Source organism: Halichoerus grypus, chromosome 9, assembly GCF_964656455.1.
Source record: "Halichoerus grypus chromosome 9, mHalGry1.hap1.1, whole genome shotgun sequence".
Lineage (NCBI taxonomy): Eukaryota > Metazoa > Chordata > Mammalia > Carnivora > Phocidae > Halichoerus > Halichoerus grypus.
Genome location: NC_135720.1, coordinates 91,311,268 through 92,464,700, shown reverse-complemented (window position 1 = coordinate 92,464,700; position 1,153,433 = coordinate 91,311,268). Strand labels below are relative to the sequence as shown.

The window sequence follows — 1,153,433 nt, the reverse complement described above, 5'->3', positions numbered from 1 at the left end:
ATTTGAGATCTCTAATTGTGCCAAATATCTTAACAGCAAATCTGCTAACAATAAAAATTGGCCAAAGTGAGTCATATGACCAAGCTGAACATTAGTTAAGTGAAGACACACTTGCCTGAAAGTGGGAGGAAAGACACCGAATATTTCTGAATAATCCAAATTACTACAAATAGAAAAATTCACTTTTGCTTTGATCATAAACAGCATGGTGAAGAGCAGTTCCAGCCATAGTGTTACATGGTGCCTAATGTGATTTTCCAGATGGTGTTGGTTCTGGGGGAAGCCAGCGCACAGCAGCGGCCACTTCCCAGCTGTCTTTGCAACCTCCATTGCACCTGTCTGTGTGACCAGGGAAGGGAAACACCAGTGGTGTCTATGGGGTATAAAGGGAGAAAGTGTCCTGCAATAGAAAGAGCTTGGGCTATGCTATCAGAGAACCATGGGCTAAATTCCAGTTCTTCTTCTTCTTTTTTTTTAAAAGATTTATTTATTTATTTATTTATTTGACAGAGAGAGAGACAGCGAGAGAGGGAACACAAGCAGGGGAGTGGGAGAGGGAGAAGCAGGCTTCCTGCGGAGCAGGGAGCCCAATGCGGGACTCGATCCCAGGACCCTGGGATCATGACCTGAGCCGAAGGCAGACGCTTAACGACTGAGCCACCCAGGCGCCCCTAAATTCCAGTTCTGATACCACCTCTATGACCTTGGAAAGATGATTACTTGTAAGTCTCTTTTCCTAAACACAAGCCGTGAGAACAAAATTATCTCTTGAGTGATATGTCTAGCATGGTATCTAGCCCAGAGTACATGCTCAATAACCATGAGTTCTCTTCTCCCCTAAGGACTAAGGGGGGGGGCTTCAGAAGGAGTAAGTAGAATAAGTAACGTCAACTTCTGTTGAGACAACCATTTGTCTCTGTATTATTACCTTGCTTGGCACTTAACTCTGGTACTATGTTTTAAATTTAATGTGCTTCTGTCTCTGTAATTACATTAAAAGATTTTTTTTTTTTCAGGAAAGGGTCTTATTGAATGCTCTGTGTCTCACACAGTACCTAGCACAGTGTTACCCTTGTGAGGCAGTGCCAGGAGAGGGAGGAAACTTGCCTTTGAAATTAAGAGATGTCAATGCTAGTCTTGGACCTTCCACCTTGCGCTGGCACTTTCTTTCTCTGGCTCTCTGTTTCCCATCTCTAAAAGGGAAATTGGACTCCAGCCTCTAGAACTATGCCTGACAGATGCTCAATGGAAATGGATAAATGAATAATCCCTATTCATTCCAAGAGGTTCTAAAATTCTATAGTAAAGTTGACTTAAGGCAGAGGAATAAGTGGTTGAAATTTTTTAAATAAAATGAATTAAACATTATTTCCAGCGAGACATTATCAGATTTCATATCCTTCCTTCTCAGAAAAATAGTAATTTGAAACAAATGAAATCCTGGGAAAAAAAGCATTTGCTATGTGAAAAGATAGATGTCACTATGTTTTCCTTTTGAAGTAACTTATGATTTCTATTTAGCCATAAAAACAGAATCTATTCAGGCAACGTCTTTCTAAGTTCATCATGCTGACTAAAACCCTAACTGTAGTGTGCAGTTTGGCACATTTGGTCTGCCCTGATGCCTTACAGGTTTTACATGATAACTCGATGGACCTGTTGGATACTGAATAACTTTCATGGGTTCCCTATTGACTCTCAAGGTCAAAAATTCCTGTATCAACCAAAAATGCATTTACCACCTAAATATGTGAATGTTCTTTGATGGTTTTTCCCTCCAAACAAATTGTCTGTAAACCTAGTTTAGCTGTAAAAACTTGAAAGAAATATATCTAAACTTCTTGGTCTAATAAAGGAGCAGGAGGAATGTTTGAAACCAGACCATTGTTGTGCTTCCTTATGGAATTCCTGGAAGATAATTTATGGGGCGTTAGTCAGTGTTGCTGGTTTTATCATTCCCCTGACACCTGCTTACCCTGGGAGACATTTCTTTCACTACCCATAAGAAACCGTGAAGACTTTTGGTGAGATAAAGAAAATGGAGTCCTTGTGCTCTCACTCTCTCTCTCTCTCTGTCTCCTTGCTGTCTGGAGAAAACAGTCCAGCAATTTCTTTGAGACTTACGGGACATTTTTAGTTGTCCTAAGCTGGATGTTTTAGGCAGTTTTACATGATGATAGAGCCTGGGATCTGGAGTCAGAGGTGCTTGTGCTTAAATCCTGACTCCACCATTTGGGCAGCTTATTTAACCTTTTTGTGGCTCAATTTTCTCATCTGTAAAATGGATATTAGAATTACTCTTGTTGTGAAGATTAAATGAGTTATTTTATATAAAGGGTTTACAATGGTGTCTGGCACAAGTAAGCACTATGCAATTAATTGTTATCATTATTATGTCAATAGCATCTTTCCTGGTTTATTGTTCCATCCCGGTTGTTTGAGTCTGGTTATTACTATGGTTACAAGTTTGTCAATGTCTTTCCTTTTGCCTTCTCACCTTCCATTCATTTTTAGAAACAGCCATTCAAAATTGCGGGAAAAAAACCAATAAACTCTTTAATAAAAGCAGTTCATCAGGCAGGGGGAAATTTCTAAGCTATTTAGAACGGTTACTCTCTTTCTCCAGCGTTGGTGTATTTTATGTTTTCCTTTGGGCAGCAAACTCATTTTGAAATTGTAAAGAGTTATAAAGCTCTGGTCTTGCATCAGAATGATTTTTGATGCATCCAATTTGCATGTTGAAAGTCATCTTTCCAGAAACACAAAGCCATCAGTTGGGGAAAATAATCACTTCTCCAATTCAGTGTCAGTAAAGAATTTCCTGCAGCAGGAATGAAAGACAAGCTTAGAGGATGAATCTGATAAGAAACTAAAAATGATCAGATTTTATTTATAATGGAATTCACAACGAATTAGGCACCTTTGGGCATCATCGTGTTCTTTTCATTAGTTTCTCATATGTGTTCTGTTGTCCTTCATTAAGATGTCTCATCTCTTTCTTTCTGGAGAAGCAGAGCAGGAATTTAAGCTTCCAGGGCACAATAAAAGCCACCTATTGTACAGATTCTTTGTATTGTTGCAGTATGAGAACAGATTAGAAAAGAAGAGAGAGATGCAACATTTTAAAAAATTGGAATGTTGTAAATTGGGTCAAATATTTGCCTTTTAAAGTTAATGTCTTCGAGTGCAAATAACTTATTTGACAAGTGTCCTAGATGGCTTTTTAGAGTAGAGTACAGATTACCTGGATATTTTGCCAAAAACAAAACACACAAATGAACACACAAACACACACTTTGGAGACAATTAATGTTCCTAAAATATCTATTAAGAGGCAGCCTGTGACCTTTGGTATTATGTGGTGGAGACGCTTAATGTCTGTAAAAAAAAATTTCGGTTTGGCATCTGTGTTTGAAAACAAAGTCTAAATGGGGGTGGAAGGGGGGCTGTTGGAGATCAAGAGCAGATGGCCTACTTTTTAGGACACTCCAGTGTTTAAAGACTATTAAAATAAAGGAATCCAGTTTGAAAACAAAACAAAACACGAATATTGTCCCCATGAGTCTGATGGAATGCAAAAATGTTCCTGTCTTATATTCACTGATTCCTTTCCTTAAATTTAGAATGGAAACAGAAAAATGAGACACAGTCTTAACTGCTGTTGGGTCCAATTCATGCGACCTTTTCACATCTCTATGAATGTAAATGCAGAAGGTGAGAAGAGCAAGCATCTATTCTTGAGTAACATTTAAAAATATCTGCCTCTTTCCCTTCATTTTCACAGCCAGATCCTAATCAACTTTCCTCGGGGCTCTGGTAAAGCTCTTGTGTCAGCCTTCCTGCATGTCCTTTCTCTTGCAGCAGCAGAAATAATTCTTCTCTCTTAAGGGTCATTTTGACTATGTCATTCCTCTTTGTTTGAGTCCAAATTTGCCTCTCAATTGCTTTTTTTTTTTTTTTTTTTTGTCAGGGGAAAAACTTTCAGCCTTATTTTTAAAAACTTAAAAAATGTAATAAATCAATTGAAAGACAAAACAAGAGCACACTACAAACAAATTCCCCATAATCCCTAAACTGGCCCTAATATTGGTGTGTGTGTCTGTGTGGGTGTTCTACCTATTTCTGTGGAACAACAATAACAAAAACCTAAAACTTAGTGGCTTAACAAACAATTGCTTTGTCATATTTCACCACTTGGTGGGTCAGGAATTTGGGCAGATCTTGGCTGGGTGATTCTTCTGCTCCATGTAGTGTTGACTGAGGTCACTTGCTAGTACTTAACTAGGCTCGTCTGGAGTGTCCAAGACCATTGCACTCACATGGCTGGTGTTTTGACCATGATGGTTCCACTGGACTCTTCTCCCTTGCCAAATAGTCTAAGGCTCTCCGCATGGTCTGTCCAGCAGGTAACTGGAGTACTTACATGGTGGCTCAAGGGTCCAAGAGCAAATTCCCAGAGATAGGAAGTGGAAGCTGCCAGTCTTAGGGGGTGAGGAAACTGACACAATGTCACTTATGCTGTATTCTGTAAGGAGTCATAGAGTCTGCCCAGATTCTCAGGGAAGAGTGTCAAAGAATTTGTAGCCATCTTTAACGTGTTATAGTCTATCCTTTGGTCACAAATTATATATATTTCTCTCATCTGCAAAATACTTCCATCTAAGGTCACAAAATCTCATCCCATTCCATGAGGGCTTAGCAAACTATGGCCCACCACCCAGTTTCATAAATAAAGTTTTATTGGAACACAGCCATGCCCATTAATTTGTATTTTGCCTATGGCTGCTTTCATGTTACAATAGCAGCATTGAGTACTTGTGGCAGAGACATTATCACCTGTAAGCCTAAAATATTTATTATCTGGCCAATCCCTCCTATCAGCTTAAAGTCCAGGATTCTATCTTCTAAATTAGAGCAAGGTACAGATGAGGCTCCTTAAGTGCATTTCCTCAAGTACAGTGACTTCCTATCTGAAGACCCATGATTAACTTAAGAGATATGTTAGCACCCCCGTGGTGTATATTCCCAATACACAATGGTGGCGCAGAGATAGGGTAACCCCAATAGATGGTCCCGCTCAAGAAGGAATGAGAGGTACATAGCAGTCACTGTTCCATCACAATTTTAAAATCCAGCACCACATTTTCCCAGTTCCTAGATTATGGCCCAGTCTTGCTCTCTAGGAAGGCTTTTCCATGGCTCTTGGCTCTACCTGCGGGGTTTTTGGTTCTGCCAAAATTATTCTCCCTGTTCTCTGTAGCCCATGTTTGAAGCTGAGAAATTTTTTACGTGCTTCCTGCCTAAGGAGGTTGGAATCCAAAGGTGTTTTTCCATTTTTAACTGCTTCTGTTCTTTTCAGTCCAAGCTCATAAAATTCTTTTATAAACTTTTTGGATTTCTTAGGTATTAATTTATAATAAACTTCTTTAGACAGAAGCCACACCAATATTTCTTTCTTTTTTTTTTTTTTTTTTTAAAGATTTTATTTATTTATTTGAGAGAGAGAATGAGAGACAGAGAGCATGAGAGGGAGGAGGGTCAGAGGGAGAAGCAGACTCCCTGCCGAGCAGGGAGCCCGATGCGGGACTCGATCCCGGGACTCCAGGATCATGACCTGAGCCGAAGGCAGTCGCTTAACCAACTGAGCCACCCAGGCGCCCCCAATATTTCTTTCTTAGGCCCTTCTCTACCTTCAGCTCCCTGTGAGGTTGCTATGGATAATGCACTTAGGGTTCTAAAAAGCCCCAATCCTTAACTGAAAAGGTTTATGAAGCATACCCTTCAGATTCTTAGAAGTTCTCCTAGGCACACTCTTAAATATTTCTGAGGTCTTAAGAAATGATCTTGCAGCCATGCCTTGATTTACTGATGACACCCTCGGTTTTATCTCTGCCTTGAAGCTATTTCCTTGAGAAGGTTTTGCTGGGAGGGACTGAAACAATTTTTATTTTCAAACCAAGCAAGTTCTGGTTTCCTCATATTTTCTCTAACTTCTGCTTGAAAACATAAGAGTTCTTATAAAAGTTCACCTATCTTTTCTAGTATGTTGTCATAGGCATCTAGAAGCAAGATGGCATTTTCTACATTCTGTCCAGTAATCTCCCTGCCAGATCCATGAGTTCATTAGATACTCTTTCTGTTTCCCAGGTGACCATAGGTTCTAGCATTGCCAAACTTTCTACCATCACATATTGTCTTCCTCACTTCCTTTAAACCCTTACCAACAGTCTTCCTAGACTCTTTGAGCTTCTGTTTTTTGCCTAGTCCCAGAGCCAATGGCCCATATTTTACATTTGTGTTAGGCAGCATTCCATTTCCTGGTACTAAATTCTTATATGTCTTCTATATTTAATGCATAATCACTGACATCATTCCCTTATACTTATTTCCTCCCACAACTTGATAAACTCTCTCTACTGTACACATACACAATTTTAAAATGATTCTTTCTTATTTTCACTCCTTGGTCTTCTGCTACGATGACCATGTCTTTGGAATATTCTGTTGAGTTAAGATTTATGTGTTAAAGAATCCCTAAGTCAAATAAAATTGTTTACACCCAAATTATTTCCTAGGATTGCTTTCTTCAATCTCTTTTAATGCTGCAACTTGACAGGAAAAACTTGAAAGAGGAAAACAAAAGGAAATTAAATATAGTACCAGAGAAAGGTCACAAGCAGCTACTTCTTTATCTCTGGTCTAGTTTATGTAATATTTTAAAAAGTTCTTGGTACTTAAATATATCATTATAAATAAACATCACATGGACTCTCACCTTTTAAAATTTTATTTTTATTTTTTGGTTCTCCAGTCTCTACACATCTTCCAGCCTAATTGATAGACAAGACTGAGAGGTTAGCAGATAAATGTGGATTGTCAGTCCAAACAACCAGTTGTTTCTGGGTTGCAGATACTGTTTTATCTCAACAAGTTTTGTGTTAGCTCAATTCACTGCCACCATTTTTCTCAGGTTTATTAGGGTGGTGTTTCTTGGGGAGGGTTTAGGATAGAAATGGTAGGGAGAAAAGAAGTAGAAGGAATTAGAAGGAGGAGTATATATCAGAAACAATATCACCTAGAAAGGTTTTCCCAAAATATACATACCTAAACATCTTGAAAGGAGTCACTAGATTAGGGAGGTTGTTGTTTTATCAATGGCCCTTTATAGTTTGATAGACAGGGTAGCATCTTCTTCAATAATTAGGCTTTTAATTCTATATTACCAGACAATTCCACCTGCTTCAAAACTTTTTCAGTTCATTGTTGGGCACTGGATTTGTGGTCAGAAGAACTTTGAACAAGTTACTTCCACTTCTTTGGGGGGGCCTCATTTAGTACCCATCCTTCTTACCTTACAGAGCAATTTCAAATACCATAATGGATGTAAAGTACCTGAAAACTCTAAAGAGCCCTCAAAGGGCCTTTGAAAGGTTTTCCTATGGAAGAATTGTCCATGTTGTCTGTGTTCCTACAGGTAGCATAATTTCAAATGAAACTGTATCAATTTTACTGTCAGCTGCAGCCCCAAGTGTGAGTGGCCGGATACTCTTTATTTGAGAGTGAGATATTAAACCATCATGAAAGACTTCTAAGGAGGTGTTCAAAGTCCAGTCAGGCAACTGTTAGCTCCTTTTTCTTGTCAAGGGTATAGAAGGGTTGAGTTGGAGTGTTAAGATGATTTTTTTGGAGAGGACTTTTAGTGTTTAGTGTTGAGTCTCCCCTCCCTTAGTGACATGGGACAGGGGTAAAGAGGGCGCTTTTCTCTCTTCTCAAGTCTAGGAAGAGGCGCTTCAGTGGACCCCTATGAAGAACGAGCCATGCTTCTCTTGTCTGTTTATTCCTGAAAAATATCTACCAGTCTGAAGATTAGGGCCATCTGACTATGACTGTGGAGAGAAGAGAGGTAGCTACAGTGGCAGTAACCTGCTCAGAAATTGGGAATTTTAATGCTGTTTGACCAGACCATTGCACTTGCTCATCCAGTGTTTGTCTAGCTAAGGGCGCAGGAGTCTTTCTTCTGGACTGGCTGAGGTCACATATCAAGGAGTCAGAAGAAGGTTATATTGGGTCTTGCCCAAGAGAGTCATAAGAGAAGGATACTGGGTGTCCTTCAATTGCATACAGGCTGAGAGGACAGTAGAAGTTCACAGCTTTCACTGTGTCAAGGGAACGTCCAGTGATGGTGGAATGCAAAGGGGCTTCAAAGAATCTACAAGATGTGTTATGAGAGAAAAGCCCAGATTTAAACATCTGCCAAGCTCAACAGCACCAAAATTATACTACTATAACTTCGAGGAGGCAGAGGTAGCCTACTGAGTGGCTGGGAGAAGTGCCATGTGGGAAAAAAGAGAACATGATGACCATATCATCCCCCTTTGGCACTGCAGGCTGCCAGCCCAAGGCAGGACAAATTGTAGCAGGGGTTGGAGAGAGAGGAGGAATAAAGCTTTAACTCTAAATGAAGTTGTCAGTTTGTTCTTACTATATGAGTGTACATATACTCATATCAACACCCAACAAGAGGTTGTAAGGATTTACCAGATGTTTATAGAGGCAGGAAAAGGAAAGTAGCAGCCATTCAGAGTAGGCTTAAATGGGCAGTGGGAGGAAAGAATAGTTATTTCCTGTTGCACCTTAGAAGTCTTACTTGTTCAATATAATGACTGCACAGAGGATAGTATTGGGACCTGTGGATGAAAGCTGCAGGCTTATTACTAAGAAGACATCTGTAACGCTGAGAACTGTCCACAAAAGGCTTCTAAAAGAAAAGCTTTCTTTGACAATTATAAAATCTGATGATGACTACAGAATTAGGTCTAAAGAAAATGTTATATAATAAGTGGGTTCGCTATCAGTGCTTATCAGTTCTTTTTCCCCCACCTTATTTTGTAAGTGCCGTTGGCTGAGGCCAATGTAAAGTGCCACATTATTCCACACTATTTTGTGGTCCCACCTCCACAGATGACGTTGGCTTATCTACTAAAGTGTTTTTCTAGCTTTCACATATGTAGGCAAAAGTTGAAAGCTATATCTCATTTCAGAAAACCTACCAGCTCTTTTAGGGAGTGAAATCATCCATGGATAATGAGGGCAGAACCTTCTCCCATGTTATGGACTACATTTCAATTCCCAGCGATCATCTGATTAATCCTCAACTAATGCATGTGGACAGTGAACATGATAGTCTTCTCACATGGCGCAACTTTCCAGAGTAGGTCAAGGTAATGGTCTCACATTCATCAGGACAGAAACTAACGAATTCTGTAGGAAATATCTCTCAGAGACTATGAGAAGTCTCTTATTTTGAAAAGCTCTTCTCTGTTACTGCATACTGCAAAAGGTTTTCTAACTGGACTCAGCTGATTACTTGTTTAAAAAAAAAGTTCAGGAGTTGAAAAAGAGGTGTAGAATTATTTTTGGTTTTTTTTTGGATGATCCTGAGCTTTCTGGAAATGGTCTTGGGGCTTTCCCTTTAATTACATGCCAGCCTTCCTCAAATGAAGGAGAAGTTGTGCTGATGTTAAAAATCAATATGGACACCACACTTTCCTGTAGAGTCTCCTTAGGTTCCATGGCACATCTCGAGGTACTCATATTTTTGTTCTTTTTGCTCACTGGACTAACTGGGTTTCTATTATTTGCAACCAAAAACTGAAAATTTACTGAGATATCCAATTACAAAATAAAATTTTGACAGCTCAACAAATTATTTGGCTTCCATTGCCGGTAGATGGTTATTTAGAGATGTGCTTCAGGTGCCATCTTGGTAATCTCAAAGGATGTACTGTTTATATTCTCCAAATTTCCATTATTGTTTATACCTTTGTCTTCAAACCTCCGTAGAGAACACTCACTTATTCTAGGAAAAATGACCTTCTCAAAAATGTCATTGCCCAGTATTGATGTCTATCACTGGCACCAGGATTCCTCTAGACTGGGTCTTCTCCTGTCATCACCAAGATGTCAGAAAGGGGAAGGTTCAAATCCTACACCTTCTACTTACTACTGGGTGATCTGCGGTAAATTATTTAACCTAAGATTCAATTCCTGCATATGTAAGATAAAAGTGAGATATTAACATTGACTAGATTAATCAAGTTTGAGAAGAAAATCCCTCATCACAGTAAAAACCACTCTGGATTCTCTAGCAGCATGTCACTTGGTTTGTAGAGTGAGGCCAGGATTGCTGCTACCGATGTGCATTTTCCCTTTCCTCCTTTAAAATATAAGATCTTTGTATAAACACAGAGAACGAACTGATGGTTGCCAGGGTGTGGGGGTGGGATGCGCAAAATGGGTGAAATGAAAAGGGAACAGGCTTCCAGTTACGGAATGAATAAGTCATGAGGATAAAAGGTATAGCATAGGGAATACAGTCAATGATACTGTAATGGCGTTGTATGAGGACAGATGTGATGAGGACACTTGTGATGAGTACTGCATAATATATAGAGATTCGAGTCACTATATTGTACACTTGAAACTAACGTAACATTGTATGTCAACCATACTCAGATAAAGACAATTTAAAAAAAATATATAGGGTCTTTGTTGTTAGTGGGCCCATAGTCAGCCAGCTGAATAACACATTTCCCAGCCTCCCTTCTAATAACCACATTGCTCTTATATCGTCCATGCTGTATGCAGGCACCATTTCAAGGAGTTTACATGTATCACCTCAATTAATACTCATAACAACTCTACGAGATGGGTTAATCTTCATAACAATCCTGTGAGATAAGTACCATTGTTATTCTCATTTTACAGATGAAGAAACTCGAGGCCTCAGGCAGTCCAGGGATGAGGCCGAGCCAGCATTCAGAGCCAGGCACTGTGGTTCTAGAACCTGTGTCTTCATCCCTGAGTCATGCTGTCACTGCAGTAAGTTGATTGGGACTTCATAACCTCTGCCTTCCAATTAGACATAGAACAAAATCCAAGCCTGCAGCAGAGAGGAGGAAAAGAATCCCCTAGGTTACTTGAAGATAAGAAATTAAATTTCAAAGTTGTTTTTTTTTTAATTAAAAAAAATAATCCATACAATTAACCTCATTTGGTGGAAACCATTGTTTATTCTTAGGAATCTCCCTTCTGGTCTTTTCTCTACCTTATGTATAATATGTATACAACTATAAATATAAGGCTTTCATGTTTTCTGTGAGATGCAGCTATTCCCGAAAACCTCCCATAATTTAAAACTTGCATAATTCAAGACTGATACTGACAAAGGACTGCACATAGCACAACATGGCACATACATGTGGCAGTAATATAAATACGGTTTAAATTTGCTCTGAAATTATCTACTCCTTAACAAATTTTTAGTTTGAGAGAGTTTAATATTATTTCAAATTATGTGCATAAACTGATACTTTATTAAAAATTTTATGTGACAGTATTCCAAATCCACTTAATTTACCTTGGAGTAAACTTATGATCACATGGACATCTCGGAATACTATTTTTATGTTTTCTACTTCTTTAAGCTTGCATTTACTTTTAATCTTCCCCCTTTATTTTCATTCAATTTAACCATATTCTTCTATTGGTTTGAGTCAAATTCTTAGTATTTTTTTCCTCTTCTTTTCTTTCTTAAAATAATAAAAGCACTTACTACTAGGAGTTGTTCTCTAAACACAACTTTGGTAGTATCCCCAAATTTTGATTTCTAATATTCTGATTGTTTCACTTCATAAAGCATTTTGGCAGGGCACTTGGGTGGCTCAGTAGGTCAAGTGTCCAACTCTTGGTTTTGGCTCAGGTCATGGTCTCAGGATCGTGGGATGCAGCCCTGCATTTGGCTCCACACTCAGCATGGAGTCTGCTTGAGATTCTTTCCTCCTCTGTCTCCCTTCCCCTTTGCTCCTCCCCCTGCTCACATACTCTCTCTCTCTCTAAAATAAATAAATAAAATCTTAAAAAAATAATAAAGTATTTGGGGGGATGGGGGGAAGGTATCATTTTTCCAAAGTATGTTATTGCAGTTTGGGATAACACTATCCCCTAAGCTATTCCTTTGTGGTGTTCGACAGTGTTCAAATAGTTAACATTAACTGTTGGACTCAGGAGACAAGTGTTTAGAGACAAGCTCAGAATTTCCTACCTTTACTACATTTCTGTTTTTGCTATATACATGTTCATCCTTTCTGGTGTTTTAGCAAGCAAAACTGTATCTTCAAGTTAATTTTTTTACTCTGCTAGTCCCACCCTTAAATGTCAATAGTGGCCTCCAATACTGTGAGAAACAAAAACGTACTTCTCAGGGATTGTGCCACAGTTTTGAGAACCAACTGGAGTAGAGTATTATGACTAACTGAGAGTGATGTTCAAGGTGAGGTTGAAGAGATGGTCTGGGCTGGGGAATCCAGGAAGAATACAACCCAGTGGGATGGTCAAAGCGGTGCCAGATCTTTCCTTCAAGATCTGGTAGGTCTTTGCATTAACTTTTTAATCTTTAACTTTTTTGCCTTTTGGCTTTGTTTTGTTTTATGACTATTTCTTATAAATAGCATATTTTTTCTAAATAATTTTTAGACCTAATTTAAGAGACATTACCTACCACTTGGTCTCTTGATTATAAGACACTACTGTAAACCCACAAACCAGAACAGTGACAGCAAAAAGTAGTTGCTCAAAAGAATATCTAATAAGCGAATGACCTATTTCCTTTCCTTTAATCTTCTTTAATATTTTGGAAATTATATATCTTTCTTTTCATTTTATATGTGATTATTTTTAAGTTTTTCTGAAGTATTAACATTTTCCAAAATTGTAAGAATCAAGAATGAAATGGTGTATTTTGAAACCTTTGTGTAAGAAGACTTCTATTCTTCTGGGGTGCCTGGGTGGTTCAGTTGGTTAAGTGGCCAACTCTTGATTTTGGCTCAGGTCACGATCTCAGCTCAGGGTCCTGGGATTGAGCCCTGCCTCTGGCTCCTCATTCAGCGGGGAGTCTGCTTGAGGATTCTCTCTCTCCCTCTCCCTCGGCCCCTTCCCCCACTCTCTAAGATAAAAAAAGTAAATCTCAAAAAAAAGATTTCTAGTCTTTCCTCATTACCTCTCACTCTTTGTTAATAAGATCTTGAATTTATTTTTTAATTTTATTTTTTATTTATTTAAAGTAAGCTTCACTCCCAATGTGGGGTTTGAACTCATGACTCTGAGATCAAGACTCATATACTCTACTGACTGAGACAACAAGGTGTCCCTAAAATCTTGAATTTAGGTCTATATTATTACTAAGACTTTTTTCCACTAAGAAACCTTCTCTTTTTGACATTTGCCTCCAGTTTTGTAACCACATTTACAATTATTTAAATATCTCATTTTAATTGGTCTCTATGGTCACTGCCTGTTTGTTTATGTCGACTTTCCTGTTCTTGAGATGTTAGTTTCATTTTTTCTCCCTGTTGTCTTCAAATAATTTTTTCAAGAGGATACAAGTGTAGTATCTTTCTAGAGACTTTGTATTTGATCACCTTTAGTGAAAGACCATTCAGACAAGAAATCTGGGTTACAACACCTGAATAATTAGCTCCTGAATTACTGAGCATTGATTAAACACTATTCTGAGTATGTCTGTGAGGGTGTTTCTGGATAAGATGAACATTTACATTGATAGATTGAGTAGAACACATAGATTTCTCCAATGTGGATAAGCTTCATCCAATTTGTTGAAGTCCTGAACAGAACAAAAGGCAGAGTAGGATAGAATTTGCTCTCTCTGCCTGTCTTGTAGCTAGGACATTGGTGTTTTCCTGCCTTCAGACTTGAACTTTGTCTGGAACCATTGGCTCTCCTGATTCTTGGGCCTTGGGACTTGGACTGGAATTAAACCATTGGCTTTTCTAGGTCTCCAGCTTGTTCACTGCAAATCTTGGGACTCATCGTCTGCTATAATCATGCAGGACAATTCTTTATTATCTAACTATCTATCTATCTATCTATTTAGAAAAAGATGAGTTCAAGGATTTGAATTTGATAAAGATTAATGTCCCAGAAGCTGAGCAGTGGATTGTAATAATCTCATAACCTAGTACAAGAAGGAGTGTTTGTACTAGGTGTCAATGGGTCTGGTGAATAATTCGCAGGAAGTGTTTCAATGATGGGAAAAACAAAAACATGGGACCATATTGGAGTCTTTAAGGGTATGGACAAACTTAATTTATCTTTGAAAATCTCACAGGCCCTGGGCTTGGTACCTTTTTACTGGTGTGTACTCAATAAAGGCTAGTTCCATTGAGCCATATCCTTGATGGGGCATTTCTCTTCCTGCGAAGGTTTTTCAATAGCAATGGAATTGTCTAATAGATGATGAATGAGTGGTAAAGTGCAGTATTCTGGCAAACTAATAAGGTAAGTTTATTTATATCAATCTCCTTATCCCAGGATAAACACTTCCTTGAGTGGCAGTGTTTTTATTTTATAACTGGCTTGACTACTAGTAAGAAAGTCACAGCACATAAGTTGTACCTTGATGTTAACTTTAGGGAAGTACATGGCATCTTTGCTTCTATTTTTTTCTTCCTTCAGTTAAGTAGTATAATCATATTAACTAAAATCATCAGGCTGTTATGAAAAATATTTTAATAAAAATGTCCCCACACCAATGCAGCCCTTTGTATATTAAAAACTTGGCACAATGAGGTGGTAATCTTCAGCTCAGCAGGAGGGAGAGAACTGTAACAGGAAGTTCTGGGGTTCCTCAACCTCACCTGGGAACAATTAAAATAATAATTGTAATAACAAAATAGCAAAAAACCCAGTAATACTTAGCATTTATATGATACCAGAGCCAGACATTCTAGCTAGAAGGAGGGTGGCAATCTAGTTGAAAAGTGGTGAGGAAGCTAGGAGATTTGTCTTGAGTTTGCACTGGTATACCACTTCATCTAAGATTGAGAGAATGACAACTATCAAAAATCGGAATTGGGGGGCCTGGGTGGCTCAGTCGTTAAGCATCTGCCTTCGGCTCAGGTCATGGTCCCAGGGTCCTGGGATCGAGCCCCACATTGGGCTCCCTGCTCGGCAGGAAGCCTGCTTCTCCCTCTCCCACTCCCCCTGCTTGTGTTCCCTCTCTCACTGTGTCTCTCTCTGTCAAATAAATAAAGGAAATCTTAAAAAAAAAAAAATTGAGGGGTGCCTGGGTGGTTCAGTTGGTTAAGTGCCTGCCTTCAGCTTAGGTCATGATCTCAGGGTCGTGGGATCGAGCTCCACATTGGGCTCTCTGCTCAGCAGGGAGTCTGCTTCTCCCTCTCCTTCTGTGCTTTCTCTCTCAAATAAATAAATAAAATCTTTAAAAAAAATAGTTAAAAAAAACCCTCAAAATCAGAATTGGGTTGGGGCAGGTGCAGGCAGGAGGGATCGTGGGGGTGGGATGGTGTTGAGCTGTCTCACCCCCTCTATTCACTCCCGACAAGCTACTTCTTGCTGCTGGCTGATGGACCGAACTTTGCCTTTTCAAAACTCAAAGCAATTTATTCATATCAATATACATACAGTAAACAATCCCTGTGTAGTCTTTTTTCAAAGGAAGTGTTATTTGTTCTGTAATTTCTGTTTCATGTAATTCTCTCACAAGATGATGCTAACCTGTTTAAAACTGAAATGCCAAAGGAAGGTCTCCATGGAAGTTAATGAGATGCTTTCATGAGGTGCCCTTCACATATATGAAATTGTCTAGTATCAAGTAACAAATGTTTGGGTGACGAGGAGTTAATACTCTTCCATCTATATAAATGTTCAAAGCTTGAGTATTATACATTGGTAATCAGGGCAGGATGAAGAGGATCTTGATCTGGTCAAGATAAATGTGTTCTCCCTGCCCTAACCATTATGTCAACGATGGCTTTACTCTAGAACCTCCTAAGCTGGTTTAGAACATTCCCAGTCATCATTCCTAAAAATGAAATATTATCTACTATGTGCATGAGCTCTTGAGAGCTTTCATAGCTGTAATTAAACATGCATAAAAGTAACAATGCTTTCAACTCAAGTTGCATGCTGGTTTGTTCTATCAAGCATTCGAAAAGGTTCTGATTAGTGATTAAAAGTGGATTAACAATTTGAGTCTCTTTCTTCAGGACTACCACTCTTATTTCTTTAGCAGAGTCTCTGAGCCATGCCCTGGGGCACATGCTCCAAGTTGCTAGATCCAGTTTAAAACTCCAGATTGAGCATTACATATTAAATGTGCATGTTTGTTTTTGGATTCTTGAGCTTTGCCTGGGGCACCCTCTCTAATTAATGATCCCACAGGTTTCGAAAACCTCTGCCCAATCCTTTCTGATTTGTCAAAGGAAATAGAGAAGGTCTTACTCTGAAAAGGCATTTTGTGATAAGTGTCATATCGTGTGTAGATTTTAAGATTTAAATACATTTTCTTTTTTAATGTGGTAGCTTTACCACACTAGAAGGTTGGGATGTTTGCATATACCCACCATTCCTTCACATTTGGCAGACAGAAACCTTGCTAGAGTAAAGGGAACGATGGCTATTTAAGAATTCTTCTATTTTCCATTCAGATCACACACACTTTTACTGAAAGAGGCCTTACAGCACGGAGTCTGATATTACGGCAGTGTTTTCAGGAAGCAATAATTGAATACTCCTCATTAAACTGGTTCATAAAAGAATCCTATTAAAACCAATACAAATAATAAACCCTGAAAATGCTGCTTTAAATTCCAAGAGGGTGGTGAAGATATGCTACAGTAACAGTTTTCCTGTTCATAGAGTGATTTTGAGAATCTTGTGTGAGTTTTTCTGAGCCAAGCAGGCACCTCACTACCGAATAAAGGACGCAGGGAACATTTTAAATGTATTTAATCCCAGCCTGTGCCTTTTACAGTCAGTCTTCTCCAAGATTTTATCACTAATCCTAACAGGATACCCAAAGGAAAGGCTAATTATCTTTAACCACTTAATTAATAGGTAATTCTTACAAAGAGGCTAAACACCTGAACCCACCAAGTCCTCTTTGCATGGCAAATCCAGCTGGTTGGAGGTACTAATTCCGTTCCATGTGAATGTGGCCAAATTGTATACTGTTGCAAATAATGGTAAATGTATCCAATTCAAAAATAATAATGAAAAAGTTATTTTTTGCTCCCATTTTAATCAGAGTCAGCTGTGGAAAGCCCCAGAAGCTCAGGGCATATGGCTCACCTCACCACTGCAGATGGTGCTGCTGGCCCGGACTCCCCAGTGTCCACTCTGGTAGCCTTCACTCCTCCACTTGGCCGCCACCCCTTCTCCTTAGGCTTCTAGCTGCGCTGTTGCTTTGTGCTGGTCTCTCTCAACAGTCCACCCTAGTCTGTGTTTTCTCTTCTTGGGGTTTTTCTCAACTTTTTCACTCCATTCCCAGACCAATTTATAGTCTGACCTCTGAAGGAGATAAAAATTCATAAGGACAGGCATTTGGGTCTTAGCAAAGGGTTAATAAATGCATTTCTCAGGTGCAGATCTCAGAGAGCTGGGATGATACCTCTTAGATGTTTATCCGCTGTAGTTCAATGGCTTTTCAGGGTTTCTGATCTGAAAAGCATATGAGACCTATTTAGCTAAACCCTTTTTGTTTTACTTTTTATCCTCTGAGCCATGTCGAGATTGTTGTTATCACCAACACTATAGTCATTTAATAGAAAAACTGAAAAGTCTGCAGTATTTCTTGCTCCTTTCAATGAGTGTTGTTCTTTTCGGTCCCCCTGCCCCCTATGCTGGCCCCTGCCACAGTATTTTTTGTTATTTCTCATTACACCTTGTAACTAATTATTGTTATATAATATCTCTTTTTATTACTCTCAGTCTTTATTTTATTTTATTTTTTAGATTTTATTTATTTATCTGACAGAGAGAACGAGAGAGCACAAGCAGAGGAAACAGTAGAGGCAGAAGGAGAAGCAGGCTCCCCACCGAGCAGGGAGCCCGATGTGGGGCTTGATCCCAGGACACTGGGATCATGACCTGAGCCGAAGGCAGACACTTAACTATCTGAGCCACCCAGGCGCCCCTACTCTCAGTCCTTAGATTCTAGATCAGTGGTTCCCAAACTCCCTGCTTCAGAATAACTGGAGGGCTTTTATAGCTCAGATCGCTAGACGTCATCCCCCAAATTTCTGATTTAGTAGATCTGGGGTGGGGCCAGGGAATTTCCATTTCTAACAAGTTCCCAGGCATTCTGAGGCTGCTGGTCCAGGAAAGGCACTTTGGGAACCACTGCTTTAGAGATAAGAGAAACTAAAGGGGTGAAGTGTTCTAGTTTGAGAGTCAGTGATAATGCCTCATTCACCACCTTTCCAGTTGGAAGCCTCTCCCCTAAACTTCAGTTTCTTCTCTGTTAAAAATGAGTTTAACAAAACATTCCTAGCGGTGCTGTTAAAAGGAAGAAATGAGATCATGTTTATTAAGCATTTGAAAGAAAAGTGATTGTGATGGGTGCTTTTGTTGTTATTACTTTTGATTTCTTCCCTAGAACTCAATTTTCAGGACTTCTAGTTGAATCATAAAGGATCCTTTAAGCACTCAATTTGGTTAAGGAAAGTGTGTATCCATATAGAATATGAGAAAATAAAATCCCTTTGGGAAGACCTTGACAAGATAATGATTCCAAAAATCATCTGGACATGCACAGTAATAGCTAAGGGAGTTTTGAAAGGAGACTCCTCTTTTGATTGGGGTTTTACCCCACCAGATATGAAAACATATTGTAAAGTCACAATAGTCAACACAGCATGGTATTGGCCTAAGAAAAAGTGAATAGATTAAAGGGATAGAGTAAAACATTCTATCATACACAGACACACACATTTATGTATATATGATTTCAACAATTAAATGATGTTGGAACAATGAGCGATTGTTTTTTAAAAACTGGTATTTGCCTCAGACCACACAAAAATAATTTCTGAATGGGTTTCTAAAACCTAAAGACTACTGAAATTTCAGTGTGATATTTCTATAATCTTGGAAGAGTGAAAAAAATAAAGGTAAAAATGTCATCTTTGAATTGACATAAATTTGAAACTTCTGTTTGAAAAACGTATTTATTATGAATGAAGCTAAAGGGAAAAAACAGACTGGAAGAAAATATTTGAATCATATTACAGAAAAGGATTAATACTGAATGATAAAACCACATTTTCAAAGTAATAGGAAACAAAGCACATACAATGTAATGGAAAAAACAAAGTATATCAATAGCCAATTCAGAAGAGGAAAAAGAAATATAAATGCCTGATAAAGATTGATAAGATTTAATATTTTTAAGGCTATGGAAACCTAGTCATTGTCACCTAATGCTCATGGAAATGTAAATTTATGGGAATTTTTGGTGAGCAAACTGAAAATGCACATACCCATTGAAGCAGTGAGTCTACTTCTAGAAATTCACACTTTATACAACAGAAATACTTTCATATAGGCACAATAATATGTTCACAGGAATGTCTACTGAGGCATTGCTGTTAATATATACTGAAAAATTAAGAATTTGCTAGAAATCTCCATCTGATAGCAATGAGAGGTAAAAAAGATACTTGTTTGTCTCAAACTGGAATCTCGGAGAAAAAAAGAATTCCTTCACATTTATGTTAATCAGAAAAGGTCAAAACATTCCAACAGAAAAATGGGAAATAGACATGAGATTTGTGGAAGCGGAATCATAAATAGCTAATAAATATATGAAAAAATGCTAACTTCACTAGTGATTTGGAAATTACAATGTAAAATCAAAATGAAATATCTGTCAGATAGGCAAAAATTACAAGTCAAAAGATACCTATTGTCTTAGTCCATTTGGGCTGCTATCACAAAATACCACAGACTGGGTAGCTTATAAACACCCAAATTTATTGCTTACAGTTCTCAAGGCTGGGAAGTCCAAGATCAGGGTGCCAGCATGGTCAGGTGAGTGCCTTCTTCTAGGTGGAGGACTTATTGTGTCCTCACACAGTAGATGGGAGTAGGGATTCTTGGGAGCCTCTTTTATAAGGCGCTAATTTCATTCATGTGGACTCCACCCTCATGATTTAAGCACTTACCAAAGGCCCCACCTACTAATACCATCACATTTCAACATAAGAATTTTGGGGGAATACAAACATTCAGATCATACCACCTGTTATTAGAATACCAGGACCTATAATGGGAGAATAAAATGGAAATACGTTGGACAGTAATATGGCAATAACTAGACAACTTTAAGATACAATATTCTATGGATCAGTAATCCATTGATTGCTACATTCATATCTTAGAGTAGATGTATTTGCAAGAATGATAATATTTGATAATATTTGTAATAGTAAAAATTAGAAACAATTTAAATATCCAATAAGAGAAGAATGTATAAATAAATTATGGTGTAATCAAAGAGTAGAATGCTATATTGCAGTGAAAATTAAGGAACTAGAACAATATATATCCACCCAGGTAATTCTTACAACATAATTGTGAATGAAAAGTATAAGTTGTAAAGGAATACATACGATATGATACTGTTCCTATAAAGTTTAAAAACATGCAAAACAATACTGAATACTGCTTTAACAACACAGACATTTCTATACTTGTACTGAAAGAAGAAAGAGAAGAAAGAAAGAAAGAAAGAAAGAAAGAAAGAAAGAAAGAAAGAAAGAAATGGGGATGATAGACATAGATTTAGAATAATAACTACCTTTGCTGGGGGTGTGAGGAGGTAATGTTGTGAGGTACACAACATGGAGCTAAACTTGTCCAGTGGTAATGTAATAAATGTTGACACAATTCAAAATATTTTTTCAATCTTCCAAAATGACAATTAGGTAGATGACACATAAACCTGGAGAAAGATTTTGATATGGTTAATGAAAAACAACTCAAGTTCGAGTTTATAGGAGCATGTGGGCAAAAATTGAAGGGTAATGTGCAAAAATGGAAATAATTTTTCTGTTTAAGTCATCTGACTATAATTAAAAATTAGATGTCTTTGATATTGATATATCAAATTCTCAATTTTAATCATTTTTTAGATTCACCTAAAAATTGAAGCAAAAACTCCAAGGGCTATGATATTGATCTGATAACTTAATCCGAATCTGAATAAGCTGTCACTTAGAAGAACCCTTACAGCTCGGAGCCACTGAAGTATGCTAAAGTTTGAAACATCTACCTTGAGATACACATAATTTTTGTTACAGCTGTAGTATATGTGGGACATTGTATTATTTCAGCAACTTTTGTATAAATTTGAAATTATTTAAAAATAACATAAAAATATCCACGTGGAAAAAGTAAATATGCACCAAAAATCCTACAAAATAAGAGCAGCGAGGAGAGAATTAATGAATTGTATATTACAACATATTTAAAGCTTCTATATTAAAAGAATATGATACCAAGACTCACACCTGTCAGGATGGTTAGTATCAAAAAACAACGAGTATTGGTGAGCATGTGGAAAAATTGGAACGCTTATATGTTGTTAGTGGGAATGCAAACGGTGCAATTGCTGTGGAAAACAGCATGGAGTTTACTCAAAAATTAAAAATAGAACTACCCTATGATCCAACAATCTTACCTCTGTGTATTTATCCAAAAGAATTGAAATCCAGATCTTGAAGAGATATTAGTACTCTTATGTTCATTGCAGCACTATTCACAATAGCCAAGATGTGGAAATTACCTAAATGTCCATGACAGATGAATGGATAAAGAAGGTGTAGTATGCACATACGATGGAATATTGTTCAGCTTTTAAAAAAGACAGAAATTCTGCAATATGCAACAATATGGATGAACCCGAAGGACATTATTCTAAGTGAAATCTGCAGTCACAGAAAGACAAGTACTGCATGATTCTCCAGATATGAGGTATCAAAAATAATCAAATTCATAGGCTTGAAGACCAGAATGGTGGTTGCCTGGGGCCTGAAGGAGGAGGCAATGAGCGGTTACTAATCAGCAGGCATAAATTTCTAGTTAAGCAAGATGAATAAGTTCTAGAGATCTAATTGGCAACATTGTACCTACAGTCAACAACAATTCATTACACACTTAAACATTTAAGAGATTAGATTTCATGTTAAGTGTTCTTATCACAATAAAATAAAGAATACGGATACTGGCACATGATTAGATAGACCACTGGAAAAGAATAGAAAGTTCAAAAACAGATCCAAGTATGTACAGAAATTAGACTCAAGTAAATACAGAAAGTAAGTATATGGTAAGGTTGTATATTAAATGACTGTGGAAAAGATGGACTTTTAAGTAAATGGTGTCGGAACAATAGGATAATCTTGAAAACAGTGAAAATAGAGTTCGTATTCAAAACATGCATCACCATAAACTACAAACAGATCATCTATTTTGGTGGACTTATGCTTGTATTTATTTATTTTTATTTTATTTAAATTCAGCTAATTGACATGTAGTGTATTATTAGTTTCAGAGGTATCATCTATTTTGGTGGACTTATGCTTGTATTTATTTATTTTTATTTTATTTAAATTCAGCTAATTGACATGTAGTGTATTATTAGTTTCAGAGGTAGAGGTGAGTGATTCATCACATAACACCGAGGGCTCATTCCATCTGAACTCATGATTTTAATCAATTCTCTTTCCTAGTTCTGTCCACGGAAAGGGCCAAGATGCAGGTAGCACGTTACATGCACCGAGATGCTGGTTTCTAAATACCACTCCCACTAAAGAGAACCAAGACTTTCCGGAGTCTTGGGGGATTCTAGCTCTTGCACTGAGAGAGAGCATGGGACATCTTGTGTCAGAGAGCAAGGAAGTGCTGAAAAAGTGATGGGAGCATGGCAAAGAACACAGGAACAACCACCTCACTGGCTAAATCTAAAACAGTATGAACATCAAAAAAAAAAAAAAAATGGTGCTAGTTATGGGTTACCTGGGTGGTGCAGTTGGTTAAGCCTCTAACTCTTGGTTTTTGTTCACGTCATGATCTCAGGGTCCTAGGATGGAGCCCCACCTCCAGCTCAATGCTCAGCTTGGAGTCTGCTTGAAATTCTCTCTCCTTCCTGCTTGTGCTCTCTCTCCCTCTAAAATAAATAAATCTTAAAAAGTAGTGATAGTAATGGATTATAGCATATTGAATATCAAATATATTTGATATGACAAGGAAACAATCAGACAAATCCAGATTACGGGACACTTCCTAAGATTTATTGTCCTGGACTCTTCCAAAAAAAAAAAAAATGTCAGTGTTGTGAAAAACAAACAAAAAGGCAGGATACTGTCTAAGTGAAAGGAAAGTAAAAAGATATGACAACTAAATGAAATGCACAATTCTTGATTGGATCTTGGATTTAAAAAACACATTTGGAAAAGACATCTTTGTGACAATCAGAGAAGTTTGAGTAGAGACTATATATTAAACAATATTGTGTCAATGTTAAATTTCTTGGGTATGATAATGGTGTGTTTATGTAAGAGAATGTTCTTGTTCTTAAGAGACAACATTTTTTTCTGTAAAGTCATTTTACATTTAATTGGCTTTTCCAACGTATTTAAGGATTTGGAGTTAACATGGACATTTGGCAATGGCAATTTAGGGTTCAACAGGAATCATATAGACCTAACTCATCTTAGACTCCTTAGCTCTTCTCAGCTCTTAACTCCATGTAAGATCAAACTGCACTTTGGCTCATGTGTTCATTCTTCTATAAGTATTTATCAAGGGCCTGCTATACTCAGTGCTAAGGGAAAAATATAAGAAATAGTACCTGTTCTCTAGGAAGAACCAATATAATTAGAAATATAAATCATACACATAAGAATGGGTGGTAACATACAAATGGCCAAAATGAGTTCTGTAGGTAGGTGAGGGTTAATAAAGCCAGGATTGGGTAGAAAAACTCCCTTGTTTATGTTGAAAGAGTTGCTTTTTAAAAGATGGACAGGAATTGGCTAGAAAGGAGGGTAAAGCCATTCTACATGAAAGGAACTGCAGGAGTAAAATCTAAAATGGACACTAAGCTTGATATGTTGTCAAAAGAATGAAATCGTAAGTAATCTGGAATGGAGTACAGGTCTTGGGGGAGAAGTCAGAAGTCGGTACTGTGGAGATAGATGATAGAGCATCTTAGCTAGAAATACCATATATTTTACCCAGAAGGCAACAGGAATCTTTAGAGGATGCTCAGCAGTGAGATAACTTGATGAAAGAATATTTTATGGAAATTGAGGATGTACTGGGATAACTGAAAGGATGAGGAAAAAGAAACTGGAAGCAGAAACACCAGATAAAAATATTGTCTGCATTTAGTTTCTCTGAGGAAGATGATTTTGGACCTGTTGTATTTAGCGTAATAGTAGAACACACACACGGAAATTCTTAGTTACTGACTGTGGTCTTCAGATGGTTCTTGATTCTCATCCCGTTTGAGACCCTAGCCGGGCATGTGAGCAGATCAGCTCCTCGCCAGCCTTTGCATTCCTACCTTCTCATCTGTGAGCTCTGAAAGCCTCCTCTCCGCTTCGGCAGCCGTGTTAGGTTGCCCTTGGGAGATGGCTGAAGGACCTTATTTTTCAGTAGATCTGTTTAGGCGTTGGTGCACACTGTCCGCTAGGCTTATCTTACATGTGACACTCTGCTCAGTTCTTTTTTTTTTTTTAAAAAGATTTTATTTATTTTTGACAGAGAGAGAGAGAGAGTGTACAAGCAGGGGAAGCAGGAGACAGAGGGAGAGGGAGAAGCAGACTCCTCGCCGAGCAGGGAGCCCAATGTGGGGCTCGATCCCAGGACTCTGGGATCATGACCTGAGCCAAAGGCAGACGCTCAACCGTCTGAGCCACCCAGGCGCCCCTGCTCAGTTCTTTATATGTTTCATAACTGGTAGGGAATTACAATGTGAAACCCCTGTTAATTTCAACAAGAGTCTTTTTTTTTTTTTTTAAGTAAGCTCCATACCCAGCGTAGAGCCCAATGTGGGGCTTGAATTCACGACCCTGAGATCAAGATCTGAGCAGAAATCAAGAGTCAGACGCTCTACCGACTGAGCCACCCAGGAGGTCCTCAACAAGAGTCTTGATGGCCAGTAGGGAGGTGGCCGACAGTTGGGGAACAAACATTTATAGTGGTCTAGGGAAAGAACAACATTTGAGAAATCTAGCGATAGCTAGGTATTTTTCTTTGCCTTAAGCTACTCAAAATCAAATGGCTTATGTGTCAAGTTCCCTTGGAGGTGCCAAACAGATGAAAATAACCTCCAAGGCACGATTTTCTAATGAATATTAAATCTTGCCATAAGCAGCCTAGCTCAATGGGAATACCAGCCTTGTGGAGAGGAGAACTTATATCTTGGTGTGAAAGTCAGGATTTTTCCTTTGGTAGTTTGTTTCCTGGTCTGAGAAAATATTTGTGTATAAATGTGTAAGGGGAATTACAGAAGCAGAACTAAAATTTATTTTCTCTGAGCATGTGTTAATATATTACTACTAAAATCCAAAGGTCTACCTGAATACATTAATTAAGTATTCCTAGAAATCTCTATCTCAAAATTGGTCAATACTTACTAAAATATATCTTTACAACAGAGGAAAGATGAGACAGATACCACTGGAATGGTCTCACTGGTCTTAAGTGTGTACGTGTGTGTGTTCTCTGGATACTCTTCCCTCTTAAGAAGAAATATTATATTTATTCCTCAGAGGTTTATTCTAAGGGAATGATGGAAGCAAATGGGAATGTTCACGTGTGATTTGAATTGTTTATTTTGTTAGATATTTATGTCTCTGCCTATGGGTTCCACAAGAAAACAGAAATGGGCATTTTAAAAGAAAAAGATTAATTAGAATCACTGGATTTAGATGACTTAATTTTATTAAAAATTCAGAAATACAGGATAAATTGTAAGCAAAACACGGATAATTTCATTTTTGTTGTCTACAATGACAGAATATTTCATTCCCTACTCTTGCTGTCTTAGAAGGGTATTAACTGCAGCATGCAGCTTTTGGAAAGCAGCTGTGAGCCTGGATATCCCACTTACTTGCCAATATTTTATGACCAAACAGATGTGTATGCAAATCACACCTGTTCTAATTCCAGAAGCTCTGCTTCAGTCAATCACTTTAAAATAACTTCTGTCTCTAAGACATAAAATGTACTAAAGAATCTTGAAGGCTGGACAATGAAGGTGTCAGCAGCTCCACGACCAAGGGCATGGCTGAAACATATGGTCACATTTTCCATGCTTTCATGGGACTCTAGGGAGCACTCAATGACAAATCAATGAAAACTTCTCACGGACGGGAAAGTGAGAAGCCCAGAGAATGTGGTGGGGGCGGGGGGACAATAAGGCTCATCTTGCTCTACAAATGCTTTTCTTTTGCTCCTCTACTCAGAAAAATCTTGAAGTTGTAATGGCCTTCTGTGAGATAGAGCAGGTAAATCTTATTTTGAAAATCAAACTTAGCCTCTGAGAAAGTGAAAGGTAAAGTACTTGCCATTTAATTTTTGATTACTATTAAAGTATTTTTGTGTTTTTCTGGCATAAACCAGGTGTCATAACCCAGAAGAGCAGACTGACACTTTTCCTATAACAATATACTAATAAGGTAAGATTCTCCTGGTTCTATCATCCACATCCCCAGATACCACTGTTTAATTGGAATCCAGAGTGTTAAAAAAAATTCTGAAGAGCTTTTTTTTTTCCCCACAGAGAAATAAATTGATTTTAAATGATGATGGGCATGTGTAAACTGGGCTCCGACCCAGGTCCCTGTACTTTTCTTTTTCTGTACCTGGTCTCATGTTGTTTCTGCTTGGTAAAGGCAGGCTGGTGCATATATGGTCAAAATTTCCTGTGCTCTATTTGGAAACAGTAAACTTATTTTCCATTGCATTCCTTGCACACACTTAACAGTTAATTGTGAGAGCCACTGTGTCTGTTGTATCTGGTGTTTTCATCCAGAGCAGTCGCATTCATGGTAGACCCTTCAGTTACTCAGCTGATTATCTCACCAGTAGGCACAGTCACTGTCATTATGAGTTTCACATCCTTTTTCTTCAGTTGTCCTTTCCCGTATCGTCACTACAAATTCTTTGATATAAACAGAGAGCATGCTTAGATCTTACCACAAATACATTCCAATTTTATCCAATGAACTTTTATTGATAAATATCCTACATCATTTTTTAGGACTTCAAAATTTGCACCCAAGATGAGATCTCCATCAATAAGCTTCTACTGCGTGTTCTTGAGTTTTAAAATATAAAACTCCAATTGCCTTGGAAACAGATTTGTGCAGAATGCAGTCTGAAAAAAAAGCTACAACTTCAGTTTTACCGTGCAGGGATTATTGTTATTCACCATGTATACCTACATCTGTGCAGGAAACAAAAACGCCCAGAACAGCACAGGCTTCCAAACCCTGAAACAGTCTGTGGGACTCTGTAGGCGCAACGATGCTCCTACCGTCTAGCTAGATCTGTTCTCTGTGGTGTCATTTCCAGGAGCGATGAGCAAGACTAGGGCTCCCCTTGTCTTTGGGCCCTCGTGTGCAGATGTGGTGGCTCTGCAGTACAGACTGGGAAGGAATTTGGAGGGTGAGAGTATTCAACATAATGGTGATATCATCACTGAAACTGTCAGGATGGCAAAGGGATGTTTTTAGAGCATTTTTAATCTTCATCTGTTTGCTTCTAAGCAACCCTCCCCACCATCACTGTCAGTTTCTTTGTCTCTTACCCCTTTCTCTTTTCACATGCAAATCCTGTGTTGCTATATGCTTATGTAGTAATACACCAAAATAAAACTATGATAGCAGTTTCAGTTAATGTTATTATGAAGCAATGCTTATTAAATATACAAGTCGACGGCCATACATGCCATTCATGATTCCTTGATTTCTCTGACATCTGAAAAGGATTTGGGATTTGATCTGAACTAGAACACATCATTCACTTGGCTATATTCTGTGGTTACCAGGCTAGAGAAAATAGTATCAGGCAGCTATACTTCGAGCTGTGAAAAACAGATAGGAAGGACACGATTTTGAAATATCTCAGACTGATTTTGGTGGTTTATTTCAACCCGGCTTGAGGTAACTGAAGGAAGAAGAGAAAGCTGTGAGAAAAGGAGCAGAGGGATACAATGGACACTCTTGTCAATTACGGGGAATGCCACATGAAAGTTACTATGTATGTCTCCTATTGATTTGAAGATACAGTTTTGCTTGCTAAAACACCAGAAAGGGGGCGCCTGGGTGGGTCAGTTAAGTGTATGCCTTCGGCTAGGGTCATGATCCTTGGGTCTTGGGATCGAAGCCCCCGCATCGGGCTCCCTGCTCAGCTGGGAGCGTGCTTCTCCCTCTCCCACTCCCCCTGCTTGTGTTCCCTCTCTCTCTCTGTCAAAACAAACAAACAAACAAACAAGCAAACAAAAAACACCAGAAAGGATGAACACGTATATAACAAAAATAGAAATGTAGTAAAGGCAGAAAATTCTGAGCTTGTCCCTAAACACTTGTCTTCTGAGTCCAAACTTAATTAACTGTTGAGCACGGTTGAACACCACAAAGGAATAGCTTAGGAGAGTGTGCTATCCCAAACTGCAATAACATACTTTGGGGAAATGATACCTCCCCACCGCCCCCCCCAAAACCACAACCACCCTAGCCTCATAATCATCTGTACTTTTTATAATTATTTACTTCAGACTTGAAAATAATTAAGTAAAATGAGTAGAATCCCAGAAATTCTGCTTACCACAGCTGTTAAATACAGAATCTTTTCAAGCTGGAAGTTATTTGCAGTGGGGGAAGGAGGCAGCAAGGTACTGGTGAGGGGCACTGGGGAATGGACCGTCCAGATCCATTGGTGTGTGGCCGCCATCATGGTCCATTTACTGTACCTGCTGACGCCTCTCCCAGCACAGCCTCTGCTCATATTGCCATCCTAACACCTGAGTGGTTGATGACGTCAACTGTGGACAGTGACTACAGCCATCAGGATGTGGTGTGCCTGGTCAGTAAAAGTCAACACGAGCAAGCTTTGCCAGTTAAATATTGAAATTTTTCCTATAATTAAAGCTATCTCCTGTTCTATAACTTATCCGTCTATAGCAAATTTATGGCTTCCCAATAAATTCGTATTCCTCCAAAAAATCAAGGAAAAGACAGGGACATTGAATGTATTGAGTTTATTTTAGCATTGGTTTTCGTGAGGACCCTGAGTTCAGTGCTAGTGTATTTGTTCTGATTTGTTGTCCTAGTTTTTTGGCTTCGATTTGTTTTCAGTTTTAGGCCTTTGCTTTATGACGATTTTTCACTCAAATGTGGAGCGGGCAAAATATACAGAATGTTTTTCATGCAAGAGAGTGGTAATATGAATTCTTAAAAAATTTGACAAGATACTTGGATCTGTGAGATTCAGTCCTGTTTAGTGACATAGATGATGATGTGTGGTTTGAATTGCTCTTTCCGAAGGTACAATTTTTTTCCCTTTGCTGGAGGCCTGTCTTTATCAGAAAGTCCAGAAATATTCTGAGTGTAAAACATGTGACATATATTTGTGTATAAATTTTTCCAGGTATTTTACGTTATAGAATATTATCATTTGGGATTCCCGCAACTCCCAGAAACATTTTAAGCAGGATAAATATTTTTATCCATGATAAATGTCAGATTTAGACATTTAACATAAACCCTGTCATATGATGTTTTATGTATGAAACTGAGTATGTGCATGTGGCATAAAATTTGAAAGGTATAAAACAGAGATTCAATGAAAAATAAGTCAGTATCCCAGCCACTCAGTACTCTTCCATAATCTCTCAATCATTTTTTTCTCTACGTTTATATATAGATATATATAAAGCATATATTATATACTACATATCTAACTTATTTAATCAAGCCCCTATTGATGATATTTAGGTTGTTTTCCTTTTTTTTTTGCAAATGATGCTGTGATGATGATGTGCATTTATTTAAAGATTTATTTATTTAGTTGAGAGAGAGAGAGGGCGAACATGCACGTGCGCTTGTGTGCATGTGGGGAGGGAAGAAGTAGAGGGAGAGAGAGAATCTTAAGCAGACTCCCAGCTGAGTACGGGACTTGCCATAGGGCTTGCCATGGGGCTCAATCTCACAACCCTGAGATTATAACCTGAGCCAAAATCAGGAGTTGGAGGCTCACCCAACTGAGCCACCCAGGTGCCCCAAGTGATGATGTATGTGTATTTAGAACACTCTTCCCATATGTATCTATACCACTCACTTCCTCATTTCATTTAGATCTCTATTTAAATGTCACCTTGCTTACCTTATATAAAATAGCATCCTTTCCTCATTATTTCCTACCCTTCTTACCCAATTTTTTCTTCATGCCACTGCTTGACATATTCTGTATATTTATTTACAGCCTATCTCCCCAACCAACATTAGCTTCATGAGACTCTCCTATAGCCGCTCTCTTCCCAGTGCCTAGAATGGAAGTTTACATGCAGCTGGTGCTCACCCACTACTTATTAAATGAATAGGTCATTTTGCACACTTGTGAGTATATTTATAGGAAAAATTACTAGAAGTGGAATTGCCGTGTCAAAGGGTATGGGCACTTGTAATTTTGACACGTATTGCCAAATTGCTTTCCCCAGAAGTTGCAGAAATTTATACGTCTATCAGCAATGTACTAAAAACATCAAACTTCATTTTTTCCAAGTTGAAATAATATGGTGTCATAGGGTCTCATGTTAGTTATAATTTGTGTTTCTCTGTTATGAATGATGTGCAAATTGTCAAAAGTTTTTAACTGTTCATGATGACTGAATATGTATGAAGTGTTTTCATCTGAGCTTTCTCAAAGACCTGAAGATCTTCCTGACATTCCTGTTATGATACTAGAAATTGCTTAATCTCTGCCCTCCTGGGCTCCAGGTACATAGTAGCTCCTGGCTGCCTCCATTGTCTTTTTTCACTTACTCTGAAGTTATAACTTCTGCATATTAAACACTGGCTGGAAAATCAGGCATTAAAATTATTTCCTTAATTGCAGTCCCGAAATTTTCTTTTTATGAAGATGTCCATTTCCCAGCTATTTCCTGCTGTAGCCTTTAACTCTCAGGGATCACAGAGTTTCCAGCATCCAGAGAAAGCCTCTTCTCCCCAAAGCCCTTAGTATCCTTTCCCTATAAAGTTCCTACACATCACTGTCAGTTGAACAGCCTGATAAGCAAATCTATAGCTAAATTTTGGCAGTGACTTTTGACATTTAGAGTTCTTATGCAGTAAAATTATCTAATTTCCCTTTTACCTTATGCCATTTGATAGTCTCCTACTCTCAGGCCATATTTGGGAACCCAGTTTTTACCACCAGGGATACCAACATCAAGCAGTGTATCCTAGTATAATGCTTAAAGACACCAAGGATTTGCTATATAATTGGGTATGAATAAAAGAGTGGTATCAATTCATTGTGCTGCTTCTTAATTAACCTTAGCCCAGAATTCTTTAGACTCCCCTTTTAAAAATATTTAGATGTGTTAAGCCCACATATTTGGGAAACAATAAAGAGTTTTATTGGCACGCAAAATAGGAGTTTCTTGTGGAAATCCATTCTTTTGGCTTGTTGGATGAAATCTAAATGCATAAAATACAGAATCCTCATAGCAAGCAAGAATAAAACAATGTCACTAAGATGACCTTCAGCACTGGATCTTCTTGCTACTGCAACTCTAATCGTACCAATATTTGTAAAGACTCCTCCTCCCCCCGCAAAAGAATAGAAAACATGTATTATTTACCTTTTGTGACTTATACCAAAACTTTGAAAAATGGTTCCATTACAAGAACACTGAGACAAGGACATCAAAACAATTTTCAGTTTTCCTGAAAACTTGTGTTGTCTTATTTCTAACCAGAAATCAAATGCATCATGTAACATGTGATTTTCTATTTTTGAGTGTTAGCCTAGGATCCTCTGATTTTACTGTGGTTTGTGCTTATAAATCTGCTGTGTGATATTTGTTAGATTATACCTTCATTTCCTGTCTTAGGTGGAGGGATATGAAGAATCATTGTTTAAAACATATAAATAGCATGATAAAATCTAATATTTAAACCAATTTAGTAATATATTGATCAAAATACAACCAAAAGATCAGAGGAACATTTTTTTCTCTAAAATTTTTTTCCTGAAATTTTCATATCAGTAAACATGATATTTAAAAAATTATACAAGCCATAAAACACATCATGTGTATACATCCAACCAGTCAAGGAAAAACGAGGTAATAAAGGATTTTTATTTTATAATGGCACAGGAAGATTTGCACTTATATTCATGTTGGACATAACCTTGATATGAAAAATCCCTTAAAATACTGTTTTTATAAGCAGTAGTCATAATGTTAGGGCCCAGTGATTATGAAAAACTATAGTGGCTAAGAGAAGATAACCTTGACACCATTATATAAAATCCCTGAAGTGTTATGGATGACTATGTTGTGTAAATGTAACTTAGAAACGTCTTCATGCTGAGATTTAATACTTGGGGGTCAGTGCGGTGGTAAAGTTTGAAAAAAAAACCATATCAACTAAACAACCTTCATTATTGTGTCCACCAGGGAGTCTCAGTATGAAATCTTTCGCATCAAGAATGAGTCAAAAAGCCTAAAGCATGCAGGAGATCAACCAAGCAAAGACAGAATTCTTAAAAAGAAACATGAACTCCTGAACTCTTGCAATAAAGTTTTACATAAATGTTCTTAATCATATATCATTTAAAGATGAATTTCCAGGTGTACCAAGATATATATTTTTCGATCACTCACTCATTTTCCAAAAGGCAGTTGAGTTAATGAAAAAGATAAAAATGCTGGTTTATAACATTATGACATAAGATACACATAAAAATTAAAGTGTTAAAAGCAGTTAAATAAAAACCTCATTTTCAAGGTAGATTTTTTGGGCAGTAAAGCTATTCTGTGTGATCCTATAATGATGGATGCTTATCATTATACATTTGTCTAAACCCATAGGATGTACAATGCCAATCATGAACAGTAATGTAAACTATCGAGTTGGATGATAATAATGAGTGGGTGTAGGTTCATTGACTGTAACGAATGTACCACTCTGGTGGGGGATGTTAATAATGAGGGAGGCTGTGCATGTGCTGGGGCAAGGATTATATGAGAAATCTCTGTGCTTTTTGCTTCATATTGCTATGAACCCAAAACTGCTCGAAAAAGAAAATCTATTTTTAAAATCTCATTTTCTTTTATTTATGTTTATATTTAAATGTCAACAGCTTTTTGGAGGTAGTTATAAGGGGTATACCATAAACTGCACATATCTGTAGTGTGTATTTTGGCAAGTTTTGACATTTCATGCACCAGTGGAAGTATCAATGCAATCAAGGTAGTGAACATTTCCAATACCTCTGAAAGTTTCCTTATGCCCCTTTGAAATCCTCCCTCCTTCTCCTGCCAGACCTCAGTTCCCAGATAACCACTATGCTCTGTTCTGTCACTATAGATAAATTAGCATTTTCTAAAGCTTATATAAATATAATCTATTTGTCTTCTTTCACCCAGAATAACTATTTGAAAACAATCTATGTTGTTGCATTTATCGATATTCCTTTTTTACTCCTGAGTAGTATTCCATTGTATGGGTGTACCAAAGTTTGTTTACCTATTCACCTGTTGATGGAAATTTGGTTGTATCTGGCTTCTGCAATTACAAACAAAGCTGCTATGAACATTTGTGTATGAGTCTTTGTATGGACATATGCTTTCTTTTCTCTTGGGAAAATACCTAGGCATAAAATGGCTGAGTTATGTGGTGTATGTATACTTAACTTTTTAATAAAGTACCAGACTGTTTCCAAAGTGACTGTACCATTTCATATTACCACTAGTAGCATGGTAATAGAGTGTTCCAGTTCCTTTACATGCTTGCCAACAAAGACTTGGTATGGCTAGTCTTCTTAATTTATTTAATTTATTTTTTTAAAGATTTTATTTACTTATTTGACAGAGAGGGAGAGAGAGCACAAGCAGGGGGAGCAGCAGAGGGAGAGGGAGAAGCAGGTTCTCCCTGAGCAGGGAGCCCAATGTGGGGCTCCATCCCAGGACCCTGGGATCATGACCTGAGCCAAAGGCAGAACTTAACTGACTGAGCCACCCAGGTGCCCCCAGTCTTCTTAATTTTAGACATTCTCATAGGTGGGTGGTGGTATACAATTGTAGTTTTAATTTGCATTTCCCTGTGACTAATGATGTTGAACATTGTTGCATGTATTTACTTGCCATCTATGTGTCTTCTTTGGTGAAGTGTCTATTAAAGTCCATTGACAGACGAATGGATAAAGAAGATGTGGTATATATATACAATAGAATATTATGCAGCCATCAAAAGGAATGAAATCTTGCCATTTGCAACGACGTGGATCGAACTGGAAAGTGTTATGCTGAGCAAAATAAGTCAATCAGAGAAAGACATGTATCATATGATCTCACTGATACGAGGAATTCTTAATCTCAGGAAACAAACTGAGGGTTGCTGGAGTGGTGGGAGGTGGGAGGGATGGGGTAGCTGGGTGATAGACATTGGGGAGGGTATGTGCTATGGTGAGCACTGTGAAGTGTGCAAGACTGTTGAATCACAGATCTGTACCTCTGAAACAAATAATACATTATATGTTAAAAAAAAGAAGAAGAAGAAGAAAATAGCAGGAGGGGAAGAATGAAGGGGGGGAAATCGGAGGTGGAGATGAACCACGAGAGACGATGGACTCTGAAAAACAAACTGAGGGTTCTAGAGGGGAGGGGGATGGGAGGATGGGTTAGCCTGGTGATGGGTATTAAAGAGGGCACGTTCTGCATGGAGCACTGGGTGTTATACACAAACAATGAATCATGGAACACTACATCAAAAACTAATGATGTAATGTATGGTGATTAACATAACATAATAATAAAAAAAATCTTTTACCATTTAAAAATTGAGTTGTTTGTTTTCTTATTATTGAGTTTTGAGAGTTATTTTTTTCAGTGTAATGTAAATACAGGTTCTATATCAGAGCTCGGCTTTGCAGTTAAATACTCCTAGTTTGTGGTTTGTACTTTAATTTCTTTGTGCCTTTCAAAGAAGAAAAATGTGCTGTTCTCCTTATTTTTGTTCCCCTATAAGTAATGTGTATTTTTCTTTCAGCTGCTTTTAAGATTCCCTCTTTATCATTGGTTTTGAGCAATTTGATTATGCTATAACTTACTGTAGTTTTTTTTTTCCCCAAGTTTTTTATGCTTAAAGTTTGTTGAGGTTCTGAATCTGTGGGTTTAGTTTTCATCAAATTTGGAGAATTCCAGCCATTATTTCTTCAAATATATTTTCTGCTTTCCCCTTACTATTCTATTGTTTGGGGACTCCAATTACACATATATTAGGTCATTTGAAGTTGTCCGAGATCATTGATTCACTTTTCATTAAAATTTTTTTTTTCCTCTCTGTATTTCATTTTGTATAATATCTTTAAGTTCACTGGTCTTTTCTTCTGCAATGTAAATCTGCTTTTAATCCCATCCAGTGTATTTTTCAACTCCAGCATTGTAGTTTTCACCTCTGGAAGTTTGATGTGGATTTTTTTTTTTTAAGATTTTTAAAATTTATTTATTTAGAGAGTGTGTGCAAGTGAGGGGAGGAACAGAGAGAGAAGGAGAAAGAAAATCTCAAGCAGACTTTGTGCTGAGCACAGAGCCCGATGTGGGGCTCGATCTTATGATCATGAGATCATGACCTGTGCTGAAATCAAGAGCTGGACACTTAACAGACTGAGCCACCCAGGCACCCTGACAAGGATCTTATTTTAGATTTTCAATGTCTCCATTTAAATTTTGGAACATATGGAATAGTTACAATAACTGTTCCAATGTTGCTGTCTAATAATTTTAACATCTGTGTCAATTCTGACTCAATTGATTCTCTTCATTATGGGTTGTACTTTCCTGCTTCTTTGCATGACTGATAATCTTGGATTGGATGCCAGCCATTGTGAATTTTATCTTGTTAAGTGTTGGATATATTTTGTGTTTCTGTAAATCTTCTTGAGCTTTGTTCTGGGTTGCAGTTAATTTGCTTAGAATCGATTTGATCCTTTCATCTTATTTTTATGATTTGTTAGGTGGATCTGGGGTAATGATCAATCTAGGACTAATTATTCCCACTACTGAGGTAAGACCCTCCTGAATATTCTGTCCAATGCCTCATGCATTATGACGTTTTGAAGTCTGGCTGCTGAGAATAGGCCCTCCTCCCAGTTCTGGGCAAACACCTGGCATTGTTCCCTTTAATTATTTCAGATGGTTCTTTCCCTGGATTTGGGTAGTTTCCTCACATACAAGTGCTGATCAGTATTCAGCTAAATATTCAAGAGGGACTTGAGTTTTCTGGATTTCTCTCTTCGTGTAGCTCTGTCCTATCTGATATTCTCTTATGAGCTCTAGCCTCTTTAGTCACCCTGGAATCACAAAACCATGTGTCCTCAACTCAGAGAGATTATCAGGCTCAGCATAGGTTCCTCCGTCCTGTACCTAGGCTTGGAAACCCTTTCAAGTAGTAAGCTGGGCAACTGTAGGGCTTTCTTCATTTGTTTCCTGTCTCTTAGGAGCCACAGTTCTTCATTCCTCATGCCGTGTCTTAAAAGCTTGCTTCCTTTATTTTATCTGTTTTTGTTTTTGATTGTTTCAGGCAGGGCATTGCTCCATCTTGGCTAGAAGTGGAGGGCTCCAAAAACTAATTTTCTAAGCTTTTGATTTTTGGAGAAGAATAAAGTAATATTTTAAAGATACACATAAGGAGATAGGTAAGTGCAATATTTCTGTTTATGTAGAGAATTTATCCTAAGGTACAATGTAAATAGTTTGGGCTTTCCTTTAATTTGTTCTGGTATTGAAATGATTATTATTTAATATATGTTAAGCCTTCTAGATATAGGCACCATAGCTATATTTTAATTAATCAAAGTCCTGCCTTGAGGAACTTGAAATCTAATGGCACAAAAGATATATAATATTGGAACTCAAATACAGAATTAAAATGTAAGTGGGAAAGGATAGCTAATGTGGAAATGTACAAGGCTGAAACTTTAATCTTCGCTTTTTAAAACTTCAAGTGGAAGAGTCAAGCTACGACATAATAATGAAAGGAATGATTATTGAGATTTATGAGAGGAGATAAATTATGTAAATTCCATAATTGGAATATTGTAGGAAGATCTTATAGAAATAGAAAAGATGAGATGACCCATAGAACAACCTCCGGAGGTATTTGTGTGGTTATTATTACCTCAGTTTTAAAGAAGACACTGAAGTCTTGTTAGAAAAATAATGGATTCTTTAAAGACATACCTCCCTGGGTGCTGGAATGGAGCTGACTACATCTTCCCTGAGTCCCCCTAATTGTTTCTTTCTTGTACATCTATGAGATCACACCAAACCTAAACCCATACTTCACATGATTTTATCCCTTACTACAATGTATATAGATTGATCACATGGAAAAAATACCTGTTTGGGGGATACACTGTGACCTGGAGGTGGTAGATACTTCCACGAAGTGGTACTTAAGAGTTTATGTGTGCTTCTGCTTTTGAGCTGTATAACAATTTTGTGGTTTTGACACTGTCGCTGAACTGTACTGTATCTTATCCATCTTTGAATCTCTATTATGTAACATGGCACTATGTGTATAGTAAGTAAGTAAGTGATCAGTAAATAATCATGAAATAAATAGGGGCGCCTAGTTGGCTCAGTTGGTTCAGTGTCTGCCTTTGGCTCAGGTCATGATCCCAGGGTCCTGGGATTGAGTTCCAAATCAGGCTCCTTGCTGGGCGGGGAGCCTACTTCCCTCTCTGCCTGCCGCTCCCCCTGCTTGTGCACGCTCTCTCTCTCCCCCTCCCTCTGACAAATAAATAAATAAATCTTAAAAAAATTATGAAATAAATGAAAAAATGAATACTCTGAATTTTAGAAGAATGGAGCTAAAGTATACTAACTTTAAAGTTAAAATAGCACAATTCTTCTTTATTTTTTCTTAATATTTCTTTAAGAAGAGGCAAATATTGTAAAGAAATGCAAGAGTCACATATCTTCAATGTTTGAAAGAGTAACAAAGGATTTATTTTATACACTTTACTCTTTTTCATATCTACTGTCCCTTTTCTTCCCAACGACATACAGATTACAAACTCAATCTAACCACTTCCCACCATCTCCATCTCCATCACTGCCCCCTACTGGAAGCCACCATGACCTTACCTGCCTTCTAGCAAATAGTTTCTCTGTTTCTACTCTTGCCTTTCCATGATCTGTTCTTTACATAGCAGCCACAGCGAATTTTTAAATGTATCTTATCACTCCCTTGGTTAAGATTGATGTCTTTCCATCAGACTGAAGCTAAGTTCTAAACTCTATTTTATGACCTATCAAGCCCAGTGGGGTATATTGCGGCCACTGCTGCCACTCTGCCTGCTTCTCCTAGCAAATATCCCCTGCCTCGCTCTGCTTCTATTGGCCTGGGTGCTCTCTAAACACTAAGTGTGGGGTTAAGCATATGCCTTTGGCTCAGGTCATGATCCCAGGTTCCTGGGATCAAGTCCCGCATCAGCCTCCTTGCTCAGCGGGGAGCCTGCTTCTCCCTCTGCATGCAGCTCCCCCTGTTTGTTTTCTCTCTCTCTCTCTCTCAAACAAATAAATAAATAAAATCTAAAAAAAAAACAACAACCAAAAAACAAAAAACACTAAGTGTGTCCCACTTGCTGTCACCTCTACTTGGAATGCTTTGCCCCATTTTATCCTGAAGTGATTTGGATAATGATATCTCCAATAGAACAAACATATAAAGCTTACAATGGTCTCTGTTGAAAAACGACACACATTTGGACATATATGTTATATGTTAAAGAACCAGTCACAGTCACTTCTAGTTGCAAAGCTTTTGGAAGTAAAGATGGCTTCCTCTCATTGTATAACAAGGATGGTTTGTTGTCAAGGGGAATCCATTCCATGGCTCATGACTACCTGGGGAAGCTGGCATTACCATTTGAACCGTGAATTCCCCAGCACCTATATTGGTAAAACAAAGAACTGTCATTCCTTCTGTCTCCCTCAGTGTGTTGTCACCTCCGCAGTCAGCATTTTTTCAGCTTGAAAGAGTGTCCTTAGGGATGTAACACCTAACCTTCCCTCCAAGGTCAATTGCAGTTCAGTTGACAGGGACAGAACTATTACAGCTATGTTACACAATTTGTTTTTTTACTCAGATCCATTTTACACCATTAATATGGGCATTGCTGTTTTGCTAGAGAAAGGAGGCTATGTTCGGGGAGAAGAACATGAAAAATGACCTGGGGAGAAATAGGATTTTTCTAACAAAGAGATATATCAATGTAAGAACTTATTAAAAACATACCATTTATAATGCACAAATTGTAGTCATTGCAACGGCCATTATTGTTATTCTGAACTGCTTCTCCAGACTTTCAAAGGAGACCAGTGTCCTCAGACAGTCTCTTTTGTCAATGATGGATTTTTCTTTTTATGTTGCAGAACTATAGGATTTGTTCCTCTGCTTAGTTCAAGGGGCTGCACTTCTGTTCATTCCTGTTTTCACCAATTTTCCTTCCATTTTTGTCTCTTCTAAGCTGGTTACAGAAGTTAATACATTTTTTTCCCTTTCTGGAAATAAACTGAACAAAAATTACCTTTCTGCTTTAGGGAATTTAAAATTTCCATTAAAATATTAATAAAAATGTGATCCCTATAGTAACAAGCAATTTTGTTTCATGTCAGAATGTTTTGACACCTTGTGTTTTAATGGCTGTGGGTACTACGCATTTGAATGACACCTGTCTACTTCAGTGGACTTTTTATATATCTGCATGAAGAGTTTTTGCAAATATTTGGCTTCTCCTTTCCAGGGTAGAAATCACCACTGAGACATCATTTGAACTAGTTAAACCAACATGCTGGTAATCATGAACAAATAGCAGTAGACAGACTATGCTGGTGACTAGAAATCAGGAGTGGTATTGTTTAATTTGAAGGAAACATCTGTGCTGGTGTTAGTATGACAAGTTCAACAAGCAATAGTAAATGGAAGGAAGACAATGTAAGATAAAAAAGAACTGTGGATAATGTCAACCTTTTATTATATAACTGTAAACTGAGGAGTAGTACAACTAGTGGGAATACTTTCCAGTATGTATCCATACTGGATATGGATATCCATACTGGATATCCATACTGGATATGTATTCCAAGAATACATGATGCCTAGAGCTCAAGTCATGCAAGGTATTAAATGCTATTTATTTTGTAGATTTGGGGCTGTGATGGACTGAATATTTGTGTTCAGTCCTATTTGAAGCCCTAAACCTCAGTGTGACGGTTATTTAGAGAGGGTGCCTTGGGAGGTAATTGGGGTTAGATGAGGTCAATAGGGTGGGACCCTCATGATGGGAGTAATGCCCTGGTAAGAAGAGACACCAGAAGGATAACTGTCTCTCTCTTTCTTTCTCTCTCTCTGTGCGCGCAAAAAAGAGGTCATGTAAGTACATTATGAGATGGCAACTGCCTGTAAGGTAAGAAGAGAGGCTGCAGAAAGGACCTACCTCATCAGCACCTTGATTGTGGACTTCCCAGCTTCCAGAGCTGTGAGAACTGTGGTGCTTAAACCACCCAGTCTATGGTGTTTGGTTATGGCAACTTGAATGGACTAAGATGGGCTATGAGAATGTGTGTGTGTGAGAGAGAGAGAGAGAGAGAAAGAGAGAGAATCTGGCATAGCAAGAAGAGAATCTAGTGCAATGTTTTTATATTAAAACTCTCTCATGTTACTGAGGTTGACCTATCTCAGTCTCCTACCATGTAATGAGTTATAACTTGAAAAGGAGCAAATTGTAAATCCTGCTCTCCCATCAATCAAGAGTTGAACTTGGAGCTTGAATAACAAAAGTCTACCAAATAGGATTGGGCAATAAGAGCCTTCCAAGGCAGGTAGATATGAAAAGATTTGCTGTGTTCAGAAGGCTGACAGTCTGGCTGTAAGGACAATTAAGTGGGTTTATGGAACAGAAGGGGCAGGAGATGAGCTTGGAAAGTTGGGTAGTATCTGGATTGAAAAAGGCCTTGTAAGACAGGGTTGGGAGGTTCTCCTATCCCAATCTTGGTAACAGGAAACCACCAAGAGTTTTTAGTAAGAAGGTATTATGAGAGCTTGTTTTCTAGAAAACCCATCTAGGCTGCATGTGAAGGGTGGATTGAGAGGGTTTAGGGAGATAAGATTGGAGCTTATGGTGATGTTTGGAGTGATGAGGATGCCACAGTTAAGGCAATGGGAATGGAGAGAAGGAGCCAGAGAGTTGCCAGAGATAGAATTGACAGGGCTTGGTGGATTGAGAAAGGGAGAACAGTTGGTTGGGTTTGCCAATCTGCAAGAATTTATACCTAGAGACGTTAGAACTGGCAAAAAAAAAAAAAAAAAAGGAAATACATGCCTTCCATTGGGCATGATGAAAACAAACTGATAAAATCATTTGTACTTAAATATATGAATATATACAAATATTTATATGACATAAAACATATACAAATTTGTGTCATATGTCATAAAAAATCATTTGTATCAAAAAATTCTTAGTGCAGTTGTGGAGAAAGAAGACTCATTTCCTTCTGTATCCAAATATTTTTAATGGGTTTACCCTACCTTCAAGAACTACACAGAAGAATAATCTATGCTGTATTGAAATTCATAAAGCAAGTTAATGCCAAAGTTAAATCTCATTTAAATTCAGCTTTTTTATGGAACTGTTTATTCAAAAATAAGTTTGAATTGGTCATTAACCAAGGTATCATTTCAATAAATAGTAACCAAAAATTATACTTTGGAGCGTCCCCTCTCCATCCCTTTCCTATCATAAATCTATTGTAATTCATCTTACATACTTTTTAAAGAAAGAACTGTAAGTTGGTAAACATGCTTTCCAAGGAATCATGGGAATGAAACATACTTTCCAAGTTCCACTTAAATAAACAAAACATCTCTCTTTTAATTTTGAGAACTCATTACTCATGAGTTCCCAAGGTTTTCATAAATTTTTGAGCTTGTAGATTCTCTTTGAGACACAAAAGAAAAGCTTTATGACATCTTTTTCCTCAGTCTTAATTAAAACAACATAAAATTTTATTTTGTAAGTGTTTTAAGACAATTCCTTCTGGAATACCATTTAATTCCTTGCCAAGTGTTTTCTTTCATAGGTCTTTATAAAAACAAAACATGAAAAATAAAATAGTTTAACATTTGTCTGGTAATACTATAAAAAGTCATGCATTTTATTGGTTTATAAAATTCTCACAATAAATACTCAGCTACCTAGCCTTTTACCTCAACCCATTCTTTTCTTATTTCTTTTTTTTAATTCATTTATTTTTCACGCATTAAATATTTATTATTTACTATGGGCCAGACACTGCTGCATGTTATCTTCCTGTGTTTCTGCTGTTTTCCCTCCTTTCCTGCATTTTCCTTACTTCTAATCTCCCATCCATTTTGTCAGGCAAGGTACTAGGACTGAGGATAAAAATGGTGAACAAAGTACGATTTTTGTTTTTGAGGAGTTCATGGACAATACATTTACATACATGTATATCCAAGTCATTCACACTTGTGATTTCTTTGTGGTCATGTAAAATGTATTGATTTTTAAGACCAAAAGTAATTACTACATGCAATCACAAAAAGAGATCTTGGGTATTAGAGTATGTGAAATCATGTCTTGTTTAAATTGGCAAAAATCACATTCTCTGTTTGCTTAGTACTTCTCAAATAAAGAAAATTAATCTTCTTAATTATAAGTGAATTTTGAAATTACAAGACTTTTAAGTTAAAAGTTTTCTCTAAATGTATATTTTTGTAGTGAAAATAATGCCAAAAGTTTAGTCTTAAATTTAGTCTCTTAAAATACTTGAGAGAAGGGATTATTTTATCAAAGCTCTTTGTATTTAGTAGGGCATAGTGAAATAATGAATAAATGCTACTTGTATTTGTGATCTCCATGTTTTTTTCCATTCATTCATTTAGTTTTGATCCTCTGTGCTTATGATCTGGACACCTTTCTAGGCATTGGGACTCCTTGACATTAAGATGCTTATAGTTTAGAAAGCAAGACCTGAAAAAGTCGATGTTATGTAGAGATGTATAGTAGATCTCACTGTGGAACTTGTATTACTAGTGTTTAATTATAAAAATACTGGTTGGAAAGATACACTTTTCACTTTAAAGCAAAAATCAGGGTGTTTATCCTTCTGCAAAATATTTTATAATATTCTTTGCATTACAAAAAGGTAATTCTGAAAAAGTATTATTTTAAATGTTATTTTTATTTATTTTTAATTATTAAATTCCCGCTCCAAATATATTTATTGTAGACTGGTTATATAACTTTGGCAACTTTGGACCAGACTAATACGGCATGACCAAAATTCTAATTCTTCTGTCTTTGGTGATCACAGTAGCAAGAAACTATTTTACGTTTAGTTAAACTGATCAATTTTAAATCAGATTAAATAGACAAAATGTTGGGGATTTTTTTTCTGAAGCTAGTCAATTACCACATGTACATTGCTGTGCTAAGAAATATAAAATCTATAGGAAATGGAATATTTTCTAACAAAATATGCTACCCAACTGAATTTATAGGAGCTGATAACTCTTATTAAAAATGTTTCTTGATAGAAATATTGATAAGGTAGTCAGAAATTTATCCATATAAAAAGTACCTGGCCAGAAGAATTTAAGAGCAATTTCTATTTAAAATAAGGAAACAGTTATTTTATATGAGAAGATGGAGGGCTTGCCAATACTGCAAGATTTGTATATCAGCAATAGGAAAACTGAACGAGGATACTACAAAAAGAGGGAATTACAGATCTGTTTTATTTCTAAACATAAGCACAAATAGCCTTAATAATATATTAAAAAGTCAAGTCCATCAAATATACTTAAATTTGAAATATCATGAGCATTGCCATTAAAATCAGAAATTATCACTGTTAATATTGTTCAGCCAATAAATAGAGCAAGAAATAATCGATAAATAGATCAGAGACACACACACACACAAATGTGAGGAAGAAATGGGTAATTTCAGACATTAAGTTTTTTTTTTTTTAAAGAGAGAGAGATAGAACGTGTGTGTACAAGCAGGGGAGTGGGGGACAGGAGTGGAGGGAGAGGGAGAGAGAATCTTAAGCAGGCTCCACACCCAGTGCAGACTATGAACCTGAGATCATGACCTGAGCTGAAATCAAGAGATGGATGCTTAACCAACTAAGCCACCCAGGAACCCTGACATTAAGATTTCCTATTAAAATTTTTAACCAAAATTATTAGGGTTTTTAAAAGAATTAAGGAAGATGGCTTGTCATCCAGTCAATATACAAAAATCAATACACTTCAAAGATGTCATCATTTAGAAATGGAATTTTCATCAATGTAATTGATGAAAGGATGTCCCTTAAAATAGCCAGAAAGTGGAGCCCCTGGGTGGCACAGTTGGTTGGGTGTCTGACTCTTGCTTTTGGCTCAGGTGGTGATCTATAGGTCGTGACATTGAGCCCTGTGGCTGGCTCCACACTCAGTGGGAAATCTGCTTGGGATTCCCTCTCTCTCTGCCCCTCCCCCTGCTTCAACATGTGCATGCGCTCTCTCTCTTAAATAAATAAATAAATAAATAAATAAATAAATAAATAAATAAAATCTTTACAAATAAAATAGCCAAAAAGCTTAGAACATCCAGGAATAACTCTAACCAAAATATGCAAGATCTACATATTAGTTTCCTATTATTGCTGCAACAAATTACCACAGAATAAGCATTTTAAGGCAACACAAATTTACTGTCTTATAGTTTTGGAATTCAGAAGTCCAAAATGAGTTCATACAGCTTCATTCTTTTTGGAGGCTCTAGAGGACAATATATTTCATTGTCCCTTCTAGCTTGTAGAAGCTGCTTGTATTCCTTGGCTTATGACTATTTCCTCTATCTTCAAAACCAGCAATACATGACTTGGATCTCTGCTTCTTCTTAGACCCTTCTTCCTCCCTCTTTCATCTTTTAAGGACGGTGATTACATTGGACTCACCTGGATAATCCAGGATAATCTCCCTATTTCAAGATCCTTAACTTAATCACATCTATAAAGTCCCTTTGGCCATGAAATGTAACACATTCAAAGATTGGGGGCATTAGGATATGGAAATCTTTGGGGGTTCATTATTCAGCCTATTGTATTCTATCTGAAGAAAATAAGAGTATTATAATGTCATTAAAATTGTTAATTCTAAAGTCAGACTACTTGAGTGGGCATCCCAATTCTATCACTTATATTTGCTTCTTTTATGATCTGAAAAAGATGATCTTTTATGATTAATGTAATTTTGCTAAGCTTCTTTTCCTTATCTGTAAAGTAATAATATTTCTTCTTTATTCCACAGAGAATGATTTTGGGAAATAATAAGATAGTCCATATAAAGAGTTTGGCACAACTTGATGGTTAAGAAAATATATCCATACTTACAGACAATAAAGAATTCTTGGTAAATACAATTATGCTTACAAATATAAAATTTCAATAGAAGAATTGGAAGAAAAAATTAAGGAAACATTGTAGTATAAAATAAGATGATAAAGGGAAAATAGGAGTTAAAGTTCAGAGACATACAGAATAATTCCAGAAATTTCAACATATAATAGGACTTCCAGAAAGAGAGAGCAGAAAGATTCAACAGAGAAAGTTATAAATGGAATAAAAGCATGTAGTTTCTCACAACTAAAGAATGACATGACTCTTCAAATGAAAGAGAATTATTAAATGCTAAATTAAATGAATATATGGCTTCTCAAGGGAAATACTGGATTCTCGAAAGCAGCGGAGTATGTTAAAAAATGCACAAAAATGAGGGGCGCCTGGGTGGCTCAGTTGGTTAGGCGACTGCCTTCGGCTCAGGTCATGATCCTGGAGTCCCAGGATCGAGTCCCACATCGGGCTCCCTGCTCAGCAGGGAGTCTGCTTCTCCCTCTGACCCTCCCCCCTCTCATGTGCTCTCTCTCTCTCTCTCATTCTCTCTCTCAAATAAATAAATAAAATCTTTAAAAAAAAAAATGCACAAAAATGAATTTCAACCTCAACTTCTATACCTAGTTAAACTATCACGCAACACGAAGAGAAAACCATTTTGAGACCTGTAGGGACATAGAGAGTTTGCCTTTCATGTATTTTTCCTTAATGAAACAAAATGAGGGAATGAAATAAGAGAAGAATGTGACATTTGGGAACAAAAAGAATCACCTACGGGGAGAAATGCAGGTAGTCTCAGAATGAAAGCTGTGGATCAGGCATAGAGTATAATTAGTTTAAGTTGGAGCAGGAGGAGCGAGGTCTTGTTAATTCACAATCTCGAGTGTGTTGCCCTAATCTGTATGGTTCAAAATGGCTCACTACCATGTCTCCATTTCACCTAGCAGCAGAAAGGAGAGGGAAAGGAGAAGACCTCTCCTTAAGTACATGATCCAAATGCCCCTCACATTATTTCTGCTCACTATTGGCCAGAATTAAGTCATACCTAGCTGAACCTAATCACACTTGCTGGAAGGGAAGCTTGGGCTCTCAACCCTGTGTTTTAAACTATTTGATTATTCTATCTGCTCTTGAATACTATTTATTAAATGCTCACCATGTGGCAGACACTGTGACAAGTTCTTAAATTAACTCATTTTTTCTTCAGAAACAATCATAGAGGTATTGTCCTCTTTTTACAAATAAAGAAACGGACCCAGGAAGCTGAAGTTATTTTCCCAAGGTCACATAGCTAGTAAGCAGAAGAGTCAGGACTAGAACTCACATCTATCTGACTCTAGTGTTAATAATCTTCACTGCTAAACTATACTGCCTTCATCATAATTGTCAACCGTTGCAGTGAATTATGATTCTTAACCACCAGAGCTGTACTCCTGGTGTCACAGCTGAGGAAGTGCTGTGCCCCTGCCCTGTACTATTTTACTGGGAGCTGTGGTCTCCTGAATGGATATAAAGAGACACTGATATTAAAGTTCCTTTGGGGTGGACCTGGGTGGCTCAGTCGTTAAGCGTCTGCCTTCAGCTCAGGTCATGATCCCAGGGTCCTGGGATCGAGCCCCACGTCGGGCTCCCTGCTCGGCGGGAAGCCTGCTTTCTCCCTCTCCCACTCCCCCTGCTTGTGTTTCCTCTCTTACTGTGTCTCTCTCTGTCAAATGAATAAATAAAATCTTTAAAAAAAAAAAAACTTCCTTTGGGTAAAGAGCTTCTTTGTATAATGGCAGTGGTGGGGAGTGACTCTCAGCTACCTGGGCTATAGTTACAGTTTCAAATGTATAAATTAGGTGTAATGGAAGTCTTTTTTCACCTCTTATCTCCACATATGGAAATGCTTTAGACATGACTTGTGTGCTAATCATTTCTCAAATCCATTCATTTGCTTTGTATTTAGAGATAACTTATTTCCCAAATTGGGTAATTCCTTCATTGATATTGTTTATTTAAATTCTCTTACAACTTTGAGTCTTTTTCTGCTTTCAGAAGTCTTTTAACTGGAAGGCAGGAGAAGGTGAATCAGGCCCAGCTGTCTTGCTGCCTCCAAACTTGGAAATTTACCCAATGCCAGTCATTGTGCTATTAAGGGAGCAGCTATTAAGAGAAGGATAGCTGAGCCATGGCTATTTTATATTCTCAGCAGGCCTGAGCAGACATAATTTGACATCAGGGCGGGGAAATTCCAAAGAAAAAAGGAAAGACTTTTACAAAATGACAACACTGTTTAGCGTTGTACTTTCTCAGAGAACTAATGCTTACCTTATGAAGAGGTCTGTATGATTGTGATGGTGTATGTATTTGTGTGTGTAGGTTAGCAAATATTTCAATGGCTGGGAAAATAAAAAGATGTGATCAAAAGTCACCTGGTGGAGAAATTTTGAAGGGCACGAGACTTGAAGTGTCCTCTGTCCTGGAGGTCTTTGGAGTATCAATGTTATGTTATACCTCATTCTTCGGGCCTATTCTTCAAATGCAGAATGCCAAATACCACCACTGATCACACGGCTGAAGCCCTCCAAGACTTTATTCTAGGCCAAGTTAATCTGATTTGGAGATGTGCACTGCATGGAAAAAAAGAGATGAATCTGGTTTGAAAACAGTACCTGTGGGCATACAGTGGGATTTGCCATGAGGTGGGTCTCCAGCCACATGCAGGGTTGGGAGTGGAATGCAAGGGAGGCAGAAGCATGCAGACCTCAGAAGAGCAGAGAAAGGTTACGAGTGGGAAGTGACCAAGCAAGGAGTCCCAGGAAGGTTTATTTTTCAGGACATTTTTCCTTTGGACTATCAGAAAAGCCATGTTTACTATATAGTTTCAGTTTTCTCCCATGTATAATTTTCTTAGATTTCTTCACCCCTTGAGTGAAGCTGACTACTCCTGTATAGCTGGGTGTGGGGGAGTTGCTAAGGAGAAAGTGAGAGTAAAGGGAAACGGGACTTGCCCCATATAAGCTCTCCAGAGATATAACAAAGGGACAACCTCCATCCCAGGGGCCTGGGAGGTGCCAGGCAGGTCCACTCTGCTGTTCTAGGTGAGAGCGACTGCAGAACAGGCAGTTCGGGAAGGACTCACAGAAAACCCACCTATTCTCCCCTCATGTAACAGAGGGAAGTGATGCTTGCAAGGGGGGAGGGGAACAAGGGGGGGGTATACTTTGACAAAAAGTGCTTGTTTACTTGTCTGTTTTTTGCATTGTCACAATTGATGACCAGTCTCCTCGTAAGACTAAAAAATAATAGCTAGATAATTGTGGTGATCATTTCACAATCTATACAAATAGCAGATCATTATGTTGTACACCTGAAACTAATATAATGTATGTGTATCATACTCAATAAAAAAGATTAAAAGATAATAAATGGTTTCTTCTGAGAATAACTACCATAAAAACTTGCCTAGGTAAAATAATACTTTTCCCTATATGTGTTCTGCACAAAGAAATAAATTTTAAAGAGATTTCTCATGAGGACATTGGTACCCAGAATGAATGTTTATGTGTCCTTTCACAATTACAATTCTGGTTAAAAACCAATATGCTTAGATTAACACTTACACCACAGTTCGAAGGTAATGATATGTAGCTAGCTTGCCATGCGTGCTGAAAAACAGGCTTGGGGAGATTTTGTCAATAATTTAATAGTCTTTGGTAGTGTAGGCTGTGGAGCATCTGGAATCTCTTCCTCCTTTTTTGGATTGCATAATTTTAGATTTGTTTTGCTATCTTTCCTGTTGTTTTGCCTTTTTTTTTTTTTCTTTATCCAAAACCACCCAATAAGGGTCAACTTAAAATCTGAAATGTGCTTATGCTCCTGACTGCTTTGTTTCACCCTTCTGACTTCCCTGGCACTGGCTTGTAGAAAGAAGTTTATTCTCATCATCAAGACACACTCTGGTCCTAGTGAGAACTCATTCTCAAGGCTAACCTCTTATCGATGCCCCACTGTCAGAAGAGTTACTTGGCTCCATTGAAAGCGATCTTGTGTTTTTTCCAGCTACAGATGCTGCACAGAAATGAGATAATGAAGGTCTTAGAGTCATTTTATGGTCTACTTTTCCATGTTCTCTGAGTCAGGAAATCTCTGGGTCTTGATTAAGATGCTCTCTCTTCTACCCTTAGTATCTAAATTGTAGTTATCAAGTGCACATCAGATGATGTGACTAAGAATCTTGGAAATTCCTGCCATGTTGAAAAAAGAACAGGTGTTGTTTTGGCTAGGGAAATCCATATGTAACATTTGCAAAGGGCTTGTCCTCGTCTATCACAACTGAGTCTCGTGTGGGAGACACTGGGTAGCAGTGATCAACATCTTTCCCATGTGTGGCCTTCCAGGTAAACTGCCCTCTGGTAAATGTATTGAGAAGTGCTCCTGTTGGGAGCTATGCCCTTCCACAGTCTTGTTCAATGTGTGGGGACTAGGAATCCACACTGATACCTAGAGAGTTTGAGAGTCACCTGCCCTCTTAATTTTATCCTAAACCAGCAAAATTTTTACTTTTGCAGACTGAGAACACAGAGATCTTTTCTAAAATCATCTGCTAGTTTGGATCCCGTGCAGTTAAAAGTTAGGTGAGTCTGTGTAATGTCACAGGAATTGATAAGGAAGGTATTTTGAGTGATTCCTTTATAAAGTGACATACTTCCAGTTTGCATGTCAATGATTAACCAAAAGCACACAGGTATAATCATGATGGCCTTTGGGTTTCCAGGGAAAGTGATGCTAGTGGTTGCAAGAGATAATCCTAAAATCTCTGTGGCATTGCACAATAAAAACTTATTTTTCATTCACATAAAGCCCAGCGGGGTAGGATGAGCTTTGTTACATGCTGTAATTCAAGAATTCAGACTTCTTTTATATTGTGGGACCAACATCTTCAAACATAGCCTCTACAGTTACTGCATAGCGGGAAGAGAGAGGGACCAGAGCAGGGTTTGCAGACTTTTTCTGTAAAGGGCTGGATAGTTAATACTTTGCATTTTGTGAGCCCCATGGTTTTGTTGCAATTATTCAAATTTGCCGTGATAACAGAAAAGCAGCTATAACTATAGCTTTGTTCCAATAAAACTTTATTTACAAAAACATATGGTGGGCTGGGTTTAGCCACCAGGCTATAGTTTGCTGACCGCTGGATTAGTCTTGTGTGGGTTATATTTATGACTCAGACACAGAATAGCATATATTTCTCTCACTCATACTGTTGGCCAAAAGTGAGTTACATGGTCTTAGCCAAACTGCAAGAGAGTTGAAAATGTAGTTTAGCTGGATGCCCAGAAGAGAAGAAAAGGATATTATGGGCCCCAGGAGTCTCCGTTACACTCTTCACCAGCTTAATGTGAATTAGCTCTTCCAGGCAAACCAGAAGCTTCTAATGATTCAGTTTTATGGCTAGGATGTTAGATTATTTAAAGTTATATATTTTCTACTGTAGTTTTTGTTTGAAAAGCCACTACAATGACAAAGCTCCAGAAAAGAGTCATTCTACAAGGTACACTGAGAATTACATTGCTTTCATGATCTTGGTCTTGATGTTTCACAGAACTGGAGAAAATCTGCCTTAATTAAAAGAAAGTGGATGAGTGCTGTGTCATCCCCTCTGGTTGGATGTGGAGCAGAGGAACTTCTATAGTCAGAGCTTTTCTCAGAGACTCAACCCGAGGAGGTCATCTTAGTCTTTTGAGATGCTATAATGTAATATCATAGACTGGCTGGCTTACAAACAACAGAAATTTATTTTTCAGTGCTCTGAGGGCTGGGAAGTCTAAGACTGAGGCACTGGCAGATTTAGTGTCTGGTGAGGGCCCACTTCTGGTTCATGGACAGCTACCTTTTCACCGTGTCCTCACATGGCAGAAGTGGGTAGAGAGCTCTCTGGGGTCTCTTTTATAAGGGCACTAAATCCAATTTGTGAGGGCTCCACCTCATGAGCTAATCACCTCCTAAAGGCACTACCTTCTAACACCATCATATTAGGGGTTAGGATTTTAATGTATGAATTTTGGGGAGGACACAGTCAGTCTATAGCAGAGGGCTAGGAGAAGCAGGGTAGTTTCTAATTGGCCATCTCTCTTGTGGCTCTTTGCATAGGGTTGGAAGACCCCTGTTGATACTATTTTTACTTCATATAATAGTTAAGTCCCCAAAGATGAAGAGTACATTTCTCTGGAAAACTTTTCTTTCTTTTAATCTTTCTTTTAGATACATCATTCTCCACCAAGTGGCTGGTTCTAAATGTGTTTTAAATTTAATAAGCTAATAGTAATCACTTAAGATAGCAGAGATGTAGAGGATAGCCCACTAATTTCCGAATGCAATCTAAGTTTGCCTTGAGCAATTAATGGGATTTTTTTTTTTTTTTACATTTTAATAATATCCTTTTTTTTGTTTAATTGAGGACTAGATCTTCTCCCAAGTTCTGAAGACTGGGTCTTCCCCCAAGGTCAAGTTGCCTATATGAGAAATGTAGTGTTCGTTACAAGTAATGCAGAGAAAGAATAAGATAATGGCCAATTTTTAATATGCAAATTGGGATTTTCAAGTAAATTTTGAGATCCGGGGAAAATCATTTTTATAAAATTTATCACTTGCTATAAAATATCTAACAAACAACTATGAAAGACCCCTGTGCATAGAATTCTGTCATACTTTAACATTTCCATCAATGATAGAAAAAATACAAGTCTTGTTGCTTGGTGGTAGGAGGGCAAGGGCTAGGGGAAATGTTTTTAAAGCAAAACTTAAGGGGATTTATGGAAGAGGAAGAGGTGAGAAAAATGGGAATTGATTGGGTATGTGTTCCAATTTCCCTTCCCTGGGTTTTTCTGTTTGGATTCTGGAGATTTCAATCTCTCAAGTTTTAATTTCCCAATTTGCTCTTGGTTTCAGTATGGCATAGTTGGATATAGAAGTGGCTGAGAAGTGGGCCAGGGCAAGGGGGGCTAGAGAGTGGACCATCTGAGCTGAGGCCAAATGGGAGGTCCAGTTTATTTATTTTAATTTTCTTAATCCTTTATCGAGGTTTAACTGATATGCAAAAAAATTATATTTATTTAATGTATACAATTTGATGAGTTTGGACATATGTGTACATCCCTGAAACCATTACCATAATTAAGATAATAAACATAACCGTTAACTCCAAAAGTTTCCTTGTGTCTCTTTGTGTGTGTGTGTGTGTGTGATGAACACTTAACATGAGATCTGCCTTCTTAATAAATTTTAAGCGTACAATACAGTATTGTTTACTATAGGTACCATGTTGTATAGCAGATCTCTAGAACTTATTCATCTTGCAACTGCATCTTTATATCCACTGACTAACAACTCCTCATTTTCCCTAACCCTCTACTGCTGTATTCTATGCTTCTATGTGTTTGACTATTTTAGACATCTCATACAAGTGGATTCATGCAGTATTTGTCTTTCTGTGACTGGCTTATTTCACTTTGTACAACGTCTGGGAAGTCCAGTGTAGACCTCAAAGGAGTCTAACCACTACTGCAAAACTGAGCTGAGGCTGAATTACCCTAGGAACACTACCAGGCCCTGACCTAGAAGAAAATAAACTACAACTTATACCAGACAGAGTCATCTTTAAATGACAGAAGGTCCAAAGATCTCCAGTCAGTGAAGGGATATCCTGGTCCTTGACACCAAAGGGCCCAAAGTATGATGTGATACAAAGACTCATTATGGCTCTAAGAACCACAACTAGCCCTAAAGCCAAGAGATCCCAAGTCTTACTTCACCCCCAAACTTGAGAGGCAAACTCAATGAGAGAAGCAGAAGGAGGGAAAGCCTCTGAGAAGCACTTTTATCCAAAAGAAACTGAGTGATACTAAAAGGTACTATTTAAACTACAGGATCAGACATGAGATAAACAGATTGGACATGTAGGTTATTTTTTTCCTTGCCAACCAGCTTGAGAGGAAGGCTGATTAATTACAGACAAATCAAGAAATTACATTTTCTCTGCACATCTGATTTAACTTGTGAGTTAAATATTTGCTATCCTGCTACACTGGCTAATGAATTAAAATTAAAAGAAAATCTAAAAAGAAAACCATGTAAAAATTTTATTGCATTTCAAATTTAGTTAATTGGAAAATATTTGTATTATCCAAACATGCATATATATATTTACATCCACTTATCCTGAAAGAATCAATTATGATAAGTAAAAAGCACTTTATCTTGGCAGTTGGCAGAGATATGAATTGGATATTCTCTAAGCTTTATAATAATATACTTCATAGGCTGAATAACACATTATACATATAATAGTTTAATTTACCTCAAAGATCTAAATATATCTTTAAAAAATGTATCATTATCGGAAAGTTGCCTTCCTTTTTATGAAACTGATGGCATCACAGAAGGCGGCAAATCACTACATATTTTTAACAGTGACAGAAGTCACATGCCATTTTCCACACTTAAGCTTCCTGCCTCTTCTGCATGTTATTACTTTGTGCCCAAGATGGAAGTTTATTGGAAAAAAAAATTCAATAAATATTAAAGAAGGGACGTCTTCTCACGTAAGGGGGGAGGGGAGCGACTTTTGTAACCGCTTGTGTATAAGGGAGTATTTTATTCATTTCTTACTGTCCCTCTCCAGGGTGGCGCGCAGCGTCATTTCACAATTTCTTGCAGCCCTCCTCTGTCCCTCTGCCTGCATGCATATGTTTGACTGAGATGCGCCTCTCTGGGCTTTGGGGAACACGTGGAGCAGCTAAGCCTCCCTGATGAGGGAGGGTTGCCGTTTCTGAGAGGAGCCTCGGCTGGTGGGTTGCTGTTGCGGCTGCTAAAAGCCGGAGAGCGGCTGGGAAGCGGTGCAGAGGCTCAGCGCAGGGGTGCTATGGGGCCAACAGCCCGGTGCTCCCTCCCTCGCTGCCGCTGCCGCTGACTCTGACCACAGTAGATTGTAATTCAATAGAATTCAAAATCTTCAGCGGCCTGGAGCAGCCAGGCAGCGGGCCCAGAGGCCCTTTCAAATCAGGGTTTTTACAGTTATTTTAATCCACGGGAGATGCCAGCATTTCTCCGCCTCACAAAGACAAGTAAAACCGTACAGAGGCTGGTTAAGATACAAAGTCTCGAGGAGGACGTTGAGCCAGATTCTCTTGGGGGAAAAAAGTGAGAGTAAATCCAAGTGTATTGTTCACTGTGCTAATCTGCCGTCTCTTTTCAATTCGCAGGGACAGATTCAGGTAGGAATGACACAATAAATAAATGATGGGAGAAAGTATATGCAAACACACACCATTTTGTGCAACAAGCCTGCGGCGCGCACGCTGCAGATCATATGACTCTTACTCAACTGAGTGAATATTATTAAAGTCACTTGCTCTTCCTGTTGGAATAAGTTGGGCACTAAAGTGATGGTTACGATGATTTGGTTCTGGCAGGGCATCCCGACTCAGCTCGGCACTAGCTCTACTCAGGGATGCTGAGGAGTGGTAAGTGCTACATGGCCCAAGAAGAGGCTTTGTTCTGACACCGGCCTCTGATTATCCTGGCCTTTTGGTGGCCAGTGAACGATGCTCCCGTGAGCCTGTGTCCCGTATTAGCCTCAACCTGCATCCCGACCTTGAATGTTTACTTTGTATCCGGATCCTGATATTTTTGACTCCACCAGCTTATTTAACCCCAAGTCTCCGTCAGCACCTTTGCTTGTCAGCTTTATTGGATGTCTTAAATTATAGACTGCATCCTGATGCCTTTGCAGTTCAGCTGGAAGGGTTTATGCCTAATCGCCCTCCCTGAACAAAACACGAAAAACATTAGGAACATATTTAAAAAGTTGGAATTATTTAACACTCCCCTCCTAGGCCCACACTGTACAGAAATATTTTGGTTTTTATAGTTGGCTCCAAGAGGCAATTTTCTAACAGATTTTTATAGCGGAGAAGAGAACCCAGCCTTTAAAGAATGCAAAGGTCAACAAAGCAAAATTTGCTCTATTTATGGTATGGGTGTGACATTTGGACCTCTTAGCAGCCAATATTCTTTTGGCTTTAGGAAAGAGTTCATTGCCACACCTGCTTGCTTTATTCTACATCAAATGGTGTTTAGTAAAGAGTTTTGGAAACAGAGACCTTCCATAGGCATTCATGCCAAGCTTATCACAATTCCGTGACGCTTGGCCAATAGTGTAATGAGAATGGATGACACCAGGATGCCAGGGCCCTTGATGTGTGGTGAACTGAAGGGCTATAATTGTATGTGAAATGGACAGAAGAAGTGCTTCAAGGGCACATTGGCACCTAACTTACAGTGGCAAAGCGGCCCTGTAGAGAGGTGGGAGTTCACAGCAATAAGCTTTGTATCCTGCTATGGATCAAACTGGAAAAGAGGAGAGGTTAGTGATTTGTAGACTGTGAGATTAATGTGACTCACAAACCATTTCAACTGTGGATGTCAGAGCTTCTTGGGAGGACCACTTGGGCATCCACAATCATTAGTTGCTTCCTCTGTGAATGGCACTAAGAAAGCACCAAGAGACACAAAGGAGAAATATAATACTTCTTCCCTCTAAAAAGCTTGCAGTCACATATGTATATGAAGTGGGAATAAACTTTAGCAAGGAATAAGTTGAGGACTCCAAATGGGTATCAGAGGAAAAGTTACTTCTGTCCAGTCTAGAGGCTCAGGACAGCCTTAAGAAGGTGTGGTTGGAGATATAACCTTGGAGGATCAATTTATATTGCAACACATACATTCTCGTAAACACAGAGAAAGTTGTGACCCAGGTAAAGCCTAGATGGAAAAAGAAGGTGGATTTTAGGGGCCCAACAAGTAAACCTTTTTTTTTCTTGCCCTCCCAAACTCAAATATATTGAGAGAAAAACATAGAAGTTAGACACTTGGGGAGATTATCATCTTTTTTTTTTTTTTTTTTTTAACCAACAGAAGCTCAATTCGAGGACCTGAGTGATGTGTGGCTGCACACATTTTAATAATTTACTGCTGACATAGGCAGACTTAGCGGCCCAACCACAGGCCACACTCCACAGAGACAGAGTCTTATCATATGGCAGAGAGCAGACAAGATGCACCTTGGCTGCAGGTAGGCAGCTATGAAAGAGAACCCAGAAGTACCATGCCACAGTGGCTTAGCACTTTCTACAAAGTTCATGAGTCAGAAAATCCATTTCTCCTCCCTTGGAAATATATTCTCTTCCCTATCCACCTGCCCAATATCATCTCCCAGAGTTTATTCTATTTTTTTTATTAAAGATTTTATTTATTTGAGAGAGAGAGAAAGAAAGAGCATGAGCAGGGGGAGGGGCAGAGGGAGAGGGAGAAGCAGGCTCCCCCTGAGCAGGGAGCTCAACTCAACCCCAGGACCCTGGGATCATGACCTGAGCTGAAGGCAGATGCTTAACCTACCGAGCCATCCAGGCACCCCGAATTTATTCTTTTTTTAATGGACTCCGTAAGTTGATTTCACTACAACTAACCAAATTAACAAACAATAACATTTATCTTTCTTTAAATCTGTGCATTTCTGTGATGCACTTTGAAGCTCTTTAGGCTCTGATGCAAGTGGGTTAGGAAAAAACTGAGAAGCACTGATATATAAATAATTCCCCAGGTGATTCCAATAAGCAGTAAAGCTTGGGATCTTTTGGTCTAGATGATTTCTAAAGATTTTGGAAACTATTGGTTTCTATGATTCTTGGAGCTAAAATTCCCTGTGGATGCCTGCTGAGTGTTTTTTTTTTTTTTCTCTTTCTCTGGATACTTATTTGATTAAGTTTCGTTTCTGGCCAGAGATTCTACATTTTGGAGAAGTATTTCCAACAAATGTAATGGCCCTTTGAAGATCAGAAACAGATGTGAGAAGAAAATATCTCAATCCCCAGAGGAGAGGGTGTTGGGAAATTATCAGTTTAGAGGGTACTTAACGTTAAGAGGGAGTGGGGGTGGGACTGTCTCTCTGATAGGCTTTTACAAATAGTTTAGGACGAAAGACTCTTGTCATTGAAAAACAATGTAATGAAGGGATGTGTAACAAATTGTTGAACAATGCAGTTTTCAGTTTTGTGGGATTTCTGTTTTGTGGGAACTCTAGCATGTTACATGTCTCTCTAGGTCCCACTTGTCTTACTAACTAAACGGATTAAATGAAACCATCTTTGCATGATTATAGTGCTAAATATAAAGCATATTTTTGACAAAATGTTAACTAAGTACCAGATTACACTTGATCTTAGCCAAAAGGCCGAGAAGCGATAATTAATTACCAGATTAAAATGTTGCAGTCCCTAAAACTAGTTTATAGCAGATGATCTGCCCGCATAGGTTAAATATGTTCTAGAAATAAATTAATTTGCATTTTAGTGTCAGCTTTCTTCTTTGTTTGCTACCAGCCTGTACACTAGATCTCTCTTGTTTTGTCCCCTACGCATTATTGTGTGCTCTCTTGGCTTCTAAGATGTGTCTCTTTCCTGGGTCTCTTCCTTTCCTCTAATATTTTCTTGTTCTTGTTTTTGGAACCGCTACTTTTGCCTGTCTTTACATATAATCGTGCCCCAAGTATATTTATAAGGTTCTCTTTTTAATGCCTTGTCTTTCCCTTTTATGCTCATTCCTTCAGAAATAGAATTACATAATAAAAGTTTATTGAGTCCTACGATATATGCCAGATAATGTGCAAGGCACTAGGAACAAGGTGGTCAAAGGCAAAGGCTCCAGCCTCTAAGACTTTAGCCTCTCACAAATTTGACAATCATTTATACTCAGTTCCCCTCCTCTGCAGTCCCAGCCCCAAATCATACCCTGAGCATCTCTGTTTGGAAGTCCTGTAGGCACTGCACACCGGATGTGGAAGAAACCAGAACTCATTATTTTTCCCTGTAACCCTACCCCTCTGTGTTCCCTTTCTCTATTAAATAGCATTATCTCAAACTTTCATATTAGCAAGTTTATCATCCTCTCCCTATCTACTCAGCTGCCACTTCTTGTTTATTTTTCCTCTGATATGTCTCTCAGATCCATTTTCTTCTCTCTCTTTCCACTGTCCTGGTAAAAGTCTCCGTTGGCTCTCACCAGCACAAGTAGAGTAGTCTCTTGTGTCCCTGCTTCCAGGTTATCACATGGCTCCTGAGTTGTCATTCTACTCACACTTTCCTGCATCTCATTCTCCTGCTTACTTTCAGTGCAGCCCATAATCGTTCCCCACATGTCCTAACTATTCTCCCGCCATTTTTACCCATGTGCTTGTGCCCTAGCAGCACCAGACTAGATGAATTCCCCCCACACTCCAATGTCTTGCATGCCTTGGTGCCTTGGTTGACTCCTGGGCCCAGGATTTCCTTCCTCTCCATCTTTGCTTGGTGAACTTCAACGTTTAAGGCTTAGATTCTTCTTTTGTGAAGACTCTTTATCTGTGAAGCTGTCTCCACATTCTTTGTTCATAATTCTCTTATAACACTTTTCACATGGTATTTTATATTCCTGGGTACTTCCATGTTTGGCACAGAGTAGATGATTTTCTTTTTCTTTTTTGGGTGGCTGGTCCCAAATAAGTAAAATGAAATTTGTCACACTTTTATATCTAAAGCTCTGTCTCTATGTGATCCATAATAATGTATTTTAGCAAAAGACTGGACTATTGAACAGTTGATATATTTAATTGTTGTAAATGCAATTGTGAAATGCAAGTTTTGACTTGTTGAGTTTACATTTAACTTGAAATTACATCTTACTACAAAGAGAGGATTCTTTTTTTTTTTTTTTTTGTACCTTTAGGCTTTTCTTTCTTAAAATACATTCTGTTAGAAGAGTTGCACCGGAAAAATTAAGATAGTCCAGTTTGCCTCACATAATTTCAGCAGATGGTTTGAAGAAACTGAAAGTACGCTGAGATCTTGCAAAGCATGGTTGCTTTAGATTCTAGGCCTACATTGTTCTCAGTATTGTACTTTGCACTTTAATGAAGAAAATACTGACTAGGGATATGATTTCCTTTTCTTCTCTCATTGGTTATTGGGAATATAAATGATAGGAAGGCATACAGTTAATTCCACTTATTCTATTAATATATTCATTCATAAGCTAGTTTTATAACCCATTATCACCATTTTTCATGGTAGGATTATTGAGTCCAGTTATTATGTGAAGTTTTGAGTTTTCTTTTACATTCCAGGTATTGTAGGGCGATGAGTGGGTTAGTTTATTATTGCGGCAGTCTGCTCTAGGAATACCTTCCTAGTAATCTGATTGTCTCCACAGGGTGGATTCTGCAGATACTCTCAACTCATTTACAGCTCAGGATGACATGAGAGCTGGGGGACAACAAAGATTTAGTAATGCTATTGGTGTGTTAGGCTGCATGTGGGTATTTTCCCAGATTCTTCTTGGATTTAATATTATTTCCAAGGGATTTTCTTTGGCAGTGTTTAATCTAAGAAAGAAGCATAGCAAAAGAAGACTTAGGATTCTCTTTTTCTAAACATTTAAATATAAAACCATTTAGTACAGTAGAAAGCAGCAATGAAAATTGGGGAAAGTGTTAAACTAACTCCAAACATTAACTGTTTTTAGTGGATTGGATGGTATACAGAGGGAACTATCAAAAATAGTACTATTAAAACAAAAATTAGTTTTAAATATCTTTTTCCCCAACCAAGTGCATACTATGTTATGGCACTTTAGGTATTACTCACATCAAACTTAGATCTGTAGCTATCAGAGAAACAAACCACCTTCTAACAACTTGCTAAATAAAAGGTTTTATTCTCTTTTAGTCTTTACTGACCCAATCTCATTTGCTGGCGCCTACATAATTCATGCTCAGAGTAAGTGTCCCTGATTCTAGGATGTTTCCCTGTTACCACTAGGCTGGGTTAGGTGCCTGTGTATTGCATATTTCTATCACTGTATTTTTTCATCCCATCTTTATTATGATCTGTTCATGTGTCAATCTCCACCATTAGCCTATGAAGTCCTTGAGATAAGAGGCTGTTCTTTACTCATCTGTGCTGAACACTGTGTCTTTAATGTAGTAGTGAATACTGTATGAATGTTTGTATAATTAATAGTGAAGCCAACTCTCAGGGACTGGAATTTTCATTGAAGTGCAGCACCATTGAAAGCTCTTATTTGAAAAACTGGATTAAATATAATATCACCTAAATTTTATAGACACGTCTGAATCACTGCATTAAACTACTGTGTTTAATTTAGTTCTAAAATAAAGGCAGTATCTCTTGTCCTCCAGTTATTTAAAGGTATATTTTTATAACAGAAAGTGGAGGTGAATTAAAAAGTGTATAGAAAGTCATAAGTGTAAATTGCTTCCCAATATAATCTCTTAAGTTCATGTTTAATAAAGATAAGTTACTCAATCAACAATTACTTCATATGTATTTGTACATAAATCACTTAGTTTGGCTTGGATCTAACATTGATAGGACATAATTGATCTTTAAAAGTTTTATGAAGAATCACAGATTGTGAAATTAAAGGTGACTGTATTGTCTAACTTTGCCTTTCCATCAAACAGACACCTGTTTTCTTGGTACTGGAAACCTTATTTTATATGTATTATTGACCAGTCCATCAATTAACTCAGTCTCACAATAATTAACATCATGTTACCTTCTAGTTTTTATCAAGAAAGCCTACCAGAGTTTTCTAACCTGATAAACTTCCAACTAGTGGTTTTTTTTTTCCACCCCCTCAAAAAATGTTTAAAGCAAGCATTAGAACCTATATATTATGTTTTCTAGATCATGCTTTGGCAAACCAGTTTGTCATTTAACCTTATCTATTGCACAGTGTTGTTAGGTGTGACAAGAGTTTAAAATGTCCCGTAGGACAGTTTTATTTTACTTTTCTTAATCTATAACAGGCTGTCCCTTGAAATCTTCCCTTCCTTCCTTTCCTCCTTTCTTTCTTTCCTCCTTTCTTTCTTTCTTTCTTTTTCTTTCCTTCTTTCTTTCTCTTTCTTTCTTTCTTTCTTTCTTTCTTTCTTTCTTTCTTTCCTCTCTTTATTTAGAAATGTTACTTTCTGTCAATCTTATTTCTGTTTTCTATTTAAGAGTCTGTAGAAGAACAGCTTAGGGCCACCCGGTGGTTATTGCTACCCATTCAGTGGCCTGCGCCATGGGAGTTGCGGACCAGTGTTCAGTGGCAGGCTGAGTGCTCCAGTCTTCAGTGGGGAACTGCTGAATAGTCACAGAGGGCACCTGCACCCCTTCAGACCAGTCTGCAACCTCGGGTTGAGTAGCAGTAAATCTGGGACCTGCAGTAGTCCATTCACCCTGAAATTCCTCCTTGGTCACCGCTTTTTCAACAGTGGCCTACTCTTCCTTTTCAATCTCCTCAGGATTTCTGTAGAAGGAGAGATCAGGCATGACCTTCAGTGGGTGCTCACAGGAGAATGTGCCATGCATTGCAGAACTTCCTGGGCCAGCATCCGCCTCATCCGACCCACTGAGTGAGCTCCTTGTTATCATATGGGCTGGCAGCATCCACACAGCACAGAGAAGTCCGTGTTACACAGAGCAACATAGGCAGGTTAACACAAGATGCCTCTGTGAGAGGCTGGTGGTCAGCCCGGGAATCAGTAATCACCAGAAGTCTCAGCTCCTAGAGGGCTTCCAGGATCTGGTTAGTGAATGTCCCAGGTGTGAAGTGGCCAGCAATACGAGTGGCTCCAGTGACAGTCACAAACTTCAGCACAGCCAGCTGGCCAGTATTCCTGGAGCCTATGACACTTACATCAACTGGGCTTCCAATAGCCTGAGATGCTGGCAGAAGCTTCTCTCCCAGGTTCTCTTCAGATTTATGATGTAGATGCCATTGCTTTTCCTTTTGTAGATCGAAGTCAAGTTTGGTGCCACCTAAGTGGGTTCCTGCTGCAAGGAATTTGAGGACATCCTCTTCTTTCTTTTGCAGGACATCAAGGACTCTGGACATTGTGAAAGTTTCCCTTTAAGTTAGGATGGAAACTCAGAGCAACACAACACGGACCCCTCTCCAGGTAGCTTGGAAAGGCTCTACTTTCTGATAATTCATAAATACTGTCATTATTCTTGGAAAAGAGACCACCCTCAGGTTTGACACTTTGCTAAGAGGACTCAAAGAACTCAGCATGTAATAATATTCACCGCTACGTTTTATTACAGCACAAACAACAATCACAACAACGACAAAAGAAGCCAAGTCAACCAAGGGAAAAGGCACATGGGGCAAATTCTGGGGGAAAACAGGTGCAAGCTTTCAAGGGTCCTCTCCCAGTGGAATCACATAAGATGTGCTTCATTCCCTCGGCAGTGAGTTGTGACAGCATGTGTAAAACATTGCTAACCAGAGAAGTTCATTAAAGACTCAGTGCCCAGTGTTTTTGTTGGAGCTGGTTATGTGGGCATACTTTGTCTGCTGTGTACCAGAATTCCAGATTCCTAGGAGGAATGCAGATGTTCAACACAAAACATATTGCTTGCACAAACATTTTAGGCACAGTGAACCATTCTTACCAGTTAATGGTAGGAACCCTCCAAAATCTAAATTCTCAGAGGCTAGCCAAGGGCTAATCTTACAAGGAAGTCTTTTCAAGGATAGACATTTAGAATTGCTATGTTAACTCTTTTCTTCACACTGTGTAAGGTAACATATTGCAGGTTTCAGGGATAAGGATGTGGACATATTTGGAGGGATCATTATCTGTCTACAGTATATGTATTTTACTTAGTTTTATAGTCACAGCTCTAGCCCCAGTGCCTTGCATGTAATGAATACATGGGAAATGCTCCTTCTTTGTGCATTGACCTGTGGATCATGATTTGTCATATTCCGTGTCTCCATCTTTGTAAATGGCATTACCGTCCACCGAGAACCTGAATAGAAAATCTACTTGACTCCTTCCTGTTTCTTGCCCTCCACTTGCAATCAATCACCAAGTCCTACTGAGTCTACTCTCTAAGTGTTTCTTGATTCCGTTCCATTTCCTGCAGGTCGACTGCCACCACTGTAGTCTGGGCTACCATAACTTCCGGGCACTCTTTCTCTATACACTCTGGACTGGTTTCAAGCTTCTAGTTTGCTTTCCTTCAATCCATTCTCCAGATAGAAACAAGAGTGTTCTTTTAAGAGCATAAATCTAATTGTATTACTGCTCTATTAAAAACCCTTCAGTGGTCTCTGTCTATTCCTCTAGACTCAATTTTTACTCTTTCATCTTGCACATTATATACTTTGCAGTCACATTGAATTTCTCTTGGTTTCTCAAGCAAAACATACTCCTGCCTTACCTCCAGGGTTTTACATGAGTTTGTTCCTTTGTACCAAACACTTTCCTCCTTCTTTGCCAAGTTAATTCCAATTATCCCTTCATTTGAGTCTCAGCAAAAACATTTCTTCCTCAGGGTGATCTTACCAGGCATCTAATAGGTTAGGTCCCTCTATTATCTGGCCATTTATATCCTGTACTTTCCCTATCATTATGTTTGTCCCGAAAGTTATGGTTTTGTCTATCTTCTCTGCTAGGTTATAATCTCCATTATGGCAGACACTCTGTACTGGTTGCCATTCTATCTCTAATATATAGAACATGGAACTGGACATGGTTAGTTTTCAGTAAATATTTCCTAAATGAGTGAATGAATTAGTGCTGAAAGATTTTAAGAAGGATTGCCTGGCTGCTTTGGAAAATAGTCTGGCAGTTCCTCAAAAGTTAAACATAGAGTTATCATATAAGCCAGCAGTTATACTCCTACATATCCACCCAAGAGAAATGAAAATGTAACCCCCACAAAAAATTGTATATAAAATTTTATAGCAGCATATTGTCAGCATATAATAGCCAAAATGTGGAAAGAACTCAAATCTCCATCAACTGATGAAAGGTTAAATACAATGTGGTATATCCATGCAATGGAATATTATTTGGCAATGAAAAGAAATGAAGTGCTGATACATATATCACTACAACATATATGGACCTCAAAAACATGCTAAGTAAAAGAGGCCAGTCACAAAAGACCGCATACTGTATGATTTATGAAATGTCCAGAATAGACAAATCTATAAAGACAAAAGCTAGATTAGTGATTGCCTAGAACTGGGGATATTGGGAAAAAATGGGGAAAGACTGCTGAGGATTGCCAAGGTTTCTTCTTGAGGTGATAAAAACGTTCTAAAACTGATTATGGTGATGGTTGCACAATTCTGTGGATATCTTAAAAACCATTGAATTGTATATTTAAAATTTATGAATTGTACAAAATGTGAATTATATATCAATATTATTAAGAAAATATTGGACACTTGCCAATGTATAATTCAACTTTGAAAGAGAGCTAATGGCAATTATGCTTAATTCACACTAAGAACATTGAACTGAAGAAGTATTAATTGAATGAGTGAATGGCTTATCATTGTCTATTGACTGAAATGCCTGGCCAGCTAGTTCACCTCACAACTCAATCACATAAGTGGTTTCCCTTGAGACAACCATCGCACTTTGGTATAGAGCAAAAGGGATTTACGTACATTTTGTCACATGAAATGTGTAAAAAGAAGTGAAGTTAGGAATTGAGAGTTAATTTTAAAAATTAATACTTTTCACAGGCTCATCAAGGACACTCAAGTGAAACAACCCTTCCACCCCAGTCTTAGGTACAGAAGGATGCAATGACCGACTCAAGCCAATCGTTTTACTCACTAACGCACTATTGCTTTTGCACTGCAATGTCAACCCAGTAGAAAAGGCAAATAGCTGCTTCTTATTATTATGAAAATAGTTTTGACCTGATATTTCCTCTGAAAAGATCTTGAGGACTCCTAATGGGTCTGTAGACCACACTTCGAGAGCTGCTGTCCTAAGTGATATAAAATCACAGATGCCTTAGCAACAAAGGTCCAGCATGTATTTACAGATCTCCTTAAGTTGTGCCCCAGTGGTCCTTCTAGGGTAGATAATCATCTCAGTCAAGTTGGAAAGTATTTGGCTGAGTTTCTCCTTAATGCGGTACACTTCTAATTAAGGGAACAACGTTGCTAATTGTTAAGTGATTAGCATTTCCTTGCTTTTCACTGTCAGAGGATGCATTTACAGCAATCACCTCAACCTTATTTTATCTGAACTCTTAATTTTTTTGTCTCTTCTCTGCTCCCTTATCTAGAATAGCCAAAGAAGGTACAAAAGAAGTAGAGACAGAGTCAGAGACTTTGTGATAAGTAGCCTTCCAGAAGTTCACAAAACTCTTCTCTGAGTATCTTTTTTGGGAAGCTTTCTGGATGTGTTATGGTAATAGATTGGAGATGGATTGAAACATATTCTGGCTGCCCTACATCTGTGAACTGAGAGGCCAGCCACCAAATTCTTGATTTGAGTTTAAAAGATGACATTCAGAGTTCAGTTGTGGGCATAGTTAGCTTCAGCACATGAATAATTCTTACAGCAATGATAGAAGGGAGAAAGTGCCAAATCATTCTATAATTTGCAGTTAGGTTTTCAGATTAAGCTACCATGATCTGTGACAACACTGAAGGTTAGAGAATGTACCAGTGGCAGGTTAGAGTTTTGCATTGTGTTAACATTGTCTTTGTTTAGTTTTTTGCCCTACCTTTCTTTGGGGAGCACTGACATTCTTCTTTGTGTTGCAGATTTCTCAGCATGGCCAGGTGGCATTTAAACAGCCTAATGAGAAAGACGACTTGGCTCCAAGTGGCAATGTCAAAAGACACTTCTCAGCTGCCCTGTCGCAGAGGTCGGGAATGAGACCGACATTCTCAATTACTGCCCAGTGTCATGCTGTCACTACCCCTCCTCAGCATCCACCTTCTTCAAGCAGCGTTCATGCCCTCTCTTCTTCTGTTCAAGTGGGCGCTTTGGCATGGAGGAAGCCGTGCTTTATCTCCCTAGTGCATCTTGCTGTCTTTGGCACATTTGTTGTTTGTTGTTGGTAGTGCCAGGGCTCAGCTGTTACATGACAAGCTTTGATAGAGTGAATCAATTGCTGTTGTTTTTTCTTCTTGAAATACCCATCAGACTTTGTACTTCCCCTTTAAAAACGAAGGCTGCTTCATAATAGTTACTGTCGGGAATAAGAAAAACATAACACAAGAAATTTATATCATTTTCACATTTGATCATGGCAGATGAATTGTCAGGAGAAAAATAAGTCTTGATTTTTCACAGTGTTCATTTAGGTGGGAACAAATGTCAGATGTCCCAGAAATCTCACTTTCTGGAAATACAGTATTAAGAGTATACTGATTTAGCTTTAACTTTTAAAACTCCTTAGAAAGACAGAGAGAGAGAGAGAGAGAGATATCATTATTTTCAGCTTTCCTCTATCCCAGAAGGGCAGGAGCTCTCAAAAGAGTACTTTCTGGGGGTCCAGGAGATTGCTTTTCACTTGAGTGTTATTTGAAATTTCCTGTGGATGGTGAATCTGAAGAACCTTGGGGTCAGGGTTGAGGATTTGTGATCTAAACATTCTTGACCCTGCTTCCTATAAAACGACAAATTGATATTGCTGGGACTCATCGCCACAGGATAGCTATCCACTGTCCAACATCCAGATAAAATTGAGTAATAAATTCAGAAAGTCGAATGTTCCTTGTTTTTTAGCAATTGAGTTAAAACTTTTAAGCCCTAATATTATTCAAATCTGACCCTACTCTAAGTTTAAAAAACTATCATAAGAAAACAACTCTGTGAAGTTTTTTGACTGGTGTTTAAAATACGGCTGATGCTGACTTATGGTTTAAAAAAGGCAAGGGGGGGACTAGAACATATTCATGTCCTATCTTTGTCTGTGGTTCGTATTCTATGAGGAAGCTTCCACAGCACTGTGCAAACAGGTGTATATTGAAAAACAGAAGCTTCTTGAGGTCAGTGGCTCTTCTTAACTGTACTAAAGGTCAAAACTAGCGATCAGCCAGTTTTACCAGTTATATGACCTTGGACAAAGTCACCTCTATATACCTTGGTTTTCTCAACTGTGAGATGGTGATAACTATAGTGCTACAGAAGTTTATGTGAAGATTAAATGAGTAAATATAATAAATATAATAAAGCACTAGAACAGTGCCTGGCACATAACAAACACCATCTAATTGTTAGTTTTGTTGTAGTGTATAATAATTGTATAAGTGTCATAGTTGAGGTAATGCTAAGTGTTAAAGAAAAAGATAAGTATAGAGGAGGGAAGGAAAGAGGGAAGTCAAGAGAGAGAGGGTCTTCCCTGTGATGAGGAAGGGGAGAGAGGTTGGAGGGTCAAGGCCAATGTGTTCCCTGGCACTCTTCCATGGAAACAAACTCTCTGAGTGAGTGGAGAGTTTTCTTGAAGACTGCATGGTTCACACAGAGAGCCTTCACTTTTAGCACAGGGCCTTCCAGCCTTGCCTAAGACTCTCATGTCCCAATGAATGGATGCTCTCAGCCAGATCTCAGCAGTGATTGGTGAAGATGGATGAACCAGGACTGGGTGGGGAGCCGGGGGTGAGAGGGAGTTCCCTCCTACCCTTGGTGCTTTAACACATACAACTTTTGTGCGTTCTGAAGGGAAGGGAAACTCAGTAGGCTGGGTATTTGGACTTGGATTTAGTTTATTTAATGTTTTCTGTGCACCTGGATTGTGAACTGAGCATTATACCCACTGCATTGATTGGCTCTTATAATGTTCTTTGAATATTTCACACATGTCCTGTTTTCCAAAGTACATTATATCTGACAACAGGGATCATTTAAAAATATCTGTCATCATGCTCCATTGTGCCCGGAACATCACGCTCTGCACACAGTGAGTGTTTAGTAAACATTGATTCGCTGTCCAGGGCCCCCAGGACAGTGGTTCTCATCTGGAGTGCTAGGCAGACATATACCATATTCCTTCACCAAATTACATGACACAACATTTTATCAATGTATAACATTTTTGTCCTTGCTACAACTGAATACTGTCACTCAGAACTCTGTGAGATGGAGCGAATGGGTTGCATGATGCAGTTTAGTCTATATAAAATTGTCAGTGAAGAAAGAACATATGTTTATTGGAACATGTGAGATCTTTTGCATCTTCAGGATATAAGAGGTCAGGGGACAAGACAGCTGTATTCAAACAGCCATACAGAAAGCCTTATAGGAAGACTACAAGGAGATGAACGAAGCCATAACTAGGGAAGCTTTTATGGAAACTATGAGATGTTATGATATTGCAATAGTGATTTCCATGTTATTTTTAGTAACTTTGATGATGATGATTTTGGTATTTAATCCCTTCACGTATGCTGCCAAAATTCTAAAATTCAAGAGTGTGACAAATTCCAATGTGATTGAGAACTACTTCTTTGGGATAATTATATCATAAAGAAAATAGTATGAAGCACTTGAATGCAAAGTTCTTAATTCTTTCAACATCATTCTGTAGGGCCAAAAAGAGGTATCGCAACTGGAATACCTAAATATCTCCTGTGTACTGGCAAGTGGTCAAGCCGACCCTAAGCCACAATAACCACTGCAGTTGCTACTTCGAACTGCCACATTCCCATAGATTCCTTTGGTAAAGAGACAACGAGCCCAAATGTGTTTGACGGTTTTTGCATCAGCTTAATGCTTATATCAGTTTCCCTTGACCCCCGAATTCCATGGGTGGTATAGACAAGGGCCGGGGGGGAATACTGTGCACACAGGGCTATTGGTCACAGATGAGGAACCCTGAGATTTTTTAAAAACCCATAAGCTTACAAGATGCTGCTGGCAAACCTGCCCAATCTTTGCCCTTAAGGAAGACATTATTTTTATTACCTTGGAATACAAACAAATCTCCTCTGAGGAAAACGGGAAAACTTTTTATCTTGGAGCGAGGAAATCAATCTGTTCTCTGACCAGGAGAGTGACATTCTCTCTAGCTTCTGTGGCTGTTGGTTATGCAAACATCTTTGAACAAAACTGTTATTGGGCAACCATCTACGTACCATGCACTGGGTTTAGCATCGTGCAAGAAGCAATAGAGACCATTAGATGTGGATTTGAGTTTGAGTTCTGCTACTTACTAGCTGGGTCATCTTGGGTGAGTTAGTTAAAATCCCTGTAAAATGGGTGATAATAGTTTCCTCTTTGGAGAGCTCTTGAAAAAATTAAATTAGTGTGTTTATAGCATTTAGCACTGTACTTTGATAATCATAATAACATGTTCTAAAAGTTAGGGCTGTCTTAGGCTGAGATTAACAGAACACTTGATCAGCAATAGCTTAAAAAACAAAGGAATTTTCTTTTCTCACGTAACAACAAGGCCAGAGAGAGACGGCCTGGAACTGGCTCAGCTCCTCACTAATGCTGCCTGTCCCAGGTTTGCTCTGCTTTCATGCTGCTCTGAGTAGGCGGCTCCTGTCTTTACGGTGGCAAATGGTTGCTGTTCCTCCAGACCTCTAAATCTGCAGTCCTGAAAAAAGAAAGTGGAGGACCAAAGTCTTCTGCTTGCGAGCTTTGCATTTTTATTCTGGAGGGAATACCCTTCGTAGGGGCTTCATCCACATACTCATTGGCAGGTTCTGGGTTACATGGCCAGTCTTCGCTGGGAGATTGGATACTTTTAATTGGGTACACAGTGGCCCCAAGCAAAACGGAAATTCTGTTTGACAGGAAGAAGTGGAATGGATACTAGTAGTCAACAGGCAAAGTCTGCCCCAGACATGATCCCTGCGTGCAAGCTGTTCTAATATGGTGCTTCAGTGAGCAATAAAAGCTTTCCTTCCTGGCAGTCACAGACTATGGTTGGTGGATGCTTTTTATTAGACATTTATATTTAAATTTGAAAAGGTTAATTTTATTTGATCCAGTGGTCAAAGGACAGATATATTCCCAGCTTCCAGAGTTCAGGCACTGTGAAGAGCCTCTTTAGTGAAGCCTGAAATGGAACAGAATGAACATATTACAGTTAATTAGGCCTACTAGAAAGCCTTATTGCCCCTAACATAGGTAGCCTAATTACTTTATATTTTAATTTCCTCTTCTTCATTAACAGGTACTAAGGGGCATCTTCAATGAATTGGCTTTCAGCATTTTGGCTTTAAGCTTCTGTTTTCATCTTTATATTATGAAGAATTGGTCAACTGGGTATCAAGTCATTCTGTGTAGCCTAGTTTTTTGGATGTGAATTAAACTATTAAGTTCAGGATTATTTATTTCAGCGATTTTTCTCTGCTATAAATGTTACTAAAATGTATTTCAGAGTCCTTAATGAAAGGATACTGTCAATAATCTATCCTAATTTTGATGGTTCAGAATCACCTTTGAACATCAGTCATTATGAAATTTTATAGTCATATACATTGATATAAAACTCTTTACTTACTTGCTTTTTTCTCATAAAATGAAGACTGTTTCATTGTCAGACTCTTTGGAATGGTGTAATACACCTCCTTCAAGAGACTTCATCATCTTCAGAGAAGTCATCAGCCTTCACTGTTGCTCCCTTTGCTTTTGATTTTCCATCTCTGTTCAAATAATTGTTGTTAATAATTATATATTTAATAATTCTATAGCTGGGCCACAAGCATCAGTCTGTGAACTTACATCCACCCTCCCTTCTCATTTGTACTAATTTCATTAATGAATTGAGAAGGGAAATCTCTCTTACCCTTTCAAAGAATTTTAGAGGTGTTTCAAGTGGGCATTTTCTATAAAGGGCAATCAGTACATATTTTAGTCTTTGTGGGCCATATAATGTCCTTGTCACATATTTTCCCCTTCTCCTTCTGTCAGAAACAGACCATGGATCAGACTTGGCCTGCAGCTAAATGTTGCTGAACCTTGCTCCAAAACATAGTTCTTTACCATTAAAACAGTGGTTTCCAAAATATTTTGAAAGTGGGCCTTTTTTATTAAAAAAGCTTTGAGAATGTTCTCAGAGTATAGGTATTTATTTTTATTTATAAAATGTTTGCATGTTTTTATCCAAACTGATATTACATACCTTATAAAACATGCACAAAAATAGAAATTAAAAAGCATCAGATAAAATGTGGATATAAATAGAAGTTCTAGAAATTCTTTCTGTGCCTCAGGAGATCATTTTGCCCACTTCCTGGAGAATCTGCATTTCATCTTGGAGTTCTCTCTTTTAGAGGAAAAAGATGACACTTCTCACATGACACCAGCCCTGCAATTTTCTAGAAGCTCTTAATATCAGCTTTTACCTTGAGTCTACTTAAACCCAAGGGAACTTGATTCATTGGAACCTGCCAACATAAAGGTTGAAAAACATTACAAGAATAGACTTGAAAAAAAATCAGTTTTTTTCTAAAACTATTCAGAGAATAGACTATGATCAAAAAGAAGCTCCTTGAGACCGTGAAATTCTCCTCCAGGATCATGATTTATTAACTATTTTTCACTGGTGAATATACAGTCCTCTAATATGATATCTCACTTGAAATGCCAAGGCCACCTTTCGGGAAACAGCACACAACACAGGTACACGCTTTTATTTATAAAACTGTTTGGACTTTCTAGTGAATGGTAGCCTGGAACCCAAGGAACTTTCAAATTGTTTTCTAAGCACCATTATTGAATATGTCCTGCATCGGACTCTGAGATTCTTAATCTTGGCTTCATGGATTCCATAAGTGGCTGTAAATGAATTTTAGTGTATTAATGAACATGTTAAAATTTTTATGCAAAATGGAGAGAATGGATGTAATATGAGCTTATTTCTGGGAATATGGCCATAACTATCTATTTAGGAGACAGAAATCACACCAGCTATTTTATTAGAGAGAATTTAATACAAAGAACTGCTAACTAAGTGTAAAATTATTAACAAGGTAATTGAAAAGGCAAAAAGAGAATTCTGAGTTATCAGAGAAGTCGCAATTGCAGGAAGCTGCTGCTCCTCCTAGAGTTGGAGAAAAAGAGGACGAGGGCTGGAGGAGCCACTGTTCATGTGGTGCTGGGACCCTGTCCTGTTAGGAGGAACAGCCGACAGCTGGTGTGGGCTCTCGGAGGAGGCACAAGGGGCTGGTTCTGAGAGTGTTGGAATCTCTTCGCTAGACTCAACCGCAGTTTCCTAAACAAACTGGCCCTGCTGGGGTGAGAAAGCATTGCTCGGTGTGCTGCTCCCAGGAACCATAAGCTGACTGGAAGCCAACAGAAGAGCCCTCTTCCTCCTCCCGTCTTGCAGTCTCCCTGAAGCGCCCCCTACTGGTGGACTCCAGCAGGCATCAGTTGGCAAAGCAGAAACGTGCTTTGCCGCATTGCGAAGCTGGGTGGATTTAAAGCTCAGATATAATAGCTTCATCGCAGGACCAGTGGCCCATAGATTTAATGAAAATCTTAAAGGGGACTGGAACTCCAAAGGTTAAAACTTCTGCTGTTTATTTCTTAATACTTGGGGAAGAGGATTGTTTTATGTATGGAGGTGTTGCTTCCCAGGTGAAGATATATGAGAATCTGAATATTCTGAAGTATTTCATTTTCTGGGTTCTGGTAACACATAATGCAGACAAGCCAGTAATTAATCTATCATGAATGTTCTGGAACTGAACTTCCGAAATTATGTGGTGAAGTCCCATTTCTTTTCCTTTCATGTGTTGTATCTTCTCTTTGTCTGGAAAGTTACTTCATTTCTGAGGACAGTGTAGTGCACATGATCTGTGGTGGTCCCTGGCACCAGGATCCCCCAGATCTGTGTGTGCTGTTCCCATGCCCTGCTGGCCATGATTAACGCAGAGGTTAGAGAAACCAGGAGAGTTAAGCTAGTCAGGGCAGCCCACCCCCGGCTAGTTAAGTAAGTGGTCCATGTTTAGCAAGAGGGCATCTCTCTCAGGTGGCAAAGTTGGGAGACATGAGCTGGAAGCTGCCCAGCAGCCCTGTTCCTCATCGTGAGGAGGAAGCCCCTTTGAAGAATGAGACAATTGAGCCAACCCGGTAAGAAAAACAGGAGTGGAAGAGTCCTGTAACTTTCCAGTCCCAGTACCAGTGTCCCTGAAACAGCTACACGCTTGTGAACACATTTGGCTTGCAAGAATCAAGCCTACTTTCTTTGTCCTCTTAAGTTTGTTCAAATTGGTTTTCTATCACTGGTACCCAGTAGCAGACTGCCTAAAGCAGCTCTGCTGTGCTGTTTTTGTGTATACCGATAAGACCCTTTATGTCTCAGGGACTCTGCTGCCATAGTGGTAAAGGGGTGATGGAATTTATCTCCAAGATTGTTTGAGGCGGACATGAGAAAATGTATGTAAAGCACGTAGCATGGTGCCTATCATAAAGGGCATGTTAGAAAAAAATTGTTGTGGACTCAGTATTGTACCATCAATAGCCTAGCTTATCACCAGACTGTGCTGAGTATAGCAATTTCACCCTGTGCCTCCGGTGCTAGTCTACTACACCCTTTGGTTTATCCTTTTCATAGTGCCCTGACACTGTCAAGGACCAATATGGTTCAGGGAGATAATTATTAACCCACAACAGCAATGCTTCTGTTCTTCAAAGACGTTCACCTAAGTTTAGCGTAGGTGTCTATGAGGGCAGGCGTCCCTTTAGGCTTTAAAGTTATTTGATTTTCTCTTTTTTTTCTCCTGTGCTTCACTGCTATCCTTCTTTCTTCTCTACCATTACTGTCAGCTCTTGAATCCCCATTGTTCTTTCTAATGGGTGAGGTCGCTGGCTGTCCGTTTGAGTCTGTTTCCACTCCAGCTTTTCCTTTTGTTATGTTTCTTCCAAATCTTATTACATCTCTTTTGCTTCTTGGCTTCTCATGTGAAAAGTTTCATTATGTATGTATGTATGTATTGTATTGTATTTCTGAAGATCAATGCAATCATTTCTATGAGAATTATAACTTGTACAGACTAGCATATTCTTACTGGCATAAGATAGGAAGCTGAATTATCATCAGAAGGTTGCTTGGTGATCTAGGAATCATTGTTAGAGACATTAGATGACCCCCTCCCCCTGACACAGCTGTTTGATTCAGCCATTATTGCTGCAGGCTTGAGAGGATAAAAGTACTTTGTTATTCAGAAATTATTTTTGAATTAATATCAAACCATGCAGCTAAAGATTTTACAATTTGCTGCTACTTAAAATGAATAATTTAAAAATAAAAATAGAACAAAATTGTTTTATGTGTCTGAACAACTATCTTTGCCTCATAAATACAAAGAATGAGGACGTGCTCAATTCCCAAACAGAACAAAACAAAAACAAAAAATTCCAAACTAACAAAGCAAGTGGGAGTGAGTGGTGCCTGGGAAAATATCTTATAATAATCATTAAGCTAGTTATTATTAAGAAGGCAAATGGCTTCCTTTGTATAAGCTCTACCCAGCTCGGTCAAGTGTAGCATTATCAGTTTAATACTTTCAGGCACATAGTCAACTAATTTAAATGAGTTGATCCACATTGACCTTCTTAGATGACTGAAATAACTGCTGATTGTTCAGCTATTTGAATTATATAGGCATGGTTCAAGACAAATTTCAAGATGCATTTGTGTACTGAGACAGTGGGGTGTAGTAATACATCTACATTTCTATCCTATGCCCCAACTCCCCCACGCGTTCTAAGCTCATACATTCAGTTGCCCACTGGATAGTCCACATAAATGACCAACAGATACAACAATCATAACATATGCAAAACTAGACTTCTTCCTGCAAAACCTACTCCTCCCCTCCTCTTTCCTATTGCACCAAAATCCTGAGATATTCTTGACTTCTCTATTTTGCTCACATCCTACATCAACCCCATCAACTGAATGTTCAAAATATACCCCAGTTCCAGAAATCACATAAGCCTAAGTATTATTCCCATACTCAAAATGCTCAAGACATATTCAATACATACAAAATTGCACCCAGGTGATTTTTTTATTTTCTTATTTACATTTTCAATATTATCTGTAATTATCATATGTAATTTTTATAACCTGAAAAACCATTCAGTTTTACATTTCTGCTTTTATAAGAAATACAACATTTTATATACAAATTAAAGAAAACATTTCTTAGTACAGCTTTGCTTTCTTTAATCATTTAGTTTGATACACACACCCTGATGCTAATTTCAGAGGCTTCCTTTTGTTTTGACTATTTCTATTACCAGTTAGATAAAAGATAATAAATACTCAGTGACACTAGGAGACAGCATAGTATAGTAGGAAAGATGTGGATTTTAAACCACAAGACCTAGGATCTAGTTTATCTGACAGTGGATCAACCAAGTAGTTTTAGCTAGTTGACTCAAATTTTCCGTCCCTCAGCTTAAAAAAAGAACGGAACTAATAATATCTGGCTTACCTACCACGTAGAATTTTTTTAAAAAAGATTTTATTTATTTATTTGACAGAGAGAGACAGTGAGAGAGGGAATGCAAGCAGGGGGAGTGGGAGAGGGAGAAGCAGGCTTCCCGCTGAGCAGGGAGCCAGATGTGGGACTCTATCCCAGGACCCTGGGATCATGATCTGAGCCGAAGGCAGACGCTTAACGACTGAACCGCCCAGGAGCCCCTACCACATAGAATTTTAGTGAAGTTCAAATAGCTATTTAAAAATGTTTGAAGTGTAAAACACTCAATGAATGTTAGTTAAAAATATTAGAATTATTCGATAGTCAAATGGTGAGTTGTAAAATCTACAGATGGAGTGATGAATTATCTTAAAACACAGAAGTAAATTAGGGTTCAATTGAGTATTGTACTTGTCATATGCTATCTTAACCCAATATCCATATGTGTAGAGGATGGTTAGATTAGTGGATGTCAGATGCTAACTGACTAAAAATTAAAATGACAGATGTTGAGTTGGAGCAGCCCTGCTCATCAGAGAAGACAGCTGTATACAGCTCAGAGAAAAACTCTGCCTTAAGTGGATGGGCTTTCTTATAAACCTTGAGAGAGCAGCTAAGAGCTTAGATGTGTGGGTGGACATAGTGCCCAGATCTGGGTGGGGAGAGAGGTTGCACCTGGTGGCCCTGTCAGGGCAGCCACGAGCTGACCTTGAGAAAGGGGGCCCTTCCTGGCTGGAGGATCTAGGAGAAACTTTGTTTTGCCAGTCCTGGAGCAGGTAATGGTGATGAGGCTTATGGGAAAAGAGCTCTTGGCCCACTAGGAAAATTTAGAGTTGGCCTCAGAAGAAAGAACGACAGAAGTTTTGAAATCTTTATTCAGTTTAAAGCAACCCAAAACTTACTGAGTACCAGACACATTTTCCATAGTTCCTGTATTTAAATGTTATATTTGATCTTAAGCATGCACTTTTGGATAGGTATTTTTTTTTAAGATTTTATTTACTTATTTGACACAGAGAGAGAGAGAGCACAAGCAGGGGGAGTGTGGCAGGCAGAGAAACAGACTCCCTGCCGAGCAGAGAGCCTGACGTGGGGCTTGATCCCAGGACCCTGGGATCATGACCTGAGCGAAAGGCAGACACTTAACTGACTGAGCCACCCAGGTGCCCCTGGATAGGTATTATTATCAGTTTACAGATGGGAAAACTCGAGACTCAGAGGGGTTAGAGAAGTTGCTCAAGATCACCCTATTAGTAAGTGACCAATATGAAACTGAAATCCACTTCGGTTGGCCTCTTTACACTATATCCTCTTGAATGCTGGTGAACTTCTACGTAGTAAAGGCCTCGACTCTGTTCATATTAATGATTTTCAGAGAGACACCTGTGAATTTTTTCACGGGTGTTGGCAGTCTTTGATACCAGGGAATAATGCTATTGGAAGCAATGAATCCTGGTGATATGTGGAGCTCCTTTCTTTAAGGAAGGACACTAAGATTTGTGGCTTTGCATCTCTGAAAGATTATCATGATTTTTTTCAAGACAGGTATTTTCTTGATAAAGAAATAATTTCCTATTTTTTTTAAGGGCTTAAACTCACTACCCTGAGATCAAGACCTGAGCTGAGATCAAGAGTCGGACACTTCACCGACTGAACCACCCAGGCACCCATAAACATTTTCCTATTTTAAAGATGGCCTTTACAACATCCCCCCAAACCTCACCAAATCAGTGTATATTAATGTAAGAAACAGATTTTTAGCTACACTAAGAGCTCCAGATGGTTTCATTCAGGTGTAGGGAAATGGCATAGCTGCCTATAATTCATGACCTGCTTCATGGAGTCAGGGACATTATTTTACAAGGACACTGCTTCATTATCATTTTTCTGCTCCAAGTCACAAAACAGAACACATGGCTTCAGTGAGATCTTTTCAGTCAGGTGTAGCTTCTTTTCAAGTGCTTCAAGACAAGATTTTTGTGTTGGGGCAAATCCAAGAGTTAGTAAAATCCCAGCCTTTTCAAATCCAGTCTTTTCATGAAGATTCACATTGTCTAATGTATCATGGGCAGACATAAGATACTCTTTGAATTTTGTTGGCTTCACGTTTTTATTAGAAAAGATCTTTTAACACCTAAAGCACTGAGACTTTTGTTTTTAATTTATGTTCAATTATAGAAGTAAAATCTAAAAATATAGAAAATTTATCACACTTTATTTTCTTTGGTATTTTACATCTAAGTTCTATAAAATAATTTCTAAAAATCATATGTCTATAAAAATAATGACAGTTTAAGATCTCTTTTATTCTTTCCAAAGGAAAATTATTCTATATATCTTAGCAAGAAAACAATAATGGATATAAATTAAGTGACCGTGTACAGTACAGATGGTGTACTGCTATGCTATATTATCTGGAGTCAACCATGCTTTAATAACTTAGCTTGTTATAAATAGAATATATATTACAAAGTCTTGTTTGACTTTTATCACAAATGTATCTAGAAAAAATTAAAGACAAAAAATTTAGCGTCTGTTTCATGTGGCCCCTAAAGTCAATCCATGGACCCCATGTCACAGTTTAAGAAATGATGTTTGGGGTGCCTGGGTGGCTCAGTCAGTTAAGCATCTGCTTTCGGCTCAGGTCATGATCTCAGGGTCCTGGGGTCGAGTCCCGTATCAGGCTCCCTGCTCAGTGGGGAGCCTGTTTCTCCCTCTCCCTCTGCCCCTCCCCACCCCCCGGCTTGTGCATGCACTTTCTCTCTCTCTCAAATAAATAAAATCTTTAAGAAAAAAAAGGAAATGCTGTTTTAGGGAAAAACCAAACATTAGACTTAGTATAAGAATAGCTAATTACTGTGATCTGTAAGATGTACCCTTTCTATTGTAAGAAATCTTAATTGTGTGATTCAGTTGTATAAGTCAATTGCCTTATCTGGTTGAAATCAAGGATAGAAGATTCCCTATTGTATGGCAGAATTAAAAATCCCTTTATTTAGAAAATAGTTTATAGTTTGCAATGTGTTTTCTGGTAAATTACTTTGTGCTAAGGTTGTGTTTCAGTTATCTGTTCTGTGTAACAAAATACTTCCAAATTTGATGGCTTGAAACAACATTGGTTCTCTCTTGTGGTTCTGTGTTGATTCTTTTGCTGCACGTAGTGTTGGCTGGGATCACTCATGCAGCTGCAGTCAACTAGAAACTTCGCTGGGACAATTTGGTTCCTCACATGGCCTCTCTCTCCAGCAGGATCACTGGGACTTCCTTATAGAATGGCAGCTAGGCTCTTAAAAGGAAGTGAGCCAAGAAGATGAGACTCAGTGTGTAAGCCTCTGCTTGCATCATGCTTGTTAATATGACATTGGCCAATGTGAGTCACATGACTAGGTCCACACGGGAGGAAACTTTATATGGGTGTGAATTCTGAGAGGTGTCTTTGTCATGCACTTACTGCCAAATGATGGATTACCCTCAACGCTTAGCAACTGAAAGCAACAAACATTTATTTTCTTGCACAGATTCTGAGAGTCAGTATTTGGGAGCAGCTAATCTGGATGACTTCGATTCAGAGTCTCTCATGTGGTCGAGAAGGGCTACCATCATCTGGAAGTTGACAGGCTGGACGATCACTTCCATGATGGCTCACTCATATGGTGTTGACCAGAAGCCTCAGTTCCTCACTGGCTCTTGGCGGGAGGCCTCAGTTTCTCATGATGTACACCTTTCCACAGGACTGCTTGAGAGGCAGGTGGTCTAGCCTCATGTCATGGAAGTTCGCTTCCCCCAGAGTGAGAGGAAATGGGAGAGAGGGAAAGGAAGATAGAGGAACAAAAATATTTTTTATGACCTAGCTTTGTAAGTCACATATTATAACTTCTGTATTCAGTTGGTCACACAGATCAACCATGAGTGTGGAGGGAACTACATAAGAGTGTGAACACTGGGAGGCAGGAATCTTTGGATCACCCTGGAGTCTGCCTACCACAGTGTCATTAAAGGTAAGGTGTATGTGTTTTTTCTTATTCTGAGCTTCTAGTATTTGTTAATACTCTAAGCAGTTATTTAAGACAAAGCTGAGCAAACCAAATTCTATACAAAAGGTTCTCCACAGTGTAGCTAAGCTCCAATTTATTTGTATTCTTCATTCTCATTAGGGGAAACAAAAAAACAAAAGAAATCATTTCTTAAAACTAGAAACACTTATGACAATATTTACTGAGAATTCTGTTCTCTCACCTGCTAGGAGTGTTTTTGGATTGTCTGAGAACAATTTAGAGAACATGGCCTGAAACAGAAACATTGCTGTCTTATTCATATTCATTGCAAAAATAATTACAGATTATTGTTGGCAAACTGGTCTTTTTTTTTTTTTTCAAACAAACTATAAATGGGGCAGTGTAAACTGTGTGGTATAAAATGAATTTTCATATTGACCAGTTCTGCTATTGCTTTCCAGCTGTACTCATGATGGAGCTGTTGGTTAAATCCTATCTTTAACGTGTCCAAGAAGATACTGATGCTGTTTACATAACTATGAAAGAGAAAGTCACATCCCTTATGCTGTTTTTCCTAATGTAAATTTTGATGATTTGATTCTAGCAGTGGATGAAAACATTGACTTTAGGTTAGGCGTTCATGGTTTCAGGTCCCAGTCTGGCCCCTTCCTGCCTATGTGTCTTTACATGCTCTAACAGTTCCCTCATCTATAAAGTGGGAATAATAATACATACATCATAGTAAGAGAAGCTACATAAGGCTTATAGTGAACATGCAATAAATAGAACTATAATTGGCTAAATATTCTTTATTATTTTTAAAGATTTTTTATTTATTTCTTTGACAGAGAGAGAGCACAAGCAGGTAGAGGGAGAGGGAGAAGCAGGCTCTCTGTCGAGTAAGGAGCCCGATGAGGGGCTCGGTCCCAGGACCCTGGGATTGATAAGGGAAATCTGTGTTCTAAGATGGCCGACAGAGCCAGCGAGAGAGTCCCAGTCCTTGCCCCGGTGCTCTTCTGGGCTCTTCTTCCTGCCCTGCTTCGCGCACGCGCCAAAAGTGCCCAGTATGCGGAAGTAGAAGTATATAAATTGCCCCCTTTGTTTGTGCTCAGGGCTCAGACCTTTGGAGATCACTCTCCTCCGAGCCCACTGGTGTTAAATAAACCTCCTAACCTCCAAGATCTCTGAGTGCCACTTGGTTCTTCCGTCGGGCGATCCAGTCCAGGTTCCGTAACAGGATCACGACCTGAGCTGAAGGCATTTGCTTAACCAACTGAGCCACCCAGGAGCCCCTGTTCTTTAAATAATTATTATATTTAGTGAATATATTTGGCTTTGGTGAATGTTTAGCATATTTCCGATAACAAGACCTTCCTTTAAGGCAATTTCTTGTGTGTGTATGTGTGCATGCATGTGAAAGTGTTTAAAAAGAAGATACAAAGGTACTAGGTGAGCTAGGATTAAGACAACATGTCTCTTCTATTGGAAAAATTCTTTTAGCAATTTGAGTTGTGTTAATATAGGCAAATAACTAGAAACCATCCATCTATCCGTTTATCCATCCAGCCAATCATTTAACCAACATTTATAAGGTATCCATCATGTGGTGAGCACTAAAAATGTGGAGTAAGATATTTTCCCTGCCTTCCAGGATTTCCCAAACTAGTAAATATTTATATGAAAGAGATGTAAACAAATAATCGAAGCAATGTGTCAGCTGCTGTATTTGTACCATCTCTGCTGCAAGCTCTATGTAACACTAGTTGCTTGCACAGGAAGAAGCACTTAACTGTCCGGGAGAAGCTTCATCTGGATCTTGAAGGATAACAAATAGTTCCCCAGGTGGCTAAGGTAAGGACTAGGGGTGCTGGGAGGAGAGACGGAACGTCCTGGGCAGAGGCTATAGCCAGTGAGAAGACTAGAAGGAATGGACGGACATGGTATCTTCTGAGGAACCTCCGTAGTTTACAATGTCCGAACTGCAGAGTGCCTCCAGGGCGGCAGGCAGGGCAAAGCTGGAGAAGTAGAAGAGGCCAGCTCATGAATGAGTTCACATCCCACGAGAAGGAACGTGAACTCTACCTTGTAGGTACTGGTGAACACGAGCACGTTAGCACTTCCGTCCTGGTGGCTGTGTAGGACGTGCACTGTAGGGACCTGGCAGGAGGCTGCTACAGGGATCCAGAGAGTCATGGCAAGGGGCTGAACTAAGAGGTGGTGGATGTAGCGGAAAGAAAATATGCCTGACTGGCCTGTGGCGGGGGAGGGGAATGGTGGTAAGGAGAATGGAAGGAGAACTGGGTTTTGGTGTAGGGCGCAGGGGGGATGGCAGTGTCAGTCCCTGAGAAGGACACAGAGAAAAAGGAGTAGGTATATGGGGGAAGAGGGGATGATGTATCCCATTTTGGACGTGACAAATCTGATGTGCCCGGGGTAATCCAGGTGGAGATATCCTGTACTAGTTGGATACCTGAATGTAGCCCAGGGATGGAGAGAACTTCCAGCAAGCAGCAGCATATGCACAGTGTTGGACCTGGCTTTTTGAAAGGGGCCTGGTCTAGGCAGAACTCTGAAACAGGTAAGGTCTGTCTTGGATCTCCCGACCTCTTCATGCACATTATTGGCTGCTATTTTAATCTGGTCCATGGCTACCTTTTTAGCCCCACTTTCTACTATTTTTTCACATTCATCTTTTGTGCCAGCTACATCAAACAACATGCAGTGTTACCATTTCATGAATACATTGGGCTTTTCTGACTTTAGTGTGTTCACATCTGTCTTTACTGAATTTTCTTCTTTTTACATTCTACTCAATGATTACTTCCTCTAGGAAGCCTGCCTGGATTCCCTGTCCTTTTTAGATAACGTCTTATGCCCAGCTCTTAAGTTGGAGGGCGTGACCAACCTTATATCATTCCAGGACAATATAAGTTCCCCCTGCTATCCAAAAGTTGAGCATCCTTATGAAACCTTTCGAAAGCCTAAATGGTGTAAAGAGAAGAAGCAATTACTGTTAATTTATGGGGAAAAATTCTTGAGTGTTCCCAGACCCCAAATATAACCTCTCTTCGGCTTTTCTGATACCTTAGGACACATCTTGCTAGGATGCACAAAGAAGATCAAGGTAAAGCACAGATGCTCCCTGACACAGTTCACAGCTAAGGGGGCTTGATGCTGAGATGCTGTGTGTCGTTCCTGGGGGAGGAGCTTGGCGGTGCCACTCTGCCATTTGGGGTGCAGGCAAATAAACACTGAACGCTGTTTTGGCTTTTTGCATTTTTTCGTAAAAGTGAAAATCTTCTTAAGATTTGTTTCGGTTAGTGAAAACAGGTACTAATGTAGGGCTTTCCTAAAAAGTGAAGTGGTGTAATACGAACTTTTGGAAAGTGGGAGATAACTGTATATATAAATATCATATATTATTAATTTAATGTTTTCTATAAATAAATTTACTTGTTGACAACTGATAATATACCATATAAATGATTTAGCTGCGGATATTAATGGGAGTGGACTATGGTTACATTTCAGACCCACTTTCTTCAATAAACAATGTATCAGAAACATTTTTCATGTTAGTAAATACATGGCTCCCCACTCCCGTAAAGCTACATGGTATTTTGTTTATTGTATGCATTTATTGTATCCAGTGGTTTTCAGAATAGTACCTATTTCCCTCTCCTTCAATATTTAAATTTACTTCTCTGTCTTTTCGTACAGTTTGTAAGGTCCTTGCTAGTAGGGGATAACTTTTGTGGGGAGCCAGTTCTGCATGGATTGCTTATTTCCTGTACACATTGAGAACGATGGCACTGACAGCCTTGGTCCTGGCTTAACTTTTAGGGATGTTTGTACAGCAGACTGCCTCGGAAGATAGAATGTCTCCCTCTGGAGTGGAGGGCAGGCCTGAAGACTGATTATAGAAAGGATAATATTCCCCCTCCAAAGCGAAAGTCGGGAAGGTTTGCTTGCAGCCCATTATAAGAGATTTGGCTTTCCTAGGCTCAGAGTTTCTGGACGATGACCCAGAGCTCATGGAAGTTTGAGGAGTGAGTGGAAACGATGTAAACAGAATGCGCAGGCTTCTTGCTGCGCTGTGAGTAGTGAAGTCCTTTGTCCCTGACGCAGCAGTGTAGTGTCCTCTCGTAGCAGCCATGGAACTGGCAGGATCGGTTGTCAGAGTGCAATTAGGGTTAAATCTCAGACCATCCACAGTTTATCTCTCAGCGCTTACTGTTATTATTGCTAACAAAGCTAACGCTTACTAAGCGCTTACTATGGGCTAAATATTCCATGTATTTTTTCTTTCAGTTGTCATACGATCATAACTAGAATGTTATTTCCCCCTTTAGTAGGAGAACAAACCACTGGAGATATAAATAACTTGCCAAGATTGCATCATCAGGAGTGACTGAGTTAGGAGTCAAACTCAGGTCTTGGGAGTCCCAAGGATTACTTACCTTTGCGTGTCATTATGGAATAGCGTAATGTATAAATCATCCTAGGAACCTCAGAATGAGGAATGAATACTTTGGCTTAAAGAAAATCAACACAGGAGAGGGGACATATTTTTGAGTAAGGAGGTCTTCCTCATACTCCTCAAATTAGATGATAGAAGACGAACCCTCAGTATGGATGTCCAGCTTGGCCAAGGGAATAGAATATATGTGTTGGACATAACACTGCTTTTGAAGATCTTGTAGTTTTGTTTGGGAAGTGACATTTACCCAGAGGAAGCAATTAGAAGGCGAGACAGTATTTAATTAAGCTCTGCATTGAATGGCTCAAGCAATAAGCAAATTACGAGTTGAGGAAGAAGAGGGATCAATGAAAGATTCATTCAGGAGAGATTTAGGAAGGAGGCAGGGCTTGAGCAGAGCCTGGAGGAAGGAAAGTCAGTTCCAGGTGGGGTCAGAAAAGCTGAAGAAAAAATTCAGGAGAAAGTAATGCACCTGATAGGGGCTCCAGGAAAGAGTACTTTCTGTTTCCGCTTTTCTCCATACATGAAAAGAACTATTTGCAGTTTTGTATCTTTTAAAAAATCACAACATACAACCACCGGGAAAAAAAAAATCCAAAATATACTCACACAAAGAAACAAAACCCACCATGATATTTTCTCATTCGCACTTAACTCAGAGTCGGGGGGCCTTTTTTCCTGGTGTGGGTGTTAGCACAGGCCCCTGACATTCTTAACTTGATCGGATCCCTGCCCTGCAGTCTACTTCAGACTACCTTTTTTAGACCACTTGAGAATTTTTCGATTTATTCAGCAGAATGTATCAGCCTGTCAGCTTTGGAGAGCTGGTGCCTGCGGAAGATACATCTTTCCTCTGCAGGTGGCACTGGCTGCCAATTTTTCTTTGGGGTGAGCTCTTGTTCCCAAGAAGCCCTCTGTGGTTCGAGCACCAGTTACATTTGAGGGGAGCTCCTTTTCTGTCTACCGCTTTATCTGGATAATGGCTACACCTGCTGTGTGTGAGTGGAGAGACGAGCCTATTGTGTTATTTCTTTACCTCGTGATTAGCAAATTACTTTTTGCTTAAACTGGGTCATCCTATCTCTTTTCTTCTTGCCGGAGCAATTTGTCTGCCTCTATCATTTCCTAGATGTTGATATCAATGTCACTTTGCTTCAGATGGTGTCCCTTGAGTCCTTGAAGTTTCTGCTATCTGTCTTCTCTCTGATTATTCGCCATCCACTGTGCAGAATCGCTTCGCTCTCCTCCTGCTGTCCATCCTCATCACATAAGCAATCTGATTCAGCTGAACTGCCATGAGCCTTCCCCTCTGGGCTTCGGGGAGGAAGCAGAAAGATTTCCTCTGGGATTGTCAGAGACCTCTAGAAGGTGCCTCCATTTACTCTTGATAGCACACGACTGAGCCTGAAAGTAAAACATACCCACTGCTGTCAGTTTGACTAACTGGACTTTATAAGGTGACACTGACATCAAAAGTAATAATGGATGAAGGAAAGGGCCTCTCTTTTGTTTCTGGGTTTTCCTCTTCCAATCTTTTTCTGTCCTTTCTGAATGTCAATTTCCTTTTTTTTTTTTCCCTTCTGCACAGCAAGTTACCAGGAGATTAGTTCATTTAAAAAAAATTTTTTTTTTTTTGTCCATATGAATTATAACTCTAAACCCAGTTTTGAGGCTTACTAAGTTCTAGTAATGGAAAAGTCCTGAAGAGACCATTGAGCCCTTTTCCCCTGTTCCTAGGAGAGAGGGCCCTCAAGAATCCTAGATAGATGGGTCTTGAGGCTATTTATTACAGGTATTTTGTAAAACAGGGAGCAGGAGGAGAATCCGGCTTATAGCGGATGGCTCTGTATTTAACAAGTAACAGTTAGTAGTAATGAGGATTGTACACTATTAATAAAACAGCTAAGAAAAGGACTAGAGAATTACAGTAGCTAATGGTCTGAAGAACATTTACTATAAACCTGATTTTATGATACATTTTAGAAGAGCAGTTTGATCATAAATATTCACTCTCTCGTGACATGTTGCACATAAAGTCTGATCTCAGGAACATTTTTAAAATACCTTTTAAAATTATAGGAGACAAGAAAAGGCAGCTTTCATATGCAAGGGAAAGCTAGGTTTTTGCCACCCTTGGAGTAGGAACCCTCAATCAAATTATTTCTACTAAAGATTTACCCTTAGGGAAACTCATAGTAAAGTGAAAAGGTCAACTCACTGAAAATATTTTAACTTCTATAAAAGGATGAGACATTTGATTGGGTGGTAAGTGGCTCAGAGGTGTCTTGTTTTGGATTTTATTATAATCACAAGGAGTTTTTGCTATTTCTAGAGTTAAAGTGCTTGATCTTCTAGTTCTCCCATCTTTTTTCTTCTGCTGCGCTCAGGTGATGGCAATCATTATCTCAACCTTCCTTGGAAGTGCTAATGTTAGTGAAAACTCCTTCACTCTACCCCAGGCATTGTGGGCTGGGCCCTAATTCAAGCATAGCCAGTAAAATTAGTACAGAGATAGTTTCCTGCTAATACTCCCATAGTTCCTCAGGGCATATTTTAATCTGGGATTAAGTAAGTGTGGCTTTCCTAATTGTATTACAGCTCAAATTGCTGTTTTTTTTTTTTTTTTTTAACATCTCAGAGTAATTCCTTATTTAGTTTGAATTGGGCAATGAACAAATGTGCTGAAGAAAGGAAGATAAAAGGGATATTTAGAACTTTTAAGCTCTCTCTAAGTCAAATCTTCAGTGTGGGACTTATTATTTTTAGCTTGTCGTGTATTCCCAAAACATAAAGCACACTTGTATTCAGAATAAGTATGAAAACAGTAAAACATATCCCAACAGTGTATATATATATATATATATATATATATACCTTATTTATGGGTTACTTGATATTTTCTATTGTATCTCTTCTTTCTGCCCTTTTGTAGGTCAATGATCTGTAAACTATTTTAGTAATACATTTGTGGGTAAAATATTTTTAGAATACATTCCCCAAACATCTTTATATATATTTACTTGCTTATATATTAAATACATTCACCATTTTACTACTATATTATGTGCATTAAAAACATACACAGAAATAAAAAGTAAGCTAAGCATAAATAAATAAATAAATTTAAATATCTTGCCAATCAATGATGGTATCATTTGTTGATAGTTTATGGCACTACAAAGAGTTAAAATGGGGCAATTGCTAATCATAGTAAATGTAAATCCATATTTCAAATACCATTTTTGATAAATTCAATTTCTTTTTGGTAGCCAGATTATTATTTTTTTTGCATTCTATAATGAAAATCTCATGTAAGGAATAGTATCCACTCTGCCATTTATTGTTCACCCATGTTTATGTTGTTAGTATTGTATTCAAGCTGTGGTCTTTGCAGGAGTATTTTTATTTTTATTTATTTTTTTAAATTTATTTATTTGAGAGAGAAAGAGCACACGAGAGCACAAGCAGGGGGAGCAGCAGAGGGGGAGGGAGAAGCAGGCTCCCCGCCAAGCAGAGAGCCCAATGTGGGGCTCAATCCCAGGACCCTGGGATCATGACCCAAGCCGAAGACAGCCGCTCAACTGACTGAGCCACCCAGGTGCCCCTGCAGGAGTATTTTTAAACTACTGTCTAGTTTATGAGTTCTTTTGATAAAACAAGAGAAAAAATCCATAAATCTACATAGCTAGTCGGACTTCAAGTCTGCGCTCTCCACTACACTATAGGCAAGCATACGGGTGTGACACTATTTTTAACCCCTCCACATTGAGGAACAACTCTTTTCCCTCAAGGTACCTCATCTCCTATTTGTGACAGACTATCTAATACGTGGATGGATGAGAATGTGAGTGTTTTTCTGAATATTAAGTGCTAGAAAATTGATAAAGCTTAATTTTTTTATGAAAAAAATAAATAGAAATTTTAATATTTTCTTCTCAACTCATATGGACTGCCTTTGTATCCCCTGGTAGGAGTGGGAAACACCATCTTGGAGACCACTTTTGAGAATATGAGGGAATTGATAACCTAAAAAAGGCTATCTGTCTATTTAAGGTAAGTTTTACTTTATTTTATGGTAATGGATGTAGAGTAAAGACAAATGTCATAGTCAAGAAATCCCAGTAGGTCCTCAATAAGGTAGCTACAACTCCTGACAACTATTTAGAATCACCTCATTTAACTCCACTACTGTATGAATTCCATTAAGGACAACTTTTTGGGGAAGAGAAGTCCAGCAATTAAGTTCCAATTAAGCTGTTTAAAGTACAGGTTAACTCAAATATGCATTTGCAGAGGTACAGTGTTAAACCCATTAAGTAACATCTATGAGAAATGCTATCAGTCTCTTAGAGATCTAATGTGTCCAGATAAAATAAAATACCCCGGAACTGAGCTTGTGAGCTACAAGATGGTTCTAATGAAGATACAGCTACAAATGCTCTGAGACTGTTGGAGAGCTGAAACATTTACTAATGTAACTGATTTTAAAAGACTGCAAGAAAAATGGGCATAAAAGAGATTAAAAGTGTTATTTTGGAGAGAACACCTAAAACAAAACTTCTGATTACTTTCCCTTGATTTTAGATTGCTAAAGGGACTTGTTTCTCACATAAGTTTGGAAATCACTATTCTACATAACTATAGAATGAGAATTAATTTCTTTGTAAGTAGTTTCTTAAAACCTCAGGGTATAATATATTTAACTCTGGGAAAGATAGCTATAGCTTCCCTTAATCCAGGGGTAAACATGATACAGTCTGTTTTCTCTATTTTTTTCCTCTAAATATTTTATACTTGCCTTCTAAATTTTGAAGCATAAGCCATAGCAGAAGCAGTGACTGTATATTATAGAGACAACAAAAGGTCCCCCTAATGTTATTCGCAGGAACAATTGATGTTAAAACCATCTTCAGATTATGATTTAGGAATTTTAGAGATGTATCTGAACTATTCAAGTTTATTTGTTCAAAAGAGGCTAGCACGAGGAGGTATAACTTCTTAAGATAGAAGTCTTTTAAATTTTTATCCTAAGTCTCTTTTTGTGTCATTGTGTAAAATCAGCAAGTGTATTTTGGAATAGGTACAATGAAGACTCTTTCTCATCCTCAAAAGCTTCTTGATAATAACATCCTCTTCTTTCTGACTTATGTTGTGAGGCTTAGGCAATAAAAACGTTAGGTGTATTCCATTCACACAGTATACATCCCTTGGACATCAAGAGGATTTTGAATTCTCTTACCGTGTGAGAATCACATATATATATATATTTTTTGTCAAAACGCTATTCAGCTTTTGTTCCTTTAGCATTTTAGAAAATGTATATAAAAATCTATTAATGCTTTCTATGACCTTCCTACAGATGAAGGTAAGGCAATAAAAAAATTTCACCCCAAAATCAATTCTAATTATTGTTATGAAAGTACTGTGTAAACTTCTATACAGTAGTATGTGTTTGACTTTCCAAAGATTAAGACTTAATTCATAGGCTTATATTGATTATTGATCAGTAGCAAAACTTTAGAAATGTCCATGAATCCTCATATTCTGGAAATTGCTGGAAATGTGGAGGAGATTAAAACTGAAAGTCTTATGGAGGATTCTCTTTGTCTATACCTAATATTTCTTCTCTGCAGAGTAGTTTATAACTTCTATAGAGACTTCAGTTTTAATGATAGAAAATAGTAGTTGCCAAGCATGGCTGACCATCAGAATCATGGCGGGTGGGGAATAAGATCCCCAGCCCCAGCCTCAGAAATTCTGTCTCAGTGATCTGTTGGTGAGAGTTGGGATTTAACTATAGAGGTGGTCATATTTCCTACTTTAGCAATTAGAAAGGGAAGGAAAAAAAACAGCTTCATGATTTTATAAGGGCAAAATTTCAGGCAATCATAGTGTCAATACATGTAATAGAGAACATTTGCTTCAATAGGTCAGCTGCTTATTATAATATTCTTGGCAGAAATACTATGGCTTTGTTCCCAGGTAAAAATGCCTGGCAGTCTTAATGAAAGAGTATGAGAAGACAGCCACAGCCCCTCAGAAAGAGAACTGAAGGAAAGCCCCCCGCCCCCGCCCTTTCTGATCCTGGTGGATTATGGGCAAGAAGACAGAAGGAGATAGGAAAGTCAGTCAACAGGATGTCTGATTCCCTCCTTCCCCTCCTTTAAATTTTGATGTGGAGGAGTTTTACTTCGGTACCACCAAATAGTATGGGAAGCAGCCCAGGGATACTGAAGTGTATGGCCAGCTTCTCTGAACTTATTAGGAAGACTACAAGAACTTAGGAGAAAATCAGCCTTCAGTCAATGCTACAGCATAGCATAACACATGGGGGATGGCATAAGTCAAAGAGAATAGTTAGATGTGTAAAAGGAAGCACAATTCAGGTATTGGGACTCACACAAATAGAAATTATGTAAAATTCTAAAATGAGATTCTAGATTACAATATACTGAATTTACAAAAGAAATGGAAAATACCAAATTTTACATCTCATGGGCCTCTCATCTAGAGGTCCTCATCTACAGCAAGACTAGGAAAAGGTAGAGAAAGTGTATATAAAGAGATAATGTTGAGGGGGAAAGGGATGTGTATATGTGTGTATGTGTCTGTGCATGTGTCTGTGAAGGGGGAAGTGTTTTTATCTCTTTCACTTAAGGCTCAGTTTGAGAGGGGCTTTAATGGGACCACTTAGAGTTTGAAATGCATTCCCAGCACTTGGGTTTTGTAAAGAACTGTGCCTGTCTATGACAGCAGGGTAGAGGTGACAGTGTGAGAACTGGCTAGCACTCCTAGAGCTTGTTGGGACAAAGCATGTATGTTTCCTCAGGTAGCCCATGTGGAACAAGATCTTGCCCAGAGTTGGAGGATTAAGGGTCTTTTAGTAGTGAGAGTCCAAATTGAATGAGACACTGTGAAAGTTAGGGGCCCAGGAAGAGCATTGATCAAAGGGACAGAAGTGGAGGTTCTCAGTGAAGGCAATCTCCAAGGAGTTCATGAGCTCCCCTGTAAAGAAGAGTCAGTGTTGGGGCGCCTGGGTGGCTCAGTTGGTTAAGCGACTGCCTTCGGCTCAGGTCATAATCCTGGAGTCCCTGGATCGAGTCCCGCATCGGGCTCCCTGCTCGGCGAGGAGCCTGCTTCTCCCTCTAACCCTCCCCCCTCTCATGTACTCTCTCTCTCTCTCATTCTCGCTCTCTCAAATAAATAAATCTTTAAAAAAAAAAAAAAAAAAAGAAGAGTCAGTGTTAAATACCTTTCCCAGAAGACCTTCTCACCAGACGACAATGGGACCTACCAATGCCCTTAATCATTTCTTCCTCTGGGCCCAACCTTGGAGAGTTCTAAATTTTCCTTACTAAGCTCGTGGAAGAAAAGGAGTAGGATTAAGCACAGAAAGAGGAGGACCCTGACCCTCCACTGCAAGCAGGCACCTCAGGCCCCAGCAAGAGGGAGGAGAGGAGATGCTAGTTAAAGTCATGTTTTGAGTTTTGATTATCATTAGAATAGCTTAATTTGTCAAATTAGAAAGTTTTGTGAGTTGTAATGACTAAAGAATTGTTTCTAAGTGTTGAAGAGTCTTAAGGGCGGGGGGAAGAAGATTTTTTAATCTAAAAAATGTTTACAGAAAGAAGAATTTTTAAAAAGCTGTGTTTTGATCACATTGGGTTTGTTCAATATCCCAGTTTCAGATAGCTGGTTACTAAGGGGATCTGGAAACATCTCTGTGCTCTGGGGAGAGCAGTGGAGGTTCAGAGAGGTGGAGTCTAGAGGCGGTAGCATTCTGATACTATATGACTGGAGGCAAATGGTTGAGTTCAAGGACTTCAGCAATTAGAGCCAGCAAAAAATAAAAAATCATCCCTCACACCAAAAAATAAAAATAAATGTGATTAAATATTTACCTGAATAGTGCAGTTTTGGGTCTCTTTCCCCACCTAAAGCCTTGTATGTCACACCCTTCCCCATTCACCTGATGCCATCTTGAAGAGGAGGAGAGGAGGGATGAATGGAGCATGGAAGGTTTGTTGGAGTCATACAAACAGAGACTGAATTACATAAAGAGAGAGCTTAGATTATTAGGGGAAACTAAGGTTAATTGCATTGTACTAAATTTTAGTTTTTCCATGCTAAATAATTCCAGTGGTGGTGTTAGTAACAATGGTAGTGAAGAGTTGGTGTTATGAAAAAGATCAGAACAAGATAGATGGGAAAAAATTGGCAGAGTGTGAGTGAATTTTTTACTTTTCTGTTTCTGGTTAATAAAAGAAAAATATTCTTGTATTGTTTTATTTGAGGAATAAGGTAAATCAGGCAGCTGCTGTGGTAGAAACTCAATGCTTATTACTTCACTGATTTTAAGACAGTAATCCTACATTACTATGTTTCTTGGGGCAGAGGAGAAAGAATTTATGTGGAAGAGAAGAAAGACTGTACTAGACAAGAATGGAGGAGAAGTCATAAAGTGGTTGGTTTTTTTATATTAAGCAGTCAAAAATAATCAGTGGTTCCTTTGAATTAGCTCTGTTTTGACTGGGTCAAGGGCCAAGTGTATTTAATTTTCATTACATGTTTTTTTTCAGAGAGAGAAATAGAAATAGATTATTATAAGGAAAATAGTTTTCCTTGATTTTACCTCAAGAATGGAGGCAAGATATTGATTTGCAAAAATACATAGTATTGTTAAATCATTCTTATTTAACACTTCCATTTTCATAGCTTTTCTTTTTTTTTTTTTCCTTGGGGGGGGGGGAAGAACTGAAAAGCCTCACTCCACAAAAAACGTGAGACTACTGAACTTCTTGGATTTCCTGAGAGAACCACAGGGATTCAAGCAGTCTGAATGACCTTAGAAGTGTAAGCCACCTTGTAGATGGCTGTAGGATGGCAGGATGTCTGTAAGAGTCACAGATATGGATTCTTTTAAGAGATCAATCACTTTGGGTGATCAGACAGACAAGGCATGACCTTTCTCCTGGTTAACCTATTTATTTTTCCCTCCTGTGTTTATTAAAGAGTCTATTTTCAAGGCGGGGAGGGTGATAGAGACATATAATTTAGACTGACAAATGGGTAATAATGTGGCTCTTTTTCTAGAACACTTTGATGGAATTTTTTTGGCTTTAACTTTGAGACTTATTATTAAAAAAAAAAGAAGAAAGAGAGGAAAAAGAAAAGGGGGAAAATTACTATACGAGCTTATTGGGACATCATGATCTTGCATCCACATGTATTTAAAAAGCCATTAAGCATCCTGATTAGTTTGGGAGATGGTGTAAAGTTTGTTACATTTCCAGTTGCTGTAACTGAACACCAGATATAGTATTTGTCTTGGTGAAATGCACCTATCAGAAAATATGGGAAAATTATTATACACTGCAATGCTTGATTTGGCCTAGGTATTGGATATGAGATTTCTTTTAAAGGAAAATATTTGAAAAGATAGATACTATAGAAGGGATGGCAGCTCAGTGGTGGATATGACCACAAAGGAAAGCACGGAATTTCCTAGGCCACACATCATTTTCTTTACTGAATGGTCACACTTTGCATATGTTAATGACTTTTCCTCTCATCTATAAATTGAGAAACAACCCTTAATGAGTTTAAAAAAATAAAAACAAACCAAAAAAACTTTTCCTCAGTATGCTAATTGACATGGTATGTATTTTTGGAGGTTACTTTAGCTGTAAGGTTTATATTAACATTTAATGACTATAATTCATTATGCTCTGAAATAAGAATAAGATGATGTCACTTGAGTCAGGAATGCACATGGGTATCATCAGATCTTACTAAAAGAGCCAGAGTGGGCTTTCATTGCAAACTGACTTTTTTGGAGATGGATCCTATGTGATACACTCTGTTATGCAACAACTGCTTATTTCAACCTTATTTTTCTACTTGCTTACCTTACTCCATGGCATCTTTGGGAAGCTATTGGGAGGATTTTTGACAAAAAAAGTGGCCCAGAAATCCAGCTATCAAAACAACATGTGTGATCTAACCATGCACTGGGATTAGCAGAGGCCCTTGGGAGGCAGGATTTGAGGAGACAAAGATGGGCCCTGGAAGGCTCTCATAGGCTCTGTCCAGGCTCCCTGGAGCCTTGGTTTTTGAACTGAGTAGGATTAAGGAGCTTCATAGAAAGATAGAGGCTAGTACTATTCTGGGAGTGATAGCATGCCCCAGCTAGTCTGTTACCCAAATGAATGTAAGGGATGTTGTAGTTTTATATTTGAGTTTTTGTTTCATACATTTTGGGGGCAGAAGGAGGCTAGAATTATTGTCTTGAGTTCTACATAGTTGAATAAAGAACCGTGTGTTAGGAGATCTTTAAATTTAAAACGGGGATCTTCTTAAAGTTTTGTGTGAGCAAAGGGCAGGTAGGCGTCAATCTTCCCAGATGTTAATAACATACAGTGGCACATATTTGTTTTTGAATATATTTAAGCATCAGATATTTTAATAATATTTTAAAAATAACATATATGACATTACTTATAAAGAATATATATGACATACTTATAAAGAAGATTCTAAATTCTCACCTCAACTTATAATTTATAAGAAGCATACCAAGTATATTAGGATGAGCGCACACAGTGATCTTAATGTTTTTTTTTTTTTTTTAAAGATTTTATTTATTTATTTATTTGAGAGAGAGAGAATGAGAGAGAGAGCACATGAGAGGGGGGAGGGTCAGAGGGAGGAGCAGACTCCCCGCAGAGCAGGGAGCCCGATGCGGGACTCGATCCCGGGACTCCAGGATCATGACCTGAGCCGAAGGCAGTCGCTTAACCAACTGAGCCACCCAGGCGCCCAGTGATCTTAATGTTTGAATTGTGGTGTGATTCCAGAAGAGTGGCCTAACCCTGCAAGATGTCTTGGTGGAATTTCAGTCATTTTGTTGGGAAACGTAAGCCTGGAAGTGGAGTGAGATGTTCTCTGGGCATGGAGATTAGGGAGCATAAATGTAGCCAATGGGCCCAAGGAAAAATTTGTCCATTTAATCAATATTTGTTTCATGTTTCAAAGAAAGTATGGCTTCCTTAAAATAGTTTTTTTAATTGGCTCAAAAAAATTTTTTTTAACTATGTAAAAAGTTACATATTTCTTCCATCTTCCTCTTATTCCATCTCATGCACTGTGTTCACCCACTCCCTCTGGTAACCATTGTTATATGTTTTTTACATATTTTTCCTGTGGCAGATTGTGTTTCAAAAGATGGTCACAACACCTCCCACCTTGCCTGCTCTTTTGCAATGTGACACTGTCACTCTCCCATTAAGAGACAGAATCTATGTCTCCTCTCCTTGAATCCGGGCTGCCCACTGTTCTAAGCTTTTTATAGGAATTAACTCATTTGAGTTTTACGAGAGCCATATGAGGAGGTACAATTATCATCCCCATTTTAGAAATGAGACAATTATGGTTAAAAGCCAAAAGGTTACTTAGGAGTAGCATTCATAAAGTTGAAATTACAGTATACACAGAAAGAAATAGAAATTTTAATTTATGCCACAGTCCATGATCAAGAGGAACACTAATAAATTGAAAGCACTTGAGAAATGTTGGTTATTATTAGATTTCAAATGTTTTATTTCTGTTCTCTTAATTGTGTATTTTAATTTTTTTGTATTATATTTTTTCTAATTCTCAAATATAGTATTTTCATTGTTTCAAAATATATTTCCCATTCTACTTTTATAGTTTTACTATTATTTATTTTTCTCTTTTAGTGCTTAATTCTGTTTCTAAACCTGAATCCTACATATTTTTAATTTTCTATTTTTACATTAACATTTAAAAAATCCATTATCTCTTTTAGACTCCTTTTCTTTTTTTTTTCTATTGGCATAGACTTTACATCTCAAATCTCATGTCTTATCTCAGTATTTTTAACTCTTACTATTTAATCCTAATTGAGAATTTAGTCATTTCTCACTTTTTAAAAAAGTTCTTCTACCTATTTTCTTATTGCATCTTATTATTAAATAATATATTTTTAATCAATTACCCTTTATTTCTAGTTTTCGTGGTGAGAGTTCTTGACAAAGTTCCTAATTTCTCTCTCTCATTAACATCATCATCTAGTACACAAGAATTATTCCCAGAAGCCTGTAAACTTCTACCTTGAACTGGATGGGTTTCGCTTTTAAGATCTGGGACAAAATTCTGTACCTGGGGCAATGAATTTGACAAATTTTAAGCTACCTGGTTATACATTATAAGATCCATCATCTGTCCTATATTATGGAATGTGGCCAGTTGGGGTCATGAAAGAAATGACACTAATGTACTAATATTACTTGAGTTTTTATATCGTACAACTGTAAGAGAAGTTTGAACATTTAGTTCTCCATATTCACTGTTTTGGATTTCTTACTCTTTGTGCAGACAGGTGGGAAGGTTGGCTGAGAATAGGATTGGGTTTGCTGTTGAGATGCTTGGTTCATATGACATATGACATTTACCACTACAATCAAAGTGCATTCTGTATTCTTGGCACATGCTGATTGTCTTCTTGATGATAATTTATTTATTTTACACACCTCTCTGAATTCATCATTACTGGTCACTGATTACCAAGACCAAAGGCATTTCCTGGAGTGATTGCAGTGGGTCCTATCTCTATGGGCCTTCCCCTTTACAGGAAGATGCAGGAACATAAATGGAGACTTTAGCCACATTTCCTCCCTGAGAACCAGCAATATAGATAATTTAATGTTAAGCCATCTCTGCTTATATCCTCTTAAGATGAATGCTTTGGACTAAATATTAAAAGACAATATCCTTTATTTTCATCTTAGGAAAAAAAACAAACAAACCAGAACCAATATTACCCATGGTTAGATTAATGAGATTAGAGGGCAGGGAAAACTAAGATGAACAAAGGGGCTTTAACATATATTGGTTACCTGCTGTTATCACAGTCCATGAGTGTAGCTTAAGGAGAAATTTCCTATATCCTGTCAATATATAACTTAAAATATGTTTGATAACTTAAAAATGTTTTGATACATGTGGTATCCTAGAAAATATGGAAATCACCTTTTTGCTTTGACAAAGACTTTTAGGTAGCAAATAAAACAAAAGCACAAAACAAAATAAAACCACAAAAAGAAACGAGTTAGTGATTGACATATGAAACAAAAATCAGAAGCATCCACTTGTGATTTTATCAAATTCAAATCCTAAAACTCTGTAAAAAATCTGGTAAAATAAAACTATGTGGAAAGCTCCATCAAACTGAGCAATAAGAATGATTTTGAAATATAGTTAATTGAGGTAGAATTTTGGGAAGTGAGGCAGAGGATTGGTGGATTTGTGACATGTTTATATTTGCCAGCTCTATAAAGGAAGATTATCTGCCTTGTATTTTGTACTGAACTGTTTCCCTATGCCTCCTCATATTCAATAGCTGATTTAAGGATTTAAGTTATTTATGGAAGGTTTTATGTCTTTTGAATTATTCAAAGACTTCAGGTGGTGTGTTCCAATCCTTGTCAATTTCTTTGTTTATTAACGCCAGATTTTACCTAAATATAATCCATCCTTTTGTTTTTTAGAGGAAAAATTACAGACCCATTTGTGTGTAATAAATTCCTTTGACGGGGTGCCTGGGTGGCTCCGTCGTTAAGCGTCTGCCTTCGGCTCGGGTCATGATCCCTGGGATCGAGCCCCGCATAGGGCTCCCTGATCCCCGGGAGGCCTGCTTCTCCCTCTCCCACTCCCCCTGCTTGTGTTCCCTCTCTCGCTGTGTCTCTCTCTGTCAAATGAATAAATAAAATCTTAAAAGAAAAATAAATTCCTTTGACAATATAGGCCATATCCTTCTTGGTGAATTGCAAATTTGATTTCTTATGTTAATGTCCCTCCTAAGAAAACAGGCAAGATTTAAGCATAGCTATTCTGTTATTGACTTATACTCTCTACCTTGTAGAAACATGTCTTTATGATAATATAAGATAATATAAGATTGTTTGAAGTTTTGACATTGTAGACAAAAATTAATTGACCTTCAATTTGTGGGCAAGACTTGATTATGGACAAAACAAAATTGATTATTTCTCCGTTATTCATGCTAATGTTTAGTTGTGCTTTAAATGTTATCAGGGTGAATGGAGTGTTCCAGCTCCTGAGTTCACTGCTACTCAACCTGAAGTCACAGACTGGTCTGAAGGCATGCAGGTGCCCTCTTTGACTATTCAGCAGTTCCCCACTGAAGACTGGAGCGCTCAGCCTGCCACTGAACACTGGTCCGCAGCTTCCATGGCTCAGGCCACTGAATGGGTAGGAACAACCACCGAGTGGTCTTAAGTTGCTCTTCTAGAAAGGCCAAGAAAATGGGAATAAGGTTGATGGAAACTAAACAGTTTCTAAAAAAGATAAAAAATAAAAAACTATAATGTAAGAGCTGGGGTTATTAGTAATGATCTTTTGATTAATCAGATAACAATTGCTTTTGTGCAGAGAAGAGGGACAGAGTTTTGATTCTCAGTAATTTGTAACACAATATATTGATAGCTGTTTTGGATTAGAGAAAACCATACCCTCACATAAAATAAAAAACATGTGATGATGATAGTAATGGTGGCAATTTTTGTGGGGGGTACTTAGAATATTTATTGAAGCAAATGAATGAAATCATACTTTTGTACTTGCTCAACAAATTATTACCTGATGTAAAGTAGTAACAATTTTTTTAAAAAAGGATTAAAACACTGTAACACTAACATGATAGGCTAGCATTTACTGAACACTTCATATATAGGAGGCACTATTCCTAGGGCCTGACATATATTATCTCATTTAATTCTCACAACAACTCTTTTATAGAGATATTATTATTTTTAAAGATTTTATTTATTCATTTCTCAGAGAGAGAGAGAGAGAGACAAAGAGCGAGCAGCACGAGCAGGGGGAGGGGCAGGCAGAGGGAGAAACAGGCTCCCCGCTGAGGAAGGAGTCTGACGCGGGACTCTGATGCGGGACTCTGATCCCAGGACCCTGGGATCATGACCTGAGCTGAAGGCAGATGCTTAACCGATTGAGCCACCAGGTGTCCCTATAGAGATATTATTAATCCCATTTTAAAAATGAGGAAACACAGGGAGAGACAGATTAACTATTCTCAATGTCACACAACAAGTGACAGTGTTAGAATTCAAAACCAGGACAGTTTGACACCAGAAAGTAAATACATAGAATATGATAGAAAGCTAAAGACTTGCTAAGTTTAGTGGACAATTAACGTACTTCAAATAAAAATCTGTGACAATTTCATTAAGAGATTCTCACACTTAAAAAAAATTTTTTTTAATGATGCGTTAGTGTAGGTCCTCATTAGTAACAGCATCCTTTAGTTGGAGGTGCTTAATATACTGTTTTTTTGTTTTTTTTTTTTTTTTTTTTAGGTTCAGTGGAAATGATGTAGCTCTGTCTAATTTCTTCCTCATCAAAACACTGGAACTCTGGTTTATTTCAAAGTTGTATTTTAGGTTGAAAGAACACATTTAAAATTTTGTTTTCTTTTTGTACATACCTTCCTTTGATGTTCCCTCCACAGGCAATACATCTGCTCTTAGCTTCTTGAAAGGAAATTTTCACAGAAAAATTAGAAACATTATTTGGTATATCAATGTTAGTAATAATAATTTCAAATATCATATTTTTAGAGGATCAAGGCCAGCTTGAAAAATTAAAATAATATATTGTTCTTCCAGAATTGTTAACTTATTCCTTTGCAATTATTCCAAACTCTATCCTTATTATTTGCAGGCTTATTCTTAGCCTTTGATAAACTGCTGTAGCATCTGTAGAAACACTATCCTAGCTTTCAGACATTACACCATTCACAGTTAGGCCAGAGGTATTTTTTTTTTTTTTTAAGATTTTATTTATTTGAGAGAAAGAAGGAGAGAGATAGTGAGAGAGAGCACTACCAGGGAGGAGAGGGAGAAGCAGGCTCCCTGTGAGCAGGGAGCCCTAGGGGGGGCTTGATCCCAGTGGACTGAGCCACCCAGGCACCTCCAGCCAGAGGTATTTAAAGCAATATCTAAGGGATCATTTTCCAGTTCTTCTAGTTATATCTTGATTAGATCTCAACAAAAAATTACAGGCTCTATTTACAACCAGAAGAGTGTTCCTATTGGTATGCTTACACAATTTAAAATGATGCCTTCAAAGGAACTTCCAGCTTAAAGATATAAGGTCAACTAAAATTTCCTGAGATATCACTTAAGACAATTTAAAGGTGCTTTGGCAATAAAATTGTCAAACTGGTAATTTTATTCTTGCTTTTCTTGGTCATGTAACTGTTTAACTCTGAATCTGCTGCAACGAATGCTTCTTACTTCATGCTCTACTCCGTAGGGTTTTTTTTTTTTTTTAAAGATTCTATTTATTTATTTGACAGAGAGACAGTGAGAGAAGGAACACAAGCAGGGGGAGTGGGAGAGGGAGAAGCAGGCCTCCCGAGGAGCAGGGAGCCCCATGCGGGGCTCCATGCGGGGCTCGATCCCAGGACGCTGGGATCATGACCTGAGCCCAAGGCAGATGCTTAACGACTGAGCCACCCAGGCGCCCCTACTCTGTAGGTATTTTTATTTAGTGCTGCTTCTACTTTTCCAGAGGATGGTGTTTTGGGGAAGAACACACTGAATCATCTAGTTCATGAGATACGTTTTCTCTTACGTTAGTCCTGTTATTGTCATCAGCATCTCTGGATAAAATGATTGAATCGTCTAAGTCCAACAGATTTTTGGATCGGAGACAGAGGAGGTTGGTAGGTACCACAATGACATTTCTATTCTACTTTCCTCTTAGTTTCAATCTTCAGTCACGATTCAGACTTGTGTTTTGTTCATTATACGAACATTATATACAACGCCTTGAGGCCAACTTAGTCTTACAGGACTAATTTTGTTAGACACAGAGTGGGTATCCTTGAGCTGCTGATTTTAATACTTGTATCTATACATTAGCATGAGGGGAACGTCTTCCATGAACGTTCCAGAACGTAATGATGCATTTTGTGTATTTTCATTTAATTTCTAGTTACCGCTCTATTACGTTAAGCAATTAGGTAGCCTTCCAAAGTTTTAAAACTTCCCGTCTTGTCTCACACGTGTCTTCAAGATGAAATCACCCGAAATGGTAACAATTTTGGATGGACAAGGTGACTTCCAGAGAGGTAACCTCCCTGCGGTGTCCCGGCTCTTGCGGGCCGCCATATTCCTCCTCCCACACACCGCCTCCCTCTCATCCGAGGCCCACACAGCGGCCAGGCTCGACTGGACTAGGTGGGACCCCGTGCTCCCGCCCCTCCCCCCCTCCCCTCCCCTCCCCCACCCCGGCGGTGCTCACCGGGAGGAGGGGCCGTGCGGCACGAGGGGAGCCGCAGCAGCGTTCCGGCCTTGCGCTGGGCCTTCAGGACCACGGGCTCCTGCGTCAGACGGACCTACACGAAAGCAGGCCCGGTGCTCCCGGCGGCGACGCCAGGGCTTCTCTTCAGGTCCCTCTGGACAAGGCGCGGCGACGAAGGCGACGGCGCTTCCCGGGCCTGGTTCCTCGCGGCCCACGTCGACCGCTTGGGAAGCCTTCCCCGGCCACGGGCTCCTGGAAGGGAGGTTGAAGGTGAGTACACAAACACGCCTTTCTCCGTGTGCGCGGTAAAATGGCCACACCGGCGTCTGGCTGTGTTTGCAGCGGCCGCCGCCGAGGCGTGGCCCCCACCCCTCCCAGGCTTGACGGCAGCCGTGGGGACCTTTGCGACTGTCCACGTGGACGGGGGTGGGTCTCTGCTGCCAGCGCCTTGTTGATCGCCCCACTAGTATCCTTGGTATAAAACTGAATTTGCCGTGTAATAACAGAAGGGCTACAGGTCTACTCAAAAATTAAAGCTGTCCTTTGTGATGGTTGTTCCTCAACATTTAACCGGCTTGTATTTAACAGTGCTGTACTTACTAGCAGCTTAGTCCCTTCAGCTACTTAGGCGTGCGCTTCGTGAGGGGCGTTGATGAAAGAAGTTGTGTTGCTCAGCAAGGCCACTCTTAAACGCTCAGGGCTGACAGGCCCCTGGCAGGAGCCCTGGGCAAGAGCGGACCCACATCACAAACTCGCGAAAATTAACTTATAAAAACACCTTTTCAGCTCTGACACGGTGCGACCTGTAGCTCAAGACATCCACTTTTGTGACTCATACTTCAGGCCCCAGGGAAATGCTTCTCTGTGATTCTTGTCCACTTATCTTGGGTTGAAAGGCAATTGAATCCCAATGCTGTAAAGGTCTGTAGACTGTGCTGTTGCCAGGATAGGAGGTACACACTACTTGGAGTGCAGGAGGATTTGTGTGGCAGAAACAGTTAGGAAAGAGAAAGAAATTAATTAGGTTTGTCTACACCGCCATCATTTCTTGCCTATTCTTCAATAATCACTTCTACACCTTCTGCTTTTGCCTCTCTCTAATCCATTTTCCAAATCTTTGTAAGTATAAATCAAATCCTATCGCTTACCTAATTAAAACTCTGTAATGGCTTCAGGTTCTTCCTAACACTCCTGACCCATATCACCTTGTCCCATGGTGTGTCTGCATCTTCATGAACATGATGTTCCTGCAGATGGGCCTTCTCTCTGTTCCTGGAGAAATGCAAACTCCTTCTTGACTTAGGGCCTTGCATATACTCATACACTGTTCCTTTTTCCTTCATATCTTAGTATAAAGCTCAGCTCCATGAGGAAGACCACGCTGATATCCAGGTCCAGATTAGGTTTCTGTAATACACTTTCACATTCTCTTAAAAACTCTTAAGTCTGTTTCCTTTGTAGGACTTAATAGAATTTTAATTGTGTAATGTTTTTTCCCATTAGTTGTTTATTATATTTCTTCCCTATAGATTAAGAGCTCCATGAGATCAGGGTTCTTTCAGGCATATCACCAGTCCTGAGATTGATGTCTGGCACAAAGAAAGCACTTGGTTTTTCTTGGATGGAACGATTAATTGTATTGCTGCTCAGCAATGCCACTCTTAGATCCAGGCCAGATAGCTTAGAGAAATGAATGAACGAAGAATGCCAGTAACCAATTGTATGATCTCTGGCATGTCTGGGTCTCAGTTACTTTATATTTTAATTGAAGATGGTAATTCCTGTAAAATAGCTACTTTATAGAATTCTTAGAACATTTAAAATTACACACACATACCTGGAAAAGATTATTTTGATTACTGATAAATGTTTATGTCTGTGCTGTCAAATATGTAGGTATAGCTGTGGTTTGGAATGAGTATATAAATCAGTTAGGATGAAGTATTATTGAACTGAAGTGGGTTTAAAAAATAACTGGGATCATTACTTCTTTTAACAAGAAGTCCCTTGGTAGCGAAAGCTCCAGGTACAGGTTGTTAGGACTCTGGCTCTGCCTCTTTGTCATTTATTCTGTTTCACTCTCCTTTGTGGGTTAGCCTTGTTTTCAGACCTACAGCATGATGTCTATAGCAGTTCTGGCGCAATATCTAGACACAACCATATCCAGAGAAAGAATATCTATTTCTGTGAGTCTTGAAAAGGAGAGAAGGCTTTCCCAGATGCCTCCAGCCCAGGAGACTTCCTCTCATCAGAATTGCATCACATTCCTGGCTTAAACCAACCCTGCACAGGGGAATTGGATTGTCATGATTGGCTTCATTCAAACTGACTTCAACTCTTTGGTTGGTAGTGGCATCAGCATTCCTTTAATCATGGGGACCTGTGGAGAAGGGTGGATAATAGAACATTATAATTGTTTCTGGAAGGAGGAAGGAAGGATGAAGGAGACGGATTTTGGGTAGGCAACCAACAGTCCTATTGTCTGCTGTACAATATGTTAAATATATATCTTTAAATTTGTTTTTCTTATTAATGGAGGTCAGAAGATCTAAGACACTAGATAGTGTGGAAAGATGAAATATTGTAGTATCACACAGTATTTTCAAGTACAGAATATTAGGATTATTAGCAAATGATATCACTAGCAAGTCAGCCTACACTGGTATGCAGCAATGAAGAAAGTTTCTCTACTGTGTAGTTAAAAGTCATGTCTGATTATAAGGTAGACAGAAGTATCAAATAACAAAGGGTTCTATAAGCAGTGACAGCTGTCAGGGATAACATGCCTACTCTCTACCCACTTCCATGCTCATTGCAGACTTAGCTCATTGATCACAACATACTCCTTACTGAGGGTGGACATGATCTGGAGTCCTTTTCAGACAGCTCCTGACTACCACTGGAGTTGATCCTCTAAAGAAAGCCTATCCACTATCTATGACATAGATATGTTACAGAACTATGTTTTTATACTAGGATGAGAAACCAATATATATGAAACAGAATGAAAAAAATTTCAAAGTAATTTCAAGTGAAAATCAATAAATATATGGACCAAAAGCAGAAGAAATAGAAATATGACTAGTAATTTTATGCAATCTTGGCTTTTGGTATAAGTGGCTTTTCAATTAGACCCTGCAGGATGCAGAGGTTTTATGGATCGGTGGATGAAAAAAGGAAGAAAAAGAGGAAACAGGTCAGGGCATTAGCAAAGACAGGTAGGCAATAGGATCAATGACACCAAAATATTGAGATGAAAATTTGCATGTCCCTAACTTTCTTCTCTATGTGCCTTCTTCCTTCATCCCTTAGCACTTTATCATTCTGTTTGCCCTCACCCAAATCCCTCTGTCAGCAGAAGATCTGACAAACTCATTCACACTAAGCAGAACATGATTGATAAGGCTCAATGAGAAATCTTTCCCTGATCTATTGTGAATATTTGTTAGAAGCAAAGCTTTAAGCTGAAGTTGTGAAGTTAGTAAGGTATAAGTTCACAAGGTAGTGAAGTAGGAGTAGGGCAAGGGCAAGAGATATTTCAGGGACAGAGAGCCTTCCCCCAAGTCTGTGCAATCATATGACAGAGTGAAATACTGAGTAACAACAAAAAAGTATTTTGGGCAAAGGCAGTTTATTCTGCCTACAGTGTCCAGTGCTTTAAAAAATGGCTTTATTGAGATATAATTTATATACCATACAGCTCAACCATTTGTGTAATGTCAGTGGTTTTCAGTGTATTCACAGAGTTCTGCAACCACACTCCTTTCTAATTTTAGAACATTTTTTTCACCTCAAAAAGAAATGCTGTACCCATTAGCAGTCATTCCCCATTCTTCCTCCCTCCAGCTCCTGGCAACCAGTTATCTACTTTGTCTGTATGGATTTTCCTATTCTGACCATTTCATATAAATGGAGTCACACAATGTGTGATCTTTTTGAACTGGCTTATTTCACTTAGCATAATGCTTTTAAGGTTCATCCATGTTATGGCAGCTATCCCTATTTCATTCCTTTCCATTGTTAAGTAATATTCCATTGTATGGATGTTCTACATTTTGTTTATCCATTCATCAGTTGATGGACATGTGGGTGGTTTCCACTGTTTGGCTATTATGAATCATGTTGCTATGAACATTCACGTACAAATTTTTGTGTGGACATAGGGTTTTATTTCTCTTAGGTATATACCTAGGAGTGAAATTATTAGGTCCTATAGTAACTCTAAGTTTATTAACCTTTTGATGGCACACCATTTTCCAAAGAAGCTGCACCAGTTTAAATTTCCACCAGCAATGTGTGAGGCTTCCAGTTACTCCACATTCTTACCAACACTGGTTTTTATCTTGTCTTTTGAGTATAGCCATGTTGGTGGTTGTGAAGTAGTATCTCATTATGGTTTTGCTTTGTATTTTCCTGATGGCTTGCCCAACACTTTTTTGTACCCTCCTTCAGCCCCTGATAGACATGGTTCCATTGTTTTTATCAAGTGAAATTTCTTTTTTTTCCCTTTTATAGCTAATGACCAATAGAGATTAACACAATGGATGGCTTCCCTTTAAATGATACTGATCCTGTTTATGATTTGGATGATTGATACTCAAGATTTATTCAGGGGGTACCTGGCTGGCTTAGTCAGTAGACCATACAACTCTTGGTCTCGGGGTTATAAGTTTGAGCCCCACGTTGGGTGTAGAGATTACTGAAAAATAAAATATAAAAAACCAAAACCATATTATTAAAAAATATATATACATGGGCGCCTGGGTGGCTCAGATGGTTAAGCCTCTGCCTTCGGCTCAGGTCATGATCTCAGGGTCCTGGGATCGAGTCCCGCATCGGGTTCCCTGCTCAGTGCAGAGCCTGCTTCTCCCTCTCCCTCTGCCACTCCCTCTGTTTGTGCTCTTCTGTCTATCTCTCTGTCAAATAAATAAATAAAATCTTTAAAAAAAAAAATATATATATATACATATATTTAAAAAAATATGTATTCAGGTCAAGAACAGGAATACTGTCCAAAAATGAAAATCTAACTTGTGTGTGAGAAGGGCAGATACCAGTGAATAGAAACTGAAAATCACAGTTTTGCTCCACATGTCACTTCAATCTTAGTATATTGCTAAATGGCCCTTTCGCTGTAATTTGAAATTGTGGGAGAGCAGTGACTATCCTAAAAATCTTGTAGGAACTGAGAAAGATGAATAGTCTACTCTATTTCCTTAGATCTTCAGAACATTAGTAGCATTTTGGCATTGCAGGAAATCTTCATATTGCTTTCATTTTCATTTATCTCCAGTCAGAAGGAACTCAACTGTGAAATGATATCAGAACCCCTAGTGCAAGAGAGTCTCTGTTTCCTGAAGTTTGCTTGGCTGACTTCACTGGGCCATTATCCCTGAAGTGTTTGCAGAGGCCAACAGCTCTTAAGGACTTTAGGCAAGTTTTTATCATATCAGTTAACTTTGAGGAATTTCATTTTATTTTGATTATTGTGTATGTATTATGTTTATTAATTGTATTATAATCTTAATAGCAATTTATGATGTATTAAGCTACAAGAAGGAATCTTTTTTTTTGGTCATAGATATCCTAACGTTTAGAACAGCGCCTGGTACGTTGTAAGTACTCACAAATATTCGTTGAATGGGTAAATAGATGAATCGAGTGCTTTTTATACTTGGCACATAATAAATGCTCAGTAAATGTTAGCTGTTATTTTAAAGTGCAAGTTTTTGGTTAAGCACTTTACAGTGGATACTCACTTAATTCTCCTACCAACCAAGAAAGAGAAATATTGTTATTATAATATTAATTTTACAGATGAGGAAAGGAAGAGCTCAGAGAGTTAACTAATTTGTTCAAGGTCACACACTGGACTGGTAGGTGGCAGAGCTGCGGGTGGAACCCAGCAATGCTTGTCTACTAAGCATGTGCCCTTATTCACAGTGCTCCTCTGCCTTTGCTATTGAAGTATAAACAATCAAAGCCCTTTGCCCTTTTATCATTGCCTGGCAGCTCCTCAACTGCCGGATGTTACGATTTAAACAGAAGACAAGTGCCGTTGTGTCTGAACCACCTCTCCTTGCTCGGCAGCAGACGGTCCTTTGAAGTGGAGAGAACAGATATTCAGGGAATAGAAAAAGGAAACTTCAGACTGCTTGAATTTCATATGAAAAGTTGTCAGTTAGTGTTATTGATCCACCCCACATTAGCAGCTGGTAAAGGGTTTGTTTTAACTTGCTTTTCTCCTGATGTTTAGAAGTTTTGCTGGGAGTTACAGAATTGAGAGTCTGCTTAAACTCAGCCTAATCCTTCTGATGTGTTACTTTAAGAATTTATACTAATGCTCCCTTCTAATAATAATAGCTATTCCCAAAGGGTGAAAGAGGAAACTTAATGTGGTGGCTTATTCCAGGAGGAAAAAACAAACACCTCTTCTGAGAGTCAAGAAAAACATGAAAACAAAAATCAGTGCTGACTTGTATTTTAGAGTTTCTTGGAGCTACTCCTATGCTAATAAGTCTTAGTGACTAATTATAGCCAAGAAGAATAGGTGATATGTGCAGATTTGAAGAAATTAGGCCAGTCATTTAAAAAATATATGAGGCTATTGGCAAATGAGATTTTTTAATAAAAATTGAGAACAGTTTCTGTCACAAATAATGATCTGTCTAGAAGGATGATTGGAAATTTGTGGTTAGTAGAAGAATTTTTTAAAAGTTGAAAGTTTTAAGGACATTCAGCAAGGCCAGATCTAGCCAGTATTCCTTGAGTAATAGTACATTTTCTGGGACATGTGTTCCCCAACTTCATAGACAACTGGGGTGAAGTTATAGTGAGAGCTGCATGGCTGAAGAAAAACAGTGTTTAGCAGTTACCAAGATAAAAAAAAGCTAAGCTGGGGGATGTTTCCCTATGTTCATTTCTTTATCTCAGTTCATTTCCCAGTAGTGAACATTATTGTAAGTCTAGCAGGCCTCCATTCCTTTAATTTTTATTATTTTTGTTGTTATTGTTATTTTAATTTTTAAAGCTGTCTGGATGTGGCTGTTTGGCATGCAGCCTGAGCTAATCAGTATAGCTTATATCCTCCAGGCCACAGGCATCGATTTAGGAATAGGTACATGACCCAGGTTGAGCCAGTGGAATCAGGGTCTAGGACTTTTGTCTAATTTCTTGGGTGAGAGAAGCTCTTCTTTTCTGCTTTGGTCGAGAAGAAAAGAATGTGTAAATCTGAGGCTGCTGGCAGCCATTTTGTCCTCTCTGTTGTCACCATGATAGGAGTGGATTCCTGGAGGTGGAAACAACACAGAAGGAAGCAGAACCAGGACTGGGAAGAGACTGGGTCCTGGTGACATGGTTTCAGCCCTTAGATCTAGCTGTGTTCAAAATCATCCTTGTCCTTTGACTCTTAAGTCCCACAAGCCAATAAATGCCCCCACACCACTTTTTTAAAAACCTATTTGACTTGGTCTCTTCCTTGCAACCAAAGCATACTAACTGATTTGTTGAGATATCTTAATTTAATTGACCTTTACCAGCTCCCCAACTAAAGATTCATACACATACTTACACACTAAGGCTACTTGCAATGGACTTTATAGCACAATCCTGATCATATGTAAATCTTTTACTGCTAGGTTTCCAATTAGATATATTATTTCATCTGAATATTTGAGGGTAGGTTTTATTTGTTTAGAGAGGGAGAACGGTGGGGTAGGGGCAGAGGGAGAGAGAGAGAATCTTAAGCAGGCTCCACACCCAGTGTAGAGCCCGACGGGGAGGGGGCGGGTGGGGGGGGCTCGATCTCACAACCTCGAGATCATTGATCTGAGCTGAAATCAAGAGAACTTAACTGACTGAACCACCCAGGCACCCCAGGGGTAGGTGTTTTGTTTGGAAAAATGACATGGTGCCTTGGTAATAGTGTCCTGATGTAACTTGTACTCTTACTTAATACAGTCTTTATTTTTGGGTCTCAGACAAAACTAGGGTGTTCTTTTTTTAAATTTTTTATTACTTTTTAAAAATATTTCTATTTGTTTATTAGAGAGAGAGAGAGAGATAGAACAAGCAGTGGGGAGGAGCAGAGGGGGGGAGAGAGAGAGAGAGAGAGAAGCAGACTCCCTGCTGAGCAGCAAACCCAATGTGGGGCTCAATCCCAGGACCCAGAGATCATGACCTGAGCCGAAGGCAGCTGCTTAACCAACTGAGCCACCCAGGTGCCCCGAATGTCGGATGTTCTTATGTCCTATCCTCGGGCCTATCATACCTTTGTAGATAGTAAGTGTTATGGACTAAATGTGTGCCCCCCAAATTCATATATTGGAATCCTAACCTGCAGTATGATGGTATTAGAAGGTATGGCCTTTGGGAGGTGATTAAATAATGAGGGTGGAGCCCTCATGAATGGGATTAAAGCACTTATAACAGAGACAGCAGACATCTCTCTTATCCCTTCTGCCATGTGAGGACACAGTAAGAAGACAGTCTTCTGTTAACCAGGAAGTGCAGACACTGAACCTGCCTGCTGGCACCTTGATCTTGGACTTCCCAGCCCCCAGAACTGTGAGAAATAAATGATTGTTGTTGAAGCCACATAATATATGGCATTTTTGTTATAGCAACCCAAATGGACTAAGACAGTAAGAAATCCATAAATACATGAATAATTGTTCATTTGTTCCTGTTAATTAAAATATGACTTAGTTTCTTCTCTCTGGGAAGAAACATATTAGTGAAACAAAATTCAATGTCAGCACTGTCAGAATATTTTTTCTGTTTGTGCTTTGATGTAAATAAAAGATAGGAAACTTAGCATTTTCTTATTCCTTAGTCAAAGATTGTTTATTAGGATTTATACCCTGCATACTTTATTTTGTCTTTGAAAATATATTTAATTTAAAATATTTTAATAAGTTTATATTTAAAAAGTTATACTTTTTTTTTTTTATTAGTTAGGCTTCAATGATAGAAGCAGAACCATTATGGGATATGAGAGAAGGGATTTATTAGAGGAGTTAGAACTTACAGAATTGTGGGAGGAGCTAGAAAAGAGAAGGTCCGAAAAGGAAATTGAAGGATCAGGAAAAAAAAAAAAATCATCAGCCAGTTAATATGAAAATCCAAAGATGTCCAGCTGCCAAAGTAAGACTGTGAAGGGATGGTTCATGGAAGAACCTATGGGTTGCTAAAACTCTGGGTAGCTAATGCCTCTGTGCATCCGCTGCCAAACGTCTGTGGGTGGGCCTGGGGCTGCTGTCAAGAGGAAGTGTATGTGGGACTGAGGACAGCCAGGGCAAACTGGAACCTCCTGCCAACTCTGCAGCAATATATTCTTGCATTTCACCACAGTGGCCTTCAGAGAATCATGGCTAAACCTCACTTCCACTTTCTGCTTGCAAATGTTCCTCTTTAAGCCAGCTCCAATCTGGAAACATATAGGGAAGGGAATTTAGGGAAGCGTAATTTCTAGCTTTATCACCGTATTTGCTCTTCACACTTTAATTTATGATTGATTTGGATTTGAGTTAATTGAAGTGTTGTACAAAAGGTGGTTATAGTAAGGAAACACTGATACAAAGAAATCGCATAACGGTTAAGGCAGGGGCTTAGAGCTAGATGGACCTAAGTTTAAAGTCCTAGCTTCACCATTTTCTAGTTGGACAACTAAAAAAAATTTTCTCTAAGCTTTAGTTGCCTCATCTGTGAAAGGGAAATGCTAATCAGATCTACCACATAGAGTTGATGAAAGAATTAAACAGATGTGTTGGACTTAACATAGTGAATGGCGAATTGCAAGCATGCATGAGTTTTTGTTATTTCAAAACAAAATTTCAAATTTCATAGAGGAGCTGCTGAAGGCAAGAGTTTTAAATGACAGTAGTCAATTTGGATGTGGATTCTTCTCAGTACAATCCTACTCTCCCACAGTCTTAATTTACTGATTATTCTTGTTCATTTTGGATTTCACAGAAACAGCATATGTGTGCTTACCTCATGATAAGCCTCATAGGTTTTGTGTTTTCCAAGTAAGCCTTTATTCATTTTTGTCTTGTACTAATAATTCTTCTCTGAGGTATGATAGTTTAATACTTTAATCAGTTTCAGCCAGTTTGGGTAGCTTTTTTCCCCCCCTCATATACATACAAATGTCATATAGTTCTTCCTTTTTGTGTTTCTGATTGGCCTGTTGCATAAATTTTAATTGTCCTGGCCACAATTGGTAACAGTCCCTTGTATGATAGAAACAAGTCTGTAACACCATGGTGGTATTTTGGCTTTATTAGATTTTCTGCTAAACTGCCATTTCTTTCTTCTTCATAACAGCTAATAGGTTTTCTCAAGTCAATTCCTACTTAGATATACTAAACTATACCATCAACATTGCCACAGTTGGGGAGAACATCCATTTAGTTCATATAGTTGCTATTTTAAGTTATTAAAGTAAAATTTAAGATAAGGGGCTAGAAAATGGCCATATCTCATATTGTGATGGTTGAGATTTTATTCATCTGAGACTTTCCCTACATGTTTTATTTTAAAACACATTTTCTTGATAGTGAAATAGAAGTAAGTTATAGAAGAAAATTGGAAACTACAGAAAAATACAAAGAACAAAGTAAAATCACTTATAATCTTACAACTTGGAGAAAACTGTTGTTGATATTTTGCTGCTTTTGTTTCGTTTTCAGACTTCTGTTTTCATATATAAAAGTTGATCATGCTGTTTGTATGTATACATACAGGTACACAAAAACTCACATTACTGTTATTTAGTTTGGCATCCTACTTCATAATATATCGTGATTGCTCCATGTTAGTAAAAATTCTTCATTCCCTGTTTTTACTATTTATGTCAGTGTTGCGTATAAACATATGTAAAACTCCCTTCATAAGGCCTGGGACATAGTTAGCACTCGCATGGTAACTGTTATGCATATCTCTGTATCTAGAATTGCCTTTATTTGTGTAAATTCTTTGGACTTAGAATTACAAACATTTTAGTATTCTTAACACAAGTTGTCAACTTTTTAAAAAAAAAAAGTCTTTCTTTTTACACTATAACCAGGAATTGATGAATATTTTTAGAAAGTTTATTCTCTTTTTACAAGGAACAAATGTTCTCTTTCCCTCTATGTATTATTTAAAATGTCTGTTTTTTTTTATGTTAACGGTAATATGGTCTGCCAGAACATGATGTTATGAGCTTCACAAATGATTGTGTGCCTATACTTTTCTCCTGGTACTTCTTAGTTTTTATTTCACATATCACATCAAATGACATTAAAAAGGAGAGAGGGAAATGAGCCATAAGTGACTCTTAATGACAGAGAACAAACTGAGGGTTGATGGAGGGAGGTGGGTAGGAGATGGGCTAGATGGGTGATGGATATTAAGGAGCACACCTGTTGTTATGAGCACTGGGTGTTTGTATGTAAGTGACAAATCACTAAATTCTATTCCTGAAACCAATATTGCACTATATGTTAACTAACAAAATTTAAATTGAAAAAAAGTAAACGCTAAAGAGCTGCTACCAAATGTCATATCCACAAACAGTTAAAAAAAAAAAAGTATATATCCCTTCCTTGTGGATTAGATTTTTAAATGACCATTTTTCCTACTTAATTTGAATCTTAAATGTGACTTTATCTAAGATTAATATGCTGCTCTTGGTGTTTTTTGTTTCTGTTTCTGTTTTTTTTTTTTTTTTTGGTTTGAGTTTCTTTCCCATAAGGCTTTACTTCTAACCCATTTTAATCGTTCTAATTTTATTGTTTCTTTTGTAAGCAATATGTAGTGCCTTTATTATTTAATTGAGAAATTTATAGTTTTCACATTTGTGATCTGAAGTGTTTGATCTGTTTTCATTTTATGATTTACCTTTCCTTACTATGACTAGTATTTTCTTACTTTTTTGACTTTTTCTATAGACGGCCTATGTTTTATTTGCTTTCTTTTCCCTCTTTCAATGATTAGGAGACATACAAGATGCTCACTGTGTTTTTAAAGACAACTTTCCAGCTACATTTCAAATCTTTATTTTAGTAAGAATTACAAAGCATTTTTTTAATGTCTCTATGTCACTGCCTTTGGAGGTTTAGGAGAGCCTAACCTTCCATCCCTTTTTCTCTCCCAAGTTCTAGAGAATTGCTAACAGACACAAGGAGCCAAGTGGGTCAGTAATGCCTAAAGTACATAGCTCTTTGACTATATTGTGTAAGAGTTTAGTTCCAGGGAATTCAGTGGTAGAAAAATGAATCTATTCCTGCTTGTTTCATCAGGGAAAAATTTGTAATGTATTAAATAGTTTATGAAATTATCAGAAAGACTGAAGAAACAGACTCCAGATTGAACTTAAGAGAGCAACTCCTAGGCTCTAGTCCAGAATCAGGCCACCTAGGAAGCTTCTATCTCTTTTATAATCACGAAGCATGCAGCTCCAGAGTGATCCTCTCATAGCCATGATCAGGAAACTGCTTCTATTGCTGCTGACTATACAACTATGTCTCACTTTTCACAAAATGGGCCAGCAAAATGGATGGCTCATGAAGCTAGGGACTGGACTGCAAATGTTGTCCCAGAAACACCAAGGGCCTCCATGATTTTGCTTGTTAGCAGAAATAGCAGCAGCAGCTGGAGAAGATGGCTTCTGCAACACTAGTGCTTTTTCACATCTCTGGTGAATGTATTTGATAGTCCAAACCTAAATCATACCTGGAAACTCGAGCTGCAGAGGAGCGTACGAATTATTTAGTTTTGTAGTCTCAACTTTACAGGAGTATTCTGTGCAAGGAGGACAGAATCGATGCCCAAAGTCAAATCTCTTATCTACAACAGGATTATAGCTGAAAAAAACTGAGACTATCTCCCAGAAATGAATTTATCCATTCAGTCACAAGCACAGATGTACTGCATACATCCTTTTCCCAAGCCTCAAGGTTCGTACTGGCGGTCTACCAGTTGAGTCCAGGAGGAAGAGGAGAGCATGATCCACATGATCAGGCAGTTAAAGCAGAGTCAGAGAGGAGGATCAGAGAGAATGGGTGGATCCATTTATTGCTTTGAGGCACAATGAATTGTCCCACAGCCTTCCCTGGAAAGATGATATTGAGCCGAAGCAGGAATATGGTTTTTGTAGTTTGAGATGGGAATGTGAAAGTGAAGGAAAAGTGTTCTACCAAAGTAACTGCCCTTGGTCTTTTAAAAAATAATGGTAAAATAGTGGTACGTTTTCTGAACATATAAATCCCCTCTGTAGTTGAAAATGTCTTTTTACTATCTTCACATGTGAATGACAACTTGGCAGAGTTACACTCTTGGGTTATAGCCTTTTCTCCCTAAAAATGACATTGTTTGGTTGCTAAGTGTTTTAAAGGAAAAAACCTCAGGCCAGACTAATATTCCTTGGTAGAGAAGCCATTTTGTTTGTTTTTTCTGCCTAGAGCTTTATGGACTTTGTTTTAGCCTGTTAATTGGGCACATTAACAGAATATGTGGATATTTGTTCTGTTGGTTGAGATTTACTTGGAAAATTATTGGGCTTTTATACTACGTTATAAGATCTTTTATCAGATTACACAAGTTTTCTTCAATTCTGTCTCTGACCGCTTCTGTTATATGTTTTCTGGTTACAACTTGGGTAAAAACTAATTCTTAATTTGTTTGTTCTCCATTGATTGGGCTCCACATCTATCGTATTTTCATTGCTTTCTCTTTCTTGTCATTTTTATGAGTTTCAGATCATCTCCTTTTTGATCAAGTCTGTGGTCAATACAGTTTTCTGTATTTCTAATTCATTTTCCATTTGATGCCAGGAACCCTCATCTGAAGCGAGTGGGTAGATATTCCCTGTCTGATGATGATGCAATGACATTGAGTGTGTCTGTTACATAAAAATTCCTTTTCCCACATCACCTGAAGCTGAATTGGGCAAGACCATCCATCATGAATCACCAGAGCTTTCCTGGCTTCTGCCTCCTGGAGATAGCACTTCTTGGGGTCAGTGTCACCTACAGGGTTTTCATTTGTGGCCAAATATCTTGTTGAAAATTTGGCTCCTCAGCATGCAAAGAAAGACAAGTACTCACTGGAGCTGCCTTAGTAAGTACTGCTTTGAGGTAGAGGAATAGTTCTCCAGTTTTCAGGTAAATAATGTTTCGTGTTTCATGAAGTGGGAGGTAATGCCTGGAGAACAAATAAATAGCCTTTTGTCCCTGTTTCAGGCAGATATAAATTGTCCATTTCTAATGGCTAAGTTGACATAAGACAACCTGTATTTCCCAGTCTAGTTCCATTGACCTGATGACTAATGAAGATTCTTCTATGAAGTTGGTCCTAGCTTTCAGTGCTGCTATGTATAGGTTTTGTCTCTGCCTTCAGAGAGATAATTTAGTGGGAATTTGGATTACCCTATTTCAGGAACTTCTGACCAAGAGATTCTGTTTTAACTGAAAGCTATGATACAGGCTTTAAAGATGTGATAATACTCAAAATCCATTCTGCAGTCAAACAGTTTAGTTCATAGACAGTTCTTGAGATGAAAGTTGGTCTTAGAGAGTATCTCGGAAAATAGAAGTTTATAATTTGGGAAAAATGAGGTGTTTCTAAAATTGAGATTAATCTTATTTTTTGCTCTTTGGATATTATACTTGCAAAATTATACTTACATAGATAGGCTGGTAGAGACTGACAAAAAGCTTTTTGAAATGTATAATGTCATTGAATTCTAACTATGGAAATCTTAGAACTTATAAAATATGAGAAAACTGATGCTAGAACTGGATAGGAGAGTGAGTTGCTTATCTAAATGAAGAGTTGCATTTGACTTGTATAGGAGACTTATGATTATGTGGTAGTCCCTAGGCACATGTGTCCATGTAAGTTTAAAATTCAATTAATTATTGAAAAAATTAAAAATTTAGTTTCTCAGTCACATTAGCTACATTTCAGGTGCTCAATAGCCACATGTGGTTAGTGGCTACTATATTGGACTGCATAGATACGGAACATTTTTGTCATTACAGGAAGTTTTATTGGACAGTGCTATACTGTACAACAATGTCTTTAAATCTGCATTTGCTGATGAACTCAAATGCTATTGGTTTTGAATGCAATGTATTTTGGGAGGAGTATTTAAAAGTATCTAAGATTATGGACTCTTGGTTTTAGCTGGGTGTGTTTTTTAAATAATCTTCTAATTTTTGAATAAATAGAATATTTATTTTAAAATATTTAAAAATTTACAGAAAAGTTGCAAAGTTGTTATAAAGACTTGCCATATAACCCTTTTTAAAAATTTTTCAGTGAAGTCAGTAGGTAAGAGAATATTTATCTAATCAGACTATTCACATTTAAACTGATTATTAATATAGTTGGATTAATATCTATCATGTTTGTAACTATTTTCTTGCATTTTTCTCTGTTTCCTCTCCCTCCCTCTTTTTCCTGCATTTTCTGGTTTTAATTGAACATTTTATACAATTTCATTTTATCTCCTCTTTTGGCATATCAATAATTTCTTTTAAAAAACTTTAGTGCTTGTCTTATTGTTTATGGTACATGTTTTTAAACTAATCTAAGTCTGTCTTCAAATAACACTATATCATTTCATATGGAGTACAGTTACCTTAGAATATTCCTAATTCCTTCTGTTTGTTGTGGCATTGCTGTCATTCATTTCATTTATTCCTATGTTATAATCAGTAATCACTCAGTACACTATTATTGCTGTAAAGAAAGAGATCTTTAAGGTCAATTAAGTATAAGAAAAAATAAAAGATTTTATTTTACTTTAATTCATTTCTTCTCTAAAATGCTTCCTTTCTTTTTTTTTTTTTTTTTAAAGATTTTATTTATTCATTTGACGAGAGAGACAGCAAGAGAGGGAACACAAGCAGGGGAGTGGGAGAGGGAGAAGCAGGCTTCCCGCCGAACAGGGAGCCCGATGTGGGGCTTGATCCCAGGACCCCGGGACCATGACCTGAGCCGAAGGCAGATGCTTAACGACTGAGCCACCCAGGCGCCCCTAAAATGCTTCCTTTCTTTGTGTAGATCTTGACATGTCATTTCTTTCTGCCTGAATAACTTCTTTTAGCATTTCTTTTAGGGCTAGTCTGCTTGTGATGAATTCCCTCACATTTTGCTTGTCTGAGAAGGTCTTTATGTCTTTTTTGAAGGATAATTTTGCTGGATATAGAATTCTATGTTGGTGGTTTCTTTCAACACTTTAATTCATTCTACTTTCCTCTTACTTGCTGGTTTCTGACAGAAGCCTGTTGTAATTCTTATCCTTTATTACTCCATAGGTTAAGACACCCCTCCCCCCATTCCTTCTGGTTTCCTTCAAGATTTTCTCTTTGTCTTTGGTTTTCTGTAGTTGGAATATAATATGCTGAGGTGTCCTTTTTTTGTGGCATTTATCCTGCTTGGTGTTCTCTCAGCCTCCTGTATCTGTGTTTTGGTGTCTGTCATTAAATTTTTTTTTAACGATTTTATTTATTTATTTGAGAGAGAGAATGAGAGACAGAGAGCATGAGAGGGAGGAGGGTCAGAGGGAGAAGCAGACTCCCCGCTGAGCAGGGAGCCTGATGCGGGACTCGATCCTGGGACTCCAGGATCATGACCTGAGCCGAAGGCAGTCGCTTAACTGACTGAGCCACCCAGGCACCTGTGTCATTAAATTTTTGAAAGTTCTCAGCCACTATTACCTCAAATATTTTTCTGCTTTGTTCTCTTTTTTCTCTTTCTGGTATTTTAATTATGCATATATTATACCTTTGATATTGTTCCCTAATTCTTTCATGTCTTGTTGTTTTCTTCTTTTCTCTTTGTATTTCAGTTTGGGAAGTTTCTGTTAACCTATCTTCAAGTTTTGTGATGGTGGTAAGGTCTGGGGAAAGGGAGCATTCCATAATCTCAGTCTTTTTGAAGGTGAGTGTCTTGGGGCCTTCCAGTGTTTTTCTAGTATAAGGGAGAACTTGTCCACTACCCCCTTCTCTGGATGAGATGTTTCTAGTCTATATCCTTGAAGTCCTGACCCCTATTAACTATGGCTTGTTTCCCTACCTTAAGTGAAACAGGAAGGGTCGAGCTGGCTGGAAGGCCTGGGCTGAAGAGGCTTTTGCTTTGCCTCACTGGAATAAGGTTTTAGAAATGAGTTATGAAAAGCCCCTTTCCTTGGAGAGCAGGTCTATTTTATAAAGAAGGCTTTGTGGTTGGTTACTCTTCCTCTCTCACTGCCCAAGCCAGGAGGGGATCTTTCATGAATCCTTACTGTGAGGGTCTGGTGGTATTCCTGGAGAGAAAGCCTATGAAAGTGTGGGGAATTTCTTACTCTCCCACTAGTTCCCACTCAGTCTCCAGCAATTCTTCAAAATTACCATGTAAATATTCCTACCAGTTTGTAGCTTCAGTGGCTTCTGATCTAGGACCAGATCTCAGTTGCTTTATATCTTTGGATGTGCCTGTCACTCTGGGTTTTGGGGTGGTTTGCTCTGTAACTTTAGTCCTCCGAAGGGTCCAAGAAAAGTTACTGGTTTTCAGTTTGTTCAGTTTTTTATTGTTGTAAGGATGAGAGTGACCACTTTCAAGCTTTTTGCATGTCAGAAGTGAAAACAGAAGTCCTCTGCTGAATTCCTCTGAAATCTTATCTCGCCAACTTTTCTAGAATATTTAAAAATTTTTTGTTGTCTTTGTCAAGTCAATAGATAGGAGAACCAATCTTTACCCAGTTATGGTGTGGTCAGTATTTTTGTATCCTGTATATAACATCTTTAGGTATAATTAGAGGATGAAATCACTAAGAGTATATGAATAGTGCTTTAAGTTTTTTAGCACTCATTAATTTTGGATATCTGGAAGCCATCGTCTCTAGATTAATTATAGATTCTGGAAACACTCATCCTTCTACTTTATGATTCTGTTTATTCATGTGTGTAGTGAGCACATTATGTGATATTTCCTCAGTTTATCAGCTGCTTATCAAAGGAGAACTTTCTCCTCCCTACCCCTTACACACAGGGAAGGGCCCTATCGGTCAGGTATGAATCTTGTGATGTTGTCTTCTGGGTCATAGTTACTTTAGATGAAAAAAGCTGAGCCAGTTGGGTACTTTCTACTACTAATTAAGAACTGGGATTGAGAGATACCTAAACTCCATAGGTTGGTCAATTGACTTAAAGTTAAGTAGACAGTTGTCAGGCAGACGTCATCTGCTGTGTACATGCAGAATCAGAGAAATGTATTCAGTGAAGACATTCTGAGAGAAGCAGATGTGTGAAATCATATAGCCTGAGATAGAGATATAGAGGGTAAGAGCCTTGGGTATCAATAACACTCTATGTCTGTCTTGGGCTCTATGTAATATTCCTATTTTTTTATAATAAATTTGCCACTATTGCCTAAACTAGCTTGAAAGCATATTTTTTACTTATTTCCAGGGGTTATTGAAGAGACAGTGATAAGGAGAATCAGAATGAATTTCAGAGAAGGAAGGAAACTTTCATATTTGTTTGAAAATTACCCTTTAGAAGTGCAAAGGCACCCAGTCATGTCTGAATGTTTGTATTAATTATTAAATAACACTGGTCCTTTGGAATAAAGGTATAAGTAAAAGTTTTATATTATTCCATGTGGCCCGTTCAGTATTTTAAGATTAAGATGGCAATCCTCCAAGAGGCGGGGCTTCAGTGTGGTGGCAGGTGTTGGACACCTCTCCCATGCCCCTGAGCTTTGGGGTTGAGATGGAGGGAAGGCAGCAGACACCAGAAAACCACTGATGTGGCCCCTGCAGCTGGAGCTGGACAGGAGGAAGCACTGCAAAGATATTTTTTCACTATCTTTCAACCTCCCTGATATTTGATAAGAGGAAATAAAGAAGTAATACATTGAGCCAAAGCTCCTTAATAGCATGTCATACAGAGGAGGAAAAGATGGCGGAGGAGTAGGGTACCCTATTCCAACTGGTCCCCTGAATTGAGCTGGATATCTACCAGACCGCTCTGAACACCCACGAAATCAGCCTGAGATGTAAGAAGATATATCTGGATCTCTACAAACAGAATATCACAGGCGGTTGGTTTTGAGGCATGAAGCGGGGAGCCGTGATTCTGCGAGCAGGTATTGGAAGATAAACGGAAAGGGGAGGGAACCTTTGGGATCCTGCACCGCCAGTGAGTGAAAGCCTCCGTGCTGGGGACAGGGCACAGACTTGCAGAACTGTAGCGGTGGGGAAAGGACTTTAGGGCAGCCCCCTGGACTGAAACCTGGAGCGGTGGGGCCTTGTGTGTGAACTGGGGGCGGCTGGCGGTTTTAGAAGCGCAAAGGGCAGAGATGTGTCCCGACCTGGAGGCAAGGACTGGGAGTGCTGCTGAGGGGTGCACAACCCAGGAGGCTGCAGTTTTTAGCAGCCCAGACAAAAATGGAGATAGTGTGGCCTGGAGAGCTCACTGAAGAACAGACTGTGATCTCTCTGTTCTGAGGCAGAGGGTTGGAAATGGTCTCTTCTGCTCTGACTCTTGGAAAAGACGTGGAAAGCCGCCAGGGAAAGCCACCAGAGAAGAAAAGCCCCCCAAAACCAGTTTTCACTGAGCCCATCCCCCCCAGAGGGGACAGGGCAACTCTGAGCAAACAGGGTTGCCTGAGTAACAGCGTGGCAGGCCCCTCCCCCAGAAGACAGGCTGGGAGAACAAGAGGCCAACAACCAACAAAACAGGTGCATCTTGCTTGGGTTGTGGTCAATAATTTGGACTCTGTACACTCCCTCAACCACCCCTTAACAGAATGACTAGGAGGAACCCCCAAAATAGGAAAGACTCAGAGACTGTGACTTCTGCCACAGATTTACAAATGGATACAGATATAACCAAGATGTTGGAAATGGGCTTCAGGGTAACAGTTATGAAGACGATAGCTAGAATGGAGGAATCAATTAATGGCAACATAGAGTCTCTAAGGGCAGAAATGAAAGCTGAACTTGCAGAACTTAAAAATGCTATCAATGAGATCCAATCTAATCTAGATACTCTAACAGCTAGGGTAAACGAGGCAGAAGAACAAATTAGTGATCTAGAAGATGAATTGATAGAAAAGAAGGAAAAAGAGGAGGCCTGGGAGAAATAGCTCAAAATCCATGAAAACAGAATTAGAGAAATAAGTGACGCCATGAAACGTTCCAATGTCAGAATTATTGGGATCCCTCAGGGGGTGGAGAGAGAGGACTAGAAGATATATTTGAGCAAATCGTAGCTGAGAACTTCCCTAATCTGGGGAATGAAACAAACATTCGTGTCCTAGAAGCAGAGAGGACCCCTCCCAAGATCAAGGAAAACAGACCAACGCCCCGGCATGTAATAGTAAAACTCGCAAATCTTAGAACCAAGGAAACCATCTTAAGGGCAGTTAGGAAGAGATTTTTATATACAGAGGGAGGAACATCAAAATAATGTCAGACCTATCCACAGAGATCTGGCAAGCCAGAAAAGGCTGACAAGACATATTCAGGGTACTAAATGAGAACATGCAGCCAAGAATACTTTATCTGGCATGGCTGTCATTTAGAATGGATGGAGAGATGCAGAGCTTCCAAGACCAGCAGAAACAGAAGGAATATGTGCCCACTAAGCTGGCCTTGCAAGAAATATTAAGGGGGGTTCTATAAAAGGCGAAAGACCGCAAGAGTGATATACAACAGAAATTTACAGAGACAATCTGTAGAAACAAGGACTTCACAAGCAACATGATGACAATAAATTCATATCTTTCAGTAATCACTCTCAACGTGGACAGCCTGAATGCTCCCATAAAATGGCACAGGGTTGCATATTGGATAAAAAGACAGGACCCATCCATATGCTGTCTACAAGAGACTCATTTTGAACCTAAAGATACATCCAGACTGAAAGTGAAGGGATGGAGATCCATCTTCCATGCCAACGGACCTCAAAAGAAAGCTGGGGTAGCAATTCTTATATCAGACAAATAAGATTTTAAGCTAAAGACTGTAGTCAGAGACACAGAAGGACATTATATCATTCTTAAAGGGTCTATCCAACAAGAAGATCTAACAATTGTAAATATCTACGCCCCCAACATGGGAGCAGCCAACTACATAAGCCAACTGTTAACCAAAATAGTCATATTGATAATAATACTTTAATTGTTGGAGGCCTCATACTCTGCTCTCAGCAATAGACAGATCATCTAAGCAGAAAATCAACAAAGAAACAAGAGCTTTGAATGACACACTGGACCAGATGGACCTCATAGATATATACAGGACATTCCACCCTAAAACAACCGAATACTCATTCTTCTCGAGCGCACATGGAACTTTCTCCAGAATAGACCACATACTGGGTCGCAAATCAGGTCTCAACCGATACCAAAAGATTGAGATTATTCCGTGCATATTCTTAGACCACAATGCTTTAAAACTGGAACTCAATCACAAGAAAAAATTTGGAAGAAACTCAAACACTTGGAAGCTAAAGACCACTCTGCTCAAGAATGTTTGGGTCAACCAGGAAATCAAAGAAGAACTTAAACAATTCATGGAAGCCAATGAGAATGAAAACACATAGGTCCAAAACCTATGGGATACTGCAAAGGCGGTCTTAAGGGGGAAATACATAGCCATCCAAGCCTCACTCAAAAAAATAGAAAAATTCCGAATTCACCAACTAACTTGACACCTTATTAAAGAACTGGAGAAAAAACAACAAACGACGCCTAAGCCACGCATTAGAAGAGAAATAATTAAGATTAGAGCAGAGATCAATGAATTAGAAACCAGAAACACAGTAGATCAGATCAATGAAACTAGAAGCTGGTTCTTTAAAAGAATTTATAAGATTGATAAACCACTGGCTAGACTCATCCAAAAGAAAAGAGAAAGGACCCAAATTAATAAAATTATGAATGAAAGGGGAGAGATCACGACTAACACCGAGGAAATAGAAACAGTTATTAGAAATTATTATCAACAACTATATGCCAATAAATTAAGCAACCTGGAAGAAATGGATGCCTTCCTGGAAACCTATAAACTCCCAGGACTGAAACAGGAAGAAATTGACAACCTGAATAGGCCAATAACCAGTAATGAGATTGAAGCAGTGATCAAAAACCTCCCAAAAAATGAGTCCAGGGCCTGATGGATTCCCTGGGGAATTCTGCCAAACATTCAAAGAAGAAATAATACCTATTATCCTGAAGCTGTTTCAAAAAATAGAAACAGAAGGAAAGCTTCCAGACTCATTCTATGAGGCCAGCATTACCTTAATCCCCAAACCAGGCAAAGACCCCATGAAAAAGGAGAATTTCAGACCGATAATCCTTGATGAATATGGATTCCAAAATGCTCAACAAAATCCTAGCTAATAGGATCCAACAATACATTAAAAGGATCATCCACCACGATCAAGTGGGATTTATCCCCGGGATGCAAGGGTGGTTGAACATTCGCAAATCAATCAATGTGATAGAACACATTAATAAGAGGAGAGAGAAGAACCATATGGTCCTCTCAATTGATGCAGAAAAAGCATTTGACAAAATACAGCATCCTTTCCTGATTAGAACTCTTCAGAGTATAGGCATAGAGGGAACATTTCTCAATTTGATAAAATCCATCTATGAAAAACCCACAGCGAATATCATCCTCAATGGGGAAAAGCTGAGAGCCTTTCCCTTATGATCAGGAACATGACAAGGGTGCCCATTCTCGCCACTGTTGTTCAACATAGTACTAGAAGTCCTAGCAACAGCAATCAGACAACAGAAAGAAATAAAAATAAAATTCAAATTGGCAAAGAAGAAGTCAAATTCTCTCTTCACAGATGGCATGATACTTTATGTGGAAAATCCAAAAGACTCCACCCCCAAATTACTAGAACTCATACAGCAGTTCAGTAATGTGGCAGGATACAAAATCAATGTACAGAAATCAATTGGTTTCTTATACACTAACAATGCAACTATAGAAAGAGAAATTAGAGAATCGATTCCACTTACAATAGCACCAAAAAACATAAGATACCTCGGAAGAAACCTAACCAAAGAGCTAAAGGATCTATACTCTAGGAACTACAGAACACTCATGAAAGAAATTGAAGAAGACACAAAAAGATGGAAAAACATTCCATGCTCATGGATCGGAAGAATAAACATTGTTAAAATGTCTATGCTACCCAGAGCAATCTATACCTTCAACGCCATCCCGATCAAAATTCCAATGACATTTTTCAAAGTGCTGGAACAGATAATCCTAAAATTTGTATGGAATCAGAAAAGACCCTGAATTGCCAAGGAAATGTTGAAAAAGAAAAACAAAGCTGGGGGCATCATGTTGCCTGATTTCAAGCTATATTACAAAGCCGTGATCATCAAGACAAGCATGGTACTGGCACAGAAACAGACATATAGAACAATGGAACAGAATAGAGAGCCCAGATATGGACCCTCAACTCTATGGTCAAATAATCTTCGACAAAGCAGGAAAAAATATGAAATGGAAAAAAGTCTTTTCAATAAATGGTGCTGGGAAAATTAGACAGCTATATACAGAAGAATGAAACTCGACCATTTTCTAACACTATACACAAAGATAAACTCAAAGTGGATGAAAGACCTCAATGTGAGACAGGAATCCATCAAAATCCTAGAGGAGAACATAGGCAGTAACCTCTTCGTCATTGGCCACAGCAAATTCTTTCAAGATATATCTCCAAAGGCAAGTGAAACAAAAGCAAAAATGAACTTTTGGGACTTCATCAAGATAAAAAGCTTCTGCACAGCAAAGGAAACAGTCAACAAAACAAAGAGGCAACCCACAGAACGGGAGAAGATATTTGCAAATGACACTACAGACAAAGGGCTGATATCCAAGATCTGTAAAGAACTTCTCAAACTCAACACCCAAAAAACAAATATTCAACTCAAAAAATGGGCAGAAGACATGAACAGAGACACTTCTCAAAAGAAGGTGTACAAATGGCTAATAGACACATGAAAAAATGTTCATCATCATTAGCCATCAGGGAAATTCAAGTTAAAACCACAATGAGATGCCACCTTACATAAGTTAGAATGGCTAAAATCGACAAGGCAAGAAACAACAAATGTTGGAGAGGTTGTGGAAAAAGGGGACCCCCCCTCCTTATACTGTTGGTAGGAATGCAAGTTGGTACAGCCACTTTGGAAAACAGTGTGGAGGTTCCTCAAAAAATTAAAAATAGAGCTACCGTATGACCCAGCATTTGCCCTACTGGGTATTTACCCCAAAGACACAGATACAGTGAAAAGAAGGGCCATATGCACCCCAATGTTCATAGCAGCAATGTCAGCAATAGCCAAACTGTGGAAAGAGCCAAGATGCCCTTCAACAGACGAATGGATAAAGAAGATGTGGGCCATATATACAATGGAATATCACTCATTCATCAGAAAGGGTGAATACCCAACTTTTACATCAACATGGATGGGACTGGAGGAGATTATGCTAAGTGAAATAAGTCAAGCAGAGAAAGTCAATTATTACATGGTTTCATTTATTTGTGGAATATAAAGAATAGCATGGAGGACATTAGGAGAAGGGAGGGAAAAATGAAGGGGGGGAAATCGGAGGGGGAGATGAACCATGAGAGACTATGGACTCTGAGAAATAAACTGAGGGTTTTAGAGGGGAGAGGGGTGTGGGGAGGGGTTAGCCTGGTGATGGGTATTAAAGAGGGCACGTATTGCATGGAGCACTGGGTGTTATATGAAAACAATGAATCATGGAACACTACATCAAAAACTAATTATGTACTGTATGGTGACTAACATAATATAATAAAATAAAATTTAAAAAGAAGATTAAGATGGCAAATTGATTTGCTTCTTTTGGATTCAATGGTTGACTCTACTTCCTATTTGTAAAGATTTGTTAGTTAATGGATTGCATATTTCTGACTTTTTGACTAAAATTGTTGAATTATGCATTTCTCTACCCCAAGGAACTTCTTTGCAGTTTGAGTCTATGGACTTTCTAGTTCTGCTGTCCTGAGTAAGGAAGTCATTTAATAGTAAGGTAGATATATAGAATTATGATAGTCTTTGGAAAAGAAGAACAAATTTGGGTAAAAGATGGGCTGATGGAAGAGGCTTTACTGAAGGAAAATTTTTATTGAGGACACTGATTTCTGTTAGCCCAGTTCCTAGGCTTTGTGTATGTATGAAGTTGTCACCCTCCTTTCAGAGTACAGTCATTTAGGCCAATAAGACCATCAGGGATAGGGAGTTTAAGGATAGAGATTCTGTAGCACTAATTCGAGATAGGGTTTGGATAGTTAAGGTCTTCCCCCTGTTTTGGTATATCTTATTTATTTAAATTTCTAAAATAAGATATTAATTATGCATAAGAGAAAATAGAAAATATTACCAACCTTGGGTTTAGCAAAGATTTCTTAACTATAACACAAAAAGCACAGAAGAAAAAAATCAATACATTGGATTTATCAATGTTAAGACATTTGCTCTTTAAAAGAGAGTGTTAAAATGAAAAGTTGAGCTACAGACTGGTAGAAAATATTTGTAAAACTAGTCTGACAATATATGACATATGTCCATTGTATGATATATGTCATATAGCCATAAAAATCACGTATTATTCTTACAACTTAATGATAAGAAGAAAAACAACCTTTCCAAACAATGCACAAAAGATTTCAACAGATACTTCCCTGAAGAAGATTTGCAGATGGAAAATGAGCACATGAAAAGATCCTCAGGATCATTAGTCCCAGGGAAATGCAAATTAAGCCACAGTGAGATAGTATAATACTCACACTAGGATGGCTAAAATTTAAAAGACTGACCATACCAAGTGCTGACAATAATGTGAAGGAACTGAGAGTCTTGTATATTGCTGGTGTAATGTAAAATGCTAGTAATGTATACCACTTTGAGAAATAGTTTGACAGTTTTTTTTTTTTTGAAGTTTAACATACACTTATTATGGCCCACCCATTCCATCTCTATATTTTTACCTCAGAAACATGAAAGCATATGTCCATTTGAAGACTGGTATGTTGGGGCACCTGGATGGCTTAGTTGGTTAAGTGTCTGTCTTCAGCTCAGGTCATGATCTCAGGGTCCTGGGATCGAGCCCCGAATTGGGCTCCCTGCTCGCAGGAACCTGCTTCTCCCTCTTCTCCCTGCTCGTGCTCTCTCTTGCTATCTCTCTCTTTCCCTCTCTCAAATAAATAAAACTTTTTTTAAAAAGAAAATACTTTAAAAGAGACTGGTATGTGATTATTCATAAAAGGTTTATTGGAAATAGCCCCAGACTGGAAACCATTGAACTGTCCATCAGCAGGTAAATTGATAAACAATATGTAGTGGAATACTGCTCAGCAATAAAGAGGAATGAACTATTGCTACATGCAACAACATGGATGAACCTTAAAATAATTATGTGGAATGAAGAGAGACAGATAAAGTATTATATAATCTATGATTCCATTTATATAAATTCTAGAATATGCCAACTAATCTGTAGTGATGGAAAACAGATCAGTGCTTGCCTGGGGATAAAATAAGGACCAAGGTGTGAAAGGGAGGTATAATAAAGGGACATGAAGAAACTTTGGGGAGTGATGGAATATTGTGAAAATAAAGGAAACCTCATTTAAAATGGAATAGGGCACCTTTGAAGGGGGTAGTTCTCATGTACTACTACTCACTATAAGAAGCATACCTCAAATTCCCCAACAGGAACACACTTCTTTATGTACCCCAGCAGGAGAAAGGATTTCTTCTTGCTCAACAATAGCCCAGCCAGTGAGAACTCCGTGAAACAGCCTCTTCCCAGCTTCTTCCTTTACCCTATAAAAGCAGGCCCCTCTCTTTTGCTCTCCAGACTTGCCTATGGTTTGCCATAATTTGCTTGTCCTAAATTGTAATTCCTCTGCTATTCCTGAATAAACTAATTTTGCTGATAATGTAACTGGATCTTTTATTTTATTAAGGTCAACAGTATGTTTATTGTCTTTGTGTGTGGTGATAGTTTCAAAGGTATATACCTGTGTCAAAACTTTAGCATATTGTATACTTCTACTGTGTGCATTTTATTGCATGCCAATTATACTTCAGTAAAGCTTTAAAAAGAAAAAAATATTAGGTAAGTTCAGCTAAAAGTAAGTGAATAAGATAGGCATAAATTTGATATATAAGATGCTCAACATTAGTCATTAGAGAAATGCAAATCAAAACCACACTGAAATAGGACTTCACATCCATTAGGATACCTTTTATAAAAAAAAAGCTAAAACTCAACAACCCAGAAGATAAGAAGTATTTAGTGAGGATGTGGAGAAAATGGAACTCTTGTATATTTGTTGTTAGGAATATAAAATGGTGCAGATACTATGGAAAATAGTATTGAGGTTCCTGAGTAAATTACACAATTATCATATGCTCTAACAATTCCACTTATGGGTGGATACACAAAAGAATTGAAAGTAAGGACTTGAAGGGATGCCTGGCTGGCTCAGTTGGAATAGCATGCAACTCTTGATCTCAGGGTTGTGAGTTTGAGCACATTTGAGTTCTACCCCTATGGTAGAGATTACTAAAATAAATAAATAAACCTTAAAAAATAAATATTAAAAAAGAAAGTAAGGAGTTGAACAGATATTTGTATACCAGTGTTTATGGCAAAATTATTCATAATAGCCAAAAGGTAGAAACAATCCAAATGTCAATTAAAGGATGAATGGATAAGCATAATGTGTTACATATACATATACCAGTTTTCTGGAGCATTTTGCTAGTTTTTGATGAAGGATAAAAAATGTGATTGTAATTGTGGTTAATATAAGTGTAGGAAAGGAAAGAAAGTTTTCTGATCCCATCTTAAGTTCAGTAAATGAGGCTTGTGAATTAAACCAACAAATGAAAATTTCATGGGAGAAAAAAGGTTGTTATGCATGCGTATAGGAGTGTCATAGAAAAGAAGTAAAAACTCTCAAAACATGATTAGGCCCAGGACTTATATACCATTTTAATACAGGGAGATGAATTGTGGAAAAGTGACAAGACAAAGGAAAAGGGATTTGGGATTCTAGGGACAGTAAATTGTGGGAAGGCAAACATATGGAGGAAACTAATGAAAGGTAAGAGTTATTTTAATAAGGTTTGTTTATGCAGACTCAAGGCAGTGCTATCACCAGAATGAGTCATGTCTTCCTTCTTGTAAGGGAAAGGCAGGGGGAGGACACCTTTACAAAGGGAAGTTTATGCCCTGTTTTTAGGCAGAAAGGGGGAGGCAGAGAGTTCTTGTATCTGCTCTTTCTTAATTGCCTTCAGCTCAAAATAATCATGCCAAAGTGGCATATTTGGGGGGGCATATTCTGATCCCCTTCATAATAAAGAGAATGTGTTCTCTTCTTTCTAGGTTATTTTTTTCTTATATTTTTAACAGAAACTAACTTTGGATTATCCATAATTTAAGGACTATTTCAGATAGCTGTATGTAATTTGCTTGGATATTGGTCTCCTGATGTGTGACTTAAATCCTTCTTTGTCATCATTTACTTGAGCGTTTTCAAATTTTTCCATTTGAGTGTGTTAGAGACTGTGAATTTATCCTTTATCACCCCTTGGGTGGCAGGCAGCTCTGCTACCTCATGTGGCTAGGTGGTTTCACAGTGGTGGCAGGGATACATCTCAGGGAAGTAAACATGAAGCATGGTAAAGTCAGAGTTTAGAAAGGTTACTCCTACAGGTGGTCTTCTGGGAAGGCTGCATTTTTCTTCTTTCCAAAAGCTAGGGTTTCTGGAGAGAGAATCTCTTCCATCCTGCAGAAAATGAGAAATCAGAGAGATGTGCTCAGTCAAATCAGTGGTTGGCTGGGGTGAATCCACAACCTGAAATTCCTTACTGGGAAGATGGCCTTGGAATATGTGAACTTGATTCAGGAGGCATTCAACAGTCAGGGACAGTGAAGTAGCATGGCAACTGAGTTGAACAGCATGGGAATAGCTTAGAAGGAAAGAGCAGTGGCAGCAAGGAAAGCAGCAGCCAGATCGCAGATCCATGAGTGCATATGCAAGCAATAAGGGAGAGGTGTTGCTGATTAGAACAGGATATTTATAGGGGAAAAGGAAAGCAAGTCACAGGACTTATGGTTGAAAAAGCAAAGACTCTGTATTGTAAAAAAATGTTACATTTCTCTGAAGGCGCTTGTAAACCTTCTTTAATCATAGAAAAGAAGGAATGGAAGACGAAGAGTTATCTGATAAAGAGGGGGGATTGAACCCATGACTTTGTAGTATCCAATTTATAACATTTCGGGGCTTGGAGGTCAAAGGTAAATTCAAATTGTATAATATATTTGCTACTAGGTTAAAGTATCTTGAACCTTCTAATAATGTCATTCAGTCATCCATGAAAATTTTATTTTCACACAAAGGATTATATTCATGTTACAAGTTGGTGTTCAAGGGTCCTAACAAAGCAACGATTGTACAAAGTTATTCTTTATCCTGTAGCCCTTGTTATCTGTTTAGCCCAGGCTCTCATGGTCTGTCTCTATTTGAGTTACCGGATTAGTGGTCCATAGAAGTGTAGAGGGATGTGCATTTATCTTGTTTTTATAAGGAAAATAACCATGATAAATAATCTATTACAAACTTTTTTTGATACTTTGTACCAAATTAGCAACTTTGAAAGTTGTCTTACCTGGATATTTGTTAGTGAAGGGGACACAGGTACTGGAATCGAGATTCCTGATGAGTATAAGTTTGCCTGTCCTTGAAGAGCTTGTGGATCTACTTTATACCATATGGTCTCTGAAAATACAATGATATCCAGTGTATGTGAAGGATATTTCCAAAATGATTTGGCTCGTAAAACTGTCAGTTGATTTCATACATCTAATTGAAGCGTTTTCCATCTAAAGTGGGACAATTTACAGAAGTGTCTCTCTGGTTTATTTACATTGCATATTCCCATAAAGCAGCAGGTTTGCAATAAAGCATTTGACACCCCCATGGTATTTTGGAAAAACAATATACAATCTGGCACGAGTTAGCACCAGTGTGAAATGGCAGGCTGGGGGGATATCTTAAACGGCAGCAACTTTCAAGACTAAATTAAGTGTCATCTTAAGGAGTCTGCTGTTAATGCAATTTAAATTACTCACCTGAAATTAATATTCTGCTGAGGGAAATAAAGCAATTTAAGGGATCACATAATTTCCGATTACTTTAATGACATTATGTGGTCATGGACTGCTCCCTTATCTAATATAGTAACATTCTAGTTTCTTTTTAACACTAAACACATTTTTCCATTTTAATTACTTGCCTTCTGGAAAAAAAAAAAAAAGATCCACTCATTCCCTGCAGTTGGTTAACAATTTGAGATTTATGCTTTGCTTCATTAGAATTAGGTAAACATGACCTTGACGTACTTACTATTGTACCTAATACTCATTCCTATAGAGGAAAGTGGAAATCAAAGAACTGTGGCCTATTGTGTGAATTTTCCAAGCCTTTTAAGCCTGTACAAGGCCAATTTTACTTTTTTTTCCCTTTGTAGCAAGAAGCAGTTTGAAACATGCACCATCTTACTTCTTCCCATTTTGGCATATGGAAATGCTAAAGGAAGAAAGCAGTTTTTATAATTAACTGTGTAGCTCTTTTGTGGAAAGAAGAAATGTGAGATTCTTTCTAGATGAGGGAGAGATTTGAAGTTTCTAGGTTTTTAGGATGTTGGATTGATTGGATGAGATAATGAAAGGACAAATGTGTTGACTGTTTATACATGCTGGAATTGGTATTGTATCTGAGGATTAAAACAAAAAGAGCAGCTCTTATTTTAGAGTTCAACTCTAAATTTGAAAAACAAAGGGTGAAACATAGCTAAATACATTATATCTAGTGAATATTCTCATTTGTTATTTTTTCTTTAACATTCTTTGCATTTAGCCCCATGATTATGGAAGGCTATGCCCTCAGGCAGGATAAAAAGGCTACTAGGCTATTGAATCCTGGTGGTGGTTTTCAGCCTTGGCATGTGGGAACTTCTTTCTTACCCCAGTGCCCATGTTGCACCTAAGAACAATTAAATCAGAAGCTCTGAGGGTGTGATCCAGACTTTTTATATGTTTTTTAGTGCTCCACAGTGATTACAGGGTGCAGCCAATGTTGAGAACTACTGTGGTATAGACACTCTTCTGAGGGCAAAGATATTTGTGTTGATGTCATTATTTTATGAACAATTCAATTACCTATTTAATCTAACTATTGACTTCTAGTATGAAGAGCAAAAAGGAAATTCCATTAATTTAGATTTGGTGAAAATGACAGTGAAGTTCTCTAGGGAAAGGATTGTCTTCAATTTTTTTTTAGTCAGTTTCTAACAGTGACTAGCATATAGTGGGTGACTGGTGAATATTTCCCAAATAAAAGCTTAGTCTGTCCATTTAAGTTTATCTTGATGGAAATTATTATTGTCATCCAAAGGCCTTATTAATGGAGCATATAAAAATGTTTAGGAAGAGTATCCTTTTCATTTAGTATACTACCACCTGAGGAGAGTAAATAAACTTCTTCAGTAAAACAATATAGAAATATTTTTCCCAAAATAGCATCACTATTGGGTAGAATAAATCTTCATTAAATCACTTGAATAAAATTAACTTTTGCATTTGGAAGCTGTGTTCAAACTAATCAGTGACTAAGCTTTTAGTAGGCAATGGTCATGTGACTAAATGAAAGCAGGAATGAATGACTTGACAATACTACAGAGAATTAATATTTTTCTAGATACAATGATTTTATTATATACAGGCTTTATACATTGAGCCATTTAATAAATGATGTCAGCCTATTTATCTCAGGTGAAAATAATTTCTAAGCATCTGAAATATACCTTTATAATAGAATGTGGCTTTTTCCTTAAATTTGTTCTGTCCATTCATCCATCTGTTCATCCATCTATCCATCCATCCATCCATCCATCCATCCATCCATCCATCTATCCACACACTTACCCAAATACCTACCTATTTATTGTTAACAGAGATTTTTCCTTCACCTTTTTATCTACATATTCTGCTTCATTCTATCTTATTCATTAGACTGAGATCTTGGAATCATGTAGCCAAAGATATCCCAGGTTCCTACCACACAGAGATTGCTGTGAAAACCAAACACATAAGAAATAAATACAGTACATGTTTTGATAATTTTTATGATGCCATTGTCAGTATATATTGGATAAAATCAGTGGAAACTATTAAATATTACCACTGTACATGAATAGATCAAGTCAATAAAGATTTTTTCTCCTAAAATTTAACAGAGGGATTAAAGTTATTTTTACATTAAAATTAAAACTTTAAAGAGCAATGTTCAAATCATAATAAAAAATAGAGAAAATATTACAGACACTTATGTATACACCACTGAAATTAAACATATATTAACAATTTGCCCCTCTTTGTTTCCTCATTTTCCCTCCCTTCTTCTTTCTTCCTCTCCTATCTCCATCTCTCCCCTCTGTTCTTCTCTCTCTGCTTTTACTCTCTTTTTCTCTCCCTTTCCTTTTCCTCTTCTTTATCATCATCACACCACTCTTAATAAAAACACTGCAACCATAGCTAAAGCTTCATACATGCTCTCTTGCTCCTTCCTTTTTCTGTAGGGGGTCACGACACTTCTGAAGTTGATGTATATCATCCCCATGCATATTTTCTACTGTTTACAAATGCATGTGTATGTGAATGAAGTAGATACTATTGTTTGGGTATTTAAAAATACATAGAAATAAATTTGTTTCGCTTTACTCTTTTTTTTTTTTTAAGATTTTATTTATTTATTTGACAGAGAGAGACAGTGAGAGAGGGAACACAAGCAGGGGGAGTGGTAGAGGGAGAAGCAGGCTTCCCGCTGAGCAGAGAGCCCGACATGGGGCTCGATCCCAGCATCCTGGAACCATAACCTGAGCCTAAGGCAGACACATAAGGACTGAGCCACCCAGGCACCCCTGCTTAACTCTTGACATTGGGTTTTGAAATTTATTCAGGATATACGTAAAGCTATTCACTTAAACAGTTGGGTAATATACCATTCTTTCTATAATTTACAATTTATTTTACTCATTCCCTAATGGGGAGCTCTTAGGATAAGAAATAAACATGGGGCGCCTGGGTGGCTCAGTTGGTTAAGCGACTGCCTTCGGCTCAGGTCATGATCCTGGAGTCCCTGGATCGAGTCCCGCATCGGGCTCCCTGCTCGGCAGGGAGCCTGCTTCTCCCTCTGACCCTCCCCCATCTCATGTGCTCTCTCTCTCTGTCTCAAATAAATAAATAAAATCTTTCAAAAAAAAAAGAAATAAACATGGAAAGTTTACATGGAGGTGATGTTTGTATTAAATCCTGAAAGAGGTAAGTAGGGATTTTCCAGAGGGATACATACATTCCAGGAAGAAGGACAAACCAAGGCTTAGAGCTGAGTCCTGGTAAGCTATAAATAGCACATGACATATGTGGATGAAACTTATCATCACAGGCTCCTATAAAGAAAATGACTAGTAACATTGACATGTAGTTTCAAAGTAATATTAAAAATATTTGAAGAATATCTTAATTGAAATATTCTTGGAATTGTATTTCAATAATCTCAATCTTGGTATGAGTGACAGTGAAGCCATTATACTGTAGATACCAAGATACCAGACTTATGTTTTGTTTCTCCTCACTTCTAATGAGAAAAATAAATTTGACCTCTTTGTCATAACTTTGTACAGTATGTTTTTATTGAAGTATAATTGGCATATATCCTATTAGTTTCAGGTGTACACCATAATGATTTGATGTTTTTATACATTACAAAATGATCCCCACAATAGGTCTAGTTATCTATCACCATACAAATTTATTATTACAACATTATTGACTGTGTTCCTTATGCTCTATTTTATATCCCTATGACTTATTTATTTTTTAACTAGAAGTATGTACCTCTTAATCCTTTTCACCTATTTTGCCTGCCCACCTCTGCCCCCTAACCCATTCCAACCCCCCCGTAACCAAATTTGTTTCCTATATCTATGAGTCTATTTCTGTTTTGATTGTTTTGTTTTTTAGATTCCACATATAGGTGAAATCATACAGTATTTGACTTCTTTCACTCAGCATAATACCTTCTAGATCCATCCACATTACTGCAGATGGCAAGATTTCATTCCTTTTTATGGGTGAGTAATATTTGATTATATATACACACACACACACACACACACGCACACCCACCCACCCACCACATTTTATCTATCGAGGAACACTTGGGCTACTTCCATAATTTGGCTGTTGTAAATAATGCTGCAATGAGAATAGGGGTACATATATCCCTTCAAATTAGTGTTTTTGTATTCTTTGGGTAAATAATTAGTAGTGGAATTGCTGGATCATATGGTAGTTCTATTTTTAATTTTTCGAGGAACCTCCGTATTGTTTTCCATAGTGGCTACACCAATTTATATTCCCACAACAGTGTATGAAGGTTCCCTTTCCTTCATATTCTTGCCAACACTTGTTATTTTTTGTCTTTTTGGCAATAGCCAATTATAACACCTGACAGGTGTGCGGTGGTATTTCATTGTGGTTTTGGTTTGCATTTTCCTGATGATTAGTGATGCTGAGCATCTTTTCATGTGTCTGTTGGTCATCTATGTTTTCAGAAAAATGTCTATTCAAGTTGTCTGCCCATTTTTTTAAATCAGGTTGTTTGGTTTTTTTGATATTAAGTTGTGTAAGTTCTTTATGTATTTTTGATATCATCCCCTTATCAAATGTATGATTTGCAAATATCTTCTCCCATTCAGTAGGTTGACCTTTTGTTTTGTTGATAGTTTTCTTTGCTGTGCAAAAGTTTTTTAGTTTGATGTAATCCCTTTTCTTTATTTTAGCTTTTGTTGCTCTTGCCTGAGGAGACTGGTTCCAAAAAAATATTGCTAAGACTGATGTCAAAGAGCTTACTGCTTTTTTTTTTCTAGGAGTTTTATGGTTTCAGGTCTTCATGTCTTTAAACCATTTTGAATTTATTTTTGTATATGGTGTAAGATAGTGGTCCAGTTTCATTCTTTTGCATGTAGCTGTCCAGTTTTCCCAGCACCATTTATTGAAGAGACTATTACCAACTTTGGATTTTGTTTGTTCTTCTTTTTCTAGTTCCTTTAGGTGTACAGTTAGATTCTTTATTTGGGATTTTTTTTGTTTCTTAAAGTAGACCTATATTGCTATGAACTTCTCTCTTAGAATACTTTTGCTGTGTTCCACAGATATTGGGAAGCTGTGTTTCCATTTTCATTTGTCTTAAGGTATTTTTTATTTCCTCTTTGATTTCTTCATTGATGCATTGACTGTTTGGTAAAATGTTTAGTCCCCCTGTGTTTGTGTTTTTTTCCTGATTTTCCTCTTGTAATTAATTTCTAGTTTCATATCTTTGTGGTTGCAAAAGATGCTTGATATGATTTCAGTCTTCTTAAATTTATCAAGACGTTTTGTGGCCTAACTTATAATCTATCCTATAGAATGTTCCATGTGTACTTGAAAGAATGTGTATTCTTCAGTTTTTGGATGGAATATATGTGTATATGTATGTGTATATATATACATACAAGACATATATATATACACACCCACACACAAAAGTGAGTCTCTTGTAGGCAGCAAATAGATAAGCCTTGTTTTTTTTTTTTTTTTTTTTTTTTTAATCCATTCAGCCACCTAGTGTCTCTTGATGGGAGCATTTAGTACATTTACATTTAAAGTAGTTATTGATAGGTACACACTGCCATTTTGTTAATTGTTTTCTGGTTGTTTTTGTAGTTCTTCTCTTCCTTTCTTCTACTCTTGGTCTCTTCTCTTATGGTTTGATAATTTTCCTTAGTGTTATGTTTGGGTTCTTTTCCTTATTTTTTGTGTATCTATTGTAGGTTTGGTTTGTGGTTACCATTAGTTTCACGTTTATCAACCTGTTTTAAGCTGATAGTCACTTAAGTTTGGCTGCATTCTAAAAGCACTAGATTTTTACTCTCCTCCTCCACATTTTATGTTTGTTATGCCATATTTTTTTTTTAAAGATTTTATTTATTTATTTGTCAGAGAGAGAGAGAGCACAAGGAGGGGCAGCGGCAGGCAGAGCAGTAGAGGGAGAAGCAGGCTCCCTGGCGAGCAAGGAGCCCGATGTGGGACTTGATCCCAGGACGCTGGGATCATGACCTGAGCCGAAGGCAGACGCTTAACGACTGAGCCACCCAGATGTCCCTGTCATGTTATATTGTACATCTTTTTATTTTGGGTATCCCTAACTACTTATTGTAGTTATAATTGATTTTAGATTGTCTTTTAATTTTCATTCTAGCTTTTTAATTGGCTGATCCACTGCCTTTACTATACCAGTGAGATTTTACCAGTGAGATTTTCTTTTTCACACATTTCCTTATTTTCAGTTATGGCCTTTTCTTTATGCTTAAAGAAGACCCTTTAACATTTCTTGTAAGGCCAGTTTAGTGGTGGTGAACTCCTTTAGTTTTTGCATATTTGGGAAACTCTTTATTTCTCCTTCAATTCTGAATGATAACCTTTGCCAGTAGAGTATTCTTGGTTGTCAGTTTTTACCTCTTAGCACTTTAAATATATCCTGCCACTCCTTTTTGGTCTGAAAAATTTTTGCTGAAAAATCAACTCATAGGCTTATGGGATATCCATTGGGCCTGACTGTTTGTCTCTTACTGCCTTTAAGATTCTCTTTATCTTTCATTTTCATTCTTTATCTTTCATTATAATTATAATATTTTTGTATGGTTCTCTTTAGGTTCATCTTGTTTAGGACTCTGTACTTCTTGGACCTGGATATTTGTTTCCTTCCCTAGATTAGGAATGTTGGTATGCTTGATGTTGTCCTAGAGGTCCCTTAACCTGTCCTCATTTTTAAAAATTCTTTTTTTCTGGGTGCCTGGGTGGCTCAGTCGGTTAAGCATCTGCCTTCGGCTCAGGTCATGATCCCAGGGTCCTGGGATCGAGTCCCACATCAGGCTCCCTGCTCTGCGGGGAACCTGCTTCTCCCTCTCCCACTCCCCCTGCTTGTGTTCCCTCTCTTGCTGTATCTCTCTCTGTCAAATAAATAAATAAAATCTTAAAAAAAAAAAAAATTCTTTTTTTCTGTTCTTTTTTTAAAGATTTATTTATTTATTTTGGAGAGAGAGCGAGCATGCATGAATGGGGGAGGGACAGAGGGAGAGGGAAAGAATCTCAAGCAGACTACCCACTGAGCATGGAGCCTGATGCAGGGCTTGATCCCACGACCCTGAGACCATGACCCAAGCCGAAATCAAGAGTTGGATGCCCAACTGACTGAGCCACCGAGGCTCTAACATCGATCTGGTGTTGATTCCTTCTAGTGTGTTTTTCATTTCAGTTATTGTATTCTTCAGCTCTGATTGTTCTTTTTTTCTTATTTGTTAAACTCTTGCTGAAGTTCTTACTATGTTTATCCATTTTGTTCCCAAGTTCAGTGAGCATCTTTTATGATTTACTTTGAACTCTTTATCAGGTAAATTACTTATCTTTTCTCATTAGGGTTTTTTTTTTTAAATTTTATTTTCTAGGGTTATGTCTTTTTCTTTCATTTGGAACATATTCCTCTGTCTCCTAATTTTGTTTTACATTTTTGTGTTTGTTTCTATGAGTTAAGTGGAACAGCTCCCTCTTCTAGTATTGAAACAGTGACCTTGTGTAGGAGCATCCCCTGTGTAGACTGCGTGTGCCTGGTAAGTTTGGCAGAATGGCTGGAACTGGAGCAGGTGATGGCCAGGAGGTCTTAGAGTAAAACCATGCCATTTCCTCCTTGGAGGGATGGTTAGAGCTGGAGCACGTGTAGGTTGGGCTGAAGTAGTGGGTCCCAGGTATGCAACCCTGGGTCTGCCTTGGCAGGGTGACTAAATCATGTGCAGCCAGCTGGGGTTCTGGGGCACTCTACACCATGGCCATTTTGGCAGGCCAGGGTATTTCCAGGCACATGGCACCTAGGCTGCCATTGTAGGATGGCTGGATTGGGCACAGGCTGGCGGTAGTGGTGGGGGGAGGTGTTTTGGAACATAACCAATTTCACTGAAATGTGCTATATATTTTTTTTTGTATTGTAATGAATTTTAACTTGTATGAATTAATTTACTGTAAAGAATGAGATTGCCATTTGCAATTTTTTATTTGAAAACAGTAGAGTTTCTTTCCTGCCATTCAGTAGACGAGAGCAAAAATAAGACTAAACTGATAACATTTGAACTCTGTCATTATACATATTATAAGCATATGTAATTATACATTTTAAAACCCATTAAGCTGATAATGGGTAGTCCCTAATCTTGAAAGATTAGTCCAAAGAAATGAGTTCAATTCATTGAAATGTTATCATAGCATGGGTTAATGATGTGCATGTTTTTATATACTACTAAAAAGGAATGTTACTGTTCAGTGTGTTGTAATAGTCATTTCCTATTTCTGAATTTTATTTTCTTCCCTTCTTCCACAGTAGTAATTATCCCTTGCTCAACCTCATTACTGGATGGAATAAAATAAATCATAGACTTGATATCCAAAGGAAAAGCTTGGTTAACCTTCCTCGAGGTTCATGTGGTTACATATATATATATATTGTCTCATGAGGTTGTTTAAGATTGCATAAGAGCACAACACATGCTTAATGCATTATTAGAAATTTTGAAGAGCATTTAAGACAGGCACGTATCAGACAAAGGCTAATTGTTTGCTAAATTTTTATTCCACTATATTTAATTTAGGAATTTAAAAATGCTGAAATATTGTTCTAAACATTGACTTTTTAGGAATGAGCATTGGAAAATGAATGCAAATAGTTCTAGATTTTCACTCCGTGAAAGATGTAGATATTCATTCATTGTTTCTAGTTAGATTTTTATCCTGCTTTAATTAAAAAAATATTATTTTGAATTGTCCTACATTGTGATGTTATTACAAACTCCTCATCAGGTTCACTAAGAAATATCTGCAGACATTTCTGTATTAATTTCCCAGGGCTGATGCAACAGAGTACCACAATCTGGGTAGCTTAAAACAACAGAAATTTATTGTCTTAGTTCTAGGGGCTAGAAGTTCTAAGTCCTAAAGTATTGGCAGACCATGTTCTCTCTGCAATCTGTAGGGGAATCCTTTCTTTCCTGTTACTAGCTTCTGGTGGTTTTCTGGCAATCTTTGGTGTTCCTTGGCTTGTAGATGCATCATTCTAGTTCTCCATCTTCCCATGGTATCCTTTCCACATCTCTGTCTTTTCACATGGTCTTCTTTCTTTATTTAAGAACTCTAGTCATATGGAATTGGGCCCACCCTACTCCAGTATGACCTCATCTTAACTCAACTTATTATATCTGTAAGGATCCTGTTTTAAAAAAGGTCATAACATTGTGAGGGGGGTTAGGATTTCAGCATATGACTTTTGAGGGGGACACAGTTCAACCCATAACAATCTTCTGTTCAGGTAAAAACCTGAGTGTGTGTCTTATTTCCAGATGAACTTATTCCAGGATGGTAGTGACAGCTGGCAATGATTAGTGCAGAAACCCTGCTTCTCTGGTGAGAAATGGCAGTCACCACAAATATATCAAACCTTGAGCTGTTTCTTCCTGCTTTCAGGAAGCAGACATCATTGTGTGTCTAACATTGTTATTCTGTATGTGGACAATTCATCATTCAGTTGTCCATCCAAAAGTGGTCAACATCAGAGTCTGGACTGGCTGACAGGACATTTGCTTCTCGCTAAACATAACTTGTAATTACTTAAAAACTTGGTTTTTTTTCTAGATATAAAATTTTAGCATTTATTAGAGAAGCTAATATACAGGTCTTTATCTTTAGAATCTCATCTAATTGTATTGTAGAAGAACGTTTTAGTTTTTGGGAACATCTGTTAGATTTAGATGATAATAAACATTGGTTTTCTTATGTAGCCTACAATCACCAAAATAGGTTCAATCAGTGTCTAGAAGACCAAGTTTATTTGGCTCATGGTTTGACTTTCCTGTTCATTATTAGTAATGAGACATTTTGTAATTTTTCTGCTTTATGTTATCTCTGGACTGGCTGTAGTGCAGTAATATCGATCTAAGATAAAAATTACAGAATTTTTGCACATGAGATAAAACATATTCTTTTCAAGTATACATTTAGCATATGTTGGCTCACAAGTAGTCTCAGTGGATTTCAAAAAATGTGTATCATATGGTTCATTTTCTGTTATCCTAAAACAATCTGATTAGAAATTAGCAATAAAAGGAAAATGGCATAAAACAATACATGTGTTTGGAAACTAAAAAAATATATATTCCCAACTAGCTCCTTGGTTACAAACTCTTTAGAATGGAACAGTAGTAAAAGTAGATATAAAAACTTGTGGGATACAGATAATTTGGTATTCAGAGAAAGAATTTATGATACTAAATAAGTTTATTAAGAAATACTATTTTATAGGTTTCATGTTGGCTGTTTTTCTACTTCTTAACCTTTTGAAAGAGGTGTTATTTATCTAAGCTATATTTTTCAATAGACAAGATGTTGGATTGTCTTTTTTAGTGTTTGTTCATTTGAATCATGACTGAGTCCACTTCTCAGATTTATACTTGGAGGTCAATTTGAGAAAAAAACATACTCAGTCTTCCATTTGAAGGCAAACTGATTAATCTCTCCTGTGCTTTCTGGAGATTCTTTCCAGATGTTTGCTTTAAGTTGTCTGTCAGTCCTAACTTTTAGGTGGTGGTGTGTTTTCATCTTTTCCTATGTGTTTATAATTACTTTAGTGAAAAATTAGGAGAGGCAGCATTAGGGGATGTTAACAGATGCCATTTTAATTAAGAAATCCTGGTTGTTCCTAAGCTTTTGAAGAGATGAAGTTATGAGCAAGGTAAATTAGGAATTTACCTGTGCTATACTTTGATCAAATTCAGACAGAATTCTGGCAGATGTCAAGTTAGTTGATAATCACTGCTTTACTTGCCTCTGTGCTGGCTTTGTAATTTGCTCATAGAAGGAGCGCTCCTTAGTCTTTGTGTGCCTGAGTGACATGTACTCCAGCAATATAATCCTTTATTTGCTTCCATTCTTAGGTTTGCAGATTTCTTAACAGGTTTATTCGCTAGAAGTTCCAGTAGGCTCTAAGACAATTTCAAATAACATACTAAATAAGAGCTCAAAGTTTAACCCAGGGGCTTCTGTGTTAAAAATGAATATAGATACAGATTAATAAACTGTGTCTCAGACTTTTGAATCAGAGTGCTGGGATTGGAATTTTGGCTTCTGTAGTTTTAAAAAGTAGTTTTAATCCATGCCCTGGTTGAAAAAAAAATCACTAATTTGTTATGTACAGATTAACTAATTAATATGGTGGGTAAGTTCTAACTTATATTACATCTGGCTTGATTTCTCAAACATGTATCATTGCAGTATAATTAAAAAAAGTTAGGGGTTGGACAGGACTTGGAACAAATCTCACTCTGCCTCTTTGCACCTTGGACAAGGCACTTAGTCTTTCTGAGCCTCAGTTTTCTCATTTGGAAAATGAGGATGATACCATTTATGACAAAGGATTTGTTTAATGGGTTACAATCTTGTTGTTTAAGAGTCTTGGATGGATCATCAATGCTAAAGATAATAGGTGACAAGATCCCAAATATTCTAAAGAGAATGACTTGCTAAGTAGTGGCCAGAGCCATCTTGAGACACAAGGACCACATATAAAGAGAAAATCTGCAGGCTAGACTGATCAGAATAAAAGATTTATTTGAAGGGGTTTGTTACCTTAGAAGGCATGATCCTGACTTCCTGTTTCAGTACATCCCATGTAGGTTCTCCCTAATGCTGTGGCCTCATCCTGACAGGCGGTTTTAAATGGTTCTGTCTTACCTCCTGCATGTCAGCCCTGGTTATTAGGAGACTGTTTGTAAAATAGGAGCTTGTCTCCACTGTAACCCACCAACAGGGATGAGAGATACAAAGAACAGATTGAAAAGACAACAGTAAGGAGGGAAAAAAGACTATTTTTAGGTTGTACCTTACTGAATAAGCTTATTTAACACTAGTTATATATATTTAACTCATATGAGTCACTCTCTCAGATCTGGGTACATCTATTATAATATCTCATTTGAGCACCCTTCTGTCCTATCAGCCAAAATCTAGCATTTTCTTCTTGAGGCTTCCAAAGAATCTGGGATCTTTGGGATCTTATTTAGTTCAGAGTGGGAAATGGGAGGAGTCTATCTTCTACGAGCTGAACAGAGAGAGATTTGGAATCTGGCATCCCCTGCTATCTTTGTTTCTGAAAGTTGGTGTGCTGCTGCCTGGCACCAAGATTATAGATCTTTTTTAAACTTTGTACTCTGTGCTTAGCCATTATTCTTCAAAGCCCAGTGACTTCTCCTAATGTGTGCAAATGACCTAGTATAATGTCTGATACATGATAGTCAGTAACTAGTAACTTCTTGAGCCACATTCATTGGGCGATGGTGCATTTAGAGCTGTAATTGTATCTGTTGATAGTATGGGACATGTAACTGAAGGGTTTAGAGTTTGTCCTACAGTAGGGGCTCTCAGTCTTCTCATCTGGTTGATGTAGTTGGCATTGCTCACTGATGTAAATTCTTTGGGACTAGTTATATAGAAGTGGCTATTTGTTCACAGACTTCTGATGTTGGAGTTACCAAGGCTCCATCTCAGCCTTAATTACTTATGTAATCTATCTTTTTCTTTCTTTCTTTCTTTCTTTCTTTCTTTCTTTCTTTCTTTCTTTCTTTCTTTCTTTCTTTCTTTTTCTTTCTTTCTTTCTTTCTTTCTTTCGTTCACTGCGCACTCTTTGGTCATCTCTTGTGTTTTTATGGCTTTCAGTACCACTTCTAGGCAAATGACTCAAATTCTTATTTCCAACTCAGTTCATAGTTCCCTGCTTCTGATGCTTATATTACACTGCCTGCATTTTTCATATTTTACACAAGCATCTCACATATAATGTTTACAAGACTGAACCCCTGAGTGCCATCTCTCAAACATGTTCTACTTCCATTTAGTAATTGGTACTATCTCCCTTCCCAGCTTTTCACACAAGAAAATACCCTTATAAAAAGCACCATCAAAAACAAACAAACAGACAAACAAACCATCATCTCTTGCCTAGAATGCTCATCTAATTTCCTTCCTTGGCTACCTCCATCCATTTTCCACATAGCAACTGGAGTGATCTTTAAAAAAGAAAAAAGATTAACCACTCTGGCTAATGACTTCCAATGGTACATAAAATAAAACCAAGTAGCTTGACAGTGGCCTTAAGGCCATGCATAATTTGATCTCTGAGTATTTAATCAACGTTCTCTCTCTTCATTCTTCCCCTTGCACATTTTTCTCCAACTGCTCTGTCCGCCATGCAGACACTAAGGCACTAAGCTTACTTCCACCTCAAGGCCTTTGCACTTGCTTCACTTTCTGCCTGCATCACTCTTCCCTAACACCTGGAGCCCCTGCCTCCACATTCCCTACCTAGTTCACCAGTCTAACAACTAGGTTTAAATTTCACTTCTTCCTGGAGGCCTTCTCTTGTTCCTTCCCATTATTCTCTTTTATCATATCTCCTCCTTTCCTTTTAGAAGTTATTGCACTTTTTAAATTATGTGTGTTTGCTTGTTTAGTGCTGATGTCCCCTATTAGATAAGTGAGTTCCATAGTGATAGTGTTTTGTTCACTGTTGAAGAAGCGGAATGTGAAACAGCACCTGGCATAACCTGCTAAGTGGATGAGTTAATGAAAAGAGTGTTCATGGAGGTGGGAGTAGGAGATGCATTTTTTTTTCTTTGCTTGCAAGAGTGAAGGGAATGATCCAGAAGATGTTAGTGTGCCTCTACAGTTTCTGGATACATCTTCTCTCCTTTCAACTTGTTGCTAACTTTCCTTTTTTGTATGAAAAGGAATCTCTACAAGTTGCTGTTTCTCTTTCTGATAGTTATATCCATCACCACTGCTGTCATTTCTGTTTGCCTTTCTATTCTATCCTCTTCTTTCAAGTTGAATAAGATGTTCTTGCTGAAGCCACAGAAAGTATAATGGAAATTATGTAGTATTGTTTTATGCTGATGAAATGGGAAAGAGATAAAGGTAAAGTAATTAAAACCCAGAGGGGTGATTCTCAAACCTTAATATCTAAATTCCACAGGGAGTTTGTTAACAGATGTCTATTCCTGGACTTTATCTTTAAGGTGTTTGATTCAGTAGATTGAGGTCGGGGTCCAGGAATTTGAAATTGTGACACGGTTCCCTGGAATGGTATGTTAATGGTGGGATTTAGTGGGAGATGGGAATGGAAGTCCTCCCAGAGATGAAATTTGCATGTTTTATTTTCTTCAGTGAGAAAAGTTGCTTCTGTGTCACAGTAAAGTTGGGAACTTAAAATCCTGCTGGATTCATGGAGCACTGTCTACTTTAAGAGGATAGGTGGAGGACATTTTGCAGTTACATAAAGGGAGATGCCCTTACTTTTCTGGGAGAAAGGAGTTTCTAGACCTGGAATGAAGTGCAGCTCACCTGGGAAATTAGGGAAAGTGAGGTTTTGGAACTCTGAGGTGGAAGGTGCCAGAGGGTGTCTGGATCCAGGGCTTTGGGAGTGGGCTTGCACCCCCAAATATGTCTGGGAAGTAAACTGAAAGGCTAACACTGGTAGTGTAGCACCTTGTGCTTCAGTCTGGTAGGATGAGAGGGCTCACTTTCTGAGATGACATTGGGTATGTGCCTTTGCCTCAAGTGCTGCTGGTGAGCTCTGTATCAGCACCCACATTGACTCCAGAGCAAGCACAGCCTCTGCCATTTTGTGCTGGGCTCAATCTTCAGGAACAGTTTTATGGTATGGTAGGATCTCACCTTCATGGAGCTTGTGTCTTTCACTGCGGTCGCTATTGCTGCTGGCTCATACCTGTTAGATGACAGAACTGAATGAACTGTAACAGAAGGGGCTTGGCACTACCCTCAAAGATGCTCCACTGTGAGGATGGCCAGCATCTTAGCACCTGCACCTGCCCCATGAGCTGAAGACTTGCCAGTTCTATGCTTCAGACGGGGTTTGTTTAGGCTCCTTCCTAACACTTAGAATATTCAGTCATGAAGGAGCTGGATTAAACTTGGGAGGCTTGACTCCTACCCTCCCAAGATATTTATGAGCATTAAGGGACCCCTGGGGTATAATAGAGAAGTGATGGGAGCTATGAAGGGGATAGACTAGGCTTCTGGACCTCCTGCTGTTACTAGGTGGGTACCCTCTGGGGATGTGTAGGTTGCGTTTTGTGTTATGTTGGGGCACCCGAGTTACAGGCAGGCAGACTCAGCATGTATGTACAGGCAGGCAGACTCAGCATGTATATACTTATTATGACTCAGGGTAAACTATGAAATTCTAACTACAAAATAATATATATTTCAGAGATATTTGATGTATCATTGTTAATGCATGGAGGCACAGAATATAACATTGAAGGAAACTAGAAATGACGTAGAACAGCTTATGGCCCAGTGAGAAGATTCTCTTTATTATACTGTTTCTATCTCTTAGTTGACTACTTCCAGTGATAGGAAATTGAGAACCTTTTAGGATATTTCACTAATTTGCTTTGAATTTTATTAGAATTTGATAATATGCTTTAATATCTGATAGTTTACATTTCCCCTAATTATTTTTGTGTTCAAATTAGTCTTGGCTGTTTTTTTTCTGGGTCATTTAATCTCTCAGCTAAGCTTTAAAAAAATTTGGTGAAGTTCTACGTTTGTACATTAATTTAGGGAGATTTGAAATCTTTGTAATATTCTTTTTCATTTAAGAACATGGTTGTCTGTCCATTTGTTTAAGTCTTATCTACCTCTCCCAATAAAGTTTTGTTGTTTTCTTTATATAAGTTCTGGGAATTTCTTGTTAGTTTTATATATCATTCTGTTACTGGGATCTTTATCTTGTTTTCTAATTATTTCATAAGAATATATGAAAGCTATTGGAATTCAAGTATTTGTATTAAATAATTTATTTTACGAGTTCCAATAATTTTCCAGTTCATTTTCATATGCTATCTGGATAGAACAACAAAACATTTAAAATTAGTGATCACTTTGTCTTTTTTAAAAGTGAAGATTTTCCAGCTTTGTTACATTGGCTGGAACTTCTGAAATAATTAAAATAAGGAGTTATCTTTCTAATAAATATACCACTTACTTCTATTTTCTATGTTGTTGCATTGCTTAAAATATTCTCAGACCACATTGCATCAAATTTTATCTTCCTTGTTTTGAAGTAAATGAATTTCAGGACTCTTTTCAACTGTCTTACTGAGGCCTCTACCTATTTTATCTCTCCTTATAAATTGTTCAAAATTACTCGAATTATTATTATTGTCATTCTTATTGCTACTCACAAAACAGTAAGATGACAGCAAATTAACTTTGGAAAAGAGAACAAACCAACTATAATTCCATTACTCATATAGTAACAGTTAGAGTTGGAGGGATAGTTCTTTTCTGTTTTTTATTGAATGCGTACTTATTTTATTTTTATATGTTGAAATTCAGATTTCTTTAACATTTAGTGATTGATTTAGTTTTTATAATTGCAAAAAAATTCCTTACAAATACAAAACCTCTTGTGTTATCCAAAGGTATCTAATTTGGAAAATTGTAGCTCATTTAGGGTACACAGAAAAGGGATAATATATTACAGTGATATTACATTTTTATCTAGAAATTGAGGGATGATTATAGATAGTAACACCTACCTCATGCTTGATAAAATCACATTGCTTAGAGTAAATATTATATAAGTACTTTAAGGTATCCTGAATTTATTTTAAAATATGCTTTTTGTAAACTTTATGTTTTCATAAAATGATCATAGATCATAATTTACAGTAGAAAAATAAGTGTAAATATTCTCAAGTTTATGTGAAATGCCTATACAGATTGACATTTTGATTGTTACTTTAAAAATTTTGTGTTTCGGGGCACCTGGTTGGTTCAGATAGTTAAGTATCTGCCTTCGGCTCAGGTCATGATCTCCAGGTCCTGGTATAGAGCCCCATGTCAGGCTCCCAGCTCAGCGGGGAGTCTGCATCTCCCCTCCCTCTACCTCTCCCCCTGCTTGTGCTTTCTCTGTCTCTGTCTTTCTCTCTCTCAAATGAATAAATAAAATATAAAAAAAAAAAAACCCTTTGTGTTTGTATGTCATTGTCTTAGGTCGCAGGTTGTATGCTGGTTTAAGTGTTTATTTGTAAATATACACATTATAGGATAATGCAGTATGTACAGTAATGATGTCTCAAGCACAGTCACATGAAGAAATCTACTTTAAAGCTCAAGATATGGGGAGAAACTGGGATTTTTCTTTCTTTCTTGACAGACACATTCATCCAGTCTGATACTCCCCCAGTTCCTGAAATGTCTCCAGGCTAACAGTACAGTGTATACAGACTTCAACCTTGGATGGGAGAACACAGGTTATATCAGTTTTGATGTAATGGTATGAGTTCAAGAATAAGGAAGATAAGGGATGTTTTTATGGTAGTGAAAGATCATTATCTGTTTATTTTAACCACATATATCTATTTCCAGATATTTTTCTGTGATGGATATTCAGTTTGCACTTATAATTTTTCCTTACTCTTCCTTTTCATTTGTCTTATCTGTGAAGTTTAGATAAATCTGTCAAGGTGGCGCTGACTTTCTGTTTTATGTTGGGTCTAATGTATGCTTGCTTTTGTGATCACTGTGATTACTCTTATTGCCACCATATAATTTTAGTACTAGATCCTCCTTGCTCTGTAAAACTATTCTTATACCAGTTCTGCCTAGGAAGCTGGATTATAACCCTCAGAACACACTTGAATAGTACAATTGCAGGTCTACCCTGAAAATAAATAGAGTCTGTATAGGGAGGAAATGGTCGTAGTACACAGAAAGTATGAATTTTAAGAGTGTTCAGCTGTTCATGGAAAGCAAGGAAGTTCTCTTCACTCTCTCCTCATCTCTAGTTGATAGCTTAAAAATTTTTTTATAATAAAGGCTTCATTTCTTTTGGTTTAAGGTGATAATTTATATAAAAATCAATTCCTGTGCCATCATATGACTGTGATAAATTTATTAGTTCTTTTTAAATAATATTTATTAATCACCCCTATGTATTATGAACCAGAGGTATTGTACTATGCCCTGCAACTATCCCAGTAAATGAACTGGCATCCAAGCTCTTGAGAAACTCTGTAATGGTGGTTTTAAACACTAGGCACTATCTCATATATAATGTGAAAATTCTATACCAGAGGGAAAGGACTCTAAAATAGTATTATAAGGTTTAATATAAAGTAGGTTCTCAGTAAATATTTTTTATAATATTAGTTGTCTTTGTCTTTAGATTTGATGAGCTGCTTTTCATTAAAGAGAGAAATCACTATTTAATGCTTAAAAATACCTACAAATTATTAATTTCTTACTTTGTGCTCAGTACTTTAAATACAATTTTTGTACTTTTCTCTATATCAGTTAATGCATACTTATTATAATAATTATGGAAATTTTTGTGAAAGTGTAATGGAGATTACAAAATCACTGATAACTCCATCATTCAAAGATAGTCTTGATAAATATTTTGGCATGGATCTTTCAATTACTTTTTCAATGTATATTCTATACACATATCGATAATTTAAATGAAATTAGTAACATGATGTACTGTATTCTGTTTTTCACTGAATCAATTAGTCGTTTGCTCATTAATTTACTAAATATTTATTGAACATCATCATGGGTTTAGATATTCTTCTACTACTTCTTTAGTAGCTGCATGTTATTCCATTTTCTGGAAGCATGGTGAAACAATCAAGTACTGTTGGTCATTTTTGGTGATTACACTTTGGGCCACAATAAATATTGCTGGGTGATTTTCTGAAATTGGAATTGCCCTGTTAAGTTGTGCACAAATTTTAAAGGTAATAGCATATGTTGCCAGAAAGCTCTCTAGGAAAGTTAAGTTATATTACATAAAATAGTGCATGAAGTGTCCATTTCCCACTACTCTAGTCAACATTGTAAGTAAAAAAAATAATTGCCCTTGTGTGTGTGTGTGTGTGTGTGTGTGTGTAAAAGCATGGTTGATCATTTTTATTTTTCATGTTTAGTGCATTTAAAATTTTCTTTTAGTGATTTACTTGATCATATTTTATACCTATTTTTTTATTGAATTATTCTTCACACAACTGTGTGAAATTTCCTGTTATATTAAGAATGATAGCCCTCTAAGCTGTCTTACACCTGGGTTTAATTTTTTCAGTATATATGATTTTGGCTTTTGATATTTATGTGCACAAGTTAATTTTTGCAAGCAGAATCTATTATCCTCTTTAATTATGTTTTCTGCCTTTGTATTTATGTTTAAAAAGTCTTTCTTATCATGAGATGAGAATAATAGTAACTAATATTTTCTTCTAGTACTTTTTTATTTCATTGTTGTACATTTTATTTTTTAATATACTGGAAATTGATTTTGGTGTATGTAGTAAAATGTTTTTTGAGTCCATGGTATGACAAGAATACATTTCTGTTGACTTCATGAATGAATGCTAGCAGGATTAAGTATAGACTTCTGGGTTCAACTTTTTTCACCCAAAATTCTGTAGACATTGCTCCATTGTGTCTCACTCTTTAATGAAGATGGCTTGATTCTCCTTTTTTTGAAACTTTGTGCATGAAATCTATTTTTTTTCCTCATTGGGTATATATGAATCATTATTTATTCTTAAAAGTGAAAAATTTACCAAGTTATGTTCAGATGTTGGCCTGTATTCATTGTTTTTGCTTTAATTATGATGAGTTCTTTTAAATATATAGATTTATATGTGTTTTCTATAAGTTTAGGAAAGTTTTCTTATATTACAACTTTTTATACTATTTTGCTTCCATTTGTTCTTTTCCCCCTTTAGTAGTTCTGATTATATGTACTGATGAGTCACTTTCCTAAATATCTACTATTTTTTCTTATGATTTTTTAATCTCTTAATTATTCTTTCTGCATTGTAGGTAAAATTCTAAAGCTTTTTCCAGTTAGATTTTCTGCATTGTTGATTCTGATCTTTAGTGCTTCTAAGACATTTAGTTTAAATTCAGTGACTGTGATTTTGTGTTTTTAAAATCTTTATCTCATCCAGCTCTTCTGCCTTTCAGCAAAATAGCCTTTCAGTTTAGACTGTTTTTTCCCCCTAATCAATTAATCTTTAGTCTCCTCTCTTTTTGCAGTCATTTACATTTTTAAAAAATCGAGGTTATAAAGAAGGCACACACTTCTGTTTTCTGTGACATGCTCATCTTTTTATTTTATATTACCAAATATGTGTCCCACCATTTCCCCCTGTCTTTAAAAGGAGAGGTATATCCAGGGCCAACATATGCTCCAAATAGTCAATAATAATACAATGTGTATAACAGTAATATCTCACTTTCATACCAAGGAAGAGATGCACTTAATCTAAGTCTCAGAGAATATAGAGAAACTGAGGTTTGTCTTTTTTTTTAAAGATTTTATTTATTTGAGAGAGAGAGATAGTGAGAGAGAGAGCAAGAGCAGAGGGGAGAGGGAGAAGCAGGCTCCCCGCTGAGCTGGGAGCCTGACACAAGGCTCGATCCCAGGACTCTGGGATCATGATTCTGGGATCATGACCCAAGCCGAAGGCCGGTGCCTAACTGACTGAGCTACCCAGGTGCCCTTGATGTTTGTCTTTCTTTCATTGACTATCCATTTTAGCATGTCCTGGAATGAAATTAATACCTTCAGATTTTCTAAAGGCTCTTGGTTCAGAGTGTACAGATCCCAACACTGGATGAAGGATAACATTATACCAGTATTATAATAAGTCCATGATTGTGGTGTAAACTCAGCACCACCCTGCCATGTATTTTAGAAAAGGATATACTTGCATATGTGAGACCTAACTCTTAAGTTTTAATGAGATTACCTGGCACTTTTAGTGGCTTACTATTATTTGTCTTTCACTGTAATTATTATAGTGTTATGTATGTATGTACGTAATTATATTTTTATATAATATATTTATATATGTTCTCCCACTCCCACTATTGTTTCCTCTGCTTTTCATCTTCTACTATCTTGAAGTATCTGTTCTGATTTGGGTGTTTTACTTTGTATTGTAGGTGTCAGGTACTCTCTGCCTAGGTTTTAAGATTTTTTCCTTCATTTTTGAAAATTTGAATCATTCATAAAAAAAAATTGATAACTGTACCCGGATGTGGTTAAGTATATGTGAAACATTTATGAGATTTGGTGAGCTCTTTTAATTAGGAGACTCAGGTTTTTCTTCAGCTCAGAGAAACTCCATTTTTCCTTCTTCTGAAACCACCTATCCTTTGTGATCTGCACTTGAAGACCCTTAACTTTTCCCTGAAGATATTTGTTTTTAGATATTTGTCCTTCTGGGAGCTGAATTAGTGGCCCAGGAGATTAAAAAAGGGGGGGGGGGTTCCATCTTTTTCTTAAATTCATGTACTGAATTTTTAATTTGAAGGTCATGTTGTTTATTTCTTTCATCATACTGAATTTCAGTCTTCTTGTTCTTTTTTCCTCTGGCAGTGCTATTTCACAAGGTGGCACATGTCTGTCTGGTCTCTTCTCTGGCTGCTGGTATGTGTTATGGGCAGTGGGTGGATAGTGGGGAGGAAGGCAGCAGCTGTTCTGCTAGGGTTTGGAATTAGTAGTTGAACTGGCCTCAAGAAGAGAGGGAAGCAGGAACTTCTACCTTCCTAGAATTTTACACAGTCCTAGCATTGGCCATTTCTGTTTGTTATTGGTAGTATAAGTATTGTAGATTTTATTGTGGGAATCACGGACCACTTCTTAATCAGAAAAATTCTGTATTTTTTATTGAACAAGAACAAACAAATAGATCAGTTAATGTTTTTCTTCTCTTTACTAGGACTGTTTTGCAGTATTTTGTCACCTAAAATTTATTTGGAATAATGTTAGAACCTAGTGACTTTATAAACACTGTCAGGTACTATTTTTGGTAGTCAAAGTTTATAGCATAATTCCACATAACCTGCTGTTGGTCAAATATTAACGATTTATAAAAACTAATGGGGCATGAAGAAAAATACATACTTAAGATTACTTTTTATCATCTTAATTTCTGTAGTTTGCTGTCTGTGCTCTATGGCTGAGTGTCAGAAGAATCACTATTCCTTGAAAAAGGAGGCAGGCTTCTTCCAGAGGCATTTTCATGGCACCTTAAAAAGTCAGCAAGGAAAGGCACCTAAGAGAGCAGTAAATCAGCACCCTGGGTGCTGTCTTCCTTTCATTGTACATTCCTTCTGGAGGATGATGAGGCTATATTTTTACCTAAAACAGGCCTCCCATATGAATATTTGAACAAATGTGTATTTTTGGCTTGTTGGAAACTTTAGGAACAGGTTTCAACTTCTTATACCTAAAAATATATTTCTGTATGTGTATTTTGACTACTTGGGAGATGAGTATATACAGCTGGCCAACATAGGTCTCTTTTTCTCCTCTCATTCTTTCTCTTCCTTCTACTAGCTTATAAGAGTTTAATATCAATTCAGTTTATATTCATTGAGTAACTTCATATTTCATAAACATCGTAGGTTTTGGGGATACAGAAATAAATAGAGCATTGTCCTACCATGCATATGTAATTTGTTTGTAAACACACAGCATATAATTCTGATTAAAATATTTGGTATACTTATCAGGGCACATTATTTTTAGATGAAAAAACCAGATAAAATTCTAATTTTCATTGAGCCTTTATAGAGGTAACATGATTTTATAGTTGGGCCATGTTTAGGTAAATTATATAGAACTCTGTATAGGTGGGGAAATAGGAATTCTTTTATCATTTTATCATTTTATCTTGACCCAGCCACAAAATCAGTTGTCTCTTTCCCTGGCAAGTTAAAAAATATCTTAAGGCTCAAAAGGATCATTCACCATGATCAAGTGGGATTTATTGTGGGGATGCAAGGATGGTTCAATATTTGCAAATCAATGTGATACACCCATTAACAAAGGAAAGATAAAATCATATGATCATCTCAGTAGATGCAGAAAAAGCATTTGACAAAATTTAACACCTGTTCATGACAAAAAGTCTCAACAAAGTGGGTTTAGAGGGAACCTGCCTCAATGTTATAAAGGCCCTATATGAAAAACCCACAGCTAATATCATAATGGTGAAAAATTGAGACTTTTTCCTCTAAGATTAGGAATAAGACAAGGATGTTCACTCTTACCACTTTTATTCAACATAGTACTAGAAGTCCTAGTCACAGAAATTAGACAAGAAAAAGAAATAATAGGAATCCATATTCACAAGGCAGAAATTAAACTGTCTCTACTTGCAGATGGCATGATACTATACATAGAAACCCCTAAAGACTGCCCCATAAAAACTATTAGAAGTAATTGATGACTGCAGTAAAGTTAGCAGGATACAAAATTAATACCCAGAAATTGGTAGTGTTTCTATACAGTAATAGCAAAGTAGCAGAAAGAGAAACTAAGAAAACAATTCCATTTACGTTTGGACCAAGTAGAATAAAATATCTAGGAATAAACTTAACCAAAGAGATCAAAGACCTGTACTCTGAAAACTGTAAAACATTGATGAGAGGAATTGAGGATGACTCAAAGAAATGGAAAGATATTTTATGCTCATGGATTGGAAGAATTAATATTGTTAAGATGTCCATACTACCCAAATCAATCTACAGATTCAGTGCAATCCCTTTCAAAATACCAGCAGCATTTTTCACAGACTTAGAACACATAATACTATAATTTATATGGAACCACAGAAGATCCCAAATAGCCAAAGCAGTCCTGAAAAAGAAGAACAAAGCTGGAGGTATCACAGTTCTGGATTTCAAGACGTATTACAAGCTTGTAGTAATCAAAATAGTATAGTAATGGTACAAAAATAGACACATAGATCAATGGAACAGAATAGTGATCCCAGAAATAAACACACATTTATGTGGTCAGTTAATCTATGGCAGAGGAGGCAGAATATACAATTGGGAAAAGACAGTCTCTTTAACAAATGGTGTTGGGAAAACTGGATAGCTATCTGCAAAAGAATGAAACTGGACCACTTTCTCACACCATACACAAAAATAAACTTAAAATGGTTTAAAGACCTAAATGTGAGACCTGAAATTATAAAACTCCTAGTACATAGGCAGTAACTTCTATAACATTGGCTGTAGCAACATTTCTAGATATGTCTACTGAGGCAAGGGAAGCAAAAGTAAAAGTAAACCATTGGGGCTATATAAAAATAAAAAACTTTTGCACAGTAAAGGAAACCATCAACAAAGCAAAAAGGTATCCTACTGAATGGGAGAAGATATTTGTAAATGGTATATTCAGTAAGGAGTTTTACATATATATAAAACATATGTTTATATAAAATACATAATATATGTAAAGTATATATTATATAAATATCTCCAAAATAAATAAAGAACTACAACTCAACACCAGAAACCCAAATAATCTAATTAAAAATGGGCAGAAGACATGAACAGACATTTCTCCAAAGAAGACATACAGATGACCAATAGACACATGAAAAGATGTTCATCATCACTAATCATCAGGAAAATGCAAATCAAAACCACAGTGTGATATCATCTTACACCTGTCAGAATTGCTAAAATAAAAAAGACAAGAAATAACAAACGTGTTGGTGAGGATGTGGATTAAAAGGAACACCCATGCACGACTGGTAAGAATGTAAATTGGTCTAGCCACTATGGAAAACAGTGTGGAGGGTCCTCAAAAAATTAAAAATAGAACTACCATATGATCCAATAATTCCATTATTGGGTGTTTACCCAGTGAAAATACTAATTCAAAAAAATATACACACCTTTACATTAATGTTGCCCAAATACTTATAATAGCCAAGCTATGGAAGCAACCTGCATGTCCATCAATAGATGAATGGATGAAGTAGATGTGATACACACACACACACACACACACACACACACACACACATACACACACACAATGGAATGTTATGCAGCCATAAAAAAGATGAAATCTTGCCATTTGTGACAACATGGATGGACCTAGAGGGTATTTTTCTAAGTGAACTAAGAGAAAGACAAAATACCATATGATTTCACTTTTATGTGGAACCTAAAAAAATAAAATGAATAAACAAAAAGAATTAGACCTATAAATACAGAGAACAAACTGATGGTTCCTAGAGGGGAGGTGGTGGGGGGATGGGCAAAATGGGTGAAGGGGAGTGATCAATACAGACTTCCAATTATGGAATGAATAAATCTCGGAATAAAAGGTACAGTATAGGGAATATAGTCTTTGGTATTGCAATAGTATTGTATGGTGACAGTTGGTAGCCACACTTGTGGTGATCATAGTATAGAGTTGTGGAATCACTTTGTTTTACACCTGAAACTAATGTAACATTGTGTGTCAACTATACTTAAAGAAAAGAGTTAAAGAATTATTAAACAATAATCTCCAGCCATGACTGCAGGACCATTGATGATCTTTCCATGTTGAGAAAATCCTTAGTTGTAATACACTTTGGCATGAACAACTGTTTTAAAGTATGCATTTGCAATTCCTAATTGGGAATAAGGTCCCAGATATTCCAGGTAAAACAGTCTTCTATAGCATGGGTGGGCAGACTACAGTTCATGGCCAAATCCAGCTCAGCACCTGATTTTGTAAATAAAATTTTTTTTGGAACACAAAAAAGCTAGCCAAAATATCCCAAGGCCTTAAAAATAGTCATTAACCCTTTTTCTGTTTCATATAATTATATCTAACTTTAAAAAACATTTGTAGCCTAATGGACAGCATATTATAGTGGGAAAAAATACACTAATTTAGGAATTTGGCCACTTGAATCCACTAAAAGCTCAAAATTTATTTATTTCAATTATTTTATGTAGAATACATCCCAAACTTTAATTCAATGGAATGGAAAATCTGTTTTTATAAATTATTTAAATCACATGAAAACTTTCAAGAAATTTATTCTCTTTATAAGCTAGTTTTTAAGAAATCAGTGCAGAGAAAGACAATTATCATATGGTTTCACTCATATGTGGAACATAAGGAATAGCATGGAGGACCATAGGGGAAGGGAGGGAAAACTGAATGGGAAGAAATCAGAGAGGGAGATAAACCATGAGAGACTCTGGACTCCAGGAACCAAACTGAGGGTTACAGAAGGGAGGGTGGGGGGATGAGGTAACTGGGTAATGGGTATTAAGGAGGACACATGTGGTGATGAGCACTGGGTGTTATATGCAACTAATGAATTGTTGGACACTACATCAAAAACTAATGATGTACTATATGCTGGCTAATTGAACATAATAAATAAATAAATAAGGTAAAAAAACTAAAAAAAAGAAATCAATGCATAACCTATAATTCAGTTGCAGTTACCTAAAATGAGTCAGAGACAGTATTTTGAGTTTATTGTATATGTTTATAGCAAAAACTAAGTTTTAGAATCATTACTATGCATAACAGATTTTCTAGGCATATATTAATTTAGAAGGATGCACCCATAATCTAAAATAATAATTAATTGAAGTTATGACCTTATTAAATAATTTTAGGAACAGAGTAATATGGGTAATCTTGTTAAATAGTGATATTATTCAGCCTTGGTGAATCAAAGTAGATAAATGACCCAGAGTAGAGCAATATTTAGGGATAAAATACCTTTCAAGAGAATAGTTTATAAGCTAAAGTAAATACTTGAAAGATTCTTATATTATAAAAATGATGAAAGCTAGAGGCCTTTGTCTTCCAATCTTCACAATACAATAGGTGTGTCTATGAACCTTTCAACGTGTAAGTATCTGTTTAGACAAAAACCTGTCAGGGAGCCTATTTTGAGGTAGATCTGTGCTGATAGGGGATAGTGAGGCAGGGCCAGACTCATCAGGGAGACCCTGGCCTTTTGGGGGCTTGTATCTAATGAAAGGTATCTTGTCATAACACCCCAAATTCTTCATTCTAATAGGAAAAACTTATACCAGGAGAGGCAGGAAGTGTACTTGAGCCATTTGCAGGGACAGAACAACATAGATCTTTGTGTGTGTGTGTGCGTGTGTTTGGAGGAAGATGTCTTAGATTAAGGATTGTTATAATATGAGGTATCTTGTATGGATGCTTCCTCTGGTCCCATGTGTAGTCGTAGCATGAAGATGGGAAATGGGAATGTCATTTTCCAGCACTGTGAGCCATCAGCCAAGAAGGAGCCCAGAGTAGATGAAGCCTTGAATCCCCTGGGAGATAACTGGTTTCTAATTGTGGTTGAGGCCAATGATTTAACAGTGTGCTTGTTCAGTCCATTGGAGGGAAAGACAACTGATTAGACTGGAAATGGATTTGCAAAATATTTTACTTTCAGTATTTATCTTAGAAATTTATTTTAAATTTAATTAGTATGATTTTGCCAGGCTTTGTATATAACTGCATAATCACAGCCAAAATCACTTTAGATTTGTAAAAAAGACTTCAAGTTTGTAAAATGGGAAAAAAGAATGTGCAGTAATATATTTTGTTAGAGTTCTTTAAAAGAAACCTCACAAACGATCCATAATAAAATATTTTCCAGGATTTGGTTATTAAGTTACTCATTTGAAATCTTTCTTCATAAATATATTGTATTTTAGCTTAAAGAATAAGATGATTTTTCTCATTTTAAGGCCAAATAACCGGGCTATGTGTGACTTAAGCTAATTATATATTGTTCATGTTATCTAAAAATCAAGAGTGATTAAAATATTTGAATCAGAAAAGCATAGTTTTTTGTGTATTAGTTTGATGAGTGGCAGCCAAGTACTCATCTGTATTTACCTTTCCCCCACTTTTTTCACTCCCTTGGCTCTTTGTGTAACGGACCAAATCATACCTCCCTATTATAGATCCAGAGTGTTGTTGGTCTCTGAACAAGAACATTCAGAAAAGATATCAGGCATTTCCTTTCTCAAATTTTAAAATAAAGAGCCTGGATATTTCCAGAGTGAATTTTAAGGTTTATGACTCTGAAAATTGCAAGTTAAGAAGCACATTGGCAATTATTTCTGAATTGCACCAAAAATTATGGACCAGTTCAAAACAGATTGTTGATGTTCTAATGTCACCATTGGTGCAACGAAAGTCCTTTTCAATAGAGATTTTTGTTTATGACTATATCTGTGCCCTGTACCCCTTTTCTGCAACTTTATTGCTTTTTTCCTTTTTAACAATTTTATTAAAAATAATTCTCTAGGGTATAATGTGGCCTGCTGCTTAGAACAGGTTAACAAAAAGTGGAACATTTTATTTTCTATTTCTGATCTTTGCCCATAGCAATTTAGTAGCAAGTTCATATCTGGGTCTCACCATTACAAAAAAAAATAGAAGTTTAATTATTATTTATCCTTGAAGATACTTAATTATCAGTAGAAAAGACTTGATACTATTCAGCGATCTTCAGATCAAAGCAGTATAAACAAGCATCATTTTAATAGCATGCAAGTATAAAAGCTAAGAAATTATCTTTAGTGTGAGGTTAGTCTCCCCACTCTCCATGATTTTGCTCAAATTGCATGGGTAACCTAGATACTGAAGCTGAGATATACATCCCTTTGAGGAAAAGGAAATTATTTCCTTTGCCTTTTGTTTTGTTTTCTGCATAAAAGGAGTTGCAGATATTTTGTAGATGAAAGGTTTTATTTATCCAAGGATTCCTTTGAACTCAAACTATTTTTTGCTGAAGTTATTCAGAAGGTTGTGTATGGGGAAAAAAAAAAAACAAGTCACACCGTAACTGGAAAAGTAGTCATTGTCAGTAGCACTTAGAGGACAGTAAAATGGACAAGACATAAACCTTAAAGTGGAAATAAAGTGCTTGCTTTGATGAATAGTTATCAGTGGCTTAATTGGGTATTTCACCATGCTGTGATGGGCTGTAGGTTATTTATCATGTTTGTGTGTTCTCTTATTTGAGTCTTCACACAAATGAAAGACTTCTGAGTAAGTGTCTTTTAAAGGGGAATTCAAGTTGGACTTTGAACACTGTAATCAATTGTTTAGGCCATAAATATGTGAAAATACAGGTATTGTAAATAATAGTTTGCCTCTTGTTTTTTTTTTTTTTTTTAAAGATTTATTTATTTGACAGAGACAGACACAGAGAGAGGGGGAACACAAGCAGGGGGAGTGGGAGAGGGAGAAGCAGGCTTCCCGCGGAGCAGGGAGCCCGATGTGGGGCTCGATCCCAGGACCCTGGGATCATGACCTGAGCCGAAGGCAGACGCTTAACGGCTGAGCCACCCAGGCGCCCCTTTCCTCTTCTTTTTGATCTCCCATTTTCTTTCATCTGTTAGCCCTTTGGTGCTGGAACACCCGTGTGATTGCTTCTGCCCCAGCCTCTCACAATCATTCTGCTCTACCTACTTCTGTTAGTGATTATATTAGCTCAACAGCATTTAACTACAGTTTTCATGGTCGATTATTAATGAAAGTTTCATTTTATCTGTAGTATTACTTTGCCAACAAAACTGCTGTGAAGTTAATTACCTGGCAGTTTTTTAAAGGATAAAATTGAAAGAAATGGCTTTTGCTGTTAAATTGTCATGCAGACCTACTTTTGTCATTACAGGATAACAGCAGATCCCTTTGATAACTAACCCAGGTAGGTCAGCTGCTCTCTCTTGTTCAAATGGTTGATGAAATATTCACAAAACTGAAATCTAGCGGGGTTGGGAACCTATGGCTTTGCAATTTCGATGACATTTGATTATATCCTTTGTAGATTGTTCATGTTCTTTGAACTTGGTTGAAAAAAATGTTTATATTTCAACCTGCTGAGCTCCTCACATTTAAAAGAGAATAAGTGGCTTCTACAAATCAAGGCACCCCAGACAGCAAAGACTTGCCTCACAAACAATGGCTGAGAGAGACACCTGGCTGCAGGCACATCAAGAAACTGCATTGTTAAGCCAGCTGAATTGTGGAGAAGGGGTGTTCAGCAAATCACAGTTCCTAAAAAGTTAGTGTACTTATAGGCTAAAGATTCCTATCTGCCTTGACTCATTTAAAAAATTACCCTCCATGAAAATATTGAGGGAGTAGTTTTAAGATTTTTTAAAAAAGTTTTTATTTTAATCACCTGATGCTCATCACAAGTGCACTCCTTAATCCCCACCACCTATTTCACCCTTTCCCCCACCCACCTCCCCTCTGGTAACCATCCGTTTGTTCACTGTAGTTAAGAGTCTGTTTCTTGGTTTGTCTCTCTCTCTTTTTCCCCTTTGCTCGTTTGTTTTGTTTCTTAAATTCCACATATGAGTGAAATCATACAGTATTTGTCTCTCTCTGACTAACTTATTTTGCTTAGCATTATACTCTCTAGCTCCATCCATGCCCTTGCAAATGGCAAGATTTCATTCTTTTTTATGGCTGAATAATATTTCATACATGTTATACATGTTCATATACATGTTCTGTATCCACTCATCAATTGATGGACATGGGCTGCTTCCATATGTTGGCTATTGTAAATAATGCTGCTATAAACATAGGGTGCATATATCCCTTTGAATTAGTGTTCTTGTATTCTTTGGGTAAATACCAGGTAGTGTGATTGCTGGATGATAGGGTAGTTCTATTTTTACCTTTTTGAGGAACCTCCATACTGTTTTCCAGAGTGGCTGCACCAGTTTGCATTCCTACCAGTGCACAAGGGTTCCTTTTTCTCCACATCCTTGCCAATGCTTGTGTTTCTTGTGTTGTTGATTTTAGTCATTCTGACAGGTGTGAGGTGATATCTCATTGTAGTTTTCATTTGCATTTTCCTGATAAGTGATGATGAACATCTTTTCATGTGTCTTTTGGTCAAAAGTATGTCTTATTTGGAGAAATGTCTGTTCATATCATCAGCTCATTTTTTAATTGGATTAATTGGGTTTTTAGGTGTTGAGTTTGATAAGTTATTTATGTATTTTGGATACTAACCCTTTATTATTGTTATTATTTATTATTATTATCAGATATGTCATTTGCAGATATCTTCTCCCATCCCATAGTTTAGTTTTGTTGGTTGTTTCCTTCACTGTACGGAAGCTTTTTATTTTCATGTAGTCCCAGTGGTTTATTTTTGCTTTTGTTTCCCTTGTCTCAGGGGACCTATGTAAAAAAAAGTTGCTACAGCCAATGTCAGAGAAATTACTGCCTATGCTTTCTTCTAGGGTTTTTTATGATTTCAGGTCTCATATTTAGGTTTACACCATTTTGCATTTATTTTTGTGTAGGGTGTAAGAAAGTGGTCCAATTTCTTTCTTTTGCATGTAGCTGTCCAGTTTTCCCATCATTTGTTGAAGAGACTTTTTCCCATTGGATATTCTTTCCTGCTTTGTCAGAGATTAATTAACCATATAGTTGTGGGTTTATTTCTGTATATTCTATTTTGTTCTGTTGATCTATGTATCTATTTTTGTGCCAGTACCATACTGTTTTGATTATTACAGCCTTGTAATGTAACTTGAAGTGTGGAATTGTGATGCCTCCAGCTTTGCTTTTCTTTATCAAGATTGCTTTGGCTATTCAGGGTCTTTTATGGTTCCATACAAATTTTAGAATTCTTTGTTCTAGTTCTGTGAAAAATGTTGGTATTTTGATAGGGATTGCATTAAATGTGTAGATTGCTTTGAGTAGTATAGACATTCTAAAATTTTTAAAGATTTTATTTATTAATTTGTCAGAGAGAGAGAGAGGGAGAAAGCAAAAGCAGGGGGAGCGGCAGGCAGAGGAAGAAGTAGGCTCCCTGAGAGCAAGGAGCCTGATGCGGAACTCAATCCCAGGACCCTAGGATCATGACCTGAGCTGAAGGCAGATGCTTAACCTACTGAGCCACCAGGCGTCCCTAGTATAGATGTTTTGACACTATTTGTTCTTCCAATCTGTGAGCATGAAATATTTTTCCATTTCTTTGTGTTGTCTTCAATTTCTTACATCAGTGTTTTATAGTTTTCAGAGTATAGGTATTTCACTTCTTTGGGTAGATTATCTTATTATTTTTGGTGCAATTGTAAATGGGGTTGTTTTCTTAATTTCTCTTTCTGCTACTTCATTATTGGTGTATAGAAATGCAGCAGATTTCTAAACATTGATTTTGTATCCTGTGTCTTTACTGAATTTATTCATCAGTTCTAACAGATTATTGGTGGAGTCTTTTGGGTTTTTTATATACAGTACCATATCATCTGCAAATAGTGAAAGTTTTACTTCTTTCCTACCAATTTGGATGGCTTTTATTTATTTTTCTTATCTGATTGCTGTGACTAGGACTTCTAGGACTGTGTTGAATTAAAGCATCCTTGTATTATTCCTGACCTTAGGGGAAAGGCTCTCGGTTTTTTCCCATTGAGGATGATGTTAGCTGTGGGTTTTTCATATATGGCCTTATATTATGTTGAGGTATATTCTCTCTAAACCTACTTTATAGAGGGTTTTTATCATGAATTGTTGTTGTACTTTGTCAGATGCTTTTTCTGCATCTATTGAAATGATCATATGGTTCTTATCCTTTCTCTTACTAGTTTTAAGATTTTTAATTAGGAACTTTCTGTGTGCTGTTAGGGTGAGTGTGGGCATGATATCCATCACAGGGTGGCCAGAGTTAGCAAATAAAATTACATGACCCTCAGTTAAATTTGAATTTCAGAAAACAAGGATGTGCCATGTACCCTGTATTGTATCTGGAAACCATACATTTAAGTTTTATTTTTTTAAATCTTACATAGAAATTACATTTATTTTTCTTGTCACAAAAACTAATAATTCATGAACATGGCACAAGTGAAATTCAAATTGATATGGTAATGTTATTTTGCCAAAATTTCACGTAATTTAGCTTGGGGCAGTTTTGAGATTTTTAAAAAATATTTTAAAGCATTGATTTCCAAATTTGAGTACCTATTAGATTCTTATTTGGAGAACTGATAAAATTCATTAAAATATGATCAAGGTGGCCCTAACATTTCCCCCTCAACTTGACTAAACTTTAGAAGGGCTTCTTCTTGACTATGGGTACCTGATCTCCCTTTTCTTAGAATATTTACTTTGATAAACTTGCAATTGGAAATTTTTTCTTTGCCCCTTTGAGATGTAAAACTTCCCCCAGCCTCTTGTCATTTTTACAAACCATTAATGTCTTTCTCAGGAACCTGAGAGCCATTCCTTTGAAATGTAATAAGGGAAGATAGAGTCCTGTCTCCCAGTCTCTGTGTTAGGGTAGGAGCCTACCTTCAATAATAAACAACAAACACAGGTGCTCTAATCGCATTGACCAGTTTTCTCCCTAACATTTTTCAGTACTTTTCCACTAGCCCACCGCAGTGCTTAAAAATCCTCCCACCTTTTGTTTCAGCAGAGTTGAGCTTAGTTCTATATTAAAATCCCTCTCCCCTACTTGCAATAGACCTAATAAAATTATCTTGCTGTTTTTGACAAGTGTCCAGTCCATTTTTTACTTTGACAGGTGGGACAAGTCCTAGGACTTTTTTGTTAAGTTCCCCAGGTGATTCTAATACTGACCTAAGTTTGAGAACCATTTTATTTTTAGTGAATTTACAAAACACAACAAACAAATATTATTAGGTTCCTATACATTATGGTTTAGATAGGAAGACAAAAAAGAAAACAAACCAATGCAATAGTATTTGATAAATACTTTGCCCAAGATATGACCAAATGTTTCTTTCTACTCTACTTCTAATGACTGTTCATCCTCAGAGACTTTATAATAATATTGCTTTTAAAAAACAAATGTCACTTGGGCACCTGGGTGGCTCAGTCAGTTAAGTGTCTGCCTTAGGCTCAGGTCATGATCCCAGGGTCCTGGGATCAAGCCCCATGTTGGGCTCTCTGCTCAGCGGGGAGCTGCTTCTCCCTTTCCCACTTCCCGCCCACCCCCGGCTTGTGCTCTTTCTTTCTCTCTGTCAAATAAATAAATAAAATCTTTTTTTAAAATGTCAATATTTATAATTGTCAAAACTTGGAAGCAACCTGACCAAGATGTCCTTTAGTATGTGAATGGATAAATACACTGTGGTACCTCTAGAAAATTGAATATTATTTAGCACTAAAAAGAAATGAGCTATCAAGCCATGAAAAGACAAGGTGGAAACTTAAATGCTTATTACTAACAGAAGCCATTCTGAAAGGCTATATACTATATGAGTTTCTGGAAAAGGCAAAATACACAGAGCACAGAGCATTTTTAGGACAGTGAAAATACTCTGTCTGATACTATAAAGTGGATATATGTCATTAAAATTTTGTTGAAACCCATAGAGAGTACAGCACTAAGAGTGAATCCAAATGTAAGCTTTGGACTCTGGGTGATAATCATGTGTAGATTCATCAGTTGTAACAAATGTACCACTCTGGTGAGGTATGTTGATAACGGGAAAAGCTATTCATTTGTAGGGGCAGAAGGCATATGGGAAATCTCTGTAGCTTCCTCTCAATTTTTTTGTTAACCTAAAACTGCTATGAAAATAAGTCCATTAAAAAATTCTTAATAAAGACTTTTGCTTTTGGTTGACTACTCCAACTCAGTGGTCCACAAAGAACTTCATGATTTCTTGAGTATGAACTTCCTGGCAAGTTGTGTCTGGCCTCTTGGCAGCTCATGGTTTCTGTAGATGCTTTTTGCATAGATTTACCCTGACACTCATGTGGCCTGAAGTAGGTGACCAGGAATATGAAAACCAGCAATGCTTCCTTTGTATGGTATTATGGGACCACAGAAATGACCAGGCAACATTAAATAGTACAAAGCATCCATGTTAAATGATGTAGATGATGTAGACTGTAAGATTCTGAATGAAGACTTCTGAATGGATTTGGAGTAGGAGATGGAGAAATGGGGAGGTAAAAGGGAAAGAATATTCACAAATTAGCATACATTCTCCATTGTATTAGAGAAGGTTTCTTTAACTCAATACTATTGACATTTTGGGCCAGATAATTCTTTGTTGTGGGGGGCTTTCCTGTGCATTGCAGTATGTTTAGCAACATCCCTGGCCTCTGCATGCTAATAGCATCCTCCAAGTTTGACAAAATGTGCCCAGACAGGGTCAAATATTCTTTGTGGGGCAAAATTGCTCCATATTGACAACCATTGTACTAGAAGAAATGTTTACATGGACTTCACTGGAGGTGAAGTCACAAAGAATCATTATGTTTAAAGCATGATTTAGGTTTTATTGGAATATTTTACATGTAAAGGACTATGCTTTTTACATGACCAATAAATGTTTTTATACAAGGAAAAAAAAAGCAAGTGTGCTGACAGTTTTGAAGAATATCTCTGCTCACTGAACAATTCAGATGGGTGCATCTGTGTTCATTTAGTTACCACAAAATTTATGGAAGGCTTATGTGACAACAATTTGTCTCTCACTCCCAATTTGTTATTTTACCTTCATCAGGTTCTATACATAATCTCTACACTCATTCCCGAGTTTCAGGCTTATAGAGTTTAAGACTTGATTAAAAACAGTGTGTAGATGTGTTTGTGTGTATGTGTTTGTAAATATGGTGATATTTCCACAAATTCTTTTTAAAACAGGCCTTTTTATAGCAAAGTGTTTAAAACTAGTAAAAACAAATCTTCAAAAATCATTCAGATGGAGTTGTATGCATCTCTAGCTGAATATAACAGGAAGCATCTTTTTTTCTTAAATTTTATTTTATTATGTTATGTTAATCACCATACATTACATCATTAGTTTTTGATGTAGTGTTCCATGATTCATTGGTTGCGTATAACCCCCAGTGCTCCATTCAATACGTGCCCTCTTTAATACCCATCACCAGGCTAACCCATCACCCCACCCCCCTTGCCTCTAGAACCCTCAGTTTGTTTCTCAGAGTCCATCTTGACACAGCCTCTTTTTCTCTAGGGACTTTTCAGGTAACATGTAGTTTCTTTCCTGCTCTCTAGTAGCCCATTTTATGAATCCATTTCTACTTTAGTAGAGACTTTTTCCTTTAGGCTTTCTTGTGTCATACCTTCCTCCACACCCTACCTGTAGAAGATACCTGTCCTAGATGCTAGTTGCCCACCTGACTTTGAATCAACTTCCCAAGCACAGGCACGTTAATTTTAATTATCAAAAGAAAGACCCCTCCCCCATCCTGATTTCAGACATCATCAAGCATATATGAAAATGGAGGAGAGAAGGGTTCCTTGCAACCAAACGTTGGTGCTTTCTTTTGAGCACTTCTTTTTAATTTAGTACAGAAGTCTGATTCTGAGATGAGAAATGCCCACAAATTTAATCTGCCATGTGTTTTTCATGAGACTTTCTCACAAGGAAGGCAGTTAAAAGAACACCTTTCCCTCTTGGGCTTCTCTGTGTGATTCTTTCCACATGCAGCAAAGGATGATAAGAGGAGGGAAAGAGATGTCTAGTTTTCCCTGGTAGTTCTGACTCAGTGGATTCCAATGGAAATCCCTGTGGTCATGTCTGGGAAGGAGATGGTGTAGTATGGTGTAAAGATGGAGGGGATGAATGGGAGAGGATGTTGGAGGGTTGGAAGCTCAGGGTGGGAAAAGGAAAGTTTCAGAAAGTGAAGGCTGTCCATTGGAAGAGTAAGGATGGGGGCAGTGATGGTGAGAGAATTAATATAGACGTCTTGCTGTTCATTAGGAAAAAACTGTTATCCTTTGGCCTTTTCTCAGGAGACTGCATAGGGATTGGCATACTTTTAATTAACTTTTATTTGTTGGACATACCTTAATTAGTTTTTCCAAGTGGAATATGAATAATTATTTGTGCCCGTTTCTAGAAGTTATGGGCGATAGTGGGGCCTATACATATTTCTCAATTCTGCCCTGGCGTAGCCCTACAATGGATTATCGCTCTATTCCACCTATCCAAAGGACAGGTGGAATATCTCTGTTACTTGCCCTAAACATTTCTCTTTGTTTTTTGGTTTAGGATTTTTAGGGCAATGTGTGTTTTTAAATCACATTTAAAATTTCTTTAATGTTTAATACTTTCTTCACTATAGACTTTGTTATCTTATCTGGTATTTATTCCGATGCCTCAGACTGTATTGACTTCTACTTCTAATAATAAATTCCCTGATAAGTGGTTTGTTGAAATACTGTCATTTTATTTTTAGATACAGCATTTTAGTCAGTTTTGATGGAAGCATGACCACAAGCTCCATTTCTTTTTGGTTCTAGAATTTTGGACTTTACAAGTCATATTGTTTTTTTCCAGTTCCTTGAAACTCATCTTAAATAAAATAGGCCCACAGTCTGTATTTTGTTATATTATGAATATCTTGAATCTTACTAATTTTTTTTGTTTAAAAATAACCTTTTCTATTTTCTCCCAGAAAAATATTTAGCTACTTTCTGAGATAACTGTCTTTTGCAACTGTTTTCATTTGGAGGATAGAATATTAAACTTTTGTAGCAAATGCATATTTAGATACTTGAATGGACCCAGTTAGTGAGAAGTGTTGTATTTTGAATTTATTAAAGTTGAGTCCATTAATCCAAATGAGAAAAAAAGTTACTGTCTTTAATTTTGCAATTATATGTAGACTCTACTGTTGAAGAAGACACACTGAAGCAAACCTTCCCTTATGCCTGGTGAGTTTGAATATATATGTAAATACATTATACTACATAAGAGAGGTAAGAAGAGGTTTTATTCAGTGTGTGTTATATACACATATACACACATACACACACACACACACACAAAACTACCAAAATTTTTTGAGAAGTTTATATTATAGGCATTTGTTTGGTTGTTTCTATACATGCATATATGCATGTTTACAGTGCAATGCACTTTAATAATTTCATAATTTGCCTCCTGGTAAAATACTTCTTTCTGTTTTAAATAAATTACCTTGGTCTTTTAAAAAAGAACTTAAGGAAAATAATGATTTTTTTTTGTATTTTAGCCCCAAAGCTCATCCAAAAGCTTTAGGATTCTCACACAAAGTAGCGAGCATTTACTCAGAAAGTAAATTCAAAGAAAAGAGGATTTATATGAGACCAACAAACCAAGCAGGCAGTGAATTCCAAATTCAGAGAATAAAAAGGTTTATTAAAATGTGTCAGCTCATCACTTCTAGACTATGCTTTTGAAATAGCCAATAACCGCCCCTCCCCCCCCCCCCCCCCCCCCGCTTTAGGTGATTTCAGACAGTGGTTCATTTTCTTTCAGTTAATAGGAATGAATAAATAGAAGAAAAGTACTTCTGGCTAATATTTAATCCCTTGATGCCGGCATGTACCATCATGTTATATAACTCCTGTGTATGGTTCAAGTATTTGTTTTGTTACATTGAAATTATAAAAATAATTTCAGTCCATAACCGTTTAAAGTGGATCCTAGCCGAGCTCAAGTCACAGTAAACATCTTACTGTTTGCTGAGCCAGTATCCTGGTGACCCATGAAGATATCTGTTAGTTTACATTGATATGCCTAAGAGATTTAGTTGTAGGTTAAAGCAGAAATAATTTTCAAAATTTTAAAAAAATTTTTAAAAGATTTATTTATTTGAGAGAGGGAGAGAGAGTGTGTGAGCATGAGTCAGGGGGAGGGACAGAGGAAGAGGGAGAAGCAGGCACCCCACTGAGAAGGGAGCCTGACTCAGGGCTTGATCCCGGAACCCTGGGATCATGACCTGAGCCAAAGGCAGATGTTTAACCGACTGAGCCACCCAGCTGCCCTGAAAGGATTTTTTTTTTTAATTGCAGGAGCACTTCAGGCTGAGGTGGGAGAAATATCAACCATGGAGGGAGCTGAATGGCTACAGCCCATTTGGAGTTTTAAGCCCTGATAGAGTGAGGTAGAGGAAAAAGCTGAAGGAGCTGCTTTGATGAGAAATGCTGTGATATTTTGCATGATACTTGTGAGAGGAGCTAGGCTTCTCCAAGCACAATGATAGATCACTGGACAGAGCATGTGGGAGGGACTTCTTTCCATCTTCAGCAATGGGCAAAGCTCTGAGTTTTCAGAGGCTGGGATTACTTTGGGAACACAAGAAGGTGGCACCTTGACTTGGGAACAGACATTCACAGGGTACATGGAACAATTGCAGTGACTTGTGATTTTCATGCTGGAAGTCCCCCAGAAGGAAAGTTGGGAGCAGATAATAGCATATTTATTCTTTGCCTTACAGGGACTCCCAAAAATACCTGGGCAGGGGATCCTTCCAGGGACTGGAGTCCTTCCTTCACGAGTCAGTAGGAATATTGACCCAGTGAATTTTGGATATCTATTGTTAATGTACTAATGTCGGCTGGAGACATCTGCATTGTCTTTATTTATGGTGTTTCAAAATTATCGTGATTATCCTTTTTAATAGAAGGTCTGTCTAATTACAAACAAACAAATAAAAAACTCCACAACACGTGACTGATATTTTCTAATATAGTTTTGCTTCTACAGTCTGGGTTCATTATAAAACATCTGAATTGTCTTTGTGCATATTAATGAGTTTACTAATTAGATGAGGAATGAGGGAGAACATGTAGTTCAGAAGCAATTAGTCAACATTATTAAAACACATCCTATAAACTGTATCTATATTTATTAAGAAAGATTGCATTCTCAGTTTGAGAATTTAAGAATTACATATTAAATTATCAGATAACTTATTTGATAGTAAAATGAGGATTATAATTCTATTTTTATTTATTCAGTGCTAGGGAACATAGCATTAAACTAAAGTACATTTTATTTGAATATGCTGTGCTGCAAAATGGAGATGTGTTAGCTAGACAGTGACTGGTTTTCAACATACCCGATGCTATGTTATTCTACTTTATAACTTCAAAAAACTTCAGATTGGGGAATACTGTTGCTGTACTATGGGATGTTGTGATTCAATATTAATATATTTAATTTAAGTTTCATGCTTCTCTATTTTGTAGTGATTGGGGCTGTGTAGCTGAGAAAAATTTCCATTCTTGTCCAAAAATATATACTGAAGAGCTATTTATTTCATTTGCATTCTTTGACTGCTGAAGCAACAGTATGCTCTTCCACTTATTGATTGAAAGATATTAAACAAGTTATTTGTTCTCTTTTAGTTTCAGTTTTGTTTTACCCTGTAAAGGGTGGATAAAAGAAGCCCTAATAATGATGTGTTAAGGAACTGAGATATGGTGGCTTCCAGCATCTGGTTGTTGGGCAGATTCTCCTTCCTTCTTGCAATGCGCTTTTTTTTTTTAATTTCTTTTTCTTAAATTTTATTTTATGTTATGTTAATCACCATACATTACATCATTAGTTTTTGATGTAGTGTTCCATGATTCATTGTTTGCATATAACACCCAGTGCTCCATTCCATATGTGCCCTCTTTAATACCCATCACCAGGCTAACCCATCCCCCCACCCCCTCCCCTCTAGAACCCTCAGTTTGTTTCTCAGAGTCCATAGTCTCTTATGGTTCGTCTTCCCTTCCGATTTCCCCCCCTTCATTTTGCCCTTCCTACTATCTTCTTTTTCTTCTTTTTTTTTTAACATATAATGTATTATTTGTTTCAGAGGTACAGGTCTGTGATTCATCAGTCTTACACAGCGCTCACCATAGCACATACCCTCCCCAATGTCTATCACCCAGCCACCCCCTCCCTCCTACCCCCCACCACTCCAGCAACCCTCAGTTTGTTTCCTGAGATTAAGAATTCCTCACATCAATGAGATCATATGATACATGTCTTTCTCTGATTGACTTATTTCGCTTAGCATAATACCCTCTAGTTCCATCCACGTTGTTGCAAATGGCAAGATTTCATTTTTTTGATGGCTGCATAATATTCCATTGTATATATATACCACATCTTCTTTATCCATTCATCTGTTGATGGACATCTTGGCTCTTTCCATAGCTTGGCTATTGTGGACATTGCTGCTATAAACATTGGGTGCACGTACCCCTTCGGATTGCTACATTTGTATATTTGGGGTAAATACCCAGGAGTGCAATTGCTGGGTTGTAGGGTAGCTCTATTTTCAACTTTTTGAGGAACCTCCATACTGTTTTCCAAAGTGGCTGCACCAGCTTGCATTCCCACCAACAGTGTAGGAGGGTTCCCCTTTCTGTGCATCCTCACCAATATCTGTCATTTCCTGACTTGTTATTTTTAGCCATTCTGACTGGTGTGAGGTGGTATCTCATTGAGGTTTTGATTTGGATTTCCCTGATGCCGAGTGATGTTGAGCACTTTTTCATGTGTCTGTTGGCCATTTGGGTGTCTTCTTTGGAAAAATGGCTGTTCATGTCTCCTGCCCATTTCTTGATTGGATTATTTGTTCTTTGGGTGTTGAGTTTGGTAAGTTCTTTGTAGATTTTTGGATACTAGCCCTTTATCTGATATGTCATTTGCAAATATCTTCTCCTGCAGTGCACTTCTTATAAACGGCAAAGTCTTGCCCTTAAATTCCAGCCTGTGGTCTTTTTTCTACCCAGTGTTCTAGGCTTACAATTATATTGTCTTCGTATCATAATTCTATATACTTAGACTTGCCACTGTTAATGAAGTGGGAAAAATATATTTATTTTTAATTCTAGTAAATCTCCAATTCCATTATTTTCCTTTGAAATGTCTTTTACATTTTTCATTTCTCTTACCTTTCTAATAGCATAATTCTAGTTTGGGTCCTAATCACCTCATGCAAGGATTACTGAGCAACACCTAGCAGACATCTCTAACAGCAGATTTCCCCCCTTCCATTTGATGTGCATTATATTGCTAGAATTATTTTTCTTAAAAATCGTATCATTCCCTGCATGAACAAAATAAAATTTTAGCAGATTGATAAACATTTATATTATATCATGTCCTAATTTCTTTGCTAGCTTTGATGGCTTTTTATAACAAGAGCATCCTACCACTCTCATCCCCACTAGCCCTCTTTCCATCTTCTCTTCATTCCGAGAAGGAGGATTTTTTTTCTTGTGGTTGTTTATTCCAGCCTCTCTGCCTTTGTATACACTGTTCTCCTTATTCCATATCCTTCTCACCTTCACCCATCCTTCAGGGATCATTCAGGTTTTCCTTTGCTATTGAAGCTCAATCCAAGTTATATGAAAACTTGCCAAATACTTATGTCTCTAGGAGTTCTTTGCCAGTGATTTTTATATATACAACTAACAGACCCCTGACCTTTTTTTGTATTGTGGTAAAATAGACATAAGATAAAATTTACCATTTATCATTTTTGAGTGTACATTTCAGTGGCATTAGGTATGTTCACATTGTTATGCAACCATTACCAATGTCCATTTGCAAAAAGTTTTCATCATCCCAAACTGAAACTGTACCTACCAAATAATAACTCTCTGTTCCTCTTTCCCTCAGCATGTGGTGTCTACCATTCTACTTTCTTTCTTTATGAATTTGACTATCCTAGGTACCACATTTAAGTGGAGTCATACAATATTTGTATTTTGGGGTGTGGCTTATTTTTCTTAGCATAAGGTTTTCAGAGTTTGTCCATGTTGTAGCATGTATCAGAATTTCATTCCTTTTTAAGGCTGAATAATATCTCATTGTATGCATAGTCCACATTTTGTTTGTCCATTCATCTGGTGATGGACAGTTGGGTTGCTTCCGCATCTTGGCTATTTGAATAATACAGCATAAACATTGGTGTTCAGATATCTGTTTGAGTCCTTGCTTTCAGTTCTTTTTTGTAACTATCCAAAAGTGGAATTGCAGGTCATTCTATCCTTAGTTTATTAAGTAATTGTTATTCTGTCTTTTATGGTAGTTGTACCATTTTGTACTCTCAGCAGCGGTGTACAAGGGTTCCAGGTTCTCCATATCCTTGCCAACACTTGCTATTATCTGCTTTTTGGATAACAGACAGCCTGATGGGTGTGAAGTGGTATCTTATTGTGGTTTTGATTTGTATTTCCCTAATGATTTTGAAGTCAATTATCTTTTATTGTGCTTATTGGCCATTTTTATATTTTCTTTGGAGAAATGTCTATTCAAGTCCTGTTTTTAAATTGGATTATTTGTTTTTTTTTCTTTTTTTAAAATTTTTTAAAACTAACATATAATGTATTATTTGTTTCAGGGGTACAGGGCTGTGATTCATCAGTGTTACACAATTCACAGCAGTCACCATAGTACATACCCTCCCCAGTGTCCATCACCCAGCCACCCCATCCCTCCCACCCCTCCTCACTCCAGCAACCCTCAGTTTGTTTCCTTAGATTAAGAGTCTCTTATGGTTTGTCTCCCTCTCTGGTTTCATCTTGTTAAATAGCATATGTTCAAAAAACCCTCAGTTTGTTTCCTTAGATTAAGAGTCTCTTATGGTTTGTCTCCCTCTCTGGTTTCATCTTGTTAAACAGCATATGTTCAAAAAAGTTTAACAACAGGTTTATGAAGACTTAAATCATCACAGGGAACATGAACTAATGCTCTGTGTGTATGATGCACTGTGAACCACTGAGGAGGATAGAGCTTTCCAATGGCCTAAGATGCCTTGTTTATTAAGTTGTTGGCTATGTTATTTATGTTTTCTATCCATTCCTTTGTTTATAGCAGTTGTTCTCTTTGGTGTCAGCATGCCTGTCTATAAGCAATTTTCTTTTTAACTTGATGTCTTAATCTGATTTTTTTCTTGGAAACTAGATGATCCAAATTGTTACAGTTATGCATAAATTTAGACTAAATAATTTCTCATGAAGGCCTAAGAGACTCACCTATGGGTAAAGAGAAGAAGCTTTATTGTATGAAATTCACAATGTCAAACATATAGCCTATTTTTGTTTCTTATTGATGGAACTAGGTAAGACTTCTTGATTTTTTTTTTTTTTCTGTAGAAGTGAGATTTTGCAGTGTAAGCTTCTCAAGTGTAGCAGCTGTATTTGGTTCTTTACTTATTCTCTGTAACTGTATTTATCATGTGGAATATTCAGTGGTTATCTAATGAATGTATTTTAGTTGCTTTGTGGTGGGTTCATTCAAGTTGTATCATAGGGCAGTTTCCATGGCGATTTTAACCAAGTTTTTCATTGATTAATTGATTCTAAAATTATGGTCATTATTGAGGAGAGGCCTTGAAATTTATGATGCTTTAAAAAATCTCAATTTATCAATAGGCTTTGCTGTGTTACAGATAATCCTAAAACTTAGAGGTTTAAAAAGACATCATTAGCTCATTCACTAATGATTCTATGGGTTGATAATTTGGGCTAGGCTCAGGTGGGCAGTTTTTCTGAGTTCACTCCTGTGGGTACAGTCAACTGGCAAGTAGGCTGGGATATGGTTGGTTCTAGATGGCTTTAGTCTCAAGTGAGGCACTTGGGTTGGGTGCCTCAAGTTACTGATTCACTTATCTACCCTCTAGTAGGCTAGTCCAGATTTCTTTTCAGGGTTCCAAAGGCAACGGGAAAGAGTATGGAGCATGCATGCAGGGTTCCAAAAGCAACAGGAAAGAGCATGCTGCAGTGTGCAGGCTTTCTTCATGTCTCTGTCTCATGTTTGCTAAGGGTTTTTGGCCAAAGAAACCACATGGCTAAGCCCAGATTCAGGAGATAGAGAAATAGATTCTGCTTCTACAGGAGCTGCAACTTACTATGATAATATTTTTTTCAGTCTACCACGACGTCAGTATCAACACATGGCCTTGTTTTGTTCATGTGGTATAACCCCTATGTGAAAACTGTATTTTCAAAATATAACATCATATGTTTTAAAATAGATTGAAGCCATACATACAGGATCTGAAATGGCATGAGGCTTGGATTATCTTCTTTGTTTGAATTTATAGTTTAAAATGTTTTTCAACAGGCTTTTTTTTTTTTTTTTTAATCAATTGCTTGCCTTTCTGTCAGACTTTTCAGGGTCAAAAATCACTAAAATACCAAAATCACTGTGCATTAATCACATAAGGCAATTGGATGACAAAAATTTTAACATCAAATCACTCCCCAAAGTAGCATTGTCCTTTTAAATTTTAATTTCTATACAATATTGAAAAAAGGAAGAAGAAGAGAGTAAAAAAGCACTATAGAGTAAAATTGTAGTCATAAATCTATTGAAGTTACCTAAGTTATTTGGAAGCTAATTATGACTGTGTGCAAAGCAAATGATGTGAGAACTGAATTAATGAAGACTAGCTACCTCCCACAAGCTAATGAGGCATACTTTATACCAATAGTGCCACAAATTGAAAAATTAAACCTCTTGGTGGAGAGAAAAAAGGAGCAGCCCAAGTTAAGAATAACATGCAAGGCCAAAGAAGTTCCCAAAGGCCCTTTCTGCCATTAACAGTCTTCGCTTGCTTTTGTATGATACAGAATATAGAATGTAACATCCTTGAAATTCCCTTGTATTTTGTCCCCCCCCACCCATAAGAAATCATAGACACTGTAGTTTGCCTTAGCCCACAGAGTCAGTGTAGTGCTAGTGTTCAAATGCATCTCCATTTCTCAGGTGTTGGCACTTACCTTCATATATACATATATGAACTATATATATGAACTTATTATATATAAATTCAAAAGGAGGGGCGCCTGGGTGGCTCAGTTGGTTAAGCGGATGCCTGAGGCTCAGGTCGTGATCCCAGGGTCCTGGGATCGAGCTCCGTGTCGGGCTCCCTGCTCAACGGAGAGCCTGCTTCTCCCTCTCCCTCTGCCTATTGCTCGGCCTACTTGTGCTCTCTCTCTCTGTCTGTCAAATAAATAAAAACCTTAAAATATAAAAAAATTAAAAAAAAAGGAATATACATTGGTATATTTCTACATATTTATGTATATTTACATTTACATATAATGCAACTTGCTCTGAAAACAATCTAAAAGATTGGCAGAGTAGATCTTCCACAGTTTTAAATATAAAAAGAAGGCCACATCAAGAAGGATAGAAGGGTCAGAGATCCTGTTGGGAACCAAACCTCTAATGTGGTAACCCATAGGTGGCAGGGTTATCATAGGCACAAAGATCCTCCCTGGGTAAGGGGATCCAGCTCCATATCAGGCACCCCTGACCTGGGGTATCTACACTGGAAAAACGAACCCCCATAATGTCTGGCTTTGAAAATCAGAAGGGTTAACTCTGGGAGAGCGGGAGCACTATGGGAAACTAGGACTCTATAAAAAGGCCAATATGCTATATCACTGGGTCTGAGATAGCAATGAAGCAGCAGTTTGAAAAGCACCTGGGTTAAACATGAAGGAGAATATTGACTAATTTTAGGGCATGTGCCAGAGGATCAGGGACCTGTAGGAACCTGTAGGAATGGAAGTGCTGGCAAATGCCATTTTTTCTTCCCCCTTCAGCCTAGCTGACACTAGTTCTGACACTCTTCATCTACTTGCTAACACCATTCACCCTGCCCTGGCATTCCCCTGCATATCTGTCCGCCCTGGCAGGTGCCTCTCTAAAGTGACTCCCACCCCCACACCTGGTAGGCAGCCTTAGTTGGGACGGGCATCTCTTCAAAACAGCTACCATCCACCATACCTGGTGGGCAGCTCTGGCCAGGAATGATGCTCCTCCAAAGTGACTCCAGCCTTGAAGTGGAGAGGAACCTGTTCCACCCAACAGCACACCTGCAGCAGTTGTGGCTAGACCTCTCAGCTAGTTGTGCTGGGGGCTAACCCCATCCACTGGCATGCTGGTAGCAGCTAAAACCTGGTCTCCCAGCCAGTTGCACCAGGAGCAAACCCCACCTGCCAGCAAGCTGGCAGCAACTACAGCTGGGCCTCTCAGCCAGCTGTACTGGGGGCCAGTCCTGCTTACCAGGGTTCCTGTATTAGTCATCACCAGTCATTACTAACAGCTGGGCTAAGGGCCAGTGCCACCCACCAGCTTACCTCTGCATTTGCAGCCCAGTCACAACAGAAGGGTGCATGTAACCCATAAGGGGACACCCTTGGAGACCCTGGTTCTGGTGGCCTGGGGGCCAGGGGCTATTGTACTACTGAGCCCCACAGGATGCCTTCTCCATAAGACAGTTACTTTCAAAAGCAGGAGATGTTGCTGATCTACCTAATATATAGAAAAAAACATGGAGGATCAGACAAAATGAGGAGACAGAGGAATATGTTCCAAATGATAAAAACAAAACCTGAGAGAAAAAATTAAATGAAACCAAGATAAGAAATCTACCAATAAAGAGTTCAAAGTAACGGTCATAAAGATATTCATCAGACTTCAGAGAAGAGTTCTCTGTGAGAACTTCAACAAAGAGAAAGTATAAAAAAGAATCAATCAGATGAAAAATATAATAACTGAAATGAAAAATACACTATAGGGAATCAACAGCAAATTAGAGGATGTGGAAGGGATCAGCAGTCTGGAAGACAGTGTTGTGGAAAGCAATCAAGCTGAACAGCAAAAAGAAAAAAAAATGAGAATAGGTTAAGGGAACTCTGTGACATCATCAAGCATAAAAACATTCACATCATAGGGATTTCAGAGGGAGAAGAGTAAGAGAAGGGGGCAGAAAACTTATTTGAAGAAATAGTAGCTGAAAATTTCCCTAATCTAGAAGGAAACAGACATCAAGATTCAGGAATCACAGAGAGCCCCTAACAAGATGAACCAAAAGAAGCCCACACCAAGATACATAATAATTAAAAAAGGCAAAAAGTAATGATAAGGAGAAAATTTAAAAAGCAGCAAGAGAAAAGAAACCATTACATACAAGGGAAATCTCTTAAGGCTATCAGCTGATTTTTCAGCAGAAATTTTGTAGACCAGAAGGGAGTGACATGATATATTCAGAGTGCTGAAAGAAAAAAACCTGCAACCAAAAATACTCTACCCAGTAAGGTTATCATTCAGAAAAGGAGAGACAAAGACTTTTCCAGACAAACAAAAGCTAAAGGTGTTTATTACCATTAAAGTGGCCTTACAAGGAATGTTAAAGAGATTTCTTTAAGTGGAAAGAAAAGGCCATAACTGAAAGTAAAAATGTTATGAAAGGAAAAAATTTCACAGGTAAAAGCAAATATATAGTAAAGATAGTAGATTAATCACTTATAAAGCAGTACGGAGGTTAAAACACAAAAGTAGTAAAATCAGTTATATCTACAGATATATCAAGGGATACACAAAATAAAATATGTAAAAATATGTATGTATATACATATAAGGTGGAGGGGGAAGTAAAAATTTAGTGCTTTTAGTATGTATGAGAATTTAAGTGACCATCAACTTAATATAGACTGCTATACAAACAAAATGTTACATATGAACCCAGTGGTAATCACAAATCAAAAACCTATTAGAGGTAAACAAAATATAAAGAGAAAGTAATTCACACATAACACCAAAAGTCATCAGATCACAAGGGTGAGAGCAAGAGAAGAAGAAAGGAACAGAGAACTACAAAACCAGGAAACAATTAACAAGATGGCAGCTGTACATATCTATCCACATTTACTTTAAATGTAAATGGACTAAATGCTCCAATCCAAAGATATAGGAGGAGTGAATGGATAAAAAAACAAGACCCATCTCTCTGCTGCCTACAAGAGACTCATTTCAGACTTAAAGACACATGCAGACTTAAAGTGAAGGATGGAAAAAGATGTATCATCAAATGGAGGCAACCCCCCCCAAAACCCAAAACACAAACCACTGGGGTGGCAATACTTAGGCAAAATAAACTTTGAAACAAAGACTGTAACAAGAGGAAAAAAAAGGCATTACATAATGATAAAGGGATCAATCCAGTAAGAGGATATAAGAATTTTATTTTCGAATATTGAAAATGAAATATAATTAATGGGAATGTTCTTCCATATAAATGTGCCATACAATAGTTAAAGCCCTTTTTTTTCTCTTTAATACCCATCACCAAACTAACCCATCCCCCTACCCCCCTCCCCTCTAGAACCCTCAGTTTGTTTCTCAGAGTCCATAGTCTCTCATGGTTTGTCTCCCCCTCCGATTTCCCCCCCTTCATTTTTCCCTTCCTACTATCTTCTTCTTCTTCTTTTTTTTTTTTTTAACATATAATGTATTATTTGTTTCAGAAGTACAGGTCTATGATTCAACAGTCTTAGAAAATTCACAGCACTCACCATAGCACATACCCTCCCCAATGTCTATCCCCCAGCCACCCCATCCCTCCCACCCCCCACCACTCCAGTAACCCTCAGTTTGTTTCCTGAGATTAAGAATTCCTCATATCAGTGAGATCATATGACACGTCTTTCTCAGCATAATACCCTCCAGTTCCATCCACGTCATTGCAAATGGCAAGAACTCATTCCTTTTGATGGCTGCATGATATTCCAGTGTGTGTGTGTGTGTGTGTGTGTGTGTGTGTGTGTGTGTGTGTGTGTATACCACATCTTCTTTAGAGGATATAAGAATTTCAAATATCTATGCACCCAACATAGGACTACCTAAATATATAAAACAAATATTAACAAACATAAAGGAAGAAATTGACAGTAATACAATAATGGTAGGGGAATTTAATACCCCACTTACATCAGTGGGTAGATCATCCTGACAGAAATCTATAAGGAAACAGTGGCTTTGAATGACACATTAGGCCAGATGTACTTAGCTGATATATATAAATGCAATGTTTTATTTTTTATAATAATATTGTAATTAATTGTACAATTATTATAATTATATAATATAATAATATAAAATATCTTTATAATAATATATAAATATATAAATATAAATAAATATAAAATAGAAATATAAATATACATAAATATACATGAATATATAAATATATATATATAACATCATGCAAAAACAGCAGAATACATATTTTTCTTTAAGTGCACATAGGACATTTCCAGGATAAAACAAATGTTAGGCCATAAAACCAGTCTCAATAAATTTAAGAAGATTAAAAATATATTAAGCATCTGTTCTGACCACAAAAGTAGGAAACTGGAAACTAAATACAAGGAAAAAACACAAACACATGGAGGCTAAACACCATGCTACTAAAAACCAATGGGTAAATTTGATTTTAATCAAAGAGGAAATCAAAAAATACCTTGAGACAAATGAAAATGGAAACACAGTTTAAAGTCTTCAGGATACAGGAAAAGCAGCTCTAAAATGAAGCTCATGGTGATACAGCTTAACTCAAGAAACAAGAAAAATCTCAAATAAACAATCTAATTTTACACTTAAAGGAACTAGAAAAAGAACAAACAAAGCCCAAAGTTGGTAGAAGGAAGGGAATAATAAAGATCAGAGTGGAAATAAATGAAATAGAGACTAAAAAAACAATAGGAAAGATCAATGAAATTAAAAGGTGATTCTTGGAAAAGATCAACAAAATAAATAAACCTATACTCATCAAGAAAAAGAGAGAGAGGACTCAAAACCAGAAATTTAAGAAGTTATAATTGACACCACAGAAATACAAATAATTTTAAGAGACTACTACAAAAAATTATACAATGATGAGTTGGACAACCTAGAAGAAATGGATAAATTCCTAGAAACATGCAATCTTTTGAGATGGAATCAAAAAGAAATGGAAAATTCCAGCAGACTGATAACTAGTAATGAAATGGAATTGGTAGTCAAAAAACTCCAAGCAAACAAAAATCCAGGACCAAATGGCTTCACAGGTGAATTCTACCAAAAATTAAAAAAAAAAACAACAACACATCCTTTTCAACTATTCTGAAAAACGGAAGAGGAAAGAAAGCTTCCAAATCAATTCTATAAGACCAGCATTACCCTGATAGCAAAACCAGACATAGACACTACAAAGAAAGGAAATTGTAGATCAATATCCCTGATGAATATAGGTGCAAAAACCTCAACAAAATACTGAATTCAACAATACATCAAAAAGATCATTCACCACAATCAAGTGGTATTTATTTCAGTGAGCAAGGATGGTTCAATATTTGTAAATCAATCTGTGGGATACACTACATTGATAAAGTGAAGGATAACAATTATATTATCTCAATGGATGAAGAAAAAACATTTGACAAAATTCAGCCTCCATTTATAATAAAACCAGTTAACAAAGTGGATATAAAGTGAACATACCTTAACATAATAAAGGCCATAGATGACAAACACGCAGCAAACATACTCAGTGGTGAAAGGCTGAAAGTTTTTCTCTAAAATCAGGAACACGACAAGGCTGTCTATTCTCACCACTTTTATTCAACACAGTACTGGAAATTCTACCACAGCAATCAGGGAAAAGAAATACAAGGAAGAAGTAAAATTGTCACTGTTTACAGATGACATAATACTATATGTAGAAAACTCTAAAGACTCCATCAAAAAACTATTAGAACTAATAAATGAATTCAGTAGAGTAATAGGATAAAAAAATCAATATACAGAAATTTGTTGCAATTTACAAACTATCAGAAAGTGAAATAAGGAAACAATCCCATTTACAGTTGCATCAAAAAGAATAAAATACCTAGGAATAAATTTCACCGAGGTGAAATACCTGTACTCTAAAAACTATGACATTGATGAAAGTAATTAAAGATGACACAAATAACAGAGTGATGTACCATCTTTAGAGATTGGAAGAGTTAATATTGTTAAAGTTTCCATACCTACAGATTCCATGCAATGCCTATCAAAATAGTAATAGTATTTATCACAGAACTAGTACACACAATCCTAAAATTGTATGGTACCACAAAAGACCCTGAATAGTCAAAGCAATCTTGAGAAAGAACAAAACCGGAGAGATATCATAATCCTAGATTTCAAACTACACTACAGTATTACAGTAATCAAAGCAGTATGGTACTGGCACAAAAATAGGCACATAGATCAGTGGAACAGAATAGAGAACCCAGAAATGAATTCATGCTTATGTGGTGAATCTCCAGCAAAGGAGGCAAGAATATACCATGGCAAAAGACAGTCCCTCAGATAAATTTTGTTGGAAAATTGGATAGCTACATGCAAAAGAATGAAACTAGACTACTTTCATACATAATAAACAAAAATAAACTGAAAATAGATTAAAGATCTAAATGTAAGATCTGAAAACATACAACTCCTGAAAGAAAACACAGGCAGTAATCTCTTGGACATTGGCCTTGTCAGTGTTTTTCTGGATCTCTCCCGCAGGCAAGGGAAACAAAAGCAAAAATAAACAATTGGGACTACATCAAAATAAAAAACTTTTGCACAGCAAAGGAAGCCATCAACAGAATGAATAGGCAACCTACTGAATGGGAGAAGATTTTTGCAACTACTATATCTGACAAAGGGTCAATATCCAAAATCTATAAAGAACTCCTACAACTCAACACCAAAAAAAAAAAAAAATCTGATTTAAAAAATGGGCAGTGGGGGGGCAGGGTGGGGTGGTTCAGTTAGTTAAGTGTCTAACTCTTGATTTTGACTTACGTCATGATCTCAGGGTTGTGAGATTGAGCCCCACATTGGGCTCCTTGCTGGGCCTGGAGTCTGCTTAAGAGTTGTGCACTCTTTCCTCTCTCTCTACCTCTGCCCCTCCCCACCTTGTGTGTACACGCTCTCTCTCAATAAATAAATAAATAAATAAATAAATAAATAAATAAATAAATAAAATTTAAAAATGGGCAAAGGATCCAAATAAATGTTTTTTGCAAAGAAGATATACAAATGGCCAGAGATAAGGAAAAGATGTTCAACATCACTCATCATCAAGGAATTGCTTATCAAAACCACAAAAACATACCACCCCACACCAGTCAGAATGGCTAGTATCAAAAAAACCAGTAACAAGTGTTGGTGGGGATATGGAGAAAGGGAACCCTTGTGCACTGTTGTTGCAAATGTTAATTGGTGCATCCACTGTGGAAAACAGTATGGATGTTCCTCAAAAAATTGAAAATAGAAATACCATATGATTCAGTAATTTTACTTCTAGGTATTTACTCAAAGAAAATGAAAACACTAATTTGAAAAGATAGGCACTCCTATGTTTATTGCAGAATTATTTACAATACAAGATATGGAAGCAACCTAAGTGTCCATCAATAGATGAATGGATAAAGAAGATATGGTATATATACACAATGGACTACTACTCAACCACAAAAAAGAATGAGATCTTGCCATCTGTGACAACAGGGATGGACCTGGAGGGTATTATGCTAAGTGAAATAAATCAGATAGAGAAAGCCAAATACCACATGATCCCACTTAGATGGAATTTAAAAAATAAAACCAATGAACAAATAATAAAAAAAACAGAAGCAGCCTCATAAATGCAGAGAAGAGACTGGTGGTTGCCAGAGGGGAGGGATGTGGGGGGATAGACATAATGGGTGAAGGGGATTAAAAGGTACAAACTTCCAGTTATAAAATAAGTCGTGTGGATGAAAAGTATGGCATGGGGAATATAGTCAATAATATTGTAATAACTTTGTATGGTTACAGATGGTAACTACTTACCATGGTGAGCATTGTGTAATGTATATAATTGTTGAATCTCTGTTGTACACATGAAACTAATATATGTCAACTATACTTCAATTAAAAATAAATTTAAAAAATATTCATTAAATGTACTCTAAAACCATTATAGTAATGTTAATGTTCCATTTTATGGGCTTACTATAATTTAAGTCACTAGACTATCTGTATTTCAAATGAGTAGATATAATCAATTAATAGCTAAATATTAAATATACTGGTAGTAGAAAATAAAATACAGGGTCTTATATTTTCTTTCTCCTATCTCCCCCCCCACTTCCCTGTCTCTTTTTCTCTTATTCCTTTCCTTTCCTTTCTTCTCTCTGTCTCTCTTTCTTTTCTTTCATTCTTTCTCTTTCTTCTACAACAACAAATTCAGTTCTGATAGAAATACTCTAGGGGTGCCTGGGTGGCACAGTCGGTTAAGCATCCTGCTCTTGGTTTCGGCTCAGGTCATGATCTCAGGGTCCTGGGATCGAGCCCTACCTCAGGCTCCATGCTCAGCATGGAATCTTCTAAGTACCTATCATTTCTTTTTTACCATTTAATCGTATACAGGCTGTTCTGTTACACCCTGATAATAATAATAATTATTATTTTTTGAGTGTAGTTGACACACAGTGTTACATTAGTTTCAGGTATACAGCATAGTGATTCAACTTCTCTGTACATTTTGCTGTGTTCACCACAAGTGTAGCTACCATCTGTCACTATACAGCACTATTACAATATCATTGACAGTATTCCTTATGCTGTTCCTTTCATTCCCATGATTCACTCATTCTGTGACTGGAAGCCTGTATCTTCCACTCTCCTTCACCCATTTTCCCAACCCCTTATTCCCCTCCCCTCTGGCAGCCATCAGTTTGCACTCTATTTATAAGTCTGATTCTGGTTTTTGTTTGTTTGTTTATTTATTTGTTTTTTTAAGATTCCACACGTAAGTGAAATCATATGGTATTTGACTTTCTTAGTCTGATTTATTTCACTTTGCTTAATACCTTCTGAGTCTATCCATGTTATCACAAATGGCTAGACCTCATCCTTTTTATGGCTGCGTATTATTCCTGTGTGTGTGTGTGTGTGTGTGTGTGTGTATACCATATCTTTCTTATCCATCCATCTATAAATGGACACTTACGCTTAGGTTGCTTCCATATCTTGGCTATTATAAATAATGTTACAGTAAATATGGGGTGCATATATCTTTTTGAATTACTGTTTTTGTTTTCTTTGTGTAAATATCCAGTTGGATCATATGGTATTTTTATTTTTAACCCTTTGAGGAATCTTCATACTGTGTTCCACAGTGGCTGTACCAACTTACATTCCCACCAGCAGTGTACAAGTGTTCCTTTTTCTCCACATTCTTGCCAACTTTTGTTATTTCTTTTCTTTCTGATCATTACGTTATTAGGAAAACTTGTGAAATAAAAAACTGACATAATTAAATTAATAGAGGCAAGTGTGTAGAGGTTGCATTTATGAACTACAGTTTCAGTTTCAGATTTCTAGTAGTACATTACAGTAACAAAGATATAGCTGTAACTGCACATATGCAACCTAAACACTACTCAGTCAATCCAGTATTTGATTACATCCATCCTTTGCTGTTATTAACTTAGTGTTTCTTAAACATTCGTATCTCCTGTATCTCCTGTGGTTAAGAGAAACCACTCAAATGAATGGTTTAGGTTTTTAGTGTTTGATGCCAGTTCTGAATTTTGATCATCCTTGACATCTGGCAGAATGCAAGTTTTTTACCCTAATTAATGCTTCACCAATATCTCTATGGTGAGTTATCAAAATTCTTGCTCTGATTCAGGAGTAGATACAGTATACTTCTAAATCGTGTACATTCTACTAGTTACTAAGAATATAGTTTATCTTCAGGGAATGTTGGGAATCTTCTCTAAAAACTGAGCTACTCATGATTTCATTAAATATCAAGAAAGGGAGAAGTGAACTGCTTCTTGAGGGCAATCTATAGCTATCTCTCATCTACCACCGTACCTGATATGGGTAGGTATGTCATAAGCAATGGGTGTATGTGGCATTCATTGTTATTCCCTCCTAGTATTTACCCACAAACAACTGGTTTGATGTAACTAATTTATCAAGAACTTTATATATGCCAGAAGCTATTCTTAGCAATTTATTTATATTAACAAAATATGAGGTAGGTAGTAAAATCATCCCCACCTGTAGATGAGAAAACCAAGGTACAAATAAGTTAAATTATTAAACCAGGGATACATAGCTAATAAGGGATGCCATCTGGTTCTAGTGCCCACATTTTTAACTACTATGCAGTATTCTATCCTTATTTGTAAAATAGTCTGATTCATTTGGAAGAGATAGATTTAATAAGTACAAAAGAGAAACAGTAGTATATTGGGCCTAATTCACCCATGGAGATAAAATACTTTCTGGAATAATTGAATATTAGTTTTAAAATGAGAAGATACCAACTTAGATCTCATCCACTTAATCGTTGTGTGAACTTGTTTAAGACACTTGAGATAAACATTTCAACTAATGCTGTAAGAATTGTATATAGTTAATTGCATGATAACCCATAGAGAAATACTAAGTTTTTATTACCATTTATAAAATAGAGCACTGCACTATAAATTAGAAGCAAAATCCAACTCTTATCTTGCACTAGTTAGTTATGATTGGATAAATCACTTAAAATTCTATCTTATTTCTCATTTATAAAATAACAATTTAACCTTATCCTCTAAAATTATCACAGGGGGGCGCCTGGGTGGCTCAGTTGGTTGAGCGACTGCCTTCGGCTCAGGTCATGGTCCCGGAGTCCTGGGATCGAGTCCCACATCGGGCTCCCGGCTCGGCGGGGAGCCTGCTTCTCCCTCTGACCCTCTCCCCTCTCATGCTGTTTCTCTCTCTCTCTCTCTCTCTCTCAAATAAATAAATAAATAAAATCTTTAAAAAAAAAAAAAAAAAAAAAAAAAAAAAAAAAAAAAAAAATAAAATTATCACAGGAATGTTGGAAAGAAAAATGAGAAAGTAAATGAAAGTGCTTCGAAAAGGCAGCCTACAAATCCTACCTGGTGGCATTGCTACAAATAGAGCTTAAAAATATTAAGTTCTATATGATATTTAGATCCTTCTTGGAGTCTCTTTTGTTTTCAATTAGGTGATGGTATGGAGAAAAGTTGGTGGTTATTGAAATAATAGAATTCCTGTTTTAGGTGGGTGGCTATATGATCTGTTTTATGTATTTTTTTCTTTATCATTAACATTAACTTTTCTGAAGTTTCATAATAGGGATCCAGCCATAGTAATGTTTTAAAACATTTTAATATATATGACTTATGTATGTATACACATTACACATGTATGTATATGTATACACATATGCACACAGATATTTTCACTTTTAGAAAAGGCACTTTTGGAAGTTTGATTTGATTCAAACCCTCTATTTTGTGATTGACGATAATATAACTTGTCATTTAACCACTATTCCCAAGGTGGGAGTAGAACCAAGTCTTCTCAAATAGAATCCAGGGCATTTCCCATAGTCCATGGTAGTATTTACCTCTTCTACCAATGTTCTGACATACTATTTTCTTTCTTTGATTTTTATCCTTTCTTTTCACTTCTTTCCATTTAGTTCACTTCTTTTTTTAATCTTTAAATTTCCCCTCTCCCTTATTGTCATAATAACTTCCAGGTCAGAAATTTAAAAATGCAGTCAAAATAAATCCAAGATTGTTAAATCCAATCCAAGATGAAATTTCCATCTCATTCAAATTTTAGGTAAAAAGATACTTTACATTTTAATGTATTCACTTAAATATATAGCTACCACAAAGAACTAGGTTAGGCTTCTTATGTACTTGGGAACATCTATGACTGTGAGCCAAGTAGTGCTTTCCCCATAACAGACATTGAAAATGCTCTAGTTTAGATTTTTATTAAGAAGTGCATAGAATCCACATGCCAGCTTCCAAGTAGGTGGATCGTTTATGGACATAGATTTCCCAGGAAATCATGGTCTTCCCAAAACCCATATGCTTTCCCCATGACGAGGAACAATGAACCATTTCCTTGAGTCCATATTTCTAACTATGGCTAGAGAGGTTACTTTGTTTAACCCTACATAGCTTTCAGCTTTCTTTGAACCCAAATGGATGATTAGATTTGCTATGCTCTAATGTCTAGACTACTGATAGAGATAGTGAAAATACTGTATTTCTTTCAGGTTTTAAAAGAAGCTTGTATAGGGATTATATGAGGACAGAGTATACACCTTTGGATTATTTTCCTTATACTTTAAAAGTTTAAATTAGAGTTCTAGAGGGGAGGGGGTGTGCGAATGGGTTAGCCTGGTGATGGGTATTAAAGAGGGCACGTACTGAATGGAGCACTGGGTGTTATACGCAAACAATGAATCATGGAACACTACATCATAAACTAATGATGTAGTGTATGGTGATTAACATAACATAATAAAAAAAGTTTAAATTAGTATAGTGGCTTATTAGATAAGTAATAATTAATTTAATCAATAGTTTATTTCTATATTATAATTCACTTTAAAATATAACCATGATAGGCAGGGTTGGATAGAGAGTATGATTAAGGAATTGGATGGGTGAATATAGACTCATGTGCCAAATTACATGTTAGTACTACAGGCAGTCCTTGAAATTGTAATAAGGAAGGTACAGGGCCAATAAAATGAAATTAAAAATTTACCTAGTGAATAATTTATTGAGCTCATGTCTCTGGTGAGCATTGTTAGAACAGCTAGGCCAGGCCTTTCTGAATTACTTATTATTGGCTCCATTATCAGTGACTGAATATTAAATAGGATGGACCATGGTTCTTACCTGGTAGGATAAATCTTCTGTTACTTTTACAATTAGGTTCATAAACAGGCCTGGCTTCTGTGATGGACACTGATCGAAAATCTTCTTTTGAGTAAGACTTCTTAAGAAGAAAACTACTTGTGGCTTAGGTACACTTTTGAAAGGGAAGTGACATTAGCAGTGCTTATCAGTTTGTTATGAAAATTTAATGGAACTTATGATATAAAATGAAATATTGGATGAACTTCTGACAGGTTGTCTTTAATGACAGTTCAGGATACAAATAGCTCATTTCAGAGACCATTTACCTAAGGCTTTTAAATTAAATTTTCTAAGTGCCTTGCATGTTCAACTGTACATTTAAAGCAAGTGGCATTCTACTTCAGGGAAATGAAACCACTTATAGTCATAAAATAATAGATTCAGATTGGCCTTTCAATAAAGGGGTGAATGTGCCAAAAATTTGAAGGTTATTACTGTAAATAAAAATCTTTATTTAGAACTAAAGAGTGCAAATTGATTTTAAAGGTTGTCGTCCTTGCTGGCACATGCTAAAATACAATAATGATAATATGAAAATACTCTGTAGGAAGGAGGATATCCTGAAACAATATAGAACTCTAGTCCTGCAGACAAGGAAACATGGTTCTATGCCTTTCATGAGGATGGTCAAGTACATTAAAGTGATGGGTTACTTCAGTTTTAGGGCTGTGTGAATGAGGTCCAGACATGAAGGCCAAGTGTCAGCAGTTCACCATTAGGCTTATTCTTTCAGAAACATTGTTCTTAACTCTAGAAAGGACTTTCTGTTCATAAAATGTTTGTACCTAAGTCAGTTGGTTAGTGTTTATTGCCCACAGAGTGTTTTGGCAAATAGGGCTGGATCCAAGGAAAATTGCTTATTAGTAATAGATGAAATTAGTATTCCTCACTCAATTGTTTTCTGTATCTTTTTCCTCCCTTTTAATTCACCCTTCTTCCCCCATACCCATACACACTAGTACTCCAGTTTTCTCTGTTCTCTCCTATAATGGGATTAATAGAAGACTAAAGCAGACCTACGAAGTTTGTGACTCTAAGTGACATCCATTTCTCCTCATCCATCAGGAATACTGGCCTTTTAAAAGAGCAGGCAGTGCTTTCCCTGGAAGAGACAAACAACAACTAATAGTAGTATACCCATTTTCTGTATTAGGGAATTGAGCTTGACAGAGAATAAACCACTTAGTCAAGATCACACAGAAAGTTGCAGAACCAGAATTTGTACCCACATCCAATTAACTCCCAGGCTCTTGAGCACCGAGCTCTGTTATTTCCCAATCTCTGGCAGCTAGATTTCAGGAAATTCCTTGTGGAGGAAGGTGAGGAAGAGTTTCTTTTCTTTCTTTCTTTTTTCCTTCCTTCCTTCCTTCCTTTCTTTTTTTTTTTTTTTTTTAAAGATTTTGTTTTTTTATTTGACAGAGAGAGCACAAATAGGCAGAGCAGCAGACAGGGAGAGGGAGAAGCAGGTTCCCCGCTGAGTAGGGAGCCTAACGTGGGTCTTGATCCCAGGATCCTGAAATCATGACTGAGCCAAAGGCAGATGCATAACCGAGTGAGCCACCCAACCGCTCCTGAGGAAGAGTTTCTAGTCTCCCACAAACTTATACTCTATACCCACCAAATTTGCCTGCACATGAGAGCCATTCTTCTAGCCCAGGCCTCCTTAAGGAGCTGCCCTGCATGCTAACTCATGGCTATTCATGCTTTACCTCAGCCATGGCCTTCCTTTAACTTTGCAGCAAGCCTTCATTGTTGTGAATTTGACTCCTCTACATTCCCTTATTCTTCTCATTCTCTTAGGTTATTACTCTCCTGGGGTGACCCATGCCCTAGTTCTGCCCCTCTGGTTTAATTACCCTCCTCTCACCTGCCTTCTGAGACTTGAGAAATTCTGAAGGTGCAGCAAGGACAGAAACAGAGGGTGTAGAAGATGCTTTTGCATTAGTTGTTTGTTCTTATTGATGAAATTAGACACTTCAGTATCCAAGGAGAAAGTATGATATATAAGATTTTATAACTTGGGAATCTGTCTTTTTCTGTTTTTGTCTATGTCTAAGTCAGCATGCTAGAAGCCCAGGAGAGCTGATGGTTTAGTTCCAATCTGAGTCTGAAAGCCCGTGAATCAGGAGAGCCAATGTAAGTTCCAGTCCAAAGGCTGGCAGACTTGAGACCCGGGAAGAGCTAGAGTCTCAGAGTCCAGAGACTGGAAAAGACTCATGTCCCACTCGAGGTACCCAGGCAGTAGGATTTCCCTTCTACTGTTGGGAGGGTAACCCTTTTAATTCTATGCAGGTCTTCAACCAGTTGAATGAAAACCACCTACATTAGGGAAGGCAATCTGCTTTACTCAGTCAACTAATTTAATTGTTAATCTCACCCAATAACACCCTCACAGAAACACTCAAGATGTTTGAACAAATATCTGGGCACCCTGTGGCCCAGTCAAGTTGACCATCACATGTAATGTTTCTATATATGAGTAATGTTTCTTCATTTCTTTGTTCAGCCATTTCTCATAGCTATATGTAGAATGAACATTTGTTTTAGTTAATAGATTCAGTAATGCTTGTTGTCCTATTAATAGTGTCTTATTTTTCTTGCAAAAGTCTAGGTGATAGGAACACCCTACCTATACAGGAGTTTGCCAGGGTTTAAGCTATTTTTTACAATATGTAGCTTAAAATAATTTTCTCATTTTCCTCTCCAAGTGAATCTACCAGTATTTCTCTTGTCACATTTGCAGTTTTGTCTCCATTCTTCTCTGAGATTATTGCTCCTGTCTCCACTTCTGTTTATGATTGTGGACTTTCTTTCCTTCTCCTTTCTCATCCTGCATATACCTACCCATTTAATCAATGTCTATGAACTTTAATCAGCTGCCAGGGGATTGGTTTCCTCCATGTCTATTAATTAATGCCAGTTATAATTTGTCATATTCAGTCAATGCTAGAAAAGTTTGAGAAGGTGAGATTAGCAGGCACATGACTCTTAACCAGATATTTTAAAAGTATAGTGCTAATTTTACAGCTTTACTTATTACAGGAAACCATCCACATTTGTCTTTTGTGGTAGTAGCTAAGCTGATTAGTGCATAGAACTAATGAAACCAATAACATTTTCTTCCTTCTTAAGGCTGTCCATTGTCCTGGCCTTATCTCTAGTCAAGGGCCTGCATCTGTAGTTCTCTCTCTCATCAGCCAGTGAGGGTGCTGTTGTTGGTCACAGGGTTTTGGGTGAAAAAAGAGAGGATCAACTTCTTTTCTGCTACTGACTAAACAACTTGTGACCATGCACTGGGGGAGGCGGATAGGGCTCAGCAGGACAATCTTCTTATGTTAAGGTCAGCAAGTTATTAAATATTCTCCATAGGGAGGTGACTGGATTAAATAATTAGTGGATGTAAAGTGCTTTAAACTGCTAATTATTATGCTTTGTGGGTCTACTTTGCAGATGATCTGTAGTCAGTGAATCTATCATGAGACAAGGGGTTCAGGATGATGTTCTCTCTCATTTATCTCCACTCCCCCATGAGATTTTATAATTATATCATGGATGGGTTTTGGTACTTTACAGCATTTACAAATGTAATCTACCATTGTGACTTCTTAAACTTTGGTACCTAGAAAAACAGGGCAAGATAGCTAAGGAAACCTTTTCAGGAGAAAAGGGAGATTAGAAACACCAGATAGCAGATTGCTCACATTATTAATCATGTGTCACCATACCAACGTAAGAACTATGAGCTTGTGCTATATAGGAGAAAAACCTAGAAATAGGGCTCAACCACTGATAGGTCTGTTATGGGCTACTTTTTTCAAAAGTTCAATTCATCTCCTGTTGTAGCATAGAGATTTGAAAGGTAGAAAAGCAATTACTCCTGTCCCTGGAAGATCAGGCTCTTCTGCATTAAGGAATTATAGCCAGCTCTAGAGATGATTTAAGGAGCTGTCTGACATATACAGTATGTAAAATTGAATAATGCACAGTCAATCATGTCAGTATGGTTTTCAGTAGATTTTAAATAATATGTCTTTGTTAATAAGCTTGCTATGTTTAGTAGCCCCACCCTTAGTATGCAAACCAAAAAGGAGCATGATAAAATTTAAATATATAGCACTCACTCCAAAGTTGGTATGGAATTAAGAAAAAGCACTTGACGGTATTACTTTTAAGTAAAGATCTTTTGAATATTGGTAGGAGGGAGGATGATGAAATTAAAAGCATGATGTAGAGAATAGAAACCTCACTATATTCCTTTAGTCCTTCATTACTCTACTTCTTTTCCATGTACAATTAGAAAAGGAAAAAAAAAGTGGGTAAGCCAGTGATGGGCAAGCCAGTGAGAATTCACTTTGTATTTCTGTGCTGGCTCAAGTCTGAGGAAAGCTCTGATTGTGTGTGCAGCATTAGAAGAGAGGGACTCTGGGGGTACCTGGGTGGCTCAAAGTGTCCAACTCTTGATTTCAGCTAAGGTCTCAATCTCAGGGTCATAAGTTCAAGCCCCGTGTTGGACTCCATGCTGGGCGTGAGCCTATTTTTTTTTTTTTTAAGATTTTATTTATTTATTTGAGAGAGAGAATGGGACAGAGAGCATGAGAGAGGGGAGGGTCAGAGGGAGAAGCAGACTCCCTGCTGAGCAGGGAGCCCGATGCGGGACTCGATCCCGGGACTCCAGGGTCACGACCTGAGCCGAAGGCAGCCGCTTAACCAACTGAGCCACTCAGGCGCCCCTGGGCGTGAGCCTATTTAAAAAAAAAAAGAAATTAAAAAAACCCAGAAGGAATGGACTCTTGAGAGGGGGAGGGGTGGGAAAGGAGGGAATGGGAATGGAAGGTGGTGGGAGGGGAAGAGAGAAAGACTAACTTTCTGCATTTTAGCTAGAGGCTAAAGAGAGCCACATCACAACCTCCTTAGGCTATTAGAAAAAAGGTAGGAGGGGCTAGATTAGAGCTGGAGGTAATGAGGGTGTGTGTGGCTCTGAAAGGCAGTAAATGCAGTGGTTGAAAGCATGGAGTCTGAATCCAGACTGCCTCAGGTCATGAACCCAACTCTCTCAGGTACTAGCTGTATGTCCTTAGGTAGAGTATTTAATCTCCTTGGGCCTCAGTTTATTGATGTAAAATGGGGATAATATTAGATTGCTATGAAAATTAAAGTACCTAGAACAATATATGGGACACTAGAAGCCTGTATAAATGTTTGTTCTTATATAAAAGTAATATTAAGATTATTCTTGTTAGTAAAATGAAATTATTGTTACTAAATAAAAATATAAAAGTTACTATTATCAAAGACCATGAAAAATATGGAAGATCTAATTTCTAAGAGAACTAGAGGACAAATTAGTTGTGGTTAACTATTAGGCAATGAATTATTTCCTAATTAACTTTTAGGAAGACAGTGTGATACAGAGGAAAGAGAATTTGAGCTTTAGAGACCAAACACCTGAGTTCAGATAGGGACTCTGCTATGGGTATATTCCAGATTGGAGTCCTCCTCTTCTCCCACAGACCCACTTTTTCTCTCATAGACCTTCTTTCCTTTTTTCTTTCCTAGCTTTCCCAATCTTCACCACTCAATTATATATTGGCTTTTCTGAAGTTTTTTCTCCTGTTTCTGATTTTTCCATAGCTGTAAGCCTCTTTAAGATACTGTGTACATTCTAGTTGATCTTACAATACAGCAATTATTATTATTATTTTTAAAAGATTTTTATTTATTTATTTTAGAGAGAGTGTGTGAGTGAGCAGGGAGAGGAACAGAGGGGGAGGGAAAGGGAAAGAATCTAAAGCAGACTCCGTGCTGAGCATGAAGACTGATCCGGGGCTCAGTCTCACAACCCTGAGATCATGTCCTGAGCCAAAATCAGAAGTCGGATGCTTAACCGACTGAGACACCCAGGCACCCCAATATAGTGATTGTTATTATAGTTATGTGGGCAAATGTCTTATCTCTGCTTCTTGTATCTAAGTCTTACAGGGTTGGGCTGTGTTTTTATCATCTTGGTATTCTCTGAATTCTTTGTGGTAGTGCCTTAAACTTAGTAGGCCATCAGATATGTGATGAACAAGTACATTAATGAATAAATGCCATTAATCATGTGACCCAGAAAAATCTCATTTTTGGCTTAAGTTTTGTTATTTACAAAATAATAAGATTGAAGGAAAATCTCCAGCTCATTTCTATGTTTCCTTCCAGCTTATAAAGTTTATGATTCTAAATCATTCCATGTCATCATATAAAGAGAAACTGCAGTATATTGGAAATAAACACCAAAAAACTCTTTGAATATAATTACCATGTCAGTTTCCCTAGCTTCACACTTCTATTATTTTTAATTTTCTTCTAATGTTAGCGTATTAAGCACAAATTCCATTATTTTTCAAAATGTAATTAATTAAAAAAGCTTTTCTCAAATAAACAAATGCATAATGGGATTTTAGTGGCTGATAGAATCTGTTTGTACCAAGGTTTTCATGCTCTGACAGATTTTCCCAAAGTTTTGGGCTGTTGCTGTATGTTAAGAAGTTTGGAGCTTATGTATTTATTTTTACTTCAGTTTTAGATTAGTTGATTATTGTTAGTGGCTCTTTTCCTTTTTAAATATATTTACTTGTTTCATTCCATATTTTCACTGTTTTATTACCAGCTACATCTGGTCTCCTACAGAGGTGCTCTAGTTCAGTGTTGCTGCTGTGGTCCAGGACTAGTGATGATACCTCACAGAGTTTTCCATGTTTATAGCGACTGTGATGCGCTCTGTATCCTTGAGCACATAAGGGATGTGATGAGATCTGGAGAATAACTGAATCTGTGGAATAGAAGTTACTTTCTAATGGCATTTTACTGTATTTTTAAAGAATGTTATGATGGGATGTCACTTTGAGTCATCATTCAGTTAAACAGATACATGCATTTGAATTCTTGACTTAGTGTGAAAGTACGTTTCACTTGGCATTTCACTGAGTGTTTGAATTTAAAAGTTCTATTACCTAATGTACAAGCAAAATCATTCCAGTGCTTATCTTGCATCCTACTTAAGAGAGACGGTGTAGTGTGTTTGTGGCAAGACTAGTATTTTGAGGTCATTTTATCACAGGAGTATGATGTTTATGTATCTGTGATTCTCCATGTATAGGAAATGATTATGTTTTATCATGAAAAGATTGTCATTGACAATTCTAATTCCTTCAGAGTTTGGAATAATTCAGCATTCACCTTATAATTGCTTTTTTGCATTATAAGAATTATTCTCATATAATTTTAAGGCTGTTTTGCTGTTCTGGTAATTTCTGAACACTCTTAAGCATATATAAACATCTTACATATTTTTTAATATACAGGGGAGAAAATAAATATTTAACCAATTCTAAACTTTAATTCTTAGAATATTATATTTATCTTATATCAATTATTTAAAAAAATTATTTGTATTGGAGCTCCTGGCTGACTCAGTCAGAGGAGTGTGTGACTCTTGATTTCACGGTTGTGAGTTTGAGCCCCATGCTGGGTATAGAGATTACTTAAATGAATACACTTTAAAAAAGTATTTAAAAATTATTTGTATAGTCAAGATCCTTTCAATTCCCAAGCTCAATGACCCTTTCTCATATATTGAATAACATGAGGAATTCTGACTTTTCTAACATTTGTCACTCTTCAGAATAATTAGGCAAATTCTAACTGGTGTGTTGGGGCTCTACTCAGTAGCATGCATTGGGGAAATAACTTTATTTTCCCTATCACTGTCTTTAGATCCACATGGTTGAGTCTCCCTTTCAAAGCTCTAAATGATACTGTGGCAAATTTCCTAGCTTTTTAGTCACTTTGAAATAAAGAATAATCTCTTTAAAAAATCATTTTATATACAGTTTAAAGCTTTTCCTCTTGTGTTTACCGTGGTACCTAGCAACCCCAGTTCAGGTATAACCCAGGTTCCATAGCCTGTAGGAGTGGGGGAAGTGGGTGAGGCATAGCCTGCTTCATCACTGAGTTTGTCCTACTTTTCCATCCACTTGTTAACTGTTGCTTCTGGTTCTATGCGTGGGCAGGGAGGAGGAACTAGAAGATAAGAGCAAGATCTTCCTTGGTTGTTGCCATTAGAATCTGACATTGAGGCCCTTACTGTGACATATATTTAAATGCTGACTCTTTTTCTCAAAGGATGCTTTTTTGGTGATCTTTATAGAATCCTTCCCTCCATCCTTCCCCAACTTCTCCTGGGACCTCTATCCCTATAGTTTTCTCTACTTTCTGGCTGTCCTGAGTGGACATCCACTCCTCAATTCTTAATCCTAAGAGTATACTCTGTACATCCTTGTCCTGGTAGGCGGTTTTCGTGAGCCTAGTACTGTTCAAATGTCTGAAGCCCAGATACTTCTTTTCAGCCGCTGCCCAAGAAAACTCAGCATCTTTGTCCTTGTATCCTAACCTTGGACATCGAACAAGCATGTGCCACTACAGCTCTTTCTCTAATATTTGCTATCACAAACAATTAGAGTTGCCCTGCTTTTTTCAGGTGAGAAAATGCAGGTGAAGTTCTCAAGAGAATTCTCTTTAATATTCTGATTCAATATTAACATTAAATGAACCTCTGAATTTTTATATCTGAAAAAGCATGGGAACTGGGGGCAGAAAGTGTGGAAGGAGGGGGTTTAAGATGTCATCTCCTTTTGAACTTGTAGCAGGTGAGAGACAACTACGCCAGAATATAAAAGTGTGTTTAGATACTAGCACCTGTTTATAGTGGAGGACTTTGGATTTAAGGGAAGAAAAATTTTCTTTCTATTTAACATTTTGAAATAAACACTAAGTATATATACACATACAGAATCATCACAAATACACTAATAGTAATGCAGACTGATGCAAAAATGTTTTGTCTTGGTGACTCCAGTACTACTGATGTCATCGATAATGTGATTTTCTATTTTAATACATTTCTGAACAAGACAAAGTGTGGTGATCCTTCATTTACATAAGAGTTGCATTCCTAAAAACATATGATGCATTTCAAAACCATGCTGGATTTTCATTTCCAGCTATGACTGACTAAACTGTGGCAGTTGAAATTTCCTACCAAAAGCCAGGTGATGAGAAAAATCTGTTCAAAAGTATCTCAGAAGTCACCAAGGGAGCCAGGACTGAAGGGGACAAGATCCTGGAGAGAAGGGAACACACTCTATCACCTTCCCCCTCAAGATATTGATTAACTCATGAACAGTGAATAGTGAGACTCTAAAGAGCCGAGCACAAACTGGCTGCCAACAGGCTGAGAAACTAAGCAGGACTTTGGGAAGTCTCCTGGTAATTGGGGGACAAAAATTAGAGTTACTCAGGCTCTCAGTTGGGATCCTGAAAGACTGTTGTCTAGAAATAAATAAATTCTCTCTGGAGAAAAGTAATATTCTGAGTTTCTCTAGACTTTCAACCTAATGTCCAAAATTCAATAAAAAATTATCTGGCATACTGACAAAAAGAAAAAATAAACAAAGAAGCAGACTTACAAGTAATACAGATATTAGACATACATTTTATTTATTTATTTATTTATTTATTTATTTTAAAGATTTTATTTATTTGAGAGAGTGCGCATGCATACAAGTGTGGCAGAGGGGTAGAGGGAGAAGCAGACTCCCTGCTGAGCAGGGAGCCTGACCCTGGGGCTCCATCCCAGGACACTGAGATCATGACCTGAGCCTAAGGCAGATGCTTAACCAACTGAGCCACCCAGGTGCCACTAGACATACATTTTAAAATAATGTAATCAAGAAAATAGAAGAAAAGATGTAGAATTTTATCAGAGAACTATGCCCAACACACACACATACACAGACATAGGCACTTACAGACAAACACACAGGCACCTATGTATGTATGTATTATTAGTATTATATAAAACAGAATTTCTGGTATTCGATAAACATAACCACAAGCAAACAGGTTTTACACCTATGTGAATGTCTGGTGGGCACTTGAAAATCCTGTAGGATGTGGAAATATTGCTCATGATGTAGAACTGTTTTACATATTATAGACTAGTATCCCTGCTTGTCCTAATTCAAATTCACCTGACATCATGGTGTCAACTGAAACACTCCCACAAGTTTTCCAGATGCACTTTGGGGGAAGTAATGCCTCTGTTTGAGAACCATGGCTCAGTTGCTCAGTCCTTTTTATGGGGAGGGGTACAACCCAGAGAGGTGTGATTGCTATACAAATTTATACAGATTCTGCTGCTGGTTATTTGAAGAGATGAGGTTTGAACCTTGACCTCCTAACTCTTAATCCAGTGCTCTTCTACAAATCTTCTGTTTCAGGTAAGTATTAAAGTTCTTGGGAGAACTGGCTTTGATTTCTGTGTCAATCAGCAACTTGAAGGTACACACATACACACAACACATACAGATGAATGATACAGGATACTTAAAAACCATTAATAGCTGAAAACTATTGTTATAATAATGCAAATCCCTTTCCAAAATTTTGAAGTATGCTGGGACTTCTTGCTGAGAGTTTAAAGGCCTCAAAACACCTCACCCTCCTTCAGCTTAGGAGAATCAAAGGAATACTTCAAAGATCTCAAGTTGGAAAAATATCAGAAAGTCCTACTTGTAGAATAGTTCAAAGCAATCATAGGTGAATCATGAGGGATTTGTGTGAAAAGTTAGTATCCAAATATATTTTGCCTCTGAAATTCACACTGGCTTCTAAATTCAGTTGTATTAGCATTTTTATAAATTCTCTCACAACTCTGCAGTTCTTCAGCATCCCCTGAAATCATAGCCTCTACTCCAGCTTTAATGTTCAGATAGCTGTCATGTCTCACAGACTTCTGAGATACCTGCTTTCCATCCATTTGCTCTTTGCTTCTCTTACATGTGGAAAATAGAGCTTGTCTGAAGGATTTTATTTTTCTCTACCTCTGTTTTTTATTTATTTATTTATTTATTTGACAGAGACAGAGATAGCGAGAGCAGGAACACAAGCAGGGGGAGTGGGAGAGGGAGAAGCAGGCTTCCCGCTGAGCAGGGAGCCGGATGTGGGACTCGATCCCAGGACCCTGGGATCATGACCTGAGCCGAAGGCAGACGCTTAACGACTGAGCCACCCAGGCGCCCCTCTCTACCTCTGTTTTTATAGGCAACTTCAGATTTGCATTTTTATCATTCCTCTCTCAAAACATGTTGGCATTGTTGTTGAGTTCTAATGGCTCTTTATTGGTAGTTCTCAAAATTAGTGCATCATTATTTATTGCTCTGAGTAGGTTTGTATGCAAGCTTCACTTTATTTCTTGTTATTTTTTTTCCTGGCAAAGTAGATTCCTAGTATCTACGAGTGAGATATATGTATGTGTGTGTATATGTGTGTGGGGGGGTGATGGGAGTGGGTGTGTCACTAGTGCAAGAGCCCAGTAATGAGCACCCATACCTACAGAAGGTAGTTACAGAGCCATTAATTCTGTTTATAAATGTACACAAAGTGAAATGGTTCCATATCTTTCAGAGCTTCAGTGAATTCCACTCGATGAGTCCTTGCCAGGGAGGCACTGTACCCTACAGAGGGGTCAGTTCTTATTTGCTGCAACTCTGGGTGTGTCAGGAAGGCTTGGGAAATTGTGAACACCAGATATTCCTCTTCAGCTCCTTGCAGTTTAGCGATGTCCTCAGCAGTATTATATCTCTGAGATTTAATTTGTCTTCATTCTTCTACTCAACAGATAATGCTTGAACACTTGTCTAAATATAAGGCTCTTCTACTGGCATATATATGACCAATATTGAATATTTTATTCAAATATTTCAGTTGTTAGCTTTTTATATGATTTTCAGAAGTCTGTACAAGTCTTACTTCAGTCCTGATTCTTTGCCTAAGCCCTTTTATGTAGCTGTACCACTGGAGTGAACCACATGTTCAAAGTAATTGTGAAGATAGATTTTAGGAATATTGTAAAGGTCTCTGACTTCCTTTCTGCCCTACCTTCATTTTCCCCTTCTCTAGCAGTCTCCAAATGCTTCTCTCACCAGCTCATGAGTGTGATTATTTTGTTACCTTGGAATCATTTATTTGGCTCAAGTTTTTTTTTTACTAAAAATTTAAGCCTATTATTTTATTGCCTGGTAGTATGACTTGGTCTGTACTTTTAGGAGAGCAAGTTTTAATGAGAAGGTGTAGGAAGCTTGAAGATTCTGGCCCCTTTGAGGAAGAATACCTCTTGGGTAGGGAAGGAAGCACTGCTATGGGAAGAAGCCAGGGGTACCCAGGCCATCTAGAATAGATTATACTGATCATAGCATAACCTATTGTTGGTTTAGGGAGCTGTTATTAGAACTGTGGTTCTCACTTTGTGTTGGAAGTTATCTCAGGGAAGAGAGAAATATGTGGTCTGACTTCTTTGGTAGGTTGGCTAGACTTCCAGTGTGTGCTAGTTCAGGCTATAGGAAAAGACTTAGAATATCAGATTCAACAAGGTTTTATTCTTTTCAGAATATAGGGTGAAGGGTGGACACAGTCTGTGGATAGAGAAGAATGATGCATTTTTGCTCACTTTACTGTATCCTTATATTTTTCATTAATCATACTCCTCTATAGGATAGTGTTGAAAGTATAGACACTAGAATCAGGCAGCCTGGTTTCAATTCCTGGCTGTGTCCCTTACTCACAGTGTGACCTTGAACAGACTAGCCCCATTGTACTCTAAAGCACCTCTAAATACTGCTTCTAAAATGGGGAATAATAACAGCATCAACCTCATAAAGTAATTTTGAGAATTAAGTAAGAAAGTATATGGCCAGCATTTTGCACAGTTTGTGGAATAATGATAGGTGTTAATTATATTCAAGTTTAATTTTTCTTTATGATTTCATTTAACTTCAAACTGTGGTTGTTTAACATCCCCCTAGGTATTATTCCAAACATTTCCAATGGCTATTTACTGCAATATTTTCATAATCTTTTCACAATCCAGTGTATGGTAGCTATTTTCTGGATTTATTGGTTCCAGTGAATTACTTGCCCTTTCAGAGAACTTACTACCAACAGCATCTTAATTTGACAACATTGTACAGATGTGCTTTGCATTTCAGTTGTTTTGTTTTACCAACTGTTAATCTTATGTTCTTTAATTTAAAAGAGATGAAAATGGTGACAAAAGCACAGGCTGAGTTTAGTTGTCCAGCAAATCTTTTCTTTTGACTTTCAGATATAAGATGTCCTAAAACTCTTACAAGTGCGCTCATCTTTTTATTTCACCGAAGTAGCTTTACAAAAGACATCCTCCACCAACTCTTTCTTGGACTACTTTGAATTATTTATTTTTTAAAAGTTAATCACACTTGCTCTTCTTCCAAATACATCCAAATTTATTTACTGAGACCTGGTCTCTGAACCCTCATTAGCATATCTGGTATGCATTTCTAAAATAAAGCTATTATTAAATGTGTTTGTGGTAGACCCAACTTAGTTTGGTTGCCTTGCTCATGGTAACTTCCCAGGTGGTCATGAATATGCTGCTCTCCTTGTTCAGGTTTTGGACTCCACTCCTGGCCACAGGTGATCAAGCTGGGCCAGCCATAGTGTCTCCTTCTGGTTCTCAAGTAATTATAGTATCCAAGAGGTAGTAATAACATCCAAATCAGGTCATTCTTGCCTGGGAACTTTGCAACACGAGAAATAACTCTTATTTTTATTTTGAAATTTCCCTTGTCAACAATAGCAGTAGGGTGTTAGCTTAGACCTGCCTTCAGTCATACTTCTCAGTCCCATGGTGACAGCTGGCCCCAAGAGAAACAGAGATGAAACTTATAGAGGATGAGAGAGCATCTGGATGGCGTTTGGGTCCTTGGATGAAGCCAGATCCACTCCTTGTCTTTTCACCCTGCAAATGTTCTCTTTAGGCTTAAGCTTAATTGAGTAAAATTTGAAATTTCTCATGTAAAATTTAAAAATTCTCACCAATACAATTCCTTTAAACTTCAGCCTCACAGTCAATAAAAGGGTCTTGATATTTTAAATTTAAACCTTACTAGCAATTTAAGTGTAAGGAATCCTATGCCAGCATTCAGCTATCCTAGGACAAAGAGAATTTACAGCTTTTGTGAAACCCTTTTCTCATTAACTGTGTAAATGAACTGTGCCAGTAATGAAAGTATGGTGAGCTGAAATGTAGCATGTGTCCTTGCTGAGGAGTTGCACCCAGTAGCCTGGACCTGGGTTCAGGTCCTGATAGCAGATCATTACCTAGGTGATCCTGAGCCCATCATTTATGGTTTTACTTTGTAAAATGAGGATTAAAATGATCCCATAGTGTGGTCATGAAAAGTAAAAGATGATGAATAAAGCAGAGCTTTTGATAGGCTTTTTTTCTAATACAAACATATCTTGTGTCTTTGTTCCCTTTTGTTGGTATTTGAGCCTCCGTTCTGGCTTCTTGTTCTGCTGCAAAAAATGTATGTATGGGTGGGGGGTGGGGTGCGGTGAAGCTGATCTTGGCAGCAGGACAAAAGAGCTTTTATACACCTGCTCTTTTGGTTTATGGAGATCTCTTGTGTTATTTAAGCTGTAACTATCTGAACCAAAATAGTTGTCCTGATTCTTCCATTCTTGCATATGCCCCAAGACCTGCTTTCCATAGCATTGTACAACTGCTTCTTACACAAGTAGTGTTTGACACAGAGACAGAACTGCTGAAAATGGGTTTTCCCTTAGCTGGAAACTTCTTTCAGGCAGTTTAATTCTTTTTTTTTTTAAGATTTTATTTATTTATTTGACAGAGAGAGACACAGCGAGAGAGGGAACACCAGCAGGGGGAGTGGGAGAGGGAGAAGCAGGCTTCCTGCTGAGCAGGGAGCTGGATGTGGGGCTCGAACCCAGGACCATGGGATCATGACCTGAGCTGAAGGCAGACGCTTAACAACTCAGCCACACAGGCGCCCCCAGTTTAATTCTTAATCATCACCTTAGTTCATTTTGTAGTTTTCTTTTGTTATTATTTGTCTTCTAATACCAGCTCTAAGTAAGGAGTTTCAATTTTCCTTGCCTTTTTCATAGCTAGAACTCTTCAGTAAATAGGAAGATCCACTTTCCTTCATTGTCTGTCATCAGTTGCCCCAGACTTCCATTATTAGTAGATTATATTCAAAGGTGTTTTTCTCTTTGATGCTTTGGATCCACTAGGCCCTGACACATTTTAAACACTAAGTAAATGGTAACCACAATTATCATTGTAATGGTAATGCTCACCATATTTAAAAGTGCTAAGATGCTAGAACAACTGACATATAGCACCTCATTGGGCACCAGATTCTATTCTTTCTACTAACCTGATTGTTGGAGTAGGTTCTTCATACCAGTTGTGTCTTACTTGAAACAGTTCACTCAAAGAAGGATTCACTAAGGAAGGATTATCTTCCTTCATAGAGGAGGACCTTCTTTGGACAAGAGTATATGAGTGAAGCCTTTTTCCTACTGAAACAGCCAAACAAGATTTTGCAGTTCCACAGCTAAACTTAAATTTTCTTGTTAGGCCACTAAACCTGAATATAGACTGAATATAGACTGTAACACAGAGATGCTAGTAATAAGTGTATAAATAAATTCTTATGTGTTTTATGTTCTTGATAAGAAAGATTAACAGTCAGCTATGATATTTCTCCTTGAAAACATTTCTCATGTTCAAGAATGGTTTTATTATTGCCTTTTGAAACAAGTTGAATATTTGGATGAATAGGCAACTGGTAAAATGTCCTTGCCCTTGTGCTAATAAACTTTGAAGAAGAGTTTTCAGCTGCATTGAAGGATATTTGTTTTTCCTGCTCATACCTTGTAAGTAATTCAAGTTGTAATTTTCACTGGTGCTATGGCGAAATTACCACTTTAGCATAACGGAGAAAAAAAATGAAACAATTGATGAGTCATCTATCAGAATAACTAGATGCAACTGTTCAAAGGGGAAGCAGGAGAGACCAAGAAGAAGTGATTTTGCTGTCAATTATACTGTGTTTGATCTGAAGTAATTATATATAAAAAAGAAATGTGTTGGATGTTAGGGTCTCTACTGTCCTAGACATACATTGCTCCTGCCTTTCTAAGCTTTTCTTTGAACTTAACCCCACTGGTGAAAAGTAGGTACTGGATATGAATTACCTTAATAGTTACCACCTTGTCTATTGAGTTGAGGAATATATTAGCTATGGTAGGAATTTAGGAAAAATGCTTCATGGTAAGCATCACTTTGAGCAATAGTAAAAGTAAAAATAAAATAAAGTAAAAATAATAAGGAGAAGGATGTGATATTGCAGTCAGTCCTGGAGACAACGAGGTGGTGAGATATTTTGGTGTCATAAATTGGTTTCTGGACCAACTTAGCATACCATTACTTTGAAATTAAATTGAACAAGTTTTATATCAGGCAATTTAAAGAAGATTAAGCCTATTTGTCTTGTAAAAATCAGTGAATGAGATGATACCAATTTTTGCTTTTCGGTGTAAGTTTTATTTCCTCTGATGGATCTAGTTTTCAGTGAATATGATTTTCAAAACTCTGTAGATCATTTACATCCTGAGAATAGGAATAGGATTGAATTCCAAGTTATCATCAGTACAAGATATATGTAATGCAACACCAGCAGCATCATTCTGTGGAGAGGGCTCAAGCTCTTCATTATGTCTCCCCTCAGCTGCCATTTACCTCAGTAGGGCTAGTGTCTCAGAGGTCTGTTGTTTCCCAATTCACTTCCATTCAAGTGTGGGCAGGGGGCTTATCCTTAATTGGCTTATTTCATCTTAATACCTGTTGATGAAATGTTTGTGAAAGACTTAAAGTCATTTTGTATCCTTTGTAATCATGTTTTTCAGGTGCTCTGATGAACATGCTGTATTACAGTCAACTATTAGACAATTTGAATAATAGTTTTCTTTGCTTTAAATCATAGTGTATAAATACTTTCTTGAACTATAGTTTGAACTCTCAAATAATTGTGATGTCTAATGAAACTTAATACGAAAGAATGAACAAATATACAAAGAGTCCTTGGGTGTCCTGACTTAGGTTTCTGAGGAAGCTGACTCATTAACTAAAAGAGAAGACAGTTTGCTTTCTGGTTAGCAAAATGGTGGCCTAAGTGCAACTGGTTGAGTCTTACCTCATGGGAAATTATAGCATAACTTCAATAAGTTGTAATAGCTTCTTGTGGCTGCTATAAAAAATACCACAAATTTGTGGTTTAAAACAACAGAAATTTATTCCCTCATATTACTGGAGGCCGAAGTCTGAAATCGGTTTCATATGGTCAAATCAAGATGCACTTCCTCCTGAGGCTCCAGGGGAAAGTGTCTGTCTTGTCTTTTCCAATTTCTGGTAGCTGCTGGCATTCCTTGGTTTGTGGCTGCATCATTCCAGTCCCTGCTCTGTAGTCCTACTGCTTTCTCTTCTGTCTGTGGTAAAATCTTCCTCTGCTTCTCCCTCATAAGAATTCATGTGATTGCATTTATGGCCCACCCTCATAATCCAAGATAATTTCCCCATCTCAGGGTCTTTAACTTGTTCACATCTGCAGACCCCCTTTTTTTTTTGCCACGTAAGATAACACTCACAAGTTATAGTGATTAAAAATGTAGATATCTTTTAGGAATCCATTATTCAGCCTGACACTCAAGTTTTACCAGGATATGTAATTTTTAATAGATAAATAGCATGATCTAAATTACTAATAACAGTGCTTTTCAGGAATTAGCAATATTTTTCTCTAAGAATTTAGAGAATCTAAAGTGGCAAATTGGAGACAGTTTGGCTTTTGAACCAGAGCGTTACAAAACACAATTAAAAATGAAATTTGCAGACTTTGTGTAGATTCAGGGTTTTGTGAAATTGCATATTAGAGTTTGTCTAAGCTTTAGATTCGGTGTTTGTTACCATTGCTTGTCCACACCTTTGGATGTTTTCTAAAATCTAGAGCTTGTCTGCTATGTCAGTATTTTCTGGTCTCCAGGAATTATTGCGATGAGAATTTTAAAATGGAGTTTCTTTCTTATCAATACATAGTAATTGATAAATATTTGCATATTTTGGAAGCTATGAAAGAAGTGCACAAGGCTTTTTTCCCCCCTCCATATTAAGGGTCTTATCTTTCATCATCATATAAGACTTTGATAACATGGAACTGATCCCTTAGATCTTATATTGATCCCAGGCTCTCCTTTTCAGATCATCATACCCAGGATCTGATACACAGTGGTAATCATTGGGCTCTCATGTAAAATCAAACCTTTCTCCCGGGCCCCACCTGTTCTTTATTACATCTCTTCTCCAATACATACTCCCCAATTCTGACACTTTGTCTTATGATTTGGTTCTTGTAGTCCTCAATTGCTCTCAGCGTTGCTTTGATGCTGACCAGAAGCATAGAGACGGACTTCTTATGGTCTTTCCACAGATATTCCTGGGCAGTGATTGCTTTCTACCCTCTAACCACCCTGCTTGCCCCAGGTGTCTTGTGATATGATTATGCTTCCCCTTGACACCAGAGCACAATTATGGCATAGTAAAATATAGTAATGTGAAGAAATCCAAATACTATGGCCAGTAGCTTGAAAAGGCTTATTTTCCTTAGCTGAATTATGAGAATGAATTGTTCAGGCTGCAGTGTTCTAGGTTATTGGTACACTAAAGGTAGAATACAAGAAACTATGATCTTACTGATCTGTGTTTTGGAAAAGACTGGCTCACAAACATTGTTTGATTCATTCAGTCAACAAGAATATTTTTATTTGCCAAGACCTTTGCTAGTTAACAGGGATAAAATGATAAAAACAGATTTGCTTTATGTCTTCTTGGGGCTTTCATGATAGTGGAGGGAGTTACTAAATTAAATGGTCGTAAAGAATTGCACATTACAATTATGAATGATAAAAGACTTATTCTTGGAAAAGTCAGAGCATGTAACTTAGGTGAAGGGAGGCATTCAAAGAAGGTTTCCATAAACAAGCAATACCTTTATGGATATTTGAGGAATGAATGGGAAATTAGCAGAATGGGGTGGTGGGGGTGAGGAGAGAACATTCTATGCAAAAGCACATGTGCAAATGTCCTGTGGTAGTAGGGAGCGTGGCATGTAGAAGGGATTAAATAAAACCAATGAGGTTGAAACAGGAAGTCATTTTCAGTACAGTAACATTGGTAGGGTGTGTAAGAATCAGATTATCTGTTTTTAGGCATTTTAGAGATTTAGCCTTGCCAGAAAATTCATAAGGAACTATTGGATACTCTAAGCAAAAGTATATGTGATCAGGTTTTGTTTTTAAAAAGATACTTTACTGTGTGGAGATGAGTTTGTAGGAAAGGAAGAATGAATATAAGAAGTCTAATTAGAAGACTACTGTAAAAATAGAGATGAAAATGGGTCATTCTGTTTTTCCATATTCTTTGATTTTGTCCTTTCTGGCTTTCAGCATTGTGCTTGGATCACTATATATTTGTTTAAAGAACAGTAAAAGATCTATGAATGAATAAATCCAGCTACGGTTTGTTGTAGGAGAAGAACTTGAACCAACTACGCTGTGTTTGTTGTTTAATGTTTGTTGTTTGTCACCAATACTCATGTTCAACTTGAAAAACTCAAAAGTTCTATAGCATCATGAAAATACAGAGATCAAAATGTTCTAAATAGGGGCGCCTGGGTGGCTCAGTTCATTAAGTGTCTGCCTTTGGCTCAGGTCATGATCCCAGGGTCCTGGATTAAGCTCCACTTCAGGCTCTCTGCTCAGCAGGGAGCCTGCTTCTCCCTCTCCCTCTGCCTCTCCCCTGCTTGCGTTCCCTCTCTCTGTCAAATAAATAAATAAACAAACAAACAAACAAATAAATAAATAAGATCTTTAAAAAAATTTTAAAAATGTTCTAAATATAGCCAATCACTCATTTGTGCATTAGGGAAAGAAGTTAGAAGAGTTCTAGGGATATAGGGCAGACATCCCATATTTCAATCCTTGTGGACCAGGAAGTTATTAAGCAAAATTAAAGGTCTGATTAAGACTGCAAAGGGTATAAAGATTCCTGAGGTTCTTGGTAATTATGCAATAGAAATTTAATCCAAATTGGCAGGAAATTAGTCTTTGAAGGATAAGAAGATGATAACTAGGTCACTTGACAATATGGTGTGAATATTTTGTCAGAGCTTAAGAAGAGGTCATTCTAACTGCTTCATTAAGACTCAAATATTCTATTAAAATGAAGATATTCTAAATATGTCAGGCTTTAGAAAAAGGAACCCAGGAATTACAAAGAGACATTCTAAATTGCAAGTGCTTAATGTCCATCCAAGAGTTGAATTAATTGCCACAAAAATATGAAGTAAATATTTCTGCTGTAAATTCTCTCAAATGTACACCAAAAGCATTTAAAATATTATGAATTAAAATAAAGTTGAGGCTTTGAAAATGTTCTCAGTTGGTTTTATGAGTTGGGCTCAATGCGGTCTGGGTGCCTCAGTCAAAGCCCTAGTGTGTCCTACTCAGTGAAAGGCAGAGTTGCTGCAGCAGCACAGCAAGGACCTGCCTTAATTGGCTTATCTAGGGAGACTGGTGTTTTCCTTTCTTAAATTTTTTTTATTTTTTATTTTTAGAGATCAGGTCCAGAGCCTGACAAGTTTATTTACCTGGAGAAATAGATTTTAGGCTCTAGAAGAAAAGATTAAAAACACAATTTGAAGTGAAAGGGTAATCTGATGACACAAATTATCATTGATTAAAGAGCCACTTTACCTCAGACCCAGTACAAATTCTGTGCTTCACAGTAGAATTCGTCTAACCTTGTTGAGAGAGGAGACAGCCTGGCAAGTAATACCCAGGGCATTATTTCTGGGCTCCAGTTAACCAAGGATAATTATTCATTTTACTAAAACCCATTTGTAGGACCCACAAAATTATAATGTAGTAGATCAGTACAAGGCTTTAGAGTCTTACACATGTGGGTCAGATCCTGTCTCTACCAGTTATTTGCCATGAGACCTTGGTCACAGTACTTAACTTTTTTTTTTTTTAAAGATTTTATTTATTTATTTGACAGAGAGAGACACAGTGAGAGAGGGAACACAAGCAGGGGGAGTGGGGGAGGGAGAAGCAGGCTTCCCGCCGAGCAGGGAGCCCGATGCAGAGCTCCATCCCAGGACCCTGAGATCAAGACCTGAGCCAAAGGCAGATGCTTAACGACTAAGCCACCACCCAGGCGCCCCAGTACTTAACTTTTCTAGGCCTTATTTTCTTATCTCTAAAAAGGGGATAATAATACTATTTACTTCATACAATTATTGGGAAAATGAAATTACTTCATAAGTACAGTGAATGGCAAATAATAAACTAAAAAATTATAGCAACTACTCTTATTGGGAGGCTTTCAGATTGTTTATGATCTTTATCTAGTTGTCATCACAGACAGAAAGAATGAAAATTTTTTGTAGTGTATAATGCCAGTTATGCAAATATAATGAATATTCTACAAAACACAGATTCTCAATTTTAGGGAAACCATTATTTTCAAATTTACCACTGAAGCATTATTATAAACTTGCATAAAAAATTGTTTACCCTATTGAAATATTTACAATATTCTCCCCTCTATGAGAGCCATGGATAGAGAAGTGTTAATGTCATTTTGTATGAGTTTTTCTTATATTCAGGTATAGTTTATTCTTGGGAAAATATTAACTGTTTAGGCAAATTCAGCAAAAGTTAGTGACTAGAGGGAATTGAACTAATGCATACACTGAATAGAATATCCTAGTATTTTCTTGATTTGTTCAAATGGGAGAAATCATGTAATTTTTTTGAAAAGTGCAATTTATATGAAAATGTAATTTCTAGACATTCAGCAGCCCATTTACAGGGTAAAAAACTGTTGTCATAAATCCAAAAAAATGCAACTTTACATTTTCATGACTATTTATCAAAATGAAATATTTTTCTGCAGGCACGATAGATAGCTTATTATTATACATTTGGGGTTTTTAAAGATTCATATTTTGTTTTAGAAACAGACTATTATTTCTGACTGACTGCTTTGGGTTTTAAAACCAATGTTGTCATTAGCAGAGAAGCATACCAAGTTACATAAGCAAAAACAAAATCAAGCTATACTTGAACAGCACCTCTGAGGAAGTTTCTCAAGAAGTCATTTAGGCAATTTAAAATGTATTTTTTTCCTCTGATGTTCTGATATGCTACATATAGATAAAGTTTAATTGCCCTTGGGTGATTATTTTAAAAGGAATCTCAAAGCTAAATCTTAATCCCTTAATTTCTAAGTACCTCACAGTGTTTCCCTTGTGATCATCTGGTTTACCACTTCTTTGCTAATTAATCCTAGAGAAATTCCTCTAAGAATTCCTATTTACTCTGTATATAAATATACAAGTATCTGCTGTTGATGGTATTTTGAAAGAACCATTTTATAGATTATGGGGGGCATCTGCCTCATTCACAATCTTTTTTTTGAAAAATCTTTCTCCTCTATGTGATTGAACACTTACAGCCATTTTTTATCACATGATCCCCACTCTCTGAATCAAGGCTCAGCTATTAAGATTCTCTTTCCTATTACTTGAATTTCTGAGCCAGTAGCCAGTTGTAGTCTTCATTGGCTTGAGGTTTTCATTTTAGGGAAGCACTGATCTATAATATCCTCAAAAAGATGGAAATGTAGTTTTCAGAGAGGGAGAAAGAGTGGACAGATTATGCAGAGAGAAGCATTTTCAAGTTCATGAAGTCCCTACAAGTCAAAGAGAGTAATTTTTGTTTCCTAACACTTTCCAGTTGCTGGTTCCAGACCCTCACGAGAACCACTTATCCATGATTTTCATAAGCTATTCCTGTGTCCCTATAACAAATTTTACTTTGTTGAAGTAGCTCGTGTGAGTTTCTGCTATTTGCAACCAAAGAACCTCTACTAAGGAGGTAATTCAAATCTATGGCCTTGTTTAGGGAAAAAAATGATGGTCCTGGTCATGGAATCTTTTCCTATGAAATTATGCAAGACTGAATTTATATACCCTGTAAAAGCATTGGAAGTCATTAGTAACAAAAGATGAAAAGCATGTGTAATTTTAGGAATTCCTATTCATTGACAAAAAAATAAAACATGATTACTTCATAGGCCAGGAAAGCTTTTTCAGCATCTTTGAGGAAGAACTTAAGGAAATAATTTATAAAGCACAAATAGAAAACTACACAGGGATTTCCAAGAGTAGTTTTTACAATAAGGAATTTTTGCCTCTGATTTAGACTCTTTATCCACTGTACATATTATCAGAGAGAATTTAAGTAATTCTCCTAAAGTCATGGTAGATATATGCCAGAACAGAGATCAGTTCCAAGACACATGTTCTCAGCTACTCTGCTGTTCTGCCTCCTGAGGTGGTCCTAAAATTTGGAGGTTGCCAAGCTTAAAACCCCTCTAAGTACATTTTGCAACTAGTGATATGTACAAAGGAAGGATATGAAGAAAGGAAGCTTCTGATATTCCTTATCTACATCCCTTACTCCTTCTAGGTATTCATCTCTACCTAATTCTGTCCATTCCCAGGCCCAGGCCCACAAGAGAGTATAAAATGCTTGAATATTACCATTATTTAGTAACAAGCAGCTACAAATCACCCATCTTTACTGCCCCTGTCTGGACTTCTCTTGTGATTTTGTAGGATTAGGAGTCATATTTGAGATCTTAGAAAGCAGGATATTGGCACTGAGAATCTTCCAAAGAAAAGAGGCTTCTACTCTAAGGTATTTGCTTCTTTATATACTATTTAAGTAATGGCTTTAAGTATTGCTGTGGGTGAATGACCATCTTTGTCAGCTATCACGATTTAAAATTGGGCCCTAAAGACCTAATAGTTCTTACTACTTTAAATAAAGCTGATAGCATCAGACGATTCCAGTATAATTTTATTTTAAGTGTATTTAGGTGGCTATCTATAGCTGACAGTGACAAATGAGTATAGCTTAAGGCTCTTTTCATATGCATTGATCCATGCTAAAAAGACCAATATAGCTCTTATTGCAATATGTTGTGAGTCTAGAAACAATGGACAAATTTATGATGAGGCAGTTACCTAACTATAGCAAAATACGTTAGCCTTTTTTTTTTTGATGAATGTAAAAATAAACACTATGGCTACTATAAAAATGACTAAAAACATCTCCGATAGAATTACTGTAATTTTCTTCACTTAGAGAAATTCCATGCCATATGTTGGGGGGGGGAGTCATACTTATAGTGCCAGAGATTGGTTTAGATGGAGAGAGATAACAAGCAAGTTGCTTAAGTTATTATTGCTTCCACGAGTCTAGCAGGAAAAAGGAACAACATTAGGAATAATTGATAATGAAGGGATGAGGGAGATAAAAAGAGATGGACTGGGAAGAATTTAATGGCTCTTTGTGGCTTTACATCTGTCACAGTTTTTGTGCTACATTAAAGTTTCATTATTTTCACATTTCATGTTTTCATATTTTGCAATCCTCTTCTTTCTGCTAAATTTACCAAGTAATACAATGTAGATAATGGAGAACTATTTCTATAAATGCCATCGAATGTGTTACTGAAAATAAATAGAGTGTTTCACTGATGCATTTCCTTCAAAATACATTTTCAATTAGCAGCAGAGGATTGGTGTACAAAACATAGTCCTTTAAAAATTACGTAAAAAATAGACCATCGTATGACAAAAATGAAAGCCTAAAATCATGAATATTTGTATCTATGTTCAATTTTAGTGGGTCAAATTGTTGTGTCAGTCTGCTTTTACAAACTTCATTTTCTTATGGTATTTGGTGTTTACGTAGAAATGCACTCTACCTCTCAGTTCCTTGACCTTTACTTTACCACAGGATACATTTTAATAGTAATTTCTGTTAATTTCACCAATGAGTTAAGTATATTTTATGTGTAAATATCTGAGAGCAATGATTGAAATGATTTTCATAATCTTGTATTAGCATAATTTTTTTTAAAGTAATTCTTCTTTCAGAGTTAAGACAGAAACCATGATTGTATTCTCTCTCCATGACTGAATCATCATGCAACTTCTTGCAAGAACTTGTATTTTTGGTGCTTTAACTGAGTAGAAGCGAAAAAATTTTAACACTTGCCCTAAGCATATGCCTTCCATGGATGTGTGGAGGAGGGCTATAACTCAAAATGCCACTATTTCAACCAAACACTGAATTTCCGGATCAGTGCTGCAGAAAGACACAGTGAGGGCAAGGATCACATCATTCACCATACATTTCTTTCACTCCCTATTTTGCCATGTACACAACCATGCTTAGCTTTGGAAATCATATAGGATTGAGTGTCTTCAGGTGAATATAGTCTGTCTTCAGGCATCTTCATTCTCCCCTCCTGTCTGGCATAGGGAATATGCTTGTCAATGCTTGTTAAATGTGTTTTTAAATACCACATTTTTAAAAATTTTATTTTATTATGTTAGTCACCATACATTATTAGTTTTTGATGTAGTGTTCCATGATTCATTGTTTGCGTATAACACCCAATGCTCCATGCAATATGTGCCCTCTTTAATACCCATCACCAGGCTAACCCATCCCCCACCCCCTCCCCTCTAAAACCCTCAGTTTGTTTCTTGGAGTTCATAGTCTCTCGTGGTTCATATCCCCCTCCGATTTCCCCCCCTTCATTTTTCTCTTCTCCTAATGTCCTCCATGCTATTCCTTATGTTCCACAAATAAGTGAAACCATATGATAATTGACTTTCTCTGCTTGACTTATTTCACTTAGCATAATCTCCTCCACATGTTTTTTTAAAAGATTTTATTTATTTATTTGAGAGAGTGCATGTGTGAACACGAGTTGGGGGAGGGGCAGAGGAGAGGGAGAAATAGCCTTCCCACTGAGACATGGGGCTCCACAAGGGGAGGGGTGGGTCCATGCGGGGGATGGGGGTAAGGGGTGGGTGTCCATGTGGGGCTGCATCCCAGGACCCTGAGATCATGACCTAAGCTAAAGTCAGATGCTTAACCACCCAGGTGCCCCTGAACACCACATGTTTTAAATTCAACTCTGTTTGCTTGTCTTCATGTAAGAAATACCTAAAACAGCACTAGTCATACAGTGTGAGTGTTGTTGTTGCTAGTAAAAGTGTAAGAATTTCCTGATTCCACTGCCATTTGTTTCTCTGAACTAAATCAACATCTCTTCGTTACTTATCCATGTGTTGTAGAATGACAGATGAGATACAGTCTTATGGAACTAAATGTTGGAAAAAGCAATGATATTCTTTTTTTTTTTAACATTTTATTTATTTGTTGGAGAGAGAGAGAGCACAAGCAGGGAAAGTGGCAGGCAGAGGGAGAAGCAGGCTCCCTGCTGAGCCAGGAGCCTGATGTGGGACTTGATCCCAGGACCCCAGTATCATGATCTGAGCCCAAGGCAGACGCTTAACTGACTGAGCCACCCATGTGTCCCAAAAAACTATAAAACTTTGGGAATTAAATTTGTCCTCATCAGGAAATACTGCTGAATTAACATCATCACTTGTAGTATATTATACCCTTTTGGAGTGGCTTTTCATTTAGAGATAATTCTCTCATTTTTTGGACTGCCATAATGTTTTGTAATAAGCAATATTAATTGTTAGGACCCAATCTGCCTCCTTTAGAAAATCTAAGTTGTACATGATGCATTTATGTTTATAGGTGGGCAAGTTAAAGAACACTTAAGAATAGAAATGCTTTCATTGACATCTGTTTCATTGACATCTATTCATTGACAGCTATATGATGTGAAAAAGAGTATTATATAATATCAAGACAGTTTGCTGTGTTCATATACTTTAGCTTATTCAGTTAAAATTTATTGTAACATTTCTTTGTGCCACTTAAGTTGTGTATAAAATGATAAAACTATGGCTAGAGCTGCCAAAGTTGAAGTGTGCCCTGTGGCTGCCATCTTCATGTACAATGGTCACAGTCATGTGTACCTGTGCTTGAACTTTCTTGGCAGCTCTTGTGAATGAGGAAGAGATGCAGGCTTAAAGCTGGAAAACCGGAGTTCAAATCCAGGCTTTGACTCTTTGTGGCTTTCTGGTTTTGATTAATCCCATTTTCTTTCTTGAGCCTCAACTCTTCCTTATGTCAAAAACAGATGAGATAATGCGTGAAAGCATTTGTAAACTCTAGAGAGGTTCCTAAATTTAAAATGTTGGAATTATTATAAAATGTGTAGGCAGGTATTATTATGGAGCAAATGAAAAGCACTTTCAATGAAAATGTCATGCCAGCAGGGACTTTGCCAGAATATCTTACCCAGGGCTCCTTTGAAAGCTGGACTCAGATCCTTGATTGGCAGTAGCATGCTTGGAGCACTACATGGCCCTGCTTCAGTGCTCCCACTGTGTTTTCACAAAGCTCGCTCATTGTTAATTAAACTGAGCCAAGAGTGTCAGCATTTATTAGGCTAGACTCTGGATAAGCAAGAAACTGTGAAAGCAAAGAATTTAAAATTTGAGAAAGGTTATTGAAAATATATAGGCTTTGAGGTTTACATACATTGTCTTCTTTGTATAATTTAAAAATAGGGATCTGTATCCAAACAAGGAAAATGCAAAAGAAATGTCTGGCTTTGCTAATGCTGGTGGACATGTGGGTCTTTTAGTGCCATTGAAGCATTTAGATTTTTATCCCCAAGAGGTCTGCAGTCTTCACTCAGCTGGAACAAGTGGAAAAGGATCTCACAGATAACAATGTTATAGCTAGAATGTCTAGAGTCATTTTCATCTGGATGATGCATTTTACTTTCTACATCTTTAAAATAGAAAAAAAGAGCCTCGTTCTTTTTTTTTCCTGAGTAGCATAACTCACATCTTGAAAAGCTATTGACAGACTCCAATTTCTCTGATATATTTAACCAGAAGGAGCTCTTGATGATGAGTGATCATTTACAGGTACTTTTAAAGGCAGGAGTTAATGGAAGTGAGAATAAAGGGAGAAATTATTCCTATTCTTTACTGTGTCTTCCAGTTAAAAGATTTTTAGCCTTGTCTGAAGGAAACCTGCCTCATTCACTGCCTGGTGATAATTGATGAATACTGACTTATATCTATACCATGCCAGCTTTAAAGTTTCCTGTTTTTTTATCTTTGAGAATACTTCCTTCTGTGAGTCAGTAAAGTCGGATCTAAAAGGGTTTTCTCCCACTCTACTTTAAATAAGAGCATAGTCAATTTTAAGGAGTATGTGTAGAAATAAATTGTACTTTGGTGCTTCTCTAAAAACCAAAAGAAAAAAAAATGGGACAATGTTCTTGGAATTAAAGAGGGACGTGCTCACATTTACCAGTATTTATATGGAACCAAATGATTCTTAAACAGATTAATATTAGTCAGTGACACATAAGCATATCCCAGTGTATCTGAAATTATGGCCAGGTACTCCTGTCTGTTTTACTCTATGAAAGTATTACTATCAGCTACACATTTTTTTTTTCGGATATAAGGAATTTTTTAAAATTAATTTATTTTTTATTATTATGTTAATCACCATACATTACATCATTAGTTTTTGATGTAGTGTTCCATGATTCATTGTTTGCCTGTCAGCAGCTCCAATTTGTACAAATTTCCATGCTTATTTTTCAGAAGATTTGTTGAGTATATAAAGGGTATTTTTAAAAATATTAGATTGCAGTTTACTGTAAGTAAAAAATTATAATGAATGAATTGGTACACATTAAATGACATTAAAATAATCTCCTTTAAAAATAGAAACAGACACTACATAATTGTTTTACAATTTTTACTTAGTTTTATCATAAATTAAATTGAGATAATTCTCTTACATTTGGTTTCCTGCCTTACATGGATCAGACAAGAGATCTGTTCTTTTCAATGTTTCTAATTTTCAAAGTGGTTAAGATTTCATGTTTCATTGTAATAATTTTTAACTACTCAAGTCTATTTATAAAAACAACCAATGAGAGAAATCAAATGGATCTTATGAAGAAACATCCATTAATGAGCAAATAAATGGGGATTAGAAAAGTCTGTCTGAATCACAAGGCAGAGATGGCATTTAGTATCCAAGTCCACTTCCAGACAAAATTAGCAAAGGCTGCAGTGAAGTTAAAGCCTGCTGGTTACAAAATTGGAAATTGGTTTCCTGGGGCTCTCTATAAACTCTTCATTACTTTACTCAATCATGGTTCATTAGCAAGTTAACAGACAGAAGACCAGTGCACGTTGGGATGTATGTAGAGCCAATCCTTCCATCTCCTTGATCATCACTTAAAACCTGAGTGTCACAGCAGATTAGACATTGCATCAAGCTGCATTTTCATACAATGCTGTACATGGTCAGCCCACAGATCATATCCACTTAAACTAAATATTGTTAAGTGTTTTTGGTTTATCACACATTTCATAGGGCAGCAAAGGTTTTAATTCAAAGTGACTCTGATGGAACAAAAAAAAAATCTCAAAAGGCATCTGAAAAAGAAACAACTTGAAGAAACTCAGTTAAGAGATTGGACTAAAGTAAATTTAATAGTTCCCATTAACTTGGATCTAATTCACTGGAGGGGAAAAAAATCCATAGGGACATTAGGGCATTTAAATGTGCTTCTGAAAGTGGTTAGACAAACTGTCTCTTGGCTCATGAAATAGTTTTGTTCAACCTAAGCAAATGGCTTTGACTCTTAGACCAAAACAATTCATTTTATGCAGTTCATATTGCAAGAATGTATTTTTGTAGTGTTGTGACTCTTGAAAAACACTAACTAGGGAATGTACATAACTCCCTAGGACCCATTAGAAGTTATGGTATATTTCTATTTTGGACTCATAGGTATTTGTGTTACTCAGAGGATCTGTTATTAGTTGCTGTCTAGAGTATCCATTACTCAGATATTATGTGTATTTCATATTCTGAGAGTATTTCATATTCAGGGAGTAGGCCTAATTATCAGATGAAATAAAGTGGGATGACTATTCAGTTTAAGAAGAATTGGATTTACAAGACAAGGATGCCCACTCTCACCACTGTTATTCAACATAGTACTGGAAGTCCTAACCAGAGCAATTAGGCAAGAAAAAAAAAAAAACATCCAAATTGGAAAGTAAGAAGTGAAAATTTCTTTATATGCACATGACATATTATATATGAAAAACCCTAAAGACTCCACCAAAACACTGTTTGAACGAATAAATTCAGTAAAGTTGCAGGATACAAAATTAACATACCAAAGCCAGTTGCATTTCTATACACTAATAATGAAGCAGCAAAAAGAGAAATTAAGAAAAAAATCCCATTTATAAATAAATCAAAAGGAATAAAATATTAAGGAACAAATTTAACCAAGGTGATAAATGACCTATACACTGAAAATTGTAAGACATTGCCAAAAGAAATTGGAGAAGACTCAAATAACTGGAAACATATTTCATACTCATGTATTGGAAGAATTAATGTTAAAATGTCCAAAGCAATTTGCAGATTCAGTACAGTCCCCTTCAAAATTCCAATGGCATTTTTCATAGAAATAGAACAAACAATTCTAAAGTTTGTATGGAACCACAAAAGACCCCAAGTAACCAAAGCAGTCTTGAGAAAAAACAAAGCTGGAGGCATCATGCTTCCTGATTTCAAACTATACTACAAAGCTATAGTAATCAAAACAGTAGTATTGGCATAAAAACAGACCTATAGATCAATAGAACAGAATAGAGTGCCCATAAGTAAACCTAAGCATATATGGTCAATTAATTTCAAAGAGCCATGCATATACAATGGGGAAGGGATAGACTCTTCAATAAAGAATGTTGGGAAAACTGGACAACCACATGCAAAAGAAAGAAACTGGACCACTATCTAACACCATACATAAAATACAACTCTGAATGGATTAAAGACTTGAGCATAAGACCTGAAACCTTAAAACTCCTAGAAGAAAACATAAGTAGTAAGCCACTTGACATTGATCTTGGTGATGATTTTTTAGAATGACATTAAAAGCAAAGGTGACAAAAGCAAAAATAAAGAAATGGGACTACATCAAACTAAAATCCTTCTGCACAGCAAAGGAAACCATTGACAAAATGAAAGGGCAACCTAACTGAATAGGAGAAGATATTTACAAATCATACATCTGATAAGGAGTTTATATTCAAAATATATAAAGAACTCCTACAACTCAGTAGGAAAAAAAAATCCAATTAAAAAATGACAGAGGAGGGTGCCTGGGTGGCTCAGTTGGTTAAGTGACTGCCTTCAGCTCAGGTCATGATCCTGGAGTCCCAGGATCGAGTCCCGCATCGGGCTCCCTGCTCAGCAGGGGTCTGCTTCTCCCTCTGACCCTCCCCCTCTCATGCTCTCTCTCTCATTCTCTCTCTCAAATAAATAAATAAAATCTTTAAAAAATGACAGAGGATCTGAATAGACATTTTTCCAAAGAAGTCATACAAATGGCCCACGGGTACATTAAAAGGTATACAGTCTTACTAATCATCAGAGAAATGCAAATCAAAACCACAATGAGATATCACCTCACACCTGTTAGAATGGCTGTCATCAAAAAGACTAGTGTTGGTGAGGATATGGAGAGGAGGAAAGCCTTGTGTACTGTCAGTGGGAATGTAAATTGGTGTGTCACTATGGAAAAGAGTATGGAGGTTCCTCAAAAAATTAAAAATAGAACTACCATATTATCAGCAGTTCGAACTGGATATATACTTTGATATATACCTTCTGGGGATATATCTAAAGGAAATGAAAATAGGATATTGAAGAAATTCTGCACTCCCGTGTTCACTGCAGCATTATTCCTAGTAGCCAAACTATAAAAACAACCTAAGTGTCCATCAGGGGATAAATGGATAAAGATGTGCTGTGTGTGCGTGTGTGTGTGTGTGTGTGTGTGTGTGTAATGGAATATTATTTAGCCATGACAAAAAAGGAAATCCTGCCATTTGCAACAACATGAATGGACCTGGAGGGCAGTATGCTAAGTGCATACTTATGCACTTATACTGCATGGCATCACTTATATGTGAAATCTAAAAAAAAAGTTCAGGTCGTAGAAATGGAGAGAAAAATAGTCACCAGAGGCTGGTGGTGAGTGGGTAAAAGAGAGGTTGGTAAAGGGGTACAAATATTCAGCTATAAAATGAATAAGGCCTGAAAGTTTAATGTAAAACATGGTTACTATAGTTGATAACACTGTATTGTATAATTGAAATTTGCTAAAAGAATACAACAAATTCTGTTTTCACACACAAAAAGATAAATATGTGAGGTGTAGGATATTAATCAAGTAGGTGGTGGGAATTCTTTTACATGTATATATGTATCAGATCACCACGATATATACTTGAAATACAATTTTATTTGTAAAAAGAAAAAAAAAAGGATTGGAGTTGCTAGAAAGGAAATAGAAAACGTAAGGATGACTTGTTACATTTTTTAAAAAAGATTCTTCAACCATAAGTAACAAAGCAAAAATGGTATTTTATTTAACACTTACTTTATATAGGAGGAAAAAAGAGGACACTGATTTATTCTGGCTTAAATTTTAACTTTTTTGATAGAGAGGTTTCCATTTTTTCCACTTTTTTTTTTCAGTTCTAGGTTTCTTGCATTTATTTAACAATTTCTAGGTCAGCCTTCCCTACATTATTTTCTTATTTGTTTTCATAGAAAGGTAGACTTTTATGAAATGCAGCCTGTATACCAACAGGTGAGGACACAGTTACCTGAATATCATACTTTACTGCTGCCTGATGGATCCAGACGTATTGATTGGAATGAGAAGTTCACCATGATTTTAAAAATCCTAGTAAGTTTGATTTAATAATAGGCAATTGAACTATATGTTTATTTATATTCAGGCTACAGAATTTCATTGTCTTTTATTCTTTCTTGACACTAAACCTTGTCATAAGGTAAAAATTGCTCTATCCTTGGCCTCCGGAAAATTAGGCTGATTTTGGTTTAAATTACAGAGAACAGATCTGGCCCAGAAGGAGTCCATATTTGTGAGATAATTGGGAGTCTGAGAGTCTGTAGACCGGTTTGGGCTGTCAGGTCTCTTCCGGTTTATGCCTAGTGGGACACATGGGTATTTTATACTGGCCTCACATTAGCCTCAGTTCTGAGATAATGGTATCATTATCAGGAGGTTCAGGAGGGACAGAGATTTGAACTGGCCTCAAAACTTGCATTATTAGATTTATTTGCTTTATTTTGTTAGACCTTAACTCTAAGAAAGATGCAACATCATGCATTGACTTTCTGTCCTTTTCTTTTCTTGCAATTTTATTGGTGTATAACTTGTTATTCCCAACTGTCCTCTATTTTCCTTTACACTCTTTTACCCCTAAGGGAATTCAAGAGCACTGTGTTATGACTTGAAAGTATTCCCAAATAGTAAAATAAACAAAACTATTACAAAAAATCTCTCTTGTATAAATCAGACTGACTTTTTAAAGTTTATGTCTTTGGCACTATTATTTTAGATCATAAACTCTTAGCAAGCAAGAACAATGTAAGGCTTGGCTAACTTTTGTCCAATGCCATGTAATTAAACTTTAATATACATTGACTGTTTTTACCCATTAACATAATTTTGTTTACTCAAATGCATTATTTTCTTTTTTATATCCTTAATATATCATATTATGTACAATAGGAAGCAAGTAGGAGTCAATAGGAAAACATTTTTTCCTGCACTTATTTTTTGGAGAATTCTGATTATATCAATATTTACCCTCTCTTTTTTCATTCTTAGGCAGAGACAAATATTTTCTCCAGTAGCGAAGGTGTTACTTCATTATTTGCAGCAGGATTCTCTCTTAGGTTGCCTTTTAGTTATTAACTGCTTTGTTTACAATCATCTCAAGAATACCATTCCTCTCATTCAGAAGTGCACAGTCCTTACCTTACAACTCAGTGCCTGAGAGAATTGAAGAATGTGAATGCTATTGCTCTGAAGTTTCTTAACATAATAAATTTATCAGTGTATATATATATATCCCTTTTGTGGGGCTGTGCCACAGTTTGATGGAGTCTGACCTGATTTCTTCAGTGACAGCCAATTTGCAGAGAAATATTTTTGTCTTTTTCCCCTAGAACAGTTACCTAATGCAACAATTAATCACCTTCTAAATCAAATGCAAAACTTTCAATTAACACGGCTGAAGAAATGGAAATTATAGGTGCTATATCCTGAGTAGGAAAGTGAGTGAGGTATAGAACTAGTCAAACTCATTGCGTAGGTACTGGTGATGATAATCTGTTTCAAAGAGAAGAATCAAGTTGGCATTCAGAGTAAATAAAGGCTGGACTTGAATCATTAGGGTGGAATGCAAAATAGAGTGAGAAATTCATCATATACAGCCTTCCCAGGGTGGGATGCAGAATGGGATGAGAAATTCTATATATATAGCGTCCTTTTTTTGTTTTAAGAAGATGCATATGGTCTAAAACACTAAATTTTATTATAATTCCTGAACTTTCTGGGTCCTGTAAGTGTTTTTTTCCTCATTATTAGTAGATGGGCATCTATTAATTGTTTCAGCTCCCAAATAACAGGGGAACACTCTCCAGTGTGTCTGTAGAGTTGTCTTAGAATTGGGTAGGAGGACCGAAGGCTTAACAGGCAGAACCAGAATAGAGGGAAAGCAAGACCTGATAAAGGAAGTGGCTTGAGGAGGTAGTGGATTGAAGGTGGGAGTGGGTCACACACAAAAGGTCAGTTTCAGACACAAGAGTAGAACCAAGAATCATGGACGATGGACTTGGACTAGGGTGAGCACTGAAGGATTGCAGAAAGTGCACCGGACTGGGACTTATGGACTTAGTTCTGGGCTTGGTTTTGTGACAGATTATTTATATGACTTTAGGTATATCCTTTAAAATTACTGGTTCTCAGTTTCATCATCTGTAAAATGAATGGAAAGACCATATAGTTTCTAAGTTCCATCACAGTTTTAAAATCTGTGATTACATGGTATGTCTTACTCGGAGGCATCAGACTGTCAGAAGGAATGAGGCTGCTTAGGGAACATTAGAATGAAGTTGAAAATGAGCACTCTAGATCAATTCTTTTGACACTGGTGGTTAGTTAGCAGTTTAACAACCACAGTTAGCAAATGAATTCATGAAAAAGATAAAGAGAACATTCACCAAATACACTCTATTAAGAAACACTTTCTGTTTTATGTGATGACAGTAACAGTAGATTAGAAAAGTTACTTAAAGAAGTAACTTCTGTATTTAAAAAAGTTGTTTAACAGAGGAATGTACTGATTTTAGATTTCATTTACTTGCTATTAATAAAAAGCTATACTTGCACATAAATGAAAAAATGCTTATAACAAAAACACTAAAGACTTTAAATTTTTACTTTTACCTGCAAAAGAAATTATGTTGGAATCACATTGAAATTCTATTGAATGTGAATATGGTACACGCCATACTGTCTCTGAAGGTATGTGTAGAATGCAGACTTTATCTAGACACAAATCTCCTAGGTATTTTAACAAAATATGAATAGAGAGAAAACAGAATTACTCCGAGGAAAAATTGAGAGCCAACTTGTGCTCTGCAGGCACTGAGATAGCAGAAACAGCTGCACAGCAGCTTAATCCGTGTGACAAGCCCAGAACTCTACAATAACGGCTGGCATTGTCTGATGAAGTTGCCAAGGAGCCAGATGCCACAGCTGGGAACATTATCCTTGTGTTTCTGATGAAACTGATACAGCAAGTGGTACTCCATTGTTAACTCCTTGCTATCCATATAAGGTTTCTCAAGGAATTGAGATCTCTTATAAAGGGTAAGTTCCAAAGGATAATGGCAAGGACAATAATTTTTTTTTTTTTTTGCCAGTTTCTTTCTTTCTTTTCATTTATTTTTATTTATTTATTTATTTTTAATTTTTTTATTGTTATGTTAATCCCCATACATTACATCATTAGTTTTAGATATAGTGATCCATGATTCATTGTTTGTGCATAACACCCAGTGCTCCATGCAGAACGTGCCCTCCTCAATACCCATCACCAGGCTAACCCATCCTCCCACCCCCCTCCCCTCTAGAACCCTCAGTTTGTTTTTCAGAGTCCATCATCTCTCATGGTTCTTCTCCCCCTCCGATTTCCCCCCCCTTCGTTCTTCCCCTCCTGCTACATTCTTCTTCTTCTTTTTTTCTTTCTTAACATATATTGCATTATTTGTTTCAGAGGTACAGATCTGAGATTCAACAGTCTTGCACAATTCACAGCGCTTACCAGAGCACATACCCTCCCCAGTGTCCATCACCCAGTCACCCCATCCCTCCCACCCCACCCCCCACTCCAACAACCCTCAGTTTGTTTCCTGAGATTAAGAATTCCTCATATCAGTGAGGTCATATGATACATGAAGGACAATAATTTTATTAGAGAAAGAAACTGAAGAAGAAACTGTAAATATTGCTCAAAGAAGAAAAAATAGAAAATAGTGATTTTTAAATGACAAGTTATAGAGGATTAGAGGAGTTGTGACAGTATCAGGTTGACACATGCTCTAAAAATTACAGCACTATTTATTTCTCTAACGTAGGTAGTAGTATTTTTTGCCAAAGACAATGAGAAAAACAACAAGGGGAATATTTGACCTAAAAAGATGATAAAGAATTTTTTCATGATAACATGCTAAATAATACATAAATGTTAATATTTATAATGTGTTTGACCCTGTGCATGGACTTCAAGGAGTCTGTAGTATAGAGTAGTATAGTCTGTGTACAGTGTGTTATATTTTATGGTTTATGTGCAAAGTACAAGACCCTGTGAATTACCAGATGGTTTGAGTCTATGGTGTATTCACATCTATAAATATAGTATGTTTTATGTGATGGACTAACAACTCCCATCTCCTCACTATATTCGAATTCTGATTCCTGGAACATATGATGAATATATTACCTTACATTGCAAAAGGGACTTTGCAGATGTGTATGGAATTTGAGATGAGGAGTTATCCTGAATTGCGTGGGTGAGCCATTCTAATTACATCAGTACTTAAAAGCAGACAACTTCTGTGGTTGGATCAGAGAGATGATACAGAAGGAGAGTTTGAAGCATGAGAGAGATTCAACTCAGCAGGGCTGGTTTGAAGTTGAAGTAAGGAGTCCATGAGTCAAGGAATATAGGTGACTTCTAGAAGCAGAGAGGATGGGCTTCAGCTGAAAGATAGCAAGGATCTCAGTGCCACAACCATAAGGAAATGAATTCTGTCAACCAAGTGAATGAACAAGGAAATGGGTTCTTCTCTATACCCTCCAGAAGGAAATGCAGCCCTGGCAACACTTTAATTTTTGCCTTAATGAGACCTGTGTAATGAGGACTGTAAAATAATAAATTTGTGTTGTTTTAAGCTGTAAAGTTTATAATAACTTGTTATTGGAGCAATAAAAAACAAATGTAATCCATAAGTAATTAAATGCATAATAAGTTAAAAATACAAGGGGAAAGTAGCTATATAAATAGCGATACATTGAAATGATCAAGTCTTATTATCTACTGAGTTAGTGATTAAAAAGAGGGTAACTTTTTTGAGAGCATGTAGGACTCAGTTGGACTGAGAAGTTTTTATAAGAAACAGATTAAATCAAAAACTAATGATGTAATATATGGTGATTAACATAATAAAATTAAAAAAAACAGACTAGGAAGGATATGTAGACTTTGCTGAAAAGAAAATGAAGTCTCTGAACATTATGTGTGGGAGACTGACGAGAAAACTTTTATTTGTAGGAAAAGTTATGAGATGTTTTTTTTGGAAGAAATGGGTGAGAGCCTTGGTTATTTATATATACAAATCATAGAACAGTAGGGAAAACTGGGTTTGGGAAAGATTGTAGAAATTGCTTGGGATTTCATGTAATGCCAAGAAGTCTGCTTATGTATGTATATATGTATATGTATATATTTATTTTCCAGTATAATTAATATACAGTGTTATATTAGTTTCAGGTGTACAGTATAGCAATTCAACAATTTTATACATTATTCAGTGCTCATCATGATAAGTGTATTCTTATAAATAGGTCCTCTGACCTATTTCACCCAGCCCCCTACCCACCTCCTCTCTGGCAACCACCAATTTGTTCTCCATAGTTAAGAGCCTGTTTTTTTGTTTGTCCCTTTTTTTCTTTGTTCATTAGTTTTGTTTCTTAAATTTCCCTTATGGGTGAAATCATATGGTATTTGTCTTTCTCTGACTGACTTATTTCACTTAGCATTATGGCTCCTAGGTCCTTTCATGTCATTGCAAATGGCAAGATTTCATTCTTTTTTATGGCTGAGTAATATTCCATTACACACACACACACACACACACACACACACACACACACCCCATATCTTCTTTTCCATTCATCTATTGATGGATACTTGGATGGCTTTCATATTTTGGCTATTGTAAATAATGCTTCAATAAACACTTTTCCAATTATTGTTTTCATATTCTTTGTGTAAATACCCAGTAGTGGAATTGCTGGATCATATGGTGATTCTATTCTTAATTTTTTGAGGAACCTCCATACTGTTTTCCATAGTGGCTGCCCCAATTTATATTCCCACAAAAGTGCACGAGGGTTCCTTTTTCTCCACATCCTCACCAACACCTGTTGTTTCTTGTGTTGTTGATTTTAGCCATCCTGACAGATGTGAGGTGATATCTCATTGTAGTTATGGTTTGCATATCCCTAACGATTAGTGATGATGAACATCTTTTCATGTCTGTTGGCCATCTGTATGTCTTCTTAGGAGAAATTTCTGTTCATGTCTTCTGCCCATTTTTAATTGGATTATTTGGGGTTTTGGGGTGTTGGGTTGTGTAAGTTCTTTAAAAATTTTGAATACTAACCCCTTATTGTATATATCATTTGCAAGTATTTTCTCTCATTCAGTAGGTTGTCTTTTTATTTTTTTGATTATTTCCTTTGCTGTGCAGAAGATTTTTATTTTGATGTAGTCCCAATAGTTCATTTTTGCTTTTGTTTCCTTGCCTCTGGGGACCTACCTAGAAAAGAGTTGCTACAGACAATGTCAGACAAATTACTGCCTGTGCTCTCTTCTAAGATTTTTATGGTTTCAGGTCTCACATTTAGGTGTTTAATCTATTTTGAATTTATTTTTGTGTATGGTGTAAGAAAGTGGTCTGGTTTCATTCTTTTGCATGTAGCTGTCCAGTTTTCCTAACACCATTTGTTGAAGAGACTGCTTTTTTCTCATTGCATATTCTTGCCTAATTTTTGAATATTAATTGACCATAAATCATGGGTTTATTTCTGGGCTCTTTATTATGGTCTCTTGGTCTGTGTGTCTGTTTTTATGTCAGTACCGTACTGTTTTGATTACTATAGCTTTGTAGTATATCTTGAAATCTGGGACTGTGCTACCTCCAGTTTTGTTCTTCTTTTTCAAGATTGCGTTGGCTATTCGGGGCCTTAGGTGGTTCCATGTGAATCATTTATTCTAGAGGAAGATACAAAGATTTTCCATATATAGTCTGTGCCCTCACATGTATAGTCTCCCCCTTAATCAACATGCTCCACCAGAGTGGTACATTTGTTACAATTGGTGAACCTATTTTGACACATTGTAATCTCCCAAAGTCCATAGTTTACCTTAGGGTTCACTCTTGGTGTTGTACATTTTATGGATTTGGACAAATGTATAATGACCTGTAACCATCATTATAATAATATACAGAGATTTTCACAGGCCCTAAAAATTCACTGTACTGTGAGTGAATATAATGTTTAGCCTTTTCAGCAATTGCACTCCCTAATATTTATCCAAAGGTGTTGAAAACTTATTTCCACATTAAAAACCTGCACATGGACGTTTATAGCAGTTTTATTCATAATTACTAAAACTTGGAGGCAACCAAGATGTCCTTCAGTAGGTGAATGGATAAATAAACTGTGGAACATCAAGGTAATGGGATATTATTTAGTGCTAAAAAGAAATGAGCTATCAAGCCATGAGAATACATGGACGGATCTTAAATTCATATTACTAAGTGAAAGAATCAAGCGAAGTTTTCAATTTTTCATTCTTTCTTATATCAAAGTAACAATGGATACTGTAGAGATAATTTTGAATCCAGTGTAAGTTATACTGAAATGTGATGGTCCTTCAACCTGCATACCTGCCCACAATTCTATGCTCAGAAGGTGCCTTTGAAACTATTTCTGCTTTTAGGTCCTTAGATTGTTGCCTCCATATAGCTTAATAATATGCCTTTAAGTCCGTGTATCAATGAGTCAACCTTAGACTGTATTTACTAGTCATATACTATGAAAGATGCAAATTGTTAACTTCCCAATATTAAATCATTTGCTTATATTTCTGTTTTCTGTTCCAATATATGTAGCCAAAAGTTCCATATCCTTGTAGAACTAGAGATGAGAATATGAGTGACCCACTACCCTTCCCTCTACCTTCTCTCTCCACTTTCACCTTCCAGCTTGTTAGCTACACTTTTACTTTGTCAGTGAGCTCTCCTCTTTCTTTTAGAAATTGAAAAAATGTAATTGAGTAGAAAACAATTCAGTTGAAGGGCTGGAAAATGAAGTTGGAAGAAGTCTCCCAGGGAGGTAGCGCAAAAAGACAGAGACAGGTAAAAGTGAAACAAAACAGATCACACAGTGGCTAATCCAGGCAGTCTTTTATCTAACCAATAGGATTATAGAAAGAGATAATGTTAAAAATAAGTCTACTGCACTTTATTCATAGATTTATTTCTAAAAGCTGAAAACCGATAAATAGTAACTACATTATGTAGACAGTAAATAATTGTTTACTGGAGAACCTTTTTTTTTTTTTCCCTTAAAATGACTGAGTGTCCTAGCTCTTGAAGTTATTGCTAGTATGGAGGTGAAATGAACTTTCATCATATTCTCAAGGACTTTCATTTTATTTATTTAGATTTTAGTGCATAATAATTGACATAGTTTTATGTATTTAAAGTGTACAGTGTGATGATTTGATATACATTTATATTGTAGAATGATTACCAAGATCAAGATAATTAATACATCTATCACCTCACATACTTAACATAGTTAGCTCTTTGTGTGTATGTGTGTGTATGTATGTGTGGTGAGAATGCTTAAGATCTACTCAGCAACTTTCAAGTATACGGTGATATGTTATTAACCCTAGTTCTTTTATTTTTTAACCATTTCAGTCATACTGGTGGTTTAAAGGGTTCCCCTTTTGATTTCTGCAGACAGACCACCAGGTCCTTTTAATCTCTTGCTCCAGTCGATGTGGTTACTCAGCTCCTCTTGGCTCTGGTCATTCAGAACTTCCCCTTGTTGAGTTCACTCTTTTCTGAATTCTGCTTCTTACTGTTTTTTTGATTTACTCCTTTCTTGGCTTCTAATGACTTCCAAGTAATTTCCTAAAAAAGGATAAGAATGGGAGATTAGAGTAGAAGGTTAACATTGTGGAGTTCATGCACACTTGAAATGTTTTTATTTTTCATCTAATTTCATGGATATACCTGTGTATTGAATTTTAGGCCCCATAAATTTTCTCTCAGAACTTGAAAACGATTGCTCCATTGTTTTCTGAGATGCAGCTTACTGAGATATATTATGTTAAAATGATGCCCATTTCTTTGTAATGCCCTTTTTTTTTTTTCCCCCTTCCTGAAAGTATTTAGGACTTTATCTTTGAAGTTCTAAATTGTTATAAGGACTAGATGTGGGTCTTTAGTCATTCATTGCTCTGGAGATTTTTGAGTCTAAAACTTGTATCTAGCATTTCTTTAACTCTTTTTTTTTTTAATCATTTCTTCCTTTAGTCTTTTCCTTTTTTCCTTTTATTCTCTCTGTTTACTGTTTCTGGATACCTATTGGTGAAAAGTTGAATGATCCCTAGAGAAGAACTCAAAACAGTAAAAAAAAATTGTAAGATTAAAAATAAAGACAGGCAAAGATTTTTTAGGAAATCAAACAAAAATAAAGCAATTGTGACATTAATTTCAAACAAAATAGAGTTAAAATATATTTAGGAAGAGCATAATGTATAATAAAGTTATGGATCATATATTTATATGTAAAGAAAAAAGATGCATATGTCTAAAAATTCAAACTGTTATATGTAAAACAAGAAATAACACAGTTATTATGGAAGACAACGTGTAGTTTTCGGAGCATATGTAACTATAGTCCAGGCTGAAAGTTTTATATGCATTAATATTTAATCCTGTAACAATGCTGAGGCAGATACTATTTTTCTCATTTTATATGGAAGGAAACAGTGTTAGATATTTTAAGTAATGTGCCAAGGGTTAAATAACTAGGAAGTATATAGTAAAATTGGATTTCAAACACAGGTTTATCTGATTCTGGAATCTGGGGTTCTAATACTCTGCATTTTGCCTTCTTTCACTCCTTTCCATAGAGGAAGCAAACAAAACTCAATAACGTAGGGGGCTGTGAATGATGTTTGTTTGGTTTGAAAGATATATGTGTCAAACTTCCAGCTCAGAGAGTGCTAATAGATTCTTTTGTCACAATTATTCTTTGTGCTGTAAAGTTCTAGATTTGACTGATGCACAATGTCATGTATCCACCACTATAGTACCATACCGAAAGTTTCCAAGCCCTAAAAAGTCCCCTGTGCTTCACCCTGTTAACTTTCCACCAACTCAAGCCCATGACAACCACTGATATGTTTTCTGTCTTCATACTTTTGTCTGTCAGAATTTCATGGAAATGGTATCATATAGTATATATCATTTTGAAACTTCCTGCTTTCTTTTAGGCAATATCCATTTAAGCAATAGCATATAACATTTATCCATGTTGTTGCTTAGATTAGCGACTTATTCTTTTTTTCACTGAATAATATTCAATAGTATAAATGTGCTATAGTATGTTTATTCATTTGCCCATTAAAGACCATCTTGGTTGCTTTCAGTTTTGGGTGAATCCTGATTTTTAAAGGTTAATAGTGAATATTCACATTTATGGGTGCTAAGTGGAAGATATGACAGGACTTGTCATAACATACTATCTATCACTGGTGTATTTAATTTTTTAAATTATAAATGAAAAATGACTCAGGTCATTCAGTATGCATTTTAAAGATGCAATAAATCATGCTTTGTTACTAAACAAGGAAGTATGAAAATAAATGAGCTGAGCATTCAGGTAGAGAAATTAGAAATAGAGACACACACAAGCCAATAGAAAGATGAAAAAATGGATGATAAAAATAAACACAGATATTAATAAATTGGGAAATACAAAATAGTAGAAATAATAAGTAATTTAAAGAGATTTTTTACTTGGAGCTAATCCTATAACATACATACAACTTTAATATGTTTGATCAAGAAAAAGGACAAAATTTTCAATGATATTATAGGAAAATTTATGTAATATTAGAATGAAAAAGATATATGCCATGTAAATGGTTTCAGAGTAAAAAAAGTCTGTAATTTACCCAGATTCATTTTATAAAGACAAAAGAATGCTAATACCAATATCTGTTTTAGACCTTCCCCCAACTATAGAATAATCTATTTTTGCAAAGAAAACAAAAGCTTACTAGCAAGTTAACTTCAACTAGTTATTAAAAGAAATGGACACAACTTAGTATGTTTTGTCCCAGGAATGCAAGGGCAATACTAAAAAAACATATTTCAATATGTTAAAGGAGAGAAAAATTATAATTTTAAAAGGTTTCCTGAAGGTATTAATTAATAATAATTACTAGCCTTATTAAGTTATAATAATTTCCAAGTTCTCCATACACATTAGCTCACTGAATTCTCAAACCCACAAAAAAATAAGTACTGTTATCCTCATTTTACCAGTTTGACAGAAAAGGAAATTAAGGCACAGATAGTTTAAATAACTTACCTAGTGCTGTACAACAAAGAAATAGCAGAGCCAGAACATGAACCCAGGACATAGGACTCTAGAACTATGCTCTTATCCACTGGCATACAGATTTGTAGAACTTATTTCTGATTAAGAACAACTATGAAAACCATAAAACAACAACCATTACCAATGAATCTACCACCACTCACTACATACCACAACATAAAATTTGGAATAGAAATATAACATAATAAAGAGGATCTATTTTAACCTAAAAGTGAACATTATAGTAAGCAATGAAACACCAAAAAGAGGAGGGCAAGTATACCCTCTACTCATATTATTTTACACATTTCCAGAAATTCTAGGCAATTGAATAAGAAATGAAACAATTACAAAGAAGTGTATCTTTTGGAAAAGAAAACATTTAATTATCATAATTTTCATATGATTTAATAATCTATCTAGGAAACCCAAGAGAATTACTGGAAAACCTATTTGAACTAATAAGTGAGATCAGTACATTATCCAGATGGCAAAAAAAATGCAAAAAGGTCATTGGAAAATGGAAACGGAAATGGAATGGAAAAAAAGCCATTCCCAATAGCTAATAAATTATACACTGTCTAAGAATAATATATAAGGCAAAAATAAATCCAGCTACAAAATTCTGCTGAAATCTCAAAAAAAGAAAATATGAAATACATAATATTGGATGGAATGACTAAATTTAAATTATTCCAGTGGTACACTGGTAAATTGGCTTTCTGTGAGGTTAGAGTGGGGAAGCCATGATTTGTAGCTTTTGCTGAATTCTATGGTGTAAAAACTCCCACCATGGCTGATTTCAAGATATTAAGGGTTTAAAACTATGCGGCAAAATTCCTAAATTATTTAATAATTAGCTTTTCCCAAGTTGTTAAGAGCTGGTTCTAGAACACAACTGAATTACTACTAATTTAATTTGTATGTTTAATGTAATTACATTCTAAGCCTCATTATTACGTTTTTTGAAGCTAGACAAAAGTAATGAGCAGGACTGCAGTATTACAGAGGAAAGTGTGTTATAAACTACAATAAGAAATAATGTGTTGTAGGCACAAATGTCAACAGATTCATGGCTCACAATAGGCAAGGAATAGATTCTAGCATATGCAAACAGTCATTGTGTGATAATATCTAGCTACTTTTAGTTGTAGAACTGCAAACTCATACAATGAGGTAGCACTTTTATAACTTAAAAGAGCAGTCTTAAATATTGATATTCAGTGTTAAGAGAAGATGTGGTAAAATGATTATAAATTTTTTGCAACTTTCCTGGAAATCAACTTATTAATAGATATCAAGAACTTTAAAGAATATATACCATTTAATATACAGTCCATCATCTTTTAAATATATGTTTTATATATATTTTCAGGTTAGTGAAAAATTAGAAACAATTTAAATATCTCTTCTCATTTTGGGGCATTTTGCTTCATGCATCTGAAATCCACTGTAGCTAGCTGAAGAAATGGGGGAAGGTGATTCTTACAAGCATTCACAGATATTTCATGGAACCTAAGAGTAGGAAGTACAACTGGTTCCTTGACAGCGCAAACAGAAAACTAAAAAAAAAAAAAGCCACCAGTATCCAGGACAGCTGTGTCCTTTATATTGGTGTTTGATGCTCCATGATCTCTTGTCTATGCTTGGTTTTTGTGGGGCTGTAGAGAAAATATTTTTTGTGTTTCTGCAGTTAGGGATTTTTCTGAGCAAATTTTACTGAAACCTGGGATCTCGTTGAAAAAGTGGAAGGTAATTTAAAACTGAGAACTTCAGAGAGATTTACTAATTCCAGAGGTATATATTTGGATTTCAGGATACAAGGTGAGATCTGGAATGTGGAGACATCCTTAGGTTGTTAAGCTAAAAACAATGGTTTTACCTTCTCTCTGAATAAATTCAATTGTATTCCAGAACGTTTGAATGGGAACCCAGGATCTTTCCCAAGAAGCAAGGCTTTTTTCCTATCTGGAAGGAAAGGGGACAATGTGTATTTTAGCACTTGGATTCACTATTTTGGCTTTCTTTCCTATGATATATCCCTTATGTTTGTGTTGGATAATATAGAGCTTCCATCACATTGACCTAAGAAATTGAGGCACAGAGGAATCATGAGGTTATTTGTTGTAAAGTAAATAATAATTAAACTGCTCTGCTCCAGACACCTGTGTGTGCATTTAGGATAATTTTAATTAATATGGATATTAAAACTTAACACCTTTTTGATCCATTCTCCAGGTTCTCCCTGTACCTTTGCTCATCAGTACATAGAGCTCTAAAATGGCTGCTCCATAGGCCCCTAAAGGGCCTAGCACCCAAGGTAAGTAATCCTGTTTTTCTTAGTCTCTCAATTATGGATTCCCTGCAGAGAGAACCAGTCAGGCTCTGCCTTACTACACAAGGAATTAGTGCATAGACTTCTGAGTAGAAAAGAAGAAGAAATGAGTTCTTTAGGACAACCTCCAGTAGTAGAAAAAAGGATTAAGGTATACCTAATATCATGGATTATTATGCAGTTACTAAAACTGAATTTTTGAAGAATATTTAATGATGCTGGAATATGTTCATGATACATGTTTATGCTCTTGAGGGATAGTTGTCTATTTTTTTTATCTTCTTATAATGTGTCTTGTTTTGGTATTAGAGCAATCCTGGCCTCAGAAAATGAGTGTTTCCTCTACTTCTAGTTTTCTGAAAAAGAATGTGTAGAATTGAAACCATTTCTTCCTTAAATATTTGGTATAATTCACCAGTGAAACCATCTGGGCCTAGAGTTTTACTTGATGGAAGATTTTTTTTTTTTTTTAAGTGGTGGCAGGGAGAGGGAGAGAGATAATCTTAAGGAGGCTCTATGCTCAATGTGGAGCTGACGTGGGGCTTGATCTCACCACCCTGAGATCATGACCTGAGCTGAAATAGTCAGACGCTTAATTGACTGAGCTACCTCAGCACCTTGTTGATGGAAGATTTTTTTAAACATATTTAATTTTTTTTAATGGTTATATGACTATTCATGTTATCTATATCTTCTTAAGTGAGTTTTAATAGTTTTGTCTTTCAAGGTACTTTATGGACGTTTTTAAAGGGAAGCAACTTTAGAATACAATTAAGTGTCATTCTCACAAATCCTTAACTTTTTCTTTAAAAGTTTAATACTCGAGTCAATAAAACATTTTAGTAGAATTTTTTTTTGTAAATTCCTTCTAGACTTCCAAGATTCATTGTCAAAGCAGTTGATATTTTCTTATCTCTCAACTGTGGCAGTGGGATTTTCAGCTAAGGAATTGTTCTTGCAGTCACCTCTTCCTTAACTTATAAAAGTATTGTCTATTTCACTTCTGTTCAACCAGATGGGCCTCTAATGTCTTCTGCATGAGAAAGAAAGAAAAGTGAATGGGGAGCGCGTGTTGCTTCTTTGAGAGTAAAAAAACCAACAGACGTCACCACTACCACCAACAAAGCTATGTCTTTCTCTTGATTGTGACACAATTTTTTCACTTTATTTTTGGATAGAAAATCTCTTCTCTTGCTTTTCAGTCTAGGAGCTTGTTTAAATCAATTGTTACACAGTTAGTTAACTAATAGGTCACAGTGACCAAGTTTGCCTTAGTAACAATTGACATTTATAACCTAGTTAAACTTTAGCTTGACAGGGTAATCCAAAATAGAACATTTTGGTTAGAAATTTTGAATTTCAAAATCAAGGTTTAAAATATTTCATTACGCTTGCTATGACTTGAACTTTAATCTTAGTCATTTCAACAACTGGAATTTTAAGGAATTTGACAAATTCTTAATCAAATTTTTCTTGGATGATTTACTTTGATTTTGTAAGCTAGGGTTTATTGAAGTATAATTTATGCACTATAAAATTTACCCGTTTTAGTATACAATTCTGTGGGTTTTGACAAAAATAACTGGCTTGTGGAGTTGTATTATTCCCAAACTTTCATCCTCCTATTTCCCCTCCTATTACCATTCTCCTATTACCCTTCCCTACCCCACCCAACATTCTTGAGAATATTTGAAATAAATGGATAGGTGTTCTTACAAATTTCATGGCATTATACTCAATATGAAAAGAAAGTGTTCTCTGGTAGATATACAAAATGCTAGCTGCTTCCTTAAAACTTGATTATTCGTCATGAATATGTGGGAGCCTTTTCTTTTGGATTTGTTGGAAACAGTAGCATTTCTCCTTAATGTTTATACTGTAATCCCTGAAGCTGCTGTATTTTATGTAACTTAGTGACCTGTGGGCTTCAGTGCAGACATAGCTACCTCAGATGTATGTGATTCTTATATACTGTGAATCCTATAGTTCGTCTGTCAGTGGAGGATAAGGGGGAGAATTTTTTTTCTGTTTTCTTATGATAGTGATATTTTCCTCTTTTCTTCTGTGACCTTTTCCTTTTCTTTACAAGACTTTCAGAATTTTCCCCAGTAATTCTCTGAAGGCCTCTTAAATAGTCCTCTAAACTTCTCTGTCCCTTAGTAAATTTATTTTACAGCGATGTCATGTACATGACCCCAAAGTGAAGACAGTAGCAAAAGGAAAAAATATATTGACATGTGCACTTACAGGGGGAATTAAAAATGTGTCATATAGTGAATAGTTTGTGCATGCAGTCCCCTTCTTATTAAGTGAAACTTAAGCTTATCAGCTAAACTCATGGAATTGCTGGATCAAAGAGTATTAAGGTTTTTAATACATAACCTCAAATTTGTACTCCTGAGAGACTTTGCTGTAAAATTCCCATCAGTATGTATGAGAAAAATATTTCTCAACTTTCTTGCATTTCTTTGCTTCATGTTTGAAACTTCCATGCTTATATATCTCTGATTTGCAGTAGTTAAGGATAAATGTTTGCTAAACCAAGTTGAACTAAAAATATCTTTGAAACTTCCATGCTTATATATCTCTGATTTGCAGTAGTTAGGTATAAATGTTTGCTAAACCAAGTTGAACTAAAAATATCTTTATCAAGGACAATGTTATGTAATTTAATGTAGGGATGCTTCTGTTATTAAGTTAAAAGAATAGACAACCTCAAAATGAAATGGAGATTATCTCCCAACTGGTTACTGTACCATACTATACAATAAAGAAAAATTGTTTAAAATGAAAATTTAGAATCTTGTACTATGTTGATAAAGAGAATATAATTTTGAATAAAATGATATCTATAAAATATTGAAATGATGATTCCTACATAAGAATAAGAGTCTGGCACCATTTTACAAAAATAATTGCTCAGAGTCTGGCAGTCTACTTTTCTATTTATTATCTCAGGTGTCAGTTCGCATTCATTTCTGTATTATATGTATTTTGGGAGATTTTTCTAACAATTGATATTATCGTATCATTCATTGCATTAGTATTTCTCATAAATACACAGTCACTGTGTATTTATGAGAAATAGCCCTATCCTATAAAGAAAAGAAAAATCATAAGGACTGTTGAACATACTGAGGGTTTGCAGATTTTATGAGAAGTTGACTAAAGACATATATATTTGGCCTCACTTTGACAAGTTACTCATCTTTGGTGTAGGTAGAAGGAAGTAGCCTCTCCAGCCTGCTTAACCTTACCTGCAAATTATACCAACTGAATGGGTAGATCCTTATTTAATGATATTTCTATTAAGAAAGACTGGGAAGCAAATCCATAACCATATAGATGGCTGAATTATCTCTGATGAAATGAGATAATTTTGTCCAATGAGGAAAACCATTATAGATTTTAAAATTCAGCTATGATTCTGATTTAGTTGCATAATTGCATACACCATTAATGTGAAAAGTTGATCCAAATATCCTGAAAATTGAGATCCCCAAATGCTTTGTTTAGATTACTGAGGTAAATTCATGTGAATACTGGTGTTTAGTGCCAGTTTATTGGAAACTTGCTTCAGTGCATATATATGTGTATATATGTGTATATATATGTATATATATACACACACAGAAAACACAGTATATATATATATATATATATATATATGTAGAAAAATAGAGTATTATAAAGTATAATGGCTTTATCTAAAGAATGGTTTAATATGGAAAGAAATGACAAGGGGCTTTTATGGAAAGTCCAGTGTTTCAAAGAAAATCTGTGTGAAGTAACTAAGTGAAACAGATTTTAAGCTTCTTAGGTCTGTTTGCTTCAGTAGCTTTAGCCAAAAAGAATAAAAACCTGAGGTAAAAAACAGTAAAACTCCATCTCTAATGCTCAACCAATCTAAGTATGATTCTGTGTTCAGCTTGATAACGGAAATCATCTTTGTTTTTGCCTATGCCAGACACCTAGCAGGAATTTCCTTTTGGAATCCCCTAATCTAACTTTTGTGCATTCTCTTTGGGTACACTGCTTGTTCGGAACAGTTATCTTTCTTCTTTGTAACCAGGTAACTTCCCCTAGGTGCTTTTATAAGCATAGTTTTCTGCGAGTCTGTTGCAGTGACAACCTATCAGAAAAAAGGCTGATGTTAAGCCAACGCAGAACAGTTAAAAAAAAAAAAAATCAAGAAACCATGGACCCCTTGAGACATAACCTCTTTACCTCAACTATGACTATTAAATCCATTTTATATTTTATTCAGATTCAGACTTCTAGGGGAGAAACAGCCACACTTGAAGAATGCTTTAAAAAATAATTTGGAAATACACAAAAATTGGCTTGTGTGTTTGTTGCTATTTTCAATAATATAAACAATTTTATATATCATTTCACGTTTGTTACTAAGAAACATTGACTCTACATAGCACATTTCACTGTCTTCATTATTTATATTAATTATTTTATCTAAATGAAGCACATGAATGGAAAATAAAATAGAACAAAAGGGTTGGTTCTGAATATAGATAATTCCCACCCATTCCCATGTAGGCCTGCTCTCAGGGGTCAAAGACTCTGGTTTCCTCCTTTCCCCATATAGTTTATTTGTGCCATTCTTTCTTTTCTTTTCTTATCAGCTATAGACATTATTGTCAACTTCCTGCAATAATACATCAGATTTAGCTCACTTTCCAATCCCTCCAACTTTATTTATCTACCTTGCTTAATGTTGTTATATAAGTTCCTCAGTTCCTCAGTTGCTACCCTTGCAAACAATAATACACATAATAAATACTTAACTTTAGTCTCTTTTCCATTAACTATTGGCTCCTCAGTTTGTTGGATGAAAAAATTAGTGCCCCTACCTGTGCTTCTGCCTCTGTTTTCCACCTCGTACTTCTTACTCCTGTTAATCTAGTTTTACTTTTAAATTGGCAAGTTTGAAAACATTTGCTGTTTTGTAACCACAATTAGTATTTCCATATTTTGTTACTGGTTGATCATCAAAGTTGAAACCTGGTAGTTGACATTTATATTATTGTGACTGTGGGAATATTCCCCACTGCAAAGCTAAGTGGTGTGCTAGGATTCCTTTTCTTTCTTTATGGTTCCAGTATCGTGACTTCTGTTTCACTCGAAGATGATTGTTCAGATGGGTTCTTTCCCACATTTCATCAATCATTCCACATTAGAGTTTGCCCCATATTTGGACTGTGTCTACTTTTCCAGTGCCTTTTGCCCTGGAACCCCATGCTGTTTTATCCTACTCTTTTCTTATTAGGAAAAGAATCACAAGTCCTTTTCCAGTGCCTTCAGTTTTTTGCTCATTCTGGCTCTTGCTTAAAATCCATTGCATTTTTATTCTTTTTTAAAAAAGATTTTATTTATTTATTTGATAGAAAGAGAGAGAGAGCACGTGCACAAGTAGGCAGAGAGGCAGGCCGAGTGAGAGGGAGAAGCAGGCTCCCCACTGAGCAGAGAGCCTGATGTGGGGCTGGATCCCAGAAACCTGAGATCATGACCTGAGCAGAAGGGAGACGCTTAACCGACTGCCACCCAGGCGCCCTGCATTTTTATTCTTGAAACTCATTGATCTTCTCTTAGAATTTGGATTAACTGCTGTTTCATATTTCAGATATAATTTTATTTTAGTGTTTGGTTTTCTCATAATTGAGTTTTTCCCCCTAGCATTTTGTGCTTTTTAAAATATTCTTCAGTTTCCAGGTTATCATTCATACTGTATAATGTAGGTTGTCGCCTTTTTGCATCTCTTCGTCCAGAGTCTGTTGTTTTCATGCTCTTGTCTGGACCTGGTGCTGCCAGCTCTCATCTTGGTTCTGTCCTTTGCTATTCTAGTTTGCCCCCTCTGTCTTCTGAATCCCATAAATTTTCCTCTTATGCTTCACTTTCTTGTTTTGCTGGAGAGTATTTTCAAGTAACTTCATCAAGAGGAATTCTGAAGTCTTGTGTATTTGAAAGTGTCTTTAGTTTAAGCTTGCACTAAATTGATTCAGCAACTAAAGTTCTAAGGTCAGCAGCATCCTCCCTAAAAATGTGGATAGCATTTCTCCATTGCTCACCCTGTCCCACTCCCACCCCACCACTTACCTTCTATCATTTCTTTCCTCTGAATCTAGATCCTCTGTAAGGATCTCGAGGTTAAGCTGGCTCTACCCAACCCACAACCTCATCCTTTTCTCTGTGTGTTATAAATAGCCCATGGTTTCCTTTCCTCAGCTTCTTCTGTCAGTCTTCTTCCACTTGCTTTCCATATTTAGAAACTTCAAATCTGCTGATGATTCCCCTCTCGTTTTATTTGCTATTGGGGGTTTTAGCCTTAAAAAAATCATTACTATCATTTATGGGAGGAAAAGGGGAAATAAACGTATATACTGAGTCATCCGTCTTGAACCCAAAATCTGTATCAAGATTCTTAAACATTTAAATTTTAAGATTTTAATATTAATAATTAATGATTGATATATTGGTTTATATTTTTACCTTTAAACCTCACAACAACTCTGAGGTATTTTCCTCAGATAACAGATGTGGAAACTGGGGAATTGATAGGTTATTTAATTGCTCAGGCTTTTCTCTGTCCTAGTGGTGGGTGATATTTACAATCTAGATGTATCTGATTCTAAATACCATGCTCATTCACTCTGCCTAGCAGGTTCTTATGCTATTCTTATGTTGGTAACTAAATTTGCCTCTGGGAACCCTTTAAGAAATATATGTTGTATCAGCACAGATTTCAAAAAGTAGAAAAGAGAAAGAAAAGCAAAAAAAAAAAAAAAATCTCCATTCCTCAGGTGGATTAAAGTATAGTTAGAATCTAGTTGGATGCATTGTTGCATATGTTATGTAAAATAATTTAGGATTATTTTAGATTTGGTGATGACTGCCCAGATCCCCTCAAAATGTAAATATTGGTAGAGATATTCTAATAAATCAGTATATATCGAATACCTCATATGGATAGAACATTATGCTAGGTGCTATACTAAGTACAGAGATGAGCAAGATACAATCTTTGTCATCTTTTAAAAGAAAGATAAATACAAAAATAGTTATAATGGAAAGCAAGATATAAGCACTGTAAGAAAAGCATAATATGCTATGGAAATTAAGGAAGGAGAGGTAAGCAAGGGTTGCCAGAGTATAGGATGGAGAATGGAAGAATATTTATATAAGGCTTCATGGAGAAGATTAAAATGAGCTTTGTTAGAGGGATAGGTTTTTAACAGAAGGCAGTGTGTTCCAGTCTGAGGGAAAAATAAAAACAGTAGTAAACCATGAACATATTCAGGAAAGAGGAATATCCAGGTTTCTTGATCGTTTAGATAATGAGTAACAGAAAAACCAGTGCCTTGCTCAGAGTACACAATTATTCAGTAAGAAATTATTGAGCCCCTACTGTGTACAAGAATTGATGGATGTAACAGTGAACCAAGATGACATGGTCACTGCTCTTACTGAAATCACCATCACATGAAGTAGACCAAATAAAGGAGTAAACACACAAAATGAGTGTACTTTGTAGCAGGTGCCATGAAGGAACATGCTAATCCCATAGAGTTGTGTGGATTACATTTACTAATATATGTGAAGTGCTGGATGCCGTACCATTACTACTTTCATGATCACTTAAAAAATATTATTAAGAAGTAATTATCGTATGATCTCAGTGATATGTGGAATCTGAGAAACAAGGCAGAGGATCATAGGGGAAGAGAGGAAAAAACGAAACAAGACGAAACCAGAGAGGGAGACAAACCATAAGAGACTCTTAATCTCAGGAAACAAACTGAGGGTTGCTGGAGTGGTGGGGGGTGGGAGGGATGGGGTGGCTGGGTGATGGACATCAGGGAGGGTGTGTGCTATGGTGAGCGCTGTGAATTGTGTAAAACTGATGAATCACACTTGTACCCCTGAAACAAATAATACATTAAATGTTAATTAAAAAAAGAAGTAAGTAAACAAAGTTTGTTATAAAAAATAACAAGGACTATCAACTTTAAATACAGGGGTTAAGAAAAGTTTTTCTGTTAAAATGGTATTTATGAACTTGATACAAAATAAGAAGTCAAACCGTGCAAATAATGGGGGAAAAGAGTGATTCAGTAGAAAGAACGGAGGAGTAAATGCCACAAGGCAGAACATTTTAAGGAAGGTTATAGGAAATGAAGATTGGCTTGTTTGGCTGAAGCTGATAGGGGAGAGACTTAAGAGATACAGTTGGAGAGGCAGGCAGAAGTATACTCTGCATATCTATGTAGGGCATCATAATATTTTATTTATTTATTTATTTATATTTTTATTTTTTAAAAATTTTATTGTTACGTTAGTCACCATACAGTACATCATTGGTTTTTGATGTGGTGATCCATGATCCATTGTTTTCGTATAACACCCAGCGCTCCATGCAGTACGTGCCCTCCTTAATACCCATCACTGGGCTAACCAATCCCCCCTTCCCCCTCCCCTCTAAAACCCTGTTTGTTTCTCAGAGTCCATAGTCTCTCATGGCTCATCTCTCCCTCCAATTCCCACCCCCCATTTTTCCCTTCCTTCTCCTAATGTCCTCCATGTTATTCCTTATGTTCCACAAATAAGTGAAACCATATGATAATTGACTTTCTCTGCTTGACTTATTTCACTTAGCATAATCTCCTCCAGTCCCATCCATGTTGATGTAAAAGTTGGGTATTCATCTTTTCTGATGGCTGAGTAATATTCCATCGTATATATGGACCACATCTTCTTTATCCATTCATCTGTTGAAGGGCATCTTGGGTCTTTCCACAGTTTGGCTATTGCAGACATTGCTGCTATGAACATTGGGGTGCATATGGCCCTTCTTTTCACTACATCTGTGTCTTTGGGGTAAATACCCAGGAGTGCAATTGCTGCATCATAGGGTAGCTCTATTTTTAATTTTGAGGCACCTCCACATTGTTTTCCAAAGTGGCTGTACCAACTTGCATTCCCACCAACAATGTAAGAGGGTTCCCCTTTCTCCACAACCTCTCCAACATTTGTTGTTTCTTTCCCTGTCCATTTTTGCCATTCTAACTGGTGTAAGGTGGTATCTCAGTGTGGTTTTGATTTGAATTTCCCTGATGGCTAATGATGATGAACATTTTTTCATGTGTCTGTTAGCCATTTGTATGTCTTCTTCAGAGAAGTGTCTTTTCATATCTTCTGCCCACTTTTTGACTTGAGTATTTGTTTTTTGGGTGTTGACTTTGAGAAGTTCTTTATAGATCTTGGATACCAGCCCTTTATCTGTAGTGTCATTTACAAATATATTCTCTCATTCTGTGGGTTGCCTTTTTGTTTTGTTGACTGTTTCCTTTGCTGTGCCAGAAGCTTTTTATCTTGATGAAGTCCCAAAAGTTCATTTTTGCTTTTGTTTCACTAGCTTTTGGAGATGTATCTTGAAAGAAGTTGCTGTGGGTGATGTCAAAGGGGTTACTGCCTATGTTCTCCTCTAGGATTTTGATGGATTCCTGTCTCACATTGAGGTCTTTCATCCACTTTGAGTTTATCTTTGTGAATGGTGTTAAAGAATGGTCGAGTTTCATTCTTCTGCATGTGGCTATCTAATTTTCCCAGCACCATTTATTGAAGAGACTGTCTTTTTTCCATTGCATGTTTTTTTCCTGCTTTGTCAAAGATTATTTGACCATAGAGTTGAGGGTCCATATCTGGGTTCTCTGTTCTGCTCCATTGGTCTATATGCCTGTTTTTGTGCCAGTACCATGCTGTCTTGGTGATCACAGCTTTGTAATATAGCTTGAAATCAGGCAATGTGATGCCCCCAGCTTTGTTTTTCTTTTTCAACATTTCCTTGGCGATTCGGGGTCTTTTCTGATTCCATACAAATTTTAGGATTGTTTGTTCCAGCACTTTGAAAAATGTCATTGGAATTTTGATCAGGATGGCACTGAAGGTATAGATTGCTCTGGGTAGCATAGACATTTTAACAATGTTTATTCTTTTATCCATGAGCATGGAATATTTTTCCATCTTTTTGTGTCTTCTTCAGTTTCTTTCATGAGTGTTTTGTAGTTCCTAGAGTATAGATCCTTTACCTCTTTGGTTAGGTTTATTCCGAGGAATCTTATGGTTTTTGGTGCTATTGTAAATGGAATCGTTTCTCTAATTTCTCTTTCTACAGTTGCGTTGTTAGTGTATAAGAAAGCAACTGATTTCTGTACATTGATTTTGTATCCTGCCACGTTACTGAATTGCTGGATGAGTTCTAGTAATTTGGGGGTGGAGTCTTTTGGGTTTTCCATATAAAGTATCATGTCGTTTCAAAAGAGAGAGTTTGACTTCTTCTTTGCCAATTTGAATACCTTTTATTTCTTTTTGTTGTCTGATTGCTGTTGCTAGGACTTCTAGTACTATGTTGAACAATAGTGGTGAGAGTGGGCATCCTTCATGTGTTCCTGATCTTAAGGGAAAGGATCTCAGCTTTTCCCCATTGAGGATGATATTCGTTGTGGGTTTTTCATAGATGGATTTTATGAACTTGAGGAATGTTCCCTCTATCCCTATGCTCTGGAGAGTTTTAATCAGGGAAGGATGTTGTATTTTGTCAGATGCTTTTTCTGCATCAATTGAGAGGACCATATGGTTCTTCTCCCTCCTCTTATTAATGTGTTCTATCACATTGATTGATTTGCGAATGTTGAACCACCCTTGCATCCCGGGGATAAATCCCACTTGGTCGTGGTGGATGATCCTTTTAATGTATTGTTGGATCCTATTAGCTAGGATTTTGTTGAGGATTTTGGAATCCATATTCATCAGGGATATTGGTCTGAAATTCTCCTTTTTGTTTGTTTGTTTTTTTTTTAAAGATTTTTTTATTTATTTTTTTTGACAGAGAGAGACATAGCGAGAGCAGGAACACAAGCAGGGGGAGTGGGAGAGGGAGAAGCAGGCTTCCCGCAGAGCAGGGAGCCCGATGTGGGACTCGATTCCAGGACCCTGGGATCATGACCTGGCCAAAGGCAGACGCTTAACGACTGAGCCACCCTTTTTGATGGGGTCTTTGCCTGGTTTGGGGATTAAGGTAATGCTGGCCTCATAGAATGAGTTTGGAAGTTTTCCTTCTGTTTCTATTTTTTGAAACAGCTTCAGTAGAATAGGTATTATTTCTTCTTTGAATGTTTGGTAGAATTCCCCAGGGAATCCATCAGGCCCTGGACTCTTGTTTTTTGGGAGGTTTTTGATCACTGCTTCAATCTCGTTACTGGTTATTGGTCTATTCAGGTTGTCAATTTCTTCCTGTTTCAGTCTTGGCAGCTTATAGGTTTCCAGGAAGGCCTCCATTTCATCCAGATTGTTCAGTTTATTGGCATATAGTTGTTGATAATATTTTCTAATAATTGTTTCTATTTCCTTGGTGTTAGTCGTGATCTCTCCCCTTTCATTCATAATTTTATTAATTTGGGTCCTTTCTCTTTTCTTTTGGATAAGTCTGGCCAGTGGTTTATCGATGTTATTAATTCTTTCAAAGAACCAACTTCTAGTTTTGTTGATCTGATCTACTGTGTTTCTGGTTTCTAATTCATTGATTTCTGCTCTAATTTTAATTATTTCTCTTCTAATGCGTGGCTTAGGCGTCATTTGTTGATTTTTCTCTAGTTCTTTAAGGTGTAGAGTTAGTTGGTGAATTTGGGATTTTTCTATTTTTTTGAGTGAGGCTTGGATGGCTATGTATTTCCCCCTTAGGACCGCCTTTGCAGTATCCCATAGGTTTTGGACCGATGTGTTTTCATTCTCATTGATTTCCATGAATTGTTTAAGTTCTTTGATTTCTTGGTTGACCCAAACATTCTTGAGCAGAGTGGTCTTTAGCTTCCAAGTGTTTGAATTTCTGCCCAATTTTTTCTTGTGATTCAGTTCCAGTTTTAGAGCATTGTGGTCTGAGAGTATGCAGGGAATAATCTCAATCTTTTGGTATCGGTTGAGACCTGATTTGTGACCCAGTATGTGGTCTATTCTGGAGAAAGTTCCATGTGCGCTCGAGAAGAATGAGTATTCTGTTGTTTTAGAGTGGAATGTTCTGTAAATATCTATGAGGTCCATCTGGTCCAATGCATCCTTCAAAGCTCTTGGTTCCTTGTTGATTTTCTGCTTAGATGATCTGTCCATTGCTGAGAGTGGAGTATTGAGGTCTCCTACAATTAACGTATTGTTATCAATATGACTATTTTGGTTAACAGTTGGCTTATATAGATGGCTGCTCCCATCTTGTGGGCATAGATATTTACAGTTGTTAGATCTTCTTGTTGGATAGACCCTTTAAGAATAATATAGTGTCCTTCTGTGTCTCTTATTACAGACTTTAGTTTAAAATCTAATTTGTCTGATATAAGAATTGCTACCCTAGCTTTCTTTTGAGGTCCGCTGGCATGGAAGATGGATCTCCATCCCTTCACTTTCAGTCTGGATGTATCTTTAGGTTCAAAATGAGCCTCTTGTAGACAGCATATGGATGGGTCCTGTCTCTTTATCCAGTCTGCAACCCTGTGCCGTTTTATGGGAGCGTTTAGGCCATTCACGTTGAGAGTGATTATTGAAAGATATGAATTGATTGTCATCATGTTGCCTGTGAAGACGTTGTTTTTATAGATTGTCCCTGTAAATTTCTGTTGTATATCACTCTTGGGGTCTTTCTCCTTTTATAGAACCCCCCTTAATATTTCTTGCAGGGCTGGCTTAGTGGTCACATATTCTTTCAGTTTCTGCCGGTCATTGAAGCTCTGCATCTCTCCATCCATTCTAAATGAAAGCCTTGCCGGATAAAGTATTCTTGGCTGCATGTTCTTCTCATTTAGTACCCTGAATATGTCTTGCCAGGCCTTTCTGGCTTGCCAGGTCTCTGTGGATAGGTCTGACGTTATTCTCATGTTCCTCCCTCTGTACGTAAGGAATCTCTTCCCCCTAACTGCCCTTAAGATGGTTTCCTTGGTTCTAAGATTTGCAAGTTTTACTATTACATGCCAGGGTGTTGGCCTGTTTTCCTTGATCTTAGGAGGGGTCCTCTCTGCCTCTAGGACTCGAATGTTTGTTTCATTCCCCAGATTAGGGAAGTTCTCAGCTACGATTTGCTCAAATACATCTTCTAGTCCTCTCTCTTTCTCCACTCCCTCCGGGATTCCAGTTATTCTGACATTGGAACGCTTCATGGTGTCACTTATTTCTCTGATTCTATATTTCTGGATTATGAGTTGTTTTTCCCTGGCCTCCTCTTTTCCCTTTTTATCTATTATATTGTCTTCCAGGTCGCTTATTCTCTCTTCTACCTCAGTTACCCTAGCCGTTAGATTATCTAGGTTGGATTGGATCTCATTGATAGCATTTTTAAGTTCTGCCAATTCACCTTTTATTTCTGCCCTTAGAGACTCTATGTTGCCATTAATTGATTTCTCCATTCTAGCCATTGTCTTCACAATTGCTAGCCTGAATTCCATCTCTGACATCTTGGTTATGTCTGCATCCGTTTGTAAATCTGCAGCATAAGTCATAATCTCTGAGTCTTTTCTATTTTGGGGGCTCCTCCTAGTCATTCTGTTGATGGGTGTTTGAGGGAATGTATAGAGTCCAAATTATTGACCAGAACCCAAGCAAGATGCACCTGTTTTCTTGGGACCTTAGGGTTGATGGTCTCTTGTTTTCCTAGCCTGTCTTCTGTGGAAGGGGCCTGCCGTGCTGTTACTCAGGCAACCCTGTTCGGGCAGAGTTGCCCTGCGCCCCTGTGGCAGGGTAGGGCTCAGTGGGAATCACAACACATTTGTGACAGTTGTAATTATTATGATTTTAAAGATAAAGCCAGTTTAAAGAGTCTCAATAAGTTTTCTCAGGTATTTGTACCTGTATTTCAGATTTAAGTCTGATTCTACAGCTTGTGCTCCTTTCACTGTATTACATGCCCTCCTTTCAGCAAGAACATAAACTGTAGTATTCCTGGTTTGAGATAGAGCAATGTAAGTGGTTATTCCCTGGATCTGATTTCATTATCTTTCATTTATTCAGCATATATTTCATGAGTGCCAACTGTATGCCCAAGCTCCATGCTTGGTGTTGGTATTAAAAAGATGAAAGAGATTATTTTCACAATTCTTAGATAATGAGGAACTCAATAGTGGTGTCCCTCAAAAATGTAATTCATTCTAAAATGTCTTCTCTTTAGTAGGATTCATTTCTGGACCATACTGATGGTAGATATATACCACTGATTTGAATTACTAATCCTAATATATTTTATTACTATATATATATATATATGTATACTATATATATATAACAGATACATATATATATATATATAGTGGCAGCATAGTATAATAGTTACCATTATATAGCCAAACTCTATCACTTACTAGCTACAAATTGACTGAACTTTCCATACTTCAGTTTCCCCCAAAATGGGGATAATAAAGGTGCCTACCTTGAAGGACTGTTAAGAGGACTAGTGATTAAAAATATACATTACCTTGAACAGTGCCTAGCACACAATTAGTAATCAATAAAGATTAACTCCTGCCATTACCTGTGGCACACAATCTTATTTTAGATATGTCCTAGATTTCAAGTCAGTAACTTTTATGGCCAATATAAAGAAAAGAGTAGATGGAAAGTCACAAGAGAACACAAGTTTGTGATTTTTTTTTTTTTTTTATCCATTACTGGAACTAATATAATGCAAGAAATTTTCAATGGAGGTATGGTAAGAAAAAGTAAGTTGTTATTTTTAGACCAGTAAATCCTAAATAACCAATGTCTAGTTTGTTAGTAATTTTTTCAGTAGGCATTAGCATGCTATTATCAGTCAAATAATATTAAACATATATCTTGTATGTACTCATGCCTGTACACATACATATAATTGCAGGGGTATATTGGTTACTAAGTCAGCAGTGTAGTAGGTGATGATAATGATTATGTACTAATCTTAAGAGTTTTTCACATAAAATAAAATTTGAGAAATACTAGTAATTAAGCCATAAATCTGTGCTTGAAACTTTATTAGAGTCATATAATATGAACTTGGTAGTTTTATATTTCTTCTGTGTTATATTTTTTCTTATCTGTCTAGTCAAAATGAGACTATTTGAGTAAGAACAAGTTAGCAGTAGCATTATATGGCTCCTAAAAGTAGTACAATAGTGTTTTCCTTTTTAGGTCCCTTAAGCTGAAAAAGAATAGTTCATTTGCATTATGAATTTGTTTCACTGATTTTATCACAAAGAATAAAAATAATTGATTACATTTTTTAACAGTATTGCTAGTGAGTCATTTAAAAAAAAAGAATATTCAGGTTCTGTGGACTATTTCTTGGCTAATTTTATTTTAGCTCTAATACTTTATGTTTTGATCTCCAGTATTAATTCATGAACAAAGCTACCATACCGAGCTTCCTCCCCCCATTTTCCTCTTACAGAATTCCCTTTTCCTGGCATGTCTTGTCCTTCCATCTCTGTAACTTTAAACATTTCCTTAATTACTTTATCCTGAAATGATTTCTTCTTTTTCTGTATTTCTCAAATACTTTCTTTGTATTTCTCTTGTAGCACTTATCATTTTATATCCTGTATACATTTTTGGTGGTAAAGGCCAAACTCTGTGTTTATGTACTAGATACTATCAACTTTGCCTAATTGAGGGTCTACTCTGAGGCTCATGGAAATTCTTCGCAGCCTATAAAGCAAATCTAAGGCATGAATTGTTAATATAAGTGTCAGAGGATTTTTTCTAACTTCTGTACTTTGGGGGATGAATAAAGGATAACAAAATGTCCCACAAATAAGTGAAACCATATGATAACTGACTTTCTCTGCTTGACTTATTTCACTTATCATAATGGAGGACATTAGGAAAAGGAAGGGAAAAATGAAGGGGAGGCAATTGGAGGGGGAGACGAACCATGAGAGACTGTGGACTCTGAGAAACAAACTGAGGGTTTTAGAGGGGAGGGGGTGGGTGGATGGGTTAGCCCGGTGATGGGTATTAAGGAGGGTATGTATTGCATGGAGCACTGGGTGTTATACGAAAACGATGAATCATGGAACACACATCAAAAACTAATGATGTACTGTATGGTGACTAATATAACATAATAAAATAAAATTAAATTAAAAAAAAGGATAACAAAATGTCAAATTTGTTTTCATATGGCAAGTACTAAAACAAAGCAACCCCCCAAACAACCTAGTTTCAATACAGCAACTATGGATTCCCAGAATGCTCTCTTCCTATTATTAAAAGATGATCTCCCTTGGCAAGATGCAGATTGATCTAATAAAAATTAGTGACCCACTTGAAATGAGAAATTAAATAAGCTAGTGGGAAGTTAAGTATCCAATTCTGGTGTTATCATCTTGGTGAGCCTTCAGCAATGAGGAGTAGGTGAAGTGTGCTTGAGATTGCAGTGGTGGGCAAGTGTAACAATGCATGCAAGAGGAATGGGCCCTGACTATGGGACTTTGAATGTGTCAACACCCAGCTCTACCTCCTTGCTTCTGCCTTTTAAGCAAGCTCCTAGAAGGTAGGGCCCAAGAGTAGACAAATTCTGTGTCAAGGGGAGTCAGTATGAGCATACACATCATCAGCTCAAATGACAGAACACCCAGCTGTGGAGTTTAAGCCTGAAGTTTAGGGGAGGAACAATTAGGATTATTTTCCCTTTTGTTTATTGCTCTCAGTTGAATAGAGGTCGCTTTATTCTCTGTTGAGAGCATGATGTACAAAGAGGGTTTATTAAGAGTAACTTTAATCCTCATGGATTAGTTAAATAACTAAATAACCTGTTTACCCATTCTTTAAATCTTCTAACTCAGGGGACAAATTGAACAAGTAGGAGAAGAAGGGACAGAGGGTTATCGGGTAGGAAACATCTCTAGAAACTGAGGCAGAAAAGAAATAGCTGAAGAAACTGGTTATTTAATCTGAAAAAGAGAGGATTTAGGGGGTGTTCTGATAACTTTTCAAATTATAAACCCTTCATTATAGGACATCTATATATTTGTATGTGTGTGTCAACAGAGCAAGCAGACCTAAGCCTAATGAAAATCCTAAATGAGGAGGTAGATTTTAGCCCAGTGGAAGGGAATACCAGTCAATCAGCAGCCAGCCAACAAACAAACACAAAGTTTTACCATGAGAAAAAAATTGCTTTTTCATGAAGTAATGAGTTCTGGGTCATTGGAGGTGTTCAAGCAGAGGTTGAACGACCACTTTTAGGGAGTAGTGCAGAAAAGAGCCCAACATCTGATAATGGTTGGGTTAAATGACCTGTAAGGTTCCTCTGAAATCTAACATTTTATGTTTCTAAGAATGTACCAGATTTTATGCCTTAGATATAAGGTTCAGGAAGTCATATTATTTCTAGGTAATTTCTCATGTCCCATTTAGTAAAAAATAAAGAAATAAACTAGTTCCTGAATGAGGAGGGAGTAGAACTGGGGCTTTATGTTTTTCTGGTTAAAAGTGGCCTTCAATATCTTTTGTTCTATGGAGTCTAAGAAAATAATGCTCTAAATTTTAACATTTTCTCTCTTTAATATTTACTTTTGTGGAAGCTAGTTTCATTTCTCACCTTGCAAAGAAGGAGTCAGCTCTGAGGTTTACCATCTTTTATGATTCCCTTTACCTCAGAGAGCAAGGCACCACTTAATTCAGACTAACCTGTGGTACTTGTTTAAAATTTGGATTCCTAGTCCCACTCTGGCATGATGAATCAGAATCTTTAGGATGTACCCTTTGAATCCTTATATTTAACAAATACCTTTATGTGATTCTTATGCACATTAAAGTTCAAGAATGTATTCAGTAGATCTTCATGATTGGTTTTAGTATATGAGTATGGTTTATTTTCATGCTATCAAATATCAAAAAAACCTCTCCATCTTGTGCAATACCTGGGACAAATACCTTGACAAGAATAAATAGTTGTCTTCAAAAAATCTTTTTCTTTTCAAAATTTTATTTTTGAAAAAAAAATTTTAGGTACAGTTGACATAGAATGTTACATTAGTTTCAGGTGTACAACATAGTGAATCAAATTCTCTATATGTTATGCTATGCTTACCACAAGTGTAAGCTACCGTTTGTCACCATAGAATGCTATTACAATATCAATGCCTATATTCCCAATGCTTTGCCTTTTATTCCCATGACGTCTTCATTCCATAACTGGAAGCCTGTGTCTCCCCTGACTCTTTACCCATTTTGCCCATCCCCCCTTCCCCTCCCCTCTGGAAACCATCAGTTTATTCTCTGTATTTATAGGTCTAATTCTGCTTTTTGTTTATTCATTTGTTTTTTAGATTCCACATATGACTGAAATCTTATGGTATTTTTCTTTCTCTGTCTGACATATTTCACTTAGCATAACACCCTCTAGGTCTACCCATGTTGTTGTAAATAGCACGATCTCATACTTTTTTATAGCTGCATAATACTCGTGTGTGTGTGTGTGTGTGTGTGTGTGTGTATACCACATCTTCCTTTTTTTTTTTTTTGAAGATTTTATTTATTTATTTGATAGATAGAGAGCACAAGTAGGCAAAGAGGCAGGCTGAGAGGGAGGGAGAAGCAGGCTCTCCACTGAGCAGGGACCCTGGGATCATGACCTGAGCCGAAGGCAGCCGCTTAACTGACTGAGCCACCCAGGCTCCCCCACATCTTCCTTTTCAAAAAAATTTTTATTTATTTATTAACAATTTATTTATTTGACAGACAGAGAGAGAGGGAACACAAGCAGGGGAGTGGGAGAGGGAGAAGCAAGCTTCCCACCGAGCAGGGAGCCCGATGTGGGGCTCAATCCCAGGACCCTGGGATCATGACCTGAGCTGAAGGCAGACGCTTAATGACTGAGCCACCTAGGTGCCCCATACCACATCTTCCTTAATCCATCCGTCTGTTGATGGACAGTTATGTTGTTTCCTTATCTTGGCTATTGTAAATAATGTTGCAGTTAACATAGGGGTACATATATCTCTTTAAATTAGTGTTTTTGTTTTCTTTGGGTAAATACCCAGTAGTAAAATTACTGGATCATATGGTGATTCTATTTTTGAGTTACGTCCATACTGTCTTCCACAGTGGCTATACCAGTTGACATTCCTACCAACAGCACACAAGGATTTCTTTTTCTCCACATCTTTGCCAATACTTGTAATAAAAATACTTTTCTTGATGTAGTCTTTTCATTTGCTTACTTTAATTCATAAACTTAACAGTAAGAAAAATCATAACATTCGTTTTTGCATACAAGCTTATAATTTTAATCTAATAGGAGAACTGTGCCAGAGGATGTCAAAACGAAGGAAATTTTTTTTAAATTTTATTTTATTATGTTAATCACCATACGTTACATCATTTGTTTTTGATGTAGTGTTCCATGATTCATTGTTTGTGTATAACACCCAGTGCTCCATTCAATATGTGCCCTCTTTAATACCCATCACCAGGCTAACCCATCCCCCCACCCCCTTCCCCTCTAGAACCCTCAGTTTGTTTCTCAGAGTCCATAGTCTCTCATGGTTCGTCTCCCCCTCCGATTTCCCCCCCTTCATTTTTCCCTTCCTACTATCTTCTCTCTCTTTTTTTTTTTTTTTAACATATAATGTATTATTTGTTCGAAGGAAAAATTTTTTATCCTTTATTTGTTCTTGTAAAAAAGTCCGTGGTGGATTAGCTTATTATTTACAACATCATGTTGCTGAATTCAAGGATATAAGTTGGATACTTACATGGTCAATAACAGTGTTGTTCTGTTCCATGGTTTAAAAAATTCATGCCCTTGTGTGAAGAAGTAACTGTGTTTTCCCAGGACTTTTATATGTATATATACACACATGCATATAATTGCCAGCGACAGAAATGACACTCAAACTACCTTAAGAAAACAAAGCTTCATGTAACTGGAAAGCATAGGAATGAACTCTAGGCATGTCTGGACTTGAGGCACAAATGCTGTCAGCAGAAGTTTGTCTTGAGCTACCACTTAGCTCTGATTTTTTTTCTGGATTAACTTCATTCTGGTGTTTCCTATGTGGTGGCAAAGATGGCCGTTATCAGCTCTAAGTTTATATCATTCTTACATCTGGTGGTCTAAGAGAAAAGAAAGTGTATTTCTCTAAATTCTCCATGCAAAAAGTCTAAGGGATGACCCTCCTTGGCCCAGACTGAGTCACACATCTATTCTTTTTTTTACATCTATTCTTGACTTAATCACAGTGGCCAATGGGATGAAGTACTTGGAGTTTTCTGATTGTCTGTTCCTGGGCCATGCATCTATCTTTGGAACCAAGGTTTGTGTCACCCCCTGGGTGTCTTAAAATATGTGTGAATCTGGGCATGGTTCCCCCAAAGGAGGAGATGCTGAGCAGAAGAAATTAGCTGATGTCCTCCAATGGAACTACTTATTAAGTCCTTCTGTCAGCAGATATTTATTGATCATAAAATATCAGAGATATAGAGTGGACCCCCATGCTGACTTCCACTCCTTAGGCTCAGTCCAGGGGATGGAATGAATCTTTAACATTTGCTATATATGGTGGTAAGGACTATGGTGAGGTAACAGTGAAGTTCTGAGGGATCTAAGAGGAGTGTGCAACTAATTGGGACTTAGTACTTTAAAGAGTGGCTGCTGGATCTAGAGAATGAGTTGGGGCCATAAGGTAGATGCAGTGGGAAGAGCAGTCCAGGAAGAGGGAACTGCAGGTAAAAGGTACATACTTTGAAATGGAAAGTAAGAGTATCATGTTACTTATATAATAGCTAGCATTTATATTATAATCAAAATAGACTTTCCAAACAAGCAGGTTGAAAAAAAAAATCCTGACTCAGGGTGATATTTGAGTTGTTTGTCCATTTTGGCTGGGAGCCAGTGCAACTTATCCTAGATAACTCAATTTCTGTTAAACTGAACTGTGTTTCCACTTGTAAGAAAACCCTATAGTGGAAATAAAGAATTTTTTTAGGTCAAGTTGTTAAGATTAAATGTTAGAAAGCTCTTAAAGGCAATTGCAGTGAAGTTTAACAGTTTTACTTCTTACTGAAGGAAAAAAACAATATGGCAGCAATTTAGAAAAGGCATGCTTAAAATGCAGTGAAATGTAGAAGCAATAGAAGTTAAAATTGAAACTTTTTTTTAAAAATAGATTTCAGTTGTTTTTAAGGATGAAAAGGTTACCTATTGATTCTCTTTGCCGTCAGTGATGATTCAAGTGTGGAATATTCTACATACAATATTGGTCCAAAAGATAAAGCTAAAAGTGATTTTAAATATTTTGAGATGGGATGGAGAAAAGAGGAGCTAGTGAAGAGAATGTATGATAAGATGGCACAATAAAAAATTAATATTTATATCCAGTTTTTCACAGTGACTCTGTTAAGGCATTAGGTTCAACTATATAGTCTGCTTTAGAGAAACCAATTATATAATGATCATGCAGGTGATGATAATAAGAGCATTGTTTTAAACCCTATATCTATATTGTTGAATTTAATCCTTGAATGACCCTTTAATGTAGGCTCAGTATCATCTCCATTTTAGAGATGAGGGAACATGGCACAGAGAGGTTGAATAGCATGGCCAAGGTTCTGGAGCTGGTGTTAGACCTAGGATCCTGACTCATATAGAGTGATACTGGAGTCCAACTGTGGACAGTAACCACTAATGTTAATTTAGCATTTATGATGAGCACAGAATTATACTTGCTTCATCTATTCTTAGATGTCCTATGAATAGATATTATTTTAAGCCCATTTTACAGGTGAAGGAGAGCTTGAGACACTGAGAAAATTGTCCAAGTTAATAAATGCCCAAACCTGGACTTAAAAATAGGTCTTCTGGACTTCATAGACTGTATTCCAGTCACTGCTCTATATGATCTCTTTCTTGGGCTGGATACAGTGATCATCATGAACAAGGGAAATCCAGGTCTTTATTTTTTTTCATTAATCTATAGCAAGTGCCCATTTAATGACAAGGTGCTACTCTGTGGAGACCTTAATAATAAAGAATCACTAAAGGACTTAAATGTGGTCACAAAAATAAATAATTTTAAAATAAACTGAATCTGTGCCATAAAAACTATGTACTGTAGTTTAGGATTTAAATCTGTTTCTGAAAAATTGCATTAAAATATGTTCCATATACTGATTCTTAATACTTTGAATTTTTTTCTTATTTTTAAAATACCTCTTTGAATTTTGATACTGATTTCAGTTACATTTCTAGTTAAGTATACCTGGTATATTTAAGAGGTTAGAAATTTAGCCCAGGATTATGTTTTAATATGATAGGTTGAGTATATGCTGGTATCTACTACTTTGCTCCAAAACTCATTGTAATAAGAATAAAAATGTAGAAATAGGAAGTGGAAGGAGAATCAATGGTGTGTGAAAGTTTTATCAAATCTAATGAGACGTAGAGAATGGGTAAAAGTAGATACTGGCTCAGAAGGGTAGAGGAAACTATAGCTTAGAAAATGCCCAAAGAGGGGTACCTTACAAACCCAGGGGGTTGTGTGCAACTTATAATCTACAGATAAAATAGTCAAAAATGAGTGCAACCTTGAAAACAAGGGGGTAAATGGTAAAAGTCACTTAAATAAAAAAAGGTAAAAAGCCTGTAGCTGGATAATACTTCTCACACATCTTCCTTTCCTTTGGACACAAACCTCAAAGCCAAAAATTGCCTTCAAACAAAAAGTAAAAATTAAATAAAAATGGACACAGGAAATAGAACAGTGGTTAACAGGGGCTTGAGAGATGGGGGATGGGAACTTATTGTTAATGGGTACAGAGTTTTAGTATGGGATGATGAAAAATTTTTGTAGATGGGTAGTGGTGATGGTTGCACAACAGGGTGAATGTACTTAATACCACTGAACTATACAGTTAGAAATGGTTAAAAAAGTAAATTTTACTTTTTTTTTTTTTTTTACTACATAAGGCTTTTACTACAATAAGAAAAAAGAAAGGCGACTTCTTATCTACAGGAATGAAAAAGACTGGTAAAATTAGGATAGTTTCTGTGGGAATTGGCATCTTAGAGTGAAGTCTTCAATGTTTCAGCCATTCATCGTGGCTGACTTGCTACTGCCTCCACATAAGATGAAACCTGCAAGTTGGCAAACTTGCTCATCAGCACAAAGGGCTCAGCTAGATTTTCTATTGTCTTAGCCTTAAATTCAAACAGACAATTAAGGATGACCAGACAAATGAGGAATGTCAAAGAGAAAGAGCCAGGTTAATAATTTGCCACAATGGCCAGAGAAGGAGTAGCTAATCCAGGAAACAGAAGAGAACTTTAAAATTGTCTCTGTCCCTAGTATTTTAGAGATATTTTAGAGAGATATTACATTTATCAAGTAATAATAGTATGCTGTAAAAGAAGGAACACATAATGTAACTGATGGAAAAATCAGAAGAGTAAAGAAAAAAAATCATGCAAATCTCCCGGAAATAGAATAAAAAGAACAGAAAACAGGAAAGGGAAATAATGAGAATAAAAATTAAAGGCATAAGGATCAATGCAAGATTTACTACCTAAATAGTGGAAGTTCCTGAAAGAGAAAACAGGGGACAGTATATGATCAAAGAAATAATAAAAGAGGCAATCCTGTGCTAAAGTATAAGTCTTCATGTTGGAGGGTTTTCCATGTATCAAGCAAAATGAAGAAAAGACATTTTCTAGACATGTTCTTGTGAAAATTCAGAATACCAAAGATAAAGAGAAGTGGCTAAAATTTCCAAAATGAAGACAACAAAGCTAAAAAACAGGTCACCTTACAATTCAACAATAAAAAGACAACCCAAATAAAAAATGGACAAAGGATTTTAACAAACCTCTCAAAAAGATAAATGACCAACAAGCACATGAAAAGATGTTCAGCATCATTAGCCATCAGGGAAGTCCAAATCAAAACCACAATGGAATAATACTGCTTAACACCCATGTATGTCTGTGATTAAAGAGACAGATAATAACAAGTATTGGTTAGAATATGGATGAATTGAAACCCTCATATATTCCTGATGGGAATGTAGAATGGTATACCATTTTGGAAAACAGTCTGATAGTTTCTGAAAAGGTCAAACAGAGTTACCAATATATGACCCAACATTTCCACTCCTAGGTATATAGTCAAGAGAAAGAAAAATAAATATCTAAATAAAAAGTTTTGTATGGAATGTTCATAATGATATTGTTCATAATAAGGCCAAAGTGGAAACAACCCAACTGATGAATGGATAAAATGTAGTATTCTCATGAATACTGGAATGAAAAGGAATGAAGTACTGCTACTTGTCAGTTCATCCAATGGATGAACCTTGGAAATAGTATGCTGAGTGGAAGAAATCAGTCACAAAAGATCACATATTTAACATTCCTTTTAAATGATATGACCAGGCGTGACTAGAATAGACAAATCTATAGAGATAGAAAGTAGATTAGTGGTTACCTAGGGATGTGGGGTTGGAGGAAAATGAGGAGTGACTGTTTAATAGGTACAGGATATGAAAATACAATTTTGTGAGGATGGTTGCCCAGCTCTATGACTATGCTTAAAGCCATTGAATTGTACACTTTAAGTGGGTGAATTGTATGTTATGTGTAAATTATATCCCAAAAAAGCTATTATTTTTTTTTTTTTGAAGTCACATGTCATCAGGCCTCTTAGCACCCTTGGATTCTAGAAGTCTATATAATGTGGAAATAAACAAAGACCACCCAGATGAGAATAAGCAAAGGGTATTTATACAGAACTTTTTATAATAAGGGAGTCAGCCACTATCACCTGGTTTTGGCAGAAACTCAAAGGTGAGCAAAGGAGTGAGAAAGCTCTATAGTGGAAAAAAGGAAAGGCTTCAGGTATGCCCTGATTGGTGACTGTTGGCGTGGGGAAGGTGTAGGTAGGCTAAGTAGAAGCCAGGCATCCTATGTGAATGGTTGGGAGTGCATATTTGGCTTTTCTGGTTGGTACTAAACTGAAAGTGGGAATAAAAATTAGAGAAGCTGTCAGTTACTAATCAAGTTCTGGCCATTCTGGGCCATTTTTCAGGATTCATTGTTTGTTGGAGATCACGATCTGACTTCCTATAAGCAGATTGGCTTCTTGGACCTATTACTGTAGACAGTAGGTTGGTTTCCTAGGCTGGTTGCTGCAGATTGTTGGTCAGAGTTCTCATTTTATGTATGATGTGGCCATTGTCCATTTGTATAATTCAGTCTCTTAGTAAAAATGCTTTCAAAATTATGAAGGAATGAAAAAAATACATACCCAAAGAATAAATAAACTCTGAGAGCTGAATGACTATATATATCATACATTCAGGGATTCATTAACTTTACTTCCTAAGCACCTTTTCTTAGGAAGTTAATTGAAGACATATTCCAAAAAATAAGGAAGAAAGGGAAAGATAGGCCATCCAGAAAGAGGTTATATAATCCAGGAGAGCAGAGACCTGAAGTTCCAGGAAGAGCATGGTTTGGCACACCTTGAGAAGAGCTGCTCAGAGTGGAGTCAAGGATTGAAGATGCCAGCAGGGAATTGAATTCTGTGTGGGCAGGGGTGGGAGGGAATTTCTAAAACAGCTGATAGAAAGGACTTTTCACAGGAAACTAAGGATGTGGTAAGGGCATAGGGGAAAAAAAAAGGCAATTTTAAAGGCATTAGTTACTCCAGGAAAAACAGTAATATAATACTTGCAGTTTTATCATTTTGAATTATTGTTCACAGCAGAGCCTGTAATTACAAAGCATAATAATACAAGCACTATTGTTTTTCAGTAAACACCAGAATGTAAAATCATTGATTGTAGTTATAAAACAGCACATAAATACTGTCATCCTTGATAAAGTAAAAGTATAGGTGACAGAAGTGGTGAGGTAGAAAGTGGGGGAAAGGTGAAACAAAGGCAGCACGTACCATCGTTATAAGATAGGAAGCCAAGAGATACTGTCTGTAGTTGATGGAACAAGAAATAAATGTGTCAGTTTATTACTGAGAGAAATAATGGTATTCACGTGCATTCACACACCAGCATAGGAATACAAATTATAACCTGAATTCTTCCTTAATAATATAGATAATTCTCTGTGGTGATAAATAAATGATTTATGTTATCATTTGTAACTGCTCTGTGGTATAAGATTTGTTATACCATACATATATTGGTAGGTTTTTGCATTGTTTCTAATTATTCACTATTGTAATGAGTATTACAAAAATGTCCTTATTTGGGCATATTTATGCAATTTACCTATTATTTATTTATAATAATTTTCTAAAAATGCAACTCTACATCTAAAGTTATCTGTATTTGAAATTTTTAATCTGTGTCCAGATTGGTCTCCAGAAATGTTTGAGTTATACTCTCAACTCAATAATATGTGATATTTCTTGTGTTCTTATATCCTTACCAACACCCACAACTATCAAACTTTTTGATATTTGTCATCTGACTTCAGTGGTACTTAAATTAACATTGTTGGATTACTAGTGGAGTTGTACATATTTTTAGGTCTACTGCTATTTGTATTTTAGTCTTTTCTTGCCCTTGCACACATGGTGATTTTTTTTTAATTCATAATTAGGATTTATATATAAGAAATTTTGAAAATTTTTTAAAGAATTGGTTACAAATTTTTTTAATCATTTTGTTTGGATTTTAACCTTGTTCATGCTGCTAAAAATTTTGAAGTAGGCAACTCTTATAAACATTTTTACTTAGAGTGTTTGAATTTAGGTTCATACATCGCAAGTCCTTTCTACTTCAGGATTATAAAAATATGCACCTAAATATTATTATACTGTTGTTTTTCTTTTGTCACATTTAATTATTTTGTTCATTTGATATTTATTTTGATGTCAAATGAGACAATGTGTTCCAGCCAACTTTTCTCCTAAATGGCTAGTCAGTCCTTCCAGCACTGCTTCTATTTTTTTCACTGGTTGAACATCACTGAATTCTGCTACATAAATGTATTTTCCTAGTATTTGTTTTATCTTCTTTGATCTATATCCACTAGTACAATGGTGTTTTAATTCCTCATATTTTGTTTTCCCATTCTCTATCTATTGGGGAAATATCCTTTATTGGTTCTCTTTTTCATATGGTTTAATTTTTTTTTTTTTTTAAGATTTTATTTATTTATTTGACAGAGAGAGACATAGTGAGAGAGAGAGCACAAGCAGGGGGAGTGGGAGAGGGAGAAGCAGGCTTCCCGCTGAGCAGGGAGCCCGATGCGGGGATCGATCCCAGGACCCTGGGATCATGACCTGAGCCGAAGGCAGACGCTTAATGACTGAGCCACCCAGGTGCCCCACTTTTTCATATGGTTTGTGCCTGTTATTTCATAATTATCCTTCTAGATAAAATGGAAAATTCTTCAGTCAAATTTTAAAACAACTTATTAGAGTTTTGATTAAAATTGCAAAAAAATTTAAGGAGACATGGGATGGGTCTGCTGCCATCAGGGGAACACTGCTTCAGAAAATTTATACAACTCTGCTGAATTTTTTTCACCTTACATTCATACACACAAACCTTAAATGGATACTCCACAATGCCCAGCAGCCCTACCAGGTTGTCTTTATGAGTTTCTGAAGAGCTAGTAATTTTATCAAGATATATTATGTGTTGATAAATTTTCAGAAATTCTGCTCATCATGAATTCTATTCTCTGCATGTAACTTCTACTATGTACAGCTTATAATGTTAAAGTTTATTTCTGTCACTCTGTACACTTCTCAGTATGTTGTCTTTACAGTGCATCTTGTGTGTTTTCTTAATTTAACTAAGAATGTAAAAGAATTGTCTAAAATGTTCTTTTATAATAGAGGTAAATTTTCAAATGTATATTCTTCATTTTTCTTTTGTGTTTTTTTTTTTTTTGTTGGTGTTTTTGTATTGTTTTGTTTTCCTTTGATTTTTAAAAATTTATCAGTCTCTGTGGAGTTGTTTTCATTTAATTTTGGGGAGAATTTGCCCCAAAATGAAACAGAAGGGTTTTCCCTGCGTTATCTTATCTCAGCACTATTCAGAGTATTTCTTGGAACTAAAGAATGGAGCTTTATATTTTCAGTTAGGCAGGACCACTGCATATGGTTGAACAGCTTGTGCTTTGCACAAGAATACCCACCTGAGGGTATGAGTGGTGATGGACATTCTGCTCAATAGGCTCTGTGCCTGAGTTCTGAGTTGCGTCTTGCTAGAGGATGAGGCTCCTTCTTGTTCTCACAAAGACATAGTTCACCCACCATAGCCATGAGTCCACAGAGCAGTCTGCCTCCTGGGAAATACAAATAACCAGGAGAGAACTTCCTAATCTCACAAACACCAACCCCTACCTTGTCTTCATCTCTGTGTCTGTATCTGCCTTCCCTCTGAGCCACCTGTGTGCTGAGCTCCTCAGGCCAGTTATTCCAGTGTGTGCTGAAGGGTACTGCCAGATGGGGTTGAAATGAAGAAAAAAGGATGAAGAGGACATTATTCTCTTTACCGCCCTTCAGGAAATCCTTCTCTGTACTTTAAAAGTTCTTGTCCTTTTTTTAGGAGTCCAGTGTGCTGATTGTTGCTAACAGGGTACAATTAAGGGGCTGGAGTTGGTATGAAGGATTTAATTAAATTGTACTTGATCCTGCTGAAATAAATCTGCAGCTGACAATGAGAGAAGACAGAAACTGTTATGTAATGTTTCTCCTCAAACTCATTATGGGTTTTGGATTGTTTTGAGTATTTTTCTTTTCCTTTTTTTTCCCCCTTTATGATCTTTGGGACTTCGGGAATATCCAGTGAACTCTCCGCCATCAATATAACTCTACAGACATTGCTGGTGGTGGTGTGGTTATTTAATTTTTGTGATAGGGAAACAAATTCTTTTGAATAAAAATAAATAACAAAAAATAATAAATTTTACTGAGCCAAAAAATTATGACGATTTTTGGACCTTCAAACTTGTTTGAAGCAGTGACAGTGAGATCCAGCCATTTCCCCCGACTTCTGTATCATAAATGTACCCTCAACTAAAAGAACAATCCCATTAGTATAATTTCTTACACCTAAATAAAGGCTCTCTTGTCTCTTTATGCTGCTCAATCTATTGTCCCATTCAGAGCAAAAATCCTCACTCAGCAGGGCAAAATATTGTTCTTCCCTAACTCAGCTTGGAGGGCTCCCTCCTGTTCTTCAGATTTCTGTTCCAATTCACTTTCTCACCTTCTTTTAAATTGCTGTCTCCTCCTTGACATTCTATCTCCCTTCCCTAAATTAATTTTCTTAATAGCACTACAGCCATCTGATATATTATAAATATTGCTTAGTTCCAACTCTTCTAAGGTGTAAACCTAGATCAAACTCTGTATATTGGCATTTTCTAAAACATTCCCCCCAACCATTATTTTAACCAGATTTAAGAGGGTTATTGTGATATTATGATTTATAATAAATATATATTTGGTCTTCCACCTGTTCCTGGCAGAGAGCTTCTAAAACCCTTAAAATTTCCTGTGATAAGAGCAACAAAGGTGTCTTTTGTTATGCTAGTGAGGTGACCTTTGAAAAGCCCTTAGGTAAGGGGGCTAGTTGCCAGGGGAACCAACCTTGTGATTAGAGGGTTGAAACTTTATTTTTATGTATGTATGTATGTATGTATGTATGTATGTATGTATGTAGGCTTGATACCCAGTGTAGAACCCAACGTGGGGCTTGAACTCAGACCCTGAGATCACAACCTGAGCTGAGATCAAGAGTTGGGCACTCAACCGAGCGCCTGGGTGTTTCAGTTGGTTAAGTGTCTGCCTTCAGCTCAGGTCATGATCCCAGAGTCCTGGGATGGAGTGCCGCATCGGGCTCCCTGAGTTGGGCATTCACCCAGCTGAGCCACCCTGGTGCACCGAGGGTTGGAACCACCTCCCGCAAGGCAGAGGGGCTGGAGGTTGAATCAATGCGAGTGGCTAATGATTTAATCAATCATGACTGTCTAATGAAGCCTCCGACGAACCCCAAAAGGTCAGGGTTTGGAGAGCTCCAGGTTGGTGAACACATGGAGGTTCTGGAAGAGTGGCACAACTGGAGAGAACATGGATGCTCTGGGCCTCTTCCCTATGTCTTCCCCTATGCATTTCTTCCTGAGTTACATCCTTTTATAATAAACCAGAAATCTGGTAAGTTGACAAATTTCCTGAGTTCTGTGAGCCACTTGAACTTGGACTTATGACTGGCATCCTCAACTGGAGGAGGTCTTTGGACCTCCAGTCTGTATCCAGTTGGTCAAAAGCAACAGCCTGCTTTGGCATCTGAAGTTGGGGTGGGAGAAGGCAGTCCTATAGGACTAAGCTCTCAGTCTGTGGAATCTGATGCTATCTCCTGATAGTGTCAGAATTGAGTTGACTCCTCCGACATCCTGCTGGTATCTGAGAACTGAGTGGTGTTACATGGGAAGCACCGTGCCCCCACTTCCCTCCCAACACACACATTGGTGTTGGGTCCAGGAACCTAATTTTGTTACCTTGTCATAGAGTTGAATTTACTATTAAGGTAATGAAGCTTAAGCTTCAGGCCCCTTACTTGTACAGACCAATGAGAATATAGGAAGTTGCTGAGAGTTATAAGTGTTCTAGTTGGGAAGAGGAAAAAGGTTGCCACAGGGGCCTTTCCTAAGGAAGCATTTCTGGTATATTGCCTGCAGAGAGATCAGAAGAAAAGAGATATAAATCTCCAAGAACTTTAAAGAGATTTCTGAATAAATATATACTATGTCATTAACTTTACATTTTTATTGTTTTCATAAAGATGGCTCCCAAATTGTAAAAATTTCAGGCTCCACAGAACCTATAATCAGCATTGCTTAAATTAAGTTTGCTAAAAAAAAAAAATAGGAAGAAGATAGCAGGAAGGGAAGAATGAAGGGGGGGGAAATCGGAGGGGGAGACGAACCATGAGAGACTATGGACTCTGAGAAACAAACAGGGTTCTAGAGGGGAGGGGGGTGGGGGGATGGGTTAGCCTGGTGATAGGTATTAAAGAGGGCATGTACTGCATGGAGCATTGGGTGTTATATGCAAACAATGAATCATGGAACACTACATCAAAAACTAATGATGTAATATATGGTGATTAACATAATAATAAAAAATAAATAAATAAAGTTTGCTAAACATAGAACTAAGAAAATGAAGCAGTTTTCCCTGATGCAGAATTTTGGAGGTACTTGCCATGCAAATCTGCAATGTAAATCTCTTAAAGAAAGTTGAGATATGCAGTATTTCTAAAATGTGCACATCCACTTTTTCATAAAACGTCTTAAGCAATCAGTATCCTGTGGAAAATACTTTGGAAAGCTCTGCTCTGGAAACTTGCCCACTCTCTCTGCTTCCAATTTCATTTCCATCAGAAAGGGTGAGCACTTCTTTAACAACTTCACTAACCCACTTTAAGTAGCTGGAATGTCACTTAATGAATTTTATATTTGAAGGAAATATAAAGTAGATTCTGAGATTGATTGAACCCTCTATGTTTAGCATGACTCTGGATGAAATAAGAAGAAAAATAAAAACCTTGAACACAATCTAACCTGCCCAAGATAGTCACCATTTTAACCCTTATCAATCTCCAATTGATGAAGGAGATTGTAGTTCCTTTCTTGAAAAGAAGATTACCTGTGCCATGATCATATTTTCAGATTTAATATGCATTTTCAAATTCCACTGCCCTTCTGGAGACTGGCAGTAACCTAAAATAGTAATCTGAATAATACCTAAAAGGCATTTCAATGCACTTGCCAAGTGAAAGCTATTGCAACCCTCCAAGAATAGTTTTTAAATAGTTTCAAAATGTTTTAAGTTGCTAAATATAAAGTAGAACCATGACTTCTCATAATTGAATTAAACTAGATGAAACTCACTCTGAACTTTACATGATAGATTAAACAGTTCAAAAATTGTGTTAGAAGAGAAAGTGTCTCAGATGGTGGAAGTAAAATTGTACCATATCCACACCAGATGGCATTTTAAATAATATTTTCCATGGGAAACAGTGATAAATGTGAGTGTGTTTTGTGTACGTGTGTGTGTGTGTGTCAATTTATTAGAATCATATGTCTTCGTATTTGGCTTTCTTCTGATGTACCATCCATTTTTCTGACTTTTCTTTTGAGTTCGATCACATTTACAGCATCTGCATTCACAAGATTACTCACTTCCGTAGCTCAGATTTCATGGCATTTAACAACTATAATTATACTTTTCAAGTGCTGTACCAATCTTCAGTATTACATTCACTGGCAGGGATATTAGCTTTCAAAAATGCTGAAAAGATCGTAGACATTTCATTTGTAAAGATGGGCTGTACTTAATTTTGATGACAGTTATCTTGTTCATAACCACACTAAAAAGATCAATCTCATTAAAAGTATATTATAATTGGCAAATCTAAATGTGATGGGCTAAATTCTATCATCAAATTTATAGAAATGGGCTTAGATGTGAGTTACCTGGAGTTTTAAGAGGAGAGGTGATAAAAAGAAAATTTTCTTACTTTCTGGGTAAATATTGTTCAATTTTCAAAGATAGGGTGAAAATATCTCCTGGCATAACCCCAGTTTATGCCTGTTGTTCTAGCTTAATTAATTACTATCTCCCCTTTCACTCTCAAAAATGTCTCGGTATAGATGATAAATTATATAGTCACCCTATTTATAGATTGTTTACTAAATCTGGGACAATTTGATCTAATTCATTCAGTTCTTTTTCCCACCTTCCTCTGATGCCTACTGTGTTGTAAAGCTTGGATAGATTTATAATGATAGTTTTTTTTGTATGTATACAGTAAGATATAAAAAGTCAATTTTCAGTTATACTTAAGTGTACATGTCCTTAAAGTAGAATAAAGTATATCGAGTCACAAGACAGATGACTGCATGTTATTTTTACACACTGCCTTACCTTCATATATCAGATAGAATGTGTATATATTACATCTTGCTTATTATACCACCGTGGATTTTAGGGCATCAGTAAAGACAAATAAAATCTCCTGCTGTCTAAATTAAGAAGAACCTGTAGAAAAAAACTGTAATAAAACTTGCTATAACTTTGGTTGCTGAGAATAGTAAGATTGTTCAGTAGGACAATTGAAATTTAAATCATACAGCTATCTTGTGTTTTTGTTTTGTTTTGTTGTAAATTTGATGTAATAAGGTATCAGCACTAATAGAAATAGTATGACTAAAGACTAGTAAGTGGTTTATAATCTTTCTCCTTGCAAAATAACTTCCTTGATTATTGGTGATAGAATTCTTGGGACTGTGTGTCATAGTTTATTTTTCCATTTTTTTTTAAAGATTTTATTTATTTATTAGAGAGAGAGAGAGAGAGATAGTGAGAGCAGGAACACAAGCAGGGGGAGTGGGAGAGGGAGAAGCAGGCTTCCAGTGGAGCAGGGAGCCCGATGCGGGACTGGATCCCAGGACCCTGGGATCATGACCTGAGCTGAAGGCAGATGCTTAACGACTGAGCCACCCAGTCGCCCTATTTTTCCATTTTTTATCACATAGAAATGTAAAACATAATATTTAAATGGTTCATATTCCCACCAACCAGATAACTAATACTAATACATGTTAATATTTAAATACTCTCCCCCCACATTAAAATTACATTTTTATACATGATGTATTTGTTGTTATTGTAATATAACAAATTATTGCATAATATGTTAGCAGCTTAAAACACAGACTTTTATGATTTCCCAGTTCTGGGGGTCAGGAATTCAGAAGTGGCTTAGCTGGGTTGTTCTGGGCTCAGGGTCTCTCATAAGGTTGCAGACAGGCTTAGGCCAGAGCTATAGTCATCTAAAGGCTTGACTAGGGCTGTAAGATCCATTTTCAACATGGCTTACTCACATGGCTGTTGGCCAGAGGTCTGAATTACTTGCTGTTTGCTGGCAATAGGCCTTTGTTCCTTGCCATGGGATCTCTTCATAGAACTGCTAGGATGTCTTTAAGATGTATAAGTGGGCTTCCCCAGAGCACGTGATCCAAGAGCTCCAAGAAGAAAACTGCAAAATGCCTGTGTTACCTAGTCTTAGAAGTTATATACCATCACTTCTGTTATATTCTATTTATTAGAAAGAACTCACCAAATCCAGCCTATACTCATTGGGAGAGGACTTAATCTCACCGTCTTGAAGTGAGGAGTATCAAAGGATTTGTGGACATATTTTAAAACCACTACATATGGTAAAAATGTAGGAAGCTACTACGAAGTGGAAACACTGGGAACCTTGAAACATTGCTGAGAGAAATTAAAGATCTAAACAAATGGGAAAATATACTATATTCAGAGATTGGAGACTCAATACTATTATGATATTAATTTATTTCAAATTGGTTTATATATTCAGTGTTATCACAATAAAAACCCAGTAGTCATTCTTGTAGAAACTGACAAGATGACTCCTAAATTATGATGGAAATGCAAAGGGCCTAGCACATCAAAATGATCCTGAAGAAAATTGGAAGACATATACTAATAATACATTTCAAGATTTAATATGAAGTTACAGTAACTAGGGCAAGAGTGTTTTCAGTATAAAGAGACATAATTCAATGAAACAATAAAAAGTCTAAAAAGAGACACATACAATGTCACTTGATTTTTAGCAAAAGTGCCAAGTAATTTAATTTTTGTTTCCTGGATCTTTAATAGTATACGTATTTTCCATGGTATTACTAATTATTTGAACATATTTTTATTGATGGTATAATTTCATGTGGATGTTCTAAAATTTGTCAAATTCTTTTCTACCTGAAAATGTAGGTGGTTTCCAGTCATCTGCTATTATGGGTAATACTGTGCAAGCCGCTTGGTTTATAAAGGTGTGTGTATATACATGTGCATATGTGTGTATTCTTTCCCCTTTTTATTATTTTGCCTTATGATAATTTCGATAAATAACTGTTGGGTTAAAGGGATTTAGTTTTGTGATACCTAAAACACAGTGACAAATTGGTTTATAGACTTTTCTGATTTTCACTGCTATGGGCAGTGTAAGAGAATGAGTTTCTCTCGTAACTCCTCTTAGTTTTCATCATTCATATTTGTATGGCTTAATAACGCATGCTTGAACATTTCTCCATATGTCAGTAATCAGGCTAATTTTAAAATTATGTATTCATGACTTTAAAAAATATGCAATACAATATCATTGATTATAGTCACCATGCTGAACATTGCATTATCCATGACCCATTCATTTTACAACTGGAAGTTTGTACCTCTTGATACCCCTCCTCTGACCCATGTTGCTTACCCCTCATCACCTTCCCCTTTGGCAATCACCAGTCTGCTCTTTGTATCTACAGATTTGGTGTTGTTTGCTTAGTTTTTTTTTTAGATTCTACAATATATTTAGATACAGTATTTATCTTTGTCTTATTTCACTTAGCATAATACCTTCAAGATCCATCTGTGTTGTCTCAAATGGCAAGATTTCATTCTTTTTACGGCTGAATGTAGACCACATCTTTATCCATTCATCCATTTATGGATTTAGATTGCTTCCATATCTTAATTGTTGTAAATAGTGCTCCAGTGAACATAAGGGTACATAATTCTTTTTGAATTAGTGTTTTTGTTTTCCTTGGATAGGTACCTGAAAGTAGAATTGCTGGATGATACGGTATTTCTACCTCTAATTTTTTAAAGAGATTTTTATTTATTTGACAGAGAGAAAACGAGCACAAGTGGGGTCGGGGATGAGGGGCAGAGGGAGAGGGAGAGGAAGAATTCTTGCTGAGCAGGAAGCCCAATGCAGGGCTCGATACCAGGGCCCTGGGATCATGACCTGAGCCAAAGATAGAAACTTAACTGACTGACCCACCCAGGGGCCCCTCTACCTTTATTTTTTAGGAACCTCCATACTGTTATCCAGAGTGGCTGCAATAGTTTACATTTTGGCCAACAGTGCATGAGGGTTCATTTTTCTCCACATGCTTGTCACTACTTGTTATTTCTTGTCTTAACTGATAATAGCCATTCTGATAGGTGTGGGGGTGATATCTCGTTATGGTTTTGATTTGCATTTCCTTGATTATTAGTGATGTTGAGCATCTTTTCATGTGCCTTTTGCCCATCTGTATGTCTTCTTTGGAAAAATGTCTATTCCAATCTTTTGTCATTTTTCAATTGGATTGTTTGGTTTTTTTTGCTCTAGAGTTGTATGAGTTCTTTATATATTTTGGATATTAACACCTTATTGGATATATGATTGGTAAATATCTTCTGTTATTTAGTAGGTTGCCTTTTTATTTTGTCTGTTGTTTCCTTTGCTGTGCAGAAGCTTTTTAGTTTGATGTAGTCCCATTTGTTTATTTTTGTTTTTATTGTCCTTGCCTTTGGAGTCATATCCAAAAATCAGTGCAAAGATCAATGTCAAGGAGCTTACCACCTATGTTTTCTTCTAAGAGTTTAATGGTTTTAGATAGTACATTCAAGTATTTAATCCCCTTTAAATAAGTTTTGTGTACGGTTGTCAGATAGTGTTCCAGTTTCATTCTTTTGCATGTAGCTGTTCAGTTTTTCCATTAGCATTTATTGAAGAGACTGTCCTTATGCCATTTGGTAGTCTTGATTTCTTTGTCATAAATTAATACCATATATCTGTGGGTATATTTCTGGGCTTTCTATTCTGTTCCATTGATCTATGTGTTTGTTTTTATGCAATATGATAGTTTTGATTACTATAGCTTTGTAATATAGTTTAAAACCAGGAAGCATGATGCTGCCAGCTTTGTTCTTTTTCAAGATTGCTTTGGCTATTCAGGATCTCGTGTGGTTTTCTGCAAGTTTTAGGATTATTTGTTCTCTTTCTGTGAAAAATGCCATTGGGATTTTGTTAGGTATTGTATTGAATCTGTAGATTGGTTTGGGTAATAAGGACATTTTAACAATATTAATTCTTCCAATCAATTAGCACGGAATGTCTTTCTTTTTCCCTTGTTCAGTTTCTTTCATCAGTGTCCTATAGTTTTCCATGTATAGGTCTTTCAACTCCTTTGCTAAGTTTATTCCTAAGTATTTTATTCTTTTTGATGCAATTGTAATGGGATTATTTTCTTTTTTTCTCTTTCTGATATTTAATTGTTGTATAGAAAGGTAGCTGATTTTTGTATATTGATTTTGTACACTGCAACATTACTGAATTTATTAGTTCTAAAGGCTTTTTGGTGGAGTCTAGGATTTTCTTTATATAAAATCATGTCCACACAAGGTTGACAATTTTACATCTTCTTTTCAAATTTGAATATCTTTTATCTCTTTTTTTTTGCCTAATTGCTATGGCTAGGACTTCCAATGTTGTGTTTAATAAAAATTACAGGAGTGGGCATCCTTATTTTGTTTCTGATCTTTTTAAAAAATATTTTATTTTATTTATTTGAGAGAGAGAGAAAGGACATGAGCAGGTGGAGGGGGCGGAGGGAGAGGGAGAAGCAGACTCCCCGCTGAGCAGGATGCCCAACTCGGGGCTTGATCCCAGGACCCTGGGATCATGACCTGGGCTGAAGGCAGATGCTTAACTAACTGAGCCACCCAGGGGCCTTCTTGTTTCTGATCTTAAAGGACAATCTTACAGCTTTTCGCTGTTGAGTATGATGTTAGCTGTGGGTTTTTCATATATGGCCTTTAATATGTTGAGGTATGTTTTGTCCATACCCACTTTTTTTTGAGAGTTTTTATCATTAATGGAGGTTGAATTTGTCAAATGCTTTTTCTGCATCTTTTGAGACGATCATATGGTTTTTAACCTTCATTTTGTTAATGTGGATGTTGAACCATCTTTGCATCCATAGAATACATCCCACTTGATCATGGTGAATGATCCTTTTAAGGTATGGTTGAATTCAGTTTGGTAATATTTTGTTGAGGATTTTTGCATTTATGTTCATCAGGTATATTGGCCTGTAATTTTATTTCTTTTCTTTCCTTCCTTCCTTCCTTCCTTCCTTCCTTCCTTCCTTCCTTCCTTCCTTCCTTCCTTCCTTCCTTTTTATAGTATCCCTGTCTGGTTTTGGTATCAGGGTAATGATGGCCTTATAAAATGAGTTTGGAAGTGTTCCCTCCTCTTCAGTATTTTGGGAGAGTTTGAGGATAGGTATTAAATCTCTTTTGAATGTTTGGTTGAATTCACCAGTGAAGTTGTCTGGTCCCAGACTTTCGTTTGTTGGGCAGTACCAATTCAGTCTTCTTACTAGGAATCAGTCTATTCAGATTTTTCTGTTTTTCATGATTCAGTCTTGGAAGATTGTATGTTTCTAGGAGTTTATCCATAACTTCATGGTTGTCCAATTTGCGTTTAATTATTCATAGTAGTCTCTTATGATCCTTTGTATTTCTTTGGTGTAAGTTGTAACATCTCTTTAGATCTGATTTTATTTATTAGAACCCTCTTTTTTTATACTTAATGAAGCTAAACGTTTGTCAGTTTTTTTTATGTTTTCAAAGAGCTAGCTCTTAGTTTCATTGGTCTTTTAAATTGTCTTTTTAGTCTTTATTTCATTTATTTCTTCTCGGATCTTTATTATTTCCTTACTTTTATTAACTTTAGGCTTCAAATGTTTTCTTTTTCTAGTGCCTTTAGGTGTAAAGCTAGATTTTTTATTTGAGATTTTTCTTGTTTCATGAGGTAGGCCTACATCTCTGTGATCTTCCCTCTTACTACTGCTTTTGCTCTGAACTTTATGGATCTGGATGTCTGTTTCCTTCTCAGGTCATGGAAGTTTTTAACCATTATTTCTTGAGATAAGTTTGCTAACCCTTTTCTCTCTCTTCCTTCTGGGATCCCTATAATGTAAATGTTATTCTGCTGGATGTTACCTATTGGTCTCTTAAGCTATCTTTACTTTTTAAAAATTTTTTTCTTTTTGCTGCTGTTTTAGTGAGTTCCAATATTCTGTCTTCCAGCTCACTGATTCTTTCTTCTTCATCTGGTCTGCTATTGAACCCTTTTAGTGTATTTTTCAGTTTAGTTATTGTATTCTTCAGCTCTGTGACTTCTATTTGGTACTTTCTTATATTTTCTGTATCTTTGTTGAAGTTCTCACTGTGTTCATCCATTCTTCCTCTGAGTTCAATGAGCATCCATATAAACATTACTTTGAACTGTTTATCTGGTAAATTACTCATCTCTGTTTCATTAAGGTGTGTTATTGTTGCTGTTATTTTATTTGGAAATACTTCTCTGCTTTCTCATTTTGATTTACTCTCTCTGTTTCTATTTATTAGGCAAAGTGGCTATCTCCCCCAAGACCTGCGAGTGTTCCAAAGGGAGGGATCTCAGTGAGCACCTAGTTGCAGGCTGATTGAAAACTAGGCCCTCAGGCAGATAAGTTTTAAGGTATGCAAATTTATATAGTCATGTGCAGTTGCTGTTGTAAACCCTGTTGTTTCCAGACCAGGTGAACTGGAGGTGTATCCTTGGTGACACTTGCAAAAGTTGGGGCTCCATATGAGTGTATGAGCTTTTTTTGGGGAGGTATTGGAGAAAGTACAGTTAGGATTCCTAGCCTGTATTCACCGAGTGCACCTTCATAGCCCCTAGATGTGTGGTAAGCCTGTAGCCTATCCTTTAGGCTGAAGCTCCAGAGCAAGTATATAGGCTTTTTTTCACAGGATGGGTGGGAGTGTGTATGGTCCGCTATGTGTGTAGTGCCCTGTGATTGGTAGTTTGCCAAGAACTGTTTCTTACTGTTTCAGACCCATGGTGCTCAGAAACAATCCTTCCTGGCTACCAGAGCCGGGTGCTCAAGTGCCGTCTCCTGTGTGGAATGCATGTATGGCTTTGGCGGGGGCTGTGGGAGCAGTGTGGGGGTTGGGAATTCAGCCCCAGGCTTTGATAGGGCTACAAGAGTGGTTGTAGAGGTGGGCTGTGCTCCCTGGCACTAGCAGGTTAGAGGTAGAGTACAAAAATGGTGCGTAGCATTACCTTAGTCCCTGCAGAGAGTTCTGACAGACTGATGCCCCTTTAGCAGAGCCTTCAAGAGTAGCAAATGAATCTCCTTCTCACATGGTCTAGGCACTTTTCAAACTGCTGCTTTTGCACTGGGTCCCAGGGCAAGTGAGTCTACATGGGAGCCCTTTAAGAGTGGAATCTCTATTCCCTATAGCCCATATAGATATGAGCCCCATTGGTTTTCAAAGCTAGATGTTTTGTGGGCTCATCTCTGTGCTGCAGGTTTCATGGGTTGGTGTGCCAGATTTGGGGTGCAAACCCTTTGTTGCTCAGGGAGGAGCTCTTGCTTTGTGAGATCCCTCCTGATTGTGGGTTGTCATGCTAGGGGATAGGACTTTTGGTAAGAATGTGTCTCTCCCTCTCCTACCCATCTAAATGTGGCCTTTTTATTCTTTTTTGTGGATTAGCTGTTTAACTAGTTTTCAGGTCTCTTTCAGAGGGAATTGTTGCAAATTTAGCTGTAGTTTTGTTGCATCCTTGGGAAGAAGTGAGTTTAGGATCTTCCTGTGCTGCCATCTTGAACTGCCTCCTGAATTCATGACTTTTGATCATTTATTTGAGGCCTTAGGGTTTCAAAAATATTTCTCATAAAGACCAGGTTCTCACGGATGCAGTCCATGGACCTTTAGCAGATTCACATCCTCTATGGTATTTTCATGATATGATGTGCCATTTTTTAATATAAGCATTTTGCTTTGTTTTGTTTTTTTTTAGTTGAGTTGTAATAGCTTTCAATCAACTCTCAAAGTAGCTCATGAAAATGAAGGTTAAGATCCCACTCCCCCTGCTTGTGTTCCCTCTCTCGCTGTCTCTGTCAAATAAATAAATAAAATCTTTAAAAAAAAAAAAAAAAAAAAAAAAAAAAAAAAAAAAGAAAATGAAGGTTAAGAACCACTTATAAAAAAATATAGTACCCATTTGTATTATTTTCTGTAAATGTATTCTAAAAATACTTAACCTAATTTTCTGTTTTAAATTTCAACTTTGCTTATTTGGTTGGATTGTTTAAATGTAGTCATATCTTTCTATCTTTCAATGAGTTTTCATTGATTTTAAAATAAGAATGTCCTTGCTTGTCCAGATAGTTAATAAGTATTTACTTTTATGTTTTTCTAACTTAAAAATTCACTCTGACATGTAAGTTATTTGAAGACACATGGAAATTGCATCAGTAAGTTATGGTGATTTGTTTTCTATTCCACTTTTGTGGAATAATTCATTAAATGACTTATCTTCTTAAAGTACTTCATTTGTATTTAGGATGTATTGGGAGGATCTTGCATACTTTTTTTTCCCAATTAAAATATTAAGTGACTTTATTACCTAATAATCCTGTTGTATCAGTTGATACTTAAGTTATCAATGTCACTATTCATTTTATTCAATTTTTTTGTCAGTCAACATGAGTAATACAATTTGATATTCTCAATTTAAGTAATGATATTTGTAAAATTATTATTATGAACCTAAAGAAAATATGATTCCTTTCCTTGAATTTTTTTTCATAATTCCTGTTGAAGGTGTATGGTGGTTAAGGAAATACAATGCACTCAAGTAAGTAATGTGTAGTTATTATTTTTGGAGAATTTTTAATATTATGATTTAGTATATAATGAATATCCCTGAGAAGGAGGTTTATTGGGTTTATATAAAAACATTGTTCTTAGAATGTACACTGTGGGTGAATGTGTATCATACAAGTATAGTCATATGTTTAGCATCACTTATAGATTATGAGGCCATGATTGGAAAATTAACTGTAGGGTAGCTCAGGATGGCAAAAACAAACATTTTGAAACAAATGGTAGACACAATAAGTGATAACCAGTTTTGTACTTCAACTATCAGCCATATTTTCATACCTGCTCAAATATTTTATTCAAATTGCTGATGTGTAACTTCTTGTTCTGACCTAGAGCAAAGTCATCATCTCCTTTGTTAGTTTCTGAACTCCTAGAAAGCCGGGAAATGGCTTTTCGATATTACTTGCATCACACCTACACCACCATTCAGTGGCATTTAAATGTTTGATTTCCTCAGGAAGGTGATAGCCCAGAGGGAGGGAGCAGAACTGTAAGGAAAACTGCAGATCCCCTTATATAACTGAACACAGAGACTCAGATTAGCAATGAAAAGAGAATATCCACATGGCAATGGATAGCTAGGCTAATTGCCCTGACTCTTAGCATGGAGTTTCTTGCTAAATCCTCCACCATCCTGGCCTCTGGGGACAAGAGTCAGAATTTGTTGGCCAGCTGTGCTTTTCCAGAGGGATATTCTCATTTTGTCAACTTTAGCAGACTGGGGTTAGTTTATTGAGCAGTGGGTTTTCTTTTCATTAGTCTATTGTTTCTTTCCCATTATAGCACCGGATTCACCCTTGTTAAGGTTTTCCAACTTTGACCTTTAGAGTCTCTGCCTTCAAATTACAATTTTGTATCTTAACCTCACTTAACAGAGAAGGGAAAACTGAAACTCAGAGATTAAATGACTTGGCTGAGGTTAAAAAATGGGTCATCTTGAATGTGAGATAGAAACCAATACTTTTGATCATATTTCTTGGGTTTCTCTCCATGTGACTATGTCATCTGTTCTCAGCTGATTCAGTCCTGCTTTTTTTCTTCATATTGTCTAGCAGATTGTTCATTCAGTCAGTTTTCAGTGACAAGAATGCCATTTGTTCTTACCTGTAATGCTGTCTTTTACTTCAATAGATCTTTAGATGTTTGCTATTTTTTTGGCCACTGACTCCCATTTTGTTTTTTTGCACTGCATTCTTAATTTTACATAAGTAGTTTACTCCTAGTAGTATTTCTATTTTTAAAAATTTATTTGGCTGTATAATTGACTTGTCTTTTGCTCTTATTTACTTTTATTATGAAATTTGAGTCTTCTTTCAAAATGTCTTATTTGTCTTGCCCTTTTTTTAATCTCCATTAGTGCCTGTGTCACCATAGACCTCACCAATTCCAGTCCATCCTTTGTACCACCAGGTTAGTCTTTTGACACAAAATTTTATTATTTTACTCTTTTTTTCAAAAGCCTACAATTCAGCATGATACATGCTAAAGGATGAGATGTAAAATATTTTCAAACCTAGTTCTGCCAATGTTTATGGGAGAAACAGTAGATAATAAAAAAGCTAAGGAGCCCCTCCCCCCCCCCCCGAGAATTTAAAACCTCTGGCATGGAATATGGTCCAGGTAGATTAGAGAGGGGAGGACATGACTAGGATACAGAGGTTTACTATATTAACTATATATCTGAAAAAGCGAATAGGAAAAAATACGGTGTTTCAGGAGATATCAATTAAAGGAGAAACATACTGAGAAGATCTTGGCAAATTTTCTGAGATGCCAGAAATGTTCTTACTAACATCCAGCAAATTACCTGAAAAGGCATAAATATCAGATTTCTCCTCTGTGCTACTGTCAAAAGATAATGAAATAACTCCTACAGAATTTACCAAAGATATTATTGAGTACTTACAAGTGATAGACATTGTTCAGAATTTGCAAACATTATTTAATTTCCTCCTTATGACTATGAATATCCTCTAAGAGAGGATGATACCTTACTAAGGCACACAGCTCAAGGTGGCACAGTTGTTCACATGTGAAGTTATATGTCGAATGTTCTTGGCATTGTCCTTGACTCCCTCCTTCTCTAGAACCCCACATCCAATCTCTCAGGAAATCCTTTGCTTCTGCCTTCAAAATGTATCTAGAATCCCTCTCCTTCTCACCATCTCCACTGCTACTAGTCTGGTCCAAACTATTATTACTTTTGCTTAGTTTACTTTGACCAAGATGACCTTAATGTTCCTCTCAGCTTGACTAAACTTTAGATGAGATCCTTTTTTACTTTGGTGTTAATGAAATTCCCAACCTCTTGTTTCTTAGAGCACTTACTTTAGAAAACTTGTAGTTATTCCCACCAACAGCGTAGGAGGGTTCCCCTTTCTCTGCATCCTCGCCAACATCTGTTGTTTCCTGACTTGTTAATTTTAGTCATTCTGACTGGTATGAGGTAGTATCTCATTGTGGTTTTGATTTGTATTTCCCTGAAGCAGAGTGATATTGAGCACTTTTTCATGTGTCTGTTGGCCATTTGGATGTCTTCTTTGCAGAAATGTCTGTTCATGTCTTCTGTCCATTTCTTGATTGAATTATTTGTTCTTTGGGTGTTGAGTTTGATAAGTTCTTTATAGATTTTGGATACTAGCCCTTTATCTGATATGTCGTTTGCCAGTATCTTCTCCCATTCTGTCGGTTGTCTTTTGGTTTTTTTGACTATTTCCTTTGCTGTGCAAAGTCTTTATATCTTGATGAAGTCCCAATAGTTCATTTTTGCCTTTGTTTTCCTTGCCTTGGTGATGTGTCTAGCAAGAAGTTGCTGTGGCTGAGGTCAAAGAAGTTGCTGCCTGTGTTCTCGTCAAGGATTTTGATGGATTCCTGTCTCACATTTAGGTCTTTCATCAATTTTGAGTCTATTTTTGTCTATGGTGTAAGAAAATGGTCCAGTTTCATTCTTCTCCATGTGGCTGTCCAGTTTTCCCAACACCATTTGTTGAAGAGATTGTCTTTTTTTCCACTGGACATTCTTTCCTGCTTTGTCGAAGATTAGTTGACCTTAGAGTTGAGGGTTCATTTCTGGGCTCTCTATTCTGTTCCGTTGATCTATGTGTCTGTTTTTGTGCCTGTACCATACTGTCTTGATGATTTCAGCTTTGTAATAGAGCTGGAAGTCTGGAATTGTGATGCCACCGGCTTTGCTTTTCTTTTTCAACATTCCTCTGGCTATTCCTGGTCTGGTGCCATACATTATTTTAGGATTATTTGTTCCATTTCTTTGAAAAAAGTTGATGCTATTTTGATAGGGATTGCACTGAATGTGTAGATTGCTCTAGGTAGCGTAGACTATTGGCGGGAATGCAAGCTGGTGCAGTCACTCTGGAAAACAGTATGGAGGTTCCTCAAGAAGTTGAAAATAGAGCTACTATATGACCCAACAATTGCACAACTGGGTATATACCCTAAAGATACAAATGTAGTGATCTGAAGGGGCACCTGCACCCCAATGTTTATAGCAGCAATGTCCACAATAGCCAAACTGTGGAAAGAGCCCAGATGTCCATCAGCAGATGAATGGATAAAGAAGCTGTGGTATATATATACAATGGAATATTATGCAGCCATCAAAAAATGAAATCTTGGCATTTGCAATAACGTGGATGGAACTAGTGGGTATTATGCTAAATGAAATAAGTCAATCAGAGAAAGACAATTATCATATGATCCCACTGATATGTGGAATTTAAGAAGCAAGGCAGAGGATCATAGGGGAAGAGAGGAAAAAATGAAACAAGACGAAACCAGAGAGGGAGATAAACCATAAGAGATTCTTTTTTTTTTTAGTAGTGAATTTTTTTTATTTTATTTTATTTTTTTTATTATGTTATGTTAATCACCATACATTACATCATTAGTTTTTGATGTAGTGTTCCATGATTCATTGTTTGCATATAACACCCAGTGCTCCATGCAGAACGTGCCCTCTTTAATACCGATCACCAGGCTAACACATCCTCCCACCCCCCTCCCCTCTAGAACCCTCAGTTTGTTTTTCAGAGTCCATAGTCTCTCATGGTTCGTCTCCCCCTCCAATTTCCCCCCCCTTCATTCTTCCCTTCCTGCTATCTTCTTTCTTTCTTTTTTTTTAACATATAATGTATTATATGCTTCAGAGGTACAACCATAAGAGATTCTTAATCTCAGGAAACAAACTGAGGGTTGCTGGAGGAGAGGTGGGTGGGAGAATGTGGTGCCTGGGTGATGGACATTGGGGAGGGTATATGTTGTGGTGAGCACTGTGTATTCTGTAAGACTGATGAATCACAGACCTGTACCCCTGAAACAAATAATACATTATATGTTAATATAATAACATAAAATAACAAAAATAATAATAATAATAATAAAAAAAGAAAACTTGTAGTTACAAATCCTCTCTCTGCCCCTTTAAAATGTAAATCTTTTAAAAAGCCTTTTGCTAGTTTTACCATTCAGGAATGTTTTTCTCAAGGACTTGGGAGCTGTCTCTGAGATGTAACCATCAAGGAGATAGCACCTCTAACTTCTACTCTTTGTGGTCAGGTATGAACCTACCTTCTTAGTAGGCATCTTGCTCCAAGTTGTAAAACTACCTCTTGTCATGAAGATAATGGAAAGTTTACTATTCCTTTGGATGAAGTTAATTGGCAAACACAGATGGCCTTATAGAACTCTTAAAAAGCTCTTAAAAATCCCCTTTGCCTCATTGCATTCTATTCTCAATTCAGCAGCCAGAGTGATAAGATCTACCACTCCTCTAATCAAAACTTTCCAATGGCTACATTTCAAGGAGAGAAAAACTAAAGTCCTTATAAAAGTTACAAGACATGGCTCAAAATAACCCTTTATTACTTTTCTGACGTCGTGTCCTATTTCTCTCAAACTCACTTCACTTAAATCACATGGGCCTCTGTGCATTTCTTGAATATGTAGATGTGCTTCTACTGCAGAACCTTTACTACAGCTGCCCCTCTGCCTAAATATCCACTTGACCAACCCCATCTCCTCCTTTAAATTGTGGTGTGATTATTACTTCCTCAATGGTGCTTACTATGACCTCTTTACTTAATGGATGTGGTAGGCTGAATAATGGCCCCCCAAAGATGTCTATACTATAATTCTTGGAACCTGTGAGTATGTTACCTTACATGGCAAAAGAGACTTTGCAGGTGTGATTAAATTATAGATTTTGAGATGGAGTGATAGTCCTAGATTAATTGAGGGGGTCCAATATCATTACAAAGGTCCTTATAAGAGGGGAATACGAGGGTCAGAGTGAGAGACGTGACAGCAGAGATAGAGGTAGTATGAGTGATGCAGCCATGAGTCGAAGAATGCGGGCAGCTTCTAAAACCTGGAAGAGGAAATAGATTTTCCCCCTAGAGCCCCTAGAAGGAACATATCCCTGCTCACACCTGGATTTTAGACTAGTGAGAATCATTTGAACTTCTGATCTCTGAACTGTAAGATAATAAGTTTGTGTCGTTTTAAGATACTAAGTTTGTGGTAATTTATCATAACAGCAGTAGGAAACTAAACAGCCTGTAACCACAGCCCTAACACTCTCTGATTTTATTCTGCTGTGCTTTTTCCCCATGTAGTAGTTGTCACCTTTAACATTTTGAATTATTGAATCATTTATTCTATCATCTATCTATCATCTATCTATATCTTCTATCTATCTATCTATCTATCTATCTATCTATCTATCTATCTATCATCTATCATCTGTCTATTTATTTTGCTTCTTCCTCAAGAATATGTCTCTTGAGTTTAGAGATCTTTTTGTTCTACTCACTTTGCACTTAGAACATTGCATGACCTAATATAAGCACTTAAAAGTATTTGTTGAATTAATTAAGAGAAAAATCAATCTTATATATTTAAGGACCCATACAGTGAATTACCTTTGATCCATATTGCATAATTTTATTTAGGCACACTGAAGCTGACAAAAGAATGACTCAGAATAGTGAAGAATACTGTCAAAGACCTTTTGGCTCATCGCTTCCTTGGTTTAGTTCCTGTGGTAGATACAGTAAGTGTGCAGTGAGTTATCCATGAGCTCCTCTGCTTCATTTCCCTTCCTCTCTTGCAGTTAGTTTTCATCAGTGGATTGTGAGTTGCAGTGACATGTGTCACTTGAGCCAGTGTGCTCCCTCTTTTTCTTCTGCTCTGTTATGATCATGAGGCCACATGTTCCAGATGGCAGAGCTAAAGATGGAGGAGGACTGCCTGAACTGCGCCAAGCTTTACAGTAATGAGATGTAAACCTTAATTGTGTTAAGCAACTAAAATTCTGACGGCTTTCTAAAGTTGCAGCAGTTAGCCTTAATTAGGGAAGCAAATTCTGGAATGCAGTTGGATTATAAGGTTTTTAGCTTCTGCAAAATGGAAATGAAAATTGTGCTTTGCATACTTCTTTTAGCTATTATGCATTTGTTTCTGTTTCTTTTTCAGCACCGGAAAAGGTGTTTCTTGAGACCTGTCTTTCAGTGCACAGTTCAGATCAATCTTGTATCTCCATTGTTGACCATTTAAAACAATAGTACTATTGTTCTTTTACTGCACTTACCTATGGCTAAGCAGTTGACCCACGTGGGAAATTTCTAGAGTCTTTTTATTCTCCTTTGTTCTTTCTGCAAAATTTGAACTGCATAGAGCAACATAATGGCCATTTCCATTGCCAAAGAACTTAAGTAATGATTTTCTGTATCTTTGAAAATAATAAAAGTAACACTGAATCAACTATTTTTATAATTGAAAGATTAATAAAGCATCTGATGACAAATATATTTGTTATTGAATTCAGTGCATACCCACATTTGTCAGCCTTTTTATGTGCTCTAATATTATATTGTAGAGTCAGCACATTTTTTTTTTTTTATAAAGGGTGAAGTAGTAAATATTTTCAGCTTTTGGTGTCACATAGTCACTTTTACAACTGCTCAATTCTGCCATTGCAGCATGAAAGCAACTTTAGATAATACATAAAAGAATGTTCCAATAAAACTTTATTTATAAAAACAAATGGTAGCTGCAGTTTGTCAACCCTTGTTCTAGAGGAATACAGGATACTCTTTGTTGTTATAGTACTTTATTCTTGCCTGTAATTTTCAACGAAGGGCCATAGTTATGTTCAATAGAGTCTCTACAGACACTGAATCAGTGAATAATGAACCATTACTCCATTACTCCCAGGGGAAATACAGGGTGATTTCTGCAGGCCTCTGGTTACAACATTTTTGTCAACCAACCAATCCTTGTTTTATGTATGTTTCTGTTAAAGACATCTTTTTAAATATATATTATATATGCATTAACATGAAATCATGGTCAACAGCCTCATGCCTGATAACCTCATGCCTGAACAAAGCTTATCTAAAACATATTTTCTCTGTAAGGCACAAGCCTGCTTGTGCTTAGGAATACTAGAAAGCGCTTCAGCACTACACTTGGAGGCCATTTTAAATGGTAAAATCACCAACTGCTTGCACCAAAATGGAAAACAAAACAAAACAAACCTAAAACAGAAACATGGCACTTAATAGATTTTGGAAAGGATGCTTGTTTATGGTAGGAGAGCTAAAACAAGAACGTGGAACATTGCCTTGTTTGATCTCAACTGAGAACTTCTGTGTCTGGTGACTCAAATTTTTTTGCCATTCTCTGCATATCCAGGAATGACATGAAAGTGCCATGAATGTTGATTTTGAGGTTACAAATGAATTTTAGCAGGTGTGAATTCACAAATACAGAATTTGTGAACAGTAAGGACCTGGCTCTACACACATGCGCGCGCCCGCACACACACGCACACACACACACAGAGTTCAGGGATTTGGCTTACATGATTGTGGGGTCTGGCAAGTCTCAAATTTGTAGAGCAGACTGGAAACTAGGGCAGAAGCTGCTGTTAATATCTTGAGGCAGAATTTCTTCTTCCTCAGAGAAACCTCAGTTTTGCTCTTAAGGCCTTTCAACTGATTGGATGAAATCCACCCATTTTATCAAAGTTAATCTCCTTTATTTGAATTTAATTGATTGTAGATATTAACCACATCTACAAAATACTTTCACAGCAACACCTAGATCAATGTTTGAATAACTGGGAAATATAGCCTAGCCAAAGTGATGGTATAAAACTAATCATCACAGTGAATATAGTTTGGAAAAGCACAGAGACCACAGTGGGATAATGGTATTACGGTTATTATTTTTTTAAAGATGATATCTTTTGAAGATACATGGTTAAGTATTTATCAATGAAAAGGTAAAGACTAATGAACCAAACAAAATATCAAGTGTGATTATCTGGGTCCAATTGCCTTCTCAGTGTTTCCTACACTTTTCTATATTTCAAATTTACTACATTTCTTTTGTGTTTATTATACAATTGATTATGGTACTTTTATATATAATAGAAAAGCATATATGTTTTATATATAATAGAAAAGTATATATTATATATAAGATAAAAATATGTATAAATTTTATCTTGCTACATAACAAATTACCACAAATTCAGCAATTTAAAACAACAAATTTATTATCTCATAGTTTCCATAGAAGTCCAGGCACAGATTATTAGTCCTCTACTCATGGTCTCACCAGACTAAAATCAAGTTGTTGGCTAGGATTTGGGGTATCTTCCAAGCTCACTGGTTGGTGGCTGAATTCAATTCCTTGTGGTTCTAGTTTATATACCTATTTTCTTGTAGGCTGTTGACTGTGAGTTACTCTAAACTTCAAGGGGGAACTCTGAGATCCTAGCCTTGTGGTTATCTTATAACGTGGTGCTTACTTTTTCAAGGCCGATAGGAGAATTTCTCTCGTCTGCTAAGATTGAGTCTTATATAGCATTACCTAATCACTGGAGCAGCTATCCTGTCATATTTATAGTTCTGCCCAAACTCAAGAGTAGGGAATTATAAAGTATGTGAATATTGGAGGAGCAAGAATTTTGGAGAGCATCCTGGATTCTTCTGCTTCCCATACCATGTGATCATTACTAATAAAAACATGCATGGCCAAAACCTGGAATGAAGCAAAAAATGTTAACTGCTATTATTCTTTTGAGTTGGCATTATGAGGAAAGGTGTATTTACCAGTACAAATGTGTAGTTTAAAAATTGTTTTGTAATAAACATGTGTTAATTTTATGTATTTATTAAATTTTAAGAAATTTCTTTTATAGAAATAATACTGGTTTGTTGTTGAGGGGCTCAGGCAGTAATGAAGAGCTTAAAGATAAAAGTATAATTAAGCTCTATTCCTCCCTCTGAACTTCTCCCTGGATCCTCTCTATAGGGAAATAATTCTTAAAATTTTTGAGGCATCCTTTTATAAGTGTTCTCAACTCTCCCTTTCTACTAAATGCTATATTGGACATCTTGTATATATCTTAATTTTGGTAATTATATTTTTCAGTTCTAGGAATTCCAGGATTTTTCTTCTCGTGATTTTGATTCCTTGGCAAATATTTTCATCTCATTGTACATTTAAAGAAATCATAGTATATGAGTTGATCACATTTAACAACAAAGTCCATGTTTGATAACTTCAATATGTGAATTAGCTATAAATTTTTTACTTTTTTTCTCTTGGGTTTGGCTATTTGATCTTGTCTCCTGGCATGCCTCATAATTTTTAACTAAATGCCATGTATTTTGTGTGAAAAATGGCAGAAGCTCTGGATGATTTCATTATACTCCAGAGGAAACTGACTTTTTTTGGCAGTCAGCATATGGGTAAAGCAATTGACTTCAAACAGAGATTAGAGGATTTGAGTTGATGATGAGTTTTAATCTTTGAAAGACTTCTAATTCTGGCTTCTAAAGTGTAGCCCATCAGGGATTAGAGTTGAAGGCTCCGTAAACCAGGGCTTTTTCTCCTTGGTGAGCCGTACAGTCTAATTTTTTGTCTCTCCAGTATGATGAGTCTGACAAACCCTCTGCTTGATTATTAGCTACTTGGCTGTCACTTTCTGCTTGGCTATCGCATCCTCTTGTCCTATGCAAAGCAGGAGTCGAAAAATGTCTCTAGGAAAAGTTAGTTGGAAAGTTAGGCTTATTATTCTCATTTGACTTTCCTCTGGGACCATAGCCCCTCATTTTCTAGATGCCTTGGTATCATTGATCTTCGGTTTTTGTCTCCCCAACCTGCTGAGATTGCTGACACTTGAGTCACTACTTTTGCTTGGTCTGCTAGCCCCAAGCCACTTAGGAATTGGCAGATGTCTGCAGGGGAAAAATAGTAGGGATATATCAAGTCTACCTTAAGGTAGCCAACCCCTCAACTCCATTACTCTCCAAGTAGCTGTTTTGTGTTTTTCCCTCCAGATTTTCTTGTTATTCTTTCTTTCTTTTTTCAAATTGAGATATATTTAATGAGAGGCCTGTTCTTTAATTTTCAGAAGCAGAAATCCTCTACCTTTATTTTTATCCCCTAATTTAAGCAATATTAACAGTAGTCCTCCCTTATCTATGGTTAGCTTTCCACGGTTATAGTTACCTGCGGTTGAATGCAGTCTGGAATAGGATGATCTCTGACAGGGCAAAAGGTCAGTAGTAGGCTAACACTGTGTCACAATGCCTATACCATTCACCTCACTTTTTCTCATCATGCAGGCATTTTATTCACATCATCACAAAGAAGGATGAGTACAATACCATAAAATATTTTGAGAGAGAGAGAACATTCACATGATTTATATTACAGTATATTCTCTTTTATTAGTAGTTATTGTTAATCTCTTACTGTGTCTAATTTATAAATGAAACTTTATCATAGGCATGTATGCTTAGGAAACATAGTGTATATAGAGTTTGGTACTCTGCACAGTTTCAGGCATCCCCTAGGGGTCTTGGAATGTATCTTCTGCAGGTAAGGGGGAGCTACTGTACTTTTTTTTTTTTTAAATGGTCACTGCTTAATTTTATCCACATGCTTTCTTTGCTCACCTTTCTTCTGAGATTGCTTTATTTCTTAATGAAGTACATTGTTTAACATTGTTTAAATTTCATTAGTGAGAGTTTGTTGGTTTTCCATTTTCCATTTTGTCCTGTCTGAAAATGTCATTATAAAAAACATAGCACTGTAATAAAAATTTAGTTAGTTGCAAAGTTCTTGGCTGACCATTATTTTGTCCCAACAATTTGAAGATATTGTTAGACCACGTTTGGCTTTCAGTATTGCTGTGGAGAAATTAGCCCAGCCTAATCATTGCTCATTTTAAGTATCAGTCCTTTTTCTCTTGGTGCTTTTAGGAGCCTTTTTGTGACTTTTAAACAATATGTTTCCAAATGTTTACTTTTTATTTCATTAGTGAAATGATTCAAATGCAAAATACAATAAAAGAGAAGTCTATAATAAGCCTAGCCTTATTCCCAATCCTCTCTCTAGCTTAACAATTAGCCTTTTGTCATTCTCATTGTCTCTTTATTTGTATATATGCAATATGAGATTTTTGGTACTTTCTGAGTCTGTAGATTTATTTCTTTTTATCTGTTCTATACAAATCTCAGCTGTTATTTCTTTAAATAGTGTTTTTCTTCCACTTTCTTTATTCTCTCCATCTAAGATATCTACTAGACAATTAAATCTTATTTCTTCCATGTTTCTTAAACTTTGGTTTACATTTTTTAATTTTTCTCTAATGCAGTCTGATTAATGACTTTAGCTTTATCTTACAGGTCTAATTCTCTCTTTGGCTGTGTCTAATCTGTAGTTTAACTGACCACTGAGTTTTACCTTTTGATTATTATATTTTCAGCTTACTAGTCCTATTTTTTTTTTCATTTAAAAAGTAGGCCAGTCAGTTATTGATTATTTTTAATCCTCGCTTACAACATAATTATTAGCACAGATTCTGCAGCCAGATTCCTTGGATTTGGATTCTAGCACCACAACTTATGCTATGTAAATTTAGACAAGTTTCTTAACTTCTCTAAGCTCTGATTTCCTCATCCATAAAATTAGTAGCACCAACTTTAGAGTTGTTGAGGATTAAATGAGTAAATATATATAAAGCATTTACAACAATGCATGCCACAAAATAAAGATTATAAAAGTATTTGTTAAATATTTTGTTTCCTCTTTGATTTCTTTAAATATTTTTAAAAGTTATTTTTGCATTTTGATTTGATCATTTCAATATCTGAAATCTTTGTGGTGATAATTCTACTGATTTTATTTCTGCTAACTTTCATTGATGTCTTCTTGTCCTTGTATTTTGGAAACTTCCTTTTTGTACTTGTTTCTGACTAATCTTTAAGAAATTTTTTTAAAGATTTTATTTATTTGACAGAGAGAGAATGAGAGAGAGAGAGAGAGAGAGCACAAGATGAGGGGGAGGGTCAGAGGGAGAAGCAGACTCCCTGCTCAGCAGGGAGCCCGATGCAGGACTCTGATCCTGGGACTCCAAGATTATGACCTGAGTCAAAGGCAGTTGCTTAACCAACTGAGCCACCCAGGCACCCTGTTTCTGACTAATCTTAATGTCTAAGAGTACTAAAAGTCTGATTTGAAGGTCTACTCCTACATTTGTTTTGTATCTATGTGATTCCCACAGTACTGTAGTCCCTGTGTCACTTTAAGTTATGGTTTTTGTTTGGGGATGCTAAACCAATTTGAAGGCAGAGCTATGGTTATGAATTCTCTCTGGCTGTTATTACCCAAATCTATGAGGCTGAAGCAGACACATTTACTCTTATATTCCCTTTGCTAGCAAGTTAAATTCTAGCTTATCCTTTTACTGAAAGAGCAGGCTTTGAGGGCCCTAGCTCTCAGTAAAGGGGTCTAGGAGCCTAGTATCCTACCTTGCAAGGGCCCAAGGCCCCATCTTCTGCCCCTGACATGAATGTTAGAACTCAGGTCCTAGGTTTCTTGTATTTAGAAATATCTAGGGTAGTCATGGCTCTGGAGCATTTTTAACTCTGTGGTTTTGGCTTCTTTTTGGGTTGGGGAGGCGGACACTGAGATGGTCTTTTACTTTTGTATGAACTTAGTTACGATTTAGAGTAAAACTTGTCAATTATTTTTGGCATCTATGAACATTTTATTGATTTTTTTTCCAGAATGTCTATGCCACTTTATTTTTGTAAGTGGAAATTTCTCTTCTTTGTTTCTATTAAATATCTTTTGCTATGTAGTCAGTATTTTCTTTGGTGTTACGTGTGTGCATGTATCTGTATTTTCCCTTATTATACTTGGAATGTTTATAAGCTATTCTTATTCTTTAATAATGTAATAAAACTTTAACATTATCACTGGATTCCCTCTTATGAAATTTAATAAAATCATAAGTTTGTATTTTTTTATCTCTGCCTATCTTTCTCCACTTCTGAATTTTTGTCATACTATTTTTTCATTGTCAGGGTTATAACATTTTTATTATATTTAGCTGCTGTAATTCTCATAGTTTATCTTTCTTAGTTCTGTATTTAAATATATTTAGTGTTCATTCTCAGTTCCTTATAACATAGCTCTTCAGTATCTGAATTCTTTGATTCTTTATTTGATCTTTTGATTAATTAGATTTTTGTCATTGAGTGGACTTCTTTTTCTAAAAAAGAATTCATAACTACTGTAATTCCTAAACTTTTGCTTGTTTGAAAACATCTGCTGCCTTGATAAGTGAATGAAGAATTGGGTGTTAAAGGTAGGTATTACAGTTGCTTTTCCTCAGACTCTGTAAATACTGATTTACCCTTTCCCCATCTGTAAAATAAAATTCTCTGCAGAAATTTTAAGGCAGACTAATTTTTGCTCATTACTGGTGACTGGTTTTTATTTCCTATATATTCGTAAGATATATTTTTCCCCTAAAGTTTAGTAACTTCATCAGGTTATCTTGACATTGCTCATTCTTAGAGATTCTTTTATTGAAATATAATTGACATATAACATTATATTAGTTTCAGGTATACAACATAATGATTCAACATTTGTATACATTGTGAAGTGATTATCATAATAAGTCTAGTTATCTACCATCAGTCCTCACACAAAGTTACCAAAAAACCTTTTTCTTGTGATGAGAAATTTCAAGATCTACCCTCTTAGCTGCTTTCAAATATGCAATACAGTATTATTGACTATAGTCTCATGGTGTACATTATATCTCCATGACTTATCTATTTTATAACCGGTAGTTTGTACCTCTTAATCTCCTTTACCCATTTCATTCAATCTACAACCCTCTCTACTCTGGCAAGTACCATTCTATTCTCTGTATCTGTGGGTTTTGTTTATTTGTTTTGTTTTTTAGATTTAACACATAGGTGAAATCATATGGTATTTGTCTTTGTCTGACTCATTTCACTTAGCATAATACACTCTAGGTCCATCCATGTCACAAATGGCAACATTTCATTCTCTTTTATGGCTGAGTATTATTTCATTATATATATACATATATACACATACACACACCATATTTTCTTTATCCGTTCATCCACTGATAAGCATTTAGGTGGTTTCAATATCTTACCTATTGTAAATAATGCCACAGTGAACATAGGAGTGCATAATTTAGATTTAATGTTTTTATTTTCATTGATACCCAGACGTGAAATTGCTGGATCATATGGCATTTCTATTTTTAAAGTTTTGAGGAATCTCCATAATGTTTTCCACAGAAGATGCACCAAGTTACATTTCAAACAACAGTGTAGGTAGGGGGATTCCCTTTTCTTCACATCTTTACCAACACTTGTTATTTCTTGTATTTTGATAATAGTCATTGTGACTGGTGTCAGATGGTATTATCTCATTATGGTTTTGATTTGTATTTCCCTGATGATGAGTGATGTTGAGCATCTTTTCATGTGCTGGTTGCAATCTGTATGTCTTTTTTTTTGAAAAATGTCTATTTAGGGACTCTGCCCATTTTTTAATCAGATCGTTTGTTTTATTGTTATTGAGTTATAGGCATTCTTTATGTGTTTTGGATATTAACCTGTGATTGAATACAAGATTTGCAAATAATCATCTCCTATTCAACAAGTTATCTTTATTTTTTTGGTTTACTTTGGTGTATAAAAGCTTTTTAGTTTGATGTTCTCCTGTTATTTATTTTTGCTTCTGTTACCATTGTCTGTGGAGTCAGATTCAAAAATTTGTCACCGAGAATGATGTTAAGGAGCTTACCACTTTTTTTTCTCTGGTTTCTGGTCTTGCATTCAGGTATTTAATCCATTTTGAGTTAATTTTTGTGTATAGTGTAAGATAGTGGTCCAGTTTCATTTTGCTTGCCTGTGGCTGTTGAGTGTTCCCAGCACCATTTATTAAAAAGATTGTCCTCCACATTGTGTATTCTTGCCTCCTTAGTCATAGATAACTGACCATATAAGCGTGGGTTTATTTATTCTATTCCATTGATTTGTATGTATGTATGTTTTTATGCCCAAACCATATTGTTTTGATTACTATAACTTTGTAATGTAGTCTGAGATCCAGGAGCCTGATTCCTCCAGCTTTGTTCTTCTTTCTCAAGTTTGCTTTGGCTATTTGGGATCTTGTGTGGGACCATACAAATTTTAGGATTTTTTATTCTATTTCTGTGAAAAATGCCATCTGAATTTTGATAGGGTTACATTGAGTGTGTAGATTGCTTTGGGTATTGGACATTTTAACAAATATTGATTCTTCTAATCCATGAGCACAGAATATTTTTCCATTTATTTGTGTTTTCTTCAATTTCATTCATCACTCTCTTTTTTCTTTTTAATCTGCACCTTTATTTATTTATTTATTTATATTTATTTAATTTAAAAAATTTTAATTAACATATAACGTATTATTTGTTTCAGGGGTACAGGTCTGTGATTCATCAGTCTTACAGAATACATAGCGCTCACCCTAACACATACCCTCCCCAGTGTCCATCATTCAGCCACCCTTACCCTCCCATCCCCCCTCCACTCCAGCAACCTCCGTTTGTTTCCAGAGATTAAGAATCTCTTATGGTTTGTCTCCCTCTCTGGTTTTGTTTTGTTTCATTTTTTCCTCTCTTCCCCTATGATCCTCTGCCTTGTTTCTCAAATTTCACATATCAGTAAGATCATATGATATTTGTCTTTCTCTGACTGACTTATTTCACTTAACATAATACCCTCTAGTTCCATCCATGTCGTTGCAAATGGCAAGATTTCATTTTTTTGATGGCTGCATAATATTCCATTGTATACATATACCACATCTTCTTTATCCATTCATCTGTCGATGGACAGCTGGGCTCTTTCCATAGTTTGGCTATTGTGGACATTGCTGCTATAAACATTGGGGTGCACATGCCCCTTTGGATCACTACATTTGTATCTTTGGGGTAAATACCCAGTAGTGCAATTGCTGGGTTGTAGGGTAGCTCTGTTTTCAACTTTTTGATGAACCTCCATACTGTTCATTCATCACTCTTGTATTTTCAGTGTATAGGTCTTTCACCTCCTTGGCTACCTTATTCTTAGGTATTTTTTTTCTTTTTGATATACTTATAAATGTGATTATTTTTATAATTTCTTTCTGATAGTTTGTTGTTAATGTATTAAAATGCAATAGGTTTTTATATATTGGCTTTCTATCATGCAGCTTTACTGAATTTGTTTATTACTTCAAACAGTTTTATGGTGGAGTCTTTTTTTTTATGTAAAATCATGTCATCTGCAAATAGTTTTACTTTTTCCTTTATAATTTGGATGCCTTTTATTTATTTTTTCCTAACTGCTCTGGCTAAGACTTCTAATATTGTGCTAAATGAAAGTGGTGAGAGTTGGGGCGCCTGGGTGGCTCAGTTGTTAAGCGTCTGCCTTCGGCTCAGGTCATGATCTCAGGGTCCTGGGATCGAGCCCCGCATTGGGCTCCCTGCTCCGTGGGAAGCCTGCTTCTCCCTCTCCCGCTCCCCCTGCTTGTGTTCCCTCTCTCACTGGGTCTCTCTCTGTCAAATAAATAAGTAAAATCTTTAAAAAAAAAAAAAGTGGTGAGAGTTTTCATCCTTTTCTTCATGATCTTAAAGGAAAATTTTCAGCTTTTCACCATGGAGATACTGATAGCTGTGGGTTTGTTATATATTGCCTTTATTTTGTTGAGGTACATTTTGTTTATACCTACTTTTTTGAGAGCTTTTATTATAAATGGATGTTGGATTCTGTCAAATGATTTTTTCTGCATCTATTGAGATGATCATATGATTTTTATCCTTCATTTTGTTAATGTGGTATATCACGTTGATTGGTTTGCAGATGTTGAAAACATCCTTGTATCCCTGGAATAGATCCCACTTAATCATGGTGAAGAATTCTTTTAATGTATTGTTGAATTTCATTTGCTAATATTTTGCATCTGTGTTCATCAGGGATATTAGCTTATAATTTTTTTTAATTTTTATTTTTTGTAATGGCCTTGTCTGGTTTTGGTATCAGGATAAGTCCAGCTATGTAAAAAGAGTCTGAAAGCATTCCCACCTTTTAAATATTTTGGAAGCATTTGAGTATTGGTATTAAATGTTCTTTGAGTGTTTGGTAGATAGAATTCACCGGTATTAAGCTGTCTTGTCCTGGACTTTTGTTTGTTGGGAGGTTTTTGATTACTGATTCAATCTCCTTACTGGTAGGCTATTAAGACTTTCTATTTCTTTATGATTAAGTTTTGGAAGATTGTATGTTTACAGGAATTTATCCATTTTTCTGGGGTGTCTACTTTGTTGCCATATAATTCTTTATAGTAGTCTCTTAAGAGCCTTTGTATTTCTTTAGTTTCAGTTGTAACTCCTCTATAGATCTGATTTTATGTGAGCCTTCTCTCTTTTTTTCTTCCTGAGTCAAGCCAGAGGTTTCTCAATTTTGTTTATATTTTCAAAGAACCATCTCTTAGTTTCATTGATCTTTATTTTTGTCTTTTTAATGTCTTTTTCATTTATTTTTGCTTTGATCTTTAGTATTTCCTTCCTTCTGCTAACTTTGGGCTTCATTTGTTCTTTTTCTTAGTGCCTTTTAGGTGTAAAGTTAGATTGTTCTTTGAGATTTTTCTTGATTCTTGAGGTCAGCTTGTGTTGGTATAATCTTCCTTCTTAGAACTGCTTTTGTTACATCTCATAGATTTTGGTATGTTGTATTTCCATTTTCATTTGTCTCAAAGTATTTTATGATTTCTCATTTGATTTCTTTGTTGACTTTGCTTGCTTAGTAGCATGTTGCTGATTTCCCTGTATTTGCAATTTTTCCGATTTTTTTCTTGTAATTGATTTCTGTTTTCTTACCATTGTGTTTAGGATAGAAACCTGACATGATTTCAGTCTTCTTGAATTATTTTAAGACTTGTTTGTGTCTTAACATATGATTTATCCTGGAGAATATTCCATGTGTACTTGAGAAGAATATGTATGCTGCTGCTTTTGAATGGATTGTTTTCTGTCTGTTTGGTCTAATGTGTCATTTAAGGACAGTGTTTTCATATAGAAAATCTGTATTCATATAGATAAGCTATCCAGTGGTACATAGGTTATTAAATTTCCTATTATTCTCCCTTTAGGTCTATTAATATTTGCTTTGCATATTTATATATTTCTCTGTTGGGTGCACATACATTTACAAATGTTATATCTTCTTGGTAGATTGACCCCTTTATCATTATGCAGTGCCCATCTTTGTCTTTTATTAGTCTTTGTTTTAAAATTTATGTTATTTGATATAAGTGTAGCTACCCTAGCTTTCTTTTTGTTTCCATCTTCATGAAACATCTTTTTCCATCCCCTCACTTTTAGTCCGTGTGTGTCCTTACATCTGAAGTGACTTTTTTTGTAGGCAGCATACAGATGGATCTTTTTTTCCCTATTCATTTAGCTACTATGTTTTTTGATTAGAGTAGTCTATTTACATTTAAAATAATTATTGATAGGTATGTACTTATTGCCATTTTTTAAATTGTTTTCTGTGTGTTTTATAGTTTCTCTCTATTCCTTTTTTCTTCTTTTGCTTTCTTCCTTGTTGTTTGATGACTTTCTATAGTGTAGTACTTAAATTCCTTATTCATTATCTTTGTGTATTTACTATAGGTTTTGTTTGTGGCTACCATGAAGCTCAAATATAGAAGCATATATATACAAATAGTCTTAGATTGATAGCAAGTTAAGTTTGAATATATTCTTTTTTTTTTTTAAGATTTTATTTATTTATTTGACAGAGAGAGACACAGTGAGAGAGAGAGCACAAGCAGGGGGAGTGGGAGAGAGAGAAGCAGGCTCCCCGCTGAGCAGGGAGCCCAATGTGGGGCTTGATCCCAGGACCCTGGGACCATGACCTGAGCCGAAGGCAGACGCTTAACGACTGAGTCACCCAGGTGCCCCAGTTTGAATATATTCTTAAACTGAATTTTTAGCAACCCCCACGTTTTGTTTTTTGATGTCATATTATATATCTTTTTATTTTGTGTATCCTTTAACTAATTACTGTGGTTATAGTTATTGTTACTACTTTTATTTTTTAGCCTCCCTACTAGCTTTGTTAGTAATTAATGCACTACTTTTATCGTATGTTTACCAATGAGATTTTTGCTTTTGTATATTTACTTTACTAATTAGTACCTTTTCTTTTCGTCTTGACGAGGTCCCTTTAATATCTCTTGTAAGATTGGTTTAGTGGTGAATAACTTATTTAGCTTTTTGCTTGTCTCAAAAGCTCTTCATTTCTCCTTCAGTTCTGAATGATAACTTTATCATGTAGAATATGCTTGACTAGAAATTTTTTCCATTCAGTACCTCAAATATATCATGCCACTTTCTTCTTGCCTGCAAATTTACTGCTGAAAAATTTACTGGTGGTTTTGTGTGGGTTCCCTTTTTGTAATAAGCTGTTTTTCTCTTGCTTAAGATTTTCTCTTTAACTTTTGACATTGTAATTATACAGCTGACCCTTGAACAACATGGTTTTGAACTGTGTATGTCCACTTACATGCAGATACATACAGTACAGTACTATACATGTATTTTTCCATACTTAAGATTTTCTTAATAACATTTCTTTCTTCTAGCTTACTTTATTATAAGACTACAATATATAGTATGTATAGCATACAAATATGTGTTAATTGACTTTTTATGTTATTGGTAAGGCTTCTGGTCAACAGTAAGCTATTAAGAATTAAGTTATGTGTGGATTTTTGACTGTGTTGGGGTTCCTAACCTTTGTATTGTTCAGGGGTCCAGTGTAATTTGTATTGGTTTTGGTCTCTTTGGGTTCATCTCATTTGGATCTCTGGGTTTCCTGGATCTGGATGTCTGATTCCTTCCCCTGGTTAGGAAGTTTTCAGCCATTATTTCTTCATGTAAGTTTTCTGAACCTTTCTCTGTCCCTTCTCCTTATGGGACCCCTGTAATGCACATGTTAGCATGCTTGACGGTGTTCCATAGGTTCCTTAAGTTAACTTCACTTTTAATTTTTTTTTTTTTCTGCCCTGTTTGGGTGAGTTCCACTTCTTTATTTTCCAGCCCACTGACTCTTCTTCTTCATCCAGTGTGCTATTGAACACTGCTAGTGTATTTTTCAGTTCAGTTTTTGTATTCTTCAACTTCTATTTGGTACTTTATTATATTTATATATTATATTTATTATATTTCTATCTCTATGTTGAGGTTCTCACTGTGTTCATCCATGTCTTTTTTTCATAGTTCAGTGAGTAACTATATAAACATTACTTAGAACTTTTTATCAGATAAATTACTTATCTTTGTTTCATTAAGATTTTCTTTTTCCCTGTGGTTTTACTTGTTCTTTCATTTGTACCATACTTCTCTGTTTCCTCACATTGCTTGACTCTGAATGTATGCCTATGTATGAGGTGAAGTAGCTATCTCTCCCAGTCTTAAAGGAGTGGGTATGTAGGAAATGAACCTTATTTATTTTTAAAAAAGTTTTCTTGGTTGTCTCTCATACTGTCTCTTTGATTGTTTCAGACCCATGGGTCCCAGAAACATAATGCCCCCTGGCCACCAGATCTAGGCACTCAAAGGGCATTCCCTGTGTGAGCTCTACATGCTCACTAATCTGGCATTGGTTGTGGAAGAAGTTCAGAGGGGTGAGGTGCTGACAGGTCTGGTGGTAGTCATGGGAGCATACAGATTGGTGGGGCACTTACCCACCTGGTTAGATGGCAGCATGGCGGGGCAGTATGTTTTCTCACTGGTGCTAGCAGGTTAGAATGCAAAAATTGCATCCATCTGTGCTGGCACCAACCATGGAGAGGGAGAGAGCACTTTGGCCAGTACCAGCAAGGTAGAGGAAAAATGCGAAAGATGACACACTCTAGCATCTCTATCCTTGGAGAGAGTCACTTTAGGCTTTTGCCCTCCAGCAGAGGCCTTAATGTTAGCAAATGAATCTCCTTTATGTGTGATCTACTGGCTTTTCAATCTGATGCTTTTATATTATTCCAGAGAAAATGATTCTATGCATGAGCCCTGTAAGTATGGGATCTCCATTCCCTAGAATTGTATGTTTCTCCTTCATAAGCCCCATTGGTTTTCTTTTCTTTTCTTTTTTGATTGATTTAATTAATTTTTTTAGTTCTCCCATCCCCTATTCCTTTTTAAATTTATTTAAATTCGATTAGCCAACATATAGTACATCATTAGTTTCAGATGTAGAATTCAATAATTCATCAGTTGCATTTAACACTCAGTGCTCATCACATGACGTGCCCTCCTTAATGCCCATCACCCAATTACCCCATCCCCCTACCCACCTCCCCTCCAGCAGCCCTTAGTTTCTTTCCTATAGTTAAGAGTCTCTCATGGTTTTTCTCCTTCTCTGATGACTTCCCATTCAGTTTTCCCCTTTTCCCCTATGATCCTCTGCGCTATTTCTTATATTCCACATATGAGTGAAACCATATAATAATTGTCTTTCTCTGACTTATTTCACTCAGCATAATACCCTCCAGTTCCATCCACGTCAATGTAAATGGTAAGTATTCATTCTTTCTGACAACTGAGTAATATTCCATTGTATATATATGTACCACATCTTCCTTATCCATTCATCTGTCGATGGACATCTTGGCTCTTTCCATAGTTTGGCTATTGTGGACATTGCTACAATAAACATTGGGGTGCATGTGCCTCTTCAGATCATTACATATGTATCTTTGGGGTAAATATCTAGTAGTGCAGTTGCAGGGTCGTAGGGTAGCTCTATTTTTAACTTCTTTTTTTTTAAGATTTTATTTATTTATTTGACAGAGAGAGAGAGACAGTGACAGAGGGAACACAAGCAGGGGGAGTGGGAGAGAGAGAAGCAGGCCTCCCGCAGAGCAGGGAGCCCAATGTGGGGCTCGATCCCAGCATCCTGGGATCATGACTTGAGTCGAAGGCAGACACTCAATGACTGAGCCACCCAGGCGCCCTGCTCTATTTTTAACTTCTTGAGGAACCTCCATACTGTTTTCCAGAGTGGCTGTACAAGCTTGCATTCCCACCAGCAGTGTAAGAGGGTTCCCCTTTCTCTGCATCCTTGCCAACATCTGTTGTTTCCTGACTTGTTAATTTTAGCCATTCTGAGTGGTTGTGAGGTGGTATCTCATTGTAGTTTTGATTTGTATTTCTCTGATGTGGAGTGATATTGAGCACTTTTTCATGTGTCTGTTGGCCATTTAGATGTCTTCTGCCTATTTCTTGACTGGATTATTTGTTTTCTGGGTGTTGAGTTTGATAAATTCTTTATAGATTTTGGATACTAGCCCTTTATCTGATATGTCATTTGCAAATATCTTCTCCCATTCTGTCGGTTGTCTTTTGGTTTTGTTGACTATTTCCTTTGCTGTGCAAAGTCTTTATATCTTGATGAAGTCCCAATAGTTCATTTTTGCCTTTGTTTTCCTTGCCTTGGTGATGTGTCTGGCAAGAAGTTGCTGCGGCTGAGGTCAAAGAAGTTGCTGCCTGTGTTCTCCTCAAGGATTTTGATGGATTCCTGTCTCACATTTAGGTCTTTCATCAATTTTGAGTCTATTTTTGTGTGTGCTGTAAGGAAATGGTCCTTACCATTTGCATGTGGCTATCCAATTTTGAGTCTATTTTTGTGTGTGGTGTAAGGAAATGGTCCTTACCATCTGCATGTGGCTGTCCAATTTTCCCAACACCATTTGTTGAAGAGACTGTCTTTTTTCCATTGGACATTCTTTCCTGCTTTGTCGAAGATTAGTTGACCATAGAGTTGAGGGTCCATTTCTGGGCTCTATATTCTGTTCCATTGATCTATGTGTCTGTTTTTGTGCCAGTACCATGCTGTCTTGATGATGACAGCTTTGTAATAGAGCTTGAAGTCCGGAATTGTGATGCCGCCAGCTTTGCTTTTCTTTTTCAACATTCCTCTGCTATTTGGGTCTTTTCTGGTTCCATATAAATTTTAGGATTATTTGTTCCATTTCTTTGAAAAAAGTGGATGGTATTTTGATAGGGATTGCATTGAATGTGTAGATTGCTCTAGGTAGCATTGACATCTTCACAATATTTGTTCTTCCAATCCATGAGCATGGAACATTTTTCCACTTCTTTGTGTCTTCCTCTATTTCTTTCATTACTTCTGTAGTTTTTGAAGTACAGATCCTTTACCTCTTTGGTTAGGTTTATTCCTAGGTATCTTATGGTTTTGGGTGCAATTGTAAATGGGATCGACTCCTTAATTTTTCTTTCTTCTGTCTCCATTGTTGGTGTATAGAAATGCCACTGATTTCTGTGCATTGATTTTATGTCCTGCCACTTTACTGATTTCCTGTGTGAGTTTTAGCAATTTTGGGGTGGACTCTTCTGGGTTTTCCACATAGAGTATCATGTCATCTGCAAAGAGTGAAAGTTTGACTTCTTTGCCAATTTGGCTTTTGCCTTTTATTTCTTTCTGTTGTCTGATTGCTGAGCCTAGGACTTCTAGTACTATGTTGAATAGCAGTGGTGATAGTGGACATCCCTGTCATGTTCTTGACCTTACGGGAGAAGTTCTCAGTTTTTCCCCATTGAGAATGATATTCACTGTGGGCTTTTTATAGTGGTCTCTATGATACTGAGGTATGTTCCCTCTTTCCCTACCCTGTGGAGAGTTTTAATCAAGAAAGGATGCTGTATTTTGTCAAATGCTTTTTCTGCATCAATTGAGAGGATCATATGGTTCTTGTCTTTCTTTTATTAATGTGATGAATCACATTGATTGATTTGCGAATGGTGAACCACCCTTGCAGCACAGGAATAAATCCCACTTGGTCGTGGTGAATAATCCTTTCAATGTATTGTTGGACCCTATTGGCTAGTATTTTGGTGAGAATTTTTAACGAATAAAATCACATATACTTTCCACCATATGACTGAACCGGAACAATAAAATTTGAATAATTATTTTTAAGATATTAATGTTAAATCAAATCAAAACTATTTTATTAGTGAAAAAAAGAGACTTACCCATCCAAAGTATTTTGCCAAAAATAATAGTAAAATTATAATAACTTTTGCTCTAACTATGCTATCTCACTACTACTTCTGTCACTGGCACAACTTCCACTATTGTTGCTACTTTGTTCACTATTAATATGAATACAGTTTATTCAATATTATCTTCTCTCCATTAAATCCTTTTCCTACTCATTTTATTCTTACAATAACCCTATGGTGCTGATACTGACTCCTTTTGTTTTTATTTTATTATTTTTTAAAGATTTTATTTATTTATTTGACAGAGAGAGAGAGCACAAGCAGGGGGAGTAGCAGAGGTAGAGGGAGAAGCAGACTCCCTGCCGAGCAGGGAGCCTGATGGGGGGCTTGATCCCAGGACCCCGGGATCATGACCTGAGCCGAAGGCAGATGCTTAACTTCACCCAGGAGCCCTGACTCCTTTTAATAGATGATGAAATTAAGGATTTTCTTAGAACCTTTAAGTAAATTGACAATCTTGCCCAGTCAGTAAATAGAGAACCAGGTTTTAAAAACCAGATTTGTCTTTTTCTAAAGAATAGAATATGATAAAAAGTGTACAATAAATATGCACAGTATATTAGTTCTTCTTTAAATGTTGATAGAATTCCCCTGGGAAGCCATCTGGCCCTGGACTCTTGTTTGTTGGGAGATTTTTGATTACTGCTTCAGTTTCTTTGCTGGTTATGGGTCTGTTCAGGTTTTCTATTTCTTCCTGTTTCAGTTTTGGTAGTTTATACATCTCTAGGAATGCATCCGTTTTTTCAAGATTGCTTAAATTGTTGGCATATAGTTGCTTGTAAATTGTTCTTAAAATTCTTTGTATTTCCTTGGTGTTGGTCATGATCGCTCCTCTTTCATTCATGATTTTATTAATTTGGGTCCTTTCTCTCTTTTTTTTTTTGATAAGTCTGTCTAGGGGTTTATTGATCTTTTTAATTCTTTTTTTTTAAAGATTTTATTTATTTTGAGAGAGATAGAGAGAGCATGAGAGGGGGGAGGGTCAGAGGGGGAAGCAGACTCCCTGCCAAGCAGAGAGCCCGATGCGGGACTCGATCCTGGGACTCCAGGACCATGACCTGAGCCGAAGGCAGTCGCTTAACCAACTGAGCCACCCAGGCTCCCTGATCTTTTTAATTCTTTCAAAGAACCAGCTTCTAGTTTCATTGATCTGTTCTAGTGTTTTTTGGTTTTGGATTCTTTTTCATTGATTTTTGGTTTCTATTTGTTTCAGTTCTTTTGGTTTCTAGTTCATTGATTTTTGCTCTAATCTTTATTATTTCTCATCTCCTACTTGGTTTAGGCTTTATTTGCTGTTCTTTCCCCACCCAGCTCCTTTAGGTGTAAGATTAGCTTGTATATTTGAGACTTCTCTAGTTTCTTGAGAAGGCTTCTATTGCTAGGTACTGCCCTCTTAGGACCACCTTTGCTGTATCCCAAAGGTTTTGAACAGTTGTGTTTTCATTTTCATTTGTTTCCATGGATTTTTTAAATTCCTCTTTAATTTCCTGGTTGACCCATTCATTCTTTAGTAGGATGCTCTTTAACCTCCACGTATTTGAGTTCCTTCCATCCAAATTTCCTCTTTTGATTGAGTTCCAGTTTCAAAGCATTGTGGTCTGAAAATATGCAGGGAATAATCTCAATCTTTTGGTACCAGTTGAAACCTGTTTGTGACTCAGTATGTGATCTGTTCTGAAGAATGTTCCATGTGCACTTGAGAAGGATGTGTATTTTGTTGCTTTAGGATGGAATACTCTATATCTTTGAAGTCCATCTGGTCCAGTGTGTTATTCACAGCCCTTATTTCCTTGTTGACCTTCTGTTTAGATGATCTGTCTATTGCTGTGAGTGTGGTGTTAAAGTCCCCTACTATTATTGTATTATTATCAATGTGTTTCTTTAATTTTTTATTAATTTATATAATTGGCTGCTCCCATGTTAGAAGCATAAATACTTATAATTGCTATGTCTTCTTGTTGGATAGACCCTTTAAGAATGATGTAGTATACCTCTTCATCCCTTACTACAGTCTTTGTTTTAAAATCTAATTTTTCTGATACAAGGATTGTAGCCCAGCTTTCTTTTGATGTCCATTACCATGATAAATGGTTCTCCACCCTCACTTTTTGTGTGGAGGTTTCTTTGGGTCTAAAATGAGTCTCTTGTAGACAGCATATTGATGGGTCTTGCTTTTTTATCCAATCTGATATCCTTTGTCTTTTGATTGGAACATTTAGCCCATTTACATTCAGAGTTATGAATTTAGTGCCATTTTATTACCTGTAAAACCCTGTTTCTGTCTGTTGTCTCCGTTCCTTTCTGGTGTATGTCACTTTAGGCTCTCTCTTCTCTTACAGACTCCCCTTTAATATTTCTTGCAGGGCTGGTTTAGTGATCACAAATTCTTTTAGTTTCTGTTTTTCCTAGAAGCTCTTTGTCTCTCCTTCCATTCTGAATGACAGCCTTGCTGGATAAAGTATTCTTGTTGCATGTTTTTCTCATTTAGTACCCTGAATTTATCATGCCAACACTTTCTGGCCTGCCAGGTCTCTGTGGACAGGTCTTCTGCCAGTCTAATGTTCCTACCCTTGTAGATTAAGGACCTCTTTTCTCGAGCTGCTTTTGGGATTTTCTCTTTATCTCTGAACTTTGCAAGCTTCACTGTTATATATTGGGGTGTTGATCTATTTTTATTGATTTTAAGAGGGGTTGAATGCCTGTTTCCTTCCCCAGATTAGGGAAGTTCTCAGCTATTAGGGAAGTTCTCAGCTATAATTTGCTCAAATATATGTTCTGCCTTTCCCTCTCTTTCCTCTCCCTTTGGGACCCCAATAATTCTAATATTGTTTTGCTCTTGTTATCGCTGATCTCTCAAATCCTCCCCTAATGGTCCAGTTATTGTTTATTTCTCTTTTGCTCAGTTTCTTTATTCTCTGTAATTTTATCTTCTATATCACTTATTCTCCCTTCTGCCTCATTTATCCTAGCAGGAAGAGCCTCCATTGTTCATTGCATCTCAGCAATACCCTTTTTGATTTCAACCTGATTAGATTGTAGTTCTTTTATTTCTCCAGAAAGGGATTCTCTAGTGTCTTCTATGCTTTTTTCAAGCCCAGTTAGTATCTTTATAATTATTGTTCTAAATTCTAGCTCCGACATTTTATGAATATCCATATATATTTGAGAGAAAGAGGAGAGAGAGAGAGAGAGAGAGCAAGCAAATGAGTAGGGGGAGGGGCAGAGGGAAAGGGAGAAAGAATCCTTAAGCAGACTTCCCACTGAGCAAGGAGCCTGATGCAGCGCTTGATCCCAGGACCCTGAGATCATGACCTGAGCCAAAATCAAGAGTTGGCTGCTGAACTGACTGAGCCACACAGGCTCCACACCCCCATTGGTTTTCAAAACTACATATTTTGCAGGCTTATCTCTCCAGTGCTGGTCGCAAGGGTTGAAGTGCCTAATATGGGGCACAAACCCTTTGCTCCTCTGGGAGAAGTTTTGTATTTATGAGATTTTTCTTTATTCCTGACTATGGGTCACCACTCCCAGGGTTAGATTGTTGGTGAGAGTGCTTCTCTGCCTCTACTGCTCACCTTGATGCGGCCATTTAATTTGTGTTTGTGTGTGTGTGTAGGTTTCAGCTGGTTTTCAGGGTTTTTTTCAGAGAATTGTTGCATATATAGCTGTAGATTTGTTGTGTCTGTGGGAGGGGGTGAGTTCAGGATACTCCTACACTGCCATCTTGAACTGCCTCCCCTTACATAATTTTAAGTGAAATATAGAATTTCTTTCTAATTAGCATATTTGGTTTTTTTAGAAAACTTTTTTCTTTTAAAATATTTAAAATTTGGTTCCATTAGCTGAGATTTCTTCTTTCAAAACACTAATTATGGCTCTTTGTGTATTGCCCTTATTTGTCATGTTCTTTCTATTTTCTTTTATCTGTGTTCTTTTCTATTTCATTTTGTGTGCTTGTCTCTAACTTTATGGCTTACCCTATTTTCAGCAACGTTCAATCTATTTATTTCAACTTCTGATATGCCTTTATTTCTGTATGGTTTTATTGTCATCATCTGTTTCTTTCCTGAGTTTTGCCAGGTAACTTTGTATCTCATTTGGTTGTTTTCTTCATATATTCTTTAAACACTTGTCTCCCTTAATTTGTTATATTTTTAAGCATTCTAAATTATTTTTTGGAACATTTCTTGTTCTCTCATTGTATATGCTTAATATGTTCTTATTTATTACACTTTTCTCAACCCATTATGCTAGTGTAGGACTTGAGCAGATGTGCGATGATGGATCCTTTAAGAGTTTGCATGGGATTAGATGGTCACCTAGTAGAATAGAAAGAGGTTTTGAATATTGACTTGTTTTCTGATTGTCCTTCAACCCATTTCCACTTTAGCATTCAGACACTCCAGTAAAGAATTGTTAATAGGGCCTTTCTGGACACCTAACTTAACTTTTAAAGGAAACTGTAGCTTATTCAAGATTTAGTAGTTTCCATGGTCTTCCCTAAATTTGGTTCAAATTTCACTATTATGTATTCTCTATAATTTGTGATTTGGAGTTAAAGATGTTCTTGGTTTTATTAAATATAGAGTTTATTTTTCTATTTCATTTTATTTCATACACTATGACTCAGGGATAGGATTAAAGTCTCTTTGCCATCTTTAGGTTTATAATAAAATTATTAAGTTTTATTTTTAAACTCCTAACTATCAAACCATATTCATTAGTTTTCTATTGGTGCTGTATTGTTTAGAGGAAAAGAACTTGTGTGATTGAGTCGCAAGCTGAACCAGCCACTGTTTCACAGAATATGGTTTTCTACATGAAAGAATGACCGACAAACTAGGGTTATTCATACTTGATTATTTGGCAGACATTGTCTCAAATTTGAACAAAGTGAACCTGTCATTTCAGGTTGCTAATGACAAAATGAGCTTTCAAATGAAAATTAGAATTTTGTAAAATTTATATCAACTTTCCAAATACCTTAAGGCTTTTTCTGATGAGGTTAGTGGTGATATTAATAAATGTATTTTTTTAATTTTGGGGAATGAAATGTGTCAACATTTGAAAGAGCTGAGTGATAACTTAGTGAACCAATATTTTCTAAATGAAAAATGCATATTATAATGCATGGATGGAAGTTCTACTCAAATTCTACAGAATAGACCAATGGACTTAATGTAACAGCATAAAAAAATTATTGGTATGGTTTCAGATTCCTCATTGCAACTAACATTTAGGTACTACTTCTTACTGAATTTGAGTATAATATCAAGCAATATCCATTCTTATCCTAAGTACTTTTAAATTCTACTTTCCAAGTATGTATTTGTATGAGGCTGGATTTTCTTAATTCTTCAAGCAGAGTACAGTATTCCAACTTGAATGTAGAAGATAGGGAGGTTCAACTGTCTCATATTTAGCTAGATATTTAAAAAGATCTTTAAAAATGTAAAACAATGCTACTTTTCTTAGTAAAGTACTTATATATTGGGAAAAATACTTAATTTTCATAAAATGTATTATGTTTACATATAATGAGTTCATTATTATTTTAAATGAATTAATAAATATTTTAAATTTTCTCAGTTTTAATCTCTAAGATGGTGAACATTAATAGATATAATCCATATCAACAAAAGTCCTATGGGTCCTTATTAATTTTTAGGAGTATAAAAGTGTCCTCAGACCAAAAAAGTTTGATAACTGTTGGTTAAAGCAGAACCAAAAGATGTTTTGTTCAGTAGGATTGACTATTTAAAAATTTTTATAATTGTGGTACACATAACATGAGATTTATTATTTTAATCATTCTAAAGTATAAAGTTCAGTGATATTGAGTACATTCACATTGTTGTACAATAGTCACCATCATCTATTTCCAAAACTCTTTTCATCTTATAAATGGAAATTCTGTACCCATTCAACGGTAACTCCCTACTACTTTCCATCTTCAGCCTATGGCAATCACCATTTATATTAGTTAGGGTTCTTCAAAGAAATAGGACCAATAGAAAAAGAGATTTATTATAAGGAGTTGATTCACATGATTATGGAGGCTGAGAAGTCCCAAGATCTGCAGTCAGCAAGCTGGAGACCAAGGAGAGACAATGGTATAATTCCAGTGTGAATCCAAAGGCCTGAGAAAAAGGAGAGACAATGGTGTAAATTGCAGTCTGAGTTTGAGTCCAAAGGCAGGAAAAAACCAACGTCCCAGCTTGAAGACAGTCAGGCACAGAGAAAATGAATTCTCTTTTATTCAGCCTTTTTATTCTATTCAGGCTTTCAATGGATTGGATAAGGCCCATCCACATTGAAGAGGGGAATCTGCTTTACTTAGTCTATCAATTCAGAAGTTAATTTCATTCAGAATCACTCTCCTAGACAAACCCTGAATAACGTTTAACCAAATACCTGGGCACCTTGTGGCCAGTTAAGTTTACACATAAAATTAACCATTACACCATTCTGTTTTCGGTCTGTAAATTTGACTACTCTAGATTCCTCATTTAAGTGGAATCATACAGTATTTATGTTTTTGTGACTAGCTTATTTCACTTAGCATAATAGCCTCAAGTTTCATCCATGTTGTAGTATGTGTGAGAATTTTTTTCTTTTTTAAAGCTGAATAATATTCCACTGTATATATACCACATTTAGTTCATCCGTTCATCCATTGATTGACTCCTGAGTAGCTTCCACATTTTGGTTATTGTGAATAATGCTGCTGGGAATATGTGTGTATAAATACCTGTTTTAGATCTTGCTTTCAGTTTTTCTCTGTATATACTTAGATGTGAAATTGCAGGATCATATGACAATTCTGTTTTTAATTTTTTGAAGAAGTACCATGCTGTTTTCCATAATGGCTGGACCATTTTACATCATTACACAAGGATTCCAGTTTCTCTGCATCCTTGTTAATACTTGTTATTTTCTGGGTTTTTTTTTTTTTTTTTTTTTTTGATAGTAGCCATCCTAATAATGTAATGTAGTATCTCACTGCTGTTTTGATTTGCATTTCCTTAATGATTAGTGATGTTGAGCACCTTTTTATGTTTTTTGCTTTCTATGTATCTTCTTTGGAGAAATGTCTATGCAAGCCCTTTTCTCATTTTTAAATTGAGCTGCTTGCTTTTTTGGTTTTTGAGTTGTAGAATTTCTTTATATATCATGGATATTAATCCCTAATCAGATACATGATTTTCACATATTTTCTCTCATTCCATGGGTTGCATTTTCACTCTGATGATTTGTCCTTTGATGTGCAGAAGTTTTAAAATTTGATGTAGCCCCATTTGTCTGTTTTTTCTTTGGTTGCCTGTACTTTTGGTTTCATATCAAAGAGGACATTGATAAAGCCAATGTCTTGAAGATTTTCCCTTATGTCTCCTGCTCAAAGTGTTATAGTTTTAGCTCTTATGCTTAGGTCTTTCACCTATTTTGAGTTAGTTTTTGTCTTTGGGCAAGATAAGTTTCATACTTTTGCATGTGGATACCCAATTTTCCCAACACTGTTTGTTCTTTCCTGCATTGAATGGTCTTGGCACCCTTGTCAAAAATCCTTTGACCATACATGCAAGGGTGTATTTCTGGGATCACTATTCTGTTCCATTGGTGTATATGTCATTATTTATGCCAGTACCATACTGTTTTGATTAATGTTGCTTTTAAAATAAGTTCTGTAATCAAGAAGTGTGAGATCTCCAACTTTGCTCCTCTTTTTCAAGATTATTTTGGCTATTCAGGGTCCCTTGAGATTCCATATTAATTTTATGATAGATTTTTCTATTTATGCAAAAAACATCATTGGGATTTTGATAGAAATTAAATTTGGTCAGTAGATTGCTTTGGGTAGTATTGAATTAATAATAATAAGTCTTCTAATTCATAAACATGAGATGTCTTTCTATTTATTTGTGTCCTTAATTTATTTCAGCCATGTGTTATAGTTTTTACTGTTCAAGTGTTTGGTCTACATGGGTGAGTTTATTTCTAAGTATTTTTTTTTCCTCTTTGGTGTTTTACTAGGTCTAACTATTATGCATTAAAAAAACACATTTATTGAATATAGGTACTGCTTGAAATAGAATATCACATGGATCATATCCTCTATTAATTTATGTTACAGATGAGTCCAATATATTGTCATATGTACTATAAAGGCGATTTTCACAGGGTGTTATTGGAGAATACAGTACTGTTGTTTTCAACAGTATCTCAACTTGAGATATCAGGCATTATCATCTTGGCAGTTATATCTCGTGAAATTTTGAAGGAAAAGTAGGCGAGGGAGAATAAAGGAGGGAGGACTAGGAAGAAAGTTAAAAGTAGAGATAAGAGCTCCTGAATGAGGAATTGGAGATGTGAAACAGCAAGATGTTTACAAAGAACTGCTCTAATGGTTTGATATTGTCTGAGCATATAGTTCACTGAAAGGTGGTATAGGAGACTAGACTGGAAAAGCAGACAGGATCAAATCTTGACAGTTTTGGCCCAAACTGTTACTACTCTTAAAATTCACGGGTTACCAAGTCTAGGAACCCTTTTCTTATACCTCTTACTTTCTCCAAGTTGGGTTAGGTCCCCACTGATGCTACATTTATATTTGGAAGAAACAACTCTTACTTAATATACTTAAAAGTTATATTACAGTTTATTTATATGATTGATATAGTGCCTGGAACGTACCATTGCTTATTGAACCTTTCTGAACTGGGTACATATTTTTGAATAGATAAATTATAAAGTAACACTAATGCTTAAAGGAATTATTTTTTTGTTGCTGTTTATCTGAAATTAGGGGCTAATTTATATTGGAAGTAGAGCAACTGGAAAACTTTCAGAGAGAAACAATGTTACTAGGACTTGTGTTAGCTTAGTAGCTCTAGAAATGGATAAAAACAGTCTAGAATGTGCTTCATTTTACTATTGTGAAAATGTGTGCTCCCAGTGAAGCATGGCAATGAGGTGGGACACTGAATGGTGGCATATGCAAGCTGAACTCTGAAGAAAGAGTGATATACACAAAGATTTTAGGTTGAACATGAAACAAGTTTATTATCCCTTAAGTAAAATGCCATCAAAATTGAGGTAGGGAAGATAAGGTAAAAATAGCTGTGTAAATTGTTGAGAGGTTTTTAGAAGAATTGGAAGTGCCTAAAACCAAAAGTGGCCTCTCATGGAAAGATCCCTGCTTACCTCAAGGCAGCACATGTTTCTTAGACATGAAGCCGAACTAACCATCTGTCTTTTCAACCTCCCCTTGGAAATGCCCATGCTCTGCTGCTGAGGTCGAGTGCTCCTTTCTTATGTTTATCCATCTGCACCTACCATGCAGTGTGAAGATTTTAGTTTTTTCTTTGTTGCAACAAGGCAAGATCATTTTAGAAAATGGGTTTTCTCAAGAATTTCAGAGTATAGTATTAATCTTCAGTAGAGTAGTGCAAAATAAAGTCACCGCCACTTTACATTTTTTTTTTAAGAAAGATGTGCAGAATTATTCAAGGTGATAGCAACTACCTTCAACTTTTTGTATGCCAGCAATGCAAATTTTTTATGGAGTGACCTTGAATAAGAACAGTAAGAAGAATCAGGTATAATACATTAGGACTACTGTAAGACTGCCAGGAAAAAGGAAAAGTAAAAAGAACCTTTATAATGTAAAATTCTTCTAATCTACCATTTTAAAAATCAGATAGTACATGGGAGCATATTGTTCTGTCTTCTAGGGAGCTTCCAACAAGGAGATAGCAAATGTTTCTGTTTCAGCTAGGAATTCTAATCTTAGTTACTGTGTGTAATATAGTGAAAGTAATCTATACATTCAGTACATGGGTATATTTATTTTTGTGTTTTGTAATCATCAATTTTTTTCTGCTTAGTCTTTTGAAAATCATGGCATTTATTACTCAGGGACCTAAGTTGGATAGAGAAGCAATATGTTAGATTAAATTGGTGATTTAGTAGGATTTAAGTTTGTTATTTTAACTTGAGATACTCCTTTACTTTATTCAAGTTTTTTTAAATAAAACACAGTCTTTTGGATATATACTTAAAGTAATTAACATTAATTTAATTTTGCTCTAAGTAGTATAACATGTCAAAAACTCAAATATTCAGCATATGGCCAGAGAACCAGAAAGGAAACAATTTAAAAATAGCCAAAATTAATTATAAATAACACTAAAGGCAGATGCCTCTCCAACACACACACACACACACACACACACACACACACACACACACACACACACAGAGAGAAACAGAGGGGGGCGGAGAGAGAGAACACCGACTGTTTGGGCCCTTTCATATAAGACAAAAGGAGCTCATGATCTTATATTTCCCAAGAGCACTAGTGCTTATAGCATAGTACAGTCACTAATGCTTGCCATCATACCCTGAATCATCTGGAAAAGGTTAAATAATGTGCAGTAATAAATGCGTTTTTAGAAAATACAAAAATATTTTAACTCTGGCTTAAAGGGGGCCAAACTGTGTTGCTTTCCTATGCAGACTTGATTCTTAATGATTCTGAATAATTGTGATTTTACAGTAATTTGAGTTAAGCCAGAGTTAACGTGGTCAGCCAAGTTTTGTTATGACACAACACATTCTTTTTTGTGCACCTGTAGTAGAAAATAAAAATATTATGCTTTCTCATTGATCATCGTATATTTTTGTTGAGGAAGAAAGCTAAGTAGGATCTCCTAGTTTGTAGACAAAAGTTAATTCACAAATTAACTTCTATGTCAATATCATATTATTCACAATAATTTTATAAGAACTAGGTTTCCATATGCCACACAGTCAGTGGCAGAAATAAAGCTCTGGTCTTAGCTCTTTATTAGCAGTTTAACATTATTTTACTATGTTTCATTTCTTTTCACTATGTTTAGTAAAGATGAAAAATGATTCTGTTTACATTTGTTTATATATTATCATTGTAAAAATAGCATGTCTTGAAAAGCACAGTTGAATGGAATAAGGACACTTACAGAAGGCAAATTATTGCTCCATCCAAGAGTTTAAAATAAAGTTAGAAAGACTTAAAGGAAAAAAGAAGAAAAGAACTAGGTTATTGAGTACCTCCTATGTGTTAGGTTTTGTGCTCAATATAAAGAATTTGATTCTCAAGTATTATAGATGAAGAACATGAAGTTTTGTCTGTAGTTAAACAACTGGTAATCAGCAAAACCAGAATTCTCACTGAGACCTGTCTGGCTTTATAATTAACGCATATATCTAGGAGCAGGCATGGCTAGACTTAATACCTATAGAAAATGCATGACGCAAAACTAAGACCTCGAGAATAGCCAAAGGAGGAGATCAGTGGGGCTGTGGGGATGAGAAAAGGTATAGTTTAGAAGTTTTTATGGACTTCACAAAAAGAGAATCTTGGTAAGAGTAGGAAGGGAAGTTTATTCAAGTTTCAGTCACGGATTCTCAAAAAAAGTTTGATTCCTATATGAAATATTGCTATCCTCGGTGTTAAGAAGCAGGCCATATGACAGAAAACTTTTTCATTTTTATGGAGTGTATATTCACTAGTCATACATTCATGGATTCTTAAATTTTTGTAGATACAAAAATTTCTCCCCCCAAACTACTAAACACATTTGGTATTTTTCTAAAATGATGGAAATTGCATAACTTATCCAGTACAACTACATATGAATATATTTCTCTGCATATTGATACTAAGTTAGTGTTAATGTTAATGTCAATAGTAGTAGCTGATGTTTATTGACCACTTTTTCTTTGCCAGCCCCTGGCCTCAGCAAATTGCATGTACCATCTCATTTAATTCTCAGAATAACAATGTGGAGTACTATTGTACTCACTGTATAGACAAGTAAACTGTTGTTTAGAATATTTAAATAACCTAACCAAAGTAACACAATGTGTGTTGGATAGCTTCATTTGCCCTTCAGATTCCTCTGTATTTTTATTCATTCTTCTGGGTGTCCTGGGAACAGACTGGCTTCATGAGCACATGACTTTGGCAGTTGCGCAGGGTCCCACACTTGGAAGGGCCCTTGATTTAATGCTCTGTTGTCACTGTCTTGAAATTCTTAACAATGTTTTCAGAAAAGGGGCCCTGCATTTTCATTTTGTTTTGGATCCACAGATTATGTAGCCAGACTTGTCTGGGCATTTAACCCATTTGCTGTGCATCCATGGTCTCCCTTCTCCATGGTTTCAGAGGTAAAAGGTGGGGAGAAAGTGAGGCTGGTGTCTTAATTAATCCAAAAAACTACAGCCCATGTGGTTTCTAAATAGTTACTTTATTAAACTCTCCTCAAATCATCCAGTTTGAATGTGCCATCTGTTTCCTGCAGGGACCTTGACTGGTATATACAGTTACTTAAAAAAAGAAACCTGCACAATAATTAGAAAAAATAAATAGTGTGGAGTTAGAAAAATCATGGCTTGATGGAAAGACTAACTGTACTCCATTGACTTCCATTCTGCTCATTATCTAATCCAGAGACACCATAGAAATCAGCTCAGGACAGTTGGACAGGAGCTACCTGAAGGAAAACAGAGAACACAGAAGGGACCAGAGGCGAGTAGCTCTAGGACCTCTCTGCCAGTTTTCTCTCCACAAAGCTTGAATCAGCTTATATGCCTACTAGCTATATAATTGCATGCCTATTTTATCACATCTTTACTTTTGCTGAGTTTTATAATTTCCCCAATCCTGTCTCTGAACCTTAAAGGAAAAAGGGTTGGTTTGGAGTGATGCCTGACCCTGAGAGGGTAGGGGTGGGGAGCAGGGTGATAGTAAAATCTATGTAACTGTACTCTATATATGAATTTAAATTCCTAAGGCTATTAGTTCAGTTTCTGACAAATACCTACATAATTACTTGCTCAGGCAAGCTCTGGAGGTTTGGAATAAAGATCTTAGTTCTGTGAATTCTCTGACATTAAAAATGAATATGGGAGAAAATGCTTGTCGGGGAAAAAAGTGAGGTATTAGCATTTACTCTACATTTCATTTTCAATTTGCATGTTTAAAGGCTCTATGTTTTTTATATGAAGATGTTTAAATCACCATTATTTTTTCTCCTTTACTGGAAAATAAAAGGATATTCTTTAAAGTTCAATTTTATTATGTTTCAATTTCTTATTATGAGATTTTCCTCTATAGGCAGAGAGGCTAAACTCTTAGAAATACTTCCATTGGGCATTAACAGCATCTTTGAAATAGAAATCCAACTTTTGGAAACAGGCTTTTTGTATTCTCACTATTAGCACTATCAGAGTAGTACTAATACATTGATGTTGACTGAAAGTTTATATGAGAGCTTGAGTTTTCAAATAGGAGGTTATATGTCATTGAACTGTGAAGATTTTTATTCCAAAGGAAAATTAGAAATAATTACATATAGAGCCCCAGTCACTAAACTTTTGTCTCATTCCATAAAACAAACCAAAATAAAACACTGTCTTGCTTTAAATCTCTACCAGAAGAATGTAAGATGCTTACTATAAATATAATGACAAAGAAGTTCATTTCTTTTCCTCACTCCCTTCATGACTTCACTTAGCCTTATGGTTTTAAACACCATCTATGTGATAACTCACAGATTTCTATCTTTAGCTCACATCTTTCTTCAGAACTCCTGAATTTGTATACATAGCCCAATTTAATATCTCCTCTTGGATGTTAAACTTGACTTCTGAAACTAGGCTCCTGATCTATACTCCAGAGCTGGTTTGCATGCATCTTACCCATCTCAGTTATTGGCACTCCATCATTCCCACTATCAAAGCAAACCCTAGAGCCATCCTCCTTCTTGTGTTTTTCTCACATTTCATATCCAATCCATCAGGAAATTCTGTTGACATTATATCAAAATCCAAGTACCTTTTACCACCTCTACCATTACCCTCTAATTTAAGCCACCATCACCTGTCTCTTGGACAATAGCCTCTTACCATTTTTATCTTTTCTGCCCATGTTGCCTTTGCTTCCCCTCCATTGATTCAGCAACAAGAGTGATTATTAGAAATATAAATAAGATTATCTTACTTTTCTTGTCAGAGCCCTGAATTGACTTCTTACTTCATTAAGAGTAAAAGCCAAAGGCTGTGGTGTCCTTATGCTATCTGACTCTCTGGTTCTTCTCTGATCTCCTCTTGTACTTCCCTCCTCCCTCCATCCCTTTACTATCTTGACCCAAGCACAGTGAATCATGCCCTTTCTTTGCTACCTCCCCTTCCACTCCCAACCCTCCTTACTTTGCTCTGTTTTTATTTTCAGAGCACCTACCATCTTTTAACACGTTATGTAATTTACTTATTTATTACATTTATGATGTATTGTCTTAATAGCCAATCAGTATCTGTTAAATGACTGAAAGGTTTCTTTATATTATCTGTACCCCCATTTTGTAAACTGCCTATTTGAAGGGCTGTGTAGGGAGGTAATTTTATGTCCAATCTATTTGCAGAATGATAAAACAAGTTTAAGATTGGTACTAGGTCTTTTCTAATTATAGAAAGGTCTTGAGGATTATTATAAACCATCCAGAGTTAATATTCATTAGTAGAAACATAAAAGTGATTATTTCTCATTTTCATGATGAGCTATATTCATGTAAGAAGAAAGAAAATGAGTTTTAGAGTTAGACTTAAGGTCCACATACACCTCTGACATGAGGTGAGTGGTCTTGCACAAGACTTTGACCTCTCTGTGTTGTCCTCTGTGATATGGTTATGACAATGTTAGCTACCTCTTAGGGTTAAAGTCAGTGAGTTAATATGTGTAAAATAGCTTACTCATGCATGCCATGGAACCCAATGGAATTCCAGTGCATTTAATTCAGAGTGTGGTTGAATGAGCTTCTTTTCTACAAGGATGAAGATAAGCTTGATCTTTACTTCTGCCACTACTTGAGACATTTTCAAACACATTCTCTCCTCATGAGTAGGTAAAGCAGAGATGAAACGGTCACAAAATGGGAGAGATTCATCACTCAGATAGTAAAACTACTGTTGCACTGGGTGAATAGAGCTTAGGGAGTGTGGAGATCTGCAGGTACTGGATAGATCATTGAGTCAGTGACGTAATGGTAAACTGAGAATATCAAGGTTATCGCTAAGTTCTCAGTAAACCAAATCGAAGAATAGTTTTGTCTTTAAAAGGAATTTATCCACGGAATGAGTTACCAAAGTACAAAATGAATTAAAATGTTGCCAACAACAAGCACAAGGGTTTTTGATTTTCAAAACATTTTTTTGAGTCATGTGTAACTACTGGCTACTGATAATTTGGGAATTAGTATTATTCTGTTACTGATATATTCAAGTAAATTTACATGTACTGTATATTTGAATAATACAGTATTTTTCAATTACTATCTTAAGATCATTTCCGGAATCAAGTATCTATTCAGCCTCTTTGCTTAATACATAGAAATGATCTTTTCTTCCCACTTTAGAGATTAAAAAATTTACAAGAAAAAAGGTTAAATGACTAATCCGTGATCAGTCACTAAAGCAGTAATAAGACTAGAATTACAGCTATTTTGATTTTGTTAGCAGATCTGTGATAAACTCACCAAATGCTGTTGAAATGTTATGTCTTTTAGGAAAATGCTTACATAGGGTAGATTAAGTGGAAGAAAAGTGGCAGCATCTTTTAGCCGTGATAAACTGAATATGAATGTTCCTGATCTTCTAAACAACTAAGGGGTAGCAGAAACAAGTGCCTTGCCTCTCTGCTGACCTCACTGGGGAAAATTTTACCTTATTTCAGAATTTTAGAAGAAATGTTCATGTTGGTTGACTGTAGGAGAACTGCGAATAACAATATAACTCATCTGGGAAAATGTACAGATCTGTAAAACTCTACATTTCTCTGGACTTACTCACTTGGGTGATTTCATCTGAAGGTCAGCAAAGAGAAAGAAACAGTTGGCAGCATAAAGTGATAAGGTTGTCCTTTAGTTCTGTAACTCTGTGCAAACTTATTTTGTCTTGGTGCTGGATGCCAACATCAAACCACACTGCATGGAATTTTCTTCACAAAGATGTGATTGTAGCAAAAGAACTGTAATCAATATGTACTTACCACTACTTTCTGCAATATAAATCATTGATTGGTAAAACAGTGGGGCAAATCACTGTCAACTTTATTGCCATAGGAGGCTTTTTTCTTAACATATCAATTATTGCTCTATATCCTTTCATTAAATCTACTTTTGTATTTCAGCATTATGGAAAAGTCTGTGCTTGAATTCCCTATAAAGTCGTATTAGGTTGTCTGTTATCCACAGGGGCTGTGAGCTTGATGTTTGAGTACTTTAATTGTCACTGTAATTGATTTTACCTTTGACTTGGCACAGTGATTTCTTTCTAATTTGTTGATGATTAATGACCATCCCCTGGTTATTGCTGCTCAGCTGGCCAGAAACGAAGCAATTGGTTTGTCTTGGCTCTTAACTTTTCTTAAAGGACTTTAAAAATCAAGAGTGGCTTTGTAAAAAGGTTTTATATCTTCTGTGGCTTAACTATCTTACAAAAAAAGGCTGGAGGTCAAAATTAAGTAAATGTGGGTTAATTTTATCTTTATGTTCTTAAGATACATTAATATTCAAAACTTTATAGCATTTTGGTCAATATATCAGTTTTAGAAAAGTAGATGCTTTTGAAGATCAACAGAAAGTTAGGATATTTGAATTACTACAAAAATTTTCCAAATAAAAGTTCCTAAAGAAGTGGTACCATCATTACCCTAATGATGTTATTATAATCTAAGAAATAAAAAGTGTTCATTAGAACCGCTGGGGAGGGGAAGGAAAATGGCACCAGGTGATTACAGGGATCTCACCAAAGAAAGATTCTTCTGAAATGATCTGTAACTCAGAATTTTAAACACAAATATACAGAATGAAAATAGAATTGATGATTATTGATTCATTAATTTAGTTTGCAAATGCGAGTGATACCATGAAAAAGCATTTTGCTAAGTACTGAAGAGAAAAAGAAGTTCATAGATATGACTTTTTGTTCATCTCTCCCCAACATGTAAACAATCACATAGATGATATAATCTAGGAAGGAAAATTAGGAAGTGATATAAAAGAAGTAGGGAAAATGTATAGCTCATACAAGATGGTTAACATAAAAATTTGAATTATACAACTTTAAGAAAAAGCACACACAAACTAAGATACATAAATATTTTAAATCTCTTAGGAAATGTTTTAGAAACTTCATTGACAAGATTACATGAATAGAATCTTTAGGTGTGAAGTATCATTAATGATAGGGAGAGAAAATAATGACTGAGAAATATGTCTAATCTAATAAAAAATTTGGTCTAATATATTTTTATTTTAACATAATCACGAACTATTGAAATTTTGAAATACATCAAGCTAATGCACATATTCTAATTGGTTTTAGAACAAAAATTCTTCAGAACAACAATTCTTTTTTGTGAGTATTTACATTTGTTTTATTATGTTGAATGTTATTACAACTTTGTAAATTTTTAAAAAATTAAATTGATAGAGTGAATTGTATGTTCACGCATATAGATAAATTTCTTGAATTCACAAAATAAGCTAACAATTTCTGAGTCTTTTTCTAATAAGAGGAAGAAAATGTTTTTTAAGTAAGTGGGAGAGCCTATATCAGGGATTCTGATGCTGATATTCAAATATTTTCAGAACTTCAGTCCAAGTTGAAGTTTGTTAATGGATTGTATTTGAAAATATTTTTAAATTAAATAAATTGTTTAAAATGTCTATTTTTCAACTGATAAAATACATAATAGTTACATTTTTAGGACAAGACAATAAAATCTTTTAAACTCAATATTCCATATCTGATGATCTTCCCAATAGTATAAGACCTTCATCACTGTGAATAATATTTCAAAAAATGCATTTAGAGATCTCCCTTGAGATAATAGGAACTTACCTTCTCTAATCTACACCTGCTAGAATCCAGGCTACTATGGGTAACTTACATGATTTGAGTCTCTGAGAAGGAGGGTATAGGGAAATGAAAGGTGGGAATTAGGTTCTGTGCAGCCTCTGGTCATATAAATCTTCCTGAATTTCTTTGCCATTACCTGTTTCTCCATTGGAAAATTTTATTTATTCTTTTCCTTAACCATTATACAGGACACTTTTTGTAGCTTTTCCTCTACCATTGCATCTGCTAGGCAAGCAGACAGTTCTTTGACAGTTTTGGGGGGACTCAGAGGTTGTTTAACAGTTCAGTGTAGAGACTCTGGACTTAAGAGATTAATCTCTCAGTTGAATGTCTTTATGTAGTTTATTTAAAACATCTGGCTTTTGTTTCCTCATTAAAATGGCAACTAATTATGTATCTTATGCAGCCTTGAGAAGAAAATAGTGTAAGGTAAAACCTAGAGTTATGTTTTATTCACTTAAAGCTTATAGGAAAAGACTAAATGGTGTAAGTGATTGTTCTTTGTGTAGATGAAGAACTCAAGCACTATTCATGTTCATTTAAAAGGACTTTAAATGTATCAAGGGCTTTTAAATAAGTGTAATTGAGTGTTGAATTACCAAAGGCTTTCAAATAAGAAGTGTAACTGGGTATTGGATCAGAAGCTAAGAGAACTGAATCTCTCTGATTATGATAGGTGGTGGGATGAAGAGAAGATTTGGAATTCTAGTTATGAGACCCAAGATGAACTCTACTTTGATCAAGATGGTCTTCTTTTCTCCTTTCTTTTAGTCACTTGCAGTCTCTTGTCACCATAGACTACATCCAGGATTATGGATAATGCCTGCATAATTTCAGAATCAAGAATTAAGGTTCACTCATTGATTCAACCACTATTTATTGCCTAATCCTCAAGTACTAGGCACCAGTCACAAAAATATTAGCTCTCCTACCCCTGCAAAAAAAGAAAGAGAATCTATTTCTTCATAAAGCTTATAGTGCAGCAGGTTTACAGATACAGGTCAAGTAATCTCCAAGCACATGTAAAATGACAACTGTGACCTGTGCAGTGAGGTAAAGGCCCATACTGTGCATTGACTCACCATGGGGGAATTTGAACTAATCGTGGAGGTCAGGAAAGGTTTCCTTGAGAAAGTGATGATTAAGTTAATATCTGAAGGCATTAACACCTGGGTGAAAAGGGAAGAGAAGCACATTCTAGGCAGGAGGAAAGAACTGTTAAAAAACAAACAGCAAAAGGGGCACCTGGGCGGCTCAGTCGGTTAAGCATCTGCCTTCGGCTCAGGTCATGATCCCGGAGTCCTGGGATCAAGCCCCGCATCGGGCTCCCTGCTCAGCGGGAAGCCTGCTTCTCCCTCTGCCTCTGTCATTCCCCTGCTTGTGTTCTCTCTTGCGCTCTCTCTCTCTCTCTGACAAATAAATAAACAAAATCTTTATAAAAACAAACAAACAAACAGCAAAAAACAAACAGACTTGTCCCTGCAAAGTTTGATGAACCATTTGAAGAATTTTGTCTTTATCTAAAGGGCAATAAGCTTAGCAAGGGTTAAGACATCATTTGGGAAAGTCAGGGTAACATGATATGATAATCAGATATCCAGTTTGATAAGACCATTTTGTCTGACACATAAAATAATGGATTGGAAGGGAATTTAGTGGCTCTAGGCAGACCCATTAGGGCCACCAAGGCAGTCTAGGTGAGAAATGCTACCTTGAACAAGGCTGTAGTTGATATACCTGAGAGAAATGGACAGATTGAATTACTTAGAAGGTAAATGGATAAGAAATGCTGTAATTTAGAGAAGGGTGATAGGAAATCTGTGATCCCTATTGAGAATGGAAAAAAACTCTTAGTTCAATATAGCAGAAAGGGAAAAAAAAGAGTTCTCATAACTAACCGGGTGTTGGTAGGGGATGAGAATGTGATGAGATGTAGAAATCTTCCAGTCATCCATTCTTTGATGTAAGTATAAAATTGCTGTAATTCACACTGGCTGCAAACTTATTTTATAAAATGCTGATTCTTCATTTCTTTTTTCTTTCTTCTCAAACTTTTCACTTAAAAAACATTAAGAGGAATACCTTTTTTTTCCCATTTGGAGGTAATTACTGTAAAGAATAAAATATTTTTGTTATGTCTTTGTTAACAATCTGAGTCAAGTCTCAATGATTCATATTCACAAGTATTTCTCAAAAAATTCATTTATACTGTATGCTTTCTAAAAGTATGAATTATGTAGTACCTTCTATTAAAATTCTAAAAAAATTAAAATTTTCTTTCTTACGATTTTCTTTTTTGAAAAATTTTATTCAGTTTTATATTTTAATTCCAGTATAGTTAACATATAACATTGTATGTTATATTAGTTCCAGGTGTACAATACAGTGATTCAACAATTCTATATGTTATTCAGGACTCATCATGATATGTGTATTCTTTAATCCCCATCACCTATTTCACCCATCCCTCTACCTGGTAACCATCAGTTTGTTTCCTATAATTAATAATCTGTTTCTTGGTTTGTCTCTTTTTTGTCTCCTGTGTTCATTTGTTTACTTTCTTAAATTCCACATACAAGTGAAATCATATGGTATTTGTCATTCTCTATTTCACATGGCATTATATTCTCTAGCTCTATTCATGTTGTTGAAAATGGAGAGATTTCATTCTTCTTTATGGCTGAATAATCTTCCATTGCATACATATGACACATCTTCTTTATCCACTCATCTATCAATGGACATTGGGCTGCTTCTATAATTTGGCTATTATAAATAACGCTTCAATTAACACATGGGTGCATATATTCTTTTGAATTAGTGTTTTTGTATTCTTTGGGTAAATACCCAGTAGTGCGATTCCTGGATCATAGATTAGTTCTATTTTTAAATTTTTGGGAAACCTCCATACTGTTTTCCAGAGTGGCTGCAGCAGTTTGCATTCCCATCAACAGTGCAAGAATGTTCCTCTTTCTCCACATCCTCGCCAACACCTGTTGTTTCTTGTGTTTTTGACTTTAGCCATTCTGACAGGTGTGAGGTGATATCTCATTGTAGTTTTGATTTGTATTTCCCCAATAATGAATGACGTTAAGTATCTTTTCATGTGCCCATTGGCCATCTGTATGTCTTCTTTGGAGAAGGTCTGTACCTCTCTTCTACCCATTTTTAATTGGGTTTTTAGGGTGATAAGTTGTATAAATTCTTTATATATTTTGGGTACTAACCCTTTGTCAGATATATAATTTGTAAATATCTCTGTCATTTGGTGGGTTGCCTTTTAGTTTTGTGATTGTTTCCTTCATTGTGCAGAAGCTTTTTACTTTGTTGTAATTCCAATAGTTTATTTTGGCTTTTGTTTCCCCTGCCTCAGGAGACATATCTAGAAAGATGTTGCTGTGGCCAATGTCAGAGAAAAAACTGCCTGTGCTCTTTTCTAGTTTTATGCTTTCAGGTCTCACATTTAGGTTTTTAATCCATTTCCTTGGAATTTCTCCTTTAATCCATTTCACTTCATTGGTTAAGTTTATTCCTAAGTATTGTTTTTTTTTATTTTTGGTGAAATTGTATATAGGATTGCTTTCTTTCTCTTTCCATTGCTTCATCATTAGTGAATAGAAATGCAATAGATTTAGGGGCGCCTGGGTGGCTCAGATAGTTAAGTGTCTGCCTTTGGCTCAGGTCATGATCCCAGCGTCCTGGGATTGAGCCCTGTATCGGGTTCCCTGCTCAGCGGGGAGCCTGCTTCTCCCTCTCCCACTGCCTCTCTCCCTGCTCATGCTCTCTCTCTCTCTCTGTATCTCCGTGTCTCAAATGAATAAATAAAAAAATCTTTAAAAAAAAATTAAAAAATGAAATGCAATAGATTTCTGTACATTGATTTTATATCCTACAATCTTACTGAATTCATTCATCAGTTCTGGTGGTTTTTTGGTGGAGTCTTTCAGGTTTTCTGTATATAGTATCATGTTCATCTGCAAATAGTGAACGTTTGACTTCTTCTTTACCAATTTGGATGCCTTTTATCCCGTTTTCTTGTCTGATTGCTGTGGCCAGGATTTTCAGCACCATGTTGAATAAAAGTGGTGAAAACAGATATCCTTGTCTTGTTCCTGATCTTAGGGGCAAAACTCTTGGTTTTTCACCATTGACTATGATGATATTCACTGTGGGTTTTTCATAATATGGCCTTTATTATGTGGAGGTATGTTCCCTCTAAATTTACTTTGTTGAGTGTTTCTATCATGAATGGTGGTTGTACTTTGTCAGATGCTTTTTAGGCATCTGTTGAAATGACCGTATGGTTTTATCCTTTCTCTTATTGATGTGATGTATCACAGTGATTGATTTCCAAATACTAAACTACCCTTGCATCCTGGGAACAAATCCTGTTCGATTATGATGAAAGATTTTAAAAATTTATTGTTGGATTTTATTAGCTAATATTTTGTTGAGAATTTTTGCATCTATGTTCATCAGAAATATTGGTCTATAGTTCTCTTTTTTGGTGGTATCTTTTTCTGGTTTTGCTATCAGGGTAATGCTGGTCTCAGAATGAACTCGGAAGCATTCCTTTTCCTTCCTCTTCTATTTTTTGAAATAGTTTGAGCAGAATAGGTATTAACTCTTCATTAGATGTTTGGTAGAATTTACCTGTCACTCCATCTGGTCCTGTACTTTTGCTTTTGGGGTTTTTTGATTACTGATTTAATTTCATTACTGATAATTGGTCTGTTAAAATGATCTATTTCTTCCTGATTCAATTTTGGGAGTTTGTATGTTTCTAGGAATTTATCCATTTCTTCTACGTTGTCTAGTTTGTTGGCATAGAATTTTTCTTTTATGATCCTTTGTATTTCTGTGGTGTCAGTTGTTATTTCCCTTGTTTCATTTCTTTCTTCTTCTTCTTATTTTCTTATTAACATATAATGTATTATTTGTTTCAGGGGTACAGGTCTGTGATTCAACAGTCTTACACAATTCACAGTCCTCACCACAGCACATACCCTCCCCAATGTCTATCACCCAGCCACCCCATCCCTCCCACCCCCCTCCACTCCAGTAACCCTCAGTTTGTTTCCTGAGATTCAGAGTCTCTTACGGTTTGTCTCCCTCTCTGGTTTCATTTCTGATTTTGTTTATTTGAATCCTCTCTTGCTCTTTTTTGATTAATCTGCCTAAAGGCTTATCAATTTGGTTGATCTTTTTAAAGAAAAGATTTCATTGATCTGTTCTATTGGTTTTTTAATTTTTTTTAATTTTTATTTTTTAAAGATTTTATTTATTTATTTGACAGAGAGACAGCGAGAGAGGGAACACAAGCAGAGGGAGTGGGAGAGGGAGAAGCAGGCTTCCCGCGGAGCAGGGAGCCCGATGCGGGGCTCGATCCCAGGACCTGGAATCATGACCTAAGCCGAAGGCAGACGCTTAACGACTGAGCCACCCAGGCGCTCCTGTTCTATTGGTTTTTTTAGTTTCTATTTCATTTATTCCTACCTTGATCTTTATTGTTTCCTTTATCCTACTGGCTTTGGGTTTTTTTTTTTTTTTTCTTCTGTTTCATTTAGGTGTATGATTAGGTGGTATTTGAGATTTTTTTTTTTTTTGCTTCTTGGGTTAGGCCTGTATTGCTATAAACTTTCCCCTTAGAACAGCTTTTCTGTATGCCAAAGATTTTAGACCATTGTGTTTTCATTTTCATTTGTCTCCATATATTTTTAAATTTTTTCTTTATGTTTTAATTTATTGATTTCTTTGTTGACCCGTTCATTGTTTAGTAGCATGTTATTTAACCTCCATTATTTGTGTTCTTGTGGTTGATATTTAGTTTCATAGTGTCGTGGTCAGAGAAGATGCATGGAATGACTTAGATCTTTTTGAATGTGTTTGGACTTGTTTTGTGGTCTAACGTGTGGTCTGTTCTAGAGAATGTTCCATGTGGACTTGAAAAGAATGTGAAGTCTGCTGTTTTAGGGTGGAATGTTGAATATATCTGTTTTAGTCTATCTGGTCTAGTGTGTCATTTAAAGCCATTATTTCCTTGTTGATTTTCTGTTTGGATGATGTGTCCATTGATGTAAGTGGGGTGCTAAAGTCCCCTACTGTGGGGATTCACAGTGCCTGGATAAATAAAATCTGACTTGCATATGCCTTCCTGGATGAGACTAATTGAAAAGCAAAGGAGGAGTCCCTGGAATGCTAGGCCTCCTTTGAAGTCTCTTGGCTGAGAGTGGCCAGATTCTTATTGCAGCTCAAGGTTCTCATCTAGGGAATAAATGTTTAAATTTTGAAGAAAAACAGGCACCTGTGGTGGTCATGTACTTCACGAACTCCTTGCCTTGCACGCATGTCATGAGAACTGCTTGCCCTTATCACACACTACCCCATATATTATTGTCCTGATCATTAAATTCCTTCTTGTTTTGCTCTTGCGCTTGGTATAGTGATAAAACTCACAATAAAAGCTGAGACAAAGCTTAGCTCAGGGCCTTTTGCCACTAGAGTGTCTGGTCCCCAGCCCTCTCCTTTCTCCTACTAGGGTGTCTGGAGTAATCTTTCATTAGCCATCTCAGAGTTTGCTGGCCAAACCCGACACCCTACTAGTATTGTACCACTATTGAGTACTTCCTTTATGTTTGTTATTGACTGCTTTAGGTATTTGGGTGCTCCCATGTTGGGTGCATAACTATTTACAATTGTTAGATCTTCTTGTTGGATTGTCCCCTGAATGATTATCCAGTGTTTGTCTTCGTTTCTTTTTACAACCTTTGTTTTAAAGTATATTTTGCCCTATATAAGTATTGCTACCCCAACTTTCTTTTCACTTCCATTTGCATGGTGAATGCTTTTCCATCCCTTTACATTCAATCTGCAAGTGTCTTTAGGTCTGAAATTAGTCTCTTGTAGTCAGCATATAGAGTGATCTTGTTTTTTTATCCACTTTGTCATCTTGTATCTTTTGATTGGAGCATTTTGTCAATTTACATCAAAGTAATTATTGATAGATTATGTATTTATTGCCATTTTGTTACTTGTTTTATTGTTGTTTTTGTATTTTTTCTCCATTCCTTTCTTCTTTTGCTGTCTTTTCTCACAATTAGTTTGCTTCTTTAGTGATATAATTGGATTCCTTTCTGTTATTTTTTGCATGTTTGTTACTGGTTTTTGATTTGTAGTTATCATTCAGTTTGTATATATCTTCTCTGTATAGCAGTCTATATTAAGTTGATGGTCACTTAAATTTGAACCCATTCTTTGCTTCTCCCCATGTTTTAAGTATATGGCATCATATTTTACATCTTTTGTTTCGTGAATCCCTTGAGTGATTTTTACACATATACTTATTTTCACTGCTTTTGTGCTTCCTACTTTCCTTACTGTTGTTTATGGTCTTTCCTTTCCAATCAAGGTGTACCTTTTATCATTTCTTGTAGGGCTGGTTTAGTGGTCCTTTAACTTTTGAATTCCTTTAACTTTTGTTTGTCTGGGAAACTCTTAATCTCTCCTTTTATTTTGAATGATAGTCTTGTTGGATAGAATATTCTTGGCTATAGATTTTATTCTTCAGCATTTGAATATATCATGCCACCTTCTCTGACCTGCAAAGTTTCTGCTGAAAAATCAGCTTATATCCCTATTCAGTTTCCTTTGTATGTAATTGTGTTCTTTTCTCTTTCTGCTTTTTAAAATTCTCTCTTTATCACTAAATGTCATGCTGTGCACCTCCATGGATAGATTTTGTTGTGACATCTCTGTGACCCCTGGATCTGCATTTCTGTTCCTTCCCCAGATTTGGGAATTTTTCAGCTATTAAATTCCAGATAAATTTGCTATCCCCTTTTCTGTCTCTTCTTTTGGGATCCATGTAATGTAAATGTTATTATGCTTGATGGTGTCATTATGTTTCCTAAGTCTAGTCACATCTTGCATAATTTTTTCCTCTCACCTGCTCATTTTGATTACTTTCCATAACTCTTTCATCCAGGTCCTTGGTTCATTCTTTTGCTTTGTTTAATCTACTATTTATTCTATCTAGTGTATTTTATTTATTTATGTTTAAAAATTTATATATTTGTTTGAGAAAGAGAGAGTGTGCACACATGAATGGCAGGGGGAGAGGCAGAGGGAAAGAGAGACATTCTCAAGCAGACTCCCTGCTGAGCATGAAGCCCGATGCAGGGCTTGCTCACAGCCCTGAGATCATGACCTAAGCCAAAATCAAGAGTTGGATGCTCAACAAACTGAGCCATCCAGGTGCCTCTCATCTTGTTTATTTTAAATTTCATTTATTGTGTTCTTCATCTCTGGTTCTTTTTTTAATCTCATTGTTAAGTGCTCACTGATGTCCTCCACTCTTTTCTCAAGCCCAGTGAGTATCTTCATGATCATTACTTTAAGTTCTCTATTGGATACTAGGTTCTCTTTGCATATTGTGGGCAGTGTTTGGTCCCTGTGGTTAGTGGGCCAGTCTGAGGATGCCTTGGGCTTGAGTTGAGTCACATCAGGCATTTCCCAGAGGTGCAGTAGCACCAAACTGCAAAGTGCCTTTCCTGTGTTGTGCCCTGAGAAGCTGTCATTGGTAGGCTGGACCTGCAGTCAGACCAGTTTCTGCCTCCTGCCCACTGCTGGGGTCTCTGTCTCTGCTCTTTGTGGTTTTCTTTCCCTCTTTCTGGGGCAGGAGTCACTGTGGAGTGGCACTGGTCACTGTGGGCTTCTTGCATACTGCCAGGCCTATGGCACCACACTGTATGGGCTGTGGTCAAGAGCTTATTGGAGAGAGCAGATCCACAGAAGCACAGTGCAATGTGTGGGGCCACAGTGCTAGCAAGCGGGTCCTACAGGTTACCTTGTGTTTATGCTGGGGGACAGAGAGGGAAATGGAGCCTACCAGTTCCTTTGATCCTAGAGGAGTTCCCTAGGGATTCTGTCCCTCTGGGACAGGCTCTGAAATTAGTAAATAACTCTTTCTCTTGTATACCCCAGATACCTTTCAAACTGCTTCTATGCTATATCTCTGTGGGGTATTTGTTGTGATGTCTCTGTAAGGGCTTGTACTGAGTTTCCTCTTGCCCATTGGCTCTCCCAGAGGCATACCTGCTGATTTTTTAAAAAGTTTAAGTCCCACTGGTTGAAAGAATTCACGAAATTCGACCCCTCTGGTATTCAAACCTTATGCTGTACCTTTTATTACCATAGTGTATTCATTCTATAACAGGAATACCATAGTGTATTCATTCTATATCTTCCAGTCCCCTTCACATACTTTGCCCATCCTCTGATCCCCCTCCCCTCTGGCAAACATTTTTATAGTTTTTTTTTTTATATTTTATAGTTTTATAGTTTTTATAGGTTTATATCATAAATCATATATAAGGTAAAAATGTTTCTGTTTTGAAAGAAATCAAATATTGCAATGTGTTTAAATAATAATACACCATAAAAATGTATAATCTATTTTAGCAGTTTAATGATTGTTCATCACTACACAAACTATTAACTTCTTTTTTTTGGTAGTAAATGAATGATGAGAGACCATGAAATGTTAACAGTAAATAGTAAAATAATTTGAAATAAAAGACAATAGTGATTTAAAAGATAAGTAAAGTAGGAATAAAATTAAATACTGCGTATGTGTTCAGAGCTTTTATGTAGAGCCAAAGTAAAAGATTATATTAAATGCTGAAATGCTATAAAGACTTGAATATTAAAGGTTAGACTAATAGAGTATTAATTTTAGTATCTGAGTTAGAAATGAGATAGAAATAATATCTTTTAGTAACACACACACACACAATTTGGAAAAAGAAAGGTAATGGCTAATGAAAAGGGCAGTAAAACTTCTAAGCTAATACGGAAAAAAGTAAATACCTTGATCTCACCAGCAAAAATAAGGAAAATGAAAAGAAATAAAGAATAAAATATAATAATACTAATCACATAGTAAGATGGAAAAATAAAAATATTTCCCTTGTTACATTAAACAGAAATGAATATGTTTATTACAATACTAGGTGCTTTGGTTAAAAAATAAAAATTGTAAAAAGCTAAATGTAGAACTATGTTTAAATTCTACTGATAAGATAGGTATTATAAACAAATACAAAGTTTAAGAAGGATGGTCATCTTCAATTTCTTTCGTCAATGTTTTATCGTTTAAGTACAGCTCTTTCACCTCCTTGGTTAAGTTTATTCCTAGGTATTTTATTATTTTTGGTGAAATCATAAGTGGGATTGTTTTCTAAATTTCTCTTCCTGCTACTTCAATATTAGTGTAAAGAAATGCAGCAGATTTCTGTATATTAATTTTGTGTCCTGTGACTTTACTGAATTTATCAGTTCTAGTAATTTTTTTTTTTGGTGTAGTCTTTTAGGTTTTCTATGTGTAATATCACGTCATCTGCAAATAGTGAAGGTTTTACTTCTTCCTTACCAATTTGGACGCTTTTTATTTCTTTTTGTTGTCTGATTGCTATGGCTAGGACTTCCAGTACTATGTTGAACAGAACTGTCTTGTTCCTGATCTTATAGGAAAACCTTTTAGTTTTTCAGTATGTGAAATGAATGAACACTGATGAAAAAAAAAATTGAAGATGATACAAACAAATGGAAAGATATTCCATGGTCATGGATTGGAAGAACAGATATTGTTAAAATGTCCATACTTGCCCAAGTAATCTGCAGATTTCATACAGTACTTACCTAAATACCAACATTTTTCACAGAACTAGAACAAATACTACCAAAATTTGAAAGGAACTGCAGAAGACCTTGCATAGCCAAAGCAATCTTGAGAACGAACAAAGGTGGAGGTATCACAATTCTAGATTTCAAGATCTGCAAAGCTATAGTAATCAAAACAGTATGGTACTGGCACAAAAATAGACACATAGATCAGTAGAGAGCCCAGAAATAAATTCATGCATATATTGTCAGATAATTTGTGACCCAGGAGGCATGGATATACAATAGGGAAAAGACAGTCTTCAACAAATGGCACTGGGAAACTGGATAGCTGTATGCAAAAGAATGAAACTGGGCCACTTTCTTACACCATACACAAAAATAAACTCAAAATGGATTAGAAACCTAAATGTAGGACCTGAAACCATAAAATGCATATAAAAAAATAGGCAGTAATTTCTTTGACATCGGCCATAGAAACGTTTTTCTAGATCTGTCCCCTTAGGTAAGGGAAATAAAAGCAAAATTAAGCTATTAGGACTATACCAAAATAAAAAACCTTTGCACAGTGAAGAAAATCATCAACAAAACAAAAAGGCAATCTGCCAAATGATATATCTGATAAGGGGTTAGTATCCAAAATATAAAGACTTTATACAACTGATAACCCCCAAAATAATCAATTAAAATGGGCAGAGAACCTGAATAGACATTTCTCCAGACAAGAAATACAGATGGCAAACAGACACATTAAAAATGCTCAACATCACTAATCATCAAGAAAATGTAAATCAAAACCTCAACAAGATATCACCTTACACCTGTTAAAATGGCTGAAATAAAAAAGACAATAAACAACAAGTGTTGGCAAAGATGTGGAGAAAAAGGAATTCTTGTGTACTGTTGATGGGAATGTAAATTGGTATAGTCACTGTGGAAAACATTATGGAGTTTCCTCAAAAAATTAAAAGTAGAAATACCATATGATTCAGTAATTCCACTACTGGGTATTTACCCAAAGAAAATGAAAACACTAATTCCAAAAATATGTATGTTTATGTTAATGTTGCAGCATTATTTACAATAGTCAAGATATGGAAGCAACCTAAGTGTTCATTGATAGATGAATGGATAAAGAAACTGTAGTGTGTGTGTATGTGTGTGTGTGTGTGCGTGCGTGTGTGTGTGTGTGTTTGTGTGTATGGGACACATATTATTCTGCCTTAAAAAAGAATGAAGTCTTGTCATTTGGAATGACATGGATGGACCTAGAGAGTATAATGCTGAGAAATAAGTCAGACAGACAAATACCATATGATTTTATTCATATGTGGAATTTAAGAACAAAACAAAGTAAATTCACAATTGTTAATGACCACAATTGATTCATGAAGAAATAGAAAATCTGGATAAATAATAACCCTTGTAAAATTGAATAACTTCTTTCTCTCATACTACTCTCCCCACCAAAGACGCTAACCCTGCCTATATAAGGAAATTTGTAACATTTTTCAAGATATAGGTAATAACAATCTTGTGCAGATTATTTCAGTGACAAGAAAAGAGGTAAAACTACATAGTTTTGTGAGACTAGCAAACATTGATACCTCGATAGAATAGGGCAATAATGGAAAATAAGTGTATAGACTTTGCCGTCCAATTCACTGCAGATATCTGTTGAGCACTTGAAATGTGGCTAGTGCTACTGAGGATCTGAATTTTCAAGTTTTTAAAACTGATTAATTTGAGGAGGAGCTAAGATGGTGGCATAGTAGGAGGACCCTAGACTCGTCTCATCTCTCGAACACAACTAGATAACTGTCACATCATTCTGAATACCAAAAAAATTGACCTGATGACTGACAGAACAAACTCCATAGTTAAAGGGAGAGAAGAGGCCCCATCAAAGAAAGTAGGAAGTGTTGAGATGTGGTTTGGGGAAGAAATGGATTGCAGGTCCTGTGGAGGGAAGGGAGCCTTGATTGTGGAGAAAGGCAGGAGAAAGAAGAGCACACAGGAATGCACAAAGAGAACACTTCCCCAAAGCCATTGGCTGGGAAAATGAGAAGGGCTGATTTTTGTGAGTTTTTGCAACCTGTGGTGCTTATAAACTGGAGTTCTAAACATTGGCAGACTTGGCTGGCATAGAGCTCTCAGGACACTTCCCTGCTCCTGGAGATAAGGCACACAAGCAACTGGGGGCAGTTGGTGCCATCTGAGGAATGCCTAAGGTACACAAGGGAGAACTTGTTCTCTTTTCTTGCAACACATCTGTGAGAGGTGATGTTCATAGAGACGCCTCTCCAGGGACAAAAGAGCTGGTGGGTATCATTTTCCTCCCTTGCCTCTAAGCATAAGCACAGAACCACCTGCAGTAAACAGCACAGCACCCACACTGGCTGCCTAACCTGCTTAAACCAAGTCCCATTCTCTTGTGGTCTGGTACTTATCTTCTCAGTCAAGTGTGCTTCAGTCCCAGTGCAGTGGGCCCCTTCCCCAGACCAGCAAAAACCCACACTCACACCACATCTCCTGACCAGAGAGTTCTAAAAGGCTTTGGTTCTACTGGAAATAGAATCAGGTCTCATTTAATAAGCAGACAAGAGCACATCTAATTAAAACTCACCACACTCTGGCCAACATCCAAACATTGCCTACTGTAGGCAAGGAAAACCTCTGCAGATGACTGACCTGAGGAATAGAGCAGCCAAAATACAGCAGCAGAGTGTAAACAGCACACATCTGAGACACTCCCTGATATATCAGGCCCTGGACACTATATGACCTCTTCTTCATCATGCCAGTATTCTCAGAAGCAGGAAACATAATAGGCTTTTCTAAAACACAGAAGACCGAGACTTAAACAAAATGCCAAGGTGGAGGAATTCATTCCAAATGAAACTACCAGAACAGGTCACAGCCAGAGATCTAATTGAAACAGATAGAAGTAATATGCCAGATGGAGAATTTAAAGCAGCAATCATAAGGATACTTGCTGGCCTTGAGAAAAGAATGGAATACTTCAGGGAGGCTGTTCCTGCAGAGATAGAAGAGTTAAAAAAGAGAAATGAAGAATACAATAACTGAGATTCAGAACAGACTGGATGTAATAAACACAAGGATGGAAGAAGCAGAGGAACAAATCAGTGATATAGAAGATAAAATAATGGAAAGTAATGAAGCTGAACAAAAGAGAGAAAGAATTATGGAATATGAGAATAGACTTAGGGAACTCAGTGACTCCATCAAATGTAATAACATTTGTATTATAGGAGTCCCAGATGATGAAGAGAGAGTAAAGTGGGCAGGTTTATTTGAGGACATCATAGCTGAAAACTTTCCTAACCGAGGGAGGAAACATCCAAATCCAGGAGGCACAGACGATAAAGAAAAAAATCTGAAAATCGGCAAGACAAAAGAGGTCCCTAATTTATAAGGAAAAACCCATTAGTCTAGCTGCAGATATCTCCGCGGAATCTTGGCAAGCCAGAAGGGAGTGGCATGATATATTCAACATGCCGAATGGGGAAAATCTGTGGTCAAGAATACCCTATCAAATAAGGCTATCATTCAGACAAGAAGGAGAGATCAGGAGTTTCCCAAACAACTAAAGGAGATTGTGACTGTTAAACCAGCCCTGCAAGAAATACTGAAGGGGACTCTTTGAGTGGTAGGGAAAGACCAAAACTGACCAAAAGAAAGGAACCCGTAAAATCTCCAGAAACCATATATGAACTGTCCTTCAAGTAGCATCTTGTTTCATGAAGATATAAGTGTTTTTAATCATAGGTGTAGAAGTACATGAGAATAGCCCTATGCTAAACTGCTTCAAAGTTCTTTATGTAGAATACATCTTACAACTAACATATATATCATTCCTGAAGTTGTAACTGTTTTGCACCTATGTGTACAATCATGTGGGTATAGCCTTGTGCTTAACTGCTTGAAGCTACCCTGTGGAGAATGTATCATTCCACAAAATTCTTCCTTTCATTAAGATGTAACTGGTTTGTACTTACATGTACAATTATATGGGTGTAGCTGTATACTTAACTGCTTGAAACACCACTATGTAGAATGGGTCCTTCAACTAACATCTTCCTTTCATTAACATGTAATTGAGTTGAATTTATGTGTGAAATGATATAAGAAGAGCCCTGTGCTTAACTGTTCCAATCTACATTGTGTAGAATGTGGCCTTCAGCTAACATCCTAATTACATTAAGATATAAAAGTTTTTAAACATAAAACATTTTTTTTTTTTTTTTTTTTTAAAGATTTTATTTATTTATTTGACAGAGAGAGACACAGCGAGAGAGGGAACACAAGCAGGGGGAGTGGGAGAGGGAGAAGCAGGCTTCCCGCTGAGCAGGGAGCCCGATGTGGGGCTCGATCCCAGGACCCTGGGATCATGACCTGAGCCGAAGGCAGACGCTTAACGACTGAGCCACCCAGGCGCCCCTAAACATAAAACATTTTTGATTAAATTAAAAAAGACCCTTGATTAGATCATTGGAAAACCTTAAGTATGGTTGGAATGACTTGGTTATATGAATCTATCTTTCAACCATAAATTTTATGGTATAAATATAGATAAGTATTTTTGATGAAATATTTACATCTGAATTGAGATGTACTCCAGTATAAAATACATACAGATTTAGAAGACTTAGGAAAAATAAAGAATGAAATATCTCATTAATTTTTTAATTAATTATGTTGATAAATACTACATTTATATAACATTTTAGTTTATTGGGTTAAATATATTATTAATTTCACTTTTTTATTTTTCTTAATCTAGTTACTAAAATACTGTATATGTGGCCCACATTATATTCTGTTGGGCAGCAGTGTTATAAACCAATCTCACTTACGGAAAAAGGTGTGCAACACAGTGTTATGGATTCAGCACTGTATAATAAAGATAACATATTATTATTTATCATAGGAACTCAAAGATGATTTGATTATGCACAATTTGTCAATGCAGTCTACTACAGCCATAGATTAAGGTTTGTCTTAAGTGCAGTCTTTATTTTTGTCTGTCTGACTTTCCTTTTCCCTACATCACTTTTCTTCTTTCTCAGGTATCACATGTTAACAACCAGTTGTATAGTGTTCAGTAATTTTCTCTATATGAATATGTACACTCAATTGACACTGTTATATTTTTGTTGTTGCTTTACAAAATTAAGATTATATTATATTCATTTCTCTGCTTCTCACTTTTTTCAATCATCATATCCTCATGGAAATCCCTCCAGGCAACTATGGCAACTATTATTCTAATCATTGCATAATATTCCATGGTGGGAATATATAAAATTTATATGAAAATTTATTCAACCCTTATTCTATTGGAGATTAACTTCTTTCTACTTTTTGCCACTAGAACGATGTTTAACATGCTTGAACATAGAAAGTATATACGAGGTTGGGGAGATTTACAAATCAAAATGATACTATGCATCAAAATTTAAAATTCTAATAGATGCTGCCAATTGGTTTCCAAAAGGACAGACAAATTTGCATTCTCACCATCGATAGTCATATACTATTCCATGCACCATCAATAATAGTAATAGGTAATATAATTATATGTGAAATTCACTGGGGTGAAAAATGAGGGAGTAGCTGATTCTGCACAGTGTAAGGGGAATACCAGAATTTTGTAAAGGAGGAAAGTGTAAGGCAAGTCCAGAAAGATAATTTTGTATATTTATATATCCCAACATATAAAGTGAAGGAGCACATTCAGGACATAAAAAAATGGCTTCTTCTATACAGAAGTTTTATACTTCTATACATCCCAGAAGTTAAGTAATAATGATTTTTTTCAGAAAAATCACCATCCTTATAACTAGTTTTCTAGAGCTCATTCTTTCCTAACTATTAATTTTTAGGGCAAAATTTCAAATATAGGACATAGCTTTTTTTCTAAGAATTATCTTTACTGAGATTTTTATTCTAAAGTGAATTCATGTTCAGTATAAAAACATACCACACAAAATTCATAGGATGGTATAAAGTAGAAACTGGAATGTATTACTCTTAATTTGTGATACTATTTGCTGAGCCAGCAATATGGCTTTTTTCCCTTTCCTCATAATTGCAATTTTTAAAAAATTCCCTGATTCCTCTAGAAAAAGCATTGTAGAGTTAATTCACTAGAGTTCATAAAAAAACTCTAATGGAATTTTAAATGGAATTGCATTTAATTTATAGATTAACTTATGGAGAATTGAGAGCTTCATAATAATACTAAGTCTTTCCAGGAACGTGGTATATCTTTTTCATTTATTAAATCATTCTTGGGCTTTTAAAACTCATTTGAGTCTCTTTGGGAAGATGATATGGGGAGTAGTAGAAGGTTTGGCTTAAGCAGAATCAGATTCTCTTTTAAGCTGTGGAACTTTCTTTATAGTTCATGTCACATAGAGATAAACTCATAAAATGTTACATAGTTTCTCTGTATGATAAGACCAGGGGAGCACTTACCATCTGAAAACATCTTTAAGTCAAGAAGCACATTTGTTAAATTTAGTTACTGATATTTTTAGGTTGACTTTTCCTAGGCTATGAAATATTTTTCCAACTATCCAAACTTCCTTGGATAAGTTTGAGAAAATGTTGAAAAAATGCATAAATGACTTGATTGCTTGTACTTTTTTTTAATTTTTATTTTATTATGTTATGTTAATCACCATACATTACATCATTAGTTTTTGATGTAGTGTTCCATGATTCATTGTTTGCATATAACACCCAGTGCTCCATTCAATATGTGCCCTCTTTAATACCCATCACCAGACTAACCCATCCTCCCACCCCCTCCCCTCTAGAACCCTCAGTTTGTTTCTCAGAGTCCATAGTCTCTCATGGTTTGTCTCCCCCTCTAATTTCCCACCCTTCATTTTTCCCTTCCTACTATCTTCTTTTTTTTTTTAACATATAATGTATTATTTGTTTCAGAGGTACAGGTTTGTGATTCAACAGTCTTACACAATCTACAGCGCTCACCATAGCACATACCCTCCCTAATGTCTATCACCCAGCCACCCCCTCCCTCCCACCCCCCACCACTCCAGCAGCCCTCAGTTTGTTTCCTGAGATTAAGAATTCCTCATATCAGTGAGATCATATGATACATGTCTTTCTCTGTTTGACTTATTTCACTCAGCATAATACCCTCCAGTTCGATCCACATCGTTGCAAATGGCAAGATTTCATTCCTTTTCATGGCTGCATAATATTCCATTGTGTGTGTGTGTGTGTGTGTGTGTGTGTGTGTGTGTGTGTGTATATATATATATATATATATGTGTATATATATATATATACACACCACATTTTCTTTATCCATTCATCTGTCGATGGACATCTTGGCTCTTTCCATAGTTTGGCTATTGTGGACATTGCTGCTATAAACATCAGGGTGCATGTACCCCTTCGGATCGCTACATTTGTATCTTTGGGGTAAATACCCAGTAGTGCAATTGCTGGGTCATATGGTAGCTCTATTTTCAACTTTTTGAGGAACCTCCATACTGTTTTCCAGAGTGGCTGCACCAGCTTGCATTCCCACCAACATCTGTCGTTTCCCCACTTGTTAATTTTAGCCATTCTGACTGGTGTGAGTACTTTCAGTAAAAGATACATGAGTGTTGGTTAGGCTCCTCAATAATTTTAAGATATCATTTCAACATATATTTTGTTTATTGTTATGTTGTTTATCCAGGAGTATCCTGGATGACTTTTTATTAAAATTTTATTAAATAAGTAATATCAAAAATTAAATGCTTGTTAATATACTTCCTCATGAAATTCCTTACAAAGGTTTTCCTCTATTTCAGACTGTTTTTTAACAATGACTTCCTTTATGTCTAATTTGAGAGTTTTGCTTTTATTTTTGTTTTGCTTTATTTAGAAATTTATAGAATTTTATATTTCCTAGGTATCCAGAGTGTTATGTGGGGTTCAAATTTAGGCCTGAGAGTTATTTGGTTTTTATCACTCCCCCAAAATTGTTGCTTAATTTATCCTATTTTAAAAGTTCTCTCTGAATTGAGGTTGGATTACATCTTTTAGAGCTATCTAAATGTTGAATTATTTTTTCACTCAGGCAATATATTAATTTTTAAATGAAATTTCTTTTGCTGTCCACACATTTGTGATTCTTTAAAAATCAGTTGGTTGAAAGGCCCAGCTAAAGTCGTAAACTTTATTCTCACATGGGCCAGTTTACTTTTCTCTACTCAGTGCCCTAAACTATTTTTCATATTAGCAAGTATTAGAAATATCACAAAGTATGTGACCTGCATAAATTTGAATAACTGCAAGATAAAATTAGTTTTGGTTTAAGGGAATATTTTTGACTCACTTCTTAATTTTATTTTTTTCAGGATCAATTTCCTTTAGCTCCTTTTATTTTAATTGTATGCTTGATTCTTTAAACAGATTTTAATCATTTTTGCTACTTTTCATCCTTTATGCTTTTTCACTTTGGCAAAAACTGCATATGATACCCTATGCATGTAATTCTTCTTGAATATTGGGGAAGATTTGTTTGCAAGTTTATATTTTAGTATCCTTTTTCTATCCAATATCCAACATCCCATTAGGAAACAATAATGTCTGGGGCTCCTGGGTGGCTCAGTCGTTAAGCGTCTACCTTTGGCTCGGGTCGTGGTCCCAGGGTTCTGGGATCAAGCCCTGCATCAGGCTCCCTGCTCGATGGGGGGTCTGCTTCTTCCTCTCCCTCTGCCCCTGTTTGTGTTCCCTCTCTCGCTGTGTCTCTCTCTGTCAAATAAATAAATAAAATCTTAAAAAAAAAAAAAGGAAACAATAATGTCTATACAGCGAAGGATTAACTTTACCTAAACAGGCTACTGGTAGGTGATCTCCAGATCTTTGGAATGACCTGTCTGATTAAGTATCTGTGTTTGCTTGGAGGCTTTTGCTGTGGACAGTGTAACAGTGTGATTTATGATGGGGTCTTTGGAACATTCCTTACAGTTCTGACTTCCTAAGGAACTGGTGACTAAAGATATTATTAGTCTGAGTGTCCAAGTGGGGTGAGTGATGAAAGGTCAGCCATTTTGGCAGTATGTGATCAATCCCCAATAAAAACTCTGGACTCCAAAGGCTCAGGTGAGCTTCCCTGGTTGGCATTACTCTGTACTATTAGACCCTAATAGCCAGAGGAGTTAACATTATTCAGAACTCCATAGGAGATGCTGACCAGATGCTTTGTGTATGGATCCCTCCCAGATTCTGCCCTGCATTTCTTTCCTTTCACTGATTCTAATTTGTATTCTTTCAGTATAATAAAACTGTAATAATAAGTTTGGTGCTTTCTTCAGTTCTGTGAGTTGTTCTAGTGAATTATCAAGCCTGAGGGAGATCATGAGAATCCCCAAATTTGTAGCTTGCTGGTCTGAAGTGAGGGTGGCCTTGGGGCCCCCCAGACTTGTGGCTAGTGTCTGAAGTGAGGGTATTCTTGTGGAAACTGTTACCTCAAGTGTATAGTTTAACTCTTAATAATGTCCTAAAATTAATTAATGCTATGTGTAACTACAGGGTAACATTTCATATATTACTTAGATATATCCATATTAAAAAGATCTACTTTAAGAAACCCCATTAAATGGCTACTGTGTGTCAAGCACTGGAAAAGGGAAATATTTCAGCAATTCCTTTTTCTTCAAGCAGTATTACTTTTTAACTCATATTGTTTCATCTTAAAACATACACCTACTATAGAGATAATTAGAATATGATAATATTTTAGGAAAAAGAAAGTCTGAAAGGAAGCTGCTGTATTTGTGAGCAATTTGAATGACTTGACCTTGGGATACCAACTAAATATAAAACTTGTTTAGACTAGCTATCATCTAAAATGCTCTTCTGTGGTCATAAGATGCTTTTTAGTTTGATAGTAATAGAACACTCATTCTTGTTTTATAGTGATATCTTAAGGAAAGATGGGAAAGATCAATGAAGCCACAAAATTTGGCAATTTAAATCTATTTTAAATCAAAATAAAACTTCTCTATTTGAAGTTTTTCTAAGTTTCATTGTGTTCAGATGTTACTAGGGATTAAGAACTATAAAAAAAGGATTGAAAGACCAGAGATTGCTAATAAATAACCCTCTATTAGAGTCTGGAGGAAGTGGTTATTGTGAGTCAGATGGCTGACCTCCTAGAATGCCTTTATTAACAATCTGGGGGAGACTGTAAAAGCATTATAATGAAATTTCAAAGATGCTAAATGAAGATCTTTCAAAATTGGTCAAATTATGGAGCTGGGAATTAGGAACCTGGGATGTAATTATTTCCAAGGATTTGAGTGGTAACATTCAGGAAGAGGTAGCAAAAATCAGGAGAACAATTTCTGATTTCCCACAAGAATGTTTGTCTGCTCTTATCTTACTAATTTATTATGTAGCTTATATATACTTGTTGTTTGACTATATTCTGATTAATATCCACAACTGCCAATGAGTCATCTATGTCACTTAGAATCGAATGCCATGGTTAATACTTTATTCATATTTAAAAGCAATAGAATAGAAATTGACAGTTTTGGTTTGGAGGAAAACATCATTTGAAGGAATTAATTATCCAACTAGAGGCATGTAACTTTTCCACCCATAAAGTCTTTCATGTGGTTATTTTTACAATAGAAAACATACATGTTTTGCTATACAGCTTGCATAAAATCAGTATCTGCTCTTACAGTTAACAGAAATCCTAAGTGATGCAATTTTTTCATACTCTTTCTTTTTGATTTTACAACCTTTGAAGTCCTTTAAGGCTTACCATCATTTTCCAAGAACAGTGTTGAGAATAATTCAAATCCATTAAGTAAATTGCTGGTTTTGTATGTTCTGTTCAGTGGCCGGAGTTGGAGATATAGCTGAAAGAGTTAATATAGCTTCGATTGGTATCCATTTACAACCACGGAATGGCAAGCCCAGGGAGAATACGGCTAAGTGCATGTTTGTAGAGTCAGCTAGTAGCAGCAGGATTTCAGAAAATGACTTAATGGTTTGGTCATGTGCTTTAGTTCCAGGGGTTAGGGCTATTAGAGTGAAGACAATATTCACAGTGTCTTACACCTTCTGAGTGTTTGACATTATGTTATCCTTCCAACTGTGAAATGAATTCTGGGCTGTCCTTAAATCCCAGTAAGTAACTAAAACTGCTCTAATGTAAAGTAGGTAGCAGAGCAGTAATTACTGCATGCACTTAAAAATGCACCAAGCTCATTTACCCTGTGTTTTTAAAGTGATACATAGGGTGGCTAAACTGACACTAATTAGACTCATGGGTGATGCCATAGGATGGTAGGGACAAGGACATGATTATTGCAATCACTGCTTGCTCCAAGTCAGGCTCCATAGTAGCTTAAACACTGAGGGTAATGGGTGTGGCACTACAGGCCCAATTTTAGACAGGGATTCCAGGACTTTATGTCTAGACTGTCTAGAGTGCTTTGGAGCAGCTCTGTGGGTATACTGTGCTGAGGAGATGTTGGCTGAGAGGTGAAACAGAGCTTCTCAAATAGCATCTTCCCCTGAATGGGCTCAAGCAGTTATTCTAAACACAGCAAAACAATGATGCTACTGCAGCTCAATCTAACATATACTGAGAATTCAAAATATTTCAGATATTGTTCTCAGTGTTTGACATGTATGAACACATTGAGTAATCACAGCTCATTTAGTCCTTGAATTAGGTTTTATTATTATTATTTTACAAATGAGGGGAATGAGGCACAAGAGAAGTAAGTTATCCAAGGTCACATAGTGGGAACACTGGGATGCAAACTCATGCCATCTGAAAATAATCTCTCCATTCTCAGTCACCACTCCATGATGATTTAGGAATTTTGACATACTTGGCCCCTTATTTCTATAGCTTAAAGTATGCTTAGGAAATCTCCAGATTTTGCTTTGACAAGCACACTTAAGACAGAAAAATAATTTTGTGCTGGTATTTTAAGAGGAATGATAACCTTGTGTTAATGACTTCAAGATATCCCAGAAATGGCATCAGATTAAAAAATATATTTTATAGGATCATAGCTGTTAGAGATGGAGGGGTCTTTGTAGACATCTGATGCAGAAGTCCTGGTTCCCTGCAAGGATAGCTTTAAGAAGGCACTTGAAGCTGAAATAATATGCAGGATATTTTTGTAGGTACATGGTTCTGGTTTGCATATTTATTGTTTTCATCAGATTTTCAAAGGGTTCTGTGACTCACAAATATTAAGAACCTAATCTAAATATCTTCACATAACCCTTTCCTTCCTTCTCCTCAGTGCCACAGTTTTCTCCTTCTTATGGTCATCCATTTTCATCCTCATCTCCTTCTTCCTAATTCTACCCCTAGTCTGTGACCACATAGGACTAGGTACTCCAGGCTCTCTCTTCTTTGCCCACAACCAGGAGAGCTGAAAATAAGGGCAATTCAGTCACCTTTGGCATGAACTCACCATTCTCTTAGTTTATAAAAAAGACCCCCAAACTTCAACCACAGTAATGGCTTGAAGGAGCTTGGTTGTGTCAAGCCCACTTACCCCCCAATTATTCTTCACTCTGTTGATTCTCTGGCATATCATGGTTGCTCTCTTTTCCAGAGCCTGAAACTTGGAAAGGTCACCCCTTTTCAGAGGTTACACAGCCAAACCTGGTTATAAAGTCTCATGAATTTAATTTACATGCAGCTTATCCTTTCTGCCATACATACTGCCCTTTCAGGAATATTCTCCCCTCCTTCCCTTTCAGGACAGATACAAAAAACCAAAGATGTGCTGGGTAGGGAAAACCCAAGCTAGAGAACATGTAGTCCTAGTTTACTAGATTCTAACTTAAAACTCAAACTGAATGTGCTTATCAAGTTTCTATAGGTCAGAAGCCTCCATTTTTTATTTATTGATTAATTTATTCATTTTTTATTTCATTTAACAATCTTACATTATGCTAGGTCCTAAAGACACAGTAGTAAATAAGGCAGACCACTCTTGTGTCATACAGCTTTAGTTCAAAACCAAACTTCTGTTTAGCCTCTCTGAACCTCCATTTAAAAATCTTAGGTGATTAATGTATTCCATGTTTCTAAAGTGAGCAAAATAGTTTAGCTCTCCTTACAGGGCCTTCATGTCTGTGTACTGTCTTGCTAAGTAGCCTCCAGCAAATTATTTCACATTTCAGTTTTTTATTAACTGATGAGCATGTATAATAGAGATAATAGTAATGCTATGTGATTTTAATGAATAAAAAGTGTCCTAAAAATGTACCAAGCAAGTTCCAGGTAGTGAGGGGACCGTTTGAAATCTCATTTCCATCTGGCTGTTTATGCAAACGTTTAACTTGTGTTTTGTCCTCTTTATGTATATTTCCTTTGTGGTTCCAGGCATCCCTGATGCCATTATCTGCTGTTTTACTTGAAAATTGAACCTGTCTCTTTGAAATATGTTACATAGTTTAAAAAGTGTAAGCAAACTCTGACATTAAAATCAACTTAAGTAGAGACAAACAAATGAATATAGATGAGGTACTTTGCTGCTTTTCCCCTGGCTCCCTCCCCGGCTGCCCTTTGGCTGGGATGTGCATCTCTGACAGAGCCATAATTCAGTATGTGCTCAAATGGTACAGATTCAGCAGTAAGCACTTAAATGGTACTGTAAGTGATATCTTAACAATTTCTGTTAGGCTTAAAAATGAATCCTTGTAGAGACTAATATATTGTACAATTTTTTAAAAAGATGAATGGAGAAAATAGCCTGACTTTAATAGAGTGCCCATAATAGCTAGAATTTGTGATTTACCAGCATACCCATATAATAGTTTTTGCAGTAGTAGTACTGCAGTTTAAGGAAACCTCTTGTCTCTAGGCCTCAATTAATGAAAATTTATGTTTAATTAACATAAAAAATAGAATTCCAGTAGAAAAAATACTTCTTTAGCATTTCTTGAAGAGTTTTAGAATCTGTGGCAGATATGTTTCTGGACATTGGTGATCTTAAGATTTTTTTCCAATATGTTGAATACAGCTCTAGGTACTGATTGCCACAGAGACAGCGCCTGGGACAAATGCTTGTAACAAATGCTCGTAAAGGTTGGCAAAGGAGGGCAAGGGTCCCAGGATGAATGGCTGGCTTTTCTTATCTAGTTAGGAAAGCACCATCTGACAGAATACAATGGTTCTTGTCTACTCCAATAACCCTAATTGCATTTGGGAAACTTGAAATGAGGCCATGAAGAATACGCAAGAACTTGGCGGCTGTGGGCTCCTGAGAATAAGGTGTACCATTTCTCAGCGTTCTCAAGGATAATCTATAAAGCCTGATCACATAAGCCATTGTTCTTTAATGGAGGGTTGTAATCAGCTTTAGCTAAGTATATATGCATGGGGAGCAGCTAATAAAAGACCACATTTGATTGCCTTCATCTATCTCTTCAAGTTTTTTTTTTTTTTTGTCTCCAAGAAACTAAACAGTAGCTGTATTCTGCAGTCATGTTAGTGTCCACTTGCAGCCTTGAGATTCCAGACAGGCCTATGGAATTTTGTTCTAAGCATATCAGACCTATAAGATTGGATGAAGGAAAAAATCAGTTCTGAGACTTGTGTGCATTCCTGAGACAAAAGAGAAAATACAGTAGTGACATAGAGTAGATATGTGCAGAGGAGGCCACACCTGATGAACAGCACCTAATCTTCTTCCTTCAAGTGTAGAAAGGGACACAAAGTGAGTAACTAGAGCAGGGGGTGGGTAAATAGATGAAGTAAGAATTTTCCGAGCTCCCTGTTCCCTAAGTGATATGAAAACTAGAAAGACTAAAACCAGGATTAGAGAAAATCCGGAGCACACAAAGAAAAGAAGGTCTCAGAAATATTTCAAAAACAATTGATTTCTATAAGCGCTTTAATTCAGTGACTTCAAATTGATGTACTGCCAACTGGTACTACTTAGAGTTTAAATTCTGGGAATTTCCATAATAAGAAAATACATTTTACCTTCATATTTTTAGACTTCTGTTGGACTCACAGGGAATCATTTTTTTGTTCAATTGATAAGTCAGTAGCATTTATTGAGCATTCATTATACACAGAACAACATATCCTTCACATCATTTTGTCTGGGAAACTGAATGTGAAGGTTTCTGAGAAGAGACACAGATTCAAGTTTAATAACATCAGGGACCTCATTAGGAAGCAACTTCACTGATTCTGTGGTTCAGCTTCAAGGTTCCAAAGATTGTGTCAGAATGAGGCTTCTTTACATTGGTTTGTTACTTGGGGCTTCCTCTTCTTGAAGGTAAGTGATAAATCATATTCAATTGAAGCAGCTTCATTTTAGCATTGGTTTCTTCTTTTCAACAAAAGCTCAATTTCCACAGGAAATTTTCTTTAATATGGGGAAACTGTATCAAATTCGGATCATGCTTATAATCAGATTTTGGGATTCAGAGCAGAACTGTTTCTGCAAATAATCTTTATCTGTCAGGATATGCATGTGACCTTTTCTCAAAAGATTTAGTTGGTCAATTCAGATTTTCCCTCTTTCCCTGTCCTGTCAGTTCTCCTTCCACCTCTCCCCATCTTTACTTCCCAACGACTCCTGTGCTGTGGATTAGAACATATACTCTCTGGGGATAGAGTGTTTATCACTTCTGATGGGTATCTGGCATCACCAGGAGAGTGGAGGAAAGCAGTCACAAGAATGGTAATGTAGGATTTTCTAGCATGAAGGGGAAAAAATGATCCATACAATTTACTTGAGTCATGTACAGCTCTGGCCATTTGATGTTCAAAAGCCCACAGCAGACCTGCCTTTAATCTCTACGCGTGTAGGTTTAGTTGCAGTTCTTAGCGGAGCACGAGTTCAAAGGGGAGAAATACAATACCCAACAACAATAACAACAAAATCCAGTACATGCTTAGCAGGTCTTAGCAGCCCAGAAGTGCTAAACAGATTGTTTTACATGGAGATACAGGCTGGGAACAGCCCATTAGGAGCGATCCAAGATAAGAACCGTAGCATAGGCAGAGACATGCTGCTTCTGTGCAGCAGGTTTATGGTTTGAAACATCATGGAATGAAACCTTACCAAACGTTACAGTCACCTTCACTGATTAACATGACAAACCCACTGTGATTTGACAAGCATAGACCCCATGTGTGTCTTCAGGTCTCAGCCATTCTGAATTCCAGATGTAAACATTTTTGGTCATCATGGAAGTGTGCGTGGTTTGTGTTTGCTTATATAGTGGTGTATGGTGCTTTCCTCCCCTACTATTCTGGATTTTTAAATTGAGCTTTATCTCTATAGTATTCTCCACAAGTACTCTCAGCTTCCCTATATCTCTCCTCTATTCCAAATTGCCAAATCAGCAAGTTAGAAGTATTGGTTAATTGCAACAGCGGGTGCATTAATGGCTTTTGGGTTAATTTATTTGGAAACAATTTATGGGGGGATAAGTTATTGTTCTCCATAATACATTTTCAAATATTCAAATAGCATTGTCAGAACAGTTGCATTAGTTAATTTCAGGAATTAAAAATAATTTCTTTTCATGTACCAAATTTCAGAATGGTTTTGTTCTAGAATAGCTTTAGACCCTGAGGTTTACCACTCAGTAAAAATTATGCTTTTGAAGACTGACTTATTCTAGGTATATGTTTATCTATAATGCTGTTTTAGAAGTAACGTTAATGCAAAATTAGACCCAGAGGTGGTTTTTTTATTTTTATTTTTAAATTTTTTTCAGATAATTTTTAAACGATTGGAGACAAGTTTTCAATAATATTTTCCATTATGAAGTAACCACCATTGTAGGTTGGAGAATAAGTAGTCATGTGTAGCTGCTGACTTGCCCCTGGGCATGGCAAGTTATATCTAGGCACAGCCTATGTGGCCAAGGAGCCTCTGTATCTCTTTTCTTTCAGAGTTAGCCAAGAAAAGCCCAAGACATCCTTTTCCCAGACCCATGGAAGGATGGAAGAAAAAAAGTCCTTTATTTACAAGACTGCCATTCACACAATTATAAATTGAGTATCATACCTGGACAACTTAAATGAAAAAACAAAAAACAAAACAAAACCTCCTTTCTTTTTCCTTTTTTTTTTTTTTCAGTTATTTAGCTTTTCAGCTTAATAAGTTTATTTTGGTGGCCATTTTCAGAAATTTTCTTAGTAATATATTGAGAAAGATAGCTCTAGTTTATGCAGAAATCCAGACTTCATATCTGAGAATTAGACTTGAGGACAAATTGGATCACTTGCCAGCCCTGGGACCTCCGGTAAATTGCTTCACCTCTCTCCAAGCCTTAGTTTACTCACGGACCAAAGGGAAACAAGAGCTTGTTTCCCACAGCATCACTGTGAAAATTAAAAGCATGGTATAAATGAAATGTATTTTTGTTGTATCCTCCAGAGTTTGCTATTTCATATATAATGATCTAAAATAAAAGTTGATACAGTTATATAAATAATATTTATACTGATTGATATCTTTCCAGTTTATATTTTAACCCATGGGTTAGGGATTTTAGATTAGAGCTTTTATAACTTGTTGCTATTGAATAAATGCAAGAGAAAAGACACGATCAGGAAATCCAAATAACATTCATTCACTTATCAACTCATTCATTCATTGATATGTATTATGTTCCTACAATGTGGGAGGTACCTCAAGTGTAAAGATGAATATGATGAATTTCTTGCCTTTGCATAAAGACTGGCATCAATGTGAGTAGCTGTGATGTGATAGGGGTTATAGTACAGGTATGTTTAAGGCAAAGTAGGGTCATAAAGGAGAAAGACAACTCTGTCTGGATAGAGGAATGAGGCAGTGAAGACAGGGGTACAAAACAGGCTTGAATAAAGTTTCTTATTCTCTAGTAGCCCATGGTCTGAAGGAGAAGCAGGTATACACTTAATTTTAACAAGAAAGGTACTTCAATAAAGATCTGTACAGAAAGATAAAGTTATGTACATATGTACCAATATTCACTTTGAGAACATAGAACAGTGAATGACTGGGGAAGGTGGAAAAGGCTTCACTGTGGATAAATTAGCTCCAAGAATGCTTTATGGAGGTTTCAGTCTTTCCCAGCTTTGTACCAAACACTTTACATATACGAGCTCATTCCATTATCATATGCAGTATTGTCTGCTGGTTGGGAGTACACTTTTTGAAAACCCTAAAAACCCTGGATTTTTATCCTAGCTTTTCAGAACTTACTAGTTGCATTACTTAAGATGTTTGCCTCTAAACTTTTTCATCTGTACAACAAGGATAAACATACGACCTCTTTGAAAAGTTGGCGTTTGGATTAGTCAGTGTAGACATGGTAGATAAAGCAATTAGTCCAGTGCCCAGCACATAGTAAATCCTTGATACATAGTGCATTATATGGTTGTTTTTGTTGGAGCAATAGTATCAGTAATAGGACTAGTAGAAGTAGAAGGAGTGGTAGCAGTGTAAATATATGAGGTCAGTATCATTAGTCCCTTTCTAAATACAGGGAAATCGAGTCTTGACTCAGTTAAGGAGCTTGCTCAATGTTAGTAGTGACCAAGCCATGATTAGAATTTTGGTTATCCCTCTCCAAAATTTAAGCTCTTAAATATTGAAGGAAGTTAATATCTGACTTGCTCCTAAAGGAATAGGAATATGTCAAAAGAAATGAAGATGAGCACTGTTTGAAGGCCCAAGGTGCCATACTGTGCCAATTGGAGATGAAACATCCGTATTTTAAGGATATTTGTCCACATAACTGCAAACCAGATCCAAAATAGGAATTTAAAAATTAGCAGTTTTATGTACACAAGGAGACTTTGTGTTAGCTGAGCAAGTTCTTTCATTTCTTCCTTGTTGTGGGACCTGAAGCACATATGAGTCAGCTCTCGAACAAAATACTATAGACTGGGTAGCTTAAGCAACAGAAATCTATTTCTCATATTCTGAAGGCTGGTAAGTTCAAGATCAAGGTTCTGGCAAGATAAGTTTCATTCTGAGTTCCCTTCTCTTGGCTTATACGTGGCTGCCATCTTACCTTGTACTCTTGTAACCTCTTCTTTGTTCACACAAAGGAAGAGTGAACTTTCTTTAAGTGCATTGATCCTATCAAATCAGGGCCCCCACCATTATGGCATTTGGTAAGTTTAATTGTTTCCTTAGGGTCCTTATTTCAAATACAGCCACACTGGGAGTTAGGACTTCAAAATAGGAATTTTGAGGGGACACAGATATTGAATCTGTACAGGGAATGATGTCACACATTACTAGTTATGTACCCAGAGGTAGTCCTAAGCAGATGTAAAAAGTGGTTTCTTTGTATGTATGTAAGCATGTATATATTTTTTGGCAGCCATGTTTCTCTTGATGAAACTGTTTTTCAAGTCCACAGTGTTATAGTTTTATCTCTTTACTGTTAAATTCCGAGCCCATCATTTTAGGCATGGTATGTGTCATCCTGTTACAGTGTAAATATTAGATAGTAATGCAGGTGTCAATCCCTACCTCCAGTTTAACAAAACTCTGTTAGGAATCGTCATCCTGCTATTGCAGGCTGACTTGCTCCACCACCTCGGAGCCTGGTCTTGCAGAGCAGCAGAAGTTCTCAGGAGGATGGAACTGTTATGGGATGAGCTCAAGCTTGGTGTCAGTAGACCTGTTTTTAAATCCTGGACAACTAAGTGTCTTTTTCATGACCTCAGTTTCTCATTTGGAAAAAGAGGTATTATCTCCCTATTGGGTTAATATAGTAACCAACAATAAGTGGTAATTATTACCATCACCAATTGTGATAGTCAAAAATAGTATTCTCTTCTTTCACGCTGGAAGGGCTGAGGGATCTGGAGTTTACAAAAACTTGTTATTTTGGAGATTTAAAAAATAAAGCTAGCTTGCTGAAATTTTGACCTCTTACCCTCTTCCCAAAAAAAAAACAGCAACCTGTCAAGTGTGCCCTCACCCAGAGGCCTTGTCATCTGTGGAAGATCCAGGTCTGTGATCCAGGTGGCCAGTTTTAACCTGCCTTCACTTAGGAGGATCCTACCAGATCTTTGCCAGGGTTCAGCTTCTGCTTTTCACATCTTTGCCTTACTTGTAACTGATATACCCAATTAATGACGTACTGTACCTGGCACTGAACATCTTCTCTGACCACATTCCCTTAGCTATGCCCCTGCTCTTTTTCTCTGACTCATCATTACTGACAGATGCCCATAGTCAGCCTGGAGTTGGGCTATCATCCCTGGAACTTTGTCCTGTATTTTTCCTTCTTGCCCATGTTTGCTCCATATTTTGCTTGCTTCCTTCCACTGTATAGTCTCCATTTTATTCCCGTCATGCCACAAGGCCAGTTCCATGCTGTGAAGTATACTAAACCTCTCCTGTGAGCCAACGTGAGCTGCTGCCATCATTGTTGTGAATGCATATATTGGGCGAAAAAAGCATTTATTTCACTGTGAAATACTTGAAAATCCATAGGAAAATGATAACGCATGTGTAAAAAAGTGGAAAATGGACCTCAGGCCAGCAATTTTACTTTAAAATGTATCTTCAGGAGGGTAAACCAAAACCAAATGCATTCTAATGGTTGATTTTGTCTCAATAACTCAAGCTGTTATGCAGCAGTATCAATACTGTTAGGAATACCTCAGCATCACCTTGGGCTGAGCTGATTGATACAGCAGTACTCCAAGGTGCTAAAAAGGACATTGATTGCTTTGGGTGAGGAGGGACTTGTCTCTATCTAACTGTATAGAGTTCGTGTGTGTGATTGGCATATATGAACACACATCCAATCACTCACGCACAGATGTGTTTGTTGAGTCCTATACAAGAAAATATTGTCCTGGCTGGGAAATGCAAAGATAAATAAGACACAGTAAATCCCTCTCAAGGATGTTACATAGAGTCTAGTCTGAGAAATATTTTGTTCTACACAGTGTAGAAAGTGATGCTACAGGATTTTGCAGAGGAGTAGTTTGGATCATTTCCATTTGAGAGTATCATTTCTAAACCTTGGGCAGTTAACAACAACAAACATTTATCTGCAATTTGGGTAGGGCTCAAGAGAAGCAACTTGTTTCTGCTTCATGAAATGCTGGCTCGGATTGCTTGACTGGGAGTGGAGGATCCAAGATATCTTCATGTACGTGGCTGGTACCTTAGCTGAGGTAGTCAGGGTTGGCTTACCTTTCTCCCTTATCCTTCGTAGTCTCTCTTCCTTCACAGCCTCTCCTCACTTCCTGGCCTCTCTCTCTAGCAGGGCAATTGGACCTTTTTATGTTTGCTAGATTCAAGGAGATGAAAGTGGAAGCTGCCAGGCCTTGTAAGGCCTAGGCCCAGACCTGGCAAAGTTTCACTTCTGCCACATTCTGTTGATCAAAGCAAGTCACAAGAGTAGGCCTCATACAAAAGGAAGGAAACTAGCATGTGTATACGGGTATGGGAAGAATCGTTGGTGGCCGTCTTTATAAATAATCTATTATACTGGCCTTGATAATATTTGTACCATTGGGGCATTTGGAAATGTGAAGAAAGAATATTCATGGTAGAAAAAAAATAGGCTAAGCAAAAACTTAGAAGTGGGAAAGGATATGAAAGACAATTCTTGAATTTCTTTGGAACCCAGACTCTGAGGCTGATTGAGGTTGGTCTCTGGGGACTGCTGTTAGCTGAGGAATCTCTCAGTGTTCATTATGCATCTTCATGCGTAACTTCCTCGTGCTCACTCCTGGTATGCCTTTGCTTTAGGTCTGCTCAAGATCCCAACTAAAGAAATGTAATACATAATTTTATTCTTAACCAAGTTTTTGTTAATGGAATAATAATTCATATACATTATCAAACACTCATCAGAATAAAGGGCATATAGTGATGGTAAAAATAAGTTTCATTCCCAGATCTTTAAATTTTATTCAGGGGCAATCACTAAATAATTTCTTCTGAATCCTTCAAAAGATAATCTATACATAGCCAAGAAGGTAGGTAGATATCTATCTATCTATGTAGTATGTTTTATATATACACATACACACACACACACATAATATACATATATCCCTTTTGTATACATAAGGGAGCATACACTATAGGTTATTTGGCCTGCTGCTTTTTTTCACTTAATATATTGTGGAGATTGCATAATATCAATATATATAGATAATTGCTTTCTTAAATGTAAAGAAGTAACTCTTCATGATAATTTTAGTGACCATACAAACTCTTTGTTATGAATTTAACTGTGGTTAAATAACACACTTGTGGAGAAGGAAGAAATATCAGACCTTGATGCTCCTTCTCTAGACAACAGGAATGTAAAGAGATGACAGTGGCAAAGTAAAGATGATGAGTAAATGGTGTTTTAGGTGTCAAAGCCAAATATACCCAGGAGTCCATAGATGTTTACTGTAGATAAAAGATATTTATGGTACTACCATGAGAGAGATTGTTTAAAAATGCACAGAGCCCACTATAATCATAAAGAGGGAGCGAAATACTGTAGAGAGGGGCAGGCACATTCCAGTGGTCTCCCTGGTTCGACGTTTCATGGAGCCCTGGCCTCTGTGGGCTAGCTATTCTGTTTTTCTCTCTCCTTTAATCTGGATACATGAAAGCCAGTTACATGAGGAAAGTACGGAAAGGAGATACAAAGCCCTTTACAGGCATACATGGACCTTTCAAGTATTTAATTTTGCTGGCAATACTGGCTTCCCATAATTATCAGATAAAGTTTGCTTTTTTTAAAAAAAGATTTATTTATTTATTTTAGAGAAAGAGTGTGTGTGCGTGTGTGCTAGCGTATGAGCAGGGGGAGAGGCAAAGGGATAGAGCGAATCCTCAAGCAGACTCCCTGCTGAGCATGGAGCCCAGTGTGGGGCTCTGTCCCAGAATCCTGAGATCACAACCTGAGACAAAATCAGAATCGGCTGCTTAACTGACTACGGCACCCAGGTACTCCCAGATAAAGTTTGCTTTTAAGCGCAAATTTTTTTCATAGGTCCTTGGTTAAGTAATACTATTATATTGGCCAAATGTTTACAAAATTTTCCAAACTTGAGACATTACCAAATTATGAATCCTGCCAAGATTGTTTTAATTTATTTGTTTTACAAAACTGGTTTTGCCCATTGGAAACTTAAAACTAGTAAGAGAAATAAAATATGTTCATGAATAACAACTGTGGAAATCATAGATTCAATAAGTAATTAAGGGCTCACAGAAAGGGTCTTTATCTTTCAGAAGCATGTAAGGAGAGGGCTTCATGGAAGAGACTACATTGGAAATGGGTCTTAGGATTGTGGTAGGATTTCTACAGGTGAAAGAAGTTAGAGAAACACTACTTTTACTACATGGATGTAAAGACATAAGGAGAAGTGTGAAAGCAGGAATCAGATAAAGCAATAATAATATTAATGCTAATATTTATCATTTGTTGAGTATTTGTGGTGTGCCCTAAATTAAGCCAAGGAGTTCTAACACTCTTTAATACTTGCTACATCCTACAGGAGAGGTGTTTTACAGAATATATCTGTGTTTTACAGAAATATAAAAATTGAGGCTCAGAGAGCTTTAATAATTTGGCTGAAGTCCAACAAGTACAGTGTAGAAATCCAGAATTTGTGTTTACATCTGCCTGACTCTAAAGCTTGTGATATTTTTAGAATGTTTACGCTGCACAGGCCAAGTAAAGAAAGTTCCAAGAGCAGGCAGTGGTCAGCCATATTCACTGCTACTGAGAGCTTACATAAGAAGACTGAGAACTGACCTTTGGAGATGACAGCAGGGAGGTCACTGTTTGCTTTAAGAGGGTCAGTTTCAAAGTTTTGTTGAGGCTGATGGAATGGATTCCAGAGAAAATGGGACGTGAGAAAGTGGAAACATGGATTACAGACAATTCCTCAGAGGAATTTGACTGCAAAAGGAAGCAGGGAAACAAGACAGTGCCCTGGGCAGTGACTTGGGGTAAAGGGAAGGATTTTTGGCTTTACATTTTGTTTGTTGATGAGAATGTTTCAACAGAGAGGGAAGAAATGATGAAACGGGAAAGGAGATGTTGGAGGATCAAAGGCCTTGAGTAGGTGGTGCTGGCTGGGATCCAGTGTACCTGTGGAAGGGTTATCATCTGTAGACAGGAGCAGTGATAGCTTCTTGTAACAGAAGAGGGGCAGAGGACCTGGGCACAGATGCAGGCTGATGTTTTGGTACTAAGAAGATAAGGGCTTTTCTGACTTTTTATTTTTGGTGAAATAAGAAACAAGGTTATCATTTGAGAGGAGGGGGAAGGGGTCTAATTAGGAGCGTAGGATTGAATTGCACAGAGTATGTTGTATTCCCTGTCCTATTCTGAATATCAAAGTATGAAGTCTGGGCTACTTGCTTTATGGAGGAAGCACAGCTGCAGTAACAGAAAAAAAAGGCTCAAATCAGCAATGCTGAAAGAAGAAAATCCTACCAAAGCCTGGAGATCATCTCTACAGACACAGATCTGAGTAGCAAAAAGTGAAATGAAAAATAGATCTCAAATTATATAAATCATTGTAGATACTGAGAGTTAAACATCCGTAAGGCAGCAGGCAGGAGGAACGGAACCTGCTGGCTATGAGAGAGTAACAGCAGCATGATTTTCAAGCTTGTGTTTCCATACGTGAAGCGTAGCTAACATAGTATTGGTTGAGTTAAGTGACAAGTTCTGTAGTAGCCTTGGAGAAGGGGTTGGAAAGGTGAAGCAGAGCAGCTAGGGGGCTTCTAGTGATAAGAGAGAGAATGTACATTTTTCCTAAGTGAAGAGATAAAACAAGGAAATTCAAAGCAAGTGTAGCTATGGAATAAGTGTGAGATTTGATCAACTAGAAGATTAAAAAATTTTTGAATACAAGTATGCATTTACAATCTGTTTTAGATCGTATTCTGAAAGTCTGTCACTCATCAGAAATTTACTTCTTTATTCAGACATTTAAAAATCATATAAATGAGTTGCATAAAATTAGCTTACATATAACAATCGCTTACATAGTGCTTACAATGTGTCTGGTGCAAAGAGCTTTACATACTAATGTACTCATTTAACAGGAACAACTTTGAGTTACATATATTGTTATTATACCCATTTTACACGTGAGGAAACTGGAGCATAGAAACCTGTCAGGATCACACAGTATGCAATGAGTAGAGCTAGGCTTTAAACCCAGACTAGCTCTGCCATACTGCATGATCTACTAGTTAAGGATATTATGCAATAGGCATATTAAAATAAAAATCCTAGATAAAAAGACATAGGAAGTGGGGAAATAATTGTACCAGGAAACTAGTGCAAGGGCCACTAACTGGATCTTTGAGTTTCTTAATACTCAGGATGAAAACAGAAACATGATTTGCAAACCTGCAGATTGAGCATGACTGCTGCCTGTGGGATCGGTTATAGTAGGAAACAGTTTGTAATGTCACAGGATGCATGTTATGGGATGAACTGTGTCCTCTCAAAATTCATATGTTGAAGTCTTAACTCCCTAGTACCTCAGAATTTGACTTTTTGGGACCTAGGGCCTTTAAAGAGATGATTAAGTTAAAATGAGGCTCTTAGGGTAGGCCTAATCCAATCAGACTGTTATCCTTAAAGAAGAGAGGAAATTCGAGATACGGAGAGACACCATACAGGTGCACACACAGAGGAGAGACCATGTGAGGAGACAGCAAGAAAAATGGCCTTCTCTAAGCCAAGGAGAGAGGCCTCAGGAGAAACCAAACCTGCTGACATCTTGATCTTGGACTTCCTACCTCCAAAAGTACGAGAAAATAAATTTCTGTTGTTTAAGCCACCAGCCTGTGGTGTTTTGTTACGGCAGCTTGAGCAAACTAATACAATGGCGTTGTAATTTTGGAACAAAACAGTTTAGATGGACCTCAGGGCAAAAGTAGGGATTTTGACCAAGTTTGTTCATCAGTGGACTGTGTAGGAAGAAAGCTTTAGGCCACGTTATCACCTCTGTAGAACCAGACAACCCCAGCAGCTATCCAAGCGCGACAGTTGAAATCCAATGGTGATTATGTTAACTACCATTTATGTACTGGCAGTTTTCCCCTGCACATTTCAAGGAAATGTGGGAAAAAAGCAGAAGAAACTTTCACATTAACCGAATGACCCTGCATTATATGATTTTCTTTGCCAAAAAAAAAATGATTTCAATGATTTTTTTTTTTAATCTCTGCTTTTATTGTAGCCACACACTTTTGTAAAAGCAACTTGCAGAAACATGTTCTGAAAACTGACATTTTCAGGTAGCTCCAGGCACTGCGTGGGGCACTGAAGCAACCCTCTAGGCACGTTGACCTCAGCCTTTCCCTGCACCAAGTTCCGATCGCAGCAGGAGATTTGAATTCATTATGAAAAGGAATTCAGCTTTCAGAACTGGGTACCATATGTCTTCCTTGGTGATAAGGTTGACATTTGCATCCATTGAAAATACATAAGTCAAGTCATTCTTGTGCTAATTCTCAAGGGAAGAACCTGCAGCTGACTTAAATCCAAGCACTGACAGGTTGCAGCCATGGGATCCTGCAGGTTTTCACATCAGCGCATCTTCCAGAAGGTGTAAGGCAGTCATGCCTTGGAATTTTGAAACAGACAATAGACAAAGAGGTAAAGGGAAGTTAGGATTTTTGCTTTCTCTTCTTTGTCTCTCTTGGCTCACACTGCTCACTTAGAGACTTTCCTCTCTATATAATTTTCATTTGTTTCTGTTTATTATTAAATTTCTCTGTCACAAATTTAAAAAATCTGCTTGTGCTCTGTGTTAATTGAAAAAATGTGCATATTGCCTTATATCAGCATAAAGTTGACAAAAATGCATTTGCTGAGGTTTCTCATTGTTCACTACAGTCTATCAGTGATCGATTATGACTTTAGAGTAATAATTTATGGAGGGACCAGAATAAAAAGTAAGGGACAGAAATAACTATTATTTTCTGACTAATATGACCTTGATAAATTTAAAGCATTCATATTCAATTATCAGGTATAAATAAAGAATATTAACATACACTTATTTTTTTAATTGATATTTTATATCTTAAATGTACTCAAGTTCTTGCTTTGTTATTTATTTGACTTTGGTCAAACCACCTTACATCACCAATCACAATTACTTAATACATCCATCATCCTGCAAACAGTGGAAATAATATTCTTTAATTATTTAATGACCAGTTATACATGTTGGATCTTTGGACAAGAACGTGATCACTTAACATTTTCACTAGAGGACAGAAAGGGAGGAAGGTTTAATATAACTTCAGTTCATTACTTTAATGTTAATTGGGTATTTGAATGTCTAAGACTTCTCTTTTAAGCACTGAAGTCATAAGGAAAAAAATAGCCTTTATTTTGTCATTTTATTACATTCTTTCAGTGCAGCCATGCTGAAGATTTTGCATATACAAAAATATATAAAAGTATGGGGTAGTGGGAAAAGCAATGGGCAAGTAGTCAAGAGAGCTTGGCTTTCATCTTGCTTCTGCCATTGATTTTCTGTGTGATCTTAAACAATAAACAAGCCTTGTCTCATTTTCTCATTTTCCTCATTTGTAAACAGCAGCAATAAGACCTTAGCTATCTACTATTTCTTGTAATTAAATTAAATAATACACGAGAAAGTATTTAGAAAATGTTATGTAAGTATTTTTACTATAATGGAGGTTTGTGCATTGCTTAACCTGAATGGTGAGTTAACCAAAGCATGAAAAGATTCTTTCATAAGTATTTTTACCTCAGAACAGAAACTGGACTGTGTCTGATTACTTTCTTTTTATTTTAATAACACTCTTATGGATTAAATAACTATATTCACAGAGTCTCATTTAATTTTGTGTCTTTTACTGGACAGGGTGCCTTGGTATGGAGGTAAATGATAGATGACTGAAAGCATTTTAAATAAATGAATCATTCAATAAATGCAGATATGTCCAAGGTATTTGATTATTTAAAAAGGGAAAGAAAATTAGATAATAAAATATTGTAAAATAGCTTATGCCACATCATTTAAAATAAGCATTGAGGGGTGTGTGGGTGGCTCAGTCAGTTGAGCATCTGACTTGATTTCGGCTCATGTCATGACCTCAGGGTTGTGAGATTAAGCTCTGCATTAGGCTCTGTGCTCAGTGTGGAGTCTGCTTGGGATTCTCTTTCCCCCTCTCCCTCTGCTTCTACCCCCACTCTCTCATGCGTGCTCTCTCTCTAAATAAATAATCAATCTTTAAAAAATAATTAAATAAGCATCTATTCCCAGTAATAATGTAGACTGTGAAGAAAAAAACTTCTCCCCCCAAATTATTTTTCTCTATTATTTTAATTATTTATTATTTTAATTTACATATCATTTAAAAAATTATCCATCATTGCTGTTTCTTCTTGTCAAAGAGACCTGGAAGAAAACATGTTTAGCCTACATTGTGAAACTCCTTGGATGCACAGATGGAGGACGATGCGCTGGGGGGCAATAATTAGGAGTGAAAGCCTTGGAAAGTTCCATGTGTTCTAGCTGCATTTAGGCAATCAGGAAGGGCATTGGATGAATGTGTAAGACAATAAACATCAACCTAAAACTGAATGGACCTGTCCTGGTTTAAAATTTGAAAATAGAGCTTTCCTTAATATAATGGAAGATTCAGGAGATACTCCTTCCTTCCTTCTTCCTTTTCTCCCTCCTCCTTTTCCTTTCCTTCCCTTCTTCCTCCTTTTTTTCCGTCCCTCCTTTCCTTTCTCCCTCCACCCTACACCCCCCTCCATTCTCTTCTTGCTCTCTTTCCTTTAGCTTTTTGACTTCTTTTTACTCCCTTTCTGGATTTATAAATGACTATTCTTTTCTGATATTCCACAACTATTACCTTTTGCTTTCAGAGAAGTAATTTCTCTGCTTTAGTGGAAGAAACAATGGAGAATGGTCTTGTCCCTAATTTCCTTTGACCATCTTCTTGCCATTTATATTAAGGCTTATCAGTATTTCACAGGATATTGCTTTTCATTCTTTCTTTTCTTCTTATACTTACATCATTGACTAAGTATAACTGGTATCATCACCGAGAAAATATTGAATCATGCCAGTAAAGCATGAATATAAGTAGCTATTCATGTCACAAAAATTGCTTTTTTTTTTTTCCATGATAAGTTAACCTGGAAGGTATAGGTATATACCTAAGAGTACATTCTGCCCATGACAGATATTTTATTTCAATGGAAAAGATAACTGGAGTTTTGAAAAATTAAATAGTTGGTACCTAAAAAGTATTACAGATAATACTGTGAAGCTCTAACATTTTATGAGAAAACATGTCAGAACTGATGTGGGAAACAAAGGCAAAAGGAAAATTAAATCTCCTTACTACTTACAGCCCATTGGCAAGTCCTTGAAACAGGCAGAGGGACATCCCTCTAGGAACTCAGCTGCCTTGATGTTAATACTTTGCTAAGGGCAAGAGGCAATCTTAGCCTGACCCCGAAGGATCCTTTAAGTCTACTTTAACATATAAAAATTCTTTTGGAAACTTCCTTTATCTCTCCCCCACTGGATACATGTTGGCAGTCATCCTCCAAGAATATGGCACACCGATAGACATCTGAAGAGTCTCATGACCGAGTTTTAACTAAACAGTAATAAATGACCTTTTCCTAACAATAGCTAGCCTCTCAGGATCCTGGAAGCCTTGTTTCCAAAATACCTTGGAAGCTTGTGCTGTCCCTAACCCGCTCCCAACTTGAAAGTATGTAACAGTCACCTGTCACAACCCCAATGCAGCTCTTTCTGCCCATGAGTCCTGTCCGCATGCTTTAATAAAACCACCTTTTTGCACCAAAGATGTCCCAAGAATTGTTTCTTGGCCATTGGCTCCAAACCCCAACATTTTTCTACATCAAGAACCACATATGTTGGATGTTTTAGCCCTAGTTTTTAAGATTCTATTTTATTTTCATAGATTGGATGATACCTATTCACACTGGGGAGAGCTATTTGCTTTACTCAGTCCACCAATTCAAATGCTAATCTTTTCCAGAAACACCCTCACAAACACACAGGGCAATAATATGTAACCAGATATCTGGGCATCCTTTGGCCCAATAAAGTTGACACAAAGTTAATCATCATAGTTATGTAATTTGCATTTGAAATATCAGTGGTACAATGTTACCTTTACAAAAAATTTAATCTACTTATAAAACTTTATATAATATCTCTATAATGATATTTCACAATAATTGCATTTAAATTGAGTTTGTAACACTAATTTTTCTGTAGCTGAAAAATGTAATAAATATCTCATCCAAGACTGACATTAGAATATTTTATGCACATCAGATTTTATTATTTCAATAATTTTATTCTGGTTGCTCTATGCTACACTTGCTTATCTGAATTTATTATCCATTTCTCTCTCCATATATGTATGAAACCATTTCCTTGTCCATCAGTATAACCTTGATATAATGAAATTTTTAATTAGTCTCTCCTATCTGAAACCATGGTTCAATTTTCTTGAAATGTAAGATGATTTTTTCCCCAAATACAGATATTTCTATGACTTAACTGTTTGAAATATGTCTGTCTTTTAAACCTAAAATACAAATTGTTTCCCAATTATTGTGCACTGTGCCATTGCATAGAAATCAAGGACATGGATTTCTCAAAGCATATGTAAACAGCTCATTAATGTAAAATGTATAATATAACTGTATATGCAAATTGACTTATGAGGGCTAATAGTTTGCACAGGTATTAAAATTAAAAAGTTTGAACTAAACGTGTGGTTGCATCATCAAATACCATGCACTACAAACTAGTTTTTCTGTGAGACAGATTTACCTGACTCATTTTTACTTTCTCATTATGACTTTTTATTAACCAATAGTGAAATTTAGTTAACGGAAATAATAATTCACTGCATTTTCTCACAGTCCAGTTTTTGACCATAGCATACACTGCATTTTCCTCCTTGTATTTTAATTTAGGTTTGTTTCCTTTATTGGATTATAAATTCTTGCTGGTCAGGGACCTGGCCTTTTCCTTTAGTGCCCCTCATAACATTTCAGTTAAATGCTTATTGACAAATTGTGAAGTATGAAATTTTGAAGGGTCTTGTAAGCTAACAAGTTAAAATGCAGCAGAAACATGAGACCTCTGGATCAAAGGACAGAACTTTTACTCACAGAACATCTTGCACTGTTCTGACCTTCCTGGTCTATGCAGGCCATGTGGTAAGAGCCAGATTTGCACCACAAGAGAGGAATCCTGAAATATGAAACTTGGAGTTTATTTGGGGCGGCTGGCATGTCTGACCAGCCTCCCCCTTGGAAGGAGAAAGAAGACCCTTGCTCTGGAACGTAAACAAATCCTCTCTGAGAAGGGGAAGAGAGGGTACCATTCTACTCCCTGCAATGTAAACAAATGGCTCTGGGGGGATTCATCTTGTTTCTGTCTTTAGGGTTGCTGTTCAATCATCTTTTAATCCAAGTGCCAGTGCCTTTTGCTCAGAAAGCACTAATCAAGGCAGAAACATGGCAATATTCATGGAGTATTTCCCCCCCAAACTTAATAAGGTGACATATAATGTATTGTCCAAGCTGGGACACTTTTGAGAGTGAAAAGGGTGTCATTCAATTTTTTTGCCAGAAAAATAACATGAAAGACAAAGATAGGCTGAGAAACAACTTCGGATTCAAGAAAACAAGCAACATGTCACCTAAATTTAGTGTGTGATCTGGATTAGATTCTTAATCTGAAAAATAAATAAAAAAATATTTCAGTAAAGGACATTATGGGGACAATAGGGAAAATTTTATTATGTACTAGATGAGATTATGTCAAGGTTAAATTTTTTGAATTTGATAACCTTACTGAAGTCATATAAGAAAATGTTCTTGTTCTTAAGATATACATTCTGAAGAATTCAAAGTTGAACTTCGTGATGTCTATAACTTACCTTCAAATGATTCAGGAAAAAAAAGTATGTATTTGTGAGTGTATTTATATATGTGTGTGTGTGTATATATACATACATATATATATATATATATATATATATAGACAATAAGGGAAAGAGAAGAGAGTAGATGATTGTGACTAAGTTGTAGAACATTGGTGAAGAGTATATGGGTATTGAGTGTAGTACTTACGCAACTCTTCTGATGATTTGAACTTCTTCAAAGTCAAAACAATTGTCATATGTTTGCATTGGGAAAATAAGAGTAAGCTGGGGCTGTGCCAGGTGAGCCAGGAAATAATATTATCTTGTTTATAAAGGGTAATAATATGTGCCAGGCATTATTCTAGGCTGTAGAGGCACAAAGCTAAGGCACTTTTCTTTTTCTTTCCAGGATCTCATACATAGAGAAAAAAAATTAAGTCAATAAATGTGACATTTGTTGTAGAGAAAATTTTGCGTAGAGAAAGTATTTTTGTGTGTCCCTATGCAGTTGGGGGCATTCTACACAAATTTTGCCTAAATTTAAGACCTGTGCTAAAAGATCAAGCTATGGAAAGAAATTTACAACTGTAATAGTAGTGAGACTTCCAGAGAGATTAACCTAATTCTGGAGTTTTGTGTTTGTATTTCATTCAAGGAGGTATGAGGCCTGAAACCTTGGAGACATCTTTGAGTTATAAAGCTGGAGACCCTGGGCTTATCTGGCTAGTGGAGAGATTTATTTATATACCAAAGGTTAGAGTTAGAATCCAGGATTCCAATGTAGATTGGATAATGAATTCCTTTTAGAAGCATTGTACGTTGTGTACTCTTACTTTGTCTCAGTTTTAATTGAACATTAAGGGAATGCAGTATTTTAATTGCAACTCTGCCAATATCTTTATCTAGAGGCCTGTTGCCATTTTTGTCTTTTATGAAATTTTTGTCACCAAGACAGGCAGGATTACATTTTTTTTTTTCTTTCAGATGGAGTTGGTGTAGTGTATTCTTGGTTATCAAAATACTCATAGTTTGGGGACTTTGAAATGGTAAATATTCATGGTGATAAAAAAGCATGATACATAACTGTATGATCTTAATTACATTAAAATGCTTACTTATGTAGATACACACATGGGACCTAGAAGTCAAACTGTAAACTGCTTGTGATTATGGATGACTTTGTTCTTTGCTTCTTGTGTTTTTCGGTTTCCTTTTATGCACATGTTAACTTTTAAAAAACAATTTTTTTAAAACCTAAAAAAAAAAAAATCCAGGATTCCTCCTCTTACTCCATTTTCAAGATTCTCTAAGGGAGAAGGGGCAGCATATCCATATAAGCTAGAGGACATTTATTTTTAACCATTTTTTTTATCTGTAATACAGACTCCATTTGTACGTGTAAGACATTTGTTCTGGTTTTCATGTCATTACCTCTGGGATAAGACTTGCACCAGTGCTTATTTGCTGTGAATGAATAGAAATCTGTCTCTGATCCAGAAAATCTAGTACATGCAGTCAGGACAAAATTAATGAAGATGAAAATTTTAAAAATCCAACAGAAATACCTTAGAAGTTCTATAAAATAAGAGCTATGAGTATTCTGTAAACACAGAAGGGAGCTACTACTGTTCTCCAGGATTTGGTTGGATCTGGAAGACATAGTGGTTTGACAGAGAAGGAGTATCCAAACGGTACTCAGTTAAGTGTGTGTTTGAATTGGAACACATGGCATGTTTCACTCTTTAAACTTACAAAGTGGTACCTGTTCTTTTCTCCCCTCATTCTGAAGGATTATTTGAAAAGAATGACAGAAGAGTAATATTACTTCGTGGACATTTGTGGGGCTCCATGCACAGTAGAGAAAGCATCCGTGGGATTTATTCAGAGCCAGTCAGACCAGAGTTTGAATCTCACCTGTGGGAGATGGGACTTGTTAATTAAAATCTATCAGTTTCAGTGTCTTAAAAATGGAATGTTCATGTTTAATTCAAAGAGTTGTTGTGAGAGGTAAATGAAATAACCCATGTTAAGTGCTTAATGTAGTGCTTAGAAATAATTGGCCCTAAATGGGTGTTTCTTCTCTTTCCTTCCTTTTAGTCGTTCCTTCTACCACTTTGTAAGAGACCATCACAATTATAAAATTGAATAATTGAAGGACATTATGTCTGTTATTACCTGTCTTTGCAAATATTGCATTCTTGAAATGGGGCTTTGTACATGTTGATCTTATGTTGGGAATTGACAGCACATTGTGAACATGTGCAGAATAACCTTGCTTAAGTGGGTGGCAGTAGACGAGAAATCCTAAAGGAACCACTGGACTTGGAAGCCTACTTTATCAGTTATCTATATTCAGGATTGTAAATAATCTGAGTGTATTAATCGCATTCTAAACTGTTTTTAGCTCAAAACAAATTAGTAGGAGAGAAAATACCATTTTACTTCATTCCATCATAAATTTGTACACTTCATTGAGATTATTTAAATATTGTAGTGAAAACTTTTCCCTTTGAAATTTCTATAGATACACAATCTGAAAAACATAAGATATATAGATTTCTACAACTACTTGCTTTGTAAAGTATCTATTTTCACTTCCAGAATGATCACTTTTTAGTAGTAGTATTTGAAACTGAGGCTAGCTACCTCAGAGCTACCTCAGACTTCAGGCACTCTATATTTCTGAAGCTAAGAACTACTAGGCTTTCAGAGTGAATTTGAGTCATGTTTGGTTTGTAGTAACAGGAGCTGGAAGTCATTCATAATCTGCTGATGACATGGGCTGATCTTTGTTTCTTCTCCCACCATTGTTTATAGTGTAACACCCATGGACATAAGTATTCCCATGGATATAAAAGATAATCATGTGCATATATTGATGGAGAATAGAAGGAAGACCACTAAGGGCAGTGTTCTAACTCTTCTAACTTTCTAACTTTCTCTATGTAAGATCAGGTAAAACAAAAATACATACTATTGCGAGTGGGCAAGAGTAGGCTGTTCATCAACTTTATGCTTTTAATTCAGAGTTTTCTGACGTAGTAAAGCAGTCTAGTTTGCCATAAATATATTGCATTACCTGGACAGTACCATCTAATTCTATTTGAGATCATGGACCAACCAAATGAAGTTTTATATGTGATATTTGAATTGCCTTGCATGCCAAAACTGTTTGAAGGAATGTTCAGTTCATCTGCTAGAGCAGGAAAACAACAGGTTAATTTAACATTATGAATTGTAGTCAGTCATCATCAACCTAATCACCTAAGTTATTTTACTTCTGCTCTCTATTTCCTTGCTGTTTCTTTGTCAGAGACCTCTCACTCAGTGTCAGCTTGGAGAAATTACATGAGGGGAGGAAGGCTAGGGCATTTTGATGATTAGTCTTTCCAGCAACTCTGGATCTTTTTACTATGACAGAGCCCAGAAATTTGTCTCTCCTTCTGTTATATCACTAAAAATTTCAGTCTGGTAGAATTATTCCATCATGTAAATCATTAAGCAGAAAGATTTTTAAATATCTGAAGCCAAAATTTTCTACTCTAAAGTTAAGACAGGGATATATTCCATCTGCCTGATCCCTCCCTTAAAATATGTATGCCTGAATTCTCTTCCTTGAATTAACTCCTAAATTTATCTTCCTTGATAATTACTTTAGAAGTTTTCCTATTGAAAGATTTTTTGTTTCAGTATATCAGGAAATTTTTATCTTTGTGGTGGTGACCAGCACAGGTCTAGTTAATTTTTTTGTTTTCATGGTATTTACTTGTACTTCCAATAAATATTCATTGGAGACCTACTGTGTGGTTACCCAGTCTTTTTTGCTCTCAGGGAACTTACAGACTAGTGAAAGAGACAAAGACATGCTGTGCTTTAAGAGTTATGATAGAGGTAAGAGAGCACATGGAATGGACATTTAATTCAGTCTTTATGGGATCAGGGAAGACCTTCTGGAGGAAGTAATGTCTCAGTTGATATCTGAAGGATGAGGAAAGTTAATCTAGGAAGAAGAGGGAAGAGTATTTCAATCAAAGGGAACAGAATATGATAGAGACCAAATGAAAACATGAGAATGAAGGCATGGCAATCTGGGGGAGAGGAGTTTGGGTGGTGGAGAGAGAAAGAGTTAAAAAAAAGAAAAAGAAACTAGAGAAAGTAGACGTGCCAAGGAGTTTTTACTTCATTTAATTTAGAAACTCTCTTTCTGGTACTAAGTAAACATATCTTGATGAACTCCTTGAATGTCGTAAAAAATAGTTAAAACATCACAATATGGGCTAACTTGAGCTAGTTAACTAAATGTTCTAGTTCTGGTTCTTAATTCTAGTTAATAAGAACTAAGATAAGCTAGTTACAGTTTTCATAAGGATTATCTTAGTTGTCTCATATTTGTATTGCTAATTTATTACTGATATCTGAGGATATGAGTTTCAACTAATCATTTTACATTGTTAGACCTTTCTCATAACTTAAGGTTCAAAATGGTACAAACCATGAACCATCTTGGCTGTAATAGAATTCATTGTTTTAAAAAAAGTGTTCTGGTATAAATTAACATAGATGGCACTATATGCCAGAATATACACAGAGTACATATGATAAATAGGTTTCATCATATGGCTTTTCTTCCTAGAAAAACTACTTAGCTTTATTTTATAAACTGAAACCATTTGCTAAAGCTTTTGAATAGCTGGACAAGATTTTTCTTCACTTAGTCTTGCATGCGTGCACACTTAATCAGATCGTTCTATAGTAGTTTACATGAATTTCTTGCATAGGTAATCAGTGTATCATTGCTTGTACACCTTATATGTCTGTAATTATAATGACTGTTCTGCCTATTACAATCATATTAAGAGTCCATATGATGAATTAAGTAAGGTCTCCTATTGTGCAATTCATTAGCAGTACTCCTGGTCCAGCCAACTACAAGAAAAAACAGTTTAGGGAAAGGAACTAACTGATGCATATGGATGTGGCCATTAGTTTTGTAACAGGCTTAATCTTTAAAATGTTTTGTCAAAGCAGATGTTTCGAGTCAGTAAATTCTGCTATTTCAAGGGAATTTCCCCATATAGAAATGTAACATTTTGCCTCCACCAGTGGTACCACATTGAGAGGCCTATCCTGCCTCCTCTTAAACTGGTTTATATAAACAAACAACTAAATGTATTCGAATGGTAGACAAAGTAGAACATTTAAGGGTAAGCAATACTATCATCCCTGAGTTTGTTTTCCAAGGTCACATTTGTCTATCATACATTTTGCCTGGTGGATCAATATAATCTGAGTTACTTCTATGCAATACTTAGTAGAAATTTTGTTTTTTGTCACTTCCTTCCCTTGATATTCCCATCCAGCAGACCCTTGATTCTTAGACAACTCCCCTGAAGCTTTCTCCTTATACATATCTCTTCTGTGGTGGTCCCAAACTCTGGGGTATTTTCCTCCCAAGTTTAAGTTCATACAATGAAATTGGCATGTCCAAATTATAATTAAAGGACTGATTTCCATGATGATCCAGGAGTTTGTATATATTAGCAAGAACACAGACATTGTGGTAGAAAATCAGCAAAATAAAAAATGAGCAATTCACAGAAAAATTATAATTTTATTAAAAGAGGCTCAGTGTTATTTATAATTAAACAAATGCAAATTAGGACAACAGTGTACTTTTTTCAACTTCCAGATTGGCAGACTTTCAAAAAAAGCTTAATAATACCTGATACTGATGAGTATGTAGAAACAATTATCCTCATAAACTGTTGGTGAACATATAAACTGATACAACATTGTCTTTTTTTTTCTCGGCTTTTTCATCTTGTAAAACCCAAACTCCATAATAACAACTCTCTGTGTCCTCCTTCCCCTAGTCCCTGGCAACCACCATTCTTTGTTTTTATGAATTTGACCACTTCATATTCTTCATATCAGTGGAATCATACCATAATTGCCCTTTTGTGACTGACTTATTTCACTTAGCATAATGTCTTCAAGGTCCATCCATGTTGTAGCATGCATCAGAATTTCATTCCTTTTAAAAAGGCTAAATATTGCATTGTATATATGTATACTACATTTTGTTTATCCATTCATCTATTAATGGACATTGGGTTGCTTCTACTGCTTGGCTATTGTGAATAGTGCCTCTATGAACCTGGGTGTACAAATAGCTCTGTGAGACTCTGCTTTCAATTCTTTTGGATATATATCTGGAAATAGAATTGTTGGATCATTTGGTAATTTTATTTTCAATTTTTTGAGCAACTGCCATATTGTTTTTCTTTTTTCTTTTTTTTTTTAAGATTTTATTTATTTATTTGACAGAGAAAGAGAGAGAGAGCACAAGCAGGGGGAAGCAGGGGGAGAGGCCGAGGGAGAGGGAGAAGCAGGCTTCCTGCTTGATCCCAGGACCCTGGGTTCATGACCTGAGCTGAAGGCAGATCTTAACCAATTGAGCCACCCAGGTGCCCCAACTATATTGTTTTTCATAGTGACTACACCATTTTATGTTCCCATCAACAGTACATAATGGTTCCAATTTCTCTGCATCTTCACCAACACTTATTTTTTTGTGTTTTTTTTTTTTAATCTCAATGGGGTGTGGGGAATATTCCCCCATTTTTAAAAACTTTTAAAAAATTGAAATATAATTTACATACAATGTTACATTAGTTCAGGTGTACAGCATATTCATTTGACAGTTCTACACATTGCTTAGTGCTCACCATGATAAATGCAGTTACTGTCTGTCACCATATAATGTTATTACAGTATTATTGACTATATTCCCTATGCTGGACTTTTCATCCTTGTGATTTATTTTATAATTGAAAGTTTGTACCTCTTAATCTCTTTTATTAATTTTTCCCATGCCCCTACCCCCCTTTCCTCTGGCAACCACCAGTACTCTATATTTAAGAATTTTTTTTTGTTTGTTCATTTGCTTTCTTTTTTAGATTGCCACATATAAGTGAAACCATGTGGTATTTGTCTTTCTCTGATTTATTTCACTTAGCATAATGCCATCTAGGGCCATTCATGTCATTGCAAATGGCAAGATCCCATTCTTTTTTGTTGTTTGGGAGGGGTGGGGGGGATGGAGTAGAGGGAGAGGGAGAGAGAGAATCTTAAGCAGGTGCCACACCCAGCGTGGAGCCTAGTGTGGGACTTGGTCTCACAACCCTGAGATCATGATCTGAGCCGAAATCAAGAGTTGGATACTTAACTGACTGAGCCACCCAGGTGCCCCAATCCCATTTTTTTATGGCTGAGTTATTAATCGTGTTGGAGAATTTCTTGGTGGTGTGTGAGAACTCTCACCACCTACATACACATTGGAATTGGGTATAGAATCTTACTTAGACTTAGAGAAGTGGGCGGGACCTTCCCTAAGAGTAGATGTGGAACCAAATTCAGGCTCAGGAGATAATACAGGAAAAGTATGGAGGAATCTGGAAAAGTTCCACTCCTTGATAAAGGATGAGATGAGGCTGAGAAGAAGGCCTCTCTTAGCTCCATAATGTATCCTGCTTCCTGCTTTAACTATTAGAGCAAGGATTTGATAGCTGGAGCTACAGCTCCCTTCTTTTGACCATGAAGCCACTGAGCTGATGACAAAAAGCCAAGATGTGGAGGATGGCAAAACAGAAAGAATGTGGTCTCTGGAATCATGTTAAGCTGCTAAGTTGGTCGTGGAGCACCTATCTCCCTACTGGTTCAGTAAATAATAAATATCCTTGTGACTTATGCCACTGTTAGTCACGTTCTTGGTTACTTACAATCAAAACCATACTTCCTTGATAAAATGTGGATAGTATGATCACATTTGTGTAAATGTATGTGTTTGTTAATTTATGAATTTACTGAGCATTTTTTGATTTCATCTATCTAAGAGGCTATGTGATAGATACCACTGAAAAGCAGACATCGCTCTCCTCCTGTAGATTGTAGTAGGAGAGAAGGGCAGTCAGTCATCAAACAAAATATAGAGATGCTATATGGAGTAGAGAAAGTGTTATTCTTTAGGTTGTTCCTGGCCATGTACCTTGTTTTGGCCAGTGGGATGTTAACATGTGTCACGAGCAGCAGTCTTAAGTATACTTGTATAGTTTGACTTGAATTTTGCACTCCATTTTAAGAAGAGCATAGTTTGGGTGGCTGCTGGTCTTAAACAGAGAAATGGCATGTGGAGCAGAACTGAACCTAACCTGAGACCTGGAACCCAGAACACAAAGTCCAGTCTTGTCCAATTCAAGCCATCCCGTAGATCTATGAGTGAGAAATAAACACTTGTTGTTTTAAGCTACTGAGTTTTGAGGTGGTTTGTTACAGAGCATCACTGTGACAAGAGCTGACTGATAAATGAACAGTAGTTTTGTGTGTTCCTTAATGGGCTTGTGTTGCTTTTGGTATTTCTATGCAGACAACTTCTAATTCTATATATCAAACCCTTAACTCTGTTACCTTTAAGTAATTAACAATATTTGACAATGAAAGTGGTAATTAGAGTGGGATTTTACATATTACCACCATTTACCCTCAGAGGAAATGGGGACTTAACTGTGGAGCCAAGCTGAGGAAGGGTGAAGGAAGATCTTTTTATCCCAAGAAGAAGAGTGAGTGGTCCATGGTTGGTAGCAGCAAGAGTCAGTGAAATGAACTGTGCCCTCAAAGGTGAGACTGTGAGGGATTTGGAGGGCACTGCCACAGAGCAATTCCCACAGAATGAAGAAGTCAAGGGAGGTATGATTGGATGTATATCTTAGAACATGAGGTGTACCTGTTAGAGAAAGGATGAATTTAATAATTCCCAGTTTCAGGGAAGGAAGCAGACCAACATATAATTATGCTGAAAAGATATAGTTCCTTCTTCAGTCAGTACCTTGAGATTGCTGAACATTATCTGGTCAGTGTGTGTTTGTGTGTGTGTGTGTGTGTGTGTGTGTGTGTAGAATTGAAACTTCTGCTAATTTCGGGACCATTTAATTTTTTACTTCTGTGGTGAAACTTAATGTCTTCCTTGTCAAAAATAAGATGATGATATCTGGGAGGAGTGAAAGTGCTGAACATCCAGTCTCGTCAAAAATACTTCTCTTTGTATACCTCCCCCAAACATCTACCTCCTTGTGAGATGTATCCAGTCATGGGGATTAAATATTTCAGGTCTTAGAGGGATCAAAAAATTAGAGTAGAAAAATGATAAAATAACAAAAAATAATATAATAAAATATAAAAATAATGAAAAGCTATGCTTTTGTCAATGATTATATAAGTAAATAAAATGATTATAAAAATAAGGGCAGTCATAGAAAACCATATATTCTACTGCTATATACAGCAGTGTTTTCCAAACATGCCATATTATACAATCATGTGGGGCTCTTACTGAGCACACAGAGTTTTGGTTCCAGCCCAAACAGTCAGATCCTCTAAAAAAGGGCAATTAATATATTTAAAAGATGCCTAGATGAGTTATATGGTCAGGTCAGTTTGGAAAAATTCTGGTTTATTAGGTTTTATTCCATAGCAATTATGTTCAATGTGTGTTTCCTAGACCAGGAGCATTAGCATCTTCTTAGGACTTGTTAGAAATGTAAACCCTCAGGCCTTTAACAGAGCTTATGCAACAGAAACTCTGGGAGTGGGGCCCAGCAATTAGTGTTGGTATAAGCGCTCTAGGTGATTCTGATTAAGGCTAAAGTTTGAGAACCACTGTTCCAAAGATTTCAGAATGGTGAAGAATAACACTTGGGTGTGCCTACAACAAATCTAAAGTAAAAAGAGTCAATACTTGGGAGATGTTAAACTCTATGACAGACAAGCAGCTTTTAAACATGGACCTTAACATTGCCTCTGTAAATAATATATAACACACAATTTTTGGATTTACTCCTTTCGGGGAGAGAATGCTGTTCTGCCAATCAATTGAATGGCTACCATGTGCCTAGTACTGATTAAGCACTTTTCCTACATTGCAGTAATCATTGTTCTCCATTTTTAGGTGAGCACTTTATGGAGGACTTGGCATTTTAAGAGGGACCTTAAAAGGTGGTGTTTCAACAGGTGGAAGTTGGGAAAAAAATTAATTCAGGGAAGAGAAAGGAACATTAGTAAAAGCAAGGACAAAGAAAAAAAAAGTGAATTTGGATAATAATGAATGGAGTAAAGCAGTGGGTCTCAAACAATCTGCATCAGAATCACCTGGAGAGTTGGTTTAAATGCTGAGCTCCACCCCCAGAGTTTCTGATTTAGTACATCTGGGGTGGTGGGCCTGAGACCGAACTGCCAATACATTCCTAAATTGCATGTGCTATTGATCTGAAGACTACATTTTGAGAATCCCTGGTATAGTGTGTGTGACGGAGGGTAACAGTGACCAAATACCTAAAGATGTTGGTTTCTGAGGCCAGATTACAGAGGACCTGAATTCATACCAAGAAGTAGTGGCTTATTTTATGTATATGTGTATTTATTCATTTATCTTGGTTTGTTTAAAGCAGGAACAGTGATATAGCCTGGGTCCCTCTGGACTACTATGATGTAGTATGCGGGGTTGAGTCAAGGAAAGAGAAACAGGTGTGTTCCTAAATTACTTAACTCCAGTCTCCCTACTTTACTGCTACTACTCCCACCCTTTAGCTCCACATCTCCATTAGAGAACGTATGAAATTCTTTCTGTTTTGAACCTAAGTGAACAGTTGAGATGACAGTGTGAATGACTGATAGTTATTTAACACTTCTTAATTATTTGCATTTTAAAGGTGGTACATAATAATCTCAATGAACCTCTGTTTTGGAACTTCAGCTACTATAAAGTGTTAAGAGAAAAATGTCAAGCAACGTGCATTGTAAGGAAGGGAAAGGGAATACACCTTTTTGGGTGGGAGGGCTTTCTTGTAGGTTGCTTCCAATTTTAGTTCTCCCTGGGTGTGTCTCCTTTTAGATTACTTGCTTCCTTTTCTCAATCCACAGATCTCAAATAATGCCAAGTTTCTTTGCGGTAGATTAGTTTCTGACTGCAGTTATATTCTGATCCATTGCTAACCAATCAGCTGTCCTAGCTATGTGTGGTAATCTGACTTTAGTAGGAATATGGGCTTTCAGAATCTATTCAGAGTTTTTAGGTTTCTCTAGATGGTCAGGATTAAGGATATGGCATACCATTTTTTGTTACTTTGTACATAAAAATATTCCCATATCTATTTGGGTTTGGGTTTGTCTTTCATCCTTATTTTAAATATCCTGCGTACATTCAGCTTTTTTTGTGTTTCATGAAATCAGTTTGGAAGTTGATGGGGATATAAATAAATAAAATAGGGGAATATCATCATATTATTGTTGTCTTTTATGTGCTCCAGTTCCAGTTATCACTTCAATTCCATATTAGAGACATGTAAAAAGTAGAAAGTTCACTATATAAGATAATGTTATTTTCTCAGGTAATGGTATAATGAATAAAAGCCTTTCAACAAATTAATCTGTGGAGGTGTCATTTGGTTTTCTAATGAATAGCTTCTCCTTATCTGTAGCCACATTTCTCTGCGTGTTGCCCACTTCAAGGAAGCCAGAAACAGAGGGACATTGGAACTTTATCCGTGAAAAAAATATTGTCACAGACTTTAACAATCAGAAGGGGACAACAGTTTGACAAAGAAACACATAAAATTACCAAGAATGGTAATAACTAGATGAAGATTAATAATTGTTTGAAAGACAGAGATGACTAGAACAAGGCAGAAATGTGAGGCAAAATGGCCCAGAAATTAAAATAATATGTATCTATTTGGAAAATAGATTTAAGAATGCCGTAAGTGCGCAGTTTATATAAGTTATGCCCAATGGTGTTAGGATCAAAAAACCTAAGACTACCCTTCTTGGCTTGTGGTAATAAATACCAGGGTCATGAAGCTTATTATTTTCTCAACAAAGTCAGTTGAAAACTACTCAGAAATATTAGTATATACATGTAGTATTTTACATTATAGAGAAACATCAAAATGAATAGAATCTGTTCTCGAGTGTCATGTATTTTTAAATGAATCCGAAATGGTCCTGATGATGGGTAGTTTTATTTCACTGTATCAGAAAATGGTACGTGGGCTTTCCAACAACACCATCAGGCTGAATATGGCAGTGACAAGTTGAACGTTATTGAGATTTGAGTGTTTTAAATGATACTTTACAAATACCATGTTTCCTGAAATACAATACAATTGATTATACTTCTGTCCTTTCATCTCTCAGTATGGAGCAAATAAAGAAAAGCACAAATAATAGTTGAGGCAAGTTTTTAATCATGGTGTAAATCTCAGAGGATTTCATATCCAATATCACTTTTTGCTGTTGACATCAGGGGAAAAGGTTAAGATATCTACTTTCAGCTTACAGGGAATCTGTTGCCTTTTGTTTATGCTGAAAACTCAAAATGGTTCTTTCCCAGCAGATTAATGAAAAAAAATTTAAATAGGCCATCAAAATTGCTGTTGAACATTCAAATATAACAATATGTGTTTCTGTCTTCCTTTTTTTAAATTGAGGTATAATTGACATATAATATTAGTTTCAGGTGTACAATATGATTCAATTTTGTATACATTATGAAATGATCACCACAGTAAGTCTAGTTAACATCTGTCACCAGTTACATAGTTACAATTTTTTTCTTATGATGAGAACTTTTAAGATCTTTCTCTTAGCAGCTTTCAAATATGCAACACAGTGTTATTAAGTGTAGACACCATGCTGTACATTAGGTTCCCATGATTTATTTATTATATAAGAGAAAGTTTCTACCTTTTGAGTTCCTTCACCCATTTTCTTCATCCCACACCCTCTGCCTTTGGCAATCGCCAGTCTGTTCTTTGTATCTATGAGCTCGGTTTTTTGTGTTTCTGCTTTTAGATTCTACATATAAGTGAGATCATATATTTGTGTTTCTCTGTCTGACTTGTGTCACTTAGCATAATGCCCTCAAGGTCCATCTATGTTGTCACAAATGGCAAGATTTCATTCTTTTTTATGTGACTAATATTCCATTATATATATATCACATCTTCTTTATCATATATATATATATATATATATATATATATATATATATACGTACGTATCACATCTTCTTTATCCATTCATTCATTGATGGACACGGGTTATTTCCACATCTTGGGTATTGTAAATAACACTGCAGTGAATATGGGGGTACATATATCCTTTTGAATTAGTGTTTTCATTTTCTTTGGATAAATACCCAAATACCTATGGTATTTTATGTAGAGGTTTTGAGGACCTCTATACTGTTTTCCAGAGCACCAATTTACATTTCCACCAGCTATGCACAAGGGTGCTCTTTCTCCACATCCTTGCTAACACTTAATGATTTCTTGGTTTTGTTTTGTTTTGTTTTTTGATAATGGCCATTCTGACAGATGTGAAGTGATACCTCATTGTGGTTTTGATTTGCATTTCCTTGATGATTAGTGATGTTGAACATCATGTATTTTTTGGCCTTCTGTATGTCTTCTTTGGAAAAATGTCTGTTCAGATCTTCTGCCCATTTTTTATTTTTTATTTTTTTAATTTTTTAAATTTTTTATTGTTATGTTAATCCCCATACATTACATCATTAGTTTTAGATATAGTGTTCCATGATTCATTGTTTGTGCATAACACCCAGTGCGCCATGCAGAACGTGCCCTCCTCAATACCCATCACCAGGCTAACCCATCCTCCCACCCCCCTCCCCTCTAGAACCCTCAGTTTGTTTTTCAGAGTCCATCGTCTCTCATGGTTCTTCTCCCCCTCCGATTTCCCCCCCTTCCTTCTTCCCCTCCTGCTACATTCTTCTTCTTCTTTTTTTTTGTTGAGTTTTGGGAGTTATTTATATATTTTGGATATTAATCCCTTATCAGATATATGATTTGCAAATATTTTCTCTCATTCAGTAGATTGCCTTTTCATTTTGTTAATGGTTTCCTTTGCTGTGCAGAAGCATTTTAGTGTGGTGTAGTGCCAGTTGTTTATTTTTGCTTTTGTTGCTTTTGCTTTCAATGTCAGATTCTCTGTCTTCTGTTTTAATTGGTGACCATATTTAGAATATAGATAGTATTGGGTTTTTTCCTACCGTTTTTACCTGTAATGGTACTAGCCACTCAGTAAATGTTTGATTATATTGAAACATAATACAAAGGAGAGAAAATGATGCATATGAATATGAGTAGATTCAGAGATTATTAGAACTGAAAAAAAACCTCAGTGATCATCTGCAGTGGTGTAACGTCGAAGCATGAGATTTGTAAAGTTTTTTTAAAATTTATTTATTTGAGAGAGAGACAAAGAGAGTGAGAAGATGAGTGGGGTGAGGGACAGAGGGAGAAGCAGACTCCCTACTGAGCAAGGAGCCTGATGCGGGGCTCGATCCTGGGACTCCAGGATCATGACCTGAGCCGAAGGCAGATGCTTAACTAACTGAGCCACCCAGGTGCCCCAAAGCATGAGATTTGTATCATAGCAGACTAAGTTTGCCATTATGGCTCCATCATTTATTGGCTGTGTGACTTTGGACTGAGTCTCAGTTTCCTTCGATAAGATAAAATGAAATTATTCAAATATACTGGCACATACTGTAGTGATCTGAAGGGGCACCTGCACCCCAATGTTTATAGCAACAATGTCCACAATAGCCAAATTATGGAAAGAGCCAAGATGTCCATTGACAGATGAATGGATAAAGGAGATGTGGTATATATGTGTATACACAGACACACACAGACACACACACACAAAATGGAATATTTCTCAACCATTTAACAAAATGAAATCTTGCCATTTGCAACAATGTGGATGGAACTAGAGGGTATTATGCTAAGCGAAATAAATTAATCAGAGAGACAATTATATGATTTGACTCATATGTGGAATTTAAGAAACAAAACAGAGGAGCATAGAGGAAGGGAGGGAAAAATAAAACAAGATGAAATCAGAGAGGGAGACAAACCATAAGAGACTTAACCATAGGAAACAAACTGAGGGTTGCTGGAGGGGAGATGGGTGGGGGAATCAGGTAACTGGGTGATGGACATTATCAGGGCACATGATATAATGAGCACTGGGTGTTATATACAACTGATGAATCACTGAACTCTACCTCTGAAACTAATAATATACTGTATGTTAATTGCATGTAAATTAAATTAAATTAAATTTTAAAAAACTATGCACCTTGGGGGCGCCTGGCTGGCTCAGTTGTTAAGTGTCTGCCTTCGGCTCGGGTCATGATCCCAGGGTCCTGGGATCGAGCCCCGCATCGGGCTCTCTGCTCTGCGGGGGGCCTGCTTCTCCCTCTCCCACTCCCCCTGCTTGTGTTCCTGCTCTCGCGCGCTCTCTCTCTGTCAAATAAATAAATAAAATCTTAAAAAAAACAAAAACAACAACAAAAAAAACTATGCACCTTGGCAAGGAAAGACAGTTTTTGGTAATTCTTGCATTTTAGAGTGGCTTGTAGCTTTTATTTTCCAAATTTTGTTTACTTTTTTGAAATTCACTGCTTTTACATTCACTTACTCATTGGTCCTTTAAACTATTTGTATATGTTTATTTTTAAAAAATGTATTGCAGTAGCTCTTTTCCATCCCACAGGCTGATCCACAAGCTGCCTATATACTCCTTCCTTCCTACCCCACCACCAACTTGCTTACTACCACTTGGCAAATAACAACTTCCAACCTTTTTTTATTAGGATTCCATTTTTACTGCCTGAGTTAAGCTATATGGTTGGACTGCTATAACAAACAAACCTTAAGCTTTCATTGAGTTATTTAAAATAGTACCAGTTTATTTCTCATTTATGTAACAGACTAGACTGGGTTCAGTTGGTGAGGGGAGACGGTCTGCTGCAGTTATTCAGTTATCCCAGTTGCTGTTGCTCCTGACATCAAAAAGAGGCTTCCTGAGTTCCCTTAGGCATCAGCATTTCCCTGGCAACACAACTAACTGAAAGGGAAGCTTTTCCCAGGCAGTTACCTCTTGGTTTTCAATTTATTCATACTAACTTGGTCCCATTCTCTGAATTGACTTGAATGCAAATTCAGTGATTATATATAAAATGGGATATCTAAGGTGATCAGGGAAATAGCTATAATATTGTGGTGCTAGCCTATCATTAAAGTGGTTTTTCTTCTCCCTGGGCATGCGAGAAAACTATATTTCACAGCTTGCCTTTCAGTTAGTTGTATTGCCAGGGAAATGCCAATGCCTAAGGGAGCTCAGGAAGCCTCTTTTTGATGTCAGGAGCAACGGCAACTGGGGTAACTGAGTAACTGCAGCAGACCGTCTCCCCTCATCAACTGAACCAAGGCTAGTCTGTTACATAAATGAGAAATAAACTGGTACTATTTTAAATAACTCAATGAAAGCTTAGGGTTTGTTTGTTATAGCAGTTGTCCAACCTTAAGTAATATAGAAATCTTACCTTATAGTTGAAAATACTTCACAAGACATATTTACGTACTCACTTGATAGTTACAATTTGTATGACGTATTTTTGTGCCTATTTCCTAATAAAGGAATTGAAGTAAGTAGTGTTATCAAGGGCTTAGGGTCAAGTTCAGGATAGATTTACAGGACTTGAAAGATTAGAAATACAAGCTATTGTAACAGGATAAGAGGTTGAGTGAAAGCATTAAAGTATGACATAGTACCGTATGTAAACTACAATATGTAAATATTTATTCAGGCAGGATACATAAAATACAAGGGCTGATCCCGGGACAAGGATGGAGTATTTTCTCCTCTGTATTGGAACTGCAGTGGTTTTCAACAATTTGCCGATGTATAGCTAAAGGGAATGAAGCATCCCCAGAGGTGCAGCTCATTCCTGCTTAAATTAGGTTAGAAGGCTAGGCCTTCTGGGAGATGCTTACACTAACCAGAAACTATGCTAACATACTGCATTCCCAGCTACTAGACCTCACTCCACTCTCCATAATTATTTCCTTTCTAAGTGCTTTTGAGGAATCCCTGTAAAATCTGCCCTAATGTGATAATTGGGGTTCAAAAGTTTTAACAGTATAAAGTAAGGGATCATGTTATTGTAATGATAATGAAAACTGGGGGGGAGCCTGTGCAGCTTTCGGGCAGGGAGTTGGAGGTCTTGCTGTGTGATCCAAAAGTGTCCTTTCCCAGGTTTGGTTTGGCACCTGTGGTTGCTGTTACCCCTCCACTTAATTTCTTTGGAAGCAATATTGGGTCCTGTGGTTGGCTGGAGCCCCACAACAGTGGGCAGTTCTCTTTGTCTAAGTGTCAATGCAAGAATTAATTACTATGGTTTTATAATAATGTTCATGTCTGGTAAAATACGACTACCTTTTGTGTTCTACCTCAAAAATATCTTATTCTTCTTGGCCTTTTGCATTTCTACATAAATTTTAGAATAGGGGTGCTCATTGTGGACTCTGCTTGAGATTCTTTCTCCCCCTCTCTCTGCCCCTCCCCGCTGCACACACTCTCTCTCTCTCTCTCAAATAAATAAATAAAATCTTAAAAAAAATTTAGAATAAACTTGTAATTGATCGGGATTATATTGAATCAAGAGACATTTGAAGAGAATTTACTCACATTTAAAATGAAGTTTTCCAGTCCATGAACATATAATATTTCTCCATCTAGGTACATCTTTTCTAATTTCTCTCAATAGTGCATTATAGTTTTCCATATAAGATGTTAAGGGTTTTTTAATAAACAATTTTATTAAGATATATTTATATACTGTAAAGTTCAATCCTTTAAAACAGAACTCAGTGGTTTTTAGTATATTTAGTATATTCATCTATTGCCATGTTTATTTTGGAATGTTTTCATTCCTCCAAAAACAAAACAAAACAACTCCATAGGAATAGTATTCACATTTCATAATCCCCTAAGCACTGGCAACCACTAATCTACTTTCTGTCACTATGGATTTACATATTCTTAACATTTCATATAAATGAAATAATATAATATGGAGGCTTTTGTGATCAGTTTCTTTCACTTACCATGTTTTCAAGACTCATCCCATGTTGTAGCATGTATCAGTATTTAATTCCTTTTTACAGCTGAATGATATTCCATTGTATAGATAGATACTCTACTTTTTTGTTTATCCATTCATCCACTAACAGACATTTGAATTGTTTCAACTTTTTGGCTATTATGAATAATTCTTCTGTGCACATTTGAGTACAAGTGTTTTTCGTGAATATGTTTCCAATTTTCTTGGATATATATGTAGGAGTTCACTTGCTGGATTATATAGTATGTCTTTTTTTTTTTTTTAAACTTTTTGAGGAACTGCCAAACTGTTTTCCAAAGAGGCTGCACCATTTTGTATGCCTACCAGCAATATATGAGGTTTCTAATTTGCCAATATATCTTCTTTAGAGAAATGTTTATTCACATTCTTTACCCATTTTTAAAATTGAGGTATAATTGACATATTATCCTATTTTTAGATGTACAACATGGTTCAATAATTGTACATATTACAAAATGATCACCACACTGCTCATTTTTAAGTTGAGTTATTTGCCTGTTTTTTGGTTTGTCAAAGTACTTTCTATTTTATTTGTAAATATTTTCTCCAACTCTGTGTGCTGTGTTTGCACTTTCTTGATAGTGCCCTTTGAAGCATGGAAGTTTTAAATTTTTATGAAGTCCAATTTATCTTTTTTTTTTTTTTTTGCACTTTTACTTTTGGTATCATATTGAAAAAAGTATTTCCTAATCCAAGGTCACAAAGATTTACTCTTATGTTTTCTTCTAAGATTTTTTATAAGTTTTATCCCTTATATTTAGGTTTCTCGTCCATTTTGAGTTCATTTTTATATATGATTTGAGGTAGGAGTCCAATTTCATTCTTTTGCATGGAGATATCCAGTTGTTACAGCACAATTTGTTGACTTTTCTTTCTCTCTTGGATTGGTTTGACAGCCTTGTCAGAAATCAATTCGCCAGAAATGTATAAGTTTATCTCTTAACTCCATATTCTGTTCCTTTATCTATTTATCTATCTTTATGTCATTACCATACTACCTTGATTACTGTAGCTTTAGTGTTTATGACTAATGTATATAATTGCAATTTTTTTTTGCATACTGATCCCGCAACTTTACTGAGCTTGTTTATTAGTGCTAATAATATTTTTGAATATTCTGTAAAAGTTTCTCTATTCAAGACCAGGTCATCTGAAAAAAAATATAATTTTATTTCTTCCCTTCCAATCTTGGATATCTTTTATTGCTTTTTCTTGTCCAATTGCCCTAAATAACATCTTCAGTACAATGTTGCATAGAAGTGGTACAAATAAGACATCTTTGTCTTGTTCCTGATCTCAGGAAAAAATATCCAGTCTTTCACCTTTAAGCGTGATGTTAGCTGTGGGTTTTTCACAAAAATGCCCTCTATCAGGTTGTGAAATTACCCTCTATTCCTATTTTGTTGAGTATATTTTATCATAAAAGGGTATGGATTCTATTCATTGCTTTGCTGCATCTGTTGATGGGTGAACATGTGTGGTTTTTCCCCCTTTATTTTGTTTATATGCTGTATTATGTAGATTGATTTTAGTATGTTTACCTGATCTTGAATTACTGATAAATTCCACTTGGTCATCAAGTACAATCCTTTTTCTGTGTTACTGGATTTACTTTGCTAGCATTTCGTTGATAACGTTTGTGGCATTGTTCTACAATTTTCCTTTCTTGTGGTGTCTTTCTGTGGTTTTGGTATTAGAATAATACTACCGGCATCATAGAATGAGTTGAGAGGTCTTCCCTCCCTATTTTTTGAAAGAGTTTGTGAAAGATTGGTCTTAATTATTCTTTAAATGTTTGGTAGAATTAATTAGTTAAGCCATCTGGGCCTGGGCTTTTCTTTGTGGGAAGTGTTTTGATTACTAAATCAATCTATTTACTTAATATACATTTCATCAGATTTCTCTCTCTCTCTCTCTTTTTAAATCAATTTTGGTAGTTTGTTTGTTTCCAGGACTATTCCCATTTTGCTGGTTTATCTAATTTGTTGGCATACAGTAGTCCATAGTATTACCTTTTAGTTCTTTTTATTTAAGGCCAGTAGTAATGTCTGCTCTTTGATTCCTGATTTTAGTGATTTGAATCTTTTCTCCCTTTTTATTTGGTGAGCATAGTTAAAGACTTGTCAATTTGCAGATCTTTTTAAGAACTAGCTTTTAGTTTCATTGATTTTCTCTATTGAACTTTTATCCCCTATTCCCATAATTTCTGCTCTAATCTTTATTATTTCCTTTCTGTTTCCTTTAGGCTTATTTACCACCCCCCCTTTTTTTTTTTGTTTCATAAGGTGGAAGGTTAGGCTGTTGATTAGATCTGACTTCTTCCCCCCCGCACCGCTACCAGCTTTACTGAGATATAATTGACATATATAACATTGTGTAAGTTTAAGGTATACAACGTACTTAGTTGATGTACTATATATTGTGAAAAGATTGCCACAGTAAGGTTAGTTATTAACACACCCATTACCTCACACAGTTTCTAAATACATACATATGTATATGTGTGTGGATAAATATATATATTATTTAAGTATATATATATATATATGGGCAAGAAGAACTGGTAAGATCTACTTTCTTAGCAAATTTCAAATATACAATACAGCATCATTAAGTATAGTCACTATGCGGTACATTATATCATTACATCTTCAGAACTTATTCATCTCATAACTAGGTGATCCTTTGATCACCTTCACCCATTTTCCCATCTACTCTTGCTCCCACCCCTGGCAACTACCAGTCTGCACTCTGCTCTGTTTGTATGAGTTCATTTTTTTTTTTTTAAGATCCTACATACTTGTGAGATCAAACATTATTTGTGTTTTTCTGTATGACTTATTTCACTTAGCATAATGCCCTTTAGGTTCAACCATTGTCATAAGGCCAAGATTTTCTATTTTATGGCTAAGTATTAGATATTTATATACATAATGTATATATGTATTTATATTATATTATATGATATTACATATCATCAGTTGAAGGAGACTTAGGTTGTTTCCAGGTCTTGGCTATTGTAAATAATGCTGTAATAAATGTGAGCTACTGATATCTCTTCAAGATAGTGATTTTATTTCCTTCAGATATATACTCAGAAGTGGAATTGCTGAATCATATAGTAGTTCTATTTTTATTTATTTTTTTAAAATTTTTTTTAGTTCTATTTTTAATTTTTTGAGAAATCTCCATACTGTTTTCCATAGTGACTGCACCAATTTACATTCCCACGAACAATGCACTAGGGTTCTCTTTTCTCCACATCCTCGCCAGCACCTGTTATCTCTTGTCTTTTTGATAATAGCCATTCTGACAGGTGTGAGGTGATACCTCATTGTGTTTTGATTTGCATTTCCCTGGTGATTTTGAGCATCTTTTCATGGATTTGTTGGCCATTTGTGTATCCTTTTTGCAAAAGTGTCTGTTCAGATCCTTTGCCTACTTTTAAATTGAGGCAGGTGTGTGTGTGTGTGTGTGTTATTGAGTTGTATGGGTCCTTATATATTTTGGATAGTAACAACTTACCACATGTGTGGTTTGCAGATATTTTCTGCCATTCTCTAGGTTACCTTTACATTTTATTGGTTGTTTCTTTTGAGGTGCTGAGGCTTTTTAGTATGATGTAGTCCAAATTGTTTATTTTGGCTTTTGTTACTTGTGCTTTTGGTGTCTTATCCATGAAATTATTGCCAAGACCAGTATCAAGAACCTTTTACGCTATGTTTTCTTCTAGGAGTTTTATGATTTTGGGTGTTATTATTTAATTCTTCAATCCATTTTGTGTTAACTTTTTGTGAGTGCTATAAGATGGGGGTCCCATTTCATTTTTTTGGCATGTGTCCAGTTTACTCAGCACCACTTATTGAAGAGATTATCTTTTCCCCATTGAGAATTCTTGCCTCCCTTGTTAAATATTAGCTGAACATATATGCATGGGTTTATTTCTGGGCTCTCAAGTCTATTCTGTTGTTTTATATATCTGTTTTCATGCCAGTACCTTAATGTTTTGATTATTATAGCTTTGTAATATAATTTGCAGTCAGGAAGTGTGGCTAGTGTTAATGAAGAATTGAATTTTTAATTTAATTTTCATCCATAATAAATTCAAATTTAAATTGGGACATATGGGAGCTAGCTACCATGTTGTATTGTACAACTTTAGTGGACTTAGTCTGTTTTCTCTCCTTGATAGCACGTTTCTTTGGTGGCAACATCTACTTTATCCTTGCTTAATTTTGATACAGGATTTCTTTTATGGTTCCAAAAATGATGCTTAGTGCCAGACATACATGCAGTCAGATTGTTTGCGGGCACTGCCATTCTGGAGTGCTGCATGAAGAATGAAATGCCTCTCAAGGAACCCACCCTTCTCCAGGGCAGTTAACTTCCACTCAGTTAACATTGATACCCTTATTCTTCCCTCACTTACAATACTTTCTGAATCCTATATTTATAAAAACAAAGTCCTGTGCTGTAGGGCAGGGGACACCCTTATCTCTAAGACCCAAAGCCCTGACTCCTCATTTTCAAGGAATGAAGATGGGCAAACCTCTGACATTTTTTTTTTCATGCTGAGATCACAATAGTGAAAACAAAGACACAGGTAATTTCTTAATCAAGCTGTCTTGCTACACATACAGATCAATGTGACAAAAAAAAAAATAGGAAAAACCAACAAATGAGGAAAATCTTGTGTATTCTACATTATATGCTCCTATTTGTAAATGCTAGTAACGTTCTTACTGCATTGCAAAGCACATGGTAAATGAGAAAAAAAATGCTTAGAAATATTCTTTGCAGGCATGAGTTTTGCATTTCTGGGAACGGGATGCAAGGTAATAACTGTGTAATAATTTGTGAATTATTTTAGAAGTCTAGCAACATTTCTATTTGAGTAAATTTGAAACATAGAGAGATTGTAGCATAAATGGTCATAAAGATTCAATGATGATGGTCTTAAAATGTCCTCATTTCCATGGCAATTCTAGAGTAATTATCTTCTAGTAAACATATAAATTTGGGTTTAGTTACAGAATATTCTGATTATATGTGTGTTGTTATAAAAAAACAACCTACCTATTTTTTTATGTTAGTGAAAACATTGTCATGTGACTATTACAGTTTCCTTTGGATTCTTTACTAACCAGCTTTTGCAAGTTAGCCAAGTAGAATTTATTTTAAATGTTGTATATGACTTATGAATTGTAATGGGAAATAAAAAATAAATATAAGCCGCAGTAGTTCTTGCTAAAATTATGTTGCACGGGCGCCTGGGTGGCTCAGTTGGTTGAGTGACTGCCTTCGGCTCAGGTCATGATCCTGGAGTCCCGGGATCGAGTCCCACATCGGGCTCCCCGCTCAGTGGGAAGTCTGCTTCTCCCTCTCCCACTCCCCTGTCTTGTGCTCTCATTCTCTCTCTCAAATAAATAAATAAAATCTTTAAAAATAAAATAAAATTATGTTGCACTCACAATGTAAAAAATTTCTATGGAGTAAGTAATATTATATTGGTCATAATTAACTGGTAAAAATAGGAAAATCACAAAATCAACTTGGCTGCAAACATAAAAAACAATATGGCTTCCTCTTTGGTAAACATTCAAAATGTAGATTAAGATGATGTGATTTCTTTGCTGTTATAGAGATGATGCCTCACTTAATATATATTAAAAACATTACTACTTATTTTGAATTAAATATGATATAGTGCAAATAAATAAATAATATATGAAATACTGGAAATAATGTGTTTTAAAGGACTTGGAAATCATCATGTGTTAAAATGCAAGATTTTTTTTTTTCTATTCCATATGGGTCTTTATTATATGTGGATGCTTATTCTGATATATATTAAAATAGTATACATATGCAACAGAAACCAGAAACCCTATTTTTTAACTCTCATTGTATAACTTGCCAGTCATGAGATCATGAGAAAATCATTTTGATATTTCTTATTCACAGTTTATTTATTTACTTATTAACTTTGAAAAATTTCCATTCTGCTCATCTTAATACCTGGTGGTAATGACCAACTGATACTAATGGAATATAGAGAATCTGTGATGCATTTTGATTAAATAGAGAGCTACTGAATAGTCAAAGCACAACTGATTTCAAGGCAAAAGACAGGTATTCTTGCTCAAAGAGGCCTTGGGATAGTGATTACATACAATCAAGGTAAATTTATTACCTGTCCATTGGGTTTAGAAAGGGTGTAAACTGCATAAATATGTATAAAAGTTTTAGTGGTTGCTTATTAGTATGTATATCCAAAAGCCATATTTCAGAACATAATTCTTTCCTAGAAATATTATGGAATAGTTCAACGTGGAAAATATGAATATACAGTAAACAATATATTGGAGGGTGTTATGGAATTGATAGGATTGGGGATGGGATATAAGAAGACTTAGGTATCAGCTAAGATTCATTTAGCCTGCATATAATAGAAAGCCTAAAATAGTGGCTATATGAAATAGAGGTTTATTTCTCTCTCATTAACAAGCAATCCAGAAGCAGACAGTATTCAGCTGGTTTGGCAGTTCCATTGTTGTTCAGGACCCAGGTTTCTTCAATCTTTTACTTTACTACCTTCGTTAATGACTTCTCTCCCCAAATTTGACACATTGTCCAAAATAGCCACAAGTCTTTGTTCCAAGGAAGTTGGATGAAGTGTATTCAGAATTTTTTGTACTAATTTTTTGCAGTGTTTTGGAAACCTGAATTCATTTCAAAATGAAAAGTTAAAAAATAAAAAAATACAAAAGAATGGAGGGGGTTCTTGAGGAGTGGGGAACATTATGATTTGACATATAGTACACAATGGCCAAAAGAATGTACTAAGTTTTAAAAATAATAAGGATTATTTAGAACAGTGGTTTTTAATCTTAATATGAGAGGAAGAATTAAATGTTTATCTGGGCATTTAGTAGTTTTGAGGGGTAAGAGAGTTCATTACTTTCATCAAAATTTCAGTAGAGAGTAATTTAGAACAAATGGGTAAGTTTTGATTTTCATACTTAAACAATCTCTTCTTATTCAGAAATTCTCTTCTCAAGTATGGGTCAAAACAAAACCCATGAGTTCATATGACACAAAAAAGAGAAAACCAAAAGCGATATAAATAAAAACACAAAATAAAACCAGCTCCTCACTGTGTCATAGGAACTAACGAGGACATACTCCTTATTATGAAAATTGGCAATTTGAAGGAAAACAGTTAATTCTGTTTTTCTTTTATAACTTCCATTGTAGGATGACCAAGTAGTTCATATTGATAGGAGAAAGTTATTCTTTATAGAAGATCCCATGCTAGTAAGTAGAAGAAATGATAGATTTATAAAATTATGATTTTGCATTTCTTAATAATATATTATTCATCATATGATACCCATCAAGTTGATGGGAAACTTTACAGTAGAGGGATTTGTTTCCTAACTGATAGATAACAATTGAGTTTCAAGCAGCACTTGTGAAGTATTTTTGCCAAAAATGTTTCCTTAGTCCAACCAAGCCTTCATAAGTAACTTACAGTTTATTAGGAATATGAAGAATAAAAACAAGTTAAAGAATATCGCAAAACCAGAATGTAGGATAATCTATAGGAACCTTGATCCTGTTCTTTTCATAAGTCAGTGGCATAAAAAAAAGGAGAGAGAGACTTAAAAGATAAAACTGTGGCAGAAAGAGATGTACCTGTTAGGTCCCCCTTCAAGAAGGCACTGTTGCCTAGCTTTGAGTAGTGTGGCTAGCTGACAGCTTCCAGATGTGAGTTCCTGTAGGATGTCCTCAGCTTTTCTCTCTGCTCTAGCTAATGAGCTGAACAAGAATGTGGTACAAGGGCTGGCGATTTTTGCCAGGACAGGGTGCCTCTAAAGGGTAATCTTTGCTCCTGAACTTCCTGTTGGACTGACAGAAATTTTGTTACAATTGCACCATTGCTCTATGCCTCCCCCTGTCTAAATCTGCTTTCTTTTTATAATTCCTAATAAATTAATGGGCTCTCAATGTCTACTGATGTATATTCTTTCATGAGATGTTCAGTCAGGTGTGACCACAAGAGGGGACACAGGAGACGTGCAGGAAAAGTTTACTATACACACAGTACTAAAGAGAGAGTCACCACACACCACAAAGAGGGGGTCACACAGGAAGCAGGGGGAGAACTGAGGGACCAGGCTCAACCAAGTAAGTGGGGAGAGAAGGGAGAGGGGGTGGGAAGAAGGTGAACTTGTGGGCAAATGCCTTTATTAGGAGTTGGGGTAGAGTCCACTTCAAAAAATAGGAGGGGATTTCCTTGGTGCATTTGAAGTCATTAGGTCACAGTCAATGGAGGGAAAGAAGGGGAGTTTGTGGCAGGGGCCAGCCTTTTTACACTGGAGTTCTTGGTCACCTGGGCAGGGTGCTCACAGCCTGTTTGTGGGGATTTGAGGTAGTAGGAAAATAGGAAGTTTTAAAACTGACAATACACCAAATTACTCCTATCTTAATACCGTCTTAGTTCTTCCTAGAGGTATAAACGGGTATAATTTCCAATGGCAATGTGAGGACCTTATGTGAATTGGAATCAAAACTAAATGTGATAACCAAGAGGGTGTGTACTCTGAAAACTGTAAGATGTTGATGAAAGAAATAAAAAAAGACACAGATAAATGGAAAGATATTTCATGCTCATGGATTGGAACAATTAATATTGTTAAAATGTCCATACTACCCAAAACAGTCTATAGAGTCAATGCAATCTTTATCAAAATGCCAGTAGTAGTTTTCACAGAGCTAAAACAAATAATTCTAAAATTTGTAACCACAAAAGACCCCAAATAGTCAAAACACCCCTAAGAAAGAACAAAGCTTGAGGCATCATGCTCCCAGATTTCAAACTATAGTACAAAGCTATATTAATCAAAACAATATGATACTGGCACAAAAAAACACATAGATCAGTGAATAGAATAGAGACCCTGGAAACAAACTCACACTTATATGGTTAAGTAATCTACAACAAAGGAGGCAAGAATACACAATTGGGAAAATATACATGATAAATGTGTTGGGAAAACTGAACAGCTATATGCAAAAGAATGAAACTACCATTTTCTCACACCGCAAACATAAATTCAAAATGAATTAAAGACCTAAATGATTAAAGACCTGAAACCATGAAACTTGTTAAAAAAAATGTAGGCAGTAATCTCTTAGACATCAGCCTTAGCAACATATGTAGGGCCATGTCTCCTCACACAAAGGAAACAAAAGCAGAAATAAACTATTGGGACTACATCAAAATAAAAAACTTATGCACACAAAGGAAACCATCAACAAAATGAAAAAGCAGCCTACTGAATGATTGAAAATATTTACAGATCATATACTGATAAGGGGTTAATATCCAAAATATACAAAGAACTCATACAACTCTATGCCAAAAAACAAAACAATCCAATTAAAAAATGGGTAGAGAACCTGAATAGACATTTTTGTTTTTCCTTTTTTCTCCCAGGATTTTTAGTCTTTTTTTTTTTTAACTTTTAAAAAGGTTTTTAATTTTAATTCTAGTAAAGTTAATTAACAGTGTTATATTAGTTTCAGGTGTTAGAATATGGTGATTCAGCAATTCTATACATTATTCAGTCCTCATCATGACAAGTGTACTCTTTAATCTCCATCACCTGTTTGACCCATCCTCTCCCACCTCCCCTTGGTAAGTACCAGTTTGTTCTCTATAGTTAAAGACTCCATTTCTTGGTTTCTCTCTTTTTCCCCTTGCTCATTTTTTTTGTTTGTTTCTTAAATTCCACGTATGAGTGAAATCATATGGTATTTGTCTTTCTCTGACTGATATATTTTGCTTAGCATTATACTCTCCAGCTCCATCCATGTTGTTGCAAATGGCAAGATTTCATTCATTTTATGGCTGAATAATATTCCATTGTGTGTATATATATATGTATATACCACGTCTTCCTTATCAGTCTGTGGACACGTGGTGGGCTGCTTCCATAATTTGGCTATTGTAAATAATGCTTCAGTAACCATAGGGATACATATATCTTTTCAAATTAGTGTTTTTGTATTCTTTGTGTAAATACCCAGTATTGGAATTACTGAATCATATGCTGTTTCTATTTTTAATTTTTTGAGGAACCTCCATACTGTTTTCTACCATGACTATGCCAGTTTGCATTCTCACAAACAGTGCACAAGGGTTCCTTTTTCTCCACATCCTCATCAACACCTGTTGTTTCTTGTGTTTTTTATTTTAGCTATTCTAACAAGTGTGAGGTGTTATCTTGTAGTTTTGGTTTTCATTTCCCTGATAATGAGTGACGTTGAGTATCTTTTCATGCATCAGTTAGCCATCTGTATGTCTTCTTTGGAGAATGTCTGTGCATGTCTTCTACCCATTTTTAATTGGGTTTTTAGAGTGATGAGTTGTATAAATTCTTTATATGTTTTGGATACTGACCCTTTTTCAGATATGTAATTTGTAAATATCCTCTCTCATTCAGTGGGTTGCCTTTTAGTTTTGTTAATTGCTTCCTTCGCTGTGCAGAAGCTTTTTAATTTGATGTAGTCCCAATAGTTTATTTGGCTTCTGTTTCCCTTGCCTCAGGAGACGTATCTAGAAAGATGTTGCTATGGCCAATGTCAAGAAAAATTACAGCCTGTGCTCTTCTCTAGGAGTTTTATGATTCAGGTCTCACATTTAGGTCTTTAATCCATTTTCAGTTTATTTTTGTATATGGTGTAAGAAAGTGGTCCAGTATCATTTTTTGCATGTAGCTGTCCAATTTTACCAACACCATTTGTTGAAAAGACTGTCATTTTCCCATTTCATATTCTTTGTCAAAAATTAATTGACCATATAATCATGGTCTCTGGGCATTCTGTTCATTTCCATTTCTCTATGTGTCTATTTTATGCCATACTGTTTTGATTACTACAGCTTTGTAGTATAACTTGAAATCTGAAATTGCATTATCTCCAGCTTTGTTTTTCTTTTTCAAGATTGTTTTGCTATTTGGGGACTTTTGTAGTTCTATACAAATTTTAGGATTACTTGTTCTAGTTCTGTGAAAAATGCTGTAGGTATTTTGGTAGGGACTGCAGTAATCTGGAGATTGCTCTGGGTAGTATTGGACATTTTAACAGTATTTGGCTTCCAATCCATGAGCATGGATATGAATATCTTTCCATTTGTGTCATCTTCCAATTTCTTTCATCACTGTCTTATAGTTTACAGAGTACAGGTCTTTCACTTCCTAGGTATTTTATTATTTTTGGTGGAATTGTAAATAGGATTGCTTTCTTTCTCTTTCCATTGCTTCATTATTAGTGTATAGAAATGCAATAGATTTCTGTATATTGATTTTATATCCTGCAGTCTTTACTGAATTCATTCATCAGTTCTAGTAGTTTTTTGATGGAGTCTTTCAGGTTTTCATGTCCATCTGCAAATAGTGAAAGTTTGACTTCTCCTTTACCAATTTGGATGCCTTTTATCCCGTTTTCTTGTCTGATTGCTGTGGCCAGGATTTTCAGCACCATGTTGAATAAAAGTGGTGAAAATAGACATCCTTGTCTTGTTCCTGATCTTAGGGGCAAAACTCTTGGTTTTTCACCATTGACTATGATGATATTCACTGTGGGTTTTTCATATATGGCCTTTATTATGTTGAGGTATGTTCTCTCTAAATTTACTTTGTTGAGTGTTTCTATCATGAATGGTGGTTGTACTTTGTCAGATGCTTTTTAGGCATCTGTTGAAATGACCATATGGTTTTATCCTTTCTCTTATTGATGTGATGTATCACAGTAATTGATTTGCAAATAGCTGAACCACCCTTTGATCCTGGGAATAAATCCTGCTTGATCATGGTGAATGATTTTTTTGAACGTATTGTTGGATTTTATTAGCTAATATTTTGTTGAGGATTTTTGCATCTATGTTCATCAGAGATATTGGTCTGTAGTTCCCTTTTTTGGTGATGTCTTTTTCTGGTTTTGGTATCAGGGTAATGCTGGTCTCATAGAAAGAACTCAGACGCATTCCTTCCTCTTCTGTTTTTTGGAATAGTTTGAGTAGAATAGATATTAACTCTTCTTGAGATGTTTTGTAGAATTTACCTGTCAATCCATCTGGTCCTGTACTTTTACTTATTGGAGGTTTTTTGATTACTGATTCAATTCCATTGTGGTTAATCAGTCTGTTCAAAATTTCTATTTCTTCCTGATTCAGTTTTGGAAGGTTATATGTTTCTAGGAATTTAGCCATTTCTTCTGTGTTGTCTAGTTTGTTGCCATAGATTTTTTCTTATATTCTGTTTGTATTTCTGTGATATTGGTTGTTATTTCTCCTCTTTCATTTTGATTTCATTTATTTGAGTCCTCTCTCTTTTTTAGATTTATTTTATGTATTAGAGAGAGAGAGCGCAGTGGGAGGACAGAGGGAGAGAATCTTTCAAGCAGACTACCCACTGAGCATGGAGCCTGACACAGGGCTCAATCCCATGACCCATGAGATTATGACCTGAACTGAAACCAAGAGTCAGCCGCTTAACCGACTGAGCTACCCAGGTGCCCTGTCTCTTGCTTTTTTTTTTTTTTTTTTTTGATGAGTCTGGCTAAAGGTTTATTAATTTTGATCTCTTCAGAGAACCAACTCCTGGTTTCATTATTTGTTCTATATATTTTTTTAGTTTCTATTTCATTTATTTCTGCTTTGATCTTTGTTACAATTTCCTTTCTTCTACTGGCTTTGAGTTTTGTTTGTTTTTCTTTTTCTAGAACCTTTAGGTGTAAGGTTAGGTGGTTTATTTTAGCTTTTTCTTGCTTCTTGAGTTAGGCCTGTATTGCTATAAACTTTGGATGGCTTTTTCTGCATCCACAAATTTTGGACCATTGTGTTTTCTTTTTTTCTTTTTTCTTTGTCTCCTGGTATTTTTTTATTTCCTCTTTGATTTCTTGGTTGACCCGTACATTGTTCAGTAGCATGTTATTTAACCTCCATGTATTTGTGCTCTTTCTTGTAGTTGATTTCTAGTTTCATAGTTTTGTGTTCAGAGAAGATGCACGGAATGACTTAGATCTTTTTTAATTTGTTGAGACTTATTTTATGGCCTAACCTGTGGTCTGTTCTGGAGAATGTTCCATGTGTAAGTACTTGAAAAGAATGTGTATTCTGCTGTTTCAGGATGGAATGTTCTAAATATACCTGTTTTGGTCTATCTGGTCCAGTGTATCATTCAAAGCCATTGTTTTCTTATGATTTTCTGTTTGGATGATCTGTCCATTGATGTAAGTAGGGTGCTAAAATCTCCTACTATTGTATTACTATTGATATCCTCCTATATAAAAAAGAATGAAATATTCACAAAAACATGGAAGGACCTTACACTAAGTGAAATAAGTCAGAGAAAGACAAATACCATATGATTTCACTTGTATGTGGAGTCTAAAAACAAAATAAATAAAAAACAGAAACAGACCTATAAATACAGAGAACAAACTGGTGGTTGGGTGGTTGCCAGAGGGGAGGGTGGTATGCAGATGGGTGAAATAGGTGAAGGGTTAAGAGATACAAACTTCCACTTAGGAAATAAATAGAGTTATGGGGATAAAAATTACAGCATAGGGAATCTAGTCAATAATGTAATAACTTTGTATGGTGACAGATGGTAAATATACTTATGGTAGTGAGCCTTTCATAATGTACAGAATTGTCAAATCATTATGTTGTACACCTGAAATTAATATAATATCAATTATACTCCATTTAAAAAAATCAAATGTGAAGCACATTTTTAGTCAAAGAAATTTGAATATGAGCTGAGTATTTTACTTTCTAAGGTATTAGGTTAATTTGGTTATATATGATAATGGTATTACAGTTATATGAGAGAAGATTAATATTTTTTGGAGATATATACTAAAATGAGTGGTGAAATAAATAAAAATGGTTTAAAATACTGGTTTAAAATATTTTTCCTAAGAATGAGGGGCAGATAAAAAATAGAGAAATAATCTTAATAATCTTGGTGATGAGATCATTATATTACTTGTAGTATGGTGATTTTAAAACACTAGGACTAGTTTTTGGGCATTGAATATGTGACCTTGGGTGAACTGATGATGAAGAGATCAAGCAATGATCAAGAGTGCATGAAATGGAAAAAAGAAATGAGAAGATGGGTAGTTTATAAAGAGAGAAGAATGATAGGAAGCTGTTGGAAATAAAAACATAAGTATTCTTACTTATTACACTAACAATTTGAAAAGATGAATTACTATAAGGGAGAATACATATGCTTTGAAATTAAAGGACCTAGACTTTATTATTACCTACAACACTGATAGATCATCTCTCGGAATAAATTATTTAACTATATTGAGTTTCAGTTTTTAAAAATACAAAATGGGTAATCTCAGGAAACAAACTGAAGGTTGCTGGAGTGGTGGGGCGTGGGAGGGATGGGGTGGCTGGGTGATAGACATTGGGGAGGGTATGTGCTATGGTGAGCGCTGTGAATTGTGTAAGACTGTTGAATCACAGACCTGTACAAATAATACATTGTATGTTTAAAAAAAAAGAAGATAATAGGAAGGGAAAAATGAAGGGGGGAAATCGGAGGGGGAGACGAGCCATGAGAGACTATGGACTCTGAAAAACAAACTGAGGGTTCTAGAGAGGAGGGAGGGGGGATGGATTAGCCTGGTGATGGGTATTAAAGAGGGCACGTACTGGATGGAGCACTGGGTGTTATACACAATCGTGGAACACTACATCAAAAACTAATTATGTAATGTATGATGATTAAGATAACATAATAAAATTAAAATAAATACAAAATGGGATAATAACCTCTACTCTTCTATTTTATTATCAATATTTGTAATAAATGGACAAAAATGCAAGGTACAACATTATATACTAAATGAAATTGATATTTTTGTGGGTCTAAAATTTGAGTATTGCCATCTGATCGGTTTTAATTTATTATAATCTCAATGAGATAAAAATATGCATAGAGTGTAAAAAAAGAAAGAAAGGAATTACACAAAACTATTTATAGTGATTGTCTTCAGGAGTTTTGGGTGGTTTTTTTTCTTCATATTTTATTCCTTCATATTTATTTCGTATTTTATTATTTATTTTATTTTCTAGGTAGTTAGAATGAACATTATTTTGTTAATTAAGGGAGAAACTTTAGGAAAAAAAGATCATGTTCCCTTAAATATAAAGGTACCACACATGATAATATAAAAAGTTCTTTTAAAAATATAAAGTACTATACAATAATAATAGTTAATACTTTACACTTATTATGTATAAGTACTTTACATACATTATTTAATCTCTGCAAGAACACTGTGATTTTAAAATGATGCATGTAAAGACTGAGGCACAGAGAGGTCAAGCACCCTGTTCAAATTTATCTGGCCAATAGCACAGTTAGAATTTGAACTCAGGCATTCTGGAACCCAAATCTGTCCTTCTAACAATATAAATGTAGATGAGAATGACACCCTGTTATTAAGACAAAGGAATGAGAATGTGGAATGATATGTTTGTAATTATCAAAAAGCATTTTATTTTTTTATTTTTTATTTTTTTTAAAGATTTTATTTATTTATTTGACAGAGACACAGCGAGAGAGGGAACACAAGCAGGGGGAGTGGGAGAGGGAGAAGCAGGCTTCCCGCTGAGCAGGGAGCCCGATGTGGGGCTCGATCCCAGGACCCTGGGATCATGACCTGAGCCGAAGGCAGATGCTTAACGACTGAGCCACCCAGGCACCCCTCAAAAAGCATTTTAGAAAACATATTGTGATATTCTTCACCTTTTCTTGAAGCACAACCAGCATTTAAACTCTCTTTTTTAGCAGAAAAGTATAAATGTAAGCAAATAGAATTCCAGTGCTTTTTAAGACTACCTGAAACCTCTCACTTCATTGGCATGTGTTCAAGCCTTATACTTATTCATTTAGCCAACGAACATACTTAGGGTAGCCCTATTCCCTGTAAACATGCTGGCAAACTATATTTTTCTATTTCTGTACAATCACAATGATGTCCTATTCCATCCTCCTTACTTTTTTCTCACTGTGAGAAATGAACAGAGCTATTAAGAAGTCACAGTTGATTGATATTAATTCCACATTTTTCTTTTGATGCCTGCTCTCAGGAGTGAGTGCTAACAAGCACTGAAATGCAGAAGGAGAGACAACAAGAAGGTGACCAGAAATGCAAGCTCCATAATCAGCTCCTCAAAACTTGAGAATTGAAAGGATTTTTTGAGAGCTTAATTACTTGAGTTATAGAGGGCCAGTCATCTTCTATATTTTATTTAATGTCATTCATCATATTTTCCACCATCCTAACTTTATAAAAATAGAAACAGAATATCTAGATTGTCTGAAGTCATGAAATGAAATTGGAATATAATTCAGATATTTCTAACAATCGTAATTGTATTTGGAACATTAAGGTCATTATTGTGATCCTTTTTTATGCTGATTCTGTACATACACTTTACTATCTTTTTTGAAAATGTTTATAAAGCATCGTAGTATACCGAGTTATAGTATGGGTCAAGTCATATTCCTCCAAGAATATGTATAACCAAGAATATATATAAATATATAATCCAAGAATATGTTTTTATTCATATACATAAAATTTAGAACATAATAAAATCATCTGACATGCTTATTCAAAAGCATATTTTGAAACTTCACCATCAGAGATTCTGCTCTAGTATATATGATGTATGGCCGAAGAATTTGGTTAGTCAGTTTAATTTCCATTATTTCCAAAAAGAAACCTCATTTCTATTAAGCTATCACTCTCCATTCCCAACCTCCCTTTAGGCCCTGGCAATTACTAATCTACTATTTTCTATCTGAATTTGCCAATTTTGGACATTTCATATAAATGTCCACATTTTATACAGTCTGGATTTTTTCATCCAGCTTCTTTCACTTAGCATGTTTTTGAGATTCATCCGTGTTTTAGTATGAATCAGTACTTCATTCCTTTTTTGTGGCTGAATAATATTCCATACTATGGATATAAATAAAGCTTTTTTTTAAATCTGTTCATCAGTTGATAGACATTTGGGTTGTCTCTGCATTTTAGCTATTATAAATAATCCTGTTCTGAGTCTCAATGTACAAGTTTTTGTACATACATGTTTTCAGTTCTCTTGGGTAAGTAACTAGAAGTGGAATTTCTGAGTCATATGGTAATTCTATATTTAACTTTTTGAAGAACTGCCAAACTGTTTTTCGTAGAGGTTGCCCCATGTTACATTCCTACCTGCATTGTATAAGGGTTCTAGTTTCTCTACATCCTACCAACACTAGTTATTTTCCAGCAAAAATAATTACCTCCATTCCAGGAGATGTGAGGTGGTTTCTCATTGTGGTTTTGGTTTTCCTAATAACTAATGTCATTGAGCATCTGTTAATGTGTTTTTTAGATATTTGCATATCTTCTCTGGAGAAATGTCTGCTCAAGTCTTTTGCCTCTTTTTATTACAATTGGGTCATTTGTCCTTTTGTTTAGTTCAGAATGTTTTTATATGCTGTGTATACTAGACCCTTATCAGATATATGATTTGTAAATATTTTCCCTTGTTTTGTGGGTCATCTTTTTTTGTTGATACTGCCCTTTGATGCAAAAAGTTTTAATTTTGATGAAGTACAATTTATTTTTTGTTATTGTTGATTGTGCTTTTGATGTCATGTTAAGAAATTATTGCTTGACCCACGGTCACAAAGATTTAAACCTATGATTTCTTTAGAGAGTTTTTATACTTTTAACTCTTACATTTAGATCTTTCATCCATTTTTGAATTCATTATTATATATTGTTTGAGGTAGAGGCCAGCTTTATTCTTTTGCATATAGACATCCTATTGTCCCACCAACAATTGTTGAAAAGACTATTAACTTTCCCCATTGAATGGTCTGTGCACCTTTGTTGAAATCAATTTGCTGTAAATAGATGAGTCTTTTTTCTTGACTCTCAATTTTATTTGATTGCTCTGTCTATCTTTATGCCAGTACCACATTGTTTTAATTACTGTAGATTTGTAGTAAGTTTTGAAATTGGGAAGGGTGAGTCCTCCCACGTGGTACTTATTTTCAAGATAGTTTTGGCTTTTCATGGTCCTTGAAATTCCATATGAATTTTAGTACCAACTTATCCATTTCTGAAAAAGAAGCAGGTAAGATTTTTTTTTTTTTTTTAAAGATTTTATTTATTTATTCATTAGAGACAGAGAGAGAGAAGCAGAGGGAGAAGCAGGCTCCCAAGGAGCAGGGAGCCCAATGCGGGACTCGATCCCAGGACCCTGAGATCATGACCTGAGCCGAAGGCAGACGCTTAACCATCTGAGCCACCCAGGCGCCCGAAGCAGGTAAGATTTTTATTGACTGCTTTGAATTTATAGATCAACTTAGGGAATATTGGAATCAAGGTAATACTGCCTTCAGGGAATGAGTTAGGAAGTGTTTCATACTATTTTATTTTTTGGAAGAGTTTGTGAAAGATTGGTATTAATGATTCTTTATATTTTTGGTAGAATTCACCAGCTAAGCCATTTTGGACTTTTTTTTTTTTTTTTTTGAAAAGTTTTAAAATTGCTCAATCTCTTTAGTTGATATAGGTCTATTCAGGGAGTCTCTTTCTTCTTGAGTTGGTTTTGGTAGTTTTTATGTTTCTAGGAATTTGTAATTTTTCTTGAATTTAATTAGTATACAATTGTTCATAATATTTCCTTATATTCTTTTTATTTCTGCAACATTAGTAGCAACGGTCTACTTTTATTCCTGATTTTAAGAAGCTGAATCTTCTCTCATTTTTCCTGGGTAGTTTATAAATTGGTAAGAGAAACTAATTCTAAAGAAACATTACCAATACAGCCTTTATAGTAACATCTAGATTAGTGTTTGTTGTTGATTAACACTAACAGCTTAGCCAAATTGACACACATGACTAACCATCACAGTCTAACTAAAGGTCTTTTGGTTTTGTTAATGTTTTCAAAGAATCTGCTTTTGGTTTCAAGATTCTCTCTTTGTCATTGTCTTTTTAAAAACATTAATATTATAGTAATGTATTTAAATATAGAAATCTCAGTGAATTCTGTTTACTTTCATGTGTTTTAAAAATACTATTTGAGTAATAACTACCATTATAGAAAAATGAATAAAGGTTTTTTTTTTTTTTGCATGGTACTTTGAAAGGAGAGTAATCCAGTTCAATTTAGAGTAATTACTGGCTAGCTCAGTCAGGAGAGTGTGTGACTCTTGATCTCGGGGTAATGGGGTTCAATCCCCATGCTGGGTGTAGAGATTACTAAAAAATAAATAAATAAATAAGTAAATGAAATAAATAAGGTAATTACTGATAGGAAGGACTTCTGTTTGTTTTCTACATGCCTGACAGCTTTTTGGTTCCTCACTTCCTGCATACTGTCTTCCTTTGTGTGTGGTTGATTTTTTATAGTGAAATGTTTAAATTCTTTTCTCATTTCTTTTTGTGTATATCCTATAGGTATTTTGGTTACCACAGGATTACATTTAACATTCTAAAGTTATAACACTATAATTTCAATTTATACCAACTTAACTTCAATAACATACAAAACTTCTACTCCTTTAATAGCTCTGTCCCCATCCTTTTCTATTGTTGATGCCACAAAATTACATCTTTATACATGTGTGTCCAAAAACATAAACTAATAATTTCTTGATGCATTTGTCTTTAAAATTATGTAGGAAACAAAATGTGGAGTTCAAAACCATAGTTATAATAATGGTAACTTTTAGACTATTATTTGTTTTATTTAAATATATTAGTCTGCTAAATTATGTAGAAAACAAAAAGTGGAGTCACACACTATTGTTACAATTACGATCGTCCTTGCTTATATAATTGCCCATGCTTTAACCTTTACTAAGACCTTTATTTCTTCATATGGCTTTCAGTTATTGTCTAGTGTCCTTTAATTTCTTGCTGGGAAGGTCTAGTGGCAATGAATTCTTCATCTTTTATGTATCTGGTAATGTCTTAAATTCTCCCTCGCTTTTGAAAGATAGATATAGGATTCTTGATTCACAGGTTTTTTTTCTTTTAGCATTATGAATATAGCAGCACACTGCCTTCTGGCCTACAGTTCTGATGAATAATCTGTAGGTAATCTTATGGAGGATCCTTTGTATGTGACTAGTTGTATCTCTCTTGTTGCTTACAAAATTCTCTCTGTCTTTGGACAGTTTGACTGTAATGTGTCTCAGTGCGGGTTTCTTTGAATTCATCCTAATGGAGTTCATTAAGCTTCTTGGAAATTTATAGTCATGTCTTTCATCAAATTTAAGATGCACAAGTAATAGAGAACATGAGCAGGGAGCCCAACACTGGGCTCGATCCCAGGACCCCGAGATCATGACCTGAGCAGAAATCAAGAGTTGGCCACTTACCCAACTGAGCCACCCAGGCGCCCCTATTTTTCACCATTTAAGTTTTAACCTATTTGTATCTTTATACTTAAGTGTGTTTCATGTATACAGCATATAGTTGGTTCTTATTTTTTTTTTTTTTAAGATTTTTTTAACTTATTTATTTGACAGAGAGAGAGAGCACAAGCAGGGGGAATGTCAGGCAGAGGCAGAGGGAGAAGCAGGCTGCCTGCAGAGCAGGGGGAGCCTGATGTGGGACTCGATCCCAGGACCCTGGGATCATGACCTGAGCCGAAGGCAGTCGCTCAACCAACTGAGCCACCCAGGCGCCCTGGTTCTTATTTTTTTATCCTGACAATCTGCCTTTTAATTGGGCTATTTAGACTATTATATTTAATATGATCAGTTTATGGGCTATATTTTTTTTTTATTTTTTATTGTTATGTTAATCCCCATACATTACATCTATGGGCTATATTTAAATCTACTATCTTGCTATTGTTGTCTGTTTATTCTGTCTGTTATCTGTTGAATATATTTGTACCCCACTAAATGTTCTTGAGCTTTGTCCTAGAATGAAATTATTTGGAACCCATTTTATCATTTTGTCTCTTGTTTTTATGATTTGTTAGATGGGCCTGGAGCAGTTCTCTGTCTGGGCTTAGTTATTCCCCTCTTCTGAGTTTAGCTCCTTCTCTGTATTCTGCACAGTAGTCCATGAGCTATGTAGTTTATTTCATCTAGCTATTGGAAACAAACACTATTCCAGGCCTTGTGTGAGCATCAGGCATTGTTACCTCTAATCATCTTGTGTGTTTCTTTCCCTGGCCTTATTTAATTTTTTTTTTTTACATGTATGTGATAATTAGTACTCAACTATTGCACAAAAATGTTTAGAGCGTGAAGTATACAAATAATTTTCTGTAGGTTTATTTTTCTTTTGCATTAGTCCACATCCCACAAATCTAGAAAAAACAGCCTGCTAGACAATCTAGTGCTCCACTGTCAAAGCAAAATATTAACTCATAAAATATGTTTTAATAACAACAATAAGCAGAATTTGCTGTGGCCTCAAAAGTAGCAGTGCACTACTACCTCTCTCCATAGGTTTCTGCGACTCTTCAAAGTCATTTATATTTATAGCCAGTGCTCAGATTTCCCACTTTCCATTAAAGTGGCTTCTCGTTACTTGATTTTCTGCTACTTTTTATCTGGCCAGTGCTAATGGCATGTTAATAATCACAACAAACACTATTACTGGTTCTCTTTAATGTGTAATATGTTGTCTTAAGGATTATATATACATGGTTTTATTTACTCCTCAGAAGCCCTATTTTAAAGTTGAGAAAACAGAGAGGATGAATGACTTGCCTAGGGTCACACATAGTTGGTAAGAGCTCAAACTTAGTTTAATTCTAGAGTGCTTACGTAGGATAGGGCAGTGGTAGAGTACTACTCTTAGCTGCTACAAGAAATAATAATGACAATTAACACTTGTGTGATTGTTACTACATGTCAGAGTTGTTCTTAAATTTTTAAATCACAGATATTAAATTATTTAAAGGTGGTCTTACAACTACCTGATGGATATGGGATAGGTTCTATTATTATCCTTATTTTATATATGATGAATGGAGGAACAGATAGGTCATATACCTAGGAAGTGGCAGAGCTGGGATCTGAACCCCACATTTTGTTTTAGGAGTTTATGATCTTAACCTTTTTCTGTGTTGATTAGATTAAATGCTACCACACAATCTGCTGGTTTCCATTTTAGCTTTTATTTGTCTCTGTGGTTTTTGTGTGATTATCCTGTAATCAGTAACTGGCCAAGGAAACAAAGTTTTCATATTTTTCTATCCTTTTCATCTTATTTCCTATTTTATTGACTTGTTTGGGAAATGGCAGATAGCTATAAGGTCATCTCAGTTAAGATCACCTCTGACCCACTTTAGCTTTGTGTTACTGAGAAGTCAGACTGCCCCTTCCCTTGTGTGCTGTGAGCTGTTTTATTTGTCCTCTATTTCGGCTAAGAGATAGTGGGACATGTTTTCCAAATGAGGTACACACACACTATATACACACATACAAGTTCCACAACAAACCACAGTGGGGTGTATTAATAAAGAGTATAAATTATAATATGTGTATGTGTGTAAAAAAACATCACCTAAGAATGATAATACATCAGAAGGTGTTTTTGGAAAAACTAATTCTTTCAAAAGATTTATTGTATTCCCCTTTAATCCAGTTTATCTTTTTTTCTGAAATGTATTTATGCCTTAGCACCTTTATAGAGCCTTTCTGGACCCACTTCCTCTTGTCAGATGCATGTAATAGCTCTTCCTATTATTTATTTAGTCTTTCCTTGTTCCTCTTATTAGACTCTAAGCCTCTGAATACAAGGAGCTCTTAAATTAGTGCAATAATAGAAGTTAAAAGCAACCTTCAATTCACTTAGTAAAGGCTGGGGAACTTTAATGTTTGTGAGACTATGACTTTGATCTATTTGAAAATAAATTTCTGACAATTCTTTCCCTCCCATACATCATCACCCTCCACATCCTGCCACAGTTCTTTCCTTTAAGTTTCCTCCTGGCCCACTGCTTTATTTTCTCTTTTTTATGTATTTGGAGCTTACAGGTTCTCTACTATTTGTAAGTTAGACATTCTACCTGTGTCATAAGACTTTTAACCTAAAAATGCTATTGAAATCCAGAAATCATTCCAAAAATGAAGTTTAAAAAGTAAACTCAATTCAGTGTGATTCAAACACTCTCACTTTGGGGTCTCAATTAGTTCTTGGCCTTAAGACATATGTTTAGGATCATCCATCAATTTCTTTGTGACACAGAAACTGCACTTCTATTCTATTAGCAAGAGAGAATTCAGGGAGAATGGGAGTTTTGAACTTGAGAGTTGGAAGAGAATTTGAGACTTCTTAACTTGCTTCTAGGGAGAAACTGTCCTAATCCTTACTAGACAGCTGGGTGTATGTCCCATTTTTCAAGAGAAGGAAACTCAACTCTGTAACTCATACTAACATTTATTAAAAATTCTCCAGGCCTGTCACTGGAGAAAGATGACAAATATTACCACAGCCATGTAATCTAGGTCAACATCAACAGTCATGTTGGTTATATACACCCTGGATGTGTTGAGAATGGCATTTTACCTGTGTGACCTTCCTTCTCCAAACCCATAACCCCACTCTAACCATGAGAAAAGCATAGACAAGCCTAAATCGAGGGACATTCTACAGAATATATAACCAATACTCCCCCAGTCTGCCAAGGTCATCAAACATAAGGAAAGCCTGAGAAATGTCACAGCTGGGAGAGGCCTAAGGAGACATGACAACTAAGTGTAATGTGGTATCCTGAGTGGGATCATGGAACAGAAAATGGTCATTAAGGAGAAAGTAATGACATCCAAATAAAGTGTAGATTTTAGTTAATAATAATGTATCAATATTGGCTCCTTAGTTGTGACAAATGTACCATATAAGATGTTAATAGGAAAAACTGAATACAGAGTACATGAGAACTCTATGCTATCCTTGCAACTTTTCTATAAAAACTGTTCTAAAATTAAAAATTTATTTAAATATAACAAAATCATCCAACTATAGGAAGGTACTTTTTCATTCAGATTCAAGAATACTTTGATGCAAGCAGAAGTACAAGTTTGTCCTGTTTTACTATAATGACTAAGGCTGTTATAGAATTCTGGATTACAGTAAATATTAGTATTTGAGTTTGTTACTTTTCTAGACCTTTGAAAACCCAGAAGGGATTAATTAGCATCTTAGCCTTTTTAAACTAAATCAATTGTCCCTTAACTTTTAGCAATTTCTATGAAACTAGGAGTTCAGTTATAGTGAAAAATTTCTTGTTCATGATTTGTAGTAGAGAGAGTTAACATCAATGGAATGGATAATTACTTCTAAAAATTTTGGGAAACAATATTGATATGGTCATTTAACATAGGTTAGAAATCCTGACACTTCTTGAAGTGATGTCCGAAAAATAGCACACTACTTAATTTTTGTATAATCAGAGCCATGATTATATTCTGTCTTAACCATTCTAAACTCCTTTTTAAGGACTTGTGCCCTTGTACTTTTAAAGTTTTGTATAGACACTTCTGCTTTGATCATATTTTATTCCTAGAATGCATGTAGTTTATGTTGGTTTATTGAAGAGTCTACTTACAAAGCCATCCTGACACATCATACTTTCTCTGCACAAATAATGTAAGGGATAGCAATTGTATATGTTATATATTGTGGCTCTGTGACTATTTCATTTAATTTTTAGGATTGCCCTTCAAATTTTATCTTTCTGACAAATGGATTAGTAGCACTTTCAATACTTTGTATACAATTTTCTGCTACTCAGAAATACATAAATCCATTTATTTGACCTTCATAATGAGGCAGAGTTGATACCGTAAGGTTAATGAGGCAATTATTCTTATAGAGAACATCAGTCATGAAAGCATAGTTTCTTCCTCCCTTTAATATGCACATTAATTAAAATAATTTTTGCTTTGCTATTTGCATTGATAAGTGATCATCAATGACGGGAGGGATAATTAAGATTCTAAGTATCTCCATTGTGATTTTGGGCCCTAAGTTTCATGGTATAAAACTTTTTCTGGTAAAATATATACTTTCATACTTACCCTCAGTAACTTGATATATACTTTTTTCCATTCACTACAGAGGCAGAAGTAATGGATGTTGCTATGGCAGTCTGTCTGTCAGTTATGTGGGGAAGAACATACACCGAAAGTATTTTCAGAATCTGCCCTTGACTACTACCTCAGATACAATTCACTTGGTTAGGCATGACATTTAACCATAAGCTAATAGGTTCAATATTATTTATTGAGTTTTCTTTCAGATTAGAGTCTATTTTAGGGCATAGTAAACATTATTTTCTCTTAACATCAAAATATACTTTTATGGATATACCAATCAGAACATAGATCCTGAATAACTTTTGTACTAACACAAGATGATTCTATCAGCAATGAACCAGCCAAACCTGCGGGTATGTAAATTTATAAAAAAGTTTAAATATTATTTGGCTTGTATACAATAACTTCTTATATTAAACCTAAACCAAATTTAATTATTACAGTTTAAATATATATATATATGTATCTATAAATGTATTTAGAAATATATTTATACACGCATATTGAAGAGAAAATATAATGTGTTTGCATCTGTAACTTAGAGGAATGGAATAATTTTTCTCCAGTTGACATTTTTTATTTGGCAGAATGCTTAAATGAGGCATTTGCTTGTGAAAAATGGGGCTTAAACATAGCTGGGAGGGCTGAGAAGAAAGACAGGCAAACATTAAATTATTCTTCATAATAAAATGAGACTTTTCGAGTTTCCTACAGAAGGTAAAGAAAGGGGAAGTGGGGGTTGGAGAGTGTCACTGAAAGGAAGGTGGAGAAAGGAGGCCAACAACCCAAGGAAAGCGGGAGAGCCTATAGGGCAACGAAAAAGATGAAAGTGAAATAAGAACGTACCAAGGTAAACTATATTCTTTACAATTTGCTTATAGTAATCCGTATACTAATAATACTCAGGTATTAAAATAAACATAGATTTAAGATAACCAGAGCGAATATGGGGGAAATGCATTCTTCTTTTCTAAATAAAAGTAATGGAACAAGAATTTTAAAATCTATTTCTGTCCAACACTCCTACATTAAAAAAAAATTGCACTATTTCTGTGTATCTCCCCTCTAGACACCTGCATCTTCCAATAGTAAATCATTAGCAACCTTATGAAGTGCCACAGAGAATGGGTTTTGTGGTAGAAAGATGAACATAAAAGGAGAAGCTGAGAGCAATCAAACATCCACTTAGGAAGCAGTTTTACCTATGGGAATCTTCATTGGGTGCCTTTATTTCAGTTTGATTACTGCCTTTACTGTTTCCTGGAGAACAAAGCCCTGATTTCTAGAAGTATGCTTTCTCTCTTGAGCACATAATTTCTGAGCCCACGGGTATCTTATAGACATTAAGTACACTAATTCAGTGGACTCAGACAATTTTGTATTTCTGAGTTTTTTTCTAGGTGGATTCTAAAGATTTAGGGTAGCTTTTTTCTTTGTAAATATATAAAGTGGTGTAAAAATAAATTTGCATCATTATGACTATCTTGTAGGATACCTTTCTTTCAAGAAGCTCAACAGAATTTTTGGTGTGAGTCACATTCATTTGGGGCCTCAATTACAGAGTAGATACAGTATGTATATTGAATTTTATTCTGGTGCCCCTAAACAGTAGCTAATGTCCACAGGATTGTGGAAAGAATCACTGGGGGAAAAAAAAGAATCATTTAAGTTTATGAGATAAGACTTATAAAAATACCACAAACTATAAAGTGCATATAATTATAACTATCCATGCAATCTCTTCTCATCACCTGATAAAACACATTTTGCCTTATACTATAATACAGAATACACTAAGGTATGGGAAACATACCAGCATAAAAAGATTGTGTACACATTGTGGTATATAAGGTGGTAACTATTTCTAACATTAAATCAGATAACCCACCTAACCTATTAACTGTTAGGAATTAGATTTGAAGTCCTGGGCTTGGGTATAGGCTGTCATTTAAGTTTTCTGAATTTCAGTGTCCTTTTCTGCTGTACAAGGGCAGGCGTATCTGCAAGAGCAATTAGAATAGATAACCTCTAGGATCCCTTCCAGTTCTGGTGTCTTATCATTTGAGGACTAACATGTATTCTATAATAAGTAATGAGCTTCCAAACTATAGTCTAGTTAGGTTTGGGGAAATTTCCCTTATTTCTCTAAATATCTTGGCATTTCTGTTAGGTAGTATGGCACACTATTTTTAGTTTGAGACATGTCTATTTAGAGAAACTAAGTGTGTAATTTGCTTATGTTTATGCAGGATTGAATCACAGATGAAATTTCTTTTCTTTGTACCTTATCTTAACATCTTTACCTTTCTATTGGGTCAGGATTCACTAGAGGGAACAGAAACCGCCCTAGAAATTTTAAGTAGAAAGATAATTATGTGCTTAGGAAATCAGTGAAAGGGCTTGAAGAAGCAGGGATTATGCTAGGCCTTTAAGTGTGACTCCCAAACACATGGAACCCACACCCATCAGGGGAGCTACCATCGCTGCCAAGTTGGAAGTTGGGGATGCAGTTGGCCAGTGAGAGTCTCAGTGCTGATGCCGTGGTCTAGGGAATAGGAAGCTGAAGTGGGGCCACTTTTGTGACTATTGCTGCTGCCACTGCCACTACAAAGGCCTCTCGGTACCCAGCTGCCACCTCTGCTGGAAGCTGGACACAGGAATGTTACTGTAGAAAAACCCTAGTTCTCTGTACACCTGCTTGCTAGCAGAAAACAGCCAGAATGAACATGAAATTAGCTTCTGCCTTTTGTTCATTCTCCAAATCCCGGGAGATGGCATCTAATTGGTGGAACCTGAATCACATCCAGATCCTTAGCTGCTAGGGAATCTGGAAAACATAGTTTTTACTTCCCAGTCTCTGGAGCACAATGAGAGACTGGTTCTCAAAGTGAGATCCTCAGAACAGTAGCATTAGCATCCCCCTTGGAACTTATGAAAAGTGCACATTTTTGGCCTACCCTTTACCTGCTGAATCACAAACTCTGGGGATGTGGTCCAGCAGGTTGTGTTTTAACAAGCCTTCCAGATACACTCATGCACACTGAAGTTTGAGAACCACTATAATAAGGCAAACTAGAGACAACTGGAAAAGGATGCTGCTTGCCATTGAACCATATTTAAGAAATATGTCAAGAAACACATGTCATAACACACAGGTAGTCCATAAAAGGAAAAAGGAACATTAATTAGGAGTGCTGAAAATTTAAATCATAGTTCTGTTTATATTAGCTGATTGTATTACTAGAGTTGTAGGGCCTTAAATTCTTACTTGTAAAATGGGAGTCTACTGTGTTCAAGAAAAGTGATTTTTATGTTTTGTTTTTGCTTTCCATTACTTAATATCTTCATTAATACACCATTACCTGGCACATGCTAACTTTAAGAAGTTAGCTTCCAAAACCCCTAGCAGAAGAAACAACAAAACTTATTAGCTTTTTATTTTATTTTATTTATTTATCTTGGGGGGGAGAGTGGGAGAGAGAGAGAGAGGGTGAGCGCGCGAGCGGGAGAAGGGGCAGAGGGAGAAGGAGAGAGAGAATCTCAAGTGGACTCCCTGCTGAGTGCAGAGCCTGACACGGGGCTCGATCTCATAACCCACGAGTTCATGGCCTGAGCCGAAATGAAGAGTCGGTCACTTAACCGATTGAACCACGCCCGGTGCCCCAGCTTATTAGCTTTTACATACTTTTTCTGGAAAAAAAAATTTATTACAAGGATATTTGGATTTAATGTTTCTTTTCAAGCCAAATCAATAAACTTTCTTGAAAAGTAGACAGTTCTGTTCATACTAAGAAGGCATAAATTTGTTTGATGTAATATATTGTTTTCAAAGAAAACAAACTTTCATTGCTAGAGACATATATATATATATATATATATATATGTCTAATTTCCGGAATGTGAAAATTAGAAAAAAAGTGAAAATCTCCTCATAATCTTACCACTTAGAGACAAAATGAAGTTAATCCCTCTTCCCTCATCCTTTTCTTCTAATCCTCTCTTTCAGTAGGAACTACTACAAGACCAGAATTTTTGATGCTTATATAGGTAGATCCATTAAGATAATAATTGAACAGTTAATGTATTCATTCATTTGAAAAAAGTACTTATTTTTAGGAATTAATGTACTCTTTTCAATTACCAGTTCATTAGTGGATTTCTTTATGAACCAGTAGTTATTTGTGATGGCTGTATGATATTTTGATTATATGAATGTAACTAATTTATTTAACTATTCTCCTTCTCACTGCATATTTATATTTTTCCAGTTTTTTTTTTTTTTAAGATTTATTTATTTTATTTTTAGAGAGAGAGAGCCTGGGCAAGCGCGGGGAGGGGCAGAGGGAGAAGGGAAGCAGACTCCCTGCTGAGCTTGGAGCCCTCCATGGGGCTCTGTCCCTTGACCCTGAGATCAAGACCTGAGCTGAAACCAAAAGTTGGACGCTTAACCCACTGAGCCACCCAGGCACCCCCAGATTTTTTATATTGAGAAGAACAATGCATTTAATATCTTATACATACATTCTTATGTATTGCTCTTTTTATTTTGTAGGCTAAATATTAAAAATATATTTACTGAACATCACATTAAGAAATATTAATAGGTTTTACTAAGTTATTCTCCAAAAAGATTGCTCCTATTTAAACTGTCAATGATAGTGTACCTTTTGAAACTTTATTAACAGTTATTAATATTTCCCTTAAAATGAAATCTATATGGTGTTTAATTTTCATTTCCTTAATTAGATGTAAGGGTGAACAACTATTTAAAAGTCTACCAGTTATTATTTTAATTTTGTGAGTTATTTGTTCTTATCCATGACTTATTTTTTTTCTATGCACTATTTTTCTCTTTTTCTTTGTAAATGGGAGTTTTTTAGTATGTTTGGGACATTAACTACTTGTTAAATGTATTGCAAATATTTTCTGTCAGTGCAGTGATTTAAAATTTTTTTATTTTATTTTTTACCATAGGTTAGCTTTAAATTTCAGGAAGTTAAATTTGTTAAAATATTTAATGGCTTACAGGGCGCCTGGGTGGCTCAGTTGGTTAAGCGACTGCCTTCTGCTCAGGTCATGATCTCAGGGTCCTGGGATCGAACCCCACATCGGGCTCCCTGCTCGTCGGGAAGCCTGTTTCTCTCTTTCCCACTCCCCCTACTTGTGTTCCCTCTCTCGCTGTCTCTCTCTCTGTCAAATAAATAAATAAAATCTTTTAAAAAAAATATTTAATGGCTTTTGGGCATCATGCCTTGCTTAGGAACCTGTTCCCATCTCAGGACTAGTTTTTAAAACTACTTAATATTTAATTAATTGTAATTTTTTATACTTTGATAGCTTCACTTCATACATTATATCTTTAAACTGCCAGTATTTTGTAGTGTACATTTACTTGCATGAATGGATAGACAAGATCATTTATTAAGTAATTAATTTGAAATGACATCTTAGGATTTACTTAGCTCTCATATACTGTTGGTCCTGTACCTTACTTTTCTAGTCTGTTCTTCTTGTGTTTATTTCTGTCAAACTTACTGTTTTAATGACTGTAGTTCTTTTTAAATGTTAAATGATGACTTTGAACTGGCAGACTAGTAGAACCAATCTCATCCCCCTTATCTTTCAACAATCTTTAAGAATTATGTGTGTATGGCAATTTCTAATGCATCTGAATTGTCATTTTTTAAAAAATTATTTGAATCACTGTTTTTGCAGGGTTAACTGTAAATATTAATTGACTTTAATCAGAAAAAGCAAAAAACTCTTATATAAATACTTATTTATAAATCCCTGGGAGTGCCCCTACTATAATGTTTTCAATTTAACAGAGGTTATATATAAAGAATATTTTCAGCAATGTATCTTCTCAAGGAAAACCAAAAAAATCAATAACATTTCAACTACCTGACTAAGAAAATGGAGTTGTCCTTGTTAAATTCTAAGCTGTTATTTAGTAGTGTTCAGTCTTATTAAGAGCAAGTCAATAATACTAACTTCTAACAAATGTATATTGAGCACCCATAGGATATGTGTACACTGCAAGAATTCTCTGGAGGACAAAGTAATTCTCTAAAGAATTCTCTGGCTTCCAAACTTTTCAATAAAATCATTACTTATTTCTGAAAAGCTCAGATCTGGTAAAACTATATTGCCATATATTTTTCAGGAGAGGAAATTCAAGGGGTGAGAGTGGGGAATTCGAGGACTGGAAGTTCTTTCTTGAGATATAGTCTTCTGCCTCACTGAAATATGGGTTCTTCTTGGATCTGATCCAAACTGAAATTTATTAAATAACTAACATTTCATAACTTCCAATTCTGTGGCCATCCTCAATGAGTCAGTGCTATGGGTTAGCAATTAATCTATTAGGTTGCAATCACCTTTTCAACTGATTTATATTAGAGGCTCCTAGTTTTCTAGGATTTACATGTTCAGTGTTGCTGACTTTTGCATGATTATTTGTGGTTAATTATTTCTTCCTAGTATTTTATGTATATAATTAGTTAGATTGACATTGTCATAATTAGAATGATGATATCAAGGAAATATTAATATTGCCTGCTTTTGAAAAAGCCAGAATATGAGATAAATTATTTCATTTAAAAATAAATGGGTAAATATAACTATCTCATTTTTAAGGAAGATAGTGTAGTTTTTGTGTGACATTATGCCATAAAATAAAATCTTTAACTTTGTATCTGGAAAAAGATCTAAATAATTTTTAAATCATCAGATAAAAACTATTTTTGCTATTTGTTAATCAAAATGCCTGATTTTATAAACACTAATAGATGAACAAGTTAATTCCAACCATGATTTATGCAATATACATGAAATTTCTTTGATTTGCGTGTCTAAATATGCTGGTATGAATCACAGTATTTTTTAACTTCTATTTTTATTCAACTGATGTTTTCAGTTATATAATCACACTGTCTTGCCCATTGTTTGTGTGTCTTCCTCTATACTTTTTACAAAGATACAACCTCATTAAAATGCTATTTTACAAAATCAGATATAAATACAGCTCAGATCGTGTCTCCTAAAACATAAGTACATACAGTGAAATCTTGATATAAGACAGCTTAAACAAATGGTGTTTTTACTGTTCTTTTACAGCATTATAAAGAATTTCTGTGAATATCCATGTATAATCCAAAGGTGGGGAGACAGGGTAGATGAATATTTTGTAAAAAACAGAAGTTTCTTAAGAATCATTCCTTTCTTTGGTAAGTAGCTTCAGTAACCCTGGGTGAGATCAGGACCTGGGGTAGGTGGTAGTTTAAGGTCCGTTGCATTGAATTGTGTTTATTGAGCATCTACTGTCTGCCCATCTCGGCATGCTGTTGTTGTACTTGGGGAAGTTTTGAACAGAGATTAAGAGAATACCTTCTCCTCTTCCTACCAAAATCAATGATTTTTGTTCACTTTGCAGTGATTCAGAATTCAAAGAGAGAAATTAAAACAGTGTTTCTCAAGCTTTAATGTGCATAGTAATCACCTGGGTATCTTGCTACAATGAACATTTTGATGCAATAGGTGTGGGGCAGGCCTGAGATTCTGCATTCATCTATGTTCTTTTCTACTCAAAATAATGGGTAATAATCCTATCCTATATTGCCTTCAGTGGTGTCTCAGCCCTCTACTGGTGAAGTTTCTATCTTGTATAAAAAGGAATTCCAGAGGACACTACCCCTCTTCACCCAGCTGTTTTAGTAAGTGTGGTTAGAGATCAAAGTTTTAGAAATGACTTTGTCCCTGCTTCCAAAGGGCAAGATGAACTGATTCTGTCTTTATAACTAAGGTGATGAAAGTGTAACAGGGAAATCCAACATTTCTCTTCTCCTTTGGGAAACTAGTGGGTTGGCTTCCTCTATTTCCTAATGGACGTATTACGAATTAGAAGTCATGCATAATTTTTCAGGACACAGAAAAAGATATAAGAATTTTTTAGAACATGTCATACCTTCATTTCTTGTGTTGAAACTTGAAGTAAATGTTTTTGGAATTAAGCACTGAAGGCCTTGTGCTATTACACTGTAGGAGTTTTAGTGGGAGTTTACCTCACAGAGGAAGGAAGAGTGACCATGTGGCAAATAGCCACTGAATCACCTTTGTTTACAAGTGCAGAATTTTCAAAGGTCTCCAGGATATATGGGAGAGGCAAAAACAAACAAAACGGAAGTAATCACTTCTATATGATATATTTAGTCTAGCTACTTTTTTAAATCTTAGCTATAAGATAACCTATTTTTTATATAAACTATTAGAGTCTGGGTTGAAGGACAGAGCATACCATCCATTTGAATGCACAGAAAATTTGTCTAATGATTTCCAAAATGAGAATTTAAGTTGATCTTATTTTAGTTCTTGCTTTGTGATTTGCTTGAAAATTGTCATTTGGTCAAATCTAACAAAGGCTGAGATTTCCCAATCATTTGGTGAAAAAAGAAGTGACATTTCCTGAATAGTATATTTATTACCCATGGTCCTTTGTCTCATTGATCCTGAGCTTTCTCTATTAATCACATAAATAAACTTCTTTCCTATATCTCCTTTTCTGTGTCCTCATATTTAGCAATGGATTACCTTTGAATTTATCTTAGTCATAATAATTATCCTCCTTTATATAGTAACCATCAGTCTTGTTCCCCTCCTTCTCACAATTATCCTGATTTGACCCCTCTCCTTTGTATCTCTCCTTTACTTCCAATTTTATTATTTTTACCAATCAAATCCCAGGTCCTTAGTTTTTTCTCAGATATTCAGATTTTTTCCAGAAGTAACACAGCATTTTGCTTCATATGTATTTCTACCTGTAACTTTATTATATCTCCTTCCTTCTTAAATTATTGTGGAGATTTCCTTTCATTCCTCTCATATCTCATTCTAGCATAAAATGATTGTCGTGACTATTATCTTCTGATTTTTTAGTAAATTGATTCCTTGAGAAATAGGATACCCAGAGCTTTATCAGATTCATCTCAGATGCCATAAAGGAATATTCATTTTTTAACTAGAGATTTTCTTTTCTACAGGTAGCATGAAAATCTATAAAAATGGGGTCAGTTAAAAAAAAAAAACACTACCACAAATGAATGAACTTGCACCAACTTCTCTCATCCAGATGAATGGAATTCTCCTCTTTGGTAAAGTCTCAATATGCTATTCCTATCGCTGATAGGTTATAAAACTGACCTCCTTTATGTAAGAAAGATTCTAGATTTTTCAGTCCTTTCATATGTGAAATTGCCTTGAGAATCAGCATTTATGTGTAATGTATAATTCATACCTCATTTTCTTCGTAACATAGTTTTGAGTCCATTTTTAATAAAAGATACATCTAAATAAGATAATTAAAGGTCTATATTTAAAATTCAATGAAGAAACATGTATAGAAAATATAGAGGAATTAAATCAAACCTAATATTCCATTTATTTAATCATCAAACATTGTCTAATAATACCCATTGTCTGGTAGGTATTCATTAGGTACTGGATCAGAAAATAGAAGTAAAGGATATGTTATAGATCCCAATTTTCAGAAGATCAGAATCTAGGAGAAAGAGACAAAATTAATTAAATTCCAATATGTTGAATGCTGTGTCAGATACATATGAATATTGCAATGCATGGGGTCAGAGGATTTGACTTATGCTTCATTTAAAAAGTCAACCTATCTTGATTCTCCTATGGGACAATGGCTGTCTTGGCTATATGTAAAGATGAGGCCCACTAGATACTTTAATGATAAAAGGAAAAATACTTTCACTGCATCTTATGAAAAAATATCCTTAGTTATTTGTTTTGAGCCTTTTTATTCCAGTATATGAATACATATGTGCCAGGTGTTTCGATTAAATGAAGGAAAAGCCAGGTTCAGGCTTCTAATGCTCTTAAAGACTGATGAAAATTGCTTTGAGTCATAGTCAGAAATAGTTTGTCACCACTGTACCTCCTAAGGAAGTTAGTTGTTTTTGGAATTTTATCAGATTTGAAGGAAGCTTGTGATAACCTTTATTCTGCTTTAGGATTAACCTGTGAGTGGACTGTTGCTCTGTAAAGTAAGGTCTGGATTAACTTTAAGAACACAACAGCAATAATGTTAGAGACAGAATTGCCAAATTGTTTCTATTTGAGAAAAGTAAGGGTTGAAGGATGTGATTATGGAACATCAGGAGACGCTGAATCGGATGGATTGTATACTCATCTGTGGATGCCACCTCTCTTGAATTCTAGGAGTGGTCCGTAGTACTACTAGAGTTTTCTTTCTATCCAAGAACAAGACTCATATGCATAGAATTGGTTAATTCAACTCCTCATTATTGCCCCTGGCATTTTTTGCAAAAAACGACCTAGCTTGTTTTGATCCTTGCCTTTATTTTTTCCATTCTAATTCATACTTCCAAATGATGCCATTATGGTCTCTAAGGCCTCTCTACATATTAGCACCCTGTTTGCCTTCTGAAAGCCCAAACCCTCTAGCCAGTCCTTGATGACTCTTTATGTTCTGAAATTACCTTACCTTTACAAATTTCACTCCAAGTACCCCTCATCACCCACTGGATATTCTGTCCCAAAGGTAGCTATTTACCATTTGCCATTGACACCTAGCATGTCCACATTTTCACATTTATGTTTTTGTTCACATGATTCCCTCTGTACCTCTTTATATGTATATCCAAATTGTACATCTCTTTCAAACTTTGGCCCAAATTTAGGCCTCTGTGCAGACTTCTGGTATTTCAAGTTGGAAACAAACTCTCTATTCTTTAATAATTAGTAGGTAAGAATAGAACTGCATCTGTATCTCTTTACATACACCCACTGCTTTCTTTGTAACGTGAAAATTGTGTATCTAAGTCCTGTTCCCTTTAAGATTCTTAGGAAAAGATCTGTATCTTGTTCATTATTGAAATGGTAATAATAATAGTTAACATTTATTAAGGGCTCACTCTGTGTTATTTTAATATGTTTGATACAACTGGGCAGTAAAGATTACTGAATAAAAAGAGAGTCTACTTAAAAATACAACTAGAAGATGACTAAATTAACTGCTCCATTCAGTGTGAGACTTACATTATCAAACTTGGTGCTTATAACAGACCTGTAAGACAAATATTACTATCCCATTTTAAATGGGAGGAACCCAAAGCTCACAGAGTTCAGAAACTTCCCCAGCACCACATGTATCTGACTTTAGATCCAAACCCTCGACCATTTTTCTATATTGCTGCTTGTGTATTCCCACCTGCATTTTTGTTCCCTTTTGCCCCTTGGGTTACATATGCACTGCTCCCCCCCACCCCCCGCCCCGGGAAGTGCTCATAAAGATCTCTTGGATAAAAAAAATGAGTGACTCAAATAAGAAAGATACATATTTAAGGGTTATATGTTTATTTATATCCAGGCTGCAAGATGGAAAAATTTCATTCTTTGTACATGGAAGATAATTGATATAAAAATTTCTCTGTGACACCTAAACTGTTAAGATTTACACCAGAGTTCTGAGTTGTGCTTTTTATTACATAAAATAGGAGAATTATAGTCTTTCAAAATAAATTTACTTCTTTGAAATTTTTAAGAGCCTCAGGAAAAAAGAATGTGGGGACTTCATTCCTCAGGAGAAAGATACTAGACAGATGTAAATTTTTGTAAAAGATCTTTCATTTAATGTCTGATCTAAGCCTTGGCCTATTTGCCCTCAGATCACTTTCTTCTTTCTTCCTCTGTTCTAAATCATGGTGCTGATCTCTGTAGAATATGTTTCCCAGGCTCTCCTGTCACTGGGTTCTAGCTGTGTTTGGACAATGGGAGATATTTGAAGAAAAGAGAAAAGGAGAAGCTAGGGTATTTCTTGCCCTCTCTATCTGTCTGAAGTGGCAGTCTGTACTAGCTGCATCTCCTCTTTGGCTCTCGTTTCTTCAGACAGGCACATTAAGGTTTCAGCTTCTACCAGGTGACCCTGGCCCCTGGGCTCTGGTAACACCATCCATCCTTTGCACCTCCAATTTAGAGATGGACCATCTTCCAGTAATTGCTAATCTCTGGGTTGCTTTACTATCCTGGTCGGCTTCTTAGGAATTCTATCACCCGTGTACCAATCCTAGTATGAAATCCCTTCTTTTTATTTTATTTTATTTTATTTTTTTAAAGATTTATTTATTTGACAGAGAGAGACACAGTGAGAGAGGGAACACAAGCAGTGGGAGTGGGAGAGTGAGAAGCAGGCTTCCTGCGGAGCAGTGAGCCCCATACAGGGCTTGATCCCAGGACCCTGGGTCCATGACCTGAGCTGAAGGCAGACGCTTAACGACTGAGCCACCCAGGCGCCCCATCCCTTCTGTTCTAAATACTAATAGTGGGTCTTCTTTTTCTGATTGGATCCTGATTGATAAAATGTCCTATGAAATAATTGGTAATATTATTAAAGTTGACAAAATTTTAGATTTAATGCTGGGAAAATTTTAAAAATAATTTATGTATGTTCTCTTTCATATATGAAGATAAACTATATAAATATAGGGCATGTTGTTTTCTTTCTCTCTTTAGAAGAGAAATATTAAGTTAGATTTATTCTCACATTGCTACTTTGTCACCAACGGTATATGATGATCCTGGCATAGCTGACCACTGTCAGTGATATAGTCTAGGATGAATGGAATGGAGTTATCTCTACTATATGGGAATCAAAGGTATTGCTTGAAGCCTACCAACAATGTATTTGAATCAACTGAACTAGTTAACTAAAATCATCCAGTAATACACACTAGTAACATAGCATTGACAATGAATGATTTAGGTCAACAGTAATCACGTATTTTTAATTACACTTTAAAATCTGATTCAGCAAGCAAAACTACCCATCATTGTACTGATTATGACATGTAGCATATTAGCTAACCTTTATTTTGCTTCCTGTTGTCTTAACTGAACAAGACCTTCATCAAACAGACAAACCAGAAGGAACTCAACTATCATTTTATTTCCTCTACAATGTATGCATTAGATGTTGGGAAATGTTTATATGCATATGTTCTTAAATGTGCCGCTATGACAGAAGCAATGAAAGGTCATAACTTTGGTTGAAAGAGGGGATATCTGAGATCGTTTCTTTCATATTTATACTTTAATTTTGAACAAGGGTGCAGAACACTGTAAGGTGCCAAAGATCTATATTTTTATATTATGTAAAATGGTTTTAATACAGTTTGGTGGGGAATATTCGCTAACAGATAGAAAAGACATCCATTAAGAAATACTAATTATATGACTATTAAATTAGGAGTCATTACCCAAATTAAAATTTTCAGAGAAAGTGGTGGAAAGAGCATTAGATTATAGTATTGGAAGACCTGGATTTGAGTCTTCATTCTGCTGCCTGACTAGCTGTGTGACTTTGGGCAAGTCCTTTTGTATATCTGAGTTCAGGTTTCCATCAGTAATATTGGAATCATACCAGTGCTACCAGGCCAATAGTAGTTTATTCTGATAAACACATTCAGTGTCTCTAAGCAGATCCAAAGATTTGCTGAGTTTTAATGAGATGGAATGTGGGTTATTTTATCTTATTTTCTTTGTAATATGTCTAAAAGTAGATGTGTTTGAGGCTTATGGCATTCTCTCATTTTTTTTTTTTTTTTTATATTCTGAGGATTACTCTTCCTGAGAATGAATGGAATCCATGAACATTTCTGTTTTCATTACCTTGTTCTATTTAGACTTTTTTTTTTTTTTTTTTTATCAGTTTTAGCAGTTATTCTCTAGTCCTGCTTTACAACTTTGCTTTTCTTTCCATGTCATGAAGATGACTTTGCAAGAGGGGCATGCTGCATTTCACATTTGGGAGATAATCTACTGTCATGAAAAAATTATCAAAACCAGAAAAACGGTGTTCGTTTTTTTCCTGAATCTGAGAAGTGTTAAATGAGAAGATTTCTCTTTTGATTACTTTCTTCTTGTTTCTGTTCTTTAGCAAACATAATGATGTTAAGGAGTTATACCAAAATAGCCCATTTTTGTAATTTCTTAAGTACATTATTTTGGAAGCATCAGAGCTGAATTCAAACTTCTTTTAATGACATACATATTTAACTTCACAACTAATTCTAAAATGTTTCTTCTTCTAAACAGTATATTATAGGGGCGCCTGCGTGGCTCAGTCGTTAAGTGTCTGCCTTCGGCTCAGGTCATGATCCCAGGGTCCTGGGATTGAGCCCCGCATCAGACTACCTGCTCAGCGGGAAGCCTGCTTCTCCCTCTGCCACTCCCCCTGCTTGTGTTCCCTCTCTCGCTGTGTCTCTCTCTGTCAAATAAATAAATAAAATCTTAAAAAAAAAAAACTTCTTTAAAAAAATAAATAAACAGTATATTATAAATCTGAAAATATGACTTACAGTTTTTTCAGGTACACTTTTAATAAAAATGCTATATTTACTGCCTGATTGTAGAGTATAGTTGAATATATTCATAAATTTTCACAAGCACTCTTTAAAAAGGATTTTTTTTGTAACATTGATAATTTCATTAGTATTGCTTGCATATTGGGTTATATTTCTCTTAAAACAGGCACAGTTGGAATTATACTTATTTCTAAATAATAGTTATTTTTATAACAGCATTGGATGAACATTTTTAGAAAAGTCGAAAAACACTGAAACGTTTATAACCAAAACCATTTGAATCTGATTCATTTATCCTTGGGGGATGGAAATGGGTCCTTCCCAATGTGTGTGTGTGGGGGGGAGGTTAATATTCATATTTCTAAATAATATAGTAATGACCAATAATTCTAATATCTCCATTTTACACATTATTTGCTGTCCTTCAGTGTGGTATGTGAGGATTTTGTTTCTTTGTACTATAACCCTTTTGCCTCCTTCCATAATACTTGAATTTTTAATTGAACTTTTTGTAATTTACTGGGCCTACATAAATATTGTTAATTGCTAAGCCAAACAATGTATTTTTATTAAATTTTCTTTTACAATTTTTTTTTCTGGGCATTTGCCCCCCTTTTTTTTTTCCATTCACTAATTTTTTGTGCACTCAGTTTTTATTTTTTGCACACAGCTCAGCAACTTCTTAAATGTAATTGTTTGTAGAGTTGAGTCCATCATATAATCTGTCAAGTAGAGTAATTTATCAGATTCATTTTCCGAGAGGTCTTGCTCCTGGATTCCTCCTGCTTCCTGGGCTAGCTTACAGCAGTTATTCTCTAGGCCTGCTTTACAACTTTGCTTTTCTTTCCATGTCTGGGAATTCCTTTTACCTTTCTCTTCTATTGAGTCCCCAGTTTCCTAGATCCCATTATTTTTCTTTCTTGGTTTTATACTCTAGATTTGAGGGTAGGTAGTCTCTAGAAGATTTCACTGAAAGGATGCATGAGAGGTAAATGTTTGAAGGCATTTCATCTCTAAAAACATTTTTATTTTGCCCTCACACTTGATTCACAGTTTATCTGCATAAATTTGGACTAAATCTCAGTTCCTGCCAGAGGTTTTTGTTTCTGAAATTCCAGATATGCCCTGTTGTCATTTCACCCTCAATGAGCCTTTTCAGTTTGGAAAAATTTTAGCACATTGTAATTTGTCATATAATTTTTTCAATCTTTCTTTCTTTCTTTTTTTTTTTTTTTTTTTACATTTTTTTTTCTGTATTTTTTTTCAGAGACTCCTACTGGTCAGCAGTTACATCTCCTGTAATAATTCTCTAATTTTTGTATGTTTTTCTTTCTGATTTCTTTCCATTTCTTTACTTTTATTCTGTCTTTTTTATGAGATATTCTCAAGATCTTGTATCCCTTTGTCTTCTAATCCTTCTTTTGGATAGTAAACATATTTTATCTGTGCTTTTAAAATGTTTCATTTTGAATAGCATTCCGATTTTGTTGCATAGATGTAATATTTTATGTTTGGGGAAATTAATTTTAATTTTTGACTAATTTTACCTGATCAGTCACCCTATTATTTTAGATGCCTCACATTTCCCCATTTTTTTTGTTAATTTTGGTGTCTGTCCTTCATCTAGGGGCTTTCCTCAAATATTTGGCATCTTTGGATGTCTGTGAATGGGACTCTAAGAAGCTGGTTGGAGATTGTGTATCTAGACAGGGCTGTGTCCTGGATACCATGGGAGTGATGTTGGCAAACTTGCCAGATTTTGGCCTTTGAGAAATTCTCAAGTGCCAGTATCTGTTCCTTTCTGGGATTTTTCAGTTCCTTTAGAAATGTTCCTCCGTTCTGCTATTTTAGGAGCAAGCTGGTAGTAGGGGTCTCAGCACTGGTGAAAATCACGTTTTCAGCCCAGAGTCTGGCCGCTACCTGCACTGTGCTGATAACCTTTGTGCTACCAAGGAGCCCGCTGCTAGATGGGGCCGAGCAGGGTGCTGGGAAGCCTGTGGGATCATTTCTGCTCTTTCAAGCCCTTCTGGTTCCCTCCTTTTGTGGTGTCTGACACTGCCATCAGGCTTGCCATTTGGGTTCTGAGCTGCCAATGCTTGTCTCTCACTGGTGCACTTCTTTCTTCAGGCACTTGATTTTCAACTTCCTTTGCAGTGCTATTGAAGTTGTGTCTTAGTTTTCCATCTTTTTCAAATTTTCTGATGTTTCCTGTTCTCTCATCCATGAGAGTTTACATGCCATAGAACTCGGGGAAAGAAAGAGGGATAAGTTTGCTGCATTTAATGGAAAGTCTATTTTTACACTTATAATACTCCAGTCTTACATTTTAGAGCACAAAAAAGGGAGATAAAGAATCTCTCAAATGCATCAGTGTATTTTAAAATTGCATTTTTAGTTGTTCTCCTAGTTCAGAAATATTTTAAACAAGGCATATATGAACATTTTCATTTCAAAATGTAACTTGCTAGTTTATCTTCAGGTATTGAAAAAAGGCTATAAGTCCAAGCATAATAATGAATGTCTGTAACCAATGTCTATAGCCATAGTTTATAATTTAAAAAAATATGGATCAATAAGGCATGGGTTAAAAAAAAAAGTCAAACTGTTTCTCAGCAAAGATTGTAGATTTCTTCTTTAAAGGATAAAATACTTCATGAACTTTAGTCTTCTGATGTCAAAATCAGTGCTAAATTGTGCCAAGTTAGTTCAGTGACAACATTTAGTCTTAGATGATTTTATCTAACTCTCATCGAGAATTGGCCTCATGAGCCTCTTGGATTTTTTTTCTCTCAGTCTTATCACTTAGTTTAGAAAGTACAAAGACTTCATTCCAGTGTTGGAGTGTGAAAGAATGAGATAAAGATCAAATTACCTGTACAAGAAAGAGAAATGGATGACTTATCATGTTTTCACATTCCTAAGGTTTCTAGGTGAAATTTCCTACCATAAATGTCAGTTAAATAAATGTCTGAAACAACCTGACTTTTCTTTCTTTATTTCTTTTTCTTTCTTTGTTTCTTTGTTTGTTTCTTTCTTTCTTTCTCTTTCTTCCTTCCTTCCTTCCTTCCTTTTCTTTCTTTCTTTCTTTCTTTCTTTCTTACTAGGAATGGCATTAGAATTATTTTGAATTATTATGAATTATTTTGCCTGTGGGACTAAGTTACAGACAGAGCCCTAGAATTTGTTCTATCACCTTTATACTTTTAGGAGTGAAATTTATTTAATTAAAATGATTGGAAAAGGCTCACGGAGGTATTAGCCATTTAAATAGTGAAGAAGTAATAAATAGTCTCTTAGAAAAATTTTATATTCTGAAACAATCATTTAATTTTGTTTCATGACTTTTTCTCCCTTCCATGAAGAAATAGCTTATATAATTTTCTGTGATGAGTTTTAAGGCAGTGTTAAAAAAAAAACACAGAAAAAAGGAGGTAATAGCTGACCACATATTGTTGCCTCTCTGGCTACTCATTTCATAGCATATGAAGGCAGGTATATCATACCAGAAAAGATATATACATATGAAAGAAAAAAACCCACACATTTAAAATAATTTTAAAACCAAAGCCTACATTTGCACTTCTAAAGGTGAGTTCTTAGGGTATATATTTTGTACCTATAAAAAATGTGTATCTCTGTCCACAAATTGTTTTTGATTCCTATCAGAGTAATGAATACTGCCAATTGAATATAAGGAAAACACCTTTTGTGATTGAGGCTTTGAATGTCTATCCTCATTCTTCAAATGCATTTGCATCTGTGCTCCTTACACTAGAAATAGGAGAGAACACATCTAGATGGACCCCAGACCTTGTCCCACAGCATCCCAACTTTTTTGTCGTGGAGTGATCTTGAGAGCACCACAGATAAATGTGTTACAAATGTTTTATGTCCTTTGGGAGAACTGTTCCTGGATCTCTCACAGTCCTTCCACGCTTATAATATGATGTAGTGCCCTTGATCTTAAACTGCTTTTGGTAGTCTCAGGGTTTGTAAATCAGAGAATCTTCCAGTCAACCCTCTCTGATTGATACATTCAGATCTTGGCACAGTGGGCTCTGCTCTAGCAGGGTTTATCTGCATATTCAAACCAGTCACGAATAGCCAAAGCACTGACTTAACATGCCTAAGGCCTAAAATAAATGAGGAGAGGCCCACAAAAGGGTGAGACAGCAAAACTAATGAGGACCAGGCAGGGAGTCTACAGAAAAGGATAATATACTCTACTTCTCCTTCATAGTCTTCTGATTAGTTTTTTATCAGGCTCTGGGAGCGAATTCTGGAGTATATATGCAACGAGAAGATGCTTGTTCTCTATAGACCAGCATTATGGGAGCAGTAGCTGGGGATTCTTAATATGAATGGGAATAATACAAACTTTGCAAGTTTTATACAACTTTGTGAATCTATAGAGTTTTTGAAAACTCTATCGTCTTATTACAGCAGGAATGCATCATTATGGTCTGGTAATTTTAGTTAGATTAAATAAACTCTGAAGCAAAGGTCAACATTTGGAATTTGTGGGGTTTTTTTTTCCCCTCAACATCCAAGAGGTAATCCAGTTGGTATTGTTTGAACCATTTTCTATAAGATGTAATTTCCTTATTTAATTGGTTAATATAAACAAAGATGCAAAGATTTAGCTTTCCTAAAATTCCCAACAATTTCAATTTCACATCAAATTATACTAGTTTGGAATGAAAATAATGTATCTGCAGATGGTGCTGAATTGCATAAAATTAATTACTACATGTGCAAGTTTTCAGTAATTAATTCCAGTGAGGCCTGTAAAAATCTATTGTGAGCAGAATTACATGCTTTTTAGCCTCTTCTTTTCCAGCCTGATGATTGCTCTTTCACTCTTGAGAACAAGTTAAAGTGACATGGAAGCTTAAAAGTCATTTAGGGAAAATATGGCATTGGGTTTCTTAGGGTATAAAAGAACCAAACTCTTGGGTGATGGCTAGTTCCCATAGTTCCCATATGCCTGTAGGTTTTCATTAAAGAGTGATTATCTCTTGGTGATAGGGTGGGGAAGTCAGTATTGGCAAACATATGCTATTGCTTTGCATATGTTTTCCAGCCATGCCTGGACATAGATTGACAGTGGGATTTGTCCAGTATTTTACTCCTTGGCCTTAACTGCTATGTAATGTTCATTTTTCCATCATTTTCTGTGGTCCTCATGAGTGACTGTTTGCAATACAAAAACTTAATTCATGTAATTGAATATTTTGAGTGTAATATTAAGTGTACTTTGTCTATAACAGTGAAGTTTCTGGGATCATTAAAGAGACCACTAATATGGGATAATGAAGAAACAGGAGAATTTCAGACTGACAATATTCAAAAGTGAGAGTTTTTCTAGGCATTTAGATACTATTTTGAATCATGTGCCTTCAAAGTCTTCATGAAGTTTGGGAATTGTGGAAACCTCTAAGCCATTCTCATCTTAGCCACATAGGATAAGGCTGTCTCTATTATGAAATCTGATGCTGGGTTTGGATAATATTTAAATAGAGGCATTTGGTGTAGTCACCATTTATTCATGTGAATGAAATTAAGTGAGTTAGATGAAAATATCTTAAATATAAGTTTGGAAGGCCCTTAAAGGCCTACTGCTCTTCAGAAGTTATGATGTATTACCTTTTAAGCACCAATATTATATTACTTTATGCACACATATAGCTATGATTCTCCACCCTAAGTTTGCAACAGAATTAACTTTTCAAAATAAATGTAATGCTTGCATCTCACCCTAGATAAATGGCACCCCCACACATGAACACTCATTCACTCGCACACACATTGCTAAGCTATTTCTTGGCTGTTATGCTTGAAGAAAACTGTACAAATTTTGGGGAGTGAAATTGCTTACTTATTTTGCTTTCTAAATACATGATTTTCATTCTAGACTCCATGAAACATTCCCTGGCCTACGGAGAGATTAGAATAAATTATAGAAAAAGTTCAAAGTTGAAAATAAATTAAGAGTTTCTACATTCAAAAATATAACTTCTCAGTAAAACAATAGACTCTATACCAGACTTTTGAGGAAGGATTGTCTAAATTTCTTTAACTCCCATTCAACTAATAGAGGGACAGACTTGGCAGGTGACAAGTTAGAGTTTTACATAAAATGGATCCACATCAGGAGAAAGGAAAATTCTTCTCTTTCTGACTCTGAGAGAATTATGAGCAAAAGAAAGAGAATTAGAAGAGCCAAATGAGCTTTTTTTTTTTTTCTTCTCCACGCTTTGAGGAAGAACATTATTGTCTTCCTATTTCCTGTTTGGTAGTCTGAAAAGAGACCACTTTGCAGTCAACAACTTGGACCCCAGCTACATCAAATAAAATTGGCATCCTAGAAAGGCTGGAAAGGTGGAGGTCCAAAAGTGAAGCTTTCCCAAGTTCCTCGGAGCTTCTGAGTGGTACTGAATGAACCCAGAAGTAACTGAGGGTCTGGCTAGGAAACTTGACAGAGGAGGAAACTGTGTTGGTGTAGAATTACCCTGGAGTGTGGCACAGACAAGGCCCCTTGAGCTGAGAGTGAATGGAAGTCAAAAATAGATGACAAAATTTAAGTTAAGGTCAGGTTCGAGAGGGAGCCACCAGGGGTCTTGCCTGAGCCAAAAGAAGAATGAGAAATCAGTTAAAGACTTCAGCAGAGGAGGCCAACAGGGCATCTAGTCACTTGACAGTCAGTGGACATTGCCTCAGTGACCCATGCATGCCAGCCAACATACCCTGAGGAACTATGCCAGGCTGCAGACCCTCTTGTACCCACATCATGAAGACATGCATGGCATACTCTTCACCCACCATGTACCTGAATGACATCTGAGGAAGAGGAGTTGGGGAGAGAGAGAAGTGCTGATCACAAAAAAACTATGCTAAAATTATTTCAGACTAAGTAATTAAGCTTTCAATTTATTAAGACTAACTGGGTTTGTTTGTTTGTTTCTGTTAGTCAGCAGATCAGGGCTTGGGAGAAAACCCAGATTTGTCCTATAGGAATATCTTGTCTGCAGATTTGGGTTGTAACATAAGATATATCTGATACATAGTCTTAGAAAAATTAGCTGACAAAAAAGGGAACCTATGCATATCCACTAATACCACATATTTGCTTGGAGAGTAATTCAAAATCATTCACTGAAACTGAAAATCCTTTTAAATTTGAATTTTAGCCACCTCACATATCTAACTACCTATCTCAGATATAAATAGAAATTTTTGAAATTTTTGCCAGATGCAGTGAATAATAAAATATCATTGATTTAGGGTCTAATTAGCCACTGTATTAGTCTTCTTTGGCTCCCATAACAAAATATAATAGACTGGGTGGCTTAAAAAATAGAAATTTACTTTCTCACAGTTCTGGAGACTGGAAGTTCAAGAGCACGGTGCCAGCAGAGTTGGTGTCTGGTGAGAGCTCTCGCTTTGGGTAGCAGATGGCTACCTTCTCACTGTGTGCTCACATGATTTCTTCTTTGTGAATTCACAGATCTCTATCTCTTCCTCTTTTTATAAGACAACCAGTTCTATAGAATTAGGACCCTGCCTTTATGACCTCATTTAATTTTAATTACCTCCTAAAGGCCCTTTCTCCAAATACAGTCCCATTGGGGAATTAAGGCTTTCATATATGAATTTTGAGGGACACAGTTCAGTCTATACCAGCCATAAAACACAAACATAGTATTTTTTAACATAGTTCTATCTAATTATACTTTATGTATATAAGCATGACTTTAGGCATTATAGGATACTGAAGTATCTTCTGAAGTATAAGCAATGAATTAAATTATGTCCAATATACTTCTTGTGTTAAATTGCTTTTTAAACTGGTAATTCATATATAGAGCATATGGTAATATTTGATAACTAGCATAGATAATAAGTTGGCCACCCCATTTCACTTTTTATTCATTCTGAGAAAATAAAATTCATCATGTTTTCACTTTGGGAATAGATCTAACTTATGAGCCATTAGAATGTGCTATAATGCAAACATTCATTTAAGCTAAAACTTTTCTAGTATGTAGAATAGCTAGTAAATAAGAAGCTACTTTATTTAGCCATACCCAGAATCATAACCAATAAATTAATTAAGTATACACAATTAGCATAATATTTTCAAACCACAATAATTATATGGTTTCATTTCTTGTCTTTATAAATCACATTCCCCAGCACTCTACCACCACTGCAGGCACAGTAATAGGGGGAAAGCAAATGCTTTGTTCGGAGGCGATAGTCTGTAGCTTGGGGCTACCACATACAGTTATACAGGTTGTATACTGCATAAGTACGTCACTTTTACCAAGGCTCCATTCACATTATAGACAACATAGTTCGCGTATTTATTTTAACAAAAATCTCCCAGCAGACGGCAGTCAAATGTCTTATCCTGAGGAAATCAAGATAAAGCAACAATTTTCTGACAGAGGGAAATAAAGCTTTTTGAAGAAGGACCACCGTTTTCTGATTCACAAAAAGGCACTGTGAACAGGCTAGCTCATGGGGGATATACCTCATGGGGAATTATAAGGATTAATTCAGTCATAATAGTTCCTGGCTCATAGAAATCTCTGAATAAATGTTAGCTACTACACTACACAGTCACTACTCTGTGTACTGCTGTCATCATTTTCATTATCTCTATGAGGACAAGCAAAGAGTTTTCACACATATTGGCAGTATCATTTGGGAGAAGAGATGGTATGAAAATCTGTCTTACCTAAAAAGACTGAATGTTCCATAAGATGGTATTTAAACAAGCCCAGATGAAGACTTAAACTTTAAATAGAATGAATATTCAGAAGTAAAGAGACTTACAAATTTAAGTCAACCCCCTCCCAGTATGGTGGAAAGTGAGGGTCAAAGACTTGTAAGGAAGATTATATCAGTTCTGGAAAAGTTACTATTTTTTCCTACTTCCAAGTGAGGTGCTGTGTCCGTTCAAGTCTTCTGAGAAGAGAACTCTAAGACAAGATAGTACATGATATTTGGTGGGTAGAACACCTGTAGGGATAGAGAGAGGGACCAGGGAAGGAAAGGTTTCAGATGGTGATGCAGGACTGATACCCATGAAAGGAGAAACAGGAGGAAGGGGAATTGGATAGGAATAACTCCAGGCTATAATGCATTTCTGAGAAAGCCTCAGCCAAACCAATGGAGAGTCCCCAAGCAAAGGTTGCCCACTGAAGGAGTCCCACACTGGACAGGAGTAGCTTGGCTCTAGAACTCTCCATTCTCCATGTTCAGTTAATGGCTGGGAACAGTGCAGAGGAAGTGTGTTCTCTGAATGAACACAATGGTGGATCCAAAGGTACAGCAGCTGGGGCTGTCAGTCAGCTATGTTCCTTATTGGCAGGTTCTCTTGAAGGGACATCTGAATGAGACACCTACATGGCAGCCACAGAAACTGCTTCACATGTTTAAAAGCATAAATACAACCCCCTCTTTAAAAAAATGCATAATAGTATGAGCAACCATTTACAGAATTGAAGAGAGAACTAGGCAACTATACAATAATAGTAGAAGACTTTGACACCCCATTTTCAATAATAGAAAGAACAACCAGACAGAAGATCAATAAGGAAATAGAGGACTTGAACAAGACTATAGAATAATGAGACCTAACAGACATATCCAGAACACTCCATCCAAAACAGCAGAATATACAATTTTTTCAAATGTACGTGGAACATTTTCTAGGACAGATCATATGTTAGGTCACAAAACAAATCGCAATAAATTTTAAAAGATAGGCTAAGCGTTGTAATTGTGTAAGACTGTTGAATCACAGACCTGTACCTCTGAAACAAATAATATATGTTAAAAAAAAAAAAGATAGTAGGAAGAGAAAAATGAAGGGGGGAATTGGAGGGGGAGACAAGCCATGAGAGACTATAGACTCTGAGAAACAAACTGAGGGTTCTAGAGGGGAGGGGGTTGGGGGGGTGGGCTAGCCTGGTGATGGGTATTAAAGAGGGCATGTACTGAATGGAGCACTGGGGTGTTATACGCAAACAATGAATCATGGAACACTACATCAAAAACTAATGATGTAATGTATGGTGATTAACATAACATAATAAAAAAACTAATGATGTAATGTACGGTGATTAACATAACATAATAAAATAAAATTTAAAAAAAGATTAAAACCATACAGAGTGTATTTTCTGATCATAAAGGAATGCAACTAGAAATCAGTTGCAGAAGGAAAATTGGAAAATCCATGAATACGAGGAAATTAAACTGCATACACTTAAACAACCAGTGGGTGAAAGAAAAATTCACAAGGAAGTTAGAAAATATTTTGAGACAAATGAAAATGAAACACAGCATAGCGAAATGTATGGGATGTAGCAAAAGTGGTGTTAGTAAGGAAGTTTATATTTATAAATGTCTACATTAAAAAAGAAAGAAAGATCTCAGATTGACAACTTAACTTTACACCACAAGGGACTAGAAAAAGAAGGACAAACTAAACATAAAACTAGCAGAAGGAAGAAAATAATGAAGATTAGAGCAGAGATAAAATGGAGAATAGAATAACTAGAGAAAAATCAATGAAACCAAGAGTTGATTCTTTGAAAATTCAATAAAATTGACAAACTTTTAGCTGGATTGACAAAGAAAAAAGAGAGAAGGCTCAAATAACTAAAATAAATGAAAGAGGGTACATTAATATTAATATCATAGAAATTAAAAGGAATATGAGAATATTGTGAACAATTGTACACCAACAAATCAGATAACCTAGATGAAATGGATAAATTCTTAGATACAAACAACCTACCAAAACTGAATCATGCAGAATTAGAAAATCTTAACAGACCTATAACTAGTAAGGAGATTGAATCAGTAATCAAAAATCTTCCAACAAAGCAAAGCCCACAATCAGAGGCCTTCCCTAGTGACTTTCTAAAGAAGAAGTAACACAAATCATCCTGAAACTGTTTCATAAAAGTGAAGAGAAGGCAATAGTTCCAAACTAATTTCATGAATCAGTGTTACTCTGATACTAGAATCAAAGACACTTCAGGAAAACTACAAACCAATATCCCTGAGGAATATTGGTGCAAAAATCCTCAACAAGATATTAGCAAATAGAATTCAACAGCATGTTGACAAAGGATTATACACTATGACCATGTGGAATTTATTCCTGGAATGCAAGAATGGTTCAACATTTGAAAATTGATTAATGTAATACACTACATTAATAGAATGAAAGGGGAAAAACCATATGATCATCTCAGTTGATTCAGAAAAAGCATTTGACAAAATTCAACACCCTTTTGTTATAAAAATTCTCAAAAAACTAGGAATTAAAGGAAACTACCTCAACATAAGAAAGGCATATATGAAAAACCCATAGCTAACATCATATTCAATAGTGAAAGGCTAAAAGTTTTTCCCGTAAGATAAGGAGCAAGACAAGAATGCCCACTTTTGCTACTTCTATCAACATAGTTCTGGAATTAGGCAAGAAAAAGACAAGTTATCCAAATTGGAAGGAAGAAGTAAAATGATCTGTTCTCAGACAACATGATCTTATATGTAGAAAGCCCTAAAGATCCCACAAAAAACTTAGAACTAATAAACAAATTTAGTAAAGTACTAGGATACAAAGTCAACATGCAAAAATTAGTTGCATTTCTGTACACTAACAATGAACAATCTGAAAAGGAAATTAATAACTCTATTTACAATAGCATCAGAAAGTATAAAATCCTTAGGGATAAACTTAACCAAGAAGGCAAAAGACTTGTACACTGAAACTCACAAAGCATTTTTGAAAGAAATTAAAGAAGACAAAAATAAATGGAATGATATCCCATGTTTGTGTGTTGGAAGATTTAATAATGTTAAGATGTCAATACTGCCCAAAGCAATCTACAGATTCAGTGTACTCCCTATCAAAATCCTAACACTGTTTTGCAGAAATAAAAAAATCCATCCTAAAATTCATCTAAATCTTAAGAGACTGTTTCAATCTTGAAAAAGAGAAACAAAGTTGGAGGCCTCACACTTCCTGGGTTCAAAACTTATTAAAGAGGTACATTAATTAAAACAGTGTAGTACTGGTATAAACATAGACACATGGAATAGAATACACAATGCAGAAATAAACCCTCGCATATATGGTCAAATGATTTTTGGCAAGGGCACTAAGACCTTAGTGGGTGTCAGGCAATCTTTTCAACAAATGGTGCTGGGAAAACTGGATATCTATACATGCAAAACAGTGAAGCTGGTCCTTACCTTACATCATATACAAAAATTAACTCAAAAATCGATCAAAGACCTAAACATGAGAGCTAACACTATAAAACTCTTGGAAGAAAACATAGAGGAAAATCTTTATGACGTTGGATTTAGCAATGATTTCTTGGTTATACCAAAAGCACAGGCAACAAAAGAAAAAATAGGCAAATTGGACTACATCAAAATTAAAAACTCTTATGCATCAAAGAACACTGTCCACAGAGTGAAAAGACAACCCATGGAATAGGAGAAAGTATTTGCAAATTACATATCTGATAAGGGCTAAATATCCAGACTGTATAAAGAACTCCTATTACCACCACCACCAAAAGCAAACTTCTTGATTAAAAAATGAGCAAAGAACTCAAATAGACGTTTCTCCAAAGATATACAACTGGCCAGTAAGCTCATGAGAAGATCTCAATATCAATAATCGTTAGGGAAATGTAAAAAAGTACCATAATGAGATACCACATCACTTATCTCATCAGGATGCTATTATCAAAAAAGGAGAAAATAACAAATGCTGGTAAGGATGTAGAAATATCAGAACCTTTGTGCACTGTTGATGGGAATGTAAAATGGTGCAGCCATTATGGAAAACAGTATGGTGGTTCCTCAAAAAATTAAAAATAGAGTTACCATATGATCCAGTGATTCCATTTCTGGGTATGTATCCAAAAGATTTGAAAGCAGGGACTCTAACAGATATTTATACATTTTCCTATCAGCATTATTCATAATAGCCAAAAGGTGAAAGCAACCCTTTTGTATCTCTGCATCTTTCTGTTTTCTCTTTTTGATTTTCCTTCTTTCTCTTCCTTCCTTCCTTCCTTCTTCCTTCCTTCCTTCTTCTCTCCCTCCCTCCCTTCCTCCCACTCTCCCTCCCTCCCTCCCTCCCTCCCTTCTTTCCTTCCTTCTTTCCTTCCTCTTTCTTTATTTCCCCCTATTTTACTATCTCTCCTCCTCCTCCTCCCTGTTCTTCCTTCCTTTCCCTCCCCCACCCCCCATTCACATCGACATTTCATTGATGTTCCCATCTCTGTCCTGCTCATTGGATGAATGGGTAAGCAAAATGTGATATATACATATAATGGGAAAATTATTCAGTCTTAAAAAGGGAAAGAAGTTCTGACATGTGCTTTAATATGGATGAGCCTTGAAAACATTACACTAAGTGAAATAAGCTAGCCACAGAAGGACAAATACTATATGATAGAGATTAGATAGAGATTAAATAGAGATTAGATAGAGATTAAAAAGAAGAAAGGTGGTTACCAGGGGCTAGGAGGAGGGAGAAGTGTGGTGTTATTGTTTAATGGTTATGGATTTTTGGTTCAAAAGCTGAAAAAAATTCTTGGGAGAGATGGTGGTGATGGTTGCACAACAATGTAAATGTACTTAATGCCATTGAGCTGTACACTTAAAAATGACTTAAGTGGTAAATTTCATGTTATATCTATTTTACCACACACATCTTAAAAAATAATCAAAAATATATTAAAATTCATAGAATAAACCAACTCACTTCAGAAAAATGCATAATAGTTTAACAATATTAATCATAAGTAATTTAAGCAATGATAATTTGGTCAGTAGAGATGGGTTGATTTAAAAAATATCAGTTTAGCATTAAGTTGTCAGGTGAAAGAGAAGCCTAAACATTCAGTTTCTTTAAGTCCTTTTGGATGTATTTATATTACAAGAATGAGAAAAACAAACAAAATAAAAAAAACTTCCAAACTCAATAGAAGGAAATGTCACTTGGATGAACTAATCCCAACGTTCTTTAAGGAATTTTGGTGAAAGAATTGAAGCTGTAGTGTTAGGCTATTTTATGGACTAAAACTTTGTAACTATTTCAGAATACTTCCTTTTTTTTTTTTTTTTTTTCTTAAACAACAGACATTTATTTCTCACAGTTCTGGAGGTTGAGAAGTACAAGATCAAGGTGCTGACAGGTTCAGTTCTTTCTTTTCTATTTTTTTAAATTTAATTTAATTTAATTTAATTTTATTTTATTTTATTTATTTTGTTATATTATGTTAATCACCATACATTACATCATTAGTTTTTGATGGATATGAGGAATTCTTAATCTCAGAATACTTCCTCTTTACTACATAATAATATTAAAGTTTTATGGCTGGGATTTACTCAAACACTTCAGTAAGCTGGGAAAAAATAGTACCATCATTAGGTGATTATTTATTTTACTCCTTGATGAGAAATTTCTCTATATACCAGGATATTTGAAATCAATATGTGGCTAAAGGAAACATAACATTATTGAAAAACCACTGACCCCAACAATTGTCATTATTTAACAACCCAAAGTGTATCTGATATCAGTTCTCATTGTTTAACTGTTTTGTATTTTGAGGAAGTCTGTTAAACATGATTATTTTTTACTAATCTATAATATTTTCAGAGCATTGGATAAATGATAAATACAGATACTTCTCCAAACTTTAACATCTATAAAGATGTTATAAAGAAAAATATAATTCTTCAAATTTCTTTTCTTTTTTTTCAAGTAATATTTTTTTCTGATGGGAAGACAGTAGAAAAATATATGTACGGACACATACATGCACATACATACAAAAATAATATGTTACTACTTCTTTTAAAGGAAAACTATATAAACAATAATGACATTTTAAATAGTTTATATTATGACAGTGAAAGACTGCTGAGTCCATCTGATAGAGTCAAAATGAAATTTAGCTCTAGGGTCTCTAAACTGTATAACCTTTTCATCTTCTCCCAAAAGTTAAGAATCATGTGTTGGAGAAGGGGATTAGCTAATGTGTGCTTAGGGCACATAGAACAGTTTCTGGCACATGGAAAAGTCTTATCATCATCATCATTTATACCAGTGATTCTCAACCACTGGTGGTTTTTGTCTCCCAGGGGACATTTGGCCATACCTGGAGATAATTTTGGTTGTCATGACTTAGGGGACGCTACTGGCTTCTACTGGGTTAGAGCACAGGATTCTGCTAAAATTCCTCCAATGCACAGCACAACCCCCACACAAAGAATTAGCAGGCCCAAAATATCAATAGTGCTAAGGTTGAGAAACAATGATTTAAGTTATTCTTTTGTGGGAGATGATGTTTAAAGGCCAGCAAACATTTTCAAAATGTTGCAAATAATGCTGATTAATCCTAACATTAACTCTGTATTTTCTAAGTTTCTGTTAAGCAAACTGTATCAAGAATCAGAAACCTCTATGGATATATAACTCAGGGGTGGGAAAAGTTTCTGAGGGAGTAATAAGGTAACAAGTGTGGTCCTACAAAATAGAGTAAAAAAATAAAAGAAAAGATGCTGGAGGAAAACTAGTGGGAGCAGGGACTGATCTGGAAGAGGAGAATCTCAAGAACCTGATTTTAGGTTTTCTGTTTTAATACCCTGCTCCTCAGCATCTGATGTAGGTTTATAACTTTATAGTTAATTTCAGTTTGAATGAATGAATGAAAAGAACTACCTGATTACAACTCATCCCTTCACTCTCCACTTCACTTAACAAGTTCTCAACTGCACTGACTATTCCCCCAAAGCTCTACAGTGCTCTATTTTTTCTCCTAATCATCAGCAAAATGAGGAAAGACCCAGTGCCCCCTAATTGCTTTCCATTGAGGAGGAAAATTGGATTGAGAAAGGATTGGCAGGAATATGTATAGACAGAAATGGTGAGATCAAGTGGGACCCATTCCTACCCATATGTAAAGCTCCCTTCAGCCAGTACACAATTGTATTTATTCTATCTATTGAATTTGCAGACTACTTGACCTGATTTTGGTAGCTGTTATTGATTTATTTTTATGGAAATAGTTCTTTTGCTATGTTCTAAACCAAATCACCATGAATCAAATCACAGATGGTGTGCAACTCCTGTGATTAGAAATCCCCATCATCATGAGATTCTGATGTAATTGTGTGTATGGGAGGGGCACCTTTCTTAATATAATGCTATTTTAAGTGTGGAGGTTTTACTAAACAATATAGTAAGGAAAAAAATAAGAAAAAATATAGTAAGAACTAAAGGCATTTTCTGTGTTAAGGGTGCTCACATTGTGACTCAGTGGCCATTACTATGTTTGCTAGACCAAGATGTATGCTTTCTGGGTGTTTCTGTTAGCTTTGTACATCACATTTCACTGCATATATACCCAGTAAGTCATTATCTGGTTTCTAATCAAAAGACACGTAGTGAGCCAAAAAGCAAGGCCAGTTTACACTTTCGTTATCCTGTAGTTGTGCTTTTATTTCAACCAGCTAAGCATTGATTTGATTTTTAAGTTTCTTATGTTACAAGGTGGAAAATTGTGTTTTCCAGAAGTATGCACCCTGTAAGAAAAGTGGTAAGAGCAGAAAACTATGCAGAGGGGTAGGTGGTGGGCTTTGGGAAGGCAATAGATGGTAGAGAGAGAAAGGAGGAGGAGGAGGAAGGAGGAAGAGGAGAAGAGGGGAGGGAGGGAGAATAAGGGAGAGTGATAAAAAGAGGGACAGTGAAAGAAAGAGAGGCAGAAAGGCATAGAGAGGGAAGCAGAAAGAGATATTTAGCGAGACAGAGACAGAAAACAAACACTGAACATCAGAACCAGAGAAATTTGGCAGCTCTGAAGGGTTAAAAGGCCTCAGGAAAAGAGTGATAGCAATCAAAGACAAGTAGAAAATGTGAAATGTTAGGTGCTCTGTAACTTCTGTTTCTCTAAGAGTTTTCTGAACCTTTGTTTCTCTAAGATTTCTGCAAATAATTGCTTTTGAAGTTGGATTTTTTTTAATGTGGCAATGTTTGTAACTGGTCCCAGAAGTGGCAGGAAGAGCCAAGTTACATTTGAGTTATACTTAGATATACCCCTAACTTAATGGTGTGTAGAAAACTGGGAACCATTTTTGAAGACTAATAAAATAATATGCCCTCTAATGTTATTACTTTTATTTACTTGGCTCCATCCAATATTTTAAGATCATTTAAAATCAGTCTTACAATTTTGAAGGCCCATTGCCATGTTCCATACAGTGCAATTTATACTTGAATGTCACCATTAACCCAACTTTATCCTAATAATTTTATGCTCTTTCAGCAAAGAGCAGGCACATTTAAAGAAAGAATTTCACAATCCTCTTCCCTTAAATTATTAATGAACAAATTTTTACAGATTTCCATAAGTACAGAACCAACAAGCGAGAAGGTTTCACAAAACACAGTTGTTTTTATGGTGCAAATAAGGACCATCTATATGAGACATAAAATTTTTAAAATAGAGTATGAGAGCAATGGTCTAGGAGCCTAGATACTGGGGTCCCAGGCACAGCTCTGCCTCAAATTAGTCATGGGACCTTGGCCACTACATTTATACTCTCTTGGTTTTTGTTTTCTTATCTCTTATGTGAGAAATTTTATCAAGATTACCCTTTAAATCTCTTCCAATTTTAATTTTTATGTGTTCTGAGGGTTGCGTCCTGAGGGTTGGTCACTTGGAAAATCAGAGTCAAAGGGTATAAACCCAGCATGTGCAGTGAGGAGTGGTGTTTATGGTTTGCTATAATTTTGATATTTAGCTATAAAGTAGTTAATATTCTATATTATAGCCTGTTTCATAAGTTATTTTAAAAAAATGTAGTATGAATTATCACTTTCTACATAAACTACCAAATATACTTTCTGGAACATTTTCTAAAATTTTTTGTGTTCATGTAAGCTTAAATGTTAATGGAAAGAGAGGAGACCCTTCCATATTTTTTTCAAATTACACTTTTTACTTAGAGATAATTGTAGATTCATATATAGTTGTAAGAACTAGTACAGAGAGATTGTGTGTACCCTTTAACCACTTTCCCCTGATGGTAACATCTTTTTTTTTTATTATTATGTTATGTTAATCACCATACATTACATCATTAGTTTTTGATGTAGTGTTCCATGATTCATTGTTTGCATATAACACCCAGTGCTCCATTCAATACGTGCCCTCTTTAATACCCATCACCAGGCTAACCCATCCCCCCACCTCCCTCCACTCTAGAACCCTCAGTTTATTTCTCAGAGTCCATAGTCTCTCATGGTTCATCTCCCCCTCCGATTTCCCCCCCTTCATTTTCCCTTCCTACTATCTTCTTTTTTTTTACATATAATATATTATTTGTTTCAGAGGTACAGGTCTGTGATTCAGCAGTCTTACACAATTCACAGCACTCACCATAGCACATACCCTCCCCAGTGTCTATCACCCAGCCACCCCATCCCTCCCACCCCCCACCACTCCAGCAATTCTCAGTTTGTTTCCTGAGATTAAGAATTTCTCATATCAGTGAGATCATATGATACATGTCTTTCTCTGATTGACTTATTTCACTCAGCATAATACCCTCCAGTTCCATCCATGTTGTTGCAAATGGCAAGATTTCATTCCTTTTGATGGCTGCATAATATTCCCTTATATATATATACCACAGCTTCTTTATCCATTCATCTGTCGATGGACATCTTGGCTCTTTCCATAGTTTGGCTATTGTGGACATTGCTGCTATAAACATCAGGTTGCATGTACAACTTCGGATCCCTACATTTGTATCTTTGGGGTAAATACCCAGTAGTGCAATTGCTGGGTCATAGGGTAGCTCTATTTTCAACTTTTGGAGGAACCTCCATACTGTTTTCCAGAGTGGCTGCACCAGCTTGCATTCCCACCAACAGTGTAGGAGGGTTCCCCTTTCTCCGCATCCCCGCCAACATCTGTCATTTCCTGACTTGTTAATTTTAGCCATTCTGACTGGTGTGAGGTGGTATCTCATTGAGGTTTTGATTTGGATTTCTCTGATGCTGAGCGATGTTGAACACTTTTTCATGTGTCTGTTGGCTATTTGGATGTCTTCTTTGGAAAAATGTCTGTTCATGTCTTATGCCTATTTCTTGATTGGATTCTTTGTTCTTTGGGTGTTGAGTTTGATAAGTTCTTTATAGATTTTTGGATACTAGCCCTTTATCTGATATGTCATTTGCAAATATCTTCTCCCATTCTGTCGGTTGTCTTTTGGTTTTGTTGACTATTTCTTCTGCTGTGCAAAAGCTTTTTATCTTGACGAAGTCCCAATAGTTCATTTTTTCCTTGCTTCCCTTGCCTTTGTGATGTTTCTAGGAAGAAGGTGCTGCGGCTGAGGTCGAAGAGGTTGCTGCCTGTGTTCTCGTTTAGGATTTTGATGGACTCCTGTCTCACATTTAGGTCTTTCAACCATTTGGAGTCTATTTTTGTGTGTGGTGTAAGGAAATGGTCCAGTTTCATTCTTCTGCATGTGGCTGTCCAATTTTCCCAACACCATTTGCTGTCTTTTTTTCCATTGGACGTTCTTTCCTGCTTTGTCGAAGATTAGTTGACCGTAGAGTTGAGGGTCCATTTCTGGGCTCTCTATTCTGTTCCATTGATCTATGTGTCTGTTTTTGTGCCAGTACCATACTGTCTTGATAATGACAGCTTTGTAATAGAGCTTGAAGTCCGCAATTGTGATGCCACCAGCTTTGCTTTTCTTTTTCAACATTCCTTTGCTATTCGGGGTCTTTTCTGGTTCCATACAAATTTTAGGATTATTTGTTCCATTTCTTTGAAAAAAGTGGATCGTATTTTGATAGGGATTGCATTAAATGTGTAGCTAGCTCTAGGTAGTATTGACATCTTCACAGTATTTGTTCTTCCAATCCATGAGCATGGAACATTTTTCCACTTCTTTGTGTCTTCCTCAATTTCTTTTATGAGTATTTTATAGTTTCTGAGTACAAATTCTTTGCCTCTTTGGTTAGATTTATTCCTAGATATCTTATGGTTTTGGTTGCAATTGTAAATGGGATCAACTCTTTAATTTCTCTTTCTTCTGTCTTGTTGTTGGTGTATAGGAATGCCACTGATATCTGTGCATTGATTTTATATCCTGTCACTTTACTGAATTCCTGTATGAGTTCTAGCAGTTTTGGGGTGGAGCCTTTTGGGTTTTCCACATAAAGTATCATATCATCTGCAAAGAGTGAGAGTTTGACTTCTTCTTTGCCGATTTGGATGCCTTTTATTTCTTTTTGTTGTCTGATTGCTGTACTATGTTGAATAGCAGTGGTGATAGTGGACATCCCTGCCACATTCCTGACCTTAGGGGAAAAGCTCTCAGTTTTTCCCCATTGAGAATGATATTCGCTGTGGGTTTTTCATAGATGGCTTTTATGATATTGAGGTATGTACCCTCTATACTCTGAAGAGTTTTGATCAAGAAAAGATGCTGTACTTTGTCAAATACTTTTTCTGCATCTACTGAGAGGATCATATGTTTCTTGTTCTTTCTTTTATTAATGTATTGCATCACATTGATTGATTTGCGGATGTTGAACCAAACTTGCAGCCCAGGAATAAATCCTACTTGGTCGTGGTGAATAATCCTTTTAATGTACTGTTGGGTCCTATTGGCTAGTATTTTGGTGAGAATTTTTGCATCCATGTTCATCAGGAATATTGGTCTGTAATTCTCCTTTTTGATGGGGTCTTGATGGTAACATCTTCCAACACTGTGGTACAACATCACGATCAGGATTTTGACAGTAATAGACCCAAGTTATAGGACATTTTCATCACCACCTGTTACACATTAATAACCACCCACATTCCCTTCTACCTCACCTCCACCTTAACCCTTGGCAACCCTGAATCTGTTCTTTATTTCTATAATTTTCATTTCAAAAATGTCACATAAATCAAATTACAGTATAACCTTTTGGGGTTGTATTTTATCCTTCAACATGATTTTCTGGTTTCATCCTGGTTGTTGCCTATATCAATAGTGCATTCCTTTTTATTGCTGAGTAGTATTCTATGCTATGGATATGTCACAGTGTTTAACAGTCCACCCACTGAAGGACATTGGGTTGTTGCCAGTTTTGAGCTATTATGAATAAAACTGATATAAATCTTTGTGTACAGGTTTTGTGTGAACACAGATTTTCATTTCTCTGGGACAAATGCCCTAAGAGTTCAGTTGCTGGGTTGTATGATAGTTACTTATTTCATTTTTTAAGAAACTACCAAACTGTTTTTTAGAGTGGCTATACCATATTACATTTACATCACCAGTGTATGAGTGATCCAGTTTCTTTACAACCTCTCCAACATTTAGTATTGTTACTATTTTTTTTACTGTTTTTTTAAAAAGTTTTAGATTTATATAAAAACTGAGCAAGTAAAGCAGAGTGTTCCCATATACTCCCTCACACACATTTTTCCCTATTATTAACATTTTACATTCGTGTGCTACATTTGTTACAACTATTGAACCACTGTTGGTGCATTATTATTAACTAAAGTCAATAGTTTATTCAGATTTCATTAGTTCTTACCTACTGACCTTTTTCTTTTCTGGAATACCATCTAAGACACCATATTATATCTAGCTGCCTTAGGCTCCTCTTGGCTGTGACAATTTTTCACACTTGCCTTGCTTTTGATGACCTTTATTTTGATGACCTGGTGTTGTCATTTTACTAACTCAAGGTAAGTGTAGAAATCTCTACTTGCATCCTGTTACCCTTCTCTGTTTATAATATAATTGCCTTAAACATTTCCTCTACATACATTTGGAATCATAAGATAATTCTCAAGAAGAGAAGGAAAGTCTATTTAAGCTATCTATATTTTTGCTTACTCTGTTCTTTCTTCTTTCCTGATACTCTAACACTCCTTACTTTATTGTTTTCCTTTCTGTTTAAGGAGCTTTCTTTAGCCACTTTTTTAAAGAAAGTATGCTGATGCCAGATCCTTTCAGTTTTCCTTCATCTGAGCATGTCTTGGTTTTCCCTTCATTCCTGAAAGGTATGGTGACTGGATATAGGATTTAAGGTTCACAATTCTTTTCCTTTTCAGCTTTAAGAAATACGACTCCACATTTCCTGACCTCCATGGTTTCTGATGAGAAATTCCCTGTCATTCAGATTGTTTTCCACTATAGATGTAAGGTGTTCTCTCATTGTTTTCAGATGTTTGTCTTTAGCTTTCAGAAGTTTGACTATGATTTGTCTTGGCGTCAGTTTTTTTGAGTTTTTCATGTTTGGGGTTTGCTCAGCTTCCCTAGGTTTATGTCTTTTGCCAAATTTGAAAGATTTCCAGCTATTATGCTTTCAACAATCTTTCTGCACTGTCATCTTTTTCCTCTTTCTGGGACTTTGATAACACAGGTCCCTGATGCTATACTCTTTTTTTTTTTTTCTTCTTTTTCCTCCAGTGTGTTTTCTCTTCATTCTCCAGATTGGCTGATTTCTCTGTCTTCAAGTTTATGGATTCTTCCCTCTGCCCTGCCTGCCCCCATTATGCTTCTGAGCCCATCCATTAACTTTTTTATTTCGGTTATATATTTTTCAGTTCTAAAATTTCTATTTGGTTCTTTGTTATGTCTTCTATTTGCTGAGACTTTCTCTTTCCTTGCTGAGACTTTCCATTTTTTTATTATTTCAAGCATGTTCATAATTGAGGATTTTGTAATGGATGCATTTCATTGCCAAATAATTCTAACATCTCAGTTATCTTGTATTGACATCCATGATTGTATTTTTCATTTCATCTTGAAATCTTTTTGATTTTTTGCATGACACATTTTGATTTTGACTGGATGTTTCTTTTTGTTATTGTTGTTATGAGATGCTAGTTCTTACTTAAACCTTCTGTTTTAGCTGGCTTCCTGTAACCTTGTTCTAAAAGGGGAAGAGGTTATGCTGCTTTTGTTGCTAGGTGGGATAAAAATCCATGTTCCCCACTTGTCCTCTGTTGGGAGGAACATTCCTCATCATTGCTGAGTGGAGGTGGGAATCCCAGACCTCCGATAGTCTCTTGTTGGGGGAGGATGAAGGATGGCACTGCTAGTATTGGGTGATAGTGGAAGTCCTTATTCTTCATTTGGCCTTCTTTGATATCACCCAAGTGAAAATAGGGTGAGGCATCTTGTAACTGTTAGATGAAGATGAAGGCTCCCCATGGTCTCCATGCCTTGTTACTGCCTGATGGAAATGAAAGTCCCAACTCTCCTCTTGGTCTCCCATGACACCAACCTGGATGGAGGGCTGGGGTGCCTCATTCCTGCCTGGTAAAGGTTAAAGTCAGACTATGTTGACATGGGTGGAGGTGGGTCTACAGTTGTTGTTTTTTTCCTATGATTTTGGGGATAGATTAGAGCAGTTAGTGTCTAAGTTTACAGCCTTGTTAGGTCCTAGCCCCTTTCCTAGTTCTTGGGCTAGAAAGAGCAGGCCTTTGTTTGTTTGCTTGTCTTTTTCTTCATTCATTGGTGTTTCTGGGTTGCCAGCTTCTTCATTTTCAAGTCTGGGATATGTGAGGCAAGAGGAAAACCCAGGAAACTCACCACCATGTTGTACCACAGATCTTGAGGTATAGGTCCCTAGCCTGTCTGTTCTTCTCACTACCTTTTGGAGTCTTCTTATGTTTGTTTTATATATAATGTTCAGAGTTTTTCTGGGAAGGATATGGAAAAGTATGTCTACTCTGTTTTCCCAGAAGTGGAAATAAATGTATACAGTCCTTTCTGTATGTATTTAATGCTCTCTTTGAGAATTCCCAGTAAAGCAAAATGTGATTTATTTGCCCATTCCAAGAAAATTTGCAGGAAGAAAATTCCTTCCTTTGAAATCATAAGAACCTTCTGCAACACCTGTTTTATCTGTGGCCACTCTACTTCTTAGTATTCATACCTCCCTATCTCTTGCCATGAATTTTGAACTTCCTCCATAGTTTGCATTCCCAGATTATGCTGTTAACTGCCCCAGAGAGTTAAAGTTCCAGAATCTGATTTAGTTTCAACTTTGTAAATTTTTTTGCTTTATTAATTGGTGTATTGAATAAATGATTGTCTTTTTAGTCACTGTTACCACCCACTTTATCCTCAAAACTGAAACCTTTATCTGGGTATAGATGTGTGGAGGAAGGGGTGGGCTGAAGAGATGATTGGGCCAGCAAGCAGTACTTTTCAGCCAAGGGCACTTATTTTTTCTTAACTGCAGTCATTGCCATATTTTAGGGTTTTAAAAATTCCATGGACATTCCTAGCTACATAGCTTGTAGACCTAGTACAAAATATAAAAATGTGAGGCTCCTTATTTGAAAAACAGGAAAGGGGCCATTAAAGACACTAAAATACAAAGTTTTTATTTTTTTTCTGCAGTCTCTTTTGGCTTGTCATGGTGATTTTTTTTTTTTAATTTGCTAATGGTTATTCTTAGAGAAAATTTACAAATCTTATCATTCATTTTTATATTCCTACCAGTTTTAATGCCACTTACCAGACAGTGGAAATGCTACACAAAACTAACTAAACTGTTTTTATTTTATTTCTTGAACACATGCATTCTATTCACATTCTATCTTCAGCTTATTAGTGATTAAGTAAGGACTGAAAAGAAAGGGGACTGTGGGCTGCTCTATCTTTATCTATTCTTCTATGCCATTTTTAGCATAATTAGTTGGATAATACAAGGAAGTAACATGCATGAGAAAGGATATGATTGTGTTTCTTAGTCATTTGTGTTTTTAGAACTTCATTGCTTGCTTTCTGCATTTAAAGCAAGTTCTGGTTAAAATGGAATACCTGTCTCTTAGAGCTGTCTGTGCCCCTGCTTATTCAGTTGTATATATAACATGCTTAATTTGTACTTGCTTTGAGTTTCGCTGAACTCTCATGCCTGGTGGGTCCACAAGTATTGTGTGCACATGGTGGCTAGGCCTAGTGCACATATGTATATTCTCTATTCACATACATGCTCCATTGTCCCATTGGACTTCACTTACTAAAGACAAGTTCAAAAATAAAATTATTGAGGGGGCACCTAGGTGGCTCAGTCAGTTAAGTATCCAACTTTTGATTTCGGCTCAGATCATGATCTCAGGGTAGTGAGATTGAGCCCTGTGTTGGGCTCTGTGCTGAGCATGGAGCCTGCTTGAGATTCTCTCTCCCTCTCTGCTCCTCCCCTGCTACTCACACACATGCTCTCTCTCTCAAAAAAAAAAAAAAATTATTGAGCTTTTTCAAGACATTGTTAGCAAAGCATTTAATCAAGCATAGCTCTGAGCACAGAGCTCTGGCTAACCGCACAGCTCATGACCATGAAACCTGCCCTATGGATCAGAAGCAAATTTTCCTGTATTTTTAGTGCCCTACACCTAAATTTTCTGATACTCTTTGCTTTGCCCACCTAAATACCTAGTTTTCCTTTAAGTTATGAAATCTGACATTTCAGTTTCCTATTACCTAAAGGATTTATTAGTTGAGCACTTTGCTTAACCAATTTTTGTTTAAGTATTTACTTGGCTCCTACCTCTATCACATATATTGGCCCTTGTTATCTCTGTGAGTGCAGTTGTCTTTTTTTCTCCTGTTTTAAGCTTTCTACTTCAGTTCTGCTACATGTGAACTTCAGACTTTCTGTTTTCAGGATCATTGTCTAGGTTAACACTCATACTTCCTAGCTGTGCCCTAATTAACCTGTTTCTTATTCCTTGATTTTTATCTGCAATCTAGTAATGCCTATGATTTGGTGCTGATGTAGTCTAGAGCAGTGTTTTGTTTCAAACTGTGGCAACATGTTCATGTTGATATTCATGTAGATATTGCTTTTTAACACACACACATACCCACAAAGTTGTATATTGGTTCACAGGATTAAATGCATTTATTAATGTGGGCTGTGGGTCGTGGTAAAAATGTCTGAAATCTGGTCTACTATAAACACATATTATTTTCACATTGGAAAAAATGTCTAAATCATTGCATAAACTGCAACATATTATAAAGTAAGTGCATAAATCCTGCTGTACTAAAGGGATGCTGGAGTGATGATTGTGCCATAAAGGAATGATCATCATGCCATAAGGTCCATCAATGATACTTCTTGTTACTATAATCTTCAATGTGGACTACCAGCAGTATTGAAGAGAAGGAGATGGAGCCAACAGGGGGAGGAAAAACACATGTGAAGTATACAGATGGAATGTGCAGATTAGTTTGACTAGAGGATCCAGGGCTTTATGGAAGCAGAGAACAATGGCATTTGAGTTCAGGAAATACAAGGACATTCTTTGTTAGACTATGTTGCATGCTTGTATTCCGAATTTGATACAGTCATTTCATTAGAAAGCTACTGGAGATTACTAAGTATCAGAATGATGCAATAAAAGTGGGGGTTTGGATGATTATCTTGATAACAGTTTATATCTTGGATTAGAGAAGACAAAACCTGGACTTTAAGAGACCATCTAGAGCTGTGCTATCCATTATGGTGGTCACTGGCCAAACATAACTCCTGATCAGTTGAAATATGTCCATGTAACTGAAGCCTTGATCTCTTTCTCATCTGTAAAAAGAGAGTGATAATTGTACCCATGTTATAGAGTTGTGTGAGGCTTAAATGACTCATCCATGTAAAGCCTTTAGAAGAGTACCATGTTAAAAAACAAAAAACAAAAAAAGAAGAAAAGAGCACCAGGTATGGAGTAAGTGTTTAATTTAATATTGAATCTTATGTATATTGTTCACAAAAATACTATATATTTAAAGGAATGTCCAAATATGTTGTAGTCCCAGAAGTATTTAGCATGAGCACTGCAGGTGAAGAACTTCTTTCTTTTTTTTTTTTTAAAGATTTTATTTATTTATTTGACAGAGAGAGCACAAGCAGGGGGAGTGGCAGGCAGAGGGAGAGGGAGAAGCAGGTTCCCCACTGAGCAGGGAGCCCAGGACCCTGGAATCATGACCCGAGCTGAAGGCAGATGCTTAAATGACTGAGCCACCCAGGCGCCCCTGCAGGTGAAGAAATTCTAAGTATCCTTTAAAAAATATTTGGCTATTGCTCTCAAACTATTTCTTGGTCTACTTTGAGTTAGAATAATTAAATGTTTGAGTCAAATCTTAGAAGTCAGATTACATAAACTTGAAATTTGACCAGATCTGACTGAAGGCAAATTACTTAACCCTTAGCAAGTCTCTGTTTTCTCATCTCTGCAATGAACGTAAAAATGTTTTCTCAGTCTGTGTGCCCATTGTTAGGAGATGATTAATGGAAAGAGTCAAGCATAGTGCCAGACACATGTGATTTCATTTCTTTTAGAAATACTCTTATTTCTTTTAGAAGAACGCTTTGCAATCCTGTAAATCTAGAACTTTTTATTTTAATCTCATTACAAGAATATATTTTTGAATCATGGCCACAAAATCTGAAAGACAAACATTTTAATTTTTCTTTTCATTTTCTCCTTTATCGTTTAAGGCTGCATTTATTATGAAAAACCTATTTCTGTTGAGTCTTTTAACCTATCCACTGGCTTATAAAACTGTTAATTGGTTCGGGAAAACAGACAGCTAAATCTATTTTTTAGCTTAGTACCCCCATTTGAATCTTTTTTTTTTGCTGTGACATTTTTAGATTTATGTATCTTTAACTTTTCTTCTCTAGATATATAGTTTGCTTAATTAACTCTTACTTCTGCTGACTTGGCTGTAATGACCTTGCATTTGGAGGTTGGGGCAAAATAACTGAATGAGAATCATTATTAATAAAAAATGATTTTAGGATTTGTTATTCCTTTATATAAGAATACATATTTGCTTTTTTTAAAAAAGATTTTATTTATTTATTTGAGGGAGAAAGAGAGAAAGAACACGAGCAGGGGAGGGGCAGAGGGAGAAGAAGACTCCCTGGTGAGCATGAAGCTGGATGGGGCTCGATCCCAGGACCTGAGATCATGACCTGAGTTGAAGGCAGATGCTTATCCAACTGAACCACCCAGGCGCCCCTAACAATACATACTTGCTTTCTAATCCGAGGTTAACACTCCAGGAAAAGGAACTTTTTAAAGATTGCTTCTTGAACAATTATTTTCTATGTGTAAACAAGAGGAGATACTTTGTAAGAAACACTTATTCTGTCATTGATTAAATAGCTATTCCTTTCTGCCCAGTTATAGCACAGAAATCTAAGGGACATAGAACTCTAAAGGACATAAATAAACACTATTCTCTCATTGGTCAAATAGCTATTCTTTTCTGCCCAGTTACAACATGGAACTCTAAAGAAATCTGGTTTTCAAGTTCTCTTTACTAGCATCCTCAGATGCTGACCAACACAAAGTTAAGGAGCTTGAAACATTGTTAAAATGTTACTCTTGGTATGGCGTTATAGGGCCTCTCTCAAAATGGGTTGAATTATTTGATTTATCTAATGACAGATTTTACTCTTATTTATTAAGTGATCTGCCCTACATATGCTCTAAATGGGATCACAAAATAATTCTAAGATATATTCATCTCTTCAGGGCTCTCCACAGGGTTTGCTTGATAGACCTATCATTTGTTTATATGGATTCTGGCCTGAGAATGAGGGTTGGATTATGGAGCAGAGAACATACACTGAATTTTATGTGTTGTGAAATATGCCTTAACCAGAAATGGCTTTAAAGAAATTTTTTTTAATTTTAGTAGAGTTTACATACAATGTTACATTAGTTACAGGTGTACAGTATAGTGATTCAGCTTCTTTATATGTTATGCTATGCTCCCTGCAAGTGTAGCTGCCATCGGTTACTATTCATGCTATTATGATATCATTGACTATGTTCCCTTGCTCAGCCTTTTATTTCTGTGACTTATTCATTTCATAACTGGAAGCCTGGATCTCCCACTTCCCTTCGCCCATCTTGCCCATCCCCCTACCCCTCTCCCTTCTGGCAACAATCCGTTTGGTCTCTGTATTTATAGGTCTGATTTTGCTTTTTGTTTGTTTGTTTTGTTTTTTAGATTCCATATGTGAGTGAGATCATATGGTATTTATCTTTCTCTTTCTGACTTATTTCACTTAGCATAATACCCTCTAGGTACATCCATGTTGTTGCAAATAGCACGTTCTCATCTTTTTATGGCTACATAATAATCTATTGTAGATATATCTCCCTTATCCATTCATTTATTGATGGACACTTAGTCTGCTTCCATATTTTGGCTATTGAATAATACTGCAATAAACATGGGGGGCATGCATTTTTGGGAAAGGCTTTTTAATTTATGTGTCTCCTCATTTTAGATGAAAAATTTATCATCCTTCCAAATGAAGTTAGCTTGAGAATTCTCTGTTGTGAGATTAAGTTAATGGTAGTTCCTCATACATTATATATTTACTATCCTACTAGAGCTTGGGAGGTAATAAAGCTGCCAAGAGAGAAGAGGTAAAGTAAGAACCAGAAAATTTTGTAAGGTTAGAAATAAAGTCATGTTCTAATTATAAGAGCAAGGCCAAAGATAAACACATAAGAGTATGTGTGAATGGAAGAGGAACTGTTAAACTAGGAGGTCAGTTGGATGAAAAGCAAGAAGTTTCTTCATGTCTAAAATGGAACTAGGAGCTAATCATATCTTGCTGTTAGGTTTTTGAGTATATTTTTGTTAATGCTCCTAATAGTGCCTGGCACCTAGTAAATGCTCAATCAATAACAGACATTACCAATATCATCATTTTTATTTGAATTGAGGAATCTGACCCTGATAATATTTTCCAAATATGAAAATTTAGAAATGGGTTCTTACATCCCTTTCCAAACTTAAATGCGTATCTGGTGCATGGAATTCAACCCTAAGGCCATTGGAGTTCATGTCACATGTGTTCCTTCTTCTTTTTTTCATCACAGAGAGATGCAGCTCTCCTATCCTCATGATGAGTTTAGTGATTTAGAAATCAAGCCCAGTAACTATATTACCTATTCAGTTGGTGAACTGTGACACACTATTTCATTAGTCATATCAGGTTGTTTTGGAAATATGTCCTATCAACCTATAAATTATGGAGCTGCTGTTATAAATTCATAACACAACTATATGGGAAGTTTTGGATTAAGTTCATATTCTCTTTAGCTGAATTAAAATATGAATGAGCTACTTTACATCCCAGACTTTGGTTCACTCTGAGGTGGGAGGAGGATGTTAAGGAAAAAAAAAATGAGAACACAGTATTATTTGAAGTCCATATCCAACCTGTCATTTTGACAGATGCATGTTCTTGGCTTATTTTAATACTTAGATTGAAAAAAAAATTAAGAACTCTAGCTTGGTCTTCTATGGCTTTTCAAATATATAAAGATTTTTCACTCCTATGGGGAAGAGGAGATTATGAGATTCTAAATAATAGGAGGAAGTTTTATGTTTGATGATGATTTAAATTAATCCAGGATGTTGTTTATGGCTCTGCTAGTTTATTGTGTTATTTTTCCCAGTTCCTACCTAATTCAATCAAGCAACAATATATTGAGTGCTAGGTTATATAGTTACCATGCTTGACACCCCTCCTCCAAGAGTATGCAATATAACCGCCCAGAACACAGATGTGTAAAAGACAACAATGGCAGAGTGTCTGTTGTATTGTTAAACAAATGATACTGATAGCAAGTGCTGTCAAACTTCAGAGACTGTCTTTTGCTCTAAAAATGTTTCAGAGACTTCATTCTTAGGCTGGAAGTGGCACTTCTCTATGACTCCAGCCTTGCCTCCAGCTGTGACCTCTTTACCACACTCATGTCACTCAACTCTCCTCACTTGGGGATAAATCAAAGTAGGACTTAGCCAGGCTAGGAGAAGAATTATGTAGTAAAGCCACATATAGACTCTTTACATTATCCTAGGTAGCCCTCCACTTATGGTCCCCCAAAATTTGTTGTCAGATGATATCAGTTTCCCTGACTGTGTGAGAGTGCTTAACATTAGTGCTTGACACAAAGAAGAAACTTAACAGGTGTTTGTGTAATCAATCGTTTCTAAAATTGTTTTAACCTGCATTCAGATGTCATTGCTTATAAATTTAAAAAATATAATTATAATTTTTTTGAACTGTATTTTCAAAGAAGCCCAATGACCACAACTCATATTTACAGAAGTCCACTAGTCATAAGCAGCTTTGTACGCTATTCACATACCTCACAGACTATTATGTCCCTCAGAGAGGGCCTTTGCATGCACTTTCTACATTTACCTGTTCAGGTTTTCCTTCATACTACATTTATTGAGTACCTACCATTCTAGGATTCTAGGCACCAGGGATACAGTAGTGAACAAGACCTATGAAGCCTCTATTCTTGCATTCTGTTGGAGAAATGGACAATAAGCTAATACAGACATAAAATACCAGTAATCATAAGGGCTAAGAAGAAAAACAAACCAAAGTAAAAGGATGCAGAGGGATTGGTGGTAAGAAATGAGCTGGTCAAAGTAGTTGTTTCTGCAAAGATAATATTTGAACTGAGACCTGAATGAAGTGAGGGAGTAAGGTAAGAGCATTCAAGCAGAGAGAACAGCAAGTGTGTAGGTACTGAGGCTGGAGCATACCAGGCATGTCTGAGGAACAGCAGGGAACCCACGGGCCTGGTTGAGATCACAGTGATATGATAAGAATTTCCAAAGGTAGGAGAAGGACTTTTAGACTATCATAAGGACTTTGGGATTTCTCTGCGTGAGACAAGAAAGAGGAATGACAAGCTCTGACTTGTGCTGTGAAAGAAAATATCTGATGTGTTGAGATTAGTACTTAGGAAGCCAAGTTAGAAGCAGGGAGAACATTTAGAAAGTTCCAGCAATAGACCTGGTGGGATATAGTGATAGGTTGAGCCAGAGTGGTAGCTGTTATGTGGGGAAAGTGATGAGGTTTCTCAATTAATTTCAAAAGTAGACCTGACAGGATTCATCAATGGATTGGATGTGGGTTGTGATCTGAGAAGAATCAAGAGTATCTCTAAGATTTTTGTAAGCATGGAGTTTATACTTACTGAACTAAGGAACACTAGGAAGAGGGCAGGTATGTGTGTGTGTGTGGGGGGGGATAAGTTTGGTTTTGGATGTATTAATTTCAAGAGCTATCAGACATAAAAGTTGAGAGGTCGAGTTGGCAATTGAATATATGGGCTTAGAGATGGGAGTAATGAGGGCTGAAAATATAATATCAGGAGTCTTCTGCATGTAAATGGCATTTAAAGCATGGAGCTAGATGAGCTCACCTATAGAATAAATGCTGATAGAGAAGGGAGTAGATGAGAGGACTAAGTCCTTAGGGCACTCCAAAATGTCAAGGTGGGGGAGCTGAGGAGAAATTAATTATGGTGCCAGAAGAAGCAAGTGAGGAAGGAAGAGTCCCAAGACAAGGGCATCATGAAAGGAAACATGTTTCAGGAAGAGGGAAGTTACAAGACGTATTAAACACTGCTGAGAGAGTGAGTAAAATGAGAACTGAGAATTAACCAAAAGACTTTAGAATAAGGAGAACATTGGTAACCCCCTTCCTGAAATACCCTTTTCTCACCTTTGCATATAGCTGGTGCATAAACAGTTATCCCAAAACAAAGCAATCAAAAACAGATTGAGAGAGGAGAGGGGTAGGGGAGAGGAGGGGGGAAAATGGAAACATATTAAATAATATAAATATATACAAATGTTAAAACAATGAAATGGGATGAGGGAGTTCTAGATAGAGGTCTAAGCTATATGATAGTATTAACAGATACTGTTGTGTTGTGGGGGTGAGTCCTAGGCACATGCCTACTAACAAGCCATATGAGAGAAGGCATCACTGATATTTTGAGCTTGCTAATGATAGAGCTTAGACTAACACATAGAAGAATGTAAAAACAGAGCTTTGTCCTCTTTTCATCATCACTGAATCTGATGATAAATGAGAGTCAATCGGTTTTCAAAAATCTTATCTTCGCTGTACCAAGGAAACAGGCTGTTGATATCACTTTGTAAGATGTTATTTTCTTTTGTTTACACAAATATGCTAGAAAATAGTTTCTGAAAGTACAGTATATAACCCTTTTAAATTAGGAAATACAATATTTGAGATACAGTGTTGCTTTTTTAAAGTAATTTTTTAAAAATTTTTTTATTGTTATGTTAATCCCCATACATTACATCATTAGTTTTAGATGTAGTGTTCCATGATTCATTGTTTGTGCATAACACCCAGTGCTCCATGCAGAACATGCCCTCCTCAATACCCATCACTGGGCTAAGCCATCCTCCCACCCCCCTCCCCTCTAGAACCCTCAGTTTGTTTTCAGAGTCCATCGTCTCTCATGGTTCGTCTACCCCTCTGATTTTCCCCCCTTCATTCTTCCCCTCCTGCTATCTTCTTTTTTTTTTTCCTTAACATATATTGCATTATTTGTTTCAGAGGTACAGATCTGAGATTCAACAGTCTTGCACAATTCACAGTGCTTACCAGAGTACATACCCTCCCCAGTGTCTTATCACCCAGTCACCCCATCCCTCCCACCCCACCCCCCACTCCAGCAACCCTCAGTTTGTTTCCTGAGATTAAGAATTCCTCATATCGGTGAGGTCATATGATACATGTCTTTCTCTGTTTGACTGATTTCGCTCAGCATAATACCCTCCAGTTCCATCCACATCGTTGCAAATGGCAAGATCTCATTCCTAAAGTAATTTTTAATAAGAAAACTAGTATGAATGAATGAAAAAGGAAGTAATTGGGGCCTCTCCAATAAAGGAGTAATCATGAGGAAGCTCACTAGATAGCTCTGCATATTAAGTAATATATAGTAATATAGTTATATAGTATATAGGAGTGGCTCTGTAGTCTATCTAGATACATAGAGGAATTAAGTAATAGATTAAACTAAGCCATTGACAATTGTTTTCTTAAGTCATATATTAGGAGAAAATAGAATTGAGATTAAAAAAAATTATTCTACTTAAACATAGAGCCAAAGGAAGAGAGATGCATAAATAACATTTGGAACACAGATCCATAGTGCAAGAGAAAACAGGACTAACAGAAAGTGGGTAATGAATAAAAAAATAGTATTCCATTTTTAATTGTATTATTTTTCATGGGATGTTATCATACTCTTATTGAGTGAGAAATGGTGATTGTGTTGTTTCAGGAAGATATTTATTTTCTTTTATTAAAGCAACATAATGATTTCAGAAATTATATTATTGATTATAGTGAGAGTTGATGCTACAAATTTATGGGTCTACTCTAGTGCTTCTCAAACTTAAATGTGCACACAAATCACCAGGGGATCCTACTACCATCAGATTCTGGCTCAATAAGTCTGGAATGGGATCTGAGATTTTGCATTTCTAACCAACTTTCAGGTAAAGTCCGTGTTGCTGATTAGAGTGTGACGCTTTGAATAGGAAGGTACAGAGGAATTGTACTTCCTCAGTACCTAGGCTGACTTACAGACTGTACTTGATTCTTTCTCAGAGTGAATCTCTTTGGACCTGATTACACCTCTGGTTAGCATCCTTTCAGTTCGCATTGTTCTTCATAGATGAACATCATATTCTTGACTAATAACTGAGCATGCTTTCAGTAGAAGTGATAGATTTACAGTTGTTTATTCCTGTTCATTACCCAGACTTCTTTATGACCAAGAGGGAACATTCTAAGTGTTGGGGAACATTCTGTGGACAGGGGTAGAATGAAGTCAATAGTCCTTTGTAAAGATTGTGCCCATGGCCTCATTAGCCCTGTGTTCTAAATCTGGGTTTTATTCAGTTTTGTTAATCAGTCAGATTTTTTGACTAATGAGGCCAAGAGTGGAGGCAATGCTCTTGATCCTGTTCCATGACTGTGGACTATACTTTTAAACCAAACTATGAATAGTATAGATTCAGAAATATGAATCATTTTTGTTTGAAGAAAAGGTATATTTAAAGAAAAGTAGCACAAATACTAATACTGATAAAAGCAACCCAAAATTCATTATCTACATAGAGTAAAACACTCCCTCTTCCTGCTGTCTAGTCAAGATAGTAGCTCTCAACAACCCTGGCTTCCCATTAATCATTTGGGTAAGTTTAAAAAATATTCCAAACTGGACCCACCACCGCTAAAGGTTCTGATTTAGTTGGTAGAGAGGGGTCTTAGGTATCCGCATTAGTTTTAAAGATCCCTCTTGTTCTAATGTGTAGCTAAGGTTAAGAACCACTGTTTAAATGAGTTAGAAAGGGGAATGTTTGCAGATTTCTCTTTTTGAGGAAAAATATAAGCCACACAACAAATGGCTTAAAAATAGTAAGTGTTCAATAAATATTTAGTAAATGAATGGTGTTTAAAATTGAGGGTACCTGAGGGTACCTCTGCTTAATTGATCTGTTTACTCCCCCAAAAGAGATACAAAAAATGGGTTAATTGATGACAGATCTAAAGTTCACAGTGATTTCTTTTTTTCATCTCTAAGGTGAAAAACAAATCTCCATTAATTTTTTTAACAGTTTTCTCAGTACCTAATAATACGTTTACACCCCTGCTGAGGGTTGTTCAATCAAATGGGACTTGGATAAACCCCCATTCTCCTATAATATAAATGAAAAAGGTATCAATTTTTGAAATGTATTTTGGTCTGAACTACCTAGGGTTACACTTTCAAGAGTTTTCTCTCTCAGCAAGTTTATGTCTACATATAGCTACTACTCAAGAATTCCAGTCATCTTATATTTTCTCACTTTTTTGCCTTTGCTCAGTCTTAGGATTCCTACTTTTATCTCTCAGATCTTCAAAAACATAAATTTGAACATTCCACTCATTTTCTAGGTTATATTGAAATGATACTTATTCCATGAAGCCTTCTTTCTTCCTTCGGCCAGAATAGTTCTCTCCTACATAAAATATTAATTAATAATTATCTTTAGTAGCCTATCATGCCTTATCTAGTAGATATTTATGTATGTTATTATTACCATCCACTCAAAAATATAAGCAGCTTGAAAGGTGGGACTATGACTTATGAAAATTTTGAAAGACATATATTTACTTATTTTAGAGAGAGAGAGAGAGCACATACGCGTGCAGGAGCTGGGGGAAGGGCAGAGGGAGAGGAAGAGAATCTCAAACAGACTTCCCGCTTAGCATGGAGCCCAAGGCAGGGCTCGTTCTCATGACCCTGAGATCATGACCCTGAGATCATGACCTGTGCCAAAATCGAGAGTCGGATGCTTAACTGACTGAGCCACGCAGGGCACCCTGGTTATGGAAATTTTATTTATCATAAACTCTTATCATATATATAGATACATAAATGCATTAACAAATAAATTGTACTTTGATTGAATTAAACAAATAATCTTGATTATTATAAATTTATTTTTATTAATTTCATTTCAGAAGGTAAGTTTTCCTGACTTCATCATCAGATTCTCAGACATTATACTTTTTCTTTTATGGACCAACCACATTATTTAAATTAAAAAGCATTCTTTTCCAACAGAAAGAATATGACAGTCATGACATTTAAAAAATAATCCTTTTATAAAAATGGATTTTGTTTTCAGCAAAGCTAGATGATCAGAATTCCCACAATCCTCAGAATACAGAGGGATTTAGCTAAAATTCAACACAGGAAGCTAGGCAAATGAAGAATCAGTGAAACAGAGAAAATTTCACACAGACTAAATTACAGACAAGGAGGAAAAGCTGTAAGAAATCACGGAGTGATTTCTTAGACTCTCATACTTTAGTGAAACAGCCTAAGCCCTGAAGAATCTCAAAAGTATTCAACAAATGCACATTCTTAGAATGATAGAGAAGAAACTGAAGAAACTTTTATTGAGAACAGAACCTAAATTGAACAAATTGGAACCCTGGAGATGAGACCAGGAGAAAAAGACCTGGTTATATGGTTATATACCATAACCACAAAATATAATTTTTGAACATGAGAACACTGATGTGGAAGTCTAAAATTCTGGACCTCTCAGAGGTAGAGTCAGGATATCTATCTACCTCCCTTCCTTCCTCCCTCCCTCCCTCCCTCCTTCCCTCCTTTCCTCCTCTTTCTTTCTTTCTTTCTTTCTTTCTTTCTTTCTTTCTTTCTTTCTTTCTTTCTTTCTTCTTTCTTTTCTTCTTTCTTTCTTTCTTTCTTTTCTTGCCTTCTTCCTTTCTCTCTCTCTTTCTTCCCTTCCCTTTCTTCTCTCTTCTTTCTTCGCTCTCTTTCCTTCCTCCCTCCCTTTCTCCTTCCCTTTTCTTTCTCTTTCTTTCTTTCTTCCTTTCTTTCTTTCTTTCCTAGATTCAGGGGAGGTTATATTTATTTTTTTATTTGAGTATAGTTGACACACAATGTGACATTAGTTTCAGGTGAACAACAGAGTGTTTCAATGACTCTATAGGCTACTCTATGCTCCAGGTGTAGCTCCCATCTGTCACTGTTCAAAGACGGTTAGACAACTTTCTGAATCAAGCTCAGCCTCCAGACACAGAACTGAAAACAAAAAGGAGCTATATTTCTGAATATATTCATAGTAACAGCAGAAAAGGGAGCTCTTGAGCCATGAATTTGTGAAACTCTGACTTTTCTCCACTCCCTATGTAGTAACACCTTCCTAATTTAACTAACTAGTTAAAAACAAAAAAACAAAAGAACCCCAAAAGCAACTTCACTCAAATACAGAAAAAAATTATTTACAATCCAACCCCATATAAATTGCAATTTATAAATAAATTGTAAATAAACTAAACAATGTTCCAACAGATGAGAACGTGCTAGAAAAATCGAGCCACAAAGAAGATAAAAACTACTGTTGTATTTTTAAATAGTCCAGAAAATTAAGAAAATGATCAAAGGTTTGCAAGAAAAGCATAAATCTCTAATATGACAGCTTCAAAGTGAGGTAGCTAGACAATCATAGAATCTGAAAAGACAGAAATTAGTAATGCTCTAGAAAAATATAAAAGAAAAACATTTTAGAAAGAGACATTAAAATATAAGAAATACAGAACGTATAGTTTCACACACACAAAAGGAGTAGTATAGGATATAGGATATAAAATAGAAAAATTCAAATTTAATGAACAACGTAAGAACAAATAAAGCAAAATAATATAAAAATATTTTAGAAGAAAATTGTAAGTATAAATCATAGTCTATATATACGCATATATACTGGTCATATCAATAATTTTAAATTGATTAACTCATTAAAATAGAATTTTAGATTGCCAATAAAATCATATTCAATTTTATTTAATAAGAGATAAAGATAAATGATTAATAAATATTAAAAATAAAAAGGATGGATAGTGATATATATCAAAATGAATAATGTCTGGAAGATATTTAAAATATACTGAATATACAAAAAGTCCCAATTAATAATTATACTAACACAAACCAACAAAAAACATAGACACTGGAAGTGGCCAGAACACCCACTTACTATCTTGAAAACTGATCAGTAGAAAAAATAAATAAGTAATTATTCTACCTTTACAATAAAACCTGTATTTCAGGATAACTAAATAGCCTCAATAGGTAAGGTCTTCAGTGCATAAACTTTACAGGTAATTTGTGCAGAAGGAATAATAGAATTAAAAATACCATAGTTTTATGATCTCTAATGAAATAAATGATTCAGACACTGGGTCATTAATAGATGATAAAGCTATTAGGTTAAAGTTGATGGGAAACTTTTCAATGAAGAGATCAAGCTGTCACCATTGATCAGTTTATTTTCACTAAAAATGAGGTGCTTAAACATCATGTTCCTCCTCATATGATGTAGTATGAAGAACACTACCACATGTGAAGTATCCTTATCACACACACACACACAAACACACACACATATGCACACAGAGAACTTGAGTCAACTCTTTAGATCTAATTTTCAGTCTGTTGGAAGTAGAGGGGATCAGGGAACAAGTTAACTGACATCAATAGGAAGCAATCAACTAAATCCAGAATGGGGATATTTTATAGGAAAAATGACCCAATTTCTCTAATGACATTAATAAAAAGGGTGATGGTGGTGATGCTCTGAATTAAAAACATCTTAAAAAAAAACTCAGTAGATTGAGGATATTTTCTAGTTGGCTGAGACAGTCATGATTCGCTCTTTTTATCCCAGTGTAATTATTGCTAATACTCTTTTATTCCAGAAGTATTTGGGGTAGAGTTTAGATTAGATTATATGACCACCTTACTTATGAGCTGTACAACTAAATACACTGAGAAGATCTAGCTTGGATCCTGATCCACACAAACAACAACAACAAAAAAATCCTCCAAAGAAAAACACACAAAAATAACATATATATGTAATATATGTAATATTTATACATGTAAATTAAAAACCTGGGCTTTCATTTACATATGCTTTCTTTTAACAATTAGGGGAATTTGAATATAAATTGAGATTTAGGTAACATTATGGAATTTCTGTTAGGGAATTCTGTGTGCAATAAAATTGCATTATATTAGAATATATCCTTCACTGTAAAGTATATCTCAGTATTTTGGTATGAAATGACATGATGTTTGGGATTTCCTTTATTTTTTAATTTTTAAAATTTTTTGAAAAAGATTTTCTTTATTTGAGAAAGAGAGTGAGAGAGAAAGAGATTACGAGCAGGAGGGAAGGGCAGAGGGAGAAGCAGATGCCTTGCTGAGCAGGGAGCCCCACGTGGGACTGGATCCCAGAACTCCGGGATCATGACCTGAGCCGAAGGCAGACATCAGAAAAAACTGATAGAATTGAGGGGCACTTGGGTGACTCAGTCCATTAAGTATCTGCCTTAGGCTCAGGTCATGATCTCAGAGTCCTGGGATCAAGCCCCACCCTGTGCTGGGCTCCCTGCTCAGCAGGGAGTCAGCCTCTCCCTCTCCCTCTTCCCCTCCCAACCACCTCCCCCACTCCGCCCCGTGCCGTCTCTCTCTCTCTCTCTCTCAAATAAATAAAATCTTTTTTTAAAAAACTGGTAGAATTGAAAAGAGGAATGCAACAGTTCACAATATTAGTCAGAGATTTCAATACCAAACCCTCTAAAAATTGATAGGACAAGTAGACAATCAGTAAGGTTATAGACTATTTGAATTACACTACCAACCAACTTGACCAAATTGACATTTATAAAACACTCCACCCAACAAAAGTATAATATACATTCTCTTCCAGCAGACATGGAACATTTGCAAAGACAGACAATATTTTGGGCCATGAAACAAGTCTCAGTAAATAAAACAATTCAAGTCACACATAATAAATTCTCTAAGCAAAATAAAATTAAATGAGAAATAAGTAACAGAAAGATCTCTGGAAAATCCCCCTAATATTTGGAAATGAAATGACACACTTCTAAATAATCCATGTGTCAAAGAAGAAATCAAAATGGAAATTTAGGAATTATTTTGAACTGAATGAAAACAAAAACATGACATATCAAAATTTGTGGCATGCTACTAAAGAAGTACTTGGGGAAAAGTTATAGCACTAAATACCTGTATTTGAAAAAAATAAAAGTCTCAAGTTAATGATCTCAGCTTCTACACAAAGAAACCAGAAAATAAGGGCAACTTATATCTGAAATATGTAGAAGAAAACAAATGATGAAGATCAGCAGAGTAGAAATTAATGAAATAGAAAACAGAAAAATAATAGAGAAAATCAGTGGAACCAATATCTGGCTTTCTGATATTATCAATAAAACTGATAAACTTTTACCAGACTGATCAAGCAAATAAGGGAAGAGTTATTGGGATGCCTGGGTGGCTCAGTCAGTTAAGCATCTGCCTTTGGCTGTGGTCATGATCCTAGAGTCCTGGGATTGAGTCCCGTGTGAGGTTCCTTGCTCAACAGGGAGCCTGCTGCTCCCCCTGCGTATGTTCTCTCTCTCTCTGACAAATAAATAAAATCTTAAAAAAAAAAAAAAAAGGGAAGAGTTACAAATTACCAATTGCAGGAATGAGAGAGGAAGCATTATTACAAATTCTACATATATTAAACAGATAATAAAGGGATATTATGGACTGCTTTATAGCAATAAATTCAACAATTCTGATGAAATGGAAATATTTATTGAGAGACAAAAACTGTCAAAGCTCACTCAAGAAGAAATAGCTAATGGGAATAGCCCTGTATCTATTTTTTAAATTTAATTTTTAGTTAAAAGCCTTCCCACAGAGAAAGTGCAAAGCCCAGATATCTTCACTGGTGAATTCTTTTTTTTTTTTTTTTAAGATTTTATTTATTTATTTGACAAGAGAGAGACAGCGAGAGCGGGAACACAAACAGGGGGAGCGGGAGAGGGAGAAGCAGGCTTCCTGCTGAGCAGGGAGCCTGATGCGGGGTTCGATCCCAGGACCCTGGGATCATGACCTGAGCCGAAGGCAGATGCTTAACGACTGAGCCACCCAGGCACCCCTTCACTGGTGAATTCTACCAACTGTTTAAGGAAGAAATAATATCAACTGTATACACAATCTTGTAGATATTTAAAAGGAGGGAATACTTCAAACTCATTCTATGAAGCCAGCATTACTCAGATTCCAAACCAAATACCATACAAGAAAACTGCAGACCAATACCCCTCATAAACATAGATGCAAAAATACTGAACAAAATTTTAGCAAATTGAATTCAACAGTTCAGGAAAAGGGTCAGACAACATGACCAAATGGGTTTTATCCCAGGAATAAAAGGTTGGTTTAATATTTGATCATCAATCAATGCAATGTACCACATTAACAAACGGTGGGGGGGGGGGGCAGGAGGCAGATGGAGAAAAATCCTTTGATAAATTCAGTGTCCATTCCTGATTTTAAACAAAAACATTCTCAGCAAGTAGGTGTAGAAGGTGTATTAGTTTCCTGTGACTGCTGTAACAAATGGTCACAAACTGGTTGGCTTAAGCAACAAAAATTTATTATTACACAGTTCTGGAGGTCAGAAATGTAAAATCAAGGTGCCAGGAAGGGCTGCACTCCCTTTGAAGGCTCTAGGGGAAAATCCTTCTGTGCCTTTTCCAGCTTCTGGTAGCTGTTGGCATTCCTTGCCTTTCTTGGTTCATCACTCTGACTACCTCTGTCTTTCACTGCACCTTCTCCTCTGTGTGTCTGCGTCTTCTCCTTTTCTCTTGTAAAACACTTATCATTGAATTTAGGGCCCACTTGGGTAATCCATAATGTTCTTGTCTCAAGATCCCTAACTTAATTATATATGCCAATTTTTTTTTTTTCCAAATAGGATAACATTCACAGGTGCAAGTCCTCCTAACATTTAGGAGGCCACCATTCCACCCAACACAGAGGGGAATTTCCATATCCTGAAAAAGGGTGTCTATAGAAAGCTACAGCTAACATCATACTTAATGATGAAAGACTGAATACTTTTCTGCTAAGAACTAGAACAAGACAAGTATGTGTACTCTCAATACTTTTATTCATGATTGTACTGAAGGTTCTAGTCAGTGCAATAAGGCAAGAAAAAGAAACAAAAAACAGCCAGTCTGGAAAGGAATATACAAAACTTCCAAGACAAAGTGATCATCTATGTAAAAAGTATGGTGGAATCTACAAAACAAACAGACAACAACAACAACAAAAACAAACTATTAGAACTAATAAGTGAGTTTAGGATGATTGCAGAATGAAAGATCACTATACAAAAACCACTTCATTTTCTATATGCTAACAATGAACAACTGGAAACTGAAATTACAAAAAAAAAAAAAAAATCCCCCTGATTAGATTCATGACCACAAGTATTAGTATTAGTATTTGCTCTAAAGGACACTTTTTTTTTTGAACAAGTGGCAAAAGAGGAATAAGGTCAATTGATTATATAATAATATTATATCAATATTGGTTTTCTGATTTTGATAATTGGACTGTAGTTATGTGATAGACTAACCTTATTTTTAGGAAGTACACACTGAAATATTTAGTTGTTAAGGGACATTTCGAATAGTTCTAAAAAAAATAGTATGTATATGAGAGTAAGAGAAACGATAGTACAAATGATAAAAGTGATAGGGAATTTGGACAAAGGCTATACAGGACCTCTTTGTACTATTCTTATATCTGTTCTGTAAGTAAACCTGAAATTAATTCAAAATAAAATATTAGAAAATAGAATTTTAGGAAAGGAATTGAAAATAGCGTGTATAAATCCCTCTTCTGAGGAATTTTGCTGCAAATGGAGCCATAATTGATTGCCCAGATGAGGTCAAGAGTTATAAAACTTTATTATTGGCACAGCAAGATGCTCTTGTGATGAGAGGCATTAGCTCAGACAATGCTCAGACGAAGGTATGTCCAAGTCTCCATATTCTGATGTGATGAGCAGAAAGGTTAGCAACACTATTCTCTTTCTCTTTTCCATTCTCTCTTCTCTCTGACTCACACAGTTGAATTTGTGTTAAGTTAAATGCCATCATTATAGATTTTATTTATCAGTTCTCCTACCCAAGATTAGAATTTGCAGTATGCATTCATTTAACTTAGAATGTAAAAAAAAAAAAGCAACAAATATTGTAATAGAATACTTTTAAAATTTCTTACAAAATCTTCATAGTTTTCCAAAGAGGACTGAAGCAAAGTCCGTCGTTATCAGGGTATATTGTAACAGCATCTAGAGAAACAGAGGGAGAAGATGAAAATGCATTTTTAAAACTGAATGACTGACTCCCTTTGAGGAAGCTTCTCCCATTTACTGTCCTCCAAGGAAAGTAGGACAAATGAAAGCTCTTCTGTGAAGGACCCTGATACTTCATCAGGTTGCACGGTGCTGCTTTAACGCTCCCAGACCATTCTGGGGAATATGGCCTACAGAATCTTGCTTCAGGTGTTCTTTTCCACTGATGTACAAGAAAGGTAATTAGAGAGACCGGGGAAAGGGTGGTGGGAAGGCTTGGCTATGAATCCTGCAGTCATTATTTCTAGTAAAGTTATATACTCGATAGAAAAGTACTCATTATATGGCAGTTTTTCTAAAGTTAAGTCAGATTATCACCCTTCAGTAACCAACACACATTTATCAACATTATTTAGTAGGTGGCAGATTTTTCAAAACTGTCCTCTCTCTTCTTAATAAGATTCTTAGAAACTGTGGTTCCATTAAGAACACATAAAAATCTTCCCTTAGGGCATTTCCCCCCTGCAGTGGCTGAGTCTTTTTCATTAGGGTGGTTAGTTTTTTGTTTTGTTTTGTTTTGTTTCCATTTTAGAGGATGACTGAAGTCTAGAAATACTTTATCCCATTATTTATAGCGCCCAGAATTCAAGTTTAGTCTCCTATAAATGAGGTTTAGAAGGTGAGATATAGTGAAAAGAACATTTAATTTGTTGCCGGGAGAGAGAAAGAGAGAGAGAGAGAGAGAGAGAGAGAGAATGAGACAGGGAGAATGTCAGCATATCCACTCTTGGGGCTCAGAGAAATCATGGAAATCAATCATTGAGTTAAGATCCGGGTTAACTAAGGTAATGGGTGTGAAAGTGTACCCATTAAAAAGTATTATATAAGTTTTTGATATATTTATTACCAAAACAAACAAAAGAGGTCAGGTTTCTTCCTATTTGTGACGCGGGAGTGCGCCAGCGACGGCGCCGCCCCCGGGTTCCGGGGTCCTTAGCTCCTCAGCTCCGCGGCCGGGCGCGCGGTCTAGGAGTCGCCGCCGCCTGTCGGGCGGGCGTCTGCTCGGTCTTCCTCGTCGGTCTTCCTCGCTCGCGTGCGCTCCCCTGCCGCCCTTGGAGAGCTGGCGCTGCTGGAAGAGGCGCGGGCCAGGCGGGCACAGCACCCCGGGCACAGAGGGAGACAAAGCCGGTCGGCCCCCTAAATTTCAAAAAAAAAAAAGGGGGGGAGAAAGCATTTAGCAGTAAGGAGCTTTAAGATTAGTGATATTTATTGTAGGGTGTATTTTTGTTCTTTACGAGCTGTTTACACCATAAAATTGGGCAAGTGTCTACTTATTTGATGTTTACTGGCAAATTGTGATCTAAAAGAGGTGCTGGACAGAAAATAATGAATGCAAAACAAAAACTGTATAAGAGAAATCAAAATATAATTTATGGGAGGATCCTTTGAATAACATCAATTTTTGGAACCTATGTGTAAATGGAAAAGATGTAGATAATGTAATGTACAACCATCATGATATTAACTGAATTTTTGCATTCAAAATAAGAGGGCAATACTATTTCCTATGCTTGTCTGGTCAGACCATTCTTAGTAAATGGCAGTCTTCTGACTATCATAGCCAGCAGCAAGGGAATTTGCAGAATACCAAGCAAGTAAACTAGAAACAAGAAAGTTTGACTTCTAGTAGAAACAACAAAAACAATCCAATTTATAAAGCTTGGCCAAATTGAAATCGTCCTAGACAAGAATCTGTAGGCTATAAAGGAGAAAGAAAAATTGTTTATAATGTAGTAATGGGATGCAATTAGGGAAAAGAAAATGTAGGCTGAATATCAGAAACAATTTCCTAACAGTCTATTAGACTGTACATTAGTTTCCCAGAGGTAGAAATGGAAGCCTCATTGCCTGAATCATTTAGAGCTAGACTGATTCCCAGAGGGTGTGGCAACTCAGAAGGAAATGAAAAATGTAGAGTCTGAAAGTCAGTCTAAGTTAATTTTGTAGCACAGTGAAATGCTGTTCTAGGTATTGGAATGGGTCTAAAACCACTGCAAGGGATGTATTCTGTCACTTTAAAATGAATGGTTTACCTAGCCACATACCATCATCAGCATCAGATGGAGTCAGCTCTCCCGTAAAATCCAGTACTTTTTCTGGGCTGAGTGCTAGGACAGACAGCAGTAGATGCCGTTAAAGTGTTGGGGGGAAAAAATCAAAATATGGCTGCAACTTGTACCAATCCAAGAGGCAATAGAGCTGATTTAGATAATTCAGCTGCCTAAGTAGATACTTACTTCTCCTCTCTTTCCTCAAAACCCCACTGAAGAGGATGGACTCTAAAACAGGCTGTTTTTCAGTCAAGGGTAAACACCTCCAAGACTGAACTCCAGACTTAGGAGTGCTTTGGGGACCAGCTTGTACTGTTATATTGAACTATATTAGTGACAATGGTTTGTTGTTTTAGTCACAAGTAATATTTCTTTTCACTATCTTTTAGTCTTTTCTAATTTATCTTTCTTCTTCTTACCACCAAAGTTAGATTTTGTATTTCTGATGAACACTTACCTCTCTCACCCCAACCCCAAGATTTTCCAGATAGTTCAGGATCCACCCAACATTAAAATAAAATAGGATGTAAGTTTATTAATATAAGACACCAGTTTGACTCAAAAAGGCAGAAAAACATGCTTCCCATTAAACTGTGACAGTACTTTATCTCTTAGAATTTTTGTCTTATGCTTATTGAAATAGCTTTTTAAAGATTGTTACAGATGTTTTACCATAAATCATATTTGTGCATATTTTAAAATTGGTGAAATAAATTGCTTAACATATTTTTAAAACAATTTCACATTTAGAGTATAATTTTTCTGCATCCCTTTTAAGCCCAGAGTTGTTGATATCTGGCTGTGTTTTGTCACCAGATATGGTCTCCTGTGCCATTAAGAGCATTACCAATACAGCGTTTCTTTAGAGAGTGCTCCAGTACAATCTCTAGGATTTCTTCATCAGCTACTGACACCTGTTCTGCAAAATTTGTTGCTGGCATTGTCTTTTTTGGCATGTAATAGTCAATAGAAGCGAAAGATAACACATCTTTATCTTCTTGGAGGGCCTTTCTCCTTTAGTGCCAATAAATCACTTTGGTTTTGATGTCCAAGAAAAGAAATTATAGCATTCATTACTTTTAGGACGGAAATTTGCTTCTGGACTATTAAATATATGTCCTGCTGCATGGCTTCTGTGTCTTTCTGAACACACAACTTTTCATTTCAGTGCAGAATCATAATGTAATTTTTAAAGACATTTTAAATGGTAATTAAATGTACCACCTGTAGTACTAATGTAACTCAATTAAAATGACAATATGAAAGCCATGACCATATTTACTTATGTGCAGGCAATTGCAACTGTGTCATTACTGCTGCCTGGTTGAGAATAACAGGAAGATGTGAAAAACTATGTTTTCCTGAAAAATAAATCCCCTGGGGTTTTTTTTTTCAGTTTTATGTTATTTAAAAAATTTTTATTATTGAAGTATAGTTGACATACAATGTTATATTAGTTTCAGGTGTACGACACATTGATTCAATAATTCTGTACATAAGTCAGCGCTAACCTTGGTAAGTGTAGTCAACACTGTCACCATACAATGTTATTACAACATTATTGGCTATATTACTTTTTATCCCTGTGACTTACTTATTTTATAACTGGAAGTTTGTACCACTTGATTCCCTTGACATATTTCACCCATCCCCCAATCCTCTTTCCCTCTGGTAACCACAGTTTTTTTTCTGTATTTAGGAATCTTTTTCTATTTTTTTAGATTCCACAATAAGTGAAATCATATGGTATTTGTCTTTCTCTGTCTGATTTATTTCACTTAGCATAATATGTACACTCTGGGTCCATCCGTGTTGTTACAAATAGCAAGATCTTCTTTTTTATGGCCGAGTAATATTTCATTATATGTGTGTACCACATCTTCTTTATCTATTCATCTATCAGTGGACACTTAGGCTGCTTCCATATCTTGGCTAGTGTAAATAATGCTGCAGTAAACATAGGGGTGCATATATCTTTGGAATTAATGTTTTTGTTGTCTTTGGGTAAATACCCAGAAGTGGAATTACTGGACTGTATGGTATTTCTGTTTTTAATTTTTAAAGGAAGCTCTACACTGTTTTCCATTGTGGTTGCACCAATTTACATTCTTACCACCAGTGCACAAGTGTTCCTTTTTCTCTACATCCTCACCAACACTTGTTATTTCTTGCTTTTTTGACTAGCCATTCTGATTGACATGCAGTGGTATTTCATTGTAGTTTTGATTTGCATTTCCCTGATGATTAGTGATGTTGAGCACCTTTTCATGTGTCTGTTGGCCATCTCTGTGTCTTAGTTGGAAAAATGTCTATTCAGGTCCTCTGCCCATTTTTTAATTGGATTGTTTGGGGGTTTTTGTTGTTGTTTTGTTTTTTGCTGTGGAGTGGTATAAGTTCTTTATATATTTTGGATATCAACTCCGTATCAGATATTGCTTGCAAATATCTTCTCTCATTTAGTAGTTTGACTTTTCCTTTTGTTGATGGTTTCCTTTCCTGTGCAAAAGCTTTTTATTTTGGTGTATTTTCAATAGTTTATTTTTGCTTTTCTTTCCCTTGCCTGAGGAGACATACCCACATATATGTTGCTAAGGCCAATGTCAAAGAGATTACTGTCTGTGTTTCCTTTTAGGAGTTTTATGGTTTCAGGTCTCACATTTAGGTCTTTAATCCATTTTGACGTTATGTTTGTGTATGGTGTGAGAAAGTGGTCAGTTTCACTCTTTTGCATGTAGCTGTCTAGTTTTCCCAACTGAAGAGAAGAGACTGTCTTTCCCCCATTGTATATTCTTGCCTCCTTTGCCATAGATTAATTGACCATACAATTGTGAGCTTATTTCTGGGCTCTCTATTCTATTCTATTGATCTGTGTGTCTGTTTTTTTGCTGGGACCATACTGTTCTGATTACTCTAGCTTTGTATTATATCTTGAAATCTGGGATTGTGGTATGATCCCTCCAGCTTTGTTCTTTTTGCTCAAGATTACTTTGGTTACATGGGGTGTTTTGTGGTTCCATACAAATCTTAGGTTGAATTTCCTGTTCTTCTAGCACTTTTCCCCAGGCCTTATTCATGCTAACTGGAAAATTTCACTTATCCCTGAGTTAAAAAAACTAAGTTACTGAGGAAGCCGAATGGTGTCTTTCTCAAGGGAAATTGTACAGCTCCCTTGTTTCTTGCTCATGGAACCATCTATTTGATGAAAACTCACATATTAGAGTGCTTGAAACTGCTTGTCATTATTAGAACTTCTGTTGTTTCTTGTCTGAGGGGCCCTTTCCCCCCACATAAAACTAATTCCCTGTATAATGACTTTGAAGCAGTTTTTCAGAGGCTTTTTTTCTTGCTGTACTCAGCTAATAAGGAACAACCTTCCATTCCTTTAGATCTTGGTGATTTCAACAAGTATCATTAATTTTAAAATGATTTCTTATTTTAGAGATGTTAAATTATGGGAAAATATGTATCTTAGAATTGATGCAATAAAATATATGTCACTATACAGTTTTCCTTTCCCATTCATTTTACTCCGACTGAAGTTAGGTACCATGTCTGTACCGGGATCCTACTGTTGGATGGTCAATGTTATTTGGATCTTACTTTCTTCCTATGGATAATCCCTCACTACTGCAGGATTAGGATTAGTGCAAACACAGTTTTTGTTTTGTTTTGTTTTGTTTTTGCTTGTAACATAACCTTTATTCTTCAAAGTATTTTGAGAGTTACTAATACTGCTAGGGAGTATGTATGCTCCCAGTCCTATAAATCCATGCTACTTTTTCCCAGTGAACAGATGTTTATTAAGCACCTACCATGTACTGTATTTACTACTAGGCACTAGAGAGAATGATGAGCAAGTTAGATAATTCCTGACCCCACGCAGTCTACAGACTTGTTCTACACAAAGTCTCTATGGAATGCTGAGGAGCTGTTCAGGGATCTGGACAGCTCCAGTATCCCAAGACACGTTCCTTAAAGAAAAAAAAAGAAAAGATTTATTTATTCATTTGAAAGAGAGAGAGCACATGTGGGTGGGTGGGGGAGGCACAGAGGGGGAAGGAGAGGGACAAGCAGACTCTTCACTGAGCGTAGAGCACAACTCGGGGCTCATTTCACGACCCTGAGATCATGACCAGCCAAAAAAACTGAGCCACCCAGGCACCCCCCAAGACATGTTCTTAAAGTTATTAGGAAAGTGGACCTAAAACAATACCAATACAAATGCACTGGAATTGACTGAGGTCTGCATTACAGTAGCTTTGGAATTGTGTGTGTGTGTGTGGGTTACTGTATTAGAGGATAGAGAATACATCCAAAATTTTGACTAAAGAGCAAAGGACCCAAACAAAGCCTTTGGAAAGAAAACACTATAGATTGTATGTGGGCACCTCTTAAAACTATGCAAAGCCTCTTCTTGAAGTGAAAGAGCCAAACTTTGAGGTCAATAGAATAATTTTGCTGTCCTCTGTACACTTTAAAGAAATTAATGGAGAGGAAGAAAAATACCTATTTAAATTTACAAGGAAAGTGCTTTTAAGAGACCCAAATAATCCCCTTCAAATCATTTTAAGTTTCAAAAGGACAAGCAAATTGTTAATTGAATGTTTAATTAACATTTATTGCTAGCATATTAGGTTTACATGAGTCACATTGAGTAATACAGTAGAGGTGTGTTCTTGCTGCCGTATGTGCACTTTATAGCGTATTCAGTCCCCATGTATAATCAACACATATGGTTCATTTATACCCATTTTGTAACACTTGGAATATAATTTCCCTATTTTAAATAATTATAGGGGTTTATAGTTTTATCACTACTTTCACTGAATTCAGCATGAATTTATTGAGGAAACTAAAGTACTTTGCTAACAGCACTGTGAGAAATAAAAAGATGAAATATAGTTCCTGATGCTGGTTAAAGAATTTGGCATCTGAAAGGGAGGGCAGGTATTATTAGGTGCCTGTCTGTGCCTTGTGCTATGCTAGGCACCAGGGGTACAGAGAAGAGTAAGAGATGGTTTCTGCTCGTAAGCAGTTTAGCTTTAGTGGGGCATTGGAATAGTCAGAAGGAAATCGAAGGATGTTGAAAGGATCAGAGGCAAAAGAGATAAGGCATATTTGCAGAAATGGAAGTGGGTTCAATGTGTATTAAAAATAGAATGCAAAAGGTGAGAGAAATGCCTGAAAATTAAGCCATGTAAGTAGGGAGGGGTCTGGCAGTCATAGGCTTCATGTGTTATGAAGTTTGGAAGAGAATTATGGATAGTCACTGATGAATTTTAAAACAGAGAATGGCAGGGGGACCTTTTAGTTTTAAGAAAATTATTCCAGTAGTGGCAGAGGAGACAGAGAGACAGAGATTTGAGGGAGGTAGGGCCCCAGTCATTGAGCTACTGAGTACAAGAGGTGGGAAGAATGTACAGGTGAGGATTACAAAGTCTTCCTAATAGCTCCTCAATCCTGCCCTTCTTTTGGACGCTCCATTCTCTGTTTCCAGCCCAGATAACGTTATCTCTGCTTTTGTATGTAGGTTGGCTCCATTATTCCCTCATTGTAACAAAATTATCCTTTCCATATTCTATATTATGCAGTCCAAATCTTGGAGGAAGCTGGTCTAGCTGACTAAATAAATATCTTGGTACAAGTTCTAGAGTCATATATCAAGCTGCATATTATCACCTGGATACGCCAAAGGTTGACCTGAATTTAAAATGGCCACCTTCTATAAAAAACAGACACATAGATAATGGAACACAGTAGAGAGCCCAGAAATAAACCTACACATATAGGGTCAATAATTTACAGTAAAGGAGCCAAGAATATGTAGTGGGGTAAGGATAGTCTCTTCAATATTGTGTTGAGAAAACAGGATAACAAAATGTTAAAGAATGAAACTGGATCACCATCTTAAACCATACACAAAAATTAACTCAAAATGGATTAAAGATTTGAATGTAAGACCTGAAACTATAAAACTCCTAGAAGAAAATGTAGGTGGTAAGCTTGTTGACATTGGTCTTGACCATGATTTTTTGGATTTGATAACAAAAACACAGGCAAGTAAAGCAAAAATAAAGAAGTAGGATTATATCAAATTAAAAAGCTTCTGCACAGCAAAGGAAACCATCAACAAAAGGAAAAGATAACCTACTGAATGGGAGAAAATATTTGCAAATCATATATCTGATGAGCAATTAATATCCAAAATATATAAAGAACTCGTATACTCAATACTAAAAAACAAACAATCTAAAAAATGAGCAGAGGATGTGAATAGACATTTTTCCAGAGAAGACATACAGATGGCTAATAAGTACATGAAAAGATGTTCAACAGCATTAGTCATTAGGGAAATGCAAATCAAAACAACGAGATATCACTTCATACCTGTTAGGATGGCTGTTACCAAAGAAACAAGAAATAACATGTGTTGGCGAGGATGTGGATGAAAGGGAACCTTGTGCACTGTTGGTGGGAAGCTGAATTAGTGCAGCCAATGTGGAAACCAGTATGGAGGTTCCTCAAAAAATTAAAAATAGAAATATCATACTACCTCACAATTCCATTTCTGGGTATTTATCTGAAGAAAATGAAAACACGAACTTGAAAAGATATATGCACCCCCTTGTTAATTGCAGCATTTTTTATGAAAGCTGAGCTATGGAAATAACTTAAGTGTTCACTGATAGATGAATGGATAAAGAAAATTTGTGTGTGTGTGTGTGTACATACACAATTCAGTATTATTCAATCATAAAAAAAGAATGAAATCTTGCCATTTGTGACAGCCTGGGTGGTCCTTGAAGGTATTATGCTAAGTGAAATAAGATACAGACAAAGGCAAATACCACATGATCTCACTGATATGTGGAATAAAAATAAAAACAAAAACTGCAACAATAATAACAAAACAATCTCATAGATACAGAGAACAGTCGTTGGTTGCCAGAGACAGGGACAGACTGAGGGTGGATTAAACAGATAAAGGGAGTCAAAAGGTACCAACTTCCAGTTACAAAATAAGTAAGTCATGGGGATGTAATGTATAGCATGACAACTATAGTTAATAATACTGTGTTGCATAGCTGAAAGTTGGTAAGAGATTGAAACCTAAAATACTGATCAGAAGAAGAAAAAAATTTTGTAACTAAGTATGGTGACAGATGTTAGCTAGACTTATTGTGGTGATCATTTTCCAACATACACAAATATTGAATCATTATGTTGTATACAATATAATGATTATAATCTACAATGTATATGTATATAATGTATATAATATGTATATAATGATTGTAATATACAATATAATATAATGCAACAATATAATGTTTTATATCAATTATATCTCAATTAAAAAAAATTTTTAATGATAAAATGGCCAACTAATGATCCTTGTCTTTTGTGCATTTACTAAATTCCAGGCAATGTGCTAAGCATTTGATATTCATTGTTTCATTTTGAAAGACCATGTTGAATGTATAAAAGAACTAGGTGTAGTGGGACTCCTTAGTTCTGTCTTGGTTTCCGCAGCTATGCTGCTCCAATTTCAGGTCTAATATATCATTATCATAAACCATAAACTTCTTTCTTTTAAGTTGGTGTGATGGTTAATTTTATGTGTCATTTTAGTAGCAATTTAATCCAACACGCATCTAAGTGTTGTTGTGAAGGTATTTCATAGACGTGGTTAACATCTATGATCAGTTGACTTTAAATGAATCAGATTACCTTTGATAATGTGTGTCAGCCTCATCCAATCGGCTGAAGTTCTTAAGAGCAAAAGCTTGAGTTTTCCTGGAAAAGAAGGGATGATGCCTCAAGACTGTAACAGAGATCCTGCCTCATTTCCAGCCTGCTGACCTGCCCTACAAATTTCTGACTCTAGATAGTAGCAGTTCTTGCCTGTGTTTCTAGCCTGCTGGTCTGCCCTGCCGATCTTGAACTTGCCAGCTCCTATAATTACGTGAGCCGATTTCTTAACAAGAAATCATACCTTCACCTTCTGGTTCTGTTTCTCTGGTGAACTCTGACCAATACAATTGCCTTTTAGCTTTGCTTTATCTGTCTAATCCCAAGGATTTTCTCTCTACGTAGGAGGGTGAGTGGGTAAAATGGGAGGGCTACTCTACCTATTCCAAGCAAAGGGTGGCCATGGGACCCAAAGATTGAAAAGATTTGGAATTAATTTGTCGTGACAGTAGTTCCTGTTCTTTTTACTCCCTGAATCTTCTCATTACTTTTGCCATGTGGTCTGTCTCATGTCTTCCCCTTGGATATAGCTCTCCATGGGAAATACAGTCTATTTTCATATGCTAACTACATTATGTTTTCATGTTCTATTTGTAACACTTGTCAGAGAATGACTTTAGCTATGCTTAGGCATAGGAACAAGTAGCTTTGCATGTCTTTTGCATTCGTATATTGCTTATAGTCATTGAGTTCTAAATGACAGGTATTCAATGTTCCAATATCCATATGACTTTTTTTAAATTTAATGTTTTATTTGTAAGGTAAAAGATTCACAACCATCCCTGAGTAAAAACCATGGAGGCTTTTCTCCCCCTATGACTTTCATCTCATTGCTACTTTCAGAAGCAGGCAAAATCTTTTGCATTCACTGAAACACTGTGGGTAATGATCCTTAAAAAATTTTAGTCATTCTCTCTAATTAGTGCCTCCCCAGGGAGGAAGTGGTGATGGTGAGGGAAAAATTGACTATATGGGTATTCTCTTGATTAATGCTGCTATAACAGGAACAGACAACAGGAAGATAATTTTTAAATTACTAAATTAGTTAAATGGAAACCAATAGGTTGACTCATATTCTATTCAAAGGCAGCATAACCACTACTCTTTACAAATGATTCACGATGCCTATATCATGATTGGTATAGTTACAGATTTTTACAGCCTTGTTTCAGCGGCAAGAGACATAAGGGAAAGTGGAGTTTTGAGTTCTAGTCCTGACTGTTCCATGAGCTTTGAGCACTGATTCCATGTGCATTTCCGAAACTTCTTGTAAAGATAAAAATACAATGATAGATATAATATTGAAAAGTAGAATTGAAGAAGTAGAAAGCCTTATAATTAGAAGTTTATATGGAATAAGGTGCAACTCAAACCCCACTCCCTGCCCCTGCTCACCATTTTCTGGAAATAATAATTCTTTCTGAGAACTTAAATCACTCTGCATATAGTAGAGCAGAGCAGAGCTTTGTAAAGTCACTTTAAGGGAAAAAAAATGGGTTCAAGTTAAAAACTCTAGTTAAGAAACTTTGACTGTTAACATTCAAAGGTGTGAAAATTTCTAAAACGAGTATTATCATCCAAAAAAGATTTAGGTTTTGTTCTGTTTGTTACTTGAGCTGAACACTAAAAACAAAAGTTCCCGAAGTTAAAATGTCATCAAAGCTGGCTTCATGGGCATGTGACCTGCGCTGTCTGACCAGCTCAGTGCCATGCTCAGAAGAGCCCCACACTTGGTGTATTACTCTGCTGAGAATGTCTTGAGGTTCTTAACTGTATCTTTGAATGTGTATTTTGTAAGTGAAATCCAATGGGACACTGGGGAACATGTGTTAGTAGAGGACATACATTTCTAGCAAAATGTGTGTTCGCCATTCCTTATTGCTCCATTCAAAAAGCGTGTTTGTGATGCCCCATGGGCACAGAATTCTTGTGGTCTTAGTATCTGTAGGAGTGCAGAGAGACTCCAAGCAAGTATAAGGGAAGCTGTGTTAAATCAACGACTAAGTGGGGGCACTGACAGTCTGGGGAAGCCGCCCTTTCTGTCTGATCCAGAGCTTGCTTCAAATGCAGAAAGAAGGCAATGGCATTCTAAGAAACATTAATAATAAAAAGCTGCCATATCCTTTCATATTCTTGTTACATTTCCTAAATTAGTCAACCACCTATGATAAAAACCATATTAAAAAAAGGGAAAGAAAGAGCAACCCATAGTTCCTTTACCTTTCAGTTTTTCCTCACCTACCAGCAAGCCTGAAGTAGAGTGTTAGAATATATGCATATCGGGCGCCTGGGTGGCTCAGCTGGTTAAGCAACTGCCTTCAGCTCAGGTCATGATCCTGGAGACCCAGGACCGAGTCCTGCATCAGGCTCCCTGCTCAGCAGGGAGTCTGCTTCTCCCTCTGACCCTCCCCCCCTCATGTGCTCTCTCTCTCTCTCATTCTCCCTCTCAAATAAATAAATAAATAAAATCTAAAAAAAAAAAGAATATATGCATATCAAGAACTGAAATAAAAACAGTTGAGTTACTTCTATGTTGTGTTTCCTTTGTCTGATAAGAGCAAAATTCATACACCTGTAGGAACTGATATACAAGTTGTGAAATTTTGGTGATTCTGCATTTGAGTTCAATGGTCTTATGTTTGCACTTAAAACTGGCATTGCATAATTAAAGATGAGGTGTAAAATTCACACAATGAAAATTTCTGTTTTTTCTTTACTTAGGATGACATTTAAGAACAAATTTAAAAAGCAATGAGACACCATGACAAGTTGTGAGAGAGACCACAGAAGAAAAAAAACTAAAAACAAAACAAAACAAAAATCCAGCCCCTTTTATGTCATTTTTGGTCACTTTTTTCCTGCATTTTGAATAAGAAGCCTCTCATTTCCGTTTTGCACTGGGTCCTACAAATTATGCAACCAGCCCTGGGTGTCATTAGCTTTTCTCATCCATCTTCACTCTTGGCTAATACAAAGCTTATAAGGAAAGCTCTTCTTGGCTTTCATATGAATTGCTTTCCTTTTGGTCTCAGTCCAATCTCCTATTCTGATACCACGTGTTCAATTTTTTGCGGGCTGCTTTGTTTGATTTTCTTTCTACCTAAGTATAGGATGTTGCACTTAATAATTTTAAATTTAATCATGTTACATTTCCCATCGGCAAAATTGATTTTCTATTAATAACTGCTAGCAAAATAGAACTGAACCCTGAGCTAGGCCTTCTCATTTTGGCAAGGTGTCTGTCTGCTCTTCAGGAAGATCTTTTACTTCAATTCAGTGTTTCCTCCTGCAAGAGTTATTTCTTTCTTTCTCTTGTATCTTTCTTTTTCCCCTAAGATTGAGAAGAATTTTCTTCATAACATTTTGGATTACTTCAGTGACACACATGGTAGCTATTACTTGTCTCATATTCAATCACCAACTAATTATATGCATGAAATATAATTCAGCAGTTTTCCAGCTGGATACACCAGCCTGAGATGGTAATCTTTAAGGAGAACTAATATGGTTTTTCCTACTGTAGTCCACTTAATAAAAAACTCCAAAATTATTTTCAAATAATATTAATAAAATTTTTATGTGCCTTTACATTGTAACTGGATATTAACTGCCGGCTGCTTACATGTATATTCTTCACAGCTCTTTTTCTGGTACATTCATACATTTTTATTTATTGAAAAAGTAAAGAATGCCCTCAGCTATACAAATGTTATTTAGCAGTTTCTTAACAGTTAAGTAACAAGTGATGAAGCACCAACGCTAGTTCCTCATAAAAGTAACCTTTGCTTAGTAGACAGTGAAAGAATTCTGAACAGACCAGTTGTATAAACTGAGGCAAGCTGCTCAGCTGTGGGCTCTGCCCTCCTCATTTGTAAAATGAAGGTAATAGAACCTAATTTAAACTTTTGTTAGAGGAATGCTTGTCACACTATAAATGCTCAATAAACGCCTTCTGGTATGGCCGCTCTTATTCTTGGTGCTCTTACTGTTGTTGTTGTTGTTGTTGTTGTTGTTGTTGTTACAGTTTGTAGTTAATTGCCACAAACCTCCCCCCTCTTCCTGGCTGACAGAAGTTGGATTTGGAATCAAAGTGGTGATATTTTCACCTCGGGTTTTGGGCTGCGGTTAGTCTTAGGCAATAATAATGATCCTATTTCTCACTCTTCCTTAATTTACCTGTATCACTTGCAACTAACTTGTGCAGCCAAAGGACCTAAGTTAGGCCAGGAAGCTCTAAGCAGAAATTTTCTGATGAGGTTTTTCTGAGAAGGCATTTAATTACCTTGTAAAAGGGGACAGATGTGGCTGAAATAGACCCATAGCCCGTGGCCTCTTATCTCTTTCTGCCTTCTTTGAATATGGACCTGATGAAACAGCCGTCTTTTGACAAGGCTTTAGGGAAAAAGCCAACACACTCAACCAGGGCAAGCGGAGAAATAGAAAAGGTCTGTGTGTCAGATTACATCATCGAGCAGTGAGGCACAGTTTGGATACATCCTGTGCCGCTAAGAAACACAGAATGGCATCATATTTAATTACTTTGGCTACGTCTAATAGCTTATCATTCATGATTTTTCAGATAAATAATTTTGCTCTCAGTGTATAATTGCAATGGCATATAGTGCCTGGCACACAGAATCTTAAAAATAACTTCAAGGGAAAATGAATTATATCTAGTCTATCTTCTGGATGAATTTAAATAATTTTCCTGAAAAAAGGCTGAATACAACCTTATAGAAATTTCAAAATGGTCTAACTGTTGTCTACTCATTGCTGGATCTGCAAATGTCATTTAATTTAAGATTAGATGTTATTTTAAAAAGTGATCTTCAAACATAGAGCAGTGGTTCTCAACTGAGGGCAGCTCTGCAATTGGCAATGTCGGGAGACATTTTTAGTTGTCACACTGGACAGTGGTTACTAGAATGGAGTGTTTAGAGGCCACGGATGCTGCCAAACACAAACATCTTATAATGTACAGGACTGCTTAGTGCACAGGATTCTCCCCTCCCCCAACAAAAATTATCCTGCCCGGAATGCCAGTAGTAGCAAAGTATTTGCATAGGATTTAGCATGTGTCCATATTTTCCTTAATTAAGCTACTTCTTATTAGTTACCCTTAATGGCCAGATTCTACTTGTGACAGTTCTAGTGCCAAATTTCAGATATCCTGACAGTTTTTTTTTTAACTGAAGGGATACAAATAAGTTTTGATTACATGACTGTAGATGAGAGCAAAATATTAACTACACGCAATAAAAATCTGAGATAATACACATAACAAGACCATTGATGTCATAAAGGGCCTCCACTCTACTGACTAATAAAAAACTAATGTCATTATTTTTGCAACCTTATCCTTCGAAATCTCATACCCTTATGGTTCAATAATATGTGTAAAGTTTAAAAAGTAAACTTCCTGTATTTTAAGTGTATCTATTGCCGCACATATTTTCAATTAAGTAAATGGTTAGTAAACGCTTATTTTGCAGCCAAAGTTAAAGGAGCTACCATAATCTAATGCAATTCCAGAATTAGAACCCTAAGCTTGGGGATTCAAGTTTGCTAACTAATTTATAGTGCTATCTAAGATACACGTATTTTTCAAGATTAAATTTTTCATTATGTTCTGTCCATTTTTGTACTTTTGACTGCTTCTGGAACAACAAAATAATTCGATTTTAGTTCTCCTAAAAAAGTGATGGTATCATACAAAGTATAACTGCTTTTTAGTAAGGAACTGGGCTACATTCACCATTCATTATTTTATGACCCTGGAGGCACTCTCTTAGAATTTTATTTAATGGAGATTACAATAAGGACTAAATGAGATTTTGCAGGCAAAAAAGTGCTTCATCCCCTACCTGGCACAGAATGAGGTTCTCAAGAATGCTGTTACTTTTTCCTCTCTGCTTTGGTATTTTTGCTCCAACAGAATGCTTGTGATGATTCATGGCTCATGGTCATGACTTAAAACTTACCTTGTTTTGACTGAGCAGCATCTGTGTTTCAAAAGAGAGACTAGATCCCTGATGTTCTTTTTTTAATCTATCAATTTTTATGTTATTGATTTTGAATATTTTGCTCATTAGACACAGACAATTTACTTTTAATTGTCTGGACATGCTTTGGATTAAGCAATAGATTAAGACAAACAGACTTACTTTAGACGATAAACTGGAATCCCACAACTGGAATTAACATTTAAAACAAAGAGTGAATGAAATCCTTTTTGAAACTCTGAGGTCTTTTCTTCACCATCAATTTGAAGCATAACTGTTTTCCTGCTTTATGTTTATAAGAGATGAACTTTAATACTACCAAGTACATAGCAACCCATTCAGAATGATTTCTTTGTCTTGTTGACTTCAGAGGTAATAACAGAGATGGAGTTAAATAGACCACTTAGGAAAATGTCTGCCATTTTAGATTGTAACCTACCACTTTGCTTTCCGTTGAAAGTCAAGCAAAGCGTTATATAGTAGGGTAGATTGAGAGAAGTCCAGCCAGTGTTAACCTGCTTCATGAAGATCTAATGATATACTTGCTTCTTTGCTGATGACATTTTTGTTAGCAAGAAAGAGCACAGTTAAGAGATGTAGATACTCAGTGTCTGCCTGACAGCAAATGTGAATCTTTCCTAGGTACATAGCAACAAAACTTTAAATAGAATCCAGCAACTCTTAAATTAAGAACGAGAATACTTATTTTACTTTTTCTATAGTCCCATTGTTTTGTGATTCAAACATTAACTCATCCTGTCTTATATTTAAGCTATAGCCAATAAAGAGCAAAATTTTCCTACCATCCATAGGGCTTTGGAAGTTTCTAGCCTCATTTCACAAATGAAGCTCAGGCAGTTTACTCAGCTACCTTCTTAGGACTAGAAGTTGCCTCCCCCCCCTTTTTAAATGAACAGTTTTAAAGTCCTACGTGTATATTTCAGTTGTAAACAGGCACAATATCTAAACAGAACTAGGTTGGAAGTAAGCTTGGAGATTAAATTCAGATCTGCTTTTAGATTCAAAATGACCCCATACATTCAATTTCAGAATCACCTTCTTTGTTTTCTGTGATGTGGATTAGAGACTGCCTTCCCTGAGATTTTCTTTTTCCTTTTTGAGTATGCAAGTGACATTTTCCTGTTCATCCGAAGAATGAAGTAAACCCGATTAGATTTGTTCTCCATCTGGGAGCAGGAAATTAACTTTGAAAATGATTTAAATCTCTTGCCTGGGGTGGGACTTTTACTGCCCTGAGTTCAATAGTTCAATTTGACAGAAGCCTTTGCCAGATTTCTAATACATAGTTGTGTTTAAAAAAAGGATGAAAATGAGGCTGCTTTAAATTTCATTAACTGAATTCTTGTATCAGGCCAAATTTGGAGACCTGTCAGATTGAAAAAGTTGGCCCAGCAAACCTTTTAAGTAGACATGTATTATAGTTTCAAAGGAGAAGAAATACAGGCTTTTGTATATTGAGAGGAAATCTTCAGGTCTGAGAGTTATTCCTTGTAATTTTTTTTATCGTTGTAGCCATAAGAACAGACAGTGCAGACCTGAAACTATGAAGACTGGTTGTGTACATTCAGAGTTTATTTTGGTAATCAAACAAAAGAACAAAATTATTCTGACATATTTTTAATGATATACATAATAATTGTGCTGAAAGGTAACTAGTCAAAGATGACAAGATGTTCATAGAAATAACCTTATTTTGAATTTTTATATCCAAACAGATGCCAGTTTTAGAATTTCTTTCTTCTTATTTGTTTATTTGCACATATTCTTAACATTGGTGATCACAGTAATTCCCTTATGACTATCACACTCTCACATACACATTTGTGTTTATATATACTTTATTCTCTGTAACTGGATTTTCTTTGCTTAGGACCCTTTGTCCCATGTCCTGGGAGTAGGATTCCTGCTGTTCCCTCCATGCAATCATACTCACAGTGTTTCCCCTCACACCAAGGCATTCTTGTTCAGTATCTGTCAAGCAGATGATAGTTAGTTTAGGCCACAGTAGGTTGTGGCAGCAAATGACCCTCATGTTTCTGTCTTTTTTAGAAAAAAAATCTTTGATTTTTGCTTCTATTATGTATTAATTGGGGGTTGACTACAGTTCTACTGAATGCTATCTTCATTCCATGACCCAGGCTGTGATGGGTCAGTTTCTAATGAGATATTATCAAATTTATGGCAGAGAAAAATAGCAGAGGTAGAATTATAAGGTAACTTTTAAATCTTTTGCTTGGAAGATCACACATCACTTCTCAGATTTAATTGACCATATTAAGTCATGTAGCCAAACCCAATGTCTATGGGGCAGGAAATATAATTCTCCCATAAGGAGTGGCTTGATAGGGAGGGATCTCAGATATCTGAAATAAATGTGACTAAACCACAAATAGAATATATTTTACATGACCCAGTATATACATGTACATATAAGCCAGTGCAAGGAATATAGTAGGTGCTCAACAAATATTTGTTGAATGGATAAATGAGTGAATATATTCATTGATAAAACATTAGTACATTATGATGTACTCTGATATTTCTATTCCATTGTATTCTTTTGTATTGTATTCAGTTTCATTTTGTGAAGTGTTAACCATGACCCACTAAATTGATTTCACGATCTAGTTTAGAAACACTGAATTAGCAAATGTCAGACTGAAAGCAATATTATTTTCAATCCTTAAATCTGTCTTTTTCCCCTGAAAACATAATAATCATTTATTACATTTCTTCTGTGTGCTAGGTGAGTATTAATATTGGTATTATGAAATAATGAGAGTTTAAATATACATCTAAGAAGCCCAAGGTTAATACCTACACCATTAATATAACAGAAACTTGGTGATCGCTCGTAAACAGATGTGTAAAAATTGAGGGAGAACTATAAAGGTTTCCCCAAGGAAGTGATGCTTAAACTAAGCATCATTATTCATGATAATGAATAATAGGTTTTGGAAACATAAGAAGGACTTGCATGAGAAAATTCTCAATGGCATGAAAGTTTATGGTGAGTTTGAAGAAGGCCAAATAGTCTAAGAGAAAAGTGGTCAGAAATATGAGAAAGTTATGGCTCATACATGACCAACTAACCTTTTTTTTTTTTAAGATTTTATTATTTATTTGAGAGAGAAAGAAAGAGCACAGAGGGAGAGTGAGCGGGAGAAGCAGACTCCCCATTGAGCAGAGAGCCCAACATGGGGCTCAATCCCAGAACCCTGAGATCATGACCCAAGCTGAAGGCAGACACCTAACCAACTGAGCCACCCAGGTACCCTGACCAACTAACTATTCTTTGTCTACTAGATATATCAGGAATCTCTGGTCTGCAATTCTACCTTTTTAAAAAAGCTATTGAAAGGAAAGCAGGAAAGTTGTGGAAATCAGAGTTTTATTTCACAAACAGATCAGATTAAAGGTTAACAAATTCCCTATCTCACATATTTATTAGATGAGTTTTTTATGCCTCCCAAATATACTGGACTGATTTTTCCTCTTTTTCAAATTTTTCCCATTTATGATTTGCCGTGTACCAATTATATAGATGTAAAACAAACTGGCCTCAATTGCATGACCTATATAAATAAATTCGTAATACTTACCTGCTGTGTCCATTAGGAAATATATTTTGCAACATGTAACCAAAAAAGGGTATAATGTTTTCATCACATAAGAACTAATAGGATAAGCCAGAGCAGATAGAGTGGCCCAAGAATATTGAGGCCAAGATCCCTGTGTCCCTGCAGTATTCCTTTATGCTTGCAAGATAATTGGTAGACTTCAGTTAAAACATCCATAACATCAGGCAGGAGGATGAGAAAGAGACAATGAAAAATAGACAAACCTACATCAGTAGTAGTCCACACCTTTCCAGAGATTCCCTAGCAGACTTTGAATCACATTTCAGTGGCCATAGATCATATTCATATCATGTGGCCAGTTCTAGATGCAAAGGAGGCTGGGAAATAAACTGTGCTATTGCTACTTTGAATAAAATTAGAGTTCCTGATAATTAAGAAGGGGAAAATAATATCTGCCAGCCACATCCTCTTACCTCTCAGGGTTGTTGAGGAAATCAAATGAGAATATAGATATGTAAGGATGTAAGAACTATCAAGTAATCATGAGCAAGTAAAATAGAATTTAGAAAAAAGTAAGAAACATGCAAAATTAAACTTAGCTACCTAGCTGTTTCTGACATAAAAATTCTTAGAAATTCCAGCAGCAGCACGCACGCACACAACCATTCATACACATAGATGCTGCTGCGTTAATGTATGTAAAACATTTAATCATCTGTTGTATCTGCCTACATAGATTATTTAGAGATCATTTACACTAGTTTATAATGAAGTTTCACACATATGTAAATATACAAATAATAATATATACACAATAAAATAACTGAAAAATCAAAGATACTATTTTTCTTTTTAATTTTATGCTACGAAGGATTCAAAATCTTCCACAATGTGATATTGTGAATTTATTTCAGAACCACCCACCAAAGTGCCTGTCATTTACGTGGCAGTTTTGTCTTTTTCAAGGAGACTTTTTAACTGAAAATTTGGAATATACAGATTAACAAGGAGGGACAGATATATACACATTCACCACAAAATTCATAGGCAATTTGTAAAACTCACAGAGTTCTGAAAATCTGAATAGAGTTTAGGAGCATTGACTCAGACAGAGGAACAACACTGAAGGAAGGTATGATAGCTCTCAGGTATATAAAGGTGCGTTACACAGTTAAATAGCAATTATTCTATTAGTTAATAAGGACAGAACATGTTATAACGGGTTGAAGCTGTAGCAAGGAGTGTTCTTTAAATAATAGGGGAAAAGTCAATTGAAGCTGCCAGAAAGGTATGTTATTACACCCACTGGAGATATTTAAGGAACAACATTATTGATATTTTAGAGTCTTTCTGACATAGCAGAAGAGCTACTATATTTATATCCTATTTGTACTTCTGGACATTTTATTTCAGTTTCTGCATTATTGTTATTATTTACTGGATCAACTGGCTGAAAACTTTATATTATTACACTGTAATTATAGCAAGATAGTATGTGTGAAGACCCTTTGTAAAACTACCAAGTACTGAAACAGAAGTCTAAGCAAATACAATGTAATATTATTATGATCGCACTGTAACACAAAATCCTGGGCTGATGCAGTACTGTACAGTAGTGGTTTTCTAAGTGTAGCTGTGGATTCCTGGGGGTCCCCAGACTATTTCAGGTGGCCGATGAGGTTAAAAGATTTTCACAATAATATGAAGATGTATTTGCAATTTTTTTTTACTGTGTTGACGTTTGTACTGATGGTGCAAAACAATAGTGGAGCAAACTGCTGGCACTTGAGCATGAATCAAGGCAGTGGCGCCAAACTGTACTAGTAGTTGTATTTTTCATCACTATGCACTTGCCATGTGCACGCGCGCACACACACACACACACCAGTTTGGCTTAGGGATATCCTTGATAAAGCAGTGGATATTATTAACTTTATTAAATACTGACCCTTGAGTTACATGTCTTTTTAATACTCTGTATGATAAAACGGGGGTGGGGGTGGGGAGGCTCCTACAGCACTTCCCTTGCACACGGAAGTTCCTGGTCTGTCTTGAGGAAAACACACTGTGCTGTGAGCTGAACTAGCTTCTTTTTTAATTGAACTCCTTCCTTTCCCAAAAGAAAAATGACAAACTATGGTATCGAGACTTGGGGCAGACATTTTCTCAAAAAATGAAGTGAGTCTATCACTTCAAGGAAAATGAGTATGTTTGCTAATGTATTTGAACTTTAAAATGAAAATTAGAATTTTTAAAAACTTACAGTCACCACCACGAATTTGACTACTTTCCAGTTTTTACTGACTTTTCTGATGAGATCAGGAGTGCTATAAATGCATGTGATTTTTTTTGATATTTCATAATGAAAAGGCAGTATTTGGAAGTTCTGCATAACTCAGTGAAACAATATTTTCCAAATGACCAATGCAATTGGTAAAAGATCCATTTAACCTATAACATAGGCCAATGGATTTTAATGTAACAGTACAAAAAGATCATTGTAAGAAACATGGTTTCTTAAAAGTTAGTTGCAAGGCTGGATCTGAGACTATCACATGTCATGTTTTGGTGAAGAGTCAAAGAAGAGTATCCACAATCATCTAAAAAGGTTACTAAAATACTTCTCTTTCTTCCAACCACTTATCGGTGTATGGCCAGACTTCTCTCAGATAGTTCAACCAAAACAGTATATAGCAATAGAATGAATGCAGAAACAAATAGGAGGATCCAGCTGTCTCTATTAAGGCAGTCATTAAATTTATAAAAACAATAAAACTCTTCTTATTATATTTGTTTGTTTTGGAAAACATAGTAATTGTTCATAAATAATATGTTTTAATGTGAACCTGTCAAGGGTTTATTACTATTATTTGTAAGTAGCTTAATACATAAAAAGTTACGAATTTCTCTATTTATTTATTTTTAAAAGACTTTATTTATTTGAGAGAGAGAACACAAGCAGGGGGAGAGCAGAGGGAGAGGGGGAAGGGAGAACCAGGCTCCTCACTGAGCAGGAAGCCCGATGCAGGGACTTGGTCCCAGGACCCTGGGATCATGACCTGAGCTGAAGGCAGACAATGGATTGAGCCACCAGGAGCCCCACAAATTTCTCTTTTAATTTCAAATGTAGTATACATCAGTTGATATAATCACATAAATAAGTGCTCATTGGGGTATTCATTAATTTATAAGACTATCAAGGGGTTCCAAGACCAAATGTTTGTGAACCACTCTTACAAAGAAACCATTAAAACACATGGTTTAACTTTATACCGTTACTTAATATATTTTAGACTTTGATCCATTTGTTGCTTTTGTGTTCTTCCTTATGTCACAAACTTTGGTTTTGTTCTTTTGTTCTCCAGTATTTAATTTCCCCATTCAGATAAGAAGATTGACTCCTTAAGCTCCCTGTGCTTTTTAAATCACAATGATCTCCAAGGCCTTTGCATTTCTCACTGTGTTTCACATTATGTTTATATTTCTTTTCTTACAGAATTATGTGGTAAGCCAGAAGCCACATGCCTTGGTGTGCTGGTAAACCCACCCTGAGAGGGGCGGGGAAAAGCCCTGATTTGAAGCGCCTCCTGATGCATTTAAGCCAGCAAGCTCACATCACTCTCCATGGAGCAGGAGTTGGGCAGAGACATGAACAGTGGCTCTCCTGAGTGGCAGGAACTGCCTCCAGCACAGCCTCGGCCCATGGCAGTATTATTGGCAAGTGTTTCTATCTTTCTTTTTATTTTTTTTTTAGTGTTCCATGATTCATTGTTTGCGTATAACACCGAGTGCTCCATTCAGTACGTGCCCTCTTTAGTACCCATCACCAGGCTAACCCATCCCCCCACCCCCCTCCCCTCCAGAACCCTCAGCTTGTTTTTCAGAGTCCATCATCTCTCATGGTTGGGCTCCCCCTCCGATATCCCCCCCTTCATTCTTTCATCTTTTAAAAAAGATAATTCCACATTTTCCTGTTTTCACTCAGAACATATCTGTTCTGACATCTCTGTCAAAAAAATAGAGTCCTTGGTTTGTTTGTTTGTTTGTTTGTTTTAACATCTCTCTATCGAGCCGTCAGCCATTTAGGCCACAGTGTGGTGTGGAGACACCTGGCATTACGCAAAGCTATAAAAGGTATCAAATGTTCTCTGCTCTGGAAGAGCCAAATTCACACAATGCACTTTGAATTTTAAATGTGGCTGTTATCTGGGTAACTTTATCAGTGAGAACTTTAAGGATGAATAGTTTGCCTTGCTACTCAAAGTGCAGTTCTTGGACTTCCACATCCCCTGGGAGCTTGTTGGAAATGCAGAATCTGGGGTTCTTGGGTGGCTCAGTGGGTTAAGCGTCTGCCTTCGGCTCAGGTCATGATCCCAGGGTCCTGGGATTGAGTTCCGCATCCACTCCCTGCTCAGCAGGGAGCCTGCTTCTCCCTCTCTCTGCCACTCCCCCTCCTTGTACTCTCTCTTTCTGTCAAATAAATAAATCTTAAAAAAAAAAAAAAGAAATGCAGAATCTCAGGCCTCACCCCATCCCACAGCTTCATCAAAATCTGCATTTTACAAGATCCCCAGGTGATTCTTGTGGGCATAAAGTTTCTGAGGGCTGCTTTAGGGTAATTTGAACCCTAGTGATCTCAGCCTGCCACCTTATACTGATAAACGGTTACTACAAAAATACAAATCTCATAAACTGTGTTATGTTTCAGAATATTAACCAAGATATTCTACCCACCTTATTTCTTAGTTTATCCTTAATGTTATTTTTCCCTAGTTAATTGAGGTTGAGTCTATGTATGTGCCTATGTCTTTTTGTAATCTATTTTCTTTAAAACATAGAATTTCTATTCTCTTTGGAGCATCAGATTCATCACTTCAGTTTCTATTAGATTTTTGTCTCCTTGAAAATCCTGATGTATAAATTCTTTGCTTTGTGACGTGATCAGTAGGAGTTAGTACATATTTTTTCCTTCTCTCTTGATATGGAGATTCACTTTTATGTGTTACTCAATTAGTAAGGTGTTAAAATGCTGTGCCTCTGAATTCTGTGAATCATCCCCAGCCCCTTGGCAATAAAGGCTAACATAATTTACTATCATATAGTTCAAGAGCTTGACAGAGAAATGGACATTTTTTTTGGAAGAAGAATACATATAAAATTAACATATTTATAGGAGTTTAAGAAAGTCTCTCTAAGGCAACTGATCCCACTCTGGCTACACTTTAGAATTATCCAGAAAGCTTTTAAGAAACCTAGGACTGGGTTCCCTCCCCAGAGACTCTGGTTTAATTTGATCCAGTGTGTTTTTCATGTGTCAGTATTTTTAAAAACTCTGCAAATAGTGCAAACCAGGGATTGAGAGTCACTGCTATACAGAGTGCCAAAGCCAAGAATAAATAGGCCTTGGCCAGGCACCCTGCTGACAGCATTCTCGTTCCTTAAGGGGTCTACTTATCCCATGCACTAATGTGGTGATTAAATTTGTCAGCTAGGTCCATCAAATTTAATTACATATCTTTAAGAATTACTGAAATGTTTGTTTTTAACCTAGCTTTATGAATACAGAAAACAAATTGAACAATGATCAGGAGGTTACACTATCATATAAAGTTTAATAAAAATAGCTAACTTAAAGTGAAATCTGTATGCAGCAAACAAAAAAGAATGTAAGGATGAATATATATGGTAATTTCCTCAAACCTGTTCTCTGAGTAAAAGCAGAATATAAATACATAATTTCAGGTGAGCCTAAAGACATAAACACAAACTAGCCTAGTACAATAACCTGCAGTGATTTGAAATTTTATTTTTTCTTAAAGTTTCATGTCAGTTTTGCATTATATCTCCTAAATATATTTCATCATCTATATTGATATATTGATATATATTTCATCAAATATATTGATCAAATATGAAATATGTATATTCTAGTTATTAATATGTAATTCAAAAGATAATAGATATTTTAATATTGGTATATTTAAAATTTCATAAGAAAACTTCCATTAGAAAACTTTCCATCATCACCTTCCTCAAGGTAAGTCAGAGGGATAATAGATTAAACGTTTTGGTTCAATGTCCTGTATCATTATGTGTTTGGTAAAGTACAAACATCTAGAGAGAGTGGATTAATCAGCTTGGGCTGTCATAACAAAATACCACAGACTGGATGACTTAAATAACAGAAACCTATTTTCTCACAGTTCTGGAGGCTGAAAGTCTGAGCTCAGGGTGGCAGCCTGGTCGGTTTCTGGTGAGAGTTTCCCACTTAGGTTGCAGAAAGCTGCTGCCTTCTCTCTGTGCGCTCACGTGCTATTTCCTTGGTGAGTGTGTGCAGGAGAGAGTGAGCTCTCCGGTGTCTCTCTTATAAGGTCACTAATCCTATCAGATTAGGGCTCCACCTTGATGACTTTATTTAATCTTAATTACTTTTTTTAGAAGCCCCATCTCCAAATACAGCCACACTGGGGGTTAGTACTTCAACACATAAATTTGAGTAGGACACATTCAGTCCATAACAGAGAGGTTCTTGATTGAGCACATACCTATTTTTCCTTACGCAACATTTATAATATTCTAGAAATATTGTTTTTGAGTACAGTTTGGTGTATATGTATGAAAATTAGCAAGAAATTTATACTGAGCAGAAGGGAGACATGGGGACGGGGGTGGGGAGAGGGGGAGAGAGAGAGGCATTCACTAAAAATTATACATATTACCTACGAGTTGACATAATCTCCTATACCCCCTGCCCCCTCACCCTTCCCAATGACATGAAACACTATGTCGAAAACCCATGTTGAAGCAGAGGATCTGTAATACCAAGAATGAGGTTTAGGAAGCTCCTTCAAGAAAACTGACAAGAGTAAAGCCACCCTGGGAAAGGATAAAGCAGCTGGGAATGATGGTCTAGCTCCTGGCTATCGCTTTATAAGCTTGACTTATGTTCCCGCTGAAGAGCTAAAAACATTGAGTCAGCCATTGAACAGCTTTCACCTCAGATTTCTATGAGAAACTCATTACTTAGCTTCTTATCTAATGGAGTGTCTAGGAAATCTTCTGGAGTGTCAATCATTCAACCATGCCTGGAGAGTCAGGAACTAAAAGAATATTTCAAGACCTTCACCATATCACTTTCCCCCAAATAAACACTGGGGAGAGTAATAAGCATTTTAAACAAGGAACTGTCTTGCTTAAAGTTCTTCATTACTATTTTAGCCTTGAGGCAAAGTGCTTTTTACTTAAAAAATGATAAGTGATTAATAAAAATGGTAAAGGATTTTAAACTTCAAAAGCAACCCAACTTCTACTTAGGAGATTTACATGAGAATTATGAGCATTCTATGGAACTCTGAGTTAAGGTGCTAATTGTAAGCACTACTGAAGTTACTGGTTGAGTTAGTTAAAATGATGGTGTTGATTCAGGCTACCAATCTACAATTTTGCTTACCAGAGATTTGGTCCTTGCTGTATGCACATCTGTATGTTGCCTCACCCCCTGCCCCCAGCCCCTTAAATACCAAGCAACACTGGTAAAAACTCACTTCTCTGGCCAATAAAATACTCCCTATTATTTCATGATCAAACACTTTACATAATGTCTTCACAGATATAGTCATTATAAATCAAACAGAATGACCAAATTCACCATGTTTTAACCAACTATAAAGAAATCTTGAGATTGTTTACCTCATACAAATGTAAAATTCCCATAATATCATCTGATGTGGTTTTATTCAGATAATTTTTCTTACACATGTGTAGTGTCAAAAGAATGAAAAATTTAAAATGTTTTTCCTCAAATTTTCTAGTCAAATCACCAGTTTGGGAAGATGTGTCAGGTTTATCCTGACTTCAGGCAAGATCAGGGCCTACCTTAGACTGAGACACAAAAACAGGGAGGGAACTCAAACCTACCTCCTTTGGGCTATGGTGGATCAAGCAGGTATTTTCACTAATAAAAGTGTTTTCTTTCTCTACTGCCTTTGTGGAGAGGATTTCTGGGTTGGAAGAAGATTTTGCTTTTAATTATATCTCCACAACACTGGTTCCCCAGAAATCTTACTCCTATGCTAGTTGATCAACTAGTGACCAGTTGATGACATTGGTCACTATCTTGTCAATAATAACTATTCTTAGGCTCTGTCTGGAATTGCTCAAAATACAGTCTTTAAAGTTGCCACTTTCTCAACTGCATTTTATTGTTCTTGTCACGTCAACTTTGTTAAAAAGCTGGTGCAGGGGCACCTGGGTGGTTCAGTCCCTTGAGTGTCTGCCTTTGGCTCAGATCATGATCCCAGGGTCTTGGGATAGAGCCCCGCATCAGGCTCTCTGCTCAGCAGGGAATCTGCTTCTCCCTCTTCCTCTGCTGCTCCCCCTGCTTATTCTCTCTCTCTCTCTCCCTCTCTGTCAAATAAATAAATAAATTCTTTTTTTAAAAAAGCTAGTGCAAATATTTTCAGTGGGAATTTGTTTTGCAGATGCCATCTATGAAATCCCATCTTCCCTATGTTCCTCAGTTAGAAGGTATTTTTAAACGTCCTTAATTTTAGGTGGAGAAAGACTTACTTCTAAAGTTCTCTGATTTCAGTTTTAAGGGGGTAAATGTTAATTGCTAATCTTGGGTTGAATTTTAACTAAGATTGCTGACCTTTATTCTATTAATATTAACACTGATTGGATCAGTGTAACTCACTAACAAATGGAAGGAAGGAATAGGCATTCCAAATAAGAGTCAAGGTCAATAGAATATGGATTTATAGGAATCAAGGGTAATCTAAGCCACAGCCCTCTTCACCTCCAAAATAGGTGTCCTTCTAAACAGACTTGCAGTTGTACTTTTCAGACAAAATATGTACAGAAAAAAATGTCTATTAAAATAGATTCTAAAGCTATTATTACTGAGGCTCAGTCATAGAAAATGCTTCATAGCGTGTCTATTAGAGCCTAAGAGGGATTGGGATAGTTAACTTGAACCAAAGGAGCTCAGTACAGCACGTGAAACAGCATTTTGAAAGTCATTTGCACATAAATGAAGAGCTTGCTTCTCCACTGCTGCCTGTTAAACTTTGGAAACTTGCAGCAGCAGAGGAATGGCAGTCTGATTATGCCCTTGGACAGTCCGCTAGAGCCTGCAGTCCATTTTATTTTCCATGTGGTGTTCATTAAAGGCAGGTCAAGTAAAAAGATTTTCTCTACGTCTGTATTACTGCTATGAAATCATCAGCTTGGAGAAAACAAGTAGTTGTTTGTGTTAAATACCTTGGCTAAGCACAAAACAAATCTTTGTCAAAACCCTAAAAAGCACTAATCAGCACTTTCACATGCCTAACTTTAATAAACATCACAATTCATTTAAATTCAATTTAATGGGCATTTTATTAAGTATGTACTGTGTGCTCTTGCCAAGTGCTCTGAAAACTATAAAGAAAGTGTAAGATACAGCTCCTGTCCCTAAAAGAGTGCAGTATTCAAACAGAACTGGAATGAACTGAGTAGAAGTCCAGAAATAATTTTCCAACCTTTCTTGGTATACAAAGTAGTGATTTACATTATCTCCTCTGGGTGGGACCATCTTTAAATGGCTTATATTTGCATAATGGCTTTTCTTTTGTTCCTTCTGTTGTCCCAAGTAATTGCTTGCCTATAGCAATTTATGGCTCTCTAATGAGTACCTCCCTCCTTTATGAAAAATAAAAATGATCGGGTTTCTTCCAAAGCATAAAGCTGACATTGATACCTGAAAGTTGAGGATGGTATTACACCCCTGGGATACATGAGAGAAGAAAAGTTCAAGACAAAAGCAAGAAATGTCCACTTGTATGTCTTTTGTTCTGTTTATTAAAGAAAAAGGAGGCTGTGGAGATGGAGATAAACCCTACAAGTCTAGGAGATGACTCTATAAAATATTTTAACATTGAATCAGGGCTTTCAATTAGCCGTGGTGTTTTTCCTTTTTAAGTTAGGTTTGTCTCTGGTGGATACCATGTAGTCAAAAAATATCCTGATTTTTTGAGCCAATCAAACTGTGTCTTTAGTAAGTTATTCAGAGATCTAAGGAGCCACAGCTGTGGGGGGGGGGGTTCATTTATTTAGAGTCTTCATTAAAGATGTGCTAAAGTTAGAGTAATGGCAAATGTAAAAGAAAAATTGCACCAGATCAGTTAAATGAGCAAGGAAGACTTTATTCAAGACTATTGCAATAGAGGAGAGAAACTGAACTCAATTCCTCTGAAACAAAAGATGGGAAGATTTTAAAATGAGGATGGGCCGCCTGGGTGGCTCAATCCGTTAAAATGAGGGTAAGATTCTGGATGTAATTCGGGCATCTGTGTTTGCTAATTGGTGCTTATTGATGTTAATCTCCTCCCTTCACACAGAGACTGGAGAGAGGGGCCCTATCTCCTTCCATGATTACATTTCAAACGGATGACTCCCAGGTCTTTGAGAAAGACAATTCTAGGTTGTAGAAGATTTACATCTCAAAGGGGCAGAGAAAGAATTAGAATTGCAAGTTTTCTAAAATAAATGCTCTAAGAAAGGTCAGGGAACTAAAATAAATGCTCTAAGAGGTGAGGGAACTATAGTCAGGAAGAAGCCAGTCTAAGGTTCAGTCCAGCTCAGAGGAATGGCAAGGCTGCCTTGGTCCCAAATATAAATGTGGCTAAGACATATGGCTAAGATTTTTCCTCTCTTTCTTTCCCCGCCTTCCTCTGTTGCTTTTTCTCTCCTTCCCTCACTCTTCCTTCTCTCCCTCTGTCTCACTCATCATACACATATTCTCTCTCTCTTCAGTCTGTGAAGCCACAATAATGTACATTAATCTTTATTTTTAAGCCTGATCTGATAGTGGACATTTAGACCAAGAAGAAGTTATCATGTTAATCATGGACGTAGCAATAGTCAGAGTGTGATGAACTATAGTTAAATTGTGATGAGATGTATTTATCACAACAATACAATATATATTTGAACTTATCATTTATGAGATACTTTAAGTGTTTTATATACAATCACCATGAACTGTATAGTTTTTAAATGCCCTAAACTAATTTTGGTTATTTTATAATAGTAATGATTTGGAATAGAATGTGCAAAATGATTTTTATTTTGGTAATATAATTTGTGAAAGCTAATGTTATGAAAATAGGCCTATTTTCCTAAATGTTATATAGAATATTTGATATTTTCTTTGTTAGTGTTAATATAGGAGACTAAAATATTTTTAAAGTATAAAAATGTGATTGAGATTCCAAAAGAAGATTTAATATTAAAGTAATATTTCTATAAATTATATTCCAAAGATATTCATTATATACCCTAACTCCAATTCATTTTATTGTTTGACTTGCTCATTCAAATCCAGGTACACATTCTGAAAGAATATGGCTTTTCCCTTTTAGTAAAAGGTGAAAGATTTATAATCAGCCAAGACCTGAATGATTATTAACCCACTCTACTTTCTAGAGTTGGCAAAGATAAGCTGATTGTCTATGATTCTCTTTGGTTCTTAGGGGGCCAGCAATTGGCTACTTATTGCCTATTAGTAATGTTTTAATTAGAAGGAATCCAAACAAAAAGGTGCTATGGTCAAAATACTATTGTCAAAAGCTGAGAAAAATAAGAAAGAATAAATAAACAATTGCAGAAGGAAAAAAAAAAGGTCAAGGTTATGGAGTGAGTAGAACTGCTGGGGTAATGAACACTATGTTTGCAGGCCAGAATTCACTTCTATAATCTGTTAGCTGATAGAACGAGGCCTGGCCTGTCCTCTGGATCTCAACCAATCCCTTCTTAAAATGGTCAATGGCTTGGGCCAATATGAATAATGCCATACACCTTTCTTTTTTAAAAAAAATTACATCAGGGAAGGGGCGCCTGGGTGGCTCAGATGGTTAAGCGTCTACCTTTGCTCAGGTCATGATCCCAGGGGCCTGGGATCAAGCCCCGCATCAGGCTCCCTGCTCAGTGCAGAGCCTGCTTATCCCTCTTCCTCTGCCAGTCCCTCTGCTTGTGCTCTCTGGCTCTCTCTCTCTGTCAAATAAATAAAATCTTTAAACAAAAAATTACATCAGGGAAGACTCTGATACTTTCACGTCCCAATTTTGTCTTTCAGTTGGATATTGGGGAGACAATGTAATATGGTGTATATGAGCACAGGCTTTGGAGTCAGCCTGCCTGGGTTTGAATTTTAGCCCTCCTCCTACTCACTTAACTTTATGACCCGGGCGAGTTACTTAACCTCAGTTTCCTGATCTCTCAAGATGGAGTTAACAGTGCCCAGAGGACAGTGTGTATGAAAACTAAATGAAACAATAACTGTGTAATAGGATATCATTTTGGAAATCTCATCTTAGGCATCAAGAGAGAAAAGAGATGCTAAAGTAATTTTGTAAGATAGAATGTTCTGTAGAAATTTTGAAGTAGGTTAGATGATGACATATCATAGAAGAGAGTCAGATATTGAAGATTAGGATGTATATGAGCAGAATTTTCTTCAAGAGAACAGCTGCTGTCCTTTATTTGCCTTCCAGCACTATGTCAAGAGTGTATAAGAGTGGGGATGCTTCCATAGTTCTCTCAGGTCAGTGGAGAGGGCTTCAATCATAACATTCAGAGAGCTTAATATACGTGCTCTGATTTGGGGCATAGAGCAGACTGGTATCTTATTCCTACCTTAGAAATCTGATGAACTTGGGTCTCAGACTGGAATCTAATTGAACTCCTTGGCTTTGCATTACTGACACTTGTTCTAAAAATAAATACATGAATGTTTCCTGTGGACCAGATGTGGAATAGATGTGTGTTGAGAGATGTGTCCAAAGGGGACTCTTGGAGGATCATCAGGCTTCAACATGGTTGAGAAGATGAAGATGGACCACAGGATTTCTAAGAGCTAATTAGACAGAAAATGATGTTGGGGAGTCCATTTTCCTGGAGACCAGGGAACTTTGAGGGAGTAACTGCTAGCAGCTCTATGAGAGGGGTCAGATGGGGTGCTCTGGTAGGCACAGAGAACAGGACGTCATTTTATGAGACCTCTGTTCATGTAAGAATTTTCCTGCTCTCGTTACCTTTCTGTGCTATCTCCCTCCCCTATTAAATTGGGAAATTTGATTATTACATGGATGGGAGAATTTTAAAATTTACTAAACTGAGAATATGTTTATGACAGAGAGATGGCAGGGCTTTATATTGACAGTGACAGAAAACTCATAGGGTTTACTCAAGTTTTCTTCCAGAGGAGAGGAAGAAATTCCCCAAATGAGTACATTTTATTGGAGAGAGGAAATAAAAATATAGTTGCATTCTGATTGTCTCCCAGGAGTCATGCTTGTTCAATACACATGGTACAAATCTAAAACAGTTAGAACTGTGAATGACCCATAAGAAGCATACAATAAATGTGAAGGCATGTGTTTGTTAGTTTATTTTGTTTTATCTTAATGATTCTACTTTCAGATTTCTACCTGGACCCCTAATATTAGCCATGTCTGGGAATTTGTTTCAACTTTTGCATGCAGGGCATAAAAGCTCCTTTGACAATTTCAAGTATTTCCCCCATCTTTAAAGATCTTTATATTTGGTTTCCAACCTTCTTTGCCTGTCTTTTTGGGTTTTGTAAGTATCTTGGCCACTGATTATTTACTTGAAGTTTTGAAGTATCACTCTGCCTAATTCTTTCGTTTCATCATGGTTCCTGTTGCCAAACTAATTCCTGCTTCATGGTTGACTCTAATATCGAGGGTTAAGGTATTTCTGGACTTTCTGATGACTTACTCTAATCTTTCATCAACTCCTACACATGTTCGGGTTCTAGCCTGTGGACTGGATCCCACTGAAGTGGCCTTTCTTATACTCCTACACTGTGTCGCAGCTGCTCGTGGCCACAGCCCTCCTGAGTAAGCACTTGAGTCTCACAGTGGTATGGGATTCCTCCTCCCTTCAGAACCTTTCAGATATGTAGTAAAATTACATCTTTGAGGCCCTTTTCCTGTTATAGTAACCCACTGGTGAATCAAAAAGTATTGCCGTATACTTTTCTGTATGTGAACATCTATATTGTTCTACATTGTGTCTGTGCTTATCTTTCCACGTATATACCCCCAAAACCTGGAAGTAGAGGAAAATCCCTGTGTTAATAGAAATTCAGCTATAGCTTACGTTTTTTTTCCATCTTGGTGAATTTAATGTGCCAACAGGGAGGGAGAAGGGCACAAGATTTGGAGGCACAAAGCATATAAATTGTAGTCTTGACTTTCAGTGGAAACATGGAGCATAATAAAACTCTTCTTCCATCAGAAAGAAGAGAAGATGGATGTTCTTTCCCCTTGTGTGAATTGCTATACAGTGATTGCACTGGAAACAGAATTTAGAGCACACACACTGATAATCAAAGTGTACGTGTTTCTTGCTCAAAGAAGCTGCTGTAATAGAAAGAAATGGGGGAAAGCTCAGAACTAAGGCTATGATAGAGGATGATGTAATTATTGCTGACTGGAGTACTACATATTTATAATGTGACTGGTAGTGATCCCTTTGGGTCAGTTGGTTCCTGAGCCTGTTTATTTTATTCATGCTGACAGGAGCACTGCTGACAAACTACATGTGGATCATCAAATATTTACTCATTATTGAATTGGTATAACACCTCTCCTCTTAAGAGCTTACTGTGCTCCACATGAAACTTTTAAATTGTACAACTAACTTTCAGATAAATACCTATGTATGGAAACAGCGAAGCACAATATGGAGCCTGGGGGAAAAGAGATGAGTAGTGGAAATACAGGGCTAGTCCTTGATTATCTGTGACCTTGGCCCAGCTGTGTTCTGAAAGAAATAATAAAAGGCATGTTTAGTCCAAATGCACAACCTAATTACGTGAACAGGACCACTACTCAGAATTCTGCTTAAATTACTCAGGGAATGGGTCTAGGCAGTTAGAAGGAAATCGTTTTTCCTTACCCTCCCTCTTTCCCTTCCTCCTCCCCATGCAGTCCCAAAGCGGGCTTTGAGGAGCCACCTCTCAATTGTTTCCTCATTGGTCCCTCTTAACAGCTCAGATTTAAAGCTAGTGCCCAAATCTCTAGCCGTGATGTATACTTTCTTCAGTCTCATCATAAAATTAGCATTTTCTGTAGAAGGAGTGGAGAAAATAGAGGTTGGATAAAAGCTGTTGAAATTCTCCATAAGCTCCATAAACAAGGTAGTCCAGCCTCCACCCCCTAACAGCATGGGGAGTCAGGCATACGAAATGTTATTTATTCATTTATTTCTGTGTCCCTAGGAAATGGATGTTGTTCTCTGACTTCAGTTTCTGTTCATTGGTGGCTCTTGAAACCTCATCTCGTAGAATGTGGTGGTCCTCCAAGTCTAGATGGGTTCAGGCAGCTGCCAAGCTAATGGAGGAGGGCAGCTTCAAGTATGGTGATGACAGGGGCACATGTAGCAATATAAAAGAATCATCTCAACATAGGGACTTTGCTGAAACCTTCTCAGTTCCTAGTATAGTGCCTGGCATGTAATAGGTGCTTAATAAGTATTTGTGGAATGAAGGAATGGACACATAGTATATTTATACATACACAAATATGAAGTTATTCTTTTTGATTATGTTTCTTCCATGAGACTCAGTTCTACAAATGCTTTACATAGAACTTTTTATTTTGTATAATAACCTGAACATCATGGAAGAAAAATCCAGGATCCCATCTGGGTCTGATATCTGCCCTCACCAGAGCTTTTATGCTGAACATATTGGCTAGGTAGATTCCACCAGCATATTTTCCAGCACATCTTTTCTTTAACAGCATTCTGTCAAGATAGCTATTGCAACAAAATAAGGATGTTTTGCCCTTGGCATACAGATGTTAAATGGGGTTTCTAGCAAGTCTAAGCCACCTAAATAAGCAACTTGGTCTTCAGAGGATCTAGGGAAAGTTTGAACATTTGTTAGTAGTGCCTCCATATCCTTATTTAAATTCAGATTTCATTACATTTTGGTCCAGTTGGAGAACAGTGGCTCCCCATTGGCTGTAGGACAATGTCTATACAACTAAACCTGAACTTAGCTTCTCCCCTCTCAGCTCCTAGAAAACGGATCAGGATTATTTTTAAGAGCTTATTAAACAATGTGTGTTACAAGCTATATTTTATTGATGAATATGTGAATACTGTAGTTAAGAAAAATTTTACTCACTGGTCATGTCTTACTAAACAGTATAAAGAATTATTGATATTTATAACTATTAAAATCTCACATCTGTGATCCCACATTATGGGGTGAAAGGCTGAAAAAAATTAAAAATACATGGTGGGGTGGGGCACCTGGGTGGCTCAGTCAGTTAAGCATCCAACCGTTGATCTCAACTCAGGTCTTGATCTCAGCGTGGTGAGTTCAAGCCCATGCTGGGCATGGAGCCTACTTAAAAAAAAAAAATACATGGTGGCTATTATCACCCTTAACAATGATCCCATGGCCTTAAATTGCTAGATGAATCAATACTTCCTTCAATGTAAAGGAAAAAAGTAAGTGCTTAAAGGTGAACCTTGCAGGTAGATTGGATTCAAGTAGTGGGGAAGGCATTTCAGGAGATGTATGCAATAACACAGAAGCCGGAAATGCCTGACTTCCAGTGGCAAAGTGATAGGAGATTTGGTGGAAAGACGTAGTTTAAATTAAAAAAAAAAAAAAAAGTCTTCAGAAGCTAATAGTGGCTTAATGTACCTAGGAAAAAAAATTGACCCTGGCTCTAGAAATTACACAAAAGTTTCTTTCACACATTCTTATTAAATTGGCCCTAGAACAAAAATCTCTTACCATATTTCTGCCACTTTAGCTGGCAGTTAAGACACCAAGATAAAAGACCTCACATTGGTACTAGTGAGATTTTTAAAATTAATTTCTGTGTGACTCTAATATCTTTGATTACAAGTTTAAGGCAAGTTTATATGAATTCTCTGTCCATTTCTGAAGCATCTTCACAAATTTTTTTCTTTACTTCCAGTAATATTTGTAAATACTTGTGGTTACATTCACCTAAACACAATGAGAATTAATTTTCTTTGTGAAATAAAACAACTTTCTTTTTTCCAACATAATGTGAGTTGGGGCTAATGATTGCTGAAGTTGCATTTTATACTGGTAAACGTGGTTTTCCTTTTTTTTGTTTAAGATTCACTTATTTATTTGAGAGAGAGGGAGAGAGAGTGTGTGCACAGAGGGGAGGCGTAGAGGGAGAGGGAGAGAGAAGCCTAATAGGTCTTGATCCCGCAGCCCTGAGATCATGATCCGAGCCAAAATCAAGAGTCAGACGCCTAACTGATTGAGCCATCCAGGTGCTCCTTCCTTTTTATCATTGTAACATTTATTAGTATTTAGGATGTTACATAATTTGGGGATGTACAGAATAAAATATTAATTGCTATATAAACTAAAAAATTGCTCTCACATAGTTAAAATTACTTTAAAAAGCCTAGAGTTTTCCAAAAACAATTCTTTAACATGCTTTTTGAACAATTAATACATACAAATTATAAAAAAATTCAGGTTTTAAATAGCATAAAACAGCCCTATCTCTTAGCAATCTACAGATTATCATCACAGCCATATTCTAAACATATATAGGGCTTATATAATATATACAAATATATAAACACATATACACACATATGTATGTATGTGTGTGTGTGTGTGTATATATATATATATTTATATCTTGGCAAAATTCAAAATTTGTTGATTATTGGCAAATTTCTTTCCAAGGAGTTGTATCAATTACACTTCTACAATAAAGCAACAATATATGAAGATCCCTATTTCCTTACATCCTCACCAACACAATGTAACAACACTATCAAACTATCTGCTTGTTATTGCTTTTTAGTCTTAATTAGTATTTTTCTCTTGTGAAGGAGATTGAGCACATTTTCATTTGTTTAACACACATATTTATTTCTTCTTCTTTGCACTATCTGTTCATGTATTTTTGCCATTTTCTATTGTTTGTTTTATTAATTTATAGTAGCTCTTTATATATTAAGGAAATTATACCATGATTGTGATATGAGTTGCATATATTTTTTTGAACCGTGGAATTTCTCTAATTTAGTTTGTGTCAAGTTTTTCTAAGGTCATTTTTTAATACTTGTATAATTTAAAAAAATGCATTTTTTCCATAGCTCTTTTGAAGTATAATTGACGTTCAATAAAGTGCACATATTTAAAGTATACAATTTAATAAGTTTTAACATATGAATACACATGTGACACTGTAACTTCAGTCAAGATAGTGAACATATTCATCACCCCAAAAGTTTCCTCATGTACCTTTATAATCCCTCTAATTAGCAGCTTCACACAAAATCTGATGGGTTATATATTAATTTTCATTCAGTTAAAATACTTTCTAACTTTACCTTTGAAGAAACTAAGGCTTCCCATTTCTTAAGCATCATTCTTTGTTTAAAGTAGTGATTTTTGGCCTGATTCTAGTGTCCAGAAAACTGTTGTTTTATATATCATGTCTAGCTTTTTAGATTAAAGGATAAATCTGGTCCCTGCTACTCTATCTTGGGTAGGATCCTATGTAATCTAATTTAACAGTCTTTTTTCTTGTGGCATCTAGTATTTACATTCCACTTAGAATGGCCTTAAAAAAAAACTCAGTTTTTTTTTAAACCATCAGGTTTTTTTCTAGTATTTTTGTTTGTTTTTATGGAATGTATTTTGAAGTAAATTATGAAGTGTAGAGCCAGCATCCCTACCATCACCTACCCCACACAAACACTCATAGCTCTCTAATTGTCCTAACATCATTTACTAAGTAACATAGCTACCTTTCATGTCCTAAATTCCAGCATGCATTTGAGTTTATTTCTTGGCTCCCTCTTATTCAATTGCTGTCTATTCATGAGCCAGTGCCACACTGTTTTAATTTTTATGACCCTGTAAAATAATGTTGGATACAATTAGCCCTACTTGGGCACCTGGGTGGCTCAGTCGTTAAGTGTCTGCCTTCGGCTCAGGTCCTGATCCCAGGGTCCTGGGATTGAGCCCCGCATCGGACTCCCTGCTCAGCGGGGAGTCTGCTTCTCCCTCTCCCACTCCCCTGCTTGTGTTCCCTCTCTCACTGTATGTCTCTCTGTCAAATAAATAAATAAAATCTTAAAAAAAAAAAAGAATTAGTCCTACTTTGTTTTTAATTTTTCAAAAATTCTTTAATTTTGCTTGTTTATTTTTCTATGTAGAATTTAGAAATAGTTTGTTAATTACAAAAAAAAAAAAAATCAGGTTAGAATCAAGTTAGATTCGTAGATTATCTTTGAAAGAATTGATATCTGTAAGATGTTGTATCATTCTGTGCAAACATAGTATCCAAACCTTTTCAACTTGATCAAGAGTTCCTTTATGTATTTTGGTAGTGCTTTATGTTTTCTTTATTTAGTTTTTGCATATTTGTTCTTAAGTTTATTCCTAGATGTTTATGGTTGCATTACTTCTATAAATGTGGCCTTTTTCTTCCATTGCTTTTTCTAATTAGTTTTTGTTTAAAGTAGTGATTTGATGTATTACTAGTGTAGACACTGCAGGTCGGTGCACCCAGCACCAGCTACTCCATCCAAACCACCTTCTTCTTTGCCTGCCTGCATTATAAAGGTTGTACAAATTAAGTTCTTGAGTTCTCAGCCTAAACATCGATTCATAGTGGCCATCTTGTGGCCATGAAGGAAAGGCCTAGAGAATGTCAGAGACATACTATTGTGGAGTTACATCCAACACCAGCAAACTGCATTCCCCCTGCCTGATTCTAGACTTTTGATTTTGAAGAAACGTGAAAACAAAAACTAAAAACTTCTTACAGGACTTTGAAAGATTATGTATGATTGATATGAACATTTTTTCCAGAAATCATACATTTAGAGATCTACTGCCTGAAGGTATAACCATTTAACCAGACTATACTCTACAGATTAATAATACTAAAACCAGAATTATACTACAAAATGCTCTTTATACAATATATGTTTTTCATCGAATTAAGAATATAGAAATAGTATTCTTTTTTTTTTTTAAGATTTTATTTATTTGACAGAGAGAGAGAGAGCACACAAGCAGGGGGAAGGGCAGAGGGAGAAGCAGGCTCCCCATGTGGGACTCGATTCCAGGGCCCTGGGATCATGACCTGAGCTGAAGGCAGACACTTAACTGACTGAGCCACCTAGGCACTCTAGAAATAGTATTCTTATAGTAAAAGATCTTTTAACATTTTAGAATAACTATTCTGGGACTGTTAAAATACTACTTTTTGTTTTTTTGTTTAAATAATCTCAACGTGACAAACATGGGAGTTAAAAAATCTTAGTCAAAGAATGAGAATATTTCCTTCACAATTTTTAATTCAATGATTATTTCACAAAAGTTAAACTTGACAGCAAAACTAACATCAAACATAATAGGCAGACATTTGAGAACTACTTATAAAAAAAAGTCCGTCTTCTTTACTAAAACTTCACTCTTACTATTTTACTGAACGAATATTTATTTTGACCTTTGAATCATGAAGTCATAAGGGAAGAAGATATTGGACTCCTAGAAAAAAAAGGCTGAACGTGAAGTGTCCTCAGCGGGCTTAAAGTAACAAGAACAGAGGAAGATGGTGGAGGTGGGGTTGGGAGGTCAGGTCACAGGGGGAAAAGCAGTATGTCTGTTGAGTTCATTAATGGCACACTGCATCAACATTTTGTCAAGGGTATTTCAGTTGCTTATTCTCACCGAAGAATTCAGAGCGACCATTCTGGAAAACAGTACAGTAGTCAAAAATATGTATGTGAGTGATAATAGTGACAATTACATGTCATGATTTGCATTTAGAATTGAAAAGGCAGTGTGGCTGTAAAAGCCCTGACTTTAATGGAATGAGTTTTGGAAGTCTCTGGTTTATTAGGTCAGCTGCTTGTATCTCCAGAGCTGTAAAGCTTTCTCAGATAAAGCGTTCCAGATACCATTGCCCCTGCATTCTACAGTTCATCTGAAAGTGCTTTTATTTGCCAGTAAAAATTTGCCTTATAAAAACCAAATTGGATTCATCAAATAAGGAGTGTGGCTGCTCCATTGCATCTGTATTATAGTTGTAGTGATAAGATATTTTTAATGTGATAAAATTATCTTTTTACAGATTTGTAGGTAGTAAAGCTATTACAGTCAGATGCTGGGACAATGAAACTATCCTTACCAATTAAATAAAGGAGGTTCCAGTTTATTGAAGGCAATGAGAAAAGGATTTTCTTTTTCTTTCCTCCTTGTCCTCTTCAACATTTAGCTAGCACTTTCCATTTGCATTGAACACCTTGTACTTTCCATGGGATTTACATGTTACTAGTAATTTCCTCTCTCAGCTCAGGAGGAAGGTCGGTAATAGTTTTATCCCTGTTTAAATGAGCACAGAGTGTGACAGCATGCCACAAGATAATCGTTTTAGTCAGTCCCTGAAGCAGGGAGAGAAGGAGGTGGGCTGCTAGTGCCAAATTTAAATGTAGAATAAGGACGAGGGTGGGAATGAGACTGGGCCAAGCACAGGCTCTGCACTGACAGCAGTAGAGAGAACTGTTTCTGTCATGATGGGGACCTCAGTCCTTCACTTTTCCTTCTTCAAAACTTCTTCTCAGGCTCTTAATTCTGTGTCTAGCTCATGGAACTTTGACCTCAGCTGATCCTCCTTGGTAGTGAAGGATAGACTATTTGGACTCAATGTTTGGAAATGTTGGATCTTCTTCTTGGACAAGCTGTGAATGCCAGCTCAAGACCCTTAGCAAGCGTGTGTGGTTAAAGTTCAGAGATTGTGGGGAACCAAAGCAAACCTTTTCTTGGAAGGCTGCCACAGGCCTGAACCACAGGCCTCAGCCTGAGACTCAGACTGACCTCATGATCCCCATTATCCACTCATTCCCCAACTCAAACTCTCCACCTCAGGTAAGCTACTGAGCATATACTTCCCAAATCATATGCTGTATTCTTCTCTCCATGTCTGTCCTTGTTCTGTGCCCTCAAAATGAGATGTTTGCCTTCCTTCCTTCCTGTGGTTTGGGAGTTCAATTCTTCTATGAGAAACCTCAATATCACCTAACATTCTTCTTTTTAATTATTTTGTTATTTTTTAATTTATTTTTCTTACAAGATTTTATTTAAATTCAAGTTAGTTAACATAGAGTATAGTATTAGTTTCAGAAATAGAATTTAATGATTCATCACTTACATACAACACCCAGAGCTCATCACAACAAGTGCCCTTCTTAATGCCCATCACCCATTTAGCCCATCCCCCTACCCACCTCCTCTCCAGCAACCCTCAATTTATTCTCTATAGTCAAGAGTCTCTTATGGTTTGCCTCCCTCTCTGTTTTTGTCTTATTTTATTTTTCTTTCCCTTCCCCTATGCTCATCTGTTTTGTTTCTTAAATTCCACATAGGAATGAAATCATATGGTATTTGTCTTTCCCTCACTGACTTACTTCGCTTAGCATTAATACACACTAGTTGCATCCATGTCATTGCAAATGGTAAGATTTCATTCTTTTAGATGGCTGAGTAATATTCCACTGTGTGTATGTATGTGTGGATCACATCTTTTTAAAAAAAATATTTTATTTACTTATTTATTTATTTGAGAGAGAGTGGGGGGGGAGAGCAGAGGGAGAGGGACAAGCAGACCTCTGCTGAGTGGGGAGCCCAAAATAGGGCTCAGTCTCACGACCCTGAGATCATGACCTGAGCTGAAATCAAGCGTCCGACGCTTAAACAACTGAGCCATGCAAGCACCCCAATATACCACATCTTCTTTATCCATTCATCAGTTGATGGACATTTGGGTTCTTTTCATAATTTGGCTATTGTTGATAGTGCTGCTATAAACATTGGGGTGCATGTGCCCCTTTGAATCAGTATTTCTGTATCCTTTGGATAAATACCTAGTAGTGCAATTGTTGGGTCATAGGGTAGTTCTATTTTTAACTTTTTGCAGAATCTCCATACTGTTTTCCAGAGTGGCTGTACAAGCTTGCATTCCCACCAACAGTGTAAGAGGGTTCCCCTTTCTCCTCGTCCTCACCAATATGTGTCATTTCTTGAGTGGTAATTTTAGCCATTCTGATGGGTGTGAGGTGGTATCTCATTGTAGTTTTGATTTGTATTTTCCTGATGATGAGTGATGTTGAACATTTTTTCTCTTTTAGCCACTTATATATCTTCTTTGGGGGAAATGTCTGTTCATGTCTTCTGCCCATTTCTTAACTGGATTGTTCATTTTTTGGGTATTGAGTTTGATAAGTTCTTTATAGATTTTGGATACTAGTGCTTTATCCAATATGTCATTTGCAGATATCTTCTCCTATTCTGTAGTTTGCCTTTTAGTTTTGTTGATTGTTTCCTTTGCTGTGCAGAAGCTTTTTATCTTGATGAAGTCCCAATAGTTCATTTTTGCTTTTGTTTCCCTTGCCTCTGGAGACATGTCTAATAAGGAGTTGCTGTGGCCAAGGTCAAAGAGGTTGCTGCCTGTGTTCTCTTCTAGAATTTTGATGGATTCCTGTTGCACATTTAGGTCTTTCATCCATTTTGAGTTTATTTTTGTGTACGGTGTAAGAAACTGGTCCAGTTTCATTCTTCTGCATGTGGCTGTCCAATTTTCCCAACACCATTTGTTGAAGAGACTGCCTTTTTTTCCATTGGATATTCTTTCCTGCTTTGTCAAAGATTAGTTGACTATAGAGTTGAGGGTCCATTTCTGGGCTCTCTATTCTGTTCCATTGATCTATGTGTCTGTTTTTGTGCCAGTACCATACTGTCTTGATGATTTCAGCTTTGTAATAGAGCTGGAAGTCCTAATTGTGAGGCCTCCAGCTTTGGTTTTCTTTTTCAACATTACTTTGGCTATTCAGGGTCTTTTCTGCTTACATAACAAACTTTCTGTTTTGATTTATCTCATTCAGTCTGTGTTTCTGATACCAGCAACTATAATTTTAAAAAATAGTGTATATAGCCAAATATATAAAAGATAGCAGAAGTGGCAAAATTAATGTCAGATTGGAATTACAATCCAAAAACATTAAGAAGGACAAGTAGTGAAGACATAAAATCTATGAAACTTAATGGATGAAATAAAACAAAATAAAAAATATAAAGTGAACATAGAACTATAAGGAAAAGTTAACAGAAATATAATTGACCTGGGAAATCTGAAAACATCACTCTCTTTTTATGGCAACCAAACTAAACCAAAATATATTGAAATGGAAAATCTGAATAACATTAAGAAGGTTATTTAAAGAGATATATGGAAAGCTTTACACACAAGAATCAAAAAGAGTGTATATTATTTTCAAATGTCCATGGAACATCTTCAAACTTATCTTTTAAAAACTGAAAATGACAGGAAATTAGAAATTGTGGTGACCACATCTTACAATTTGGAATCTAGACATGATTCAGAAAATGTCCTAAAAACTTGGGGCACCTGGGTGGTTAAGCATCTGCCTTCAGTTCAGGTCATGATTCCAGGGTTCTGGGGTTGAGTCCTGCATCGGGTTCCCTGCTCAGCTGGGAGTCTGCTTCTACCTCTCCCTCTACCCCTACCCCCCTGCTAATGCTCTCTCTCTTATTCTCACTTGCTCTCTCTCAAATAAATAAATAAATTCTTTAAAAAAAATTAAAAAAAGGAAAATGTCCTAAAACTCATTAAAAAAATGGAATCTAGATTTTTTTAAAAAGGTAATGTATTTATCGTGATGAACGCTGAGTAATGTATAGAATTGTTGAATCATGATATTGTATGACTGAAACTAATATAACACTCTATGTTAAATAAAAAAATGATAACACAACTTATAATCATACAAGTAAAAACCACATGAAGCATTTATTGAATCAGTGGTAAATTCTTTACCTAAACACTTTTACATTAAAAGAGAAAACATGAAAAGAAGTGAGCTAGTCATTCAGCTTCAGTTAGACCAAAAAAAGCAAACATAAGAACAGTATAGAGAAGGAAATAAGCATAAAAGCAGACAATAATGATTCCATATGGACAATGCAATAGGATGAACAAATCCAAGAGATTTTTTAGAATTTTATTTTTGTTTTATTTTATTTTATTTTTTTTAAGAAAATAATACATGAAGAAAAAAACCGAAAGCCAATGCAGGAAAAGAAAGAAAAAAACCCAATGATATACAAATAGATACAGCAAATATTAAAAATAAATTATATACTTTTGGGAAAATATAAATGACCTAAATTTACTCAGAATAAAGTATAAGCCTGAATAGGCCATTAAGCAATTAACTAAAATAGTGTTCAAAGTACCAATAATAAAATGATGCACAAAAGAGGTGGTTTAATAGGCAATTCCTTCAAACCTTAAAAAACAGAATTTCTGTATCATATAAAATGTTCTGGAAGCTAGAAAAGGAGAGAAAACCACTTCTCTTTTACAACTTTGTAAGGCTAGTGTAACATTTACAATCTGACAAAGATAAATTCTTTATATTCCTTATGGTAATTGTGTAACTCAGTATTTTATTGGGCTTTTTATTTTTTTAATTTTTTGAAGATTTATTCATTTGTGAGAGAGAGAGATAGAGAGAGCCAGAGAGAGCACAAGCAGGGAGAGCAAGCAGGCAGAGGGAGAAGCAGGCTCCCCGATGACCACAGGACTCAACCCCAGAACCCTGGGCCACTCAGGCGTCCCTTACTGGGCTTTTCAGAAGCACCAAGGTAAATTTGAAGTTCAAATATACATATGGTTGTATATTTGTAATCATCTTTACTGGTCCTGTTTCTCTATAGGCCACATTGTTCCACTTTAATTTATAAGTTATTTTATGCATTCTTGCTATACCATTATAATTTTGCACATATTCTTGCTATAAGTCTTTCCAAATCCTTTGAGATGAAGATTGGATAAAATTAATTACTTCCTTTAAAAAATATTTTTACTTAAATTTCAAGTCCACAGAAAAGTTGTGAGCATAGTAATATGAACTTCTTATGTCCTTCATCTGGATTCACTCATTGTTAGTATTTAGCCACACTTCATACTGTCTTACTCTTACTCTGGGAGTAGGTTGCATATCAAGAAGTCCTTCATCCCTTTTTCAGTGAACCCCTGTCCTTGGGAAGTAATCACTGATCTGATTTCTATCACTATTGAATAATTTGACCTATTCTGGAATTTCACGAGGTCAAACGGTATGTACTTTGTGTCTGGCTTCTTTCACTCAGCAGAATATCTTTGAGATCCATCTATGTTGTTGCATGTATAATTTACTCATTTCTTTTGTAGTGCAGAGTAATACTCCACTGAATGACAACCCAATTTATTTATCCAGTCTTCCTTTGGTAGACATTTAGACATTACTATTTCTAGTTTTTGACTATTAGGAATTAAAATATGAACATTATGAATGAAATTAGATTCTTTTTTAAAAAAAATGGATATGTTTGCTTCAGTATCATTTAAGAGATCTTCATTTGCCCCATTGAATTACTTTGACAACATTGTTTAAAAATCATTTGAGCAGATAATTCAGTTTCTTTCTCTTTTGTTCTACTGGCCTATGGCCTATTTTGTCTATTCTTTTACCACACTTACCTGAGTACTATAGGTTTTCAGTAAGTCTAGATTCGGGTAGAATAAATCCTTCAATTCTGTTCTTCTTTATCTAATTGTTTTGGTTATTTGAGTTCCTTTGTCTTTCAAAATAAACTTTAAAATAAGCTTTAATTTTCTAGAAAGAATCTTCCTAATATTTTGAGGTTGTACTGAATATATGGATCAATTTAGGGAAAATTAATGTCTTAACACTATCAAGTCTTCCAATCCATAGATATAGTGTATTTCTTTCTTTTTTTTAAGATTTTATTTTTTTAAAGTAGTCTCTACACCTAATGTGGGGCTTGAACTCACAACCCCAGCATCAGAAGAAGCATGCTCCACTATCTGAACCAGCCAAGTTTCCCAATATAGTGTATTTCTCATTTACTTAAGGCCTCTTTAACTCAGAAATGTTTTATAGTTTTCAATGTAAATATATTATACATCTTTTGTTAAATTTATGCATAATATTTAATGTTTTAAATGCTGTTGTACATGGTACTTTTAATTTCATCTTCAAATTTTTCATTGCTAACATATATAAGTACAACTGGTTTTTGTATATTGATTTTGTATCCTGTGACATTGTGAAATTTACTTATTAGTTCTGGTACTCTTCTGGTAGATTCCTTAGGACTTTCTAAATAACACAGTGATGTCATCTGCGTGACAAAGACACAGATAATTTTACTGCATCTTTTCCAGTCTTCATGTTTGTTATGATCTTTTCTTGGTACTAACTTTAGGGAGAAAGCATTCAATATTTCACTATTATATATCATATTAGCTCTAAATATTTCATGGATGCCCTTTATAGTTTAACGAAGTTTTCTTCTACTCCTAGTTTGCCAAGAGTTTTAAATATAAATGGGTATTTACTTAAAGTTTGTATTGAAATAATTAAATAATAATTTTTTACTTCTCTGTCTCAAATTGCTAATGTGATAAAGTATATTGACTAACATATGCTAAACTAATCTCGCATTTGTGGGATCAACCCCATTTAGTATGAAGTTTATTGTTTTTGTATATTGTTGGATTTGACTTGCTAACATTTTGTTGAGGATTTTTGCATCTATAATTTCAGGGATATTTGGGAGAGTGGATGGTTTAACAAACATACTAAGTACATAAGACATTTATGATTATTAGAAGAAGGATATGGAATCAGTGTCAGTGTTTGCTTCTTGTTTGGCCATCTCAAGTAAAAGAAAATCTCCAGGCTTATTTGATGACTCCACGGGAAGGAAATGAAAAGAGGGTATTGGGAATTGCATTGGTCGCAGAGATCACAATAAACATTTGCTCTGAGTTGTGGTTTCTTTTTATGAAAACTTTAAAACAAATCTTATAATTCTGCTGAAAATTTTCTCTTCATATTTACATTTATATTTGGGATTTTTCCTGTGTAAATTTTTACCAAAATCATCAATTTTCTTTGAAACCATTCTTGCATTCTTTTGATTGGAAAATAAGTAATATAGAAATTATAATTTATGTGATTTTATGGAGCATACAAAGTGTTGCAAACAAAGCAATTCTAATGCAGTGTTATTCTACACATAACTAATCACTTTTACTTAAAAGTCATCGTGGATTTGTTCCTGGGACCAATTTTAATCCAGTGCGTAAAAGAGTGATAAAAAAAATGGTCCATCAAAACTAGAGAAACCACCAGATAGAACCATGAGTTTAAAAAGGCTTCTAAAAATCATAAAACAGAGAAAAATGGTATTCCATCACTTATAAGTCTTCATCCAGTGATGAAAGCATTTTATAGTGCCACAAAATTCATACAATAATAAATCAGTAGTATTGGCTACCTTCATGATGATGAGAGGAAATGCAAGGAAACTGACTAAAATCATAATTCTAGCCTACACTAACTGTAGCTTTGGAGAAGTCATTTCAGCTTTCTGAATCTCTTCCCTGTTCTCTAAGATAAGAGGCTTAGAAAATATAATATAGTTTGTAAGATCTTTTTCAGACCTCATGTATACTTATAATAATTAATAATAATTAATATAATATTTAATTAATAATTAATAATAATAATTAATAATTAATAATCATCAGGATGACTCTGAAACATTATGAAGTCTTGAAATGCTTTTGAGTCCTCAAAGAAATTATGTTCAAATTTTTCTCTAGACACTTGCTGGTTTTGTCCCCTTAGCATCTATTCCTTCTTCTCTTGGGAATAGCACTCAAATATTTGCTTTGATATTTTTTTCTTCCCCAGATAGTTCATTGCTTCAGGAATGATGCAGGTGCTTCAAGCTTAAAATGACTGGTATGATTTCCATTTCCTTGATTTCAGTGGTTCTTTGGATATGGTAAAAAAAACAAAAACAAAACCAAAAACAAAAAATCCCCACAGCTAATTGATTAAATCAGACTCCACCCCAGACCTCTTATTTAGAAATTAGAGATTTATTTCTGTGCTTATCATGAGCGAGAAAGCATGATGCCCTGGAGCTATCTGCAGCCATCTCAGGACCACAAAGGTGAAGCTTGCTGATAATGCAGCCAATACCGAGAAAGAGCTGAAAAATGAATGAGAATCAAAGGCATAATTACTTTGTTTAAGTTTTCAAATCAAGCCTGTCAGAAGACACAAAAATCTTTGCATTTTTTTAGTTGCTTAAATTCCTTTATTCTCTAAGCTAATTTGGTTCTTGTCTTTTTTACTTATAGCCAAAAACATCCTGCTAATATTAATTGAGGAAATGCTTTGTTTTAAATACAGCTAGACAGGCTACAAGGAGCCTGTATCTCCCATGTGTGTATTTGTCCTAATACCAGTGCATTGTCCTGCTAGTAGTGATTTCTCTTCCTGCTCACTACCTTTCCCCATTCCCCTTCTTTATGAAACAGATCCTTTTCCTTTGGGAAATCTTCCATGTTTTCTACCTGGACCAACTCATACTTCCTTAGGGGAACTCCCAACTCAAGTCTTTGTGGTTCTGTAGTGCCTATAATGACAATATCCAAGCCATTTGTGTTAGCTTGGACCCATCAAGAATCCAACATTCCTGGCAGAGTAACTAGCATAAGGCTGGACATGTGGCTTAATAGAAGAACCGGACGTTTTCTTTATATCAGTCTGTGACATTTAGAAAGAGGAACCCTTTTCCTGCTTGGGTTTCTAGGCTGGGAGGATTTGAATTTGGGTTCCCAATAGTCATGTCCCTAGTCACTCGAAGGAAATGCATATGCAGTAAGAAAGAATGAGGCCAGCTCAGAAAAAAAGAAGAAATGATGGGGGAGAGGGAGCCCAGAAAATAGCTTTGGAGACCAATATTCCTGACATGGCTGAAGCTAGGCCTCAAAGTTGAACTTATCTGTTCTTTCAGTCAATAAATTCCTTCTTGAGGTTAATGTAGCATGAGTAGGATTTCTGTACTTCTCAAGACCTAGCTTATAAAACATAAGAAAACCAGTTCAAACGTCTGTGTACATAAAGATACCTCCTGATTTAATGTAGCTGCGCACCTGCTCGTTTCACTTCCTCCTTGCCATTTGTAGTCTCTTTTCTCGGCATTTGATGCTCTCATGGTATTGGGGAAACTGATAGAACTCTCTACCGGCTCCCCACACTCTATGCTGCCCATGCCTGTCCCTGACAACAAGCCTCCTAATGAGGAAGTAGCCACGGGGGCTTTTTGAATCACCGCTTGGGGCCTTATATCAACTAGACTTAGCAGAGGTTTCTTTGGAGCGGCCAAAGCAAACATACTGGCCTGCATGTGAATTGATGAGCTGCACTCTCACCGTCATTTTGCTGACTGTGTCCCAGTGGCGGTCAGCTGAAGCTGGGGGCACTGTGAAGAGACAGCATTTTTATCTTCTTCTCTCTGCAAAGTGGTTCCTAGGGCAGAGGCGGCTATCAGAGAATATCCCCAGATCAGTGGAAACACCGATCACCTTGAATAGATCTAGTTTGATATTGCATTTTATTATTTTTGTTTTTTTAATGGAAAATTTACTTTTTTTTTCATATTTAGATAATCAGAAATGACCTAAGGTTGGCATGGATGCCCCTCTCTCACTCAAGCTGGGATCACAGTACAAGTACTTAGCTACAGTTGGGGCCAAATGGATGGTATGTTTTATTTGACAGATTGTGGCTCTTTAACTGTATCAAACAATGGGCTGGTTAATGTCTCAGAATGTCATTGGTTACAGTACATATCTTTACACTAAAATGTCCCTGTTCTTTTCTCTCACTGTATCTCTCTTCCAGCTGCCCTTCCACTGCCCTGTGCACACACACCATTAATATGATCAGTGTCTCCCTTCTAGAGATGGGTATTACCATCTAGTTACAGGTGCTTAAAAAACTAATTGTAGATAATGTTTTCATTCTTGCATTCAAATTTATACTTAAGAAACAGTATTTCAGACAATGAATTGCTTCATCCTTTGTCATCAATTTCTAGTTCATTTAATCTGCAGATATTTATCAGTTGCATATTTTGAGCCAGATACCGTGGCAAACAAGAGAAAGCCACACCCTATTGTCATCAAGCTAGCTAATAAAAGATGAATTGGGGAGCTCTTACCTTCCATTCTCATTTAGTCAAGTGCCCATTTATTAGGGTTTTTAATGCATCATCCAATTATAATGCATATAACTATTGTTTGTGCATGCTTGGTAAATTATACTGTATGCAAATATAAGTAATTAATTGTGTCAATAACTCTAAAAGTGACAGGAAGATAAAGAGGGCATTCATTGCCACTGCTGCTGTTTGCTTTGTATTCTTTTCTCTCTTCTCATGAACAGTAGAAAGAGGCAACATTATGTTATCCTGTCAAATTCCCAAATGTTCAGTTGTTCAAAAATAGCCCCACCATGGTAACAGAAAAACCTACCATTGAATGTCGCCTCCTTCTGGATATGGGCAAGGTATTGTGTATCCAAGAAGCATGTGCTGAAACACAGAATAGCAACCACAATAGAGACAGATATTTACTGAGTAAACCCAACAGTGTGACCTACTAATATTTTTTAAAATCCACTTTTTAATGTTCCTGGATTAGTTATTCTCATCATCACAGGGCCTGGGAGACTGGGATTTTAAAAAATAAGTTGTGGTGGTGGGAAAAGATGGTGACTATTGGGGTGCTTGTGCTATGCAGAATTTCTTAGTATGGAGTATATACTCTAGACAGCTATGTCTACTAAAAACTCATTATTACCATGGAGATGTCTCAGTATTGTCTTGTTGGACACATGACAGGCCATAGTCTCCCAAGAGACAATCAGGGTGACATTTCCCTTTGGTGCACCTTTCCCCGAAGTATTTTCTGAGGAAATAAATTCTGTGAACTACTCTAAAATAAAATAATTTTGAAGTCAACTAAGTTTATCTCTATATCATATCCTGTTATTAAAGACTCAAGCATGTTGCACATAACACATTAAGGGATCTGAGAAGCTATAAATTAAATATACTTGTTTAACTTTGGTCCATGTAGTAGAACCTTGCTTATTTGAAACAAGTAATATCCTGTAGGTTTACTTTGGATAATACGAACTTATGTGAATTTTCTTTATGATGTTTTTTGATAACACTTATAAATTTCTGTCTATATGTCAAGCTACTTTGGGAGATGAGGAAGCTGAGATAGCAAGATCTTGTGATTATTATGTGGTAGAGCCAGAATTCAGACTCAGGTAGCTTGGTACCAAAGTCCAGGCATTTGATCACTATACATCCAAGGTTTGAACTTAAACCTTGAATTTTTGGAAACCAAGTCCTGGCATGCTACATCCTGTAGGGCAAGAGACATATTAGACAAAATCTAGACACTGATGTTTCAAACCAAAATGTCTACTTTATAATTTACAATAATAAATTGCCACCATAAATATTGGAGCATTCAAAGTGCATCATTTATGCATTTTTCTCTTCTAGGAAGATCTATGTGGAAAACCATGCCACATGCAAAGTGTTGCTGGATGAGAATGGAATCAGAACAAGGGGAGTTAATTAAATCACTGTTTTTCATTCTGTGCTTCAGGGACTTAAAATTGGGGGGAAACATTAGTTGAAGTTCTTCATCATTGGTATAGTGAAGTTTACTTTTTCCCATCACAACTATCATAAGTAGGGAGATTGCACCAAAATGAAAGACTGAGAGCTTGTGCCTACTCATCTTCCCCTCTAAAAGCCAACTAAAAGAAAGAGAAGATTCATTTATTCAATGAATAAACCCACGACTATGGAAAAGCTACACATAATGTCATTAGACAACCAGAACTATCATAAGTTTCCTGAAAGATAAAAAGCAAATGTGAATAGATTACTGAAGAGTAAAACCATAAGAAAACAAAATATAAAACATGATCTAAATATTCCTGAAGTAGTAGTGATAACTTCCCGATTGAGCCAGGCCCAATGCAACGAACACAAACTGTTGGGTGGAACTTGGGATGACAGGTTGATGTCATTGCTGAGCTGTATCTTGTGCACCTAGAGCAACTAATTTCCCACTTCTCCTCTATTTCACCAAGCAGTGGTCTGGGCATTATTTGGTTACAGGATAAAGCAGAAAGCCAGAACATGAGTAATTATAAAATCAAGGCGAGATGACAGGGGGCTGTTGGTTTCCAAGAAAAGACGGGGTTGTCTCTATTCATTAGACTGTTTAACTCACATCCCAAATTTACCACAGCCCTGACCTCTCCTCTCCCATAGAGGCAAAATGTGGTCATCAAAGCAGTCAAGAGGTGTCTAATTGAAATATGATCAAATAGCCAAGAATTACCAAATATCTGAAGGAAATTAACATTATTACTAAAAGAAACATTAAGTATATAACACCTGACAAAATTGAGTAAGTAATAGCAAAAATAGTAGAAAACCTGAGGATAAGCAAGATTATATTTGAGGGGAGTTGCAGCAGAATATTATGGTCATGAAAAAGAATAATGTAGAGATTTGGGACATTCAAAGTTTGTTGAATGGAAGGACTGGATGTAAAATAGGCATAACTATAGAGCATATTTGTGAGCTGGGGGTTAACCTAGGAATTTCCCCCAAAATTTTAACAAAAATAAGAGATGGTACATATAGCACAATAAAATAAATTCATAAAAATAAGAGAGAAATTAATTCAGATAAAAAATAATGAAATGTAAAAGCCAAGAGAAAAAAACCCAGCTGGTTTCTGAAAAATTAATGAACTAGACAAGTCTCTGGAATAATTCATCAAGAAAAAGAGGGAATATGGGAATAAATTATATTAAACATGAGAAAGAGGACATGAATACAGATTCAGGGGAGATTAAAATGTGTGAGAAATTCTGTACAACTTTATGCCAATGAATTTGAAAATGTAGAAAAAATGGACAACTTTCTAGAAGAGTTAAAATTTGCTGAAAAGTTTTTCTTTTAATAATGATCTTGTGAAGTGGAAGACTTTTCTTAGGCAAGACACAAAATTTAGAATCTATAAAGTTTAGAGAGACAACGTTGACCTCATACAAATTAAAAACAAATTTCTGATGATGAGCCTCATGAACATGGTTAAAAAAACTGACAAAGAAAAAATATTATTAGTTCCTTTATTAGTAGGCAAATATTTACTATCATGATATGTCAAACACTACCAAAAATTTATCAGAAGATAATCATTCCATTGGAAACAAAGGACCCTGCCAAGTCCCCTTTCCTATGTTATTTTTTTCCATAGAACCTGACATACTTATATATATTACTTATTTGCATTATAGTATCTTTCTTTCCCTATCAAAATGTAAATTCCAAGACTGCAATATTTTTTTTTTTCTGTTTTAGTCAATTCTGTACTGACCAAAGGATATCATAAGGGTTCATGGGCAATTCATGGAATCAAAATACAAATCACCAATAACCATGTGATGGCACACTGCAAGAATTAGGGGAGAGCGAATTAAAACAAGTTCTAAATTTTTTGTCGGTCACATTTGCAAATAAGGGAAAATAATTTTGATGTATTAGAAAGGATATGGAAATATAAGTTTTCTTTGTGTGATTTTAGATTTAAAAAGCAAGTTTAGAAAACAATTTGAAATCAGTTATTGGCATTTAAAATACATAACCTCTTTGACCACAAAATTTTGCTTCTATGAACACATTCTAAGAAGTACTTGCACACATGCTCAAGCTATGTGAGCAAGCATGTGTTACTGCAGCATTGTTTATAATAGTAAAAGACTGGAAATAAATCTATCAATCCATATGAAGTAGGTGTATATGAATTGATATAAAAAGATCTAGATGTTATATAAACTTTAAATAGTTATATAAAGATACAGTATCTCTTTTGTATAAATATAAAATTAAAAAGCCTGTAACTATAGGAAGAGAGGACCGATAGATTGGGTACACACCGAACTGTTTTTAGTAGTTACCTCTGGATAGAAGATAGAAGTTAAAAGATTTAATAACTCTTCTCTGTATACTTCTGTATGCTAAAACAAGAATAATGCCATGTATTACTTGTATCATTAAGTGTGTGTGAACATATAATTTTCATGTTGTAACAATTATATTTGATTTTAATTCCTTAAAAATTTTACGTTATGTACGCTAAAGCCTTCATAATTATCATTTGTAAAAGTTGCATGTTATTTCAATATCTTCTAAAACCAGTTAGTCATTGGTTTTGGGTAGGTTTTGTGAAACTTGATCATTGGAAGTAGAAAGGAATTAATGAATTACTTGTTGAGTTAGCTTTGGCCCTTCTTGGCAAGAGACATGTAAATAACCCTTAGAAGCCAGAAGAAAGCTTGTGAAAGCAGTCAGTTATAACAGTGAGAATAGAGAAAATTTGTTTGAAATATGCTTTCTCAGAATATGTTTTAAGGAACACCAGACTTCCAAGGCATTCCATTTGAAAGATTTTGAAAAGAAAATTTGGAAAAAACAACAGCTATTATATTTTCCCATTATATTATTGCCACGTATTCCACAAATGACATTAAAGTTCTAGGAAAAAAAGAATATATATCTAGGATGGCTTTAAAAGTTTTAAAAAATATATTTAACAATTTTATTAGTTTTCAATTGCTTTGTAACAAACAATCCCAAAATTTAGCAGCTTAAATCAACAAAAAGATATTATCTCACAGTTTCTCTAGGTCAGGAGCCTAGCTGTATTGTTTCTGGTTCAGAGTCTCTCCTGAGTTTGCAGTCAAGATGTTGGCTGAGGATACGATCACCTGAAGGCTTAACTAGCCCTGAAGGATCTATTTTTAAGGTGGCTTACCCCCTTGCTGGTCATGGTCAGTTCCTCACAACGTAGACCTCTCTGGAGGGCTACTAAAATGTCCTCATAACATGGCAGCTGGTTTCTCCCAGAGCCAATGATCCAAGAGAGAGAGGAAACACAATGTGCCTCCCTCATTTTTTTCTTCCTAATGCCTTTTATGACATTGTTTCTTTAGTTATACATTGTTAAAAACAAGTCAGGAATTACAACCCACACTCAAGGGGAAGGTACTTAAGTTCTACCTTTTGAAGAGAAGAATATCAAAGAATTTGTGGACATAATTTGAAACCACCGCAGTATCAGAATCCCTTCTTTTCCCTGGATAATACCTATTAACATTCTAATGATCCCAGTGGGAATACTTGGCAATAAGGCCTTAATACTGAAGAGGGCTCCTTATGTTATCTCTTCAGTGGAAAGAATAGGAGGAACTGACTCATTCTGTATTCAGTATCTATATGGTAATTGCATTTTGCATATCCTTAGGAACTACATGTTTTAAATAATGTATAAATGGGTTACCTATGATACAATTTTTTAAAACAGAGAGTAAGTGCAAATCAAAACAACATGTAAATCCCATATAAAAATCAACAACAGGGACAGGGCATGGGTTTTGTATCTTGAACTTCTCTCTCATATTTACTCATTCTGACATCCACTCTTCCATTTGTCAACCTATCTTGACAGCTTAATGTTCATCAGAACTGCACCGTATACTGTATAGAAAATCTAGTGAACAGAAGGAGCCTCCACTCACCTTTAGAAAAAATCAGTCTTGTGGAAGGAACCACACATGGAACCAATTGTCAAGAAATAGGCTAAAGTAAATACCCTCACAGAGATAAGATCAAGGATTTGAGAGCAGAGAGATGGGTATATGTTCACTCTCTATACAAAATCTCTCCGTCGCTCTCCTTATTAAGCTAATGAGGACACTTTTACCTAGACCTTCAGAATTGTACATTATTTCTTATTTTTTAGCACTGACCACAGGTATTGTTATAAGACTGGAGTTGAAAGAAGAGCATACAGGCTAAGTGATGGCTTTTGGGGAGGCAGTGGGGTCTGTTAGGATAAATATGGGCTTTAGCATCATTTCCTAACCAGCTCAGACTAATTATGCCTGGGAAATATCTAGGATGAAACCTTACATTTTTCTCTCTATTGTTAGTTTACTTTTAATTTGTTGTGAATCCTAGCACTGTAAACCTTTTTTAGAAGTAGCAATTCAAGGGGTGCCCGGGTGGCTCAGTCAGTTAAGCGTCTGCCTTCAGCTCAGGTCATGATCCCAGGGTCCTGGGATGGAGCCCAGTGTCGGGCTCCCAGCTCAGTGGGGTGTCTGCTTGTATGGCTATCCCTCCCCTTCCCTTTACCCCTCCCTTTACCCCTCCATCTACCCTTCTTCCTCCTCATTCTCTCTCTCTCTCTCTTTCAAATAAATAAAATCTTTAAAAAAAAAGAAAAGAAGTAGCAATTCAGTGTGTGACTAGTCTGCATACATTGTGGAATTTATTCAACCAGTGAATCCTATACACACTCAATAGATTCTATTTTTTTAAAGCATGTTTTGTACCATGCTTCATTTAGGAACAATTTACTATATCAACCATAAGAGAGAAAGCTAATAGAATCAGATCATAAATATGTGTGCATATATGTATGTGTGTATATAAATTAGATACATGAGCATCCATAACATCTATCCTGTCAGGGTCATACAATACTTGCTATATGTTCACTCTCTATACAAAATCTCTCCGTCGCTCTCCTTATTAAGCTAATGAGGACACTTTTACCTGGACCTTCAGGATTGTACATTATTTCTTATTTTTTAGCACTGACCACAGGTATTGTTATAAGACTGGAGTTGAAAGAAGAGCATACAGGCTAAGTGATGGCTTTTGGGGAGGCAGTGGGGTCTGTTAGGATAAATATGGGCTTTAGCATCATTTCCTAACCAGCTCAATGTTGCTGGTGGTGTGGTCTAAGTTATTTAAACTCTGTAAGCCTCAGTTTTCTCAATTGTAAAATGGGCATAGTCACATCTACTTCCAGCATTGTGGTGGGAGGATAAATAAAATAATGTTTAAATTCTTATCATAGTGCCTGGCACTAAAGAGTTACTCAATAAATAATCATATTTTCTATTATTTACTGAGCACTTACTTTATAATGGGAATGTGTGAAGCACTTTATACACATTTAAAAAGCCCTGTTAATTTATAGAAAAGGGAACTGAGACTGGGAAAGGTTTAAGACCTTGTCCCAAGTCATTGGCCAGTATTCAGACCCAGGTGTCTTTTCCAGTACTTTAGATGAGAGTGTCATGCCCATGAGATGTACTTTTTTTTCCCTGTCAAATTGGTAAACATCTTGAAAAAACATCCAGTCTTTCAAAATTATCTTGGCTGTAGGAGTTTGTCAAATGGGGTCATATCCTTTTTTTTTTTTTTTAAATCATGTCTAGCTATGATAATCAGGAAAAATGATTCATATCCCTATTGCCAGCATCCCAGTCAAGCTCCAAGGAGAGTTCCAATTAATGGAGACAGGTACAGAGGATTTTTTTGCTCTGTTCCTTTAGTAATCTCTTAGAGATCTTTTTTGGCTCTCACCTCCCAAGAGTCACTTATCTCTGCACTTTCTGTTGCTACCACAGTTTCATGAACACTTTGAGGACACTGCAAAATAATATAGAATGCAGCGCAGTATCTGCTACAGATTGGGCTCAGTGAGTGTCATTCGACTGAATAGACGATCAGATGGATGAGTGGTTGAACAAATGAAGAAGGGATGGATGGGAAGAAGGGTACGGGGGATGAGCATAAGGTTGAGAGATGATTGTGACACTAGTCATGAGTCATACCCTTCCTAGAAATGCATTAATATTCCTCAGCTCACTTGTTATGAGCTCTTGGAGTGAGGAAAGCACTCAGTATCACTGTGGATTGCAGAGCAGTAAGACCTGTGTGCCAGCAGAGTACTTCCAAATGGAAAAGTCACATGCTCCTGTCACCCTCCAGGGCTCAAGATTTCCCATCCTTTCCATTTTTATGGACTTAAATATTACAGTTACCGCCACCACATTATCTCCTTCCCATAGGTAGTCTAGAGCAATCTAAAACATAGGTTTTTGCCTATTTGTTTCTTGTTTCTTTTTATGAGGTCAGGAACTTTGTTTAACTTATTGTGCTTTGCTTTATTGCCTTTCACAGATAATGTCTTTTTTATAAATTCAGGGTTTGTCGTAACTCTGTGTTGAAAAAGGCTCCTGGTACCATTTTTCTATTAGCTCACTTTGTGTCTCTGTGTCACATTTTGGTAATTCTCGCCATATTTCAAACTTCTTCACTATTGTTACATTTGTTATAGTTATCTGTGATCAGTGATCACTCACTGAAAGCTCAGATGATGGTTAATATTTTTTAGCAATAAAGTATTTTTCAAATAAGTACATTGTTTTTTTTTAGACATAATGCTATTGTACCCTTAATAGACTACAGTATAGTATAAACATAACTTTTATGTGCTCTGGGAAACCAAAAAATTTATTTGTCTTGTTTTATTGTGATATTTGCTTTATTGTGGGGATCTGGAACCATAACCATGAAACCTCCAAGGTATGCCTGTATTTCCTGCTGTAACCAACCTTCCTAAAATAATGTGTGACACTTAATAGGTGCTCAGTAAATGTTTTCAGGATGCTTAAGTGAGTCAATGTCCATGTTTGGTAACATTTAATTTTACAACAGCTCTTTGTCAGCACTTAACACAATCATAGGATGCTTGAGACTTTGGGACTCAACCTAGAGAGTTTATTTTCCTCATTTTTTAGATAAGGCAGCTGTGTTTCAGAGAGATTACATTAGTTGTGCAAAATCACATTCCAGTCATTATAGCACTTAGATGAGAAACCAGGTTTCACATCTGTCAGACTGAGGCATTTCTGACTAATCCAAATTTCTTCCTGTTTTTCTTATACCCACTCCTTACTATTATCTTTGTATAGAACTATAATCTTGCTTTCTTTAACTGTAAGAAACCCTTAGTGTGTTTATTTTTTAATGTTTGTAACTCTAAATAAAGCTGTTTTTTTACTTTGGTCAGTGTTAATTCTACTGGATAATGTAAATTAGTGTCACAAAGAACTAAAGGAAAGCTATTACCATGCATACCAAATGATTGCCACCGGAAGGTGTTTGGCATTCCAGAGAGACCCATGGTATAAACTCTTCCCTTGAACTTGCAAACAAACAAGCAGACAGCAAATATTTGGGCTTTTTCTACTCAAGCAATTTACCACATGTTTTGGGTCATCTTTTTATTTCCTGGATTAACTGGTCTACTTCATGGCTAATTCATCAACTTGACCAAAAATAATAAAGGGAATTTATACTCCAGTTAGTTTGATTCAAGTCAGAAGGATTTTAACCCAGAAACAGTGCTTGACACTTTAAGATACATTATTTCATTCACTTCTTCAGCACTACCATAGCCCCATTTTAGACATGAGAGACTGAGGCTCCCAAATGATAACTTGTTTATAATCACATGTTAAGAATAAAGTCAGGATTTGAAGCCACTTTGCTGTGTTTGTTTACTGAACATGTTGTGGCGTCTTTTTTGTAATCTCCCATAGCTGTGGGGATGGTGAGTGGGAAGCAGACAGACAAAAATAGTGGCTATTGATTCTAGCGATAACATAAGTAATTGGGCTGACTCAGCTGTTAATTCACCTGCCATGATGATTATCAGAATAGATCTACAATCTGCTTTTTTTCTCAATGTCCTTGCTAAGGATAATAATGCTTCCAAAGATTTCCTGGTGTGACAATGTCAATTCACTACAAGATTAAGGACTTTTATCTTTATTTCCTCTGATTAAATATAATGCTTTAATATGTGGAATGATAATAGTTTCATCTTTTCAGTGACTTCCTGTTCAGTCTTTCAGGGTAGGACTTAAATTGTCTTGACCAATAAAGACATTCTAGGTTACATACAGACAAAAGGAATGGTGAGATGGGGGAGACCACTTAGTCTACCAACATTTTCATTCTAGATAGAGGCATCATTGTGAGCATCAGATTCCTTTTTTGTTTTCAAAGAGTACAATAAAGTTTTTGCTTTGTTTTGTTTTAAAATCATTAACTCAGGATTTTGCATCAGTGTTAAGAGCTGAGGCTCCAGAGACAGCATGACCTTGGTTTGGATATTAGCTCTGTGACATGCTAGCTCTGTGAACTTTGGCCTGGAAAAACCTGTTTTCTCATCTTCAAAATTGGAATGACAACAACAGCAATAATATATTTCATGTGCTTTATATCAAGATTAAATGAGTTACTGCAGATAACAGTTCATAGCTCATAGTAATCATTAAGTATGTATTATTATTTGATAAACTTTACCTAAGCAAGACTCTGCTGAACCTTCTCCTTTGCTCATATTATTTGAGTTATAGGTGAATATCATTCACTATTTAAAAACATGAAAAATTAGAACTAAAAACAAATGAAGAAACAAGCAATGTGCTGCTTTCTCATCATAGTCTGTCCATTCCCATCTCTAAAGTCAAATACCCTCTTCTTGTTCTTTGGGAATCACTGAATCCCTAGATGTTACTGATTGATAATATTCTACACACATTGCCTACCAAAGAAAGAAATCAAAGAAATAGTCGGAATCTGTTTAGCTTTGTTGTTCCATTTTTTTAAGTATTTATTAATATAAGTTGGACAAGTTCAAAGTTGACCAATCCATAAAAGTCTATGAAAAGTACATATAGGGTTGTTCCAGGTATATTATAAAGGATAGCAGTCATTTTTTCCTCCAAATATTACTTTTTATTTCTTAAGAGACAGAATCCTAAAAAGAGAGAGAGAATCCTGAGTCATAGATTATGGTTCTGTCTCAAAATGACATTTTCTTCCTGAAAGAAGTTAACTATAGACAAGTGTTTATGTTCCTATGTTCTCTGAACCAGCATCAGAAACATGGAACATCAATAGATAGAACGAGGGTGAGAGTTTTAGGTGCAAAAAAAATGGATGACTTAAAAATATGAGCAAGCTTACTGTTTGCTTTGAAATACACTAAAGCCTCCCCTGTTTGAGTGCCTTTCTGGAAGATTAAGACACATTATATTTTAAAGCTACTGAAATATTTCATCTTGAACTCAATGGCCATGTATGTGAGGTTGAGGGAAGGATTATTGGGGAGCAGTTAGCTAGAAGAATGGAATATGATGATCCTTTAGTAAGAATATTATAACATTTTTGTTACAAGATGATGGAATATGTATAAAATATTATTGTATTCTAAACCATTCATAACCTAAACTATTTTTGTAATATTTGTAGTTGATCAAGCGACTTAATTAATTTGACTAATAAACTAGAATGGAGGGACGTCTGGGTGGCTCAGTTGGTTAAGCATCTGCCTTCAGCTTAGGTCATGATCCCAGGGTCCTGGGACCGTGGGGCTCTCTGCTCAGCGGGGAGTCTGCTTCTCCCTCTCCCTCTGCCTGCCGCTCCCCCGCTTGTGCTTGCTCTCTCTGTCTGACTAATAAATAAATAAAATATTAAAAAAAAACAACCCCAAACCTAGAATGGATCCTTGGCATTTGCTAAGGCCAAATATGAATGATAAACTTCCATATATCAAACCTTACTTCCTTCTGCTTGATCCTAACAACTGTATTAATGAGAAGACTGAGGTCTAAAGAGTCAACAAAGTCTTACAGAGCCTGCTTAGCTAGCTTAGTTAATACCAGGCACAGAATAAACCAACTACCTGTGTTCTCCAGTTGAGCTTTGCTCCCTGACTTCCCAACTTAAGTGGAGAAAACTTTAAAACATTCAAGAACAATCTCTTTCATTAGGCTAGATCTGAAGCCACTAAAACCATCAATATTACGATGACTATTTTAATTCTCAGGGACAAGTTATTTTATTGAGTAGCTCTTTGTTTTTCTTTTTTATGTATGCAGAAAATAAGAAAGAGATTACAGCCAAACTTAGAGCTGGTTGAAGCCAATTTCAAAGCAAGAGAAATGAGAATTTAGATGCAGATGTGAAGCAATTAAGTATTTTCACCAGAAATAATTGGACTATTGGGATTCAAAAATACATTTAAAAATATAACTTACCTATTTAGATATATGTAATTGTTAGGTTTTGTTTTAAACTTAGAAACAGTAAAACTAATTTCATACCACATTTTAAACTATAGGCTCCCTACAGGACTGTACACCTGGAATTTAAAGACTGATGCATGAAAAATTGATTCATTTCAGCCTTCTCAGTGATCAGTGTGGCTGTATGCATATATTCTGGGTATCGATTTTGAAGGATAGCTATGCTTTCATCCAGATTATCTATTTCATTGTCTCAACCGTCATCTTATTTTGATGATCTTCTTTCTAAAATGCTACCTATTATTAAAGTAATTACCTCTGAGTATTTTCTTGCAGCAATACTTTATAGCACTCCGGTATCTTACAAACCATATTTATTTTGATATGTTAGGCAGCTAGAGTATGTGATTAGAATTAAATATTAAAAATCCAAATTAAGAAGAATGTTAATTTATTTTGTTCTGAAAGCTTATTAACTGAAGAAAAGTCTGATTTTCTATCTATTTTGAGTATCTTGTGTCAGCAATATCATGTTCATAGCACACCTCATTAAGTAAAGTAATTTAACAAAAAACTGTATCCAGATGAATGCTAATAACTTACAAAAGCACAAATAAAATTGAATTTGTATGAGGAAGTGTTTGCCTATGTCTAGACACTAAGTAATCATTAATTTCCACATATTCCCTAGAAATAATTAGAAAATTTCATTGTTTTGCTTAACCTTTGGATTTTCAAGAATACCATATAAAATTAAAGACAAAAAAGTAAGCAATAAATCTTAACTTTTCCCCCAAATTGTCATCTTTTCCAAGAAAATTTAACACTATCTTGTATCAATTTGCCATTTATTTCCTTATTCTTTCCATGATTTTCATAAAGTTTCATATCAAATTGCTCTCCCTATCAGTACAGAATGAGTTTTTAAAATTAGGAAGGAATTTGAACCTGAGTAGAAAGTCATTATTAGTCATAATAACTAATGATACTCTTTTAGCAATTATAACATTTTGAAGGCACATATTTCCTATAGATGCTCCTGAATCAATCATTAACAAATGTTGATTCTGTCATTGGTAAGACATTGTTTTGAGCCCCATTGTACCAGGGCCTGTGCCTTTGGGAAATAGCTTTCTCACGTGGTGGTCTGCTAGTTACCTAGAAGTTTTAGAATTCAGTCTACCATTACACATGGAACATTCTTTGGGCCACATGTATAACATTGGCAATTTTCAGGGAAAAGGATGGTTTTTAAATAAATTTTAAAAATATTTTAATTTTCACATGACATTTTTCTGTTAGACAATGACTGGTCTTAATGTGGATAAACTTTTTGAGATACATCTCACCCCTCAGGAAGCTGCAATTCTTTAAGTGGTCTTCTGCTGACATCTATATAACTGATTACAGTTCTTATTACACATACAGCTTTTTCTTTAATGCCTTAAGTATTTGTTTCTATGTTTGTTTATTTGTTGCTTTCTCTAAAATATAAGCTCCATAAGGGCAGAGGCTTTTGCCTGTTTTGTTTTATGCTATTTCATTTTCAGCTGCACATTCAACAAACATTTTCTCTGTCCATAAGAAACTCAGTTATTTTTCCTTTATAATGCTGAGGAGTAAGTGAGCTAAATTTTGTCAATTTGCGATTTTAAAAATATTGAAATTTTAGTCAAAGTCAGTCATTTTGCAGCAAGACCTTTAGTCTCTTTAATATGAGATTATTTGTACAAGGTTTGTTGTAAAGATCCAAAATATAATGATTATGAATCTCTTAGAAAAATTCTTGCCACAACCATTCCATTGCTGTAGGCTAGTTCCCCGCCCCCCCATGCAAATTTCATGTGTAGTGTAGTTTTTTGGTTTGTGGGATTTATTTTCAGTTTTTAAAAACTGCTTAATTTAAAAACTACACAATATAGTTATATGTATCAAAAGTCAAAACTGTATAAAAATTTATAGTTTGAGAAGTTTGCTTAATTCCTTCTCACCTACTTTGGTAATTATTTTTTAAATTTCTCACTTACTCTACCAGTGACTCTTTATACAAATAGACTCAGAAGACCTGTTTCATTAGTAATATTATTGATTGTTTTAATTGAGATTTCACATATCTTATACATTTAAGACAGTATCTATTCTTTCCGAAGTTTTTGTAATGAACCAGAGTGTTAGTCATTATAGTCTGTTATTGGAGAGGCAGCATGGGTCTGGAACCAGATGTTTTTGAATTACCATTCCAGCTCTGCTATTTACAAGATGTGTGGTTCTGTAAAGTCAGTCAGTGACTCTGAGCTAAATTTCATCATTGCAAAGTGGAACTAATAACATTTACCTCTTAAAGATTAAAAGAAATGTGGTAGCCATGGATTGTGACACTTAGATATCTTTTCAAGAGGAACTACCCCTTTCTTTTGTCGTCGTCTTTTTTTTTTTTTTTTAAGTAATCTTTACACCCAGTGTAGGGCTTGAACTCATGACTCTGAGATCAGGAGTAGCATGCTTACTGACTGAGCCAGCCAGGTGCCCTGAAACTGTCCCTTTCTATTAAGGGCTAGCACATCTGGATCAGTAAAGACACCGTAAAAGTCTCTCCCCTACAAGACAACAGATGCTTCTTGAAGAGTAGCCCACCTCCTCTCCTGGCTTCTAGGCCAATAACTCGGGTTAAATCTCAGCATAATCTGAGTGGAGATGACCTAAGCCTGATAATGGATGAAAGAATTTTATATACAAAGGAGCTGTAAAGATGGGTCAGCATTTATCAGCTGGATCCAAGGAATGGGCTGGATTTTGAGGAAGCTTGATCAAGTAGGCCAGAATGTAAGTCTAAATATGTAAGAATTCACTGATTTGGGTGTCTTTCTTGGAACACAGGATTTAATACTATAGCAAGGACCTTAGGGGATATGGTGAAGTCAGTGTTAGAACCTGGAGAAAGTGAGAGCCCATGCATGCCAGAACGGATCTGCCTGAGTTTCCCTGGTAGATAGTGGAGGAAGTAGTAGTGGTTGATTATGATGTGTCAACATAGGTTCATCCTTGGTAACAAAATGTACTAGTCTGGTGAGTGATGTTGATAATGGGGGAGGGTATGCATGTGTAGGGGCAGGGACTATATGGAAAATCTCTGTGCCTTCCTCTTTTTTGTTGTGAACCTAAAACTGTTCTAAAAACCTAAAATCTTTATTAAAAAAAAAAAAAAGTATGTGCCCATAGTAAGAGCCTCAGCATCACTAAGAACTTTGATGGTGCCTCTCAGCTCTGCAGGCAGAGATGATGGTAGAAGTACTCACAGAATGGGGTTTAGTAAGAGCAGAGGGAATAATGGAGCTTGAAGGAATAGAGCCTATTTGGAAGTGCTTGATTGCTGAAGCTATGTCATCACAATTTCTATAATGACTGGCAAGGATGACTGACAGCCACGGGACTTTGACTTGCAGGGAGTTGTGGGGATGGTTAGTGGCATCTCTAGGGGCAGAATAGATGGACAATCAATAAGGGAACTGCTTAACATGTACACACAGAAGAAGGTAAAATTGAGGAACGATATTGCAACAATGCAGCAAGTGTAGACTGCGTAGATTCCTTCAGGCTTTGCAGCAGATCCTATGGTGTAGGACATGTCAGTGGTGGATAATGATGCAGTGTGGGGTTTATAAGCCCTAGTGGAAAAATTAAAACACAGGCCTCTGGGGTTTTGGAGCAAGGCAATGCCATCTGCAGCAAAGGAGTACATGCCTCCCGAGAAACCACTCCTGCTATTTTACTGAGCCCTGGTGGAGACAGAACCCTTATCCATGGTGTAACAAGTGACCATGCATTTAGAACTATTCATTATAACTGGGCTCTCTCTTGGACACACCAAGTCATAAAGTTAAGCAGACCCATCAGCATTCCATCATAAGATGGAAATAGTACATTCTGGTTGAGCCTGAGAAGGATTAGAGGACATGAGTATAATGCAGAAGCAGGTATCCCAAACCACCATGTCGTTCATCACAGTTGCACCAGTGCTCCTCCCCCAGCTTGCACCTGAGGCCTGATTTGTGGAGGGTGGGGGCAGGGGGTTGGGATTCCATATGACCACCTGAAAAAGGGAAAAAATCCTGAGTTTGGCTCATGGATAGGTCAGTTTGTATGTGGATGTAAGCTGAAAATTGACGTTGGCTACATTATAGTAACATTCAAGGGTGGCTTAGAGATTCGATGAAGAGGGTAATCTTTCCTCATTGGTAGAACTGCAAGAAATGCACATGGTTATCTACTTTATGGGGCAAGAAGAGTGACCTGAGGTGAAAACATATACAGATTCTTGGGCAGGGACAATGACCTAGGACTGGAAAATAAAAGGATTAGATTAGTGAAGATAAGGCAGTCTGGAGTAGAAATATGTGGAAAGTCATATGGGAGGAGACCAAGAGTCTGGAAATTTTTGTATCCTAAGTCAATGCTGACAACAAATCATTTTTCACTGCAGAGGTACCGAATACCTAGGTACACAAAATGATTTGGCTCATGACGTTAGCCAACTTTTGTCATCAACCACCCCAGAACTGGCATAATGGACATATGAACAGAGTAGTCACAGTGGCAGAGATGGAGGCTACAAACTGGTCCTGTAGCATGAATTCCCACTTAGCAAGGCTGATCCAGCTACTGCCACATCTGGATGTCCAATCTTCCAGCAAAAGATACCAAGTGAACTCTTGTTAACAATTCAGTTACACTGGGGATGCTCCATTCTAAAAGGTCCAGGAATTCACTCTCACAGGGAAAGAGATCTATTATGAATATGGGTACACTTATGGGTTTGACTTTCCTTCCAAAAGGGATTTAGTCAGCACTACTATCTGGAGGTTTACTGAAAGTCTGATCCATAGGCATTGAATTCCTCACAATATCATCCAACAGAGAAACCACAATAAATATGGTATAGGTATGGACCAATGGCCACAGGATCCACTGACTGAATCACATACCACACCATCCAGAGGCAGCTCTTCTCACAGAATGTTGGAATGACCTTCTATTGGAGAGTCAGCTTGGTGGCAGTACTGTGTGAAGAGGCGTTGCCATACTTCAGGACATAATAGATACTAAGTCAGAGGTCTAAATAAGAAGAATATATGGGCCCAAGTACCAAGAGGTAGGAAAGGAATGGTGCTACTTACAGTCTACTCCTAACTCCACTGTGGAACTTTCCATTAGAGGCCCTAGTCTGCAAAGGGGCAAACTCTTGCCAAGGAAAAGAGCAGAGGTATCATTAAACTAAAAGCTACAGCTGCTACTTAGGCAGTTCGGACAATTTGTGTCCAGAAAATACCAGGTAAGGAGGGGAGTCACCATTTTTGCAGCAGTAATGAATCCGTTTTCCAGAACAATATAAGGCTACTTTTTTCATGAGGGAGGCAGTATGTGTGGAATCCAGGTGATTCACTTTGACATCTGTGATATTTCGTTGTCCAGTTTTTTTTTTTAAAGATTTTTATTTATTTATTTGAAAGAAAGAGAGTGAGTGAGAGAGAGAGAGCATGAGCAGGGGGAGGGGAAGAAGCAGACTCCCCTGTTAAGCAGGGAGCCTGACTCGGGGCTCAATCCCAGGACTCTGGGATCATGACCTGAGCTGAAGGCAGTCGCTTAACTGACTGAGCCACTCAAGCACCCCAGTCCCTTGTTCAGTTTTAATAGTGAGTGGACAGGGGTGCCTTGGTGGTTCAATCAGCTAAGCCTCCAACTCTTGGTTTCAGCTCAGGTCATGATCTCAAGATCCTGGGATGGAGCCCTGTGTTGGGCTCTGTGCTCAGTGGGGAGTCTGCTTCTCTGCTTCTCTGCCTCTCTCTCCTTCTTCTGCCTCTCCCCTGCTCATGCGCACGCTCTCTCTCTCTCTCTCTAAAATAAATAAATAAATCTTTAAAAAAAATAGTGAGTGGACATATGCAGCAATCTTTGTTTGAAAAAGGTATGATTGGGTAGGTCTCAGAATCATCAAGAATGAGTTTTTGGGTTACAACACCAGGTAAACCAGCAGGACCTACAATTGTTACACAAAACTAACTGCAGAGACAGGGCTATGATTTGTCCTAACATACCACCATTTAAAATTTTTCTCAGGAAGAGAGATCCACAGGAATGAAGAGATACTTCCTGGATATCTGTGGAGGAGAGATTTCATGAGATATACAAGGGGTGGACTGTAGTGGCCATGGAAGTGTACCACTCAGATATCCCTTGTAGAAAACAGTTGGCAAATGACCTCTAGTTGCTAGGCTTCATTGCATCGTTCCTGTAAAGCCCATGCTCTCCTGGGCTGCCCCCAGCCCATAACTGAGTATAACAGAGGTACCGTATATAACCAGGTAATTCTGGCCTAATCTAACACTCTGCTTATGGGCAATTTTTCCTTTGGCACTGTACTGCTCCCCTACCCAACCTTTCACAGATGTCAGACCTGCACCAGAATCTGAAGGCTTTTCCTGATCTTGCTCCTTCTCTTTATCCTCCGCAGGCATTTCTCCCAGCAAATCACTTGCACATCTAATTCTTAGCATCTACTTCTCACAGGAATAAAACTGAGACATTAGATAATGCTGCCTATGGAAGTTCTAATCATTGTGATTCAAACTAAGTGCTCAAAAAAATTTTTTTAAGTCCTTATGAGTCAGTATATGTTTTTAATATGTTCTAGAAATTGCTTATGTCTTAAGCCATTTTCTGATACCTCCTAACCATGGAGCTAAGAATATTTTGCATGCATATAAGGTTTGATTATATAAAAAATATATTATACTGTATTTATTAATTTGAAATAACAAATAGTCATTTATATTATTTGCCAAGTCCATAATCTATTGTAGAAGTATAAAGAAGCAATATCCAAATATAGTGTATTTTAAAATATAACCCTTTTCTGCTTATAGATATCTTACTTTTAAGTAAGGCATATTCTTTCTGGAATCCATTTCTGATCATTCAAAAGTTGAATAATAAATAGTTGAAATAGAAAAAAATCTTTTACATAGTTTCATTTGTGTCACTGTCACTGAATAAGAGAGAAAAGATAATGTTTTTCATTTGAATACAATCATCCTCAAAGGCAAATACTTGTAGGTATTATTGCAGGTATAGGGAGTAGGTTGGTTGATCTACTACTTCTTAGCTGATAACTGCAGTAATCTGTGGCAAGGAATTGAACTGAGAATATGTCAAAATAGAGTATAGCTAAGTTTATGCTGGTATGCAATGCACAAAATAGAGCATTAATAATGCTGACCTCATCACTTTTGCATTTGTCTAACAAGAATGAAGTATTTTAAGTCACTGCTCTATCAATTTTGGATTTGTATATTTTTTAGATCACATTTTCTTTAGGGACTTGTTTTATTAGCATATAAAAGATATATATTTTAGACATCTGGTTAAGAAAGAAGATGCAAGAACTGTTTCTGTTCATGCTAATGTTAGTATCAGGCTCAGGGTTGATTTCCTTAGACAAATATGCTGTGTATGTTTGGGTTGCTTTTCCCATGCATATCCTCTTGACAAGGACTGTAGACCTTGCTAAGTAGCTCTGAACACAGAACTATACCATGTGACTTTCTCTTTGTGGCCAGAGTTACATAGCTAGTTTTCTCTCTCTAGTTTGTTTTGGAACTTCAGCTGTCTGCTGGAGTTCCACCTAAGAGAGCCTAGAGTTACTTCTGGAATGAAGAATGTGGCTGGACTTTGTCCCTGGTTCTTCAGAGGAATCCTTTAAATCCTTGGATTTCCCAGGTGATAGGAGTATCTTTGTTACTTATGGTGGGCCTTTTGAGCCCCACCTGAGTTTACGCTAATAAGATAACTCTTGGAGTACCTTTAGATAGCTAACCCAATGAGCCAGAATGGGGGCTGGAAAGGAAAGATCAATCATGTAAGTAGAGGTTTAGGGCTTTGAGTCCTGTGATATCAGCCTGACCTCTGGGGAGGGGAAGGAGGTTAGAGATTAAGTTCAGTTTTATAGCCAGCGATTCAGTCAGTCATGCCTATGTAATGAAACTCCAATAAAAAATCATGTACAATGATGTTCAGTTCAGCCTCTTGAGCTGCTGACGCTCATCAGTATCCTGAGAGGGTGATACATCTTGAGGACACAGAAGCTTCACAATTGGGAAGCTCCCACATCTTCCTGTATGTTTCTTCATTTAGCTTGTTCTGATTTTTATCCTTTACAATAAAACTTTAGTGCTTTCCTGAATCCCGTGAGTCATTTGAGTGAATTATCAAACCTGAAGGAATAGTGGGCAGCTCCAAATTTATAGCCACTTGGCCCCAAGGATGGGTGGCCTGGGAACCCTAGAGCTTGCGGCTGAAGGGAGAGTGGTCTTGTGGGGGGCTGTGCCCTAAACCTGTGAAGTTTGACTGAATTTGGATTGTTAGCCTCAGAACTGCATTGCACATTCTATAAATCCTAAAGCATAAGCTCCTTTAATGGCCAACCAATTTATCTGCTGAACTTTGTTTTTCTTCCCACATTTGCACCATTCAGTCCAGTTTCTTCTTCCTTTGTAACATATTTCACAGGCATCCCCTTCAGTTCGTGTTCTGCTGGCGCACGTGTATTCCTTTTGGCTTGGGCTAATTCACTACAACTTAAGCTGCCTATCCTCGTTGCATTCTCTTCTGTATTGATCAAATTATCTCCCTTCCCCTCTCCTCAACCTCAAACACCTTTTTCAGAGATAACATGTTTAGTGCCCACTGCAACAATCTCTCACATGGCAGGCACTCATTTATTTGTTGAATAAATATCTCCCTGCTGTTCAAACCCCATTTCTCCAAGGAACCCCACAAGTTGATCCCTATACATCTCTTCAGTTCTGTTTTTCTTACTTCCATAAATGAATCCCTTATTCCAACCCAGTTGTTTGCTCCCAAACAATATGGGTCCATCTCCATTCCACTGCACAAGCTGCCTGTCTGAAATGCTCCTTTTCCTTCTCCACTTGTTTAAGTGCCACCTCCAGGAGCCTTCATGGACTCCATTCCTCAGGGATGGCTCTCACCTCCGAATTCTCTTAGCACACCTTGTAGGCATATTGTGTGTATTGTATGCAGTTCTCATTTGGCTCTTAGTCTTGACCACCTGGGATTTTATATTATTCCAGGTTCTTTTAAAATCCATACCACGGTCTTTTGAAAACAGGCAAATGTAATACAATTTTTTTGTGATCTCGACTAACACATGTAAAAGGTGCACCAGATTTCCACTTTTTCTATAGATTTTTCTTTTATTCTGTCTAATTAGTGCAAGCAGTCAAGCCTGATCTATAAAAACAATGAAGATGGGGAAGATACCTTAGCTACTAATTGTGCAGCTGTTCTAATCAACCCAGTATTTTAATGTCTGAAATTTTAGAGGTAGTCTTGTCCATACTATCCTCCTTGTAGCCAGAATTACAGAGAATTTGTTTGTTGTCCTTCAGTAGGGCATGTGTGATTTTTTCACTTATTTGTTCTAATCTGAACTTTTCTCACCTGAATCTTCAAAGTCAGCAAAGGCTCACATTTTCCACCATGAAACGAAGCAAAAAATACACTTACAAACATAATAGGGCAGACCTCACTGTTTCCAAACAGGGAAGAAACCATGCCCCAAACTTTATTTAAATAATACAATCTTTTTAGGCAGTTTTGCCATCCTTACTTTGGCATATCTTCTTACATCACCTGGATGCCCATATATAATTGAGGACTAAATATTGGCAGTATTGGGGCGCCTGAGTGGCTCAGTCGGTTAAGCGTCTGCCTTTGGCTCAGGTCATGATTCCAGGGTCCTGGGATCGAGCCCCACATCGGGCTCCCTCCTCAGCGGGAAGCCTGCTTCTCCCTCTCCCACTCCCCCTGCTTGTGTTCCCTCTCTCGCTGTCTCTCTCTCTGTCGAATAAATAAATAAAATCTTTTAAAATAAACAAACAAACAAACAAACAAATAAATAAATAAATATTGGCAGTCTTTGTTATTTTGTGGCAAAGAGAAGAAAAGCTAGATTCCATTCTCACTAATCAAGAAGGGTGCACAATTCAGCATTCATTCAATAGAGACATGCCTTGGGAAGAAATGGCCTTTTTGTGAGCAAAACACAATTTTTTAGAAAAAAATCAAAACCTGAAGTTGACTGCAGGAAGTTTACTAATTTTACTTTTGGGCAAATGGGTTCTGCGGCATTAGGTCTACATTTGTTTTAAAGAGGTTTATATGTTCTGAAACGGACTGATCAATAATAATACTGAAAAAGTAGGGTGTTATAAAGCTGAATTTTAAAGTACAGCACATCTAATCTGTGAATAAAGATGAATGTGTTTGGAAATAAAGATAAAGGGAATAGTGAAAACTTACTTCTCTGAAAAATATTAGATGTTAGATGTATTAGACCTAAATTTGTTAGATAAATTTCAAATTTCCTTATAAGATTCCACATTATTTTTACTTACTGTCAGTAGAAACACATTTTTACAGATCTTGCTTTGTGAAATGTAATCTCGTGGTGATTTCATATTCCTACACCTGAGTTAATGGTTTCTTTCAAATAGTTCTTCCAACCATTTACACGTTTATGGGTCAATACACATTTGAAAGCACTCAGTAGGGAATTTGAAAATTAACTCCTATTAACTCAAAGGGATAGCAGAATTATGTACTGATATAATGGTCTTGTAGAGAGCAAGATGGAGTCACTCAGGTCAAGCAGGGGCCTGTGTCAGGCAAATGCAGGCAGTTTAGGATACTGCAGCTATGAAATATCCCCGAGACCAACACCAGCTGACGACACCCCAGAACTAATAGCAAGCAGAAGCAGAGGAGGTCTGCAGGGGCCCAAGACTGATTATATCCCTTTAAAAGGGGAGGATTTTTGTAGCAAACTGTCAGACTCTTCAGACACTGACCCCTCTATGTCTGACCACTTAAGAAAGGCAGCTGCCGCAGAAGGTTCTGCACGATTGATCTCCGAACGGAACCGAGAGCCTTCACTGCTGGAACGTAATAAGCAGTAAGTGCCAAGAGCTGACCCGGACTGGACAGAGGCCTTATTTCAACTGCACGCCCACAGAGCAGTGTTTGGTTCGTTAACCTCCTACCCCCTGTGTATCTTGTTTGTTGTGTGGCTTGTCCTGTGTTCTGCTCTGTGTGCTGGGTAAAAAGCCCAAGTTAATCATGTGGTGAAATGTCATTGAGTTTGGAATCCTGAACCTGCTTTGTAATTACGTTAACCTTGCTTTATGACTGAATGAAGCTGACATTGTGGAAAGACACAACTTGTGTGTGCCTTCATAGCGTGCTCGTGACAGGTCTGTAAAATGGGATAGTGACTGAAAATTTCAGTTATTTTTACATTCTTACTCCTGCCTTTTGAATTTGTTGTTAAACATGATACTGAGCTGCTAAGAAATCAGACTAGTAAAAAGAAACATAGATATGTTCATATTTTAGACACCTCTTTATTTTCAAATTTTACAGATGTACGATAGCGTCTGATAGCCGAAGATCATGCTTGTACCAAAGTTGATTTCAAGAGTGAAAGGTAGAGCAAAAACATAGGTGCAAGACTGCTTCCTGGAGAAGACCCCCAGCTTCAACTATTGAAGGCTCCAGTGTCTTCTGTAGTGAATAGGATTGACTTTTGAGGAAAGTACCTAGAACCAAAGCAGAGGTACATGATTGGGAAAAGCTTTCTTGGGAAATTTCTCACATACAATAAAGGGTTGTATTATGGCAATAATACTGCGTCTACTTGCAGAGCAAATTCTGAACAGATGCCTGCAATGAAGAGGTGCAGAATAGGTACCAATGGAGCGGGTTTTCTGTTTTAAGGGTCCTTGGACTTTGGGCAAGAGAAGAGAGTGGCCAGGAGATAATGACAACAGTGATGAGCAGGGAATGTATTTCATCATATCACTAAAAGGGAAGAGCTAGGGGCATCTGGGTGGCTCAGTTGGTTAAGCGTCTGCCTTCAGCTCAGGCCATGATCTCAGGGTCCTGAGATCGAGCCCCACATTGGGCTCCCTGCTCAGCGGGGAACCTGCTTCTCCCTCTCCCACTGCCTCTCCCCACCCCTGCTCTCACTCTCTCTCTCTGACAAATAAATAAATAAAATCTTAAAAATAAATAATAAATAAATAAATAAATAAATACATAAATAAATAAAAGGGAAGAGCTGGACTCTATGTATGGGGGATATAAACTATCCCAAAGAATGGCATCTTGGAGTTCAGTGCATATATCTAGGGCTGAGCTGAGTGTTGGAGGCTTATGTCAGGATTCTGCATATACTACCTATTTGTCTCTTTTGGTTGGGTGGCTTTTTAGACTCCTTAGTGAGAGGCAGTATTGCTTTAGAACCAAATTATTTTAAGTTGGAAGCTGAAGTTGTATCTCTCCCTTTCTTTGATGAACATCTGACTATTTCCAAAGAAGTTCAATTTGATCCAAGTTTAGGAGGTAGAAGAAAGAGAAAGAGAAAGAGAGAAAGGCAGCGTTTTACTTAGAAGAGACACATCAGTAAGTTTTTGGAATAAGAAATACAGTCCCTAACTTAGGAAATGTCATTCTTTCAATAATCATATTTCAGCATTTCCTAGGCGTCAATACTTTGGTAGGTATTAGAGCTATAAAGATGAATAGGACATGTTTCTGCCCATTGGGAACTTACATCCTAATGGGGGATAGAGACACATAAGCAAAAAATGACCATACAGTATGTTCCATTTTCTGATGGATTTGCTGGAGGTACTCTGAGAGGAGAGGTATACCTAACCCACACCAGGGACAAGGGGGAAGGGTCAGAAAATACTTCAAAACAGTAGTAGCTGAGCTAAATTTAACCAACAAATATATGTGCTCATGACTTTGTGTACAGGGCTATCTGTTGAGTTGTGACAGTAAATATATCAGTAGCATTCAAAGATGAGTCAGTATTGGACCTTAAATGCAACTAGGGAATTTGGATTTGATAGAAATGGGAGATTATTTAAGTTTTTAAGCGAGGAGAACAATATGGCAGAAACGCTTCTCAAGCTTTCAGTCAGTAGGACAATTAGGTGAAAGGGGATTGGAGGCAGGGAGGGAAGCGATGTCAACCACTTACATGTGAAGCAGCGGAGACCTGAATCTCGGATGGTGGTTGTGGGGAAAACACAATTTGTCAGCATGTGAGTCTGCATTCTGAGTTTATTTCAAATGTTTTTCCCTCAAGAATGGGCATTTGATTGAAACTGGAGGAGGGAAGAAAGCCATAAATCAATCAACAAGACCACCCAACTGATAACTGGTTCGAAGGCTGTGAAACTCTCTGAAGATGTAAATACAGGATTTGAAAGAGACATGGAAATAGATGAAATGGAGAAGGTCAAAGTTGGTTCCCAGATGCAGGTATCAGTGTCCACTTACATGCCCATTTATTTCTTTCACGGGGCTCCTGTTGTTTTTTCAGCATGATGAAAATGTTCTGAAAGAAAACAGGAACGACTAAATTTGTGAAAGGACTTGCACCAAGTAACATGAGTGTGGCCAACAGAAATTTGCGACTTAAAATGAAGTTTAATATACCTAGTAATTGGTAACTATTATTTTAATACCAAATGATCTTTAGGGAAAAAAAAAATGTGTCGTGTGGTACTTAGAATGGTCCTAGTATGAGAAGGAAGCCAACTCAAAATAATTTATCATGATAAATATCATGGAGAAATAGAGGAAGGAAATACTTAATGAGCGCTTGTGATATTCCAGACATTGTGCTAGGTGCTTTATTAGAACAAAATATTTCTCAAATTAGAATGTGTACATATTGCATTTTATCATTTTAGTTGGAAAGTTTGATGGAATGATATTAGTTCCTCCTAAGAAGGTTATAGCATAAACAATTTTGAAAAACAGTTTGGATACAAAAAGTAAATGTTCAGATCCAATTAAAAACGTTCAGGCAAATGATTGTGAATGGCATATTCTTGATTACCTATACCTTCTACCTCTGTTTATATGTAGCTATATTTGTTGGTGCCTGTGCTTTAGGGTCAGTCCCTATGAGGATGGCAAATTTTGATCTCCCCATTGGTAGAAGTTACTTTCTGACAGGGCCATTGTCCTTCGGGATTGATTGTGTCAAATTCATCACTGCCACTAAAAAATTAACAAAGCAGGTATCTTACAGATTTCAGTTTGAACTAATCATCTCCATATATGAAGGGCAGCATGCAGTTTCACAAATATAAATGAAAGCCAATATTCTCCTTCTTTAAACTTTCTAATTTATCTGAGTTATCTTTTTTGAAGTATTCATGATTTGAGGCAAAAAAAAAAAATGAACTGAGTAAAAGCCTACTTAGAACAAAATAAATTACCCTTTGATATCTAGTGTAGCAACCTAGTATTTGAGAAAAACAGAACTTCACAAAAGCTTAATATATTCAGAATTTGACAAAGTGTGACCCATTTACTGAAGCAGAAAATGCACCACAGGTTTTTCAGTGTTTCTTTTTTTCTTTCAAAAGCAGATAAATCATATTTATCAGCGAAATAAAAGAACTGCTTCTAGACTTACTTATTTAGGAGAAAATTGGGAAAGAAATAGAGGGGGGAAAAAACAAGAATTTTGTCTCAGGAAAATACTCCGCAAATAAAATGTGGTAGGTTTTAAAGATTTCATAGGAATATCAGAGTGGAGAGATAGTTAATGAATTTATGTAAAAAGATACTAATAGTTACTGTAGATTCCTTCTAGCCCTTCAGATACCGTGAGGATATTGAACAGTTCATAGAAGCCACATGTCCATGTTGCCATTTTTCATAGGAAATTTCTGAGATTTTTGTCAGGATTTTAAATATACTGGAAAAAGGATATGAAACCTTTACTCTGACTTACGTATCTCCTAAATATTCATCTCAGTGATAGCACTTTTCACATTTTTCCACAGGTACCAGTTTAATTGTCTTTCCTCTGCATGCACCAGTTTAATTGTCAATTCCCTGAAAATGGGGAGTTCCGTCTTACACACCCTCACATAGCCAGTCCCTGGTACTGCATTTAACACAAAACAGCTGTATCAACAAATGTTTGTTGACTGTAAGATTGAGGAAATAAAAATGGGAGTCCATGGACATTTCGTCATAAAAAAGAGTATATATTAACACGTAGATTGAGATATTTTTATATTAATCAAGCATTTAAAATAGACAAATATGACCACTGATTGTTTAAATATTTCTCCTTACAAAAAGAACTTACATAAAAGAAAATTCATTTCATTTATATCATTATATATTAACAATTTTATGAAATACTGAAAAAGCATGTAATTGTAATATTTCTTTAACAAGTCCAAGTAGTGAATGTTATGTTGATAAGCTAGGGGAATGACTGAGAGATTTCACTTCTCAACCTTATTTTTAGATTTTTTTTTTTTTGATTGATACTTTAAGCCAAAGTCAGAAGTGGGACTACAACTGAGTTTTCTAACAATGTGGATAAATTTTAAATGATACAGAAGGATTAAAAAAGTGTTTAAAAAAAAAAGTCTTTTAAATGCAGTTCCTTTATTCATTACAATTACTCCCAGTGGCCTGATGGAACAGATCATATGTGGCTAGAATGAGTTGAGTCCACAGTGCTGTAGATGAAATTAGAAAAAAAAAAATTGGAAATCCCTTTTGGGACCCTAGAAAAGCATTTCCAGTCTAAAGCCACAGGGCAGAAATGATCAATAATGGTGGCCATTTGACTCATTCATTTCTTTTAATGAACACACTCACAACTCACTAAAAGCATTCTTATAGGACTGGGATGGATTTCAATTCTCTGGTGACTGACAGAAATAGAGCCTTTGATAAAACCTAAAGGGAGTAGCACTGCTCCCCACCATTCTTTCCTTCCCCTCATCTTCACAATGTGGTCCTGTTTCACTCAGGAAAATATGTCATCTTGGTACAGACTGACAAGCAGTTGATTGGCAGCTATTAGTAAAATTCTCCCCATGATTCTTAATGCAGTTTATTTTAGGAAAGAATCCCAAAACTGTGGATGCATTTCAAATATGTAAAGTCTCAGGAATAAAGGCCTCAAGAAAAAATGGGCACTGAGCTGGTTTAATCATTTTATTAATATTCAGTAGGATCATTTCCATTTCTGTAGTCACTGCCCTAGTTCAAGTAAGCATTAATTGGTATCTAATAAAGTGCCATTAATACTGAGGATCCTTATAAATTGCTTTTGATAAATGAACAACATCTGGATTATTGCATCAGTCTCTTAACTTGTCTCACTTATTCAAGTTTCTTCCAATTATTACCTATTTTATATCTAACTGCGAGGAAGAAAAACCCTCTCTTGAATTTCCACCAATATTTAATTCCCTGCTTATGAAACTAGAGTTTGCTTATTCAAAACTCTTGTGCCTGAGATTAATTTTTTTTCCCACTGATTTCCCGAGATCTTCATTTCTTCCTATTCAGTTAATCTCTTATGAACTCAGTGCATCCATATTCTTCAAAAAAGAATTTTTTTTTTTTTTTGGTGTCATAATTTTCTGGTGTCATAATCTCAAATATGTAAGTTTAAGAATTTGTAAAATAAAAATACTAGCCTGTTGGCAAAGACTAGAAGTCTCTGTGATTTCAGAAAATGCCCCTTTCTTGGATCTAAGTCATAGGTGACTTGGGCAAGGATGGAAGGAGCTGTGGGGGTGAAGGGGAAGTGATGATTTTCTGGGCCTCTTTCTTTGTTGCTTCCTTGTCTCCCTATTTATAATACCATATTGTCTGTATATGAGATGTTTTGATATTCAAAGGGGTAGTAACTATTTTCAGAGCAAATGAACAGTTTAGTTACTAATCAAGAGTAAGTTTACTAAGGATATATTTTAACCTTTTAGATGGGGTTTTCTGAAGTTCAAGTATTACAGTCGCATATCATGGAATTGAATTATGTCCTGTTTTCATAAATCTTGTCCTCATATTTCATATTTCATGAAGATAAACTTAGGTCAAAACTCTCTAAAGGCATGAGAGAAATGAGGAGACTTTCAAAAGTCTGGTTGTGTGGTGCAGACCTCAATGTGGATAAATATTAATTTTAGCAGACAAATTTCTGTACCAGGCCTTGGAATTTTAATTGAATACTTTTTATCAGCAAGATTATTTAAATGCCTGGATTCATAGTTTCTATGTCACTAGGGAGTTATTTTTGAGAATAATACCATCTTTGTCTTTATAACTCTGCAACATCAGCTACAACTTTCCACTTCATGGAATCCCAGAGAATCTGGGCACATCTGCCAATCAGCTCTGTCATGAAGTGTCAACTCTTATTATGAGAAAACAATTTCAACAACAATTTATGAGATCAAATGTAGGAGCAAGCTACTGAATTTACTTCTTCACTTGTTTTTCCTCTCTCATCCTGTGTTGGGAAATACATCTCCCACAAATACATTCTCCAATTTCTGCCAAATTATGTCCTTAACTGAGTCCCACACCTAAAATGGACTTTCTCATTTGCCCAAATCATTCTGCCCAGAAGTGCCTTTTTAACATTTCCAAATGATGCTTTATTCATTTCACTTATGTTTTTCAGTGGCATCCCTTCAAAATGAAAAACAATCTATTTTATACATTCAAGGACCTCCATGATATGATTGTTTTTTACTTGCTGTGTTTTTCTCTATTAACCACCTCCTGAACACTGAATGCTACACATGACTCTGGAACATAATTTATGCTTATGCACTTGGCTTCCCATCTCCAGTTTGGCCACTTTCTCACTATCTTCTCCTCTCCTGAAATGCTCTCCTCTTCTCAGCCTACTTCTACCAGCCCCCCACCCTCTATGGACTTTCCTTGATTTCCCCAACCACAAATTCTCTTCATTCACAAAATGCGTGTAGCACTTTCCATCTAATACAGTGGTTTAAAACTACCGGTGATTTTTCACTCAGTCTTTAGATATGGGCAATATCTGGAGATATTTTTGGTTGTCACTAGTGGGAAGGTGCTATTGGCATCTTCTGGGTAGAAGTCAGGGATGCTGCTAAACATCCCACAATATGCAAGACAGCTCCCCACCACTAAGAATGATCTGATTCAAAATTTCAATAGTGCTGCTGTTGAAAAAGCCCTAATTTAATCCAATTTGATACTTCTGTCTCAATCCTGCCTATAATTTTACTTCAATATGTATATCTTTAGTCATCTGTATTAGGATATAAGCCTCTAGATAGCAGGACCACACCTTATGCAGAATTTTATTTCCTCAAAGGTCTAGCACAAACTCTGGTATATACAGGCACTCAAAAATATTTTAAAATCTATGTAAAATGGATACCTGGAATAAGCATGCAAGAAGAAAATACTTACCAATCAAACTACATTAAATTCAATATATACTTTCTTTGAAGGCTTTGAAAATTCATCTATCATTTGAGGATCTCTTAGTGATGAAAATCAGTTGGCATTATGCTAGTAAAGAGAGAACATGTGGGTCAGTATGTATTTGTTGTTGATAAGAGACATATTACAAACTTCACTTTATTTTCATTGTAGACGAAAAATGAGGCTGAGGTTTTCAGGGCTAGTATACCTATCCTTAATAGTTATCTTTATTTCTCCTATGGTAGATTTGTTGAGTTATTGTTGTTATTGTTGTATGCTGTGCCACAAACAATTAATCCTTGCTTCATGAAGGTTTCTCAGCTGCTGGGTAGTATGTGTTGGTTAAATCGGCTTCAATTTGTTTGTATTCCTCTAAGTGGAACATCTAGCTGTTGGGCAAAATAAAACATTAAATTATCTTGCCAACTTACTATAAATATTTGAAAATGATTGGTATTGGAATACATAAGCAGTTTTTTTAAGCTTCCTTATGAAATGAGCTGATGCATTTTGCTTACTAATGGAATATCTATGTTTACATCATGTCCAACAGTCTCTGATATGTGAAAAAATGAATGGAGGTGATCGTTCCCTGCTGTAAAGAACATGTTCAAGCAATATGCCTGCTATTCAAGGTCTTCCCAAATCTGTCCCCTGCTTACCTGTGTTTCTTTCACAAATGTCCTGCTTTAGCTGAATCATTTCATTTATAATCTCTTGAATGTATCTCTTGCTTCCTTTACCTCTAAAGTTTGTTCTTTTTTTTTCCCCTCAAGTTTTTAAATCATAGGATGCAGTTTCTCTTTTTAGTTCTCTTATGCCTCTGAACTGCTGGCCATTCTAAACCATCCATGTCACACTCCAGCTTCCCTAAAAAGAACCCCTTTATCTTCTAAATCATGCCTCTCCTTTAAAACATAGCATCTTATACAACTCAATTGACTTTTACTGACATGTTGTTGTCATTATATTTGTGCATTATTATTTTTTGATTTTCCTTCAGATTGTAAAGTCCTAGCAGTAGGGACCATGATTTACAGACATCTTTGAATCATACTCAGCACCAGTGTACTGTCCTGTACATAGTAATTGTTCATTATACAGTAGTTGAATAGATGTTGAATGAATTACGGTTTTGCTTTAGAAGTAGAAAATAATGTGGCAGCCTGGCTATAAATTTGTTTGTCCAATAAATAAACATCAGGAATAAATGAAGGGAGGACTGTTATGGACGTAATATCCAAAAGTGATGTGTGAATCTTGTTTGAATATTGATTTGAACAAACTAACTGTAAAGGAACATCTTTGACATAATTGGAGAAATGTGTAGATAGAATGGGTAATGGATGATATTAAGGATATGTGGTATGACAGGAGTGTGTTCATTGTGTCAGAAATCATTTTTAAAAGTTAGAAAGGCATACTGAATTATTTACAAACAGCATGTTTGATATTTGATTTAAAATATTCCAATAAAAAAGTACTAGGGATAATAAAAAACTTGGCAACAATTGGCAAAATATTGATAATCATTGAAGCAGAGTGAAAGCTACATAGTGTTCATTACTATATCACTCTAGTTCAGTGTAAGTTTAAATATTTCCACTGAAAGTTCATATAGAATTATAAAGTGCTATAGAAGAATCACCTTTCAGTCATTCTCAAAGTAGGGGAGTCATCTTTCAATCATTTCACATATTTGCTCTATGCAACTCCAGTGACTTGGATAAAATTTCATTATACAATGTTTAGCCCAACACTTAGGAGCCAATTCACCATGTGAAAATATTGCATTAATTGCACAATGTCCTTCTCCTTTGTATGGTACAGAAGACTACTGGATGCTTAGTGAGTCAGTCTGGCTTTTTGCTCTTCTTTAAGGACCCTCTTTTTATTATTCATAACTGTCTGGCTTGAAGGAGGTTAGTGTCAACCTAATAGCCAGCCACTGACCCCAAATGACTTACTCTCTTATCCCGAGAATGACCAACAGCCCTGTAAAAAGCAAAGAATAATTTTTTATCTTTGCTAGCTGAGCTGCATCCACTCATCCTTAATGTCATGGAAGAGAAATGATATGAAGAAAATTTTTCTTTAATAGACATACCAGGGATCAGGTAAGTTAATACAGAAGCTATGGACATTACCAAGTAGTAAATGCTAAAGAAAGATGGCAAAGACAGAACACAGATGAATTTGTGATTTGAAGACTAGACTTCCTTATTGTCAAGTCTTTTGCACATACTCATTCTTGTCTTTGTATCTTTGTTGCCACTTTCCTGGACAGGTTCCTCTTACAACTCCTTCAGGTGAAGATCCAAAGCTGCCAACTTTGGTTATCTCCAAAAGCATGCCCCAAACCACCCCAAAAGCATAAAATCTAAGTTATAGTCTTGTGCTTGATAAAGAAATGCAACTTCCAAAAAGTCCTTCACCCTCCCAGCTTTCAATCACCATTATGCCCTTCTTTCTTTCTTTATTTTTAAAGATTTTATTTATTTATTTGAGAGACAGTGAGCAAAAGAGAGAACACATGAGGAGGGGCAGAGGGAGAGGGAGAAGCAGACTCCCCACTGATCAGGGAGCCCGATGCGGGACTTGATCCCAGGACCCTGGGATCATGACCTGAGCCCAAGGCAGGCGCTCAACCGACTGAGCCACCCAGATGCCCCTGTGCCCTTCTTTCTATTGACAGCAGTGTACCTCCCTTTTCCTGTGGGTTACTTCAACATCTTTCCTGGTGGTCTTTTTGCTTCTAATCTTTTCCTCTTCAACACACACTATTGGATAGTTCCAGATTAGGCTTCCTAAAATATGGCACTTATCATACCAATCCCATGTTCAAAAACTTGCAGTGGCTTACCATTGCTTATTACATAAAAGTCCATTTTTGTTCACTCAGCATTCCAGGCCTCACCAGTCTGTCTGGAGTTTACATTCTCAGTGTGACTTATTTTAAGCACTTGAAACCATAAATCAACAGAACTAATTGTACTTCCCTGAAAATACTCTATACTGTTGGGTCTCCATTCTTTGGCTTATTAATGTTCTAATTACTTACAGCCTCTCTTTCCATACATTTCTACTTGAGACCTTCCAATTCTTCTTTCATCATCCTGTAGCACTAAAGTCTTCCTGTCTGTCAGAATCTGTCCCTTTCTCCCTAAGGTTCTGCAGCTCTTCATGTATATCTTTTGTGGACTATTTCCTCTCACTGGTATTATAACCTGGTATGAGCTTCATTTCTCCAATCCTAAGCTCTTGAGAACACAACTCACTCATTCACCTCTGTACCCCTAGTCTCTGGCACAGTGGTCTGTGCTTAGGGTATGTTTAGTAAGTATTGATTAAAGAGCTGGTGGAAGGAATACTAAAAATTCTATGCCAAGATAGAAATCAAGGCAAAGCAGTGTTTTCACATGTTTAAACATTATGGTGTTTAAATTCTAATTATCAAATAAATTATCACTGTTTACTTGAGGCTATCCCAGGCATAGGCTAAGGGCATCTTTGCAGTCACATTTAAACTTCTCAGTTTAATAACTGTCTAGATGAGAAAATTGAGACTTGGGGAGATCGGGTAACTTATCTGTACATGGTCTGTCTGATTCAAAACCAGGTCTGCTTGCAGTGAAACCTAGTCACTTTTCTATTACTATGCCTGGGAAGCCCTAGGGCTTAGCAGATATAACTGAAAGGACACCTCGAGAGATTAAAAAAAAAAGACTCAAATAGAAGATAACTCCCTTTACTTATCCTTTACTTCAATAACAGGAGGTTTTCTTTTGTTTTTTTGGGTTTTTTTTGCAGTGACCTTTTTTATTTTTTATTTTTATTCTGCAAGGTGGGACACTCACTTTCTTATTTTCATTATTTCCTTTATTACCTTATTGTCTTATATACCCAAGGATTTCATATATTTAATTTGTTTGAAGGCATTTAAATATATAACCCCTCACATAATGTAACAAGTTGCATTTGCTTCCCCAGAGCAGGAATGTCATCAGCCTATGTGACTATTTAAGCAATACCATCATATTCTAACATATATGTTCTAATCTACTTTTTTTTTTTTTTTTAAAGATTTTATTTATTTATTTGACAGAGAGAGACACAGCGAGAGAGGGAACACAAGCAGGGGGAGTGGGAGAAGGAGAAGCAGGCTTCCCGCGGAGCAGAGAGCCCGATGTGGGGCTCGATCCCAGGACGCTGGGATCATGACCTGAGCCGAAGGCAGACGCTTAACGACTGAGCCACCCAGGCGCCCCTCTAATCTACTTTTGTAATTGTTCTCAGAACCAATTTCTAAGCCTTGCAAGAAAATCAGTTTCATTACTTGATAGTCTCAATTTCAGTTTGTTCCAAAAAGTTTTGATTCTTTCTAGAAATTCTTCAATTCTGAAAGGATGAGACTATCATGCGGATACCTGGGCTGAAGGCAGATGCTTAACTGACTGAGCCACCCAGGCAATCCCTTTAGATGTAGTTCTTTAAAACCAATTCCCAAAAGGAATTTAAAAAATTATTTGGGTGATGCATAGCTCCCCATGGTGGCCACTTAAAAGAGAGCTCATTTGAATGTGTAAATTCTGGGGTGTGTGTGTGTGTGTGTGTTCTGATCTGTATAATATAGACATATGTGTGTGTGTGTGTATATTAGTTTTAAAAAATACCCTCATTAGAGCTTATATCATAAATATCAACTAACTACTACTGTATATCAGAAATTTCAAAATTTTAGAAAAGAAATTTATTCTGGGGATGAGGGAGACAGGAAAGAATTCTTGAAGGAAATCTATTTGAGTAGTCTGTGGGGCTCTGGCCTGGGAGATAGCCTTAGGATATAGCATAGCATTTCCTGGAATGCAGTTGTATGTGGAAAGCAGTGGAGGTGAGATGGGTGGTCAAATGTGTTGGGAAAACATTTGTTAGGAAAAAAAATGTTTACATTCCCAACTCATTTGATAATGGATCACCATTATTTTCTTTATATAACTTCTGGTAATACTCTAATTTCACATGTAAATAAAACTGTGCTATTTAGGTGATGATTATGATGATGGTAGCATCCCTCATAGTTCTTTCAGTAAACACACATTTTTGTATGTGTGTGCCTTGAACAGTTTCTTGTGTTTTTACTCAGTTTAACATCTACAAGTTGTATGATTATGGAAAGTTATTTAAAATCTCTGAGCCTCAATCTCCTTTTTTGTAAAACAGGCGTAGCATAACACCTATTCATAAGGTTGCTGAGAGGATTAAATGAGTCAGTCCTGCAAAGTGCTTGGAACCATGTTCAGTTGCTCAGTAATGGCATCATTTTGGCAATTCCCTAGGCCCGTGAGAAAGCATTGATATTTCCAGTAGTGTCAACCTTTCCTTTTGGAAGTTTCCAGTTACAGGAATGCATGTAAATGAGCACACAGTGCTGTAAATAAAGGTATGTTTTTATACAATGAACACTAAATAAACTCTCAGAGCACCATGTGCATTACAGTAGTTTGTGTTTAGGGGCGCCAGGGTGGCTCAGTGGGTTGAAGTTCTGACTCTTGGTTTCAGTTCAGGTCGTGATCTCAGGGTCTTGATCTTGGGATGGTCCTGTGTTGGGCTCCGTGCTCAGTGGGAAGTCTGCTTGAGATTCTTTCTCTCCCTCTCCCCCTGCTCGCACGCATGCTCTCTCATTCTCTCTCTAAAATAAATAAATAAATGTTTTTAAAAAATTAACTTAAAAAAAAAAACAAATAAAAAACCCAATAGTTTGTGTTTAGAGAGCCCTTCTAAATTTAAAAAAAGTAGGCAGGGCCAGAAAACGAATACACAATATGTGTCTGTCCCCCAGAGGACAACTACCTTTTTGTTTCTGTGTTGCTTTTCATGGGTTAAAAAAAAAATACACAAACTCCTCATCTCTGGAGGACCATTTATTATATAAGAAAAAAAAATTTATATGGGCATTATTCTTGGTATGCAAATGTAAAGCACTTGGGAATTATAAAAAGATGCCTCAATACATATTACTGATCTGTCCATTATTAAGAAGATAGTTGTTCTGGTTTCTTGAACTTACAGAGTTGTGAAGAATATGGTCTTTGTAATTTGGCTTTTGTGTAAGTTCAGAAAAGTCCCTGAGGTTTCTTGGCAACCATAATCCCATCCTAACCTTCCAAAAAAATAAACTTCATCAGCTATGCAATCAGAAAGATTTATTAGGTATTTGGACTCTTTTGTATCTAACTTTAATCAGGAAAAAACAAGTAGAAAATGAGTATATATATATATATATATGGTATGTAATCAAATGTACAACTCTATCATCTTTAGAACCTCTACTGTTATGGATCTAAGGTTAAAATAAGATCACTGAGAAATGATTGTGAAAGCATTCTATAAATGCTGAAACATTATGAAAATACATTTGCTAGTAGCAACAATAATAAATTGGTGTGTGGGATATTCATACTTAGGTCTGTAATTTTAGTTATTTTATGTCTCAAAGGAGGGACCAACCCCAGTCAATATTTTCACCAACAGGTATCAATAAGTCAATAAAACATAATGTTTATGTAAGTTAATATGTAATTATCTACAGTTATATCTAATCATAGATAATTACCTAACTTAAATACTGAATTCTAAAAACATTTGCTAACCATTTCTCCCTGACATAGAAATTAATTCAGTTCAGTTTAGTTGTGACACACAGGGTTTTTAGAAAACATTTATAAGTCACACTTTTTAAATTTGGAAATCAGGATGCTTCTCATAATCAATATCCAAAAAATTGCTGGTTATTTATCTTTTATACTGAAAAACTTACATTAATTATGTCTTACAACTAATTCTGTTTCATAGTTAAGGAAGTAGAAGATATTGTACTTCCATGTGTCTAGAGACCTTTTGTGGATATAAATGCCTATTAATTAGCTTCCCTCATCTTCTATGCATTTCATTTATTTATTTTTTGCTGTGAAGTATTTATGAATGCTTATTCTACCTTAGTCATTAAATGCTGTGATGTAGAGGTCACAGACTTCTCTAATACTACTTTTTGTTTTGTTTTCAAAGGCCAAATTGTGAATGATGAACATGTATCTTAGTAAAAAATATATGGAAGCAATGATCTAATATATCCATAGCATTCTTGGACCAGCCTTGCTCCTCTGAATGAGAATCAGAAGATATAGCACTGAAATCACAAAAAGAGGTTCCAATTAAGAATAGAAAATTGTCTCAGAGGTGACTCATATTTAGTTCTTATACAAATTGACCTCTAACATGCCGTTTTTTTCCTTTATTTCAAATTTCATATAAAGAAGCAAAACCAAATTAGTATAATATTATTTTAAGGTATACTTTAAAAAGGTCCTCAGTATTATGCCATCTTGACTTTTTATGAAATTAGCTGCCTAACTATTTGAAATATTTTCATTTATTCCATTACCTCTACATAGAGAGATACACGCATATACATACGCATATAGAGGTGCAACGCATGTGAGCCCAGTGTCCCAACGTCTTTATATAGGGTAAGAGTAGAATCTGACTTCATAATGAGAAAGAGGAGTGGCCAGTAATACCATCATCATGAAACCAAAAGATGTCCTAAGTGTTCCCTACCTAGCCACTTGAAGCTCTCTGCCACCACATTATCAGCTCTAGCCTTTCCTATACCCATTCTAGTACCATCAGACTGTGCAACTGATTCCTTTAGTCAGTCTGAAAATCCTTATTTTGCACTTCCCGTCAGGTGGTGTGGTAGATCCCTAGAACTTAGAGATGAACCATGTTCTGCCTCAAGGTCAGCCTCATGGGGAGATGGACAAATAATAACCAATAATATGTGGCACAGCAATGACAGAAAAACCACAGGAACAGAGAAGAGGGTGGTCATTCTAACACAGCTTGGACTGTGTTAGAGAAGAGGGAAGAGACGGGGTTTTGTCTTAAAAGAGCCAGTTTCTGGCCTGAGTGATAGAATATGAGTAGGAATTAACCAAGTAGCTCTGTTTGCATGTTTTTCCTCTTCACTAGATCTCACATTCTGATATTTCAGATTTAGCCCTGGGCCTTCCTGCCTTATTTCAGTAGACTCCTCCCGAAGTAGTGTCACTGACCCCCAGGGCCTTAGGGCCATCTCTGTGTTAATTACTTCCAGGTAGACATCTGAGGGCAGGTCTTTCCTTTGAGCCTTAGTGGGGAGGTTCAAGGTATTTTGTGGCTGAGAAGGAAAAAGATATGACCACAAGGTGGCAGTAGCACACACAAACTTAATAGGGAGCTGCTTTGATAGGTTCTCTGGGAACGTCCCTCACAGTAGAAGGCTGTCCACAGACAAGGGCCCAGGGCTGCTCATCAGAACAGGAGGAGGGCAAGGGATCTCCTTGGGGGGGGGGGGGGCGGGGAGGGTTGGCAAGAAGCTTCTGTGTGTACGCAGTGTGGCTGTGGCTCGGCAGCCTGGCAGGCAGTCTTTGGGGTCAGAGAGCTCAGAAGGGCGGCCTGGGTTTGGAGTCTCCATGGCCCGGGGCTTATCTAGTGCTAGCCCATGTGGGGTGGGATTCTGCAGGATAATGCAAAATAGGCAGGCTCTAAAAGGCTATAAAAATCTGCTTGTTTGGCCCATTTTAAAAATAAATGGATGTGTAAAAATTTGATTTTGTCTCTGGCGGGCTTTTGAGCTAATGGGTCTCAGCCTGCAGTGAAGAAAGAAATGACCTAGGGGCCATCTTCGGCTCATTTATATAACAGCTTCACATCAATATAATCAAATGCGTACTTAACATCTACATTGGGGTGTCATGTAAGTATCATGAAATTTACCCGATCAAGACAGAACTCCTGGTACTTCTGCAGTTTTTCCTTCTCAGTAAATGGAGCTATCATCCTGATTTGAGGCAGAAAGTTAAGAGCCACACATGAAAGGTGTGGAGGAACACGGTTCCTCTGTTTCCAATCTAATTAATCAAATTTTGTCATTTCTACCTCCTAAGCATTTCTCATATTTAGTTCTCTACATCTCCATTGCCAACTCTCCAGTCTAAGCTGGAAATCTCTCTTGTTTGTATTACTCTAATACTCTGCTAGGTTATCTTATTTTACGGATGTCCCTTTTACACAAATTCTCCATACAGCAACCAGAGTTATCTTTTGAAACATAGATCCTGTTTACACTAGCTCCTTGTTTATATACCTTTTAACAGTGCCTGGGTTGCACTGAGAACATCCCAATCTCAAAACCCTGTGTGATCTCACCTTCCTAGCTCTTCTCACACCATTCCCTCCCACTGCTCACCAGTGTTCACTTACAGACCCAGTGACTTGTGCATGTTCGTTTTCACACCACGACCTCTGTACTGCTATTCTTTCTGCATGAAATGTGCTCCTCTCCCAGCAATTCGAATGGCTCTTTCTTTTTCTTCCTTTAGGTATTGCTTAAATGTCACTTCCTCAGCTAGGCCTTCCGTAATTGGCTTAATGTAGCTGTCACCCTCCCCTCTACCCACCTCATCATTCTACCTCAAGCTCTCCACTTATTTCTGGGGCTACAATGATGTCAGTTTGTAATTGAGATAGTATGTGTTTTGTTTATTGCTTCAAACCCTCTCTAGACTCTAGGCTTTTTTCCCCCATTTTTAAAATTTATATTCAACTAATTAACATATAATGTATTATTGGTTTCAGAGGTAGAGGTCAGTGATTCATCAGTCTTATATAACACCCAGTGCTCATTACATCACGTGCCCTCCTTCATGTCTATCACCCAGTAGACTCTAGGCTTCATGAAAACAGAAACTTTGTCTTGTTCACTGCATCTTTGTTGGCTTTTTTTGCTTTAAAAAAAACATCTAGTTTCTAATATAGTGCCTGGCACATAATAGAAACTAAATAAATATTTGTTAAATGAAATACATTTCATACTTTCATAAAGAACAAATAAGCTGGGGCGCTTGGGTGGCTTAGTCGTTAAGTGTCTGCCTTCAGCTCAGGTCATGATCCCAGGGTCCTGGGATCGAGCCCCGCATCAGGTTCCCTGCTCAGCAGGAGGCCTGCTTCTCCCTCTCCCACTCCCCCTGCTTGTGTTCACTCTCTTGCTGTGTCTCTCTCTGTCAAATAAATAAATCTTAAAAAAAAAACAAAAAAAAACAAATAAGCAGGGAAAGGTGCAGTCAAGTGGAGAAGGATTTTTTCCTCTTTTTTTTTTTTTTTAAAGAACTAAAGGTGTTATTGTTTATGTTACATGGTTAACATGGAAAATTTAATGCCCTTCTTGATGAGGTAAAGGAATTCAAACAACTATGGGGAATATAAATAGACTTTAAATGGACAAGTTTGAAATCATTGAAGTAAATCACTTGTGATTCCTTAGCAAGGCTGGGGTGTTTTGTTTTTGTTTTGCTTTGGCTGGGGGCTATTAAAAAGTAGATTGTGATCAGCTCTTCTCCAAATTTTTAGACCAAGAAAGGTAAAATAATTCATTATTTGATATGTAAAAGGTATATGAAGGAACACTTTCTACCAGGAGTAAGAATGAAAGAAAAACTGCTCAAGAGGACATAACAAAATCTTAGAATTCTGACTTCCTACTGTGCCCTTTTACATTTCGAATGCATCTATGGCTATACTCCCTTTTATCCCTTACTGTCACTTATATGTACATTCTTTTTTCCCTTGCTCCGTCTTAGTGGGAATTTATCCATTCTGTAATAGAAGTACACCTGCCTTAATTTGGAATTGGTCACAAAAAGAGTAATTCAAAGAAGAAGAATATGATTAGTGAGCATTTACTCAGTGTTTACTATGTGCCAGGCGTTATTCCAAGGGCTTTACATGTTCTACCTTCTTCAATCCAGTAAGAAGTCCTGTGAGTTTGGTATTAGTATCATCTCCATTTTACAGAAACAAAGCAAGGTTGCCTACTTGCCTGTGATCTCACTGTTAGGGAACAGTGGAGCCGGGACTTGAAATCCGGAGGTGTGGCTCACTGTCCTTGTCAGCTTTCATACTCTGCTGCTCACTGTCGTAATGCTGTCCAGCTCTTTCTTTTTAGTGGGTGTCTGTAGGATGCCAGGATTGTGCTTATAGAGAAGAAACAGAAGGTTGCAACAGTAAATGTAGGAATGTCCAATTCATTTTTTTTTTTTTTTGCTACACTATTTGGAAATTGTTAACTTTTTGCTGAAATGTTTGTATTTTTTATTAGTGGGTAGCACCAACAACAGTGAACAGAAAAGACTTTCTTGTCTTCTTTCTTCCCTCCAGATAAAAACAAACTGAGAAGTCTGGGAACCTCTTTCTGGGAGGAGACATTGTAAGTCTATGAAGTTTTGGAGTAGAGAGAAGAACATTGACTCCTTCACTTTTCTATACTTCTGTTTCTCTCCTCATTTCACTTTTTGGTCAGTACAACCTAAGAGCTGATGTGGTGAAGGTTGGAAAGAATTCTCTGCTCTCATAGCTTCATTCATTGCCGTGTTATTTATTCAACAGATATTTCTGAGTATGTACTATGTGCCAGGCTCTGTGTTAGGCTTGGGTGTTAAGTGGTGAAGCAAGTCATGGTGAAGAAAATCTGTGGAGGGAAAGAGAAAATGAAAATATAAAACACACATATATGTACACTCACACATATGGGTTTTTTTGGTGTATATTACTTATACATGCATATACTTTATATCTACTATATATTTTACATATTTGTATACATTTAACTTGCTTATTTACTTTATGTGCTTATTCTACATGTACTTTACATATGTATATAGTTATAAATTATCCTAAGTGCTATGACAGAAATGAACAGGTTCAAGGACAGAGAACCAGTTATCAATGGTAGGAACTACTAGAAGGGTTATAGTGAGTCCCTGGGGGGAAATAGCTTCAGGATATTCCTGGCTTTAAAGGAAAGTGGCAGAGGGGGTCTTGAAGTCCCTGCACTGCCCAGCCTTGTCCACAGACTCTCTGATCTGGAATAATGGCAGAGCTCAGAGCTGTGTTCTGGGTGGACCACCAAATGCCCATGGCCGTAACCACAGAAGTGAACACACCAACATGGTCACTTGACAAGGAACTAAACAGATTAGCACACATATTGGTGAAATGTAGAAGACATTTAATTCACAAGCCTATGTTGTGACCATGCTGTGAGGAGATAGAAAAGGAAAGTACCTCTGACCACAAAGATCTGAATCTAATTGGGTAGAATAAACAGATGCATGAGGAATGACCCTGGAGGCAATGGACCAAAATGTGCAAGGAGAGCCATTATAAATGGAATAAACAGAGCATGGTTGAGCTCATCCTTTTCAAAGGAAATGAGTTAGAGCCATGGCATTTACTTAATTGATGGTGAAAGCAGTAGGAATATGTTTAGATGGACACTGAAAATAAGGGCTTAAATTTAGGAAGCCAAACACAGAAGACGCAACTTCTGCTGAAGGACGATAAACAAGGCAGAGATTTGAGAAGCTTTGTTCTAAACTTGTTACAGTGCTACTGTCCCTCTTGTGTGCCTATTTCCCTATTTATCAATGTTGCTTAATAAAACTTAGTGTTTTCTATACGTAGGGCACAAGCGCTAGGCATTTTGTGAAATAACCCGTGTCTCTTATGTGTTTGTTAATAAAATATCCCTTGTGCAAAACAAAACAGACCTTTCATTCCATGATTCAAAAATTAATTTTCATCCAACATGAGAGGCTCGGAACTTTCAGAGTGTTCAGCAACAATTTAACAAATATTTTTTGAATAATCCCTCAGTGCCAAGGAAGTTATGGGGCAGCAGGACTACAAGAAGTAAACATAGTTCTGTCATTTTGTAGCTTATCGACTGAGTCAAGACAGAGAGAGACATGGGTACATTTCATAGAATGCAGTATGGGGACACAAACAGGGGACAGGCAGCATCACCGGACGACGAGTAGGAAAGTTTAGAGAACGCTCCTGGAAAGATGGTTATTTGATTGAGAATTGATAACACAACAAAAGAAAATAGAAGGAAAAGACAGTCATTTCAGGAAGGGGGAGCAGCAAGAGCAGGACAATAGGATGAGGTATAGGGGAAAATGTGAAAAACCTTTATAAGAAACTCTTTTTAGAAACTCGGCATGAAGGTATGTTTCAATGTCAGAGTCCAAACTAAGTTTAAAAAAGAATATGTGGTATATATATACAATGGAATATTATGCAGCCATCAAAAAAATGAAATCTTGCCATTTGCAATGACGTGGATGGAACTGGAGGGTATTATGCTGAGTGAAATAAGTCAATCAGAGAAAGACATGTATCATATGATCTCACTGATATGAGGAATTCTTAATCTCAGGAAATAAACTGAGGGTTGCTGGAGTGGTGGGGGGTGGGAGGGATGGGGTGGCTGAGTGATAGACACTGGGGAGGGTATGTGCTGTGGTGAGCACTGTGAATTGTGTAAGACTGTTGAATCACAGACCTGTACCTCTGAAACAAATAATACATTATATGTTAAAAAACGAAAATAGTTTTGACAAAGATTAGTTGACCATAGAGTTGAGGGTCCATTTCTGGGCTCTCTATTCTGTTCCATTGATCTATATACAAATGGTGTTGGGAAAATTGGACAGCCACATGCAGAAGAATGAAACTGGACCATTTCCTTACACCACACACAAAAATAGACTCAAAATGGTTGAAAGACCTAAATGTGAGACAGGAGTCCATCAAAATCCTAAAGGAGAACACAGGCAGCAACCTCTTCGACCTCAGCCGCAGTAACTTCTTCCTAGAAACATCGCCAAAGGGAAGGGAAGCAAGGGCAAAAATGAACTATTGGGACTTCATCAAGATAAAAAGCTTTTGCATAGCAAAAGAAACAGTCAACAAAACCAAAAGACAACCAACAGAATGGGAGAAGATATTTGCAAATGACGTATCAGATAAAGGGCTAGTATCCAAAATCTATAAAGAACTTATCAAACTCAACACCCAAAGAACAAATGATCCAATCAAGAAACGGGCAAAAGACATGAACAGACATTTTTCCAAAGAAGACATCCAAATGGTCAACAGACACATGAAAAAGTGCTCAACATCGCTTGGCATCAGGGAAATCCAAATCAAAACCTCAATGAGATACCACCTCACACTAGTCAGAATGGCTAAAATGAACAAGTCAGGAAACGACAGATGTTGGCGGGGATGCGGAGAAAGGGGAACCCTTCTACACTGTTGGTGGGAATGCAAGCTGGTGCAGCCACTCTGGAAAACAGTATGGAGGTTCCTCAAAAAGTTGAAAATAGAGCTGCCCTACGACCCAGCAATTGCACTACTGGGTATTTACCCCAAAGATACAAATGTAGTGATCTGAAGAGGTACATGCACTCTGATGTTTATAGCAGCAATGTCCACAATAGCCAAACTATGGAAAGAGCCAAGATGTCCATCAACAGATGAATGGATAAAGAAGATGTGGTATATACATACAATGGAATATTATGCAGCCATCAAAAGGAACAAAATCTTGCCATTTGCAACGACGTGGATGGAACTGGAGGGTATTATGCTGAGTGAAATAAGTCAATCAGAGAAAGACATGTATCATATGATCTCACTGATATGAGGAATTCTTAATCTCAGGAAACAAACTGAGAGTTGCTGGAGTGGTGGGGGGTGGGAGGAATGGGGTGGCTGGGTGATAGACATTGGGGAGGGTATGTGCTATGGTGAGTGCTGTGAATTGTGTTAAGACTGTTGAATCACAGACCTGTACCTCTGAAACAAATAATACATTATATGTTTAAAAAAAAAGAAGATAGTAGGAAGGGAGAAATGAAGGTGGGGAAATCAGAGGGGGAGACGAACCATGAGAGACTATGGACTCTGAGAAACAAACTGAGGGTTCTAGAGGGGAGGGGGGTGGGGGGATGGGGTAGCCTGGTGATGTGTATTAAAGAGGGCACGTACTGAATGGAGCACTGAGTGTTATACGCAAATAATGAATCATGGAACACTACATCAAAAACTAATGATGGAGGGGTGCCTGGGTGGCTCAGTTGGTTAAGCGACTGCCTTCGGCTCAGGTCATGATCCTGGAGTCCCTGGATCGAGTCCCGCATCGGGCTCCCTGCTCGGCAGGGAGCCTGCTTCTCCCTCTGACCCTCCCCCATCTCATGTGCTCTCTCTCTCTCATTCTCTCTGTCTCAAATAAATAAATAAAATCTTTAAAAAAAAAAAAAACAACTAATGATGGAATGTATGGTGATTAACATAACATAATAAAATAAAATTCAAAAAAATGCACAGGATGTACAACCCTAGTTTGATACTTTAGGATTGAGATGATATTCACAGAACTAATTTAAACTGCCTAAAACCATTTTAAGATATGGAATTGTTTTGGGGCCCAAACTTCCTTTCATGGAAAGAAAACAGAGGGACAGAAGTTTAGAATGGTAACAGCTCACTGCTTGCATTCCGATCATGTCATTCGTATACGTGGAAACAATCTGGGGATGCTGGCATCCTTAGTGACTTTCTAAGAAGTGTATTAACGTTTGTGAGAACCACCACGTATTGGTGAATTTGAAGGGTGTGGCCTGAAGAAGGGGTCAGATTAGGCTGACCAGTGTAATGGAGTCTTGTGACACTACCGTTAGCAGAAACAAATAAAAATACTTTTTCTCTGCCTCCAGCTCAGGACATGGCCCAGCGCAGGCTCAAGGTAGACTCATCCTTTAACGAGTGCAGTGTTACTTGCCTAAGAATTCAGGGGAGCAGATAGATGGTCTATGTTAGATCTTGGGTCAGTCAGGGTCCAGTCAAGGAATATTCGTTAAATGGAGAATTCAGATGCAGGGAATTGATTAAAGCACGAAACAGGTAATGAAAGAGACAGAAGCCAACCAGAGGAAAGTGGGGCGACAGGAGATTTAGGGACAGGAGCAATCCATAACCCACCCTAGCTGGAGGGACACAGGATGAAGAGGGTATTGAAACACAGCAGCCATGGGTTACCAGGTAAGAACTGGCACGTGGCAGGCTTTAGCAGCAGGAGGTGGGCATGGAGGAGACCTAGCAGCTGCCTGACAAGGTGCAGGAGGCAAACAGTGTTGAGAGAAGTGCCCTGAGTGCTCCCTTCTTCCCAATCTCCTGTCTCCTCCAAATGTCCCCATTCCCAAGTTCAATTGGCAGAAGCCAGCAACAGCTCCCCTGAGACTAAGCTCTAGGAAAGGAAGCCGTAGGGGTCAGAATTTCCTGACCCCCAGTGAGCCAGAGGGAGGGCAAGGAATGGATCCAGGGGCAAACAAGTCCAAGATCCCATCAAGAGAGTTAGTTATAGAAAGCCCAGGACTATCTTACTGACGAAGGAAGCCTGCACTCCAAAGACGGGGTTCTTAGAAGGTTTGAGTAGAAGGAAACATATCTTTAAAACATGTTTCCTCTCTTTCTCTGCTTTGCTTGGCTAGAAGGTCAACGTAAAATCAGAACATCTGCATGCACACCCCCAAAATTAGTTCTAATTTGGCTAGAAACTCTCATCAGTAAAGAAAACTGATCTTTTTTCTCTAAAAGAAATTGCATTTTAATGTCCTATTTTGTAAAACTTAGCCTACATGTAAGATTTTCTGTTTGTTGTGCTAGTACATTCTACAAATCAGAAGATCCTTGAATTATCAAACAAAGGCTTATTTGCCTAAATTACCATGCTGCCCTGACACTGAGATGTGGGGTTTGTTTTGAGTCTTCGCACATTTAGTGACCTGCAGTATTTTGATAAATGCCATTGCCTAGAACTATTCAGTAGGAGGTTTGGGCACCATCTGTGTTTATTTCTGTAGGAGCAGTAACTGCCTAGAGAAGAATCTGATGCTCATTTCAAAGATGCAATATAAACAAAATGCAAGATGATGCCTTTAACATAATTATTCCACCTTTCATTTACATAGTACTTTATGCATTTCAAAGTGATTTGATATGCTTTCATTTAACGGATCTTCACAGAACTTGTGGAAGTTAGGTATGGGCTTCTAAAAGATATAAAAGCTCAACGAGGAAAATAACACTGAAAATAGGCAGTTTCTTAGGAGAAGACTATAAAATACCATATAGTTTCATCTCCTGCTGATAGTAATAGAAAATACTTATTGAGCACCTTCCCTGTGCCAGGCACCTTAAAAGTATATCACATATATTAACTCATTTAATCATCAGGACAATCCTATGAAGTAGGTATTATTATATTCTTTTTTTTTTTAACTTTTTTTATTCTATTTTATTTTATTGTTATGTTAATCACCATACATTCCATCATTGGTTTTTGATGTAGTGTTCCATGATTCATTGTTTGCATATAACACCCAGTGCTCCATGCAGAACGTGCCCTCTTTAATACCCATCACCGGGCTAAGCCATCCCCCCACACCCCCCAGAACCCTCAGTTTGTTTCTCAGAGTTCATAGTCTCTCATGGTTCGTTTCCCCCTCCAATTCCCCCCTTCATTTTTCCTTTCCTACTATCTTTTTTTTTTTTAACATATAATGTATTATTTGTTTCAGGGGTACAGGTCTGTTATTCAACAGTCTTAACACAATTCACAGCACTCACCATAGCACATACCCTCCCCAATGCCTATCACCCAGCCACCCCATCCCTCCCACCCCCCACCACTCTTATTTTAAGGAGAGAGGGACTAAGAGAGACAGGGAGGTTAACTGGCATAATAAGAGAAATTAGCCCTAGCAGTCTAACAAAATACTGTCTTTCTTAAGCAGTGTCTTCTTTAAATATATACCTAATAAGCAGTGTTCTTAATTACAGACATATATTTATATTGGGTTTCTTCTTCTAAAATGTGCATGTAGCTCAGTGGTGTGCTGGTAAACTGGCTCACTTCCTTTCTGCAAAAGAGAAAAAAAAAAGCCCTACTTTGTAGCATGCTGTGGTCTGAATGTTCTGCCTCTCTCCCCCGAAAATTCATGTTGGAATCCTCACGCCCAGGTGATGGCGTTAGAAGGTGGGGCCTTTGGGAGATGATTAGGTCATGAAGGTGGAGCCTTAATGAATGGAATTAGTGATCTCATAAAAGAGATTCCACAGAGCTCCGTAGCCCTTCTGCCATGCAGGATAGAAGGAGAAGGCTGCAACCTGGAGGAAGGCCCTCACACGACCATGCTGTGCTCCCCGCCCCCCACCCCGCGATCTCACACTCCCAGCCTATGGAACTGTGAGGAATTAATTTCTGTTGTTTAAAAGCTACCGGCTCTGTGGTATTTCTTAAAATAACAGCCTGAATGGGGGCACCTGGGTGGCTCAGTTGGTTAAGCGATTGCCTTCCGCTAAGGTCATGATCCTGGAGTCCCAGGATCGAGTCCCACATTGGGCTCCCTGCTCAGCAGGGAGTCTGCTTCTCCCTCTGACCCTCACCCCTCTCCTTCTCTCTCTGTGTCATTCTGTCTCTCTCAAAAATAAATAAAATTAAAAAAAAAAACAAAAAACAGCCTGAATGGACCGGACTAAGACAAAGCCCTTGACAATTTCCATGGTATGAGTAGTCCCACCAGGTCTATTTCAGGCTACCAAAATGAAGTCCCTGAATGCTAAGCTGAGAAGAAATGTGGATGTTTGGATCTCATTGGCTTATGGCTCTAGCACACCAGTGACTGATTAAAATCACTGTTGTACTCAGGATGACATGTATGCCACGGATGTGATGATCTACTCTTGAAATATTCTTAAAACACAAATTCATTTTATTTTCAGATGTTTTATGCAACTTACTATGAATTAAACTGTTTTAGATATGTTCAGTGTTCAATCACTGCTTATAATGAATTTTGTAATCATGTTTATGTTGGAATGTTTTTGCTGATGATAATCAGGCTTGTCTGGGCTGAGGTGCTCTGTAGCATCTGGGAAGAGGAGAGGGGAGGCTGGAAAAGTGCAGCTATTCATATGATGATCAGTAGAGACATGCCTTGAGCCCGGTACCAGCCATTTTTCAAACCAAAGTTCCTTAGGTTATTTTGCAGCCAATACGGTTACTAAGATTTCCAATTAGCAATCTGGAAGTCTTGGGTTTGGGTCCACCTAAGACTTCCATGTGTGTGTTACGTCGAATTCATCCAATAGTTCTTTAAAGGAACAGTGGCCATTTGTTTAAGCCCCTCTAGCCTAGAGCCACGTCAGCTGAACCAGGAACAATGGGGATGGACAGTCAGGACTTCCCTTGAGTGGCACTGAGGCTGAGCTGACAGGCGTCCTGTTCTGTGACAGTTGCTTCTGCCCAAGCTCCCTCTTCTGGATGCTACCAGTCCTTTCTCTAATACCAAAAATAAGTATCTGCCTTTATTGTCATAGCTGTCTCATGTTAAAAATGTTTTACAAATACATGTCCACAACTAAACACCATGTGATGCCTTCCACTTCCCCCTTTATTCTCCAAAACACGTATATGAATAATAAATTCAGAGCATTCTGTCATCTTGTCATCATATTCTTTTCTCATCTGTGTTTTGTTTTCTGTTTATTCTTTGTTCTTCCTATTATTTTTCTTGTCTATGAAACTAGTCCCAAAAGTATTATAAAATTCCACGGGGGGGGGAATATGAATATCTCCTGACATTTTTTTTTTTTTTTACAACAACAACAACAAAATGCTAAGGAAGCTTGGCTTGTTTGGTGCTGGGAAGATGTAATGCAGCAACATAAAGATTCTCAGTGATCTTTCTGACAGTCATGCCTTTAAAACTGTTAACAACCCAAGCCAAACAATGGCAAAACAAGCCTATTCTACAAAAAAAGCAGATCTGCAGAAAGCTTGGGAAAGCTTACTTATAAAGGCTTTCCTCCTTCCCACTGAAAGGTTTGATTTTGTCCTCCATGGAGAGACTGGTCTGAGAAGAGGGGTTTACCAGCTGTGCTGGGCACAAACATGGATGGGAAATGCCCCTCCTGTTAAGATGCCTGCAACTCTTTTGCCTTTTCTATCTTTTTATTGGGAAAGAAAAAGTCTAAAAGCTTACTCTTTTAAAATAACAATTGTTGAAAGTCTTTGCCAGATTATGGTTCTGGGTCAAGAAACATTTTAACTAACTAACCAAAACCTTCATAGATCAAATGCTTGATCCTTCAAATGGAGACCATTGGAATCTCCCCCACACACAAGGTGGAATGAATAAACCAGATAAATCTAAATGTCTCATTCATTCAACAAACAAATATATGTCAGGCATATTTTAGACGCCAATCCCTATGATAAAGATTTAAGAATTCAAATTTGAATAAAATATAGATTTTGTCCTTGGCAGTTTGCAGTCTAAACTGCATTTACTAATTGTGACAAAAAATCTTTATTATAAGTAGTAAAATCTATAATCTCTATCTACCTATATATCCATATATAGATATATCTTCCTCTCTCTCTCTCTCTCTATATATATATATATAATCAATATATAATCTATAATAATATACTAGTCTTTCAAGCAATAATATACAAGCTTTCAAGCAAGACTTTAAACCCGAGTTTCATATTAGAAGATAATGGAATATTTTCAGGTGTTTATTGTTATAAATTTTATTATCCAATTAATCCAATAGGAATCTGAAATGCAGGCAAAAAAAAAAAAAGCAACTTTAAAAGCAAGATTTTGTTTTGAGCTAAAGAGTAAAAGAAAAAAAAATTCTGGTTCACCTACCTTCTGTCCATATCTGACTTTTCATCCAAATCTCACCTCTTCTGGGAAGCTCTCTTTTAAAATCCCAGCCCAGATTAACCTCTTCTTTTTAAAGCTGCATAATTAACATATTAATATGTTCCACATATATTTTAATCAGTGGTTGTTATTCATAGTCACTTCAGAATCACCTGTGGAGTTTAGAAAATACACATTTCCAGGCTCTAACCTCAGAAACTTATTAAGTCAATGCAAATATGGTTCTCGCATTTGTATTTTTAAAGCACACCACATACAATGCATTCCCAGTTAAGAACCACTGTTCAAATTACGCTATAGGATTTGGCATTTTATAATAGCATATAATCCATATTCATACATTTATATTCTTATAACCCCAGGTGAATCTTAAGCATCTTTTGGGTAGAGGCACAGACTTCTATTTACTTTGTTCTCTGCAGCACACAGAACCTACTCTGCACTAGTAAGAATTTCTACACTTCTTTTTTGAAAAAGGGATTTCTTTTCAACAACCTCTATGTAATACTATCGTATCTGCTTTTCTATGTATATTTTTTACACAGTGGTGGAACAAAATTGATTATAAGCAAATATTATTTATTCATCTTTATTTAATATTGCTTTTCAGAAAGGTTCCTGAATTAGGGCAATCCCTAGAGAGTTTCAGAGAAAGATGTTAATTCTAGCATAGTGGAGTTAAACTTACATTGGTTCAAATCCAAATTCTCTTCTTATCTGGCCTATGGTGAGGAGAAAAACAATAGAAAAAAGTTTATAAAGTGCAGGCCCTTAGTAAGCATTTAATGCACAATAGCTACTATATATATGAGATGTTAGGGAAGTCTCTTCACCCCCAAGAATTTTCCTCAGCATCCAGATTTCATGCCTTATATCCTGATAACCGGTTACTCCCAGAGACATCTATTTAGTCAGAGAATGTCAGAGCTGGGAGGCCTGCTGAAATGAAACAATCCTTGATCTTCCTTTTAACCTCTGAGGCAATTTAGGGCTAGTAGCTAAAGCAATCCGTACACATTCGTGGGATTGGAACATTCTACCTCACAGAGCTATTTTAAGAGTCAGAGAACACAGGGAAAGCCCTAAGTAGAAAAACTAGTCACTTAATAAATCATTGTTATTGTCATTAATATAGTAATAGTGATATCCTGAACTACAACCTAGCTCAGTTCAGTGCTCTTTTCTTGCATCTTAAAATGTATGTTCCTTATAAAAATACAGTCTTATAACAGCTAATAAGAATAGCAAATTGAAACTATTGATAATCTTTGACTGTATTCAGTAAGACCAAGCCACTCGTATCAACCAGCAAATAGGAAGATAGTATGCCATCTGCTGACCTATGTTGTTAAGGAGCCAGACCTTTGTCTGGTTTCAGGTTTGCCCACTATGAGAGAAGACCACACTAGTCAATCTCTCCGTCTCTGTTTCTTCGACTGTAAGATGGTGGGGGAAATAAAATAGCTCCCTCATTGGGTTACTGTGAAGAATTTATTACACATGAAAGTATTTCAAAGCCTCAGGCAAATAACAAGCTTCCAATAAAGGTTAGTTTATTATTATTAACACTTTATTATTATTTATGGGTAAGATTACCATAATTGGTCATCTGCACTGGGACATGTCTGAGAGTAGAAGGTGGCACTCTTAATAAATACACTGGGACAACAGGCATAAACCAGGATGCATGGTCACCTTATCTACAATGTATTTTCTAGCTAAAAACAAATTCCTAAGGCTGTGTTAGATTGTGCAGAAGAATTTACATGGAACTCTTCTTTGGAAAGATGGTATGTGTAGGTCAGAGTCATCATGGGCACAATAATGCTGCTGCCTTCTCCCAAGCTTCTTTGAGACAAAATAGGAGGCATGATATTTCTATAGTATTTGTAACTTAGCTGAAGATTCCTAAAGTCTCTCTGACTAGGTCCCGGAAAGTGCACTTTAATTTAAAAAAAAAATTATTTTAATTACTTTCAAGAGAAACTTTCTGAAATCTCTTATGCAATTTCATGTCTCATTAAAACAAATATATACACTGTAACTTATACTCTTGAAACAAATTATTTTTAATTTTAAATCTTTTAAGTTTATCTATTTATGTCAGTAATCTCTACACCCAACAGGGGGCTTGAACTCACAATCCTGAGATCAAGAGTCGCATGCTCTTCCAACGGAGTCAGCCAGGAGCCCCACAAACTATTTTTTAATAAAAGTGTGTATGAAGAAGAAAACAGACTTCTATTTTGAAGCATCTATATCACTGCCCACCCATCCATCCATACATTTCTTTCTCCTTTCGTTTTAGAACAAAGTAGAATTTTAGGAGGGAACACATAATCATGTCCCTAATCTGTCCTGTTCTGTCCCACTCTGTTCCGTTACACCCCATTTCATTCTACAGACATTTACTGGGCGCCCACTATATATTGTCCTTCTTGCCGGCAACACTGAACTTTCCCTCTAAGACAAAAAGGTGATGTCAAGAAAGATGACTAAGGTAACTCTTTAGACAGAAGCTCCATAAAGATATATCATGTATGGTGGATGACCTTTCCTTTCCTCAGGAACTTTCTGTCCCCCATCTGCATTTTAATAAAAATCGTGTGAATATCATCACAATCCCTCAACAAAATATATTTCATTATTAGTTGATTTTTGTTTTGATTTTATTCTGTAATACAGAAATTCATAACCTTAAGTTCTGAAGATGCAAGGCACATGAAAACCGTGCACATATGAGAATCAGCACATTACTGCTGTGCTGCCACAATGCAGAATAAAACTAAAAGTCTCTCACTTGTTTGACATTCATTGAATATCCCACTTAGCTTCTATCAGATGCAAAGATTTGCTTCATCCATTTAAGCATTTCTTTTTGGGGCCGTAATGAAGTGTTCTGCATCTGTCTTGTAAGCAGAGTGCATAAATGAAATCAAATAGATGGCGGGCCTCACCTCCATTGTTTAAAACACTGAACCTCCAGTCAGTGTCAGATTTATTCCATCTTTTGGTTTCTCTATCATACGTCTTCACCTATAGTCCCAGATGAGCAGAGCAATTTAAAGCATTATGCAATCACACATATAGGCATCTCTGAGGCATTCCCATATGGTGTATCAATTCAGTTCATGGCAAATTTAACAACAGTAGCTGTTGTCACACATACTCAAAACAAAATAAATTATCCATCCAACCTCTTGTACTTAAGTGCTTTTTATATTCTGTGTTTTAGAAAAACAGTTTAACTTTAAGCAGCATTCTAGCTATGATCAGTCTCTCCTGAGGAAGTTTTTTATGAGATGGAATGAAGATACTGACAACCATTAGTCATTGCCATTAGCATAAGGCATGAGGCACACTACAATATTTATAAGCAGCTAAGTCATGACAGTAAAAATACGACTTCCTAGAACTTGGGCAGGCTTCTAACTACGGCTGACTGCTATTCTGTAAAGTGAAACGGGTCCGAGTCTGGTAGTAGTGTATTTAATGGCATGTTCATCATAAGACCTAATTGTTTTCTACCACAGGATATGGAGCTTTATGTCCTCCATCAACCAAAAACAAACAGTCATACTGCTTAATGGCTGTTCAATTAATGTTTATGTGCTACTTTTACACCCTGAATTATTTGATGAATAAACTCTAAGAAGCTATTTGAGAACTAAGTTTAATGGAACCTCAACTACTATTAAAAAATTCGCAGGATTCTTACAGTAGCTCGAACTATCAGCTAGGGAGTAGAGAGCATACACTGATATTCAAAAACCTTCTCCCTTCCTGTAAGAATGACAGAAAAATCAAAGTTTTGGAAGGCAATGCTCTATGTAGCTTGAGCCTTACTGCTTTCAAATTGAAGACCAAAATAGGGTTAGAATTAGAAGTGACCGGGTCAGAGTAAGTCAAAAGTGAGACTTGGTTTATTATACTAAGAAAGGCTCAGCTTTTGTATTTCAAGTACTTTCTTAACTTGTAACTCTTTACCTGCCAATATTTCAACTTTCCTGATATAAAGACTTAGCTGAAAGCATTAGTTGCTTAAAAATGTATTAATTCAACACCCTCTTTTGCTAGAAGTTTTGTGAAATTACCAAAAATATATTTTCACTGAAAGATTGCCACTTTTGAATTTGTGAGGAAAAAATGATTTGTGACTTTTGTAGTTATTTGGATATAGTAGTGTTTTTTTCATTCACTGTTTTTCTTTCTGGTAAGAGTCCTGATGTCTCCAACACTAGGTCAGTTAATGAATGGTATTCCTTATTGTGCCAAATTAGTTGGGCACCATTAGACACAGGAAAAAGAAAGAAAGAAAACAAACAAACAAACAAGAACTGAGGAAATGAGAGATACTGCATATTTCCTTTGGAAATTACAGATCCTTTAACACTACACATGGTGTTTGCAAATGCTGATGTATATATTTTATTTTATTTTATTTTATTTTATTTTATTTTATTTTATTTTATTTTTTAAATTTATTTATTTGACAGAGAGAGAGAGAGCGAGAGAGGGAACACAAGCCGGGGGAGTGGGAGAGGGAGAAGCAGGCTTCCCGCGGAGCAGGGAGCCCGATGCGGGCCTTGATCCCAGGACCCCGGGATCATGACCTGAGCCGAAGGCAGACGCTTAACGACTGAGCCACCCAGGCGCCCTGATGTATATATTTTAATAGAATGGTGGCTGTCCTCTTCTTCCTGTCTTGTGGTTCAACATATCAACACGAGGTTCATAAACCAGGACAAATGAGATAGCAAGTTTAAGAGATGTCAAATGTTCTTGACAACTTCCCACTAAGAGCACAACTGAGAAATGAACTTATCACCTGGTTGGTTGAAGTCTAAATCTCACTGCTTTTGATTATAAAGCAATGAGCCTTTAATTTTTTAGTTCATTTTACATTTTTTAAACAGTGTTTCAGTGAAACATATGTAATTGAGTTGATTTGAATTTGATTAGTTTAGCACTACAGTTTCACTATTTGTTATAAATTAAGGTGGCTTTGTGGTGTTACAGCATATTAAGAAACATTTTAGCGGAGCAATTGACTTTTATGATTTTTAAATGTATCATTACTTGATATTAAAACCAAACTCATTACAACTTAACTGGATATACCTTTTCAGAGTCTACGTATTGTTAGATACTAATTAATATTCAAATTCATTTCCAGTCTATTTTGAAGCTACTGAGCAAGTAACATGTGACAAAAATTTGAATGTGTTGCGTAGGCATTTGGTAGAGTAACTGGTAAGGAATGAGACAATAAATCCTCAATATTACTTCCAATTAAAAATCCACATAGTATGTTTCCCTAGTTATAGCTGATTTTTATATGTCAAAAATTAGAGTAGAGGAAACTAAAGGAAATAGGATATTGGGAATAAGCCTTATGTGTCATTATGTTAAAATAATATATAAATCATTGGTGTTAAAAGTAATCAGAGCTACTGGATGATACTTAAGTGTTCTATGTTGTACATTTTTTCTGTTAAGTCCATTATAAGGGTATATTTTGAGATATGAAAGGAATTACATCACTTATAAGTAATGCTTAGATTCTCCACAAATGCAAAGTGGAACTGAGAGTTGGTAGTTTTTTGGCTAATTTTGGCAAATATCCTATTTTGGATGGATTATCACTTCAATAAATAATACTTATTTCTAAACTTCATGTCTTAAAATAGAAAAGAAAATAAACTTTCAAAACTGCCTAATCAGTAAAATTAGATGCTGGGAAATAGATGACATAGAAAATAGAATATCTATGCAAATTCCATTAAAGTTTGAAATAAGAATCTTATTCATTTACTTAAGTTCTGGTAAGGTCTGAATATCTTCTGAAGGAACTAGTATATCCAGAATTAAAGAATGTGAAATTGGTATTCTATACAAATAGGCAAGACTTTGTTTTGTTTTTATATTTTTAATCATAAAGATCATTCATAGCTTATTTTGTGCTCCAGTGATTTGATTTTGAAATTTAATTCCATCATAATACATAGTCATTTACAAATTAACAGACTATGCCTTGTCCTAAAATTTCTGTTACCAAATCCTGTTTTCTTTTTTCTTAAAAAAAGATTTATTTATTTAACTTAGAGAGAAATAGAAAGGGGGGGAGTGGCAAAGGGAGAGGGAGAGAGAATCTCAAGCAGACTCCCTGCTGAGCGTGGAGCCTGAGATGGGTCTCAGTCCCAGGACCCTGAGATCATGACCTGAGCCAAATCAAGGCTCAACCAACTGAGCCACCCAGGCGCCCTACCAAATTCTGTTTTCTTATGTTTGTACATTAAAGGCAATTAAAGATAAATAAAACAACTACTATAGTTAGTAATCAATAGTCTGATAAGTTAAATAATTACATTTTGATGTTGTCTATGGTCCTTTTAAGAATAAAAATATTAGTTATATATGTAAATTATTTGAGAGGTGAGATATGTGTCCTTTCTATAAAATTGAATGCTGCTGCAATATATTAATGTTAACAACCAAAGTTATTTTGGGAAATAGGTATAATTCTACTGCAATAATAATGAAGCCTAATTAGAAAATCAATGAAATAAAGCATATATAGTATATTTTAACATTGCTAAAAACAAATCCAGCCTCAGAAGAGTAGGAAATAATGTCCATTTAGATATTTACCAAATATCATAATAAAATAATTTCTCTTTATAGATAAATGCATGCTCTAGAAATACTCTGTAGCATGTCAGTATCTTACCTTTTTTTTTGGTGTGGACATCATAGGTATAGTTAAAGTCATCTCTCATTTATATTACGTTCCTCGACCCCTCCTTCTTCTACACTGGGGAAGGGAGGCAGCAAGGATCATCTCATCATCCAATACATGTATTTATTTTACTACTTGTAACTTAAGGTGCTGTATCTTATTTATATATTAAGTCCTAATATTTTATTTAGTCATATATGCTTAATAAAATGTGCATTTGTCAATCTCAGCAGTTAGCTAGAAATCTGTGAGGTTTTGAGCACACCAGCACCTGAAGTGTCATAGTACAATTCAGCTATCTCACCACACGAGCAAGAATTCAGGAACTCATGTCAAATTCAGGGATGAGGTTTGCCCTGGAACTGAGTAAGCCTAAGACTCTCTTAAGTATACTGCTTTATATATTTTCTGTACAGTGCAAACAGCAACTTAATTGTAAAACAGTAAAATCTATTGATGTCCTTATTCAACAGTGGGTTCACAAAATAGGTATTCCTAGGTCCTTGCGATGTACTTTAACAATAAAGTTGGTCAGAGATAAACTGGACCAAATAGCAGAATCCTTTCAGAGGACTACACTTGTATGGAATAAGCCCAAATCTTTGCACTGCTAAATGAAATTTTTTAGTAAATTAAATCAAGATCAGCTGATGATCTGTATAATGTAGACTCAAACCTTCTGGGATCTTTTCCTCAAAAACAGGGTGCTTGGTTTAAAATTAGGAAATTGCAGTGACTTTTTTGGCCTTTGCAAATTGAGCCAAAATTAGATTTTGAAACTCACAGGGCATTTAAAATCTCAATTATCCAATAGTCATATAGTCCTTTTTTTTTTTTTTTAAGATGGAAGGACTAATGTAAGTAATAGAAAAATGATGGCCAAAGTTATGCTAATTGTTGTCTAGTGGTAGAATGATAATCCATTTTCTTTTCTTTTGAAGTTCTTTTAATCATAGATGCTAGAGAAATGGAGTTGCAGTTTTGATATGTTATAAATCAAGTTTAGAATGCTTCCATTAATTTCTTACTTAGTGTTTTACACTTTTAATAAATTTCAATTCCATTCTCTTCCAGCTAAAATCAGAAAATTATTAATTTAGATTTTACAAACTCAGCGTACAGTTCTGTAATCATTAGGCTCTCGATTTTGAGTAATTTCATATGCATCTGACACCAATATGCTATTTTTTAAAAGTATTCAATATTATGCCATGTGTTTAGGAAGCATTTAAATATTATTAAGTTTATGAGTAAATGTTTAGATATAGGTAAAAGTAAGTCTCAATACTTTGGGAATATGTTTTATTGTAAGATGTTTAATAATTACTGCACATGAACAATGTTCTCTCCCATACAGCCTTGATTGTTCTTTCTTCCCTATTGGCCACTATTATTTACAAAAACAAGGTGGTTATTTTGGAGAGGTTAATGTCTCAGCCCAAATCCCACCATTTAGACTTCATGTAATTTTGGACAAACCTCTTAACCCTGTGAAATTTTGTTTTCTTATCTTTAAAATGAGGTTAAGAAAATTTGACCTGCTTTCTTCTTGGAGCTGTTGTGATAAATACAATATTATTGTAAACATTTTTAAAAGTATCAAGGCATAATAGATAGGTATGATTAAAAATACATATGTGTGAACTTATAATGTCATATACATTATTAGCATTTTACCTATAAATATAATTTAGATAATCATAAATAGCACATAAGAAATATAAGATCAGAAATAGATGGGAGCTAATTGATAGATATTTATTCATTTCGTTATATTTGATAAATGTCTCCCATCGGTCTGGTCTGGGATACTAGTAAGTTAAAAAAAACAAAAAACAAAAAACAAACGTGATGCCTTTTTCCAAGAGGGCTCAGATTTTTGCCATTAGAAAGGTAAAGCCTGGGTATTCTTTCCCCAAATATATCTTGAATATCTTTAAACTAAGATGCTGTGCTTGATGACATTTTTTCTTCTGTGATAGCTAGCAATGTATTTAGGTCAGCAGACTGTTTGCATCCACCGAATACTTTTTAGCTGTAAATTGTCATAAGACCACTTTCTTTTGAACCTATCTCATTTAGTCACAGGCTATCATTTCTAATTAAAGCGCTTCCTTGAGTGATATAGTGAATAATAGAATAAGCGATGTAAAACTATGTGGAGTCAATAAATCATTTGATTATTACTTCAAATATATGAACACCTTGGACTTAAATCCTGAGAGAATTAATTATTACCTCTGAGCAATTGAATCAACTCATCACCAAGTTTTACTTATTAGTAATTAACATTTTATAAAATCCCACATTAGACATCTTCCTAATAATCTAAATATAACAAATAATAAATTCTTTTTGAGAACATTTATGGAATGAATACTTCCAACAGCGTCTATCTTTTACTCACAGTATATAGTATATGAAACTATAAAACTTTTAATAGATGGGAGGACAGTCTCTCTCAAACATCAGTATTATAAAGAAGTGTAATAAATATTACTTTGGCATATCCTTGGAATTCATAGATTTAGTACTCCTATTTTATAACATCTCTGAATGATTCTAAAGTTAAATGATGTGCAATTAATTCATAATTTTCTAAAAGCACAAATTTGAATTAACATACACTGTAAGAGTCTGGTGCAAATGTTTGTTCTTTACTCAACATTTCCAAAGTGGTAAAAAATATCTGCTGGTCAAAGTGAGGGGAAAGGGCAATGGTTTATGCAAATCAGATATAGAAGATAACAGACAGATAACAGAAATTCCAGATATATTCAGTTGAGGAGTGTTCTGTATTTGTTCTAAAGGGAAGGCATATTTTTAATTTTTGAAGTTACTGCCTTATGTGATAAGTTGCACATGTTGGTGATTTATGAAAATATTTAGATCTCAGGACATTACATTCCCTGAAGGATATAAGGGGTGGTCTATCTCGTTTTTCATCTTGCTACCTGTTTCATCTCAGCACTTCTAATGGATCACTCTCAGCCTTCTAGCTGCACTCATGTTCTTTCTAAATCTTTTTTTTTTTTCTTGTTCTTATGTTCACCTTCATCTGGTGTCCTACTATTAAGTATAATAAAATATAAAATACATTTCACTAGTGTTTATCATTGATATATAGATAAAGGAAAACTCCATTTTATTTTTGCAATTGTACAGATTGGGACAAATCGATACAATAGAACATGTCATTAGTAAAAAAATAAGTAATCATTACTATTCTTCTAGAAATATATTTTTCCAGTTTATTTTCACTTTTCATTGAAGTTTTATGTTATTTAGGATATCTCAACCTCCATGAAGGCTAACTTCTATACTTAGATACACATGGCTTCTATTTAAGTAAGATGGGCAAATAAATATGGTCAGGGACAACATATATGGAGTTTAGGGTTATTATGCATGGCTCATTTTCTAGATAACCCAGGGAAAAGAGATATTCTGAATATTTTGGTTTATGTATATAGAAGTGTTTAGAAATTTGTCATCAGACTTTAATCTTGGCAACATTCATAATAAGAGAATTTCTTCTAAATCCTTTTTACTATCTTGAAGAATAAATTATACATCTGCATTTTGGTTTCCTCTCAAACTTAGTTCATTACAAAATCAAAGTCAGATGGGACAGTCGAGTGCGGGGGTTAAGGAAGAAGTCTCTGATTGTGACTGCTTGGGTTTAGAGTCCACCCCACTGCTCAGTGATGTGACCTTGGTGAGGTTACTTCTCTCTCAGGCCCAGATTGCTCACTTAGAGAATGGGGATACCCTAGAACTTGCCTCATAGAGTTATTGAGAAAATAGTTGAAGTAATTCCTAAAAATAGTTAAGACTGTGCTTGACATGTCTTATGCATTCCCTTACTGCAAAGGTCTCTTTCTTCATATTATTATTATTATTATTATTATTATTATTGAAACAATGTACCAGATTATCACTAGTCTCACTTTCATTTTTACCTCTGACTATTTCAATGTGAAATATAGATGTGCAACATTATTATGAGATTCTTATGTATAAACATATCTTATATTACCTGTTAAGAAGATACCCAGTATATATGTTTGCTTATGAATATAATGATGAGCATTTTCACACCTGTAATCTAAGACCACATTAGCTGAATATTTTGGTAAAGATTATTTTAAAAACATCTAAGTTACAAATTGATTTAGATAATGAAAGGTGGTTTTTTTTGGATTAAACTAGCTTTTATTTACACATTTGATACACAGCATGAAGGTGTCTTAAAGTTAAAATTTTTAGTTAAGGAAAAATAATTTGGGGGAGAATATTAACTAAATTTGGGGAGGACATACCCACACCTGTATGACTTTACATATCTCACAATTTTTTTTTAAATATTTTTATTTATTTGACAGAGACACAGCGAGAGCAGGAACACAAGCAGGGGGAGTGGGAGAGGGAGAAGCAGGCCTCCCACCGAGCAGGGAGCCTGACGCGGGGCTCGATCCCAGGACCCTGGGATCATGACCTGAGTCAAAGGCAGACGCTTAACGACTGAGCTACCCAGGCACCCCCATATCTCACAATTTTATGAGGAGATGGTATTATTATCCCCCTCTTACCTATAAGAAAATGGAAGCTTCACAGGTTCAAGTAGTTTTGCTTACAATGTAGAGCATCTGCTGTGGGTTAAAGTTTCATAGTATAAATAATGCAACTTTAATTCTCCACACAAATCAACCTTGTGGAAATAGGTATTAGCTCTCTCTTTCACAAAGAACCAAATTCAGCTCACTGATGAAAATTAAAATTGCATGCAGGTATATGGCAGAATCCCATTTCAAATGAATAAATAAGTAACGAGCAGCTGAAGAATGGAGAAAGGAAAGAAGGAAAGGAAGAGAAAGAAAATCAGAAGGAATATCAACCAAGCTATTAACAGAGTTGTCTCTGAGGATTAGGATTATAGATTTGGGATTTTTACATTACATATTTGTATTATACATTCTAAGTTTTTCAACCCTGAGTATGAATTACTTTTGGCTAGAAAAAAGGGGGTGTATATTTATTAAAAAAAACTCTTCAAAAAAAATCAATTCATGGCAATTCTGCCATATCCTAAGACACCATTATTTGTACCTGGATGATTTACTTACCAGAAATGAAAAAAACGTCTTTAAGAAGTTAAACCAATTTGTATTTTGTATGGGATTATCAATGATAAAAGGATTCCAGAGAAGTTTCTCTGATGGAATATGGTATTACTTATTTTAAAAATTACTGCTTTATAAGAAAGCCTAAAGCAGCAGATATGTTCTAAATATAAGTTCTAAATAATTATATACTGAACAATAAATTAATTTATATTCTTAAACCTCCAACAGGCACGTTGAAAGAAACAGTTTAAAAATTCAGCATTAATCCATTAAGATCTTTATGCAACATGTAAATATAATCTTTCCTGTTTAAATACATTTAAAATTAGTGTTATTCCAGGGGCGCCTGGGTGGCTCAGTTGGTCAAACGTCTGCCTTTGGCTCAGGTCATGATTCCAGGGTTCTGGGATCAAGCCCTTCGTCTGCCTCCCTGCTCAGTGGAGAGTCTGCTTCTCTCTCTCTCTCTCTCTCTCTCTCTCTCTCTCTGTGCCCCTCCCCCTCCCCTTCTCTCCCCTTCTCCTGCTCATGTTCTCTCTCAGATAAATAAATAAAATCTTAAAAAAATAAATAAATAAAACTAGCTTTATTCCAGTCACAGATATTATGCACTGATCTCGGTGAATTCCATAAGTATATTTATTTCTAATATTAAAGTTTATATTTTGAAATAGAGATCTTAGACTAACTGAAGACATTTCTCACCTATTGCATCCTCTTTAGAGCTAAGAATTCAAGATTTTGTGAATAGGAGGTTATATGTAAATGTTAATGGTCATTATTTGTCTGCTTTAATTGTGATTTTTTTCTTGGCATACTTTTTGGTTTACAGTGGGCATGTACTGGTTTCATAATGAAGACAATAAACATTTCTTAACATGAGGCTCTGTTGAATGATTGGACAGTGCTCTTTCCCCAGTAATAATCAGTTGCCCTTCTTTTGTCTTCTCAGATACCCGTGTGCAGTTGGGAAAAATGACAGAAGGCATTGGGAAGGGAGGGGCAAGATGGTATGAGAGAAGTTGAAAATGTCCTAATGTCAAAAAAGACAGGCTAAGAGGCTAGAATATAGGACATATGCTATGTGTGTGTTAGGGCAGAATGAGACAAAGGGGAAGGAACATTTTCCTACTGATAGAAGTCATCCTGAGAGGCATTGAGGTGACAGGAAACCTATGTCCCCAGTGCTGACATTTGCTTCCAGAGGCTCTACAAGGAGGATCTAAGAGTCTCCAAATTTCTCTCATGAGTAGATCACTCACTGTACACTACTGCGAAGTATGAAACGTGATGGAACAGAAATTTGAACTAAATTAGTGTTTAGAAGCTCACTACCAATTTTTAAGATGGCTCACTCTTCACTTTTTTTTTTAAATAAAAGCAGATAAGCTGGCTGTTGTTGAGGTATCCAGTGGTATATGAATCACACAGCTTCCTCTCTGGGTTTCTCAGTTTGTCTGACAATAAAGTGTAAGAGACTGAGATATAAAACAGCATACCAAGTAGAGTGACCTTATTCTCCTACTGTAAATGATCTTTCTAGTACCAATTAATAAATTCTATGTAAAGAGACTAGGAAATTAATCTTTCTGCTGAATATGGAGGACTGGTGCCCGCCTGTCAACAAGAACAGCTATTTTACTGTTAACTCAGATATTTTAAGAAGAAACTAGAATGTCCAGATAAATGCTACACATGATACTGGCATCAGGAAATACTTCGTTTTAAAATAGTTAACATTGAGTGATACCTTCACTTGTGTTCTTAACACAGGACTGTGTAGTGAAGAACCATACAAAGATATTTCTGATTTGAAATTGACTCTCATTCTTTAAAGCTGAGTTCTGATTTACAGATTGAAGAATAAAAGCCTGAAATTGCTTTCATTCTTATTTAATCATGTGAGTGTTTTTTTAAATGTCAAAATGGAATCTAGATTATCAATGAATTCATTTGTTCTATGAAAGACAGTAGTCATACTTTGCAACACATGTAGGATACTTTTCATCTACATTTTTCTATGATGGAATCAGAATTTTTAAAAGAATGACAAATTTGAGGAAAGGTCAAAATAAAGATGCAATTCAAGTTAAAAAATTTTATCATAATCTTTTTTTTAGTCAATATTCATCATATTGCTACAGAATAGAAATTATATTAAGGCTATCTGAGATTTTAGAATCTCTTTTCAATTAAATTCATTAAAAGTTGGGGATCACCATAACATTTTGGAAAATGTGTGTGTTATCAAACTTTGTTTTAAATATTGGCTGTTCTGTGTATTAGTAGTGTGACATTAGTTAAACCTCTGGACTTCAACCCCCTGTTCTATAAGACAGGGTTAGGCATTTGCAAGCCTGCTTTAAGGATTGCAGATGTTTCATGTAAGTTTTTGTGTGAAAATGACAGTACCTTGCCTGGAAGGTATGCTCGGAAAACACATGGCCCCACTATTATTATTGTTATTATTAATACTCTAACCTCACACTGAACATAAATACATTTTATAAATTATACAATTGGGTATTTTCAGTTGTGTACTACAGAATGTTTTGCAGTAAAAAATTAAACCTTCCTGTGGAACCTGCAAGAGTGGCAAGTGGATGGAGTTTTCTGTAAACAGGTGGTCTCTTGGTACTGAAACTGATGCTTGACGCTCAGCCAACTCAGATTACTGATCACCATTCTCTATTCCCTTAAAAAAAATAAACAAACCTACAAACTTCTATATTATGTTAACCAAGAGACGTAGAGATAATGAGAGTAGCCTATATGGTTAAAGGGTTACATGTTTAAGGGACATTTGTGGTTTTCAAAATGCCAGACTATTTATTTTTAAGCGAAGAACTAAAGGCACAAGATTAATGTCTTAATAATACAGCTTGAAAAAAACTATTTCCCTTAGAAGAATTCATGGGAACCTTTAATATGTTATTCTGTATCACATTTATTTAAAAACTGTTAGTGCTTCAGTTGTTATTAAGCTAATTGGCTTCAGTTCCATTAATATACTGAAAGTGAAAATGATCTAAATATTACAAATAAGACCTAAAAGCACTCTTTGGTCTCTTAGGTGGCATCAGATTGATTCTGATTTAATCATACTTGCGTGTAGTAAAACTTTTTATTGGACAAATAGCAGGCACAAAGACTTTCTTACATATTAATGCTATTAGTACTGTTTAAAATACTTTGTTTAGTGTCCAGGCTAGCTACCTTTGGTATTTTGGTGAACAACAGTTGTCACAGGATCATCGTGTACCAAGAATTACAGCATTATCTGAACAAATGCTTGGAACAAACACAGGAACCCCTTCGAACTGCAGTTACAAGGAATGCACTGTAATTTTTAAACCTTAATTTGCCATGCAAGTTTGTATGACTCGTAGAGGTGGAAGTCAGACTTGAGGATGTTTGTGTATCAGTGGTTCCAACTGGCAAGGTGCCTCCTGACAGCCATCTTTGGGAGCCAGCGCTTCAGAACTAGTGAGAGCAGACATGATGTCATGACGGGGTGACGCTGGGACCTGGCATCATTGTCTGATACCGACAAGAGAAGAAGGCACCCTTTGGGCGAATGAATGTCTGTTAGTTAGGGCCACTCTGAACAGTTTGCATTCTATCAAAGGTTTCTGCTGAAAGGCCACTAACTTAGAGAAACTCTCATTCCCCATTGCCGGAGAAACCTACTGTATTCCCTTCTGACTATCTTAAGAGTCAGACAAAGTTATGCAATAAACAGCTGCAAGTGTATGTGTAATTATATTTTTCTGTACCTCAACTTCATTTCAGTCTTAGGTCTCCAGACTGCCAGTTAGAGAAAAACAGTCTCAGCTGAATATGGATTAATTTTGGTCAGGAGTTGCTTTGTCAACTCAGGGATTGATTTTTGCCCCATCTCTTTTTCCCGGGGTTGGATTTAAGTTCTGGAGTTTGGTCAGAGTGCAGCTGATCTTGTCGCCTTTCCACATGGTATCTACCGCTACGTCCACATCCTGTTCAGCGCCGGTCCATGCCGATGCCACCGCTCCCTGCCATTCCTTCCTGCGGAGACAGTTGTGTGTGTGGTTGCTTCTGCCACACCTGCTCCACTCTTGCCAACATGGAGGAACAGTCTGTAGAAACATTCTTCTACAGGATAGCACCTGGATTCACAGGTGTGGGGAACTCTCTGAAGCCTGCTGCCTCCCTAGGCTCTACTCTAGACAAAGGTCCCTTCTGTGTTCCAAACCTACCTGAGGCTTTTACTGGATAATTCTTACAGCATACAGAACCCATTCTCTAGGCCATGCTAATATCTTAAACTAATATCTTAGATATTGCTGCCTCTTGAGCTTTCTTCTCCACATGGGCAGTATTTATCTTGTAGAATGTATGGAGGCAGGTGGATGAGTCATGGACTGATTGATTGTTTGGAGCCTTTTAAATCTACTGTTAACACATAAACTTGATGTCCTAATTAAAGCCTACTTAAAATCCAGGTTTTTGAAACTCAAATCCCCTTTCTCATAAATCGTTATTTTTGAGCTTTAAAAACTTTTAAATTTTTAACTCAGTAGCCAAGAATGTTCTCTTCTCTTGCTCGGCACTGTTGTTTCTGCTGTGATAGACCCGCCCTGACTTAATGCATTCAAAGATGTAGTCTGGTGAGAAAGCCACAGTGTGATAAAACAACAACAGCGACAATAAAATAATTTCAGTGGACACAAAAACATACTCATTAATATATCAAAATAGTAACAGTGACTGGTTTCTCTTTCATTGCTTTACAAGTTCAAGCCTATTGTTTGAAAAGGCTCAAAGAAGAATAATATGCAGGACATCTGGATTAGAGATTCTTTCTCCCCTTGGTTTATAAAAACAGTAACATTTTTAAAGAGTCAAATCAGATGTGCAATGTTACTGATAAATAAAATTTCGAATTGTATTCTCTGTAAGTTTTGACCTTTGATTCTGTGGCTTGACAAAGGGGCTTGATTAGTTGAAGCTCATACAGTTTTAGATAGTTACTTTAACAGCTTGGATTTTAGAAAAGTTCTCCCAGATGAAGTTAGTAATTATGAAATTGACTAAACGTGTGGATTGCCATGGTTCCTTGGGATACTTGCCTTAGCTCTGATTGTTTACTTCAAACCTAAAGTGGCTTCCTTTTATTTTTCACATAAAATCTGAAAAATTAATTTAACATAGCACTCAAGGACAGCCACCTGACTTGACCATTCCTCTCCAGGCTTTGCTTCCACTCTGTGCCTTCATGAAGCTGGACCGCAGGGCCCATTGATCTGCCTCTCAAACACTTCCTGAACTTTTTGAACTCTGTGAAGTGACACAACCTATTCCCTTCACTAGGTGGCGCTCTCTTCCTCATCTACGGACAGACTATTCTCATTCCACAGTTCCCTCAGTTTCTGTCCTCTCTCTAGTCATAAGGTCTCTCCAGGCTGTCTCATACTGTTCCTATACGACTCATTGAAGGCTACGCGATGTTTGTGTAGTAAAAAGAAAGAGGACCAGGTCCAGAAGGAGAAATTTTGGGTTTCACCTGTATTTCAAATGTCATGGCAAAGCCGTTTCAATTCTCTGAGCTTCAGGTTAGTCTGTGGACTTCATAACTGCCCTTGCATTGTTTTCGGTCTGAAGTTTACTGGCTCAAGTTTTCTACTCCTTGTGTACAGAAATGAAGTCTCAATTTTCAACAGTGCTTTGAATTCAGTGAATATTTGCTGAATCAAATAGAATGGCAGATGAGAAACAAGAAGTTTATCGCTAAGTCCTGTGGCATAACTGGGGAAAGCAATGGTAAGTTTAGTTATTTTCTTCGACTAAATAAATGTCAATGTTAATAAATATCTCACTGACGAAGGGTCAGCAAGCAGTTAGTTAGGGGCTTCCCTTTGCCCTTCCTCCATCTCCGCCAACAGTTGTGATTTCTTTCCCTAAAACTGCAGAATCAAAGTTTGAATACTCTTCCTTTGTACAATTAGGGAAAGGTAATATATAGTAATTCATAGCAAAGAAAAAGGCTGCAGATTAACTACTAATTCACGTTTCATTTGATAAGCTTCTGAATAAGCTCAGAAATCCTTGCCAGGTAAATACTGAGTTAGTCACTTCATTTCAAAGAAGATAAAAATAACTCCCTTCCTTGACAACAATCTAAACCTTTTCAGTATCTCAACAAGTGGCATTTGGTGTTTCAGCTCGCTGCCACAGCTCGGTGTTGGTAAAGATGATCTATTTCGGAGAGGATAAAAAAATAAGCTTACCTCTATCCTTCTTAGCCCACCACATCTGCTATTCACTTATGTGCTCTTTGCTTGTGGATACCTGAAATAGTGAGAAAGAATAAAAAAAGAAAATTAAATATAACTCAACAGCATTGTGTGCAAGGCAAACATTTACAATTTTAATTGATGACAGACACACACTTCGTAAAACTATTAGCATGCAACTCCAGCTGCAAAAACTGAACAGCAATACGCCTAAGCTGGTTAGCAGCAAAAAAGTAAACCAATCACATCGACAAAAGCCACCATAAACAAAAAAACTGTATTTAAAAGATTAGCAGTTTTGGCATTCATCCCTACCATCAAGTCTTTCGCTTTCTTTTTCCATCAAAATTTAGCTTACGTTTGATGTTAGCAAGAGTTGCATTACTATTATTGTTAATTTTAGTTCTGTTTATTGCCTTGAGGGTTATATATTGTAAAATAATTTTGGTGCCTCTAGTTAATGTTAATTAGTTGTTTTAATAACCTATAGACCTATTTGTTATGTTTTTGTAGGTTTACTTTTTTAACTATCAGGAACTTAATAACTGAGAATATTTAACATTACTGTTGCATAGGCAAAATTACAGAGTCACTATTAGTGTTACCTGTTTAACGTTTAGTCATCCTTTGAGTCCTGCGACATATTTCCTTAATAATCATCAGCCATCAAGTCTGATAGTCTCAAAAGAAATATCAGCCCTCTAAACTGCCTTCAAGGGCGGTGATATTTAGCACTGAAAATTACAAATAAAGTTTTGAGGTTGAATAGCAACAACTGGCCAGTGACACTGATGATTTGTTTGTCAAAACAAATTATTATAAACTACGCAAATGAAGTCCACGCACTCCTTTGAGTGAAAACAATAAAGTGAATCTACGCGATGCTTACATGTTGGATGGGATATTTAATGTGCGGGGAAACTCAAAGGTTGAAGAACTAGGCATTTAGACAGTGGTAAGTGGTAATCTTACCTCTTTATACTCCATTACTCTTTCTCACGAGAGACATGCTAATGCAAACAAGTCAATCAGAATTTGTGTTTAGCAAGATAAAGCTTAGAGGATAGTTTAAAATCCATTTATTATTCTAAATCCATTTTTTTCCATTAACATGTTATACATTAGTGTTTACTAACCATGATTCATGTAACAGTTTAGTTTGTTAACTTTTAAATTATTTAACAACCATAAGTTATTAATACATTTTTTAAGTATTACACAAATATCTTAAAACAGGCTTGGGTTCATTTTTGTAATTTTTAAATAGAAAACATTTTAGGCATCTCTTGAAGAAGAAATAAAGCAGGCATTTAAAGCTAGAAAACAAGTAATTCCAAATTTAGTTTTTACAAAAGTTTTCAGCTTTATTGACAAATTATGGCAAACATATTTGACAAATTGTGGTTTCCTATTTAGAGTAGCTTACACATGGAACTTTATGTGTGTTTTTTTTCTTTTTTAACAAATACAGGTTAAAACACTGAACAAATTCAGTTAGCTACATACATACAGTAGCTGCTTGTTTTCAACTCCATTAAAACAGCATTTAAAATTAAATTTACAAACTTAATATCGAACATCTTCATCTAACTAACAGATATTAAAAGACAGGTTAAAACATCTTATCTACAACTTTATTATCAGCTAGTTCAAAAATCATATTACAGTCTTTTAGCAACCCTAAACAAAGTTTTTGCTAGTTGATTGAGACTCAAAATCTGTTAACAGATTCATGCTCTTTCTTAAAAAAAAAAAAAAGAAAGAAAAAAGAAAAAAGAAAGGAAAAAAAAAGGTTACACACAACAATGAAAAACAACCAAGAGAATATCATCCTACTGAATGGTTTATAGACAATGCTTGCCAATGTCTTTTTTAGTCCGTTTTGTAAAATAATACTAGTGTCAATATCACGCCAACAGTATAGAGGGGAATACAAGAACTATACGGGAGAAATCATGAGCAGTTATCCCTAGAATAGAAAAAAAAAAAGGACTATTACTTGTCTTGTTGCTGTTTATGTGGAGACCACAGGCTATGAATTGTCTTTGAGGTGAGGTCACAGGTGAGAAGGACCTTCAATATCTACCATAGGGGTGCTCCCTGTATCCCCCTCGGGCTGACCTTGGCGGTGGTGCCTTCAGGCTGGAGCGGGTTGTGGCCCATTCTTCTGGTGCTATGAACAAGAGAAAGACAGCAGCATTCACGTGGCTTCACAGTTACCAGAAACAGTCATTTAAGACGCAAGAGTTGACCAAGGAAAAGAGAATAAAAGATCTCAACACTGATGGCTAAAGCCTTACTACATTTTCCACATGGTGAGGTCATCAAAAAAGTATATATTTTGAAATGCAGCCATGTGGAATTAAACTTGCAGGACATTCTTCAAAGCAGAGAAAGTTAAAGTCCTTGGATAATTCCACATTTATGATGTGTAAAATTTCTGTGCCACAAAAGAGAAGGAGGTATCAGTGTAAACTGCTCATTTTATCCTTTATACAGACTTCTAAAAGAAAGTGGATATAGGAATCCAGTGGTTCCTAGGCTTTGATTAACTTGAGAATCACCTGGGAATCTTAAAATAATACAAAACAAAACCAAAAATGACTAATGCCTGTGCTCTGGCTCCCAAACAGAATGATTAGAAAAGAGACCTGGGGCTTGCTATTTTCCAGTGCTCCCCTAGATGGTTCTTCAGTGGTACAGGGTGAGATCCTTGTGCTAAACTATCTTAGACAAAGTTAGTGAGAGAATGGCAGGATATGGAACGAGTAAGTTTAAGCAGTAAAATCAATAAAGAATATGCTCATATCAGTTTTTACAAATACCTTGAAAATAAAGAGGTATTTGTACACTAGGAAAAGTCCTCATTCACCTGTTAATCAGATTTCTAGTAACCTGAATGTTCTGAAACCTAGCCGAAAAACAAAACAAAACAAAAAACACACACAAGAAACAAGCCAACAAGCTTTTGAGTGTTGTGGAAAATAGCCTTCATAAAGTCTGTGACCCCAGAAGAGGAATGTAGCCCTCCTTCAAAGGGCCAGGGACTTAATAATAGGGTTTATGGTAACTTCTTATGTAATTCCTGAAGCTAAGTTATTTGGGTCTTTCAATCCAAATTCAGTTTTCGTTTGAGAGCAGATTTCATGCATGGAACTCTGATAAGAGTTAGTGTGGACATAGAAAAAGAGATTAGTAGAAAGAGACACACTGGCATTGATAGCTGATACATAGGATAGTGATGGTAATGGACATACAACTGGAAAGAAACCGCAGACTGAGGCCAACGATGTAGGTAGGGCATGTGTCCCTGGAGAGTTCAAGTGCCCCTAAGAATATTTTTGTACATAGTTCAGGAAGATTAAAGAAAAACAATAATAAAAATTTAAATTGTACTCACTATACTATATATAAGGCAAAGGATAGTGATGTACCATATAGAAAAATATTAAAATCCCATCAACATAGGAAAAAATAGCATTTAAATGGGCTTTTGGGGATATCCTCCATCAGAACTTCTTTATTATTATTATCTGATAGTAAGTGAAAAGTTTCTCTCTTCTACTGTTTAAGGTACATGCTTAAGTTTATTTCAGTATTTGATAGGACATAAAATAGAAATGAGAACTTAAATAAAAATAAGAAATATTGCCTTTTCTCAGAATACAGATCTACTTAGATCAGGGGTTGTCAAACTAAGGCCAGTGAGCCACATTGGTTAGCTGTCTGTTTTTTTAAATAAAGTTTTAGGGAATGCAGGCATGCTTACTTATCTGCATATTGTCTATGGCTGTTTTTACTCTATAAAGGCAGAGTTGAGTAATTGTGACAGAGACCATCCTGTCTGCAAAGCCTAAAATATATAGTCTGGGCTTTTACAGAAAAGATTTACAGACCCCTGCTCTAGATCTTGTTGTCTTTTTTGGTTGGAGATTGTGGATGTTGGTCCTTCTGATGTGATCTCTTAAAGACAGGACTTTATCCCTAAGCTGCCAGAATTTCTCAGCAGAGACATTATGGAAAATAATTCTTTGTATTTACTTGATTGGAATTAAATAAAACTTTTTTTATGTGCTAGAAGGGAAAACGGATTTTGCTTGCAAAACTAGCAAGTGCCTTCTCAGCCTTATGTAATACGAGTTTTACACTTTGACTATGAATAATCAAGAATATGTCAATGTCCTTGTCTTCTGGTGGTAAAATCTACCCTGTTTTATTCATGTTTTTAACAAAAGGAATGTAATACTTTTTGCTTTATTCTGTTCTAGAGTATTAGAGATCCCCGGGTTGTAGTCTATGGGATTTAGAAACTGGGATAATAGAAGTTTCAAGTTTTCCCAGGGAATGGAAGTCTTGGATCCTTTCTCAGAAGCTTGGTGGTTTCTGCAAAATAGTGAAACAACCTGAACAGAGGGACAGCAGCGGGTGCCACAGCTACCCCAGCTTTGTCGGAACTTTTAAACTGGCATAATCTTGGGGACTTGCCCCGGAGCACATTAAGTGTTTACTAAGAACCCACTGATTTAGGTTTACTTGGCTTTATCTAAAGCTCTAGGGCAGCTAATTTATTGGCTAATACCTTTCATTTCCTAACTTTTGGCTAACACTAAAATGGGGAGGGTCGCTATTCTCTGCTGTATTCTCAGTGCCTGGAAAAAATTCAATGCCTAGTAGCGGTTGAACACAGTGAAAGATTACACGAACGAAAGGATGAGCGCATAAATTGAGGAACTATGAGGCAGAAAGAGCTTCCAAGGACAACCTTAAAAACAGTAATATTCGAGCTGAAGACACTTGACATTAATTTTAAAAGCTTTATAACTAGAAATATATATTTTAGAGTTAAAATTCAAGAGGTTAGTTAGCTAAATAACAAAAGTATTTCATGACTGGATTTCATAAAACAATCATAGTGGACTCCAATTACAAAAAAGTGTAAAAGCATGTTTCATTGCACAAAAATGTGCTCTTATAATTCTCTGTATGTAAATTCATACTGTGTTCTTTCTTCCTTGCTGAAGGCTAGGAATGGGAAATACTGTTAGTCTATGAAAACTGTAACCAGAAAGGCAGACAAAATTAATTCCTACCCACGTGAAAGTTGTAGATTTTTCTAAGATTCCTTACAGTTAACAGAGGAGTCAAGGATTTATTTCACTTAATTCATGTTCTCAATAATAATAGTGAATTGAGATCAGGAGAGATATTATTTCTATTTGTGCCAAATTTCCTTGGTCTATATTTTTCCTAATATCAGAATGTTTATACGTAGTCACACGTTTACAATTACCACATGATAATACAAGCCAGCTTCTTTCAGTGAAGTTATCTTCTCTGAATCTATACTGGAGAATACTGACTCAATGGATGTTTTTCCTTCATCATCGGACAGGGTCATTGAGCCTTATATGGCAGCCAGTCCCCTCACTGCCTATCATTGGATTTCTCCACCATATAGTATCAGAGATAGAAGTGATTCTTAGAAATCCAAAGAAATTCTAATGTAAGTCTAATGTAAGTCCATCATAGAACCTTGCACATGGAAAAGACCCAAGCATAGGTAGAGACAAATCACTATAAGGTCCTTATGATGGGAATTCTCTAAAATTTGAAGTATAAAGCCCCAAGAATAGACTAAGAAATTGCCTGTCTTCTTTGAGCTCTACTATTCAGCAGATGAGATGGATTTAAAATATTTTAGGGAGAGGCATCTGGGTGGCTCAGTCAGTTAAGCGTCTGACTCTTGATTTTGGCTCAGGTCATGATCTCTGTGTTGTGAGATTGAGCCCTGCATCAGCTCCGCACTGTGTGTGGAGCCTGCTTGATTCTCTCTCTCCCTCTCCTTCTGCACCCCCCACCTTGCTTTCTCTAAAAAATAAAATAAATAAAATAAAATAAAATATTTTAGGGATTCATACAAATTTTGGAGTCCCTGACAGTGGTTTCTATTCCCACGCTGTGGTCTAGGATGTTATTTTAAAAATCATTACAGACAATGAAATTTAGAAGTAATCTTTTTTTGTCCTTTTGGAAACTAATAAAGGATGTAAGGTTCTCTCAGTATCAGGATCATTGTCATATGAGAAGCACCAACTAGACTGTGGATGTGAAATAGCAAATTAGATAACAAATTACTCCTCAGAGAATATGCAAAATAACTATCTGCCAAGTTGAATTACTGAAATGGTTTACAGAATTGGGGATCTGGAAATAGGAAATGAAGATATGAGAAACAGCTTCAGTGACTTGATCAAATTTCCACCATTTCTAGGCTTCCCAATTCGGATTTTAATGTACCATACAGTATATGATATAAGGAGGGAAATAAAGCATTCATTAAATAATTTTTTGTCTTACTAAAGATCTCCCATATGTTAGCCATTGTACTAAGCCCTGAGTATAAAGATACTTTCAGGAATTTTTAGAGATCACAGGAAAAAAACCACTATGAAACTTCATGGATTACAACACATTTATAATTGATATTTGAAGAAAATGCTGGGGAAAGCCTAGAGGAGGGGACTACTAATTTCTATCACTCAACTGAACTTCGATTGAGCTCTAACATCTAATCATCTCAAGGAAGTAATTTTCTGAGCAAATACACACTGTAACTAAAAATTCAGGTACTGTTTAACCTATTTAAGAGAACGCACTTTTTTTTTTATTTTTTAAAGATTTTATTTATTTATTTGACAGAGAGAGAGACAGCGAGAGAGGGAACACAAGCAGGGGGAGTGGGAGAAAGAGAAGCAGGCTCTCCGCTGAGCAGGGAGCCCAATGAGGGGGCTGGATCCCAGGATTCTGGGATCATGACCTGAGCCAAAGGCCGCTGCTTAACCGACTGAGCCACCCAGGTGCCCGGAGAACTCACTTTCTTTGAAGACTTTCTTATGTTAATTATTTTGTATCATCCAGTCTTGTTTCTTAAACTGAATCCTAAGATCTATGAGAGGAGAGTCCTTTAGTGGCAGACACATAGGAAGAACACCATAAATATTTGTAAGCTACATGTAAGTAGATGATGTTACTAACTAAAAGGAATCTTGAAATCAATTCTGTGAAATAAGTACAATAGAATTCTTATTCAGGAATACATTGTTTGCACTTAGGTTATAGTGTTTCATGTATTTGGAATATATTAATATTTCTTTTAAAAAACGACTCCGCCTCTGTTTTTTTTTTTACTTAGACTGATTTTTTTCCCCAGTTCAGTCAAGTTTTACAGAATTCCATAAAGTGTATCTCCTTTACATGCCAATAAGCATCATAGCGGAACATCTTACTTTGATAAAGGCATGTAAATTACCCAGGTAACTCTTCTTGTGTATTCGATGTTACTCTAGTGACTTCAAAAGCTTCTGCATCTCAAATACTCCGCTTTCAGGAGAATCAAATCTATTAAGTGGTGTGCATTTTTCAATGTGCTCTCCCTCCTGCCCTGGGACCAGCTACTTTGGGGAGCATTCAGAGTGGGAAAGAAAAATCTGGATGATATTTAAAGTTGCAAAACTGTGTTCTCTGATTCTTCCAGAGATACTATAAACATTGAGGTTCTTGGTGTGGAAATTGAAACATAGGACAAGGTACCAATTTGGGACACATCAGCATTATTTAAGTACCTGCAAAGTAAACTTTTAGTGTTTATCTTCCCAGATGTAGGTTTAAAATGCCACCTTCAGAGTACATTAATTTTAGGAATCAGTTTAGAAAGGATATAGGATGTCATGGAGATTATTGAGGGCGCAGCTCTTATGTTCACAGTTTGCTAGACCCTACATAGCTAGTTGTTTATATATCTGAGGTCTGAAAAAGAATCTAAAAAAATTGTTTTTTAACTCACCACAACAAAAAGGGAGCACTCATGCTATTTATTTTTGGTATACTGTAAACCAATATGCAGACACCACAACTAAAGTAGGAAACCTAAGTTAATCTCTATTATTACAAATCACTAGTGTCTCATATAAGAGCATTTACAAGGTTGATTAGAATTCACCTGGCTCTCAGGCTCTCTGTTGGTCTCAGTTAAACTTCTGGTCTCTCTCTAAGGAATATCAATCTATTTAAAAGCACATTTTGATACTTAGATGTTCTGTTATTGCTATTTATTCCCAAAGAGAATATGTTAGGTTAGATGTTCTGTTGTTGTAACTCACTATGACAATATCTGTTTTCTTTATTTAATTTTTAAATACCTATCCTATTTTAAAAAGTTAAGATACTCACTCTCATCACATCCTCCAAGGGTCAAACACAGTGCTAGGCATTTTATGTGTATTATTAGCAAATACAATTTTCCTGCAAGATAGGTGCCAATGTTGTCTTCCTTTTAAAGATGAGAAAATTTTGGCTCAGAAAGTTTGTTTGGAAGACCCAGAATTTTTTTAAAAGATTTATTTATTTTTTTTAGAAGGTGAGGAGGGGCAGAGAGAGAGAATCTCAAGCAGACTCCTCACTGAGCACGGAGCCCTACGCAGGGCTCTATCTCACAGACTGAGATCATGACCTGAGCTGAAATCAAGAGTTGATGCTCAACCAACTGAGCCACCCAGGTGCCCCAGAAGACCCAGAATCTTTATCTGTAATTGTCTTACCATTTTCCATCACTCCTTTCATCTGAAAGAAGATCCTGACTCCCACTCTCTTTTTCCTTTTCTTGCCTGGAAAATATGACTTCATTTATTCTAATTCCCTTGAATTATATAATAACTGGTGATTCCAACAACAATTAATTAGCTAAATGAGAGAATGTAGCTTTAATTTTGTTAACAAGAGTGTGGGCTGCTTGAACTGAATTTGTTAAGGTGCAAATCTAAGTGTGCATTCATCTAAGGTAGAAAGCAAGATTGTCTGTTCTGAGCATTTTTAAATATTAATGGAACATTGGAACCTAATGGTTCAACAATTTTATCTACACAGTTTGTATTGCCACTATGAGTAACTGCAGTTTATTGTTTTAAGATACAGAGGGTAAAATATTGTAGTATTGAAGGGGAAATATGGATGACCAGCATCTGTTTTCACAGATGAACATAGTGAATTCTGTTCCAAGAAGAGTTAACCTTGAGTTCACCACAGTTATGCACTCAGGAAATTCAGTTTCTGGGAAGCATTTTTAGCTTTTATCACTGTTTCAAATTTTTAATTAGATATTCCCTGTTAGAAAAAAGTAACACTTGGAATAATCCATCTAGAGAATAACAGAGGGCTGTTATTCTCAACTCTAGAATTTTATGATGCACATGGCAGACACTTGGTAATTATTTATTGAATACATTAATTCTATTTAAATATTTTACATCTTCATTTTGTACCCATAAAAGAAGCCACAGCCTTCCCTCGGATCTCTTCACTGGGAATAGGACTCCCAGGGGTCTTGTAGCTAGGCCTGCATTTGAGTTCTGGTTCTTCCTCTTTCTTACTGAAAGACTTCTTTGGCAAGTGGCAAGCTACATGCTGATGACAAATTTAAATTGTCAGAGACCATTCTGAGCTTCTGACATGCATATCTAACTGCCCGTGGGGCATCTCCTCAGGTGTTTCATAGTCAACTTTTTCCAAAACTAAACTCATCTTTTTCTCCATACTACTTAATGCTCTTCCCAAGGTTCGTGTTGCAGAGACTGAAGCTACTACCTACAGCTTGCCTGTTACTCATCAAAAACCCTTGGCCTAGTCAATCTAACCAGTCATCAAACTTTGCCTTTTCTTCCTTAATCTGTATTTAACTCATGCATTTCTTTCCATCCATTCCCAACCCTATTCCATGGCAAGCCATTCTCATCTTTGCCCAGAGTACCCAGCTCTCTAGTTATCTTTTGTGACTTTCCACGATTGTATATCATATATTTATATGCTGTAATACATATGTTATATATATATTATAAAATACATATATCTGTGTGTATATACATGTATATGTATATATACATGTATATATTCCCTAATATGTGTGTGTGTGTGTGTGTGTATACACTCCTACTCTACTCCACCTTCTAGCCAGAGAAAGTACAATTGATTAGGTCTGTTCAGTTGCTCTTGTAGCATACTCAAGCTCAAGTCCAAATTCCTTAGCAAGGAATTCCACTCAGAGCCTAACAGGATCTGACCCCTGCCTTCATTTTAGAATTGATGACTTTGGTGATCACCTGAAGCACAAGTATTCTACAATATTCTTGAAAAAAATTTCTTGGGTCTTGAAATAGGAGGAGTGTTGGTATAGTTAAGATTTTAGTCTTTTTCTCAAAAGGAAGGTCATCTTGTTTTTGCTTGGAAATGGACCAGTTAGCCGAAGAAATCAGTAGAACGAACCACTTAAAGGTTTCAAGTACAAAAGATCCAAACTTTAGATACCTGTTATATTTTGGCAAATGAATGATTTCATTTTGCTTAATATATTGAGAAAAAGCTTACATTTTCCTTAACTAGCAAATGTTTATGGATTAGTTTTTTTGATTACTTATTTTGATTCATCTTAAGAATGATAATGATGATTTCTGGTAGTTATCCCACAAACCAGAGATGGGCTTAGTCTTTTGGGACTTCTTTTTTTTTTTTTTTTTTTTTTAAGATTTTATTTATTTGACAGAGAGAGAGATAGCGAGAGCAGGAACACAAGCAGGGGGAGTGGGAGAGGGAGAAGCAGGCTTCCCGCCGAGCAGGGAGCCCGATGTGGGACTCGATCCCGGGACCCCGGGATCATGACCTGAGCCGAAGGCAGACGCTTAACGACTGAGCCACCCAGGCGCCCTCTTTTGGGACTTCTTAAGAGCTTCTCTTGGCTCCTGGGGAACTTGTCCTGAATACCAACATTTTCCTCAAAAGCAATGAGATTCATTTTAGTCTTTGAAGAGCTTCTTAGGTGAGGTCCCTAAGAGGCTTTCGAAATAGGTATTTCCCATTGGCTGCCTGGACCATGAAACAGATAGATAACACCTGACTCCAAAGTCCATTTGTTGACATAAACAACAAATATGAATGTTTAAAATGTAGTCCAGATTGAAAATATGCATGGGTAAGTTCAGGAAGACAGTTTGATAAATATATGAGTCATCTACAATGAGGAAAACTGTAGACACTTTTGAAGGTAAAATTCTGAAATACATCTGTGGCTCAGCTAGTTGGTACTTGACATGTCTCTAGTAACTTTAATTCACCTCAGTGAAATATGGGTCTATGGCCATGGCTGGGTTTTATAACCTGAGAATTAAATCATCTTCCAGTTTCTTTTTTTTAGTCTAGGTATGGAAATTCTAGGGCCATTTTTCTTAACCTTTCTCCATTCTTATACATACCCTTGTTTAGTATCTCCAAATTTACTTCATGCATATACCTAATTTCCAAATCATTACATGATTTCACAATTTTATCTTCTGTGGCTAAGCTTAAGTTATTGGAATTACTGCTATTTCTGATTGTGAGCTCCAGGAAGATAAAAAAAAAAATGCCCAACAAACTTGAGGCTGCGCCAAGAATTGCATTCAACTTAGTTTAGCTTGCAACAAGTGAATTTTACTAGTTTCTATGTTCCCAGATGCAGCCACTATGATTGGGAATGTGAGGAAGAATCATTGTAATTCAAATATGCTATGATTGGTGTATTACCCCGTCCCTTGCTGGTGGTACAATTTTTATATTGTCTACTCTGTTTTAGCCCCTATCTTATACACTTTACACATTATCATATTTAATAATGACTCTGTACCATTTCATTTCTAGTTATCATCTATTAATAACTGACAAATTATACATGTAACTAAAATTTAAGCTTATATTTTATTCTTGACTCTACTGTGTAATATCTTGCAGCTATAGAATAATAAAGGCCAGTGGTTCTCGATATTTTAAAATAAGTAGGTTTCTATCTTCTTAACTTTGGAGTTAAGATCTTATCTAAGTAAAAACGAGATAAAGAATCCAGTTAGAGAAAGGATTTCCAAAATGGAAGGTACAGAAAAAAAAATGATGAATGATAGATAATTGGACACAATACAGAAGCTTTTCTGACTTGAATTTAAAAAATAATTCTACAATTGTCAAATAAAATCTGGAGTCAATCAAAAGCCTGCAGAATTCAGCCACAGACTTTTTTTATACATAAGGACTTTATGAGAACTAGTGGAAGAATAAGAATGATGATATAAAATGGTATTTTATAATTCTCTTCTCCAAGAATTCCAATGATGCCTTCAACTCAGTGAAGGAGGTAGGCTTGGTGATGTAGCTTCATAGACAGACTGAATTTGTAGCTATTTGCCTTACTCCCCCCCCCCATCTCACACACACACACACACACACACACACACACACACACACACACACACACACTTGTCATTTCTATACTTGAGAACAGAAATGAGCCCAGAGTGTATTCTTAGACCAACACCAAGTTATGGGAGTTACAGAAAATTAGGTTTTAAGCTCAGCAAAGTGTTAACCTGGCTGTTTGGCCAGCTCTGACTCTGTGCTTTTTGCCTCAACATGTGTCTGCCTGCTTTCCCAGGTTGGTGCTCTCGTCTCACTCTCTTGTGTAATAAAAATTTGGGCTACCCTTTGTCCCCAGTTACTGAGCGGTAACCTCTAAAATCTGGAATTTCCTGGAGTAATGGGAAAGTCTTGTTATTCATGGTGGGTTCCTCTGACCACACCTGGTAGTTCATGCCAATAAGATGACTCGGGATGGGGGCTGGTCATGCCAACCAGGAGATTAGAGGGTTTGGGCGTTAACCACGTGACACCAGCCCAATCTGGAGAAGAAAGAAAGGAGTCTGGAGATATTCAGTCATTCATGCTGCATAATGGAGCTATAATAAATTTCTGGGCACTGAGGCTTGCATGAGCTTGGCAACACCTTGTGTGTTGTTACACATCAGTATGCCAGGAGGATAGTGCCACCCTGAAGATTTTGAGAGCTTTATGTTTGGGGCTCTCCCAGACCTTGCTCTATGTATCTATTTCTCTCTCTGCCTGGTGCTGCCTTCTTTCCTTTTGCTCTAATAATTAATTGTTAAGTTAGAGCCCTTTCCTTAGTTATGTGAGTCATTCTGGCAAATTATCAAACCAGAGGGGGTAGTGGGAACTCCAAATTGGTAACCAGCTGGTCAGAAGAAAGGGTGGCCTAGAGTCTCCCAAACTTGTGACTGGAGTGTGAAGTGAGGGCAGTTTTGTGGAGAGTTGTGCCCCTCACTTGTAACATTTGGGCTAACTCTGGGCACCCACCCTAGTCGGTTTGCTCTCCCAGTCTTCTCAGCAGCCTGAATTTAGCTCTTTGCCCATGACTGGACCTATCCCTGCTAGAATTTCCAAATGCCAACAACCTCCAGGGGTATCCATCTGTCACCTGCTGCTGCACTCCCCTGATCACGAGGGGATGTCTCCTGGAACCTTCCTGCACAGTTGCCAGGCTCCAGGGAGACGGACCTAAGTGTTCTAGATCCATCCTCCCCCTCCCCGGCCTGTCTTGTTACCAGCAGAGCTAAAGGTTTGACAATGTCCCCATTTGGTTAGGTAATTTACAAAAAAGACACCAATATTAGTCATCAGTAATCATAATTACATTTTCAACTGGCATACTTTTTCAGCAATCTGTATATATCAGTCATTGAATCATTCAATAAATTATGACATATTTGATAAATATGTGTTGCACATTTATTTCAGGACAGTGTATCTTAGTCTTTTACAAATTCATACCCTCTATTAATAAAAATAAAAATCTCCCCAGACTGTGGAAATTTTATAAAGACCCCCTACGGTGGTATGCCTCCAGGTTATATTTTTTCTTAGCTAGTCTATTTCCAGGTGGCCAAGAAAATGTTTTCCCAGCTTTATATTTTATATTCTGTACTTTGGTTTTAAAAATAGCTCATTTTTGTATATTCTAAATGTAAATCATTATCATATTGAATTTACTTTTTTTGTACATGATTTGTTCACCTCAAGATTCTGACAATAAATCACTCAACTCTTCCCACCCCATCAGTTAAAATGATTGTACCATTAACTCAGCAGAAAAGAAAGTGATAAAAGAACTTTCCTATGGCTTGTTTTATTGTCTCAACAAGAGAGCTGTTAGGTGCATGTGAGCTGTAATTTTTTGTGAACTCTTTGTCGGGTGAATTTTAGACAAAGTCAAGTTTGAGTTTTAAATGTTCAGCACACAATTGTTCAAAAAAGGGACAAATTCTATTTTCCATTATTTAAATGTATTTTTTTAAGTGAATTTAAAATGCCAGGTCCTAGAACACAATATTTGCTTATAAAGTACCCAGTGTTCTAAAAGGTAGCCTGTGCATAACTCGTATGGTGCCTTTAAAGAATGAAAGTGCCTGGCGCTGTTTTGATCATTCATATTAAAATCATAGGCTGCTTTTCATCACGCTCCCATGTATGTATCTAAAACTTATTCTCAACTCTAGCTTCCAAAAGAACCACCCAGAAAGCTATTCAACTGATGCCCCCAGTTCTCATCTCCAAGGATTGTGATGGAGCTGATCTTTTTTTTTTTTTAAAGAATGAAACACTTTCTTTTTTTTTTAAGATTTTATTTATTTATTTGACAGAGAGAGAATGAGAGAGAAAGCACATGAGAGGGGGGAGGGTCAGAGGGAGAAGCAGACTGCCTGCTGAGCAGGGAGCCCGATGCGGGACTCGATCCAGCGACTCCAGGATCATGACCTGAGCCGAAGGCAGTAGGCACTTAACCAACTGAGCCACCCAGGCGCCCAAGGGAGCTGATCTTGAGTGGTAACTGGATATTAGTATTTTTTCAAGATTCACCAGGTGATTCTAAAATGTGTAATTAAGGTTAAGAATCTCTGATCTGAAATATTGAAAAGCAGGTTCCAGTTTTGCCTAAAACTGAATGGAAACTGTAATATATCTATTACAGTGGAAGCGATAGAGTAGTAATGAATGCACTAATCTTTTTGATTGTCTGTCTAGGCAACATAATCTACATTTATTATCCAGATTAGTTGAATTACATATCCATCTCATTGCAACTTCTGAAATAGTAAAGACCAGAAAGTTAGCTATGTCTTAATTTTACAAGTGAATTTTAGGGGCGCCTGGGTGTCTCAGTTGGTTAAGCATCTGCCTTCAGCTCAGGTCATGATCTCTGGGTCCTGGGAGTCCTGCATCGGGCTCCCTCCTCAGCAGGGAGCCTGCTTCTCCCTCTGCCTCTCCCCTCCACTCGTGCTCTCTCCCTCTCAAATAAATAAATAAAATCTTTTTTAAAAAAGTGAATTTTAAAATACTTTAGAAGTGCCATTTCATTAGTCCTTTAAAATAAAGGACTAATAAAGTCTAATAATTTTATATAGTCCTTTATATAATAAAGGACAAAAAACTTTAAAAATAAAGTTTAAAAATCTATGTTAAAAGCTCAGTAGAATAAATCACAGTGATATTTTTCTCAGTAGCCTATCATGTAACAACTTCAATATTAATAAATCCTAGGAAAAATAAAACGTCCTAAGATACATGAGTTTTTAAAATGTATGGTAAATTCTTGCCCATGTTAAGAAATTTATCTTCATTTATAAAATCAATTTCCTCAAATATATATTTCTACTTCCTATTAAAAATGGACAGACTTTGTTCTTGAATCACATGGATGGCGTGATTGCCAGCTAGCTTCATTTTCTTTTGCTGTTTTCACAGATTAATCAATGCAGGGCTTATTTTCATACTGGGATAATAATCATTCCTGCCTCTGAACACAAAATGAGCTTTGTGTTCTGCAATCGTCTTGAAGTGAGGCACTCAAATGCCCTAGAATATGGCACAAAATTCTTTTTGCTTTCATTCATTTCAAGACAGTGTATTAATATTATCCTCCTTGCTTCCACACAGCTGTCATTTTAAATGCCACTAAAGAATGGATGCATAATTAGCTCTTCAGTTCGTACATTAAATACATTTTAATAAACAGTTCTTTTCTCTGAGAAGAGAATATTGCCATCCGTTCTTAGCTGTCAGTCTCAGAGAGAATTTAGAGGGTGTTTCCTATGTGAAACATTGCTTAGCCAAGCTGATCTATGCACTGTATTTAAAATGCACCCTTATTGAATTATGAGCTATTCAGACTTACCCAAAACAATTATAATGACTCTGATAAATTAGAAAATATTTTTAAAATGAAGAAACTGATTTGGATTCCTATAAGTCCAATATTCATGTTCTAAAAATAAATTCAAGTTATCAGAAACTTAAAATTTAAATCTTAATAATAATTAAAGATCAATGAAATGTTTAATAAATATTAATACATTAAATATTAATATAATAAATAATATACTTATGTTGTATTTTAATACTAGCATTTATTTAAAGGATTTAATGTTTAAAATTTTATATTTATACTACTTCAAGAAAGAATAGTTTAATCTTTAATATTAAATTGTATGCAAATATCTTGAATAATCCAATTGTGATCACATCCAAAAGGATGCGTGATTTTCTTTGAGGTCAACATATCTGTCACTTCAACATGAATTATGGGCCTGAAAGAGACAAATACAATTTTAATCTAGTGATACACAAAACACAATGTATGATGATTCAGAGTGAGGCATCACACTGAATGACTGGATTTTTACTTCTGGTGGTTTATTTCAAACCATTTCTAAAGGAATCCTAAGAGAGGGATTCCATCCATGAGTCTTTTGAATGCAGGACCTAATTATCCTGAAGAGCATTCCTTCTTCCTTTCCTAATACCTGTTAGCCCCACAATTCTTTCCAGCAACCTGAGCAGGAGAGGCAACCGATTGTGAGCCTCTTCACTTACTGTCCAAATCTGGGTTGTTGCCAGGAAACTGAGAATTGGGGCTATTTGTTTTATAAAAAATACAGTCATTCCACTGAGATTTAGTATCTCTACCCAGGATACAACCAAAATGTAACAGAGAGGAATTACTAATTTAGAATGGAATTGAACGAGTAAAGGTTTAAATGTTATTGATTTAAAAGATTGTACACAGTTCATTAAAGGTAAGCTATAAATGGATGCTTGTTAATATACTAGTTACTCTGTGAGGTATGCAAAATTAATGAAAAAAATCAATCTGTATTTGAGATGAGTAGGTCCTCAAATAACTGCTCCACGTGCATATTTAAATTTCATCATCTGCTCATTTGCATATGATAGGATGAGCAACCTATCAGTACAAAGCCTGTACTTCGAGCTCCCTCTACATGATAACCTGATACCAAAATCTGAGTGTATACAATGCATTTTAATTTGTTAATTAAATTTCAAGATGATGATGCTGAGCACTTACTATTTCTCAGCTTTTGACTTGGCCCTTTTTCTATTGTCTGTAGAAGATATGAGAGTATGAGAATTCTCAAAATTTAAATCTCATTACTATGTGGATTGACCACAAGTATTTTCTTTATTTCCTGGTTATACAAAAGGAGTATCCCTTTTCAACTGATCATATTAGTGGTTAATTCTGATAGCACATGTGAAAATATATTAAATTCTGCATTTTGTCAAGGTATAATTGTAATGATTAAGAGCTGAAAAAGAAAACATTTACTTAATGATAGGAAAATCTTAAAGGAATTTTTATAAAGCAGTTTACATTGCGTTCTCTTTTTAAATAAAATGTGTATCACGATGGATTAAAAAAATTGGCAAAATATATAACAAAAAGTAAAGAATGAATACATATAGTAGCATGATTCAGGATGATTTAAATTTCCTTCTTTTTCAAAACTAATTTTCTATAGTGGATGTGTATTATTTTTAGAATAAGAAAAAATAAGTTATATTTTTTAGGTGAATCAGGCCTACGTTATCTGCTTAGATTTCTAAACACTGTGGCAAAAAAAAATTCTAAAAAATAAAATCAATTTCACATATGCATCATTTAAAACATAGTTGCCTTTGGTCAGAGTCCCTGATCCCTATTCTGTGGCCAAATGTGTACCACAGATGGGTCACAGTGAGCCAAGAGGGTTAAGGGGTGGTGGGATGGACCCTGGGCTGCTGGAATCCTGGCTTGTGAGCAGCTTCTCCCTCAACCCACTGTGCTGCACACATATCATTTTCTGTGAGATCTACACCATGAAAAAAGGTTGCAACACATTAGTTAGATTTCTTTGCTTCGGCCCCTGGAATATCACTTCTGACCCCAATAAAATGACTTAATAAATTCTGTCCTGAACAATTACCCTTCTGACAGGAAAATCAAGAAGGGCTTCCTAAATTAGAATGCATAAAGTGTTGACATATCAACATTTTCAAACAAAGAATAAAAACACCTTGAATGTGAAGCATATTCTTGAATTAATGCTTGCTCAATAATGTCAGAAAATGGCAACAGATCCTAGTGGCCAAAGAAAAGATCATGGCCCTAAAGACCAGTCTATTTTTAGCCACATATATGTATCTAATCTTTCCACACTAAGAATATGACCAATTTGGCTGACATTTCAGTTAATAAAATAGGTTAAAAAAAGTTATCATGTAAAAATTCCTATGTAATATCTTTCTTACTCTGTCCAGACATTTTCCTCATTACTTTATTAAAAATAATGTGTCAACTGCTTCTGGGTGCTGAGAAGTGCTTATTGATAAATTGTAATTTGACCCAGAATGAAATCTAGTGCTGATGGGCAGGCGTAGCTTTTAAAATAAAAGCAGTTGTTTGTCTGTAGACTTTGTTGCAGCAGAAGAATCAAGGAACCAAGAAAGAATCATGTAAGACCCATAGGTCAGAGAGGTGGACCCCGCTCTCCTGACCATGGTCCCTGGATGTCTGTTATAAGATCTGAAAAGCCATAGTTTATATTCGCACACTTTTCCCTATTACCTTACATGGTAATAACATTTTAAAAAATAATTAGAAAACTCATCTCTTATTACCAGCTACACAGTCAGATATCATCCATTAATTTTAGTACATGTTATTCCATAAAGTAAAGCTCATAGGGGTGATTTTCCTCAAATTGTTGTGCCAAGTGTAAAAAGCAATGACTGTATTTTGCAAATGAAAATCCCAGTTTTAAAAAGTGATTTATAAATAGTAATGTGAGTTTCAAGAGATTGTTCACCACAGTATCTCCAGGATTGAGAACAATGGCTTGCACATGTTAGCCATTAAATAAATGTTACACGAGTAATGTTCTCTGACCTTCTTTTGTATCACATGGTTTATAAGCTGGCACAGTTTTTTATATGTAGCCATAGGTTTCTCAACAATAGACAGGAACCGGGGAGGGAAAATGTCTATCATGTACACCATCATATTCCTACAGCCTGTAAACATCTATATGCACACAATTGAATGAATTAAAGGCCCGTGTTGTGTCTTATTTACCTATCATCCTAAGTAATCATACAAGGAATGTGGCTTGATTCCTATTTGTTCTTTTTTAAAAATTGTATTATTTATTTGAGAGAGAGAGAGAGAGAGAAAGCATGAACAGGGGGAAGGGCAGAGGGAGAAGCAGGCTCCCCACTGAGCAGGGAACCCTATGTGGGACTCGATCCCAGGACCCTGAGATCATGACCCGAGCTGAAGGCAGACGCTTAACCAACGGAGCCACCCAGGTGCCCCTTGATTCCTATTTGATTAAGAATATGCTTGGAACAATGCAGATTTACTTATTGCGCTGCTGAACTAAGAGAATGCTGCAGCAACTGAGCCAGACGTGTGTGAACTTGTCCATCACTTATTTTTTCTGTGAAATAATTTCTGAAAACATATTTCAGTTATTTTAGAGAATATCCCTTCTCTCACAGCAGGGAGATTATGTTCATTTGATTGGTGGTGGAGAAGCTGGAGTCTGAGAGAGAGTGAGCCTAGTGCTCATCTTGGGTTAATTTTTTATTTTTTCCTGTAAAATACTCTAGAAAACCTTCATCCCCTTAGATTAGTGGGAGAGTAGCTGGCAGGATTTAGAGAAATCTCACTAAGTTCAACACCCTTCCTTTAAAATAAACTCAGGTTTAAAGTACTAGATCCTGTTCTTTCTCTCTAGGTCCACTGAACTCTGCCCCGACTCCCAACAACAAAATCGGACGCGCTTGAATTCATTCTTGCTCTGTCATTTGCGAATTGTTTAACTCAGGCAAGTTACTGACAGCTCTGAGCCTCAGTTCCTTATTTGTAAAGTGCAGATGACAATATGAGTGTGTACCCTCTATGATTCTAGTGGGGATTCGATTATGTAGATATACACAGAATGTTTAATGAGGATTATTTCCATAATCTCTAATCCTCGTGATAAATTGCTTAGTCCAGAGCCATAATAGGTAGGTGCCTCATGTGAGGTAGCCCCAAGTGATAGCATTCCAACCACTGATGAGACTATAAAAACAGAAGCTGCGTTCCACAGTTGTACTCTCATATTGACTTAACCTCTGTTGTTTAGTTTCCTCATTATAAAATGGAGATAGAAACACTTAATAGTTCAATTTATCATAAAAAATAAATGAGAAGATATACGTAAGTAAGTAGCTTATGGATGGCAATCACTGTGGGGGCGGTTTATTCTTCTACTATTTTTATTTTCTACTCCTATTTCTACTCCTCATGATATTCCACCTGGAGAAGTGAGTTGATTAGGTAACTAGTTTCAGTGAGGGTGCACTTCCTCCTTTCCTCCTGAGGTCTGGACCTTCCCTTCATCCTTATAAAGCACTGCACCTGCATAATGTGGAGCCCCGAACACAGAGGCACCATTCATGATCTCTTTACTGCTCCCCATAAAGAGAAACGGAGTGGCTTTGGTATTATTTCAATAAGAATTGGGGACCGAAAACATTTAAATAAATGTTATTTTTCAAGGTGGCCAGCCGGTGACACTGCATATGTATTTTAAGGAATGAGAAACTACCTTTCAAAAGTGATATACTGTATGGATATGTCACGGATACTCAATAAATCTTACTGAATTGAATTACAAGTAATTTTAAGTAGTATTTTAATTAAACAGTGTATTTTTGAAATTAATTTTATAGACTGACATGCTATTTGACTATTAATTCTTATGCCAAGCATTATATGGCACTTCTAAGAGCTATAAGAAAATAACTTGAAAGCCACAATTTCGGCCCTTAAACGTTTTAAAATATTTTAACTGTGTATTACTCTAATGATCTTTGTTACAGCAGGAAAGACACAGCATTGTTGTCAAATCAATGAGTCAGACAATGGACACCGTGGAACATGTAAGACAGTTCAAAATGCTCACTGGTGCTGTTGAACATGATCTATGATTGTGATTAATGCTTTTGAAATTTTGATCAAAATTGATCTGTCCGGGTTTCTGGCACTGGCTCTTGTACATCAGAGCTCACCCTTGAATTACATAAATCAATTTAGTCTGGACTTCTGTAAAACCCGGAGGTAGAAAGCTAGAAGTAATTTCTGAGTTGTCAGTGACTGATGGATGTTCTGATTTCATAGATTTAGTAAAGAAAAGGTCTTACCGTAGCTGTCATAGGCATCCTCACTTACTCCATGACCGTAGTCATAGTATTCAGGGACACTGCAACAGATTTAGACAGCAATCAATGCTACTGTAATCAGGAGGAATCAACCCAGAAACTCATATGGAATTTGAAAGCAAAATGTGTGCTAAGGTAATATCCCGAGGACCTCTAGGCATCAAACACAATCCTAAAAAAAATATTCAGGAAGAAAAATACAGGTTATTGACAAGGAGTGCTATGATTTTCTCATGCCACCTCAGAACTTCTTTATCTCTAACCTCCAATTTTATAAATCAAATTTCCCTTAAAACACAAGTATAATACTTCAAAAGTTGTCAAGAGGGAAGTTATAAAGATCTATTTCCAAGAAAAAGTGCTATATAAGATGACAATCTGGTCAATTGTGTATGGCTTTTAACTTGGTTACCTTAAGAAATATGCATCCATTTCATCTTCACTTCCAAACACTGAAATTATATTTACACTCCCCACTAGCCCTTCCATAGCATGTCCATGCCCTTCTCAAATAGATAAGCGATTTATTTTTATTTAATATTTTGCTAGATGCTTCCCCATTTCAATAACTGACAAGAAGGTGTCCCTCCTCCATTTCTTACCAAGTTACGCCAAGTGTTCCCTCACTACAATTCTCATCACTCTGTCTTTAACCAACAGTTTTCTCCTTTAAGGCACCATTCTCATTAGCATCCACGCATTTCATATATCTCTCATAACAAAAAAGTCCTCCCTCACCCCCACATCTCCTTCTAATGACTATCCCTTTCTCTGCCCCTTTCGGGCAAAATTTCTTGAAAAGAGGCAACTAACTATTCACTCTTTTCACTGCCTCTCTTTCCATATATAGGTTTTTGAAGACAGTCCAATCAGGCTGTTGTCTCCAATGACACAGATCTTGTCAGTACCTTGACATTTCAAATCTAGTGGTCAAGACGTGGTCCTCATTTTACATTAGCACCGTTTAACACAGTTGACCACTTCCTGCTCCTTCGACCATTCCAGTTGCTTCTGAGATGTCCTCAGAATAAATATTAACTACTTATATTAATATATTCACTTTGATAATTTATGAGAGCTTATATACTTATACTTTACTTACTTATATACTTATACTTTATATACTTAAAAAGTGTGGCGAGAAAATGGCTTAATATCAAATACCAAAATTGTATAATTGTATAAGGACTGAGAGGGTGGGCCATAGATACCAAAGGGTTAGGTTGAAAGAAAAGATACAAAAGCCTAAAATTTTGTGGTTGTCATTATCCCTCAGGGAAATCTCATAGGTCTCATTATATTAAACACTTCAGATTTCCCTGACAGTAAGGAAAGAGAAGCAAAAAAGAAAATACAAGTCTATGTATTAGAGGCGAAAAAGAGAGACAGAGAGAAGTTTGGCCCTCTTTATCTTTCTGGGAGGCAACTGATAATACATTAATTCAATTTTACTGTAAAGTAGTTGGAAAAAAAATAAAAGAAAAAGATGGGAGGCAACTGATAATACATTAATTCAATTTTAGGGTAAAGTAGTTGGAAAAAATAAAAGAAAAAGATTACTGAGCCCTTTCAATATTTCTTGTAGGGCTGGTTTCCTGTTTGCAAATTTCTTTAGTTTTTGTTTGTCCTGGAAGCTTTTTATCTCCCCTTCTATTTTCAATGACAGCCTAGCTGGATCTAATATTCTTGGTTGCATATTTTTCTCATTTAGTGCTCTGAATATATCATGCCAGTCCTTTCTGGCCTGCCAGGTCTCTGTGGATAGGTCTGTTGCCAATCTAATGTTTCTACCATTGTAGGTTACAGATCTCTTCTCCCGAGCTGCTTTCAGGATTTTCTCTTTGTCTCTGAGACTTGCGAGTTTTACTATTAGATGTTGGGGTGTTGACCTATTTTTATTGATTTTGAGGGGGCTTCTCTGTGCCTCCTGGATTTTGATGCCTGTTTCCTTCTCCAAATTAGGGAAGTTCTCTGCTATAATTTGCTCCAATATACCTTCTGCCCCTCTGTTTCTCTTTCTTCTGGGATCCCAATTATTCTAATGTTGTTTTGTCTTATGGTATCACTTATCTAGAAGACATCCAAATGGCCAACAGACACATGAAAAAGTGCTCAACATCGCTCGTTATCAGGGAAATCCAAATCAAAACCTCAATGAGATACCACCTCACACCAGTCAGAATGGCTAAAATTAACAAGTCAGGAAATGACAGATGTTGGTGGGGATGTGAAGAAAGGGGAACCCTCCTACACTGTTGGTGGGAATGCAAGCTGGTGCAACCACTCTGGAAAACAGTATGGAGGTTCCTCAAAAAGTTGAAAATAGAGCTACCATATGATCCAGCAATTGCACTACTGGGTATTTACCCCAAAGATACAAATGTAGGGATCCGAAGGGGTACATGCACCCCGATGTTTATAGCAGCAATGTCCACAATAGCCAAACTGTGGAAAGAGCCAAGATGTCCATCAATGGATGAATGGATAAAGAAGATGTGGTATATATACACAATGGAATATTATGCAGCCATCAAAAGGAATGAAATCTTGCCATTTGCAACGATGTGGATGGAACTGGAGGGTATTATGCTGAGCAAAATAAGTCAGTCAGAGAAAGACATGTATCATATGATCTCACTGATTTGAGGAATTCTTAATCTCAGGAAACAAACTGAGGGTTGCTGGAGTGGTGGGGGGTGGGAGGGATGGGGTGGCTGGGTGATAGACATTGGGGAGGGTATGTGCTATGGTGAGCACTGTGAATTGTGTAAGACTGTTGAATCACAGACCTGTACCTCTGAAACAAATAATACATGTTAAAAAAAAAAAAGAAGGTAGCAGGAAGGGAAGAATGAAGGTGGGGAAATTGGAGGGGGAGACGAACCATGAGAGACTATGGACTCTGAGAAACAAACTGAGGGTTCTAGAGGGGAGGGGGGTGGGGGGATGGGTTAGCCTGGTGATGGGTATTAAAGAGGGCACGTACTGCATGGAGCACTGGGTGTTATAAGCAAACAATGAATCATGGAACACTACATCAAAAGCTAATGATGTAATGTATCGTGATTAACATAACATAATAAAAAAAAAAGATTACTGAGCCCAATCTTCATTGCCCAGAATGTTCATACACAAATTATATAGGAAAAATGCATGGCAATATGTTTTTCTTCCCATCCCTGAGACAAAGGCCATTGACTAGTAGCTGGATGTTTATCTCTTCTTTCATATCCTTAGCTTAATAGAAGTGATATAACCTAATTGAGAACCCTCACTGATATGTAGCAAATTCCTGAGAATTGTTACATTGATTCCCTGGGTGATCAAGAAATGGCAGTCATGAGAATACGATATAATAAGCAGCATTCCCATTTAGAGGGATGAAGAGAAACTGAGGACATTAACAGCAGCTTCTCTCTCCCTTTGTCACAATCAATAATTTTTCCCTGAAAAAGCCTGCTTGTGTTTCCCAAAGTGCTGTATGGAGACCACTAGCTCCAAACACTATCTAGTGGCATAACTACATTTCTCACTGGATTTCAATTTTAATTGTACTTGATGAAGGTAAGAGACAGGAAGAAGAAAGTAGTGAGAGAGACCATGAGGAAGCAACTGCAGTTATTGTGGGTCATAAATGATACATACACACCAAGAGGGAGTTTTAACTTTTAGCTACTCTGGAAAGGGGAAAGTAGGACATGTAAGACTTTTGTAAAATAATGGATAATGCAAAATAATAGATAATAATCATAGTAGACTCTTTCAGAGTCCATACCTTTGCTAGTCCAAATATTACTTCTCATTTCTTCCATAGGAAAACATTTTGTGTGGACAGATAGCTGCCCAGTGAATGGATACATTCCTCAGCTATCCTTACAACTAGATATGCCCTGTGACTGAGGCAGGAAACTTGGGAGGTACACACATGTGAGGGTGGTAACCTTGAGGTCATTTCCGGTTTAATGACAAGCTCCTCATTTTGGACTTGTGCACTCTCACCTCCTCAGCTGGTAGAATGCACTCAAAGTGATGATCTAGCAGGTACCATGCAAAGAAAGACAGTGCCTTAGGAAGCCGTGGGCTGCAACACTGGAGCTTCTGTTTCTAGATGATCATGTTGGAGCAGACTGACCGTAAATCACTACCAACCTCAGGGATGGTTGTGAGAATTTTTTTTTATCTTATTTGAGCCACTGAACTTTGAATCTTTCTGTTACAACAATTTAGTCTAACAAAGAAATGAGTATGTAGAGGTGTAGAACTGCCATTAAAATCCCCAAATATTGGGCATTAGCTTAGTGGGAGAGTGGAGAGTGCAAGGAAAAAAATACGGTCAGGTAGAAAGCAAATAAACCTTGTTATGCCATTGCCCGTGAAAACTTGGAACAGTAGGTTATAGGGCTGCATATATTTTGACACTACACGAAAAAGCTGAACAAAGCTCAGCTGTTCATAACCCTGCTGCTTTTAGAAAGGTTTACAAAAGTCATGAGCTTAAAGAAGAACGGGCCATTTTTCCAGGAGAAACAAAAGTGAATAGAACTTTGCTAAGAGAATTTATCTCTGCCTGATTTATGTGTCAGTTCTATAATTTAAAATGAGAGAATGTTCAGAAATTTGGGGCTTAACAGGATTAGAGAAGTCAGCTGTTTCTGTATTCCAATGGGAAGAGATAATGAGTGTTGTTCAAAAATGCCCTCATCTCTTCCCATTAGACTTTACTGCCATATATGACCCCTAAAACAATCCTCAGGTCCCTGAACATGTACAGTCAGGAAGCATTCTGTAAAATTTTGAAGTCCCTAATGAGGGCATGCTATACTTGACTCAGTTCAGGTATGGCTATGGGTATAAGACCATTTATCGATTAGGATAAGTAAGACCTTCTAGTAAATCTGGTATAACCTCCATAAAAGAAAACCAAGGTTGCCAGATGCACTAACCAAAATATTATTTCAATGTTGTTGTTTAGGTGTCTTTGCTTGTCAAGATTTTGTAATTTTTATTGTCTGTGTGTTTCTCAATGAAAGTTTCTATTGTGATTCTCTTCCTTTTCCACCACCTTATATTGGGTATTATGTATGGGGAAGAAAGTTGAGAGCAGGAAAGATAATCTATTTATCATTTTATAGGTTGCCAGACTTCAGAGAATCAGGACCTAATGTATAGGTCTGTATATTTCCCAGAGATTCTGGATTTTGAGCTGGTTGCAGTAATTGGAATTGAACTTGGATTTTCTCTGTTGGGTAGAAGGTAAGCATCTTTGTTTTAATGAGAAGAAGGGTATTCACTTGTATTTGTATGACTAGAGGGTTGGACATAGAAGACTTCTAGTTGTTCCCCTCCAAAATCCATTTGTCTTTTTTTTTCCATAAGAGAGACTGACCACCTCAGGACTACATTTCCTAGTTTCCCTTATATTTTAGGGTGGGCAGGTACAGAATGATGTGTAAAAATTTTTTAATGATCTGTGAAAAGTTAAGTCCTTTGTTTTCTCCTTCTTTTCAACCTTTATGTAACAGGCTGGAAGTGTGAATGATTGGAGCCAGTGATGGTGTGGTAAACTAAATCTTTTTGTCTCCCCAAATCCATATGTTGAAATCTTAACTGCCCCCCATGTGATGGTATTAGGAGGTGGGGATTTGGGAAGTAATTAGATCATGAGGGTGGAGCCCTTATGAATAAGATTAGTGCCCTTAAAAAGGGGACCCAGGGGACGCTGGTACCCTGACCTGGGACTTCCAGCCTCCAGGACTGTAGGAAATAAATTCCTGTTTATAAGCCACCCCATGTATGGTATTCTGTTATAGCAGTCTAAACTAAGACAGATAGCATTCCACTAGCCTGGATCCGTAAATGGTGTCATGGAGCAGAGCCCACCTACTTGCCCATGTTTATTATGTGTGAGGGAAATAAACTTTTCTCTTATTTGGGCCACTGAATTGTGGATCTCCTTACTAAGGAAGCTGTAACCCATGATATAGTTGGCAATTAAAGCAACCCCTTAAAGATGAACAGAAATCCAGCAAATATTTGTTGAATGCATAAGTGATTGAACAAAAGAATTCAAGAAGACATGATTGTGTTTGAACATGAATAATTTAGAACATTTTGCTATAAATATCTTTATAAAACTTTGTATATGCTTCAGAAGGGATGTCTAGTTATATTGACAGCAATGGGAGCAGTGAAAAATGAAACACTTTTATTTTCTGATATGAGTGAAATTCAGATTAAAAGTTTCAAAGCAATGTAACTGACCAGTTCATCTGTGATTTTTATATATTGTTATATTATTTTTCAACTTTAAAAACATATATGATTTGGCTAGAGAAAGTAGACTGTACTGTTGGCTCTAAGCTTTTCATGCCATTATTTCAGAAAGCTGCTATTTCATTACATTAGTTTCATTTATTTGTTGTTTAATAATGTTGAAATGTGAGTAAAAGTGGACAAATGAATTCAATATAAACACAACCTGGTTATTTAATTTTCGGTTCACTGTTATCCTTATATTTATATTTAGAAAATATAACTATCAAGGTATCTAAACACATTGTGACAATTGTGGAAGTGTTAATTAAAATGACAGTTATTGGTGATTTGGAACTTAATTACTCTGGTGGTTATAGCAGATGAGATTTTCCTAGGAACTGGCACATATATAAAATCAAGATATAACATGTTAGCTGCAATGACTCATTAAACAATATCTAATTATTAGTAAAATTCTTCACAACATTTTGGCTTTTTGATGTCAAGACCATAGACATTAATAAATATTTGGGAAAAAATAATATATAAATAAGTGGAGTAAAGGAGGCAGGAAAATATCAGATTAATTTATTAATGGTCATTTGTAAAACTAGAAAAAAATCAGAGATGGAAAATTCCAGTTCTTTTTTGATGGATAGAGGAATATCTTACCAGAAACAGACTGATAGTTCTCTCAGACAACTAATGAAATGGCAGTGAACACAATAGAAAAAGTTAGAATGAAAAGTGGATTCCAGGAAACCAAATAATATCGTCACCATAATCAAGCTGTTTTCCCAGCACCTGGGACATAACAACACTTAGTTTCTCTAGTGCTTTACAATCTGGCAGTTGGTGTTCATGTTCATGTGGCAGGAGAAACCACATCGATGGTGGCGCAGACTAGCTCAGGAGTCACTGAGACTAACCACACTTGTAAAGGAAATATTTTGGGCATTCAGTTGTTACAAAGAGAGATACTGGCCATAATATAAATGAGAACACTGCTCTATAAGAGGTGTTCATATAATCAAACCAGACTGGTATAAGTGGGGAAAAAATAGAGGATGCAATTTATAAAAAATCCATACTTTGCTTAATTTTTGCATAATATTTTGGTAGGATATAAAAATTACCAGAGATAATTAAACACTTTACGAACACCATGGCTTGTTGTGGTCCTCCAAAGATTAAAAGGCCCACATTCACAAGTTCTAGCTGCATTTAGTTGATGCTATGTTGTCTTTCATTTCAACCTCTTTTTGATTCTTGAGTAAGCTGAAGACTTGTGTCTATGAAGCTGGACAACTAGATGAGGATGAGTTTTAACTAAAGCTTCATTCATTATTTTCTGAATTGAAGAAAAGTAAAAACTACAAAATAGGGCCACCTGGATGGCTCAGTCGTTAGGCATCTGCCTTCAGCTCAGGTCATGATCCCAGGGTCCTGGGATCGAGCCCTGCATCGGGCTCCCTGCTCAGTGGGTAGTCTGCTTCTCCCTCTCCCTCTACTGCTCCCCTCTGCTTGTGTTCCCTCTCTTGCTGTGTCTCTCTCTGTCAAATAAATAAATAAAATCTTTTTTAAAAAACCTACAAAATAATATTTTAGAAGAAGGGATAAAGGGACTTGATTAATGTACTAATATGAAAGATTATTATTTATAACTACCTATTTTTTATTTTTTAGAGAGAGAGAGCGTGTGTGAGCAGGGTGGGGAGGGGCAGAGGGGGGGAGAAGGGAGAGAGAGAGAGACTCTTAAGCAGGCTTCATACCCAGAGTGGAGCCAGACACCGGGCTCGATCTCACGACCCTGAGATCATGACCTGAGCAGAAATCAAGAGTCGGACCCTTAACTGACTGCTCCACCCAGGTGCCCTCCCCCAACTATTTTTAGCACTTAAGTAAACACTCTTAAAATTTGCTTTCTTAAGCATTTATGCTGAAACCTTGTTATGTTGTGCATTTATGCTGTAGTTCCAGAAATATTTGTCAAGGAAAGATAAATTTTCAGCCCAGCTCCCATCCTTAAATTGCAAATTGGTAGTTTCTTTCTTCTTCTTTCTTTCTTTCTTTTTTCTTTCTTTTGTCCGTCCTTCCTTCCTTCCTTCTGTCCTTCCTTCCTTTCTGTCTTTTTAAAGATTTTATTTATTTATTTGAGAGAGAGAGAGAGTGAGCACAAGCAGGGGGTGTAGCAGGCTCCCTGCTGAGCAAGGAACCTGATGCGGGGCTCGATCCTAGGACCCTGGGATCATGACCTGAGCCAAAGGCAGCCACTTAACCAACTGAGCCACCCAGGCGCCCCATGTAGTTCTTTACTGTTATATCCATTTATATGGTGATCAAATCCTTCTGTTAAATTTCATAAAGTTCCATGAAAGTGCTACTTACAAAGCTGTAAACCTAGCATGTAGATTATGATCGCAACACACTGGTACATTTTGAAAAGGAACCAAATGTGTTTGAATTTTATTACTAAATTGTACAAATGACTGATGGTCTCTGAATCCACTGCCAAGATTAATACTACAGTAGACAGAAGTGAAGACTCATAATATTTACTGGGCTGCTACCAATTAGTTTCAAGAGTTTAGGAATGAAATATTCTGAATTATTATTAAAACAGGTAAATATAAAACACAATTATGATATATCCAATCATAAGGAAAAAGCATAGGAAAAAAAAACAAATGCTATAACTGCTAATTATGAGTGAATCCCCCTATGCATAGCTTAAAATTCTTAATCTCATGCTTGGAGATTAAAATAAAAAATACCAATACCATTGGAATTAATAAGAGATTTAAATATGAAAAATGTATAGCTTAAATTACTTAAGCACCATTATGTGTTCATATCTTATACATTTCATTTCCCATTCAAGAATTTTTCCATTTAGAAATTGGACTTTATTCTGAGGGCAATTGGAGAATTAAAACATACAAGCTAACCTTTCTGATACTAGAAATTAGTGTTCACATATATGATCATTTGCTTTGTTGGGAACTCACTATCATTGCACTCATTAGTAAATAAAAACTTGGTATAAAAAGAAACCATATGAAACAAACTCAACTGCATAACTTATACATTACTAATACAGAAATAATCAAACAAATTTTAAAGAAATGAAATTCTCTTAAAATATATAAATATGTATATTTTAAACTAAGCTCTACGCTCAGCATGGAGCCCAACATGGGGCTTGAACTCATGACCCTGATATCAAGACCTAAGCTGAGATCAAGAGTCAGATGCTTAACCAACTAAGCCACCCAGGTGACCCTAAGATATTTTTAAACTTTGAAATATGTTGATAATTTTGTGTGTGTGTGTGCTCAAAAATATTACATGAAATACATTCCTTTTTATGTGTATGTGTTTCAACTAAAATGCAAATACCCTTTCCCTGCTCTAATATCAGCAGTTTTCAGAGTTCTAACAAGGGAAAAGATCAGTGCTTTAGATACATATGTATTTTTAAAGTATCTTTGGAATTCCTTCAAGATTGCATGAATAGTTTTAAAATATTTTTGAAATTCATTCATTCATTCATTCATTCATTCATTCACTCTGTTCAACCAATAGTGTTACACAAAAAGCACTGTGTTATAGAGTGGCCGTATTTGTGTATAAATAGAATATAAATTTGTGTCTTCCAAAATTAACTAGTAAAATATATTAAACATGGATGGATGGATGGATGGGGGGGAGAGAGAGAGAGAGATAATCATCTGCAGTTATCTTGGCCAATTTGTTTTAGAAGTTAAAGATATAAGTCTCTCATTCAAAGGTAGCTCATTATGAGTCAGAGAAAGTCCACAGTCCATTCCCTGATCCATTTGGAGGAAAATCGGTATTTTTTTCTAAAAATGATACACAGAATATAAAAAGAAAAGTATTTGAACTTAACATTGAAAACTGTTATTTTCCATTTTCATTGAGTGTGTCATCTTGGACAAATCATTTAGTCTCTCTGAACTCCAGTTTCTTCACCTTTAATATGGAAATAATAATATTTACCTCAAGTATTAAGGAAATAACCCATGACAGCCCCATGATAAGTGCCTAGTACATAGCAGGCACTCAGTAAATATTAATAACAGGTAATTGTCCAATCAATAACGTTATAGACATAAAGTTTCTCTCTTTCATATTCATAAAGGTTGCAATGCTTAAAGAGATTTCATCTTCTTGAAATACTCTGAAACATGAAATAACCATCATGCCCTCTTAAGTTTCAGTTGATGTATTTAATGTTCACAGGATGAAAAATAGGCTGATTATTCATGAGGGAAGTGACATATTTGTTCTGCTCATAGATTAATGATCAAGATAGATGATCTATATAAGGCATCTAGTGTAGAATTATGATCAGCTTTGCAATGATCTACTCTATAGAAATGGGTGTTTTGAGAGTGCAACCTCATGCTCCAAATGAGAGAGAAATACATTTAGATATACTTTTGCTGGTCTGGATTCAACACTGCACATACACTTCTGAAAATGGTCTCTTTTTATAGACACTCTTTAATTATTTGTTTCCAATTTGGCTTGTATTTTTTTGCTTACTTTGACCCTTTATTACATAAATGAAGGGTGAGTAATTTTATAACAAAAACATTAATCTTCTGTTTTATTGCATGGAATTATCATTAGAACATAGCAATTATTTTCTATAAATAAGACCTTCAACTGACTGATTAATTAGGCTCAGTGATACATGACATTATTAAATGAACTGTTACATGCTTTTGGTACAAGTACATAGAAGCTACTGAACCCTAGTTTGAAATGGACATAATTCCAACTGTATACACATTATCTTTTTGGCTGAGTCATAATTCATGAGTATCAGTAAGATTTCAATGCTGTAAACATCAGTATAATTTCTAATTATTTCAATACTCTAAGCTAGTTGACTTTGAGGCTGAATTCATTGGTGCAAGCTGCACTATGACTATGTGTTAATGGTGATTTATATTCTTCCCCACTCAAACATAAATGGAATCTCACCTCTGTTGCATAATGTTCCAGAACCACTTTTTACTTATTAAACGATTGTTTTCATGCACCAGACTTTGGAAATTTAAACAAATAAAACAAAGTCTGGGGAAAGAATATATGAATTAATAACAGTGATTCTGTTTTGATAAATTCTTTTCTTTACGTGAGTCAACAAAGCCCCGTTCTTCCAAAAACCCTCAAAATATAACTTAAATCAGGTGATTTAAGTGTCTCTGTACACCACCACTGTGGCATGCTATGAACTGAATTGTAATTATGTATTTTCATGTTTCTCTTTTCTCTAATCCTGACTGTGAATGTTAATTCCTTAGTATGGCATACAAGTCCCTTTTCTGTCTACATTCTAATGACCTACCCAGCCTTTCCCGTATCACTCCCCCTATTACCAAACCCCACACCCCAACATAATAGAATGTCTTCCAATTCATGAATCCTTTCATGGCCCCATGCCTCTCACCATGGCATCCTTCTATTTAGATGGAACTTCCTCTACTTCTTCACCTAAGAAGGTATCCATTATCCTTTGGGATCCACTCAATGGTTGGCTTCTTATTAAAGCATTACCAGGGAAGGTGTTACCCCTTCCCACTTGCCTTCTATAAGACCTTGTTGACATCTTCATGTAGAACAGCTCTCATTGTTCCAGAATGTTCTTTAAAATCTGTCTCTTCCTCTAGCACAATGGCTCTCAGTAGCTAGTGTGCATAAGCATCACAAGGATACTGTGCCAAAAATACAGATTCCTGAGCCCCCCATTCTTCAGATTCTAAATCAGCTGGCCTCAGCAGGGGCCCCAAGATCTATAATTTCATTTGCAGTGTCTCTTAAACAGAAGTCCAGGATTATATTTTGTAAACAAAACAAAACGAAACAACAACAAAACACACACACACACAAACCTGCGCTAATTGTGAATAAATCAACATCCAGGCTCTGCCTTATTTGCTTTGAATACGTAGGTGCAGAATAGTGACATTCAATGAATGTTTTTTGAGTAAATGAATGAGTAGTTTTAAAATACTACATAATTTCTTTGTGAATAATTTCTAAGCTGCCTGACAGTACAGCCAAGTAGATTTGTGGCTATGTTTACAACTGTTCTCACAGAATTTTAATTAGTGGTCAATGTCAATTTAAAGGTTGCTCCTGAGCTATGTCCTTGGTACTCTATTTTTCTAAAAAATTTTTTTGAAAGGTACTTGATAAAGAAATATAAGATATGCTAAGATGTATAACTACTATTTTGATTTTAAGAATTAGTATTCAAAAAACTAGTTCCAAATCAACAATAGAAGGCCTAAACAACAAGGTGAAATGTCACAGAGATAAATGTACATTTCTGAGTTTAGGTTAAAAAATCAATTGCAAACATGCAGGATGGTGTTAGAACTAGCTTGACAGAAGTTCATTTAGGAAGAAACTAGGTTTTCAGTTGAAAACAAATTCAATAAAACCTACTAATGTGACACAGCCACTTAATAAAACCACATGGTAGGGGCTCCTGGGTGGCTCAGTTGGTTAAGCATCTGTCTTCGGCTCAGGTCATGATCCCATGGTCCTGGGATCGAGTCCCACATCAGGCAGGGAGCCTACTTCTCCCTCTCCTCCCCACTCGTGCTCTCTCCATCTCTGTCTCTCTCTCAAATAAATAAATAAAATCTTAAAAAAAAAAAAAAAGGAAACCACATGGCAGGATGATGTTGAAGTACCATAAAGTAGGAAGCATTATTACACAGGATATAATAATGCTGTATCTTTGCACCCGTCAACTCTCATCTGATATAATGTACCTCAAGATCATTGTGCCACACTTCAGAATGGACACTTGGACAACTGGAGTGGTTTTATGAGAGAACAACTAGGGTATTTAGTGAAATGGGAGTCATGATGAACCAAGAACAGTTGAGGAAAACCGTTATCTATGTGGCCACTGATCCTGGACACTGGCTTGTTAGTGGTACAATAATGTTGCTTAACAAACAATCACAAAATATTATTATCATACAACATGAGACAATTCTTTAAGTCACGTGTTTTTGTTCGGCTAGAGGTTTGCTAATCTAGGCTAGGATCACTGGGCGCTCTGTTCCAAGCTTGGATGGAATTGGGATTGGCCTTGAGGTTTGGACTGCCCATGTGTTCACTACGGAACTCTGACTAAGGGCACAATAGCTACCTAGTGAAGCTCTTCTCATGGCAACAGCAAGAGAGCAAATGGGAAACGCGTAGTCCTCTTAATGTATAGGCTTAAGATGTGACATTATTCTATTAGTCAAAGCAGGATATGGGATAGTGAGGAGTCAGGAAAACAATCTACATGTTTTGTAAGAGATACTGAACAATCACACACGGGGGCGGAGGATGAAGAATTGTAGCCGAGAATGCACTCTATCACATTCTGCATATTGATAGAGGGACATTATCTTCATAAAGAAAAGCTGATAGGTGGAACAAAACTAGATTTATTATGTGTAGCTTCACAAGCTGATTACTGATCAATGTATATAAATGGAGAAGATATTACTTCAGTTTAAGAGTTTCCTAATAAGCTGAGGTGTTAAAAAACAAAATAAAGTGTTTGGGAAGCAATATGGTATTAGTACAAAGTGCCCAGTCTTTGGAATTGGACAGTTCAAACCTTGTCTAGTCCTGGGCAAAGTAAACATTTTAAACCTAGTTCCTTTATTTGTAATATGAGGATAAAACTGTTTACCTCATATGATCATGTTATAAAGTACCTAATATAGGCCTCTGCATATAGCAGCTGCTCTGTATTATGGTTATTATTTTTATTAGAAACTTACTTCCTTTAGAAATGGTCAAGTGTTCCCTGACTAGCCCTTCAGACTCTTCTCTTGCTTCTTTCACACATCTTCTATAATTCAGTCTTACTGAATATTATATAATACAAATCCACAATTATTTATACTTGAATTCTAAATTCAACAACTTTGAAACCAAAAATTTTTTTTCTTAAATTGGGTGTCTGAAATCATTAGGCAACAAAATTCTTACCTAAAATGTTAAACTCTTTATAGCTATTTATGTCCTGCCTACTATAGTTACTCATTTATTTCCATGCAATCATATTAATATATATTCTTGGCCCAGATGCAGTAATAATATATGCATTGTACTGCCCTTATAAAATATAAACAATTCTGAATATGAAACATCTGGTCCACAGTATTGTTACTTATAGAATTGTGATCCTGTACTTAAATATATCATAGAGTTCACTATTCTCCTCCTAGCACCTAGAAAATAGCAGGCCCTTAATAAATAATAAACTTAATGAAACAGTAAAATAGGATTTTGAGATTATTATAACGGGAAATCTAATTATGGAGAATTACTGATATCTGTATCTCATTTTGGCTCTATTCCATATGCATCTGAGATAAATTCTGTTCCCTTTTCTGAGGTACCCCCAGGAGCTAAAGTGTCTTTTTTTTGCCTACTCTACAATTTAAAGATCACAAAGTCCATATTTTCCATCTTGACCACAGGTGTTTCAAGAAAAATACCTCCCTTCTCTCATTACCAGTGTTCAGCTGCAAAAAAGTAAGACCTGGAGGTTTTTTGGGTTTTTTTGTTTTGTTTTATTTTTAAGTGCAAATTGATTCAGAAACCAAAGAAAGCAATGGAAGTGCAGACAAATCATTCAGAAAAAGGATGGACTAGCAACTAATAGAGAACTTGCTGAGCTCAAATGAGCAAATCAGGCTGATGCAAAAAAAAAGGATGATCATAATTTTCACCAAAGCCGAATTCGGCTTTACCAACTTCTAGATACAATGACAACCTCAAACTCTATCCAAAAATCATTCTTTTCTTACATAGGAGTGCTATATCCAGGCCTTCCTGTTCCTTTCCTATCATTTCAGATAACTTCCCTACCACTCCTAAGTATCTTATAATTTGATTCACCTGAAGGACATGCAGTTCTTTAGTAATGAATTATATTCTCATTTCTTTGTCTTTGTACATAGCTTTGCCTGGCTAAATTTTATTTACCCAGTTAAATCACAGCAGGGCATCAGCTCTTTTTAAGAAAGCTTCTGTACTTTCTCATAACCCTCTACTTGATGGCCTCCTATGTTCTCTCATAACCTCTGGCACAGCCTTCTAGCACAGTGCTCATCACATGTTACATGTTTATTTGCATGTCCATCTTCTTCTCTAATTGTCTCCAAACAGTCCATACCTGGATTTCGGGACATCCTTCACAATCCATAGAGTGCCCTCAAATAGCCATTTGGAAGGACTCCTTAATTCCATGTCCTTGGAAGCATTTTCTGGATACTGACTTCTTCTCTATCTTGCTTATATATAGAACAGAATTTAGAAAATAGTGACTATGGCTACCTACAGATATATTTGGTTTAATCTCTAGAGTGTTTAACTTTCAAAAATTAGTTGCCAATGTCTAAAAATCAGAGTATTGCACTGAAAAACTGATGTGGCAAGTTATATTTTCCAAAAACATCCACAATACAATTTTCCATCCTTGAACCATGCCAGTTCCCCAATGAGGGGTGAGGTCTAAGACCCTTTGTCTTGAATCTGGCTGGACTTGTAACTTACTTATAACTAACAGACTGAGGCTAAGTTGTGAAAGGCAATGCAGCTTCTGTTTTGTTCTTTGGGATACTCCTATCTGGTGCTCTCAGCTGCCGTGCTGTGACGAAGCCCAAGCAACATGGAGTACTACATGAGCATCCCAAGCAGCAGCCCCAGTTTAGGTATCAGCTGACATCCAGCATCCACTGCCAGGTAGGTGAGAGAAGAATCTCCAGATGATTCCACACCCCAGCCATTGAGTTATCCTTACCTTTTGAGCCTTCTTGCTAAGCCTCCAGACATAGAGGAGAAGAAGCCAACCACCCCTACTATGCTTTGTTAGAATTCCTGATACACAAAATCCTCAAGTATAAGAGAGCATAATAAAATTTTTTTTAAATTTTTTTTAAAGATTTTGTTTTTATTTATTTGACAGAGGGAGAGACAGTGAGGGAACACAAGCAGGGGGAGTGGGAGAGGGAGAAGCAGGCCTCCTGCCAAGCAGGGAGCCCAGTGAGGGGCTCAATCCCAGGACCCTGGGACCATGACCTAAGCCAAAGGCAGATGCTTAACGACTGAGTCACCCACGTGCCCCAAAGATGGTTATTTTATACCACTTGTTTTTGAGATGGTTTGTTATGCAGCAATAATAACCAGAAAACAGGTTTTCTTCAGGGAAAAAAGAAGATCTAGCTCCCCTGGGCCCTTTACTCTACATGAACTATATGGCCACAGTATCCTAAACTTGAAGTTGCTTTCAACAGAGCAAACGTTTTCCAGTTTGCTGCAGTGTCTACCACTCCTTGTTGTTACACCTTGACAATTATATACACTCGTGAACATTTATGACCCCTAAATATGTTGATAACTATCTGTTATGTATGTTTTTTCTTTTGGTGGAGCTAAGTATCTTTAACGACCATTGAAGCCAGAATTTCACCTTAGACTCTTTAAGTGGCCTTAATATTAGGCTTTTTGCAACACATCAGGTTCTTCAAGAGTCTAAGATGATCTAACAGTTCCCATTTCTGAAGCTCTGATTGCATATGGTTTGCCCAGGACTTTTCTGTTTCCTTTTGAGGGGTGTCTCCAGTTCTAAAGTAATCTGCTGAGAGGAAATGACTGACTACTGACATATCCTGATCTCAGGAAATGATTATACAGGTTTCAGTTACTCACTGGGACACTTCCTTAAGTTTTCTTGAGAGAAATGACTAGGGAAAATGGTTTTCTAGCTTTTCTTATTGAAGTCTTAAAAAAGGCATTTTATTGCATATTTTTAAATATGAATTGACCACTTGGGCAAGTAGTTTAGTTATCAAAATTAACCCTCAGTAATAAAAAATCAACAAATACAATAAATATATAATGAATAATTTGAGAAAACACATTGTTCCTTTCCTAAAATCAACAGCAAGTATCCTGATGCCTAAAATAAGTATTCCAGATAAGGACAAAAAAAAAAAGTGTGTATCAAGAGCTGGAATCTCTCTTTGTTGAAGTAAATCCAGACAATACCCAATCCACTGTTCATGTATGCAGAGGTCTGTTGATGGCATGAAAAATACAACTCACTTGTAGAATAACTGTGGGAAAAGATCTCAAATCCAATAACCTTCTGTAAATTCAATCTCATCATTGACTATAGTTTGAAACATAATAGAATTGAATTACAAAATGAGAGTGAGTCATTTTATACTGAATAGTACCACTTAAATGAATAGGACAAGCTGTTATATACTTAATATGATAACTTTTATTAAATTACTGGATAACTGCAATGACTTACATTTAAGTTTTCATTAGAAGGGTTTCTGTAGACTCTTAGTATCAAACACAAGGGCTTGCATTACATTTATAGCCTAAAAACAATAGTTAATAGGTAAATTGCATTTTTTTTTCTTGCTTGAATTTGTCCTTTGGTCAGAACCTTTCACAAAGCATGCAAATAACTTACTACATTCTTATTATATTAAATGCATATTCTCTGTGGCTTGTTCAGATAACAGAAATCTGTTAACTCAATGAATTGACTTAGATTTTCAGATACTATTTATTAGTCTTTATGTCTAAGGCCTCCGGAGTTAGCTGATAGGATTTTGAATCCAACATTTACTACTTGAATGAACTTGGGAAAATCACTTGACATTTTTAAGCTTTGGTTTTTTTCCCGCCTCAGATGTTACTGCAAGTATTGAATGAGTCTTTTTTAGTTGATAGATGTTTTCTCATTAATAAAATACAAATCCATTTAAAGGCATTACTGTTTCCATGACAATTCAGTAAATTCATTATTTATATCTTCAAGCAACTGACACTAATATATACAATTACTAGTTGTTGGGGGTCTAATACAATTTTTGGATGTTGTGCTGCCTCTCTTCCATTTGCCTTCCCACTTCCACTCTTCCCTCCAGCCTGCTCTGGGGATGACTAACAGCGGTGCCATCTACTAGGTTTCTTTTTCTCTGCCTCTTAATGGGTTCAGCCAATGGGAGCAAATGTGGGAAACTGGAAGGAGGGAGGAGAGTGAGGTCAGGGCATTAACTCCTTGAGCTCTCTCTTTGCAGAATGGCCATGGCTCCCATTCTGAATCAAAAGCCTCAGCTCCTATCAGGAGGCCTCTCCAAACCACTTTCTCTGTCTCCTTTCAATCCTAATTTTGGTGACAAACGCCTTGCCCCAGGGATCCTAGTGCCAGGGCATTGCACTGTCCCTTGTGGTTTCCCTGCACTCTGCCACTGAAGAGAGTTCCCGTATTAAATTCTACTCAAATTATCCTAATTTAAGAGTGGCATTTTTTTCCTATTGCGTAGACCCTGACTGTACAGATATTCAAAAAGTGATCAACGTTGGGAACTTATATATCAGAAAGAGATGTATATTCGCTCTCCTAGCTCATTCCTTTGTAATTTACAGAAAAGAAGATTCTTTTCCTAGCGAATTCCTCACCTGATTCATGATTTAAGGAAAGCAAAGTCTTCCATTTTTATATTTTGCCTATTATACCAATCTGCAGTTAAAATATTACACTGAAAAATTATAGTTTCTTAACATTTCACATCCAAATTAAATTGTCATTAGAATCAATGATCAAAATTGGTCTTTTGATTTTCATTTGCAGTATTACTGTTTCAATCTAGGTATATGTCAGTAACTTTTTTTCTACATCTATGACTTTAGTTTGGTATAGGTTCTAGCTGAAAATTTGGGCATGGGGAAAAGTCAATTCGTTGGTAAAACGATGTGACGTATATAAATATGTAAAATATGTTTTCTTATTGAAGTCTTATAAAAGGTATTTTTTGCATGTTTTTAAATACGAATTGACTACTTAGACAAGTAGTTTAGTTATCAAAATTAACCCTAATAAAAAAACCAACAAATACATATGTAAAACGTATGTGAATTTATATAATTTCAGAAGATTGATCTCTGAAAATGTTAATGTCTTTGAGGAGTACATAAAAAATGGGGTATCAGAACATGGACAGAATTTAATATTTAGTCCAATTAAAGTTGTTAATCATAGGATGTAACTTGTCTTAAGCCAAAGACTTCAAATAATTGAGTTCCCCTGGAAACTGTAATACTAGTCCTGCAATTTAAAGCTTGCATAATAAGCTCATCAATCCATTTTTTTAAACTTTTTATCCTCATTGACACAGAGCAAGAGAAAAAGATGGTCTAAGACCCCTCATATCATCATCATCTTTACCAGTCCTTAATAATGTCATTATGTTGAGCTGCCTCCTAAGGAATCTTTAGAGAAGTCTCTCTTCTGATCCATTTGAAAATTTCCAGAACTAACGACACCTTACAAGACAACTGGGGATTAATTAAAGTTGTTACAGCTTCTGAACTCCAGGTGAACCTTTTTAGGGTTGTTACCTTGTGAACTTCCCTTAGACTCTTTATTGAAGATGATATAATTATTCCATTTAGGTACCTGCCAGATTCTACTTTATAATTTCCACAAATTCTGTCTTCACCTGTGCTGACTAACTAGTCATTTAAAGACCATTTTCTCTAAAGATTTTTATTTTTTATATCAGTTCTGCTAAGTCACACATAATTTAGTGTTGTACCTTCAGCTTCTAAATTGGAATTTCTTCCGATTTTGACCATGACAGTGCCAAAATATTATTCATATTTTTTGTAAATGATGGAGATGTTTTATGCTCATATATTTCTCTTTATTCCACTTTAGAAACTTTCTCCCATTTTCCTCCATAAATCCAAATCATACTTTAAAAAACCCAATTAAAGAGCCACCACTCGGGGAAAAAAAAAAAAAACAGTTCTAGACTGATTCTTATAAAAAATGAACTCCTCTCACTTCTACCTTCTAATACTTGGTTACTCTATAGTTGTTTCACTTATATTTATTTAAATATATAACAGCTTGCAAATGACTCCTCAAACAAATTGTTAGGGGCAAATACTAAAATATATTTTAAAAAATTTTAATCTAAAACTAATGATGTAATGTATGGTGATTAACATAACAATAAAAAAATTTAAAAAAAATTTTTTAAATAAGTATTGTCACTGTATGGTGAGTATACTCTCTGACATGTATAATCATTTAATAAGTGCTTATTTAACTAAACTGCTAATATCACCTTCTGCTGGCATAGTTGAATCAATAGAAATAATCTAAATATAGGAATTTAATACATATGTCATGACTTTTCTCAGTATTTATCTACTTCTATTACAAGTTGGTACTATATTTAAAAATTCTTCCTCACAGTTTTCTGAAATAATATTAATTTCATTCATTCATTAATGCATTCATTTATCTTTTGTTCATTTATTCAACAAATCTTTACTGAGAACCTCTGGTGTGCCAGAAACTCTTGAGTATTGAGGCCATGTTTTGACCAAAATAGATATTTTATAATTATTGCAATAGAGAATATTAATATCATTTTTTGAGAACATTAGTATCATTTTAATTAATTTCATGACCTGATTTCTTTATTCTGGTTTAGCACTAAGATATCTCAGAAACACATAAATATTTTGTCAATAAATATAATAAATAGAATTCTGCATATTGTATTCTCCTTGAGGGAAGAGATGCTCTTATTTTATATCTTCACAGTGTAGGTACACATTAAGTCTGACATTCATGTATTCAACAATCATCTATTCAATACATACCCTATAAAAGACTCAACACTAGATACTGTGAGGGACATGAGGGTATCAGACAAGGATTCTAGGAAAGTAGTAAGAGTGATAAGTAACATGTACACAACTGATTCCACTGTAGGACAGAGAGAGAAAGAGCCGTAGAGAAATAAAGATATGGTGCTATTGAAATTAGAGCAAAAACAGGTTATTCTCAAATAAAGGATTATGGAAAAACTTTTTGGAAGAGTTGGCTTTGAGCTGGGCCTAGGAGAATGGGATGAATTTAGCCATAGAAAATAGACTAGATAGGAAAGGAAAAAGAGAAGGTAGCAGAAGAGCATAGAAAGTATCTTTTTAGATATAAATTATACTTCATTAAAACAAGACAATTTTTTCTGAAATTATTCTATTACTTTTTATGCATAATTATGTTCAATTATTCTAATATTCACTTTGGAAATATTCAAAAATAAATTATCCTAATCTCCCATTTTTTCTTCTTCCTTGTCTCTTAGGGTTAGCTAAGCCCATTTAAGTCTTACCAGAAGATGCAAAAAGTCCCTCACTTTCAGAAAACTATTCCAAAATCTCTATCAGCTGAGTGTAGCTCTCTATAAAGCTAAATCAAGAAATTGTTTTACTCTATTCTAGTTGTGTTTTTAGTGTGTGGTAATCTTTTTTTTTCTACCAAATAGTTTCTGAAACAAGCTAAAGTACTTTATTTTCACCATTTTTATGCACTAATGTATAATGATGAACTTACAATTTGAAAATATTAGCAGATACTTTAAATATGTAGCCAATTTGCCTACAATAATCAGTGTCTGTGATGATGCAAAACTTTCCCCCATCCTAAATAATTGTGCTATTTCAATATGTAACTGGGACTATTAAGATATCACCCACAGTATAAACTGTTAGCTCATGATGGCTTTTCTATTTAACATAGTACAAATTAACCAGTTACTCAAAGTTGAAGATGGTCATTTTCCTAATGATATGTTATGCTTAGCTTTGGAGGTACCAGTTCACACTCATCTTTTTCCTAATTGCCTACAATATTCTCTCTAAGTAGAATTGCCCTTCACTCCTTTCACTAGGCTGTCCTTCTGGCCATGCAAAATGCACACTTAGGCATTACATGCAAATTTCCTCCACTCTATAATGACCTTAAAGTTGTTTCTTTCTTTGTCACCTCCCCTCCTCCAGATATTACTTAATGATGCATCTAGATCTCTTTGGGTCCCAATAAAGTTGGTCGATAAATGGTCAATGCAGTAATGATTTTGTGACAATTAGTTCTGTTGGTTTCTGTCAATCACATATAGGAGAGAATCATTTAACTATCATATGGACTCCTCCTACTTTCCCATGAAAATTGTAACTTTTTGTTTTCAGAAAAAATACTTCGGAGATAGATTTTTCAAAAATGCAGTTGTTTAATGATAATTTTATTCATAATTGCAAAAAAAAAAAAAAAAGAATCTATTTGTGCTTCAACTGATGAATGAAGTAACTATGGTACATCCTTACAATGAAACATTACATAGTAATAAAAAGGAAGAAAACATTGATACACATAACAACATGAATGAATAAATATCAAATACATCATTATATGTAAAGAAGCCAGACAGAAACGGCGACATATCGTATCGTTTCTACTTATATGACATTCTAAAAAAGTCAAAATTGTAATGGCAAAAAACTGGTTGTGGTTTCCAAGGCCTGGGAGGGAGAAAAGTTGTCTATATAGGGCCATAAGGAAACATTTCAGGTTGGCTAAATTGCCCTAAAACTTAATTTTGATGGTGGTCGCATGATAGTTTGCATTTGTCAAACTCATAAAAACTCTGTACCCTAAATGGGCAAAATTTACTCTATGTAAACACTACTTCAAAAAATTTGACTTTAAAAAAGTAAAAATTCATTGATATCTCAAAATGTGATCAATCTGAAAAGATACAGTCAACAATCATTTAGATAGCCATCAAGAAAGGAAAGGAATTATTCATTCCATAGGATGTTTTACAAATTTTCCTTTTCAGAAGGAGCACCAATAACATTCATATATCTTTTGTTTTACAAATAAAAATTAAATTTTAGGGGAAAAAGCTTCATTGAACAAGTGCCTTGTTTTTCATTGTTGTGTTAATTATGAATTTACTAAAATAATCTCCAAAAGTAACAGTATTTTGTTAAATACAAGCTTATTTAATGAGTTTATTAGTTATGATAATCATCTAGTCTTAAAATAACACACTGCTACCATTAACAATTGCAAGATTATTATCTTTTACCTCTCAGTCTAGTAAACAACTTAATAATTCAGAAAGACAATGGAGAAAAACCACTGCTAGAAACTCTCACATAATAGAACTGGAACTCAGATACAAAAGACAAAATAGCAGGATTAGAAATAATCCTGAGAAGGATGCTTTAGACAGCAAATGCCTTACCTTTGCGTTTGAGTGGCATAGCTGTTATCATAAGTCTCATAGGTCTGGTCATCATATTCACCCCCGTAGCCATCATCATACCCCTGAGGCAGAAAATGGTAGAAAGACCTATTAGCAATCAACTTGATTAACTTAGATCTGGTTTGGCTTAATGAGATTTTATGTGATGTGACCTTAATTTAGTTTTTACGTTTGGTTAGTTACTCTGCATCAGATTTTACTAGACTAATAATTTCTTCATAACCTTGACTAATATTTCATGGACCAGATATTAATATTTAATAATTAAGCTTCAGCATATCATTAAAGTAGCAATACCTACTCTACAATTTATCTAGAATTTTGATCAATACTAATGAAAACTATATAAGAAGTTAAAAATAAATTTTCTTTTGAAAATATTATGGTTAGATAGTGGGCTAACATCATGGTGGTGTTCACATATTGGTTACAGCCCCACTGGGTTTTTTTTTTTTCTTCCCCTGATAATAATCATAATTATGTTTGAAACTATAAAATTCAGGATCCTTAAATTGTGGTCAACTTTCAGTAAAAAAGATATAGTCATCATTGCAAAACAAACAAAAAAGAAAGAAAGGAGAAAAAAAGAAAAAGGGAAAGAAGAAAAGGAGGGAAGGAAGGGAAAATGAGAGGGGATGGAAAGAAGGGCTGGAGGGAAGGATTGGGGGAGGATAGGAGGCAGGAAAGAAGGAAGAGAAAAAAAGACAGAAACCACATAAAGAGCCTTTATTTTGTTGTGCATTCTACAGTTTTTAAATCTCATAAATAAAATGATGTTGGTGGTGAGTTTGATTACCTAACTAAATTAATGCTACCAACGCTAATGCAGATTTGTCATTGCAGACTGTGAAAGCAAGCTAGCAGTTGTACAATCCAGTTATCAATCATTGTGTGAGAGATTTACCTTTATTTCCCTTTGTGGTAACTGACTGTACTCTAAACCCTAGCCAACCACCTCAACTACTCCCTACTTCTGAAAAAACCTTTAGTTTTTCTGCCTCTGGGCCTTTGCTGGTGTGTCTCTTTCCCTGGAATGCACTTCCATCCCAACCCACCAATTCATAACTTCATTTCAGTCTGGAGGCTTATAAATCTCTCTATTGTGTTCAGAAATTTAAACAAAAAATATGTAGATATGAAAGTTTCCACATCAGTCTTGACTAAGATCTTTGAGCCCATTTAATCTGAAAACTAGTATTTTTCATCAACCTAAGAACGTTTTTAAAATATTATGTATGACTTCTCCATCTGGTTTACCATTTATATAATGCTATTATTTATATATGAAGTTTACTGAGTCTGACTTTAATTTCTTCTATTCTTCCACTTATGGTTTTCACTTCATCATATTTTTGCTCTGCACTATGGGATCGTTTCTCCATTTGATCTTTGACTATTCTAATTCAATTCCTATTAAGTTAAAAAATTAAATATTCTAAAGTTAATTTTAACATATAAGATTATTTTAAAATAGTACTAAAGGATTCATGCACAAAAAACAGCACTTCCTTTCCTTGTCTCTCTCTAACCTTCAGTTCCCTTTAAGCCTTTTCATCTATTATTCTAGTATTAATTTTTATGTTATTAAGTAATATGGTTAAATTAATGTTGCTGATTTATGAACTTTAATTATTTTCTATTGACTAGCCATTCAGGTTATTAAGGATTTAGTTTTGTTATAGACTTTTCCCTACATTTTTCCCTACACTTTAATATAGTTTCATCATTACTTTTTTAAGTAGTCAGTATCTACACTATAATTCAATAATAAATATTATTTACTAAGGATCCAAATAGATTAATACAATTCTTTTTTTATTCTCATATAGTTTTTGTTTCTCCTAAAGTTAATAATTGCTCATTCATTTTATTATTTTCGTGGTTGCCTATATATTTTGAATTATTTGTAATTATCCCCTTGTGTTGGGCTCCATGCTGGGCGTGGAGCCTACTTAGGATTCTCTCTCTCTCTACCCCTCCCCATCCCCCCTCCACTCGTGCGCTCTCTCTCAAAAAAGTATAGTTAACATATAATGTAATATTAATTTCAGCTGTACAATAGAGTGAATCAACATTTCCATACAACACCCAGTTGCAAGTACACTCCTTAATCCCCATCACCTGTTTTACCCATCCCCCCCACACACCTGCTGCTCTGGTAGCTATCACTTTGTTCTCTATAGTTAACACTATGTTTCTTGGTTTGCCTCCCTCCCTTTTTTTTCCCCTTTGCTTATTTGTTTTGTTTCTTAAATTCCATATGAGTGAAATCATATGGTATTTTTCTTTCTCTGACTTACTTCATTTAGCATAATACTTTCTAGCTCCATCCATGTCATTGCAAATGGCAGGATTTCATTCATTTTTATGGCTGAGTATATTCATATATATATATATATATATATACACACACACACATACATATATGTATATATACATATACACATACACACACCACCTCTTTATCTATTCATCAGTCAATGGGTACTTGGCTGTTTCCACAATTTGGCTATTGTAGATAATGCTGCTATAAACATTGGGATGTATGTATCCCTTTGATTTAGTATTTTTGTATCCTTTGTGTAAATACCTAGTAGTGCCATAGATGGATTATATAGTGTAGTTCTATTTTTAACTGTTTGAGGAACCTCCATACTGTTTTCCAGAGTGGCTGCACCGGTTTGCATTCCCACCAACAGTGCAAGAGGGTTCCCCTTTCTCCACATCCTCACCAACACCTGTTGTTTCCTGTGTTGTTAATTTTAGCCATTCTGACAGGCATAAGGTGATATCTCATTGTGGTTTTGATTTGTATTTCCCTGATGATGAGTGATGTTGAGCATTTTTTTATGTGTCTGTTAGCCATCTGGATGTCTTCTTTGGAAAAATGTCTATTCATGTCTTCTGCCCATTTTTAAACTGGATTATTTGGTTTTTAGGTGTTGAGTTTTATAAATTCCTTATATATTTTGGATATTAACCCTTTATTGAATATGAAATTTGCAAGTATCTTCTCCCATTCTGTAGGTTGCCTTTTAGTTTTGTTAAGTGTTTCCTTCAGTGTGTAAAAGCTTTTTATTTTGATGTAGTCCCAATAGATTATTTTTGCTTTTGTTGCTATGGCCAGTGTCAAAGAGGTTACTGCCGTGTTCTCCTCTAGGATTTTAACTAAATTTCCTAATGTCTAACATTTAGGTCTTTCATCCATTTTGAATTTATGTTTGGGTATGGTGTAAGAAAGTGGTCCGGTTTCATTCTTTTACATGTGGCTGTCCAGTTTTCCCAACACCATGTGTTGAAGAGACTGTCTTTTCCCCATTGGATATTCTTTTCCTGCTTTGTCAAAGATTAATTGACCATATGCTTGTGGGTTAATTTCTGGGTTTTTTATTCTGTTGTCTTGATCTATGTGTCTGTGTCTATTTTTGTGCCAGTGCCATACTGTTTTGATCACTACAGCCTTGTAGTATAACTTCAAGTCCAGAACTGTGATGCCTCCAGCCTTGCTTTTCTTTTTCAAGATTGCTTTGGCTATTTGTGGTCTTTTATGGTTCCATAAAATTTTAGGATTGTTTGTTCTAGCACTGTGAAAAATGCTATAAAGTCGCAGGATAGAAGATCAATGTACAGAAATCTATTGCATTTCTATATACCAATAATGAAGCAGCAGAAAGAGAAATTAAGGAATCGATCCCATTTACAATTACACCAAAAACAATAAGATACCTATGAATAAACCTAACGAAAGAGGTGAAAGACCTGTATTCTGAAAACTATAACACTGATGAAAGAAATTGAAGATGACATAAAGAAATGGAAAGACATTCCATGCTTATGGATTGCAAGAACAAATAATGTTAAAATGTCTATAATTACCCAAAGCAATCTACACATTTAATGCAATCCCTATCAAGATCCTCCAGGCTTTTATTGCTTTCCATAACTCTGCCTTTTTGAGTAGTCTAGACCAACTGTTTTGTAGACTGTCCCATATTCTGAATTTGTTTGATTATTCTCATAATTACATTTTGCTTCAATATTTTTGAAAGGATACTGCATCTGTGATATTGTGCTGAACATTTATCTGATTGCAACTTTTTAAATTCTAATCCCACACTGGATTGATTAACTGAGTGTAGAAGATTAGGATGAAAAATGATTTTCAATCAGAACTTTTGAGAGCTTTGAGTCAGTGTTTTCATCACTACATATTGGTGCTGAGAATTCCTGCTACTTGTATGTGACCTAGTTTTATTTTATTTCATTTCACTTTTTTTCTTTCCTTTCAGGATGCTTTTACAAACTTTACATCTGGTGTTCTGAAATTTTATAATGCTGTGCCTTTGTGTGTGGTGTCTCTTTTCATTCAGTACGCTGGGTAGTCAGGGAGCTTGTGTTCTCCAGTTCTGGCAAATGTCATTGTACTTTTCTTCTCTCTTTCTAATACTCTTACTAGTGAGATATTGGATCTTCTGCATTGCTGCATAATTTTATCTTTGTGTCTAATGTGATATCTCTTATGCTTTTTGTTTTACTTAATGGGAGAATTCTAAAAAAGTCAATCTTGCAACCATCCTGTAAGATGTATAACTTTATGTACACACCTATACCCCCTCCAACACACACATGAACAGCTATTAGAGTGTGCACAGGAGGCTCTTGTGTTCTCAGGTGAAATTTAGGCATCCTATTCTCAACTCAAGGCTTCACCTCCCCTCTGGTGGAACAACAGTTACCATCACAGCCGGAATTTCCCACAGCTGAACAGGCCAGGCAGTCTAGCTCTCTATCTTGGGGATCACTGGGTCAGTAACTGGGGCATTCATTGTATTTGCCACAGGTGTCTCAGGGACTGCACACATCTTTTCTAGCATCCGTGCTATTGTTCTCCACCAAAATTCTAAAAAGATGGCTTCATTAACCCTCAGTTGTTACTCTAGACTCAAGAGCTCTAGCTTCTAACAGGAAGCAAGCAAGTTTTGTTTTGTTTTGTTTTGTTTTTGTGTTTGTGTCCCCACACGAGAAGAGCCAAGGAGGGGGGCAGGTACATATTTTCATAGCCTTCAACCCCCTAAATTTCCTATGTTTTCCCTGTTTCTATCTGTTGAAATGCTACTGATATCTAAAGGTTATTTTGTATTGTACAATCTTCAGGAAAATTTTCCTGCTTCTTTCAAGCTTATGGTAACCCCTTGTCCTCTGAATTCTAATAGCCTGTGGTTTTTATCTTACCAGTACTTAGAACAGTACTAAACATGTACTGTATTTTTTTTATAATTTTCTCTCTTTTTAGAATTGAAGCTCCTGAAAAGCATGGACTATATCATAGTTAATCACCTTTTTTTTGATGCCTTATGGTGTTTAGCATAATTTATTCCATAGAATATTTTCTCAATAAATATGTATTGAATTGTTAAATTAGCACAAAGGAGAGTATTCTCATCCAGAGTAGATATAGATTGACTCAAATCAATCACCACTAAAAGAGAAATATTTCAAATGATGATTATACAGTAGTATTATCTCTATGAAGAATAGCTTTACCATTTAGCTTGTGGAAGACTATTACATTTTCCCTTCTCACACTTTTACTTTTTTTTTTAAAGTCTTACACCAAAAATCCATAGAACATATAGAACTCTTTCCTGGCAATGCACAATTTCATAAGGTATATAGGGCAGTGGTCCCCAAATAATTGTCCTTACTATAGAAGGGAAAGTAAATGTGGAGACTTATACATAATTTATTTTTGTTTTCTAGCATTTGATATGTTTATATAGTTTTCTTAGGACAAGTAAAATTATGAATCATGCTGGTAATGTTCTAAGATAAATCAGTAAAATAGACATACTCCCTAAAAAGCCAGTCAGTATCTGCAAGAGATTCAACTTCAATATGAATATTCAACTAAGAAATCAAAACATATTTTTCCCACTTTTGCTCCATTGTTTCTGCTGTTTCCTTTGAAGAAATTACTTTTTTAAAAAAGATTTTATTTATCTATTTGACAGAGAGAGAGAGACAGCGAGAGAGGGAACACAAGCAGGGGGAGTGGGAGAGGGAGAAGCTGGCTTCCCACTGAGCAGGGAGCGCGATGCGGGGCTGGATCCCAGGACCCTGGGATCATGACCTGAGCCGAAGGCAGACGCTTAAGGACTGAGCCACCCAGGTGCCCCTACTTTTTTTTTTTTTAAAATAATTTCTGTGCCCACGGTGGGCCTTGAACTCACCACTCTGAGATCAAGAATCACATGCTCTTCTGACTGAGCCAGCCAGGTGCCCCTGAAGAAATTACTATCTTATGTCTCAGCCTATTCACACATTTGTACTAAAAACTATGACTTTTTTTTGACGATAGAAAGATTTTCTTTATTAATGACCCCAGCTGTATTTCTTAGATACGGGGGTTTTGAACTCAAATACTTAGAAGAAAACAAGTTAAGATTGCTTGATCCTGCAACTCATTCCGAGCAAGATACTGCAAGGTGCAACAGCTTGGAAGAGGGGGAAGAAGGCAAGGGTCACGTGAGGGAGGGAAGATAAAGAAAAGGAATTAAGTTGATCAAGTGGGATTCTTTTTTTTTTTCTTTTTTTAATTCTTAAGAAGTATGAAGTCCTTGCCAGCACAGCTCATTTCTGCAGATTATTTCCGAACAGGTACAAAATGGAACCAAAACCGAGAACCCATTAAGAACCTGAAGCCGCGCAACATGAAAAACTACGATTACCCAGTAGCCTTCCGTTGCCCGCAGCCGCCTCCTCCTGCCCCCGAGATCTAGCGGTAAGAAAACGGTCTCCCCTGGGACTGTTTTCATTTCTTTTTCTCGACATCTGGGCATGCGCGGTTCAGCACCTTGAGGAAGTCGCCGTTTTTGCCGGCATCGTGTGTGAATCTAGCCTTAGTGCACTTGATGTGGTAGTGCAGATGGTCCCAGAACGTGTGGATCGTGATGTTGTCTCGAGCACTGGCGTTGGTGCGGCGAGGGGACAGCACGAAGGTCACAGAGCCAGTGTTGTCACCCATCGGAGCGTCCGTGTCTTTCAGCTCCAGAGGAGGTTCCCAGTGGCTAAAGGGGACCCGTGGGGCTGTGTGGCTGGCTCTGTGTCCTTCTTTGAACTCCTGCATGAACACTTTTCCAATGAGCACAAAGTCGTCATCCTTAAACACTGTGCTGAAGATTACTGTGGCTCTGTCCTTTTTAGACTCAACATACGTGGTCTCATCATCCCTCTAATGGATAACTGCCTCGTTCTCTCCTTCCTTGCCCTCTTCCTGGAATTGAAAGTATTTTTCAAAGACAGAAGCAAAACAATTTAGTGTCAACATGCCAGCCTGATGCACAACGGAATCCTTGGATGCCAGCAGATTTTCAAGGTCACATAGCAAAGAGACACTGTATCCTGATTGGGGATTTACCAAGAAACTGCCGTATGCCCTCTTTAATAACTAATCAGGCACCATGTGCCTGAAGTTCTTTGTAGAATTTCAAGGAAATACTATCATTTTTGTTTTGTCTCCATTGGGATCTGAAATATGATAGAGGACTCCATCGAAATCTGCAAATATTACTTCTACTGCTTCTTGTTTGTTACCAGTGGCCACGTTTTTGAACTTGAGCTCACGTGTCTCCTCGATGATGCCGTTGTTCACCTCCAGCAGGAATAGGGCAGTGGCTGGCCCTCAGGCCTGAACCCAGCCTGCCCAGCAACGGCTGATGGTCCAAGACTATTTCAGATGCTAATTAAATTATCAGGGTCTCAGAGTAGAATTTTCTATATCTGATGTCCCAGTGAAAGGGAAAAACAACTTCTGCAATTAAAAGTTTTAATGTCATTTCCTTCCAGCTGAAGACAGATGATTTGGCATCTCTCACAAAAAAACAAAATGCCCAACGAAAAAAGACCATGTTTTCTGGAACATGGTCATGAAGAACATCACTTCTATCTTGAATTCCTTCATATCTGTGAAGTTATAAATTCTTTAGTTTTCTATTCTTTGAACCAAATTAAAGATCCTTACAAGATCCTTAAGAAATGCAATCTTGGCTATTTTCCAGATCTTCATCAAGTCCTCTACAATTTGCTTGTCACAATGTGAAGTGTAGCCTGATGTGAAGGCTACAGTGTGAAAGAAGAGGAGGATTTCTTTGTAGTTCCCCATGAATTATAGGTCACTTTATACATACACTTTATACTGGGAAAGGCAGCATACAGGATAGATGTGTATTACTATAAGCACATAGTTAAACAAAGCCAGCCCTTTTCCAATCTGCTTTGGAAAATACATTTCTCTGCCTTAATATGCCTACTAATTTTTCAATTTGATTTAAGCACTTCATCTTGAACCATGATTTCTGCACCAATTTTGGGTTTCAAATCTAAATAATTGTTCTCTCTATATATAGGCTTAAAATAATAGTAATTCACCAGAGTGTATATTAACCACTGAATTTATTATCCAAGCAATAGAGATAAAAGAAGAACAAGACTTAATTCCTGTCTTTGAGAGGTTCTCAGCCTGTGTGTTCTGATAAATGTTTAACAAATACCTCTTCAAAAAAAGTATATGCATGTGTGTATGTGTGTGGTGTGTGTGTATGTATACATAGTTTCACTATAAATCTTACTGACATAAGCACACAATTTACAAATAAAAATCAAATTTGTAAATATGTATAAATTTAATTTATACTTAAAATAAAATTGTATATTTAATTTATATTAAAATTTATTGCACACAACTTACAGATAAAATATCTAATTTATTTTGTTTTATACACATACAACTTCAGTGTGACTTGCTATCTCTTGTAAAATCAGTTTTTATAATTTTGGTATTGCAATGATACCACAATAAATCACAAAACAGATAAAATATGACTACCATCTTTTTTTTCCAAGACACTCTGTGAATTTTAATTAGCATAAATACGAAGAAAATACACCTAGGAATATCCTAATAAAACTGCTGAAAATCAAAATTCAAAGGCATCCAGAAAAACTGGTATATTATCTTCAAAGTGAACAAAAAGAGACGAAGCAGAATTTTTCAACAGAAATGATGGAAGCAAGAAGACAACGGAATGACATCTGCTGTGTGATGACTATCTTACTCAGCAAATAAGACACCCTTGTATTGATGAACATTATAAATCTGACACGAATGTCATTTGAAATTTTCATTTATGTTGGCAAGTAAAATAAAAGGAAAACCTCAAATATGTATGTCAACTTTATTTCTTTGTCAGTTATGTGAGCAACTTTGTTCTGAATTGGACAATGGCTTTCACATACTAGAACATTTCCTCAATTTTGTGTTCTGTTCACACTGTAAAGGCTATAGGCATAACACAATTTTAAGTTAAATCTGCATTATTAATATTTTCTCCATAGTGTTCTTAAATCTACATAATCAGTAACAAAAGATCAAGTCCTAGCTTTTGGCATTTGCTGGTATCTGTGGTGTAAATACTCTTACCATGGCTGATTTTAAGCTATCAACATGAAAAGCAACAAATTTGGGAAGAGATGAACAGTAGCACACCATTATATATTATTTCCACCATACAAAAGCAGCAGACATAAATAACCTAGAGCATAGATTGTAATAAAATAATCAAATAATGATGAACTTGAAAATATTAACTATCTCTGTCTTTCATATCATTTATTTAAATTTTTTAAATTTTATTTTATTATGTTATGTTAATCACCATACATCATTAGTTTTTTTTTATGTTTTTTATTTTAATTTATTTTTTACTGTTATGTTAATCACCATACATTACATCATTAGTTTTTGATGTAGTGTTCCATGATTCATTGTTTGTGTATAACACCCAGTGCTCCATTCAATACATTTTAAGTTAGTTTAATTTAATTTTTAATAATAGCTGGGTTTAGCAACCAATTCACAAAAATCCTAAACATTTCACAAGGGGTCTCGTGAGCCAGCACGAGTCAGTTATAGCACACCCCTGCTCTTGGCCTATTACATACAGGAGACCAGTAGATGTCTGAAAAATTGAAATACCAATGGGAAGCATTTAATAGAGTATGTAATAGGTGCTATGGGAGTACATTGGAAGGAATGCAAGAATGTCTAAGGAAAGGTCTTAGTTGAGATGGTTATTTGTGGATAAATCTGTATTTCTAGATGGACTAGCAGGTAGTGTGAGAGCTTTCCACTTTCCAAGAACATCAAGTGTGAATGCTCGGCAACATCAAAAGAAAGTCCTGTGGTTAGGGAACTGTTAGCAGTTGAATGTAACTAAAGCACAAAATGTCTATGAAATGGTAGGCAGTCGGGCTCAAGAAATAGATAGGAGGAAGGTTTGAAGTGCTTCCTATGACGTGGTAAGGAGTTTATCTGTAGCCTATAGGCAAGGATGGAATGACAAAATATATGTATCTGCATTTTATAACTTTCTTCGATTCTTAAAAATTCCAAGTCTTTTGGGATGAGGCTCCATTCCCCCCCCACCTTTCTTGAATATGTTAATTATACTGTAAAACCCCTGGATGATAACTCCAACATCTGTCATCAGTGCCTTTATGTTTTCCTCTTGGTTTTTGTTGAATTGATATTGATTTTAACATGCCTTGTAATTTTTCAGTGAACTCTCCCCAGTGTTGTGTATGGAAACTTGCGAAAGCTTTGGCTGACGGTATTTTCTTCCAAAGACGATTAAATGAACTGCCTGGTAGGCAGCTAGAAAAGTAGCAGATGACCTTGATGTCATGGAGAGTTAGTTTCAGGCAACTGGGCATAGGGGTTTGAGGCTGAGACAGTCTGGGCTTCAAATAGAGCTCTGGAAGTCATCAGCAGATAGATGACAATTGAAATAACAACCATTGTTCAGACTATCTACTGAGATGAGAAGCTCAGGCTGCACCAGGCTCTATGTGAACACAGTGTTAGAAGTCCCACTCCCCTCTTTAATTGGTCTTTATCTCACCAGGAAATAGAAGGTACAAGCATCCACTGTAATAAATAGAATCATGTTTTCTACAAGAAGAACCCACTCTAAAAAGAAAATCAGTCTTGAATTCATAAAAAAAAGATTATTTCTTGAAAAGCCTGTCGTAAAAGTCCCCATGCCAATGTATTTTCTTAACCTTGACAGGTACCTGTGAGAATCTCTGGCTATCTCTGTGTGCCCATTACTGCCCCCACAGACACCAAATCAAAACATATTGACAAAAATGGAAACATAAATAGATTGTATATTAAACTTCCTCGATATATAGAGGTTTTCTAATCAGCGCTCATTTGTGGAGTGTTTGAAGATTTCTTGTAACTCAAAAAGGGAATTATCACTCATAATAGTTTAGAACATCTCTGATCGCAGTTTAGACATGCATACATATGTTTCCAAAATATTAAATAATGTTACTGACAATTTGGCTAATGAGTGTTGTAATGAATTTACCTATTTAAAAAGTTTAGTTGGTGGGGTGCCTGGGTGGCTCAGTCCTTAAGCATCTGCCTTCGGCTCAGGTCATGATCCCGGGGCCCTGGGATCAAGCCCCACATTGGGCTCCCTGCTCTGCGGGAAGCCTGCTTCTCCCTTTCCCACTCCCCCTGCTTGTGTTCCTGCTCTCGCTATCTCTCTCTGTGAAATAAATAAATAAAATCTTTAAAAAATAAATAAATAAAATAAAAAATTTAGTTGGATCATATGAAATTGTCATGTTTGTAGGTCAAAAATGTCAAATACTGTCAATTTTCTATAGTCCAACCTAATACCAATATTAGAAACTATAATAACTAACATGTTTTTATCAACTAAAGAGAAGCAAAAATGTCTTATGATGCTAGTAAATTATCGTGGCTTCCAGAAGAAAATCATTTGGAAATTTAAATGATATGAAATGTCATCCTCACTTTGTATATACCTATACTTTCTTCGAAGACTTTTAAATTTAACAAGCACTGGTGACAGATTTAGCATTTGGTCATTATTCTCATTTCAGGTTTTATTTTCTGTAAAATGTCAGTGGGTATTAAAAGAAAATAAAAGGAAATAATATGGAATTTTCTAACACAATTGAGAGAAAAAGAAAATGAAGACAATATGCAATCAAGAACCATTAAATATTCTAGAATTAAGTAATTTAATTATGAGGGTCAAGATCATAAATTTGTCACCAAACACTAAAATATTAGGCACAGAAGCAATTTGCAAATGTTGCCCTTCAATGGTATTGAATGTAATTAACAGGTCAGATAGGAACTTGACATTTAACTTTCTTTATGAAGTGTGGTTGATTCTTATATGTTCCTTTTTTAACTTAATGAGTTAAATCATAAAATGCATAAAATCCACTTCATATATGATCTTTTGTTATTATAATAACACTTCCTGGTAATAATGCAAATTTAAAAACACATCATAAAATATTATTAAAACAAAAAACTAAACACAGAATGCCAATGTTTTAATAGTCAATATTCCCATAGGATGTAATGATCAATGCTTATGACAAGTATCTCCTAAATTATGGATTATTTATGCTTTCTCATGTTTCTTTTCTTAAAAGTTTTATTTTTATGTGAATATCTCCCTACTTTTCATCATGCATTCCCTGTTTGGTGCTGTATAGATAAGTTTCTTACAATACAGAAGGGATTTTAATAGTAAGTTCCATTTCTTTTTTCCCACGGAAAGAAGGGCTGCCTATTACAGATTGCTGGTTGGTTTGGAGCAGCATGGTTATGGATACTCCCCAATGTGTAGCTTTTGTTACTGATGCAGTAGGTCAGTTCACTCACTCGCTGTGGAAAGTCATTATCTGTTCAAAACCATCCTACAACATAAGGGTCCACATAATCGGTGGGGATTCACTGCACCTAACAGCCGAACTCTGCAAGGAGGCAAAACTTGAATTTTCAGAAAGTTTTCTATGGAAATCAGTGAATAAGTCCCTAATAAGGGGTATTTTATAATACCTTCATTTTCTGTGTAGATTGTAGCTATTAATCAGCTTTTCCATTTATATATACACTCTACATGAAGGTTAGAGATTTGCATATTTCTGAGACCTAACTTCTTTGGATATTAAAAGCTCCCAAAGAACTGTAAGACCATTTCTACCAAGTAGATAACTCTTATTCATGAACATGTTTTTTTTCTGTTAAAAAACTGTATAATAAAACAAAGTACATCACAAACTCTACATTAATAAAAATAATAAAACTTGCTGCTTGGTGAAGACAGAGGGAAGTAGTAGCTATTTACAAAATGCTTCCATGATATAACTTAAATTGGACATCCTGTAATATTTTAGTTAGTTTTCCCCCTAACATGCCATGAAATGTTGTTAACTTTGTGTTTCTTAAGAGGATTCATTTGTCAATAGATTTCCCCCACCCCATTTTTATAAATGCCTCTTAACACTTTAGAAATCAGGCAGCAGTATGTTCAATCTAATTAATGAACAGAACTATGACTAATGAAACTGGAAGTTTACAGCAATGTACTAATGAATGTTAGTTTGCTAATGGAACCATTTTAAATGGATGCTTTGTGTACTTCGCATCATAAGCATCAATCCTGCTTTAGAATAGAACCCAAAGCAAATGCTTTAAAATCAGCGTTATAAGTCTCTAAGGCCTTCTAACTCACTCAACAGAAAAAGAGAGAAAATTGGTAAACATTGTCATGACTAAGAATAGGATCAAGTTTTAGAAGACAATTCATGTTTTTCATTCATAAGTACCAAAAGGCTAAAGATGAATAGCAGGGCACTGTCATAACTTCATATATTTCTAATCATAGGTACCCAGTGGGCTGGCCACACAGGGGGAGAGTTTCTTTTTTTAATGTCTTTTTACCTCCAATAATCTATCTAGTTGCCTTGAGGCTGCTGTTGTTTCAGGCTCTAAGAAATGAAAGCCTAAAAAGTTGTTAACATCATTGTAGCTGATCGGATTCAACCTGTGCATGGCAGGGCATAAATTAGAAAACAAAAGAAAACAGAATCCAAAATCTTAACATCCCATAATGACTCTTGCCACACTTCTTGGCGATATGATTTTGGTTGTGGAAGCAGGGATTTTAATAGCTTGCAGAACAAGACTATGATGGCATGATGTATCTGTTTAATATTTTTCAGTATTTCTCCCCCAAAATATTTGAGCTCTGATCTTTAGTAACATTTTTTTTCAATTAAAAAACAATTTAAGAATCTATCATTTACATTCATAAATAAAGCAATTTTGGTATTTAGTTTTATACAATTATCACTTTCTAATAAATTATTCATCAGGCAAATGCGTATCAAAATGAAATAATGATTTCATGTAAGCCAGTTAAGTAATCTTCATCTTTGTGATTTTTTTTTCTGTTATATGGTACTATATATATAAGCAAAATTATTTTATTATCCAAAGGGGAAAGAATTTCTAATCTTTACAGATTACTATGTTTAGAAATATAGCAAGATACAACAATGCCTTTCTTTTCATCCTTAACCTTCTGATACTTCTAGTGAAAAATATGAGTTGTCTTCTAAAACTTGGTCCTGTTCTTAGTCATGACAGCATTTCCTGATTTCATTTTTCTGGATTTTTTTTTTTCTGTTTCAGCAGTGCTTATTTTCATGGAGAAGATGTAAACATTCACATTAAGTTAAAAATAAAATATTTATTTTGACATTGAGTAGGGAGGGGTCTCACTGCTGAATTAGCTTTAGTTCTGATCTTTACCAGTCTACTTTTTAAACTACTCTCACCTACTCTGGTCAGAACTTGCTTTTTTTTTTTTTTTTTTTTTTTTAAGATACCTCAGGCTGTCCTTGGGGCTCATGATTCAAGCTATGTTGGAAACCCGCAGCATGCCAGACTGAGCAGGCAGGGACCCTCCATCTTCACTGCAACCGGACTAGGTGTATTTTAAGTTTTACATGAGATTTCTTTAAAAACTTCAATCTAAAAGGTTTCATAAACCATGGTAGAGAGCATTCTGCTTTATTAAACATCATGTGTTCTATTATAACTCCCAAATGTTAGCTATTCGGGCTAAAGATATCAGTTTGCCATATAGAAACTCAAATTTCTTTTCTTTTTTCTTTTTTTTTTTAAAGATTTTATTTATTTATTCATGAGAAACAGGGAGAGAGAGAGAGAAGCAGGTTCCCTGCAGAGCAGGGAGCCTGATGTGGGATTCGATCCCAGGACTCTGGGATCATGACCTGAGCTGAAGCTAGACACTTAACCAACTGAGCCACCCAGGTGCCCAGAAACTCAAATTTCTATCAAAGGATCATTCAGATTGCTGAATTATTCTATTAACTATTCATTTACTCTGTGACAACTCATTTCTTTCCAAATTTAACATTGCATTGGCTTATAATGTTAAAATTCCTATTGTATTTCATACTTGGAGACTTTATGTATCCTAGTGCAGTGCTTTCCAATAGATCTTTCTGTGATGTTGGAAATTTTCTGTGCTCTGTGCTGTCCGATATGGTAGTCATAGTCAGATGTCGCTGTTGAGTACATAAATGTGGCTGGTGTGACTGAAGAACTGAATTTTTAATTTTATTTAATTTTAATTAATTTTAATTTTAAGATTAAGTGGCCATACTGAACACTGAAGCACTTAGTGAATATATATATATATGAAATATTCAGCTGTCAGAAATTTTTTAATGTCTGCTTTCTTTTTCAGTTCAAACTTAAGGAGAAAGAGCCAAAAGATTTAGATTTTATAAGTGATTTCATTTTGATAGCAAAAATGATGTATCTTTTGAATCTACCTTCCACTCTGCCTTCATCTTTTTTGTCTCATTGTATAAATTATCCTTGATTTTCTCTTTTGATTTTGAGTGATTTTGCTTTCTAATGAATGAAATGGACTGAGAACTTGGAGGGCATTTTTAATAAACTGACTTTTTTGGGAGTATTCATAACTAAAATGAAGATACCATTAATGACACAATAATCTTTGATTGTTCTGAGAAAATTTCAATATGTAAACATCCAAACAATAGCAAAGAGCAATGAGCTTAGGGGAAATGAAAAACACTTTCTGATTCTGCACTTATCCTTCTTATAATCATTTTTTTAAAAGATTTATTTATTTATTTACTTATTTATTTGAGCGAGAGAGACAGCGTGCAAACAGGGGGAGGGGCAGAGAGAGAGGGAGAGAGAGAATCCCAAGCAGATTCCCCTCCGAGTGTGGAGCCAGATGCCAGGCTCGGTCTCACAACCCTGAGATCATGACCTGAGCCAAAATCAAGAGTTTGATGCTTAACCGACTGAGCCACCTAGGTGCCCCCCTTCTTATAATCATTTTAAAAAATTAACGAAAGAGGAGACAAATAGCCCCATATGTGTGAATCTTCGGTGATTTAAAGACTGCTGTCTTAAAGCAGCCCTTCAGTTGTCAGTTCTGCTGTATTCCTTATTGTTTCCTTATAAACTAATAGAATGACCTCTGTGTTTTATGCTTGAGGAGGCTTTCAACATTCACGAAATTGATAATGAAGAGGTTTTTTTTTCAAAATGAACTTTATTATTTTTTTGTAGTTTCATGTTTTTATTTAAATTCCAGTTAGTTAACATACGGTGTACTGTTAGTGAAGAGTTATTTTAAGTATAAATAAGATTACTGTGTGGAAAAGGGTAGAAGTCACCAGAAACATGTTATGTGTGATAGTATCCATTTTTTTAAAGAACCAAAACAACAAAACAACATTCTTGCCACAAGGAGGATATAAACATAGGGAGAAGAAAGTCAGGATTGAGAAGAGCATCACAGGAGATGAAAGGTCAGTTTTTAAAACTCTGTGTTATGCTTAAATCTGAGACCAGTGAATAACGACTGCTTTTGTTCCAGTAAATGGTAACAGAAATGAAGGAAGCAGAATGGTAGTAGTGAGTCTTGTACAAAGACTGGTAAATATAGAGAACAACAAAGGGAACAAGCCAGACCAGTCTACTGCCTAGATTTCTGTTAAATCTCCTTGATTAAGACTCTTCTATTAAAAAAGAAAAAGACTCCTCTAGCCACGTAGCACATAGTGGGCTTTTCTGAACTTCCACTGTTCTTTTCATAGGACCGTGATTAGCTACAGGTACCGTCGCTTATCCCCATTCACCTCGCTAATCCACCAGGGTGCTCTGCTCACCAGCTCTGGCCCATTTCTTTGGAAAGCAATCAAGTGTTCCCATACAAATCCATCTTCTGATTCTATGCCTCTATATTTCCCTTCTAAGCCTTTAACATTTCTTTATTTCCCTCTCTTGTATTTTCCTTGTTTACCAGGGAGTAACTGCCTCCCTCTTCTCATTTGTGACCAAAAGAACAAGCCAAAAAAAAAAAAAAAGAACTAGGAGGCAATAAATCATCCCAGGGATAGTCAAATTTGACAAATGTTAATGTTCTTTCCAAGGTCAAATTCCCATGTTTCTGATTTTATCTTGAGTAGCCTTGCATATAAATGGTGTTATGTCTATAGTAAAAACAAGGTAAACTATGATAGTAATTGTAATGTTATTGCTATTATTAGCATAGCAAACGGAAATATACAAAGATAATATTTTATAATATGGCATAGTACAGTAAAGAATTTTGAGTGACATATTTTGGGATCTGTGCTAAACACTTTCCATAGATTACTCTGTTAATTGTTAGGAGGCTACTACTTTTATGCATACTCATTTTACAACTGAGGATATCCTTATATAATTTCTAAAGTAAAGTACTAAGTAGGGGTGCCTGAGTGGCTCAGTCAATTAAGCGTCTGCCTTGGGCTCAGGTCATGATCTCAGGGTCCTGGGATTGAGTCCTGCACCCTGCATTTGGCTCCCTGCTCAGCCGGGAGTCTGCTTCTCCCTCACCCTCTTCCCTCCCCACCTCCCCGCTTGTGCTCATACATGTGGGTGCTCTCTCAAATAAATAAAATCTTAAAAAAAAAAAAAGTAAAGTACTAAGTACCTAAAGGACCAATGACTCAACTTCTGAAGTTCTTGAATAACCCTGTATTTTCAAAATTTATACTCAATTTCCCAACTCCTGCAACTACTAATAGTTTCTATATATTGATTCCTACATCAGGGATAATATATGTGTCCTATTGCAAGAGCCCAAACTTTATAATTTGACACACAGATGGGAAAGATGCTCAGAGAAAAGGGAACAGAACCATCAGCTAAATAACACACGGCTAAACTGCCCATGATGCAATCCATCACATTTTTGCTAAACAAACATAACACCTAAATGCTGAATAGTGCTGGATTTCACCCGGAAAAGGAGTAACGAGCTGTTAATTCAATTCTAGGGATTAACCAAATTGGCACACTCTGATGGAAGGGCCTGCTGGCAGAAAAAACTTGAGGGAAGTGTATCAGTTTGCTAGAGCTGCTATAACAAAATACCACAGACTGGGTGGTTTAACAGAAATTAGTTTTCTCATAGTTCTGGAGGCTAGAGGCCCAAGATCAAGGTGTCAGAGGTTCAGTTTTTTCTGAAGTCTTTCTCCTTGGCTTGTACATGGCTGCCTTCGCGTTGTGTCCTCACTTGGGCCTTTCCTCTGTGAGTGCACTCCTGGTGTCTGTGTCCCAATCTCCTTTCTCATAAGGACACAAGGTATATTGGATTAGGGCCCATCCTAACAATACCATTTTAACGTAATTACCTCTTTCAGGCCCCTATCTCCAGATACAGTCATATTCTAATGTACTGAGTGTTAGGGCTTCAACATAGGAATTTGAGGTGGGCGAGACACCATACCGGCCATAACAGGAAGGCACCACACCTCACAGGCAAGAGTGGGAAGGCCCTGACACATCACACATCTAGCACTGGCGTGTAGGCCAAGTCTCCTCAGATTGCCCTAGGTCTGAAAGTCCCATTCAACATTTTGATGGCACATAGATTGTTCTGCAAGATAAGGATTACTTTTCCCATTTTGCAGATGAGAAGAGTAAGTTTCATAGGGTTTAAGTAACTTGCTCAAGATCTCACAGATCAATAGATAGCAGACAAGACTTGACCGAGCTTTAGCTGATTCTAAATCCTAATGTTTTTCCATCAAATCAGTGTGCTAAATCTGCTCTTCTATAAGCCAAATATCCAACACAATTGTAACTGAAATACAAAAAGATATGTTACTCAATTGCATTATTTTTAAACTTTCATTCCACTAGCTTTCTCCAATATTTGTCTCTAATATTACAGACTTTAACAAACTGAAAACCTAATTATTTCACTTGACAAGTGTATTTTGAGTGTCTGCAAGGTGCCAGGCAGTATTTCAGTGATTGTGCTACATGAATAAATAAAACAAAAATCTCTCTATAAATTGAGATGATATTCTAGTTGCTGGCTTATAGTGGAGATAAAGAATAAACAAAGTGATTAAACTGAGTATATATTATGCTATATGGAGATAGATATCTGGAAAAAAATTAGAGCCAAGTTTTTGGGATGGGGCAGTGGGTGTGGAAATTTTAATAAGGTAGTCAGGGCAGGCTTTCCTGAGACAGATTTATAGTACTGTTTGAATAAGATGTGTTTTGGACTGCAATAATAGTATTAATAGTAACTTAAAAAGACTTACAGAAATTACTGGGACTTAAGCTCTTAGTTCACTTTTATTGGCTATTTTATTCATGGCCATTTTATTCATGGCTATGTATGTGTCTGAAAACCAACTAGAACTACATTGGATTCAGTAGTTCACAGACTGGAAGGAAAGGCAGCTCTAAGAATGCAATAAACACACCATTCATGTCGTTCTTCCTCACTCTCTCCCCTCTCCATCCCTTCCCCTTTCCTATTCTTTCAATTTCTCATCTTTCTGTCTTTCCGGCATCTCTACTTTACAGGGAACATAGGCACTCACTGCTCTGTAGTCACATTATTTAGCAGCTAACCATAGAGAGAAGAAGTTTCTCTCTCAGCTTCGGTTTTCAAACTTCAGTGATCAGCGAAGATCCTATGCTTCTCTTCGTACCTATCATTACTTCTGGGGGGTGAGGAGTCATGACTTGAATGGTCTGGTACCCTCAAAACTGTATGAGCACTTCTCAGAAAGAAGAGGGTGGTATTTTGGACAGGTAATAGTAACTGTTGAGTAGAATGTATATAAACATCTTTCTTTAAGCAGAGAAGAGATTATAACTTACAGTCAGTCCGCTCCACTGAGTTAGTCAGTAATGGTTATGCTAAACAAATTGCGGATCATTTGTTTATATTTGTGTAGTGTTGAGATTTGTATTTTCTTCCCCAGGACGATAAGGAAAGAGAAGAAAGTATGGAGATGGGAGGAAGTGTGGGGATTGGTCCAGACATGCAGAAAAGCTTCAAATCTGTTACCCACGTCTCCAATTAATGTGTGTTGTAAAATGGTGTGGTCAACTGATAATGACTCCCCAAAATATGTCCATGTCCCAGTCCCAGGAATCTGTAAATGTTACTTTATTTGGAAAAAGGGATTTTGCAGATGCAATTAAGTTAAGGATCTTGAGATAAGGAGATTGTCCTGTATTAATCTGAATGGGCTCTAAATACTGTCACAAGTGTCCTTAAGAGAGAGAGGCAGAGGTTGATTACACAAGCGCTCACGCACAGACACACACACACACACACACACACCACAAAGACAATATGACCACAGACACACACACACACACACACAGACACAGACACACACACACACACACACACACACACACCACAAAGACAATATGACCACAGAGGCAGAGGCTGCAGTGATGCTGTCATAAGCCAAGGAACCCAACAGCCACCAGAAGCTGGAAGAAGAGTCTTTCCAGGTTTTCCAACACCTTGATTTTGGACTTCTGGACTCTTAGAACTCTGAGAGAATAAAGTTTTATTATTTTAAGCCACTTAATTTGTGGTAATATGTTACCGCAGCCATAGGGTGAGAAGCTAGAAGCTTTCTGCATTAAAACAAAACACCTGATCCACGGCTTCTGGTCGGGGCCGCAAGAAATACACTGATGACCTGTACCATTATTCATGAGCGGGGCAAGAGAGTATTTCAGCTTCGCGAGCTCACCAAGCCTGAGTCCTATGTGTGCTGCGGACTTCGTGTTCCGGAAGTGAGCAGGTGAGCCTATGATTACTTCTCAGAACTTGTCTCTCTCTAAATTGAGGTACAAGTCGGAGAATCAAGGGTTATAAACCCAGACTATGTTTAGAGCCCCACAGGGCAGGATTTTAGGAACTCATAGAAGTAACTGTCTTTCAGGTACGGACTGTGTCTTACCTTGCTTGGCATCAGCCTTCCCACTTGATGCAGGATCTGACAGAGGACCTTGCTCATGGTTTTTATAAATCTTTGTAATTGATTATTGAAAGAAAATGCTGCATCGGCTGTGGAAGCTACTTACTGACTGTGGAATGGATCTAAGTCAAGAAATAATAGAAGCAAGAAAAAGTTAGGAGTACATAGAGGGATCTGACAAGCATGAATTTAAGGAAATGTTTCTTAAACTGTAACTTTGAAGGCCAGTGTAAGGTATTGAAATGATAGCAATGTTTTTCAACCCACAGAGTTAATGGATGGGATATTTTCAATGTGAAGCTTTTCTTCCAGATATTTTCATTACAATTTTGACTTTAATACCAAATCTATAGTAGAATTTAGTGTAACAATATCTGTTTGAGCCCAAATGAAATTTTACATCTAACAAGTTAATATTTCATGAAATTTTGCAAAGATTACTTCCAGGCACTCTCTTCTCTGAAGTAGTTTGACATGTATGGATTTATGTTATCCTATGTATGAGATTATTTTTATGCTCAAGGATGTATGAAAATAGAATACCAAAAGGGATTAGGTATAACATACTTTCTAAAGAAATGTTTTAGAAGTTAGATATCAAAATGAGTTAATAAAATCTCTTGATATTTTTCCTGAGCCCCATCCTGAGATTCTAATTTAATTGGTCTGTACTAGGGACTGAGCATTGGGAAATTCTTAAAGTTCTCCAGATTACAGTAATGGACAGACAGATTTGGGAACCACTGTTTTGGAGTCTTATTAGCCCTAGACTATGGAGGAAAGTTCCTATTGAGGCTGACAGTTCATCAAAACTAGTCTACAGAAAACCCCCCACGCAAACAAACAAAAAAGCAAAACAAAAAGAAACCAAAACAAAAAATCCCCCCAAACCAGAGCCTATAACAAAATATCTGCCATGAGAACCTAGGCAGCGCCCAAGGCCATCAACTTGCAATCATGCATAAAAATCAGTAGATTCTTTGAAAAATTTACTTTAATGCACAATTAATTGCGTTAATCAGCAAAAACTCAGATCTGGGAATGCTGATCAGGAAATAAACAGCAATCCATTTTATTGAAATGTGAGACCTTAAAAAAATAGCTCTTAAATAATTATCCCTCCTTCCTGTCACTTCTAGATCTTGCTATCTGAATTTTTAACAGCTTTATTCAACTATAAGTAATACATGGTATACCCCACAAAACATTTTTCAGGTGTACAGTTTGACACAGGAATGCACAATCAAGATGATAAACCTATCCATCAGCCCCTGTCCCAGGCAACCCCCATCTGGTTTTTGTTCCTATAGTTTACATTTTCTAGAATTTTATGTAAATGGATTCATTCACTATGTACTCTTTTTCATTTACCTTCTTTCACTTAGCATAATTATTTGGAGATCCATCCATGCTTTAGCTTTCATCAAAGTTCATTCTTTTTTATTGCTAAGTAGTAGTCTATGGGATAAGTTTGCTTATCCGTTAATCTGCTCCACATGCTCTTGAGAAGAATGTGTTAATTCTGCTGTTGTGGTTTACCCTAAACCCAACAGTTAGGATGAGTTGGTAGTGCTGTTCAAGTCTTCTACATCCTTGCTGATTTTCTGTTTGCCTGTTCTGTCAGTTATTGAGAGAAAGATTGAAACTCTCACTGTAATTGTTGATTTATCAATTTCTTATTACAGTTCTCAGCTTTTACTTAAAGAATTTGAAGTGCTGTTTTTAAGGGATTAAAAATTTAGGATTGTTATGTTTTATGATGTTATATTATTGCTAATTGGTGCCTTTATCATAGTAAAATTATCTTTTTTATCTCTTTTAATAGGCTTTGCTCTGAAAATAACTTTGATATTAAAATAGCCACTAAAACTTTTAAATAGCTTTCTTGACATATTTACAACCGTCAAGTTCATATGTTTACAGGATACAAGACATTGTTTTTTAGTATATTTATGAGTCATGCAATCATCAACACAAGCTAATTTTTAGATTTTCATCATCCCCTCAAAAAAGCTTATGCCTATTAGCAGTCACTCTTCATTAACCCCATTCCTGCAAATCCCTTACTTATCTAGTCAACAACCAATCTCATTTCTCTCTCTATAAATCGCTTATTCTAGACATTTAATATAGGCAGAACCACACATTCTGTAGTCTTTTGTAATTGGCTTCTTTCACCTAGCATAATATTTTTGAGTATCATCCATGTGCTCACATGTATCAGCACTTCATTCCTTTTAATTACCAAATAATATTGCATTGTATGGGCATACTACATTTTCTTTACCTAGTCGTCAGGCGATGAGTATTCTCCTTGGTGGTTATCACGCCTAAGGCTGCATTGAGTATCTGGCTACAACTTTTTGTGTGGACATATATTTCATTTCTTTTGTATATATTCTAAGGAATGGAATTGCTGGGTGTATGTACCTCTATGTATGGCATTTTTTGGAAGTGGCAAACTATTTCCAATCTGGATACACTATTTTACATTTCCACCAGTGATGTATGGAGGTTCCAGTTTTTTCACGTGCTTCCCATCAACTTTCTTTTGATTAGTAGGAGCATGGTTTATATTTTTACATCCTTTCGTATGTACCCTATTTGTATCTTTATATTTAAAGTACAATTTTTGTAGGCTGCATAAAGTTGCATCTCTTAAAATTACTCAATATGATGATCTTTGCCTTTTAATGGGGTATTTAGAACATTTACGTTTTGTATCATTATTGACATGGTTAGGGTTAAAACTATCATTGTGCTATTTGTTTTCAATTTGCCCCATTTGTTCTTTGTTCCCTTTTTCACTCTTTTCTGACATCTCTTGAATTAATTCAGTATTTTTAATCATCCAATTTAATTTCTTTTGTTATCTTATTACTATTATTGTTATTTTGGTGATATCTTTATAGTATAAAATTTAGGTTATCACAATCTACTTTCATGTGATATTTACCACTTCATTATTGTATAAGAATCTTTTATTAGTCTATTTCCCTTTCTCCCCTATGCTGTTATGCTATTGTCATACAATTTATTTATGTCATACAATTTATTTTCATATATCTCTTAGTCAATTTTGTTTTTAAGCAATAAAAATATTAAGAAAAACATCTTATATATTTGCTCATCTTGTGTATTTGCACTTATTTAGTGCTCTTCATTCCATACGTAGATCCAGATTTCCATCTACTATAACGATTTTACTTCTGCCTAATGAGCTACCTTAGTAGTTTTTTGTAGTTTGAGTCTGTTGTTGATGAATCATTTCAGCTTTTGTATGTCTGAAAAAGTGTTTATTTCACCTTCATTTTTGAAAGATTTCTTTTTTCTGGGTATAGAATTCTAAGCTGACAAATTTTTTTCCTTTTTTCCCCCCAATACTTTAAAAATTGCTCCACTGTCTTTTTGCGTGCACTATTTCTGAGAAATCTGCTATTCCCCTGATCTTTGTACCCCTGCACATAATGTGTCCTTTTTCTTTGGCTGTTTTTACAAATTTCTCTTTATTGCTGTTTGATTATGATGTGCTTTAGAATAGTTTTCTCTATGTTTCTTGTGCTTAGGGTGCATTGTGCTTCCTAGACATATGGGCTTAAATAGTTTTCATGGAAATGGAGAAGTTTCAGCTCAAGTCTTTTTCAAATAATTTTCTATCCATCCCTTTTTCTACTTCTTTATACTTGGCTTCTTGAAATTACTCCATAACTTACTGTGCTCTATTTTTTTGTTCTCTGTGCTTCATTGTGAATAGTTTCTATAATATTACTAGTCTTCAAATTCACTAATCTTTTCTTCAATGTCTTTTTTTTCTTCAATGTCTTATCTGCTATTAATCCCACCAGTTTCTTTTCCATCTTATATATTGTAATTATCATATCTAGAAGTTTGAATTGTGTCTTTTAAAATATTTTCCATGTCTCCACTTACCATTTTGAACAACTAGTATATAGTTTTAACAACTGTTTTAGTGTCCTAGATTACTAATTATAACACCTGTGCCAAATTCTGGGTAAGTTTTTATTGATTCTTCCCTTTATGATGTCTTGTGATTTTCCTACTTCTTTGCATGCCTGGTATTTTCTATTGGATGCCATGCCTTGTGAATTTTACCTTCTTCAGTGTTGGATATTTTTCATTTCATGTAAATAGTCTAGAGCTTTGTTCTGGGATGCAGTTTAATTATGGAAACCAATTTTTCTTTTAAGCCTTGCTTCTAATATTTGTTAGGTGGACTAGAACAGTGCTCGGCTTAGGGCTCATTATTTCCCACCACTGAGACTTTTGTATGTACCCTACTCAATGTCCCATTCATAATAAAGGATAGTTTCCAGTATGAAAATTGGGAACAGGTACTATTCCTAGTCCTGTGCAAGTGCTGGACACTGTTACTATTGATTCTTTTAGGCAGTAATCTTTTTCCCAAACTCAGATATTTATTCACATATGTGCTAATCAATATTCTGCAGATTCTAGAATTCACTGTGCATTTCTCTCCTGTCCAGTACTCGTAGGATCTCTATCTGCCTTGGCTTCCCTGGACTCTCAGCTCAATTCCGGGAGTTTGCTGAGCTCCACATGAGACTGTCCTCACTATATCACAGCCTAGAAACTCTCAAGCCTGTAAGCTGGGGCAGTTGCAGGGCTCATCTCATTTGTTTTCCATCTCTCAGATACCACTGTCCATCACTGACCAATGTCCAGTGTCATGAAGTTGTTGTTTCATATATTTTGTGTGCTTTTTGTTGTTTTGGGTGAAAGAGTACATCCAATTCATGTTTGCTCCATTTGGCCAGAAGTGCTTGTTACCTGAACTTAACATTCTGCTTGTAAGTATAGCCTTGTATCTTTATCTTTCACTACATCATGAGTTTTTGACAGGTAGATTCTTTCTGGGTTTTCATCTTTTTTTTTTTTTTTTTTAAGATTTTATTTATTTATTCATTTGAGGGGGGGAGGGGCAGAGGGAGAGGGAGAGAGAGAATCTGAAGCACACTCCATACTCAGTATGGAGCTGATATGGGGCTCAATCACATGACCCTGAGATCATGACCTGAGCCGAAATCAGGGGTGGGATGATTAACTGACTGAGCCACCCAGGCGCCTCCTGGGTTTTCATCTTAATATCTGCCCCCATTGACGGTTGGTATATATATTAAGTATTTCATAAATGTTTGATGAATTTGAACAGTTAAAGTTCCAAGTAGGGATTTCTGGAATCTTGTACATGGTACTTGCTGTAATTTAGAAACATGAAAAGTTAGCCTTGCCGCCCCCCAGCCTCATTTTATAACTGTATCAAATATGGCTCACAAGGATTAAATATCTTTTCCCAAACTAGTTAGAGTCCAATATAAAATGCAGTTCTGTTATATGATGTTAAGCAAATTACTTAATCAACTTGTGGTGGATGATTTCTATCCATTTATAAAGTGGATATAGTAATACTGGCTCTAAATAAATGATTGTTATGTGGCTGAAATGAAAGCTCAGTTTGTGTGTAGTCAACAGTATTCTGTCAGCAGCTATCTAAAATATTAATGAAAACAGTGATTTTGCATATAGATAGTTTAATGTTCAAAGGACTCTAATGCTTTCAAAGATTTCAGTGGAAAAAAAGCATAAGAGAATAGCCACTATATCTATATTCAAAAGAGAAAGCAAAACATTCTTAACTAGACATCTGCTCATATGTACAGTTTAGCTATGCTGGTAACTATGATGGATACTAACCCATGGCTTATCTAACACTGCCACACCAAAAGTACCAAGATCCTACACTGCTTTATTCATTTTTCTGCATGACTCTGTCCTTTATGTTCTTCTTAAAAACACAAAAGTTAAAATGGTCTGTCCATTCCTCTCATATAGTACTTTTCTAAATGTATCACAAAAAAAGGAGGGATGGGGTGGCTGGGTGATAGACATTGGGGAGGGTATGTGCTATGGTGAGCGCTGTGAATTGTGTAAGACTGTTGAATCACAGACCTGTACCTCTGAAACAAATAATACATTATATGTTAAAAAAAAAAGAAGAAGATAGTAGGAAGGGAAAAATGAAGCGGGGGAAATCGGAGGGGGAGACAAACCATGAGAGACTATGAAACAAACTGAGAAACAAACTGAGGGTTCTAGAGGGGAGGGGGGTGGGGGGATGGGTTAGCCTGGTGATGGGTATTAAAGAGGGCACGTACTGAATGGAGCACTGGGTGTTATACGCAAACAATGAATCATGGAACACTACATCAAAAACTAATGATGTGATGTATGGTCATTAACATAACATAATAAAATAAAATTTAAAAAAATAAGTAAAATAAAGAAATTAGTTGAAAACAAACAAACAAAAAGAAAATGTAGTGGTCAATGTATTGTAACCCCAAGCCATGTAAGATGTTGTTGCTGCTAAATGAAATCCATAATTTGGATTTGATGAGCCTGCTGAGATTACAAAATATATATTTTTGTCAACCTCAAAAAAAAGCAGTTTTAATAGTAATTCTGAACCTTCTTGCATCTCATAATTTAAAATATTACGAAAATATAATTAAAATGGATTACCGTTCTTAATTCTTTTTCTAGTATTTTTTTTTTTTTGAGATTTAAGAATTGCATTTTATCTGCTAGGTTTTAGGGGTACCCTAAAAGTTAACCACTCTCCTTCTAAGTACAGATGAAGTGAAGCTTACTAAGGCACTTGCTCCTGGTAGATAATTCATGCCGTGGCATTTGTAAAACACCAAACTATTTTGGAAAATATAAGTGCTCTTTCATTTCCTCTGGTAGCACATTTCAGCCTCTAGTTATGGTGAACAGGCAGGCTGCCTGATACAATTGATGGTCATCGTAATGGTAGGATTTGGCTAATCAGCAAAAATTAAATGAACACTAGCAGCCTAAAGGAACCAGCATGTGTGCAAAGGACTGTCATTTTAACTTTGATTAACTTTTGTCTTCTCCCAGAACATGCTGTCTTTTAAGCCGAGCCAAACTTTTTTAAAGGTCTGAGCCTGTGGCCAGGCACTAAATGGCAAACTCAGTTTACGGGAGAAGACTTCAGTTTGCTTATACTTATTTACTTATTCATAAAATAACTTGAAAAAATAACATACACTTAAATTTTTTAAAAATATGCTCATGTTAAACTACATCCAAAAAAAGATGAGCTATTTAAAATGAATGTATTGTTTTTAATTGGAAAATTCAATTATACATGGTCTGCCTAAATATTCTGAAGTTATTATAGGTGAGAGAAATTCAATAAATTTCTAATTGTTTTTCTAAAAGCATTTATAATGTTATCTTAAAGAAAGTTCGCAAGCAAGTGTGGAAATGACAAAGAACAAGAGCCCAGCTGTCCTTGGTACCAGTAGACCGGTAGCACTCTGGAAAGGATGATTTGTAAAAGAAAAACCATTACCAACACAATAGAAAATCATACCTTTTTGAATATTTTATGACACTCCTTGTTTTAACTTATTTGAAATGGAAATAAGGAATCATGGAAAACTTATAGAAAACCAATAATTTGGCAGAGCACCTTCACATTAAATATAGAATCTAAATATGTTGGCGGATACAACACAATAGACTTAGTAAGTGACACTCTGGGAAATGCCATGGAGAAATGCTTGTGTAGTTTTGAAAATTTCTTCAATAATTGAGTGGCAAAGATGATTGGTTTTTGTATCACATATTGTTTATTAATAATATTAAATATATTTTTAGTTGTGAGATTCAGGCAAATAGTCAAGATTGAAAGGTGTTGGAAATGAAATTTGTAGCATCTTTGCTTTCAGAATATTTTCCCTAACTGTATTTTTAGTGGACCAGTTTCATATGCTGTAAGGTATAGCTATTTCTGTTGTCTTTTAGGCAAGGCTTTCCAGAGAAACTGTTTTTAAGCTTTAAAATGTGTGGTCAGTGAAGAGATGTAATGCTTGTATGATGCAAATAAGGATGCAGATAAGAGAAAGATGTTGTCAATCACAGGTGTTTGCCTCCTTTGGAATTAATCAAGGTGGCTGGTTTGAATTTAACTGACACTTTTGACTGTTACATAGTTTAGAAGACAAGTACATGTCTGCTTAGCAATTCCTATAAACACCTATTTGATTTTGTGCCAGTGACAGTCTTTATGTTTTCTATTACAATAATAATACGCTGGTGATACCAGTTTATAAAATTCTAATGGTTCATTTTAATCTGGAAGATTTTGTATACACTAACCAATATGTCCCTGAATATTTATAAAACAGAATTGCAAATCATAACATTAAGGTATTTGGTACTATTTATCTGGACTTTATGTCAAATAAAGATCATCTAACACAGATTCTTTAAAGCCTGCTGATGGAAAGTCTATAAAATAAATACATATATATTAAATGGAACTGTCATTACATACGCAGGTTATAAAAAGTTTGGGAGATTAGTGTGATGCAGTAGAAAACTATGAAATTTGAAACCAGATTAACTGTTATTTGAATTCTGGCTTTAACATATCTCCATTTTGTAAAATGGTAATACTAATATATACATTGTATTTGGGGGTGGGGAGACTTAAATTAATCTGCACAAATAAACCTGGGTGTCTTGGTACCATAAAATTACACAAGACCTAATTTGTTCTACATTTGTTTTGTCCCATTAGATTTTCAAAAAAACTTCCAAATATCTGTTATTACTAACAAAAATATAAGTTCAGTTATAATATCAAATGATGTAAATATAATATCAAAGATATCATGGTCTAAGGGGAGAAAAACAATAAAGAAACTCTTGGTATTTTTCATTGCAAATGAGTAACGTGTAGATGGCAATAGAAAATGATTGGGAAAGGGTTAATTTTCACTGGTTATGTTTCATACATTTCAGTGACTAGCCTAGCATAAATCAAGGACATAATCCATAAGAATAATAGGAATTGAGCAATTTGGGGAAATGCCTTAGAAAAATGAAATGCTACACAATCTCTCCATAACGATTTCTCAGGTTTCTCTGTGGAGAAACTGGTCCCTTTTACTCCCCATTTTTTTTTTCTCTGTCCTGGAAAGAATCCTTTATGGGTTCTTGTATCCCAACAAAATAGGGCAGCCTCTTAGTAAGCCTCAGCGTGGTATCAACAGAGGAAGAAGCTCAATAGCCCTAAACAATGATCGACATTTAAAGTCTCTCAAACAGGTAGCAATAACACAGAGAGGGCTATAACACAGAGAAAAAGGTCCTTCCAAATCTTATTTACCTGCCTGTCTTCTCAAAGCCCTCTCATAGTAAGCCAGCCTGACCTTTCTTCCTGTTCCCAACTCCTCAAACACTCCAGCTGGATGTGGGGGTGAGGATTGGGGTAAGGCAGTCCTTGTGCCTCTTCTTCCTTACTTTTTGTAAATCTCACCTCCTCATTTCATGTTCTGCCTTTGGGATCTATTCTATATCCTCTTTCATTAAGAGCTCCAAGTTCTTTTTTAATATATATTAGCAGAACCTCCTCCCAATGTCCCTCCTCACCTGTGGACTCAGAACAGAAGCCAGCCCAGGAGTTGAGCAGAGAAGTCAAAGGGACCTCCTAGTGGGGGTGGGGAGCGGAAATTGAGAAAGGAGGCCCACAACAGAAGGGGTGCTAGTTCTGATCACTCGTGTACTCTTCCATCCCTGGCATACTGAAAGGGTTTGATAAATATTGGTTGGATAAAGAAATATGAATAAATGTATATTTAAACCTTAATATGTTGATTCCTAATCCTCTTGTATCTCTAAATAATATACTGTGGAGGCAGTCTATGTAGGTCTCTTGGATTTTATTGTGGAGAATTTGGAACAGTGTGTGAACAGAGGTGGAAGAGGGGAGTATAATGGAAGGCCAAGAGTTTCTGGAGGATTTGTGCTGGACAGCAGTGAACATGCATTTCTGACCAGCTTCAGATATGAGATCATTAAAGAGCCCCTTCAGAATTGAAAACAGGGCAGTTTCTAAAATAAAAATAATAGGGGAACATTTTTTTTTTACACAATGAAAGCACATATGGCTCATACATTATTGAAATCAAACCAATAACAACAGAGTATCACAATTTTTTAAATGCATATGGGGAGCCTTACTCACCACTTTTTAGACTTCTGTGGAAACCTTACATCATTTTATGATTATCCTTCCAAGGCAAGGGCAGATTGTGAATTTCTATGCACAATTTGGGTGGATAGGGACTATCTTTTGGTTCATATGTCTACATCACATTCCAGGTGTGCCTTGATTTACTTTTTCTAAAAATTTCAAAAACTTAAAACTAATGTTAAATTTTCAAAAAACTAGATTAAAACTAGATTAATAAAATAGAACTATTAGAGGTGATTGTTTAAATTACAAAAACTGTTTCTCAGTTGTCAACAAGAGTACAGAGAATTTAAAATGATGAACTCATTGATTCTAAAATTTGATTCAATTTACAGAGAATTTAGAAGCAACCTACTTTATGTTTAATTCAAAGTGTATCTGTATCATTTTCCTCTGAAAGTGAAAGAATCATATTGTTAACCCTCTCTGACTTCTAGCCTTTCTTCAGTGTCCTTCATGATTTTTTTTATATCAAAAATGAATTTTCATATTAAGAGCATGCTGTATGTGAACATTTTTACAGTTTGGTATGTTGCATTTTAAGCTGATGTTAAGTGGAGGTCACCTAAAAATATTTATGATTTAAAAATTGCCCTGGATTTGACAAAATATAAATTTCTAATTTTATATTTAGAAGAGGACCTGAATAAAGAAGGAAAAAGTGCATTTTGCCATGCTGTGCTATTAACCCACTGACAAAGAGTAACAGTAGAAGCTGTTGCCAATATAGGAAACGAGTAATGAAGTTATTTTGCTTCTCATTTGCAAATAAACACTGAAGCACAGAATGCTGAGAAACCATGGCAAACCAATGAAAAAATTCATTCTAACTATTACTTACTCATTTGGGAAAGAACAGAGTGGACTTTTACAGGGACACACAATGAAAGCGTCCAGAGAGATCCATGTGTAGAGGGGAAAAAATTACCTAGGATGTCTATGTTCTCTGGTGATAGAAACCTCAAAGGAAATACCTTCTTTAATTTGGGAAAGAACATAACAGCATATGTTTGGTATCCTTCCAGGATTTCAGCACTCATATTAAGGGTATGAAATATAGCAAGACCTAGCTGTAAAAAGAAAGATTGTAAGATTTTAATTTTATATCATTCATCATACTGTTTAATAAAAAAAAAAATTTACCAGAATACGTATTTGAGACAATGAGCAACTACTAAAATATATTAATACCAGCTCTAAAAGTCAGAATTTCAAGGATTTATTAAACTCCATGCCCGGACACAGTATTTGGCAGTAAGGCATTTGAATCGAGTTGGCATTGCCTTTTATGTCCAGGACTGTGCGAAGTTCTTTCTCATCCTCAACCCCATGTGTAAACCCCCTCTCACAATTCAATGAAACAAGTATTGCTTCCCTCAAATTACAGCTGAAGAAATTTAGAGAGGTGACGATAATTTACCCGAGACCACACAGCTGGTTAATCTGACAGCAAATTCAAGTACCATGTGTCTCTCCAAACAGAGGGCACAATAAACATGACTTACAGAGGAGAATATTATAAAATAAAATAGACAGTTAAATTAAAAGATAAAAATGCAGATTCTACGGATAGAGGTGTCATAGCATAAAGGACAGTTTTCTAAACACAGCACAGATGACCGCCTGCTCTTTGCAGGGATGTGGTGCCACCGGCCACGGTTGCTTTTTTTGTGTCTTCCTTCCTTCCTTCATTCCACTGTCCGTCCTAAATGACATACCCCCTCCCTAATGTCAAGAGGCATTAGATTTTATTTTTGATCTCTTTGTTCCGTCAGTTTAAAGGACAAGATGTCAGAAAGAATAGATTGACTATTGACTGGAAGCCAACCCTTCTGCCTTGATTTCAGAACCCTTAGCAATTTGGTTCCACTTACTCCTGTAACCTTATTTCTCAGTGCTTTGCTCAGCGACAATCTACCACTCATTTCTTGCCCAACCCCTGTTGTATGTTGTGTGTCAGACTTTTCCACACTGATATTTCCTTCCCCTCTATTGAGCTTATTACCCAAATGTGGGCAGTTTCTAATTACTTTCAGGAGGGGAAAGTGGGCACTTAATTTACTAGACAATTTGGGATCTTAGGAGACATTTTCTCAATCATAACCCCAGCTTCTAAACCAAATATCTTCCTATTTTGCCACCTATCAACAATAGTAGAACAATTGTTCTCTTAGTAATACTAATTTAAATATATAAATGTAATATAAGAATATTTATTTTAGTGACACCCAAAACATTTGTATAATCTTTCTTGGGTTCACTTCTTAGAACCCTATTAATATCTGAAATCCACCATCTCAGAACTCTTCTCCCATGGGAACCATAAGAAATATACCTCTTAGGGTTGCTGTGGTATGGGATAATATAATAGTAAAAGCTAGATGTTTGTCTTAATAAATATAGCAATAATATAAAGATGAAGACTGCATGGGAACAGTGGAATAAAAACACATTCATTTTTAGATCAGTGTATTTTTTTCAAGAAAATTGTCAGCATCACAAGAAGAAAAAAAGTAGGATAATCTGTAGAAGATAGTGGCAAATAATATACTTCTCTTGAGTGGATCAAATTGGGAAATAAATGAAAAAGTAATTGAGAATTTTTGACCAGAAAGTATGTAATATGCTGTACTTTTTAAACCACCCAATCAGAAAACAGCCCAGTTTGAAAATATGACAATGCAAAATGATAAACGAGTTAGACTTAACATTTATATGAATACCAATAACAACTAACATTCAATGGGTATGATACTCTAGGCACATTTTTTATATTAAATGTCATAATTTGTTCTGATATAATCCCAAGAGGTATGTACCATCCATCCCCATTTTAGTCCTCATAAAACTGAGGCATAAAGTCCAAAATCACACAGCTAGAATGTAGTCCAGGATGGGAATGAAACCCACATCTGTCTGACACTCAAGCTGATTGCTTAGGATTTATAGATAGAAGCCAATCATAAAATACTGTAGAAGTAGAAGAAATTCACCAAATTAGAGTACTTTATTTCCTCTCCTGGGTTGCATTTCAGTAGACTAATTCTCTGTGCATCTTATAAAAACACAGTAGAGGTGTTTTTAAATATATGATGTACCCTCAGCACATTTTTATCCATGAAATAAACAGACAACTTTATTTAATCAGTGATTGGAGTAGTGGTCTGAGTAATTTAATTTAGTTAAACTTAAGACACATTTTTTCAGAACAAAATTGGAAAAAATATATACAAAATACAAAACACCTGTTGACTTCGGAAAATATGTCACACTATATTTTACCACAGGTGATTAATATTTCTCTTCTTGAGTTTACTGAATCTATTCAGGATCATTTTCATCCCCTGCAAAAAATCCAGCTATATCTCTCTAGTAATTTCCTTCTAACAAACAACATTCATTTAAACCTAAATATGGATCTTCTTTCTGAAATCTATAATTTAGCTGTTTGGGAAAAGAATAAGCCATTTATAATAAATATATACCTGTCACTACCCACTATTGCTTATATGAGAAGCAAACTGTCTACAATCAGAGTATCTGCCCTTCTGAGTTCCACGTGGGGGCATCTTCCTGCATACGAGGCATCTATGGCTCTCCCTGTACCTCAGATTCATTTATTACAGAAAACCATGGCCTCTGTTTTGAGGCACATGGTAAAGTTCCTAAAGTGACCATCGTGTGAGCCACTAGCCAATATTTACAATAGAACATCCCCAACATATGTCCCAAATTTGAGGAAAATATGTCCAATCATTTTTACATGATGTAATGACACAAAGACAGGAATTTAATTTTATTTACATAGATCACCTAACTTCCCTTTTATTCTATCCGTAGACACTGGAATGATATTAAGCATTTTAAGACAGATGTGTGTATAATTTATTCCTATAGTAACTCTCAAGTCCATGCTTATATGGAATGATTCTGCAAACAAAGAATAAAATAAAAACTGATGAAATGTGGATAATATTCCCAATATAAACTGAATCTCCCCTTTAATAAAGTCAATCTTAAGAAATCCAAGCTTCTAAACTCAGGCTAATCTTTTTCTACAAATTTCTTTTTCAAAATTGCATTAAGTGTAGACACCTCAATGCCATCAGTAAGACCTATCATTCAAAACAGGCAAATAAGTAAAAAATAAATAAATGAGCAAAACTAGCAATTTCCAGATGAGATATTTCCAAGCTCTTCCATTTTCCCAAGCCTTCAAAAATGGAGAGCAGATGTTGCTGCTGACGTTCCAGGGAGAGAGAGAAGAAACCTTGTTATGAGCTGACTTTAAATCCTCTTTAGAGACTCACTCTGAAAACTTTTGCACAACAGGAAGAGAAGTGAATTTTATCCAGGGAATACAAACATGCTACTGAGCAGTAATGATTCCTGTGTGCCAAATTAAGAATTTCAAATAAATGTTGGGCGGGAGCATATAGAAGTATACGCACCCAGGAAGGGAAATTGAGAAGTGTTTTTTGGTTGGTTGGCTTGTTGGTTTGCCTGGGGTTTTTTTTGTTGTTGTTGTTGTTTATTTTTTGGTTTTGTTTTGTCTGTTTTATTTTTTCAAATTGAAAATCCAGAGTTTCTTTCTTTTTTTTTTTTTAGTATTTTATTTATTTATTTGAGAGAGCACGAGCAGGGCAGGGGGCAGAGGGAAAAGCAGACTCCCCACTGAGTAGAGAGCTCCACTAGGGGCTCAGTCCCAGGACCCTGAGATCATGACCTGAGCCGAAGACAGAAGCCTAACTGACTGAGCCACCCAGGCGCCCCTGTGTGAGGGTTTAATATGATTTTTAAAAAATTAGATAAATCTAATTCTCAAAAAGCTGTAACAGATAAAGTTATTTCTTTCAAAAAATTTGTGTTGACCACCAACTTGGCAGCATTTACACTCAAAATTGTGTATTAGCTAGCTATCACTGCATAACAACCACCACAGAATTTCAACAGCACACAAAAATGAACACATATTTTTCAGTCATGTGTCTATGAGTTGTCTGTAGTTGGGGTGATCTAGGCTCAGCATAGCTGAACTTACCCCAAGCTGAGGGGTTATATCCACGTGTCTCTCATCCTTGGGGTAGAGGGATACTCAGGCTATATTCTTCTTATGTAAGAGGCAGAAGCAAAAGAGGATTCAAGCACATTTTATGGCTTTTCTTGCTCTATTTTCACTGTATCACATTGGCCAAAGCAAGTCACATGGGCAGTCCAAGAGTGGAGAAGTATACTCTGTCCATGGTCAGGCTATGGCAAATATATGGATGTATATTGCTACCACGTGGGAGTGGTAATTGAGCACAATACTTAAAACTACCATAACGTGGGAGAGAAAATGTAATTTTTACAAAATGAAATCATTTGTTGGAAAGAATAAAGGTCCTCAGCCTTCAGTATCATATAATTTATTTCTAATCAGCTTCATCCTATCACTCATTTCCTGTTCATTCCTATACCTAGCTCCTTCTAGAATGTCTTCCTCCTCTTTCTTAACCCGATTGATGTTTATTCACCCTTTAAGCTCAGCACAATACACCTCCCTTTATAGAAAGTAAATTCTGACCATTCTGGTTTAAGTCAGAAACACTTGCATGTCCCACTAGCCCAGCACTTTCCATGTTGCATTGTAATGATCTATATGTCAGTCTCACCAGAAGGAGGAGAGCTCCTTTGAATCTTTTGTTTCTAACACTGCATGTAGCCAGTGCACATTTATATTTATTGAAGGAAGACAATAAATGAAAAAAAGAAGACAAAAAGACACAGTCTCTGCCTTCAAAAATCATGTCCTATGCTCTAAAAGTACATATTAATAATTTTGTACAAGTGAATTTGAATTATAAAATCAAGTATATTTCCTTGCTGAAATGAAGTCATGTAAGTAGATTATCCATTAAAAAATTAGTACTCTGTTATCTTCTTTAAAACAATGTAACATGTATTTATTCCCCAAAACTAATTGCATTTTTGTTTTATGTAGAATTATGTGTAGGAGATTAATAAGTGTAGTCATTACCTATACAAGCTTGAGCTTGGTTATTAATCATATGTAAACTACTGAACTATATTAGAAAAAAATAAAACATTTAATTATTATGAATGGTTGTTAAGAATTACTTCATAATATCAGGCATCACCCTTTTAGATTATAAAATGTGAATCATTGAAGCAATTAAATCACAGCACTCAAATCTCATTAAAGGAGTATGAAAACAAAACTTAGAATGCCTCTATCAAGTATGTTTCTTTTATTCAGTTAAAAAAAAGAAACCTGAAATTAAATCTAGCAATAAATATAGACTTCCCAGCTAGGAATAATTTTTGAAAATACTTATCTAAACCAGAATTAACCTTAATATTTAGTCTTAGATATTTATTTAATTATAATTTATTCAATTTAAAAACACATAGATATCCCTAAAGATTTTTAGTGTTTTAGCAATCTTAGCCTCATGTTCTGGGGTATAGCTTCTCATTAAGAACCTGAAAAGTATTTATTACTTTAATCATTATAGTAACCAACTGATAACTTTTTAAAAATAATTTACTTTATTTAATGACTTTTGTCAAGAAATGCATTTTGTCATTCAGTAATTCTATAAAGATTCTTTTTAATTATTTTGAACTAGTAAAATAAAAAATCTATACTAAGAATATAGTATGTGTGAGAAATTGCTCAAGCTATGAGTAAGACTGCTTTTTATTTCCAGAATATGATTCAACACATACCAATTTTGTGTTATATATCAATTTAATTTAGAAGTTAGCACAGTATTTGGTACATTCTCCAAGTAACACATGATGTATTTGATACAATTAAATGCATAAATATGAATTATTAGGTGAATTATTAGGTTGAATCATATGAAGTTGACAATATCTGTTGATTTTTTGTTTTTACCTACAAAAATGGTAATTGCACATGGTTTAACCTAATAAAAATGTTTATTGACAGAATACTATACATGCATATGTGTCCATACAGGAATGCTAGTTCTTTATTTTAATTATTACCAATATTAGGATTTTTAAATTAGCATAAATTTTATAAGTTTTTAAAAATATATGCATTGACAAAGGAAATAAAAAAATACAGAGTGTAAGACTGCTACTCAGAATCTAATACTCAAAGACAAATTTTATAAAATGAGAAGCTATTTTTTTAATCTCTCACCTCAACAAAAATTGCAAATAGCTATTATTATTCACAATGCAGGAAATGTAATAATCCTGTTGATTGTGGGAGTTCAAATTTGTATAACCACTTTAAAGAGCAATTGGACAGCATTTATCAAAATTTAATGTTGTATATACTCTAGAACCCAGCAATATATGTATTGAACTTTATACCATGAGTATAGTAGGGTGAAAGTGCAACTGGACCCTTTTTGAGAAAATGAAATGTGGGTATATGGGTATATATACAAAAATCATGAAGACTTATAGACTAAAAATAATTTTCTATGGGATTGGTACAGGGAAGAGGTCTTTTTAAAATTATATTTTCCAACTAAAAGATGAAGAAAGCATCAGGATCATTTAGATTCTTACTTTTGTGTATGTTTCAAAAACACTGTCACTATTAAAATAGCTTTAGAATACAAAAAAAGAAATGGTACCCCTCCCCCACCTCCACAGTCAAAGAAGGAAAAAAAAAAGCATACATTTGTGACTTCTAGTAATAGTAATAGTATGGAATGAGCTTCCATTGTCCAATGTGGTGAATCTCTTTTTCTCCTTTCAGGTTTATTCAGTTGAACTTATTCAGCCACTAATTACTTTTATCTGTTCTCCTGAACGGAGCCACAGGTATATACAGACAGTAGGACTCTGTCTCTGTCTCTCTCTTTCACACACACACACACACACACACACAGAGCCCTCATCTGTCATGTAGTAGGTAGCAAATACTCCATTTTTTAAAAAAGATTTATTTATTTATTTGAGGGGGTTGGGGAGTAGAGGGCGTGTATGCGCACACAGGGGTGGCGGAGGGGCTAAGAGAGAGGGAGAGAGAAATCTTTCAAGCAGATTCCGCTCTGAGAGCAGAACCTGACAGGGTCTCAATCTCACGACCCTGAGATCCTGGCCTGATATGAAATCAAGAGTCGAAGTTTGACTGAGTCACCCAGACACCCCCAAGTACTCCTTTAAGACAGTTTGAAAAGTATAAACACGGCTAGGCTTTAAATTACATTCATTTATTTAATTCTTATTTTTTTTAAATTTTATTTTATTATGTTATGTTAATGACCATACATTACATCATTAGTTTTTGATGTAGTATTCCATGATTCATTGTTTGCGTATAACACCCAGTGCTCCTTTCAATATGTGCCCTCTTTAATACCCATCACTGGGCTAACCCATCCCCCCACCCCCCTCCCCTCTAGAACCCTCATTTTGTTTCTCAGAGTCCATAGTTTCTCATGGTTCGTCTCCCTCTCTGATTTCCCCCCCTTCATTTTTCCCTTCCTACTATCTTCTTTTTTTTTTTTTTTTAACATATAATGTATTATTTGTTTCAGAGGTACAGGTCTGTGATTCAACAGTCTTACACAATTCACAGCGCTCACCATAGCACATACCCTCCCCAATGTCTATCACCCAGCCACACCATCCCTCCCACCCCCCACCACTCCAGCAACCCTCAGTTTGTTTCCTGAGATTAAGAATTCCTCATATCAGTGAGATCATATGATGCATGTCTTTCTCTGGCTGACTTATTTCGCTCAGCATAATACCCTCCAGTTCCATCCACGTTGTTGCAAATGGCAAGATTTCATTTTTTTGATGGCTGCATTCATTTATTTAATTCTTATAATCAAAGTGATGAAAAGAAGAAGGAAAGGAAGAGTGAATGGAAGAGAGGAAGAAAATAAAATGGATGCGGAGAGGAAAAATTTGCTATTAACTCAATTAAAACATATTCATTGGAGAAATTTCCAAATTATTTTGAAAATAAAATCATTCATGATTATGTAAAGAGACTGCTAGAAAGGCAAAGATCAAATAACCTGCTAGATAAAGCAAAGCTAAATTTATTAGTGCCTTTAAATGGGTATTAGAACAGACTATGTATATAGTCCTAACACACAGGCTGAGTGATTTTGAGGTGGGTCTTGCAAGTAAAGGAATTATTTGGGATCAGGCAGAATTTATGACATAATTCTGGATTGGTGAGTGGGAATAACAAAGCAGAGGTTCTGAATTTGTCTTTATGCTTAAGCAGTTAGTCTTGATAAGTAAACTGTTAGTTGGTTCAGTCTTAATTTCTAGAAGTAGGAACAGCAGCTTAGATATTTTCGCTTATTCTCTGTGTTGCTTAGCAAACACACACACACACACACACACACACACACACACACACACACACACACACACACACACACACACACACCCTTCCCCAGGATAGAATTTGTCACAGAATTGTTTAGCACAGGAATAGGAAATTATTTTAGTTTTGTTTTAATACCATAATCCAAAAATAATCCCAATACAAAATGTTACATAAATTTCATGACTTACATTTTCCTTTACATAAATCTGTATATATTTTAATATAACTATCAGTAATATATATGTATATATAATACATATAATAATATATATTTATATATAATATTATATAAAATAAGCTATTTTCCTTATTTTTAAATATTCCTGAAAGTATACTATTTTGGTACATAGAATTATAGTGTAGGTAGGAATGTACAATGATTTATTTTACCAGCTCCCTTTTATTAGACTTTGAGTTTGTTTTCAACATTTGGCTATTATAAATACTGCTATAATGAACATCTGTGCATATAAATCTTTGACCTCATCTCTCATTTTCTCCTTAGGACAGATTTCTGGAAATAAAATTAATTGCCAAAGAGTGTCCATCTCTATTTAGAGATAGATAAATCATTTATGATTTATGACTTATGACTTTACCACGATCACAGTTTCAATCTTCCTATAACTTTTGAGAATATTATATGGCAGATGCTATTACAGACAGCGAGTAATTTACACATTTTAACTCTTGTGGTTGTTCATTACAGATGAAAACCATGGAGTTATTTTCTTTAGAAGGTGAAGACTCCACTTTATCTATGCCTCTCATTTAAAAAAAGATGTCAAAGTTATCACATTAAATACTTTATCCTTCCTCTTACTAAGATTTTTGTTTTTGTTTTGTTTTGTTTACTTAGTAAATTGGTCTGACTTATTATCAATCCAAAAGTTCTGGTATTCTTCACTAATATTAAGGCTTTAACCTATCTTCTGGTCCAATGCCAATTTGAACCATTGTATATTTTTGGATTTCTTACAATCAGATTCATTTAGGAAAGTTATTCTCTTCTTCCTTGGAAATGGCAATGTAATGTTGCTTTTACTGTAAAACTGTGTTTTTAAAAGCAGACTGGATCTTAAGCAGTAAAGGTTTACCATAATCTCAACTCAGCTCAGGAAACCTGCAGTCAGTCTTCTCCCTAAACCTGCATGCCTTTAAAAAGTTGCTTTATGCATAGCTCTGAGTAACAACACACTGGTGTGCACAGTGCATCATGATATATCATTGTTAGAGACACTCTATTTTCTAAATACTATATTTTAGTGAACTTGCATTAATACATCTGTTGGAAATAATTTTTTCTACATGTGTTCTAAATCAGTGTTCAATAATTTGGGTAGTTTCTGTTTACAGATATAGGCAAAATGGTGATCTCATAAGTCATAAAAAACAAAGTCCTCAATTAGATATTGTTGGGAAAGAAAATCCTATTCAGCCACTTTTATGCTCTGAAATATTGGTTGTTTTTAACTCTGGCCTATGTTATCGTGACCAAAGAAAGAAGTATTGGGGAACACAAATTACTGAAAAATCCTATTACTTATAGCTGTTAGATGAGATTTGAGTGGTTATTATTTCTAGGTTTATTGTCAATTCAAACAAATCATTTGTAATGAGAGTGGAAGAATAGTTTTTTTTTTTCCAGTTGGAATTCATGTTGCTTTATCATGTAAAATATCAGTGTGAGAATAATTTGTTGGTATACATTGGACATCCATTTGTGAGACATTTATGTAGTACCACACATATTTCTATTTGGCTTTTTAAAAAGAGTCTTGCATATCTTATGCAAATGTAACATCCCATTGTTCTGAAAGATAAACAGCACATATCTAATTAAATAAAACTCTGTTGTTGACTAAATTCATATAAGCTAATTTCATTTAAACTTAAAACTCCCAAGTTTTCTCTCTCTTTTTTTTTTTAAGCTAAGGTGCTGATTCCAAGAGAATAATTTTCAATTAGAAATTTTACTAACCAAACCGACTCAAGTTTATACAAATTTGCCATTCCTAAGAAGTAATATGTTCCTCATTTACATTTATAGAAATCACATATATCATGATGTTTGAAAAGATGGACACACAATTTCCCTTAAATGTTATTTTTACATATTAAATCCAAATTACGTGTAAAAATGATGAAGATGAATTATAGATGCAGTACATTGAAGTTAAGAGTAGGGTTTCTAAATTCAAAATTCTTGGGCTTGAATTACAGATTCTCCACCTACTTGGGCAAGTTCTTAACCTCTCTATGCCTGTTTTCTCAACTGCAAAGTGGTTGTGATAAGAGCAGTTATCTTGTAATTTATCTAAGCCCAACAGTGCTGGCATCTAATCATCTAATCATCTTCAATAAATACTAACACCATGTTAGTAGTAATTATTTTTAAAAAGTTACATATTCAGTCATTAGTATTTACTGAAAACCCAATGGATGCAGAGTATGTGTAGGTATTAGCAATTTGCAGAGACAAATTGAAAAGGCAAATCTTGAGGATTTAAGATTGAAAAAGGCATAGGAGAAAAACATGGACATGGCAAGAAAGTCCATAGAGTTATTGGCGTAACTGGCAGTGAAAGCAAAAGTCAAAATTACATAAACAGGTTTATTATTAAACATGAAAGAATAAACAAATTTAAAAGGCGAAGTCGCTAAGGACACAAACAGAAAGAAGGAAAATGTAGTGTTAGTATTTGGAAAGGAACTATCTATATGGCAGGTAACACATGTTTTAAAGACTTATATATGCTGATTAGCCAAAAGAGAACTCAAAAGAATCAAATAAATTAGGGACCCTGTAAATTATGTTTCTAAAATTTTATTTTAATGCACAAAGGCCAGGCTTTTGGGCTGCTCTTGTAAGAATGGTGCCAGTTTGCCATAATTTCTTTACTACTATATGTCTTATGACCAGGAGAATAATTTTCAAGATTGTTTTTAGGGTTAGAATTTCATAATTTAGTTAGTAAATGGAATACCTTTAATGGATGCATGATCACATTTACACTGGTAACCAGTGAAAATCTGCCTAAGAACATTTATGTCACATTTATGTCACAAGTGTCCAGTAAAGGTGCTATTATGCTTACTTTATTGTTAAAAATCAATCTTATTTTCTCCATGTGCCCAAAGCCCTATAGCTCATAAGTGGCAAAGAAAGAAAAAAAAATTCCGAAGTCCTGTTCTCTGGAAATCACACTGTTTTGATAAAACTGAAAGAGAGACATTGGATAGGACAGAAATCATAGATGATTAGAAAGTTATGAGAAAAGGAAAACACTGAAGATCTTAAAAACACTGTCCATTTGAAACAAAAGCACAGATAAAGAAGCAGGTGACGGTAGCCACAAGGTAGCCAACACAGTACTTTAGTAATCACCTGCTGTCATGAAACAAAAGGGTAAGTCCCATTGTTAATTAGGAATTGTACCCTTCCATAAGATTATTATTATACATTTAATTGAAATTCTTGGGAAATGGTATTTTAGAAAGAGGAAATATAATTATTATTCGTGTTGGTTTGGGTACTGCTGAGTTGATTTAAACACATAACCCCTCGTAAAATCAATGGCATTTTATATCCAGAACAAGACTATAGATTGTACTGACCAAAATGAGTAATGCACTTTCCATATTAAGGGTGCCTGTCAAAAGATGTCTTTATTAGAAATAAAATAGAGATCCTTGTAAAAGTAAAATACTACCAGGATTTCCTCATTAGGTACGCTTCTACCTTTCCCTCTTATTTTGAAGTATTTCTCATTCAGTTTCATCAAGATTTCTAATCCATTAGACTTGAAAGATGCGTAAATGAGTGCAATGTAAAGCAGCAATTGCTAAAGAAATTAATCAAGGCTCTCACAATACACCTTACTTGCGATTTTTTTCTTTTAAATAAAAGCAGAGGCAAACAACAACAGCCTGAACCAGCAAGAATAATTCTTTAACAGCAGTTCAGCTTAAAAAACAACAACAACAATAACAACAAAAACCTCTTCACCTGCACTGTTTTACCTGGTCCTCAAAATAACTCTAAATTAATCATTTGAATGTTCTCTTTTAATCCATTCTTCTGATGAGTTCATTCACTGATTTTTAAATTAAACTACCTTGTGTTTTGGGATAAACCTAATTTTCCTATGGTATATTTTCTTTTGTTAAATTATCATTATCATTGCTGGATACAATTTACTAAGATTTTGTTTAGGATTTTTTGCATCTGTGCTCATTATGAGACAATTTTATCATGTTATATTTTTTCTGGGAATTTATAAGTTTAACCCAAAATTTCCCATGTATTGGCATAAAGTTATTTATAATATACTTTTTTTTAACGTAAAAGTTTTATTCACTTAGTAAAATTCTTTTTTTAGAAAAAGCTCGTATAAAATGAATTTCTAAATGAATCATATTTATACAATTTCCCATTATAGAGTCAGATACCTTCTGATTATATAGTAGGAATATCATAAAAAGTAAATCATTTCAAAATTTAACAAGCTTCATAAAGTTATATTTCAAAATAAGTAAGTAATTATAAAGCTTTAAAATGATCAAATTGCCCATAAATGAAATTTGACAGAAATATATCTTCCAGATACTCTAGTATATAATATTTGGCTTTTATGGCCGAATCATAGAACTGTGTCCAATTTCAATATTTGCCCAGTAGTATCAGCATTAGCTGAATAGCTAATGCTAAATCCTGCCAAAAACAAAATAGATGCTCATCTAACTGACCTTAGTAACATGTTACCACATAGTTGGCATTTCAGTAATTCAGGGATTTAATAGGGCTGATTAGCAATTAAAATGTAAATTTCTAATAGGTGTGCAATGAATTATTATTAGATAAATTAGTTAGATTAATGGTATTAGCATTACATCGTATTATATTAGATAGTATTAGATTTTTGTGATTCTTTTTTTTACATTTTTTAAATTTTATTATGTTATGTTAATCACCATACATTACATCATTAGTTTTTGATGTAGTGTTCCATGATTCATTGTTTGTGTATAACACCCAGTGCTCCATGCAGAACTTGCCCTCTTTATTTTTTTTTTTTTTTTTTTAAAGATTTTATTTATTTATTTGAGAGAGAGAATGAGATAGAGCATGAGAGGGTCAGAGGGAGAAGCAGACTCCCTACCAAGCAGGGAGCCTGATGTGGGACTCGATCCCGGGACTCCAGGATCATGACCTGAGCCGAAGGCAGTCGCTTAACCAACTGAGCCACCCAGGCGCCCGAACGTGCCCTCTTTAATACCCATCACCAGGCTAACCCATTCCCCCACCCCCCTCCCCTGTAGAACCCTCAGTTTGTTTCTCAGAGTCCATAGTCTTATGGTTCGTCTCCCCCTCCGACATTAGGGAGGGTATGTGCTATGGTGAGCGCTGTGAATTGTTAAGACTGTTGAATCACAGACCTGTACCTCTGAAACAAATAATACATTATATGTTAAAAAAGAAAAAAGAAGATAGTAGGAAGGGAAAAATGAAGGGGGGGAAATCGGAGGGGGAGACGAACTATAATATACTTTTGTTATTTGACTGCCCATAGTTGGTAATTTGTGAGTTTTGGTAATTTGTGAATTATCTCTTTATTTGTTTATTTAAATAAGAGGTTTGCCAAATTTATTTTTTCCTTCTTAAAAAAAAGAATCAGGGCGCCTGGATGGCTCAATAAGTTAACTGTCCGAATCTCAATATTGGCTCAGGTCATGATCTCGGCGTCATGAGATTGAGCCACATGTAGGGCTCCCCTCTCAATAGGGAGTCTGCTTGTGCCTCTCCTTCTGCATTTTCCCCCAAAATAAATAAATAAATAGGTCTTTTTAAAAAAATCAACTTCTGGCTTTTTTTTGAACCTCTCTTGCAAATGTTTCTATTTCGTCAACTTCTGTTATTCTACTTTTTTCTTTGGAACTGTTTTACTTTGTTTTTGTTTCTTAAAATGCTTGCTTGGTCAATTAAATTTAAGCCTGTATTCTTTACTAATATGTATTTAAGGCTCTTAATTTGTTTCTAAATACTGCTTTAATTACATTCCCAAGTTTTAATTTGTAGCATTTTTATTTTTTATTATTATTTTTTTATTATTATTGAATTAAAATATTTTCTAATATACATTAGGAGATTTTCCTTAAAGCACTGGTTATATAAAATGTTTCTTATTGTTTTAAATACATTGATGTCAGAGAAAACTCTCTGCATGCTCAGAGTTCTTTGGTAGGATGGATTTGCTTTAGAGTCTTTTTATGATAAATTTTCCTAAATCATCTCATGTGCCTGAAAAGAATGTGCTTCTGAAGTTCTTGAGTGCACTGCAAACAATTTAAAATCATTACAAATTACAGGTGTATCTAGGCTTTTAGCATTAGGAAGTTATCTTGTTCCTAGCATTTTTTTTTTTACCTATCATTCTGCTTAGATAGTAACATAACTAAATGTTTTTTCTTTTTTAAAAATTACTTGGTATATATCTCCATCCTTTTACTTTATAATATTTGTCTTTTGACTTAGTCCATTTAGAAGTATTGTAATTACTGATATGTTTGGATTTAATTCCCATCATTCTTATTTCTTGATTTGTCCTTCATGTGTTATATTTTTTTTTCCTTCTATCTTAAATCTGTTGAAATTTTTTTTCCTTATTCCATGTTTTGCTGTCTGCTAGTTTGGAAATTGAACCCTCTGTTTTTACTTTTGATTTGTCTCCCTAACTTATTAAAGTCTTTATTTTGCCATAGTTAGCATACTTAACTTATCAAAGTGCAGTCTAAGGTTACTATCTGTATGAACACCTTAAAAAATAGGACATTAAGAATATTTTAATCCCATCAGCTGCTCCCCTGCCCTGATGCATATTCTACTCATTTATATATAAATTTGTTTTATATATTTAAACTCTATATTATTTTAATCATATGTTATTATTTTATCTTAATAATATTTGTCCACTTTTAAAAGCATATTTTAATGTTGTTACTCATTCTTGAAATTTATAATTTCCATCTGGAATCATCTTTTTCTATATCATTTCAAAATTTTCTTTAATGAGGATCTGCTGGTGGATTGGCAATGTTTTAGTTTTGGCGCTTTGAAAATATCATTCCTGTCACCTTACTTCCATTGTTGCTCATTAAACGTCAGAATGACAACAAGTGATTACAAAATGTAATAAAATTTTAAAAATACTCTCCCCAAATGGATAAGCTACCTAGAAGTAAGTATGAATTTAGTATCGAATATTCTGAATGGAGAAATATATCGTGTTCTTGAATAGAAAGACTCCATATCATAAAGCGGTCAGCCCTCCCTAAATTAATCTACAAATACAATGCAGCTTCCAAAAAAATCCTAAAAGGTTTATGCATATGTGTGTACATCCTGAAATTCATATGGAAGTAAAAACAGCCAATAATAGCCAAGAAAAGTCTGAAGATTAAGAAGAGTAGTGTGGGGTTGTCTCCACTTAATTTCAAGACTTATTACAAAGTTTTGGTGACTGGTGTCTTTGAATTTATATTCAAAGCTGAGAGAAAGTTGAGAAATAGATCATGCATATATGTAAACTTAATATATGATGATGTAGACATTATAAATCAGTAGTGAAATGATGATGAATCTACCTCACCACATTTTCAAAATAGGTTTCAAATAAAGATCTAAATCTAAAAAGTGAAATGTAAAAAATAGAAGTAACTATGGATAATATATGTATGTCGTTGTGTATGGTCAGGGTTTTTTAAAGTAATTTATAATTATTGCATAATTTTAAAAAATTGAATCAGAGATACCAATTTGCTTTGCAAATTACAACAGCTGCCATAAACCAAATCAAACAATTATTTTTAATGGTTATATGCACATAATATTTGTGTTCCTAGTGCACTCTGATTTTCCCAGATATTACCTCATAAAGAGATGATAATCATCAACAACTATAGCATTACCTTTGAATTATGAAGGTGTTAATATCATATGGTATATTAAGAACAGTTCACATGGCAGTGGGCAATGACAATTTACCTAAGTGATGATTTCAGTACTGCTTTATAGTTTAAATTCAGCATGTTGCCAGGATAGTAACACACATATAGTATTCCTTTGGTCAAAAAAGCATTAGATATATTAAACGCAAAAACCAACTTACAAAATAAGAGTAATCAAGGTTTTAGAGAGTTTTGGTGGCACGGTACTAAGACAATGGAAATCTTTTTTTTTTTTTTTTAAGATTTATTTATTTATTTTAGGGAGAGAGAGGAAGACGGGAGGAGCAGAGGGAGAGGGAGAGAGAGTCTTTTTTTAAATTTTTTTTAATTTTTTAAAATTTTTTATTGTTATGTTAATCCCCATACATTACATCATTAGTTTTAGATATAGTGTTCCATGATTCATTGTTTGTGCATAACACCCAGTACTCCATGCAGAACGTGCCCTCCTCAATACCCATCACCAGGCTAACCCATCCTCCCACCCCCCTCCCCTCTAGAACCCTCAGTTTGTTTTTCAGAGTCCATCATCTCTCATGGTTCGTCTACCCCTCCGATTGCCCCCCCTTCATTCTTCCGAGAGGGAGAGAGAGTCTTAAGCAGACTCCTCACTGAGCACAGAACCCGACAAGGGGCTCGACCTCACAACCTTGAGATCACAACCTGAGTGGAAACCAAGAGTCAGAGGCTTAACCAACTGTGCTAGCCAGGCACCCCAACAATGAAATCTTTATATACTACACAAATAGTTCAATTTACTGACCTCTCACTATGTGCTGAGCAGAGTATCAGAAATTTTATATATTATTTTGTTTGATGATCACAATAACCCTGGGAGGTACAGTTATTACCCATTTCACTGATGGGGAAACTGAAGTTTAGTGATCCAACAGTATGTCTGAGATCAGAGCAAGTGGCAGAGCCCAGCAAATGCCGCCCAGAATGATCCCAAAGTCCTGGTCATTAATGACAACTTGATAATTGTCACATAGGGAGAAGGATGTTTTCTATGGCATGTTAGGTAGCATTACTCTAAGCTGTTGAAGCATCTGTACATTTTAGTGCTGGACAGTTTTTATCTAGCATCAAATTTAAAGTGAGTCAGTTAAATGTGGTAGCTTTTTATTTAGATGAGAATTAACTAATAAATCCAACATTTTTTAGAAATAGTGTTTTTATCTCAGAAGGTATTTGAAACTTTATCAAATGATATAAAAGAACATGGAATCAAAATAGTGGAAGCTTTGCAAATTATGAAACCACGGCAAAATTTGAAATATACTCAAGATTTCCTCATAAAGTATCGAGCAAAATAGTCCTTTACAAGTTCTAGAAAGTTGTTGTAGTCACAAATACATGATGTTTTAAAAAGTATGTCCCTGAGGACTGCTTAATCAGAGAATTTTAGTGAAGCTGACAAATTCTGCTAGGAATTAAGAAAAAAATTGATGTTTTCGTTTGCATATTTCCTATACTATCATCTAGTTATGTACGTAAGTCTTATCTATATGCTAGAAATGCTGTACTTAAAGTATTGAAAGGCACACTATCGAGAAATCCTAGGGAAAGAAAATGAATGATTGGGCATGGCTTGAAATCCACCACAAACTCAACACAAAGAACACTGGAAGGGAGGCGTGTCAACTTATACATAAGATTAAATCTCCTGCTGAGAAACATTTTGCAGATAATAACTTGGTAGGGACCGCATACATTCAGAGCTATACTTGTAATACACAGGTACTTGCACATCTCTTTAAAAACTGCTTTACTCAAGGCAGGCATATTGAATCTAGTGATATAAATTATGTATTTAAAAAAAAATCAGTGTTCACTAATGTAAGAAGAAAAAGATGGTTTTGATGCAACTTTTATTCCAATTTCATTTCTCTTCCTTTAGTTTTATGGAAGGTTCTATTTGCCACAATTTTCTTATTGTGTATGACCTTTCCAGATGAATGCAACTTATCATTTGTTCTTCCCCTGAAGATCATTTTTACATTTTACCTCTTTCTTCTTACAGTAAAGTATGTATTTGAGCAGTGGATAATATAGTATACTCCAGTTTGTTTATTGCTCTGCTTTACTTCAGTCATCTTTATTTCAGTTGACCTGAGTACTTTTTTTTCTTTAATAGTGAGAGGTATCATCATTGTACTATCATAGAATCCCTGAATGCTGGGATGTTCCAAGGGAAGTGAAGGAAGTGAACAAATAACATAGCCTAGAGGTTTAAGAGCATGGGATCTGGAACAAAATGGAATGAGTATTAGTCTCAACTTTGTCATTTTTAGCTTAGATGATTTTGTTTCCTCATTCTGAAAATGAAAATATTAGTAAGTTTGCTCTTTCCACTTTCTAGGGCATTGAGTATACTAGTATTTTATAACTTCACTTACTGACTGAGATCTTCATAATTGGGCTTTTATTATTTGAGAAGTGATGCAAAACAGATAAGTAAGCCTGAAACATGTTATTCAATTCTTTTCCACTAGTACAGAGAGTTGGCTTTCTTGGAAATGGAGTGCATGAAGAATTTTCAAATTATGTAATTTTTGATAGGTAACCCATAACATTCCACATATATCTTTCAGTGTCTCCTTTACTCAACAAATATTAACTGAATTCCTATTATTAGCCAAGCATGATTCAAATGATGAGAGCTTGGTATTAAACAAAGCAAGCAGCAGTTTATATTCACAAAACTTACTTTTGAATCTATTCCTCTTAAAGGTTACATTAAAACCTACCAGCAAATGGTTTTATATAAATAAATATAATGGTTATATAATTGAAAAAAATAATATAGTGCAGAATGACAAAAGAACCATACAAATGCTTAAAGAATTTGAAAAATATTTAATACCTAGTATGGCTACCATAATTTTGGTCATGTATAAGATCCCCTTCACACTTAAAAAGTGTAATGGTTATATTTAAAAGGAGCCATTTACTTAATTTTAACAGACTTTCAAAGGATGTAATTTAACACCGTATATTGTATGCCACAGCCATTGTTTATAAGAACAGATGGTTTCAGTTGAAAATATGTCATGGAGGATGACAACTGTCCATTATTTAATAAGAATTCTTTATTATGCTGTAAAATGCTGATAATGAACTTGAGTTTCCAAGCTACCTGTATTTTATATTTTCATATAAATATATATGCAAAACAAAATGTGCAGAACGAATATCACCATTGTTTTCTAAATTATGTAAGTGATAATAGAGAATAAAACTAAGAAGTCTGGTCTTTTATGAAAAGAAGCTTCTGCTTTAAGAGAGCATCTCTGGGGGCACCTGGGTGGCTCAGTCCTTTAAGCCTCCAACTCTTTTTTTTTTTTTTTTTAAAGATTTTATTTATTTGACAGAGAGAGAGACAGCGAGAGAGGGAACACAAGCAGGGGGAGTGGGAGAGGGAGAAGCAGGCTTCCTGCTGAGCAGGGAACCCGATGCGGGGCTCAATCCCAGGACCCTGAGATCATGACCCGAGCCGAAGGTAGTCACCCAACCGACTGAGCCACCCAGGCGCCCCAAGCCTCCAACTCTTGATTTTGGCTCAGGTCATGATCTCAGGGTCGTGAGATCAAGCCCCGTGTCAGGCTCCATGTTGGGCATGGAGCCTGCTTAAGATTCTCTCTCTCCCTCTCCTTCTGCTCCCTGCCCCCCGCCCCCACTCATGTGGTCTGTCTCTCTCTTAAAAAAAAAAAAGCATCTCTGGATGTATTTTTAAGCAATTTCTTTGTAAATTAACAGAATTAAAAAAAAACAACTAAATAGCACTGAAGATACCCAGCTGAACATACATTTTTTACCATAAGAAGAAGGAAAGATGAGGGTCTTGTTTCATGTTGCAGTTAGGGGAAGTAAGAAATTGAGTGAAGGGGAAAATGTTTGTCCGCCATGAGACGATATATTATGTCAAACACAGAGTTACGTGGTTTCCCATCCATACATAACAGCATCCTAATACCTCATTAGTTGCATCTGAGATGTATTTCATTAATTTTCATCGCAACCCAGTTAGATAGGTATTAATATCTCCATCTTTATCAACAAGGACACATAGGATCAGAGTCTTTAACTTGGAAGAGATGAGAGAAGCATGAGCATGACCTGTTACAAGGAAAAATAGTAACTGATCTTCAAGACTTCATCATGTTCATTCCACAAACATCTTTTTAAGCACTTAGCAATTTGCAATTAGCAAATACTGGGCACTCTCCCAAATATATTAGTGTGTTTTCTTTTTCACTGCCAACCTCTGGGCTATCAGGCCCTTTCTAGGAAATGCCAAGTTCTCCCCTCACTGGTTATATCTCAGAGGCATTATCTAACATTGCCCCGTTGTAATAGACTCCTAAGGAAGAACAACTCACTGATCTCACAAAATAGCTTGATAATAGCATGTCAGTATGTTGTATGTGGAAGCACACACACACAGACACACACACACACAACTACTTCAAGCAAAAATACATGCATTGGTAGAAACAATCTCGGTCTTTTGACTGAAAAAATATTTCTTGATTTGATTAGTGAAAGTATCTCCAGGCAGAGAGGTCATTTTTTTGAAAATTGAAATACAATTGACATATAACGTTGTGTAGCTTTAACATGTACAATATATTGTTTTGATACATTTTTACATTGTGCTATGATTATCACCCTAGCCTTAGCTAACACCCCGTATCTTCACAGAATTATCATTTCTCTTTTGTTGTAGGAACAATTACTATCTAGTCTCTTAGCAACCTTGAAGTTTGTAGCACAGTATGTTGAGTATAAGCACAATGCTGTGTGTGTATTGGCTCTCCAAGACTTACTTATTTACTAGCTCCCAATTTATACTCTTAAACAACATATACCCAATTCTCCCCCAGCTCTGCCAGCCTCTGGTTAAAAAAAACAAAAAACAAGAAAATGAAAAACCTAAACTAAACTAAATAACGACCGTTCTACTCTCTGTTTACAAGCTTGTTTTTTTTAGATTTTACATTTAAGTAATATCAGGCAGTATATATCTTTCTCTTTCTAACTTGTATCATGTAGCATAATGCCATCAAGGCCCATATGTGTTGTTGCAGATAGCAGGATTTCCTTCTTTCTCATGGCTGAACAATATTCCATTGTGTTTATATACCAGAAATTTTTAATCTACTCATCCATTGATGGACACTTAAGTTGTTTCTATATCTTGACCATTGTGAATAAGGCCGCAATAAACAAGGGAGTGTATACATATCTTCAAACTCCTGTTTTCATTTCCTTTAGATATATAGTTAGAAGTGGAATCTCTGGATCATATGATAGTTCTATTTTTAATTTTTTAAGGAGCCTCCATACTGTTTTCCACAGTGGCTGACCCAATTTACATTCCAACCAATAGTGTACAAGGGTTCTTTTTTCTCCACATTCTTGCCTGCACTTGCTATCTCTTCTTGATGATCCCCATTCTAACGGGTGTGAGGTGATAGGTCATTGTGGTTTTGATTTGCATTTCCCTGTTGATTATTGATGTTGAACATTTTTTTATGTGCCCATGGGCCATTTGGATATTTTCTTAGGAAAAATATCTATTTAGCTCCTCTGCCCATTTTTAAAATTAGATTGTTGTTGTTATTGTCTTGTATGAATTCTTGACATATTTTGTATACTAACCCCTTATCTGACAGATATATATTTTGCAAATATTTTGTCCCATTCTGTAAGTTGTCTTTTCACTTTGTTGGTTGTGTCTTCTGCTATGCAGAAGCTTTTTAGTTTGATGTAGTCCTATTTTTGCTTCTGTTGCTTGTGGCTTTTGGTGTCATATCCAAAAAATCATTGCCCAGTCCAGTGTCAAGGATTTTCTTCCCCATGTTTTCTTCTAGGAGTTTAAAGGTATCAGGCCTTATGTTTAAATCTTGAATCCATTTGAGTTAATTTTTGTGGATGGTGTAAGATAGGAGCCCAATTTCACTTTCCTGCATGTGGTTATCCAGTTTTCCCAACACCATTTGTTGAAGAGACTATCTTTGCTCCATTGAGTGTTCTTGTTTCCCTTGTCAAGTATTAGTTGACTATATATGTAGGGATTTAATTCTGGGCTCTCTGTTCTGTTCCGTTGGTCTATGGGTCTATTTTTATCCAGGACCATATCGTTTTAATTATTATAACTTGTAGTATAATTTGAAATCAGGAAGTGTGATGCTTCTGGCCTTGTTCTTTCTCAGGATTGTTTTTTCTGTTCAGGGTCTTTTGTGTTTCCATACACATTTTAGGATTGTGTTTTCTCCGTGAAAAATGTCATTGTAATTTTGTTAGGGATTACATTGATCAATAGATGGCTTTGGGTAGTGTAGACATTTTAACAATATTAATTCTTATGATCCATGAACACAGAGTATCTTTCCATTCGTTTGTGACTTTTTAAAATTCTTTTTTTCCTTTCCAAGTATTTATTTAAATTCCAGTTAGTTAATATACAGTATAATGTTAGTTTCAGTTGTAGACTTTAGTGATTCATCACTTCCATACAATCCCCGGTGCTTATTGCAAGTGCCCTCCTTAATCCCCATCACCTATTTAACCCATCCCCCACCCACCTCCCCTCCAGTAACCCTCAGTTTGTTCTTTATGAGTCTGTTTCCTGGTTTGCCTCTCTCTGCCTCCCACCCCATGTTCATTTTTTTTTTTCTTAAATTCAAATTCTTTCATCAAGTCTTACAGTTTTCACTGTACAGACTTTTCACTTCATTGGTTAAATTTATTCCTAAGTATTTTATTGTTTTTGATGCTACTGTCAGTGAGATACTTTTATTTCTTTTTCAGGTGTTTCCTTGCTAGGGTGTAGAAACAGCACTGATTTCTGTACACTAATTTTATATCCAGAAACTTTATTGAATTCATTGATTAGTTACAAGTCTTTCGTTGAGTCTTTAGGATTTTCTATGTGTAAGATCATATCATCTGCAAATAATGACAATTTTACTTTTTTTCAATTTGGATTTTTTTTCTTACTAATTACTCTAGCTAGGACTTCCTATACTATGTTGAATAAGAGTGGTGAGAGTGGGCACCCTTGTCTTGTTCCTGATCTTAGAGAAAAAGCTTTTAATTTTTCACCATTGAGTGTAATATTAGCTATGAATGTGTCATATATGACATTTATTATGTTGAGGTATGATCCTTCTATATACAGTTTGTTGAGGGTCTTAATAGTAAAAGAATGTTGTTTTTGTCAAATGGTTTTTCTGCATCTGTTGAGATGATCATATGATTTTGATCCTTCATTTTGTTAATGTGGTTTATCACATTAATTGATCTGCACATACTGAACCACCCTTATATCCCAGGGATAAATCCCACTTGGTCATGATGTTTAATCCTTTTAATATGTTGTTGAATTTGGTCTGCTAATATTTCATTGAGCATTTTTGCATTTATAGTCATCAGAAATATTGGTTTATAGTTTTCTTCTAGTTTCCATATCTGCCTTTGGTATCAGGATAGTCTAGTCTTATGAGTTAGGAAACATTTGTTTCTCCTCAATTTTTTAGAAGGAGTTGAGAAAGACTGGCATTAATTCTTCTTTAAATGTTTGGTAGAATTCAGTGAAGCCCTCTGGGTCAGAGCTTTTCTGTGTTGGGAGGTTTTTGATTACTGATTCAATCTCTTTACTTGTTATTGTTTATTCCAATTTTGTTTCTTACTGATTGATTCTTGGTGGATTGTATGTTTCTAGGAATATACTCAATTTCTTCTAGGTTATCCAATTTGTTGCCATATTATGATCCTATGTATTTCTATAGTAGCAGTTGTAATCCCTCCTCTTTCATTTCTGATTTGAGTCTTTTTTTTTCTTAGTTTAGCTTATGGTTTGTCAATTTTGTTTATCTTTTCAAACAACTAGATCTTAATTTCATTAATTTTTTTCTATTGTTTTTTCTGTCTCTATTTCCACTCTGATCTTTATTATTTCCTTTCTCCTGCTAATTTTGGGCTTATTTTGTTCTTTTTCTATTTTCTAGAAGTGTAAAGTAAGGTTGTTTATTTAAGATTTTTCTATTTTCTAATATATGCATTTATCAGCATAAACGGCCTTCTCAAAATTGCTTTACATAAAGCATCTATAGGTTTTGGTATATCGTGTTTCCATTTTCATTTGTTTTGAAATTTTTTTATTTTGCTTTTAATTTTTTCTTTGATCTACTGGTTTTCCAGGAAACCAGTTTAATTTCCACATCTTTGTAGATTTTGCAGCTTTCCTCTTGTTTACTTCTGGCTTCATACCATTGTGACTGGAGAAGACACTTGGTATGATTTCAGTCTCCTTAAATTTGGTAAGACTTGATTTGTGTCCTATCATATTGTCTAACTGGAGAATGTTGCATATGCACTGGAGAAGAACCTACATTCTACTTCTGTTGGATAGAATGTTATGAAAACGTCTTTTGGATTAATTTAATCCAAAGTATGGTTCAAGTCCATCATATCCTTGTTGATTTTTTGTCTGGAAAATGACCTAACCATTGCTCTGAGTGGGGTACTTAATTCCTCTATTATTGTACTGTTGTTTCTCTCTTCAAATCTGTTAGTAGTTGCTTAATATATTTAGGTGCTCCAGTGTTAGGTGCATATATATTTATGATTGTTATATTTTACTGATGGATTGCCACTTTTGTCATTATATAATGACCTTCTTTTGTTATCATTTTTGGTTTAAAGTTTATTTTGTCTGATATAAATATAGCTTTCCCTGATTTCTTTTGGTTTCCACTTGTATGAAATATCTTTTTCCATCCATTCTCTTTGAGCCTGTGTGTGTCTTTAAAGCTGAAATGAGTCTTGTAGGCAGCATATAGTTGAATGTTATTTTTTTATCCATCCAGCCACTCTGTGCATTTTGATTGGTAAATTCAGTCCATTTTCATTTAGAGTATTTGATATGTGAAGGTTTACTAATGCCATCTTATTGTTTTGTATTTCCATTGTTTCCTTTTTCCTTTGTCTTCGCTTACCTTTGTAAATTGGTGATTTTCTGTGATGGTATGTTCTGTTTCCCCTTTATCTTCTATGCTAGCTTTTTGCTTTGTGGTTACCATGAGGCTTACATAAGGCATCTCACAGATAAAACAGTCCATTTTAAGCTGATAGCAACTTAACTGTGATCGTCTATAAAAGCTTCACCCTTTTACTCCCACCCTTTCATATTTTTGATGTCATTATTAACCTCTTTTATTTTGTGTATTTGTTAACACATCATAGTAGCTATAATTACTTAGTACTCTTTCCTTTGATCTTTATACTATAGTTAAGAGTTAACTCACCATCCTATTACAGATTTAGAGTTTTCTTTCTTTTTTTAAAATATTTTTTTAAAGATTTTATTTATTTATTTGACAGAGAGAGACACAGCAAGAGAGGGAACACAAGCTGAGGGAGGGGGAGAGGGAGAAGCAGGCTTCCCAGGAGCAGGAAGCCCAATGTGGGGCTCGATCCCAGGACACCGGGATCATGACCTGAGCCAAAGGCAGACGCTTAATGACTGAGCCACCCAGGTGCCCCCAGATTTAGAGTTTTCTAAGTTTGACTGTATAATTACCTTTCCCAGTGTGCTGTAAACTTTCATATGTTTTCATTCACTGATTAGTGTCTTGATTTCAGCTTGAAGAACTCCTCTTAAAATTTCTTGCATGTAGGTCTAGTGGTGATGAACTCACTCAGCTTTTGTCTAGGAAAGTCTTTATTTCTCCTTCATATCTGAAAGATAACTTTGCTGATTAGAGAATTTTTGGCTGGCATTTTTTTTTCCTTTCAACACTTTAAGTATGTCATTCCACTCTCTCTGATGAGAAATCCATTGATAGATAGTCAGACTAATGGGGGTTCCTATGAGGGTTACAATATCCCCCTCCCCCACCTCTGCTCTGCTGCTTTAAGAATTTTTTACCTATCCTTGATCTTTGACGGTTTCATCATAATGTGTCTTGGAGAGGTCTTTTTGCATTGAGATAATAGTAAGGGTGATCTATTAGCTTTGTAAACTTAGATGTCCAATTCTCTCCCCAGGTTTGGGAATTTCTCAGCTATGACTTAAATAAGTTTTCTGCTCTCTTCTCCCTTTCTTCTCCTTCTGGAATCCCAAATATTCCAATATTTGTTCTTTTGATCAAATCCCATAGGTCATGTAGGCTTTCTTCAACCCTTTTCATTCTTTTTCCTTTGTTCTCTTCCAACTGGTTTATTCCAAAATTCTTATCCTCTAACTGACTTATTCTTTCTTCCATTTGCTCTACTCTGCTGCAGATGCCTTTTTATTACATTTTTTTCCTTTCATTTTATTGAGGTCTTTAGCTCCAGAATCTCTGTTTGGTCCTTTTTCATGACTTCTATCTCTTCAGAAAAAAAAAAAATCTCATTTTCATCATATTTTTTTTCAAGATTTCTTTGAACTGTCTGAGTTTTCTTGTAGCTCATTGAGTTTCTCCTTTTAAAACAGCTCTTTTGCATTTTGATGGCATGTTGCCTTGATTTTCCATGTTCTTTTAGTTTTGTGCTGCTGCTTTCACACTAGAAGTGGAAGACACCCCTTAAGTCTTTGTTAATTGCCTTCTGATTGGGAATTCTGTTCGATGATGTTTTTATTATATGGGGTTTTATCTGTCTTTGTGTGGGCCTACCTGTTCCACTGTACTTGCTCCCTCTTGTGGCAGCATTTTGTGTCTTCTCTGGTTCTTGCAAGTCCCCAGGCTGGCTGCTGGAGCCCTCTCTTTTGTTTCCAGAAGATGGCACTATTGCTCAAATTTGTGGTTTCTTCCTGGCCCAGAAGACCCTGGCCTATTTCTGAGTGTGTATCTGTTTAAGAGCTCTCTTGACACAGCACTCAGGAGTGCACACAAAGAACCAGCCACAAAGTAAGGGGAGGTGTGACTTTAGCCCCTGGGGAAGGTGCCTGCAGAACTCTGGACCTAGTACAGAGTTCCCAGGGTATGTTACTCCCAGAGGCTAGGTCTTTCTGAATAGTCTGAATCAAATCAAGTCTCTTATCTGTCTCTTTCCCAATGTCTTCCCTCCCCTCAAGTCATGAAGGTTCCACCTCAGTACTCTGGGTATTGCTGGAGAGAAATGGGTTTCTATGTCAGTGTCCCACACAACTGAGATGACCAGGTAATCATTCGCTGTTCTCCCCCCCCACCCCCCCACCCCCCCTACTGCCTCCCCACACACACCGCCATGTACAGAAGAGGTCACTCCTGCTGGATAGAGCAGCCTCATGCAATGTTTCCTTGGTGGGAAGGGTGGCATGAGGAAAGTTTCTCTTACATCTGCCTCCTCTGTGACCAAACTTAAATGTATACATAAGTATGTATTTTTTTTTTTTTTTTTCCCCTTCAGTGCTATGCTGGAATCTCTCCTAGGAAAGGCTCGGCTCAGAAAATTCTCTCTCATGTGTGGGTATATGCCCAGGTCAATACTGTCCAGGTTTTTTTCCCAACTGGGGCAAGAGAGATCTGACATGTTCACTATCTGCTTTGGTTTCACAGCTTATACCTAGGTCTGTCTGCCTATTATTGGACGCTCAGGTGGGTGAGACTCCTCCCAGGACCATTGGTGTCTGGTGCTAGGTCCCACAACACCCACAAAACACTTTTGTTTGTGGATGGGTATCTGTTTCATTTTCATTTTGATGCATCCATTGCATTGTCATCAGACTGTGTGCACAGCTCCTTCTGCATGAGTAGAAACACACAGATGGAGAAACAAGAGCCCTCTGCAATGTGAATTATTTCATCTTAACGTTTTTGAGCATGAAGGTGCCCAGTCTGTGTTTTTACTGCCAAAGCAGCAAAGAAAATGCAAGACAACATTTTGTACCAGTGAAATTTGTTTAAAACCATGTAACATCATTAAAAAGAGTGATTAGTTATGGTTAGTTTGGTTAAAGAATACTACAGTTAGTTCATAAGTATAAAACATAAATGTTTTTTAGTACAAATGCTTTTTATACTGTCTGCTAAGGTAATCTAAAAAACTATAGAATTTTATGATATTAGAATGACTTCTAAATTGTAAATTTTATAGTTATTCTACTTGGCCACAACAATCATCATGAAAGCAAATTATTATCTTTTCTTTCTTATTATGTTAATGCCTTGGGTAATGAGGCATTTTAACTTATTTAATATTTAAAAGATGAAATTGGACCTATACTTTTTATGTTTTTCAGTTGTTATTCTGTAGTTTTCTCTTAAACAAAAAACCCTATACATTTTTATAGTAGTATATGTCTGTAGTGTATATAGACATATACTAATGTATGCATAAGACAAAAAAAAACTGTTCCATTTATTTACTTCTTTAAGTAAGTAATTATATAGTTACAAAGTTAAAGTTGTTAAATTTCGCTGAAAAGAAAAAGAAAATTAAAGGATTGATGAAGACTGATACCCTTCATTTTTGTGGCATATTTAGCAGCCATCAAATACGGAGTCGAAGGACCAAGTGAAAAACTATTCTGCACTTGACACATCTACGAGGCCACATATTCTTTCACTAAGCTTTGCAGCATCAGTCATGAATTACAGTACAGTTAAGTTTTAAATGCTGCAGTTTTTTGTCCCCAAGGTATCTGTTCCAAGACATTATACATTTTTTTAAAGCATTAAATAGGCAGTCAAAGATATATAAGCAGTCAGAGATATAAGCTATGTAAGTGTCCTTTTTTCCCCGTTCATTTCATCATTTTGAATATCTTGAGGGCTTTTCACTGCAGAATCCTGCTGCTCTAACCTAAAAAAAAGAGAAGTGTTCTTATTTCTAAGCTTACTAGGTCTTTCTTTTACATAGTTCATCATTTTGTGAATAATGTATATGTTCAATAAAATAATCAAGAGATATTGCCATCATCATGACACCTTAATGAAACAAAGTAATGACTTAGAATTTCTACTTTGAAATAAAAAAAATTAAAGCACAATAATCACAAAACTTCTTTTGGTAGATTATTTTTAGTTAGTTCCCTTCCAATTAAGAGTTTCTCAAAAATATCCTCTTGACATATAAAACCAAAACCTTCATCAACACTACTATGACTCCGAATTTCTCCATTTTGTTATGTCCACTCTGGCATGGAATGTACTAATATAATATTTAGAAGAAACAAAATAGGTGGATGGGCAGTAAGAAGTTTGAGTTCTAATCTTTACTTTGTAAGTCCCTCTATATCCACCTCCTTCTATTTTCAACACTTTGTAATTCCACTGTGGTTCAATAGTGCTATGAAAATGTTATTTATAGTACTGATTATTGCATGTGAAAGTTATAAAGTAGTAAGTTATGTGTATTAATGAGAACATATCAGTATCTAAGTTATGTGTGTGCTAGTGTAAATGCACACACATCCTTAAGTAATAAGATTTTCTCTGTAATATGCCTAAAAGAATGACTGCAAAAGGCATTATTTTTACATCCTAACTTCAAGTTTAGAATTGCTGTAATGCTGCTTGGACTTGTGCTAGTGTCTGTAGGTTCTTTATCCTTTGAGATAAAAATCAGAGTTCTTGGTCCCTGATTAATCTTGGCGCCAAACTTTTACAAAGAAAATGATTAAGAAGCTAATTTCATGTTTTGTGACTCAAATCCCATACAGATGAATTATATGCTGCTACATATCATATTTTTAGAAGAGAAAGTCAGGTGGTCGTGTCTAAAAATGTGTTTTACCATAGCACATACCCTCCCCACTGTGAATTGTTAAGACTGTTGAATCACAGACTGGTAACTCTGAAACAAATAATACATTATATGTTAAAAAAAAAAAAAAGAAGAAGAAGATAGCAGGAGGGGAAGAATGGGGAAGAATGAAGGGGGGGAAATCAGAGGGGGAGACGAACCATGAGAGACTATGGACTCTGAGAAACAAACTGAGGGTTCTAGAAGGGAGGGGGTGGGGGAATGGGTTAACCTGGTGATGGGTATTAAAGAGGGCACGTTCTGCATGGAGCACTGGGTGTTATACGCAAACAAAGAATCATGGAACACTACATCAAAAACTAATGATGTAATGTATGGTGATTAACATAACATAATTTAAAAAAAAAATGAAGGGGGGGAATCAGAGGGGGAGACGAACCATGAGAGACTGTGGACTCTGAGAAACAAACTGAGGGTTCTGGAGGGGAGGGGGGTGGGAGGATGGGTTAGCCTGGTGATGGGTATTAAAGAGGTCACGTACTGAATGGAGCACTGGATGTTATATGCAAACAATGAATCATGGAACACTACATCAAAAACTAATGATGTAATGTATCGTCATTAACATAACATAATAAAATAAATAAATAAAAATAAAAATATGTTTTAAACATAGTTTCTCTCACCATTAGGATGACGAGCTTTAGTTAGGGGATCACAAGTGCTCCTTTTTCCTGTGCCTTGGCTTCCCTAGTTCCTCACCCACGAGCCACAAAGCAAATGTTACCTGTGTCTCAGGATTGTTGTATTCAAATAATCTGGCTCCACCCTGGAGGGTAGTTGCATAGTAGTGTAGTCAGTAGTATATTTACCTACTTTAACATAAACTAATTGGAAAAAAATCTTACTCTGATGTGCTGTTTTTCAGCATCCTCCCAATTCTGGACCTTTCTCAACCTAATGGCTGGATCTACGTCTTTCTTCAGAAATGGGGCCCATCCTGGCTGTAGGTAGGGGACACAGCCTTCATGTGTCCACCCTTGTTTCCAACCCAGGCATCTCCATCTCATACCTTGGTATGGAAATTCATTTTTTCATTTGTTCACCTTTGCCAGAGTTCCTTTTTTAGTTTCTACCTATAATGTCTATATCTTTAGGAATGGGATACCATCTTGTTCTTGTCAGTCCTTCACACTTGGATAGTACTTTTGCTTCTAAATACCAGTAACTGTGTCTCTACTTCCTGATGTAGACTGCTTTTGTGGGTATCAGAATATCATCAGCTTCTAGATTCTGTGTTGCTGCAGCCCACTCACTTGCCTATTGGGACATCCTGGGTGGATATGCTGGATTTCCTTCATGTCAGCTACCTGTTTAATGAGTACAGCTATGTAATGATAATAGGAGTGATAACAGCAGTTATTCCCATTTTTACCATAATTCTAGTTCCTTTAAATATTTTGGACATTACACTGAATCAATGATTTTTCCTGGATTTCATTTTAGATAGCATGCAATATATGAGAGCAAATGTTTTCTCAAATTTCCATTGGTTATTTTTTATTTAACAAATAATTTCAGAGCATCTTTGTTGTGCTGGGACATTTGCTGAAGATGATAGGCATTATTTTTTTTATCCCTAGAGTCCAAATACTACTTGGAGAAAAGAATATGATAAAAGCAGATGATTTTGAAAGAGTATAAAAAGAAAATACAGATGATTCTAATTAAGCTTGGATGGAAGAAAGAAGGAAATGACATTAGTCAGAGCTTTCTAGAGGAGGTAACAGTAGTCATGGCTGACCATCAATGATTCAGTATTATTTAAGACACTGTCTAATGGAATTATATCTGTTTCTACATTTCTTTACTTAAATTGATAATTCGTAGACATATCAGAACAGAAAGAAGACCAATGAGCAACTCTTTGTAGGCCTAATTCAGTTTAGCTGCAATTAGCCAAAATTGATGTAAGGTGTCACTGTCTGCCCCCCTCCCCCTTCTGCAGATGATGATACCTATATGGCAAGAGTGGTGATGATGATGATAAACACCACTTGAGTGTTTATATATTCTGGGAAATTTGCTAAAATGGGTTTATACCTTTATATGCTTGATCCCATTTGATCCTTATAGTAGGTAGAATTTTAAGATGGTCTCTTAGATTCCTGGCCACTGGTGTACACACAGTTTCTCCTGGTATTCAGTGAAACACTAACCTAGGTACTGCTGTGAAGGGATTTTACAAATGTAATTAAAGTCTTAAATCAATGGATCTTTAGATAGGGGTATTATCCAGGTGAGCCTGAGTTAATCATATGAGTCCTTTAAGTCTGGTCATAGATAGAGGTCAGAGACAGAGGAAGTCAGAGATCCAAAGCACGAGGACTCATTGTGTCACTCTGGCTTTGAAGAAGCCACATGGCAAGCAAGTAGGTGGCCTCCAGGATCTGAGAGTGAGCCCTGGCTGATAAGCAGAATCTACTCAGCTGAGAAAGTTTATTCTTCCATGACCACATGAGTTTGAAAGAGGACTCCAAGCTCCAGATGAGATCAGAGCAGACTGATACCATGGTTTTAGACTTGTGAGACCCCCAAACAGAAAACCCAGTTGAGCGCCCCCCTAGAATTCTCTGGGTACAATTTGTAGCCATGGGCTTCAGAAAAGCCTTTTTCTCACCTATTCATTGGCAGATCTTTCTCTTCAATTAAAGACTGGATGGGTCATGGAGAAGAAGCCTAAACAGAGCTACATCCATGCCTCTACCCTCCCTATCTTGTAATGGCAGAAGGATGGCAGGGTGAATCAAATGTGTGCACGTGTGTGTGTGTGTGTGTGTGTGTGTGTGTGTGTGTGTGTGAGAGAGAGAGAGAGAGAGAGAAAGAGACAGACAGACAGAGAAAGAGAGAGAAGGTAAAGAGACAGAAAGTTAAGGATCTCTACATCCTGATAAAGAACAGATGTAAAAATTGAAAGCAATTATCTCAAAAACTTTTGGAGAATAAAAGAAGGGAAATTAGAGAAGTTCCTTGGCATGAGCTTTTCTGACTACAATACTGACTTAATTTAAATCTTGACTTTGTTTTCCCAGATTCAAAATGTATTTTCTTAATCGTGAACTGAGTCATGCTGCCCTCCTCCTCATAATCAATTTGTTAGATGTGAGTGGGAATTGGAAACAAAACAATTTGTCAGTTGTTTGCAGACACAAAGACAGAATTCTAGGCAGCCCTGTTGCCTATGGAAACAGTGCTTATTAAGAAGCATAAGAATCAAGGTCTTTCCCAGCACCCCTTCTAGAGAGGGACTGAATGCACAGGGACATCCTTGCAAGGAAAAATATTAAAAGCCTACTGACCCTGGAACTGTTTGAGTTAGACACACCACTTGTTATCAATCCCACAGACTCATATATGTTCCTATACTTTCAAGCTTATTTGGACAAATACAATTGAATAATTATAATAGCAGACATTTAATCATACTTACTACATGTCAGGCACTGCTCATGTTATCTTTACACATATTATCTCATTTAATCTTTGTAACAACACTTTAGGACAGGCACAACTAATGTCCCTATTTTAGAGACAAGAACATTGAGGCAGACATGAAACAATGTGTGTGTGGTCACACATGTAGGTGGGGCTGGAGCTGGGACATGAACCCAAGCTGTCAGACTTCAGACGCTACGTCTAACCACCGTAACAGTAAATTCTGTAACAGAATTTATTTTCCAAAGCCACATACAACAATATTTCTTATCCACCCATTTTTCTTACCATGTCATACTGGCACACTTCCCTTCAAGAGGTGAAATCTAGGCTTCTTTTCCTTAAATCAGAGCAAGGTTTGGGTCTAAGTTAGAAATGACATTATGGAACTTTCAAAGCCAGTCTTAAAAGGTGGTACAGCATTCACCTGATTCTGTTGGGCTACTCGCCTTGGAAGCCCTGAACTGCCATGTAAGCAGTCTAACACCCCTGGGGCCACCGTGGTGTGAGGAAGCCCAAATTAATCCCTAAGAAGGGAGACCACCTGGAGAGGCCCTGAGTCTACATAAAAGTGGAAGATGCCCAAGAAGCCCCCAGCTGCTTCGGCATCCCCACCATCCTGCCTCCAGCCACCATCTGACTTCACACACAGGAGAGACCTGAGTCAGAACTCCAAGAGCCACTCCCAAATTCCTGGCCCCCAAAACCCCTGAGATACAAAACAGTTGTTAGTGTTTTAAGCCACAGTGTTTGGGGGCAGTTTGTTATGCAGCAACAGACACAGATAGAAATATTTCTATAGAAAAGTGGATTCAGTTAAAATGAAGTACATACAATTATTAAATATACTAATTAAAAATGTGTTTTAATTATAAGTTTCTATTTTGGTATATGCCCTGATTTCCCAAGTAGAAATTTTCTTACTATGATAGCACTGTTTGAATCTCAAAAGTTGGTTTAATCCAGTTACCAGTTTTGTTTTGTCTTCTATTATTTCGAAGGATGGGTTAATTTCTATAGAAATTATAGTAACTAGATTCTACTTCTTAAATTAATGTGATTTGCTTACTGTCTTTTTAATGTGAAATAATTTCTTCAGGATGAAAGTACTCTACCTTCCTGCAAAATATCCTATTTTGGTGAAACATTTTTGCTTTGTGAATAAGGTACCACACATCACTGTAATAATCCAGCCAGAAGACCCCTACTGGATAACAATATTAAATCAACTGTCATGTTAAGGGGGGATTTGGAGAACAAATTAAATTCCCATTCAGGCATTCAAATAAAGCAACTGCTTGAATGCTCACTCAGTGGGCATCATCTCATCACTCAGTGGGCATCTTATTTGAGGAGGAATATTCCCACTGGCAAGCTTATTTACTTCACGATTTTAAATATGTACATCAAGGAAAGTGTGAGAGCATTAGCTCAACTGCCATTAGTAGTTTAAATCTATAAAATTGATTCATCTTAAATATTTAAGGGTAGAATTATTTCCAGGGAGCAATCACATTAAGCACCTACTTTCTGTGTATGTCTGCTAAAGAGATACAGAAATTAATCCATTACGAGGAACTGGGAGCATTCAAATGGGGCCTGAAAAATATAAAACTGAGGTCCTACATGATGTGAGGTTATAAACATGAAACTATATCCAGAATTCTGGTTCTAGTTCCATTAAACAAGTTTTTTTTACTAGAAGTCAGTGTAATTACAGTGAAACGGAGCTGCAGCATTAGATTTCTGAAGAAGTATTGACCAAAGGGCAAATGTGATTTCTCCCAGTGACATGATCCATTTTCATCTAAATATAACTCCGTAAAATGGCACCAAAGGAGTCATTGGCAGAGTCATATCTTTAGAGCGTGTACTCATTAAAGATAAAACACTGAAAGCAGATAAATGAGAAATGCATTGTTTGCAGGATTGCTTAGGTTAGATATGACTTGCAGTCCAAATTTCTGGATTTCAATTGCTGTAATTGTAACTAAAGGAAAAATAGGACATTTTAGGATTTGAAATGAGGTAAGGCACGGAAAGAATATCAGATTGCCATCTCATATATTTGTAGCTGTTTTCTAAATTAAATTCTAATTTTCTTTTTTTTCCCTTTCTTTTGGTGATACCTATAGAGAACGAAGCAAAATACAAATTCATCTCCTCTGAAAGGAATGAAGGGAGAAAAAAGTAGAAAAATTAAATGAAATTTAATTCAATTTGGCATAAGATGTGTTTAAAGCAATTTGTTAAATGCGACATCCAAAATAATCTGTAATGATTTCCTGAGCACAAGTTTCTTATCTGAGTTGTAGCCAGCGGCTACACTAAACTACCAAGCAACGGTGTCACTTTTAAGTACTAGACTCCTTTTACTATGTTCACGGAAGTCAGAATGTACTACCAGGACACTAATGTTTTGTAGTCCCTTCATGTAGATGGTGGCAGAGCAGGCATAATAAATCAATAGAACAAATTGTCAGACCAGTGATGTGGCTTCTGTTGTTCTGCTTCTCATTAAAGGCAGTGGCAATTGAAGAAAAGCTATTACTGCATCCAGAATTCTTAATGAGGTTTGCTACCAATTAGTTTACTGCCCAAGTATATGCTTTGACATTTGGTTAGCTAAAAACTTGGGCAACTTTTCATGTAAAAGGATATTACTACCCGTAAGCCTGAAATACTTAGCTATGCTAATGATGAGCCAGTTAATAGAATAGGTACCTGCAAAACATCTTAAGAAAACATTGACCTTCAGATTCCTGCTTTCTTCTCAGCTGATGTCAAATCAATAAAGAAACCTAAAGCCAATGTTTTATTGATATCTGAACTAATGTGGTTTGCAAATTTTTTTTTATTAAGCTTTGCAAACCAATGTCAGGTTAAACTATTGTGCCCAGAAAATGTCAACCTCAAAAAATTGTCTGACAAATGTGATGGAGCTTTTTTGACACATTCTTATCAAGACCTTACTCTGGTACCCTCTTCCTTTCAATCACTTCAAGGCTATGAATAAATATTGCAGCAATTTTTATTCTGTAAGTAGGATTTTCATGGGGGGAAATCCTGGTGCATCGGTGAGTGAAGATTTTTAGTTGTATATAAAGAAAGATTCATAATGTAAAGAAAATGTTGTAATATATCACAGGAGAAACATCTATGGCTTATGTCACAAGATCTCAAGAAAAGTCGTGTTAAAAAGAATACCAATACTCATATACATAAGAGATTTTTGGACAGATTATTAAATAGATACCATTTATTACAAATTTTAAAAGAACATAAAGATACGACAAAAATACTGACTCAGCACCAAAAACCTTCTAAAACATTTAGAGACTGTCTGAGAATTAATGCAATAAGTTACCTCTTAGAAGTCAGAATAGAGTAAAACAATGCAGTATGACCTAAAGAGCACAGAATGATGGTTCTTTGGGGTTCAGGGGGAAGGACATGTAGAACCAACATGCTTCCTGATACCTCAGTTTCAATATCATTTGCTCAAGCTGGTTCTTCTCTCCTTAGATGATTTATTTATTCCCAGGCTTAAATCCACTGGACATTTTTCTCCCTGCTTTTTATATTTCTATCAGTTCCAGATACCTAAATGTCACAAAACTCCAACTTTCACTTCTTTGAGATTTATATTCAGCCGATGATCAAATCTGAAGTTTCTTCATGTACAACTTCGGTTACATTTTCATTCTCTAGTTCCAATAACATTGAATTAATAGCCTTCTAGCTCCTGGATTAAAATGCCTATATCATAGCCTTTATGTCTTTTACATAGGGGAAAAAAAAAGTTATCTCCTTTAAAGCATTGTTCTGAAAAGTCAATAAAGTTTGTATCTTTGTGTCTTAGAGTATGGAAAAAAAAATCTTTGCATCTTTCATGATTCTGTATAAATTAGCTTTTCATTCTCCTTTGTCCTGCTGGATATCGTGCTAATGCTAGAGACTTTACCTTCTTTTATAACCACAATGACAAATTTCTCTTGCCTTGCTTTAAACACATTTTTATGCCGAATTTAATTAAATTTCATTAAATTTTCTACTTCTGGCTTCCTTTCTTCCTTTTAGAGGAAGGAATTTTTATGTTGCTTCAGTCCAAATACATATCACTAAAAGAGGAAAAAAAAATGGAATGTAATTTAAAAAAATAGCTTAAAATATATGAAATGTCAGTCTGAATATTTTTTTTCACATTCCTGTAATGTCTTACCTCATTTCAAATCCTAAAATGTCTTATATTTCTTAGTTATAGTTACAGTAATTGAAATACAGAAATTTAGACAATTCAAATTCAACTTAAAAATTCTGCAAAGAAGGGGCGCCTGGGTGGCTCAGTCGTTAAGCGTCTGCCTTCGGCTCAGGTCATGATCCCAGGGTCCTGGGATTGAGCCCCGCATCGGGCTCCCTGCTCCGCGGGAAGCCTGCTTCTCCTTCTCCCACTCCCCCTGCTTGTGTTCCCTCTCTCGCTGTGTCTCTCTCTGTCAAATAAATAAATAAAATCTTTAAAAAAAAAAATTTAAAAAAAAAATTCTGCAAAGAAAGCACTTGATCTCTTACATCTTTCCAACCATCAAGACACACCAGCCTAAAATAATCCATGGGATTTTGTGTCCTCCAGATTATTAGGCCACAAATTGTTCATTAATACTGTCCTATCTTCTTTGCCTTCCCAGTACTGTATACTGTGCTTGGTACATGGTAAGTCCTCAAAAATGGCTGATAAATACGAACTCTGAAGACAGCGCCTGCTATATGCCAAACCCTTTATGAGGAGTTTTACACTAAGTCATCTGATTTAATCTAGTAATTTACGAGAAAACTAAAGCCCATAAATACCAAGTAATTCATCCAAAGTCAACAGTTAGTGGCAGAATTAGTATAAATGTATTATAGTAATGCAAAGTAATGCCCATCAGCTAGTTTATAACTTAATGGCTAATGTACTTGGATATTTTTTACTAAGGAAACTGTTAACATCATAAAGATCCATAATAGATTTTATATAGTCAACCTAATCAATGAAAAGATAAAATATAAGACAAATCAGTACTTTGGAAAACAATAAATACACACGTAATGTAAAATCTCCTTATGAAGAAACAACAATTTAAAAAAAATATGTTCTTACAAAAGCATAGTTTCACTGTTGAGATATGAGCATTTATTTGTTTTTCTAATATAGTCACCCTTGACAATATCTATTTTTCACATGTATGTTATAATCACCATATTTTAAGTTACCAGTCATCTACTGTTTGATTTTGAGAACCCCTCAAAATCTAACCTATTTGGAATCAATAGGATTCATGTCCCCAGTGAAAGATTTTTAGCCTACCATCAAATATCACGTGTGCATGTAAATGTATTTGGGTGCATTCTGTTTAAAATCAAAATTTAATGGATAAGGAAAAGAGAAAAAAATAAAAGTTGCAAGAAAATAAAATCTAAGACCAAATACAGAAGTTCGAATGGAAAAAGCTTTGTGGTATTTTGAGAAAAGAAAGGATGATCCAAGATGAAAACTTAGTTAAGTTAATGAGTCAGATACTACTCAGGTGGAAGACATGATAATATTGGGGTTAGAATTATTCTCACTATTACATCATTAAAGCCGACTTACCACCAGGAACCCAACTACAGCCAAACAAAATTGGGGTTTTTTGTTTGTTTGTTTGTTTGTTGTTGCAAGAAGACGACATAACTAGGCAGACCAATGTACTGGTAGGGATTGTCAGAATTTGTAAACTAAAGAATTGCTGGAACCACATGAGTGTGAGGAATTATTGTTTGCTGTTGGTTTTGGATCTGATAGGGTCTGAAAGAACTAACACTAAAAGAGTCTGAGATTAGGTATTTGTCTTGCACATCATTATTGGGTACAGTTTATCTGTTCTGCAAATCATAGTACACTCTTGCAAGGTATGGTTTCTATTTGAATGCTCAGAGTCCTGCTCATCATCTAGCTACTAGCAGAATTGCTTTTATTTTGTCAGTATCAATGCAGTCAAATCCCAGAAGGGTTAAATGAAATTAATTCATGTTCTGGAATGAACTAGACTATAACTAATTATAACAACAAAAGATTTCTTTTCTCCTTGGTGACCTCCCAGCTCACAGAGGTAGTTCTATCGCAATCACTTGGCACAATCCCACCATTATTGCTTGTTTTTTCTTACCTCCCACTGCTGTCCAGAATCTGCTAGACTGCCCTACCCCACTCCTACCCCCATGCTGAACAAATGGTTCAGTCCTGGTTTAGTCTAGTTGAACTCCAGCAAAATTAATGAAAGAGAGCACTGATTTTATTTATTCATTTATGGAGATCTGGCTGAAAATTTACACTAGCTGACCTTCAAGTTCCATTCAGTTGAGAGTTTCTGTGATTCTTTGAAGTGGCAAAAATATGTCAGATGGACTCTTCAAGGCAAAACTGTTACCTTATTCAACAAAAATCATAACTTTGAGCTGCTGTTGCCTTCTGGAATATTATAATGTAACAATCCACCATGATTGAAATTAAAATAAATGACTACAATCTAGTCCATGGGCTGAAGTAAACAAGTACTATTAAAAACTGTGTGCATCTGGGTGTTATACTCAAACAATGAATCATGGAACACTACATCAAAAAAAAAAGTACTCATTAGTTTATGAAACATGAAATATATCAATTGTAATTTGATTTGCTCACAAAATCATTAGGCTTCATTGTTGTTCAAATAAACCATTCAATGGGTTAATTAAAAAAAAACTGTGTGCATGATGTTAATACAGTTTAGTCTTACCTAAAATTTGGAATCATAAGCATTTGTTTGTGTTTGAGAGACTGTGGTGGGGAGTGAGCATAAATAACATGATGAAAATAATAATGTTGTATTCCTCCAAATGCCATTACTCACCCATAAGTAGTTAAGTGCATACTTTAACTTGAAGTTTTAGTAAAGGTTATGTGTTCTTGCCCATCTATTCATATATATACAGTGACCTGGACTTACTCTGCATTTGCAAGAGGTTGGCTGGGATTATCCTTAGGGTCAATGGCCATGGACTTGAGAGAAAGTAACTGGTCCCCAGGGTTTTCAATTCCATGACCTTGGTGTTATTAGAAACCCGGTACAGACTTGATCTCCATGAACATTTCTATCCCTGAAGTAATTATTAGGGGGAAAATTTTTTTTGTCCTTGCTTTTAGTGAAAAATGTGCAATTAATTTACTCAACCAAGCACATGAGTCCTGAACTCTACTTTCATTCTGGGGGACTTCTTCCTCCTTGGCTAGGTTATATAAACTCTAGGCTTTGTATAACTTGCCCCTGGATACCCACCATAAAACCCTATGTTGATAATAACTAGTACATTAAACTCTGCTGATTGTATTGTTAAATATGTTCTCCTAGAATATTTGTCAATATTAAAGCAGAATCAATAAACAAAACAGATTTTATTATAAGAAAGGATTTTTCAGCTATGTTCTTCAACTAAACAGAGCTCTCACAAATATCAAAACTTCCTTAGTGAACCAGACCTCACCCTCAGTACCTCCCACCAAATCTAAGATGATGGAATAATGCACTTCTCAGACTTACCACTTGCCAAAATAATAAATGAATTTGAGTTAAATAATTATGCACAGTGCTTCTGATTTAGAAAGTACTTCCACAAAACAGTTACAGTCTGAATTGTGTTTCCTCAAAATGTATGTTGAGATTCTATCCCCTGTAACCTGTAAAGGTGACCTTATGTGGAGATTGCCAGCCATCACCACCGATGGAGAAGTAAGAAAGGATTCTGCCTAGCTTCTCAAAGTGAGTACAACCCTGCTGCCCCTTTGATTTCAGAATTCTAGCTTCCAGAACTATGAGGGAATAAATTTCTGTTGTTTTAAACCACCCAGCTGGTGGTACTTCGTGACCACAGCCCTAGGACACGAGTATATCATTGTTAGCTATTTTTACAATTAAATTTGCCAAAGAAAGATTAGTTTACTCTTAAAGAATAAATCTATTAAAATGTGGAATGCCAAGATGTTATGTAATGAAACAAAATTAACTCACCATATTCATATGAGGTGGCATTTAGGATCCTCCTACATGAATTTACTTTAATATTTTTATGTGCAAAATATTCCCCTTAACCCTATAGGAGTTGTCCTAATTTAAACCATATATTTTCAGTCCAGCAACCCTCAGTTTGTTTCCTGAGATTAAGAATTCCTCATATCAGTGAGATCATATGATCTGTGTCTTTCTCTGATTGACTTATATGTTTAAAAAAAAGAAGAAGGGCGCCTGGGTGGCTCAGTCGTTAAGCGTCTGCCTTCGGCTCAGGTCATGATCCCAGGGTCCTGGGATCGAGCCCCACATCGGGCTCCCTGCTCCACGGGAAGCCTGCTTCTCCCACTCCCACTCCCCCTGCCTGTGTTCTCTCTCTCGCTGTCTCTGTCAAATAAATAAATAAAATCTTAAAAAAAATAAAAAATAAAAAAATAAAAAAAAGAAGAAGATAGTAGGAAGGGAAAAATGAAGGGGGGCTGAAATTGGAGAGGGAGACGAACCATGAGAGACTATGGACTCTGAGAAACAAACTGAGGGTTCTAGGGGGAGGGGGGTGGGGGGATGGGTTAGCCCAGTGAGGGGTATTAAAGAGGGCACGTTCTGCAGGGAGCACTGGGTGTTATACGCAAACAATGAATCATGGAACACTACATCAAAAACTAATGATGGAATGTATGGTGATTAACATAACATAAAATAAAAAACAACAACAACAAAATAAATAAATAAATAAATAAACCATATATTTTCTACAACTGATATCACGGCTAGAAGTTAGTAGATTTCAGTTTCGGTGTTTCTATTTAAGAGAGTTTATCTGACGACATTTCTGTCATGGTCTCCAGAAACAAGGAGGTGGTTGCTGAAATGCTATGCAGCGGCACAGACGTATGAAATCAGGATTTATTCCCGTGCAGCTTTTCTGAAAGTTTTTCCTAAACACAACCTGAGTTCTCTTGTTTCTCTACAACGAAGGTAGATGCTGCCCCCTAAATAATGACTACTGCGAAGTGATGATGACATTTCTTGAGAATTATGTTTAACAGTAATGAGAACAGCATTACGGTGTTCAACTTATTTTTAAAAAAGGTACTTATTTTGGAAAATAAGTTCACTGCTTTATGATTTTCTTGTGCATATGTAGAAGTCCAAAACTATCCCAATACATATTGCCTTTTTTTTGTTTGTTTGATCCTGTCACTTATGGTGTCAAAATATCACATTAAATGCATCACTGGGCTATAGAAGAATGACAATTATAGAAATGCTAAGCAGTATATTAAAAAACTCACAGTGTGCTAAATCTCTACTGGTACATAGCCTTTCTCTCTCTCTCTCTCTCTCTCTCTCTCTCTTGCCGTAGGGAAATTCTAAATGCCTCTTCTGGCAGAAAAATAAAATACATTGGATTTGAAAAAGAAAATGCTATGTTTTTAGACAATCTGTTTAATAAATATATTTGGTTTGGGGCAATTTCAGTTCATAAAACCTCTCTCTATTTTTACCAACAACTGTGGCTTTCAATATGTATTAGTTATTAGCCATATTAGGACCAAGTCAAAGCTGCGGTTTCGTACACAATGCTCTGACAGCTCACCCTACTAACCTTTACATAGACTTACAAGTCACTGGTGCATAATGAGTATAGCTCCACTTAATGAAGCTAGATCTTTATATTTTTAACACTCATTTGGAAAACCAATTAACTCTGGCTCTATTGAACAAGTTGAACAGGAAATAAACCAAGTGTTAAAACATTGGTGACGAGCCAGAGTTTCTATAATTAGGGTGCTGATATGCCCAGGGCTGTCTATGTGTAATTCTGTATTTTGATTGACAACTTCCACATATTAAAGGCATTATTATTATTATTTTTAACATACTGCCCCTATCCTCTACCTGAATCACAGGGAGAATTCCTGAGAACACCACACAATTTACAATGGGAATTTCACCTATTTCATATTCATCTTGCCAAGATACTATCTACTGCGATAAATAACACGCAGCTCTGTTGTTCTTCATATCATTTCCAATTCAGAAAGCACATTTTACCGCCACGTTTTTAAAAAAGACCTTCCCATTGTTAAAATTAGAATGAGAGACTATGGACTCTGAGAAACAAACTGAGGGTTCTGGAGGGGAGGGAGGTGGGGGGATGGGTTAACCTGGTGATGGGTATTAAAGAGGGCACGTATTGAATGGAGCACTGGGTGTTATACGCAAACAATGAATCATGGAACACTACATCAAAAACTAATGATGTAATGTATGGTGATTACATAACATAATAAAAAAAAGCAAAAAAAAAAGAAATCTTTGTTGTTTCAAGTTAAAAAAAAAGAATATTAGGCTGGGGAGGCATGATGAAGTAAAAGAAAGGGACAGCAGGCATCAGGGAGGAGGAAAGGATGAAAGAAACAAGGATGTTAAGGACACTTAAGAGGTTATTGAAAGTCGTTACAATAGTACAAGCTGATGAAAAGAGGGAGTGACTAGAAAGAAGTGGAAGCTCCAACAGTAAGAAGTTGGGAATGTGAACTCTGCGCTGTTCCTGGGAGACCAAGGAACTAGCACCCAGTGGATAGAGGACCTGACTCTGGATGGGTGCATTTGGTTTGGGCTAGAGGGAATTAATATGGTTTTATTGGGGTCTAGATGAAATATACTTTACCTACTTTGCTGTTGCTTCATGTTCGCCAGACAGTTTTGGATCATGGACAATGAAGATGATACGAAGTTCATTGGGAATGTGTGCCTCCTTTTGTAAATTGCTAAATTGACGGTTCTTATTATACTCATCTATTTCTGTGGGTTTGGTTAGTATACCATTCCTCCAGGACCTGCTAAGTCTAGAAAGATAGTAAAACTGAGTTTCTAGATCCACAAAGTGAAAATAAGCAAAAAGATTACACCACCCAGGCTTGTCTCCCTCCAACAATTTTTTTTTAATGCAATTGTTGTCTAGGATAATGTCCCAGTAGGAAAATGCACAACCTTATATATGTTACTGTGAATTGCTTTACTGATCTGGGAAAATCTATGATATCCTCCATAGTAACTTTAGTACATAACTGAATTAACTACATCCTCTGAATTTCTCTCTTCTTTTTTTTTTTTTTTTTTTTAAAGATTTTATTTATTCATTTGAGACACAGAGATACAGAGAGAGAGAGAGCATGAGCAGTGGGAGAGGCAGAGGGAGAGGGAGAGGAAGAAGCAGACTCCCCGCTGAGTCAGGAGCCTGACGTGGGGCTCGATCCCAGGACCCTGGGATCATGACCTGAGCCGAAGGCAGACGGTTAACCATCTGAGCCACCCAGGCGCCCTGAATTTCTCTCTTCTCTCTTAATTTTCCCCAAATCTTTTTCTTTTAAAGATGTTTATTTTAAGTTTAATATTTTAACATGTGAGAAACCTTTAGCCCTTTTTTAGGTAGGCAGTATTTAATTTGGAAAATATAAAATAATAATTTCATCATACAAATGATCTTAGGGAAACAGATATGACCAATGAGGCCAAAAGAGCATGAGATAATGAGAGATTGAGGGCAGAGTTTTTTCCCACCAGTTTTAATGGATAATTTAAACTTTTAAATATAATTTAACAGATAATTTAAAATTTTATATTAATTTCATCAAAATATTGTATAATACAATGTAACTTAAGGAAATAAAACGGAGTTCTGGAGCTCATTTTGTCCCTGCTGTGATTCCCACCCTCCCTCTTCTTCCTGAGAGATATAACCCAAATTCTGGCCTTGATATGTCTTTTTCTGCCCATGTTTTTATGCTGGATACTGAGATATCTATAAATAATATCTACATTGTGTTTTCAACATTTTTTTCTTGTTTTATTGATTAGTAACTGAAGGTACTGCTTTTCCTGAGATTAAATGAGATCCACAAACACTCTTCGGTCTTCCAAATAGGACTTTACAGTAAATTTGATTCCTGCTTATAGATAGTGTTTTTGGTATTAGGGAAAGCAAGTTTCCAGTCCTCTAGAACTTAGGTGAAGAAATACAGGAAAATTAAAAAAAAAATGAACATGAAAATCATTAAAGTTAGGAGATATGAGAGAAATAAGCAGGCTGATGAGGGAGCATATCCTAAGGACTTGTCTTCCAATAGCCCAGCTGGTGAGGAGGAGATGGCCAAGCCAAGACCTGGGAATTAGCAATCCTGGTAAAGGAGACAGCAGATACCAAAGTTCTGAAGAATGAATAAATGTGAGAATTTCAACAAACATAAAGCATCTCCAAACTCTCTCTCTGAAGTACATTCCATTTTATCATTTATTTTCAGGTGAGGCACAGGAAGGTACAATAATTTGCCCTGGCTAGAAAGCAGTAAAGCTTAGACGCAAGCCTAGATAATCTGTTTCCAGAAACTTGTTCTCAACACACGTACAGCTAATTGGCTGAACAAGCAAGACAGTTAATGAAGGTGTGCTAGGAAAGGTAGCAAGAGGCCTTGGTTTCCTGTGAAAGGTAATTGCATTTGTTCACTTGTTTGTTTTGTCAAGTAGCAATGGGACAGCATTGAAGAGTTGTGAGCAGTTGAGTGATAACTGATTTATAGTTGAGAAGGATAATTACTGCTGCTGGGAAAGAATGGGTTATCAGCAAATGATTGGAGGAGGTTACGAGCAAAAGCCATGAGAAGACTTTCATGGAATTCTAGGCAAAAGATGATGATGGCTCAGATCAGGCCACACTGTGGATAGGAGATTCAGGATGTATTTTAAATATAATCAATAAAACTTTCTGATGGATTTGATGTGGCAAGTGAAAAAAATGGTAAATATAGGATGACTGTATATTTTTTGCTTGAGTAATGGGTGAATGGAGGTACTATAAGGAAGATGAAGAATACTGGATACAGGATGGGTTTGACAGGGCCTAAGGTTATAGAACAGAAATTCTGTCTTAGAACTATTTTAAGCCGGAAGTTAGATGAACATATCTCTATCTTGGGGAGTTTAATTCTGGAAAATCAATTTAGGTTTGCTAAAACATGAACTATTTAGAGAGTCAAACTAATCCACATTTCCTGTCTGGAATAATTTTGCCCTTAGGGACTCTCTGGCAGTCACATCCGTATCAGTACTCTTCCTGATGGAAATTTGTATATCACAAAGTTTTACAACCCACTTTTGCAGAAGGGATCTCATTTCTTATGGCCTCTTCTGTGCATATGCAACACATTTAGTAACAGTGTTTACTAGGACTGTGGTTTTTTCATAACAGTTTTTGGAGATAAGTTAAATGGCATTAAACACTACATAACTGGCGGGAAGCAGATCCTGCACCTGCGCCGCCATGTTTATCTGCTACCCTTCTTCTCAAGCTTGCAATGCACCTTGATGGGCCGAATAGATTCCTAGTGATTGTATGAGGAGAATCTGAGTAAAATTGGGATATCTCTATACACTGACTACTTAAGCAGACTAAATCTGGATTAAACCTGGTAATATTATTATTTCTTTTCCCTTGGTTTCCTAAGAGTAAGCACTATTAGAGACCTCTATATTTCCTTATCAATTAAACAAGTTCACCCCTCAGTAATGCGAATCATTTCTGTCTTGGAATATTTCAATTTTCAATTTTCCCGGACTTCAGAGGTTTTCAAAATGTCGTTTGCAGACCACCTTTGTGAGAATGTATTGGGACACTATTTAAACAGCATAAAAACCTGGGATCCAACTGGAAACTTATCAGTGCTAACAGGCAGGCATCTATGAACTAAAATACTGAAAGCATACAAAAGGTAAGATGACACTTCTAAGATCACTTATCTCTGAGTTGAAGGTGAAAGTTTTATTCACAGCTTCCTCTTTCCATCTCTCCTTGATTATGCTCCTGCTATACTTCCACAGGTTGCTACAATGACGAGAGGTAGAAGCTCATTTTACTACTGCCATGAATTTATTTTCCCACTTAAAAGCTTTAGAAAAAAAATTCCTTTTAGCTAGATGTGTCCTATAGACTGCTTCCATTATTGGCAGGTATCGTATCACTGTTTTTTTCTCTCTCAGGGCACTCTCTTCATCTTTATATAACTCTAGAACCATGCTGTGCCACTCCTAGGGACCAAGAAAGGGGATTCCTGGTACAGTAAGAATTCAATTCAACAAAGTCCAGATTTGACAGCTGTCTAGAGTAGTCTAAGGTTTGAATCCGCTAGGATGCTCACCCCAGATAAAACTTTCTTCATTATATAGCTAGAAGACACAGTTGGCCCACTGTGTGAAACTTCTCAAAGAATTTTCAGGAATTCCCTTTAATGTTTTTATTATTTGAGGTGCTTTCTTGTTTTCTCTTTTCTTAAAATATCCTCAAACCCAAAATGACCTCATTAATTTAAATGACTTCAGGAACATTTCTATGGATAAATTCCAGTTGTATGATCCCAAACCAGCTTTTTCTAAAGAACTTTTAGACCTGTATTTCCCATTGTGAATTAGTTATCTTTTTTTGGCTGACCCACAGGCTCCTCCAAGTCAATCTACCTAAAACTGAGTTCATCTTCTTCCCCCATATTTGTTCTTCATCCTGTCTAGCCTATGTCAGTAAATGATAACAATGTTTATCTAGTTTCCAAAGTCAGAAAGCTAGGCATCATTCTTGAACCATCTGTCTTCTTCCTTTCCCATATCTGGTTGACCACTGAATCCCATCAAATTTATCCTCTAAATATCTCATGAATTTCTCCACTTATCTTCATCCCCAGTACCATTTGCCTTATATTGGATCAGCTTTGATCAGTATGTCAGCCTCTCAATATGGTCCTCCCCCCCCAATCTTCTCTTCCTTTCACTAATTCTCCATACAAAATCAGAAGTCTCTCCAAAATATTTTAAAACCCTTTAATGGTTTTATATTTCTCTTAGGATAGATGTCTAACTTCCTAAAATATCCTAAAAATTTCTTATTTATGTAGCCTCAGGTTAACTCTCCAGGCTAATCTATTTCCATTCCATACTCATGCTTTTCTGTTCAATTCTGTGAGTATACCCGGTCAGCAATGTGGTTTCACAGAGGAGCTCTCTCCATCTCAGACTCTATCTTCCTTCTCCAAACTTGGGCTTTAATCCCAACCTAGAATATTCTGTCTTTCCCATCTCCTTACAGAGAAATCTGTATTTCTTTTCTGTGGTATCCATGATAGCCTGTATTATTTCCATTAGAATCCTTGAAACAGTCTATTATAATTAGCTGCTTTTAAAACTACATTCCACTAGTGATTCAGCTCCTTGGGCATAGGTGCCATTCCTATTTATTTATTTATTTATCACTGTTGAATCCCTAGTACCTTACACAATGCCTAGGTTAATGTATATGTGCTGAATAATGAATAATGGGGTAATGCGAACTGATAGGTGTTGTTTGCCCAGTTTACTGAGTTGAGATAGGTTCTAAGCCTCTGAGGACCCAGTAAGAATGGAACAATGAGGATGGATTAGCCATGTCTGCTGTAGTCAAGAAGTGACATACACCATACTGTTACCACAGCTCTTACGAAGGGTTCCCTCCAGCTCTTTAAGGAGAATAAATTAGGAATTAATATTGGAATCTTTCATAAGCGTTGTATATAGTTTTTTATATTAAGTTAAAAATATTTTAAATATGTTTTGTCCTGATAAAGCATGTGAGTTCAGTCTTTTGCACCATGTCACTGCTATTCTTCCTAAAGTTCTCATTTAAAGAAACCCTTTCTAGATGTGGAGATTAGATAGAACTTACAGAAGATAGCCCAGTGCCCCAAGTAAGCAAATTCAGAAACAAAATATCTTCCACAATGTTGTCCTAACATAGGTTGTTTCTCATTATAAGCAGACTAGTTTAATGATTCTGTTCATCAATGCTGTAATAACATCAAAATGGCTTCCCATTATTTATTTTCCTCACTATCAGGAGGTATCTAGAAATAGTCATTTTCTTATAGCATAGTTTGCCTTTGGAGTAATTATGTGTGTTTTGGATGACTTTGTGTTGGAAGTAAAGGCTGTTCAAATTTACAGTTTTCAAAAATGTGTGGCTTCTACAAAATCTGGAGATTACAAAATAAAAACTGAGAAAGTAGGGGCCAGTAAAACATGTATATGGGTCTCTTAATGAAGAAATAGTGCCTGAAATAACACACTCCAAAATATTGGATCTTTAATGCAAGTTATATCATGTAAAAATGTTGACTATTATTGACCCTTTCTTAATTTGGTGATAAGAAAATGCATTTAGTTTTATCTTCAGAGTATCCTCAGAAGACAGTTTTTTTCCTTCTTATTTTGATAATACAAGAGATGCATGACTTTAAAAGTTCAAACAGAATTTGAGAGCATCAAGCACCTTTGTTTATGGCCAACAAAGTTCTGAGCTGAGTAAGCTTGTGCTCCTACTTCATACATCTTGTCTAGTCAACATCTACTGAAAGCATAGAACTCTACTTTGTACTAGGATCTGAGCACTGGAAGACATGCATTTTAGAACTGCCACTTTAGAATACATCAGGAAAATTAAGGTACCCTAAAAATTCATATAACACACATAACTAGGAGTTTAAGTTTCAATAAGACATCAAATCATTTGCTTGTTTTAGGTGATACGATGATGTGTTCCAGGTTCAATTGTTAGATTGTCTGCAAATGACTGCCAGACCTTTACCGAAAACCTAAGCTTCCTAAAAATAAAATTTACTATATATTTTTCAAATGAGAGTAATGCATTAATCATAGTCATGTCATTCAAATGGCTGATGGTCCACTTTACCAGTATTAAATCTGGGTAGATTTATTGTGCTAGGGGGTTTGAAATCTATAATTTCACAGCTCTTCTCTGGAATATTTTCACAGAGACTCATCTTTTTATTACAAATTTAATTCAATATTCACTTTAATATTCATTTTATTTTAGTTGAAATCAGGGGATAAATTATTTCATTAGCCAAAAGCATTTGGAAAAAGATATAATTTAGGTTCTGAAAATGGAATTAATTTATGTTAAAAGAGTATTTTTATAAAAGTTATTGAGGTCTTTAAAAACTGTATTTGTCAAAGAATTATCATTTGACAATTCATGCATTTTCTTTCTTAGGAAAGTAAGTGAATTATCAACTTAAAATAGTGTTTCCATACTGGGAAACACACTCTGAGTCTTTGGGATTGACAACATACATGCTAGATTCGGTCACATTAATAGTTGCCACAATAATTCTGCATCTAATCTCACATAATCTTCTAAATCTCTGGCTCTGACAAATAGCACCCCAGTCTGTGTATAGTTACACCAAAATTATCTTGAATGGTGTTTGCAGTAGGTTTGACTGTGAGTAGAAAATGCATTTTCTCTAAAGGTCTTCCGAACAAGTTAAGATAGTTGAGTGGGTTGAGAAAATTCACAGGCAAAAAATCACCACCTCTGACCTGTTGACATGGTTGCCATTTAAAATTTATTTGTACTGGGAATTTGGTAATGCAACAAGTCCTCTATAAAAGACTAGCAGCCAAGAGTATGGACACTGAGCCCCAGAGCCTGGGTTCAGATATGTGAACTAGGGGGCAAGCCACTTCACTTTTTTGGGGTTTTGGTTTCTTCACATACTGAATGAGGATGATGAGAATAGAATCTACTTCATATCACTGTATGAGGATAAAATTAAATTAGTATTTGTAAAAATTTTTAAAGCAGCACCTGCCACTCAGTAAGCACTATAAAATCAATTATTAAATAACATTTTAAAGAAACAGTGCTAATTAGGATGTCACCACTTGAAAGATTTCTCTCCCTTCCAAAAATAGGAAATAGGGCACCCTTAACCTGACCAAACAGATGTCAGAAGACCTGTGGGTTGCCAATGATGGAAGAAAGGGCTTTCCCAAATGTTCTGCTTTTCCCCTAACTTATGTTCAGACGTGGCCCTGATCTTCAGAGGGAGGACCATGGCATTTTTAGGGGTTCTGACGTTTATTTTCTGTTGCTTTCCTGTACCTATTCTTTTGCTTCATCCACTCTGCTCTGTGCCTCAGAGGCTGACCTCTACAGACTGCGTCACGTAGGGTCTCCACCACCTCCTAGCGTTCTCTTAAATTAGGCCAACGCAAGGCACTGCAAGAAATAGAAGGACAGGGAGAGAAAGAGATGAGGCTTATCCTCCACGATGGTGTCTGCTCTCCTCTGCTTGACCAAGGTTTGGTGGGGCAGCCCTTTTCCCATTGTGTGGCTGCTTCATTCCATAGTAGTGGAACATAGTCCGTAGTACTAGATACATACTCCATAGTAGGGCCTTCTGCTTCTGCCCTCAGGGCGCAATTTTAAAGGCTTCCTGCTGTCACTAGGCTCTAGCTGTTTTACCATTCCTATGTGAAATAGCCCCTTCATTGAGCTGTCTTGAATTACATCTGAGAGTCTACCATCTGGTCAATGCTGGCAACCTGGCCCATACAGGTAGGATTCATTAATTAGTTATAAATTTGATCTTTCTAGCCTCTCAAGAAACTCATGTTGAATTTTCAAAATAATAGGGCAATTCATTGTTTCCTATCTGCTGTGAAAATGCTTATTTGCTAAAGAATCAGTGGTTCTTCGGAGAGATATTTTCTACTTTTTTATGAAAAGCCTGTGTTCTTTTCTTCAATTACCCTAAATCTACAAGAACATAATTTCAGCAAGGAAGTAGTTTGGACTACATAAAAACAAGCCAACTGTTTACTTCATTAGAAAATATAGTACAGTCAGTTCAATGAGGAATCCAATAACCAAGTACTAGAAGTAGAATATACTTCTTGGGACTTCACAGAAGCATATTTAGAACAAACAGTTATAAGTTATAATTTTACACAGCAGTTAATAAGCATCATTAATTTACTCATTCTTTTAATAGCTAGGTGCTAGGCAATGTGCAGAGAGCTAGATAAACAGTGGTGAACAAAATAGGCGGAGTCCCTGTCCTCAAGTTCACAGGTGGCAGGGAAGCCTTAAAGCGTCTTGGCTGTGAACACCTCACTCCCTTTGTGGAAGTGGGAGTATGAGTAATGCTCTGGAGGAAAAAAAAGACAGAAAACCCAGTTTGTTTTCTTGGTCTACCAGTAAGCAGACACATCACACTTGTTAGGAGGATGGGATCTTTCTCTATTGAAAGTGCTAGGTAGGATGACAGTGGCTAAAAAATTCCATATACGGTCAATAAATTCAGAATCTGTCGATTTATGAGGCATAGTTCCCTGGAGAATGCACATAACTTAGACAACTCTCTGGGATATTGTATTCCTCTGCTCAGGCTGCCATAACAAAACACCATTAGCAGGGTGGATTAAACTACAGAAATGTATTTTCTCACCATTCTGGGGGCTGAGAGTCCAAGATCAGGGTACCAGCATGGTCAGGTTCTGGTAAGAGTTCCCTGAGGATGGTGCCTTCCGTGTCCTCACATAGCAGAGAGAAAGAGAGCAAGCTCTCTGGTATGCCTACTTAAAAGGCACTAATCCCGTCATGAGGAGCCCACACTTATGAGTTCATCTAAACCTAATTAACCCCCAAAGACTCCATCTCTAAACACTGTCACACTCGGGGCTAGGGCTTCAACATATGAATTTTGAGGGGACACAATTCAGTTCACAGCTGATATAAAATGGAGATAGTGTATAATTTAAATGCTCCCTATTCTGTAAGGTAATCATGAGGACTCACCTAGAGATATCACTGATTATTCTGGGACATGTCTGATTTGTGAAGAAGGACCTGGAAGAAGTTTTTGATCGCCCCAGAACTCTGTCCTTTGCCAGAGCATCTGGATTGCCTGTATCCTTAAAGCTGGATATAATCTTCGATCCATGGATCCAATTTGGCAATCTGATCCTGTATCTAATGAGGATGCAGGGCATAGATAAGCACACAGACTGTTACAAATTTTGATAAAGGCTGTAAAGGAAAAGTGTGGGGTGTCTTAAGAGACTATAAAGAGAGGAGCATATCTAGATTTTTGTGTCACCTATGGTTTCTCTGAGGACGTGACTTCAGGGTTAACACCTGAATCTTAGGTTCAGATTAGCAAAGAGGGTTTGCTGAGTGTGGAGATGGGGGGTGGGGATTTATAAATGCCTTTTAATTATTCTTTGTATGGTTAATTGTTATCCATTTTCTTCCATTTCAATGTTAACCTAGCATTTGATAAAATATCAAGAGCTCATCATAACTTATGATTAAGTCACTAAAAGTATTATTCATCCTCCATCTTAGCTCAAAGGTCCTCTCTTCTGTGCATCTTGTCTGTATGCCCCAGGCAGCTGGGAGGTAAATATTTCCACATTTTCATGTGTCTCTCCATTCTGCTCTGCTCCTCACCTGCCCTTCCATGTACCTCTGTTACAGCATTGATCACACCGATCATCCTTGCCCAGCTATGAGACCCTTGATGTCAGCTGCAATCTTTTCTTTATCTTTGTATGTTTTTCCTATCTTTCATTTGTCCTCATGTTTTTAATTTATATTTGTATACCACTGTATATCTGGCATGTAAGTGACACTCCACAGATGTCCTCCAGATAAATGAATGAACCTTAGGTTGTAAGTGAAAGCATTTGAAAACATTTATATTCATTAGTATGCAATGGGTTAGGATTATTAGTATATATCATGGAAACCATTAAGTGCAAGTAAATGATTGTTGAAAAATTTAGTCTTTGACTCCAGAGAGGTCTATAGGGCTATTCTCTACTCCCTTAAATTTGGTAATAGCAGTTCATATAACACTGGTAGAGGAGAGAGAGAGAGTGCAGTTGAGATCGTGTGTGTGTGTGTGTGTGTGTGTGTGTGTGTAGTTGAGACTGAGGATTCTAAGTAGTTCTCTTTATTACGGAGTTTACGTAAGTAAACGTAAATAAAATGAGTCAGGGAAAGATAAACCAAGCAGCTTAGAAATCAAAAGGATCTAATAAAAGAATATAGTAATCATATTTATTAAAACTATGTATCTATATATCTATTAAGCACTGTGGGAAACATAGTTTCATTATAGGTAAGGCCAGAAGTAAAGTACAAAATAGTCTCCATAAACTCATGTACTGAATCATTTTCATGAGAGTCAACAGCAATGCATTGATTTAAAACTGGAGGCACACATGTTATTCAATCTTGAGTGCAGTAGGGCAAAGATTGGACCCATCGTCTGTGACTTTGGAGAGTTCAGCCAGAGTGAGAGAACAGAGATGGGGTGACTAGATGAGCTCAACTGGGCTCTTACTATTCTGAATCTATTCTGAAATAAGTTGAAAAAATATACAAGTTTTTTCTGTACATATAACATCTTGAGAAGCTTGAAAGAAAAGAAATACGGGGTATTTGCAATGTGAATCCACACTTTCCATGTTCTCTCTAATTAAATTTTTGAAGCAGATAATAATAAGAAGGTCAAAGGCATACTGATGTGGGTGGAGCCAATGTGGACTCACCTCAGCCTAGTCAGCTTTTGAGTGGTTAGTGTTTGTTGTCTTTTCCGGTTTAGGGCAAGTCCAGAGTGAAGTGCAGGAATGATGCATTGAGAGCTATAAATTTGGGAGTTATTGTTACAGATCTTCTCTAATACCTATACAAGTCTTCTTCAAATTTATCCTTTCCAAAGTCATTGTCTATAAAAAGAAATTGGAAGGAATTACTGATGAGCAATAGAAAATTTTGGCAGCCTATCTGCAATTTTCCCTAAAGTGATGGAGAGAGATGGATGTTGAAACCTCCATTTATTCTTGAATTCTGCATTTCTACATCCTGTACAGAATTTATTTTTTGAAGCTTTTGATTCCTTTTCCTTTCTTTTCTCATTGACAAAGAAGCTGGGCAGTCCAACCTTTTCTCATTAGTCTGTCTGCTTTAACTTGGCACTTGTATCCCTGGCTTCCCAATGTAGGTCTAGTGTCATGGCCTAGGTCCCAGTTAAATCCCGCCATTCTACCTCTGAGCCAAGGGTAAAGGAGAAGTTGAAATAAATATATGCATGCTTGTGGGTAGCAATATACTCTAAAGGCTTATTACTAGTTATGATAATACAATTTTAAAATTATTAGAGATGTGGATAATTTGGACATTTGATAATACTTTATTTCATCAAATCTAAGATGGTTATAAAATAGGCCATCACTTGATAAACCATTAAGGAAGGATAAAATGCTCTCAACTCAATTCTTGACTCTAAGATGTACCTCTTTTTCAGGGATGTTAGAACGTGGAAAATATACATCTGACATTTTGAGAAAAGATGTAGTTAGATCAGATACTTTTTTTTTCTTCCCATACTTAAAAGTGCACTGAACACAATGACAGGTCAGAGGCTCAGTGATTTCCCTCTTTATAAATCTGGTAAATCTCGTTATTAGCATTAAGGCTCCTTAAGCCTTTGTATGACATGTACAGTAGTTTCTATACCAAAGGAATTCTTAGCCTAAAGAACCTCTAGTAATATCCTTTTGCTGTTTTAATTCTGGAAGATTATCAAATGACTGACTTGTTACTAATATCTTATTACATAGTATTGTAAAAAAAACCTCAAATAATAAAAAAGTAACATATCTATTTACACTTAATGTATCCCCAACTGCACAATTCCTGAAGACAATAAAAGGAAAAATGTGTGTGTGTATGTGTATGTACATTAGGATTTATAATGTACCTTTAGTTTTAATTTATAAAATATTATAGGTTTCTACCAAATATTCCTATCATTTGTTTCCTTCAGGTATACTGTGATTGAAAGGGACTTTTGAAGGATATCTTGAGATCTTAGTCAGTATTTATACATTTTTTTCCAGAGAAGAAGTCCAAGCAACTGAATAACATAAGAAACTTTATAGTATAACTCAAAGGTTGGGAGCTTCCTGTATTTTTTGGGGGGGAAGCTTCCCATATTTTTAGGAACGTAATTAATATGTTCAGCGCACATTAAATGTACATAATATGGTCAATAGGTTTATCTGTAATTTCTCAAATATCTTAAATCTTATAGTGATAACAATTTTTTTTAAAAATCCCTTATTGTCAAACACAGATAAAATTATCTAGCTCTTCAAAATATGCCAGTAAAGAATAACTTTTAAGGAATAACTTGATTACACAATAATTTTCCATAACAATTTCCAAGGGCAATCTTAATCGTAATAAACATACTCTAAGCAAAATTAGGGCTAATAAGTCATTATATGAAGTGAATATAATTGTATACTAATAAAGTGGAAAAGTAGTAAATGTTCTAAATTATTTCTAAATATTATAATGAACGGATATTTCACTCAAGGCTGGCTTTAGAAATAAGGCCACTTAAATTATGATTTGGAGTGTGGACTGCATACCTTCTTTTCCTTTCTTTCTTTTTTTTTTAAGATTTATTTATTTACTTATTTATTTGACAGAGAGAGACAGCGAGAGAGGGAACATAAGCAGGGAGAGTGGAGAGGAGAAGCAGACTCCCCACTGAGCAGGGAGCCCAATGTGGGGCTCAATCCCAGGACCCTGGGATCATGACCTGAGCTGAAGGCAGACACTTAACGACTGAGCCACCCAGGCACCCCTAGACTGCATACCTTCTTATTTAAAAGTCTCTTCCCTCTTTTTTTGTGTGTGTGCTCATCAAATCCTCAATTAGCCTCAAAAGTGTTAATAATATGGTAAAGTAAATAAAGGCTGCAATTTGACATCAAGAAAATTGAATTCAGCTGCCATTTTTGCCTTGGGAAAGGCCTAGTTTTGTTCTCCTCAAACCAGATTATTAGAATACTTCTCTCAAAGGATTGCTAGGAGGAGCACATGAGGAAACGTTTGCTAAGAGCCTATTTTAAGCTGTGAAGTATCATGTTCAGCAACTAGCAAGTTGTAAGGGATTAGGGCAGCTGATGATAACCAAACTACTTAAGAATGATCCAGATGGACAAAGATGGATGATGGTATCCAGTCGTGATCTGGCTGCTGCTGACCGTTGGTGTATTTGGAATCTAAAAGACCTGTGGGACAGGAGTCCCAAAGCCCTTTGTGTCTAAATGGGCTTATACGATTGAATCGGAACTGTTTTAAGTCATAGTAAAGAATGTAATTCCTAAATGTTGTTGAAGATCAGATTTAGGTTTCATATTTTTATGCTTAAAATAGTAAATTGAAATTAATACTAATTTAATCTTAGCAAATAATAAGTTGAAAGTAAATTTTGTAAATATCTTAATAAATTATAAATATGTAGATCAGACATATGTAATTTATGCTGATCCTCATTGATACACATGAGTCACAATTTGACAATTTCTGTTTGGTACAACTTTCCTAAAAAGCACCACCTCTTTTTAATTATTTCAATGGGTTTTCCAGAATAGAACTTAAAAGACAAAATAGGCAGGCTGTTTACATTAGATATCTCAGTATCTATGAAATTACATTTTGTGGAGCTATTATTGACATTGGTATGAATGATTCCTATAGCACAGAATCACGACCATTTGTTAGCAATGCTTTCTGGCCTAAATGACATTTTTCACATCACCTACATTCTTTGTCCTGGAGTCTTTTCAAAGCTTTTGCTGTTGATTAAATTCTAGGCCAGGCAATTGCTAACATCTCTAAAATGTAATATTTTTGAAATAGCTTTGAAAATGCTATTTCATTCACACGTTCTGGAAGAGTTTCTTTTCCTATATAAAACCATATGTTCAGCTTCTATCATATATTCCCAATTCAAAAAACCTTCTGTCTTATGATGCATCACATCAATCAACAAGGTGTTTATTTGGAAGACATTTGGTCGTGAGCTATAACATTCCTTCCAGATACAAATTAAATGAAACCCCAGCATATAGTTCTCCATCATTCATCATTCGAGGTAGTTGGACAAGACAGGCTTTAATGACTTGAAAAGCTCTTCCAAGGGCAAGTGCAGTTCCAGACATTTTGGTGTGAAAAATACTATGGTTACACTGAACTTGTGCCCAGTTTCTCTCGAGCAAAATATATTTCTGGGACTTTTTGAGGAAACCTTTTGAAAGAACATAATATCTCTGAGCAACTCTCAATTTCTTTAAAATTAAAAAAAAGAAAGAAAAAAGAAAAAACTCTGTCTCTCTCTCCTCCCTCCCTTCCTCTCTTCCTCTGGCCATTTTTCTGTCTCTCCCTGTTTCCCTCTACCCTTCATTTGAACCTTTTTCAAATGACTGTTACAACCAGAGATTGGCTGAAGACTACACGTGGACATAACATAGAAATGGACAAACATCTGATAAATAGTGATGACTTGATCCATACAGGTGGGTAGATTTTCTAAAGGGAAAATCATTTGATTTTCATTTTCCACGCAAACAAGCCTTCACCTACATTTCCATTAGCCTCAGGAGTATTTCTATTTTACTTTTATTTAACCATTCATACTATTTCTGTACATATTACTAAGCATTAATAGCTTTTAAAAAAAAGAAATGCCCTTAAGACAGAGTGAATCAAATAATGAGAACCATTTTGTGCAGCCAAGTGTATTTTCTTCATTTTTGGAACCCAAAAGTTTTCTCAGTATTGTTATTTAAAAACAAAAATATGGGGGAAGGAGAAGAAAAGATGGCAGAGGAGTAGGGGACCCTATTCCAACTGGTATTGAGCTGGATATCTACCAGACCACTCTGAGCACCCACGAAATCAGCCTGAGATGTAAGAAGATCTGGATCTCTACAAACAGAATATTGCGGGAGGTTAGTTTCAAGGTACGAAGCAGGGAGCCATGATTCCGCGGGCAGATATCGGAGGATAAACGGCAGCGGCAGGGTGCCTGGCTGTGGGGATCCTACACTGCCGGTGAGCGACAGCCTCGCTCGCTGGGGACGGGCACAGACTCGCAGACCGGTAGCGGCAGGGAAGGGACTTTAGGGCAGCCCCGGGGGCGGAAACCCGGAGTTGCGGGGTCGCACCTGCAAACTGCAGCCCCCGGTTGGAAACCCGGAGTGGCGGGGTCGCGTGCGCTCCAACTGGGAGCGGCTGGCAGTTTTAGAAGCACAAAGGGCAGAGACGTACCCGACCTGGAGGCAGGACTGGGAGTGCTGCGGAGGGGCGCACAACCCAGGACGCTGCAGTTTATAGCAGCAGGGACAGAAACGGAGGTGGTGTGGCCTGGAGAGCTCACTGAAGAACAGACTGCGATCTCTCTGCTCTGAGGCAGAGGGTTGGAAACGGTCTCTTCTGCTCTGACTCGCAGAAGAGATGCGGAAAGCCACCAGGGAAAGCCGCCAGAGAACAAAAGCCCCCAAAACTGATTCCCACTGAGCCCATCCCCTGCCACTGGGGCAGGGCAACTCTGCCCAAACAGGGTTGCCTGAGTAACAGCACAGCAGGCCCCTCCCCCAGAAGAGAGGCTGGGAAAACAACAGGCCAGCAACCCTAAGGTCCCTAGAAAACAGGTGCATCTTGCTTGGGTTCTGGTCAATAATTTCGACTCAATACATTCCCTCAAACACCCATCAACAGATTGACTAGGAGGAGGAACCCCCAAAATAGAAAAGACTCAGAGATTATGACTTATGCCGCAGATTTACAAATGGATACAGATATAACCAAGATGTCGGAGATGGAATTCAGCTAGCAATTGTGAAGATAATAGCTAGAATGGAGAAATCAATTAATGGCAACGTAGAGTCTCTAAGGGCAGAAATGAAAGCTGAATTGGCAGAACTTAAAAATGCTATCAATGAGATCAAATCCAATCTAGATAATCTAAAAGCTAGGGTAAGTGAGGTAGAAGAACGAATAAGCAACCTGGAAGACAATATAATAGATAAAAAGGGAAAAGAGGAGGCCAGGGAAAAACAACTCAGAATCCAGGAAAATAGAATCAGAGAAATAAGTGACACCATGAAGCATTCCAATGTCAGAATAATTGGAATCCCGGAGGGAGTGGAGAGAGAGAGAGGACTAGAAGATGTATTTGAGCAAATCGTAGCTGAGAACTTCCCTAATCTGGGGAGTGAAACAAACATTCGTGTCATAGAGGTAGAGAGGGCCCCTCCCAAGATCAAGGAAAACAGGCCAACACCCCGGCATGTAATAGTAAAACTTTCAAATCTTAGAATCAAGGAAACCATCTTAAGGGCAGTTGGGGGAAGAGATTCCTTACATACAGAGGGAGGAACATCAGAATAACATCAGACCTATCCACAGAGACCTGGCAAGCCAGAAGGGCCTGGCAAGACATATTCAGGGTACTAAACAAGAACATGCAGCCAAGAATACTTTATGTGGCAAGGCTGTCATTTAGAATGGATGGAGAGATGCAGATCTTCCAAGACCAGCAGAAACTGAAAGAATATGTGACCACTAAGCTGGCCCTGCAAGAATTTTTAAGGGGGGTTCTATAAAAGGAGAAAGACCCCAAGAGTGATATAAAACAGAAATTTATAGGGACAATCTATAAAAACAACGTCTTCACAGGCAACATGATGACAATTAATTCATACCTTTCAATAATCACTCTCAACGTGAATGGCCTAAATGCTCCCATAAAATGGCACAGGGTTGCAGATTGGATAAAAAGACAGGACCCATCCATATGCTGTCTACAAGAGACTCATTTTGAACCTAAAGATACATACAGACTGAAAGTGAAGGGATGGAGAGCCATCTTCCATGCCAGCAGACCTCAAAAGAAAGCTGGGGTAGCAATTCTTATATTAGACAAATTAGATTTTAAACTAAAGTCTGTAGTTAGAGACACAGAAGGACACTATATCATTCTTAAAGGGTCTATCCAAAAAGAAGACCTAACAATTGTAAATATCTATGCTCCCAACATGGGAGCAGCCATCTGCATAAGCCAACTGTTAACCAAAATAAAGAGTCATATTGATAACAATACGTTAATTGTAGGAGACCTCAATACTCCACTCTCAGCAATAGACAGATCATCTAAGCAGAAAATCAACAAAGAAACAAGAGCTTTGAATGACACACTGGACCAGATATACCTCATAGATATATACAGAACATTCCACCCTAAAACAACAGAATACTCATTCTTCTCGAGCGCACATGGAACTTTCTCCAGAATAGACCACATACTGGGTCACAAATCAGGTCTCAACTGATACCAAAAGATTGAGATTATTTCCTGCATATTCTCAGACCACAATGCTTTAAAACTGGAACTCAATCACAAGAAAAAATTGGGCAGAAATTCAAACACTTGGAAGCTAAAGGCCACTCTGCTCAAGAATGTTTGGGCCAACCAGGAAATCAAAGAAGAACTTAAACAATTCATGGAAATCAATGAGAATGAAAACACATCAGTCCAAAACCTATGGGATACTGCAAAGGCGGTCCTAAGGGGGAAATACATAGCCATCCAAGCCTCACTCAAAAAAATAGAAAAATCCCAAATTCACCAACTAACTCTACACCTTAAAGAACTAGAGAAAAAGCAACAAACGATGCCTAAGCCATGCATTAGACAATTCTTCTAAGCCATGCATTAGAAGAGAAATAATTAAAATTAGAGCAGAGATCAATGAATTAGAAACCAGAAACACAGTAGATCAGATCAACGAAACTAGAAGTTGGTTCTTTGAAAGAATTAATAAGATCGATAAACCACTGGCCAGACTTATCCAAAAGAAAAGAGAAAGGACCCAAATTAATAAAATTATGAATGAAAGGGGAGAGATCACGACTAACACCAAGGAAATAGAAACAATTATTAGAAATTATTATCAACAACTATATGCCAATAAACTGAGCAATCTGGATGAAATGGATGCCTTCCTGGAAACCTATAAGCTGCCAAGACTGAAACAGGAAGAAATTGACAACCTGAATAGGCCAATAACCAGTAACGAGATTGAAGCAGTGATCAAAAATCTCCCAAAAAACAAGAGTCCAGTGCCTGATGGATTCCCTGGGGAATTCTACCAAACATTCAAAGAAGAAATAATACCTATTCTACTGAAGCTGTTTCAAAAATTAGAAACAGAAGGAGAACTTCCAAACTCATTCTATGAGGCCAGCATTACCTTAATCCCCAAACCAGGCAAAGACCCCATCAAAAAGGAGAATTTCAGACCAATATCCCTGATGAATATGGATTCCAAAATCCTCAAGAAAATTCTAGCTAATAGGCTCCAACAATACATTAAAAGGATCATCTACCACGACCAAGTAGGATTTATCCCCGGGATGCAAGTGTCGTTCAACATTCGCAAATCAATCAATGTGATAGAACACATTAATAAGAGGAGGGAGAAGAACCATATGGTCCTCTCAATTGATGCAGAAAAAGCATTTGACAAAATACAACATCCTTTCCTGATTAAAACTCTCCAGAGCATAGGGATAGAGGGAACATTCCTCAAGTTCATAAAATCCATCTATGAAAAACCCACAACGAATATCATCCTCAATGGGGAAAAGCTGAGATCCTTTCCCTTAAGATCAGGAACACATCAAGGATGCCCACTCTCGCCACTATTGTTCAACATAGTACTAGAAGTCCTAGCAACAGCAATCAGACAACAAAAAGAAATAAAATCTATTCAAATTGGCAAAGAAGAAGTCAAACTCTCTCTTTTCGCAGACGACATGATACTTTATGTGGAAAACCCAAAAGACTCCACCCCTAAATTACTAGAACTCATCCAGCAATTCAGTAATGTGGCAGGATACAAAATCAATGCACAGAAATCAGTTGCTTTCTTATACACTAACAACGCAACTGTAGAAAGAGAAATTAGAGAAACGATTCCATTTACAATAGCACCAAAAACCATAAGATACCTCGGAATAAACCTAACCAAAGGGGTAAAGGATCTATACTCTAGGAACTACAGAACACTCATGAAAGAAATCGAAGAAGACACAAAAAGATGGAAAAATATTCCATGCTCATGGATCAGAAGAATAAACATTGTTAAAATGTCTATGCTACCCAGAGCAATCTATACCTTCAACGCCATCCCGATCAAAATTCCAATGACATTTTTCAAAGTGCTGGAACAAACAATCCTAAAATTTGTATGGAATCAGAAAAGACCCCGAATCGCCAAGGAGATGTTGAAAAAGAAAAACAAAGCTGGGGGTATCATGTTGCCTGATTTCAAGCTATATTACAAAGCTGTGATCACCAGGACAGCATGGTACTGGCACAAAAACAGACATATAGAGCAATGGAACAGAATAGAGAACCCAGATATGGACCCTCAACTCTATGGTCAAATAATCTTTGACAAAGCAGGAAAAAACATGCAATGGAAAAAAGACAGTCTCTTCAATAAATGGTGCTGGGAAAATTGGACAGCCACATGCAGAAGAATGAAACTCGACCATTCTCTAACACCATACACAAAGATAAACTCAAAATGGATGAAAGACCTCAATGTGAGACAGGAATCCATCAAAATCCTAGAGGAGAACATACGCAGTAACCTCTTTAACATCAGCCACAGCAACTTCTTTCAAGATACATCTCCAAAAGCTAGTGAAACAAAAGCAAAAATGAACTTTTGGGACTTCATCAAGATAAAAAGCTTCTGCACAGCAAAGGAAACAGGCAACAAAACAAAGAGGCAACCCACAGAATGGGAGAAGATATTTGCAAATGACACTACAGATAAAGGGCTGGTATCCAAGATCTATAAAGAACTTCTCAAACTCAACAGCCAAAAAACAAATAATCAAGTCAAAAAATGGGCAGATGATATGAAAAGACACGTCTCTGAAGAAGACATATAAATGGCTAAAAGACACATGAAAAAATGTTCATCATCATTAGCCATCAGAGAAATTCAAATCAAAACCACATTGAGATACCACCTTACACCATTTAGAATGGAGAAAATGGACAGGGAAAGAAACAACAAATGTTGGAGGGGTTGTGGAGAAAGGGGAACCCTCTTACATTGTTGGTGGGAATGCAAGTTGGTACAGCCACTTTGGAAAACAGTGTGGAGGTTCCTCAAAAAGTTAAAAATAGAGCTACCGTATGACCCAGCAATTGCACTCCTGGGTATTTATCCCAAAGACATAGATGTAGTGAAAAGAAGGGCCATATCATATGCACCCCAATGTTCATAGCAGCAATGCCTGCAATAGCCAAACTGTGGAAAGAGCCGAGATGCCCTTCAACAGATGAATGGATAAAGAAGATGTGGTCCATATATACAATGGAATATTACTCAGCCATCAGAAAGGATGAATACCCAACTTTTACATCAACATGGATGGAACTGGAGGAGATTATGCTAAGTGAAATAAGTCAAGCAGAGAAAGTCAATTATCATATGGTTTCACTTATTTGTGGAACATAAGGAATAGCATGGAGGACATTAGGAGAAGGAAGGGAAAAATGGGGGGGGGGAACTGGAGGGAGAGATGAACCATGAGAGACTATGGACTCTGAGAAACAAACAGAGTTTTAGAGGGGAGGGGGGAGGGGGGATTGGTTAGCCCGGTGATGGGTATTAAGGAGGGCACGTACTGCATGGAGCACTGGGTGTTATACGAAAAACAATGGATCGTGGATCACCACATCAAAAACTAATGATGTATTGTATGGTGACTAACATAACATAATACAATTTAAAAAAAATAAAAAAATATGTTTAATCAGCATATGAAATATAAGACAATGAAACTTCATAATGAAGTGAACGTGTAAATGTAATCACTTAGCATCATAAAACTAATTAACAGCAGAGAGGATGAGTTTTTTCACCTTTGGTAGTTCTGATTCTGTTTTAATTTTCTTTCTCATAATTACAGTAAAGAATATTCTCTAAAGTTAATTCCTTTTGGTTTAAGGGCATCTATCATATTTGCATTTTTTATGTGTGTTACTCTAGAATCAAATGCAAAGATGTCACTGTGCCAATATCCTTAGCAGCTGAGAATCATAAAGTAGAGACTTGCTTGCCTTCTCATTGTTGGTAGAGTTTATCATCCAACTCTTCTCATTTGGAAGAGTATACTATACTGAAAATAAGTCAGGTTGATTAAATCTTAATGCATAGGTGTCTTTTATGTAAAAAGGATAATTCAATAGGAAAATACAATTCTATTTTATTTTTAGTTATAAACTGGAGTCATATTTACTTACCACAAGATTTATTAAAACTTGTAAATTTTTAAAATGATAAACATATGAATTGTTTGTAGGAAACTTATTTAATTCATTTCCTCCTCCCTTCACCCTTCCTTCCCCCCTTCCTTCATCTCTCACTCTCTTTCTTCCTTACTTTTTCTCAAACATTAAGTGCCCAATCCTTTAAAAAAAAAAAATAAAAAAAAAAAAAAAACAAAAAACAAAAAACATTAAGTGCCCACACTGAGCAAAGCAAAGGGATAAGAAGTACATTTATCAGTGTTTCACTGGAATTCTTTTCTGCCAGAATGATGCCTTCCCTATCACAGATGTTACCCTTGTCAGATTTTTTAATTTGCCAATTTGATTAGGAAAGTGAGAAGAGCTGAGGTTCAGCACTTGAATTTTGGAGCTTTTAAGTCTGTAGAGATGCAGTCAACATCTACCGATGACGTTCTGCCTCCTGCAGATGGAGGTGACAACTGTAGACTATATCCCTTGCAGAAGGTTCCTTAAAAACACTCCTCTCGTGCCTACACAGTCATTCTCTTAAATGTTTCCTATTAATGTGTTTTAATTGCAGTAGCAGTGAGGTGTAAGAAAAATCATTGAGTAAGTGTCAGGGGTCCTTTACTAATCAGTTGTGTGTGAACCTTGGACACAGCTCATTAATCATAGTGTTGCATTTCTCTCTTCCGCGGCATAGAGATAGTGCCATCAGCTAGAGCCATCTCACACTGCCATTGCCAGGATCTACTGAGATAATGAATATGAAAAAGCTTTGAACAGAACAGGGTACTGTAGAAAGACAAGGACTTATTATTTTAACACAAAATGTACATGATGTTTTCCCAAACCCTTGAGAAGATTTTCGGTTTACTCTCCTAGAATAAAAGAATATGGTATTGACATCATTTCTAGATTCCAAAAATACAGACATAAATGTACTGTGTCATCACTGCACATAATACATGCAACACTTCTAAGACAAACTCCAATAGAACAGTTAAGATAATAAGAAAATGAAGAATATGCTGCAGCATTATGAATGAATAAATCAGCTTTGAAATCTAATGACCATTATTTATTTCCTCAGCCTTCCATGCACATATTGAGAATGTGTTGTTTATTATTTTTAAACTTGGGAAAGTTTCCCAGGAATGACAAATATTGTGAGCAATTTAATAGACTATCTACGTTAAACTGCGCTCCTTAGATTTTAAAGTCATAATCCTGAGGCTCATGAAGGTTTAAGTGTTACACATAAGTCACCTAACTCAGGAGGAGTGGAGCTCAAATAATAATGTCTTCTGATTCTCAGTCTAGGTTTCCTTTTCACTATATACTACATGGAACGAGAACTGTTTAGGGCATTTATGCATCTGATCAATAATATCAACTTGCATGATCTCTTCTTTGCCACCATTTTGTTTGACACAAAGTGGTTATTCAAGCTACTCTGGGACCCTCTTCTCTCTATGTGGCAGTTTTGATAGTGAATGCAAAAACCTTAGTTCATGTATCCCATTTATTCTAGATTTCCCTTATACACAGACTCCACATAAGGTAGGTTTCATAATTTTTCCATATGAAAGACACATGCATCATTGGATGAACCTGAAAAGCTGACATGACAGGAAGATCAAGCAGGCTGCTTTCTTTTTTTTTTTTTTACTTTATGAAATTTTTCATGTTTTATTATCTATCTACTCAGATAAAATTAGGTGGGACACATTTTTAATGCTTCCAATAAATAAGAAAAATGTGCCTGCAGCATGAAAAATCCTGTGACTGCCTTGTGTTATTTGCAACAGATGAATCTAATTTGTATTCAGACATCAGTGCTGTAACTAACTAGAGAAATAAAATGGATGTCTATGACCTCTCTTCAATTATTTAGTAAGAATGAAGTGTCAAGTGGCTAAAAGTTATGGTGCTGTGGCTAAATATAGTGTTACACCTATTAGATAGTGTTACACCTATAGTGTTATACCTATTAGATGAAATTCAAGATGGAATATGCACATATACATGCATACATACAATAGACTAATAGCAGTGAAGGTTAAGCAACTTATAATCACCATGACTCTTGGTGATAAATACCAAAGTATTTACGCGTTAATTAGTTGTTGTTACAAGAAGCTTAAAATCCTTTTTTTTCATTAATATGCAGATAGAATGCTATTTTTTAAACAGTTATATATTAGAAAACAAATTATTTGAAGTTTAAGAATTTATCTATTGAGCAATAGAGCAGAATTCATTCATCCATGACACAGTCCTTCTAGATCAGGGATATAAGGAGTTTTTAAAAGATCCTAAATGTGTAATAAGATACACTAAAAAAACTAAATGTAGAATGTCATTCTGGGTTAACCTTAAATGCAGGAACCTTTGTTCATGTATTCCATATACATCCTTAGATTTCCCTTATGCACAGACTCCACGTAAGGCAAGTTTCATATTTTTGAAACTTGCATATATCAGTAGATATGCTAGTGCCAATTATAACTTTTTTAAAAGCAACAAGAAAATATAATTCAAAAAATCAGCACACATTTTATCCTATCACTAACTCAAGACAAAGCATTAGTATTTGAGTGTCATGTAACTATTCAAAGTGTACATTATTGTTCCACATTTTAGAGACTACTGAAATAATAGGGAATATGTGGGATATAATTTTAACACAGGATCCTGCATGCTTTTCTGCGACTGTTATCACCAAACATTTTACTCTGGAGATAATCCCTTCCTTAGGCACCAACACCTAGACATGAGTCGCTGACTATTTTGGTAGAGGTCACAATAAAACAATGGATTCATGACTATGAAGTAAAGAAGCAGTCAGCTTTCGAGTAAGTCAGGAACATTCAGAAATTTACTTTAGAGTGAATATTCCTGTCCTGTTTTTCCTTCTCTTCAATGTTATGATTATATGATTGGTGGGAACAGGTAAGGAATGATTACATCAGCAGGGATGGCTCCTGATTCAAAACTTACAAGGTTCAAAAGACCAACTGCCATTTTATGCCAGCATGAGGGACCATATGGAAACTGAGTTAGTGACCAGTTACCACTTGTGGTTTTTGTTTTTGTTTGTTTTTTTGTTTGTTTTTATCTGGGAGGGATAACTAACAGCTTGCAGCAGACCCTGACTAATGTATAGGAACATTCTTTCTCACCAATTTTTTTGATCAACCCTCATTCAGCAACTCGGGAACCTAGAAACTGGAACCAGAAATGGAGGTGAAGAAGCTGGACACCTACAGGAGTGGTATGAAGCAGGTGCTCCTGTGGGTGGCCAAGGAGGGAAATACATATCAGAGAACTCCCATTCGTCCTAGACAATGAAAAGAAGATCCTCTTCCGGTACAAGTATGGGTCAGAAAGAATTTAAACACAACACACTTTTTTTTGTTTTTTTGTTTTTTTAGATCTAAGAAAAGGGAAGGCCAATTTGGGAAAGGCACAAAAGAAGCACACTAGTTTGATCTGATTCTTTCTGCCCACATGTGGATTTTTCCAAAGGGATTAATGACAGATGGTCTCAGTTCAGTGTTGACATGGAATACTTCTCCCACATATAGGTTGCAAGTGATGTAAAAATTTGGAAATACAAACTTTGTTTTAAGAAGCTTAACCATGAGAGACTATGGACTCTGAGAAACAAACTGAGGGTTCTGGAGGGGAGGGGGATGGGGGATGGGTTAGCCTGGTGATGGGTATTAAAGAGGGCACATATTGAATGGAGCACTGGGTGTTATACGCAAACAATGAATCATGGATCACTACATCAAAAACTAATGATGTAATGTATGGTGATTAACATAACATAATAAAAAAAAAGAAAAAAAAAGAAGCTTATGTTGTCAAACTTATTATGTAAATCTTAATTTCTGAGATGTCCAAACTAAAACAGTTCTTAAGTTACATTTATATTTGAGTAGTGATTAAATCAAAGATACAAAAAATTAAGGAAAGGATATCATATCACTAGCCCTCTCACAAACAAAGAACATTATTCTCAATATTATTTCATATATCTTGGAAATATTTCTATTTTTAATTTACCTCAAAAATAATTACATACACCATTGTCATAACACAATAATGAAAGCACCTGTCTCTTTTAAGAAATCAAAACTCCTTAATTTATTTTTCTTTCTTCAACCTGTATGCAGTGTAAAATCCAGGAAAGATATAAAGGAGACACTAAAGCCCAGGATGATCTGTGGGGCACCTGGGTGGCTCAGTCGATTGTTTGACTCTTGATTTCAGACTCTTGATTTTGGCTCAGGTCATGATCTCAGGGTTGTGAGATGGAGCTCTGCATTGGGCTCCAAGCTTAGTGGGGAGTCTGCTTGAGATTCTCTCTTTCCCTCTGCCTTTCGCTCTACCCTCCTCCCCAAGGGACCAGGACAGGCACATGCTTGTCCCACCAAGGGGGGCACATGCTCTCTTTCTCTCTCTCAAATAAATAAATAAAATCTTAAAAAAAAAAAAATAAAGCCCAGGATGATTTGTGATTTATCCAGACTCTGGAATTTGTAAACAGAAATATATCTGAGTTCATCTACTTTTCTCCATCCCCAACATCATCACAGCAAGCCAAGCCAGTATCATCTTTCACCTGGACTAAATAATGGATTCATAACTGGTTCCTATTTCTTCACATGCTTATTTCCAGTTCACTTTCTATACTGAAGTTAGGGTGATCTTTAAAAAATCCAAATATGTACATATATTCTCTTGTTTAAAAGTTCAACAATTTCTTATTGCATAAGGTTAAAAAAATGTTCAACATGAGTAAAAGCTGTGATTCATCTAGCCACGCCTGCTTCTCCAAAGTCATTTCTCACCACCCTCCTACAATGTTCTAGTAACTCTAGATTTCTTTTAATAGGCCAACCCTTTGACCGCCTGAGGGATTTTGCTGAGGCCTTTCCTTTGGCTGGAACTGTGTTCCCTTTGCTATAAATGACTTATTATTCACATGCCCCAGATCTCATAGTAAAGCCTTTTCCACATTAAAAAAAAAAAAAAAAAAAGCTTCTCTGAGCCTTCAATCTAAAATAATCACTCATACTGTCTCAAGGCAATATCTACTTTTCTTACTCCAATTAGATGATAATTTGTAGTTATATACTTATTACTGTGTAATTTCTCTATCACCCTACCCTACTTCACGACTTTCTAGTTGCTTTGCATTGAATATCCTGTGCTTAGCAAGCACGTAGCTAGTAGCAAACCACTAAATAATAAACATTTGTGAAAGAGTGAATAAATGATTGAAGAGATGGATAGATGGATGAACGGGCAGCACACAAGTCTAATCTCCAAGAGGTGGAAGTGCTTAATCATCAAGTGTATAGGGTCGATTGTTGGCTGGGTTTAAATCCCAGCTTCATTACTTATTTTCTCTGTGAGATTGGACAAGTTAATAAACTTTCTAAGCCTTTTTTAAAAATTTTATGGTTTTGGTCATATTAGAAGAGTAAAATTGAAATGATTCGTAGAATAAGAAAGTTAGCAAAGATGTAAAAAGTGAAGAACTGCCGTTGTTAATAAGTTATTGAAAGTTGGTGAAAGGTCAAGAACACAGGTGTTTGGACACTTAGATTAGAAAGAAGCAAAAAGACTGCCTGAAAGGAGGAGCGTGCATATCATATGGGTATTGAAAGAAGGAAGTAAGAACAGATGATAAAGATGGAGGAGAAAAGGAGTGTAGAAGTTCATGACTAAAGCATTTCTTTTCCCATTGGAGCAAATATTTATTTTGTAATGAAAATATCCACATAATGTCTGTGCCTTAATTTTAAGCAAAATGTTTTCAGTGAAATTATCTATCTAGTCTTTTTTGTTACCTTTGTATAACAGTATTTGTTCTCAGTTACTACTAGGGCAAGAAAACAAAAACAATTCACAGCGCTCACCATTGCAAGACTGTTGAATCACAGATCTATACCAGAAACAAATAATGCAATATATGTTAAGGAGAAAAAAAAAAAGAAGATAGCAGGAGGGGAAGAATGAAGGGGGGGAAATCGGAGGGGGAAACGAACCATGAGAGATGATGGACTCTGAAAAACAAACTGAGGGTTCTAGAGGGGAGGGGAGTGGGAGGATGGGTTAGCCTGGTGATGGGTATTAAAGAGGGCACGTACTGAATGGAGCACTGGGTGTTATACACAAACAATGAACCATGGAACACTACATCAAAAACTAATGATGTAATGTATGGTGATCAACATAACAATAAAAAAATTTTTAAAAAAATAACCAAACAATTAAAAGAGCCTAAAATTCAAAAAAAAAAAAAAAAGAAAAAACAAAAACAAAAACAAAAAATTGTGTGAACAAAAAGAAAGGGCCATTTTCCAAGAACTTTCAAATGACTTTTACAATGTTATTTTCAATTTAATGGGTAGAAACTTGAACAAAAAACCCCCAGGACTTACATTAAAAATGATATTAAAGTTGCATATATTTAAAATAGATGTTTGCCTGTGTCATACTATAGCAAGGGTTCTTTTATTTTCCACATCATCAAAAATAATGACTTTTGACATTATAAAAGTAGATAACCTAAATATAATTTTGTTTGGCTGCCTGCAACATCTCAGTCCATATATTCTAACATATTTTGTAACACATAATCTAGTATCTTCAATAATAACATATTTTCTTAATAATTGATGTAACACATAATAGTTAAAGTTACTTTCAGTTCTTTGGACCAGTGCTTGCAAAAAACAAGCAAAAAACATAAAAAAAAAAAGAAGGAAAGAGAGGAATAATTTGAAGGTTACAATTATCTGCAACAAGAATAAGAGATGATAAATCATACTAACTGCTTCTAACTAGCTAATGCTATGCTGGCTTTCTCTTAGGAGTTCCAGGCAGCGAGAGAGACAAAAACAAACATGGGTGCCCGCTGAGACAGAGGGCGAAGTCACCTTCTCATCCAAACTGACATATGTGATGGCACACGGTGATGCTGGGCCTAATCCGTGACTTCTGTGCCCGCTGCATTCCATAACAAGTTCTCGATGTCGGCATCCCGATTGAGCTCGTTAAGCTGAGATCTGAATGAGGGAGAACTGTAATTCTCATCCCGCGGTTCTGTGGGAGGAGAAAGTAGCTCCCTAACTCCAACCTCCCCATCTTTCATCCCCTGATAACCCAGAAAACGATCTTTATGAACTGAATCGAAGACATGCAGCCTAAACAACAGGCCTCAGTGACTGCTGGGAGCCATCGGTTTCACATGCGTTTATTAAATTCTGGAAATAAATGTGACAGCTAAAATTTTTATCAAAATAAATCTGAATTCGTAGCCTTGGAGTAGCCCTTAAAACAACTCAAGGTCCTAAAATCTCAGGGCATTTGAGCTCTGCCTGTACTAATCAAAAGAAAAGGGAGTTTCCTTATTTTTAAGGTAAACCAAGCGTCTAGTAAACTCTAACCGGAACCTACCAGTCTCCATTTAAGCTTTCTTTACAGCTTACTCTCCCTTACTGCTATTTAAATACTCTGAAAATAGGGGCACCTGGGTGGCTCAGTCGTTAAGTGTCTGCCTTCGGCTCAGGTCATGATCCCAGGGTCCTGGGATGGAGCCCCGTGTTGGGCTCCCTGCTCGGCGGGAAGCCTGCTTCTCCCTCTCTGCTGCTCCCCCTGCTTGTGCTCTCTCTCTCTCTGTAAAATAAATGAATAAAAATCTTAAAAATAAATAAATAAATACTCTGAAAATAGGTAATAAAATAAAGTACTAGGTATGGTTTTGCATGGTTACTAGACTGTCAGCCCTTTCGAGGGCTGGCTCCATGTCTTTAAATTTTTCCTCCTCTCCTACAAAGGTGCTTTACAGGTGGAGGACATTCAGCAAATACTTCTGGAAGATATTTGTAACATAAAAGAATTCAGCCTCTTAAAATTTCATCATTATGCTTAAAATAAAGCAGCAAAGTAGCTATAGGAAAGTAAACAAGATCCAGAAGATTAATTTGGCTTTACAAAGATGAATGTGACTGATTTTATAAGCAACCTCATTAATAAATATTTATTGGGTCCTTCCTGGGACGTGGCCCTGGTGTTGGTAGTATGGATTAAACACTCGTTAGTTCCATGCACTCTGCCGAGACAGGACTGACTGCGTCTTCCCAAATGAGCCCCACACTTGCCTCTTCCTGGGAACAGTATGAATCATTTACAACAGTTAGCATTGAAAAGCACAGTTGATGTGGTAGCATTTATTATAAAACATACTCATTTGAAGCAGTAATTGTTCTGCTAGCAGGGCACAACCCTTTGTAACGTCCCTTAAACAGTTTTTTTATGAAGATGGAACTTTCATTTTTTCAGTAGCTACCAAGTGCAATGCTTGAGTACCTTTCCTCATTTGTTTTTCATCATGTATCACTACCCAGAGGCCATCATTAGCTAATTTGCTGATTTATGGTTGCAGTTTATGAGCTTTAAACAATGCTAACCCATTTTTGTTCCTTCCTCTGTGCACTGGCAGATGAAGAATGTCTGTCCTTTATATTCTTAGCTGTGTAAAGAAAATGCACCTCGCCCTATGTGTTCTTGGCTTCTATGACATCTGAAATTTCTGCCTTATTCCTTTCCTGCTGGATCTTAACTGAAAGCAATGTTTACCTAGCTACCCAATCTGAAAGCTGCTAAGGTTCTTTGTGCTGTCACCTCTGACAAAACAAGGTCAGAGCGCCGGTTTAGCATGTGAATCTAATAGCTATTACTTAGGCAGTATTACAGTGACATACATACTGAAGAGCAAAATTGGTTACTGCTGTGTAGGCTGACAGGGCCTGGCATCCGGCTGTGTGAGGCATGTTTTCATTATTCAATGAGACACAAATGTTCACATTCAAAACTTGTTGTGAATAATGACAGTCTATATTCCCTTTGCATGTGTGACCCAAATTTCACAGTGAAGAGGGGAGAGATTCCGATTGCTTCCTAATCCCGACTGAGTAGTTGTGTCCCGTATGTCGAAAGAGCGAGAAGGCGCCAGCGTGCAACGGCATAAGCATGCTTCTAAATTTGCTGACAAAATACACCTATCAGAAGGACAATAATAAGTGCTGGCGAGGGGATGGAGTAATTGGAACCCTCACACGTGGCTGGCGGGAATATAAAATGGTGCAGTTGCTTTGGAAAACAGTCTGGCAGCTATACAAAGAGTTAAACACAGTTATATAGTACGACCCGGGGACTCCACTCCTGGGTATATACCCAGAGAATTGGAAATATATCCACACAAAAGCTTGTGCACAAGTGTTCATAGCAGCATTATTCCCTACAGCCAAAAAGTGGAAACCACTCAAATATCCGTCAGCTGATGAATGGATAAACAAAATGTAGCATGCTCACACAAGGGAATATTGTTCAGCCCTAAAAAGGAGCGAAGTACTCAGACATGCCGCAACATAGGTGAAACTTGATACATTATGCTAAGTGAAAGAAGCCAGACACTATAAAGGCCACAGATAGGATTCCATTTTTATGAGATATCTAGAATAAGCAAATCCACAGAGACTGAAAGTAGACCAGCATTGGCCAGCATCTGAAGGGAGAGCAGATTGGGCTGTGAACGACTGATAATGGGCATTGTTTCTTTCAGGAATGATAAAAATGTTCTAGAATTAGTTTGCAGTGTTGGCTGCACAACTATAAATATACTAAAAACCACTGAATTTACACTTTAAAAAGATTTAGGTTATGGTTTGTGAATTATATCTTTAAAAATGCACATTATTATTGATGCCTTTGTGTGATAAGCATCTTCGTATTAGACATTGTTAGGCCATTATTTTTCCACATGCTCATAGAAAGCTTATTTGGACTAATTTCTTTTAAGAAGAATTTCAGGTATAAAAACCACCATTCTACATTTTTATTAAAAATCCCAGGATTCGGTTTTAAAAATATAATTTTTTAAAAAGATTTATTTCTTTATGTGAGAGAGAGCACGTGAGAACATGGGAATGGGGGAGGGGCAGGGGGAAGGGAGAGAGAGAATCTCAAGCAGATTCCCCACTGAGAATGGAGCCCTACCTACCAACCGACATCGATCCCACAATCCTGAAATCATGACCTGAGCTGAAATCAAGAGTCGGACGCTTAATGAACCGAGCCACCAGGCACCCCTTAAAAATATAATTGTTAATGTACCCAATTATCATTTGATCTATCACATTTGGTATTTTTTACCTCTCTTTTTATTGAATGAACCCCTAATTCTCTTTGTTTGAATTTCTTTAATGTGCTTAATATGGCAATCTTTTCTGTTTAAGATAATGAGAATTAAATCATTGTTAACATTCACACTCGTTTAAAAATCTGAGCTTTTTTTAGTTTATTCTATTGCCTTTGGGTAGGGGAGGAAGGAATGGGATCACACTGTTTTTCCTTTGTGATTCTATTTCTGGAAGTCCAATGAAAATAGAGTTCTATCTTTCAGACAAAAATAACTACATTTTGAAGGCCTCAGATACCATATTTCTCAAAATCTATTCCATGATTTCAGATACTTTATTACCTTTCACTGGGACTGTAAAAATGATCTCCTAACTGGCATGGGCTATTCTCGCCCCACCTCTTTAACTTATCCTACACATTTAATCTTCAAAGCACATTCTGTTACAGTGTTCCTCTCTTCAAAAACCTTCAATACGACCTTAGTATAATTTCCAAGATGGTATTTTGGCTTTTCTTCCTACCACATAACACATTAATTCCTATATGTGCCTTATATTGCAGCCAGATATGTTCCTTCCTCTTTCCTATTTTCTTACATATTCTTGTCATGATCCTTGTGATCTCCTACTGCCTAGAATCATTTCACTTCACCCATGCCTGTTGAGATTCCATCCTTTTCTCAGGGCTTAAGTCCATCATAGGTAACATGGAAATCTCATGAAAGCAGAAACTTGTTGGTGCGAGCCAAGCTACTCATGCTGTTTGACAAAGTCCAAGTATGGGGGACGATCCTGAAAACAGGAGACTCCACAGCTGGCTCCTGCTATTCTCTTTCATTTTGTTTATGGCAATCTTTATAATTGTGGGAATATTTCTGGGGTTTCATGATAAAGTGACTACTCATCTTAGTTACGCCTATCTAAGCAATCATAATGAAACTAATTCCACGAAGAATTAGTTTTTATAGAACAAAATAACAAGACGGTCACGCTCTGTCTAGCACCTTTCCCTTTGCGTACTGTTTTTTAGTTTTAGTGAAAGCCAATAAGCGGAAATCAATAAAGGTCATGTTAATCATTACAAAGGAAAAATGAAAGAAGGCTATGGCTGTAATCCAGAAAATGATCTAAGATTTGGAAAAACAAAAATATCCTAACATATAAATAAAGTTCCTCCGAGGCTGTCAGGAGGAGATGCTTGCAACCTGACCCTGTGTCTGTGTCTCCTCATTCGCCGACGCCGTCCTTTCCTACGAGAGACCCACCCCGGCTGGAGCTGGACTCTGGCACTTTGTCTTGTTCCTTAGTGTAACCCCAGTAACTAGAATAGTGCCTGACACAAAGTAGAAATTCAAACAAGAAAGAAGTAAATAAGTAAGTAAATAGATAAAATTAATTTATGGGTATTAAAGAGGGCACGTTCTGCATGGAGCACTGGGTGTTATAAACAAACAATGAATCATAGAACACTACATCAAAAACTAATGATGTAATGTATGGTAATTAACATAACGTAATAAAATAAAATTTAAAAATAAATAAATAAAAAAGAAAAGACATTAATTTATGGTTAAATGAAGGAAATAATAGCTTCTATATATCCTTCTTGATATTCTAATTCTCTCTTCTGCAATCATATAAAACTACTTTTTCATTGTACTTAATATTATGCTATACGTTTTACTTGAGTATTTATCTTTACCTTCCTTGTCCCTCATTCATTTCTTATTTCCAGCATTTTAATTTACCCCGCCTTGAACGTGGGGTAAACGAGGTGTTCAGTCAAATTTTGTTCCTTACATTAATCAACAAAGCTCAATATCCCTACTTTAGAAATTGTATCTACATTTGTTTCCCTTCCAGGCTGGTTTACATGAATATTACATGCTTAGGAAGAGAAAATTTACTTAACAGCAAACAAGGTAAACCCTCGGAATTTTAATTAGTTATTGTTTATTTAATATGATATGTGTCATGATATACTTTCTTTGGGAACTGTGGATTTTATAGAATATATCTGTTTAAAATAAGTATGATTGACATGAGCCCACACAAATAAAAATCATTCAAAAAAACTTGTGGCTTTCGGAGGCAAACGTATATTAGAAGCATTTTCCTACTTTGCCAGTAGTATGTTCTGGCAGAGGGTATATCACTTCCCAGTTCTGATTCACCTTTGAGATCAGAGTTGATGCCAGTGGAATTTTAGAATATGTCTCACTAACTGCTATTGGTTGTGGATGTGGGGAAACTAAATCTAAGATCTAAATCTCTTTCCATCATTCTTTCAAAGGAACAGTAGTAGTGGTTCATAGAAGCTGTACATTCTTCGTGTCCTTGATATTCCCGTAATAACCCTAGGGGAACATAGACCAAGTTCTAGACTACTGGTCAAATTATATTTCGCCTGGATAATACTTTATATGTCAATTTATAAGTGAATTTCTCATGTAACAGGGACTCTAAACCACCGTCGCTACCCTTATTTACCCCCAACCAAAGCAGCTCCAATTCCCATATAATGAATCATATTGCCGTGTCCCGTACATGCGTCGCTGCCTTCTTGCTTGTTCACACAGTGCCTGGTTGGTGTCTCTCTGTTGCCCCTGAGGTAAAAAAGTCTGCCTGAACTGAGTTTTGCTCTCTTTTGAATATTTCTCCATTTAAATATGTTTCTATCTCAGAAACTAGAGTTAACACTTAAAAATACTACTTGCAAACACAGTTTTCTCTATCCACTAAGAAGTCCTGCAGTAATTACAGAGATTTATAATTCAATTCTCAAGACTAGAAGATACTCCTTATAGGCTTTAAATACCTGTATAAGGTAAGGACTCCAAAAATAAACACTGCAAAATCTGGTGGTTCTAAAACTGTAAGATAAAGCCCTTGCAAAAGAAATATACCTGATAAACACAGGCCGTTACTGAGTAAGTTGTAGCGTGAAAACAGCAAAACATTGAAAAAATTACATTTACAATAATTTTTCCTTCAGTGTCTTTTAAAAATAGAATAAAAGTGTTATTTTGTTCCAGTGAATGACAGTTATGGCAATTCATGTATGATGGTTGTTAGTGAGGTAGAGACGCAGAGTAAATAAATTATAGCTATCATAGTTTTCCTGAGAAAGGTACCTTCATGTCAACATTTACTGAGTGAAAATTTCTTTTTATATAAAATGTATTATGGTCATTTAATACAAACCACAGGAACTTACCTAGATGAAGAAAGTGGTTCTAACTTTCCTTTTGTCTTAGAAGGTCACACAGTGTTTCTCCCGGTGTTTACCTACTACATTGTAAGGACAAACACAAATTAAAAATAAGAAGCTAGCTTGTTCCTGGTGAAAATAAGGGATTTCCTTCCCCTCTTTTTCTCAGAGTATTTACTGTGAAAACTTGTGATTCTAAATACTTTGTCCTCTCTTTGAAATATGTATAAATCCTTTTGAAGACCAGATAGGACTTCTGTCAGCTTTATGACCCAGGGATGTCTTTCTCAAGGATCCAGGAGTCATCTGTGAAATGTAAACATCAAGGGAGAGGGCACCCCTCTCTCCCAGTTTCTGTGGGAAGGTAGGAGTGTAACTTTGGTGGGTGCCTTGCTCCAAGTTGCAAAACTACCTGCAATCATAAAGATATGAGAAGTTTGTTTTTCCTCTGGATAAAGCCAATTAGGCAACATGGACGGTCACTCCAACAGCCAGATAAAATTCACATAAACTGTGCTTGACAAATGGTGCTGTCAGTTGCTCTCACTGGAGGGCTAGGTATTGTTTATCTTGCAAACCTATGTGGGATGGGTTGTATCTACTTGGCTATGTAAAAAGGTGAGATTTCGTTCTGTTTTTGCATTCTTACAGTGGATTGCCTGTGGTGTACAGCACATTCTGGAGTAATGCTTATTCAATAATAAAACTGGCTTGTTTTTCTATACTATGTTTGTGGAAAGGATTTCTGTATTGGGAGAAGATTTTGCTTTTAATTATATTTCCCCCAACAATTTGGAAGTTATTAATAGATAGAGGTATGTTATTTCGGAGCAATAAATGTAACCATTTAATTGTATTCCACAGGTTAGAAAACATTCGATAAAGTTTTTTAAAATGATTGCTTCTGCTTAATGTTATAAACTGATTTTATGTTTTTACATTGAGAAATCACTGCCCGCCTATAACTGGGATTCGTTCGATACTTTTACATTCCTCTTCCTCTTGGTTTACTGACTGGCACACTTTTGGTAATCTCTAGCCCCCAATCTCTAGCCAACCATCTGCTACCATACTAGTTCCTAAAGTTCAGTTTAGTAAGCAACTGCTTGAGTATCTTTACGTGCCAGGCTCTCCACGGGAGTTACAGGTGCAAGACAAGGCAAGATGGTCATGGGCAAGCGCTTTCAGGACACTGCTTCTTAAACAAGTCTCCTAAATCTGATGCAGGTGGTCTGCAGCCCACATTTTATGAAACTCCATTTATGAAACTTACTATTCTATTTCTTTCTACATCCAAACTCCTAAAGATTAACGTATCTACAGAAAACTGCTTAACATACATGCAAGAGAACAAGCCGGTGGCAAGGTTGTATGCACCGTGCTAACAGGTAGAAAATTCCCCATCTACAAATGAAGGTAGAAGGAAATGCACCGAAAAGTATATGTTAAGAGAGATGGAGGTATATTATCTCTGTACTGGATTCCTGGAGTTTCATATATCTTATCTGTTCTTCAATGCACTATAGCTCATGTCATCCCTTTAAGGAATTTCCCTGATCACTGAAACCTGAAATGCCTGGCCCACCTCAGAATCCAGCCGTCACTCGTTCATATCTCTTTTGTTGTGTTTATCATAATATATCCCAAGATGTCTGTATTTCCCTTTCATGCCATAAACTACTTGAAGATAGGGTAAATTTTTTTTTTAAAGAATTTATTTATTTATTTGACAGAGAGAGACACAGCAAGAGAGGGAACACCAGCAGGGGAGTGGGAGAGGGAGAAGCAGGCTTCCCACAGAGCAGGGAGCCCGATGCGGGGCTCGATCCCAGGACCCTGGGATCATGACCTGAGCCGAAGGCAGACGCTTAACGACTGAGCCACCCAGGCGCCCCGAGAGGGTAAATTTCTTATTTATATTTTCAGCCTACGTTGAGTTGAAGAGCAGACACGTGATGTATAATTTCGAAGAGTCAAATAAATGTATCTCCACATACGTTTTAATTTATGCGTTTTGTTGCCAGAAAAATTATTCAAAACTTTGAAGAAAAGCAAAAGGATGAACAGCACACTCTTCAAATACCACACAGAAGCAACAGCCACCCAAGGACTATCTAGGGATGAATTTGGTTCAGCTCACCGTTTACTCTTCATTAAAGGTCCTAGATTTTGCTTGCTAACTTGTGGATTTTCTCTAGTAGAGATGTAAATAATTTTCGTCTAGTGGAACAGATAGCCATAAAGATTGATGGCCTGTTAGATACTACCAGTCTGTATCTAATTAACCAGTTTGTATGCTGCCTTGACATTTCTTTGTCAAATTGCCTATAAATACCCTTACTTCTTAAATTCTCCTTGAACTAATCACAATATCACTGCTCCCCTTATTAATTTGTGAGTTAAATAGAATCTTTGGCACAGATTCCCATAATATTTGCCTGGCAGTAATGATTTTGCCTCTTTGAAAATTAAACTTTAACGATAATACTTCGCTTTATTAAAAGAACTATTTCTGTTTTCAAAAATCACTTAGAAATTGCTTACATGTTAATAAAAGGTGTGCTACTTTGAAACATTTCCCTTATAAAAAAAATAACCTACAAAGTACAAAAACTTAAGTTTTATTCAATTAAAAATCTCTTTAATGAACTCTAAAATAGAGAATTTAGCATCTTTTTTGGGGGTTATTAATAATAGGCTGATTTTAACCATTAACTTGCTAGGTCTAAGAAAATGTATCTGTCCTTAGCACTGGCTTTGGATTTCAATGGTCTGACAAGTAATGTCCCTCGGAGAAAAGAGGTTTTTTGTTTTTGTTTTTGTTTTTAAACTAAATCTTTCCCAAAGACACAGAAGGAGCTTTCAATGAGATTCATAAAATGCTGTTAATATGAATCACAGACCACAATTAAGCCCCTTTAGAATTTTATAGTAGATAAAGACCTGTTAAGATCTCTGTTGTGCTTAAAGGTTTGCTAGACCTAACCTTCACCATATGGTGGAAACAGAGAATTGCATGCTGCACAGTTGTCATTGTGGGAAAATCCATGGCTCACTGACTGGGAGGGAAGTACCAATATCCAAGGACCATCCAAATGTCCATGAGAACACTAATATAAATGCTGAGTCCAAAATCTCGTACTCACACGTCAGACTTCCAATATAGCTCAGTTACTATTTTAATAAACTCCCACGGCACCTGCTTTTTGACCAGCCCTACCACTATTATGGCATGCTTACCTAAGTGTGAATAACTTAGTATTTTAGGAAAAGAATTGTCATTTTTATTGTACTATTGGGAAACACATTTATACTTCTGAAAAATTAGCCTATTCCAGTTTGAAGACTTCTGTTAATGTTTCCAGCTTTCTGTAGCCATGTGGATGCTGATTTAGTACCCAAGTATGGTTTGCTTATAACTTATACTAACACACTTCCACAAAGGATTTTAGGCACCCGCTCTTTGAAAAGTTCAGAGTCAGTCATCAGGGTCATTTGACCCAAAATTTATTTAAAACACACAAAAGTTTTTTCTATTAAAGTTGAATTACTATAATTTCAGGCCCTAGTCTGATTTCAAATATCAAATTGCTCCTCTCAATTTAGTTCAGACAGTTGCTGAGGGGAGGCTGAGGCAATGTTTCCGAAGGGAGTGGTAGTGAGTTCCCCAGGGGTGGGCCTAAGAGAACCCAGGGCAACAAGGATGCTTTAGAACACTGACCTCCCTCCTCCCTCCTACATCACTCTTGTCACAAGCCATTACCAAAGGGATTTTGTTATATGCTCTAGGCCTGTTTTTGTTGGACGAGGTTGTAAATAACTTGTCAGAGAAAGAGAAAATGCCTCTTGAATGTTCCTCTTAACCAGTCCCCTGGCCACAGCATGGTTGAGGAACTCAGTGCTTCCCTCCTTGGCTGTTCCAGCAGCCTTCCAGCCACCCAGTCTGTGGTATTTCGTTAAGGTAAACCTAGCGAACTAACACATATGTCTTAAAGAAACAATCACCAAGTTTCATTCCTTATATACTGCTACATCAGTGAATTGGAACTCAGTCTGTTTGGCAGATAGGCAAAGATATTAATATACAATTTATTGAAGTTTAACTGAAATTATAATTGTAAGAAAATGTCTACCCTCTGTATTAATCTGAGAAATGTAAACCAGAATAACATTGATTTTATCACTTGCCAAATATTTTTTCCTTTTAATTATTTGATAATATCCAGTGGGATTAAAGATTACTGGTGGCAGTCTTATTTGGTAGAACTTTTATGGAAAGTGATTAAGAAAATTTTATAAAGAGATATAACAAAAACATAAAATGGAATGTGGCCCAGCAATTCCATTTCTCTTAAATGATTTATGGAAGTAATCTCAAAAATTGAGTGTGTGTGTGTACAGCATTGTGTTTACTTTTATTATTTATAATGAAAAATTAAAAACCCCCTACAAATGTGACCATGGTTTATTAAAGATCACTTTAATTAACTCTGCCTACCACACCCAATTAAGTAAGAACAACCTACTAAAATGCCAAGGCCCTGTTCTCTCTACCCTTGTACACACACACACACACACACACTTTTGGGTACTGTGCTGTTAGGATGTTGCCCTTGAGCTGTGAGCTCTCAGCTGTGACCAGACCATCTGTCCTGCCTTTGGCCTTTATAGAGCTGGTATTTGATATCTTTACTTTCCTTGGTCTTGGACTCAGCCCTTCTCTATGGACTCAGCTTTGGTTTTCTCTGCTCCTTGGGCCTTAGGTTATTTTGGTGAGTTCTTGCTTAAATTACAGCTTTCTAGCGCCTACCTCTAAATCCAATCATTGAGTTTGTTGCCTAACAAAGCTATTATTAGTTACCAACTTCACAGTTTATAACCATTAACTGTATTTGCCATATACTTTAACAACTTACAGCCATTAAAAATTATGTATTAACACTACAAAATATTGTAGAAAAGTAAGAAAAAGTTGCATACACATAATTACATTTGTGTGACCAAGAGCCTACATACTGGAAGAAAGACTAGAAGGAAATGAACTAAAATATTAACAAAGTCCTTTGTCTCTTCTCTTCTTTCATCCTGCTGACATCCTGGAATCTACTGAATGTAGAAATGTAATGAAAAGCAAAGGTTACTTAAGCAATTTGATATACATCAAATATATGTCAAAATACATCAAATGTATATCAATATATACATCAAATATATATATCAAATATATATATACTACTATATACATCAAATGTATATGTTAAATATATGTCTGTAGCTCTAGCTGTATGTAAAAACACTAACTGATATACATCTACAGCAAGAATAGCAATATTTTATATTTGCTGAATTTTATATCTGTATCCAGTAGGATGCGGGTCAGGAAACATAAACCTCCAAATAGAGGTAGTTTAAACAAGATGAAATTTCATTGCTTTTTGCCAAAAAACCAAGGTGGATGGTTTAGGATTGATGTGGTTTTCTAAATGTCAGCTCCCTCTATATTGCTACTTTATCCTGCACAACTTTGACCTCAAGGTCGATGCAGTGGCATCTGCTTTTTCTGACAGCTGGCTGACTGAATGGAGAATCAGAGGAAGAGAATCTTTTACACTGTCTTTAGAAAGATTTTTAGAAGCCTCCATAGAACATTTTACACTGGCCAGAACCCAGTCACATGTCTCCCCCAAGCCGGGAAGGAGGACTGAGCAAGCTAATCTCTATTTAGGATTTCCATGGTCACAGATAAATATCTATTCTTATGAAAGATACAGAGAAGAATTATTAAAGATAAAACTCACCATTTCTGGCACAGTCTCCAGAAATCTGCAAATTTCCAAATATAGTTGTTGAAGTCAAGTTGTGAAATGTTTTTCTCTCCTTGGCAATTTTACCATATACTCTAAATTTTTCTTCTGCCTCCTTATTCTATCAGCATCTCCTTTGGCTTATATCATCTTGATTTGAATTTCCTAGTGTTTTAGAATTTCATTCATTTTCTTGTCTCCTAATTTTCACTGCTAGTGAGGTGGACAACAGGTAACTGGTTTGTCTGAAACCTGCTGGCTATTGTGTTTCTCTGCTAATAACAGAAACAAAGCCTCCTTCATTTTTATTTCTTTGTAATAGTCACTTATTTATTTTTACTCAGGGCAGATGACTGAGTTTGAAGGAAGTTCCCCAAATCTTTATAAACCTATTTAAATGTCATGGTTTTAATTTACCTGAAAAATAGAAGAAAACTGTTGGATTTGATGAAAAGCTCATATTAGAGTTGCTGTATTTTGGAAGATATTTGTAAAGTATTTCTTATTTTAGTGGTAAGTTTTACTTGGAGAATTTCTTGTGCTTCTTAGGTTTTTGAAAGAAAATAGATTTAGGTTTCTTCCCAGGTTACTTGAGTTTGTGTGGCGTTTTGTAAAACCATCATATATATATATTCCCCCCCCCCAGGTGTATTTTTTGCTAAGACTTCAATAGCAGTGACTTGTAAGACTTGCAGTTACTTAAAGAGGTCAAGGCACGCTCCTGGGGTTGCTGGAGTTAGACTGAGGACAGCAGTACAACGCAGGGGTTTTGTTAAGCCTTCTGTATTTTTACACACAGTGCTGCTGGAACGTCTTGAGAAGAAACAGTTAGGTTTGTTTTTTTTTTTTCTGTCTAGAATATGACAACAATTATAAGAGGCAAGCTCCTGGCCCTCTTCAAATATTGTGCTGATGAGCCTGGCTCCAATCTTGCTATGGGGCACATGTAATAATATAATATGCTAATTCCAGTAATGATAATAGTACCAAATAAACTTTCAATAGGTGACTACCCTTCCTGAATTTCCATCTGCTTTTTTTTCCCTTTAAGACTCATGGATTCCAGTAATTTTCTAAATTACGTATTTCAGAAATATATGGGAAAATGTATGCCAAATAAGTCTTGGATATAATAGCATACTCATTCTTTCTACTTATGTAGTGAAATGACTACATAAATTGAGTAAAAAGAAGTTTGAGATCTGACTTTCACTATATATGTCACAAAGAATGATTAAACCTTTCTCGTAAATTTCCATGACTTTTTATGATATTTTTTTTGTATAGCCATCAACTTAACTATAGCTATAGCTTAAAAATTGTCACAATCAACTAGCATTCATGGTAAAGAAGAGGCAAGTATTGTGAAGAAAAAAAAAAACAAAAAAACAAGACTGGCATTACACCTTATTTTCTTTCCATGTCTCTTCAAAATAATCTTCTCTGGATTCTGAAAGAATCTATAATCAATCTTTCCATGGATAATGGAAGATATAACTATTTATTACATATTTAAAAAATAACCATTAGAATTGTCACAACATTTTTAAGAAAAAGTAAGATAACAGATATTGTTGCCAGAGTGAACCCCAGCAACTTATACACACAGAGCTTCCCTTGTAGCTTTTTGGAATTGATCAAACAGTATGATCTCATAAACCTCAAACAGGGCAATGCCAATGTGATTATAAATCATTTGTGGCAATTCCTGCTCTCTGTAATCCTTTGAAATTCTTCGTATCCAATAATCTTCCCTTCATTAAAAAATAGAGTACAACATGATGTGGATTTTTCATTGACGGTATACTTCTGTGTATATGACAAATATATTCAACTTGCTAAATGTATTATTTAAAGTTTGTATTATATTATGATACAATATCTCCTATTATATCATTTATCATGTTATGTTATAATTGTATAATCTCTGAAAAATGCCAGAGTCAACAAATACTCAAAAGTCAAGTAACAGGGACTCACCATGAAGAATTAAATGCATTCAAGACTGGCATAATGGCATGGGTTAAATTAGCCATACTGTCAAATAACCAGACCTACTGGGTTGATTTTTCTATTTTTGATAGAACCTAATGAGCATTTCAGAAGCATGTATTCCTATTTTCTATTCTATAATCCTTTTAACAACCATTTGTATCTGACAGGCTTAATATTGTACTTCAAAAAATCACTTCCCTGTGATTAACACAACAATAAAAAACAATATATTGTAATCCAATATTTTGTTTCTTTATGATCTGAAAGGCCTAAATTTACTCATAAAGGAATATATTACTCAATATTGAATTTTTAAATTTAATTTTCTATTTTTATCAGCTAAGCAATTTAGAATCTGGCATAATATAGATTGTTATTTTTAACTATTAGTTTTTCCTATATTCTACCTTCAACACCTACCCTATAACTTTGAATTTTAGTTCAACTTTTGATTCTGATCCTTCTAAAAATCCTTATCTGCAAGCCCATGTTCATAGTAGGATTATTTACAATTAGCCAAGACATAGAAACAACCTAAGTGTCAATTGATGGATGAGTGGATAAAGAAGCTGTGATATATCTCTATCTATATAGATATATAATGGAATATTATTCAGCATAAAAAAACGAAGAAATCCTACCATTTGTGACAACATGGATGGATCTTGAAGGTGAAATGTTAGACAGAGAAAAACAAATACTGTATGATCTCACTTGTATCTTTTATAAATTACTAACTTTATAATGTAATATATAATAGCTAGTTTCTACATAAGAGTTGTAAATTTGCCAGATTCTCTAGGAACCCATACAAGTGATATAATCTATATTGTGAATATTCAACCTACTATATAGCTGAATATATATTGTAATTTATAAATTTAAAATTATATCTAGAGTTGGATAAAGATTTAAAAAGAAAAGGGAAAAAAATAAAAGTTATTTCCAGAAAGACCATGGGTGAGAAATTCAGTGAAAGCTTTTTTTATCTATTAGACCTAAGCAAGAAGGGCAAAATATATTTTAAAATATATATATTTTTAATTTTATAGATGCACAGATATAAAATAAAGGAATTCTTCAGGAGCCTCAAATGATTAGAAAGTGTGATTCCAGAAAAGTTAAAAAACTATGTAACCAAAACTTTTCCTTAGAATATCTCCTTACATGCATGCTGCCTAATACTTGATTTTTAACAGGCTGCATACATGTCTGGGACAGGAGATATGGATGAGAAGAAGAAATTTTTGAAATTACAAACTTTCTAGAATTGATGAAAAATGCTAACCCACAAATTTAGTAAATCTTAAAAATTCTGAGTAGAATAAGGAAAAATAAATCCACAACTAGACACTTCATAGAAATTAAACATATAGAATAATTATATTAATAATTTTTTAAAAGTGCATCATGTATTAAAGCAACAAAAAAATGTAAGACGCCTAAGCCTAAAAGATGTGGAAGACTTACAGAGAAAAGCATGAGAGGTGCCTGGATAGTGAAGTCAGTGAAACATCAAACTCTTGGTTTCGGCTCAGGTCATGATCTCATGGGTCATGAGATTGAGCCCCCTGTTGGGCTGTGCCCTCAGCGGGGAGTCTGCTTGAGACTCTCACCCTCTCCCTCTGTTCCTATGCCTCACGCACTCTCTCTCTCTCTAAAATGAACAAATAAATCTTAAAAAAAAAAGGCATGAAACTTTTTGAAAATAATTAAAGAAGAGTTAAATAGAAAGATATGCCATGTACAGGATAGGGTACTCAATCTCATAAAGATTTTAATTCCTTCCCAAATAATATATCAAGTCAATTTTTATGAAGAGGAACAGGACCAAAGGAATCTAAGATGGTCCTGAGGAGGAAGAAGAAACAGAGGCCTTAACTTAGATGTTTACACATCAGAATTTAATTTAAAAGCAACAAAAATTAAGCTGGTATTATATAGGCTTGCAGAAAGAAAGACTGGAGACCAGAGAGCTTGAAAATTGATTTACACACACATAAAAGCCTGATATATCAAAGAACTGGTATTGCACACTTGTGGACAGGAATGGGCTCCTCAATATATTGCACTGATTTAATGGGTAATCCATGAAGGGGGAAAAAAAAAACAAAACCTAAATCTCTTCACATACCATACATAAGATCTGTTCCTGGCCAATTGATGTGGAAGGAAAAACAATACCTTTTTAGGGGCGCCTGGGTGCCTCAGTCAGCTAAGCGTCTGCCTTCAGCTCAGGTCATGATCCCGGAGTCTCAGGATCGAGCCCAGCATAGAGCCCCGCATCGGGCTCTCTTGCTCAGTGGGGAATCAGCTTTTCCCTCTGCCCCTCACCCCACTCTTGTGTTCTCTATCACTCTCTCTCTCAAATAAATAAGTCAAATCTTTTAAAAAAATACATTTTAAAAAAAAAAAACTTATGGAAAGATTTTTTTTTAAGAATTTTTTTTTTTATTTATTCATTTGAGATGGAGAGATACCAACAGAGAGAGAGAGAAAGAGAGCACCAGCGGGGTGGGGGGGGGAGGGGGCAAGGGAGGAAGGAGGGGCAGAGGAGAGGAAGAAGCAGGCTTCCCACTGAGCAGAGAGCTGGATGCAGGGCTCCATCCCAGGACCCTAGGATCATGACCTGAGCTGAAGGCAGACAGATGCTTAACCAACTGAGCCACGCAGGCACCTTATAGAAAATTTCTTATTACCTCAGAATAGGAAAGGATTTCTTAGTCAAAAACACAAAAGTCACATTCTATAAAAGGAAAACTGACAAATTCTGCCACATTCAAAGAATCATCTATATTCACTAGACATCAAAAAAGAATGAAAGACAAACCACAAGCCAGGGGATAATTTAAGAAACAAATATAAATGACAAAGGTTAGTATTTAAAATATATAAAGAACCCTTACAAATAAATGCCAAAGACAACGCAGTAGAAACACAAGAATAAGTCACACAAGCATTTCCCAAAAGAGAGAATAGCAACAGCCAATAAGTATATGAAAATATAAGAAATCTCATTAGTAATCATAAAAATGTAAATCAAAACCACAATAAAATCTGATTTCATATTTGATTATTTGGTAAGAATGTGGAGTAATAAGGACTATAATAACATACTAGGTAATTTATGTAGTTTCTGCTTAGAAAAACAATTTATCTAAAAATGTTGAACATTCTCATTCCCATTCCCTGTGGCCCAGCACCAGTAAGCAGGCACAAGAATGTTCACGGTAGTATTGTTCATAAAAGCAAAACAAACAAAAGAGAGAGAAAGAGACAGAGAGAGAGAGAGAAACTATCCAAATGTTCATACCTAATAAAATGGATTTTTTTTTTTTTTTTTTAAAGATTTTATTTATTTATTTGAGACAGAGAGAATGAGAGAGAGAGAGAGAGCACATGAGAGGGGTGAGGGTCATAGGGAGAAGCAGGCTCCCTGCCGAGCAGGGAGCCCGATGCGGGACTCGATCCAGGGACTCCAGGATCATGACCTGAGCCGAAGGCAGTCGCTTAACCAACTGAGCCACCCAGGCGCCCATAAAATGGATTTTTAAAAAATTCTGGCATATTTATTGGTGAAATGCATAAGCTTATGCATAAGCAAAACGTATAAGCTAATTTAAGGTATATGAGTATACCTTAAAATTAAGATTATGCATAATCTGAGTCCCTTTTGATAAAGTTTAAAAGAAACAAAACTAAACAATACATATATAAGTGTTTCTGAGCTACATTTTTAAGTGACAAAGCAAGGGGATGATTATTATTCAGCTCAGGATATTATATCTGAGAGGCTTTGGGGGCATATGATTGAAAAGAGATGCATGGGAGGCTTGAGACTGGTAACACTTTAGTTTTTAATCTGTGTGTTTCATGCATGTTTATTTTACAAACATTAAACTGTAGACAATAATGATATAAACTCTTATATGAATGCAATTTTTCATGGCAATAAAGAATAATGAACAAAACTATTAGGATAATGGGATTATTGAATTTTTAATTTTTGAAAATTGCCTTTGATTATATAATATTGTTTCTATGTTACATACCAGAGGAACTGATTCATTTGTAGGACAATTTTCACATAAGAAATAGTAACTAACATTCATTACACACATGCATAAAAATAACTTTAATAATAAATATCTTCCTCAAAAATAAATATTGAGAAGTAATTTTTTTCCTAAGAAATCTTATCACTGACACCTTTTTTTCACAAAATACCTCATTTAGAATATTTGTCAATATTGTATAAGAATTCATAAGGATGAAACAAAATAGTTGGCAGAACAAATACAAAAGTAATCTCTAATTTAGATCAAGAGTTGATGTCACTGAGCCCCCTCCTACCTGAATGTGTGTACTCCCCCCCTCCCCGCTTCTCCACCAAAACTAGTAATTACTGCTAAGCAAATACTTTATTTACCTAATCTGTAACTAGTCGATATTTGCTTAGATGCCTCTTTTTTATGTCTCCACCACAATGCTGACCCTGGTAGAGAAAGCTGTGTGTTACACGAATATACAGCTCAACACAGGTGACAAGATGAGCACCTCAGCTAAATCTGCCTGAAAGATCTCAGGGATGAGAGTCAAACAGATCTGAACGAGCACATCTGAACAAACGAGGAAGCTGGGTGGAGGTTAGCCTAGATGAATATGGATGGCACAGCCTCCCCCATCATACCCCCATCCTGTGTTAGTCTGGGAGTCTAGTCAGAACCAATGCCAAGATTTAAAAGCCTCCTGGGATTTCTTACATGCTTCTTTCCCCTGGAAGGGGTTCCACATCTCTTTTCAGCTGTCTGGCTAGACTGATGAAAGTCATTCCTTTAACTGACTTTTTATTGACAACTTCTGTTTGCAAAATAATGTAGGAAATAAACAAGAAAAGGACTGCCCTCAGGAGGGCATACAATCTCGTGGAAGAAACAGCAAGTACGTAATTAACTACGTTAAAGGTGGACTGAACAAAGCATCACTTTTTAAGGTGTGAAAGGAATGGTGGTGTGAATTCAGAGTTGGAACCTGAAAGGTTGAGTACACCCATCACGTGTGTGTGTATGTGTGTGTGTATGTGTGTGTGTGTGTGTGTGTTTGAAAGGTAGAAAGAATTACATACAGAGTAAACCAGGAAGGTGAGAAAATGCATATAATGTTCTGGGATAGTAAATAAGTCAGGCTGAAGGTAGGGTTTATAAAATCAGGATGTGCGGGAAAATAAAGCAGGAAGTCAAGCTTGTCCATAAAAATCAAGTTCCAGGGTAAACAAGAACACTTTATAACATATGCATGTGATAGGTGCTAATAAATGAAGTCCTTCCAAACTGTTTTACTCAGACTCCGCTCTTGCCTGAAGGTGGCACTCTTCATAAAGTGTACAATTCAGACTTTGTCAGGACCGATGCAGGCATAACTCTGAGAAATGGGTTGCAATTACATCTCTGTAACTACCTGTCCTTCACAGACCGGAGGGAGCCTTGAACAAAGAACTTTCCACATTGCCATGCAGAATTAAATCTATCCTTCCATTGAATTGTGTCACGACTGTAACACATGTGATTAAAATCAAGCTGCTAACAGGTATCAAGGGCAAATATGACCTTTCACCTTCTCTTGTCAATTTGATACTTTACTTCAATCTCCATGCCCATAATGGTTAATTTTATATTACTTTATTTCTGAAGTCAAACTAACATATTGGTTATGACTCTCCAAATTTAAAATGAATTGTTATCACTGTGTACTTCTTTCTTAGATTATTACATTCTTTTTTTTTTTTTTTTTTTTTGTCACTGGCTGACAGTTTTGATTTTTCCTGCTGATTCTCTCTGATGTTGGGGCAATCTTAAAAGACTCAGGTTTGCTCCTCTGGGATTTAAAAAAAATGCCAGCGAGCGAGCATTATTTGTTTGTTTGTATATGTGGAGTATCCTAGAGCTAGAGTAGTTGACAAATAAATGACCAACTTGAAAAATTGGGTTTTGTAACCTGTTCCAATTTCTCACTTTATGGCCTCCGAACCATTACCTTGAAATTCAGTTGTTCCCTCTCTGCCTTACTGATTGCTGAAGTCTCTAAGTGGCCTTAATGTCAAATCTGAGGTGCTAAATTTTATAACAAGATCAATTTTCACAACATTTTTACTGCCAAATACATTTTTTAAAGGATGCATTAAATTTGAGTCTGTCCGAAGCACGATGGCTAACAGGTTCTTTCAGGAGAAAACAAGTGGTGTAGTTGTGTGAATATTTATCTGACAGCAGCTTACAATACTAGATTATTACAAATGGCAGGGACATGGCACGGCCAGTGAGGTGACACAGGAGAATTTATCATCAGAAGTAGGTAGCTTTATAGAATATTGGTATTACTGTACCTACAGTCTTCGAAAAATTATGAGGAGCCAAGCTCATTTATCATTTAGCAAGACATGTACCTGCACAGTGCTTCCGTCACCCAGCCTTCGGAAGCGCCACTGAAAATGAGATTTTTTTTGTCTTTAATGGTATTCAGCTGTTTTAGTAAGCAGTTTGGCAGCATGCTGCATCACATATGTATCTTTAAATGAAAAGGGCGGGAGGGGTTTGGAATGGAATAATTCTATGCAAATGGCCATCTCTGACAGTGACTGATGGCGTGAATCTGATACGGTTTTAGGGGATGTTTTATCCCTCCTCTTTTAACATGCAGCTCCTATGAGAAAAGGAGAGGCCTCAGGTAATTCACAGAAGCTCACATTCCAGGGTCTTCTTTTTGCGGTCATTGCAGAACTACGTTTCTTATAAATTTAATTCTGATATCCATCACAAGATAAATACAAAATACAGTGGATGCTACACGTTAGCCTAGGGGTTGGCAAATTATGGCCCATGGACCCAAAGGTGGTAGGTTCACTGAAACACTGTGGCTCCCACTCATTTTTGCATATTGTGTAGGGTGCTTTTGTGCTACGGTGGACAAGTTGGGTAGTTGTGACACAGACTGTGTTTCCCGCAAAGCCGAAAATGTTTGCTTTTAGGCCCTCTGCAGGAAAAGGTTGCTGACCCCTGCACTGGACCAGCAGTGACGTGTACTCTCTAGGTATCTTGACTCTGGTCTGTCTGAAGGCCCGAAGAAACAGGACAAAAGGTAGAAAACCAGAGAGTTGGAAATGACCAGAAAATATATTGAGATAATGACAGTTCCACAATTCCTATAGAACACCTTCTTAATATTCTCCTAGGAGTGCAAATAGAAAATTCAGTGGAGGCTATATGGAAGAGGAAGAGAATCTTTCCAGTAATTGGAAAGCTCTAGTTTGTCTTCCCTCTGCCTCACCTGCAATGCGTTTGGGCTTTGTGCTTCCTTCTTGGACTCAGCCCAGTTAGCTCCCTTAGGGGCTTCCAGCTCACCCAGCCCTACACCGTTCCCCTGAGGGGCTGCAGAGGTCCTGCAGACAGAGAACCAACTTCTGAGATAATATAAAACTACCAGGCAAAAGAAAATAAAACACTTGTTCCTCACTATTATGTAACTGGGGCAAGGGCTAAAATTGCCTTTGGCAGATGGATGCTTCTAAAAAAAATAGTGTAAAAACCACTGTGTTATGATATTATGTTTAAAACATCTCTTTAGAAAGTGGTTCAAAGCATTTGGCTGAAAAAAATCCATAGTCATGATATGACTACATTATATTATCTTACTTATAGTAAAAAAGATAAATATCATTTTTCTCTTCTAAGTCTTTTTAAAATCTCATTTAAAGATTGTGGCTTTCATAAACAATTGTCTAAGATGTTTCCTAACTGAAGCTTTTATCATGATATAGATAAACTGGAAAAAGGAAAAGAGGTGTGATTAAAAAAATAATATTGAGAGGGTAGTGGGGAATGGGAAGATGCTGGTCAGAGGGGACAAACTGCCACCTATAAGATAAATAAGTTCTGGGGATCTGATGTACAGCATGTTGACTATAATTGATAATACTAATTATATACTTGAAAGTTAAGAGAGTAGGTCTTAAATATTACCACCACACACACAAAACAGAAGTAATCATGTGAAAGGATGGAAGTGTTAACTAACATTATTGTAACAATTCTGTAACATATACATATATCTAATCATCACATTGTACACTTTAGGCTTATGTGTGTTGTATGTCACAAATATATGTGTTATATGACATAACTCAATAAAGCTGGAAAAAAAGAAACTAATTGCCACATATAATTTTTTTTAAAAGGACAAGGATTTTCTGGAATAAATGTCTTTTAAGCCAAAAATAAATAATGTTGAATAATATTCTATGTTTCGATTACCCGAAGTCCTTTGAACAATGACCAGAATTCTGGAATTAGTTTGGTCTAATTAATTTACTCTATCTTCCATAATGTCTCCCATTGTTCCCTCTTCTCTAGTGCACTTCTACTGAGATTATTACATAGGCTCTCCGTGGTGATTCTTGTCTTTGGTAGCTACTTGCCACGGTCCCTGCTGATATGCACAGCTACATTAATCCTGAGATGTCTCAGTAACATTCAGCCAGTCCTAACAACTTACGATTAAATTCTCCTCCAGTAATTTTTTCCACAACTCATTTTATTACTTGGCCCCAACTCGTCTTTCAAGTCTCCCCACACCCCTGCAAAGTCCTTGTTTTTATTTCTTCACTATAGACCAGGAAGATTTACTAGATGGTTGCTTGAAATATCCCACTCCTTTCTTTTCTATTGGTATCATTTGCAACTAACTGTCCAAATGGTATTTTTGCTAAGCGTCCCCACAGACAGTAGAGCAGGGTGCGCTGGAGGCAGGCTGTTTGGTGTGAAATCCCAGCTCTGCCGCTCCTCAACCTGGATCCCGTTGGCTCAGCTACTGCACCCCTCCTTACACGTAATCTTTCCTGTCTAAGAAACTAATTAGTACTTAGCTCACAGAACTGCCGGGAAGGTAACTTGAGTCTACGTGTGTGTGTAGCACTTAGGCTATGTGTTAAGTATGCTACTGTTAGAGCTTGGAGACTATGGGCACTGCCCTTGGAATCTTACTTATATATACCAGCCCTGCCGCCTACTGGCTAGCTAACTTTGGGCATACTACTTAACCTCTTCAAACCTCAGTTCCTTCGATTGTAAAATGGGAAAAATACTAACATAATAATGTGGTAAATATTAAATGCCCTTTGAAGGTAAGTAGCTTTGCATAGTGTCTGGCTCATAGTGAGTTCTTAATTATATTAATTGTTCCCATTATCATTATGATAATAATTATTATTATCCTTGTTAGGTTTTCTGGCTATTTTTAATATTCTAGATTTCCAAAGAACTTTAGTATGCATAGAACTGCTCCAGTCTTTTCTATCCTGACTACTATAAAGTGGAAGATTATTGGTTACTTTTCCCCTAAATGTCTATATTTGCACTATAGCAAACAGCATTAGAACTGATTAGTTCTTCGACCTGAGTGGAAGCAAAGCAAATAAAAAAATATTACAGATATGTTTAGTTTAATGGGATTTCCAGCAGGTGTCATAACTACTTTATACCCAGCTTGTGAGGTAGGTCAGGAAAATACCAGTATGTATCTAACAACGAAGTCTTGAGTCCTCTCTCACAAATTACATTCTGCCCTGCACCTGTAAGCTTTGATTTTGGTCCAAGTGTGTTACTGTCACCCTTTTAAAGCCAGGAGCTTTGCCTTTACATCTGTATTAGCCAACATGCTGTTAGCTTTGAAGACAGATCCGTCTGGCTCTGCTATCAGACAGGTGACTGTCAGATTTATCTAATTCTTTGACCCCAAATCTCCTTAATGGAAAAACAAGGATTATGCCTCTTACTTTTCATCATCATTGTGAGATTATGCATGTAAAAGCCCTATCCCTCATCCCTCTTCTTGTGGAAATTAACATCTTATAGAATGGGCATTCAATAAGTATTAAGTTGAATTGAATCAAATAGCACAATATATTTTAATATTTTAAGAATATATACGAATTTAATATATCAAGAATTATACAGCTAAGAATAAACAGTACAGCATATTTTAATATATTAAGAATATATTTGATATATATTAAAGTTGCTACTAACTGTATTGGCTATATAAATTTAGGATTTTTCTCTCATGCTTTGTGATTTTTTTTTGTTTTTATTCTTGGTCAAAATCTCATTTGGAAATGAAACACAGTAAGCTCGTGAAGTTACTTATCTTTATATTCTCATAATATTATGTATATAAAATTAAGAAGTTGGGATTTTATATTTTTGGCAATACGGAGAGTTTGATGTTTCTTAACGAAGGAGTGACATGATGAAGTTAGCATTTTAGGAAAACTCATCTGAGTTTAGCATTTGAAACAAAAGCAAAGAAAAAATTAAAAAATGACTTTGATGTTTTGGGGGTTCAACTAAACAGAAGTAGACAAATCGGGAGGAATCCTAACTTGGGAGACGATGCTGAATGGTTAAATGCATGGGTGTAGGAAGAGAGGTACTGTTTGAATGGAAAAAAAACTGGAGACTCTCTAACAAATAGGTCAAGAGGGAGAGTCACGGTTTAAGACAGCTTTAGAAATGAAAGCTGAAAATGTGGTGTTAGGGAGAAAATATGGTGTCATAAGCCCTGTAGGGAGCTTAGAAAAGAAAAAAAAAAGAATACAGCTGGGTGAAACCTGTTAGTTTGGGAAGAAATTTTACCAGAGATTGTTTTCTGGGATGAAGAGGATTTGGTAGATTTATTTGGGCTGATTATTTGCTGCCTAAGTTACAAATGAAAACTATCATATGCTGTTGTCCAAATTTTAAGACTATATTTTCTTATGCAAAAGAAAATCTTAAATATGACCTAGGTATGAAATGAAATATATATTTTGTTTCATTATATTTAATGCTTTATGTGTGTAATTCCATTCTGTAGCTTATTGCTTAAAATGCTTTAACTTGCTTGTGGTAGCTACAACAGAATGGACATGTTTGGTAAAAATCTGGTTTCAAACACAGGAGTCAGTTTTGGCTTAATGAGTAAGTACTTTTTTACCTACTAAATCCACAGAGATATCTCCTAAAACCTTTTCCTACCTCCTGGGTATGTTTTCTAAGTGACAGTAAACTATACTCCTGTCTCCACAACTGTTAACTCTGTGCCGCTGGGTAGAGTTTTGGAAGAAAGTAAGAGAGATCATGAGAAATGGATACTTTTACATGATTTCTATAAATCCTGTTTCCAAGAAGGAGCTACTTTGATAAATAAAGGAAAACGAGAGTCCCCCCTTTTGTTTATATTTTGCTCTTGGTTTCTTTGGGAGTGCCGTGACTAAAAAATAAATAAATAAATAAAATAAAATATAGAGGATATGTACCTGTGTGTGCTCGCCCACACGCATGTATGTGTCCATGTGTATATGTGAGACTTCTAGAAGGTTTTCAGGTTTCTGATGAGGGAAGACACAATAACAGGAGAAAGTTTGACCCCATAAACCTCACTGGTAGATTAGCTTAGGGTGGGTGCTCAAACATTTTCATACGTCATCTTCTTGGTCTACTCCTTGTAAGTTTTAGAAAAATTTGAACCTCAACATGGGTGCTGGGTGATAAGTCTAGGTAATTGGAAGATACATGAGAAAGTGCATTTGTGATTTTCCTGCTCTTTTTGTAACATCTATTAGAAAAAGCATTGCAAGAAAAGTCAGGAAACCTTATGACTGGCATTATCAGGTGTGTGACTTTAGTTCAGTCATTCATTCTCTCAACCTTAATTTCTTCAACGTAAAATAAAGTAGTGGACTAGATAAGACTCTCTGTAACATCCAGAAGTGTATGATGGTCTTTGGCATTCAGGAGTCTACATAAATGATGGAGTGAGGTAGGTGAGGTACATTAGATCATGTCCCATTCTCTCTACCGATGTGGGACACATTGTCCAGGAAAAAGACTGTGATGAATTTCAGCATGATGACAGGCAAAGCACTGGGAATTCTGAAGTCACAAGTGTCATCAGCTGTGACTGTGATCAGAAGAGGTTTTGGTGCGGTGCAACCATCTGGCTTGGACAAATGTCCCGATGGTTTGGCTAAGGAATCCTCCTGATCTCTAAGCTTAGTTGACTTAATTTGCCTATTTGCGAAAGTCTGTTATATTTCTACTAGAATTTCACCAGTGTGGAAGTGGTACAACATTTAACAGCCAGAATGACTCAGGCCCCAACCAAACAGATCTGAGGTCTGACCAAGCAGAATGGACACCAGCTGGTGCTCTGTACTTGTGCTGACCAGATGAACATATCAGTGGTGGGTACCAGTAACTATTCTGGCTAGGTATTTATTATTCTGCAAAGCATAAATTTCAGCTATATTATTTAATAAAAAATATTGCCATGTAACAGAAATTACAACATGGGCTGAAATTACAGCAAAGGACATTGGCTTTTCTCTTCAAGTAGTTACATCTAGTACTGCTAGGAGGGGAAGAACAGCAAGAATAGTAAAAGCAAAATCTCTTTCCTTTCTTATGACACACATCCTCATGACTCACATCAAATGACCTTGTTAATTTAAATTTTCTTCTTACACCAAGAATAGAAAAAAAACCCGGGAAGCTTTTAGACTTATTTGTGGAGGTTGAGAAGAAGAAAGAAAAGATCACCTGAGAGAGCAGATTGCTCATCCTCTGCATCCTGAACCTTCCCTCTAGCCCTCACACCAGCTGCACCCAATGCTCTCCAGCTCTGTTAGTATCCAGGGCAGTGGAAAATAGGGGACAGATCTCTTTAAATGGCTGTTTATAGGTCAGACGTTCCAAGCATGAATGTAAATACATCAAGGGATAGGAAAAAAAAATAAAAAGCCCATTAGTGGCATATTCTCTACTTTGTTTCTAAGAAATATAAGGCAGAATTCTTCCACAACATGGTTTCCTATAAAGGGAAAGTACAGTTTCCCATCTCCAATAATGAAGAGAAGTTGTCTTAATTCAAATGTTGAGATTATTAAAACTTATTGCAAAGAACATTTGTAGCTTCCCCAGTAGAAGCCTTTAATTAATAAGATATTACAGAAAATAATCACAAAGATCTGTGATCACTGGGAAGATTTAGCAGCTACTATTTCAAGTTACAGGGTGGGGATCCATAGTGAAAGAGGGCCAAAATGACCAAAAGATGGACAGGAACTCAATCCTATGCAACATTCCTATCTGGCTTTTCTGCAAAAGTCCCTGGCAATCTAACTAGCTAGGCAAGTTGTATTTAACTAAGTTTTATTTGACAGAAAACATTTAGGGTGGTGTTGGCAAAACACATAGGACATTGCTTTTTGGCCAGCAAAAGAAAAATGATTTTAGGATTCTTAGGTCTGATTTGTCACCCTGTATAAGGTCTTAATTTTTTTCGGTGGGGACATAATCATCAAAATCATAGTCAACTCAGAAGAAAAAAAAAGCATATAAAAACGATTAATTTGTACCCAACACAGCCTCTTACCATATCTAGAGAAAGAAATTAAGGCTCAATTCACTTTTATTATGAATCCTTAGGCCACGTGTATGAGCAAGGATAGAAAATAAGATGATCTAAAATACAGTAATAAGGGCGCCTGGGTGGCTCAGTTGGTTAAGCGACTGCCTTCGGCTCAGGTCATGATCCTGGAGTCCCTGGATCGAGTCCCGCATTGGGCTCCCTGCTCAGCAGGGAGTCTGCTTCTCCCTCTGACCCTCCCCCTTCTCATGTGCTCTCTGTCTCTCTCTCATTCTCTGTGTCTCAAATAAATAAATAAAATCTTAAAAAAATAAAATAAAAATAAAAATAAAAATAAAATACAGTAATAATATGAAAAACAAAAGAACGGTAGAACTCATGAAGGCTGGAGTGGCAGTTTTGGGGCATTTTTGCACTGCTCTCCTCCCTAAGTCTATAGCAGATGCTGCAAAAAGACCGTAGCAGCAGAGCCGAGAGGAGACTTTAAAACGCCTTGTAATATTTTCCATCAGCTAACAATCATCTCAAAAAGGCGCATGGAGGAAACTAATTTTCATCCTTGTAAGTGTTACAAAAGCCATTAGTCATCATGGTAATTATAAGGCACAGGTTTGGATACAATCCTAAGTGTGGTGGCCAACAGGAGAAGCTGCATCTGTTCTAAAATGACTTAAAATCTAAAACATAATGCTAGAAGAAGGGTGGTTTGTTCAAGCTTCAACTTCAGAAGGAAAATGCACACAGTTTTAGAGGACGTCGTCTTACATTATTGGGAAATAATTTAATATTTTAATAGTCCTTAAATACCACTACTTTTCTATGGGGATTTAAACCACAGCAGTATTATGTCCACCCTATCATTTCAAAAAAATATTTCATTACCCTCACATGTTTTGGTTAGTTTAAATATTAGTTATCTTTCAGTAACCAAAATCCTACACTGCATTCTGGTAAATTAGTCTCTACTAAGAGGAGACTAGAGCATGAAACTCAAACAAGAATGTTAAATGGAATACAAATATCTAATCTAGAAATTCTAATAAAAATCTCCCTTCGTTGGATGAAGGCTCTTGGCTATTATACAGAAAACCATGACACGTGGCTCCCCTCAAAATGCATTATAGATCAGGCTCATGATCTTTCCTTCCACAAAAATGGCACAAGAATTGATTTCAATTATCATTTAATACTTATTTCCCTCTCCTGTCAAAAAATGTTCCATACACATGAAATTGAAGGTTGGCAGCCTGAACTCATTTATGGAAATTTTAAGGACTATTGATTTACCAGTGAATTTTCTAGTTCTCTCATTGTTACTGGAAGGATGCCTCAGAATTGTAATCAGATGATAGGATGGGCTCGAATGCTGATAGGTTTAGTTAAGACTGATGGAAAGAAAAGCTTTTCAAAAATTTGTCAAAATAAATTTTATTAATTAGGTTAACATGATTGATTATACATGGCCAAATTTCTCATGTAGCACTGAACTGACATTTCTTCTTGCTCTGTTGTGTCCCCATACACCACTTTGATATCTGGGTATTAACTGTTGGGAAAAATTTGAGGTAATTTAAAAATTAACTGCACTTATGTCTTTGGAAACAGGAAACTATTTTGTGTACCTGAGGGTTTTGTTTTCAGTCTTTATGCTACACCAACATATAAGCTACAAAAGAGTGTTTATTTAAGCAAATATTTATGTTCTCAGTATGTTTTTATAGCGAGTGATGGTCTGATGGACCCTTCTGGAAATTCTGTGTGTTTATCTGCACATTTAATTCTCCTACAAAACCTTTGTTAAAAGGAGAGCATCTCCACAAGGAACAGCATCCTTATCAACACTACCAACATGGCTGCAGCTGAGCTCAGCAGAACAGACTTTCAGTACTGGAAAGAAGCTAAGGTTACACAGTCAGGTTTTTTCTTCAAACAGTACCCCACCTCTCCAGCCCTACATATACCATCCACTTTCCTAATAAATGGTGCCATTGTTTTCTTCCAAGAGTTTGTGGGTCCTGAAGATATACAATTTTGAATTCTATCTTTAAAAAAGGGTTACAAAATTATGACTATGTATTAGACATGAAAGTGAATATTTATTTTGAATGGCAAAAGCAGTTACAACTAATTGTAAAATTCTAAAAACTGAAAATACAAACATCACAAAATCCAGAAAACAGTACAGTATTTTTATTAACTAGTTGACTAATATACCCCTAGATGATTTTTCCTATTTTTTGAAAGCATAATTTTTGATCACCTTTAATAGGACAATGATTTTATAATATTTTCTGTAGAGAGGAGAAGAAATTCAGGTTTTTCCCCTGAGCATGGTGGACAGAAAAAAACATTAGTTATTATCTGCAGTTTTGAAAGTTTCCTTCAGTTTCACAACTCATTACTGGTTACGTTCTAGACCATGTGAATTACTGTCAAATTTGGGGAAGCCTCTATCAAGTTTCCCTCTGATCTGTCATCATGATCTGAATGATATGGAAGAGTTTTGACGGAACATTTCTGGCCCCATACAACTCGAACCATGTTTCTCCACCATTAACCACGTAGTTTCAGCACTAGTGTCAAAATTCCCAGTTTAAATAGTCAGACCTGCGTCCATGAGGACTTGTGTCATGACACCAGGTGAGAGGGAAGAGTATTCCTGGAATCATTTCTGTAACAGAACGTTAGCAATACCTAATCATACAAATAAAAATGTCCTACTACACTCCACTTAGCACGATTTCACAAATAGCCTTGTCTGCTAACATCACCAGACCCAAGGGCAAGTGTGACAGGTGGGGAAGTGATTTTAACTGATAGCAGGTGAAAGACCTTATTTCTGCAACTCAGAGACATGGCCCCGTGAGCACATGGATAAGCTGTGGAAAGGAGTTTCTTGAGCTTCAAAGTCCATTCTTCACTGCATGCCCCTCCCCATTCCAGCCTTCCCTCCTGTCCCACTCCCATCCCTCATACAAGCATACCTTGGTGTGAGCCTTGCCTGGTTTCTCCTATTTCTTTCACATCCACTTGTCACAAATCCTACTGTTTCCATTTTCAGTGTTATCTTTGGCCTTGATGCTTTCAATCCCATTCCTATGCTTACATAAGTCAAGGCACATCTCAGTTAAGCCTCGCTGCTGTTGATTCCTTAAATCGTCTCTCCTTTCTTGACTCTGTTCTCCAACCCACCCTCATAATTGATAATTATAAAACTGAGAATTATGAACAACTGAGAATTATAAAATTCCCCCAAATCTTTATCTTCTGCTCAAAAATCTTCAGGTAGCCATTAATTACAGTCATGTTAGTTATGTTAGAACCTCAGCCTTTGAGGTTAGTAATGTTAGAACCTCAGCCTTTGAGGTCATCTGTAATCTTGTTATTACGTTCATGGCTATCTTAAATGAACTCTATTTCCCCAAACTGTTCTCCCAGATTCTTTAGATTTCCTTGGAAAGATCCCTCTTCTTGCCTTCCCCTTTATCACTCCTTTCTGCATGGAGCTTCCTACCTCTTCTCTCTACTTGTCAAAGTTATACTTGCTCATCTTGGTCTGCTGTTGTTATCTTCCTTGCCCTCTTAGAAGTTTTCTAAAACATCCAATGCCATGGTGATAACTCTCTTTACTGGAAGCAGGTGTAGTCTCTATTTGACACTTAATATATGCTATGTTGTACTTTAATTCATTTAATATTTATATAAACCATGTATATGTGCGTAAGTGTGCACAGCTCTAACATCTTTCCTACAATATTATAAGTAGGTTCAGTTGCTATCACTAAGCACTTTACCTATTAGACTGCAAACATAACATAAATTTAAGAAATACTTTCTTCCTTTAGGATGTTTAATTAAATCTTGTGAGAGAAGATAAGAGCAAAAATTACTTATAGGAGAAGGCAGAGTAAGATAAGAGTCCTATACAGCAATTACATATTATATGTTAATTGTTAGACTAACTCTTTGTCTCTCCCACTAGATGGCATGCTTTTGAGAGTAGAGGTCTCTTTAACTACAGCTTTTATATTTCCAGCACCTAGTTTCTGGTGATACTGAGTTTTCTATAGTTGGAGATGTTCCTGGAGGGGCTGGGAGATGTCCTAAATATGGCTGCGGGGATTCAAACACTGAGTAGGGGCCTGGATGGGAGGTATGAAGTACAAATGGTGAGTTCTCCGTGAGGCAGGCACTATGCAGGATATCTTATGACCACAAAGATACAGAGGTCTGGAGACTGAAAACTGCATGCAAGTCTCAATTTCAAGCTTAAGTTTCCTCATCTACTAAAATAGCTCATCAATAACTGGTTGTCGTGATATCACGAGATGAAGTGAATTAATATAGTGACTGGAACCTGGTAGGCATTCAAAAATTTATGTTTCGGTTTACTCTCCCTAAACATATTAACCACTGATAGAGTTGATCAGCTTCATATTTTGTTATGTGGGAGATTTTTTGAACTCTACTCTTCAACTCCCCAAATCCACTTCAATCACGAAGATGGATCTGTAAAATTTAAATGTATCCCTTAGTAGGAAGTCAGTGAAAAGAAACTTTAAAATATTAAAAGTCTGGATTAGGATGTGTAACAATGAAACCAAAATTCCCACTTTTTTAGACTCTGCTAACACTAATGATGGTTTTGAACAGCAATCTCATTTACTGTAAGCTGTTGCTTGTCAGGCAAGCTGCACGGAGTGGATTTGATTACCTATATACATTCTGTGTGGTCAGAAATTTAATGCTGGGACTCAGCAGGGGAGAAAGAAAAGTCTGAAAACAGAATTGGCTCACAGTGTCATTTATAATAAAGGGAACCTTTGCTAAGAAATTTTATCTGAAAGTTAAGAACTCCTTTGAGATTTTTACCATCAACTCAGCACGGTGCTATTATTTTGTTACTGAGACACTTAAACTTTTGTTTTTCTTACCCCTTACAGAGGAATCAATAGTTTAAAATTAGAGCAGAGAATAGCAGCTCTTGAGTGTTAATCTGAGCTTGGTACTGAGACCTCAAAGATTGTTGTCAGCAGTTTATCAGCCATGTATTAAACTCTGTACATACTCATTGTTTATAGGAAAAAAATTAAAATATGACATATGACAGGTTTTAATAAAACATGGCATAAAGGGTTTTTAAAGAATAGCTATCTACTTTTTCCTATTACCAAGAGTATGTTATCGGAGATGTATTTCAAGATATCTGCTAAGTTCATAATATTTTCTCCTTCTCTGGAAACTAGTGTCTCCCCACATTATCCTTGGGGTTAGGGTCCCAATAACCATGCTTATATTGTGTGAACTTGACCTTTACCCTATCCTTGCCACTGGTGGCTGGTAAGTAGTAGATCCCTGACTTAATTTCCAGAAACTGTCCTCTAGTCATAGCTGACTGACTAGTGTTGGACACTTGACAAGCCTGGGTGAATAGGATTCCCTCACCTGGTGATCTAGACTAGGACTGAGAGACAGACAAACCAGTGAGTATCTGTAGGTGACAAGAACGGGTCACAAATGTGGCAGCCCTAGGGTGGACATACATTGATCAGAGAAGCCAACAAATCCAGTCTGTAGACTAAAGTGAATAAAAACATATATGCACGTGATGTGATGAGCACTGGGTGTAATATGCAACTGATGAATCACTGAACACTACATCTGAAACTAATGATGTACTATATGTTGGCTAATTGAATTTAAATGAAAAAAAAGAAACATATGCAGAGAACAGAGATGAGATATGAGGGTTCTTGACAATTTTCTATTTCCTTGTTCTAGACCTTTCTTAAGGCCTGATGGCATTGCTATTACTGGATTTCATGACTCTATATTCATATAACCCCCCCATCTCTGTTGTGCATTTTTAACTCATTCATTCAATAGGTACTTATGTCATATCTCAGGAAAAAGATGGCAGAATCAAGACTAGGCTCTGGGTTTCCTGCGGGTTGTTTATAGGGGAGAATATATTTTCTGTTTCTCGTTTTGCAATTTTAAGATTGTCTAAAGATTTTAAATACTGATACCTTACTGATACGTTAGAGGAACCCATTTCCCCTTTCCAATAGAAAGGAAAACCCAAGCAGAAGGGAAATCCAAGCCTCCGAGTGTTTATAAAGGACACAGCAAGTGATGTGGTGAGAATGCAAACCTCAGGATGCTGCTGTGTGTTTTGCAAGTCAGATTCCCATCCCCCCAGCAACACAACTCACTTTCCCAAAGCCAGACTTTCCACTTCCTTCCCTGGCGCTCCTCATTTCAATGAATGACCCCTCGATTTAACCCACTTGTTCAGTTCAAATTTCAGTTTAACCTGCACTTCACAGAAACTTCACAAAAATTTCCTTTTCATTTTTTTTCACAAGTTTTACATCTATCCCATCATCAAATCCTAACAGATCATTTTCCCAGTGCTCTCAGACTCTGATCTCTTCTCACCCCCTCCAAGCCATTATTCTGTCCGTGGGGAGTGACTGCAAAAAGTCATTCACCCGTCTCTGTTTCTACAGCAGAATAAACCTCTTGAAACATAAATCTGATCATGTCACTCTCCTGCCCAAAATTCCAACAGCAACATGAATTGGCCTGTCCATCCCTTGACCTTATCTACTACCTCTGCCTCACACATTGTTACAGTTTTAATGTCTTCCTTGCTGTTCCCCAAATATTCCAAGCAGGTTCCATCTCAGGGCATTTGTGCTGGTTTCCTTTACCAGGGATGCCTTTTATGGAGGCACCCCCTGAGCCTGGACCTTTGCTTCATGAGGCATTTGTTCAAGTCTTCTCTGCAGAAAGACCTTCCCTGACAGCCCATGTTATGGTAGCGCCCTCCCACCACCTCTCTCCAGAGCATTTATGTCTACCTGGCATTACTTCATTCATTTATTGATATGTGTTTGCTTTCTGTCTCCTCCCACTAAAATGTAAACTTCATGGAAGCAGATATTTGGTCTGTTTTGTTCACAGCTACATCTCCAGGACCTTCAGAACAGTGCCTAAAATAAGAGCGACGCTCAGTAAATGATTGAGTGAATGAATAAAAGGGACTGGATACTTTAAAATCTAAGTAAAAAATTCAGATTATATGGCTTTACATATTTTCCTTTACTTACTCTAAGAACTCCCCTCCTCTTAGATTCCCATTCAGAATATAACCTTTCTCACTCATGTTTCTATAGACTCTTTATGCTTTTGTAGCTTATTCTTATTGGGTCTGCACTCTAGTGATTTATCTGACTATAAATTGGAATGCACATGAAAGGCTACAGTGTTTTCTTAGCTACCCCAAAGCCACAATGTTTTGCCAATCTTACTCTCTTTCACAGTGCCCTGTAAATTTCACATGCCCTGTAAATTTTCTGGTTAATAACAATGTTGACCTCTATTACCTGAAAAGGTTTTCTCTCTTTTTTTAATTTTTGAAATAAAGATCTGACTGTTTAAACTTCTATTTGGAAGATACATAAAGATGGCAGAAGTAGAAGGTTTCTCGGAGAAAAAAAAAAAATCCCATCATCCCTGTTGTGGATTTTTAATTCATTCATTTAACAAGTTCTTACTTCATACATACTGTGTCTCGGGAAAGAGATGGCAGAATCAAGACTGGGCTCTGTGTTTTCTTGTTTACCAGATAGAATATATTTTCTGTTTCTAATTTTGCAATTTTAAGATTGTCTGAAGATCGTAAATATTGATACCTAATACTGTATAAAAGACCTTTTTTGGTATAAAAGATACTTTAGATGAACACATTTCCCCTTTTCCAGTAGAAATGGATTTCTAAAAATTTTTCTTCACTCTTACAAATATTTGTCAACGTTCTGTATTAAGCAATAACATTATTCCTAAATGCTAACATACTCTAAGCACTAATACATTCTTAGTGACAACTATCAATAATGTTCACTTTATTTTAGAATAAGTTTTACTTGGTTATTAACCAGTTCATTAAGCATTTGTATGTTTTGAGTGTCCGGCATGTGACAGTAACTGTCCTTGAAGAGCTTATGTTTATTTTTTTTATTTTTTAAGAGTTTATGTTTAATACATAACCATTCACAGAGGACATTTAAGAAGACAGCATGTCTGTGGGTGGTTGAATGAAATAAACACCTAGGCCAGGGATGAGCATGCTGGAAAGTTTAAAAGTAAAATGAATCTATTTCATAGGATGATGACTGGCTTGCATCAGTTAACTTTAACACTTACAGTAGATTTACTGTGGTTACACAAGTGAATAGGAAACTGTCTGTCTTTATAATTTTCACAATATTCTAGTCACTGGGACTAGAATACAATGTGACAACAACCTGGATGGAAGGTTAAAAGACGTATCAAGTGACATGGTGGTTGGGAAGGGAGTGGAATGCTTATAGACACTGCATTTCTTCTGCTCATTCTATATTTTTTGAATTCTTCGTATCTGCCAATCCCGTATGTTTCATATGGTGAAAGAGAGAGCAAGGATATTTAAATGAAAGACCAGTCTCATGGTCTTACATTATTACCAAAGTTTATAATACAATCACATTGTATCTGTCAAATATTTCTGAGTGATTTTTATGCTAATCTTTAACATGTCCCAGAAGAAACTTCTGAGTATATGACAATTTACATTATATTCATAATTATTTCCATCCTGAGATTGATCTCCTAAAGAATAAGAAAACCTCAGGATAGTTTGATTCTTAAAATGCAAACTGTTTAACTGGTACCAACAACCATGGCACCTGAAAAATAAAAGCTTTTCTCAAAATGCTCTCGTTTAAATGCATTGCTTAAATTCTGTTGCAAATGACCTTTGTGTTCTGCAACAAACATCATCTGCTACATCCATGGTATTGAATGTCTCTGAGGGTTAGCCTGTTACCCAATCAGTTGAACTCTTCCTAACCACTGATTTCTCAAGGGTACTTACATATTCTTCATAAGCTTCGTGGGCTGGAGGAGGGGGTGCCCTGTATCCCGGCACTGCCGGTGCCCCCCGGGCTCGTGGGGTAGGGACACCTCTTGCTACAGGGGGCACTGGAAGAGCTCCACGAGTCACAGTAGTCCCTCGAGGGGTGAGTACACCTCGTCCAGGTGGTGGGGGAGGAGGAATGGCGCCCCCACGGCCCCTAGGAGAAACAGGTCATGTACAGATGAGAAACCAGTGATGAGAGAAAGAGACTAAAACAGAGTTTTCATCTTACAGCCATATGATGGGAAGAAAACCAAATTTATCTGTATGCATAAGCACGTGTGTGTGTGTGTAATTGAGTTTCTTTAGGCTATAAAGTATTTTGACCTCTACAGTAGAATAAATTTTGTAAATCTTATAATGAAACTCATGTAAAATGCTTGAATATAAAATGAAAAAAAACAACCAAACACAAACCAACCCACTCATTTTATTCCAGATTTGCCAAGGAGACTCAGATCAGAGCTTCAGCTAACATATAAGTATTTCCTGCTTTTTAAAAGTTCACCTTATGGGGGCGCCTGGGTGGCTCAGTCGTTGGGCGTCTGCCTTCGGCTCAGGTCATGATCCCAGGGTCCTGGGATCGAGTCCCACATCGGGCTCCCTGCTCGGCAGGAAGCCTGCTTCTCCCTCTCCCATTCCCCCTGCTTGTGTTCCTGCTCTCGCTGTGTCACTCTCTGTCAAATAAATAAATAAAATCTTTAAAAAAAAAATAAATAAATAAAAGTTCACCTTATGCCAACTTTGCTTTTACAAAAGACCTACATTAGCACCTGTTTTGGCTAACTGAAAGAAATCAGAAGAAGATTCCTGCTTTTCTGAAAACTGTGAAAAGCAAAACCAGTGTTCAGCATTTGTTTTGTAGCAGGCCATTGTAGGGGCAGCGTGCACCCCGAGCAGCTAGAGTGGCCCCACCAAGCTCCTTCCCCAGGAACTACACTCAGCATTTCAACATCAAGCCGCCAGAGCTTTGAACTGTGTGAACATCTGTGCTTTATCTCCATTTATTTTGTGCATCCATTAGCGATGTGTCCTAAGGTACCAGAAGAGCCTGAGAGGTTATTTTTCCGGGGTCTGGGAACACTCAAAAAAAATTTCCATGTAAATTAATGGTAATTGCTTCTTTGCTTTATGCCATTTCAGCTTATGAAAGGTCTCATAGGCATGTTGGATAGCAAGGCAACCTGTATGGCTCATGGACCATCCGTGAAACTGAACTGCTGAATGTCAATGTCTCCTCCATGTTGGAGGTTATTGACAGTGAGGTGCAATGTTGTATTTACAAAAAAATCTGTCTGCACTTTCATACTTTAGTGAAATGTGGAACTCTAAGCACGGTGATATCATTCTGCTTCTTCCAGTAGCTGAAGCTTGAGGTCATTGAAATCACAAATCATTGTCACTGATTTGTCATCATGCATACAACCCCCTGAACTGGTACCGTCACTAATATAATTTGTCTTCCTATGGTAACTACGGTGTTAGTGAAATACGTCAGGATTCTGCAATAAAAGAAACGACTGAATGCTCTGTACTACGGTGTTTGACACAAAAGTAACTTGTATTAAAAGCCTAAGATCAAATGGTTGCAGCCAACTTTTATGGTTTTCCAAGGCCTTTGGAAAGGTTGAGTGTTTGAAGTCTTTGGACAAAAGCGTGGTTATTTCACTTTTTATTACGTCTGAAAGGCTGGCCTCCAGAAAGCACTGCTTTCAGCAGGAACACTAAAGCTTTGGGAAAAATGATGATCATTGGGATGTCAACAATCACACTGTTTGGCTGTGCCCACAGATGGGGGATGTAGGTTATGCTTTCTGCTATGAATAGCAGTCAGCTGGCTCTTTCTTGCTTGCAGAAAATGAGCTTTTGTGAGCGAACAGTAAGAATGCTGGTAGAGTTTTTAAAAGTTTTAAATAGATTATAGAGCTGATGAATAGAGAAATTATCAGAGAACTTCTTGTAAGTCTAATGTACAGAGAATGCTCTCCTGGATTGGGGAAGGTGAAATACAAAAGACCCAGAAGGCCCAGCGCCTGCTTCAAACACAACAATAGCTGAGAATACACTATAATATTATCATGATAATATAAAACACATCTCTGAAAAAGGATGTAAAGACCAATTTTACTTCCACTGGGCCTCCAAGCATCAATCTGTTTCCTCCTAAGTAGCGTGAGCATATGTCTGGGTTTGCCTAGAATAGTTCTGATTTACAACTGTTGTCCTAGCTTCCTGTTCAGTTTAGCACTTCAACACTCTGAAAAGTGCCCAGTTGTGGGTAGTAAATTATATGTCACCCTGCTTTACACTACATTCACAAGTGCTGTCTATCCCACTGAATAATCACGGGTGAGTAAGTAGTATAACTCCCTGGGCTTAAGGGGGATTTTTTTTTTTCTAATGGGTAAAATCAGATCTCTCTGAATCTGTAACAATTCTTCCTGCTTTAAAATTATATGATGCTCAGGGCACCTGGGTGGCTCAGTCCTTTGAGCGTCGACTCTTGATTTCAGCTCGGGTCATGATCTCAGGGTGGTAAGAGTGAGCCCCATGTGGGGCTCTGTGCTCAACGGGGAGTCTTCTTGAGATTCTCTCTCCCTCTCCCTTTGCTCCTCTCCCTGCTCAAGCTCTCTCCCTTTCTCTCTCTAAAATTTTTTTAAAATTATATGATGCTCATATCAGATCTGATTTCCCACCCTATTCTTCCCCCAGTTGCATCACAAACACAGCCCTAGCAAACCTATCTCCTGAAACTGACTCATCACCTCCTATACGTTGTGTCCTTTCCTTGGAATTTTAATCTCACATCCCTCTTCTCCAATTCAACTGAAATTTCACATCACCTATTTTAGGATACTGGCCCTGGCTGAATCTACACTACAGTATTCTTCATTTTTCTGACTTCTTGAAAGTTTTCCATCCTTAATTCTCTACCGACTGCTCATTCCTGAACTGAATGTAATCTAGTTATTGCCTCCCCACTTTGTTGAAAATACTCTTGACTGAGATTACCAGTGACCTATCAGTTTCCAAATCCACTGATTCATTTACAGTCCCCATCCCACTGCACTTGTTATATTTATCTCTGTGGATTGATTACTAGCTGGAAAATGCCTTCTTTGGACTCTTGCATTCTCTAACGCTAATGATGACTATTACCTGTTTCATTCCTAACACATGCCATATCCTGGATTATATGCCTTATATCAGAGGTTCCTTCACTTGTCTGCATATTAGAATTTCCTGAAGACTTTGAAAAATTCTAAATTCCAGGCCACACCCCAGGCCAATTATATCACAATCTCTAACGGCAGGAAACTCTCAGTGATTCCGAAGTGCAGACCAATTTGGGAACCACTGTCTTATATGTATCACTTAATTTAAAAATCTTGACAACGTTGTTATGTAGCTAATCCTGAGATATTTTAAAGGTTGAGTACCAAGTCACAGAAAGTACAAGTCACTTGCTCAAGGTCACACTAGCAATCCATAGACCTTGAATTAATTATAGGAATAATTATTCTTTGTGTAACTTGGTTCTTCACCTAATCTTAGTTGACAATGTCATTAATCTCTAACTAGGCTAGACATCAGAGAGTTATCCTTGTTGTGGGCCAAATATTCTTTCTTCTCCAACATCTAATTGGGCACTAATTCCTATAAACTCTAATCTCTAACCTAGTACTGTATCTCTATAGTCCAAAGAGTGTTCATTTCTGTTTTGGATAATGGACTTGTCTTCTTACCGGCTTCCATGCCATAAGTCAGTGTGTTTCTGTCTGTCTCTCTTTGATTACTCTAATTCTTTTCTCTCACAGTGATGACTGAGTAGTCTTTCTTAGAAACAAGTATGATTACTCCCTTCTTTCACAAACTCCATTAGTTCCATGTATTAATTCTCATTGCAGTAAACAAAAGCCTCCAAAATCTGCCCCTAATGTTTTATTCTCTGCAGTTTGCTCTCAATCAATATATAATGATAATGTGTGTCAGAGATGTCAAATATCTTAATTCTTCAATTATGTACCATAAATTATTATATAGACGTAATGCTTTGTTCTCTGGTATACATAATTACTGGAAGATTAGTTTTTATAGATATATTTATTGAAATGAAAATTGCTTTAATTAAATACATTTTCAACAAATTATTGTAGAAGTTTTCAAGTATCCCAGGCACCATTCTTTTTGAATATAAGTGTAATTGAATGACTTAATAAAGTCATAAGTATGTACAAATTAGCATCCATTAACTCATGTTTTCAAGAGCTTCCTAATCAATATGATTTTCTGTTTTGTGAAGCTGTTTCCTTATTCTTTTTTAATTGTAGATACTTTCCATCATGTGGTTTGAAATAGAAGACAGCAGAATTCTGGTCCATTTACTTTCATTAACGTTAATACATTAATGATATCAATATAGCATTGAAGTGAGGTTTAAATTTCAACAATTTTATCTTCTTTTTACATATGTAGTATCAGATTTGTATGATATATGGGATAGTAAAAAACAAAACTTTCAAATTTTTTTCTAACATATTTAAAAATCTAGACCACAATGCACTATTCTTTATTAAACCATTAAAGATTAATATTTTAGAATGAAACTTTACTGAAATTGAAATCTTATATGATCCACTCAAATACTCAAATATAATGTTACATTAAGGACCATCAATAACAAAACAAAATCTATTAATAAGATTTTATAATCTCAAAAGCAAGTTAATGCATTATTTTTTTTAAATGGTCCTAATTTCAGGAATATAGAATAGAAAAAACTTGTCCCCCCTCTGTAGACTTTCTAAATATATATTAGGTTACACCATATAAAACTAAATATATATTAGGTTACACCATATAAAATTTGGCATTTTGGGAATTACAAAAGTGACAGTTTCATTATTTAAGGCATATGATTTAATCAACTTAGGATTACCTGCAATGATATCATTTCACAACCCATCATGATGAGGTTAGAAATGTACAAGGTTTTATAAAAGACTGATTCCATAAAAAGTATATCCATAAAAAAAGTTATGTCACATTAATTTTTAGCAATAAAAAGTGTTCTTAATTAGCATTACAGAGCTCTTATTTTCATCATTAGGGATAAAAATGTAATAATCTCTAGAAGATTTTAAGTTTTCCTTTAGTCAAACGTAATTTTCAGAATTGCCACTTTTTTTTTTTAAGATTTTATTTATTTATTTGTCAGAGAGAGAGGGAGAGACAGAGAGCAAGCGCAAGCAGGGGGAGCGGCAGGCAGAGGGAGAAAGCAGGCTCCCCACGTAGCAAGGATCCCAATGCGGGACTCGATCCCAGGACGCTGGGATCATGACCTGAGTGAAGGCAGCCACTTAACCGACTGAGCCACCCAGGCGTCCCACCACATTTTATTTTTAGATAGCTATTGCCTTGGTATTTTACTTGGATATTTATGATATTTATCATTTTCTATTTTTTTTCTGATTACAAAATGGAGGTGTTTATGATTTAAATGTTAAAACTGATTTTTTGACACTGGTGATTGACAATATTTGGGGCATAATTTCATAAATAAATTGAATCAGCAAAGTATCCTAGAATCTCTGAAGATGATTTCTATGCAAGGTATGAAATAATATTCTAGATCTACGTCCTTTAGAGATTTGAAGGCCAGCTCTAACAGGGTAGAGAGAATGACTGAATTACACGGTCTATGTGTGAAGCTGTGAGTATCTTTTGCCTTACCTCTCCGCAAACCAGTGCTTTCTATTGAAAGCTTGACTAATTCAGAATCGTACAAAACAAATTCTGATGCAGAAAGATTCCAATGTTTGGTTTTTTTTTTTCTGCAAAGTGAATAACACCCAGTAAAATCCTCTCTGTTGACCAAGGACATTGCAAAGTCAAATGTACCTGAACTTTCAATACTCTTACCATCAACCATACAAGAAGTGTGCTTCTGGATTTCTGGACTAGTGGTGCATCTGTTATTTACCTATCCATCTAAGTGTCTACCTACCTAGCTAATCATCACCTGTCTCTCTACCAATCCGGAAAGACACATTTTTAACTTTCTCTTCATGCAATGTCATCCTGGTTCAAAAAAGGCAAATAATTGTATCATCTGCATGCTCTAATCTTGAGGACAGAACCACCAAGAAGAAAGTCTCAGGTTTGCACTTCTTATTTTCTTAGGATAGTTGTTAAAAGCTCTACCTGTGAATTCTAGAGTCAGACTGCTGGTGTAACCTTGGGCAAATTCTTGACACCTTTCTGTACCTCGATTTGTCACCTGTGAATAATACTTAACCCCAGTATGGAAGACTTGATGAGTTAATTTATGAAAGTGCTTATGCATCATGTAAGCATTCAATGTCATGGTTTTTGTCGTGGTGGCTGGTGTTGTTGTTTATTCCTAGCTGTGACCATGGCACAGAGCAGGTCAGCAAAGGCTTGCCATCCTCATTTGCTGTTAATTTATTTCAAGTAAGAGCTAATGTACCTTGAAGGGGTTGTGGGAGCTATTCTGATCCCTCTGCCTCTAATACCTCTGCCACGACCAGAGTCCTCTGAGCCATTTAAGTAAGATAATTCACGTAGTTGTTCCTGACGAATTTCATCATTGTAGTCCTAGGGAAACAAAAACAAAAAACATGACCCGATGAGTTAAAATAGGGCATGGGGGTTCTTAGAGCTGAACAAACACAACATCAAAGGACATTTTTCTTCTATTTTCTGGAGCCTTGTATATGAAAATCTAAAATGATGTAGAAGTGTATATACTTTAAATTCCTATTTTTATATACAGAAATTGAAGTTGCTTCTTTTATCAAGGAAGTACTCAGCAGGAAATCAGATGAAATGTGCTGGGATATCACTTGATGTGTTAGCCAGAAAAGGAAAGACAGCAATACAGAATAAAATCGTGGAATATACCAAAGTGATGATTAGCATAAAGATTACCGAAAAACAACTCTACTGGGATGGTATGTGTAAATTGCAAATGACTGCATGATACTCAAATAGCTAGTGATGCATAGACCAAAAACGGGCAATCTCAAGGCCCAAAGTAGACACTGTGTTAAAATCATAAAGAAGGGCAAATCATATGGCACAGTTTCAGACAACTGAGAAGCTGTGCGATCCAACCAAACAACTTGATGGACAATATTTAAAAATAAGGAATTTTCTGTGTTCTAGCATTGGGATGATGGAAAGATAGCCATAGTAAAAGGCAAATTTCACAGCAATAACCAGAGATTCAGTCAAAGTCAAAGGGACTTTCTTTATCTTTCATCAGTGTGGAAATATATCAAACATTTTAATGGGACCAAAGAATGGATTGGGGTCACTAACGATGAATACTCTTTAAAAAACAAATATCAGTCTTACTTGTCTCTCCTTTTATTAATACACACACACACACACACACACACACACACACACCCTTGCTTGAATAATACAAAACTGAATAACTGGTTATTTTTACCAAATGGCCAATCTGATTAAATTCTTTTTCAGTAGATATATGTTTAAGTGAAATCACTGTAGTGGATTTGCTAGTGCTGGAGAGGAGCTTAGAAGTGGACACTAGAAATATCTGTAAAGGGCATGCTGACAGAAATGATGTTTGAAGCCTAGTTGTGGGCCCAAAAACCAAGTGTATCATCTCACCAATGTTGCCAGTTTAGCTCTGCATATATGTGTACGGTAATATTAACCAAACACTGTGCATCCGCACCCACACACCTCTGTTTAGAAAAAGGCAGGGATGCATTCAGCCTACAAGGATTTCTAATGCACAGCTTTATCTCATGCTCCCAAAATTGCCTTGATTACAAGCAGAAGTACTAGTCACTCCAAAGCATTTATCTTCTTATTTTTAACATGTTGCTTTCATGTTCCTCCTCTTCAGCACCTCATAATGGGTTCAGCACCGTTGACTGACAGAAGAGCTATATAGTAGAAAATTACAGTTTCCACTGTAATATATATTTTCCACTTCTACTTCTTAATTTTCACATTCAAGCAACCATCAAACTGAAGAATAAACATGTCTATTATTTCATTAGGATCAGGGAATGTGATGAATTGTTACTTCTGATGAACTGTTAATTCACCTGAGTGAATTGACCAGCCACTATTAAAATGAAAAATTAATTCCATAATTTTCCCATGTAATATTCCTAATTGGCAAGAGGATCACTGCAGTTTCTTATCTGAGGAAAACCCATGAACTCTCAGGGTCCTTATGAATTATAAAATGAGATAGATTTTCATTGTTGGCAACACTGAAATTTAAAAATTCAGAAATTGCAGATGAATCCAATATATGTAAATTTTACTTTTATGCTAGAATCAGAAAATGTAATAATGTGGATGTAGTCTTATGTATTGTATACTCATAAAGAAGAGGGGGAGGAAGAGACTGGGGACAAAATAGGGGAGAAGGAGGAGAAACATATTAATCAGACAGTATGAAAGAATAATTCCCAATTTGATCAGGCCTCCCTGCATCCATATCTTGGAAAGGTCCCATCACACTGACTCTAGAATTATCCATGTGATTTGTTTTAGCCAACTGGACAAGAAGAAAGGTGACAAAAGCAAAGACTTGAAAAGTGCTTCCATACTGGAACTTGCCCTTTCTTGCCACCAGATGAAGAAGCCCAGGCTGGTTTTCTGGATAATGAGGACCATGTGGAGAGAGGCTCCAATCACCCCTTCCCTCCCACCATCCCATCTGAGTTCCCAAACATGTGAGTGAGGTCATCCTGGGCCATCCAATATGAGTCAAGTTGATGAAGAGTGGAAAAATCACCCTCTCACCCCCAGAATGGGTAGAAATAAATAATAAAGTGGTGCTTTAAGTCAGCATTCTGGTGGTTTATTTTCTGCAAAAACTAACAAATACAGAGGGGGCTGGTCAGCCTGGAACATGAGAGACCAAAGTCAGAGCGGCATACTTCAGCAGCTTTTTTCCTCTCCTGTCCAAAAGAGGGTGCATAGGCCCAGGTGTGATCTACATGTTTCTTGTAGGGCAGGTACAGCCCTAGTATGGAGGTAAATATAGCTAATGTCATACCCTAGTGTCATTAAAGTTTGAACTGTCCACTTAAAACACTTTATTCAGAGTCTATGTTCACCGATCCAACTGCAGATTGGAATTCAGCTTCTAGACAGAAACCTGCTAACATGGAGAGAATCTGTTTATCTTATTGACATGAATATTTGACACTGTGGGTTAATTCCTAGTGTAAGCAAAACAACTACTGTTGATATATAATCAAGTTTTCTATAAGCTTAGCTAGATACTCTGTTTAAAGAAATGGATCATCTTCCAGGGTTGTGGTGGTCAAGAGAATACAGACCTCTGACTACAGATGTAATTGACTAAGAATCCCAGTTGTTCTGTTCTGAAATCCTATTGCTCCTAAGACCATGCTCCCCAAGAACAACTCCTAGTCAATGACCAAATGTGGTCAAGATGCTAAAATAGGCCCATTCCTGGGAGTCACGGGACCCCTTTGCCTGTGCTTCAAGGATTCTCTGACAACCTTGCTGAACTTGTTTTTTTTTTTTTTTAAGATTTATTTACTTATTTAGAAGGGGGAGGTGAGAGACAGAGGGAGAGAGAGAATCTCAAGCAGACTCCCCACCAAGCATGAAGCCCTACACAGGGCTCGATCTCACGACCTGGAGATCATGATCTGAGCGGAAACCAAAAGTTGGACACTCAACTGACTGAGCCATTCAGGCTCCCCTGAACTTGCTTTTAATGTCGTTGCACCAGGACAGTCTAGGCCCTTCCACCTCTCTTTCCTTTCCGTCAAATATTGTAGTGTGAGGGCTCTCCAGTCTTCCTTGGCTCCCTTATTATTTTTTTTGTTGTTGTTGTTACAGGAACATTTTCCCTATCAAAATCCATATGTGTATAATCCCAATTTGGCATCTGCTTCTTGGAGGGCACAAATGAATATACAAAGTGTTGACAAAACCAGGTTCCTAAGATTACAAAGCTGAGAGCTTTGATAAATACACTAATGTTAATGCTTGTGGAGCTTATTTTGTTCAACGCACCTTATACTCTGATTAAATTGGAGTACTTGCAGTTCTTTTACTTAAAAATGGTTATATACAGATTAAACGTGAAACTTGAAGCTGATTATTGATTACCAAAAAGGGTAGTAATTGATATTTTTTAAGAAAATGAATTGTATATTGCCCAATTTTTTAACACCTCACTTAATAGGACAATATTAAAGAGTCATGGAGTGGACAGACACAAACCATATCTTGGGCAGGAGACCAGAACAATCTGGTTGGCTCAGATAAGCTGCAGCAACAATGAAAAGCTGTGTGTGCACGTGTGTGGTGGGGTAAGAGAGAGGGAATATGGCCAACGACAAAAAAATTTAGGAGTCTTCGACTGGGAAGTATATGATATGATTGGGAAAGGTAGGGACAAAAGACATTTTTAGGTGCAGGGATGGTTAGAAGTAGAACATTAACCATATAAAAGAAGCAATGAGGGAAAAAAAGTTTAGAGGCGGAGAATTTGTATTTGGTCTTTTTAAGACTTTATTTATTTATTTGAGAGAGAGCATGTGCTCGATGTGGGGTAGGGGCAGAGGGAGAGGGAGAAGCAGACTCCCTGCTGAGCAGGGAGCCAGATGTGTGGTGCTGGATCCCATGATCCTGGGATCATGAACTGAACTGAGGGCAGACCCTTAACCCACTGAGCTACCAGGTGCCCCTTGTAGTTGGTCTTAATCACCTTAGGTTTAAAATGCCAAAGTGACATTAAGTGTTATCTTAGAAATTCAGATCTGGGTTGGGAGAGTAAATTTGAATGTCATCTGCACATATTTGTGATAATAGAATATTAGCACAAAGATTGTATAAGAGATTAGTAAAATAATGCAGTGATAAAAATTTTCTAATACTTTTAATGTAAATTTGTATCATTGAAGATGTCAGTTAACTTATTAAATACAGTGTTTGGATCATTAAATGTTAAAAGACCAGGTCTTTTAATAAACTCAAGTTTTTCTAATTAGACAACCAAAATATATACACCACTGTATTTATAGTAATGAAGCATCTACATGTTGCAAATAAATATGGAAGAGAACTTTTTTAATGCCCACATGCAAGGATAGTTGATACTAAATATTTTCTAGACTGAATATATTCTGTGGATTATTTTTATAATATAAATATAATTTTCTAAACCCTAAATTCTGTAATTTTATATTATAGTGCTTTTTCCAGTCTTCATTAAGCACAGATCTAATTTTCAATTAATCTTTCATAACCAGAACATGAGTCTACCTGAAGCTAGTATATCCAGTTGAACATTTAACTATGGCATGTGTTGTTGATGCTTCAGTTATATAACATCATTTTTTTTCAGTTATATAAAACCTTAAAGATACAAGTAAACAAAACATTCCAAGTTTACCTTATAAATATCATCTTATAAAAAGTATATAACCACATAGTTCACCTGAGTGAACTATGGTTCTAAGGTTCTAGAGTCATAAAATAATTATACCTACGAATGGGTGATTGTAGTTTTATGGCATTTATAATTTTAACGCCCAATTCGCTAGCACATACATTCACTGAAAAGTAAAAATATAAGTTTATAAGTAGTAATTATGATCATTTGTATTTTATGATATTATTTTAGTATTATTTTTGTTCTTATTTGATATTAAAAGACCTTTGAGAGAGAAAGAAATAGAGATAGAAAAATAAATACTTAAGCATGTGAAAAAGTTCATAAGGGACAAAGAAAGGTTAAGTTATGACAATTCAGGATGAACAAAAATGGAAAAATTAATTTCCAGTTATTTAAGATAAATAAGTAATAAAATAAACATTTTAACAAACATAATATAAAATATTATTTATAAAAATAAATAATAAAATAATAAATGTAAAAAATAAAATCTTATGTATTTAACTTGTGTGCGAAACCAGAATATTACAAAATTTTTGAAATAAAACTTACCCATATTATAAAGATAATGTTCTGTCAAGAAGAAAATGAGTTATACTTACTGATGAACTTTAATACTATTTTAGATAAGATTCGAAATTACTGGGATTTCACACTTCAAGGTATACCAACAGTAAATAAATCATACACACATTAAGAACACCCTTTGCCTTGCAGATGAGTTAAAAGGCGCTTTACAAATGCTGACTGGTTTGATCTGCAGCTTTGGTTTCAGACAGAAGGGATTTTAACAGTGAACTTTCAAATGAATCTATCAAGGCTTAATTAACACACGCATACCATACAAACACATTTTTAGGATTGATTCAAATTTCAACTTTATTTTTCCTATAATGTCCAAAATTTTGCTTGTTTGCTACCAAAATCAGTTTTTAAAAATCGCCCCCTTCAAATAAAAACAAAGATATTCACAGTATTTGTTATATATTCCTTTTGCTTAGGGTGAGGCAAATTAGCCCTATGAAACAATTTCCATGAAATTCATGCGTGCTCCTTTCTATATCTCCGACAAGGCCCTCCCATTGTGACGGCATATGGTGTAAACGGTATACACAAAAGCTCAGAGGAGACAGATGTTTGGATGTTCCTAGAAAGGACTCATGTTCATAGTCTGCATATTTAATGTATATGCATAACTTCCCAGTTACATACACTCATGTCCATCTGTTATGATGGCATTTTGCCCAAATACAAATTGGGAAGATTATTTCACTTGTGGATAGATGCCAGGTGATAACAGGTGTAGACAGGCTACCTGGGGTCACAGTGAGGGACAATTTTCCCGCCAAATTCCCTCCTCTGAGACTCCGATGGGCACTGGTGCTGCACATTTAAAACTGATTATAACCACTGGTAACATGTGAACGTATATTCAGCTCTACCAATGCTGAGACTGTCAGACCACATCGGGGGGGAATGAAATGCAGACTGTAACCTGTCTGGGCCAAGACAAAGAGACCTGGGATTTCCCAAGTCCCTACAGACAATTAGGTTAGGGCACTTTCACTAGAGTAATAAACAAGAAAGTCTGGGAGGTAATGGGTCCTGTGCCAATATCAAATCTGTAGCTGAATTAGAATGGGTAGGAAGCTCTTTCGGAGAACAACCAATGCTGTGCTGGATATTATTTAGCAAAACATCTTAGGCTATTAGATAACAGCTCTTAGCCAACACAGGGTGAGTTTTAATCAGCCCAGGCGTGGCACCAGGAAACCTCATTAACAAAATGTGGTCAAAGACAGTCAGTTCAGACTTATTAAGAATCTGTTCGGTGCATGACTCAGCATAAGGTCTAGATAAAGGCTTTGTAAAGCTTATTTGCCAAAGGACATAGAATATCACAAAGTAAAATTGTGGACTTTGTATCTTGAACTGCTAGTGAAGGCAATTTCTGTCACTCAAGAATGTTTTCTCTTTTTTTCCCATTACCAACTCATGTTGCACACTATGTAAAAATCATCAAATAAGATAATACCTATACAGATTTTTAGGTAGATATTTTGCAGGATGATTGGCTTATTTTCTATCTTATTTTATTAAACCTTAGCAAACATTGGCCACTGATATATGAGCTCCAGGAGCCAAGACCTTTTGATTGAGCACCAAAGGATTCACGTATTTCAGTATATTTGATTCATGTATTTGGTGTTATGACTTCACCTACACTGGCTTATAAAATCAGCCACTACCTCAAGTTAGAGTAGTAGATAAATATTTAAATAATGGCAAATGAGAGATTTGGATTGTTACTCTAAAAATACCAAGTTCCATTTGTTTAAATAGAACCGAAATGACCCTATTTTCTTCAGCAAATTTCCTTGGCAACTTTACCGCACACATGATACAGGAGCTCTTTCTGAATTTTAAGTTGAAATAGGCATTGATTCAATATTTTGGCATATTATATCTACCTTAATTTACGAAGACAAAAAACAAACTCCTGGCTAACACAGAACTGATGATAGTTATTGGTACATTGATCAAATGGATCCAAATTCTTCTTAACAAAGAAATCATCATGGTAAAGATACATTTAGAGAAGAGTACGAATTCTGTTGCATGAAAAACATTGATAGACTATGGCACATGTGGGTGATTTTTTTATGAATAACCTTGTAATTCTGAGCCTTCCCCTGGACATAGAAAATTTATATATTCAAGATAGTAATGCATCTAAACAACTAGATTTTTAGAAGTTCTTCATGGAGCTTTGCTAAATAAATCATCATTTATTCAATGTATTTTTGAGCAGCAGGTAAGTTCCAGACATTGATGTAGGTGTTGGAGACACAGTGGAGGAAAGCCCCTTAACCAGCAGGACTTAAGTGACTCCAGATGACTAGATCCCTGCACCTGTTCATGAAACGTTCTTCTTTCTGGGCAAGGAGGGATGCCTTCTTAATATGCTCTGAATCAGTGTATGCTCAATTCATTTTTCTTTTTGTTGATTTAAATAATAATTTATTCCCAATATTACAAAGATTTTTTAGTGGTTGCTACTTTTTACTTTATTTAAAAAAATGTTGAATTCTACATTTCTGTTTTATTTGCTTATTTATTTTTAAGATTTTATTTATTTATTTATTTGCTTATTTATTTATAGCACAGGCAGGGAGAGCGGCAGAGGGAGAGGGAGGGAGAGAATGTAGAATGTCCAGCAGACTCCGCGCTGAGCACGGAGCCTGATGGGGGCTCCATCCCACGACCCTGAGATCATGACCTGAGCCAAAATCGAGAGTCAAACGCTTAACCAATTGAGCCAGCCGGGTGCCCCTACATTTCTGTTTTAGAAAGAAAAGTATTAGCTAAGAAGAGTATATAGGTGGCTCATGAGAAAAATCTCTCCTAGAAGTCTTTTTGTTTTTTCCCAAGTGAAAATACTGTAATGATTCCTTCTGTGTTTTTTAATCAGGAAAACAACAACCTTCTCAGCCATGGCAACTTTTTTGAAGCTCTTTGAAAAGAGTATAAAATATGCTGTGCATGCCTTTTTTTGTTTGTTTAAAATTATCCTTTTGTTTGGCTTGCAGCTACCAGTTCCTTCCAAATTTAATCTTTAAAAAAAAATTCTTTGCATGGTATTCTTCCTGAATATTTAATCATATTACAATAGGGTAGTCCTTAAAAATAATTAAAATGTCACTGTTTCAAATGCCGCATTAGAAGTGAGCAGAATCATTTGCCAGGTGGGAAAGGTGAATGTAGCACAGAAGCCAAGCATAGGGGAGCAGGAGTGAGAGTATCCAGCGAGGGTGAAGGAGGCTGAGTTCAGCTACCGCATACTCAGGAAAGGAAGCCAATAAACACTTGATGAAAAACTTTAGCTCCATGGTCCGTAGCTGAAGAAATGGACTTGTGATATATGAATGCAATACAATGAAGAAGTATTAGAAGATGTATCAAAATATGATGTGAAAGTTCTTACGTAGCCTCATGAAATAAATTAGAATTGGGAAGTGAAAAACAACATGGATTCAGAGTTAGAGGAGCGAGATATACGTCGTTCCTTCCTTTCCTTGCTTCCACTGGTTCTGCGTCAATAGGAACCCTCTGCTGAATTATTTGGCTGGATTTTTCTTCCTCCAATTGACTAAGGCCCTTTAATGGGCTATAAATTGTATTCGTTTATCTGTGGGTGGGTTTGTTTAGCCTCTGAATTGGTCTTGAGTTGCAGCCTCTTCGTCAGGGGCAGATGGTTAAGCAGGAAGACTTGGGTTCTTTGCTGTCATGGGCCCATGCAGAGCAGCTAGCATGCTGGACTTCTCCTCTGAAGGGGGACAGCACACCTCTCTGTCCCAGGCTTCTCCCAAGATTCCCAAATCCCACATGCCATTGGCATGGCGCTCCTCGAGAGCACTAGAGTCAGCTAAATCAGGCAGCACCCTTTCCTTCTCCACACAATGAACATACACTGCAGGTTGTCAGAATCAATCTTTCTGTAGAAAGGATTCACTGCAGGAAGCCACCAGATCCTCTCAACAAACATGGAATTGATGGTCCATCTCTAAGGCTCCTTTCAGGCCTTGGATCTCTTCCCTCTTTAACCCTGCATCTCAAAGAGTAAAGGTAATGCCTGTTTTCTTGGAATCACGTCCAATATCAGGTACTTCAAGACCATTCGGTTTCCCTACCAAATCACTTGTGTCTGTCAAGTCCTTTCATCAAAGCCAAGGGAGAAGTAGTATTAAGAATTAGCATTCATGGGGAGCCTGGGTGGCTCAGTCATTAAGCATCTGCCTTTGGCTCAGGGCATGATCCCAGAGTCCTGGGATCGAGCCCCACATCAGCCTCCCTGCTCAGTGGGAAGTCTGCTTCTCCCTCTCCCACTTCCCCTCCCCCTACTCATGTGTGCTCTCTCTCTCTCTCAAATAAATAAATAAAATCTTTAAAAAAAAATAATTAGCATTCAGGTCACAAACTTCCCCTAATCCCTTTTTCACTCACTTTTAAGATTTATTCTGCAAACTTTGATTGAAAGAAGGTAACCATTTAATTGTTCTATAAAGAACATGCTCTAGGATTTATCAACATTAGTTCTATGTTCGATGATGAAGGTTATACTTTGATTTGTTTTCATCCCAATGGGAGAAATCTTAGGCTCTCAAGAGCTGAGGACCAGCCAAAGGAACTTCAGTTTTCCTTTATTTCCTATGAATTACAACCTCAAGCAACATCTGCATACTATCTACAATGCTCCTGTCCGTTGCCTGAAGGTAGGATTCTTACTTTGTTCTAAAGATCTAGAATACGACCAGCACAGGCTCATACCACTCAGAGCTAGGGACAGAAAGCAGGATTTCTATTGAACTTGTACAAACCTACAAGGCCAGGAGCCAGGAAGGGAGCATCTGGGACTTTGCATTCCTCAGTGAAAAAATATATTATTATTAAATATAGTAACACTATATATATATTAAATATAAAAAATATGCTTATTTGTCTATATACTTGTTCTAGGTGTTGCAAATATAGTAAACAAAGTGGCCCTCCTTGAACTTACATTCTAAAGTGGGGAAACAGACCACAAAAAAGCAAACAAAGGAAAAAGTGAGCTCATTTCAGATGATAATATGCTGTGATAAAAAGGAACAGGGCAACATGACTGAGGGACTGCTTGGAAAGGTTGGTTTAGATGGGATGTCAGCAACAGCCTGTCTGAAGAGGTAACCTACTAACTGAGACCTGAGTGTAAAGAAGCCTGACATGCAAGGATCTGGATCTAGACTCCCAGGTGGCTGGAACGCAAAGGCCATGAGCCAGGAAGAAGCTGTGACTCTTTAAGGAACAGAGAGAACACTAGCGCACATATGTCAAGAATTTAGTGAGCATGGGAGAGAGTGATACTAGGTCTGATAAGTAGGCAGGGGCTAGATCATGCTGGCTCTTCTTGGCTTTATTCTAAATATAATAGACGGCCTATGTAGAATTTAAATGGACAGTGAAACAACCAGTATTTTGTCTTTTTTTTAAAGATTTATGAGAGAGAAAGAGAGACAGATAACATGGGGGGGAGGGGGGAGGGAGAGAGAGAGAGAGAATCTCAAGCAGAGTCAGCGATGAGCATGCAGAGCCAAGGTGGGCTCCATCCCAGGACCCCAAGAGCACGACCTGAGCTGAAACCGAATCTGATGCTTAACCAACTGCACAACCCAGGAGCCCCCAGTTTTATGTCTTCGAGGGAACATTCAGGGTGCTATTAAGAAAACGGATTAACCTGGAACTGGAGTGGAAACAGGCAGAAGGGTGAAGACACTGTTGTAGCAGTAGGCATGCTGGCTATGGCAGTTGCCTCTGCCATCACCATGGAGGAGAGTGGTGGAGAGGAAGGGCCACTGGTTACCTGTGGACGTATCTGGCAGAATCTGCGGAAACTGCTGATGGATCAGATGTGGGGAGTTGTGAAGAAAATGGACTCAAATGTGACTCCTAGATTTTTGGTTTGTGCTACTGACTCAGTCGTGGTGTCATCACTGAGTTGGGAAAGATAGTGAATGTGAGGTTCCCTCATCTCTCTCTATTCTTAAAAAATGAAAGCAAACATTATTTGTAAACAAGGAGTCTTTTTAAATCCGGGATTTTTTAAGGAGTGATGTGATTCTCTCCTATATGGATAGCTTGTCTTTAAGAACCCTGCTTACAAAAAACTAAAGCAATAAAGGCAAAAAACATAGTCTATTAATCATAAGAGGGAACATAAATGCCCTTACATGAAGGCATTTAGGGATCAGAAAGAGAGGTGGAAATTTGGTAGAGGTGAAAAAGAACAATCTAGGAAGATTTGAACGTGTAAAGTCATGAAGTCATGATAGAAAAGTGATCCGATACAATAGTCGGTAATCCAATTTTCCTAAAGCATCATGTCTGAGGTAGACCGTAGAAGGGTGTGTGGAGAGAACGCAGATTGGGAGATTGGAGGTTTGTGTTCTCAAGATAATGAGTACTCACAGAATGGCATCACCATGGACAGGTTTTGGAAGGATTACTCAGGAATGTGGATGAGGGACTGGAGTCAGAGGGATATCATTCACTTCTTCTACAGAAACTCAATTACTGTAGAAGACTTTTAGAGCAGTCTGGACATGAGACGGTAAAGGTTAGAATGAGGGCAGATTTGGGCCTTTGAACAAGTCATTTCTGGCTCTATTTCTATAGCTGGAAAATGAAAAAGTGGTCATAATAATCCAGTTAAATAATGCCCAAACTGTCTCCATAAGACTTTCTCATGAAGAAGTCTGCCATGGATATCAAAAGGAGGACAGGCTACTGAATTTTTACTTTCCAACTGTAGCACTGAAATACAGATGATTCGGGTGCTATGCACACATGGAAATGTGGCTGTATTCTTATCTATTAATGTAATAATGTCTTCACAAAACACGTACTCAAATGATACTTTGCTTTGCAAACCATCTCATTTCATGTACTTCTTTACTGCAAAGTCACTGAAACAAAAAGAAATTTAAAAAGATTTTAAAAATAGTATCAACAAATCCTCCGGAGGAGAAAGAAAATGCTTTAAAAAGAGATTTACACTTTGGTTTGTTGAACCAGCTTTAATGCTGGTCTAGAATATGAATTGCTACTGAAGCCTTAGGACTCTAGTGGCAGTAAAGGGCTTTTGTGGTTATTAAACACCTCAACTTTACTCAAGCATTTAGCAAACCACAAAAGCCATTAATTGGCTGCCTTCTGTACTATCACGGATATTGCTTCCAAAGCATCAGTAAGTACAGAGCAGATCTATGGTTCTCTTTCCTTTATCACCCTCCAGACAATTTATAGATTAGAAATACATACCCAAATCTTGATTTTATAATGAACGAAAACATTCTTCCAAGAGGTTTGATTTCCATGGGTTTCTAAAATACACTTAATTCTAAACTTAATTAGCCTGGTCATTGCAAATCAGCCATTTTGAGGCTTAGAATTTAACGTGAGCGATTTTCATATGGTCTTCTTCTAAAAAGCTAAGAAGATATTTGTAAAACTTTGTTGTTTATTGTTCTAAGTTATTGATGTTTATATAGGTGAAGGTGTGAATGTGAAGGCAGAGAATTCAACTCTCACCAAATTACTTTTCCTATTTCTCTAAATTATTTGCAACACAACTGGAGTTTTGGGACTCCATGCAAAATTTCTAGATATCTCATCTTCTGTTTTATCCCTATTTAGAATATAATTATAATATATTTACATATACAAATAAATATTGGGACAATTGCCAACTCCTGCTTAACTAAGCTTTACAAAGAAAGTTTTGTTTTGTTTTGTTTTGTTTAAAGATTTTATTTATTTATTTGAGAGGGAGGAAGAGAGAGAGTGGGGGAGGAGCAGAGGGAGAAGGACGAGCAGATGCCTTGCTGAGTGCAGAGCCCGACATGGGGCTCTTCACGATCCTGAGAACATGACCTGAGCCGAAATCAAGAGTCAAACTCTTAACCGACTGAGCCACCCAGGCACCCTTACAAATAAGTTTTATGTTCAGAATCAAATGCAAATACTGATTTGAAAGCTAATAAATAATCTGAAAAATAACGCAGGACAAATTTAAAAAATCAATCAGGATTTTGAGACAGTGAGAAGACAAGTCAGATTGGGAAAAAATATTTGCAAAGGACACATCTGATAAAGGACTGTTATCCAAAATATACAGTGGATTCTTTAAAACTCCATAAGAAAATAAACAACTTGATTAAAAAATGAACAAAAGATATGAATAGACACTTCACCATAGAAGACATACAGATTAGAAACAAGCATATGAAAGCAGGCTCAACATCATATGCCATTAGGTAATTGTAAATTTAAATAATTTTTGGCTATGTACCTATTAGGATGGCAAAAATTCAAAACACTGACAACACTAAATTCTGACAAGGATGTGGAGCAATAAGAACTCTCATTTATTGCTGGTGGGAATGCAAAATGGTACGGCTATTTTGGAAGACAATTTGGAAGTTTCTTACGAAAGTAAATATACATTTACCATACAATCCAGACATCACGCTCTTTGGTATTTACAAAAGGATTTGAAAACTTAGGTCAGCCCAAAAGCTTGCACACATATGCTTATAGCAGCTTTATACTGCATACTATCTGATTCCAACTATATGACTTTCTGGAAAAGGCAAAACTATGGAGATAATAAAAGGATCAGTGGTTCCCAGGGGCAAAAAGGGGAGGAAGGCGTGACTGGGTGGAGTACAGAGGATTTTTAAGGCAGTCAGGCCATTCTGTATAATACTGCAATGGTGGAGACATAGATCTAAGTCTGTTCAGGCTGTTATAACATAATACCCATAGGACTGGGTGACCTATAAAAAACAGAAATTTATTTCTCATGGTTCTAGAGACTGAGATCTAAGAACGAGGTGCTGACAGATTCATTGTCTGGTGAGGGCCTACTTTCTAGTTTACAGACCATCTTTTTACCCTGGAGTCTCTTTTACAAAGGCACTAATCCCATTCATGAGGGCTCCACAGCCATACTCTAATCACCTCTCAAAGATCCCACCTCCTAACACCATCATCTTGGAGTTAGGTTTTCAACATATGAATTTGGGCGTGGGGAGGACAAACATTCGATCTATAGCAATACATGCTGTTATACATTGATCAAAATCCATAGAATGTACAACACCAAGTGCGAACCCTAATGTCAGCTATGGACTTTGGGGAACAATAATATGTCAATGTTGGTCATCAATTGTGACAAATACACTACTCCAGTAAGGGGATGTGGACAATGGGGGAAGCTACGCATATATGGGGGCAGGGGATAAAAGAGAACTCTTTGTACCTTCTGCTCAATATTGTTGTGAACCTAAAATTGCTCTAAAAAATCAAGTTTATTAAAAAATCAATCAGGGTATTATTTTGATAGCATGATGCTAGGAAATAAAGACAATATTCATCAAGGTGAAACAACTGATGCAAGCTTCAAAAATCATGGTGTTACCCAATTATTTCTTTGCTCATCACAAGAGGTAGGAGGCTACTGAAACCTCCTCTATTATGCACTGCCAATCTCTAAGGAGCCTTAAGTGCATCAGGAGCAGACCAAATTCATCTTTATGGCACCTCAGTGAATGATGAAGGGTTGGAGGATTATTACCCCCATTTGCAGACTCAGAGGTTAAATGATGAATGTGAGGCAAATCACAGGCATGATTTTGTGGTAAAAACATTTTAAATGCTTTACATTTCTCATCTTTTTCCCAGTTAAGTTACTCCTTTTTTATTTTCCTCCAGTTCTGAGATCTCATCAGCCTGGACCTATTCAGATATTAAGCATGCTGCAATCAAAATAGCATAGATTTCTGAATCAGAGCTCCAAGTCCCTTGCTCTACACATTATCATGGGCTGTATGGGGGCTGTCCTTCCAAATCATTGTGTTCTTTTTTTTTTTAAGATTTTATTTAGTTATTTGAGAGAGAGAGAGTGAGGGAGAGAGAATGAGCAGCGCGAGCGGCAGAGGGAGAGGGAGAAACAGACTCCCCACTGAGCAAGGAGCCCAACATGGGGCTCGATCCCGCCACCCTGGGATCATGATTTGAGCCGAAGGCAGACACTCAACCGACTGAGCCACCCCAGGAACCCCGATTGTGTTCTTTCTGAAAACAGAAAAGGAAATCAAAGGACATCCCATTGCCCTTGTTGCTAAGCTGGTATTATTGCTGCTGCTGGTGGTGGTGTTACTGGTGGTGGTGGTGGTGTTACTGGTGGTGGTGGCGTACGTGTGTGTTTGACATGTATGTAAAATGTGTATGGTAGCTGACTGACTAATAAATTGCTACTAGCAAGCAGGTGATATAAATAAATGTATAAATTGGATAGGCTACTTTCCCAGCTTGGAGATAGGAATTCTGAGCTCTAGTTTGGGTAGGTCACCTTTCTTCTCTCAACTATTTTCTTATCTCCAAATGGACTTAAAACCTGACTCCATTTCTGGAGATGTGAAGACAACTCAACCAATACTGGGAATGTCTAGGTAACCACATGTTATTCTTACACATGTTCATTTACATGCTTGTGTACTTGGACAGTATGCATTTATGTGTACATGACTGTATACAATTATAAAGACAATGAAAACTGAGGACAAGAATCAGTAAATAGAAAAGCAGAACACCTAGCAGCCTGAGGTTTACATAAAATATGTGATTGTGCAAAAATACAAAAAAAAATTTCAAAAGATATCGAAAGGAGTCAGGAAAGGGTTAGCAAGAGCAACAGAAGTGTGACTCAGGGCATGGAGAAATAGGGCTGAGTAGCTTGCATTATAACAAAATGGGCAATAAATGACAGCATAGTCATTTGTCGGTACATTGGAAATCGACTGCTTGATGAGATCTAAATTCACAGTGTGATTAGATGAAACTGTTATGTCAAAATTATTCATGTAAACCAGCTAACTCATAAGACCCCCCTTTTTTCCCTAGCTCTGATGTACTGGCTAGTTTTTGCATAATGTCTATTTGTAGAAACATGACTACAACATGATCTTTCATTTAGTGTTTCTTTTCTAAAAGGTTATTTTTTTTTGGTCTAATTTCCTCATTATGAATGATTTCTGGTCCTGTTCACTGTGGCTTAAGATCTAAAAATAATAACTACCAAACTGTCACACCTTTCCAAATTTTGAAAACTACTGGCCTGCATAAGAAATAAGAAAAGACCTTCCCTCTCTCTGCGGACTGTAAGACTGGTATTTTCCGTGTGGGTCCTATCACTGGGTGTTTCAGAGGGTTTTATGGGTGAAATATCACTTCAGTACCTTTCTCTCCCCTTTCACAATTCTAAGAGTGGTGTGAAAAAAAAATCCATTTTTATGTATTTTGAGTTGGAACAAAAATCAATTTCTACTTTAAAAAAAATGATACAAGACCCCAAGAGCTTAAAGGAGATAAAAACAGGATTATAGCATTACTGTACAGTGGTAGCATTTAGTTGTTTGATTTCATGATATTTTTAGGTGCCATGCCAATATTTAGAAGAGTTAAGTTTTAAAACTATGAGCAAAAAATAAAATGATCTTTATTGGACTCTGGAGAGACAATGTCTTGTAGCAATTATGAATGTGACTGTGTGGTCCTACTGCCTGGGTCAGATTCAGGCATTGACATTTATTATCTTGTGGCTTAATGTAAATGCTAAGCCTTTCGGGGCCTAAATGTTCTTATCTATAAAATGAGATTAATAACAGTAATAAACAAAATAGTATGGCTGTTGGGAGGGTTAGATAAATAAACATATGTAAATTGCTTAAGATGTTGTCTAGCACACACTGAGCATGTGATAAATGTTAGCTATTATTGTTCCCATGCAGATTACAGGATCCCCTATTCTGATGTACCACTTATTTGATATGATAAGGCAAGTCTGTTATATCATTTTATTTCTTAGAAGAATTTTAGCTAAAAAGAAATCCTCAAGTGTTGATTGTACATGAATACATTTCATCATTTATTTTTCTAAAGTGGTAGAGATTCTTAGGACTACAGTAAATTAGGAAATACAAATAATCTGTTTTTGGCTATATTTATCCTTTGAAGTTTAAGGCCTTGGGTGAGAATGTGTAGGCAAACCCTGATTTGATGAATTCAGGAATATTCAGAGCCATGAGTCAGTTTCAGGCTGCTTCTTTGTAAGTACATTTAGACAACAATGAAGTCTGAAGCTAATTCTTGACTGAGTATCCGGAAAAGCTCCAGTCCTAAAAGAGTCCACAGCCAGAACATGTTTCTTTAGACTTAGTGAACATAATATCATTGGTATGAAATGGAGGTCTAAGGAAGACCAATAAAATAACGACAAAAAATGACTTTTAAAAGGTTTTGTATGGGGCGCCTGGGTGGTGCAGTCGGTTAAGCATCTGACTTGATTTCCGCTCAAGTCATGATCCAGCCCTGCATCAGGCTCTGTGCTCAGTGCAGAGTCTGCTTGAGATTCTCTCTCCCTTTCCCTGCTGCTCCCACTTATGCTGACATTCTCTCTCTCTCTGTCTTTAAAATAAATAAATCTTTTAAAAAAAAAGGTTTTGTATAAATGCAGCTGGAAAAAAAGTAAAGTGAAACACTTACAATGAAATAGGATACTCATGCAAATTATTCCATAAAAGGAAAAATTAATAAAATGTCAACATAAGCCCAAACAGTTTTTTTTTTGGGGGGGGGGAAGGATGGCAGTGGAATTACCCATTTCCAAACCAGACATTTTTTAAATAAAAACAAAAACTAAAATGGCAAAGAAAAGTTTAAAAGAAATAAATATTCAAGACAAAAATTTTAAATTCAATTCATTTAGGAAAGATGCATAAACAAGGAAGGCATCAAATACCAGATTATTAGTTCCAATCAATAGTCTCACCTTAAATTACATGGCAATATCCTTGGGCAACGAGCAACACAGACCAAAGCTATGAGATATGTTAAAATACTATCAAATATCCCTGTCATTTCTAATGCCTTGTTTTTATAATAAATGTTAAATGGTACCTCTCAGCAAGTGTTCTTATATTATTCATCTAAGTTACTTCTCTTGTGATCCTGGACAAGTAGTATATTCTGTTAAATTCTTGCATTTCATTACATACACATTAAAGTGGCCTTCTTTATTGATTTTCTTTCAATACATATGTGTATATTTTAGCAAGTTATATTGGACAGTGGCTGGCAACATTCCTGGGATTTTTAAATTATTTTTTTATTTTTTAAAAGAATACTTACCTAGTGTAGCAAGTAATATGATAAATATATTAATAATTTTTTACAAAGTTAATAAACTTTCCATGACACCTATTCACCACATCCTCCTGAAGGTTAAAAAGATAGGGTTTATCCTTTCACTTTTTCTATGGGTCTTTTATTTTTTTCTATTTGAAATTATTATTATTATTATTATTATTATTATATTATTCATGTTGCTTGGCAAGTTTGTCTTTTAACTGAACATGGCCATTCCTCAGGCTCAATGAGACAGAACTCAGTGTTTGTAGAGTAGCTAATTAGTTTTTCATAGGTTTTCATAGCATACATGTGATTTACTAATACATTTGACCATTCTCTTATGGATGGTTAAATGTTTTCTACTGTTTTGCCACTATGATGCTATGATTATCATTTTATTATATGGTTCCTTTTTATCCCAAGGTTAAATTCTCTGAAAAGGAATTATTGTGTCAAATGATGTGGTATTTTTAAGAAAATTTTAATGCACATTGCCAGACTTTTCAAAATGGCTTATATTATTCACACAACTATCTATCAACAGGATAGTAAAGTGCTTAATTCCTAAAACTTTACTAATAATAGTTAAGTCATCATCTTTTTTTTTATTAGCCACCTATATGTGTAAAAAATTGTATCTCACGGTGAATAGTTTTTAATAACTACTATGATCTCCTCTTTTCTGAACAGCCTATTCATTTTTCTATTGTTTGTAATTTTTAAGAATCTATTTGTAGAAACTTCTGATTCAAACCAAGATGGGGTAACTGGAAACAGAATTACCTCCCCATGTAAAAACAAAACAAAACAACAAAAAATTAGAAATAGATAGATAGATAGATCGATAGATATAAAAAAACCAACAGTTTCAAAACACTGGGCTTTAGGTAATTTAGGATAGTGATCCCTGAGTGATGAGAAACAAATGGGGTAAACTCTATAGTATATTGTCTTGAGAAAGCCTCCATGCCATGGCACAGAGAGGAATAAATAATCCAAGCAAAGCCCAGAAATCTCCCTGAATTATAGAGACACTGTTGAGAGTTCAGGGAGACCAAGGAGTCTAGAGTTCCCAGGAAAGAGTAATGAAGAGCTACAAAATTACACAACTCTGAAACAATCTGAAGAGGATCCCTTTTGGGTATTCAACAGAGTTCTTTACAGTGCCTGTGTGAATGGAAACTACCTGGGGCCAAGAAAACAGCCACCAGAAAAGACTACTGGGAATAGTCTGTGTTGCTCATTTGGGACCAGGAGTGGGGGCTGACCAGCTACACTAGAAAACACAGGACATTGGGTAGGGTGCTCAAAAGGGTTTTGTGTCAGTAATGGGGAATAATTAGTCCTAAATTAACAGCTTTCTGGTCTTGCCTAATAAACCTTTAAAAGCAAGACACAACAGGATCAGTTTACATGTAACTTATGAGCATTCCAGAATAAAGTTCAAGAATATTTACAGTAATAAAAAAATACCCAGCATTTATTATGATAAGATTCACAATGTCAAGCAATCAATCTAGAATTATCAGTCAAGCAAAGAAGCAGTAAAATATGATCAATAATCAGGAAAAATATCAATGAATTGAAACTGATGCATAACTTATACAAATGTTAGAAAAATATTAAAATAGTTGTTAGGGGAACTATATTCCATTTAATGAAATAGTTAAGTAGACATGAGAGAAATAAAGTCCTAGAAACTGAATTTCTAGAGATGAAAATTACAATTTGTGAAATGAAAAATGTATAAGATAGGACAGATTAGACACAACAGAAGAAAAGATGGACAAACTTGAAGACATAGCAACAGAAACTACCCAAAATGAACAGAGATAACTAAGAATTAGAAAAATAAAATGAAGAAAAAAAGAGAAGACATGAGTTACTAATATTGGAAACAAGAAAAGTAATATCACTGTAGATTCTATAGATATTGAAAGTATAATAAGAAAATATTATAACCAACTTTTTGCCAACAAAGTCAACAACTTAGATGAAGTGGACAAATTTTTTCAAAGACAAAAGCTACCAAAGTTCACTGAAGATGATATATTTAATAGCTCAAATATCATTTTGTCTATTAAAGACATTGTATTTATAGATAAAAACCTTCTCACAAAGAAAAATTCAAGCTCAGATGTCTTCACTGATGAAATTTACTATTTACAAAAGAAATACTCATTCTCCACAAACTCTCTCAGAAATATGAAGAGTATGGGATATTTTTCTGACCAAAAAAATAAAATATAAAATAAAATAAAAAATAAAATAAAATAAAGTAAAACAAAACCTCAGCACAATAGGAATAGAAGCAAACTTGCTTAGGATAGTAAAAAGTATCTATGAAAAAACCTACAACTAATTTCATATTAATGATTAAAACTGAATTACTCTCCTTAAGATCAGGGAAAAGGAAAGTCTGCTTACACCACTTCCATTCAATGTTATACTGTAGGCTCTGGCTAATGGAATAGGGCAAGGAAAAGATAAAAGGCATTCAAATTGGAACGAAAAAGTTAAAGAGCTTTTTTTTGAAGATGACATATTTGTCTATATGAGGAATCTAATGTAATTTACTAAAAAGTTAAAGAACCCATTAATGAGTAAATTCAGCAATGCTGTAAGGTATAAAATACATATAGAAAAAACTGCATTTTATGTACTACAATGAGCAATTAGAAATTGAAAATAGAAAAACATATCCTTTACAACAGAATAAAAAATGTGAAAGAAATAATCTTGCAAAAGATGTGAAAGACTTATACACTGAAATTTACAAAACTTTGCTGAGAGAAATTAAAGAAAACCTAAATAAATTGAGAGATGTGCTAAGTTGTGGGTTGGAAGACTCAATATTGTTAAGTAGACAATTCTCCTCAAATTGTTTTATTTATTTAATGCAATCTAATCTATAATGTGATCCCAGGGATAGTAAGTGGGCTATGAGGATTGCAGAGAGGAAGAGATTTTTACAAAAGGCCATAAGAAAATTTTTGTGGGTGTTGAAGATATTCTTTATTCTGAATTAGTGATTGTTTCACATATGCTAAAACATCAAATTGTCTACTTTAAATAGGTTCCAGTTTTTATCACTTATATTACAATAAATCTAATAAAAATTTTAGATACCCCTTTTTATTGTTAATCCTTAAGCTGTGATAAGCATTACAATTTTTTGAAGTCTAACACTGATCTTCAGATTTTATTTATATCTTTTACTCTACTTGTTTTTACTCTTATATAGATAAATATGCCTAGTCGGATAAACATACTTTGTCTTTAACTTATACAAACTGGGACTCTTGGGTTGCATTAAAATATTAACAAAAACTGGGGCGCCTGGATGGTTCAGTCGGTTAAGCAACCGACTCTTGATTTGGGCTCAGGTCATGATGTCAGGGTCCTGGGATCGAGCCCTGCGTCGGGCTCCTCACTCAGGGAGGAGTCTTCTTGGGAATCTCTCTCCCTCTCCCTTGGCCCTTCCACCTCCCCCACTCTGTTCTCTCTCTCTCTCTCTCTCTTTCAAATAAATAAGTAAATAAACAAATCTTTAAAAAAATATTAATCAAAAACTAAGGTTATGTAAATATGCTATTTAATATTACCTCTATTCCCAGACTTTATTCAACTTATAATTCATTATTCATTAATTCAATTCTAAGTGGAAAAGATATGTTAATTATTATACATCAATAGAAATAGATGATAACTTAAAACTTGGGACATGATAATTTAGCTTAATTATCCTTGCATTGTCTTTTTTATTTGTTGATTGAATCAAAATCAGTATTTACTGACAGCCTCTACTGTTATCAGCACAGGAGTTCTGAAGTGAAATAAATTGACAAAAATCCTTGCCTGAAGTGAGAATTTTTGTGGTGGGATAGTAATAGATAACAAATAAAAAAGTAAAAAAAGTAATGTGTGATGACATGTGCTATATTAAATATTAAGGACGTGATATGAGTGCTATATTAAAACATATAAAGGGAAGGGAAATAGATAATGCTGAAGAAGGTGGTAGTGATTTCAATTTTTAAATACGGTCAACTCAGGAAACCCCTCATGAGGCCACCTGTGAGCTAAGACTGTAGGGGGTGAATGAAGAGATCTGGGTGAAGAGCTTTATGGAAGGGGAAACACGGAGACAGAGGTCTGGCAGTGGGAATAGGCCTGTGATGTTTATGGAACATCAAGGAAGCCAGTGTGGCTGGAGCAGACTTTGGCCTTATCCCCAGTGCACTAGGAATCACTGGAAAGTTTTGAATGGAGGAGCAATGTGATATGAAATATGCTTTAGATGAGATCGGGCGCGTTCCGGGTGGTATGGCCGTAGACTGACATATGCTTTAAAAGGATCACAGAGAGTAGGCTGTGGGCAGGATGGAGACCTTGGCAGAAGTAGCAGAACAGTTATGAGGCAATAACCTGTTTATTGTAGCCTAGCAACACAGTACCCAGACGGACAGATCAAGCACATGAAAATAAAACCAAACAAGATGAAGAAGAACTCTTTCTATGTATTTAATAACCACTCATGGTTTTTCTGTCTAGCTGAAATTAGACCACACTCCTTAACTCCATACTGGTAATGGAAGTAAAGTGGTCAGACATTAATGGGATTGATTAATTAAACCAAGGGCAATAATATGGGATTGGGTTTAAACTTGTTATTACTAATGTTAGGCTCTTTAATTCTTTCACTTAAATGAGCATCTTTTTTGCAAGGTGGTGACTCTAACAACATGTAGGTTTTTAATTGAATTTGTTGTATTAGTACTTGCAAAATTAGCTTGCTAGCAGAGTAATCACTAAGATTTCCAGCAAAAGGCAGAATAGTTGAATGGATGCTGTTTTACAGGTGTATGTTGTGTGCAGTGGGTTCCAAAGTATTTTAAATCAGTAGGTAATAATATTATTGCTATTTTAAAAATGAGAAAACTGATACTTAGATTAAATGATATGTCTATAATTACTTAGGAATTATTAATAATTATTAAAATATAATTGTTTATGTAAAAATAATTGTGAAAAGTGTTTGGGTGTTTTATAAAAGTACAATGGTTTATAGAACGAGGTCCAAGGGTATGGAGGAACTATAGTTGAGGAAGAAAGTGACATGTGGGTTGGATTCTGCGTGACAGAAAAGAGGCAAAATCATCACAGGAGGAGCCATATGTGCAAATGCGCAACGTATTTTGGTTTTTTAAAGAATTGTGTAAGAAGTACTAATCCTTGCTGGATGGTGGTGTGGGAGTGGGTGGGCTTAGATGGAGCAAGGAATGAGCTTGTTAAGGTAGTTTGGAAGCAGATTGCGAAAGTGTCATTCTTAGGAATATGAAATTAATCCTGTAGGCAAAAGAGTCCCTGAGGTTTTTTGGTTTGTTTGCTCATTTTTCGTTTTGTATTGTTTTTAAGTAGAGTACAAGTGCTGTATATGACAATAGACTAAGAAGGTGTAGAATTCCATCCTGTCTACATGCTGGGAGACGGACAGCAGGGAAGTGGATGTTCAGAGTACAGATTTGGAAACACTAACCCAGGGAAGAGTGGTGCTGCCACTGCTCAAATCCAAGTCACTTCGGTCAAGGGGCTGCAGCAAACTGGAGGGTGACCTGGGTCTTCGCGGGAGGGCGTCTCATGAAGCAACAGGGATTTGGGATCATTGACCATGGAAGTTCTTGGTATTGGGTAGGATGGGAACTAAGTCAGGAGAGAATTTGAAGCAAGATTTTTTTGTTGTCAGCAAGTAGGTGGGGATCAAAGCTAAGAAAGTGAAGGATGTCATCCAGAAACAAAAGCTTGGGTGAGACACAAATGGGCCACGGGTTAACCACCATTTCCCTAGATTCTTAAATATATACATATTTTAATAATCTCTCATTTGCATAGAAATGAAAATCGTGGTAAAGGGTTTCAAACAAGTCTCTGGCTTTCTGACTTCATTCACCACCACGATCACGCTTAGCACTCATCCACCATCTAGTTCTTTGTCCAGGAGAAGCATCTGGTTGACACAATGTAGCTCAGGAGATACTAACTAAAATTTGGAATAGGACAGACTGTTTTTTTTTTTAGAGACAGAGGGAGAGAGAGAGAGAGCGTGAGCAGCAGCAGGGGAGGCAAGAGGGAGAGGGAGAGAGAGAATCGCAAGCAGACTCCACCCTAAGCGTGGAGCCATCTTGGAGCTTGATTTCATGACCCCGAGATCATGACCTATGCTGAAATCAAGAGTTGGCGGCTTAACAGACTGAGCCACCCAGGCGCCCCCTAGGACAGACTTTAGATTACTGACTTTGTCAGTGAACAGCTGAGTGAAAATGTGCTTAAATTTTCAGAGACAATAATAACAATAAAAATAATAACAATAATAAAAATAGTAAAAATATTATTTACCTTATAGAGTTGTTAATGGGATGACTGATAATAAATGTAAAGAGGTAGGTTGGCACATGACAGATTTGTAGACTTATTTTACAAAAAATAATGGAATAACTACTATATGTTAAATCGGGGTTATTATTATGAGCAAGTCACCATTTTTACCCATAAGAAACATAACAATCTCAAGTATAAGCTGCCCTACAAAACATAAAGAAAGTCGTATCAATGTTACTCATTAAAATTTGAGAAGTATTCTCTTCGAGGTACTGACAACTTCAAAAGAGTGGTGCTTATTGATTTCACAAGCATTATAGAGAATAGAACACATCTTCCATTCAATCTCCAAGTCAACCCTCTTGGGGCTATCACATCTTTTTAAATAAATAGAATTACATTCTCTCACCTCAAAAGTAAAATTTCCTTAAATGCCAAAGGTAAAGGACTGATTGTCCAAACTCCCCAATCTGTCCCTTGAACACCCTAACAATTTGGTGGCCCAAATTCACAACGTATGACTACATTCATAATCTCTCACTTTTAAAATGCAGGTTGATTCAATTCACAATAAACAGATAAAAATATGCTGCAATGCATAATACTGTATAATGTACATCTGTTGTAGAGAAATGGGAAAACACAAGGGCAAGATCTTTATTTTAAATCTTAGAGCTGTTTTTCAATCAGCTACAAAACTGTAACATGTGATAGTTCTGTATCTACAAATAAAGTAGGCCATGAGAGCAGATAATTATTGGGATTCATTTCACAGATGAAGAGACTGAATCTGTTGACTTTGTTACTGAGCGCTGCCCAATCTTGGATACTCCCTACACTTGGAGTGCTTTCTGGTGTCAGAGGAAATACTGGCTAGGTGGTACTCACTGCCTGATTGGTGAGCAAACCATGTTCTTGTGTTTACCTCATTATATAACTGTTAAGACTCCCACAGAAAAATGGAAGTTTCCTATAGAAAACAATGTGATTGTTATCAATTCACATCTTGATTGCTTATTCAAATTCGGTGTATAATAGAGCAATTCTTTCCAGCTTCTGCATTCAAATTTATACTTTCTTAGTAATTGTAGTCCCTGGAACTTATTTTGTGTAAAGTACTAAGCAAACCTGAATGAATTCTAGAGGAAATCATTGCTTTTTCCTTCTCCTTATTTACAACTCTCCAATCTCCAGAGGAGAAAAACACTGTTTTCATGATAAAATTATAAAATTGCTATGTGGAAACAGGTTAGCGAAGAGGAAATATGAGTCTGCTATTTGTACAATTCCCATTCTGTTAGGGCAAAAGTATTTTAAGTTCTAAATTATTCATACTGTTATTCACAATGATCAAATATCTCATGTGATTACTTCATTCATTTTTATTTAAGCTTTCACAATATGCTTTCCAGTATATTTTAAGATCATGTAAACATAACAAATACACATTTTGCTGGGGTGCTACTATATGACATGGATTTAAAAGAAGACTATATGCAGGTCATTATATTTTTATGCTATAGGAAGAGCAATTATTCATATGGGTCATCTACGTTTTCTTAGGTTTTATCATGCCTGGTATTTCTACCTATACATTTTTTCCTACCTATATTTTTAAAACAGATAATTTATGATCTATACTGCATTTATAGCTGAAAAACAGATTTTAGGATGCTTTGGAAAGATTACAAAACTAGGATTGTTAGGCCTTAAAGTTTATCTTTTGTCTGATTCTCTTTTCCATTGTTGCCACTATTTTTAAAGACTACTAGCAGATCTTTGGTGGTGAAATTTGAAACTAAATATTACTACTAATTACAAAATATCATACTTTAATTTACATATTTACATATATAATTACATAAAAATTTCAAGACTGCTACAAGCAAATTTTTTTCTTTTAAAGGCAGCCAAAAAAGAATCCAAACTGAGCAAGGAAGTACAATATTGATCTATGGCAATGTTGAATACAGTGCAGTTTTACTCCTGTGTGGTTGCCCATGCTGCCATAAAGTAGAGTGGAAAGAAGTGCTGTTGTGGGAAGTCATAAAGAAAATAGTCATGGAGGATCAGAAATGAGAACTCAGAAATTTGTCATCTTTTTTAAGGTTTTTTAAAAATTTTTTTAGTAATCTCTCCACCCATGTGGGGATCAAATTTACAACCCCAAGATCAAGAGTTGCATGCTCTACCGACTGAGCCAGCCAGGCGTCCCTCAGGAGTTTATCATTTCATTAGAATAACATGTGCCATTTCGGTGCTTGAGTGTGTAATTGTTTTCCCCCTCTTGCATCAAATTATACCTTAGTGAAAGGTAATGTTTTCTTGTACAGTGTTGTAATAGTTCTACTTAAATACTCAATCCAAAAGGACTAGCCAACATGTTTCTTTTCACTTGTTTGGTTATTTCGAGAAGGTATTTAGTTTTAAAATATTCTAGAATAATAGTATTTTGGCCATTTTGGCAAAATCAGACTTCCAAAAAAGTGATGCAAATTCTAAGTGCCAGTGACATTTAGTTTCCGTTTTTGTTTGGAGACCTTAAAGATCATTTTGCAATACCCAATTTTGTTTGATATTTTTAAAAGTGTTAAAACTAAGTTTTCAAAGCAATCATAAATGTGAAAAGAAATGCACCCAACTGATGTCATATTCTATCTGAATCAGATGATTGTAAGTCTTTTTCTTTCAGGTAATTATCAGAAAAACAACTTTGGAAGAAGATTCTAATTTTACTGATAGTTACACCTTAAAAGCAAATTCTTCAGATTGATTCATCATAGCTGTCTTTAACATGTGTAGGTGTAGGCCAAAATCAAAAGCTTCCATCAGTTTTTTTTTTTTTTTTTACCTGCATGAATTTAACTTAGGGAACATTTTATTACAGTAACTCATTTCTATCACTTAGTCATCTTAATAGCAATATAATATGAGTCTGCCCAAAGGCCATTTTCTACCATTTGGATACCTATGGGTTATTAAGACCTCTTCAATCATTCACATTCAACTTACTCAGAAGTGGGGAGAAAAATCCAGAGATACAGGGAAGATTTAAGCAATTTGGAATGTATCACAGGGAGAGATAAAACTGCTTACTCAAAATGGATCAATTTAGCAGGACTCCTTGATGTTTTTTAAGTTCTTGAACATTATCATGAAATATGACAAAATTGTACTATGATGCAAATTTGATGATAAGCAGAAAACTAACAAGCTAAAAGGATATAACTATCCTTAAACAAATGTTTAAAAAGAGGAAAGTTAATCTAAATATATTTACTCTAACTATATATCTTCAAAATTGCTGGATGAAGCTCTTGTTTGTATTCACTTTTTGCACGAACTTAAACATGTCCTCTCTCTGGGTTTCCTTGGTTTTCTCATCCAGCAAATAAAAGATCAGGAGGGGCGCCTGGGTGGCTCAGTCGTTAAGCGTCTGCCTTCGGCTCAGGTCATGATCCCAGGGTCCTGGGATCGAGCCCCGCATCAGGCTCCCTGCTCAGCGGGAAGCCTGCTTCTCCCTCTCCCACTCCCCCTGCTTGTGTTCCCTCTCTAGCTGTCTCTCTCTCTGTCAAATAAATAAATAAAATCTTTAAAAAAAAAAAATAAAAAAAAAAATAAAAGATCAGGATTATTCGATTACTTAATCCTCTCCTTCCCAAACCTAACATCCCGTGGCTTGCCATTTCTATTTATACAGGCAATTAAAACAGAAGTGTTGAGAAATGGCTAAGCTTTTATAACTGGCAGTTCCTACAGAAAATGCTCAAGGAATGTAACTTGCACCATTGTGTGCCAATGGTGGATTTTCTAAATGAATTGGCCGGTGACAATAGACTCCATAAATCCCCTAAAGAAGGATGAGTAGTGACTATAAGTTTAATGAGAATATACATAGAAAAGGAAGGAGAATCATAATAAAAACAAGTAAAGGGGAAGCTAACTCAAGCAAGTTAGTTTATGAGTTGTCTGGAGGAAGCTAAGTACCAGACTTCAGTAGAGTTTTATTTCATTTCAATGTCCAAACCCAGTAACACATTCTGTACTTAAAGAAAGATCCTTCAAAATTAACACATGCAATGTTCTACTCCGGTGAATAGAAATAATCTGATAGTTTTTGTTTGAATTGAACAACTCTTTTGCCTATTTGAAATAAACATTCCCAATTTTACATAATAATAGGAACCACCAAAGAATTCAATCATATTACACACAAACAATAAAATATTTTCTGTATATCTTTCTAATGGGCAAAAATAAATTTTAATAAAAGCAGTAAAAAGTTGTGCCTAAAATACCACCCATATGAATCTTTAATGAAAATCACTGTAAGAAAATATGGTCGGATTCCTTTGTATATTGTCCTATAATAAAGGATAAATAAAGTTGATCTTGAGTGTATGATCATGGATCTGTAAACCTCTGATGGTCATTTGCTGAAACTTTCAAGTAACTGAATTGTTTATAAAGTTTGGAAGTTTATAAAAGCTGAAAGAATAATACTACCGAAAAAGAAACAAAAAAGTCTGAATATTGGACTTAAAAACTTCTATTTGAAATTTTAAGGATATATATAGATATATAGATTTATCTAAAACCAAAGAAGTTATTTTAAGAAGCTTTATATGATCACTTTTGGTAATCATTTTAAATATTGTAATTTCATACTTTTGAGAGAACATTACAGACTAGGCAATTCTTGCATCATAAAGTACATATTGGTCACTATCTCCTCTCCAGGACATAGAGAAACATGTCCAACAAATGCCATCTAATTAAAGAGGAAGATTCTCTTTTCTCTTTAAATTGTGCAATCCTGTGTAGCACCTATTTATTGAAATTTACTTTTGACTTTAAAAGCTCAATTTTTTAAACAGAAAACAGAAAAAAAGAATGCCAGAATTTATTGTCTTAGAAACTAAAAGAAATCTAACAATGTTGCTAAAGGTTGTATTACTACTTTTTATGAATGGGAAAGTGCACTCAGAATTCCAAATTGGGTGATAGAAACTTGGAATTCAAGAACTCTCTCAGATTTATGGGGGCAGACTCAGAAGATTTAGAAAGGGATAGAAGATTCCGTAAACTCATGGGCATATCATACTTCTCCTTTTCTTGTTTCCTAAGACCTTAGTTTTTCTTTAAAGGAATTCAGGTAGACTCTTGAGGATTGCGGTTGAGGAACAGACCTCTAAAGAGAGGGCATGAGACACTAAATGTTGCCTGAGAGTTATCATCTCTGGAATTTAGCAGAAGTTAGTGGATTTTGAATGAAAAATGTGTATAAAGTTTACTTATCCTTCTTTCTCCCTTTGCCATTGCCAGTGTTACCCCTGTGCACTCTGTCCTTGACTAGCAATAGGAAAAGGCAGGAAGGGAGATGATGGGTGTGAAGCAGCAAAAGGATGATTCTGTGGGGATCAGGCAAAGAGAAGAGGTGAAAGCAAGTGCAGGGGCAACTGGAGAAAGGGAGTTTATATTTGTATCCAAGCAGGGAGTTCTTCAGAGGTCATTCCTGCACAACACATTGTGTTGGAGACTGTCAGAATAGGTGTGAATACTTAATATTTTATCACCTAGAAAATTGCAGTCATAGAGTATATTACCTGAGGTTTTATAATACTATAAAAGAAATTATGCACATTGTTCTGCAAAAGGGGAGCAAAGTCCCCTGAGTGAAACTGTTCGGCTCGATGCTGTTAAATCTTATTCTGCACAATGTATTAAGATTGAATGACAGAGGGGCACCTGGGTGGCTCAGTCGGTTAAGCGTCTGACTCTTGATTTCGGCTCAGGTCATGATCTCAGGGTCGGGCTCCACGCTGGATGTGGAGCCTGCTTGAGATTTTCTCTCCCTCCCCCTCTGCTCCCCCTCCCTCCTCTAAAAAAAAAAATTGAATGAGACAATTTAGTGCAACTCACTGGTTTTAAAATTAATGAAATTTGAGGGCCAGTAAGGTAAAAAAAAAAAAAATTTACCTGAGGCCAAAGACAGAGCAAGAATGCATGGCTGCTCACCCCATCTTAATTTTTAGAACAAAATTTAACCACAGAGAATTTCAGGGAATTATATTCTGAATATTTAACTACAGAGAACTTCAAAAAATAACAATCTTATCATATTGATGTCAGCATAGGTTATACAATAATAATGTTAAAGTGAAAATTTCCAATTTCCCAATTCCATTTTATGGCTTCCAGTTGTTTGGTATGTATTCTTTCAATTTGTAGTATTAAATTTTTAATCTTTCTCTATTCTATCATCTGTCTATGCACTCATAAACAAGAAATGACATATACGTTGCTAATCTTGCAGCAACTTGTTCCTGGTCAATATTGTTTTTAAATATCTATCTGTATCAACACATATAATTATAGTTTGCACATATATTTTATTATATTTATTCTTTGCTTTTAGTTTTTATTCTGTTTTTGTGGCTTCCCACCTTCCCCATTTTTTGCCTTCTAATAGATTGGTCATGTTTTCTATTTCCTCTGTAATAATTTGATGTTCTATTATACACTCTAAACATGCAAAATGACTTCAAAATATTCCAGTACAGTGTAACGTTCATCAAAACCAGTAGCCCACCCCATAGGAACTCCTCCATAGTTCCCCTTCCTCCTGAAAATGTTTGTACTTTAGTCTGAACTGCCACCTCATTTTCAGTTTTCATTTTAGTGTTAGCCTATATGTTAGTCTATGTTATTTTAACCATCCCCATTCCCCCATATATTCTTCTTATTATCTTTTCAAGCCAATAAGTATCTAGATTTGACCATCATGCTTTCTCGATATTGGACTCATCTTTGTGTCCTGCGTTCCATTATTTTCTTTTATGTTAATTTTCCTTGGGGCTGAAGTATATCTTTTGTAGTTCTTTCAGTGAAGGTCTGCAGCTGGTAAACTTGTTTATATGTCTGAAAAATATCATTATTGCCTTCTGACTTGAATGACAATTTAGCCTCTAGTTGAACTGAAAATTGATCATAATTATTTTCTGTCAGTGCTTGGAAAATACTATTCTTTTTTTTTAAAGATTGATTGATTGATTTATCAGACTGAGAGAGAGAGGGAGAGAGAGCACCAGCAGGAAAATACTATTCTTTTATGTTCTGTATTTATTTTTGCTGGTGAAGTTTCCCGAAAAACTTTAATTTTTAAAAATTTTTATTTGGTACATTATAGTATGACAAACATATGCCTAACTTATCGTTTGCAGGACTTTTGCTTATCTTTTTCAGACTTAATTTTGTTTTCAGTTTTGAAAAATTCTCAGAAAATATGTTTTCAAACAGTGCATTTGACCCATTTTGTTGATCCACTCTGAACTTCTACTAAACATGGTAGGAACTTCTTATTCCTTCCTGCATGATTTTCTCTTAACCTCATGATGCTGCATTCTAAGTAATCACCTCAAATCCATCTTTATGTACATTCATATTCTCTTCAGGTGTATTTGGTCCACTCTTTTTACCCATCCCACTGAGTTGTTTTAAAATTTTAATTTGTTTATTTTATTGTCTAGAATTTATATTTGGGTCTTCTGCAAAGCATTCTCTCTTTTTAAAATTTATTTATTTGTCAGGGAGAGAGAGGGAACACAAGCAGGGGGAGCGGCAGGCAGAGGGAGAAGCAGGCTCCCCGCTGAGCAAGGAGCCTGATGTAGGGCTCCATCCCAGGACCCTGGGATCCTGACCTGAACCTAAGGCAGATGCTTAACCGACTGAGCCACCCAGATGTGCATCCTCTCTTTTTTTAATCATGTCTTCTTTTGCCTTGTGAATCATGTTTCTTGTTTTGTTCACTGACCATTTGAAAGTTCTTATTTTAAAGTATCTTTCAGATTCCTTTTATCAATGTTTCTTAGCTGTTATTACTCTGCTGCATGATGTCATTAAACATATTTCACATGTTTTGAAATGTTTTATTATTGACTTATTTTGGGATCTGATGTGCCCTACGTTCCTTGAACTTACTGGGTACTTTCGTTATTTTCTTCTTTGAGAATTTCTGCTGTATATGTATAAGGCAAGAATTGAGATCACACACCTATTTCTATTATAAGGCTAGAAATCACAGGTTTTCCATTTGATTTTGTACTTACAGCCTCAGCCAATAGACTGGAGTTTTCTACTGAGATTTCCTTTGTTTGGTAACTATATTTATAAAGGAAGCTCAGGTTCAGTAACTTTTAGATCCATAAGGCCTACTGTCTTTATTCTGACCTCTAAGCAGAACCAAGCTCCATCCTTTAAGTCTTCTATAATGACAGCTTTATACCCATGAGCCACAAGGACACACTCCTAGGTAGTTCTGAAAATCTCTTAAATTTCAGCACCTGAAGATTTCATTTTTTTTACTTTTAATTTTAATTACCCCTAATTTTTCAATCCATTATTTGCATATGGGTAGGGTAGTATATGTTTTCCATCTCAGCTAATTTCACCATCTTGGCCAGAAGCATTCAGTGTACATTCTATGGCTCCAAACTATTCAAATCACTAATACATTATTGCCTATTTTTTATGTTTAGAGCACTGGGGTCTGCACAAAGTAAGTATAAGTTTTATTATTTCTCTTCAAAGAGTTTATAATCTAATGGTAAATTAAACGAGAAAATATTCAAATTTTAACAAAATTAAAAGATAAAAATGCACTGACATAAGATCAGTGTGCATTAAAGAGGGGCTGCATCATTTTGAATAAATGACATGTAAAGGTTTCATGGAAGAGTTAAATTTCAACTTGCTATAAAAACAGATAGATCCAGAAGATATAAATAAAATAAAAACACAACTTACCACATTTGAGGGATACTGCAAAGCAGTGCTTTGAGGGAAAGTTATAGCACTTAATGTAAATATTAGAAAAGTAGATATTAGAGAAGCATATATTAGAAAAGTACAAAAACTCAACCACCTAAGTTTTCACATTAGCAAACTACAAAAGAAGAGCAAAGTAAATCTAAGGTAAGCAGAAGCAAAGAAAAAATGAAAAATAGGGCAGAAATCATGAAATTGATAATATGAAATCAATAGATAAAATCAATGAAACCAAAAGTTGGTTCTTTGAAAGGATTAATAAAACAGATAAGCCTCTAGCCAGGCTACCTAGAAAAAATAAATAAATAAGTAAAGAGAGAATGTAAGTTACAATATCAGAAATTAAAGAAGGGACAGATGCCATGGACATTAAAGGGATTATAAAAGAATACCGTGAACAACTCTATGCTCCCAAACTTGATTATCTAGACGAAATGGACTAATTCCTTGAAAGACACAATCTGCTAAAACTCACACAAGAGGAAACAGACAATCTTAATAGGCCTATATCTACTAAAGAAATTGAATCAATAAGTAATAACCTTCCAAAACAGAAAGCACCAGGCCTACATAGGTTCACTGATGAATTCTACCAAACATTTAAGGAAGAAATTATACCAATCTCTACAATCTTTCTCAGAGGATAGAAGCAGAGGAAATACTTCCTAACTCACTCTATAAAGCCAAGTGATCCTGATACCAAACCATACAAAGATATTACAAAAAAAGAAAACTGCAGATCATTATCTCTCATGAACATAGATGCAAAAATTCTCAATGAAATATTGGCAAATTGAATCCAACAATATATAAAAAGAATTATGCAACATCACCAACTGGGATTTATCCCAGGTATGCAAGGCTGATTTATGATTTGAAAAGCAATTAATTAATGTTATGTATCACATAAACAGAATGATTTTTAAAACTCAAATGATCATATCAACAGATTAAGAAAAGGCATTTCATAAAATCCAACACCCATTCATGATTAAAAAACAAACAAAAGCAAAACAAAACACTTTAAGAAACTAAGGGGGGGAATACCCTGAACTTGATAAAGCCTATATTTAAAAAAATCCTACAGATAACATCATACTTAATGGTAAGAAACTCAAAGCTTTTCCACTAAAATCAGGTACAAGGCAAGCATGACTCTTCTAATCACTTCTTTTCAACATTGTACTTGATATATGTACTTAATGCAGTAAGATAAGAAAAGGAAATAAAAGATACACAAATTGAGAAAGAAAAAATAAAATTGTATTTGTTCACAGATGACATGATCATCTATGTAAAAAATCCAAAAGAACTGACAAAAATTTCCTGGAAGCAATTATAGCAAAGCTTCAGGATGCAAGATTAATACACAAAAGTCAAGGGTGCCTGGGAGGGTCAGTCGGTTAAGTGTCTGTCTTCAGCTCAGGTCATGATCCCAAGATCCTGGAACTGAGTCCCACATCTGGGCTCCCTGGTCAGCGGAGGAGTATGCTTCTCCCTCTCCCCTTGCTCCTCCCCCCTGCTCATGCTCTCTTTCTCTCTGTCAAATAAATAAAATCTTTAAAAAAATATATACAGAAGCCAATGCTTTCCAAATATAAGCAATGAACAAGTGGAATTTGAAATTAAAAAACACAGTAGCATTTATATTAGAACCTCCTAAAGTTAAAATACTTACTGTGTAAATATAACAAAATATGTACAAGAATTATATGAGGAAAACTACAAAACTGATGAAAGAAATCAGTGAATAAGTAAATAAATGTAGAGATAGTCCTTGTCATGGATAGGAAGACTCAATATTGTCAAGATGTCAGTTCTTCCCATTTGATCTATAAATTTAATGCAATCCCAATTAAAATTACAGTAAGTTATTTTGCAGAAATTGACAAAAATTTTAAAGTTATATAGCGAGGCAAAAGACCCAGAATAAGTAACACAATATTGAAAGTGAAGAACAAAGTTGGAGGACTGACACTGACTTCAAGATTTACTATAAAGCTGTAAAAATCAAGACTGTGTGATATTAGCAAAATAATAGACCAATAGATGAATGAACATCATGGAGAGCCCAGAAACAGACCCACATACATATTGTCAACTGTCTTTGACAAGGAACAAAGGCAATAAGATGGAACAAAGACAGTCTTTTCCACAAATGGTGTTGGAACAATCCGACATCCTCATGCAAAGAAACAAAAACAAACAAACTAAAAGATCCACAAAGAACTGAATCTAGACACAGACCTTAATGCTTTACAAAGATGAACTCAAAATGGATCAGAAATGAAATGTAAAATGTGAAACAATGAAACTCCTAGAAGATAACTGTGGAGAAAACCTAGATGACCTTGGGTATGGTGATGCCTTTTTAGATATAACACCAGACATGAGCCATGAAAGAAATAATTAATAAGCTGGACTTCAATAAAATAAAAAAACTTCTGCTTTGCAAAAGACAATGTAAAGAGAATAAAAGACAAGCCACAGACTAGGAGAAAATATTTGCAAAAGACAAAGCTGACAAAAGACTCTTATGTTATGTGAAATACAGGAAAAAACCCTTAAAACTTAATAATAAAGCAATCTGATAAAAACTGGGCCGGTGATCTTAACAGATACTTCACCAAAAAAGATGGACAGATGGCAAATAAGCATATGAAAAGATGCTCCACATCACAATTCATCAGGGAAATGCAAATCAAAACAAGAGATACTACTTCACACCTCTTAGAATGGTGAAAATCTGGAACACTGGCTGGCTATGATATGAAGCAATAAGAACTCTTACACGTTGCTGAGGGGAATGTAAAATGGTACAAACAATTTGGAAGACAGTTGGCCAGTTTCTTGCCTAACTAAACGAAACTAAACATGCTTACCATACAATCCAGCAATCATACTCCTTGGTGTTTACCCAAAGGAGTTGAAAACTTAGTCCATACAAAAAGTGCACACACATGTTTATAGGAGCTCTATTCATAACTGCCAAACTTGGAAGCAACCAAGATTTCCTTCAGTGGATATATAAATAAATAGCTACTGAAAAATAAATACCTACAGGATAAATACTATGGGACATTCAGACAATGGAATATGATTTAACACTAAAAAGAAATGAGCTTTCAAGCCATAGAAAGACATGGAGGAATCTTAAATACATATTGCTAAGTGAAGAAACCAATCTGAAAAGGCTACCTACTGTATGATTCCAACTGTAGGACATTCTGGAAAAGGCAAAACTGTGGACACAGTAAAAAGATCTGTAGTTGCCAGAGGTGTGGGTGAAGGGATGAATAAGCAGAGCACAAGGGATTTTCAGTACAGTGAAAATATTCTGTATGATATTAAATGATGGATATGTCATCAGATGTCTGTCCAAACCCATAGGATATACAATACCAAGAATGAACCCTAAGGTAAACTACAGATTTGGGTGATTATGATGTGTCACTGTTGGTTCATCTTTGGTAACAATGTGCCATTCTGGTGAATGATACTGATAATGGGGGTGGGAGTGATGCTATGCATGTGTGTGGGTGTGGAGTATATGAGAATTCTCTGTATCTTTTCAATTTTGTTGTGAACCTAAAACTGTTCTAAATAAATAACATAAAAAACCCCACAAATTTAGGAAACCTAAAGAGTTAGAGGAATTATTTCTAGTCAAAAGAAACAGGATATACTATGGAGGTGAGGATGAGCAAAGTATATTGTGAGGTAATAATTATTGCCTCCCAATAGCAGATTAATTAGATGAGAGAGCAAAAAGACCTTGAACAGATTTTAAGAGTTTAAACTGTGTTTATTGAGGATATTTTACATTAGAATGTTATGTTTGGAATCGTTGCTCTGAGAAGGTTAATCTGTCAGTGTTGTACATCATGGCATGGGAGAACAGAGGCAGGAAGGCATTGCGATAACTTCATTGTAAAAGGATAAAGGCTCAGACTAGTAGATTGGTAAAGGAAGTGGAAAAGAAAGGGAAAACTGACAAAGGCAACTTAATGTATTTACACCCACTACTTTCTACAAAGGATTTAGTGACTCTTTGAGAAAATACAAAAAGATGAACTAAAAATATAAGGGAGGATTTTATAAAGATAAAAAAGCAAAATCGTTGCTCTATGGCACTGGTTTCTGGACAGCAGTGCAAATATGAAAAATGTTGTGGAAAGTGTGCTTCTCAAGAGAGGCAAGAGTTTTTTCCTAGATACAACTTCTGAAAAAAAAACAAAAAACCTTTCCTTTTTTTGTTTCTTATTCATGTTTTCCAGTGGTTTTCATCTGGGTATTATTTTGTTCCCTCGAAGACATGTATCATGGTCTGGAGACATTTTTGATTGTCATATTGAGTGAGGAGGAGGGTGTGCTACTGCCATCTAGTGGGTAGAGGTGAAGGACGCTGCTAACTAGCACAGGCTGACCCCCGCCCCCCCAAAACAAAGAATTCTCTGAATCAAAATGTCAGTGGTACTGAGATTATGAAACTCAGTAGGGTTAATCTGGCCATTACGTATAGATATGTATAGACACATCCAGTGATCTTGAAGTGTTAAACATAGTTCTATGAGAGGCACACGCAATCGACTACAACCTGCTCTACTTTTTCATTGTATTTACCAAAATCAAAATTGCTTACTTTCCTGTGGAATTCGAAATTACTTATTTTTATTTCATGTTTATCGCCTACCTAACCTCCAGCAATTGCTTGAACACAAGCTCCATCAGTTTAGGGTCTTCGTAAGTTTTGTACCCTGACATGTCCCATCACCACTTGGTACAGAGTAGAACCTTAATAATTACCTTTTGCATGAATGATTGAATGAAGCTGGTTAAAAATGCACAGATTTCTAGTGGTTTAATCAATGCCATTGAAATTTAAAAATTAAAATACTTAGAGGAAGGGAGAGTAGGTATGACTTTATCTTCCCCACATCTTAACTTGGTTCTTTATACTTTTAAATGAAGCTAGATTTTAGACTCCAAGAACATCCTTTCTTTGAAGAACCGACGTGATGGCTAGAATTCCTTAATGCTCATTATAAAACTCTGGGAAGAAACCAATGGACATACTCATTCATTAAATAGTGAAAGAAAGACAATGGCTGTCACAGCTTATGTAGTTGAAAAAGTATGGATTTTCTATCCATGTGCAAGTATTCTAGTACTTTCCTAGGAAAAAAGTGGTAGCAGAATGTTTTGTTCCCCTGACATTCAATAGAGAATCAAGTCCATCCCTTTTTTTCCCTTGGCACTTTCTATCTATCTATCTATCTATCTATCTATCTATCTATCTATCTATCTATCTATATCTATCTATCTATTATCTATCTATCTATCTATCTATCTATCTATCTATCTATCTATATCTATCTATCTATTATCTATCTATCTATCTATCTATCTATCTATCTATCTATCTATCTATCATCTATCTATCTATCTATCTTTTTTAAGTAAGCTCTACCCTCAATGTGGGGCTTGAACTCACGAGCCAGAGATCAAGAGTTGCAAGCTCTATCGACTGAGCCAGCCAGGAGCCCCTGAACCAATATTCTTAATCATAAGTGGTACTATTCATAATGATATTAAGTCAAAAAAACAAAGAGAAAAATGCATAGCATTTGCCAATATTATTGGCAAAAATCTCTGTTCTTATTTAAATTTATAAGTCTTGAGATAAACAATATTAATGCCATTATTCATCAGAGGTAAAGATAATAAATACCAATGAAAATGTTTAAAGTATCAATAAAAATGTTTGATATTAGAAATATAAAAATGTAATAGAAAGGTCTTTGATAATAGTATACTGACAATGAATGTTCCAAAAAAATGTAGTATCCATATTAAACAACCTACATGGAACAATATAGATCCTAAAAATATACACAAGAAGACTTGTCTTGCTAAAATTCATTTTATTAAAAATTAATATTTTGTTAATTATAAAAAACTATCACTAAACATCTCATACTTTAAAACCATATTTTTAAGGTGAGTAAATTTTATGAAAATAAAAACAGGATTGTCTTATTTTTGGAAGGTCCTTTGTTAAAATATTATGATAAGGAAATAATTATGTTCAAATATTTATTGTACTACAAAAATGTGCTTAGCATAGCCAGAAGGCACAATGTATTACCACTTCTCTTTCTCTTTCAGTTTCTCCATTAGTACAAACTTGTTCTCCGTAGCGAGATACAAAAGATAAACTTGAATCACATGCTTATTTTTGCCTGAATTTAATAACCAAGTGCACATCGAGATATCTACATGTAAAATTTTATTTATTTAGAAGCACTTTTTTGGTAATGTGTTACTCTCTGTCCCCTGCAGACTGAATTTCCATGGATTTAGTTTTAAATGTCCTTCCTTGATTTTAATCTTCTTTCTTTTACTTCCATGTAAAATTAAGCCAAATAACACCTTTCAAAATAAATAGAAATGTATTAGGTGTAAATAAAAAAAAATTGATACTGACAAGCACAAAACACAAAAGAAACAATATAAAGTAGGATTCGTAAACAGTTACATCGATACATGAAATCGATTTATGATCCATAATAGTAACCAGTCATTCATACTAAAGTGACTTTTCACTTAGGAAAGGAGTTAGATTGCACACAAAATGCCACGATCCAGGTAAATAAAGAACTGGTAAATCTGCCTTTATAAATCACATTAATGTTCTATCTTTGTGTGTGTGTGTGTTTGTGTGTGTGTATTTATATAAAAATATTGAGACTAAATTTTAAAAGAATAACCCATACCCCCCAACAATTTATTCATATTCTCAGATACAAATATTTTCCAGATTTAAAGATATCTTCCTAAAGGCAAAAACACCTCTAACTTGTTTTATCTACCATTCTATTATCTCATGCTGTAAAGTTGAAACAGAAACGTAATATTATCTATAGCTAGTTTAACTGTTAGAAAAATGAAATGTTTTTCTTGAGTTAGCAGCATGTTTATCAGCACAATATTCAAAACCAAAATATGGTGTTCTATTACAGTTGAAAGTTCTGAAAGGAATCAAATACTGTCATTTCTCTCTTTCTCTCTTAAGAAAAAAAAACCTAATAACAGAATCAACAGGAAAGGTGGGTGGCTGTGTGACTGAAAATTCCTGTGTTTTATGGAATAGCTGTCTTTGGCAAGCTTATTGGATGACAGCTGATATACTGTTGGAATAGATTCTCCATGTGAAAATGTTATTTGGTTGTCTTAATGCTCTTCCCTTGGATACAGTACAGTTCCAAGAATTGAATGGCTTGCTATTTAACAGTAAGTGCTGATGTTGAAAATTCAATCTATTACTCTGGTGTAAATGATCCTATAGTAATCACTACTGATATCACCAACTTCCTTCTGAAACAGATGCTAGGAAATGAATTAAGATAGTAGAGTGTTGAAATGCTCACTAAAAGTTAACATTCCAGATGTTCCAAGACTCTTTTAATCCTAGACTGTTTTTTTTTGTTTTTGTTTTTGTTTTTCATATAGATAGAGCTACCATCTATTTCCCCATCAATCAATGACGTTGATGTGATTCTGGATTTTGTGTTAATATACTGTACATTGAGACTTAGGAAAGTATATTTTCTATGAAATTCTCTTAACTTACTTATTTCAACTATGCTAGCTTTTGGTTTATTGCCCTCCCTGGAGTAGGATTATTTGTCTTTACAAGACTTAAAATGTGTAAGACAAGATATCCCTTGAGGATTTTAAGTGATATTTGCTTTAAGTTGATTTTGCTTGAGGTAAGGCTGAATGTCAAACTTCCCTTCCGAGAAGGGAAGGAATTTGAGTTCCACTACCATTTTTTCATGTGGTTGTGTTTTTGTTGTCGTTATTGTTGTTAATGAGTATGTAACAAGCTAAACTATGCTATGTACTCAGATTAATTCTAGTGATGTTTACAGTGATGAAATCTCACTAATATTATTTTCCTGATTAGAGAATATTTACCAAGCCCAAATGTGGGGTGACTGAACTAACAATTATCATAGGCATATACAAATGCCGATAGGTAAGCTTTCTATAACTTCCAGAGCTTTCCCCTAGAGAAGCATGAGGCATAAGGTGCCATGGAGACTGATGGCAAATTCATGCTATTTTCTGCTCTGTTCTATGGTTCTTTCATCTGGAAGTTCAAAACAGTAATCATCATTCAAAAATGGACAAGAATAAGAGAAAACCTTTGATATCAATGCATCTGTATTAGAGGCAGATTTTTCAAAGACAATTGTTGTAGACAAAGTGTCTTTGCTGTTCTAAAAAGGTAGACTTGAAACTGACAAACAGCTCCATGTGCAAATAGGGAGTATACTCCTTTAGAGAAGAGGGCTTTGGAGTGGCTTTCAAGCAGCTCTCAAATATTTGGAGCGGGGGAGGGAGTGACTGCATAATCTATAGTTATCAATCTACTAATTATTTTTTTTCTACTATTTTTAATTGACATGCAAAACAGCACATTTTAGTTTTTAAAAATCAACTTTTTTTTTTTTTTCTGTACTAGCACTGTAGTAGAAAGTCTAGTAGTGCTGCCTCTTTTTTTCTCCCCACAAGCATTTCGTAAGAGGCTTGAAAACTTGCCTTCCAACATAATGGTCAAGAATATAGGGCACTTGTACAACATCCTGCCATGCTAATATGTCTTGATTGCTCACTCATCCAGTTCCTTTAAATATATCAGCCTGACAGTAGGTACTTTAAGACATTCAAAGGCAGGATTAGAAAATCAGCATACAGTGTAAATTACTGAATACTTTTATAGGATGCACCAATCTTGGGTTAGTGGCCATAAAGTGACCTTGACAGAGCTATTTACAGCCATGTTTAAAATGCACAATTTAACCTGAAGTGAATAAAAGGTGTTTATCACATCAGTGTCTGCATAAGTAATCCCTCATTCTCTTGTTGAGGATTTTTTTTTTTTTTTGGCATTCTGTCAGAGAAGTTCAGAAAACACACTAGAAAGTTTCTATAATTATAGTTTTTGCAATTCAAATAGCCTTGCTAAAGTGAAGTAAGACATTATCTGTACAATCAAAGAAAACCACTCCTCAGACCAATTCTGTTTACCAGAATTCCATAATTATACCCAGAACACTATTGGAGAATAATGACGTAATTGCCATCAATGATCCTGTATGTTTTTGATGATCATGAGGCAACAGTCATAAGATTCCATAAACAGTTTCTAGTTCATTTTCATTAACAACTAATCATAACACAGAGCAGAGAACTTTGTTCCATTTTTTCACTTTTGACTGATAACTTTAATTATTTTTAAGGCATCAAGTGGGAGAGCTTTTCAGTTAAAAACTTTATACTGAGAAGACAAACTTGAAGATACGTAAGTTAGAAGCACAATAAGGGTGACCTGACTAGGGGCATTGGCTTTGGTGTCCACACACTGAACACTGGAATCACAAAACATTTCTGGATCTTCCACCTGATTTTTTGCTATCATTTTGCCATGATAATATTTTTATTTCCTCAGTTTGGACTTTTAAGACTATTCACTGAGTGCACCAAACATAAACCCACACAATGAATAATGACCATTTAAACATGTTTTTTAATAAGTTCATAGATTATCCCATGACGCACATCTGTCTCCCTTCCTCTACACACAATATCCTCAGAACAAGTACAGTCTTCCCACCTGCATGTCAGTATACTTAAAACAGAACTATGGAGATTATATAATGCTTACCACAGCCTACTGTGTCAAGTGTATGACACATGTTCCTAAAGTGTCACCATGACTTGCAACTGTCATTAATAAAACTAAACAAAACAAATACATCAAACAGTTTAGTCTCCCTACTAATCATTTTGCCCCATTTCAACTCACATCACCTGTGTGGATGTCCCACTACTTTCTCCATTCACCTACTTGTTGGAGTTAATGTAGAGAGTGAAATCAGCCATAATATCTGGCTTGCTAAAATGTAACACAGAGGCCGCTGGGGGTGAGGGAGGGTTTCGGAGAAGGGCCTGGGCCTTTGGAACGCTGAGGCCCGCGTGACCACCCTGCCGTTGGAATGCCTCAGGGAGTTGCCTTCCGGAAGCTCTCTTAGCTCAAACAGCTGCCCTGTGATCTAAAAGATGTCTGCATTGTCCCTTAGGCTGTGTTTAGCAGAACACGCAGATTAGCATATCTTATCTTTCCCATAAATCCTCTCAGTTTCAGTAAGACCCCTTGTCACACATCACATGCTTGAGAAACAGTGATAAGGATTTGTGATTATCCTGAAGGACCAATAAAAGTGGGAGCAAAGAAGGGCAAAGGGTCTTCGTCTCTCAGCGTTGATCCCCTTGCCTTCTCTCTTTCACGGCAAAGTTTGGAGTCATCTTTCATCCATCGGTACAGGGATTGCTGGCCATTCCCGGCACCTACTGTCCAGGGTGCTGTCTTGCAGCCATATGGTTATCATGTCTACTCTGGAACATATACTTTAGAAGTGACTTTTTTCTGTTATATTTGTAAAAACTGAATCATGACAGACTTAAAGTTTTTTGAAAAAACTTTTTATATTTGGTTCAACTTAGAGAATTCCCAAAATGTGTTATATGTTCATTAAATGTGAAATCTTACATTTATCTAGGATTTTCAAAACACTTTCATATAAATTAGGTAACTGGAGATTCACAATAGCCCAGCAAAGACAGGGAAGCTATTAATGTTTGTGTTAAAGATGAAGGAATCATGGCTTAAGTGATACCACTCACACTCCACACACTCTGACTGACCAATCCAGCATGACTCTTCAAACAATGCTATGCATTTTGAAAACTGTCTAAGTCCTTAGTATACATACTGATAAGCGTTAGAAAAATAAAGATTGGAACATCAAGTATTTTTTAAAAGATTTTATTCATTAATTTGAGAAAGAGAAAGAGAGCATGAGCATGAGCGGGCTGTGGGGGGATGGCAGAGGGGCAAGGGGGGAGAGACAAGCTGACTCCGCACTGAGTGCACAGCCCCACACGGGGCTCGATCCCAAGACCCTGAGATCATAAACTGAGCCAAAGTCAGACACATAACTGACTGAACCACCCAGGAGCCCCCGGAGTGGCGAGCATTTTTGCAATTGTCCCCATCCCTCCTCCATACATGCACTAACTTATGCTGAATTACAGCCACCTAAAGAAAGGTAAATTGGAATTTGGGAACATCATTACAATTCTTAAAGCACTCTGAGGAAAATTCTTGTTATGCCAACTCAGCTTTGACAAAAAGGGCAGAATTTCCCTTAATATTGTTAGCGTTATGACATTGCTCTCTCATGTCTGGTGACAATGATGCCCTTCAGCCACCAACTGAAAAAGCAAGCTCCTAGAACAATTAAGTACTGCTCTCAGCCATGAAGTTGTAAAAAATGAAGCTCTCTCTTCGTGTTCATGAAATCCATTCTTCTATAGGAAAACAAAAAGTGTATGACCTACCCATGCTCTAGAAATCAAAACAATTCGCTGATACTGTTGGAAAGATAGAGTGCCCGGACCTCTCTGCTTTCTTAGAAGATACAAGTGCAGCTGGAGACAACAAATTTAGATGCTGACTCAGAAAGAGTGAGTGGCAGGGCATGGGCCACGAGCAAATAAAACCCAAGCAAGATACCACGGTTAACTTGGCAGCTAGCAGAGACGACAGAAAGCTGTGAGCAGCTAACTTAAAGAAGACCTACGACAAGTTTCTAGACTGAAAAAAAGAAAAAGAAAAATGGGCCAGGAAAGGAAACAGATGGAAACGGAAACACCACAGTGAATAAACAGACATCAGGACAAAGTTGCCACAAAATCAAGGTCTGTCAAATAGTAACAGAGAAATTCTGGCAGAGGGATGCTCCACAGGCATCTCGGAGTGCCACCAGGCATAACACTGAGAAACACGCTTCAGTGGCATGTCATTCTTTCTGGAAGCACCTGCCAAGTTCTAGCACAGTCTTCAGGACCTACTTTTTTAGTCCAGAACTCAGTCCATAGGGTTCTGTGTGTGTGTGTGTGTGTGTGTGTGTGTGTGTGTGTAGATTAGATTAGACGGATGATTGATAGATAGATGTTAGGTAGATAAAGACATAATCATGTAAATAATAATCATTAGTATTTACTGAGTGCTTTTAAGTGCCAATCACCTATCTAAATGCCCAGAAAGATCCTATGAGATCAGCACTATAATTATCCTCAATTTACGGATGATGGAGCTGTGCACAGAACAGTTAACTCTGCCCATGGTCATAGCCTGTAAACAAAGGAGCGAGGCTTTGAATGCAGGCAATCTGGATCTAGAGTTCATGTTCCTAACACAACTCTTATTATAGATTCAAACCATAATATACTGATATACGTAATTTTTTTCCATTACATGTAATTCTGATTCTCACGAATCTATGTTAATGACTTTTACTGTGTAATATCAACTAGTGCATTTAAAGGCCATCCTAGGATGTTGTGAAAATTAATAAAGGGAAACCTCACTTGAGTCTATAATTGACTCTTCTTCCTGTAATTGGTGTTGAGTGGCAGGCTCCCCTTCCCAGCCTCCCTACTCTATACGTTAGTGAGGTTTCCCTTTATTAATTTTCACAGCGTAAACTGCTGAACATCATATGGGTCAGCAATGAAAGTGGACTGTCTCTTCTACCTCCTTGATTTCCTGGGGCATAGGCGTGGCATTCTTCTTTCGACATTTCCAACGCTTTCCAACAGTACGTCGTCTGCTGCTTCTCTAAGACACTAACCACCACAGCCACCACCAGAGCCACAGGGAGCACTCAGGAAACGGATCTCAGAACTCCACCAATCCCCTTCCCACCTTCTTCACACATACAGAGAGAAAAGTCCAGGGGTTACTAAGTATTTAAAAAAAAAAAGGGACCAGGAAAACTCACCATTCTCCACACATCCCTATACCTTGATTGCAAATAAAGGTACACTCCACCAATCTTCCTGGCTTCTTCACATTTTAGCTGTGTGCCAGAAGTCTCTAGAACTCTCTGTGCCTCAGTTCAAAACAATAATACATCATCTGATTATTTTGAAGTTTGAGGTAAGTCAATTAAAACAGCACCTTACAAATGCAAGCACTCAATAGTTGTTAGATGTTTGTGTCATCATCATTACTATAATCTACCTTTATCCCCCCCACTCTCATTCATAAATGTCCTTCTGGTTCTACTCCCTAATCCAACCTCTGACCTCTCTATTCATATCTAAACCATTTCATTCTGTTCTCTGTTTCAACTTCTGTGATATAACAAAAGACACAACAGAACACAATACTTTATATATTCTCCATCTCTTGGTGGACAGAGTTCACATTTTCTTAACTAGAGCCTGGCTCTCCTGTCTCTGCAATCCAGTTAGCATATGCTGTTTCTATATATTGTGCATCTGTCTGGGTCACAAAGAGAAGTAGGTTTCTTCCATCCTCATCAATGTTGCTTCCACGGATTAAATTCCTGTTTGGCGGGTAAAAAAAGCCTGCACTCTTGAAGAGAAAGCCATGTGGCCATCCTTCTTCATATACTGCTGTCTGTAAGCCATCTACACGTGACCTTATTCACTTGTGACTTTCAAGTTTGTGGGTTTTTTTTGTAACAAACCATTCATTAATATAAAGATTTCATATAGCCATATGGAGACCTCATCCATTTTCCTAGCTCTCACCATAGTGGTATTTACTTCTATTCCACTTCAATGACCTGTTCTAATGGTCATACTCTTCAGTTTGCATTACTTAGAATTGCTTCATGTCTTAAGTTTTCCACTTAAGCACCACCATTCTTGTTTACAACTTTGTTCCTATTCTAAGTTTCTTATTTCTATCACACTTATTCTTTTTTTTTTCAATGTAATACTATAGTCCATCTAATTTCTTTTCTTTACTATAACCCTCCTGTCTTCTGTCTTTACTCACTCCTCTGTTGAGCTTTGACCCCATGATCTATAATTCAAACCATGCCCTCGACAATGCCTTTAATTTTCTTAGCTCTTGTCCCTACATCACACCCACCTGACACAAACCCAACTGTGGGTCAATCCAAATCTCTGTCTCTCAGTATCCATACTCAGGTTACTGTGGACAGCCGGAGGGACAGACAATGCTGCAGGAAAATGCACTCCAACATCAATGGCACTATTATAACCTTAACTGATGCCACTTTAACAGCATCTGGTTCTTCAATCATTTTAGAGTTTGCCTAATCTGTCCTATTGTCCACAAGAATTTAAAAGCTTTTTACATCTCCCGAGCCATCTGACTCAGCATCTCCACCCTTATACTTAGCAGATAACACTGCCTCCTACTTCACAGAAAGTTGTTGGCTGAGATTTTTAAGAATGGAAATATTGATTTGGGTTAAAAATATAAGGGCGTACTCTTCGTTACCATATCAATAGTCAGTGTTTTCAACTACCTGCATTAAAGGAATGCCTATTGAAAAGAATATTTAAAGCTCTATTTAAAGCTATCAGTAGTTCCTTTCAAGATTTAATCTTAGATGTTGTGAAATTTCAGTTAATGCAAATGGGAAACACTGACTTGTGAAACTTCTTGAATTTCAATTTTATGGATACGTCAGACACAAGTAAATCAAGACTGGTAGCTCTTAATAAAGTCAGAGAATAAATTAAATGGAAAAACACACACGTTTCCAACCAGATTTCTTTTGGCATTAACAGACAGTAAAATGATCCACCACACACTGCCAAGCTGCAGAGTTTTGTGGACCAATTCGGAAATGTAGTTTGTGGCAACCATCTGCTGAAATCTCTTTACTTCCTGTCATTTGACTCACATGAAATTAAAATATCGATAGAAGAAACAATTTCTGTGGGGAAACTGGAGAAGTTAATAGAAAAGTCAATTAAGGGTTTCATGAGATTATACGGTCTGGTTTCTTGATGCTTCCACTATTCTTAATTATATAACAGGACGAAGAATAAAATATAAAATGTAATAGAAAGTAGACTCTGCCAAGTGTAAGCAAAAATATGAAGACAACTATGGGTTAGGTAAAATGCAATACGGTTTTAGATTCACCACAGAAGTTAAGTCTGCATTCAATGGCAGCCATATTAGCAGACAAATTCTAATAAAAAAGTAAACCTTAGCTTCATAATAAAATATTAAATATGTTTAAATGCCGCTGTCAAGAACTTCTTGACTCCCTGCCTCTGTGCTCCTAGATACCAGCTGGGTATATGTTTTTCCTTTTCAATTGATTCAAAACTTGATTCTGATGTCATTAAAAAAAATAATGATCCTTTGTCTCAGAAAACACTGCCACTATCAAGACTGGCCGACGAAATCTAGACACTATAATCAGTGCTTAATTTACTGACCTTTGTTGCTAAATGTTTCTCTGCAGTCTTCAGGCACCTAGCTTGGCTTCATGGCTCTTTGTGGTGATTCCCATGGCTCAACAGGTGTCCCCCTTTAGGCCCCCTATTAATTTTTTTTTTCCTGGAGCTGATCTCCTGTATACTGAAGTCTGTTTCCCCGCCTGGGTTTAGAGAACCTATTTGCTTTCATTTAGTCTAACAATTTTCCCAATCTGGCCCTTAACTCTATAAACCCTGGGCATCTCCCAGGCCCTCTGTCCCTGGTCTCTTTATACTCATATCCTTCTACTGATATGAAACAGCTAACAAGAGCTTCCCAGTCCTTCCAGAAAGGATATTAAAAAATCTCACAAGCATTGATCCCCTTCTAGGGTTTTTCAGAACAATTACAAATAAAATAAAAATGCTATCCTAATTTATATCTGTGAAGCAACACAGGAGAAAAAAACTACATTCAAGCAGGGAGTTTTTGTACTCAACTAGCTGATTGTTAATAATAACAATTATGTGTGGTTTGATGTTTTCCACAATACTGTGGTCAAATAAAGTGGGATAATTCAGAAGCAATAGACACACTGAACCTCAGATCAATAAAGACATGACTAGCTTACACTGATGGGTTTTATAAAATAAATAAGAAAAGTCAGGTCTGCAACATGTCAACAAGAAGCAGTATGTCTCCATTAAAAGAAACAAAATTCAGCTACAGCTAAACTGTTCTAAGCACTTTAAGAAATTTACCCTCTGAAAATAACCAATGGTCTTTCCTCTACACAAATTCATTTTTGAAAGGAATTATAAATATTTGAGAGTAAATTTTGAGCCAAAAACCTTAATCTTAATGAGTTAAAGAGTAGAAGCAACACTGGAGAAGGTTCTGGAAAAATTCTGAAGAAAAGCAGAAGAAATTGGAGAGATTCCAGCTCAGGGTATGATGTAATAAGCACACTCCACACTGTCCTCCCACTGAATGAATGAAGCCGTTATTTGAGGACTCTAAAACGTATCATGCAGATTGGGGAAGAAGACCAGAATTCGAAACAGCACTGAACTAGTGGTGAGTTTACTACCTTTTTTCCTTTGGACTCACGTCAGTCCATAACTTGGAAGTGGGCATTGTCATGGATAAAGAGAAACCTGAGGGAAATTCTCCCTGAGTCCCCAATCAGGTGAGTGTTAAATTATGCTAGGACAACAGCCCTACAATAAACTTTCATTCATTGATTCAACCAACAATAATTTACTGAGTGCTTACTACAAGCCAGGCATTTTTCTTAGCTCTGGTGAAAGTCAACAAATAAACCAGATAGAGATCACTGGATCTTACATTGTAGCAGAAAGAGACAGACAGCAAACAAGAGACCTAATAATAAAGCAAATTACATGGTGGTTTAGAAGGTGATGAGTGCTATACAAAAATATAAGCCAATAAGTACAGCAGGGTAAGGGAAATCAGGAGTGCTATCAGATAGGGAGGCAAGATGAAATTTCAAGTAGGGTTTTGGGAAGGACTCATAGGAAAAATGACATCTGAACAAAGATTTGCAAAAGGTGAGGAAGTCTACAATGCCGAATCAAGGGGAGTGGGTTTCATAGAGAGGAAAAGTCTGTTCAAAGGCCCTCAAGTAGGCGAAAGCCTGACTTGCTCAAGGTAAGGTGAGAGGGTTAGAGTGGCTGCCGCAGAAGGAGCAAAGGGAACTCACAGAACGTGAAGTCCAAGAGAAACTGTGGGGTGAGCAACTCATGTAGGGTCTTGAAGGCCATCAGAAATTCTTTAAGTTTTACTCAGCATGAAGCAGAGAGTCTCAGAGCCAGAGGGCTTTGAGCACAGCATTAATATTATCTGGCCTAGTTTAAAATGGATCATTCTGGCTGCTATGTTGTAAATAGACTATGTGAAGGCCATGGAATAAATATAATAGCACATTTTATAGAGCTATCTTATAAAATGTTAGTCTGTAGGACAATGTGATCATGCAGAAATGTGTGTGTTGTGTGTGTATACACATATGTGTGTATATATATATGTGCATGTGTGTGTGTGTGTGTGTGTGTGTATGTGTTCTTTGCCAGAACCTACTAGGACCTCTGATCCATGGAAACTAGGAAATGTAATTCATGAATTTATTTATGATCTGAAGGCAAGCATATCATATAGGCAATCTTCAATAAACAGTATGTCTCACAACTAAGCTTTGATAGGACTTGGGCATCTGAGCATTTGAGTTTGTAATCTCTGGCAGAATCTGAAGGGCAGGTTTATTGTGTTGCCGATCAAAGGTATAACCATATGCTTTGAAAGTTTGTGGTTAAGTTCAAAAGAGCTGGTCTTTGGACTGACGGACACAGAGATAGTTTTGGTTATCACTGATTTACAGAAGAACGGGTAGGGATGATAAATGGCAATAAAAATAAATAAAAGGTCTCCTTAGGATGCCTGTCTTGGTAGGACGAAACGTTACCATCAGCTTTGAGATGAGGCAGTAACTGTGGGCATATCCAAGACTATTCTCAGGAAACTATTATTCTAACATAGATAAAGTAACATGTGTGGCCCTCAATTCTGTGCTTCATTGCAGTTGTTCCCAATCCAGGGACTGCAGATGCTAGGAGGTCATTTGGCGGCGGGGGGTTGGGGGGGAACAGTGTTAAGGTTTCACAAAGGTGTCTGTTTTCTACATTTGCATGTGAATGTTACCTTTCCATTAATATAAAAAGTAGAGCTACAATGTTGTGGAAGATTCACTAAACTTCCTAACACTGAACATGCTTATAATTTGTGCATATCTTTTTATAGTTAGAGGACAATCAATAAATTATGATAAATACATTTGGAGGATGTATGCCAAAAATGATGGTTTTCATTATCGATTGTCATCTTCTTTTTTTCTTTTTTGCTTCAAAATCTCCCTTTAATTAAAAAGTGATTCCCTTCTTACAAGGGTGACTCATTTTTTTTTATTGAGATAAAATTGGTATAAAACATTATCTAAGTTTCAAGTGGGGATGCCTGGGTGGCTCAGTTAGTTAAGCGTCTGCCTTTGGCTTGGGTCATGATCCCAGGGTCCTGGGATTGAGTCTCGCACCTGGCTCCTTGCTCAGCTGGGAGCCTACTTCTCCCTCTGCCTGCTGCACCGCCCCCCGCCCCCGCCCCCACTTGTGCTCTCTCTCTCTGGCAAATAGATAAAATCTTTAACAAAAAATTTTTCAGGTGTACAACATTATAATGCACTACAAATGATCACCAATAAAAATCTAGTTACCATCCCTCACCATACAATTGCTTTGTGACAAAAATTAGATAGTAACACCAGTTATTTAGGCCAGGTAACTCTTAGGTTGTGATAATAAAATAATATGCCCATTTTATACAAATCAGATGTGCAACCTATATCCCACCTGCTCTCTATATAGAATACTGACTCTGAAGGCCAAATTTTCAGCTTATCAAAAGGGAAACTAATCTATATTTTAAATGTGATATCAAATGTGTGAATAAGTCTGTTCTTCTGGAACCAGATTTGATTAAAGAGAAATGACTCAAGCTAAGCATGTTAATCATTCTGTTCTTATTTCTCACAAAGGTAACAGCAGACTTGCTAATTATCAAGTATCACTTGAGTTGGCTATTATTTATTAGTGAAATAAAACGTGGCTGTAAACATGCTTGGATGGGGCATTGGTGCTGTCAAATATGTGCAAAAGCAGAGAAAATTCCATGTCAATTTGGTTACCTATGTTTGGAGCATGAGGCGAAGCCGCAGTTTAAGGTAATTATAAATTATGGCATTTAGATTTATGTGTTAGGTTATGAAAAAAATTAACAATGGCATTTTAGTAATCTAAGAGAACACCTGAGAATACAGAAAATTTAGGATGAGGGAAAGGCCCCCCTTTTTTTTTTTTAAAGATTTTATTTATTTGAGAGAGAGAGAGAGAGCATGAGCGGGGAGAGCGGCAGAGGGGAAGGGAGAGGGAAAGAATCCAAAGCAGCCTCCGTACTGAGCACAAAGCCTGATGCGGGGCTCCATCTCAGGACCCTGAAATCATGACCTGAGCCGAAATCAAGAGTCTGCTGCTTAACCGCCTGAGCCACCCAGGCGCCCCCTAAATGAGACTGTTTTAAGTTAGTTCAACTTCTTCACTTCAGACCACTCAGAGCCTTTAAAGTGGTAATTTGGGCTATGCATCTCTAAAAAAGAAATAATGACAATAGAATTTTCTAAATTTACTTGACCACAGAGACCCTCTAACTTTCTCTTTTCCCATAGACCACTGTGTAGAATGAAGGTTCCGCAGAGTATTTTGGGAAATGATGTTCTAACTGGGTCTAAATTAAGAAAGTTCCCTAATTCAGTCTGCCTGAGGCACACAGCCTGCAGAATCTTACAGGTCCTCCTTTCCACCTCCACTCCTTGGGGTGAAAGCCTGTGTCTGGGCCCTGGTAAATCCAAGTGAAAGGTCTCTTCTTGATAACCACACCTGTGATTTATATTGGAATGAGAATCTTAGCAATATCCTAAAAACTAAACCTGCGGAAGTTTTGTTTCTTCCTTTATACCTAACTGTATAGGCTTTTCCATAAATTAATACACCTTTTAAGAATCTCATACTGTGTCCCGTGGATGGCCAATTTTAATTCTGTTTTCCAGTTGACTTTAAGAAATGTAATGATGTCTAAAGATAGATTATAGGCACATAAATGCACTCCTTCCCTCTGTATATGCTGCAATACAAAGTATTGAACCCCCTTGGACTACAGCCTATTACCATATGGATTCACTTAGAGAAAAAATCAAGAGTGAAGCTAAAAGGTCTGTCATTTATGGTTCATTGTATCAAAATTGGTGCTACGGAGGGATAACATTGCTCTTTAGAAACCCACTCATATCATATACATGTATTGTTCTGGAAGAATTTCTGGTAAATGTAAAAATTCAGTTAAATATTTTTAAGCTCGCCGCACCGTAAGAGGCTACTTCCATCAGTCGGTATTTATTGAGGCCGGCGGTGTATGTAGTCGTATCAGGCAGCATGGGCTTGTGAAGTATAATCCAGCTCTGATTTCTGACTTCACAGAGCTGGGTTTCGAGAAGAGAAGTGGATAGATATGTGGGCAAACAGCACCTCCACTGTCAATTCATACTCCTCTCCAGCATATTAGCACTGCACTAGCAAACTGATCAATCAAATTACAGTTTCTGAAAATAGATGGACTCTTTCTGAAAGATAAGCTTTTTTTTCCCCTCCTTGAAATTACCAGCCTATTATTACTTGTCGTGATTGGATTTTTGAATTTTTTAAAAAACATCTTCTGAGGAATTTAATTAGCCAATGTGATTTTAAGACTTTGAGTTGTCTAAAAAAATTAATTAAGCAATCATTGTCTTGGTCTAGTTTTCAAGTGATTCTGACATTCAAGTCGTAACATAAATAACAGATGAATGAGCCAAACAGCGGTGGCAGAAATGTGCTTCAAAGGAAAACCACTTAAGCAGATTTCCACACAGGTGTTTAGGCAAAAATAGAGTCTGTCAACTGGATAAAAAAAATCTTTAGTCAAATATGTGTACTTTTTATTCTGCACATGGGTAAACATCTGGATACCTAGAAATATTTAGATATTTTAATGTTTCACTGTATATTGAATTATATGTGCGATTCATGAATATCAATGTATATTTTGGAGAATTTGTTAATCTTAACATTTGGATGAGGAGGAGGATTAATTAAATTTTGTTGCTGTTTAGAAAAGGGTTCTGATGTTGACTTTCCAGAATTGAGATGGAAAAAGTAATGGAGAAATGCTAAAATAAAATGACAGGGGCTCACAGGGTTTTCCCGTACTCTTCTGTGAAGGCTTAGGGTTTGCCATGTGCTAGTGGGCCAATTTCAGGGTGCCTGAAACATCTGTCCCCAAAATCAATCATAGCCCTTATGGGTGTGAAAGCTTGAAGGCCTTGAAAAGAGGCAAGAAGGCCCAGATTCCGGACTGTTACAGGCATGGCCCAGCACTGGGCCTGGGAGGAGGAGAGAAGGACATTAGGCTTCCTGTCTTTTCTCAATCTCTGATTATTTAAATTCAGATAATAAAAGTCAAGTGGGATTTGGGGAGATGTTTGGTTTTCAGGTTAACATTATTTCCTGCAGGTATTTTTCCCCCTTTAACCTCAGGTCTGATGTATGCAAATGGAGAGCACAAAGTGAGGGAGGATTGATATTTTCCAGACTGGCTAGATGTGGGGTAGTGGAAAATCTGATACCCTAAAAAAAATCACCTGGGTCACCAATATGAGGAAGCATTTCTTCCACTATAATATTATACAATTATTTTTATCTCCTCCCCAATCAGAAATGACTAATAGGTACAATTTACAGATATGGATATTCTGGACTGTGGTAAAGCTTTCTAGATTAGAGGATATTAAGGCATTTTCTTGTAGGGGAGAGTAGAGAACCGTGGGACTACTGATACTTTGATGGATAATGTTTAGAGAATCACTTCAATCAGAAGTGGAAGTTTGAGTGACGGCAATAAATTAATCTAAAATGTAATAAATAACCCATAGTCAAGTTTCTTCACCATTTTTTCTATTTTTTATTATGAGCTACATTTCCTGATGTTATTATTTAAATAAGAAGTTTAGGGTCAGTTGGCAATAGACAGTAGAACTTCATATTTATTCAATATATACAGAATCCTATTCCTGCTCAATCAGACAAAATCTTATGATTGATATTAGGGGGAAGAAATCTCTGGATGAAATATATTCTAATGCACTATAATTGATATGACATTTGTATCCTGCTTAAAATGAAATTTGGGAGTGAGAAAGGTAGTGAATTACAGTTTGGTGATGAAATTCCCTCACTGTAAGATAAAATATTCATTCATTTAAGAAGATAACTATAAGAAAAACTGCTTTTCTATTATAATTATCTTCAGGTAATTTGACGCAAAATGACCTGTGTTTTTCAATATAGATCATTTAATTTTCTAATATAGAATAAGTTTAGCATTTTAATACAGTGTTAGTCATGCATTTTTATATTTCCTTCTCCCATACTAAGAGTTCGATGTTTCTAGTGTGAGCCCCCTAATCTTGGATCTGTGAATGTGAATCCCCTGGACTTTTGTGTAAAATATTAATGTGCCTGTGCATTTTTCTGGGCGAAGTACCTGGAGGTTTCATCTGATTCTAAAGTGATCTCAGAGTGATCAGGGATCTAGCTGGCAGGAGAAAATAAGAATGACACAATATCCTAAGAAGCCAAAGTCCATTTAATGTCACATGATGTGACAGTCCAATTCTCTCTCTCTTTTATTTTTGTCTTATAAATAACATGAAGTTTATGTTTTTCAGCTTTATTCAGGTATGCTTGACAAAATTGTAAGATATTTAGTCTATTTTGTGATATGTACACATTGTGAAAGGATCCCCCTAACAAGTTAATTGACACATCCATCACCTCACGTATTTATCTTTTCTTCCTCCAAATTCTTATTATTGTCCCTAGCTGCATGAGTACTCCATAACCATTCTAGCCTTAACGTCATCTATTGGAAGGTGGATTTTGAGAGATCTAAGAGTCTATGAAACCACTGGAATAAGGTGAGTGTTCCTGGTTCAGATGTTTCATTTTTTCCTTGCCTCTCCCTATCCTGTATTTAAAGAAAACATCTCCCTAAATAGTAGCATCATCAGACATTTATTCATCAATATGTTTCTAATTTCTAAATATCAAGCTAATTTAAGCAACATTAAGAATTTATGTGGGCTATTTATCAAACAATTCTTTTTTTTTTTAAGATTTTATTTATTTATTTGACAGAGAGAGAGACAGCAAGAGAGGGAACACAAGCAGGGGGAGTGGGAGAGGGAGAAGCAGGCTTCCCACTGAGCAGGGAACCCGATGCGGGGCTTGATCTCAGGATCCTGGGATCATGACCTGAGCCAAAGGCAGACGCTTAACGACTGAGCCACCCAGGCGCTCCTCAAACAATTCCTAATACATATTTTTTTAAATGGATGGGATAGTGTTATGAACTAAGATCTATAAAAATTACGTATTTTAATTGAAATACATTTTAAAGGAAAATAGGATTCTTGCTATTTTCTTTTAAATTTAAAAATTTTTAGTCAGTTCATTTAAAGTCTTACAAATGCAATACATATGAAGTTACAATTATAATACTGTGCTATGTTTGAATTATTAGACTAGAGTAGGATTTCTTTCCCTATGTCTACAAGAAATAAATAGACAAATACCTCCATTGAAATTTAAGGAAGATAAGAAAAGAAAGCAAAAGAAAACGAAGGAAGGAAGGAAAAAAGTGACGAAATTAATACCTTATGATAACACTGTATCAATGAAATTTGATGCAGAGAATTACATTTATTTGAAAGTGTTCTGATATTTAAGCTGATTTTCCAAGCTGTTGGTCTTGAATCTGTAATAGCAGATCTATACAAGAAGGACAACAAAGGGCAGCAGTGGGAGCTATGGCTCAAAGGAGAGATCTAAAGGGCCAGGAGCAAGACGGAGTGAAGCTCTGATGGCAAAACAAAGTTCGAAGGAGCCACAAGGTATGATTGATTAGAAGTTGTGATGTACAGGAAGACGAGAAGAGTGGCAGGTAGAGAAGGCTGTTGGGAAGAAGTTGAGAAGTGAACAGACACACAGAGAGATGGATCATTTTAATGCTGAAGATACTTCTCAGAGACCCTACTGTGTCTGGCGCACCCAGGATGCTGTTCTTTGTGAGGCCTTATATTACTATTTTTCCTGCTCTTAGGATTTCCGTGAGAATCTGCCCCTAGTCTGTCTGTCTGTCTGTCTGACCCTCTCTCTCCATAAGTATTTGTGTATAACTATATAACAATAATTATAATTCTATAATATAGTATAAATATAAAGATACATATATAATATTTTATTATTACACCCCTTCCCTCCACTCATGCTTATATATAAGATCTCATCTGAGTGAATCACTTTTCATTTTAACCAGTAGGGTCTAACTAAAGTAGAACCACTCTCTCCAGAGTGTATGGAATATTGGTTAAACCTATAACTTCATTACCCAGGCAAGAGGACCCTGAAGTTCCAAAGTGGTAATTTCAAATGGTATTTTGCTTTTATTCCTAAGAACAACCAATACCATATATTCATTATTGTGTCAGTCCTCTTTTTCCTTTTGCAGTCTACTTTCTAAATATATCTTAATATGTTGTATTATTAACCATTACTGCTAACTGTGAGAGTGACCACATTATAATGTAAGGAGGCATCAGCTTGCTGTTAGATGAAAGAATATTCCTTAGAGTGTCTGGCAATGTATAATTTCAAAATATGTTATTTTAATGTTTCTAGTCCTACCATAAAAGCTCTGTCACACATTCTTTACCTATGTTCAAAACAACGGCCAAGTACTTTCACCAAGGGTATAATGCATTTGTGCCATAAAAACAAGAAAGTGAAAGCAAGGAAGAGGTCCCCAAGTAGAACAGACTTATGAAGATATTACTGAGTTAATGAGTATCTAAGAATGAGAAGGGAAAACTGTGCCTGCTTTGCCACTAAAAATAATACTGGCAAATGCTTACTGAAAGACAGGAAGTCCAGAGTTGTCTATGTGACAAGCATATAGAATGTTTCAAATATGGAGAAGCCTAATGCTAACTACACAACCATCATCTGTAAGTGACTTATTTCATCCTCTCCAACAGAACATGAGAGATTTTTAGCAATTGGGCCTTCATATTTTGATAATTTTCCTATAAGGAGGCATCTGACCCATTCATCTTTTGCTGCCTGACCTTGGACAGCTCAGGTAACCATGCTGGGCTTTAGTATCCTCATTGGTAAAATGAGAGTTGGATTCCACCAGTAATTTTCAAACTACCCTCTTTGGAACCCCACAGCTCTGAAAATTCTTTAGGGAATTGGCAAAAAATGAAGTATTTGCAATTATTTTCTTCCTAACCATCAAAATTTAAATTGCCTTGGAAACTTATTAATTGCCCTGAGCTTAAAAATTCCTTCCAGATCTACAATTAAAAGAATGTGTTTATATAGGCATGGGGATAAAAGCTTTAACATAGAAAATGTTTTCTGTGACAAAGTGGGCTGGGTTTAATTCCAGGCTAACAGGGTATCTAAATGATGAAATTTTGGGAAAAAAAAAAAAAGACTGTCTTTGCTCATAGAACTTAAAGTTGACTCTTTGCTCATAGGACCTAAGATTGACATTATCATTCGTATGGGTATGACCTGGGTTTTGACATATTTTCATTAGGCCACCTAAGTTCTAAAGGGTTACTCTCCTTGTATCAGAAACTTGGGCAATTACTAGCTTATTGTTAATTCTAATAATTCAGTATACTTCTTTAAGTAAAGAATACTTCTTACCCATGGTCTTTTATTTATTTCTTACACAGTAGGTGTGTTTCACATTTAAAAATGTATTTGGCAGTATGGTGGTTCCTCAAAAAGTTAAAAATATGTTGTTCCATGGGAGGCTGGTAATATTATATTTCCTAAAAACAACTAAAAAAATAAAAGAAAAGTAAAAGGGAAAATAGTAAGATAAAATGTTAAAAGTTTTAAATCTGGGTGATAGGAATATAGGTGCTTATTGTTTTACTCTTTGTCTTTTTCTGCAGTTCTAGAAATGTAAAAAAAAAAAAAAGTAAAATATAACTATCCAGCCACAGTTAAAAAAAAAAAAGTTAAAAACAGAGCTACCCTATGATCCAGCAATTGTACTACTAGGTATTTACCCAAAGAATAAAAAAAATACTAATTTGAAGGGATATATGCACCTCAATGTTTATAGCAGCATTAAAAACAATAGTCAAGGGGCACCTGGGTGGCTCAGTTGGTTAAGCGTCTGCCTTCAGCTCAGGTCATGATCTCAGGGTCCTGGGATCGAGCCCCGCATCGGGCTCCCTGCTCAGTGGGAAGCCTACTTCTCCCTCTCCCTCTGCCTGTCACTCTCCCCGCTTATGCTCTCTCTTTCTCTCTCTCAAATAAATAAATAAAATCTTAGAAAAAACCCCAATAGTCAAATTATGGAAAGAGACCAAGTGTCCATCGACTGATGAATGGATGCAGAAGTGGTATATGCAATGAAATATTACTCAGCCATAAAAAAGAATGAAATCTTGCCATTTGCAATGACATGGATGGGAGTAGAGTATTATGCTAAGTGAAATAAGTCAGAGAAGACAAATACTATATGATTTCACTCCACTCATATGTGGAATTTAAAAAACAAAACAAATGATCATAGGGGAAAAAAAGAGAAGAAAACCAAGAAACAGACTCTTAGCTATAGAGAATAAACTGATGGGTGACAGAGGGGAGGTAAGTGGGAGATAGGTTAGGTGATGTGGATTAACAAGTGCACTTGTGATGAGCCCTGGGTGTTGTATGGAATTGTTGAATCACTATATTGTACACCTGAAACTAATATTACACTGTATGCTAACTAACTGGAATTTAAATAAAAAATAAATTAAAAAAATAAAAATGTGTTTGGTATAAGATGATGTCTGTACCTTGCATGAGGACTAATTTTAGCTGAAACCTCATCTTACCTGTAACTTGTCTACTTATGGGTTTAAGGAGAGTAGTTATCCACATTCTATTTGTAGGAGGTCCTCTTTCACTTTTAAAAGAATCTCACTCTGATTCTGATATCTACTCTTGCTTATAACATGCCTTTCTAAAGCTTCTCAACCTTCTCAAATGAGAAGTAGATTAGTACTAAGAAGGGAAGAGAAGATAAAATGTCATTTTGGGGAAGAGTGCTAATACCAGGTGGTGTTTGCTATCACCTTCAATGTGCTCTGGGTAATAGGACCAATAAGGTTGGATAAAATTATTACAAGAATCTGTGTGCTCAACATTTATTTTGACCTAAACAAAGATAAATACTGGTTGGAGAATGTGGACTCCTGTGTCAAAGATGGAGTCAAAACAACACAGTCTCTTAAAATTCTAAGATTTTATCATTCTTGTTATAATAGAGTAACTAAAAGTTCCATATTATAGCAGCCAAACCCTGAAACTGTAAACTTCAGAAGAAAGTAAAGAAACAAAGGGCATCTGGAAAGTGGCAGCAATCTAAGAGTAAATGGGTTTTCAAGAATCTCAAAAGAAGTTTGCCCTGAAAAAGAACGATTTTCCACAGTTATTTAATATTGATACCAAACTGATTGGTTCTATACATAGAAACACCATAAGGGATTATTTTACACACTTACATACATACATATATACAGAATTAGAATCCGATGGTAAAAACCAAATGGAGCTATGCAAAGGTGATATTTTCTATGTTTTATTCATATCTAGTTTGTCACTTATCAACAGCTTTGTAACTAAATACAGATGTCTAACTGGATCCAATCTTAGACACTTCATTCTTTTATTGTCTAATGTGGAAAATGATGCACTGCTGTGAGAAAACCAGGGCTTCAAAGTCAGGTAGGCTTCGCTGTGCCAGGCTACTCATGCTATTTACGTAGCTACGCAATCTTGCCCAGCCTCAACCTCCTCATCTATATATTAAGCATTATATAACCATCGGCTTGTTATGAGGATAACAAAAAGTAATGTCGATAAGCTACCCACCAGAATGCCTGGCAGGTCGTAGATTCTAAACAAATGTCACTATCTCTTTCCTACAGAAAAATCTCAGGCAAAAGGTATACAAAGAGAGTAGAAATAATTTTAATTTTAATTTTTTTTAAATTTAATTTTTAATTTTTCTATTGAAAAACATAGTAAAAAGAATATTGCACTCATAATTGGCTATTAACGGCACATAGGAACTCTTACTGACACATTTATCACTTATGTGAATGCTCTGAATTCCCAAATAGGTTTATCTTAATATTTCTACCATTATGGCCAGGCCTTCACTGGTATTTGTGCATATTAACTTGACAACATCTGTATAAAACATATGGAAACAACTGTATATCTACTCTTCATAGGGGTATATAGTCATGGAATACTATGTTTTTTCTCTTATGGAATATTTTATTTTATTGTATTTTAAATACATAAATTTTGATTTATTACAAAACAAAATACTCATCTTCAAAATGTCACATGATACACAGAGTTTAAACTTACAATCTCTGGCACCTATAAAGTTACTTTAGATGCTTTTTTCCATATGTTGAATATAAAGAGAATTCATTAAACTAACTGTGGAAGACCTTAGCAATCCTGGAAAGATAGTGACCTTAATGCAGCTTTCTCTTTCTTTACCAACTGTAACACACTAGCACATTTTGGCTGAAATAAAGACTGAGACCCTCAGAAGTTACGTGCATGTCAGGCTTTGAGATCTCTGAGAGACCTAGCTAAGAAAACTAACTGGGATAGGCCTTCATTGCGTGTGGTCGAGTGAGTACATGAAATCCGGTGCTGGAAAACCCCAGAATGGTAATGGTAGAGTGAATATTTGAGAAAGAGTTTGGCTTGCAGAGATCTGTACTTCATTCAAGTGTAAAGTTGCCACGCAGACTCACTTGAGGAGGCCGATTCTCCCTGGCCAGCAAGAGGCTAAGAAAGACCAGAATGAGTGAGCCCTCAAGTCTGGGAAGGTAAAGAGAGAAGGGAGAACAGGAAGAACATTTTTTAGGTTCTCCCCAAGTTTTTGGTGGCCTGTGTCTTTCTACATTTTTGGTCCATGTGGGGAAGACTGATTTACTTTCTGACATTTTGGAGGGCTGGTGTTGCTAGAGGTACCTAAAAGACAGATCTAATCAAGATAGAAAGAAAAAAAAAATGGAAAGAGCATCTGGAGAGAGTGAGAGCAGGCTGAAAACCCACCCAGTGAAATAAAGCTGCCAGAGAGGACAGAAATAAACCCAAACAGAAAAACAGAAGAAATACCTAAGACAATACAGTTACAGTAGTTTCTGAAGACATAAAACAAAACAAAGAAGTAAGCACAATATCTACATGATTCCTTCTAAACAATTCAAGGGACTGGAAGATAACATCGTCACTGCTAAATCCTGAATCTGTATCTTAGAAGGCCATGTAGGAGGTGTCTTTGGGATGCATGAGCAAAATGTTAAGAGGATACAAATTGATAGAAAAAAGCAATTAAAGAAAAATAAAGATTCAGAAGACTTGCCATAGGCGATAAGAGTTTCAAAAGAAGGAAGAGGAAAAATATAGAGAAAAGAAAATATACAAATAATAAGGAGATAATTTCCCTGAAAGGAAGATCTAATGCCAATGCCAACTGAAAGAGCTTACAGATTTCCAGGCCAGGCTGATAAGAAAAGGGTCAAACCTCAGCATGTTCTGGTAAAATCCTTCAACTCCAAGGACAGGGTAAAATAATCCTTCAAGCTCTCAGAGAGAAAGGAGAAATTAGGGACACAGGACAAAACCCACCTGAACCATTGGTAGCAAGAAGATGGTAGAATAGCATCAGGACACAACCGAGAGAAAGGACGACAGCACGTGAGAACCCTGAGCTCCTCCCAGACATCACTCAGCAGAAAGGAAGAAAGCAAGTTATTTGAGGAACAACAACAATTCCTCTGGTCTGTCATCCATAAATCCCATCTGAGGAAAATAACTGGAGTAAGTCTCAAACCAACCAAAATAACCAGATTACCACAGGACCAGTTTTATAGCCCACCTTTCTCTAATTTCCTATCACCTCCTACCTCACCTGCCAAGACCATTCACAAAGCTCTGGGAGCACTAGGAACTGGAGTGTGGAAAAAGTGGCAGGAGATAGATGAGCAGACCATGCCTCCCTCGCCACTGCTACTCCCGAAGCTGTAAATTTGGGGAGGAGTGGAGGTTTGAATTGGATTTGAAATTGAAATCATAAATTGGAACTAACTGGACTTAAAACCTGAATTGTGTAAATTAAGATTCTTCTAACAGGAGAATGAGGGGAAAGCTATGTGATTTGCTCAAGCTGTTGGTAATGAATAAGAAAAGGAGAATGACAGTAGTTATCAAAAAATAAAACCAATTTCTACTTGTACTATATCGAAGATAGACCATCCAGTAAGCCATTTCTATTTGTATTTTAAGGAATTATATAGGTGACCTTTGAGCAACATGGGTTTGAACCCACTTATATATGTATTTTTTGACACAGTACAGTGTTGTAAATTGATTTTTTCTTCTTTATGATTTTCTTAGCAACTTTTTCTCTTCTCTAGCTTACTTTATTGTAAGAACACAGTATATAATATATATAACATACAAAATATGTGTTAATTGTCTATGTTATCAGTAAGGCTTCTGGTCAATAGTAGGCTGTTAGTAATTGAGTTTTTGAGGGAGTTAAAAGGTATACACAAAATTTCAACTATACAGGTGGAGTTGATGCCCGTACCCCCACATTGTACAAGGGTCACCTGTATATGCATCCTTACATACACTATGCGGAGAGCCTGGGGGCAACAGAGAAAGAGACAAAAAACAAAGATTAGAGATGAGATAGAAGATATATTTCTTAGAAGAGTAGGGATTCTTCCAAGTTCCCTGGATATCTAGTTTGAATACTGTCAACAGGAATCAATATATTTCCCATTGCAGCTTGCTGAAAGTAAAATGAGATCAGTTAATCAAAGAAGAGCAATTCGAAATAAGCTTACATTGTACCTTATGTAGTGGCAAAATAAGCTATTTGAAAAGTAAAAACTAATTGCTAGAACAGAAGCTGAAGATACATTTCAGGAATACATAATTTTGCAAAATAATAAGTTTTAGAATATGCTATTCCCTACATTTTTCTTGTATTTTTAAAAAGATATTCATTATGAAATAGACTCTTTAACTGTGGGTCACCAACACCTTCAAGAAACTAATCAACACACTCTCTCTTTCTCTTTCTCCACAGCCCCCTTACCTCGGTCCTCTGTCCTAACTCTCTCTTTTGAACATTCTCTGTCTCACTGAAAAATTGACTCTTGTCTGTATGGTGGTGTTCTTTGTCAGCAGTTGATTTTCTTTTCCTTTCTTTTTTTTAAATTGATATAAAATTGGCATATAACATGTGAGTTTCAGGTGTACAACATTGTAATTTGACATCTGTATATACTACAAAGTGATCACCACCAAAGGTGTAATTATCATCCATCACCATACAACTGACCCCTCCTTTCACACATTTTGCCCACCTGACAACATCCTTCCACTCTAGTAACAATCAATCTGTTCTATCTGTGAGTTTTCGCATTATTTTATTTGTTCATTTGTTTTGTTTTCTAGATTTCACACATGAATGAAATCATATGGTATTTGTCTTTTTCCATCTGAATGACTTCACTTAGTGTTATACCCTTTAGGTCCGTCTATGTTGTTGCAAAAGGCAAGATTTTATTCTTCTTTATGGCTGAATAATATTCCATTATATATACATATAACACATTCTCTTTAGCCATTTATCCATAGAGGAATACTTAAGTTGTTTTCATGCCTTGGCTATTGTAAATAATGCTGCAATAAACATAGGGGTGCATATATCTTTTCAATTAGTATTTTCATATTCTTTAGATAAACACTCAGAAGTGGTATAACTGGATCATATGGTAGATCTATTCTTAATATTTTGAGACATCTCTATACTGTTTTCCATAGGGGTTGAACCAATTTACATTCCTACTAACAGTGTATAAGAGTTCGCTGTTCTCCACATCCTTTCCAACACTTATTTCTTGTCTGTTTGATAATAGTCATTTTAACAGGTGTGAGGTTATATCTCATTATGGTTTTGATTTGAATTTTCCTAAGAATTAGTGATGTTGGACATCTTTTATTTTATTTTATTTTTTTAAGATTTTATTTATTTATTTGACAGAGAGAGAGACAGCGAGAGAGGGAACACAAGCAGGGGGAGTGGGAGAGGGAGAAGCAGGCTCCCCGCTGAGCAGGGAACCTGATGCGGGGCTTGATCCCAGGACCCTGGGATCATGACCTGAGCTGAAGGCAGCCGCTTAACTGACTGAGCCACCCAGGCGCCCCTGTTGGACATCTTTTAATGCACCAGCTGGCCATCAGTATGTCTTTGGAAAAATGTCTGTGCAGATAATCTGTCCGTTTTTTAATAGGGTTGTTTGGGTTTTTGTTGTTGTTGTTAGTTATATGAGTTCCTTTTATACTTTGGAGATTAGTTCCCTATCAGATGTATAATTTGCAAATATTTAGTAGGTTGCCTTTTTATTTTGATGATGGTTTCCTTTTCTGTGCATAAGTTTTTTTAGTTTGAAGTAGTGCCATTCATTTACTTTTATATCTGTTTGCCTTGCCTTTGGAGTCAGATCCACATTGCTTAGACTGATGTCGAGAAGCTTATCATCTATTTTTTCTTCTGGAATTTTAGGTCTGCAGGTCTTATATGCAAGTCTTTAATCCATTTTGAGTTAATTTTGCATATGGTGTAAGACAGTGACCTAGTTTCATTCTTTTGCATGCAACTGTCCAGTTTTCCCAGCACCATTTGTTGAAGAGATTATTCTTTCACCATTGGATGTTCTTGGCTCCTTTGTTGTAAATTAATTGTCCGTATATTTGTGGGTTTTCTTCAGGGCTCTTAATTCTATTCCACTGATCTGTTTTTATGCCAATACCTTACTGCTTTGATTACTATAACTTTGTAGTCTAGGGATTACGACACCTTTTGTAATATCAAGGAGTGTGTGATTCCTCTACCTTTGTTCTTCTTTCTCAAGACTGCTTTGGGTATTGGAATCTTCTTTGGTTCCATACAGATTTTAGAATTCTTCCTTCTACTTCTGTGAAAAATGCACTTGGAATTTTGACAGGGATTGCACTGAATTTGTGGATTGCTTTAGGTAGTATGGACATTTTAACAATATTAATTCTTCCAATCCGTGAGCACAGAATATCTTTCCATTTACTGCATCTTCATTTTATTTCATCTGTATCTTACAGTTTTCAGTATAGGTCTTTACCTCCTTGGTTGAATTTATTCCTAGGTATTTATTCTTTATAATGCAACTGTCAATGGGACTGCTTTCTTAATTTCTATTTCTGATAGTTTTTTACTAGTGTATAGAGCTGCCACAGATTTCTGTATATTGATTTTGTATGCTACAATTTTACTGAATTCACTTATTAGTTCTAACACCTTTTTTTTTTGGTGAAGACTTTAGGGTATTCTATATATAGCACCATGTCATTTGCAAATAGTAACAGTTTTACCTTTCCTTTCTGTTTTGGATGGCTTTTATTTCACTTTCTTGTCTTATTCCTGTGGCTACAGCTTCCAAAACTATGTTGAATAAAAGTGGCAAGAGTGGGTAACCTTGTCTTGTTCCTGATCTTAGAGAAAATCTTTCAGTTTTTCACCATTGATTATGATGTTACCTGTGGGTTTGTCATATATGGCTTATATTTAGATACTTTGCCTCTATGCCCACTTTGTTAAGAGTTTTTACCTTAAATGGATGTTAGATTTTGTAAATGTTCTTTCTGCATCTATTGAGATTGTCATATGACTTTTATCCTTTTTGTTGTTGTTGTTAATGTGGTGTATTATGCTGATTGATTTACAGATGTCGAACCATCCTTGCATCCCTAGAATAAATCCCATTTGATCATGGTGTATGATCCTTTTAAGGTATTGCTGAATTTGGTTTGCTAATGTTTTGTTGAGGATTTTCATCAGGGATATTGGCCTGCAATTTTCTTTTTTTTGCTGTGCCCTTGTCTAGTTTTGGTATCAAAGTAATGCTGACCTTATAAAATGGGTTTTGAGGCATTCTTTCCTCTTCAATTTTTTTTGGAAGAATTTGAGAAGGATAAGTATTAAATCTTCTTCAACTGTGAGGTAGAATTCACTGGTGTAACTGTCTGATCTTGGACTCTTGTTTGTTGAGAAGTTTTGATCACCGATTCAATCTCCTTACTAGAAATTGGCCTACTCAAATTTTTTATTTCTTCATGATTCAGTCTTGGAAGATTGTGTGTTTCTAGGAATTTATTCATCTCTTATCTGATTTGTTGGCATATAATTGTAATAGTTTCTTATAATCCTTTGTATTTATGTGATATGAGTTGTAACTTTCCTCCTTCACTTCTGATTTTATTTGCTTGAGTCCTCTCTATTTTTCTTAGTGACTTAGTGAGTCTAACTAAAAGTCTGTCAATTTTGTTTATCTTTTCAAAGAACCATGTCTCCTAGCACTAACAGGCTAGAGGAAAATTCCAAAATAGTGCCTGCCAGCGCCAGTATTAGCAAGTCAGAATGAGATCACAAAAATGGCATATGTTAGTGTCTCTGTCCCAGAGAGAGTCCCAACAAGTTCCTGCTTCTCCAGCAGACACCCCAAATTAGTAAGTGGGTCTCCTTCACACATGGTCCAAGTGCTTATCCAACTGGTGTTATTATGCTGAGTCATGGGATGAGTTAGTCTATGTGTGAGCCCTTTAAGAGTGTGTTCTCCCATTTCCTAAAGTTCTGTGGTTTTCTTGGACATAATCCCTGTTGGTTTCCAAAGCCAGGCTTCTTGGGGGCTCATCTGTTCTAATCAGAATCTAGGGTTGGGGTACCTGATGTGGAGCATAGACCTCTCACTTCTCAGGGAAAAGATCTGCATTTTTGAGATCTCTCCTAACTGTGGATTGCTGTGCCTATGTGGGGAGGGTGGTGCTCCTGGGAAGACCATTGTTTGCTAATATTTTGTTGAGGATTGCCTCTGCCACTCCTATCCATTTTGACAGTGCATTTTGACACTGTCCTTTTATTCTTTGCTGTGAAGGCTTCAGTCATCCAAGCTTCAGATTTTTTTCTGAGGAAATTACTCCATATGTGGTGGTAAATTTGTTGTGTCCACAGGAGGATGTGAGCTCAGGATCTTCCTACATTGCCATCTTGAACCCCTCCTAGGAAACAATTCTGATTTTTCTTGACTCTAGAATTAACACTTTCTGTTTGATCAACATTGCCCGGTCCGTCATTACTATTGTCCATATTGTCCTTATTATCTAATCTGGTCTCCCATTTCCCATTCTCTCTTAAATATGTCTCCATAATATTTATCTTTTAAATCTTGAAGATAGTTTTCTGGTTATTAAATTCTACATGGGCAGTGACTGATGTAACACAAATTCCTAGAATCATGCGTAGCATATATTTGATGTTCAGAAATATTTGTTGAATTGAATTTAAACAAATCTTTTGCCTTGCATTATTTAGACCACTGGTACTACTTACTTAAATTATTGACTCAGTTAAAAATTATACATTTATTTAACAGATTCTGATTATTGAGCTACTTTTCTGCCGTGATTCATTTTTTGTACCAGATTCTTCAATAATCATGAGTCTTTTTAAGTTGCTTCCAACTATAAAAGTATTTTCAGGTCAGTGTTGGCATATGTTTGTTATGTACCTGTGTACAAGTGCAGGATTAGCATTCAGTAAATGTTCTGAATACAATATAAAATTTCTATTTGATCCTCTACAAATTCCCTTATACTACAATCAGAAGAAGTTAAGAAGTGAAGATTTTTTTTAACATATTTTTATTTTTTAAGTAATCTCTACACCCAACATGGAACTTGAAACCACAATACTAAGATCAAGAACTGCACACTCTACTAACGGAACCACCCAGGTGCCCCAAGAGGTGAAGATTTTTGCCTTGACAATCAGATCCTGTATCCTTAGGAACTACAGATCTTTAATAATACAGATAACCTTAGGAATGTTGCTAAACCTTCATGTTAACGACTACTATTGGAATTGCAAAAGTAGTTGAGATTTAATGCCAGTTAATGGGGAAGAAGTAAATCATCAAGTTGAAATCAAGATGGTGAAAGACTACATCAAAAACTAATGATGTAATGTATGGTGATTAACATAACATAATTAGAAAAAAAAAAAGATGGTGAAAGAAACAGGAGAATGATGCTGGGCAACTAAAAAGCAATAAAAACTCCTGAAAAGAGTGGCCTTGGAGAATTCAGATCCTTGACATCAAATGAGACCAGAAATCATTAGTGATAAATTGTTTCTTAAGATAGAAAAGAGATGATCACATCCTGACTCTAGATTCATAAAGTGAACATTTGATTATTTGTACTGTGAGGAGTAAGAAGATACTTGTGTTAAGGTTTATAGAAAATCAAACTCAAATAGTTATCCACTTTTCTTTTTATCTGCTTTCTGGGTTATGCCAGTCAATTAGCAATACTAAAGTGGCCTTGCATCTCAACAACAATAATAATAATAAATTATATTATTACAGTGGTATTCTAATTAATTATATCTTGTTATTATAAAAATATTATTGTAATTAATTATATAATAGTAATCATTATTAGCTCTGTTCTAAGAATAAGTAATAATTTTAATTATTTCCTAAGTCATAGGTCTGTATTATCTATTACAACTTATCAGATAAGAAGAAATACTCAATGTTAGTTGGTTATAAATGTCTCCAAATACAATCAGAATATTATCTTAGTACTATAGCAATACAGGAACTATTTCTGAGCAAGTAATAATTACATAAATACATGTGGCTTTGTGCTTAGTGCTATTAGTTACCACACCATTAGAATATGGTTAATTATGAGAAAGAAAAGAGAATCAATTGTTTTGAAGAGAGCAATCTGAGGAAACTCTTTTTTTTTTTAATTTTATTATGTTATGTTAATCACTGTACATTACATCGTTAGTTTTTGATGTAGTGTTCCATGATTCATTGTTTGTGTATAACACCCAGTGCTCCATGCAGAACGTGCCCTCTTTAATACCCATCACCAGGCTAACCCATTCCCCCACCCTCCTCCCCTCTAGAACCCTCAGTTTGTTTCTCAGAGTCCATAGTCTCTCATGGTTCGTCTCCCCCTCCGATTTGCCCCCCTTCATTTTTCCCTTCCTACTTTTTTTTTTTTAACATATAATGTATTATTTGTTTCAGAGGTACAGGTCTGTGATTCATCAGTCTTACACAATTCACAGCACTCACCATAGCACATACTCTCCCCAATGTCTATCACCCAGCCACCCCATCCCTCCCACCCCCCACCACTCCAGCAACCCTATCTGAGGAAACTCTTGCAACATTTTAACAACAACCACAGCAGTGCGGGAATGATATCCAGGTTATGGGTTCTGTTTCCCTCTCTGCCTTGAACTTTATTTTTTTTATTCTGTTGCTGATCATTACCTTGCCTGTAGGATGTTGTTGCTATACATGCTACACTCCTGCCATCAGCCAGCCAATATGTATCTGCCATTTCCCACCTTGTACATAGGTCTTGCCAATTATCATTATTTTTGCTTGTTGGTGGGTTTTTATTTAATACATTGTTTTCCCTACATATTCTCTTTCATAAAACACTCTGACCAAATTTTCACTTTTTATTAAATTATAACATGAATTTCAGGGATACGTTCTTATATTTATAATCTTTCAAAGCTTTATAAAAATTTTATTAGTGCATGAAAGTCTAGATCTTCTATCTCCTAGAATGAAAATACTCTGTTTTTCTTTTCTATTTTCCTTATATCTACTTCCCTGTATGATTGCTAATAACGATCAGTGTCATTTTCCCATTTCAGAGCTAGGATTACAGTCTTTGAAGAAGAGAAGGCAAGAATGTCCTCTCTTTGCTTTTACTCTAAAGAGGAAAAGCATTTACTTTTCTTCCATAGTCACACTCCTGAGAGGTTTCCTACACAGTTTTCTAATCTCAAACCTGAAATGATATAATATGCCCTAACTGCCCCATTTCAAGAATCACCACTGTCACCAAGACATACATCCAATCTGATGTAGGAAAGAAATAACCTGGAATGATGCATTTTTTTTCTGTGTTGAACTGTGTTAATATATTGTATTCTCTTGCTAATGTACAATATACTGTATTCTATGTTGAATATTACATATATATGTATATCTATATAATACCTTTTCTTTAAGTGATAAAACCTCTAGCAATGATCATTAGAGACTTATCCTAGGTATGACAAATACTTTTCAAATTCTGTCAACTCTGATAATATTCTAGTGTTGTGTAGCATACTGTGCTGAGATTCTGGGGCCATGCCAGGGCTTGGTAGAAATGAGCACTGTGATCTCTTAATTCTGTCAACAACTAACTATTGAGCCGGTAACAAAGTCATCTATTTGTTTGTTATCTGTGACCTAGACCTAATTTCCTGGTTGTGTGGAGACCCATCCTTTCATCTTTTCTATGAAAGAATGAATAAACTCACATTCAATGAGCAGAATTTTGCTAAACCCTCATAAATTCTAATTATGAGACAATGTATTATGTTCAATCATGAGCTAATTATTAAGCATTAGTAAAACTTACTAACTCAACTTAATTGAAGGTGAGAGTTAACCCTTAGGAAAATGTAATACAGTGCCATTATTTTAAAGTTGGAAAAGGGGAAGTTGTAGTCAGGGATCCCAGGGAAGTCTCATTCACAAACTACAATGTAAATGTTATCCCCTAGCCTTGTGTAAGGGGTAACCTGCACAACTATATGTGACAGTCCTAGTGCCTGAGCTATAAGAGAAAGGAGTATGATAAAATATAATGATAATAATGACATTTGTTTACCGCTTTATACACGATAAAGGAAAGAGAAAGGCATTAGCATTACTGAAACATAGATTAGGATTTTATATCCTTTTTGTCACTATTTGTCAAATGATTTCATATGCTTAATCTGTATTTGTACGCCAAATTAGCAATAAGTGAAAACTTTAATAGAGTATCTGCTCAAAGTATTAGAGATTTAAAATTAGGAGAATTCAATTTATTGATATTTTATTGATGTGCCACTCTACTTGTTTTGATAAGACTGTAGGAACTGGAGGGAGACCAGCAAGTTAGAAATTTTTCCCCAAGGTAATAATAATGGTTTTTCCCTTAACAATTCATTTAAAGTACTAAAACTGTGTTGTTTTCCAACAGCTTACCACATTCAGACATTTCATGACAAGTTGTATGTTCCGAAGTCAGCAGTCTTGAACAACTACAACCTCTGGACATAGGGCACATTGGATAAATGCTGGATAACATAAAAGAAGGGCAAGGAAGGTAAAAACTCTATGGAAAGACACTCCATTTCGTAGAGGAATTAGATGGTAGTCCTATTCTACGTTAGCTTTCTATGTGGTTCTAACATGCCTCTTACTGGCTATAATTCTTCACCTATTTTATTTGTCAATTTTAATGTCCTGATACATTAGCATTTCTATAGACTTTAATATTGAACGTCAAAAGAAACCTGGATCAGCAAGTAATTTTTTTATAATAAAAAAAGAACTGGCAGTTCATATTTGCCCCCCCGTGGTTCTAGTGAAAGATGAAGTAGACAGTTGCCATCCTTTTCTTGGTGCTGAGGCAAACAAGGCAGATGGGAAAAATTTATCAAGTAGGACTTCCACCGATTGTAAAATTTACTAATACAACATTGAGAGCTATCAGAATAGTTATTTATTTAACTAAATAAAATCTATTTACTTATTTATTGAGAGAGAGTGCGAGCATGAGATGGGGGGCTGGTGCGGGTGGCTGGGGAGGGGGAGAGGGAGAGAGAATCTTAAGCAGACTCCACACTGAGCCCAATGTAGGGCTTGATCTCACAACCCTGAGATGACAACCTGAGATGAAACCAAGAGTCAGAGGCTTAACTGACTGCGCCACCCAGGCTCCCCTATTTATTTTTTAAAAAGCTTATTCAGGGGCATCTGGGTGGTTCAGTCGGTTAAGTGTCTAACTCTTGATTCTGGCTCAGGTCGTGATCTCAGAGTTGTGAGATTGAGCCCTGCCTTGGGCTCCATGCTCAGCGGAGAGTCTGCTTCTCTCTTTCCCCCTTTCCCCCGGCCCTCCCCGCACTGGCATGCTCTCTTTCTCACCAAAATAAATAAATCTTTAAAAAAATCTTAAAAAAACCCCCCCAAACCAAAAGCTTATTCATTCAATCATTTATTCACCCATACAAAAAATATTAAGTGTTCCCATGTGTCTGGCAGAGTTCAAAACAGGGGAATAAAGCAGTAAAACTAGACAATAATCCCACCTTCATGACATTATATTTTAGCAGGAAAACCAACAATAAACAAATAAGTAATATATATATGTATGTATGTATATATAGAACAGGTTATAAAAGCTATGAGGAAAATTAAGTAAGTGAAGAGGGCTAAAGCATGATAAGACAATAAATTGCAGGGTTAATTAAGGGGCTAGTGATACTGTGAACAAAATATAATAGGATTGTACAAATGCAGGGAGGTTACTTTAGACCGTGTGGTCAGGGAAGAATTTCCTGCATTGCTAAAATGAGCTGAGACCTGAATGACAATTGTGTCAGTATTTTGGAGAAGAATCTTCAAAGGCCGTTAGTGAGGCGTGAGCCTGGAGAGCCTGGCGAGCGGGATGAACAGAAGCCAGCATGTCTGGAGCGCACAGAGTGAGCAGTCGGTCAGGCAGGGAGAAAATCCCAGAGATAGGCAGGAGCAGGTCATATTGGCCAATGTGAGATTTTCGTTCCTCATCTGGATGTGTATATATAAAGCATCTTAATTGTGGGGTACTATTCCTCCAACTTGACCCAAATAGCTATTTTATCTCTCTGCATCACTCCTGGTGCCTATTAATCAGCCATCCCATCAGTCAGACCCGCAAACAAATAATTATTGTGCCCTGCACGATGCTAAATGATGGGAATACAAGAGAGACACTGCTAGCCCTGCCCTCATGGAGTCTATATTTCAGTGGAGAAGTTATAAATGAAATTATTACACGTATCACAAGGTCTAGAAGTAGGCGAGATGTATTACCAGCATTTATAATAAAATAGGGTTAACCTAGCCCACAACTTAGATCCAATATATATGTAGCAATGAAATAGTGTTTCGTCTTACATATTTAACCTCAGAAAGTCATTCCAAGATTCTGTCTACTACAACAATAAAATAGATTAAAAGCATCCCTTTAAATGGTGCTTGACAATTTTCTATGTCCTTTCATATATATTACCCTATTTAATATTCACAATAACTGTGATAGAGGTCAGTCAGTTATAATTATTTTTTTAAAGATGAAGAAGCTGAAGCTCTGAGAATTTAAATTATTTGTCTACAGGCATGAAATGAGTTAGTAATGTAGGTGGTCCTAGCCTTTTTCTATACCACTTATATCACTAGAGGTCTGATCTGAGCTAAGTATGGTAAAACTGCTTACCCAACAGCACTAGGCATTTAGTTTGGACGCAAAAGGAAGAGAGAAGATAACATCCTCGTGCTTATGAAATATTGGATCTGTTTAGGAAGGTGTTCTGATAAGCACCAGGTAATAAATTGTGCAGAAATTCTGTGTGCATATAAAGTTAGGGAATAGCCAGAGTAGTATGGGATTATTCTATAACCTTGTCTTGACAGAAATTTTTAAACTGGGCATATAAATACATTATGTGGTTAGATTTTGATGCTTTTACATTTCGAAATTCTGTTTTTTTTTCTTTTCCCATTCTCAAAATCACTGCCAGTCAATGAATCTTACCCATCATTTCCTCTGAGTTTATTGCTTACTTTAGAAATCTACAGTGTTTCTTTCTTTCTTTTTTTTTAAAGATTTTATTTATTTATTTGACAGAGAGAGAGATAGCGAGAGCAGGAACACAAGCAGGGGGAATGGGAGAGGGAGAAGCAGGCTTCTTGCCGAGCAGGGAGCCCGATGTGGGACTTGATCCCAGGATCCTGGGATCATGACCTGAGCCGAAGGCAGACGCTTAAGGACTGAGCCACCCAGGCGCCCTATAGTGTTTCTTCACTGAACAGATTAATCTTAGCTACTCTCTTTCTCCTCTGCCAAAGACTTCTGCCCAGGCACTCCAGAAAACTTTACTCAGCATTCTCTACCAATTATCTTATTCCCTGCTCTAAGCCCCAATGCCAAGATTTCTATTTGAATGACCTCTTCCTAGAATGCTAAATTGTCAACCTTTATAAAAGCTTCATTCATTTAACCTTCCCCTATTTCTTAGAAAATTAGTAGAGAATTCTATCCAATATGCAACCCTGAGTTTGCTGCCTTACTTAATGAACACTCTCTGTTGCTGTCATAGAGTGCAATGAGTTTATTTTTCCAATTTTTGTTTGATGTCAACAAATGTCTGGCTCTATTAATATTGATTATTTTACATTATGTTTTATAATGAGCCAGCACCTGGCATAATGTCACGTAACAGTACATTTGATATTTTCAAGTAACATCATTGTCTTGTTGCATATATTACATATCTAATCTCTTTCCCCTGCCATTGTACCTGCAAATGCTTTTTCCATTAATTAAAAATTGCCAAGAAAACATGTCAACTACCAAGTGATTAAGACACAAGAGAAAAGCATGCAACTTCAATTATATAGTTGTGTTTATGTGCTAATTGTCTTATTCTTCATGACTGTGACCTGGTGATGTACGGAGGACACTGTCAAACCTTGGTTATGCAGCAACATGCCAGGTCCCGTGATAAGCGTTTGTTGTATTCTATTTTATTTTACCTTCTTATCAACTACACAAATGATTAGTTTGCAATATGACTCTCCGTCTAAAAAGTCAGTGAAGACCAAAGGCACACTTGAAAAAGAAAAGTTATGAGAAACATCTTTGTGAAAAATGAAAGACACTTACGGGAACCAGGAATTTTTTAATCTCTTCCAATGCATGACTCATTCGTGAATAAGCTTCCCCAGGTGGAGCAAACACTTCAATTAATACATGAAGTTCATCACTCAAGTGGGCATATTTGGCTTCCCCACTCTTCCTTAATTCTTCTTCCTGTGAAAGAGGTTATTTTTAGAAATACAAATCCACCCATTTTGCATTGATTTAACATTTACTGAGGATATGACAAAAGGGCATAATCTAAGCAAATTTTCCATAAGTAGAAACCCTTTGAGAAATAAAAATCTGGTACAAGCCATTTAAAGATTTTAAAATCATCTTTGAGTGTTTGAATGATTTTTTTAAAAAGCTGGCATAATTATCATCTACAATGGATTTTAATCAGCTAAATGAAAATGCTAAACCCCTGAAAAGAAGTTACACAAATGCCATTAAGTTTTAGTGTACACTACTATATTGAGGAAGAAAAGGATTGTTTTGCATCTGATGAGTAATATTTTGCAGATAATTAACTAAAGATTATCACTGTTCTTTAAGAAAACAAGAAATTTCGGGGCGCCTGGGTGGTTCAGTCCGTTAAGCATCTGCCTTCGGCTCAGGTCATGATCCCAGGGTCCTGGGATCGAGTCCCATGTCGGGCTCCCTGCTCGGCAGGGAGTCTGTTTCTCTCACTCTCTCTCTGTCTCTCTGTCCGCCCCCGCCCCCCGCTCGTGTCCGCGCGCTCTCTCTCTAGCTCTCTCTCAAATAAATAAATAAAATCTTAAAAAAAAGAAAACAAGAATTTTCTAGCTGTTTTTTGAGACTCAGTGAAAAGGTTACTTGTTCTCCATTAAAGTAGGCAAAACCAAGGCTTATCTTCCAGCCTATGCGCCCACTGGCCCAGATTGTCATCTAGCTTCATACTCGCATCTTCTCTGTCATTTGCTGCCTCATTTTGGTCAACAGGAGTATGTTAAAGGGGTGGCGGTTAAGCATTATGTTGGCAATGATTCTGCATGAGCTATATTTCCTCAGCTTAACCAACAACACATTATTGTTAGATCAGATTTTTCATAGTACACTACCCAAGCAATTATTGCGGCCTGATTAATTCAGCGCAGGTGCAGAGCAAATCAGTACACGATCTATATGCTTTGCTAATGAATGCCAGGTAGTTGACGCCTATCAGCTCTAATCTCACAATAACCTTGCCCATTATTCACAACTCAGATTAGGGAACTGAGTTTAAAGACCTCAAGTAGCTCCAGCAAAGTTGGGATACAAACCCAGTTCATTTTGCAACCAGACTTGCATTTGTCTAGGCTTTTCATGGAAGCAAAATTTGGTGAAAATAGTAACATAGATAATATTAATTAATGTTTTACTCTTCCTGACTCCCTTCCCCAGTAAACTAGTAGTTGTTTCACTAAATTTCAAAGGATAAACATTAAACGACAAAGTAATTTTTAGTTTTATTTGGGGATTGATTAGAAAAGCAACATGAATAGACCTTATCTGGATAAATAAAAGCAAATTTGCTATTGATTTCTTATAAGTTAACTATGTGACCCATGTTAGTGTGCTTATCTGATAGAAATGTCCATCATTTCAATACATGAAGGATCCGTGAAAAAGATGGGAAGGTGTGACTGCTCTTCTGTCCCTTAGCCATCTACTCAAATCTCTCTAACAGCCACACCTTTCAGCCTGGTAATCCACTCTCCACGTCCCTAAGCATACTTTCCATCTCTACCCAGGAGTTTTTAACTTAAAAGGGTTTTCTTAGTGCCCATTTCTCAGTTTAGGGAGAAGCAGCACCTGCCTCAACAACATGCACTCACAGGGTGTAGTAAACATTTCTTTCCTCTTGGGGTTCTGCTGCGAGGCAAGCTGCTCCCTATCTCTGGGGTCAGCTTCATTTGCACCGACGTGTTCAGGTGCTTAAATCAGAGGAGTCTTCATACTGCCCCCTTCTCCATGCTTCCTGAGCTGATTTCCCACTGGTTATCAAGGGCTACTTGCTAGACAAATTTTATAGTGTCTGCATGCTATGAGGTATGGCGTTCAAATATGAATTATAATACTCATTTTAAAGGTTTTCAGATAAAATTAACTGGACTAGGTACTCTGCAGTTGGGCCACTAGGCTGATATTCATGAAAAAAATGCAGCTTGCTATTTAAAAACACATTTGCCTCTCCCTTCCCCCATCATCCTTTATATAAGCAGAAGAGGAGACTGAGGTCTTTGGTTATTAAGCAACTTCCTGAAGGTCAAGTGTTAGTCAGGATTCCAGCCAGGACCCAGTAAAGTAGGTGTTAGCAGTGATAAAGACTTTAAAGGTGAAAAGTTAACACAGCAGAACCTATCGCGAGCTACTACAGGTTATTCTCAAAACTAAACTTCATATCTTCAAAGGTGTGTTATATTTGAACTCACATATTGGGGCAAATTTTGACAGAGCAAAATTCCCAGGCCTTCGTTTCTTCCTGTGAAACTTAGATAATAATAATGAGGTCCCAGGATTTTGTGAATTTGGAGAAAAGTGAAGAACATTTTGTATTCTAAAAATGCTACACAAATTTATTATAGTAATAAATACATTATTTCTTATGTTCTCAAGTAGTATTTTAAAATAATGCCGGGTTATTTCAACAAAGACCAAAATAAATGTGACTCAAACGTGAAGAAGAGTTCTTTCTTTCTGAAGTGAAAGCCCAAGCTGGAAGTAGCTAGAGGAGCAGGTGGTTCTTCTCTGCACTCTTATCCAGCGATCCTGGTTTCTCCTCTCTTAACTCCAGCGGCCCCGAGGATGTGGTTCTCATGTGTGTTGATGAAGGAGGCTGTCTATCATCACTTCTAAATTCCACTCCCAGGGCAAGGGAAAGAAACTGTAGACAGCACAAAGCTTATTTCAAGGACATATACCAGAGGTTACGTACATCATCTCTGCTCACATCTCTTTGGCACAAGCGTAGTCACATGGTGGCTGTGGATGCAATGGAAGCTATAAATGTGGTTTCTGACTGAGCAGCCATGAGTCTCAATGTGAGGGTTTCATTTATGACAGCAAAAAAGGGAGAATGGATACTGGATGACAGACAACAGGCTGTCTCTGCAACCAGTCCTCATTCAGGGTTAGTTAAAATAATACTTATTTATTAAATCTAATTTTGGTGAACAGCTAGCCATTGTCTGCCAGAACGTCCAAATTTTATTTTCAAAAACAATACTACGCCCCCAGTTGGATTTGTAACATAAAGCTCCAAGTTTCATTTGAATATGGGCAGACATCACAGCCATCTAAACAGCACCGGTGTCCAGAAACCAGTAAGTACATTTATAGTAATTTAATACAATCTTATGAGGCATTTCTTAAACAAGAGTTCCAAATATATTTTGAAAAAAAAAGTTTATCTTTGCAGTAAATTCATTATTTGATAAGCTGATTATGAATGGGGCAGTAAGTAGTGTTTTCGTGTTTCTGCCCAATTATCTTCTGCATGTTTTACAACAAAGATCATAGTACCGTGGCAGGTTATACTAGATAGAATGGAGGACATAATAGCAAGAAGAATAAAGAAAAAGATTAAGAAATTAAAAATGTTAGGGGCTCCTGGGTGGCTCAGATGGTAAAGCGTCTGCCTTCGGCTCAGGTCATGATCCCAGGGTCCTGGGATCGAGCCCCGCATCGGGCTCCCTGCTCCGTGGGGATCCTGCTTCTCCTTCTCCCTCTGCCACTCCCCCTGCTTGTGTTCTCTCTCTCTCTGTCAAATAAATAAATAAATAATCTTTAAAAAATAAATAAAATAGAACATTAAAAAAAAGAAATTAGAAATGTTAGAGAAAAACCTTGGGTATAAATTGACATGAATTGGTCCAAAGTTGCCAGTACAGAAGACTGGGTCTCCACCTAATGAAAGCACAAAAAGGGCACAGGGACTAAATCAAAAAAATGTAAGATGGACACACTAGAAGGTGAATCAGCTTGACATGATTTAGAATTCTGTTTAAAAGACTGCACATTCAGTTGATATTATTTAATCTTCCATGAAAAAGGTACATTTATTCCATTGAGGATATTTACTTTAACCATTGACCTTCAGAACACGATTTGTGGTGTTCGGCTATTACAAAGGAATCATGGGCTAATTATTTCAAGTGCAATTATTAGTTGCTAAACATGAGAAATTCAAAACAAAGTCATTACAAATATCAAATCTAGTTTACATATCCCCAAACATTCTATTCCTGTGTTGTACCCTAAGGTAAAATATAAGTAAAACATAACGGTTTTTTACCAGTTATTTTATAGAGAATAGCATAGCAGGAAATAGAGTCTAATTTGAATTGGATTCATGTGTTTAATTGTTGAAAGGATTTTTAAGAAAACTTTCTCTTAGGAATTATCATTTGTATTTTATCTTCCACAGAAGAATGCTTCTGACTTGGAAATAATTTGACAATTAGAAAAGTTTCCTCTCAATTCAAAATAGCATGTTCATTGAAGAAAACTTGAAAAAAATCCCCAAAGTACAAATATTTTAAAAAATATCGACAGCTACAAAATTCAAGACACACTATTAGCATTTTCAGTGTATCTTCTTCAAGTATCTTTTTACAGTAATAGTAATGGAACTGAAATAATAATTTTAATATTGCTTCTTAGGTCATGGGTATGCAAAGTACTTTTCATAGGCTAATTTTGTATGTACAACTATACTTAATTCTACATAATGTTATTTCCTTCATTTTACTGATGAGGGGACTGGGACACAGGGAGAAAACTTGTCCAGGATTACACAGACTGTAAATCATGGAGTTGGTTTAGAATCCAGGTAATCTCATACCAGGTCAAGTTCTTAGTCACTATGGGTATGTACTGCTATAGGTATGTCAAATGTAAATAAACATTTTCTACTTCCAGATTTCCCCATGGATGTGTCTGTCTAGTTTCTGGAATATCACGGCCAGTGGTCTCTCAGCAATTTCCTGGTATTCAGTCCCGTGTAGCACTGTGCTGTCCAAGGTATCCTACAACAGATAACAGGTCCTTATGCACTAAGCACATTTGCTATGAATTTCTTCTACCCTCTCCCAAAAGGTTCTGATTCCTTGGTAGCTGTATGCTCATCAGTGCTCGGTGAAACTATTATTTTCAAGGTTCTCACTACTCATCTCCTACTTTATGAAGGACTTACCTAAAAATGCTAGTGATCTCACGTCACATTGTTTATGCCTGACCCTCTGTTTGTAACCACCCGTTCCAAACAAGCCATTCATTCAAAGTTTTTAAGATGAAGTTCAGATTAGTTTGCACAATTTCTCATCGATACTCATGCTGTATTACTAAAACAAATGTACCCCATGAAGGGTCATTCTCTATTTTCCTGCACGGTTTGTCCAACAGCAGGGGCAGGGTGGTTAGGACCCTCTGTACCCTCATTCTATTCTGGAGGAAGGACTTAAGTCAGCTTACAATTGGGTATTTCATCTTAGTTCAGATGACCCAAGACAAATTCCCCAAAATAGGACACGGGATTAGATGTCCCCTTGTGTTGTGGTCCTGAGTCCAGACTTTTCCTCCCTGGATTTGCCAATTGTCAGTTGTAATGTAAAATTCAAAATGTCTTAAAATACCCTAAAATATCCACTCTTAAAATCATTAATGGGTGACACAGACTTCATTTAAAATATCAGAGGGGCACAAAGCAAAGAGGTCACATTGATAATCTCATTATAGATAACTAAAAAAATCTTCATTCTCTTGTCACAAGCCCTTCCCTGCTTCATTACACAATTTTAATTTTATTTCTTTTCTGTCTCTAATGTTTGTATTACTCTTTCCTCCCATGCGGAATTTCCTAGGAAATTTCAAATTATTTTCACCTCTATTAGACAGAGTAATTTAGTTATTGAGTGCTGATTCCCAAGCTTACAAGTCCAGCTTATTTTGGAGCTCAGTGAAATAAAGGGTATACCAATTAATTGACCCTACTATCTTTAGAAGTTACAGTGGTGATCATCATTTGCTACTTGTAATGACCCTTTGGAATCTGTCTCTGTCTCTGTCTGTCCGTCTCTCTCACACACACATACATGCAAATATAGTGCTCTTTAAAGTGAGACTCTAATGAAAGAAAATGTTTCCATTTAGTTAAATTAAGAAGAGTGTTCACCTGCTTTGGGCAATTTTTTTTTAATATGTTCTGAACTATTCACAATATGATGCAAACCATGTATTCCTCCTTTGTGCTACTCCAGATTTTGGGTTATTTTTCCCTCCAGTATCTCCCGAAAGTCATTCTATTACCAGCACAGAGAACACCTGAGTAACTGAGTTGATGCCCCAACCATCATTTTCTAAACACCTATGTATTCCTCTAGATGTATATATGTGATCTCATATGTATGTTATGTTGTCTTCTCTTAAATATTTAATTACAGGAAAAGTAGTCTTTACTCTCAACCACTTAACTGACTCACCAGACTTGCCAAATATTTATTTCCCCATAAAATAGTTAAGCTAATGTCCATGATAATCCGATGTTCAAGCTCCTACGGCCTAATCTTTATAAACCACGAGTCAGTGGTATTGTTCCCAAACTTCTTTATACCTGTTGTATTTGTTATTGTTATTGTATTTTATTATATTTTTATAATTCCCCTTTCAACTTTTTAAAAATTACCAAATAACTTTCAGACCAAAAACATGTAGGTTAAGAGAGATTTTACTGTTTCAAAAATTGCTTCTGTAGTTACATTAACTCAATTGTGATTTTTGCACAGTATTTTGTTCCTAGATCAATTACAGCATCTTCATTCTATTTCATAATTTATCTTTATACACATCTGTTTCATCATTTTCTCATCTCCCAAATTATTCTTCGTATATAAGTGTATCTGATAGAACATGAGGAAGATACTCAATAAATTCTTGTTGAATTACTTACTTAAGGGTAAAAATCATGCTGCATTTTTCTTCTATCATCAAACCATATCTTTACAGCCCATGCTAAGGTTTTCTTTAAATGCTTAAACATTTATTGTCCTGAGACCTTGGAATGGAGTGATCTATATTTACTAAACTGAATTTTTAGCTTAGGAAAAATATTTCCAAATTATTATTACATTTAGTATGTCTCTGATTAAATGAATAACAATGTATAAATCATATATGTATATTCAATGATATTTTATTTTGTAAGCAAATAATTATGCAATTGCAGTTTACACCACATCAAGTATTTTTTCTGTTATTACAAGCAGGTAGTCTGTGTAAGTAAGTAAAACAATAGAAGCTTATAACTCAAAAGAGTATTGTGGTGTTACTCATAAACAAGTTAGAATAAACAAATTTTTTACAATAGCCCCTCCTCTCTAGACTCTCCTATGGGCTGTTACCTTATTATAAAATGGGATTGGCAGTTGGTAATCTTTACACCCAACATGGGGCTCGAACTCACAACCTCGAGATAAAGAGTCACATGCTCTTCCGACTGAGGCAGTCAGGGATTGGCAGACTATTCCGATTTTAGGAGAATCAATAGCTGTATAAGTACAGTGCTTACTCTTTGCTCCCAGAAAAGAGTAGGTTGCTTAGCAACCTTTAGAGTCCAGAAAGAAGATTCCAATGATACAAAACTTTACAGTAATATTTTATCAACAACTGCTACCATCTTAGAGACCAAAATGATTTTTTTGTATTATTTTCTATGTATAGCAACAAATATTTCAAAAATCCTATGAACAAATACCAACCACTGCTTTTCTTTTTTTCTTTTTCTTTCTTTCTTTTTCTCTTTCTTTCTTTCTTTTCTTTTCTTTTTTTTTTTTTAGAGGGAGAAGGAGAGAGAGAGATAGGGAGAGAGAGAGCGAGAGAAAGAATCTTAAGCAGGATCCATGCCCAGCGCATGAGTCCAAGTCGGGGGTTGATCTCACGACCCTGAGATCATGACCTGAGTGGAAATCAAGCGTCAGACGCTTAACCCAACTGTCCCCAAACCACTGCTTTTCTGTAGACACTTTTATGTAGCACTAAGTCCAGGAAAGTGCATTCAACCAGGACATAGGAGGCGCCAAGTGTAATGTCTCTTCTAGCCATGGCTCCTCCACTAACTGCTAATTTTAGCAGATATTTTGCTGTTGTGGCCTTCTTCATATACAAAAAAAGAGAAAGTTACTAGAGAGGTCATTTTCAAATTGTGCTTTATGGAGCACTGAGTCCAGAAAGGTGTGTCTTATGGACCACCTTGATGCAAAATGAGGATTCTTTCCCATCCTATTCAACCATATCAACTCAATTTAGACCTGTTTATGTATAAAAATTTTGGGTAAGAGGATATTGTTCCACAAGCTCACTAAACAAAAAACAATAGACAACGTTAGATATGATACCTAAGCTTTCTCATAGCTTTAACATTTCATGATTCACCATGTGACTTTCCTTCACAGTTATCCTCATCGTGCTACTGAGGACTTTGTAGTAGAAAATGCCACTTTCCAAGTACAGTATCTTCTAAGATACTTTACCAGGAAAATTCAAAATTCAAAATGGAAACTATTCATGTTACTCTTTGAGCACCTACAATGAGGCTGCTACTGTGTATTTTATGCACATTGTGTCATTTAATTTCACAGAACCCTTAGGTAGGTATTGGAAGCAGCTGAGGGTTATGAAAAGTGGGAAAAAAAAAAAAAAAAGATGTTGGAGTCAGAAAGACCTAAATTTGAATTAACAGCTCTGATACTTATTATCTAGTGTAGAAGAAAGGTACTAAATTTTTTTGAGATTTGGTTTCTTCATCCACAAAATAAGGAAACTCTAGGTCTCTCATGTAAAGATGAAATGAGGTAATGGACATAAATCCCAACTACAGTGTCTGGCACATTATAAACACTCAGAAAAAGTTAAAAGTTTTTTCTCAGAGGAGCTAAGTAACTTGGTTGCAATTATTCAGTGAATAAGAGATTTGAATTTAGCCAGCCTGACTCTAAAGCGTACTTATGTTAATGGATGTTTTTTATGAATATTAAATTCACTTGAAAGAATATAATTATAGAAGTTTCAAATTAATTGTTGCTTCGATGTAAGCAAGAGTACACCAGTTGAATGCTGGTTTACTTACTAAGTTAATTTAAATGTATAATTTTAAGAGAATATATATTTGAAAATTACTCCAGGCCAAAGAGCTCAAGTCTCTTAGAAAGATAAGAAAAATTAACATCATCCCATGTACTTCCTTGAATTTTAACTTTCAAATGAATGACAAATTTATTGTCTACAGTATGTCACATGGACGATATACCATTGAAAGACCACATATCATGATAGGTAACAGACCAGGTTCTGTTCATGCCGGGGTTAAAATCCCAGCTCTTCCAATTAATGGTGTAAAATGTGGGCAAGTGACCTTACTATTTCAGCTTTTGAATTCCTCCTTGTAAAATGAAGATAGTAATAACGTAGTAAGCACTAATCAAATATAACTATCACTAAATATCATTATGCTAAATATCCAGAATTCAAAACAATGTTCAAAATTCTATATAAATTGAAAGAGTTAACATATTCAAAAATCCCAATTATTCTCCCAGGAGTAGTTCTTTCAGTGACAGGAATTAAAAAAAAAATGTTGAAAACATATGATATAGAGTACATGCAAGTTTTATACTGTGGTTTTTACTTTTACAATTATTTTTGTCATATTTTATCCTCAGAGTTATAATTTACTAGAGTGCTTTTTGCAGGCTTTTTCTTCTTAATGCCCCAGGGAACTTTCTTTCAACATAAATCTTCTTTAGAAATAAATAAGTCTATTGTCTGCCAGCTTTCTCCATCAAGAAGTTCAAATAAACACACATTTATTATTTATACCTTGGCCTGAATGGGATTTGTCTGAATTGTCAATTTAAAAGCATTTTTAAATACACATATATGGAAATTCTTTTATGCCAGTACAAATTAGTTGTCCAAAATTTATCCACACAAAGGGTTTTTATACAAATGGATGCACATAAATACATGGTAGAGAAGCAACGGCTTGATCCTGAAGAGCATCTCAGGTTTTTGTCGTCTTCACTTGCAAATTCCTGCCCCTTTGAATTGAAAGTGGCAAGAAGTCTTCCAGGTTGTAGCTCTCCATCTTCCAGATGGTCAGCTATGGGGAAGGACTCTTTTCCCTGCACACCCATTCTAACACTACCTACTTTCATGAAGGGTGAAGTACCAGAAATAGTGGAACTAAGGATGATATTTTCTAAAGTAGGTCAGGATTTTAAAAGCATAGAAGTGGTAGTGCCCGAATATTCCTTATGCTTGAGTTTGGTAGTTCAGGGTTTACTAGAGGGCATGAACCTCAATTCAGGACAATCAAATCATACATTCTATCTTACATCAAGAATGGTGTAACTTCTCAAACTCTGAAGGTGTGTTGTTTGAAATAGTGAGTGGGGTGTCTAGATACAATAAGAGGGCTCTTTCACTATTCAAGGAAAAGAAAGCCATCAATCTTGACCAAATGGAGCCCATAAGGTTAACAAGTCTTCCTCCTGAATTAACATATGAAAGACATATATTCAGAACTTTTTAAGTCCACGTTACTTCTAGACTACTGAGCCCTCTTGGAAACAGGGCTTGTCTCTTTGCATTAGTGCAAATTTTTCAGCAGACTTAATTCCAGGTAGCCTAAACATTGTTTATTTTTTGGAAAAGCATAACACGTGCCATAATTTATAGCAGAATATTTAAAATAATAATTATCACCTTATTATATCATGAGCGTCCATGGCCCTGGGAACTGTGTAGCCATATCTTCTCTCAGTGCTGGAGAAGGGTTATTGAATACTCTCTATCATTTCTGGAGTAGTAAATAAAATTATGTATATAAAACACCTAGCACAGGGTATCGTAAGAAGTATTTTACCATATAACCATAGATTACTGGTAAACATATCCTTATTTCTAAAATCAAAATTTTGTAAATGAGAAGTCCACTGCCAATCATATTTTTCCCCTTTGTAAATCTAGTTCTAGAGGCTAGAACTCAGGGTCGTGAGATTGAGCCGCACACTGGGCTCTGCGCTTAGTGGGGAATCTGCTTGAGATTCTCTCTTTTCCTCTGCCTCTGTCCCTCATCCAGATCACCATGCACACTCTCTCTCAAATAAATAAATAAATAAATAAATAAATAAATAAATAAAATATTAAAAAAAGAGCAATAAGTGAAACAAAAGCTGTTTGGCAAGAACATGGGAAAAGATGGAGAATATTTCATAAATCATTTTATTTAGCATGCTGATTTTCAGGGTACCTATTCCACATTCCATTTCAAGAAAGGCATACTTAAAGATGAAAAGGCTTAGTGAAGCCCACGACTGGCATCTTTTGAATTTGGAATAGGGCCCAGGAAGAAAGGTGTGCTGAAAAGAAGCCTATGAACCAATGAAGAAGTGAAGACAACTAGTGAGCCAGGGAAGGGGATCTCAGCAAAGCCATCTTTACCCAGCTAGATAGTGCCAGAATTGCTTCTGAGCCTCATGACACTTGAAAGGACAAGTCATCCCTGCCAACCGATAATGGAAAAGCAAATACTAGTGAAGCCCAATTGGCAGGGAGCAACAGGCCAAATGCCTGGTTTTGAAAGAAAATTTAGAGATGGAATATCAGTTTTGGGGAGGACATCTTGTGCAACCAGACATGTCTGTAGAGGATACACAGAGATACCAAAACAGTTTTGACCTAGGGTGCTGGAGTGACTACAGCCAGAGAGGAGAAAATAAGAACAACAACAAAAAGGCCACAAAAGTTGCTGAGGAAATTCCCACAGAGTTGTAGAGACGCTGCCCACTGGAAATGCAATGGCAGCAGATGGATCAATTTGGCTTTTGAAGATATGATATGGAAGGCTTTACTTTGAACAAATGCATTATGCTGTTCATCAAGCTACAAGACTGAGAAGCAAACAACATTAGGACCCATAAAGTGGCTAACCACGGACTAGAATATACCTTGTATCATTGTGAGATTTACAGCATAGATTCAAGGTCAATAAATGCCATAACAAAGAATATTTATTGTTGCCACTTTTAACTTTCTGAAGAAAGGGTTTCTGGATCATATTAGTTCCTGCTTACAACCTTCTGCTGATACCCTATCACCTAAAATTCCACAATTGCAACATGGCATTGCTGACCTATCTAATCTGGCCCTGGTTTAGCTCATCAGTTTCATCTTCTGGCATCCCCTTTGCAGACACTATTTTCCAATCACTAAAAAACCCTCACCTTTCTCCAAAATCATCATCCTCTTTCAAATCCCTGTGGACCTGTGTTTTTCTTGCAAAGTTCAGATCAAATATATTTATCTTGACTCCACACAGCCCACAATGCAGAAACGATTGCTCCATAGAATCTCAACAGTAACATCTCAATAATATTATATCGTAAATATTTGGTATTATATTACTAATATTGATTGAATCCTCCAAACTGAGGGTTGCTGGAGTGGAGGGGGGTGGGAGGGATGGGGTGGCTGGGTGATGGACATTGGGGAGGGTATGTGCTATGGTGAACGCTGTGAATTGTGTAAAACTGACGAGTCACAGACCTGTACCCCTGAAACAAATAATACATTATATGTTAATTAAAAAAAAGAGAATATTTTGTTCCATGGATCCTTTAAACATGGCATATGTTTTTCTGTAGGCATCTTTGTGTGTGTGTGTGAGAGAGAGAGAGAGAGAGAGAGAGAGAGAGATGAGAGGGGCATGAGTAGATGAGGGCAGCATATACTTAAGTGATGTTTCTTAGAGCCTATCTAAACATTAGTAAGATATATAATCTCTATATACTTCTGTATTAATTGTTTTAATCAAATGAACACTTAAGCTTTCTGTTACATGGATAACAAATACTTCCCAGGAGGGATGGGGGACAGGAATTTGATCTTCTGGATATTGTAATATCTTATCACATGATCATTTTCCTTTTCTGTCTTTCACTCTGTCTTAGCAAAAATATATTTGATAATGTCTCAGAGGAAAGTGGTAGTGAGTGAATGCTGATTTTATAAACATATTTTTTTCTGAAGAGTTCATCTCTGCTTTGTTTTTACAGACTGATGGAATGTTCTATCAGTGCTAGAAAATACAAATCCAGCACCAGAGTCACCCAAAACACGTAAGGGTTGGAGCATATGGGAGGAAGGGTGTCCTTGCACACTTCTGTAACTAACTCTCAAGCACGATTGTTTATCAGGAATCTGAACTTGGACACGTGATACCGGAGCCACTGCAAAATTTCTCTTGTGTGTGCAAAGCCCTACTGCAAAAATTTTTTTTCTTAAAATTTGTGAAATCACTTCTTTTTGGAGAAAATGTGTGGAAGGAAGAGCTATGCACCTGGACTTGGGCTCCTCCTAACACTTTATATTTGCTGGTGCGTATCTTGCCTCATCTTACCCAGAAAAGATCTTTTCCAGGAGAGGAACTCTTCCCTTACTAACCCTGACAAGTGTTATTTTCATGCTATTATCTGAAAATCTTTCATCACCACCTACCTATGTTTAAATGAGGTTTAGATTCACTCTTTTTTCACCCCAGGGCAACAAACATCTTTGGATGCTGCATAAACAGAAGGGAAAAGTTGAATCATAGTAGTTTAAAGAACGAGAGTCTGTCCTATAACACTGATAAGACAATGCATACAAAAATATTAAGAGAGTTTGCAAGTTTTAATCCAGTCTCTTCTTAGCATAGCCCCCCTCCTGTCATTGCTATTCCAATAACACGTGTGTCTCTGAAAGTGGCACTCAGCAATGATAGGTATGTCTAGAGAACACAGGTCAAGGACAGGAGGGCTATGACTGCCCTCCACTCCTCCAACCACAAATAACCATATACATTGTTTTCTGGAGTGAGGGTATGTATTCAGCTGTCTTGAGGCCCTGGTGCTAACATTGCTACTTAAGACTCGGGCAGGGCGGGGGGATAAAAAAAGAAAGAACATACATTGACTATCCACAATGTGCTGGAACTATACTAGGGATTTATTCACTTATGATCTATTTAAACCTCACAATAGGTTAATATTACCTGCATTTTGACTTTTAAGGAAACAAAGGATTCTCTGAATAAGCCAGACAAAATTTTAGAATATGAACTGACTCAAACATTTGGCTCAATGATAATTGTTAAGCCCACACTGATAATCATATCTTATCCCATATCACAACAATAAGTAAGGCAAGCCTGAGGCTGGATTCTGACCTGCAGGGTGTTGCCGTTTACCTCACAGACAGCTACTGGAGGAACAGGGTGGCAGGAAGGCAATGGCTTTCAGGGAACAAGAAACTTCTTAGGAAAATTACCAGGTAAGTTACAAGTTCTTGCTCTGAGCGGTAATAGGGTTATTAATAAGACCTTCTCATAAGGAATTTTAATGAGGCCTTAATTTTCAAGAATTCTTAATTCTGGGGGCGCCTGGGTGGCTCAGTCGTTAAGCGTCTGCCTTCGGCTCAGGTCATGATCCCAGCGTCCTGGGATTGAGCCCCACATCGGGCTCTCTGCTCCGCGGGAAGCCTGCTTCTCCTTCTCCCACTCCCCCTGCTTGTGTTCCCTCTTTCGCTGTGTCTCTCTCTGTCAAATAAATAAATAAAAAAAAAATCTTAAAAAAAAAAAAAAAGAATTCTTAATTCTGCAAAGAGGAGTTTTCCAAGGGTAGAGCCACCCCTGTCTTAAAGATCCTGTTTAGGACTTTAGCACAAGGGATTGACTGTGAATTACTTTTATTCTAGAGGCCGCCTCTGGTAAAAGGAAATTGAATCATTCTCCTTTTGAAACAAACGGATTTTTTCTGAAAAATAAGTATCTGGAAAGATTGCACTCATGGTTGTGCTCTAAATAATTACTAACATATATGTTAATTTACCTATTAACATTTAAAATGCATCTTCATGAGAAGACACCGCTATATGAGTTTTCCGGATAGACTCTGACCTTAGAGAGCTCATTGTTTACATGGAAAGATAAAGCATCTATACAAAATAATTCTGGTAAGTGATAGAAGTCAGAAGAAAAGTTATGCAAGTTTACTCCTGGGCATATGTATTCATTCACCAATATTTACTGAGCCCATCTGCTGTGGGAGCACAGTTCCAATGTACAGACTCAGCAGGAACCAAGGCCTGTCTGCTCACTGAGCTTATATTTTAGTGGAAGAAGTCAAATAATAAAAGGATGTAAAAATTATACACACACATATATATATATATATATACATATACACACAACATATGTATATATGTTATATATTATATATATTACATTACATATTATACACACACATATATAATTAGTGCAATATATGTATATATTACATTGTAAGTACAATATATATATTACATTATAAGTGTAATATATATATTACATTATAAGCGCAATAAAGGAAAACAAAAGACAAAGGTGGGAGAACCAGGAGGGACAGGGTATTATTTGGATAGGGTGGGGCCAAGGGGCTTCTCTGAGCTTAGTGCTGAGTAATGAGAAGGTATTTGCCTGCATAGAGCTGAAGGGAAGGAAGAGTCAGTAGGCAGTATTGTGGGCAAAGTAAAGAATAAGACAAAACGCCATCAGGCAGGAAAAATTTGGCATGTGTGAGGAGCAGAAAGAAAGCCAGTGTTGCTTAAACATAGAGAATAAAGTGCAAAGTGGAGGCGAATGAGATGTTAAGTGGAAGACATAGACAACTAATATAGGGCTTTGTAGAGCATGGTAAAGACTAAAAGCAGGAGATTTTTGAAGTGCACATGGACATGCTGTCTCTTTGGGGGAGGAGAGGCTTTGTCCTTGAATTTTGTGAAAGTGGTCAGATATAATGCAAAGGTACAATTAATTTAGAAAGAAGATTAGAATGGTGGTAATTGTTCAGTTTTCAAAGGATAAGATTGCTAATATCTCAAAATATTAGAAGAAGAGTAATTCAAACTCAAAGTGACTATTTTTGCTTTACTTTTCAACTCATTTAATGTCTACTTTCATAATCTACAAAGTATTATGAAAGAGGTGTTGGTTCTGCTGGGCTTTCAGGACGGCTGGGATTTGCGAATTGCAAGGGACTAGGTTGAGAAGAAGCACTATCATGACGGCAATCTCATTTCCCTGTTTGCCTTGGGAGAGTCCGGGTTTGCACCATTGTCTTTGCCCAATAGTTAATAGTAAGTCCTTTCATCTCAAAAGTGTTCAGGCTTGGACAGAAACTTAGATGGTCAGCCTTAATCACCAACACGGGCACGGAGGCAGAAAAGCGTGCATTTGTGTCAGGAACGGCAAAAACTCCTGCTGAGGCTTGCCAGGTGGGTGTGCGAGGAGTGCAACATGATCTCAGGTGGAAGAGTTAGGCTGAATCTGAGTGTAGAGGTCCTGTAGGAATCACTGGGGAATTGGACTTTAATTCTCTAACCTAGGGAGGGATACCCCGGGATATGTGAGGAGGGTAATGCTAATTAGCACCATTGTACAAAGGAAGGAAATCAGCAGGCAATTTACAAAATTCTGTATCTGTCTCATGTTACGTTGACTCACCACCACTTTCCCCACCAATTATCTATCTGTTAATAGAGAGATGCCTTAAATCCATGTCTTTCAAAGTCTCCTAGTACATGGGACTTTAGCAATTGCTTCATTTGAAACAAAAAAATCCCTGCTGTTTGTGAAAGGTACTTTAGTCTATAAAGACTTCCATCAATGCATACTAGCTTAAGATACTTAGAGGTTGCCTAATAATATTGGTTAAAAAAGAAAAGAGACAAAGGAATTGAGCACAAGTATAATTATTTCTGGGGATATGACACTTCAATTGGTTATGTAAACAGTTTTTTAAAGATCAGTTTTAAAAGCAATACTATCACGTTTAATCTGCTTACAGGACAGATGTTAAAAATGTTTTAATGCCTTATAAAATGGTATTTGTAATTTGGGATGAAATTTTCAATTAGAGATTCAGAAAGTGCTGTGTCACAAGTAATTTACATGAGAATGAAAATGATGTGCTAAGGAAAGTTTTTAGGTGACCCTCAATTTGGCTAGTGAAGATACTGATGTCAAGACTCTGATAAAGACACTATATATATGAAATGAGTAGAAAAATCACTATTTAAATATATCTCTGTATTCAATTTAGTTTTATGCTATAAGTGGAAATTTGGCTATTGTATCTATTTTCCTAAACGTCTTTATAATCAAGTTTGCTAAAAATCTCCACACACCAGCCCCCCCTTGGCTTATCAGAAAACTATTCTCTTTATATTTTGAATTATATTATATCAAAGAATGGTTAGTAGACCACAAAATGGAAATGTTTTCCCTTGAAAAAGTAACTTTTTCCAATCCAAGGGACCCCTATTTCTTATAAAGTTCTCTAAATTGAGTTGAAATCTAGAAATTAAACTTCTATCCACTGCTTATTTTTACTCTCTTGAGTCACATAGAACCTTAGTATCCCTTCAGGGCGCCTGAGTCGGTTAAGCAACTGACTCTTGATTTCGGCTCAGGTCATGATCTCAGGGTCGTGAGATCAAGCCCTACATCAGGCTCAGGCTGGGCGTGGAGCCTCTCTGCCCACCCTTCCCTGTACCCCGCCATGTACTCTCTCTCTCTCTCTGAAAAAAAAAAAAAAAAAAAAAAAAGAACACTTGTATCTCTTCATTATGATAGTCTTTTAATTTTAAAATAAATAAACACGCACACTTTTTTTTTGATTGAGAGAGAGAGAGGCAGCACAAGCGGGGGCAGGGTGGAGAGGGGCACAGAGGAAGAGAGAGAGAGAGAACCTTAAGCAGGCTCCATGCATATCGTGGAGCTGAATGCGGGACTCAACCTCACCACCCTGAGATCATGACCTGAGCTGAAATCAAGAGTCAGGTTCTTAACTGACTGAGCCACCCAGGCGACCCAGCACACACTTATTTTTAAGCTAAAACGTTTCCATCATTTGTTTTCTAAGTTGAACCATGTTTTTGTGCCTGTCACTATCCTGGACTCATTCTGATGAATTCTAGTTTGCTAATATTCCTCTTAAACTGTATCTTTTAAAACTCTTTACATTTTTTTTTTTTTTTGTATTATTTTATCACAGTAGAGAGAAACTAATTATCATCTTATTGGTCCTGGGTGAAAAGGTCCATAAATACCACCTAAGATAGGCTGGGCCACCCTTGACTCCTCTTGAACTGGTAGTTGATGGACACCTCTAGAGCTATCGTGCATGTATTGCTGAATGTTCAGAAGTAACATCACTGACATTTTGAAATTAGCTGTTAAAATATTTGATTGAAAGAATCAAATGCAATACATCATTCAAGTCTATCTATACCTGTTTGTCCCAAACATTTCAAAGTTCTTTTTCTTGCAAATTTCGTGAGCATGATATTGACATTCCCTTCTAAGTCTGCTGGTAAAATTATCTTGCCTCAATTTAGGACCTTCCTCCAACTTACCACCAATCTGTTAAATTAGCACTTTGAGGGTTCAACTTGCTATGAATCCTCCTAATCCTCAATCAAGCCCTTTAGGGTATAATTAGAGACAACATACATCACTGACTCTGGAGGGTGTTCTCTCAAGGCCTTCTCCCAACTAACTCCCAACCCAGGTTATATGTTCTTTTCCTAAGCTCTAATGACATTCAGCTGCCATGCTCCAGAGATGAAGAGTACTCCTCCGCAAGACATGCATAGCATTAGAGAGCAGACAGATGACTATAGCACATTCAGGAGGCATTAGGTGTTCTCGAAAATGCCTGTGAAAAATGCTTTAGACACAGAAGTTGGAGCCTAAAATCAACTAGAATCAATATGTTTGGTTTACTAATGTTTGACAAAGTAACTCAAACAGTTTGAAGCTATAGTAATCATAATTAATTTTATTAAAACTGAATTATAGGTGTAAACTAACTTCAGTTTAATTAATGTGCATACAGTGGTACTATTGAAATGAAGTATATTTTCTCTTCAATATATTAAATTCAAAACCCGAATGAAGGAGACCCATTGAAAACTTTAAAGCATTCTGAAAGATGGTGATTGAAGTAAAAATTCATTAAAGCAGTTTAACTGAGGCAATTTTAATGAGTGAAAAGCAATTGGATTAATTCAGTGAATGAGTATTTCAAACAATTATTTTGGAATCATACTTCATTGGCAAAATTTTACCCATAATATATTTGTTGCTGTTCCTTATGCTCCTGAAAGAGTCTAGTCAAAAGTTTCTGGAAGGCACCCAATTCCCTCGAGGAAAAATATATTTTTGTTTTAAATAATACTTAATTTCCTCTCTACTTTATGAACAAAACCAAGTGGGCCAAACATGCCAAATTTGACGAGGGGTTTCTTTCCCAGAATGGAAATTTAATTTCTTTGATGACTTTTATTTTTTGAGGTCATGGTTTTAAACCAAATTACATTTATAGAACTTCCAGAAAACATTGTTTTGCTCATCTTTACTGGCATATTGTTAAATATATTTGGTTTGTGTGTCTTATCTTTTGTCTTGTGCTTTCCAAATTCATGCCAAGAATTAAATAGGCTACCTTGGTTCTAAAGGAAATAGAAGTTTAGGTGCCTTTTGAAATTAATCTATAGACTACAGGGTAAAATTGACATCCTCTTCTTGACATCTTCTACCTACCCCAAACTCACCTCAAAATCATTCCAATTGCTATTTATTCATGTAAGTATAATTTTATCCTATCTTTAGATACAAACAGATTTGTACATATTTACTTTTTAACTATATCTAACCAGACTTAGTCATATTTCCAAAATCTATGTTTCTTTTCTTTTTTTTTAAGATTTTATTTATTTATTTGACAGAGAGAGAGAGAGAGAGCACAAGCAAGGGGAGCGGCAGAGGGAGAAGCAGGCTCCCTGCTGAGCAGGGAGCCCAATGCAGGGCTCCATTCCAGGACCCTGGGATCATGACCTGAGCTGAAAGCAGCTGCTTAACTGACTGAGCCCCCCCAGGTACCCCCAAATTTTTGTTTCTTTGACTACATCTCATTTATTTTCTTTCTGAACTTCTTACATTTATGCATCTGTACTGACTAAAATTCTTTCTTGCACTAACTAAGGCAAATTATAGATCAGTTTGAAAGTATTCATTAATTAAAAAAAAAAACCCTAAACTTATAAATACACCTAGAACATGACTGGACTCATTCACATTATGGTAAATGACCAATTTCCATAGTTACCTTTTCCATTACATCAAGATCATTCATATGCTAGCCAAATAAATGTATTTTTAAATTACTTTTTTTAAGAGCCTCTAGAAATGCAATATTTCTTTTCTGTATTAGCAAACAAGTAATCTCATAAAAAAATTCCAATTAAAATTGCATAGCTACTGAAATTGACATTTATTATGTTAATACTTATGTGTAAAACCTCTTCTATAAATTAAAATGTGGCCAAGCATTATTATTATTTTTTAAAGATTTTATTTATTTATTTGACAGAGAGAGAGACAGCGAGAGAGGGAACACAAGCAGGGGGAGTGGGAAAGGGAGAAGCAGGCTTCCCGCCGAGCAGGGAGCCTGATGCAGGGCTGGATCCCAGGACCCTGAGATCATGACCTGAGCTGGAGGCAGTTGCTCAACCAACTGAGCCACCCAGGTGCCCCCCAAGCATTATTATTATGAGCAACGATGTTGACATAACTTAAAGATGTTTTCCCTATACCCCTTTCCTGTTCTGTAGGCACATGTTGCATTATGGACCCAAAAGAATGACCCCTCTTAAATCTCACAATTAGTTTCTAAGGTGCTTAAAATTACAAATTTTTTTTTAGTTATTCCACATGTTACATTGATTTCAGTCAACCAACCCAAATAAGAAAATAAATCATTAGCCCAAGAAGATTTTGGTAATACTAAAACAAACTGAATTTTAAAGCCACTTAAAGACAATATGCCTATTAAATCATGTAAAATTATGTTTTCTTTTTTGAGTTTTTTTTGCCTACCAAACTCACTGTGGTGTCTAGTTGACAAAAACTTTATATTAATAAAATAGAAAACATTGTATCTTCATTATTAAAAGCAAAAACAAAATTAAAGATTAAATGCTCTTTATATTATGGTGGAAGTAAAAGGACATTAAACAAATTATTTTCTCATTAATAACAAAGACAGAAACAAGATAAACATTGATAAAACTATACCTGAGCCCAAATAGATAGCCGATATAAGTTGTAGTAGAGGTAAAATGCAAATAAAGGCTAGAAAGAATTAAGATATCTAGAAACGAAGTAGTTTTTAATTCTCACTAAAAATATATGATCTATGATTCTAAGGTTTATAATAATTTTGTTCAATACTATCAAGTCATTGTGTAGCATGGCTTCTATGCAAATTAATACTTTAAACTACCTTTTAATAAGTAAATGCATCATTTGGACCTCATGATTTGATTCATAATAATTTGCATTTATAGCAGATATGCTTGCAAAATGAGATATGCAACTTTGAAAGTCCAGTTTTATAGGCAGAAATACTGAATGCTAAGAATTAAAAATTGGAAAAAAATTGTGCTATTTTTTAAAAAGTGGTAGAACTTATGGATTTACAATAAATAAAGAACTTAAGATTTATAATAAATCTTTAGATTCTGTTGGATTTATAACAAAAAATGAAAATAAGAAAATAAATGTGGACCATGTTTTTAAAGTGCAGGTCTTCGGTCATTGGTTTGTCAAACTGCAGGTCAAGACCCATTACAGGTAAGTGACATTATTTTATTCGGTTTCAACTGACACTTTAAAAAGTGAAATAGAATAAATACAATAGAATAATAATATCAAAGAGCATGTCGTATATTAAGGTTTCATAAGGAAGTACACACACACACACACACATCTAGTATCACCTGATAAACTTTTGTTTCAATTACACATTATTGTATTAGTTTCCTATTACTGCTCTAACATATTACCACAAATTTACTGGCTTAAAACGATACAAATTTATTCTCTTATAGTTCTTGAGCTTGTAAGTCTAAATCAATATGTCAGCAGGCCTATATTCCTTCTGGACACTTCAATGGAGAAAGGTTTTTTTTTTTTTTGCTTTTGCTTTTCCAGTTTCTAAAGGATGCTTGCATTCCTTGGCTTATGGCTCCTCCTTCCTCCTTTAAAGCTAATCTCCAACCTCTGATTCTATCTTCACATCTCCTCATTCCATCTTTACTTTCACTTTTTCTAACTCTAATCCCCCTATCTTCCTCTTAGAAAGACACTTGTGATTAGATTGGCCCCCACGGATATGCAGCATATTCTCTCCATCTTAAGATCCTTAACTTAATTACATCTGCAAAATCTCTTTTGCCATGTAAATAAGGTAGCATCCTTACAGGTTCCGGGATTAAGATATGGACATCTTTAGGAGGCAATATGCAGCCTGTCACAATTGCGTGTTTGCTGAGTCATGATGTAAAACCCACTTCTTAACTGTGAGTTCTGGCTTAAAAACATCAGAAAAACTCATTTAGATCCAGTGAAAGCACACATGCAGCAAAAATGTTACCATCTTTCCAGTTACAGAGCATAGCAAACATCACTCATTGATCTTAGATTTTTTTTTTTTTCTGCTAAGCTCAAATGCAACCTCAGAATCCTTCTCAACATGGATTCTAACAAAATATCAGTTGATTTGATTTGGAATATAAGTGCAAACCTTTTAACCATCCCTCATAATCACCCTGTTGTTAAAAGAATGAGCAACAACAGGTTCTAGAATTAAACTGGAAGACTACTTAATACAAACTTAGTATGGAATAATAGAAGGACAGGAAAGAGATAAAAGTATCAAATCAAACATCATACAGATTTGTGAGATTTAATCGTTGTCCTTGTAAATGATCAGTTATAGACTTAACAATTTTCAAATGATTCAAAATTGGGAAAGTATGGTCCTTCAACGGTAAAATGAGTTTGGCTATTATGAAAAACTGTTAAGTTGTCTAAAATTCGACAGAAGCATGTTCAATTGACATACAAAGAAATAAATTTTAAACAAATTGTCACCAGGAATATTGGTTGGAAAAGTAACAACATTTATGTATGAAGAATGATGTATGGTGTTTGAGAAACAGGCCTTTTTTTTGCATCAGCCCCAATATAATTGGAGTAGCTTATTGTGTTTTGGTCACCTTATTTGAGAAGGACAATTTAAATGATTAGTGAAATGTAAAAGCAGATGAGCAACTCAAGGGCAAAGTCCTTAAAGAACATGCAAATTAGGTTTCAGCCTAATTAGTGGAGTTAATGGGTCAGGAATTTCTGGTTTAAAGTTTAAAAACTATCAAATATACCCAGAGTTTTATCAAATAGGTAACACACTATTTTCCATGAATGGAGGATCACTAAGGAAATCTATTTCTTAAGCTGATGGTATAAAATTGAAAGCCTTTCAATTGTTGTTGTTTTGTTTTGTTTTTTACATATTGGGGCTCCACTTACTGTTAACGCTGTGGTTAGAAACACTGACTATATTGGAAAAATTAAAATATTTTTCAAAATAGCATTGCTTTTGAGAGAGTCGTATATACACGCAAATTTGAAATTGCCCAGGTTGGGAAAAAATTACAGAAAGCCAAGATTTACAACAATAGCAACAAAGCAAGCTTCAGTGATAGTAGAATGGATCACAGTCTTAATAAGATTAAATTTTTGACAGTTGGTAAATACACTGACTTCTGAATGTTAGCGCAAGTCATTCATAGATTTTGCTTGCATTACTTTTTCAATGTGTTGAATACCAGGGGAATAATTTGGCCTTTGGACAAGAAACGACCAAGACGATCTGTGCAAACGTTAATGACACATACAGAAGCTGAACCAAAATGACACCAGGATGAACAAATCTCAGGGGTGAAAAGTTACTGGATTTTGTTTCAAATGTCTTTGTGCTTACTACCGACACATCTATTTCATACTGAGTTTGAAGAGAGGTGGATTATCTGGCACAGCTTTTACTGAAAGAAGGTTATTTGAGAAATTATTTGAAAGACGCTAGTGAACTTGCAAAGCAGATCAAAGAGAAAATTAAATTTGAGCACGTTATGGCACTGTACTCACTTTAGATGAAGCACAGGAGATGTAATGCTCCCTGATCTCTGGAAGGCATTTACCGAATAGTTAGAGCGTTTTCCTTGAGTAATCAGACAGGGAAGGCTATTGAAACCATTCCATTTTGCTATTAAGTTTCCTTTATGGGCATTATGAACCATAGTCACCACAGCGGTTTTTTTCTTTTAATTCAAATGAAGGTGTTTGATATTTTTCCTCATGAGTCTCCAAAATTTTCTATTATTAAAGATGGATCATGTGTGAAAGGCGATAGGATTTTACTGGATGTGAGTGCTTTTCTTGGTACATTGCTATTGCTAAAAATTATGGATAAAGTAAGAGCTAAGCTTTTTTTTTTTTTTTAATATCTGTTATTCACCTGGTGTTGGGGGACTTTTCTAATGTCTCTTCAAATCTACTAGTGAAATATCATAATACTAATCTTTTCTACCATTTCTATCTAGAATAATTACTATATTAATAATACTTATAAAATCATAATTTCCTCTTTTATAAAAGCATCTTTCTGCTTTAACCTAATATATACTACATTTATTATTTTGTTATAAAATAATTTATCTGAGAATTTAATTTATAATATATAATTCATCAATATAAAAATCATTAAAATTATTTTAAAATTCCATTGACTCAATAAAAATTACAAAGAATGTAATATAAATGACTATCATAAAAAGCTCATTTAATTTATGTTCTTTTTCTATATTTATACTTTAGTCACAAATGTCATAACACAAAGGAAATATAGTACAGGTAAAATTTCTTACAATTTAATTTTCTACTAATTTTATAACTATATATTAAATTGAGACATGAGATTCTATAACATAATTTTAAGATAATAACTTACACAAGTTGGAAAACTGAGACAACTAAGACTTCATAATTCCTGCACTTTAACAAAATCATTTTGAGAATTTAGTATATTTACTCCTTTCCACCATCTGCTTACATGCAGAAATTTTCATAGATAAAAAACCTAATGTATATAAAATATTATCCCTTTACTTTTTGACTACATTACACATATTTTTCAACTGATTTTCCAACTTCTTTTCCTTTGCATGTATTCATAATTCAAATTAAGACAAGAGTCTTTGTCTATCTTAATAATACTGTCTCCAAGTGGTGGCTTCCTTCAAATATTTTGTGAAATAATTTTTTAAATTTATCAAATATATTAAAATATAAAGACAATAACAACAAAACAAAATTACATTTGAAAAGAAATTACCCTAGTTTTTTTTTGGGGGGGGAGGGGCAGAAGGAGAGGAAGAGAGAGAATCTTAAGCAGGCTCCACACCCAGTGCAGAGACAGACACGGGGCTCAATCTCATGACCCTGACATCACGACCTGAGCTAAAACCAAGATTCGGCTGCTTTAACCAACTGAGCCACCCAGGTGCCCCAGAAATTACCCAATAGTTTTACTAAGTGACTAATCTTATCCATCATATTATCATTTTAAATAATATTTGGGTGATAGAACTCTACTAACTTTAATGATCTGAAGAATAACATACTAATTTCACCTAAAATTCCACCCTGGAGAGAATAATTTTGTCAGGGAATAAAATAATGAGCATTATGGAAGTTTCACTAAGCTACCATTTATATTTATTAGTATTGATTATATAATACAACATTCATGGTACTAGCCTTATTCTCCTCTGACTTAACCTTTTTTATAAAAAAAATTATATGTAAATTAAAGTTTTTCATGTAACTATGACAATAGATACAATAATGGAGAACATTGATTTAAAACCTTGTTTTATTATGCCTCACAGATACTCTGTTTTTTACAAATTGAAGGTCTGTGGTAACTCTGCATTCAGAAAGTCTATCGGGGCCATTTTTCCAACATCATTAGCTCACTCTGTGTTTCTGTGTTACATTTTGATTATATTTTTTATGGTGATCTGTGATCAGTGATCTTTGGTGTTACTATTGTTATTGTTTTGGGGCACCATGAACCATGTCCAGATCAAGATGGCAAACTTGATCAATAAATGTTGTATGTGTTCTGACTGCTCCACTGACCAGCCATTCTCCAGGCTCTCTCCCTCTCCTTGGGCTTCCCTATTCTCTGAAACACAGCAATGTTGAAATAAGGCCAATTAAAGTGGTCTCCAAGTGTTCAAGAGAAAGGAAGTAACTGCAGATGTGGTGACAATAGCAAGAGAACTAGACTTAGAAGTGGAGCCTGAAGATGGGACTGAATTGCTGAAATCTCTTGATCAAATCTGAATGGATGAGGAGTTGCTTCTTACAGATGAGCAAAGAAAGTGGTTTCTTGAGATGGAATCTGCTCTTGGAAGATGCTGTGAAGATTGTTAACAACAAAGTATTTAGAATATCACATAAACTTAGTTGGTAAAGCACCAGCACAGTTTGAGAGAATTGACTCCAATTTTGAAGGAACTTCTACTGTGGGCAAAATGCTGTCAGAAAGCGTCACATGCTACAGAGAGATTGTTCATAAAAGGATGAGTCGATCGATGTGGCAAACTTCATTATTGTTTTATTTTAGGAAATTGCCACTGCCACTCCAACCTTCAGCAGCCGCCACCCTGATTGGTCAGTAGCCATGAACATAAACGCAAGATGCTCTACCAGCAAAAACATTATGACTCTTCAAAAGTTCAGGTGAGGGCTGGCACTTTTTATCAATAAAGTATTTTTAAATAAGGTATGTACATTATTTTTTAGACATAATGCATTGCACACTATCGACTACACTATTTTATAGACATAACTTCTATATGCACTGGGGAACTGAAAAATTCATGTCACTTTACTGTGATATTTGCCTTATTGCAGTAGTCTAGAACCGAACTGACAATATCTCTGACGTATGCCTATATATGTAATGTGGAAGGAATAGTTTTCAAAAAATAATGTTAGGAAAACTCGACAGCCACATGCAAAAGAGGGAAACTAGAAGACTATTTTACACCATACACAAAAACTAACTCAGAAGGATTAAGGATTTGAATGTAAGACCTGAAACCATAAAATTCCTAGAAGGAACAAGTAGTAAGCTCCTTAACATCGGTTTCGATGACAAATTTTTGGAAGGACTCCAAAAGCAAAGGCAACAAATGCAAAAATAAACAAGTTGAACTACATCAAACTCAAAAGCTTCTGCACAGCAAACCATCAGCAAAATGAAAAGGCAACATACTGTATCAGAGAAAATATTTGTAAAACATATATAGAACAATGGGTTAATATCCAAAAACATAAAGTATTCATACAACTCAGTAACAAAAACCAAATGATCCAGTTGAAAAATGGGCAGAGGATCTAAACAGATATTTTTGCCAAAGAAGACAGATGACCAATACATGAAAAGATGCTCAACATCACTAATCATTATGGAAATGGAAATCACCTCACAACTTCAGAAAGGCTATTATCAAAAAGACAAGAAATAACAAGTGTTGGTGAGGATGTGGAGAAAAAAAAGAACCCTTATGCACTATTGGTGAGAATGTAATTGGTGCAGACTCTATGGAAAACAGTATAGAGCCTCCTTAAAAAATTAAAAACAGATCTACCATATGATCCAGTAATTTCACTTCTGAATTTTGATCTGAAGAAAGTGAAAACACTAACTTGAGAAGATATATGCACCCCATGTTCACTGTAGCTTTATTTACAGTAGCCAAGATATGAAACAACCTAAGTGCCCATCAATTGATGAATGGATAAAGAAAGTGTGGTACATGTATATAATGGAATATTTTTCAAGCATAAAAAAAGGAATGAAATCTTGCCATTTGTGACAACATGGTTGGACCTTGAGGACATTATGGCAAATGAAATAAGTCAGACAGAGAAAGACAAATATTATATGATCTCACTCATTTGTGGAATCTAAAACAATAGAAACAATAACTACAAAAACCAAGCTCATAGAAACAAAGAACAGATTGGTGGTTGCCAAACAGAGAACAGACTGGGGAAGTGGTTGAGCCAAATGGGTGAAGGGCATCAAAAGCTACAAACTTCCAGTTATAACATAAGTAAGCTTTTAGGATGTAATGTACAGTATGGTGACTCTAGTTAATAATACTGTATTTCGTATTTGAAAGTTGGCAAGAATGTAGATCTTAGTTTCCATCACAGGAAAAAAGAACTCTGTAACTATATATGGTGACAAACTAGATTAACTAGATTCATTGTGGTGATAATTTTGCAATACATACAAATATTGTATCATTATGTTGTATCCCTGAAACTAATATAATACTGTACAGTAATTATATCTCAATTAAAAAATGAAACATAGCTTAAGACATAATGAGACACTGGAGAAATTACACCAAATATAACACATAGATACAAGGAGATGAAAAGTTTGAAAACAAGATTAAGAGAAATATAGAAGGAGACAGTCTAGCTTATGTCCAACTGTAGTGTCCAAAGGAGAAAACAGAGTAAGGAAGAAGAAATATTCTAAAGGTTGAGAATCTCCAGGAAATGATTCAGGTATCAAAATGAATCAAATGTGGGATAAATAAAAGAAGTCCATCCTGGATATATAGTGGTGAAATTGTAAAAGAGCAAAAAAAGAAAAAAGAGAGAAAGAGATAAAAGGATAAAAAGAACCTGCAAAAGGAGCCAAAGCCGAATAAAAGGTTACCGCGTCTGTACAAACGACAGTGAGACTGACACAGACTTCCTCAAGGTAACATGGGAAGCCAGAAAGGTGCACAATGACGACTCTGAGATTCTGAGGTGGAAAACTGTCAATCCAAAATTATATCTGCAAAAAATTACCTTGCATGAAGAAACGCAAGATAAACATTTTCAGGTTACTGAAAACTAAGTGTTCAATAATTTTTCCAAAGAAATTGCTAAAAATATACTTCAAGGAGGAAATGATCTCAAAACAAAGTCCAGAAGTGCAAAGAAAAACGAGCAGTGAAATAAGTAAGCATACTGGCAAATCTAATCAGACACAGACTATATAAAAATAACAACAGCAACAATAATAATGCCTAAAAGATGGCTTAGAATACAGCACGCGTGGTGCGCGCACGCACACACACACACACACACACACACAGAACTAAAATACTGGAACCCATAAAATATAGATTCAGGAGGCAATATTGAAGTGTTCCTAATTCCTTCTATGCTTATGGGTGGAGTTAAAATATTAACTTTATCCTGTAAATGGGCATAATAAATATTTTAAAGGTAACAAAGTTTGATTTGGGGCATATAATTTTCAAACACATTTTGGAAAAACTGAATAAAAAATTCTAATTGAAATTCGAAAGAAAACAAAAAAAGAAATGGAGTAAAGCAAAACAAATCAAGATAACTAAGAATGATGCTAGAAAGGTCTAAATATATAATAAATATCATAATATAAAATCTTACATTACAAGGCAGAAGTTGTCAGATTGAGTTAAAAAAATAATCCAGCTTTGTGATATGAAAGGAATCTATTCAAAGCCCCCTCCCCAACCAAGCTTACAGATAAAACTCACAGGTGTCTGTGCTTGGCCCTAACTCTTAGTTTTTCTAGGTCACGGTGCCCTACGTTCTCAAAAAGTAGACCCCAACTACAAAACATATTCTTCTCTAGCCTGACCACAACCCACATCCCCGACAAGCCCCAGACAGAGCCCCTCAAAAAACCTGCCAGAGGAGACCCCTCCCCTCACCACTCCCCATGCACGCAGGGGCAACCCTCTCACATCCTTCAAAACCCCTTAAAAGGCCCAGCTTAATCAACATCTCTCTTGATGCCTGCCCACTCCCCCCACCCCAGAGTGAATAAACTCTGCCCTGCTAGTTCTATTCTTTGTGCAATTCTTTTCCACCCAAGTCACTGGCTACCCTAACATGACACCTACCAGAAACCCAACCAAAACACAAGGATATGATAACATTGAAAGAAAAAGAAATGGAAAAAGTTATGACAGGCAATATTAACCACAATGAAACTTACATATAAATATGACAAAATAGAGGTTGCTTCCTTGATATGGTAGACTAGTTTTCTGCTGCCATTTCCTTTAGCCATGGGAGCTGGGAAGCCTCAATAAGAAAGCTACAAACTCACAATTCTTTTCCTTTATAGCTGCAAATTTTGAGAATTACCTATCTTCCCGCTTCTCCTTATTTTTACAAAGCTTCCAGTGCCTTTAAATCGTTTCTTTTTTATTATTTTGTCCAGATTTTATAATTATATCTGTGGGGCAGTCTTCTTGACCACTCTATTCTGTCACCATTCTTCAACATGCCAGAGAAAAATTGTTTGGTTGTTTAAAGCTCTTTTACATTTTTGTGGGGTTTTTTAAATTTGTTTTTTTTCTTTGTCATGTGCATGCTTTACCCGTTTTTTAAAATTTATGTGTGAATTAACTTCTCTGCTTAACTCATCAAATGTATGATAATTGATGCCACAGACCACATTTATTTATGCTTGTATTCTCATGCAATTTTAATTTGTTGAATTAATTATTACCTATCAAAAATAGAAAGTGAAACATAGAGTGTAATTAACATTCTGAATAAAACCATTAAAACATAGAGCTATGTTAACAAGGAACAAACTCACACCACATTTTTCACTCTTTAAGGTATAGCAACTAAAATTCACTCCAAGTAAGTTTGTAACTGAAAAGGGGATGCACAGAGGACAAAGCTTTTCTTTAAGTCAAACCTTCAATCATATGTTTAAAAGACAAAAACCAGAACACTGCCATTTTATGTCGTCATACATTTGTCATAGTTTTAAAGGCATTTTTGACATTAGAGAAACAATATAATTAGAATATACATGTTGTATTAGCTCCATTCTTTAATGACAAAATTCAGTAGAGGAAATCTGCAAAAGTAAAGAAAATACCAGACAGGAATGAATTCCTAATTTTCTATGTTAAAAAATGCCAAGCATTGACCATATATAGATATGGAAATCCTCAAATAAAAAAGTTGAAAAAGTAACACGTTTTGATTGAAATATCACACAATTTTACTATTTGCTTCGTCGTGAAAGTTCTCATTTAGGACAAAATATCGCTTTCATTCAGGGTCACCAAAAGCAAATAAGTAAAGATTTTTAGCTGGATACAACCTGTCTCAGCAATGTATAATAAAAAGTATCATATGCTTCAGGTTTTTTCCCCCTAAGAGGAATTATTTTTAAGCCTAAAATTATCAAACAAAAGATTTGTCTTTTCCTAGTCATGTGACTATAACTTGCCTTATGTATTTGAGGCTAATTTCCTTTTTGAAAATGAAGATAGTAATAGTAACTACTTCCCTGGAATTATTGTGAGAAATTAAAGAAATGTGTATAGAATTGACCACAGTGTTCAATAGTTAACTATTTGGTTATCATTATCTTTATTACAAGTCTATAAATTTTAACTATAATCAATACAGAGAAGAATTCCTTATCTAGGTAGTGTACAGTATCTGATTTAGGGGATGATTATCATCAAATGTTAACCCTCTAAAGCCAAAATTGATAAAAAATTAGCCTACATTTGAGGGAGTGTTTTGCTAAAAACTTTCATTTTCCCTCAAATTCAGTTTCAGACTACATGAAAAGCAATACTGAAAACCACATTAATGAGTAATAAAAACAAAAGCATAAAGTTTCTAGAGGATAATAGTGCATCAGAGAAACTTCACTTAAAATTTTAAATTTCCCAGTTTAAAGTAATAACCAGCGATTTTTGGATAGAGGGCTCTTCTGATGGCACGATAGCTTATTAAGAACACAAGCTCTGCTGAGTGAAACACATCTGATTTTAAGTCCCAGATCTGCCATCTGGTAGTTACAACTTGACATTTGACAAGTTGTTTAATGTTTCACGATCCTCAAATTCTTCCTCTGCACAATAGGGTGAGGATTCCTACTTCAGAGCCTTCTTGTAAGGTGTAAAGAATGTGGCCTACACAATTACCTAAGTGCAATCATTGCTGTTGTCATCGTAATTACTCTCAACCTGGGAAAACAGATAAAGATGGTAGGCCTCTGAATAAAATGGCAGAGTCAACATTCTCTAACTAGCAGCTACCTGCCCTATGACGCTGAGCCTGTAGAAGGGGATATCTCTCTCTTCTTCCACAGATTAAATACAGCTTTTTGTTTTGGGTGAATTGCTACAGATCACACACATTTAAAGTATAACTTGTCATCTAGAAGTTTATAGCTTTACTTTAAAAATCACAAAGAATAATTGAATGACAAAATAAAATTGTAACATGGAAACTATGTGACAATGTCTATAAGTGAGCAAAAACCTATAGAAGGTAAAAATCAGAACAGGTACTATGTTGGACAAGGTTTAATGGAGACATTAGAAACTGTAGAGGTTTGAGAGTGTTAAAGTATAGAATGGCACAGAGTAGGAGGGCACGAAGATCAAGAGGCATCAGTTCATAAACTCTCACTTGCAAACCTGTCATTTTGGACACTTCTGCCTTTACATAATTTTTTCTCAAAAGTAGTTTAGATAAATTGTACCAATCACTGTATTAAAATAAAAGTCATGACCTCACATAATAAGGAAGTAAAGGTTTTTAATCTTCTGTGTAGTGAACTTTATATAAAATATAGCAATTCCCTGGACCTCTTCTAAGAGATCTACTTATAAAGTAATCAAAATCTTTCTTTAAAGTTAAAACAACATTTCTAGTATAGCTGATTCTTGGGCTTATATAAGTGAAATGTTTTATGAAAAAAATTACAACAAAAATATATACTTAAAATTCGATTGCTAAGTGTAGATCAACAAAACACAGGAAAATGTGACAAAGGACAAAGATGACCAATTTTTTTTTTTTACTAGTTTTCACTGACGTATTAGTAAATGAATCTGTTAAACTGTTAATTACACAGTGCATGTCCAAAATGTTTGCTTTTATAAAATTCACTTTTTAAAAATCATGAACAAAAATCTACCAGCAAAGAAAATTAAGGTCTACATACCATCTCCAGTTTTCCGAAAACAAACACATCTGTCTCTCTTAGTACAGAGTATCACTTTTAAGTGCTGTATTTTTTTTTTTTTTTACCCACAGAGGTCTTCACTTTGTGAAGCTCATTCATTTTGTGAGCTCACTTTCTAATCAAGAGCTCATTATTAAGTAATGAGCAGGCATATAAGGACAATAACATTTTGATAATTTATGCTTCCCCTTAAAAATGTACAACCAGGCTAGTGTGAAGGAAATTATTAAAATTGAACTTAACAGGATTCTGCCATCTGTTTAGAATCAAAAATGCCGAGCTCAAGGAGCACCTAGAATGCAGAATGAATCAGGTAGAAATGGGTTCCATAATTCATCCTGTAATACTGACAAAACTGTCATGAAAAATCAAATGATACTATTTATAAACATGAACACTATATTAGAATCAACATTATAAAGCAATAACAATGCATATGAAAATAAAAACACAAAGTAAACAATTATGCAGCTTAGTGACATTCAACCAATAACCAACATTTCATGATAGACTGCATTTTAACTAATGATTTCTAGAGATGCAAAGTAAACTTATTTCTCTTCATATTAAAACTGAATATCTAATAAATAATGTCTTAAAAAATTAAAATGAATTTCTCAGCCAACCTCAAAAATTCTTGCTATTCCTCATATATCCTGCTATATTAAGTTGATCAAATAATCAAGAACTTTTTTACTTTAACAGTGAAGTCTATTCAATCATGTTAAAAGAGACAGTGATAGTGAGGAAAGCATGCTAATTAATTAATGATTAATAATTTTGCTGTATAGAAACAGACAATATTTATTGACTTAATTATGTGCAAGTCATGAGGCTAAGTCTAACTAATCCAATGATATATATGAGGTAGTCCTTGCTTTTTCAGTGTAAGAAATACACAAGGAAATGATACAATCATGTACTTACATGTAATAGAAGAGTACTATCAATTGTAAGACTCACCTATATTTAATGCACCACAGAAAAAAGAAAAAAATGCTCAATTTAACTTTAAAATATTGCTTTCTAAAAAAAATATATATATATATATTGCTTTCTCCCTCATAATTTTTATTTTATATTATTGACAGAACTCTTTATGACTTATTTATAGATTTTTGGGGCGCCTGGGTGGCTCAGTCATTAAGTGTCTGCCTTTGGCTCAGGTCATGGTCCCAGGGTCCTGGGATTGAGCCCCACATTGGGCTCCCTGCTCAGTGGGAAGCCTGCTTCCTCTCCCACTCCCCACTGCTTGTGTTCCTTCTCTCACTGTCTCTTTCTCAGTCAAATAAATAATCTTAAAAAAAAAAGACTTATTTATAGATTTTTAAAAATCATATATTGTGCAAATGCAAAAAATTAAAATATTAGCAAAATAAACTAGTTCAGTTATTCTTAAAACTTTTTCACACTCAGAGCATGAATTTTCAGTCATTTTTCAAAATCATTGATGTCTGTTTTCCTCTATAAGTATCAGTTAGTTTTTGCTGAGTAACAAACTGCCCAAAACTTAATGGCATAAAGCAATAAATATTTATTTGGCTCACATATCTGAAGTTGGCTGGGTGTTGGGTTTTCTGATATTGGTTAAATTTACTTAGATGCCTGGGGGTTAGCTGGCTATTGGCTGGTAGAGGTTGGTTTTAGCCACATGTCCCATCTTCCAGCAGGCCACCCTATAAAAGTTCTCATGTTGATGACACATATACAAGAGAACAAACTCCTTTTCAAGCCTCTGTTTACATCATGTAAACAAATTCTCCACTGGTCAAAACAAAGGTCCAGTGCCAAAGTATGAAGCAGGCCAGCACACCCCCATCATGGAATCATGGATAGCACTATAAAGTTACATTGTAAAGAAATGAATATAGAGAAAGGTGAAGAACTAGGATCATCAATGCAGTCTGTCACAGCACACAATACAATCTTTGCGCCATCAGGAATATTGGATGAATCAGCATTTCTTTCTTTCTTTCTTTCTTTCTTTCTTTTTTAAGATTTTATTTATTTGTCAGAGAGAGAGAGAGAGAGAGCACAAGCCGGGGGGGGGGGGTAGCAGGCAGAGGGGGAAGCAGACTCCCTGCTGAGCAAGGAGCCTGATGTGGGGCTCCATCCCAGGACCCTGGGATCATGACCTGAGCTGAAGGCAGACGCTTAACCGACTGAGCCTCCCAGGTGTCCCGATGAATCAGCATTTCTTAACCAAAAGCTTCACCATTGTCCCCAGGGCTTTCTTCCAAATACACAGTCTGCAAGTTTTGAAGCCCATAAACAATGACAGCTGTGTCACAACTGCTGCTTGGTTTTTCATAATTGTAATATTCACCTCAGTTTCAGAGATGTGGAAATGTTAAAAATATGCGTGCTAAAATCAATGAAATATGGCAACACAATACTCCCTAAGTAATACTCCATGTAGGAAAACTATTGTATAGTACTAGGAAAATGCCTCCCATGCAGAACTAGTATGTTTTCTCCTTTGCAACCACAAGAATTATGCTAAATATAGGACACTTAGTTTCACATGGAGTTCAATGACAGTGATACTATTAATACTCTTGGCTGGAACATTTGCTCCTTCCTTCATGGTCTTGATTTCCTATTTTTATTAGAATTTACTTTTTAGGGCTGTTGTGATTATTATTTTTGATAACAGACCTCTCAAAGCACATGTAGCGATACCTGACACATACTAAGTGCTCAATAAATATGAGCTATGCATCATTATTACTATTTGCTTTAGTTTATTATTTACATTCCCTTTATTATAAACTTTCTCAAATGTACCATAAAAAAATGAGTTCAGCAAATACACAGTTGCTAAAACTGTTTCTAAGATCAGTACAGATTTTTAATGACCTAGAAACAGATTTAGGGCAATATTTACATAAACAAAAAAGAAGAAGTGGCAGGAGGTGTTATATAAAATAAGCAATAGGAAAATGGCATCTAATACATGTTCCTTGACCTGAACCAAGGAACTGACTTCTCCCCAGATCTTTAAACTCATATAGCAACTCTCTTCTTGACATGTCCTGTAAATGTCTGCAAGTCACCTACAATTAAACTATGAGTACAGCCCTACTGACAGCAATTACTTACGTTACCCTGAGAATCCATGAGTTATTTTTGTTATTCAGTCTTCTTCACTACCTACATCATGTGTAATAATTAGCCCTGCAGATTCTGTTCTCAAAACTTACTCAAAAGCCATGAACTTCCCTTTCTCCTGGTCTCTTACTCCATCTCATCACCATATACATTGCTTGACCACTGCAGTACTTTTCCTAACTAGTTATTCTTTTACCACTCTTGTTCACTAAACAGAGAGAATGTTTTTGAATACAAATCAGATTCATTTCAACTTCTTCCCATTTCATTGAGTGTAAAACTCAAACTGTTCTTTCTGGCTTAAACATCCTACTTGATCTCAATCCTTGCTAATGTCCTTAACACTGTGACACTTCCTCCTTACCCACTACATTCAAGGAAAATTTCTTTAAGAGTCTCAAACACACCAAGTAAGTACCTTCCTTCTGGACTTTGCGTTTTGCTCTTCTTTAGGTACTGTTCTTCCTCTGAGCTTGGCTGGCTCTTTCTTGATAGTCAGCTTATTATCTCAACTTCAATGTCACTCTCTCAGAGAGGTCTTTCTGGACTATTCAAGAGAGTCAACCAAGCATTCCTATCACATCACTCCATTTCAGTTACCTACACAGCATTTACCACAACCTGACAGGCTTTCTTGTCTATTTGCTTGCTTGCCCATTTTCTTTCATTTCTACTACACCCCTAAATAGAATTTAAGTTAAATGAAAGTAGGGAAAATGTTTACCTTGTTTAGGTGATAGCTCCTGTGTCTAGATTCTAGAATATTAGTGGAATATGGTAAGTCCTCAATAAATATTGACTGAAGAAATGAATAGATGGTATTGTGGAAGGAGGACTAGCAACTGAGAGGACTCTAAGAGGGAGGATCACATCATGAATTGTGCTCCTAGCACTTTAATAGCTTCTTCATTATAGAAAACTCTGGGTTGCAGAACTAAAATTCTTTGGAATTCAAAGGAGAGCCTATGGAACAAATCTAACTGATAAAGTTTTTAAGGCCTTTTCATTGGCTGGGAGGTTATAAGCACTTTATTCAGACCACTAGACAGCCAATAGGGAGAGCTAGGAGGCACAAAGAAACTTAGGAAATATGATTTCTACCAAGTAGTAAGAATGAATAGAAATTATAGAAAGAGTATGTCTACTTTGAGCCTACTTAAAAAATTATAATTGATAATCTAGTTAAATTATTTCAAATATATTAGACCCTAAATGTGTTATTCATAATTTATTGGTACAATCTGACCAAACTGTAGTGGAAACAAAAAAAAAAATCTTAAGATTTTATTTATTTATTTGAGAGATAGAAAGAGAGAGCATGAGCTGGAGGGAGAGGGATGGGGAGTGAGAATATGAAGCAGACTCCATTCAGAGCACAGAGCCCAACATAGGGCTCGATCCCATGACCCTGAGATCATGACTTGAGCCGAAACCAAGAGTCGGCCGCTTAATGAACTGAGCCACTCAGGCGCCCCAACAAAATTTTATTTTACACTCTCTACAGTTTAACCTCTTTATTAAATACAACTTAAAAATCAGAAAAGAGTTAGTCATCCCAAAGTGATACACTTAGTATAATTTAAAATCCTAGCAAAGTTTATCTATCTATATTATTATTATTATTATAAAAATGAAACAGTACAAGATAAAATTTCTAAAGCACACTGCCCAGGCTCACATACCTGTTCTACCATTTACTAGTTGGTGGCCATGGTTAATGTTCTTAAACTTTCTAAGGCTCAGTTTTCACATGTGTAGAATAGGAACTTTTTGTATAAGGCTGTGAGGGCTAAAGTAGATTACACACACAAATTTATTAGCATAGTACCTGACAAATAATAACCATGTAATAAATGTTAGTTACATTATTATTGCATTACTTAATGGATAGTTTTTAAAATTAATATAAAAAACTAGTTTTTATAAAATAGAACTTTTTTTGGCCTTTTAAGTTTTTATTTTAATTCCAGTTAGTTAACACACAGTGTTATATTAGTTTCATATGTACAATGTAGTGATTCAATATTTCCATACTTCACCCAGTGCTCAAAAAATATAACATTAATATAATTTTAGAAGGAACTGATTAAAAGGCACAAATGAAACATTGGATGAATATTAATGGACTAAAGCAGAAAATAAGATTTGCGTAGATGTAGAGATAACCAAAGCAGAACGTAGTAACGGTGGAATAAGAATGACGTTTAGGATGGGGGGACAGTTTGAGAACATATTAGAGAAGCAATGAGAGAAAGAAAAATTGGAGGACAAAGAAAACTATATCTTAAAAATGAATTATTTTTATTTCAAGATACATTAACAAATCAAAATAATCATTTAAGGAATGTATAATTTGGATTAGAAACATTCATTTCATAATATAACTATTTAAAGCAGAAACAAAAACATGTTCCAAACATTCAGCAACTGAAATTGTTTTTCTCAACATATCGCATTGCCTGTTTGGGGGCAGAATTTTGGTTTTTAATTTAATTAAAAACATAGCCACATGCAGTAAATATTAATACGAAATTCAATTAACTGACACCCTAATAGAATCAGGTGTTAATTTTGGTTGAAGATTATTTTTATCACACAAGTATCTTAATTTTAAATCGTCAACACAGCCGTATCTATACCTATACAGAAGAGAGAGAGAGAGAGAACAAATTTCACCAGACTTCATTATCAGCGTTCCAGGCGGCGTAGTGACAAAGGGATTCATAAGCAGTTGTTAGGTGTGGCTACGGTTCTCTAAAAGGTCCAGAGAACCAGTGAGGAGCGCACAGACAGAAATAATGCCCAGCCGCACCGCAGCTGTCTGACTGGAGGAGGAAGGCTCATATGCTGCAAGGGAGCCTGTACGAGGCAGGTTGGTCTTCAGCCTCCAGACAGATGGGACTTGAAATGGGTGTAGAGTGAGACAATATATGCTCTTCGCCATGTTTTCCCAACCTGAATAATCTTAATATTTACTGCAAGATGCCAAAATCTCTGGTTTGCCTACACTTAACACCTACAGAATACCTTGGTCTCCTCAAGGAAAATCTTTTTCTTTCCTCACCAGATCATTTCTGAGAGATCCAAGAGACACGTCACATTTCTAAGTCCTTTCTCTGTTCAAAGTTGCCGATCAAGCTGCCTCTTGAAGTCATTTTTACCCCATCCCCGACGGTGCTGTGTGCTATTTCCTGGGTCCAAACTTCTCCACGCTAATGACATAACTTTTAACATGAACTGACCCTCAAATAAACACTATTCCATGTACTTTTACAAATTTCATCTTGTCAACACCTTATAATGATTCAGTGAAGCTGGTACTACCCACCGGAGTGCACCGCCCAACACGGGGGCACCACTCACACAGTATCACTATGCTAGCAACACTTCCATTTTTTGAGCACAAAAATATAGAACTTCACCAAAGTTCACTGATGCAGCAAGTGGCAGAGCGAGGTTTCAAACCCAGGAGCCGCCCAGAGAGGGGCTAGCGCTACGGACCATGAGGAGGAGCGAAGTATTTCCCACTCCTGATTCTGTAGGACGTTTGTTTGCTAAGTCTCAAAGCTGTATATTATACTACTGAGTTTTGACTGAAAAATCTGAAAAACATAGTGGATTGTTGCAATGAGATATGAATGACACTAATGATTAAAATTTCTAAAAAAAACATTATTAAAGCATACTATTAAATGTGCGCTGTGGGTACTAATTGTAAACATATTTAAATAAAAGACATATTACTTATTTCCCCATATAAATCTTAGGTTGTATCATTACTCTTAATGAGTTCTGCACATTTTTTTTTTCAGTCTTCAAAATATTAGTTTCAAATATGTTGGGTAAGAATCAACTGTACTTACTTTTCTTTCTTATAGTTTCTCATAAATAAAGTATAAATGTACTGGAAGATCTTGCTTCCTGTCTTCCTAGGGATAGAAAGGCTTGTGGGGTTTTTTTATTCGTTTGTTTTTGTTTTTGTGTTTATTTTTTTTCCTAGCCTGGATTTTTGTATTCAGTCTTTTAATTGAAGTTTTAGTTTTATCAAGGGAGTCTAACAACTTGTCAAAATGCAAGCTCCAAATTGTTCTGTGAATATCTAAATGACAGTTAAGTTACCTGGCAGTCTAGACATAACAAATTGTATCTGATTCCTTTAGAACATTTTATAATATTATTAGCTAGACAGAGTATGAGTGACAGAAAGAAAAAGGGAAAAAAAAGATAATTTAATTCATATGGTAATGCAAGACCTAAAATTGTAATTTAAGCAATATGAAATCTAACTGCTTTTACTAGCATAACAAAGATTAACTGAATAATCTCTCATTCTTAACTAATATTCAACACTTAATTTGGATTCTAAAATTACTTCTTTCCTGAACTGAGAAATCTTAGATTTTACTTCTGTCTAGGCATACAACACATGGAATATTTTTATTTGAATGTAATTATTTTTGATAGCTGGTCATAAAACTGTCATATATTTAATGAATTGTATAAATCACATTCTACAAGAAAACAATAAGAATCTAATTTCATTTAGGAAGATTCTTAACTCACAAAGATAAATTTAATCCCCTTTACTTTCCTAGCTTTGGTTTTCTTACTGTGAGTTTTTCGTTTTGGCAAAACACGCCTAGCATGTATTCAAGGACAACTCGAAACATTTATGATGACAAATCATAATCATGAAATGTGTTCAGGGTTGGACATGTATGATGCTAGCACAACCAGGGGCACATTTAAAAGTGATTCTTTCCTGTTTTTTGAATCTCTCAAACTTACATAATTAAATAATAGTTATACTGTTAGTGCAATGATATTTAAAGCTGCTAAAATTATAGATTAATACACAAATAGAGTGCATATGACAACATTTAGAGTTAGAAGAATCTCCTCTCTATGCAATTTGACTTTTACAGATAAAGACACTGAGGTTTAGTGGTGTAAAAACCTTTTGTGGAAGGTCACCTAGTTTGAAATAGCAAAAGCTCAGACTAGATCCCATGTCCTGGCCCATTCAGCTTTGCAAGATGTAGAGAAAGTGGGGGAGACAGCGGTGCATGAATTATGTCTACTGTAGTATTTTCACACTCTGCCACGATTCGTCTTAGTCAGTACTACAGTATACCTTCTAATAGAAACATCTTGTCAGAATCATCTTGTCATGATCAGCCTTTCATCCAAAAGTCCTGTGATCTTCCTTCTGTGCAGTGACAATTTCCAGAGCTCCAGACAAAACTCTGAAGCGCTTTGTGTCCCCACTCACCTCCTCCACCTCCAGTTTCATAATCAGCTACGGGAAATACACAGAGGAGCCCAGACAGATGGCAAAAATAGCAGTTCCTTCTAGGTTTAAAATGTTTGAAAACACAGAGAAAGCCTTTATATTTTCCAGTCCTACTAATGACAGCCAGAACTGCTATCCTGAGATCAGAAAATTAGGTAAATTTAATGCCGTTTCTAAGTCTCTCATAGGGTAGGTACAATTAGCATCCCCTCTTGAATCACAAAGGCTAAATTGTTTGAGGATTTTCCTGCTTGCTCTGTTGATTTCAGTAATTTCACTCCAGTGTCAGCAAAGATAGATGGGGCCATTTATGCCGAGTCATTAGTCTTCTTTTGAACTCCCTCAAACTGGTCTTCTCCCCGGATTTAGACTTTCAAATATGTTTTTAAATCCATCATTAATCTAAATAGCCAGACCCAGACAGAAAAAAAAATATGAATAGTGACAACTAAGGAGCCCTTCTCAAAAAGGATCTTTTCTTTTTCTTTCACTGCCACCGCCATAGATATTTTAGTTTCCAGGGATCCTATTAGCTTATACTTGGGAATTTCAACTTTCAACCCAAGAATATATTTAATGGTAGAATGAGGCAGGATGATCAAATTCAACCATTCTAAAAAGCTTCATCACATCAATAATTTCTGTAAATAACTTGGGAGGCTCTGTTATTTGCACCCATGTATTAGTGTAGAAAATTGAGTTTCGGTCATATTGGGAGAAATACAAGAGCACTGAACATTTTGCTGACTCTATAATAAGTGTTCAGAAAATATTGATAACTAATATATAAAGAACTTGTACAACTCAACACCAAACCAAACCAAACCAAGACACAAATAATCTGATTAAAAATGGGCAGAAGGCCTGAACAGACACTATTCTAAAGAAGACATACAGATGGCCAACAGACGCATGAAAAGATCCTCAACATCACTAAGCATTAGGGAACTGTTCATCAAAACCATAATGAGATATCACCTTGTACTTGTCCAAATGGCTAATATAAAAAAGACAAAAAATAACAAGCGTTATTGAAGCGTTAGTGAAGATGTGGAGAAAAGGGAACCCTTGTGCACTGTTGGTGCAGCCAACTGTGGAAAACAGTATGGAGATACCTCAAAAAATTAAAAATAGAACCACCATACCATATAATCCAGTAATTCCACTACTGGATATTTACTCAAATAAAATGAAAACACTAATTTGAAAACATATGCACTCGTCTGTTTACTACTGCAGCATTGTTTACAATAACCAATATATGGAAGCAACCTAAATGTCCACTAATACATGAAATGGATAACAAAACTGTGGTTTATGTGTAATGTAATATTACTCAGCCATAAAAAAAGATCTTGCCATTTGTGACATAGATGGGCCTAGAAGGTATGCTAAGTAAAATAAATCAGACAGAGAAAGATAAATCCCATAAGGTTTCATTTATATATGGAACCTAAGAAACAAAACATACAAACAAAAAAACAAATAAAATAATAAATACAGAGAACAAACTGGTGGCTGCCAGAAGGGAGGGTTTGGGGGACTGTGCAAAATAGGTGAAGGAGATAAATAGGTACAAACTTCCAGTCACAAAATAAAAAAGTCATGGGATGAAAACTATAGCATGGGGAATATAGACAATAGCATTGTAATAATATATGGTAGCAAATTGCAATTACACTTATTGTGGGAACATAGCTTAATGTATAGAATTGTCAAATCATTATGTTGTACACCTGAAACTAATATAACATTGTATGTCAATTATACTTCAATTAAAGAAAAAAGGAAAATACTTGACAACTGATAGCTTTGGCAAAAATCTAATAAATAAAACACTCAGGTAAGAAGGAAATATGTATATATTATATACTGTAGTATGTATATGCTATAATTCATATATTATACTTAACAGGAAATGAGATCGGGAGTGAATAGAGCCAACAGAGCATGGGTAATGATCAGTCAGTGATAGGTACTGACCAAACATTCTTCAACCCTGAGCAGTCCAAGGAGATGCTGATGATAAACAGTGGCATAACTCTGTTCTCATTAAATTTTGCCTTAGTATAATGTTACCACTTCTAACGCAGTGTGTCCCACCCTAACATTATATGAAGTCAGAATAAACCTGTAGTTTCTCATACTCAAATTTTACTACTTGAAAGAATTAAGTCCCAAAAAAAGATATTCAACAAATCATAACAAAACAATCAAGTGAAAACAACTATATGTTGGTGGAATCAATTTATCTGTTTTTTTTCCCTATCAATTTTCATTCTCTAACCTATAAAAAGTTGTGCCGAAAGTCACATGACAATGTGATTTTCAGTAGCATCTTGGAATCCTTATAGGAAGGTAAGATCTGCTTTAGATAGGAATTGATTAAATGACAAAGAAAATAATCACACTTGACACCAAAACATGAAAAAATTTTATAAAAAGAATAGCAAAAAGAACATTTGTCATAAAATTTTAAATAAGAACACAAAATTTCATAAATGAAATGTAAATCAGAAATGAAAAAATTTTAATCTTTTTCATCAATACTCATAATTCAAACAAATAAGACTGCTATGTGAGGGAGAAAAATACCAATTTATTGTCTCTGAACTACCTCTTCAAAACTCTGAAATAGAAACTTATCTTACAAAAGGAAATCTCATACAAAAATATTATAAAATAACATAAACACATAAATATTTATAATATATGAATACACTATACATAGTTTATATAAACTTAATTTAGAAGAGTAATTTTGGATAGCAACTCATATTATAGCCTTTTTCCTTCTACAAGATAAGTAACTCAAAATAGCAAACACGGGGCGCCTGGGTGGCTCAGTTGTTAAGCATCTGCCTTTGGCTCAGGTCGTGATCCCGGGGTCCTGGGATCGAGCCCCATATCGGGCTTCCCGCTCTGCGGGAAGCCTGCTTGTCCCTCTCCCACTCCCCCTGCTTGTGTTCCCTCTCTCGCTTTGTCTTTCTCTGTCAAATAAATAAATAAAATCTTAAAGAAAAAAAAAAAAAACAACAACAAAATAGCAAACACTTCCCAAGTTTAAGCATGTTCAGAACATTAATGTGATTTGAGCTATATAATAATAGAGGGCAAACTCATAGCTATTTTTTAATACATCAATTTGCTTCTTGTAAATGTGATATAAAAATTTCACTCCCCACTGCAAATTATGAAAAGGTGTGATTTTATTCCAGTACTTATGAATCCTAAAAATAAATCTATCTAAAATTCTAGTGCTCAGTTCCACTAGAAACGTCATTATAACAACTGAAAATTAATGCCATTATGGATCAGCATCTTCCATGACCAAAATGTGATTTACATTAAAATGGGTTATTTGTTACTGCCTATTTAACATAAATTAGCTTATTGTGTATTCGGACTTAAAGTTCACTAGTGGCAGAGATAAAATTCTTTTCAATTTTAGGAAAAAACATATATAACTGACATTAGAAAAATAATTTACATGTGCCAAAAAATTATAACTCAGTAGTCTAACAAACTATATTATTAAAATAATCATTAGAGCATAACAATTTGTTAATATAACATATATATTTTAACCTGTACTATTGAATAAGTAAATTAGTGAATAATGTGAAAATATTTTTTAAATGAGAAAGACTTTATGTAATCTCAAATTAAGTTAATAACTGATTTTCTCCTGTCTGCTTAATTGTGCCCATTAAGTCTCTTGGTATCCTGGGAGAATATGGCTTCTTGTTTCCTGATTATAAAAATAATAGTAATTATAATAGATATAGTAATAAAAACATAATAGCTAATACTTATATAAAGGTTACCACATGTCAAGTACTTTTCCAAATGCTTTACACACATTAATACATTTTATATGTTCATTAACTCTATGAGGTTAGTTCTATTGTTATTATTATTATTATCATTTTTTTTTTAAGATTTTATTTATTTATTTGACAGAGAGACATTGAGAGAGGGAACACAAGCAGGGGGAGTAGGAGAGGGAGAAGCAGGCTCTCCACTGAGCAGGGAGCCCGAAGAAGGGCTCGATCCCAGGACCCTGGGATCATGACCTGAGCCGAAGGCAGACGCTTAAGGACTGAGCCACCCAGGTGCCCTATCATTATTATTTTTAAGTAAGCTTCACACCCAGCATGGAGCCCAACCTGGGGCTTAAACACCACCCTGAGATCAAGAGTCAGAGGCTTAACTGACTGAGCCACCCAGGTGCCTCAGGTTAGTTCTATTATTAATTACCCTTTTAAGATTTTATTTATTTACTTATTTTAGAGAGAGAGAATGTGAGCAGGGGAGAAACAGGGGAAGGGTGAGGGCAGGGGAAAGAATCTCAGGCAGACTCCATGCTGAGCATGGAGCTGGACGCAGGGCTCAATCTCAGGACCCTGAGATCATGACTGGGGCTGAAAACAGGACTTGGAGGCTCAACTGACTGAGCCATCCAGGTACCCAGGTTACTTCTATTTTTAAACCCATTTTACAAACAGGGAAACTGATGCCCTGAAAGCTTTGGTGACTAGCCCTAGCTAACAAACCAGTCAGTGAGTGATCTGGAATAAGAGTCAGATAGCTTAGTGCTAGAGTGTGTGCTAACGTAGTGCTATAGTGACCCAGTTTAGCTAATTTGTTGTGTCTTAGAAGTTAAGTCTAAAACTTAGGGTTAGGAGAGAGTCCAAGATGACAGAGGAGTAGGAGACCTTAGTTTTGTCTTGTCCCAGGAATTCAGCTAGATAGCTATCAAATCATTCTGAACACCAGCGAACTCAACCGGAATTCTAAGAAAAAAATAGCTGCAACTCTACAAATAGAAAAGCAACCATTTGGAGGCACATGGGTGGCTCAGTTGATTGAATGGCTGCCTTCAGCTCAGGTCATGATGCCAGGGTCCTGGTTTCCCTGCTCAGTGGGGAGCCTACTTCTGCCCCTCCCCCCTGCTCATGTGTGCTCTCTCTCTTTCTCTCTGTCCTAAATAAGTAAAATCTTTAAAAAAAAAAAAAAGAAAGAAAGAAAAGCGACCACTTTCTGCAAGGATGACAAGATGGAAAAACACACCTCAAAAAATAGAACAAAAGGCACTATTGATTGCCAGGGACCTAATTAGTATGGACATAGGTAAGATATTGGAACTAGGGTTCAGAAAAATGATTATAAAGATACTAGCTGGGCTTGAAGAAAGCATAGAAGACACTAGATAATCCCCTTCTGGAGAAATAAAAGAACTAATATCTAATCAAGTCGAAATCAAAAAGGCTATTAATGAGATGCAATAAAAAATGGAGACTATAACTGCTAGGATAAGTGAGGCAGAAGACAGAATGAGTGATATAGAAGACAAACTGATGGAGAATAAAGAAGCTGAGAAAAAGAGAGATAAACAACTACTGGATCACGAAGGGAGAATTTGAGAGATAAGTGATACCATAAAGTGAAACAATATTAGAATAATTGGGATCCCAGAAGAGGAAAGAGAGAGGGAGAGAGGAGCAGAAGGTATATTGGAGCAATTTATAGTGGAGAACTTCCCTAATCTGGGGAAGGAAACAGGCATCCAAATCCAGGAGGCACACAGAACCCACCCAAAATCAATAAAAATAGGTCAACACCCTGACATATAATAGTGAAACTTGCAAATCTCAGACACAAAGAGAAAATCCTGAAAGCTGCTCAGGACAAGAGGTCCATAACTGACAAGGGAAGAAACATTACATTGGCAGAAAACCTACCCACAGGGACCTGGCATGCCAGAAAGGACTGAATATATTCAGGGTGCTAAATGAGAAAAATATGCAATCAAGAATACTGTATCCAGCTGGGATGTCATTCAAAATAGAAGGAGAGACAAAAAGCTTCCAGGACAAAAAGAAACTAATAGAATTTGTGATCACAAAACCAGTCCTACAAGAAATATTAAAAGGGATCCTTTGAGTGAAGAAAGAGCCCAAAAGTAACACAGACCAGAAAGGAACAGACAATATACAGAAACAGTGACTTTACAGGTAATACAATGGCACTAAATTCATATCTTTTAAAAGCTACCCTAAATGTAAATGGGCTAAATGTCCCAATCAAAATAAACAGGGTTGGGGTGCCTGGGTGGCTCAGATGGTTAAGCGTCTGCCTTCAGCTCAGGTCATGATCCCAGGGTCCTGGGATCGAGCCCCACATCAGAATCCTGGCTCAGCGGGGAGCCTGCTTCTCCCTCTCCCTCTGCCTCTCTCCCTGCTCATGCTCTCTCTCTCTCTGTGTATCTCTGTGTCTCAAATGAATAAATAAAATCTTTAAAAAAATTACACAGGGTATCAGATTGGATTAAAAAAAAGACCCATTGATATGCTGTCTGCAAGAGACTCATTTTAGAACCAAAGACACCTCCAGATTGAAATTGAGGAAGTGGAAAACCATTTATCATGCTGATGGACATCAAAAGAAAGCTGGGGTGGCAATCCTTATATCAGACAAATTACATTTTAAGCCAAAGACTGTAATAAGAGATGAGGAAGGACACTATATCATAATCAAAGAGTCTGTCCAAAAAGATCTAACAGTTGTAAATATTTATGCCCCTAACATGGGAGCAGCCAATTATATAAGCCAATTAATAACAAAATTAAAGAAACACATCAATAATACTACAGTAATAGTAGGGGACTTTAACCTCACTCACTGCAAAGAACAGATCATCTAAACAGAAGATCAACAATGAAACAAGGGCATTGAATGACACGTTGGACCAGAAGGACTGAACAAATATATTCAGAGCATTCCAGCCTAAAGCAACAGAATACATATTCTTCTTGAGTGCACATGGAACATTCTCCAGAATAGATCACAACCTGGGTCACAAATCAGGTCTCAACTGGTACCGAAAGATTAGGATCATTCCCTGCATATTTTCAGACCACAGTGCTTTGAAACTAGAACTCGATCACAAGAGGAAATTTGGAAAGAACTCAAATATATGGAGGCTAAAAAGCATCCTACTAAAGAATGAATGGGTCAACCAGGAAATTAAAGAAGAATTTAAAAAATCCATGGAAACAAATGAAAATGAAAACATAACTTCAAAACGTTTGGGATGCAGCAAAGGTGGTATATAGCAATACAAGCCTTTCTCAAGAAACAAGAAAGGTCTCAGATACACAACCTAACCTTACACCTAAAGGAGTTAGAGAAAGAAAAGCAAATAAAGCCAAACCCAACAGAAGAAGAGAAATAATAAACATTAGATCACAAATCATTGAAATAGAAGCCAAAAGAACAGTTGAACAGATCAACGAAGCTAGGAGCTGGATCTTTGAAAGAATTAAAAGATTGATAAAACCCTAGCCAGACTTATCAAAAAGAAAAGAGAAAGGACCCAAATAAAATCATGAATGAAAGAGGAGAGATTACAACCAACACCGTAGAAATACAAAAAATACTAAGATCATATTATAAGCAACTATATACCAATGAATTAGGCAATCTGGACGACATGGATGCCTTCCTAGAGATGTATAAACTACCAAAACTGAAACAGGAAGAAATAGAAAACCTGAACAGACCCATAACCAGCAAGGAGATTGAAGCAGTAATCAAAAATCTCCCAACAAACAAGAGTCCAGGGCTAGACGGCTTCCCAGGGGAATTCTACCAAACATTTCAAGAAAAATAAATTCCTTCTCTTCTGAAGCTGTTTCAAAAAATAGAAATGGAAGGAAAACTTCCAAACTCTTTCTGTAAGGCCAGCATTACCTAGATCCCCAAACCAGACAAAGGCCCCATCAAAAAGAATTACAGACCAAAATCCCTGATGAACATGGGTGCAACAATTCTCACCAAAATACTAGCCAATAGGGTCCAACAGTACATTAAAAGGATTATTCACCAAGACCAAGTTAGATTTATTCCTGCAAGGGTGGTTCAACATCCACAAATCAATCAATGTGATAACACTACATAAATAACAGAAAGGATGGGATGCCTGGGTGGCTCAGTCAGTGAGGTGTCTGCCTTCAGCTTGTGTCATGATCCCAGGGTCCTGGGATCGAGTCCCACACCAGGGTCCTTGCTCAGAGGGAAGACTGCTTCTTCCTCTGCCTGCTGCTCTCCCTGCTTGTGATTTCCCCCTCTCTCTCTTTCTCTGATAAATAAATAAAATCTTAAAAAAAAAAAAGAAAAGAAAGGACAAGAAAAACATGATCCTCACAATAGATGCAGGAAAAGCATTTGACAAAGTACAGATCCTTTCTTGATTAAAACTTCACAGTGTAGAGATAGAGGGAACATAACTTGACATCATAAAAGCCATCTATGAAAAGCCCATAGTGAATATCATTCTCAATGGATAAAACTGAGAACTTTGCCCCTAAGTTCAAGAATATGGCAGGGATGTCCACTATCACCAGTGTTGTTCAACATAGTACTAGATGTCCTAGCCTCAGCAATTCAACAACAACAAAAAAGAAATAAAAGGCATCCAAATCAGCAAAGAAGAAGTCAGACTCTCCCCCTCTTTGCAAATGACATGATACTCTATGTGGAAAGACCAAAAGACTCCACCCCAAAATTGCTAGAACTCATACAGGAATTCATCAAAGTGGCAGAATATAAAATCAATGCACAGAAATCAGTTCCATTTCTATACACCAACAATGAGACAGAAGAAAGAGAAATTAAGGAGCCAATCCCATTTACAATTGCCCCCAAAACCATAAGATACCTAGGAACAAACCTAACCAAAGAGGCAAAGGATCTGTACTCAGAAAACCATAGAACACTCATGAAAGAAATTGAGGAAGACACAAAGAAATGGAAAAACATTCCATGCTCATGGATTGGAAGAACAAATATTGTTAAAATGTCTACGCTACCTAGAGCAGTCAATGCAAAATACCTATCAAACTACCATCAACTTTTTTTCCCAGAGCTGGAACAAATAATCCTAAGATTTGTATGGAACCAGAAAAGACCCCAAATATCAAAAGGAATGATGAAAAAGAAAACCGAAACTGGTGGCATCACAATCCTGGACTTCAAGCTCTATTACAAAGCTGTAATCATCAAGACAGTATGGTAACGCACAAAAACAGACACATAGATCAATGGAACAGAATAGAGAACCCAGAAATGGACCCTCAACTCTATGGTCAACTAATCTTTGACAAAGCAGGAAAGAATATCCAATGGAAAAAGACAGTCTCTTCAACAAATGGTGTTGGGAAAATTAGACAGCTACATGTAGAAGAATGAAACTGGACTATTTTCTTATACCATACACAAAGATAAACTGAAAATGGTTGAAAGACCTAAATGTGAGACAGGAATCCATCAAAATCCTTGAGGAGAACACAGGCAGCAACCTCTTCTTCAACTTCGGCCGCAGCAACTTCTTGCTAGACACGTCTCCAAAGGCAAGGGAAACAAAAGCAAAGATGAACTATTGGGATTTCATCAAGATAAAAAGCTTTTGCACCACAAAGGAAACAGTTAACAAAACCAAAAGGCAACCTATGGAATGGGAGAAGATATTTGCAAATGACGTATCACATAAAGGGCTAGTATACAAGACCTATAAAGAACTTAACAAACTCAACACCCAAAAAACAAAGAATCCAGTCAAGAAATGGGCAGAAGACATGAACAGACATTTCTCCAAAGAAGACTGACAAATGGCCAACAGACACATGAGAAAATGCTCTACATCACTTGGCATCAGGGAAATACAAATCAAAACCACAATGAGATACTACCTCACACCAGTCAGAATGGCTAAAATTAACAAGGCAGGAAACAACAGATGTTGGCGAGGATGTGGAGAAAGAGGAACCCTCTTACACAGTTGGTGGGAATGCAAGCTCATACAGCCACTCTGGAACACAGTATATAGGTTCCTCAAAAAGTTGATAATAGAGCTACCTTATGACCCAGCAATTTCACTACTGGGTATTTACCCCAGAGATACAAATGTAGGATCCAAAGGGGCACCTGTACCCAATGTTTATAGCAGCAATGTCCACAATAGCCAAACTATGGAAAGAGCCCAGATGTCCATCAACAGATGAATGTATAAAGAACATGTGGTATATATATACAATGGAATACTACTCAGCCATGACAATTATATGATCTCACTCATATATGGAATTTAAGAAACAAAGCAGCGATCATAGGGGAAGAGAAGAAAAAATAAAACAAGATGAAATCAGAGAGGGAGACAAAACGTAAGAGACTCTTAATTATAGGAAACAAATTGAGGGTTGCTGGAGGGCGGAGGGGGGATGGGGTAACTGGGTGATGGACATTAAGGAGGGCACATGATGTAATGAGCACTGGGTATTATATAAGACTGACGAATCACTGCCCTCTACCTCAAACCCATAATACATTATATGTTAATTAATTGAATTTAAATTAAAAAATAAATAAAATAAATTTCAGAGTTGGGCCTTCTTGACATTGCATAGCAAATATGATCTATTTGTGAAATCTTGACACCCAAACCATGCTGTCTTTATTACTGTAATTTATATGTCCTGAAATCACATAGTATTAGCACCTCTATTTTATTTTTTTCTAAATATGTTTTGCCTTGTTTAGGTTCTTTGCATTTCCATATGAATTTCAGAATCAGCTTACCATTGAAGAATTCTGGGACTTTGGGATTATGTTGAATGTGTAGATTAATTTGGGGACATTGACCTCTTAATGCATCTTTCTACCCACAGCCATGGTATATTTCTTGATATATTTATGTTTTCCTTAATTCCTCTCATAAGTGTAATTTTTAATATACAGCTCTTTCAAATTTTTAATTAGACTTAGTCCTAAATATTTCTCATTTGTTATGCTAGTGTAAATGGTATGGTTTCCTAATTTAAATTTCTGAATTGTTTTTTGCAAGAATTTAGAAAATGACTTTTGTATGTTGATTGCGTATCTTGCAATCCTTTTTTTTTTTTTTTTTTAAGATTTCATTTATTTGACAGAGAGAGACAAAGAGAGAGCACAAGCAGGGGGAGCAGCAGGCAGAGGCAGAGGGAGAAGCAGGTTTCCCTCTGATCAAGGAGCCTGACATGGGGCTTGATCCCAGGACCCTGGGGTCATGACCTGAGCCCAAGGCAGATGCTTAACAGACTGAGCCACCCAGGCACCCCTGTATTTTGCAACCTTACTATCTCATTTATTAACTTTACTTTTTTGTTTTTCTTTTTTTAACATTCCAATAGATTTTCTCAATAGCCATTCATGACATCTGTGGCTAAGGGCAATTTTACTCCTTTCCAATCTGAAGGCCTTTAATATACAGTACCGCCCTACTGCATTGGCTAGAAATTTCTGTAAAATATTGAAAGGAAATGGTGGCAGCAAAAATGGTATCTTGTTCCTAAACTTGGGAGAAAGTACACAGTCTTTCAGGATTAAGTATAATGTTACCTCCAAGTTTTTTACTGACACTCTTTATAAGATAGAAAAAGTCTGTTTCTATTCCAGGTTTACTCTCTTTTTATTATAAATGGTGTTAGGATTTTTGCAAATCCTTTTAATGCATCTATTGAGATTATCATATGGTTTTTCGTTCTCTTTCTGTGTCTTGTTAATATCTTTTTCTGATTTTGATATCAGGATAATGCTGGCCTCATAGAATGACTTGGAAAATAGTTCCTCAATATTTTGGTAGATTTTGTGTATAATTGGTATTATACTTTCCTTATTTGATTGATAGAATTCATCCATGAAGCTGTTTGGGCATAGAGTTTTTAGGGAAGACTTTTTAGAACAAAGTCAATTGTTAGTTGATAAAGGGCTATCAGGCTACCTATTTCTTCTTTAATGAACTTTAATGACACTTTGGCAGCTTGTATTCTTTAAAATATCTTTTAAAGAATATTTCTTTTTCATTGAAGTTGTAGAATTTATTGACAAAAAGTTGTTTTAACATTTTCATATTTTCCTTTTAATATCTGTGGATCCATAGTAATGTCTCATTGTTGATACTAATAATTTATTTCTTCTGTCTTTTTTTCCTTGAGCAGTCTGGCGAGAGGTTTCTCAATTATATTGATTTTCTCAAAGAACACATTTTTAAAAAATTCTCCCTTATTTTTCTATTTTATGTTTCATTGATGTTCTCCCTTATCTTTATTATCTCCTTTCTTTGTTTTGGTTTAATTTGCTTTTATTTTTCTAGTTTTTGAGGTGGAAGCAAAGATCATTGATTTGACTTTTCTTCTTTTCTAATATGTGTTTAAAGCTATAAATTTCTATGTAACTATTGATTTACTGGCATCCCTTGCATTCTGATATGTTTTGTGCACTTGAGAGAAGAATGTATAATCTGCTATTTATGAGGAGGAAAATGTTTCTATAGATATTCATTAAGTCACTTAGACATAATGTTGTTCAACTCTTCTATATCCTTACTAATTGTCTGCATATTCTATAAATTATTGAGAGAGGGTATTTCTCAATTATAACTATGGATTTGTCTATTTCTCATTGCACTTCCAATAGTTTTTGCTTTATGTATTCTGACACTGTGTTATTATGTGCATAAACTTTAGACTGTGTGGTCCTCTTGATGAATTGACCCCTTTCATTATTAATTCCCCATCACTAAAAATTGATCACCTTTATCCTTGATAATAATCTTTTATCTAATATCTAAATTATCTGATATTTATATAGTCCCTCCAACTTCCTTTTAATTTTAGCATATCTTTCCCTATTCTTTAAAATTTAATTATTTGTGCCTTATATTTAAAGTGTACTTCTTCTAAGCATCATATAGTCGAGCCTTGTGTTTTTATCCAATTTGACAATCTCCTCTTTTTAATTGGGGTTTTTAGACCATTTACATTTAGTGTGATTATTCATATGGTTAGGTTTAAATCTTATCCTATTAACTGTTTTCATTTTTTAAAATATATTGTTTTCTATTTGTCCCATTATTTTTTTCTCTTTTTCCTCTTTTTATTTCCTACATTTAGATTAACTGAATATTTGTTTTCGAGCCTATCTTATATTATTGGCCCTACTCTATTTTGTTATTTTTGTTGCTTAAGGGTATATGGTATACATCTTTAACTATATATATTTAATTTATTGAAGCCTACTCTCAAGTTATATTATACTACTCTATGACCTGCTCAGCATGTCACTTAAATAGATCCTACTATCTATAATGCTGTTTGTTAAATAATATCATATATTATTTCAGTGAAAACCCTGTCTAAAATTTTCACCTATTCCTTGGATGTTGTTATACAGACTGAAGTAGATTGAAGCTGAGTAAGTGTATACAATCAGAAGGTAAATTCCTAAAAGACAAAATACCAATATAAAATTGATGTACTGGTATATTAGTGGTCATAGGATTATATTTTGCCTTGCAAATCTTTTTTCATTACTTTGGTTCATCGGACTAAAAAGTTTACTGAAGGATACTCCCTCCCTCCCTCCCTCCCTCTCTCTCTCCCTTTCTCTGTCTCTCTCTCTATATATTCTCTTTTTTAGTTATGGTCTTACTAGTGTATATAAATCTATGGGTGTACTGTCACTTCAAATAAATACAAAACTGTTCATTTACATAGAAGCTGATGACTGAAAGTGCAGGACATAATCTAAAGATCTGGATAATTTAAATATGAAGATAAATTCATTTTTGCTTAAATCAATTTCATGACTATTCACTGCATAAGCCTAAGTGGTCACATATATCTTTGCCCTTTCGTAAATCCTCTTTTTACATTTACAAGTTATTTCAGTTAAACTGCCAGAGGCTATGTCCAGGTGACTTAATAGAATTTACTTTATCTCTTTCCTGGAAGGTAATGAAGCCCTTAGGCCAAAGCTTACTTAATGTTTAATTTAGAACACTGTTTATAGTCATCAAGATAACCATTTGTTTATGTTGTCTTTTGGCCATTCTTAGTCACATTCTTAAGATGAAATTTGTCCCTTCCAATTTGCCCAGGAAATACAAAGATATTTTGATAGGATAGCCAAATTTAGATTTATGATTAAAGTCATGTGAATATTAAAGGATGGGAATGCAAGCTGGTGCAGCCACTCTAGAAAGCAGTATGGAGGTTCTTCAAAAGGTTGAAAATAGAGCTACCATACGATCCAGCAATTGCACTACTGGGTATTTACCACAAAGATACAAATGTAGGGATCTGAAGGGGTACGTGCACCCTGATGTTTATAGCAGCAATGTCCACAATAGCCAAACTGTGGAAAGAGCCAAGATGTCCTTTGACAGATGAATGGATAAAGAATATGCGGTATATATATACAATGGAATATTATGCAGCCATCAAAACGAATGAAATCTTGCCATTTGCAACGACGTGGATAGAACTGGAGAGTGTTATGCTGAGCGAAATAAGTCAATCAGAGAAAGACATGTATCATATGACCTCACTGATATGAGGAATTCTTAATCTCAGGAAACAAACTGAGGGTTGCTGGAGTGGTGGGGGGTGGGAGGGATGGGGCGGCTGGGTGATAGACATTGGGGAGGATATGTGCTATGGTGAGCGCTGTGAATTGTGCAAGACTGTTGAATCACAGATCTGTACCTCTGAAACAAGTAATACATTATATGTTTAAAAAAAAAAAAAAGAAGAAGAAGAAGATAGCAGAAGGGGAAGAATGAAGGGGGGGAAATCAGAGGGGCAGATGAACCATGAGAAACGATGGACTCTGAAAAACAAACTGAGGGTTCTAGAGGGGAGGGGGGTGGGAGGATGGGTTAGCCTGGTGATGGGTATTAAAGAGGGCACGTTCTGCACGGAATACTGGGTGTTATACGCAAATAATGAATCATGGAACACTACATCAAAAACTAACGATGTAATGTATGGTGATTAACATAACATAATAAAAAAATGAAAAAAAAAAGATAATCTTTCATTTTTGCAAACTCCCTCTTTACAAAAGAAAAACTTTACATCATCTCTTTTCCACTGACTTCTGAGACTAATTACTTTGTAAAGAAATCTAATGTGGGGCGCCTGGGTGGCTCAGTCGTTAAGCATCTGCCTTCAGCTCAGGTCATGATCCCAGCGTCCTGGGATCAAGTCCCACATCAGGCTTCCTTCTCAGCAGGAAGCCTGCTTCTCCCTCTCCCACTCCCCCTGCTTGTATTCCCTCTCTTGCTGTCTCTCTGTCAAATAAATAAATAAAATCTTAAAAAAAAAAAAAATCTAATGTGTTTTTTTCAAAACTGAAAAAGAATGTAAACATTAAGGAGAACAAAAAAACTAGAAAAATATACAATTCACCTCAATATTACCAAATACTTTAAAATAGCCTAATTTGAAAAGTAATAATGCACCTTGCCAACACCTGAATAGGAAGAACTATGAAGTATACTTTGTATAATTCATAATTTAGCTATGAAAAATAACATCCTGCACCTTATAAGAAAATAAAATGGAGCACTGAAGAATTTATGATTTCCACTGAATATATAGAGGGAGTGACGTTTCCAATCTATTGAAATAACATGTCTGTGACATGATAATGAGTCATGACCAATAGCAGTCATCTACTTGCCAACCAAAGGCACATTTATACTTCTTAATGTCACCAAAATGATGTCACCCGAAATGTATTAATATACTACACTTCCATTTTGAAGGTTAAAATGTAGGTGTAAGAAGTGAAATTCTAAACTGGATTAACATAGTACATCATATAATGCCTTCAAGTGTAATTTTAGTCCTGTTGATAGTACAGAAACAAAATTTGAGTCTGTGGAAGGGAAAGGAAACTTTTCTAATGAATAAAATGGAAATAACAACAAAATCTTCTGAAGGAGAGTGGGCCCTTGAAGGAAACAGCTAAATGATATTTGGGAAAAGAGTTACTATGTACTCTGTGAAGGAAAGCAAAATTTATTGATGTGTTAGATCAAATATTAGAAAAACTCTCCATCAGTTGTTAGGATTTCACCTTGGAAAGGGATTGCCCATGAGGTTGGAAAATATATTTCTTTTCATGAAGTGAAAATGTTTAATTAGCCAACTGCAGTAGGAATTTATCACATTCCAAAACATCCTCAGGTTTGCTAAGGCTATTGGCCTGTTTGAGTGAACCAATCTATCTGTATCAAAACAGTAAATCTGGACAATGTGTATACCATCCTGTGTTTCAATTTCGAGGTAACCACAAGTTAACGTATCATATCGGTCATCTTACTAGATGAAGAAATTCTGGGCAAATTATTTGTGTGCTATATATATATATATAAAACAAGATTATAAGAACAGTTATAACTTATATGTTGCTGTTTTTATTATCAGTTGTACTTTTTCATTAGATTTTTTTTTCCATTTCCTATTTCATTTTGACTAAATTTATTGTCTTCTTCGGATTATTACCTCAGCTTCTAGGCAACAATCAAAGTTTAACAGAAAGTCCAGTTAAATTTCTGGATTCTCATTTCATCAATGTAATCTTTCTATAGTGTATGCATGGTACACAAATTTTTTCTATCAGATAATATTTGCTTTATTCAGAATCCAAGTTCTTTGGCTTTTGTTGTTTTTCTGCAGTAATTTGTCATGTCATATTGCAGCAAAAAAATTAGCTCTCAGAAAGTTGGCAGCAGCTTTTGCAATGAAGTAGCATTAAGCCATCATTACAATTAATTTCCAAGAAAGACATTTAAAAGCCTGGATTCAAAAGGGTAGGCTTCTATGGTCTTAGATATATTGGAGGATGCTCTACTTGGAGTATGGGAAAGAATAAATATGGAGTATCTTCAGGATCTTCCAAACAATGTGTTGCATTTCATCTTAAGCTGGAGATCTAAGGAAGACTAGGAGAACTTATTTTTAAAAAATTATTTACTAGTGTGTGTGTAAGAAGATTCATAAAAACTGAGTACACCAAAATGTGCGTCAGATTGTCAAACAATATTAATTTGCCGAACAACTTCTGTCTACTTCAGGAAATAATCTGGGCATGTATATATAAATATATATCTTTGTGGAATTGGTACAAAATAACCAAATCTGATAGTAAGAACACATATAGCAGATTCGTGTCAAATGGTCTTCAGTTAATGTTGGCTTTGGAATAGATGTTTTTTATAAAATCTTAATTGATCATAAAGACAACTTTGCTTCCCAGTATTCATTTTTCATACTTAGTTGACATTATCCACACTTTTGTTTCTTGTTTAGTTGTAAAAATGTGACTTAGGCATCCCTTTATTTGAAAAAAAAAATTTATTCAAAAATTATTAATTTTGTGACTTATTTTTGAAATGCTTAAATAAGTAAAGATATGATAATTTTAGATATTAAGGAAAAATTATGTTTATTGTCATACATTTACCACTAAAGTAAGGTAACAACAAAAACCATCAAAGGAAATAAATTTATGGTTTCCACAACATTTTGCACCATTATGTAAAATAAATTTTCAGTTAGCAATATATTTACAATGTGAATGAAGTTAGAGTAAGACTATAAACATAATAAATTTGAGAATATTTTATATAATCATATTCTTTGCATATCTAAGTAATTCTTAAAATTACTTATGAATGCAAAGAATTTATGCTGTAAAATGTAAATATTGCTACAACAAGCAAAAACCAAATTTCTTTTAACCTTATATTCCATTGTTCTTTAAAATTAAACCATTACTTTTTTAGCATCTATGTAGTTATTTGCAACTTCAAGGCACTAAATCATTATTTACTTGAGTTTATTGACCATATACTTCTACCAAAATAATTTGTTGAACATGCACATCTTATATAAAAAAACCCCACATGGTTACATGTGTATACAATTTCAATTAACATTATTGTAGTAATATTAATATCATTCTAAAAAGTTAAAAAAAAACTTTATAATATTTTCTTTCCACTCCACCCATTGATCATCTTGTGTAACCCTTTCTTTTTTTTTCTTGGGTAGGCTCCACACCCAGCATGGAGCCCAACATGAGGCTTGAACTCGCCCCAAGATCAAGACGTGAGCTGAGATCGAGTCAGACATTTAACCAACTGAGTCACCCAGGCACCCCAATCTTGTGTAACTCTTAAAGTCTGTATACCTACATGAAAGGAACCTGAAGCACAGACAGTGAAAATTCCTCTAAATAATTTTTTAAAGGAAACCATAAATTACTGCAGTTTTGCCATATCTAAACCTATTTAAAGTCATAACTTCAAAATTAAAATGACTTACCATAGATACATTTTGAAGGCAAAATATATTACTGTAGCAATTTATCAAGGTAAAATAATTTATAGACATCAATCTTTCTAAATGAGAGATCATTAATCTTTAATAGTTATATTACAAACATAATCATTTTTTTAGTTATTTAAATTCTGTTTGTCATATTTTTGAATTGTTTATCAAGGAATCTAATTTCTCTGGGCTTTAAAAAATTGCTGCTCTGAGCTTTTATTTTTTCATCATTCTATTTAATTGTAGCCCTGTAATGTAATTTAATGTAAATGCTCCATCTATTGTGGCAATGCAAAATCTCTCGTAACAGTAACCCATTAAAGTATATTGAAAGTATTTATCATGATCCTCACAAGTACCAATAACACACAAATAGAAACCTGGGATACATAATCTGTACAAACAATTAAAAAAAATTTCTCTCCATTTGTCTACATGTAAAAAAGCCAGAACAATAACAAACTAAAGAATAAAATAAAAATTTATTTTACAAAAATGAATAAAGTATTAAAAATTAATCATTTTCATATCTAAAAATCAGAATAAAATTAATGAGCAATTTCTCTAAATTTGCCAATATTGTCAAATTCATGTACTAAATAAAATTGAAATTTAATTTTGATGGGTCCTTGGCCCAGTTTCACACTCTAGAGATGGTCTGACAATGGTATACAATTCTTCTAAAATACTATGCTAATGATGATTTAAATTTTATTGTTTCAGACATCATTTTTAAATTGGCATGTTTCCCTTAATCATTTATTTCAACCTTACTACTACAATTGCTTACAAATTTCCTCTTCCTAACTTAATATTCCATGAAAGAACCTTTAAAGATATTGGTGTCTTTCCATCTATGGGAGGAGTTTTTTATAATTACTACTTATTACTTCAGAAAATGCATTTTATAATCTTATTTTTGGATTTAAAATATTCTTTCACATATCTACATTTTTTTTCAAAAGAAGTATATCTATCTCAGTATGCATTTCTAAAGGATGGAGACTTTTTAAAAAAACATCACCACAATATCATCATCACCTATGAAAATCAACAATAAAATTTTAATTTCAATAGTATCAATTTAGTGTTCACTCATCCAATTATAATTTTTACACATTTTGGTTCTTATTTTGAGGACTGAAATTAGGTACATGCATTGTGATCAGACACAATGGTTCCTAAGTTTTGTTTTGTTTTTTTTTTTTTTAATTTCTAGGTTGTCTCTCAAACTGTCTTACTTCCTCACATCTTTTTCTTGTAGAACATACCAAGACCCTTTTCCTTTTTTCTTTGTAGTGTGTGACAGTTCAGCTTTTGCTTATTATATAAATGTTCTGTTGCTTAACATGTTCCTCCCTCTCCTATGCTTTATATAAATTTTTAATTATATCTAAGGGCTTGATAAAAGTCAGATACAACTTTCTATTAAGTATTTTTCATAGAAGGTATTGTATGCTTCTATCACAAAATGAAAGATATTTGATGTATTCAATTTACTGGAATTATTGTCCTTATTGATGTTCAAATTGTCCTGTCTTTTTTTTTTAAGATATTATTTATTTTTGACAGAGAGAGATTGTGTACAAGCAGGGGAAGCAGCAGGCAGAGGGAGAGGGAGAAGCAGGCTCCCCACTGAGCAGGGAGCCCGATGTGGGGCTCAATCCCAGGACCCTGGGATCATGACCTGAGCTGAAGGCAGATGCCTAACCATCTGAGCCACCCAGGGGCCCCATCAAATTGTCCTGTCTTTAACAGAGGGAACCATTTCGAGTTGGCTCCTAAGACCTCTCTGTACCTAACCCTGAAATAAAAAGATTTTCTAATTTCTATTATGACAAGATGCTTCAAGCTCAAAGTTTACATTTACCTACTTATGTTTATATTTCCCATTTCTTATATAAATGATAGAATTGTATATATAATTTTCTTGGCTATGCTTTGGTCACTTAGCAATATATCATAAGGATAACTCAGTAAACCCATTACATTTGTTCTCTGTAGTAAATTACTCAGGAAGGACTTATGGAAACAATATTTCATTAGTTCTTGTGTGTTACAAAAAATTTAAGCATTTTATGTATGAAATGTTAGTATGGCTGAATAAAAATTCCTAGTTCACATTATCTTTCCTTAAGTATCTTATATATGTTACTTGATTATCTCTGGCAAAACCATTGCTGAGATAGTCTGATTTTTTTTCCCCTCTAATAAGTGACTTAGTATTTTTGCCTTTCATGAACAAAGACTTTTTATTTATTTATTTATTTTTATTTATTTATTTATTTATTTTTTTAAAGATTTTATTTATTTATTTGACAGAGAGAGATAGCGAGAGCAGGAACACAAGCAGGGGGAGTGGGAGAGGGAGAAGCAGGCTTCCTGCTGAGCAGGGAGCCCGATGTGGGACTCGATCCCAGGACCCTGGGATCATGACCTGAGCCGAAGGCAGATGCTTAACGACTGAGCCACCCAGGCGCCCAAAGACTTTTTTTTTTAAAGTCTACTTGTTTTTATTAGGTTATATCTAATACCTTATGGCCAGTTTTCCAAAGTACATGTTGAACACTTTCTATATGTAGTTTCAAGTCTTGCTTTTAGTTCCAGGAAAATTTTATTCTATTATGGCTTTTTATTCTGTTCCTTTGCTTAGGTTTTCTTTTTTGAGAACTCCTACTGTACATATGGCAGTATGCATTCTATATAAATCCCCCCTCAAATTCTAATCACTTCCTTCTCCACTTACATTTTAATTTAAGAAATTATTAGTTGCTTTTAGTTGCTCTTTTGTTACTCTTTAAAAACATTTTTAAAAGTATAGTTGACATAAAATGTTGTTAGTTTCAGATGTACAACACAGTGATTTGATAATCCTATTGATGATTCTATTCTTTTGTTTCTCTTAATTTACTCTTTATTTCTGAAATTCATTTTACTTCTATTAATAATTCTTTCATCAGTCCTGTCATCTCTTTATGAAACTCTCTTTTCCCCAATTAAATAATTTTGATATTATTTCAACACTTCTTTTTTTTTAGTTTGCTATTAAATATGTGATTACATGTTTTATTTATTTTGTGTGCATGTCTGTTTTCATTTTCATTTTGAGGCTTCATCATCTATTTCTTAAAATAGCTCCCTATGAAATTTAGCCAAGATCCTTTTCTGTTGCTCATTTGTAAGTGAAGAGAGATTTTCTTTACTGTTTAGTATGTGGAGTAAACACTACCACCCCCTCTTTTGTTACTTTTCCAAAGGGATAAAAAATACAGCCTCTTGCTTTCTGAAACCTGCCTTCTCTGCTCAACGATCCATTTAATTTAAGTATTCTATTTATTTTGCCCTTTTTTATCTTCCTTGCTCAGTCTGGGGTTCTTACCTCAGCTTCTCATTGTGTGGCTGTCTTAGAATTTCAAGAGTTCATAGAACCTAGACTTTTCCAGTATCTTCGGATCTTGTGGTGGATTCAATGACTTCACCCATGAATCCAGGTATAAAAACACGTCTCGAGGTTCAGCTTCTATTCTTAGATTTTCCTGACAAAATATTGTTACTTGGGGATATTCCTGTTTTTGTGCCATCAGCCACCACATTGCCTTTTTTCTGCTTTCTCCCCACAAATGCTGATATCACAAGGCTCTTGTAACTTTCATTGCTTTATCTCTACCCACTTTCATTTTGGGGTTTGTGGAGGATAACTGTCACTTAGTTTTGGTATAGATGCTGATTTATTTGTGAGTATTTTGGTTTTTCTATCTTATTTGTACTGTTTTTATTTATTTTCTCTCTACATATATTATTTACGTTATATTTGCCATATATCTTTTGTCAAAGCTTCCAGTCATATATTTTTATTGTACTTTTTAAAGTATCAGGGCATGTTTGCTTGCATATGGGTATGTATGTGCAACATCAAACTAGTAATGCTTACTGGCAACTTGTTTTCTTAAAGACATTAGTAAATAACTTGCTTAAATAAATTAATGTTCAACTGAGGGTTACTAGAGGGGAGGTGGGTGGGGGAATGATGGATGATTATATATGGTATTAAGGAGGGCACTTGTGATGAGCACTGAGTATTATATGTAAGTGATGAACCCCAAAATGTGCTTCTGAACTAATATTACACTATATGTTATCTGGAATTTAAAAACTCGAAACTAAAAAAAATAAAAAAATAAAAAATAAATAAAATAAATAAATGTTCAACCTTAACTAATCAGTTTGGCAGAATGTGAAAATTTGCTTGTCAACACATGGGATAATTCACAAGACCCTCTGCTTTAGGGTAATAACACAGGTCTTCAAGATAACCAAGATTAAGAAGTCATAATTTTAATTTTTCTCTTGTGTCTTGAAGCTACTTGCTCCAACCTACAATAGAATTCTGTTAAATTATTTGGACAAACAATAAAAATGGTAACATTTTATGCACAGGTGGATTTTGGGAAATTATATCCTAAAACTAAAGAGTTAACAATCCTCCAAAAAGTCAGCCATGGTCAAGAATTACAGTATAATTCCACTAAGTATGGGATGCCTTATATTTTAGAAATTTTATATAATAATTATCTTATTTACAATAGCACATAATTTAATAATGTTAAAAATGTAAAAAAATTCATAACTAAGTTTTAGTTAACAGGTACAATAAAATATTTGGGATAGCAATAAAACTTTTTGTTAACTTTAATATGACCAATTGACATTTATTACTTCACATTTGGGGAAGAGGAGTTTTTGTTTTGTTTTTTGTCTGTTTTTTAATATGGACGATGTATAGCACTGAAGAAAACCTTCAAATAATTTACAAAACATGCCTGATTTATCTAACATCCTTCCTATGAAACTGTTTCACAAAACGTATCAACATTTTCTGAGTAAACTACACTTATCATCTACTATAATGTCTAAAAAATTTATGAATATCTAACATTATGAGGAAACATAACTAGTTTTAGAAATTAATTTGTAACTCCCATGCAATAGGCCATGAACGACAAACATTCTCCAGATTAATTATCTAAGTATGTCTATCCTCTATAACATAAAATAGCTGGGTGGTTCATCTGCATTCAGTACTACTAATGCAGCACAAAGGAGAAGAAGGTCAGAAATCGAAGCAGCAAAGATAAAACGGGAGTATGGCATATTAACAGACTTGTGGATTTTCATAATAAATCACTCTCTAAGATTTCCCCTAGTAAAGCAATTATATGAGATATGATGTGAAACTCATGGATTATAACATCTATATTTATGGATATTTATAATTATAGATAAAATTCCATTAATATTATATATAGATTTTGCACGTTTATTTATTTTTAAGTGAAAATGCATATGCAGATATAAAATTCTTTACTAAAAAATAAAATTCTTTGAGTGAGAGAAAAACAGATATTATCTTTTGAAATAAGCCCTCCATCTTCCCTTAGAGGAGAAGACTCCTTAGAGTCCCAACAAAAAGATATACATTGAACTTAATGACTAGAGTTTACTTTTACAGTAGAGGAGAAAAGAAGAGAAAGCAGAATTTTTTTGGAACAGCCACAAGAGATTCACCACTAAACTGTCAGAGCTGAGAAATGGGAAATCTGTTTTAACATCAGATGCGAGGGAGGAGATGAAGACTTTTAATATCACCACTCCGGTGCTCCAGCAATAAAACAGGGATCTTGCAGCATCTGTTCAAAGTCTGATGTAATTCTTTGGTGAGTATTCCCTTAGAACAATATAATTTTCTAAAGTATCAACCCTAGAGTGTACAATTCTTCAGAGAAGGTTAAATTTTCCTCTCAGTTACAGAGATTTGAAAATGCCACTGCTAATTACATGGAAATATTAGACACTTCATGAATCAATTTGGTAGAACTATTTAAATTGATGCAGATGGCTTCATTTATCTAACAAATCTCATCTCTGACTAGAGAATCAGAATCTCCAGTTTGCATCTGAACTCTGTATGCTAATTTAGGGCACTGCTGAAAAAAAAAAAAAATTCTCCCAAACCTTAATTTAGAAATGATTATTTGCAGAATGAAAAATGAATAACTAATAAAATAGTCTTTCATAGAACTAATAGATGTTACGAAAGTCAAGTAAACCATACCAAAAATCAGAGAGTAAATATATAACCAACACTTTCAGAGTACATCTTTCTTTCTAAAAAATATATAGTCCTGTGATAAATATATTATATTAATGAAAAAGATTATAGAAATTTCCTAGTGGTGGCTGGGTGGCTCAGTCGTTAAGCGTCTGCCTTCGGCTCAGGTCATGATCTCAGGGTCCTGGGATCGAGCCCCGCATCGGGCTTCCTGCTCAGCCAGGAGCCTGCTTCTCCCTCTCCCACTCCCCCTGCTTGTGTTCCCTCTCTAGCTGTCTCTCTCTGTCAAATAAATAAATAAAATCTTTAAAAAGAAAAGAAAAAAAAAAAAGAAATGTCCTAGTGCTTCAACTTTCAATGAGTAATTCCCAGATTCTCTATTGTGAAACCATATCTCCATACAAAGACATATATGAATCTTCAGAGCAACCTTGTTCATAATAGTCTATCTAAATTATCATAAAATAAATGGATAAACAAGTTTTGGTATAGTCACACAATGGAAAATTTTTCAGTGATGTAAAAGAACAAACTACTGATGCATGCAACAACATGGATAATCCTCAAAAGCATTATATTAAGTGAAACAACTCAGGAGCAAGCCTATATGTTGTATAAATCAATTTATGAAATTCTAGGAAAAAGTAAAGGATGGTAAAAGAGAGCAGACCAGTGGTCTCCAGGGACCAGGGTGTGAAGCAAGGCCCAAAGGAAATTTTTGGTGTGACAAACATATTCTTTATCTTGATGGTAATGACACAAACATGACCATATACATTTGTACACTTAAAAATGATAGATTTTCACGTATGTAAATTATACCCTAATAAAAGCAAGGCAAAAAAATATGATCCAGGCCTGGTGATTTAAAAAACAAAACAAAACAAAAACAATGGTTAGAGGAAAAATATGTGCACTAAAATGACATTTTTGGCTTATAATCTTAACAAGAATTCATCGCAATGTGGAAGAAGCTATTACACGTGCAGCTAAATATACTGTGATCAATTTTCTGACCTATAAAACTATAGAGGGATGAAGGAGTGAGAAAAACTCTTTCCTCCTAAAAAGGAAACTCTGGGCTCTTAAGTCAGGAAGATTTCCCAGAAGAGCCCATGCTGCTCCTACTCTTCCCCTGAGGATGGGACTAGACTTGCAAAGTGATTACCTCATTTCCCTGCATGAGTTATCACCAAATGCAGACAGCTGTTAAACCCCAACATAAAGGCTGCTAACTCAGGCACTCTGAGCACAGGGTGCTTCCTTGCCCTTTTTCATCCATCCAGGGTACACACTGCATGTACATAAACAGTACAGAGGATAGATGAAAACATTTTACAAATCAATTATATCTAAACTACTCAGTTTTATAGAGGCTAGATGGTGATGAAGAATCGTGGTCAACTCAATTTTTTATATCCTGTAGGTAATTTTATGTTATTTAAAGTAATCTGGATCTGTTTTCTTCTTATCTTGGGTGTAATAGTTTAAGAAATATTAAGAGAAAACTTAGTAAACTCTCTTTCTTTCCATGTTATGGTTCCTTGAAATTAATCTGCTGGTTAAGCAAGATATTTCATGAAACTGGTCCTCATCTTTATGTTTTCTTTTTTACCTCTAATAATTAAATATTTCCTAGTAATTTCCCAGGAATCTCAAGCAAATTACTGTCTCTTGGGCAACAATCTATTTTGGTTATAAAAATTAATGAATTAAACTAGCATCTTTATGTTCTCTGTCAAATCTAAGATTGTACAAGCCAATATATATGTGCGTGTGTACATATATGATATAGAAGCACATATGCTTATCTCCAATCAGTTCAGTGAAAATTAAGACAGCCGCACAGTCACCCTCATAATATTAAGGATTACTCAAGTTTAATTATTATGTTCCAGTAAATTATCATGCTAAAGATATAGAGTTGCCCACAAAACATAGTTTTGTCTTATCTGGAGACTTCCAGAATGATGCTGTGCTCCCCTCTGCGGATACATGTTCTTTTGAACCGTGAGCCTTAGGAAAGTTGAGGGGTCAGCTTGGGAACTTGTATTTTGCTCATCTTCTTCTAGAGAGACTTCAGTGAGACAGTAAATGTTGCTTTTATAGGCCTTCCAAAAAAAATCCATATTATGAAATTTTCCTTAAGACAAATGATAATCAGGGCGCCTGGGTGGCTCAGTTGATTAAGCATCTGCCTTTGGCTCAGGTCATGATCGCAGAGTCTTGGGATCGAGTCCCACCATCTAGCCTCTATAAAACTGAGTAGTTTAGATATAATTGATTTGTGAGTCTGCTTCTCTGCCTTCCCCCGCCCCCCGCACCGGCTCATAAGCTCTCTCTCTCTCAAATAAATAAATAAAATCTTAAAAAAAAAAACAAAAACAAATGATGGCTAATTGAACATAATAAAAAAAAAGAAAAAAATGAAAAAAAAGACAAATGATAATCAAAATAAAAATTTCTACATGCTTGAAGATTGTTATTGTTATTATTATTTTAAAAATGTGGATATCACTTTTAATCTAAAATAGTATAGAATTGAGATCCTAAAAATATTAACTCAGCACAAGGTAGACTATGTTCAGTCAATGGTCTTATTATTTTATTCTTTATTGTTTACGCTCCTGGTTTGGTAGTAGTGACTGTTGACTTGATTTGATTTAAGTAAATATGATATTGGTGGTTCTGCTAAGGAAATAAATATCTCTCACACCTTTTAGTAATGTTCAGGGAAATAGAAATGAGAGCTATTTGGCATTTGAACACTGGAAATTTTTTTTATTTTAAATTATTTTAGCTTTAAAATTTTTTTAAGGTAGGTGAAAGGAAGAAAATTAAGAACGACTGGGAAAAACATTCCCTAAAAGTGCCAAATAATTGAAATAAAAAATTTTGTCAAAACATACAAAAAAGAGAAAACAACCCACTGTTGAGAAAGAGGAAGCAGCAAATACAGGGCATAATAAGCTTAGAAATGTGAACACGAAAGCTTGTGGAGACATTGCAGATTCTCTAAATGAACTGCTACATTTTGCTTGCCCCCCCCTTTTTTTTAACTCCACAGTGATGCTAGAATTGTAGATGTTAGCAATTATACACCTATACGTTAGGTATGCCCTCTCTGGGGTAAACCACATGCAGAGTACTGGCATACATTCACAGTTTATCTCAAAACCCTGACCTCAAAAAGCAAAAAAATTTAAATGTTACTATTACCAAAATTAAAACAAATGTGGTTTGCACAAAAAAATATACAAAACAATAAATATCTTTGCAGATAGTAAGAAAAACATAGATGGAAGTGTTTCCTGTATTGACATTTGGTATGCTTACTCCTGTAACTAGGCTCAGTGCTGGTGACAAATAGTATGAGACAATTAGGGGCGCAGTTCACAAAGAATGCCTTGTGAATGGCATCCCTGGAAGTATATAAAACTTTGTCCCAGCTGCTAAAAGTCAAATGGTACAACTGATTGTGTTCATAGCAAAATATATAAAATTTCATTTGTGTCTTGGGTTTTTCATTTTTCTCAGTCTTTTTGATTTTACTTTTGGTGAACCAGTATACACAGAAAGCAAAAGCGAACTCAGTAATATTATCCATTAGACTAAGGAGTTTGACTACTTTGTCTTTCTTTGGGCTCTGTGTAGCATCATGAATGATAACCAGAAAACAGAGCTCTTTACTTTTTATCAAGGGATGTCAAGAGCTCAAACAAATTTTCAAGTATTCATGACAACACTACTCAACTAAGAATGACTCAGATATTTATGACTGATAAAACTAGAGTACTATTCAACTTTTGAATGAATTGTGAAATTAAAAAAAACAATAAAGAGAAAACAGAATACAAAGTCAAAAACATCACTGCAACTAATGAAATTCAGAATCTGAATTAGTGCTGATAGTGCACTTGAGTAAAGTGCAGGATCTTTCTCTTTAACATTCCCACTCTGGGCCCATTATCCTCTTAACTGTATCTCCAAATTCCCCAAGCTGTGCTAGAACATGTAGTCCAAGTCTCTCTTCAGAGAACATGGCTTATATTGGGGTCAAGTTCTAACAATTTAAAACAAACATTTAACATCATCTTTCTAAAAATGTGTAAGTAATACCCTTTTTATCAAAGGCTTTTCTAGGAGTTTAAATATCATTATTTTTTTAAAAAAATTTTTAGATAACCACTCTTACTTGGTTTGAGATTAAAATTATCCATAAAACTAAAAATGTATTATTTTTTACAATGAGCAAAATCAAGTTATTAAGAATTTTTCTTTCTATTATCCAATTCTCCTTTTAGAGCAATGATATATTCGGGTGTATTGGATCCATGTATTTATTTGACCTATTATATAGACCCAAAATATTCATTGTCTATTCATACGGGCCTATTACTTTGCTTTGGTTATTCATGAGTCTACTGGAATTTGCAATGTGTGGGCAAAGCAAAGATTGGGTCCAATTTAAAAAAGCAAAGCAAATATTAATACTTAAAAATATATATTGAGAGAGATAGGCCAACTAAGCATATATGTAGCACTAAATAATATAAAATACATTAATAATATATAAATGTGTATCAGTAAATTAAATCATCTTAGGATTCTACTTAGAAATTCTTCCCTAACATAGGAAACTGGTAAAGAAAGAAAGAATGTCAATGGGTCCATATATGGATTGCAGGTAATCTTAATGGTGGTATATTTTATAACTTGATCCTTTATCTAAATTCCACCATCTATAAGAAATGTAAGAAAAGACTGATGAAGCAACAAGCTCAGTTAATGTTCTCAGAACAAAAATGCCATATGGTCCTTTCCTTGGCTAAGACAAACCTTCAACAATCTGACTTGGTCAAAAAGAGGGACTAAGAAAGAAAACTGTCCCAATCTTGGTTTAGGGCAATACTTGCTGTACGGTGCAATTCCCTCCCCTTCTGGGATCTCTCTAACATCCCTGATAGAAATCTGGAGTACTCACTTTGTCAGATTGTAATAAAATTAAGAAGCCTTACAGAGAAATTAGAATTACCTACCCAATTAACCTTGAGTCTCGTGTTATTAAAGCAGACATTTGAAGGCACAAAGGCCTTAGACCAGCCTTATGACTAGCCTGATACTTTTTAAGTCAAACATTCTGGAAATCTTTGAATTGTCTTTCTTGGAAGCCTTTTTCCTTTACTGGCAACTTTGAGATAGAACTTTGGCATATGCTTCAAAATTAGGTGCAAGTAAATAACAAAAAAATCAAAACACCAAATACACAAAACCCCAGAATTTTTCAGTCTTTAGTAATTGCCATGAGAGGGCAGTAGAAACACAAGAAGAGAACACATCCAGTATTTGGAAAATAGCTCACAATGTTGAGAATCTCTGCATTTTACAAATAAAATTGTAGGAATGTGTTCCAGTCGTCTAATGTTGGATAAATAACCATGCCAAACTGAGTTGCCTAAAATAACAACCATGTTGTTATTATGACTATTTCCATGGATTCTGTAGGTGAGGCATTTAGACAGAGCACAATGCGGATAATTTGTTTTGCTCCCAGAGTCTGGGGTTGCAGATAGGAGGACTCAAATAGCCTGTGATCACTCAAATGGCTAGAGGCTGATCTCATTCGGTGAGTTCTTTACTTGCAGGTGTAATGCCTAGCCTGGGATGACTCAAAGGCGGGGCTCCACTGGGATTTCCCACTGGTACCTATACAAGACCTCCCTCTCCATATAACTCTGGCTTCCTCACAGGGGGAGGTAGTGGGCAGCCTTAAGATTGTCAGAATCCTTGCAAGGCAGTTTAGAGCTCCAAAAAAAGACAGTATTCTTGTAAATGAGGCAGAAGGTGCACTGTGTCTTCCCACCTACCCTCAGAAATCCTGAGGTTACACCTCCTCTGCAGTCTTTCTCTTACTAGCGAGTCACTAAAACTATCCAGATTCAGGAGGAAGAGCATTAGACCCTACTCATCTTTCTCTAAAAGAAATGTCAAAGAATTTGCAGCCATCTTTAAAACTGCCACAGAATGTGGAATGTAAAATATTTCTAAGACATCCTCAGGCCCTTTCAATACTGGAGATATCTCATTTGAATTTGGGTTGCAATATTTTGAGGTGGACAGTACATCTCAGGACAAAAAGGGATAGAATTTCTCAGTGGCAGAAAAGAAATACACTATTACAATTCTGGTTTATAAAATGTAAAATGTCTAGAAATGTCTCTGTCTTCATACATTCTATTTTTAATAGCTTAATAAATAAAAATTTCCTGCAATGTGGTGTGAGAGATCTTGATTCTGTGATTCCCTCATTTCACTTCTTACAGGAAACAAGGGTGTGGGCCAAATGATGAGTGACAAGTGGCAATGAGGGAAAAGCTATTATACTAGTAACTTTAAAAGATATATATATTTTTTGTATAGTATCCTTGGTTTATGGCCAAGACATTAGGTCCTTGGAAGTTTTCAAACAGCAGGCTTTAATTACAAAAATTAAGATAAATTTGTCTAATTGTAAATAAAATCAGACTAGAGGAAAGTAATGACTTAAGGTAATACATAACTTTGATTCACAACATACAAAAGATTGTCACCTCATGCTCTGTCATTGAAGCTTATGAAGAACTGAGCCTGGACAGGTTTATGGCATTTTTTTTCTTTTTCATTCTTTGTCATTCACAATAGTACATAAAAGGGTTCACACAACTGTACATAAAAGGGTTGAAGATGTTAATGTAAGAAATTATTTCGCACTAGTATCATGATATATTTCACTCTTCAACTCAAACTTGACTATTTTTGTTGTTTGGTCACTTAGAGTTCAAATATATCATAGGATGAGATACCCTTGTGTTGGTTCGCCATTGAAACTAGTTTCCTTGCATTCTCACAAAACACTTATTTGCAGTGCATTGTTCCCCTACTCTTCAGGTGGGACCGTTCAGTCTGTTACTCTAATTTCTCAATGTTCAGATCCAAGAAACAGAAGAATGCAGTGAATAAATCAAAAATAAATTCCCACCTATCTGTAATTTCTCATCTACTCTTTGTCCTTCACAAACTCAAGTGATACTTAAGCAAAGAATAAAGCGTATTCAGGGGCGCCTAGGAGGCTCAGTCGGTTAAGCATCTGCCTTCAGCCCAGGCCTGGGACCGAGCCCCGCATCGGGCTCCCTGCTCAGCAAGGAGCCTGCGTCTCCCTCTCCCTCTGTCTGCTGCTCCCCCCGCTTGTGCTCTCTCTCTCTGTCAAATAAATAAATAAAATCTTAAAAAAAAAAAGAAGAATGCTTATTCCTCTATCTCTGTTTGGAAGTAACGATGGGCTAAGCATTCTCTCCTGCAGAGCAAAACAGAGAAGAAACATTGCTGATCTGTGGTGCAGTGTATTAGGGGCACAGCTAAAACTAAAATCAGAGTGTCTGGGCTCTTGATTTTGTGGGATTACAAATTGCTTTGTTGTTGGGGATATTAAAAAGTTGAAACAGGAGTCTACCTAACCGATCCCAGCCTGACTGACAAGCAGGATTTGAGAGACTAACGGTGCCATTTGATGTGAGGCATAGCCCAGAAGCCAAATGAGAGAAGGATGATTGGTACGGGTTCACACCCACCAGGCAGCAGCATCACTTTGAAGGTTTTCAGTTGATTTTATTGTTGATGAAAATCAAATTGCCATGAAATCAGAAAGGATTTACTAAAGTAGCCATCACCAAATACAGAAGATATATTGTAAAATAGAAACCTGCACATGATATTAGCACATCAAAGAGAGAAAGGCTTGCCTAGAGAATTATCACACATTTTCAAATAAAACTCCACCAAACAGCACTTTACTTTTAACATATAATCACCAGCATGTTTTAAGACTGCATTCCATAATTTCAACCAAGCTTATTAACAGAAATGTCAGAACACCTTTCATTACAATGTAATTTATTTGCAACGTGTCTATTTGTGATTTCCATTTAAGGACAATGGAGGTAGGCAAGAAATTTGCTTTGAGGCTTCCCTGCTGTTACCTCACTCTTATCTGGGTGTGTTCAGCTTTTGTCTGATCTTCTCTAACCTCGCAAACCTTTTTTCTTGAAGATAATATGTTTGTTCCTCACTCTTTTCAAAGATAAGCCTGCAGACCACTGCTTCCTCTGTTCTCCCTCACCAATCTCTGCCATCAGCATCACTAAAAATAGCAACACTCTATCTGAAGCTACAGTAAGTTACCCCTGAAGATTGCTCAGAAGCAACTGCTAGGGGAAAAAAAAAGAAGCAGCAGCAACCGCTAGAGAAGCCGGCAGCTGCGTGGTTATTTAGAACTGGCTGGCCATATGGTGTATGAGGGATTCAGACTTCAAAGAAATTTATGAACTGCCAGTTAATTTCCTGAGATATTTTGAAATATTGCAAACATACTGCATATATTACTTTCTAATTTTCTATAAGAATATGTTTATCATCACCATTTAAAAGTTAGCTTCTCTTCAAGCATTCCTGGATAGTTCTTGGTAAAATGTGAGTTCACATATTGAGTGATCTGACCAGTATGGGAATAAAATATTGAATATAAGGTAGGATTTTGCTACTGGTATTACCTTAGATATTACCACATCTCATTTTGTTTTGGTTTTTGTTTTCTCTCTCTGCTCACAGAGTTATTGGCTAGGTGTAGCTAAAAGAAAAGGAATGCTTCCCCCAAGCCCACCAAAACCAAAGTAAGACAAATAAAAACATTGAACTTGTTAGAATCTTCTTACTACACCAAACCACCAAAACTATTTTCTATATCATGCAATTTTATAATGATCTTATAACAACTCTTGAAACTTCATGCTTTTCTAAGGATGAAGTAGTCTTCTTACCTTTGTAAAAATTAAATTAAATGAGAATGTCACTCTCTCCAGCTTCTAATTCAATGATTGATACTTTCTTAACTTTTTTTTTTTAAAGAAAGTGTGAAACAGATCAGGATGTTTAATTAAATTAAAAGTTTTGTGAGGGCTTGACTCCTGTCTAATACTTATTTTCTACATAACATAATATGTAATCTACAGTTGAGCACATAGCAGATGTGTAAGAAATGCTTTTGCATAGTTATTTCATCCTGATTTAGATAGCTATCCAAATATCTCCTTTCTATCATGAAACAAAGATCAAGTACGTCTGCAATTAATGCATGAATATATTCCTGTATAAACACATACACACATATATATTTCCACTGAAGAATCAGATAAGTTTTATTTATTTGTTAGAAGAACAAAATCACATATAAAATCTTCCTTCCTGATCAGATCATGTTGCAGAGAGGTAAAATAGCAGCACAGTGATCAATATTTTACCAAGGATTTATTTTTATTTTAATCAAATGTTTCCTAAGGTAAATTTTTGCATATCCATGTCTGTGGTTTTATTTCAGTTGTGTGCCCACCACCCTTGGCAGTTAAGGTCTTATTCAGAGTCTATAAAACATAGTGTATAGTGCAATACATTATTATTATTATTATATGTTTTCATTTTCTTTCATTTTGTAAAGGAACAATGAAAATGCTTGAAGGATGGACAAACATGATTGATCACCCAAAAAGTAATCAATGAGAAGCTGGATTTTAAGTAACAGCTAATATCAGTAAATTAAACCTAATGGAAACTTAATAGAACTAAATTTGTTTCCAACTAGATTTTCAAATACTTATGCTGGTTCCTAACATGCTCACTGGGAAAAAGAAATCCAATGTAAAGCTCTGTGGACAGAAAAAAAAAAAATTCCAAGTATATGGGAATAAACAATAAATACCCATTTGCTTTGAAAGGTATGGAGTGCCTACACAGATGCTCTGGGTATGTGAAGCTGACTACTTTATTTCTCTGGCTGGTAGGAATGTACAGTTTAATGAGAGAAACAAAATTTCAACAAAATATGTTAAGTGATGAGAGGATTTAGCCTATCAAAGGAGTTTCAGAAAAGCACCATTGGGGAGATGATGCCTGATCTAAATCTTAAAAAGGTGTGAAAAAAAAAAAAAACAGTATGAAGTGTACACTGTAAGACTATGAGATATCTGTTTGGTGACATATCCTACTATAACTTTCCTCAAGATTTCACATTAATAGTTAAAAGAGAGAACACCTAAACAATTTTCCTAAGTAATTCCATAATCAGAAATAACAGTTTGAACATTTTATTTTCCATGGTAACATATCAAATCAGAAAAGCATGGCCTGGTCAAATAAAAAGTACCCTAATACATCCACCCTTTCTCAATGAATTTTAAAAGATAATAAACCTCTATAAACGGTTGTTATTTTTCCAAAACAATGAATTTTAACACAGAGAAAATTGCTATCACTTTATAAAATGGGAAAATGATGTAGTTCAGATGTGAAATAAATCATTTCAAACATCAAAGTTCATATATTTCTCAGCTTATTTGTTCTTTTGGGGTTAGGTGAATTATTTAACATGACTGAAACATTTCAGAAAATAAGTGGAATTCTCTAAGATTTGCAGATAAGTATTTGAAATTGCTTCGGGTAAGAGGATCAGAGTGAAATGGTGCATAGAGATAAAAAGAGAATGATACAATGGATGTGATTAGGTGACATAGTTGAAGAGAGAAAAGGGATCCAGACAGGGAATTAAAGAAAATGAGCATAGACATATAGAAACATCCTACAGAGGACACAGAAAAAGTAAGGAGATTTCGCAACAACCTACACAAAGGACCAAAAAGAATAAAGATGCAGAATTACATGTTTGGTGGGGGGGCAGGAAGAAAGGTAATTGATTTTTATGAAAATAGAGGAATTGACCGAGAGTGCAACAAGGTGGTCCCAGAAGGTGAAAATCGTAGGAAACAATGGAAGAACAGTGCAGATGTGCTTGTAAATTTGGCCCTGAGTGTAAGTTTGGCCCTGTATGTGTTAAAAATCAAATTCAAAGTTCAGTACCTTTGCTTTATCTCTCATTGATCCTTTGCCCAGGATAGACATTTTAGCACCTGTTTCTTCCTGTAGTCTCTTCAAAGAATTTCCTCTTGGTCCAAGCAATTTCCCCACAAAATTGAACTAGGAAACAAAATCAAGAAAATTCTGTTTTAAAGTGGAAAAAAATAATAATTTGCACCAAAAATAAATGATGGGTTATGGGCTTTTCAAACTTTAGCATGCAGAAGAGAGTTATGCCATTCACACACATAGACACACACACGAAACTATTTCAGACCTCTAATCTAGGATCCATTTTAAAAAGGAGACCTTTTCTAAAGGATTGCCAAAATCAATAATATGTTGACTATATCATATATAGTACTTACATAATCAAATAAATAGATCACTTATAAGAAAGAAATTAAGGAGAACTATGGTTTACCAAATTTCTAAAGGCTTTTTCTCTCCAGATTATTGAAAAAAAATTATTTTAGACTATGCACCTTCAAAATTGCAAAGGTTAATATTTTAAACAGATTTTTAAGATTTTATTTATTTATTTTTGAAAGATAGAGTGAGCGAGAGAAAGAGAGAGAGAGAGAGCATGAGCAGGGGGAGGGAGAGGGAGAAGCAGACTCCCCTGCTGAGCAGGGAGCCTGACGTGGGGCTGGATCCCAGCACCCCAGGATCATGACCTGAGCCACAGTAGATGCTTAACCAACTGAGCCACCCAGGTGCCCCTTAAATAGATTTTTAAAATAAAATTTAATATTCATTTTTGTTAAGTATTATCTGTGCCTATAACATTCTATTCCAAATTTTATGATTAGGCATAAAACGATTCAATTATTCTTCAATCTTACATTCTCTATGTTAAAGAGCTGTTCTAAGGATCAGAAAATAAAAGATGTGATCACATATACAGAAAACTTTAAAACACTACTAATACCACGTATATACAAAACAGTTTCGTTAAATGGGAAATTCTGGGAGGCTTTTCAGTTTGTTTATTCATCCTGAAACATGGTTAAAAACAGGTGAAATAAGAGCAGTTATGAGAGTATGTTGTCAGCTACTGAATGGCACATTACCACACCAAATGACTTGGATAATCATTCACTGATTAATTTAAAAAATACAAGGGGCTTAGAATGCACCAAAAGCTGTGTTGGGTAAATGAAAAACAAAGATAAATAAAATTAAGTTACTGCTTTCTAAATCAGAGGTTTTCTATAAATATTTTTAAATCTATAGTCCTGTAGTAATAATACACCATATTGAATGGTTAAAGACTAATTGCTTTTCCCCTAAATCTAGGATAAATTCAAGGATGTCTGCTCTCACCACATTTACTTAATATTGTACTGAAGTGTGGACTGCTGTACCTATAGGCAAATAGATAAATGGAACAGTATAACGTTCAGAAAGACTATACACTTAGAAGGTAAACTGATTTTCAACAAAAGTGCATCAGCAATAAAATTTGAAATGCAAATCTTTTTAGTAAATGAAGCTAGAACAATTGGACATTCATATGCAACAAACAAAAACCCACAACAAAACAAACACTAAGAAACCTTTTCTGTCCTACCTCACATTTAGGCAAACTTTATTTTGGGATCTATCATAGATCTGAACATAAAAACTAAAATGGTAAGAATGCTAGTTAGAAAGCATACAAGAATGCCCTTGCAAATTTAAACTGGGGAAGGCTGCTTAATAGTAAGCAAACAGCACTCACTCAAACTTTGGCTGATCCAAAAACCATTAAGAAATGAAATAGATAATATCTTAGGAATTATCTGGGAGAATATACTGCCCGTGCATACATCCAAAAAATGATTAGTATCTTAAATATAACACTGTATGTTAACTAACCGGAATTAAAATAAAAACTTTAAAAATGATTAGTAGGTAGATCTATAAAAAACTCTATCAAGTCAATAATTAAACACACGCATATCAGAATTACCAAAACAAAAAAAAAGACCAAATGTTGATGAGGATCTGGAAGTAGGAGACAGCCACTATTAGCAGTTTAAAATGATACAACTGTCTTGGAAAGATTGACAGTTATTTATAAAGTTAAACATAGAGTTCCACTATGACCCAGAAATTCTATGTAGGTATTTAACCAAGGGATACAAAAGCATATGTTTACAAAATGACTTGTACAGGAATATCTTTACTCACAATCACCACTAAACTAGAAATAAACCAATGCCCATCCAAGGGGAAAAGAAATCAGTAAGTTTATACATAAATAGAATTAGTCACTGATTAACATAACAGCATGGATGTATCTCACAATTATGTTGAGTGAAAGAAGCCAGATACAAAAAAGTGTATCATGTTAGATTCCACTGTTACAAAACTCTAGAGGCCAAAATAATATATGGTGTTAGGATTCCTAAGAGTGGTTGCCTGTGGAAACTAGAAGGCCAGGTTTGGACTTGCTGGAAAGTGGCATGAAGGAAACATCTGGGGTGATGGAATTGTTCTCTATTTTGCTGAAAGTATAGGTAGATTTTTGTCAAAACTCATCAAGTCGTACACTAAAACCTGTACATTTCACAGTATGTAAATAGGACTTCAATTAAAAATGGAGGGGAAATTATTTTAAAAATAATATCATAATGAAATGTCCTACAAAGAAATACTAACAATCCCAGGTAGTTGTACAAAGGAATATTACTAGACCTTTAGAAAATATATCATGATTTCAATCTAGGCAGATGTTGGAGGAGTCATCGACAAGATGCGACTGCTGATTGACCCCACCACCTGGATTTCGGCAACCAGAGGCTCTTTACCCCCTCACTTGTCCTTGGAATTTATGTTCTGCCCACTGATCCCACAATAGGAGCCACTTCAAGGACACAGCGTTGAGAAATAGTGATATATTATGGAGACCATCTGGACTGTATACATGACTGAACCCTATTAAGGTCTTTATATAAACTCTGAAGATTCTGGTGGGCAGGTGCTGAGATCTACTCATTTTGCAGCCACCCAAGACAAGCCTCATCTATAAGTTCCCTTGCTTATTAAACTTTTCAACTACCAATCTGCAGTGGCCTGCCTCTTTCTTCAGTCTGTTCTTGCCCTCCGTGTATGGGGGCTAGGTTTGAAATTCACCCAGGAAATTCCTGAGGTTGTGAGCTAATAGCAGACTATCCAAGAAAGAAATGGAGAAATATGTTTACTCAGTTAGCAGGCTAATATCCTTGATAGTAAAAGCAAATCAGAAAAGGGAATTTATAGAGCAAATCCACTCATGAAACAAAACCCACTTAACAAAACAGTAGCATAACCAAGGCCTGTTGTATATACAAAAAATACATAATGATTGAGTTGTGTTTATCACAGATACATGGGTAGTTTAAGATTTATAACCCCTAATTATAATTCACATATTGGCAATGGAGAAAAAGAGGTTAACATTTTATTTGGACAAAAAAAAAAAAAAAAAAAGACTAACGTTTTATTTAATAAGAAAAATAATTTTATAAAATTCAATTTCAATCATTATAAAACTCACATCATCTGAAGAATGAAAGAAACGTCCTTAACCCAATAGAAGCTTTCTATTAAAACCAGTAAGAATTGTTTAATAGTAAAATAATACCAAAAACAAGGTAAAGATGCACATTCTCGTTTTATTCAACATTGAAGATTTAAGCCACTGAATAAGATAAATGTTATAAATGTCAGAAAGTAAGAAACAAAATACCATTCAAGGTTTATATGATTTAAATATATAAAAAGCTCAAAGTAATTTCAGAAAAATCGTTAGAATCAGTAAAAGAGCTTAGTAAGGTGTTTTATACAAAATCAATATAAAAAAATCAATTGTATTCTGTACATCAGCAACATATAATTAGTAATTTTAAAAAGAGAGAGACACCATTTATAGCATTAGTAAAAAATAAATAAGATTTTCTAAGAATAAATTTAATTGTGTATAATCAAAACCTTTACAGAGAATATAGAAAAAACATTAATAAAGCTGTCAAATGGATATAAATAGATTGAGAGACAGATTATGTTCATCTACAAGGAGTCTCAATTTCTAGTATTTTCAATTATATCTATAGGTTCTATAAAGTTCTAATTAAAATCTAATTAAAATAGGATTTGGATCAACTTACCAATTGGTTGTACAATTTGTATGAAAAGGTCAAACTCCAGAAATAGCCAAAACATTCAGAAGCAGAAGAACAGGTTAAGGATTATGCCTATCACATACAAAGAGTCATTATAAAGAGTCACTATCATTAATTATGATAGTGTGATTATGTATAGTCCTGGAACACAGTAAGAAAATAGAGCAATGGAATCCAGAATCCAGAAACAGACTCTTATGTTTAAATGATATATGATACAGCGGGCAGTACAGATCACGAAGGCAGAATAATGGCCCCCTAAAGATGTCCATGCCCTAACACCCAGGATCCGTAAATACGTTCTCTTACAAAATGGACTTTGCAACTATGACAAAATTAGGAATCTTGAGATGAAGAGATTATCCTGGATTATCCAGGTGTGCCCACTGTCCTTATAAATTAAAGAAGAAGGTAACAGAGTCAGAGGGAGTGATGCAAGTGTTGGCTTTGAAGTTGGAAGGGAGCTGTGAGCCAAAGAATAAGGGTAGCTTCTACAAGCTGTAGGAGTCAAGGAACAGATTCTCCCTTAAAGCCTCCAGAAGGAATGCAGCTTTATGGACACCTTAATTTTAACCCATGAGAACCATTTTAGACTTCTGACCTTCATAACTGTAAAATAACAAATCTGTTTTGTTTTAAGCCACTAAGTTTGTGTTAACTATTACAGAAATAATAGGAATCTAATATACTAAGGAAAGAAGGGACTATCTAATACAGAGCATGATTGGCTATCCATATTAAGAATAATGAAATTGTTGGGCGCCTGGGTGGCTCAGTTGGTTAAGCGACTGCCTTCAGCTCAGGTCATGATCCTGGAGTCCCTGGATCGAGTCCCGCATCGGGCTCCCTGCTCGGCAGGGAGTCTGCTTCTCCCTCTGACCCTCCCCCCTCTCATGTGCTTGCTCTCTCTCATTCTCTCTCTCTCAAATAAATAAATAAAAAATCTTTAAAAAAAAAAAAAAAAAAAAAGAATAATGAAATTGCTTCCTACACCATAACAAAAAATATATAAATATAGATGGATTATAGATTTAGGAGTGAAAGGCAAAATTTTAGAATTTCTAACAGAAAAATATAGGGAAATAATGCCTAAGAGTTCTAAAACAAGACATTAAAATATGCTAACTATAAAATAAGTTTGATTAAAAGTAAGAATATCTGCTTATTAAAACATACCACAAAGAAGAGGAAAACATAAGTCACAAATTTGAAAACTATTTACAGTACATGTTACCAATAAAGTATTAGGTTACAAAAACAAGTATAAAGCAGTAAGGAAAAGACAGACAGCGTAATAGATAAAAGATAAAATCGTGAATGTTATTGAAGAAAGAATTGCAAAAGAAAAGTGTATGAAAATTTCAACCTCATTAGAATTTAAACAAAGTTAAGATGACAATGAGGTCTCATTTTATACACACTGTGATGGTAGAAATGAAGAAGTCAGAAACCAAACACGGGTCAGAATGTGGAGCCACCAAGACTCATATACCCTGCTTATAAGAATGTAAAAGATACAACCATTTCGGCATTGTCTTATAGATCTGTAAATGTATTTAACCTATGTCTCAGCAATTCCATTCCTAGGTATATTCTGTAGAGAAGTCTTAGCACATGTACAAGAATATTAAAAGTCTCAAAGCTTGGAAGAGCAAAAATAATTGGGGAAAAGCCATCGATTCAAGAATGGAATGCTGTCAACCCCATACCAACACTTTATGTCTATGTTTCCTAGATCCCCCTCCACATATGCTTCCTTTTGTGGATTTTGTCAATAACAGGAAGTTGCATGAGATGCAGAAGGTGAACATGAATTGGAGTCCATTATTCTTGGCAAATCATGGTGTTCAGCATGGCTGTTTTACTGACCTCTACTTGAGCTCCCACTGTGTGGATACAGGAGTCCCACAGATCTCTCTAAGCTTCCGGTTCTAGGTTCTGGCAAACTTCAGGGTCAAGTCTTCACTGCCCATGAGTGGCAATTTTCCTACAGTCCCGTCCCTCATCTCTTCCAACATCATGCTAGTTCTAAATTATAGATTGTAATATTATATAGAAAGTAGATCCTATTTTCCTCCCAGAATCATGACATTGGTACAGATGATTTAGTAAACTGTGACATATTGGTAGTGGAATATTTACAGCAGTGAACATAAATTGCCTGTAACTACATAAAATTTCATTATTAAATCCTAGAAATAAAATTTTGAGCTAAAAATTCAAGCTCTAGATATACTACACTATTTTTATAAAACCCAATAAGCAAAATTAATAATGTTTTATTTATGAATAAATGCTTAAGTAGTTAATCTACTCCTCAAATAACAGGTGTAATAATAAATACAAAATTCAAGGCCTTATTAACGTCTGGGAATGGATAGTAGAGAATGTGATCAAAGGAAAACATACAGGTGATGTCAAGTAATAGATAATACTACAGACTTTAACTTAGGGGTTCATGAGTATCCATTTTATTTTGTTTTATGCTCTACATGAAAATTACATATATTCTTTGAATGCATTAAATGTTAAATAACTTAAAAAATCAAATAGATCAATTCCAGTTAAGTAAATTTTGACTGAACTTCTTCAATACTCTGTTACAGAATCTTCTTGCCCCTTACTGGTAGTAGTAAAACATCAAAAAGAAAAATACCAAAGCACTCAAAGTGATGTCTCCATTGGGAATGCTTATGACTGAAAGGAAGAGATCGCATTTCACGCAATCCTGGCTGAGGATAGGTTATTGACAAAATACATACATGGGCCATACTCTTGAGAAGTTTCTGTTCCTTGCCTTGGCTATTGTGACACATTTCCCAACACTTCTATTTCAATACAGTGACTTCATTTCTAACCAATGATCAATTTGAAACCAATTGTCTGAAACTGTAAGGGAGACATCCTTTTTTAACTCGTTCACAAACTCTACTTTTTGAAAAAGAACACAATCATCCAACAGAATGAAGGTGCTGTATAATCAGAGATTTAACTTAAACTGATGGAAAGTATCTTTTATGAGTAACATTAATTATATAACATTATTTTAAGCATGCAGTCCTTTTAATATGTTTTTAAAATTTGTAAATAGACAATCTACCATTCGCTTTTGCAAACAAGTATTTATTTATCATACTTTAAGTTTGCTCATATTATTTTATTACTTCCCTAATATCTGCAGTTTTTGGAACCAACTGTGGAGAATGGCTCAGAAAACTTTTTTTTCCCAATTACTATCTGGATAAGTAAAATGGCCCAACATCAGTGAACAAGTAGAGCGTAATGCTTAAGAGCATGGTTCTGAAGCCAGATTATATCAGTTTGTAAATTCATTAGCTACGAAAATTTGGCTGAATTACTTAACTGTCCCTTAGCTTCATTTTTCTTATCTGCAAATGGGGAGAATAAAGATAGTAATACATGCACGTGTATGTCAAATTCATTTATGCTAAGTCACTGAACAGTTGTTTTGCAATAACTTTTTTATTCAAAAATCCTTTTGAGCAATTTTAATCAGATTTTTAATTTTTTTCTAAAAGGAAATATTTAAATCACGTCAAGTACTATTAACCAAAGGAACACATTTCAATGGATTTGTAAAGCTACAAAACATAATTTGTGGCAAAGCAAGTGCTTTTCACAAAACTGGGGACATTTTAAGAAAAATATTTTAGGGATTTTTTTTTTTAAGTATTTATTTATTTGAGAGAGACAGAGACAGAGATAGTGAGAGAGAGAGAGAGCACAAGCGGGGAGGAGAGGGAGAAGTGGGCTCCCTGGGTGAGGCTGGATCCCAGGAACCCGGGATCATGACCTGAGCCAAAGGCAAGACACTTAACCGACTGAGACACCCAGGCTCCCCTAGGGACATTTTTAACATAGTAAACCCAAGAACAGTTTAAAATTAGGTGAAAATAAACTTCAATAATATTGGGTATATGTATTTCAAAGTTTACCAATTCATCCTCTAAGTATAGGATACCCCAGAATCTACAGTCTCCTTTTATATCCTTTCTTCTCGATTAATGTATGTCTTCATGATTAATAACATTTCATCAATACTTGTATGAAATAAACCTTTTTTTTAAACACGTGGCATTTTTCTAATGAAATGTTTGTAAACTAATTCCAGCAGCTCTGTTTCCTACATAGAATGGCAATTCACCTAGCCTTAGTTCTCTTTTTGTGGACACTAAGATTACATCTGCTTTGTGATGAAAGAGCAGGGTCGATCACTAGGGCCACTTGTGAAGAATCTCTGAACTACTAGTCTCTGCTGCTGGCCTCACCTATTCTTCTTTCATATGCCACAACTGGGTCTGAACTCCCTCATTTCCTGATCCTCAAATTACTCTTGTCCTCACATTTCTTTATATTAATATTTGAACACCATTTTCATCTCCATCCTATTCCTGATTTGAGTATAAATCCCCTTCTTAATCAGTAGGAATTGACAGAGCTGCTTGCTGTTCTGTGTTTGGGAATTCAATATTAAGTCATCCTTTAGTATTCTACTCTTGTGTTTGTCGCTATTAAAACAAAGTTAAACAAATCTGGGCAGATTGCACAAAGAGAGACCACAGTTGCAGATCAGAAAATATTCTTCCTGTATAAATAGACAGGAAAAAACAACACTTCAGGTACTCATCTCAGCAATCATCAAAGGACATTGGTGAGCAAGGGAACAGAGCTTTATTCAACCACAAAAATATCAAGCTATGTCTGTAGAATTAAATAATACCATTTGGAATTTACAGAGAACTCTATCAAAGAAGACCACTTTCAATTTAACAAAATAGACAATGATGAGTATTCAAGAAAATGATGGTGGGGAGAGAGTGTTTTAGAATTAACTATAATATCAATATGTTGTCATAAACTAAACATCATTCAAAAACATATTTATATAAAATCAGGGATGGAATCCATTCAGTTCTTTATTAAACACATTGGTTTAGCACCCAGAACTTGTGAAATGTAGGAGGATACAAAGCGAACCAGATATAAATACTTCTTTCAAGAAACTTATACGGGGAAAAGGGAATGTATCTTAACTGTTAAAATTTTTAAAAGAAGCTGGTAAATGCCATAACAGAAGTACATTAAGTGCTGCAAGAATTCAAAGGAAGAAGAATTTGTTTCCATATTGGGAAAGTTAGAAAGTTTGATGTTTTTGCTGAATCTTGAACAGGGAGGCAGAAGCTGGACATGGAAAAAAGGCAGGGACATAAGAAAGCTCAAAAAAGGAGATTGGGAAAGATGTAGTGGAGTGGGGAGAAACTAAAGATGGAGGAGCCCATTGGAAGTTGGTGTAACCTTGATAAATGATAATGGAGCATAAAATGGCGATCATTGAAAATAGAAGAGAGGAAGTGAAAGAGAGACTGAGTAGTACCCTCAATAAGACCTGGCAATTTATTCAATTGGGGGAATACGAAGGAAGGGGAGTGAATTAGTAATCAAAATATAGTCTACATCCAGAGGATTGAAAATATATTGTATCATTAATAAAACTGTGGAAGACAGGAGCAAAAGTTGTAGAGGGAAATTTGTGGTATATTCTATTTTGGATGCCCTCTAAATGGAGAAATCTAGTAGCCACATAGGGATAGACACTGAGAGAGAAATATGAAAATATAGGTCTAGCAATTTTCTACATAGAAGTGCTACTTAAAGTCAAGAAATTACTAAGGGAGAGGGATAAAGAAAAAAAAAAAGCCCAGGAGAGAAGTCTGAGGAGCATTTACATTTAGAAGAGAAAATAAGGAAGAGGGGCAAAGGACTACTTTCTGGAGGAATACAAGAAGATGAGGAAAACAAAAGAAAGCTAGATTTTTTAAAATAAATCACTTAATCCCCAAATACATATCAAGTGACAATTATGCACCAAGAATCATTCTAGGAGAAGTTTAGAATTCCACGGAAATGTGAAGCTGGAGTCATTAGAAAACTCTTCCTGGGACCTACCATTGAAACAGAGATGGGATGTATGGAGAGCTGGGGCAGGGGCCGAAGATGAGGGAGTTCTAATGGAGACTTTCCAGGCAGAAGGAATAACATATGAGAAAACCCCAAGAACATGACAAGTTTTGATAAACTGCAAGAAATTCCCTTTGGAGGTGTAAGACATGCGGCTGGAAGGGAGACAGACATAGAGAAAATATTTAGGTCCTTATGACCCTGTTAAGAATTTTGATCTGAGGTAAAAGCTGTGTAAAGCATTTGAAACATCTAACCTGGCAAAGGGTGGAGGATGGGGGAAGTGAACTATGGCATGACCAACGTTTACTCTCAAGGCATCTTGCTGACTGAGACTTGAGGAATGGAAGGAGTAAGTCAAGAGATGGAGAAATGAGGAAGCAATAATTTTAGCAGAGGCTACAGATGGAGGTAGACTAGACTGAGAAAAACAACCCATTCATTGGATTTGGCAATTAGGAACAATTTTGATTCTGTGCTAAAATACCAATCATTACAGTAGATTTCATCTCAGAATTTACTCAACATTTCAAAATACAACAGTAAATGTCAACACATACATGAATTAGAAGAGTTTAAATAAAAAGGCCTACCAAAAATATAAGCAGCAATTACTCTTGCTTGCCATGAGATCCCAAATTCCCACTGGGGATTACACTCTTTAGAGGGAAGTATTTGAATTTGAAGGAAGCATACATAGTTGGAGAAGAAGAATCCGTTTATACCAAGTATAAAAATGTGAGTCCTTTAAAATGTGGTGATTTGGTATACCTTGCACTTAATCAATATTAGTCTCTGAAATTTCCAAATAACATGATCTAGGTTAAAAAACCACCCAACATTTTACCATTTTACAGGATAGTCTGTGTTTTATAGACACAGCAAAAAAACTTGAGAATATGCTGATAAAAATGATTGGACGTGAATTTTAGTAACATAAATAATTTAACAATTTTAAATTTTAATAATTCTAATAATGTAAATAATTTAATAATTTTAAACACATATACAATTCATGTCCCATTTGTTCTGCTATAAATAATTCTTTACTATAAATGTTTCAGCATTTATGTGTGTAAATCATATTCTGCTTTCACAGACAACTGAAGAGCCTTTGGTCATGTTTTAAATGTTTTTCATCCTGCGTGGAACGTCCTTAAATGTTTTCTGAGCCATGTCTTTGCTGTATTTATACAACTCTAGGGGCACCTTCTCCAAGCTCAAGTTATTTTTATTTGGAAAGATACATTTAAATCACCATCATTAAGTGAAAAGTATCATTAACAAACAGCCCTAATCTGAATTATAACCACAGTTCAAACCCAAACACTAACTTGTTCAGCATGTACAACTGTCTGAATAAAAGTTTCTAGAGTACCATACGATGAGATTATCATACAGTCATTTGTAGAGATAGTACAGTGACACATAAGAACATAATTTTTTTATTTGCATCTTGGCACTTTTAGTACTTAAAAGATATTTCTTTGGCTTTTCAAATAGTCATTAAAATAACACTTTAAGTCAGCTATATTCTTATACTTTAGAATTTTAAAAATCTTTAAATAAACCACAACGGTGCTATCATATAGAATCCTGAATTTCTGAAGTAAATCTTTTATTTAAATGTCATATAAGTCTCTTGTAAGCTGTGTTTACATGTCTACATTACAGAAGTTCGTTCTTTACAGGACTTGTTCCTGTCTATACCATGTCATGAAATCAATATATGAGCTTATGCTTGATAAGGACATAATCATTCAAGAAACGCTTATGGAATATTTGCTATGTGCCAGGCACTGTCCTAGACACTGGGGATAGAGAAGCACATGAAACAAAGTTCTTTGACCCTAGTGAGTTTACATTCTAAATATATATTTAGGGACACCTGGCTGGCTCAGTTGGCAGATCGCGCGCATCTTGACCTCAGGGTTGTAAGTTCAAGCCCCATGTTGGGTGTGGAGATTACTTAAAAATAAAATCTTTAAAACAAACAAACATACATTTATTTCCAACTTAAAATAGCTAATTGCTTTTCTCTTTCCTAGATGCTATCTAGTTTTTTCAAGGTTCCGGCTGCTCAAAAATCAACTATTATATTGTTTAGTATTTTCTTGTATATGATATGGATAGTCCTAATCATTCTAGAAGGATATGTCTTAATTCCCTAAGGGTAGATATTAATTCAGTAGTAGAGTAAGAAGAAAGTTAATTTGATTAACTCATTTAAATAGCATTAATTTGATCAACATTGGTTAAAAGATTGGGTACTGTGAGCAACTCCTCACCCGACTATAGGTAGTATTCCTACCTGCTTTTCTGAAATCCTCAACTGTGAAACAGATATGGATCTGTTAGAAAAGAAAACAGGAAATCCAAATTTCAAGTCCTTCTTCATACCCATTTAGTGGTATTAGGAAATATAAAAGTTACTGTATATTTGAAAAGAAACTTCTATACCAGAAGCAGAAACAAAATATATTAAACTCAATGATTCTTCTGCTTGGACTTGATTCTTTTAAGCCAATGGACTCTGTCCAAGCTAACGACTTTTTAAAAAAAGATTTTATTTGTTTCTTTGAGAGAGAGAAGCAGACTCACCACTGACTGAGAGGAGAATCCGATGAAGGGCTCCATCCAAGGACCCTGAGATCATGACCTGAACCAAAGGCAGCCGCTTAACTGACTGAGCCACCCAGGCACCCCCAAGCTAAAGACTATCTTAAGAGTCCTGCTGATAACTAAGGAGAGCACGTGTTGTGATGAGCACTGGGTGTTATATGCAACTAATAAATCGTTGAACACTACATCAAAAACTAATGATGTACTATATGTTAGCTAATTGAACATAATAATAAAAAGTAAATAAAAAAATGGAAAAAAAAAGAGTCCTGCTGATAAATTTAAAATTGCCATGGTTGCCCAGTCCTCATTATATGACATGCCTCCTTCAGAAATGTCAGCTATTGATTTGAATATTTTGAACATATTTATTAAGATATAATTCACACACCATAAAATTCATCCATTAGAAGTGTACAATTCATTTTTTAGTATACTCACAGTATATTTTTTAGTATATTCGTATTTAATATATTCATAGTATAGTCACAGGGATGTGTAACCATTGTCAAAATTGAATCTTAGAATGTTGGAGTCCTCCTTTAAAGAAACCCCACATCCGTTAGAGTTACTCCCTATTACATCCCTAAACCTAGATAACCATAAATCTACCTCTGTCTCTACAGATTTGCCTGGTCTGCACATTTCATATAAATGGGGTCATACAATAAATACACTGTCTTTAGTGACTGACTTTTTTCACTTAGTATAATGTCTTTAAGATTCATCCATGTTTTGGTTCTTTCTTTTTATTGTTGAATAATATCCCATTGTATTGAGTATCATGTTAACTATGCATTTTCCATAGTTGCCCTCTTTCACATTGAGAAATTCCTTTATAATTTTAGTTTGGTGGGTGGTTGTTTTTTGTTTTTTAATCAGGAAAGAGTGTTGGATTCTGTCAATGCTTTTTCTGCATCTGTTGAAATGATCATATGGTTTTGTCCTTTATTAATTGTGATAATGTATTATGTTAATTGATCTACAGATGTTAAACCAACTTGGATTCTTAGAATTAGTTATTTTTCAGAGTGTACAATCCTTTCCATATATTGCTGGATTTGGTCTGTAGTATTTCACTGAAAATTTTCTGCATCTAGAAAATCCCAGATATTTTTCTTTTGTTGCCTTTGTCTAGAATAGACAGAATGATGGCTTTATAAAATGGTTGGGAAGTGTTCCCTCCTTTTCTAATCTTTGGAAAAGCTTAGGAAACTTGAAATTAATTTTTTTGAATGCTTAGTAGAATTCATCAGTGAACAATCTGAACCTGGGATACTCTTTGTGAGAAGTTTTTAGTTACTAATTTTAATCTGTACTTGCCATAGTTTTACTCAGATTTTCTATTTCTTCTTGAGTCCTTTTTGATAATTTTTTTTTTTTTAAGATTTTATTTATTTATTTGAGAGAGAGAATGAGAGAGAGAGCATGAGAGGGGGGAGGGTCAGAGGGAGAAGCAGACTCCCTGCCGAGCAGGGAGCCCGATGCGGGACTCGATCCAGGGACTCCAGGATCATGACCTGAGCTGAAGGCAGTCGCTTAACCAACTGAGCCACCCAGGCGCCCCCTTTTTGATAATTTGCATCTTTCTAACAATTTGTCCATTTCATCTAAGCTACTTAATTTGTTAGCATACAGTTGTTTATAATATTCCTTCATGATCTTTTTTACTACTCTAAGGTCGGTAGTGATGTCCTCACTTTCTCTCCTGATTTTAATAGCTTTGACTGCTTTTTTTCTTGGTCAGTCTAGCTAATTGACAATTTTGCCACTCTTTATACAAAAAACAATTTTTTATTTTGGTGATTTTCTCTATTGTTTTTTCTTTTATTCTCTATTTCCTTTATTTCTGCTCTAATCTTTATGATTCCCTGCCTTTTGCTTGTTTTGGTTTTAGTTTAGTTTTTTTTTTTTTCTAGTTTGAGGTGGAAGGTTATTTTTATTGATTTGCGTCTTTCTTCCTTTTTAATATAGGCATTTATTGTGACAGCAGAAGGGTTCTTCTTGGCTGTGTCTTTCTCTGTCTCTCTCAACGTCTGGTTGCTGTGTCTTTTGGTTATTATCATAGAGCTCAGCTTCTTCTTAATTGCTCTCCACCAAGGTCTCCACTATTCATCAACACTCTTAGGCATGTACTTCTCCACTCTCTGTCCCAAATAATATCTGTCCTCACAGGGAGAGGTGCAGATCATTTTGTACTTAAGCCCTGCTTTCTCTCTGAGCACTACTGTTCCAAACTAGGTATAGGACCACTTTTACTGCAGTAACCTCCGCTCTTTGATTGTAGATTAGAATCAACTTTCCAGGCCAAAAAGGCTGTGAACATAGGCCAGGCTGTACCCTTCTAGGAGCAATCAGAGCAGAACACGGGCAGACCTGAAAGCATTACCCAAACTACATGCAGACCCACCAGCACAAGGCTGAAGCCTCACTGTCACGAGGGCTTAAACACAAACTCTGACCAAACACTAATTGAATAGAAAGCTAGTTTTCATTTAAGCAATGCCTGGACTTCTGATTTATAAGAAACTGTGAGATGATAAATGTATGTTATTTTAAGCTACTATGCTTGTGGCAATTTGTTACACAAGAGAAAACTAATCCATCCCAGGTATATTCATTTGCTTTATCTCAAACTACACATTCAATAATCTTAGGAAAACAATTTTAATAGTACCCCCAAAGGATTATTGGAAACAATTTTAAAATATCATACTCTCTCCCCCTTATCCTCACATTTTGGGGTGCTTTGGTTCGGTTACCCTCCTGTAATGCAACCCACTGCATATGCAAGCATCCAGTAAGGTCTGCTTTGTGTCACCTCTGAAGACTTGGGGACGTGGGAACTGATAAAAATGGGCCAATGTTTATGCTGCTTGGGTGTGTCTGTGACTCAAGAGTCATGTATATTTCACCAGCCTCTAAATTACGGCAGGCCAACATGTTAGCTCGGAATATGGCAAAACACAGACCCTTCACAGTTCCTGACACTATCTCTGCTTATGTATCATTTTTCATTCCTGGTATCGATTGTTGGTGCCTAATATTTATTGATCTGTATCACCAGAGGATTTTTTTTTAAATTTTTTTTATTGTTATGTTAATTCCCATACATTACATCATTAGTTTTAGATATAGTGTTCCATGATTCATTGTTTGTGCATAACACCCAGTGCTCCATGCAGAACGTGCCCTCCTCAATACCCATCACCAGGCTAACCCATCCTCCCAACCCCCTCCCCTCTAGAACCCTCAGTTTGTTTTTCAGAGTCCATTGTCTCTCATGGTTCTTCTCCCCCTCCGATTTCCCCCCCTTCATTCTTCCCCTCCTGCTACATTCTTCTTCTTCTTTTTTTCTTTCTTAACATATATTGCATTATTTGTTTCAGAGGTACAGATCTGAGATTCAACAGTCTTGCACAATTCACAGCGCTTACCAGAACACATACCCTCCCCAGTGTCCATCACCCAGTCACCCCATCCCTCCCACCCCACCCCCCACTCCAGCAACCCTCAGTTTGTTTCCTGAGATTAAGAATTCCTCATATCAGTGAGGTCATATGATACATGTCTTTCTCTGTTTGACTTATTTCGCTCAGCATAATACCCTCCAGTTCCATCCACGTCGTTGCAAATGGCAAGATCTTATTCCTTTTGATGGCTGCATAATATTCCATTGTATATATATACCACATCTTCTTTATCCATTCATCTGTTGATGGACATCTTGGCTCTTTCCACAGTTTGGCTATTGTGGACATTGCTGCTATAAACATCGGGGTGCACGTAGCCTTTCGGGTCCCTATTTTTGTATCTTTGGGGTAAATACCCAGTAGTGCAATTGCTGGATCATATTCACCAGAGGATTTTTTTTGGACAACTTTTCTCAATAAATTTTCCTTTTAGTATTATTGATACTCTCTGTTGTTTTTTCATTTTATTATGTTCCTTTCTGGTCATAATTTTTTTATCTCCTGCTTTATTTGTACTAACTTTATTTTTCTATATTCTTGAAATGATTATCTAACTAAATAATTTTTAGTGTTTTGTTTTTCAATATATGAATTCATGGCTAAGTATGTCTGGCTAGAGCTGTATCACAGATTTTTAGTCATTATGTGGTTAAATATGCTCTTTTGAGGTTGGGGTAAACATGTACAAACGTCCAGGTATAAGATGGCTAAGTCTGACAATCTAATGTAAAATATGGTTACTGTAGTTGATAATAATACACTGTATAATTGAAATTTGCTAAGAAAGTAGAACTTACATGTTCTCACACAAAAAAAAATATGTGAGGTGATGGATGTGTTTATTAACTAGATGGGGGGATCCTTTGACAAAAAATATATATATACGTATATATATGTATATATATACTTACACACACACACATATCTATATGTATACACACACACACACATATATATACACGCATATATATATGTACTCTTTTTTTCTTCTTCTAAAGATGCTATTAGAAATAATCTAAGTATTATCATTATATCCTTCAGGACTCTAAACACTTTGTCATAGTTCCAACATTTCTAGCTATACCTTAGTAGAGTTTCTCAGCTAAGCCAGTTCTCTGTTTATGTTCAGCTATGTCAATTTTGCTGTTTAACATCCCCACAAGTTTTTGAATTTCATTTTTAGAATCACTCTTCCATACTTATTTTAAACTATTATTTTGATTACATATTTTCTTCCTTTAATTATTTAAAACTAGCTTGTGTGTGTGTGTGTAAGAAAGAGAAAATGGCAGGGAGATGACATTGAGAGAAAGTGAGAGTTAGACTTGGATTTTATAAATATGAACATTTTTATACTATAATAATAAATATTTATAAATATTTACATTTTATGATGATGTTAATGACTTAAGGTTCATATACCATATGAATACATATCTAGATCTCAACTTTTTTGGCACAGGATTGGGATTTCAATTTCATATAGATGGCTTTTCCTCCACCATAACTCCTGTAAGGATTAAAATCTTTCTTGCCTGATTGGCATGATTTTCCTGATCCCATTTTCCTAGTGGGTAACTCTTCTCGTCCCAGGCTTTATGCAGTGAACACAGTTCCAGATCGGCACTATGGGCATATTAAGATAGCCTTGATTAAGGTAATCTATTGCCCTTCTGTAGGTAATAGAGCCCTTGCGTTCAGTTTCCAGACCCAGAAGACTATACACATGCTTTAATTTCCACGTAACACTATGCCAGTTGCCAGGCAATAACTAATCTCTCTCTTTTCAGAGCAATGAGTGATTTTTCTTTATTTTTGGTCAGTTTTGAATACGGATTTGTTGTTGTTATTGTTATACTTTAATTCTCATTTCTGTGTGAATGTAGTCCATGTGTGCATGGTTCCTGTCCAACATCTCAATGTGTTTTATTAATGAAATTAATCTAGAATATCTATGTTCATCTAAACCCCCTATATTTGCTAGCCCTCATGTACTAAAAACTAAATTTTGGGCTAAATGAGTTTTCTTTATCTGCTAAAAAACTATATTGAATTAAATTATACAGATATACATTGTGTTCTTACTATACACACAGCACTGACAAACATGCTATTTAAGACTCCAAAAGGCAGAACTAGTCTAATCTCAACAGATCTAGGATCCTATATGGTAATAAGATTAAGGTATAATTAATACAACACACATTAAGATAAGGAATAACAAGGGTTGTGTGAAGATGAAGAGATGTTACCAGATGGTGAGGTTGGGAGTTAAGTAGATGTTCATGAAAGGTTCTAGGAAGTCAAGGTGCATGAAACAAATCACTAATTTGTGTTAAAAGATCAATAGGTTGTGTTGGTTGTGGTGAAGTGTGGGAAAAGGGTTTATTCTAGATGCTCACTTAGAAGTCCTTTCGGTAGAGAATTAGTTTGGGGTCATACAATTAAAAGATTCAAAAGCTTTAGGTTAAAGGATCTTGACGTAATTCTGTAAATAACAGGAACTTAAGGGTGTATGCAAGTCTATTATGTTCAATATTGCATCTCCAGGGCCTGACAAGGTGACTAAACTAGAGCAGGTGTTCAATAGTACTTGCTGAGTGAACAAATAAATAAATAAGCAGATGAAGATTCATGTCAAGGTCTTGCCAAACATCTTGTATCAGTTGTAGAATTTATTACTAAAGAATGTATTTTTGGTTTTGAAAAAAAAAGTGTTATATTTGAGAAAATTTAATTTCCTGAAGGGCAAGCGCACATCACATAGCAAGAAGTCCAGCTCCAGGTCAAAATCTTATGTATGATCTTTGAGGCCTGACCATGGGCAAGTAAAAGGCTTTGCCTGGCAGGCTTCTTGTGAAGCTGCCATCGCCACACCAGAGCTGGTGCACAGCTACTGAATTGCAGTTTATTGGAAGGAGTTGCAGTCAAGGACTCAGGCCCACCAGGCCAGTCATATTCCTACACACACTTGCATTTCTAGTGCCAGGTACCTGAAGAACTACTTATCTGGGGTCTTGAATGAGGCCATTTTCCCAGTTCTGATTTTGCGATTTCCACTTCTAGCCTTTCTCCATCTTCCACCCTATCCCCCCACCCCGGCCCAGGGCTCCATGTCCACAAAAAGTCAGGAGTCTTTTGTTAGGGCTCCTTCATGTGGACACAACTCCCCCCATCTGTGTTGTATCCATTTAACCTTCACCCAGTGTCATTCTGTGGAGAAAAATGGTTGGCACCATTTTTGGCCCCTTGATTGCATTGTCATAAGTGAATAAAAATATAAATGTTACCTTCAGTCTGACTTACTGTCCTAATTAACCACTTTGACACATGGCAGCTCAACACATATTGGATACTCTATTAATTAATTGATGGAAGGAATGCACTGATGAATGAATAAGTGACAATCTAGTAAGAGAAAGGTCATAAGGCAATATGAGCTTGGCGCACAAATGGAATACATAAGAAATGTACATCAATAGGCACAGTATCTCCCTGATTGAAAAAAATAAGAAATATAACATTTATCTTTCTAAATGTCTGAAACATAAGGAAAAATACATCTTACTACACACTTGAAGATGCCTGTGTAACATAATTACAGTGGCATTTTTGGTTGTCTTCAGCAAAGTGACTTCATAAATGCTGCTAAGAATATTTGCATGACACCTTTTTGCAAAATCACATAAAGTAGTATTCAGCAGTTTCGTAATTCATTATGACCACATAACACCTTGGCATATTTTATGAACATAATACAGCCTAAATGTGAATTCCAAGTGATAGAGAGATTTAGAATCCTGTGGCCAATATCATAAAATAATATACAAGTAATGAACAATAATATAAAATAAGCTTATTTGGGGAGTGCGTGTGGTTTCTTATATTTTATTGAGGTTCTTAACATATTTATCAGAGGTGACAGATTTATCAGAGGTTTAAAACATACTTATGTTATTATTCATGTAAAGCAGTTTTTATTATTTAAATTATCAAGTTTTAAAATCTTCAAATATGACTTCATCTCTAGGTACCTGTAGAAGTTTTAACAATTTTCCCCAAAATAAAGATGAAACTGCTGATGATTTGACTTTTAAAAGCAAAGCATCTTAATTTATAATTTACTCTTTATCAGAAGAAGGGAAATAGGACAACTTCTTTGTGATTACTTATACCATAGAAGGCATGGCAGGAATTGAAAGAAAAATTTACTAAATTCATGAAAGTGTGCATGAAATGTAATAATTATTCTATACCTAAGATCTAATATTCTGAAGAAAATTACACCACAGAAAGTACACTTAATGTACTTTAGTTTCTACTTCCGTGGTGTTAAAAGGTTTTAAAGTGCTTTGATGCAAAATGGCAAATGACATACTTTAGAGAAAATCAATACTTTTTGCATTTGCTACTAAAAGGGAACATATTTGTATGTCATTGTTGAGAGACTTGCTCATAGAGACGAAGTCAGCTATATTTTTAATTGATTTCTTCTCAGAATTTTTATAATTAATATCTTACTTCTCCATAGGCAAACTTCATTCCCCACTGACTTGCAAAAGGATGATAATCACTGTGGCAAGGTCTACCATTAAATTCTGTGCAGCATATTTAAAAACAATTGCTTTAAATCATGAACTAAGCACAGACAATAATTCACTATGATCCATAACTGTCTGTCCACTGTGAATAAAGTAGGTCTTGGATTTCTCTGTATGAGGATATACATTTCACCATGTTTTTTAGTATGCTATGTTTTTTTTAATCTCACATTTTAAATAAAAAGTGATTTTTCTATGAATTTGATATCCTATTCTTTACAGATTAACATATTAACCATTTCTTGTAAAATATAACCATTAAAAAAGGATGACTTTATTTAAATTAATAATCACCACAATACAAGTTAGAAATCCTGTGGGCAGCTACTACATTATCTAGTCTTATTGTACAGTCTGGACTCATGTATTAGCATTTATCAAGAATTCAAAAATTTTAAATTGTCTCATATTTGTCATTGCAGAAAATTCTAAGAAAAATCTAATGTTGCATGCATAAATTTAGAAAAATAGCTACAATAGTTGAGGATCTTTTGAATTTGACAAGTATTAATTATACTCCTTATTCTTATACTAAGATGGATGGAAGCAAGACAGACATCTTCCCAAGTCTGCACATAACTAAAACCTGAGTCTTAGGAAGATGTATTCATTGATATGTTTAAAACTCTTTTAAATTTACAAAGGGAACTTTTACAAATAAAATCATACAATAAAATGCTGTACCAAACACTACTAAATAGTTTAAAAATTAGTGACTACAGATGTGTCAAGCACAGAGATACCAAAAGGTTTCTGAGATAGCACATTTGACTATGAGCTTTCTTGTCTAAGAAGCAAATGAAAGATAATGTTAAAATTTGTAACATTCCTAATATGAAAAAAGCATATATTTACAAATAAATACAGACTTACATGTACTTATAAAATATGTAAAAACATGTGAAATTAACTTTTTTATGGCACTACACATAGAAAGATTCTCAACTCCATGCAGCCATACATTCAGAGACATGTTTTATAATGCAGTTGATTGTAGCATTCCTCAAGGAAAGCCAAAAACATGTTAATCAATACTTATTGAATGTTTGTGATGTGCCAATAGCCATGATAAATGTCTTATATCCATTATCTTATTTCATTCTTAAGCCAAACCTATGATATACCCACACTTTGGTGGAATAACATCAAAGAACATTTCAAGCCAGTTATTATATTAGGCACAAGGATTTAAGAAAATTGTGTCTATAACTATGGGTATTAATTTAGAGATAACCTATAGATTTTTACAGATGTTTAAATGAGCCAAAATGTAGCATCAGAGATACTGTTTTCCTCAAACAAGTATGTGATAAAACTTGAGCAGTGACCTCATGTTTGTGGTTATATTTTATGATAACAAACTAGACTGAAATGTTGTATATTAACTATTGTTCTGGAGAGTCTCCATTTGTCCATTCAGATCCCCTGACTATTTTTCTTTGTCCTGGTTTGTGCCCCTGAGTCTATGGAACTTGATGTCTCTGTGTTCTTTACCTTTGGCTTCTGGTTCGATTTGGCCAATGAGAGACAATTGAAATAACTGGAGAACAGGACAGAGAAACCAGAGTGCTTATTTTCTCGGCTCCTTCCCTGCTGCACATTAGTTTGGCGCTGACTATGTTCCTCTGTTATAGGACACAGCTCTTGTCTGGCAGCCATCTTCTACAGATAAAGTCTCTCTCTTGGCCTTACTACTCCTTGGCCTTTTAGGCTCAGGAGTAGTAAGGCTCCTCACTATTACTATCCCTGGGCATCTCATTGTTCCTTGTTAGTTTCCCTTAACACTGACCATACTTTGTAAATATCTTCTTAAATAAACATCTGTTAATCATTACCTTTGATTGTGCTCTTTTTCCTTTTGAGACTCCGACCAATACAGTCATGAAGACCAAATGTAAAAGTGATGTATTTTTTACATTTATGCCTAAACAAAGCTATTACCTAATAGCTAGCCATGTCACATTTACCCAGAGGTGTACTGAGGAATTATGAAAAAGGAATGTAAAAATAGAGTTCCCTGGTGCTGAAGAAGAACTGAGTTGGAAAGGTTTATAAAATGTTCTAGAGAAAAGTAAGCTTCATCTTTGCAGAATAAAGAGGATTAAAATGTTTTCTTAATATAAAATGGGCAAGAAGATTTTTCTTGTGTATTGAAGTTGTATCTAAACAGTGAATTTGAAAATGCTGAATCATATGCTGTAAAAGAGAAATTTGGGGAAACAATAATTTACTGAAGTGTCTTAAATGGAACTGTGTAAAACTAGAACTGAGTAACACAGAAGAATGAAATAAAGTGTTCTGTTAAAGCAGATGAAGGAAGGGAGGGACCTTCCAAAATCAGTTAAATGTATCTAATGGTAAAGCTTTTCAACAAGTTATTCAATTCTAAATTATCTTTATATAAATATCTTTATATAAATATTTTCATTACTAATAATGTAAAACTATACAATTAAATTGTTGTTTTGTTTCTTCATTTATCTCTTCTTATTTGTAGCTATTATCAGGATTTTTTATTGCTAAAATTTAGATGTTTATAAATTTTCACACACTTTTGAGGCAAAATTAAAAAATCATATGCTTTTAAAGTTGTTCTTCCTCCATTTTATTTATGTAGAATCAGATTTAAGTATCTAATATAAGCAAAACATTAAGGATAAATAGAAATGCTATTGTTATTATTGGAAATATTCAAGAAATTAAATTTTAAAACTGCAATAAATCGAGAACAACAGAGGATATTCATCTGATAAATTAAAATGAAAAAAATAGTTTTACAGCCAATGGGAATTGATAATTTACCATTCAAACAGCTACTTTAGGAGGTAACTGAGTCAAAGTTGGACTCATCCCTTAGGAGGGAGCTAATGGAATTCCAGAACTGGAGCTGGATTATGGCCCAATTTGACTTTTTCTTTAAGAAAAAATACTAGGGCGCCTGGGTGGCTCAGTTGGTTAAGCGACTGCCTTCGGCTCAGGTCATGATCCTGGAGTCCCGGGATCGAGTTCCGCATCGGACTCCCTGCTCAGCAGGGAGTCTGCTTCTCCCTCTGACCCTCCTCCCTCTCATGCTCTCTCTCTCGCAAATAAATAAAATCTTAAAAAAAAAGAAAAAATACTAAACAAATCATTAAAGATTATTAAAAGCAGTCTTCTGACAAGGAAAAGGGCCAAAAACAATCCTTAGTTTATTGAAGAAGCTAAGACACAATACTACTGTGTATTATAGAAACATTGCTAGGGAGATTTTGCATATTTATTAATATAAGGTATGTTTTGTCCTGGTCTGGGTTGAGAAAAAGGGAATTTAAAGGATAAACATTAGGAATGTCTAGTGAATTCATTCTGTGTTGGACTTCTCTGTTTGGGGGAACTATTTTATATTCTTTCATTACCACATCTACCATTGCACATTTAACTTGTACAGGGATAGACACATGACCTAACCCATGTAAGTCATTGCCCTTCCTTGCAATTTTAAAAAAAACTGGACAAGAGAGTCTATCCTCTGGAATGAACTCTAAATAGGAAACTCAGAGCTAAAAGCAGCCATTAGTCCAGCCACCTGCAAAAAGTAGATGTATATAGGAGAGAATAGAGCTAAAACTTAGAGAAAAACAGAGAGGAGATCAATAGAATTCTCATGCTGTTTGAGTCTTGTCTACTAGTTGTGCTGAGCCCAGCTTGATCCCTTCATGTCCCAAAATTTGAATGTTCAATCCTTCCCTCAAGCATATGAGATACCCCTCAAATCCTCCTTTTAAATCTATGATTAAGCTAGCACAGGTTGAATCAAAAGAATCCTGAAAAATGTAGATTCAGTGGTAAACTATTTATTATATAGAGGCTTGTGATAGGCTACATGTGTATTTTATAGGCTTGTGATAGGCTACATGAAAGTACCTAATCACATCAGCTGTTTGCCAAATTTAATATTATCTTATTAGAAACAATTAAGATAAAAATGAGTATCATCAAGAAAGATGTGGAAATAGTAAATGTAACCATGGACCAAATTCCATTGTAAATAGAACATATTTCTGATTTTCATACATTAGAAAATATTATAAACCAAATATTTTGTTATTCTTTTCTTGTACTCTTTCAATTAGTATAGATTTCTGTGTGTTCGTATAGTCCTATCAGGTGCAAATCTAAAGAGATATAAGAAAATGGAAATTGCAAAGGCTTCTTATCTACCTTTGGTATTTATCTGCATAATGTCTGGTTGAAGGAGATGATATAATGTCTGCCCCTGCTCACCTTTATGGATTGGTTTTTAGCTTCTGAAGAACAAGAGACTACTACAAAAGCCAAAGAGATATTTGGATATTCAACATTATCCAATGATGCTGGAGAGCTCCGGTGATAAAGACCCAGTTGATGCAGACATTTTTCCCATTTCTTGGTGGAATAAAGCAGAGCTTCCATGAGGGGGTCAGTAAAGAGAAAAAGATCATGATACTTTGCTATATGAACCTAGAAGTGAGAATTTTGTGGAGACCAGCATTTTCCCAGAGGAACAACAGATAGCTAGGAGAATATATAGATATGAACTCAGAATCCACTTCTGAAAATATGAAAGATGTTTATGTAGATATCTTCAAGGTATGATTAAAATGACAATAAGTGGAAGAAGTAATAATATTCGCTTAAAGGTTTCTCTGAAATCAACACAATCATTCTGAACTAATAACAAAGATTAAAGAAAAAATACATGAAATTATTCGTGTTGCATCATTAAAGATGAAAAATGTGTTTTCTGTAAATAGTCTTAATGAAGTATTGTGTGGATTTATAATAATGGTTTCTCACATTTCTCAAAATATGCTTTAGCTGAGAAAAGCTCTCCCATTAAATAGTTCATTAAACTTATTTCACCCATTACAGAAACATGATTTTCATGACAAATTAAATTACACGTATTTTCCTTTTCCTTCAGAAAGGATACATGATTCAGTGAAGTCCAAATTCTTACATCACATGTAAATTAACACTAGTGCCTATAAAAATCATTACAACAAAACATTTAAAATACATACAAGTGAAGCTCAAACATCTAACAATGAAACGGCATCATAAAATTATCTGCATATTAAGTTTCTAGAAATTAAAATTTAGATGCTACTCTATACTTTAGAATTCTAAAGAAGTATTCTTCAGTACCTACTCATTCTGATATTAAGGACCTATTATATTTGATATATTAGAATATTACTGTGCTTAAGAAATAATCATATTATTTATCTGAGATACAAAAGATTATGAGGCTTGCTAGGTAAAACTGTGTTAACTAGATAAGATGAAGTCCCGAATTAAGACAATGAAGAATGTAGGTGGAAAAAAAAAGCAAAATTCAATGCATAAACCAGGAAGATTCTGTAGAATAAGAATATAAAAATCATTGGAAAGACGGCTGAGGATCAGCAAAGTATGGGAGTGGGAGATAAAAGTGGAAGAGAGATAGCATCAAAGGTAATTTAAAAAGAATGGGGAAGCGTCACCTGGGTGGCTCAGTAGGTTAAGTGGCTGTCTTTGGCTCAGATCATGATCCTGGGGTCCTGGGAATGAGCCCCGCATTGGGCTCCCTGCTCAGCGGGTAGTCTGCTTCTTCCCCTCCGCATCCCCCTCCATTCTCCCTCCCCTTGCTCATGGTCTCTCTCTCTTACACTTTTGTGTGCGCTCTCTCTCAAATAAATAAATAAAATCTTAAAAAAAAAAAGAATGGAGAAGATTACTGCTAAGGAAGCAAAGAAAGTTTCAAAAAAAAAGGAATAATTGGGGCACCTGTGTGGCTCAGTCGTTAAGCGCCTGCCTTGGGCTCAGGTCATGATCCCAGGGTCCTGGGATCGAGCCCCGCATCGGGCTCCCTGTTCAGCAGAAAGCCTGCTTCTTCCTCTCCCACTCCCCTGCTTGTGTTCCCTCTCTTGCTGTGTCTCTCTCTCTGTCAAATAAATAAATAAAATCTTTTTTTAAAACAAGGAATAATTAATGGAAAAACATGCTACAGAAAATCCTAGCTCCTTTTTATTTAATACACAATTAAAAGTACTGAATATACAGAAGTAAAGAATTTAATGTGATAAGTGAAATAAACCCTTGTATTAAATACAAACAAAACGTTGTGAAGGAACCAAGTCCATGGAACTTAGTTCTTAGGAAACTAGGGGAGATACTAGGGAATGTATTTTCAGTAGAATGATGAGAGGTAAAGGCCTTAAGACAATGTGCTGAGAAGCAAACAGAAAATGATGGGAGGGTTAAAGCTAGGGTTAGGGTTAGGATTAATTGTAGGGTTGCATGGTCATGGAATGTTATTATGCATTGAAAATGCATGCAAGGGGGATATTGAAAAGGAAGGATGGTAAGGAACTTGAAAAATAATTAGCTTGAATAAAGTTAGTGTTAGAAATAAGGAAAAGAGATAGTACTGATAGAGTCCATTTTCCTTGAGAATTTGTGAAAAATATGATCTGCTAATAGCTGAGAGGAGCGGCTAGAGGGTTTCTGAAAACTGGTGGTGATTTAGGATTTGCTATGGAGAATCTGAATAAGTGCTAAGTAAAGATAAATAAAAGAATTGCCAATGCACATTAAAAACTCAATCCTTAATGTGTGAAAGAGTTTGGAAATTATGTGTCTGTGTCTATCAACTCTCAATTTTCAGTGATGCTTGACATATATATATATATATATATATATATATATATACATATATATGTATATATACACATATACACACATATATATGAATAAATGTATACATATAAAAATAAAAAAGCATAAAAGTCAGCTTAAAATACAAAAGGGACATTGACAGGAATTGTTTAGAAAAAAAAAAGGAACTAGGGGAATGACAGCACATTTCAAAGTAACTGATTAATCCTAGGATTCTGACTGCATAGGAAAGGACTTAGAAACATGAGCAATAGAAAAGAGTGGAGGGACTTGAAGGTTTGGTGTAGCTGAAGAAAATGTTTAATGGAGTCAAACAGTTATAGAGAATATGTAGGAGAAAATTGAGAAATTTGGGTTTCTGATGTAACACATAGAACAGAGAATTTTTGGAAGGTAGAGGCAGTGGTGGTGGCATTGAAATCTTGACTGTTCTGACAAATACAAATTAGGCAACTAAATAGCAAATCCAAAACCACTAGGAAACGCTCCTAACAAAACTAGGTAACAAGGATTCTCTAAGAACCGCAAAACATAAATGTTGGTGACCTGCATCTGTGTCTGCACATTGTTCCCATAAAGAGAAGAAAAACAATGGGGTATGTGATGCACCTGAAAACAGGAGAATCCCAAAATAGTCAAATGGTATTCACTGGAAAACATGGCAGGCCAATTTGAGATCAACAGTTGAAAATGAGAGTATTCAGCCATCCAAAAAAAAAAAAAAAAAAAGAAATCTTGCCAATTGCAATGACGTGGATGGAACTAGAGGGTATTATGCTAAGCAAAATAACTCAATCAGAGAAGGACAATTATCATATGATCTCACTTATATGTGGAATTTAAGAAACAAAACAGAGCATCATAGGGGAAGAAAGGAAAAAATAAAACAAGATGAAACCAGAGAGGAAGACAAACCACAGAGACTCTTAATCATAGGAAACAAACTGAGGGTTCCTGGAGGGGATGGGAGGGAGGGGTTGGGGTAACTGGGTGATGGACATTAAGGAGGGCACGTGATGTAATGAGCATTGGGTATTATATAATACTGATGAATCACTGCCCTCTACCTCTGAAACTAACAATACATTATATGTTAATTAATTGAATTTAAATTAAAAAAATAATAATAAAAAAGAAAATGAGAGTATCTTTTTAATCTAGTGGCTGGTGAGTACAGAGCATTCACTGTAAGTTCTGAAGAGTAGTGCCCTCTCAAAATTGACTGAAAATACCTTTGAGGGCAGCCTATCACACCAAGGAAAAATTACCATGAGTGGGATCAAAATTGGAACAGAAAAGTGAGAATATAAACAAAGAAAGAAAAGTAAAAATAAGAGTGAGAGAAGGTTTGAAAGCCAGGAAATGACAAAAGAAATATACCAAATAGTTTTACCTGATAAAAGAACAAAATAGAGAACTATGTGAATTTAGAAAACCCACATGAACCATGCCTCCTTCTAAAAGTTCAGAAAACATGAATTTACATATGAATGAGCATCAGAAAAGGATCAAAGTCAAATTTTATGCAGTTTTTATAACTCAAAAAGAGAATACAGATCATATAAGGTTTCTTTTTTTTTTTTTTTTTAAGATTTTATTTATTTATTTGACAGAGAGAGACATAGCGAGAGAGGGAACACAAGCAGAAGGAGTGGGAGAGGGAGAAGCAGGCTTCCCATGGAGCAGGGAGCCCGATGCGGGGCTTGATCCCAGGACTCTGGGATCATGACCTGAGCCGAAGGCAGATGCTTAACCACTGAGCCACCCAGGCGCCTGACCATATAAGGTTTCTACAAACAATAAAAGCATGACAGAAATATATGGCCACAAAACATATCAAAATTGTATTTTACTATTTCAAATAACCTTAAAGGCATTAATAAAATTATATTAGGGGTACAGATAAGTCAGAATTAGGAAATTCAAAAATAGAATTTTTTAAACTGAAGAAAAAATTAGAAATAAAAGAAAAATTGTTTCATAAATTTAGACTAATTTGGAAAGAAAAAAAGTCAAATTAGTACAATAGATAATGCCTTAAGAAAAATAGAAGAAAAAGAAAATTTTTTAAAAAGATTTTATTTATTTATTTGACAGAGAGTGAACACAAGCAGGGGGAGTGGGAGAGAGAGAAGCAAGCTCCCCAATGAGCAGGGAACCTGATGTGGGACTCAATCGCAGGACCCCGGGATCATGACCTGAGCTGAAGACAGATGCTTAACCGACTGAGCCACCCAGGTGCCCTGAAAATGTTTAAAGTAGATCAGAAATAAATGAAAAAATGAGATGAAATAAAGTTTAATAGAAAGTGAGAAGTACTGAAGATATGTAAAGAAGATCCAAATGGAATAATAGGGTTCCTTGAAGAAGAAAGCAAAAGCAAGATAACAGAATAAATATTAAAAATCATAATTCTAGAAAAATTTTCTGAAATTAAAAAGAAGCTACTACATATGGAAAGTTCATATCATGTACAGGAAAATACTGACACCAAACAATCAACATTAAAAATATGCCTAATAAAATTAGAGGGCTTCAAATTAAAAGAAAAAGTCACTTGGACATCTATTCAAGAGTGATTTATAAAGGAAAAAAATGAGATTATCACTAGGCTTTTCAAAAGCAACACTTTATACCAGAAAAAAAAGAAATGCAGTAACATCCTCAAGATACTCAAGAAAAGAAAACCTGAGCCAGGGATTGCTTATCCGCCAGGTTTTTCAAGCATAAAAAGACCGTAATCAAACTCTTCTCAACACGTAAGAACTCAACACGTGAGTACCTGCTGAAGAATCCTATGTAGAAGTAGTCTGGGATAAACAAAGTAAGTACTGAGTCCTTGAAATTGGAATTGGTAGTGAGGATTAAACAGATAGTTAGGTGCAGACCTTGAGCTCATAAGAGTTAAAGGTAAAAAAGTATACTATAGAACAGCTGTGTGCTCTGACAATGTAGCTGCAGTACGACTATTAAAGATACTGTGGGGGAAAGGGAAGAACATATGATATTTATTTATTTATTTACTTACTTACTTACTTATTTACTTATGGACTGTTTGCAATGATCATACTGGCGGGTGGCATTAGAATTGATATTCTAAGACTACCGCTTATGTAAATGAGATAAAGCCAGTAAGTGAGTATGGGGATGTATTTGTTTTTTATTGTTGAATGACAAATTACTGCAAAAGTACAGTGGCTTAAAAGAGCACACATTATCTCAGCTTCTACAGATCAGAAGTCCAGGCATGAGTCTAGGGTTTCATTTTATGAGTCTAGGGTTGCAATTAAGAGGTTGGCCATAGCTGGATTCTGATTTTGAAGGCTTGACTAGGGAAAGATCCTCTTACACAGTAATGGTTGTCAGCAGCATTCAGTTCTTTGCAGCTATATAAAACTGGTGACTTCAGGTTTTTCTGCCGAGAGACCACACTCAGCATCTAGAGACTGCCTGCAGTTCCTAGAAGCCATCAGAAGTTCCTTGCCCTGTGACTTCCTCAACATGGTCACTTATTTAATCAAGCCAATAAGAATCTCTACAGTAAGTCTTCTCACAAGATGGAATTTTATGTTACATAATATAATCACAGAAGTGACATCTCATCACCTTTGCCATATTCTGTTAATTAGAAACAAGTCTTGTGGTTAGGAAATGGGGATTATTAGAGGACAGAATAACAGAAGGTGGAGTTAATGGGGGTCATGTTAAAGTCCTTCTACCATAAGGGATATTCCTGGAGAACCAGCCTTTGTGGTATGGATGTTACATAGATATAATATAAAAAAAAAAAAAGTTAAGTAAAAACCCCATAGTCCTTAACCGAGAGTATCAGTGAGAACTCATGAGATGCTTACACCTCAGTATTCTGTGCCCTTTCTATGTCCAGTCCTTGTCTCCTAAAAAGACCTAGAAACAATGACCAACATACATGTATTCCTAGCACAAAGACTATAGTCTTGTATACCACCGTCCACTACAATAAATCAGAGCTAATTGGACAAAAAGCTACTAGGGCTAGAAAAATCAAGATAACTGGAATTGTGGCCATAGTAGATAATGAAAAAGTTATCAAAGACTACTATACTGAAGTGATGTCAAAAGAACTCAGAAATCAACTTAAAACTGAACAAAACTCCCACTGACCTAAAATGGAATAATTTGAGCTCCAAAAAGGGTGAAAATTATAATGCATTGAAACTCCTCAAATATATTTTAATCCCAGTTCATAAAGACACTTTAAAGAAAATGGATTTGCCAACTTTGATAAATGATATGGAGTCAATTCATTATCTTGAAAACACGTATGGAAAGTAAAACAATTAAGCATTTATTCTGCCAAATAGTAGATAAGTACAAGCATTTGTTTATAATGTTCTTCCAGCTAATAAATAAAAAGCAATGAAAGATTTCACAAATTACCAGTTTGCATCTCCCAATGAATTAATGGATTCAGGTCCTGGGTATCAACAACTGCTGACATTGTAAAAACAAGACTATACAGTAGGTATCGATTGCCAAAAGGCTTAAACCTAAGTCTGCTAAAGTTTCTGGGTCTAGCTTCCAATGTGTAAAAATAAAGGGGTCAGAGGAACATGTCAGACTATACCAGAAGCATTCAAGGAATAAAATCAAGCTGTAAGAAACTCTACAAATCAAATAGTTCTTCTAAACAATTAAATAGTAAGAAAATGTCAGGGAGAGAAAAGAAACAAAAAGTGGGTAAGGTTTTAGGGTTGAAGAATTAACATTTGAGTGATAAAACTATATAGAATTGCAAAAAACTGTTTACTGTAATTAAATAAAAATTACTATAAAAATCAGGATATTGGTTAATTTTGGTGAGAGGTGGGTGTTTGGTTTTTTTTAAGATTTTATTTATTTATTTGATATAGAGAGAGAGTGCACAAGTGGGGGGGAAGGGTAGAAGGAGAGGGGGAAGCAGACTCCTCGCTGAGTAGGGAGCCCTATAAGGAAGGGGCTTGGGTTCTATCCCTGAGATCATGACCTGAGCCAAAGTCAGGTGCTTAACTGACTGAGTCCCCCAGGTGCCCCATAAGAGGCAGATGGTATTGACTGGAATGGAGTACATGGAGAGAGTCTAGCAAAATTCTATTCCTTAAGCTAAGTGGTAGTGTAAGTTTTCATTTTTACAATAATTCTTTAAGGTACATCTTTGTTTTGTATAGTTTTCTGAGTCTATGTTTTATTTCATTCTTTGCAGTGATTATGCTTATGCAATGTGAATGTAAAAGTTAAAAATAAAAAAATGGGGTGGAGTCGTTCTAGATTTAGGCAAAACTCATAGCAAAGCCACAGACAGGAGTTCTGGGATTGAGTGCTCAATAGTGATAGTCAAGGAACTGGGAAGCCCTCATGCTGACTGGAACATCCACACGGATGAAAATGTCTCCTAGAATGACTGTGGGCTTTGGAGAGCAGAATGAATCCTCTCTGCATAGAAAAAGCCTCAGTAAATGGATACCAGATCATTAGGGTTTTAGATAATGGTATAAGAGATGAAGAAATGGCAGTAGAGCAAAGACGACAACAAAAACAAGAATAAAACAAGTGTAATAAGAAAAGTTCTTTTTAAAATAATTTGGTCCTTGAGTGGGGATGAGTGGGTATCAACAAGAACTGTTTAAAGGAATAGCTCCTTAACTGTACCCAAGAAATTAGCCCTTGAAAGAGTTTAGAATTTTTCATAGGATCTTCTCACAGTTTTAAGTCCCCAAGAGTGGTTGGCCCCAAAGATAGATATTGTTCATTTATCTCAAGAAAGCAAAAGAAATTAACAATCATTATCAATGGTATGTACTAGTCAACAATTCTGTGCTGGGCACGGTAAGTGCAGTATATTGGCAGATAATAACAAAGCAAAGCCAATCCCCTTCTGGTGCATAAATTGTATAATGGAGTGGTGCTATACCTGCCAGTAACCCCCAGTGGATATAGAAAAGGTTCTGTTTCACATTTACTGAGCACCAGTCATGCACGGTGATCCAAAGAGACCTGAATATGTTTATGTGCCAGGGAGAACAGAGGGGCCATTTCAATTATCCAACAGTCTGATTTTAAAAGAAATAGAAGTTACTAAAATGAAAATGCACACTACAAATGCTAGCCTGAATTTAATGGAAAATTTCTCCAAGGAACTCAAAGTTCTATGTTCCCGATGTCAATTTTATTTCAAACTCACGTAAATGAAGGTGGAAACATCACTGATTGAGGTATATTTAGGTATGTGATTTTAGCAAGTGTCACAAAGAATACTGACCAACAAGTACTTTAAATACCACTTGGTACGGTTAGAAAGGCAGGTGCTCCTATGAGAAATAGAGTTACCACAGGCATAATACTATTCCCACAGCGCATGGGGGTATGGTAATTGGGAATGGCAGAACGTGTCACATCCTTCATTGCAACCCAGCTGCTGCACTGCCATGGGGAACATAGCTGCAGTACCATCTGGGTGCTTGTTTGGATGACTAAAAGCACAGCACCCTTTCTAAAAGGACAGCATTGCCATACCCTGATCTCACCGAACGGCACATTTAAGTTATACTCTCAGGGTGGGGACCTGATGGGTATATTCATAAAACCTTAGAGCTAGAATTGGTCCTAAAGGTCACCGACATCATACACATAGCTGCTAATAATGTAATTGAATCATAGTGCTCTACATTTTTTTAGTTAGATTGTGTAACATCCATAAAGAATTACAATTTTCTAATAATTTTAGCATGAAATATCAGTATTTATTTAATTACCTTGGTGCTACTCATGAGGAAAATAAAAGTAATAGTAATTTGAAACTATAATTCTATTGGTATTTAATAGAAAGTTATGAAATTAATCTACTTAAGTTACTCATTCCACACTAATGAAAGTTGCTGACATTTTACCTTTTCTTTCCAGAAACTGTGTTTTTCTATAATTACTTAATAGCCCATATGTTTGCCATTCATGGTTGCAAGTGAGCTGTCAGAATTCCCAATTAATAATAATAATAGATACTAATTTTTCACCAGAAAAAGTACCAAGATTTCCACATCATTTCATGATCATCAGGAAGTAGAGCACAGAGGTAAAAATTACAGATGCTGGAGCCAGATGACCTGGCCCTGTCCTTGCTCTGCTTCTTGAGTCCTTGAAAAAAAATTACTGAACTTTCCTATACTGCCATTTCTCTACCTATAAAGTGAAGATAATACTATAGTTTGTTCTAAGGATTACATATAAGACATCAAGACTAGTGCTTACCAAAGCTCACCATATGTTAATTATCCATTATAATTATTAACCAGGTTCTGGATTAATTGAAACCTCCGTAGATCAAGGAGCCTCTAGGTGGATGCACAGGGTGGGGCTTTTATAGGGAGCAAACTGCAAAGGCAGTATAAAATTACCCTACTTGACAGCTAGGCCACATCACATCCAATGACGCATCTCCTAAAGTCCTGCTTCATGTGTTCTCCAGGGTTTTTTCCCTGCTCTACCATTCTGTTTCCAATGGTCCTTTATAGTCCCCAGCAACCCGAGACTCCGTATTCTTTCCCCACAGTCAGACTCTGTGGATTTGGAGTTTGGCCCCTGACATCTCACTGCATAACTCATCCATATGGCATTTACTGTGCTACGATAATCACAATGAGGCCAATAAAATCACATTCTTGAGAATGATGAACACAACCTGGAAATAGGTAATAACTTTGTGGAAATAAACATCTCCAAATAGGTGATCATCTTCAAATGTTGTATCTCAGCTCCCACTGACATCAGAAAGTACCGGCACCACTGAGTCAAACATTACACAGTGCAACTTACTAAATTCTTAAAAAGTTTTCTCTAAAGCTGGAATGGTTAAGAATTAATGTATGTTATTTTATTTCCCCTCTGGCCTCTGCCCATGGGAAAAACAGATATTTCATACTAATCGAAATCACCTTCCTAATGGGGGTATGCAGGAACTCTCCACTTTCTGCTCAATTTTGCTGTGAGTCTAAAAAATAAAGTTTATTAATTAAAAAAAAATTACCTACCTGATCCAAGGGAACATAATATTTCATTGCATTTCTGCCTCTCCTGTTAGATGTTTTCCTAAAACCTTCCTTCTCTGGAATAGAGATGAATTTATAAATGACCTTTATCTTAATCATTCTTCTCTGACTCTAATTTATAGGTAAAAGTGAAAAATGTATTGGAACAATGAAAGGGCAAGGTAATCATTTAATTTCTGTTGCAGAAAAAGGAATTTTACTTTTAGGATCAATTAGCAGTTAATTTGTAAGGCATGTGAATGTTAGATAAGTATAAAATAAGGAATATCTACTGTCTAACCTCTAGTTTTCATTCAGGTGTTGATTTAGATAAAACCACTATGGACTACCAGACAGGTTAATTTTGAAAGTGCTGATGGCAAGATTTGGAGAGTTTCATACTACTGGCTTATTTAACATTGAGAAATCAATGGAAGGGTAAGCCATTTTATAACATTTATCTTTGCATAAGTAGATGTTTAAATATTTGCATTTCATATTCAGCTATGAACAACTGACAAATTAAGGTACTCCATCTTTTATTCAGTAAATTAGGCACAAAATATTAAAAAACACATAAGGCAACTTTCAATAATATATATTATAAAATAGAATAAAGAATAAGGAAGTGGAGAAACTGCTCTGACCTTAGATAAAGTAGGATAAAGTCAAGAGAAAGAATCACATGCGAAACACAAGTCTCAGGTGGCTTCACCAAAACCCAGGGTAAAATTCAGAGTTTCTACATGAATGAATAAGCTTTAGGAAATCCTCTGTAGGTGCCATTTCCCCCAACCAAGCTTTTGATAGGTATTAAATATCAGTTAGTTTGAGGTTATATCTGACAAATGCCTAGAATTCAGTTAGTCTAGGTTGCTGATCAAGGTAAGATCGACATTTTTTAAACAGGGTTAATGGCTGAGCATAAGACTGACATTCTCCTATTAAAGAAAGAAAACAAATACCCTAATAAGGACGCAAGTCTGTAGAGATGACCAGATACTTCTGTATAGAAATAGATGGAGAAAGAAATTATTCAAGCATATTGCAAAGATTCTAAATCCATTTCAACACAGAGTGACTGATAGTCTTAAATTTTAGACCATAGAGCTCTGGTTTTCTCCAAGGTCCAACAGCTATCACTCTGGATGAAAAGGAGACATAAAAGGAAAAACTGTATTTCCAGGACTCTTTCTGCCAGAAGAGAACTGGACCAATTATACAGTTGTCTATCAAGTCACCTATTAAATTTATATCAATAAAATAACAAAGGTGTAATATGAATACAAAAAAACACATACTTATCTGCTATCTATAGTGAATGTGGGTAATAGGGGGAGGGATATAGGGTACTCATTCAGATCAGAAACTAGAGTTAACTCATTAAGGTTCAAATTTAAAAGAAGATATGCTAAAACACACTTCTGTTATGCTAAAACACACTTTTGTTTTGCCACTCTGAAAATTACAATTTTATGTGTACCACTCCTTCCCCACACCAAAACAAAACAATACCAAATTGTTCATACAACCCATGACACTTAGAGAATTATTTAAGATTCTAAAAAAGCAGGTGCTTTTTTTTTTTTAAAGACTTTATTTATTTATTTGTCAGAGAGAGACAGCGAGAGAGGGAACACAAGCAGGGGGAGTGGAGAGGGAGAAGCAGGCTTCCGCAGAGCAGGGAGCCTGATGCGGGGCTCAATCTCAGGACCCTGGGATCATGACCTGAGCCGAAGGCAGATGCTTAACGACTGAGCCACCCAGGCGCCCCAAAAAAGCAGGTGTTTATATCAAGTTTACACATCTTAGTCCAACACTAATTCCTGTTCATATCTGAAAAGCCTAGGAAAAGCCAGTGAATATCACGAACAAGTATATGTTTTTCTTAAAAGATTTTCTCCTCAGGGTTATCATGAGAATGACACTGATCAATAACAGAACAAACGTGCCCAGTGACTGCCTGTTCCTCACAAAGGATATTATCTTGAAAGGTCAGATTTACAAACAACTGAGAGAAAAAGTTCACTCTTAAAATGTAATATAAATTATTACAATAAGCCCCTAAATTGAAAGAAGGGCAGTTTAGAGAGTCTTTATATTTAAAATAGGATACACTACAGTATGGACACTCTCTTTTTTCACTCAATGGTAGGTTATTTCATCTATGCCCATGACTGTAATAACTGTCTATGTGCTGATGATTTCACATTCACATCTTTGAGGCATCTATTCTAAACTCCACATATGAATTTCCATTTGTCAATGGCCATCTCCAAGTTTCATCTTCAATACCTAAGATCTACATCCCTAAGTCAGAACTCACAATCAGGCGAACATGATTCTTTTCCAACATTCCCTAATGTAGTAAAACGTCTTACACTCCACACTCTATGCAGTTGTGAAAGTCCAAACCTACAAGTCTTCATTGATTCAGTGCTCTTTTTTGCAGCACTATTCAATCCTGCTGCTTTTATCTCTTGAATACTTCTAGCCTCCTTTAACTTACTGTCACCACCCTAACCCAAGAACCACCATTTCTTGTCTGGCACACTGGATTGTCCTCCTAACAAGTTTTATCACATTCATTCTTTACCTTTTTAAATCTGCAATACACATGGCTTTCAGTGTGACCATTTTTTAAATAATAAATATTACTCCCATACTAAAAATCTTCAAGAATGTGATTCTTGTATCAATCCTTGATACAATCTATTAGGTATACAATCTCCATCTTTTATCTATTTCCAACCTCTTCTTGCACCACACCCTTCATTGCTCTTTGTTCTTGAGACACACCAGCCTTTATCCAGTTCCTATCCATCTTCCTGTTTCAGGATCTCCCCTGTTGAATCTATCTGTCTACCTCAACCTTCTTAGACTTTGCAAATTTATATCCTTTGAACATTCAGATGTCAGTTCAGATCTCACTTCCTCAGGGAAGTTATATCTGACCTTATAGATGAGACTAGGTCCCTGTGATAAAAGCCATCAGAACTACCATAATTAAATATTTCTATAACTATTTAACTACTGTCATTATCACCCACAGGAATGTAAAATATCTGGCGGCAGGACTTTTGTTTATTTTGCTCAGCCAGCCTCAAGTTCAGTGCCTGTCTTTTAAGAGGCACAAAATAAATATCTTTAGACTGAAGAAACAGACGAAGGCTATTGTGTCATAGTTGTAGATTTTTACAAAGACTAACAAATTGATGAGGATGAAAATTTACCAATCCAAGCAGTCCTCTAATAGGTGCACAGGCAGAAAATCTATCTCTAGTGCTTGAAAGAGTATGAATTTTAAAATCATTTTTACAGGAAGAAGGGAAATAAAGCTCATTCATAATATGGCCTTGAGCTTAAAAGCTTCAGGTAGTTGATCAGGTAGTTCATTTTTTATTTATAATGTGGGGGAAATAAAACATGCAAGGTATGAAAACCTAGGTTTCAACAATCAAAAAATTCAAATTTTACTGAAGATAACCCTGTTCTAAAAGGTGTCATTCTACCTAGATGCAACAGCCAATCTCAGGTTATACCAAAAAACTCAACAAGCACATTTTTGATGCAATGGATTCAGGAGGGGAGTGAGGGTGAAATAGACTTTCCAGGCAACTGCAGGGTCTTGGGCTTTTATGGAGTGAAACAGGGACCCCCACAGGTTTTGAGCAGAGGAAAGTAACCTTAAAAGATCACTTGGACTGCTTTGTTGTGAATAGATGTAGGCAAGAAGCAAGGAGATGAGTTAGGAGGCCACTGCAATGATCCTGGCAAGAGATGACAGAGGCTCAGACAAGGCAACCATAGTGAAATGGTTAGATTCTTGATACATACTAAAGTTGGAGTTTGTAGACTTCTTGACTGATGAATATGAGATCTGGGAGAAAGAGTAATCAAAGTTGTTTTGGTCTGAGCAAATGGAAGAATTAAAAGGAAAGGAAATTTGTGGGGTGGGTAGATGATCAGGAATTCAGTTTTGGACATACTCAGGGGATGTTCATTTTGATATATGAAAGTTCACCATTATGGACCTGAAATTCAATGCAAGTCCACATGACTTTTCTTCTTTTTTTTCTTTTCTGTATTATTATTTTTCATACATCTTCAGAAACTCAAAGAAATAATCATATTAACATAACATGATCTTACCCTCTTCAAGAGGCACACACAAGCATTACAACTCTAGTAAGAAGTTTACACATATTAATAGAACTTTTTCCCTGAGTCTGTAAGACTTGAAATGTAAGCAAATGCACTAGTTATAGCATTGTTTCAGGTACTCAGCAACATTCTTTAATTAGAATAACTAAATCAAACTTTTTGCCTATGTTTATTTTTATAGTTATAAGATAATAGTAAGGCACTATATTCTACAGTAATTATTTAATAGGTCCTAAAATGCAGAATCCTTTAACCTTACTAATTAAGAAATACACAATCTTAGAACATAATTTGAGGGATTCTCAAAAACTGACTGCAATATTTAAATATTTATAACAGAGTGGCTAATATATATGTTCCTATTTAATTTTTGTTTTTAGAAATTATATCATTAAAAATAGATAATTTAAAAATAAATGTAAATTGTTTGATTCAAATTTTCTCCAAATAATCAGCAACCACTAGAATAATAATTGAAACAAATAATAATCTAAGGATGTTAGTTAACAGAATAACAACGAAACATAAAAGCAGGGATAACACAAGTGCAAAAAAATACTTGCTCATTTGCACTAAAATTATTCAGTCAATACTTTTAACCTTTTCCAGTATAATTCTTATTTATTTATTTGAGAGAGAGTGTGCGAGCAGGGGGGCGGAGGGGCAGAGGGAAAGAATCTCAAGCAGACTCGGCAATGAGCACAGAGCCAGACATAGGGCTTGGTCTCATGACCCTGAGATGATGACCTGGGCCAAAACCAAGAGTCGGATGCTTAGCTGACTGAGTCACCCAGGAGCCCCATAACTTTTTCCAGTATAATTTAATGAGGTTGTGCACAGAGATAGACTAGCAATAATATTTTATATATTTCTACAAGTAAAAATAAAACTTTTCCTGCCTACAGTTGAAAGAAATGTAATTTTGAGATATGCCATTGAGCGTACACTGAGATATGACATTGGGCAAATACTGAGCTGTAGCATAAGGTATACCAAAAATAGTTATGCAAATAAAACATGAAAATGATATAAATTTTTTAGTGCCTCAAATACAGGTTTTCTTACATACTGAAAAAAATTATTTAATAGAGGAAAAACCCCAGTGAAAAATCAGAAGATAGGTAGCTTTGCAAGTTCCTGGCAAGATAGAGAAATCAGGATCAGATTTACCAAAGATAAATCAGAAAAAATATATATATGAATGGGGCAAAGGGAACACTTTTCAAAATAGTGCTTATCAGGTACATACTGCTTATCAAGTAATGAAGGAAAGCTCCCTGAGAAATAGAAAACAAATGAGGTGAAGCCTAAGTCTACCCCAGTTTTCTGCTTGACAGTTTCTAGGTAGTGAGATAGGGAGGGAAATCCTTGGCAGATGCATTGCATTCCCTGAATTTAAGAGGCAAGCCTGAGAGTCCAGAGAGACCAAGGCAGCTGGAGTTCACATGAGAGTACCTGTGATATCGAGGGTTCCCCTCAAGTATTCAGCATAACACTGATTAGTAGATGAATGTGAGGAAACTATCTGAGGCCAAGAAAACAGTCACCTAAAGGGATACTATACTGGATATAGTACCAATACTATATGAAAGACTGTGTCTTAGTAGTGGAGAATAATTAGCTCTAGACTGAATACTGCTCCAAGATTGCCTAGCATTCCATTAAAGCAAGACCTGAATCAAACTATCTCCAAATAGCTCAATTGTAGTTCTGGAAAAAAAAAACAAAAGCACCTCATAATCATAGCAATATTCATAAGGATGCAAAAGTATCCAACACCCAAGAATGCTAAATTTATAATTTTGCATCCAACCAAAAATTGCCAAACATGAAAAGAAGCAATTAAGCATGATCCATTATTTAGAGAATTATCAATCAAATGAAATGGACCCAAAACTAATACAGATGATAGAGTCAACAGACAAGGACATGAAAACAGTTATCATACTGTATTCCATGTAGTCAGAGATATAGATTTTTAGAAGACCCAGATAAGTCGAGAGATGAAAGTTAAAATACCTTGGATAAAAAATAGACTGGATAGGATAAGTGAGATTTAATCATTGCCGAGCAAAAAATTAGTGAACTTGAAGACATAGCTACAATATATAGATAGAAATATAGATAGAAACTATCTAAAATGAAACACAATAAGAAAAAAGTTTAAAATAGATTAAAAGAGTATCAGCAAACCATGGGACAACTTCAAGAGCCCAAATATTCATGTAATTGAAGTACAGTGGACAAAAAAAAATTTGAAGATTTTTTTTTCCAAATCTGTTAAAACCATAAACTCCAAATACACCAAGGTTATCTCTTACCAAACACCAGAAACATGAACAATACACCAAAGCACAACATAATTGAATTGCTCAAACCAGTGATGAAGAGAAAATTTGAAGAGTAGCCAAAGAACAAAGACATGTTGGAACAAACAATAGGGATACAGCACATTTCTCATCAGAAATAATTCAAGTGAGAAGAAAGTGAAGTAAGACTTTCAAAGTATTGAAAAAAACAAGAATAATCTAGAATCCTATACAAGGTAAAATCTCTCTTAAAAATGTAGGTGGAATAACGTGATTTCAGACATACTAAAAATATTCATCAACAGTAGATCTTTATTACCAGAAATGTGTAAGATGCTCTTCAGGCAAAAGAAAAATGATACCATGGGGAAATATGAATCTATGTAAAGAATGAAGAACACTGGAAATAGTAAGCATATAGGAAAATATATAAGATATTCATTTTTAAAATCACTTTGAAAGACAAATTTATTGCTTAAACAAAAATACTAAAAAGGCAGACAATCACTGAGGTAATAGAAGGCTTCAACAAGACTACCAACCACTTTGAGGTAATTGAAGTCTTCAGAACACTTTATCCGACAATTACCCATACACATTCTTTCCAAGTGTACACAAAATATTTGCCAAAATAGAGCACATTCTGACCACTTTTTCAAATCTGTTTAATTTAAAATGATTCAAGTCATTCAAACTATGTTCTGTAACCACAATGGAATTAAACTGTATATTATTAATAGAAAGACACCTTAATTATCTCCAAATATTTAGAAAGTAAATAATTCACTTCTTAACAGCATAAGGGTCAAATATAATCCAAAGAGAAATAAGAAAGTACTCCAAACTGAATGACAAATCAGTATCTGCACAGTCTCACCAAAACACTCCTTAAGGGAAACTGATGTCAATATGTTTCTATATTAAGAGAATAGGTCTCAAATTTATAACCCCAGGTTCAAACTTAAGTAACTGGAAAAAGAATAACAAATTAAATCCAAAGTAAGCAGAAGGAAAAAAAAACTCAAGTGAAAATAAATGAAATAGAAAACAAAAAATCATCATAATAAAGAAAAATCAATGAAACAAATAGGCAGTTCTTGCTAAAGATGAATAAAAATAATAAATATGCATACATACTGGTTGTGAAAAAATACAAAATATAAATGACAGGAATAAAAGAAGTGACATCATTACAAAATCTAGAGATAATAAAGAAAAAGAAAGAAATATAAATAATGCTATGCCTATAAATTTGACATATAGAAGAAATGGACAAATTACTTGAAAACACATTACCATGTCTCATCAAAAAAAGTGGTAAATTGTATAGCCCTATATCAATTTTAAAAATTAATTTTTTAGTTAAAATTTTTCTACAAATAAAGATAAAACCCAAGTCAAGATGCTTCACTGATGAATTCTATCAAATATTTATGGGAGACATAGTACTAATTATATACAAACTCTTCCAAAAAATTGTAGAGGGGCAAACAATTCCAAACCTATTCAATCAGGCCAGCATTACCCCAACACCATAAATTAAAAAATATATAAAGAAACTACAGATCAATATCCCTCATGAATATAAATTCAAAAATTTTAAACAATATTTTAGTTAATAGAAATGAATGATATATTAAAAGGATTACCAAGGGCTGTTCTCCAAAAATGCAAGTTTATCTTAAACATTTGAAAATTAATTCATCACATTAATGATCTGAAAAAGAGAAATGTAATCATTCCAATCATCTCCAGATAATGAAAAAAATTTTGAGAAAATCCAACATCCATTCCTATTAAAAACTGATCACACCAAATTTGGAAGAGGAGGAAAATTCCTCAGTTGTATAAAGGGTATCTTCCAAAATCCTACAGCTAATACTATACATAATGGAGGAAAAGATATTGTACAGGATGTTTAGTTTCATCACTTCTACTCAATCTTGCACTAGAGGTTTAGCCAATGAGATCAGGAAAGAAAAAGAAAACATAGGCATCCATATTCAAAAGCAGAAGTAAAACTCTATTTACAGATGATGTGACCAGTTATGTAGAAAATCCAATGCAATCTACAAAATAGCTACTCATAGGGGAGATCAGCAAGGTTATAGGATATTCAGATCAATATACAAAACAAATTGTATTTGTATAGTGGCAATGGATAATATAAAATTGACATTTAAAATACCATTTAAAATATCCAAAAATATGAAGTACTTAGATGTTAATTTGACAAAATATGTAGAGAACTACAAAATATTGCTAAGGAAATTAAAGAGGGTTTAGGTAAATGAAAAGATATACTGTGTTCAAGAATCAGAAAATTCAATATTTTTAAGATGTCAATTTTCCCCAAATTTACATCATCTACATTCATTTACTGATTCAATGCAATCTCAATTAAAATCCCAGCAGGCTTTTTTTTTTTAATAGAAATTAACAACTGGATTCTAAGTTCATATAGATATTCAAAAGAACTAGAATATCCAAAACAACTTTGAAAAAGAAGAACAAAGTTGAAGGAGTAAGACTACTCATTTGGGTCTTATCATAAAGAGAGACAAATAAATCATTAGAACAAAAAGGAGTCCAGGAATAAATCTACACATATATGGACAAATGATTTTGCAACAAAGGGTTTAAAGTCAATTTAGTGGAGCAAGGATAGTCTTTTTGACAAATGGTACTGGAAACATTTGGTACTTACATGCAAAAAAAAAAAAGAAATGGAGAAAGAGGGCAAGTAGAAGAGGAGGAGGAGGTGAGGGGCGGAGTAAAAGAAAGGAAGGGAGGGAGGGAGGAAAAAAAAGAAAAGAATAATTTCTACCTAAATTTTACATTGCATATAGAAATTAACTAAAAATGGATCATATATCTTAATGTAAAACCCAAAACTTTAAAACTCATAGATGAAAAAGATATGAGAAAACTTTGTGACCTTGGGTTAGGAAAAGATTTTTTAGATATGAAACCAAAAACAAGTTTCATAAAAGGAAATGGTGATATACTGATAAACTGGACTTCATCAAAATTAAAATTCTGTTCTTCAGAAGACACTAGTGTAAGAGAATAAAAAGAAAGATGTCAGACTGGGACAAAATATGTTCAAAATATATATGTAATCAAGGACTTGTATCCAGAATACATAAAGAAAATTCAAAATTCAATAATGTAAAAGCAATTCAATTTAAAAAACAGGCAAAAAAAATCTGGACAGTCATCAAAAAGATGTACAGATGGCAAATAAGCATATGAAAAGATGTTCTATATCATTAGGCATTAGGGAATTTCAAATTAGACCACACTGTGACACTATTACCTACTGAGTAGAATGGCTGAACTTAAAAAGACTGACAACATCAAGTGTTGGTGATGATGTGGAAGATGGTGATAATTTTATGGAAACATAAAATGATACAACGACTTTGAAAAACAATTTGACAGGTTCTTTTATTTTTTTTTTAAAGATTTTATTCACTTATTTGACAGAGAGAGACACAGTGAGAGAGGGAACACAAGCAGGGGGAGTGGGAGAGGGAGAAGCAGGCCTCCTGCTGAGCAGGGAGCCCGATGTGGGGCTCGATCCCAGGACCCTAGGATCATGACCTGAGCCAAAGGCAGATGCTTAACAACTGAGCCACCCAGGTGCCACCAATTTGACAGGTTCTTAAAATGCCAACACACACTTAACATATAATCCTGCCATTCAAATCTTATAATTATTCAGGATGAAAGAAGCCAAAAAGAAGCCTTTCCCCTCAAAAAGAAATCCCACATACTGTAAGATTCCATTTATATAAATTTCAAGGGTATGCAAACTAATCTATAGTAACTGAAAGTGGAACAGTAGTTGCCTAGGAATGAAGTAGTAAGGGTAAGAGTGAGGGACTACGATGGAATCTTCTGGACAGGAAAATTGGGGCCATGAAGATTGTTATCTTGATTTTAATGATAGTTTCACTGGTGCACATATATGTAAAAACTTGTATATGTTATACATGCACAGTTTATTGCACGTATGTCAATTTTAACTCAATAAAACTATTAAAAAATAACGAAAATATGTGAAGTCCATTTTGACAGCCTACTTAGCTAATATGCTTGTGTGTTAAAATTTAGAACTTGCTTCTAAGTATAGTGGATCTTTGTAATAACTCCATTAAATATATGAAGTAACTATTTTATTCTTCTGTGATAGCTAAAGAACCACAGCAAATGCTTACAACCTGTGATAACAAAGTTCAATACCAGATCAGTTGCTGCAATTTAATTCTACTGTATTTTCATCCAATATACTTTACAGATATTTTATGATTCTTTTGAACATTAAAGTATCCACACATTCATAGCTAGATCTATGTTAATTATCATTTTAGGAAAAAAATGTGTGATGTATTAAGACTTCCCTGAAATACAAATAATGGCATTCAAATATGCTGCATATTGGGTCATTTTTTCATATTCTGAAATTGGTATACTATTATAGAGCCTAAATGAACTAGGTCTGCACAGAATTCATTTATTCAGTCAACAAATATTTCTGAATGCCCATTCTATGTGTTGCGTCTGTCATAGCATACCTTATATAAAATCATTTGATGGTGAAGTCCTGCAAGTATTTTGTGAAATTGGACAGTATGTTTAAGAAATGTATATGCTTCAGCTATCATACTTATTTTTCCTTTGGTAAGTTAGATGATTTATTACAGTAGTTCTCAAACTGTAGCTGCATATGATTCAACTGGACAGAGTGTTAAAAAATAGATTGCTGAACGCCAACTACAGAGTTTCTGACTCAGAAGGTCTGCGCTGGTACAGGGTATTTGTAGTTCTAGTAAGTTTCCAAGTGAAGCTGATACTGCTGGCCCAGGATTCTTTGTGAAGCACTGATTTATTAGAAATAATTGTATAATTGTGAATAATTAAGAACATAGTTTAAACCTGGGGAGTAATAAAGGTACAGTACCTCAATAAAAAAAAATTGGAAACACCTATTATTCACTTTAAATCTCACTTCACATATTGTATCATGATTACAAATGTGAAAGTCTATAGTTAAACTGAACCAGCACTCCTGTATATGGCATTTACACTTGCAATATTTCTTAACAAAACTGGGAAAAAGAATTCTATGAACCCCAATCTGACCAACTTCTCCAGTTAATGGGAGAGACATATTAAAGCAACTTGATAGGGCAAATGATTACCGTATGTTTGTGCACTCTTAAGGCTCAAGTCATCTATCTCTCTACCCTGAGAATATTAAAATATCACAGTGGAGCAACAGAACCAGAAGAAATCTTTTGGGCACATAAGATTCAGGCTACACTGAATAAATAGGGCATCTCCACTGGGATTCATATACCAGCAAATCTGTTCACCGAGTTCTCATGAGGAGAGTGAAACAGAAGACTGGAACTTAAATAGAAAAAGGAAATAAAATCAACCCCATATCTTATACAATAATCCTTTCCAAAAATGAAAAGAGTTATATAATGAAGGGTGGTAGCAAGACCTAATAAAGATGCTAAATTACTGTGTAAGCTTCCTGTGTATTTTTATCACACTTATATAAACTACTGTGTGGTGACAAACAAGAATCACTATCCACCAAAAAGTTCAACAGAAACCATGCCTTCTGCAAAGTGGTGCAATACAAACATTTTTAGAATAACAGGGCAGCCAGTGCATCAAAATCATCTTTAGCCAGATATCTTCCCTGGAATTTTCATATAAGTGGAAATATTTCACAGAAAAAATAAAACATGCACCAAAATTGTGACGGCTATCTCTATACCCATCCATTCATCCATTCATCCACTCACCCACCCCATCTATGTGGTTAGCTATCATTTCTTTTTAAGTACCATTTATTTTTAATAGATGGCATCCAAAATGTGTTGACGTCATTTGGTTAAAGCCAATGGAGCTGTCCAGGAGATGCATTGCCTCAAATATCTAATTTAATGGGATTTAATCTAAGGGAATTGTAACAATACAGGTGTGGTATATTACATACTAAAATCTAGAAAAATCAACGAATTAAGAGCTTATATTCTTTTTTTTTAGATTTTTTTTTATTTGTCAGAGAGAAGGAGAGAGAGAGAGAGAATGAGAGAGAGAGAGAGACAAGCAGGGGGAGCAGCAGAGGCAGAGGGAGAAGCAGGCTCCTCACTGAGCAGGGAGCCCGATGTGGGACTCGATCCCAGGACCCTGGGATCATGACCTGAGCCGAAGGCAGATGCTAAACCGACTGAGCCATCCAGGCGTCCCAAGAGCTTATATTCTTTATGCACACATCATGTCACAGTATTCAGGCTCTATCTGAACAAAAGCTACATGGGATATACTGACTGCTATATAAGCTCATGGTAAGCAAAATCTAAAATTAAGAAAAAAAGAGCAAACAGTGTTACCATCCAGGTTTGAATTGCTGGTGACAGATGAGAATATAATTTTTCATGTGCTGAAAATATATTTTTTTTCATTGAGACAATATGAATTGCAAGATGTTAATTTGGAAAAATAGTTTTAGAAATGTACCTTTAGGTTTCATATTAAATATAGAAAAATATAATAAAAATATTGCTTTGTTTTGGTCTAACCTCTTTCAAAGAATGGCAAGTCATTTTTATGTAGAGATAACAAACCTTATCATCTTTTCATGTTTCTCCAAATGCTATTTTTAAAAAAATTACACAGCTTCTATGCTCATAACTGAATAATATTGTGGACATTCAACTCTCCCTAGAGACTTTTTAAAATGTATGAAATACCTTAGATATTTGGCATTTATCAATTGAGGAGGGCTATCTGACAAGTTAGCAGGAAGAAACAGAGATTTGACAAAATATACTTGCTAACAGAGAATTTTCAAATCCCAAACTTTAACATAATCACAATTTACACAATTGGTAATGACTTTCAGGAGCTAGCAAGATGGCAATATTCCCACTCTGTGGATCCTAATGGCTGAATAAGACATCTTTCTTCGTATTTCCCCCTTAACAACAATAGTTAGGTATCCATTCATGGACAAAAGTGCCTTTGTGGGAGTTGTGTGATCCAGTGCCATATGCCAAGGGACCCAGGAGTCTTGCCCTCCCATGTATGGGCACAAACCTCAGTTCCAGCTGTGAATTCTGAAGTAGTCTGTGAACTGACTCCTACCCATTTGAGCCATGGTCCAGGATCCTCTGAAAAATGCTGTCTTAGACAATCACCCACAGATGAATGAGCCTTTGTGGAAGTCCAGGTTTTTCAGCAGAGAAGTTCCAACATATCATTGAAGAAAAAAAAATACAATTTTGTTGCACTGGAGAGGGTAGAAGAAACTGTTTGACTTTACCTGCATTACCTCTCCAAGGCAGCACAGCTCAGCACCAAGAGAGAACTTCTTACTCCACGATTTCTCCCATGGGAGAAAAATGACAGCATGCGAATGAGCATCCACTATTCCAGATGTGCAGGATGCTGTCAAAGAAGCCCATTTTTCCCTTGCCATATCCAGAGTACTGCATAATTTGGGGCAAGAAGAGACTACAGATAGGACTCTAGGAGGGCATTAAAGGGACATGAATACTACTAAATATGTCATGGACTCCATCAAGAGACAGCCCACAAACTGCTGGGGATGCCTTGCTTGTATAACCCCCTTCCACCAACTGTCCCTCTGCAGGCCTTACCTACACAACCCCCTGCCCCGTGGCTAGCTCTCTATACCCACTCCCTATGGTGGTGGTGAGAGAGCTTTGGCAGACAGCTGGTAAACATGTACAGAAAGCTGGCCTGAATCTGCAGGCCAAGGAGAGACCACAAACTTGAGCTTTAGTCCCACTTGTGGGAAAATAAAAGGGAGGCTGTCAGCAACTGGTCTGGCATGTTGCAGGATGAAGAAGGAAAACAGGCTAAAGAATTCTGCCACAAAAGGGAGAAAGAAGAGCAGAATAAATATATCCAATAGGAGGACTAGTATGATTGATGGATGATATTTCTCTCCCAAAGGTAGTTAATAAAGACTAGAGGAGGTGACTGCTACTCCAAGTGCAAAGCCAGCAATACAAAACTTGAAAGAACATGAAAAATTAAGGAAACATGACACCACCAAAAAATCGAAACAGTTCTCCAGTAACTGATCTGAAAGACTTAAGATCTGCAATTTACCTGGTAAATAATTCAAAATAGCTATTCACAGAAACTCAAGGAAATACCACAAAGCACAGAAAGACAATCAATGAAATCAGGAAAACAATACACAATCAAAATGAGAAGTTTAACAGAAATCATAAAAAAAAGAACCAAACAAATTCTGGAGCTAGAGAATACAATGAATGAAATTTAAAATTGCAATGGAAAGCACCAACATCAGAATAGATCAAACAGAAGAAAGAATCTGTGACTTAGAATGTAGGCACTTTGAAATTATCCAGTCAGAGGAGAATGAAGGAATAAGAATGAAAGACAGTGAAGAAAGCCTATGTGAATTACAGTATACCAATAATTTATGAACTGTTAGACTTTGAGAAGGAGGAGAGAGGGAGAGGAAGGCAGAACGAATATTCAAAGAAATAATGACTGAGAATTTCTTAAATCTGGGAAGAGATTTAGATATCCGAGTTCATGAAGCTTATATGTCACCAAATAATTCAACTTAAAGAGATTCTCTCTAAGAAACATTAAAATAAAACTATCAAAAATCAGAGACAGAGAGAGAGATTCTTAAAAGCAACAAGAGAAAAGAAGCTTGTAACATACAAAGAAACCCACATAAAGCTATCAGTGGATTTTTCAGCAGAAACCTTACAGACCAGGAGAATGTGGGATAATATATTAAAGTGCTGAAATTAAAAACTGGCAATCAAGAATACTCTAACTAGCAAAGTTATCCTTCAGAAATAAAAGAAAGATAAATACTTTCCCAGAAAAAGAGAAGCTGAGAAAATTTATCACCACTAAGATGTGTACTACAAACAGTGTTGAAATAGGTTTCTTAAGATGAAACGAAATGATGGTAATTTGTAAGGAAAACATAGGAAACAGGAAAACATAGGAAAATACACAACACATTAATAAAGGAAGTAAGAAATGAAATTCAGAATACTTATACCACAATACAGTGGTATTAACCACCTAATTTTAGTATAAAGGTTACAGTAAAAAAGTATTAAAAATAAATATAGCTACAAAAATTTGCTAATACACAATATTAAAAAAAGATAAATTGTGACATTAAAACCATAAAAGGAGAGAATAAAAGAGTAGAGTTTTGGTATGCCTTCTAATTTAAGTTGTTACCAGCATTAAAATAGACTGTTGTATCTATGTTTTATATAAGCTTCATGGTGACCACAAGCAAAAATCTACAGTAGATACACAATGATAAAAAGAAGGTAATCCAAGCATACCACTACAAAATACCATCAATTCACAAAGAAAGGCAGCAAGAGAGGAAGGAACAAGAGCTACAAAATAACCAGGAAAAAAAAAAAAAGATGACATTCCCAAGTCTTTACATTCAATAACTATTCTGAATGTAAATGGATTGAATTCTCTAATCAAAGGACACAGAGTGACCGGATGGATTAAAAACAAAAACAAAAACAAGACACAACTATATGCTCCTCACAAGAGACTCACTTCATTTTTTAAAGAAAACTTTTTTTACACTTTCTTAAATTTTATTTTATTTTTTTCATCATGATAAGTGCACTCTTTATTCCATATCATCTATTTCACCCATTTCCTCATCGACCTCCCCTCTAGTAACCATCAGTTTGTTCTCTATAGTTAAGAGTCTGTTTCTTGGTTGTCTTTTTTTTTTTCTATTGTTCATTTGTTTTTTTTCTTAAATTCCATATATGAGTGAGATCATATGCTATTTGTCTCTCTCTGACTTATTTTGCTTAGCATTATACTCTCCAGCTCCATTCATGTTGTTGCAAATGGCAAAATTTCATTCTTTTTAAGGCAGAATAATATTCGTGTGTGTGTGTGTGTGTACCACTTGTTCTGCATCCATTCATCTGTCAATGGACACTTGGGCTGGTTCCATGGTTCCATGGTTTGGCTATTGTAAATAATGCTGCAATAAACATAGGGGTGCATGCATCCCTTTGAACTGATGTTTTTGTATTTTTAAGTAAATACCAAGTAGTGCAATTCCTGGATTGTAGGGTAGTTCTATTTTTTAACGTTTGAAGAAACTCCATACTCTTTCCCACAATGGCTGCATCAATTTGCATTCCCACCAACAGTGCAAGAGGGTTCCCATTTCTCCACATTCTCACCCACACTTGTTTCTTGTGTTTTTGATTTTAGCCATTCTGACAGGTGTGAGGTGATATCTCATTGTGTTTTGATTTGCATTTTCCTGATAATGAGTGATGTTGAGCATCTTTTCTTGTCTGTTGACCATCTGTATGTCTTCTTTGGAGAAATGTGTGTTCATGTCTTCTGCCCATTTTTAATTAGATTACTTGGGTTTTGGGGGTGTTGTTTTTTATAAGTTCTTAATATATTTTGGATACTAACCATTTATCAGATATGTAATTTGCAAATATCTTCTCCCATTCAGTAGGTTGCCTTTTGGTTTTGATTGTTTCCTTCACTGTGCTGAAACTTTTTATTTTGATGTAATCCCAATAGGTTATTTTTGCTTTTATTTCCCTTGCCTGAGGAGGCATATATAGAAAAATGTTGCTAAAGCCAACATCAGAGACTACTGCCTGGGCTCTCTTCAAGGATTTTTATGGTTTCAGGTCTCACATTTAGGTCTTTAATCCATTTTGAGTTTATTTTTGTATATGATGAAAGGAAGTGGTCCAATTTCATTCTTCTGCATGTGGCTGTCCAGTTTTCCCAACACCATTTCTTGAAGAAACTGTGTTTTTCCCATTGCATATTCATTCCTCCTTTGTCAAAGATTAATTGACCATATAATTGTGGGTTTATTTCTAGGTCTTGTGTTCTAGCTCATTGATCTATGTGTCCTATTTTTATGTCAGTACCATACTGTTTTAATTACTACCACTTTGTAATGTAACTTGAAATCTGGAATTGTGATACCTCCAGTTTTGTTTTACTTTTTCAAGATGGTTTTTGTTATTTGAGGTCTATTGTAGTTCCATACAAATTTTAGGATAGTTTGTTCTAGTTCTGTGAAAAATGCTGTTGGTATTTTGATAGGGATTGCATTAAATCTGTATATTGCTTTCGGTAGTATAGACATCTTTTTTTTTTTTTTAACATATAATGTATTATTTGTTTCAGAGGTACAGGTCTGTGATTCAACAGTCTTACACAATTCACAGTGCTCACCATAGCACATACCCCCTTAAAAATATTTGTTCTTCCAACCCATAAGTATGGAATGTCTTTCTATTTCTTTGTGTTGTGTTGAATTTCTTTCATCAGTGTTTTATACTTTTCAGAGTACAGAGTATCTTTCACCACTTTGGTTAAGTTTATTCCTAGATATTTTATTGTTTTTAATGCAACTGTAAATGGAATTGTTTTCTTAATTTCACTTTGTGCTGCTTCATTATTACTGTATAGGCATGCAACAGATTTCTGGACACTGATTTTGTATTGTGTGACTTCACTGAATTCATTTATCAGTTCTAGTAGTTTTTTATGGAGTATTTAGAATTTTCTATATATAGTATCATGTCATCTGCATATAGTGAGAGTTGTACTTCTTCCTTACTGACTTGGGTGCCTTTGATTTCTTTAGGTTTTCTAATTGCTGTGGCTAGGGCTTCCAGTACTATGCTAAATAAAAGTGATGAGAGTGGACATTCTTGTCTTGTTCCTGACTTTAGGGGAAAAACTCAGTTTTTCACCATTGAGTATGATGTTGGCTGTGGGTTTTTCACATAAGGCCTTTATTATGTTGAGATATGTTCCCTCTAAACCTACTTTGCAGAGGGTTTTTATCATGTCGAACTTTGTCAAATACTTTTTCTGCATCTATTGAAATGATCATATGGCTTTTATCCTTTGTCTTATTAATGTGACATATCTTGTTGATTGTTTTGCAAATATTGAATCACCCTTGCATCCCAGGAATAAATCCCACTTGATCACAGTGTAGGATTTTTAAAAATATATTGTTGGTTCAGTTTGCTAATATTTTGTTGAGGATTTTTGCATCTATATTCACGAGAGATACTAGTGTGTGTTTCTCTTTTTTGTGGTGTTATTATCTGGTTTTGATATGAGGGTGATTCTGGCCTCATAAAATGAATTTGGAAGTTTTCCTTCATCTTGTAGTTTTTGGAATAGTTTGAGAAGAATGGGTACTAACTCCTCTTTAAATGTTTGGTAGAATCTGCCTGTGAAGCCATCTGGTTCTGAACTTTTTGTTTTGGGGAAGTTTTTTGATTACTGATTCAATTTCATTGCTGATAATTGGTCTGTTCAAATTTTCTATTTTTTTCCTGCTTTAGTTTTGGTAGGTTATGTTTCTAGGAATTTATCCACTTCTTCTAAGTTGCCCAATTTGTTGGCATATAATATGGTTTTCATAGTATAGTTACAAGTGTTTGTATTTTTGTGGTGTTGGTTGTTATTTTTTCCTCTCATTAGTAATTTTATTTGGGTCCTCTCTTTTTTTAAATGAGTCTTGTTTATCAATTTTGTTGATCTTTTTAAAGAATCACCTCTTGGTTTCATTGATCTGTTGTATTTTTAGTTTCCATATGATTTATTTCTGGTCTAATCTCTATTATTTCCCCCCTTCTGCTGGCTTTAGGCTTCATTTGTTGCTCTTTTTCTAGCTCCTTTAGGTGTAGGTTAGGTTGTTTGAGATTTTTCTTGCTTCTTGAGGTAGGCCTGTATTGCTATAAACTTCCCTTTTAGAACCACTTTCACTGCATCCCAAAGATTTTGAACAGTTGTGTTTCCATTTTCATTTGTTTTCATGTAATTTTTGATTCGGTCTTTGAATTCTTGACTGACCCATTCATTGTTTAATAGCATGTTATTTAATCTCTATGTATTTGTGCTCATTCCAGATTCTTTTCTTGTGGTTGATTTCTAGCATCATAATGTTGTGGTCAGAAAAGACACACGGTATGATTTCGATCTTTTTGAATTTGTTGAGACTTGTTTTGTGGCATAATATGTGATCTGCTTTGGAAAATGTTCTATGCGCACCTGAAAAGAATGTGTATTCTGTTGTTTTAGGATAGAATGTTCTGAATATGTCTATTAAATTCATCTGGTCCAGTGTGTCATTCAAGACCACTGTTTCCTTGTTGATTTTGCTTTTGGATGATCTGTCCATCCATGTAAGTGGGGTGTTAAAGTACCCTACTGTTATTGTACTATTATCCATTATTTCTTTCATGTTTGTTATTAACTGTTTTATGTATTTGGGTGCTCCCATGTTGGATGCATAAATATTTACAATTGTTATATCTTCCTGTTGGATTGTCCCCTTTATTATTATATACTGTTCCTCTTTGTCTCTTGTTATAGTCTTTGTTTTAAAGTCTATTTTGTCCAATATAAGTATTGCTACCCCAGCTTTCTTTGGGCATCCATTTGTATGATAAATATCTCTCCATCCCTTTACTTTCAATCTGCAGGTTTCTTTCAGTCTAAAATGAGTCTCTTATAGGAAGCATAAAGATGGCTTTTATTTTTTATCCATTGTCAGCTTATGTCTTTTGATTGGAGTGTTTAGTCCATTTATATTCAAAGTAACTATTGATAGATATGTATTTGTTGCCATTTTGTTACTTGTTTTGTGGTTGTTTCTACAGATTTTCTCTGATCTTTTTTCTCTTTTGCTCTCTTTCATTGCTTATTGGCTTTCTTTAGTGATATACTTGGATTCCTTTCTCTGTATTCTTTGCATATCTATTACTGGTTTTTGTTTTATGGTTATCATTAGGTTTGTATATAATATGTAACATCTTCTGCATATAGCAGTCTATATTAAGTTGATGGCTGCTTAGGTTTAAGCCCATTCTTTACTTCTCTCCCTCCCATATTTTAGGTATATGATGTCATATTTTACATGCTTTTATCAATCCCTTGACTGATTTTTACAGAAATATTTATTTTACTCTTTCTGGTTTTTTTTTTTTTTAATTTTCAGACTCACTAATCATCTTCCTTTACAGTCAAAGTGTCCCCTTTAATGTTTCTTGCAAGGCTGGTTTAGTGGTCATGAACTCCTTTAGTTTTTGTTTGTCTGGGAAACTCTTTAGTTTTCCTATTCTGAATGATAGACTTGCTGGGTAGAGTATTCTTAGCTGCAGATTTTTTCCTTTCAGCACTTTGACTATATCATGCCACTTTCTTCTGGCCTGCAAAGATTCTGCTTAAAAATATGCTGATAGCCTTATGGGGTATCCCTTGTATGTAACTGTCTTTTCTCTTGCTGCTTTAAATTTTTATCACTACTTTTTGCCATTTTAATTACAATGTGTCTTGTATGGACCTCCTTGGGTTGAATTTTTGGGGGGAATCTCTGTGTCTCCTGGATCAGGATATCTGTTTCCTTCCCCAGATTAAGGAAGTTTTCAACTATTATTTCTTCAAATAAATTTTCTGGGCTCTCATCTCTCTCTTCTTCTTCTGAGATTCTTATAATGCTAATGTTATGCTTGATGGAATCACTGAGTCCCCTGAGACCATTCTCAATTTGCATTATTTTCTTTCTTTTTTTTTTTTTTAAGATTTTATTTATTTATTTGACAGAGAGAGACACAGCGAGAGAGGGAACACAAGCAGGGAGAGTGGGAGAGGGAGAAGCAGGCTTCCCGCGGAGCAGGGAGCCCAATGCGGGGCTTGATCCCAGGACCTGGGATCATGACCTGAGCTGAAGGCAGACACTTAATGACTGAGCCACCCAGGCGCCCCTGCATTATTTTTTTTCTTTCTGTGGTGCCATGTAGTTCCTTGCAGTGCAGTGTCCCTTGTGCCCTGGGTCTGGCACTTTAGGGAGTGTCTCCTATATGTGTTGCATGTGTTTTGCTGTTGAGTCTTGGCCTCTTTTTCCTTCAGTCCAGTTGCCTGTAGAGGTTCTCTTTGCATATTGTGGGCAGCAGGTGTGCAGTGGTCTGCTTGTGAAATGAGACCAGCCCCTGCCATTGTAAGAACTAAGGTCCCATAAAACACGTGGGTCAGGAGATGTGTTGTTGGCAGGATTTGCACTGGTCTTCTGGTGGAGGTGCCTGACGTGCCTGGACTGAGGGGTAGATCCACCTAAGCATGGGGGCAGGGCTTGGTGCAATCAAGTTAGGTAAGGAGTGCTGGTGTTGTGCTGTCTCTGGCAGGTGGCTGTTGTTTACGCTGGGGGCAGGGGACAAAAATCGTACCTGCTAGCTCCTTTGCTCTTCATGGGGTCTCCCTGTGGGTCTGTCTCTCCAGGCCGATTCTGAGTTAAGCAAATCACTCTCCCTCCCATCTGCTGCTGGTGTTTGTCAAACTGCTTGTTTTAGGCTGTATCTGCACAGGCTGTTTGTCCTGCTGTCTCTTTAAGGGCAGGGACTCTATTTCTTAATGCCCTCCATGCTCTCCCAAAGGTGAGCCCACTGATTTTTAAAATTCCAGCCTTTAAGTCCTGCTGGTCTTAAGAACTCAGGAAATTCAGCCCCTCTCAATTTCAAAGGCAAGTATTATGGAGATTTGTCGTTTCTGTTCATGGGCTCCCCAGTGTGAAAGTCTGTTTTCCATCCTTTGCACCACAGGCTCCCTCCCCACAGTGGACAGCCACAGTCTGTTTTGCTCCTAGGCCACATCTTTGCCTTCCTACCTTCTTCTATTTGGTTTCTTACCTGCCTTTAGTTGTGAAGTTTGTTCTGTCAAACTTCTAGTCATTTCCTGGGCTATTTACAGTGGTATGGGTGTATCTAGTTGTATCCCTGGGAGGAGGGAACCTTAGGGTCCTCCTACTCCACAATCTTCCCAGATGACCTAAAGGCATCCATTCTGAGACTCACTTCAATTTTAAGGAAGACATAAGATCAAAGTGAAGGGATGGAAAAAGATATCTATGCAAATAGAAACAAAATCATACAAAATAGACTTTAAGCCAAAAATAGTAACAAAAGACAAAGGTCATTATATAGTGAAAATGGGGTCACTCATCAAGAAGCTATGACAACCATGAATATAATGCACCCAACATGGGTGTACTTAAATATATTAATCAAATACTAACAGATCTGAAGGAAGAAAGAGACAATACAATATTAGAGGACTTCAATATCCCACTTTGAAAAATGCATAATTATCCAGACAAAAAACAATAAGGAAACAGTGAACTTGAACCATATTTTACCAAAAGGACCTAAGAGATATATACAGAATATTCCATTCAACAGTAGCAAAATACACATTCTTCTCAAATCCACATGGAACATTCTCCAGGTTAAATCATGTGATAGACCACAAAACAAGTCAGCAAATTTAAGAAGACTGAAATCATACCAAGTATCTTTTTTGACCACAATGGTATAAACTAGAAATAAATAACAGAAGTAAAGCTGGCAAATTCACATACATGAAAAGTAACAGCACACAGGGTGCCTGGGTGGCTCAGTCAGTCAAGCATCCGATTCTTGATTTCGGCTCAGGTCCTGATCTCAAGGTCATGACTTCAAGCCCCATGTTGGGCTCCATGCTGGGTGTGGAGACTACATTAAAAAAAAAGTAATAACACACAACAGAGTCCTGAAAAATCAATGACTAAAAGAAAAAATTAAAAGGAAAATTAAAAATACCCTGAAACAAATGACAATGAAAACACAACTATCAAACCAACAGGATGTAGCAAAAGCAGCTCAAAAAGGAAAGTTTAAAAAAATAGCAATAAACACTTACATTTTAAAAAAAGAAAGATAAAAAAATCCTACCTTTATACCTCAATAAACTAGAAAAAGAATAAAAAAGATGCCCAGATTTAGCAAAAGAAAGGAAATAGCAAAGATCAGAGCAGAAATAAAAAAAAGAGACAAAAGATAATAGAAAAGAGCAATGAAACCAAGAGCTGTATTTTGAAAAGATAAACAAAATTGACAAACCTTTAGCCAGTCTAAGAAAAAGAGAGAAGACAGAAATAAATAAAAACAGATATGAAAGAAGAAACATTACAACTGATACTACATAAATAAGGAGGATCATAAAAGGCTACTATGAACAGTGATACACCAACAAAATGGGTAACCTAGAAGAAACAGATAAATTCCTAGAAACAAGCTATCAAGATTGAATCATGAAAAAATAGAAAATCTGAACAGATGAATTACTAGTATGGAGATTGAATCAGTAATGAAAAACCTCCTAATAGATGGTTTATCTGGGAGACTTTACCATGCATTTTAAAAAGAACTAATACCAATCCTTCTCTAATTCTTTGAAAAATTTGAAGAGGAGGGTACACTGAGGGTACACTTCCAAACTCATTTCATGAAGCCAGCATTCCCTGATACCAAAGACAGATAAAGACATTACAGGAAAAGAAAATTATAGCCCAAGATAACTGATGAATATAAATTCAAAAATTCTCAAAAAATATTAGCAAACTGAGTTCACCACTACATTAAAAAGATCATACACCATGATCAAACAGGATTTATTCCTGTTATGCAAAGGTGGTTCAACATACACAAATCAATCAAAGCTATACACCATATCAACAAAATAAAGGATAAAAATCATATAATCATCTCAGTAGATGAAGAAAAAAATCATTTGAAAAAAATCCAACATCCATTCATGATAAAAACTCTCAACAAAATTGGTAAAGAGGGAACATACCTCAACATAATAAAGGTGATATACGACAAGCACACAGCTACCATCATATTCAGCAATGAAAAGGTTGAAAGCTTTTCCTCTAAGATTAGGAACAAGACAAGGTTTCCTAATCTTACTACTCTTATTCAACATAATACTTGACTCCTAGACAGAGCAAGTAGGCAAGAAAATGAAATGAAATGCATCTACGTTGAAAAGGCAGAATTAAAACTGTCTACATGGGGCACCTGGGTGGCTCAGTTGGTTAAGCATCTGCCTTCAGCTGGGTCATGATCCCGGGGTCCTGGAATTGAGCCCCAAGTTGGGCTCCCTACTCAGTGGGAAGTCTGCTTCTCCCCCTGCTTATGCTCTCACTCACTCTCTCTCTCTCAAATGAATAAAAAAAAAAATCTTTAAAAACAAAAATAAATAAATAAATGTGTCTTCATTTGCAGCTAATATGATCATATATATCAGAAACTTCTAAAGACTCCGCCAAAAAAATAGTTAGAGGTAATCAACAAATTCAGCAAAGTTGCAGAAGACAAAATTAACATACAGATTAGTTGAGTTTTAACATACTAACAATGAAAAATCTGAACAAGAAATAAATCCATTTATAATAATTCAAAAACAATAAATGCTGAGGAATAAATTTAACCAAGAAGGTAAAAGATTTTTATACCCAAATCTGTAAGACTTTGATAAAAGAAACTGATGAAAATGCAAATAAGTGGAAATATATCCCCTGTTTATGGATCAGAAGAATTAATGTTGTTAAATGTCCATACTACACACTGAGTAATCAATGTACCTAATCAAAATTCTATGGCATTTTTCACAGAAATGGAAAAACAATCATAAAATTTATCCAGAACCACAACAGACCTTCAAATACCAAAACAATCCTGACAAAGAAAAACAAAGTTGGAGGCACCACAACCCCTGATTTCCAGCAATACTACAATGCTATAGTAATGAAAATATGGTACTGGCATAAATGTACACACACAGACCAATGCACAGAATCAAAAGTCCAGAAATAAACCCTTGCATATAATATAAACTAATATTTGATAAGAAAGCCAAAAACACTCAATGGGGCAAGGATGGTCTCTTCAAATAAAAGGTGCTGGGAAAACTGGATAATCAATCACATGTAGAAGAATAAAATTGGACCTCCATCTTATACTACTCAAAAAATTAACTCAAAATTAAAGGCTCAAACATAAGATCTAAAACCATAAAACTCCTAAAAGAAAACATATGGGATAAGCAGCTCGATTTTGGTCTTGGCAATGAGATTTTGGATTTGACACTGAAAGCAAAGGAAACAAAAGCAAAAATTAACAAGATTGGACTACATCAAACTGAAAAGCTTCTGTACAGCCAAAGAAATAATGAACAAAATGAAAAGGAAACCTATAGAATGGGAAAAAATATTTGCAAATCATATATCTGATAAGAGGTTAATATCCAAAATATATAAAGAACTCATACAACTTAATAGGTAACAGAACAAACAACCCAATTAATAAAATTGGCAAAGGATCTAAATAGAAATTTTTTTCCAAAGAAAACATACAAATGGCCAACAGGTACATGAAAATATGCTCAACATCACTAATCATCAGAGAAGTGCAAATCAAAACCACAATGAAATTGATATTTCACACCGGTTAGAATGGCTATCATAAAAAAGACAGGAGATAATAAATGGTGAGCATGTGGAGAAAAGGCAACACTTGTGCACTGCTAATGGGATATAAATTGGTTCAGACACTAAGGAAAACAGTATAAAGGTTCCTCAAAAAATTAAAAATGGACTACCATATAATTCAGAAATCTCACTCTGGGTATATATCCAAAGGAAATAAAACCGGGATATTGAAGAGACATCCGCACTCACATATTCATTGCAGCATTATTCACAATAGCAAAGATATGGAAACAACTTGTGCTGGATATAGAAGGTGTGAGATAGATATATATTTATATATAGGCATATAGATATACATACATACACACATACATATATATGTCATACATATCACCGAATATTATTCAGCCATGGGAAAGAAGATAATCCTGCCATTATGTGACAATGTGAACAGACCTTGAGGGCATTATGCTAAGTGAGATAAGTGAGACAGAGAAAGACAGTAACTATACGATATCACTTATGTGTGGAATCTAAAAAAGTTGAACATATTAAAAAAACAGAACAGAATGATGGCTGCCAGGGACTGGGGAGTGGGGGAAATGGGGAGATGCCAGTCAAAAGACACAAACTTCCAGTTGTAAGACTAGTGAGTTCCAGGGATTTAATGTACATCCTGGGGATTATAGTTAACAGTACTCTATTACATACTTGAAAGTTGCTAAGAGTGTAGATCTTAAATGTTCTCACCACAAAATGAAATTATGTGAGGTGATGGAAGTGTTAACTAACACTACTGTAGTTATCATTTCACAAAATATAAGTTTATCAAGTCAAAACATTGTACATCTTAAACTTATACAATGACATGTCAATTATTTGTCAATAAACCTGGAAAAACCAAATGCAACAAAAATAAAAATTAATGATTCCCACTCTGTGAAATTAATGAGAGCCCATAAAATGCTTCAGTGACCAAATCAAATGTCACTTGCAAGAAACATTTACTTTCTTTTTTTTATGTTATGTTAATCACCATACTTTACATCATTAGTTTTTGATGTAGTGTTCCATAACATTTACTTTCAATAAATGAAAATAATAATAGTAGGGCTCTTCTCTTCAATTGTGAGCTGACAAAAAGGAAAAGCAGCATGTTTTAGTGACTTACTTCTACAATAGAATAGTTTTGAGATGTTGAACAGGTGACTAGTCCTTTCTGAGTCTTTTTCCTTATTTGAGAAATAGGATGGCAGTAATATCAGTCATAAAAAGTACTAAATGAAATAAAATGTAAAAGATTTAAAAGCCTACAACTCAGGGCGCCTGGGTGGCTCAGTTGGTTAAGCATCTGCCTTCAGCTCAGGTCATGATCCCAGGATCCTGGGATAAGGCCCACGTCAGACTCTCTGCTCAGGAGGGAGTTTGTTTCTCGCTTTCCCTCTGCCCTTCCCCTGCTCGTTCTCTTTCACTCTCTCTCGCTCTCTCAAATAAATAAATGAATAAATAAGTAAATAAATAAAATCTTTTTAAAAAATCCTACAACTCTGTTCATCACCTAATTATATTATGATTTAAGTGACAGAAATTGTATTATCAACAATGACAACTTACATTTAATATGCATTATCATATACTAGGTATTGTTGTAAGCATTTTAACTATATTAACTCCTTAACAGTCTTATTATGCCCATTTTACATAGAATCAGGGGAACTGAAGGTGAATCTAGCATACATTGGTTCCAGAGTCTAAATTCTCAACTTCAGTTTTTTTTTTTTTTAAAGATTTTATTTATTTATTTGACAGAGAGAGACAGCGAGAGCAGGAACACAAGCAGGGGGAGTGGGAGAGGGAGAAGCAGGCTTCCCGCTGAGCAGGGAGCCCGATGTGGGACTCGATCCCAGGACCCTGGGATCATGACCTGGGTCGAAGGCAGACGCTTAACGACTGAGCCACCCAGGTGCCCTCAACTTCAGTTTTTTTAATCCTAATCAAACAAAACCCACAGTAAGTGCATGTTGATTGCAATATACAATTATTAATTTTTTTTAAAAATCATGTTAAAACTTGAAGTGTCCTAATATTAAAGAAACATCACATTCAATATTTAATAATTCCAGATCTATGCATTCTTTTACTGGCATAAATATTTAATGGAAGAAATTCATATCTGCCCTCTGAAACTATTTCTGAGTTGTCCATTCATTTGCAATTATTTAATTTAGGAGTGGTTCAGTTGGTTCTGATTCTGTATAACATAATGATTCTGAATTACCAGTTTCTCTCTTCTTTTAAAAATATCCACCAATAGATGTAAATTCTCCATTCTAAAATTACTGTTCTTATTGCCATTTATTTCAAAAGTCTTTACTCCCCAAAAGAATGAGTTTGAATATAAATCACAATTAATTTTTTTATTATACAATTAATTTTTATATTAAGGGTATCCACAACATGAGGCCTTGGAGAAGACAGTCAAAGGATGACATGCTTATAGTCCGCAGAACACCTTACACACTAATGGTCCAGCTCACCCCAGGATTACTGCTCCTGAAGTCAGAATTAGAAAGTGCTGCTGGATGGAGGTGCTACCATTATCTCATTACTCAATATCTTACAGATAAAGATTTATTAAAGTTTCGAGAGAGCAAGTAACTTTTCCAAGGGCAGAAAGACAAATGGCAAAGGTAAGATGAAAGCCAAACTCCAAAGTCTTAAGCATCTGGATGAACTTGGGCTTACAGTTGAGATGATCTTTCACTAAAAATAGAATGATGACAGAATCAATTGGAGGAAAAAATATGGTTATGTGTGTGTTAATGGCTTGCTTGTGCAAGCAGTTGATAAAGGTATACCAGCTTCCAAAACTCTAGAAAAAATTTTTTTCTAATGAGCAAATCTCTTATTTTGTGAGGCTATTTCCACACTGTAATGATACACAGCCAATCTGTCCTCTCTGTATTCTCTTAAAACACCCGTGTCCACTACAGGTGAATGGCAAGACCACTTAAACAAGGTCAGCTTCATCAGCATCAGCAAATTACTTGAGGATAAACTCCAATCATATTTTTTAAAGTTTTCTAAAACATGTTACAAATTTATCCTGAACCCTTAAATTCTGCCTTCTGTTTTTCAAAACAACATAGCCAAACCTCTAATGCCTTAGAATTATTGATGCCATAATTTTTATATATTTTTAAAGGTTTTATTTATTTATTTGAGAGAGAGAGCACAAGTGGGGTGGGGGGGGAGCAGAGGGAGAGGGAGAAGCAGGTTCCCTGCTGAGCAGGGAGCCTGACATGGGGCTCGATCCCAGGACCCTGAGATCATGACCTGACCCAAAGGCAGACACTTAACTGACTGAGCCACCCAGGTGCCCCATCCATAATTTTTATATTGCCCAATAAATTACTTTGCTCAAAGTTGTATTTAATTTTTTAAGAAGCATTAGGCCACAAAAGAGAGTGTTTAAACCTTATCACTGATAACACCTTGCAATGTGATGCATTTTATATGCTTGTGTTCAGGCGTGCAAATCCTATGATGCTATTTGACAACATCAGGTGGTGGTAGTCTCCATCCTGTGGACACTTATGAATGCTGTTCCTTCTGTTATTGTTGTTTTGTTTGGGGCAGATTTGCATTTATCAATTAAAATACAAACGAATGACATACGTCCTTTGTAAAACTGTCCTTCTGAGCCTTGATAAGATGTGAGTAGATAAAACAATATCACACTGATTCATTATTTTTCCCCCTGTATGCGTCCTTCTCAGTGTGTGTTTAAACTGCTTCGGCAAAAGTTATGAGTATTTCCAAATTGCTAAATTTGATGGACATTTTTCTGTTCTCATTTTACTTGACTGCTTGTTTGGAGTTGAAGATTCTAAATATTGGCATCCCTAGGGATCTGAGCGTGGTCTTCTGCTCCTGCCTGAGGGACCCTGTTCACCTCTTCAGCTTAGAGTAAATGGAAACTTGGAAACTCAGTCCTGAGCACCAACCTCAAGCAATTTGCAACTTCCAACTTCCTACAAGATAGAGGTTGTCCCTGACTCCTCATCACCTGTAAAATAAAGTCCAAGGATTTTTGTTTTGTTTTGTTTTGTTTTCTTTCTTTCTTTCTTTCTTTTTTTTTAAGTACAAGCTTTGAGAGTTGGATACATGGCTCTTGTGTGACTTGGTGGTCATCCACCACTCTCTCAAGTGCTCCTTCAACTTACACCGCTCTGAACTTTGTGCTGTGGGCCACAAAACACTTCAGAGTTTCTTATTCACAAACCTGTTTCATGCCTTATTTACATAGTTCCTTTCTCCTTTTTCCTGGAATATCCTCCTTAATTCAATGGAAACTTGCTGAATTTAAGAATCAGTTCTATTATGACATCTTTCCAGAACCCTCCTCCTCACCACACTCTCCTGTGTGCCCCTGCAGCCACCATCCTGGATTGCACCTGAAACTTTGCCTGGGCACCGACCCCATGTTTTAAAGGTAGCAACTCTCTAAGTTCAAGAACTGGACGTTTTTTTCAGCAGATCATGTAGTTCCATATTACATACAGATGTTCAGTAATTATAAAAAATAATTCCCACTGTGGTTAATTTTAGCACTGATATTAGAGTCTTCTAAACAGTGATATCCACACAAGTTATATTATCCATAAAGAATTTGGTTTGGTTAAAAATGGCTTTTGTATAAGTCTTGTCTGCTACCTATAAATGCCATTTGTCTTTATGGTTTCTTTTGCATCCCTCCTCTTCCCTGATTCATAAACTTTCTATTCATAGTTCAGGGGTACTCATTATTACCCTAATCTTAACAACAATCATGCAAGGTACCTTAATGAACCAATCCCTATTTGTAGACCTCTGGCATATTCTCCCTCCTTCCTTAGAAGAATACATCTTCTATGAAAGATTTTTCTTCTCCCACATCTCAAAGTTTTCCATTCTTCATGAAGCTAAACAGATTCTCTCACCTTCTATCATCCTTTTTGGAGTCCCTAAGGCTGCTATGCTGATGGTTCCTGTTCAGAGAGAGAACCTGATAAACCTCACCTTAGCTTTAGAACCATGATTTCTTTAACTTTATATATGGGTTTCCCTAGCTGAACAACTAGAGAATGTGCACACCCTTCATTAACTTGAGTCCTCCTGTTCCTATCCCTTCTTTTTGTCAATGTTAGCCTTCTTCCCGATGGCTGAATGACTGAGTCATGAAACAGGGCTACAGCATTTTTTCACAATATGGTGAGGAGGTATATGACAATTAGAGGCCTGTTTAACTCTAAATAGAGGTATTTCATTTGGTGTAGTTAAGAGTGGGGGCATGATAAGGAAGGAGTCACCTTATCTTGATACAATTAAAGATTCAAAACCTAAGATACTGAAATGAAATCAAAAGATATGCATAATGTCTATGTGTGAGCTGGAAATGTTAAAATAAAAATAGTCATAATACTATGTGCTATCAGTGTTCCTTTGACCTACCTATTGAACCTCTCTTAGAAGCACTGGCTTTCAAAAGAAATAAAAAAACCTTCAATATCCTTTTTTTAATATTTATTTTATTATTTATTTGAGAAAGAGAGAGATAGAGGGATCAAGGGGAGGGGCAAAGGGAGAGGGAAAGGGAGAGAATCTCAAGCAGACTCCTGATGAGTGAGGAGCCCAAAGTGAGGCTCAATCTTAAGACACTGAGATCACGACCTGAGCTAGAATCAAGAGTCAGATGCTTAACCGACTGAGCCACCCAGGTGTCCCAGTATCATTTGTTTTCATTTTTACTTTCTTTAACCTTTTTTGAGTGTAAGAACATTTCAGTTCTACTCTTTTGGCAAATTTCAATTATATAATAGTAATATCAACTATAGTCCTCATGTTTTACATTAGATCCTCAGAACTTATTCATCTTATAGTTGATAGTTTGTGCCCTTTTATCAACCTCTCCTTATTCCTTCCACTCACTAGCCCTTGGCAACGACTTTTCTATCTCTGAGTTTAATTTTTTTTTTTTAAGATTCCACATATAAGTGATACCATGGAGTATTTGTCTCTCTTTGTCTCTCTGGCTAATTATACTTAGCATAATGCTTTTAAGTCCATCCATGTTGTCACAAAGAGCAGGATTTCCTTCCATCTCATAGCTAAATAGTATTTCACTGTATATATACCACATTTTCTTTATCATTCATTCTTATACAGACACTTAGGTACTTTCCTTTATCTCAGCTACTGTGAATAATGTTGCCAATGAACATGGGGGTGTAGATACCTCTTCAATATCCTAGTTTCATTTTCTTTGGATATATACCCAGAATGGGATTGCTGAACCATATTGTAGTTCTATTTTTAATGTTTGAGGAACCTCTTTTTGAGTGTGAGAACATTTCAGTCTACTCTTTTGGCAAATTTCAATTATATAACAGTATTATCAACTATAGTCATCATGTTTTACATTAGATCCTCAGAACTTATTCATCTTATAGCCGATAGTTGTGCCCTTTTATCAACCTCTCCTTATTCCTTCCACTCACTAGCTCTTAACAAAGACTTTTCATAGTGGGCAGCCCAATTTACATTCTCACCAACAGTGCACAAGGGTTCCCTTTTCTCTATAGCCTCCCTAACGTTTGTTATCCCTTATCTTTTTTTAAGATTTTATTTATTTATTTGACACAGAGAGAGCGAGCAAGGTGGGGGGGAGGGTGGCCGGAGAGGGAGAAGCAGACTCCTCACTGAGCAGGGAGCCCGATGCGGGGCTTGATCCCAGGACTCTGGGATCATGACCTGACCTGAAGGCAGACACTTAACTGACTGAGCCACCCAGGCACCCCAAGGTATCCCTTATCTTCTTGATGATAGTCACTCTAACGGGTATGAGATTATATCTTAATGTGGTTTTGATTTGTTTCTCTGATGATTAGTGATGTTGAACATCTTTTCATGTATCTGTTGGCCATTTGTATGTCTTCTTTGGAAAGATGTCTATTCAGATCCTCTGCCCAGTTTTTGGTTTTCTTTTTTTTCTATTTGTATCTTGCTATACAGAAGGTTTTTAGTTTAATGTAGTCCCACTTGTTTATTTCTGCCGTTGTTGCTTATGCTTTGGGTGTCAAATCCCAAAAAGTCATTGCCAAGACAGATGTGAAGTTGTTTACAACTTAGTTTTCCTCTAGGAGTTTTATGGTTTCAGGTCTTTTATTCACAACTTTAATCCTATTTGAGTTAATTTTGTGTATGGTGTGAGATGGGGTCCAGTTTCATTCTTTTGCATGTGATTATCTAGTTTTTCCAACATCATTTATTGAAGGGACTATTCTTTCCCCATTATAAATTCTTGGCTTCTCTCTCATAAATTAATTGGTCATATATTCATGGGTTTATTTCTGGGATCTTTATTCTGTTCCACTGAACTGTGTGTCAGTTTTTATGCCAATACTGTATTATTTTGACTATTATAGCTTTGTAATATAGTTTGAAATCAGGAAGTGTGATGCCTCTAGCTATGTTCTTTCTCAAGATTGTTTTGGTTTTTCAGGATCTTGTACATTCTGTGGGTTTGGGCAAATGTATGCATTATTATAATATCATATGGAGTATTTTTCACTACCCTAAAAATCTTCTGTGCTCCACCTATTCATCCCTCTCTCCTCCACAGCCCTTGGCAACCATAGATTTTCTTTTGTCTCCATATTTTTGTCTTTCCAGAATGTCATATAATTGGAATTATACAGATTTTGGATTGGCTTCCTTCACTTAGTAATATGTATTTAAGCCTCCTCCATGTTTTTTTATGGTTTGATAGCTCATTTCTTTTTAATGCTGAGAAATACTGTCTAGATGTACCACAGTTTATTTATCCATTCACCTACTGAAGGACATCTTGGTTGCTTCCAAGTTTGGGTAATTATGAATAAAGCTGCTATGACATCTGTGTGTAGGCTTTTGTGTGGATATAAATTTTCAACCCCTTTAGGTAAGTACTAAAATGTATGATTGCTGGATTATATGATAAGAGTTTGTTTAGTTTAAAAGAAATTGCCAAGTTGCCTTCCAAAGTGACTGAATTCACTAATATTATTAAACTCCCTCTAACATATAAAAATAATTAAGCTTCTGAGAGACAAATGCAGCACTTAAATTGGCCAATTTTATCACTGATTTGGTCAAATAAAAAATTCTTACTCTAGACAAATACCATATGATTTTACTTATATGTGGAATCTAAAATACAAAACAAATGAACAAACAGACTCTTAAATAGAGTGGATAAACTGGTGGTTGCTAGGGAGGGATGGGTGAAACAAAGGGGATTAAGAGGTACAAAATTTCAATTATAAAATAAATAAGTAAAAATAAATAAATAAATAAATAAGTCACAGAGATGAAAAGTATAATATTGTAATAGTGTTGTATGGTGACAGATGGTGACTACACTTATTGCGGTGAGCATTAAGGAAGGTATGGAATTGTCAAATCAATATGTTGTACACCTGAAACTAATATAACATTGTATGTTAATTATACTTCAATAATTAAGAAAATAGGAGATCAATATTTAAAAAAAATTCTTACTATACTAGTAAAATATTAATAGGTTACAAACTAATAGTGTAAAATACATGCAACTTGAAAAGAACTTAAGTTTTTATTATACTAAGGTATTTCACTTATATGAAGTCAGTTTTATACATTTCATAAATTAAGATACAAATGGGAACAACTTTTATATAATTCTTTCTTACTTTGTGTCAAAATTTACTGTGTTTTAATTTCTACTAATTTTCCCTACTTTTGCCCTGTGGAGCCATATATAGGACAAATCTACCTGCTCTTCAATTATCTGAAAATTTTTTACTAATACAGAGGCTATCTTTACCATTCAAGCCTAATATTTCTAGTTTCCTCATAACATTTCAGGATCCCTTGAACACTCTGGTTATGATTTTCTGTAAAGTTTTTCATTCACTGAATGATCCAGTCACTGATTGTTTGATTAATTCACTTATTCAACCATGCAATTATTACATACCTAGAGTCTGCCAGGTACCAAGGGTTGTGCTGAGAAGCCACTAAAAATACACATCAAAAAAACTTTCTGTCTTATATCTTTCCCACCTTTTATAGAAGTAACAATATTTCCTTCTATTTTTTTATATCAGCTTACATGAGTCTACCTACAACCAGTAACTTTCCTGCATTTAAATGCTTACAAACTTATGCCCTCCTATTAGTCTACAGTTTCCCCCAGGGTAGGGACAGTTAAATATTTACATAGTTGTGGTTCAGAGCATGCACTCATGAGCCAGACTAGGCTTACTGCCCCTTATTCCCTGTAGGACCTTGGGCAAATTGCTCGGTGCTCCTGTTTCCCCAGTTGGCAAATGCGGATATTATCAGTAGCTACTTCATAGGGTTGAGATGATTCTTATTATTGAATTTTTCAGTCTACTGCCTTTGGTTTTATAGTTGGTGAATAGATCTCTGTGATTCTGGATATAGACAGATTGTGAGTTCAAATATTCACTGTGTAAGATTTTCTCTTTAAGGATGTATTTTAATAAATATTTGGTGGAAATGTAGGAGAGATGATTTTTAGGAGATAGACATTATTTAAACGAAAGACTCCAAATTTCTCTTAAATATTATATTTTATAAAGAAAGTGAAAGTATCACAGTCTTTGAAAATAATAACTACCTTTCAAATCTGTTCGATAAAGAACTCATTAACTATTTTCATTCAGCTTGATAAATTTAAGATTTATACTTTCTAAATATATCTTTAATGTAGATATTCATAAGCATGACAGAATTAATAACTTCTTCCAGATGAAAATTATTATAAGAACACATTAAGAATGTCAACATTTTAAAACCACATCCCAGGGGCGCCTGGGTGACTCAGTCATTGAGCATCTGCCTTGGGCTGGGTCTTGATCCCAGGGTCCTGGGATCTAGCCCTGCATCGGGCTCCCTGCTCCGCGGGGAGCCTGCTTCTCCCTCTCCCACTACCCCTGCTTGTGTTCCTGCTTTCGTTATCTCTGTCTCTGTCAAATAAATAAATAAAATCTTAAAAAAAAAAAAAGCCCACATCCCAGCCAATATATAGATTAATATAAAATTAAAAACAAATTCAAAGTAGTTATATTCTGCTTATATACCTAACATGATTATAATTATATAATTACTATGTAGTTACAGAAAAGAGTTTCAGGAAATAACTTATTCCTTTATAGACATGATAAATATGATGTGTATGACTATCATGATAAATAGGACCTTTTTTATTCATAAGATTTGATGTCAGACTCAACTGAAAAATGTGTATCATATTCAATGTATTTATTCCAAGGCTTGTTAAAATTACTCTATGGTGAGCGCTGTGAATTGTGTAAGACTGTTGAAATACAGACCTGTACCTCTGAAACAAATAATACATTATATGTTAAAAAAAAAAAAGGAAGAAGAAGAAGATAGCAGGAGGGGAAGAATGAAGGGGGGAGGAAATTGGAGGGGGAGACGAACCATGAGAGACTATGGACTCTGAGAAACAAACTGAGGGTTCTAGAGGGGAGGGGGATGGGGGAATGGGTTAGCCTGGTGATGGGTATTGAGGAGGGCACGTTCTGCATGGAGCACTGGATGTTATATGCAAACAATGAATCATGGAACACTACATCAAAAACTAATGATGTAATGTATGGTGATTAACATAACATAATAATAAAAAAATTACTCTATTTTGCTGCAGATGGATAAAATAACAACCACTTTTCTATGTTTTATGGAATAAAACAGTGTGAAATGATGGCTTTAAATTTCCTATGTTTACAACTTTATTAAAACCCCACAAGAAGTTATATACTTGATTAAAGATTTATGGAAGACACACTGAATTGCATTCTTACAGGTAACTGTCATGATTTCATAGGGGACTGTTCAAATATTGGAGTACCCTGACAACATCCATCACGGCTACAGAAAATAAAGTTCCAAAGTGCAAAAAATGCATTCATAAAAAATATAACACAGGGACAAAAAAATAAGTAATTAGACAGAATACACAAACCAACTATATATTTTTGATACACTGGGTTAAATTAAAATAGCAATAGAAATAGAGCCATTGATGAAGAAGATCTAAATCTTTTTAATGACTTAAATATCTTAACCACTTCCAAGTTTAAAAAGAATTAGATTTAAAATTTGCTTTAAATATGTCAACCAAAGATTGAGTGACAAAAGAGTGCTGTTTAATGTTCTTTCTAGAACTGTGTTCTTTAATATGATGGCCACTAGTCACATATGACTATTTAAATTTAAATTAATTGAAATTAAGTAGCATTAAAAATTCAGTTTCTCAGTCACACTAACCATATTTCAAGTGCTCAAAAGCCACATGTGGCTAGTTAGACACATGCAGAGAGCACATTTCTATCATCATAGAAAGTTCTATTAAAGAACTGTATTCTAGAGTTTTAAGAAAACACTATTCTGCAGAATCAGAGATATAGAATGAAGTTGTTATTATCACCTGAAGCCAATGTTCTAGATGTTATATACAATATTTCAAAACAGAAAAATGAGCCAAGACTCTTTGTAAATGATTAGCTGAAAAAACATCCATGCATTTTAAGACTGGACATATTATCTGTATGTAACTACTAAACCCAGATATAAAAAAAGTGGCTTGATTGCTTACGATCATTTAAAAAAAAAATTCCCAAATTCTTAGTAGAGATATAATTCTGTCTAATGAAATTAACAAAGAAAAAAACCAGATGTTATTATTGCTTAGCATGAGGAGGTAAATTAGAGATACTAGGATTATAATCATGATAGAATCATCCCCTTAGAAGAATAACTAAAGACATGTGCTAAGGTGAGAAAATTTAGAGGTAGTGAAGTTGGGGACCTACTGGCAGTTTGTTGCAGTTCACTAAAAATGGCCCAAAGGGGACACCTGGGTGACTCAGTCGGTTAAGCGTCTGCTTTCGGCTCAGGTCATGATCCCAGGGTCCTGAATGGAGCCCTGTGTCGGGGGTCCCTGCTCTTCGGGGAGTCTGCTTCTCCCTCTCCATCTGCCCTCCCCACTTGTGCTCTCTCTCTGTCTCAAATAAAAAAAAAACCCATTGATGAATGACATTGCTAGAAACTAGTTAATATTCTTGAAATGTTTGTAAATGTCTTACATTTTAACAGTAATTTTCAGATTATTAAGCAATCAATAATACTTTAAAATAATCCTATAAGATAGGTAGAAATTCATCTCCAGTATTTAATTATGAGAAAACTGAGATTTTAATTGGCTGATGAATGCAAGAAAGAGCCAGCCTTAGATTCAAGTCTTTACTGTTGTTTTAAAGCTTCTGTCCTTTGCTTAAGTTATTAATCTATAGTTGTCTCATCTGTGGTTTTGCTTTCCATGGTTTCAGTTACACATGGTCAACCACAGTCTGGAAACAGATGATCCTCCTTTTGACTTATCATCAGAAGGTCAGTAGTAGCCTAACGCTAATGTCACAATGCCTCACTTGTCATTCACCTCATTTCATCTAGTCACGTAGGCATTTTATTATCTCACATCATCACAAGAAGAATAACAGTACAATGAGATATTTTGAGAGAGAGACCATATTCGTGTACCTTTAACTACTGTTATAATTATTCTATTTTATTATCGTTGTTAATCTCTTACTATGCCTAATTTATAAATTAAATTTTATCATAGGTATGTATGTATGTGTAGGAAAAAATAGAGTATACGTATGATTCAGTACTATCCGGAGCTTCAGGCTTCCAAGGGCAATCTTGAAATGTATCCCCCTGCAGATAAGGGAAAACTACTGTACTTGCCATCTATTATCGTCCTTAAAATGTACAAGTGTATGTCAAGTAGGATATCCCTTGTTTTCTTATCACTGAATGAACACCGTAATGTTGTGATTTTCAAAGTGTGGTTGCTTGACCAAGCTGCTGAATCAGTATCATCTGGGAACTTGTTAGAAATGCAAATTATTGCCCCTCCCCCAGCCCCACTGAGTCACAAATTCTGAAAGTGGAGCCCAGGAACCTATGTGTATACAAGCCCTCCCTGTGATCCTGAGGCAACTATAGTTTGAAAACCACTCCTTTTTTTTTTTTTATTTTATTATGTTATATTAATCACCATACATTACTCCTTTAATGGATTATCTGTAATCCACTGCTGGCAGCCAATATAGCTGAAACCCGAGTATCTGGAAGGAACCAAAATGTACTGATGGAAACTTTTCTACAGTTTTAGCCTGATTTTTAAATGATGAATTTGTCACCATGTTACTCTTTTGATCTTTATGATCATTCCAGAAAGATACCTAGTAGAAACATATAACATGCTAACACGATATTCATTATGCCACCAATTGTAATGTGTTTAAAAAGGATCAAGTCTCTTATTTTCTTTCCTTCTCATGGATTTTAGAAAATCCCCATGAATTCCAGCACCAAGACCAGAAATCATGCATCTTAACACAAGATGCAAATAGTTTTGAACCAGATTAACAGGGCCTACTTTGGTTTGATTTGTTCATGAAAATTAGTTGAGTATCTAAGACATGGGTCAACATTTTATTTTCTGCACAGGATTAGATAGTAAATATTTTGGCTATTTCTGCACAGGATTAGATAGTAAATATTTTGGCTATTTCATATGTTCTCTTGGAACTACTCAGCTATACCATAAAACAAATTAGCTATAGATAACACATAATCAAATGGGTGTGGTTATATTCTAAAAAAAACTTTACCAAAACATGTTAAGGATTTGGTCCATAGGCCATCGTTTGTCAACTCTTGTGAACTAAGGAATCTAAGGACAACAACTTGACACATGAAAAATGGAACTAAGGAAGATGGATTTTTTTTTTTTTTAATCATATATAGCTTAGTAAGAAGCAGTTTCAGTAAATGATTTCCAATTAGGAGACATACTCCTTTAAATATGAGGAACTCGTTAAGACTAAAGATTCAGCAGCATTCCATTATTATATAAATGTTTTTATGCATTATAATGCATATTATTCAAGATTATCTTAATTTTGTATGACTATCACAAATGGAATAGTGTTTGCTTTTACTTAGATGATAGATTTGGTTTCTTGAAATTATATTTTTTGATGTTAAGGCTTTGGGTTTTTTAAAACATTGGAAAACTAATTACAATGGAAGACTATCACTAATGTTAAACTGTCAGTGTGAGTGGTTAGCTCGGCCCCTCTACCACAGTGAACAGTCACAGTCATAGGAGATTTCTGGCTTCTGCCTGGCAAATGCTTGCCAAGCACTTTAAAAGCAAAGCAATTTAGACACGGAGTCTTTTCTTCTGTTCCTTGAGGCAAAGCTCATGGTTCTTTGGTGACATATGTAAGAATTCACGAACTGCACCTGCAAAGTTGGCCTGGTCTCCTCCCCATCCCCTACTCTTTGGCCTGAGCCCCTAGATGCCAAACCTTATCTGATTGATTTTCAGGTCTTTCTTAAATCAGTGTAATTCTCAGATTCTGAGACTGCTTGTTTCATCTTCTAGATTTCTCGATGCTAAAGTAGACAGTCTTCTGGGGATAACCCATATTAGGTATATAATTTCAAAATCAGTTTAATTAGAGCAGAATTACAAACTCTAAGTCTTCAGAGGCAATTCAGGTTAAAAATAATGACAGTAAATTCCAGATATAAATTAAAAAGCACTGCAAGATTTCTATTAAGTGACAACTGATACTTGTCTTCAGTGTCAATGAACAATAGGGAGTGGTGGAGACTTGAGCAAACTAGAGGGGGCATATCCTACCAGAAAGAAAGACTCGCTACTTCTCACCAACTGATTAATGACCCTAGGCTATAAAACCCAGTATTACCCTCTTTTCCACTTTTTTTTTTTTAATAATACTTTGAAACAGATTCTCTATGTGAAATACTCAGGTTTTAAATGCTGTCCACTAATTCCTGTTTCTTAAATTCTGTGAAGATTGAACACACTTCATGGGCTACTACTTTAGAAACTCTGACTTAAGGTTTCATTAAATTATTTAAGATCTATGAGTTCATATCCTGATGTTCCCAAAATTAAATGAACAAAATTCCCTCCTAGTGGTTTAATTATCATTCAGTGAGATTTATTTAGCTGGGATCTTCAAATTACATGAAAAATGTGTAGCCTTTTAATGTTTGCTGCTCTGTATGTTTGCTTTGCTGCTGTGTTCACCTGTACATTTCCTATTCCCTCATTGCCTGGGCCCACCATTGACAGATGTTAAACTTGTGGGCTAACTCTTCTCTGGTCTAGGAACACAACCATGATTGATCACTATATTCTGAATAAGACTTAGAGTCAATGCAATAGCATGCAAAGGCACTCAATAACCTTCTGTCTTCTTGATTCCAAATATTGTATGCATAAAGATTATCATACACTCCTCTTTGGGCATCTAGGTGATCTTGACAAGCTTCAATTATTCTGTAATTGCATCCGTTTTTCAACAGTTGTGCCCTTGGAATGCATTTGCTCTTTTGACTAATCAGACAACTTGAAGATGCAGTGCCACTTCGGCAATAAAACCAATATTGATAAGAGTCGTTTGGTATTTTAAAGGATCCATAGTTCAGGAGAAAATTGTATTATCAATTGTGATTTATGTGAAATTCTTGTTATTCGTAAAGTAAGCAGGCTTCTAAATTTCTACTTATGCAAAACTTAACAAAAAATGTTATCTCTTATTACTGTGACCAATTCAGAGGCTAATAAAAAAAAGTGATTCTACAGTGAGCTGCTCATATAGCATTTTCACTTAATCCTAAAATAGTCTGTTGCCAAACAAAAGGAATAACAAATAACTGAAGCTTGTCAAGACCATCGAGGAGGTTGATTAAACCTAGAAATGGTTCTGTGTGAAATTGACTGTAAACTAGAATTTACAGATCCATTATATTTTGCAGATATGACTTACACAGATTACTCCCTCAAGAAAGATTTAAGGAAAATAGAGAAATGTCACCAAAAACTGTATGTGTTGCCATTATAACTAAGTGTAAAGTTAAATATAAACAAACCTGCATCTTTAATATTTTATCTTATCCAACTGCCAGCATGTTTTTACAGGAAGAGTGTAAAATTGGATATTTTAAATTATTCCTAGGCAGTGTATAAAATGTCCACTGGCAAGTCATAAGTAATTTTTTCCTATGCACTTTTCTCTTAGCAAATACAAGGCTTCCCTTTTCATCCTGAAATGGGCAGTGCTGAAAACAACTTTTTTTTTTAAGATGAAAAACAATCTGAAAACATAGTTTTTGAAACCTTTAGTTTAAGATTTTATTACTTTTCCAAGAGCAAAAATTTTCAGAAAAAAAAGTCTCACTAGATGCCAATGGAAAGGCAAGAGAGGAAATATATATTATTTTATTAAAATGACTTTATTAGTTTGAGTTAAAAAGTTTTTTTAAATCATTGATATATAACGATAAATCTGGAAGAACATAAAAATATATTCTGAGACTACCATTTATTACCCCATATTCTAAACTATTGATTCAATCCACGTAGTTCTCATTATACAGCCCCTTTATCAATACAACATACACTTAATCAGAGCTACTTGATACTGATGAGAACAATGAGAAGGTCATTGACATTTAAACCATTAGAGTAACATGACATAAGTCAAATCATTCACTAAATGACAATCAACCATAAGGGCTGCTTTAGCAGTAATTAACCCAGCTTCTCTGCAGACGGTTTATGCCCCGCTACTGCCCCCTAATGCCAGTTCCACTTTTTGACTTTGCCATGTGAGATTCCACGTTTGCAGCTGCTATCCTTTCACCCTGCTCATCTTACTTACTTTCAAATACCCATTTAGAATATTTAAAATGTCTGGATATGAATAAAACTAACCCGAACCCTATGGTCTAAGAATCTCATTCCATAATTTCAAAGATACAAACTTCCCAGGAAACCTTTTCCTTCATCATTACTTTTCTTCCATAATTCCTCTTAAGCTCATAGCTTTTTGTAGTTTCCACGAAGAGTTCCAAATCTCTTAGTAACAAGACACAACTTTTTGAGATAAACAAGGCAGAATGATTGGTACAGTTTCTGGCCCATAGCATGCACACCATGAATAGTATTTACATGCAGGAGATAAGAAGAGATATGGCAGGAGAGACCGGTAAGCGTACAAATAATGGGAAGCATCCTATATGATATTTAAACAAACAGATTTCCATTTTAGATAATTCTGGCAGCTGAATGGAGGATGCATTTGTTGGGGGTAAGACTAAAGCTGGAACAGTTGGGAGACTTCTGTAATAAACATGGAGATAAATAATATAAATTTTGGGGTTATCAATGGATAGTTAAAGAGATTCAATGATCAAAAGTTTAAATCAAAAGTCCACTAATGGGCTTCAGAGAATTCATAAGCCCTCTGAAATATGCATATAATGTCTTGTGCTTGGGTGATATACATGTTACCACCACTCATCCCCCTTCTTGGGACAAAAAGGCCATAACTGTCAATAGATTATCAGAGAGATGTACAAATTAAAACCAAAAGCATTAAGGATCACTCGTGTAGAGTGTTACATGCAATGAATTAAGAATGAAACTCTGAGAAACATTGATATTTAAGGGACTAATAGAGGGAAAAAAGGCAAATAGGAAAACTAGAGAAGTATAAGGAGAAAGTGGTAAATGCACTGCGTTACAATCAAAGGAAAAATAAAGCTTTAAAAAGGAGAATGAGATTAATTGTGCACAATTTAGCATGGAAGTCTTGCAAAGAAAGAAATTCTATTGGTGATTACAATTAGAATGCCACTAAAGCCCTTAAAGAGAATAGTTTTGAAAGAACAGTGATTTACAATCAGGGAAAATACCATGACACCAGGAGCATTTGAAAATATATGAAGTGTTTTCTTATTGTCACAACTACTGAAATTTAATTCACAGGATCGGGGATGCTAAACATTTTCAAAAAATGTAGAACAGTTTTATATAAGGAAGAAATTAGCATGAAAGCCAGAACGGGGCGAACTTGGAAGTTAACAGCAGTGTAGAAGTGAACACGGTGAGAACAGAATTATTTTTTAAAGCTAAAATTAAAAAGAGGGAAAAGATATTAGACAGAAGCTAGATATATATACTTCCTTTTCCGAATGGAAAAGGTTTAGATATTTACTTTGACTAAGAAGAAAAAGCCTGTAGAAAGGTGATGTTGACAAACAAAATAAAACAAGACCCTAGAAAAGATTGGTAGATGATGTGAGAATTGGCAAAAAAAAAGAAAGAAAGAAAGAAAGAAAGAAAGAAAGAAAGAAAGAAAGAAAGAAAGAAAAAGAAAGAAAAAAGAAAGAAAAAAGTGACTTGAAATTAAGCAGTACAGAGGAAACTTCATCTTATGTGACAGATAAAGGAGCAGTCCTTAGGTTTTAGAGATAGGGCAGATCAAAGATATCATGGCTGTTGGCCTCAATTTCCTCAACAAAATAGAGTTGAAATTCAGTGCAGTAGATGTTTTTCTCATTTTTCTTCTGTTTACAGTAACAAATCTTTATTTTTCAAAATATCCCTTTCCTATGCGTAATGAATACAATGCTTAGTTTTTAAATGAGATGAGAAATTTTTGGTTTTTTAAAGGATTACATCATAGGCTTCGTGATAATCATATTTTTATGTAGCCAGTCTTGATAGATGTATGCAATCTATAAATTTTTATTTACTTATTTGTTTTTAAAGATTTTATTTATTTATTTGACAAAGATAGAGAGCACAAGTAGGCAGAGCAGTAGGCAGAGGGAGAGGGAGAAGCAGTCTCCCCCCTGAGGAAGAAGCCTGACGCGGGGCTTGACCCCAGGACCCCAGGATCATGACCTGAGGCGAAGGCAGCTGCCTAGGCGACTGAGCTACCCAGGTGCCCCTCCCTGAGTGGTTTTAAATAGTCCATATATCTTAACTCACCAAAAGTAGAGAAAGACTACAGTGTATTATGTTAAGCAAAATAAGTCAGTCAGAGAAAGACAAATACCGTATGATTTCACTCATATGTGGAATTTAAGAAACAAAACAGATGAACACAGAGGAAACGGGGGGGGGTGGGAAGAGAGGGAAGCAAACCATAAGTGACTCTTAACAGAAATCGAACTGAGGGCTGATGGAGGGAGGTGGGTGGGGGATGGGCTAGATGGGTGATGGGTATTAAGGAGGGCACTTGTTGGGATGAGCACTGGGTGTTATATGTAAGGGATGAATCACTAAATTCTACTCCTGAAACTAACACTACACTGTATGTTAACTAACTAAAATGTAAAGAAAAACTTGAAACATTAAAAAAAATAATATTAAAAATAAAAATTAAAAAAATTAAAAGTGAGAAAGAAAAATGACAACCAATAGTCCTAGGACTCTTTGTATCTACACTACTTCCTCGTGGGCAGAATTTCTACACTTTTCTACTGGTTATACTCAATCTGTGGGAATTATAGAAAGAAGATACTCATGAGGGCAGACAAGTGAGACTGATTTGTCAAGATACTGTAAAATAGCAGTGGGTAAACTCTAGCCGGTTTTTTGGAGGTCAAAGGGCAAAGTCCACACAAGGATACAAAATAGGAACGGGATGAAAAACTGCTGCCTTCTTCCTGTCTAATTGTTGTTTTTGCTTTAGGTTTATATTTCTATTTTGATGGGTAGAAATGTGTCTTGTAGCCTGAAAGATTGCTGGCTAATAGTCCCTGATTGTACAATTTTCCAATCTTCTATCTCTTTGGGTATCTTTACATAAATATCAATGCGAACACCTGGAAGGGTCAACAAGCAGTTGTCTTAAGTTGGATTGCTCTACATGCAGTCCGAGACAAAGGCTTTAGTGTGACTAGTTTATTTGGGAGGGGATTCTAGGGAGCACTGGGGAAGTGAATAATTGAGAAAAGGAAGGGAAGAAAGCCTACTAATCATCAGGTTATTGCTATGAGCGACTGTGGCTCAGTCTCACTGGGGACCTCTGTGAGACAGTATAGAACATCCCTCAGGTTTTCCACCTAAGAAGTAAAGAAACAAGGTAATAATCCCCAACTGCCATCTGTCATTGGCCAAGGGCTGCTCCCAAAGTCACTAATTCCTTGGTACATCTGACATGATCTGTGTTTGGACTGAGAAAAAGCCCTCAACTAGCCATTTGAAGGGATTTCAAGGAGGACACCATCGGCACATTCTGGATGGAGTACAATTAGTGTCTGCTAGAGCTGGTTTTGACGAGCTGCTGTTTTACTCACGCACACTTGGATGCTCATATATCCAAAATGTTTGGTGTTGTACGTTAGGTATGATGATCTGATTCTTACACTCTGCCATTCTATCTATTTATACTTACTTTACGTGGTCAAAAGTTGATGCTATTGTTTATTTGGTGTAGCTTTCCCTACAGATAAGCTTTTTTTTTAAAAAAACTGTAAATATTATGCAGGTTCAGTTTTCAAAACATGAAAATATATTCCACCTGGGGACAGAGACAGTGAAAACTCACACCTTTGTAGAGTAGGTAGTAATCCATTTTATTAGCATTATTGCTATTGTATAGAGTAAGCTAAGTTTTGCTTGAAACATTCAAATTGTAGACCCCAGTATTTAACCCCAAATTGCAAAGGCAATTCCATTTGTATTTTAAAACATCCAAAAAAAGATGTCTCTGAACAAATCTGTTTCTATTGACCTGAAATTATGATTTGATTTAGGTTCTAATAAACTAAACCTACACTCAGAGACTACATATGCATCACAAGAACCCAGATTATTTTAAAGAACACAGGTCTCAGGATGTAGCCTCATTCCAAAGAAGTATTTGGTAAAGTGAACTCTTTAAGACTAGTATCCATAAACATGAGTACCTCTTCTAAGTACCTAAGCACCATGTTTGTTTAATATGTAAATATGGATCTATTTTCCATCTAAAATGTAATTATTCTTAAGTAAACATCAGTAGCACTGTAAACGTAAGTAAACATCTAGAATACCACAGTGGAATAAGTAACATGAATATTAAGAGGAAATTTCATGTAAATGAGGAAATAGGACTACCCTAAGTCAGGATACATTATGTCTATAAATTTAAGAAGGAATAGACAAATGTTAAAGCTTATATAAGCTATACACTTAAGCTTTTTTAAAGAATTGTATTCTGAAGTCCTGTAATTAAATATCTACATATTAGAAACGAGCAGGTGGTGAAATGTATCCAGGAAAACATTTATATGTTATATATTACAGAGATCAATTTATTTATATATATGTATATATGTAATTGATTCTACTTCATCAACATCTAAATCAATAGGGTTTTAGATTTTTTGGAAAACATGGGTATTAAGTTTGTATTAATTTTTGAGTTTTATTTTTTTATTTTTTATTTTTTTAAAGATTTTATTTATTTATTTGAGAGAGAAAGAATGAGAGAGAGCGAGTACATGAGAGGGGGGAGGGTCAGAGGGAGAAGCAGACTCCCTGCCGAGCAGGGAGCCCGATGCGGGACTCGATCCAGGGACTCCAGGATCATGACCTGAGCCAAAGGCAGTCGCTTAACCAACTGAGCCACCCAGGCGCCCTTTAATTTTTGAGTTTTAAAATCACTTGTTTTAGCATCTGCAAAACCTTAAGTTCAAAAATAGGTTTACCTGAAAGCTGACTGCCACATAAATGACTTATTCTGGCTTGAAAACTATGAGAAAATGCATCCAACCCTTTAGCAAAGTTTCTGCATACACTTGATGTTTCATTCACCTGATAATAAAATTTATGTGATACCACTGTAATAAAAATTTATTGTGGTTAAGTTAATGGGTGTAATTCCTAACTCATCTACACACTTCCCACAAAAGCTTTCCTTTTCTGAAAAACTACTCGCACTTTTTTATTACACTAAACTCATATGTACATACAGCCTGCTGTTTTTATAAATAAGACACAAGCTATTTTAACATTGATAAAATTTTTTTTAAAGTGATTGATAAATCACTTTAAAAAAACATTGATAAATTTTTTTAAAATTTATTTATTTATTTATTTGAGAGAGAGAGCATGAGAGCGGGGAGGGTCAGAGGGAGAAGCAGACTCCCTGCTGAGCAGGGAGCCCGATGTGGGACTCGATCCTGGGACTCCAGGATCCTGACCTGAGCTGAAGGCAGTCGCTTAACCAACTGAGCCACCCAGGCACCCTTAACATTGATAAAATTATTTTAACGCATATATTAAATAGTTTAAAGACAATAGTCAATATCATTCACGTTATTTGTATTGGGCTGAAATGCCTCTCTGTATTTAACACCCATTTGTTCCATGTTCAGGTATCAACCTCAAATGTTTAAAGATTGCTACATTTTTTTCCCCCCGGAGTCCTCTCTTTTCCAAGGTAAATTTCCAGTTCTATGCACTCTTCTTCATAACAGGTGATTTTGAGCAACTCTGGATCACATCATAGTAATTCCCTTTTGGTAAGCCTCAGGGTACTTTTTCTCCCTATATTTTAGAGTGTCAGGTTTAGAGCAAAATGTAATATACTAAGAGTCTGAGTAATACAGAATAGGATTACTGATTCACTTATTCTGAATAGCATGCTGCTCTTAAAGCTGTCCTACAGTATGGATTTATATAGACAAGACTTATGACACGTGTTGGGAACAAAATACATGTTCTTATATTTATCTCTTTTGAAATCTATGCCTTTTTAAGATACAAAACAATCTTAATTCAGTTATTCAATATAACAGCCATCCTTTGCAGTTTGAAACAACAACAAAGTGCGGTAAGCCTACTCTTAGCACCTTATTTAAACCAGTGATAAAAGTAGTGAAGGTATCTCATAGCATACAAATAAACATGTATTTCAAAATTGACAATTAAACCAGGCACATTATTTCAACCAGGCACTAGTGTTCTTAATTACTTTTACCTGTGCCCATATTTCTCTATTATATCATGAAGGAATTAATAAAATTCCTTAATAAAGACAAGAATGTTAAGTCTATCGTATTTTATTGCCAAAAAAGCTAGTATGGTATGATCTACATGTAGAGACCCATGCTAGTTATTTCTATCACACATTTTTCCTGTTTTAGATGTTAACAAAATGTATATATATTTTTTAAATAAAGTCTTTTAAGATAGCATTCAGGATTGATAGCAAGTCAACCAGTCAGTGATTCATAAACTCTATCCTCTAATGCTTTATAAAAATTAGCAGGCATTTACCCAAACTGGGAGGGAAACCATGTAATAGACCGTGTCAAACATTAAGGATATTTTTTTTTTTTTTTTGAAGATTTTATTTATTTATTTGACAGAGAGAGAGAGAGAGACAGCGAGAGAGGGAACACAAGCAGGGGGAGTGGGAGAGGGAGAAGCAGGCTTCCCGCGGAGCAGGGAGTCCGATGCGGGGCTCGATCCCAGGACCCTGGGATCATGACCTAAGCCCAAGGCAGACGCTTAATGACTGAGCCACCAGGCGCCCCTAAGGATATTTCTTTAGTGCATTGGGAAACTATCAAATTGTTTCAAGCAGTATTCATGATTGGATTTACATTTCTTAAATGATCACCTGACCGCTGTTTGAAAACTAGATGAGAATGAAGGACAAGACATGGAAGCTGGGAGTGAGCCCAGCTGCTACCTCTCAGAATAGGTGGAAAGAAATGGACAAATTCAACTATACTGAGGGATTATAATCACTGGGAGGATCAAGAAAGAAGAGGGTGTCAAGAACAAAATCCAAATACTGGAGCAAGCAACTGAAATGACAGAAGTGCCATAATTAGAAATAAGAATACATCTAGAGGAAGAATGTTTGCACAGTCCCATGTTGTATACATTATGTCTGAGATGATTGAGAAATATACCAAAAAAGATAAGCAAACGATGGAATCAGTTTTTCTTGTGTCCATAGTCTATGTAAGTGGTATTTTTGGCCATCATAATAAACATAGTATGACATGTTGGAGAGAGCATACATAGACCGAAAAGTTGAAGTGCAAGGAGTTTAATAGGGGTGCTCGATTACACTGAATGATTATTTATCGTAAAGGTATATTAATTATATCATTAATTATAATATTTTAATGATATATTAATGCTAAATATTAAAATACATACATTATAAAATAACAAAATAAAAATCAGTACCTCTTTGGTGCCTACTGTTATAGCCTAAATGGGATAATGTGGTTGGCTGAATGCTTACAAAAGTTCCATGTGAGCTATCATGCAACTTAGTGCTTATAGTTAAAAATATATCTTTCTCTGTCAATAAATACAGACCTACAGTTTTATTTATTTATTTTTTTAGATTTTATTTATTTATTTATTTATTTATTTATTTTCGAGAGCAAGAGAGCAAGCAAGGGGGAGAGGGAGAAGCAGGCTCCCCACTGGGTAGGGAGCCCGATGTGGGGCTTGATCCCAGGACCCTGGGATCATGACCTGAGCTGAAGGCAGACTCTTAACTGACTGAGCCACCCAGGAGCCCCTATCATTATTATTGTAATGCAGAAATTCTCAAATCATTTTTTTCATTATGAGATCTGACCTTAAGAAGATTCTTTGAAAGACCTTCACTTTACCAGAATTTTCAATCTAGAACTATAAAATCTTTACATTTAAATTTTCAATACATGGAGTTATATTGGGATAAACTATGAGACAAAGTAACCAATTTTACTGCAGCTGCATCATTTATTGGGTTTTAAAATATCTCTTACAAATGATTTGATATGCCAAATTTTCACATCATAAATTTTCACACATACTTGGACCTATTTCTCCACTATCTAGACTGATCCATCAATATATGAAACAAGCATTATAGGTTTTGGAGGTTTTTAAACTATATTTAGAGCAGTATTAGGTTTATAATAAAACTGAGAAGATACAGAGATTTCCCATATACCCCCCCACACTCACACATGCATAGGCTCCCCCCATTATCAATATCACTCACCAGAATGGTACTTTTTTTTTTTTTCCTTACCAAGGATGAACCTACATGGACACATCATGATCACTGAAAGTCCATAGTTACCTTTGAATTCATTACTGATATTGTACATCCTATGAGTTTGGACAGATGTATAATGATATATTTCCCATCATTACAATATCATACAAAATGTTTTCAGGGTCACAAAACTCGGCCACATGGTTCTACCTAATAATTGGGGGAATAATAAATACAGTGTGACCAAGGAAAAAACAAAATAATATTAGTGAGCACATATGAGTGTCTCTGTCACATACCTACTGATACACACTTAGGACATTTTCAATATTTTATTAACATAAACAAGTTATATCATTTTTCATGTATATGAACATATCTCTAAGATAATTTCCTATATGCAGAGCACAGATATTTAAAATTCTGAGAGATATTTCCAAATAAAACTTCATTCCTGGGGTGCCTGGGTGGCTCAGTCGTTAAGCAGCTGCCTTCGGCTCATGTCATGATCTCAGTGTCCTGGGATCGAGCCCTGCATCGGGCTCCCTGCTCAGCAGGAAGCCTGCTTCTCCCTCTCCCACTCCCCCTGCTTGTGTTCCTCTCTCGCTGTGTCTCTCTCTGTCAAACAAATAAATAAAATCTTTAAAACCAAACCAAACAAAACTTCATTCCTTTTTAAAAATACTTTATGTTTTTCAGAGAAGTTTTAGGTTCAAAGCAAAATTGAGAGAAAGATACAGAGATTTCCCGTATGCCCTCTCCCCCTGCACACACGTAGCCTCTCCCATTATCAACATCCCCCACCAAAGTGGTAACTGGAAATTATGAGTAAAGCTGCTATAAACATTTCTGTGCAGGTTTATGTGTGGACATATTTTCAACTCCTTTGGGTAAATATCAAGGAGAACGACTGGTGGATCATATGGCAAGAGTATATTTAGTTTTGCAAGAAACCGCCAAACTATGTTCCAAAGTGGCTGTACCATTTTGTATTCTCAGAAAGGTGTGAGAATTCTTGTTGCTCCATATTATCTCCAGCATTGCATGTTGTCAGTGTTACTACAACTGATTGGGCCATTCAAATAGGTATGTAGTGGTTATCTCATTGTTTTAATTTGTATTTCCCTGATGAAACATGATGGGAGCATCTTTTCATATGTTTATTTGCCATCTGTAGATCTTCTCTGGTGGGGTATCTGTTAACATTTTGGACCATGTATTAATTGGCTTGTATGTTTTCTTATTGTTGAGGTTTTTTTTTTTTTTAAGGTTTTGTTTATTTATTTGACAGTGAGAGAGACAGCGAGAGAGGGAACACAAGCAGGGGGGAGTGAGAGAGGGAGAAGCAGGCTCCCTGCTGAGCAAGGAGCCCAATGCGGAACTCGATCCCAAGGCCCTGGGATCATGACCCGAGCAGAAGGCAGACGCTTAACTGACTGAGCCATCCAGGTGTCCTTATTGTTGACTTTTGAATGTTCTTTTTATATTTTGGTTAAACGTCCATTATCAGATGTGTCCTTTACAATATTTTCTCCCACTCTGTGGCTTGTCTTCTAATTCTGTGCAGAGCAGAAGTTTTAAATTTTAAAAAAAGTCCAGCTTATCAATTATTTCTTCCATGGATCATGTCTTTGGTCTTTTCTAAAAAGTCATCACCATACCCAATATCATCTAGGTTTTCTCCTATGTTATCTTAAGTATTTTATAATTCTGTATTTTACACTTAGGTCTACAGTCCATTTTGAGTTAACGTTTAGGAAGAGTATACGGTCTATGTCTAAATTCATTTTTTAGGGTGCCTGGGTGGCTCAGTTGGTTAAGCGACTGCCTTCAGCTCAGGTCGTGATCCTGGAGTCCCTGGATCAAGTCCCACATCGGGCTCCCTGCTCGGCAGGGAGTCTGCTTCTCCCTCTGACCCTCCCCCCTCTCATGTGCTCTCTCTCAAATAAATAAATAAAATCTTTAAAAAATAAAAAAATAAATAAAAAAAATTCATTTTTTAAAATGTGGATGTCCAGTTGTCCCAGCACCATTTGTTGAAGAGAATATCTTTGCTCCATTGTATTGCCGTTGCTCCTTTATCAAAGATCACTTGATTATATTTATGGGGATCTATTTTGGGTCCTCTATTCTGCTCCTTAGGTTTGTCTATTCTTTTGTCAACACCACACTGTCCTGATTATCGTAGTTTTATAGTAAGTATTGAAGTCGGGTAGTCCTCCAACTTTGCTCTTCTCCTTCAGTATCATGTTGGCTATTCTGAGTCTTTTGCCTCTTGGAACAAACTTTAGAAAATGTTTGTTGATATCCATAAAATGACTTGCTGGGATTTTGATTGAGATTGCATCGAATCTACAGAACAAGTTGGGAAGAATTGACATCTTTGACAATATTGAGTCTTCCTATCCATGAATATAAAATATTTCTCAATTTACTTAGTTCATCTTTGATTTCATTCATCAGAGTTTTGTAGTTTTCCTCATAGAGATCTTGTATGTGTTTTGTTAAATTTATACCTAAGTATTTCATTTTGGCATTTTAATCTAAATGACATTACATTTTTAATTTTAAATTAAACTTGCTCGTTGTTGGTAGATAGGAAAACAACTGACTTTTGTATATTAACCTTGAATCCTGCAAACTTCCTATAATTGCTTATTAGTTCCAAGAGGGTTTTTTTTTTGTTGTTGTTGATTCTTTTAGATTTTCTATAGAAACAATTGTGTCATCTGTGAATAAGGATAGTTTTATGTCTTCCTTCCCAATCTGTATAATTTCTATTCCCTTTCTTTCCTTATTGCATTAACAAGGACTTCCAGTACAGTGTTAAAAAAGGAGCGGGTAAGAGAAGACATTCGTGCCTTGTACCTGATCTCAGTGGGAAGGCTTTGAGTTTCCCACCATTAAGTATAATATTAGCTGTGGAGTTTTTGTAGATTGTTTTTATCAAATTGAGACAGTTTCCCTCTTTATCTAGTTTAATGAGAATTTTCTAATGAATGGTTATTGAATGTCAAATGCTTTTTCTACATCTATTGATGATCACATGATTTTGTTGTTGTTGTTATTTTTAGCCTATTAATGCAATGTATTACATTAACTGATTTTCAAATGCTGAAACAGACTTGCATGCGTAGGTTAAATCCCACTTGGTGGTAGTATGTATGTAATTCTTTTCATGCTATTTTGGATTTGATTTGCTAATAATTTGTTGAGGATTTTGCATCTATGCTCAAGAGAGGTAAGTGGTCTGCAGTTTTCTTTTCTTGTAGTGTTTTTTTCTTGTTTTGGTATTAAGTCATGCTGGCCTCATAGAATGAGTTAGGAAGTATTCTGTCTTTGGGCCTCTGAAAGAAATTACAGTCTTAGTTATACTTCTTATAATTTTTTCAACTAAGTTTGAGGTATATTTACATACCATCCATTTTATATGTACAATTCAGTAATTTCTAGCACATTGAGAGACTTGTGCAAACATTACAATCCTCCTTCTTTTTTTTAATCCCAGCACTCCACTCCACATTCTCAAATGCAATTGCTTTGTGAGAGACAAATGTATGCATTTGTTAGGGCTTCCATAACAAAATACCACAGACTGAGTGGCTTAAGCAACAGAAATTTATTTTCTCACAGTTCTGGAGGCTAGAAGCCCAAGATCAAAGTGTTGTGGGTTGGTGTGTTCTGACACCTCCCTCCTTGGCTTGCAAATGGCCACCTTCTCGCTCAACCCAAATTTCCTCTTAGAGAAACACCAGATTGGATTAGGGCCCACTCTAATGGCCTCATTTTAACTTAATATCCCTTTCTATGGCCTGAATTGTGTCCTCCCCCAAATTTATATGCTGAAGCCCTAACCCTCATTACCTCAGATTTGACCATAATTGGAGACAAGGTCCTTAAAGAAGTAATTATTTCCTTTAAGTGAAGAACCTCCTATTTACCATACAGTCTTTGTGGTGTAGTGTTCTCTCTTTTTCCCTTCCCAACTTACCCTTTTCCTCTCCAGCCTCTCACATCTGGGAATGGACACTTCCTCCCACTGTACTGCTTTTGATTCTTAGAGTCTGTTTTGCATTCTTTCTTTCATTCTACTCAGAAACCCATCTTCCCTTCAGCTTTCATATTTGGAAGTAGGCAAAGGATCCTCAGATGGCATTTGGTAATCATGCTGAGGAAATAACAAAACAACTGCCTGTTTTTTCTGGGTCCCTGCTGCCTCTCTGCTCTCAGAGATTCCATATGGATATTTCTCTCCTTGAGAACTATCATGTAATTTCTCCTTTATTCTACCTATAAGGCAAAACTGCTTGGCTACTACCACACTCAGCAGATCATTGATTATTATGAATTAATTATTAATAAATTAGTTATCATGATTTAATACCTCAGAAACAGAAAAAAAAAAAAAGTCCCCTAAAGTTTTTAAACTTTCCTCACTATCTCCCTGTTTCCATAATCTCTCCCCAAACTGACTGTATGTCGGATGACCAGTGTCCCAAATCACCTACACAAAAGAAAATATCTTAAGAAATCACACGCTGCTGCCTCTTTTCTCAGCTATCTCTGACCTCAGTGTCCTGCTTTTAAGTAACTACTTTATAGATGGATTTTAAAAGAAGAAAACTAAAAGGTTTAAAAATTTCTTTCCATACATTTCACCTTGGAAGTATGGTTTTTGCATGAGTTTATACAGATTTGATTCCCATTCCTATAAAATATATTCTCTACTACAATGCTTTCATTTTACTGCCAAGGTCTCTTAGCCACAGAGTAAAAAATTATTTTCCTTAAAAGAAAAATAAAGGGAGCGCATGTACAAAAACCCTATTTATTTGCCAACATGTATGAAGTGACCAAAAGAAAGCTGTCTCCTAAATCATAATTATACCTTTCATAAGTATTTCCAAATTGATTACAGTTAAGTACAGGACTAATCGCAGCAGCACTGTGCCCCAATAGCAAATAAGATTTATCTCCTCTGCACCAGCCCCAATTCAAGTGTTAAGAAATGTATACATGTACACATCAATGACAATGCTAACTTTTGAAACATTGGCAGAAACATTTATTTGCAGATACAAAAATATCCGCATAGGTTCCTCCACTGGTAAAAGGGCTTTAACCTTTTGACCTGGTGAATGTTGGAATGAGCAGTTCCCGCTGTTAAAGACTGCACTTTTATGCCCAAGTCCATACCCTAACAGTATTTACACTCAGTTATTTATAAAGATCTCTTACCATTAAAAATGCACACAACATAAGATCTACAAAAGGACATTCACATGATCAACACACAGTTATTAGCCTTCAGACTGGTTCCTCTACAGAAATTACATTTTGGGTGTCTCAGTTATTTTTGCTTATGCAGTTGACTAATCCCATGAGGTTAGAAGTTTGCATTATGTTGCTGCAATTTTCCTAGGACAGTCAATCTTAGGGATTCAAAGACTTGGGAGATGGCCCAAACTGAAGTAAGCAAGTTTTTTTTTTTTTTTTTTCCCTACCTCTTCCCAGAAACACTCTACTAAGCAGAAGATCTTCCTTAAATCTGTCACATAATAGCAGTATCTTTAGTAAGCTAGGATTCTCTGATTTTACAAATTACATTATCAATATGTCTTTTATAGAGAGAAAGAAAGAGAAAATATCTTATTTCCCATAAGTCACTGGTCACTGGACACTGCTTAATTTCACTTTGTTCAGTTCCATCATGGTTTTTCTTTTCTTTTTTCCAAAATCAAGTTAGGCTGCACCTGAGACTCTTCTAGGACACACACACACACACACACACACACACACACACACACAGAAAGAAAAAGAAAAAGAAAAAGCTGCTATTCAAAGAACTTTTACAGAAATAATATGTGAGAAGAAGGATGTGTAATAACAAAGAACTCAAATTAAACCCTAGGAATTGCCAACATTTCTGAGAGGTTTCCGTGGGGTAATATGGAAAGCATAGTGGCTGGAGGGGATGATAAATGTAATCAGTAAACCACTTACAGTGTCTTGTTAAGAAAGGGTGTGAATATGCATGATAATGCTGATAACATCTCTTTTCTTTACACCAAGGGTTCTTTGCTTCTCCCTGTACCTGCTGCCTGAGGAGGTCAATTAGCCAGGGACTGAATAATTTACTTCAGCACCAAAAGTCTGCATACGAAAGGATAACACAAACCTCTTACAAATGTTATCCATTTCGGATCTAGAAGCAAATAAAAAAGGACACAAATGCTCCACAGGATATAGTAAAAACGTTAAAGGCTCTGAAACAAGCAAACTGGAATCGTAAGTACTGCTCATGGCAAATGGGTTAGCATACATTTTTATCTTAACACTTACTGAACAGACTGACTTCAAGAATTGACTTTGAAAATTAATAAAAAGTTGTCTGTAACTGGATTATCTTTGGTCATATTTTTAGTCAATTACAGTCAATATACGAATAAAAGCAAAGTCCTGATATCCTCTTTTTAAGCAGTCTATTTTCTTACCATAGCCTAAACCTCTAGTACTTACTGTTTACAATTATAAAGAACAAGGTCCATAATACGGACATAAATTAGTTAATCTTGACTGCTCTTTATAAGCATGGCACTCAGCTTGGCACTAAGAACAAGGAGATAAAAGGCAGTCCTTAGCTCCAAGAAGCCCACGAAGTTTGGAAACAAGATTCTGTACATTAACAGGGATTTATAATGCAATGTGATACGCATGATCATGTAAGTAAGCACAAGGTCCATCATAAGAACTAAAACAAGTGAGAAAAAAAAGTGAACACCCAGAATTCTCTCATATGCACTCAAAGTTCCTTAGAACAACATAGCAAAAACAGAAAGGGTTTTGGGTATTCACTTTTAACACCCAAAAGAATCTTACCCCTTCATCACTGCCCTTTTCCTTCCCTCTTTATATATGTCATTCCTCAATGTCTTAAATCACCTTTCAGATCCCCTGAGGAGCCTTTCCTTATTCTGGAGTTTTGGATAGTAGCATGCTTCCAAACCACGGTGCAGTTCACCTCACAGGCTCTGTCCACACGGCATTGTAGTGGTCTGCTTACTTGTCTACTTCCCAAGCTAAAAGGTCTTTAAAGGAAAAGTGAGCATTTAAAAAACAAGTATTACTACAGGTGTTTGTAGTTCTACTGCTTAGCATGGTATGTGACAAGAGTAATTTGCTCAACAAATATTTATTAAATACGTTAACTTACAGAGACTATAGAAGATGATGAACTGATATAAATCAAATAAAGCACTTTCTAAGAATTCAACAAACATTAGCTCTTTTAAAGCCAAGTATAATATGGTTCAGCATGTAAGAACTTGTTGGTCACAGAAAAAAAAAAAAAAGTTTTAAGAAAATAACCCCAGTTAAAGGTATTTGTGGTTATATAAGGATATCTATCAAAAACCTTTTCATCCATATAGGCCTATGCAGTTAGACAAAGCTGTGTTCTAACCTTTTACATCTAACATGTACCAGCACTGGCCGGTAAGCAATCTATCCAACCCAGCTGAACTCAATTTTTCTTTTTCACATGTGAAGTTATAAATTGTTAAAAAGGATTAAATGAGATAACAGATGTGAAGTTTAGCTCTGTGGCTGGCATGTAGTACATCTTGAATTCATAATAATCTTCCTTTCTTCACTATACACCCATGGCAAACCAGATCAGCACTGGGAGCAGGGGGTGGTCTTAGAAAGTCACGCAGCCAAAAGGAAACACTACATTTAACCCAGCTGTGTTGGGCTGGTTCCTTTACTACCACATTCCAGTCTCATCATTTGGGGGGAATAAAGGTCCATCTCTTCAGTCATGGCCCTGATAATATTCTTGCTGCCACCGTGTGGTTGGTGGCAGTTGATACAGGGATCATTCTTGAGAGTTTATTAAAAAATAAATAAATTTTTTTAAACTATAGCATACACTGGGAGCTTGCTCACCATGGTTTAGAAGGTGTGCTGAGTATCTGATATGCATCATCTAATTTTTTAAAAAGAAAGAAAAGAAAACCCTGTGGGGTTGGTACTATTTGTATTCCTGTGCTAGAGATGGCTACAGATCCCTGACATGGGAAAGACAGTCCCTTGCTCGCACCCGTTGCTAGTAGTAAGTAACACAGCAATATTTCAGATCAGACCAGTCCCATTTCAGTGCCTAAACACCAAACCATAATGTTGCCCTTTTTTTTCCTAAATGGTGTTCCACTAAAGATTGAAAAATGAATTCTTTAAAAAAAAAAAAATTGATCCAAACAAACATTTCTCAAACCACCGAAATAAAAAAGGCTGGTTCCTCTGTCTTCATTTATTTGGATATTTTGCTTCACTGTAAAAGTCATTTTTCCCACAAGGAGTTTGTTGGTCCTTTGGGGTCTAGGGCTGTGCCCCAGGAATCTTTATATTCCCAGAACCCAGGGAATATTTATAAGGAAGACATCAAATCAATGTGTTAATGATTTTTTTTTTTTAAGATTTTTATTTATTCATGAGAGAGAGAGGCAGAGGGAGAAGCAGGCTCCCAAGGAGCAGGGAGCCCGATGCGGGACTCAATCCCAGGACACTGGGATCATGACCTGAGCCGAAGGCAGACGCTTAACCATCTGAGCCACCCAGGCGCCCAATGTGTTAATGATTTTAATTTATAGTCCTGTAAGCAACTGACAGATCTTATCTTGTTCTTACATCAGTTGAAAAGCCAAAGATAATCCTTCCTTACAATTCATGCTTGATCTTAATTTAATTTCAATTCTCCCTGGACAATCTTCCCTTCAGCTTCACTTTGTAACTTTCATCCCCTACCCTCCCAAGAGATTTTACCTGCATCTTTTGTTACAAGGCAGCAGGGTGGAGGGAGGGAGCATACATCGACTCTGGACTCATACCATCAAATTCTGCTTAGCCACACACTATTGATATAATCCTGAGGTATTTAGTTAATTTCTGTTAGCCTTGGTTTCCTCACCTCTAAACTGGATATAAGAACTTAACTGTATCAGAACTTCCCCCTTACTGTACAGTCAATAAATCCTACTTTCCCTTCCTTCTAGCTCAAAAAACAAATTGGGTTCACATACTGTCACATAAAACCCATCTTTTTCTATGCTTCACAATCACAGTCCCAGAATTAATCTTTTTCTCTCTGGGAATATTCCTGAAATGCTGCTTTCTTGAAAATTAAGCAATAGGATTGCTTTTAGATTTAAGATTTTCCCCTTCAGAGATGAATAGAGCTTTCCTTAATCTTAACCAAGAGAAACATTTCTAAGAGTATAGATAAACAAATGCTACTTAGTCTTCTCCAGGCTTGAATAATCTAAGATGGACAATGACACATGTCTTGGAGATGCAAATTAACTAAACAAACACTGAAGGAAGAACAAGCAAGATATTTAAGCTGTTGGGTGGTGAACTAAAGTTGCTATTAGCACAAGAAAAAGAAAGGTTATTCACGCATGTATGGGTACATGCGCACACACACGCACACAGACATACACACACTTTCCAATATTGCAGTGTAAATAAAAAATGTCAGCAGGCTATCCTAACAAAGATTCAGCACTGGTATTAATCTCCAATAAAGATGGCACATAACATATGGAGCAAAAAGGCTGTATCTTCAGAAAGATATATATTAATCACATGGGCAAAATTTTTAAAAAAAGAAGGGAAAATGGATATAACAGAGTAATGCAGTGAATATTAAGTATGTGGTCTGGAGCCAATTGCCTGGGTTGAGTCTTATATATTCATATATTGATAGGTATGTGAATAGGTAATATACTTTTCTTCCCCATAAGTTAATGTCTTCATTGGTTAAAAGGGAATAATAATGATACTTAGCACATGGGGTTTATATGAGGCTTAACTGAGATAATACAAGTAAAAAGCACAGTGCCTGACACTCAATAAGAATTCATTAAATGTTCTCCCATCCAAATAATACATTATATGTTAAAAAAAAAAAAAAAGAAGAAGAAGATAGCAGGAAGGGAAGAATGAAGGGGGGGAATCGGAGGGGGAGGCGAACCATGAGAGACTATGGACTCTGAGAAACAAACTGAGGGTTCTAGAGGGGAGGGGGGTGGGAGGATGGGTTAGCCCGGTGATGGGTATTAAAGAGGGCACGTACTGCATGGAGCACTGGGTGTTATACACAAAAAATGAATCATGGAACACCACATCTAAAACTAATGATGTAATGTATGGTGATTAACATAACATAATAATTAAAAAAAGAGTGAAAAAAAAAGAATTCATTAAATGTTCATTCTTAGGCATATGAAGACAAATGGGCTTGATTCACTTGCTTTAGAAAAGGCATTACTCTATTTAATAATCCATTGACTTTCGAGAAAATATGTAATTGACAAAAAGGACTCTTAGTGTGGTATACTAGTACTCAATCAAGTTATTAAAAAATTTGAAGACAGAATTTTTGCAGGAGACTGTCCAAAATTTCATTAAAGATGATGATAGAAAATCTATATTCAAATCTTGACCTGACTCAATTCCTCTTTGCAGTTCATTTACCCCTTTGCCACCTGCTTTCTCCAAGGGGACAGCTGGCATAAATTGGCACGGGTTGCTCTGTGGCTGTCATTCACACACACACATTACTCCTAAGGAATGACTGAGAAGTAACTTGTGCATGACAAGCAACCTCGGGGAACATAACTCAGATCTGAAATAAACAAATTAATATCTTCAGCCTGTTACAAGCTCTCTAAATTGCATATTTAGATTCCATGAACACAGCAGTGTAAAGATATGGAGCCTTGGATCCGCCTGATAGCATCAGGGCTTGGGCCCCCGTGAGGCTCACTGGTGATTATGTATGTGAATGATGGGCTTGGAGGGGAAACCCTGGATTGTGAAACATTATTTCACAGTTTATAGTTTGCTCAATGGGATAAACATTAAACTTCACATTTTAAGGTCATATCTCAAGGATTAGCTTCACTCTCTTCTAAGACTTAAATTCATTACCATAAACTATGAATGAATTGAGCATTAGGGAATAACCTGCTTAGTGTTTTAAACAGGACATGCTGCACAAATTCCAAATCCAGATTTGCTTGTACAATTCTAATGCTGAGCATATGATGAAGGTCCTTAATGCTTGCTTATTGTAAAATCTGGTTATTAATAAAGAAAAACAAAGATGAGTATTGAGTCAAATTTTTGGAATCCATTCATATTTCATCTCAAATAGCACAGGAGCACTTTCTTTTTGTAGTGTGTTATGATTGGTGTTACGATAAAAAGTGTAATGCATGGCCCCTAAAAGATAAGAGGAAAAAAAAAAAAAGAAAAGATAAGAGGTTTCAGTCTGTATTGTTTTTAAAAAAGCACAGAATAATAACAAAACACAATGGTTCCCCTTTTTAAGAGTGTACATTTCAAGATAAGTGATATATTCATTCCAATATTTATTTTTGTAAAACATGGAGAGAAAATAATAAAATATGATCAGTGCTTCCCAAGGCCATGATTACATCTTGATGTATGGGCAAAGGGGCGGAGATTTAAGAACAGCTACTGTCAGATTCACTCAACCCTCCTTAGTGCCAAATTTTTCTTGTTCACTAAACCTAATGAAGAACATTCCTTTGCTTTTTAAAAAATGTCTGGCATAATTATATTCCGTTCTCTTGAATCATGAGTATAAGCTAAGGGAGATTCTTATGCAACAACCAGAAGTCTTCCACCCAGACTTTGCCTAAAGTGCTGATAGTGTGACTTTAAAGGTAACAATCCCAAACATTTTTCGTAGACATCCTACTTAATCATTCAACACCCACCTCCCCTGAAGTCACAAAACAGACCTTTCTTAAGGAGTTGGGGTACTAGAATCCTACGTATTTGCTTTCTTTTTTTCACTAGCAGAAGCTCTTTTATCACTGGATTAATCATCTTTGTACTAAAATGACCACAATACTTCCTGGACAAGATAAAATGGAGGAAGCCAAGCAGGGTACTGATGGAGCATAATGAGAGGTTGCATCAGAGAAGGCTTTGGCATGATCAAGTGCTGGTTCAGAAAAGGTAGGCATAGAGGTAGAACAAATATGCGTGGGCTCCTGGGACACACCACCTGACTGTGTTCTCTCTTGATATCTCCCTCTTCCATTTCTAGTTATTACAACTGTTGCATGACTTTCTAACCTAGATTTGAATAGAAGAAAAAGGGAACGAAAAGACCTGAAATTATTTCACTATTTAGTGACTTTATAGGACTTCTAGCCAGATACTTCAAGAATATATCAAATTTTACTTAAGAAATAGCAAATAATATCAGCTCTGTTTTTTAGGCTATCTGTGGAAGAAAGAAACAGGGTTCCAATTTATATGCTCTCTCAATCTCTGCTAATCTTTCTTTGTTGAAGGATTCATTTCTTAGCATTCCCTCAGTTTTTTCTATCCATCTAAAGAAGTGGAGAGAAGGGCTGCCCAAGTGGCTCGGTTGGTTGAGTGTCTGACTCTTGATTTCGGCTCGGATCATGATCTCAGGGTTGTGAGATCGAGCCCCGTGTCCGGTTCCACACTGGGCATGGAACCTGCTTAAGATTCTCTCTCTCTCCCTCTCCTTTTGTGCCTCCCCTTCCGTCTCTTAAAAGAAAAAAGTGGAGGAAAAAAAACAAAAAAAATTAAGAGTTCATAGATAAAGTGGTAAAAAAAAGATCATGTAAACAAAAAAGATAAAATTGAAAGAGTATCACAAATGATGGTGAAGAGAAGAGTATCAACTGAAGGGTCACTGTTTTAAAAATACAAGACCACATGCCTTTATTTTATTTAGATTTTGGTTATACAACCACACAAAGCTTTGAATTTTGAAGATTAGTCGTACCACAAATATACCAAAAGATAGAAGTGATTGATGATGGGATTCAAGGGAGAGTGAAACCATTCAAATCATACAAGAAGTATCATGAGGATTGGATTTAGGCAGTGGGAAAACATTAAAGGGTCTTACAGGAGAACAACATGTAAAACTACTTACTCGAGATCCTTTATGAAGAATACATCAGAAGGAGGAAGACTGAATTCTGCAGAACATGTCAGAAGGCTATTGCAAAAATGTATGTCAAGAATGATGGTAGCCTAAAGGAGGAGGGGTGGCAGTGGGGCTAGAGAAATATGAATGGACTTGAACTGTGCTTAGAAGGTAAGAATGTACAGGCTTTGGCAATTATAAAGTCAAATTAAGAGTCAAAAATGATACCCAAATTTCTCTCTTTGTAACAAAGACAATGATGTGCCATTCACTGAAATAGGAGCAAAAGAGTAAGAACAGATTCTACGGAAAAGGGTAGTAATTTGGTTTTTGATCTTGCTGAGTTTGAGTGGCCTTGGGGACATTCAGGTGAGGATGTCAACTAAGTTACTGAATAAATCTGGAAATCAAAAAAAAAAGATATCAGCTAAAGTTTTGGATTTTAAAGTCATTAACAAATACATTGCTCTGAGGATCATGGCAGGAGATGGAATTGCCGGGGACTGGTATAAAGCAAACATAAGGGACCTGGGCCAAGACCATAATGCATGTATCTTCTGCCTCGTTTGGCTCTCTTCTCAACAATGCCCAGCACAGCAAAATGCACATACATTCATTTTATTCAACTTCATTGCTAAGCTATTATTTTTTTCTTTAATGTAAAAATACTATTCATATAATCTAAAACAATTTTCCTCTCATATGGTTGTTTTTAGAATGCACAGAATAAGCTATCCCCAGATCTGCCTTCCACAGTTTACAAAAATACAAGAGTTCACATAAGTAATTTGCAAGAAGAATGGAAATAGGGGGAAAGTGATAGTTTCTGCATAATCTTTCTATTTTTGTGAAAATTAGAGTGTTCTATCCCACTGGTGTGTCTTGGGGGAAAAATCCCATCATAATTTCAGAGTACATAATGGGCTCACTCCTTTCTCACACGTGTGAAATACAGTTGCAGCAATTTCTCTGTCTAGTTAGACAACATATTGTCTGGCAGCAGAATTGTGTATGTTAATTTAATGCATTTCCCCATACATTTCCCAGGGTGTAGTCAGAAACCATTCTATCCATACCAGAAAAATAAAAGGTTCTTAGTAATGCCATCGATCCAATTATATCTGATAGCTTAGGTACAGAATCACTGTGTGTAAAGAAGCTTTTAATAATTTCAAACCATCTGTGATGCAAACATAAAAACGATAAACATGTGAAAAATGTTTCCCAAGTTCCACTAAACTATGTGCTTTTTCTTGTGTCTTGTACCATATATTTTTTATCAACCAAGAAGTTACATTTTAATAGTTAATTTCATAGAGAATTTTTGAAGACTACGTTGTCTTACAATAAAACATTCCTTTGACTAATTCAGTAGATTTAGATTGAACTAAAGCAAGATGGAATAATGGGATACATGATCAAATGCTGGTAATAAAGTCAACTGCATGGTTAGTATGAAACTATAAAATCAAAAATTATTTGAAGACTTTGAAATTAGATCCTGGCAGATAACCAAAACTATCAAAAGTGTTCATAAACTTGAGTTTTTTCTTAATTTGATGAAAATTCGGATGGGCATTGACCACTTCAGAAATTAAATTTTCCTCATTACAATTTTACCTTAAAATATAAATTCTATTTTGGACCTAACACTAGTATTCTATTTGAATTGCAACAAATTAAGAGTACAGAAAGGGAAATACTCTCCTAAGCATAAGTATGTCATTAGATTTTTCTGGCAATGAGAGTTACTCCTCTAAAAAGTTAATTTTGTAGCTTTTTATGATACCATAAAATTAATAATTTTTCCATTAGGTTAAAGTATAATGCCTTACTCTAAAAGAAGAAAATAAAAATGATGTAAACTAAGCCTATGGATTATGATTTCTAATTTCACATTACACGGGCTTTCATACAAATGAAGCAAAGTTACTATTGGCACAAGTGATAATGAAGAATTCTGTGAAACTTCAATATTTGTTGGTTAGTTCTAGAACTACCTAACAGATACCCAACTAAATGAAACACAAAACATTTCATTCTCACTTAGTTAGTACATGTAATTAAAAATAAACTAGCAGCCGCATTAATTTCTGCCTCTAAGAGATGTGTCTTAAGATGGGAACATAGGAAGTAAACAAAATACACTGTCAGAGTATGTACTCATGTTTTAACACAAACTGGTATACAACAATGAGTCATAGATTTAATATGTAAAAATTCAATAATAGCAATATGGTTTATATAAACCTCATGATTTAATATTATATGCAGAATATTCATTTTTAATGAATGAATGTCAATCTATGACAGTTCACAAATTTAAATCTCAAATTCCAAACATATGAACAAGGAGGTAGAGACTATATGTGAGCAATGCTTTACAGTTCTATTTAAAGAAATAAGGATGAAATTTAGTTTGTAAATAAACATTGTAGCTATTCAAGATAACATTTATGCATAAGTTTTCTTCTCTTCTTCACTCTTAATTAATTATTAAATGTCTATGTGACTTTAAACAGTTTAATTATCTGTGCCTCAATTTCTTTCTCTAAATAGTACATATTCCACAGAGATATTAAGTGGATTAAATCAGGCAATACTATAAATCACAGATAAAATTGCTTGATACATGGTAGTCAACAAATAAAACTTTTACTACCCCCAATTTAATCATTATCCCATTTCATCCACTTTCTCCCTATTTTTATTAATGCCTTAATGTCGCCCTTTCAGGAATAGTATTACAGAACTCTTAGGGAAATAATTCCAATTTATCTGTTTTATCACACACACACACAGCCGGATACAGACTAGGTGCTTCCCCACCAAAAACACTGTTATTAGGTGGGAAAAAAAAAAAAAGAGAAGAAACTAATTTTTACTTAGTGATGATACTTGTGCAAGCTTACACCGTGTGCTGATGCAAGCCAAATATACAGATATATTTTCATGCATCCTGGGTGAAACTTCAGGGCGTATTATTATACTCATGTTGCAGCTGAAAAACACTGAGGACGAAGGTGTTTATGGAACTTTCCACTGTCATAGTTGAATGAAGGTGGAGCTGTGATTCACACTTAGGTCTATCTGGTCCAAAATTCTGTTATTTTCCCAGTACATATACTGCCTCTTCACAGCTCTCTTCAGCCTCTCAAAAACTCTACATCTTAATATATTCTTACAGATTTCTTTCCAGAAACAAAGAGGCCAGACCTAAAAATTACCAGGTTGCAAAAACCTCCATATAAAGTTTCTCTATTGAGAGGACTTGACAGAAAAATAAACATTCCCCTGATCTTACCCCTCTGTTCCTCTCAACCCTACATCCCAAATAATACCCTCTCCCTCTTTCTCTTACCTACTTTTTTTTCAAATAATGCCTATTTTCCCTATATCTTTGCCTCCTTTTCATGCCTCAGTCTCTTAAGTTTAAAGGAAACTGTTAAAGACAATCTGACTTCAGGTTTATATTTAAACTAACACCATCCCAAAGCTTCAGAATCTATCCCAGTACAAAGCCATACTGGGACAATTGTTTAAATCTACTATAGGACATCTTGAGACCCATGAAAGCATCTTTTTAATTTTCACATTTACGAGTCAAATACCAGGTGACTGCCATGTAGATCCAATAAATATCTCCTGAATGAATGAATGAACTGGAATTAATATTCAGAATTATGATGTGGAAGCCTCGTAGGCTCTTTTGTAAAAGGTCAAATGATGTTCAATATACTGCACTTACTAAAAATGGGTAATTAAATAATAAAACTGTAACATGATATTCAGAAATGACTTGAAAGTAATTTTTGAGTTAACCTTTAACTTCATTTTAATTAGAAAATTTGGCTAAGTAACCGATTATCTAGGCATTAGAACTGAGTAAAATTTTCAGTTATTGCTTTCTTCTTGTACTCGGGTTCTCTCTGGCAAGATTAGAGCAGCACTGGGGCTTTAGGGAAGACAGCAATACTGGGGTCTCCTTGAGAGAAACTGATGTCACTCCTACAAATGTGACAGGTCCCCTGAAAATTCTGTAAGAAGAGGCCAAGAGGTGAGAATAGGGAGATCTTTGTTCTGGGTCGGTTGTACTTCCTCCAGAGAGGGTGTCTTAGAAAAGAGGCTATGTAGTTATACTATATTCATTCACCAATTATTTATAAACCACCTAACTATGTGATAGGCATTGCTCTATGTGATAGGGATACATGACTGATAGAGAAAGACAAGGAGACTTGGCATTTTTTCCAGTTTACATACTAATGTAGAGAAACCATAAAAATAACAAGTAAATTACAAAATCCATTAGAAGGTGATACCTACTATGGAAAAAAGAAAAACTAGAGAAGGGTAAAGGGATTGTGAGTACTTGCAGAGGGATAGATGAAGGAACTTGTAGAAGCATAGAGACTGAGGCCATCAGAGTAATCCAGGTAAGAGAAATGATGACTTAGGCCAGGGAAGTAACAGTGGAGGTGGTGAGAGCTATTTGATTCTTGATGTATTCTGAAGATAAGACTCCCAGATTTGCCTGACAGGTTGGATAGGATGTGTGGGAATAAGAAAGGAGTCAAAGAGGTGTCCACAATTTCTGATCTGACCAAATAAAAGGATGGTACTGCCAACCAGTGAGACACGTGGGGTCAGAAGAACATCGGTTGAATATGAGATGTCTAGACATCCACATGGTGATGTCAAGTGGGTGGCTCCATATATCTAAGTCTTGAAGAGAGGTCTTGGCTGGATCGTCAGTTTATACGGTACATAAAGCCATGTCATAGGTGAGATGACCAAGGGAGTGTGAATATACATAAAGAAGAGCGCCACGGCAAATCCCTGGGAAACTCCCAGGTTAAGTTGTGGAAGAGAAGAAACCAGCACAGGAGGCTGAGAAATGAAACCAGTTTTATAACAGGACATAAAAATAAATCTGGTGCCCAGAAGCCAAATGAAGACAATGTATCAGTGATACTTCAATTAAGACCATGATTCAAGTGTTTTAAGAGAGATTTTTTATGATGCAGAAGGCAGAACCAGGACTAATAGCAACTTACAAGGATTAAAATCATTATTTCAATGAGGAAAACAAATTCGAACAGCAACATCTATTCATTATTAGATCCAGCTGTTTTATAATATATTGAACTTTCTTTTTAATCACTAGAGGTATTCATAGACAGGCTGATGAGTATCACAGATCCTAGAAATGATTCCTAATTGGGTAGAAGATTAGACCATACGACCTATGAGATACACTCCAACTAATGAATCTATTGTTTCTGCCTCGCTTAACACCAGAGGAGAAATACATCTGCTTTTCCATCTGTGGGCCTTTGCAATCTAAGCAGTCTGTGTCCAGAGTAATCTCAATGCCTCTTCATATAAAAAAAAAAAATGAATCATAACAATGGTTTGATGCAAAGAAGAGAGGCTGTGCTACAAACACACCTGAATTTCAATGTTAACACTATCACTGATACATTGTGTGGCTTTACGAAAGCTCCTTAAATATTTTTAAACCTTGGTCTCTTCTTCAGAACTCTTACAGTATTCTTGAAGGAATAAAATAGTTCACTGTGCTTTGCTCAGTGTTTAATATGCACTGGGTTCTTAAAAAAACCTTAATTCTCTAAGTGGGAGGTCCCAGATTTAAGGACTATTTTCATGTTTTAAAGTTAGCTGTTCCTGCAAACTTGAGTTCTAGAACACATTCCTCATTTAAGCAACATACTTACTGATAAACCAGAAAAAGAAGTGTATGATTTTTTCATTAACACAAAATTTTTTTTGGTTTTGAAGATAATAAATTTTGAGGAGTCATGTTTGGAGTCAAATTTTCTACTGAATGTTTTAAGATGTCATTTGCTTACATTATCATAATTGAAATATATTCTTTTCTTAAGAATTTTTTGTATCATTACTTATTTATTTGACAGAGAGAGATAGCAAGGGCACAAGCAGGGGGAGCGGCAGGCAGAGGGAGAGGGAAAAGCAGACCCCCTGCTGAGCCAGGAGCCCGATGTGGGGCTCGATCCCAGGACCCTGGGATCAGGACCTGAGCCAAAGGCAGATGCTTAACCGATTGAGCCATCCAGGCGCCCCTAATTGAAACATACTCTAATTTCATAAGAAGCTGTGAAATTAGAGCAGCTGGATATGAATCCTGAATTGGTCATTTCTTAGTAATGTGATTTTGGCAAATGAGTTCCTCTGAGACTCAGTTTCCTTGTCTATAAGATGGGAAGGAATGAATTATTAGAATTTTTATGATAATGAAATGAGTTAATATATGTAAAAACTACAAAATAAAGTGTTTGATTTATTAAAAAAAAGTCAATAATCCTTAGTTTTTATTATTTGCTCCTCTGTTCTAGGAAAAAATTTTAATCAGAACTAATTATTTCTATTTTAATATGTTGCCATTAGCCCAAACTATTTTTTAAATATCTTTATTAGGAAAATAACATATTAACACTAACTAATTCAAACAGCACAAAGAGCCTGCAATAAAAAAAGGGTCTCCTTCCTTTTACTTAGAATCTATCATCTTATATATATGTATACAAATATAAACATAAATATATTCCTTTTATACTAAAGAGGAATAAACTATCATCTTTTATACTTTCACTTAACAGTATATATGTTTGCAAATATATAATTATTAAATAAACTGCTAGATATCCAACTGCTTCCGAAAGTCTTTGCCTTTGTGCTTTTCATTGATTTTGCAAAATTGCTTCCCCAAATGGCTGAATCTCAATGCTCTGAGCAACAGGTTATGGAGTGTTTTTTTCTCCATACCGTAACATCATTTTTGGTTATAATCAAACTTGTCAGTCTGATAGAAAACAGAAACATTTCAAGTAAACAGTACATGTGTGATAGCTATCTGTTGATATCATCAACTTCTTGTGCAATTAGAAAAATTGAGTCCCTTACATATAAAGAAAATGAACTTTCTGTCATGTGTTTCTCAAATATTTCTCAAATAGTTATACCAGTTTGGCATTTTAATTGTGACCTTTAATTTTGGTAATCATCATTAGCATTTTTGCTGTACTTGTACAGAAGTTTTATGTCATAAAATATTTTAATTGTTTACTTACAGCTTTAGTATTTTTCCATCTTTCTTAGAAATGCCTTCCCTCCGGGGCACCTAGGTGGCTCAGTCGTTAAGCGTCTGCCTTCGGCTCAGGTCATGATCCCAGGGTCCTGGGATCGAGCCCCGCATCGGGCTCCCTGCTCAGCGGGAAGCCTGCTTCTCCCTCTCCCACTCCCCCTGCTTGTGTTCCCTCTCACTGTGTCTCTCTCTGTCAAATAAATAAATAAAATCTTTAAAAAAAAAAAAAAAAAAGAAATGCCTTCCCTCCATTAAATATATTTCCCATAATATATTCTACTTTTTTTTTTGCATTTAATCTTAGACCAGTTGAGATTTATGTTGGTGGAAAAGATGAGTTAGGGATTTAATCTTTCTTTTCTTTTGCCCCTAAATGCGTCACTAGTTATTTTTCCAATATTTATTATATAAAGGATTTCTTCACTCTGATTACAAATATATACTTATTATAGAATATATGTCCATGTTTATTTCATGAGGAATGAGAAATCTATTTTATCAAATGACTACTTGATCCTATTTTAAAATTCAGTAAATTTTTAAAAGTATGTTTAAGTACTCAACCAGTCTTACATCCCTGAAATAAAATACATTTGAGTGTAATTTATTCTGCTTGTAATGTGCCATTTAAATACATTTGCTAGTATTTTTGTGACATTATTTTTTATTGTGATACATTTATATAACATAAAATTTACTATTTTAACTATTTTTAAATGAGCAATTCAGTGGCATTAAGTACATTCACAATGTTGTGCAACCATCACCACATCCATTTCCAGAACTTTTTTCATCATCCCAAAGACAAATTTTGTATCCACTAAACAGTAACTCTTCATTTTCCCCTCTCCACAGCTCCTGGTAACCCCTATTCCATTTTCCATGTGTATGAATTTGCTAGTTCTAAGTACCTTCATATAAGTGGAATCATACAATATTTGTCCTTTTGTGTCTGGATTATTTTACTTAGCATATTTTCAGTGTTCATCCATGTTATAACAGGTATCTGAATTTCATTGCTCTTTAAGGTTGAATGTTCTATTGTACACACACACACACACACACACACCACATTTTGTTTATCCATTTATCTGTTGAGGATATTTGGGTTGTTTCTGCTTCTCGGCTATTGTGAATAATGATGCTATGAACACTGGCATACAACATTTGGTAATGTTTTAAAGCTCTTGCATTGATATTCAAACTGAATTCTTGTAATGTTTTATTTTTTGTGATATCCTTGTGAAATCCATATATTTTTAAGGAAATTACTTATAAAATGGTAGAAATCTAAATGCGTTACAGAAATTTAACAATCACTTAAATTTGAGAAAGCAAATAAAAGTCACAATTTTTCTGCATGGATCTAAATTTCTTTCAAAAAGTTCTTATAGTCAGGTTCTAACTTAGTAGTACAAGTAACAGTAATCCCTTATCTAGATGTTTGGTGGTGGGGGGTGGGGTGCATTAATTTTTACTTCCTGTATCCTTTCCAGAGTAAGCTTGTTTTTCTGCGAATCTCAATATATACAGTGTTTGAATTTATATCAAATTCACTTGCTTCCATATGTCAGTAAGTCCTTCAGAGTCAATAACAATATGGGAATCCATTAGACTGCTAATGTAGCGCCTCTTGATTTTAAGTGATCTCTCTTCTCTAGTCTTTTAAAAGATCTATCTATATGAGAAGCCACTTCTACTGCAACAACAAAAGAAATGACAGAAGAGCTATCTATGTTCTACAGGCGCAGAGAAACTCACTGAAGGCTCGCCGAATTAAACAAATAAATGAACAAGTAAGCGAATGAAGAATGGTCAGATTATAGAAAGGGACGTGAGGTGGAAGATCTTTTCACTCTCAAGGAACCCCTGAGTAAGGATATAGATTTGGACACATTTCAAAAGGCACTTGCATTTTAATCATCCTTTTGAAGTAGTTTACAGTTTTTCCAGTTGAGGGTAAATGTGAAATAACCTGGCAGAAAGGAAACAACAGATTAAAATAGACTGAAGATCCTCTAAGAGATCTAGACATAGAAAGGAGAGATTATTTTGAGAAGTAGGAGGACATATTTTGTGAGGTTGTGCTGAGCCCATTAAAAAGGATGTGGAGAGAAGAACATAATTCAGGATTAGGAACCCATGGGTCAGTGTTACATGGAGACAAAAAAAAATTTAAGTACCAAATGGAAAATAATATTGAAATACATGCGATGTGCATTAGTTACAACAGAAGAGTTATTGGTTAAGACAAGGACTAGACAATATCACCACAAATTTCTAAATTTTGCCAGAAAACATAGTTATTTCAGGTGCCATTCTACTGGAGAGAATGCAGTCCATAGTATTTTGGAATGTTTTTCTTTTTCATAGAAAATGTGACTCTGAGTGTCATGTTATTTTCCAATTGAGATTTACATTCACAGGTGAGAGACTAGGAAACTGATATGAATGAAATTGAAATCACAAAGCCCAATCAAATCCTCTCTTCCATTTCCTTTAGAAAAGTAAAAAGCAACGCTATGCAATAGTCTCTGTCTGGTAAAGATAAAACAGGTTTAAGATGTAAGCTACTGAGTGGCTTTTGGAAAACCACATTGCTTAGAAAAATAGGGAGGTGTTTCCAAGATTGTAGGAGGTGATACTGGCTTTGAAATACGGTCATAGTTTCCACAGTTAGTAACTCTGGGTCTCTATTACCTCTTCTTAAGTGATCTGATAATTACTTAGAAAGTTAGAAAAAAATAACACTCAACGAGAATTTGGCTTTGGGTTTTCATCTTTTGGAGTAGAGAGAAAGAAACAAGCTCTGTGAGAAGACATGCCAGGTTTTAGAGACTGGTTCCAGCCAGGCACAAAGGTAGCCCCTCTCTCTGGGACAGAGCAGAGTAACCGAAATATAGGGCAAATGTGGTGCTTTTGAGCATATTTTGGAACTTTCATTTTCTGCGTTAATCTACATAAAGAATTGATTTGAAAAGCAGCACTGGGGAACGTGCTGCGTTTGATCTTAAAAGGGGCCAAATTTGGGGCCGATTTACACTCCTGGCAATCTACTGCTTTAAAAAGTTGGCAATAACTCAAGTTGAGAAATAAAAAGTGGGCCTCAAGGCAAATTTAATTGAAGGCAAGGTCTGATGCATTTCAGAGGATTCTGAAGGCAACATCAAAAGACAGTTTTAAAAGGCATTGAGAGGCTGGATTGCGCAGGTGGCCAAATAGGTATAGTCGCAAGCAACCAGCAGATCTCCTGCGAGTGCAGGCGGCGCCTTCCCATCCGCCCCCCTCTCAATTTGCCCACGCTTGTGAGGCACGGTCCTTCTGCATGTCTAGCAGTAACAAAATACAGCTTTAGCCACTTATATGTATCTTTGTTTCTTAGGTCCTCTAAGGCACTTGTTGGTGGAGGACCAAGAAATCATGCTATTTTTCTTTCTTCCAATGATGAATATTGTCTTCACTAATACCAAATTGATACCCCAAGCTACGGTTCTATTCTTTTCTTGGATATGTAATAGCTTTGCATGTCAACACTAAACCTAATGCAATCTTTGAAGACACTTTATTTTATTTTATTTTTTTAAAAGATTTTATTCATTTATTTGACAGAGACATCAAGAGAGGGAACACAAGCAGGGGGAGCGGCAGAGGGAGAAGCCGGCTTCCCGCCGAGCAGGGAGCCCAATGTGGGGCTTGATCCCAGGACCCTGGGATCATGACCTGAGCCGAAGGCAGATGCTTAACGACCGAGCCACTCAGGTGTCCCTCTTTGAAGACATTTTGAACAGCGACGAAACTCAATTCCCATTTTTCCAACACAGTAAACAACTGGATACAAGAAGGCATGGCCAAGTTTACGTGGGCCAAGTTTACAGACAACTTGTTATAAGTTATGACCACTGCTTGCCCGACAGGGACTGTAAAATGATCCTGATTAGAATATGCATACCAGTTGGAGATGTTAAAATTTTTAAAAATAACTGTGTATTAGACTATGAAATATAGTACGTATGGATTTAGGGAGAAAGAGTTCATGTTAACAACAGTGAATTTTGTGCATGAATCTCTCCAGGATCTTCTGCATGAATCTCTTAGGATTATAGAGGAACATACTGCCACAGGTTGCCTCCTTGGAGACTAGACTACCAAGAAATAATTGCACTGATTCTGAAACATCTGTCAGTGCAAACAAGAGATGCGCATAGTCTATTTCTTGACTAATCTTGTTGCAAACAAAAATATTAAAAACAAGTAAGAAAAGCTGTTCATTATAATAATTTGATAATATGACATGTTTCCCCCCCCAATAAGTGATTAAACATAAAGCACGAGAGCTAAATAAATCATTCTTAACATGTTTGAACAGGATTTTTATATTTTCCATAATTCAAAATCTTAAACGTCTTTCAATTCCTTGTGTTACTCAATTAAGTTGGCAAATTAACTTGATATTGGAGACTAATTGAAATCAAATCTACCCAAAAAGGTCACGTAGTAAAGTCAGGATCAGGTCATTTCCTCCAGAAGTCCCATAGTTCTTTATTGCCCTTTGTTGGAGGAGACTGTGTCATCACCCACACTAACTACCGGACCAAACAGACAGCAGACATCAAGGGGAGAGATGGCTCTGAGGGAAGCTGTGAAAAGTAGGTCTTTCTACAATGTACCCCCTGAGGGATAAATCACTTTTTATTATAAAAGATTAAACTTTAAATCCATAAATACTGTTGTGCTCCGCTCAACCGTTCCTAGTATCACACCACACCACATACTTTACAGCTCCCAAATGTACATCCAATATGGCTCAAGTGCAGTGACTGTAATCTAAACCCCACTGATATTTTTGAGAGGTGGGCAATAATCACTCAGCAGGAGGGAATCACCACTTTTGAAATGAAATCCGGCTTTCAGAATGTTGGTTTTAATTTGTTATACTACAAAAGCAAATGAAAACAAATGTAGGTCAACTTGATAGATGATTCTGTTCTGTTCTGTTTCTCAGTACCTTTTTCGGTAAAAGGGCTCTAAGACTTCTCTCATTGTGATAACTGGATGTATGAAATGCACATCCCTTTAAAAATAATTTAAAGTGATTTAGCATTCTATTCATCAATTAAAAATGGCAAATTTTCTAAGGCATAAATTGTTACTTGATAATATTCCATAAAAGTACTAATCATTAGGAGCTCTCATTCCTCACAGTCTTCCATATTTTACATGAACAAGTAATATAAAAATGTGAGCATTATCAGTCAAGTTAAAAATGTAATGGCTCCCACAAAAGTGAAGAATCTACAATAACAGCAACCTCGCTAAATAGCTCCATCTGCAACAAAGATATGTCTTTGAGTAATTCATAATTTCCCAGTTACCTCATTTGGAAAATAAAAGTTTTATATATTTTATGATTTTGAAAATTAGTCCCAGCGTAAACATTCTGCGATTCTAAAAATTCTAGGAGGTACAATAATTTGCTAGTGAGATATGGTCTGCTTCAATACAAATAGGCAGTTTTGTTGTTTGGTCATCTTCCCGTAAATTATGAAATTAAATCTCACACAAAAATTAGACACTATATATACAGTAGTCTTGTTTCAATATTCATCATCACACATCAGATATAGACTATTGCAATCTTCAATATAAAATCACTCATGCTGCCACTTGAAAAGCCACCAGGACTTGAAATGCCTTTTATATCTTGCCAACCTGATTTGGTCAGAGATATAGAGCTGCATGTTATTGAGAAGGAGATACTGAGTCTGTCACTGGCTTTCCCATATCCAGAGAATGGACAAGTGTTATTCTGAGAAACAGTATCAAGTTATATAATATTTAAATATACGATTCAGAGAGAGAATCTTGTACTTCATAATGGATTAATCAAATTCCTTTAAAAAAAGACATTTTTCTTCATACCCACATTTCCACCACATTTCATTACTAAGTAAACATTTTTATGTACATTTCTTTGCCTAATTTGATATTCATAAAAACATGATTAAGGAATAAGTCTGAAAAAATTTAATTGTAAAATATATATCTATTGAATGCACCTTTCTTGTAATAGAGTAAATCTAGCTAAAAAAAAAAAATCCCACAAAAAACAAAACACTTGCATGCCCAAAAACCTCATCTGAAAGTTAAATTTTCTGGTTTGGTGGGCTGCAACAATTTATTCCTGTTTGAAATAATTATAAACACAACATTCCACTTAATAATATTTACTAAAATTTATCATATTAGAAGACAATTGGTAAAAACTACAGCATTTCTGTAATCTTTATTATTAGGATAATTACATGGTCCTTGTTTAGATTTACTCTTCAGAAAGTAAATTACCAGCTTGAATCTGAGTTTCCATTGTTAGCATACTTAATTTATTAAAAAAAAGGAAGTCCTTTTACCCACTGGAATTTATGAATATAAGTGATGAAACCATGCCATTGAATGCTATGTCATGATTCTGGTGATACAAATCTCATATGATAAGAAAATGTCTAGTGAAAAAGTACTCTCAAGAGAACAGTATGGTAATTATTTTTATAAATGAACCCTGACTACAGGAGACTAGAGGTTATAGTCTAAGGGGCTAATAAAGACTAGAAGACTTTCCTGGTTATAATAATTTCCTGTGGATTGGCTAATCCTGTATATTTAGTATCATTAATTCTACTCTTTTTTATAATAGGAATATACATTATAACAGGAAACAAAACATAATCAAGTGAGTATGTATATTTGGACAAATGTTGAACCATTTACATGTCAAATAAATAATTAAAATATCTAATTATGTTTCCCATATTCACTGAATAAAAGTGCTATAGTCTTTGGTTGAAAAATTGTTCTCAATTGTTGTACTTTCAAAGACTTCTCTTTCCTCTAGATCAGTATCATATATATGTGTATACTAATATAATGAAGTTTTAAATATTTCATGAAAGACAATGAATAAACATTCATCAAGTCTAATTTTTATCATTTTTTTTTCTTAATTCTATGAAAACAGAGCGTATATTGCAGTACCTTTGGATATTGCTTGACAGGAATCAATACCCTTTCTGAGAGCTTTATGTTTTTGTTGCTGATGACATCAAGATATTTCTTTTCTTCATCTTCCTTTTTTCCATCAGAACCTTGAAATTTTTCAATTTCTGAAAAAAAAATCGCAAGAAAAAAACAGTAAGCAAAATGAGAAGTCATCATAAATATGATTGTTCTTATTACTCGACTTCTTAAAAAAGATTTTGAAAACCCTTGATAGAATTGAAACACCTGTTAACAGCTATGTGCATGCTGCTACCCACAGGTTAAGGTGACCTCTGTGGGGACGTCTGGGTGGCTCAGTCGGTTAAGCATCTACCTTTGGCTCAGGTCATGATCCCAGGGTCTTGGGATCAAGCCCCGTGTCAGGCTCCTTGCTCAGTGGGACTTCTCTCTCTCCCTCTGCTGCTCCCCCTGCTTGTGCTCTCTCGCTTGCTCTCTCTCTCTCTCTGACGGATAAATAAATAAAATCTTAAAAAAAAAAGATGACCTCTGTCAACTAAAACTAAAAAGTTACCATTGAAGATGTGACTGTCTTCCATGAAAGTCACATGGAACTTTGTTGGAAGTTCCAACTTAATTTTTAGCATCTTCAAACAAAACACAAGGAAGAATATGCCCTTTAGCAATTTAAAATATCTAAATTAACATAATTTTCCCAGGGACAATAAATAGAACAAAATATATTTTAAGGTTATGTTTCATTTTTACTCAGAATTATTCTTACAAAAAATAATGGAAAATAGTAATCATCTATTATCAAATAGGATAGCAAAGATAAATAGCATGTTATTTTATATTGTCACAAAACTTAAAGGTAATTAAAAAGGGGGTCACGGCAAAGTCTTTTAAAGGATTAAATCTGTAAATGTTATCATTCATATTCATCATTATGAAACTATCTGTCCATGTTTAAAAAGAATCACTACTTTTGCCTTATGAGACTATTCCCAAAATGGATATTTTTGAGCAAATGTACAATCTTTATCTATTCTTTCTTTTTAAAATTAGTTTATTCCACAAAGATTCTTAAACCTCTACTATGGGTACCACAGATAAAACAGAAGACAAGAAAATGTCTCTGCTTTTATGGAATCTATATTCTGATGGGAAAAATAAATAATTAGAAAATGAACATGTATGTACATGCATATTTATGTGTGGGGGTAAAGAATAAATAAAGCTATTAAGACATGTTTTTTAGTTTTGTTAGAGACAGAACAAGAACATTTTGTTTCTGTAATTTTGGAGTAAAGGAAAGGTGATGATACCCATTAAGTATGGAAATTCTCAATTCATACTAATTTATATTGCATTTTGAAACAGTTATTTTATAAAGATCTGACTACTTCTGGAGGTAAAAAGAATACTGTATTGCATCTAACAGCTTTGTTCTTTGTTGTTTTATTTGTAATTAGCATCTTTTCCAAAATGATTTCACATACCTTATGTAAAATCACTGTAACATTTGGATGCAAATCTTTTAGCATATTGTTTATTTGGCTCACGTGGAATTGTTAAAAAAACTTTTTGAAGTAACATTACATTGCTTACTCAGATAATGGAATGAATGCTATACTTCATAGTTTGCACAAAGTCATTTACAATCACTTTTTTCAGGTATATGCTCTAATTTCCTAACGATGATTATCTTAAACTGTGCTGGTTGAAAAGAAGCTATATGTAATATGTCTATAATTTCTACTTAGAATGATGGCATCAGATTCTTACTTTTCCACTCCAGATTATTAACAAGCCACTTTAACTGACTATCTTTTTCAACCAAGAAGCATTCGCTATCCAGGCTTTTCAATCCCTTATATAATTATTAGATACAGAACTCTGACAACTGCAAAGAAAGAATATTCATTCTATCTTCTGATACTGAGAGTGAACTTCTGATCACTGCCCTCTGGGTACATGCGCCTATCTAATACCATACTTCCTAGCTTGCTGAGGCAATTGTAATGTGGGACACCCTGAAGAAACCAACTCAATACCCAATCTATTAAATGTACGGTTTCCCCCTTGTCACTCTGTCATAAAATAAATCGAATTTGTCTGACATTATTTGTTCTCTACAAAACTACTACTACCTTGGCATTTTTAGATGTTTGCAATTTGATCAATCAATGATTAATTCCAATAAATTTTCCATCAAGAAATGGAGCTGAATAAAATACCATTTCCACTGCTTTTTCTGCTCATTTCTACACTTTCCTTTAAAAAATGTTGATATATCTTTTGCCCTTCTGACTCTTTCAGGGAGTTATCTTGTCTTTCTTGACATATCTACATGACTAATAGCTCAGTAACTGCATTTGTCAACTGCATAGTGTAAGAATGGTATGAGCCAAATTTGCCTGATTTTAAAACCAGAGAAAACAATGTATACAACACCTTTCCTTTCTAATTTTAGTTTAAAATACTTCTTTGTTTCATAATTAATGCATTTTCATTGTGGAATGTTTAGACAATACAGGTACCCATAAAAATTTAAAGGCACCCATTGTCATCTAGCAATAACTAAACAGTTTTGTGTAGAGGAGTTGAACAATGTTTTATATTTTTATATGGTCTCTCTTTAAATTTAGCTTCCATATTATTGGGAAAACATATTGTATATTAAGGCAGGCTTATGTTAAATCCCAGTGGTTACAAGGGAATACACCCATGACCAAAAGTTAATTCTGTTGTAATCTCATAAATTTAGTACTACGGAGAGAGCCACGAAAAATAAGACAAGGAATGCTAAAAAAAATTCTTGAATGAATATGGCTATTAACAGATAAAACGTGAAAGGAGAACAGAAGATACTAAATTTTTTCATCTTGCAAAACTGAAATTCTAGACCCATTAAACACTCATTTTCCATCCCCTTCCCACAGGCCTTGGCAACCAGCTTTTCACTATCTGTTTCTATGCTTGACCGCTTTAGATACTTCATATGAGTAGAATAGCACAGTATTTGCTCTTTTATGACTGGCTTATTTCACGTAGCATAATGTCCTCAAGGTTTAGCCATGTTGTAGCATGTGTCAGGATTTCCCTCTTTTTAAAGTCTTTAAACATTCCATTGTAGATATATACCACATTTTCTTTATCCATTCATCCATCAATGGACAGCTGAGTTGCTTCCTCCTCTTAGCTATTGTGAATAATGCTTTGATGAACATGGGTGTGGAAGTATCACTTTGAGATCTTTCTTTGAATTATTTTGGATATATACCCAGAAGTGCGGTTGTTGAATCATATGGCAATTCCATTTTAATATTTTGAGAAACCTCCATACTGTTTTCCATAATGACGGCATTTTATAATCCCAACAAGAGTGCCTAAGAGTTCTGATTTCTCTGCATCCTTGCCAACACTTGATATTTTCTGTTCTTTTGATAGTGGCCACCTAATGGATGTGAGGTGATATCTCATTGTGGTTTTTATTTTAATTTCTCTTGAGCATCATTTCATATGCTTGTTGACCATCTGTATTTCTTTTATGTGGTATTATCTATTTAAGTTCTCTGCCCATTTTTAATTGGGTTATGTGTTTTATTGTTGTTGAGTTGTAGAATTTCACTATATATTTTGCACAATGATTAGATATATGATTTGTGAATATTTTCTCCCATTTCATAGGTTGCCTTTTCACTCTGCTGATTGTTTTTTTCGATGCGCAGAAGTTTCTCAGTTTGATATAATCCCATTTATTTTTACTTTCGTTGCCTGTGCCTTTGGTGCCATATCCAAGAAATCACTGACAAATCTAATGTCCTGAAGCTTTTCTCTTATGTTTCCTTCTAGATGTTTTATAGTTTTAGGTCTGTAATCCATTTTGAGTTAGGTTATATGTATGGTATAAGACAAGACTCCAACTTCATTCTTTTGCATGTGGAGATCCAGTTTTTCCAACACTTTTTTTGAAGAGACTGTCCTTTCCCCTTTGTGTTTTTGGCACCCTTGTTGAAGAATATTTGACCATATACACAAGGGTAATTTCTGGGCCCTATTTTTGTGTCAGTGGTCTATATTTCTGTCTTTATGCCAGTACCATACTGTCATCATTACTGTTGCATTGTATTATATATATATATGTTATATATTACATATATATTACTTATATTACATATATACATATACATATATTACATATATATGATATGTGTAATATATAATATATGTAATATATTATATATGTAATATATAATATATTATATATAATATATAACATATATTATATATGATATATGTAATATATCATATATTATATACATGTTTGGGGTTTTTTTTGGGGGGGTTTTGTTTTTTAAGTTTTTATTTAAATTCCAGTTAGTTAACATACACTGCAATATTAGTTTCAGGTGTCAATACAGTGATTCAATACTTCCATATGATACCCAGTGCTCATCAGAAGCACACTCCTTAATCCCCATCACCTATTTAACCCATGGGTTGGAAACCCATGTCCCCTCTGGTAACCATCAGTTTGTTCTCTATAGTTAAGAGTCTGTTTCTTGGTTTGCCTCTCTCCTTGTTTATCTCTTACACTGTTGGTGGGGATGTAAACTGGTGCAACCACTCTGGAAAACAGTATGGAGATTCCTGAAAAAGTTAAAAATAGAAGTACCCTACAATTCAGCAATTGCACTACTAGGTATTTACCCAAAGAATACAAAAATACTAATTCGAAGGGATACATGCACACTGATATTTATAGCAGCATTATCTACAATAGCCAAATTATGAAAATAGCCCAAATGTCCTTTGGCTGATGAATGGAAAAAGAAGATGTGGTATATAATATATTATATATAATATATAATTTTTTATAATGTCTTATATTTTGAAAACAGGATGTGTGAAGCTTCCAACTTTGTCTTTCTCTTTCAAAATTATTTTGGCTATTTGGAGTCTCTTGAGATTCCATATACGTTTTGGAATTTTTTTTCTACTTCTGCAAAAAAAAAGTCTTTAGGATATAATAGGGATTGCACTGAATCTGTAGATTTCTTAGGGTATTATGGACATCTTATCAATATTGTCTTCCAATTCACAAACACAAGATTCCTTCTTCTTATTTGCATCTTCCTTCATACTGGTTAGTGATTTTTGTAGATTTCAGGTAAGAAGATATTTTGAAGGGCATTTTTAGTTCTGCTTTTGCCTCACTTTTCCCTCATTTTCTTTAGGCATATAATTTCTTAATTGTGCTTTTTCTTGGTTTATTTTATTTTTTAAAACTTTTGAATTTGCATATTTAATTCATTTATTTTTTTATATTTTTATTGATACAAGTATTTAATACTATGAATTTTCTTTAGAAAACTTCTTTAGCTATGCCTGTCTATTCTGATTAGTTGTGCTTCAATTATAATTTCTTTGCAGAATTTCTGCAATTTCATTTTCTTATTCTCAAAATGTTGTTTAGTGTTTAATACCACTTTTAAAAACGTCCAGGTGGCAGAGCCAGTCTTTTACTTTGATATTACTTTCTCTTTCTTTTAAAAGACGAATGCCTAGGATAATAAAAGAAAAAAAACTAAACTCTGAAAATATTCCCATAATCCAGATGATCTACAAGAACCCTACATAAAAAGTGGGCTTCTGAAAACACTGAAAATAGTAGGAACTCTACTGGGTCCTGTGAGGTAGATTGTGGAAAAATGAAAAAGGAAAATTTAGATGGCTCCAAGAGTCCTAGAACACAGAAATTTCAAGCAAGTATTTATCCTCAAAAGAAGAGATGAACTATAATGTAGAATTCTCAGTGATCTGAAAAGAAAAAAAAGAAAGAAAAACATAAAACTGGGACAAGACTACACAAGCGCCAAAGGATGAGTGACTGTGAAGTAAACAATGGAAAAAGCTAAACGATGGAGACTATACAATGCGCGAGGAAAAAGCTGACAGTGCTATAGTAGCAAAAGCACTCCAGGATCTTAGAGAACAAACATGTCTTTCTTTAAGTCCCTTCCTGAGAGGGAAAAACTGCTTCAAGCCAAGTCCTAATGGAGCATAAGGCAAGGACAACACCCTAGCTGAACAGTCTATTCCAAGAGAAACCTCCTAAGAGCACAGGCAAAATTTCTCATTTAAACATTAAAAAGAGAAACAGATTGTGTTGAAACTCATACAAGTGTATTATATAAGAAAAACAAAAAAAGGAAAATGAACTAAATAATATATTGACAGAAAGTGAAAGCAGGGGGCGCCTGGGTGGCTCCGTCATTAAGCGTCTGCCTTCGGCTCAGGTCATGATCCCAGGGTCCTGGGATTGAGCCCCGAATCGGGCTCCCTGCTCAGCGGAGAGCCTTCTTCTCCTTCTCCCTCTGCCCCTGCTTGTGTTCCCGCTCTTGCTGTCTCTCTCTCTCTGTCAAATAAATTAATAAAATCTTAAAAAAAAAAAAACTTCTTATGTCTCAAAACCATCAAAAAAAAAAAAAAGAAAGTGAAAGCAGGAGAGAAACATGATAACAAATCAGAAAAATATATTAAATGATGGGAAGAAAGTGGAATTACAAAAGTAATAAAAGAGGGGTATATATCAGAAATAGATGGGTTATGTAAGAACCAATAAATTAGAGGAACTTGTAAAAAGTGCTATCAGAGCTCAGGAATGAACTAGAAAGAGTTTAGTACATAAATGAAAAATAAACTAGAAATAAAACAAGACTAAATGGACAAGAGAAATAAAATCAGAGGAAAGAATTAAGCACCACTATAAAATCAGAAAGTTAAAAAGACTTGAGAGAAAATGAAAGATGTAAGACAGGTAATGATGACCAAGGTACAAATACCTGGAGCTTCGAGAAGTTGAAGACTAAAGCAGTAAAACTGAAGAAACACTAAAAACTACAATTGAAGAAACTGTTTCATTAAAGAACTATATGATAATGTCACCTGAATTGAGGACTGTGACTAGCTCAATGTTCTGATCTGAGGGAGAGGGATAGGCAGAAGGAGGAGGAGAAGTAGAGGGAAAAAGGGTGGAAAAAAGAAGGAAAGAGAGAGACTGATTTTAAGACTGACAGGTGCCAACAATAATGCAAGATTTAATGGACTAGAAGTAATTGCTAAAAAATTAGTTCCAGACAGTGGTTAAAACTCTGGCTTAAAAAACAACAACAAAAAAAACAACCCAAAAAACAGAAAGCAAGACAAAAAACTCTGGCTTTAGAATATGAGCAGCATATGTCTGCCTTAGTTTGACACCTAGAAATTAGGAAAGAATTCTTGGTGTATTGTAAGGATTAACTAAGTTATATGAGCAAGGTGCTTAGAAAAGTGTCTGTCAAAAGCATTGTTGTTTTTATTATTATTCTCATTATTATATATTAAATTTAAAAGGACCAAAGCAATGTTTGCACTAGACCCATAAGGCAAAATTTGACTGAAGAGGGAGCCAGAAATTGATCTCCAGATTAAGAAAGCATTAAAGAGAAATAGGGAATGCAACTGGCTAGACTGAAGAATCATATTCTATAATTCTTACGTATCAAGAATGGCTTTTCATTTTGCCAATATTTTTTAAATATTTTTAATATCTGCCCTATGTTTGTAGTTTAGAATATTCTATAGCCCCAAGCATAAACAATGTCAATTCGTTTAAAGTTTAGATTAAACTCATTCTGAAAATATGAGTAAAATTTCAGTGAAGGGGATTCTATTTGAATATCTGAACTTATACCTCCATATTCCAGTCACTTTCTTAATACATATGATTTTTTTCTGAAGTCATAATTCATACTTTCTTTTTTAAAGATTTATTTATCCACTTTGAGAGCGTGCGTGTGTACGCTCAAACACACACACACACACACACACACACACACACACACACACACACACCCCAGCAGGGGGAGGGGTAGAGGGAGGGAATCCCTGAGCAGACTCCCCACTGAGTGTGGAGCCCAGGCTGGGCTGTATTTTACCCCCCATGAGATCATGACCTGAGCCAAAACCAAGAGTCCATTGCTCAACCAACTGAGCTACCCAGGCACCGCCGTAATTCGTACTTTCTAAACTGGGTGTGTTGAGTTTTTAACAATAGTCTCCCATACACTTCTACCTAGCATTTTTCTGACCTCCAGGATACAGTTGGCTTAAGATTTTAGAAACATCAGTAGCCATAAAGTTGATGTGTTAGGCTGCATGTGTATAGCAATGCTTCACACAAGTTATTTTACTGTGGTTAAATTTATTTTTGTAACTTGCACATTATAGAGATTCATATTTTTAAATATAAATGACATATAATTACACAATAACAGAGAAATCACAATTACTTGTTTCATGAAAAATTAGTTATTTAACATAAATGAACTTTTCTCTTAAAACCAAATTTAAAATTGGGCATTAGCATATTTTAAGTGATCTTTCTAAAGTAAATTCCTTATTTCCCAGTCAATTCAGAGAGAACATGCTTTGCATGATCAAGGGACTTTACGATGAATGTCAGATATTCTATCAAAGCTAATCAACGTGAGTAATGACCTTATTCTTTCGTTAATTCAATAAATACTCCTGAATTATAGTCTACCTCATGTGTGGAGGATTAAGTATAGAAGGAAAAGAGTAAAAGCCCAGAAATAACGAGGGAGACTTAGCATACAAGATTGAGGTTGAAGAGTCACTAGTAACCAGACTTCGGATAAATCTTGAAGGTAAGACATCCTTTCCTAACTATAGATAGGAAGTGAAGGGGGAGGGAGAGAAAAATAAAGGACAGTCCCTAGATAAGTGTTCCTAGCAATAACATTGATTGTGTGTGTTTGTATATGTGCTGATTTATTTTCACCAAGAAATCATATAACTAATCTTCTTAGAACTATATACTAAATAATAATAAATATGTTCTTAGTCAAACAAATTACATAGAGCATGGTTATGCTTAAATTATTTTTGTGCCTAAATTTTTTTTTTTTTAAGATTTTATTTATTTTATTTGACAGAGAGAGACACAGCGAGAGAGGGAACACAAGCAGGGGGAGTGGGAGAGGGAGAAGCAGGCTTCCCGCAGAGGGGAGAGCCCGATGTGGGGCTCAATCCCAGGGTCCTGGGATCATGACCTGAGCCGAAGGCAGACGCTTAACGACTGAGCCACCCAGGCGCCCCTGTGCCTAAATTTTTTTATAGAGTGAAATACATGCTCTTCCGAGTACTTATAATTCTAAAATTCAAGTAAGTTCTAGTTCTAGGGAAATTTTAAAGAATCAAGATATATTTAATTTCCAAATAGACTTTGAAAATAATTTTTAATGCAATATGAGAGAAAAGGACATTTATATGCAAGGTATAATTGTATAATATATTGAAGCAAAGAACATGGAATTAGTCTGGGAAGAAAACAAGTTATTGTCCATAAAATGTAAATGACCTTTAAATATAACAATGGGGAATGATGCCAGTATTGAGTTATTTTGAAATTTATGCTTTGTCTAAAACCAAAAGTCAATAAGAGGTTGTAAAAAATTCTTTTATTTATGGATATTTTCTGAAAAGATTTTATAATACAAATAATGCTCAACTGCCTAGTGATTAGAAGTCCTTATTATAAATGGGGCATGAAAAACTTAGACTTACATAATATAACTGAGCAAAAGTTATCCTACTTATTTCACCTTCAAATTATACCCTTTAAGTTTCTAAGTAAAAATGTTTTCTGCTGTTTGTATTTGAATACAGAACCAAACTTTTATCAATTAATGTTAATAGAATGAAAGAGTGCAATATAGAGTAATTTTCGTCTTCCTTTTAGAAACCCCCATGTAAAATCTCAGACATCAGTATTCTATAATGCAGTAGGAGTCCAGCATTTCAAATTCTAAAAATCTAAGTCTAGAATGAATGGCTAAATATACCATAAATAACAACTGTTTGTTTTGAAACATAAACTTAACATTAATAATAAAAGAATCTGAGGAAATGATTTAGCACAAATTTTCCTTCATTGATATTGATCAGAAAGATACATACTTTCAAATTTCAGTTTCAAAGAAAGGGTGAAGAAATATCAATGTTACTTTGACATATGTAATTTTTTTTTAGCAGCATAACTCCATGGGGTAACAATTATCTCCCTTTTCAAATAAACAAACAGGAGTTCAAAGAGCTAATGTAACGTATACTATAAATACAAGAAGGAAAACAACAGGAAAAAAGGAGATTTAAAAATTCGAGAAGAGCAGTTCTCAGTGTAGCCTTACATTTAATAATGTAAACAAAAATTAAAAAAAAAAAGGAGCCAGACTTTGCTTAAAAATACCATTTATCATGGGGCACCTGTGTGGCTCAGTTGGTTAAGCATCCAACTCTTGGTTTCAGCTCAGGTCATGGATCTCAGAGTCATGAGATCGAGCCCTACACTGGGGTTGGAATTCTGTCTCTCTCTCTCTTTTCCCTCCTGCTCATGCCAAAATAAATAAATAAATCTTTAGAAAAAGTACCATTTAGCAACTTGTCCTCCTATAAAATATCTTCTGGGGAGGGGGTAACTAAGGTTTATGTCTTGCCTTTCCTGCTTCCAGGCAGCGCAGAGCTGATTGTCTTTAAGGAAAACTCACTTTCTTCTAACTTGCCTGGGATAAGGATTTCTTGTGTAATTTTTTTTTTCCTTTTCACCCTCTTTACAACTTTTTGATTATTTAATTTGTGATAGCATTTTATCCTTATTTTGTACATGCTTTATTATAAGCTGCCTCAAATCCACCTCAGAAATAAGTGATAAATACCACTTTATTTTAAAATTAATTACTATTCAGTATTAATAATTAATTATTAAGCCAACAATCTCTACTAATGCAAAATTTCTCTAAGGTCTGTTTGTGGTCTTTGGCATTAACTCTGAATGTTAATGGCAGGTTTGTCACCTGGTAGCTACACAATCTTAAGCAAATTAGCCTTAGTTCCTTTTTTTTTAAGGAAAGTAAATCTATCAAATGATGACATTATGGGAATTAGCATTTTGTGTACACTTCACTGGCAATAATTATGATGTTGTTTTGATATTATAATGTTTCATATTATAATCTGTCTCCCTCTATATTTTAATGTCTGAGTAGATTTATTTTACTCTTTTTCACAGACCCTGAACTTAGCCCAATGACTAACAAGGTAAACAAAGAAATTATGCCCTAAATCTGTGTTTCCCACCAAGGAAAAATGAAATGGGTAGTTTCTTACAAAACAGAGCTTAAATAATAAGAAGGGAACCTTATGTGTGAATAATGATGTTAGCAAAAGAGATGTTGCAAATAATGGATCTCTCAGAATCAAAGTCAGCAGGGCTAGTAAATAGTAGTCCAATTCCAAAAGGTCTTAAGGGATGGGAGGATGTTCCGAAACATGGAATGATATTTTCCTTTTTATTGAAGGCCTGAATAACTATTTCAGATCCAGTAATGATAAATCAGTAGTAAAGTTCTGCAAATAATTTAAGTACCTACAAAAGTAATTATTTTGATAATTGAAACAGAAACAGAAAAAGTAAAACTTGATTTAAAAACAGCCCAGGGTTGCCTGGGTGGCTCAGTCAAGTGTCCGACTCTTGATCTCAGCTCAGGGTCGTGAGTTCAAGCCCCATGTTGGGCTCTATGCCCAGTGTGAAGCCTACTTAAAAATAAATAAATAAATAACCCAACTACTTGTTTTCAACAAGATTAACCATAGACAATGAACTATTTTAACTACTAATTCATTTTAACACCCTGAACCCACTAAAACTGTGAAACTGATACCCACCTGCCCCCCTTTCCTGACTGCTTTTCCAAATTCCAACCACTGTAAGTCTCAGCTCACAGTTCCTCTCCCCCATGGAGTAGAGAATAACTTACAGGGATTTCCCTCTTTGTGAACTCTTACCTTTCAAGTCATGTATTACATATTCAACAGTACTACCTTTCAGTCCTAACACAAGGCCACACCCTACCTAACTCTATGGCCTTGGACAAGTCATGTAAGCATTCTGGGCTTCATCTGTTCCCTCCTCCCACCCTCCAACCCACCCTAAAATGAGAACCAAATCTTAGGAAGTGCATCCTAGTATATTCTCAAGATCACAGACTTCAAAATATAGTATTTTATCTGTTACTTATTAGTTGTAGAACACATGGCATCAAGAGTGATGATACCTATTGCTTTCTAAAAATTTTCTATGTGCTAGGCAATGATCCCATACACGGAATAGTTGAGTTCACTTAGTTTACTTAAAAATTTTGTGCCACACTGTTTGCTTGTAAAATGGGTATAATATCCTTATAAAACTGTTGTGAGGATTAAATGAGTCAAGCAAGTTATCCAAAATAACTTGGTATAGTTCCTGACACATAATAAGAGCTATTATTATTAGCTCTTCTAATCTTATTACTTGTGTTTGATGGCTGGACATGAGGTTTCACTGAACTCTTTTCTTTTCCATCATTAAAAGATCACGATAGGGGTGCCTGGGTGGCTAGTCAGCTAAGCTTCCAACTCCTGGTTTCAGCTCAGGTCACGATCTCAGGGTTGTGAGATGAACCCCATGTCAGTCTCCATGCTCAGTACAGTCTGCTTGTTCCTCGCTCTCCCTTTCTGCCCATCCCTGCACTCGCACTCTCTCTATCTCTAAGATAATAAATAAAATCTTTATTTAAAAAAAAGATCATGACAGCCAATGCTGTCACATGATTACACCTAGTCTTTAGGTAGACTATTAATTATTGAGGGCACATCCATGATTTACATTTGTTTCCTTTACCAGACTAATATCATCATGTATATGTTTAAAAATGTCATATGTGTGGATTTAAATGAGAAACTGAACAAAATGAAAAAGAATGAGAAACATAATCCCATAGCGATAGTAAGAATAGGGTATAGAATTAATTTGTTGAAACCTCATCAAAAATAGTTGAAACTTTTGGATAGTATTATCACCTGACACTAAGCGGTCGTACCTCACAAAAGGCAAGAGGTCAAGTTTATTTTATTTTTTCAACCTTGTTAACTGCCAGACACAAAGTCTTAAGGTTTAAAATTAATGCCTTTTAAAAGGAATAGAATATTTTATTGCTACTCATTCCAAATATATCCATGCACAATCTTGGATTTGTCCCTCTTTGAATGCATTCAATGTTTTGATTTTAGTTCTTGCTAAGTTACACACACACAAAGTTGCACACAACAAAACAAATGCAGGATACATATTTCTGCTTGCTGGTTCTTAGCCATGAAATCAATCATTCATCTTCTCACCCATTAGCCCCTTCATTCAATAAGTATTTACTGAGAGCCTACTGTGTGGCAGGCCCCATTCTAGGAACTAGACACACCGTGGTAATGCAGACAGACAGAATCCCTGCTCTCTTGACTCTTAGAGACAAATGAAGTAGAAAGTAAGCGAGTAAGTAAATTATGACAGAATCTGGGTGGGCATAAATGTTTCAAAGAAACATAATGACACAGAAAATGGTGAGAAGGGTGTGATATTTAGATAAGGGTGATTAAGAAAGGTCTCTTTAAGAAGGTAATACATGATCAGAGACCTGAATTAAGTAAGGGGTTTAATTCATGAACATCTAGGAATAGAGTTTGCTAGGCAGAGGGAACAGCAAGTGCAAAGCATCTAAGACTGCAACGAATTTGGCATACTTGACCAACTGTCACAAGGACAGTACAGATAAGGTGAGAGAGGTAGAAGGAGTAATATAATGAAGGCCTTGTAGTCTGCGTGTGGATGGAGTAACACAATTTTAATGAATGAAATATCGCAGAAGTGATGGTGTACTTCAAAGACTACATCATAAAAAACTGTGGCTTCCTCCTTGTTTTCTTGGATCATGTGTCTAGAGGAATTAGCTGCCCTGTCATGGGAATACTCAACTAGCCCTAGGTAGAGTTCCATGTTCTGGATGCCTGTAGCTAATAGTAATACACAGGAGCCAGCTTGGAAGCAGATGCTCTGTCCCTAGTAAAACTTTCAGATGACTGCAATTTCTTCTGAGACCCTGAGCCAGAACCACCCATCTGAGCTTCTCACAAATTCCTTACCTACAGAAACTGTGAGATAATAAATGTTTGTCATTTTAAGCTGTTATATTTTGAGTTCGTTTATTATGAAACAATAGATGATACACCATGACATAGAATTTTTATTTTCTTTTAAGTGTGATGCAAAGAGTTTGAAGAATTTTACCACAGTTTTGATCTGATTTGTGTTCTTAAGAGACTATTCGGCAGTCCTATGTAGAATGGCCAGAGAGGAGGCAGGGAGACCAGTTGTGAGACATAGATCAGGTGGGATATGTTGAAGGCTAAGGTATTAGAGGTAGAGGTCTAAAAACTGGATTATTTTGAAGGTAGAAGTTTGTTTAGTAATCAAGTGATATTTTAAGCATGTTACAACCAAATATGACTTATTGTTACTTATATATTGCTATTTAGCTATAATTTGGGTTATATTTTAGAAAATTGGTTAAAGCTTTTAAGTTGATATGTTATGCATTATAATGTTCTCATGTAAAATACTGGAAAACGAGGACTCAGCATTTTTATTCAATGTATTTCTTTTTAAATGTATTACTAGTGTTAAGTGGGAACAGCGTGTAGTCATAACTGTTATTTCTGATTTTCTCATATTCATATTCAACTATATTTATTTCTAGAGCATGAGTAGAACATATCTCCTATGTTTGTGGGGAAAAAAATGAGACTTTACTTTTGCCAAAGATACCTGGAGATATACTATCTTAATAAAAAGAAAACAACACATTTAAAACCAGCAGCTCAACTTGCATTCATTCAGTTCAAATTAAAAGGCCTTTTCCTGAGTCTACTTTTACTGTGATAATTATCTAAATCAGCATTTATTCACCATTTAGACTAATTTTACAGAAATACTACACCCAGATGTGCTTGAATTTGTATTAATTTATTTTCAAGATGTTCAAAAGTCTAATTACATTAGGTATTCCTTGTGTTTGAAAATCAATTTTCCTGAATTGAATAAAGGTGAGCTATTACTCACTCGAGTTAAAAATTCCTAATATGCCAATAGCAGAGGTATTTAAATAGAACTGAATATGACCTGCTTCACATTCATCATGTTCCAGGGCACAATTACTTCGTCCAATACTTGTTAACTCAGCAAATGTTACAGAGAGTGTCTTATTGTGTGTAAGTTATTGGGAAGGACAAAAAGATGAAGTAACATTCTATCTTCAATTGCTAATTATCTAGTGACCAATAATTGCAAGTATCACAGTGAAACAACACTTATTTTATTCTTGTTCATATCATGCCTAATTTCTTATTTGTATATTTTAGTAAGTCATACTATCAAAGGCAAATTGAGTTTATTAAATATATATGCAGTATTTACAAATGGCATACATATAAATTGGAAGCTATATATATACACACACACACACACACACACACACACACATATATATATTCCTACTTTGTTGAGTTGTTTTAAAAATTGGACAAAATATAATTTAGGGACTTGGTGTTTGTGGTAATTTCTATTCTCTAGGAAAAATTTACCAACCTTTTCCCTTTACCCCAATCATCTTTAACCAATTCTAAAGAGAGAAATTCCTCTGCTAAATCAAAGTCAAACAATGAGGGGCCATATTAAAAACAAAGTTTCTATAGTGCTTAAAGATGATCCACCTTCCATTTGTTCTTCCTATTCCTCTTTTTAGTTATTCCCATGAAAATGATACGATAAAATAGACTGTTCTCATCTTATGAACGGGCCTCTTACCACCACGTTGTGGTCCTGAACAAAATACACACTAAGGGCCTCTCTTTGGTTGCTCCTCTTTAGATGTAGTGCGAAATGCTTTATTTTCTTTGAGTCTGCCTTCCTCTGCCTCTCCTCACCAACGGAGCAGTAAATCCTTGAGAAATGAATTCTCTGTTGCTAAGGAAAATGTACCAGTGTCTGGTTGGCACGCGGTCTGAATTTAATCGCCATAGATTCCATAGGTCTCACAAATGGCACAGGTTATCATATGATAAAGCAGAATGTGTTTTGTGGCAAAGTCCCAGGAAACAATCACTCTTCATTGCTCATTCAGGAACATGCAGTGGGAACAGGTGGCTGATTGTAGACTTGGAAATCTGGATCTTGAGATCTCTCTCCTTAACAGACACAATTGTACCAGCTACTCAGGAGGAACCCAAGGTGTAATGTCTGCTATTTTCTTTCTACTTTGTCACTGTATTGCACTCCCCTTGTCACACTGTCAGACAGACATTTTCCTTTTCAAATACATGAAGACATAAATAAGAGTTGAAAAGCTTCTAATTTCTCTTTGTCACATGTTATCATTTTGACAATTTCCTAGACCATGAAGTCCATGTTTCATTACTATTCCCATGCCAAACATAGGTAGCTAAAATATACCCATTTTATCACACCCATATGATTATAAACTCGGAATTACCACCATCATTATTACTAATATGTACCACTACTTCATTACTTGACCTTGTGCAAGTCCATTTACACTTTTAGTTCCAAGTTTCATTATCAGCAAATGATAATTGTTTTTCCTTAATGAATCTGAAGGGCTCTTCCAATTCTGCTATGTGTTGAGTCTAACTTTATCATGTTAAAAATAGAACGTGATGTCTACAGGGTAGACAGGTTCAATATAATTATTTGGTCCTTGATTTAAAAAGCTTGAGGTAAACTTGATTTGAGATATTTTCTCTTTTTTAACTTCATCTCTTCTCCATTTTTACTTTGCAGTTTCACTATTGCTCACATCCTGTATTATAATGGTTAAGAGTGCTCTAAGAAACAGGGCCCTATTTTCCTCATCTATCAAATGGAGATAAAAATATTATTACTTCACACTGCTGTCTTGGTGTTAATGGTGATAACAATTAAATTGCTTAGAATATTACTTGATATACTTTTATTGCTGTTATTGTATTTCTTGATGTCCATTAATCTACCTGTAGGAAAATGCACCATGCTTACACTATGGTCTTAAACTGGAGACTCATCAGAACTATAGCTAAAGGAAGAGTCAACAGGATAAGGGAGAGCCTAAGGCACTCTATCCTGCACAGCATTTATTTATGTTGGTTATTCACAGATTGAACCTGACTGTTTAGATAGCTGAAATTTGGTATCTTCACCTGGGAATCTCAGCTGTGGTAAAAGAGGAAGTATTCCTGTGTCAAAAAAATATTTTACAAATGAAACTTATTTTGTATCCTCATGACAAGGTAGGTGAGTTAGACAGGATTCTGTGAATTACATTTTTCGGCAGGAGGTATATCTAGATAGATATAGTTGTAGATATAGATATTAGCTATATAGATATTAGATGTATAAATATTACATATATAGAGATATCTATTTATAAATCTATATAAGTCTACATCTATATCTGTATCTCTCTATTTAAAACCTTCAGATATAATTCACATACCATAAAACTGAAAGTTACAAATTAACTTTTATTTTTTTATTTTATTTTACATTTATTTTATTATGTTAATCACCATACATTACATCATTAGTTTTTGATGTAGTGTTCCATGATTCATTGTTTGCGTATAACACCCAGTGCTCCATTCAGTACGTGCCCTCTTTCATACCCATCACCAGGCTAACCCATCCCCCCACACCCCCCAGAACCCTCAGTTTGTTTCTCAGAGTCCATAGTCTCTCATGGTTCATCTCCCACTCCGATTTCCCCCCCTTCATTTTTCCCTTCCTACTATCTTCCTTTTTTTTTTAACATATAATGTATTATTTGTTTCAGAGGTACCGGTCTGTGATTCAACAGTCTTACACAATTCACAGCACTCACCATAGCACATAGGCTCCCCAATGTCTATCACCCAGCCACACCATCCCTCCCACCCCCCACCACTCCAGCAACCCTCAGTTTGTTTCCTGAGATTAAGAATTCCTCATATCAGTGAGGTCATATGACACATGTTTTTCTCTGATTGACTTACTTCACTCAGCATAATACCCTCCAGTTCCATCCACGTTGTTGCAAATGGCAAGATCTCATTCCTTTTGATGGCTACATAATATTCCAGTGTGTGTGTGTGTGTGTGTGTGTGTGTGTGTGTGTGTGTGTGTGTGTGTGTATACCACATCTTCTTCATCCATTCATCTGTCGATGGACATCTTGGCTCTTTCCAAAGTTTGGCTGTTGTGGACACTGCTGCTATAAACATCGGGGTGCACATACCCCTTCAGATCACTACATTTGTATCTTTGGGGTAAATACCCAGTAGTGCAATTGCTGGGTCATAGGGCAGCTCTATTTTCAACTTTTGGAGGAACCTCCATACTGTTTTCCAGAGTGGCTGCACCAGCTTGCATTCCCACCAACAGTGTAGGAGGGTTCCCCTTTCTCCGCATCCCCGCCAACATCTGTCGTTTCCTGACTTGTTAATTTTAGCCATTCTGACTGGTGTGAGGTGGTATCTCATTGAGGTTTTAATTTGGATTTCCGTGAGGCCGAGCAATGTTGAGCACTTTTTCATGTGTCTGTCGGCCATTTGGATGTCTTCTTTAGAAAAATGTCTGTTCGTGTCTTCTGTCCATTTCTTGATTGGATCATTTGTTCTTTGGGTGTTGAGTTTGATAAGTTCTTTATAGATTTTGGATACTAGCCCTTTATCTGATATGTCATTTGCACATATCTTCTCCCATTCTGTCGGTTGTCTTTTGGTTTTGTTGACTGTTTCTTTTGCTATGCAAAAGTTTTTTATCTTGATGAAGTCCCAATAGTTCATTTTTGCCCTTGCTTCCCTTGCCTTTGGCGATGTTTCTAGGAAGAAGTTACTGAGGCTAAGGTCGAAGAGGTTGCTGCCTGTGTTCTCCTTTAAGATTTTGATGGATTCCTGTCTCACATTTAGGTCTTTCAACCATTTTGAGCCTAATATTGTGTGTGGTGTAAGGAAATGGTCCAGTTTCATTCTTCTGCATGTGGCTGTCCAATTTTCCCAACACCATTTGTTGAAGAGACTGTCTTTTTTCCATTGGACACTCTTTCCTGCTTTGTTGAAGATGAGTTGACCATAGAGTTGAGGGTCCATTTCTGGGCTCTCTATTCTGTTCCATTGATCTATGTGTCTGTTTTTGTGCCAATACTATACTGTATTGATGATGACAGCTTTGTAATAGAGCTTGAAGTCCAGAATTGTGACTCCACCAGTTTTGCTTTTCTTTTTCAACATTCCTCTGGCTATTTGGGGTCTTTTCTGGTTCCATACAAATTTTAGGGTTATTTGTTCCATTTCTACAAATTAACTTTTAAAGTTACAATTCAGTGGGGTTTTTAAAATATATTGACAGTGCTGTGAAACCATCACCACTATCAAATTTTAAAACATTTCATTCACCAAAAAAAAAAAAAAGAAATAAATAAACCCCATGCCCATTAGCGGTCACTACTTATGCTCCTCTGACTGCAGCTGTTGGCAACCACTAATCTACGTTCTGTCTCTATGGATTTGCCTATTCTAAACTTTGCATAAAAAAATAAACTTTGCACGAAAAATGTACTCTGTTAGGTCTGGCTTCTTTCACTTACCATGTTTTCAAGATTATTTTGTAACATGTATCAGTCCTTTCAAAAGCCAAATAATATTAAGTTGTATTGATATACCTCATTTTATTTATCCATTCATCAAGTGAATGGCATCCGGGTTGTTTCTACTGGTTTGATAAATAATGTTATTTTGATCATTTGTGTGCAAGTTTTTGTGGGGATATATGCGCTCAGTTCTCTTGGCTAGATTCCTAGAATTATTCAGTCATCCAGTAGCTATCTGCTTAACATTTGAGGAACCACCGAACTGTTTTCCAAAGTTACTGTATCATTTTAAAATCCTGCCAGCAATGCATGAGGGTTCCAATTTCTCCACATCTTCATCAACACTTGTTACTGTCTATCTTTATTTTAGCCATCCTACTGTGTGTGAAGTTGTATCTCATTATGAATTTCATTTGCATTTTAATAACTAATAATGTTGAGCATCTTTTAATGTGATTGCTTGTAATTTACATATATTCTATGAAGGAATGTCTAAAATCCCTTGCACATTTTTAATTGGATTATCTTTTTATTATTGAGTTATACATATTCTTTACATTCTTGGATACAAGTTCCTTATTAGACAAGTAATTTTCTCCTAATCTCTACATTTTCTCTTTACTTCCTTGATGGTATCATTTGCACCCAAGTTTTAATTTTGATGTAGTCTAATATATCTTCTTTTTTTTTTTTTGTCATCTAAGTTTTGTGTCATATGTAAGAATCCAGTGCCTAATCCATGGTCACAAAAATTACTCCCATAAGAATTTTATAATTTTAGCTCTTAAATTTAGGTCTTTGTTCCATGTTGAATTCATTTTTTTTTTTTTTTTTTGATATTGTGTGAAGTAGGGGTCCAACTTTATTCTTTTACAAGTGGATATCCAGATGTCCCAACACCATTTTTTTAACAAGACTATTTGTTCCACACTGAATGTTCTTGGCACCTTTGTCAAAAATCAATTGACTATAATGTGAAGACGTATTTCTGGACTTTCAAATCTATTCCATTGATCTATCACATATCCTTATGTCAACACCACACTGTTTTGATTACTGTAACTTTGTGGGTAAGCTCTGAAATCAAGAAGTATGAATTCTCCATATTTGTTCCTCTTTTCCATGATTGGTTTGACTATTTAGGTACCTTGGATTTTCATGTGAATTTTTGGGTTAGCTTGCCAGTTTATACAAGCATGAAAACAGCTAGCATTTTGATAGGAGTTGCGTTGAGTTTGTAGGTCAATAAGGGAACTTTGTCATCTTAATAATTTACTCTTTCAAATCATGAAAATGATGCATTTCCATTTATTTAGGTCTTTAATGTCTTTCAACAATGTTTTGTAATTTTCAGCATGCAATCCTCACATTTTGTTAACTTCAGTCTTAAGTATTTTATTCCCTTTTATGCTATTGTAAATGGAGTTATTCTCTTAACTCATTTTTGGATTCTTCAACTTTGATATAGAAATAAGTTTATTTTTGGATAATCATGTATCTTGCAGCCTTTATATATATATATTTTTATTAGTTCTAATATTTTTGTGTAGATTCCTTAGGGTTTTCTGTATCAATTACATTTTGACATTTACATTCTCTTAACAATCTACCTTTTTTTCCCCATCATAAATTCTTTGAAAGAGAGAGTATCCCTACATTATTCTTCCAAATCAGCAAAGTTTTTAATAAAATAAATTTAAGGAAGATGCAATGCCTGAATGAGAAATTTCTTAGTCATCAAACAAATTTTCTCTCCTAGAAAAATAAATAACATTTTTATAAAGCACAGCTTATTTTTTTTTATTCTAGTAAAACTGAAATTGATGCTGTGAAATAATGACAACATTCTGAGAATCTTTTCTAAGCTAAGGAATGAAAAAATTCCTTGGATATTAGACACTCAATAAATCTTCACAGAATGAATGTAAAAGTGAATGGTGTGTATAAAAATACATAAATTGTGCACAGTCTAACTAAGAGTAATCAGTAAATTCTCATCCCCAGAGGAAAGTCTCAGTGTGGACAAGATGACTCCAGCACTGATTCTTGGCTTAGGCTGGACAATAGGGACACTGAGCCCTATTTCTTTTTTTTTTTTTTTTTTTTTTTAAGATTTATTTGAGAGAGCAAGAATGAGAGAGAGAGAGAGAGTACATGAGAGGGGGGAGGGTTAGAGGGAGAAGCAGGCTCCTCACTGAGCAGGGAGCCCAATGTGGGACTCGATCCAGGGACTCCAGGATCATGACCTGAGCCGAAGGCAGTCCTTAACCAGCTGAGCCACCCAGGCGCTCTGAGCCCTATTTCAACTGAACAAATGGAGGGAAAAAAGAACACAACTAAACCTTAAAAATTATTTTTTAAATTTAAATTAAAGAAATAATTGGGAGCACTGCTTCATAAGTTGTTAAGATGACTATGCCTAAACATATTAAAACTGAGGCATATTAAAGCATGATTCCACAAAGTGATTTTCTTTTTTTTTTTTTTTTTTTTAAAGATTTTATTTATTTATTTGACAGAGAGAGACATAGTGAGAGCAGGAACACAAGCAGGCGGAGTAGGAGAGGGAGAAGCAGGCTTCCCGCGTAGCAGGGAGCCTGATATGGGACTCGATCCCAGGACCCTGGGATCATGACCTGAGCCGAAGGCAGACGCTTAACGACTGAGCCACCCAGGCGCCCAGTGATTTTCTATTCTAGGGAAACTAGCGGACCAAATGACCTCAAAGTTCCCTGTAGGATCTATGATTCTATAAATAAAAAGAACTCGAGACTTTAATAAAAAGTGAATATTGCAATTAGAAAATAGAATTTGGAACCACTGTCTAGACCAACTCCTACCATTTATAGGGTCTGGGGTAGCAGTACAAATAGGAGGTCCTATATCATAAGTCTAAATATTTGAAAGTTATAAATCAAGTTAACAAACTTTCAATAAAATAAGTTCTATTCTTTTATCATGACAAATCCTACTCAATGCTGATTCTGGTATACACTACTCTCTAATTTGATTAAATCTGATTAGATTTAAATGTCTAGAACTTTTCCAAGTTCTCTGCCCAAACAGAATGGTATAAGAAGAGCCAGATTCACTCTCAGCTCTATCTAGTTCTGAAAAGGCCATGCCCACTTCTGTGTGGACACAGATCCCACCACTGAACTCCATCTTTGCAGAGAACCATGCCTTGGAATTCTTAGGCCTGGGGTGGGCACATCTGTAGTGTGGTCTATCCTTGGAAAGATGGATATCCAGCCCACACCACCATGTTCCAGCCATACATCACCCGCTCACATTCTTCAGAAGCAGCTCAGGGTGTGTATACCTGTGGTGTGGTCTGTCCACAGGAAGATGGAACACTCAGCCTAGACCTCCGAGTTTCAGTCACACATCCCCTGCACATAGGCAACTCCTTGGAAACCTTCAGGCTAGATGTTCATACACTAGCAATGAGGTCTGCCCTCAGAAAGATGGACCTGAGGAATAGACTTAAATAGGCCCTAAAAGTGGGTTTGGGTCAAGTGGACAGGAATTTGAGCATGTCAGACTTATGTTCTAGAGAATGGGGATAGGGGTTGTGACTCCACATGGGCACAACAAAATTTCCCCTAGAAAAATAAACACATTTGTTATAAAGCACAGCTTATTTTTTTATTGTAATACAACTGACATTAATACTGTGAAATAATAACAGCCCCCTGTCATTGGTTATTGGACACTCAATAAATTTTCATTGAATGAATGTAAAAATGAATGGAGTTTAATTTTCTAGCAGAGAAATTTTGCTTGGTCTTATGAGACTCCTTGCACCATGGGGAAGGCACAGCCAGAGGAGAACAATAAGGGGTTTCTATAAAGCAAAGAGCTCAGAGCATGGGCCCAGGTCTGGTGAGGATGGCACCATGTTGGTCATTCTATAATCTACTTTGTCCTCTTGCATTTTACCAAACAAGATAAAAAAATCCCAAGGACAAAATAATTTGTACAATAATTAGAGCAACTACATAAGCTTTTAATCTTATGGAAAAAATATAGAACAAGGATTCAGAACATGAAACTTTCCCTCAAAAGATACAGTATTAGATTATAATAAATAAATCTGTCATGTATAGGTAATTTCAAGGCCCCTTGGATATGTAAGCAGGTTTAACAGTCTTATGTTTTCCCTAAAATTCCATCACAACCTGAGAAAAATGTGATAAAGATATGTACCATAACGTCAAGTTAAAACTTGCAAACTCAATTGTAAACATAGATCAAACAGTATTTCTGAAAACCTGTATTTTGCTGAGGGAAAGCTGTGGTACAATCAAATCAACATAAATTCTAACTGGCAGCATATGCAGTACATCACCAGTCATTTACAGAAACTGTTCCCTAAGATCACTCTAAGAATACTGCTTCTAAGAATAATGGGTCCTGAAGGAGTTTACTCTTCTGGTAAGACACGTACTTGCCAATTCAAGTATTTATCACACTAACCATTAAAAATGAGCTTTCTTGAGCCCAGTCTTTCAGACTAATAAACACAAAAGTCCTCTAGTGTGTCTAGCAGAGACAAAGTCCATGAATTTATAAATACAGATTTTAGAGTAGGGATAAGAATTTTAACGTTTCTATAAACAGATTAAAGAAGCTTATATAAAAATAGAACAGAAAAGGTGTAATTAAAATGTGGCAAATGTGGCAGACATTTGAAAGACATTTTGGAAGTTGTCAGAAAGGGTTGTGAATCTTTAAAGATGCTTGGAACAATAGTGTGCAGTTCATATTAAAATGTCCAAGATACTTCATCACATAAATGACATCTAGCTAGTATAAATAATAGAAGACAATGAGCATGGGGAAATACATGCCTCTAACAGAACTAAATTAATTTGTGAACCAAACTTTCACTTTTGTTTTGGACAGACAGATGAGAAGAATGAAATATTCTGTCCTATGACTTTAAAACACTAGTCACTATTATAAGTCATTTGTCTATAATGACTTAAACTAGTAGGAAGGAGACTCTTTCTATAAAAGATAGCTAATGTTCAGTAATGTCAGTGTTTACACATTTCAAAGTTATGCACTTTCAAAAATTAAATTTCAAAAACTAAAGATATAAATATTTTGGGGATGTGTTATTTATCTCCTTGATTTCAGAAATAATTTTTCTGGTGGCTATCTAAAAGTTTAAATAACCCTTTGGGGCAAAAACTCTACATAGTTACTTAAATGCATATGCAGTAAATATTTGTTTTTTTAAGATGTAGTTTCCAAGCAATATGTGAAAATAACCTTACTTAAAGTGAAATCGACACTAAGTATAAAGCTTATGTTTATTCTGATTATACATTTCCAACTAGTATGCACATTCTATTGTAGTTAGAAATAGTATTTTATAATTAAGTTATAACATCTCCCCAATTTTATAATCAGTGAACAGGAATTCTGCTGTGAAATGTTCAGAAACTGTGTTCTTCAGACTCTCACACCAACTTTGATAATAACTGAATTCCCAACTCAACTTCATTATCTGTCAGTACCTCAAAAACACAGAAGCCTGGCAACTCCCCTAACCTCTTCTATCTCTTTATCCTAATATATTGAAAACATTACTCAAATCTCTCCAGTTTCCTTTTAAAATGCTTTCAGGATACAAATACGTATATACATGCATACTTACATGATATATCCATATTCAAGTATGGAATAAGAAGTTATGCTATATAATACATACAAAAATATAGAAATAGGTAGATGATTGATAGATGCACACCTAGATACACAGACAGAGATGGATGGATGAGTAAGTGGCTGAATGGGATTCTTCCCCTACTGACTTTCTGAGTGTTCTTATTTCATGTGTAGACACATTGCTATTGATCTCTCTTCTCCATGTTCAGTCACCAAGGCAATGCTGAGGCAGTATGCATCATTTAACAAATGAAGTCTAAAACTTCCACCTAACAATATTTATCTTTCTACCTACCTACATAAAACACTTATAGATGTAATAAAAATGTTATTGGCAGAAAAAGAATAACATATGAGTAAGCAAGGAGCAGAACAGAAAAAGTTTAAATAATCCCACAGTTGCTATTGTTAAACTTGGATCTATGCATCCATATTTCAGAAATTATGTATATTCAACAAGCACTGTCTATTATGTGGCAGGCATTGTTCAAGATGATTGGGATACATCATTCAACAACAAAAAATATTTTTAACTCTGAGAACCATAATATAAAAATTAAAGTATCACATATATACACGTATAAATGAACACATGAATAACATGAAATTTAATCATTTTAAATGGGATAATTTGTTATCCAGAGATATACTCCAACATGTGTTGTAAATGTCTATTTTAGCCACAAACTCAGGGGCCAGTTTGGTTTATATGATTAGTAAGACTGCTGGCTCTATCTACCAGCTTAATCTCAGACACTGAAAGAAACTGCAACCATTACCCTTACATTACAAAACCTGATACCTGTTTAACCAGGAAGGTGAGTGGATAACAACTCTACCAATTTATCTCTCAAACTGCCTGAAGCCAAAATGAAAATCCATGGGAAAATGGATTTTAAATTCGAATGAAGCTTTGCAACAACAACAAAAAAGATGTACCAAACAAACAAACAAACAAACTAAAGAAATTTAAAAGGAATCCACAAAACTCTTTATTGTTATCTAAGCATTATTATATGAAGGTAAGCTGTCTTTGACGTCTGTTGCCCCCACTGATTGTCATATAGCTAACCATAATGTCATCTCTACATTTCCGGGAGCATTCACACAGATTATTTTAAAAGATTACTGGATTTCTGAAAGGAGGAAGATGATTCCTTAGAAAAGGATGATATAAAAAGCAAAAAGTACTTCTCAACATCTCCTACCATTCTCCTTTCTGGTATGTAAGAAATGTAAGTCAAAGGGGAAGGAGGTTTGAAGAGAGGCAATCAAACACAGAGTAAAATAGAGGCAGATCATATTATTTTGTGAGAATGGATGAGCTTCGTTCTTGGTGCTTTACAGACCATTCCTCAAAGTACATATTGTATAAAGTCTTACATACTCCATGTGCATAAAAATGTGCGCCCATACACAGCGCGTGCACACACGTGCACATAGACACACACTCACTACCATACTACTGTTAGATATTGAGAAGACTACATAAAGTGCCATTTAGAACTCATATCACATAAGCAAGAAATTTTGCAAATAGTTTGGTTTGTATTTATCAATTAAGAAAAATTATTATCAAAGAATCCCTGATCAGATCATCTACTTTTACTGGATAGAACGGTAGAAACTAGAGATGGTGTTCTTAAGAATTCTCTGGTTAAATAATAAATTCTTGATGAACACTTAGCACATGCTAGTCACAATAGAAAAATAAAAAACAATTATTTTAGTATTCTTAAAGTCATCAGCAAATAGATTACCTCTTTTCTAGAGAATCATATTTCTTCCTGTGTTTCCAATTAAGAGTTATTGACAAATTACTTTATCAGAGAAACCTGAACATGAATGGTTCCATTAACACTGATTCAATTAACAATAAAAATCACTGATTTTATTTCAGTGACTTTAAAGATTAAGTTAAGAAACTCTCTGAGTTACTTTTGAGATTTGATTTATATTGTAGAAAATGCATCCATGGCAAAATTTCCTTGTGCAAAATAAATTACTGGTGTAACTGCTGATATCTTTTATTTTTTGAACTCCACTATACACACTTTATACCATTCCACCATATGTAGGAAAGGATTATATATCATATTAGAACCACTTTCATGATTATATAAATGCAGGTATGAAATATTAACATATTACGAACTTCTTTTAGTGCTAAACAGAACTGTAACCCTAGAAAGCTGTAATAATATGAAATTTATAAAATGAAATTTCCTAGAAATAACAACTTACATGAACTATAAACTCATTTAAAAGTTAACTGGTGGTAATGGCTGAGTAAGATCTAACTAGACTAATTCTCCCTTGGATAACAAAAACTAAATCCTGTACATAATAAAGAAAAACAGCTAATTGAAGTCATTGAAAAAGGAACAGAAGCATGCCTAGAACAGTTGACATCCTTTTCACTCATCCCTTTGATCAGAACTCATTCACACAACTGCAGCTTATCTGAAAGGTAGTTTTTCTTCTTTGTTCTGAGTACCCAGAAAGAGTAAATTGGCTCAGTAGCATCTGGCAAGTCTCTGCCACATAAAATTTTACCTATAGTAGCAGAATTTAGCTGGACAATAGGTACTTCTCATATATATTTTCTCCCCTTCCCTAACAGATCACAATAATCAATTTCCTCTTATTTCCACTCAGTTCCACTTCTCCCAAACTTGGCTGAAAGGTTTCATCACATTCATCAATGGCTCCCAAAATATTTTTTTTCTTCATTTGTTACTGACAATGTTTATTCATTCAGTTAATCTAAGGAAAGAGATACACATGCACATCAAGACATAAGTGAAAGAAAATAAACTTAAAATATACAAAAATGTAAATAAGTTCATTGAACTTGTCACTGCTCTCCTGGAAAGCAAAGAGGATTCCAATAGACAGTATCCTTTTTCCTTAGGGAAATTCAGAACCATTTGAGAAATAAAAGTGAGGCACTACAAAGACCAAAATACCATGTTATTACTGATAAAGCAGAAATTCAAAAATACAACTTAGTTACACAAGCAAGTGAATTTTCCAGTTCTGAATCCTAGAATCAACATACCTTATCTCCTCACCTAATCACCTGCAGCGCTATGTCATCTCACAAGGGTGGGGAATGTTGCCCATTAAATTCTAGGGCAATTAGGGAAAAATGAAGGGAGGGAAATTGGAGGGGGAGACGAACCATGAGAGACTATGGACTCTGAGAAACAAACTGAGGGTTCTAGAGGGGAGGGGGGTGGGAGGATGGGTTAGCCCAGTGATGGGTATTAAAGAGGGCACATACTGAATGGAGCACTGGGTGTTATACGCAAACAATGAATCATGGAACACTACATCAAAAACTAATGATGTAATGTACGGTGATTAACATAACATAATAAAATAAAAAAATGAAAAAAAAAACTTTAAAAAAAAATTCTAGGGCATGGAAGAACAGAGAAAAACACACATTTCCTATGGGAAAGAAACTTTCTGTAGAAAGAAGGAGATAGAGGCTGGGTTATGATCACTCAGTATCTTCTTCAACCATGTAAGCCACTCTTCCTCTTCCTAGACAGAAGTGACTGAGGAAATAGAGAGCAGTCTGGTATATTAAGTCATTGAAGATTCTTACACATGAAAAGAAATACTAGGTACTAGGAAGAAGTCATCCCCAAACACAGTAAAAAGAAAATATCCTTTCAAAAATAATACATATAATATTTACATTAGAAAATAAACTCTTCTTAGTAATTTAAGCCATTCTGAGTTCACAGATTTCAGCATAATCTCCCCAACCCACTGGAATAAACACATGACATTTTTATAGTTTTGGTTCATCTTTAAATTGGGATCTTCTTCAAACCACAGATAATGTCTAAACAATGTAAATTACTCAGGCTATTTGTCCTGTAAATTAATACAAGACATCTGAAGACACATTTTCAATTTTATGGTCTTTTATAAGCCATGAAAGCCATATCTTCACAAGGTTTTTTTTTTTTTTTTTTTTTTAAAGATTTTATTTATTTATTTGAGAGAGAGAGAACGAGAGACAGAGAGCATGAGAGGGAGGAGGGTCAGAGGGAGAAGCAGACTCCCTGCCGAGCAGGGAGCCCGATGCGGGACTCGATCCCGGGACTCCAGGACCATGACCTGAGCCGAAGGCAGTCGCTTAACCAACTGAGCCACCCAGGCGCCCTTCACAAGGTTTTTAACTCATTTAGAAATAACACTAAAAAAATTTCACGTTGTATAATCTTTTTTTAATTTTAAACACTGTAGACATATTATTTTTATCCATGTTGAGTTGATCTTACATTGTCTGGACTCAACATTTTATTTTTATTTTATTTTTTTAGAAGATTTTATTTATTTATTTGATAGAGAGCGAGAGAGGGAACACAAGCAGGGGGAGTGGGAGAGGGAGAAGCGGGCTTCCTGCAGAGCAGGGAGCCCGATGCGGGGCTTGATCCCAGGACCCTGGAATCATGACCCGAGCTGAAGGCAGACACCTAACAACTGAGCCACCCAGGCGTCCCTGGACTCAACATTTTAATCTTTGTTTAGTAATAAGTTATAGGAGTTGTACATCAATTATGGAAATTTTTATTTAAGACTCCTTTTGGATTTTACATTTAAATCCCCACTCAATAAAACTTGACTTTCAAGTACTAGAATCACCATACATTAACACTTTTACCACTACAAAAAATGTTCAATGACAACTTGGAATCATTCATAAAAAAGTTGACTAATATGATCAAGAATAAGGTTGAGTGATACTTCTTAATAAAACTAGTGACACAATGATTTATTCTGTGGACCTTTAAAATCTCTCAGCAGAGCATATCTAATCTGTTTGTTTTAGAAATGGAATCTAAAAATTATTATGAAATATAGAGGTGTTTATATGCCATAGAAGCATTAAACTATTTAAAGGCTAGGGGTCTAAATGGGCTGAATAAGACGCCCTCAGCGTTTAAAATATATTTATTCTAAAGGTCTCTGCGAGACTAAAGTTCTGTAGGATTCATTATAATGATGCATGGCAATGGTGCTGGGCTTCAGAAGCAAAGAAAAAAGTAATGTAACTAAGGTTTGCTCCACTTTCTTCAAATAATTTGAACATATTTCTTTTTCTTCCTTCTTCTGTTTTCTTATTCAGTGCTTGTAGTTTTTCTCTCAATGTTAGAAGAGCAAGTTTCAAGCCCAACAGGGTAGACTTGAGTAGAGGAAAAGCCTGGATCCCTAAATCTTGGCTGGATATTAGGAACCTGAAGTTTGCAAATGGACAAACTTTTCCAGACATGTTTAATTTTCACTCTCTGGAGAACCAAGTACTATTATTGAAATGAACCCAAGACCTGTTAATAGTGGTTTTTGGGGTTGGTATCAAGAGCAGGTGACCAACAGACTATAGAAATTATGTGGCCGAAATATCTTCTCAAAAAAAGACGATCTGATTAAAAAAATAAAGTGTCAAAGAACAAAATCTGAGACTATGTTCTTGTTATCATCAACACCTCCACTACATTTTTATTCTGAACACTGAATCAATTCAAAGAGAATAATATATGTTCTTAAATAATGCAGGAGAAATGTCTCTATGCCTTTTTCAAAAGGAAGCTGAGTCTCTCACAAACCTAAAATCACACACTAAAATCAGAATGAGATTCTTCCTGATCAATCAACATGATATTCCAAAATAAATAAATAAATAAATAAATCTGAAAAAACAGAGCCTTTAACAACTGGTTTGTGGTTTTGTATTCGAGGGGTATATATTCAATGCCATTTCATTGATTATTCTCAATTCATATTTTGGAGTAGTAAAAGTTATATTTTTAATTCATTTAAACATATATTGTGGACTCACTAAATTCCAGATGCTGTGGCAGGTGCTGTGGATACAAACATTAATGATATTCAATCTTTATTATTGAAGAGCTGTTTCCAAATGTATAATTGGTAATACAATGTGGTAAATGTGATAAAAAGAATTAGTAAAGTACCAAGGGAGTGCAGAATGAAAAATTAGCTAGAATACTGGAGATTGGCTCATAAGTAAAAGGACATTTAAACTACATTTTCTTTTTTTTTTTTTAAGATTTATTTATTTATTTTAGAATGGGAGACAGAGCAGGCACGCCTGGGGCGGGGGGAGTGGCAGAGGGAGATGAAGAGGGAGAGAAGCGGACTCCCGCCTGATCACCGAGCTGGAGGTGGGGCTCCATCTCACCACCTGGAAATCAGGAACTGAGCGGAAACCAGATGTCAGATGCTTAACAGGCAGAGCCACCCAGACGCCCCTACACTATACTTTCTAGAAGACTGACCAACTGATATCTTGATTAGGACAGTATGATTCCAAGAAAATGTGTCAAATTGTCTTAAATACATAACATGGAAATATAATTTGCTTTTTATAATAATAGGGGCTTATTTTTTAAAAGCCAAAGGAAAAATTATGGTAACATAAAACCATAAAGGATCAAAATGTAGAATCTTGAAAGTCCAAGTAAATGAAGTGTTAAAATTAATTACTGTTGGCATTGTATACAAATTCACCTGTCTGATTATGTCAGCATAAAATAGCAAAAATTAAAGATAAAGAGAATGTATTATAACTAGTTAGTGGAAAGAAGGGGAGAGGAGCATGAGAATGACAGATAAGTTCTCAGTAACAGCAAGGCAAGCCCGAAGACAAGTGAATAAAGTCTTCAAATATGTGCAAGAAAATAACCAGCAACCTAGAATTCTATACCAAATAAAGATATTTTTTAAAAGAAAAATAAATGCCAGTCAAAACCAAGCTGAGAGAATCTGCTACCAACAAGCTCAAGCAATTGGAATATTAAAAAGAGTGTTCCTCAGTAGAAGAATGCTCTCAGATGAAAGTGCAAACATGCAAATGCAAAGCAGAGCAATTTTAATAATAACAGGATTTTATTGCACTATATATATGCAACATATATAAACACAATATATATATACACACTTATACAAATACACAGGTACACATATAAGTACACATATTTGTGTATAATTATACATATACACATGTGCACACACATACATGAATAAATCATATATTAAGAATATCAGGAGTAAGTGAAATTAAAGTGTTCTAAGGAGAAGAGTGGAATTAGCAATTAACATTAGACTATTATCATCCAACATTAGATATTATATATTATAATTTCTAGGGCAATGGATGAAAGAATGGCATAAGAATACATAACTTCACAATACAGTAAAATGGAATAATAAAATAATTAAAAATGCAAGAAAAAGTATAGTGACATCGGGCGCCTGGGTGGCTCAGCTGCTTAAGCGACTGCCTTTGGCTCAGGTCATGATCCTGGCGTCCCAGGATCAAGTCCCGCATCGGGCTCCCTGCTCATTAGGGAGTCTGCTTCTCCCTCTGACCCTCCCCCCTCCCATGTGCTCTCTCTCTCTCTCATTCTTTCAAATAAATAAATAAAATCTTAAAAAAAAAAAAGTATAGTGACATCAAACAAGACATACAGAAAGCACTTAGACTATGACAGATTTAAAAACAAATATATCAGTATTATTTTGAATGGAAATGAAATTAAAGCTCCAATTTAAAGAAAAAGATTGTTTTATTAGAAAGAAATACTTAATAATTTGCTGTTTATAAAAAACCTATAAATTAAGGAAACAGAACTGTGGAAATAAAGGGATATACAAAGATACAGTATGTATACACTAAAAGAAAAAAAGCTGGAATGGTCATATTAGTATCAAAAAGGCACACACAAAAAACTAGATTAAAAGAGTCACTTCATTGTGATGAAAGGTTTAATTTATCAGGAAGATATAAAACTTCTAAATTAATAAACACTTAATTACATGGCCTCAACATATACAAAGCAAAAACTGATAGTGTTATATATAAAAAGAAAATTTAAAAATCCACCATCACAGTTGGAATTAAACTTGATCCTTTCAAAAATTGATAGATTGATCAGAAAAAAAGGAAATCAATATTTTGAGCAAAATAATTAGAAACCTAAATTTATGAATAGGTAGACAACTAATTTTTATTGTTAACAAAATTAACATTTGTTAATTATTAATTAACAAAATAGTCTATTCAAGCACACCTGAAAGTTCAAAATTTACAAAACTGACCTTTTACTGGGCCAAAAACTAATTTTTACAAATTTTAACAAACTGAAATAATACAGAGTCTGTGGTTTATTACTATAATCAATTTAGTTAGAAACAAATTTAAAAATGATAAAATAATTAGAAATCCCTACATATATGAAATTAAGAAATATACTTCATAAACCATTGATGAAAGATATCACAATGGAAATTAGAAAATGTTTTAAACTGAGTAATAAAATAAAGGACAATTTGAAATTGTGTGAGAGGTAGTAGAAATGGATTGGGTGTGCTTCTCACAGCATTAGTATTTGGCAAATCTCCATGAGATGCAGTGTGTATACGTGTGTGCCCATTCTTGCGTGTACGCATGCACATGTGCGTGCGTGTATGTGTGAGAGAGAGAAAGAGAAGAGTGTGGGTACATATGGTGAATATGACTCCCTAAACATAACCCTTTCAGCTGGTATTCAGATGAAGAAATGGCTAAATCTTCCTAACATTTTTGGAAACACTAGTTATGTAGGACTTACTGACAGATTGAATATCATTTTCAACCTGGCATCATCCTATAGGTTTCAATAATTACTTTGACATATACAATTTTCTCCTTATGTGCTGACTTTAGAATTTATGCATATGTAATATTTAAACAGGCGTCAGTCCAATCCATCTTCAAAATTTTATATGGAGTGTTTAAGAGTGCAGTGTTTAGGAATGGAAGCATGATTTAAATTTCCACCATTACTGTCTAAAAATTAGCTAAGCAAAAATCTGCCACTTTGTGACTTTCTGAGTTATAGTGCCATCAAATAAAAGTATTAAACGACACACGGTCCAAATATCAATAGAAAGAAAAGTTGCATGCTCAAAGATATCCATATCTGATATGTCAATATAAAAAAAAACAAAAAAACAAAAACAAAAACAACCTTTCCTGGTGTCTTGTCTACCCCCTCAAATTGGGCTATTCTTGGTTTCAACATTCCCTCTAATACTGGCTAATCCATTAATTCTCAATTGAGTGTGATTTTTACCCCAAGGGGACATCAGATACTATGTGATTTTTTTTTTCTTTATAACTGAAGGAGATGCTACTAGGATCTGGAGGGTAGAAGTCTGTGAAGCTGTTAAACAGCCTACAATATACAAAATAGTCCCTCACCAGAATGAATTACCTAGCCCAAAATGTCAAAAGTGCCACATTGCAAAACCCTCATCTAATCTGATCAATCGAGGAGGGTTTTCTTACCCCTCTGATCTTTGTGTAATAGTAATTTTGTGTTGTTTTCTTTCATGTTTTCTAGATTGGACAGAAAGCACCCTCAGAATAAGGAATTAAAAAAATTAAAATTAGAAAAACTCTAAGGTGTAAAAAATAGGATAAACTTACTCTCATCATCTGTAAACTCAATATAATTTTAGTGAACTATTCACACTTCCATGAAAGAACCTTTTAATCATATATTTAACAAGTGGAAGATGGGATTACTGTATCAAATTGGGGTGTGCCCATTTAAATAAAAATTTAAATATTTAAATTATTTCCTATTTTACACACTGGCATGAGAAACATAATGATCTTCATGAAACCTGGAGATCCCCTTTACATATACCTAGAGACCATGATTCTGAAATTGGCATGTTGGTGGAGGACAAACTCATTCTTTGCTGTAAATCCAAATGTATTATGTCCTTCCATATGCAATATGGAGACCTAGAAGAGGCCACTTTGCTTTATCTGCATATTTTACCTGTTTTCAACACCCTTTTGTTTATTTTCTGCAAGTCTATAAATTAGTAAAGCAAAAAATATTTCATAAAATGGCACAAAACAGTTTCTGTTTAGTTTGGGAGCAAATTTTGCAGGAAATTAAATGACAAATACAATGACAGACAGAAGAAGCCCCAAAATGAAATCTCTGCAGTACTTACATCATTAAGTGACTCACAGACTCTAAACTGGTAAGAAGCTGTTAGAATTAAAATCTAAGTAAACTATTAATAAAACTCCAAGATTCAGCTGGAATTTCAAGTTGGTAATAGGACAATGGTCTTTTCCCTTACGAAAGACTGTTCTGTAGAGACTATAGCAATATAATATAGTGGTGGCTATCACTGAATTTAGAGTCAGATGCTAGTGATCAAATCCTAGCCCTGCTACTTTATAGCAAGTTAAGAGGATTTCACATGTGTAAAGTAATTAAAGCACTTAGAAGAAATTCTTAATCATCGTATTTTAATTGTTTAAATATTATTATATATTTACCCAATTCACAATCACTTCTTGGTCTTTTGGCTAAGGTCAAGTGTATTTATCCAATTCACTACCTTCCAAAAGCTTTTGAAAGTAAGGAGAAAGAAAAATCAATTCAGAATTCGGAGGTCAGTGAAAAACCCAAACTATGTGGTTTCAGCTCGACTAAATCAGACGATACTGCTATTATCAAGAATTTAACAACTACACGTGTTGAGAATCTGATTGGTTTGATTCTTTTCCTCTTCCTGAATAGCCTAGGACCCAAATCAATCACCATATGATCAGCAGCTCATATAAATGTTGATGACTATAACTGACCGGGAGTTGTGTCAAAGCAAATGAAAAATGCTATTCTAGGTCATAGAATAGTCCATGCCTCATATGGTCATGCCTCATAATCCAATCACTGTTAGAGAGGTCCAAATGTAAGTACAAATGTAAAATTTCCCCAGCAATATCAGACATGCTAAGAATATTCAACAGTATAGAAAATAAAATCACCAACAGTACTTTGCATCAAGCCTAATAAATTATGCATATCTAGGTGTAGCTGAAAACTAATTGGCACAATTATAAAATATTGTTTGTAGTACATCTTAATTTCCAAAGAACATTTTTATTATCTTTCATTTTTCCTTTGCTTTTGCTTTCTGGTTGAATTTGCTTTCTCTGGAGACATTTACTCCCAGTGTTTGAGATAAGGTGCAATAAATGGTCCACCTACTTATGATCGACTGCTCAAGACACCAATCTGTCTTGATTGCCTCCTGATGAATTCTTATGAAGTGCTATTAAAATATTTCTTATAAATATTAATTTATCATATTTTATAGTAATGAATTGATACAGGGTTTCCTAGATTACTATGTTTTTAAAATAATTTGCCTTTCTAAAGTGTATTTTCTGTATTCCATGAGGGCAGTTACACCATTGAATCTAGGTTACACTATCATTTTTAGTTATGAAAAAAGTTGTTATTGGGACACATAATTATTCTTAGAAGGGAGAGAACATTTTGATATTTACACAAATTTCAGATTGACCTGAACAGTACAGATGCTGTAACACTGTAATATCAGAGAATTTGTCATATCTTGACTATAAATCCATGAAGAAAAAAACTGTCTGCCTTGCTTAAGACCTCTATTTCCAGGGCTCAAAATAGTACGTGGTAAATATTGTCACTTAATAAATACCTGTTGAACAAACAAATAAGTCTTTTCTGCAAGTGAGAATGATTTTCATCCTGAAATTCTGTTCTTTTGACCAAACCATTGACCACTGATGAAATTACTCTGAGGAAAGCAATTCCAAAACAGGAAAGGTACCAGTTACTTTCCCAAAGAAACAAAACACATAGTTGAAACACACACATGCACACATGAATCCGAAACTTGCTAATACTTATTTGAAACACACCCACATACCTGAAACACATACACCTGAAACTTAGTGACTGTACTGTGTTGAATACTTCATTTAAACACATCTCTGTAGACTGAGCCAGGTAAATATATTTGTATCTTCTTTTGCTCATTGTTTTCTATTCTGAAACTTTTTTCTCTCAAAATGTCTTACAGGGGCGCCTGGGTGGCTCAGTCGGTCAAGCGTCTGCCTTTGGCTCAGGTCATGATCCCAGAGTCCTGGGATCGAGCCCCATGTCGGGCTCCCCGCTCAGCAGGGAGCCTGCTTCTCCCTCTCCCTCTGCCTGCCTCTCTGCCTACTTGTGCTCTCTATCTCTCTGTCAAATAAATAAATAAAATCTTTAAAAAAAAATGTATTGCAAGAATTAGCTAGGTTGGTTTTAGCTGGGTTAAATGGGTGTTGAACCCATTTAACTCAAATGGTTTTATAAAGAAATTGATTACTTGACATATTAAACAGCCTAAAATTTAAGCAAACCAACAAGAGAACTAAAGTCCACCAGCAAAGTAAAACTAGGTCACAGAGAACCCGATTTTCCCTGCTCTGCCACCCCACCAAAGAGAAGCACTTAAGAGTCGTGGTTCCTTATCACATCTTACATGAAGAAAAAGAAACCCTTCTTGGAACCTTGACCATAGTCCTTCCTTTCAGTTTTACTAGACTATATTAAGTTGCCCACAGTTGTTAAGAAAATGTCATATGATGATTGATCTAACTGGGCCCACCCTTGACACTAGTGAGAAGGACAGCTTCCTCAGCACAGAGCTGGGTGAAGGAGCCTCAGACACCAGAGCAAAATCTAGCTTCTACTGGAAAGGAAGAAAGCACAATGGATAAGTGGGCATTATATACATCCAACAGTCTCCTTCTCAGTCCCTCCACCCCATTACTGTCTCAGTGTTTCTAGCCTCTTGAAAGTATGAAATGGAAATTCAATAGTTTTCTCCAAAGGTTATCAATATCACAAAACTGAATATTCAATTTTTCATAGGCTACCAATACAGTTAATTCTTGAGCTTTAAACATTTAAAAGAATTTTTTTTTTTTAAGTAGGCTCCACACCTAGCATGGAGCCCAACATGGGGCTCAAACTCATAACCCTGAGATTGAGACCGGAGCTGAAATCAAGAGTTGGATACTTAACCACCCCTAACATTGAAAAGAAATTTAATATATGGTATCTTTAAGAATAGCATATTTTTCAAAGATCTAGTCAATAAAAGTGAGACATGATCAGAATACTAGGTTCCACATTGATAACTGCCTACAATAACCATGAAATCAAGTCCTGTTGGGATCTCTACGGGATCCTCAAAAAACAGCACCTTTCTCCCATGCTCAGTAAAGATCAAGATGAGAACTAAAATAAAGACTGTAAATGAACGTCAAAGTATTGCCATTATTGCTGATAGGGGCCAGGCTGGAGAATGCAGTTTAAGCCTGAAAGCTAAAAGCGTTCATTAATCCACATGGAGCCTCTCAAAGATCTGCCCGCTGGGGAAATAGTTCTGGCTGTGTGCTCTCTCCTAATGCTCTTGTCTCCCAGAATGAAGCAGGTGGGGCTGAAGTGAGCATTCACAAACTTATTAATCAGTTATGTCAGTCCATTTCCAGGGGCAGAGTCCACAAGAGGTCCAGGGTTATAGAAACAGACTACCATGACAGGAAGCAAACTACCAGAGTGGGGGAAAATTGTTCTCTACCGGCAGTGCATATTGTTATGCAAAAATCATCAGGATAAAAAGTTAAGTTGGAGTTAAGTGTCTTATATATAAGAAACTAAACAGAGGTTTTTATCATAACTCACACCATATACATGTAAGCATTGTAGAATAATTGAACATGGGTTTTGTGTTATAGAATTATATAATTTTGGAGGCAGATTTTTTTTAGAAATTATGCATGTATTCTAAATTTCCAACTTTATGAATGTGAAATGCACAAAATGCAGTTAAGTTAAATGCATGGCTCAAAATAGTTTGACTGATAATAAGCAACATTAATACTAGAGCCCCAGACCACCAATCTCCTAAACTAGCACTTATGGTTTGGAGAAAGAGTACCAGACACAAACTGGATTTGAGTCTCAGTTTGCTTACTATGAGTGGGCAACCTTAGGTAAATCATCTAGGCTCCCACAAGCCCTCTCTCTCTCTCTCTCTGTGAAATGGGGTTTTATTACTAACCACAAAACACTTTTGCTGTGAAGATTATGTAACTTGCATATGTAAGGGCCAATGCAGTTTAATCAAATAATTTATTAATTCAGTCAAAAAAAATTACTGAGTACTTTTTATATCCCAGGTACTGGGAATACAATGAAAAAGACAAGCATCATTTTCCTCTCATATCTCAATCTGAAACTTAAAAAATAAAATACTACCTGGGTGGCTCAGGTGATTAAGCGTCTGATTCTTGGTTTTGGCTCAGGGCATGATCTCGCAGTCATGAGACTGAGCCCCGCCTTGGGCTCCGCGCTCAGTGCAGAGTCTGCTTCAGATCTCTTTCCCTCTCCATCTACTTTTCCCCCCTCTTGCACGCACTGTCTCTCTCAAATAAATAAATAATAAAATCTTGAAAAAATAAATACAATAAAATACTGCTTTAAAAATATTGTGTTAAGGTGAAAAGTGCTAGTTTAGAAAGTCTAATTCAATAACCACAAAATAGTGAGAACAAGTTGTTTAGAAAGAATAGCCATTAATGTCACTAAAATCCTTAATATTCCTTTGCTGCTGATTGCCTCATTCCCTGACTTGGACAATAAGTGGCAGCCAGTTTACAGAATGCTTGAAAATAAATCCTCCAGCAGAGCTTCTAGTACCACCATAAAATCATTATCTATCATATATCTAACCATCTCTAATGGCTAAGATAGATTTGACAAAGATTAAAGCTGAGCTTCTGGGTCAGGGTACAGCCCCATTTCTCCTTCTGCACCAAAACCCAACTAAAATAAAAGTTTCAACTCTAAAATCATTATTTTTAAAATGTTAGAATACTTCGTTTGTAAGTGGTTTGGTTGGTAATGATGAACACTTAATAAAAGATTTAACACAGATTATAGAATGCTTATTATGTTACAAACTGAGGATGTTTCCACTTACTTTAGTTTTAGTTTTTTTGTTTTGTTTTGTTTTTGTTTTTGTTTTGAGCCAGCTCAAAACAACAAAACATTGGACTAACTGCTACATAACCTGTTTCTATTTTAAGCTCTCAATTTAAAGATGGTCATATACTTAATACTCTGGTGGTAAATTGTTAAAGAAATGCTGCCCATGTTCCTCTTTCTACCTTCCAATTCACACTTCCCTTTTTCTCTGTTTTATGATTCTCTCCCATTGTTTCCTGATATTCTTACACTGTTTGGATCATAATGTTCAGTCAACTGGTACCACAACCTGCCATTTTCCCCTAACTCACCTATTTACCAGCCTACATTCTGCCTCTATTTTGCAATCTTGAAACTGGAAGTCACATTATCTTCTCATATCTTTCTGAAGATAATTATCACAGAATTTCATTTATTTTTAAATTTTATCTTCTTGCCCCAGAACTGCATTTATTTCCTCTGGGATCAGATATTATGTGTGCTTTTCTTGTGTTTTCTCACTGAATAGTCCCAGTGGCTTTCCCAGGCAGGCATTGGAAATGCAAAATTTCCCCTGAGAACTTGATGGAATAATACAACGTTTTCAGTGACACTCGTTTAAAAGATTAAAATAGAAAACCATTCTCTACCCATTTAAAATTTAACCAAAAAAATGGCAAGATCAGTGAAGTATTTCTCTCCCTCACCACCATCTACTTCCCCAAAACAAACAACATATTGTAACTCTTCCAAAACTCAGAGATTTATAAAATCTAAATATAAATCTAAATATAAATCATAAATATAAAGTCATAAATATAAAAAACCTGTTAATTACTTTGAAACTAATTACTTTGAAACTAATTTTGTGAACCTACAGAAATGACAAATCAAACATTCTGATTTTCCTAGGATTTTTTAAACTAACATTATAATCTTGACTAAGTCACATTACCTATCTGGACTTCCATTTTTTATTCCAGAGGAGGAATATTAGATTACTTTTAAGGCCTTTCTGTAGTCCCTTTTTGTTTATAGAATTGGCTTAATGGAAGTAATCATCAAAATTGTTCACTGTCTTGGAATAGACAACTAACTCATTTTTAAAAGAATTCTCTATTACTAATTATTTTTTGACATACCATAACAAATACCCCATTATATATATATAATCTTTAGAAATTACTTATTGTAATAAGTAATTTCTTTTCAAATTACTTATTGTATAGCACTCTCTATACCTCCACAATAAAGGGGAGGTTCATAATAATATTTCACTCATAATATGCATAAGGTGATGAAAGAGGGCAAAAAATTGTAAGAAAATATACCAATTGTTGCCCCTAGTAGGAAACATTCCATCACTGCTCCATCTAATAACGAAGGAAGTGTTAGTGCAGTATCTTGGTAAGATCTAAATCAGACCTTCACAAAAACCAAAACCAAATAGGAATGATACTAAAAAGATGAACACTTGGAGGTTTCTAAGGATTTGGTCTATGAATATGTTAGCCATAAAAAGCTATGAGAAAGTGAAGAAAACAGTGGAAGAGAATATGAAGAAAACTATTTAAATGCTCTTTATTAAGAAGCTTAAGACTACCTGAGTTTGGAAAATAATTAGAGACAAAGGTATACAAATTTTGGCTTAAATTTTACAATACCAATCTACTTATTTTGCTAAACACTCTTGTTTTTGTTTTTGTTTTTTTCTTGAAACAAACAGGTGTTGTTTATGGTACTTGAGAAAAATCAATTGATTGATCAAAATATAGATAGGTAGATAGATAAAATAGTTGATACTTTCCACTATCACACCTCTGAGACTTTAGGCTAATGAATATATCTTTCTGTAAATATATACTTATGTATGAACATATCTTACATTCACCTTTATGAGACCCTATATCCTTAAAATATCACAGAGAACTAAGTCACAGCTAATCTAATGTAATGAGTAGTCATGGGTGTCAAGATAAGTAAATTCTATCTTTGTCCTAACAATACCCAACTGCATGGCCTTGGACAAATCATTAGAACTCTCTGAACCTCAGTTTTATCATGATTAAAATTTAAGAGTATGATTAAAGGATCTAATGTTCTTGTCAAAAAATAAGTAAAAAGAGCTTTAAAATCATGCATTTCCAATAAAATAGCCTTTTGTAAGAGGACACACTTTCCAGAAGGGAAAGACACAGAAGAGAGTCACAAATCATATCTTTAGTTCAATCAAAGCTGTCTTACAAAGTATATATGAACAAATAGCCAATGTATTTGATTTTGGATTTATCATATAGATACTAAAAGTCACTTCTCACTACTGACAAATATTTATGTAGTTTTAAAATGCTTGGGATTTTTACAATATATATAAATACAGGCCTTATTACATTTCCCAGAGATATATAACTACATAAAAAGTTTATATATATATTTATGTGTGTGTGTGTATTAGTGCTTACATTTTGAAATAGTATATAATCTAAGTAGTGAGTTCTACTACATTAGAGAAAAAGTTTTCCTTTGTTAAAAAAAAATACAGTTAATTCTTCAACTAGACAATTCTATTAACTTATTGGTGCAGTCAACCCTTGCATGTATTAAACAGAACTTACATTACTTTAAAGTACTCATTACCCTAAAGTACTTATTGTTCCAACATGGTTTCAAGACGTATCATAGACTGAACTCTGCAAGGAAGTGACAAACTTTTTCTTATTAAAGCCAAAAAAAAAAACACAAAACTGAAGTACTGAATTTACTCTCAAAACCTAGGAAATACTGTATACCAATCATAAATTAGTAAAAGCATTAGTAATTATGCATTTTATATACACTCACCATTAATACTTAAATTTGAGAAAATAACAGACTCAAGATACAATGAGTTAGACAAAAAGCTAGTGTATAAGATGAGAATGTCATTAAAAACTATCTAAATTTTTTAAATGTGAGCTCCATACAGTAATTTGTATATAGTAATTTGTATGCTAGTAATTCTGGTATACATCATGTTGCATACGAGTTCAGCAATACCCATGAATGAAAAATATGCCTCTTTATGCCCCAGGACCTCATTCAGTACTGCTAGGTGTTCATTCTATAAGAGCCGTTAGGTGCACAGACAGACCCAATTCACATCTCATATATCAGCTTATGCTGGATTAAAGCTCATCATACTGTTTAAATTTGTGTTAGTTTGGCTATTGTTGTCCCCTATCCCACCCAATGTGGGGACATTAAATTTGCATTTACAATGAATTGCCCCTGTTCTTTTATGCAATAATCCCAAAAGTAAATCTGTTTTTAGAAATAAGACAAAAATGAAAAGATGAAGTGCAGCAAATGAAAATATCTTCAGGCTGAAATTGTCTGTGTATGCAGTTAATAAAGATAAGAAACTGTAACATGAACAAGCATTAATATTTCCCATGAAGGTACACATTTAAATCAAATTTGACTGTTTCCATGAACTCACCTCTTTCTTCTACCTCTCTAACATGGCATCTAAAGCAACAATTTCATGTAGAAATGTTAAAATTACCTATTGTCAGAATGGTATCTCTTTCTATCTCTCATTTTGTTTTATCTTTTTGGGGACATTTCTCACTTTTAAAAAAGTTATAGGTTTGGGGCACCTGGGTCCCTCAGTCAATTTAAATGTCTCACTCTTGATTTTGACTCAGGTCATGATCTCAGGTTCCTGAGATCAAGCTGGCCATTGGGCTCTGCACTCAGGATGGAGTCTGCTTGTCCCTCTCCCTCTGCTCCTCCCCCAGCTCACTTTCCCTCTTCTCTCTCTCTCTCTCAAATAAATAAATAAATAAAATCTTTTAAAAAATAAAATTCAGGAAACAAATTGAGGGTTGCTGGAGTGGTGGGGGGTGGGAGGGATGGGGTGGCTGGGTGATAGATATTGGGGAGGGTATGTGCTAGGGTGAGCACTGTGAATTGTGCAAGACTGTTGAATCACAGATCTGTACCTCTGAAACAAATAATACAATATATGTTAAAAAAAAAAAGAAGAAGACGATAGCAGGAGGGGAACAATGAAGGAGGGGAAATCGGAGGGGGAGACGAACCATGAGAGACTATGGACTCTGAAAAACAAACTGAGGGTTCTAGAGGGGAGGGGGGTGGGAGGATGGGTTAGCCTGGTGATGGGTATTAAAGAGGGCACGTACTGAATGGAGCACTGGGTGTTATACACAAACAATGAATCATGGAATGCTACATCAAAAACTAATGATGTAATGTATGGTGATTAACATAAAAATAAAAAATTTAAAAAAATACAAAAAAGAATAAAATAAAATAAAATTAGATAAAAAATAAAAAGTTATAGGTTTGCCTTTTGAAAAAAGAGAACAAAGCTTTTTTTGGTTATAAGTCCCAAATAAATATGTCAGTCGAATTATTTTCAACCTACTCCAGAAAAAAGTAAGTCATTTATTCTGCCTTAATTTTAGTTCTTACATATTTTCTCAGAAAATATAGTTTCATTTTATAAAAAGAAAGCATTTTATTAAACATAATATTTTTAGGTCATCATCTAAGAAAGGAACAAAATGAATAAGGTGATTAAATCACACACACACACACACACACACACACACACACACACACAAATCTTATCTGGAGAGAGTTTGTTAGTAGAGTTAAAAATATAGTTGCTATACAACATAGCCATCACACTCCATAGAACTTATCCAAGTAAGTGACACAAACATCTATAAGAAAATATCTAGAGTAGATTTATTCATAATTGCCAAAAAACCAAAACAACCTAAAAGAATGAATAAACAAGCTGTGGTACATCCTTATCATGGACTACAACTCAGCAATAAAAAGGAACAAATTATCAATTCATACAAAACATGGGTGGAACTTAAAACACATTTTTCTAAGTGAAAGAAACCAGAACCCAAAAGGTATTGTTGTATGACTCAATTTAGATGATATTCTAGAAAATACAGAACTATAGGACTGTGTTTTACATGATTCAAATAAATTAAAAAATAAAAATTCTAAAATCACATATAAAGGGAAACAAAGATGCCTCATTATGTATCAAATTAATAACATAAACATAACCACACACACACAATAATTCAAGCTACTTTAGATATAGTACTTTGATCATACAACTTTATTAGATAGTCTGTAGGAATAAAAAGAACCACCAAGCAATCTTAACTTTAATTAGTAGAGCTTTTTAAATTAGTGGATAGTGACATCAGTGTGGAAATTCTGCAACTAGTTCATATATACCTAAGTAAGAGCAAATGAGTAAATACACCAATGTTTGGGGAACCAGAATTTTCACTATGGGAGAAGGCAGATACAGATATGAAATGGGGGAAGGGCAGGAAGAACTCCAAGTTGTTGGATTTGAATTACAAGTATGAAAATGATCTCCTGATTATTTAAATACACACACACACACACACACACACACACACGCATGCATACATAAATATGTGCATGCATGCATATACACACACATAGATTAGTTTTGGTCTAGTGTCCTTTGTTTCATGATCCCATCCAGGATAATAAAATCCCATTTAGTTATCAACCTCCTTAGGCTTTTCTTGGCTATGATATTTTCTCAGATTTTTTTGTACTTAATAACTTGACAGTTTTGAGGTACTTTGTGGAATATTCCTCAATGGGCATTTGCCTGATGTTTTTCTCATGATTAGATTGGGGTAGTGTGGGGCACCTCGGTGGCTCAGTCATTGGGCATCTGCCTTCGGCTCGGGTCATGATCCCAGGGTCCTGGGATCGAGCCCTGCATCAGGCTCCCTGCTCGGCAGGAAGCCTACTTCTCCCTCTCCCACTCCCCCTGCTTGTGTTCCCTCTCTCGCTGTGTCTCTCTGTCAAATAAATAAATAAAATCTTAAAAAAAAAAAAAAAGATTGGGGTAATGTGTTTTGGGGACAAATACCACAGAGTTAAAATGACATTCTCGATACATTATAACAAGAATACATATTATTAATATGACATCACTGAAGCTGTTTACTCGATTGCCTACTGAGGTAGCATCTGTCAGGTAGCTTCACTGTCATGTTACTTTCCTCCCTTTCCATACTGTATTCTTTGGCAGAAAGTTACTATGAACAGCCCTTACTTCAGAAGAGAGGAGTTATGCTTCACCTCCTTCCTCCTTGAGGGCAAAGTATCTGCATAAATTATTTGGAATTCTCTTACACAGGACATTTGTCTGTTATTCCCATTTACTTATTTACAAGTTATTTATTTGTATCAGTGTGGATTCGTGGATATTTATCTTATATTTTGGGTTAAAATCCAAGACTTTTTTTTTACTCAAATTGCTCCAGATTTGCCGCTGGGAGTTCTCTCAGTGGTCCTTGTGTCCTTCTGACGTATTTCCATCATTGTGGGCTTTTTTTTTTTTTAAGAACTCCCCTTACTTTCTAGGACTACAAGATGCTTAGGCTCATCTTGTATATATCCTGCCCCCATCCTACAATCAATGATTTTTCCAAAGACACTGGTTTCTTTTATAATAAGTAGAAGCTTATTGAAAAGCAAGATCTGGTGGCTGGGTATGCCCATTGCTCGTGGACTGTCATTGCTTTTAGGCTCTCTCAGAAGACAAAGCAAGGAAATAAATGTGTATATCAATCATGAATATATAATATACAATGTCTATAGCCTATATATGATACATGTCATGATAAACACGAGTTCATACCGATGTCTTTAACCTGAATCCATTACTACAAGGATCGTTCTAGTCTTCTCTCCTTGCTTGTATGCAGCCACCCATTCCAGCAATGAGAAATGTGGCACCTCCCATCCACCATACATTTACCTCCTTGTTCAATTCCAGTACACATATATATAGTAGTTTCAGAACTACTGACCCTTATTTCCTTACAACACAACTTTATCTATAGAATACAGTGCTTATATGCAGTGTATCTGATCATATAGACTGCGCCCATTCCCAAAGTTACTTAGATCAACACCTTTTTTCTCCTGCATGGGTGTTTGTCTTGCTGTGTCTTTTCTACAGGTTTGAAGTATTTCAAAATGAAAAAAAAAATTGTTGGAAAATAAGGTAAAATTCTCCTATTTTGGCAAATTTATAACATCATAAAAAACCATGAAAACATTGCTAGGAGCCTTTCAACTGCCTTTGAAGAGAACATATAAAAGAGAGACCCTGAAGCTTAAGCTTGATTAACTTTTTGGTATCTGCATGGTAACCTTATGAGGAAAAAGTAAAGATTATGAGACTAGACATCATATAAGGATGCAAAGGAAGGTGCTCATCAAGAATTACTAGAAAACCCCGAACTATCTTTTTTCTTCTTTTTTTTTCTATGACAAAAGATATAAGGTCATATAATTGAGGTAAGGAGCTCTGAATAAACTTTAGCGAAGTGCTGAAGGCGCTGAATAGTTTATTTGAAAATACAAGGAAACAATAAATTAATTACCAGTAAACCAGCTGAGGTTGGAAAATACATTTACACCTACACTAGGCCACAGAGTTCTGTGTGACTGTTTTTCCAACAGTGTTCAGTTATCCTAAATAAGAGTGCTGAAGGCAGGTATTTGCAATGAAGCTGAGAGGCAGCATGCCACCGTGGGAACCACATGGTTTGAATCTCAGTTCCATCCTTAACTATGAATGTCACTTTAGATAAATTACTGAAATACTGTATGCCTAATTTTTATTTGCAAATGGGGATGTTAAAATATTGATATAGTGCCTGATACATGGTTATTACTCAAAAAATGTTAGCAATCGTTATCATGACTATGCAGAATCTCAGATTGTGAGCCAATTATAGTAGAAGAACAAATGGGTGTTTATATATATAATAAACTGAAAATACTGCTCTGCTATATTGGTCTTCTATTCTCTAGGAGAGGAGTATCTTGTTGGAAGAGTTTCAAGGCTCTCCCAAATGTCAGTGTGTAGTATTTCAACATCAGGGACTATCCTAAGTTACAGACTTTGACAGGACAATTGAAAACTTCAACTTTGTAGCCTTTATTAAATGAATTTATACTATTTTTATTTCTTACTTCAAACAACAAAAACACATATTTAACATTCATTACTAATATTTAAGCAGAAACTGGGGTTTCAAGAGAAAAACCATCATGGACAGAGAGAATGAGAGCCCATTTCAATTGACTTAATCCAGTTTGAACATATCTGCCATTCTCCACCGGTTGCGTAAGATTTAACTTTCTGAATGTTTTAGCCATCTCTGCATAAAACAGTCCTATCACAATCTTAAAGTTAGGTTATCCATTTTACTCAACCCCTTTTCTTACACATACTGAAAACAAAAATAAAGCATTTTTTGAGCAGGGTTTCTCAGCTACTGACATTTGGGAACAGATAATTCTTTGTTGTGGTGGCTGTCCTGTGCATTGGTAGGATATTAAACAGCATCCCTGGCCTCCACCCCCTAGATCCCAGTAGCATCCCCCCCACCCCCCATTGTGACAAGGAAAAAGTTTCCAGGCATTGTCAATGTGCCCTAGGGAGACTGTCATCCTGGTTAAGAACCAAAAGTTTAGGGGAATGGTATTTACTAAATGTAAATAAGAGAACTTTTGATAGTACAGCAAAATCAAGACTTAGTTTAAAAAAGCTTTTTTTTTTTTTCCTAGGAGTTAACTGACTAAAATTTTATTCCAAAACAGAGTCGAACTCGATAGCGCTGAAAAAAAAAAAGAAAAATACACATCTCTTTTATAAATTACATCCTCACAAGTGGAGAACTGAACAATGTACTCTCTCTCAGAACCAATGCTTTTCTTGTTTCTTTAAAGACATCTGCCCTTATGGCACCGACATAATTTAAAATCCAATCCAAAGCTGGCCTGCATGTTACACCTGCAGGACATGCCTCTTTGCTTTTATATACTTTGTCAGGTGCCACAACCATAACCCTCACAGAATGACAAAAGGTATGGGAGAAACAGTGTATGTACTGAGATCATTTTTTTAGAAACCCCTTCCCATCTTGTGAGCTTTGCATCAGTTTAGCCGCTGAGTCTGAAACTAAAGGGAAGTGACATAGTGTCCTAAATACAAGATGCAGAGCTCCCTGTTTGGGCACGATGTATAAGTTACTTTAGTAATACATATGGATACACACCTTAATAGTTAATTTGTTGTGAAAACTGTAGTGTTTTCTGAGGCAGGAAATTGTTTCTTTCTTTCTTTTTTTTTTTTAAGATTTATTTATTTATTTTAGAGAGAGAGAGCACGCGGCAGGAATGGCAAAGGGAGAGGGAGAGAGAAACTTAAGCTCGACACAGAATCTAATGAAGGGCTGAATCTCACAACCCTGAGATCACGACCTGAGCTGAAACCAAGAGTCCGTCGCTCAACTGACTGCACCACCTGGGTGGCCCAGAAAAACTCAGTTTCTATTGTCTTCTATAATGATCAGGGAATCTCTTAATAAAGATTGAGATCATGTGGTTTTATGTTCTTGTGGGTCAATTTCAAATTTATAACGTAAACAGTACTCCAATATAGTACATACACTAAGCTTCAGTGGCCTCAACATAGAAACCTAAAATGAAAACAATCACACTGCTAGTCAGGTTTGTAAACCAACTGAAGACATGTAAAAGGACTGATTATATTGAGATGTCTACCCTCCAGGGTTGTTTTCTTATATTTTACTTTTACTTTGAAATGTAAAGAAAAAGTAAAGTGTTCAGAAGATTTGAAAATAAGACACAAGGGATGCCTGACTGGGTCAGATGGTAGAGCATGTGACTCTTAATCTTGGGGTGGTGAGTTCGAGCCCCACGTAGGGCATGGAGTTCACTTAAAAAAAAAAAGACACAATAACTACCTGAATAATAAAAGAAAAAAAAAACCCTCATTCTAATAGGATAGAAAAAATCTACAAGGAAATAGAAGTACTGTACAAGGGGCTAATTGAAAAGTATGGACTTTGGAGTCAGACTCTGTGGGTTCAAACCTACATCTCATAATCCTTTGGGTCTTTGTATATAAAGATATCATTGCTGAGGCTCCTGGGTGGCTCAGTCGATTAAGCATCCAATTCTTGGTTTCGACTGAGGTTATGATCTAAGGGTCCTGAGATCAAGCCCCGGCTTGGGCTCAGCACTGAGCAGCGGAGTCTGCTTGAGATTCTCTCTCTCTGCCCCTCTGGATCATACCTGCATGTTCTCTCTCTCTCTCTCTCTCTCTCTCTAATAAATAAATAAAAGCTATCATTGCTAAACTTGACTAACTCCTGAAAGGATGGGTTAGGAGGTATATAAAATGCCAAGCCAAGAGCTCGCAACAACAGATGTTCACTAAATAGTAGATGTGAATCTTTAACAGCTAAAGGAAGTGTCCTACAGACAGTGTATTAAGAATCTATTAGAGGGGTGCCTGGGTGGCTCAGTTGGCTAAGTGACTGCCTTCGGCTCAGGTCATGATCCTGGAGTCTCAGGATGGAGTCCCGCATGGGGCTCCCTGCTCAGCAGGGAGTCTGCTTCTCCCTCTGACCCTCCCCCCTCTCATGTGCTCTCAATCTCTCTCTTTCAAATAAAGAAATAAAAAATCTTTAAAAAAAAAGAATCTATTAGAGTTTTTTAAAAGCTTTTTTCCATAGTTTTCAAGAGCATCTTACATCTTATTTTCCCTTTTTATCAATTAATGTGATAAATTATATGAATCACATTTCCAATTATTGAATCATGCTGTCATTCCTGGAACAAAACATTACTTGTTCCTGTCATCTGCTACTTTTAAAAAGACCGCTCAGTTTGCTAACAATGTATTTAGGGTTTTTCCATCTAAACATATGCATATAATTATTCTCCTTTTGCTTTGTTTGCTTATCAGTTCCTTGTGTTGGGTTTTGCTGGCTATCAAAAACATAGGTTGGAATATTTCAATATTTCTCTATGTTAGGGAAGTCTTTATATGTCATAAAGAGCTTAAGGTCAAGGAAAGCTGGATAGGATTTGCCTATTTTTAAATAGCTCCTTCCATTGTTAGGCAACTGTAATTTTTAAAAAAGAATTTAAAGGAAGTTAAAATCCATCTGCCTATAATGTCTCCTATGGTTTCAATCTACCTTAAAAAACAAAGAAGGTGGAGAAAGAAGAGAATTGTGACAAGTGTCAACATTATGAGGTAATAAAGTAGGCACATAGGCATTGTCAAGTGGCAATTAAAAGACTATTTTGAGAATAAATGAAAGACAATGGGCTGGACCTCAGGGGAAGCATAAAGCTCAGATATAAGGAAGAAATGTTTTTTTTTTTTTTTCTGATATCCAACATTCTTATCGATGTAGGTAAATGAACTGCGTTACCATGGCATCAATCCAGTGTCCCGCTGTAAATTGATAAGTAGAAACATTAAACAATACATCTGTTTCTAAAGATCTCCATTACAGATCTCTGAACTACACCTATTTGCATCCAAATCTCATGTCTTTAGAATGTAATCTCTACTGAACACAGCAGTTTGCGTTTGCCTTTGCCACATTTCAGCACTTGCATCTGGAGCTGTCAGTGATTAATAAGTGGAATATTGGGCAGAGCCAGCCAGATAAGTATCTGCACTCCACGACCTCAGGGCTGTGGTCATCTGAGCAACACAGCCGCAAGTTCAACCCTTGCTCACACCAAGAATGGTCACTTTCTGCCCAGGAGAAGAGGGGAATTATGGCATTTTATGAGTTCTACAGCTTATTCCCAAGATCCTCATATACCAGAACACTAAAAATACAGCCAACCTATTCACCCAGCTGGAAGGGTTTCTGAAGACTGATACTAAATATCTGAACACAAGGTGGAAAGTGCAATTCACAAATGTTCTTCATCTTGTTAATGCATAAGAAGGTATGCTGCATTCTCTTTGTATTTGTTATTCTTTGTTACTTTTAGACACATATTTTCTGGTTGCTTTTCTAGCATTTTAATCTCATTAATATCATCTCTGTAGCCCAGATATCTTAAAAAGGAAATTCTAATTAAATGTTTCAACCCTGTGCAGATTACACAAAGAAAATCTTACCTTCACTACTCTAAATGAGACTTTGTTGAATTATTGTTTTAATCTCAGTTCCTCTAAATCGAAAACAGTGGCTAAAATCTTTTGAAAACTCAACATCAAATAATTACATTATATTTGATTTTATTTCTGTTACTACTTAAAAAAAAAACGCACTTCCAGTTGAAAACAAAGCTCTGGCCTAAATGTAGGTGATTATTGAAATAACTATTGGCAATAATCAGCTCAAACAATGTCTGTTTACATCTCTAAAAGAATCTATATTTTAGGGCGCCTGGGTGGCTCATTTGGTTGGGTGACTGCCTTCGGCTCAGGTCGTGATCCTAGAGTCCCTGGATCGAGTCCCGCATCGGGCTCCCTGCTCGGCAGGGAGTCTGCTTCTCCCTCTGACCCTAACCCCTCTCATGTGCTCTTTCTCATTCTCTCTCTCTCAAATAAATAAATAAAATCTTTTAAAAAAAAATCTTTTAATACAAAATAGAGAGAAATGATGTGCCAATACCTGTCTGTTGATAATTTCTAAAATTTGACAGTCACGACATTCACACACACCTATATATAGATAGGTGGACTCATGCCAAATAATGTGTTCTAAGTGGAGAATTTACAAATCTTAATGTAATTATCTGGTATATGAAAATCACTGCTAAAATTACCCCCCATAAGCTAAAATTAATCTTGTTCAATGTTTGGAAGAATTTCATCTAAGTGGAGGAATGTATATTCAAGTAAGGGGTTTTTGTTATAGTGACCTGTCTCTCCAAAAGTGTATAAGGGAGGATTAACAGCCAGAGAATGAGGATAAAGAATCAGCCAGACTGAGCAGTTTCATGAAATGAACAAGATCTTTTTTGATTTTCAGCAGGTTATATTAGCCAGCTGGAATTACATGATTTTGTACCTTAGAAAACATATTTTCTCAACTAAGATAAACCTGAGATACCTTTATAAGAAAAACCTCTACTCCCCTCTCTTGTCTACTGCAAACAGTTCATTTTTCAAGTGAGGTTTCCCAGATTTTCTTATCAGCTGGACTGGAAGGATATATAACAGGAATTCTTTTCTTGTTCTTTGCAATCTACAGCATACAACTTTAAATATCCTGCTTTACAAAATAAAAGGAGTAAGAAACTTTCAGTGCATAGGATATAGGGCATTTAATCAAAGTCAGCTTTCAGAAGAAAGATATAGAGCCATTTTCAAATGCTGACAAAGTAGGAAAAGAAAAATGAACCCTCATGTATCTTTAATGAAGCTTTCAGGGAAATATATCTATACATATCTTAGTGATTTCTGATTTTTAAAATATTTTCCCTAATTTGGTAAAGCAAAATATTATACTGCCATGCCCCTCTCAATTGACTTCAATTTCAAACAAATATATGAATCAAATAGAAAGCATTTTTTTAAATAAAAGAAACTGAATTTATCAGTCAATACATGAAAAGTGGCAACACTGAATAATTACCTGGCAGTGAATTATTTTAAGTTTTTCTGAGGAAATTTGTACATCACTGAGTCCTAGGCCAAAAGATTTGGTTAAAATAATTTTATCAATAACTCCTTATAAAGATGAAGGCTGTCTGATCAATCCTAAACACATTCATTACACACAAACTGTCTCCTGAGAGAGAAGGGAGAGAAACTTCCTCTAAAAGCTTAAGGAAACAGCCTTAAGCTTAAACCTACTCTGTCCTGACTCCTCTGGTAAACAGTACTATTGTGGTTAACATTTCTGATACATTTTTAAATCTACCCACTAGGGCCACAACTCCACTCTGAAGTTTTAAGTTCTATTTCTATGGATACTATAGTACAGGTTATACCAAAAGAACATATGCTTACATTGGAAGTCACTTAACACTAATAAGAAATTTCTAGCTTTATAAGAAAAAGAGATTTTGCAGAATTATACTAAAATAACACGGACTATCGTAATTTGGGAAATCAGCTGCACTATTTTGCAAACATTACCATGCATAACAAAGGTTTTTGGGGTCTGGCAAACCTGGATTCTAGACCTTGCTATTCTACTCACTAACTCTTTATCTTAGGTTCTCTACGCCTCAGATCCTTCACTGGTAAGAGAAAGTAGAGGATAATTCCTACTTCACAGAGCAATCCCCATTATGAAAAGAGACAAAAGGTTTAAGTATTTTGCATAGTAACAGGTACAAAAAGTGCTTTAAAAATTTCAGCTACTAGAACTACTAAATAACTGTAGTCAATAAGAATATCATCATTCCCCTTGTCAAAAAGGAGGCTGTAGGTAGATATTAACTTCTTGTTTGAAGGTCTCTAAGGAAAATAGCTCCATTTTTCAAATCCAATAAAGTTTCACTGGGGATGAAGAAGAGTTTTCCTACAGTGTTAGAAAGTGATCTTCCTTTACGTTTTCTTTAATGGGATACTATCCTGAAACAAATACACCATGGCAAATCTCAGTCTCTAAATTATTTTCAGGCAGATGCTAACTGGGAAGTAAGTTACACATAAATTAATAATTCTAGTGTAGTTACTGGCCTACACTACACTTGTAACTCTATAGCTGGTTTGTAGTCACATGATGAATTTAATCAAATTACCATAAATCATGGTTATGCCCATGCTAGCTTCCATCATTTCTAGGATTCAAAAAAACAACACAAAACAAAAAAGAGGTAGTTACTTAAATAAGAGCTTGAGTATTTAATAGAATTAGATGAAATTATTAATACAAAGAAGGTATTATTTTTTTAACCTGGACCCACCAGATGTTTGATCCAGTCTCATTTTTATTGATGGCCTTATGTCTTCAACTTCAAAAGACTGCTGCAGAGCTCAATTGAATTTCTTGATTTTAGAGGAAAACCCCAAAAGGCAAAAGACATATTAGAAAATAATTAGAAAGTAAGCATGTTGTACCAATGCAACTGCAAACAGGGGAAAACACCAGGGGGAACTGAAGTCTACTAAAAACGGATGAATCAAGACTATGTTCAGGGGCGCCTGGGTGGCTCAGTCATTAAGCGTCTGCCTTCGGCTCAGGTCCTGATCCCAGGGTCCTGGGATCGAGCCCCACATCGGGCTCCCTGCTCGGCGGGAAGCCTGCTTCTCCCTCTCCCACTCCCCTGCTTGTGTTCCCCTCTCGCTATGTATCTCTCTGTCAAATAAATAAAAATCTTTAAAAAAAAAAAAAAGACTATGTTCAAAAGAGAATGAGAACATCTAAGGACTTGGGATAGAGAGAGAAGACAAATCAAGACTAACTTAAATGCTATCATTCTTTATAAATGTAATATTTTTGGATAAATAATCCTTTACATTCTGACCTTTTACATTTAGCAAAAATATCTGCAGGAAAGAAGAGTCTCATCAATCTTTTATAACTCAGTGCTGAAAAAAATTTGTTTTAAAAGATGGTTTAAACATGTTCACTTAGCCATTTCTATAAAAATTTTCTAAAGTAACTAATAAACTAAATGTGTAAAATTTCTCAGTGAAAGTATTCCACTATTGTTTAACTGCCATAATTATTTACATATGTATGTGATGTTACACATTTAGTTATAGTGTCACTGATCAAAAATATAGAAAATCCATATATCCTAACAGAAGATCTCAACCTGTACGTCTTCTTCAGTAGATTTTGCATACCAGAAAGCACATTTTGAAAAGTACTGAGAGCTTACCTTAAACTGAAAGTTAGTTTTAAACATCAATTTCTAAGGTAATGTATTAAACATTAAACATTACAAGATATTTGTCATGAATCACACATATTAACACACCAAAATCTTTGGATAATTATATGGTTAATGGTTACTCTAATTTTTCAAACAAAACCATGCAATATTGGAGAAATATGAATTTGTCTAATTTTCTCTTCCCTCAACTTATAAATATTTTGTAGAATAAAGAGTACAAGACAACTACTAACATGGGAAATATATTCTAAAATAAACTAAAATAAGACCAAAAAATGTTTAGTTTTCATTTCACCACCCCTATAGTTTGTGAAATATAAGCTTCCATTTAACCCAAATGGTTGCTCAATACATTACGTATCTTTAATTTCTCTATCAAGGGCTTATTTTCCATGTGGAATAATTCAGAAAAGTGGCTTTCATGTTTATGAAAAGAACATGATCTTCCAGTCTCTACTACTAAGAGCATGATGCTCTGTTCCATAAAAAAGCCTTGCCTCAGATAACTAATATGATAAATTTATTTAATTGAAGTTCACATTTAAAAAGGCAGCTTCCTCGTATGTTCAGAAGTTCCACTGAGGCACCAATTTCACCCACATGTTGTCTCTTAATTATCTTTTTATTAACTGTAGTGCTCTGTTCTTGTACTCAGGACTAGATTTAAATTAGAAGAAAATACTTTTGTTATCACTTAAAATGATAAATGGAAATAGTTCTCGGGGCAATAGTCAGTCTGCTACCCAGAAAACCTTCAAAAGCCAACCGCAGGGAACATAGAAAGCACGTTGACTCTTCTGTCAGATGAATAAAGGCTTAGTTATAAAAGTGAACAAAGTGCTTCCTCTAAATCAGCCATTGTTGATAGAACACTATAACTATAAAGCATGTTTAGACTTGTTTGAACATGTATATAATATCCTTTCTTGATGATATTCCCTGCAAATAATACCATAAGATACAAACCTCAGAATACAACTAGCCTTGATTTATGTAAGGGTAATTAGACAAGTGTCTTATAATTATATTTAAATAGATAACTTCTAATGAGAAATTCTATAACCTAGTTTAGGAAATATATATAGATTTGGGTTTTTTTTTCCTTTTTTAAATTTTATTATGTTATGTTAGTCACCATACATTACATCATTAGTTTTTGATGTAGTGTTCCATGATTCACTGTTTGCATATAACACCCAGTGCTCCATTCAGTACGTGCCCTCTTTAATACCCATCACCAGGCTAACCCATCCCCCACCCCCCTCCCCTCTAGAACCCTCAGTTTGTTTTTCAGAGTCCATCCTCTCTCATGGTTCATCTCTCCCTCTGATTTCCCTCCCTTCATTTTTCCCTCCCTTCTCCGAATGTCCTCCATGCTATTCCTTATGTTCCACAAATAAGTGAAACCATATGATAATTGACCTCCTCTGCTTGACTTATTTCACTTAGCATAATCTCCTCCAGTCCCATCCATGTTGATGTAAAAGTTGGGTATTCATCCTTTCTGATGGCTGAGTAATATTCCATTGTATATATGGACCACATCTTCTTTATCCATTCATCTGTTTATATATAGATTTTGATTTCAAATGTGGAAAAATAGAGCTCACATAGAAAGAAAGGAAGAAAAGGAGGGAGGGAGGAAGGGAGGAAGGAGGGAAGCAAGGAAGGAATAAAGAGGGCTCTAGCTTTCAGCAGAATGCTGAAAGCTGGCTGGTAAATGTGGAGGGAGTGTCAGAGCTGGAAAATGATCATTTTTAAAGCATAATAGTGAAAATTGTATCAGGCATGAATTACCCATGGATGCTAAATCTAGAGGGATCTTGAAGTGTCTCACCACAGACTGCTTATTGGTATCAAGGGAGAAAAAATTATACAATAAGTAAGAGAGGTTGCATTTTAAAAGGGGGGTGATTGTGGTACCGTATGCACCAAAAACGTCAGTCATTAAAGATAAAGATGGGCTATGAAAATGTTCTAGATGAAAGAGGCTAAAGAGACACACTCTTTAACAGAATACCTGATCCTAAGCTGGATCCTGCACTGGAGAAGGAAATGCTTTAGGACATTATTGTGTCAGCTGATACAAGTGTATTAAGAATGATAGATTACATAAAAGTATTGCATCAAAGTTAAATTACTGAGGTTGACAACTGAACTGTAATTATGGAATAGAGTATCCCTAATCTTAGATAATACCCCCACTAAACTACTTAGGGGTAAAGAGACATGATGTATGTGAAAAACGTGTGAATTTGGATAAAGGGTATACTGGTATTCTTTGTACTATTTTCATTTTTACAATTTTCCTGTAGGTTTCAAATTATCTTAAAATAAAATGTTAAAAGAATGTGTGGCAGGTGGACTGGCACTTTTAGTATCTTTGTGTTTTTTTTTTAACAAACACTCAAAGCATTTACATATGCTGTATGAATAACTTTGGAACCATTCATTTAATTCTTAAGAAGCACCTTTGAGATATGCACCCTCTTTTTTACAAATAAGGAAACTAAGGCAAAAAGGTTTACAACTGGCCCCAAATCACATATTTCATAATTCACAGAGCCAAGATTCAAACCCAGAGAGTCTGAGTCCAAAGCGCCCCTTATGACAATTTTTCGAAGTTCATTAAATAAATAGAATATCAAGTTGGTGGAAACAGCCAAGGAAGCTCAGGGATTTTAATAAATGAAGATGACGATGAGGTTGTACAATTATCTCCACAGATGGGTTAGAGGATGCCAACTTAACAACAACTCCGGGTACTAAAACTCTACATACATACTTAACACTCTACTTTTCATGTAATCACACATTGTGGAAATAATTTTCAAAAACAACAAAAAATGGATGATGTTTCTTGCACCCATGCATGGCATCATCTTTTTACTTCAAATTCATAATTATTAAGAAAGACAGCAGTAAGTGTAGTTTTAAAGATAAGAGAATAAATAATATCTAAAGTTGTAAGAATAATAAGAATTTTATGAGAGACTAAGTGCTCAAAGCAATTTAAAATCCAATTCCTTTACTATTTGTAATATCTCAAAGTGGGACATTTGTGAACACGAATTAGTAGCTTACCTATTACCAAGGAGGTGAGCATTCTTGGCATAACACTTCACATAATAATATTTATTGACGGAATTTATAAGAGAAGAGGTATAATAAATGTCTTAGAAATGTGTTCTTTCCCTCAGGTTTTGATATTTTTAATAGGCTTCGACAAACAATAAAGATAATATTCATTGCGTGATGATACCACTCAGTATTATGAGTGCTAGATTTACTCTCGGAGAACATTTCATGGTTGACGGTTTACAGCAAAGCTTCCTGCCTGTACGGTCTCTACGCTTTCATTCCACCATCATGCCAGCCAGAATTAACATGGCTGCTCTTCTCTATTCATCCCTTAAAAATAATTTTACCTCACCTCTTTGTCTAAAGCTTTTTCTGACTATTTCAGACTCAAATGTTTTCATTCATTTAGCCATAAATACCAACTTCTGGTATGCCTTCTCATTACTTTGAACACTTACTGAAATCTTATTGTAGAAACTGGATTTTTGTTTGTTTGTTTACCAGTTCTTTCATTTCCAACCAAACTGATTATAATCTCCTTGAGACCAGGGACTAGGTAAAATATCTTTATATTAATCACAATGCTTAATAGCCTCTGGATGAATCAATTCAATATTTATTTACTGATTTTATTTTTAATTTTCCCCAAAGTTTCATACAGTTAAGATGTCTTTAAATCTTGTTTGATATTACTTGTGATTACTTAAGAGAAAACAAATAGCATGAATGTTCTTTCTCTTCTCGCTAGTTAAAATATCAATTTCTTAAAAATCCAGTTCAAAGGAAGCCTTCAAAAAATTTTCAACTTGTCCCTTGTCTTCTCCTGGTTAACCTGTTCATAGTTTGAATCTGAATCACAAATTTGTACTTAAAATGTTAAGTAATCACAACAACCCAAAAAGCGTATATAAAATATGATCATGACTTTGAAAAACCAAATTATAAAACAACTAGAATGGCATATATAAACATATTATCAGTAATAGCCTCAGAGTGGAACACTGGGTGGTTTTCCTCTTGTTTAAATTCTTCCATGGCTTCCTCCTCCTCACCCCAAAATATTATATTATGGAATATATATATTCCATAAAGGGCATATAAAACATCATTCTGCCTTTAAAATTATTGTTTGTTTTATGTATCCCAAATTCCATTACGAGATTTTTGAAGCCAATGAGTATTTTCTACTTTTATTTCCCTGATGCCATTTCTAGCATGGTGTTTGGCTTACAGTACTGCTTTCAAGTATCAAGACTTCAAGATCACATTTTAATCAGGGGAGGTTTCTTTGTCTTATGTATACTGACACATGAATTATACATAATTTATGCACATTCACACAAAATTATGGACACCCATAGGATATTAACCTTGTTCTCCTCTTGCCCCTCCTCTGGAAAAGAGTTCACTTAACCAGAGTTGGATCTATGAGACCCTTCTCAGATTTTTTAATTCTGAGGATCAAAAAAGTCATTAAGGTAATCTCTCTTTCTCTTTCCCCCTCTCCCTCTCTCTTACCTCCTCTCTCCCGCCATTTCTTTCTCTCTCTCTCTCTTTTTTTTTAAGATTTTATTTCTTTCTTTGAGAGAGAGAGAGAGAGGGTGAGAGAAAGCACGAGCGGGGGGGAGGGGCAGAGGGAGAAGTATGGTCCCCACTAAGCAGGGAGCCCAACACGGAGCTGGATCCCAGGACCCCAGGATCATGACCTGAGCTGAAGGCAGATGCTTAACCAACTGAGCCACCCAGGCACCCCTCTTTTTCTCTAATAAAACTGCAAGGTGGGGGCGCCTGGGTGGCTCACTCGTTAAGCGTCTGCCTTCGGCTCAGGTCATGATCCCAGGGTCCTGGGATTGAGGCCCTCATCGGACTCCCTGCTCAGTGGAGAGCCTGCTTCTTCCTCTCCCACTCCCCCTGCTTGTGTTCCCTCTCTCGCTGTGTATCTCTCTGTCAAATAAAGAAACAAAATCTTAAAAAAAAAAAAAAACTGCAAGGTGTACAACTTGGAAGCTGTTTGACATTCAGGTTCCATTTCCTCTAAAAAATTATCTATACAAAATAAATAAAAATAAATAATTATCTATAATATAAATAAAGTTGACACACAGAAGAAGGACAAGGGGATGAAGAAGAGAAAAATAATCTTATTATCACTGTAATACATTTGTAGTGATTCTTATAAATAAAAATATTTTGTAATTTTTTGTGATTACTGTAATAATTATAGTAAATTTGTGTAGTTACACTTCATATTTTCACCCAATCCTGATACACAAATGCCTTCCTACCTTTCCTAACAAGATCCGAAATGACTTGAATGTTGGACTTACAAACTACTGCAATTAGCATTATTTTTCTGAAATAACAAAACTTTTCTATTTCTGGTATAACTGTGAGGGGATTTTTTTCTCCTCCTCCACACACATCACCCTGGGGACCATATGCCAGAGTTCTTCTTTCATGTGGGGAATTCTCCCATTAGTCAGCAGCCATGCAGAATAGCACGGGAAAGAATTCTAACTTTTAACAGAGACCGATATGACCCAGAACATCATGACCTTTGACAGAAATTTATACACATGGGAAGTAAAATTGCAACAGGAAGTAAAGCATTGCATTTCTTCCTTGTAAAAAAGGTTGACAAAATAAAACAAATGTCAAAAAAACTATTACATCATAACTTTTATGGTTTTGCTCCATTGATGCTCATGCATTTTATATGTCCTACCACCTTAGAGAGCAATAGGCTTATATTCAAATAAACTGAATTCTGTCACTTCACTAGCTCTAAGATGATAGACACATTTCGTAACCTTTCTTAACTGCATCCATTCATTCAACAAATATTTGAATGCTTAATATATGCCAAGTACTTTTCTAGGTATAGAGAATCAGAGAGACAAAAGATTATGCACTTATGGAATTTACAATGTGTAAAGGAGACAGGAGATAAGGATACACGTAAGTTAATAAATTTAAGTTTATGACAAATGTTTTCAATAAAAGAAAAGATAATGGGACCAAGGAGGATGAGGAAAGAGACCACTCGATTTAAACTGGCCATGGAAGGCCACTCTGGGCTAAAGAAAGAATGATGAAATGGAATCAGCCACGCAAAGGTCTGGGGGCGATCCTTTCCCAGAAAAGTAAAGAGTACAAAGGGCCTAACACAGGAAATGACCAATGGTCAAGAAAGAGAAAGGAAACCCAGTGCCGCTGGAACAAAGTGAGCAATGAAATGTAAGTGGTGTGAAATTAGATGAGAAAGGTAGACAGGCCAGATAAGGGGGAACTGAGTAGGCCATGATTTAGACACTACATTTCATTCTAACTAGAGTGGGCAGTTAGGGCTGGAGAAGGCTGACAGTAGGCTCTAAAACCCCTGAGAGCAGTTGAAGGAATAGATTATGGAGGGCTTCTAAAAAGATAATAATAGTTTATAGCAGCGTCATCAACAATAGCCAAATTATGGAAAGAGCCCAAATGCCCATTGACTGTTGAATGGATAAAGATGTGGTATACATATAATGGAATATTACTCAGCCATAAAAAAGAATGAAATCTTGCCATTTGCAATGATGTGGATGGAGCTAGAGTGTATTATGCTAAATGAAATCAGTCAGAAAGACAAATACTATATGATTTCACTCATGTGGAATTTAAGAAACAAAACAGATGAACATAGGGGAAGGGAAAAAAAAGAGAGGGAGGCAAACCATAAGAGACTTAACTACAGAGAACAAACTGAAGGTTGATGGAGGGGAGGTGGGCAGGGGATGGGCTAAATGGGTGATGGTTATTAAGGAGGGCACTTGCTGTCATGAGCACTGGGTGTTGTATTTAAGTGACGAATCACTCAATTCTACTCCTGAAACTAATATTACACTATCTGTTAACCAACTGGAATTTAAGTAAAAACTTGAAAACAAAACAAAACAAAACAAAAGATACTGGAACAAATATATGAAAAAGTAATAATAAAAGGATAATAATAATAATAATAAAGTTATTTTCTAAAAAATTAAAAAGTAGTTATTTTTTTAAAGATTTTATTTATTTATTTATTTAATTGACAGAGACAGAGAGGGAGAGGAAGAGAGAGAACACCAGCAGGGAGAGTCGGAGAGGGAGAAGCAGGCTTCCCGCGGAACAGGGAGCCCGATGTGGGGCTCGATCCCAGGACCCTGGGATCATGACATGAGCCAAAGGCAGACGCTTAACCAACTGAACCACCCAGGTGCCCCAAAGAAGTTATTTTTAAGTTGTAGTGTACATATATTGTAGTGTTAATAAAATACATGGCATATTATAAGTCCTAAATAAGTGTTAGTGATAAAAAATTTACTGTTTTTTTTCCCCATGGATCCTGAAATCTGGGTAGTGAGTCATAACCTAATCCTGAGACTCCACCTAAGGTGAACTCCACTCATGGCCATGCAACTGTAATCACTGCATATGGTGGCACTTTATAAAATGAGAAAAATAAACAGGCAGTTTCCAGTTTATAAATGGATCTTCCAAAAGTTCTCTCATACCTCCATAATTGGAAATCTAGAGCACGTTTCTCAGAAAAAGAAAAAAAAAATGTCAGTTATTTTTCCCAGAGTAGCCCAGAGAGTTCTATGTAATCTATAATGTGTAAATAATACTAATTCTACAGTTTGGGTTTGAAAATCAGGGGTCCATATGGTGCATAAAAGGAAAATAAACAACTGCTACCATTGACTGCTAAATGAGTACCAACATAATTCGAAGCCCATTGCAACATCATGAAGTAGATACAGATGAGACACTAAGAACCTCAGGTGAGCAACTGGCTTGTGCTGTCAGGAGTTTGCAGAGCAGGGAGTCAAATCCAGGCAGTTTAAACCAAGCTTGCTTTCTCTTAAACCCTCTTAACAACCAAGTAAACTGTATTTACTCTTACTCTCATGCTTGAAAAAAAATCCTGTAGAAATAGTAATGTGAATCCTGTGAATATGCCTGTGAATCTTGATCAAGCTCTTTTTGGAACTTATTGGTACATCCTGGTGCTCTACCTCATAATACAGGGTATTCCACTATAATATCCCAGGTAAAACCATCCTACACACTTTTACAGTATATGGTAAGTTGATAAACGGAATCTTTAATAAAATTCTTCATTGACACAAATTGAAAAACAAACCCAAACAAAAACCTTCAGCTCAGGGCTAAGGAAGAATTTTAGATTTTAAGCAGCAGCTACAGGGGCACCTCTGTCCAGATATCTGACTCCAGGCTGCGTAATCCCAGGAAAACCTGTCACCTGCTACTGCTTGGCCCAGCTTCTCACTTCCATCTACTTTTGAGGAATTTATTTTTTTCTCAAAAAATGCCAGAGGGGCAGCAATGATAATCTAGTAGTCAGGGTCAGGGAACCAAAGTAGTCATTTCTGTGCATTCAGGATGCAAAAGAGAAGAAACCAATACGATATACAGAAACATAAGAAACAGAAGATCTTGGATTCATTTATATAAACTGTGTGATCTGGGGTCAGTTACCTATGCTTTTTAATCCTGTTTCCCCAAATGGGGCTTAAAAAGTAACTCCCTCATAATGTTATGCAGATGAATGATAATAAGGTAGTGGGGCAGGAGAAGCAGCAATGATTTCACTAAGCCTTTCCTGTATGTCATGAACTTTATCAGTGAGTCATATGGATTTACCCTCAAAACCACCGTGTTAGGTCAAATATCATATCCATTTTACAGAAGAGAAAAGGAGGTGTGCAGAATGATAAGAACTTTTCCCAAGACAACACAGAGTGCAAGTGTTGTCACTGGGAGTCTAGATCCTCGGTCCCAACCTTAATCACAAAGATTAGCATTCTCCTGGACACACTGTAAACAGTAAAATGCCACTGTTATGATTACTATTGCCATTTCAATCATCAACCCTATTATTGAGTTGTTAGATGGACTTAAGGAGATGGAAAGCACCAGAACATTGACTAGCATATAACCAATGCTTCATAACCAATGCTAATTGCCTTCTCTGTTCCACAGGTGGTGTATTATCTGTTTGGATTTATTAAAACCTTCAAATATGAGGATATATGAAATAACTATGAAAGTAGCTTAATTTTACAGTATTGTTAGGCAATTAACCCTCCCACAAGAGACATTCGATTCACTTACTACTAATTCTTATTTGTCTTTAATAACTCATAGTTATTAAGTTAGTGTCAGAAAACCCTCAGGCAGTTTATCTTCCTCTATCTTTGGCTTATTTCCTCCACTGAGTAAGAGCAAGTCCACATTTTGTTTGCTTATTAGTTGAACAGGTAACTTCAGCCATTTACTCTTATTTCCCTCGCCTCCTGACCTACTTCAAGAGTTTATAAACCTCTCACTCACCTGGTCTCTAACAAGTTTGTGGCTTTTGGCTTTTTGTTTTGAAACACAAAAACTACAGAGCAAGCACCCTGCTTTTTTCCCAGAAGCATAAACTCACATCCATCTCCTAGTCTTCCCTAATTACAAGGAACATTTTTGCCCTGCAATCCCTGGGATGACCCAGCATGATCTCAAGCCCGAGGAAGGTTTAACTAGTTAAGAATTCATGGAAATGAGTGGTGTTCCTACTGGTGCCCCTTGGCAGGGGGCTCCCATTCTGCCCACGTTCCCGTCAGGATGGGATAAGACAGCATTCTGAAGAGTGCCCAGTGTCAGTGCAGAAATGAATCTCAGGTGTTAGGTGCAATGCCTTCATTTCACAGAGGAGAAAATGAGAAATGAGGAAATGGATCCCTTCTCCAGGTCTCAGTTACCAAAGCACACCCCAGGAGAGAAACCAACCTTGTGCTCTAACAGATGAAGAAGGGAAAATGGTTGCATTTCAATAGACAAAGAATTATGCCTACTAAAGGCATCGACCCAAAGCATGATCAAGTTTTCTTTTAGGAATGTTTTTCTGATTCTAAAAGAAATAAATGTCATTGTAGAAAATCTGGGAATTACTAAAAACATATTGAAAATAATCACAGAGAATTCCAGAATTCAGAGAGAATCTATTCCAATATTCACGTCAGGATTATATTGCGCACGAAGTCCAATTTTCAAGGTAGCTCTAAGCGGTCAACAGTATACAGAGTATAATTTGTTACTTGTCAGTGTGGGTACATGATTAGGCTACTCAGCGGCTGTCCAAAAGTCCTCGCAGTGCTGCACATGGAACCCAGGCTTTGCTGTCAGTAAGGTTGGGGTTCAAGCCCAGCTTAGCTATTCTCTGGCTGCATGGACCTTGGCTATGTTATCAGTAAGATGAAAACACTATGTATCCTATAAAGCTCTGTTTGAGGCTCCAATGAAGTAACATGATCCTTAAATCCTATAAAAATTCAGACTTAACATACATTGTGCTTCTAGATAAAAGCAAGGAATGACCTTTTATCAAATCAAATGCAATTCTTGGTCCCATTAACAAAATCTGATTGTCACAGAAGTCTGAGTTAAGCTATGTGTCTTAGATTGAATGGAACACAGTGGCAGCCATCTTTGACTCCTCCTAAACCGTACTACGTGTGTCACCCCTCAGTGCTTCAAAGAAAATAACAATTCGACACTATTCTCAAGCAGTTATCCACACAGTCCTTGATCTCTGCTTCTCTTCTCCTGTCCAAAGAAAAGCCATCTGGCCTTTTACCTGAAATGCCTAGCGACCTCTTTTAAGACTGATACTTGTGGATAAACGTATCAACCTTTGAAGCTGTGTTCTATGGGAAAATCACTTTAAGAACAGTTTTAATCTCTTTGTGGCAGGTTTATGAAAAGAGTTTTCCTCAAGTGTTAGGTCTAACCATTTCCATTTCTATTGCTTTATCACCTTTATTCTAATTATAATGAGTAAACGTAAGACCTAAATAAATTTTTAAGAACCAGACAAAATTAAGAAATATTTTTTTAAAGATTTTATTTATTTATTTGAGAGAGAGAGAGAGAGAACACAGGAGCAGGGGAAGGGGGAGAGGGGCAAGAAGACTCCTGGCTGAGTGGGGAGCCCAACAGGGGGCTGGATCCCGGGACTCTGAGATCATGACCTGGGCTGGCGCTTAACCAACTTAGCTACCCAGGCACCCCAAGAAGTATTGTTTTTCTTTTAAAAAAAGTAATTAGTAACAATTCATAACAGCTAGTGTAGTCTTTGTTTTCCAGTGTCCTACTTCAAGGAATTTATTTTCTTTTCTCACATCCCAGAATTTTCTCCTCCTGAAATGTAGTCACCAGCAATACATCTAATTCTAGGTTACCAAACAGATTTACTTGCTTTTATTAATCCATAATGATAGCTTTATGAAGAGATTCTAAATGAATGTGCTACAATTGTTTATTTAAGTAGCAGTGTTTAAGTAGATTTAAGCAACTACAATAATTTTACTCTTTACTTAAGATCTATAATTTCTCCTTTTTACCAAAAGGATAAATATTCAGCTCATTAGGGCTTAAGTTTCTTCATGATTTCGTCCTTGTAAATTTTTCTAGTCTCAACTGTTTCACGTGTGCCCACATGGCTTGGCTCCATGGAACTACTTACCAGTTCTGAGCTAGATCAGAATTAGCAGCAGCATTGGCAGTGTTTTTCATACTGACAGAAGTCTACCAGTATCAGTGAGTTGCAACTAATTAGGTAACTACCATTTTATAAGCAATGTATTACTACTTGCTAAAATTATACCCAAAATCATTATACACAATGACTTAAAACTAAAGAGATATATGTATATTCTTCACAGTCCTCTTAATATAGTATAAAAATAAGAAGACCTCTGAATAGGAGACAAATAAATCATTTTCCATTAGTAGCAGAGTTAGCCAGCAAGCGTTCTTCAAACAGAAAGCAAGCAACGTCTTTCCTTACCATTCAAAACAAATCAAATTAAACAATAAGAAATAACTTTTAAAATCATACATTATTGGGGTGCCTGGGTGGCTCAGTCGTCGGTTAAGTGACCAACTCTTGGTTTAGGCTCAGGTCATGATCTCAGGGTCAGAGAGAGAGCCCAGGTTCAGTTCGGAGTGTGAGATTCTCTCCCTCTGTCCCTCCCCGCGCTCGTGCACACGCTCTCTCTCTCAAATAAAAAATCTTTAAAATCATATATTATCTATCTGGGCCACAGGTAATAGGCTAAAAATACTAATTTTTGGAATTTATTCATTTTAATCCAATAAACATTAATTCTAAGCTCATGACCACTATCTTATATTTGGGGGCACTAAGTAGCCCATGAATTAGATGACATTCTGAAAATACTTCATAACAATGAGATTTTTCTCTATCCCAAGTCCCCATAAATAGCTATTGAAAGGCATGAGCACATACTAGTGTTTTTCATTGAAGCTTTGATATATTTATTTAAAAACTGAAAAAAATAAACATTTATTTTATTTACTTTATCAAGAAGTGGCAGGAGCCATACTCAGTATTTAGATACAAATATCTGGATAGCTCGGGAAATATAGTATTCTTTTACTACAAGACATCAGAAACGAGGAATCAGGATTCCACTGTGAATGTCCATTACTTACATCAATTACATCTTAAAAGTAATTCCAGTTTTGTTATTACCAGGTAAATTAACTTCCAGTGAAATTACATTAAAATACATCTATCATCCATACTATCTGAGGTTCTGTCACTGCGCTAATCTATCACCATCAGCAAAATCAAGCATTTTATATTAATTTACATATTTAAACAATAAAAGTAGAAATAAAGTTAAAAACTAAATTCTTGAAATACGGCTTTTAACAAAATCTACTGAAACTCATGAAACCTCAGTTGTAATCTAACCCAACACATTATGTGAATTCCGAAATTCTAATTTCATGGGGGTTGAGGAGTTTATTTTTAGCCAGCATTGTTTTATCACCTTGGTGTATTAAAATCTAGCACAGTGCTTGCATCATAGTTACACTCAATAAATACCTGCTAAATTAAATTATTAGAATACATTTAATATACAAAAGTACCTATAAGTATATGCACAACCCTGTTAAAATGAACGAACCTTAGTAGAGAAATAAGCCACAAATATATAAAAAATATATTTAGAATTTTCTCTAGAGAGAAGATGTTCTCTAAAATAAAATATATATAAAACTGGTACCTTAGCCAGCTTTACCTGTCACACTGACATTCCATCATGCTTACCTTTAAAACTTGCAGGCAAGCAAACAAACAGCGAGAGATCAAAGTTTGACTATGAGCACAAACATTAAAATCATATGAAACAAACCTGATATTCATACACTGCCATTCACTGTATTTGCCCAGAAAATTTGAAGAAAGAGCTCATTAGTAACTTAGAATTTTATATTTGCATTTTCTACATCAATTGTAAATAAGTATATTTTGTTCAGCCTAATTTTATTTTTTTATTTTTTTATTTTTTATTTTTTTTATTTTTATTTTATTTTTTAAAGATTTTGTTTATTTATTTGACAGAGATACACAGCGAGAGAGAGAACACAAGCAGGGGGAGTGGGAGAGGGAGAAGCAGGCTTCCTGCAGAGCAGGGAGCCCGATGTGGGGCTCGATCCCAGGACCCTGGGATCATGACCTGAGCCGAAGGCAGACGCTTAACCATCTGAGCCACCCAGGCGCCACCGATTCAGCCTAATTTTAAAAAGCACATTCAGTGGTATGAAATTTCCATAGTAAAACTATTGCATTTACTTTCTAGGGTAATTTCATAAATTATTTTTATAAATGTATAATTCAGCATAAGGTATGGAATGTTTTTCATGCTAAAAGGCCCAGCTTCTTTTTTAGGTATTTTGAGGATCCAGCAGGATCCTCAGTGTAATATCAACTCATTTTCTTTCATTACACAAATTATCAACTACATGATTTTTAAATATTTTTTAAAAATAAGAGTTGCTGCATATTGTCTCAACCAAATATTATCCACACATGATTCAGGTCCACTGCAATGAAAACAACACATTATTTTTGCTTAACAGAGTGATAATATCTTAATTCCATCTGGAATAATTAATATCAATTGTTTTCATATTTTATCATTTTAAAATATTACTGAGTTACTAAAACCATTGCAAATATACACATATTTTTCTCAACTACACTCTATAACACAAAAATTTGAGAATCTCTTTACAAGCTATATAACTAATATTTCTTTTACTTATGAAATAGGACATCTTTAAATAATAACATCTATCTACTAGGTTATCTTAATTACTGCTTCTTTTTAATAATTTACAAAAATGTGCACCAAGCCTTAGGTTTAAATGACCTCTCTATTCATTGTTTTTTATATCTGTGCCTACAGAGTAATATTTACAATTAATTCATGCACTAAGACGAGTTGTTCACAATTGTGCAAGTCAGATATTGCTTGAATTTCAGATATAAAATCTGAGCCCTCATGATGAAAACCATAAGACATCACTGTCCTATTACCAAATAAAAGAACTAAGGGAAGACTTTTTTCTCAAAAAGTATAGTCAAATACACAGCTACATACATAATGCAATCAAAAAACCTCAACAATGTATTATTTCTCATTTAAAGGAAATCTGAGGGGCACCTGGGTGGCTCAGTCGGTTAAGCAACAGACTCTTGATTTTGGCTCAGGTCATGATCTCAGGATCCTAGGATCTAGCACAGGATCAGGCTCTGCACTCAGCGGGGAGACTGCTTCAGGATTCTCTCTCTCCCTCTGCCCTTCTCCCTGATCACGCTCTCTCTCTCACTCTCTCTCTCTCTCTCTCTAAAATAAATAAATAAATCTTTTAAAAAATAAATAAAGTAAATCTGACTTAATATGACAACTTAATTGGGTGTCCGGCCAAAGAACTGAAAAGATATTAACAATATATACTCTTTATAATCACCTAAAATCAGGTAGTAAAAAAAAATGAGTGCATATAAGAAGTGATTGAGTCATATTGCTTGTTGAAAAAATATTAGGTGGAAACTTTACTATGTTTCCTTTATGTCCATATTTTAATGCCAGTTTTAAAAATAATAATTAACAGTGTTTTAGGGACCTGCTTTCTTGGTAGGGACATGTCATACCAAAAATGCTCATTACTCATTCCTGTCATCAAATACTTTAAGATCCAAAGAAATATATCTGTATTTCTTTGACTATGCACTTTAATATAGTTGTTATACTCATTTCAGAAGAAAGACAGTTTATTTGTTCACACAGTGATTCTCACATTTAACTTGTCAGCTTTTTGAAGCTACCCTTAAGGTTCTGACACTACGGGGCGCCTGGGTGGCTCAGTCGGTTAAGCGTCTGCCTTCGGCTCAGGTCATGATCCCAGGGTCCTAGGATCGAGCCCCGCATCGGGCTCCCTGCTCGGCGGGAAGCCTGCTTCTCCCTCTCCCACTCCCCCTGCTTGTGTTCCCTCTCTCACTGTGTCTCTCTCTGTCAAATAAATAAATAAAAACTTAAAAAAAAAAAAGTTTCTGACACTACAAAAGATCACAGGTTGGCTGTTCTCTTTTCCTTTACTGTAGTCTTCATCCTTTCATATTCCTACAGACCTTTCTGCAAGAACCCACACGGAACTGTTCACAGTTTCAAGTTATCTTATTCTCATTGTGAAATGTGATAGTGGATTGTCTTTGCAATTACTGAGATAATTATAGTAGAAGTTTATAACCACATAATTCCAACTTCACTGATTGGTCACCTTGCCTTTTCCTCTTTTTTTTTTTTAATCTACATTTTCAGTTCATTATTTCCTTTATCATCCAATTTACTGAGCCTATCTTTTTCCTATTCCTTCTTAGAAAAACTGAATCTCTAAATTGAAAAGAAGCTCAAAGATTAAGTGGCATCCAAAATTGTACTGTCTTTCCAGAAATCCCACAAATATAATTTCTCGTGACAAAGAACTGAATAGCAAGTGTTTCAGGTCCCTACTCCTACCCACTAATTAGACCAACAATTTCAACTACTTAATATGAAAATAAACTCTAAACACAATAGTTCCAGTGGAATAATAACAGGAAGTTTGTACTTTGGCTAGTATCAGTAAAAAGGAGGATATTTTTTAATGAGCTGGGGTTCACAAACTACCAGAGAACTAGTAAGCTGAAAGTTTTACCTGAAACACTGTTAATTAAACTAAGAGAGACAACAGGCATCCCTGAAAGTATTTGTGGTACGATATATACTAAAACATTACTTAGAAAATGAACTTAATTGGTCTTGCCCATACAATAAGCCATCAAAATGATACGAGGTAAGGGTAAAACAAACCACTGAAAAAGCTGTCTCCTGCAGGCCACCCTAGCTGAATGAGCAGCTGTCTCCTCCCATCTACAAGCCAAAGCTTGGATCAGGACCACTGTAACGTGTGTGTGCATGTGTGTGTGTGTACCTCCCCTGATGTCATCTGTGTGTGCACAGACAAGTGTTTGCGTGTGTGTCTTTTTTGAGACGTATCATTAGCAGTTAAATAGACTCCTCTAGATTTAACACATAAGAAAGGATCAAAAAGTATGGGATTTTTTTTTCTAATAAGGAAGTTAATTGAGGAGGGATTGAGAAAATGAATTTGCTAAATGTTATATTTTCAATTACACTTAGTTTAACCAACCTGAAAGTCTAAATATTACAATAGTCAAATGAGAGACCTTGTGACTGTTTCACAAAAATTCTTTTCTTATTTTCTTTCTCAGTTAGGAGTATCTTCTATTCACTCGTTCACTGCAGGCTTTCGGCTCCCAGCAGCAAATGGAAAGGCAAAGCGTGGCAATGGGCCTTTTGAAACCAAAAGAAAAGACTGTCACTCCCAAACTAGCAGCTATTTCCCTTTTGAATACAAACATACTATTTGAAGTAATTCATTTAGCTTTTTCTAAAGGCACCTTGTGTAACCTTGCAAGTGGTGATTTGTAACGTGGCACGCTGTTATCAGGGAGCCACAATATTTTGCCTCAGTTCAATAAAGAGCAGCATTATTCTAAAGTTCATTCATATAGAAACATTTCAGAGGAGGTACTCTCCAAACCTCGTTCATATTTATCAATTTGTTGTTTGCAGGGGCAGAAGGAGGTTGGGTAGACAAACCATCTTCCTCCTTATTTAGCGGACTCTTTTCTAACTCAGAAGGGATTCTTGCACGTGTTGTCTGTCTTATCCAGATAAAAAATGGATTAAATAACCATCCATTGCATTATAGCATCCAAGGCATTGCAGAGTCTGGGCTTGCCTAATTTCCCTCATCCTTTCAACTTCAAGGCACACCTGCTGAACTTCCAACAGCCAGGGCCTATACATTTCCTGCCTAAGGGCAGGCGCTGGCTGTCAGCCTGCTTTTTGCCAAGTGACAAGCATGATGTGTCAGGAAATTAATGCTCCCTCAGAGCTACTTTCAACTAATAGCTAATAGGATTTGGTGTGAACACTCTAGCTCCCTCATCCCTCGGCGTGGATACGTTTTAATACTGGCTCCCAAAATTTCCTGGTGTGATTAAGCATCAGTCGTCTCAATTAGTAATTTGCTTTAAAAAAAAAAATCATTTTTTGGCTGCCTTTCCTTCATGTCTAACTTCTCCATTTCTTTTTTTTTTTTTAAGATTTTATTTATTTATTTGACACACAGAGAGAGATAGCGAGAGCAGGAACACAAGCAGGGGGAATGGGAGAGGGAGAGGGAGAAGCAGGCTTCCCGCTGAGCAGGGAACCCGATATGGGACTCGATCCCAGGACCCTGGGATCATGACCTGAGCCAAAGGCAGACACTTAACGACTGAGCCACCCAGGCGCCCTTAACTTCCCCATTTCTTGAGATCACCTCTAAAATAAATTACTTGAACTCCAATAAGGTCTATTTCTGGAGAAAATTCTAAGACATTATGCGCACAACTATTGGCAAATAAGTTTGGACTTAACTTCACCCAAAAAGGAATACAGGGCAAATCCGAAATACGTATTTATCCTAGCATACCATCAACAATGAAGATGTCAACAGAGAACAGGACAAACTAATAACTGTGTTCTTTGTCTTTTTATTTCCATTTCTTAGGATTAATAGGGTTTTAAAAAGAAACATTTTAAATAATGTTGTATATTATATAGGAATTTTTGACTTACATACAATTATAAATAGACTCACCAGCATTCAAACAAACAAAGAAAAATGCTAACTCTTTAGAGACTAATAAACTTGCTCTAGCATTTTAATTCCTTTCAGTGCTGACAATTATCTAGTAAAAGTAAGTTCCTACATTCAAATCCTCATCTCAGGGTCTGCTTTTATGGGAACCCAAACTAAAACATCCCAAGAGATTGCTATTATCCTCGGACTAGTTCTGTTTTCCCTTAGTCCAAGTTATTTTAGTTGCAATTGGAGCTATCTTAAATAATTATCAGAAAATTGAATATCTTGGAAAAATTCTGGGGTTTCTCAAGGAACCAAGGTCAGCTGGGCCCCTTGACGTTCTCAGAAAGGAAATTTAGGAACTTCTCTCTCATATCGGCCTCACTCTGTACATCTGTTTTGTTCTGTCTGAAGATTAGACCTACAATTCCAGAGTTTACATTTCCTCTGTATTAAGAACCAGTCCAAACTGGTTGGCTTTTTCCCAGTTTTAATGCCAATTTCTCACCAGAAAGAGTTAGGTAGCCACTCTTATCCATTTGGTTGCAGCCAGGTGAACAAAGGTCTGTAACACAGAGCTCTAAGAAAGGGACTGGGGTTTTAAGAGAATAGGGGAAGATTCCAAAACATCAATATAACATTAGTTATTAGGGACTAGAAAGCAAATTGCGTCTAAGAAAGTTGTACTCATTTTTTCATTTCTAAGTGGGAGTGGTCAAAATGAGCTACTAATGCTATACATTAGATGCATCAGAGACTTTATTCTCTCCTACTCACCCAATGTGAATCTTAAACTGACTAATGTTGTAAAAGTTTGATATATATATATATAAAAATACAGTTTATTTCATAGATTTAAATATCTCTATGGACCACTCTTAATATAAATCATACATTCTAATATATTGTTCACATAAATTTCAAAAGCCATTTTCCTTTATGGTAACATGAAACTATGAAATTTTTAAAATATAAGATAAAATGAATATTCATAGGTCATCTAATCAAAACCTTCATTTCCAAGGACATATCAATATATAGCCTTTGAGGAAAACAAAATAGTTATTTTTTTTTCCTTTTCTCATAACTCCTTTCTCATAACTTTCTACAGGAGAACACATTTCAGTGCTTCACAATGCTATATCACTTGATGGCATCTAAATCCATTTTTATTCCTGTCCAAATGCAAACAGAAATTGTCCACTGCATCCCTAAACCCCACAGCATGATCATTTTCCTTCAGGGAGTTGCCTTCCTGCCTGTATAAACACACTCCCCCAAGAATCACCTTGTCAGATGCCAGCACTGATAAAGTCAGTCAGTCTGGATCATTGTTAAATCTTCCTTTTGGTTATTAGTGTTGACATGAGGAGTACCTATGTGTTTACGAAATGACAGTGGTTTGGTACCTATGCTTCAGGGATTAATGTAAAGTCACCAGTCACTTATGCCCTTGGGCAATTTCAAAAAACTTTGTCACATTTCAGGGTGATAGCAATGCTGGCAGTTAATATGCCATTGAAGATCAAGAGATAATAAAAGAGCTATCACTGTGGATGTAGATGTAGGTCTCCATTGTTCGTCTAAAGTGTATCTTTTTCACCCAGGGTAAGGTTGTCCGTTCTGTACAATATATTGTTTCAGTACAATATGCTCTTTTCTTGAAAAAATAGAAAAACACATAACCTATTACCTAAAATTATATGGTCTTTTTTAAAGAAATGTTTAATGTGTGCACTATTCCCAACTGTTTTGTCATACTAGAACCTACTTTGCAACTCAGGACAGTGTGACTGCTCAAGTTTTAATAGCTATCACATCTTTATTGGTGGAATGCGATACTTGTCAGATTCAGTAAACACCAAGGCCTCTAAGATGGCTGGCTAGTCTTCTCAAGTATAATAAGAAAAGTGTATTCATATTTTCTTCAAGGATTATGTTCTAAATTCTGAGGAAAAGGCAAAAATTTCATATAGTTTCATATCATTTTAAAGCAGAGTATAAACACATGTCATGCTTAATAATTCTAAGGCAGTCATTTCTTTTTGTATTGGAATAGACACATGGAGGGTCCATATTGTAAGGCAGCTCACATACTTAAAACACTATGATCTTTATTTTTCTATATTTCATGCATTTAAGCACTATATAGTCATCCTATTTACACTCTATCTTCAAACATTTAAACACAACAATGAACAGAGGAAAAGCTTTTTCAGCAAGTGATACTAAAACAACTGGGTATCCAAATCTTAAAAAAAAAAAAAAAAAAGAAGCACTTTGACCCTATCTTGACACCATATAGAAAAATTACTTCTACTTCTACTTAAAGGTTAAAACCATAAAGTTTCTAGAAGAAAATACTGAGAAGATCTTTGGGACCTTGAGATAGGCAAAGATTTCTTTGTGGGGACACAAACAACACTAAGTATAAAGAAAAAAATGATAAATAATAAATCAGACTTCAGGAGAAATTAATAACTTCTGCTTTTCAAAAGACACTTAAAATTAAAAGCTAAGCCACATATTGGGAGAAAATATTTGCAGTACATACATTTAACAAAGGATGCAAATCCAGAACATACAGATGACTCCCACAACAATAAAAAGATCAATAATCCAGGGAAGCCTGGTTGGCTCAGTCGGTTAAGCGTCTGCCTTCAGCTCAGGTCATGATCCCAGGGTCCTGGGATCGAGCCCCGCATTGGGCTCCCTGCTCTGCAGGGAGTCTGCTTCTCCCTCTCCCACTCCCCCTGCTTGTGTTCCTGCTCTCACTATCTCTGTCAAATAAACAAATAAATAAAATCTTTAAAAAAAAAAAGATCAATAATCCAAATAAAATTTGTCAACATTCTAACCAATTGTTTCAAATAAGAGAATACATACAAATGGCAAAAGGTACATGAAAACATGCTCAGCATCATTAATCATCAAGGAAATGCAAACGAAAACCACAGTTAAGTTAGCACCCAAAACCACTAGAATAACTGTTGTTAAAAAGACTGAGAACTTCAAATGTTAGCAAGAGGTGGAACAACCAGAGCTTCCATACATCACTGATGGGAGGTGAAATAGTTCAATCACTTTAGCACACTATTTGGCAATACCATATAATACAAGGCTAACTACATATATACGTTCCAAGACCCTGCAATCCCACTCCAAGTAAAGAGAACATATGTTCACAAAAATATTGCACAGGAACATTTGTAGCAGCTTATTCATAATACAGTAACACTGAAAACAGCCCAAATGTCCATCCACAAGAGACTGGATAAACAAATTGTGACATTTATACAATGGAACACTACTCAGCAAGAAACAAATGTAATTATTGATAAGTGCAAAAACATGGATGGCTTACTTTCAAACATACACTGATCTTAAGAAGGAAGTGTACATAGTCTATTATTCCATTTATATAAAGTTGAAGAAGAGTCAAAGTAATCTATGACAGTAGAAAACAGAATAGTGGTTGGCAAAGGAAATGAAGATTAATGGGAAGGGGCGATAAGGAAAGTCTCTGGGCTGATGGAAATGTTCTCCATTATGCCGAGAGTACTGCTTACACAAGATTATACAATTATCAAAAGTCATCAAATTGTATACCTAAAAACTGTATTTCACTGTTCATAAAATTTGCCTCAATTTTTTTAAAGTAATCAAACCAGGCAAAGTGGAGTAAAGGAAAGAGTCTTTATTGATTTCTGCCATTGGATAAATACTGCACATACCCTTGCATAGGATTCATGAGATGATTGGTTGATCTATGATAGCATCGACAAGAGCCTGCCTATTTAGTAGATGAGGAAATACAGGTTCAAAGAGATTTAGAAATTTGCCCACAGTCACAAAACAACCAAGTAGCAGATCTGGGACTCAACCACTAGTATTTTGACTTCACTTAATGTGTCCTTCCTACTTATAATAGTAGCTCTCAAACATGTTTTACCACATTCCAGAGTAAGAAATACCATATAAACACACACACAATAAATGTTTCAAAAGGAATGTTTAACCTTAAAACATATAATTAAAATTTTGCATAAGCACATGTTTTCTTTCAGGTCCAACATAGTATTTCCTCTGGTCCTGAAACAAACGCCATGTATCTTTTCACATTATAATGTCACTCAGTATGGAGAAATGTTCATAGTACAAGCTTTAAGGATCTAAGAGTACAGTAGATTTGGCACCTATTTCATGCTCATGGTGCATCATAGCTTCACTGATTAGAACAAAAGTGGTAAATTCCTATATTGATGGTAGAATCACAAATTCAAGGGGGAAAGTATATCAAGAAAGTGGCAATGGTCAACAAAGTTGTATATGCCAACAAGTCAATAAGAACCGTCAAAGGAAAAAGTAGGTGCATGCAATGGATTTGGGATAAGGAAGACTCAAGTTTAAAGACAGTCTGAGAAAAAGAGTAGGGATTAATTTGACAATTTTATGATATGAGATGTAGTTTTGTATAAGGATGTTCCATATAGCGCTAAGAAAGGGAGCAAGGTGGAAGCAGAGGGATTGGAAAACAGAGATGATGGAGCAGTCTAGGAATCACACTGTAATTTAAAGTGAGCAAAAGAAACAATAATGCCTGGCTGTCATTGTCTTGTTAGTTTAGAACTATTAGTGTCTTTATTTTACACATGAGGAAAAGAGGCATATAGAGGTGAAAGAAACTCACCCAAAATAATACAGATCTTTAACTATAAGAATAAAATTGGAACCTAGGGAGTCTAGTTCCAGCATCTATGCTCTTAACCCCTACACTTAAATGCCTCTCTCACCCATATATGTTAAACCATATAAAATTGCTGTTTTTAGGTTAAAATGATTAAATATTTTTTATTTCTTATAGTTTAACAAATTACTCCTCGCTCTCCTCCTCTATGAAGTCAAAGTTCTTCAAAGAGTTTTCCAGCCTCATTCTCTCGTAGCCTTACTATTCAGTACTCAACCTGAAGAAAGTTGAGATTTTCTCCAAATCTCTCGATTTGTTCTTCTTTGCCAAATCCATTAGAAATGTATGTAGCAATGTCCACAATAGCCAAAATATGGAAAGAGCCCAGATGTCCACCGATGGATAAGGGGATAATTATGTGATATATATATCACATATATATAATGGAATATTATTCAGCCATCAAAAAGAATGAAATCTTGCCATTTGCAATGACATAGATAGAACTAGAGTGTACTAATGCTAAGCAAAATAGGTCAGAGAAAGACAAATACCATATGATTTCACTCATACGTGGAATTTAAGAAACAAAACAGATAAATATAGGAGAAGGAAAGGAAAAATAAGATAAAAACAGAGAGGGAAATAAACCATAAAAGACTCTTAACTATAGGGAATCAGCTGAGGGTTGCTGAAGGGGACGTGGGTGGTGGGATGGGGTAACTGGGTGATGGGCATTAAGGAGGGCACTTGTTGTGATGAGCACTGGGTGTTGTATATAAGTGATGAATCACTAAATTCTACCCCTAAAACTAATAATACACTGTATGTTAACTAACTTGAATTTAAATTTTAAAAAAATGTTTAATCTTTGTTTTAATTAGCCTAACTGCAGCACTTGAAAATATTAACCAAATCCTTCATCATCACAATAGTCTATTTACCTGGCGCTGAATTTACTTGATCTTTCCTACCTATATTCTAGGAAACCCCTTTTAGTCAACTTTGCAGACTACTTTTCTTCTGTCTCTCCTTAAATGCTGACATTCCTTGGGGTTTTATCCTAAATCTCCTTCCTGTTGTACTCCATATGCTCTCCCCCTAGGTGAGCTCTTTTACTCCCAAGGTCAATTGTCACCTATATGCTAATGAAACCATTACAGATAGCACAGATCTTACTCCAAACCCAACTCTTCAAGTGCGTTTTCATGTATATGTATGTATGTATATCCACCTGAACTCAGCATTAACCTCCTTTTAATTCCTATCTTAATAACTGATACCACCTTTAAATCATTTTACACAACTGATACCACCATTACGAAGGAGCAACCCAGACCACAGCCTTGACCACCCTTTACTTTTCATCCCCTCTATACATTCTGAACCTTTATATATTTTACTTGCTAAATTTCTATTAGTTATGTCCACTTCTTCACATCTGCACTCTCACCTGAATTCAGGTCACCATACCTTCTCTCCTGGATTGCTGCTTCAGCTATCTGATGGCCTGCCCACGTCTTATATCTGTTGATTCCATTCTCCAATACTGCAGCCACCTTATGCTTTAAATGAAACTCTGATATCACACCTGCCCTTTTTAAAACCTTTAAATGATTTTACCATTGCTTTTGGCATAAACCCAAACTTCTTAACACAGTAGTTTACAGGATATGTGTACTAAGCCTCTATCATTTTCTTTACACCCACTTTTCTTGATGCTTTCTCTTTTACTGTATTTTCCACATATACTTAATCTTTTGGATCTCTGGACCCAATCCCAAAGGTGAGGTGATGGGGTGGGGGTGGGAGTTCCCTCCCACACAGCACAAGCAATTCTGACACTATAACCAGAGATTATATCAGATTCCACAGGTTAGGGTTTCAATCCTACAAGATTGTCCCCTCCCCACTTCAGACACCAGTTGCAGGCCCAGGCTGTTACCTGTACTTCGGGCTGATCAGTTATAGATTGGGGATTCCAATCATCCCTTCCTTGAACTTCAGATGCCAGTTGCAAATTGAGGTTGCTACCTGCACTTCCAACAAACTGTATATAAGCAGAATTCTCATAGCCTCCTCGAGTTTGATTAATTTGCTAGAGCAGCTCACAGAACTCACAAAAAACATCATAGTTATTAGATTACCAGTTTATTACAGAGGATATAACTCAGGAACAGCCAGATGGAAGAGATGCATAGGGCAAAGTGTGGGGAAAGGGCGAGGAGCTTCCACGCTCCTTCTGAGCTCAGTGCTCTCCCAAATTTCCATGAGTTCACCGACCAGGAAGCTCTCTGATCCACTCCTTTAGGGTTTTTATTGAAACTTCATTACATGCATAAATCATTGGCCACTGGCAATTGATTCTACGCCCCCCTTTTTCTTTCTGGAAGGGTCAGTGGGGATGGAACTGAAAGTTATAACCCTCTAATCACAGGGCTGGTTCTCCTGACAACCAGCCCCCACCCTCAGGTGGGTTTGAAAAGTCACTTCATTAACATAACAAAAGACACCTTTATGGCTGTACTCAGGAAATTCCAAAAGTTTTAGGAGCTCTGTGCCAGAAACAGGGAAGAAAACCAAATATGTATTTCTTATTATAAATCACAATATCACACTTAACTTATACTTATTCAAATAAATGTTCTCTTTCTTTTCAGGCTTTGGAGGTATATTTCCAGATCCTTCTTCACTGAATACTGTCCATATGCTACTTATTTGTTAGAGCTCAACTAACATGCCCCTGTCTACTGAAGACTTTGATGACTTCTGTAGACTCCTTTAGGTGCCCTACCCGGCACTCCTAAAGCATCATCTATTTACTTTATCATTGCATTTTGCAGATGCTATGGAAATTATTTATTTAATTGCCTATAACTCTCTTTTTTCTATTATTTATTCACGAGAGACACACAGAGAGAGAGAGGCAGAGGCAGAGGGATAAGCAAGCTCCCTGCGGAGCTGGGAACACGATGTGGGGCTCAATCCCAGGACCCTAGAATCATGACCTGAGCCACCCAGGTGCCCTTATTTAATTGCCTATAACTCTTGTTACCTCCTCAATCTAAATAAGTCTCAGATGGTAATATAGAGCACAGATAATAAAAAACAAGTGAACCAAATCTGTACTGCTTTTCATTGATTACCTATGTCTAGTATATGCTTAACATGCACACACGTATTTTACTTATTTTACTCAAAGAGAAACCATTTGGCTTATTGCAACTTATTCCAAACAGTTATCACTTCCATCTAATTCCATTAAGTGGTTTTTAATTATCATAATGCTTTACTCTACTAGATTTTCCTTATGTGGATATGATATAATTTCCAATCTTTCACTAATTTCAGAATACTAGCTTAATGCACAGCCATATATCATCCCAATGTCCATTCCAAAACAATATCATATAATAAAATGCCATCTGCCTCAGCACACCAAATGTTCTTTCATCTTCACACAATTCCTTAAAGGCCTCCTCTTCCACCAGATCTTAGATGGATAAAAAGGCAGCTTCTAGCTTTTTTTTTTTCCTTCCAGAAAGAAAAACTTAGACTATCTAGAGACATGGATGGTACTTAATTCAATTTAACACTCGTTTAAATTTCCCACTTAAATAATATTTACAAGCCTAAAAACATATAAGAAATGTATTCTATTACGTATTCATCCATCTACTGTTTGCATTTTATAGTGTTTCATACAATGAGTGTATTGCTGCATGTAAATCAAATTTCTAATCAATCAAATTCCTTAAATTTCCTGGAGAAAATTATTTTAAAGAAAATAATAAATTCTATAGTAACAGGTATTTAACGCCTCTAAAACTTATTCAAACCATGTTCTTGGTATTCCCTTAAACAAGTAATATTCTTCAATATTGTTTAATGCTTCAATTTTTTTTTTTTTAAAGATTTTATTTATTTATTTGAGAGAGAGAGAATGAAAGAGAGAGCACATGAGAGGGGGGAGGGTCAGAGGGAGAAGCAGACTCCCCGCCGAGCAGGGAGCCCGATGTGGGACTCGATCCCGGGACTCCAGGATCATGACCTGAGCCGAAGGCAGTCGCTTAACCAACTGAGCCACCCAGGCGCCCAATGCTTCAATGTTTGATGGTTGCTTTTTGACAGTCTTTTATATTATAATTGAACATTTATATAATCTCTGACTTACTGCTTAAAAAAACTAAATTGAGTATGCTACCTTCTAATCTGCCTCTTTATCTTCCCCCATAACATAGGCACAGTATTACCTGCCTTTGGGATATAACACAAGGGCCTGAGCCCGGGTGTAAGTTCAATAAAAGAAGCTATTACTTTAGTCATTCCTCTATTCTCAAATTAACAAATTTCTTCTCCTTCAGCCACTTTACTGAGTTTCTGTCACAGAGGCTCCCTCTTCTGAGTTGTAGCCAGGGCCCATCATTTTCTGACATACAATTCTATAAACCTGCTAAAAATATCTACACTCTAGAGAAAACACATTCATTCTGCTTTTCTATTAGAAGAGTAAAACCTAATCTTTAATATTTTAAAGGAAATAGGCATCAACTGTCCCATTTCTGATAACAGTGTAATAATACCAACCAATCTGTTTCAAAGTTATTAAATCCTAAAACCCCGGAACCTATAGATAACATTTTAATCAAGCCATGTTGCTGAGTTATCTGTTTCTGACCACATGTGAAATTTGCCCACTTCCAAATTTTAAACAAAACCAACACCGCCTCAAGACACCAAGAGAGGACCTATCGCTGTTCTTCCTCCCTAGAAGAATTTGGCAAATGTAAGCAGTTCTCTAAAAAACACGGAAAGAAAAATGCCTCAGCAAACCACATAAAGTTCTCCAATCACTTTTTGGATTCAAAAAGAAAAAAAAAAGTGGAAAATGTTCTCTTGTTCCTTGCCACCTCATCACCAAACTCCCTCAGAAACCACAGTCAATATAAGACATTCAGAAAATTGAGGCTATCTCAGTAATCTTTAACCCAATTCTGTACTTAGGAAAATTTCCCCATTTATAAATTTACCAACCTTTTATATACTATACTTATCTAACAATATTGTGAAATAATTCATCCAATACTTGCATTCAGGAACCTATTTCAGAAGTTAATGGCAACAACCATGCTGATCTCCTAAGCATATTTTGCATATTATTGCATATATTCCTTCAAAGCCTGACTAAAATTGTGTCTCTTTCATAAGAGGCAGTATGGTGCAATGGTTACACATGATCTCTGGGCAAGGCAGCCTGGGGTTCAGATTTACAACTTACTTGCTGTGTGACTTGAGATAAATTGACTTCCCTCATTATTCATGTTTCTCATTTGTAAAACAAGGATGATGGTCATAACTATCACACAGGATTGGTGGATGGATTAATTGTGGTAATGCACGCAAAACATCTAGTACAGTGCCTGACAAAGGAGTAATCTCCCAATAAATGTTGATAGCAATGACGATGATGAAGAAGAATCTAGGATAACCATGACCAACAAGAGTCATGAATCCCCATGATATCATTGGTCTGTAAAACCTAGCAGATCTTCCCATGCACTGCTATTTGTAGCTTATGTATATATTGAATCTCCCACAGATTATTCAAAAACCAATAAACTAAACATCTAATACCTCTTCAAACACCAACAGCATGTACTGTAGACAACTGGTACCAACACACATTAAAGTGCATGTGTGATTATATGGTTAAATGTAGTAGAATCCTAATCCAATGGGATGCATCCCCCAAACTGTAGCTAAACTATAAGGGTATCTATAGTAAACAGCCTAAAAATTTGTCATTCTGGTGTTCTCAAATGTTTATTACCTCTCTCTACTGCAAAATCTTTTTGGAAGTAGTGTTCAAGAGACAAAGGTAAGCAATGGAGGATATGCTACAAATGACTTGTTTCCCAAAATAGTTAATAATGATTGAGCAACAGGATGCTTGGCTATGACTTCTCAAGTTTTTAACAAATAAAACATGCAATCATGTTTATTAACAAAACATACAATATTGAGAAAATGAAGAAGTCACATAGCACAGGTATTTGCTAACAATTTGTGAAATCAGTTATCAACAGTAGGCTATTATTTTTAATAAATCTATTTCCATATCACACTTATTTTATTGAAATTAACCATTTTTGTGAGAAAAAGGATCATATTTCAATGTCTGAATATATTAAATCTCTGTTTACAGCTTTAAAAAATAAACTGGTGTCAGAATATAATTTCAATTAAAACACATTTCTTATATATTCAGACAAAAAAAGGAGATCAAATCAGGTTGTTCAAACCAATAAGGGTATAAGAAAAGTGGGCAATACGATAAAGTTATTCCCAAGGGTTTCTAAAAACTACCTCTAAAACTTCTTCCCCTTCTACAGCTGCTATGGGAACAAAGAGCTTCAATCTAGATTGTATACTTAAACAAAAACTAAGAATAATGATCAGACCTCACTTCGTTCTCAGTTTCATGTACCCTGTCACAAAGTCTCTTTGAAAATAAGATAAAGAAAAATACTGCTCCCATTATCCAGATGGGTTTATCCTGGTCATGCTCATTTGTATATATCTAGTCAATGAAATATGAATGTACAATGCTTAACAGGCATTCACAAAAAAAATTTATTTTTTAAAAAGATTTATGTGAGAGAGAGAGCGCGTGTGCACGCACGTGAGAGAGAGAGAGAGAGAGGGAGATTGAGAGCCAGGGAAGGAGGGGGTGAGGCAGAGGGAGAGAGAGTCTTACACAGACTCTACACTGAGCACAGATCCCCCTCAGGGCTTGATCTCCTAATCCTGAGATCACAACCTGAGCTGAAACCAAGAGTCAAACGCACTTAACTGCGCCACCCAGGTGCCCCTCACAAGATAATTTTATAAAGATAAATTAAAATACACAAATGAGTAGGGACTGAATATTATATATGAAATAAACATAGAAGACACTGTGAAAGTGAGCCCAGGTATATGCTTCTTTATTCATGTAAACCTCCATTATAACCTCACACGCTGCACATAAGCACACTCCTCCACAGCTGTGCAAGAATTATTAACCTTATTCTTTGTTAATTTTTTCCAGTACTACCTACAGGAACCAGGGAAGGAGGCTACTTGATAACGCCTATTTTGCAAACACAAGTGTAACGCACCAGGACCCCAGAATGGAGCCTTGATGTCCAAAACAGCACACAATCTCAAAAATTTTGAGCCTCTCCTTGTGAAGAAGTTTCAAGGCCCATCCAGTATCTGTCCTAACCCACACATACCTGGCTAGCCCCATAGTCCTTAGACTCAACAAAGACAAGGCAGATTTTGGACCAACCCACTGCCTTCTCATTGGGCTACTCTTCTGAGAATAAAGTTTCTCTGCTTTAAACCCGGTGTCTTAGAGATTGGCTTACTGTGCATCAGACACACAAATCTGACTTCTGGGTTCAGTAACAAAAGGAGGAAAAAAGAAAGCTGGCTGGCTAGGTACCACAAGACCCAGGAATGAGATGGGAATAGTTTCCGTAGCTTTTCTTGTGCCTCAGATGCATCAAAATGGGTACTTAAGCTGGCAAACCAGAAAAGTCAACAGAAGCAGACAAAAAGAAAAAAAAAAGCCTCAAGAGAAGCCTGCTAGCCCAAGAACTAGAAAGAGAGCAACCTAGCAAGACAGAAAACTTTTAGACAAACATCCTTCTCCAGCCAAATAATACAGAAAGAAAGAAGAAAAACAAAACAAAATAGTGTCTCATGCTCACCTCTGTCAAGAAAGGTTAAGTAGAGGAGCCTAGACTTCCAACCGCACCCAACTGTAAAGAGATACGTTTTTCCCCTCTGGCTGGAGTCAGAAAAGACTAGATAAGGAATAGGGACTTCACTTCTGCCCACAGTAAGGATGTGTCCTGCAGTGGCCAGGGAGGCCACGGGGAAATTCTGGACTTCTCCCTTAATGAACAGTAACAAGGCGCCCTTCTCCCTCCAAGCCAGGGTGGTGTCAGAGGTCTCATTCTGCTGGAATTTTCTTCATGCTCCAGCAGAAGTCAGGCTTCCCCCCCCACTGGTGTCCCTGGAGCCCCACGTAGGAAGCAGTAACACGGTGTGCCTCCCCCTCCTGGCCAGAATGGTGTGGATGGATGCCTAGCGGGGAACCTGGACTTTCACCTCCACCTGCAGGTGTCAAGGTAATGCCCCCTTTCCCGCTGCTGGCCTGGTGTTAGAGGAGGCCTTCCAAAAGAGAATATTATTAAAAAGTGTGACATGGTCAAACTTTGACTTTGAATGAATCACTCTGGCAAGCATAGCTGGGGAGGAGAGAAGACAGATAAAGGGTGGTAATGATAAGAAACAGAGAAGAGTAAAACCAGAAGTATGATAGTGCCTGGAAACCAAGGGGAAAGCCAAGAAATTGAAAAAAAGACCAACAGTGGAAACTGCAGCCGAGAGACCTGATGAGAGGTCAGAAAGATTTTATTGGATTTGGCAATTAGGAGACGATCCGGTCACCAGGTCACTGGTTTTAGGACAATGATGAGGACAGAAGCCAGAATGAAGAGTTTTGAAGAGGTTAACTGAGAAAGTGAGGCAGCCAGTTAAAACTAATATTATTGGAAACTTGAAGGAAACAAGGGAGTATTGAGAGAGATTATTTTGGTTACTTTTGGTGAGTTAAAAAAATATTTTAATTTTTTTAAAGTTATTCAGATTGGATCAATTACAGGCTGCTGCAATAAAAGTGGAGAGGGAGGAGGAAAGTGGAGATAGGGATGAAGAAGGGATGGAACTATGGAACAAGTCTGGAGGACGTGATGAGCATTAGGGTCAAGGATACTGGTGTACAAGTCAGCCTAGAACAAAAAAAAAAAACATTTCACCATCTGGGAATGAAGGACAGTAAGGAGGATTATGGAGGTTTTTAGATGATGGGAGGTTGAAAAACGTCAGAAGAGATATATCCATTTCCTACTAAAACAGAGGATGAAATCAGTTGCCAAGAGTGAAGGACGTGTGGGTTTATGAGGGGGTCTGAGGAGGTTTGGAATTACCCTGGAAAGACACAGGACAAGGGCTAACCAAGCTCAAGTAAAACACTAAGAGTGACCATTGCAAACATAAGGGAACATGATATTTTAAAAACCCTGATTGGAATAATTTTTCATAAGATAATTTATTTCATAATTTGGTCTATAAGTTCAAATTTCACTCAGCAGTGATCCAAAGAGTAAAGGCAGTGCTTATTTTCTTAAAAAGCCAAGCTTCAAGTTGAGGTCAAGTCCACAATGCCATTAAAATGTTAAAGAAAATCTTAAAAGCATCATCTTGTATTTGTGTAATTTCTGTTTATATTTGTATAAAAAATCTATTTAAGTTTGTATAAAAACTGCTTATATTATCACAAACAGAATTTTTTTAACCTTAAAATAACCATGGGTGGTAGATACAACTTTTCCTGTTTTACAAATGAAGAAAAGGAGAATCAGAGAGGAGATAAACGACATATCCCATAAATTCACAGTAGACAGAAGTGTCAACACTCTGTCCCAAGTGTTTTGTTTGCTAAAGCAGAGTTTTTCCACTGTATCATAAATGTGTCCTAATTGAAAATCAAAAATATCTTGAAATTATTTTTTTGGCCAATTTTTATTTTTTATTTAAGAAACAAACCAGATTATCCCAAATGTATTAGGAGAAAAAAGGGGTTGCATTAATCAAAAGGAAAGTCACATGACTACTATTTTTTTTATCAGAAGCTAGTTTTAGACATTATACCAATACCTTTCCTTAATTTAAGAACTCTCTATGCTTTGTGGAAAATATTTTGAGGAATACAACCTAATTAAATAATGATCCTTACTAAGAACCTACATGTAGTTAAGTCACTGCAAGTCAGCATTTGTGATAAATATCATTCCCTGTTTCTCTCATGGTTTTAAAAGTTCATCTAAATCTGCAAACATGAAGGCCAATCCTAGATGGAAGGCCATGCTTTTCAACCAAATTTTAAAATAGCACCTAATACTCATAAAAAAGCCATTTTAACTGTTGGGATATTTGGCAATATTTGACTTCCTCATTTGATCAGTCAACCAAAACAATGATGAATCTACCAATATTTGTAAAGAAGTCAGGTTAGGAAATCTTGCACACTAGAGAACTTTGTAATTCTAATTAAGTCTGGGACTACAAAGAAACTATACATCATCTAGTTCAATTCCTTAATTTCAGAGACAAGGAAACGGGGCTTGGGGGGAAGGGAAGTTTATCAACATTCTGTTTAGGCAAAAGTGGAATTAAAATCCAGGTATCTGGATTCACAGTCTAGTGCACTTCCCAAAAGTAGCATAGATATAAATAACCTCATCTAATTTCATCTGGCAAGTAAATTCAGAGGCTGAGTGGAACTTTAAGGATCATGCTGAGTTTGCTGTTTTATCATATTCAAAAGCACTTTCCATTAACAAATGGATAATTAAACAATATTATAGTCACAGGAGGAAAATTATTTTAATTAATCAAACATATTATAAGCACTCTTCAAACCATATTATTCAAGACCTTTTCTAAGTAACAATCAAATATATAAAATGTATGGGCTCTTCCCTTAGCTTTCACAGACTCATACCTACTGAAAACACATAGCAGAAACAAGTGAAATAAAACAAATTACAATAAAAATAACAAAATAATCAACAAAATAGTACTTTTAACGCCATGGCCTTATGAAGTAATTGCAGTTGAGCGCTGATTTGCATTTATCGCCAATCGAAAATGCAAAATAAATCACTGTGAAAGCTCATTGGTTTACATCACTGACCTTATATATATATTAGCTTCCAGAAAATCATTCTGAAGAACTGAATCATCTGGATCATTTTTATTGCTCACTCAGTCTTGAGACTGTCTGCACAGTACTGACTGAAATGTACTTCAGTGTGCACCTTCTCTCCAAATGAATATCTATGTCAGGTTTATTTATAGCCACTGCCTTCAATCAGTGCATTTCCAGGTAAGAGAAATAAAATCATCTCAACATATTCTCCCATAGAGATCTGAAACAAAACCTGGAAATCTTGGCAAATGGCCTTTGAAAAAACAATGAAAGATCTATAATGTAAAATGTACATTAAGATTTATTAGAGATTCCAAAGGACACTCACCTTACACTCTTCAGTAAGTACACATAAAGAACTTCAGGTACAAAAAAGAATTAATGTAAACCTTATGCATCTTTTTTGCATATCTTTTTATATACTCCAAGATTATAATCATCACCTCCTCCATTCTCTTTTCCACATTATGATTTCTCTGAAATTTGGACACCTCTCTTTGTTTCTTACTTAGATGTTTTTCTATTTTGGAGCTTTTTCCTCCTAATTCTTTACAAAAGCAGGACATGCTTCCCCCTACTGGGAAAAAATTAAATTACAAGGTACATTCAAACATGTTCCTAAGTATCAAGAAATCAAGTTTCTGGGAACGATAGAATGTTAAGGAACCAAGGGCACAGCCTTTTCTGACTGTTTCACCAGCCGCAGAAATACTTATGCACTCTACTAAGAGTTTCTCATCTGCATTTCTTTAGTTTTGAAACGTACAACAACTCCACTAACTTCTCATCAATGACTGATGAATTAATCATTGAGCCTGCTGTCCCAAAGAGAACTCCAATTAGCAGGTCAGAGAAAATGATCAATTCGTAACTTTTTTTTTTTTCATTTTAAAGACGTTATCAGCGTAATAAAGACACTTCTGGAATATATATTGAAATAAATGATTTCAGAAAGCTTAATTGCATTTTAAATCATATTGAACAATCTTAAGCATTTATTAACTCATTAATTTTCAATATTCCTATTATTTTATGCAATTATCTTTATTTTCAATAAACTAGAGGGAGAGTTTAATTTTTAAATTGACTTTACTTTTCAACTTAATTTCTATTATTTTCATTCAGTAACCAAGAAAGTAGTAGGCATAATTGCTTTTTACCTTTCCAAATCCTCTAGAAAATCAACTTCTTCCCTGAAAAGCAGTTTAGCTGTTTCACACATTCGAGATTTTGATTATAAATCTTTTCTTAATTGTTTAGTATGCAAAAACAAAAACAAAAAAATACCTTGCACTGCATTGTTGTTATAAATACTCTATAAATAAAATATTTAAACAAACCAAGTGGTTATTTGAATCTTACATGGAGGATTACAATTTTTCCTTCCATGTACAACTAAGTCTCAAAAAAGAAAACATTTCTTTTAATGCTGAAGGGCCAAGGAAGAGGAAGTTGTCACTTTTAGTTTTGCTATAGGTAAGTCCATAACAACCTAAGCTACAAAACTGCACTGTAGTCAATTTAATGATGAAGCAATTCATTATTAATGAAGGATTCATAAAAAAAAAAAAAAATCTGGAGTTGTTTTTAAAAAGGCATGTGTAGATTACTACAGATATTGTATCTTTAGCAGATAGATGGCATTATTTCAAGATGAATGGAGTAACTGGGCTAATATTTCTGTCATACAGAAGTTTGTGTGTGTGTGTGTGTGTGTTTAAACAATCTTTCAAAGCAACGCAAAAGACAAGATATATGTGTTCCTCTGGGAATGAAATCTCCTTTAACATTACAGGTACACAAAAGAAAATGCACACTTGGTAAAACAGTTGATCAATTGTGGAGTGGTCCCAGGGGCCAGTATCTCTCAGAGTACCCAATCATCACACTTCAAATAATTTGATAAGCACTTTAGCCTTTACCACATTCACAAACATTGACGAACATGCATAGTTTTAATCTAGGTTAATTCTAAGACTTTCCATAGGAAAGGCTGTAATTAGATAAAGGGTATCAAAATCCCTTCCCAAATGCAGCAAAAAAAAAAAAAAAAAAATGCTGATTTGTAGCTAAGAAGCTCTTAGAACACTACATTGATCACCATTTACTTCCAAGCTGATTTCCCTTTCCTCTGCAAAGTGAAAATATCCCTGTTGACCGCGCTACACTTTATGGTTTCTCCATCAATGATCCTAACAGGTCACATCACTACTGCCATTACATCTCATAGCTTTGGTCTTCCCCAAATTAAGACGTAGAGAAGGAGCACTGCTGCCTGCCCCAAGAACGGGCTCTGTCCGCCCGAGCTCTGAAGCGAGCATCTTCAGGGGGACAGTTTCTGCGAAGGAGACAGGCGTCCCTCCCCAACTTCACTCCCCTAACCAAGCCTCCGGTGAGAAGGGCGGCCAGAGGTTTGTGCCCATCTGTGGGGGCAAGTCCTACCTTCCGCCAAAAGGCGCGATGCATGCACAAAAGATGGGTCCAAGCTATCTTTCTCTGCCATCAGCTCAGGCAAATATTTCTCCTCTTCCATAGCGCGGACTTCGGACCGTCCCCGGGCGAAGCGCAAGGTTCCGCTCGCTCGGACGCAGGGTCGCCGGGCAGCGACTTGCTCGCGCGCTGCTCCGCCTCCGCCGCGGCGAGGGGATCTCCGCGCGTCCTCACTGGCCCATGCACCGAGCGGCTGCGACTCCCGCCGTCGGGCTGCCCGGCCCCGCGCCCACACCTGCCGGTCCCTTCCGTCGTCCCTCTCTCGCGCGCGGAGCCCCAGCTCACACCAGCGGCCTTAACTGGAGAGGCGGGAACAGGGCGCGTCCCACCTCCGCCAGCCACTCATTGGTGGTGGTGCCACGAGAGGCCGGGCCCCCGCGAAGGCTGCAGCCCCTCATTGGACCGCGCCGCACGTCGGATCGCCTGACTGGCAGGAGGCAGCTGCAGAGGGGAGGGGAGCGCAGAAGGTGCAAACCTTTCTTCTTGCAGCCCAAGCTTTCCCTGGTTATTAGGCATGCCCAGTTGCGTGGAGCACTCTGTCTTCTGCTGAGGTGCGGAGAAAGGAGAGGGCGGGAAAAGCACCCGTTTAGCAGAGGAGCTTGGGTCCAAGGCAGCAGGGGAGATGGAGATGAAGAGTGAGTGGCTGAGGGAATGAGGAAGCACCAGGGAAAGTACCAGGAAGGTAGACGGGACTTCACCTGCGTCCCTAAGGTACAGGTGTCCCCTCTTCATCAGGCAGCTCAGACGCACTCCAGTGTGCAAGAATCAGCAGCGCACCCGATCTGGAAATATCATGAAGACTGCATGTGATCGGCGGCTGATATTTCCAATGAGCCTGACCTACATCTCGGGGACGCAGTAGGATGTTCATTGATAAACAAAGCGGCTCTGGGGCGATATTGTACAGCAACACGCTTGCAGTGTACAATCATTATGGTATTGACTTACTTCTGGTTTCCCTCCTATCCACCCCTCCTCCCCCAATCCCTACCGATAGGAGAAGTTCTGGGAGGGGGCTGAATTTTAAAACTAAAAAGCAGTATAATCAGTTACCTACAGTTTGTGAAGGAATTGGGAAGGCAAGTGGAAGAAGGAAGAGACTAGAAAATAGGTAACCAGGGTTGCTCTGATTTCCCCCTTTCTCCCTATTTTAGATGTGACACTGTGTTTCACCAGGTGCTGTTGCTGAGCTACTTTGTATCTATCCCACCTCTATTTAAAGGAGAGTTAAACCCTCCAGGTTATCACCAACACTGGAAGCAGTGCCCATCCTTCTCTTACTAATGGGGCCTGAAAATGCAGCTTGCATGCTTCAAGTGTTCTAAAAGAATCTTTCCACCGTCTCTTTTCATAAACAATCATTTTCCAATTTGCCTCTCCAGCACCGTTTTCACTGTAGAAGAATGGGGACTAATTTTCCTAAAAATATAGCATGCTAAAACTTTTCCAAGTTCTCTTCCTGTATTCAAATCTTTTCCTTATTTTTCAAGATAAGGTTGGAAAAGTATTTTTGCTTATATGATTTTTATTTATTTATTGCTTTTGGAAACTTCAGCTTTTATTTTTATTTTTTCCCCAGAACCTGCATTTTGTACTTAGCATGATACATTTTTTTGTTATTTAATTTTTAAAATGTCATGTGTCTTCACATCCATTATCTCAATTTGTCTTCACAGAAGCATTCTGAAAAACATGGCATGGGTATTGCTTTCTCTGTTTTATAGGTATGGAAATGAAGGCAAAGGCAGAGAAGTTCAGTGACCCAGAACTAACAAATATGATCTCCTTTGGCACCAGCCATGTTCATCCCACTCAGAAGTTGAGTGTATGCTACAATGGGGCCAATGGTGAGGGGATATGTGGCCAACAAATGTGATAGGACTGTTAAAAGTTCATGAAATAAGCCGTGAGAACCATGACTCTGATAATTTGGGTATTTGACAGTAGGAAAAAAATGTCACATTTCTTTAGGATTTTTTTTAATCAAGAGCTTTCCTATGTAAAAACGTAACACCTTAAAATAATCTGTGCTCCCAATAATGTTGTTTCTCTAGGCCTATAAAAGTATCTTGTGATAGAGGGATGGGAAAATGCATGAGGGTGGTCAAAAGGTAGAAACTTCCAATTATAAAATAAGTAAGTCTTGGGATGTAACGTATAGTATGGTGACTACAGTTAATGATACTATACTGTATATTTAAAAGTTGCTAAGGGATAGATCTTAAAACTTCTCATTGCAAGAAAAAAAAATTTTTTTAAGATTTATTTATTTATTTGAGAGACAGAGAGATGAGGGGGGGAGGGTCAGAGAGAGAAGTAGACTCCCTGCTGAGTGGGAAGCCTGATGCTGGACTGGATCCTGGGACTCCGCAATCATGACCTGAGCTACAGGCAGACGCTTAACTGACTGAGCCACCCAAGCATCCCTGCAAGAAAAAAATTTTTAAGTCTTATAGCTAGTTAATGCTAAAGTTGAGATTGAAATTCAACTCTAATTAGCCCCATTTAGCTCCAGATTGTACTGCTTTAGCCTACCTTTTTGTACATTAAATATTTTATTTATGTATGTATGCATTCAGTAAATGTTTATTGAGTATCTAAAAGAGCCTAGCCTGTCATCATAAAGATTGTTTTCTAATGGAGAAAGACAAATAAAACTAAATACACAAGAGAACTGGTAATTACTGGCTGCAAGAAAGCCCAAGAGAGGACCAAGTAAGGAGTTAAGAAAGATAATGAAAGGAAAGACCTTTTTTTTTTTTTTTTTTGCCAGGGTAAACTTGTTGTCTTGCTAAGGAGTTGACATTTAAAGAAAAACCTAATGGAAAAGAAGAATCTATCTGTGTAAGATGAAGAGAAAAGCATTCTGGGCAGGTGAATTTGCCCATGCAAAAGCCATGTGACCGGAAAGAGCTTGCTTTTCCCAGAACTGACTGGAGTCCATGTGACTGCAATGCTGTGGGAGAGAAAGAACAAATATTGAAGGTGAGGGATGGAAGGGGACAGACTCCCTAAGATTTGGTGTTTGGAAAATAATTCAGATTTCATTATCAGTGTTAGGGGGACCATAAAGGATTGTCATCACACCGTTTGCATGTGCTTCTCAAATGATCTCTTTTGGCTCTCATTTTCAAAGAAGTTATGATGTAAAATGGAGGATATGTGTAGAGTACTTGCCATTTTAGTTGAGTGTGGGTAGGATGTTTAGTAGTTGAAGGGTTGCACACTCTGCACCTGGTCTGCTACAGAGATATGAGGGGAAAACATGCCACCAATCTTCAGAGAGGTGGCCAGAAACTGCAATAGCAATGTAGAGTAGATAAGATGCCAACTGCAGCTAATAAATTGTAAACGTTTTGGAATGAATATAAATTAGAAAAATTATTGTGCAATAATTACAATTGCATTTTGCTTTGTAGCATGCCAAGAGATTAAAAGCATATGGCGTTGATGGGGACACACACAGACCCAGTTTCATGAATCAGAAAGATGCAGTAACTCTTGTTATGTTCAGCAACAGCAATTACATTATCCATTTACAGGTTTCTTTCCATGATTAAAGGCACTAAGAAGACACCATGGAGAGCTGTCCAAGGGCTGATTTTATTATACAGTGTCTCTGGATATCCAGGTCATTACAAATATGGTAAGCTAGCTAACTTTTACTTTTCCTAGTTATTATCAAAAAAGATTTATAATTTTATTTTCCCAGGTAAACTCTCAGTAAATGCCTAAAAGGCATTCTAACAGAAATAAAATGTATTAATGTACCTTAAAAAAATTTTTTTAAATGAATGCTAACCTGATCATTAGGATCACAACACAAATGTGTTAACACATGATGGATATCATAAAATAAAAACATACACACTACATTGACCCTTAAAAATCAGTATGCTTCAGAATTGACTGGCAAAATATTGTCTGTTTCCAAATAGGATATGGCTGAATAAAGGCAAAATCTCCAAGTACCCTATGCATATGCTTATCCAGCATCGGATCTATGTGTTTTAAATAGATGACTCTATGTCACTGTGTGTTGTCCATTTATTTTACATAGTAATATTTTATAGAACCACAATTATTTAGTGGATAACCTTATTAATGCAAAAATTTAGTAAACATAGATGTGTAGCCTTCTGTAGATGATTGTTGAATAGAGTATTATGTGCTTATACATGAATAAATTACAACTACTGCTAAGCCCACCTCTTCTAGTGGTGTAAATAACTTAACCAAAATTACCACCGAATTGATTTGTATATCTTAGATATTTATCTCATTTTAAGTATGAGTTCTAGTCCTGAAAAGTTTTTTTAATGGTATTTCATTTACTGCACTTCAACAATAGGATATTATGGAAAATTTTGCACCAACTAAATTTGGTTTTGAAGGATGAATAAGGTATGTGCTGTAGAATATGTCCTGCAGTTAATGCACAGACTGTGTATTCAACACTTTCACAAACCCTTATAAGAAAGGCCAAGGTAAAGGGCATTTAATCAGGCTTATTTTTGCAGACTAATAAAAATGCCCAACCAGTATTATTAAATAAAATACACAGTTTCTATTTCAGAATTCTCATCAACTTTAGGGATACTTCACTAGCCTAACTACTTACTCCAAGGATTTAATAGAAGCTACTCACAATAACAATCATAGGTTAGTAAAATTATAGCAACTCAATCATTTATGTAATGATAATAGAGACTTAAGGTATTAATATTTACTAAACTTTCTAGTGCCTTGGTGCCTAGGACAGAGTATAGTAAAGGACTGACATATTTTCATCTAGTGAAGACTCTGGCAGAGCCCATTACATAAAAGGTGCTGGTTTAATATTTCTACTTATTTTAGTTTCACTAACTAGACAACTGAAATCAGTTCCAGTTTTCTCACTTCCATGATATATTTTAGGGTTTCAAGAAAGGAAGAAGGGAATGCAGACTTGTCTGTGCAAGAACCAATAACAGTAGTAGCATGAGCAGTGAGAAATCTTTCATATGTAATGTTTTCAGAGCCAGAATGCATACTATATGCTAATATGCCACAACACAAAATGAAAATGCAGCACTCAAAGTGGGCCTATCTATATGGGGGGGAGAATGTTTTCTGATTGAGAGGCTTTCAAAATAGCACATTGCATTTAAGCTGACACAAATGTATAATTAAAGGAGAGCAGAGAGAACAGAGAGAAAGGAAGTGATATATGTAGAGAGCCTACTCTTGTGTTTGGAATACTGCTATTCTGAATCCTCACAAATATAAGGAGGGAAGGCCAAGAACTGCAAAGGACCCCAAATATCAAAACCAATATTGAAAAAGAAGAATAGAGTTGGAGGACTCACATTTCTTGATTTCAAAACTTGCTACAAAGCTACAGTAATCAAGAAAGTGTGTACTTGGATAAGTATAGACATATAGATAGTAGGATAAAATTGAGACTCCAAAGGAAAGCTATATATCTAAGGCAAATTAATTTTTAAAGAAGATGCCAAGAACCATTCAAAGGGGAAAGAATAGTCTCTACAAAAATTGGTGTTGGGGCAATTGGGTATCTAAATGCAAAAGAATGAAGTTGGACTTCATCTCACACTATATACAAAAATTACCCCAAAATGGATCAATAGCCTAAGTATAAGATCTAAAGCTATAAAACTTCTTAGAAGAAAATATAGGGGTAAATCTTCATGACTTTGGATTGGCAATGGATTCTTAGATATGACACCAGAAGCACGTGCAACAACAACAAAATAGGTAAATTGGATTTCATCCAAATTAAAAACTTTTGTGCATCAAAGTACATTTTGGTTATCCATAAATGAAAAGACAGCTTATAGTTTGGGAGGAAATATTTACAAATCAAATATCTAATAAAGGCTGTGTCCAGAATATATACAGAACTCTCACACCTCAATAACAAAAAGACAGCCCAATTTAGAATATTGGCAAAGAACTTGAACAAACCCTTCTCCAAAGCAGATACACAAATGGCCAACCAGCATATGAAAAGATGCTCAACTTCATTAATCATCAGAAAAATGAAAATCTTAAAATCACAATAAGGTACAACTTCATACCCACTACAATGGCCATTATTAAAAACAACAACAACAACAACAAGTTTTGGCAATGATGTGGAGAAACGGGAATTCTCATACATTGCTGATGGGAACATAAAATGGTGTAGCAGTTTGATGGTTTCTCAACAAGTAAGCATAAAATTACCATATGATCTTAGTATATATGCAAAGGAATAGAAAACTGGTACTCCAGGGGCACCTGAGTGGCTCAGTCATTAAGCGTCTCCTTTCAGCTCAGGTCATGATCCCAGGGTCCTGGGATTGAGCCCCGCACTGGGCTCCTTGCTCAGCAGGAAGTCTGCTTCTCCCTCTCCCACTCCCCCTGCTTGTGTTCCCTCTCTCTCTGTCCCTCTGTCAAATAAATAAATAAAATCTTAAAAAAAGAAAAGAAAACTGGTACTCCAGCAAATACGTATACTCATATATTTATTGCAGCACTATTCACAACAGTCAAAAGATGGAAACAGCCCAAATTCCATCATTCATTGGATGGATAAACAAAATGTGATATGTTCATACAATGGAATATTATTCAGCCACAAAAGGAATAAGGTACTGATGCATGTTACAATGCAGAGAAACTGAAACCGACATACTAAATAAAGACAAATGCAAAAACTCATATATTGTATGAATCCATTTACTTGAAATAGCCAGAACAGATAAATCTGTAGAGACAGAATGCAGACTGAGAGAGAAGCCAGTATTTGAGGGGGAGGTGGAAATGGGGAGTGACTGCTTAATGGGAATGGGGTTCCTTTTGGAATGAGAAAAGTGTTTTGCAACTGGATGGAAGTGGTGGCTACACAACACTGTGAATCTACTAAATGTCACTGAATTGTTCACTTTATTTTTTTTATTTTTTATTTTTTTTAAGATTTTTATTTATTTATTTAATTGACAGAGAGAGAGAGAGAGACAGCGAGAGAGGGAACACAAGCAGGGGGAGCGGGAGAGGGAGAAGCAGGCTTCCCGCCATCAGGGAACCCGATGCGGGGCTCGATCCCGAGATCATGACCTGAGCTGAAGGCAGTAGCTTAACCAACTGAGCCACTCAGGCGCCCTGTGAATTCTTCACTTTAAAAAGGCTGATTTTATGTTATGTGAATTTCACCTAAATAAAATAAACATATGGAATGAATTTTTAAAAGCAAGTTTAGAAGCAGAAAATGCTGCTGTAGGACCTCAAGCTTGGAAATATGTAGAATGCATCTTTATTTCACTCACTGAAGGGGATTCCAGGGCTAACAAGTCCCCCACATTATTAATCTTTTATCTGGTTAAGCCACTGTTCTCTACCTTTCATTCAATTCTTTTCTCAAAGTCACTACATAATGATATAGCCGAATGTGAGTTTTGCTTAGTTGAAAGGGATTTATGCTTGTGTGTGTACATGTGTGCATGTCAGGAGCATGTGCACACACATGCACACGGGGAGTAAAGGACTTAACTTTACCCACTCATGATATCAAGCTACGCTTGCTAATTACAGGAGAGGGCTTGGACATTTCTTAAAATATTTCTTAAAATTTCTTAGGTATTTCTTAAAATATATAACAGAATATATAATAGAAAAGCAAATAGGATGGCAGCATAAGCTGGTCATATTACCCAGGGAGTTGGAGTCTTAAAGGAATGACATCAATCTTGTGTTCATTGGGCACTAGATACCTGACACTTTTAGGAGCAGCATTATGTAAATGAAAAATAAATAAAATAAAGGCTATCAGTACTTTCAAATTTAATCCTAATTCACTCCACATTGAGAATAGACAAATACTTTAGGCTCATAATACTTATTAAATATTAGTTCCTTAGACACTTAGCTAATCAAAAGTTACTTACTCAGCAAATCAACAACCAAGATTTTTTGAAATAGATTTCACCACTATTAGATATTCTCTAATTTTTGGTTGGCCCTAACCTTGTTTTCCTATTTAATTAACAGATTCTCAAATTCTTTTGCCCTGTGGACCAATTAAGTAATCCTATTCTTCACAAAATGTTGAATCCTTAATGCATTCACTCACTGTGTACACACACACACACACACACACACACACTTTACCCTTCTCACTTGTTAATTGTGAGTTTCTCCATGAAGCTTTCTGTTAGCCTCATCTGTCCACTTTCTGGCAAGCTAACCAAACTCTAACTCTGCAGGCAGAGGTCAGGGACTGGAAGTGTGATCCTAATACTTCCAAGAAGTGAGCAGAGCCCTAAGGAAATACTGGAGACACTGACGATCCTGTGTGAGCAGGAAGGCTCACCATTCTAGAGTAACTAGATTTGACTATTCATCTCTCCTGATTTTTGGAATTCCCTTAGGGATGGGTAGATGAGATAAGACACATATATATTCATTCGCCCTCAAGAGAAAAATACCAATGCCAGTCATTTATATATAATTCTTACAATATGCCAGGCTTTTATCAATTTTTATATTGGTTATCTACTGTGCAAATCAAGAATTTAGCAGCTTATAAGAATAAACATTGATTATATTACACAGTTTCTGAGGTTCAGGAATCTGGGGTTAATGTAGCTGGGCGGTTTTGGCTTAGGATCTCTCGTGAGGTTGCAGTCAAAAATTTTGCCTAATGCTATAGTCATCTGAAGGCTTGGCTAAGATATAGGACTCATCCAACATAGCTGTTGGCCAAAGGTCTCAGATTACCACAGATTTAGTGGCTTAAAACAACAAAAAGTTGTTATCTTACAGTTTTATAGGTCAGAAGTTTCATATGGGTCTCACTGGCTTAAAATCTGTGTGTGTCGTCAGGGTTGTCTTTGTCCTGCTTTATGGGAGGTCTGTCTTTTCCAGCTTCTTAAGGCTCCTTGCATTCCTTAGCTCATGGGCCCAGACCCCTTTCTTCAAAGAGAGCAATAGCAGATGTGTCCTTCTCACATTGCATCACCCTGACCTATCTTCTGCTTCCCTCTCTACCTCTAAGGACCCTTATAATTTCATTGAGCCTACTTGTATAATCTTTAAGGTCAGCTGATTAGCAATCTTAATTCCATCTGCAGTTGTGGTAGGCTGAATAATGCCGCCTCCCAAATGTCCACATCCTCATTCCCAGAACTTGTGATTATGTTACCTTACATGGCAAAGGAGACTTTGCAGATGTAACTAAGTGAAGGAAGATTATTCTGAATTACTCAGGTGGGGACCCAGTGTCATCACAGGGGTCCTTATAAAATGGAGGGATGAGGGTCTGAGAGAAAAAGAGGGAGAGACAGAGGCAGAGAGATAGACATAGAGAAAGAGAAGGAGGAGAGGGAGAGAAATTAATAGAGAGGAGATGAAGGAAGAAAAAGAAAGAAGAGACAGGGAATGAGAGAGAAAAAGAAATGTGTGGCTGTTATTCTGAAGATGGAAGAAGGAACCACCAGCCAAGGAATGAGTGTGGCCTCTAGAAGCTAAAAAAGACAAGGAAACAGATTTTACCCTAGAGCCTTCAGAAGGAATGCAGCCCTGTGGACTCATTTTACACCTCTGACCTCCAGAACAATAAAATAATAAAACTGTATTGTTTTAAGCTACTAAGCTTGCGATATTTTGTTACAACAGCCATAGGAAACTAACATATTCACAGGATTGTGGGATTAGGATGTAGACATTTATGGGGGCCATTATTCTGCCTACTACAGCACCTACATTTTTAGGCACATGAATTACTAAGTATGTATTCTTGTCATTATATTAGTCAATGAAGAATTGTCTTCTATTTAAATGAAAATAATTTTCATGTATGATGATGCCCATTACATCAAAAATGTATTGGTGGCAGGGTAATGGTTTTCAAAAGCTTTTTCCTTTCTTAAAATTCTCTGATAAATCCCTCATAAAAAGAAAAATTATTTCTATAAAGCAGCCAAATGGAAATGTGACTGAGCTCAAAATATATAATATTCTCCCATGAATACTAATACATCCTTTCATTAAAAATAAAATACAGCTCAGCTGAAAGTATTGGCAGTGCACTGTTTCACCAATGTTTATGAAGTGTTCTTTGGCATAAGTTAAAAAAAATGTACTAAAGTCTCAAAGATGGCTTGTAAGAAGTAAAATGAGAGGAAATTTTAATTTCCTACAAGGCAAACCAAAAGAACAGTAAAACCAGATCAATGATGAAAAAAATAGAGAAAATCCAAATGGTACACCAACATCATATGACAGAAAAATCTTTAAATAAAACTAATCAAAGTGCAGACTAGAATAGCTAAGAGCACTGAGAATAATCTAATGTTATTCAAGATAAACATTGATTTCAATTAGTTTTTTATATTCCTTATTGAAGGTAAAAATGTCATTCAGGGAAAGGCAAACCAAGACATTACTATTGACAATTAAACACAAAGCAAGTTTAAGAGACATGTTTAGGATTGACAAACTTTCATAAGGTATTCAGGGACACTTAATCCAATTGGATTGATTTCTAGGGAAAATATGTGATTTTATATTCAGTAGAACACTTTCATATATATTACTGTACAGGCAAAAGGCCTTTTAATGTATTTTTACTTCTTTACAAACAATTACAGCAGCAGACGAGGCACTTTATAAGGCATTCAGGAGTTTAATCCCTATATTTTTGTGCCTGGATTTGCAAAGAGTTCTGCAAGTCTTTATCCATAATCATGATTCCAAAAGCTATTCAGATTCTTTTCTTGGGAGGCAATGTCTAAACACGAAGTAAAACTTTTGGATTCAACCTGTTTCATTTTCACCTGGAGAGTTGAATCTGGTGAATATATTTCAAAACATTATTTCAAAGCAGAACGCTTTAAAAACAATTCTGATTGTTTTCATATTTAAGATAAAATTGAACTCAATGGATATTTGTTGAATTAAATGTACTTTTTTTTGGAACTGTAATTGAGACAGAAAAATGGGAAAAAATGACTAATAGGAAGATGAAAGCCAAACCACCAATCATTCCATAAAGATATTAGCATCCCTGGGTTTTCAAAAAAATTTCTGTTTTCTATCTTCTTTCCTTAATCTTTCCCTTCTTCCTTTCCTTTTCCTTTTTTTTTTCCTTTCTCGTGCTTATTGAGTATCTACTATGTCTAGGCATTGCACACTGAGAAAAAAGAAATACAGTCCTCACCTTCATAGGCCTTTTAGATTAGTGGATAAAGTAAGCAGGTAGAAATCAAACAAGAAAAAAACAAATAAATGTCATTGGCAATTAGCGTCATGAAGGAAATAATGGAGTCTCTGAAAGAGAAAAACAAGGGGTTGATGGAAAGAGGCAATTTCGATTGGATTATCAGGGAAGATGTATCTGAAGAAGTGATATTAAAGTAAAACCTGAAAGATAAGGAGTTATCTAGGGGAGGAATGGAGTTAGAAGCCTTCAGGCAGAGAACATAGTGCATGCTAAGATCATGGCAGTGGTGAAAGTTTAGTATGTACTTAGATAAATGAAGGCATACTAGAAGAAGTTCACCACAGCGTTACACAGAGAGGCAGACAAGAACCAGATTAAAAACAGAGCCCCAAACTTTAGCTGGTCACATTGACTTAAAGATATTTTATAGGATCCTTTATAACTAGTGGGCCATGGGATTCATTTCTGGCCAAAGTTATGCAAACTGATGTGTCATGTGCATTTTTTTCTCTTTCCTTTAAAGAGAGGAAATACATCCTTCTGCCCTCTTTCCTCCATACTGCTGGTTGTGATGGATGGAGCTCTTGAAGTCATCATGGACCATGAGCTTGAGAATGGTGAGCAGGAAGGGCTTTGGTTCTCCAACAGTTTCATAGAACCATCATGCCAACTCTGGATTACTTAACTCTACGTTTCTTTTATTTTAGGAAGGAAACAACAAACTTTTTAAAGCAATGGTTACTTTGGGGGTTTCTACTATTACAGCCAATACCTAATACAGGACGCTGATGTAATAGATCAAATGAGAGATAGCAATGGCTTGTACTAGAATGACAGTGGCTATGGAGAGAAAAAGACACATTCAAGCTCTATTTTAGAGGAAGAGAACAAAGGACTTAACAATAGATTGGATATGGCAGGGTGAGGGAAATAGAAATGTCAAAAATTAATCCAAGATAAGTGGCTTCAACAACCATTTGGTAGAAGGTGTCATCATTACTGAATGGGAACAAACTGAAGGCAAGATTTGAGGAAAAATAAAGACTTCACTTTGGATGTATCTCAGAAATACTAAGTCCCTCTATCATATTTGTTTTAAATCTGTGCTAAATCTAACAAGCGATGGATATATACCTTCAGAAATGATTGTATTTGCTAAATTCATTATAAAATTCATAGTTAATTAGAATTTCATCAGAAGATCTATAGCCAGTGGGTTTAGGAATTCTCATTGAACCTGAGTTGTTCCTTTTTTTTCCCCCTTTATGTTACTCATAAGTAGATTAAGTTGCTGTGCAAACATGCCATTTTCTTTTGGTTGTTATGTATTCTAGAGGAAAAAAACCACCCAAACAGGACCTATATTTAAACCAGTAGCTTCTCTCATTTTTCTCTAAGGGGAATACTAATGTTTTTGAAGGCTAGCAATTTACAATGCTATCTAATTCAAACCTTAGTCGTCGGGCTTGTCATCATCATGTTCCAGATGGGTAACTTAGAGAAGTTAAGAAATGTCACCAGGGTTACAAAGCTAGAATAAAGCAGAACAAGAATTTGAAGCTAATCTGCCACATCCCAAAGTCTGTGTTCTTACCACTAAAAATTGCTTCTTTCTTGTATGTTCATCCTATAAATAAAGCTAAACAAATTCCAAGATACTGTCTTAATGCTAATTAATTATAATGATGAAAATTACTTTTGCAAATATATTTACATATTTGTCCACACATATTTATGTATATACACTCTGAAAATTTTCCAATAAAGAACAATATATAAAGAGTTCAACGAGAGTAGAACTTCTCATGAGAAACCCTATATCTCTTGGTCGCCTCTGGCATTGATTAAATTGAAGTTAAAAAAATTATAATTTAGTTCCATCTTCAGACAGTCCATTATCAAATCATAATGCCTTTTAAATGAGTTGAAAGAAAAGCCCATAGGCAGTAAAAAGTAGTAAAATCAGGAATGATAGTCTAGTGCATGATATTTAAATGAGAAGTAAGAGGAGTAAATAAAAAGGCCAGTGCCAATTCTAGCCAGGAGAAATTACAATATCCACTGGGGAGAAGGCTGGAATATACTTTTATCGAAAAAATAATAATTTAGTGATATGAACAGTTCTTTCCACTAGATTCCTTCTTTTTAAAATACCCTGCTTTTCTTTAGTATAACAATTTATTCAATGTCCTGGAGTTCAGTGATTTTACTATCTACATAGTGAAAACCATCATGCAAATTGCTTGTCCTAAGTATTAGAATCAAATGTAAAAAGGTTATATAAAAACACAAACTATATCATGCTTACAGTCATCGTGAACTCATTATATGAAAGGATTTGCACTAAGTGATAAGTAGATACAAAAGAGAAATTGATGATTTCTTACCTCAATGAGTTCACTTCCCGGTGAAAGCAATATAAATATACAAGTGTGTATACGTGTGTGTGTGTGTAAAACCGTATTTAAGTAAAGGCTCTCATTATGTGTATGCTATATTTCTAAGTCCGTAAGACAAACTTCACTGCTCATGAACTTACTTGGTATAGAGTTCACAGCTAATGGTTTGTGAGAGGAATAAACATAATTTAATATGCAAATATACAAATAAATGATGTATCTTTATAAGTGATCTTCAGTTTGCACTCAGTTGGCATATTTGAACATTGGATATTGACTACCCAATCATTTTTAACTTTAAATGAAGACTTTCCAGCTGGCTGGAAGGTGTTCTAATTGAACAACACTTTACTCCCTCCTCATTCAGTGCTTTTCCTTCTCAGTGATGTTTCCTAACTTATTTTGGGCTTCCATCAGGCCGCCCTCCTCCTAGTCCATCCTCTCTGTTAAATCAGGAAACTATACACTTTCAGTGACAGAAAGACACTTTTTCTCTGCAGTCTTCTTTGCTGTGTCCAAATCACCTAGTGATTTCCTGTCTTGGCTCCCTCTGGTGTTAGAATAACTAAGGCAGGACAATGGCTTCTCCCCTGGGGGTTGCCACATTTCCGCTTGAGCAGAAGTTAGCATCCCCAGCCCTCTCCCAAATTTAACCCCTGGTTTGTCCAATCTTGCCCCAAAACTTCCAGATAGAGACTGGGTTTTTTGTTTGTTTGTTTGTTTTTGTATATTTGAAGTTACAGTACTGTTTGATGATAATTTTACATTAAAAAATATAGTACTCATAATATCTTTTTCTTAATATAGACTTTTCTCCAACTTTCCACTTTTTCTATTAATTTATCTTATTAATACCTTTTTTTTTCAACAGCAAGCATTTGTTTCTCAGTTCTGTAAGCTGGAAGTCAAAGATGAAGGTGCCGACAGATCTGATATCTGGTGAGGTACTTTTTTCTTAAAATAAGTATATCTTACAGGAACTTACTGTGATCAAAGCAGAAATGACAATACTTTTTCAAGTAAACAGAGCCAGTGCTATTTTTAGTGTATTTTAATGCATTAGGAAAAGAAAGAAACTTTAAAAGACTTCTGTAAAAGTGAAATTAGTGTACATGAGCATTCCTTTTAAGTCTGATGGCAATTTAAGGTCAATAGATGTTTTAAAAATTTTTTGTAATTGTCTGACATTTGGATATATTTTCCTTCTAGTGCCAAAAAAATGCCTAGTTGTAAATATAGAAATAAAAATTCAAAAAACTCATTCAAAACTCAATAAAAAGCAATTTTTAATTTAAAGTTATATTTGTTTCACATATACAGTTTTAAAGTTAAAATTTTAATACAGTAGACTGGTAGTAATATTTCCTTATGTGTTACTATAGAACACAAAAAGCAGATATTCTGGAAGGCTTCTGTGTATAAACTAATTATTTTTACTCCATGAAGGCAAATGAAAGCTTTCTTAAAGCAGAACATGCTAGTCTCACATTGGATATCCATCCAAATAAGAAAATGTCAAATTACAGGTCAGAAAAAATTATCATTTTTTTCAAAAGAAAAGTTTCTATATAATTGGTAAACAAATTCTACTTTTTCTAGTTACAAGAATATAGGTTCAGAATAATTCTATGCGAAAATACATTTTACGAAATGTGGCATAAGAAAATTTTACATCTGAATAGATTATGATCAGGTAAGACAATGAAAATGATTGAAAGAATTACCTCCTGAAATCTTCAACCTGAGAGTATTGTACAGTTGGGTTCAATTCAAATTTATTAGTGCAGACTTATTCACAGTCTATACCATATGTTTCAGAGTAAGAAATTAGGCATTGCCATCATTTTAAGAAGCTAATATAAGTGAACCGAAACTTTATTTTTTTAACATTCCAATTCCAATTATAGACAAAAATGTAAAAACCATAAGTTAAATATAAGCAAATATGTTCATCAGTATATTAAAATAGTTTCTAGTCATCAGGTGAGATTAGTTCTCAGGAATGCAAGGTAATTTAAATAAAAGAGAATATAAATCTATGTTTAAAGGAAGATTTGAAGACTAACTCAGTTACTTACTGGACATTTAACTCTGTCAAGTTGGTGAAACTTGCCATGACTCCCTTTCCTTATTCATAATATAGGGCTAATGTTATGTATCTCAAACAAGTATTGTGAAGATTTAGGTTGATTAATGCTGTAAAACACTTAAGATTGAGTGACTGGAAAATTGCAAAAGGTCAATATTTGCTAGCTAGCTAGTAGTAGTAGTAGTAGTAGTGGTAGTAGTAATTAAGTTAATATATTTATCAGAAAAAAGATTAATAATTCAACAAAATATATCCTTTTCTAATAAACATAAAGATAAGCTGAAAAGACATTCCATAAAATGCAATACCTATTACTGAAAACTTAAAAAACAATAGGAAGATGATTAATTAACATAAGTTGAGAGAGAATATGGAGCTTAAACTAATGATTTGTATAATATTATTGGTATAATGTTATACTCATTCTTATTTATTCCAATACCCTCATTCACCTATTTCCCCTGCTCATAGGGCACTACATTTTAAATACCTATGTAGAGATAGACGAATAGAGGATTTTGAGGGAGAATTTAGAAATCAGGGACATCACTTTTACCCCACATTCCTTTGACCCACAGAACTCAGCCACCTGGTCTCACCTAATAATAGGCAGAATGATAAATGCAGTGTAACAAAGAGAAAAATAAGATAATATTGGTGAGCACATATGAGTGTCTCTGCCACACACCTACTAATGCAAATGTTGGGATGTTTTCAATATCTTAATAATATAAACAGAGTAAGTTATGTCATTTTTCTTGTATATGAACACATCTCTAAGACATTTTTTTACAAGCAGAACATAG

At 36.0% G+C, this 1,153,433-nt stretch overlaps 1 protein-coding gene and 3 pseudogenes across 12 annotated transcripts; all 4 read right to left on the bottom strand.

The window, feature by feature from the left end:
• Positions 1-57,747: 57,747 nt before the first annotated feature.
• Positions 57,748-57,875, bottom strand: LOC118536056 (U2 spliceosomal RNA; annotated as a pseudogene).
• Positions 57,876-61,704: 3,829 nt separating this feature from the next.
• On the bottom strand, positions 61,705-62,593 carry LOC118536051 (small ribosomal subunit protein uS2 pseudogene; annotated as a pseudogene).
• Positions 62,594-538,612: 476,019 nt separating this feature from the next.
• On the bottom strand, positions 538,613-1,137,270 carry KHDRBS2 (KH RNA binding domain containing, signal transduction associated 2). 12 transcript variants are annotated; one of them, XR_004917485.2, is made up of 17 exons: positions 1,136,889-1,137,264; positions 1,044,861-1,044,988; positions 931,263-931,379; positions 854,490-854,636; positions 777,474-777,601; positions 770,942-771,140; positions 629,270-629,352; positions 605,808-605,866; positions 592,955-593,020; positions 586,479-586,530; positions 584,352-584,412; positions 566,206-566,375; positions 556,458-557,105; positions 545,525-545,626; positions 540,569-540,626; positions 540,267-540,393; positions 538,613-538,815 (listed from the first exon to the last, which is right to left on the bottom strand). XR_004917485.2 is itself a non-coding variant. In XM_036092755.2 (11 exons), exons 1-11 carry the CDS (start codon positions 1,136,977-1,136,979, stop codon positions 586,311-586,313), a joined length of 1,086 nt encoding a protein of 361 aa, XP_035948648.1. In that variant the 5' UTR covers positions 1,136,980-1,137,263; the 3' UTR covers positions 586,068-586,310. The 12 variants fall into 12 exon arrangements, 7 of the variants coding, with proteins under 7 accessions (XP_035948648.1, XP_077911308.1, XP_035948651.1 ...); XR_013441225.1 differs by having other exon boundaries at positions 586,357-586,530; positions 1,136,889-1,137,263; XR_004917482.2 differs by lacking the exon at positions 540,569-540,626 and having other exon boundaries at positions 586,357-586,530; positions 1,136,889-1,137,263.
• Positions 636,102-765,115, bottom strand: LOC118536045 (actin-related protein 2/3 complex subunit 2 pseudogene; annotated as a pseudogene).
• Positions 1,137,271-1,153,433: the final 16,163 nt, after the last annotated feature.

Excerpts from the sequence above, each read along its gene's own strand:
- KHDRBS2 (XM_078055182.1), bottom strand. The coding sequence starts at position 1,136,979 with ATGGAAGAGGAGAAATATTTGCCTGAGCTGATGGCAGAGAAAGATAGC. Across the intron at positions 1,044,989-1,136,888 it reads ATCGCGCCTTTTGGCGGAAG|AAATTGAAAAATTTCAAGGT; the intron begins GTAGGACTTGCC and ends TTTTTTTTTCAG. Across the intron at positions 777,602-854,489 it reads TTAAAAAATTCCTGGTTCCC|GACTACAATGATGAAATTCG; the intron begins GTAAGTGTCTTT and ends TTGTTTCCCTAG.